At 46.6% G+C, this 1,153,433-nt stretch overlaps 3 protein-coding genes and 1 pseudogene across 11 annotated transcripts; 2 read left to right on the top strand and 2 right to left on the bottom strand.

Moving 5' to 3' along the window:
• Nucleotides 1–82,268: 82,268 nt before the first annotated feature.
• On the bottom strand, nt 82,269–219,086 carry LOC146859179 (gap junction gamma-1 protein-like). 4 transcript variants are annotated; one of them, XM_085649856.1, is made up of 6 exons: nt 218,946–219,050; nt 203,439–203,619; nt 173,653–173,715; nt 173,442–173,498; nt 91,184–91,257; nt 82,269–83,939 (listed from the first exon to the last, which is right to left on the bottom strand). In XM_085649856.1, the coding sequence occupies exon 6, from the start codon at nt 83,917–83,919 to the stop codon at nt 82,747–82,749; it is 1,173 nt and encodes a 390-aa protein (XP_085505982.1). In that variant the 5' UTR covers nt 83,920–83,939; nt 91,184–91,257; nt 173,442–173,498; nt 173,653–173,715; nt 203,439–203,619; nt 218,946–219,050; the 3' UTR covers nt 82,269–82,746. The 4 variants fall into 4 exon arrangements, with proteins under 4 accessions (XP_085505982.1, XP_085505981.1, XP_085505983.1 ...); XM_085649855.1 differs by lacking the exon at nt 203,439–203,619 and having other exon boundaries at nt 218,946–219,086; XM_085649857.1 differs by lacking the exons at nt 203,439–203,619; nt 218,946–219,050 and adding an exon at nt 203,331–203,349.
• On the bottom strand, nt 112,697–113,711 carry LOC146859180 (28S ribosomal RNA; annotated as a pseudogene).
• Nucleotides 218,387–592,315, top strand: LYRM9 (LYR motif containing 9). Of its 6 annotated transcripts, XM_085649865.1 has the most exons (5): nt 486,164–486,429; nt 510,675–510,765; nt 548,072–548,219; nt 573,194–573,286; nt 588,540–592,315. In XM_085649865.1, exons 3-5 carry the CDS (start codon nt 548,094–548,096, stop codon nt 588,555–588,557), a joined length of 237 nt encoding a protein of 78 aa, XP_085505991.1. In that variant the 5' UTR covers nt 486,164–486,429; nt 510,675–510,765; nt 548,072–548,093; the 3' UTR covers nt 588,558–592,315. The 6 variants fall into 6 exon arrangements, with proteins under 6 accessions (XP_085505989.1, XP_085505986.1, XP_085505988.1 ...); XM_085649863.1 differs by lacking the exons at nt 486,164–486,429; nt 510,675–510,765 and adding an exon at nt 218,387–219,127; XM_085649860.1 differs by lacking the exon at nt 510,675–510,765 and having other exon boundaries at nt 486,089–486,172.
• On the top strand, nt 218,990–323,816 carry LOC146859182 (GPI-N-acetylgalactosamine transferase PGAP4-like). Its single transcript, XM_085649859.1, has 2 exons — nt 218,990–219,127; nt 320,816–323,816. Exon 2 carries the CDS (start codon nt 320,918–320,920, stop codon nt 322,064–322,066), a length of 1,149 nt encoding a protein of 382 aa, XP_085505985.1. The 5' UTR covers nt 218,990–219,127; nt 320,816–320,917; the 3' UTR covers nt 322,067–323,816.
• Nucleotides 592,316–1,153,433: the final 561,118 nt, after the last annotated feature.

The following is a 1,153,433-nucleotide window of genomic DNA, read 5'->3' on the forward strand; positions in this document are numbered from 1 at the left end:
TGGAGGTGAGAGTCCAGCGCTACAGGAGGAGCTGGACGAGATGGAGGAAATGGTGTCCACAGTCATCAGTGGGGAGACGGTGGCAGGATTTGGGGGCCCGGCCACTGCTCAACATGACCGAACACACCAGCAACAGGGCGAGTAATGACCAGGGACTGGGGGGACGGGGGTAGATGGGCACAATGGCACACATGCACAAGTAAGCATAGCACAGCTGCGGACAAACCATGTCCCATACCCCAACTCCCACCTAGAGACCATTGCACCCAAGTATGCAACATCTCAGCGCTGTATAAACACAGAAGCCAGAGGCACACCGCATGTAAGGGATAAGGGGCAGCTAAATCAGAGCCGCAGGTGCAACTCCCCCAAAATGCGGCACACACACATTACATGCAGAGCACATCAACATTGACAACGATGTGGCACAATCCGCAACACGTCCACTACAGAACAGAGGACACAACTGTTGCCGCATGTGTGCAGAAACTGGCCAATCACATATGGCATCGCAGGGAAATGTGAGTTGGCAATGTACAAGTAGAAACACACATCCGTGATGTAGTCGAAATGTCCACTATCCCCCATCATATAGGCAGCTCCCCACAAACAGTCACAATGTACACTGTCATTCAGTCTGAATGTGAACATGGACAAGGCGTCAACACACGTCACCACAATGTTAAACTGCATCTCCCCTTCTCATTGCAGAGGGATATTCAACACCTCCTGCAGAGCAGTCCCAACCTCTCTTCTCTGATGACGAAAAGGACCAACACACCTTCGACTCCGATGCCCCCCAACAGCTCGTGGAGAGCCTCTGCAGCAAGAGCAGGGCAGCCCAGCTGCTATGAGGGACAACCCACCCCCTGCACAGAACACACAGCAGGCAGCACCCACCACCACGGCTGCCTCCCAGAACACCCACGATGAACACATGGCCTTCCAACGCCGTGTGTTGGGGTGCCAGGAGAAGCTGGCTGAACAGGTTCAGGTGGGGTTCGACAGTATGGCAGACAAACTAGATGCCATACGTGGGTGTCTAAGTCCCATCAGGGACCACTCACAGTCCCTAACGGATACCAACAGTCCACTCCACGCCCTCCAATGAACCATGGCTGAAATCGCCAGGTTCCTGACTCTGCGACAAGAATGACTGTCTAGTCAGAGTGGCTCCAGCGAGTTCACCCGAGAGTTGGGACTCATGCAGAGGCTCATGGAGAACATGGAGTGGACGCCTGTGGAAAGAGCGTCTGCCAAGGCTGCACACCAGCGAGAGGTATCTGGGTCCCTCAATGCCATAAAGACCCTCCTCAAGGCATTGCTGCTACAAGGCCTGGTGCTGATGCATGCTGCTGCTACCACTCCATCCACATCTCCGGCCCCTGAGGTGTCAGTGCCACACAGTGCGGCGGACATTCCACCTCCGGCCCCTGAGGTGTCACTGCCACATATTGCTGGAGACAGAGCACCACCACCCACATGTGAGGCACCTGAAACAGCAGAGGAGGAAGATGCGGATCAATCTGCCCTCGTGGTCAAAAGGAAGCGGTAGCATTCATGTCCACCATATGGCCTGTTTCTGCTTGGTTCTGCCCTCTGCATCATCCCCGTCCACTGTCCCCCGATGCACTCTGCGACACTCACCTTGGACCTCGACCTGGACTGCCATATTCTGTTTGGTCACCAATAACACAGACATCAGACTGCGGACTGAACTCCTCTTCTACTGATGTACTTGTCATTCCCTGAAGGACTCTGGCTGGCCCTCCACGGGCCAACGCTGCAAGGTGGGGTTGGCATGGCCCTGTACTGCTCCAGCTACAACACTCCATTGAATGTGCATTAAACATTCATTTTCACAACGATGTGTCAAGTCTATGATCTTGCAAGTATGGAGGTATGGATGCATGTAGGGTCAATGATTTCACCTTATGTCCATGTTGCTCATGTTGTGGGACTTGTGTCACAGGGTGACACATTGCTGATTGCGTGCCGGGTGGCGTCGACACTAGAACGGAGACACACGCACTAGTTACTTCCTTGTCCAGCCATGGACGGAAGCACGCCCAGAGCCCCGGGGTCATTGTTCACGCCCCTACGCTGGACTGGCATACGCCAGGCCAGCCCACTCCGCTTACACTCACAGGGGAGACGACAACGCTACATGTCCCAGGTCTTCCCTGTATGGATCTGCTGCTCACAGGTCTAGTTGTCAGCATGCCACAGCCACTCACTCATGGCTGGTTCACACCCACGTGCTGGATGCCATTTCCATGTAACTGTGTGTCTCCGTGTGGGTATCATTCATGCATGAGGGCCTAGGACCCTGCCACCTCACATTGCCCAGTGCCGGGGGTGACATGATGGCCCCGCACCACGGGACTCAATCATAAAAGGTCCATGGCTAGCGGTGCACATACTTGGAGGCACCGGATACACTGCGGCAGGCACAGGCACACAGCCACGGGACGGTGTCTTTAGGTGCACTGAGGTAGGGACACCTTAAGTGCTGAGCGGGTGTGCAGCCTGCGATAACGTGCCTTCCAGGCGGTCCGGAATGGTGAGATTAGTGTGAGCCCTGCTGGACCACAGAGTAGGCCTGAGCCAGAGGGCAGTGTGGGCCCACTGACACGTGGCATCGCCTCGTGGTTTACAGAGTTAGTGGCACTTCTAGGGCTGAGCGGGTGTGCAGCCTGCGATGAGGCCATGTGCACTAATATGTTCTCTGCCATAGTGAAATCAAGACCCAGAATCAAGTGTGTGACCTGGTGGCCCGCGGTGCGGGTCTGCATGATGTGGAGGGTGCCATGGTCGCGAGCCGCGGGCTTGGAGCTCCCACCGGCACGTGGTGGGCCCTCTTGGAGACACACCTGTGGCGGAAGGTGAGCAGTGAGGCCTGGTTGCGCAGGGGTGGGCAGCCTCCGCTGGGCGGCGGGAGGGGCTGGGGTGCAGCAGCCTGTGTGCGCAGGGGCGGGCAAGCGATGATGGCGTGTGCTACTGTATGGACTCTGCCATTCATGTCTCTGGCAACTCTTTCAGATGCGTGACCTGGGGACTGCAGTGTGTACCGGCACGTGGTTGGAGACACACCGGTGGCTGCAGGTGAGCAGTGGGGCCTGGGTCTGCAGTGTCTGCACTCTCTCTCCCTTTCTTTCTCTGTCCCTCTCTCTTTCTCTCGCTCTCTCTCCTCTAGCTCCCTCTCTTGCTCTCCCCCTCTCTTTCTCTCTCCCTCTCTTTCTCTCTCCGTCTCTCTTTCTCTCCCTCTCTCTTGCTCTCTCCCTCTATCTCCCTCTCTTTCTCTCTCCCCCTCCCTCTCGCTCTCTCTGTCACTCTCTCTCTCTGTCGCTCTCTCTCTGTCCTTAGATGGGCGCATGACACACCTTCTTATCTGTATTTTCTGTCTTGCAGGCTGTGACTTACGGAATGCCCAGAGAAGACCCGCCGTGCCTCTTCATGATTGTTGTTTTTCGTTTAATCTGTAATAAAGGTTTTATTTTGATTATATGATATGAATGTATGTTTCCATTTTTCTGGCCACACCTGTATGTTAGGTGTTGTGATTGTGCGACTTCAGGCGATTTGTTTGGTTCATGGTTTCGTGGAGTTGATGTGCATTCTCTTTGTATAATTGTCCATCACCCCTTCATAAGATCTAATGCCTTCTCCGATAACCCTCACACTTCCCAGACTCTCCTAAAATTCTCTATTGGACCAATTGGACCTCCATGCCCATGTTATACTCCCTTGAGGATTCACTAACAAGGCCAAAAACATTGGCAATAGAACTTGTTCCCCCGCTAATATCTCCATCATCAGATGGAAGCAAGCTTGTGAGCCCTAGGTCGGAGTTACCATCACCAAATGTAGTTTTTCTCTTCCTTTCAACAGAAGCTGTGGAATTATAGCAAAATGTGGAAACGCATACAGCATTTTCGTATCCATTCCCTTTTCCTCTGGCCTCCAACAGTAATAAACCAAAACCTGATCATTCAAACTGTTTGCAAATAAACCTGTTCCGAACCGTCCCCAAACCTTTTGCATTCCCTGAGCGACCTTCATGCTAAACACACAGTCACTGAATTCCACAAATTCTTTGAATTCCAACCCACTACAATATTCTTAAGACCAGTTATATATTACATCTACAACATGACACCACTGTGCAGACAGTAATTCCAAAACCTCTTAGATACTTCCGTCAGACCCTCAGAATGACCTCCCAATTTGTTCATATACTTTACCACTGATACATTGTCCATTCTTAACATGATGTAGCACTTTGCTAAACTCTACACCACAATTGAACTGGAAGAAGCGTCAGGAAATGTATGTGTAATTTCCTCTCATTTATGGACCATTTCTGCCTTTGTCCACCATCCGCGCTGGTATCTGGCTCTAAAATTATTTCTGGTTCCTTTCCAAAAATCGCACAACTGTACTTTGCTTCCACACTGTTCAGCCATCAACTCAACTCTTCTTGCAATTCCTTACTTAAAATAATTGCTTGGGAATACATAATCCTCTCTCGTAGATGGTGATTTTTCAATCTGTGTTGAGAATGAAAATGTAGGGGACCTGCAAAAATCACCTGTATTGAAGTTAATAAGTACCCTACAATTTTCGTTAGCTATTCAAAGAGATTATGTCCACATCCAGTGGATTCTTAAATATGCTTTTCAGAGGTTTAGGCATGCCAGCCAATCCCTTTTAGGGTATGTCTCCTATTAGATGCTTTCCCTCCATCTTGAAATGAGAGTAGACTACACAGTAATTCATACTTCTCAGACTGATTTCTGGTCCAGTTCCTCTGTGCTTCTTTTCTACTCAGGGCCGGACTGGCTGTAGTGGGCATCGGGTATTTCCCCGGTGGGCCGCTAGGGTGGGAGCCGATTTTGGGCCCCTAGGGGCCGTTTTTGTTACAGGGCCGTTTTTGCAGCATAGCTGCAAAATCGGCCCCTGTAACAAAATCGTCCGAAACCGGCCCTGGCAAACAGCTTGGCCGCTCCCAGGGGGGGGGCAGCCGAGCTCTTTGCCAGGGCCAGTTTTGGTTCCCAGTCCGGCCCTGTTTCTACTAGAAATATTCTACTTACAAACCATTTAAAAACATGTTAGCTCGTTCTCTCGCACATTTCTCTAACAGCACCTGAACATACTTAGCTATGATTCTGTTGCATTGAAATGTAAATCTTTTTTGCTTCTCAAGCTGCTCTGGATAATAGTTTTCGCCGAAACTTAAAAACTTGGCTGTTTAACCACTAGCTCTGGCTCTTTCCCGCCGACAATAGGGGAGTCGTCCGCCAGCGACATGAGACCTTCGGGTGATGTGTGCGCTAAATAAATGCTCCTTGATTTGATTTGATTTGGAGCTTGAAGGGACTCTCTATGACAAGGTTGAACACGCTAATAAAATCCATGGATCTCTCTACACAGTCTAGAAACTGGACAAGTCTGCCACTCAGTCTTGCAGGAACAGATATAGGGATGTTTTTCATACTCAGCTATTGTTGATCTTGCTTCTACGATCAGCTCTTGGAACTCAGGCATGACTCCTTTGTCTCTGAGAAGAGAAACCTGGAGTTCCTTGCTAAAATTCCAGGGGCCTGTATCCCCCTAAGAAAGAAGTACCGGTGATACGTTTGCCTCTATTTCCCTCTCGAGTCGGATGCAACTAGTTCAAAAGTCATTCACAAGATGGCAGCAGTTTAATAGTTACTCTGTAGCCCTCTTAAGTCAGACCGTCAACTTGAGGACTTCACAAAGCTGTAATATTTCACAAAGCTGCAGAACTCCAGGTGGCCACTAGATGTCCCTCTTGAGTCAGGTCCAACTGCTTGATGTCTTCCTGATCCCATCAAAAACCTTTTCACAAAATACCTTCCTGGTGTCTCTGCACTTTCTAGAGGATTACATATATCCTGTATGGGATATTTCTTTTATAAGTTATTTTTCACTGAGTAACATACCAACCAGTAGCACCAACCTTAGTGCTTGTCAGTTCAGCCAACTTTTCCGTCTATCTTCATCAAAAATGCTTTTCCTTCTTGTTATTGGAATCTCAGCATTTGGTTGCCTAGCAAACACACTGCTGTTTGCACCCACTGGTGTAATTACACCAAACCAACATGAGCCTTATTCAAAGATGAGTCAAAGGACTGCGCACATTCAATAATTTGTCCTGGCAAATCTATAAACCTTCATCTGTTTCCCTTCTTGGATCTTTAAAAAACTGATGGTGAAAAAGAAAAACAAAAAGCCAGCATTTTTGCATCCAAAGACACTTTAGACACTCAGATGTAAGCCTAGATCACACATCCTTTGGCATTGCATGTCTAATCCACTATTCCACATACTCTGCAACGTGGTTAGCAGGAGTCCACTGTGGTGATAATGGGTGCTACATTAAAATAAGGATCAAACATGTCCTTTCCAAATGAGCCTACCAAACCCTTTTTCTTTTCATCACTCTTTTTGCCTTGAACCTTTTCCTTCTTCATATAAATCTCTTCTACATACAGACATACTACTCCCACACTCAAAGGCAACGAGGCGGGTCGAGCTATGACACACTCCACATTTTACCAGGGAGAGACAGTAGGCCAACCACCAAAACTTAATGTGAAGGTAAAAAGGCCTCTACCCCATGGCAAGGTAGCCATCTGTTCCCCTTGTCATGGCCTCGATATGGAGAGTGTAGTCTTTCATGTTAAAAGTGGTTACATGTTGACTGGATTCGTATATTATATATATTAAAATCTAACGGCCTGATGTATGTAGGAACCACTTTGCGATTCCCTAATTACGAATCCTTGTGGTTGGCAATTAGGAAATTGCAAAAAGGCATGTATAAAAGTGTGTTGGACACTTTCTGGGATTTCTTGGGGGTCGCAAATGACCTACCTCATGAATATTAATGAAGTAGGTCACAATTTGCGACCCCCTAGGGATCGCTAAAATCACGAGGATGCTGGCCTACTGGGGTCAGCAGTCCACCATGTAGGTAGTAATTGCTTTTAAATAAAGCAAACATTTTTTTTAAATGCATTCCGATTTCCTTAAAAGAAAACGGATTGCATTTAAAAAAGAAAAATGAAAAGTGTTGAAGAGCAGGCAGTGGTCCGCAGAATCGGCCTGTTTGCGAATGCAAAAATACTTGATACATGTGGCCCTAGAACTCTACTACAGGGTAACACTCAAATCATGTGACGGGTATGCCAGGGAAATCCTGTTTGGTCCTCTGTGGAGAAAAACATACTGAACCTGTAAGAATGATGAAATGAGGAACAGGCTAGGGCATGGCTAATGCTCCAGGGAATTACTGCGCTATAATTGATAACAAGCACTGACAAAGATAATAGGGCTGGTGCTTTGCATAGCTGAAGAACCGCAAATCACTAGTAGATGACCCTCTCAAAGCAGAAGCGCCAGCTTGAAGGCTTTAAAAAGGCTGCAGTCTCTCCAGACGTACTTGATGTCCTTCTTGAGTCGGAAGCAACCACTTGAAATGTCTTTCCGAAAGTTGCAATACCTCCAGTCATTACTAGAGGTCCCTCTGAAGTCAGATGCAACTGAAAGTCTTTAAATAAAACTGCAGTACTTCAAGTCGCTATTAGTTATCCCTCTCAAGTCAAATCCAAAATCTTGAAGTCTTCAGAAAGGTGTAATAGCACTCTAAGTCAGAATCAGAAGGCTGGGAAGTCTTTCACAAAGCTGCAGTACTTCAAATGGTTACTAGATGTCCCTCTTGAGTCAGATTCAACTGCTTGAAATCTTCACAACGTTAAGGTGGGGCGGCATTATAAAAATGTATATATACACTTTTGGTATTCTAATGATTTGTACTTGTTTTCTATCAAATAAAGAAATATGCAACAGCTGCTTTATGAAAATAGATTATTATTGTATCTTTCAATAAACAGCTTGATTACTATGGAACACAGTGATGACACCCTAATATACACAGGTCTTATCAGTCTCTTGTCAATTAAAATGCCTTCAACATTTATTTTTTACTAGACTCATTTTTAGGTGGAGGTACAGTGTGCCAGTAAATTATAGTGTATACTGGCCGAACCTCTGCAGTAGGAGAAAGCAAAATGTCAGTGACAGTTGAAAAAAAACAATGGATAAAGACATTTGTTCAAACGTCATTACGTGTTTGTGTGTGAGAGAGAGAGATAATATATATCACCCAGTGGCAGTCTTAATCACTGGGTAGTAATAGGTAAGTCTGCGTTTCCATAGGAAATGCATTTGTCTGTCTTCTTATAACATTGGCACCTTTCGACGAAGCTCCACGAAACTTTCCAAAAAGTTCTCCTATTTTTGCTTACTTTATTCATGGAAAATTTTGGGGTAATCCGTAAAGCAGGGCCCAGGAAAAAAAGGGGGGGGGGGGGGGTCCTAAAACAAAAAATCTCCATGCATTTTCTATAGACTTTTTTGGAATGTGCTTCACTAAGAACTGCTGTACAGAATTACGCCAGATGAGGCAGGAATCTAGATCTAGGCCCAGAAAGTGTGCGTTTTGTGATTTGTTGTAAATCCAGTCAGTAATTTCTTTGAAATAAGGGCATATGTATTTGTATATGTGGAAGTTGAGTTTGACAGACTCCCCCGAGAGTACTGTGAGCACTATTTGCAATATTAGAGCGTTCCGAATGGCCTAGAGTTTTTTTTCTCCCTTGGGCCATCTCACATCTGCCAGAGTGAAAGTCTTGCAGGAGCAAAAGCTCTGATTGGCTTGCCGCAACATGAGCAAAGATGTTGCAGCGGCCATTAAAGGACCCTGGTTCCTTACCCTCCTGTGCAGAAAATAAGTTTTAAAAAAAGATATAAGGGGGCAGGGTAGGGATGCCCTGCCACACTAGCCCTTGTGGAGAGGTCCTAAAGGGACCGCCATGGGGCCAAAATGATTATTATTTTATTTTTTCTGGGGTCCCCCAGTACTCCAGCAAGATTGCGGCAACAACAACAAAACAAAACAAAACAAAATAGCGGCCACCATATTTAAAATAAATTAATATAACCACCAGGGTGAGACAAAGCCTTGGGATAAATACATCTAATTGTTCGGGAGAGGGCGTGAGTGGGGCCCCTGTATACCCAAGCCCCGGCATAAAATGCAAAGGGAATGGGGGGGGGGGCATGTCTCAGGGACCCCATCCAGGGTGAGATTTGTATCATAATTAAAAAAGTGACCCACATTCCCGGATCGTGATGTTTTTGTCACCCCGAGTTTCATGAAGCAGCATTTAGTTAGTCTCATTAAACTCATGTTTTTTAGAGACTGGTTTGGTAACTCAAGCATTTTAAGGTCTATACAACCAGTAATGTTGGTAAAAGCTAGAAGCGCTGTATTTAGGCAGGGCAGATACGGTGAAAAAAAAATGGCAAATAGCCACAACACTTCATCTGGCCAGGGTTGCACTTGCCACCTGGCTATTTTTTTTTTTACTACTATGACCTGTATTTTAATATACTGGTAGTTTCGAAAATGAAGATTATCACCAAAAGCTGGAATTTTTCCTCTGATCAGAATGTATTTTAAACAGTGAATGTAAGGTGAAAGTGTAAAGCTGCTATATTGATCCATGACTGATAGTTAAACTAAACAAAGGCAGAAAAGCCATGTTAAAACATAATATGGCCTGTTTTTCATAATAACGAATTGTCTTTAATTAGCATGCTCCAGCCTTAAAACATGATTAAACTGACTCTCTTTTAATTGTTTTTTTGAAGTTATATATAGGGTGAACTCGACTTGAGGGCATTGGAGGGATTTACATGGGCACCTGTTACACTACACAAGTTCAAATAGATGTTTACTTTAGGACTTGGGAGATTGTGATTTGCCTAAAATCACAGGATTGTGTAGTGAAAGCAAGGACTCGAACCCAGTTCTCCAGTTCCAAAGTCTGCGCTCTGGCCGTAACACGAGATCCTCTCTGGGATTTTTTCTTTTCTGGGCAAGCTGGCCTCAGATTAAGGCCTTAACAAACAAACACCTACCCCAGCAAGGCCAGAAAGCCACTAGAGCTGAGGGGACAACACCAGGCCCCCAGCGAGGCCCCTTCTCTTACTTACCTTCTCCCTCACCCACCATAACCTCAGGGTGATGGCCTAGTAGGGGAGGGGTCAAGAAAAGTATACAACTGTTACTGCCCCAGGGGTCTGAATTGTAGATTGAGAAATGGCCTCAAAAGCACCTGCCATCCTCAGCAAGGTCCGTGCAGACTCCAAACCCCACCCTTCCACCAAGGCCTGAATGTGATGGCCCGGCGGGGGAGGGGTCAGAGGAAAGGCACTGCTTCCGGGCCAGGCCAGGCTTGGCGGGAGACGAAAGTGAGATCAACCCAAGGCCAGAGCGACGCCTGGTCTCCAGCGAGGCCCATTCTCAGACGCTCCCTCCCGCCCCCCATAGCCTCAGTGCAATGGCCTGGCGGGAAGGAATGAAGCAGAGAAACACGAAAAAAATGGACCACAGGTCACCGGCCCATCATACAGAGCCATACTGCCTGCCTTCCCAATCCAATCCTGACTCCAACCCCGGGCCGCGGTTAAGTGAAAGGGGAGGGGCGCACAGCCCCCTCCACAAGCCTCATGACTCTGGGGCCCTCACTCAGGCAGAAACAGAACCTTTCCGGAGCAGAAGCAAAGGAAAGGGGCCGGCTCCTGCCAGTACCCAGTATGGTGCTTGCTGGGGAGCCGGCTGGGGTTGTGGGGGCCTTCGGTTTTTCCCTGCTGCTTCAACCCCGTGGACCCCTGCACTGTGAGTGCACAGGATGGGAACTTGGGCACCCACCTATAAGTAAAGTGGCCGACTCCCACAAGGGGAGCCAACTAGGTCCATGAGGGATCTGGGGCTCCTCCCGCATCCATAAGAGCAATGTAGCTGTGGGTGCCGTGGGTAGGCTCCGGAACACCCACTAAAGGAAAACCAATGCAGCATACATTGCACTCTCGCCATGGACTGCTTAGGACCTCACATATTACATCACTCATGGCTAGTACTATGACCCCATTGATAAAAGCACTCTAACATCTGAAATGACATCATTGATGGCAACACTGTGCACAGCAGGGGCACAAGTTTTAGTTACTTTATAGCATTAGTTATAGTTACTTGAGATAACTATAACTTGTGAATTTCATTTTTTTTTGTTTGTTTAAAACGTTACATTGTCACTGAAATGTTCAGCTAGCTATAATGTTTTACCTTTGTTTGTTTTCAGAGAAAAAATATATAAGTAAGGGAAAATAGAAGCACTACTCCTCAGGTCTCTGTTTCCATACAAAGAAATACGGTCAACTTTGGCTCATGTGCTGAGAAAGGCACGCAAGTCCAGGCGTGGATCCATATAAGTTCTTTATTTTCAAAGATGCTTCACATTTAATATTTTTCAACTTCTTCAAAACATACACCACAAAATCGACAGCAAAGCCAACACGTTTCACGAATTACTCGCTTCTTCAGGGCTTTGTCAATAGTCCTTGTAACATTCAGCAGTATGTCTTCAAACTATCTTGTTCTATCCTCCTGAGGTCCAACTCAATTTTAGGTTTCTTGTAATCCAATGTTCAGTTAATAGTTGCACTTTCTGGTCTATTTACATTAAAACTATAAATATATTATCCTTTCACATCTCCAAACGGCTATGACCCGCAACAATGTCTAGAGAAAATATTGTTGCGGGCTATACCCGTTTGGAGAGATTTTTATTTTAACATATGTTAAAATCTTAGTAACTTACCTACGTAAAACTTTACTTTTAAATTGTTTTTTGCAGTCAAAATAGCTACCTATCTATCTATCTATCTATCTATCTATCTATCTATCTATCTATCTATCTATCTATCTATCTGTACATATATATATATATCACCTTATGCAAAGCATTCATGTCCACAGTATGCTGCTTTCGCAACTGTACTAGCGTTGGATTGATGTTTTGGGACACGCTGTCCCACTGGGGAACGCCGTCACAAGTGGCAGGGAAAAGTCGAAGGCTTTGTTTGGCTGTGCGCTGTTTGCCTACCGGTGGGATATATATATATATATATATATATATATATATATATATATATATATATATATATATATATATATATATATATATATATATATATATATATATATAAATATATATCTTGTCGGAATGGCTGTTTTTCCTTCCCCGAGGACCATTGGGGTGCGAATGACTTTTCGCACAGATATGTATATATATATATATATATATATATTTTTCAAACACAAAATGCCCCAGCATTCCCGGAGGCACACACTGCTGTTGAAAACCAAAGGTTTTATTAAAGTTAGCAACCAGCAAAAGCAGTCCAGAATGACAGTTTCAGGCCGACGCGTTTCGAGGATTTATCCTCTTCTTCCTGGGCCACTACATTGATGAAGTCATTTGGAGAGGACCGGCATGCTTTATGGTCAAATTCCCGCCCTTAGTGGGCTTGCGTAGTGCTTTACAGGGGCATGCTGGACCATGTAGTTAAACCGCTGAGTGCGGCTCCGATGGCTTTTTTAAACAGAGATATTCTTACCCTGGATAGGGTTCTGGGTGGTTCGCTGGTCTTCTTCGCTGACAACAGTAGCGCCGAGCAGGTAAGGAAATAGTTTCCACCACGGCCTCTCCATGTGTGCGAGACGGTGCTCTCCAGCGCGGCAGGGCTGCCGCGATTTAATTTTCAAACACAAAATGCCCCAGCATTCCCGGAGGCACACACTGCTGTTGAAAACCAAAGGTTTTATTAAAGTTAGCAACCAGCAAAAGCAGTCCAGAATGACAGTTTCAGGCCGACGCGTTTCGAGGATTTATCCTCTTCTTCCTGGGCCACTGCATTGATGAAGTCATTTGGAGAGGACCGGCATGCTTTATGGTCAAATTCCCGCCCTTAGTGGGCTTGCGTAGTGCTTTACAGGGGCATGCTGGACCATGTAGTTAAACCGCTGAGTGCGGCTCCGATGGCTTTTTTAAACAGAGATATTCTTACCCTGGATAGGGTTCTGGGTGGTTCGCTGGTCTTCTTCGCTGACAACAGTAGCGCCGAGCAGGTAAGGAAATAGTTTCCACCACGGCCTCTCCATGTGTGCGAGACGGTGCTCTCCAGCGCGGCAGGGCTGCCGCGATTTAATTTTCAAACACAAAATGCCCCAGCATTCCCGGAGGCACACACTGCTGTTGAAAACCAAAGGTTTTATTAAAGTTAGCAACCAGCAAAAGCAGTCCAGAATGACAGTTTCAGGCCGACGCGTTTCGAGGATTTATCCTCTTCTTCCTGGGCCACTGCATTGATGAAGTCATTTGGAGAGGACCGGCATGCTTTATGGTCAAATTCCCGCCCTTAGTGGGCTTGCGTAGTGCTTTACAGGGGCATGCTGGACCATGTAGTTAAACCGCTGAGTGCGGCTCCGATGGCTTTTTTAAACAGAGATATTCTTACCCTGGATAGGGTTCTGGGTGGTTCGCTGGTCTTCTTCGCTGACAACAGTAGCGCCGAGCAGGTAAGGAAATAGTTTCCACCACGGCCTCTCCATGTGTGCGAGACGGTGCTCTCCAGCGCGGCAGGGCTGCCGCGATTTAATTTTCAAACACAAAATGCCCCAGCATTCCCGGAGGCACACACTGCTGTTGAAAACAAAAGGTTTTATTAAAGTTAGCAACCAGCAAATATATATATATATCCATCAAAAAGTTGCCCATTGCTTGAGGACGCAACTCGAAAACAAGACAGGACCCCATCATTTGCAACAGAGTCCTTTATCTGCGAAAACCGGCATTTTTCCTCAGCATACATTAAAAGCCCTACGCGTTTCGAAGACTCTCTCTCCTTGCTCACGGGCTGGCATAAGTGTTTGAGGCAGATATTCGGGGAAGCAAGTCCAGATTCTTAAATGTAGTTCACGCCCCCTGGTGGGCTTGCTCAGGTGCAGTTCGTTTGCAAGCATCATGGGACTTGTATTTCTCCCTCGTAACATTGTATCCTTCGGTGGATTCTGACAACAAAAACTACATAGCAAATAATTCTTACCCTCCAGTGGGTCACCAAGAAGAAGTCCGGTTTACAATACCGCTTTAAACTTGTTTTCCTGCGTTGAGCGCGATACCAATATCGCACTGCAGCCCAATATATTCCTATGGTGGTGCAGTCCTCACGGCCAGGACCGGCCGTTGGAGTTATCCATCAAAAAGTTGCCCATTGCTTGAGGACGCAACTCGAAAACAAGACAGGACCCCATCATTTGCAACAGAGTCCTTTATCTGCGAAAACCGGCATTTTTCCTCAGCATACATTAAAAGCCCTACGCGTTTCGAAGACTCTCTCTCCTTGCTCACGGGCTGGCATAAGTGTTTGAGGCAGATATTCGGGGAAGCAAGTCCCGATTCTTAAATGTAGTTCACGCCCCCCTGGTGGGCTTGCTCAGGTGCAGTTCGTTTGCAAGCATCATGGGACTTGTATTTCTCCCTCGTAACATTGTATCCTTCGGTGGATTCTGACAACAAAAACTACATAGCAAATAATTCTTACCCTCCAGTGGGACACCAAGAAGAAGTCCGGTTTACAATACCGCTTTAAATCTTGTTTTCCTGCGTTGAGCGCGATACCAATATCGCGCTGCAGCCCAATATATTCCTATGGCGGTGCAGTCCTCACGGCCAGGACCGGCCGTTGGAGTTATCCATCAAAAAGTTGCCCATTGCTTGAGGACGCAACTCGAAAACAAGACAGGACCCCATCATTTGCAACAGAGTCCTTTATCTGCGAAAACCGGCATTTTTCCTCAGCATACATTAAAAGCCCTACGCGTTTCGAAGACTCTCTCTCCTTGCTCACGGGCTGGCATAAGTGTTTGAGGCAGATATTCGGGGAATATACATATCTGTGCGAAATTCATTCACACCCGAGTATTCCTCGAGGAAGGAAAAACAGCCACTCCGACAAAGTAGATAATTTTGAGATATATTTATTATCAGCAGACACAAAGATACGTTTTGACTCCGCGGAGTCTTGATCACATGACCACATCAGTATATTTCAGGCATATAAATAATATGTCATGACAATGTACCCTTGTTCTATCGACATAGAAAAAAGATCCTTCTTTTCTGTGCAAGAGGTATACAGAACTAAAAAGATGTGCATGGAACAATAAGACATATTGCAGTGTGAGGAAAATAATATTGCATTGGAAAATCTCACAATCCTTTGGTGCGCAATCTGGCTTCAGCAAAAATAAAGAAGTTCAATTTAAACAATCCATATATCAGATACTGGCTGGACTACATTTCCCATGGAGCCTCACGTCCCCCGCTGGTTAGATTAGAGTCTACAGTAATGTGCCAATGTCCTGATCCTAACTTCCGGATATATGGAGGAATTTACAGAATGTACTGAGGTGAGTCTGCGTTAAAAGGTAATTCTGTGGTTACTGTCAATAGGTAATCTGGTGGGGAATGCAGAGTGGATTCTCACATTTAAACAACATGGGTTGGTACCTGAGGGAGTTTGTAACAAAAGGAGAGGTTGGAGTAACCTCTGACTATGAAAATAGACAAAAGGGGGGGAGGGAATGCACATTCTTTTTTACCCCATTAACTGCTGGGCCTTTCCCCCCCCCCAGTGCTGAGCCCTTTTTGGGCTATTTGGGGTAGGTTGTGCTTAGGGCTTCATAACTTTTTTTCCACATAAGCTACCAATGCTACATTTGCGTCCTTTTTTTCCAACATCCTGGTGATTCTAAAGGTACCCAGGGTTTGTGGATTGCCCTGGAGGGGACAGAGAAATTAGCCAAAATACAGCTACATTTTGGGGTTTTTGGGATAAAATTGGAAAAAAGTGTTGAAGAAGAAAGTGTCTGTTGTCTTCCCTGCTACTGGTATCAACAAAGCTTTTCAAGTGCTAAAAGTACCATCTTTCGAGCTTTCAGGTACAGGCAGACTTTTGTCATAAAACCAAAAATTTCTACACAGTTTTGGCACTTTAGTGGACCATATTTCCCTATTTTCTGTGCTTTCAATCTCCTTTCAGTTAGTGGTAGAAATTGATAAGAAACCAATAATGGATCCCGGAAAGCTATACATTTCTGAAAAGTAGATATAATTCTGAATTCATCAAAGGGTCATTTGTGTAGATCCCTCAAGGTTTTCCTGTTAAAAGTAACAGTTAAAATTAAAAACATATTGAAAACGAGTTGAAAACAACTGCCATTTGTGCCTGCATTTTCACCTATAACCAGGGCCGGACTGGCCTTAGCAGGCACCGGGCAATCCCCCAGTGGGCCGCACGGGTGGGGGCCGGTTTTGGGCCCCTCGGGGCCATTTTTGTTACATGGCCGTTTCGGCCCTTAACAAAATCGTCCGAAAACCAGCCCTGGCAAAGAGCTCGGGGGGACCCCCAAGGGGGCCAGCGGAGCACTTTGCCAGGGCCGGTTTTGGTTCCCAGTCCGGCCTTGCCTGTAACTTCTTCTAAGTAAGGCAGATTTTTAAAAGCAATATACTGTTATGTCCACTGGACCCTTATGGTCCTAGAGGTATATAATACTTGTAGGTTCACCAAGAACCCAAAGTGCCCTGAGCCAATAACTGAGCTGCGCCTTGCTATGGTTTTTGATGTGTACTGGGTATACAGAAATTCACTTGGCAAAATATTAAGAGTGAAAAATAGGTGTCAAGGAAAACAATGTATTTAAGAAATGGGAACGGCATATGGAGTTTAGAATCAGTGGTTATTTGCACAGCTCCGAATATGTGGGTACTGATACTAGCATGTGAATTAGAGGACATTTTTGAAAATGACTTCTTTTTTACACACTGTCTTACATTTGGAAGGCAGAAATGCATAGAAAGTCAATTGGCAATAACACTTGTTCTACTATTCTGTGTTCCCTCAAGTCCCCCGATACAAATGGTACCTCACTTGTGTGGGTTGGCCTAGTGCCCGTGCCAGGAAACGGCCCAAAACGCAATGTGGGCACATCACATTTGTCCAGTGAAAACTGACCCTTTTTTGCAATGTGCCTAGCTGTGGTTTTTGGACCCTAGCTCAGCTGGAGAATGGGGAAACATACCAAACCTGTACATTTTTTAAAACTAGACACCAATGGGACTCCAGGGTGAGGTGAGTTCTGTGACTCTCACCAGGTTCTGTTACCCAGAATCACTTGCATACATCAAACTTTGTCAAAAAAATGCATTTTCTTCACAGTTCTGTGATGGAAAGTTCTGGAAACTGTGGGAAGCCACAAACTTTTACCCACCCAACATTCCCCTACGTCTCTAAATAAAAATGGTTCCTCACTTGTGTGGGTCGGCTTAGTGCCATCAACAGGAAACGGTCCAAAATGCAACATGGGCACTTCACACTTTTCCTGTGAAAACGAACCCTTTTTTTGTAATATGCCTAGCTGTGGTGTTTGGACACTAGCTCAGCTGGCACCTTGTGAAACCTAGCAAACCTGTACATTTTTGCAAACTAGACACACAGGGAAATACAGGGTGGGTGACTTCTGTGGCTTTCATCAGGTTCTGTTACCCAGAATCCCTTGCAAACCTCAATCTTTGTCTAAAAAAGCACATTCTCCCCACATTTCTGTGATGGAAAGTTCTGAATCCATGGGAAGCCACACACTTTCTTCCACCCAGAATTCTACCAAGTATCAATAAAAATGGTACCTCACTTGTATGGGTGGGCGTAGTGCCCTTATCAGAAAATGGCCAAAACGCAACGTGGACACAACATTTTTCCAGTGAAACCTGACCCTTTTTTTGCAACATGCCTAGCTTTGTTTTTTGGACCCTAGCTTAGCTGGCACCTAGGGAAACCAAGTAAACCTGTACATATTTGAAACCTAGATACCCAGGGAAATCCAAGATGGGGTGACGTCTGTGGCGGTCACTAGGTTCTGTTACCCAGAATCCCTTGCAAACCTCAAACTTTGTATTTAAAAAAACACATTTTCCTCACGTTTCTGTGATGGAAGGTTCTGGAAACTGTGGGGAGCCACAAACATCCACCCACGCAGCATCCCCCCAAGTCTCCCGATAAAAATGGTTCCACACTTGTGTGGGTGACTCATGTGCATAGGACATTAAAGTGACCAAAACTTATTGTGGAGACATCAGAATGGTCTTTTGCAAAACGACCTGTTTTTACAAGGAGATTCCCTTCATTTTTTGTCCCGGGCTCCACAGCAATCTAGGGAAACATACCAAACCCAGACATTTCGGAAAACTGGACACCCGGAAATTCCAGGGAGGTGTGGCTTTTGTGGATCCCCCAATGTTGTCTTACCCAGGATCCCCTGCAAACGTCATATTTAGCTAACAAAACTAATGTTCTACATATTTAAGTGATAGAAAGTTCCGGAATCTGTGGGTAGCCTCAAACTTCCATCCACCCAGCGTTACCCGAAGTCTCCGGATAAAAATGATACCTCACTTATGTGGGTAGACCTAGTGCCTACGACAGGGAAGGGCCAACATCTTTTTAAAAAAAATATATGCCACCGGGGAAAGGAGGGGCATTACCACGAGGTCTGACCCGCCGATGACACCCCTGGTGTCTAGTGGGGTTTCCTGGCCGTGGATCGCAGCACTGCTGCGATCCACGGCCAGGAAACCCTTTCAGGGAGGCCCCGTTTGAAAAGGGAGACTCTGCCCTTTCAAACGAGGCCTCCCTGAAAGCTGGGGAGGCCTTTTATGGCCTATTTTCCCCATCGGAGTCGAGCGCTGCCTTACCTGTGGCTGTCCTCGGCTCAGGTGGGGAAAACTGATATCAGAGCGCCTCATGGTGTACTGACGTCACAAATGGGAGAGAGGAGGGATGGGTAGGGACGCAAAAAGACTTCGCTTCTACTCCGGGAAAAAAAAAGAAAGCTCCGGTGGAAGGGGGCCCTCCCTGGTGTCGGCCATTGGCTGATGCACGCACCAAAAAGGTTACTGCCCTTGGACACGAAACGATTTAACTTTAAACAGCTTGGGCCTTACCACCATCCCAAATGACTTATTGTAGTTTGCTGCTAGGTCTAAAGCACCCATAAACGCTCAAAAACCCACAGCTGTTCTGTCTAAAAGAACTGCATCATATGCATACAGTAATGTAGAAATAAGCTGTTTCTCCACCAAATCCTTGCCATTATCTATAAGGTGCCATTCCAAACCATTAATATATAGAGTGAAGACGACCGGTGCCATGATACACCCTTGACGCACCTCACTCTGGGCCCTAAGGAGCTCCAAACAAGAGGCGTCATTGTTATGATTTATGACCACTTACGTGTTCATGGGCAAATCCTGAAGAAAAACTACATCAGGGTCTCTTCCCATAGGCTAGAACAATTGCCATATTTATTCTTTTTAATGCTGTCAAATGCTTGGGCCAGGTCCATAAAGGTCATATACACAGGGCCAGTTTTAGCCACTGTACACTTATTGATAATAAGATGAAGGTTCAAACATTGATCAATGGGGCTCAAGCATGGCCTGAATCTATACTGTAGATCTGAAAGTATGTGGTTCTACTCTGCCCATGTTAATAACCTGTTGACCAACCTTCTCCCAATCACCTTAACTATAGAATAAATTAAGGAGATGGAACGATAATACTTTGGGTCATCCTTATTACCTTTTTTAAAGACTAACATATTAATATAGGTCGAACACGAGGAATGTAGACCTTCCTTGACCGCTGCTTTAAATGTTATAGTAAGTACAGGGGACCATATCTCTGGCTTACTTAAATACTCATTGGAAAGGAATCCCATCAGGGCACAGGGCTTTGTTTTAGACAGCCCTAAAATTCCAATCTTGACTTCCAATAGTTCATGCACTTTTTTTAAACTAAGTTGTCAAAGGATTTTAGAATATCAAAGCCTTCTGCTTCAACCTCCAAAGAGGTAGGGGTGGGCGAAGAATTCCACTCCGCCGGCAGAGTTCACAGAGTTTTGCCGACTCTGCGTGCCGTGCGGAGTTCCGAAAAACTCCGCCAAGTGAGGCAGAGCGGAGTTTTTTGTCTCGAGCGGCTCGCCAATGGTAAGTTGGCGAGTGGTTGCAAGAAAAAATAATGCACCAGACCTCCTCTTGGCAAGATTCGTCATCAAGGGCAGACGCAGCAGGCTGCGACCACACTTGTTGAGAAATTTGCCTTTCATGCTGAGGAAGCTGCTGCTCTAGTAGAATGTCTACTCGAGCAGCAGTAAACAGCAGCACCCTCTGGCGCGACACATAGTGCCGTTCGTGCTGATTTTACAGCGCGGGGCAAACTCCTGGTGCTAAAAATCAGTGCGAGCAGCACGACTTAACAGACTCCGCCTCTGGTGGAACTCTGCGGAGCACTGTGGAATTTTTCTGGCACTTAAAGAGTAAAACTCCGCAAACTTCGCCCAGGCTTAGTTATAAGATCCGAATCGAAACTGCTAACCAACATAGTCAAAAAGTCCTTAGGGGATATTTTTGCCCATTTCATTTTCCTCCCCTGTCTACAGAGACCACCTCACTACTTACTATACTTTGATTTTTCATCTTGGTCGATCCCAACCCAGCAATAAACAGATTGGCTTGTGATAAATGAATACAGTGTCTGGAACCCTTAGGTCGGAAACAAATCTGAACACTGAAGAGGAGACAAATATAAAATCAATTACTGTGGCACACCCATATCCTGTGAAGCTAGGAGGTATGGTGGTAGCCCCCTAATTAAGCAAAAACTCTAAGGAGAAAACCAAGTCAAACTGATGAATCATGAAATTTTAAATTTCTCCTTTACGTGAGTGTTTCATATGTAGACAACTGATATTCAATGGACAAGTTGCAGATTTGATAGTATTGGGTAGAACACCCTCTCATAAATGAATATTAAAATTAATCAGCAACAAAAAAGATGCCGGGCCCGAAGACCACTCTACAGAAAAATCCAGAAAGGCATTTAAAGCATTCAAGTTACCCATTAACGAATTACCATTATAAAGGTTAATCAATAACAGTTTGGCAATGTTAAGGAAATTAACTTGCACTGCCTATAAGTTAGTGTCAAGCTCCATAAAATGGACCTTGAGTGAAAGAGAGATCAGAGTAATTGGACCGCCTTTGAATTTCCCCCCTGCTGCAAACAAATTATGTGATGATCTTTAATAAGATCAAACTATATAGGACAAGAGTTCTTGTTAGGGAGTTCCGCTATATTCCAACTTAATATCTCAAAACAAGGGATACCAGTACCCCTCTCCGGAAATGTGCCTCAGGGGGAACTGTACAATCCTATTATCTATGTACTGTAAATCACAATTTGTCACGGAATTTAGAGGCTCAATCCTGTTACTCAAAGGGAATGTACCATCTGATCCACACCAATTAAAAGGATTATCATCTAGTGTCAAGCTGTCCATCCATGGGTTTACCCGGATCCCGTGATCTCGACAAGGCTGAGTAAGTAGTACCAACCCCCTTCCCTGCACCTTTACTAAGTGTACCCTGATCACCTGGTAATGAGAACAACCCGTTACCTCGGCTTGAGGTCACAGCCCTACAAGGCGTTTCAACTGATTGTACATACTCTTAGTATTATCCAAGGCAGCAGGATGTATCTCAAACTGGAACACAAAACCACACAGGGCCCTCTCAGCTGCTCCTATTCCTTTTTAACATTCAATAAATTACTTCTCAATCAGACACTCTACTCTAACGTATAAATAGGTTGATCTTTTATGTCTCCCCTTAAGAGTTTTAGAATAGGCAGGTTAGAGATTATCGCCCGATCCCAAGAAGAGTGCGTTTTCTTTCCTTGTACGCCGGAGACCAGAGTTCTAATGACTGCTCCAAAGTATCTGAATAAACAGCAGTGGCTGCGTTTTGAGCTTCCGTTAAAAGAGTAAATGAGTTGGCCTCAGTACATGCTCCACTAACACTAGATTTCAACCCAGACCAAGATATACAAAGAGGGCGATTGGAACCTCAGGCTTCCACGCGAACCACGCAACAGACCCAAGGGCATGTAACCCCAGTTCCTCTTCAACAGTGGTAATTGCCTCACTCAAAGCCCCCACTGCTGAGGTCAGAAAGGGCATTATTGTAGATTTAAGACTGGTGCTAGTTTTTAAAGAGTTCACATTCTGAACTGAGGAGGTTAACATAAGATTCCCCATCTCAACAGCAAGTCCTGGGGCAGATGAATGGGGAGTGGTCCGGTCTGTTCTCGTTCAATCGAGGATGTGTGCAGATGGACCCGTCTTGGCCCAGGCACATCCCACACTGCGGGACCAGGAAGCACTATTTAAGTGCTGCTGCCCCTCCTCCTCCACCGTAGTCATCTTACCAAATGTACTTCTGGGCTTTGGAGTCCAAAGGTAAGAGCAGTAAAAAGTGAGCAGTGCATCCCACGCTGAGGTACCAGGTAGCGCTATTTAAGTGTTGCATCCCTTTCTTCTCCTCACACAACTGTAGTCAGTTGGGCAAATGCCTTTAAATCCAAAGATAAGAGCAGCAACAAGCAAGCAGTGCATTCCGTGCATTCCGTCTGGCACCAGAAGGCCCTATTTAAGTGATGCCGACCCGCACCTTCCTCCTTCACTGCAGACTGCTTGACAAATGGACTTCCGGGCCTTTGAATCCAAAGATAAGAGCAGCAACCAGCAAGCATGTCTATCTAAGAAGGACAGTTTGTTAAGCGATACAGAATAACAGCTAAATGAAATGACACCAAACTTGGCAGAATGTTAGAACTTTACTCAAAAAGCAATCCGTTAAGCAATTTTCAAGAAATTTGTGTTTACAGATATCTCTGGGGGGTCATGAATAAGGTGGCAACTGAACTGTTGTCCGGATATGCTCTGATTGGCCACTTTGATGGGAGGTAGTTAATCCTGATTGGCTTGCTATAGCCTGAACAATATGTCATGGCAGCAATTATAGTATTCAGTGGCACGGTTCCTTTGTACTGAAAAGAAATAAAAAATTAAATTTAAGAGGAGCAGTAAACACACCGTGAGCTCCAATGACCCCTGACAATCACTCCTCTAGTAAATCAGGATCAGCCTAGAGGTCACCGTTGGTTGCTGTGCCATTTGTTGAGAGATGATCCATATCAAGCTTGAAACCCTCCATCAAGGCCCTGCAAGAGATCCCCTTTCTGGATTGACGGGACCACAGGCCCAAACCCAAGGTTGCCAAACTGGCAGACTCATCAGTGCTCATCCCATACCACCTGCCCTAGACACTGGCTACTACCAAGATCCAACCAAATGACTGAACATCCTATCTACAGGCACACACACACAAACCTAGGCATGTGCCCAGCCACTCAGATGCTCGAGTAACAATGCTTAAAAACAGCAAAGTGGAGGAAAATAATAGCTAAACAATGAATCTCATAGTCAGTGGGAGCATTTGGTGATAGATAATAAAATAATAATCCCAATATGGGAACTGATCAAGTTATCTGGATGGTTCAGAGTCCACATGTCACTAATGAACATTTATGGAGCCACCATCGCCCAAATGAGAGCAGGCTGCAGTTAATTGTTGATGTCGGCAGGAGCCCCAGATAGTAGCAGACGTCTTTGGCCACCAATGCAAGGTCACCAGATCCAAATAGCGCTTCTTCCTGGTCAGTACTTCAGTTCAAGGCTCTTCAGTAGCCTCAGGCTGTACCTGCTTTTAGGTCAATGATGTTAAATCAACTTAGCAGGTGTCCAGTCATAAGTCATTTTGGAGTCACAAAGTGGGCAGCGACTTTAAAGAAGGTAGGGGAGATTTTGCCTTTGGCAGATTGAAGTCAATATGTAGAAAAGTGTGGCATATTCTTTCTTTCTCTATTGTTCTGATGCCATGGTTACCTGGGATTCTATACTGGGTGTTGTTTTCCCTAGCATTGGAATGTGTAGATTCAAATATCTGGTGACTGTTATCTTTGACTGGCAGAGGACCTGGATGGGTTTCTTCTTGCTCAGGAAATAAACTTGGATTTCATCTTCACAACTTACCTGGCCTTGCGTGATCCTTTCGATTGTTTCAAGGATCTTATACTGGCGTAGTCGGCAGCTGGCAAGAGGAACGAAATCTTTAAACCTCCGTTTTTTTTTCAGGTAGTGAATGGATACTTCTACCTCAGGTACTTTATTCATTTATTTTCATTGGCTTGCTTCAACACTAATATTGGAGTAACCTCTTAAATTAGATGGACTATTTTCCAAATACATACTCCTCAATATAAAACCTCTGCCCTGACTTAAACTTGACCTGGGACTGGGAGTTATCGCGGCACATATCCCCTAACAGTAAGTGTGGGAAGGTTGACGCCGGCTCGTCCTTTGTGGGTCCGACGTGCGTCATCGAACTTGAGGCTTATGCAAAATTCGTGCTGCACCCTGCACTTTTAAATTACCTTCTGTTGAGTTACCTTTTTGACTGTGATATGCCGTGGGAGAGCTACCAGTTTGTGAATTAGTTGTGAGACTTTGTTTGCTTCATGATACCCAGTGCTCCCTGTTTTTAATGGGCTGCGCGTACAGTCTTACTTTAAAACTTATTTTACCGCACGTTCTCTATCGCGAGCTCTGGAAGCCCCTGGGTGTGCATGTGTCCATCGGGAGCTCAGGAAGCTCCTTGGAGTACTTTTTGAACGCAGCTTTCCTTTGTTTGAACCTTCGGTCAACTTCTCCGCAGCTCTTCTTTTGTGATTCGAACGTCTCCTTTGATTAGCCTCATTCTTGTACTGTGTAGGCACGTTCCTCACGTTGCTTGGCAGTACGTGGCAGCCATCTTGGTGGTACAAACTTTGCAGTTAAATTCTGCGTGCCACATCAGTGACACGCACACGTGCTTTTTTTCTGCATTAATCATCTTACGTGTTACTTCTGTGACACACACACACGCTTGCATTTGGAGGAGTTGCCATCACATTTACATTTTGAGGAGATATCAAGCAGCCAATACCTTTTTGTGCGACACTTCTGTGATATACACACACACGCATATATTTATACAGTTCTGTGTTTCAGTCGCACTTCTGTGACACGCAGACAATTACACTTGTCTGGTCAGCTTGTCACATTCTTGAGGATACTCTAGTTTAAATTCATGCGTAAGCATGCAGATTGTAACTGCTCCTTCCTTCCTCCTGATGTCTCCTGGGGAGCCACCCATTAAATGGCAGAAATGGAAAAAAGGTTTTGAGCTTTATGCAAAGGTGTGTGGTGTAAGTTTGAGTGCAGAGCGTAGATCTTCTCTCCTTCATTGCTTAGGCTCGGAAGGTCAAGATGTTTTTGATCACCTTCCTGAGCTCAGTAATGCAGAGGCAATGGACTTAAATGAGTTTGAAATTTGTATGAAGAAGCTCGACAAACGCTACTTACCCAAAGTTAGCACGATATTAGAAAGATATCAATTCGGCAGAAGGTGGCAAAATGAGGGAGAAACTATTGAAGGACAAATCACTCAACTTAGAAAGCTCGCATCAATCTGCAAGTTTGCGGAATTTTTGGAGGAAAGGATTCGAGACCAATTCATTTTGGGATGCACCATGGAAAAGATCCATAAAGAGCTTTGGTTGAGGGATGAACCCCCTTTAGATGAGGTCATCCAAGTAGCAAAAAGAGTTGAACACTTGTTAAAGTGTGTTGACATCATTAAAAGGGATAAGCAAGCAGCAGTTCAAGCTGTCAAGGAAGGAGAAAAATCCTTACTCAAACCTGAAAGTGTGAATAGAAATAAAAGTAAACCTTTTGTTTCAAAATGTTTTAGGTGTGACAAAGTTGGCCATTTAGCAAATGTCCAGCTTTGAATGTAATTTTTTCTAAATGCAAAAAGAAAGGGCATCTATCTGTAGTTTGCAAAACCAAAATGACCACATCTAAGGGCAAGTGAGTGGAGGCAGAGATTCCTGAGGAAGATTTTATCTGTGGACAGATTGTGGCCCATGTGGATTCGGGTGCACAACATAAATCTTGTCCAATTGATACAACTCAGGTGGAAGGCGAACCCACCGAAAGTACTTTTTGACTCGGGTGCTAAGATCACCATAATTTCAAATGTGTTTTACCAAAACAATCTGGCGCAAAGGACTTCTCTACTCAAACCTGATATACATCCCCTGCCAGGGGCGGCTGGTGGAATTTTAAACTAGTAGGGCATATGCAGAACGAATCAACGTACGCGAGTGAGCGCAGCGAGCGAGGCTGACGGCAATCAGGGCGGTGCGGGGGAGTTCTCTCCCCGCAAATGTCTTTTTTTTAAATTGGCATCTTTTTGGTGCGATTTTCAGCACTATTTCTGTGATAAATGGACTAAAACTTCAGTTCTTCTAGGCATTAATAAAAGAAAACTCATACATTATTTCAGAGAATTTCCGGGTTGCCAAGCAAGTCTGACTTCTGAAGAAGGCTAGGGTACTAAGCAAGACTGCTTTGGCTCTACCCTTTCCAATAGAAAACACTAGTTAGCGATGTGAACAAGTTCAATGGACAAATCTGGAGTCTACTCTAGGGAGAGTCCCTCTCCTGAGAAAGAAATGTAAAAAGATTGCAAATGGTGCATTTTAAATCAAATGAATGCAGCGATAAATCAAGGCTTATTAAGCAGTGGGAACGTATAGTCTAGAAATATTAAACACATTAAAAACTTCCCCAGACCACTAAAGTAGAGCAGCACGCACCATGATAACAAACACCCCCATCTCCCACAATCACCCACCCACAAGTTTATAATCTTGTACCTCCCCCACCCTTCTCTGACAATCAGACTTAACACCCCCAAAAACATTCACAACTGAACTTGTAATTTTTTTAAACACTGAAAATGTGCATTACTGACCTAAGCAGCGGATCATCAGACTGACCTTTTCCCTTGTGACCATAGTAACGGACTAAACCAAAAGCACCCAGGGTAGAGGGGTGGGAGGAGAGAAGATTTAAAGTTTGTGATTTCAGTATTTCATAGTGCTGCTAATTAGGGGCGTGTGTGGTGCATGTAGAGGGTAGCTTGTAGTATTTAATGTCAGACGTTTTCCGTTTTGTGGCTTTGTGGGAAAATAACAATAACTTTTTTGCAGCTTCCTACTTGAAAGCTAATGAGCTGTCCCATATAGAAGGTATGTCTGCACCTTTAAGACCACTGTGACGGGCCAAAAACAACACCCTCTGCCTCCTTCTAAAGAAGTGTATAAATCGCAGGAGTATGCCTTACGTCTGTCATTCGCTGCATTACAAAGATGTGCCTAAAGCAGAAGGCGCTACATAAAAACAATAGTTGGTTAACAGAGAGCCAAACAGGCAGGTCACACAAAGCTTCAATGAGAGGGGCTCTATCTTCACAACTTAACTGAGACTGCCTCTGCTTCACATCGAGCAAAAATATGACATGTGGCCTCTTCACATGCAAGAGCTACTAATTAATTTCAGCACCAGGTTACACATTTCTTTCATGATAGGTAAACAATGCCTCTGACAAGTGCTGCTCTCCGCCAGAAACAGCAATGAAATTACACCCAAATGCTGAAGAATGTTTTAAGCAAGATTCATGACCATAAGCACTGAGAATGAAGTACAACTGTCCAAATACAAGCACGAGGGGCGCATCTATCTGCAAGCCGCGCTTAAGCGTCTTTCCATCCGTCGGAAACCAGAGCGCAGTAACACAATATCTGCAGCTCCGAGTCCCTACTCCAACAGTCACAGCTCGCAATATACGTGGGGGGGGACAAACGGGGGGGTCAAGCGAGGGTGAGGGCCCGGGGGGTATACAAATAAAGTTTAATTAAACAAAAAAAGTGAAAACTTACCTGACGGCCGGGTACGCGCCGCCTCTGCTGTGTGTTCCTGTGCCGGGGTCCGCCGCTGCGTTGGCGCCTTCGTGAGTGGCTGGTGCACCATGGCAACCATCTCAGTCAATCCAGACGCCGCTCCAGCAGCACCAGGATTGGCTAGGACATGAACTGTCCCCGCCCATAGGAGAGCGGGGGCTGCGGCCACTGGCCAGTAGCAGCCCTCGCTCGCTCTCATAATGCAGGGCACTGCAGGCTAAACTAGTGCGCATGTTCGGGCTGGTCACAAAAATGGCCATCCCAAACCTGAACATGCGCACTGGGCCTGCCCTGCTGCTGCTGTCACTCAGTCTGTGTCTGTGAACAACAAACCCAACCCTCTAGTGCTGCCCCACCCCCTTCAGCAACACGTCCTCCTGACCGACTCCGGCCGGCCGGTGAAGACGTCAATCTTCCTCCGTGTCCATGTGGTTAGTGGGGCAACGCCCCAACGAACGCACCGCCCATGCCCCTAGCGTATGGTGGGGAGCCCATACCTTTACGTGGTTACTTTATTGGGCTCATTCAATACAAGCATCGCTATGCCTCTGGGAAGATTTATGTGTCACAAAAAGGTAACAGTATAATCAGGTTGTCATGCTGGATCCAAGCAGCGCATGCCCCATCAAGTTAAAGGAGGTTGTCAATACTATTCAAGAAATCTGTGATGGTAGTGTTGAAACTAGCATCAAACAGAGGTTTCCTAAGGTGTTTAGGGATGAACTTGGCTGTCTCAAAGGTGTAAAACTAGAAATACGCCTGCGTCCTGACATGCAACCCTCTAGCTGCAAGGTGAGAAGTGTACCCTTTGCTGTGAGGGAGGAAATAAAGAAAGAATTAGACAAACTCAAACAAGGTGGGATAATTGGGGAGGTAGAAGGGACTGATTGGTTGGCTCCAGTGGTCACAGCTCGCAAGGATAATGGTTCCCTCCACTTATGTGTGGACTTGAGACAGCTAAACAAATGTGTTATAACTAGGCTGTACGGAAATCGGTTAAAACCGACTGTGCGCGACAGTACCCTACTGGATGAAAATGAGCTGAACCGGTTTAAACCGAGTGTCACTGATTTTCATAGTTGTTGCGCCACTTGGCCACTTGATGGAGCCAAAGCATTGCAAACCATTGGCCTGCCGGTGGTGACATGGCGCGGAGGTGTCAGGGGAAAACACTGCTTCTGCATATGGGGAGCCGAGGTGTGAATGGTCTAAGGGCAGAGCAACACCAGGCCCCTGGCCTTGCTCACGTGGGGGGAGAGGAGTACAATTAACATAATACTACAAGGAGCTATTGTGGTCTGCTGTCTGTCTTACAGTGGCCGCACCCGAGTACTTCACAGGTCTTTCAAAAGACCATTTATTTAACAAGGCTTTGTTGTTAATAAAGGAGTGGGCGTTGGGGAAAGAGGCGGCACGCTCAAGTTTCTTGCTTGTTTTTTAAATGTGCGCAATTCCCCGTCTTCATTGAACTACCACTCAATCTATGCAGCTGATGTTTAGCAAGTCCTTAATCAGGGTTGCTAGGCTACCAGAAACGTGCGTAAGAAGCAGACACTGCACTAGTCAGATGACCATGTCCTTCGTGGTGTGCTAGCTTAATTAATTATTTACAAGGCTATTCAAGTGCTTTCTTAGTAGCAAAGTGCTTACCTTACATCGCGTCTGCCGATCATCCAAACTTTCATCCATGCCTCTTATTTTCATTACTTGTGTGCCCTGACCCTGATCACATGTAGATCATTGGTGTGTGTTTCTGTTGAAAAGATCACATTGTGGATGGAGGCAGGGGCGTAACACAGCACCCGTAGCCCCCGCGGTGCGGGGGGGCGTGCTGCAGGGGGCCCCCCAGCACAGTACTTTTGGCCAAAATTCCTTGATAAAATTCGGAGCGGGTGCGCCTCCATGCATCTTGGCCAATGCACCACCGTTTTGTATTTTCGCCGTTTGTAAATTAAACAGGAGCCCAGGAATCTCGTAGTTCTGTCAAAGTGGGGTAGCACAACAAATTGCAGTGAACCGCCACAAACTCATGTTCATAATACAATTGCAGGTAGTTTTACACCTTTGTAAAATACACAAAAATAAATCCTGCAGTTTTATCTGTCTATGATGGGAAAGCGGAAGGAAAACCCTATTTTTATTGTGGTAGCATCGAAAGGGAATTCCTTACAGAGTGTAAAAAAGAGTGCTGCAAGTAATGGAAATTCATCTTGAGGGAAATGTATGCATTGGGTACTTACTCAGGCTATGAGTGTTTCCAGAAGAACTACTGGGGTTCTTTTAGAATCTCCTACAAGTGGAATTCTAAGTCAAAGGTTGGAGTAATCCTAGGGGAGTAGATTTAGAGTTTTAAAAAAAAGACAATGAATGGGGACATTTTCATTTATAATAAGCAACTTCACTCTGTCGAAATTAATCATATTGAAAATAACTTGTATTGTGATGGAGGATTGGACTGCTTTGTCTCTGACTGCGGTCTGAGCATTTCACCTGAACTACTTTAAGGCACCTACTGATTTTTACAGTCGCTTCTGCCCCCTCCTTACTCGCCTGTAATGTTCAGCATTACTGAGATACATCGGTCTGGTTGAATAAATGTTGTCCCGCTGTCTCTGCGAGGAGGGTTATTACTGTTGCTGTTCTTTATGGCACAGAGGTGTAAACCAACTCACACCTTTTAAAAAAACACTTAATTCCTGCGAGATTAGTGAGAGTTCCTGACTCAGCCTTGCCCACAGTATAAAACTGTCTCTAGGCTCTGTTAGCTTGTTCAGAGATGTGATTTCATTACCGAAGGATCCTCTTAGCCATAAATGTCAGATATAATCATAAAATAGCAAAGATATTCATTCAAAAAATGTGCACTCTTTGCCCTGCTTGGTTTGGGCCTGCGTTTATCATTTGCACTATTCGTCCTTAATGGAGAATGGGGTAGTTATGTTGTGTTCTTTATACTGAGACTGCTACAGTTTTAATGACTACCATTAACAGTGTCCTGGTCATGTATAACTTTAGGAATCTGGAAAACGTTAGTTATGTCAATTGAACATATATTTAGCTCTAGAGGGAACATCTCTGCAAGATGGAAGAATGCAATATCCTCTTCTGATATATGGACATTGGCTAAAAATAATATTGTTATTTTATTTATAATCGTAATAAAGCTTTAAGAAGTAAGAAAATGGGTAGTTCAGATTATATACAATCTATGGCATTTAAATAGCTCCATATTAAAGGAACCAATTTGGTTTTGTAATATTTGGGCTTTAGACCTAAGGAGTAAAATGTACTAATATTTTAAAACCTGATTTTTAAGGTTCTGAATCTGGTGCATTTACTCATAGGTTTAGTGCTTTGTAAAGCGCTAGCATGTTGCCTCACATGCACTGTAAGGTTCCACCCTCTTAATTAACAATGCTCGATTACAGCACCATTTCAGTCAATTAAAACCTGTGCCAACTAGAGACTTTACATGATTGAACACACCGTTACGGCTAGGTGCTGTTCCTCAGAGCAATAGAGAGCCATGAAAGTTTCTAATATAGTTCTTATGCTCTAAAGGCGACCACACCAGCCTTCAATCACCAAGTCAATATGGGCAGAGGTAATATCTTGAAAGTGGATGGGAAAATGCAGGCTGTAGGAAATGGGAACGTAAGTGTCAGACCGAGAGGCAGAAGCAATATTAATGTGACCTAAGCCATAATAATAACTTATTGACATGTATACTGCATGACCACGTACGGATGGTAGATTTAGAAAAGCGAGGTTCAATAATAACACATCATCCGGTTTTATGCCAGGGGTCACACATGGCCTATATCTAGAAAATATCGAGGTTCACCCACATCACCCTCCTTTACCTGGGCAAAATACTACACACAACATAGAAGCTGGGCAAGGAGGAAAAATACGTATATCAATCTCTTAACCCCTAAGGAACTCTTTATTTCCTTACGAACAGTACACAGTCCTGTTGTCAATTCTTTTATCTTAATTCACCAGAATCACATACCACAAGCAAATTTTTTGTATACAAATATTTTAGTTATCTTGATTTATTTCTGTTATTTGTTATACTGATTCTTTGTCATCAAGATTTCAAAATTCTTTTTTCTGTTTTTCTTTTCAAACAAATAAACATAAATACAAATTACAATAGATACACATCACAAGTAACATTTTTCTTAGATTCCTACAACCCCTAAAGGTAGAAAACACAATGGACGCCTCTTGAATAAAGGAGATCCACTCATAAGGTAGTCAACTCAGCACACGAGGAAATAATCCCTCTACAAATCACAAATAATAAGTGTGCATTCACTAATAAGAAAGTAATATCAATTGTGTTCAGACTCCTCTTGTAAGAAGACTGTCGACGCGTGCGCGTTTCGGCCTTGTAATCCTTCTTGGCCTCCTCAGGACAAGGGTAAGAAAACTTCTTGCATCCAATCCAAGTGCCCTGCAAACAGGGCTCCGTCCACCGACCGTCTCAAACTCCCCGGGGCTCCCACATCGTTATTTCCATATCTCAACTATTAATGGGACGTCACTCGATTAACAGATGCTCTCACCGGGATAAATGCGGCTTAATCCGCTTTCTCGTTTTACTAGACGCGTAGGGCCATAATTCTCCATGAAGATCCACTTGCACACATGGCAGCGCCTGCTGAAAACATGTGCAAGAGGCGCTTCACTGGTGTTCAAGGAAGGTTCTACTTCCATGAAGGTCTGACTCTCATGTTTACTTTCTCTTTTTTCAAAGTATAGAGAGTCCGATCTTATATGCACAACACAGTCAAGTCTCATACAAACAGAACATCCATTTCCGGTGTGGGATCTCTCTGGGGCACTAGCACCTACGCACACTGAGCTCATGAGCAGAACTGTCTCTTCTTCAGAGGGTGCAAGTATCAATTCACTTTAATAACAATACAAATGGTAGCTTGTCTTATGTGGCACGTCATACCACACTTCGGCCGTTTCTAAGCGCTGTACAGCACAGGGCTTTAATTGAAGTACACTTGTATTTCAGACACCTCGCAGTCGCAATAGACCTCACATTCCATTCATTTCAGCAGCCACGGCAGTATTATATAGCGGGAACTCGGCCCGAAGGTATTGGAGCTATATGTGAGCTGGGGGGGCGGGCACCATATTTAGATATTGGCTCATACGGCACAGGCGGCCCACGTGCAAACAACGCAGAAAATGCAATATATGCGCAGTCAGCCATTCCTTTGAAAGACACCAAATGAAGTGCCAAACAGTGCTTTACGCATACAACACGTGTGAGGGCGCTATATCGATGATACAATGCAATGCAACACTCTCTGAGCAGGAGAGGGTTAGCGACTCTGGAACACAGACTGTAACTTCCAACTTGCTGAGTGACCAATTCACGCTTTCATTTAAAACAAGAATTTGCAATGCAATAGGTATCGCATTTGCGCGAGTTTGAGCTATTGACCTTGCAAATAACAATGCCTTTTATTTTTGTTTTTGGTTTTAAAACATAAATAGAAGGACAATGGAAAGTATTTCATGACTGTATTAAGCTTCTGAAATGTAGAGCAGTGTACAATTTCTGAAGAAAAAGTGGAGTTATTCCCTCGGCATGGAAGGAAGCATACGTTCGACCTATTCTGAAAAAAGCTACATCTGACAGTAACTACCGCCCAATATCTCTACTACCTCTGTTGGGCAAGCTTCTTGAAAATCTAATAAATAAGCAGTTGGGGGTCGTATCTTGAAACCAATATAATCTTAGATCCTTCACAATCAGGGTTCCGATCTGATTTTTAGCACAGAGACTGCACTCCTGGCAGTTACTAACTCGCTTAGACAAGTGATGGACGCAGGGGGTGCGATTGTTTTAATACTATTGGACCTGTCTACAGCCTTTGATACCATCTCACACACAAAGCTGCTGGAAAGATTGCAGACTTGTGGTATCCAGGACACTGCTTTAAAGTGGCTGCAACATTTTCTAACAGACAGGCAACAGCCAATTATACTGGGGCCTTACTGCTCAGACAAAATGCAGTTGGACAAGGGTGTACCCCAGAGGTCCTGTTTAAGTCTGACGCTCTTCAATATATATATGGCGCCCACAGAAAAGATCGCTGAGCGGTTTGGCTTCGAGATAATTTCATACGCTGATGACACTCAGCTTATGTTCACTGTTGGCCCCAACCTAGAACTAGAGAAAATGCGCTTAGCGGCTGGAAATATCAAATTGAATATCTGTGAATTACCTTCAGCTAAACCCGGGAAAGACGGCGATCATGCTAATGGGGAAAGCCCCTACCCTTTGGTCAGAGGAATGGTGGCCTCATCAACTTGATACAGCTCCCGTACCCAAACAAAGTGTCAAAAACTTGGGGATAAAACTTGAACAGACCCTAACCATGAAAGATCATATTGCCGCCACTACCAGTTCATGCTACTATACTCTTCACCTTCTACGCAGAATTTTTCCCTTTCTGCCCACGAATTCTCGCAAGACCCTTATGAAGGCCATGCTGATTAGTAGACTGGACTACGGGAATGCCCTGCTGGCTGAAGTGGGTGAGACATTGATCTCCAAGTTACAGGTGGTCCAGAACATTGCAGCCAGACTCACTCTGAACCGTCCCGCAGGTTCAGTGTCGCACTGCCCCATTGTTGAAGGAACTGCACTGGCTACCGGTGAAGAAACGGTCCTTTTTCAAAATCTGTTGCCTCTCATATAATGCCCTGAGAGGCAAAGGTCCACTCTACCTTAAAAAAAACCATACAGTTAACAGACCATCCCAAAATCTCAGATCCAGCTCGCAGGCTCTTCTGTGTTTGCCTTGCATACGTCAAACGCACACCGGGGGCAAGGCTTTCTCTTACCTGGCCCCAGGATATTGGAATAAAATACCCATCACTCTTCATGAGATTCCTAACTATATTATGTTTAGGAAACAACTGAAAGCTTATTTGTATTAATTACTTTGATGATCCCCCTGCTCAGATGCTCCTCTACAGCGCTGAGATGCCCCTGGGTGATTTGTGAAGGTGGTTTGAAAACTATCGTGTTTGTTTCTAGAAGGCTCAAGGATGCAGAGTCGTGTTATTCTGTCATAGAACGGGAAGCTTTGGCAGTGTTCTGGGCCATCAAGAAACTTAAAAAAAGTTTTTAGTCAACACTGATCATAAGCCACTTTGTGAAATCTTCACAAAAAAAGGGATAGACCAAGTCTCTCGCAGAATAACTAAGTGGGTAATAGCTCTACAGGAGTATGACTTTGGGATTAGGTACATTCCTGGAGTTGAAAATCACATAGCTGACACTCTTTCGAGGCTGGTGGGAAAGGTAGAAGATGATGTTTTAGATGAGGACTATGATGAGAGTGATGTTTATGTTTGTGTTGTTGGAGAGGAAATCACTGATGAACACCAATGGCGATGTGAGTTATCCTCCGATCCGGTGCCGGTGATTACTGAAGTTCTGTCTCTCATTCACAAAGTGTGGCACACAAAGAAACAGGCATCTGTTGAGGCCTCCAAGTTTTGGGGTTTAAAGGATGAGTTGGCAGTTTGTGATGGGTTGTTACTCGTGGAACAAGGCTAGTTGCTCCCCTGAAACTTCGCAAACTTTTAATTGAGTTGGCTCACAAGTCCCAGTCTGGTATGTCCAAGATCAAAGAGAAGCGTTACAACGCTGGCTGGCTGGGTTCAAACTGGAATGGCATGGTGAGCAAAAAAACGATGGATTTAGGCCCAGATCTCTGTACTGGGGTGAATGTATGACATTGTTCTGCATTCTGTCCATCAATTGTTATTTTTGCATTTGTCACCCCGAGTGGGAAGGGTATGCTCAGACGTGAGTCCCTTGCTCTCCATGCCACTGGAATCAAGCTATCCTGGCTGACGAGGGCTGAAAGCCCGAAACCGGTCCTAGGATGCTTGTTTCCAGTCCAGGGAGGACCTGGCTTGGCAGTTCGGGCTGGACTGTTCCCATGGGGCACAGGGTCAAGACTGATTTGCATATGGCTGGGTTCAAACTGGAATGGCATGGTGAGCAAAAAAACGATGGATTTAGGCCCAGATCTCTGTACTGGGGTGAATGTATGACATTGTTCTGCATTCTGTCCATCAATTGTTATTTTTGCATTTGTCACCCCGAGTGGGAAGGGTATGCTCAGACGTGAGTCCCTTGCTCTCCATGCCACTGGAATCAAGCTATCCTGGCTGACGAGGGCTGAAAGCCCGAAACCGGTCCTAGGATGCTTGTTTCCAGTCCAGGGAGGACCTGGCTTGGCAGTTCGGGCTGGACTGTTCCCATGGGGCACAGGGTCAAGACTGATTTGCATATGGCTGGGTTCAAACTGGAATGGCATGGTGAGCAAAAAAACGATGGATTTAGGCCCAGATCTCTGTACTGGGGTGAATGTATGACATTGTTCTGCATTCTGTCCATCAATAGTTATTTTTGCAAGATCAAAGAGAGGCGTCGTTCCTCTTAGTGGTGGCCGGGCATTGATCTACATGTTGAAAGAGTCATAAGGGATTGCATGGTTTGTGCGACTAGTGAAAAGTCAAAGTTGGAAAGGGTGCATCCTATGGTGAACAGGGAACTTCCCCGTGGGCCTTGGAAGGAAGTGGCTTTAGATATACTTGGGCCAATCCACTCGGCAGGTGTTTATGTTGGTGCTCATAGATTTATTTTCTAGGTGGCCAGAGATTCACTTCACTTCTAGCACAGAAACGGTGAATGTAATAAGGTTTCTGGAAACGCTCATAGCTACGGAAGGTTATCCCAAAACAATTCTTACTAACAATGGTGTGCAGTTGGTCCCACAAGAGATGGAAATTTTTTAAAAAGATCGTGGCATCAGGCACAAGAGATGCTCTCTTTACCACCCAGAAACCAATGAAATGGTAGAAAGGTTCAACAGGGTGTTGAAGGAGATCATCACTTGGGCTAAAAGCTCTGGTCTCAATTGAAAGGAAGAAGGGGCATATCTGCAAGGCCCACGATAAATATCGCTAATCGCGATTGAAGTTATCGCCGGCTATCACTGGATATTGTCGCTGAGATAGCGCGTTATCATCAACGGCTATCTCCAAAGCGGTAAAATATCCAGCGATAGCGCAGAAATGCTGCAACATCGCTGGTAATCCAGCGATAACATGTCAGTGATAGGGTAGTCCTTGTTGATAAGTCACGGGGGATTCAGCATGACAATCCACCCCCCATAGGGCAATATGGGTAAGTCAGAAATTAATCTGGCGTTAGAAACCAGCATTAATTGGGTCTATGCGCGACTTTCATAGTCGCAATGCGGGAATGGGGCATCCTTGTTGATAGCGCGAAACCGCGATATCGATGTTCTGACATGTAGTGAATGTCAGGAACGCCTACCTTGCATCTCATTAGCCATGAGATGCAAGGCGTTAGTGAAATGTGCGATGACACAAGGTAACACACGCTAAAGCCAGTTAGCGTGCCCTTGCTGACACCGCGTTAGGATTATCGCCGCTTTACGGCTGCTAAAGCGCCGATAATCGTCTTGATGATATGCCCGCAAGTTCTTAAAAAAATTGAAACCTATAGGATGACCCAACACAGTACGGCTGGTAAGTCACCTTTTATTGTTTTCAAAGGTAGATCTCCGTGTACCATTTTTGAACCCTGTTGGGTGAGGAATCTAGAGGAGTCCGTTTCTGTGTCTTCACCTAAGAAGGTTCCTCCTGACTGGCGTTTGAGAGAGAAAGCCAAAGGCTTGTGTAGGAAATTGTACTTTGACTCTAAAAAATCCACTACATGCACTATTGTGAATGTTCGGACTTGGTTGTCATTAAGCAACCTAGTACCAAGGTTAAGTTTTCTAAACCCATATCTGTCACCAAGGTTTTTAAAAACATTGTTAGGACCCAAGATCACAGAATTTGGAATTTGAATAAAGTTGCAGTATATAAAGGGCCTGTTACTACTGATGGTGCTCCTGTAAGTGGAAAATCAAGTTCTGCCTCTTTTGTTCCTTCACATTCATCCTCTAGGATTGTCAAGAGGCAGAGTTATTTAAAGGATTATGTATCGTAGTATATTTTCATTATTGTAGATGTTTAATATGTGTTTTTGCTGTTTCTCCTTTTTATTCGGGACTTCCTCTGGTTTCTCCTTTTCAGTCTTTTCTTTCTTTCTTCTTTGTTTTAACGGGGATAGGAGTGTGGCATCTTGCTTGCTTCTTTCGCTAATGTTCTGATGCCATGGTTACCTGGGATTCTATACTGGGTGTTGGTTTCCCTAGCATTGGAATGTGTAGATTCAAATATGTGGTGACTGTTATCTTTGACTGGCTGAGGACCTGAATGGGTTTCTTCTTGCTCAGGAAATAAACTTGGATTTCATCTTTACTACTTACCTGGCCTTGCGTGATCCTTTCGCCTGTTTCAAGGATCCTACAAAAAGGCTCAACCAGAATTATAAATAATATATCCTTCCCCACTAGAATTGTCTGTGTGTCTGTATAGTGACCTGAATACAAAGTGGTGTCAGTCAACGTTTCTTAGGCATATAAGCATCTTTCCTACAGGTTTCGTGTTATAACGTAATACGTGTTTTACAGAAACTATAAACTTGTAACATGCAACATTATCACCGGCCAAGACATCATGGGTCCCTTTAAAAATGATTCAAATATTGAAGCTATTTCTAAACAATTGTGCAAATGTACTCATGAAGACGGTTTCTTTTACACTGTCCCAGGGTCATAAAGTAATCATGACCAGAAAACTGGAAACAAAGACTTGGAAGGGAGACCGTACTAGCACTGGGCTCTAAGTTATGGAATAAGCTACCACTTCACATCAGATTTGCAGGTGAATCTCCACTGCTGAGACCCAATTTAGAGACACTTTATGAACCCTATTGATTAATCGTCAATGCACAAGCACTTGGATAGCTTGACTAAGCCTCTGGAACGCTTCTGTTGGTTCTTCCCATTTCACACTGAATGCCACAGACTCACTTGCTTGCTTACACTCCTATAGTAGATAAAAATAGGGAATATATATTGTAGACGTAGTTACCACACCCCTGCTGACGTTATCTAGATGCATAGGATGGTGCCTTGCGCCTCACGCTTCTCTGAATGGTCGAATGACATGATACATCACAGCGTCACAGAAGATGCTGTTCGACCTACTGCACAGACCAAATTATATACAGTCTGAGTTCCACTCATGCATTTTCAATCTACAGAGGTCCAACCACATAGACCTGGACACTGAATGTACCTTGGCCAGATATACTGTTGTATTGTCTTTGCTGTAAAGACCATTCAAAACCACTTATTCTGATACCCAAATAAGCATCAAGTTGTTGCATTAAAGAAAACCATAAAGTTTTTTATTTTTTTTAATGTCACTGGAATAGTCTGTGCTCTTCTCAAACAGTAGCCATATCACTGTGTACCAGTCTGTCCTCGGAGTGACACCTGAAATAGCAGCAGAGCTTGTCCTGTAGAAGAGCATGGGCAGCTTCAGACATGGCGGTACAAAAGGGGGTGGTGATGGACGGAGCTTCAGAACCGATCAAACACTCACACCCAGTCGACAGATCTGGGTTTGATCCATCACCGTTCTTTAGCCCACTCTGCCACCCCAGTTCAGACATGGCCATATGCAAATCAGTCTGACCCTGTGCCTCATGGGAACAGTCCAGCCCGAACTGCCAAGCCATGCCTTCCCTGGACCGGAAACAAGCTTCCTAGGACCGGTTTCTGGCATTTCAGCCGTCTTCAGCCAGGCTTGCTTGAATCCAGTGGCAAAATGAGCAAGGGACTCACGTCTGAGCATACCCTGCCAACTTATGGCGAACAAAGCGGTACAAAAGGGGGTGGTGATGGGCGGAGCATTAGAACCAATCAAACACTCACACCCAGTCAACAGATCTGGGTTTGATCCATCACCGTTCTTTAGCCCACTCTGCCACCCCAGTTCAGACATGGCCATATGCAAATCAGTCTGACCCTGTGCCTCATGGGAACAGTCCAGCCCGAACTGCCAAGCCATGCCTTCCCTGGACCGGAAACAAGCATCCTAGGACCGGTTTCTGGCATTTCAGCCGTCTTCATCTTCATCTGCTCTGCTTTGTCCTATCTGCAAAGAAGCAGCTAGAAAAATGAGAAAACACGAGGAAGAGAAAGATAGGAAAACAGTGACAAAGGCAGAAAGCAGGAATGATATAGAGCCTGCAACAGTGAGATACAGAGACAGGAAGAATAGGGGGGAGAAAGATGTAATCATGATGGGTAAGGCTTAGTTTTTGGAAACTCTTGCATTACATACGTAGCACCAGCAGAAGGCGCTGTGGGTCCTTTCACCTATTGTTTTTGCAAATTTAGGACTGACTTGGTGGAGCATTTTGACCTTTCTTAAAAATGGGGCAAAGTTGATTGCAGTGGGGATTATCAAATTCAAAAAATATAAACGAATCACAATATTCTGACTGCAATAATAATGGACAAAATATCGAACAGGTAAGTGCACAAAGGCAGGTAAGGATTGACCATTCTTAACTCCGTATAAGCCTACCTTGGAGATATCTATATCACCAAGATACGCATAAGTGGAGTTAGGTAGAGAAAATGCTGGCAAAGGTACCTACTGATAATTTGTCCCTCGATATTGTGACCACGATATTGTGACCCGTTGATGGTTCGAATTTGATATTTCAAGCCTACAGTGGTAAACTTGTGTATAATAAACACTGTTTTCTAAATGTATTGGCTAAGGATTGTCCTGCAGGCAGTTCTGAATGGGATCTGATGAAATATGTTTGACTCTGTTAATAATACCACTAAACTTATTTCTTCAGGGTAGCACATCATCTATATTCCCATTAGAAAATGGTGCACCTATAAGAAATACTAGGACACACACTGAGCCATGATTTTATATGCAAACATATAGAACAACAGCGAATAAATGGCTGTTTTTCACCAACGGGTCCTGATGGTTGCCAAATAGACAATAGCTATGTTATGATATGTGTTGTTATGTATGGCCGCCAAAATCATCTACCAGTGGCGGCTGGTGACATTTGAAAGTGGTGAAACTAATAAAGAGCAACAGGTCTTGCGGGTCACGGACGGCTTACAGGAATAACTTAATAATAGCCCTGTATCCCCGTCACATTAGTGTACCTAATAGTTGGAAAAATCATGTACTTGTTTAAATAAATAAAAACAAAAAGTACTTACCGCCGTCCGTTTTACATGTGCAGGGAAGAACCTGGAGACACAGGACCAGCATCCGTTGGTGTCCTCAGAGAAGGAAGGCACTCCACTGTTCTTAGAACACCATGGAGCCCGAAGTCAAAAAATCAATCAATTGAGATTTTTGAAAGTGCTAATCATCCGTGAGGGTATCCAGGCGCTGAGAGCGCTGCTATGGTACAGGATCTGCCAGCTTTTACCATAGATATCACCCCCTACGGTGCATGAACTGCCAGCTTTTACCATAGATGTCATCCCCTACGGTGCATGAACTGCCAGCTTCTACCATAGATATCATCCCCTACGGTGCATGAACTGCCAGCTTTTACCATAGATGTCATCCCCTATGGTGCAGAAACAGCCAGCTTTTACCATAGATATCTTACCCTACGGTGCAGGCACAGCCAGCTTCTTCCATAGATATCACCCCCTACGGTGCATTAACTGCCAGCGTTTACCATAGATATCTTACCCTACGGTGCAGGCACAGCCAGCTTCTTCCATAGATATCACCCCCTACGGTGCATTAACTGCCAGCGTTTACCATAGATATCTTACCCTACGGTGCAGGCACAGCCAGCTTTTACCATAGATGTCATCCACTACGGTGTCAGCTTTTACCACAGATGTCATCCCCTATGGTGCAGAAACTGCCTGATTTTACCATAGATAACATCCCCTACGGTGCAGGAACTGCCCCCTTTTACCATGCATGTCACCCATTATGGGTGCATGAACTGCTAGGTTTTACTATAGATGTCATCCCCTATGGTGCAGAAACTGCCAGCTTTTACCATAGATGTCATCCCCTATGGTGCAGGAAATGCCAACGTTTGTTACGCCGCGGGCCGACTCGCAACCCTCAGCGCTACCCATTTCCTCTTTGCCAGCCGTAGTGCAGCCTGCGGCGCCCCTCCATCCTCTTCGGGGGCGCCGTTTTAAATCATCGCGGCCCGCTGTGGCCATTTCAACGGCATCGCGGAAAGCACCCGCGGCGCCTTTTGGTTTTCGAGCATGCCGCATACTTGCACGGCGGCCCATCTGCTTCCCGAGGCACATTGGGACATTACACTCACCTGGTGTGTGTGGCTGGTGATCGCCCTTCCTTGGGGACCATTTGTTGCTCTCCTCTTCACCTTGCTCCCAGAAGGCAGTAGGGGAGGGTTCCTTACCTTCCTAACATGGCAATCTTTCTGTATTGCACTTCACTATTTTCCCTATCCAAGATGGCGACACCTCTCCTTCTTATTCCTGTATGTCACTTCCTGTTTTTTCTGTATTTAAGGGATCAGAACCTTTCCTTCTTGGCATTGCAACGCTCCTTGTTCCTGCTGGTGTGCACTCACTCCTGTTGGTTCCGTGGCTCCTCTCTTGGTGATTCCCTCCTTCCGCGGATGCTTATTTTTCCCCTTGCGCTTTCTGCTCCAGCTTCTCTTCCAGTCTTCTCCTAGTGCCTTTTTGGGCTCCTGGTCTTCCAGTGTTTTCTGACTCCTTGTCTTCTCCTTCATTCCTTGAGTCTTATCATCAACATCAAAGGTTTTTTCCCTCTGGAGTTTTCCTCTCGGACTCCTTCTCGGGGGCACTGGCTGCTTAGGCTTTAATTGTCTGCAGCACTCTGGCTGCCTGAAGGGGTCGCCCCTATCTTGGCCAAACCAGAACTTACAAGAACCGAAGCCGGGAACCGTCCAAACGCCTCGAGACTGGTAAGAAAGACCCTAAACCCGACAGTTTGCAACGCCCAAAAACCTGCATGGATACTTCACAGTCCTCTTCTACCGAAGGATCAGTAGAAACAGCACAGGCATTAGGGCAGATGGTTCAACAACATGTCCAAGAACTACAACAGCTACGAGAAGAAAACTTAGCCTTACGTCATGTACTGACAACCAAGACATCCGATGTACCCATGGTCTCTGCCTCTACTCCTTGTAACTCTGGAGATTCCAACAAGTTGAACAAATTCTTCTTGGATTCCTTGATTGTGTTTTTTGCATTTCGTCCAGCCCAACTTTCCTTGGATAGAACTAAAGTTGGGTACTGGATTAGTGCCTTGTCTGGCCCTGCCCTAGCATGGTTAATACCCTTGGTAGCCACAGAAGACCCACGACTTTCTAATTATGCGTCTTTTCTTGAGTCATTTAAACGGATGTTTGAAAGACCTGGGCTGGAGACATCAGCAGAAGAAGCCTTGTGTGACATCCAACAAGGAAGTCAGGACGTCTTGCAGTACTTCACACTTTCAGGCAATTGGCTGCAGAAACTACTTGGGTGGAACTGGTAACCCTTTTTCGCAGAGGGCTGCGAGAAAAAATGAAGGATGAGTTAGTACATTCTTCTCGTGCTGGGACTATGACTGAGTTAACGGAATTACCATTATCAGTTGAACATCGTTTCAATTATCGTCATTTGGAGAGACAAAAGTCACGACTCCAGCAGCATACCGGAGTAACTCAACCTAATATTCGTAAAACAAAAAACCCCGTGTTCGACATACAGCCTTCCACAGGAGAACCTATGCAGATAGGCTTAACTAGGGGACTCCTGTCTGAGGCCGAATGTGAACACAGAAGAAAACAAGGACTGTGTCTGCATTGTGACGCCTAAGGGCACATGATTCGCAATTGTCCCACTCGTCCAATAAGGCAGTCGGAAAACGCCAAATCCCATCCTCTGTGAGAAGGAAGAGGACGGGATGGTCTGGAATCCCTTTGATCTGTACCTCGAACTAAACTTCCACCTCCCTCTTTCTTCTGCCTCTGCTTGTAAGGCTGCCAGATGGGGCACAGGAGAAGATACTAGCATTGTTGGATAGTGGTGCCAGCGGGATGTACTTGGATGAATCATGGGCTAAGGAGAGGCGAATTAGTCGAGTCCCTAAAGAGAACTCGGAACAAGTCCATACTGTGGATGGAACTCCTCTCCTTTCCGTTCCAGTCAAAGACATGACTCCGTTATTAATACTTACATTTGGAAAAAGTATGGGTGTGATGTGGTCACTTCTTTTGGCCCCAATGACAAAATGAGCCGCTGAATGGAGTACGGATTTGACAGGGGGAAGGTGATGTTTGGGGAGGTCAGCAAGCAAAGAATTGCAATAGTCCAATCTATAGAGAACCAGAGATCGGACCAAGGTTTTTAGGTCTTGCTCCTGAAGGAAACGTCGAATTCCCCAGAGAAGGCGCAGTTGGTAACGTGCATTCTTTGCAATAGAATTGATGTGTGAGTGTAGATAGGGCTTTTTGTCAAGAATGACACCAAGGGATTTAGTGCTGTTGACAACGATAGGTTTGTTGTTCAGTAAGTTCAGGTTATTTATCCAAGATTGAACAGGAGGTGGAGAGAGTGAGGTAGAGAAGAGGAGGAATTCAGTTTTGGAACAATTCAGAATGAGTTGATGAGCTAACCTCCAGTTTTGAATAGAGTTGAGAGTAGAGTTGAGGATTGAGATGTCATGTGAGGAAGACACCTTAAGGTAGATTTGGGTGTCATCAGCATAGAGGTGATAAAGTATCCCAGATTTCCTTAGGAGATTACCCAATGGTTCCAAGTAAAGATTGAAGAGTGGCTGCGAGTAGAGATCCTTGAGGGACGCCTTGACCTACCGCTATTGAAGACGAAAGGCTGTTCGCTATTCTAATCACTTGAGATCTGTCCGAGAAGAATGAAGCAAACCATTTAAGCACTGTGCCTTCCAAGCCCATTCTCTGTTTTAAAGTGTTTAGGAGAGTTTAGTGATTAACAGTGTCAAAGGCTGCAGAAAGGTCAAGAAGAATCAGAAGACAAGACTCCCCCGAGTCCAGTACACGCAGGGCATTGTCGATAAATTGCAGCAGGGCTGTTTCAGTGCTGCAGTCTTGCACGAAACCAGATTGAAATTCGTCGAGAAGGTTGTTGTCCTTAATATGAAGGGGAAGTTGTTTCGCTACACATCTTTCTGTCATTTTCGCAAGATAAAGGAGGTTGGTGATGGGGCGGAAGTTGTTGAGGTCGTTCGCGTCAGCTGAGGGTTTTTTTTTAGAAGTGGGGTAACCTGTCCTGTTTTAATGGCAACAGGAAGGGAGCCTTGGCTGAGGAAGAGGTTAATCAGAATGGTCCAATAGGAAAGAGTATGGGTGTAGAAGTCAATGGCGATGTCACTTGGGATAGGGTCGGAAGAATGATTAGAGGGTTTCGTTTCAAGAATGCATTTGAGGAGGGCATCTTCAGAGATAATGTCAAAGTGCTGCCAAGTGACTAAGGATTTGCGCTCCTCTACGGGGATAGGTTGAATGGCCTGCTCCTCCAGTTTTACTTTTTCATCAAAGAATATAATGAATTTTGCTGCTTTCTTTGGAGGATCGTCAGGCTTGAAGGTTAGGGAGAGACATTTGAATTTTTGATGCGGTCAAATAGTTTTTTGGGTCTGTTTTTGGCTGAGTGGAGGAGGTTTCTGAAGTGTGACGCTTTATCCTGGAAGATGTGTTTGTGGTATTTTGATCATGCTGAGCACAAGATAGAGAGATTAGTGGTGGATGGTGATTGTCTCCATTATTTCTCCAACATGATTACTTTGGGAATCATTAGACTTTCATTCCACACTTTTCTGTTCAGTACATTAGTGTTTGTTGAATAACATTGTAAATCTCAAGGAACCTATAATGTTCTCCTTGTAATATCTTTTTGAAAATCTTCCACTGGAATCAAGTTTCTAACATTCCACCAACTCCCATCAGCAAGTTTTCCTGAACATATTTTTTACTTGAACAACTTTCTATGGTCCTCAAAAATAAAACTAAGGTTTTACTGCCTCTCCCCCCCATGTTCTTTGACCCACACACCAATTTTGAAACAGTGAACAGGCTTCTATTACCATCATGTTGAGATTTCATTTTCTGTTGAGACTTGTTCACTCCAGAATTCACTGGGGCATAATCCACACAATCCTCTGCCAACACACATTTCTTGTCTTCAAACCAACTCGGAATGAGATTTGACCTGCAGCAGCCAGCCTTAAGTTCTCTGGGGTAAATAAATTAAGACACCCGTGCCTGGCAATATTTCACGAAATGGGCTCCGCCTCGATAAGGTAACTTTATTAGTATAAGCAACTTCTGTTCCCTCTCGTCGCCATATGTTATAAGTACTTCGATCACAGTCTTCTAGTTTCAATTAATGTGTTTATTGTAGATATCCGGTACAGAAGTAGCACCGCCCATCTCGAGGCTTCCGACACCTTCTAATCCTCTGTACAGTTAATCAACCCTCGGGTTATCCAACTTGGACTAACATTCCATTATAGCAAACCTCACTCGCCCAGTTCGCGCCCCATACACAATAGAAAATTAGCATACAGTAATTATATACATTACAAATATAATTAATTAATAAACTATAACACTCTGCTTGCTATCAGAGCAGAAAGCCAGGGCTGCACTGACGGGCTTTCAGAGGAGTGTGTCCGAGCTGCCTAGAATTCCTGTATGACATAGCAACAATAGGAAATACCTTTTGTTCCCACGGCTATCACATCATTGCAGTGAATAATCAGATTTTTTTATCTGGTATTTCATACTAGAGGTGGCCTTTAGGAGCCACACATAATATATAGAACTACAGATGGATAACAGCGAATAACAGGGATGTTTTTCACCAAGGGGCTCTGAGTGATATCCAATATCTGTGTGTCTTCTTGCATTTCTGTCCCGCAGCTGCTCCAGCTCACCTTGTGCTCCTGAGTTCCCCTGGTGGGCTCGTGGTCCCTGGGATTGCTTCGCTTGTGCCCCTGCCAAAGGACTACAACACCCAGGGTACACAGTGCTCCATCCCGCTGCTGCTAACGAGGGGGAGGCGCTGAAGTCAACACGCGCATTTAGGTGCTGCCTCTAACCCGCGGCGCGGGACGCAGCCCGGACCAAGGGCGGGCCCATCTGAGCCCGTCCGAGACTGGAAGAGGCTGAGCTGGGCCATCCTATGTACATCTGACTTTTCAATTGCATGGTACTGTTTAGTCTCTTTGCTGCGCAGCTATGCCTCCTGTGGGGGCTGGACCATTGAGCAAACACAAGGCAGGAGTGGGAGGGGGGGTGGTGGGAACCCTTGATGCCTTTTTGACTAGGGCAGAATCCGCGCTGATTCATCAGATTTAACTAACTGAGCGCAGGTTATCTTTAGAACCCCAAATGCCCTTAACCAATGGTAGTTTGGCTCCCCCCACCATTCTAACACAAATAGATACACCCTCTGTCATACCTTCCTCGTCCCTAAGTCAGTATACTCCGGGTTCTATCGCCCGATCACCATCTATTTCATGTATTCCAGATTTCAATTCAGGCACAACAATGGTTATAACTAGGGGCAAGAAAGCAATTCAGGTTGAAAAAGGGGAACCACCCTTGAAGAAAAGGAAAGCCCGGGGTCCATCGAAGGCCATCCCCCAACCATCAGGGGGAGTCAAACAGAAGGTAGCCTCAAGGGGCTGTGGTGGGTGCTGCCAAACCACATCGGCTACCACTAGTGATAGCCTACCCGGCCATGCCATTGATAGTCCACCTATATTTAACGAGGAAATACTCTATACACGGATAGTGCAGGAAATTTCAAATTTAATTGACCCCTTGTTGCAAAAATTGTGTCTGATAGAAGATAGACTCAACAAAATAGAGCAGGGTGTATCCCATAGTACCTTGGGCAATTCCAGCGCACAGTTGGGCGGTGGGGCATTTCTTCCCAGGCGGGTGGGGTGGGTTTGCATGGCGGGGGCTCTGTAGTCGGCGAGCTAGCCCCTGTTGATAGTCATCATGTCTCCTTGCCACGGGGAGGTACTAGCTTACCAGGTTCGCAGCATGTCTCGAGAGAAACTCGCACACGCTTTTCTCAACAACTTCTTGCAGGGGCTCGGCATGCTTTTAATTTTTTACATCTACCCCCGGAAGCCACTCCCTATACTGCAGTCCTAGGTAATGTCCCTGGGTTAGCATCGCAGGCACAGGAGGATTGGTCAACCCTGAGAAACAAGGCATTACATCTGCTGAGCTCAAGGACAGGGATCCAAAACCAAGTGAATTTAAAATGGTCCGCAGAGTACCATGGGTAGGAAAGTCCCAAAAGTCCCTCAGGGGTGACTGTGTGGTCCTAAGTTTTAGGTCTCCTGGTTTGGCCCAGCATATTCTGGAGAGGGCAGGGGACCTTGTCGCCAGGGATGATATTTCTGTTCTCCCCTTGGGGTACTTCTATCGACCCACAGACATCACTAGATGTACCAAATTGAGAGGGACATCCCAATCGCTTGGCCAATATAACTATTCTGTCCCTCTTAATAATTGTTTCAATGCTTTTTCTTCATTAGAAGACATCGATTGACTTGAACCACTTGATTGTTTTGTTTATCCAGGGACAGACACATTTAGGGGTCACGCGGGCTATGGTAATGGTCCCCCAATTTGTGACCCACCTGATTCTTTTAAAACCCGGGATATCCAAATAAGAGCAGGATGCAATAGGTAATAACCCTGGCTATCTTGGGGGTGCTTATATAACTAAGGTGGAACTGAGCATGGTGGAGAGGCTGAAAGACATGGCTAACATTCTCCCAGTAGGATCCATTTCACTAGACTGCTCCTATGGTTTGGATGCGCAGGCGGCTGTGGACGTACCTCCTCCCTATCCATCCCCCGTAAGCCCATCTCAAGGGCACTTAAAGTCTGTCATGACAGTGGGCTCCTGGAATATTGCAGGGCTCCTGCCCAAAATCGCATCAAGCGATTGGGCAGTGTTTATTGAACAGCATGACCTCTGGGCATTCCAGGAGACTTGGTCTATTGATCAGGTACATTACCCCGGGTTTTTAAATTTCTCTAAACCTGCCCAAGGGGGACAGAAAGGTAGACCCATTGGTGGTCTCACTTACTGGGTGAGACAGCAAATGGGTTACAGGGTTGAGGTGGTTCCCACCGACAGTACGGATATTATGGCCCTACGGCTCCGGACGGCTCAAGCACGAGACACTTTGATAATTAATATTTATGCAAGAGGGCAGCCGGGTGGGAGGTGTTCCGAGACAGTTGCTTTCCTTTATAGTTTCCTGGACAACCAGAGGGGTGGGTGCAACTTGATAATTATGAGAGATTTCAACTGCACCTTTGAACCGCTCGATTTAGAAGATGGTAATCTAAGTATTGATGAGGATTCACAGTGGAACATCCCGTCCCTAGATCTGAGCCCAATTAAAAAATGGACAGAAGCTGCCTTGCAACTTAAGGGGCTCTGCCTGGAAAGGGGAGTGCGAGCGGTAAATGGGAGGTCTCAATCAGACCGGAAGGGCGCACACACCTTCAATAATGGTATACGGAGTAGTCGCATTGACTTTATTCTCCTCAATGTAGAATTTTGGTCTTCCCTCTACGACATGCTGGTACAGGAACGCACAGAAAGCGATCATGACCCGCTAATTTTGACAATTAAGTCCCCGGGTTTATTAAACATCTCCAAAAAGGACGCTGAGGATATATCACCAGAAGTGCTGCTCTCAAATGACACAAGGAGAGTAAGATGGTCCAGGCTTATTGGGAACAATGGGGACCTGGGTAAGATGAAGGCTATGGTTACCCACTCGATATCTTGTCTTCAAAGTTGCGACTCCCAGGAGTATATTAACCTCATTGCCCCCCAGGTTCATAGAGACTTGTTTTCAAACCTAAAAACATATTTTATCAAGACCAGCCAAAAGAAGGAAAAAGACAGGGACAACAACAGCTACCTGGTACAATAAAACCTGTAGAGAGGCATATCGATTATTGACAAGGGCTATTAGATCTAAAGATATGGGAGAGGTTAAACTCGCCAGGGTAAGGTATAAAGCAACCCAATTAAAAGCCAAAAAGGAATGGGATGATAACCGCTGGCTTGACTTGCTTACAGCCAGCCATGAGAAAGACATGGTAACATTCTGGCAGTTTGTCAAGTGGGGGAGTGGTGGAACACCCTATACACCTATTAATTCTGTTCCCCCCGACAGTGGGCCTCGTATTATAGGCCCACAGTTCTCTGCCTCCAATAACAACTTGGTAAATTTCCAAATTCCCTCCTCGATACCTACCCTATCATTCAACAACTCAGAGGTCGAGACAGACCTCTCCTTAATTCCGAGAGTAAGGGCCCAGGGCCTCGACTGTGTACCAACGGATCTGTTTGTTTATGATATGGACAACTGGGTTGTTTACATCACCTATCTTGCTAATGCCATCGCTAGTGGCGCGTGCATCCCTAACACCTGGTCTGGAGCAGTTATAATACCAGTATATAAAAAGGGGGACCGTGAATTACCCAGCAACTATAGGCCTATCAGCCTTATAGATTCTATCCAAAAATAGTTGCCAGGTTGGTACTGTGCCGAATCCAGCTGTGGATAGAGGAGTCTGAGATTTTATCACCACTGCAGGCAGGTTTTCACCCCCATAATAGCACCATAGATCAGGTGCTCAGGTTTGTGATGATCTACAGGCCGGTAGTTATCATAGGAGGCGGCACATTATATGCAGCTTTTATCGATCTTAAGTCTGCTTTTGACTTGGTTCCTCGTAATAAAATGTGGAGAGCCTTTATGGATGTGGGGATGCAATTGGAGTTATTAGCAATGTTAATCCAACTACATGACTCATACAGTGAAGTAACGGATAGATTTCCTGTTTTAAAGGGTGTGCGCCAAGGATGTGTCCTCGCTCCTACCCTGTATTCTTTGTTCATTGACAGGGTCGTTCAGTACTATTCCACATGCCCCACTGATGCTTCAACCTTGGCGGGTTTGAAGATCCCTACTCATGTTCGCGGATGACACCTTGATCCTATCTAAGACCCAAACAGGGCTTCAGGTTGCCCTGTCTCGGTTCGAGGAGTTTTGTCGCGACCATGAGTTGGTGATCAACGTGGATAAGACAAAGTTCATGGTTCTCCACAAGTGCAAAGCCATCAAGGGTAAAGTGTACATGAACAATGTTCTTTTAGAACAGACTGAAGTGTTCACCTACTTGGGGATAACCTTAAATAGGAAGCTAAACTGGAAGCCACAGATTGACATGCTCGTTTTAAAACATGCTCAGCTGGCTGGGGCTCTTATAAAAGAGCACAGGCTTTCATTCACCAAGCCAATAGCCCCCGCCCGCAAGATATATAACTCTAAAGTTGCTAGTGCAATCCTTTATGGCGCTGAACTCTGGGGCCATGAGGATATTACCCCCCTGGCTACTGCCCAAAACAAATTTATAAGGACACTAAAGGGTTTGCCACAATCCACTCCATTGCTTCCTTTATCATTGGACCTGGGTTGCTTTTGCATTGAGGATTTGGCTCTATTCAGGCCTATAGCTTTTTGGAGAAGGCTTTGGGTTACTCCTGAGCTCTCCCTGTATGCCAAAGCTCTCTTGGATTTCAGAGGGGTAGGGTGCCTGGGTAAGATCAAATGGCTTCAGTACATAAAAAACACCTTGACTGAAATGGGGATGAGTATTTGTGGGAGAATCCAGAAGTCAACCCATTTCCGTCAAAAAAGGAGTTCAAGGCAGTTTATTTGGACATGGTGAAGATGAAGCGTTTTTCCTCTATCACACGGCCCACTTTGTCCAGGAAATTTCTGATGATCAAACATGAGCTTGAGTTCGAACCATATTGGGATTTTATTCTAAAACCATTTGATAGAAAGCTATACCACCAGTTTAGGGTAGGTTCCCTTCCGATTAAAGCTTTTACTAGCAGATGGTATCCGCCTACAACAGAAATGTGCCCTTTGTGTTTAGCACAGATTGAATCAATCGCTCACATCTTATTTGTTTGCCCGGCCTACAGGTCACCCAGAATGAAATGGCTCAAGCCCACTTGTACCAGCCTGGGTACAAGATCTGCTATGGAGGCCCTAAGGATCCTGCAGACATGTACCCAGGAATCCATTGCTGTTGCTAAGGCAAAATGTTTGAGTTGGGCATGGGCCATTCGGGCTAACAAACTAAGGGAAACCTAACTTGTTTCAACCCTGTTTTTAACCAACTTTAAGGGATGTGTGGTAGGTTGATTCTGCCATCTTGCCGAGTCTTGTTGCAGGGTCTAGTGATTTCACTAAAGACCGGGGCAGCTGTATGTCTAAACCACTGCCATAGGCATTCTGGCATTACAACACCGTTCTGTCCACAAACTATTGCTGGGTTGAACTATCCTATATCACATCTTTTTAAACTTATGGACTTTAAAGTGTTTTAGAGGATGTTGATATGATGTATTAATATATAAATTCATGCACCTTTTATTGTGGTCCCCTTATATTAATGTCAGTTCTGTATTTGACTTGAGCTTCTTTTAATTTTGTATTTTTAATCTCTTTTATGATTTTTATAATCAAAATAAAGACTAATGAACTGAACTGATATTCAATAGATAGCAAGAACAAAATTTAAGTTGTATATGATGTCACTCAAACCCTGAGGTGAAAAAACCTCTGTTATTCACTTTTTACCCGTCTATAATTTTATGGTAGGTGTGGCCCCAAAACCATCTGCCTTTGCTTTCTACTGCTTTGTGGGGGCTGATGAGTAATGGAGGTTCCATATTTAACCTGGTCTTCCCTCCCTCACCCATATTTAAAAATAAACTACCTGGCAGCCTGCCAACAACTCCCATCACCCTTTGTGCCTCCCCTCCCCCTCCTGAAGTTGTGCTGTCTGTTCCCCATGAGAGAAGAGAGCCAACATGGAGCTGACAGGCTCTCAGATTTAGGATAACTGTTGTTATCCACCGTTGCTACGTCATAGCAGTGAATAGCCAGATCTAAAATCTAGTATTGACACCAGTGGCTCCTAATGAGAACCTGACAGAAAGTGTTATTGCCTTCTTCCGTTCCTATGCAAGAAAAAGATAAGCAATATGTGATATCATTAAGACTGGGGAAAGCAGGAGAAATGTGTGGAAAAAAACAGATTAGAAGTTGAAACGTTTAACAACGCTCTGTCACGTCTGTTCTCTGAGAAGGATCACAGACTTAAAACAGCTCCTACAGCTGCCTTTTGCTCCCAGCCCAGCATTTGACCATTTCACTGCAGCATACCGCAGATTCTGAGGGAGGGCGGGCCATTGTGTAAATGAAATACTGTTTATTGTTTATTTTATTTGAAATATGAAGAAATGATGACCAATTAGGGTGGTGAAATATAGAGGTTCTGGACGTACAGCACGCTGAATGTACAACACACATTACAGTACAACCATCCAGGATTCATATGTACACATTGTGGTTGCAGATTTGTTCTTAGAATAATTGGGTGTGTCTGAAGTTGAAAATCAAGATTCTTTCAAGATGAGGTGTTCTTCAGAGCTGTCTTGTAGGAGCTGAGCAGAGAGGTAGGCCACATTCCAGCAGGGAGGGAGGTCAAGTGCAGGAGTGGCAGTAAATCGAAGAAGACTGCACCACGGTGTGAAACTACTTTGTAATGGCACAGACCACACACACATTGGATGCTTTTATTGTGTCTAGTGAGACACAACTTGAAGAAAGGAGCCTGAGAGTGACTAGAAGTTTGCAACGAGCATTAGCTCATCTCCCACAGTGCCCCTACTCAGCAGTTTTCAGACAGAGACAGAAACATGTTTAAAGGACTTATAGAATTAAACTTTGGCTCAACCTATAGGTTGTTGAAGGCCAAGCTCAAAGCTTTATCTGGGTCCGAGGTGCTATGGGTGGTAGAAATCATACACATTTGTCACACTGTTAAATTAAAGAAAATAAGGTCTATAGAAGAGAATTTACAGAAAACAAGAAAAAAGCATTTCATTACACAAGTAAGAATCTGGAAAATAGAAAAAGAAATAAACATTGTCTAGACAATTATTATCAAAGTCAACAATAGCCTTATTAATAGACAGTGGAGGTCCACTAAAGTCTATAGGGAAATGCACTCACCTTTACGGATTAAAACTATTTTTCAAAATAATAAGGGACTATAATAGTATTCCAAATATTTGTAGATTATTGTGTATTGTAACATATGCCCAAACAAATGTTAAGAGACCCTGTGAGACATAGGGTTGTTAGCTGAGGGAGGTGAAACCCTACTCAAGCAATATCCACAATCCTTGTCAGGGTGAACCACAAAAAGTTACTAAATTAACCTGTGCTTAACCTTCTGTTAGCCTGGCATGATAGCAGTTAGGCTTAACTTAGACGAAATACGTAAAGTATTTATGCAGCGCACACACAAAAATAAAATGAAAACACTAAACTAGAAAAATCCAACAAAATAGAGGGAAATTTAATCAAGCAATTGACACATTTGACTCCAAAACGACAAAACTCAAATTAGTAGAAACAGTAATACGCAATGTTAAAGGGTTCAGGTACATTTTTGCAACTAAAAGGGCAAAGAGTCACTGGCGGCTATCTGGTAATATGAGACCAGGTGAAAGTTGCAAGTTCAGGCCGACCGCGATGGAGGGCGGGCTGGATACTGGAAACAGGTTAGTCTCACTAAAAAATGTGCCTGCTAGATTCCAGTGCAGAGTTCTTTTCAAGGTAGAGGAGGCCGCAAGAAACAGGGAAAGCATTGCAGATGGTCATCGCTGTAGAGGAAAGAGCAGGAGAGGCATTGTGAGGGTCATCATTGTACTGCAAAGATCCTGTAAGGCGTCACGGATGGTTGTTGCTGAAGGTTTGCGTTGGCAGTCAGTGTGGGCTGTCGATGCTATAGTGCAAAGTGCAGATCTCATATTGCCGGTTATCACTGGCGGTAACAATAGCGTTAAGAGTCGGGCTCACTAGAGCTTCGCATTGGCAGTCGGGAAGATCTTGGAGCAAATGGGTCCGTTCGTGGTTGCGAAGAGCCCAAAACCTCAGGATTTCTTCTTTCCTTCAAGGGGAAGTTCAGCCGATGCCACACCAAGGGTCCAGGACCGGGCACGCATCCCCTCTTGGGATCAGGAACTTGCTCCAGCAGAGGCCTGCAGGGCCTAGGCAGGTCCAGCTGCAGATCCAGTTGCAGCAGGTTAGCGGGGCAGTTGCAAAGGGGTCTCTGGAGCTTGTTATGTCCTGTAGCTCAGAACATGACAGTCAGCTAACCCTGGTGTTACTTCAGCCTGGGATGAAGGGTGCAGGCCATGTCTTCCTTTTCAGGCAGCAGGGCAGGCCTCAAGCAGCAAGACAGTCCTTCCTCTGTAGTATCCATAGGTACAAGAGTGTACTGAAGAGTGGGTTTGAGGGTCCTATTGTTATACTTTGTGCCCCCTTTGAAGTAGGAGAGCTTCTGCAGTTTTCTCACTACAGACGGTTTTAGAATATCCTGGTACCCTACCCTAGTCCCAGTCTGTCTGGAAGCACAATAATAGGCTAGTGTGAAGTCCATTGAATTTAAGCTGGGCCAGTGCCTTTGAAGTGCAAGTGTGACAGGTGACAGCTTCACCCCGTCATCGGTAAGGGTGGCCAATTCTGTCAACACCTACCAAATGGTTAGGACAAGAAAAGGCCTACTTCTGAAAGTGACATTTTCTGAACTGTGACTTAAAATCAACCTTTACCAAAAAAGGTGGTTTTAAATTATAATTCCACATACACCAAACATGCTCCTACTTGCTCCCAACCAAAAGTTGTCACTTATTAAATGTTATGATGTATTCCACTGTTATCCTCAGAGAGGTAGGCTTTGCAATAGCGAAAAACTAATTTGAAAGTGTTCACTACCAGGACATGTATGGGCTGTATAGGGCCAACCTGGGGGGACTTAAATGAACTAATAAAAAGGAAGGTTTACACCTGGCAAAAGTTCTATTTTGCCAGGTCAAAATGGCAGTTTAAAACTGCACAAGCGGGGGCGTGGTCAAGATGGCAGGCTGAACGGTCGCTTGCTGCGGAGGCTCCTTGCTTCTGGCCCACTGTTCCGGCTGACTCTCAGCACTGAGCTACAATCCGGACGGAAAACACTGCGCAGGGAGGACCTGGCTTGGCAGTTCGGGCTGGACTGTTCTCATGAGGCACAGTGTCAAGACTGATTTGCATATGGCCAGGTCTAAACTGGGGTGGCATGGTGAGCAAAAGAATGATGGATTTAACCCAGATCTCTTGACTGGGGGTGAATGTCTTGGTTTGTTCTGCCTTCCGTCCATCAATTGTGTGTCTTTTGCTTTCTTGCCCTAAGTGTACCAGGTATGCCCAGACATGGGTCCTGGGCTCACTTTGCCACTGGAATCAAGCTATCCTGGCTGAAGAGGGGTGAAACCCCCGAAACCGGTCCTAGGATGCTTGTTTCCGGTCCAGGGAGGACCTGGCCTGACAGTTCGGGCGGGACTGTTCCCATGAGGCACAGGGTCAAGACTGATTTGCATATGGCCAGGTCTAAACTGGGGTGGCATGGTGAGCAAAAGAATGAGGGATTTAATCCAGATCTCTAGACTGAGGGTGAATGTCTTGATTAGTTCTGCATTCCGTCCATCAACCGTGTGTCTTTTGCTTTCTCGCCCTAAGTGCGCCAGGTATGCCCAGATGTGGGTCCTGGGCTCACTGTGCCACTGGAATCAAGCTATCCTGGCTGAAGAGGGGTGGTGCATGGTGAGCAAAAAAACAATGGATTTAGGCCCAGATCTCTGTACTGGGGTGAATGTATGATTGTTCTGCATTCTGTCCATCAACTGTTGTTTTTGCATTTGTCAGCCAGAGTGGGAAGGGTATGCCCAGACGTGGGTCCCGTGCTCTGCATGCCACTGGAATCAAGCTATCCTGGCTGAAGAGGGGTGAAACCCCGAAACTGGTCCTAGGATGCTTGTTTCCAGTCCAGGGAGGACATGGCTTGGCAGTTCGGGCTGGACTGTTCCCATGAGGCACAGGGTCAAGACAGATTTGCATATGGCTAGGTTCAACCTGGAACGGCATGGTGAGCAAAAAAATGATGGATTTAGGCCCAGATCTCTGTACTGGGGTGAATGTATGACATTGTTCTACATTCTGCCCATCAACTGTTGTTTTTGCATCAAGTAAGATTGGAGGCACTTGAAACAGTCCAGAAGGAGACCACTGAGAAGACCCACCTGTGACTCTGCAAGAGGGATTTACTAGCATTATAATTGTAATGGCTGGGGGGGGGGGGGGCAGGGGCGGGGGGCCTGCGGCACTTGGTCCACACACTAACCCCGATTTTTTACCTACCACATGCCCACGTTCCTGCGGGATGGGCGTTGGACAATGAGGGGACTCTGGGTCCTTCTAGTTGGGGTTAGGGAGAGTAGGGGGGAGATCTGGGAGGGAGAGCAGGGGAGGGGTTAACTTGTTGAGTGGTTGGGGGGGTGTTGGGGTTAGGGAGGGGGAGGGAAGGAGGAACCAGTGTACTACACAAGGAGAGGGTCAACTTGGAGCCCGAGCTCAGAAGCGCTGGGGGTCGAGAAGCTATGAGGATGCTACGAGATGGGGGGGGTCCTCCCCATCACACTTTGCAGGTTGATCTCGTAATCACCTCATGTCATGGTCCACATTGCAGATTCTCACTCTTAACGTGAAGGGACTGAACAACCCCGTTAAGAGGAGAGCCATCTTATCCTACTTAGAGAACTCAGGGGCAGCAGTGTGCCTTCTGCAGGAAACACATCTCCTCCCCAAAGACTGGCATCGTATGAGATCCTGGGCTTTTCCCCAACAATTTTTCTCCTCTACGGCAGATAAAAAAGCAGGGGTGGCCATTCTGATAGCAAAATCATTCCAAGGTATGGTAGGGAGCAAGGTAGCGGAAATAAAGGACCGCCTCCTGGCCTATACCCTCCAGGTGGGGGGGTGCCCCCTTGATGGTGGGCTCCATCTATGCCCCAAACTCGTGACAGGAACAATTTTTAAAGGTGGTGTTGTCAGAGGTCTTGTGTTCCCAAGAACGATGGATGGTGATGGGGGAGACCTAAATTTGGTCATGGATGCAGAGATAGATCGGTCAGGGCAGAGGTATGGCCAAACTGGGGCATTATCCAAAACAGGGAGGGAATGGCTCAGGGACAGGGGTTTCCTGGATCTGTGGAGGGTGGCTCACCCCCAAATCGCGCAATTTTCCTTCTACTCTCATGCGCATCACACTGACGCCAGGCTGGATCATTTTATTGGGTCCACAGAAGTAAACACATTGGAAGACACAGTGAACATCATTGCAGCTGCAATTTCAGATCATGACGCAGTGACACTGACACTTTCTATACCGCCGTCCTGCAGACCTCTAGGGAGGTTGAGACTCAGAGAAAATGTGCTTACTAGGGCAGGGGTGCCTCAACAACTACACAAATGCATCACTGATTATCTGGCGACTAATGACTCTCCGGACACATCTCTCTCGGCGCATTGGGGGGGCTCTCAAGTCTGTGGTGAGAGGAGAATTAATCGCAATTTCAGCAGCCGATGCGAAAGAGCGGAAAGAAAAGAAGGAACTCCTTACAGCACAAGTGTCGGAGCTGGAGCGCATTCACCAACGCACTTGCGTGCCTAGAGTGTGGCGCCAACTGAAGGCGGCAAGGGCACAGCTGGCGTCCCTTGACTTAGATAGAGCTGAATACCCAGCCCTTCGGCTGAAGCACTCCTACTATGTGGGAGGGGATAAAACGGGACGCCTCCTTGCCAGCAAACTTAGGGCCCACGCCCAGCGTGCAAAAATGTAAGCGCTTCAAAAGGATACAGGGGAAACGGTTGAAGGGGACGAGGAGATTGCTGCGGTCCTGCGGGATTTTTACGTCACACTGTACGGTCAAACCGCGCAGATAGGGGATGGCGGGGAGACATATCTTCAGGGAGTCGCTACGCCGACGCTAAATGCCATGGGGGCCGAAGCACTGGACGCGCCCATTAAGATTGACGAGGTGATTGGAGCGATCTCCCGTCTTAAACCTCTGAAGGTTGCGAGCCCTGATGGCTTTTCGGTGGGTTTCTATAAGGCCCTCTGCCCACTACCCGCCCCGATTTTGACGCTGCTTTTCAATTCCTTCCAGGGACCGGGTACCATCCCTGCGGACATGTTGGCGGCCGACATGGTCGTCATTCCTAAGCAGGGGAAGGATGCGACTTAGTGCAGTTCCTATCGACCGATTTCCCTCCTCAACATTGATTTAAAGTTATTTACGGGGGTCCTTGCGGCTCGATTGGCCCAACGCCTACCTGGGATTATCGAGCCACACCAATCTGGCTTCATATCTAATCGTCAAAGCAGCGACAATACTAAACGCCTATTGCACCTGATAGATAAAGCCCATCGTACTAATAACACCATACTGCTGTCGGTCAACGACGAAAAGGCGTTCGACAGGGTTAACTGGGATTTATAGATAAGACCCTTGCTCACTTTGGCGTGGGAGATAGATTTAGGGCCTGGGTAGCGAACTGCTACGACAAGCACACAGCGGTGATTAGGGTAAATGGGGTGGCCTCCCGGCTCTTTGAGATAAGGAGGGGTACGAGACAGGGGTGCCCCTTGTCACCCCATCTCTTCGCGCTTTACGTGGAACCCCTAGCACAAAAAATTTGGGATAACCCCGATATCTTGGGTATCCCATTTGGAGGGGAACGCAATACTGTGAGCCTATATGCCGATGATATTTTGGCGACCCTGGAGTTTCCTGAGCACTCGGTACCAGCTTTTTTACGGGAGTTGACTGCCTTTGGTCGGGTCGCCGTGTTTAAGGTGAACCTCGAGAAATCCATGGTCTTACATTTGGGTAGTGGGGCAGCCAGATGCGAGGATGATCGGCCACGGTACGAAGAGCTACAGTCCCGGGAAAACCATCACTTATCTAGGGATAGACCTCGCCTCTTCTGTTCCACAAACATCATACAGAATTATGCCAAGCTCCTTTCTCAAAATCAAAAAAAGACAGTGGCAAAAGCATTTTTTATCTCTCCTAGGCCGCATTGCTGCCATTAAAATGAATATCCTACCCAAAGCTCTCTATATTTTTCAGACCATGCAGGCCTGGCCTGCACCTGGGACCCTACATAAAATACAAAGCGCAGTGCAACAATTGATCTGGGCAGGGGCACGTCCTCTTATGAGCAGAATTCTACACTGCAGACCGCCGGAAGAGGGGGGGGGGTTGGGTGTCCCGAACTTTCTAGAATATTTTAGAGCATCACAACTCTGACATCTGATGGAGTGGAGCAGACCCGAGTCCAAAAAACGGTGGCTGTTTCAGGACCGGGCGCTAGTGAAGCTCTCCCTGTGGAAGGTGCCTTTCTTAAGACGCCCAGATAGACCACCAAATCTTAAGGGCTCTCCAATCACAAGCACGTTGTCTGGGACTCAGTGGCAGTCAAGCACGGCCTCACATCCTTTCCCTCGCCCTTGACACCCATATTCGACAACCCGGAGTTTCCCCACGGACTCGATGCACGGGCTTTCCCGCAATGGCGGGCAACGGACTCCTCTTCGATTTAGATCGATTCCTTTCGTTTGCAGACGTGCAGTGATTTTACACGATCACTGCTCCGCAACGATATCAGTACTTCCAAATTCGCCACTGGCTCCTCCACCCTGAGGTGCGCCAGCTGGTTCATAGAAAGCTCACCACATATGAGAAATGGCTCCTATCCAAAGTCTCCGATAAAAAGATGATCACTGAATTATATAGCATGCTGCGTCCCCCGGCTCCCTCCTCGCCCTCGGCGGGTCAGTGGCGATGGGCGCGGGAAATCGGGAGAGACTTAACGGAGAAAGAATGGCGGGATGTATATTTTCGGGCTCACTGTACGGCTCGCAATACAGCTAGTAGGGAGGCGGCGGTCACTTACTGGTACCTCACACCGGCCAGGCTGCATAAAGGGAACACAGATTAAAGCCGACATGCTGGCGAGGCTGTAACACACTGACTCTCCTACTATGGGACTGTTAAGGAACTGACTGACTACTGGGGTACTGTACTAGATGACGTTGACAAGCACTTTGAGACTGGAATCCCTCGATTCCCGGCCTACACATTACTGGGGCTCCCCAATCCACTCACCTACCCACTGAAATCGATTAAGGGCAAACAGACGGGCCTAGCGATAGGAGCAGCGATTCAACATATTCTCTCCCTATGGGGCACGAAGATATGACCAACCCACACAGGCTGGCTACATAAAGTATGGTATATAGTTGGCATGGAACGCATTCAAGCCACTCTGACTAACACTACGGGCTCCTTCAAGACTATATGGCGCCCACTGCTGTCTCTGCTTGCACTTGAAATGAACGAAGTGGCATGCCCCAAGTACCTTCGACTCCTTCGGCTCACCGAAGCACCACCTACAAATCAAGGGGAATATCAACAAGGGCTTTATCTCTGCTTTTTTGGCTTTAAAAGCCAAAAAAGCAGAGATAAAACTAGCGCCCTATCAACAACAGGGTGCTAACACGCAAATTTGCATGTTAGCACCCTTTTACTCTACGCTTCCCCTTGCATCTCTAATGAGATGCAAAGGGGGCGTTCCAGAGTAAAATAATAGGAGAAATGTCGCTAAGCGACATTTCTCCTATTATCAAGAATGTCGCTAACCCTGTTAGAGACAAAAAAAGCAGCGCTAACCGCGGTTAACGCTGCTTTTTTACGTCTGCTAATTTTCAGACTTAGCCATGATATCCTATGGAAGGAGGATATCATGGCTAAGTTTGCCTGTCCCTCTCAACAAGGTAACGTGTGATTATCGCTGGGTTTCCAGCGATAATCTCACGTTAGCCTGTTAGCGTGTAGATTTTTATCGCTATTGAGATAAGCGTTGCTAATAGCACGCTATCTCAGCGATAAAAATTCACGCTAGCCGGCGATAATTATCCTCACGCTAAGAGCGCTGAGCGATAATTATCGCCGGTTGTTGTTGATATGCCCCCAAGTCCCTACATCTGCTCCTTAGTTGGCGACCTTTAACAAAAGGTTTTTGAGAGACTCTCGCCTTGCATACCGGTTCAGGGAGGGAGGGTTTGGGGGGGGGGGGAGGGGGGAGTAATGGGAGTTTTGTTTTTTATTCACTTTTCGTCATCATATACTGGGTACGTGGGTCGATCCCCTTCTGGACTTTTGTTGTATATACCTCCCCGCTCATCCACGAAGAATTACCGGGGCCCATATGTGGATGTATAGGTCAGGCCAGAAGGGTGGGGAGATGGTTCCTTCGAGTTTATAATATGGGATCGTCAGCGGTATTCAATGCTGTTTTTACAGGTTTGCGAATCAATAAACACAGAGTTAACCATAAAAATGTAAAATGCCCCACCGGCCTATGGATGTAGGTGGAAGATGTTGTTATAAGTCTTAAAAACCAATAAAAGATTTAAACCATAAAACTGCACATGCAATGGCAGACCTGAGACAGGATTAAAAAGGCTATTTGAGTGGGTGGTACAATAGTGCTGCAAGCTCACTAGCAGCATTTAATTTACAGACCCTGGGTACATATAGTAATAATAATAATAATAATAATAATAATAATAATAATAATAATAATACAGACACTTATAAGGCGCAAGAGCTACCTCAAGCAGAGGTGTCCCGGCACTAAGCAACCGACAGTATGCAGATAGTACCACTTTACTAGGGACTAACAAGTAAATTAAATGTTCCAATTTGATGTAAGCCAATTTTATCATGTTTAAAGGAGAGAGCAGAAGCACTTTGGCACTGGTTAGCAGTGGTAAAGTGTGCAGAGTCCTAAAATCCAACAAAAAACGGGTTCAGAAAACAGAAAGGTTGCTGGTAAAACGTTTGGGGGTTGCCCTGCAGATAGACCAACAGACTCAGACAGAAGGTATTTGGCCATATATGATGGGAGCATTTTATTCCTTAGAATATATGGCTTTCCTCTTAAAAAGAAGCATGTCTGGTTATAAAATTTCCATAATTGGGAAACTAACTTAGAAAAAGACAACCTTATGTGAAAGCTATCCTAGTGGTAGCTATGGAGAGCAGCCTTCAGGCTAAGTCTTGAAGGAATGCAAAGCAGCTTGTTTTACCAGTCTATAATCTCTCGAATGATCAAATGAAAAGACAACCACACCAGGTATATATTTCAAACATATGGATTTAGGTTAACACGCACCCCTCTAGTCTCTTTATGAGACTGGAGTTCGAAGTACTTAAGTTACAAGATAGCAATCATCAGTAATAGCACAAATACATGTTTGGGCCCTAGGGGTGTACCAAACCAGGGAAGCCGGGTGCATAGGTGTCTTTTGGTTTTGGGTTTGCGTCGTCGATTTCAATGGGAGCCTGCAAAGAACTGCTGCTGCCATGAAGAGGAGAAGTGTCCGGAGAGATCCAAGCCTGGATCTAGGATGGAAGGAACCTGAAAGCAGAGGGGACAGAGTCTGGGTCACTAGCCAGTGACCAAGGGCAGGATGGACCAATGCCCACAGATTTCGGGTGCTTCAGGTGAGTTGATGGGTGTCTTGACTCTTCAGCCACGAGGTCCAGGAGGTGTCGACGAAGTCCACGAGCCGGATTCGAGCTGTCCCCCGAAGTCTGTTGAGTGCTGCGGTGTCAGCGACCAGAAGGGACCCAACAAGCCTTGGCAACGGCAAATCACTGGAATTCAGAGAAAGGACTGCGGTGCAGACCAGCAAGGTCTGAGGGACTCACCCAGCGAGGGTAAGTCAGGGCACGTCTGGAGAAACCAGGAACGCCCAATCAGAAAAGGAGTTGCCTTCGTGGGGATCTGCTAGCCAACGGGTTGGTGATCGCGAAGGAGACTCGAGCGGTCGCACTTGAAGCTGGCCCACCGGTCACTCGTGGAGTGGAGGCCAACAATCTTCGGTGTAGGAGGTGCTCAAGGCTGGGGCTACTCGGAGCCCAAAGCACAACTTCGAGGCGGACCAGGAAGATAGTGTTGCTGCAAAAGTTCACGGTGTCCAGGGGTCACAGTTCCACTTCACCCACGATAGCCATGGGCCTCAGCTTTGCTGTGAACTCAGGGTAGCCTCGGGGAAGTCTGGAAATCCACCTCTGGGGATGCAGAGACTTCGGGGTCCGGCGGGAGCTTCAGAATTGCAGACCGGTCAGTTGCTTCTTTGGTGCCTGCCAAGCAGGGGAGTCACTCCTTGACCCCAAGGGAGATTTCTTCAGTCTTCTGGTCAGGATAGAACATCGAAGGTCCTGGATAAATGTTGCAGAGTTTCGTCCAGGGTAATCTAAAGTCCTAAGGACTGGATTCCTATACTTATAGTAAGTTTAGGGGATGGACTAACTCTAAGGCCCCACCTATGGGTGGGCCTGGAAAGAGGGGTGGTTACACCCATTTCCTTAGTCCAGTTTCGCACCAGAGCAGGAGCAGGTAGCCCCTGCAACCGGTTTGAACTGGGCAATGCACAGGGACAGCCAACGTGCCCCCAGTGCAGGACTTCAAAGCAACAGAGAGTGCCCCCATCCAGCCCCAATACACATCAGCCTGTCTGGGGAGGTGGTCACACCTCCCTTCGACAGAAAACCTATTGTCCAGGCCTCCCCTGCCAGAGTTTCGGTCAGCAGCAGGAGGCCAGACCCGTGTCTGTGGCAGAGGCATCCATTTTGTGATGCCAGGGCTCAGGAAAGTCCTACCGGCTTTAGCCAGTGTGAACATGTCTCACCCTCTAGAAGGGTGGAATGCTACCCCCACCGCCAGAATTGGCGGGGGTTAGTATTCCAAAGCGTTTGACACCAAACACAACATGTTTTGATGCAGCCATTCCAAAGTTAGCATTTACCGCGAGGTTATAATGCACTTAAGAGTATATGGTATAGCTGTATCACAGAACAGCCATAGGGAAGTATTTCCGAAAGCTGCAGAGGGGCTCAGCTCATGCTTGGGCACCCTCTCACACAAAACCAAGCACTCTGCCTTCAGGATTGTTAAGGCCTGCCATAGGAGTGGCTTATAGGTTTATATGTGTCTGTATAGGGTAGTGATATAGGTAGCCCCTTTACCCAGGCTGCAGTAGCAGACCTGTGGTGCCATTTTGGAGTGCTTCCCAGGGGTGGCATAATATATGCTGCAGCCCCTGGTAGGCCTCTGAGGTACCCATGCACAAGGTACATAGTATATCATAGACTAGGGGCTTTTAAGACACTCCAGAATCCAATTAGATATGTACCTAATATACATGCAAACCATTTTACAGAGAAAGCAGATAGACTGGGGCCCTGAATAGCAGGATCCCAGTCCAACTAAGTCATAAACCAGCAAAACACCAGGAAAAAAGTGGGGGCAACCATGAAGTCAGATTCCACCTTCCTACAGCTTCTGTTTTGGTCTGGATAGGACATGACCTAGCACTTCGAGACTGGCTGTTCAGCAAGACCAAACTAATTTGCAAATGGTTGGTCTCTGGTTAAAGGCACCGAAAAGGAACATCAATGGACTAGAATGAGGCCCAAACATTAGCCAGTGGCTAAAATGAATTAAAGCCTTCCTTCCATCACTTGGTAGTTTGTTGCCGTATGAGTATTTTAATTATGATGATAAACATGCCAAAGCACAAATAGACTAGCCCTCCTGATAGAGGATGTTGAACACAATGAAAAAAACTACTGTCAATCTTTCAAACAACTCCTGAACTCAATTCATCTAAGTGAGAGCTAGTCACGGAAGATAGCTGAAATAGATTGTATAGCCTCAGGTCAGCTCGACGGACTACATTAGCAGCTAGAAAGAAGTGCCAGGTGGGAGATATAGATTTTGGAGGCCTGTGCATGGAGAAAGGCCCAGGCGGTGATACTTCCCAGTGAGCTCCCAAGTTCCTGGAGTTCATGCTCTCCAGCAGAGGAGAATTCAAGCTATACCATAGTTGGCTCAATAGCATCAGCTGGGCTCAGTTCATAATCTTTTAGGATTCCCAAATGCTCAAAGTTGAATGTGTAAGGTTTTGTTGGTCATTTAAATACATTTCTGAAACTTTATATTAGCCTTTTGTGGCAATTCTTGGCCACAAGCCTGCCTTTTTAGACACTGGATCCAATAAATCTCAGTTCTACGAAGATTCCTGTTAACCAAAGTACACAGTTCCTGTGCACCACACTTGGACTCAATCAGTAATCAGTGCACAATGTTCAGTTACTTCTGCACAAAGAGGGCAGTGCCAGAGCTTTGGTCTCTTGGTGGCACTGATCTCTTTTACTGGCTTATCAGAATGTTTGCCTTATCCTCTTCTCCTTGGTCTCTTTCTGTCCCTTTTCACTGAGCCACTGGCACAGACAGTCCTAGGGGATACATTTAAGTGGGGAAATAGCAAATCAGTTAATCTCCTCATGTGTGAAAAAAGATGATGTATGTCAAATAATCCTACCATATAAGCAATTGCGCCCATTTCCATGTCTTAGTGAAAAGTGAAAATGCATTTGGGAAGCAGATGACCTCTGTTGTCCTAATAAACATCAATTTCAAAGGAGTAAATGGCTTCTTAGAAGTGTGTGAAGCGTAGTAAAACATAGTTGCACATGGCAAGCTGTTCCACAAGGATGACAGGGAAGAAAATAAAAGCAGTGCCTCATTCATAGCACGGTCAGCGGAAAGACAGCAATCAAGCCTAAGCAATCAGTACTTGGCCCATGCTCCAGCTGAAAGAAGAGTGAGTGAAACCAGTACACACTGGTCAATTAGAAGGGAGCAAATAGCAGTGACAATGAAGCTAACTAATGTTATGCAATGGGTGGGCAGCAAGCCCCTTGTTGAATACAATGTCTCGCGCAAGCAAGAGTGCGTGCAGGGCATGCGCTGCCTCAGGCAAGACTTCATAGTCGATGAGAGGAATGTTTGCAAATACTCTAAATCAGTGGCAATCACTCTGGGCGGCATTCCAGCATCTGTGAAGCAGGGTGGCTACTGAGGTACATTTATCGAGAGAGGTGCGGTGTTCAAACCACAATGGGTTGGAATTCTACTCAGAGCAATAGCCAATTATTTATACTATGCATTCCTCCCATTACCTTTTGCGTGTTTGGTGTAGCACCCAAGTAGTCAAGGGTTCTTCGCTCGCTGCATCCAGGATCCGCACTATACCTCACTTATGACGTTGAAAATCGGTCTTAGGTTGTTTGTGATCCCTGATAGACGGGGCCACACCTGACAGTTTGGGATGGACGGCTCCTTTGAGGATCGGGATTAGTACCAAGTTGCATAAGGTGGCCTCTGTCAATGAGCAAAAAGATGGGCAAGAAAGCTACCCGGAGCAATTACCAGTGGTTTGGATCATTTCTAAGCATTTCTCCCATCACTTGTGGGGCAAGCTTAAGACCTTAGGAATGCTGGTTAGCTTCTCAAACCTGTTACTCTTAGCAGGAAAGCTTGGGGGCAGGGACTGACAGATTGTGAAGTAGCAATAGGCGCTGTGGCCTTCGCAAATGTGCTGGCTTGCGGGGCTAAGGTATGCTGGTTGACCTTCGTCAAACCAGTTCTCCAAGCCTGCACAATTCATGGGCAGATTTGCAATCCATGTAATAAGCATTTCCACTATCTTTGAAAATGCAGAAACAGATACTACTGTGAGCTCACTGAAATGACAAGAGCCTCCTTTTAATGTTTGGCATATCTATTGTAATTAATACATAGTAATATGTAATATAATATATAGAGAGGGGCTTTGGGTTAGCACACTTCATCCATTCCTCAGTTTTGGCATCACTCATATGTTGGATCAGTCCACAAAATAGCATTCAGTGATGCGGCAGTGGGTAGGCCCCCTCGACCATTTACTTTTTTGATTGGGCCTGTCAATTACATGTTGGATTAGTCTTCAGAACAGCCTTTTAATGTTTGGAACGTCAGGCAGTATGAGTAATGGTATCGTAATTATGTAATGGTATTTTGCCAATGGCAGAATAGCTTTTGCTTGACATACAATTATGTAATTTCATTACCTCCTGCTGCCTATCAGTGCTTCTCGACCTAGAAATATTTTTACCCAAAGGCTTAAAAGGTCTCTTGGGTGGTTCCGCTCCCTCCCTTTTCTGCGCCTTCCTTCAGGGTTCCTCAAACAGTGCAGCTTTGAAGACTGAATGATTTAAATGAACTTGTGCAGAGTTCTGAATTGCATGAATGGTAGACTCACTCGGGCAAGCAGCATGTGTATTTTTTATCCACTATTCATATTGATAAGTTGGCATTTCCTGGTCACAAGCAGTAAACTAAAGGACGTTCAAAAGAAATTATGTTTTCTATCATATAAGTAATCGGTATAATCCTGCCTTTTTAAGTATATTTTCTGATGGATTTACATTATGTTACAGTTATATGTTTTAGGAATATGTCTGCCTTTTTAGGTCTCGCCTAAGACAGCACATGCACTGTCACTTAGCAAACATTTTGTTTAGATTAAACGGGGTTTACAGCTCGACAGTTGCTTACCATTGTTTGGCTTCATTGTCACTAATTTTCTTGCTTTCCATTGGTCAAACCATGCCAGTTTCACTTGATCTTTATGTATGTGTCCTTTGCCTGGAGCATGGACCAAGTACTGCTTCCTGTCAGAGCCCAGTGTCCTTCCCATCTTCACATGCTTTCAGAGGTATTTTTTTTATTTATTTTAATTGTAGCACTCCATAATAATTTTTCTGATGCTTTGTCTGTAACCAGGGGAAGTGGTAGCATCTGAGCAGCAGCACCACCATTAGGGTCCTGTTAAAAATGCTGTGAATTAAAACATTTCCTAGAATGGGCGGGTAGAACAATATGAGTCCGATGTGGAGAGGTGGGGACAGTGGTGTGAGGCTTGAACACAGAGGTAGTGGATAGGGCATGTGTAAGAATGAATTGAAGGGCCTGGGCCAGTGGTGTAAGTAATGAGTACAAGTCTGTTAAAGTTCATCTGTTTAAACAAGCAGTAGCAATGCCAATAGAACTTTCTTTTAGAAGGATTGCCAACCCCAACAGGTTACTATTAAGACTGCAAGTACCTGGATGCTTTCATCCATGCAGTCACTTATCGATCTGTCCTTGTACTGAGTTATCCTTACGCGCTGACATCCACACATTGACTCATTCTTGCATTCATTCACTCGCCTATTCACAATATTTGACACACAAAACTACCAGCCAGTCATAAACCAGTCTTATTGCCGTCGATGCTAGGTTGCTAGAGGTGTGAAAATGCTTCCGGTAGTGTGTGGCTGGTAGTCTAAGATAGGTACGAGTGTTTGTGCGACTGATTATTTGACCGGCGTGGTAGTGGTGTCAGTAGTGCAAGAGTGCTACTTAATGAGGGGTGTAAGAGTGCTACCAGTAATTTGTGACTGCTGTTCTGCACAGGTTTTGAGAGTGCAGTCGGTAGAGTGGGACTTCTACTCTCTGAAAGGTATCCCACTGTGGTTTTGGAGTGGATAGTGCCAGGGTCTTACTTGCATGGCATGCTGTCTAGCTGTAGTTTTGCAGTGCATAGAAGCGTTAGGAGCTATGTAACTGTAATTAGAGGATACAGAGAAGCAAGTCTGTCACTGTGGGACTCTACATAGCTGGTATGGACATGATCTAATTCCTGATTTCCCTGTATAAGACGCTGATTTGATATTACTTACAAATAAGGTTTGTGTATGAGAGATGAGCATGCAGCATACTAGGGGGGTAGTTTTAATGGTCAGGCTACACATTTTCAAGTCTGCCAAGTATCATAATAAAACCTCAGGCTCATCAGCCATAGGCAGTAACCAGACCTGAAAATGTAGCTGGGAAATTCTTGGGATGTATGAGGTTCTCTGGCATTCAACATTGTGAGCTTTAGGGCTCTGTGCTCGGCGTGTGAGGAAGAGCTGCAGGGCTATAAGCTAAGAGAGCCCGGCTGTGTAGATTGTGCAACTAGATACATTGGGCCTGGCTTCAGATTTCTTTGTGTTGCTTAGGTAAATGTGTGAGAATGGTGAGCAGGGCCGGACTGGGAACCCAAAGCAGCCCTGGTCATTTTGTCGGATGGGCCCCCACAGGGGAAGGGGGAGTAAGCAGGAAGTACTGCTGTTTAACAAAACTGGCCTCCAGCACTGCTGCCTTTGTTACTCGGGCTGATATTGCAGCATCGCTGCAAAACCGGCCCCCACTGCTGCAAAACCAGCCCCACCCTTCCAGACTCCCGGACAAATGACCAATGCCCTCTACAGCTAGTCCGGCCCTGTGTTATCTGAACAATGGGGTAACCCTGTGTCCCTCAGAACCTGGGCATACGCACTATAAGAAACAATGGTTCTGTCGGGCAAAGACCAACAATTACTTTGTTCTACGAATGGATCAAGACACAATTGAATACATCAATTATGGAAGAGAGTATTCTCTTTGTAACAGTGACCACAAAAAATATGAAGTACAAATCACATATACCATGTCAACATACAAATCACGATAAAGTCAAAGTCAAATTTAGTGGGTGAAATGCTGTTCTTTATATATAAATTGCATCATTCATATAGGCACCCACATCATTTATAACAAAGCACGGTTACCAAAGTAGTACACCATAGAACAAGTTTGTGAATCAGTGAAAAAGTGACATGAGTGACAAAATTGTGCATAGTATATACAAAAATGAATACAAATGATCTTTATGTACACGATAAAAAGAAGAGGGCCAGTTTCAAAGAAAGTTGCAATGACACAGTTTCATGAATCAATCAAAGTATGTATGGAAACAGGTCTTGAACTGGTCCTAGCTATTGCCATCGACGTTTCAACCCAGTATAAGCGACACTAAATCGTCAAGCGGGTCTTCATCAGGACTTAAAATAAACGATGGCAACCTGGCCGTGGGTCTAGGATGGCCTAACAGTCAAGTATTCAGGAGACAAATTAATCATCCAATGGGGATTCTCAAAAAGTGTTTCCTTATATGCAGAACCGTGTTAGTAGATTGTTATGCGTCAGATCTGATGTTAGAGTTACTATTTTGGTAAACTTCAAATGTATTTGATATTCAGCGTTAGCCACTCGCGCTGTCACACCACCTTTCGTTGTGGGGAGGCCCTGTGGTGAGACCAGTGGGACTGGTCTACATGACACTACGGTAGGTGCACCACCGAGGAGCGTGCAGTGGCGTATCCTAGGGGAGTGTGTGGGGTGGGACAGCCCGTAAATGATTACCGCCAGTCGGGTAACACGGACCAGCGTACTGACTGGTCGCGTCCATTCCTCAGTGGGCTGTTCGCCTGGCTGCACAGTACAAGGGCTCAGGACCAAGCGCGTGAACCATTGCCGTGCATTACAGACAGCAAAGGTCAGGCGGAACGCAAGATTGTGCGTGCGACTGGCGCAGCACGCTTCCTCCCCAACACCACAGTATCTTCCATCAGTGACTCGGTCAGCAAGGCCTGCACAGTGTAAGGGTCAGGAAGGCAGAATCCGGTCAAGATCCAAGGAGTCCTAAAGCCAGCTACTTTACTTTGAGACTGCTGCTGCCCATTGATCCAGTTTTCATTTGAGTCTCTGCAACCCAGAGTCCCCTTAGGCAACGTGGGTGTGGGCCTTCCCGGTGGTGCTTAGGAATAAGGAGGGGGGCCACTGCTCTGCTCTCATAAAGTGTAACCACTAAAGTAAGTAAAAACAAACGTTCTCAATGCGGATGATGTGTGTGCACATACATTTGTGTAGTCAGATCAGTATGTGTGTGCATGTGAACGTGAGCTCCATGAGTGTGTGCACACGCGGGCGTGGGTGTACATACTTGTGAGCATGTAAGTGTGTGTACATGTAAAGATGTGCATGCATGTCTGAGTGAATGATGTTCAGCGTCAAGATATCCCAAGTGGTGGACATGCACTTTCACAAAGACCCATTGTATGTTATGTGTGCGTGTGAGTCTGTAGGCATGTGTGAGTATCTGTGTGTCTGTTTGTGTCTGTGTGTGTGTGTCACAATGGCTGGAGTAGCACCTAGCAGTCCAGAAATTAGTGCAATGGCAAAACAATTCGTTTTGCAGTCGCAAATAGCTAAATAAATGTCTTCTCAGGGTAGGGTGCAAGGAGCATTAGAGCTCGTGTGTATGTCAATAAGGACTGAAACAATCGGGGTACTGTATGTTAGAAGACTATTGGAAAAGCTCCTTTTGAGTTGCTGAGGCATGGGTTGCAGAGGTAACAATCACATGTCGGGTGGCTTAGTGGACTAACATTCACAGTAGGGGCATCTGTTAAACCTCATGGTCACAGATTCAAATTATGGCGGGTCCACTCAGCCTTTCATCATTCTGAGGTCGATAAAATGAGCATCATTGAGTTTGGTAACAACAAACATCTGTTATTCAGGGCCAAGATACTCTTCTGGGCGAACATGCGCTTTACAAATACATATGTTAAATGGTATGTAAAATGTGTGGGTGTGTTTGGACTGACTGCATTAGAATCAAAACTGCAACACTCCAAGTTGCTTCTAACAGGTCATTAGTAAAGAGCTCGGGTGGAGCAGTCCATCCATCAGGTGCGGAATATCAGGGGCTGCTGGTGGTCAGGGATGAGTATATCAGCAGAGTTGTGTGTGTGCTTTGGGTGTGCAAGGAGAAAGCGAACCCTACTTGGGCCTGCTGCTGGGAAGGAGTGAATGTGAGCGTATCAGCATAGTAGTGTGTCTCGCATTCAAGACTGTAGCTAAATGGAGTGCTGCTGGTCAAAACTCAGTTGCACTAGTAACGAGCATTTGCAAAGCACTAGGTCTCGCATTTGCAAGAGTTAGAGCTATTGGCATTGTAAATGACAATGTCTTTAATCTATGTGTTTTTGTTTGGAGTGGAGTGGAAAAAAGTGAGGAGGAAATACAGAGGGTAATGTTGAGAGTGCATCGAGATGCAGTGGCAGAGGGCAGGGTTAGAGGGAAAAGAAGGGGTATGGGACAGCAAGGAAATAAATGTGAAGGAGGGGGAGAGTGATGGATGCAGATGGGGATTAATGAGGTAGCCTTTGAGGAGAGGAGAGACATGTTGCGTCTAAGGATCATTAACCGCCGAGTAGGTAATCACCAGCACACGGGAGATACTATGTTTCCATCCTGGATACACACCACTCATGTTTATTGTGCAAATAGTCCCACCCCCAATCGTCACAAGAGTGACCACCGGTGTATAACTCAAGGGGGAGGTCCACTAACACCCCTCCGGGCTACGGCCATAATGGTCCGCACCACCAATGACCACATCACACTTCTTCACAACCTGCAAATAAAACACAACACACAAGAAAAATAAAGAAGAAAAAACAAACCCCACCAATATGTGTAGAACACACACAAGTTGAATAGAACACAATGTCCCGGGCATAAAACCAAGTCAATATGTTACATAGTTCTTCAATCTCGACAACCTGGCGGGGCACGGCAAAAGCTGATACCTCTCGATACCCCCAAGCTGCAGACCAGACTCAGGCCCCTGGTGTTCAGGACGGGGCACCAAATCACACTCAGGTGCCACATGGGGCATCCTTGCAGAGGAAGAAACACCACACTGTTCCGACACCACCTGACCCCCACCAGGAAGTTCATCACGTTCCAGTGCCTGATCAGGAGAAGATCCACCACTACCCAAATCCGCACCATCCGTAGACTCCTCATCAGAAACCAGAAGTCCATTATCCGGACGTATACCGTTCTCCACTCGGTCATCACCAGGATTCCAGTAAGCTTTGAAGAAAAACATCTTTCTAGAGATGATCATTCCATTTGTCATCGCTGTGATCATAGCCCCACGGACAGACTGAATAATCCACGGTTGAGGCTCAATAGGCAAAATAAATTTCCCTTTCTGATGCCGATTCCGCACCATAACAGCATCCCCCACCTTATTGGAACTCGGTCTTACTCCACGCCGTGAAGAAACCTTGTCATTCTTCAACTTGCGTTTCCACAGTTCATCTGCCACCAATGCATGTTTGGCAGACACCGCCTCCAATTAAGGAACAAAGTCACCCATAGGTCGATTCATACACAAAGACATCGGACTGGCCTTCGTAGTGGAATGAGGGTTCATCCGATATTCCCTCAAGAAACCATACAAAGCACAATCCAAATCCTGCCAGTCAGCCACAGCAATCCTAATGGCCTTATTAAGGGTGCGCATAAAGCGCTCTGCCTCCCCATTGGCCTGAGGCCATAAAGGAGTAATCATTCGGTGACGAATCCCCCTAGACTGAAGGTAGGTAGCAAAGTCCTGACTTGAAAATGGAGGACCATTGTCAGTACGGAGCTCAGTCAACAAACCATGAGTAGCCATGATTTTCTCAAACCGAGGAATAGTCTCACAGGCCGTAGTAGTGTCCAGTAACTCAACCTCAGGATATTTGGAAAAATCATCGATAACCACCAACATATGCCGCCCATCCGGTAGACTCCCAAAGTCATCACTTGCCCGCTGCCAAGGAAATGAAGGAATGTCTTCGGTGAGGATGGAAGCCGGAGAGTCCGCAGTTCCAGCAGCCTGACAGAGCCCACATCTCATCACAGTGCTCTCCACTAAAGCATCGAGGCCAGGAAACTAAACTTTACATCTCAACCTGGATTTAGTCTTCACTACCCCTCGATGAGCCAAGTGAGCAAGATCCACCAACCTTTGTTGCAGTCAACCAGGAATCACCAGCCGTGGACCTCTCATCCAACAGCCTTCTGGGGATATGACCTACTCATCCCGCACATTGTGAAGGGACACCAAAGTAAACTTAGCATCCTCAGTACGATACTTGGCTTTATCCACTAGGACACTCCATTTCCCAGTCATCACTGCAGAAAGACAAATCTGGAAACACTCAGCCAGTTTTGTAGACTCCAGAATCTCCTCTAAAGAAATAGGAAGTGTCCGAGACCGCTCCACCACCAGACGCACATATTCCTCAGTATCCTCAGCATCAGACTCCTCACTAGGAGTAGCAGGACGAAAATGCCTTGAGAGATAGTCAAACGGATTTAGTGTCCCTGGACGAAACACCACTGTAAAACAATAATCCTGCAACTGCAGAATCCACTTCTCAATTCGGGGTGGAGGTTTGGAAGAGGACCCCATGAACAACGGAATGAGAGGTTTATGATCCGTTATGTACAACAAACGGCTGGCCATATAGATATAAATGAAAATGGCGACACCCCCAATGGATAGAGAGGGAGAGAGATATAGAGCGAAGTGGAAGAAAGGAGGCGCTGGCATAGTGGCGGTGACGACACAGAGAGCGAGAGAAGATGGAGAAAAGTGTGAGGAAAAAGAGAGAAGAAGGAGAGCTAGCTGGAGAATGGAGCAGGTAATAACGACAGACAGAGAATTAGAGCCGAAGAAATACAGATGCGCAGAACCTGCACCACTGCGTCTTCCAGAACTCGGTCATTCTCCTCTTCTGACTAATAGGTGGAGGTGGGCCAACCGCTGAAGGTTTGAGCCCCAGGTCTGACTTTGGCTTTGTTTGGCCCCATAAAGACAAGGGGGGATTGGGGAGCAGCCAAGCACCACGAGGTCTGCCCCCGGGCAGATTGGGAGGGGGAGGGGCTGGCCGAGTAGTGGCCATTTTGGGGTTTTGGGCTACATTGGGAGTAGCCCAATTTGTTTTGTAGCCCAAGGGGTTTAAGGGCTGTTTTGGCGCTTTCCCAGCCACCATTTTAGGTTTGGTGACCTGGAGTTTAGCTTTTTCTGTGTAGGTATTTAGTCAGGGAGTGGTAGTCTGCTTTTGATTATGGCTGCAGAGGATTCTTGTGTATTGGAGGCCGTGCGACTTTTGAGCAAGGCCGGCCGGCTCGATATGTTAATACCGGTGGTGCAGGAGAGCGCGCGCCCAGTGAGGCGTGCATCGGCGGTGATAGCGGCTGCCGTGGTTGCCTGCTCGCCCCCCCAGATGTCGAGAAAGGGTCAGGTGAGTGGGGAGGGCCACACGGGTTGGACGGGCGCGGCCCTGGAGAGTGGCATTTTGTGGTGGGGTAGCGGATAAGGGAAGACGGCCGATGCTCAGCTGGGGAGCATGTCCCGCATCTCCCCAGCGACATCTGGGGCAGTCCGGGGCCACTCGTATGACGGGGGCGGCCTCACGGTGCTCGGCTGTCCCCCAAACCCCCCTTCTCATTGTTAGCTTTTCGGTTGTGTAAACCCTACCGTTTGCCCGGTTCGCCCGTTTGCCCGGTTCGGCATATTCTCTCATTGGTGTTTTAGGACCCCCCCTAGGCACACCTCTGGCAACGAAGCCCCTAATCACAAGGCTGCCAGCTGCAGCTGACAGTTACTAACGACCCAGTTCTTCCCAGCATGTATTGGGTGTCTGACGTTTACGACATTTATGGACCGCTAGAACGCAGCTGACAAGAGTCATTAAGCTGAGAAAATGCATTCTGTAGAGGTGCTGGGTGCAAACAAACGGACTCACAGAAACAACCCCTTTGAAGGTAGGGGGCGGGGTGGGTGTATGGAGGGCACTGAGAGTCGCTCTGGAGCTGGGAAGGTGGGAGGGGTAGCGGGGTGGATTGGTTCCTGGGCGGTAGGGGAGAGTGGGGTGGAGGAGGGGGTTTCCCCCCCCCCTGGTTGAGCCGAGGGGAGTAGGAAGGATCGGGGTGGCCTGGACATTTTCTCCTCGTGGGATGAATAGGTTGGGGGGGCAGAAGGGGGGGCCAGTTAGAGGTATGTCACGGGCGGGTTGGGGTGGATGGTATAGGGGAGGAGGGGAGAGCCAGTGGGGGTTGTCGGGGGTGTCCAGGAAAGGGTTTATGGGTGTAGAGGCAGGGTCGAGTTGGGCAGGGGGGCAGGGCGCCGTGGGCCTGGAGTGGAGCGAGAGGGACGAAGCTCTGGGGGAGGGTGGGAAGGTTGTGGGCCTTAGCGCGGTGGGAGGGGCGTGGCGGCCAGCACTTTGGGGACGGGCAGGAAGAGGAGCTGGGATGGGAGAGAAGAGAGGTAGGCCCAGCACACCAGACCATTCCTTTCTTTTCTTTTGCAGGTGGTGGAGCAACACGGAGCACCAGACTTGGTACCAAGGAGAAAGGAGGCTAGAGCCTTGCGCGGCGTACCCAATACCGGCGGGGGATCCCGTCGTGGCTGGCATAAGTAGGCCCAAAGCAGGCTCGCCAGCCCCAACACCCACTGGGCCCCAACAGCCCGGGTGACACCAGGTAAATGGGATGGGGGATTGCGACCGCTAATGGTCTAGGGAGAGAAAAGGGGGTAAGAAAAGGGGGATAGGTTGCTGAGTTGAAAGTATGTGCGGGACGTGGGTGTGGGAACGGATGAGGCAGGTAAGGCGTCCGTGAGCATGGGAAATAGGGCTTCGATGGAGGACGCGAGTAAGGCATCAGGGGACACAGCGACAGGGTGACTGACAAAAAAGAGACGGTGACAATAGCGACAGGGGAGTCCGAGAATAAATTACAGAGTAAGGAGTTGAAAATAAAGTGCTTGCCTTATATGGGAGTGACTAAGCCTTTGGGCGCGCACTTAATGTTGGCAACAAAGGAGCGGATCTGCAAGGGTGAATATGTTGAGATGCTTAAGCTGCTGCACAGAGAAGTTAGGGCAAAAGAGGGATCAAAAGGGGAGGAATATGACTTGGCCAAGAGACCGAAAGTGCCGCTCACAAGCGAGAATTGGACAGCGGCATTTTTGATATATGCCAGTCTGTACTGCGAGAGGTACCCAGAGAGGTGCGGGGCCATGTTCAAGTACATGGATGTAATCAGGAATGCCCAGATTACAGGGTTGGATATGCATGGGCGCAATAAGATGAGGAATTTAGAGCACGCATGGCGTGGGACAGAGGCAAAATGGGGTGAATTGGATATGGACTCATGGCAACATACGATGGGGTTGACTGGAGCAGGGTTGACTGGAGCAGGGAAAACTATCTTCACGGCAAGTGGCCTACTGCTCGTTTATCGGCCCTTTCAGGAGCACCCCACCCGGGGAGGGGTGGGTGGAACGGGTAGAGGACAGATGGGAACGAAGGGAGCCTGCTGGGATTTTAACAAGGGGCTGTGCAAACGGGAGTACTGCAGATTTTGGCATGACTGTTCAATTTGCGGCGGCAGACACGCCTTGGTTACTTGCTTTGGGGGCAGTCAGGGGGTTTTAGGACGGGGGGACAGCAGCAGCAGCCCTTCACGGGCGGGCCTAGACCAAAGGGCTCGTACTCCGGTTGGAACAGATAAATTGATTGCAGCCCTACAGGAATATGGTAACCGGGAGGCTGCAAAACGCTTGCGGACTGGCTTTCAAAAGGGCTTTAGACTGGGGTGTGGGGGACCTAGGACAAGAAGGTAGGCAGACAATTTATACTCAGACAAAGCACATTCAGAAATAATACAAGAAAAATTGGATAAAGAGGTGTGCGAGGGCCGCATGGCGGGGCATCTTTGAGGATTGGCCACTGGGAGATTTGATTGTGTCACCCATAGGAGTGGTGCCGAGAAAGGAGCAAGGGCAGTTCAGTTTGATATGACATTTGTCGTGGCCAAAAGGTGGTTCGGTGAACGATTTCATCGACAAAAGTGAGGCTCCTGTGTCTTATTCATCAGTTGACGATGGCAAAGTGCGACATAAAGTCAGCTTTCCGGTTGTTTCCTGTCCACCCGGATGATTTGGATCTTATGGGCATCCATTTCAATGGTAAATGGTACGTGGACAAGGCATTGCCGATGGGTTGTTCTATGTCTTGCGCACTTTTTGAATGTGTCAGCACGTTCCTTCAATGGTTGTTCTCGGAACGGATGGGTCACCAAGGAGTAACACACTACCTGGATGACTTTTTCTTTGTGGGCACCTCAGACTCCACGGACTGCCAGAAGGCACGGGACAGTTTCAATGAGATCATGAGGGAACTTGGAGTGCCATGGGCACCATAAAAGAATATTGTTCTCGGAACGGACGGGTCACCAAGGAGTAACACACTGCCTGGATGACTTTTTCTTTGTGGGCACCTCAGACTCCACGGACTGCCAGAAGGCGCTGGACAGTTTCAATGAGATCATGAGGGAACTTGGGATGCCGTAAAAGACTATGCGGCCCTGCACAGCTCTGTCCTTTTTGGGCATTGAGTTGGACTCGCAATTGAAGGAGGCACGCCTCACGGAGGACGGAAAGCAGCAAATGTTGGGGTTGCTGGCGACAATGTTGTCAAAAATCAAGGTCACGGTGAAAGAGATTCAGTGCTGTTTGGGTCACCCCAACTTTGCTTGTAGAGTGGTGAGTGTAGGATGGACATTTGGCAGGCGACTGGTTAGGGCGCTAGCAGGACAAAGACCTCCACATCATCACTTGCGGCTGTCTGTGGGTGTGAGGGAAGACTTGCGAAGGTGGCAGGTTTTCTTGCAGAATTTCAAAAGAATTCCACTGATGCGGAAGGGTGACATGGTATGGGAGGTCCAGATCTTTTCTGAGGCCGCCGGTAGTAGGGGCTTTGGCCTTTACTTCAAGGGAAGGGTGTGCAGAGCAGTGGCCGACGGATTGGGCTGGGGGGGTGGGAGTATAGCATTTTTAGAATTTTTTCCACGGGTGGGGGCAGGCACACGATGGGGCGCACAGTTGGCACACAGGAAGGTGACTTTCGGAATTGACAACATGGCGGTGGTGGAAATTGTGAAGCGCCAGTCTGCCAGAGATGGACAAGTTTTGACGTTACTGAGGGGTTTGTTCTGGGTTGGTTACGTCATGATATTACCTTTCGAGCAGTGCATGTGCCAGGAGTGGACAATGACATAGCGGATGCTTTTTCTCGCTTCACAGTGGGGGAGATTCTGTGGGCTAGCCAAGGACGCAGACAGGACACCGACCCGCATGCCGCAGCATTTGGGGTACGTGGGCAACACTGGATGTTGCAGTGGGTTTTTAGGGCCCCTTGGCCAATCCACGACGACTGCGTACAGGACAGAAGGGGAGGAAGTTTTACTGTCTGGTGCTAGGCAGCAAGTCTCACTGGCGCTTCAAGGGGGGGAGGTGATTCAGTACAGTCTAGATTTGATTGATAAAGGACTTTATAGGGTCACAAATTGCTACTAGCGCTATGTGCGCAGCGCGTCAGGGGGGATGTAGCGCGGTCCTATGGTTTCTCCTGCTCATTTCATTTTCTTGTTTCAGGTTTGGTGATGGGCCCCTCGCCATGGAGATGACTATCTGGATTGTAGGACATTCCTTTGTAAAGTGGGCGCATGTCCAGGCCCGCGACAGTTATTTTGGGGAACATAGAGGCTTTAATACAGATTTGTTCAAAGTTATTGGAGGGGCAGAGGGGGCATGCGATGGAAGGAGTTGTGGCAGGTTATAATTGGCGTCTTGGTGGCTGGTAGGTGCCCCGACGTCTTGGTAATACATTTGGGGGGAAATGACATGGTCAAGGAAATGGGTTTGGCGTTAATGAGGAGCATGACGCGGGATTTGGCTGCGATAAAGCAGCAGTGGTCGGGTCGTGCGGTCATTTGGACAGAATTTGTTCCAAGTAGGGTATGGAGAGGAGCGTTTAATCCGGGGGCAGTAGGCAAGGTCTGGAGGAAACTCAACATTGGAAAGGTGTGTTTTTGCAGGCAGTCAGGGTTTTCGAAGATTGCCCGTGGAGACATTAAGTATAATACACTGGGTTTTTTCAGGGCGGTTGGAGTTCAGTTATCCAGGATGGGCATGGAGTTGTACCTACTGGAGATCAGGAAGGTCATGGCCAGGATGTTAAATGAGCAGCGACACTGCGAGGTCATACCTAGGAGGCAGGGGGGGCAGGAAAATGGGGAGGCGGCGTGTCCGCCTACTCTCCCGCCTTTTCCTGGGTGGCGGGGTTGTTAACAGTTTGCCAAGATTGGCTGAAGTTTTTAGTTAAGTGTTGGTAGTTTGTGAGCAGGGGCAGGGAAAGGGTAACCAGGTAGGCTAAGTTTAGACTAGATGTTTGTTAGCTACAGTTGCACAAAGCCAGGTAGGGGTTTAGGTCATTGGAGGACAGGATTTGGAAATGCAATATTGTGCAAGATTGTGTAATATGGTTGTTATGTAATGTTATTTTGTATTCGGCAGGGTGGGGGATTTCATGTGGGGATCATAGGGGTTGGGGGGAACAAGGGGTGAGGTAATCGATGTATAGTGAGGTTTTAGTTTTGTAAAGCAGTTGCCAGCGTTAATAAATTGTGATATGCACCTGTTTCAATAAAGCGGCCTTTTACACACACAAAAATTGGTCTCGGCTTGGCTTGCCCCCCTCCCTCCCAAGCTCCGGCGCGATCCTCTTTCGTTTTCGGGCCCACGCATTTTTGTCATTGTGAGTGCGGGCCGCCTGGGTAGAGCTTGTTTTATTTAGATGCGCTCGTCACGCGTTTTAAACGGAAGGCTTCTCCCCCTGCTACTAAACCACCCCTTATATGTTGGCGATTAGTGCTGATTCACATAGCAGCATTTATTTCCTTTTAGCGCGCTCGCAGGCACTCACACAACTCCCAGGCTTCTCCCTTCCACTTCATGTTGTGATCCCTCCCCCCACCATCCTAACGCAAGCGTTTTCCTTCATCAAACCTGCATCTTGACCAGTTAGGTTAGCTGAAAGACCTTGACTTGTGCATCTTATGGAACTGGAAATTCCAGTCTCATTCGTGTCAGTGTCGGAATCTGACCAGAGATGTGGACAATTTTGCCATCCTGGACCTGTGCTGAGACTTTGAAAGGCCCCTGGAGCTGGACCGTTGTCTGGAGGAAGAAGAGGATTTCTCCTTCGTATAGTGCGTCTTGTGCTTTTTGTAGAAAAATCTCTTGGAGAACTTCGCACCACAAAAAAAACTGCTGGAAACGATTGCTTAGTTGTCCTTCTCTGGTTCTTGGCTAGAAACAATTTGGCCTTCCTCTTCCTGGAGGAGTTCAGGTGCATGAAGGCAAAAGAATTGCAAGCCACAGCTCTGCGCTATGGTCTGAGACACCATATGCAATTGTCATGTGGATCAGAATGGGACATCTTCTTGCGGCACCTATGACAAGACGTGAAACCTGAACGTTTCATAAGAGACATCTGGCTTAGTCACTGTTGAATCGCACAAGGAATTCTATGGGTGAGACACAGAAAGAGAGATATTCTGCCCTGCATCAATAATGTGTGAAAGAACAGGAACTGACACAAGAATGCCTATAGGTGCCTAATATATGCTGGGTTATCATGCCTGGAGGAGGAGCTGCTGCTGCTGGGGCCCCATGGAAAGGTTTTCCAGAATAGTCTGAAGCCAAGAGAAATAATTCATAGGGTGAGGAATCTGTGGGAAAATGTATCCATCAGAACACTATTTTGAGTCAAACCTGTACTAACCATTTTCCCACCTAGTACATAAATACTCTTTCAGACATCCTGTCACTGTGAATTAATCTGCCAAAAATCATTCAACAAGTTTCAAAAGAACTTCAACATTTTGGTTTTAATCAATATGTCTCTGTAGGAACACTCATCATATCCCCCAACAACCTGAAATATCAGCAGCCAGCAGAGGAATGTGTAACAAAGGTACTTCAAATGGTGCGATGACAGTACTTACGAAATATAGGCTGTAACCAATAGTCTTACGTATAAAAAAAAGATTAACTGTAGTGACCCTATTTACAAATACAAAAACGAAATGTGCACAAGTACCATCATACTGTCTATATGCACAAACTATTCAACAAGAACCATTCACATGTAGGTGCTTCATTTTGGCAATTCTAGTAATCAAGTGCTGTAATTGTATTGCTGGAGAAGATTAAGTGCATATAAACTGATCTCATTTTTCCATCATTGTCTTTACTGCTCTCAGTAACGTAACAAACTGTGTCCCTCAACTAAACAGAACCAACGCTGGTATTCAGCAGAGGTTGAGAACACAAGACCTGGTTGCTTTTTAAAGCCACGATTTAGCCTTCCCCTCTCCTGCTTTGCTGCTGCTGCTGCTTTTGCTGGAGCATGGTTTAGCTTTCTTCTCTTTCAAGCTTCCTGGGTTGCTCTGAGTGTGGTATATCTGGATTGCTAGGTCAAGGCGCTCCTGAGCCATTCTAATCTCCCGCTGCAGGTTCTCCAGGTTTGGTGGAATGTTCTCGTCATGACTCCCATACTGCTGCTCCTGAGCTATGTTAGCTTTGTTCTGCTTGTGGGCCATCTTAGCATTGGAAAGTTCAGTGTACTGGATCTGATCTGGCTTAACTGCAATGTTGTACCCAGGGGGCGCAGAAGGTGTATTCCAAGTAAAAGGATATGCATAGGAAGTTGGGTCTTCCAGTACCTTCTTCTTGCTGCTCAGAATATCCCGAATGGTCCCAAATCCCAAATGAATCATCTCCAACACGTTCAGAAGCAAACACAGGCAACTTACCCCATACATTATTAGTAGAAAAATAGTTTTTTCTGTGGGCCTTGAAACAAAACAGTCCACTATGTGGTTGCAAGGATCTGTGCTGCAGGCAAACTTAGGGAGAACTTCAAATCCATACAAAAAGTATTGTCCAACAAGAAATGCAATCTCAAAAGCAGTCCTGATGATTAGCTGTAGTACATAGATTTTCATGAGGCCATCAGCCCGAATTCGTCGGCGGCCATCATGTTTAGTTTTGTCATTGTCTGGACTCTGAATCTCTTTTTCACTTTCCATCTCCATTTCTGGGTACATCATGGGATCCTCCTCATGGTCATCTTCGGTCTCCTCCAGGGCTCGGTTCCTCTTCCAACGAACAGCCATGTTTTTGCCTTTGGACCTTTTCTCGTTGTGCTCAGCCATTCTGGCGATTTTGTGAATGGCATAGCACAGGTAAAATAAGGATGGCGTAGTTATAAGTATGATCTGGAAAACCCAGAACCTTACATGAGATAAGGGTGCAAAGGCATCGTAGCAGACGTTCTCGCATCCCGGTGACTGTGTGTTGCATACAAACTTGCTCTGCTCGTCGTAATATATTGATTCGCCACCAACGACAGTCAGGACGATGCGAAACACAATCAAGATGGTCAGCCATATTTTGCCAACAAAGGTGGAGTGGTTGTGAATCTCCTCTAGCAGTCTAGTGAGGAAGCTCCAGCTCATGATCACAAAGTCTTATCACCCTAAAAACAAAACAGAAAGAAACACCAGTAAGAAAAAAATGGACCAGATTAGGATGTGATTTATAGCAAGTCTCTTCGCGATAGTGGGCTTTCAACAAACAGAAGCAGGAAATGTAGTCAGAAGACGGGTTTGATGCTGGCAACTACCATGCAAGGAATCAGTTTGAATAACCTTAGGCTGTAGCAGCACCAATGATTGATGCTGAGGGGTCATTCAGAGGTACAAATTAGACAAAGTGTGCTCGACCCACCAAGGATATGTTTATGGGATTGAATTAAACTGCCTCAATCCGGCAGGGTTACCTTTGTGTTTGTTTCTGCAAAAATAGAAGGAATGGTACTACTCAAGAACTAACCTCTAGTGAACAAGTTAAAAGGAAAGAGTAGTGGGATCAAACCAAACCTGTGGTAAAAAAGAACTTGTTAGAAAAGAAAGATTTAGCACTAATACACTTCCAATGAGATTGTTGAACTTAAATTCGCCAATAAACTTAGTTTAAGGTATGCAAATGGTGTATGCACTTGTTTTGCATACTTTATTATAGTTAGTGGACTCAACTGCACTGGCAAAAACAGTAAGGTAAAACCTGGTGATATTGATATTGGAGCCCAAGTAAGCACAAGAGAAAGAGCTATTTGTGCTAATCTCCTCATGAATACAAATGCAAAAACAGGCTCAAATATTGTCTGCCTCTATTTCTAGTCTTAAGGGACAAGTTGCTTACCTTCAGTAATGCCTTATCTGGTAGTGACATGATCTAGCCGCAGATTCCTTACCTTAGAACTTCCAGGTGTCAGGCTTGATTCTGAAGATTTTTGATAGCATTACCCCTGCGTGTCGATAGGTGGTGTCGGTCAACTCCCCGTGACGTCACAGGAGTCGAGTTCATTGAGACATCCGCATCGTCTATATAGGTATCACCTCGGCGCATGCGCTGAAGTCAGTACTTTTCACAACTTTCCTCGCCAGAAGCATGGAGCCATGAAGTGACTGACAATGATGTATTAAAAAACGGCTAGAGCCCTTAAGGGGAACAGCCCCGACACTAAAAACTGATCCGCAGTGCAAGGAGGATAGGTGGGCTGGTAAGGAATCTGAGCTAAATCAAGATAAGGTGTTACCAAAGGCAAGTAACTTGTTCATCTGATAAAGACATCTAGCCGCAGATTCCTTACTTTAGAACAGATACCCAAGCAATACCATCCCCGGAAGAGGGACTGCGGAAAGGTGTCAGACCAGAAAGGCCTTCCCTACGGACCTGGTTATCCAAGCAATGTTTGGCAAACGTGTGCACGAATGCCCACGTAGTCACTTTGCAGATGTCGAGGACCAGATCACCCCGTTGAAGAGCTGTGATGGCTGCCTTGGCCGTGGTTGAATGGGCTCTATGGCCTTCAGGAGTTTGTTTCTTTGCCAAGGTGTAGATATCATTATTCTCGTATGACATTAGCAGGTTGTATATTGGACTGTATTTAAAAAAAAAAAAAAAAAAAAGGACACTGTTCCAAAAGGCTGGCTACCGGCTACCGGGTATCAACCAATAGTCCTCGCCAAGAAAAAGCAAAAGTGAAGAGAAAGACCTAGGTATAGAGGGGACCCATCAGGAGGATAAGCAATTTACTGCCACCCTGTATGGGAAACAGGGCACTGGCTCACCCTGACTGATTATGAAGGTATATGCTTTTCATCACTCACTTCACGTGCACTTCACTGCTGATTGTTTTTGATCCTGAAGAAGCGCCTATGACCCTTGTGGCACCAGTGGCGCGAAACATGTCGATCCATTACATGCATATCTATGCCTGTAAGGGAAACTGTTTACCCATGGGGTTCTAATGTGCCTTTATGGGAACTATTCCCGTTGTCAATTTTTGGCCTTAGCAACCTTTTTAAATTTTATTGTAATCTGCACGCACCTTGTAGCCCTCTTCATTTGGACCCACACCCCACATACCCTCAGGCACCATCCGGCAGTGACTTTAAAAGAGCTCCGCCAAAGTGACCCATCGAGGGGACCCGTTGGGCATTGCACCGCCGGGCCCGACGAGGAGCCAATGCCCGATGATGAAGCATGACATCCTCCGGGGTGTGTGAGGGCAACAGGAGATAAGACCTCCTCTTTCTCCTTTTAAGGGGGTCCCCTCTATACCTAGGTCTTTCTCTTCACTTTTGCTTTTTCTTGGCGAGGACTATTGGTTGATACCCGGTATCCAGCCTTTTGGAACAGTGTCCTTTTTGTTTGTTTAAATACTATGAAAGAGGAGCATGGACACTGGACCATAACTCGCTCCTCGGTCCCCCCTCTCTTTTTTGATTTAGCAGTAACACGGCGGTTCAGCTGAGGGACCTATATCTTTTCTATCCCTTCTATTTTCTCTTTTCATTTCCTTTTCACACACAAGCCCGTACCACCCCAGTTTACCGGGTTAATTTCCTATGACCCTACTGTGATGCCTATGACAGGGATGGGACCCGATACCTCTAGTCTTTATTGTGGCATGTTGATGGGTTTGGGGTATGATTTCCCAGAACCCCCATAGGGCGTTTACCTGATGGGAGAGATGTCAGGATTGATTCATCAGGACTGTCTGGGCTGGCGTCACTTCATTATAAATTATCGGTTCTATTCGCGCATAGTTGTGATCTTAACATTATTCCCCATATGCAGTATGATGCGCACGCGCGGGTGAGTAGTTCTCCCCGGTGGCGCATGCGCGGCGGGACCTCGCACCTGCGCAAGTGCCCTGTCACGCCGAGGGATTCACGTCCCGGATGTAGGCGCCGCCCGGGCTTCTCTATTTGGACTATTTAGTCCGAGCATTGTCCCCTAGTAACTTGTGGGGGGAGACGTATGGACGGGGCAGGTACTCTGCAGCCCGCACCCGGACACCATTGTAAGTTAAGTAGGGGGCGTTTGAGGAAGGGGCATTCCGAGCGACTAGAGCACGGCTCGCGCACAGCCCTTGTAGTGTTTGGGCTTTGGTGTTTATGCTCCCTCTCATGATTGCTCTCTTTCAAATATCCCTCTTTATTACAGTCCGTTTGGGTGCGGGGATCCACCGTCTCTGGCCTCAGAAGCGACTCTCCTGATAATGCTGGGTAAGGAATTTTTATTGGAATTGCTTCCCTATTTGTAAGTCCTGTGACATAGCGCTTACCATACGGAAACAAGTAGCCATATATGACTGGTCCTATGCAGAATCACACTGTGGTCAAGGGTACTGTATATAATTTTGACACCCTGGTCCTCCATCTGACATTAAGGGTGTCTGTTAGATCGGCTACGTTGTAGGACGGAATATTTATGGGAACGCACATATTTGAGAGGTTCTCTTTCTTTAGAGTGGCAAAATCCCGGTAGGGGATAAATGGTACATGGGTAACTTTTGGGAAGTTCTGGCTTGTGTGTCTTTTATGGTGGCAGGTTGTGCACACGATTGTGGCACATTTTGTGGCATCAAGTTGTACTGATACACATACTGCTTATAATGTATTCTATGGGATGTATGACGTTACAACGCACACTTTTACAACGCATGCACTTACAACGCATTTTTTACAACGCATAATCCATTACAACGCATGACATTACAACGCATGACACTACAACGCATTTTTAAAAACTACCTTTACAACGCATTTCCATTACAACGCATAATACCTTTACAACGCATACCATTACAACGCATAATATTAAATTGCATTTAAGGTAAGTATTAGATAGTATAGGGGTAAAAGTTACTTTTCTAACTCCAGGGGGTTCAACAGTAGGGTAAGTGTTGGATAGTATAGGGGTAAAAATTACTATTCTAACTCCAGGGGGTGCAACAGTGGGGTAAGTGTTGGATAGTATAGGGGTAAAAATTACTATTCTAACTCCAGGGGGTGCATCAGTAGGGTAAGTGTTGGATAGCATAGGGGTAAAAATTACTATTCTAACTCCAGGGGGTGCAACAGTAGGGTAAGTGTTGGATAGTATAGGGGTAAAAATTACTATTCTAACTCCAGGGGGTGCAACAGTAGGGTAAGTGTTGGATAGTATAGGGGTAAAAATTACTATTCTAACTCCAGGGGGTGCAACAGTAGGGTAAGTGTTGGATAGTATAGGGGTAAAAGTTACTATTCTAACTCCAGGGGGGTGCAACAGTAGGGTAAGTGTTGGACAGTATAGGGGTAAAAATTACTATTCTAACTCCAGGGGGTGCAACAGTAGGGTAAGTGTTGGATAGTATAGGGGTAAAAATTACTATTCTAACTCCAGGGGGTGCAACAGTAGGGTAAGTGTTGGACAGTATAGGGGTAAAAATTACTATTCTAACTCAAGGGGGTGCAACAGTAGGGTAAGTGTTGGATAGTGTAGTGTAATATTATGCGTTGTAATGGTATGCGTTGTAATGGTAGTATGCGTTGTAATGGAATGCGTTGTAAAGGTAGTTTTTAAAAATGCGTTGTAGTGTCATGCGTTGTAATGTCATGCGTTGTAATGGATTATGCGTTGTAAAAAATGCGTTGTAAAGGTAGTGCGTTGTAAAAGTTGCGTTGTAAAGGTTGTTCCCCATTCTATGTTTCTACCCTAGGTATCCATCAGGAGGATAAGCAATTTACTGCCACCCTGTATGGGAAACAGGGCACTGGCTCACCCTGACTGATTATGAGGGTATATGCTTTTTATCACTCACTTCACGTGCACTTCACTGCTGATTGTTTTTGATCCTGAAGAAGCGCCTGTGACCCTTCTGTCACCAGTGGCGCGAAACATGTCGATCCATTACATGCATATCTATGCCTGTAAGGGTAACTGTTTACCCATGGGGTTCTAATGTGCCTTTATGGGAACTATTCCCGCTGTCAATTTTTGGCCTTAGCAACCTTTTTAAATGTTATTGTAATCTGCACGCACCTTGTAGCCCTCTTTATTTGGACCCACACCCCACATACCCTCAGGCACCATCCGGCATTAACTTTAAAAGAGCTCCGCCAAAGTGACCCTTCGGGGGGACCCGTTGGGCATTGCACCGCCGGGCCCGACGAGGAGCCAATGCCCGATGATGAAGCATGACAGGGGTGGTGGCATGGTTCAGCACCATCAGCATAGTGGACTGACTCCTTCCGCATTCTATTCTTTTTGCTGTAGGATCTACCCAGGTGTTTAGAAAAGGATACAGCCATGATGTAGACGTAAGAGCAAAGTTATCTTCATAGTGACTCTGTTACTCCTTGCTTGCAGGCTCTCTCCCATTTTCAACAACCTCTCACCAACCAATCATACACTTAATAAAAAATTCACACTGATAGGCTCATTTTTAATTACATGAACTACAGTAGGTGCGCATTCACAAGGAGAAGGTATGACATTGTATAATACATGCATATGCTTGAAATTAGATGTAGAAGAGAATACTTTGGTTTCGACATAACATGGCACAGTATGGTAGAAGGAATAACACACTTACCATAAAAATAGCCTTATCCTTTCATGTCCCTTTTTTGACATGCATCAAATTATGTAGTGCTTCCTATATGCAAGATTCTTCTGTCTCCCAACCACCTCCATAAGCACCGAGTATATCAAATAATGTATATCTAATAATGGTTATGCATTCTACTTGATTTTCTACCCACTTTAGAACACAGCTGGAAAACGGTGGGTAAGCACTAGGATGAGATAAGTATGTATATGAAAGAAGCAGAAGAAATTGTAGTGCAGGCTAGAATAATAATTACCTGCAGAAACAATCCAATAAATCATTGCAATACAGAAAATCAAAACATCTCTCATCCGATGGTATCAACTGAGGCTGTGACATAAAACATGCTCTGTGAGCTCTGAAAACTCCTAGAAATATCGAAGGGGATAGACAGGGCAGCAGGAAACCTGCCCATGCAAACTACTCCCAAGATGATTATCCCTTTCTTTCCTAGAAAGCATCTCAAATATTAACTCTTTCAGGCTGCGCCCAGGAAAGACTGTGAACTGGTGGTGTGCAGACAAAATATCGGAGAAAAGATATAATATGGACAAAATATCATGTCAAGAATATCGAGGACAAAAATATTGTGAAAGTAAGTTTCTACATTTAAGCAAAGTTTTACTACATACAAATCCAGATATATGTACTGTGACAATTTATATATCTTCAAGGTACGTAGATGTTGAATTAAAAACAGTAAATCTAAACTTGCCTATTTGGATTAACCTTCTTGATATTTTGGTCCTCGATATTTTTGACACAATATTTGTGTTTCCAATAATTCTGTCAGTGATCCGAACTGTTCTTTTCCGACTCAGAATTCCCTTTAAGCCTATTGAGCCTGTAATTTATACCACAGCACATTTTGTTTTTTAATCTGTGCAGCACATTGGCTCTAACAGCTGCACTACCTTTACAAAATTAAAGAATATGCCTTGGAAAGGTTAGTCATGCCTTAGATCATCTAGTGTCTCTGTTGCTCAATATGTTACAGTTTTGATGTCGGGAAGTTAGGAAGGAAAGACTGGCCTGAGACTGGCTAGGCAGCCGACATACATTTTTTCTCATTCCAATGTTTAAACCTAACATATTGACGTTTTTGTCAAACAGGCTAGAGATCTTTTATTGAAGGTACACATTAAACTTTGTGGCCCTTTAGCCTCGACTTGAGAATTTGTTCAAAACAATGGAACATTGCCGAAAAGAAAGACTAAATGAATACCAAAGGCCTAGTTTTTCACAAACGTATTTACAGTCAAGAAAATAAAGAGCCCGATTCACTAAAGTAATCTGAGACAAAATCCTAACTTTACGACTTTCTTTCGGTATTCACAAAGGGCATTTAGGAGTAGTAAAGTTAGGATTCACAAAGGGTATTTAGGAGTAGTAAAGTTAGGATTCCTAACTTTACTACTCTCAAATGCACTTTGTGAATACCGAAAGTCGTAAAGTTAGGATTTTGTCTCAGATGACTTTTGTGAATCGGGCCAAAAGTTCCTAATTGCACATAACTGAATTAGTTTACCAAATATAGATTGCTGAATACTGATTTTTGGCTAACAATATTTAATAATGGTTGACCAGGACACTTCAAAAGTAGATGTTTCCACTTGTTAGTTTCAACATTTTCAATGTAAAAGTGTGTTGTGAAAAACCAGACATCAAAACGCAAAAAATCAACAAGGAAAGAATCGTGCGAGTCAGTGTGATAGAGACAGAAAGATCAATGAAAATCAAGAAAACATGACAAAATATTTGTCGGATTCATTTACCTGATGTCTTGAGCTTCTGCCAACCAGAGCCGCATGCAAAATGTGGTTCCCTTGTAAATGTTCATGAAAACGTCCTGCAAAAGGGAAAAATGGTCTTCAGTCAATACTGGAAGGAGCAAATGATCTCACTCAGTAATGGAGTATGTGAATCATTTCAAAAGATAATATGCTTAAACTATATAGTGCTGAGATACTGAAATTAATGTTCATGCTTGTAATGTCGTATGTGCATCTGTCGCCTGTGCTCTCCGGGAGTTCTCACCTAAGCTGATACACAAGCACATGCACACAAACTAAGAATTAGATGGGAAACAGTCAAGCTTTCGGCTTCCAGTGGAGGTAAGCATATCAGTGGTAAATTTTCATAAAATAGGTAGTAAGTTCGAAAAGTTAACCGGAAAGAAAGGCACAACAAACCGTCAAATTGGAAGAAACCTGAAATTAACATGTTTTAGAAATCATTTAAGGAAGGTATTGGACTTGCCAATTAGATTTAGAAATGTATAAAGTTTGGCCAGTGGGTTTAAAAATACATATCGAGTAGCAGTTTGGAAGGAGAGTATTGAGGGCCTTTAACTACAGCAGCACCCTGACATTTCCAAGTGAATACAATTAGCCGTAGAATATGTTTTCTTTTGTGGGGTGGGGTGGGGTGGGTATGGCCAGGCAGGGGCGTAAACCATGAGAAACAGAATGATGCAACCAGCTGTAATGCATGCTTTGATGGAGTCTGCCCAGATGTGAAGAGGGGGGGGCTCAATCCTTTATGCCTATAACTGTATTGCTCCAAGGACCAAGTGACAATCAAAGTAACAATGACGGCCAGTTTACATCATGTCCAGTTGGTAAATTATGACCAGCAACAATGATATCCAATAGGCAAACAATGCCCAGTTTCAATGTTGGTCCTGTACAGTCAGCGTATGCAAGCTATTATGCCTAGCTAGCGTATTATGGCCAGTTTACAAAATGCAACGTCAGCATAATGGGCACCTTTTATTCTGCAATTACATTAATTAATGTGAATATTTATTATGAACGGTTTTCACATGAAAGCTGCTTCCTAATTCTCCCTGTTACCACATCATAGTCAATCTCCATTATCCATAGCTAACACATCATTGACAGATCCCATTAAGCCCAGTTAACACAACATGCTATTTCTATTATGGCAGTTAATACAAGGTCAATTACCATAAAGTTAACGTGGGCTCCTTTTTATTGTGGCCAGTTGGTAAGTCACAGCCAGTTTCTATAATAACCCTTACCAGTGGCCACTGCAACAATCACAACACCCACAGTTCCCACTACGCCACTCTTCCCATCCAGCCTCCTATCCTCTCCCTGTTTTGCACCCACCCGGGAACCCACTTGTTCCTTATTACTATAACGACTTACAAGCCTCTCTTGTTATTCAGTGCTCCTTTGCTTCGTAGCTAAAGTTGGTCTATATAAAGCCACATGCATTTATGCCCAGTTAGCACATCCTGTTTTTTTTTGCATCATGTGTATTTAGCATGTAACCAATAGATACCATTAAAGTCAATTAGTCTGTCAGTGGCAGTTTCAATAGGCTAGAACGCCAAGGTTCATTTCCTTGATATCTAGTTAACATCTTGGAGGTTTCCTATATGCCCAGTTATCCCATAATTATGAACACACAAAATCCTGACCGTTCTTTTTGTACCGCTGTTTAATGATTAACCAGACTGAGACCATTGTCTAATTCGATTGGTCTTTAGTAATATTAATTACTTTTTCTTTAAGCCATTTTTAGCTCATTCAGACATTATTGAACCGTCTTTCAAAAAATACACCACATAAAAAATAAACATATATACGTACTGTGTTCAACATATAATTAAACATACATTATGTGCAATATACGAACGAAATTAACTCAAAAACCAGGCAAATTTTTAAACTCAACAGCAAATTGAGTAACAATTTATAAACAATTAATCACAAAAACCACAGAGGCTATTGGCTACTGGGTACTCTTTTTAACATCTAACAGGCATGAATCATTTCAAACACAATTCTCAACGTAGACAGTTATTATTCATAAATTGTGTTATCCAAGTAGGAGTGGACGCCGACGCGTTTCGAGTCCCTACACAGTTTTCAGGGTTCTCTTCAGGGTTTGTGACTGGATAGAATCTGGAAATCAAAGAAATCCAGAAACATTTCGTTATAATTTTACAACTATCTCTCAGTTAATCCTAAATGCTGCGTTTTAATCTCAGTATTGTAAGGAATGGTACCTGTTTTGTAAATCTGCGAAATCGAGTCTTCTTTATGGGCTAAAGAGTAATAAACTCATTGGTAATTGTGCTGTTCTGTGTATGGACAGAAAAACCATATTTTAGATGTGTGGCTGTTTCCAATTTTAGAGACTTCTAATTATAACATAGAAAGTAATGTGTGCAAAGTAATGGTGCTCCAACTTACAATCAGGTTCTTTATATTCGAATGAGCTGAAGGCATCAGCGGGCCATGTCTCTTTCTTATTTTTCTTTTTTTTATTATCAACAAGCTTTATTTCGGCCAAAATTGACCTTAAAAAGCAAATGATGCAAGACATTCATAGCCAAAAGTTGAACAGTAATAAAGTTTCATCAAGAGCAAATTATCAAAAGATGGCCAAAGTACATTTTAAAATTGATCACATATCATTACAATAACATTTCACAATGTTAGAATAATTTAAAAAGAAATTGGAAAGATTAAAAGGTTTAAAATCAGTTTGAATTTTAAAAAAAATCCAATAGAAAATATTTTAAAATTGCTTTGGTGAGTCTAACAGCACCCTACGCCTGAGCCACATAGCGTTAAGAAAACGAGATACCGTAAGACTATAGGGGGTTGGGTGTCTGATCTCAATATTCTATATACCACTGCCCACACCCCAGATTACTACAAAGTGGTACGAGCCAACGCCGTCTGGCTAATTTATATCCAGGACAGAAAAAAAGAACATGCAAGTCAGACTCATCTTGACTGTTGCATGCAGGACAGCCACAAGAGCTATGTTTTGACCATTTGTTTGTAAAAAGCATGAACCGGCAAGGTCCCTAATCTAAACTGGATGTATAGCTTCCTTGCCATGGGTGGCTGAATTTTATCCAGAAAGTGCTCAAAAAGATACTGCGCTTTAATATTTAAAAAGTCAGCAGTTAAGGACCCAAGTTTGATGTTTCTCTGGTTATCAACTAATCTTAGCGATCTGTATGCTCTAACCAGTTCTAATCGAGGGATAGTTCGAAACACTTCTTCAGGATTGCTCCAGAGACTCGGAATACCTAATCTCAGACATAGGTCTTTTATATGTACAAACCACGGTAATTCTACCACCCCTGGGAGTCGCAAAACCCCCTTGAGCTCAGACTGATAAGCTACTAGTTCGGAGGTCGCCCACAGCCTATGCCAAAAGGTCAATGGTCTCAATCCAACCGCCTCAGTAATAGGTCTGATTCCCAAGTCCAGGATAGGGGGATAAGAGGGGTGCTTGGTGGTAGCCCAAGAAGCTGTCTCATAAAATTGTTCTCAATCTTAGCCAATCCACCAGATGGACAGTTGCCCCAAAGTTCTGCCCCATATATTACTGCACTCCTAACCTGTACTTTATAGATCTCAGCCACTAGGCCCGGCAGTTTGTATGACGAGTTCCTGAATGTTTTTACAATTCCCCCGACCATCTGTGCTAGCCTCAGACCTGCCTTGTCTAGTTGCGACCCCCATTCGAAAGTCTCAGACAATGTAACACCCAGATAATCAGAGACAGTCACTCTCTCCAGCAAAGTGCCATTAAAGGAGGGGTTTGGTCGAGATGTTTTAGCTGGATTGAAGACCAAAAATTTGGTCTTAGATGTATTAACCTCCATCCCCCTATTTATGCAATATAAAGAGAAACTGTCAAGAATCCTTTGGATGCCCATGGGGGACTTTGATAACAACAAGGTGTCGTCAGCAAACATCATTGCTGGCACCTTGCCATCCACCAATTTTGGAGCATCCTTATCCACAACCTCATTTAACTGGGCCACCAAAGCAATTAATGAAAAGGCAAAACAAGGTAGGGGCCAGCACACACCCCTGTCTTACACTTCTATTAACTGGGAACCAGGAAGTCAATTCCCTGAATCTCTCATACCTTACTTGAGCGAAGTTGCCTTCAAGCAGTCGTATGATCATTGACAACAAGTAGGACGGAATTCCCAGTTGCTCACATACCTCCCACAATTTAGCTTGAGGGACCAGATCAAAGGCCGATTTAAGGTCAATAAATATCATATAGAGGCTGCCACCCTCTATTGATACCGTCTTCCAATATAATAACTGGAGCCGAAAGATTTGGTCAATAGTTGAGAGAATTTTCCAAAAACCAGCTTGATACACACTCAGAATTTCATGCTCCTCCATCCAGGAGTGTAAACGCTCGAGGAGAATCCTAGCGAACAATTTCTGAGTGACGTCAATCAGGCTGATTGGTCTGTAGTTGGTAGGCAAAAGAGGAGAGCCCTTCTTAAAAACTGGGAAGATTTTGGCTCCTAACCAGGTGTCCTTCATGCCATTTAGGTCCCCATATATTTGGTTCCTCCCGAAATAGATCCCTGGGAATTTTATCTAGTCCGGACGCCTTCCCAAGAGGGAGCTTCCCAATAGCATCTAAGACTTCTATTAAGGTGAACCCTTGAGAGTCTTCAAGACACATCCCTGGAGTTGCCAAAGATAATTCGTACATTCTAAGTCTGCCTCAGTGGAATACAAGGCTTAAAAATGGGACTTCCATGCGGCTGCAGCAATTCCCAGTGCTATTGCCTGTGGTAACAAGCGACCAAAACTTCTTCATATCACTGTTGGTCAGAGCTGATTTAATAGAACTCCATCGTTCTAGCTCCCAATCCTTCTTAGCTAGGTTTATGATGTCCCGAAAGAGAGACCTTTTAAGTTATTGAACCAAGTTTGTTTAACACCCTTGCTTACCCTGGAATGCATCAGGGGATTACAAATATTAGTCAATCCAGTTGTCAGTTCCACATGCAACTCCTCCACTCTACTGATGGTTTGAGGAGAACCAGGTGACATGACAGCCTCTTCCGATTCCATTAAGGGCATGATGACTAAAGAATACAATGCGGCTGCCTTGTCGGGTGACTGCTTAAAAGTTACCCATTTGATTCTCCTTCTTGAATCGGCAAGTGTTAAGTTGCCGGGTACAGAAGTGCTAGTGGCCAAGGGATTAATAATGTCTCGAGGATCCAACTCCAATATCAGGGCGTTGTGATCACTGTCATGTCTCAGCATGACAGCAAAATAAACAACCCACTGCCATGATCTTGTTTCCACTAAGATATAATCCAACAGAAAGGATTGGCCTGATCTATTAAAGATTAACTTCCCTGGCTGATCTGATTTAAAACGGTCATTACACGCCCTCAAAGAATAGAATAAAGCTAGTGCATTGATCTGGAGAACCAGAGGGGTCCAGGCCATGATCGAAGACATTTGAGCGGCAGAAATTAGCCAGAGGCAATAATCATCGCTAGGGAAAACATCTGTGGGAGTGATAAGGGGCTCAAATTGGCAATTAAAAGCTTTCCCTATGATCAACCTTATCTTCGGAGATATTAGTTCAATGAACACGTTCAATAGATCTATGGTCGGGGATTCCTGTCCAAAGCTTACGGAACGAGAATAGATGTTGATAAAATCTATTTTGATCCTCGAGGGAAAGGTAAGTACAATACACTGCATATCATCCGATGAGGTGTTTAACTGTTCTACCGTGCAATCCAGGTGGTCAGCAACCCAAGGGCATAAACCCCCCGAAGGTCTGTCCCTTCCCCCCGTCGTAGCCCACACATTGAAGGTTATATAACCCCCCCACAAAATATCCTCCCTTGCCCAAATCTCCTGAAACATACACACATTATGGTCACCTACAAACTAACTTCAATCTGGAATTTCCAATTTACTTTTTATTCCGGCAATGTTCCAAGATAGAACCTTCAGTGTGTGGCCGGACTTGCAACTATCATCGTGTGCATGAAGACTAGTACTGATGGAACTTTGGGTGACCTCTGGCCAATAAGGGTGCCCTTCTAACTGAAGTAGAAGTTAAATGATCGGGAGACACGAGAGCAGGGATGTTGGGCAGATCCAGACCAGGCCCACCACGATCCGAAACTTTCTGAGGAGTTTCAGGTTGTTGATCTACTGATCCAATACTGATCCAATACTACCAAAGATATTCTGATTCTGTGACTCACTATCGCTCACCCCTGGTGCCCTACTGACCCGCCCAGCCCCTAGACTGAGAATAGAACCAGCCAGTCAGTCCACCTCCTCAAGAGCCCCATATCTATTTGCTACTGAGATGTTGAAGAATGTTCTAGGGGTTTGACAAAACAGATCATTTAAGCTAAAGAGAGGTGAACTAGACTGTTGACAATCATTAATAGTTTTAAGTTTCTGGTGTGGGGGCCAGAGGGTGTGAGACCTTGGGGGATAAAAGTATCCCAAGGGCAAGATATTTATTTTTCCACAGAGCACATGGGCGCTACCAAGTCTACATAAATTCTCACACACCAGTTTGGGTGATTTAAAGGAAAGAACAATACAGTCCCCGGGAAGTGTTTTCTCCCTTCTCCCGACCCAACCTACTCTTCTCACCATTTTAAATTCATTAAACAAGGCCTCTGATAGTCCGGTTCTGGTCCCGAGCCACCAAAGAGCCTTGTTTCTCAGTGCCTCCCAAGATTCAATTGACTTGAAAGTAGAGGCCGGAACATTTGCCAAAATTAGAGTTAATGGAGTAGCTTCAGGCGGCAAATCCAGCCTCGCCTCCTCTCCAACCCTGTGTACTAGTGGCGGAATAGATGTCAGAACAGTGGGACGGGGATTAGCGTGAGTGGGAGCAGGATTAAGTGTTAGGGTGGAAATACTCTTAGATCGCATAGGGGCTTTGGCTGGAGCACAGGGGGACTTCACCTGGCATGGTTTGTCTCTGGTAACACCCTCCACAACTAAGGGATTACAGATGGGGCTCTCAGCACAGGTTTCTTGGCCTTTACTTATAAAACCCTCAATGGCCGTTAGCCTGGCCAATACTTGTTCTATAGAAGTTATAGCTTGTGTTTGAGATATTTTGATACCCGCACTATCCCTTTCACACTGTAGGGTGCCAATAGGGCTGATCAATTTAGTCACAGTAGAGATGGACTAAACGCCCCCACCGGAAAAAAACTACTACCAATTAGCTCTTTCAAAGAAGTAAGAACAGTATCCAGATTAGCCCCCCCCCCCACAGAGTCCACCACTTTGTGTCCAGATACATTGCATGCAGAAGAAGCGGCATCAGTTTGTGTACTGACAGAGTGGGTTCTGGACACATCGGAATCATTTCGGCAAATACACTTCCGTTTGGATTTAACGGCACCCGCCCCTCTCCTTTGCTTCTGTACCATTTTTCTCGACTTAACCACTTTGTTATCGATGACCCTAGCAAAGGGAATTGGCGGTCCGTGACCTTGTTGCATTCGTTGACCCAAATGACAGGACCAAAGGAAGAGTACCACTTTCGCGTAATGGCTTCAGTTGATTTAAAACAACAGGGAGAAGATCAGATGGTGAAGCGTCACAAGGCATTAGGGAAACCAACGATAAACGCCTTTCCAGGGAGTCAGGCTCCAACGATAAACGCCTCTCGGTAAGTTCGATTTCATGTGAAACCATCGATTCTGCCCTAATGATAAAAGCATCCAGGGTACCCGCCACATCATTGTGCTTGCTCATTCTAACTAGCGCCACAAAGCGTGGCCCTTTAAACACAATTAAATGACTGGATAAAAACAACATCTGCACCGAGAAGGTCTCACAAACAAACCAAGAAAAAAAAAAAAAAGAAAGTTGGTGTGGGCAGCTGGATATAGCAGTATTAGCTGTATAAAACTGCATACATTTATACTAAGATTCGTAACAGTACCTTAAGACATATCGGAGTTCTGAGAGGTGGCCCAGCCCAGCCTCTTCCGGGCGTTGACGGGCCTGCCCTTCACCCGCACGTGTCCCGCGCTGCGTGAGCCCGCTGTTTCTTTTTATGGTTTAAATCTTTTATTGACATTTCAAAACACACAGAGAAACACCAACAAAGGAAATTATCAACACCTTGCGTGTCCAAAAAGAGTGGGCGGGCCCCTTACCCCTATGCTTAAAATCCAAGCCAGACTTTGCCCTCCCCGGAAATGCCATAAGGAGTTCCAGTAAGGTGCCGTTTAACAAAAAAGATCTAACCCCCCCCACTCCCTCCCCACTCCCTCCCCACATTCCACGTCCATCTGTCTCTTCCCCCCCCCCCGCTGCCTCTGCAAGTCTTGAGCCCTACTCTTCCTTCTGCTCTTTGGATAAACGCAGCAAGCGTAGATAGCGGGGACAAGTGACCTCCCGAAATTCGGAGGACAACAGCGCCAAAAAGGGTTTCCACAGCTCTCCATATTTGGAGCCCTCCCCCGCCAGCGTTAGCGTGAGCTTTTCCATGCCTAGGACATACCACAACCGATATAACCATCCCGTGAAAGTTGGAGTGTTGGGAGTGCGCCAATGAATAAGTATGTTTTGTGTCGCTGAGCCCAGCGCTATGGCTATCTGCTGCCCCCTACGCGATTTAAGTGGGTAGGTCAGAGGATTTGGGAGGCCCAACAGTGTGTACGCCGGGAAGCGCGGTATCACAGTATTAAAGTGCTTGTCCACCTCATCGAGCACCTGGGACCAGTATGGCTGGACATACTCACACTACCAGAGTCAATGGGTCAAGGTGCCTATCTGCCCACAGCCCCTCCAACAATTTGCGTCCCTCGTCCGGTCCATAGCGTTTAAGCGCTCTGGAGTGTAGTACCAATAGGTCGCAACCTCCGCTGTTTCTTTTTAAGCGCCTCCAGGCGCTTTGATTGGTTGGCGGCTCCGGGTGCGAGGCACCAGGCAAGGGAGCAAGGAGCAGCTGATAGCGGGACACCGCTGTTTCTTGTTAAGTGCCTCCAGGCGCTTTGATTGGTTGGCGGTGACGGTGTTGGTTGGTGGCTCCGGCCGCGAGACACCGGGCAAGGGAGCAAGGAGCAGCAAGGAGGTCTCAGCGATCACGTGTTCGAGGGCCCCGTAGTTGATGTGGTGGGTTGCCAGCAGCCTGCTGTTAACTTCTAAGGGAGCACGGCTGAGACATACGCAGGGGTCAGTCCTGACTTCGTCCGGCTCCGACGGGTCCTCTGAGTCTGCTGCTCTGGCTCTTCTAATGTGCCACTTAAATTGTTCCATATAGTCATTAAGATTTTTCCATCACTGGTTACTGTTTTGTGAGGACAGTTATCCCATCATGGCATTTTTTTATTGCACTCACTTAGCAAACATTGACATTTACTGGTATATCCAATCAGCACATGGTTCCCAGTATCCAACACACAACCAGTCAGCACAAATTCTTGAAGTACAATTAAATCTAATAACCACAAATTTTATGGCCAGTGATTGCATCATGAACAGCTTCCATCATGCCTTGTTAGCACGTCATGTTCCAGTTAGCACATGAAGTACAGCATAGCGAATTTCCAGTAAGCACATGAAGTACAGCATAGCAAATTTCCGTTATATCCTGGCCAGTTTCTGATACACACATTACATATAGCATGGTGTATTTCCATTTTGTCTACTTAGCACATCACTACATAGTATGAGTACGCAGATTCCTGTATGACCTGTTAGCACATTTTTTTTATTAAGTTCACTTACAACAGCCCAATCGTTTTCTATAGTGCTTAGTTCAAACATCATTGATACATTCTATTATGCCCAGTTAGGATATCCTTCACAGTGTAAAATGTCCTAGATTTAGTAGCGGAAACTTTTCAATTCTATTATGGACACAGAGGCGAGGATTATGCTATATCCTTTCTTCACTTTATTCACAGCAGCCTCAACAACAGAGAAAATAAAATTCCTTTCCCATAACCCCCAGGGGAAGAATAACATACGCCTTTTTTATTGCCCATCACCGGAGTAGTGTTAGGACCACCAAACACCCGTTGAGGACCCTGTTCTATAATTCTTTCTTGGTTGGGCTTCATTCCTTCTTCTGCTTTTTTGAAAGTCCATGTTGCCTTAATCTAGTAAAAGCAGCACTGGTTTTTACCTGAATCCCGGCAGATTTTGCACTTTTTATCAATCCTATTTATTTACTTGTGAAATCCTATACCTCTTCTTTGACCGCATGTCTTAAATCTAGAGACTGCTTAAATTCAGTAAGAACTAGGAACAACTGAACTCTTGTTTGTCTGGTTAATTGATTTTAATAACTGAATTCTTATTGTGAGTTTCAGCGGCAGCAATAAATCATGCAGTTCATTAGCAAAGTAAGTCTGTCAAGTAAAATAGCACTCAAATCACATAATATGAATTGGTGGTTATCCTTCATGTACCCTATTTTAACTGTAACATCTGCCATAACCTGATTAACAATCTACTGCTAATGCTTACAACTTGGGGGAAGGTGCAGATTTGGGATCTCCCCAGAACTAACTGCAAAGCGGTTAGCACCAGTATCAATTTCAAATAATACGGGGTAGCCATTCACAACTTTGGTCTACCTCTAGAAGTTTACCATGCATGCAATCCTCCTCCCCCCTCAGGCACCGTCATTGTGAATTAGTTTCTGGTGAAAACTGAGGACAATCATTATACAGAATAAATGGGTTCTGCCGGTACCCTGGATTAGATCGCCTTTTATATCTCATGTTTTTCTGTATCGCTGAAGCTATGGTCATATTCGTAGGGAACTATCCTTGACTTTGTATATTTTGCCCAGGATCTGGTTGGGCACGGATAACCAACTGTATCTGCATCTGATTTGTGTTTTGATGCAGCTGAAAAAGAAAATAATTTTGTAATCGTATGGATTTTGACCACTTTTGCATTTCCAGTGTCTAATTTTGCAATAGATATTACAAACAGTGCTTCTCCAACAAATTAATATTTGCATCCACTCATGAATTATTCACATATGCTATTTGCTCCACCACAACGCTGTATCTGCACCATCTCATTTCCCTTTCTGACATTTTGCATCCCATGCCCTCCACTCGTCAATACTCTTACTCTGCCAGCACATCACACTCTGCTAAATATGAGAACTAAGGGGTCTATTACGATTTGTCCGCCCGCCACTGTAACGGCAAATGGGACCGCCCGCTATATGTGCGGCGGTCCCGCGATTGGAATTAGGATGCGCCCACCACACTGGCGGGCGCATCCTGCATTTGTTACATTGCGGCGGTTGGTGCTGTCAGCAGCACCCACCGCAATGTAAAAAAGGCATGTTGTGCATTTGCATGCACAATGTGGCAGACACCGGGAGACATGGTTCCAAGCAGGTTTTGCTGACCTGAAACTAGTCAGCTTCACCCTCGAGCTGGCTGACACTGCAAAATTACTTGGATTCCCCCACTTCCTTAAAAAACATAACACCAGGTAAACAAAGGCATTACACAGACTGTGGCATATCTCATCAAGGGCCAAAAGAAATGTGGTCACATCTCGCCCATGCTAGAGGAACTGTGCTGACTCTCTTTCCAAGCCTGAATAATGTTCAAGAATGATTGTATCATCTACAAGGCCATCAGAAGCATCACCCGGGCCTACCTCCCTAGGCCAAAAGCAAAAACCAGAGACAAAACAATGCCAAACCGAGGAACCCAGAGACACTTATCCAATATGGTCAAGTTCTCCTGTGGGTTCCTTCCTGTTCACTGCGATCCAGGCATGGCCAGGCCTCATCCTGACTCCTCTTCTTCCACAGTGGTCTAGCACCATTCTACCATTGCAGCTCTGTACTGAGAAGATGATCACTGAGTCTGTGATTAAATGGCCAGACCACAAAAAGAAGTGGAAGAAGAGGAGTTCCTTGAAGTTCTGAGCTATGGTCAACAATTCATATGTGTATAATAGGCATAGAAAGAAGCAAAGTGCTGTGAAATAATTCTACCTATTGTCACCTATGTAGATAACCTCACTGATCGTCTAGTAAGTTTGGCTGGGCAGGTGCACCTGTTTCTACCGTACATGTACAGACTGAGGAGCATGTGGATTTATTATCCTACCTCTTGGTTGGCGGAAACATATCAATGGGTCTTCACAAAAACCTTGGGGCAGTAATTCTTTGATACACTCTGGATATCTGGTGAGGCTGTCCCTGCCTGACATGACTGTTTCGAAGGAGGAAATCATAGATTAGTCCGCCTACTATAACCATCCAGAGAAACAGGTTAACCCGGAAATTAAAGTTATGGCTGATCCAGGCAGAGGTTTTGTTTGTTATTGTTTTTTCCGGAATAGGTTTTTTTGAATGCCATGAGAACCTTTTATCAGGCTAGGTCCCCAAACATCTGGGTTCTGCCAGCATTAATACTGGTTGATGAAACACTGAGTCATGTTCTAGCAGTCTCCACAACAGAAATTGCAGTGCATACTCTAATGGCACTATATTTAATTTACAACAAGAGCACCCATATAAGGTCGGCCTGGGACCATGGGAATCATGTAATTATAGACAACAAAAGGTCCCTAGGGGCAAGTAAAAATAGAGAAGGGAATCAATAAGGACCCAATCAGTGCTTATTTTTAAAGACTTGTCCAGCCGGACAGTGGTCATAAATTTTACTGATATAGTAATTAAGCAGCAGTTACAAAGAGAATTCGCAAAGTTGGACACAAGCCTGTGTTCCGTACAATAAAATAGGGAGAAAACATAAACAACAAACAAGGTTCAGTGCAGGAGCAACCTTGCTCCCGCACTGCCGGATTCCTAAAATCACCCCGTATTCGCGCATTGCCGCGGATCGGGATAAGCCCCTTGAAGCTGCTTCCACCAGTCGCGGACCTTGCCGACTGCTGGTAATTGTATCCATTCATCGCGTACTAATTCTGGATTTCCTTAATTTTCCTGTCCACGTGTTTTGACGCGGCTTGCAGCGAGCCCCTTCCACACGGCCTCTCAAGTCTTGTGATTGCCGCACTCTCTCCATTGTACTTCTAATTCCATCCAGCCTCTATGACCCGGACCGCGGTCTACGCATTCTCCCTTTTGATCCCGGTTAAATTGTACAGGCCTTACTAATGTTGTCCTGATGATGATCCTAATATTGCGTGTGTAGGATCGAAACGCCGTCGACACTTGTACACACCCTATATGTTCCTAACTATACTATGCTTTATACATAAGGGTGTCCTATGTAATGTTTGTTAAGTTTACTTTCCATTCCCTGCCAATTGTAACAAACATTCTTTTGCCTGAACCTTGTTTGTTGTTTATGTTTTCTCCCTATTTTATTGTACGGAACACAGGCTTGTGTCCAACTTTGCGAATTCTCTTTGTAACTGCTGCTTAATTACTATATCAGTAAAATTTATGTCCACTGTCCGGCTGGACAAGTCTTTAAAAATAAGCACTGATTGGGTCCTTATTGATTCCCTTCTCTATTTTTACTTGCCCCTAAGGGACCTTTTGTTGTCTATAATTACTCTAATGGCACTGGCACTCTCAGGTCCCATAGTCCCATGGCTTTGTTTCCATGCGGGCCTTGCACCTGCTGTCCGTCGTGTCATCCCCCAGCGAATCCTCTGGAAGTGCTGCTTATTCAGACCTGGCACCTCTCCTGAAAATGAGGACATCTCAGCTGATGAGGCTGCCTCTTTTTCCCCTAAATCCTTAATTTTTATGAAGCTTCATGTAACAAAATAAACACAAAAGCTCTGCAAACAATCAATACCTCTTGATAACAAGTACATGTTCCAAGGATGAAAATATCTGTATCAGGAAAACCCCTATGTTCCAGCACAGTCTGTATTGCTAGTGCCAGTCTCTCTTGAAGGGAAAGCATTGACCTCCACCATGAACATAGGAAGAAGGACACACAAGTGCTAACCACTCCAATTGTTGTTAGCTTCAACAGGCTAACAGCAATGCAATGTTAGTGAGTTTCTGTTTTCACTTTCTCAAGAATTTGATTACTACTCCTCCATTGTTCCCTAAAATATGCAGAAGTGAAATAAATTATTGCTCAATCTTTGCAAAAAGCCAACTGTGGCAAAGCAACGGATGTCCAGGACCTCACAGACATTTCTGATAAGACTATTAAATATGTGCTCTATGTGCCCCAGAAGGCCTGGTTGAAGTTGCAATATTACAAATAGGATGCGCTAGGTAAGGTGGCTATGGTTTTAGTTAAATTGTGAGTTCCATTCAAGTGGTACCAATCAAACAAAGGTCCGCGTATTCAGACCTTTAAGTCCTTCAGGGTGAAAGTTACGCTATGCTCCAAGACTCCAGACCTTACATTTCATTATTCTTCCTTGACTTAACAGACCAAAGCAAAATACTTCAGGACAAGACCTAAGCTAGCCCAATTCGTTCAATAGAGGCTAAAACCTCAAAATGGCTACTCAGTTGCAGGAGATATTATACCCTCCCAGTGAGAGGCTCTCCATTCACTACCGTCACTGGATTCAGATAGATCACATCCGTCTCCTGGATGCTTGCTCCTGGACACTGCTGTTGGTGAGGAATGATTAATTACACTGTTCAACTCCCTTAGCAAACTGATTAAGGCAACCCCTGACTCTTTCAGAAAGAAGTGGAAAGGTCCCTATTTTTGGAGACAAAGGGTGCTTCCACCTTCAGGTAGACAGCAGAGCTACTACTCATATTACTAGTTAGCAAAAAAGCAAGGATGTGGACACTGCTCAATTCTTGATTTATATTGTCTGAACCTCTTTTGAAAGTTCAGGATATTAATTCAGGTCAAGCTCCGGTAGCACTTCAGAACCCATAACTGATTATCCAATATAGATCAGCATGGTGCATAATTCCATAGGTCTATTGGTCTGGATCAAAGTTCATGTGGCTCATCATGTAAGTATCAGTATTATCAGTAAAAGGGGCTACTTTTTGGTCAGTATAGGCTAGAATGTATTCACAGATATACTTGCCCTATTCGTGGCTGCAAAACCCCATCACTGCCCTTTCCCAAATTGCTCAGGGCTATGTCCTGGGAGGTGGATGCTTCCAATTTGGATCCGGACACAGGTAATTTCTCCTGCAGAAAGAGGTCTACTGCTCACCTCCATTATGGTCTGATTGGTCCAGGGACATAAGACTTCAATCCTCCTATAAAGAGATGGTTCTTTTTTTTTAGATTTATCGGACAGAATAATGGGATCAATTACTTGGACATCTAGCACAGACCTATTCCAAATAAATACATTTCTGCAGTCGTAGACCCGCAACCCAAAGTTGCTCGTAAGGTGCCCCATTAGCCTACCACCACCACAAATGTTAGTAACTGTGAACTCACTTCAGAATGAATAAAGAGCCCACTGAGGGCATCTGTTCATAAACCTTTAATGGGACATATTAGACACACCCCTTCCAATAAACCTGTTGAAATTCAAGCCATTCATCCTTTCAAAGGCTTTCCATGCAAAGGTTTGGTTCAGAATGGTTATAGTATATAATAATATCACCATGGCCCTCATTAAATAAGGTCAATGATTCATGACAACTCTGCCAACTGTCTATAGAAATGGGGCATCTCCCATAGAATAGTCATTCTTATGGTTCCAAAATCTAAAGGAACTTAAATAGAGAAGAGATTGCTTCAGTAGTCTTTCCCATTCACCCTACGAGTGGCAAATGATTTAGGTCAGTGGTTCTTAACCTATGGGCCAGGGACACATGGGGGTCCAAGAAAACTACTCAGGGGGTCTTTGACAGCTTAGAAAATTAAATAGTATTAACAAAGTGTATATAAAGAAAGAAGCGAAATGTAACATTTAAAACGTTCTGTAAATGTGAAGGAATTTGACATTCGAGGCTAAACATTAAGTTTTTATCCTCAGATTTATTCATGAGAGCAGCAAGTGCATCAAACAGAATATAGTATGGATGATGAATGACCTCAATTGAATTTGGAAAAGCTCCAACTTTCCAATAAAATTAAACATTATGATATTTCGGAAATTTCTCAAATTGACTGGCTTTATTGTTGCAATCAGATTACGCGCCTGTCCCCAAATTATCGTATGCGCCTTATTCATTTTAAATATTTACACAGGCTTTACCGGACTCCCATTCAACTGCACAAGATAGGACTTATTCCCAATGATAGATGCCTGCGCTGCTCTGCACCTGTGGCGGACTTCTTCCACCTTGCCTGGCTGTGCCCCCGGGTCTCCGCATACTGGCGTGAGGTCTGTGCCGCTATTTCTGAGATAACTTCGTCACTGGTCCAGCCCGATCCTCCGCTTTGCCTCTTAGACTTTGTTAAATTTTGCCCAGATGCCTCCCGCCGCTTGATCGTCATGCTTCTGGTCCTTCCGCGGCGTAGGGTCTCTATGTGCTGGGGCCGCAAACCCGCGCCCAAGTTCGCCCTTTGGCTTGAGGATGCATTGCGCTGCCAGACTCTCCTGTCCGAATTCTGGGACCTCATGCCTCCTAGATCCTGTCCACTCGACATATGGGGCCCCCTTGTGTCTTACCTTCTAAGCCGTAATTCCAAGAGTACAGTGACCTCTCCCGCGCTCCCTGCCGGCGCTCCGACTGCGGCGACCGCCGATGAAGGTCATTGAGTAGCTCGTCCCCTGCCCTTACTCTCTACAGCTGGTTCCATCTCTTCCCCTCGTACCCGTGCCTTTCACCGTCACTCGTCCCACTAGGTGCTCTTACACTACATCTGTTATGCTTTTCTTTTCAACGATATGTACTCTAGGTCAACCTCACTGAATACAATTGTATTCATGTACATGGTACTCTGATTTGGTGCAATTTTGTATCTTTCCTATGCAATTTTGTTCAATAAAGGTTTTTGAAAATAAAAAAAAAAGCCATTATGATATTTCTAATATTTGTTTTTTAAATAAAATAATTCATTATTTGTGTATGTCTTTGATGAATGCTTGTTTCTGTATTTATTGTGTATTATTTTGTGGCACAGATCATTGAAAATGCCTTGGCCGGGGTCCCCGGCTTCCAGTATTGACTCAGAGCGGGGGTCCCAGGTTTCAGTAATAAATAAGTCAATATGTTAAGAACCACTGATTTAGGAAGTCTGTTGAGATTTGTATATTTATTCTTCAAACTGCTATAGTTCAGAGAATCCTTCAAAAGATCAAACACAACCTAGAGTCATCACCGTGACCCTAACCAGACTTCCCCCAGTCTGCTATATGGACATCCTGCACCTCTCTGAAGGAGACCGCTCAGCTTTCTCAAAGGCTAGACCTAATAATTGACAACGGAAGGATCCTCCTTCTTGCTCTAATACTGCAAATCAGTGACTACGGGTTTGTGGGGAGCTAAGCTTTGCCAACTTGAACCTCTTTTCAGACTTCCTGGATGTTTGGATGGCTGATAAAAAAAAAACACATTTACAGTTCCCAATATAAGAGTGAGTGCATGTTATGTTACCGGACACAGTACACCCCCCATAACTGTTGTGTGTTAATGGCATGTTGTTTTATGATGTACCTGGTGGAATCAGGTGTACAGGTACACACCTCTAAAACCTAGCTGGTGACCATTGTGGCCTACAAAAAAGGCGTGGGGCTTTATTTGTCTACAAGGAGGTATTTAATGCTATATTACATGTTTGATGCATCTGTTCCCTCCTGTTCCAATTGCAAAAAGGATTACATCTGGTATTTCCACTCTTCCTGACTTACAGGACATCTCTTCCACTGAATGTTTATTATCTTTCCACTGGAGTCAAAATATGCTCCACTCATGGAGCTACTGAGATCAGCTTTGAAGGTCACTCAATGCAGATTGTACAAGCACTATGTGTATCTTGTATCACCACAAATGCAGATTGTACAAGCACTATGTGTATCTTGTATCACCACAACACAATATGCAATTTGGTCTGAAGTCACGCCCCACCAGCAGGCTACACCCCCAGCAACAAACGGGGCCGACCGAGCCCAAACAGCAGCTGCGAAGCACCAAGAAAAAAGAAGCAGCCGGCACTTGGATGCCACCGCAGGGACCGAAGACCCCCCGAAGCGTGCTCCACACTGTCCGTAGCCCAGACATGGACCACGGCAGGAAACCACCAGGAAGCACAGGAACACCCACTTCATCGCCAAAATGTTGAGTCCAAGGATCATCAACCGCCGAGTAAGCAATCACCAGTACGTGGGAAATACTCTGTTCCCATCCTGGTTACACACCAGGAGCCTTTATTGTGTAAATAGTCCCACCCCCAATCGTCACGAGAGTGACCACCTGTGTATAACTCAAGGGGGAGGTCCACTAACACCCCTCCGGGCTACGGCCATAATGGTCCGCACCACATCACAAGACAGAGATATAAGACAAGGATTGTGTTTGGTTGTGTGAGAGATAGAACAGGAAGAGGAGGGATCTGGAGAGAATCCTTTTAGCCTAGCTGAATTAGCAGCATTGAACAAATCCACCATTAGTGTCAATGGGCCAGATGTATCAAAGAATAGTTTTGCGATGTTTTAGAGAATCGCAAAACTATTCTCCGTGGGTGTGGGGGAAGCCTCCTCGGGCACAACGGATCCCCGTCCCGGGCCTTTGGCAGAGTGGCAGGCTGGGGGACATGGCCCAGGGCTGGAGCAACCGACCCAGGGCCCAGCGGGGCCCAAGGACCCAGCTGGGGCTCCCTGGCCTGGGTGCGCAGGGGAAGCCTCCACGGGCCTGCGGGACCCCGTCCTGGGCACCCTGCCACGCGGCAGGACCGAGGACAGAGCCTGGGGTGTGGATGCCGCCCTCCCTGGGGACCTCAGGAGATGGAGTGTCTCCGGGCCCGGCGGAACCCCATCTCATGCCCCCTGGTGGAGCGGCAGGCTGGGAGACTGAGCCCGGGGCCCCTGGACTTCGTCTGGGCTCCCGGGCACAGGAGATGCCTCCTCATGCCCCAGGCACCACACCACACGTTTGCCCAAGGGATGGCTCCCTGGCCTGGGTAACATCCTGGCCCATCCAGATGCCGGCTGAGGACTGCCTGGCCGAGAGGGGTTCCGGAGTACCCTGTCCCTAGCTATCCAGAGGAAGGGTACCCCCTCCCCCCCTTTCTGGTAAGCCGTGTGCACCGCGGGACTGAGGGGACCCAAGGCACGGACGTTGCTGACCTCCTGGAGCCCTGGATGGGATCGGGGAGGAAAATGAGCCCTCATAGGGACTTCCAGGGTAGCCCGGCCATCTGGTCACCCCATTGGAAAGCATTGCGTGCGACCAGATGGCCGAGGGGATAGGTGCGACCAGATGGCCGAGGGGATAGGTGCAAACAGATGGCCGGGTTTGAAAGTCGAGGCCATCTGGTCGCACTGTGCCCCAACGAAAGAATGAGTGGGCAACAGGGCATGGGGGTCCAGAGACCCGGGGCCTCAGCCATGGGGGCTCCAAGGAGGAGCCGATGGGCCCATCCGGCCCGCGGTCACCTTGACAAGCAGGAGAATCAGGGGAGGCCCGCAAGGGACCGACGGACCCCCGTTGGTGGAGCGGCAGGCCGGGGTACAGGGCCCAGGGCTGGAGCATCCGACCAGGGCCCGGCGGGGCCCCTGGACCCAGCCAAGGATCGCAGGGCCCAGAGGTGCAGGAAAAGCCTCCCCGGGCCTGCGGGACCCCGTCCCGGGCATCCTGCCACATGGCAGGACCGAGGACAGAGCCCGGGGTGGGAAGGTCGCCCTTCCCGGGGCCCCCTTGAACCCAGTCGAGCAGATAGAGGCTCCAGGCGGGGCCCCTGGACCCAGCCGGGGATCCCAGGTCCAGAGGCGCAGGGGGAGCCTCCCCTGGCCCGCCGGACCCCGTCCCGGGCACCCTGCCATACGGCTGGACCGAGCACGGAGCGAGGAGGCCGCCATCCCCGGGCCCCTGGAAGCCCCTGAACCCAGTCAAGCAGAGGGAGTATCCCGGGCATGACGGAACCCCATCCCGGGCCTTTGGCAGGGCGGCAGGCCGGGGGACGGGCACAGGACTGGAGCACCTGACCCGGGGCCCGGCAGGGCCCTTTGGACCCAGCCGGGGATCCCAGTCCCAGAGGCGTAGGGGGAGCCTCCCCGGCCACTCCAGACAGAGCCCGGGATGGGGAGGCCGCCCTCCCCTGGGCCCCTGAACCCAGCCGAGCAGATGGAAGCACCCCGAGCACAACGGAACCCCGTCCCAGACCTTTGGCAGGGCAGCAGGTTGGGGGACAGGGCCCTGGGCTGGAGCACCCAACCCTGGGGCCCGGCAGGGCCCTTTGGACCCAGCCGGGGATCCCGGGCCAGAGGTCGGACTCCAACGAACGCGTAGCAGGCATCGTACTCAGTCCAGTCGTTTGGAACTGTGTATCATTTGGTCGAAAACAAGGGCTGAAGACCCTCGGCTGGCTTGTAGGACGGGGGCTCCCGCACCCTGGGGCCCATCGGACAAAGCCCAAGCCCCGGGCCCAGTAGGTACCAGCTTCCAAACCCTAGCCAGGCCGGGGATAGCTTTCCCGGGCACCGGTGGAACCAGGTCCCCAGCACCCGGACCGTTGGCTGGCTAGCAGGACGGGGGTTCTCCAGCACCCCATGGCCTGCCGGGCGGAGATCACGCCCTAGGCCCGGTCCCTGCTCCCGAAACCAAGCCAGGCCGGGGAGAGCCTCCCTTGGTGCCGATGAACGGCCAGACCTTCGGCTGGCTTGCAGGATGGGGGCTCCCGCACACCGGAGCCCGCCGGATGGAGCTCGAGCCCCAGGCCCGGGCCCAGCTTCCAAACCCTAGCCAGGCCGGGGAGAGACTCCCCGGGCCCCCGGTGGACCCTCTGTCCCCAGCACCCAGACCCTCGGCTGGAACCAAGGAGGGTTAAGCCCAGGCCACGGCGTCTCCACGACGGTCTTCTCGGGGAGCCCATTTTTCTCGACCATTAAGCCTCCACTAAGGGCTTACAGAACTCTGAGGAAGGACAAAAGTTGGAGCTAGGCCGGGCATCTGTTCACCCAGCCCGCAGGGCCATCTGGTCACCTGACCCGCAGGGCCATCTGGTCGCGCAGCCATGCCACCAGATGGCCCGGGACTACCCAGCCCCCAGGTGGCCTGGGAGGATGCCGTGCCCAGTCGCCCTTGCAGTCCGGCGAGGGTGGCCAGGCGCTCCGAGGCAGCCGCTCAGGAGGCTCCTTCCCCGGGGCTGCTCCTCACCTCCCTGCCAGACTTGCGTGGGAGCAGCAGGAAGGGCAGGCCTGGCCGGCCCAGGCCACCTGGTCATCCTGGTGACCCGCGGGGGATGGTGGCCCCCGTCCCCGTCCCCGCACCCCGATTGGGCAGGGACGGGAGGGGGAGGCCCCCGTGCTGGAAGGCACGTGGTGGAGGCAGCCTCCCGCAGGCCTGCGTTAACCCCTCTGTGTCCCTCCGGCCGGCCCGGCGGCAGAGGGACCCACCCCTGGGTGTGGTGGAGGAGGGCGTACCCGGGCGCTCACGCACGGAGAGACAAAAGATTGGCTCAGAGGATGACTTTCAATAGATCGCAGCGAGGTAGCTGCTCTGCTACTTACGAAACCCTGACCCAGAATCAAGTAGTCTACGAATGATGTAGCACCGGGTGCCCCACGAACACGTGGTGCACTAAGGGCGATGAAGGCAGCCCCCTTCCGTCACACTCCGGTCCCCAAGCGATCGGCTCTACGTGCCGGACCCCGGAGAGAGGCAGACTATCCCAGGCCAACCAAAGCTCCACGGCACTGAGGTATCGTTACGGTTTAGGGGGGATTCTGACTTAGAGACGTTCAGTCCTAATCCCACAGATAGTAGTTTCGCCTCATTGGCTCCTCAGCCAAGCACATACACCAAATGTCTGAACCTGCGGTTCCACTAGTACTGAGCAGGATTACTTTTGCAATAACACATCATCAGTAGGGTAAAACTAACCTGTCTCACGACGGTCTAAATCCAGCTCACGTTCCCTATTAGTGGGTGAACAATCCAACGCTTGGTGAATTCTGCTTCACAATGATAGGAAGAGCCGACATCGAAGGATCAAAAAGCTACGTCGCTATGAATGCTTGGCCACCACAAGCCAGTTATACCTGTGGTAACTTTTCTGACACCTCCTGCTTGAAACCCAATAAGTCAGAAGGATCATGAGGCCCAGCTTCCACGGTCTGTATTCATACTGAAAATCGAGATCAAGTGAGCTTTTGCCCTTCTGCTCAGCGGGAGGTTTCTGTCCTCCCTGAGCTCGCCTTAGGACACCTGCGTTAACGTTTGACAGGTGTACCGCCCCGGTCAAACTCCCCACCTGCCACTGTTCCCGGAGCGGATCGCAGCCAGAAGCGAGAGCCCCACAGGGCTCGCCCTCCGCCTCACCGGGTAAGTGAAGAAATGATAAGAGTAGTGTTATTTCACCGGAGGCCCGAGGGCCTCCCAATTATCCTACACCGCTCATGTCTCTTCACAGTGCCAGACTAGAGTCAAGCTCCACAGGGACTTCTTTCCCCACTGATTCTGCCAAGCCCGTTCCCTTGGCTGTGGTTTTGCGAGATAGTAGGTAGGGACAGTGGGAATCTCGTATATCCATTTGTGCGCGTCACTAATTAGATGAGGCATTTGGCTATCTGTACCACCTCGCGGTGGTTCATTCTGGGTTATTATGCTGCCCAACAGCGTCAAATCGGTTTTGCTTCCAACAATACAACATTTGTTCGCTCCGGAGTACAGCCACACTTTAAGCTGTCCTCACTGGAACTGGGGTCACGTATAGGCCAGAGATAGTACACCCTGCAGTACTATTCCAACAATATAAAATGGTCTACAAACAGTCCTGTTTAGCAGGACATCAATAATCAATGCAATATGTAGTGACTATGTGTATGTAATTACTTGAGACCTATTTTTCATTCCAGACATTTCAATAATCATGATGTACACATTTGTATCTACATTATTATAATATAAGCACACATCTTAAAAAATACACATCTATAAATTGCACTTCTAGTTAGAAAATACACCTCTATAAAAATTCACATCTATAAAATCCACATCTATCCTAATTCTTGTGCCAACTATAAACGATTATGTAACTGTTGAAGCACATGTAAATATTAGTGATAATAAGTTTTTTATAAGAGTAACATGTGTGCTGTACGATAGTGTACATCTCAGTGTTTGGCTTGAAATGTAATTGTCCATGAATACTTGGCACATTTTTAGAGTGTCCCTTAAAGTAGTCAGGCAAACATTCTTCTTGAATGGGAACGACATTTGCAGACCAAGATCAGCCAGAGCAACATCATTACATTAAGGCCAAATAACCCAACATCCAACAATAAAGCCATTACATTTTACAGTTTTACATTTGGTAAGATCTTTGATTTGCTGTGATAGATCCTGATAGTATTTAACTTTACTCTCATACGCTAATTCAAGGGAATTCTGTGAGTTTTCATAACGAATTGAAACATCAACCACTACAGCAGTACCATTTTTGGTGAACACTACATCTGGTTCTCTTTGTTCGCCTTGACTATTTTTAACATGAGGTTCCCTGTATGTCATCCACCCACACCTTTTTGCTCTATCAATTAGCACTTCCAACACTTTGTTATGCCTTTTTATCATTATGTCCTTGGTTTTAGGACATGCACCTGAAATATGTGAAATTGTTTGCTCTACCCGGGCCCTCGCCCCGGGCTTCCGTGCACACCGCAGCGGCCCTCCTACTCGTCGTGGCTCCCCCCGACGCTCCGGCGTTTTTCTTCCGACCACGACCTCAGATCAGACATGGCGACACACTGAATTTATGCATATTACTAAGCAAAGGAAAAGAAACTAACCAGGATTCCCCCAGTAACGGCGAGTGAAGAGGGAACAGCCTCCTTCTGTCCCGCATTGGCGCCTCATTCGGAGCACAGCAGTAATTCCATGTGACTGCCTGGAAAGTTGAGACCTTGGTGTTCAATAAAGGGCTATGATGGGGCTGCACTGTGATTGCCCAGGAATTGAGGTTTTGGTGTTGAATGTAAGGGGGGCCGGTATCACTGTTCTCCCTGGGAAGGTGAAATGTTCCAACAGGAGTGCAGTTTAACAGAGGCCCCAGCTGGACGCAGCGTCTAAAGTAGGAGCGTGAGGGGGGCGCATGGCAGAGTAACCAGCATTGGAAATTCAGCTACAGAAATCGGCACCGCTAGGCACGTATCACATAGAGCACATTACTGACAGTAGCGAGGTCAGATTCAAAGCCCGGCTTCGCCGCGTCATAACATTGTGTGATCCTGGACAAACAGCTTAGCACGCTATGCTTGCATCTCTTTTAAGTGTTGCCCATGTGGAGCACTCAGAGAAGAAACACCAGTAATTACTTAGAATACAACAGGCTAAAGAACACTGCCCGTGAGGTGCGTGCAGGCACTATGAACAAAGCCTTGGGAGTCACAGATAGTAACAATTAAAAAGCAGACAGGGTGGTGGTGCCGATAGAAGTCCGCGAACGGCGGAAAGCAATAATTTTTTTTTAAAAAAGAGTTCGCCCAAAGGTCAGATAAGGAATGCAAGCATAAAGAACCTGTACTTGCTGGTGCTCCTCAGCCGTAAACGGAAGTGAAGTATCAGCTGAGCAAACAAGTTAGGAAGTGGCCAAGAAGAGCAACACTGGATTGCACCAATGGCAAGCAGGAGGCATGATAAACGTCATTTGTAATGAATACAGCTGGTCTTGCAGCAGCGCATGTGCACTGAAGCTCGACCTAAAAATATGTTTTACTTGATGGGAGTAATGGGAGATGCTGCAAGTCAGGGGTTTTGCAGAGCTGTGCGTGACGATCAGGCGAGTAATTGAGGGCGGGAGAGTGTGTGCATGTATGTGTGCAAGAGAATATGTATGTGTGTGTATTAGAGAGAATGAGTTGGAGCTGCCCCATGTGTCAGTAGTAGTGCTGAGGTGCACTGGCAGAGGTGTGTGTGATCTCACTAGAATGCAGTGGTTACCGCATAGTCAGATGTGAAGTCCATTGTGTGGGGGAAGGATCACAGCACTGGCATCTAGAGGGTTCTCAGTGCCATGAATGAGAGCACAAGCTGATTCATGCACCTAAACCTGAACCTTGGCAGTTGCACTGCACCTCGCTTCATGTATGTATGTATGTGGCATTTGTGTGGAGCGAACACTGCCAAAAGGCAGTAAAAGGTCAAAGAGGAAGATTACAGTTAGTCAGTTTTTGAATCAGTAGCTGGTTTTTAGAGCAATAGTGGACTTTTACTGCGTTCAGATGTGGTATTCTTATGGAAGTGTGTCTTCAGCTCTTTCCTAAATTGGATGGGCTGGTCCTGTTGAATATGGGGATGCTGTCTAAGAAGCTGGGTGCATAGATAGAGAAGGCCTATGTAAATGTAAATTAGTATTTGTAAAGTGCGAAATACTCACCCTTATGGGTCTCAAGGCGCTGGGGGCTGTTGTGGAAATTAAGTGAGCTATTGCCCAGAGTCACATGGTGCTGAGCTGCCACCAGAGCCGGGGATTGAACCGTGATCCCTGTGCTCCGCAGTAAGCTGCCCTGGCCACTGCACCACACCTCTCCATCGTCTAGTTCTTTTTCTTTTCTGCACTTCTTTGCCTTCAGTGCTGGCTGCATGGGTGCAGAGAGTCAACAGAGACAGTGAGCTTTCTGGGAGGAACTATTTGACTTAGGTAGAAAAGGCCAGGACCAAGCCAACTCAGTTTTCATGGTGTTGTGTTCCATGAGGTTGGGGTTGGTATCCAGAATGAATCTGAGTGACTTAGCCTTTAGTGAAACTGTGGTTCAAATTCATCCAGATTTATGTCATCTGTGTTTCATTTTATATATCTCTTGTTACCATGGTATCATATTGCAGATTGTGCCATGTGTCCAATATCTGAGTGGTGGAAGCTCTCCTATGATACTGTTTGTAGGGGCTTTTCATCCTAAAATGTGGACCCCCTTGTGGTACAGCTGATCTATCGATGGCAAGGTGTGAAGAGGTCATAAGCTGTTTGGAAAGAAACATATGATTGAAGATTTGCACACATTCACACCTTACTTTCACTTATTTATCTTCCCCGGGTTGATAAAACATTCTATTGGTCTTTTTGAGTTTGAATCAGTGACCTTTATGCTAGAGTCTTGCATTAACAAGCCACGTAACTTGGGCAAAGGACTTGTCATTGAAACTGTAGAGCGAATACAGTGGCAGAGGTCCAGGGTTCCCATGCTTGACCCCTAAGAAATTGACTGGATTTGGCTACAACTTTGAATGCATTGGCCAATCAGCGCTGAGACGTGTATAGGGGATGGCCTAGACAAAAAGGAAGAGGGATAGAATATTATGTGACTCTCCTTTGATCTCTATATAGGATTCTTTTGTTTGTCCATTTGCTGATATCAATAAACAAAACTAAATACAGAAAAAGGGCTGAAAGCTGGAGTTAACATCAAAATACAGCAAAGGTTGATTTTCAGTGTGGAAAAAATACAAAGATACAGTCTTGCTCTTGAATAATCTGGTTGCCAAGATACTCAATCAAGGTCAGAACTGGATTGAACCTGCCCTAGATCTCAAACATAACCTGCCTCCATCATGTCTAAGAGTCAAGAGCTTCCTCATGGTGAGATTTGAGGGTGTCCGAAGATACCTGGCATTTTGCAAAGACTTTTGAAGTGTAGAAAGTACAACACTAGTGCCCCCCCCCAACAATTCTCTCTTGGTGGATCAGGGTTCTCTTGCCTTGGAAGCTGCTGAACCTATCTGGAAGGGTACTCTGAATCTCTAAAGACCCACAGACAAAATAGTTGTTCAGCCATGACCGCTGGTTCCAGAATGTATTTTCCCAAGAAATGTAACTGCTACTGGCAATTGTGTAGATACTGGCCTTCAATTCCAAACAGTGTGATATCTGGGATGAAATTCCATGGTCTATGCACCACACACACTGCTTTCAAAAGCAAGGGGTCAGGCTACCTGCAGACGTTTCCCTCTTTTTAAGTATAAACCATCAACTTCAGCTGACATAACACCCAACAGTCAGGTGACCTACTTTCATGTCACAAAAATGTGATCACATGTCCGTCAACAGCAGAGGGCTGAAGTCTAAGTCTCGAGGATTTTCTTGGCCCACATCTGAGAGGACAGCCAGGGGATGTAGAAAACATTAGCATATCCCTCGGACTTTTAATTGTTTTCAAAATGCCGACTTTACTATAATCCTTTTCAAATTATCTTTAAATGGATGACTCAGGCAGTATGGAAATACATCTTCTGACCGGTATGACATGTTTCACTGTACACCTTACCTGTTCACACAAAGCCAAAAGATTTACTGAAAAGCACTCCCTAATCCAAGCCGCACTTGATGTACCGACACAGGGCACAGCCACAGACAGAAAAAACAATCCCAGACTCGTTTTCAAGCTCGCAGTCATAATGTCCCAGGAGTTTCGGGTAATTATAGTTGCCCAACTATTTTAAAGCCCAATGCTTGGTGTCTGGGTACACTGGATGAAATAATGAAAAGATTTAAAAGAATATTTATAAAGCGCATCAAACCCGAAGGTATCTAAGCGCTAAGCCAAGCAGTACTCGATAATACAACAGCACAATTTAGGATGAAAAAAGGCATGTTTTCAGAGATGTTTTTAAACACAGCAAAAGCATTAGGCTTAGCAATGTGGGCAGGTAAGGAGTTCCATATCTTTGCCACAGCCCTAGAAAGGGAACAGATGCCCTGTCTGACCTTGCAAAAACCCAAGAATGATGACTTGCTTGCAAAAAGAAGACCTGAGTGATCTGCAAGGAACATACCAATTAATAAGTGCAGAGAGATGTTTGGAACCATCTTAATGAACACAACCCTCTTTTTGACAGTGAACCAAAGAAACAAGCTAAAACCCTCTTTACAGAGGCATGTTTAGGTATTTAAAAAACATAAAGGCAGGCCGCCGTATTTTGCACCACTTGCAGTCTGTTCAGTAAGGAATAATTAATATTCAACTAGAGAGCATTACAATAATCCAACCTGTATAAAATTTACCCCTTCGGTGAGTCAGGCGGCCGGGGGCCGTCCGATGCGCCAGTGCTCATGTGCGTAGGAGGGGGAGGTCACATGAGTTTTTTGGTCTCGAACTTGGCGGCCATCTAGGGAACCCTACCAAACATATACATTTCTGAAAACTAGAGATCCGAGGGAGTCCAGGAAGGTAAGGCTTGCGTGGATCCCCCAACGTTTCTCTACTGAATACATCACTTTTCTTCTCAAATTTCTATGTGGGAAAGTTCTGGAATCTACGTGGATCCACAAATTTCCTACCACCCAGCGTTCCCCCAGGTCTCCCGATAAACATGGTACCTCACTCGCATGGGTAGGTCAAGTACCCGTGACAGGCAAGGGCCAAAAACGTATTGAGCATACATCAAAATTACCTATCACAAAACAACCTGGTTTTGCAAGGGGTCACATGGATTTTTGTCCCCAGGCTCGGAGGCCATCTTGGGAAATTACCAAACCCACATATTTCTGAAAACTAGATACCTGGAGGAGTCCAGGGGGGTATGGCTTGCGTGGATCCCCCAACATTTTCCTTCCCAGAATCCCCTGCAAACCTCAAATTAGGCTGAAAAAACACGTTTTCCTCATATTTTTGAGTGGAGTCACCGTGCGTGCAAAAATGTCCTACCCCACAGCCTTTCCCTCAGTTTCCGAAGTAAAATGATACCTCACTTGTGTGGGTGGGGAAAGGGCCTGTGACTAGGAAGAGCCCAAAAATTAGGGATCAAGGGGATAGCACTGAGAATTCTAAGTGCTACATTTAAAAAAAATTACGTTTTTAGCCAATTCTGCATTGGACACCCATACAAGTGTGGTAGGACATTTGTGCCGGCACGGTGATTACACACAAAAATATGTGGAAAATTTGTTTTTTTCAGCTAAATTTGAGGTGTGCAGGGGATTCTGGGTAGGAAAACGTTGGGGGATGCACACAAGCCATACCTCGCAGGACTCCCCTGGGTGTCTAATTTTTAGAAATGTGTGGGTTTGGTAGTTTCCCAAGGTGGCCGCTGAGCCAAAGGCCAAAAACCCAGGTGACCCCCTTGCAAAACCAGGTTGTTTTGTGATAGGTAATTTTGATGTCTTCTCAATACGTTTTGGGCCTTTTGCCTGTCACGGGTAATTGACCCACCCATGCAAGTGAGGTTCCATTTTTATCGGGAGACCTGGGGGAACGCTGGGTGGTAGGAAATTTGTGGATCCATGGAGATTCCTGAACTTTCCCACACAGAAATTTGAGTACAAGCATTTGCAATGCAGTAGGTCTCGCATTGACGCAAGTTTGAGCTATTGGCGTTGCAAATAACAATGCCTTTTATTTTTATTTTATTTTTAGAAACCTAAATAAAAGGCATTGTTATTTACAATGCCACTAGCTTAAACTCGCGTAACTGCCAGACCTATTGCATTACAAATGCTCGTTAAATCAAATATCACGGCTTTGTTTTTAATTCATTGTACATTTCATGAGGTAAGAGGGTGGCAGGCACAATCCACATGAAAGCTCAGCTCGTTTTGTGCTCGAAGGTTCCAGAGGACCTAGAGCTGAGCCAGAGCCGGACATCTGACTCGTCAATCGAACCTAGCTCAAACTTTTAGTGGCTCACCCATCTCTAGGTATGACGCACCATTTGTAGGACATCCCAAAACACACTGGAGGCAACACACAGAATCTGCAGTGTATTCCTTTGCAAACGATTACATGTTCGAGAGGATGTGAGGTGAATATGTTTTTTTTAACTCCGAGGGACTAATGTGATATGGATAAACCCTCCTGACCCCTTACCCCTCACCCCGACTAACCCAAAGTTTCCTGTGTGATACATATTTATGAAAGATAACCTTTATTCACAACATTGAACAAAATCAGCCGCTACCTGGGTCTAATTAAACTCTTACCCCCCTGTTTCCTGTTACCTACAGCCTCGTTGGACTTTCAGAAGACAGGAGCCGAAAAATGTAGTGTAATCCCGGTTGCTGGCCTTAAATAGTCTTACAGAACTTTTTACAGATCCGTCTCTAAAGGTCAGGTTGCATGATGTCACTCATGCTGGCCGGGTCCGATGTTTAAACTCATCAGTTTGCATTCGGGTACTTATAGTTTCTCCCTTCACATTACAAGTCTCCATGTACCGGAATACAAAAAAACATAAGCAGCCAACCCGACCATTTCATCTGGACATTACACCCTACACTCCTATCCTGACTGAAGGATTACAATAGGCGCCGTCACCCGGATCCGAAGGTAGAATGGACCAGAGGTGCACATGACCCATGCGGCGCAGGACAAAGGAGTCCAGAAAGGGGGCTCCGCTAACTGAATTCACAACCGGCTAATAGAGGACATGTTGCACTTAGAAAGCTCGAAGCTTTCTCGCAGTTGCGGGACGAATACCGCCGCAGTGAAATACAAGTGACGAACTCTACTGCTGCACTGAGGGCTCACGGCGACTCGGTCTGGACTTCTCTCATTGACACTGGAGTCCATGAACATGCCTCACAGAGCAGCGCATGTCTCAACCTAAAAAAACAATTTGGGCGACTCACGCACAAAAGACGCGTGACCGCCATGATTAAATGAAATAAAAAACAAGTTGGGTAGAGTTTGTTCCTTTTAACATGCCTCAATCAACTTGCTCTTCCCCCTTTAACTGTGTCTCAGCCTCTTCAGGGAGCTGCCGTGTAACTCAAGCCTGCCTGCCTCCCCGGCCCCTCCCCCTCCAGCAGTGCTGTGCTGTGCTGCGTGTTCACAAGTGCCTGTAAAGGCTGCCAGCAATTTTTTTTTTTTAGCACAATAACTGTCTTCTGCCTGCAGCGAGTGTAAATGCCAGCCGGAGCATGGGTGGATACTGGCCCCCTCACCCAAACCGAAGAGCAGGGAGAGCAAGCAGGCTGCATGCTACAGAAACGAGGGTTCACTCGACCCTTCCCTGCTGCTACCGCTGTTTGGGATACCAATGTCGAATGAAAAATAAACGAGGCAAAAATAAACAAGCGCCAGCGATTGCCAAAGCCGAGTGACAACGGCAGCCGCTTGTTTATATTTGCATCGCGCTTTCACTTTATGTGAAAGTGCGATGCAAAAATGAACACGCGGCTGTCATTGCCAAACACGAGTGAAAGAAAATAGTGCTGAGCCACAACATAAAGGCACCATGGAATTTCCACGAGTAAACGATCAAATCCGGATGGGCGGAGCTAAAAGGAGCTAGGGCAGTAACAAAAAAGCCTGAGTCTCAATTAGGAGCCAGCGTTTAACATAAATGATGACGCTACAGAATACGAAACATGGGCGGGGCTTCGAGTCCATTTCTAAAATCCACTCTACCACAATGTGTCTCGCAGAGCGAGGAGCGCATGCGTGCTCCAGCGCTAGGTCTGTGATTTTTTTCAGCTAAATTTGAGGTTTGCAGGGGATTCTGGGTAGGAAAATGTTGGGGGGTCCACGCAAGCCATACCTCGCTGGACTCCCCCGGGTGTCTAGTTTTCAGAAATTTGTTAGTATGGTAGGTTTCCCAAGATGGCAACTGAGCCCGGGGCCAAAAACCCAGGTGACCCCCCTTTGAAAACCAGGTTGTTTTGTGATAGGTCATTTTAAAGTCTCCTCAAAACATTTTGGTTCCCTTGCCTGTCGCGGGTACTTGACCTACCCACGCGAGTGAGGTACCATTTTTATTGCGAGACCTGGGGGAACGCTGGGTGGTAGGAAATGTGTGGATCCATGTCGATTCCAGAACTTTCCCACACAGAAATTTGAGAAGAAAAGTGATTTTTTCAGCTACATTTGAGGTTTACAGGGGATTCTGGGTAGAAAAAAGCTTGGGGACTCATGCAAGCCATACCTTGCTGAACTCCCCCAGGGTGTCTAGTTTTCAGAAATGTGTGGGTTTGGTAGGTTTCCCAAGATGGCCGCCGAGCCTGGGGCCAAAAACCCAGGTGACTCCCCTTGCAAAACCAGGTTGTTTTATGATAGGTAATATTGATGTCTCCTCAATACGTTTTGGGCCCTTGCCTATCCGGGGTTACTTGGGGCACCCACATGAGTGAGGCACAATTTTTATCGGGAGACCTGGGGGAACGCTGGGTGGTAGGAAATATGTGGATCTACGCAGATTCCAGAACTTTCCACCACAGAAATTTGAGGAATATTTGTTTTGTTTGGACAAAGTTTGAGGTTTGCAAGAGATTCTAGGTAACAGAACCTGGTGAGAGACAGACAAGTCACCCCATCCTGGATTCTCCTGGGTGTCTAGTTTTAAAAAATGTACAGGTTTGCTAGGTTTCTCTAGGTGCCGGCAGAGCTAGGGTTCAAAATCTACAACTAGGCACTTTGCAAAAAAAGTTTAATTTTCACTGTGAAAATGTGGTGTGTCGACGTTGCATTTTGGGCCATTTCCTGTCGCTGGCACTAGGCCTACCCACACAAGTGAGGTACCATTTTTCTCAGAAGACTTTGGGGAATGTGGGTGGGTGGGATTTTGTGGATCTACGCAGATTCCAGAACTTTCCACCACAGAAATGTGAGAAAAATGAGTTTTTTTGACACATTGAGGTTTGCAAGGAATTCCGGGTAACAGAACCTGGTGAGAGTCAGACAAGTCACCCCATCCTGGATTTCCCTGGGTGTCTAGATGTAAAAAAACATATAGGTTTGCTAGGTTTCCCTAGGTGCTGGCAGAGCTAGGGTTCAAAATCTACAGCTAGGCACTTTGCAAGAAAAGGGTCCGTTTCACTGTGAAAATGTGGTGTGTCCACATTGCGTTTTGGTCCGCTTTCTGTCGCAGCCACTACACCTACCCATACAAGTGAGGTATTATTTTTATCGGGAGACTTAGGGGAACACAAAATTGTGGAGCAACTGTTACTACCTATTGACTTTCAATGCATGTCTGCCTTCCAAATGTAAGACAATGTGTAAGAAAGAAGTCACTTTGAAAAATGACTTATAATTCACATGCTGGTATGGGTACCCACAATTTTGGAGATGTGCAAATAGCTACTGTTTCTAAACTCTATATTTTGTTCCCATTTCAGAAATACATAGGTGACTTTCATACCGATTTTTTCCTGTTTATATTTTTCCAAATGAGTTGCTATATCCCCGGTACACAAAAAAAACATTGCAAGACGCTGCACAGTTATTGGCTCTAGGTTCCTCGGGTTCTTGGTGAACCTACAATTCCTATATATCCCCACAACCAGAAGGGTCCAGCTGATGTAAAGGTATATTGCTTTCAAACATCTGTCATACTCAGTAGAAGTTACAGGTGAAAACAAAGCAAAAGGGTTAAAGCAATGGTCACCGAGTGACACATTTCAATTGGGGTAAAAGGAAAATATTTTCCCGATTACATGAAAGTAGGTACTAGCAGTATGATTAAGCTGTGCCTCAAAGGTAAATAAAAGTATCAAAGATTTCACCAAGGTTTTTAACCGCTTTCCACAGAATAGGCAAAGAGCAGCATTCTTTAGGCCGCCAACTGTTGGTCCAGATCGAGTCTTGAGTGCCAAATACCAGGACCTCCGTTATATCTTTGTTAAGCTTTAAAGAAATGTCTTTCATCAAGTGCTTATCCTGGTCATGTAGACATTGAACTTGTTAGCTAGAGAGGCAAGATTATCAGAGATAGAAACAATAATCATCACAGTATGAAAATGCTCGAAAACCCAAGGAGCATATTAGTTCTGCAAGGGGAGAAACATACAAATTAAACAGAGTGGGGATAAACGAGGAAACCCGAGGGGACCTTCAAGGGAGACTTAAAGCCTTAGCTCGGAACCCACCACAGCTCACAACTTGTACCCTATCGGTAAGGAAAGACTGGAGCAGGTTCAGAGCATTCCCACTGACACCCACCTGATGTAGACGCTACACCAGGCGCATGGGCGAGATAGTACCAAAGGCTGCTGATAAGACAAGCAGCACCAGAACGGCTGCCCCACCCTGATCCGCCTGGTGCCTGATGCTACTGGTGACAGTAATAAGAGTAGTCTCAGTGCTGTGACCACTTCTAAAGCCATTCTGTGATGGGTCAAGAATATCACCATTGTCAATGAACTTCACCAGTTCTTGATTAAGATATTTCTCCAATATCTTGGCGGGGTGGGCAGCAGAGAGATAGGGCAGAAGTACGTCTTAACACCACGTTTGGATTTTTGTTTGTTTTTGAGGCCGGATAACAGTAGCTTCCTTCCACAGCTGTGAGAAAATCAATGAATTGATACCATGATTCATTGCTCCCTGTAGAGTCCGCGAAATGCAGTCAGGGGCTAACTGTAATATTTTAGGAGGACAAAGGTCCGAAGGAGACCCTGACTTGAGGTTCATCAAGAGCTCTTTGGTGTTCTGTACAGAAATCAGATAGATAGAAAACTGTGTATTAGAGACAGCAACATAAACATACAACCTATGTGTGTTAGGGACAACAGCTAAATAATATATCCTTTCTGTCAGCACTACAGTGCCCAACAAAGCCATGTTTGATGGGTCAGCTTAGATTGGCTTCCCTTTTGAAATGCGCTCGCTTTTGACCTTAAGAAAAAAATAATTCTCTTTAGAACTCATACAGTATTTACACTTTCTCAAAGTAAACAGGTGACTCGCTCATGCTTTGTGCAATCCTTAAGCATGTGCTGCTCTTGTTGCTCCAGTCTGTACCCCTCTCTTGGCAGCAACAAAGGGAAAGACATTTCTACCTCCACTTTGAACAGAAGGATAAGTCAAGCAATATTCCAGGTATACAGAAAAGTTGGGGAAATATCTCCAGATAACATTAAGGTGGGTGGCAGGGGGTTCTACAAGAGCAGTCTCAGCATCCTAGGCGGAAGCCAGCAGGATATTCTTACAGATCTGTACAGCGGCCACACTGGTCTTCTCATCAAACCTTATAGGTTAGACCTTAGTGAATCCTTAACAGATCATTTTGGATTGGGATTTGTAAAATCAGCAATGAAGTAATTATTAATATAAATAAAATCAAGCAGCATCATAGATTGTTGGTGCAAGTGTGTTGAATTGTGAATCCTTCACAGGCTAAGGGCTGGGTGAGAATGACTGATGAGCTCTAATGAAACAATTAGTTTCCAGTAATCTTCATTACCCTGAACCATAGTTCTCCTCACCCCAGTCCACATCCCTCCCTCCCTTCCTTTACTGCACCTCCAAACTTTCTTTATCTTGTTGCAAACAGGAGGTAGGGATGAAGAAAGAACTTCTATACTGACGCCTAGGGGAAGACACTGAAGAAATGCATGCAATGTATTTTAAAAGTTTTATTGAGGGGTAAACTTCCTGTCTGGCAAGCGGGGACTCCTCAAAGGGTAAGCCCTGAGAACTGGGACGAGGAGGATTAGAATTCAGGTGAATGAAGTTTAGTAATGGTTTCATTTATTGCAATGTAGGTGCCCTTTACATATCTAGCCAAACTCATGTGCAGAGCTGACCTTTCTAGATTTTCACAGCCTGTACACTTTTTTAGAGAGGCCCATAGGAGCGTGGCTTCAAGTATGTTGATGACGTAAAAGATGCGTCTGTTTTTAATCACCAACCTACTGCAGTCCGGTGGCACCAGAGAGCTCTGCTGCAAGGTGGGCGCCTGCAGGTGAGGTTCTGCAGGCCATTTAAGCCATTCAACATTAATTCTGTCGATAAAGCACCCATTCCTGAACAGGCTTCTCTGCACAGCTTCCATGACTGATCGCACATGGACCCTGCTGGACACACTGGTGGCTGTGCAGATGGGCGCTGGAGTGTGCTGGGTCCTGTGGGCCAAATAGCAGAGAGTTGATGTAGTGAAGCAGTGGAGAATCAATTCCAGAGAACTCAGTGCTGTGTGGGGAAACAGGGACCAGGTTGCTGATATACACCTACAAGGCCCTCCACGACCAAGGACCAGCTTACATCAACAACCGTTCAAACTTCCACCAACCCTCCAGACACCTGCAGTCTGTCTCTAGCTTCCTCACACGCACTCCCTGAACCGCTGAAGCTAAAGTAAAGGACGCGCCTACTCCTACCTCACCGACAAGTCCTGGAACAACCTTCCCTTCCACCTTCGAACATCATCCACCGTTCCGGAATTCAGTAAGGGACTCAAGACCTGACTTTTTGACTGAGCCTAGCAAGAACACAGCACCTGGATACCCAGATGGGTGATTAGCCGTGCTTTACAAATCCTGACTGATTGACTGACCAGGCTGACATGGGGTGAGAGGAGAGGAGTGACTGTGTTGGTGTGCAGCCCATCGTGCCCTGCTCTGCAGCCAGAGGGATGTGGTGCACTGCTGCTGGGAGCTGCAGGCAGATATGGGGAAGCACACTGGAGCCAATCGTGTCTCCTGGCCTGACCATTGACTTCCTGGGCGGAGGTCCATTTAAGGTACCTCAACGGGCTGCCGCCTTGGGCTTCTCATCTGAGGTGAAGCCGGAGGCCTAGAGAGTGGTGCCTAGATCAGGACGGAGAAGCCTGTGGGCCAGAGGCAGATGAAGAGGTAGAACAAGTATACATGCCTCCTCGTTGATGAATAGCCTAGCATGCCTGGAGCTGACAAACTGTGAGCAACATTGAGTCAAATAGAGATGCCTCTACACACTTTGTGAAGGGGAGATAAGGCATGACTTTGCATTTAAGCCCACCACGGGGGAGGGGCAGTAAATGTGGTGCACAGGTAAACGACCATCACTCCCCTCACAATGGCCAACTGCTGGTAGGCAGGCAGACGTGGCTGCTACAACAATATGGGGAAAAAGAAAAAGTTATGGACAAACTTTGCATTCTCAAATAGAGTGCACTTGAAGACCACAGCTGTGTCAAAACACTGTAGCGGCCATGCCGAAAATTGAGAAACGCCACAGCTCCTGGCTTGATTCATCAATGAAGGACCACAAGAACAGTGATCCAGGACCCATGCCAATGTTGTCGACCTGATGCCCAGAGCCAAGATTGCTGGGTGAAGACACTTGGAGACCAACGGAGGTGCATCTGGGTCTGTTTGTGGCCCCGGTGATGATTGGGATAAGGCAGGACCTAGATGCTGGAGCTCCCTGAGGACCACACATCCTCAACTGGAACTAGTGGTTTAAGCACCTGTTGATGGACACTCAAAGCAACCTGTCTTAGGTGACCCATCAATGAACAAACAAGACCAGAAACAGATCAAATAGGTCTTCGATAACAAGCGCCCGACGAGTTGCTCAAATAAAGATGCATGCCATGAATTCTCTATGACACGACAACCAATGGAGCCAGTGCTGGACCAGCACATACATGGTAAGCGTATCTATCTTGAAATCCATGGTAGTAAGTATGTGCTTCATTTCACAAGCAGACCATGTATGCCCTGGTCCAACACTGGCTCCATTGGTTGTCGTGTCATAGAGGATTCATGGCAGGACTGACCATATGAAGAACACTTGGATAAGCATGATGATTGTATTGACCAGCTAGAGCACCAGGTATCCGAAGCAGAAGACAACACAACCAATAGAAATGAACAAATGCTAAGCATGGAGAAAGTTCCTGAGGTCACAGAGGCTAAAAACGAATAAGACGTGTGCTTTTCCAAAATAATACACGTATCTTCGACCTCCATGAATTCATGGCATTGGAGCAAATAGAAATGCACATAGAAAACATGCTGCATATCCTGTTTATCAGAGATTACGTCACACAAATGTTCTCGGTTGGGGAAGCTCACCTGCTCATTGAGGCCACCCTTCTGACTGCAGAGGAAGAACAGGGGTCTCCTCATCTCAGGGCAAATGCATATCCATGTACCCTAACTTCACCTTGGTAGTGAAGGATGTATTTAGGGAATATCTTACGGTCAGGCAAATTATGCTGAATACCAGGATAGCATACACACTTGTAAGGGCAAGAAAGCTCTATGTTACCATTGAAAGGAAGGCTCATTTCTTCACTGATGCAAAACTGGCCACCAAGATCTGCCTTCAAAATGTCCAGACTCCACAATGAGAGGGTGCTTAAGGGAGAAGAAGCAGCGTTACGGGCTGATGTAGAGGTAACGCAGTGGCCCACCCCTGCGAGTCAGCTGCACCGATTTAACGTTGGCGTATGACTAGCCCACAATGAATATACGCCACAACGTTGGCGTATGACTAGCCCACAATAAATGTGCAAACAGTGTGCTGATTCATTGGTTAATTTTCTTTTACCCTGCTGGACTTCTTAGTCTGGATGTCAGCATCCACCTTCAAGAGAAGTTGGATCGCGAGGCCCCATTTGCACACGCTCATCAAACTGCCCCGGATATGGCTACACCATTTCCATACTTATTTCATTAGTTCTCTGAAACTAGTTATGTAATGTAGCACCGGTAAAATATGATCACTTGAATGTTTTGGCATTATGGGTGCTTTATTTGTCTAATGTCTAGGTAACGAATGCCTGACTTCAAAATGCATACCTTTACAATGCAAGGTAAGTATATTTATGCTAAGTTAAACCCATATATACATACACACATATGTAATATTTAATTTGCCTTTTTTTGGGGCGGGGGTTGAATCCCAAGCCTCCCCACTTTTTTTAATTACATATATATTTATATAGATATTTGTTCTTTATAGGGAACCCCCTTAAGCCCCCCTTTTAAATGATCTATACCACCCTATGCCCCTACCCACCCATAAACCCTAAAAATACCCTTACCACCCTATGCCCCTGCCCACCCTAAACCCCAAAAATACCCTTAACACACCATACCCCTACCCACCCCTAAACCCCAAAAATAACCTTATCACATATATATATATATATATATAACCTACTGGCGGTCGCCAGTAGGTAGTTATAGTTAGGACCTATTTTCCGTAGGAAATCCGCAACATTCTATTCCCAATAAGTCTGGCGCTGGCTGACGAATCTTCGCGAAATTTTCCAAAGTTTTGGCCAGCTCTGGTCCGCTCCTATCCTGAAAGTTTCGGGGTGATTCGTCAAGCGGAGGCCGAGAAAAAAAGGGGGGTCCGAAAACACGTTTTCCCCATTCAATTTTTCCCATAGGACCTTTTGATGCAGCTACAGCCTGAACTGCTGAACGGAATTACACCAAATTTGGCAAAAAGGTAGTCCTCAGTTCAGACTCGTATCTTTTGCTTAAATGGTGTAAATCCGTTCAGTAGTTCCTGAGAAAATTAGAGTTGAAAGTACATATATATCTATGGCCTCGGAGGATCCGCGCACCCTATGCACACCCTGAGCGCACCCTCTGCGAACCGTGCGTGCACCCTCCAGATCACGCTCTGAATGCTAATTGGCTGTCAAGTGTCTGTCAACATTCGAAACCAGGAACTATTGGCAGCCCTTTTGTGCCTTGGTAGAAGGGAGCCTGAAGAAGTAAGGGAAATAAGTGTGTGAAAGATATAAAGGGGGCAGGGTAGAAATACGCTGACTCCCTAGAGCTGCTGAGGGGGTCCCAGAAGGACTCCCAGGGCCCCGTTTTTTTTTTCAAATGGCAAAATGCGCGCAGGGTGCGCGGATCCGGACGTAAAAAAAATAAACAGATGCAAGGGCTTTCGCGCTTCCTTAATGATTAGCCCCGGGGTTCCAAATCCCAGTGGCAAAATGCGTAAAAAATTATTGGCCCCCCAGCCCCGGGGACCGCTACCCCCCCCGGGGCTAGAAAATAAATAGGGTGGGGGGCTGAACGGCCCCCCAAGCCACAGGTACCACCACCCACCGGAGCTTAATTTATTGAGGGAGGGGGGCTGTGTGGCCCCCCTCCTGGAGCCCTCGAGGGCCCTGGGGACCGCCACCCCCCAGGGCCGGCTCCTACAGTGTCCTGGGGTGCCCACCCCCAGGACACTATTGTTTGCTATGAGAGGGCGGGAGTCTCCCGCCCTCCCATAGCAAACTTTGTTTGGATTTTGAAAGAGAGAGCAGGGAAACCTGCTCTCTCTTTCAAAATCCAAACCATATTGCTTTTCCACAGGGGAGCTGCATGTCAGCAGCTCCCCATGTGGTAAAGCAATGCTGGCTCCCGAAGGACGCAGGGAGCCGGCTGGGACCATGGGGGCGTTGGGGCTCCCCCCACGGTCCCCAACGTTTTTTTATAAGCCCCGGGGGATGGGGTCCCCTGGGATAATAAAAATTAGTGATAGGGGCTATTTTTTTTTTTTAACGGTAAAATTAGGAGTCGCGCATCCTAACGCGCTGGGTGCAGAATTTCTCCCGCATAGGGTGCGCGGTCCCTTCTCTCTCGTAGGGTGCGCGGTTCCTAGCGCGTTCGGTGAGCGACTCCAAGCAATAATTGAAAAAAAAATAATAACAAAGTATACAAAATATAGTTTAAAAAATATTTAAAAAATGAATAAAAAAATTACAAATATTTTTTTTTTAAATTCCATTAAAAACATGTAATATTTATAAAAAATTTAACAAATATGTTAAAAAAATAACTTACAAAAATGTTGAAAAACAGTATTTAAACATAAAGGAATTGATACACTGAAAAATAAAGATTTAGAAATCCTATGAAATTCATTAAAAATCATAGGTTTGAGAGAAGTTACAGATAAAAAACATAGGTTTCAGGCACGTTATAGTTAGGAATTAGCATTTGAAAAAACCTTAGAAATTCACTGATAAAACCATAGGTTTCAGGGGCATTGTAGTTAGCTGGACATTTCCCTCGTACAAAACCATTGAAATTCCCCCGTTATAGTTAGTTCAGCTAACTATAACTCACGCCCCCGCAATGCACTGCTGATGACGTCACATATTACATCACTCATGACATGGTCAGTGACATCACTGATGACATCATCCAGTGTCTGTGTGTTTCTATAAAGTTTAAATATGTTTATTATATATAGGGAAAGGCATATTGAAGAATGAGTGGGTCTATAAGTGTGTGAATGTATGATTTTGTAGGTGCGTGACTGACTGTATAAGTGAGTGATTAAACGTATCTTACTGAATGCATGGGTTAGTGACTAAACTGTGTGAATGTCTGTATCCGTCTGTCTGCTGGTGTGTAAGTCGCTGTATGGGTTTGCAAATTGCTTCATGATTGTCTATATGGGTTATAGATTGGTTGTCTGAGTATCTCTATGGGTGCCTGAGTGTTTGTGTGGGTGGGATGTGTGTGACTCTGTGCATAGATACAGTGGCGTAGCTAGAGCTTGTGGCGCCCGGGGCTATCCCTCAGATTGCCGCCCCGGTGCGGGGGGGGGGGGGGGGTTGGGGGGGGGGGAGAAAGGACAGCACGCACTTGAAAGAGGTCCGAGAGACACGTAGCATCGCCGCTAATAGTTACCTCGATCATGCAAGTTACATGCACATACATGACACGGTCCAGGGCTACACAGTTGAATACACCAGTGACCGGCAGTACAAAGGAGGACACACAGACTGCATGATCTATCTGGGGACTCAGAAAAACCACATGCGACATCTATCAGAAAGCTGCGTGAACGATTACCTGGTAATCACCTCAGCACAATGTAAACATGCACATACATGACACTGTTCGGGGATCCGTCATTTACAGCTGACAATAAATGACCAAACATCATGGTCCCCCCCATTAAAGCAGTGGGGACGTGCACAAACGTGATGTGCTCTGAGGACCCAGAGCCAACTTAACAGTGTCGAAGCCTGTAATTCTTTATCTTTCAAAAACAGCAAATTAATTATTCACAGGGAATGACTCACTGTGTGCCCTTAGAACTAAACTCAGCACAAAGGGGTCAGTCAGCTCCACAACCTTGCCAACACAGACCAGATACAAAGCCCGCTCTGGTGGCCCAATGGCAACAACCAGGGATCACGCCCTGTCATTACTTCTAAGCAGCAGCAACCAACTCCCTGGGACCCAAAGCCAGCTTGTAATAGTGCATCTCTCCTTAAGAGCAACCTCAGCACACACATGGTGCACAGCCTACTCAGGGGGCCCAAAGCTAAAATATAGGGAGTGGAGACACATTGTCATCACAATCCTTAAACACAGCTGTGGGGGCCATGGGAATATGTTCAACCCTATCCAGGGACTCCGTGAATAATCAGAAGAAACAAGAAACATTACATTTTTCTGCAATTTTGTTTTCACATTACTTTCATGGTAACCAACAGTGTTAAAAGTCTGCAAAAACAGTAAAATCATAATAACGTGTCTAGTATGGAACGCCAAGGCTGTGTAACACACGTCCCTGTAACACACGTCTTCAGCTGCCTCCCAGACCCGAATGTAGGCATGGCAGAACCAAGGTCTGGAGAAAAATAACCACTTAAAAGAAGTCCGAATATGAAGTAAGTTATGTGTGCTTTTACGCATGTGTGTTTCAAAATGTCCACGGCTCAATCATTGGACAGTGGTAGCTTGCTACTACTGGTATCGCTCTACTCACAGACATCCAGGAATAAAGCCCTTCATCAGATCCCTTACGCATTTCAAAAGGTTCATAACCTTAGTGGACACAGACCTGGATGCGCCTAGACAACTGCTGACTAACTGGAGCAATCACACTGGCAACCTGCGATCACAACTGGAGCTCTCGTAACCTAGGCCCTGGTGCCCTGGGATCAGAGAATACCAGGTTCTTCTCTTGTATCTTGTATCTCAATCTTTTGTGTTCCTTTCCTCTCACAAGCCAAAATGCTTAAGGTAAATAGCTCACACAACATTCAACTCTCTCTAGAACTCTAGGCTCTACAGATGAATGCATTATTTAGGAAGAGAGAGTAGAAAGGCTTGCCTGTGCTCGCAGGTAAATGTATCAATGAGAGAATGGAAGCAGAGAGGTCAGTTTATCCCTGCTGTTTCCTGAGGAGAATTACAAGAAGACATCAACATAAGGGCAGGGTACAGACTGACATTTACCCAGAGACAGGTGCAATAGCCCACATGTCTAACTGGCGCTAACAGCACAGCCACCACTAGCTCAGATGAAGACTTATTCCACACTCAGCGCTTATAGTACAAGTATCACTCATATGTCACAGATAGCAAAAGTACTACTTACGTGCCACAGTGACCACAGCTATCATCACATGTCAAAGGCAGCTGATTAGTACCATTCATCTGATCAATCCCTTGCTCTTCTGGTTAATTTCTTACTCAGTACAAACAGAAAATCTATCCTTTAAGTTTTATGTCAGCAGAGCTACTCTCACCAGACAACAAAGCATTCCCAAACAAGTTACAGGGAGCAAAGCTATGCCTTAATAGCAGCTGAGCTATCCCTGAATAGGCGATTGTCCTTCTGACAATCTGTCTGCACGGTGTCTAAGCAACTAGGGAACAGGGAACCAGTGAACAAGAGGGGTTCGGGAACTAATGCTTTCAGGATGGCGTTTGGAGAAAGAGAGCCTCTCATACTTTAGTGGGACAGGTAAAACAAAGGAACCGGGAGACGCAATAGATAGGCCTTGGAGACAGAGAGACCTTAATATTGAGCAGCTTTAGGCTGGGAAACATCAGGCAGAGTAGAAATGGAAGGCTAGAACAAGACAACAGAAACATTGAAAGCAAGAGACAGGCCAGTTCCAACTACAAGGATGCAGGCAAATAAGAACCTAGGGTGGAATGTTTGAATTTGAACCTAGATGAGGAACAATGCATACCAAAGGAGAAACATAAAATCCACAAATATTGCACTAGAATGACTCTTGCATCAACCACCTGTGTCATTTAAAAGGGCACATGGCATTACTTTCAAACAACACTACCATAGCTGACACTAATTAGGGGGAAGGATTCAAGGCCCTAACCTCCACTGTGAACCACCATGCAGAACCCCCAAACACACTCAACATTAACACAGGTTAGGCTGGAAAGTGTCAAGAGTCTCTCCTCCCCCCCCCACTCCCTTTATAGAACAGCTCTATGAGGATAACCAATGTCTTCCAAGCCAGCCACCCACATTAATGTGATTCAGTTCCTCTACTGGAAAACCTCTGATGGATGAATCACAATGTCTGCATAAAGTGCCGAGGCCAAGTAATTGGCTATCTCTGAACCATATCTGGCAGGTCAACATAACAGAACTGCTGCTACACATGCTAAACAATGCTCTGTGTGTTTGGAAACGTTGCATACCAGCTGTCCATACTGTCCCTATGCTGTGTGTGAATTAGCGAAGCTTTAAGAGACCGTTCCACTTAAAAAAAAAAAGAAATCAAAATGACTGTCCTTGTTAATTTTTTTTATATTTAGCTGCTTACAATTGTGTTTCCATTATTTTTTTTGAAAATTTCCCAAATTAAGCTTGAATATTGACGTTCAAACAGTTTGAATCAAACTTCTATGTAGGTACACCAGGAATACACTGTTGTATGTATCAAGTCTGCATCATCTAGGGCTGTAAGGGCACAACCTGTCACCATTTCACATAATTATATTAAAAAGTAACGAAGTGTGCAAGGATAAACGTTCCCTGTCTCTGTCCCCATTTCTCTCACAAGAGGAACCTAATAGACAAGAACTGCGCCGGGGCTTACCTGAATGAAGCTCCCCTCACGCTACATTCCACAAACAGTGCTCCAGGTTTAATTGTCTCGTCCTCGCAAGCACCAGGAGACCCCAAGCCTAGGCACCCCAAGCTCCTCTGCACAGTGCCGTCCACAGGAAGCGAAAGCACTATTTTGTGTCCCGACCCGGACCAGACCCCAGGCGGCGCGCACAATGAACTCGGACGCCTCCGCCCAGCGTGCAGTCAACCTTGCAGAAGCTCGTGCGACGTCACGGGCCTATGCTAGGTGGTGGTGGCGGCGTGCGTACGCTGCAGGCAGCAGTTGCAAGCAGCAGGTGGCAGTGCGCAAGCGCTCGTACTTCAAACAGGGCCGCGCGCGTGGCACTGGTGGCCCATTGCAGTGGCCTTTATAATTTATTTGGGGACACTGACACTACTGTAACAGTAGTGTCAGATTCCCCAAATAAATTATAAAGGCCGCCGCAACGGGCCACCAGTGCTGCGCGACCGCCACCCCAAACATAGTGCCGCCTGGGGCGGACCGCCCCCCTCTTAGCTACGCCCCTGGAATCAGGTGAGTGAGATGGGGCGTGAGAAGATGGGATGAAATGGGAAAAGGGAGGGTGGGGAAGGGAGATGCAATGGTGACTGAAGTGTAATGGATGGAATGTACGTGGATGGAAAGAGATGGGAGAGTGGTGGGATGGAATGCAATGGGATAGGGGATGGGAAAGTAAAAGGGATGGGGTGGTCTTTGGGATGGGCTATGATGCGAGGTGATGTGATGAGATGAGGAGAGGGTAGGTGGGGTTGGGGTTTGATCTTGTAGCGTTCAGATGGGATGGATTGAGAAGATGGTGAGGTAGGATTTGATGCAAATGGGATGGGGTGGGGTGAGATGTGAGGGAAGAAATGAGATGTGAGGGAAAGGGGTGAGATGGGCATGGTGGGGGTTTGGTTTGATGGGACAGGGTAGAGTTGTGGTATAGGGTGGGACAGGAAGGAGTGGGCCAGGGTGGAATGAGGTGTGATGAGAAGGCAGGGTACAGTGCTGCATGGTAATTGTTACTTCAATGCTGCACACTGGAGAACTGAATGTCAGCCTTGGATACATGGAGAATGTATGTGAGAAAGGACAATTGTAAGAGCACTTTTCAAAAACTTCAAATAAATAAGAGTTATTGGCACCTGAAGCATTACTACAATAAAAGTAAATTGGATTTTTTTCCAAATTAAATAACATATTCTATAATTACTCACAGAGTGCTCTGGTTATCAACCTTGAAAGGATGAAAGGCTAAGATCCACTTTACTGCGATTCAAACTTCTGACCTGCAGGTAAAACTAGAGGTCTTAACTTGCTGGGCCTTCTTGCTGGCTGCTGACGTATTACCACTCCTCCACCCACTCCTTCGGCATCGTAGTGCAGTGTGTGCACATTTTGAAACATAACTAATCAGTCCAGAAAGAAGTGCGGAGGAGCTATTCAGTTTCACAGTCCCGCAGGTTTTATATTACTAAAGAGAGAGAACGCACATATTAGCCCCACCTTCAGGGGCTGGAGCCTACTTCTGCTGCTAAATTAGCTGGGGTAAGGCTGATTTTGGATATTCGCGCTGAAGAGGAGAGAAAGAGTTGCTTTGCTGCAGAAGACGCAGGGCCTGCGCCACTAAAACATTTTAGAAATGCAGTGATCCAACCTCACGAGTGGGCAGTGGGAGGGCAAAAGTTTAAGCATTATCAAAATTTCACAGGCACTTTTGTAAAATGCGAGGCATTTTTACAAAAGTGTTGATATTGTGATTTTTTTTGCAATCATGACATCCTGAAGGGTTTGATTTACACCTTAAACAATAAGCATGCTAAATCTATTCATCGGTTTCTATGAAATGGTAAATGCAGTTCATCCCGAAAGTTTCCAACAGTCAGTTTATGTGGCATTTAACCGTTTTTCTATGAAATCACGTACAACCCTGTGGAGCAGGTAGGCACAGACTATGGCTGGTGCTTTGAAGAGACAGCCATTGTCACTTGGTGCTGTGTATCTGTGAAAGCATGCAGAACTTCCACAGATCAGACCCAGTGATGGCTCTCTGTGATCTCACTTCCAAGCAATCACCTGCTCGCACACTATCACCTGCTCACTCGCACGCAATCACCAGGCCTCGGGTCATCTACTGCATGCATTAGCTAGGCTGTGAAACAGTGGCGGTCTGTAGCCAATCAGTTCATGGACTGTCCAGTGCATCACACGTGAAAAACTATTTCAAGATGTTATGCACCTACCATATGTTTACTGCAGAATGTGTAACGTCATGCATATGGTTGCTAGATATCACAGCTGAACACTGACACACAGGCTCACCATAAACCCATGGCAAGTTTAATTCAAGAAACTAAAGAAGCTATAAACATATCACAAACACACCCTCCTTCACCCCCACTCAGTGGAGTGTGAACACGGAAGCACATTGGAGCAACTGTGCTTATAGCAGAACTCACAAAACTTGTGTACTTTGACATTTTTTTTTTTTTGCATATTTATATAGCGCAAACTCGACCCGAAGGTATTAGAGCCAGGGCCGGCTTAAGTACTGGTGGCGCCCTGTGCGACGTTTGTTGGCGCCCCCCCAATGACCACCTCCACCACCACAGGTATCTCTCGCTAGCACCCTTTAACAGTGACCAAGTCTCCATAACCACACTCTCTCAGATGCACTGAATTAGTTATAGCGCCACTCATACCAGTGTAGGGTGTCCGAGCACTTTGCATCACACACACATTACACAGAGACAATCAATCATACGCGTGTAAATCAGTGTATAGGAAATGTTACATAAGCCAAAGGACTAAAAGTGTAGGAGTCACATGTCATCCATACTGATAGGCAGTATAGTTTAAGAGTGCTTGGTGTGGAGAAGCACAAACTCCGAGGCGAAAATGAAACCGCGTAGTTGGGAGTTTTCTTTAATAATAAGAATCGATTTCAAGCCAAATTAACCCTTTTTGCAACATTAATTAATGTTATAATAATGTATACTCTGCAGTCTGTATGCAGTTCCAGGATGAAAGTTAATAGCTCACTATACTATATTAGGACTTTAAGTTATAAATTGCAAGTAACAAAAGGATGTCTCTTTTGATAGCAGTAACCTGCTGATCTGTTTGCATCATACGCACTCTGTAATCTACGTGGTACATGTTCTTTGCAGCAGGAATATTAACCCTCTGCACTAACTTCACCTAAATCAAAACCTCAACTATACAAAATGCTGATCTCTCGCCAGGAAGGTAATTAATCACACGGTGACATTTATGTAAGGCCTGGTAATTGGGGGGAATGGGGAGGGGGGGGGGGGAGAAACGCTGCAGCAGGTGCTTCAAAAGCATAATAAAACTTTCAAACACGGCGCCGCCAGGAAGCCAGCACCTGGTGTGGTGACCTCGAGGCTCGAACTCTCGTTTCCAGCACCAAAGGCGGCAGTTTAGGCCGGCCGAGGGACCACATCCTCTCCCCTTCATTTAAAATCACTTACTTGCGCCCGGCGTTCTCAAAAAGTGCCGTGGAGGGTCCTCTGGTCTCTGCCCTGCCTGGCTGTAGTCCACGTCCCCGAACAATTAACTGCTTCGAGCCTAGACTCGCAGATTTGTATTGTATCTATCCAGAGGCGCAACTAGAGCCAAATTTCGGGGGGGGGGGGGGGGCTGAGCAAAGATGTCGGGGGGCTGAGCAAAGATTTCGGGGGGGGGGGGCTGAACTTTAAGCAATAGGCAGAGTGGAGCTGCAGGGGCTCTTAGAAGGGGTGAAACAACAGCGAGGCCTCATTAATATGCAAATGGTCTTTAAAAGACCTGTGAAGTGCTCGGGCGCGGCTGTGTGTCTGCCCGGGAAGGTGTCTCATCCCGGGCTGCCACACACGACGGGGGGGGGCTGAAGCCCTGCGAGTCCAATGGGTGTTGCGCGCCTGTACCTATCTATCTTCTCTCTGCCTGCAGCTCCGTCGGCCTGCCACCACCTCCGCCCGGATTGCTGTCAACCTTGCAGAAGCTCGTGTCCTGCGACGTCACGGGCCTATGCTAGGTGGTGGCGGGCGGTGCGCATGCGCTTACATTTCAAACAGGGCCGCGCGCGCGGCACTTGTTGCCCGTTGCGGCGGCCTTTATAATTTATTTGGGGACACTGACTGACACTACTGTAACAGTAGTGTCAGTGTCCCCAAATAAATTATAAAGGCCGCCGTAAACGGGCAACAAGTGCCGCGCCCGCGCGGCTGCCGCCCTAAAAATAGTGCCGCCTGGGGCGGACCGCCCCCCCCTAGCTACGCGCCTGCATAGATATGTGAGTGGGTAATTCACTGGATGCATGGTTTCAAAACTAGATCTTTGATCGACTGTATAGGTGGGTGAGTGTGTCTGTGGTGTTAGTGAGTGAATCTATATTTCATTAGTACATGTGTGATTTAGTACATATGTGAACGGCAGTATATATGTGTGTTGGAGTACAGAAATGGCTATAAGTGAGAGTGTGTGATTGTGAGAGTGGCTGTATGGATGAGTGTGTGCTTGTATCATTGATTGTATAAGAGCGTAAGAATGTGCTAGTATTTGTGTGAGTAATTGAGCTAGTGTGTTTATAACTGTATAGGTGAGTAAATGGCAGTGTGATTAATTATTTGCATGACTGAGTAGGTGTGTGAGTACCTCTATGGATGGGTGGCAGTGTGTGTGTGTCTATATAGGAGTATGAGTGCATATGATAGTCCTGTACTGAGTGACCATAAGTATGAGTGACTGTACGGGTGAGTGAGTGGATGGGTGTGTAGACCTAAGAATCAGTGAGTGGGTATGTACTTATTGGTGTTGGAGTGTCTATGGTTTTGAGAATGGCAGTATGTAATTTAGAGTGGGTGTATCAAAGGTTATATTAGGTTGTGAGAAGATGCATCAAATTATCACACGGATGACGTCATCAGTGATGTCATCAGTGATGTCACTGACCAGGTCATGAGTGATGTTTTGAGACGAGCTTGTAGTATGCTCTTTTCACCTTCAGAGCATAGAACGAAATCACAGGAACAGAAGATTGAATAAAATGTAGTATTTATTTTCGGAGCAAAAGACCCACGACATATCCCATCAACATCTTGTCTTCATCTGACTTCTCCCAGAGATTCTAGATCCCCAGTAACATTCTACCTACTGCTCACCTAGTTACATTCCATAAAGTAACACTACACATTTACCATTACGATACAATCTACTTACTACACACCCTCCCCTTTCTACACAAACAGAAATTCAAATAATTCACAAAACATAACAGATGATACATGAAAGAAATAAAGCAAAATAAGATTACTCAAGTCATGACATAATCACGAAAGCGAATAGGTGCTGTACGTAATCTTGCACCGCCAAGATTTCTACCACTACCCTCACCTTCTCCCCTCTCAGATGTTACACAAGGAGAAACTGGATGTGGTAAAATCTCCCTAGAATCTCCCCTATCACCCAGACACAAATTAGTACGAGAATGATGAGAGAGTTCTGAATGTGTACCAATATTGTCACAAACACCAAACCAATTCTGATCTGAAATATCTGTAACAACAGAACTAGTCTTACTTTCCAAAATGATAGCTGCTTGTTTGTTGGTAATTTTTATAAGTGCATTTTTGTTCCACCAACCTCTATCTTGCAGCATAGCAGACCCCCGAGACACACACACAACTTGAACAGGAGATGAAAACTTTGAGTGACCTTTAGAAACCTTAATGGGTTTCCGAATCAAAACCCAATCACCTACCGACAAAGGTTTCTCAACAACATGAAATCTTTTGTCATAGTTTTGTTTGTAACTACTTTGTTTCTTCATAACACAATCTCGAATCTTATTCAAATCAAGAGGAACATGAGATTGTTTTTCAAGCAACCATGAAGGATTGAGTTTGGAAGTTGGTATGCGGCCCCTTAACAATGTGAAAGGTGAAACACCAGTAGTAGTGTGTGGTGTGGTATTGTAATTCCAAATCCTCTGAAATAAGAAAGAAGGAATATTTAACCCATTGCTGACTGCAGTTTGTACTGCATCTTTCAACAGTCTGTTGGCACGCTCAACCAACCCGTTTGTTGAAGGACTATATAAAGGAGCAAGAGTATGCTTGATATCTAACTTTTTTAGAAACAATTCAAAATCACGACTAATAAAATGAGATCCATTGTCAGTTACAATATCATTAGGTGTACCTTCCGTGTAAAACAAATGTTGCAAAAATAAAACAGCAGTATCAGAATCTGCATTTTTGACAATAGAAAAATAAATCCACCTTGAAAAATAATCAACAGCTACAATAAGGTATTTCTTTTCTGAATTGAAAACCGAAAATGGACCGGAATAATCTAAGCCAATTTTTCTCCATGCTCCAGAGGGCCATTCAACAGGGCATAACGGGGAATTAGATGACTTCCAATGTTTGTCAGAGCACAAGCACTGAGCACACTGGTTCACATGAGTTTTAACATGATTGTCAATGCGCGGCCACCAATATGAGAGTTTAATTTTGTTAACTGTAGCCGTAGTACCTGGATGTCCCTCATGAGCCAGCAAAATAATTTTATCCCGGATACCTCTTGGAGGAACAAATTTATCTTGCCGCATTAAGATTTCATTACAACAAGATAATTCTGAAGCAACCTGTGCAATTTTTTTTTCCTCTAATGATAAACTCCGATCCAGTGGCCAACCTTTAACAAGAAACTTTTTGACATTTTGCAAACAGTCATCTTGTTGAAAGCTTTGCACCCAATCATCTTGCGTGATCTTGTGAGTTTGTATGACATCCTCCACAGAGAACACACATTCAAACTCATCATCTGCATGAAACGTTTCTTGAGTATGAGGAAGCGGAATACGCGAAAGGCAATCCGCCCGAACATTTTTGCCACCAGGAAGATACTTAATATCAAAGTTGAACTCTTGGAGTCTAGCTAGCAACCTGACTAACCGAGAAGATGCTTTATTGGAAGAACTATCAGAAAGCATATACATCAATGGTTTATGATCTGTGTATAGCTGAAATCTAGTCCCCCAAATATATGTGCGAAATTTCTCTACAGACCAAGAACACGCTAAGGCTTCTCGCTCTATGGTGCTATAATTGATCTCAGCACTAGTTAGAGTACGAGAAGCAAAGGCTATTGTACACTCTTGTCCATTGATTATCTGACTCAAAGCAGCCCCTAAACCTTTAGCACTGGCATCAACCGTAATTATGCTTTGAACACCATAGGTAAATGGCTTTATTGCAGGAGCATTAACTATCAATTGCTTGACTGATTTGAATGCCTCATCCACGTCCACAGACCACTCAAACTTAGCATGTTTTTTTAACAAGTTGCGAAGAGGTTGTACCACCAGAGCATACCCTTGAACAAAGCGAGCATAGTACTCACTCAAACCAAGGAATGCTCTTAGTGAGTCCTTGTCTAATGGGGCTGGTGCATTTTTGATTGCATCCAACAACCAATTCTTTGGCTTGATACCTTCCATCGATAAATTGTGACCCAAATAGTCTACATCTTGTGTCAAGAATTTACATTTGTCGATATTTACAGTCATGCCATTTTTTTGTAATTTAAATAAAACTTCTTCAAGCCGAGTGTGATGCTGTTCCAACGTTTCTGAGTGTACCAAGATATCATCCTGAAAGGCCTGAATACCATCACAATTATCAAAAATGTTATCCATTAATCTTTGGAATATACTAGCTGCAGACGCTAATCCAAAAGGAAGTCTCTTGTACATAAAAACACCAAATGGTGTAACAAACGTAGTCAAAGGTTGAGACTTATCAGATAGCGGGATTTGATGATACGCAGAGCGTAAATCAATGGTGGAAAAAAATTTGCTGCAACCTAATTTGGCCAGCATATCATGAATTTTGGGTAACGGGTGGGCATCTACAACAATATTGCGATTAAGCATACGCAAATCCGCACATAGACGAATATCGCCAGAGTGTTTACGAGCTACCACAGCAGCAGAAACCCACTCTGATGATTTGACAGGGCAAATAATATTTTGCGCACACAATTGATCTAAGTGTTTTTTTAGATCATCCCTAACAGAAAGTGGAACAGGGCGAACCTTCTGAACAACTAGGCATACTTTCTCTTTAAGTTTGATGGTATGTTCAAAATCCTTAACCAACCCAATTTCATTGCTGAACACCAATTTATACTTGTTAAACAATTTGTCGAGAACAGGGTCATGTATTTTATTATCATTAACTAATAGTACCGGAAAGTCACCAAGAACTACAGGTTCCGGATGACCCGGTTTCAAGAAAATACCCAAACTGGCTTGATCGCGCCAACCCAAAATGTCTCTACCATCCAAGGCCACATACATTTTGGTATTGATGACTCTACCTTTAAAATTAATAGTGTCATTGAAATACCCTCTCATTATGATGTCGTACTCCCCGAAGGCTTTCGGATTGACATCAGTAGCTATCAGTTTTGTGTTTGTCCATAGCCTGTAGAATGTTTTTTCATCTAAAATCGTAATAGGAGAACCTGAATCAGCCATTACTTCCATTTCAACTTGACCTATTAATACTTTACAATTAGGCCCTTTAACCTTAATCCCTTCAAGAGAACTAATATGAATCGATAAAGAAGACACATTTAAGGCATCACATATGTCGTCATCATTGTAAATGTGGTTCACCTTACTTTTGTCTTTTGGTAACCGACACATAGTAAAGAAATGACCAACTTTTTTGCAATTATTGCACCTTTTGCCTTGAGCAGAACACTTTGGATTGTTACCAACATGAAACTTGGACCCACACCTGTAACAAAAAATGTTATTTTTACGTTCAACCACTTTTGTGTTCTTTAAACGATTTGCAACAGCATTGACTTCTATTTGATTACCCACATCCGTATCTATATTCATGACCTTGGTGTTACCAGATGCATTAGAATTCTCTGCTAAAATCTTGGATGATGTGACAGAACATTCAATGCTCTTAGCAATAATTACAACTTCAACTAAAGTAGGATTTTTACAAGTTAATATACGTTCCTGTATTTTTTTGTTGTAACAATTAAAAACAAGCTGGTCTCGAAGCGCTGTCTCTAAATAGGACCCAAATTCACACTTTGTAGCCAACACCCTCAATGTAGCTAAGTAATCTTCGATGGATTCTTCCGCAGACTGCTTTTGTTTGAAAAACACATATCTTTCAATCATTATTGAGGGTTCATCTTTATACTGTTTACCCAAACGAGCTAAAGATTCTGAATAAACATTCCAAGAATCATCAGCTGAAGGATTCGTGACTGTAGGAAGACTGTCAAAAACTTGTTGACCAGCATCTCCAAGATGATTAAATAAAATGGCTCTTTTCCTAGACGGAGAATATTCAAGTGCATCAATGGCTTCCAAATAGTTTGTGAAAACTCTTAACCATTTTGGCCAAGGAGTGGGTGGCTTACCCGCAATTTTTAAAAAACAAGGTAGAGCCACAATACTTTCATTAGATTTTGTCATATTACAACAGTTTTTTTAATAACTTGAAAGAAAAGAAAAAGAAAAAAAAAACTAAATCAATCTTGAAAATAGAAACACACCTGAGTGTTAATCTGTTTTGTACTCAATGCCGATGGTGATGACAAGTTAAAACAGATTATTTAAAAAAAAACGAGTGAAAAACGATGTTTTCTTGAAATCGGCGAACAAAACAACGTGGCTGTGATGCTTTGCAATGCAGGCGATCCCAACCTTACAAAATGGCCACCAAAACGTGATGATGCGATCGCGCATGGACGTCACTTCCTTGTTGCTACTTCCGATCAAGAAAGCTGTCGGCAGTTGAGACGCGAGCGCGGACCCCTCAGAGAATCAACGCGCAGTTTGAAAGATGCTGAGGCATAACGGGTAAGAAAGCCAACAAAAACAACTGAGCACTAATACTGTCGATGTACTCACAGCCTCGCAACTTGAACTTCACGCAGGATATCACCGTCGGTGGGTCTTTTTTTCCGAATTATGACAAAATGCCACTATTTCAAAGTTCAAAACGCTCGATTTACTACGGAGTTTCACCAATCCCATCCAGTGCGTCGCCAAAATATGTAGTATGCTCTTTTCACCTTCAGAGCATAGAACGAAATCACAGGAACAGAAGATTGAATAAAATGTAGTATTTATTTTCGGAGCAAAAGACCCACGACATATCCCATCAACATCTTGTCTTCATCTGACTTCTCCCAGAGATTCTAGATCCCCAGTAACATTCTACCTACTGCTCACCTAGTTACATTCCATAAAGTAACACTATACATTTACCATTACGATACAATCTACTTACTACAGGGCTACAGCCCGAACTGCTGAACGGAATTACCCCAAATTTGGCAAAAAGGTAGTGCTTGGTTCAGAAAGCGACCTTTTTTTTAAATGATGTAAATCCGTTCAGTAGTTGCTGAGAAATTCAAAAATAAAAGTTTTGATATCTATGGCCACGGTGGAGTTGTGACCCCTGACGGGCACAAGCTTTATTCTAATTGGCTGTCAACACTTCAAACCAGGAAGTGTTGGCAGCCAACTTGCGACTCTGTAGAACCGAATCTAAAAAAAACCCAGTAAAACAAAGGTGAAAAAAAAGAAAAGGGGGCAGGGTAGAAACACCCTGACCCCCTAGGCCTGCTCAGGGGGTGGACCCCCAGGCCCCAAAAAAAGCTTCTTCAAAAAAAAAAAAAACTTTTTTTAGAAAATGAAGCGCGGGCTTCCGCGCATCATTTAAATGAGGCCCCTGGGTGGGCCAGGTCCCGGGCGCATTGCTAAGAAATATATGCGGGGGCCGGCAGGGGCCCCCGCAGTCCTGGGGAAGACCACCCCCTGGGGCTTGCTTCAAATTATGTGCGGGAGGGCACTCTGCCTCTTTTAATGTGTGGGGGGCCTTCAAGGCCCCCTCAAATCCCGGGGACCGCCACCCCCGGAGCTTTTATTAATTATTCATGGGGGCACACGGCCCCCCCGCTGCCCCGGGGACCGCCACCCCCCGGGGCTTTTTAAAATAAAAAAATAAAAAACCTGTGTGGGGGGCTCAAGCCCCCCCCCCACACGCCCCGGGGACCGCCACCTCCCCCGGGGCACTTAATGTAGAGAAATGGGGGCCCGTAGCAGAACCCTGGCCCTGGAGACCACCACCTCCCCGGGGCTTTGAAATGAAGGGAGAAGGGCCGCGCGGCCCCCCTCCTGGAGCCCTTGATGGCCTTGGGGACCGCCACACCCCAGGGCCGGCTCCTGTTTGCAATGACAGGGAGGGTGCCCCGCGACTCCCGCCCTGTCATTGCAAACTCTACTTTGCTTCATTGAAGCGAGAGCAGGGAAACCTGCACTCGCTTCAACGAAGCAAAGCACAACTGCTTTTCCATAAGGGGAGCTGGAGCTGCATGTCAGCAGCTCCCCATGTGGAAAAGCAATGCCGGCTCCCGCAGGAGGCGTGGAGCCGCGGGACCGTGTGGGAAGTCCCAACAGATAGGGCCGGCCCCAGGGGATGGGGTCCCCGTGGCCAGAAGTGGCCCAGGAGGGGGGCCGCGCGGCCCCCCTCCCCTAAAAAATAAAATAAAAATGGAAAGGTCGGCCCCGGGGGGGATGGGGTCCCCGGGGCCATAAATTGCCTAATGAGGGGGGGATCGCGTGCCCCCAAGAGCCCCTTTTTGGGATGGGGGATGGGGTCCCCATGGCCACACAGCCCCCCTTGTAAAATATATATATTTTTTTAAAAAGCCGGCATCGCGATTAGGCCCTGGCCCCTCCCTACAGTACTCAGCAAACATGCCCTCTGGCGCGTTGTAAGTTGGGGAATTCATTCCCCTTGAATACCGAGGGTCCCTAGGGGCCAACTATCCCACCAAGTGCCTCCAGTATGCGCCAGGGAGCTACGCTGCAAAGAGGTGTTCAGAGGTCACGCCCCTTTTTACACCTCTCTGCAGCGCAGCTCTGTGGCGCTTACTGGAGGTAGCTGGTGGGCTAGTTGGCCCCAGGGACCCTCAGGAGTCAAGGGGACTTAATCCCCCAACATACAACGCACCAGGGGGTGCGTTTGCACAGTGGTGCAGGAAAGGGGCGTGGCCTGATGTGACAAGTGTGCAAACGCGCCCTGTGGCGCGTTTTAAGTTGGAGAATTAAATCCCCTTGAATCCTGAGGGTCCCTGGGGGCCAACAAGCCAACAAGCGCCACAGAGTTGCGTTGCAGAGAGGTGTAAAAAAGGGGCGTGGCCTTGGACCACCTCTCTGCAACGCAGCTCTGTGGAGCTTACTGGATGTACCTGGTGGGCTAGTTGGCCCCCAGGGACTCTCAGGATTCAAGGGGAATTAATCCCCCAACTTAAAACACGCCAGAGGGCGCGTTTGCACAGTGGTGAAGGGAGGGGGCGGGGCCTGAGGTGACAAGTGTGTACTTATGCAATCACTCCGCCAAAACCCAAGCACTTATAAATTCATCATGTACTCTCCTTGCAGGACTCTAATCATCCAGTCACTACCCATGCACTCATGCAATGACCCATGCACTAACTCATGCACTGCTACAATACCCTGAGCAGTACCCATGCAGTCCAGCCATCGCCCTGTCACTATCCATGCACTCCTCCAATCACCCAGCCAGCACCATGTACTTATCCAATCACTCCACCAAAACCCAAGCACTTATAAATTCACCATGCACTCTCCTTGCAGTACTCTAATCTTCCAGTCAGTACCCATGTACTCATGGAATGACCCAGGCACTAACGCATGCACTGCTACAATCCCCTGTGCACTACTCATGCAGATCTCTAACCACCTACACAGTACTGATTCACTCCTCCAATTACCCAAGTAATACCCATGCACTCCAGAAATCCCCATCACTACCCATGCACTCCTCAAATCACCCATCCAACATCATGTACTTATCTAATCACTCCGCCAAAACCCAAGCACTTATAAATTCACCATGCACTGTCCTTGCAGTACTCTAATCATCCACTCAGTACCCATGTACTCATGCAATGACACAGGCACTAACTCATGGCAAATACAGAGGACGTCCTGCTAATCACAGGGGTACCCCAACGCATAGTGTTCCCTAGTGTATGTAGGTGTTTTCACTGTATTCTAAGTGTCTTTAGCATAGCACTGGCTCCGGTCCTGGTTAGTCAGTCAGTTACCACCAGTACCCGTCAGTAAAAAGGGGGAACAGGAGGACTTTCTGCTCCTCTGTTGGTTCTTTCTGCACATCTCTTGCTTCTTCCTGCACTTTTCTTCGTCTTTATGGACTTCTGTTGCCTCTTTCTGTATTTGTCTTACTTCTTTCTGCACTTTTCTTCCTCTTTCTTCACATGTCCTACCTTTGTAGGCATAGTTAGAAATTAGCATTTAAAAAACCATTGAAATTCACTGAAAAAAACATAGGTTTCCGGGACGTTATAGTTAGTTGGACATTTCACTCGTACAAAACCATAGAAATTCCCCCGATATAGTTAGTTCAGCTAACTATAACTCGCGCCCCCGCAATGCACTGCTGATGACGTCACATATTACATCATTCAAGACATGGTCAGTGACATCACCGATAACATCACTGATGACATCTCAAATGATATCACTGATGACATCACTGATGACATCATCCACGTCAAAATCTGATGCACCTCCTCACACTCTAATATAACCTTTGATACACCCACTGTAAAATACAGACTACCATTTTCGAAACCATCGACACACCAATACCAGTTACTACATACGCACTCCCTGATTCCGAGGTCTACACACACATCCACTCATTCACCCAATCACTCATACATACAGTCACTCATCAATACAACACTATCATATGCACTCATACACCTATACAGACACTCACACACCGCCACTCATCCATGAAGTTACTCACACACCTAGTCAGTCATGCAAAGAATCAATCACACTCACTTACCTCACCTATACAGTTATACACACACACCACCTCACTTATTCAAACATATACTAACATACTTACTCTCTTAGGTGGAACACGAAGCCTTCCGTTTTGGGCAGCTGTCAGGGTATAAACTCAACAGCACTAAGACCCAGATTGTTAAAAATACGTTTACACACTGTAATGATAACCGGGTTGTTAAGTCGGCAGTATATCTTGGCGTTCAGCTTTCCGCGAAGGTGGAGAATGTGGTAGAGCAGAATATGACCCCTCTTATGGCGACGGTACGACTAGATCTGGAACGAATGAACTATCTTCACTTATCTTTGGTTGGGTGCACCAATATAATTAAAATGGTAATATTGCCGAAATTCCTTTATTTTTTAGATCTATTCCTCTGTACTTTGAGGCTAGGTGGTTCCATGCATTAGAGCTAACTTTGAATAGATTTATATGGGCTCAGGGGAAAACACGGAGGGCTTATAAATTTATCACTCTCTCTAGAGAAAGGGGGGGGGGCACCGGATTTTAGATTGTACTATTGGGCTGCAGCGCTACAATATATGCAGGGCTTAATTGGAGGGGGGGCACGACTGTTGGGACACTAATAGCTCCACGGATGTATATGCACTGGTCTTTGGTGATGAAGCTGAAAATGGACTTCTGAATTGTATTGACTTCTCATACTACAAGAGGACCAGATTTAAGACAGTTAGTGCAGTTATTGAGATCTGGACTGCATTTAGGAAAAAATTTGGAATGGGTAGACTCAATAGATATACTCGATTATATCGGAATAGGTCATTTCCGGAATTGATTTTTGCGGATAATGTTATGGCAGAATGGGCGAGCAAAGGGATAGGGCAGATAGGGGATCTGATGGATCCAGAGGGAGTAGTGCAGTTTGCGGATTTAATCACTAAGTACCAGCTGGATGTTAGAAGCTTTTTTAAATACCTTCAAATCAGGAGTTTTTTTTAATACTAAGAAAGGGGGGCCCGCTGGATTTGGGAATAATGCAATATTGGACAAAATAAGGGTGGGGGGACTGTACAATACGTAGTTTTTATGCATTATTAGCAGAAGCTAAAACGGACGATATCTCCAAGTATGACACTAAATGGATGGAGAAGCTATCCATTGAGTCGGGACTTTTCCAGGAATCATTGGCTCTCGGACATACCGTCCTTTGCTCAGCTCCACTTCAGGTCCAGCACTACAAAACAATATATGCTTTGTACTTTACTCCTGCTAGAATTGCACAATGGGGAGGCACCAAGGGGACGAGTTGCCCAAGATGCAATTCCGTAGGAGCAGATATCATTCATATATTTGCATCTTGCCCTCAGCTATATACATTAAGTCGGGATCTGGAAATGTTTTTAGCTACATATTTAGGTATCCAAGTTCTGCTCACACCGACATTGGTGTTACTAGGGGTTAGTACAGATCCATCGGCTCCACATCGTGAATTTCTGTTTATAGCAATGGCAGTGTATAGATTAATGATTGCCAGGGCTTGGCTGGATACAAGACCCCCGGACATGCATTAGTGGCTGGCAAGTTTATTGTCTGCCTATAACTTGGAAAAAGCAATTTATGCACGCAAAGGTAAAAAGAAGAGGCTACTTGGGTTGAAAATCTGGGAGCTTGTAAGGATATGGAAGGAGGGAATGGTGTCAGTTTAAGAATTTTTTTTTTTTTTTTATATTTTAACTCTCTCCTTGTTATACCTGTATATATACCCATTTCACTCTTTTGTTATGTTCCTTCTGGTTATGAAGTAATGACCAAAAAAATACCAATGTTGTATGATCAATGTGTTATAAAGTAATGTCAATATTAATTGAGCTAATATTGTATATAGGGTTATTTCAATGCAATATACTGGATAATGCTGTGATAATGATGCATTTATGTTGGAACATAAGTAAAATTTGAAAAATTAATAAAACAATTAAAAAAAAAAACATACTTACTCTCTTATACAATCACTGATACAAGTACTCACTCATTCATACAGCCACTCTCACAATCTCTGACTCTCACGTAGTCATTTATATACTCCAACTCTCACATACACTACCTTTTACATATGTAGTTAGTTGGGCATGTACCACTGAGACATCCAATCTCTCACCAACACACCCATACACACACTCACCCGCCCATACAGCTGTTTCCACATGCACTCTGGAACCCATACACTTAGTGAATCAACCACTCACACATCTATGCACAGAGTCACAAACTTCCCACCCACACACCCACTCAGTCTCCCAGGCAACCAATCAATAACCCATATAGACACTCATGTAGCTACTGACCAACACATGTAGCAGCTTACACAACAACAGACATAATGATACACATATTCAGACAGTTTAGTCACTAACCCATGCATTCAGTAAAACACATATCACTCACTTATACAGTCAGTCACACACCTACTAAATCCTTCATCCACACACTTATACACCCACTCATTCTTCAATACACCTTGGCATATATATAAAACATATTTAAACTTTACAGAAACACACAGTCACTGGATGATGTCATCAGTGATGTCATCAGTGATGTCACTGACCATGTCATGAATGATGTAATATGTGACATCATCAGCAGTGCATTGCGGGGGCGCGAGTTATAGTTAGCTGAACTAACTATAACGGGGGAATTTCTATGGTTTTGTACAAGTGAAATGTCCAACTATAACGTCCCTGAAACCGATGGTTTTTTCAGTGAATATAATATATTATATATATATGTACGGTTGCCAGTAGGTAGTTATAGTTAGGACCTAGTTTCTATAGGAAAAGCGTTTTTTGATTTGTCAATATCTTTGGCGCCGGTTGACGAATCTTTGCGAATTTTTCAAAGCTAATGGGGTGCTCCGGTCAGCTCCCGTCTTGAAAGTTGCAGGGTAATTCGTCTAGCGGGGCCGAGAAAAAAAGGAGGGTTCCAAAAAGCGTTTTCCCATAGGAACTTTGGACACGGCTACAGCCCGAACTGCTGAACGGAATTACACCAAATTTTGCAAACAGGTAGCTTTTGGTTTAGAAAGCGCCCTTTTTTAAATGGTGTAAATCCGTTCAGTAGTTCCTGAGAAGTCCAAAAAATAAAAATATTGATATCTGAGCATCGAGGAGGATTCGCGAACCCTCCCTGGCACGAGCTTCACTCTGATTGGCTGTCAACACTCCAAACCAGGAAGTGTTGGCAGCCACTTGTGCCCTGAGGACCTCAGGACACAAGTGGACTTCATCCCCCGAGCAGCAGTGCGCCAGGAGCCCCGTTTGCAGAGAGGTGTAAAAAGGGGGCATGGGCTCGGACCACTCTCAGCAATGCAGCTGTGTGGGGCTTACTGGAGGTAGCTGGTGAGCTAGTTGCCCCCCATTGACCCTCATGAGGAAAGGGGACTTCATCCCCGAACCAAGAGACGCACCAGGAGGCGCGTTTGCAGAATGGTGGACAAAGGGGGCATGGCCTCTGTCCAAAGCTCAGCAATCCCACTGTGTGGGGCTTACTGGAGGTAAGAGGTAGGCTAGTTGACCCCTAAGGACCTCCAGCAGTGAATGGGACTTCAATCCCCAACCAAGAGCACGCCAGGGAGCGCGTTTGTAGAGTGGTGGGCAAAGAGGGTGTGGTCTGTTATGAGAACTTAGCAATCCTGCTATGTGGTACTTACTGGAAGTAATACGATGTCCTTGGGGGCCAACGACCCCTCTTGTTACCTCCAGCAAGTCCCACACAGTAGGATTGCTAAGACGTCTTCAGAGGCCACGCTCCCTTTCTCCACCACTCTGCAAACGCGCCTCCTGACAGACTACGGTTGGGGGATGAAGTCCACTTTACACCTGAGGGACTTTGGGGGCCAAGAAGACCTCCTTGTACCTCCTATAAGTCCTACGCAGCGAAATTCCTTAGCGCTGGTTGGAGGCCCAGCACCCTTTCTCTACCACTCTGCAAACTCAACTACTAGTTAAAGAAGCATGTTTCTCCACCTCTGACTTCGAGGTAGTTTTAATCCCCCTGCCCTATTATGTACTAGGGCCTTACAGGGGAGGTCATCCCAATCACAGGGGTACACCAACCCATAGTGTACCCTAGTGTATGTAGGTGTTTTCACTGTATTCTAGGTGTCTTTTAGCATAGCACTGGCTCCGAGCCTGCTTAGGCAGAGCCCAGGGTCAGTTACCACCAGTACCAGTCAGAAAAAAGTTGGGGGGTGCCCATGGCACACGATGACTTTGCAACAAGGCCTCTTTCTGAACCTCTGTTCTTTCTGCATATCTCTTGCTTCTTTCTGCACCTTTCTTCCTCTTTCTGGACTTCCGTTGCCGCTTTCTGCATTTCTCTTGCTTCTTTATGCGCCTTTCTTCTTTCTGCACATGTCCTACCTCTGTAGGCATAGTTAGAAATAATTAGCATGTAAAAAACCTTTGAAATTCACTAAAAAACCATAGGTTTCAGAGACGTTATAGTTAGAAACTAGGCATTTAAAAAACCTTTGAAATTCACTGAAAAAAACACAGGTTTCAGGGAGGTTATAGTTATTTGGACATTTCACTCGTACAAAACCAAAGAAATTCGGCCATTATAGTTGGTTGAGCTAACTATAACTCGTGCCCCGCAATGCACTGCTGAAGACGTCACATATTACATCATTCATGACATGGTCAGTGACATCACTGATTACATCACTGTTGACAGCTCAAATGACATTACTGATGACCTCATCCAGTGACTGTGTGTTTCTGTAGAGTGTTAACCTAGATTATCAGTGGAATTAACAAACCATACAAAGTCAACGTGTTTGGAGACATAAATCAGACATTTTACTACTACATGAGCGTCATCTCACTGATTCCATTGTGTAGAGTGAGAGCAACTGGCTTGCAGAACCCCACGTGACCACATATTCTGCCTACATCCGAGCAGTCATACTTGTTATCAGAAGGGGCACTCCTGGCACACACTGAAAGCCATATGCAGTGGAGATGGTGGACACATTTTGCTGCATGGCATCCTATCAGACACTAAAACCATTTTTATTTGCATATATGGACCCAAAGTCGACTGTCCTTCTCATTGGGATATGTATAAAGGTGATCGCGCTTGGCCACAAGACAGTCATGAGTGGAGGAGATTTTAATGTAACTCTAGATCGATCCTTGGACAGGCCCAGTTCTATCAGCCGATCCGACCCAAGGGCAGCACCACAGTGGGCACCTGGGAGGGCACGAGCATTACGACCACACACAATACCAGGTCTAGATAGATTGCTGGCTGGTTACTGAGGATGTAAGAGGCTGGATGGCATGGATAGGCCATTTATCTAGAGCTCTCTCTGACCACGCCCAGTCCTTTTAAAAGGAGTTGACTTGGGACCCTAACCCGGCGATTCCCGCAAAACGCACTCCGGGATCCAGTATTTGAGGATGAAATTAAATCTGGAATTCTATAGCACTCGTTGTTCAAATCACAACCAGTGGTCACGGCCAGCTTTGGGAGATCTTTAAGGGTTGTTATAAGGGGATCCTGCATCACTAAGGAATCCGGAATACTTAAAACTCTACAGGGGCGACATGGCGACCTTTAGAGGGAATTGAATGCTTAAGATAGACTAAGCCTCTAGTAATACTCAATGATTGCCAACATCAGAAACAAGCTAGGAGAATACAGAGAGACCACCTATAGTGAAATCTATCATCTGGAGCAGGAGGCTTTCACTCTGCAATATGGTGACAGAACAGGTAGGATGCTAATGTACATGTTAAATAAACTCTGGTCCAGGACTTACTTTATGTAGCTCCTTCCCATGATACTGAAGACATTATAAAGATTATCACCACATATTACACAATCATCTCGGCATCAGGAATTCATTAACTTTCTCGACTAACACATTTGTATGGCTTGAGGAGGTTGTGAGAAGTTGGCCTGGTATATGCTGTCCACTAGTTATAGTGGGCACCTTGCATCAGTCCAAACAACCCTTATTGATGTTCAGGTTTAAGACAACCTTTACTGAACGCTATCCTAGTGGTAGCTATGGAGAGCAGCCTTCAGGCTAAGTCTTGAAGGAGTGTAAAGCAGCTTGGTTTACCAGATTATAACGTCTTGAATAACGAAATGAAAGGAGAACCACAAACGGTATATATATATATATATGTAATATATGTATTTATTTCTAAACACTCTCTACTAACCCCTTTATAAAGTTAGAGCGCAAGGCACACAATAATACAGTTATTAAACAACAGTAAATAGCACAATATACAATTGGCCCCAGGGGGAGACCAAACCATATATTAAGAAAGTGGTATAAGAACCACGACTTGGCTAGACACAGTGCCTAGAGCACATAGAATCGCTGGGACCCCAAGGAACCACCCAAGGTAGTGACACAGGGGACCCATGGGGGGACGTGTGCAGTGTGAGAACACAGCCAGGAGCCCCGTACAATTCAATGGGAAAGTCGCGGTTGGAATTTTAAAGAATAAGGACACTTAGGAGAGGACATTGAGCAAACCCTTTCAGACTTAGAGGGTTCTAGGGCCAGCACCTACGGAAGCACCGGAGTGCTCGTGTTACCTCACCCAGGGAAGCCGTGGGCATAGGTGTCAAATGGTGCCGAGAATCATCGTTGATTTCAATGGCGATGTGCTGCAAAGTGCTGCTGCCGTGGAAAGGAGTGTATGGTGTGATCCAAGCCTGGATCGAAGATGTGAAGAACCTGAAAGCAGAGGGGACAGAGTCTGGGTTACTTGTCAATGACTAGGGGCACGATAGACGAATGCCCACCGATGTCGGGTGTTTCAGGTATGAAGAGGTAAAGCTTGACTCCACTGCCACGGGGACCAGGAGGCATCGATGACTACCACAGTCCGCAGGCGTGCTGTCCCACGAAGGATATGGAGACCAACAAGCCTTTGTCAACGGCAACCCACGCGGTGAGAGAAAAATGGCTTTGGTGTGGACCAGCAAAGTCCTGTGGACCCCCCAAGCGATGGACCGTCAGGGCATGTCTGGAGCAACCAGGTAAGCCAGTTGAAACACAAAGTACCCTTCTCAGGGACCCACAGGTCGATGGACAAGGGATCGCGAACGGACCTTGAGAGGAATCACTAGATACCAGCCCACGGGTCACTCGAGGAGTGTAGGCCTGCAATCTTCGGTGGAATCACTGCTCAGGGTCTGGACTATGAGGAGCCTAAAACACAGCATCAGGGATCGCCAAGAAGCATATGCTGCTGCAAATGGCCGCGGTGTCCAGGGGTTCGGGTTGCACAATCCCCACGACGGCTTTGGATCTCAGGTTTGCTGTGAGCACGGATCGGCCTCGGGGAAGCTTGGAAACCCACCTCCTGTGTTGCAAAATCATTGGCGTCCCTCGGGAGCAGCGTTGATGCAAACCGGACAGATGCGTCTTTGGTGCCTGCCTTGCAGGGGAGTAACTCCTTTACTCCAAGGGAGATTTTTCAGTCACCCAACGTCGTGTAGATAGTAGAAATTCTGGGATTCTGTAGCAGAGTTTCGTCCAGGTAAATCTAAAGTCCTGTAGTCAGGGGTTCCTACTTTATACCCAAGGAAGGGGTGGGACAAACTCTGGGGACCCACCTATGGTAAGGTCAGGACAGAGGGGTGGCTACATCCATATCCTATGTCCAGTTTTGCACCAGAGCAGGAGCTGAGTGCCCTTGAAACCGGTTTGAGGTAGACTATGCACTGGGACACCAAATGTTCCCCCATTGCCGACATCAAAACCCATTGTCCAGGCCTCCCCTGCCGGAGCTTCGTACAGCAGCAGGAGGGCAGACTCGTGTCTGTGGCTGGCAGCATCCATTTTGTGATGCCAGGGTCTGTGAAGCTGGCCCCGGGTGTAGCGGTGCTGTCATGTTTCTCCCTCTAGTAGGGTGGAATCATACCTCCCACACCAGTTACTGGTGTGGCGGTATGATTCCAAGGTGTTTGACACCAAACACAAAATGTTTCCATGCATCCATTCAAAGGTTAGCGTTTACCGTGAGGCTATAATGCACTTAAGAGTATATGGTTTGGCTGCATCACAAACAACCCCGGAATAAAGGTTCCGAAGGCTGCAGAGGGGCTCTGCTCATGCATGGGCACCCTCTTACATAAAACCCAGCACCCTGCCATCAGGATTGATAAGGCCTGCCATAGGGGTGACTGATAGGTTTATATGTGCAGTGATATGGAAAGATATAGGGAACCTGTATCTCAGTAAGGGGTGCATATACCACCTTACACAGGCTGCAGTAGCAGACCTGGGGCGTCATTTTGGATGGCTTCCCAGGGGTGGCATAATACATGCTGCAGCCCCTGGTAGGCCTCTGGGGTACCTATTCCCTGGGTACACAGTATACCATATACTAGGGACTTATAAGGGTACCCCAGAATCCAATCTGGAGTGTACCTAAAATACATGGAGTCAATTTAAAGGGGAAAGCAGATAGGCTGGGGTCCTGAATAGCAGGATCCCAGCCAAACTAAGTAGAAAACCAGCAAAACACCAGGATAAAAGTGGGGGCAACCATGCAGTCAGATTCCACCTTCCTACATAACCCCCACCCCAAACGAAAGGAGATAAGTCTAACCTTGCCCAGTTGAGCCTTTATTGACTAAGTGGCCATATAAGGAAGAACCTGCACAAGCATGGTTACCCCTGTCTTATGGTTCACTAAGCAATCCCTAACCCCAAGGGTATGGGATGATCTCCACCATTTGGAGTTACTACCTGTAGGGTGTTTTGGCAAGGTAAAAGGCTGGTGGGGTGTCTGAGTAGCGAAGTGAGGCCCTAATAAAGTTGGTCTCCACTTCCTCAGATCACTGGTCACCATGGAGGACTTTCTTTCCATGACTGAGTTGTATCTGGCCCGAAGGGTCAACCTTTGGCTGTTTACAGCTGGGGGTTGGGTCCCTTTGGTTGAAACACTGGGGGGACATGGTAGGTTTGGAACCTTTTGGTCCCAGGTTTGCCTTTGCCCAACTGAGTCCATCTGGGGGTGGTCCCTACACAAGGGTAAGGGGGATCCCTTAGTGTGTTAAGGAATTTTCACCTGGCTAGGGCTACTACCCTGGGTGCCCCTAATTTGCTGATGCGGGTGTTCCTCTGGACAGGGGGCCCTGTGCGGTCCGCTGACCTCCCTGACCTTTGCAGCCCTGGGCTGACTGAGGTAGGGTAGAGAGGGACAGGTTACCTGCTCCAGACTGTTACCACTTTGGAAGGGTCCACTGCCATCAGGGGTGTTGCCAGGACAGGCCTGGCCACCTCTGGGGCAGTTCCTTCACTAGGGGTAGGATCAGTTCCCTGAGGAGGCTGACCCTTAAATATAGTCTGGGGGGAAGAAGACTTTTCTTCAACCCTTGTGCTCTCATGTGGATGAGAGTGGGCTATTTTTTCAGCCTCCATCACTCCAAAATATCACTGGGGTTGGGCTTTGGCCCTCACAGCCCCACTAACTCTCTCAGGGAGGCCTAACATTCTTAAATGGGCCTGGTATTCAACTTCAGGCCAGGCTGAAATTTCCAGGTCATTGTCCGACAGGCAATCTACAGGCAAGTTTGGGGACACTGCCACTCTCTTTGGGCCAGTGACCCCTCCCCAGCTGAGATTGACTATGGCCATGGGATGATCTGTCCTGATACCATCAATGTTGGTCACCTGGTACTAAAACTCAGGTAAAAGGTGTTGAGCGGGGACTAGTTTCCCTGTCACCATGGTGACACTAGCCCATGTGTCCCTGAATGCCAACGTCGTCTGACCATTAATTAGGGGCTCCTGTCTGTACTTGCACCAACGTATTGGGACTCATAGTAAAAGTGGCAAATCCCATGCCACCATCACAGACTGAGGAGGCCTGTGAGGGGGACCTTTCTAAACCATGGTCTACCCTCAGTTCCCCATGAGAATGCACCTAACTTATTGGGTGCACTACCATCAACTGGGGGATTACTACTGGTAGTACCGGGAAGAGTGGTAGTATTGCTAGGAGGAACATTTGCTTTATTGCCAACCCTAGGGCAACTGGGATCATTTTTTCAGTGGCCAGGCTTTTTGCACACATGGCAAAAGGGTTTCTTTTCAGGGGAGGAAGGAGTTTGGGGCCCACTCCCAGAAGAGGACTTTTGGCGGCGTGCAGTGTACTTATCTTTTGACTTATCCCCACCTTTCTCTTGGGTCTTGGAAGAATCTTTCTTCTGGTCACCACCCTGTGTCTTTGGCTTTACTCGGGTTCTGACGCATTTGTCTGCCTTCTTTCCCAATTCTTGGGGAGAAGTCAGACCAGAGTCCACCAAGTACTGGTGTAAATGCTGGTTTTGACAATTAAGAATCTGCTCCCTCATAATCAAATTGTACAATCCTAAAAAGTCATGCACCTTGCTGCCATGTATCCAACCTTCCAGAGCCTTAGTAGCACAATCTACAAAGTCAACTCAGTCTTGAGTCTGTGCATGTTGGGTGTCTCTGAACTTTAACCTGTATTGTTCTGTGGTTAGGCGAAACCCATCAATCAGTGCACTCTGTAAAACTTTGTAATTGTCAGCATCCTCTTCTCTAACAGTGAGGAGCTTATCTCTACCTTTGTCTGCAAAGGAGAGCCACATGATTACTGCCCACTGCTCCTGAGGGACCCTCTGTACTTTACAGGCCCTCTTAAGTGCAGTTATCCATTTGTGGATGTCATCCCCACTCTGGTAGGGAGGGACAATATTGTTCAGGTTCCTATGGTCATGAGTATGGTCTCTACCTCTAGGGACACTGTTGCTGCCACCATGGGGCTCTAGCCCCAACCTTTGTGAAGCTTTCTGAAGCTACAGGGATTCCTTATCTAAGGCCAATTGCTATCTCTTGATTCTAAGCTTAGCATTCTCAAACACAAGCAGTTGGCACTTCTTCTCATAAGAGGACTCCCTTTTATGAGAAGATGTCCTATGAGAAACAGAGCTCCCTACAAAGGTACCAGAATGATTAGAATCCTGAGAAGGAGATCTTGATCTTCTTGGTAATCAGTTAACCCTTCCAGGTGGGGTAAAGAGAGGGCCATTGAGGCCTTCTCCCATACCTTCAGGAAGAGTTGGATTGTCCAGGGTAGAATCATCTTGATCCTCCTGGTCAGCATCAGATTCTAGGTCCTGGATGTTTTCTCTTCCGGGCCGGTCCTCTTCTGCTGCCCCACCCATCTTGCCTGCCTCATCCGGGGTCTTTCTGAGGTCATCTATGAGCAAAGCCTCTATGAGGCGTTGAGTCTTAGGGTTCTTCCCTGTCTTCAATTTTCTAGATGCACACATATTTCTCAATTCCTGAAATGAGAGGTGGTTATACTTAGTCAGCAAGGAGCCACTGGCTTCTGCTCTTGAAGACATACTAGTGTAGTGAGGTGTTGCACCTACCTACCCTAGTGGGAACTACTAAACTCTTTAAAGTTGTAGAAAGGGTGTGCTAAGCCCTTGACACACAACTCTAAGTTCAGTAGAACTTATTCTAAACTTGATGTATATGTACCCATGTACCTATAGTGGTTTTCAGTTAGTCACTCAAAGAGATTATCTGGTAAAGCAATAGCAAGCCTGAATCCAACCGCTACACACCAATGTGAGAAATTGGCATATGCTGTCCACTAGTTATAGTGGGCACCTTGCACCAGTCCAAACAACCCTTATTGATGATTAGGTTTAAGACAACCTTTATTGAACGCTATTCTAGTGGTAGCTATGGAGAGCAGCCATCTAGATAGTAGAAGATCTGGTATTCTGAAGCAGAGTTTCATCCAGGTAAATCTAAAGACCTGTAGTCAGGGGTTCCTAATTTATACCCAAGGAAGGGGTGGGACAAACTCTGGGGACCCACCTATGGGAGGGTCAGGACAGAGGGGTGGCTACACCCATGTCCTTTGTTCAGTTTCACGCCAGAGCAGGGGCTGAGTGCCCTTGAAACCGGTTTGAGCTGGACTATGCACAGGGACACCAAATGTTCCCCCAGTGTAGACACCAAAGCACTCTTGGAGTGCACCCACCCAGCCCCAATACACTAAAGCCTGTCTGGGAGGTGGTTACACCTCCCTGTGACAGGAAACCTATTGTCCAGGCTTCCTCTGCCGGAGTTTCGTCCAGCAGCAGGAGGACAGACTTGTGTCTGTGGCTGGTAGCATTCATTTTGTGATGCCAGGGTCTGTGAAGCTGGTACCGGGTGTACCGGTGCTGTCATGTTTCTCCCTCTAGTAGGGTGGAATCATACCTCCCACACCAGTTACTGGTGTGGAGGTATGATTCCAAGGTGTTTGACACCTAACACAACATGTTTCCGTGCAGCCATTCCAAAGTTTGCATTTACCGCAAGGTTATAATGCACTTAAGAGTATATGGTTTGGCTGCATCACAAACAACCCTGGAATAAAGTTTCCGAAGGCTGCAGAGGGGCTCTGCTCATGCATGGGCACCCTCTCACATAAAACCCAGCACCCTGCCTTCAGGATTGATAAGGCCTGCCATAGGGGTGACTGATAGGTTTATATGTGCAGTGATTTGGAGAGATATAGGGAACCTATATCTTGAAGGAGTGTAAAGCAGCTTGGTTTATCAGATTATTACCTCTTGAATAACGAAATGAAAGGAGAACCACACAAGGTATATATATATATATAAAATATATGTATTTATTTCTAAACACTCTCTACTAACCCCTTTATGAAGTTAGAGAGCAAGGCACACAATAATACAGTTATTAAACGACAGTAAATAGCACAATATACAATAAGACCCAGGGTGAGACCAAACCATATATTAAGAAAGTGATATAAGAACCACGACTTCGGGTGTGACTGGGGTGACTGATAGGTTTATATGTGCAGTGATATGGAGAGATATTGGGAACCTATATATCAGTAAGGGGTGCATAGACCACCTTATACAGGCTGCAGTAGCAGACCTGTGGTGTCATTTTGGATGGCTTCCCAGGGGTGGCATAATACATGCTGCAGCCCCTGGTAGGCCCTGGGTACATAATATACCATATACTAGGGACACATAAGGGTACCCCAGAATCCAATCTGGAGTGTACCTAAAGTACATGGAGTCAATTTAAAGGGGAAAGCAGACAGGCTGGGGTCCTGAATAGCAGGATCCCAGCCAAACTAAGTCAAAAACCAGCAAAACACCAGGAAAAAATGGGGGCAACCATGCAGTCAGATTCCACTTTCCTACAGAGGTCCATAGGCTGCTCTCTAGAAGTTCCCTTCACTGTGAAGGATATGGAACAGGTGATACCAGGTATGCCTAGGATGTGACAGTCTGATAACCAAATTATACAAAGAATATGCACAAAGCATAGCCCCACACCCAGTAGGGGTTTATGAAGAGAAGTATTCGCCCGCTCTCACCCTCAGTGGCAATTGCAGTCACCTTTATAAAACCAGATAAACCCCCTGAATGCTCTGACTCCTACAGGCCGCTGTCAGTGATAAACATAGACAATAAAGTATTAGCTAAACTAATCGTCGATAGACTTGCGCCCCACAATGGTAAGGCTGACCAATTGGGTTTCATACCAGGATGACCAATCATCCATAATCTGCAAAAAATGTTTGCACTCCTGCATTCACTAGATCCCCACGTACAGGCTGTGGCAGTCCTGCTGGATTCCACAAAAGTGTCGGACCTGCAGGAGTGGTAATATGTTTATGATTCTGTAGCACATAGGCCTCAGCAAGCCATTCCTCCAGTGGATAAAATTATTATACCAGCAGCCTGTTGCACGGCTAGGAGTCATGGAGCAACCTCCCCTCTGTTCCTGATTTGGAGAGGCATGACACAATGATGCCTCCTGACGCCATTTTGTTTCCTAACACGATGAAAGCAATCGCGGCACAGCTCCACAAATATCATTCTGAGAGGCGCCTAAATTATAGGGCTAGGCACCTATGCAGACAACGTTACTTCATACATCATAACCCTTAGACGGATATACCTCCTGTGATCAGGGAGTACCTGATGGCCAGTTGGCTCACTGGAATAATGATTAACCATGCTAAGACAGTGATTTTCCCATTAACTGTCATTAGAGATGAATTTGCATGCGAATTCACTTTGAGATGGACCCCAGCAAAGATTAAATACTTGGGAATCAGCGGTGACCCTGACACTCTCTGTCAAGAAGACTACGGCAGGTTTTAATGCGGTTGGAGAAGAGTGTGATTACCTGTTTCCAGCTGCTTCTGTCCGTGGCAGGTGAGCATGTATGTTCTCCCCAAATTTTTATACTTGTTTGCCAATATTCCTGTTCCACTAACCAGACATTTCTTCACTAGATTAATTTCCATTCTGTGCAAATCGATGGCTAAGAGTGGCAAGGGGAGTACTTTATCCTTTGATCGGGAGGAGGGCAGATGTGCACCATTGCACTCAAGCACAATATGTGCACTTCTGGCACTCGCACCCCATTCCAACCAAACTTAGCAATTGAAGAAGATAATGCTACTCCCTGCCAGCTAAATGCTATGATATGCTTATATGTACTGCAGCCACACGCTGAAACTGACAAAGCAAAGAGCATGGCCTAGGCCTGGGACTGCCACTGCCGGATGTCCTGCCTGGCCTGCATGGATGATGGTATACAAACTGGTCGCAATCCGCATGTGCCCCCTATCTATGACAAAACAACCTGTTTTTCCAAGGGGAGCGCCTGCGTTTTTGGTCCTGGGCTCGGTGGTCATCTAGGGAAACCTACCAAACCCAGATGTTTCTGAAAAGTAGACATCCGAGGGAGTCCAGGGAGGTGCGGTTTGCATGGATCCCTTAACGTTTTACCCAGAATCCTTTGCAAATCTCAATTTTAGCTAAAAAACAAAAACATTTTCCCCACAGTTCTGTGTGGAAACGTTGTGGAATTATTGGGCCCGCACAAATTTCCTACCACCCAGGCGATTCAGCATTGAACACTCGAACAAGTGAGGCATCATTTTCATCAGGAGACCAAGGGGAATGCTAGGTGGTAGGAAATTTGTGATGGCCTGATGATACAAATATTTAGAGCAACAGTGGTCCCATACAAATAGGATAGGTACAGTATCAAAATTTCTACAATCAAAAATCGGAATTATTTGTGTACTCAAATCGAAAAAACGCTATTTATTATTATTGAATTAGAAGCACGAAATATGCAAGGGGATGAGTGAGCAAACCATGAGGAGGTAAAAGGGAAATCAGCCGATTTCCTTACCACAGGCAAGTGACTTTTCAGTGTGTGAAAATAAAAATACAGAAAGTCGCAATCAAATTAACATCTCATACTCAATAGTAAAATACATAATATAGTTTAGAGTTAGAGACGTGAGTCGACGACGTTTCGATCCCCATGAAATAGTGGGATCTTTTCAGGACTAAACGATGAAATGAGTGCCTGGGAAGTTTGCTGAAGCAAGTACGGGAGGAGATGACCAGCGGCCAGTCGTCGGCTTGGAAGTTGTGGATCCTGGAACCGGGATCGGTCAGGAACACATAATCCGGAGGAGACGGTGCAATTATTTTGCCCAGAATCACGGAGCGAGGAGACAGTAGGGCCGGGGGTTGCGCCTACATTGAGCGTCGATGGTGCCTCAAGAGGGGTAAAGGATAGGTCCCAGCCGGGACCGAGGTGGAGCAGCGTCCTCGTGGGTTGAGAACCGGCACCTATGGAAAGTCGAAGAGTGTGATTCGGTGAAGCGTTTTCCGCAATCTCAAGGCAACAGCAATGGTCGCGGGTCCTGTGGCGGAAACGTAATCAGATAGAACGAATTCCGATTTGTTCTATCTGATTACGTTTCCATAGGTGCCGGTTCTCAACCCACGAGGATGCTTTTGTATTTTACTGTTGAGTATGAGATGTTAATTTGATAGCAACTTTCTGTATTTTTATTTTCACACACTGAAAAGTCACTTTTTAAGTCACTTGCCTGCGGTAAGGAAATCGGCTGATTCCCCTTTTACCTCGTCACGGTTTGCTAACTCATCTCCTTGCATATTTCGTGCTTCTAATTCAATGATAATAAATTGCGTTTATCTTTTGATTTGAGTGCACGATTAATTCCAACTTTTGATTGGAGAAATTGCGATACTGTACCTATCCTATTTGTATGGGACCACTGTTGCTCTAAATATATGTCTACCCTTGGTCCCGTCTGACCTCTAGGGTCTCCTTATTTTTCTCTTGACGTGGTGATACAAGACAAAAATGTAGGGAAAATGATTTCTTTTAGCTCAATTTGAGGTTTGCCGAGGATTCTGGGTAGGAAAAGGTTGGGAGATACATACCAGTCACATCTCCCTGGACTCCCACGGGTGTCTAATTTTCAGAAATTTCTGGGTTTGGTAGGTTTCCCTAGATGGCCGTCTAGCCCAGGACCTAAAATGCAGGTGCCCCTGCCGGAGTGTCGTCCAGCAGCAATGAGTACAATTAATTGGTTACCAAGTCGTTTTGTGATGCATAATTTTGATGTCTCACAATACGCTATGAGCTCTACCCTGTCGTGGGTACTTGCCCCACAAACACAAGTGGGGTGCCATTTTTATGGGAAGACCCGGGAATGCTATGTGGTAGGAAATTTACTTCAGCCTGGTGCTCTCACAACTTTTCCACAGGAAAATGTGATTTTTTTAAAGCTAAATTTGAGGATTGCATGGGATTCTGGGTAAGAAAACATTGGGGGATTCACACAAACTAAACCTCCCTGGACTCGCCCGGGTGTCTAGTTTTCTTAAATGTCTGGGCTTGGTAGGTTTCCCTAGATGGCCGTCGAGTCCAGGACCAAAAACGCAGGTAACTCCTTTGCAAAACCAGGTTGTTTCGTTCTGAATAATTTTGATGTCTCCACTATTGGTTTTGGGCCCTTTCCTGTTGCAGGCACTAGACCTACCCACGCAAGTGAGGTACCATTTTTAACAGCAGACTTTGGGGAATGCTGTATGGGTGGAGGTTTGTGGCTCCCCTCATTTTCCAGGATTTTCCATCACAGAAATGTGAGAAAAATGAGGGTTTTTTTCTTTTTACAAGGTGTGAGGTTTGCAAGGAATTCTGAGTAACAGAACCTGATAAGAGCCGCACAAGTCACCCCATCCTGGATTCCCCTTGAAATCTACTTTTGAAAAATGTACAGGTTTGCTAGGTTTTCTTAGGTGCTAGCTGAGCTAGGGCCCATTAATCCACAGCCAGGCACACTGCACAAGAAAGGGTTAGTTTTCACTTGAAATATGTGATGTGTCCATGTTACGTTCTGGGCTGTTTCCTGTAGCGGGCACTAGGCCTACCCACACAAGTGGGGTAACATTTTTATCAGCAGACTTGTGGGATTGCTGAGTGACTGAAAGTTTGTGGCTCCCAACAGAGTTCAGAACTTTTCATCACAGACCGTTTCCTGTCACAGACACTAGGTCTACCCACACAACTGAGGTACCATTTTTAGCAGGAGAATTAAGGGAACATAGAATAGTAGACAAAGTGTTATTACCATTTGTCTTTCTATGCATTTCTGCCTTCCAAATGTAAGACACTGTTTAAAAAAGAAGTCCTTTTGAACAATACCCTCTAATTCACATGTTAATATGTGTACCCACAAATTCAGAGATGCACAAATACCCACAGCTTCTAAATTCCATATACTGTTACCATTTCAGAAATACATAGGTTTCCTGGATACCCATTTTTCACTCTTTATATATTATATAAATGAATTGCTGTATACCTGGCACACAATAAAAATCCATCTCAAGGTGCAGCTCAGTTATTGGCTCTGGGTACCTCAGGTTCTTTATGAACCTACAAGCCTAATATAGCCAGCAACCAGAAGGGTCCTGCGGACAGAACGGTATATTGATTTAAAAAATCTAGCATAGGTAGTTCAAGTTGCAGGTGCTAAGGTAAGCACAAATTGCTTTTATTTTTAATATTTTATTTCAACTGTTACTTTCTATAGGAAAACCCTGAAGGATCTCCACAAATGACCTATTGCTGAATTCAGAATTTAGTCTTTTCAGAAATGTATAGCTTCCCAGGATCCATTACTGATTTCACAACCATTTCTACCACTAACTGGAAGGAGGTTGAAAACACAAAAAATAGGAAAAATAGGCTATTTCCCAGTAATATGCCACAGCTGAGTGGAAAAGTTTGGTTTTCTGACAAAGGGCTGCCTGTCCCTGAAAGCTGGGAAGATGGTGATTTTAGCACCACAAATACTTTGATGATACCATTTGCAGGAACAAAACCAGACGCTGTCTCCTGTAGCACTTGTACCCATTATTCTCCCAAAAACACACGATTTAGCTAGATTTTGGCAAATTTCTCAGTCCCCTCAAGGGAAATCTACAAACCCTGGGTACCTTAGAGTCCTCTGGATGTTAGAAGAAAAGGACGCAAATTTGGCCTGGATACCTTATGTGGAGAAAAAGGTATGCAGGCCTAAGCACAAACTACCCAAAATAGTCAAAAAAGGGAGTGGCAAGGGGGATGGAAGAAGCCTGGCAGCGAAGTGACTTATTACTCAGTGGGGGGATGCTCCTCCACCTTAGAAGAGGAGCCGCCACTGGCCCTTTATCCTGACAGAAGGTTTCTCTCACTGGAGTCAGTTACAGCTCGCCCCAATTGTACATCCCTTGACGTATTCCTATTTTTACGGAATACGAGCTAACGGCAAACAAGCGCACCATTAATTTCCGGAACCCCCACCCCTACATACACCAAACACTATCCTGGACACCCGGTTCTCTAAAAAAAATAGGTACCTTACTGCGCAATACTATGCCTAACAAGGCCCTGGTATGCTACCCAAGACCTTACTCTCGATGGAAGGCAGCCCTGGTGAGTCTACCTGCAGATAAACAATGGCACATTTGTTGCACCTTAACCAGTATGTTATCCCACCAAGCAATAAATATTTTACTTATTCACTAACAATAACCCAAAAGCAAACAGAGCTGTTACCCTCAACTTCATAATTACTACACAAACAATACTTTTGTTAAGCTTAAAACCATTCTCTCCTAATAAAATCCTAAACACATCTACTAACCTCCCAATTAATCTAAATATAAGACCCGAGTTCCAGGCTCACCAACGTGCCAGGTTAGGCAGAAAAACGCGACATCCCATCCACAAAAAAATCTTCTCATACCACTATTGTTCATTAACTAAAGTATTCATAGAACAATGTAACCAATCACTCTATTCAAAATTTCAGATCAACTAATCTGTATCCTTGGCTTGTGTGGGCTTTTCATCATTAAACCTTAATGCTCAAGTGTAGGCTTACCTGTCACCTCTCTGGTCCGGACATAATATTTGTGATCCATACAACGGACGGCATAGACACTTGTGATTAGAGGTCATCCTTGTCCAATCATGCCCTCTTGAGCATGAAGGTTGATCCAGCATAAGAGTTTAATAATTTAATCTTTAGGACTTTTGCTACTTTCGCATGGAATCCATCTAAGCGTACTGGGTCCTTTACAGCTAGATGGATCACAGCATATAACCATACCACAGTGGCAAGTGATCCTCTGATGGATCTTGCTCTGCTGATAGGAGTGGTGGGGATTAGGGTATCCGAATCTACAAAGTTAGTCACCCAATGAGGACAATTAATTGGTGACCAACTCCCAAATTCATGATCAGGTTCATATACACCACTGTCAGAACCCTATTGTAGAAATAAAGGATTGCAATGGAAATACCCAACTTCCTAAAGTTTAGTCCAACCAGAATTAAACAAGTTGATTTAGATGAATAACCTCTTCAAAGCTTGTGAAGGATCCAAGATGAAGTTTATTGAAGACAGTAATCAAAAAGGTCCCATCCACCCAGGAGAGCAGCTTCACAATAACTGTCAGTAAGAGAATCACTTATGACATGCGTCACATTCTATCACCATGGCATTCCCTGGAATGCCTTGTGTATAAGGCAATCCTACAGAATACTACATACCTCCCCTCCATATAACAAAACAATAGTACCCAAAACAACGCTAAAATAAAAAAACAAAAGATAAAAGAATACAATCAGTGAACAGTTAACACAATAAATTAAAGATACAAAACAGTGATCTGTTTACATCATAACATAGTCTTTAAGATAACCAGGAACCTTCACCTCTCTGAAGGCCCTTCTAAGATGACTTTGAGAGCTTGGTTTCCCACCAGAACAGAGGTCTGAAATAGACAGGTGCTCTGCTGCTTTCTTTGCAACACTTTCCTTAAGAACGACCACCCTATTTAGGTTCCATATGCGAGAGTCTTCTGTGTTTACAGCATTCAACAAAACTCTCACCACCCTCATGGGCTAAAGAAAACAAGGTGAGCTACCTAAATTTAAAGTTCTTTTTATCAGGACAACATCACCTACTTTGACTTTGGTCACCTTCACACTTTTCCTTAAGTCAAAATTCTTCTTGCGAGCTTCTATCTTGTTTCTCTCTTTAAGTCTCCAATTAACCCCGTTACATGCCATTTCTGACTGTGGAAGCAAGTCATTGACCCAAGGTGGAGCTACCAAGGTACTGGGTTGTCACCCCCTAAATAACTCAAAAGGAGATTTTCCTGTGACCGCATGAGGAGAGACTTTATAGGCCTCAACCTTCTTATAAACCTCCTTTCTCCAATTCACACCTCCAGCTTTGGCGTTGTAATCTTCACCTCCGGCCATCTAGTAAACAAGTCAATGAGTACTATTACATAAGATTCTCCACCACCGCCATGTATGAGACCCAAAATATCTAACGCCACCTCATGCCAATGCTTGACAGGGTGTTCTCTAATTACCATGGGTTGCGTTTTGGACTGAGCAGCCTTTTCACTCAAAGCGCACTGAAAACACTCCCTAATTTCCCTTTCGACCTGTAGGTCCATGCCCGGCCACAAATAAGTTAGTCTGAGCCTTTCCTTAGTTTTGGACATCCCCTGATGACCTTAGTGTGCTAGACTGATAAGGCCTTCTCTCAAAAAAGTTAGAGGAATCAATCTTGTGCCCCTAAACAAAAAATCATTAATGAAAGACAATTTATTTGTTATGTGCCGCTTAGCTATGAAAAGACGATGGTACAGTTAGTGGGTGGTATGTTGCAGGCTGTTACAATGTGTTAGGACGACAATGGCTCCATTCCATAGACCACGAAAAGGCTTGAGTGTACAAGGAGTATTGTATCTTAGAGTACTGCTATGTATGCGGAAGGTCCTGATTGATGTATTCCGGAAGTATTGTACAAGGTTAATCAATAAATATATTTACAAAACAAAATGAAAGACAATTTATCCCTCACATGCCAATACTTCACAGTGACATCCTTCGCTCTTGATGGCCAACCGCCACTCAAATTCACAAGTACTTCTTGTATTTCTTTATCAAGCAACATAGCATCCTTCCATGCAGACTCAGTGAAGCCACTAGCTTCTATCTTGAACACCACTTCCTTTGTCCTCACAACAGAAACTCTTGTTCTCCTCAGACACCTCCACAAGTCTAGATAAAGCATCATCAATCGTATTCTTTACACCCGGTAAGTATTTGATGTCAAAATCATACTCCTGTAAAGACACTACCCACCTAGTGATCCTACTGGACACCGAGTCAATGCCTTTCTTTTTAAAGATTTCGCATAAAGGTTTGTGATCTGTTTGAATTTCACATTTATTGCCCCTCAACAAGTTCTTCAATTTTTTTGTAGCTCAATGAATGGCATGCGCCTCCCTGACGATGACAGAATAATGGAGTTCAGCACCTCGAAGACTGCGTGGAGAAATAAAATTACCCTCTCATGACCTTGAACCTCTTGTTGGAGAACGGCACCCAAACTCTTGAAACTGGCATCAGTAATTAAAACTGACCTTCCTTTGGGATCTGGAAAATCCCCAACTTGGGAGCTTTGCACAATTCATCTTTGACCTGTTTGAATTCTAATTCACAAGCTTCTGTCCAGATAAACTCCACGCCTTTCCCGAGTAGTTTTCTCATGTTCTCACATAAAATCATCAAAACCTTTCACAAATTTGTTGTAATATTCGTCCATGCCGAAAAATTTCATCAACTCATCCCTATTACACGGAGACTTCAAATTTTGTATGGTGTTCACCAGCTCCTTTTTAGGCATCACGCCTTCACCTCTCACAGTATGGCCTGGGTAGTCAATGGAATTTCTCCGAAATTTGCACTTATCCAGCCTGATGGTGAGATTTGAGCTATCCAACCTTTTCAAAACTTGATGCACTCTCACATCATGTTTGTCATCATTCTTGCCAAAAACCAAAACGTTGTCCTGTTATATCCTAACACCATCAAGTCCCTTTAGCACCTTTTCCAAAGCCTTCTGAACAACAGAGGCGGCTAAAACCAGCCCAAAAGGCAGCCTAACAAATCTGAAAACCCCAGAGGGAGTGTTGAAGGCAGTAAGATCTTTGGATGACTCATCTAGTCTTATCTGATGGTACGCAGACTTGAGATCTATGCTGGAGAAGACTTTGGCTTCCTGCAACGACATCAGCATGTCAGAGATCTTTGGCAACGGATACCTGTCCACAATTATACATTTGTTTAACTCCCTCAAATCTACACACAAGCGAAGACTACCATCCGCCTTGCGAGCAGCCACAACAAGAACCAACCACTGTGTCCCCTCTACCTCTTCAATGACCCCATTGCCTTGTAACGTATCCAACTCTGCCCTCATCTCATCTCTTACAGCCACAGAAACATTGCATACCTTCCCTGCAAATGGCTTAGCACCATCAACCAATTTTGTGTGATGTACATAGCCATGTAAACAGCCAAGTCCTTCTCTAAATACTTTGGGAAATTTGCGACTGAGACTCAACCTGAAAACTTCACCGGACTGTAAATCGATCTCTGTGACTGGAAACTCTTCCCTTAAAACTATAGGTGGAACCAGGGATGTGGAATTCCTATAGCCCAACACCAAGGACATATTATTCAGGTCAAGGGCAACAAGTTTTAATGTGCATTTTGTCCTTGGGACAAGTAGGCCCAACTCCATACAGCGCAAGCTCTTTGGCTGCCAGTTTACAGTGAGGATCGTGGAAGAGCATTGTCTGCAGTTAAGGTAATATTTGTAAACAACAACAAAAAATTAAGATTGGGGGTCCAAGGGAAACATATTTACAGACCCACAGGTTTTAATCCCTTAATATCCACTAGTAAGTAACAACACAAAAACCTAGGGTCTATGCGAAATGAGCACTATGAGGAACAACTCAGCAAGTTTAAATCACAAAAAAAAAAAAAAAACATTATATTAAAGATGAAACTCATCAACCACCAAAGTAGCATGTATCATCATTTGGGATTCATTAACAGTTGCAATGCCCTCCAACAAATCAGGGCTGCATACTTAGTAAGCAAAAACCTCACCAGTGTAACAGAAGATGAAGTCTATGCTAAAGTCCTTGTTTTATAACATGAATCATTGTGATATAACAATGCAAGTGTGATTGGTGGAGATGGATGCAGTGCAAGTGAAAAGGGTGCAATTATTAAAATTGTCTACTGGGACAGAAATAACATTTTAATAGATACTGTCCGGGTGACAAAATTAAAAACCAGTGCAAATGCAGTTTGAAAAAATAACTGCTCAAGTCCAAAAGAGAAGGTCTACATGTTTCAGCCTTTAGATCAATGTTGATCAGGCTTTCGTCAGGACCTAGAAAAACTTACGCTACTGCAATATGTGTTTCAGTGAAATTTCAAAAGTAAATAACATATAAGACCTACTTTACTTTGGGATTTTCAGAGACTCTCAGAAATTTTTCGGGAGTGTCGACCCAAGTCCTATAAACAAAAACATAATAGTTTCAATAAACCTGCTTAATTTGTTCAATCAAGTGCTCAATACATACTAAAACATCTGTTATTAGTATAAGATGCTCTTCCGTCATCTAATGTACTGCTAAACATGTACCAATAGAATTTAGTATACGCTTACCCGTCTGTGTACGGGAGCTCTCCTCACCTCACCTGGCATCCGCTCAGGAAAATGAGGCCCGCTCTGTGTAAAGACAAATGGGTATGACACAATTCTCAAATTAAAACCAAATGTCTTTATTTCTAATAATATCATACACTTCAACATCAACAAGCTGTAGTTTGATATGGCTGTCTCTGGATAAAATGTGAATCTGTACAGAATCATCATTTTAAAATAGATGGGCACTAAATCTTGCCGTGCCTGTTATAACACAGGTCTCTATTACATGCACAAATTAGCTGCATGCAATCAGACTATGTATCAGACTAGGCTGTCATTTTGTGTTTGGAAATAAAACAAACACTGCTTGTGGCAATGTGAGATTAGAAACTGCCACTGATCCTTAGTATATTCTCATATTACTTATATTGCGTGTGATCTAAAATGTATTTATTTTTGTTTTTGCCCTACACCAGCTAAGCAAGATCAATAATGTGACGAATCTTAAGTACACCTCATTAGAAATAGCCATGGTATCTCCAAATGTAGTCATATTTCTATAAAACGAATCCACAGTATTTTTATCAATGTATGCGTCTTTCACATACACTCGTTAAGTAGGCGACTCTATACATAGCAAATAGGTAAACATTCGAGCAACATGTCAGTTCTTATAACCCTTTATGATATATTATCATTAGAGTTTGTAGTGTGCTCAGAAGGTTATTGAGTTCAAATTCCCGTAGTGAGTTGGTGTTCCTGTATTGATCTTCACCAGCGCTAAGTACTTAGGCACTCTAAATCATGGTTGAAAATAAGAGTTCACAATAAAGCCCCAATTGGATACAAACCCATGAACGCGAAAAGACAATCATAGCCTAAGACGCGCTATTTTATACTAGATGGTTCAACTCTACAGCATCATATTGTTATGGGTCGCCTACATGTCCGTCGGTACCTCCGGCTATTCTGAGCTGGATGGGAAGGTGCCAGCGCGAATTCACTCGGTCTTTAAATACATAAAAACCAACGCGTGCCCTGATACACGCTAAGCCTTTGACGTCATAAAGGCGTGACCGGGCATCCTGGGATAAGTAGTTTGGTACTAGCTCGTTCCGATGAGGTGTATACCATTGTTAATAAACATAGAAAATAGAGATATCTTCGGGTAGAGAATAAATCTGTTCCCATTAGTAGAGCGCTTTCATATTAGGTAAGTTAACCGTCATCTGGCACGATTCGAATATATCACTAGTAGGATGGACGCTCATGAAATGGGGCTTCGTTTATAATAACTAGGAAGTTCCTTTTGGTGGCCATTGTCAAAGTATTAGTTTGCAAAATATCACATCTTATTAATCATGAGCATTTCTGAATAATGAGAAAAGTTTATACTCAGGATTGTGCAAAAAACATTGTACTAGAGTATTATCAAGAAAACCCAAAAGATTTTGTGTATATATTACACTAAGTTGGTTTTAGTACTGATTTATTCCAATCTGTTACTAGCTTGTATGCAACTTTAATCTAAAGTGCTGTCCAAGGAATATCATCGTTCAAGCCCTGTATGTCACTCTTGATTTTAAAAATCCATTTTTGTTCCCTCATAAACAGAAAGCGCGTGATATCACTTGTGTGTGGGAATAAATGGTTGTTCTAGTACCGTCCACCTTAGTTCTTCTGCCTTATGTTTGTGTGTGAGAAAGTGATTCGTAAGTCTTGTTGCCTGTTTTTTACACCGAATGGTGCTTTTATGTTCATTAATACGCAACTTAATTTTTCGTGTAGTCATGCCAACATATCTGAGTGAACATGGGCATGTGATGATATAAATCACTTTCTCAGAATTACAATTTGTGTGTTTCGCTAACACCCATCGTTTTCCTGCACCAATATCTACCGTTTTGGTTGGTTGAGTCTGTGGTCATGCTGTGCAAGAGCCACAAAGAAAGTGTCCCTGCACTGCTGGTAAATTCCACAACGTATCTGTTACATTTGCATTTCTATTCTCAATGATGTGTAGGTTTTTGGTCTAGTATGTACCAAACGCTCTCGTAAATTCGATCCTCTTTTATATGAAAAAAGAGGTGCTGGTATCATTGCAGAGCCTATATTCAAGATACGCCAATGTCTACGGATAATCTTTTGTACTTTATTGGTAAGGGTGCTGTAAGTATCTACAAAGGTTAATCTAGTCAAAGGTGGTTTTTGTACTGGAGGTTCTAAGAGGGCTTCTTGGTTGTTGTTAGAGGCTCTCTTCCATGCCCTCTTAACCAGATGTGATGGATAATGGCGATCATATAGTTGTTGAGATAAGTTCTTCAGCAAGTTTTTGAAAAGTGACTGTCTCCGAACAGTTTCGCCGGGCCCGAAGAAACTGGCCTACTGGCAGATTATCTCGAAGTGCCTTGGGATGATGACTTTCAAAAGTGAGTAGCGAATTCTCGGCCAAAGGCTCTTTATATAATTCGCTACCCAAATAACCTTCTAAAGGGTATATAAGAATATCTAGGATTGGCAAACTATGTTTGCTATATTCGACCGTGAATTTCAAAAAGTAATTCTGGTTATTAAGCCAAGCATGGAATTCTAAAACGTTTGGTACTGTACCTCTGAAGACGACAAATACGTCATCTATATATCTTCTCCACAGCAAAATCTGATCTCGAAATGGATTGCTGTGAATCAGAACGTGATTTTGTTCAAATAAATGGGCAAACAGATTTGCTAGAGACGGGGCAAAAATACTGCCCATAGAAGTACCGGAGATTTGAAGATAAATATTTTCTTCAAATCTAAAAAAACAATTCTGTCATAGCCAGTCTTGCACATTCTAAGATAAAAGATACAGGTGTTATCGTATCCAGATCTTCTGCTTTGCTAACTAGCAAATCACTGAGAGAATCCAAGGTTTCTTCTTGTGGAATAGAGGTGTACAGTGATTCAATGTCAAATGACACTAGGAGATCCAAATTAATGTCAAATGCTGTATCAGATAGTAATCTGAGGACGTCTTTGGTGTCCTGTAGGTAAGATGGCATTGCTTTAACCATAGGTTTCAAAAAATGATCCACAAACGTTGACAAAGGTTCTAGCAATGAACCAATACCTGATATAATAGGACGGCCTAGCGGTGGCCTCTGAGCCTTGTGAATTTTTGGTAGGGTGTAGAAATGAGGCATGACAGGATATTTTGTCATCAAAAAGTCAGCCTCATTAGGTGTGATCCACCCTTCTGTTTTTGCGTCTTCTACTAAATCGTTGATTTCTTTAGTCAATCTAGGAGTAGGATCAATTTGGAGAAGGCGGTAGGAGCGAGAGTCACCAAGTTGACGGAGGCATTCTACCCGGTAAAATTCTGTGTCTTGAATCACAATCGCTCCACCTTTATCCGCAGGTTATATTATAATATTTGCATCATTAGCCAAAGTTCTGAAAGCTCTTTTCTCAATAAAAGGCAGATTTTTATAAGGTTTCTGCTGTGTAGCACAGAGATTCACCATATCTTGTGTGACATCTTTCTCAAAAGTCAAAACTTTGTCAGGTATCAGATGGTGAGGTGGATTAAAATTCGAAGGTGGTTTAAGACCTGTATTGATGGATACTGATTCTGTTGATATTTCTGTGTTGACTTCCTTGTTTTAAAAAAAAGAAAAGAAATGTAAGCGGATTTTCCTAAAAAATCACGCTAATTCGCACCTGATTTGGAAAGGGTCTCCTATGTTTGTAGGGACAAAACCTAATCCTCTATTGAGGACCGATAATTAATCCGCAGTGAATAATCGTGAGCTTAGATTCACTACTAAATCATCATGTTCGTGCTGGTACTTGGTTGTTGCTGACCTTTCCTGCTCCGTGTGTTCGGAGGAGGTGGATCCTGCTCCCAATGTACCTGTGGTTGACCTCGTCTCCTGCCTGTGTCTTCCTCGGCCTTGTCCTAAAAAAGATTGATTGTCAAAGAATTGTGGTTGAGGTGGAAATTGTGGCATCGGGTGTTGATACTGGGGAAATGGGTAACTCCAGGGGGCCGGTGGCCACCATGGGCCTTGTTGTTGGTAGAGGCCTTGTCCTCCTCGTCTTCAATTATATCTGGAGTATGTTCCCTTTCCTCTATTGTACTGTGCATCAGGTAAAGAAGATTCTGAGTCACTGGAATATACTTCTGACTCGGAAGAATAATAATTAGAACCGGTTCGTGTACCCTTCCTGTTGAACTCGGGGGCTACATAGCCTTCACTAGTATAGGGATATACTTTCTCTAATGAGAACCGAGCCAAGTCCTTTTTAAATTTCTCTATTTTTGTTAGGAGAATCGAGTCTTTATATTCTTTATTAGATTTATTAGTTTAATCCATATGCTTTTTGTATATGGTATTGGTGATAGTAGTTTTTATCTGTCCCTCTAAAAACTGGATCTCTATTAGAATGTCATCAGCTATTCTTTTAGCTGTATTTATGATCAGTATCAACCAATTGCGTGTACATCGCCACGCGATTAGTGATCAGTCTTTCATAAAAGTTTTATCAGTGAGGAAAAGTCTAAGGGCATTAGTTACTATACCCAGTTGGGGCACAATTGCCTCGAAAATATTCCGTCATTATTGCACCGTGAATAAACGTCCTGGAATGTGATCTTTTCAAATTTAACAAAGTTTGCCAATCATCCTGTGTGCTAGGAGTCGTATCTTGTAGTGTGTCAAGAATACTCGGATTGTCAGCCAAAATAGATTGTAAGACGTTGGCATCAAAAGACAAAGCAACATACTCAGCCATGATCAAAAAAAGTGTATCATATTGTGAGCTACAATATATCCATCTCACATTGGAGAGGAAAATAGAAGAAAACTGGACCCGCAGCCGTAGCTGCTCTAAACAGTAAACAATAAAAAAAAATTAAGATTGGGGGTCCGAGGGAAACTTATTTACAGACCCACAGGTTTTAATCCCTTAATATCCACTAGTAAGTAACAACACAAAAACCTAGGGTCTAAGCGAAATGAGCACTATGAGGAACAACTCAGCAAGTTTAAATCACAAAAAAATATATATATATATAAAAGATGAAACCCATCAACCACCAAAGTATATTATCATTTGGGATTCATTAACAGTTGCAATGCCCTCCAACAAATCAGGGCTGCATACTCAGTAAGCAAAAACCTCACCAGTGTAACAGAAGATGAAGTCTGCTAAAGTCCTTGTTTTATAACATGAATCCTTGTGATATAACAATGCAAGTGTGATTGGTGGAGATGGATGCAGTGCAAGTGAAAAGGGTGCAATTATTAAAATTGTCTACCGGGACAGAAATAACATTTTAATAGATACTGTCCGGGTGGCAAAATTAAAAACCAGTGCAAATGCAGTTTGAAAAAATAACTGCTCAAGTCCAAAAGAGAAGGTCTACATGTTTCAGCCTTTAGATCAATGTTGATCAGGCTTTCGTCAGGACCTAGAAAAACTTACGCTACTGCAATATGTGCAATAAGTTTTTTTTAAATGTTTTTTCTTGTGATTTAAACTTGCTGAGTTGTTCCTCATAGTGCTCATTCGCATAGACCCTAGGTTTTTGTGGTGTTGCTTACTAAAGGTATTATTTGTGTCTGTGTTAATGCTGTTCAAACTTGAATTCATGGTTCATTAATGCAAAGCCTTTATTATAAGGGGGAGTGCTCTAAGTAAATGTTGTAAGCTCAGACTGCAGTATACCGTGCTGCTTCCCCACCTTATCTGGCGTTCATCTCCTCACCGCTGCTGGCAGATCTCCAGCCAATGCCACAGGCCAAACCAGTCCTTTCCTACACAGCTCCCATCCTGCTGGAGGGCTGGTGCGGCCGACAGTCTGTGGATATCAGGGTCCTTTCCACTGCCTTGCACCTGCCTAGCCCCCGCCTGCCCACTGCGGGAAGCACCTATTGTCACCACGCTGCTCCAAACTTCTGTGCACTTGTGAGCACGCGGATCACCGATGGGCCGGCCGGCATCTCCTGCTCGCATAGGACTGCGGGGGAGTCATCTTGTGCTGCGAAGGCTCCCTCATATCATGCTGGGCCCTAACATCCGGAACTCCATATTGGTCTGTCACCCCAGTCATACATCCCCTCCGTCCCTGGAGCCACCCGTAACCGGCAAGCCTTGCACACTGTGACTGCCTAACCCTCCTACATTGGTCATTTCTCTACCGGTCTCCTCCTGAGTTGCGAACACCGCCATGGGGAAACCTGACGGACCACAGCCAAGGCTCAACTTTGTGGCCCGCAAATCTGACAGAACGCAGGCCGACACAGAGGACGAGCAGACTGGGGCCCCTGCCTCTGGACCCCCCACATCAACAGAGGATTTGAAGTAACTTCTCCTAGTGATGCAATCCAGCTTGACCTCCATAGAGGCAAAAATGGAACGCACTTCTGGACAAACCTTTGCACAAAGTTGAGCGGCATGATGAACGCATCATAGAAACGGAGCACTGCATCTCCGATCTGGAAGACACCTCCACCACGACCACGGACAAAACGCTCAACATGGAGAAAATCTTAAAATAATAGCCGCAAAAAATGAAGACCTCGAATCTCGTTCAAGACGCAACTATCTGCGTATCCTTGGAGTGCCAGAGTGGACCGTCACAGTAACAATGGAGGACTACGTGGAGTGCATGTTAATTACATTCTTTTTCTTTTTTGTGAAAATTATTTTTCTTTATTAGCATTAACAAAGACAAACATAATTGAGCCATACATCATCATAAGTAATGCCGATATTGATTGATAGCATACACCACACGCTATCCAGTCACATTTAAAATTATACATAGAGATACATTTAAGTCAGATCTCCTACAGTTCCATCCGTATATCGCTACCCATTTTTTCCCCCTCACAAAGACTCCCCATGAGTAGCACCGCGTCAAACTTTAGTCACTCAGGTCTGACTCTGAGTCTTCAGGTGGTGGGGCACATATGTTTCCCCGAAAGGTATTCCAGTTACTCCACACACGTTTCCATTTGCGTGGGCATCCCCTATTGATAAAAACTGCCTTTTCCGCTACCATTGTACTATCAAGGTCCAGGCACCATTGCTGATGGGTGGGGGCCACCCGCGCCCCCCAGCGCTGTGCGATGTCTGCTTGGCTAACGCAAAGGTCAGTGTCACCCACTCTTGCACCGCACAACATAGATCTGTTGGCTCCCGCACATTAAGTATACATCTACGCGGCTCAGGGGGGACATCAACTCCGCAGAACTGAGTCACCTTGGCCGCCACTGCCCCCCAGTAGTGTTGAATGCTAGGACAGTCCCAGATGGTGTGATAGAATATGCCTATAGATCCACAGCCTCTAAGGCAGAGTGGCGTATCCGCCTTCCCTATTTTGTGAAGTGTCGATCTGGTAAAGTACATTCTGTGCAGTATTTTCAACTGTACAAGTTTCAGTCTGGAGGGGGTCGCAACCTCTCGCGGGGACGCAAGCGCCTCCTGCCAATCTTGCTCGTCCATCTCACCTATCTCCGCCTGCCATCTCTCCCTAAGGGTCTTTGTAGGGTCTTTCTGGTTATTAATCAGCTTGCGATATGTGCATGAGATCGCTTTTTTAGTTTGAGAGTCAGTGAGCAAACGGTCCTCCAGATGTGAGGACGCGGGCAAATCGCTTCCTTAAGGTATGACCTTTGTAAGGGCATGTTTTATTTGTAAGTACCTATATTGCTCTGTCTTTGCCATCTGGTATGTGGATTGGAGTTGCGCAAATGTGACCACCTCCCCCTTATTCCACAGATCGCCCACCCTGGAGATGCCTATCAGATACCACTGTTTAAAACCTTTGCTCTTTCGTAGCTTACCAAGCCGAGGGGAGTCCCACAGTGGTGTATGTTGGGTTATCACCCCTCCCACCCCAGCGCTCGCTGTGCTTTAAATCAAACCTGCACCGTATGGGCCGATCAGTTTGCTTATTTTTGATTTATCATATAGAGCGCCCATTATTCCGTCCGTGCCCATCATGTGTCGGTCCATACGCAGAGCCGGTTCGTCCTGGGGGCGTGCAGCCATTGGTTGACCACTATCAGTTGGGAGGCCCAGTAATAGAGATTGATGTTTGGCAGCGCAATGCCACCGTCATACCAGCTCCGCATTAACTTACATACAGCTATACAATGAGGTTTCCCTGCCCATATCAGGTGACCCACCTCCGCCGCAATGGCTTTGAAGTATGCGTCGGGTATTTGCATGGGTGTATTCTGTATTGCGTAAAGAAACCGGGGGAGGGCCATCATTTTAAACAACGCAGCCCGCCCCAACATTGTCAGCGGGAGGGAGTGCCAATTCCTCACATCACTCTTTAATCTCTGCAGCGGCGGAAGCAGGTTACGTTCTGTAAAGTGTGCATGGTTTGGTGTGATGTGAATGCCAAGATATTTAAAACCATTCAGCGCTATCTGTATTGCAGCTCCTCTGGGCAGGCACGGGGGAGGGCCGTTAAGTATGGTTAATTACACTCTTAGTGAAGGAGGCATTCTCGGCAGTCCTCATTGTTGACAGGGCACATCGTTCGCTGGCTTCCTGGTCCGTTCCTGGGGCCCCGCCTCGCTCCATCATAGCGAGACTACTTAATTATCGAGATCGTGATATTGCTCTTCGACTGTCCAGAGAACATTGGCAACTGCACTTTGAGGGTATAGAAATATTGCTTTATCCGGACTTCACCATGGCCGTTCAAGAGGCGTGCAGAAAGTTCCTCTCAGCCAAGAAAAAACTACAACAAATTAACATTGCCTACGCCATGCTCTTTCCCGCACGCCTCAAAGTCACACACCAGGGGAAGCAACACTTCATCACTAATCCCCAACATGTCCATGACTTCCTGAAGTCCCTACCCAGGCAACAAGGGGACCGCGACTCCCCCTCAAAACCTCATGCTGGTGCCGGAGACACTTCAGATGTAGAATGATGGCTGTACCACTCCTTGAGCTCTTTGGAGAGACCTCCACTTGATAACAGACTCCGCCATTGGTCTTCTCAGATAATCACTAGAAATACAAAGCCCTACATCAGGAACTACCACACTATTTGTATTGGGCCTTCCGAACTAACTTTACAAATGTTTTCACACTTTATACCACCATCAAAGACCTACAGACACAATGAGACTCTGCGCGACCTCTGCTTGGAGACTGAAACTGCCGCGGGCCCCATCAACCTACCGCTGGAAATGTAGCGCCGGGTACTACGAACTGCTTCATAAACTATGATGGACCTCCGGGGCTGATGCTACAGCGGCTCTCAAACTTTTCCCACCGCCACAGGCCAATTGGCATGATGAGACTCTCTCCTACTTCCCCGAGCACCCTCACTGTCGCAAGGTTTCCCTGGTTCGCCCTTTAGCCTCTACCCTTTAGGAAACCCCTACACTGTTTCGACTTAGTATTCTTACTGTCTATTGTTCACCCTCCTCTGTTCGGAGTTTGACACACAGGATTTTGGGGATGGGGGGGTGGGGGGGGAGACAGAAATACGCCACAACAGGTTTGGGCTGCTGATGTGGGTGGGGGGTATTTTGTTCACTGCCACTTAACGATGACTCGACAAACAACGACGTTGCACGCACAGTAGATCAACCTGACAAGACTGCAATACTCTCCATAATATTTCTGACATGCTTCAATGGAGAACCGTCCTGGCCCTCTTAGGTATTACCTCCTAACGTGGAACGCGAGAGGCCTGGGCAATCCACGCAAGCGCCGACACATCCTTGCTTACCTAGACCGACATAACATACACTGCGCTGCGCTCCAGGAGACACATCTCGGTCCTTCCGCACCTACCTCCTTTGCATCCCGATGGGCCACCTATCGTTGATTTTCCTCATACTTCACCTACGCCCACGGCACCGCCATCCTCATTAAACGCACGCTTCCCAAAACCCCCATGTGGTCTTACAATGACCCACAGGGCCATTACAGCATCTCATGGGGCAGACTGTCCGCTCAATCCATAACATTTGTCTCCTGCTATAGCCCGAACACTGACGACCCGGAGTTCTTCCGCGTCCTATGGGGCAAGATCCTTGACACTGGCTCGATGCACTTCGTGTGGGGCGGAGATTTTAATGTCACCCTGGACCCGCAAACTCATCACTATTCCAATGCACATCATGCCCTTACTCACCTCATCTCAGACAATGACCTCGACGACGCCTGGCGAAATCTTCACCCGCACGACAGGGAAGGCTCCTGCTATTCCTCCTCCCATTCCTTTTAGTCACGGTTTGATAGTTGGCTCATCTCTAAGGGGCTGTCCCAGGCCCTTCACCTGCCACGCACCTACTCTGACCACTCGCCGGTGCTCCTCACGCTTACTCCCCCCATGCAGACTCACCATACTTGTGCTGGCGATTCCCCAAGCATGCACTGTTGGACCCTGTGTTCAAGTCCAAACTTGAGCAAGAAATTGTCGATTTCTTCCCCCGCAATGAGCACTCAGTCACAATTTCCACTATATGGGAGGCTTTTAAAGTCACCCTGCGTGGAATTTGCATTGCCAAAAGTGGGGGCATCCTGAGGGACATTCGCACCACACTCCGCAAGCTGGAAACAGAACTTAAACATGTTGAAACACAAATGCAAACCTCTCGCACTCCAGAGTTGCAATCATGTCTGAGAGACTTACTCACGGAATATCAGGAGACAGCCGATAGAGAATGCAAGTTTAGAGGGAAATACCATGTAGCCCGCCATTATGGGGAGGGAGAGAGACCAGGCAAAGCACTCGCAGCCCTTGTTCGCCCACCCAGGCTCTCCAACACCATCCTCGAAATCACTGATGAAGACCGTCACTTGCACAGGAATACTTCCGACATAGCTACCACATTCAAACGCTTTCACAGCACCCTGTACATCTCGCACAGGACATAAACTGTTGACTTCACGTGCAAAAAAGCATTTACTCACACCGTGAGGGGAACGACTGTTCACACCGCCTACACCTCACCATACCTTGCTCTCTCCATCGCCGTGAGGGGAACGGCAGGCTGATCTTCACACACGCCGCTCTGCCACCAGCTCCAGCCGTGAGGGGAACGGTAGGCTGACAACTACATCCCCCAGCAGGCATTGTGTGGCGCAAGCGGAGGGCGTCATCAGAGGGCGCCAGAGGACTCCAAATACAGCGCGGCCCTCCCGCAGCGCGGTACGTGCCCGGGCACTGCCCGGGCCGAGGGCGGGCCCGTCCACGCCCGTCAGAGCCCGATAGAGGCTGGGCTGTGCCACCCCTCCAACATTCAGCTATGGGTAAGCGTAAATATATTGGCAGTCAAGACCAGGGTGGTATAAAAGCCAAAATGCCTAGAAAGACTCCATCCATTATCTCCTATTTGACTTCGGCTGTGGGAAAGTTGAATAGAAATGAGATAGCATAAGGCCAAACAAGTATTGGGACAGGTCACTAGCCAAAATTCAGGATAAGGGACTGTGACAATTGCTCAACCAGCACATATTCCTGTACCATTGGAAACGCTGGTCTTGATTAATGCCCCGAAAACACGAAGTGATGCCCAGAACCTTAACACTACAGCGATTAAGGGTGTCTTTCCTGAAATTCGTATTTTGGATGAGGAAAGACTCCCAAGGGCCGCTAAGGGGGGGGGGGGGGGGGGGGGGGGAGAATCTGTGGAGGGAAAAGGTGGCACTAGAAAAACCAGCAAACGGCAGAAAGGTCCAGAAAAAAAAATACCTCCATGGTGCCGTCTAAGGTGGATGAAAATACCCAATTGCTACTGCGGAACTTGATAGAGGACATTTTTAGTGCAAGGTTTGAATCCAATTTTAACTGGTATAGCTAAAGATATTATAGATACCTTGAATTTATGTGCTGCGGTCCTTAAGAAAAAATATGAGAAGTTGGACTCCTTTTTAAGTGATACAAAGTTTACGTGGCAAGTTATTTCAAACTTAGGCTCTTTATCTATTCCTTCTATAAAGAGCATGTCCAATCCCCAAGGAGTAGTTTTAGGTACTCGACCATCATATCTCCGGGGGGGGGGGGGGGGGGGGGGGGGCGGGTAAAACCTAACCCCGTTGGAAGTATGGGGATTAACACAGGTGGGGTCACAGTAGGGGGAATTCCATCCAAAGAGTTACAAGTATAGCTAATGTTCCATCTTCTGGCCCGTCTCCGACAAACACCAAGAATCGTGCCCCCCAAGAGAGAAATTTAAGTCATACTGGCTATAGAATCAATCTCCCACCAGAAGCCACCCCTTTGGTTGCGGTCCTTGTAGGCGGCCCTGCTACGCAAGACAAAACATTGGTGTGACAACTATTGTAGTGGCCAATCTGAGTTGTCCACCCATATTATAGTGGCTAGACGGGTGGCCTGGGTGGGTAATGGCCCCAAACATGTTCCAGGCGATTGCATTATAGTTAATTTTAATAAGCGGGAGATGGTCGATAGGTTGTTATGGGACGCTTCTGGGCTACAGGGGGGTGATATCAGAGCACTAGCTTTAGGTTTTTTTTTACCCCCCAACAAGTATATCGCAAGCTCATGAAGAAGAAAGGGCGGCTGAACCAATCAATTTTCGTATGCCCCCAAAGTCCCCTCCCTGCAGTAATTTTTCTGTAAGACGTTCTGACTCAAGTAGTGGAGGGGGGGGAAGGATCTCTAGATCAGGTCTCATACCTGCCCGGGACTGTTGTGGGAGTCTTACCCCTTTCAAATAGATTTTCGCCACTAACACAGTTGGAGGGTAATGATTGACTGGTGGTGAAGAATGAGTGTATGCCTGTACCGCCCCCTAATAGCCCTGGCATTGGTGATATAGGAGTAGAAACTCTCCTCAATTGTAGTATTATCAGCTGGAATATTGCGGGCCTTAGATCGAAAAGAGATGACCCGATTTGGCTAGATTTTTTGTTAGATCATATGATATAATAGCACTTCAGGAAACTTGGGATCTTGGGGACAACTTTTGGCTGGATGGATTTAGTTCTTATTTTCAAGCTCGTCCAGCCTCGGCAGGCAGAGCAATAGGTGGCCTAGTGCTTCTTCTTCTGTTAAACTAAAGGGTTCTCCAAAAAGGATAGAGGTAGACCATCCCAATTGCTTGGTAGCAGAAGTTAGTTCCCCCTATCATCCCAAGCTATTACTTATAAACTTTTACAATTCTGGGGAATACGATTTTAGAAACAAACATTTGTGTTTCCTGAACTCGCTCTTAGATGATTATAAGTCAAACCAATCTACTTCTTATTATATATTACTTACGGGTGATTTTAATATACATTTGTGTGGTTTGAATTGTTTTATTGATGATGATCTAGGGCACAATTATTCAGTGACTCCTCATTTTGAACATTCACCTCAGGGGGAGGCCTTAGAATCTCTTCTGGCTGAAGTCTATCTTTCTGAACCTGTTTTTTTTACTCAATCCGATCGGTGCCCCACGTTTAAATCGAAGAGTAGTGATACTATCATTGATTATATATTTTTGTCCCCCCTCTTGTTAGATAAAGTAGCATGTTATAATGCTAGGTTGTCTCCGTTCAGTGACCATAACCCTGTTATATTAGTATTGGATAATGGTTGTGGCATTATGGATACGGGAGGAAAAAGACAGGGAGGAAATTTGATGGTAACGTGCGACCAAGGGAGGAGGCTTAAATGGGCTTAAGTGACGCCCGATTCCTTTTTTAATGACTTGTGTTCGAATGCGAAAGGGGACCTTGCAATATGCGCAGACTCTTAAAATCCCAAAGATGTGGTTCTTACTGCCTTTGATGGTATATGTAGACAGATTGCAGCAGATCTGTCCGTTGCCAGCAGACCCAGAGGAACCTGTGGAAAAAGGTGGTTCGATGAAAAGTGCTCTCGTGCTTACCGTTCCCTTGTTTTAGCTTTGAAAAGCTCACTCCGCGATAGGGTACTGATAGCGAGCCTACAGAAGCAGTAGAAGATAGCTGTTCACACGCGGAAGTCAGAGATTAAGACAGAGGCATGGAATGCTCTTTTATCCGTTGAGGTTTTAAAGGATAGCTCCAGATTCTGGGCTATTGTTAATACCCCTTTTTTTCTGGACTGGAGAATGATATTCAGGATAGCAACATCACAAAAGCACAGTGGCTGGCCCATTTTGAAGCAATTTATGGCTCTAATGAGACATCGTACTCTTCCCCCAGGCCATTACCTTGGTTGGAAGCAGCGCCATTTGTCTTCAATGAGGCGGACATCGAGAGAGCTATGCAGGAGACTTCTAGTAACAAAGCCCCAGGTCCCGACGGTGTCCCAGCAGACCTACATAAATGTGACCCTAAATTTTGGGCGAAAATGCTGGCAAATGTTTTTAATGCCTCTGGGTCGCAAGGGTTTCCTATATCCTGGTGCTACTCAACTATCATTCCAGTTATAAAAAAAGGTCAGAGAGGGTACCTGCGGTGCATAGACCCATATCCCTGATTGATTTAGCTGTAAAGATATTAGGCAAGGTGGTCTTAGCTAAAGTTATCGATTGGGCTACTGACAACAAGGTTTTATCCAATTTACAGTATGGATTTAGGAAAGGTAGAAGCACCATGGACCAACGTCTTAATTTATTTCTATTAATTAATAAATATACTATAGCTAAAGAAGGTTCCCTACAGATGGCGTTTATGGATTTATCCTCAGCTTTCGACCTGGTTAACAGGTCGAAGCTGTGGAGTATCCTGCTTGAAATGGGGATTGAGCCGGGTTTAGTTTATTTTTGGGCGGACCTTCATCAGGACCTTTTATCATCAGTTAGAACTTCCCAGGATGGCAAACATACTAGGTCTTTTAAATCAGAGAGAGGCGTCCGTCAAGGGTGCATACTGGCGCCCTTGCTTTTCACACTCTACATCAACGCCCTGGAAAAATCTCTAGTAGAGGCGAGTCCGGATATGCCGCGTGTAGGAGAATGCCTAGTTACAGTTCTCCTATACGCGGATGATGCCGTACTTTTAGCACGGACTGCGGTAGGCCTTCAGAGACTATTGGATGCCTTCGGTGCCTACATGCAATCCTTGGACCTGATTGTGAACACTGGGAAGTCTCATATTATGACAACTAGCAACAGTTATAGAAAAACTAAATCCTTTTACTGTAATGGGGTGGAAGTGACCAGTGTGTCCTCTTTTACATACTTAGGGGTACTATTTGACGATAGAGGTTCATGGGGTCCCCCAAGATAAAACCCCCAAAAAATACAGTTACTAGATCCACTTCAGCTTTACTAGGGTTTGCCCAGCGTCTGGGGGCTAGGCCGGTAGAGGCCATTAAGATATATAGATCAAAATGCCTTGCTATTGCGGCATATGACTCATACATATGGGATTTAAACAGCAGGTGGGGTTGCAGACAGTAAAATAAATTCTTGCGTACCCTCCTGTCTGTACCCCAATCAACCCCAACCTTTGCCATACATCAGGAATTAGGGCAGGGCATTATGACGGACATCTTGAGCACCGCCCCATTATTGTGTTGACTTAAAACCTGGCTTAACCCGGAATTGACCTTGAATCATCAAATCCTGCGGGATTGTGTCAAACTGGACAAGGCTAGTAAAATTAAGTGGTTGTTTTATGTTAAGCATATGCTATTTAAAATGGGGTGGCTGGAACTGTTTGAATCCCCAGATAGGATCAGTAAGGAAGACGTGAAGTGGGTCAAAATGAATTTTATGAATATATTGATGTTGGAACGGGAAGAACAGGAGCTACAGAAACCCTTAGTTAGGGCTCATTTTTTGACTAAAACGACCTTGTTAATTGAACCCTACTTGAAAATGGTGACTAACAGCCTTTCCATCGCTGGCTCCTGACCAGGTTCCATTTTAATCTGATCCATTTCACACTGGGTGATCTTCCGGGGTGGTGCAAACCTGAGGACGCAGTCCCCTGCCAATGTGATAACTATTCTGCACAAGACATGCATTTTATGATGTTTTGCGATTTTTATAATGATATACGCAGGAAGTTTTAAATCCCTAGATTGTCTGGTAAGGGGTTTTTTCAAGTCAGACCTGCGTTACTCCATCTTCAAATGTTGAGTAACCCTGGGGATACTTTTAACATTTCTTGTTTTCTTGTTGTCGCTGTACGAATCAAGCAAAAATTATGCTCTAGATCAATTATTGTATACATTTCCTGTTTAATACTGTATGGATTTTTTTCTTAATTCTGAACTACCAGGTACCTTTGACATGAATATAGGATAACGTTTTTATGTAAATAGCGCAAATGTTTTAATTGGGATTTGTTCTCTGTATAAATGTATTTTGTACTTTTTTGATTCTAATTAATCGAATAAAGTGAATTTTGATTTGAGTTGACTTCACCCCATTCTTTCAAGACACCGCAGTTGACTGGCTTGGGTACACTCAATGGGAATTTCTTCTCGCATATCATGAAGAGATTATTGCTGCCATCATGCAGCTGCAGTCTGGGCGGGCCCTGGGCCCCGGCGGCTTCATGGCCGAATTTTATAAAACATTCTGCACCATACTCATCCCTGCTTTGTGACAGTTATATGAAGAAGCCCGCGAGTTGGGCATCCTCCCCCAGACCATGCGAGAGGCGCTTATAATATCCTTCCTGAAACCCGGGAAGCCGATGCAGCAATGCGAGTCATATAGGCCCCTTTCCCTCATTAATGTTGACACAAAAATGTTTGCAAAACCGATAGCAAACCGTATTAGTCCGCTCATGATGTGGAAATGAGCCTTTTTAGGGGCCCACCGGTGCAGGGGTTCACCCTTATCTGTCCACAGGTCCTTAAACCAACAAAGAAGAGATTGGCACTGAAGCTGGAATTCAAAGAACAAGTTTATTCACTCATGAGTGAGACCACGTCCATACAACACCCTCAAGTGTTCCAGGAGGTAGTGACTTGAATACACAGACCATGGGCTTTTTATACTGAGTTTTCTGCACTGGTAAGCATGTAGTTACAAATAGAAGGTACAGGCCTACACAAGAATAACTACCGACAAACATGGGCTAATGGGATATCACTTAGTCAGCAAAGTGGGAGGGGGAGAAGGAGTGCTTATGGCAGCACTAAGACATTGACAGTTCAGTCTGAGACCAGGTATTCTGGTAGCTACAAACTCTTTAGCATGCATATTGCTTTTAGCTGAGTCAGGAGTTTAAAATAGACAGCACAGGCAGGGAAAAAGATGAGCAGCAGAGGATAGAAGAATTATATAGCTGACAAAATGGATGCCACAAACAAGATGGTTTCAGCTTATGCTAACATAGATTATTTGCGATTTCCACAGACGGCCCTTTTAGCATATGCTGAAGACATCCTCCTATACTTTCGAGGGAGTACAGAAAACATTGTGCACATCTATCTGCGTTAATTCAGTAATTTCTTGGTCCATTGCCAAGCGAGCATTTACATTTGTGACATTTCGTTTAGCTGGTATACATGAGGTACAGGTGGGAGCACAAAGGGAACAGAGCATTGGGCCACATTGGATACATAAGCAGCAGGAAAAAAGGATCGCAACAAATATACATAGAGCTGACAATAACTTCTAGCCCCAAGCAGTAAACATAGTCCTTATCCATCCAGTCAAAGTCCATATTCCTGAATCCTAATGGATTTCAGTGACTATTTTGTGCAGCTTCAAAATTGCTTTAAAAAGGGGCGAGGTCAGGGATATAGACACAGCAACTACTTCCGAGGATGCGGTATGCTCCACCACGGTCCGCAAGGACAACGCCGAGGACCATCCGGTTTTGGAGCGCCACAATCCTCGCAATTTGCAGTTCTTCCGTGATATTCCCAAGGGCCATAGCTTTCTGATTGGTTACAGCCCCTACCACACGTGTCAAGCACATAATTTTCCTACTGTTTAAGGCTGCACCAACAAAGAACAGCTCCAAATTAAAGTTAACTTATTGCTGCAGTGCAGTATCAGTCTGATCCACCTCATCATGATCTATTGTCCTCTTAAATCGGCTCTTGGAAAAGTCATTGTACAGTTTATAGTCTTTGTGGTAGGAAACAGGAGCCAAAAACACAGGTGGTAGCAAAAAGGACACGTAACAGCTTCCGAACCACCCAATAGGTAGGTGGTAATACCCTTTACTTCCACAAATGCAATAGGTGTTATGTGATGACAAAAAACTTCTATTGTTTATTCCAGTAATGTTCAATGTTCTATAACAGTCACTTTTTCCCTCAGGGATGCTACCAATACTGCTTACACAAAGATCTGCTGGAGCTCTAGTAACAGCAATAACAGGAGGTCCATTACCCTTGACAGATGGAGTGTTTGGGAAAACATAGCACATGGAGGAATTTCCTCGGCGATACTCCTCCCTTTCCCATTTAGTTCCTGTAGCTTGTGGATCTCCTTCCTCATCAGGATAGCAGACTTTATTTAGCTGAGCATTGAGTCCTCCTACACCAGCATCAGTGATATTAGCAATTTGAGAAGCCCATAACAATGCGAAACAGGCACTGCAGGAGCCGTTATGTAAAAATGGCAAGGGAATGAAAGGGAAATGACTAGGTCATGCGGAACCTGCTGACAGTGGGTGGCATGGACCCATTTCTTTTGGTTGATTACTCGCACCACAGTCCTGGTAGCCAAGAGCACCTGCTCAGGGCCGCGCCACCTCGGGGCTAGGGAGCTGGCTCTCTGGAAGGACTTCATCACCACCTACTCTCCAGGCCGTCGATCATGGCCCTTACCCTGCGACCAGCCTGGAAGCGTTTCCCGAACCTGTTGATAAATAGAAGACAAACTGTCGGTCAACTCAGACAAATAGTTGTTCATCAATACATAAGGTACATCATGTATAAGGCGTGACTTAGGAATCCCCCAAATATTCATTGTTCTCCCGAAAACCACCTCATACGGTGTGAGGCCAGATCGCGAATGTGGTATCGATCTAATGGATAGCAATGCCAAAGGCAGTGCACAAGGTCAGAGATGTGGAAGCTTGTATTTTGGCCAACTTAAGTTTGAGGGTAGAGTTGTATCGTGTCACTAGCCCTGCTGATTGTGGGTGAAAAGCATCATGGAACTTCTGCTTAGTTCCCAATCCTTTCATGAGATAATCAACAACTTACCCAATGAAATGGGGTCTGTTGTCATTCCACAAAACTCGGCAAATGCCAAATTGAGGCGAAAAACTCCTTTAGTAGCACCTTTGCTGTAGTAAGAGCTGTATTATCTTTCGTAGCGTATGCCTCGATCCATTTACTGAAGGCACAAACCACCAGTAAGACATATTTTAGATTATTGCAGCGTTCAAGCTGGATATAATCAATTTGAAGAACCTCAAAAGGTGCAGTTGGTACTGCAAACCCTCCTGTTGGAGTTAGTGTTCCCTTTCTAGGATTATACAGGAGACAAATCAGACAAGACTGGACTATCTTTTTAGCTGTGCCGGCAATATCTGGATGATCCCAAACTTGCATAAGTAGTTTTGCTATTGAGGATGCTCCAACATGTGCCAGTCCATGTGCCATGTGAATCATAGGATATAAATAGGCTGTAGGCAATTTCCACTTGGTAATTTCTTTATTCCTCCAACAGCCCTCATCATCCAATGTTCCCTCCTTAGACCATCGGTCTAATTCATCAGCAGAGGCAGATTGTTGCATGTCCAGCACCTCTTGCCTGGCATCATCCCAACGTTCAGCCTGTGACTTGACTACATACTTGGATGTAATACTTCGCTGCATTGCAGTCTCACGGGCCTGTATGATCCGCAAAGGCATTGCCCTGTCCTATTTTATCAGTCACTTTCTTGTGTGCACTGCACTTAACAATCGCTACTTTCTTAGGAAATGTCAAGGCAGTAAGGAGATTATGTACTAATTACCCATGCACTATTTGTGTCCCGTGTGATGCAAGAAGCTTCTTTCCTTCCCGATTTGCCCAAAATCATGAGCCACTCCAAAAGCATATCGGCTGTCGGTGTAGATGTTTACAAACAGATCATTACTAAGCTCACATGCTCTTGTTAGCGCTATCAACTCAGCTGCCTGAGCTGACTTCTGTGGGATGCGAGCTGTCTCAACTACTGTCCGAAGTGTTGTAAGTGTGTAGGCAGCAGATGTCATGCCACAGGGCAATTTCAAGCAGAACCCGTCGACCCAAAATTCCCCATCAACACTAGAAAGGGGCGTATCCTGTAGGTCAACACGACCCTTTGTTCTTCAGTAAGGGATATACCATCATGTGACTCTTGTGACTGAGGCTGAGCAGTTGGAAATGGCAATAGTGTAGCAGGATTCAGAGTTGAACATCTTTTCATTGTGATATGAGAGGCCAAAAGTGTCAATTCGTAGCCTGTCAAGCGAGCACTAGTCAAATGCTGTGTTTTTGTTTGGTTTAACAGGGGGTCAACTGAATGGGGCCCTAAAACAAGCATTCTATGTGACAAGACTATTCCCTCACTTTGACGTATGGACACAACTGTCGCTGTCACCGCTCGAAAACACCCAGGCAAAGTACGAGAGACTGGTTCAAGGACAGCAGAAAAATAGGTACAAGGACGCTGCTTATGTTATGTTATGTTAAGAGAAACTTATAGAGCGCATGGTCACCAGAAGGTTTCATGGCGCTGATCTTTAATAGTGTCAGGGCGAGACGAGCTATGCGTAGGCTTGCTCAAACAGCCAAGTCTTGAGCACCTTTCTGAACCCAACAGGTTGTCGCGCATCCCGATTGCTAGTGGTAAAGAGTTCCAAAATTTTGGGGCAAGGTAGGAGAACCTACACCCTCCCTGACATATGAGTTTGATGACAGGGGTAGTCAGTAGTTTAAGATAGGCTGATCGTAGGTTGAGGAGTGGGGCATGCTTTACAATCATACGGCTGAAAAATTTGGGGCTCCTGCAGTGCAAGGCCTTGACGATTAGGCATCCTGTCTTAAAAGCTGCACGTTGTACAATAGGTAACCAGTGAAGTTTGGCAAACAGGGGTCTGGCAGATTGCCATTTGGGTTGATTATAGATTAATCTCGCCGCCTGGTTCTGTACTATTTGTAAGCGTTTGCCATTTGGGTTGATTATAGATTAATCTCGCCGCCTGGTTCTGTACTATTTGTAAGCGTTTAAGTAAGAACAGAGGCAGGCCGAGGTAGATAGAATTTGAAAAGTCGAGACGCGATAGTATGAGGACTGTCACAACCTGTATGAGGGCGGAATGGGTCAGCAGATGGGCGATCTTCCTGATTTTCCGCAATTGGAGAAAACAGGAGGAGACCACTGTCCCCACCTGTCCTCTAAGCGAAAGATTTGCATTTATGGTGACTCCCAAGCTTTTCATGGAAGAAGAGGTGGTGGGAGGCGGTCCTAGTTCTGTAGGCCAGTAGTGTGAGCCCCAGGCAATCTCACTCTTCCCTGGCAAGACTAATTCCTTCGGTTTATTATGGGCATTTAATATTCTGGCCGAAAAATAGGTCACTTTGGCTTCCAATATGGCTTTCTTATACTCTTTACGAGCTAGTGAAAACTGCAATTTGTCTTCAATGGAGTATCTTAGCCTCCATATTCTTTCTTTTTGACGGAGCTCAAGTTTTTGTTTTTTTAGCTCCGTGGTAAACCATTTATGGGCATCTATCTGGCGAGCGCGTGTGAATTTAATAAGTGGAGCATGTGCATTGCAGGCCCTTAGTAGACAATCCGAGATGTTCTCGTCCGTAGTATTAACATCAGGGTTAAAGACGGGTGCTGATCTGGCCAAGGTGTCGGCAAAATCCCAGTTTATCAAGAGTCCTCCACTTTCTAGTCATACCTCCCACAGCGGTGGGGGTCTTTATCTTAGAGTTGATAGTGGCTGTAAATTTTATTAAATGGTGCTCAGACCATATATATGGTGAAATAGTGGGCACCGTCAATATAAGGTTAGAGGACCAAATTTGGTCCAGAGTGTGCCCCTTTACATGGGTGGGGGAGGATAAGTGTTGGGCTAGGTTCAAGTTGGAAAGTAGTTCAGATAGTTCTACGGCATGTGGCCCACCGAGGGCATCGTTAAACCAATAATTCAAGTTGCCTATGAGCATGACATTAGCGTAGTTTGTGACAAGGTTGGCCATTTGTTCACTCAAGGAGAGAGGGAAGGTAGGCATAGCCTGAGGGGGGACGGTAGATAAGCACGAAGATGAGAGAACCGGCGCTGGCATCAAGTTTAATAACGATATTCTCTACCTCTGGAAGGTTAAGAGGTGTGATGGTGGTAAACTTGTAGTGTTTGTGTATGTTAGCAGCAACACCGCCACCAATCTTACCAGAGGGTCGATTAGCAGGCAAAATATAATAATCCAAGGGGAATGCCGCTAAAATGTCCGACGCAGAATCTTGGGTAAGCCAGGTTTCTGTGACCAGAAGGACATCTGGTTTTTCAGAGGTGAGCAGTAGAAAGATGCCTAACTGGTGTTTAACCAGAGAGCGACAGTTGAGATAAAGGATACGCAGAGCGGTCTGATTTGCTGTTATGGGGGTAGGGGGATAATGGGAAGTGGGGGGAAGGGGGGACTGCATGGTGGCACTGAGGATGATAAATGTTGCTATCCATGATGCGATTATAGGCAGCAGGGTCGAGAGGGGAACAGAGTTTGGCTAATGATCGAAGTGCCCTAGAGGAGTATTTGAATTTTTGACCAAAGTTTATGGCTCCTGGGCCCGGACGGGCGCAGACGGGCTTGTCTTGTTCCTGTGCCCCGCCTCTGGCTCCTCCTCCTTACGGCCAATTGGCTAAGGCCTAGGGGCGGAAAGTAGCAGAGCACGAGGGGATTACAGCCGGAGTCAGCGAGCACAATTTTAAGTAAGGTTTGTTTTTAAAAAGACAGATTCTAAAAATGGCAATACACAATTCTAAAACAAGGAGCTATCAGCAGCAGGTCCGCGTGGCAACATCTGGGTTAAAACCGAGAGCGTGCAACCGTCTCTCTCATGTACTTAGAGTGTGAAGGCCTTAGTGTAGTCTGGAGTTCCCAGTACTGGTGCAGAACAAAGAGCTTGACGTAACTCTTGAAAAGCATTCTGTAGTTCATGGGAGAGGCATCGGAGTGTTTTTAGTCAAAAGGGCAAACAAGGGTTTAACAATGTAAGAAAAGCTAGGGATCCACTACCTACAGAAAGAAGTAAGACTAATCAGTTCACAAACATCCTCTGAGTACAGGGCACAGGCATGTCTAAAATAGCTTGAATGCGGTCTGGTGTGAGTGCACGTCCCTCCTTAGACAGGAGGTGACCTAAGTATGTAACCTGTTGTCTACAATACTGCAATTTCTTCCGAAAGACCTTGTGATGATGAGATGCTAGAAAGGATAGCAATAAGTGTTCCTTTTTGTTGGAAAATGAGGCAGTATCTGTGAGGCCTGCACAAATAACATGACTACATTTGTCCTTCACTGGGAACCAAACATCCAATTGTAGCGTCTGACTCTGAGGGTAGCGTTGTAGAGCAGTCTGAGGCTTACTCAAGGGAGGTGGTGTGGGCTAGTAATCGCCATTTGCAGGTGTGCAGAAATAACACTCAATAATGGATTGTCCAGTCTGCACTTTGCTTTATAAAAGTAAGAGTACATTTAATAAACACACACACTACTCAATACTATGCACCAATTTACAAATATACATAAACTGTTGGAATTACTTTGTAACACTGCACAACATCTCCACCCCTCCCGCAGGGGGGGTGGGGTCTAGTACCACCACTCCCATGTATGCACATCATCTTGCCCCCAATGCAGGTAGCTGAACATAACCTGGAGCGAGGGCACTGCGCACTGGCACCATCCCAGTGGCGACCCACCCCATTATCTCAACAAGCATTGAAAACAGGTAACCCTCCCTTGGTGACACATAACCCTGACTGAGCATTTCCTACTGACCCTGAAGTATACACCTCTACATCTTAAGGGCTAGCAGTTTGGGTTCTTCACCTAAGCGCAGCAGAAAGAATACATGTTTAAACATCACTTTAGAATGATAGTACTCATCATATTTGTGGAGCATAAGAATGCATTGCAATTACAGCCCCTAAAGGCATCACACATGAAATCACAGGATTATGCATATACAGCCAGACACCCTAGCAGGAATGTCTGGCAACATAACTCCACTTTGCTTACAACACCACCTTCACAGGTACTTCACATTACACAGGACCTTCAGTCCCTCTAAAATAAATAACCTTAGTAAATGCAGTTCTGGTGCAGTTACACCTCTTCACCTCCAGGGGATGCCCTTCTGTAGACATCCCCACCTCAGCCCTTCACTCCTTGATGCACTTCTCCATACACCCCCAGCTGTAGAACAAAAGTTCCAGCCCAGAAGGTGTTAAGATGCTGGCTGAGCCCTTGAGAGGTTATCCTTTTCAAGTCCCCATGAGACTTAAGGAGGGACTTCCAGTTTTCGTGCTGGGGGAAGACTATGCTTCTCCTGCAGCTCCCCCTGCACCTTTGCACACATTTGCTTGTGACCCTGTCCTCCGGGGGCCACCACGAGCTAAGAAAATGCTGCTTTCCCTCGCAGGCAGGTCTGGGCCTGCAAGGCATTATGGGGAGATTCCTCTCCTTTCCTTGAATAGCATAGCAGCGGCTCTCCCGCTGCGTTGGAGAGAGCCGCGATGTGTGCCTCCGACAGCTTTTGACTACCTTTGGGGGTCCGGTCCATCCCAGACCCCCAGGTGAGTGAAACGGCTCTGGGAGCCCAGCCTCGGCCGCGAATGGCAATTTTCGGGGGCCTGGTCCAACCCAGGAGCCTCCTCTCGGGTACGGTGTCCCGGTCCCACTCGGGACCCCCGCAGGACCTCCACGTTGGAAGACAGTCTGGGAGCCCAACCCCGGCTGCCCCCGCCAGCTTCCCGCCTGGACAGCCCCATCGCGTGCTGCCGCGGGAGCCGGCTCTGCAGTTTTGGTCTGCCCGCTCCGGCGGACAGACGCGCAGACCTTCCTCCAGCTTTCAGGGGGGAGTGCACCCGCCTTCCAGCACTCTGGTCCCGGGGATGGGATCCCAGGCTCCAAAACATCTTTTGGGGGGGGGGCTTTTGGGAGGAGAGGGCGCGACGGGTTACTTCCCATCCAACGGGGGGCCAGGGTGGGCTCCTGACGCCCCGCTTGGGGGCATCTTCATGGGGAGCGCGATGGCGCTCCCTGACTTTGCATCAGGCCCAGGAATGGGGTCCCGGGCCCCTCGAGAACTCTCAGCGGGGGTGCGACGGCGCTCCCCGCCCCAGCTTGTCTTCGTCAGGGCACGGGGATGGGCCCCTTTCGCACATTTTCGCGGGGGGTGCGACGGCGCTTCCCCGCCTCCTCTTCACACACGGGGCCCCGGAGTTGGGATGCCAGGCCCCCCCAGCACCTTCTGCTTCAGCAGACCACACCCCAGAGAGAGCTCCTCTTCCTGTGCAAGTTCTTTTAAGAAATTGGGACGGGGGCTGGCAGGAAGTCTCTGGTTGCCCTAACACACAGCAACACATCACTTCTCTGGCCGTGCTCCCTCCTTCCTGCCCAGGTCTCTGGGTTTGTTCAAGATTGTGTCATCCAGAGTCTCGTGCCACATGGTCTCTGAGAGCCCCTTCCCCAAGGGCTTCGCCCTGGTGCAGCTTGGTGTCTGGCACCCAGTGACAGCTGCGGATGGATTAGCCAGGAGCTCCCCCCTCTTCTCTCCTTGGAGGGAAGGTCTTCGCTCTGGGAAGAAATGTCATTAATCCAGACGGCTGGGGTCAGACCCCAGCCAGGCCCTGGTTACGAGCTGACAGAGAAATATAACATTGGTGGATGACCCAAAAGCAGTACAGACATGACACTGGACTCTGCAGAATACTTCTTCTCACATATGTTACAGTGGTGCGTGTCTGGAATTTGTAGGCCCTAGGAAAGTGAAACTAGCCCATGTGCTCCCTATCCCCATAAGAGAATAATGGAATAAATACTGTAAGGCACACTGACTTTCCCTGGCATGTTTCTTCCCACTATATAGAGCCTATTCCATGTCACCACCCAATTCTGCATAGGTCCTGCCACACCATTCACTTTGTATATGCTCTGTGGCTGCGCACGCCAGGAATCTCCCCTGCGCAGCACAAAGACACGCATGTATACGTGTCTGCATGTAACTAGCCTGGTGCCCCTTCCTCCTGTGGCTGCGCAGCAGCCTGGTCAAGCCAGGGGGACATCAGTAAAATCCCCATGCAGTCTCTATCATTACGAGTTCACTGTGGGTGAGTCCCAACTTATGAGCCTACCCAACAGTAAAAGCTCAGCAATTAGGTGCTCAAAAAGCAAAAAAATCCAGGCAGCCCATAGTGACAGAACCACCTTCTAACACTTCTTCACACTGTTCATGGGTATCAGCAGCCAACAAGATGTCATCGACATATTGAATAAGAGCCACCCCTTTTGGTACGGGGAAAGAATCAAGCTGCCTTTTCAATACCTGGCTATAAATGCTAGGACTCTCTGTATACCCTTGTGGAGCTCCACAAAAATCTGAATGAGCGATTATTTAAAGTGAAGCCGAACAAATAACGGCTGTCAGGATGAATAGGTATTGAAAAAAATGCATTCTTTAAATCAATCACACTGAATGTAGTTGCAATAGGAGGAACTATAGTAAGAAGTGTCGTGATGTCAGAAACTACCGGATATTGGGGCACTACTATCTTGTTGACCTCTCTCAAGTCAATGATAAATCTATAAACTTTAGAATCGGGCTATTACAGGTATTGTAAGGAACTTCTTCCACAACCCCCACTCTGATCAGATCCTGAACAATATGTATCAATGCTTCTTCACCTTCTCGAGAGCTCCTTCCTTCACTTGAATATGTACTGGTGGGATAACCATTTGACCCACATCGGTATCTGATGTAGCCCACAAGGTACTAGGTAGCGATGCCAAAGCAATATCCTCTTTAATAAGGCAAGACCTCTCAACCATTGGATAGTTATCATTTAAAATGACACGCACACCATATGGGAAACAACGTATTGTAGCACGAAAATGTTTAAGCATATCGATACCCACAATGTAATCCGACGTGTTAGGGGAAATCAGAAATGGACATGTTGCAGTAAATGTATCAAGACTAAATGCAAGTGGTTGTGACAGTGGGCTAAGGGAAGCTGTCCCATCGAATCCTATCGATGTTATCGTTGTGCCAGACAGGGGAGCCCTAGGAACTAATTGTTTAGACAGAGCACTACAAGTAGCTCCTGTATCAACCAGAAAGTGATCAGCAGAACCCAAGACGTTTGCATCGACATAGGGACCCCTCTGATCTACTGGGACCTCAACCGGTTCCTTACCCCATCCTAGGGATTCCTATGCATAATCCGAATCCTTATGACCATCAGCTGAATAATCAGACATTTGGTATTCGTTTCGCCTATCAAAGGTATTAAAAGAATTAGGATTGTTTTCAACTGCCTCAATTCTGGTACGATTATCCATGCCTCCCCTATTTCCTATGTTCCCCGGACGGCCTCTCATACTTCCTCTACCCCGCTGATACTGCTGACCTCGCAAATGAGGGCACTCAGAACGCCAATGTCCAATCTCTTTACAATATGCACACTGATCAGAAGACAAAATTGCTCGGGGGAAAGGTGGTACACCAGGGCGACATCGCACATCCACCTCTGCCACCACCTCTAAATGAGGGACCAAAGACTTGAGCCAACATAACTTTCGTTTTTAAATCCTTGACCTTTGTATCCTCCTTGCCTTTTGCTTCCAATTCCAGTGGCTCATAATACTGGGCCACAGTCAAGAGAGAGACAGGGCTCTGATGTAGTCCATGAACTCTCGCTGGCCTTTAGGCAACTAGCTATTTCTGGCAACATGTTAGCGACAAATTTGTCGACGAACAGATGCTTACCCGTGTCATCTGTCAACGACTACCCACTAAAGTCATGGAATGTCTCTTCAAATCGTGTAAAGAAATCAGAAACTGACTCATCCGGTTTCTGCTTACAAGATGCTAATGTAGTCCAATCTATTTTCCACAAGTGTTTTCAACTTAGTTACAATGGCTTTGGGAAGATCTAATATCACCAGTTGTGGTTTCTGTGCAGGCTATCAGCATCTATTTCCTCTAAATGCACCCAAGTATCACCATAAGCTACATTATCATCTACCTTCCGAATTGATCTCCACATATCAGGAGGGTAAAATAAGGCCAAAAAAAATGCCAATATCAGGCAACGTCATAGTGCAGGAGCTAATAGCTCCTATTTCTTCATAAAAAGCGGCTGGATTTTTGCGCGGATCAGGCAAAGCAGCTTTAAGAGCCATAACGTCTGCTCTACTCCAAGGGGTATAGACCCAATTATAAATAAAATATCCCTACGCATTAGCTGAAGTTTTATCGTCACTTGTTCCCGCTCCCTTTGGAGGAACATACAAAGGCGCAGCTTCACGCATCGGCTTCACTGTAACTACAATATCACCAGTGACTTTTATCTGTCCCTGTAGCTCCTTGTCGCGCTGGGGTCTGAACTGCTTGTTCAGCTATAGCTTTACCAGCTGCCTTTTTCTCCTCTCGCAGACGGAATGCGTCAACGTACAATTTAACCACTCACCTAATTAGATCGGACACCTGTGAAAAAAGAAAGGTACCATCACTTAACTGTTTATAATCAGAATTTATATCAGAGGGCTCTAGAGCACCAGAATGTTTTCTAAAGCGGAGTATTACTTCCCAAGTAAACGTCTCTACAAAATATAACTGCTCTAAATCTGTCCATTGCTGAACCATTGCTAGAATTTCTGGAGCGGAGGCACTCCCGTGAGCTGCTTTACGGGCAGTGGATCTAAGAGTGACCTTGCGTTCAGTAGTTAAAGTAGAGCGAGTTGTCCGCCCGACTTCATTATCTTCATCTTTTTCTTCTGAAGAAAAATGCTCCTCATCAGAACCTTCATTCTCAGGGGCGCTAGGGAATTTATACGGGGCGGAGGTCTGTCTAACAAAATAGAATCATCTGGAGGTCTATAAAGTATGGGATAAATGGGGCGCCTAACAGGGTACTGGCCAGTTACCTCTAAATGACGCTCCCTATCTTCTCTTTTATTTCTTTAATTTCCTTATTTTTTAATTCCAATGCTTTTTCATAAATCGATTTGTGCTATTCTTTTTCTGCTATAACTTCTCCTCTCCTCACTCTCTCATTCACTTCTTTCTCCCACACTCGTACACAATCAAAAATATCTTGTCGACTCTTTTGTTTAAACAGACACTGCTCAACATACTGAATCTTTTTAAAATCAAATGACCCATTTACTGGCCATCGTAGATCAGGATCCTTTTTCGTATATTTGTTCCACAGTGTACTATACATTATGGAAGAAATACCATATTTAATATACATAAACCTATTAGGTGTCCCCTCTAGGGGAACCGGCTGACTACTTTCTAGATCCATACTGGTATCTCCAAGACAGCAACACATTCTACGAAGTGTGCTAGGAGCAGGCATGCCAAAAATATTATAATCAAATACAATATTATAGTCAAATAGTATTTATCCCAAATATATCAAAAGTAGAGAAAAATCTCCTCATGACCTGCCTTCGTTTATTGCAATAAACAAACGAACAAAACCAGAATCTTGGCCAAGCAAATCCAAAACAAGAGTGTCGCTTCAGCGACCTTACCAAACCAAAGTCTACAACCTCCACCTGCCAAGCTCTGGGTTGACCTAATGGTCACTGCAATACTTACACCAAAGGAGTTCTCAGTCAGGACCGGCCACCACCTGGAGGGTCAGATTAGGAAAACCCGAAAAGCACTTCGGTCTGCAAAGACAAAGGGTCTCCTCATGCAGGGTACCTCCTCAGTAAAGTTCCTGTCCTCCGTCAAGACCACTCCTTCGGACGGCCGCGTCTCCGATGAGCCCTACGTTGTGCGCCAAACTGTGGAAATTAGCCTTTTTAGTGGCCCACCGGTGCAAGGGTTCACCTTTATCTGCCCACGGGTCCATAAACCACCAAAGATGAGATTGGCACTGAAGCTGGAATTCAAAGAACAAGTTTATTCACTCATGAGTTTAACAGGTCTGTGGTATGTGTCATAGGTATACGGCGCTACAGAGAAAGTGCACAAGTATTCCCGGTTCTCTAATATGACGGTGCTGAAAGGCGTAGAGACACCACACACTCTACAGATGTAAGCCGGAGCTTAACGTTACTTCTTGCTGAAGCCTCAGCACACGTGATAAATACACGTGTTTTTGTTAAATTCACACATGAAATACGAGTACATAAACAAAAAAGTATTTCTTTCTTTTTTCAAAAAACACAGAGTACAATATTCTTCTTGTCTTCTTTATTAAGACGAGTCCAGGTGAAGTGTCGAGATTACAGGCTGTAATCTCGACACTTCACCTGGACTCGTCTTAATAAAGAAGACAAGAAGAATATTGTCTACAAAAGAAAGAAATACTTTTTTATTCACTCATGAGTGAGACCACGTCAATACAACACCCTCAAGTGTTCCAGGAGGTAGTGACTTGAATACACAGACCATGGGCCTTTTATACTGAGTTTTCTGCACTGGTAAGTATGTAGTTACAAATAGAAGGTACAGGCCTACACAAGAATAACTACCGACAAACATGGGCTAATGGGAAATCACTTAGTCAGCAAAGTGGGAGGGGGAGCAGGAGTGCTTATGGCAGCACTAAGAGATTGACAGTTGAGTTTGAGACCAGGTGTTCTGGTAGCTACAAACTCTTTAGCATGCATATTGCTTTTAGCTGAGTCAGGAAGTTAACTAAAATAGACAGCACAGGCAGGGAAAAAGACGAGCAGCAGAGGATGGAAGAATTACAAAGCTGACAAAATGGATGCCATAAACAAGATGGTTTCAGCTTATGTTAACAGAGATTTGTGATTTCCACAATGACTGCCCTTGTCCTCCCTGACCAGTCTGAGTTTGTTCCCAGTAGAGGAACTTCTCATAACATTCGCACCCTGTTTGCTGTCTTACACGACATTGAATCCCCGACACAAATGCGGTGGCTTTCTTACTTGACGCCACCAAGGCATTTGACTCCCTGGAATGGGACTATTTGGCCTTCGTGTTCAACCGCATGGGATTTCCCGCTCCGTTTCTGGCGTGGATCCTCATATACACAGACCTACGGGCCAGTGTGGAAGTTAACGGCACCAGATCCTCCTCCTGCTCGATAGCCAGAGGCACTAGGCAAGGGTGCCCCTTGTCCCCCCTCCTATTTGCCCTGGAGATTGAGCCCCTGGACGCCAAAATCCACCAACATTACCGCAACATGCCTTTATTTACCCGGAGAGGCAAATATTGATTTCTCTATACGCTGACGACATTTATTTATACCTCCGCAACCCGGAAGACAGCCTCAACCCCATTTTAAGGCTCCTTATCCTCTTATGACACCTCTATGGGGTCGACAAACTGGGGGAAATCCCAGATTTTTCCCCTCACAGAAGCCACCACACAATTCACGCCTGACTGCCCCCTTGCATGGTGCGACGACACAGTTACCTACCTAGGAATAGTAATAACCCACAACCATAACGATTTGATGGCAGCTAATTATGGGTAAAATCACCAGGTGGATCGCCATGCCGAGAACCTCGCTTATAAAGATGATAATTCTGCCTAAATTGCTTTATTTATTCACTAATATCCCATACGCCCCCAGTAGACATTTCTTCAAAGCCCTAAAAACTCAACTCATCCAGCTCACCTGGGGTGGGAAGTAACCTAGACTGCATTGGAATATCCTCACTCGACCCTTAAGGGCTGGAGGGTTTGAAATCCCAGAGTTAGAATTATACTTCAGCTGTGTGCAGGCTAACTACGCAGCATATTGGGTGAACCCCCCTCCTTACATGCCCCACCTTGCTGTTGAGGATGGATACATAACCCTATTTAAGCGCTCCTGCCATTCCGAGACACCTAGCCTTTACCACAATGGACTGCACCACTAGCGCATGGCGAGACCTAGCCCAACGCCTCCACATGCCTACATTATACTCCTCCCTGCTGCCCCTCCATGGCAGACACGACATCCCGATCACACAGGAGGGCGGCTGTCGCCAACTCCTCCGGAAACTTCCTATTCGAACTTGGGGTGAGCTATATGTCAACGGTAGATTTCGCACCAGCGAGGAGATCTTTGGCGACACCCCACCTACCCCCTTGGAACACTTTTTCTACGTCCGCCTGCGACAAGACATTAGGGCTTTAACCCCGTGTTTCCCGCAGGAGCCCCCCACCGTGACCCCTCTGCATGCTCTCCTTCAGCAAGCTACCCCCTCACATGTTGTATCAATGCTGTACCGCACCACCCAAACAGACTGCACACACATGACCCCCCCCCCTCGTCCAGGGTGCTCTGGGAGGAAGAACTTGGCTCCCCCCTCTCGCACGACCAGTGGTCCTTTTGCTGTCAACAGACTGGTAACATACCTGCTAGCATTAGGCTGCGCATCATTCACTATAAATACTTACATCGCCTCTATTATACACCTGCATGACTGATGTGCCTTCACCTGCGAGACACCGACTGCTGCGAATGCTGCGGGAGGGATGGGGCGGACATTTGGCTTGGGACTGCCCCCCCCCCCCCATCAGACGCTACTGGCTGGAGGTGCTTGCTACACTGGACCAGATGACCGTGCTGCATGTTCCTGATGATCCCCTAGTCGCACTCCTTGGATATACTGGGGCCCTGGCTGCACCAATGCGGAGATAGGTCTCCTTGGCACTCTTGCTAGTTAAAAAATGAGTCACCTGTAGATGGGCCGAGGAAGGGCCCCTACATTTAAAGACTGGCTGGATGACTTTATATTCTGTTAGGGTCAATTACACACCTATGCTGAGCTCCGCCGGCGCGACATATGGTTTCTACCCCCCCTTCAGACGTACCTTCTGGGGCAGGCTGACACTAACGAGACTGACGCGGGCGCAAGACCAGACGACTGATGGGTCTCGCGGGAGAGTTGCAGCTCAACTCCCATCATACCTCAGCATGTATGGACCGTAAATTTCACGCTGTATGTATAAATGAGAACAATGTCAGTCAATTTATAGTGGTAATCCATTTTTTTCTTTTTTATCGAATGTTTGGGTCACACGCCCTGTCGGGAAAATAGAGTGGCAATGCTTGTCTTCAAGTTCTGTACACGGTGTTCAAAACGTAATAAAGAAATAAAAAAAATAAAAAAAGGACGACGAACTAAGAGCCATCCGCTTCATATGTTTTGGACTTGATGACCGCGATGGAGGGTGAGGTGTGTGCCACAATCTGTGGATTCTGCTGTACTTTCATCCCCGAAAACGACCTAGAAAATAGGACACTGACTTGCCATCCAGCAACGTCATCGTCTACAAGCTGACATGAAGAAGGAGGGAGGTGCCCCTGAGCAGAACTGGTTTATAGACTTATTTTCCTGGATCTCCCAATGGGTGACCAAACTGTGCCTGTCATTGCTTCCCATTGTTCTTTTTGTGCTATTTTTGTGTGGTTTCCTACAAGTGGGGTTTCCTGCTGTAAAAACGCATTCCTCAAATTAGGTAGAATGCAAGTAACTAGGGAATTAGTAATAGACACAACAGAAACACAGCAAACCTTGAAATATGGGACTGACATGAAGTATGGGGTAAATGTAGTTGAAAATTTAACTGAGGGGACCTTAACATTGGAAAATACAATATCAATGCATGATATATGTATGTATAGTGATGAACTTGCATCACCGTTCTTGAAATCACCCGATGTGACCTCCCCCTCAACCGTGAGTCAGAAGTATGTGATAAGGCAGGCCCTCCGGCCTAGGCCCTAAGAAACTAATTGACAGATAACAGGTGGGGTGACATGTAACCCTTGGCCAAACGCCCGAACAGGAAAACCCAGAACAATCCCATAAATAGGCAACGACACCACAATGGTCTCAGGAGGTAGGCCTCTAATAAAACACATTTGGCAGAAGAGGCGCGCCTTCCCAATACACCATGAAGTCATATGCCACACTAAGTTAGGAACGCTCATCCAATCAGAACACTGCATGCACTGATCATGCACTCTCTATGTCGGACATCTGGACACGTACCCACTAGCTCTGGATTGTGCCAACACCCACCTGCGGTCTTAACAAGTGACCAGATTTATGGTTCCGTCACTATGCCCGGATCCCTGTTCTAAATAGAATGCAAAAATCACTTTATTACAACTTGTGAAAGGTATAAAATGACGGCCATAACCAATGTACTTTGAGATAGTCTTCAGACCCCGACTCTGTTGCCTGCTCCTTGGATGCTGCGTTTAATTAAACCAACTGTTTGTGTTTTGCTAAACATCTCTTGTCTTTAATTTTTTCAAGGTAAATTCATATTCGAGCAACACGGTCACATGCTTAGTTTACGCATGCCATTGCTAAATATATTTTGTTATTCCTGCATGCTTTCCCAAGCAAAATCATCAGAAAAAGTCGGCTTTCTGTGACCCATAGGTTTGCAAACTGTAAGAATTATACCTTGTTGCTGCCAATGTTATGTGGTAAGAGTTTGAGTATGCACCAGACTAATTCACAGTGAACTCTGATGGAATGTCCTTTAAACATGAGGAGATACTTGTACTGAACAAATAAAGCAACATTTGTAGAGATGCCAGAACCCTATTGTATTCAGCTTAAAGGAAAAGGGCATCTAAGGAAGAACACATTCAGAAGGCTTTACAATGCATATGGTAACTTTCAGTGAATTAAACTCAATTAGAATCAAATATGATGCATTAAGTCATATATTTATAATGAGAGAAAAATAATGCTTCACCAATGTGTTATTACACAAACCTGATTAACATTAGATATGGTCTACTGCCTCAATTTCTTCAACACCAATAGATGGAAATTATTCTTAAATATAATTTTACTAATATCATTTCTTAATTTCCATAATTGTTATAGTCTCTATCATATTTATAAGTTTCTGTTCCCTGATTTTATCGCATAATTGCACCATGTTCTAGCTTATTATACATTTCAATGAAAGGCAATAGGAAAACTAGGCCAGAACGTTAGAACCATTAGTCTCATCAGTTAATGAATATAAAAAACATCTTTTCATAAGAAATATTCTTACGAAAACCTATTAGTACACGTTATAACCATTTCAAAATGAATTTCTCACTTTCTAATACTCTTATAGCACGCTTTTACGATGCTGTTACTTCACTTGTCTCAAACTGCTGTGTGCCTTCATTTAACACATACCGTGTGCACGTTCAGTTTTTCGTGTCTAAAGATCGGTAAATGTCATGTAAGGTGTTTTGAAATATATAGCGCTGTCAAGGTTTAATGATGAAATTGCGAAAATAAGACAAGGACACTGATTTGAAACTTTGAATACAGTGACTGGTTACATTGCTCGATAAATACTTTAGTTAACAAACAATGGTGGATATGGAAAGGATTCACGTGAATGGGATATTGCTTGCTTCTGCTTAACCTGGAAGGCTGGCAGGCCTGGAACTAGGGGCTTACATTTAGATTAATAGGGAGGTTAGTAGTTGCATTAAGGATTTTATTATGAGATAATGGTTTTAACTTTAACAAAAGGATTATTTGTGTAGTAATTATGAAGTTGAGGGTAACACCTAGTTTGCTTTTGGATTATTGTTAGTGAAAGAGTAAAATATGTATTGATAATTGACTTATTTATTGTTACTATCGTTTCTTTGTCTAAAATTAACCACACTGGGTCTGATTGTGGCAGACTTTGTGTTGGTATGTGGTAGGGACTACAACTTATGTCTTCATACTACTTTATTCTTTTAGGTCCTACCGGGATACGGATATTCAGCCTTCTCCCTACTTTGGTTTACACTTATTCAAGAAGAACCAATAAGGATTTTTTAATGTAAGAAGTGAGAAATTTTTTGTGCTATTTAAATAAACTATACTTGTGGGTTTGCACTCTTCATCTCTCAAATGAGACTTTACCCCAGTTAGATGACAAAGTCACCAAAAACAGTGTTTTATAATTAGCTATAGGATCTTTTTATGTATATATTTTACTAACCTTGGGTTATACCACTATTCAGCCCCCTCTTCATCTGTGTGGCTTACACTTGCCCACAAAGAAACACAACTCTCTACAGCAAGTGTAACTTAATGCGAACAATTTTGAGGGTTTACAATCTAAGGGGGTCATTACGATGGAGGTCGGACAAGCGTTTGACCGCCATTGTTGCAGAATTGGGACTGGTCGACAAGTAGTCCCACCCGGCAGATTAAGATGCAACCGGAGTGTAGGCGGTCGGAAACATCCCTTTTTTCAATTATGGCTTGTGCTGCAACCCGGAAAAGGGCCGCAGCACATGCTGCAATTGAAAAAGGGATGTTTTTAAACATCCATGCACCGTGTGCCAGGCACCACATGGTCCCTGGCACACGGTGCGTGGATGTTTGGAGGGGCATTTAATGTGCTCCCTGGCCAAATAGCGGAGATCCATTGGGGTCCTGCTAGGTGCCCCCAAAGTCCCTTTCCAGCTGTCTGTTCATAGTGGTGGGTCAGCCATGAACAGGCAGTCGGAAAGGGATATCCTAATCCCTACAGCGGTGCTTGCGCAGGCACCACCATCATTGTAGGGATTAAGAATCCAACCGCTGTCCCGTCCGGATTTTTGATCCTGTCAGAGGAGCCCGTCCTACCCCCCACTTCTGCGGTCCCACCAGCAGCATTGTAATGCAGCGGTCGGACTGATGCCCTAGATGGCGGGCGTACCGCCGATGACGGTCTGTTGGTGGCGGTCCGCCTGCTATCGTAATAAGGGCCTATATTTGAAATTGTAAATGAAAGATCGTCTTTTCTTTATACCAGTCTTAGTAGACAATACACAATATTATATATTTTCTTTGGTGACGCTATAGATATAAATCTAAGAAAGGGAGATTATATTGTTATATTTTTGTGTGGTATGTGTTTGAATTTTTCTCTTGATGTAACAAGATCTACTTGTTTTTATGGAATTTTTGTTGTATTCATTGTGGGTGTAGGGAGCCATTGTATGTTTTAGAATGTAACATGAATATGCACATGCTGGTTTGGTTTATGAAAATGTATTTTTTATGTATGTACATAAATGTATGTATTGTTCCTTTACAGCCCTTATGAATTCCCTTGACTGGATGAAATGCATTGGCTAGACTGCAGGTTGATGTTAAGAATCCAGAAAATCTTTTGGGGAATTTGATGTCATGGCTCCTGTGTTATATTGGATCTATAAGAAGCATTCATATGTTTGAGTAATCTGGATTAATGTGATTTAGTGAACTTTCAGTAAAAACATTGGACTCCCGAAGCACTCCCTTTTATTTTGAGCCTAGGCAGCACGCATAGGCTGTCTGGAAGACCTGCTTTAATCACTGTAGGAGTTTAATCCTGCCTGATGCTTGCCATTGGCTCACTCCTGAGTTGCTATTTTTTCCTGGCTCATTATCGGTTGGTGCCGCTGATACATAATTTCTGTTTTATGCCGAGGAGCACCGGCCAACTAGTTTACTTACGCTGTAGATGGTTTTGTGTTCCATAAGGGACTGCTTGTTTTATTTCTTGCTAGTTTTCTGTTGCGAGTGCTGTGTGCCCTGCTCTTTCGTACTCTTGCTCCATGCTGCACTGCTCCTACTCTCCCTCCTCTTATTTTTTCGTGTAGCGGCACTCGGATTACCACGGCACGCTTCACAAGCCTTTCTTTTGTTTTATGCTTTTTTTGCTCAAATTCACGGCTTCCACGCTGTTCAGTGACATTTTGTTACATTCCGGCTGAGCATTTCTTTCTCAACGCAGCAAGACTCACGGCCACCAAGCTTAATTGCACTTCCCTCAAGTGTTTGCATATTTTCCCTTCGGTTAATTTACTTTGATCAAACCGACCTTTAACACTCTTCCTTTCCCGCATTAATTTCATCTCTGGATTGCTCTTTACAATGCTCCATCTTGGCACAGTAGCAGACATGCATTCCATATATGGGCATGCCCCCGAGTCAGTCCTGCTATTGGCGCACCCAGACCAGGTCCCAATTAACAAATGTTAGTCATTCTACTCCGAGGGCTGAGAGTGTACAGTAGAAGGGCTCCTGCATTGTTATACCAGCGTGGGTCCCACTGGATTACAGGCAACAGGATTCTGTGGCAGATTGTAACCACTCACACCAGCTGAAGATCAAACAAACTTAAGGGAATAAACTCTGTGTATACATTCCCTTCTGAGGTAATATGATGGGGGAGGGTCCTAATGGACAGAGCTGCTCACTTCGGAACTGGTGATCCGAGTTCAAGCCACAGTGTGATCTCAACATCTATTAAATTTACTCCTTGCTTCTGCTCATAGCATGAGTGCCTCCTTGAACCACTGATCTATACATTTCACTTCATTATTCGGTGTAAAATCGTACTTAGCTGATAGCAGCAGTCCCATGCTTCCCAAGCCTGTTTTTAATTGCTACCTCAGGTCATCAGATTTTCACTCCTCCAGCCTTCTACCACTAACAGGAGCCAGAAAGCCCTGATTTTAACAACTAACTGCAGCTAAGTATTCATATTTTATCATAACTGTAGATGGTTTTCACTGCTTTTATCACTAACCGCAAACGGGGTCTACATCAGATGCTCCACGCAGTGCACTGCGTGCATAACTTTTATATACATGGGCGTCGAGCTTGTTGTTGTACTTGCAAAGTTTCACTTCTAGAAGGAGAGGCGGGTCGCTCCAGGTCAATACCATGTTCACCTGCAGGAACAGCGAGCAAGGAGCGTTGGGTAGTCCGATTTCTTTGTCTAGCTACCAGTCCTCTCAGAGCAGTCGTGCTGGGAACAGTAACTAGAGATATGGCCTCGCAGCCCCCGCCTAAGACTTGGGAGACCCAGCGGGATCCGCCTGCCTCGATCGCCTTTCAGTGAGTACCAACACAACATCTCCTACAGCTTATCTTCCTATTTCCATCTAAACTCTAGCGCTTTTGGCCCCTGCCGAGGTGCTCTTCCAGAGGGCCTGCTTCTCAATCCGTTGTTCTGGTGCGTTTTATATGGAAACATGCTCCAATCATAATCCACAGGCTCCCAGCTAGCAGATGACCCCCTATGAGGTTCACATTTGTAACATGCACTTGCATTTCACACTCCTCATACGGGCGTTTTTCGCGTTGTCTGCCTCTACAAGAGGTTAGCGCGTTTTGTAATCTTCACTGTATCAATGTATTCTCCTCACTCCTACCACTAACTGATGCAGGGCCTCCCTCCTACCACTAACTGTAGCAAGATCTTCCGGCTTTCAACAATTTTCACTCCTCCAGCCTTCTACCACTAACAGGAGCCAGAAAGCTCTGATTTTAACAACTAACTGCAGCTAAGTATTCATATTTTATCATAACTGTAGATGGTTTTCATTGCTTTTATCACTAACCGCAAACGGGGTCTACATGCTTTTACCAATGTTCACTCATCCAACCTACTGCCACTAAATGCATCTGGGACTCCTTCATTTCACCACTAAACTGTTTCTAAGTATTTTAGCTTTTACCACTATCTACAGCCATGTCTCTGTCCTTTCACCCCCAAACCATAGCCAGGTCTACCTGCTTTCATCCCTACTTCCAGCGGGCAGCCTTGCTTTTTCTACTAACTGTAGCTGGGTCTCTCTGCTTTCACCTCTTACAGCCAAGACCTTAGAATTTCACCACTAGATTATAGCGGAGTATTTATGCTCTTACCAGTGACTGCAAACTCTTCCCTCATGTATCCCTCCTTACACTCATTCGAGACCTCATTTTACAACTATCATCTCCCTAATCAATTTCTAAAGACTATTCCCTCCTCCATCTCTACTTTACTCATTCCTAACATCTTCCTACTAGTATAATCTCCCAACAAATGTGTTATTCTAAAGGACTACAATAATTAATTGATATATTCAATTAAAATTGCGTTGCTCCTTCTCTGTATAATTTAATTTTCAGTCTGGGTGGTATTAGAGTGGTAGACCACGAGAAGTGAGCACCATTATATTACTACAAATTGTATTAATATAAGACTCGTCTAGTGCGCTAGTGTTCCAAGCCCTACCACTTGTATTCTATGATTGATTAGTTCTCCCAACAAACAATTCACCCCCGATGTAACCAACCACAAACTGATTTTTACCACATGGTATGGCTTTGCTCCGTGGTTACACGCTTTTGGGAATCAGTGGTGGGGGAACTCACTGAGGTCTTGGGCTGGGAGGTTCCTCTTAACCCACTGAATGTACTCCTGGGGGTCACCGAGGGGCGTGACGTCTCCAGGGCAGACAAACGCTTTCTGAACACAGCCATGATGGCTGCGAAGAGGGATATTGCGGCGAACTGGCTGAACCCGACTGCGCCCACCATGACACGATGGCGCAGGGGAGTGGATTGGTGTGCGGCGCAGGAAAAGCCCTTGTACGAAGTCAGGGGATGCCCAAAGTAATATCGCAAAATGTGGGGCAAATGGGTGGCGGTGATAGAGGACTGACACTCCCCTTAAGCGGCTGTGGGCCTGTGGTGGACGCTACTCTGTTCTCTTTCATGTTCTATGAATATCCAGGACGTATTTGATGCGATAATGACTCCATGTTTCTGCTGTGCATTGATGTTTTTACTTGCTGCTGGTCTTCGGTTTTCCTTTTGCTTGCTTTTTTCACAAAAATCAATAAAATTGGTTATAAAAAAAAAACACTTTCTACACTCTTCCCTCTTCTATTCCTCCATTCTCTTTTCAATCTACCTAACAGACTCACATGTCTACTGCTCAAACTAATTCCTATTTCCCTATACTAATTCACCAGTAATAAGTTTGGGTTCCCGAGTAGCGTACTACTCGCTGGAAAGCGCTTCAACGCCAAGTAAGCGCTATATAAATACAATTACATGTATATAAATAATTACATGCATGCGCGCACCCATGAGAGCTTTAAAAACATACAAAAAAAAAGGCTCTAGTCAATATGCCCCAAAACATGTCTATTCCCTCAGAGACTGATAAAAAAAACATTATTTAATATTGCAATCAATTGTTTGAAATGTAACCATCATTAAGACACTGCTGCTTTTTGATTACACTGGTGTGTGGTCTGTTCATCTTTGGTTGTTCACTGTGGTTTATTGGGCTTATACTGCCCTCTTCCTACTCTGCTTCTGGTATATAATGCCGCATTTCTCTCATCGCTTCTCCTTCCTTGTCCCTCCTCCTGCTCTTGTCCTTTCTTGTGCCCCCTACTGACCACCTCCTCACTCTCCTTCATTATGCAGCTCTTCTCCTCACTCACCGTCTTTGTTCCTCATACAGCTCTTCTCCTCACTCCCCTTCCTTGTGCCTCACTCGGCTCTTCTACTCACTCTCCTTCCTTGTGCCTCACGCTGCTCATCTCCTCAATCTCCTTCATTGTGTCTCATGCTGCTCTTCTCACTCTCCTTCCTTATGTTGCACCACAACTAACAATTCCAATCCAACCAACATAATTCCACTAAACACTACATACTAACACTCCATTACACATAGGTAAAAGACATTGCCATTTACAACACCAAAAGCTCTAACTCAAACAAATGTAAGAGCTATTGCATTTCCAATGCTTGTTCTATATTGTTTTTTACTTTGGTATGTGGTTTCGGAGCAGTAGGACCATTAGAAGGTTGGGTGCTATTAGATACATATTTACAATACAAATGACCAGTTAGAGCTAACACTGCTCTTTTGTGGAATTAAATAAAAGTTTTATGATAACTCGTGATTATTGTTCCTGCTAGAGAGATTAGAGATGTGTGTAGTGACACTTTTGTCTAGCCATAAAGTAGTGCAGAGGGCTAATATGCCTGCTACAAATAACAGATCTGAATTTTATGTTGATAGCGGAGTGGATTTGTAATGTCAGCCTTTTTCCAGCACTTTAAAACAATTAAATGTATTTGCTAGAGCTATGGAGAGAATGGGGCACTATTGCCGGGTGGTAGTGAGGGAATCCGACGAGGAGGTAATCTGTGGGGGCAAAAAACGCCAATCCACTCGCCCCAGATACCACCAGCGTAAAAGCCGGCCCTTGAACACACTACTGGCTACATACGACGCAATTAACACTTTCTTTCTGACTAAATTTGCTATACTTGTTCTTTCGTCTTGAATTTTACACAAACCCTATGACTTCAGTGCTGTAACACTGATTGCAGCACGTCTACTCTGAAAATCGCTCCAGCATCACTGCCAGTGGCTTGTAAACGTTGAACTGATTATTGTATGCGTGTAATACTTAAATTTAACTACAATTTTATCATTAAAAAGCGTGCAGATATCGAGCCTTTAAAGGGAAAAGGTTGACAGGGTGTGTAGCTGTAAAAACTTAAATACACGTGCAAATGTTTTCAATCCCCCGGCTACAGAGCTCCTGCCAGTGGTCGAAGTAGAGGAAAAAAAGTAGGGGAGCTGTGGGCAGAGAATCAGAGGGCGGGAATAACCTGAGGATTGGATCAGTGGGCAGAGTTAGAGGTGTGGCCAGGATTGGCAAAACATCCCAATTTTTAGTATTTGTTTGGCATTGCATTGACCAGTTACAGCTTATTATGTTATGTAATACTACCAATGGATACACATGATTATTTAACGATTAATATGAGTTATTGACAATAAAATAAATTCACAAAGTGGGATATGTTTCTAATCACAGAATGTCCCAAATATGCTTAAAAGTGGAAGCACAAGCCATTTGTTTCTGAGCCATGGAGTTTCTGTCAGCAATATACACAGAGACAATAAATTTTACGTGTGTAAATCACTGTATAGGAAATGTAACATAAGACAAAGGAATACAAGGTGTAGGAGTCACATGACAACCATATTAGTAGGCAGTATAGTTTAATAGTGATTGATCTGGAGAAACACAAACTCAGAATGTACAACTTAATACCATGATTGGGGGTTCTCTTTAATAATTATTATTGATTTCTATCCAAATGAACACTTTTTGCAACATTAGGATAATCAAAGGCTTAGGGAAAAAACCATAACGCTCTAATTTATACCTTGCGGTATGCAGTTCTTAGATGAAAGTTAATAGTTCACTGTTCTTTGTTAGGATTTTAACTTATAAACTGCAAGTAGCAAAAGGATCTTACTGACAAAAGCAGTAACCCACTGACCTATTTTAAATATGTGCACTTTGTGATGGACATGGTACATTTTCTCTGCAGCAGGCACATTAACCCTCTGCACTATCTTTCCATGAGTCAAAACTTCCACTAGACAAAACTCCGATCTCGCTCTAGGAAGAAGTTTATTCACCGGAGTTATCATGTCATTTTTATTATTGCCAAAAATTGCAGTAGGCCAGGAAGGAGGCAGCAAGTGCTTTTAAAACCATAATTTACAACGCCCCCCCCTCAAAGTCGGCACCCGCTGCAGTCACACCAGTCGCACCGCCCTAGAGCCGGCTCTTCTCAGGGGTCCTGTGACCTCACTGAACACTATACTGCCCCACTGAGAGAAATTCACACTGCCTTCAACTACAATCCAATTTGACCTGCTATAAACACCTAGATGCGACTCAATTCAAATTACGCACTAGGCAAGAGCAATATGCTACCTAAAGGAAAAAGTAACATCATCCTGGAAAAAGCAAACACTCATAGGGAATGAAAGATTAAATAAAGCATGTGAAATGTAAGCAGAAACAACATGGTGAACTTAACGCTTTTACATTTATGCAGAAATCAACGAGTATTTTTGCTTGAAAGCTACAGGGCCCAGAAAGGACCCATTTCAATGTCCACTGCTTATATGCTTACAAAACGTAAGCAGTATGGTTAAAAAGACCACAGGGCATATCATCAAGGACCTGCGATAATTATCGCTAAGTGCACTTAGCGCTAGGATAATTATCGCCGGGTAACGTGGAATTTTATCACTGAGATAGCGTGCTATTAGCCACGCTTATCTCAAAAGCGATAACATTTCAAGCGCTAACTGCCAAATGTCAGATTATCGCTGGAAATCCAGCGATAATCTAACAAAGTTTGGCGATAGCTTGATGATAGGGCAAGGGATACTTAGCCATGATATCCGGCTTACATAGGATATCATGGCTAAGTCAGTCTTGAAGCAGGCGTAAGGAAAGTAGCTTTAACGGAGGTTATCGCTACTTTGCTTGTCGCTCTGCAGGTTAGCGTGCCCATTGATGATTGGAGAAATGTCGTTTAGCGACATTTCTCCAGTTATGTCAGGGCAGGAACGCCCAAGCTGGGCGTTCAATTAACAGGCGCTAATGCAAGGATTCACGCGAGAATGGACGCAAAAGCGGCGATAATTTTATATCGCCTCCTTGATGATATGCCCCCTGATTCGTGAACACAAAGCCGCCGTACACATTTTGTTTTCCAATCCACCCATCAACCAGGTGTGGCAAACTCGGTAAAGTGACACTAATGTTTTTGGGGTTTGAATAAAACCAATCTGGCCACTTTAAGAACACTCCATCTTGCTTTATTTAGTTATTGATTTTTCATATTGTGAACCCTTTTATTTCCGAGGCTGCACTTTGAAATATAAAAATTTCAAAACGGCATTGCCAGCAAAAGTGGTTTTCTTTTTTGCATCCATTTCACAGGGGAACAAATGAACGGCAGGAAGAAAGAGAGGGTGAGAACGATTTCTTGAGTCACGGTTTTCGGTATGTGAGGAGGAGTTAGATAGACAGAGAGGGAATAAGAGTAAGAAAGAGGGGGGGGGGGGGCAGCTGTCAGCATCAGAGCAGAAGCAGACACTGTCCTTGTCTTGTCTGGGCAGGAAGAGACGGAGATCTTTTCCTTCCCTGCTCCCCGCCCGTCCCCGAACAGCCACTAATGCCGAGCCCTCTCCGCAGGCCTTGGATATTTCTGACGTCCCGGGACGCATGTGCAAAATAAAAAAGTAGAGGAATGGAATCTTTAGAATTAAAGAAGTAGGGGCACGCTGTGCCCTGCCGTCCCTGCCCACTTCGACCACTGGCTCCTGTCAGCTTTAGTGTTTGCTATTTGAGACAGAACTCCCGGGACCGGTCTATAGTCTCCTGCCTTCGCTAGCCTCTCCCGAGCGCCCCACCCACTGCTTGGCGAAGGCTCTCTCGCACACTCCGCGCCTTCCTCCTCCTCCAAGCACCGGGAGTTGCTCCTCGGTACCACGAGCACGTGCAAGCAGAAAAGAGGAAGGTAAACACATGCGTGTCCTGCTTGTGACGGGTGCCCTGGGACCCCTTTAAGAGCGGGGCCCTCAGCAAACAGACCGGGATCCGGTGGCCGCTCCCCTGTGACGTACCTGACGTGAAGGGATTCGAGAGCACTCCCGAAGTTTCCGCGTTCTCGCGGGGTGTACAGCCCCGAACCGAAGGGCCGTTAGCGGGAAACGGTGACAGGGGAAGGTTCAGGAAACTGACTGTGGAGGAGATACCGACCCCTCCCATCTGAAGACCCGTCCGCCCACCCTCCTGGAGACCACCGGTAGGTGTGGCGTCAGCGCAGCCATTCACGTTTTCCACTCATGTTATTTTTAAACTGTATACAGTTAAATAGTTTATCTTGAAATATAGTGTTCTACCCTTGTGTGAGGTGCTGAAGTGCGAATAATAATTATGCGATTGTTGTTTTAAACTTGTATTTCAGAAAGGGAAAAACACGCATTTTACTGCTTTTCCTAATATTTATACCAGCGGGAACTTAAACATACAGGCCAATAAAAAAATGGGGAGGTGCAACCCTCATACATGCAGATTCTGTTCAGGCGGGAAACTCCAGATTTTTTTTTAAACCAAAAATTACTTTGTTTTTTCAGCTGTCACCTGCCTTAAATTGCCTCTGCTTCAGTATTAAATGAATGGGAAAAATAAATTACCCCGATTTTATTTTTAAAAAATTCCACTTTCTTGCTCTAAAATGTTGGCGTGTCTACGTAGAACTTGGGAACCAGGTTTGCGTTCCAGCCTCCACTCAACATCCTGTAATTTTGGGAAATCACTTACAACCTGATTTAAGGTTTGGCAGGTGGTACTCCATTCATCAGGGTGGCAGAGGCCATTGCTCTGATGGACTACGATCTGTCAGATTTAGAGATTACTGCCAGGTTAATGGTCATCTCTGGACATTGAAAGTTACCACCGTCACAGTGCACCTGTAAATCACTCAAGTGCCCTTGGGTTATAGTTTGCACTCTGTAAATGTACAAAAAAAGAAATTGGCAAGTTATACCATGTAGGGTTGAAAGGCAGTTCTCTTTTCTTTGAACCTTTGTGAAAAGTGTTTTTTATGTTCACATAATGATGACCGCCACGGCCTTACAGCTGCGCTTGGCAGTGCGGTAAATGAGGGAAAGTTAGAGATCGATGTGCATTTTATAATTTTGTGGAATGCTTGTAGTTGAGGTTAGCTCTGCGGTTCCTGTTATTCTGTTTGTAGTGAATGTGTCGGTAATGTTCTCAATTGATGGTTATGGCAGAAGGTCGTCCACTCAGATCCTAGGGATCTGAATGAGTTAACAGGTGTAGAGAAGTATTGAACTGAGTTCATTATGGAAGAACGGTTCTAAACTTGCACAGTTGTCAGTTACTGCCACTCATTGTTGTGGACTGGGACTTATTTTTCATCATCCGACTTTGACCCAGAAAAAGAGAGCAGAAAGCAGACAAGCTTTGGCAAAGCCATTGGGTTTTGCCTATGCAAGATCTATTGACTTTGTTAATGGCAATGATCTGTAGACCTGTTGCACAGAAGCAAGGGCTGCTATGCAACATGACAAAGTAAAGAAAATAAAGAGCTGTGACAGAGCCAATGCTGCTGCATATCACACTTATTTTCTTTACTTACAGCCATGCTTGTGCTTTTTAGGTAGAGCCTAGGGCAGCACGCATGCGGTGCTCTATGGGGAGGCTTCTTGTGATCACTATAAACTTCTTCTTGTGGGTCTGACTCCTCCCACATATTGGATTGGCCTTTGCGTGTGGCTTTCAATAATGAAAGCACGCAAATGGCCAAAGTCGGGCGCATGTCCCACCTCTTTGTTTACTGATCACTCCCACAGCGTTTTGCTGTCGGGAGCCAGCAGGGGTGTGCAGGGTGTCAGCTGCATTCCTCACATCCCACGGCTTTTTGCCTGCGGGAGCAAGTAGTGCCTCCTTGTTTATCTTTCCATTCCTCACGCCTTCCTTATTACCTCCCCGCCTCCCTTCCCACCCTCTTTTTCGCTCCACGCACCTCCAGCAGCCCCTCGTGTTTTGCAGCGCCTGCTTGAGGTGCTCACCCCTCCTTGGGCACAACGTGGTTCTGTATTTCCAGTCTCAATGTTTACTTTGTTGAGTGATAAAACGCTCTCGAGTTTATAGAGTTACTTCGCAGCGGGCGGCGTACCAATGGGCTGTAATTCCTTCCGTAATCATGGTGTGTAAACTCTCCCTTGTCTATTCTGGCCGCCTAGCACTGCAGGTTGGGCTTGTTTGGGGCTTCTTTCGGCAGGAGATGGGTCTAGTTTCCCCGACAGACCTGGCTCCTGTGGGCATGCGCTGTACCTTCCATCACACCCCTTGCGCTGTGGCTGGCTGCAGTGATTCCTGCCGTTTGGAGCTTATCTGCGTTCCAAGAGGGAAAAACGCCAACAGAAGGATTTGGCGTTGGCCAAGCTTGTTTGGTGGGAAGTGTGTGGATTCAATCCTTTATTGGCTCAGAACCACGATAGCAGCCCCAACTAATATGAGTCCCTGACGCGTTTTGTTGCAACATGCAACTTAATCATAGGGAAAGGGGAACAAGCAAAACCCGGTATGTAATTCAAACTGCTTTTTAACTTGCGTTTTTTTCCATAATGCATTAGGTTTCCAGTAAACTGTATACTGGGTTTTGAAGTACCAATTTTTCCCTTTCAGTAGAGTTAGTTTGTTCTGCTACAATATTTTTTACCCCAATGTTTTTGTTTAAAAGTTCATAGCCCTGCAGTGGGCTTCAGGGCTGCTCACATGGTTACCTTCCGCAATCCATCTCGCTGTCAGGCTGCGACATTCACAGAATTCACGTTCACCGTGAGGGTACTCCCCTCCGCCCCCCCCCCCCCTCCCCGGTTACCCCCGTACACTCTGTATACTATCTCCATAAGGGGCCCTTGCAGTTCTGCGCCCTTTACTGGCGACCATTGTGCACGTGCAGGGTGACCAACCAGCCTAGGAAAAGCGTAACTCCCTCCTCCCCAGCACCTGTCCAGCCAAAAAGGCTGTAACTGCCCCTGGAGTTCTAGGAGGGACGATTGTCCCTCCCCCTTGGGCAACCCCATTCAAGAATGGCACCGCCCCCTAAGGACCTTAAATGTACTGCTCACCAATCATGACCTTACTGCCACAGGCCAGCATAGTTGCCTGACTATCTGGCACCCCCCACTATGCTAACTTGGAGGTCATGCCTTGCGACTCAAGCCCACTAACCATGCCAGCAAATTCTCTGAGAGGATGGCGTTACCTACTTTTGATAAGTGGACCCCGTCTTTTAAGAAGCACGGATCACCTCTGATGCACCCGTGGGTGATCGTCTGTAACTGAGGAGACCCAAACAACCTCTATCTTGTTATTAATCCTTCTTACAGAGTGGTTCAGTGCCCTCACAGATTACCCGCCCCTCCATTGACATTTAGGTACCATATGTGACCATGCATCCCTGGCATGTTTTTGCTAACCAACCCACCTCTGTTATTATGAATTCCACCAGCCCTCTTCTACCCAGATTCATCAGATCATTCCCTCCTAGGTGTAAGATAATGATATCCGGGCGGGGACCCCCCTTGCTCAATAAGTCCCTTACAAATCCCCTGAACTGACTCAAACAGAGACCCCCTCTCCCATGCAATGAGATCTGGAAACCAGCTTGTTTTGCTCTGTATTTGTAATTTCCTGAAAAGAAAAATGCCTTCAAACGTCTCACATATGAATGGCCTATAATCCATACCACCTGTGGTCCCGTTTCTGGAGGAGGTGCATGTCCTTACTTTGCTAGTTGTTGATGAGCCGACACCAGTTTCCCCCCTGCGTGACAGGTTCAAGGAACTGTAGAGATAAGCAGAAAAGACACGCATCAGTACAGTGTTAACGCCCCACTTACAACATGTGCAGCCGCACATAGCGTTTGTAACAATTGGAGGACCATCTCCCAATTCTTTTGACATTGCTGCTGTGCAAGCCCCTTGCTGTTGCCTCCATGGTAGCCCCTATTCTAAAAGAATGGGTTCCAAAGCAACTAGGATCTAAACCTGCCTGCTGTACTGCCATATCCATGACCCTTTTAAATTGAAACCGGGTAAGAGGTGTACCATCCGCATGGATTAATAGTGTCCCACCCCTTGTAGAAGGTCTATGCTGCAAAAATGCTTCAATTTGTGCTACGGGGCAGCACAGATTACCATGCGCCCGATGTAGAACAAGCCCCTCACCGCGGGCCTCTTGGTCAGTTTTGGACTTCTTAATGGATATCAATAAGGCGTCGCCATGTACCTTTTCATGATCTAACTGCAAACCCCCTAGTATAGCCTGTTTATTGTGGGCCACCAATTCCCCAATGCAAAAAGAGCCATAAAAGGCTAGTGAAAAAGTATGTTCTCTTTCATACACAACAGAACTATCTCTTTCAACAGGCGGAGGGTAATCTTACATCTTGCTGCTTGCTGAGTGATGCATTCAACCACAGTCACGTTGTCAGAGCAAAATACCACAAATTGGTTACGCAGTCTGTCGGGCCATACTGTTGCGCCACCCACTCATTACCAAGTATGGCGCCAAATCCCACACTACCCGCAGCGTCAGCCCATAAACCTAACTCTGCAGAGGTAGTGGGGTGGACCGGGCCAGACTACCCTGCCGTTGAAGTCCTGCAGGAATGCCATCCAAATCCGCATGTCCTGCCTAACTTATGCCGGCAGCCTGGTGTGGTGGTGCTTTTCTTTAAGCCCGGTCATGGCTTGGGCGATGGAGCGGTAGAATGGTCGTCCCATTGGGATCACTCTGAGGGCGAAGTTCAACTGTCCTACCGTTTGCTGTAAATGATGCAATGTAACCTTATCCTTGGCTAGGCATTGCTGCAAAGCTGTCCTGAATTTTTTTTATGTCTGCCGGCAAGCGGAAACACCCTTGGACTGAATCCAACTCAATACCTAGGAATTCTATAGTTGTTGTTGGTCCAACTGTCTTTCCCGGCGCCAGGGGAACCCCAAAAGCCCGCATGAGCGTGCAGAATTCCTGCAGTGCCCACGCACACTTCTGAGAGCGACCCTTGACCCTGTCACCAGGTAGGTCGCCCCCCCCAGCCGCCACACTGTCCTCCTGTGCCGCTGTCCCGCTGCCGCTACCTGCTTTGATCTGACCGCCTCTCCAGCTCCGAGGTCGGACTTGCATTGCCTGTGCTCTTTATTTTGTGTCTCCTAATTGTGATTCCTTCTCTTGTTGCCACTGATTGTTTTCCATTTACTGTCGCTTACTGGTGCCCTTTGTGCCCTCTCCCCCGCCCCCTTTTTTCTTCTGTATCACCCACCCGTTCCCCTCCCTCGCGCTTTCCCGCTGCTGCGTCCCTTGCGCCCTCGCCCCCTGGTGTCCCATTGGCCGCCCCACTCCCGCCTCCCTGGTGCTCCTCCCTCCCACAGCCCCTCATATGGAGGCCGCGCGGTGGTAAAGGGAGTGACCCTTGACCCTGTCACCAGGTAGGTCGCCCCCAGCCGCCACACGGTCCTCCTGTGCCACTGTCCTGCTGCCGCTACCCGCTTTGATCTGACCGCCTCTCCAGCTCCAAGGTCGAATTTGCATTGCCTGTGCTCTTTATTTTGTGTCTCCTAATTGTGATTCCTTCTCTTGTTGCCACTGATTGTTTTCCATTTACTGTAACTTACTGGTGCCCTTTGTGCCCTCTCCCCCTGCCCCCTTTTTTTTCGTCTGTATCACCCATCCGCTCCCCTCCCTCACGCTTTCCCGCCGCTGCGTCCCTTGAGGCCCCACCCCCTGGTGTCCCATTGGCCGCCCCACTCCCGCCTCCTAGCTGCTCCTCCCTCCCACAGCCCCTCATATGGAGGCAGCGCAGCGGGCGCGCCGCTGGCGTGCCAAAGGCAAGCCCGTCTGTGCCCGTCCGCGCCTGGACCGCGCCCAGTGCCAGAACCCCTGGCCCCCGCCAGGAAACCCGACTGAGATACAACACCGCCGCCCTCAAAGCACTCAACACCAGACGACCATCTGCCTGCTACTGAGCCACCCCGAAGAGAACCCACGGACCCTTCTCGTGCCTAGACTGCAAATTCACCTGCGTCCGAAACTGCACCCCACCATCCGGACCAGGCAACAACAACCACCTCAAGTGCATCCTGCTCAACACCCGCTCCGTCCACAAGCACGCGGTCGAACTCTGGGCCCCTCCTCGACACAACAGCGCCAGACGTTGCCTTCCTCAGGGAAACCTGGATGAACGCCTCCTCAGCCCCCGACATCGCCATAGCCATCCCGGACGGCTACAAGATAATTCGAAAGGACAGCGTAAACCAAACCGGAGGAGGAATCGCCATCATCCACAGGAGCACCATCAGCGTCTTGGCCAACTCCGAAGATACCCTCACCACCGCCGAACACCTACACTTCCAGATCAGCCCGCATGCCCTCGCCTCATCAGACTACATCCTCCTAGGGGACCTGAACTTCCACCTGGAGAACAACAACGAAAACACCACCACCCTGCTAGACAACCTCGGACTAAAGCAACTGGTGAACACCCCCACCCACTACGCCGGCCACACTCTCGACCCCCATCTTCCCTGCCAGCAGCCACGTTAGCTTCAGCCACACCACCGGACTTCACTGGATCGACCACAGCTGCGTCCATTTTACCTTCAAGACGACCACACCCCACCACCCCACGCAACAGATCCCCCGCAGATGCTGGAGCAAAGTCACCACTGACCAGCTAACCACATCACTGAGCCAGAACCCACCTATCAACACCAACGAGGCAGCCCACAACCTCACACATTGGATCATCAACTGCGCCGACACCCTTGCACCTCTGAAGAACCCTCCAGGCAAGCCCGGCAACAGGAAAGCCACATGGTTCACTGACTACCTCAAAGAATCGAAGAAATCATGCCGAACCCTCGAGAAAACCTGGCACCACGAACAGACGACAGAAAACCTGACAGCCCTCAAGAACGCCACTCGCAAACACCACCAGCTGATCCGCACCAATAAAAAGACAGCGTTCAAAGAGCGGCTGGACAACAACGTACACAACAGCAAGGAAATCTTCAGCATCATAAAAGAGCTCTCCAACCCCAGCGCCAACATCAACGACATCACACCGTCACAAGACCTTTGCAACTCCCTCGCCACGTTCTTTCACCGCAAGATCGCCAACATACACAACAGCTTAGGTGCTCAGACCCCGCCCCCAGCCACAGAACCAACGCCCCCTAAAACCACCCTAAGCGGCTGGACTCCCATCAGCACGGAAGACACCACCCGCGTTATGAACTCCATCCACTCAGGCTCTCCTTCCGACCCATGCCCTCACCACATCTTCAACAAAGCCGACACCATCATCGCACCCCACCTCCGGAACATCATAAACAACTCCCTCACGTCCGCCACCTTCCCAGAGAGCTGGAAGCACGCGGAGATCAACACCATACTGAAGAAACCCACTGCGTACCCCAAAGACCTCAAACTTCCGCCTCATCTCCCCTCTTCTCTTCCCCGCTAAAGTCATCGAGAAGACAGTCAATAAACAGCTGACCACATTCCTCGAGGCAAATGGCTCCCTCGACCCATCCCAGTCCGGATTTCGAGCCAACCACAGCACCGAGACCGCCCTCATCGCAGCCACAGACGACATCAGGACCCTGCTTGACAACGGAGAAACAACCGCTCTCCTCCTCCTAGACCTCTCAGCCGCCTTTGATACAGTCTGCCATCGCACCCTAACAACCCGCCTCCACAACGCGGGGATTCAAGGTAATGCCCTGGACTGGATCACCTTGTTCCTCTCCGACAGAACCCAGAGAGTCCACCTTCCGCTCAGCGGCCACCTAGATCATCTGCGGCGTACCCCAAGGCTCTTCGCTCAGCCCAACCCTCTTCAATATCTACATGAGCCCCCTCGCCGCCATCGCACGCAAACACAACCTCAACATCATTTCATACGCCGACGACACCCAGCTGATACTCTCCCTCACCAAAGACCCAGCCAACGCCAAAGCCAACCTCCAGGAAGGAATGAAAAACATCGCGGAATGGATGAAACTCAGCCGTCTCAAACTGAACTCAGACAAGACGGAGGTCTTCATCCTTGGACCATCCCCATCCGCCTGGGACGACTCCTGGTGGCCCACAGCGTTGGGCACCGCACCTACACCCATGGACCACGCACGCAACCTGGGATTCATCCTGGACTCCTCCCTCACGATGACCAAGCAAGTCAACGCCATCTCATCCTCATGTTTCAACACCCTGCGCATGCTCCGAAAGATCTTCCGGTGGATCCCTACCGAAACCAGAAAGACGGTCACCCAGGCCCTCGTTACCAGCCGACTTGACTACGGGAACGCCCTTTACGCAGGAACCACAGCCAAACTTCAGAAAAGGCTCCAGCGCATACAGAACGCATCCGCATGACTCATCCTCGACATCCCTCACCACAGCCACATATCTGCCCACCTGAGAGACCTGCACTGGCTTCCCGTCAGCAAAAGAATCACGTTCAGGCTCCTCACCCACGCACACAAAGCGCTCCACAAGACGGGTCCCGAATACCTCAACAGCCGCCTCACGTTCCACACTCCAACCCACCAGCTCCGCACCGCTAGCCTCGCCCTCGTACCACAGATCCGCAGAACCACCACCGGAGGAAGATCATTCTCTTACCTGGCTGCCAAGACGTGGAACTCCCTACCCACCCACCTACGAATGACCCAGGACCATCTCGCCTTCAGGAAACGACCCAGGACCATCGCACCTTCAGGAAACGCCTCAAGACCTGGCTTTTCGAGCAGTAGCACCATCCCCCCTCCCCCTCTCCCTCCCTTCAGCGCCATGAGACCCCCACGGGTGAGTAGCGCGCTTTACAAATTGATTGATTGATTGAGAGCCCGCCGACCCCAGGATAAGAAAGTCATCTAGATAGTGCATGACAAACTGATGCCCGGTCACACGTCTAAAAACCCATTCCAAAAATGAACAACATTTTTCAAAATAGGCGCAGGAGACCGAGCAACCCATAGGCATACACATATCCATGTAGAATTTTTCTTAACTTAAATCCCAGCAAGTGAAAGTCCTCTGGGTGAACCGGTAACAAACGAAAAGCTGACTCAATATTAGATTTCGCCAGCAAGGCACCAGGGCCCAGCCCCCTAAGCATTTCCACTGCCTGGTCAAATGACACGTATTTCACACTACAAATGTCTTCACTGATGGCGTCATTCCATGAGTTGCCCTTAGGTGCAGATAGATTATGAATCAACCTGAAATCACCCTCCTCTTTTTTTGGGGACCACCCCCAAAGGAGAACAGATAAAATTGTGAACCGGGATGTGATCAAACAGGCCCATTATTCTGCCCAGGCTGGTTCCAGGAGAGTGCAGGGTCAGATGATTTAGCCCTCCTGAAGTCTATGTCATACTGCTTCCAACCCCCTCCCCCATATTTGTCATGAGCCATAGTAATGCACTTCTGGTAACATGCCATCTCTGCCTGTATGTTAGGAAAACGTTCAGCCATTACTGCCATGAATACTGAGAAACCCCTGATCCAGTTATTCAAGTTCTCCTCCACCCTGAATCTTAACAACTCACTTGCCCATTCTCTCGGGAGCATCCAGTCCTTCTGTTTCTTAGCTTCCTCTCTTTCTCTTTCATCAACTAGCAAAGAAAACATAACATAGCTGCCTGACCATATGAGTTCTTTTAACTGATGCAACACGTGTCTAGTCAAGTTCTTTCTCCCGGTACGAGACTCTCCCACGCCCAGCATTGGCAGCGTCACCTGCTTACCTGCTGCGGTCACTCCAGCAGGTTCTGTCAGCTTCTCCTTCGCCTGGCTGACCACCGGTACTTCCTTGTTGACGCCCAGTGGTGTAACCCCAATGTTTGGGTTGGGAAGAAAAGGAGTACCCTGGCCTGTCCCTAGTGGCCCCCCAGGTGTTGCCACAAACTGGGCAATTAACTTCCTTGCTTCTGCCTCTGGGTCCCCCTGCATTTCTTGCGCCCCTACTGATGGAGACAAAATCCCTGCTCTCCCCAACCAAGGTAAAACTGCCGCTAAATGTGCCACTAAATCTGATGGGACCGGGTTAGCGCCTGCCGGGTTATCTTTTGGGAGCCCACCCTCTTGGACCCCTGCGACCTGTGGCTTGCTACCTACCGGAACCTCTCCCGCAGGGACGACCGTTATCGGGGCGCTCAATGGTTCCCCCAGAGGTACTGGAATTGCCGGGTCCGGGGCACTCAACGGGACCCCCTACCCCGCAGCCCCACTCCTGATGGGCCAGGCACCTCCCCATCCTTGGGCTGAGACACCGGAGCCGTGGCTTTCGTCTTAGTCACCCCTTTTTTGGGCCCAATCCGCTTAGGAAGGGGAGCTAATTCCCCTCTGGGCTTGGGGGGGGGGTACTATGGTGCACCTGGGCCTTTCCAACGTCCCCTCCTGACCCTCAACCCTCTTCCTGAGATCTGCCAGGTTTTGCCCCAATCTGTCAACTTTCTTCCATCTCCTGTCCATGGTAACCATTTTGCGCATCATTGTCTCCATCATGTACTTCATGCGAGAGCGCTTATCGCCCCGTTTCATTTTACTTGCCATTACTGCTTACGTTCCTGCCAAATGCTTTGACCACCACCGCGTATACAATGCTAGCCCCGCTTACCTACTTAACTTGGCAGTTGTACTCAATGTAACAAATCCCACCCCCCCCCCCCCCCCCCCCTTTACCAAAACCAAGCGACAAATACAAGGCTCATTGAGACTACCTATGAGTTGCTCACTGTCCCCATCCAATAGCCACGGCACTGCCACAGTGTGTTAGTTACTCTTCTTCAACCACTGTGTGTGCCTCCCAGAACAATTGAAACCCCAAGAATTGAACATTTAACCTAGAGAGGAGAGTCTACTTTGTGAAAAAAGATGCGAGCGCTTACAATACCCTTGTGCGCGCTGCACTCCTTGCACAACACGCTGAGTTGTTCAATGAATTTTTAACCTTATGCTTTTCTGTTTAACTTGAGATCTTACAGAACAGAAACATTGGGAACTGAACACTTAATCTTGAAAACAAGAGCTTCAGACCCTAGTTATTAGGCCACAGTGACTCTCGTTATACGCTAGACCAGTTACTCAAAGCCCTCAATCCCCGACTTGCTCTTAATGCCCACCGCGCGACTGAAAACGATCACGCGCTCTGTTTGCCCCCTACACTCTGCCCCCTGCTACACTGGGGAGTACGCGATGGAACCTGCGCTGGATTCAGCAATCGCCTCCGCTGATCAAGTTCAGCAAAACAGCCACAGCGCGCGTCTCCTCTCCGAAGCCACCAATTTAAGCATTGGAGCTGGAGAAGGAGAGGCTGGGAGGGCCGCACAGGGCAGGGCCGAGCGCTGCAGCATTCACTACTTCGTGGATATTTAGTTCTCGCTGTAGGAGTTCAGTCTGAGACACACGGGCAACTCTGGGATAACTGAGCACTGCAACAGCAGCTTGGAGAGCTGTGAGTGAGCGTCCTCGATACAAGGACATGTAAGGTCCAGGGCAGTGCTCACTACAGGAGGGCAGTTAAGTTCAGCAAAACAGCCACAGCGCACTATCGACTGTGCGGGTGAACGCTTTACGCCACCACACACAGGTACCTGGCCTGCGGCGCCGCCCACAACACTGCCGTCACGCTTCTGCTCCCGGGACCCTGCACCTTCAGCCACCCGTGCAGCACGAGATTCTCCAGGTACCACGAGATCCTCCGGTGTGTCTTGTCCGAAAACCGACGCCACCTCACAGAGCAGGACTGCTCAAATCTGGCGCTCGACTCCGGCGTCCTAGCCCCCTGCCGCAGAATTCCACAGAAAAAAGGACACCGCTCGGCAACACTGGAAACCTGAAAGAGAAACAAAAAATTAAATAGCAGCTTCCTAGCGAGGTTGCTCTACAGGCTGGGTGCGCAGAAGGCAAAGAGGAAGATTCCTCTGCTCCCCAGCCTTTTATGGCCATCCATAGCCCCAGACCGGTTCTAGCCGGCCTGGTGCTGGACACTAGCACGACAAGGAAGTGAATCGCTTCACTTCCGGGTCACGACCTATGGATGATGACAATCGTGTTGGAGGCGCGCCTGTCACGTCACTGCTGTGCATGACAGGACCGCCTCCCAGGTTATCGGGGGCCGGCAGGACTGCCATATCGGCGTGTCCGATGCCGGCCCCACCTTTTCTATAAGCGCACTACTGGATCTTGTCTGGTCCTGGCCCATTGTTCACTTCCTGGCTGTCCTTGTTCTTGACCGGACACCTCTCCTACAGACCACATTGTCTCTTAATCACTGCCCTGGTGCTGCCTGTCCTTTAGGCCTGTGGGAGGTGGGGGTTCTCCCACTTGCTCTGCGCAAGGGGTCGTCCCAGGGGTCGGATCGGACCTAGCTTGCTCCCCTCTTTCGCTAACTGGACACCACTTCATATCAAACAAATATGGGTATGAGATGCCGCTCCTTGCTCAAGAACTAGCTGCTATTGACTGTATTATTTGTCCCCTCTCTCACCTGGAATGCGGTCGCAAAACATTTCCATATTACCACCTACTTCAAGTAGGTGGTAACCCATTTGCAAATGGAAAGGGGTTGGACCCCCTTCTCCTTTTATGAATGGTTGTAAAAGCATTTTTAAGAGCAAGCAGTGGTCCCACGGACCACTGCCTGGTCTTACAAGATGAAAAGAAAAAATTTCATTTTACTGTTTGTAAAGCATCTCGTTTTCCTTTAAGGAAAACGTGCTGCTTTACAAAAAAGATTGCTTTATTTAAAAGCAATCATGGACATGGTTATCTGCTGACCTCAGCAGGCCACCATCCCAGTGATTTTTGCGATTCCTATCTATTGCGATCTACCTCATTAATATTAATGAGGTAGAGCGATTTGTGACCCACTTGGAATCGCAATCTGAAACTCTTTGAGTTTCATGCATTGTAAATTGCAACAGGAATTCGCAATAAGATATTTGCAATTTACATTTTTGATGCATGTGCCTCATAGTCTCTAATCTGAAGATATTTTAAAAAACTCTCTGTTAGTAAGGCCAAATTTCGCTCTCAGTTTATCATATGCTATTATGCCACAAGGAGTATAAAAACCGCCTAGGTGCATCATTCCAGACTTTATCCAATTACTAAAAAGAGGATCGTTAAAAAATATCAGGCAAGTTCTTATTTTGCCAAAGTGGGGTATAATAATTCAACCTCCCCCGCCCTAATAGGCGGCGTACAGAGGTCCATACCTTAAAGGCCGTGAGCATAGTCTTAAAGCGCACCCTTTTGTAATAGCCATAATCTAGCTGTCAATCAATCAGGGGAATTGTATGTGCGCTACTCACCCGTGAGGGTCTCAAGGCGCTGAGAGGAGGAGGGGGCGGGGGGTACGCAGGTCTGTTTAGTCGAAGAGCCAGGTCTTGAGAGTTTTCCTGAAGATGTTGGGGGAGGGGGCGCATCTGATCTCTGCCGGTAGCTCTCTCCAGGTCCTAGCAGCAATGTGAGAGCCTTCCGCCGGCCCTGGCTCTGTAGATGCTTGGGGTTGTGGCCAGTGCGAGGTTGGAAGATCGGAGGTTTCTTTTGGGTACGTGGAAGTTGATTCTGTCGTTGAAGTATTTGGGTCCGTTGTTGTGTAGGCGTCAGTGAGGATTTTGAAGGCGACTCTTTTCTCCACGGGGAGCCTGTGGAGTTTTCGTGGGTGTTGACTGATGTGTTTGTGACGGGGGATGCCGAGGACGAGTCTGGCGGCGGTGTTCTGTATAGTCTGGAGTTTGCGGAGTAGGGACTTGTTGATGCCGGCATATAGTGCGTTTCCATAGTCCAGTCCGCTGGTGATGAGCGCGTGAATGACTGTTTTCCATTTGAAGGTCTTGCGAACTATGCGGAGGGTGTTGAAGCAGCTGGATGTGATGGCGCTGACATGTTGGTTCACGGTGAGTGATGAGTCGTGTATGATGCCGAGGTTCTTGCCTTGGTCTGCAGAGGTAGGTGGGCATCGGAGGTCTGTCAGCCACCAAGTGTTGTCCCATGCTGAAGGGGTGGTTCCAAGGATGAGGACTTCTGTTTTTTCGGCGTTGAGTTTAAGGCAGCTGTTGGTCATCCAGGCTACGACTTCTTGCATTCCTTTCTGGAAGTTGAGTTTGGTGGTGGTGGGGTCTTGGGTGAGGGAGAGGATGAGCTGGGTGTCGTCGGCGTAGGATACGATGTTGAGGCCGTGTTCTCGTACGATGGCTCCGAGGGGGGGTAATGTAGATGTTGAAGAGGGTCGGGCTCAGTGATGACCCCTGTGGGACTCCGCAGGTGATTTCCGGGGGGGGCAGAGAGGAAGGCTGGTAGTCTGATTCTCTGGCTTCTTCTGGTGAGGAACAATAGGATCCAGTCCAGGGCTGTTCCTTGTATTCCGGTGTTGTGCAGTCTGGCCGCTAGTGTGCAGTGAGAGACGGTGTCGAAAGCCGCTGACCGGTCGAGAAGGATCAGGGCTGCAGAGTGTCCTTGGTCCAGGACGGTGCGGATGTCTTCTGTGGAGGCGAGTAGGGTGGTCTCAGTGCTGTGGTTGCTTCGGAATCCAGATTGGGACGGGTCGAGGATGCCGTTCTCTTCGATGAATCGTGTCAGTACCCTGTTGACCGTTTTCTCTGCCGCTGCGAAGGGGAGGAGCGAGATGGGCCGGTAGTTCTTGAGGTAGGTGGGGTCCGCTGTGGGCTTCTTGAGCAAGGGCCGGATTTCTGCGCGCTTCCAGTCGTCTGGGAAGGTGCCTGTTTCGAAGGTGGTATTGATGGTGCATTGCAGTTCGGGTGCGATGGTGGCTGCGGCTCTGTGGTAGATGTGAGGAGGGCAGAGGTCGGTGGGGGTCCCTGAGTGGATGCCTTTCATTGTTGAGGCGGTGTCTTTGGTCGTGATCGGTGTCCAGTTGGAGATGGTGGGTTGGCTGGTGCCCTTGGGGTGCGTGGCGTCAGGAGGATGGTTGATGAAGTTGTCGTAAAAGGTTTTGATCTTGAGGTGGAAGTAGGCTCCAAGAGGTCTTGGGACGGGGTGACGTCTGTGGTTTCACTGCGTGGGTTGGTGAATCCCTGAATGACACTGAAGAGTTCCCTGGAGTTGGCGAGGATTTTTTGTGGATGAAGTTCCTCTTGGCTGTTCTGATTTGATTGTGGTAGTCCGTCACAGCGTCTTTGTAGGTGGATTAGTTTTCGGCTGTCTTGGAGTTTCTCCAGTTCTTCGCCAGGTGTCTGCAAGTGCGCCTGGCCTCTTGGAGAGCGGTGGTGTACCAGGTGGCTTTCCTGGGGCGTTGTTGGTCGGGGTTACGTAGTGGGGTGAGCTCATCTGCGCAGTTGGCGATCCACGTGTGGAGTTCTCTGGCTGCGATGTTTGCATCGGATGTCCGGGTGTGGTCGTCTCGGGTACGGGTGGAGTTGAGTTGCTCGACGGTGATCTTGCTCCAGTGCCTCCATGGTGGGCGTGGGGCTGGTTTGGGTGCCTTGGGTTTGTCGACGGTGAAGTGTACACAGTGGTGGTCGGTCCTTGGTGGTTGCGTTGTGTGGCTGAAGTGGACGCTGTTTCCTTCTGTGAAGATGGGGTCGCGGGTGTGTCTAGCTCTGTGGGTCGGTGTGTTGACGATTTGTTTGATTCCGATGCTGGCTCAGTTATCTCGGAGGGTGGGGGAATTTGGGTCGCTGGGGTTGTCGAGGTGGAAGTTCAGGTCCCCAATGAGTATGTTGTTTGTTGATACGATGGCGTGGGGTGCGATGAAGTCGGTGGTGGTGAAGGGTGTCTGAGGGCTGAGGGGGGTCTGTAGATGAGGGTCCCTTGGAGTGTGGCGTTGGGGGTGGTCTGGATCTGGAAGTGCAGGTGTTCGGCGGAGGGGAAGGTTTCGCTGGAGGTGGTGAGGCGGAGGGTGCTTTTGTGGGCGATGGCGAGGCCCCATCCTGGGTGGTTGGGGAGGTCCTTCATCTGGATCTTGTATCCGTCCAGGATGGCGATGTTGATGTCGGGGGAGGAGGAGGCGTCTGTCCACGTCTCTGTGAGAAAGGTGATGTTGAGCGAGAGGGAGTGGAATAGGTTCCAGATTTCCATGGCGTGTTTGTGTACGGCGCGTACGTTGAGGAGGATGTATCCCCTGACGTTGGTGTTTGAAAGCCGGAGTTATGGTCAGGGTCTGGCGGCAGTGGAGGCAGGAGAACTGGCAGTGGGTTTTGTTCGGCGAGGCCTGTTGGCAGTCTCTGAGCCTTCCGGTGTTGAGAGCGAGGAGGGTGGTGGTGTCGTAGCAATGGAATGTTAGAGATCCAGGATTGGTGGTGCTGGCCGCGGACGGGCGCAGGCGGGCTTGCCTTAGAACAGAAGGCAAAATTGCAATAAAGACCAATTAGAACAATGGCACAAGCCGGAAACAACAAATAACAGTTAATGGCACAAGCACAATGTTACACACAAATGACAACGATGATGTGGGACACGAGATTTAGACAAGAGGCACAATAGTGAGTTTTAGTCACTGTGATGGGCCCGAGGCACAGGGGTCTCAAACCCTACCTGGAGGAGATCGGGGATCTTCACGGCAGAGCAGAGCACAGCAGAGCTATTGAGGAGAGAGCAGGCCTCAGGCCGAGGTCATAGGTCTTGCTCCTGTCATAGACACCCCCCTGGCTTCGGGGCCAATCAGCAATTCAAAGGGGGAGGGATATTTTGACTTCTCGCTATTACTGTCTACCTTCAGGAGTGTAGTATATTGCACCACCCACCAGTATAACTTAAGATTCAGAAGGGCCACTCCATTACGTTCCTTAGGTTATGTTAAGTATAAATTGTGCAAATATATACTTTCACATTTTTTTTTTAACCCAACATTCGAGAAAATAATGAGAATTGCTCTTAAAAAATATAGTATTCTAGGGAAAAATACCATTTTGATTGTTACTACTTCCAATCAATGTTAGATGTAAATTGTCCACCCTTTATAGCGCTTTTTTGGTCTCCTCCGTACATGGCCCTATATTTTCTTTTAGCACTTCATCCAAATCAGAAATTATTGTAACCCCTAAATATGTTGCTTTTTTTTACTACCCTATAATCAGTAAAAGATACAAATTCATTAATAATTATTTGTGTTTTATCCCTATTCAGGGCATATCCTGACAATGCACCAAATCTCTGAGCTTCCTCTTCAATCGCCTTGAGAGCCTGCTCAGGATGGGACGTAACTAGGGCTATATCTTTGGCATAAGCCAACACCTTACTTTCCTGTTAATACATAATCCGGAGGGGAATATCTGCCGCCAATTCCAACTGCTTCAGGAAAGGATCGATGTATAGAGCAAAAAGGAGTGGTGAGCTGGAGCACCTTTATCCCGTTTCTCTCATTATTTTAAAGGCCTCCGTCAATTCCCCATTTATATAGACTTTAGCCTCTGGATCTTTATACAAGACTTTAACCACACCAATAAAATTGTTTCCTGTCCCCTTTCTACACATTGAAGTCCAAAGAAACTGCCAGGAGGCCCTATCAAATGCTTTGTCAGCATCTAGCAGCCATAAGGTCTCCTGACACTTGTCTAGCATCAAACGGAATGATAATCCTTCTAATGGGTTCTATGGTGCCCTCCCAGGGATGAAACCATGCTGCCCCATGGATACAACCCTATGAATGACCTGTGAGAGACGAGTCTAAGACTTTTGAATATATTTTCACGTCCCCATTTGTTAGGGTTATTGGGCAATAGGACCCCAATTTTGTGTACATGTTTATTTTTCTTTGGGAAGACTATGATCTTCGCAGAGGCCCATGATATAGGAGGTGAATCCCTACTGAAATCTGTAAGAACATAGTTATCATAATTTCATTAAGCTGCTTTTGAAAAACCTTATACAAATTCTGTGGGAATTAAGTTGGGGCCAGCCGCTTTCCCTCTAGGTGAACTAGCCATTGCCACCAAAATCTCATCCCAGCTTAATGGAAGATCTAAGTGCTCTCTCTCTCTTCAGATGACAAGACCTCCCCCACTGTGGAATCCAGATATTTAAGTATTGCCTCTTCATGCTGGGCCTCTAGGTTTCCCCGATCTTCTGTGTATAAAGCTTGGTCAAATTTATAAAAAGGCTGCTTGGATTTCACTGATTTCAGATACCAGCCCTATTAGGGGATCCCTCACCATATTGATTACACTTCATGTAAGTTCATGCTTAGTCCTAACTGCAAGTAGCTGGCCCACCCTTTCGCTACATTTGTACATTTCTTCCTGACGAGCGGCTTCTTTATCTATTGTCTTTTTCAATAATGTTTCCCCTATTGCTGATTTATCAAGTGCTACTTCCATCTGGACTTCTCTACTCCCATTTTCTGTTGCAGAGCAGTAATTAGTTTTTCTTCTGCCTGGGCCAGTTTTTGTTGGAGAAGCCATAGGTATTCAGTTTCGTTTTTCCTCTTTCTAATCGAAAATTGGGTTGTTTCTCCGCTGATACCTGCTTTTAGAGTGCCCCAAACTATGCCCAATGAGGCTGTTCCCATATTCCTTTGTAAGAAATCTCCTCATATGTTCTACATAGGCTTCATCCAATGCGCTATCAAGAGTCCAAAATGGAAGTCTTTCTGGAAAGCCCCCTCGATCCACCTCTAATACTAATGGACTATGATCAAGAAGGAATCTTGGGAAACATTTGATTATGCTCTTCTGCCTAATTGAGGCTGATACAAAAATATTATCTAATCTTACATGTTTCTGGTGAGTGGCAGAGAAGTAAGTGAACCCATGTTCTAGAGGTCTCATTTTAGCCCATACGTCGCACAGTCCGTGCATCTTGCATAAATTGCATATCGCCTGAAATACTTTGGGCTTCCTGCCCATATATTTTTTGCCCAGGTCTCCAATCACGTACGGTTGATATTAAAATCTCCACATATAACAATAGAGAGCAACTGCTCATTAGATAACCACTCTAGTAGAGAGGGATCATCAATATTGCTGCCATACAGAGAACATAGGGTAAAGCTGGGATGCCCTGGGGCTCTAAATCTAGTTATAACCCAGCGCCCTTAATGCATCTACCCGAACTTGGGGGAAATGTATTACTTTGTTGCAGGTTAGAATTGCAAACCCCGTGTGCGGGTCCCTTGGATCGTAACTCCCACTACGCTATACCCCAAGGGCCAGATGTACGACCATCCAAAGTGTGAGTTGCAATTTGCGCTAAATTACGAGTCGCAATTTGGAATGTACAACAGTGTGTTTAACACTGTTTACGATTCCCAATGGGGTCGCAAATTGCGAGGCTCGCGAATATTAATGGGCCTCTCGCAATTTGCGAGCCCATTGGGAATGACAGGCCCTTCCAGGAATGGTGGCCAGCTTGGCTCAGCAGACCACCATGTCTGGGACTGCTTTTAAATAAAGCAGATTTTTTAAAAATTATAAATGTAGTCCTTAAAGGAAAACGGGATGCATTTTTTTTTTATTTATTTTTTATTTTTTTAAAAACACGTTTTCGTTTCATTTTTGAAGGGCAGGCAGTGGTCCTTGGGAGTTATTAAAAATAATATTCCATGCATTTGCAAATGCATTAACACCTACTTGAAGTAGGTGGTAATTTGCGAGTGTTTTGCCACCCCAATTACGGTTGCAAAACATTTGTACATAGCTTTGTGGTCGCTATTAGTAAGGGAACGCCCCTTCCTAATAGCGAGTCTCAAAACAGTACTTTGCGAGAGTCGCAATTTATTTATTTATTTTACAGTGAAATTAATGTAGGCTTCAGCCGTCTTGTATGGAGTGCCCTAACCTTGTATAGGCACTCTGGAAAAGTAGTCTCTTGAGTTTTGATCCTTCCCTGGACGATGCACAATGCTCATACTCTTGTAATCCTAGTCCCCACGGTTTCAATACGAGGAGGCATCTTGGCTCAAGGAAGCAAGTAAAGCTTGATAATCAGTTACCAGAATAAAAGGCTTTCTGTACAGGAATGCCTGCAATTGTTCACAAGCTCATACCACAGCTAAACTTTCTTTCTCAGGTTCTGGGTAAGCACGTTCTGTCTGGGACAAACTTCCTAATGGCATAGGCCACAGTATGCATTCAAGCATTTGGGTGTCCACTGTGCAGTGCAACGATAGCACCTGACCTGACTGGACTTGCGTCAACAACAACCTCTGTATGAAGTTTTGGTTTAAAGAGGGCCATTACAGTATCCGTTTTAATTTTTTGTTTGATTTTCTTGAAACTTCTTCACATTCTTGGGACCACTTAAATGAAACATTTTTCTTTGTTAACTCTCGTAATGGAACACTTGTGGTAGTAGAGTCCCGTATGTATCTTGAACAGTAAATGGGCATGCCAAGAAATGAACCTATCAAAGAAACATCTTGAGGGAGGTCAGCATTTGACAGTTCTTTTACTTTTGCAGGCTCAGTAGTCAGGCTCCCAATTGGGAAGAACTTTAGTTTTGTCTTGTGGTACTCACACGTGTCTGCATTCAAAGTCAAACCTGCATCAGTAAGTAAACAACATACTTGTGTGAGAGCTCCATCATGCTTCTTCTGTGTAGTTCAAAAAATCAATATATCATTGATATACGTGAATTAATTCACAACAGGCTTTATGACACGTCGAATGATGCATTGGAAAAGGTATTTTGTATGGAAACAGACCAAGATGTGTAGATAAGATTGTGCTGTACCTGCAGTCCTCTTCGAGTTTCAGCTGATGATAACCTTTGTTTAAATCCAGGCGAGAGAAGATCTTTGCACCATTTAATTGTGTTATCATGTCAACAATGTGTACGCCTGGATATCATTCTCGTTCAGTTGCTTTGTTTGCTTGATGCATGTCAACACTTATGCGTACAGCTCCTTCAATATCCTTTTGGACCCTACCACTATTGGAGAAACTTGTGGCGTCAGACTAGTTGAACGTTCAATAATTTCAAGCTTGGAGAGGCGTAGCCAGCAGCCCAACATGGCGTTTGCACCTTAGTGGAGCTCCCGGACCCGTACCGTTTTTCCTGTGAAAATCTGTCAACATCCGTTCAACGCCGGAGGGGGGTGCCTCTCTATGCCCTGTGGTGGCTAGACAGCCGTGGAGGGGGCTCCCCCTCCTTCCTGGAGCGCCGATCGCCAAGGCCGTCTTGGTGAGGTCGATGAGAGCCGGGACTGCACACGTTTGATGAGGCCTTTCCCTGAAGGGCAGTGGAATTGCGGTGGGAGCAGAGGACTGTGCTGCCTGCGGGAGAGAATGCACCGGGCGTGTAGAGCTGCGTAGTGTTGTGGGTGATGGCGATCGAGAAGCCCTACCTGCACAGGAGACCGAGCGCTGAGAGTGGGACAGCCTCGGATTACGTGCCACGGGCATGCTTCATTGCAAGGGCAGCTCGCCTTTCTTGCTGGCTGCTCAGGCCTGGCGGTTCCTGAAAAGGGGCTGGATGTGAAGGGCACATGTCGCCTGCTGTGTAGCGGAGTGCGAGAGCTGCGTCTGTGCCCCATGGGGCAAGACAGCGGATATTGGAGGTGAGGGGCAGAGACTTTCCGCGGTATAGCCGGACTGGGAGGCAAATTGACTTGCCTGATGTGGGAGCACTAACCAAGCAGGTGCAGCAGAGGGTGCCCGAGAAAAAAGGAGCGAAGCCTGGGGGCAAATCCAAGAGGCCTTTACAATGGTAGGCCGCAGGTGGCGACCCTGTTGGTAGGGGTGCGTAGCAGTGAGCCCTCTCTCCTCGTTCCCCACCTTGGCAGGTGGCAGTAAGTGGTGTTGCAGTGTGTAGATAGACCCTTCGGGTGGCGGAGCAGCGCTTGGGAAGTGCCCATCAAACATGGGGGGGGCAACGACATGAAAAAGATGCAGCAAAAAAAAATGGATTGCTATGCAGTCCCCACACATGCAAGAAAAGGACCATCTCCGCGACACTATGCAGACTGTTGTGGGCATTACTGAGGCTACAGTTAGGCTGCAGAAACAGGTCACACCCTTACAAAAGGACAAAGCAATTATGCAGGCGCGACTGGAAGACATGAAAGGTAGATCCGGACCCAATAACATCCGCCTAGTGGAGGTCGCAGAGCGGGTGGAAGAACCATGTACCGACCTCTTTGTGGCAAATTGTATAACCAATGTGCTACAGCCTAAAGGCCTCTCAAATGTTTTCTCTGTCTAGTGGGCCCACAGGGTCCAGATGACCGCTCCCAGACCGGGTGTGCCTCCTCACACAATCATTGCATGAATATTCAACCACAGAGACCCCACACTCCAGGCGGCAAGGTGTACTCTGGACTTTAAAATTGAAGGTGCAACGGTCAGCCTCTACCCAGATTTTACCCTCTGGGTTCAACAACTGCGCCGGGGTTTTATGGCAGTCCAAGAAGAGCTTTGAAATCGAGACATTAAATACATGATGCTCTTCCCAGCCAAACTTCGAGTAATTGCAGCAGGAAAAATGTGGTTTTTTTAATCTTCAAAGGCAGCCTGGGAGTGGCTGGAGGGCTGGCGCCCTGCGGTAGGCAGCAAGAGACAGATTGCCCCACAGTTACAATGCTGGGATAGAGAGATTGAGGAACAATCGGTGACCAGGCACCGAGGAGCGACAGAAAGCCAGCACAGGGCGATCATGCAGACAGATCTCACTGCATCCACAACGAGCCCTTTGAACTATGCTAGGCCTGACCAAGATCGTGTCCAAGCCCGTGAATAAGGCCCGTTGAGGTGCTTTTGGGGTGGGGAGGGATAGTCCACACAGGCATGTCCTTTGGGAATAGGTATGCGCTGGGTTGCAGTGGCTAGGTTTCACCCCCAGTTCAGGGTAACTATAATGTTTTCAGGGGCGACGGGTGCCTGGCTACTTGGGGATAGGTGGGCAGTTCGAAATCCGCCATGCAGGGTAGCAGGGAGGGGCAGTTACGTTTCACCAGAAGAAGCTACAGTTTAAGTTATTGAGCAGCAACTATCACACTATTGGTGCCATCATTTGGGGCCTGTTAGAACTGGGGGTCTCTAGTTGGCTGAGGCAGTTACCTTAGTCCAAATAGGGACCCTTGCTTCTAGTCAGGGAAAGGAGGGACACCCTCCTTGATACCGCCTGCGCACCCCCTGGTAGCTTGGCACGAGCAGCCAGGCTTATCTTCAAGGAAATGTATAAAGTATTTGCAACCACACTCCCAGTGACACAGTGATAACACCACAAATGGACACCACACTTATGTATGAAAATAGCCGTATTTTTATCAAGAGGAAAAATACGGTACGACCAAACGATATTCGTAATATTTTACTTTGCCGGTTATTAGGCCAACAAACACTTGTAGGTTCTTGGGGTATTAATGAGCAGTTCACTATGTTCAAATGCAGTCTTTATGCAATTCTATGCAGTTCGTATTGTCAGACTAAAGCAGTTCGTAATGCGAGAATAATGCAATCCTCAATGCACGTAATCCGGCAGTCCGTAATGCAAGAATAATGCAATCCTCAATGCAAGTAATCAGGCAGTTCGTAATGCAAGTATAACGCACTCCTTAAATGCAAGTAATAAGGCAGTTCGTGATGCGAGAATAATGCAATCCTCAATGCAAGTAATCAGGCAGTTCGTAATGCGAAAATAATGCAGTCCTCAATGCATGTAATACGGCAGTCCGTAAAGCAAGAATAATGCAATCCTCAATGCACGTAATCGGGCAGTTCGTAATGCAAGTATAACGCACTCCATAATGCAAGTAATAAGGCAGTTCGTAATGCAGGAATAATACAATCCCTAATGTAAGTAAATGTAAAATGTAAATGTACAGATATTTATATAGCGCAAATCACCAACCGGTCTCTAAGCGCTTGCTTAGGGAACCCGTCCTGGTATTCCCCAGTGAGATAACCCAGCAGGGCATCCACAAGGTGAAAGCCAGGCATCCCGCCGCGAGGGGCCATTGTGGAGATTAAGCAAGCTATTGCCCAGAGTCGCAGAGTGTGAACCCATGAATCGAGTATGCACTGGAGCGAGAATTATCGAGTCCATGGACAATTTATGGACTCAAGACCCAGCCGAGCCGGGAATTGAACCCTGGTCCCGGGCTGACCTCTGCTTCCAGGTCTGCCTACTCTAACCAGTGAGCCACACTTCTCCGCAAGTAATAAGGCAGTTCGTAATGCAAGAATAATACCAGGCCAATCGACTCGATTAGCGCGGGCACCCCTAGGCCCCAACCACAGACAACAGTCCTGAACTTCCGAGGGCGGCCCTGGTTCTGCCGGGGATGTCCGGGCCACTCGAGGACTCAGCGCATCTAACGCGATGCTGCGGGAGAGAGACGTGAGCACTCCTGTACTCCTCCGGCACGCCTCATCAGGCCACACACGCTTGCGGCTCCCGACCGGAGTCCAAGTCGTACCTGAGGGATGCGCTGCCTCGCCATCTCTCTCTTCCCGCTCGTCGGACGTCCTGCTGGGCGCTCCCGATGATGACGCAGCTCCGATGCAAGGCAACGCTGTAACCGGACAGGTTACGGCGCTGTCTTCTCCGTTGCTGACGATCGTGGGCAGATTCCGCTTACGAACATTGATCACGATTACCTCACGACTTCCTTAGCTTTATGAAATCCTTTAGCACGTTGCGGCTCGGGCCGGCGGATGCGCTCTTGATCCGCAGTCTCAGTTACGATGACGGCTCGGGCCACAAACAGCTACACAGCAGCACGGACGATGATTCACGCAGTGGGGGCACTGCAGTCATGGGGCATTTGCCAACCAGCACCACGGATCTCACTGCAGCCTCAGGCTGCACATGCACAAAGCGTCGCTGAGACTCGGTTGGGCTTTGGGCCACACAGTCCGGGGGCAATGCTTACGAAAGTCTCAGGCTGCAAAAAGCACACACACACAGCGGCCCTTTGACACACTTGGAAACTTTGTTGTTCCTGAGTTTCCACAACAGGGAGCCTGCTCTCCTCAGGTCTTGGAGACAAGTTACTTCGGGACACAGCACACAGGGTCACTCCTTCTCTTCAGTCTTTTTAGCTGTTTTTCCTTTGGCAGAGGTTCCTCTTGACCACAAAGTAGTTTCAATCCTTTTCAGTCTTGATCAGTCCAAAGCTCAGGGGTTTCAGCCCTCATAGTTATACCCCTAAATGTCTTTGAAGTCTTTGTGTTCAGGGGCACTGACCCCTGTCCAAACCAGTTCTGGGTATCTTCCTGCCATTGGCACCTTCTTCCTTTGATAGTGGGGATCTGATTCCTCAGACACTCAGCAGGAGGTGGAGCCATTCTTTTATGGCAGCAGCCCAGGCCTCTTCACATCCAGGGGGTAACTCCTCCCCCCCTACACTCCAGATGCTGGTCAGCCTGTTGCTGTCTCACCTGCTCCTCCCTTGGGTCAAGACATTTCCCAGATCATATCACATTCAAATCCAGACAGTCAATCCACAACCAGGCAGAGACACACAGAATTGTTAGAACAAAAAAAATCAGCCACTTCTAAAAGCGTGGTTTCTAAACACACAGTGCAAAAACCACCTTCACAAAAAGATGTGTTATTAAATAGTGAGTTCAGGCAACAGGTTGTCCCCATCTTAAGCCTATGGGAAGATAGGCTGAAAACATATTACACAGCCTTCCCCATTATGTCCTATGGGCAAGATAGCCTTGCAGCAGTGGAAAACAAAATGGAGAGTATTTCATTGTCAGGACATGGTACACACCTCCGTACATGTCCTACCTTTCACTGACACTGCACCCTGCCCAGGGGGGTACCTTGGGCCTACCATTGGGGTGTCTGATGTGCATGGAAAGGGAAGGGTAAGGCCTGGCAAGTGAGTGCACTTGTCAGGACAACATGGCAGTTACCAAACTGCGCGCAGGCACTGTAGTGGCAGGCCTGAGTTCTCTCTTTAGGGCTACTTGTGTGAGTGGCACAATTAGTGCTGCAGGCCCACGAGTAGCATTTGAATTACCGGTCCTGGCACACATAGTGCACTTTACTAGGGACTTTACTAGTCAGGCAAACATACCAGTTATGGACAACCAATTACCATAACGCTTTATACAGGGAGCACTTGCACTTTGATACTGATCAGCAGTGGCAAAGTGCCCAAAGCATCTAAGTTGGCAACACCATGTCAGAAAAAAGATCTAGGGGGAAGGCAAAAAGTTTAGGGAACTTAAGCCAAAAAGGGCCAAGTCCAACAGGAACCTTTTGGGTATGTACATTACGTTCCACGACATACAGTATAACCATGATCCGTCCTGCCTCGCCACCACTGTCTTACCCTACCGGGTTTGGGAAAGCTCCTACTTCAGATGCCAGTGGGGGGGTCTTGATCATAGAGGGGACTTTAATGCCACCTTATCGCCCAAGATGGATAGACATTCTCAGGCCCAATCTGTGCATAAGTACCCCATGCTGGCCAATTTCACCACTGCAATGACATTTGGCGTTTTTGCCATTCGTCAGAGTGTCCATATACTTTCCTGTATGGGGTGCACCATAGCCTCTCTACGCTGGATTACATCTTCACTCAATCCACCAGTATCGCTCGGATTTAGGATATTCGACACTTGACTGGAGGGATCTCGGACCACTCGCCAATGTGGTTGGAGGTGTGGGGACAATCCACTAAACCCCGGGGCCCCCGGCCTATCGGCGCCTGGCAGCTTATGGATAAAATATTTGTACGTAACCTAGACCAAGCTACTCTATCATACATTGAACTTAACGAAGGGTTGGCCCACTCACACCTGACTCTCTGGGAAGCATACAAGATGGTAATCAGGGGCAGGCATACTCCTTGATTGTGGGAGGAAAAGAAAAAGGGAAGCACAACTCTTAGCACTAGAATCGGAGAGACTGGCCCTGGAGTACTTGGAGCGACGGGATAGATGAAGGGGAACTACACACCCACCGCCTTAAGCAGAAGGAATACAGGGATTTAGTGGAAGAAAGGGCAAAGACGTCCTACATACTGTCCAAACGGCTCCTGTATGAAATTGGAAACAAAGCGGGGAATAATGCTGCCATGGTTAGAGAAACCGGGCCAAACGAGGGAATGGGTCTCTCAGAACACCAATGGTTCAGGAACACTGTTTCATACCTATAGGGTATAGCTAATGCATTTGCTGTTTATTATGAACACCTCTACTCCTCCAAAACGCACTGTACTCCCTCTGACATTGAAGACTTCTTGAAAAATCTAGCATTCCCCTAACTTACAGAGGAACATAAACAGTTTTTAAAAGCAGACATGTTTCTGCAAGAAATAGGCCAGGCGCTGAGTTCACCAAGTTCAGGCATGGTGATGAAGCCCAATGGCCTACCATTTAACTTTGCGAACGCTTGGCCTCCAAGTTGGAACCCCTGATTCTAAAAATGTGGAATGAGCCGCGAGGGGTCGGACAACTCCTGGAGGACCAATAACTAGCAACAGTAGTGGCACTACACAAGGCCGGGAAGCCCCCTCATCAATGTAGTTCCTACCGGCCTATCTCGCATCTCAATGTAGAGATAAAACTTCTTGCCAAACTGTTAGTGAACCAGCTCCGTCAAGTGATAACCACCCTGGTCCATTCATACCAATCCAGCTTTATGGCAAACAGAGGAACATGGCTGAATCTATGAAGACTCTTCAGGGTAATGGCGGGATCTAGGGATGAGACTGTGTCCACATTGGTATTATCAATGGACGCTTCTATGGCTTTCGACACTCTAGAATATGTTCGGGGTACTAGAGCAGATGGGTTTTGGCCCCTATTTCATAGGCTGGATGCACCTGCTTTATAAGGACCCCATGACTCATGTTAAGGTCAACGGTACAATATCCCGTAGTTTCACTCTTTACAGGGGAACAAGGCAAGGGTACCCACTTTCCCCACTGATCTTGGCCCTCGCTTTGGAGCACCTGGAGGCAGGGCTCTGATAGGACCCACTAATTCAGGACATACACTGGGGGGGGACCATGGGAAGAGCGTATCTCTTTATATGCTGATAATATCCTCTATAATGTTACAAACTCCCCTACCATGACAATCACTAGGCTAATCAAAAAATCAAAGGAGGGAGTGAAGAGGAAGAAGGTAGAATCGTCCTCCTCTTGATACTGTTATCCAACATAGGGATTCTACCATGTATTATGTGAATATATATGCACCCATGGGTGCTGCTATTTTTATTTGAAGTGTTTAGTCATACGTGAAAAATGGTGCAAAAGGATCAGAGCTCCTTCTCTCAATTTGTGGGAAGGGCAATGTTTCAAAAAATTGTAAAATACCCCTCACACCCTGAAACCTGATTGTGTCATGCTTCATCATTGGGGTCTTCCCGCCCCTCTACGGGACGGGACGTGCTACGACTTACGTAGACGCAGGAGCACTTCATTCAGTGATTGGTGAGTATGTGTAGTGCGTGGGATCGTGAAAGGAAAATGTGAGATGGTTAAAAATTCTCTGGCTAGTGGAACGAAAATACTTTATTGTCTTCCCTGGCTGAGAATAGTAAAAGTGGGGAGGTGTAGATGGTGTACTATAATGAGTCACCTCCTACAAGGTCGACATGTTTCAGAAGCCATCCCCTTGGCTTTCTTCCTCAGGACCAAAAAACCTATCCCTGTTACACCTCAATGGGTGATAGAATAAATGTACATATGCCTGATAGTCACAAACACTGTCCTTTGTTCCCTGTTATGGGAGTAGAAAAATATACCACTTGTATATCTTAAGAACTTTAGAATTTGGCTCGTCGGAACCTGAATCGATAACAATAAAATTCTAAAGTTCTTAAGATATACAAGTGGTATATTTTTCTACTCCCATAACCGGGAACAAAGGACAGTGTTTGTGACTATCCGGCATATATACATTTATTCTATCACCCATTGAGGTGTAACGGGGATCGGTTTCTTGGTCCTGAGGAAGAAAGCCAAGGGGATGGCTTCTGAAACATGTCGACCTTGTAGGAGGTGACTCATTATAGTACACCATCTACACCTCCCCACTTTTACTATTCTCAGCCAGGGAAGACAAAGTATTTTCGTTCCACTAGCCAGGGAATTTTTAACCATCTCACATTTTCTTTTCACGATCCCACGCACTACACATATTCACCAATCACTGAATAAAGTGCTCCTGCGTCTACGTAAGTCTTAGCACGCCCCGTCCCGTAGAGGGGCGGGAAGACCCCAATGATGAAGCATGACACTGAATCAGGTTTCAGTGTGTGAGGGGTATTTTACAATTTTTTGAAACCTTGCCCTTCCCCCAAATTGAGAGAAGGAGCTCTGATCCTTTTGCACCATTTTTCACGTATGACTAAACACTTCAAATAAAAATAGCAGCACACACATGGGTGCATATATATGCACATAATACATGGTAGAATCACTAGGCTAACCCAAGTATAACGAATCTTTGGCAGACATTCTGGGTATACCATTAATTGTGACAAGTCCCTCATGCACTTGATGCACTTGATTAAAGGCCCGGCGCCTGTTCTGCCCAGAGACGTCTACTTACCCATGTCCCCTGGATGTTTCAAATACCTAGGAATTCATTTCACTATGAACCCCCATCACTTTTACCGCTCTAACCTAGTCCCTATCCTGGAACGTTTTGCAGCAGATTTTCAAAACTGGAGGGCTTTGCCACTCTTCCTATTGGGTAGCGCAGCAATGTTTAAGATGATGACGCCACCACGGATGTTTTACGCGCTACAAAATGCCCCATAGAATTATTTCTTAGGGCGGAGTCCCTTCTCCATCTGTTTTTATGGAACACGAGCCCGCCACGCATAGCCTTCCTCAAACTGATGAGAAGGGTGTATGACGGATGGATCGTCCTCCCAGATATTAGAAAATACAAGCGGGCTACACAACTAATGGTGGCCAACAATTGGGTGCTAGCAGCCAGGAACGACCCCGCCTTCAGACTAGAGAGGTTCTCAATGGGAGACTCAGGCTACCCAGGGGTGCTCTATGGCTTGATCAACACGAAAAGACTTCTGCCCCAGACACTCACAGTGGCCCAAGTGTGATAGGCGGCGATGGCATTTCTGGGTTGGAGGGGAAGGCCCACTGAAATGACCTCACTGTGGTACAGCGATCTCCTTAGAGAGGTGGGAAGGCTACTGGGCTTCAAGAAGTGGAACCTCATAGCCATATCTACAGTGGGTGATGTGTGGATGGAGGACAATATGCTCACTTGGGCTGATATACAAGCCCAACATGATTTGGCACCCACTGAATCCTTTCGATATCTGCAACTTCAACAATCACCGACAACGCATATCCCAAGGCACACCCCGGTCCCAGAATCCAGACCTTTGGAGACCAGAGTCCTTTCTCAAGCACTCCCCAAAAACTATCTCACTTATCTATAAGAAACTAATCAACAATTCACCAGACATCCCTGCCACTTTTAGGGCTACGTGGGAGGGGGATGTCGGGGAGTTTGAGGATGGGTAGTGGGAAGAAAGTTTGGGGGCTTTACGAGAGGTGGCAGTTAATGTGGGATTCCGCTGGATGCAATTGTGCATCTTGAACAGTTCATACTACTGCCACCCGGGCCATGGGCCGAAGCCCTACATGCATCTGCCTCTGTGGTCCTGCCCTATCATACGGTCCTACTGGTTGGCATTACAGAAAGGTACTGGGGAGGTCATGGAAGCGACAATCATGGACGCAGTGAAAACGTGTATACTACACTTACAAGGGGAGAATCCACTGCCAAGATATGGAAAAATGTGGCTAACTTTGGGGCTTGCAGTGGCCAAACGCAATATAGCACGCTTCTGGGGCGCAAGATCCATCTGTGGTGGGATGGGAACAAGGCATGGACTGGTGTAAGCCAAATGAAAAAACAATCTATTCGGGATGGGGGTTGTCCACTCAAATGGGAAAAAATGGTTGGGTGACATTCAATGTTTATATGACTTTGGTGCTTTGGCATAACGCCTTTTCTTTGAATGACATTTTAACTTACATGCAGCCAGTCTGATATGCGCACGTTTCTCTGAGGTAAACATTGACATGGCACAACCATCTTCCTCACTTTAACTTGATATTGAGGCGGAAGAACTGTTCGACGATGATTTAGATGAAGATCAACTTAGTTCAGTGTCAGTCAGCCTTAATTGATATTGCCGCTAGGCCTTGTGAGTGTGTGGAACGTTGCCTCTGGAATTTTCTGGCAGCCATTTTGTCTTTGTACCGTCATGCACTTACTTTTTCCTTCACTTTATACACCATCACAAAATGGTTCTCTTTCCCACAGCCTTTACAGATCTGTCCAATGGCCTGTCATTTACCTTCATGTGGAAACAAAAATCCTCATCTAAAACATATCTTCTTTTTATGTGCAAACATCATCTTGTGTACTTCAGTCTTTTGCTTTGGCTTAATTTTTATACTTCTGGCTGATTCACGCACGGCACCTCTGCCCTCCAAGTCAAGGGCTTGTCTGTCAGCCCGCTCCTCAGTTCTGGCAGCCATCAACACTTACTCCAGACTAAAAAGTTCTCTCGCCATTCATCGTTTGAATGAATTGGACAAGCATCCATCCATCAATAACTCTAAGACATACAGCTTCTTCAACATTAAATTCATTGAACTTATAGTGTTTGAGTGTATCGAGTCTCGCCACAAATTCATCAATGGTTTTGCCAGCTTTTTGATGTTCTTGACTGAAAATCAATCTTTCGTAGTCAACGTTTGGTATTGGATTGAGTTTGAGATTCAGCGTTTCTTTAATCTGACAGTATGTGATTTTTTTTTGTTAGTTTGCTGAATTTTCTTTAGTTCTTCTTTCACATCATCACCTTGGAGCCCCTTCACTTGTTGGAGACCTCTGGAGTTGTTGTGAGTCGACATCTGGCACCTTTGTTGGTTAGCCACTTCAAGTATCGGACAGCTCAGTAAGCACAACCCTTGTGTTGCTTCTTGGGTCTCCACACCCAGTGCTGAGGTCAAAAAGATCTGCTTATTGAGGCTCTAGTAAGTGCAAGGTTACCATACTTCTTTCTTACTTATTCTGTCCGCCAGTGCTTCTGTTCGCAGCTTTATTTTGCTCGTTATGATTATCAGCAGCTGCTCCTCGTAAACCTTGTTGAATCCGTCTTCAGCGTTAACATTGTATAATATACAACTTTATTGTGCGTGGCTGTGCGGTACCTTTGTATGGCTTGACCAGCAGGTTCGCGGACATCTACGTGTAGATTTTTTCCAACGCTTTTGTTGTGTTCAACTGCTTTACAGCGGCAGGAGCTCTGCTTTTACTCCACACGCATGAAGCATCGATTCTGTACTTAGACAGCGACACACGTGGCACGCACAAACAATTTGCTTGGACCACGGCAAACTCTCTGGGAGAGCACGTTGTTCTTTGGGCTACTTACAACCTTTCTCGTCGCCAGTTGTACCGTCCTCTCGTCCTGGGTACCTGCCAATGACTATGCCACACACAGAGCATTATACACTTCTTTATTCGACTGTGTGTAACTTCGAACTCAACATTCTAAAACAAGTTTTTATTGCGTTCCGCTCTGACACCTAAATCGCAGCTCTACGGAGTCCATTCGGTGGCTGTCGGGTTCCGTCATAAAACTCGCACGTGACTATACATACCTGAATTATTGTAGCCCTGGAACATGTGTTTCTGCACTACTCTTAGGACAGACAATGAGGGTTTTGAGAGTATGGGCCTCTTGCTGCATTCATTATGTATTCCATTCCATTCCAAAACTTTATTTCGATCTCATGGACCATAAAAGTACATAATCATAAGAAATTCACCAGGGGAGTTAAACACAAATGGATCATACATAGTACATAACCAAACAGTTATTTCATTTATCAAAGAAAAAAGAAAACTGTACAATTGGAGACTTCTAGCCATGATAAAGTGCATATGAAATTCTTCCAGGGATTAACCTGATCGTAGGATAAAATGCAACAGAGTCGCATCTATAATAAAAACGTAATACATCAAGAGAATATAGGCCATAAAACAGTTAAAAATTAAGAGAATAGATGCACGAATAAAAATAATGGGTTCAATATGAACAGCTAAAACTAAAGTGACTAGTTTAAAAAGGTCCACCGTAAATACCACATTGAAGTTAAAAAGCGAGATACAGCGAAAACGCTGGGGGCATAGGTGTCATATCTTAGGATTCTGAGTGCCTCGGCACAATGTACAAAGCCTAGATTCCTGAAGAGTTGGATAAGCCAGGGCCGACGAGGTAATTAATAGCCGAGACAGAAAAAAAAGACGTGTAGCACTGTCTCTTCCTTGTGATTACAGGCAGGGCATCATCCAGATTGAGTTTTGGACCATTTGTTTGAGAAGGCATAGAGTGGTAGAGTCCCAAGTCTAAACTGTACATACAGATTTTGCCAGAATTGGCTGTATGTCATCCAGGAATGATTCCATACGATACTCTTCTCTGATTTGTAAAAATTTGGCTGTCAAGCGGCCGCAGGGCGAGCTTTCCAGAATGTCTGTGTGTTTGTACCTCCTGAAGGATTTTACAAATTCCAGCCACGAGATTAGAGGACATGATTCCTCGGAAGTTCTCCATAGGGCTACTTTGCCCAGTTTGCGACAGACATCCTTTATATATATATATATATATATATATATATATATAAACCAGGGTATCTTACTAATGCCCGGGAACCTTAACAGCTCTTTAAGCTAAGAACCATAGGTGGCCAATTAAGGGGTCACCCATAACCTCCGCCAGAAGGTTAGGGGGCTAATGGCGATCTCTTCACTAATAGACCTAATGCCCAGGTCCAGGCGTAATGGGATGAGGGGGTTACTGGGAGGGTAGACCAAAGATATGCCTCATAAAGTTATTCTTTACCTTATTCAGACTGGTAGTACAGCAATGCCCCCCCAAAGTTCTGCCCCGTATAATGTAGCACACCTGACTTGTGTGTTATAGATTTCAACTAATTGCCCAGCTGGTTTGAATGAAGATGTTCTATATAATTTCGCAAGTCCTCCCACTGTCAATTATGTATTCAAAGACGGACAAATATTTGACGCCATTAAGCAAAACCCAGTGAAAACACCTTCTTACAAACTGCTTCTTTGTCCTTTATAATTCAGACCCTCCTTCAAAGGTTCCTGAGCTCTGGTGTGCTACGAGTAACCTATGCTACGATCTGCACTTGTGCATCCAGTCTTCATCACGCCCCACTTTACCGATCTATCCTCCGGTGCAGGGAAAGCAGGGGGGATGGTTGTTAAGGAATCGCATGACTTTCTCGGGGGGGTGGGGGAGGGGGGGAGAGTAGCAAGCTGACTGGCTCCTAGGTCAAGGAAAGAGAAACATTCTGATTGAGTTCTGATTGAGTCAAAATAAGTGACATGAACTTCTACAATAGTTATATGCCAGCTGTGTCTGATCCGACATTGACTCATGATCAGCGGAGGAGTGAGGGGTTAGACAGGCATCAAACATTTCAGTGTAGCCCAAGATGCATCAAATGCACTTGTGATCATTTCACTGTACAGAGTCTTGACCACACTGTCGGTGCTCTCAATGACTGTGGTGATCAGGAGTGGCCCGTGCAGGTAAGAGTGGTAGGGTTGGGTGGAGGGGGGGGATTCGACAGATGACGAGGGAAATTAAATAAATGAAACATTTTCCATTTTGGTCGTCTGTTATGCTCCATCGCTCTTACCTGCACGGGCCGCTCCTGGTGGGGATTCAAAAAATCTAACTGACACATGAGCAGATTGAGCTCCCACAGGCAAAGAGGAAGTGGAAAGGCAAAAAATCGATCTCAGACCGCTGCCTGCAAACTGTTTTTTATCTTTGTTTCCCTGTATGTTCGGCAGGTGTTGATTATTATTGTGGTAATAGATTTGGCTCTACATATTGTCCACTTATTCGTTTATGCCAATGTGGGGCTTCGGCCCGATTCATTGAAAAAGACCAAATAAAATTTGTTGTTAAAAAAAAATAAAGAAAATCTATCTCAGGTTTGAGGCTATCATCTGCAGTCAGCAAGTACTTCCCAGTTTTCTTCGCTTCCAAATGCAGAATTTGAGCTCCACTGAAATATACGGGACACTTACAAGTACCAGGCATAGAGAAGATCACTAATGATTAATTGTAATTAATCATATGTAATTAACATAATGAACATTTACCTGACCATGATTACCCTTTTTCTTCAGCCACTATTTCACTTTTACTAAATGTTGTTTTAAAAAATATATATATTTTATTGAAATCCTTCATATGAAAAACAATGTAGCAATGGTGGTACCGTAGAAAGTATCGCCTAGAATCAATTACAAGTGACAGATTGTAACGGAGCTTGACACAATGCCATGTCAACACTAATGTTCCTCAGTGACACATCATTGTCCTACTAGAGCAGTGGTTCCCAAACTTTTTCGACCCACCGCTCCCTTGACCTATTGGCCATTGCCTGTGGCTCCCCACTTTTACTTTTTTGGGAGGGTGGGTGGGGATGTATGCCCAGCCTCAGGAGTACTTTCATCTTTCTCCCTGAAAATAATTGGGATGAAGATGATGAAGGCACTATAATCATATACACAGGGTGTTTCGTATTACTAAGGCGGTGCCTCTAATAAAATATTCCTAGTTACACTACTTTGCCCATGCCTTTTTTAGAGTACTCTCTCAAACTTTTGTATCCTACTTACAGTACTAGATAGCACCCTTATGCATGTAGGCCCCATTGCCAAAGTGTTTCTACGCATGAAGAATATTTGCATTGACTTCCATTTCTACCCATGTCATACGTGCCAACACCTGTCTCAGCAGTGTGACTCACGATTTTTTAAACCACATACAGCTTTATTTTGTGCTGACTCCTCCCAAAAATTGCCTCCAAATCAATGCATGCCAAATAAATTCCTCTGATTTTTTTTTTTTTTTTTTTTTTTTTTGATTTTTTTTTTTTCTAACGTCCCTCTTTCTTGCTTCCAAATGTTGGCATTATGCTGTATGTAGTGTTTTACTTCCCTGTGCTCAAGGAAAGAGCAGGCCTGTCTGGAAATGTGTGTGTACTGAAATAAATATGTACTGGAAGTACCTATGGTTCAAGTACAAGTGTTAATGCTTAATAATACTTAATGTAATGTATTTAATAGACAGGACAACTGTCCTTTCCTGATAACTTGCATTGGTGTAAAATGCATTTGGGTAAAAATGAAACTATTAACGAGTCTAACAAAATTAATTGGGCATCTTTCGCGTACTTTGGGAGTTTTGGAACGTGGAGATTCAGTGAAATATGGAGGTCATCTCCCTTGACATGCAACGTTTACAGCTTTAGGCATGTCACTTACAAAGCATCAACATCATGCGTTTAAGTATAATTAGTTTAACTGAAGCCAACAGACCCTTCAACATTAAATGCTTTAAAGTGCTTGGTGCGCGGCTCCCCTGGCAAGGTTTGATGGTTCCCCAGGGAACTTCAGCGCACAGTTGGGGAACCACTGCACTAGAGTGTTGGGTCTGGAGGCTGGTGGGAGGCTCATCGTCAAGACAAATGGCAAAACGTACAATGTCACATATGTCTTAACTGGGTAGAGGACCTCCGTACTCGATGAACCTGACTGACCACCCTCCAGATAAACCATCTCCCTAACTCTCGCCCACCAGACTTCTGTTCAGTGATTTCCTTAAGCCAGTGCCTACAAAGTCTCCCTAACCTTCCTCTCCTTTTCCTAGAGGACTGAAATACTGCAACGTATTTATTCTAGGGGGGATGATGATGTCCTTACTGGCTAGCCTAAGTAGCATTTCATCCCATTAAGTCCCTGTTGCTTTGCCCCTCTAGCTGTATGCTATTGGAGAATTATAAGACCCAAGCAAGGGCTGCAGCCCTCTATGGTGGGGAGTTGTGGGGGCATTTAAGTGGTTCAACCATTGCGAAAATAGAAACCAAATTTATTAGGCAGCTCCTGACACTCCCTCAGGGCACTCCGCTCCTCCCCCTCAGGTTAGATCTGGGACTAGGACCAATAGAAGACGAGCTAGCACTAAAGCCCTTAAGGTTTTGGTGCAGGCTATGGGCAACACCAGATTTGTTATATTACAGGCAAGCGCTCAAGCAGATATTAACTTATAGTAGCTCTAGGAAAATCCCCTGGTTGGCATTTATTAAACGTGAATTCTTAAGATTGGGATTATTGCCCCTATGGGATAGCCCGGAAAGTTCCTGTTGCCAAGTCTCGAGTAAGTTTCTTACTCGGATTTTCAAGGAAAAACAACTGAATTCGATTATATGTGCTTCTAAAATTGGTACCCTGACTAAATCATTTCTAACTGTTAAAAACGTCTATTTCTTTGAGAATTTTATGGATATTGTTTTTCCGCTCCAAGCAAGGAAACTCTTTTTACAATGGAGATATGGCACTTTAGCCTTAAAACCCTTTACTAGCAACTGGTCAGTTACAGCAAATAAGTCCTGCCCCAGGTGTAGTTGTGATGTAGAGGATGAACTTCATGTTCTCTTCTTCTGCCCTGCATACATCAAATCCAGGAGGCACTGGCTGGTTCCCCTTTGTAAAAACCTTGGTTTTAAAAACTGTTTACCTGCTTTTAGAATTCTGAAGTCTGACTCATCAAGTCCTATTGTTTTTGCACTTTCCAAGTTCTTGTTAGCTATGTGGTCGAAGCGGCGCCAATTAATTGACATTGAATGTTAATGATTAAATACACTTATTTCCATCGTTTTATAAAGACCTCCCATGTTCTATGAAATTTATCTTTTAAAATGTTAATGGTTTTTAACCATGTTTTTATTAAAGTGTTATCTTGTACTCTTTTATGGCTAACATGGCTGAAATAAAGAACTTTTGAATTGAATTGTATGCTATTTTCCACCCCATCTAATCGTCTAGCTCTACTTTTCATGACGAAATTTGTGGTGCATAGTTAGATTTCCACTGCATCGCTAATTTAATGACAAGGTCAACTAGTGGGCAAGTTAATTTAGTCTCTTTTGATCTCCTCATCGGATCTAAAGTACAGGTTTTGGGTTGTGATCAAGTCTAGGTTTGTATAGATAAGGATCTCCTTCTAAGGCTTAATAATAGTGCATGATCTCAAATAAGTGCACCAAGTCAGTCTCTTCATCATTGCATCCGGGTTTGAGGTAAGTGCGGTATAGTAGATCAGATGGAAAAAACATTCCTAGAAATCAGACAGGGTAATCCACCGCTTGAAATCAGGCGCCATACATCAGGTCTCTGCCCACATCCGTGAAACACTTTGCAAAAAAGGATAGTACCTAAATTTAAGCAATAGTCAGTAAGGCATTGTACGAATGTGTCACTGTTATCCTGCCGTTCCACAATGTCCATGTTGTGAAGACCACATGGGTTTTTGGTGTTGTCCTTTCCACACCCCTATACTTCTTTAAAAATTGCACCAAACCCCAGAAAGTGTCTGGTGTATCTCTTTCCAGCCTTCTGGTTGGGAGTGTATGAAGTTTATGTATTAGTTTCCCCCTAATGTAACAACACCTGCTCCCACCCACACAGTTGTATTCATCCATTCCTCCAGGCTACCAAACCCGGGAACTATCCATAGTGGCCGTTTAGGTGCATACGCTTTTTTTGATTTTAGCTCAAGACGGCACCCTGCACAAGCAATGTCCAGCAGTGTCAACTAACCTTGGGGTAATGTTGTACATATCATGTCTGGAAAGCAATTGCATCATTACTGACATTCCCCAGCCACTCTGGGCAGGTATTGCACTAGTCCTGTTAATCATCTAGCTATCCGTTTGTTTTAGGTGGAAAAGTAATGCACCTCAAAACGGGGCCATGTAAACCTCCTCCATCTTGAGCAGTTTATTCAGATAGGTTTTTTTATGACCTACCTAACCCCATATCAAATCAACAATCACTTTGATATTATCCTCAAATATACGTTGAGGCAGTCATATTGAAACTGTGGAGAAAAATTCAAGGAATTTTGATGGGAATATTATTTTTGTTATCACAAGCCTATCCATGGTTGAAAGGGGGGAATCGTCTGCAGAAGGTATAAGAGCCCTGGACCCCTACCAGTATAAGAACAGTATCAGTATTATGTTGCACTTGTATACCAAGATATCTAAATGTGTCCCTTTCCCAGTACAGGCAGGTCTGCAGGCCCAGTAATTCTCACAGGATGAAGTAAATCTAAACAAGATTTCTTAGAGTTCATCTTTAATCAGGACATATCAGCAAATGTCCATTGTACTAGGAGCTCCCCAGCTAGATCCCTGCCTGTGTCTCCTAGAAACATTAAAATATCATCAGCATAAAGGGATATTGAATGTACATAATCCTCCAACTTGATCCCGTACTTCACACCCTCCCTTTAAATCACCACTGCCAGTGGCTCTGAAGTAAGAGCAAATAGGAGCAGGGTGTCAAGAATTCCTGTCATGCGAGGGGAGGAAAACGGTAACCAGCGAAAACGGACTACATCTCCCAGGATGCTTAGCGGTTGAGAGGTTATGTAAACAGGAGAGCTGTTACATAACTCAAGGAAAACACGCCCTTATGTAAACAGGAGAGCTGTTACATAACTCAAGGAAAACACGCCCTTATGTAAACAGGAGAGCTGTTACATAACTCAAGGAAAACACGCCCTATAAAGGGAGGAACCGGGAGGTACAACGCTGTCGGATATTGTGTTTACACCGACGTACCTGCTTCGTGAAGAGCAGTGTTCCGGAGTGGTGCTCCAGTAAGGCAAGAACGGAGGTAGGTCGAGTCGTTACTCCCTGGGCCGTGTCTTGTCCCCTCGTCACCTGTGAAGGACCCGGAAGCTCTACCGAATAACCATTGAGCTTCGGGATCGGCGTATATGCAGAGGACGGTTAGGACCATCCGTGCTGTGGGCTGGTAACGTACTTAGCCTGGAGGATTCCAGTGACTATAACCTTTGTTTATTCCTTGTATTATTTTTTCCTTCATTAAAATAACTAAACCTTCACAAGTGGTTGCGCTCTCATTATCGTGTCTGTTAAACGATCCTGAGACGTTCAGGGCGTTACACAGGGCTAGTGGGCAGGCTTAATCCATGCTGCGATGTGTGGCCCATGAATGCAAAACAATCATTCCAGTAAAGCAAGCAGTTTTGTTTAAAGTCCTTCTGAAGGACATTAAACAAAACATCCCAGTGAAGAGCGTCAAACACTTTTCCATATCTAACATTGCAACTGCCAGGCTGAGCTCATCAGGCAAGCATCTACATATGACAAGTAAGAGTCATCTAATGCTGATTGCTGTGCATCACTTCTGATGGATACATCTGCCAGTGGATTCCTCACCTTGTGAATATCCCCTGCGCCAGCAACGTTCGGAATCTTTTGTAGCAGTCCACGCCGATGGGGTCGAAGACGACGGCAACGGATTTCGGGAATCGTTGCTAGTAGCTTTACTGATACTTTGTGTATTCTTCTGAGTTTCATCTGTTTCTCTTCGCGAAGATGCCGACAAAGAAGTCTGGTTTCAAGCCCTGTCGGGAATGTGGCAAACACATGTCGATTACAGATCCACATGAAGACTGTGTTTGGTGTCTCTCATCCGACCACGATGTGGATGGTTGCTCTTGCTGCTGCAAGATGAGCTCCAAAGCTCTAAAAGAAATGGAGGCAAAGCTTTTCATCGCTAGGATGAGAAAAGAGAGGAAGAAGAAGTCCAGATCGAGGTCGGCGTCCAAGTCGACTTCGGGGCATGCTTCGCGAAGCAAGAAGCATAAGAAGAAGAGGAGGCATTCTTCTCATCACTCCGATAAGAGTTCGGCTCCGAAGTCGAAGTCGCCGGCTCGACGCCGGAGGGAATCTATGTCTCCTTCTCCAGTCCCGACTTCACCCGCCAGTTCCTTCTTCTCCAGTGGCTTCGCTGGCTCCGGCTTCATCTCCGGTTCCGGTTCCATCCCCGACGCCGGTTCCATCTCCGGCTCCGGCTCCGTCTCCGGCCCCGGTTGAGGATCTTCAAGTCCCGGGTGAGCCTGCGACACCGTTTGTTCCACCGTCGGCGCCGGTTGGCCCGAGTCCGGTGATGCCTGACCAGTACCCTGCATTCCCTGGTCCAGGTCAGGACCCCTCGCATTACCTAAATGCCATGTACGGGGTGTTTTCGAGGGCCATGTATACCACTGGTGCACCTGCGAGTCCGATGGGTCCAATGGCTTTTAATTTGGGAGTGCCGCAGGTCTATCCTCAAGCTCCATTCATGCCGTTCTTTCCAGCGATGCCGTCTTGGCATCTACCGGCGCCGAGGACATCGACGCCGCTTCCCTCTTCACCGGCGCCGGCTCGACCTCGTTCGACGCCGGCTGCTCCTGCGGATCCACGTTCGGCGCCGTCTGATTCGATCACAGCGCCGCCGACGCCGCTGGTGCGGATTCGATCTAGAAGAGAAGCACAGAGAGTGGTGGATGAAAGGAGGTTCCTGTTGGAAGAAGCTGAAGAGGGAGAGCTGGTTGAGTCTGATGAGGTGTTTGAGGAGCTTAAGGAGGCTAGTGGACTGGATTTGTCTCCTGAGTGGGAAATCACTCCACCTTCAGATGAACCCTCAAAGGATGCAGCACCGTATCATGCGGTCATCAGGAAGGCTGAGGAGCTGCTAGACCTTCAGTTACCAACCACGGAATTCAGGTCTAATATTCTTACTGAAGTGCTGCATTCGCCTACTGCAGTCTCGGAGCCTTTGTTGCCCTTTAATGAGGCCATTGTTGACCCTATATTGGAGGTATGGCGTAAACCTTTTTCTGCTCCCGCAGTCTCTAAGACAGTTGCAAGGAGGTATTGGGCGGCTCCAGGGGATCCTGAGTTTTTAACGTCGCACCCATCACCTGAGAGCCTGGTGGTTCAGGCGGCTTGCTCGGGTAAATCCAAGGGTGCCTTCCCTCAGGTTCCAGGGGACAGAGAGGCTAAAAAGATAGACCAGTCGGCCAAAGAGGTCTTTTCATCGGCCAGCATGGCCTTAAAGTCGACAAATGCAACTTGTCTGTTGGGACGCTATATCCATGCGCTCATGGACTCGGCGAAAAAATTTGGCACCAAAGTTATCTGAGGAGGATAGGGTAGGCTTCAATGAAGTTTTGACTGATCCCCAGGCTGCAGCACGCCAAGTCATTCAAAGTGGACTGGACACGGCAGACTCAGTAGCCAGAGTCATGGGGTCTTCTGTTGCCACCAGGAGGGGTGCGTGGCTAAAGTCCTCTGAGTTCTCCTCGGATGTACAGTCAACTTTGTTGGACCTGCCGTTTGATGGGTCTGGTTTGTTCGGTAAGAAGGCGGATGCTGCTCTCGAACGCTTTAAGGAGAGCTAGGCTACGGCTAGGTCGTTGGGACTTCAATCCCAGCCAATGGGGTCTTTTAAGAGATATAGAGGCTTCGGAAGGGCGACTTTTCGCTCTTACAGACAGACCCAGCAACAACAGCAGCAACAACAGCAAAGCTCTTTGTCCAAAGGATACAGAGGTAGAATCAGGGGTCGCTCACGTGGCCGTCAACTCTCCTCCTCTTCTTCCTCCTCCTGTGCCCCTCCCACCACCGCAAAGCAGCCCTAGATCCGACATTCTGGATCATGCTGGTCCTGTGGGGGGCCGGATTACCCATTTTCTACAAGATTGGGAATCTGTAACTACAGATCTCTGGGTTCTGGATCTTGTAGAAAATGGGTACGCCCTTCCCTTTCGGGAATTCCCTCCGAATTACCCTCCTTTTCAAGGGGCTTGCTCGGAGGACCACCGTCTTCTCCTGAAGTTGTTTCAGAAAGATGCGATAGAGGTGGTTCCAGAGCGGGAGAGGGGTCAGGGATGCTACTCCCGGTATTTCCTGATTCCGAAAAAGGACGGCAGATTGCGTCCGATATTGGACCTCAGAATCTTGAATCTTTTTCTAAAGCAAGAGAAGTTCAAGATGCTCACCCTTGCTCAGGTTCTTCAAGCGCTGAATCAGGAGGACTGGATGGTGTCGATCGACTTGCAGGATGCGTACTTTCACATCCCCATCCTGAAGTCGCACAGGAAGTATCTCCGGTTTACTGTAGGGTCGCAACATTATCAGTTTGCGGTCCTTCCGTTTGGTTTTACTATTGCACCCCGAGTCTTCACAAAGGTGATGGCAGTGGTGGCAGCCCATCTCAGGAGGTCGGGGATCTCGGTTTTCCCCTATCTGGACGACTGGCTGATCAAAGCGGAGTCGCCAGAGAAGGTGCTGCATCATCTGCAGGATACAACTCAGCTGTTGTACAAATTGGGTTTCTCAATAAATGTGCCCAAATCTCACCTGGTGCCCTCTCAGCGCAACCTGTTCATAGGTGCGGTACTGGACACTACTGTGTGTCGAGCATTCCCTCCTCCTCAAAGGATTCTCGACATACAGGAAATGATTCCTTTGTTTTACAATGGAGCGGTCGTTCCAGTTCTGAAAGTCCTTCGCCTGCTCGGTCTGTTTGCTTCCTGCATTCTGTTGGTCAACCATGCACGCTGGCACATGAGGGCTCTCCAGTGGTGCCTCCGCAGGCAGTGGTATCAGCACAAAGGAGATCTCAGGGAGTCCGTGAGGATCTCCAGAGAAGCTGCAGCGGATCTGTCTTGGTGGAGCGTGGAGGGCAATCTGTCTCAAGGAAAGCCTTTTCATCTACCTCCATCGGTGGCCACAGTAATAACGGATGCATCCACTTTAGGGTGGGGTGCGCATCTGGGGGATCTGGAGATCAAAGGTCTTTGGTCTCCAGAGGAAAGGTTGCTTCACATCAACCTTCTGGAGTTACGGGCGATTCGTTTTGCACTCAAGGCCTTCCTCCCTTCCCTTCGCGGTCAGTCTGTTCAAGTCCTGACGGACAACACATCACCGCGATGTGGTATGTCAACAAAGAGGGAAGGGTGGGGTCTCTTTGTCTCTGCAGAGAGGCTCTGCGCCTATGGTCCTGGGCTCAGGACCATCGGATTTGTCTGATGGCAAATCATCTGGTCGGGGTTCTGAACGTACGTGCAGACAGTCTCAGTCGGCAGTTCTCCGCCGACCACGAGTGGAGGTTACATCCGGAGGTGGTTCGTCATGTCTTTCGGACGTGGGGAACTCCTCGGGTGGACCTGTTCGCCACTCGCGAGAATGCTCACTGCCCGTCATTCTGCAGTCTCCAGTATCCGATGCAGGGAACGTAGGGGGATGCGTTTCAGTTGAGTTGGAGCTCTCGACTCCTTTACGCGTTTCCTCCCATACCCTTGATTCCTCGGGTTCTGAGGAAAATTCGCCAAGACCGGGCCCAAGTCATATTGATCGCCCTGGACTGGCCAAGAAGGGTGTGGTACACAGATCTTCTCCACCTCTCCTCGTGCCCTCCGCTCCATCTCCCTCTCAGGGCAGACCTCCTCTCGCAATCGGAGGGGCAGGTTCTACACCTCCACCTCCAGAGCTTACACCTTCATGCCTGGAGATTGAATGGGGCAACCTGAATTCTTTTTCTCTCCCACCTGATGTGGTAGATGTAATTTTGTCTGCCAGACGTCATTCCACCAAATCTATATATTCCTATAGGTGGTCTAAATTTGTACTTTGGTGTGGAGAAAAGTCAATTGATCCTTTAAAGGCTCGTTTATCTGACATTCTACAGTTTGCCCTTTCGCTTGTCCAGCAAGGCTTTGCTGTGGCTACTGTAAAGGGATACTTATCGGCTTTGTCGGCTTTCCTTTGCTTGCCGGATCAGCCGTCATTGTTCAAATCACCTATTGTGCTTAGATTTCTCAAGGGCCTCACAAACAGGTTTCCTCCTACTCCCTTTATTGTGCCTCAATGGGACTTAAACCTTGTCTTGACTTATCTTATGGGTTCTCCCTTCGAACCCTTACACAAGTGTCCCTTGAGACTGCTGTCTTTTAAGACGGTTTTCCTCATTGCAATCACCTCGGCAAGGAGGGTAAGTGAGCTTCAAGCTCTAAGTTCAAAACCCCCGTTTTTGACCATTCATGCTGAAAGAATGGTACTCAGGACCAGGGCTGCATTTTTGCCTAAGGTGGTAACTCCCTTCCATCTGGGGCAATCCATTACCCTTCCTTCCTTTTATCCTCCCCCTCACCCTTCCAAGGAGGAGAGACTTCACTGTTTGGACCCTAGGAGGGCGGTGAGCTTCAACCTGGACAGAACAAAGGACTTCAGAGTTGATGACCAGCTCTTCGTGGGCTTTGTTGGCTGCAGGAAAGGTCGAGCGGTGCACAAGCGCACCCTTTCCAGGTGGATTGTCTTGTGCATCAAGATATGCTACTCTTTGGCTGGTAAGGAACCTCCAGAGGGTTTAAGAGCTCATTCCACTAGAGCAAAGTCTTCCACTTCTGCTTTGTCTAGGGGGGTTCCTGTAGAGGACATTTGTAGGGCGGCAACTTGGGCCTCCCTCCACACCTTCGCAAAACATTATTGCTTAGACACTGAGGTGAGGAGGCACGGACACTTTGCTCGTTCCGTCCTTCAGGACTTTTTGGTATAGAAGGGTGGACACCCTCCACCGGGAGTGGGGACTGCTGTGGAATCTATTCACAAGGTGAGGAATCCACTGGCAGATGTATCCATCAGAAGAACAAGTTACTTACCTTCGGTAAAACTTTTTCTGGTGGATACAGTATCTGCCTGTGGATTCCTCACTAACCCACCCGCCTCCCCGTTGTCCATCCTTCTATACCTATAATTCTATTGATGGTGTTTTAAAATGTATTTGTTTCTGTCGAAGGCATTGTGTTGTTTCTTTTGCCTTTCTACTTGTTCTCCACACTGTGTGTGTTGATTTGCATATTGTGTACTGTGTATGCTGTGCATATATTGCTGTCAGTCCGTCCGTGTGCCTCGAAGGCACGGAAAAAAGGGGCGGAACTGACGTCATCACGCCAACGAGGTCTTCTTATGGAGCCTGTGACGTTGTCTTCGACCCCCATCGGTGTGGACTGCTACAAAAGTTTCCGAACGTTGCTGGCGCAGGGGATATTCACAAGGTGAGGAATCCACAGGCAGATACTGTATCCACCAGAAAAAGTGTTACCGAAGGTAAGTAACTTGTTCGTCAGGATGGACCAAGGTGAGCAATAGAGGGGCTATCTTGTTCACCATCATTTTACCAAAGATCATAAATGTTATGTTATGTTAAAGTGTATGTAAAGCGCATGGCTGCCCCAGCAACGGGTGTTCAGCGCTAGAAGAGATCCGCGAAGGAACAGAAGGTTAGACGGAAAATAGCCAGGTCTTCATGGCTCTTCTGAAGCCATAGTGATTCTGGATGCTCCTAATGGACAAAGGCGGGTGTTTTCGCAGAGAAGGAATGCCCTCCTGCTCTCGCTCTTCTCACCCAAGGAACAGGCTAACTGAAGTTTAGCAGAGTGCAAGACTCGATAGACAACATGAAGATGGAGCAAATTGGATAGGATGGGAGGACCCTAAGAGGTGAGAATTTGAAACTAAATGTGTAAGACTCTTTAAAAATAGCTGTTATGCCCCCGCCTCTCCCTCCCACTCTATGTAAATAATAGAGCTGGTGGTAGGAGGAAATATACAGTGGCTATTGGTGTGACGTGGTGTACTATGACAGCCCCCCATATCCCTCAGTAAACATCAACTGCATTTTAGGAATTATTAGCACAATAAGAGTGCATTAATTTAAGTGAGATGTTTTTCCTGGGGGTCAGATCTTTTATTGCTTGATGGAATTCTGCAGGGGATGGGGGCATCCAGCTCCTGAGCCTGAAGGAAGGTAGCGTCATCAGTCTGACTTCTTGTACATACTCTTATAACACAACACTCAAAGCCCTATATGAATGCCTAAACAGAATTTCTTACAATACTCTGATATTGCGTCATTTTTTAATTTTGGGTGTTGACTGTGTGGGCCTCAGGTGTCCCCTTCGCTACCAGTTAACCACACCAGTAAACATCCAGACTTGGTGCCCTCATCATGCTGCCTAGCTATGTGTTCCTTGTAGTGAAACAGTCTCAAGCGCTCTACCCACTGTCTGTCCATTCTTCCGATTGTTTCTAGACAATATGGAGTTCGCCTTCGAGGCTGGCTATTTACCTACTGAAGGTTGACATATTTCCACCTGTCACATTGATTCCTATTCCCCTAATATAAACATTAGATGCCTCCCACTTTGTCAGCACATCTGTAACCAACCTTTTGTTTTTATTTAATGTCATCCCTGATAGTTCCATCAGAGAAAGACACTGTCAGCAGTCTTCACACTGGGATGTGGGTGGCCATTATTCCTCGTCATAAATGCATCCGAAATGGGCAGTGGTCATTCAAAGAATGCAAAGGCAGTGTGCGTGCTGTACCTTGCCCTGTAATTTAAAACTGTTCAGCCAACAGTGCAAATTGTGTGTATGGGAGTAAAAGGAATGCTCAACAGTAGAAGAGTGCACTGCACACCAATAAACTACCAAGTTTTAGTCAGACAACCACATGTTAAAGCTCTCAGCAGCCTTTCATGATGTAGTATTCAACAGAGAAGGCAGTATTCTATCCATCAGCATGTCCATTTAATATCACTTCTCCAACAGTTTGGAGTATGATGTTGGAAAGCTGTATTCCTGAAGAGAATGCCAAAACTCAGAATGTGAAGTGATGGGTAGTTGAACGCAAATAATGGCCAAATGTATCCAGTCTCACTTGCCTCTGTCAACTATTTATACCTCCCTTCTAGGGTCCATACTGGCGGAATCATTAATATCATTCGAGATCATTGGTGTGAATTCCAGATCAGAATGTGTAAGACTGTGTCACCAAACAGATAAGACAATCCTAGAGACAGAGGTCAGAGCGAGACTGAGGGAAGAATGCCACAGACCCTCATTGGAGGGCAAAGTGACAGCGGACCCTGACATCGACCACAAAATGTATACTTTCAGTATTAATCGTTCATGACTGACCACCAAGATAAGTTGCTGGGCATGGTGGGCCCTCTTACGAAGATCCTGGAACTAGTGGAGGAGGCCAAAGGTTCCAATACACACATGCCTACAGAGATAGTGTAAGGGTGGGCGGATAGGGTGCTGTGCATGCTTTGCAATGCCGAGTGCACCCTCTCAGCTGAGCACCACTGGTCGCTTATGATTAAGCGCAACCCCAAACTAGGAGATCCTGCTACATCAGAAGCAGGTGCCTTTGCTCAAATGCACTTATTTGGGGATCCATTTGTGAAAGAATTGGGGAAGTCTGTCAGCCTTTTCAGCCTCTATTAAAAAGATTCTTTCCTAGATAGTTTTCTTCAGAGGAGGAGGCAAAAGCTGCTCCTCTGACCATGCCTTTCAACAAAACCCATTTAAATGGCAGGGAAAGAGAAACAATGGCTTGCTTAATGGATGCCAGAAAGAAGTAGTCTTTCCCTCCAGACGATTTGGCAGAGGAAATGGCAGCAGAGGCATCGTCAGAGATGAGGTGAACACCCAAGGAGGATATTCTGGTAAGGATTAATTATTTTTCCGTTTTAGAATTTTGAGAGAGATTGAGATGGTTTGCAGACAAATAGATAGAGGTTACGTCTGACCCCTGGGTGGTGTAAACAATGCAGGTTTTCCACATAGTTTTATGCATACCCGGTACAGTCTCCTCAACCCTGGCCTCTGAGGTTTTCCAATCAGGAAATTACCCTTAAAGACAAGGAACTGGTGTACAAAGGAATGTTTTACAAGTCATTACTTCATCCAAGAGGGTTTCTACACAACGTTTTTTTAGTAGAGAAAAAAAGCCCATACATCAGGTCCGTGGTAACCCTGAAGAACTTAAATGATTGGTTGGTTTATTGCCACTTCAAAATGTAAGGGATCCGCCTTCTAAGAGGCATGCTCTTTACAAGAGATTGGATCGTAAGACCTAAAAGATACCTACGTAGCAGTTCTCATTTATGTCCCACACAGGAGATTCCTTCAGTTTCTCTGGAGAGATCAGATGTATGAATTTCTGGATCTGCCATTTGGTCTGTCAATGACTCTGTTGTGCTTTACAAAGCTACTACAATCAGTGGTGGAATATCTGTGAAGGATGAGCATCAGCCTCATCATTTATTTGGAACACATTCTTCTGAAGGATTAATGTTGGCAGCAAGTATGCTCCAACTTGATCATAATCATTTTGTTGCTACAGAGATTTAGGCTTCGTGATAAACCAAGCAATGTCAAATCTGATCCCAAAACAGCAAATGTATTTTCTGGGGTTTGCACTAGATTAGTTAAGAGCCACATTGAGTCTACCAGAGAAGATATCAAAGATCAAGAAATAACTAAGAATGGTCATTTGAGGAGATGTAGTATCTCGCCAACAATTAGCCAGTATAGTGAACTCACTATCCTCGTCAGTTCAGGCACTCTTTCTGGTGCTTCTTCACTACAGGGTCTTTCAGAAACTCAAGGCGTCTCACCTAAGAAGAGGAATGTCAGAGATAGTTTCATTGTCAGAAGAAGCCAGGACAAAGATTCAGTGGTGACTAGATCACATGGAGGCATGGAATGGGTGAGCAATTTTCAGATCCTCACCAGGTATGACCAAAGAATCAGATGCCAGCTGCTGCTGAGCCATATGTGGAGATATCTCAGTGGGATGAAATTGGTCAGAGGAGGAAATGAAACTCCAGCCTAAAAAAATCATAACATTTTTACCAGACCTGCAGGTCTAATGACTTGAATAATCTGCTTGACATTACTGTAATATTCTTTGCCCATTAACTGTTTTCAAATTCTATGATCCTAGGCAAATATTTTAGTTCACAGTCTCCTTTTTCTTCATCATCACTTATGATATCACCTTCAAATATGGCAGTCCAGCATGTCTGCTGTAACAAAAAAAAAAAAAGAAAGAAAAAACAATACTTGCTTAATAGACTAAACTTTTGCTCCATGTATGGTAAGAATTTAGCCCACATGTAGGGTACACATGACCACTGACTTAGCGTTCACTAGTAGCATTGTCATCAGGGCGGGCCAAGAATGTTTCTCAGTTCATGTTTCAAAACTCTCACTTTATATAAATGTATTACTAAAGCATGATGTGGCAGTGCACCATTAATTGAATTGGCCATAAACGTTCCCACTGGCCTGCAGTTTTACTAATAAAACTATATATTGTACATACTATAATATGTGAGAATCCGGTTTCGGCAAATATTTATCATTTGGACATCGCTAACAGATTTGTTTTGATCCTAATAAAATCTTTGTTTTCATCACACTTCAGAATCACCCAAAAAGTGCTTTGCTAACTGCTTTAAAAAAAATATCTTTACAGATTGTTTACAAGTTATTTAAATGTTGTGTGTTAGAAAAAAACCTGACATCCGATAACCTTTCATTTGATACTCCCTTGTCAAACAGTTCACATTACAAAATCCTCTAACTCCCCAGTCAGATATAGAAATGTGAACACACATCTCTAGGATATAATAAGCAGTAATTTATAAGAAGACATAAGCTTCTCTCTCTCTCTGTTTTTGAATGCACAGCAAATGGGACAAGATAAAGACCAGATTTAAATGTATCTTTAGTGCCATTCAATTTCTGAATGCACAGAACACCTGTTCTTTTCCATCATGAGCTCTCTCACCAGAAAGGAGTCCTAGCTCACCCTGACAAAAAATCCAGGCTGGTTTCTTAGATGACATTCCCTGACCATGCACAGGGTTTCTTGTGCCCTTTTGAAAATCGACTGTGTGTCGATAATAAGGTACATCCACCGACTGGGAGGCACAAGAACAAGAAAGATGACAGAACTGCTAAAGTACTTTGGGAATTTTTGCCTGAAGAAACAGATATTGGTGCTGTTAAAATACCTTCTGAGACTTCAGAACGAAGTAGAGAATTGGAATTCCATATACAGTTCAGACACCATCCTTGGAAATGTTTTACTTCTGCCCTCATCAGAAGTAAATTTCCAACCAAAAGACAAGTAGAATATTTTTTACAGGATAAGTAGATTAATGTAGAAGTCCCATGAACAAGTAGATATTTTATACATTTTCACGTGCCTGATGGACAAATGATGAACGTTCAGAGGTCTCTGCAGGTTACATTACCAGCATGAGCTAAAGGTATGGTCCAGGAAAAAAATGGATTTTGTTTTACATTTTGATGTATGAAACAGTATTTTGAGATTGGTGGGCTAGTGAGTTGTTTTGTTATTTCTTTTCTCCTCTGTTTATTGGGAAATGTAGTCTTTTGCACATTAAAGGAATGAACAAAGGAAATACTTTCTCAAGTAAAATTAAGAAAGACACATAATTGTCGCCTCCATGTCCTTAATAAACTTTAAACTTTCCTTCTTGACAATAAGGAAAATGTACATTTGATTCATTTCCTTAGAGGTAGAAGTGCTGGATCCACAATAGTAAGTGAGATGTTATCAGTTCACCCACTTCAAAAATAGCATTGATCCAAAAAACAGAAAGGAACATAAACTCCTACCAAGCTTATTATGCCAAAACTGCAGCACAAATGCACATGAATGCCAGAAAGACTCCGTTTTTCAAATCGGACGAATCAGTTTGGGAAGCACAGAACTCAAAGTCTTCCGTGTTTTTTTACCATACAATTTCCAAAATGGCGTTCACCTTCAAAACACCCAGAAATGTTCTAAACCTGTGTATCTCAAGAGTACAACATTTCCACTTCTAGGATGCTAGCTGGTGTATCCGGTCACATTTCAATTTGTAAACCTTAAATAATTTATTTTAAATAATAGTCCTAAATCATTTCAGTGGTCACTGACACAAGCCAAAAGGCTGTCTCGCTGCAAGTCGTTCAATTGCTTGAATCACAGATCTAGATTGATATGATGAAAAAACTCAAGCCTTTCTAAGAGTTGCATACGGATAACCTTAACTTGAGTGTAAAACAGAAGATTTAGCCTTTAAAAGGCGGGGTGTCGGCAAAACGTGTTGGCTGGCTTCTGAAGATGCTTAGATGGCAATTCGAGAAGAATAAATACCGTGAGAATTGCTGAGAACCGGAATAGTCTTCTGCCAGAATTAATTTCATGTCGTCTCTATTGGCATTTAGGAAATCCCTCAAAACCTGGCCACTAAGAAAATAGTGGTTACTTCCATTCCTTGTACTTTTAGCCCCAAGATGCCCTGGGGCATTTGTGCGCTCTACAAGTATTATCATCTCCATGAAGATACTTTGATCAAAAATGTTTTCCCTTTGTTCTATAAGAAATGGATGGACATTGATTGAAAATAAATTATTGGATGTTTATAAAAAAATATTGGTATCCCATAACCTCCGAATTAAATCTAACTTTATTGATCAATACTACAATCTCTGTAACAGGTATCTAGGGATCTGGGAGGTGACGTGTTGGTCCTTTTCTTGGTTACCCTATTATGTTTAGCAACATTTCAGTTTGTATCGATGGTACTTTGAGAATAGCAGCAGTTTTCTGGCTGTCATTACAATTAAAGCAAGTAGAAATGGAAGCATCAACTTTGTCATTAAAATGGGTACACTTCCTACTATTTGTCAAAGTTACGCATTAACTTTTAGTACACCTTGTTAAGTGTTGTGTGCTAGAGGGAGTGTCTGTCATGGCACACAACTCATATATGTTCTGCCCATAACTAGCTTTCTTCTGTCCATAATTAGGATCTCACAAGATTGCCAACAGCTCTCTGGAATCTACATTGCCATGCGCAATCCTTCCGAACACACCTTCAAAGGGTTATCCTCTGATATTACACTTTAGACAGAATTTTTATCATCATGCTCACAACAAGGCACCAACTTATATTGCTGGCAAAACCCCTTTGAATCAACAGCACGTTCACACATCAAAGTAACAGACACAATAGAAACTCTTTGATAAAATCAGCTTAAACACACCGCCCCTCGTGTGCAAAACACTGCATCATTATTACCTACTGGAATTGTGCATTGATAGAGGGCACCTTACTCTAGTCGATCTGTGGACATCCAGCTGACCAAATAAAGGTGAGAGTATTTTGGTGCACCCACCCCATACATATACAACCCTACAAAGGATGCACAGTTAAACAATGTGCTACAATGCCATGGAAATGGATGCTAGTGCATTACTAATGTAAACAATATAACATGGCACCTAGGTTTAGTTTTCACTGAAAAGAATGCAATTTATAACTCACTCTTAGTGGTTGCTGGTGTCAGGATAAGCTGGAAGGAGGATTTGTAAAATGTTTCATTAACGAGAACGTTTGCCATTATCTTTTTTAATGTCTACAGCTATTTCAAAATGTGTATCTAAAAGAGGAAGTACAAATAAGTCTGTGTGCCTCTTAATGCTAAGCTTTGATAGGACTAAAGATTTGAAGTAAGGTTAGCAAACCAAATCAGTAAGTATTAACTGCACCCAAGGCTAAACGCATTGTATTTTTATTGCTGTTCTTTAATGTTTCCTTTCCAGGTTCAATTTTGATCCAGGAAGCATTGTATTCTGGGACATCAGAGGCCGGTATTATCTATGTTTACCATACCGTATAAATTATCTTCACTATTAACATTCCTTAAAACTTGGGGAAGCCACATTCATTTCAGTGTATTTTAAGCTATGCTGTTCGAGCCCTTGGTTTCCCATATATACATTAATTACCTTGGCCTGTGGATCAGTTAGGCACTGTATAGGATCAGGCTCAAGGCCTGTGATCCGTACGTAATTGGAAATGTCTACCCCAAATGTAAGGATTAAACTTCCTGATAGCCCACCAGTATGCTAAAAGTTTCCTTTTGATGACAGAAAAGTTCATTTCAGGCCCACGCAACACCCTGGATGCATAACCCAATGTGTGTTCAGACCCATTGATGCATTGGGTAAGAATAGCACTTAAACCGATACCACAAGCATCTACGGTGATGATGCACATTGCATTGGGATCAAAAGGTTTAAGAACCTTGGGACTGACTAATTGGGCTTTGATCCATTCAAACACCTCTTGACAACGGTCACTCCACACAAAAGCAACACTCTTTTTAAGCATGTTCATTAAAGGTTGAACTTTCGCAGCATAATCGGGCACAAACCGTGAGTAAAATTCACAGAGCCCAATGAAAGATTTAAGACCAACCTTATCCTTTGTAGAAGGACTCTCAACAATAGCTTTGACAAGACCAGGCCTGGGTTCCACACCATGCTCTGAAAGGACATGCCCCAAGTATTCTACTTTCTGCACTTTAAATATACACTTTTCCTTTTTTAAGACAACACCATTATCTTACAATGCGTCCAGGACACGATACAGGGACTCGTCATGGGATTCACTTGAGTCACCATCGTCTTGGAAAACGGCAACACCTTTAATCCCCTTGAGCATGGATGACATAATTCGCTGAAATACTGCCGCCGCAGAGGCTAACCCAAAGGGCATTCGGCAGAACTGAAAAGAACCAATGGGCGATACAAATGCAGTTAGATGGCTAGAACCAGGATCCAAAACCACCTGGTGGTAAACTGATGCTAAATCCAGCCTGCTGAGCCACTTTGAACCACTGAAACATGTCAGAGATTTTTGGGAGACGATGTGAGTCTATCCAAATGTTGTTATTGAGGCTGCGCAAGTTGACACAAACGCAAAGTTCACAATTTTTCTTCTTGCGACGACTAAGGGAGAAAGCCAAAGAGAAGGAAGGAACATTCCCAAGCCTGTGCTTAATAGGAATAGCACCATCTTTAACTTTAATGACATGAGTGTAACCTTTTATCTGACCAAGGCCACCACCAAAGACAGAGGGATAGTGCTCTTAAAGATTGACATCAAAATCATCAGAACATACATGAGAAACCTGATCCTTTGTCCCAGGTCTAAGCAGCCCTGTCAGGAGGCTCTAAAGGACGAGAGCCCCAAACCTCACTAAACAATTCCTGGGTGATCATTGTTATCCTTGCACCCGAATGGACTAACAGACACACTATTGTTCCACCGATATCACCCTCGGTAACATTCTCCTCACCAACGACCACAACCATGTGTCTCAAGTCATCCTGAATGTTATTTAAGTTGTCACCAGCACACTCCACAATAGATACATTCCTAACAGAAGAAGATGAAACTTGTTTTCCATCTAGATTAGCAATATTCTCACGCTTTCCACTTTGGCAAACTTTCGCGAAATGCCCTAGCTTCCCACAAACTTTGCAAACTATATTTTTGGCTTGACACATTCTTCCCAATTTGAAATGAGAGATTCCCACAACGGTAAAAAACATTAGTTTGTTTGAAAATTGTGTTATCAAAACCAGGCACTGCAGTGTTTTTAACAACCCTTGATCTAACAAAAGACACTGTTTCATTCGTGGTGACTTTTTCATTTAACTCTTTAACAGAAACCTTAGACAGTTCAATACTTTTCGCAGTACGAATGGTTTTCTCAAGTGAAGGATTGCCCATGGACAGCAATTTTTGCTGAATGTTCTTATCCGAACATTTGCAAATGTACTGGTCACTAATTAATTGCGCCGTAAAGGCTTCAAATTGAGAGTCTGCACTCCGCTTCCGCAGAGCAGAAATAAAGGCATCAACTTCCTCTCCTTCTCTTTGTTATCGTTTGAAGAACTTGTGTCTGATGACGACTAAGCTAGGTTGAACATCAAAACGCAACTCCAACTTCTTGACAGCTTCTACATATTCGTCAATGTCCTCTTCATCTTGTGCACGCACTAACGCAGGCAAATGTTTCTACACAGACCTCCCTTCAAAACCCAACGAGTGAAGAATGAGATATTTCTTTCTCTCAGCCCTGTAACGTGCTGCACCTATGGCACCAAGATATGTGACAAAAGCGTCGTACCAATTTTTCCAAGAAATGGGAGGATTACCTGGAAGTTCCAGGAAAGGTGGGGGAGGAGATACAGATTGCATTGTTAAATTGTGAAAAAAAAAAAAATAATAATTTGTCAAGCTAAAGAGAAAAACATAATTAACATATAACTAAATGTGTTCTCCCTGCTTGTAACCCACACTATTCACCCTCCCATCACAGGCGTCACCTGTCAGGTGACCCTGTTAATGAAAGGGGCCGGGTGCACGTGCCCTGGGCAGTTACCAGTACCAAAGTCACTGTGTACGTGGGGTTATTTTTATTTATTTATTTTTATTTAATGCATTTTTATATAGCGCGGACTTTACCCGAAGGTGTCAGAGCGCTGTACAATAGAACCAGTTACGATACATGAGGGGAATGTTACAAAATAGAACGTTACTAAAATAAACAGGAGACTAGAAGAGGTAGGGTAAAACCATAGAAGGCAATAACACAATATCAAACACAGCAATCAAAGGTGGGGAATGTACAAAAAAAATTACAAATTTACAATGATGAACAAACTTCCTGGAGGGGCCTGAGATTGAGGGTATTAGTTCTGAAAGTGTCTTTGAAAGAGAAGAGATTTGAGGTCAGCTTTGAAGATCTGGATGGAGGTGGTGGTACGGAGCAATGGCGGAAGCGAGTTCCAGATTCTCACCGCATTTCCTGAGAACGATTGAGCCATCGATCTTTCCCTTCTGAAGGATGGAGGCTCAAGCAGACACTTTTCTCCATTCCGAGAAGGTCTCCAGATATTTTCAGTTTATTCGCCAGGTAACGAGGGGTGGAAGTGTGCATGGCTTTGTGGGTGATGCAGGCAGTTTTGTAACCAGATCTTGCCTCGATGGGAAGCCATCGAAGAGAAGACAGGATAGGAGTGATGTGGTCACTTTGTTTGGACCCTGAAATAAAGCGAGCTGCTGAATGGAGGACGTATTTGAGGGGGGGAAAGGTGAGAGTTGGGTAGGCCAGTCAGAAGAGAATTGCAATAATCCAGTCTAGAGAGAACTAGCGATTGGACCAATGATTTTAGGTCTTTCTCTGGGAAGAACTGACGAATCCCCCACAGAAGGCGCAGCTGGTAACGTGCGTTCTTAGCAATGGAGTTGATGTGGGAGATTAGGTTGAGTCTTTTGTCAAGTATGACACCCAGGGATTTAGCGCTGTCGACAATGATGGGTTTAATGTTGAGTAAATTTAGCTGATCCATCCAGGATTGAACAGGAGGAGGGCATAGAGAGGTACATAATAGGAGAAATTCAGTTTTGGAGGGATTGAGAATGAGTTGGTGAACTAACATCCAGTTGTGAATAGAGTTGAGAGTAGAGTTGAGTAGTGACAGATCGTGTGCGGAAGACACCTTGAGGTAGATTTGAGTGTCATCGGCATAGAGATGGTAGTGGATCCCAGATTTACTTAGGAGGTTCCCTAATGGTTCCAGATAGAGGTTAAACAAGGTGGGTGCAAGGATGGAACCTTGAGGGACGCCTTGGCCTACCGTGATGGAGACAAAAGACTGTTCGCTATCATGATCATTTGGGATCTGTCCGAGAGGAATGAAGCAAACCATTTAAGCACTGTGCCTTCCACGCCCATTTTCTGTTGAAGAGTGTTAAGGAGGGTGTTGTGATTAACAGTGTCAAAGGCTGCAGAGAGGTCAAGAAGAATTAGAAGGCACGATTCCCCAGAATCAAGAATATGCAGCGCATCATCAATCACTTGCAGAAGGGCTGTTTCAGTACTGCAATTTTGAATGAAGCCAAACTGGAACTCGTCAAGGAGATTATTTTCCATAATATGTAGGGGAAGTTGTTTTGCAACACATTTTTCTCTGATTTTCGAAAGAAAAGGGAGGTTGGTGATGGGGCGGAAGTTGTTGAGGTCGTTCGCATCTGCAGAGGTTTTTTTTTATAAGAGGGGTAACCTGTCCTGTTTTGAGAGCAGCAGGGAGGGAGCCTTGACTGAGGAAGAGATTAACTAGCCTGGTCCAGTAAGAGAGAGTATTGGTGTAGAAATCAATGGCGATGACACTAGGGATGGGTTCAGTGGAATGGTTAGAGGGTTTGGTTTCGAGGATGCATTTGAGGAGGTCGTCTTCCGAGATGGCGGCAAAGTTCTGCCAAGAGACTTAAGGATTTTCTCTTCTCAATGGGGGTCGCGTGGGTGACCTGATCCACTAGTGATTTGACCTTTTCATCAAAGAATATAGCAAATTCTGCTGCTTTCTTTGAAGAATCCTCAGGCTTGATGGTTTGGTGAGAGCAGATTGGGTTTTTGATGAGGTCAAAAAGTTTTTGGGGTTTGTTTTTGGCTGAGTCGAGGAGGGATCTGAAATGTGATGCTTTTTCATGGAAGATGTGCTTGTGGTATTTGGGTCTTGCCAAACGTAAATGAGAGAGATTGGTGGTGGATGGAGATTGTCTCCACTGTTTCTCCAAGATTCTAAGGTTTTTCCTTTCATCATAGAGAGCTTTATTGACCTAAGGTGCTGAGGGGGTGGGTCTTTTCCTTTTTGCTGTGGAGTGGAGCGATATTATCAATTTCGTCTGCTAGGACTGAGAGGCAGTCAGAGGTGAGATCATTGACATCCACGTTAGGGTCTAGTCAAAGTGAACGCAAAGCAGAGTCACACAGAGTGTCCAGATCCATGTTTTTAGTGTTGCGGAGCCAGGTAGATGCCCTTTTGGGTTGGCCGAAAGTTATACGTGTAATAGGTGAAAACTCAAAGGAATGAGTGGTCTGACCAGTCTACATGGACAGGGGGAGCAATAGTGAGCAGGTCTCTTTTAGATATAACAAGGTCCAGAATTGAGCCCTTAGAGTGTGTAATTTCCAAGCAGTGTTGGAAAAGATCATTGGCTGAGAGAAAGGTGGCAAGCTTGTTGGCAGCCGAGTCTTCCAAAGAGCCCCAGTGGAGATTGAAGTCACCCAGGAAGATCTGTCTGTCACATTGAGAAAATTGGTCACTGATGAAGTCGGCGAGTTCCTCCAAAAAGGGAGAGCAGTTACCGGGTGGATGGTAGATGGCATAGAACCTGAAAGGTGAGTCGTGATGTACTTGAAGTTCTAGGGATAGGCATTCGAATGTACGGAAGAGGATGGTAGGAAGGGCTCTAATTTGAATGGAGTTTCTGGAGACCATAGCGACACCGCCCCCAATTTTGTCAGTTCTGTTGTTTCTGAGGATAGAGTAGTCGGTAGGTATCAGAAGATCAAACAAATTATGAGAGGAGTCATTAAACCACGTCTCAGTGAGGAAGAGCATGTCAAGATTGTAGTGGATGATAGTGTCAGAAAGGCCAGGTCAAAGGAAGGCCAGAGGTATGGGGAGAAGAGAGGAGAAGGTGCTGGATAGGTATTTTATGCTGTGAAAGGTGTATGTAGTGGGACAGGCACCAGGCAGAGTGGGGGGGATTTTACAAGTATGTGGGCCTAGCGGCCACCAGGCGCACAACACCCACTGAGCTCAAAGGGCTTCAGCCTCCCCTGTTGTGTGTGTCAGCCCAGCTGAGACAGCATCCCTGGCACACACACAGCGCACCAGAGTACTTCACAGGTCTTCAAGAGACCATTTTCTTGCTAATGAGGCTTTGTTGTGTTCTCACCCTTTCTTAGAGCCCCTACATCTTCACTCTGCATATTGCTGGAAGAATCAGCCCCCCCCCCCCGAACGTTTTAGTAGTCCCTCCCCCCGCACCACCCCCAAAATTAGGCTCTAGTTGCACCTCTGGCACCCACCCCATTACATTGGCGACGAGGGGGTCGATCCCTGCGAGTGAGCTGTCACGGTTCTGTGTTTGGTTGTGAGGGAAATAGCCCACGTCTAAGGCACCCTCTTCACCTGCCGCCAGCGCAACAGCTACTGAGATCTGGTAATGGGGCAGGAGCGTTGCAGCAAACACCACAGCCGAGGCGCCTCCATGCTGCCAACCCTCTTTGAAAGAAATAAGGACATCACCCCCACCCCATTCTCCTGAAGTGACCACATGGGCGAAGAGCCTGCACCATGGATGAGGTGCCTGCATGCTTCTGACTGGCACAGCCAGAGAACGCCTAGTCGACGGGTGAGAGGGTAATGGACAGTCTCTGCTTCGTCCAGCATGAGAGGCACCTTCTGCGTCATGGCGAACGAGGCCAGCAAGTGAACGGCTCACAGCGCTAGGAAGGCCCCCATGTGATGCGGCAGCCCTCGCCAGGCGGACCTCTGTAGTGTTGCGGTATAGCCTCCAGGCGTTCACTTGACCCGCCGCAAGGCATGGTGGGAGTGACGTGAGCGCCGGGGGCCATTGGGACTACGAAGAAGTTACGAGCCGCCAGCTCTCCCCTGTAAAGTAGTAATAAAGAACCAGTTCTACTGTCCACGCTGTCGCAGACCATCTTTCCAAGGGAGGGTCTGCCCCCCTCACCACAGTGGCGACGAGGCGGAGTATCCCGCGCACCAGTACCACATCTGTCCAGGTAGGGGAGAGCCGGCGCAAGTTCTTCGGCGGGCACGCGCTATTCATCGCACTCCGCCAAGCCTGCTCGCGTGAGGCAGCAGCGTCTGCCTTGCACCATCGGCCTGCATTTCGGCACGGTGGGCGGTCCAGGCCCACTCTAGTTTCAGCGCGCACTTCGGCGAGCGGCCCACGCCCCATTCACCACTGCAAGGTCTGTGCAAAACAGGGGCTACATACAGGCCTATAACACGGGGAGCCACCCCACACCGTGACAAGCTCAGCGCGCAACTCACACGACCTCTGTGCTTCAGGAGAGCTGTGGGACCCACCTTCCACTCCCTCAGAGTGCCCAGAGCTGGTTATCGCCACCCAAGCCACCTGGCAGCCCACCTACCAGCGCAAAGAGTTGTCTTGTGGCAGCACCCTGCATTCCGCACCTCCGCACACGGCGTCCTGACAGCCTGCTGGAAACTACACTCTCCTCCAAGCCGGCGTTAGCCCATCCTGCCTTACGTGCACCTACAGGATCCTCTGCATTCCACACCGCACACACCATGTGCGCCAAAACCTTCTCCGGCAAACTGTGAAAGAAAATTCTATTCCATAACCTGGGGCCGTAGGGTCTACGCGTGTATGACCAAATGGTGAAAAAGCCAGGGGCGTCAGATGACAGTTACCAGCCGATGATATGCACCGCCATCAACCGCTACAACTTCTTCCAACGGAAATAAGCGGAATCTGAATTAGTAGAGGACTACGTGACAGCCCTCAAGAAACTGGCCATCAACTGCAAGTTTGGCACCCTGCACGACGACCTAATTCGGGACCAAATCATAATGCACTCTACCCATTCGAGCGTCCAGGAAAGCTCTGGGTAAGTGGCGAAGCGCCTCTTCCGATCATCGCGACTGTCAAACGTGGGGAACTCTCCAAACGATGCACCCTCGCGGCCAAGAAAGACCCGGCGCCACCAGCCACAGTGATCAAATCCCCGACCGGAAGGTTCCAACCTCGAAAGCCACGACGGACGCCACCTCCACCCGGCAACCTACGCCCAAAGGCAGAGGCCCTGGTCGCGCCCCTCAAGGCAAACAAGGCGCCTATTACCAATGCGGCAGCCACGCCCACATGGGAAACGACAGGAAATGCCCAGCGTTCCACGTCAAGTGCTCCTTCTGTGGCATCACGTGACACTTTGGCAAGGTCTGCCGATGGAGGCCCAGAAACGCTGCCGTCAAGTACGTCCAGGATACCGCCAACGATCAAGAGGGAGCAGATCTCTCCGATCAAAACAGCATTCTTTGCATCGAAGACCACATCCTGGGCATTGGGGGTGTCGCAACCAGAAAACAGTCCTGTGAGTTGCTAATCGGGGTTGTTCACGTCACCATGGTAGCTGACCCCGGTTCACCATACACCCTCATCCAGAAGCAGATTTGGTACCGGGACTTCGTCCACATGGTGGGGCCATCTCCACCCCACGGACGTCCATCCAGTCACATACACGGGGAAACGGATTCCCATGGTGGGATTCCGGCAGCTCCTGTTCGTGTTCAAGGGCAGGGACACTACAGCGAAGTTGTACATGGTGCAGATAGGCCCATCGGTCCTGGGTTGGGTGGACCAGGGAGAGCTCTGCATCGAGCTCAAACCGGGTGCCGACAGACAAGTGCTCCTGATGGAAGACACATACACGCCTGCCTCGCTCCAAGCAGAGTTCCCCACGGTTTTCAGCAACCGCATTGGTAAGATGTCCAAGTTCTCGCACAAGATTGTGCTCAAAGACGGAGTAGTACCAGTCTCTCACAAAGTCTGAAACATCCTGTTCAACTACCGAGAGGCAGTGCATCTGGAACTGAAACGATTAGAAGACAGCAACATCATCGAACCGATCGAATGCGCCGAGTGGCTTGCGCCTTTGGTGGTGGCACGCAAACCGAGCGGGAAGATACGCCTTTGCATTGATCTTCGCGAACTTAACAAAAACATCATCGTGGACAAGTTTCCATTGCCTAAAATAAACGAAATGCTAGCCCAGACCAAAGGTATCAACTGGTTATCTACGATCGACCTCAAAGCCGCCTACCACCAGGTATCACTCCACCCGTCATGCCGGAAACTTACATCCTTCATCACGCCCTTCAGATGCTACCGATTCAGACGCTTGCCATTTGGACTCTCATCTGCGGCCGCAGTCTTCCAAAAACTCATGCACAAATTGTTCCAAGGAGTCCTCTACTTTCAAGATGACATCCTCGTCATGGGGAAATCCAGGGCTGAACATGATCATTTTGCACACCGTTCTACACAAACTAGCAGCCAACCGCTTCACGCCGAAGTAAGAGAAATGCAAATTTGGTCTCCGAAAAGTCACCTATGTGGGGCATGAAATCAGCGACCCGGGAATCACCCCCAAATTCGCAAGCGTGGAGGCCATCATGTCCGCACCCTCCCCCAAAACCAAGGACGATGTTCACTCTTTCCTGGGGCTGGCGGAGTTCTACAGTAAATTAGTCAGGAACTTCGCGACAAAAACGCATAGCCTACGCCAACTGCTCAAGGAGAAGAACGCCTTCTCCTGGTCGGAGGAGACAGAAGCAGAATTCTCTGCCATCGAACAAGATATTTGTAAAGCGGTTCCCCTACAGGGATTCGACGGAGATGCGTCCAGTATCCTGCCTACGGACGCCAGCGACAAAGGACTGGGAGCAGTCCTTTCCCAGAGAGCTACGGATGGCACTGAGACGACAGTGGGGTTCGCCTCGTGATCCCTCACCCCCAGTGAAAAGAAGTACAGCGTAATTGAAAAAGAGATGCTAGCATCCATCTGGGCGATTGAGAAATTCCGACAATATTTGTGGGGGTCACGATTCACTCTCCGTACTGACCACAAGCCCCTGATCAAAGTTCTCACATCCAGCGGCAATGTGACAGCCACCCCGCGCATCGCCAAAATGACATTGCATCTCTTGGACTTCGTCTACGATGTGGAGTACATCTCTGGCCCGCGGAACAGAGAGGCGGACTTCCTCAGCAGGGCAGCAGCCATGGAAGAACCAGTCACTCCCATCGGATTGGGACGATTACAGCGTCGCCTTTATGACGGACCACGAACACCCGATCAGTGCCCAGGACTGCGCAGAAGCCTACACGCAGGACACGGTACCCTCCCAAGTCAAGTTGTATGTCACGCAGGGCTGGCCAGAGAAGAAGCACATCGGAAGCGACCTCAGAAAATACTGGGAGGTCCGCGATGGACTCTCCATCGGTGAGGACTCCATAATTCTGCTGCGGAGCGACAAAGTGGTGCCCCCGAAGGCCCTCCATGACCGCATTCTCCACATCGACCACGAAGGCCATCTGGGCATTGTCAAAGCCAAAAGACTAATAAAACTGCTGTACTGGTGGCCCGCCATGGACATCCAAGTGGAGAGGTTCGTGAGAACATGCGACCATTGCGTCTGGGCCGACAAAACCCTCATCACCATGAGACCCCCCATGGGTGAGTTCTCCACTCCCTGTCCTAGACACCTGGGGTACACCCAAACAACTCATCGTAGTCGTGGACCGCTACTCAAAGTGTCCGGAAGTCGAAATCAGCGAATCAGTTGATTCCGACGTCATCATCGCCTTCCTCACCAACATCTTTCTGAGGGAAGGCATCCCCAAGTCCATCACCAGTGACCACGGTCCCCAGTTCACGTCAGCCACGCGGATTGCCTTCATCAACCGCAACGGAATCCGGACAAAGCGCACTCTGGTCTACCACCCTGCGGGCAATGGGTTAGTGGAACGCTGTAACCGGGTGATCATGGGCTCGATCCAGGCAGCCATCAGCGCCGGTAAGAATTGGGAGGCCGAAGTCAGAAACACGGTATGGGCCTACCGCATCACACCCACCTTAACAGGCTACAGCCCGTTTAAGATCCTCAGAGACAGAACCCTTCACCAGAGACAACACAGCCTGGATGACCATGCGACTCCAAAGCAAATGGTCCCCGGCCATTGTCCGCGGCAACCTAGAGAAGGCACAAAGCATCTACAAGGCACATTACGACTAGCGGAATAACGTGCGTGAAGCCTCACTGGGTAGGGCGACTGGGTCCGAGTCAAGCAGGGCCAACTAGGACTAAAAGGAGACAGCAAGTTCAGTGAGCCCCTGCGAGTCGTGGACGTATGCACCCGCTCTGCTTTGTTGAGCGATGGCATGGTCTGGTCACAATCCAGGATGGCCAAGTGCAACAAGATCTTGCAGTGGGCACGAACAACAGCGATATAGAAGAGAGCCCCAGCAGCGCCAGCTACAGAACAAAGGAGCGAGGGAACGGAAGGGTGCAATAGGAGTGAGTCCACGCTGTCTCCGACCATCTCTTCAAGGGGGGGCTCTGTCCACCACACCACAACCTCAGGGCAGACACGCAGCAAAATTTCTGTGAGGAAAGAAGTGCCTCGCAATATGGCCTTATGGAGCGAGACAGCCCCTGGTCTAGAGCCTGCAGCCAGCACCGTGTTTGAGGCACCGTGAGAGAATGCCCGGCCAGCTGAGGTCTAGCATACCGGCAGTGCATGCCCCATCGCAACCGCATGAAAAGCGCCCGCAAGGGAAGAAACCGCCTGCAGCAAGAACAAGTTGCTGTGGCCCACTCTTGAAGTGGCATCGACTAAGATAACGGCAGATCAGACACAATTTGCCCTGCCGCACTGAAACTGAAGAAAGCCTACGCTCGAATAGAATACCCCTCTCCGCAACTTCAGCAGCTCTGCATTGCCTGAGGCTCTAAGGGGGACTGTCACGGCCTCATGCAGCAGCCCTATATACCTATGGCTCCTGACACCATAACTGGCCAAGTAAGTAATTCAGGGCTATTAGTTGTGCTAATGTAAACCCGCCTGTTGCCCAGCGTGATGCCTGCATGTGCTGGAAGTTCTGCGCAGTGAGGCTTGACTGAGCCCGCCCCAGCACTGTGAAAGGACCAAACTGGCATTCCCAGCAGCCCCGCAACCTGGTGTTACCCAGGGAAAGAAGAGTACCGGCTGCCCAACCAACTCTGAGAGAAACCAATCTGACCAACTCCCGCCTGCCAAGCAGAGTTAAATGATCACCTGAAAAGGCCAGAGGATCCTGCAAAGGTTGCACTGATCGACTCCTGCACCAGCACTGCACAGAAACCCAGAACCGGCATTTGCAGCAATGGTCGAGGCCTGCAGTTGGAGGAAAGACTGCTGTGGCTGGTAGAGAATAGTGACACAGCGGCATCTAGTGGTCGGTTCCCCAAATATGGCACTCATTCAAGGAAACACCAGCAAGTCAAAAGAAGATGACCCTGAACAGCAGCCACATGTAAGTGGCATGAACTGATCCCCCCACAAAGAGCATACAGGTGTGGAGCCTGCCCAGCTAAACAGCACTGTAAATGCTACATGCCCACTTACAGGAAGTGCAGACCCCTGTTGCCTCCAGAATCGATGGTCCCACAGTGACAATGCCCTGTCCCTCAATAAGGGCAAGACTGCACACCCCTCAACAGGGAGTGCACCAAGAAGTCTAAAGCAGCCTTGACCTGAGAGTAGAGGTTGTTGCAGTGCCACCTAGCGGGCAGGTGCTGCCAGTGCAACCACAGGACAGGAAACGTTAGTGGTGTTCCTGCAAGACACCGCAGCAGAAGGCTGTGAGGCGCAACAGCCAGAGACACTAAACCCCAGCAGAGAGCAATCTAATACCCAAAGTTGCCACTGCCCAGAGAACTGTCCAGAACCCAGTTGGAGCCAAGGACGTTAAAGCATCAAGCAGCAAAGCTCCAAGACAGCAAGCCCACAAAAGGTGCACACAGAACGCGAATGACCCCAGTGGCCGCCTGACACCACCACTAAAGAGGCAATTGCTACACACGCCCCAGTGGGGAACAGATGTCACCTCATGCCAGGAAAGTTGGCACGCCAAGCTCCGGGAGAGGGCGCCCCAAAGAAGGCAGAAGAGAGCAAAGTCCGAGGTGCGCGACGCATGCACCCAGAAGCTTGACTGCATGGGCAGGCGCCCAGGAGAGCAAGACCTCCCGAAGAGAAGGAGCTGTGCTGAAGGCATCAGATAAAATCTCCACCGCACCAGAGAGGCCCAGCCATGGGCCGAAGACCGCCGAGTGTCATCCCTCAAACTGCCTCAAGATGGAGTCGCCAGTGGCCCCAGACAGGCAAGAGGAGACTCGCACACTCCAAGTGGCAAGCAGGTTCCACAGCATTTGCACTGAAGACCCGCAACACGTGCCTGGACACCACATCGCTCCGCAAGCAAGAAGGAGCACGTCACTCGAAGTGACCAAACCCGCCAAGCATGCCTGACTGGAGGTAGGATCAAGTGCCACGAAGGCGCACCCTCGAGGCACAAACATGACGCCCTCGAATGAAGAGAAGAGGAGCACAGCGAAATCCCTGAGGAGGGGATAGTGCCCGTGAAAGGTCCTCAAGAGGAAGAAGCAAGTCTTACCGACAGGACAGTCCTGCGACAGGTCCACAGAAAAGTGAAGACCGTCCCAAGAACTGGACACGACCAGTGAGATGTCCATGTGGCGCAAACATGAGATCTGTGGTAGGACGTCGCATCCAAGTGAGGACCTGGTCGGAAGGAGGAAGAGCGAGTAGTAGGACACCACTCCTCAAAGGAAGAAAGAACAGTGGCACAACGCCATAGGGCAGGCAACCACCACAGGTGCGCAAGATGGAACAGAGAAGAGCGACAGGACAGGGGACTCATGCCAGCACTGGAGAAGGTGTTCATCAGCACAAGCCATCCACCGAGGTGCAGGGATGTCACTGGAAACAGCTTTGCGGGAGGACAGCCGTAAGCCGCTAGCAAGCACGATCTGCGTCCAGCCCCCACGCTTCGCAGTTCGACCGTCCTCTCGCCTGTCACCGACTGCTTGGTATCGATAGACCCTCACCTAGCAAGTGCACCTGCTGGAAGATAATGCAAGTGGCCACGAAGTCTCGCCAGTCCTCCTCACTCCACAAGGTCACCCAAGGCAATAGATCGCAGCCTGTTGCCCAACTGGAGGAATATGACTGTGTTCGTCATTGTCATCCAGGTGCATCATCACCAAGGACGTCAAAGGAGCATCGCACTACCAGAGTGGATCCCAACACTCCAGACAACCGGAGTTCAACAAGACTAGCCACCCAGGAACCTTCTGTGTGCCCACGTCAACCTGAAGCCTGCCGAAGGAGAGCATACCCGACCATTGGAATATCCACCCTTGGGATTACACGAGGCTTGGCCGTGGCCCTGTTGGGAGTTCTGCAGCGATCCCTCAGCACGGCCTCCAAAAGGCCCGCACAGCCCACGTGGTCACGTGGCAATCCAGGGGCAAGGGCCTCGATGGAGTTCCTGTGAAAGGGGAATCAAAATAGGAGAGATGCGTCGGCCGCAGCTCCACGACAGGCACGGAAAGCATGGAGGTCACAGTCGAAAAGTGGTCACCCAAAGACCATCAAAGGAAGGCACAGAACCTGAGTCCCTATAGCTAGAACATCTAGACCGTGACCCCACCCTCTGCGGCTACATGAGCGACTTGGCTGTGGTCTTGTTGGCAGTTCCTCAGCGATGCCTTCATGCGGCCTAAATGAAGCCCGCACAGTCCACACGGTCCCATGGCAGCCCGGCAGGAAGGCCCTCCAGGAGGCTCCAGTGAGAGAGGAGTCCAGCAAGAGAGGCAAGTCTGAAGTTGCTTGGCTGTCAGTAGCTAGAAAGGCCATCAAGCACGTCGCCTCCAAGGGAAGGCCTCCTACACCGAGATCATCCCTAGCAGCTGTAGGTTTGTCTTCCATTGGAACCTGAGCACCTGCGAGATCTCCAGAGTGGATTCCACCACTGCTCCAGATGCACCGATACTTGAACTTTGTAAATAGACTCCAACACCGCGAGACAAGGCCGGTCTAAAGTACATCGCCAAGGCAGACTAAAGCATCCTGACCATGCGGTCCAAAGCTCCATCACTGCCTGGCTGACGGCCTGAAGAGACTCATTTGGTGCTATGTATTGTTTGTCTGTTTTCTTACAGGTTGGACTTTTGTTTGTTTCTTTTCATTTAAGTTTGGGAGGGATGTAGTGTCCGGCTGGACACGTTCTAGTGTTTCGCCTGCTTGTAACCCACACTAATCACCCACCAATCACAGGCGTCACCGGTCAGGGGACGCTGTTCATAAAAGGGGCCGGGCAAACGTGCCCTGGGCAGTTACCAGTACCAAATTCACTGCGTACGTGGTGTTATTTTACAAGTATGTGGGCCTAGCGCCCACCACATTACAAGTGCCAAGTGAGGAGCAGTACACCCATTCATACCCAATTTTAGTAGATTTGTTTTTAATAAGGTCACATGCACTCTTGAAACAAGTGACGTTCAGACGTATCTGCATTCGATTGAGGCTTATGTAAACACAGCAATTTTCAAAATGTACACTTCAGCTGCCAAGTTACAAACCACGTCTGGGCGAGAAGTCTTAATAGTCTAACAAAGAATGTCGAAGCAGATTATACACTAAAACCTTTGCGTGTCGGTGCCAGGTCTGCCTTGCAATGTATGGCTGTGCACCTTTTAGCCGATATGAGTGCTGCATTTATGAGTTTATTGCTTGCTCTTTTCGCTTTAGGTCTGGGGTCATCCCCAGCAAGCGTACCTCAGGGGTGCAGTAGCTCTCTCTCCTAGGTGCCTCATTTAGAGCCTCCACAACTCCCCTTCAGAACTCAGTGGTCACCCCACAGACCCATACCATGTGTATAAAGTAGGCATAATTTAGGTTGCATTGTTGGCACTTTTGTGCGTCTACCCTTAACATAAACTTCAGACGCTTGGGTGTTAGATTCGTCACATGAAAATAGTAAAACTGTGTTTATTTAAGCCTGGCTTTGTGAGAAACTCATCAAATGTGTTCCTTGGCCCTCTCCCACTCGTTCTGGGTGAGGTCCCTACCCATTTATGCTTCCCATTTGACTGTGGTTGATTGCATGCCGTATTGTAGCATATGTCAAGGACTTTTTAAATCTAGGAGACTAGCTTACTGCCACCTATATAAGAAAATCGCTTACTGCCACTGCCACCCTGACCCCCCCCCCCCTCCCCCACCGATGCTTCCCCAGACCTCCTGCACTAATCCTTCAAGCTTACAGTGAATGAGAAACTGTGAGGAGAACAGCCCTTGCTCCACTATCATCTCCTCCATGGTGAGGAATATGCTTGTAGCAGTCTCCTATATTAAATGACTCATGCTCGGTCCTAATTATCTCTGCAGATGGCTCCACTGCCAATGCAAAAAGCATTGGGGATAGCGGACACCCCTGCCGTGTGCCACGATAGACTTCATAGGACTCTGATATCACTCTCCAGTTCTCACTTTGCCATTGGTTTTGCATACAGGAACCTAATCCATTGGCTCCAGCTCTTACACACATGTTCATGCCTTTAAGAAATCTCTGTGAGAACTGCCAAATTAGCGTGTTAAATGCCTTCCCCAATCGACTAAAGTAATGCTTTTTCCCTAACCTCATAAAGGGTTTCTTCAAGTATCTGGAATAGACGCACTTGCAGAGCTAACTCGTGCATGTGCACATATACCAGTGGCAAATGCCAGAGTGGGAATATTTGTGGAAGTCGAAATACTAAAAATATACTTGGAGATGAGCATGCATCACCGTTAAAAGGATGACTGACTCAGTAATATGTATTTATTGACTATATTCCTGTTCTCCAACTCTGTCTGTAGGAGATACTATGTAGAACTAATATGCAAGCAGTTATGTATATACTATCAGGTAGCCTCTATATTGCAACAGACATCAGATCAAAGCAATGTTCTGTCTAAATAACTTGCAATCAATTGTGCATTTTGGAAGTGTTAATTAACTGAGATGGCTTCTCTTGGCGTTTATACCTAAAACATGACTCTTCTGTCCAGTTTTCGGGATTGGGCACATTCACCTGCTAGAAAGTGGGGCATGCACAGGCGAGAGCTCCCTACTGCATAAAATTCAAGAATATATGCTCTGACTGAAAATGGAGATTCAAGTGCCTTTCCAGTGTCAGCACATTTAATGGGATCTTGGTAGCAGCAGGTACACATCCCAACCAAAGCAGTATGGCTGAAGTATGTTCTACATTGTATACTAATAAAATGCACTGATGGTGTAGTAGTGCTCACCAAGCTGACACCCTGCTACCTAAAGATGTTGAATGGTTGAACGGATGCAACTGTCAAACAAGACTATACAATAGACAGAAGGAAGCACAGTATATAATTAAATAGAACAATCCAGTCATCAAAAATCCATAATAAGCCAGAAGTGGCATGTCTTGTGTGTTTTTAATAATTCTCGATTGCCATAGGTCACTTGTCCATGTATTCAATAACAGTAACTTTGGAAACCGTCAACACGTGTGTCAGCCAAGATTATACGTTGAATTGAGACCTCAAGATTACGGGTAGTATTTGAGATCAAGATGCCCATCAGTACCGGGCATATAAAACGAGCATTTGCAATGCAATACGTCTTGCATTAGTGAAGGTCTGAGCTATTGGCGTTGCAAATTATAATGCTTTTTAGATATTTTGTAAAACAAATTCCACCAGTAGCATAAGTGTTAGAACTGGATTTTCCAGAGGATTTATACCCAGACGTATTGTTTTTTGGCCTCTTGTTTTTGACCCTGTTTGTGTTCGTTTTATGACTCTGAGCACTTTACCACTGTTGATCAGTGCTAATATGCGTATGCTCTCCCTGTAAATTGTGATCATGTATTGGAATTTCTACTAAGTCCATAGTCCAGTGTACTGTGTGCCCAGGTCCTGTAAGTCAAATGCTGCTAGTGGGCCTGCAGCACTGGTTGTGCCACCCACTGAAGCAGCCTTGCAAAAGGTTCTCAGACCTGCCACTGCAGTGTCTGTGCGTAGTCTGGTACTGCCATGTCGCCCTGGAAAGTGCACCCACTTGCCACACCTTAACCTTCCCTTTTCTTACTTGTGAGTCACCCCTAAGGTAGGCCCAAGGTACCCCTGTGGGCAGGGTGCAGTGTATGTGAAAGGTAGAACATGTACTGATGTGTGTGACATGTCCTGATAGTGAAATACAGTGTATTTCGTTTTTCGCTAATGAAAGGCTACCTGTCCCAAAGGATAGAATAGGAGTTTACTTATAGCATCTTATAAGTATAACTTTCCATTGGGACAAAATGGAATGATGGACTATAATATGCCTGAACTCAGAATATAAAAATGCATCCTTTAGTAAAGATGATTTTTATATTGTGTATTTGAAAATAACGCTTTTAGAAAATGGGTATTTTCTTGTTTAGCCATCCTGTGCGCCTCTGCTGGTTTGTGGATTGACTGACTGGCTTTGGAGTGACAGGCGTTGGCGATGTGCATTCACAGTAGACCGCCACGGGGGTTTGAGGTGTGTGCTGCCTTTCCTGGATGAGTCAGGGTTGGACTGAATAGACCTGGGCTACATTTAGAGTAGGGGGGAGGAGATTTCCTTGCACCTGAGTGGGCCTGGTCTGCCTTACACAATGCAGTCCAGATGCCGGGAATCTGGACCAGAGAGGACAAAATTGGTTTTGATTTAGCACAGAGCCTTTCTGCCACCAAAGAACAATGAGAAATGGGATATAAATATTGTGGCCCAGACCCCAGAACTTGAGATCACTTCGGGAATTCAAGAGATTCCTTTGCCACGGGTAAGAGCTGGAGAAACTGAAGGAAAACCCCATTGCTGTGTGCTGTCTGGGGTTGGCCTGAAGTGACTGCCAAGAAAAGGACAAGGACTTAGGTGTGTGCTGTGTCCCCTGCTTGAGGTAGAGCTCCAAGGGCTTGAAGTAGAGCTTGCCACTTGTTCAGAAATCTCAGAGACACAAATACTTCACAAATACGTCCCCCCTGAACTCCACTGCTGGGAGTTCTGACCTGCCTAGAGGTGCCTGCCAGTGTTATGGTCTCTGGAGGTTGTGCCTGGGGCTGGGAACTGCAAAAGACTAAAGAAATGTGAAAATCGATGCATTGCCTGGTTCCGACGCATCGCAGCAGTGCGAGCAGAATTTCCGATGCATCGCTGCAGCTGAAGAACTGATGCAGTGCCTGCCCACGGCTGAAGTGTCTGCCGTGTGTCGAGTCCGTGCACTGATCTCCAATGCCCGAGACCACCGCACTGACTCTGACGCAGGCCCTGCTGTGTAAGAACTGACGCATCGAGGAAACCCAGCTGAAATAGTTGCAGCACCTGTTTGCTGCCGCCCCGGCCATCAGCGCATCCCGGATCTTCACGCATCACATCGTCCCAGATCGTCACTCATCACATCGAGGCACCAGGTCTGTTGCATCGCTGGGGGGGGTTGCAGTAAGAAACAGAGGCATCACCTCCCCAATGCAGTAAGAAACTGATGCATCACCTCCCCTGCGCAGCAGTAAAGAGCCAACGCACCCCCTCCCCCGGAGCAAGGGACCGACGCATCACCTTCCCTGCAACCCTTTTTGCTTGTGGTTTTGACGCATCCAGGGTATTTTGTGTTGAAAGTGTTGCATCCATCATTTTCTATGGACAGAACTGTTTTTACCTTCTAAAATACATATTTTGATTACTGAATCGTGGATTTTTTTACGTTTTGGTCTTGTTTGGTTTAGATAAAGATTACTTATTTATCTAAACTGGTGTGGTGTCCATTTGTAGTGTTTTCACTGTATTACTGTATGTGTGCACAAATGCCTTACACACTGCCTCTGAGATAAGCTTGTCCGCTCGTGCCAAGCTACCAATAGTGTGAGCAGGGGTTATTTTAGAAGTGTATCCTCTTTACCTTGACTAGGAAGAAGGATCCTTACTTGGACAAAGGTACCTACCTCTGCCAACTAGAAACCACCATTTCTAACAATCCGCAATAAACGAAAATACACAAAGCAAGGAAAGGGTGCAGTACTGCAGGCTGTTACTATGTCTCCCTGTGGAGTTGTAAAAGGACCTCTATTAGCCTCATAAGGTACTGCACCCTTAATTCAATTATGAAGAGAAAGCTGGCAACTGAGCATACTTTTCCATTTGTTTTTATTGGAAGTGAGATTTTTGTTAGGTTACATTTTAAAAATGCACCATTGTGGTTTATTTAGCATCTCACTTCCAATAAATCAAATGTAAATGTAAGCTCAGCTGCAATCTTTTTTTATAATTTTATTAAAAGACAGAGAGGCAGAACTGCTGTTTGCATGCATTATCATATTGAATTAAAAGACACCATGTTATTATGACCCATGTTTTTTTAATCACTCTTAATTGTTACAAAGTGCTACACAAATGACAATGGGTGGACACTGGTACCCCCTGAAGCTCATATACAATAGCATGTTTCAGACAGTTCCACAAAACTTAATGCAATTAACCCCTTCTGTGCCACGCCCTTTCCCCCTCCTGTGCCGGGCGTTTCATTAGTGGGCGGGTTTCATGACGAGATAGTCTCGTCATGGGCACAGCGCGACCGTGCTCCATGATGAGACTATCTCGTCATGGGCACAGAAGAGGTTAAAAACAAACGTTAGAAAGAGAGTTTCGCTCCATTAGGATTTAGGTATTGAGAAAGTAGAACATCATATTTGGATCTGTTACCTTTCTCTATAAACCAGAGGAAAGTCTGCAAACATGAACACAGCTGTGTGCAATGACAAGGTGGCAGTAAGGCATAAACACTACAATATTTAGACACCCTTATTGCAACACAACCAGCAGCAGCTATGTGCAAGTTCAGAGATAGATTACAGCAATGCTCGTTGCTTCACACATTGGTAACGTAAATGCATTAATTTCAAGCAAAAGCACTGTTGTATTATGTTATACATGAGTAGAGCCTTACTTTTTATATGTGAGAACTTCCATCATGTGGACAACTCTTCACATACTGTACTTTCCCACACTCAATAGGTCACCAGAGTTAGCAGAACAACTAAGGGACAATTCGGGAAAACACATCTGCAAATGTGCGAATAATGCTTGGGTAATTTAATCCCGGCAAGCAGAAATGTGTAAACTAGTAGAATGAAATGCTAGCAAGTTTGCATGCAGAAAGACATCCTCTGAAGGCTTCTGGTTTGGTATTTTGTTTAAATAAGTTTTAAAAACCACAGAAAATACAATTTCTAAATAGTATCTACAATGTGTGTGCACATTGGAGGTTGCTCCTCGAGCTGGGACTGAGCAAAGACTATTGCATATTACGTGTGCAAAAAAATCTCACTTTTCCAGCTGAAACGCGGCATGCCAGTGTGTTTAAAATGTTTGGTGAGCGGTGCATAGAAAAACTAAAAAATAAGGTATGGCCCCTATTCTTTTTTTTTTTTTTTTTTTTTTTTTTTTTGAAAAAGTTTTTATTGAACAATAATTCGATTACAAGTATGGGCCTACAACCACCCGGGCCGGCCGCTAGGTACATAAGGAAATACACACATATCAAGGCTACAATCAGTTCCCAGGGCACTGCCCCGCAGTGGCTCAAGATAGTTCTCGAAGAACAGCAAGCGTCAGTCCAACAATAACAAAAACAAAGGGAAAGACAATAAAAACAAAAGGCGAGTTATGAGGGAAACCAGTGCGGGTCAGGCTCCCCCCGGGAGACTCCAGTCAGGACAATTGAGCAATCCGCTAAAGAGAGGAGTACCGGGAGGCCGGGGACGGAGGGGGGGGGGAAGGGGGTCAAGGGAGATGAACGTCCAAATGTAGTTGTTACAAAAAGCGCCAGGAGCCATCAAGGGTCAGGGGGACATGGCGATATCAGTGTCTACCAGGGGGGGCGTACAGATGCCTCCGCGATATGCGTTCCATTGCCCCCAAATTCTACCCCATGCCCCCGGCTTGCCACGGGCCACATACACTGTCTTCTCCCTAAACATACACCAGTCCATATTCTCCTTCCATACTGACACGGTGGGCGGCCGTTGAGCGCCCCAAAGTTGCGCTATATCCCTCTTGGCAATCATGTTCCCTAGGGCCGCCCACCGAGTCTGAGCCGCGCTGTAGTCATTGGGCTCCCACACATTCAGGACACAGCGACGCACCTCCGGCAGCAGCACAACCCCAGTGACCTGTCCCATAACCGTGTGGACCCGGCGCCAGTAGTCCGCCACCTCGCGGCACTCCCAAAGGATATGAAGAAAGGTGGCGCTGAGCCCACAGCCTCGCTTACAGAGCCCGTCGTCGGAAAATCCCATCGAGACCAAGCGCGGACCCGTCACATACACCCGGTGGAGAATCTTGAGCTGTACCAACCGGAGACGAGCCGGAATGGCAACCTCCTTGGGGGACGACAGTGCAGACTGCCAATCTTCGTCGTCCAATTCGACCCCATCCCCAGTCCAAGCCTCCCGAAGGCGCACCAGGAGGTCCGCCCGGTGATTAATCAATTTTTTATAAATTAAAGAAATAGTACTATCAGGGACATGTCCGTCAAGTATGCGGTCCTCGAGGGGCGAAGAAACAGGGATCTTGGTCCCCTCCCCGAAGACCGAGAACAGGGCGTGTCGAACCTGGGCGTAGCGGAAGAACTCCCTGTCGGTCAGCTCGTATTCGGCCCGGAGCACCGCGAAAGTCTTGACCGCGCCCTTGTGCCACAGGTCTCCCACTTTGCTGATACCAATCGTGTCCCACTGGTCAAACCCCTTGGTGGTCCACAAGCTGCCCAGGCGGTCGGAGGCAAACAAGGGAGTAGCACATGTTAATCGCTCACTCCAGCCCATGGCCGCAGTGGCAGCCCTCCAGGTCCGCACAGCAATCTTAGTAGGACCCGTAAGGGTCCGGCCAGCCAGGCGAGAATAAAGTGCCCTGTTGTAGTTCCCGCCGGGAAGCAGGAACTTGTCCATCTCATACGCCGGATTCAAGCCGGGCGCATAAGTGGCGTGGTTAATGGCAGATAGCTGCGAGGCCCAATAGTACCTGCGAATGTCAGGAAGCGCGATGCCCCCGTCATACCAGGGGAGAGTGAGCTTGGCAAGAGCAATACGCGCCCGCCCGTTCCACACCAGTCTCCTCTGCAGGCTCTCCACCTCTCGAAAGTAGGCCACTGGGATAACGTCGAAGGAGTTCTGGAGTGCATAGAGGAACCTGGGAAGGGACATCATTTTAAACAGCGCGGCCCGACCCAGCGGGGACAGGGGCAGCCTGCACCACCGGGCCGTGTCCTCCCGCAGTCGCCGAAGTGGACGCAGGAGATTCTGCTCATAGCGAGCCACCGGGTCCAGCGAAACGTATATCCCCAGGTACTTAAAGCCGCTCAGAGATATTTGAATCGGGAGCCGAGGCGGCAGGAGAGGAAGACCACCAGAGATGGGATAAACGCAGGATTTAGACCAATTGATCGTGAGACCCGAATTGTTCCCAAAGGAGGTCAGAACGTCAAAGAGGACGTTGAGTGACTGCCGCGGTGAGGTGAGATACAGGAGAATGTCGTCCGCATAAAGCGAGACCCGATCTTCGAAGCCCGGGCCCCACCGGATCCCTCTAAGCGAGGGCTCCCAACGGAGCCAGGCAGCGAGTGGCTCCAGGGCGAGAGCAAAAAGCAACGGGGACAACGGGCACCCCTGCCTCGTGCCCCTGCCAAGGGCAAAGGGCCGAGAGACCCGCCCATTCACCACCACTTGAGCCATGGGTCCCGTGTAAAGGAGCCTCACCCAGCCAATAAATCCCTCTCCAAAGCCGAATTTATCCAAGACGGCCCAGAGGAATGGCCACTCAATAGTGTCAAATGCCATCGTGGCATCCAAAGAAACCAGCACGGCCGGTTCGGAGAGGAACTCCGCCCTGGCAAGGGCACCGTGCAGACGCCGCAAGTTAAGAGCGGTGTTGCGGTGCGGGATAAAGCCGCATTGGTCCGGATGAATAAGGTCGCACACGACACTCAACAATCGATTGGCCAGGACTTTCGCCAGGATTTTGGGCTCCGCATTGAGCAGTGAAATAGGCCGGTAAGAAGTACAGCGGTCACGCGGCTTGCCCTCCTTGGGGATAACGACTATAGTGGCCAAGCGCTGGTCGGCCGGAAGGGAACCCGCCGCAAGAGAGTCGCGGAACATGCGGCTGAGGAAGGGCGCAAGCTTATCAGGACGCAATTTGTATAGCTCAATGGGCAGACCGTTAGGACCCATAGCCTTGCCCGAACGAAGGGAACGAATCGCGGTCGCTATTTCATCCGACGATAAGGGGGCGTCCAGCCGCTCCCGGTCCTCAACGGACAGGCCGGGCAGAGCAATATCTCTCAGTAGGAGGCGAGAGTCATCCTCATCCCTGTCGGTCACCGGGGAGTACACCGCCCGGAGGTGGTCAGCGAAGCATTCCACAATCTCATCCGGCTCAGTCACACACACACCATCCGCAGCACGCAACTCGGGGACCACACGATTCACTCTCTCCTTTTTGTCCAGCCACGCAATCAACTTTCCCGCCTTGTCCCCCGCGTCATACAATCGGCCCTGCTGCTCCCTATACATAGTTTTGGCCGCGTCAGTGACCAGGGACCTATATTCGAACTGTTTCAGGCTAAGGGCATGTAGCCCGTCCGGAGTAACATTCGCCTCCAAGGCCGACTCCAGCCCCGAGATGTCAGTCTCCAGCTTCACCACCGCCTCGCTCCTAACCTTCTTGGCCACCACTATCTGGGCGAGGGCGTGTCCGCGTATCACAGTTTTAAAGGCTTCCCAAAGGGACAACGCAGACGACACCGACCCCTCGTTTTCACTGAAGTATTGGTCCATGGCCTTAACCAGGCTGTCACGAGTCACAGGGTCCCGCAGGTACCAGGGGTTAATGGGAGCCATCCGCCCTGCGGACCGCGACCCGGTGTCAAAGAGAAGCCACAGCGGAGAATGGTCGGAGATACCACGCGCCAGGTGTCTGACCTCTCGAATCCGACCAGTCTGCGCCGCGGGCATAAGGAAGTAGTCTAACCTGGAGAGACTCCCATGCGCCCCCGAATGAAAGGTGAACTGACACTGGGTCGGATGCATTAGTCTCCAACTATCCACCAAGCCGAAGGTCTCCAACATCCCACCCAGCCATGACTGGGCAGCGGGGAGGGTCCTCGGTGGGTGACGATCCAGTTCACCCGAAACAACAGAATTAAAGTCCCCGCCCATGAGCAGGAGGCCGTCCGGAAGGTCAAGCAGCATTCGACCCAAGTCAGTAAAGGTGGAGTTCTGGAGGCCCGGGGGGACGTAGACCGAAACCAGGGTAAGGGGCTGCCCCTCCCACCTCTCAATCAAACACACATAGCGCCCTCTGTCATCCGAGACTATCCTCGTGATCTCCACCGGAAGGGAGGTTCGCAGGAGAATGCCCACCCCCCTGGAGCCAGTTGTGAAACCAGAATGGGCTACGAGGCGGTATCCCCCCCTGTTCATCGCATGGCAGACATTGCCGACCAAATGCGTCTCCTGGAGAAACACCACATCAGGAGTCAAACGACGCAAATATTGCAGTACAACACCCCGCTTAATACGGTCCCCCAACCCATTGACGTTCCACGACATAAGCCTCAACCCGTCTCCCCCCATCCCCTCCAATAGATCAAGAGGCCCCCAGCCCGCAGCACTGTTCCCAAATATGGATAAAAATCAATACCTCGCCCTGTAAACAAAAAACACACAACAAAACAACCCCTCTTCCCCCCCGACCCCCCCCCAAGTCCAACGCCCCCCACCCTGCACCCCTGCGGGCCAAAGACCCCCCCCAACTTGCAGTGTGCCTGTCGCCCCACTAACCCCATTCTACAAAAAGACCCCGGAGGAGGAAAGGGACCCGAACCCGCCCGCACCCCTCACGGGTCCTGGTAAGACACAGTATGCAAAAGAAGTAAGACCCAACTGTACAGTGCAAAACCGCAGAAGCAAGGACCAAAGGTCAGTCTAAGGGGACCCGTCACCTGCGGTGCCCCCAGAGGGCCCGGGCCGGCCGCCCCCGTCCGGCAGCGAGTCCAGCCAGTCACTTGCGGCCACAGGAGAGTCAAAAAAGGCTGTCCGCTCTCCATGCTCCACTCGAAGTTTCGCCGGGTAGATCATCGAATACTTCAGGCCGAGCTCGCGGAGACGGCGCTTCACCCCTTGGAATCCCATCCGCTGTTTCTGGACCAGTTGTGTGAAGTCCGGATAAAAGTTGATGGTCGAGTTCTCGTAGCGGACCGGGCCACGGGTCCGTGAAGCCTGCAGAATAGCATCGCGGTCCCTGTAGTGGAACAGTTTAGCCACGATAGGCCTCGGGGGGGCCCCCGGCCGCGGCCGGCCGCCCGGAACTCGATGGGCCCGCTCCACAGCGAAGAATTTGCTTAGGCCAACCGGGGACAGCTGTTGCAGGATAAGTTCCTCGACCACGAGGTCCACCGGGCGGCTGTCGGAGGACTCCGGTACCCCAATGATGCGGATATTGTTGCGTCGGGCCCGTCCCTCGAAGTCCTCAAGCCGCCGGGCCATATGGTCGTTGACCACTCTGATGTCCCCAAGCGCGGCCCTCAGATCCGACACCTCCGCACCCAGGGTGGAGGTCCGTGTATCAAGGGCCTGGACCCTCTCGTTGGTTTTAGAGAGGTCGGCCCGAATCAGGGTGACGTCGATCGCGACAGTGTCGATCTTACGGGCCAGGGCCTCATATTGCGTCGCGATGGTTTCCCTGATGCCCTCGATGGCGCCCATAATGTCCTGTAGGGAAGGTTCCGCAGAGACGGTCGTGCCTCCCCCTGCAGCATCCAGGGAGAGGCCAGCAGCGCCAGTGGACCCCCTGCCCTGGGTATAGCGGTCCATGTTGTTGCTCTGGACCGCTCCCCCGCGCAGTGAAGCCTTGGTCTTGCGCCCCTCCGGACCCCCTTTGCCCGCCATGTGAGCGCAGTCTCTCAATGGGACCACCGATCAAGAGGTGTGCCGGGCGCCAGCGAAAGGACCACAAACTGTCGGTGTAGGGGTCGGAGGCGTTAGGCCCACCAGTAGCAGATGGAAGCAAGCCTCGGGCAGAGGCCCAGGAGGCACCTCGCCACCCTGAGCACGCACGCCAGCTGATCTCCTGAAGGCCAAAACCGAAACCGAAAGTGCTGAATCGGCAACTGGCACCGCGCTGAGGCCGCTGTTGTTCAATTGCAGCCCGGCCCCACGGGTCACCTTCACCCCGGCCACCTCCGTCGGGTGGGTCCCAAAAGTTCCGACGACGACAACTCAGGATTCCCAGGTCCGATTAGAGTTTTGAAAAGAGATATATGATCAGCTGGTCTTCATCTCCCAGATTCCATAAACCAAATCAGGATAGTCTCAGGATATATTCCGAGGAGCAGAAAGGGTCCGGGGAGCCCTGTGCTCACGCGACCATCTTGGATGCGCGCTAGGCTCCTCCTCTCATGGCCCCTATTCTTAAAGGTGAAGTGAGCATGACACCCTGCTTTATTTGGAGGTATCACCTGTGCTGTTAATATGAAAGTGAAAAGCGGGCGCTGTGCTGCAATATAAAGCGCAGCACTCGTGTTGTTAATATAAACACGGGTGCCATGCTGAAACCTAAAGTGCGGCACCTGTAGGCGGGACGAGTATGTGGGGCTGCAAGCCGCAGGTGCCATTGTTGACTGTGTTGATTGATTTGGGTGAGCCGCGCTTAACCCCTTCGCTGCTGCGGACATTCCGCTGCAGCGCTGGGGGGGGCAGGGGGGCAGCGCGGCGGGCCTGTGCTCATGACGGAGCCGCTCCGTCATGAGCCACAGTTGAGCTGTGCTCATGACGGAACGGTTCCGTCATGACTCCGCCCATTTGCGTTGTCGCCCCGCACAGGCGGGGAAACAGCGCCGCGCAGGCAGTGCGGCCGCCGACAGGATTGTCATGACGGAACCGTTCCGTCATGAGCACACGGCAACCGTGGCTCATGACGGAACGGTTCCGTCATGAGCAGGGAAGGGGTTAACAAAAGAAATGCGTGGCTGCCATTCTGTGACCTGAAGCGTGCCTAGCGCTTGGGAAACAAACACAAGCACATCTTTAAACGACGGTGCTTTAATGACAATATATTATGGCATGAGCAGTGTTAACGCGGCCGCCGTTCTTGAATAAAAAAACCAATTAAAGCGCAGCTGCACATACAATACGAAAATATTAGGTAACGCATTGGTATTGGTACAACAGGAACCCTGGTGCAGAGCATCAGAACTGCTCATCCAGATTATCTTGGCACATGTGCCAGGAAGCTGGGGTCACATAGAGGCCTCTTGCTTTGTAAATTAAACGTAAGCTACTGCCAGAGGACCTGTGAGATTTGCCAGCTGTTGCATTTTCCACATAATTAATTATTTACTGTACTTGCCACATAATTCGCTATCTGCTGCATAATACACGGAGGCTAGCAAAAAACATTTTGTATCTCAAACGGAAGGAAAGTTATAAAAAAATAAGGCTGCCGCACATTCCCATGCAGTCGTCACCCTACCGCAATATGAGAGAGGGGAAGATAGCAGAGAGGGATGCAGTCTTACAATCGGAACAGGGTCCAGAGGAAAACCCCTTCCAGGGGCAAGTCCCCCTCCCCCTTCCTGCAAACTTAACTGCGTGCCTTGCCTTTCGAAAATTACACCATTGACGTGATTTGGTGCCTTAAATAGTTGCAGTTTATTCAAACATAACATGGTTGTACATTTAGCAATTTTATTGCTCATTCATAAACATCCATGTTATCGCATACTTTCATTGTCCTTGTAATTGTCTTTGTACATTCCTTGTCGTTATGTGCTCCCAGGCAGTCTATTTTGCGGTGTGCCCTTTTGTCCAGGCCTCTGTGTCTGCGGTTCCAGGCTTCAACTTGCTACCGAATGTGGTGGGTGTTCGTCAGGACCTGCCTGAGCTGCAAGGGCTGGTCCGCTTGCCCTGAACCCCTTGTTGTCTCCTTGCCAGCTCCTCATGGTCCCTGCCGTGTGGCATCACAAGGACCCTGTGTGAGCATTTCATCTATTCTGCCTGTGGCTGTGTCCTGACATTTCGCTCCCTCAGTAACCCTGCTGTGAGGCATCCCAAGGGCCCTGTGGGAGCATCGCATCTACTCTGTCTGTGGCTGTGTGCCGTCCTTTGCTCCCTCAGTGCCCCTGCCGTGAGGCACCCCAAGGACTCTTTTGTATATCTTTCCTGCGTTTCTACTGCCACGCTACCTACACTTTTACGATTGGAGGGAGCTCCCCCTGCACTCCCTTCTCTCCCTTCCTCAGGAGAAACCCATTTGCTCTAGTACCCCTACGATGTTTAGCAGAGACATATCCATCCCCACCCCTGTCAGGTGTACACCGTCCTCCAGATGATAGCCGGGGGATCTCAATTTGCTGAAACAGTGTCGCACGAACCCCCAGGTGTTGGCCCTACATATTTTTGCCATGGTGATATTCAATTTGCGTCTGGACTTCTCCACCGCCCCCAGATCCACGGCCCCTCTCCATGCTCTGCGCACTATTTCTGAAACAATCGGCTGGGCGCACAAATCTTGCCATAGCTGTGAGGCCTGCCTGCATTTTTTCCAGGTGGCCCCTCCTTCATATTGCTACCAGGTCATTCCCTCCTAGGTGGACCACCACCGTATCCGGTCTGCCTCCTTTCCCATAGCTTCCCGCACTGCGCGGAGCAGTTGGTCCCATTTCATCCCTGATTGCCCCAGCCAGATTACTTCCGTGTCCCGAACCAGATTCCGCCGAATTCGCATCAGGCCGCCACCCACCTTTGGGCTCGTGTTATGTATGAGTGACCCACGATACAGACCTTCTTGTGCCGCTCAGCTGGACCTAAACGGGGGGGGGGGGGGGTTGACTCAGCACATTGTGGGGCGTATGTAGGCTTTCCTGTTTTCAGTTTCTATTTTTGGTCAATTCTGGTGGGGTTTTTTCAATACCTTTAACAGTGGTTATCAGTAGTTACACATTTTCGAGCCATTGAAAACAACAGAAAGTGTTTTTCCGTGGTGTTTATGGAATTTTAATTTAATTTTATTTATTGCTTACTGTATGCACTAAAAGTGCATGTGTATAGATAGCGTGTGCATAGGATATATGAGGTCCAAATACATTTTTATTGCACCAGAATGAACTACTTAGTCAATAGCATTCTTCATTAACTCTGAAGATTGTAAAGATGCTTTCAGCATACCATCTAGCAAGTGACCAGGATCTCTTACCGGGAGGCACTGCAGCTCAGGTATTGATTTTGACAGACCATCATACAACTTTTTCACAAACATAGCTGAATTACTGCAAATACAAACAATATCACTCCAATCTTCATTGAACTTGGTAGGACCTTTTTTCAGCAGAGTTCTAAGTGACACTGCGTTCCATTTTTACCAAACGTCTGGTGGCATGTTTTCACCACTATCTAAGATGCTTGGTGACCCATAGTGAGTATCTGGCAAGGACACTCTCGGACCATAACCCCTGCTTGATAACGATATTCTGGTCGCAGCAACGGCAAGCGATCCCGACATGGCGTTTGAATCCGGTGACGCTGGAGGATCCCGTGTTTAATGCGGAGTTGGGGGAGGGCGTAGAGCGCTACTTCCTAGGCAACTCGGGGACGGTGACGAGTAGAGCTCAGGAGTGGGACGCGCTTAAAGCGGTGGTGAGAGGGATTTGCATCTCGTCCGTAGCTGGGACGCGCAAGGTGTTGATACGGAATATTGACCGGGCTGAGGCGCGGCTTCTCCAGGCAGAGTTAGACGACCACGCGGCTGGGGGCGCTCGGGGGAGAGTTGTTGGCGGCATGAGAGGAGGTGGCCTCTCAGGTTGAGCGGCTTCGCTGCTAAGACTATAAGGAATACATGGTGCGGGCGCATGCTGAACGGGACAAAGTGGGGTCGCTTTTGGCCTGGCTGGCTAATCCGGATGTTCGGGGATCCCCGGTGGTGTCGCTGGCCGCGCCAACAGGGAGCCTGGTTCATTCGCAAAAGGAGATTAATGACCAGTTCCTGGGTTATTGCTCGTTGCTATACCAGAGTAGGATGAGGGACCTGCCCGACGGTCTGGACGCTTATTTAGAGGCTGCGGGGTTACCCCGCTTGGATCCGGAGCAGGGCTCTGCGTTGGGGGCGGCTATCTCTCTGGGTGAAATCAGGGCAGCGGTTAAACATATGGCCCGAGGGAAGACTCCTGGGGCTGATGTCCTCCCGGTGGAGTTCTATGCAGCGTATTTGGATGTTCTGGCACCGCAGCTACAGTCGGTATATAGAGAGGCGTGGGATCTGGGCAGGCTGCCGGTTACTATGAGAGAGGCGATCATAGTGCCGTTGCTGAAGAAGGGCATACCGGCCGCTCTCCATGCTCTCGGTTGACTATAAGATCCTTAGCAAGATCTTGGCCACGCGACTTTTGGGTCACATGCGCTCCCTGGTACACCCGGATCAATCGGGGTTCATTCCCACTAGGAATACTGCGACGTGCATTCGGCGGTTGGTATGGATACTGGGGGAGGGAGGGGAAGGTACGTCGGAGGCCGTGGTGCTGTCGGTGGACATCGAAAAGGCATTCGACAGTGTGGAGTGGCCGTATATGTTCCGGGTGCTGAAGGAGTTTGGCCTGGGTGATAATTTTGTGCGCTGGACCAGTCTGTTATATAGATCCGGCACAGCTAGGGTTCGTATGGGACGTACCATATCAGCGGCATGCCAGGTGGAGAGGGGCACTCATCAGGGTTGTTCTCACTCCCCACTGTTGTTCGCGCTGGCAATTGAACCCCTTGCTGCTCATGCCCGGCAAGGGCGGTTTTACGAGGGCGTTCGGCTGCGAGGGGAGCTCCATCACATATCGCTGTATGCGGATGACCTCCTGTTGTATCTGGCTGATGCGGGGGGTTCCCTCCGGGGCGCCAGAGCCCTGCTCAGGGAGCTTGGTCGCTTGTCAGGGTTGCAGGCGAATTGGACTAAGACCTGCCTGTTTCCTTTGTCCCCTGGAGCTCAGCAGCCTTCGGAGTTTGCAGACCTGAGGTGGGAGCCTACCTGCTTGCCGTATCTGGGCGTTCGTATATTCCACACCCCCAGTGACCTTTTTGAGGGGAATGTGGGTGGCGCGCTGAGGGGGTAGTATGGCGTATGCCCCGGAGATTCCCTTGGTCATGTGCACGGCCCTCTCCCATGGAGGGGATTGGTCGGCTTTGGCTGGCTGGGAAGAGTGCGGGGTCCACATGATTGGGGACTTATACAGGGATGGCGTCTTGTTGTCATTCCAGGAATTGCAGGGGGCGTTTGACCTACCGAGGGGGGATTATCTTTTGCACGCCGCCTTGGTGTCAGGGATTCAGAAACCATGGAAGATGGGGCTGTCGGAACCCCCAACTTCTTTGGGGTGTCAATACGTCACTATGGCGGCGGGTACATTCAGGGCCATCACTTGTCTCTATAGGCGGCTGTCCACGGAGAGGTTATCACCTATGGATGCCTTGCGGGGTAAATGGGAGGGGGATCTTGGTAGGCCCATTCCTGAGACGACGGGGGCACAGCTGTTACGGCAGGCCTGGAAGGGCACGCGCAACGCTAGATTTCAATTGGTCCAATTTTATACTCTCCACAGGGCTTACTTAACTCCAGTCAAAATCTTGCGGTACTTCGGAGGCTCCCAATCGCCGTGCCCCCGGTGCAGATTGGAAGGTGCTGATTTTAGTCATATGTTTTTGTCCTGCCTGGGACTGGGCTGGATGTGGTGGTGTGTCTGAATCAAGTGACTGAGCGCGAGCTGGAAGTGGAGATGGGGGGGCTTGCCTTTTGTTAAGGTTTCCGCACACCCCAGTACTAAAATTACGAGCAAGTTTTACGATTTGGGCTTGATAATGGCGAAGAGAGAGCTCACCATGCATTGGAAGGCTAGGGCCGGTCCGAGCTTTCGGAGATGGAAGGCGAGTTTCTTGTCCTGGGCGGGGAGCGAAGGGACGCTTCGTCTACAGCTGGCCAGGCGAGCATCTAATGACAAGGCGCTGGATGCGGCGCGGGCGTGGGGGGCTCTGGTAGAAGGGCTTCGTTCTTTGGAGGAGTTGATTGAGGGGGATAGGGATCCTGTAGACATGGACCGGAGTGTGGAGCCTGGGGTTGGGCCCTCCGGGGCTACTGGAGAGACCGCGCAGGACGGGGCCACTTAGGTACACTCATGGAGGAGTCAGCCTCTGCCCTCTATATTGAGAACTGTTGAGTGGGCATGGTGGGAGCATGGGGCGTAGATGGGCATCAAGGCGGGGCCTCTTGTTTCCTGAGAACAATGAAAGTGCTCTTCTGCTTGTTTTGAGTTAGGATTTCTCGGACCGCGGGGCTCTACATGTAGAGGTTGAGGAGGGGTTGCCGCGGGCACACTGACGGGGGGGAGGTGGGGGACTAGAGAGGGTGGTGGGCAGGGGGAACTAGGGAGGAAGCATGGATGAACCGATTTCTCCTGACATGTACATCGATGGTTGGGTCTCCTATACAATGCTATTGTATGTAGTATTGGTGTTGTGGTGCACTGCTTTGAAAACTCAATAAAAATCTTTAAAAAAAAAAAAATAATCTAAGATGCTTGGTGACAACATTATTTTCACATACACCTGTCCACTACATATTGCATTGAATGTTTAAAGCCTGGGGTGTTTGGCAATTCACTTGCAATCAATACTGACTCACTAGAAAAGGGGGCTGATGTATCAAAGGATTCACCCATTCTCTGTCTGTGGGTGAATGTGATGGTACATATTAGGAAAGATTCTTATGAAACCAGCCAATTTGCCTATCGATGAAATTAAAAGTATACAAAATCTCAAATATGATTTTGATATTTCCCGATTCTCGACAGTTTATAAAATAACTAAATAAGACCTAAAACATGCTTCTAAACACTACATCTTTGGACCAAAGACCACAAAAACTGAAAAAGCATAAGGAAGAAGAGACCATGTTTTAGTGACCTCCCCAAACAACAAAACTCAAGCAGAATAATGTTAGCCAAGTGTTTCTTGATGCTACCTTGTATAACAAAAGTTACATTGTATTGGCCCCTTCAGGAAGAAATAAAAATATCTCTTTCACTCATCTTTTCCTTTTTTTTTAATGGCACTTAGTTTGTGGTTGCAAAGTTGTTTTTTCACTGTTTATATGTTTACACCGGTGATGGCTATTTTCCTTTTGGTGGGGTTTGATCAGTTATTATAGGTTTAAACCTAAAACCAGATAGCCTAGGCGTATGTATCGTTTAAACGCGCCGGATGCCCATCGCCCTATCACCTTGATTTGATCAGCTCCCAAACCTAGCTCTGCTGCAGTGGTGGCCACCTCAATTCGGAAGGAGTGGGACCCGAATGCCTTTGCCGGGAGCCCTACTTTATCTAGCGCCTTCCTCATCCCCACTATGAATTGGAACCGGCTCAAGTAAGACCCGTCCCAATGTGTTAGCAGCGGCTCCCGCTTGTGTTCCCCGTGTTGCATGTACCTCCGAACTAAGCACACTGGACAGCATGACTTTTCTCTGATGCTGTTGATCCTGGTTACACTTCCCTCTGCCTGTCTGGTCCATTTTCGACCGACATAGGAGTTTGTTCACGTGTCCTGCCCCAAGTTCTATGTCGGCCCGGCGTATACAGGCAGCTCCTGGGTTGTTTATTGCGGGGGCCGCTAACTCGCTGACTCGGTTTGCCCCAAAAAACACCAGTGCAAACGCTGCCCTAAAGAGTGTAGCCTCCAGCTCGGTGGTGCATATCTCACCCAGTGCCTTTATTATTTGCTGTAGTACTGCAAAGTTAATGGGCCGCCTACTATCCCTCTTTCTTTGTTGCAATCTACCTCATCCTTTCAATGCCATTCTACATTGAAAAGACCATGTCGGATCCTCCCCTGCTGCCATCTTTGTGTAGTATCCTGCGGCATTAAGGTGCGCCTTGGCCCAGGATTTCGTTTTCCCCGTCATGAATGCCCATTCAGTGAAGCCTAAGACCTCGTCTTGCCCTGCCAGCCGGCCCCCTGTGACCCCCCTTATATCAGCAAACGTCAGCTAGCACTTACGATATCGGTTCTCCGTTCTGGGGGCCAGCGCATTGTCCAGCATCATCTTTAACCCGGGACCACCCATGCCCATGCCTCTTTCGGCACCGGGGTCGTTCCTCGGTACACGTCTGGGGCAAGCTCTCGGAATCTGCCCCACTGAAAATGAGAAATGGCATCCGCAATTGAGTTTTCTACCCCCGGGATGTGCCGTGCCCTAAGAACGATATTTGCTTTTAACTGGCAGCCGACTAGTTTCCGAAGCAGATTGACCACCGCCGGACATTTAGCTGTTTCTGTGTTGATTGCCTGCACTACCGCATGGTGGTCAGACCATAGAATTATTTGTCTGTTGGCCAGACGTCGGGACCAAATGTGGAACGCCACCACAGTGGGGAATAACTCCAGAAGGGAGATGTTGGCCATGACCCCTGTCTTTTGCCAGCTTGTCGGCCACGCCTCTGCCGTCCATGCTCTACCTAGGATGGCCCTGAAGCCGTAGCCTCTGGCTGAGTCCGTGTAAAGCTCAAGTTGGTTACCCTGCACCCATGGCTCTCGCTAAAGTCCTCAAAGTGGAGCAACCCATTGGCAGGCATTTGTCATATATTAGTAATGGCTGTCTAGCTGAAAACCCAGCAAGTGGTAGCTATCTGCGTGCACTGGCAAAAGGCGGAAGGCCGATTCTATGTCTGTTTTTGCCAACAGGGCCCAATTCCCTGCTTGTCTTATTAGGTCTACTGCGTCATCCACTGATGCATACGCTACTGCCCAACTCCCTTGATCCAGCCAGTCATTGATGGAGTCCCAGTGGGGGTGCGACAGACTGTGTATTAACCTGTACTTGCCTGCCTCCTTCCTTCTTAGGCACCACGCCCAGAGGAGATACCACCAAATCTTTTAGCTGGGGGAAGCGAACAGGCCAGCTACCCTTCCCAGCTGAACTTCCTTTTCCACCTTCTGCCTTGCCACCCACGGGTTGTCATGTATTGATTTCAAGTTCTGGCTTTCCTGGGCCACAAGGGTCCTTTTTAAGAGATGGGGAAAATCCTCGTGAAACCTTCTGCTAACCTGTGTCTGTCTGATGTTTTGGGATAACGTCCTAATAAATATAACAGTCTGCTTATTTTTATGGGGGTGGGTAGGGGCTGCCCCCAGTCCGCACCCCCTTCGCCCCTTTCTGAAGCTCCCCGCTCCTTACTTTTTTGTGCATCTTTATTCTTTGTTGGCTCCTGCCCCCTGGGCCTGCTTGCAGCATGTGGCGGGATGGTACCCCACGCAGGACCCGCATGTACTCGCACTGAACCTGCAGGCCGTCCCCCACTCACACTGGTCCTTGTCATATTTCCAACAGGACTTACCTGATATGCTGCTGGTTTGGTTCTTACCTTTGAAAGACTGTCCCTGATCATCGTATTTTCCCTTGGCCCCTTGGGGACGAAAATGGGCTCCCTTGAGCTTACCCCTTTTCTGGCTGCTACCATGTGAGTTGTGAACCCCTCCATGTTTTGGCAATCCCTCTCAATCACTGGCCATGTCTGCATTTTTTCCCTTGAAGCCCTCATCATATTTTAACCATGCGTCACCCTGTTTTTTTTGTTGTGCATCGTGCACCTGCTGTTCATATAAAATAAGTACTGCCACACTCTGGGGGAACTTCTGGATGAATACACGCGCTATGGTCCTGAACGCCCTCAGCCAATTTTCAAATGACCTTTCCACTCTGGGCTTGCGTCTGTCCCTCCTGTCTTTTTCTTTTTCGTCTTGCATCGTCTGGTGTAAGCCTGCCTGGCGCACCTCTAGTAGTGTCTATAAATTCTTTCCTCCAGTTCCTCTCTTTTACTGTCAGTGGGATGAGATTGGCCAGCCCTAGAGGGTTTTGTGGTTGTGGGGGTCCCCCGCAGAGGGGCGGAGGTATTCACTGGCCGGTTTCCCCCGTGGGTCCGGGCCTTCCCCTGCTCTGCTCTTTCCCGCCGTGCTGCCCTCGGAAGCTGCCCCCTCCCCCCATCCTGACTCACCTGCTGGGGGTTCTCCTGTCCCCTGTCTGTTGCCCTCTTTGGGTCTTCTTTTTTCCTTGACCTCTGGTCTGGCCCCTTGCTCCCCCCCACTGCTTTCTGTGTTCCACAGGAGGGGCCCCACAAATGGGGATCCAGCCCCGGCCATTGCCACCAGGGCAGCCATGCTGCTGGGGGAGCCGGTCCCTGCCCCCGTGCCTTCCCCTGGAATCCTTGTTTGTCCCCTCCCAGGCCTGTTAACCAGGGGTGTTGGGGAGGCCAGGTCCCCCCCCCCGCATTGCTAGATTGCTAACGCCTAGCTCTGTACCTAGGTTTACAATTTGCCCTGGCCCGCCTCTGCTGGACCAGCGCGCTGATTACCCTTGCGCTTTCTGCATAGTGCTTACCATTTTCCGTGTCCGTCATGACGTGATTCTTGAGGGGCTGTCGTGCTGGGCTGCAGACTCCTCACCGCTGCTGCTTTCCTCTGTGTCCTCTGTGTCCGAGCTGGACAGCAACTCTGGGGATGATGCCGTTCTGCCTCTGCCCCGAGCTCCACTCTTGTCCCTGGTGCCCTTTATCCTTCCAGCAGCAGTATCCCCTCCTCCAGTTTTGCATGTCTTTCTGGGGGCCGCCATTTTGGCTGCATGTCCCCCGACGCCTGGTTGCTTATAGGGTGGTGTGGTAGGGTTAGCCCGTCTTGGCTTTTTCCCCTTCCCGTTGGGACCCTCCCTGATTTGCTGGTCCATCCAGGACTCCCCCTTCAGGGCTACCAACTCCCTGGCCTTCTCCAGCATGGCCTGCAAGTCTGCTTCTGCTCGTGGCCTCCTCTGTCCTTTCTGAGTGGCCTCCGGGCCCCCTTGCGCCTTCCTGAACCATGCCGGCAGCCGTGTCTCCCTGCCAGCTGCCCTCTGCCTTCCTGCCATGCTGTTGGCTTATTCCTGTATCTGCTATTCCCCCAGTAGAAACAAAAGGCTCTCAAAATCCTTCAGCCACCGCTGCTCGCTGTGTTCCCTGCAGGTATTCCCTACCCAGTAGTGTGCTTCTTCACTGCCACCACACTGAGCTCGATTCAGGAGAAAAGATTCCCAATCGGTAGAAAAAGGATTTCGCATTCAGCAGCCACCACCACTCGCTAGCCTTCCTGCCGGTATTAAAGCGTAATTGGCGGTGTCTGAAACACAATATAAAGCCCCCGCTCCCTCTGAGCTCCACACTTCTTGCCACCCGCTCGCAGCCCCTCCTGCTTGCTTTGCTGGCTCACTCACTGGTGCCGCTGGGCTGGAAGCACGGCTCGCGCCCCTTTAAGGCAGGCCGGATCTTGAGGCTCTGCCCAGCTGCTCTTTCCGGGTTACCGGCCTTGATGTTTGACCGCTCTCTTCGCTGCCCTCGGGGGACTCCACATGTCGCTCCCCAAGTAGAGCCTGTCTTTTGATGTTGCTCGAGCCGCTCCGGTGCCACCTTTGCTTCGATGGCCTGCTCGCCCCCGCAGCGTCGAATCGCTCAGCCCCGTCGCCTCCAATGGCCAGTACAGCTCGCTCCAGCCGACTCCTCTGGACGCCGCAATCTCCTCGCCGCAATAGGTCCTGGAATAGGTCCTGGAAATGGCCTCGGTTCCGCTGCTCCTCCGTTGCTGCAGAGCTCTGCCTAGCGTCTTCCTCACAGGCTTCCCATGCCGCGTCCACATGAACGATTCACTCCTCTCCTGGCAGAGGGTGGGTTATGTGTACGTTCAGGGCCCTGCGCCCTTATTTAACCCCGCCAGCCGGTCTCCAACTCGCCCCCAGATTGGGAGCGCTGTAGCCTACCCTCGGGTGTCCAATCCTGGTCGTCCCTATTTCGCAGACTTCCGCGACGGGTTTAGGGCTTCCCACCTCTGGGTGACATTTGTCCCGGGCCCCCATCGTGTCCGGCTACGCCTTCCCTGGCCCGGGCTTCGAGGGGCTGGAAGAGGGAAGACGGAGTTTGAACTGACAGAGGAGACTCATGTGCGGGCACAGGGGGGCACTGGACCCTGAGCAGAGAGATGGGTCACAGGAAAAAACAGTACTCGGTCAACAGCGATCACCCGCGGATCCTGCAGGTGAGGGGCGCAGCCCCACCGGCCCGTGGACTACTGTGACTCTGAGATCAACACAAAAGGAGGAACAGACAGGCAAAAGGATTAAAATAGGTGCAGTAACAGCTAGCCACAGCTTGAAGGGTAATTAATCCAGAGTGGACTGCCAATTGGAGCTTTCATACACGCCATGAGACTCCACTAAACAAGAGCTATCCCAAAACAGGCCAGATAGCCCGATGGTCCTCTAGCACTACACCCATGCCCTTGATCTGCTACAGGCCCTATAGACCAAGATTAAGGCATGGACACTCACAGAGAGCATCACCACTGGTGACCATTGGTGCTGTATGGTCTGCTTCCCACATCTCAATGCATGGGGCAATAGGGGGGACTACTGCAGGATCTTTTGATGTTAACAATATTCCCTGCTGTCCACAAGAATTAAAAACGGCGCTCCTTTTGCATAAGCGCGCCTTGTTAATTTGCCTACCAGGACTCGGACCTTCCTTAATTTGCAGGGTATGTGGTAATCAGACATGTGGCACACACCTATAATGTGCCTGCTTCAGCGCATGCATTAAGGCGGCTACTACTCCCTGGAGGCATACGTGGTGTACATTTAATACAGCAATGCTATTGCGCTACTATTTAAAGTTGATTCGCTCTGAAGCATGAAAAAAGTTAGAAATTATTTCTACAGCATCCGCTTGTAGGAATTGGCTCATTGCAGCAGAGGAATCCGACAGCCTCACACCGAAGCAAGATGACGGCTGGACATGGCGACGGCTGCACCGGAAGTCATGACACTGGAAACGGGAAAGAGATTTTTTCTACCAACATATCAACAATGTAAGTGGAAAGGGAACTGTAATTTACCGGTGCTCCTCAACCTTGAAGGGAAGTGAGGTATGGCAAAAGCGAACGACTAAGGAGGCAGCAAAGAAGAGCGATGCAGGAGTGCGCCAGTGGTAAACAGGAGTTGGGGAAAAAGCAGGGAAAAAGTTGTATTATTGATAGCAGGTTTTGTAGACAGCACATGTGTGCTGTTGCTAGACTTTAAAAAGATATCAATGACATCCGATTCCTGAACCTGGTTTGGGGTTGGTTATTTTGTTATCTGGAGTGGGCCTGACCCGAGAGTTCCGTCTGGACTATTTAGAGTAAGACCAAGAATTATTGAAATATGGCTGTCCTCTGTCTTAAGTGACAGAGTAGGTGAAAACCGATCGACTGGAATGCAGCTCGAACGAACACCACTGGCTGAGATTCATTGAAGCATTCCTTTCATCACTTTGCTGTGAGCGGCAAGATAAATATTTTGCATATTGTTTTTTATGGATTGCTTTCTCTAACTATAGATGCACATTAAATCTGAGATGTAAATTAAGCATTTCAGTTGACAACGGGACCCACATCTATGAATACCCATCACACGTAGACTGTCTATTACATCAAACCAGAGTAAGGAATGTTTGAAATAATCTCAGCCGCTTTTGATCACTTGGGCTGCATTCTAGTCCATCCAGTTTGCCCACTGAGCGACTCTAGACAGAGACCAGGCATGTACAATTCTTTCTGTTTGGTGCCTAAGAAGAAGCTACTGTAGTGACCTTTTCCTTCATTGGAGGCCAGCTGACAATTGTGTGTCTTGCTGTGTTATGGCAAGATATTTAGAGGGAGGGACAATTTTCAGGAAAGGGATATCAAGGCCTCTGTGAGTGACAAGAGGAATGTCTGAAATGTGCATGTCAGAGTGTGGTGTGACTGACCGTGCCTGCAAGTGAATGATGATTGCATGCCTGCAAGGAGTGGCTGCAGGTTTGAAGCAAAGATATTTGAGGAGCTAATTACTGGTTTATTTGAGAGGAGCCGCAGAATGAGATACACCTAAGATGGTGAGCTTCCTCCCTGCACCCCTGAGGGTAAAGGTGGGAGGAAAAGTCTGTTTTTTCTTCTGGAGATCCCTAGACGGATAGCGGCTCTCCATGAGACGAGGGGGTGCCCGAAGAACTGAATAGTACAAAGCCCAGATGGCTTGAACCCCTGGTGGGTAGATACCGCAGCGTCTCTTTGGACCTGTGCAGTCCCAGCGGCCAAATACATGGAGGAAGATGGAGAGAAGATATCAAAAACTGAAACTCCCAATCTCCGGGCTAGTAAGTAATTTGACGAGGTTTGGCAGATCACCATTTTAGGAGCAGCAGCCCAGGAGGATGGGTTATTTTATTTATTTATTTAGAGAGTTTTTTTTATAACTTGAACATGACCCTTGCAGATATCAGAGCGCTTTAAACCTTTACAGAGAACACAAAGCAATTATAACAATATCATATTCGAGAAAAATACAGGATATGGTGGAACCCAGAAAAGGGTGGGTACACTTTATTATTGTTCATAGAACAGAGGCAAACAACCAATAAGAACAATAATATCGTAGTCAAGACAACTATAGGATCAGGAAGTATCGAGGAAGGGGAGGATAATGTCAGGACCGATCAGTCGAAAACAGTCAAGTAGAAAGTGAGCAGTAGTCAAGAGTGTGCTTGAGGAATTGGAATGGGTACGAAGAGATGTGATCTTAGGATCTATGGCAAAAATGTGTTCATCAGGAGTACTTTGACTTCTTTCTTGAAGGATACAATTAAGGGATCTGTTCTGACTCCAGGGAGCAAGGTGTTCCAAATTATCTGGGCAATCCCAGAGAAAGATTGATTGTAAGTTTTCTTCTTTTGGAACCTCTGAGGTTTCAGAAGTAAGGTGTTGGAGCTTCTGGATGATCTGCAGCCACTAGAAAGTTTGAGCTTCTGAGCGAGATATCTAGGGGTTTTGAGGTGGAGGGTTTTATGTGACATGCAGGCAATTTTTAGCTGGATTCTTTCTTCGCAAGGGAGCCAGTTGAGAGATTTCAGATCGGGGGAGATGGGATCATTTGAGCCGGTGATGAACCTTGCAGCACAGCTGAACGAGGCTCTTAGAGGAGCCATTTTGGATCTGGGCTGGCCACAGAGGGTTGCACCTCCATAGTCCAACTCGGGAATCCCTAGGGCTTGCACTGCATACTTGAAGTCATTGAGAGGGAGGTTAGGGCAGGTGCCAACACCCTCCATTGCTTTAGCAGATGGAAATTGCTCCCCACTGCATCAGGCACTTTGTAATTAATAAAACTATACTATAGCACCTAGCCATACTGTGTCTGACTCATCTCAGTCATCTTATTAATAGCTCCTTACAGGTCCTGGAATTGAAGAGCCAAATGGATGCTCTGGCGTTCTAAATTATGTTGTTGGGATTTTGGTATGGTGCCCGTGTGCTCACACATGCGCTTACCCAAGATCCCTGCACTTATGATAGTGGTGTAACAAAACTTTAGAGGGCCTCCCTGCAAAGTATGTGGATGGCCATCTCCGGACTCAATCAGAAGCTCTCCATATACGGTACTGTGCTGAAGGGGCCCCCTCGGGTTTGAGGCCTCCCCGCACCTCGTGGGCTGCGGTGCCTGTGCTACACCCCTGACCTATAGATTGGCATGTGAACCCTCTCCTGTTGTGAAGTATACAGATTAGTACCAATTACATTCTATCATTCACGATAGTCAGTGGGGCGGATGCTAAGCTAGGGTTGCATGTCCATTGACTGCAAAAATATCAGCTCAAGTCCGTGCAGCAGTTCACTTCCTTTGTTTACTACAATCTTCTTGCTAGGTGCTTGAACAAGGTTTCATGTTTGCACAGTTGTAAGTGAAAATTAAGCGAACCACCTATTTAATTTTCTTTTAAAAATGCTCCTGAGGCTAATTCGACCTACACTCTATGGAAACTCCATACACTGACATATAGATGTTGCAAGAACGCTGCAGGAATATCTTTACATAGTGCCTCCACTTAGTCTCATTAGAAACCATTTCTTTGACATTCTTTGTGCTCTCTGAAATATAAGATGGGCAAAGACTCATTTGCGTATTATAGACTCATAAATCACCCTGGCAGTTCTTCATTCTGCTGTTTGGCAAGCGTATCTCCTTTCTTGCAAGTGTGTGGGTGGGGGGGGGGGTAGCCTCTTCCCGGAGCTAGGCCCCAACTCGCTAACTTGCTAGTCTCTTTTTGTGCCCTGCCATCTCGCGGGGTCTGGGGTGCGATCGCTGTCTCAGTTTGCTACCCCCTTTTGTCTGGCCTACTCTTCTTGCCGTAAGGCATCCCAAAGTGAGTGGCCCTCCTTCAACATTCAACACACCGCCCTGTCGGTGTGCCTCCATAACCATCAAATGTTCCCCTCTTATACGCCACGCCGCCAGGGAGGCTCACGTCTTCCTGCGACTCCCCCCATGCTCACTGTGTTATTTTTTTTATTTTAGGTGCATCCTGCTAGACGCATCGCACCCTACAGGTTGCTCCAGAATACACACAGCCCTTCTTCTGAGAGGTGCACCTCATCTGGCTTGTAGAGCTCCAGGTGGATCAGGCCATGCCTGATGCTCTCCAAGCCATTGGTCCTGCAAAATTTACTTAGCTCAGTGTTCATTTTTTTCTTCGAGTTCTCAACCGCCTTATGTGACTCAGCCCCACGCCACACCAGCCTGCTAATCAACTCGGACCAAACGATGATGGTGCTCTCGAAGCGCCGAGCCGTCTCTGCTACATCCGCCTGGATGGCGAGGAGTATCTCTTTTCTCCCCAGCCAGCTAAGTCGTTCCCACCCAGGTGGATAATTAGCACGTCTGAGTGCCATACTGCCTCTGCCTGTAGCTCTGCAAGTGCCGCTGGGAGTTGGTCCCTTCTCATACCCGGGCGACCCTACCAACGTACATCCCGTGCTGGGCGGCAGTGGTCGCCGACCCAATCCTAAATGAATGAGAACCAAAGGAGGCCGGTGGGAGGCCCGCTCTACTCAGCGCTTGGTGCATCACTGCAGTGAACTGGAATTTACTTAGGCGGGTCCTATCTCTATGTTGGAACAGGGGGCCCTCACCCGCTGGACGTGATGCCATGTAAGTCAGCAGGCAGCATACTGCGCAGTATTAAGGGTCTGTAATGCACTCCAGTCTTACTATTGTCCCATTGCCCGCCTGGTCGGTCTTAGACCTTCTCAGCCGCTGCTCTACCGCTGCCGCTCCAGAATTAACATCGGCCATCTGTAGACACCGCCCCGCGGGTCCTGTCCTAGTTTGCTAACCATAAATGCCCCAAAGAATGCGGTCGCGAAGGCTGCTTTGAACGGGTTAGTTCGTATGTGTCCTTTGCTCTTTCCCCCAGTGTGTCCAAGGGTAAGGTCAATTTATTGAAGTCTAAGGGTCTCCGATTAGCCTCTTTTACCCCTTCTGACCGCCTCCAACCCTTCATCGCTGCCTTGATGTAGTAGGAGGCCGTGGGGTCCTGGCCCGTGATTAAAATGCGATACTGCTGACAGGTGGGCCTGGGCCCAAGACTTTGACTTTCCGTTTGTAAATGCCCACTGAAAGAACTGTTCCACTGCCCTTTTGTCTCGCTTGCGTTGCCCAGTGTCTGGATGTTGCCTATTCGCATCACTGTCTCTGCATATTTTCTGTAGCGCCTGGCATAGTCTGGCGTCAGGTCCTGGCACACTTGGATCGACAAGTCTGACCCGCTATGGACCATAAGTCCTCTGGGAAGGGGGTCATGTCCCTCTCCGCCCTTTGAGAGAGTTCCTTGAATGTGTGCATCTGACCGCGGAAGAGGGCGTCCGCCACTGCTTTCTCCACCCCCGGTACATGCCGCGCTTTCAGTTCCAAGTTCCCTTCTAACTGTAAGTGAACCAAGTGACGCATTAGCCTCAATATATCTGAACTCCTGGCTGTGCCTCTGTTGATTGCCTGCACTACCCCTTTGTTTTCAGACCAGAGAGTCACTTTCATATCCCTCAAATCCCGCTTCCAGACCGCCATTGCCACAACAATAGGGAACAACTCCAAAAATGTAATATTGCAGGTGGCGCCCCATGTATGCCAGCTGTCTGGCCAGCGCCCGGCGCACCACTTGTCCCACATCATAAGGTCGTGTTTGACCCCTGCCCCCAACCTGACGTGGTGGTGTCTGTGCGTCAGCCCAGCTGTTAGCTGGGTTAGGCGTCTGGCAAAGAACCTGCCGGCAGGTTTGATCCTGGCCGCAAAGTTGAGTTTTCCAATTAGCTGTTGTAACTCGCGGAGGGTACCCTTTTCCCTACCACACAAATTACATATGTCGTCCCTGAATTCCCCTACTTTAGCATCTGGGAGCCTGGACGTTCCTGCAACTCGGTCGAGCTCAATCCCCAAAAAAGTGAGTTGTGTGGAGGGACCTACTGTTTTGTCTGCTGCCAGTGGCACCCCCAGTTCTCCATCTAGCTCCTTCAATGCTGACAGGGTCTCACAACACTCCTCTGACGGCGGGCCCCACAAACAAGAAATCGTTGAGGTAGAGCAGCTTGCCCCTGCGGGGTGAAGGTCATGCAGTGCCCATTCTAAAAAGGTGCTAAACTGCTCAAAATATGCACAGGACACTGAAGACCCCATTGGCATTGCTTTGTCAAAATAGGTTGGCCCTTCCCACTGGAAACCCAACAGGTGAAAACTAACTGGGTGGACCGGGAGGAGGCGGAATGCAGACTCAAGGTCCGCTTTCGCCAAGAGGGCCCCTTCACCTGCTGCCCTTACTAGGTCAATGGCAACTTCCTCTGTCGCGTAGCCCACTGAACATATCTCTGAGCTAATGCCATCGTTAACTGACTCCCACCTCAGGGAAGGAAAAGTGGTGAATGAGCCTGTATTACCCTACCTCCTTCTTGGGGCCCACTCCCAGTGGAGAGATCACCAACCCCTTTGGGACCGGGGAGGTGAGGGGGCCTTCGATCCTACCAGGGTTCTCTCTTCCTCTATCTTTTGGTGCACTATCTCTGGGTGTTGCAGCGCTGATTTTAGATTGCATGGGTTGTATGTGGGAAAGGGCCCCTCACATGGAATAACGAAACCTTCTTCAAAACCATTCACTAGCATACTCGTGCAGTCTTTGTTATGGTATTTGTTAGCTAGCTGCCTTAGCTGGGTCGTGTCAATGGGGGATGCAGCTAGCCAAAAACTGCTCAGTTGTGCTAGCCTAGCTGCTCCCCCTGCGTCACTGTTATTGCTTTTTCTTTTTACTGTCCCCTTGCTGGTCTTTCCTGCGTCTGCACCCTGCTGCCTGGTGTCTCTCCCCTCCCCCCCTCTTCCCCCCCTCCCCGGCAGGTGTAGCAAATGTTCTGAAACTTACAAGAGGCTCCCCATGTGCATTCATTGGCCTCGTACTTCCAGCAGATGGCGTCCTGCCCACCAGTAGCGGGGGGGGGTTTCCAGCTATTATACGTTTTTGGCCTGTGCAATGACCTGCCCTTGCCTTTGTGAAAGGAGGCACGAAAGGGCTGCTCGCTCTTACTCCTCCGGATCTTGACCTCCTTTGCCACCACCATTTTATGAATGAAACCAGAAATGTCCTCATTCTATTCCAACTTGTCTGCATTTTTATTCTGAAGCCTTTATCATACTCGAACCATGCGTCCCCTGGCAACTGCCTGTGCGCCCCGTGAATGTTGGCTTCATACAGCCACAGGTCTGCTGCCTTCTGAGGGAATGTCTACAATAATGCAAGCCATGATTCTGAAAGCATACAACCAGTTGTCAAAATTCCTTTCTTTCCTCTCCTTTCTCTCCTATCATCATCCTTCTTATCGCATACTGTTAGGTCCAGTCCCTCCAGTTGTATCTCTAACAGGGGAAAAATATCTATAAACTCTTTCCTCCATATTCTCTCCTTGACTGCTAGCGGGATGAGGCATACTAATCCTGTGGCCCTTGTGGCCTGTGTAGCAGGATCTGGGGATGGCCTGGTGTATGCATCAGGGGGTTGGCCCGCTCTGCCTTGGTCAGTCGGTCTGTTTGTGCTACCCCGTGCTTCTATGGGGGATGCGACTACCCCACCCTGCCTCACGCTCCTGGGAGCTGTTGTCGGTTGGCCCCACCGGCTGGCCCCGCATGCGCTCTTGCCGCGTGCTGCATGGGTCTATTCGGTGCCATGGTAATCCTGAAACTCCCACCTGCGGTGGTGTGTCCGTGCCCCCTGCCCCTGTGTCACAAGACCCTTAAAGAGCAAAGAGGCCAAAACTTTCAATCATTCTTACACTATTGCGCCAATATGCTCACCGTTCGTTGAGTTGGCCTCGCTGTTTGGCCCTGCCGCCGCCGGGATGGCCACAGACGGCAGGTCGTCCTTCTTGGACCCTCTCTTGGAAGGAGGCTTCCTTGGCGCCTTCGCTGGGGCCCTCTGCCTCTTCCTGGTTGCCGGGCAACCCCCAGCTCCAGATGGCTGCGTGCATCATCTCTCGGCTTCCTCCTCTCGGTGTTTGCAGCCAGCTGCTTCCGTGCGCCGCGCCTCCGATGGTGCCCTAATCTCCTGCAATAAATCCCCCAACACCGCTGGCTGATCTCTGCTCTCTCCCTTCTGGTTGCCATACTGTGATGGTCTCAGGTCGGGGTCAGGCAGGGTGCAGCCACAGCAACAATGCACCAAGGGGTATAAAGACTTTGCTGCAAACTAGTGGCTGTTATTTCTAAAGATTTTGCTGCAAACTAGTTGCTATTATACTATTTCACAGTCCAGTCCGATTTTTGAGAAGATAACAATCCAGGTAGAGGTGTGGCGCTGGGCCTCGAACCCGTTCCTTGTAGTTGAAAGACCAGCGTTCTTGCAGTTCAGCCAGTTAGCCTCCGTATATTAATTGAGCAGCTTTTAATTTCTCATTTCCGCTGCGGTGTGGGGGCAGCCTAGCAGCTTATACAAGGCTAAATTGCCCCCCACCACCTCTCGGGGAGTCGCGCGATCTTCAATCCGTGCATTTCCCTCGCGGGGTGTGCAGCGAGGCCGCGGCAGCCCCTACGCTGTCTTGGGGCAGGCGGGGCCACTGCTACAGAGTAGCGGGTGTTTGTGGTGGCTTCCCCGGGTCCTGCTTGACCCTACACCGGCTGTCTGCCCACTTCGCAAGTGTTACCTTGATGGCCGCAAGACGCTAGGTAGCCGGTACCAACTTGCAAAAAATTCAAAATAGCAATTAGCCGACATGGAGGAAGTTTTTTCTATTGCCCCTCCCAATTTAGAATTTGGCGCATGTCCCTGTGAACTAGCAGTTATGTCAGACAGGTGGTCAGGTTAGTGGTTTCCAACGAGAGAGCCATTTGAGGCAAAAAAACGTTTTTTTGGGGAGTTTTATATAGCGCAAACTCGACCCGAAGGTACCAGAGCGCTTTACATGAGCACCAGTTCCGTTACACAAGGATACATTTGTTTTGTGGGGCCCGGGAAGATTAAGTGGTTTGCTCAGAATCACAGGATGTTGAGTGTCTCTGTCAAGTCTCGAACCTGGTTTCCGAGCTTTGGGGTCGCCTGCTGTAGCTGTTAGGCCACATTAAACATGAGTTTGGAAGGGTGGGAGCGTTTTCCATTTATGTTGGTACTCTTGTTCCTCCAAGGTCTAAATGTGTCTATAACCTGCATAGTCTGTACCCCTGTTGAAAAAGGTACTCCTCCTCAAGCAATAGTATGGTCATCCTCCTAGACATAACATTCAGTATTCATGCAAGATGTAAGAGTTGGTGTTCTGTCTTATATTACTACAATGATTCATTGCTTAAAATATAAATCTTTCTCATTAACATGTCTGGAACATATTTGTTTGTTTCTCTAGGATGTCTAACTCAAATGAATGGTGAAGTTGAACCGCCTCAGTCTGACGAAATAACAGCTGAAGGAGCAGAATAAATGAACCAATTTTTTCCTAGATTACAAAATGGTCCAGCAAGTGAGAAGGTCCTGTTTGTCCAGTCCAAGACTACAGGGAACCCTGTTGTTGGTGGTGACCTTCTTTGTCATCACCCCCAATCAGATTAACCTCATGACTAGGGAGCATCTGTCACACAGCATGAAGGAAGGCCAAGCAGCTGTTGAGTATCTGACGCAACTGCTTCCACCCATGAATGTGACATTGTCACCTCGTCTCCCTGGGGAATCGGATGCCAAGACGCGGTTGGTAATCACAGTCATCACTGTCCGGAGGTCGCCCCAGTACCATTACTTAATGCAAGTGGTGTCACGCTTTCATCGCCTCCTGGTGGAATGTGGAAATGACTGTCCACGTACACACCTCTTTATCTGCAATGTTGATCGAAAGCCAAGTAGTCATGAGGATGCTATGATTTTGAACAGGATTTTCCATCACACTGAGCGGAACAACACTGACGCTCAATATATTACCACTGACCCTCAACACATTCACACCAATTCTTTTGAGAAGGAGAAACAAGATTACATCTACTGTCTAGAAGAGACACTATTGTCTTTCAGTCCTGAGTATGTGTTGCTGGTGGAGGATGATGCTGTACCCGAAGCAGACATCTTCAAAGTGCTGAACTATCTTCTGCTGTTCCGCTTTCCAATGACACCTCTTGGAGGTGCTCTGTATGTTAAACTCTATCACCCAGAACGTCTGCAGAACTATCTGAACCCAGAGCCCATGAGGATTTTGGAGTGGGTGGGTGTTGGAATGTTTGTGGGCACAATCTTCAGCTTGTTTTATGCCCAGGTCAGTAGACAGACACGCCCCACCTGGCGTACCGTCATCTTCTTTGCCCTTTACAGCATGGTATTGGTGGAAATGTTAGGCCGCCACTACCTCTTAGAATTGCGCCGTCTGTCTCCCTCACTCTACAATCTGGCGCCTGCCACGGAGTGCTGTACGCAAGCCATGCTTTACTCTACTTCATCAGCTCAGCGGGTGCTTGGCTACCTGTCAAAGGTCAAATGCAAGCCGGGCTTTGCAAAGGACATAGCCCTTTATTCTGTCCTGCAGCAGACCGAGGAATGGGCTGTAGTGGTGGAACCCAATCTGGTGCAGCACATAGGACTCTTCTCAAGCCTCCCAAGGGGGAGGATTACATGAAAGTGATTGTGAAAATGGTACTGTCCAACTTCACTCAGTCCCCCCCCCCCCCCCCCCCCCCCAAAGGCATTCTGGCAACTAAATAAACTGGTGGTGTTATACACGTTTCAGGACATACCTGCTCAAATCTACCCCACATTTCACGCTGGTTCTGGGATATCCCATGTCTGACAGGTTTCAGGATATATTTGCTCAAATCAAGTCCACTTCTCACGTAGGTTTTAGGATACACCTGCTCAAATCTAACCCACATCTCTCACAGGTTTCAGAGTGCTGCTCAAATCTACCCCGGTCTCATTCAGGTTTGAGGATAAACCTACTCAATTCTGGCCCACGTCCCACTAAGGTTTCAGAGTATATCTGCTCAACAATAGCCCACATCTTACACTTGTACATTGTAGATAACATGCAAAGTGGCACATGATAAAAACTGTGATGAAGGGGTAATATGTGGTATTTTGATGAACATTTAGTAAAGTTTTTTGATTAACTAAATTAAATTTTATGACTTATGGTGAAGGACATAAGTTTGTGGTTCTCGGGCACGAGCACGCTGAGATGTATACTTTTCATGGGCGAAGTGTTAGTGTTACTGTTAGTCTGTAAAACACATATCCTAAGAAATCACTCTGCTGAGTGGGATGGGAAATTAAGAATCTGTCTAACCTGATGGTTGTCCAGCCTGTTTGCAGCATTTTCCTGAACAGTGAACTTTTGACCCAGCTATTACCCATCCTGCACATTTCAAGACAGGCTACACCTCTAACATGCCTGACTGGTAACTGGCACTAATACAGTCCTACCAGCCTTTAAGAAGCACCAGTCCGTTGTTTAATCTACTGGACTGACAGTGGGTGTTTCCTTCACGTGGCTTCAAGGTGTAAGATACTCATAAGTTAGGTGAGTCTTACACATTACTGAGACTAACCCAGTGCAGCCAGCCTAGCAGGTGCCAAGGCCCAGCCCCCACTTACATGTGAATGGTTCTCCGACCAGTCGAGGCCTGTTTGGACCCAGCTTCCTTGCCTGAAGGCTCCCAGCTTGCTCTTTCTGCGCTCCCTTCTTCTGTCCACTTTTGACCCGCTCGTTTTCTCCTTTCTCTTTTAACCAATCCTTTTGCTCTTTCACTTCACGTTTTTGTCAATCTTTCATTCTTTTTTTCTGCTTGCTTTCTCTTTCATCTCTTGGCTCTTGTGCCTTTGTGCTCATTTTACTCGCTTTTGTCAATCTTTTCAACAGTTTTTCTGTTTGCTTTCTCTTTCACCCCTTGTGCCTTTTTCACTCGTTTTCTTGTGTCTTTTTCACCCATTCAGGCTTTCAGCCCTCTCTGCTGCTGTACCTGCAGCCCCTCACCCCCATCCAGTGCCTTTTCTCACCTCCCTCAGTCCTTACCTGCTCTTCCTGTCACATTTCCTTCCCGCCTTTTCTTCCCCCTCCGCTGCACAGCAGAAGCGCACAGTGTGCACGCTGCTGGCGGGCCATAGGCAGACTTGTCTGCACCCATCCACACCTGAACCGTGCCCAACACCACAAACCCTGGCTCGATCGCCTCCAAGCGATACCAAGCAGCCTTCCTTTGATCGCTCGACCTAGGATGTATCTTTTTTTTTTTCTTGTGCACGGTGCGCCACACACCACTCTACGAGCCTTCCCCTGCACCCTCTGCCGGTTCCCTTGCAGCAGCTTACCCACAAACCCCAAGCATGCACCAGCAACACCCCCACCTCTCACCACACGCTACATCAAACCCACACCCCAATACTCCCCCCCCCCCCCTGCATGTTTCTCAACACACGATCAATCAGCAAACATGCAACCAAAATCTGGGGCCTCTTGGGCAGCGACACACCGGACCTCCTATTCCTGATGAAAACCTGGCTCGACTCCACATCAGCAATCAAACATCGCCACAGCAATCCCAGTGGGCTACAAGATTGCACAACAGAACTGCCATCACAATCCAGGAGGAGGACTTGCAGTCATCTACAGACTCCATCAAGTGCTAAATGTCCACAGAAAGTGCCACCTCATTCATAGAAAAACTGTACTTCAAGCTGTAAATCTCTGAAAACTTCACCCTGAACGGAACCCTTGCCTGCCGACCACCCAGACCGCATGCCACCTACACCAGCCTCATCCCAGACTTTATTGCCTCTTTCAACATCTGCTCCAAAGCCTTCACTACAATATCCTCTGTGACATCTACTTCCACTTTAAAGACAGGACTGACCCCTGCTCCAAACCACTCCTCAAAAGCGTGAACAAAATTGGACTAACCAGGCTTGTCACAGAACCAACACACATTGCAGTACACACAGTAGACTCCATCTTCACCATTAGCGGCATCATCATGTATAATTCATCTCACCACTCACGTGGAGCGACTATTCCATCATTCACTTCCAAATCAATGCACTACGGGTCAAGAAAACCACCAGCGTCAGCCTACCCAGGCGCAGCTGGGGCAAAATCTCTGAAGCGGACTGGCTCAATGCCTTCAGTATGGATCAACCTAACCCTACAGATAAGCTCAGCGAGGACATCACAAACTTCAAGAACTGTGCAGATGCTCTTGCACCTATCAAAGCCAACAAGCAAAGAAGAACCAACAAGCAGGCCAGGTGGTACTCGGAGAACCTTCACGACTCTAAACAACACTGCAAACAGCTAGAAAGAAAATGGAGAGCCAGTCATGAGACCACCATCAGACCCACCTTCATGGCTGCACTCAGACACAACCACCAGAAATCGAAAAAACACCCAAGAAAAGAGTGCTAGCTGAACGCATCGAAGAGAGCTCCAGCCGCTTTAACGAAATCTTCTCGATCGTCAAGGAATTCACCACAGTCTTGACCTCTGTCAACAGCATCACCCTCTCCCAAGAACTCTGCAACAACCTATCAAACTTCTTCCACAGCAATATCTCAAACATCTACAGCAACTTCACACACAAACCAGACCCTATCCATCTCATCGCAAACCTGCCCATCACCAACCAAGACGGGTACTTGATCAAAAGGAAAACTCTCACTAGAGAAGATACAGCAAAGATCATATAGACCATCCACCCAGGATTCCTTACAAACTCATGGCCCCACCATGTCTACAACCTTGGAGCATCACCCATCAGCGCCGCCCTCAACCACATAATTAACACTTCCATCGTATCTGCCACATTCGCGGGAGACTGGAAGCATGCAGCGGTCAGCGCCCTTCTCAAGAAGCCGGTGGCCGTCCCAAGTCAACTGCGCAACTTTGGTCTTATCTCCCTGTCCCCCTACCCAGCCAAAGTGATAAAGACGTCCATCAAAAAGCAACTCACAGCCCACTTTGAACACGTCCACCTACTGGACAACACTCATTTAGGATTAAGAAAAAAGCACTCATCACAGCCACCGAAGACATGTGGACAGTCCTGGACCAAGAAGAAACAGCAGCCCTCATTCTCTGAGCAGCATTTGACACGGTCTCACACAACACATTCATCAGAAGACTCCACGAGCTCGGCACCCAAAGACCTGCACTTAACTGGATCTGCTCCTTCCTCATGGGAAGAACCCAAAAAGTCAGATAGCCACCCTCACGTCGGAGGGGGAAAGCAGACTCCCCCAGGGATTAACTCTCAGCCCTACCCTGTTCAACATATACATGACTCCGCTCGCCAAAATCATATGATCCCAAGGCATCACCCTCATCTCCTACGCTGATGAAACACAACTCATCCTCTCTGACAGACAAGAGAACCACCACCAGAGCCAATTATACCAATCGCATGTCCATGGTAGCAGAATGGATGAGACCTACTGCCTGAAGCTCATCCCTGACAAGGCGGAAGCACTGGTCTTTGGAAACAGGATCTCCTTGTGGAACAGAGCTAAGATAAACACTCACCGACCATGCCAGAAATCAAGGGTTTCATACTATCGACAAGCTCAACATAACAGCACAAGCCAACGCAATGAGCACTGCCTGCTTCCACAACCTACTTATGCTATGAAAGATCGTCAACTGGCTGCCACAGAACACCAGACGCGCCATCATGTAAGCACTCATCAGAAGCAGACTTGACTACAGCAACGCACTTGATACCAGAATCTCCAAGCAGCTCTTCAGACCATTCAAAATTTTCAGACCATCCAGAACGCCGCCACAAGACTCCTACTCAATCTCCCATGCCGCATCCACATCTCGCTGCACCTCCGAGAGCTCCAGTAACTTCCCATTCACAAACGCAGCCACTTCAAATACCTCAGGCACACTTACAAAGTCTTGCATAGCACTGGGCCAGGATACCTGATGAGCTGCATACACTTTTACCAGCCTGCAGGACTCCTAAACTTAGTCTCACTTCAGTCGCACACGCCACTTGCATTCACAATAGCAGAGCAGGACGCTCGTTCTCCTACTTCACACCCAAAACAGAAGATGGCCTCCCACAACAGAGCCTCCTCCTCATTTCTGGAGTTCTGCTAGCAGAATCCATGGCTCTTTGAATAACTCTATAGAGACCACACTACTACACACCTGCTCAGTCGTCTGGATACCCTCACGGGTGATTAGTGCACTATGCAAATCGACATAGCATAACGTAACTTACTGGCTTTTCATAGGCACAGACAAGTTGGCACACCTCTTGATTCCTCTATACGCTAATCCACACAGAAGAAGGCAAGGCTAGGAGATATGGAGAGAGAACATGTACCATGCCATGAACTGGTATATTGTGTTAGTTGTCCTTATGCTCACTTTAAAAATGTATTAATCTGTTGTGAAGTACTTTATCTGTTGTGAAGTACTTTACATGTGAAGTTATATTCTGAACCTCATTGTAAGGTAGCACAAGGAGAGACTTTCATAACAATAATGACGAGGAATATCACGTATGTCGTTTCTCCATATTTACATGACTAAAACATTATGAAACTCACTTTGATTTATGAGGTGTGCAAGTGGACAGAACTTAAAAAGATCCTGAGAGAACATGTAGCCCTGCTATTTAAATGAGCCATGCACAGAAATTCTAATAAAGATATTTAACTAGCAATAGGAAGTAACCCAAAGCCGTCACAACAAAGTAGATACAGAAGACCTATCCAAGCATCACTGTCATAACCCCCATGCCTTTCCAGGGAACTATAATTTAATATAAAATGTGCTGTGACCCGAGAATATTGATAACCAAGGAGAAGAGACCGGCAAAAAGTAGGAACAACGAAAATAAGAATGAGTGATCTCGTTTGTTTTCCTCATTCAAACAAAGAAAATGAAGGCAAAACAATAAAATGCATACAAATAGAAGGTCACTTGTTTAAATTACAATCCTCAAAATGACTAGGCTTGCGAATGAGCTGACCACAACATGCACACCACACCATAAGAATCATTGTGTCTTTCTGCCATACAAGAATCATCCACACTCATAGACTTAGCCGGTAATGGGCTGAGGAAGAAGCACACCATATTCACAACTATATTTAACACCAAAATATTGACATCCTCCCTCATGAAACCTACATGCAAAAATGTAACTCCTGTACCACCATACATCAAAATTATCTTGGCCAGCTTTACTTGAAACACCTACAACCTGCTGAGTGTCTGACAAATTAGAGATAGCCTTACAACTCAAGCTAGGCCTTAAAATGTTTAACCCAGTTTCCAGCTCCTTTCCTCACTATTATTGCTAGCCTTGCAACACTCATACCAGAATGTAATCTTCAGCTGTTTTTGGCACCCCTCATCTTAGCAATATAATGCGGGGCGCTTTAAACCTCCTTCAATGTTACTTTCCATAAGCATCCAGGACACAAATTGGTGACCAACACACAGGTTCATTGACATATCAGAAGGAGAACCTTCAATCAGCCAGCCAAATAGGCTGTACATCTGAGTATGCGAGCTTCGTTTTGACCACACAGATTAAGAAGTTGCTGCAGATAATGCATAATTCATTGTTTAAAGAATAAAGAATGGTTCAGTGTAATTAGATGTTTACGCACATAAGGATAAAAACACAGGGCAGCTCACCTTGGAGGTTTGAGACACACCAGAAAACTGCAGTAAGTGAAGAGAATGGCTGATTGGTCTTTTAGAGTGTTCAGAATTAATTCTTTTTGATCTTTGTTATGTGTTATGTTACAGATTCTTGCAGAGCGGGTTGATACCCAGACACGGGCTTCCCAGGCCTAGCAGGAGTCATGAGAGAGATAATACGCTGATTATGTGAACAAATAGGTCTTTAGTTGCTTCCTGAAACTGAGCAGATTGCCATTAGATCTTAGGTGAACAGGGAGGAAGTTCCAGGGCTTGGATGCCAGATAAGCAAAATAGCGCCCTACACTTCTAGCTCTTTTGATTCTGGGGGTGGCCAGAAGGAAGTGACTGTTCGACCTTATTGTAAATTGTTTTGTGGGACGATGAGATAACTAAGGATATGTGGGCCCTGAGCATGTTTTACTTTGTGTAAAATGAGAGTATTTTAAATTCTATTATTTTCCTTACTGGGAGCCAATGAGGGCTAACCAGGACCGGGCGTGTAGGCTGTGATTTTGGAAGACCCAACAGAACTCTAGCTGCCGCATTTTGAATAACCTACAGACTCCTGGTAACATAAGCAGGACTGATGAGGTTGAGCGAGTTGCCATAATGCAATCACGACAGTATAAGGCCTTGTATTACTATTCTCCGGGTTTCCGCGGGGAGCCATTTGATTGTCTTCCTAAGAGCTTTTAGAAGACCATAGCACGTCCCTACCAATTTCTTAGTCTGGGAGGCCATTGTGAGGTCTTTATCCAAGAACACTCCAAGACTCTTTATTTGCACTTTTGGGGAAGGATGGTCACCCAGGCATGGGGGCCAAATAAAGTGATCCCAAAGGGAAGGGTTGTTCCCTACCACCATTGCCTCCGTCTTGTTGCCATTTAGTTTAAGGCACCTGGTGGCCATCCAATTGTTCCAGACAGGTGAACAGATTTGCCGCTGTTAGGCTGATGTTTGGTGCCAAGGAGACAACAATCTGGGTGTCATCGGCATACGGCACCATTGTGAAACCAGATGAGCAAATAATATCTGCTAAGGGGCACACATACATATTGAAAAGAGTGGAGCTTTAAGCTGGTGGACCTCCGACTAGCAGAGTCCTTCTCTGACCTGAAAGCTTCTGTTGTCAAGAAAAGAGGTCAGCCATTTTAACGCCTTGCCTGTGATTCCTAGTGCCTCCAGCCTATGTGGAAGGATAGAGTGGGAAACAGTGTTGCAGTCTGCGCTCAAGTCAAGGAGGATGAGTGCATCCAAGCCACCTTAATCTGTGGTTTTCTTGAGGTCTTCTGTGGCCGGTAAAAGAGAAACCTCAGTACTATATCCGGGTCTGGAACCTGTTTGAGTCTGATTCAGAAGCTTATGGGTTTTCAAACAATTGGTCAGATAACAGTTGACCAGTTTCTCTAAAATCTTGCTGCTGACACCTGGGAACAGAGATATTGGTCTTTAGTTCTCTGCCTTGTCAGGGTGTAAGGAGGGCTTTTCTAGCAGTGGACTAATATTCTCATGCTTTCAGGGGTGAGGGACTTGCCCCTTTTCCAACAATAAGTTATACATGGTAGTCAGGATAGGTAGAATGATATCTCCTCCTTTCAGTATAATATTTATGGGAGCTAAGCCCAAGGGGGGATCCAGATTTAATTGTGTTTGCTGCTTCCCAAATGACATTGCTGCTTAGCTGGGGAAAAGTCAAGACAGCTGGAGTGGCTTTACTATCTAGTAGACACCCATTAGCTGTAAGATGCGGGTCTAGGTCCCCTACCAGGTACTCATAAATAAGGCTGACCTTGTGTAGGAAGGTAGGATCCTTCTGCATGGTTACCCCCACTTTTTGCCTGTTGCTAAGCTTATTTTGACTAGTCTGACTGGGATCCTGCTAATCAGGACCCCAGTCGCTCTGCTTTCTCCCTTAAATTGTTATGTTCAGTACTTGGGTACATCCCAGATTGGATAGGATATTAGTCCCTAGTATATGGTACTAAGGTACCCAGGGCATAGGTACCCCAGAAGTCCCCCACGCGCTGTAGAATGTATTATACCACCCATGGGAGACCATTCAAACTGTAACTACAGGACTGTCATTGCAGCCTGTGGAAGCTGGTGCTAGCACCACTTACGAAAGATATAGGTTTCCTAAATCTAGAGTAACTGCACTTAAAACCTATGTCAGCCCTATAGCAGGCCTTTACAATCTTGAAGGCAGGGTGCTTGGTTCTAAGTATGAGGGTAGCCCTGCATGGGCAGGACACCCCTACAGCCTACGGAGTCCATTCTCCCGGGTTGTAAGTGAAACAGCCATATATCATATAGAGGGGCACAGTGTTATTACACGATGACCATCTCAAAACTGGCTGCAACGAATCCTATCATGTTTGGTATCAAACATGTTGGAATCATACCTCCCACACTGTAAACGGTGTGGGAGGTATGATTCGAAGCACTGGAAGAGCCCTCCGTTAGGCTCTCCATGTTCCTGGTACCAGTCTTCTTGACCCGGAAAGACACGATTCTGCCCTTCTGCTGCTGAGCCAAGCTTGAGCAAGGGAACGCAGAACAATAGGTATCCTGTCACAGGGAGGTGTGACCACGCTTGCCAGCACCACTCAGTCTGCATGAAGGGCGCAACATTAGTGTCCCCATGCATAGTGTAGTTCATACCAGCTCTGGGAGCCAACGCTCCTGCTCTGGTGCAAATCTGGACAAAGGACATGTGAGTAACCTCCCCACTGTCCAGACCCTCCCCTGAGAGGGTCTCCTGAATCGTCCCAACCCTTTCCTTAAGGTACTTAAGAGCTTACCTGTTGGTGGGTTCCTGGATTCGTTGTGGGACACAATTCAATTCAGACCCCACTTCAACTTCTACCGCCTGGGCACTCTAGACTTTGTTTGGGCTCGACTGTGTCCCCCTTTCAGTCTACTGCATTGTCTGTGCCTGTGCACCATACAAGAACCTTCCAAGGCCTGTGGGTATCCAAGACACTTGAAGGAATCTCCCTTGAAGTGATGGAGTCACTTCCCAGTATTCGCAGGCACCACAACCGAGCTGACTGGTCCAGAGCTCCCACGGACTCCAAAAGGTTCAACTACACAGCTGGTGGGTCTCCACAGCTTTTGAGGCCTACCCTGCCCTCTCACCAAGTTTGAGGCCAGTATCCCTCATGGGAGCTGCAGGAACCGAACCCCTGTGCACCGTGTTGATTTGCCATTGCCAAGGCTTGTTGGCTTCCTTCCATCAAAATGTTCGGGCTCCAAGTTGCCCCAACCTCGAGCATCTCCAGTGACAAGAATCTTCGTCCACACCTCATCGATTGCATTGTGGCCTGCAAATTCTGGTGCGCTGCTCCAGCTCCTCTTTCGACTCCAGTCCCTCCGGCCTGTGGGTCTTGTTGAGGGTCATCTTTATTTCTGTTGGGCTCCCCTGATTGCTCGGGGCCTACCCTGACTCCACTGCTTGTGGTGAGTCCCCTGGACCTTGCTGGTCCCGACATTGCACCTTCTTTGACAACCACGTTGTTTACGTTTGCCAAGGCTTGTTGGTGCTTCTGACGGACACCAATCCCTCAGCTATTGACATCTGACATGGGACAGCTCGTGCCCGGCTCCTGGTCTTCCTCAGCATCGCCTGGTCCTCACAGCTGCAGAGTCAAGGTCACTGCCACCTCTCCCGCAACACACGACATTGGTGGGCATTCATCTTCCAGGTCTCCTGGTCACTCCTGAGTGACATAGACTCTGGCCCCCTGCTTGCAGGTTCCTCTCAATTAGAATCCACCTTCGGGTTCCACTTCCTCTTCCAGCAGCCGCACTTTCCTGAAGTCCTCCATTGGAAACGACGGCAGTTTCTGACACCACTTCGCCCCTTTGCATCCGGCTTCCCTGGTGCAGGTAACATGGATACGAGGGTATCCACAAGTGGAGTGGCTCTTCAACCTTCTGTCTTCCACAGGGTTTCTTCAGGGTCCACTGGGGAATCCTTTTTCTTTAAAAGTCCAACCACGACTTACACGTTGATTTGTACGAAGAACGTGGTCATGTTCCCACACTGCACACGATCTCCATGGGGTTCCTAGTCACTCACCTTGGGTGGTTCCTTGGGGGCCCAGCACATCTATGTCCTCTAGACATTGTCTTGACACGAGTCGTGGTTCTTCTACCACTTTCTTAATATATGGTGTGGTCCACCCCTGGGGTTCACTGTGTATTCTGTGCTATTTACATGATTTCTATGCAAAGTATTGTGTGCATTGTGCATATCTCCAGGTAGGAGATATCCAAACGTGTTAGAGAGTATTACGTAATAAATACATATTTTTATAAATAACTTGCATGGTTCTTTTTCAATTAATCTATACCTATAAGATTACATTCTGGTAAAACAAGCTGCTTTACACTGCTTCTGGAGTTAGCCTGAAGGCTGCTCTCCACAGATACCACTTAGAGAGCTTTCTATGGTTGTCTAAGACCTCCTAAATCACCATAAGCAGTCTGGACTGGTGCAGGGTGTCCACTTACATATGTGTACATCATATACCACGGCAGCCTCTTCACAGTGTTCGTTGAAGGGGAGAGGATCTGCTCATGCAACTTTTGGTTTCAGGAAGAAATTTACAATCACAGATTTCTTTGGAGGCTTGGGAGGACTGAGAAATACTGTTGACGAAGTCTGCTAGCCTAGCTTTCCTTCTTGCATGTTGATATTATTTCAATGTTTTTTATAGATAACTTTTCTCTCTTCATCGCAATGTGTCTCCATTTCCTTTCCTCCTCCCTCTTGTATTCCTTTTTTAGCTTCCTGATCTCATATGTGAACCATGTAACATCGGTACTGGTTCAAGGAGACTTCTGCAGTGTTCTTGGGATCAATGTCTCTAAAGATGACTCAATCGATTCCTCAAACGCCCGGTAGACAGTGTTAACATCACTGTCCTGGGTGCGTGCTGAGATTTGAAATGTCTCTATCCTTTGTGTAATGTCAAGGTTGGACCGCTGTTTGGTCAGTTTAGAACAGGGGGCTCTAAGGTTTAAATGTTCCTGTCCTTTGATGGGAAACTCAACCGGCCGATGATTTGACCAAGATAAGGTTTGGTGTTATTTACCATTAGACTGGTGAAGTTGGTAAATATAGGGTCTAATATATGTCCTTTATTGTGTGTGGGAAGCGCAACTAGTTGTGCAAGCTGAATTGCTGTTAAGTTGTGTGTCAGATATAATGCCTGTGTGCAGGTGTTGTCATCCAAATGAATATTCAGGTCCCCCAGCAGTGTGAAGTTCGCTGAGTTAAGTCTGTGACGTGCTATGATTTCCTGAATCGTCCATACAAATTCTATAGCAGGCCCCAAAGTCTATAGAGGAGGAGACCTGAAAATGTGAATGAGTGCGAGAGTTTGATAAAAAACATCACGTTTTCACAGCCTGCAATGTTCATTGGAAAGGATCTACATTCAAAATTATCTTTAAAAATAATGGCGACGCCTCCCCCTTTCTTACCAATTCGATCATTTCTTGCCATCGCATATCGCAGTGGGAGAGACATCACAAAGTATGGCCTGCTGTACTCATTCAGCCATATTTCTGTCAGGAATAATGCTGCGAGTGTTGATCTTCCATCAGGGTGAATATTTCTAAACTGCGTTTAGATAAAAACCTGTAATTTAGAAGGGACATCAACCAGGAGGTTTTGTGGCTGATACAAGGCACCCTTATTCCCAAATGGAGCTGTAGTTTGAGGACTCTCTGCAACATGGGGACCGTCTGTATGTTTAGGGGGATGCAGAGTTTATAGCGGCACAGTTAACTTTTACTAAGGCAAGCTAGCCGGCTCCATTGAGTGGTGGGACGCTTTTTAAGGTCGCTCCGGTGAAGAGAGTTCAGTCTGAGCTGAAAGGGGCAGAATTTTGACCTCGCAGACTGGCACAGATGGGCTTGCCTTCGGTGTGCCAGTGGCCTATCCGCTCACCAGCCCCATTAAATAGAGTAGCTGGTCGTGATGCATAAAGATGAAACACCAACTAAAATGGTGCCCGCTTTCATGCTATCGGCCTGGCTCTAAACATGGCCAATTAGGGGGGTGCGGCCAAGGTGGCAGCTGGATAGGACACATATTTGTGTCCCTCTGGCTCCGCCACACATAAGCATTGCATTTCTGCCTGTTCCTGGCACTAATCTGCTATAGGGAAGACGGGCTGGTGATTGGCACACCGGCGGTGCTGGAACGAACAGGAGCAGCAGCGGTTTGGCGTCTGAGACGGACACCGAGGTGTGACGAGGCTTACACCCCCCTACACCACCCCCCTACACCACGCACTTACGCCCCCTACACCACGCACCCGCCTCCCAGCAGCTCCTCCCTCCCACTCAGAGGCAAGGCTTCCCCGTGCACATCGCGACGCTGTGACCGTCCTGACTCTGTTGGACACGGTCGCTCCCTCCTGCCCTGCTCCTCCCTTAACGCTGGCTGGGTATCGTTAGCGCTGCTACTGTGCATACTTTGATTGAAGCATTATTCAACTGCGACTCTGCTTGCTTGAATTTACTGTATCTCGCTAGCGCTGTGAGAGTGCCTACATCGATTGAAACTCGTTATTTTTTCACAGTGCCTTGTTCATAGAGATAGCGCTTTGTCTGTCTGCTTGACTGTCTGCGCCCCGCTACTCACCACAGATTAATTATTTAACTATTCCTCCCCAACCCGGTCGGCTATTGCCTTTGAGCCGCCATTACCTGGGTTGTTGTTGTTGTGGCCGGAGCCCGCCCCCTACACCACGCACCCGCCTCCCAGCAGCTCCTCCCTCGCCCCTCCCCCTCCACTATCCTTATATGACAGATGCAATAGCGCGCAGCGTTCACGCGCAGCGATCGCGCCCCTGTCGCGCCGAAGGTGCGCCAAAGGTAAGCCCGTCTACGCCCGTCCGCGCCTGGACCGCGCCCAGCGCCATTCCCCCTGGTCCTCGTAATGCCCACCCCTCCCGCATTACTTACGATGCCACCACCCTCCTAGCCCTCAACCCCGGCCGTTCCCCCAACTGCGTCCAAGCCGCCCCTGGACACACCCATGGACCCTTCTCCTGCAACTCCTGCAAGTTCGACGGCACCAAGAACAACTCCTCATCCACAAACACAAAACATATAACCGACCCCCACCATCTAAAATGCATCCTACTCAACACCCGATCGATCCACAGGCACGCCATTGACCTCTGGAATCTACTAGACACCATCTCTCCGGACGTAGCCTTCCTAACAGAAACATGGATGAATGCCTCTTCAGCCCCAGACATCACCATTGCCATCCCGGAAGGCTATAAGATCATTCGCAAGGACCGTACCGGCCACATAGGAGGAGGCATCGCTATCGTCCATAAGAAATCCATCCGCATCTCAACCAGCTCAGACGTCAATCTCGCCAACTCTGAACACCTTCACTTCCAGATCCACACCGACCCCAAGACCACGCTCAGAGGCACCCTCCTTTACAGACCACCAGGACCCCGCGCACAATTTAGTGAAGACATCACGGACTTCATCACTCCACACGCGCTCCCCTCCGAGGAGTACATCCTTCTGGGAGACCTCAACTTTCATCTTGAAAAGAACAACGACCGCAACACCACCACCCTTTTGGACAACCTCGCCAACCTCGGACTTAAACAACTTGTCACTACCCCCACCCACATCGCAGGTCACACACTCGACCCTATCTTCACCTCCAGCAAACATATCTCCTTCAGCCACACCACAGCTCTCCTTTGGACTGACCACAGCTGCGTTCACTTTACCTACAACAAGCCCACATCCAACATCCACCACCAACCCACTCTGCTAAGAAACTGGAACAAAATCACCACCGACCAGATCTCCTCATCGCTTCTGCAAAACCCCCCAGCCCACTCCTCAAACCCAGACCAAGCAGCCACCAACCTCACCCAATGGTTATCCAACAGCGCCGACATCCTAGCACCACTGAAAAAACGACAAATCAAACTAGGCAGCAAGAAGGCCTCCTGGTTCAACGATGATCTTCAGAAATCCAAGAAACTCTGTCGCTCCCTTGAGAAGGCCTGGAAAAAAGACCCAACCACCAGCACCAAGGACGCCTTCAAAAACGCCACCTGCATACACCACCAACTGATCCGGAATGCCAAGAAAGCCGCTTTCAAGAACCGACTAGATAACAACGCCCACAACAGCAAGGAATTATTCAACATCGTCAAGGAATTTACCAACCCCTCGGCCAACTCCAACGACATCATCCCCTCTCAAGCCCTCTGCGACTCCCTAGCCTCATTCTTCCACAACAAAATTGCAGACATCCACAACAGCTTCGACAACCGACCCAGAAACCAACCCACCCAACCCCCTGCAGGACCCCCACCCCCCCCGAATTGCCTCAATGTCTGGAAGCCAATCTCCACTGAGGACACCATCCGTCTGATTAACTCTATCCACTCAGGATCCCCCACAGACCCATGCCCTCACCACATCTTCAACAAAGCAGACTCCGTCATAGCACCACACCTCCGAGACGTCATCAACTGCTCCCTCAAATCCGGCACCTTCCCGGAAAGCTGGAAACATGCCGAACTCAGCGCCCTTCTGAAGAAACCCACAGCTGACCCCACCGAACTCAAAAACTACCGCCCCATCTCGCTCCTCCCATTCCCGGCCAAAGTCATCGAGAAAGCGGTCAACAACCAGCTCGCCGCCTTCCTCGAAACCAACAAATCCCTCGACTCCTCACAATCCGGCTTCCGAACCAAGCACAGCACTGAAACCGCCCTCATCGCCGCAACAGACGACATTCGAACTCTACTGGACAATGGAGACACAGTTGCCCTCATCCTCCTCGACCTCTCCGCAGCCTTCGACACGGTCTGTCATAGCACCCTTTTACAACGTCTCAGAAACGTCGGAATCCAAGGAAAAGCACTGGAATGGATCACCTCGTTCCTCACCGGAAGAACCCAGAGAGTCAGCCTTCCACCATTCAAGTCAGAGGCCACTGAAGTCATCTGGGATCTTCACTCAGCCCCACCCTCTTCAACGTATACATGAGCCCCCTCGCGGTCATCGCACGCCAACATAACCTCAACATCATCTCCTACGCCGACGACACTCAACTGATCTTATCACTCACCAGAGACCCTAACACCGCCAAAACCAACCTGCATGAAGGAATGAAAGAAGTAGCCGAATGGATGAAACACAGCCGTCTGAAACTGAACTCAGACAAAACAGAAGTCCTCATCCTAGGCACCTCCCCCTCCGCCTGGGATGACTCTTGGTGGCCAGAGGCCCTTGGAAAAGCACCCATCCCGACAGACCACGCACGGAACCTGGGCGTCATCCTGGATTCCTCACTCTCGATGAACAGACAAGTCAACGCCGTTTCTTCATCTTGCTTCAACATTCTTCGCATGCTCAAAAAAACATTTCGCTGGATCCCCACCGAAACTAGAAAAACAGTCACCCATGCTCTGGTCACGAGCCGACTGGACTACGGAAACACCCTTTACGCCGGTACCACCGCAAAACTCCAGAAAAAACTCCAACGCATCCAGAACGCTTCAGCTAGGCTCATATTAGACATCCCGCGTAAAGAACACATCTCTGGTCACCTGAAAAGCCTCCACTGGCTCCCCGTCAATAAGAGGATTACTTTCCGCCTCCTAACCCACGCACACAAAGCACTCTACGAAATCGGACCCGAATGCCTCAACACACGACTGTCCTTCTACACCCCCCCCCCGCCAGCTACGATCCTCCAACCAGGCCCTTGCCACTGTACCTCGCATCAACAAAACCACCATGGGAGGTAGATCCTTCTCCTACCTGGCAGCTAAAACCTGGAACTCACTTCCCACTCACCTTCGCCTTACTCAGAACCACCTAGCATTCAGAAAGCAACTTAAAACGTGGATATTTGACAAGTAAGTCCCCACCCTTCCTCAAGCGCCTTGAGACCCTCTGGGTATGTAGCGCGCTATATAAATTTACTGACTTGACTTGACTTGACTTGACCATATAAGGGAGACGGAGGCCCAGAGTCCCTGGGGCTCGCTGAGCAGCAACTCAGCACACCGAAAGAGTGTCAGCGGCCTGAGATACTCACACCTACTCCCGGACATTGTAGGGCTCACCTGGCCTCAGAATGCTGAGTGAACGGCTGGAGGCCTGGACTGCTGGAGTTCATGGTGGCGGGCAGCAATCGGCGGCCGCCATCTTGGTGCTTGCATCAGTGGCACGCGACCGGTCTCCATGGGTCGCTGAGTCCCCTGCACTTTACAGCGGCCTGACCAGGGGGTACCCAAGTCCCCAGTGTTACTCTGAAGCGATGCCTGCCGCTCTGAGGCCGGTGGGGTGCGGCAACGAGGGATGGCGAACGACGGCCGCCATCTTGAGGCTTACCCCTTGGGGGTTTGAGGACTGCTCATCGCCTGCCGCGGCCCATCAGGTGAGTGACTGTGGCCCCGGCTGCCCTTTCGGACACGGACCAGCACCCCTAGGCAGGCACAGCCTGCGGGGTGGAGAGGTGCCAGCCATCTTTGGCGCATGCAGTGTGTCCGGTCTCCCCTGCAGCGGATTGTTACGTGCCCTTGAGCTCACTGGTCGGGCTGGTGGGTACTCAAGACCATCCAGGCAGGCAAAATCCGGCACTCCTGGGACACCAAAATTGCAGAAGGCAGTAGTGACCACCCCACCCTCACCCCCCCCAATAGACATGAGCACCTCAGCCCTCTCCTGTCCAGTCTACCGGGAGTGAATTAAGGCCCGTCCACCCGGAGGGGCCCCGCCGGCCTGAGAGACGGTAGGTGGGAGCACGTGGCACTGCAGAGCTTACCAGGGCGGAATAGAACAGCGGCCTAGTATAGAACTGGCCACCCTCACTGGCAGCGGGACGCGGTGTGGGATGATCGCAGCTACCGCACAATACTTAGAGGTCAGAGGAAGATATCAAATATTAAGGAACCGGCTGCCTATAGCTTCCCGCGGGGTAATAGATGCTCCCTGAGAAGAGGGGAAGCAGTGGATGAGAGCCCAGACTGGTGGGAAGACTGTCCAGCAACTGCCCTGGGGACTCACACAACACAAAGGGGCCGAAGTGACTTACACGCCGCTATTTTGAATAAGCCGCCCTGCGGCCTAGAAGCACCTGCGCATCACCAGATAGATCCCCAAGAGCGGGCAATCTTCACTGAGTAGGAATTGTGGACCCACGGAACCCTGTCCCCCTCCCATAGCAAAACTGCAGAGAAGTTCCTACTGTGCTGGTGGCAGGGGGAAGTGAGGCCTGCGAATCTGCACATTGAGAGAGCAGGGTGTGAAAGGGGCACAAGAGCATACAACTAAGGCACTCTCTTTTTGGGTCATGGACCGTGCACTAATCAATCCAGGGGCCAAGTCTGCAGAGTGCCTGAGCAGAGCAAGAAAGGGGACCAACCTTGGATGAAACACCCTCCCGCAGTGTAGGCCCAGGTGACCACAGGAATCTGAGCTGAGGGACCACCTCAAGGGTCTGGGGGGTGCTGGGGAGAGTGATAGGCGCATTAAGACCTAGCAATGGATCAAAACATCTGCGGGACCCCACAGGCGCTAAACCATGAGAAGGAGTACTACCGGATACCAGACATCGCCATGGCCACAGCACATGCATAGAAAGACAGATCAGAGAAAGATATGTTGCTGAAGAAATCTGGGGTGAGCGACCCAGCGGATGGGGGCTCACAGTGAAGAGGGTCAGCAAGAGGTGGCTGAAGGTGCTGATGGCCCGGCAGCCACAGATTTTATGACAACGCTGTTTATGTCCCTCTAGAAAGATCTCCAAGAAATTAAAGTTCAACTCTCCACCAATCTGAAGGAGCTCAGGCACGATCTAGAAGGGGTGGGGGAGCGAGTGGTAACCTTAGAGGAGCATGACATCAGCAGAGATGAGGAGATCACAGTGATGCAACAGGAGCTTATCCGTCTACAGGATCAGCACATACACTTGCTCGCTCATGCTGAGGACCTTGAGAATCGTTCTCGGCGAAATATTGTACATATTAGGGGCATGCCTTGGCAGGCCGAAGGAGACGATCTCAGGGCCTATGTCCTCGCTCTTGTTCACCACGTCCTGGGCAGCTATCATACCAAAGATATGCAGTTGGATCTAGTACATCGGGTGGGCCTTCCAAGAGGAAATAAGGCTCCACCACCAGACATACTTGTGTGTGTCCATGATTTCCAGCTGAAGGAGAAGATCATTCGTAGAGCACGAGAGACACAACCCATCCAATTTCAAGGACACGCTCCTACCTTTTTCCAGGACTTAGAGGCGTCAACCCTCGTCAAGAAACAAGGATTTCGTGCTATACCCACTCGCCTCTGAGAGCAGAGAATCTCATATTCTTGGAGGTACCCCTTCAGAATTATCTTCAAATACCAGGGACGACTGAGGCAACTTCGCTCCCAAAAGGAGGCACATGAGGTGCTGGGGTTAGCGGGCTCCTACGCAGCTGATCATGATGGCGGCCCTCGAGAGACCTCTTCACATAAGTTCTCGCGATGGCACCTGGTCGGCACGCCTACCTCTAAGCTTAAGCCAGATCCGGCAACAATTGCTAAAGAAAGGGAGGGGGTTATCACCTTGCTGTCCCGGTCGCCGGATCGACCGACTTTCCCCTGAAATAACTTTGCAGCATGCGCCAGGATGGTTTACACGAGGTGGAGCGGGGGGGACCTGCTGAATCGGCTTGATGCTCACTGATGGTAGATGCTACCTCGCCAAGCGTAGGAGGTTGGGTGCTGAGTTAGGAAGATATTCCGCTGTGCCATGACCCCTATGGGTTTCCCCACGTAGACTAACTTTTGTCGTTTTATGTTTAATATGTTTTAGGACATGAGGTGTTAATTTTGTTTTTGGGTGTTGTTATTCCTTTATTTTTACCTGCACCAGTCACTAAAGGTCTTCACACTCTCTCACTGAAGTTAAAGTAAGCCCAATACGGTCTGATGGGACCTTGGAGGAGAAATGCACGCCATATAGCTCACCAACCCTGATGTCACAGTATAGGTAGGGACTTAAAGGTTGTAAGCCTCAATGTTAGAGGCCTGAACAATCAGGTGAAACGGTCTGCGATCCTCTCCCTGTTAGAGAATTCGGGTAGAGATATCTGCTTGCAGGAGACACCTCTCAAAAAGATACAGTGTGCATGCGAACACGCCGCTTTCCACAGCAAGTTTGGTCCTCAGGCCCGGCTAAGATGAATGGGGTTGCAATTCTGATTAGAGCAAATTTCCCTGGGAAGGTGGTGGCCACACTAGCTGAAATTCATGGGCGCTTACTTGCAATTAGAATCTTATGGGAGAACACATACATCACGATAGCCTCTACATATACCCCCAACACACAGCAGGAGTTTTTTGTCCTTAAAGCCTTAACAGAGGTACTATCATCTCCAGACAAGGCTGTCCTGGTGGGAGGCAATCTTAATCTGGTTAAGGACACAGCGATGGACCGGTCAGGGCAGAGGTCGATCCAGGCGGGGGCCTTCTCACCTGAGGGACCGGGGTGGCTAGCAGAGAATGGCTTTCGAGATGTTAGGTATAATCCTTTACCCCCCGGTGGTGAATACGCCAATTATTCAGCGGCTCACAAGTCGTACGCGTGGCAGGATCATTTTCTTGCCTCCAAGTCACTTGTGCCCCATCTAGCAGACTCTTCTATAGAACCTAGATCTATTTCTGACCATGCATTAATTTTGGTTAACATCCACGCAAATCACGGCCAAACAAACCACCCAGATAGCGCTTGAGGGAGAGCCTTTTGCAGTCTCCCACAGACAGACAGAATATCTGCATATGAACAATGTGGGAACTGCCTCCATGGCGGCTGTTTGGGAGGCACTGAAACTGGTGATGAGAGGGGAATGTATCGCAATCTCTGCTGCAGAGAATAAGGTCCTTCGGGAAAAGCGTCATACCTTGGAACGCGAAGTATCTGAGATGGAATCCATACACAAAAGAACGGGGGCCCGAGAGTATGGAGACAGTTAGAAAAAAATAGGCTTTTATGGAAACGCTTAGATTTAGATAGGGCAGAGTATGCACTCCTTAGGCTACGGCATAAATTCTGTCTGAGCAGCAACAAACGTGGCAAGCTATTGGCGCAGAGGCTTAGGGCTAAAACGCTGGCTTCATCGATGACTGTGATCAAAAGTCCCACAGGAAAAGAGGTCTATACTGATCCACAAATAGTAGACACTTTTAGAACCTTCTATCAAATTCTTTATTCCGGGCAGGATCCCCCACTAGTAGAACCCAGCTCCTACTTGGAGAAATGTTCACTCTATAGTCTGCCGAAACCTACAGCAGACCAACTATATCCACCAATACGCATAGCGGAGGTAATCTCTACAATTGCCCACCTAAAAATTCAGAAGGCTCTGGGCCCAGACAGCTTTTGTGCCTTATTCTACAGGACTTTATGTCAGGAGCTGGCACCCTATTTGACCAGATTATTCATTTTATTCCTGGAGATCGGATCGGTAACAGACTCCATGCCGGAAGCGGCTATTTCGATAATCTTAAAACCATCCAAGGACCCCACTGAATGTGGGTCAGATAAACCCATCTCGCTATTAAATATCAATGCAAAAATATTCAGCAGTATCTTGGCAGCTTGTCTAAATCCACTGATGGCGGGGATAGTGGATCCTGATCAGGCCGGCTTAATTCCTACCAGACAAGGGGGTGATAATACTAAACGCCTTTTTCATCTTATGGACAGTATTCAGAGATCATGTAAACAAGCATTGTTTCTATCAATAGATTTTTCGATCGGGTAAGCTGGTCTTATCTGTTCAACACATTGCAGTACTTTGGGTTTGGCGAAAAGTACATAAAATGGACCAGCTGCATATACCATGCTCCTAGGGCCTTCATCCGGGTGAATGGGGGGACTTCCACCGCATTCCCGATCACACAGGGGACAAGACAGGGATGTCCTCTGTCCCCCCTCTTGTTCGCTCTATATATGGAGCGTTTTGCACAATGCTTACCAGAAGACCCACGTATAGAGGGAATAAGATTTGGGAAAGAAATACGTAAGGTCAGCCTATACGCAGATGAAGTGATACTTTTGCTTACTAACCCACAGTCCACCCTGCCGGCATTGATTACCGAACTAAATAGCATCGGAGAAATTGCGGGGTCAAAGTCAATCTAGGTAAGTCACAAATACTAAATCCCTCGATCCTGCAAACCCTTGTAGAGACTATTCAACATTAGTTCCCATTTCAGTGGACACAACAAGATATCTCATATCTAGTTATCCAGCTTGGCCCGACTATTCAAAAATTTGTGGCCCTAAATTATGCAACTCTGCTTTACCAAACGACAAAAGCAATAGACAGCTAGACACGACTCTGGCTGGCCTGGTTTGGGAGAATTGCAGCTGTAAAGATGATGATCCTACCTCGCATCATCTACATTTTACAAACGATCCGTATGGCACCGCCTCCGAAAGCGATTCGCCAACTGCAGACACTAATTAATAAATTTGTTTGGGGGTATATCGCTTGCTCAAATGTCGATCACCAGGAGGGAGGGGGGTATGGATCTCCCAATGATTAACCAATATTTTCAGGCATCAAACCTTCAGTACATAGTAGAGTGGAACCGCCCTCTCTCTGAAAAACACTGGAACTTTATGGACCAATCTGTGGCAGGGGCAAACATATGGCAAGAGATCGGGCTTCACCGTAAATACAGGGTATGGTGACTGTATTCCTCCCTGGTTACGTCTTCAACCATGAAGGTGTGGGATGCGGTGGCAGGCAAGAGAGGCTGGACCACTTTTCCATCTCCAATGTTCCCGATAGTGGACAATCCAGATTTTCCTCCGGGGCGTATTCAGAGGTGTTTCAAAGGTGGAGGGAGGGAGGCTGCAAGAGGATAGGATCCTTGTTTGATACAAAGGGACTGATTCCATTCGAACAGTTGTGATCTCTCTCAATCTGATGAGTTTCCCTATTGCCAATTAAGACACTGGGTTACATCACCTTCCTGCCAAAGGGGGGCATCGCGACCGCTCACGGCTTGTGAAAAATGGCTGAAAAGACAATAAGCGCCTCATTTCTGAGTTATACTCAATGCTTTCTGCAGGCAATATTGGGGGGGAAACTAAGGGGCAATTGCGATGGGAGGCAGAATTAGAAAGGACACTCTCCGACAAACAATGGGCAGACATACACTATCAGGCATACCATACAGCGCATAACACAGCGGGAACGGAATCGGCATATAAAGTGATATCATATTGTTACTTTACTCCTACACGCATACGGAGCAGGGATAAAGGCAGATCCGAGCAATGTTGGAGGGGGAGCGGGATGACCAGATCCTTAGTGCATTTATTATGGCATTGTCCTAAACTACAGTGCTATTGGGAGGAGGTTTTAGATAATGTAAATGAGGCAATCGATACTTCCCTTCCTAGATTTCCAGCATACACTATTCTGGGGCTGTCAAACCCTCTTACCTCTCCCCTTCGCTTTCTGAGGGGCAGACAGATTGCGCTGGCCTTACTTGCTGTGCGACAGGTGATTCTGGCCCACTGGGGGACACCGGCTGTTCCTGACTTTAGTGCTTGGCTTCAGAAGTTATGGCTAATGCTGGCTATGGAGCGTATGGTCCTTGGTGGCTGATCGCAAGGAGCTATGGGCCCCTTTTCTACAACTGCTCTCCAAAGAATTGTGGGAGATAACATGCCCCAAATATCAACATATACACGGTCGATGCTATGAGGATTCATCAAGACACACACTCTGCTATCTAGGTGAGGAGGGGGTGGGGGGAACGGGACGACTGGTGCGGGTCTTAGCGAGGGGGTGGGGGGAAGGGTTCTTTGTTTAGAGTTTTGTTCTTATTTTTGTTAAGGGAATACGTGTTTATAAAATCAAGCAACGATTCTATTGACGCTGCCAGCCTCAGGGTTGTAGGTACACAGCTGTGTAATCACATTTGATGCAAGTGCTGCTGGCCAGTGGTTGTAGGCATGAAGCTGTGTTCTTTTACTTTGAATCTCCTTAATAAAAAGATTGGTTCTGTAAACATGGCCAAGTAGAGCCTCCTGTAATGCCCAAAAGCACTGCCTGATAAAAGTGCTGGTAGTGCACCTAAGCAAAAAGTGTACATAAGGATAAAAAAGTTCCAGGCTTTTTGATTTGCCCGACCCTCCCGCTATTTCCCGCTATCTCAATAAATTCACCAGGGCAATATTAAAATACAGTTCGTTTCAATCAAACCGTAAAACATTTAAATCATGGAAGCTCAAATTATCAGGTATTAAAAGCTGCGCTCACATTCAAACTTTCATAATGTTAGCCTTTGTGCTAAGCAGACATTTTATATTCCCTCTATTCCAAAGAACCCAACTTTTTAATGTGGGGTGTATTTTTTTTTGTGGATATTTTCTTTTTATTTGATTTTTCTCTTACAAACAAAATGCAGCTTAAAAAAAAATGGATCAAACGTTGGGGAAAGAGCTGCTCTAGGGATCTTAAGAGCTTTCCTTTGAATGGTGTTTGGAGGTTTGGTATGTCATTTCGTAGCTCAGGCCATTGTGAGATTTCAAGTTGTCCCACATCGGACATGAAGCGGTCATCCACTTCTTTTTTTCTTTATTCTTTTTTTTACTTCTGGTCAAGAGACATCCTCAGTTGGTAAACCTGCTTCGTGCTATTATCATAAATAAAAAACATACATATATTGATAGGTGTCAGTGCACCCTGATTCATTCATAAGTCTGTTAAGCCATCATTTAAATTTTGCTTCTGCCCACCGTAGCCTAGAGCACAAGGAAGATGAATAGCCAACTTCAGCCACTGGCTGTCTTGCACTGTGAGTGACTGTATATTTTCCTGATCACGTGCACATCTGCCTGCAAAAACTTGCATGCCTGTAGTACCAGAGCAGGTGGGCTAATGCTCCACTTTTCAAGTGTTTTTTTTACTATCCTGTGAGCTTAATTTTTACATGCAATGATTGGTTTGTTTTTAAATTTCAAAAAATTGCAGTCATATGGCTGTGCCATTTAGGTGGCGGCATATTTTATTATTTTTTGTCTTTTTAAATTTTTTGGCATATGTTTACAATAGAACTTAAAAAAATAACCATTGCTCCTGCTTGTCCAATCCAAATCTATTAACTTTACCGCTGATTGTTTTATATGCATTCTGGGACATATAATCTGCACTTTTGATGGAGAAAGCAAACCTACCTGTATCAGATTGCAAAGTACAAAATCTGGACATGGAACAACTTATAAGCTCATTAAATGATTTATCAGGTGTTCGTCTCAAAGCAAGATGGAATAGTGTAGATTTTGTAGGACGTATTATGACTTTAAAGTTCATGGCAATGCCCTAGTAAATTATTGATAATCTTCATCACCTGTTTTGCATCTCCGTCTCATCCCATTGATTAGTGACGGAGGTTGGATCAAACTCCAGCTTGTTAAGAATATCTATTGTATCCTAAATTTCAATGAAAATCTATCCAAGATGTCTCTGTGGTAAAGCACTTCAATGCTAACATAAGGACCACCAGTGGATGCAGATAGATATGACCTAGGTAACAATAATACACAAAACACAATGTGCTCCTGTATCTGCAAGTGTTTCTTTGTTGACTACTCTCTGAAATGAAGGGGTCAGGCTGATGTTGCCTGTGTTATAAGGTCCCTGTTAACTGCAGATGATGCCACAGAGTCAAGTGATCTACTTCCCAAATGATCACAAAGTCATGTCCTTTCAGCGTGCTACAAATGATCTGTATCCCTCTGTCCACCATTTACGGTGATGTCGCTTGAAGAAGCATGTTGCTGTTTTATGGGAATATGGAAAATGAGCTGCTTGTGAAAGTGAGCCACCTACAGTACTGGCAGCTTTGTAAAGACTGTGGAAACTCCCTTTAATGCAAGTGGCTGGACTTTGAATTGAAAACATCCAAATGCAGACATTTCTGGTTGCCTGGATGGAGACACACATGGAAGTAAAAATCAAAAAGATCCAATGATTCCAGGACCTTTCTGAATGCAACAAAGGGAATGGCTGTCTGCAGTCTCTCCATCCATCCTGAACATTATCATCACCACATACTTGTTGAGATTTTTTTTTTTTTTTTTAAACCTTTATTCTTCAAAAACATGGACACAGCTATTCAGCCGACATCCCGGAGGTTCGGCAGCTTTGAGAAAGCAGAACAAAAAAACGTCCACAGTGCATAGAAGGAGAAGCAGAAAAGGTTCTGTTTTAAATAAACACAAACTCACACAAAACCCCAGCAAGGCGAAGGACACTGAATACCACTGGTGATTGCCCCTCAGGGGAGAGCAGACCCCCCTCGTCTAACAGTCACAGCGCTGTGATAAGAGGAAAAAGGGGGAAAAGCAGAGGCCCAAAAAGTCAACTAACAATCAGATACATATACAAAAGCTGGAAAGAATGTTAAGGAGAGAGCTGTTCATCGGGGGGATCCAAATCAGGGGCGAGACATATGCCCCCCTATACTGGTTCCACCGCCCCCAAATGGCGTGCCACTTCCGGGGGCGCCCTCTAGCACAATATACTGTCTTTTCCCTTAGCATACTCCAGTCCATGTTTTCTTTCCACGCAGTCAATGTGGGGGGACCCGCAGAGCCCCACAGGCGCGCGATGTCTCGCTTAGCCACCATATTACCCAGAGTCACCCACAGGGTCTGTGCCTCATCGTGATCGGTAGGCCCCCAAACATTCAGAAGACAGCACCGCGCCTCCGGCTGCATAACAATGCCCGTCACCTCCCCCATCACCGTATGGACTCTCCCCCAGAATTCCATGATAACGCCACATTCCCACTTGTTGAGATTTTTGAGATCCAGATCCACTGCATCCCAGAGATAATGTAATACATTCGATTCAACCTCCGCTGTTTTGGAGCCATTCTTATTAGCTGTTTCTTCTTCAGATTGGTGATGCAATCCAAATCTCCCACTATTTTCTGTGAAGCCTTAGGTCATAGTGTACAAATGATCTCTAAGGCTGGAGCAGGGTTCACAGACAGGGCTAGACTGGTATCGCAAACCAACCCTGGCAATTACGTCAGACTGGCCCCCTGGGGGTGGGGGGGTAGGAGAATCATTGGACGTAATTGCCAGCAGGGCTAGAAAACTGCTGCCGCGCTTTTGTCATAAGGGGCTTATTTTGCAGCACTGCTGCATAACCGTCCCCTAGCAACAAAAACAGCCCCCACCGGTTCAAAACAGGCCCCCACCGTTCCGGCCCACTGGGGAAACGCCCAATACCCACTACAGCCAGTCCAGCCCTGTTCACAGATGTGATTCTGTAACCTTGATGAACAAGTTACTTGCATTCAATAATGATCTTTTTTGTAAATGATCTCTCTAACTGGAGATTCCTCACCATGTGAGTGTTTCACAGGCATCACACTGGATCCGGAGAATTCACAGCAGTACTCCTGTGGGCCCATAGGTGGCGCAGTGCTTCTCCGTTCAGACGCCATCCTGCTCTTGAAGCGACTAGAAGAGCCACATATTAGCACCTCCATGCGCACTGAAGACAGGTTCTTTCTTATTCTGTCCACACCCTTAGACGCAGAGCCCATCAGCAGATTGGCAGGACTAGTGTGCAGATCTATCAATTTGGACTTTTTAAATGAAAAAGAGTCCAGTTCACAGAACAGGGAGATGGAGGGTCAGATACTTTCCTCCAGAAAGATTGTTACTGAAGGTAAGTAACTTGTTATTTTGATTAATACTTCTAACAGCAAATGTATCACTTTGTGAATAGATACTATAGCAGTTCCTTCCCAAGCGTTGGTTATCTGAACTGGTTTAGACTAAAAAGTCCTGCAGGACCGGACAGGCAAAATGCCCCTCTTGACAGACTGGATTGTTGAGGCAGTAGGGCTTTGTGAGCATTTGTACTGATGCCCACATAGCCATCTGAATAATAACTATGACGGGCAATCTAGCCAACAGCACAGAGGTAGCAGCTTTGGCTCTGGTGAAATGAGCCTGTGCGCCTTCTGGAGGCTGCTGCCTAGCCAGTATGTAGCAGAAATGTATGCAGAGAAGAATCCATCAATATTCTTTTGCACAGCCTTGCCCTTCTTTGCCTCAGAGAACCCTACAATGAGATGATCGTCCACTTGATGTTCTTTGGTGTGATCTATATAAAAGCTTAGTGTTCTCTTAGGGTTCAAACCGTGGAGTTTCTCTTCCTCCTTAGACGGGTTAGGTGGGGCAAAGAATCACGGAAGGGTGACAATCTGCCCGACATGATATGGAGTGGCTCCTGTCGGCGTAAAGGAAGCTCTGGTCATACACACCAACTTATTTGAGAAGAATGGTGTATTAGATAGGTTGAGAGAAAGAGCCTGCAGCTCACTCCTGCACCTTGCCAATTTTATGTCGATGAGAAAGGCCGTTTTGAATGTCAAGGGCCAACTGGCCAGTGGCTCCAAAGGGGTGACCATGAAAAAAATTAGCACAAAATGTAAGTCCCTCTGTGGTATCATAAAGGGTGTTGGTGGAAATAAATGATGCAAACTTTCCAAAAATCTCAACACAATAGGCGATTTAAATAAAGAAGGCTGAACTGGTAACCACAATAAAACTGACAAATAACCTTTAACAGTGCCCAAACCAAGTTTTTCTTGAACCAGGGAGAAAACAAACAGCAAAACCTCAGACAACTTGGCTAGCAGTGGGTCACTTTGGAGGGGTACTGCACAAATCCAATGACTGGAATTCCGTAGAGGGACGCCTCACCACCAAGATGATCTCAGGAGGAAGATCATAGGAGGTCAACTGTTGCCACTCAATCTCCAAGCATGAAGATGTAAATTGTGCAGGCCTGGATGCAAAATGCTGTAATGCTACAGAAGATCATCCCGAAGCGGCAGCTTGATGGGAAGGGCATATACTTATACCCAGGAGTTCATGGGCACCACACACTCCTGGCCTACTCCAGGGCCATTAGGGTGGCTTAGTCCTGGGCATTCCTGGTGTTTTTCCCAAATCTGGGCAGATGAGGCAGCGGCTGAAAGGCATATAGGAGCACCAAGCTCCACTCTAGGGGAAATGCGTCGCTGAGAGCCTGCTGGAAACTCCCAGTGCACAAATGTGCTGACATTGTGCATTCTGGGCATTGGCAAAAAGATCAAGGCAGGGTTCTCACACATTGATGGATGACACCCTGCACCACCTTCAGGTGTAGCTGCCATTGGTGATCCACTAAGCGTTGGCGACCGAGTGCATCCGCTCTGGCATTTACAGCTTCAGCCAGGTGGTTAACTGCCATAAAGGTCCCTGAGGTTCCAGCCACTACTAGAGGCTCAGAGCATCCTGGCATAAGACCCAAGACCACACCAAACTCTGCGTGTTGCATACCACAATGCAGTGGTGTTATCCATGAGCACCTACACCAGCCTCCCTCTGAAAAAATGCATTCAACACCGAGCAAATTTCCCTCAATTTCAACAAATTGATGTGGAGTCAAGCTTCTGTTAGAGACCAGAGACCTCTCATCTCCATCTCTTCCAGATTTTCTCCCCAACCTGCATTCGTCACTACTGTCAAATATGGAGGGGGATAAGGAGAGGGACCTGCCACTGACCCAGTCACAGTCCAGCAGCCACAAATGTAGGTCTTTTACAGACTCTTTCGAAATCTGGATACAATCAGACATTCCCCTGGTGCTGTGCCCATTGGGATTTCATGACCAATGCATAGCCTGCATATGCAATCCAAGCAGCCATGGAGTTATCTGCACTAAGATCTAGGATGGGTGGAAACATCTGTATCATAGTCCAAATGTATTAGACTCTCTGCTCCAGTGGAAAGACAAGAAACAATACCGTATCCAGAATAGCTCTGATAAAAAGTAACGTCTGTGAGGGAGTTAGGTGACTTCGGCACATTGATTGTGAACCCCAACAATTTGAGGAGGTTTGCCACCATCTGGAGGTGGTTGACGACTGCATGGTGTATGCCTACCTTCAACAGCCAGTTATCGAAGGAGGGGAAGACTGGCACCCCCAACCTCCAAAGGTGTGCTTTGACCACCGCCAACACCTGTTTGAACACCTGATGGGCACTTGTGAGACTTAAATGGGTCCTACAAACTGAAAATGCTCGTGGTCTTCTTTGAACCGCAGGTAGCGTCTGTGAGTTTGTAGGACAGGCATATGGAAATAAGAGTCTCCAGAAATCCAGTCTCCTGGGTCTACGGTAGCCAGGACCTGGGCTAGAGAAAGCATCTTTAAATTTTCCTGCCATAGGAAGCATAGAGGGGAGCATATCTAAAATAGGACAATGGCCTCAGTCCTTCTATGGCACCAGGAAGTAGCTGGAGTAAAACTGAACTTTTTCCTCCAATGTCAGAACCCTCTCTGAGTACAATTGTTTGAAATGATAGCTTACCACCCTTTGAGGAAATATCAGATCCTGCCTCAAACAGGGTGGCTGTGGGCAGACAGTGACACACTAAAGTGCTTTTATGGCTGTGGCATCTGAAGGGGAGGGGAGACTGAGCTACACATTGTCTCTGTTGTCCTGGACGTTGTTTTTGTGAGCCATTGTCTCAGCCACGAAAGGGGTTAAAAGCCTACTGGACCCCTGGAGGAGCCGAACTGTGCCGAAATTGAAACCCCCTGCCATATCCACCAAGGGGAGGAAATTGTTGGAATTATTTGGTGTGCGCAGAAAGACCAAAGAAACATGCTGTGGCTCTGCTTTCCTTTAAATCATTCCATCACTGAATCTGTCTTATGGCCAAAAAAGGTGTGAGCCATCAAACGGCATGTCTATCAAAGGTAGCTGGACATCTCCAGAGTAGCCCATAGACCTCATCTACACATGGCACTGAAGTGCCACACTCGTACCCAGCGACTGCCCTCATGCTGCACTCCAGTAGGAATGGGACACAGCCTCTGTTGAGGTGCTGGTGGATTTTGCTTTGAGTTGGAAAGTACAATGGGCTGTAAGTCTTTCTGCTGGTGGTGTCAGCACTGGTGTCAATGCAAAGGAGACCAGCGTAGCGGGTGACGTCTGATTAAAAGTCAGCACTGGAGTTGGTGCGGAACGCAATGCAGGTTTGAGGGGCACAGACCATGCCAGGGGCAGACCTGTTGACGGAAGCCTGATTAGAGGCCCCTGTAGAACCTTGGGGCCCAAATGCATGCCAAAGGGAACCAATAATGTGTTGAAAATGCACAGCATGGCCTCCCTAAAGGCCTCTACTTACTGTAACATCACAGACGGACCCAGAAATTCTAGCCTCAGAATCTGCTCTGATGGAGATTGCAAGTGAGACCAGAAGGTGCGCCTTCTCTTGAGTTTGAGAGCGGCAAGAGACGGCCGATTCTCACTTTGATGCCTTATGCTTTATTTTGGGCATAATCTGAACATTCAACCGCAATGATAATCTGCAGAAGGGATGATTTTAGGAGTGGGAACGGGCCCCTCCTTTCGACTGTGACCGGTCACAGTGTGGAGTGATCTGATGTGTGGCAATTTCACGGTCTTGTATGGCATCCGGGCGTAGTGCACTTGTCGTAGGCTCTGGAATCGTTCCTCGACCCAGGCACTATTAGCTTACTTCGTGAGAGTCTGTCAGAGACATCTGTTTGCAACAGTCCCCAGTGGCTTGAAACATGTTGTTTTAGGGCAGTGATACTCAAAGTATGGCTGGGCGGCCGTTTGCGGCTCTCTTGACCTTTACATGCAGCCCCCTGGTGACCAGGAGCACGAGCTGCTGTTTAGCTGCTGAGCACTAATATTAAGAAAAAATAATAAATAAATGAGCAAGCATTTATTAAACTGCAAATGAATGCTTGCCCATTTATTTAACATTTGTTTAGACCTCTTTATATTTTCCCTAACCCACCCAGACCCCCTACCACCACTATGCTGGCATCAGTGCAGCCCTCGGTCACATCACAGATCATACTTTGTCTCTCATTGGCAAATGTTTGCCAGTACCCCTGTTTTAGGGACTGGTATTTTCTCTTACACACTGTTAAAATAAATTAGTAAAAATGGTCAAAAAGAACAAGGATTTGCATATGAAGGTCTGGAAAAAAAGGAACTGACATGAGTTTGTATGGGTAGCACTTATATGTGGCTCCGCATGTCACTTCCGGACCAAAACCACATTGGTGCAGAGCCGCACAACTTCACTTACTGTCATGCAGGAGTACTGCTTTGAATTTTCCAGATCCAGTCTGATGATTGGGGAATATTTACAAGATGAGGAATCTTCAGGTAGGAGTATCCATCAGAAGGGTGAACTTAAAAGCCCATGAAACTGATAATGTTGCTTCTCAGATTTCTCCAAAGCAATTTAGGGCCCAAATTATCATTTGGCTGTTGTGGCGTCTTCCGCCAGGTCGACGGAGTGCATGACTCTGTCGCTCTGAGGTAGGTCCTGATAACCAAATTTGGAAATGTCAGTCAGACCAGTGTACATTTCAAAGTTCGACTAGAACCGCTGTCAAAACGGTTCCTGTCAATTTGTTGTAACTTTGCCAAACCGCTCCATCAAACACAAAAGAGCCCAAAAACTGATTTTCTTTTTGGAAAAAAATAAAAAAAACTATGCCTCCCTTGCCATGGGTGTTGAGTGCTTTTCTCTACATCTTACCACCAGGTTTTTCCTGGCGGTGACGGGCATTAAAAACCGGCTGTATGCCCACACATCTAAATTAGGTGGGCAGACATATAGCCAGTTCTCCAATGGCCCTTACTCCATCGGGTCATCGGAGAACTTTAACCACCGCAGAGACGGAGTAGTTTTTGTCGTCATCAAATTGTGGTCCACGTGGTTTTAAATTGGGTGGGTGGACTATAGTGTTGGTAGAGAGGTGGTTTACCTGTCAGCCTTAGGGTGGTCTTCCCTTAAACATTTTGCCTTACTCCTCCTGTTTTCACTGACTTTTTTTGTTAGCCATTGGTCTCTGCATCCTTTACCACTGTTAACCAGTGCTAAAGTGCTCCCTCCCTAAAACATGGTAACATTGGCTTACACTCAAGTGACACATTTAATTTACTTGCAAGTCCCTAGTAAAGTGGTACAACATATACCCATGGCCTGTAAATTAAATGCTGCTAGTGGACCTGTAGCACCTATTGTGCCACCAACATAAGTAGCCCTTTAAACATTTACCAGGCCTACCATTGCAGCCTGTGTGTGCAGTTTTAAAATGCCATTTCAATATGGCAAGATAAACCTCTTGGCAGGCCCACATCTTGTTTTTTAATACAGATAAGTCATCATTGGGTAGGCCGTACATATCTCAGAGGACAGGGTGTAGTATATTCAAAAGGTTGGACACACATATGTTTAAGTTTTCCTTATCCTGGTAGTGAAAAACTCCTATATTCGTTTTTCACTACTGTGCCGCCTGCCTCTCACATAAGCTAACATTGTGTTTGCTTATTACATTTGATAAGTGGTAACTTATTTGGTGTGCGCAGAAAGACCAAAGAAACATGCTGTGGCTCTGCTTTCCTTTAAATCATTCCATCACTGAATCTGTCTTATGGCCAAAAAAGGTGCGAGCCATCAAACGGCATGTCTATCAAAGGTAGCTGGACATCTCCAGAGCAGCCCATAGACCTCATCTACACATGGCACTGAAGTGCCACACTCGTACCTAGCGACTGCCCTCATGCTGCACTCCAGTAGGAATGGGACACAGCCTCTGTTGAGGTGCTGGTGGATTTTGCTTTGAGTTGGAAAGTACAATGGGCTGTAAGTCTTTCTGCTGGTGGTGTCAGCACTGGTGTCAATGCAAAGGAGACCAGCGTAGCGGGTGACGTCTGATTAAAAGTCAGCACTGGAGTTGGTGCCGAACACAATGCAGGTTTGAGGGGCACAGACCATGTCAGGGGCAGACCTGTTGACGGAAGCCTGATTAGAGGCCCCTGTAGAACCTTGGGGCCCAAATGCATGCCAAAGGGAACCAATAAAGTGTTGAAAATGCAAGCATGGCCTCCCTAAAGGCCTCTACTTACTGCAACATCACAGACGGACCCGGAAATTCTAGCCTCAGAATCTGCTCTGATGGAGATTGCAAGTGAGACCAGACGGTGCGCCTTCTCTTTAGTTTGAGAGCGGCAAGAGAGGGCCGATTCTCACTTTGATGCCTTATGCTTTATTTTGGGCATAATCTGAACATTCAACCGCAATGATAATCTGCAGAAGGGATGATTTTAGGAGTGGGAACGGGCCCCTCCTTTCGACTGTGACCGGTCACAGTGTGGAGTGATCTGATGTGTGGCAATTTCACGGTCTTGTATGGCATCCGGGCGTAGTGCACTTGTCGTAGGCTCTGGAATCGTTCCTCGACCCAGGCACTATTAGCTTACTTCGTGAGAGTCTGTCAGAGACATCTGTTTGCAACAGTCCCCAGTGGCTTGAAACATGTTGTTTTAGGGCAGTGATACTCAAAGTATGGCTGGGCGGCCGTTTGCGGCTCTCTTGACCTTTACATGCAGCCCCCTGGTGACCAGGAGCACGAGCTGCTGTTTAGCTGCTGAGCACTAATATTAAGAAAAAATAATAAATAAACGAGAAAGCATTTATTAAACTTGCCCATTTATTTAACATTTGTTTAGACCTCTTTATATTTTCCCTAACCCACCCAGACCCCCTACCACCACTATGCTGGCATCAGTGCAGCCCTCGGTCACATCACAGATCATACTTTGTCTCTCATTGGCAAATGTTTGCCAGTACCCCTGTTTTAGGGACTGGTATTTTCTCTTACACACTGTTAAAATAAATTAGTAAAAATGGTCAAAAAGAACAAGGATTTGCATATGAAGGTCTGGAAAAAAAGGAACTGACATGAGTTCGTATGGGTAGCACTTATATGTGGCTCCGCATGTCACTTCCGGACCAAAACCACATTGGTGCAGAGCCGCACAACTTCACTTACTGTCATGCAGGAGTACTGCTTTGAATTTTCCAGATCCAGTCTGATATTTGGGGAATATTTACAAGATGAGGAATCTTCAGGTAGGAGTATCCATCAGAAGGGTGAACTTAAAAACCCATTAAACTGATAATGATAAAAACCTGGTGGTAAGATGTAGAGAAAAGCACTCAACACCCATGGCAAGGGAGGCATAGTTTTTTTATTTTTTTCCAAAAAGAAAATCAGTTTTTGGGCTCTTTTGTGTTTGATGGAGCGGTTTGGCAAAGTTACAACAAATTGACAGGAACCGTTTTGACAGCGGTTCTAGTCGAACTTTGAAATGTACACTGGTCTGACTGACATTTCCAAATTTGGTTATCAGGACCTACCTCAGAGCGACAGAGTCATGCACTCCATCGACCTGGCGGAAGACGCCACAACAGCCAAATGATAATTTCAGAGCAGATAGGAATCTTGAGTTTGGTGTCTAAAGGATTGTAATTTAAAATATGGTAAAGTCATATTTTCAGTCACAATTCCGAAAATGCCACTTTTAGAAAGTTACCATTTTCCTGCTCTAACTATTTGTGCCTGTATCCGGGTCATATGACTAGGTCGAGCTAAGTATTGCTCCCAGGGGGAATAGGTGTTTGCAGGATGTACCATTCCTGCCTTGATGGAGGGTAAAGCTATCACCTACCACACTTGCACATCACAAAACCTTTGCCTCAGCATACTCGCAAAGGGTTTGACACAAGTTTTTTGTACACCAGACAAACTGGGGCTGGGGCAGGGAGGCAAGAAATTCCAAGTCCCTCTGTGAATGGAAACCTCTGGTAACATTTACTACTTCAAAGGGGTTATTAGGTTTAAATATTGGACCCTCAGTACCTCTTCAGTATGCTCCTGGACCTGCTGTGCTGCTCTGCTACCAGTAGTAGGGCTGCTACCCGCTACTCTGCTTCCCTGCTGTGTTGCTTGCTTAGATGGAAGACTGGACCTGCACCCTTCATCCCAGGCTGAAGTGACTCTGAGGGTCAACTGACTGACCTCCTGTTTTGAGCGACAGGGACATAACAAGCTCCAGTGGCCTCCCTGCATTGCCCAATTGACCTGCTGCCTGGAACTACCTGCTGGCCTCTGCTGGAGTGAGTTCCAGATTCCCAAGAGGTGCTCCTCAGGCCTCGGAACGCTGGTTGGGGCAAAGGCCAGGGCAGAACTCCACGGATTTACAAAAAACTCTATGAGATTCCAAGGAATTCTGCCAACGGATAGAAAAATGCTCTTCATGCCATTCGGTCAGTTTTTGCACATGGCAAAATCAGTGCAAACATCACCACGCAGTGCGCAAGGGCGCAGCCATTTTATTTAATCTGATTCTGCTTCTCCACCTGCCCTGTTTATACTTTATCTAATCCTCCACCATCTGATCATCCTAATCTCAATCCCACCTGTTATTTACTTATTTTTAGCACTGTCTGTTTTTTCCTGTGTGTATTTATGTTTCTGTCTGTGTTTTTCGTGACTTCTTATACTTTTTCTTTTTATTTCCTGACCTGTTCTGTCTTCCTCCTGTTCCTTTTAATTTTTTGCCATCCCACTGTGACTCCCTTCACTATGGAGGCAGCAATGATGCCTTGTGAGCGACGTAGGCCTGAAGGGGTGCAACCCTACCTAATTTTCATCAAGGCGGAGTTGGCTGCAGTAATCTTTCAGGTGCAGCGCCACTTCCCCCTGCATGATGGCAGCAGACCCAGCAAGAGTACGCCCTGCGGAAACGTCCATAGATCTGGGTGAGAATGCAGCATTTTTGTGCTGCAGCACAGGGGTGCAATACACAAAGCAGTAGCTGACACACCACTGGGCTGACATCCTGGACCGGGAGCATGGCCTACTCAAGTTGCTAGGTATCAAGGTTACGGGCCTTGGTGAGTAATATTTATTTTGGTTTTCTAAAAATGTTTAAAAAAATATCAAATAGCATGCTCACACTCTTGGGAAGTTTTGTTTACATGAGGATACACACATATACACAAAAGCAAGTACACTAGAAGCCTCCATTCAGCGGGGGTGTCTTGTGGTGTCCGGGGCAGATCCGACCAAACAAATTTGTTGTAAACGGTTAGACTACGTATGAAAACGCTCGCTCAGGACTGCATATAAACTTGTCATTTATTTAAGACAAAAGCAGCAGCACATGCAACACTTTTCGACCACATTGACTTACTCATGCATTTATGTTCATGTGAAACACTATTTTGAAACAGTGGATAAGTGGTCAAAGGAAGAATACTGCATAAAAGTACAATACAGTCATTGTAACAAAGTGGCCATCTTGTATGCCTCAAATCACAGTAGCTGGCATTGTCAAGCAGTTTGAAAACATGCATAAATAAACAAAACCAGCAAACTATGGTCACTGAAATGGAATTGCTCAAAGTGTCTTGCCACTGGGTAGTGTTTATCTTGATTGGAGATAGCTGGCATATGTTCTAACACTCTCTTGCATACATGGTGGATTGTGCTGCCAACATATCCAAGTCCGCACAGGAACTATAACACATAGATAGCATAATTAGTACCACATGTAATAAACTGTGAGATTTTTCTGCGTGTCTTAATGTGGGGCACCTCATAGTGCTACTGACTTACTGAGTTTGAGCAAGCCTTATAGTTGCCAAGAACATAGAACCCACACAAGTTCAAACTTTGTTGATCAATCTCAATAGTGGCAGTAGTTATATCACTCCGAAACAAGGTGCCCCTCAGTGATCTGCTACTCTGATGTGATGGCAGGTCTATTCCCCACTAGGTCACCTGTGATTGTGTTGCACTTGAATAGATTCCAATTATTAGACAAGATTTTATTCACAGTGGTGTATTCACTATTGAAGGTCGTAATTAATCCGTATAAGCCCTCTTCATCAGCAAGGGTCTTCTTATTGGGACCAAACAATATTTAATTTCTCATCTTAATTTGAACCCTTTGGACATCCCTATTTACTACCCACTGAGGAGGATATCCACGTTGCTTGAACCTCTCGATCATGGTGTTTTGTTCTGTTTGAAGTGTTCTTCACTGCTACAGTTATGTTTGGCTCTGATCAGCTCCCCATAAGGTAGACTCCACTTGAGCTGGTTGGGGTGATTACTCAGAGTGTGGAGTTGGCTGTTGCCAGCCCTGGGGTTTCTGTATAGTTTGGACATCAACTTTGACCCTGACACCTCAATCTCTACATCTAGAAAGATTGTTTGTTTTTGCTAATTTTACATGAGTTCCAGATTATACTCATTGACATTCAGACTGTCAACAAATTGTCCGGCCTGCTCTTAACTACCCTGCTAGAATATAAACAGGTCATTGATAAATCTGACCCACATAACTACCCTTTCCATGCCATCTTCAAATTTTGAAGCGGAGAACACCTGCCCCTTCCACCAGCTCATCAACAGTTTGGCGTAGCTGGGGCAAAGCAGGTGCCCTTCGCTGGCCCCTAAATCTGTTTGTACATGACCCCTTTTTTGTTGTTAGCCAGTTATTATTTGGATTTTCTTTTTTGGTAACTTGATACTAGTGTGCAGTGATCTAGATTTACAGCATGTGATCATAGGATATTGACTTAGGGCCCAATTACAAGTTTGACAGTGCGGCGGCGGGACCAACCAGCATGAGGACCGCCTGCCCTATAATGACTTTTTTTCTCATTGGTGGACTTTTCCTTTGCCGTTCCCATGGCCATTTCCGAAAGATACACCATCATGAGCAAGGACCACCCCACCCACCCAGGAGGAGGCATCGCCATCGTTCCCAAAAGCACCCGCTACAGCCCACCTGGCCCCCATTCTCCCTTCACCAATATGATCACCGACCTCATCGCACCCCATGTCCTCGCCTCCACGGACTCCTACTCGGAGACCTAAACTTCCACCTGGACCACCACTACCACTCAAACCCCGCCTCCCTCCTAGAGAACCTCGCCGACACAAGACTGAAGCAACTGGTCACTGCACCCATACACAGTTGGACACACACTCGACCCCGTCAAGGCAGAAGGAAACAGTGTCTCCTACAACCACACCACGGGCCTCCCCTGGACAGATCACCACTGCATCCACTTCTCCTTCAAAAATTCCACCGTACACAATCACTTCTCTGTCATCAAGGAATTTGCCAAACCCAGCAGTGAAACAACAGATGTCCCACCCTTCCAAGACCTCTGCAACACACTCAACACCTTCTTCCGCCTCCAGAATAAGATGATCTACGACAACTTCGAAATCCAAGACCTCCGCACAGCTCCTGCTCTCCCTCCAAGCAACGCCACCTGACAGGCCCTGCTCACCTGGACTCTCACAATAGAAGACACCTTGAAGACCAGGAAGAGCATCTACTCAGGAGCCCCCCCCCCGAGAATCCTGCTCACCCCACATCTTTCACAGAGCCACCTTGGCCATTGCACCCGAACTACGTCATATAATCAACTGCTCCTTCGAAACCCCCTCTTTCCCCGACAAATGGACACCTGCCAAAGTCACCCCCTCCTGAAGAAACCCACCGCAGACCAGGCAGACCTCAAAAACGTCAGGCCCATCTCCCTGCTTCCTTTCACAGCCAAAGTCATCGAAAAGGTCGTCCACACACAGCTAACAAACTTCATCGAAGCTAACAACGTCCTGGACATCTCCAAATCTGGATTTGGCAGCAACCACTGCACCAAGACCACCCTACTTGCCGTCACCGACGACATCTGCTCCCTCCTCGACCAAGGCGAAACGGCAGCCCTCATCCTCCTGGACCTCAAGGCTGCATTCAACACCGTCTCCCATCACCCCCTAGCCACCAGACTTCACGACGCCGGCATCTGCCGCAAGGCCCTTGACTGGGTATGCACATTTTTCACCGGCAGAACTCAGAGTCCCGCCCTACCTCTCAGAACAGACAGAGACAAACCAACTGTGGAATGCCCCAGGGCGCCTCCCTCAGCCCCACCCTCTTCAACATCTACATGCCCCCCCCTCGCAAGCATTGTCAGGAACCACGGGCTCCTTATGCTGACGACACCCAGCTTATCCTCTCCCTCACCAACAAACCTAAAATCACCAAACACAACTTTCAAGAACGGCTGAAAGCCGTCGCCACCTGGATGAAGAACAGCTGCCTGAAACTCAACTCTGAGAAAAAATAAGTCCTCATCCTTGGCTCCACCCCCTCCGCATGGTACGACTACAGGTGGCCCCTGCCGTCGGAATTCCCCCCACCCTGACGGACCATGCACGAAACCTCGGACATGTTGAGCACCTGCTATTGGATAACTTGATCTCCACTAATCAAGCTTAGAATTCTGTTAAGGCTACATTTGGTGAAATACGCTTCTTGTAACTGTGAATGGGCCTCACTTGCTGAATTTTACCAATACACTCTCAAATTATCCCATACGTGGTAAAAGTATTCAGTTCAGTCTTGCTTTATTCTGTGCAATCTGGTCCTACAGATGTCCTTAGTTGTCGCACACCCAAAGATCGAGGAATTAATCATACATTTTTTAAATGCGTTTAAGTATTTATTCCTGACCGGCCAGATATGAGCCTGGAACACGGCTGCAGTCTGAGCCTGGCACAGGCCTTTGGGCTAACTGGGTACAGGACTGCTGTGTGACCTGGGCATTGGGATGCAGACTCAGGTGGGTAGAGCCTACATTTGGAGTTGGGCACCTGTAGTCAGATCTCCACACAAGCTTGAAGTCTGAACTTGGTACAGGACTCTAGTCTCATCAGGGCACTATTGCAGTTTCAGCTGGGCACAACACTGCCACCAGGTGGGCACAGCTCTGCAATCTCAGTTGGGAACAGACCTGTAGTTGGAGCTGGACACAGGCATTAAACGTGAGCTCGATATAGGCATGAAGTCTGAGCTAGGTACTGGTACAGCCATGCAATCTTAATTAAGCAAACGTCTGCAGTCTCAGGTAGGCGTAGATCTCTGTCTCAGCTGGGCATATGGTTTAGGGCTGCGCAGGACACAGGCCTGAGTCTGGCCTGGGTACATACCTGCAACTCAACAGGACTCAGTGCTGCTACTGGAGCTGATTACTGGGCTGCAATCTTACCAGGATCCAGGGGCGTAGCATCAGGGAGGTGTATGGGGTATTACACCCCGCTAATAAATGTACGTTCAGGAAAATAGTCAGGTGCTTTCAGTTGGGTATGGTGAAATATCTTTCAGATTTCACATGGAATTGTTTATATAAACGCAGACAAAAAAAGTACACACACTCTCTCCCTCTTTGCTTTGAAAGTCTGCGTGTAATTATAATAATAATCAACTCCCCGCAGAGATAGTGTGTGATGATAGTTAGGTTGAAATCAAATGAGACAGTGTGTTGTTAGAATCATGCCAGGTTGCTGCACAGATAGTGTTTTTTTTTTGTCATATGCAAATCCCTCAAACTATAGTGTTTGATTGTAGCAGATGTAATCAGGCACTATCTCTTGAGGCATTAGAATGTGACTATAATGACACACTATCTTTGTTGAGACCTGGGCATCACTCCAACAACACGCTATCTCATTTGGCTTCACCATAACTTTCATCACAGACTATCTCTGTGGGGACTTGAGTATTACTATAATCACACTCTCTCTTTGCAGGGGCTTGAAAATGAATATGATCACACACTCTCTCTATGGGGACTTGTATGTAACAATAAAGTCAGAATATTGCTCTGGGGACTTGGGCATCCCTATAATCACACACTATTTCTGTAGGGGCCTAAGCATCATACACTATATTTCTGGGGACCTGAGTATGTCTTTAATCACACACTATTTCTCTGGGTATCTGGACATCAATGCAATCACAAATTATTTATATAGGAATGTGACCATGACTATCATTAAACACAGGTCTGTAATCACCATCTCTGTGGGATCTGGACACTCCTGCAATCACGCACTATCTATTTGTGGACCTGGACTTCACTATAATCACTCATTATCTTTGCAGGGACCTAAGTCTGACTATTATACTATACTATCCCTCCAGAAACTTGAACTTCACTGTCATACCACTCTCTATATGGGCACTGAATATCACTATATTCACACACTATATTTTCAGAAACCTGGACATCACTATAACCACACACCATCTGTGCTATGACTTGAGAGTGACCATTATTAAATACTATATCTGTGGGGACCTGGGAATAACTGTAATACAACATTATTTCTGCATGAGCTTCTGCATGACTACTGTTGTACACTATCTCTACGGGGACTTAAACATTACTATCATCACACACTATCTCTGCAGGGACTTGAACACGAGCATACTCACACACCGTCTCTGTGAGGACATGATTATAATCGCACACTATCTCTGTGTGGAACTGGGTGTTTAATGTAATAACACATTATTTCTGCATTAAATTCAATATGACTATAATCGTACACCATCTCTACTGGGTTTTGAACAGCACTGTAACCTAACATTATATCAGTGGGGACAGCTGGGTTACAGAGGTTTAAACTGTGCATGTCTGGCTGGCCGCCGCAAGACGGACGGCCAAATAAAATGCACATTTTAAACGTACAGTGCCCTGACTATCACAGCTTTCTACTGCTGCCTAAGAGGCAGCAGCAGAAAGGCATGCCCACTGCTCGGGATGGGGTTTTGTAAATGAACTTTATTACAATTTTATTTTTCCATATCTGGGGGCAATTTGGTTAATGGTGCGACCCTCCTCTGCCTTAACGGAGGAGCAGCCCCTGGTTTTCCCATTAAACGGCTGCTGCACCACAGCCAGTGTCTTTATGGAAAAGGGCACATTCCCAAAATGTGCCCATGTTAATCACAAGAGTCTTTGACAGTGTTAAAGATCCAGTTGGTTCAAGGCCAAATCCTAAACAAGAGTCTTACAAATTGAGTTCCTGAACTAAGCTGGTATGCATGTGTATATAAACAGAGCGCCACTTTGGCTGACATACAGCTGTGTTTTTCATGGAAATAAACACCTCAACATTTGCCTCACATTAAATGCTACAACTTAAAAAAAACATTTTCAGGAACTCAAATATTGCACGACAGTGCATTTGAGGTATACAATTGGGTTTCCTGACAGGGGCTGGTAAATCCTTTGTTCAGGAATAGATCAAAACAGATTGATAGCTTTTCTTGGGAAAATAAACCTTAAAATGTACCTATCTAAATACAAAAGTCCTTCACAAAGTTAAAAAACACTTTTTTGAGGTGTGGGCATTTTGTAAATAAAGCATTAAATATTATTTTCTGAATTGGGCTAGTGTCCCCTTCATGATGGAGTAGAGAAAATGACTACTAGATGTGCAAAAACATTGTTCATGAGAAAAGGGACATTTTCAAAATGGACTTTTGTTGAATATACACCTTTGGCAGTTTTGCAGCAAGGCCTTTCAGTCCGGCGCCTTGGCATGGGTGTGCACCAGGTGGATGGTAACTGCCTTTGCCCATATGCATCTGGGATCCCTCCAGTTCTAGAAGCTTGCCCTGTTACGAGTGCATTGGGCGGATTGTACCTGCCTTAGCCCAGGTAGGTGGTAGGTTGGCCAACTCTGGGGCCTGGCCCTGGTGGGGTGTTCGGAACAGACCCTTGCTCTTGCACCGATGGGCCTCTCAAGTACAGGAAGCTACCTTAGTTTGTGTATGCGGTGACCAGTAACTGCCTTTTGTAAGTGCACAACTGGGCTCCACCAGTATGGGAAGCTTGCCCTGGCGTGGGTGTACCAGGTGGGTGGTAGTTTGGAAGTAACTGTCTTTGCTATTGCATAGAGGGTCCTCTCACATATGTGAAGCTAACTCTGATGCTGATGTCCCAGGTGTGTAGTTAATTGGTTGCGACTGCCTTTGCAAGTGTGAAGTCGGGTTCTTTCCAGTCCAGGAAGCCTGTGCTGGTATGGGTCTACCAGATGGGTGGTAGCTGCCTGTTGTAGGTGTACTGAGTGAGAAGTAGTTGCCTTTGTCCAGGGGCTGCTTGACCCTTCATTCCATGAAGATTTTCTTGACAGCAGTGTACCGGGTGGGAGAACCTTGCAGGTACTAAGACATATCTTGTTCTGTTATCAGGGGTGCCTCGCTGGGAACATCCACGAATTTGGGAGTGCTGCGGTAAAATATGTATTTATGCCTGTTGGAAACCGGGCAACCGGGTTTGCAGTCACCAGGTTCCCAGCACAATGGTAGCTTGGCTCGAGCGGTTGGGGGTCAGGCACCGTGTTAAGCGTACGTCACACCCTCACAATAACCATGCGTTCATCCGTTCCAAAAACGACACTACACCGTAAAAATTATGAAAGAAAGTAGTTTGTCTTTATCTTATTTTCTCTTAGTTGCAGGGTTCATAAAATAAATACAGTACCATAAGATTCTCCTTTAAAAGGGCAGGTCAAATAAATAATACCACAGTGGGGTTTCAATAAATAGGATCAGGTCATAAATAAGCAAGGAATAAATAGGGGTGCAATAAATACAAATGGCTAATAAATACTGTCAGACAATAAATACAATGCAGGAATAAATATAGTCAGACAATAAATACAGTCAATAAATAAAGCACCTTCAAGAACTTAAATAACACAATTAATGACAATTACAGTTCACATCACTTTCCTGAGGTAGTTTGGTTTTACTATGCCCAAGTACAGCTTGTGGTCATTTGGATGACATGGGGGGTGTCCCACCTAGATTGGTCAAGGCTGGGCCTGAACTGAGGTAGAATAAGGGTAACCTAAGGATCTGGCTCTCCCAAAATACACAACCTCTCACAGAGGTCACTGCACCAGTCTCAGTTCACCCCTGGCACTCCCAGGCTGGTTCTAACACCCCTCTAGCCCCTAGAATGGTCTTTTAGGGCTCCACAGGGCCTCAGATGCCCTTTCTACCACTTACTGCCCTTTTCACGATGATCGGCTCCGCTCGGCGCCGTGTCGATGTCGTGAGGCGGCTCCGGCTCGATGTCGCTGGGCGGCTCCGGTTCGGTGTCGCTGGGCGGCTCCGGTTCGGTGTCGCTGGGCGGCTTCGGATCGATGTCGCTGGGCGGCCTCGGCTCGGTGTCGCTGGGCGCTTCGGCTCGATGCCGCTGGGCTGCTCCGGCTCGATGTCGCCGGGCGGCTTCGGATCGATGTCGCTGGGCGGCCTCGGCTCGGTGTCGCTGGGCGGCTTCGGCTCGATGTCGCTGGGCTGCTCCGGCTCGATGGCGCCTTCCGGCGTCGCAGGGTCACGGTCTCCCCGCTTCCGGGTGTCTCCGGAGTGCGACCTCCACTCCCGACCTCCGGCGCGCTTCACCTCAGATTCCGGCGTCTCCGGAGTGCGATCTCCACTCCCGACCTCCGGCGCGCTTCACCTCGATCTCCGGCGACTCCGGAGTGCGATCTCCACTCCCGACCTCCGGCGCGCTTCACCTCGACCTCAGGTGACTCCTTACTCGACCTCCGGTGCCTCTCCACGACCTCCGTCGGCGCCCTCTCTCGACCTCTGGCGGCTCCGGGTACGACGTCTGCTTTCTGTCAGCGCCGTTTCTCGACCTCAGGCCCCAGGTCTCTAGGCTTCTCAACGTCAGGACTCCAGGAGGACACTGCTAAACAGGTCAGGAGCTTGCAATATTTAGGTCCTTAAGATGGTTTTTCTGGTCTTGGTCCCACACAGGGCTCTAGGCTGGGCTTGGTCAGTAGGGACTAGCATCAAGGGTGGGTTTCTGGGCCCCACTCCAAGCACTGGTTTCCACCCCTGCTGCCTTACTCCGACCTCCTTCTGAACTGGTCCTCTCTCCTCTCTAGTCAGTTGCCAACTGCCACACTGAGATGGCCTCCCAACATTCTAAACTGCCTCCCTCTGTCACAGGGTTCTAGAATGTTACGGAAGGTTCTAGAAATCTCCAGTGGGTTCTGATGATGTCACAGGTGACAATGGGTGGCCACCATTTTGTGTCTCAGGCCCTCAGACAGAAGTTCCAGGGGTAGGGAAAATGGCTCCCTGACCCTGCATCAACACTAAAAAGTCTGGTGGTTCCCAAAAAGGAAAAATTATAACAGGGTTTGAGGCAAAAGTGGGACAAAATAAATAATGATGAGGAGGGACCACCCAAAGGGCTGACAGGTCTAACACGTGTCCCCCCCAGCTGAAAGTGGGGAGAGTTACCCAACCCCTTGGGAGTTCTCATCACTAAGGCGGAAATACCTTGAGAGACCGTCTGCATTGGCGTGGTCCACTCCAGGCCGATGTTCCACCTGAAAGTCCATTCCCTGTAGGGAGATAGACCACCTTAGCAACTTGGGATTCTCCCCCTTCATCTGCATCAGCCAACGAAGGGGCCTGTGGTCGGTCTGAACTAGGAAGTGCGAGCCAAACAGGTATGGCCGCAACTTCTTCAGAGCTCATACCACTGCAAAGGCTTCACCCTCTATTGCACTCCACTTCTGTTCCCTGGGAAGTAGTCTCCTGGATAGGAAGACCACGGGTTGATCCAGACCCTCTTCATTGAGTTGCGATAACACTGCCCCAATGCCATGTTCCGATGCATCCGTCTGGACAATGAACTCCTTGGAAAAATCTGGGGCCCTTAAGACCGGGGCCTCGCACATGGCTTGCTTCAGTTTCACAAAGGCCTGCTGGCAAGCCTCCGTCCAGACTACCCGTCGAGGTTGTTTCTTGGACGTAAGCTCCGTGAGGGGGGCCACAATGGTCCCATACCCCTTCACGAAGCGGCGGTAATATCCTGTGAGGCCCAGAAAAGCTCGGACCTCAGTCTGAGTCTTGGGGGGTTCCCAGGCCATGATTGCCTCGATTTTCGCCTGGAGGGGCTGCACCGCTCCCCTACCCACCAAGTGTCCAAGGTACACTACCGACCCCTGCCCGATCTGGCATTTACTGGCCTTGATCGTTAACCCAGCTTGTTTCAGGGCCTGGGGAACAGTTTGCAGGTGACGCAAGTGATCCTCCCAGCTGTTACTGAAGACGGCAATGTCATCCAGATAAGCAGCAGAGAAACTCTCCATTCCGGTGAGGATCTGGTTCACCAGACGCTGAAACGTGGCAGGTGCGTTCTTGAGCCCAAAGGGCATCACGCAGAACTGGTAGTGGCCCTTGGGCGTGGAGAAGGCTGACCTTTCTTTAGCTCCATCAGTCAGAGAGATCTGCCAGTACCCGGATGTAAGGTCAAAGGTACTCAAATATTGGGCAGCTCCCAGCCGGTCAATCAGTTCATCCGCCCTCGGGATCGGATGAGCATCAGTCTTGGTTACTGAGTTCAGTCCCCGGTAGTCCACACAGAACCTCAGTTCCGGTTGGGCACCCGGTGGTGCAGCTTTTGGTACTAATACCACCGGACTGGACCAGGGGCTGCTGGATGGTTCAATCACTCCTAGCTCCAGCATCTTAGTGACTTCACTGTGAATGCTGGCCTTCACCTTGTCTGTCATCCGGTAGATCTTTGACTTCACAGGTGGGCTGTCTCCTGTGTCCACGTCATGGACGCACAGGTGAGTCCTACCCGGAACAAGGGAGAACAACGAAGAGTACTGCCCCAGGACCTGGCGGCAGTCCTCCTGCTGTTCAGGAGTTAGGGACGGGGAGAGAATCACTCCCTCCACCAACCCATCCTTTTCTTGAGACGCAAATAAGTCGGGGAGAGGCTCGCTTTCCACGTCCTCTGCTCCGTCAGTCACCATCAGCAATATGACTTCGGGCCTCTCATGGTGGGGTTTGAGGCGGTTGGCATGCAGCACCCGTAGGGGCTGACGAGGGGTCTTCAGGTCCACCAAGTAGGTAGCCTTACCCTTCTTCTCCAACACCTCAAAGGGTCCTGACCAGCGATCCTGGAGGGCGCTAAGCTCTCCTGGTTCGATCACCCACACCTTCTGGCCAGGCTCCAACTCCACCGGGTGAGCATTGTGGTCATACCACGCCTTCATCACTGCTTGGCTGGCTTCCAAGTTGTCAGAAGCTTGCTTCCACAACTTAGCCATTTGGCTCCGGAAGGCCAGCATGTAGCTCACCACGTCCTGGGGAAGCTTTCTGGGAGTTCTTTCCCATCCGTCTCTCACCAGGCTGAGAGGTCCACGCACAGGGTGCCCATACAAAAGCTCGAAGGGGCTGAAGCCCACTCCCTTCTGTGGCACTTCCCTGTAAGAAAACAATAGACAGGGTAGGAGGACGTCCCATTTCCTCCGCAGGCTTTCAGGCAGACTTCTGATCATGCCTTTCAAGGCCTTATTGAACCTCTCCACCAGACCATTGGTCTGGGGGTGGTAAGGAGTGGTGAACCGGTAGGTCACTCCACACTCCTTCCACATCGCCCGCATGTATGCTGACATGAAGTTGGTCCCCCTGTCGGACACAACTTCCTTGGGAAAACCCACTCGGGTAAAGATTCCCATCAGGGCCCTAGCCACAACAGGTGCAGTAATGGTCCTCAGAGGTATAGCCTCTGGGTACCGTGTGGCATGATCCACCAGAACCAGGATAAACCTGTGACCAGCTGTAGTAGGCGGATCTAATGGACCCACAATGTCGATGCCCACCCTTTCAAAGGGGGTGCTAACGACAGGAAGTGGTTCCAGGGGAGCTTTCAGCTTCACCCCTGTTTTCCCACTGGCTTGACAAGACACACACGTCCGGCAGTAGGTGTCGGACGACACTTTCATTTGAGGCCAATAAAAGTGTGGGACAAGCCGGGCAAAGGTTTTGTCTTGCCCCAGGTGTCCTGCCAAGGGGATCTCATGAGCCAATTCCAGGAGGAAGGCTCGGTAACGTTGAGGGACAACCAAGGCCCGTGACGATCCGTGCATGGGTGCCTTGGGTTCACTGTAGAGGAGGCCATCCTCCCAGTAAATGTGGTAGTTCCCCTCAACGTTCCCTGCTGCCTGGGCTTCGGCCTGTCGCCTCAGTCCCTCAAGGGTAGGACACTCCTTCTGGCCCTTGCAGAATTCCTCCCTGGTCGGCCCTCCCTCCACGTGCCACTCGGCCGGGATGGGTAGGTTCTCCAGTTTGGTAACATGCCCCTCCGCGGACTCCTGGTCCACCACCTCCGGTGGCCTATCCGTCACACGGGGCGCAGATGCCGAGGCAGGCTCCTCCTGCCCTCGGTTCTTCCCTTGATTGGCAGCCGGCGGTGCCTTTATTCCAGGCTCCCGCCTAAACGAACTCCCCCTCCGGGTAGTCGCAGACCTGGTGCTGACACAGGCCCAGTCAGGTGTACCCAGCATCTCAGCATGAGTCCGGTATTCCACCTCCTTCCAAGCATTATGCTCCATGTCATTCCCCAGCAGACAATCGACTGGCACGGCAGGGCTTACGGCAACTCGAAGTGAACCTGCAACCCCTTCCCATTCAAATGGAACCTCGGCCACCGGATAGTGGCCCATTCGGCCATCGCGGCAGGGTGGAGCACATGGGGAATCACCTGCTCTGGAGACACCAGTTGGCTACGTACCATAGTCATACTGGCTCCTGTGTCTCTCAGAGCCTCCCCTCTTTGGCCATTGATGGTGACCCATTGCCCATACTTTGTGGTATTTGCGGGCACCTGGATCTTAGGAACCATCTCCCGTTCTCCCAGGGACACTAAAGTGACACCCGCCCAATCCCTTCCCTTACCTAAGGGCATCTCCTCCCCGAGCACTACACTAGCTACTCCGGGGGCCTTTCCTCCGATGGGAGGGGGTGGTCTTTTCGGGCACTTCACATCTCCCTTATAGTGTCCGACACCACCGCACTCGTAGCAATGGACAACCCTTGGCTGCTGACTCTGGCCAGGATTAGGGTTTCTGGGGGGGTTAGCCCTAGGGGTGAATCCCGTTCCCTTCCCTTGGGAACTATTTTGGGGGCCTTTAGAGAACTCCGTTTTCTTTTCCCCTCCCTCTTTCTTCTGGGGGGCGCCCTGTCCGGTCTTTTGAGAGTCCCCTCCAGTCCCCCTTGTGGACACCCGGGTACTAGCCCAAATGTCCGCCTCCTCAGCAAGCTTCCGGGGATTGGTCAGCTATCCACCAGGTGTTGACGCAGTTCAGGGAAACATTTTTCGAGCAGGTGTTCCTTCAACATCAAATCAAACAACCCCTCGTAGTCCCTCACCTCACTGCCTTGTATCCAACCCTCTAATGCCTTCTTTGCATAGTCCAGGAAATCCACCCAATTCTGTATGCCCAGTTTGTGGCTACCCCGGAACTTCTGTCTATACTTCTCGGGTGTTAGTCCAAACTTCCTCACGAGCGCCACTTTCATGGTGGGGTAGTGGGTCTGCTCATCCTGCTCCAGGGCCAATAATGTATCCCTACCAGCTGGAGGCATGTATTTATACAATCCCCCTCCCCAATACTTCTCTGGAACCCCATGGACTCTTAATGAGATCTCATAGGCCGCTAGCCACTTGGCGATATCATCACCCGCACTATAGCTAGCTACTATGTCTTTAGGCAAATAGTTTTTGGATTCCCTGGTGATTTCTCTTTCTTCGCTGCCACCACTAGGAACAGGGTGTGCCCCGACCCGTAGGATCTGGAGATCTATCTCCCTGAGCCTCAACTCATGAGCCATCCTCCGTTCCTCCTTTTCGTTCTCCAGCTTCGCCAAATCCCATGTGAGCTGTCTTTTCTCCCTCCGGTCAGTGAATTCTGCTTCTAATAAGCCGTTGCTAGAGACACTGCTGCCCTTCCTTGAAAGTGTTCTGGGCCCCGCTACTAGGTTCCCCACCTCAGGTTGGTACAAACCAGCCTCCTCGCTGTCAGGCTCTCCATCCCTGTCCTCCTTCTCAACCTTACTTTCACGTCGTGCCTCCCCCCAAGCCCTTAAGCTGGTCTGGAGTTCACCCTTCTTTGCACCTTGGGGACAAAACACCCCTTCTCGCTCACAAAACTCACTGAGTTGGGCCACAGTATAAGTTTCCACATCCTCCAATACAAACTCCATTTTGCCCACTCAGGATAGAAGACAGTTGCTTACAGAAGCTATGCAGGGGGTACCTTTTGTAATACCTCCTCCCACCACCAGAAGTAAATTTGAAAAAAACAAAACTCAAAATTAGGAAGTCCGCTTGGAGAAAACTCCCGGTGTAGGCCTATGGACTACCCACAGTTATTGTCAAGTGGACGCCAGCACAGCTCAATCCCACCGCTGAACAACAATTTTATGTTGGAAACCGGGCAACCGGGTTAGCAGTCACCAGGTTCCCAGCACAATGGTAGCTTGGCTCGAGCGGTTGGGGGTCAGGCACCGTGTTAAGCGTACGTCACACCCTCACAATAACCATGCGTTCATCCGTTCCAAAAACGACACTACACCGTAAAAATTATGAAAGAAAGTAGTTTGTCTTTATCTTATTTTCTCTTAGTTGCAGGGTTCATAAAATAAATACAGTACCATAAGATTCTCCTTTAAAAGGGCAGGTCAAATAAATAATACCACAGTGGGGTTTCAATAAATAGGATCAGGTCATAAATAAGCAAGGAATAAATAGGGGTGCAATAAATACAAATGGCTAATAAATACTGTCAGACAATAAATACAATGCAGGAATAAATATAGTCAGACAATAAATACAGTCAATAAATAAAGCACCTTCAAGAACTTAAATAACACAATTAATGACAATTACAGTTCACATCACTTTCCTGAGGTAGTTTGGTTTTACTATGCCCAAGTACAGCTTGTGGTCATTTGGATGACATGGGGGGTGTCCCACCTAGATTGGTCAAGGCTGGGCCTGAACTGAGGTAGAATAAGGGTAACCTAAGGATCTGGCTCTCCCAAAATACACAACCCCTCACAGAGGTCACTGCACCAGTCTCAGTTCACCCCTGGCACTCCCAGGCTGGTTCTAACACCCCTCTAGCCCCTAGAATGGTCTTTTAGGGCTCCACAGGGCCTCAGATGCCCTTTCTACCACTTACTGCCCTTTTCACGATGATCGGCTCCGCTCGGCGCCGTGTCGATGTCGTGAGGCGGCTCCGGCTCGATGTCGCTGGGCGGCTCCGGTTCGGTGTCGCTGGGCGGCTTCGGATCGATGTCGCTGGGCGGCCCCGGCTCGGTGTCGCTGGGCGGCTTCGGCTCGATGTCGCTGGGCTGCTCCGGCTCGATGTCGCCGGGCGGCTTCGGATCGATGTCGATGGGCGGCCTCGGCTCGGTGTCGCTGGGCGGCTTCGGCTCGATGTCGCTGGGCTGCTCCGGCTCGATGTCGCCTTCCGGCGTCGCAGGGTCACGGTCTCCCCGCTTCCGGGTGTCTCCGGAGTGCGACCTCCACTCCCGACCTCCGGCGCCCTTCACCTCAGATTCCGGCGTCTCCGGAGTGCGATCTCCACTCCCGACCTCCGGCGCGCTTCACCTCGATCTCCGGCGACTCCGGAGTGCGATCTCCACTCCGACCTCCGGCGCGCTTCACCTCGACCTCAGGTGACTCCTTACTCGACCTCCGGTGCCTCTCCACGACCTCCGTCGGCGCCCTCTCTCGACCTCTGGCGGCTCCGGGTACGACGTCTGCTTTCTGTCAGCGCCGCTTCTCGACCTCAGGCCCCAGGTCTCTAGGCTTCTCGACGTCAGGACTCCAGGAGGACACTGCTAAACAGGTCAGGAGCTTGCTGGTCTTCTTCTTTAAGGCCTCTTCACAATATTTAGGTCCTTAAGATGGTTTTTCTGGTCTTGGTCCCACACAGGGCTCTAGGCTGGGCTTGGTCAGTAGGGACTAGCATCAAGGGTGGGTTTCTGGACCCCACTCCAAGCACTGGTTTCCACCCCTGCTGCCTTACTCCGACCTCCTTCTGAACTGGTCCTCTCTCCTCTCTAGTCAGTTGCCAACTGCCACATTGAGATGGTCTCCCAACATTCTAAACTGCCTCCCTCTGTCACAGGGTTCTAGAATGTTACGGAAGGTTCTAGAAATCTCCAGTGCGTTCTGATGATGTCACAGGTGACAATGGGTGGCCACCATTTTGTGTCTCAGGCCCTCAGACAGAAGTTGGCTCCCTGACCCTGACCCTGCATCAACACTAAAAAGTCTGGTGGTTCCCAAAAAGGAAAAATTATAACAGGGTTTGAGGCAAAAGTGGGACAAAATAAATAATGATGAGGAGGGACCACCCAAAGGGCTGACAGGTCTAACAATGCCCATTTGTTCCTTTAGGCCCTCCATGTGGGCATGATGATGAAGGTGTGCTCATCCTGCCATCCTATTTGCCATTTGAAATTATTTTCCAGTACTCAGGGATGTGTCTCTGAGTGCTGTAATGCTGGCCACAATATTTTCTTCCATTATTACAGCAGTCAATCAGATCTTTTCAGATCCTCAAATTCTCTTTTTATTCATGGATCTGAAATGTACGAATGGAGACAAAGCTCCATTGGCCATAATTCTTTTTTTAATTGGGATTTCAGTATATACATAGATCTCAATGGTGCAGATATCAATATCTTTCCTTAAATTGTTCATACCTAACACATGGTTAATTTAAACGTTAATTTCTCTAAAACTAGTGAACAAATTTACACCAAATCAAGTAAAGAAACTTCACTGAGTAAAGTTCTAACTGCATTTCAAACTCGGTGTAATGCCATTCAGAGGCATTTATGGTATTGGAGAGCAAATCTTCCTTTGTAAATTGTACTTTTTTGACCTTCCTTTTTCTTTCTCTCTGCTTCGAGGTTTAAAACTGTCCATGAAGGAACTAAAGTGATTGAACTTTTTTAGAAAGGTTTGTGCAGATTTGTCAAACAGTGCCAAATGTATTACTATACAAAAAATGATGTAATTTAAGATGCCATCAGTGATGTCATTTAACATTTTATAAGTGAGCTAATATGTGAGTTCATAAGCAGTGCATGGCAGGGGCACAAGTTCTAGCTAGTTGACTGAATTATAACTGGAGAATTTCAGTGGTTTTTGGCTTTTTAACCGTTAGTTGTGGTCTCAGTCTGTCACCTAACTATAATATCACTTTAAACTTTGTTTTTTTACAGCAGATTTCTAGTTCATTTTTAATGTAAACTAAGATCTTGGGCCCTTGCCACAGGAAGAGTTGCATATTGAATTACCCTCCTTGACGGCTTTCTCTCCCATTGATCTTCCGGAGTCATTAAGAGTTCTTAAGGCCTTAAAATCAGGCTCTCCGACCGATCCCTGTGCTACAAGACTTTTGGCCTCTGGTGGTTGAGACTCTGAACCCTGAAGTTAACAGACTGATTAATCTGTCTCTTCAGGAGGCCTATGTGCCCACAGCTTGGAAACAGGCTAAAATGTTGCCACTTCTAAAAAAAACGTCGTTGGATCCACTGATTCCAGTCAATTATCGCCCTGTCTCCCTTCTACCTACTATGGCGAAAGGCTGTGAAAAGGTGGTTAATAAACAACTTACCAACTATGTCGAAGGTGCAAATCTTCTTCACCGAGCTCAATCCGGTTTCAGAGCCTCCTATAGCACTGAGTTGGCTTTGGTGGAAGTTTCGGAGGCTATTCAGGAGTGTCTGGATTTGGGGGGTAGGGCTGCTCTTATTATGCTGGACCTCTCGGCAGCATTTGATACTGTCCCCCACTTTTTGCCGCTTACCCGCCTGGTGGACATGGGGATTGCTGGTGCTGCCCTGAGCTGGTTGAAATTCTTTTTAGAAGGGCGTACTCAACTGGTGTGGCTCCCCCCATTTTCCTCGTCTTCTCAGGAGGCGTCTACAGGGGTGCCTCAGGGGTCTTCCCTGAGTCACCTTCTCTTTAATCTTTATGTCACCCCTCTGATTTATTTAGCTGAAAAATTAGGAGCCAAAATTATAGCACAGATGATACCCAGCTCTTGTTTACCTGGGGTAAATCAGAGTGCTCTCCGTCTCAAGCCAGAAAGTGTTTATCAGCTGTTTTTCAATGGCTGTCCTCAGCACAACTCAAATGTAATGGGGAAAGTCAGAAATCCTCCTCTATGGGACTTCCCCTCCCCCTCCCACCCCCTAGTTCAGAGAAACATTTTGGCCAGCAGACTCTCCCTTGCCAGCCTCGACGGGCTTCCTGCCAAAAAGTCTGGTTTGAGGAGAACCTTACCTTTTTTACCCAGATAAAGACGTTAGTGGGGAATTGCTTTGGAATACTAAAAATTCTGAGGAAATTCTTCCCACTTCTTCCCAGAGCTGCTAAAGAAACGTGAGCCGGGCCTTGATTCTTTCACGGATCGATTATGCGAACGCCTTGTATGTTGGCCTTCCGAATTACCTTCTTAACAAACTACTGGTTGTCCAGAATGCTGCCGCTCGACTTGTGTTTAATATTCCGATGAGAACTAGTGTTAGACAGCATTTGCGTTGACTCCACTGGCTGCCTGTGGCCCAGCTAGTTAAGTTTAAAGCCCTGACTCTGGCACATCGGGCTTTGCATGCCTGTGGTCTCCTTTATCTACAGAAGCGTTTCTTGTTTTACACCCCCGCCAGGCATCTCCGGACTTCCTCCCAGCTCTTGGCTCATATACCTCGTTTAGGCTTTCAAGAGTGGGGGGGTTGTTCCCTTACTGTTAGAGCTGCCACTGCCTGGAACTCACTTCCTTTCGCTCTTCGCAGTATTCAACACTTTTGCTTATTTAAGAAAAACCTGAAGACTCATGTTTGTGTAAACTCACCAAGCTTCTCCTCCTCTGGCTCGCGCCGGGACACTGTTCGGAGTTGCTGTGCACGCTATAAGTGTATATAACATAACATAACATCTTATTAGCATACCTAAATATAATGGATATATATATATATCTCACACCATCCATTCAGCGCTCTGCTGCCTTGAGGCTGAGAAAATGCCTCTGCACTTGGGTTTAGTGACTTTTAAAAATAAGGATGATATTGTTCAGGTTACAGATTATTTTTGCACTTTTATCTTGTATTTTATAGTTTGGTTTCTGTCTTGAAGTTGATAAAATGCCCCGGATTTACACTTTTGATCAGTGATTTTTTTAAGGTAAGGAGGTCTAGGAATGGGTTCATAGATATATAATAGGCAACAAAGAGGTAGTAGAGATATTAATGCATTAAAATTTGGCAACATTGTGTCATGAAGAGAGGTTATCTTTGCACATTATATTGTCCTATTTGCACTAGCAGCCAAAATGAATTAACATGTCAGGTGATTGCTTTTGTCTTTTATAAAATTTTTTAAATAGTTTTTTATATACCTATTTATGTATGGATGGAAAATGTTTTTAAAATTATGTGTGTTCTGTATAGAAGGTTTGTTTGCTAAATCTGCATAAATATCAAACCTAAAAATGTACTTACTTACATTTAGCATTTTGTTGCATGCCAGATCATTTAGGCTCTACATACCACATACACAACCACATTCTATTTCTGCCTTCCCTTTTTCAGTTTCATGGATCTCCTCATTTTAACCTCATCACCTCGGTCCATGGAGGCCCCACAATGCTCTGTCTTGGTCCTCTTTTTCATTCCCCTTATGCCATATCCATTTGTGATATCCTCTTCTCTGTTGGCTCAATCTTTCGAAAGGTGTTACCCAAATCTTATTCTCGTTCCTTAGCTGCATTCCTCACTTCAATCATTGATCAATGGAGGGCTCTCTCCTGAAGTGATCTTTAAGAGAAAGATTTTTCCTTCACCTTGACAACTGCTTGTGTTCCTAACACTGTTTTCCTCTGGTACTCTAACCCCTCGTCCATCAGCCTGAAGCTTTGGTGTATACCTCAACTCCACTGTGAGTTTGAAACTTTCATAGCTGCTACAGCCACAAGAATCAGGTACTAAATACTAAACATATGCAAATGTTTTCCAACCATCCTCTTCGAGAAAAGCAAGACATTAATTGTATGAATGTTAAGTGATATGACTGTTCTTTTAGGTCCCTTCCAATACTACTTCACCCTTTTGTAAAAGGAACTCAACTTCACCTAAGATCATGTTTACGAAGCTCACTATTACATTACTCTGTTGCCCTGCACTTGGCTGCTTATTGGCCAACTTGATGTTCTTTGGTGTGATCTATATAAAAGCTTAGTGTTCTCTTAGGGTTCAAACCGTGGAGTTTCTCTTCCTCCTTAGACGGGTTAGGTGGGGCTAAGAATCACGGAAGGGTGACAATCTGCCCGACATGATATGGAGTGGCTCCTGTCGGCGTAAAGGAAGCTCTGGTCATACACACCAACTTATTTGAGAAGAATGGTGTATTAGATAGGTTGAGAGAAAGAGCCTGCAGCTCACTCCTGCACCTTGCCAATTTTATGTCGATGGGAAAGGCCGTTTTGAATGTCAAGGGCCAACTGGCCAGTGGCTCCAAAGGGGTGCCCATGAAAAAAATTAGCACAAAATATAAGTCCCACTGTGGTATCATAAAGGGTGTTGGTGGAAATAAATGATGCAAACTTTACAAAAATCTCAACACAATAGGCGATTTAAATAAAGAAGGCTGAACTGGTAACCACAATAAAACTGACAAATAACCTTTAACAGTGCCCAAACCAAGTTTTTCTTGAACCAGGGACAAAACAAACAGCAAAACCTCAGACAACTTGGCTTGCAGTGGGTCACTTTGGAGGGGTACTGCACAAATCCAATGACTGGAATTCCGTAGAGGGACGCCTCACCACCAAGATGATCTCAGGAGGAAGATCATAGGAGGTCAACTGTTGCCACTCAATCTCCGAGCATGGAGATGTAAATTGTGCAGGCCTGGATGCAAAATGCTGTAATGCTACAGAAGATCATCCCGAAGCGGCAGCTTGATGGGAAGGACATATACTTATACCCAGGAGTTCATGGGTACCACACACTCCTGGCCTACTCCAGGGCCATTAGGTTGACTTAGTCCTGGGCATACCTGGTGTTTTTCTCAAATCTGGGCAGATGAGGCAGCGGCTGGAAGGCATATAGGAGCACCAAGCTCAACTCTAGGGGAAATGCGTCGCTGAGAGCCTGCTGGAAACTCCCAGTGCACAAATGTGCTGACATTGTGCATTCTGGGCATTGGCAAAAAGATCAAGGCAGGGTTCTCACACATTGATGGATGACACCCTGCACCACCTTCAGGTGTAGCTGCCATTGGTGATCCACTAAGCGTTGGCGACCAAGTGCATCCGCTCTGGCATTTACAGCTTCAGCCAGGTGGTTAACTGCCAAAAAGGTCCCTGAGGTTCCAGCCATTACTAGAGGCTCAGAGCCTCCTGGCATAAAACCCAAGACCACACCAAACTCTGCATGTTGCATACCACAATGCAGTGGTGTTATCCATGAGCACCTACACCAGCCTCCCTCTGAAAAAATGCATTCAACACCGAGCAAATTTCCCTCAATTTCAACAAATTGATGTGGAGTCAAGCTTCTGTTAGAGACCAGAGACCTCTCATCTCCATCTCTTCCAGATGATCTCCCCAATCTGCATTCGTCACTACTGTCAAATATGGAGGGGGATAAGGAGAGGGACCTGCCACTGACCCAGTCACAGTCCAGCAGCCACAAATGTAGTTCTTTTACAGGCTCTTTCGAAATCTGAGTACAATCAGACATTCCCCTGGTGCTGTGCCCATTGGGATTTCATGACCAATGCATAGCCTTCATATGCAATCCAAGCAGCCGTGGAGTTATCTGCACTAAGATCTAGGATGGGTGGAAACATCTGTATCATAGTCCAAATGTATTAGACTCTCTGCTCCAGTGGAAAGACAAGAAACAATACCGTATCCAGAATAGCTCTGATAAAAAGTAACGTCTGTGAGGGAGTTAGGTGACTTCCGCACATTGATTGTGAACCCCAACAATTTGAGGAGGTTTGCCACCATCTGGAGGTGGTTGACGACTGCATGGTGTATGCCTACCTTCAACAGCCAGTTATCGAAGGAGGGGAATACTGGCACCCCCAACCTCCAAAGGTGTGCTTTGACCACCGCCATCACCTGTTTGAACACCTGATGGGCACTTGTGAGACTTAAAGGGGTCCTACAAACTGAAAATGCTCGTGGTCTTCTTTGAACCGCAGGTAGCGTCTGTGAGTTTGTAGGACAGGCAAATGGAAATAAGAGTGTCCAGAAATCCAGTCTCCTGGGTCTACGGTAGCCAGGACCTGGGCTAGAGAAAGCATTTTTAAATTTTCCTGCCATAGGAATGCAGAGAGAGGGAGCATATCTAAAATAGGACAATGGCCTCAGTCCTTCTATGGCACCAGGAAGTAGCTGGAGTAAAACTGAACTTCTTCCTCCAATGTCAGAACCCTCTCTGAGTACAATTGTTTGAAATGATAGCTTACCACCCTTTGAGGAAATATCAGATCCTGCCTCAAACAGAGTGGCTGTGGGCAGACAGTGACACACTAAAGTGCTTTTATGGCTGTGGCATCTGAAGAGGAGGGGAGACTGAGCTACACATTGTCTCTGTTGTCCTGGACGTTGTTTTTGTGAGCCATTGCCTCAGCCACGAAAGGGGTGAAAAGCCTACTGGGCCCCTGGATGAGCCGAACTGTGCCGAAATTGAAACCCCCTGCCATATCCACCAAGGGAAGGAAATTGTTGGAATTATTTGGTGTGCGCAGAAAGACCAAAGAAACATGCTGTGGCTCTGCTTTCCTTTAAATCATTCCATCACTGAATCTGTCTTATGGCCAAAAAAGGTGAGAGCCATCAAACGGCATGTCTATCAAAGGTAGCTGGACATCTCCAGAGCAGCCCATAGAGCTCATCTACACATGGCACTGAAGTGCCACACTCGTACCCAGCGACTGCCCTCATGCTGCACTCCAGTAGGAATGGGACGCAGCCTCTGTCGAGGTGCTGGTGGATTTTGCTTTGAGTTGGAAAGTACAATGGGCTGTAAATCTTTCTGCTGGTGGTGTCAGCACTGGTGTCAATGCAAAGGAGACCAGCGTAGCGGGTGACGTCTGATTAAAAGTCAGCACTGGAGTTGGTGCGGAACACAATGCAGGTTTGAGGGGCACAGACCATGCCAGGGGCAGACCTGTTGAAGGAAGCATGATTAGAGGCCCCTGCAGAACCTTGGGGCCCAAATGCATGCCAGAGGGAACCAATAAAGTGTTGAAAATGCACAGCATGGCCTCCCTAAAGGCCTCTACTTACTGCAATATCACAGACGGACCCGGAAATTCTAGCCTCAGAAACCGCTCTGATGGAGATTGCAAGTGAGACCGGAAGGTGCGCCTTCTCTTGAGTTTGAGAGCGGCAAGAGAGGGCCGATTCTCACTTTGATGCCTTATGCTTTATTTTGGGCATAATCTGAACATTCAACCGCAATGATAATCTGCAGAAGGGATGACTTTAGGAGTGGGAACGGGCCCCTCCTTTCGACTGTGACCGGTCGCAGTGTGGAGTGATCTGATGTTTGGCAATTTCACGGTCTTGTATGGCATCCGGGCGTAGTGCACTTGTCGTAGGCTCTGGAATCGTTCCTCGACCCAGGCACTATTAGCTTTCTTCGTGAGAGTCTGTCACAGACATCTGTTTGCAACAGTCCCCAGTGGCTTGAAATAAGTTGTTTTAGGGCTGTGATACTCAAAGAATGGCTGGGGGGCCGTTTGCGGCTCTCTTGACCTTTGCATGCGGCCCCCTGGTGACCAGGAGCACGAGCTGCTGTTTAGCTGATGAGCACTAATATTAAGAAAAAATAATAAACGAGAAAGCATTTATTAAACTGCAAATGAATGCTTGCCCATTTATTTAACATTTCTTTAGACCTCTTTATATTTTCCCTAACCCACCCAGACCCCCTACCACCACTATGCTGGCATCAGTGCTGCCCTCGGTAACATCACAGATCATACTTTGTCTCTCATTGGCAAATGTTTGCCAGTACCCCTGTTTTAGGGACTGATATTTTCTCTTACACACTGTTAAAATAAATTAGTAAAAATGGTCAAAAAGAACAAGGATTTGCATATGAAGGTCTGAAAAAAAGGAACTGACATGAGTTCGTATGAGTAGCACTTATATGTGGCTACGCATGTCACTTCCGGACCAAAACCACATTGGTGCAGAGCCGCACAACTTCACTTACTGTCATGCAGGAGTACTGCTTTGAATTTTCCAGATCCAGTCTGATGATTGGGGAATATTTACAAGATGAGGAATCTTCAGGTAGGAGTATCCATCAGAAGGGTGAACTTAATAACCCATTAAACTGATAATGTTGCTTCTCAGATTTCTCCAAAGCAATTTAGGGCTCAAATTATCATTTGGCTGTTGTGGCGTCTTCCGCCAGGTCGACGGAGTGCATTATTCTGTCGCTCTGAGGTAGGTCCTGATAACCAAATTTGGCAATGGCAGTCAGACCAGTGTACATTTCTTTTTTTTAAATTTATTTATTTTATTTTTATTGAGGGTTTACTGGTGTCGTAAATAGGTTTATACACATACATGATCTTATCAGTCCTATAAAATCATGAGTAAAACACAAAATGAATTAAACCATAGTACAAGCAGATAATACAAAAAACCAATATTGATATAAACATAACAAAGAAATTTTCTAATACATAATCAGAAAAAAAAAAAAGAAGCTGCAGAGACTATGAATTTAAACTTCTCCAGCTTGCGAGTGGTGCCCATAAATTCCTACCCATTTCCCTTACTTTTTTGCTTTTTAGTTCATATGAGCAAGACTCAATGTTATGTATCCCGAGCAACCTTGCCATCCACAATTGGAAAGAGGGGGGGGAAGGATCCTTCCATCCTGCATAAATGAGGATACGCAGCACAGCGGCCGAAATAAAGACCAAGGCCTCCGCAGTACTGCAAAGATCAACTTTCCTGTCTACACCTACTAACACCTGAGTAGGGGATAGAACAATTCTACATTTTAACAGCCCCGCCAAAAAATTTGAGATTTCCCTAAGTATTGTGGATAACTTGTCGCAGTGATAAAACATATGTATTAAATCTGCAGGGCCGGTCTGGCACCTAGGGCATTTATCATTTTCCACCATTCCCTACACATACAGCTTCGCCGGAGTAAAATACAAATTAAACAATGTTTTATAATGCTGGGCCCGTAAGTTAGATGAACGTAATAATTTCTGATTTAATATTAGAGCTAGATCAAGATCCACATCCGGATCATCTAATTTAACTGTCAATGCTTGTTCTGTTTTCTCCAGATCATCCTGAATACCCGCCATAAGGTGATTATAGATGTACTTAATTTTATTTTCCCCATTCCCTAAGTAGTCCAACAGGGGGAAGCGAGTTGGTGCCGTAATTCTTGGTCTAATCGCCCTCAGTGATTGAGCTAGCTGACAATACAAGAGCCAGTGAGTAGGCGGGATCCCATATTTAAGCTGAATTGCTTCGAACCCAATAACCTCCTCTCCCTCCAGAACATCCCCTATAGTCCTGATTCCTTGTTCTTTCCAAAATAAGCAATTCATGTCCATGCCCAAAAATGGAAACAGATTAGAGTTCCATAAAAGCAGATACGCATTAAACTTGGGAATCTCCAACAACTTTTGAGTAGCTTTCTATAGCCCCCAAACCCCACCCATAATCTTAAACCTAGCCTTCTTATAATATCTGCGGTCCACCTCCCTCAAAAGTAGCCCTACGGCTTTTTTCCCCAATAAAAGCTCAAAAATAGTTGGGGGGTCCCGACTGTCTCCCTGGGCCACTGTTGATCTTGCATCTTGTTGCAACAATATTGACATTTGAGCCAAAAGGGACGAAAAATGGTATAATCGTAGGTTTGGAAGAGCCATACCCCCTCTATCATGCGGGAGTGACATAAGCATCATAGAGCGCCTAGTTTTCCCAAAATGCCAAATGAACCTATTAAAAATTACTTCCAGATTTTTTTAAAGTTTTTCCTCCAACAAGAGGGGGATGGCACGGAACAAATAAAGGACCCTTGGAAAGACTGACATTTTGAGGGCGTTTACCCTACCAACCAAAGAAAGATGTAGAACGTCGAGTCTTTTTAGCTCTGCTTCAATCGAGTCAATAAGGGGACAGTAATTTTCAGTATTGATCTTGTCCACTGCTGCATTAATCCTTACCCCTAGATAAACTGCTGAATCGACATATCTGTTGTCTGACTTGGTGATATTCTTGGTGCAGATGATCTGAGTCTTCCCCTCGTTTAACAGATACCCAGACCTACTGCCGAAATCATTTGCCAGCTCAACAAGTGCGGACATCGCCTGTTGTGGATGGGTCGTAAGAATCGCCAAGTCATCAGCATAAGCCAACAATTTATTACTATACCCGTTGACAATCACTGGGCTAATTCTTGGACAAACCATAATTCTGTGGATCAGGGGATCTATATAAAGCGAGAAGAGTATCGAGTAGCAAGGACAGCCCTGCCGCGTTCCTCTCTTAATCATAATCTTCTCAGAGCTCTCTCCCATTATCGACACCCTGGCAACCGGCTCTTTATACATGGCTCTAAGGGCTTTGATGACTTTTGGGCCGAATCCCCTTCCGGCAAGGATACCCCAGAGATAATCCCAGGCTACACGATCGAAAGGTTTTTCTGCGTCGAGGAGAATCATGGCCATCCCCCCCCCCCCTAGCAGCGTGGGCATCAAACAAAGCAATAGCTCGACGAGTGTGGTCCGTAGTGCCCCGCCCGGGCACAAACCAGTGCTGCCAAGGGGAGACGAGACCGCCAATGATCCTCCCCAACCTCTTAGCGCAGATTTTTGAGTAAAGCTTGGTGTCCGCATTAATGAGTGATATAGGCCTATAAGAGCCTGGGTTCTCCTTAGGTTTACCCTTCTTATGAAAAATGATTATATTTGTCTCTTTCCACGAGTCTGGGATATCACCTGTGCACAAAATACCATTAAAAAGATCCAGCATGATAGGGACAATCTCAGGTTCAATACTTTTATAAACTTCTAGGGGAATTCCGTCGGTACCCGCAGCCTTCCCGGCAGCAAGTTCATGCAAAGCATCCTTAATCTCGCTTTCAGTGAAATCTCTATCTAGCTCTTCTCTAGATTGCCCATCAAGAACTTGACCACCATTATCATACTCCCACGTTTGATGGTCTTGCTGATCAATATGATGATTCTCGTGATCATACAATTTTTGATAGAAATTTTTAAAAACTTTTAGGATATCTTTTAACTCTGAATAATTCTTACCATCATCATGTATACTTGTAATAATGTTCCTAGTTCGATCCTGTCTAATGCGTAAAGCGAGAACCCTACCTGCCTGCTCCCCAGTCTCATATCGCTTAGCCCTTGAGGCCTGATAATCACCTACCGCTTTCTGTGTAACTAATTTCAGTATATTAGCTTTAATAATCGCCAAACTTCTTAAACTCTCTGACCCATCCTTTCCACTGCCTATATCCCTAATATGGAGCTCCTCTGCATTCACCAAATCAACCATAAGGCAGTCGAACTCTAACTTATCAGTCTTCCTTAAATTCACTGAGCAACTAATAGATTCCCCCCTAAAAGCAGCCTTAAATGCTTCCCAGACACCATTCCTTGAAGCGCTGTAACGATTGGCATCAAAGAACTCCCCAGTCCATTTTTTTAAATGTTCTACGAATCTATGATCCGAGAGTAACCTTCTTTCGAATGTCCAATTAGTGCGGCTTCTCCCAACAGTGTCCAAACTACAAGATAGGATCAGAGGATTATGGTCGGATATTATTTTTGGGATCTTCTTAATACAGACCTTATTCAATTCAGACATTGATATAAAAAAGTAGTCTAACCTAGAATACTTTTGAAACGGGTTTGAAAAGTATGTATAACCCGGGTTCTGTGGTTCCTTATTACCCCATACATCCTCTAACCCATGGGACTTAATAAGAGAGGAAAAGGCCCGAAACACCTTTGGTTTCCGTCCGGAGTAATTCTGTGCACTATGCCAATCAGTGGAAATATTTAAATCGCCACATACTATCATTGGGGTTGGCCAATCCGCTAACTCTTCCTCAAGGAAGTCGAATATATCCGGATCGTCGCAGTTAGAGCCATATATCGAGCAAATTGTATAACCAAAATTCATTTCAACGATAGCCCACCTGCCCATTCTATCGCATTTAAACCTCTTCGCCCCCCCAAAGAAGTTCTGCCCAAGATTGCCACCCCCCTAATAGTGGAGGTCTGTGTTGTACAGGCTATCAGATCAAACCCTTTTATACAGAGTAAATTACGGCTAGCCCATGGCAGATGGGTCTCTTGTAGACAAATTATGTCTAATCTATTGTATGTAGCAAAATGAGACAACTTTTGGCGCTTTCTCCAATCGTTCAGCCCACAAACATTAACAGTGCAGATATTAATATTCAGCATTCTCTAAGATCCGACCCTACCAAATGAAGCCCAACTGAGATCATCATATTTTGTACCAGAAACCAGAACAAGAATCCCGCAGCTGAAAAGCCTTCACTATATTGACATCTTTCAAAACGGCCTATCTCCCTACAACACCAGATTGTCTCTTTTTTCAATTTTTCTCCCCACTCCCAAGGCTCCCACCCCACTCCCCCCACCCTCCCCCGACTCCCCAACCCCCCCCCCCTCACCCACCCCAGCAACCCCGAAATCGAGGCGCTCAGAACTAGTCTGAGCATGTGATGTAAGCTCGGTCGCAAGTGAGGAATAAATAAAACAAATAGAACAAAGCAGCCTGACAAAACAGCCTGAAGACCTATAAAGCCTATGAACCAGGAAGAAGAGACAGGGAAAAATAATAGAACATTTAAAGTAACACCAAGCGAACATGAGAGTCAGACTGTTTCTCTTTGTCTCAAACTATCAATTAAACCAAAGAGTCGAGAAACTCCTTTGCCTTTATCTTCGAGGAAAAATAATTGATCTTCCCATCGTGAATAACCTTTAACTGAGCTGGGTTTATCAAATAAGCTTGCAGTTTCTTTTCCTGGAAAGGTTTGATAAGCATGCGGAGTCTCCATCTCCTTTCTACCGTTGCATGGCAGAAATCTAGACGAACAAAGAAAGACAGCCCCTCCCAGGACCTCCTCGCGTCTGGCCTCACCTTCTCCGCAATTAACTGCCTTAGTACAAAGTTGCCAAAAAATATCAAGATAGCCCTAGGCTTGTCACCCTCTCTTGCATTTCTCCGCATTTTGAAAGGAGTACGGTGTACCCTCTGAATTTCGCATAGCCAATTCCAACTGGAGAGCTCGGGGAAAGCTTGACCGAACAGTTTGATAACAAATGCTCTAATATCTGACCCTTCGGCCCCCTCGGGAATCCCCAGGACCCTAAGATTGTTCCGCCTCAGTCTATTCTCCATGTCCTCGAGTTTCCATTGAATGTCTGACAGCTGCGAACTATGAGCGTCTACTTTGGTTACTGCTTCGGTAGCCTGGGCCTCTGTTGACACAACCCTCTCCTCCAGGTTCGAGACTCTGTCGCCTAATGTCGTACATGCCTTAGACAACTTCCTCACGGCCCCTTGCATTTTCCTTAGGGCAGCTTGTGACTTCCTGCTATCTTGGCGAGTCTCCTCCCGGTGGGCAATAATTTCTTGATGTATTGCTTCCAATAATGACGCTTGAGAAACCTCTAAGCTAGGGCCTCCCTGCAGCGGCATGGCCGAAGAGTGATCCCATCTGAGCTCCTGATTGACCTGGCTCTTAGAGTTCTTAGAGCCAGCGACGGGCCTTACCACTGTGATAGGGAGCTCCTGTTCCAGATCGCTTCCTGTGCCCTGCGTACTGCCCTCCGGTAGGGAACTATGCTCGTCCGCATCATCTGACCATTCCGCCTCCTCAGAGACCGAAAAGAAGCATTCGCTCGGGTCCTTTTCCACTGGCCCTCGCCACACATCTTCTGGGATGACCTTGCTAAAAGTTGACTCAAGGCTTTCACAATCCCCCTGATTGTCAGTGTCCTGAACCACCTCCTTTCCCAGTTGCTTATCACTGTGTCCGGGGGGGTACAGGCAGCTGTTGTGCTGACCTGCCTTATTATTATCAGCAACTACACCACTCTCCAGTGTTCTTCCTATAGCAGAGCCCACGACGAAACTAGTGAGAGAAATATCCCCTTGTGCAATCCCGCCTTCATCTTGGGGGGCAACCGAGGCTTGTTGCTCGCCTGCCGGTCCCTGAGCTCTCCCAGTGACCTCCAACAATGAGCTCCCCTTAGTCCCTTTCTCCTTGCCAGATTTAGCGAACATATCTGCGATTATAGCGGAGGCCTGGCGAGTCTTACCAGCCATCTGCTGTTTCCTGGCAGAGGGTGAATGGGTTCTTGCGGGGTGATCTGATTCATCCTGCGCCGCCATGCCTCCTTCCGCCCCTCCTTTCTTTTTGGATGCTGCCGGCTTCGAGTTGACCAGTTTTGGAGCCATAACAACCGGTCTCATCATACGATCTCTTCTTCTGGTCATAGGGGGGCGCTGGCACAGACACAGACAGCCCAAGTCCAAAGCCCGAATCCGGCTCCTCTCCCCATCTCTGTCCGCTGACCTCACACGGAGTTCCGCTCCACTTCGCAGCCTCCGCCCACAGATCGCAGCTGAACGCCAGCGGCGGGAAGCGCGAGCCGCTGCAGCAGCCAAAGCCCACAGGAAGGAGCCGCCAAAGCCGGTAAGCGAAAGGATCATATTTCCATTTTCGGAACTAACACAGATCAATGAGCCAGCGCGACCAGCCTTAATCCTTATGTTCAGTCAGTGGCAGCTACAACCGACATCCTCCTTGCGACCTGCTTCTACCGGCCGCTTCTACGCGACCGCCATCTTGCCTCGCACAACAAGCACTTCCAGTGCGCTCCTCTCGCTCCATCCAGACCAGTGTACATTTCAAAGTTCGACTAGAACCGCTGTCAAAACCGTTCCTGTCAATTTGTTGAAACTTTGCCAAACCGCTCCATCAAACACAACAGAGCCCAAAAACTGATTTTCTTTTTGGAAAAAAATCAAAAAACTATGCCTCCCTTTCCATGGGTGTTGAGTGCTTTTCTCTACATCTTACCACCAGGTTGCTCCTGGCGGTGACGGGCATTAAAAACCGGCTGTATGCCCACACATCTAAATTAGGTGGGCAAACATATAGCCAGTTCTCCAATGGCCCTTACTCCATAGGGTCATCGGAGAACTATAACCACCGCAGAGACGGAGTAGTCTTTGTCGTCATCAAATTGTGGTCCACGCGGTTTTAAATTGGGTGGGTGGACTATAGTGTTGGTAGAGAGGTGGTTTACCTGTCAGCCTTAGGGTGGTCTTCCCTTAAACATTTTGCCTTACTCCTCCTGTTTTCGCTGACTTTTTTTGTTAGCCATTGGTCTCTGCATCATTTACCACTGTTAACCAGTGCTAAAGTGCTCCCTCCCTAAAACATGGTAACATTGGCTTACACTCAAGTGACACATTTAATTTACTTGCAAGTCCCTAGTAAAGTGGTACAACATATACCCATTGCCTGTAAATTAAATGCTGCTAGTGGACCTGTAGCACCTATTGTGCCACCAACATAAGTCAGGGACATCTTAAGGATTTTGGGGGCCCTGGGCCAAACATATTTTGGGGGCCCCTGTTCAGAACAACTTTGAATTTATGTTCCAATTTGAGCCCCTGTTTCCCACACAGTTTCCGCTTCCTCCGCTGTGTTAGTGATCCAGTTTTCATCGTAGGCATTAGCCTATATATTCCCGATGCAAACAGACACGCGCAGCTGACAGTGGTAGGATTTAGTGTTTCCTGCCATGCTCCTATGTTTTTAATACTTTTTAAATTGTATATGTGTGGCTTAATTACTCTGTGCTTTTTAACAATTTCTTCTACCTACGCGCACTTGCACTTTACTTGATTCTGCTTGCCTACACCTCCTTAGCTGCTTCGATTCGCATCTCGCTTTTCCTCCAGTCCTGGTCGGCCGCGGCTGATACGCCGATTGTGTGGAGGGCTGGGGCTACTATCGGGCTCCACACTACTGCCCACTCAGTTTCCACTTCCTCAGCTGCGTTAGCGATCCAGTATGCATCATTGGTATTAGCCTATATATTCCCGATGCAAACGGACGCGCGCAGCGGGCGTGCCGAAGGCACACCAAAGGCAAGCCCGTCCGCGCCTGGAGGCGTTCCGGAGGCGTCCAGCGCCGGCCATGCTGCCCAGTTCCCCTCCGGTGAGTTTCTTCCACTATGTTACAATAGGGAAAAACTGCTTAGCCTTAGGTGGCTACCATTATGTCAGTGTACAGCGGCTGATCCGAGCTTGGAGGTAGACTTTTGATGCAATAAGTGCAACTTGTCTCTCCTCCAGCCCAGGAAACTCACACCCAAGACCCTCCCACGCAACAATAAGTGTAAAAACAATAAGAAAACAGAGGACTTAAAGGCCATCCTTTTAAATTGTCACTCTATGCAAAAACATGAACACACATTTATAGCCTACTTTTAGACGAACAGCCTGATCTTTTATTTCTCACTGAGACCTGGCTGTCTGAAGCCTCCAACCCTACTATCACCTCGGCAATCCCTACGGGTTATAAAATCCTTAGGAGGGTCCGGCCGAGTGGGAAGGGGGTGGTGTCACCAAAATTTACAATCAAAAACTAGACTGCTCTCCCTTCCTGATGGAAAACATCGAGGGTGCAGAGTCCTTAGGCTTCCGCTGTCCCTTATCCCCCCCATCACAGCTTAGCTGGTTTTCTGATTTACAGACCTCCCAGTGCCATTGGAAATTTTCTTAGTACGCTTAATACAGCCACCACCTCCCTGGCCTTAAAATACAACAACTGCCTTATTCTGGGAGATTTCAATATACATATGGACAATGGAAAAGACCCTCAAACAATTTCCTTGTTGGAGACTCTGCAGGCCTGCAACATGTTTCCATCTATTTCTTCGGCCACCCATGAGAAGGGTCATGCCCTAGATCAAATCTTTCACAACTTTGACATATCAGTAAGCCTACCTCTTCCCATTATCTGTTCTGACCACCTCCTATTAAAATTCGTCATTCCCAACTCTGCCACAGCCCCTCGGGCTAACGCAGGGCAGAGGGTCCCTAATTACAGGACGTTCCATAAAATATCCATCCCGATGTTCGCAGACGCCCTCGGTCATTCCTCACCAGTGCTGTCTGGCTGCCCCGACTCGGACGCCCTCTCAATAGATTCATGGCTCCGAACCAACATTGATGCAGCGGTACTGGTTGTTTCGCGCTCCTCAAAGAGTTTGGCCCCACCAGCTCCATGATTTAACGATTCCCTCAGATCTAGCTAAAGAAATTGTAGAAAAATGGAACGAAATTGCGTAAATCCTATCTACCTGAGGACAGGAAGGTGTATAAAGACAACTTAAAAGCTAATTACATTCTCGTGAAGGCAGACAAGAAAAACTTCTTTCAAACCAAGGTAAAAAATGCCCAAAATAAGAGTAAGGAAATCTTTAGCATAGTCAAATCCTTTACCTCCCCGAAAGTCGGCACAAAGGAAGGGCCATGCAAGGAAGGATGGTCTAAGCAAATAGCTCAAATCTTCCACCAAAGATGTCAGTGATCCAACAAGCCTTCACTAACATCTCAGAGGAAGAACTGACCGTCTACCTTACTTCTAATTCACCTCTTTGATCCTCCATCTTTACTAGCTTTCCCTGAGTTTCAGCTTGAAGAGTCACTGACCCTTCTCCAAAGCATTAAGTCTGGCTCGCCTACCGTCCCATGTCCAGCGAATATCCTGAACCTATTAGCTCCCACCATAAACCCCACGATAAAACAGCTCTTTAATGCTTCCTTCTCCTCAGACAACATGCTGAAATTATGGAAGAATGCTAAGATTCTTCCACTGATGAAAAAGGCTAACGCCAAACCGAAGGACCCTGCCAACTACAGGCCAATCAATCTCCCTTCTTCCGGCCCTCTCCAAAGTATTAGAGAAGCATATAAACAAGGCCCTCCAAAAACACATTGAAAATGGGAAGCTCCTTCATGAGTCCCAATCCGGTTTTAGGGCTAACTACAGTACGGAATCTTATCTGCTGGAAGTGAGTGAATTTCTCAAGGGTAAGCTGGACCAGGGAGGCAAGGACGTATTGATACTGCTCGATCTGTCGGCTGCCTTCGATACGGTCCCACATGAGAGGCTCCTGGAGAGACTTGCTAACATCAGCCTGGGGGGACTGCCTGAACATGGATGTCATACTTCTTGGCAAATAGATCTCAGGACATCTGGCTCCCCCCTTTCTCATCCCCAGTTCCGGCCATGAATGTAGGTGTCCCTCAGGGCTCCATTCTCAGTCTTACCCTTTTTATTATATATCTATCCCCATGCATTTCTGGTAGAGGAAGAGGGCGCCAAAATTGTTTCCTATGCTGATGGCACTCAGCTGATTTTTACGTGTGAAAAAGGAACCGACTTTGACGGGGCAATGATTTGGTCTTGCCTCACAAAGGTTTTTAACTGGCTTAAGATCTATCAGCTGAAGTGCAATCCGGACAAAACTGAAGTTGTTTTCTTTAGTAATCCAGAAACACCTGACAGGAGCACTTGGTGGCCAAAAGATCTGCCGCCCCCGCCCGCGGAAAAGGAGAAAGTCAAAAACTTAGGAATTGTCATAGACAAGACCCTCTCCATGCGCTTTCAAATCCAAAATCTAACTGGTGCTTGCTTTGGCATACTCTGGATGCTAAAAGAATTCCTGCCACTGTTACCGCTTGAGAGCAGAAAGATCGTGGTGCAGGCTCTGGTGACATAAAAGCTTGACTATGTCAACAGCTTGTACTTCGGTCTTCCCAAATCCCTTATCCAGCGCCTACAAGTAGTACAAAATGCGGAGGCCAGAGCCATCCTGAGACCTAAACCCAGATCTAGTATGACACCTATTCTTAAGTCTCTACACTGGCTCCGCATAAAAGAACGGATTGACTTCAAAGCGATGACCATCTTCTTTAAAGCTTTCCACGGCTTAGAAGCCGGCTACCTAAATAAGTGAGTTAATCGCTACACAACATCTAGTCCCCTAAGATCTTCCAATGCCAACCTGGCCAACGTGCCTAAAATATGCCCTGCCCACACTTGAGGCAGATCCCTCTGCTTTCAGGAAGGACCTTTATACACGCTTTCCTCCCGCTGTCACGTGCCAGGACACTCTAGTCTGAGTAGCTGCGCTCTTTGATAAATACACTATTTCATTTCATTAGGTCCCTGACAGTGCAAAGGAACACTCGTTCAAATTCTAAGGGCCTTTTATGCCGCCAGTGCGTCACGTTTTGTGACGCACCGGCAGCGTAAAAAAATGTGCCATGTTGCGCCCTATTTACAAAGTGACGCATCTAGGCAGATGCGTCACTTTGTAAACCCCTGCACCACATTATACCTGCGCCAGGTATAATGTATGCAGGGTGGGTGTTGCCCCGCAAAAAGCCTCATAGAAGTGGCGCATTGAAATCTATGAGAACTCAGTGCGCCACTTCTAGGACGCCATTGTGTCAATATCTTACACCTGCCTCACAGCAGGTGTAAGACTGATGCAGGGCCTTTCACATGGGGCTTGCCCCATGTGAAAGGACACATTACTGGAGCTGCGTCTATTTTCAGACACACCCCAGCAATGCATCACTTGTGCGCCTACAAATACGTCAGAAATACTGCTGTATCTGTAACTCCTTGCGACATGATGCGTCATACAGTAAATATGACGCATCCATCATGTTGCATGGAGGGCGCGCTAAGAAGTGGCGCATCCCTGTTTTCACACAGCGATGCGTCACTTCTCATAAATGAGGCCCTAAATGTGTTTACATCTAATACTCATGGATAGTTATGTGTGTTTTCAATATTGTAACACAGCAGCAGCTCACCAATATTACTGCAAATAATCTCTGTGACGCCCTCCCATTTCTTATATGTAAGGCCTTGTTTTGATCTTAAAGAAAATTCTTTTATGTGTATTGCATGAAACATAAACACAACATTTCTCTGGAAAATGGCTGTAATAGACTCTCACACATCAGGTACATAAAAATAAATTAAAGGAAAACAGTATTTAAAACAATCTGTTTGAGAAATATTCCAGGTCATTAGGGCAAAACTCTGGAGAATGGAGCTGACTCTGAGGGGGCCCCCTGAAAGGCTGGGGCCCTGGGCCAGAGCCCACTTTGCCCATGCATTAAAACGTCTCTGACATAAGTAGCCCTTTAAACATTTACCAGGCCTGCCATTGCAGCCTGTGTGTGCAGTTTTAAAATGCCATTTCAATCTGGCAAGATAAACCTCTTGGCAGGCCCACATCTTGTTTTTTAATACAGATCAGTCATCATTGGGTAGGCCGTACATATCTCAGAGGATAGGGTGTAGTATATTCAAAAGGTTGGACACACATATGTTTAAGTTTTTCTTATCCTGGTAGTGAAAAACTCCTATATTCGTTTTTCACTACTGTGCCGCCTGACTCTCACAAAAGCTAACATTGTGTTTGCTTATTACATTTGATAAGTGGTAACTTTCAATTGAGAGCAGATAGGAATCTTGAATTTGGTGTCTAAAGGATTGTAATTTAAAATATGGTAAAGTCATATTTTCAGTCCCAATTCCGAAAATGCCACTTTTAGAAAGTTACCATTTTCCTGCCCTAACTATTTGTGCCTGTATCCGGGTCATATGACTAGATCGAGCTAAGTATTGCTCCCAGGGGGAATAGGTGTTTGCAGGATGTACCATTCCTGCCTTGATGGAGGGCAAAGCTATCACCTACCACACTTGCACATCACAAAACCTTCGCATCCGCATACTTCGCAAAGGGTTTGACACAAGTTTTTTGTACCCCAGACAAGCTGGGGCTGGGGCAGGGACAGGGAGGCAAGAAATTCCAAGTCCCTCTGTGAATGGAAACCTCTGGTAACATTTACTACTTCAAAGGGGTTATTAGGTTTAAATATTGGACCCTCAGTACCTCTTCAGTACGCTCCTGGACCTGCTGTGCCGCTCTGCTACCAGTAGTAGGGCTGCAACCCGCTACTCTGCTTCCCTGCTGTGTTGCTTGCTGAGAAGGAAGACTGGACCTGCACCCTTCATCCCAGGCTGAAGTGACTCTGCGGGTCAACTGACTGACCTCCTGTTTTGAGCGACAGGGACATAACAAGCTCCAGTGGCCTCCCTGCATTGCCCAATTGACCTGCTGCCTGGAACTACCTGCTGGCCTCTGCTGGAGTGAGTTCCAGATTCCCAAGAGGTGCTCCTGAGGCCCTGAACCCTGGTTGGGGCAAAGGCCAGGGCAGAACTCCACGGATTTACAAAAAACTCTATGAGATTCCAAGGAATTCTGCCAACGGATAGAAAAATGCTCTTCATGCCATTCGGTCAGTTTTTTCACATGGCAAAGTCAGTGCAAACATCACCACGCAGTGCGCAAGGGCGCGGCCATTTTGTTTAATCTGATTCTGGTTCTCCACCTGCCCTGCTTATACTTTATCTAATCCTAACTAATCCTCCACCATCTGATCATCCTAATCTCAATCCCACCTGTTATTTACTTATTTTTAGCACTGTCTTTTTTTTCCTGTGTGTATTTATGTTTCTGTCTGTGTTTTTCGTGACTTCTTATACTTTTTCTTTTTATTTCCTGACCTGTTCTGTCTTCCTCCTGTTCCTTTTAATTTTTTGCCATCCCACTGTGACTCCCTTCACTATGGAGGCAGCAATGATGCCTTGTGAGCGACGTAGGCCTGAAGGGGTGCAACCCTACCTAATTTTCATCAAGGCGGAGTTGGCTGCAGTAATCTTTCAGGTGCAGCGCCACTTCCCCTGCATGATGGCAGCAGACCCAGCAAGAGTACGCCCTGCGGAAACGTCCATAGCTCTGGGTGAGAATGCAGCATTTTTGTGCTGCAGCACAGGGGTGCAATACACAAAGCAGTAGCTGACACACCACTGGGCTGACATCCTGGACCGGGAGCATGGCCTACTCAAGTTGCTAGGTATCAAGGTTACGGGCCTTGGTGAGTAATATTTATTTTGGTTTTCTAAAAATGTTAAAAAAAATATCAAATAGCATGCTCACACTCTTGGGAAGTTTTGTTTACATGAGGATACATACATATACACAAAAGCAAGTACACTAGAAGCCTCCATTCAGCGGTGGTGTCTTGTGGTGTCCGGGGCAGATCCGACCAAACAAATTTGTTGTAAACGGTCAGACTACGTATGAAGACGCTCACTCAGGACTGCATATAAACTTGTCATTTATTTAAGACAAAAGCAGCAGCACATGCAACACATTTCGACCACATTGACTTACTCATGCATTTATGTTCATGTGAAACACTATTTTGAAACAGTGGATAAGTGGTCAAAGGAAGAATACTGCATACAAGTACAATACAGTCATTGTAACAAAGTGGCCATCTTGTATGCCTCAAATCACAGTAGCTGGCATTGTCAAGCAGTTTGAAAACATGCATAAATAAACAAAACCAGCAAACTATGGTCACTGAAATGGAATTGCTCAAAGTGTCTTGCCACTGGGTAGTGTTTATCTTGATTGGAGAGAGCTGGCATATGTTCTAACACTCTCTTGCATACATAGTGGATTGTGCTGCCAACATATCCAAGTCCGCACAGGAACTATAGCACACAGATAGCATAATTAGTACCACATGTAATAAACTGTGAGATTTTTCTGCGTGTGTTAATGTGGGGCACCTCATAGTGCTACTGACTTAAGGGTTTGAGCAAGCCTTATAGTTGCCACGAACATAGAACCCACACAAGTTCAAACTTTGTTGGTCAATCTCAATAGTGGCAGTAGTAATATCACTCCGAAACAAGGTGCCCCTCAGTGATCTGCTACTCTGATGTGATGGCAGGTCTATTCCCCACTAGGTCACCTGTGATTGTGTTGCACTTGAACAGATTCCAATTATTAGACAAGATTTTATTCACAGTGGTGTATTCACTATTGAAGGTCGTAATCCGTATAAGCCCTCTTCATCAGCAAGGGTCTTCTTACTGGGACCAAACAATATTTCATTTCTCATCTTAATTTGAACCCTTTGGACATCCCTATTTACTACCCACTGAGGAGGATATCCACGTTGCTTGAACCTCTCGATCATGGTGTTTTGTTCTGTTTGAAGTGTTCTTCACTGCTACAGTTATGTTTGGCTCTGATCAGCTCCCCATAAGGTAGACTCCACTTGAGCTGGTTGGGGTGATTACTCAGAGTGTGGAGTTGGCTGTTGCCAGCCCTGGGGTTTCTGTATAGTTTGGACATCAACTTTGACCCTGACACCTCAATCTCTACATCTAGAAAGATTGTTTGTTTTTGCTAATTTTACATGAGTTCCAGATTATACTCATTGACATTCAGACTGTCAACAAATTGTCCGGCCTGCTCTTAACTACCCTGCTAGAATATAAACAGGTCGTTGATAAATCTGACCCACATATCTACCCTTTCCATGCCATTTTCAAATTTTGAAGCGGAGAACACCTGCCACTTCCACCAGCTCATCAACAGTTTGGCGTAGCTGGGGCAAAGCAGGTGCCCTTCGCTGGCCCCTAAATCTGTTTGTACATGACCCCTTTTTTGTTGTTAGCCAGTTATTATTTGGATTTTCTTTTTTGGTAACTTGATACAAGTGTGCAGTGATCTAGATTTACAGTATGTGATCATAGGATATTGACTTAGGGCCCAATTACAAGTTTGACAGTGCGGCGACGGGACCAACCGGCATGAGGATCGCCTGCCCTATAATGATTTTTTTTCTCATTGGTGGACTTTTCCTTTGCCGTTCCCATGGCTATTTCCGAAAGATACACCATCATGAGCAAGGACCACCCCACCCACCCAGGAGGAGGCATCGCCATCGTTCCCAAAAGCACCCGCTACAGCCCGCCCGGCCCCCATTCTCCCTTCACCAATATGATCACCGACCTCATCACACCCCATGTCCTCGCCTCCACGGTCTCCTACTCGGAGACCTAAACTTCCACCTGGACAACCACTACCACTCAAACCCCACCTCCCTCCTAGAGAACCTCGCCGACACAAGACTGAAGCAACTGGTCACTGCACCCATACACAGTGGGACACACACTCGACCCCGTCTATGCAGAAAGAAACAGTGTCTCCTACAACCACAACACGGAACTCCCCTGGACAGATCACCACTGCATCCACTTCTCCTTCAAAAATTCCACCGTACACAAGCACGCCCACCGCCTCCCCCGCAGAAGCTGGAACAAAGTGACCGAAGATCAGCTCACCTCTGCCCTCGGCAGCACCCCACCACCAACTACACCAGATACCAATACCACAGCACGCAACCTCCACCGCTGGATCACGAACAGCGCCGACACACTCGCCACCCTCAAGAAAGCTACAGGAAGACACATCTAGAAAGCAAGCTGGTTCAACCCCACACTCCAGAAATCCAAACACTCCTGCTGATGTCTCTAAAAAACATGGCGGAACAACAATACCCAGGATTTACACGCCGCCTACAGAACAGCCACCACCGCACACCGCCATCTCATCAAATCCACAAGGAAAAAATCCCTCCAAGGCAGAATCCTCACAAACGCTCACAATACCAAAGATCACTTCTCTGTCATCAAGGAATTTGCCAAACCCGGCAGTGAAACAACAGATGTCCCACCCTCCCAAGACCTCTGCAACACACTCAACACCTTCTTCCGCCTCCAGAATAAGATGATCTACGACAACTTCGAAATCCAAGACCTCCGCACAGCTCCTGCTCTCCCTCCAAGCAACGCCACCTGACAGGCCCTGCTCACCTGGACTCTCACAATAGAAGACACCTTGAAGACCAGGAAGAGCATCTACTCAGGAGCCCCCCCCCCGAGAATCCTGCTCACCCCACATCTTTCACAGAGCCACCTTGGCCATTGCACCCGAACTACGTCGTATAATCAACTGCTCCTTCGAAACCCCCTCTCTCCCCGACAAATGGACACCCGCCAAAGTCACCCCCTCCTGAAGAAACCCACCGCAGACCTCAAAAACGTCAGGCCCATCTCCCTGCTTCCTTTCACAGCCAAAGTCATCGAAAAGGTCGTCCACACACAGCTAACAAACTTCATCGAAGCTAACAACGTCCTGGACATCTCCAAATCTGGATTTGGCAGCAACCACTGCACCAAGACCACCCTACTTGCCGTCACCGACGACATCCGCTCCCTCCTCGACCAGGGCGAAACGGCAGCCCTCATCCTCCTGGACCTCAAGGCTGCATTCAACACCGTCTCCCATCACACCCTAGCCACCAGACTTCACAACGCCGGCATCCGCCGCAAGGCCCTTGACTGGGTATGCACATTTCTCACCGGCAGAACTCAGCGAGTCAGACTCCCGCCCTACCTCTCAGAACAGACAGAGACAAACCAACTGTGGAATGCCCCAGGGCGCCTCCCTCAGCCCCACCCTCTTCAACATCTACATGCCCCCCCTCGCAAGCATTGTCAGGAACCACGGGCTCCTTATGCTGACGACACCCAGCTTATCCTCTCCCTCACCAACGAACCTAAAATCACCAAACACAACATTCAAGAACGGCAGAAAGCCGTCGCCACCTGGATGAAGAACAGCTGCCTGAAACTCAACTCTGAGAAAAAAGAAGTCCTCATCCTCGGCTCCACCCCCTCCGCATGGTACGACTACTGGTGGCCCCTGCCGTCGGAATTCCCCCCACCCTGACGGGCTACGCACGAAACCTCGGACATGTTGAGCACCTGCTATTGGATAACTTGATATCCACTAATCAAGCTTTGAATTCCGTTAAGGCTACATTTGGTGAAATACGCTTCTTGTAACTGTGGATGAGCCTCACTTGCTGAATTTTACCAATACACTCTCGAATTATCCCAGACGTGGTAAAAGTATTCAGTTCAGTCTTGCTTTATTCTGTGCAATCTGGTCCTACAGATGTCCTTAGTTGTCGCACACCCAAAGATCGAGGAATTAATCATACATTTTTTAAATGCGTTTAAGTATTTATTCCTGACCGGCCAGATATGAGCCTGGAACAGGGCTGCAGTCTGAGCCTGGCACAGGCCTTTGGGCTAACTGGGTACAGGACTGCTGTGTGACCTGGGCATTGGGATGCAGACTCAGGTGGGTAGAGCCTACATTTGGAGCTGGGCACCTGTAGTCAGATCTCCACACAAGCTTGAAGTCTGAACTTGGTACAGGACTCTAGTCTCATCAGGGCACTATTGCAGTTTCAGCTGGGCACAACACTGCCACCAGGTGGGCACAGCTCTGCAATCTCAGTTGGGAACAGACCTGTAGTTGGAGCTGGACACAGGCATTAAACGTGAGCTCGATATAGGCATGAAGTCTGAGCTAGGCACAGCCATGCAATCTTAATTAAGCAAACGTCTGCAGTCTCAGGTAGGCATAGATCTCTGTCTCAGCTGGGCATATGTTTTAGGGCTGCGCAGGACACAGGCCTGAGTCTGGCCTGGGTACATACCTGCAACTCAACAGGACTCAGGGCTGCTACTGAAGCTGATTACTGGGCTGCAATCTTACCAGGATCCAGGGGCGTAGCATCAGGGAGGTGTATGGGGTATTACACCCCGCTAATAAATGTACGTTCAGGAAAATAGTCAGGTGCTTTCAGTTGGGTACGGTGAAATATCTTTCAGATTTCACATGGAATTGTTTATATAAACGCAGACAAAAAAAGTACACACACTCTCTCCCTCTTTGCTTTGAAAGTCTGCGTGTAATTATAATAATAATCAACTCCCCGCAGAGATAGTGTGTGATGATAGTTAGGTTAAAATCAAATGAGACAGTGTGTTGTTAGAATCATGCCAGGTTGCTGCACAGATAGTGTTTTTTTTAGTCATATGCAAATCCCTCAAACTATAGTGTTTGATTGTAGCAGATGTAACCAGGCACTATGTCTTGAGGCATTAGAATGTGACTATAATGACACACTATCTTTGTTGAGACCTGGGCATCACTCCAACAACACGCTATCTCATTTGGCTTCACCCTAACTTTCATCACAGACTATCTCTGTGGGGACTTGAGTATTACTATAATCACACTCTATCTTTGCAGGGGCTTGAAAATGAATATGATCACACACTCTCTCTATGGGGACTTTTATGTAACAATAAAGTCAGAATATTGCTCCGGGGACTTGGGCATCCCTATAATCACACACTATTTATGTAGGGACCTAAGCATCATACACTATATTTCTGGGGACCTGAGTATGTCTTTAATCACACACTATTTCTCTGGGTATCTGGACATCAATGCAATCACAAATTATTTATGTAGGAATGTGACCATGACTATCATTAAACACAGGTCTGTAATCACATCTCTGTGGGATCTGGACACCCCTGCAATCACGCACTATCTATTTGTGGACCTGGACTTCACTATAATCACTCATTATCTCTGCAGGGACCTAAATCTGACTATTATACTATACTATCCCTCCAGAAACTTGAACTTCACTGTCATACCACTCTCTATATGGGCACTGAATATCACTATATTCACACACTATATTTTCAGAATCCTGGACATCACTATAACCACACACCATCTGTGCTATGACTTGAGAGTGACCATTATTAAATACTATATCTGTGGGGACCTGGGAATAACTGTAATACAACATTATTTCTGCATGAGCTTCTGCATGACTACTGTTGTACACTATCTCTACGGGGACTTAAACATTACTATCATCACACACTATCTCTGCAGGGACTTGAACACGAGCATACTCACACACCGTCTCTGTGAGCACTTGAACATGATTATAATCGCACACTATCTCTGTGTGGAACTGGGTGTTTAATGTAATAACACATTATTTCTGCATTAAATTCAATATGACTATAATCGTACACCATCTATACTGGGTTTTGAACATCACTGTAACCTAACATTATATCAGTGGGGACAGCTGGGTTACAGAGGTTTAAACTGTGCATGTCTGGCTGGCCGCCGCAAGACGGACGGCCAAATAAAATGCACATTTTAAACGTACAGTGCCCTGACTATCACAGCTTTCTACTGCTGCCTAAGAGGCAGCAGCAGAAAGGCATGCCCACTGCTCGGGATGGGGTTTTGTAAATGAACTTTATTACAATTTTATTTTTCCATATCTGGGGGCAATTTGGTTAATGGTGCGACCCTCCTCTGCCTTAACGGAGGAGCTGCCCCTGGTTTTCCCATTAAACGGCTGCTGCACCACAGCCAGTGTCTTTATGGAAAAGGGCACATTCCCAAAATGTGCCCATGTTAATCACAAGAGTCTTTGACAGTGTTAAAGATCCAGTTGGTTCAAGGCCAAATCCTAAACAAGAGTCTTACAAATTGAGTTCCTGAACTAAGCTGGTATGCATGTGTATATAAACAGAGCGCCACTTTGGCTGACATACAGCTGTGTTTTTCATGGAAATAAACACCTCAACATTTGCCTCACATTAAATGCTACAACTTTAAAAAAACATTTTCAGGAACTCAAATATTGCACGACAATGCATTTGGGGTATACAATTGGGTTTCCTGACAGGGGCTGGTAAATCCTTTGTTCAGGAATAGATCAAAACAGATTGATAGCATTTCTTGGGAAAAGAAACCTTAAAATGTACCTATCTAAATACAAAAGTCCTTCACAAAGTTGAAAAACACTTTTTTGAGGTGTGGGCATTTTGTAAATAAAGCATTAAATATTATTTTCTGAATTGGGCTTGTGTCCCCTTCATGATGGAGTAGAGAAAATGACTACTAGGATGTGCAAAAACATTGTTCACGAGAAAAGGGACATTTTCAAAATGGACTTTTGTTGAATATACACCTTTGGCAGTTTTTCAGCGAGGCCTTTCAGTCCGACGCCTTGGCATGGGTGTGCGCCAGGTGGATGGTAACTGCCTTTGCCCATATGCAGCTGGGATCCCTCCAGTTCTAGAAGCTTGCCCTGTTACGAGTTCGTTGGGCGGATTGTAACTGCCTTCGCCCAGTTAGGTGGTAGGTTGGCCAACTCTGGGCCCTGGTGGGGTGTTCGGAACAGACCCTTGCTCTTGCACCGATGGGCCTCTCAAGTACAGGAAGCTACCTTAGTTTGTGTGTGCGGTGACCAGTAACTGCCATTTGTAAGTGCACAACGGGGCTACTCCAGTATGGGAAGCTTGCCCTGGCGTGGGTGTACCAGGTGGGTGGTAGTTTGGAAGTAACTGTCTTTGCTATTGCATAGAGGGTCCTCTCACATATGTGAAGCTAACTCTGATGACGATGTCCCGGGTGTGTAGTAAATTGGTTGCGACTGCCTTTGCAAGTGCGAAGTCGGGTTCTTTCCAGTCCAGGAAGCCTGTCCTGGTATGGATCTACCAGATGGGTGGTAGCTGCCTGTTGTAGGTGTACTGAGTGAGAAGTAGTTGCCTTTGTCCAGGGGCTGCTTGACCCTTCATTCCATGAAGATTTTCTTGACAGCAGTGTACCGGGTGGGAGAACCTTGCAGGTACTGAGACATATCTTGTTCTGTTATACCAGGGGTGCCTCGCTGGGAACATCCACGAATTTGGGAGTGCTGCGGTAAAATATGTATTTATGCTCATTTGTTCCTTTAGGCCCTCCATGTGGGCATGAGGATGAAGGTGTGCTCATCCTGCCCTCCTATTTGCCATTTGAAATTATTTTCCAGTACTCAGGGATGTGTCTCTGAGTGCTGTAATGCTGGCTACAATATTTTCTTCCATTATTGCAGCAGTCAATCAGATCTTTTCAGATCCTCAAATTCTCTTTTTATTCATGGATCTGAAATGTACGAATGGAGACAAAACTCCATTGGCCATAATTCTTTTTTTAATTGGGATTTCAGTATATACATAGATCTCAATGGCGCATATATCAATATCTTTCCTTAATTTTACCACGTTCATGCCTAACACATGGCTAATTTAAACGTTAATTTCTCTAAAACTAGTGAACAAATTTACACCAAATCAAGTAAACAAACTTCACTGAGTAAAGTTCTAACTGCATTTCAAACTCGGTGTAATGCCATTCAGAGTAATTTATGGTATTGGAGAGCAAATCTTCCTTTGTAAATTGTACTTTTTTTACCTTCCTTTTTCTTTCTCTCTGCTTCGAGGTTTAAAACTGTCCATGAAGGAACTAAAGTGATTGAACTTTTTTAGAAAGGTTTGTGCAGATTTGTCAAACAGTGCCAAATGTATTACTATACAAAAAATGATGTCATTTAAGATGTCATCAATGATGTCATTTAACATGTTATAAGTGAGCTAATATGTGAGTTCATAAGCAGTGCATGGCAGGAGCACAAGTTCTGGCTAGTTGACTGAATTATAACTGGAGAATTTCAGTGGTTTTTGGCTTTTTAAACGTTAGTTGTGGTCTCAGTCTGTCACCTAACTATAATATCACTTTAAACTTTGTTTTTTACAGCAGATTTCTAGTTCATTTTTAATGTAAACTAAGATCTTGGGCCCTTGCCACAGGAAGAGTTGCATATTGAATTACCCTCCTTGACGGCTTTCTCTCCCATTGATCTTCCGGAGTCATTGAGAGTTCTTAAGGCCTTAAAATCAGGCTCTCCGACCGATCCCTGTGCTACAAGACTTTTGGCCTCAGTGGTTGAGACTCTGAACCCTGAAGTTAACAGACTGATTAATCTGTCTCTTCAGGAGGCCTATGTGCCCACAGCTTGGAAACAAGCTAAAATGTTGCCACTTCTAAAAAAAAACGTTGTTGGATCCACTGATTCCAGTCAATTATCGCCCTATCTCCCTTCTACCTACTATGGCGAAAGGCTGTGAAAAGGTGGTTAATAAACAACTTACCAACTATGTTGAAGGTGCAAATCTTCTTCATCGAGCTCAATCCGGTTTCAGAGCCTCCTATAGCACTGAGTTGGCTTTGGTGGAAGTTTCGGAGGCTATTCGGGAGTGTCTGGATTTGGGGGGTAGGGCTGCTCTTATTATGCTGGACCTCTCGGCAGCATTTGATACTGTCCCCCACTTTTTGCTGCTTACCTTCCTGGCGGACATGGGGATTGCTGGTGCTGCCCTGAGCTGGTTGAAATTCTTTTTAGAAGGGCGTACTCAACTGGTGTGGCTCCCCCCATTTTCCTCGTCTTCTCAGGAGGCGTCTACAGGGGTGCCTCAGGGGTCTTCCCTAAGTCACCTTCTCTTTAATCTTTATGTCACCCCTCTGATTTATTTAGCAGAAAAATTAGGAGCCAAAATTATAGCACAGATGATACCCAGCTCTTGTTTACCTGGGGTAAATCAGAGTGCTCTCCGTCTCAAGCCAGAAAGTGTATATCAGCTGTTTTTCAATGGCTGTCCTCAGCACAACTCAAATGTAATGGGGACAAGTCAGAAATCCTCCTCTATGGGACTTCCCCTCCCCTTCCCACCCCCTAGTTCAGAGAAACCTTTTGGCCAGCAGACTCTCCCTTGCCAGCCTCGACGGGCTTCCTGCCAAAAATCTTGGAGTCTGGTGTGAGGAGAGACTTACCTTTTTCACCCAGATAAAGAAGTTAGTGGGGAATTGCTTTGGAATACCAAAAATTCTGAGGAAATTCTTCCCACTTCCTCCCAGAGCTGCTAAAGAAACGTGAGCCGGGCCTTGATTCTTTCACGGATCGATTATGCGAACGCCTTGTATGTTGGCCTTCCGAATTACCTTCTTAACAAACTACAGGTTGTCCACTGCCTGGAACTCACTTCCTTTCGCTCTTCGCAGTATTCAAGACTTTTGCTTATTTAAGAAAAACCTGAAGACTCATATGTTTGTGTGAACTCACCAAGCTTCTCCTCCTCTGGCTCGCGCCGGAATACTCTTCGGGGTTGCTGTGCGCGATATAAGAGTATATAACATAACATAACATCTTATTAGCATACCTAAATATAATGGATATATATATATATCTCACACCATCTATGCAGCGCTCTGCTGCCTTGAGGCTGAGAAAATGCCCCTGCACTTGGGATTAGTGACTTTTAAAAATAAGGATGATATTTTTCAGGTTACAGATTATTTTTGCACTTTTATCTTGTATTTTATAGTTTGTTTTTTGTTTTGAAGTTGATCAAATGCCCCGGATTTTACACTTTTGATCAGTGATTTTTTAAAAGTAAGGAGGTCTAGGAATGGGTACATGGATATATAATAGGCAACAAAGAGGTAGTAGAGATATTAATGCATTTAAATTTGGCAACATTGTGTCATGACGAGAGGTTATCTTTGCACGTTATATTGTCCTATTTGCACTAGCAGCCAAAGTGAATTAACATGTCAGGTGATTGCTTTTGTCTTTTATACCTGTTTTTTATATACGTTTTTATGTATGGATGGAAAATGTTTTTAAAATTGTGTGTGTACTGTATAGAAGGTTTGTTTTGCTAAATCTGCATAAATATCAAACCTAAAAATGTACTTACTTACATTTAGCACTTTGTTGCATGCCAGATCATTTACACCCTTATGCATCAAGCCAAAATCCAGTCGGTAAAATACCGATTCCTTATTAGCTCCCGGTATTAAGTAAAAAATACCCAATCCCAATGCATCAACCCAAAAGCAGAAATCGGTATTTAAGGAATCCTTAAATAGCGATTCTTTAAATAGGGATTCCTTAAATACCGATTCCTTAAATAGCTCTTGCATTTAAGGAATCCCAAAGTGAGATTCCTTAAATGCAATGCATCAAAGTTAAAAAATTAGCGATTTCGCTAATAAGGGGAGCAAATTACCATGAAGATGAACTGCATGGTAATTTGCAAAAACTTTGAAAAATGCACTTTTGTGCATTTTTCAAAGTGTCATGTTGCGCACACACATGCCCTTAGAGCATGTGTGTGTGCAACATATGTGCACATATCATTTTCAGGGGTGCAACAGGGTGTCCTTTTGACACCCTGGCACCCTTGAAAGTGCTCCAGCTATTAGCGATTCGGTAATACCGAATCGCTAATACAGAATGGCTTTACATTCATTCCTATGGGCCTCCAAGCCCATAGGAATGAATGGGTAGGTATTCCTTATTACCGATTCGGTATTACCGATTCGGTAATAAGGAATGTTAAGGAATCGCTATTTGAATAGCGATTCCTACATGCATAGCCTTTTGCTATTCCTTATTAGCGATTCCTTATTTTTCGCTAATAAGGAATCGCAAATGCTAATGTTGATGCATATGCCCCTTAGACTCTACATACCACATACACAAACACATTCTATTTCTGCCTTCCCTTTTTCAGTTTCATGGATCTCCTCAGTTTAACCTCATCACCTCGGTCCATGGGTGCCCCACAATACTCTGTCTTGGTCCTCTTTTTCATTCCCCTTATGCCATATCCATTTGTGATATCCTCTTCTCTGTTGGCTCCATCTTTCGAAAGGTGTTACCCAAATCTTCTTCTCGTTCCTTAGCTGCATTCCTCACTTCAATCATTGATCAATGGAGGGCTCTCTCCTCAAGTGATCTTTAAGAGAAAGATTTTTCCTTCACCTTGTCAAGTGCTTGTGTTCCTAACACTGTTTTCCTCTGGGACTCTAACCCCTCGTCCATCAGCCTGAAGCTTTGGTGTATACCTCAACTCCACTATGAGCTTGGAAACTGTCATAGCTGCTACAGCCACAATAATCAGGTTCTAAATACTAAACATATACAAATGTTTTCCAACCATCCTCTTCGAGAAAAGCTAGACATTCATTGTATGAATGTTAAGTGATATGACTGTTCTTGTAGGTCCCTTCCAATACTACTTCACCCTTTTGTAAAAGGAACTCAACTTCACCTAAGAGCATGTTTACGAAGCTCACTATTACATTACTCTGTTGCCCTCCACTTGGCTGCTTATTGGCCAAACACAGAGCCTTGCTAATATTCCTAGTCTTCAAAGTAATCAACAGGTGCTCCCCACACTGCCCTCTGAAATCCTACAGTCATTTTGTCCCTATTCGAATCTTATTTTCAACCACTCAGAGGTTTGTAGTTATACCGAATCTCCTTGTGCAGCACTAAGATGCTTGTGATTTATCCTACTGGGAAAACCGAATCTCCTCTAGAAATCTCTTCCATTGCCCTGCGTTCAGCCTTGCTGATTCCCACACACTTTTCTCCACCCTTCCCATTTCCTGATACCTTAGTGTTTGTCCCACATCTATTTATTTTTAGGTCTCGCCTTGCTATCGCGTAAGCGATCGCAAAGCGAGACTATAGAAAGCGGGTTTGAAAAGTGCTCCCAAAAAGCGGATTGCATGCTTAGCACGCGCACAATCACGTGCATCGTGCCGCCATGCAATCCACCTTTTGGGAGCACTTCAAAGGGTGCGCTCCCCCGCCCCCAAGCGCGCGCGCGCCACGCTCCGCCGGGCTTGTCTTGTTGTTTATTACGCCATTGGTAGATCCTTGTGCTGCACTGCATCTCAGAGAGCCACGTTTGCTGCCTTTCATTGCCACATAGTGGTTACTAGAGAAACTACAGCAGCAATGTGTAAATTATAATAGTGGCAGATTGGAGATTTGAGGAGCGTCTCCCACGTCACTCGGTCTCGCTTGGATGTTAAGGTTAAGCTATACCGATTAGTTTGCCGATACTTGTTTTTTTTGTGGGTGGGGCGGGTGTTGTTTTTAGTCTGAAATCACAGGACATAAAGTTTATTATTGGGCTGCCCAGAGAAATGTCTCCCTTCATTGTGGGTCTTTGTTTGATGGACATTTTAGGCGTGAGCTGCATGAATTTGCTCGAGTGAGGGGAAATGCGCGCATATTTGTAAGTTTTCTGAGGACTGATTCGTCAGAAATGTTTTTCTGCTTTGAGAGCCAAACTGCCGCCCGTCTTTACAAATTGGACCTTCATTATTTACCTTGGCGAGCGATCCTTGATTCGCTAATATGTTAACGCTGGTGGTAGATGATAGTAAATTGTTTGTATTTTAGTTTCTTTTTATGATGCGATTTTAAACGTTTTGCGCATGTTTGACCGTTTATATGGACTTCTCGGTCTTACTAGAGTTAAGTTTTGAAATTGGATTACCTGGAAATCTCACGAGCCTGGTATTAATAACGAATTCCAGGCTAATCCAGTGCTTGTCCTTGGCAGCTCGCTCTGGGTGGCATCTGTCTGCCACCCAGAGCGAGCTTCAAAGGGTCCGCTCCCCCGCCCCCAAGCGCGCGCGCGCGCGCCACGCTCCGCCGGGCTTCTCTTGTTTTTATTGGCAGACACTCAAGCCTTGCTTCCTGTGTTTAAATCACATCTCCCCTTCTCTATCTAAACCTATTGCCTCCAAGAGGCATCTGCCATTTTAGTCTATAAAGTAAGCCAGACCTCGACAAAGAGGCCTGTGCTCTTGCTATAATAATCTCCACAGAGGCCATTTATGCCAATATTAACGGGTCAATCCATTATCTGGAGGCACGAGATCGGCTAATCACCGAAATGGTGGCTGGCTCGGAGCGGATGCCTGCGATTTTTATGAGTTTTTAATAAAAGCGGCTTTATTAATTTTAGCTCCTGCAGCACGAACGCTGTTATTAAATAGAAAGACGTTACTTTTGCGTACTCTGACTGCGCAAATTGCTCCTTGATGGAGAGGATTACGAGTTCCTTGTGTATTTTTTTCCTGGGATGCTTTCCTCCCGTAAAGGGACTCTGTCTAAAATAAACCATTACTTTTGCTTCAACAGCTGCTCTTTCAATGTTTTTGAAAGCCACCCCCTCACACCCGTATTCTGTTGCGCGCCCTCCCATTTGAAATGAATGTGGTTTTATCCAGTTTTGCAGCCTGCACCATGAATCTAAACACTCAAGTTTCATGGTTGGCAAATTCTTAAACAAGGCCCCATCTCATCATTGTGTCAAATTCGAATGTTTCCTTTTTTTTTTTTACAGACATTGCCTGAACTTTCATTGCTTTATCTGTCTTTTCTCTTTGGAGTAGGTGTTAAAATTTCCAGACATAATATAAGAAGATGATTTTCCAGGCAAGAGTCAAATAATGATAATTTCAATGCAATGCTGATGTACGAGTCTACAACCACGAGCCACACACATCACCAACTGAACAGACACAGAATAAATTAAGAGATTTACCACACACCCCTGCCAATGGACTCCAATTTAGTCCAACACTGCAGATCCCGACTAGTAGATTACTTGGTATCTCACAATGACAATCAGATTTGGGATGATATTAACAAGGTCCTCCCAGCAAATCTCTCCATTACTTCTCCTTTTAACCTAAGTTTGGCCAGGACCATACAACTAAACAAATTATCACAGAATGGATAACCTAGTATAGTAACCAGCTAAGTGGACTGTGATCATAACAAATACCAACAAGCATTGGCATAGCCAATAGGTCTCGCCTTTGGGACCTTATAAGTATTTAGCCATGCAACAATTGATGTTGTTGCACCAAGGATATTGTGCTGGATAACTAAATACTTATAAGGTCCCAAAAGCGAGACCTATTGGCTATGCCAATGCTTTTTGTGCTAAGGCTCTTTGTTTGAGATAGTCCCATTATTGAGCCTATCCTATTCTACTTTTGGACAGATTAATTGTTTAATACCTCCAATATGTAAGGCATTTACTATAATATATTTATGTCACTCCTCATTGTGCCCAATAGAGATTTGAATGCTTCATTGACTCTCTCCTTGACTCAACTGTACAAATTTCAGACATGAGTCAGTTGGTTATACAGGAGACGAAAGCCTCGATATGAACCCTTCACACTGAAGATGCGCAGTTGTTTGCATTGGTATGCTCGGATTCCACATATTACGATATTTAAAATGCATTTTGCTATATGCTAAACCCATTTAAGAGTCGAAAATTGTTTCCACCTCCCCAAATGAGATTCTGAATGGCTACAGTATTGGCATGTGGAAGAAGTTGCACACTGTAGACGACCATATCTGAGGCAATGTTTTGTGACTGAAATCTCATTGCAAAACATTGAAATTTTTTGCAGCCCCAAGTTGGGATGGTAGAACCCTTTTCCCTTTAAGAAATAAAAAGTTTGTTTGAGAGCAAACATTGGTCCACAGAGCTACTGCCAACTCTCAAAACACAAAGGGGCAGATTTACAAGCCGCTTGCGCTGTCAGTATGTCACTTTTTGTGACGCACTGGCAGTGCAATACACTGCCCCATACTTACAAGGACAGGAAAACCCAACCTGCGTGGCTTTTCCTGTCCTTGTAAATATGGCCCCCTTAACACGCAGCACTATGCGTGAAAGGGGCGTTCCATGGGTGCTGCTGTGGGTGTTCCCACGCAACACCCATAGAACAAGACACAGTTCTAGATTTACGTGGAATCGTAAATCTGGAAATGCGTGTGAATGCTACGCCTCCCCAGGGGAGGCGTAGGGAGGCGCAACGAGGAGAAATGTATTCATTTCTCCTCATTTTCGCTTCCTGTTTCTATGCGTGCTGCATTCTGCAGCACACATTGAAAGAGGAAATCACCTCTAATGATTGTTTTTGTTCAGGAAAGGTTCCCTTCCTGAACAAAAACAGTCTCCCCATGACGCAAGCATCCTTGCACCATGGTGCAAGGGTGCCTGCGTCGGCGCATGGCAGCAGTTTGTGCGCCAGCGCAGGGGGGAGCACAGAGATGCAACATATTGTTGTAAATATGTTGCTTCGCTGTGCTATACAAACTAACGCAGCACGGCGCAGCAAAGTGACTTGCTGCACCGTGCTGCGTTAGTTTATTGTAAATCTGCCCCAAAGTTTTCTTTTTAAATGCATCCCAATCTCCTTATTGGAAAATGGACTGCATGTAAACTAAAAAATGAGTTTAATTTATTGAAAGGCAATCACAAGCATGGTGGTCTGTGGGACACCAACACTGTGATGGCCTGCATTCGGAGTGAGTCAAAATTTGCGACCTAGCTTGTTAATATTAATGAGTTAGGTCGCATTGGGATCTACTCCAGATACACTCCAAATCTGAATGATCAGGACTGAGCTATTTGTACATCGGTCTTTTGGAAAACTAGTTATTGGTCAAAAAGTAACTGGCCTGTTCCTCGTTTAATTTTTCCTAATCCTATGGAGAGCAGGTTTATGAAGATAATCTACCAATGATGTTTTTTATTAACATGCCACTCAATAAATAAGCTTCTTGGATATATAGGTTGTCATTTTCCTGCAAGAGCACAGTTGTGCCAAAGAGTGGGAGCCCCATAACGTTCTGTGGAAAGGTCTGGCTGATGCATGTTATTTGCATTGGTGAACTTCAGGAGAATGGAAGACAGTGAACCTGGAAAGTGATGCCCCTCCACCCTCACCTTGTGCTGCAATCTGAGCCGAGGTGCACAGGTGCCTGCACAGTGGGAGCAGCTCCAAAGGTACGCTGGCTCTAAAGGCCTCATGAGGTGAAGCAGTGCCAATCCCATGACACAGAAAACACCTGTACTGTCTTGGGGCTCCCTCCACCTCAAGAGAGAGGCTACGGAAGTCACTGTGCAGACAGCCTGGGTTGTGATGACATCAGTGAGAGTGGGAGAAGAAGATACAGTCTTTCATTATGGTCTTGAGACAGCACACAAGAAAGAAAGAAAGCAATTACCAGACAGCAAGCAAGTGACCGAGGACTCACTGAAATATGAAATGGTCCTCTGATAACGGCCTCAGTGTGTGCCTCCATGTGTGTTTATTTTCAAGCCCAATTGCAAGTCTGTGAACAAAAGCAAAATTGAAATTGAAAACAATCCTTAACCCCTTCAGTGCCCATGACGAGATAGTCTCGTAATGGAGCGCGGTTGCGCTGTGCCCATGACGAGACTATCTCGTCATGAACCCCGCCCGCTAATGAAACGCCCGGCACAGGGCGTGGAAAAGGCGGGGCACTGAAGAGGTTAATGGTGAACACTGAGGGGTCAATTGTGTGTCCTTGATTATTGGCAGCTTAAAGTCCTACTTCTATGTCTGAGGCCATCCCAGATTTTTGTTCTGAAGATCTGGTCATCATATCCGGTGGGGTGTCTGAGACACCTCTTTCTGTGGTAGTGTGGTACTACCTGAGGAGTTCGGAAACTTATCTTCCATCATGCCTGTTATTTCCCATTATTACATATTTTCTTTACGGTCAGCTCTTCTATTCTTGGTTAAAGTTGCATACTCCAGCAGCAGTTGTGAGGCCCCCTATCAGAACACACATCACCCTATTGTTTATAAAACTCCCACCAGTGTCCATAGGGCAACATGCCACCCAATCGGTGTTTCGAAAGCTCACCATCAGTACTGTAAGGGTTTACAGCTCATGCTGTCAGTATTTATAGATCTCTTCAACTAAGTGCCTAAGGTGAGCCTGTGACAATAGAGCTCCCTAACAATCCCCTCGGACACAGACCACTCACAGTATTTGTTTACAGAGTTCACCTGTTAGTGTATAAGGAGGACATAGACTATTCCTAGATAGGCATTTGTATGTGTCTGCCCAAATGTTTATAACAATGCAGCACAACCCATCAAAGTCTTCATGATGTCCTCTGAGCACACCTGGCATCCGTCTCTATTGACAGAATCCAGTTGCTGAAGTTTATTGCAAAGCCCGTCCCTCTCCCAATAGCTACACTGACACAGAATGCACCACGTGACTCTTATTAAATCCTCTCTGATTTACTCAGAACCACCTTATTCTGGAAACATGTCGCCCTCAGTGGATAGGCCGGGTCCCAATAGGCACTATCTTCCAAATTGATTGATTTCGTCCAGATGTGCACTGAAGGCAGTATAATACCCCAACCTGCAATCACCTCAACAGAACCTCAGGCCTCAGTGGTTCTCTCACCAGCTTCAAACTCACAGATCTTCCTAGAGGCACTAAGTTTGCAGTCTGTATTGTGTACAAACGTCCATAGGCATCTCTTGTATGTGTGTAGACAGAGGGCAGCAGATCCCTGTACATGATCAACTGCAAGAATGCAGTGAAAGAGTGATGGGAGATGCTCCTGGGTTCCAGCAGAATGGTTCTGTACAGCATGACAATCGGTGCATTGTCAAGTCTTTTCTAATCTGGAGCAACTTGGGGGTAGTCCTGAGTGAATACTGATATGTTGTTCTCAATCTTGGGAGCAATAAATTCCTGCTGCTTTAAAAAAAAAATGACACTCCTTAGATTGCAGTCTGATGGTGGGCCCGGCTGCGGGTGTGCCGAGAACAACAAGAGCTTATCTGCAAATTAAGCAGTCATGCTAGATGTGATGATTTTGTAAATCATGCCGCTGGTTTTGAAGCTGTGCAGGTCAGCAAGTGGAGTCAATAGAGTTCCAGCAGGATAGGGGTGTGATGTAATGATATTTCTTCAGGTCCTGGATGGAAAATGCTGGGCAAAAAGATCTTCTTAAGGTATGTGTAACGCCCTGAACGTCTCAGGATCGTTTAACAGACACGACAATGAGGACGCAACCACTTGTGAAGGGTTAGTTCTTTTAATGAAGGCAAATAAAATACAAAGACTAAACAAAAGTTATAGTCACTGGAATCCTCCAGGCTAAGTACGTTACCAGCCCACAGCACGGATGGTCCTAACCGTCCTCTGCATATACGCCGATCCCGGCGTATGCCAACAGAGGGCAGAAATGTAATGGCCGACAATGCCAATCGGTAGGCTGTGAGGGGCACGAAGAGTGTTGGGGAGAATCGAGGAGTCAGGGAAACACCCAGCCGGGGTCTCTACCTGAAGGGAGCAGCCGCTCAACCTCTTCCTCAGACTGCACCGGGACGCGGAGTCACCTCCTGGTGATGCGTCACCGATACCCCAATCACAAGCAAGAAGACTGAACCGAGAGCAGCCGCTCGATCGATCCTGTGGACTTCCGAGTCTGTAACGCGGCAAACACCTCCTGGTGTGCGTTACAGCTGGCAGTCCCTGTGTCTCTGGTCGGGCTGGGAGTTACGACTCCAACCAGCAAAAGCGCCACTGCGCTTGGACTCAGCCGAGTCAAAAAGCGAAGCTCAATGGTTGACCGGTAGAGCTTCCGGGTCCTTCACAGGTGACGATGGGGCAAGACACGGCCCAGGGAGTAACGACTCGACCTACCTCCGTTCTTGCCTTACTGGAGCACCACTCCTGAACACTGCTCTTCACGAAGCAGGTACGTCGGTGTAAACACAATATCCGACAGCCTTGTACCTCCCGGTTCCTCCCTTTATAGGGCGTGTTTTCCTTGAGTTATGTAACAGCTCTCCTGTTTACATAAGGCGTGTTTCCCTTGAGTTATGTAACAGCTCTCCTGTTTACATAAGGGCGTGTTTCCCTTGAGTTATGTAACAGCTCTCCTGTTTACATAAGGGCGTGTTTCCCTTGAGTTATGTAACAGCTCTCCTGTTTACATAAGGGCGTGTTTCCCTTGTATGACAGGAATTCTTGACAGTACATCCTCCCTCTCAGCGGCTCCCCACGGGTCCAGCGCTGGCAGGAAAACGCCGATGGAACAAGGAGACCAAGCGCGGAGCATGAACCCCTTCAGCCGGTTCCCATGAATGCTCCTCCGGGCCATAGCCTTTCCACGCAACCAGGTACCACAGCTTCCCCCTGCGCCATTTGGACGCCCGTATGCCCGACACTTCATACTCCACCTCCGACTCCACGCATACCGGCCTAGGTGTCCCAGACGGCTTGGAGGGTGCTGGTTTGAGCAATGATACATGAAAGACAGGGTGTATCCGCAATGACTGGGGCAAGCACACCTTCACGTTCACGGGACCCATACACTTGGTAATTCGATAGGGGCCCATGTACTTGGGATGGAACACACTGTTCTTTCGAAACCTCATGTTTCTTGTGGATATCCAGACGTAGTCTCCAGTGCGGTACAGTGGCCCGGGCCTTCTCTTCCTATCTGCCGCAGCCTTGTATCTTCTCTTGGCCTCTATTAGGACAGCCCTTGAGCGCATCAACGTGTCTTTTATGTGTGCCACCCTGTCCGCTGTGGCGGGAATCCTGTCCTCTCTGAACGGATGTAGAAATGGCAAGAACCTGGGATGTTGGCCATAGTTGCTATAGAACGGAGATGACTGTGTGGAGCTGTGAGTGGCGTTGTTATAGGCTATCTCTGCAACCCATAGCAAGTCGACCCATTCTTCCCTGCCCTGGTCCACAAAACATCGCAGATACTGTTTGAGCGTTTGGTTCAGGCGCTCGGTTTGGCCGTCCGTTTGAGGGTGGTAGCTGGTGGACAGGGCGGTCTTAACATGCAGCGCAGTGCACCAAGTCTTCCAGAATTGCGCAGTAAACTGCGACCCCCGGTCCGACACGATCACCCCAGGTAATCCATGCAGTCGTACCACATTCTTTAGGAGTAGTGACGCCAATTCCCCGGCCGTAGGGACTCTCTTGCAGGGGATGAAGTGCCCCATTTTCGTCAAGTAATCCACCACCACCAGTATTGCCGTCATCCCCTGGTCTACCGGTAGGCCCACCACGAAGTCCAGTGATATGCTATCCCATGGTCTATCCGGGGTCGGAAGTGGATGTAAGAGCCCTTGGGTTCGGCCATGGTCGGCCTTCATGGTAGCACACGTAGGACACTCCTGTCCCCACCTCCTGACATCCACTCTCATGGTTGGCCACCAGAAATGCCGTCCCATGCTAGCCACCGTTTTTTCAAAGCCCAAATGACCTGCGCATGGAGAGTCATGGCACCAGATGAATGCTTGTTTCCTTAGCCTAGGCGTGGGTATCAATAGGCACCTGCCCTTCAGGGGTATCCCGTCCTTCAGCTGCCATTCTCTGTGACTGAGGAGCCACCTCCGCCATGCGAATGACCTGATCCCTCTCTTTATTCCCCTCAGGAAAGTATCCGGTTGGATAACCCCCAATACCATCCTCGGGGAAATGATGGAACGCTCGGTTGCAGGCAATGGTTCCTTAACTGCAGATTGACGGGACAGGGCGTCCGCCTTCCGGTTTTCCGTCCCCGGCCGATATGTGATGCGGAAGTTGAACCCCGCAAAGAAGATCATCCACCGCAGCTGTCTGGGAGAAAGGTGTCTTGTGGCCGTCATGAACTGTAGGTTCCGATGGTCCGTGTACACCGATACCACATGTCTTGCCCCCATCAACCAATGCCTCCATTCGGTGAAGGCGTCCTTGATTGCGAGAAGCTCCTTCTCCGCAATATGGTAGTTGCGTTCGGCGTCGTTGAGTTTGCGGGACATGTACGCAACGGGATGAAGCACCCCTGTGTCGTGGTTGCGTTGGGACAAGATAGCCCCCAGCGCCACATCCGACGCGTCCGCTTCCACCACGTAGGGGAGATCCGGATCGGGGTGAGCCAACACCGGCGCCTTACCAAAGGCGCTTTTCAGGGCCTCAAAGGCTTTGTTCGCTTCAGGGGACCAGACAAACTCCTTGGACTTCCTCAGTAGCTGTGTGATTGGGGCCACCACTCCTGAAAATCCATCTATAAACCGCCTGTAAAAGTTGGCGAAGCCAATGAAACTTTGGACGTCCTTCACGCTTTGGGGCACCGGCCATTCTTTCACCGCCTTGATCTTTCGTTCTGCCATCTCCTGTCCCTCTGGACTCAGCATCACTCCGAGGAATTCCACGGATGTGACGTGGAAGTCACACTTGCTGAGTTTACAAAACAGCATGTTTTCCCTCAGCTTTTGGAGCACAGCTTTGACGTGGTGTACGTGCTCCTCCACACTGGACGAATAGATGAGGATGTCGTCGATATATACGACCACGTAGATATCCAACTCCTCTCTGAATACCTCATTCAAAAAGTACTGAAAGGCTGCCGGGGCGTTGCACAGACCGAACGGCATGACGAGGTACTCAAAAAGGCCGAACCTGGTCTTAAAGGCGGTCTTCCACTCGTCTCCGTCCCTCATGCGCACCAGATGGTATGCCCCTTTCAAATCCAACTTGGTGTAGATACGAGCTTTCTTGACCTGTTCCAGAAGTACACTAATGAGAGGCAAGGGGTACCGATTTTTTATGGTTATCGCATTCAATGCCCTAAAGTCCACACAGGCTCTCAGCTCCCCATTAGCCTTCGGGATGAAGAAGAGTGGCGAGGCGGCCGGAGACTTGGACGGGCGGATGAATCCTAGCCTGAGGAGTTTATCCAGGTACCCCCGGAGATGTACGTTTTCAGGCTCCGTCAGGGCATACAGCCTGCCGCTGGGAACGCTGGCCCCTGGCACCAGGTCGATCTGGCAGTCAAACTGTCTATGTGGTGGTAGCACTTCCGCCTTCACCTCATCAAATACATCCTCAAAACTGTGATAAGCCTGGGGGAGAGCCACATCTTTTTCTGCCGCTGTAGCCACCGTCTGACTCCCGCTCTCATCTGCGTCAAGGGATTCCGTTCTTATTCCACAATGCAGGATGCAATACGGTGACGTCATTTCGATGCGATGTGTTGGCCAATCCACAAAGGGGTTGTGTTTCTGTAGCCACGGCAATCCCAATATGACGCCATATTGGGGCGCTCGGATGATGTTAAAATCGATTTGTTCCAAATGGTTCCTCCCATATCTCATCGGAAGGACCCCCGTGTGCTGTCCGATGGGCCCCGTCACCAATCGCCTTCCGTCTACCGCATAGACGTCTTCGGGTACTGCTTTGGGAAGAAGCACTAGCCCTAGCCTGCATGCCTCGTTGTGGTCCATAAACATGCCAGTGGCCCCTGAATCCACCATGGCCACAACGGGTATCCACTGGTCATGCACTCCCACGTGCACCGTGATAAACAGGTGTCGTTGTCCCTTAGTGACCGAGTTGGAAAGTGAAGGGATGGATGAGTGACTCCGAGATGCCCCTTCTCTGGTCTTGGAGTCCTCTAGTTTTCCGCCGGTATGTCCACCACGGCTGTTACCGACCGGTTGGCCCGATAACGTGACGTCTTCGGTTTGGCAGGGCATTCACGTACGTAGTGGCCTTTTTTGCCACAATATAGGCACAATCCTTGTTTACGGCGTGACTCTTTCTCCGTGGCTGTGAGGCTCGCTCGTATTGCGCTGATGTCCATGGGTTCTCCCTTGGATGCGGTGGAAGTTTCAGGACTTCCCACCGTCACATAGGATGGAAGGGATTTTCCTTTTCTCCCATGATCCCCCTTTCTTTCACTTAGCCTATGTTCCAGCCGTAATACCAGGTTGATAAGGCCCTCACATGTCTTGGGTTGAGGGTCAATATGAGCCACGGCGTCCTTGAGCTCATCGCACAGCCCTTGATGGAAGAGCGCCGTCTGTTTAGCAACAGGCCACTTGGTTTCAGCAACCAGCCTTCGGAACGCGTTGAGATACTGCACCAGGTCGTTGGATCCCTGTCTCAACTCAAGCATTTCACGGTCCGCCGTGTACGAGTCAGCCCTTCTGTCGAATACCTTCAGGAATTCCTCGCGAAAAGCACCCCAATCACATAAGAGGGGGTCGTCCCTGCTCACCAGAGGTACGGCCCATTGTGCCGCGTTTCCAGCCAAATAGGATATAAGGAAAGCCACACGAGCCTGACTCGTGGGGAACGCCTTTGGTTTGCACGATAAATGTAGCGCCACTTGTGTGAGGAATACCTGCACTGTGTTAGGATCCCCACTGTACCTCTCTGGTGTTGCCAAGGGGATGGCTACCGGCATTTCCACTACTACCGCAGGGGTCTGGTTCGTGAGGGAGGTGCTGGGCGTGAGCGGGTCCAATTGGATAGCATCCAGTCTGGCTTTTACATCGGCTGTTTCTTGCCTAGAGGCAGCCACTTCAACTTGCATGGCCGCTAAAGCAGCCAGCACATCATCAAGTGTTGCCATGTCTGTTATCGACCGGGAGACAGTTAGTGTTATTAAGGTCGGATATTTTGTAACGCCCTGAACGTCTCAGGATCGTTTAACAGACACGACAATGAGGACGCAACCACTTGTGAAGGGTTAGTTCTTTTAATGAAGGCAAATAAAATACAAAGACTAAACAAAAGTTATAGTCACTGGAATCCTCCAGGCTAAGTACGTTACCAGCCCACAGCACGGATGGTCCTAACCGTCCTCTGCATATACGCCGATCCCGGCGTATGCCAACAGAGGGCAGAAATGTAATGGCCGACAATGCCAATCGGTAGGCTGTGAGGGGCACGAAGAGTGTTGGGGAGAATCGAGGAGTCAGGGAAACACCCAGCCGGGGTCTCTACCTGAAGGGAGCAGCCGCTCAACCTCTTCCTCAGACTGCACCGGGACGCGGAGTCACCTCCTGGTGATGCGTCACCGATACCCCAATCACAAGCAAGAAGACTGAACCGAGAGCAGCCGCTCGATCGATCCTGTGGACTTCCGAGTCTGTAACGCGGCAAACACCTCCTGGTGTGCGTTACAGCTGGCAGTCCCTGTGTCTCTGGTCGGGCTGGGAGTTACGACTCCAACCAGCAAAAGCGCCACTGCGCTTGGACTCAGCCGAGTCAAAAAGCGAAGCTCAATGGTTGACCGGTAGAGCTTCCGGGTCCTTCACAGGTGACGATGGGGCAAGACACGGCCCAGGGAGTAACGACTCGACCTACCTCCGTTCTTGCCTTACTGGAGCACCACTCCTGAACACTGCTCTTCACGAAGCAGGTACGTCGGTGTAAACACAATATCCGACAGCCTTGTACCTCCCGGTTCCTCCCTTTATAGGGCGTGTTTTCCTTGAGTTATGTAACAGCTCTCCTGTTTACATAAGGCGTGTTTCCCTTGAGTTATGTAACAGCTCTCCTGTTTACATAAGGGCGTGTTTCCCTTGAGTTATGTAACAGCTCTCCTGTTTACATAAGGGCGTGTTTCCCTTGAGTTATGTAACAGCTCTCCTGTTTACATAAGGGCGTGTTTCCCTTGTATGACAGGAATTCTTGACAGTATGCCACTGGAATCTGGGAGGCCGTGGATCAGTGCATTACCACCATCCAGATGCAACAGTACAAGGTTTTAAACAGCAGCTTTTGTCTCTGAGTAAGAACCATTTCTATGGAAGAGAGAGCTGCTACTAAGCTTTATCTTTTTTTTTGGTAGTGTGATTTGTGTCATTAAGCTGGTTTTTGCTATTTCTGGCTAGTTGTTCTTGGCAATCGGCTAAACAACGTCTCTACAGCTGGCTCGGCTTCGACAGACAGCGTAGCTAGACATTGACGCAGCGTCTGCATCGCAAAGGGATACGACACCGAAGCTTCCATTGATGATGCAGATCGGTGCCGGCGCTCGATTCCATCCACGGATCGACAACGACGTGGCGTCTCCTCGCCTCGAGTCTTCAACGTCAGCGCTTTGCCCCATCCAAGATACTTTTGCAGGACCTGTCTGGGTCCTGTAGCCGGCCTGCCCTCCAATCAGTCGGCCTGAACTTTGGATTTACCCTGTTACCTTGTGACCTCAAGTAATCTTTTAGTGGTATTGATTTCTAAGCACTGTTTTTGGCAGTTATTCTTTAAAAATTCATATCTGGACTTCTACTGATGGATTTTTGTTGTTTTGGTCTTCTTTTACGCAGATAAATATTCTCTATTCTAAACCTGTGTGAAGTCTTTTGTGGTGTTTTCATTGTGTTGCTGTGTGTGTGTGTTGCACAAATACTTTACACATTGTCTCTTAAGTTAAGCCTGCTTTCTCTGTGCCAAGCTACCAAAGGATGAGCACAGGTTAATTTAAAGTGTGTATCTAGCTTACCCTGACTAGAGTGGTGGTCCCTACTTGGACAGGGTGCGTACCTCTGCCAACTAGAGACCCTGGGCCTCATTTACTACAAAATGAAGCAGCGCTACAAATAATTTTATTGAGCTGAGCTGCGTCATTTTAAAAGTAGAGGGATGTGGTGGAGCAGGTAAAGCCAAATTTTGTATACCTTCTCTATTTGCATGACAAAATACTAATTACGTAACTATTCTAAATATTAACCTGTATTAACTGTTTGGAGTGGGTTTATTATTCAATATATGCACCTTAATAAACACAAATTACATGTGGGACTAAAATGCTAATTGCATGGCTAATAATTCTAATGATTAACTGTGGTACGCATATTAACTGTAGGATGTGTTGTAATAGAAATTGCATGATTTATGTTGCTTTTGTAATGGTTTGTGCTCCTGGTATTACGGCTTGGTGAGTATTATTGCTTTAAATGTTGCTATAAGCTAGGAAAATACTAATATATATTGGGATTAGTGTGGGTTTAAACATTAGAATCTTAATTTCCGTATATTAATTACTTTTTATGATTGTTTTGCTTAAATTGACATTCGGGCCTACTAGGCTGCGATATTCAAAATGGAGTTCGAAAGTGGCCACCTTCGTGTGAGCGCGATGTCTACTGCGCAGACTCGGATGGCTCTGAAGATCTCCAGGCGACCTCCAAATCAGGCTGCGTGTTCCTTGTCAAGGATAGGAACGTGGAGGATTGCCAGGACTCAGCTAGTGTGAATGACAGAAAAGACAATGGTGACCTGTATCCAGAGGTCTACATGTTGTTACTTCGGAACTTTTCGCATGAGAACTGTACAAACTAAAAGATGACATGTTCGATTCCCTGAGAACCAAGAAAACCTGGAAACAGAATTCAATATTTCACATTTTAGGGGCTTAGCCAATCAGGACCCTTCTAATCCTAGAAATATTGCACATTATCCTAGAATTTGTTATATAAGGAGAATTTTAGAAGAGGGTGTAAGCTAGTGCGTTCCAGAAGTGCGTTCCTAATTTCCGTTGGTGACTGCTGGTAAGGAGGGTTGATTTGCTAGCACGATTGCCTGGTCCTTTGGATACCTTTGGGACTGTGATGTGCCGAGCGAAAGAACTTTCCCGGACTTATTTGGGTCTTGGCCTGCATTTGATTGGACGATTTCACCAGAAGGGATTTGATTTATGCAGGGCTGACAGGTTTCGGGAAATGGTCACCGGTATCAAAATTTAGGTAAATATTCTTGTTAGGCGTCTCTCTTGGCTAGGAAGTAGGAGAAAAGATATCAAGGGTGACATCATAACAATTAATTTTAGAGACAAAAGAGCTGTAAAACATATCTTAACTTACTCCTCTTTCAATGATTACAATTTAATAAAGGTACACGACCTGACCTATTTCTATCCTAGAGCACATTTTCCGGTTAAAAACAACATAAGTCATCTAACCCAAAGCTTGGATAGGTGCACTAGCCCCTTGTTCCAGCGCCAGGATCCCTATTTCAGGCCCCCCTATAACCAACAAAGCAATCGAGATATGCATACCTTACAATATCCAGATTACTGCCCAAGGCCCTCCTTATTAGACCTAGGAGGTTATTCTAACTCTTATTACCAATATAGGACAAACTCAAATAAGCCCCTCATAGAGAACTATAATCAGCACATTCCATCATTTAATTTACAGAAAAATCCTTGTGTCACTTCATTTCATCAAACATTAGATCACTCAAGATTTCCTCACCAATCCCAGAACCATTGTTTTCACCCTCCTCGCCCAAATCAGGGCGACCACACTTTACCCTTCCACAATCGATATGCTGAATTCATAGACCTGGAAGGAGTGGACTGACTGAAGTCACATGGGGCAGAAATCACTAACACTAATAGATTACAAAAGGTTTCCCCCAGTATCGTGGAGGAAAATACAATCTTTAATCCTGATATATCTATGCCCCAGGATGCCATTTCAACTCACGTCCAGACTCCCTTAGTATCCACGGATTTTTCATTTAACCACGCATCCGTGGAAAAAAATTAATCCCACTCCAAATACAGAATACAATTCTAAAAACTCTCATACTTTTATTTCTAAAACAGGTCAAGGAGATGAGATAAGTCCCCATATAACGTTCCTGTATTGGAACGTAGCAGGTCAACGTTCTAAGGTTAATAACGATATATGGATTAATTTTGCCCCTACATTCGACATTCTGGCACTCCAGGAGACCTGGACTGTTGAACCAATACACATGGTAGGCTATAAAACCTTTTTCTCTTCAGCTCAACCCTCTGCCTCAGGTAGAGCGAAAGGAGGTTTATCAATTTACATCTCTAACCTCCTAAACATAAAGAAAATAGTCCCCATGAGTCTCGATTTACACGCCCAGATTCTTGAATTGACCTTATATGATGGGGACAGATTTATTATAGTGAATTTTTATAACAACCTCCCAGAGCCCGAAACAATCTCTGTGGTATCTCAGATACGGACTACTTTAAAAACTAGAATAACAAAAAAAACAAGTGACGCGGTGATTGTTTGGGGGGGGGATTTTAACTTAGGTCCATGCCATCATACCCCAAACGGGAACATATGCGGCATAGTGGACGAATTTGACAATTCCATTTCCCATTTTAGACACTCAACTCTGGGCAACTACTTAAACGAAATTTTATTCGATCTAGATTTGGTTCAGGCAAATTCTAGGACCAAAAAGAATCAAACCTTGGCTCCTACTTTTTTTGGGAGAGGTTGTTCAACAACCATAGATTACATCTTGGTTTCAAACGCGGAGAGGACTGAAGACGTTGCCTTTATTAGACACCTAGTCTTGCTAAGTGACCACTATCCCCTTAGCATTTCCCTCCCCCTGGCTCATAGGCCAAAGAGAGGTATGGGAACCATCCTTTCACAAAATAACCTAGCACTTTCTAGATTAAATGGTTATGCCCTCAAATGGGGAAATGTAGTGCCCATGGAGTTGACTAAACAAGTGATTACAAACGCTAACTCACCCATCATGACCTGTCTTAATCCACATTCTAGCAATTCGGAGGTAATTACAAGCTTCGAACTGATTGTTGTGGCAATCAATGAAGCATTGTGGGTAAAAAGAGCACACGCCTCAAATAAACAAAAAGGCTGGTTCAATCATGATTGCACATCCGCATATTCCAACTTAAAATCGGCACTGAGAAAAACAACAAGGTCCCCACAAGAGATAGTAATTCTCAGGAAAGTCTATAACCAAACCCTAAAAACCAGGAAAAAAGAACTAAAAACTCAGCTTTGGGAACAATTACACGAATCTTGCTCCCAAAAAAATATGACAGCTTTTTGGCAAATAGTAAAGTCTCCTTTTTTTGATAACACACATCATGCTAAACTAGATGTAGCCATTGAGGAAAAGGAATGGGTCCGGCACTTTTCTAATATTTTTTCGGTAGATAAAGAGTTACCTGAAGCGTTGCATTCACACAGCCTGAACTCTAAAACATTAGAAGAATCCTCTCTAATCTACCCTATTGACCTTCATTTCTCTCTGGAACAAATCACTTCGGCCCTGAACGCAAGCAAAAATGGGAAAGCACCTGGCCCAGACGGAGTCCCTATCGATCTATTTAAAGATCAAATGGCCTTGTGGACCCCTATTTTAACCAGAGTTCTGAACGCTACCTGTAAGATGGGTTTACTACCATCCTGGTCAAAATCTATACTAGTCCCAATCTTCAAAAAGGGTGATCGGGACTCTGTATCCTGCTATCGCCCAATATCCTTGTTAGACTCCTTGGGCAAGATGGCAGGGAGAGTCATTCTTGAACAACTACAAGATTGGGCTGTCGAAGGTAGGGTCATCTCTGATTTACAATATGGGTTTCGTCAGGGCATGGGCACAACCGAGCAGGCCCTTAATCTCTCTCTTTTGATCGACAAATATGTCCACATTAAAAAGGGTGACCTATATATGGTTTACGTGGACTTGACAGCCGCGTTTGACTGTGTCTCCCATTCCAAATTATGGGTAATATTGGCCGACATGGGGGTCCCCCTGAACTTACTCACATATGTTAGAGAACTTTATGCAAAGGCTTCTGCTCGTGTTCGTTATGGGGTGGGGGGGGAACTGACTGATCCTTTTCCAGTAGAAAAAGGAGTTAGACAAGGATGCGTCCTTGCCCCTCTTCTTTTCACATTATATACCAATGCACTGGAGAAGGAAATGCTGAAGGGTTCCCAGGACCTCCCAACGATATGTAAACGCCCAATACCTGCATTACTTTATGCAGATGACTCGGTTATATTGGCACGTACTCCCTGCGAACTACAAAAAAATCTGAGTAGATATTCCACGTTCATGGCAAGCCTTGACCTCAGGATAAACATAACTAAAACTTTTGTCATGAGGTCAAACTCTTCCCGTACAAATGCTAATAAAATGAGGGGTATTTATTTGAACGACCAAAAGATAGCTACTACCCACACTTATTCCTACCTGGGCATAATAATAGACAACAAATTATCATGGAAAGCAGCAGTGGAAACTCGAAGATTACTTTTTTTAAGAACAGTCACAGCCCTTTTTAACTTTATTAGGAAATTGGGCAATAGAGCCCCAAATGAAATCATCCAGATCTATAAAGCCAAATGCTTGTCAGTGGCCTTATACGGGGCTGGCCTATGGGGCTTTGTGAACTTAGATATCATCCAGAAAGTCGAAAACTGTTTTTTGAGGTCTCTTCTCTCAGTACCGAGAAGTACGAGCACTTTTGCTTGCCATCTAGAATTGGGACTTGTATATCTGGTGGACCTAGCAAAAGTGGAGCCTCTCTTGCTTTGGCGTAAAATATGGACTTCAGATAAAGCGACCCTCTCCCAATCACTTCTCTCGGACTGCTTAAACCTGGATAACGCTCATAGGTCTAAGTGGCTGAGGTACATTGCAACTTTCCTCCATGATTTGGGCTGGGACAAGTATTTCTATAATCCCTCGTCAATATGTGAGGTGTCAAGAAAAACTTTAAAAACCAAAGCACTCGCCCATCTGGAGGAGTTGAGGCTATTGAGTGAAGCTACTAAACCATCTGTCACCCATAGCCTAATGATCCAACTGGTCCCAACCCTGCAGCCATATCTGACCCTAAATATGACAAATCATGAACGCTATTTATTGGTAAGACTCAGGATGAATATTTTTCACCGAATAATAGCCTTCCCAGTTCAGAATAATTGGGTAAAAAATCTACCGGTTTGCCCCTGTGACCTTATATCTGCACAATCAACTATGCATACTATTCTTTTCTGTAAATTCTTTGCTGAAAGCAGGAAAAAATTACTTGTTCCTATTTTGAGGAGTCTAGGACTCAGGCAATGTCGCCCAGCATTTCTGTTCCTGCAGATGTTGGAAGGAGATTTACTGACATTTACAGTAGCCAGCTTCTTGAAGTCTATTGTTTACCATCGAAAGACTTTAGATTAAAGAATCATTGATTTTATCTAATGATATAATTGTGTAAATTTTAAACTTTTTTTAGCTATGTTCACTGAATGCTCGATTATTCTAAAGCACTCCTTTTTACTCTGGAAAGATTTTTTCTTTTTTACTTCTCCCGTTTTAATAACTTTTAAAGAATTGTATCTTATTGATTGTCTTTTATTGTATGCTTTTTATGATTTATAAATTTAAATCGAAATAAAGTAATATTGATTGATTGAGGTAAATATAATTGTTATGCAAATTTGTGCCAAAATATTCATTGAAAACTCTGATTGATTAGATGCTGACTATGCCAATGAAAGTAAATTAATTACATAAACTAAACATTGATTATCCGAAAATGAGTTTGTGATTCTTTTAATAAGGTATTGATTAAAGGTTCCGAAGCTTTAAATGTGTTTTAGCTGGTTCAAAATCACAATCAATCAGTCCAACTAATTGGTCCATTGACCAAGTGGTGGAGTGCCTTGATGTTAAAGTTAGGATTATATAGGTACTGATGTATATAATGTAAAGAATTTTCCTCCTATAGGTAATAAGGTACCCCTACATGTCCAGCGCTTCTTTCCTCCTGTGTGCAGATTCGGAGTGAGACGTATGAGTGTTGGTGTTATGGGCCCCACCAATGAATGAGTAAGCGTGATGACGGGTCTGTGACGCAGGAAGGATATGTAAATTTGCTCTTTTCCACTGGAGCAGTTGCATTGTATTAACAACAATACAACGCATCCATGTGCTTTCCCCTGCACTGGCGCGCAATAGGCTGCCATGGGCCAGTGCAGGCACCCCTTGTGTTATGTTGCAAGGGTGCCTGCGTTGCATGGATGATTAATTTTGTGCAGGAAGGGACACCTTCCTGCAAAAAAACAATCATTGATGGTATTTTCCTCTTTCTATGCGAGCTGTAGAATGCGGAATGCATTGAAAGAGGAAAAAACGAGGAGAAATAAAAGTATTTCTCCTCGTTGCGCTTCTCCTACGACTCCCCTGGGGAGGCATAGGATTCTGACACATTCCCAGTTTACGAGACTTTGTAAATCTGGGAATGTGTCAGGTTCCATAGATGTTGCTTGGGAACACTCGCAGCAACATCCAGGGAACGTCCCTTTCATGCAGAGTAATGTGTGAAAGAGGCCCATATTTTCAAGGCCATAAAAAGTCATGCGGGGTGACTTTACATGGCCTTGTAAATATAGACAGGTACACTGCGCTGTCGATGCATCAAAAAAAGTGATGCACCGGCAGTGTAATGGGCTTGTACATGAGGCCCCCATTTCAAACAGACAGTCTACCACAGCATGGCTGTCTGAAATTCCAATTGACCCACAACACAGCCCAAGTAAGTAATTCGGGATCAAACCTGGCTGCCAGCCTCCACTGAAATATGCCTCACAAAGTGGCATTTACCCAAGCCCTCTATTTTTCCCTGATGCGACTGTGCCAACCTGATCAGTCCCACCATCTTGCCTGTCAATGAGCTCAGGTCTTATTGACCAGTAAGACTTCCGGATTTAAAGAGACAAAAAACTGGCAAAGCCAGTTACATTTTTTAAAGATTTTATCAGGAAAACTCAGGAAGGCTAGTTCGAGGTCCATCTTGCACCTATTCAGCAGAATTCAGCTTATCATAGCAATTACCTGCATGGTTCACAACTGTACATCAATAAGCTGCATACACTGCTCTGGTCCCCTTCTTCCAGAATATGTGCTCCCAGCCCTCAGGAATGTTACCAATCCCCATCTCCTGTTTAGGGGTTGCGGTACTCCCTGCCAACTAGTCATTCCTGGCCCAGGGCTTCCGAATGTTATGTACATACATAGGCACACATACATCCCAGCACGCACATGCAAGTATCTCATGCTGCATGGAGCTACATACAGTCATGTAGGCCATGGGTGAGTTAAGTACATGGCTGTGGAGCTTTGCATGAGTGGGCCTGTTGGCACCACTCCAGAGACACAAGTAACCAGGCCTGTTCACACTACTGGTATTACTATCACAAACCGAGTATGATGGCATCACCATGCTCATGTCACTTTATTCCAGACCAGGGTTGTAGCCCTCTACCAGTGCGAGAGAAGCACTTTGTGCACCCCTCCCAGTCTAATAAGACAGCATTATCATGAGACAGGCCTAGGTGAAGGGGCACATGCATGTTCCATGTTCACGCATGACCAAAAGTCAGTACTAGGGGTCTAGATAGACATGCAGTTGTGGCCTCCAGAACAAGGTTGCATGTCAGTTACCATGGAGGGGACTTTTCTATCCCAATACAGTGCCAACATTTAGTGAATTTTACAAATCAAATCACTATCCAAACACACCCTTTTTCCTCCTTTGCGAAAATATGTTTGCTTTTTTTTATTTTTTTACTTTTTTATTTTTTATTAGCCAATAAAATAAACATACATTTGTATTATGATCATTTAAGCAGAAAAGAAACCAAGATAAACTGAGAGGGATCAGTGCATAATTTTCATCGCCCTATACTTTTGACAGCTTTCACAAAAATTGATTTCATGTCTGAGAGAAAAAAAAGAAGAAAAAAAAAAAAAGAAAAAACAGCAGAGGAAGAGATCAGATATGAATCAGGGCATGTTCACATATGGATTGAAAAAAAGATAAAACTTATTGCAAATACTCTACTAACTCCCCCAAATCTTAATGCCTAACCTACGTTTCTGCGATCCCTTGAGAGCGTAAAGACTATGTTCTAGATTACATATAGAATAAAGTCTGCCCCTCCACATTTCAAAGGATGGTGGCTCTTTCTCCCTCCATAGTGATGCTATACATAATCTAGCCACCGCCACGGCTAGGAATATAAAATACCTAAATTCATACATTTCCTGTGTGGCTAATGATTCTTCCCCCACTCCCCACATCATCCAAGTAGATGTAATCCCAATCCGCACCCCTGTCACCTCTGTCAAAACAATTCTCCATTTTATTTATAAATTGTCTCAAGTCTGGACATTCAAAAAACATATGAAGGCTATCGGCTTGGTCTGCCGCACAGCGCGTACCTTTACCTTCATTTTGCCCCCACCGTGCAATTTTGGCAGGAGTATAATACAGATCAAATATAGTTTTGTAATGTTGCGATTTAAGACTAGAGGACACCAGACGTTTCGCTGACGGTGCTATTGAGTGTTGTAGAATATTCCCTGGCTGATTTAACCTATTATTCCATTTGAGATTCTGCTTTTCAAGATCGTCCCCTTGCAATTCCATGAAGTTCTGGTATAAAATACCAATCCTCTCATGCTTCCTAATTTTTTCTAACAAATTAAGTTTTTTAGCCAAATTCAATACATCTACTCTCTTTTGTAGATAGTCACGAATTTGTAAATATTTAAAGAAATCAGTTTTGTGGAGATCATATTCAGATATTAACAAAGAGTAAGTCTTGATACCACTAGAGTCAATTAAATCTCCCAGAGTCATTAGTCCTTTTCGTCTCCATCTAGCCATGACATTATCGGAAAAACAAGGGGGGTAATGCTAAAGATGAGGTGGGTGTATAAAAATTGAATTTACCAAGCTTCAAATATTTTCGAACCTGAATACTTTGTAGACGGCTTGAAGCACCTTGTATCGAGTTTTCTTATAATAGCTAGGCTCCAAATGTAAAAAAAAAATCCTCTCAGTTCTTGTGCCCAGCAACATCTGAAAAAAATTCGGAAATTCTTCTGCCTTTCCCTCTCTTTCCCCAACCAACAGAATGTCCATTTGTTGCAGTACACATAACCAATAATAGAACATAAAATTCGGAACAGCCCACCCCCCTCGGGATCGAGGCAGGGTCATATACCTCATTGCTTGTCGGGGTTTACCTTGCGCCCACAAGAAACTACAGATAGATTGTAATTTTGAAAGTTGCTTCACCGTGAGTTCCAAGGGGACACACCTAAAATAATACATCACTTTGAGCAGGATATCCATTTTTAGGACATTGCATCTCCCAACTATTGATAAATGAGGGCTTTCCATTCTGCCAAGTCTTTTTTTATTTTCCGCACTAACGGTTCCCAATTAGATAATACAATTTTATCCAAACACGCATTAATGCGGATCCCCAAATATGTGGCCTCCTCTGTAACCCTTGGGTCATTACTACAAACCTGCTCAGTGCAGATTATTTGCGTTTTTGTTGTATTTAATTTAAATTCAGAACTTTCCCCATATTCCACCACTAGTTGTTCAATCTCTTTGACAGTTTTGACTGGATCCGGTGAGATAACCGCAATGTCGTCTGGATATGCTAATATAGTGACCTCCAGCCCGGGTCTGGCTATCAAATTGTTCAACCTATGTTCCAATAAATTAAAAAACGGATTGATATAAATGGCAAATAATAAAGGGGAGCAAACCGGACTGAGGCAAAATGGTGGCCGCTGCTGTGGCCGAGTGAACTTCTGTAACTGACCGTCTCCTACATCCCCTCCGAACCTCATTTGATTCAATGCGGACGGAAACGCAACAGAAGCGCTATGAATGCTGACTAGGGGAGAGTAATTTTATACGGTGAAACCTTGTGAAAGTCTCCGATGCTTTGGAGTATATTTGCTTACCGGTGATCGGCGTTGGTTGGACCCAGGATTCCTCTTGTGCACTTGTTGTGGTCCCTGTACCGAGGAGCTCAGTGCGCTGTTTCTGAGAGCTGGCATGGGGCTGCGGGAGCTGAGATGCCCCCTAAAGGTGCACGAGTCAAACAGCGCGGTGGGGATGCTGCTACAACATCATCAATGGAAAACGCCCAAGAGAAACAAAGACAAGGAGCGGCTACAGTAGACCCAGGAAGGGGAAACAACCATTTCAACGCAACTTTTACTACACGTTGCTATTACATCACATGTGTTACAATGCATGCGATGTAACAACGCGTAGCGTTTACTACGCATACCATTACATCACATGCGCTTTTTTAACGTATGCGATGTAATGGTTATCCAAGTCGTTGTGAGGAAACTGAGGACGTGCACCGCCCCTTGAAGCAGGAAGCAGGAACCGGGAGCAGAGACGGTGACGCTGGAGAGGAACGACGAGGAAAGAGAGGTAAGGGGGTTTGAGCTTGGGGTGGAGGTTACTTTTGTAGAGTTTAGGGTAGTGTCAAAGTAGTGTTGTAATGTTTGTGTTGTGTGGGTTTGTATTTTGCGTTTTAGGGTGTTTGTGTAGTGTAGTGTTTTAGGGTTGTGTCAGTGTTTTAGGGTTTAGTTTAGTGTTGTAGTCTATGTAGTGTAGTGTTTTAGTGTAGTGTCAGTGTTTTAAGGTTTAGGGTAGTGTTGTAGTGTTTGTGTAGTGTAGTGTTTTTGGGTAGTGTCAGTGTTTTAGGGTTTAGTGTAGTGTTGTAGTGTTTTTGTAGTGTAGTGTATTAGGGTAGTGTCAGTGTGTTAGGGTTTAGTTTAGTGTTGTAGTGTTTGTGTAGTGTAGTGCTTTAGGGTAGTGTCAGTGTTTTAGGGTTTAGTGTAGTGTTGTGTTTGTGTAGTGTAGTGTTGTAGGGTAGCGTCAGTGTGTTAGGGTTTAGTGTAGTGTTGTAGTGTTTGTGTAGTGTAGTGTTTTATGGTAGTGTCAGTGTTTTAGGGTTTAGTGTAGTGTTTGTGTAATACAGTGTTTTAGGGTAGTGTTGTAGTGTTTGTGTAGTGTTTTAGGGTTTAGGGCAGTGTTGTTGTGTTTGTGTAGTGTAGTGTTTTAGGGTAGTGTTGTAGTGTTTGAGTAGTGTAGTGCGTTAGGGTTTAGGGAAGTGTTGTAGTGTTTGTGTAGTGTTTTAGGGTTTAGGGTAGTGTTGTAGTGGTTGTGTAGTGTAGTGTATTAGGGTAGTGTCAGTGTGTTAGGGTTTAGTGTAGTGTTGTAGTGTTTGTGTAGTGTAGTGTCAGTGTTTTAGGGTTTAGTGTAGTTTTGTAGTGTTTGTGTAATGTAGTGTTTTAGGGTAGTGTTGTAGTGTTTGTGTAGTATTTTAGGATTTAGGGTAGTGTTGTAGTGTTTGTGTAGTGTAGTGTTTTAGGGTTTAGGGTAGTGTTGTAGTGTTTGTGTAGTGTTTTTGGGTTTAGGGTAGTGTTGTAGTGTTTGTGTAGTGTAGTGTTTTAGGGTTTAGGGTACTGTTGTAGTGTTTGTGTAGTGTAGTGCATTAGGGTTTAGGGTAGTGTTGTAGTGTATGTGTAGTGTAGTGTTTTAGGGTTATGTCGGGGGGGTCGTGCAGGGTAGTGTAGTTTTATTGTAGGGAGAGGACTGGGGGTCGGGGACGGTTGTGTAGGGGTAGGGTAGTCACTTACCTTGCAAACTTTAACAACGAGTATAGCTTTACCACGCATGCCTTTGCGTTGTAATGGCATGCGTGGTAAAGGCATAGTCGTGGTAATAGTTTGCAATATAATGGCATGTCGTTGTCATTGACATCGCATAGTAATACCCGCGTTATAATGGCATGCGTGGTATTAGTATGCGATGTAATGACATACATTCCCCAGGAAGTAACCTGCAACCCGGGAATAATCGGTCCACGAGGCCAGGAAAAAAAGTTACGCCTGCTATTTTCCTCACTGGCATGAAAGGCAAGAACTACAATTTAGAGGGGTCCGGGGCTATGACTGTGGTGAAGGAGCCAGTTGCAGATGTACACCAGGATGAGGTGAGCAAGGGTGGTACAGAGACCTGTGACTGTAATGGGCAGGCAGCAGCAAACAGACAGGCAAAGAGGGCAGGGGGATGTTGACCCCGATTCTGTTATTCATATCCATACCCCAACGGGTCATGATTGCCCAGGGGGGAGAGTACTGCTAATGCTATTTAAGAGGGGACAGAACATGGTGTAAATGTGGCAGGGATAGACGGGGGTAATTTAGAGACGGTTTTAAAAGCCTGTGATGTGCAACATGTGAGCAAACAGGCAAATTAGAGCAAACCCCATGACTTACCTGAAATGGACCTGGGTGAACCTTTTTTTTCACTTTCTGATCATTCTAATTCGTCGGGGGATGAATCTGCACAGCTCTCTGATGGCCCTTCTGGCTCCCCCGGTGGACAATGGAGTGAGACCAGCAGTATACACCCAGATGAGACCACGGGGAATTGGACTAGGACGCCTGGGTTAGACACGATACGGAAAAAAAAGTAACAACAGCAGTACCCAGAGAGGAGGACAGGGCTGCGTCTCTAACCAATGAGATCCAGCCCATGTCATCAGAGGGGTTGCGACGTAACTCATTGGGCCGCACAGAGGAAATCTCTTTGGCTGTCATCTATGATACAATAATGTCACATAGAGAGAAAACCCGGGGGGAGAGTCAGAAAACATAAGGGGCATGTCGGAAGTTGCAAAATTCATTATGACGGGTGGCCAAGGCTTGTTCTGAATTCGCGGAGCGGATAACAGAAGCTGAGAACCGGATTTCTACTTTCGAGGATCAAATGACTGTCCAGAAGGCAGTAACAGAGGGTTTATCAGCACAGCGCAGTGACATGGCCTGGAAACTCGAAGATATGGAAAATAGACTCCGGCGAAATAACTTAAGAATTCTAGGAATGAACTGAGGGGTCTGATCCATGGAAATTTGTGGTGGAGCTTCTTTCAGAAGCCTTTCCGGAGCTGATACAGTGGACATGGGTTAATGAGGTGCAACGCGCCCATCGGTTCCCTTTTCGGCAAAAGTCTAATCATGTGGCCAACAAACCTGCTCAACCTAGAGCAATTCTTATTGCTCTATCTAACTTTCTATCTAGACAAGCCTTGTATGATTTGGCCAGGCCAGATAGGAAGAGAAAGGGGAATGGGTTTGACTTTTTTGTGCGTCCTGATTATTGTCACCAAACAGTGGAAAAGAGGTGACAGCTCTGGCAGTTAATCTCCCCCTTTCAGGTCAAAGGTGCCCAAGTATTTCTATTGAACCCTGCCAAACTTAAGGTTATATACAAGGATAGCACCAAGTTTTTTTTACATCTGCAACGAAGGCTAAAGAGTATCTTCATAATATTGTACCCTAAGTTTAAAGTTTGAAGTTTGGATGTAAGGTTAAGATAAATGAGAAATGGGCAAAAAATAATGCCAGTAAATATCAAACATTTAGAAGGGAGTGCTAGGAGTATGGGGATATGACAGGCAAGTGCCTGGCTAAGAAAATCGGGAGTAGAGAGACAAAAGATATCATTACTGCTATTACAGACATTAATGGAAAGACGGTAGAAACATCGGCAGAGATATTAGAAGTTTTTTTAGCTTTTTATAAGGGATTATATACAGAAGAGCATACAAGTCAGGATATATTTACAGAATTTTATAAGGACTCTCATAGGAAGGTACTAAGTGTGGATGACAGTGTCCATTTAGAAAAACCTATAACCTCGGAAGAATTAGAAGAGGCGATCAGATCATTAGCAACAAGCAAAGCAGCCGGGCCTGATAAACTCCCGCTCGAATTCTACAAGAAATTATTAGTTGAGCTACAAATAGACATGCTTGCGGTTTTTCGAGAGGCTCAGAAAGGGCTTGCCCCAGAGTCATGGGATGAAGCAAGTATAGTTTTTTTTTTTTAAAAGACATGTCATCTTTGCTGCCGGGATCGTATCGATCCATCTCGCTCCTAAACTGCAATGGGAAGATATACGCTAAAATACTGGCAATGCGACTTTCCAGAGTATTAACTTCCATAGTCTCTGTGCGACAGCACAACTTTATTCCAGGAAGAGGCACGGTCAATCATATCAGTCGGGTAGTCACCACGCTGGATGTCGCCAATGTACAGAAAGCTCCATGCGGTGTAGTGCTACTCGATGCGGTGAAAGCGTTTGACCGTGTCTCCTGGGAGTTTTTATAGGCAACGATGCGATGGCAAGGTTTTAGATCTAGGTTTATGCAAGCTCTACAGACTATGTATCATTCACACAAGGCAAAAATATGTGCGCTGGAACTGGAGTCTAATCCTGTCACAATATCAAGAGGTACCCGACAAAGGTGTCCTTGCGAAAATATTTTTCCGATGGAGAAATCACTTGCTCTATATCCCTAACAAAACTGAGAATGATCACGTCTCCTTTACATCTTGGAAAGGGGGTTACTCCAGCCCTTCGCTGGAGTAAATGTAAGACCTCCATGGTAGAAAGAGGAGGGAATAGAGTTTGGAAATGCACGCATACATTCAAGTTTGTGAGCGTTACCAAACTTTCACGCCAAACCACACCTAGATTCTCACTTTTAACCGCTGAGTGTGATTGACAGATGCAGAGATCTCCACACTTGTGGTGAAGATCTCTTCCCTCGAAAATGGGTTTACAACAGTGAGGGATCTTACTGTGATTTCCTGGCAGGCATAAAAAGATACATTCAGCCATAAACTACTTACTTTTTCTAATATGCCCCTTTGTCCTCTCCAACAAGAGCCAAAGCAAAAAGTGCAATTTCAGTCAGACAAACATTTACCAAATGACCATAAACTCACACTGCTAACCTTTTACTAGGTTGTAGTATTGTAAACTATCTCTAATAATGCAGAACCACTTTGTATATATATAATTTAATTCAGTACAACACTGCTGTGTGTGAGAGTTGTTTGGTGGTAGTTTCTCTGGTGGTTTTACACTGAGAACTGTAAAACAGCAGTGACAGTAACTTTTGTATCTATAGTGGTACTTTGATCCGTATGTTGTGTACTGTGCAATCATTTCAAATCTCTTCCCATTTTAGAGAATCTAACTTGTTGGGCTATCTCCCACACAGAGCTAAATGAGTTTCCTATAGGAAGTTCCTAGGCTCACCTTTGACAGGTACTCCAATTTCAGTGAAAATCCATGAGGTGCACTTGTCAGCACTTATGAAAAAGCCAGACTTGTGTTCTTTTGTAGCGTTTCCTTTTCCTGATTATACTCCTGTCATCCATAAACTCTGCTCATAAACCAGGGTTCTCACTCATCTTTCAAGCTATTAGGTCAGTTTATCTGGAATAGCAATGGGTGTTTCAAGCAGCTGATTGACAATTCATTTTTTAAACATTTACATTGTTTTGTATAGTACAGACCAGGCGTCAAGGGCGCTGGAGCGCTGTACTAAAAAACATTTACACTAGCTATAAAGGAGATGCAATGCAAAAAACACATTACAGACAGCAAGACAGGCATCTATACAAGTTACATGTAGTAGCTGGGAACATGTTCTAAAAAATGAAATATTAATGACATTTCAAAAATAGAGAGGTCATTGGCAGATTGATAGTTTTGAGAAATAAAGCCCTCCTCACTTATATATCAAAAGAACCAAAGGCTGGGACAGCAATGATTTTGAAATGTTCATTAGTCAAGTCAAGTCAAATTAACTTTATTCGGTTCCAGAAACCATAAACGTTTGACAAACAGACATTACAATTTAAAATGTTGTAACATATTTCTTAAACAACATGGGTAAAACTATTAAGATGAGAAACCATGAGATTCAGACGGTTAAAAAAGGATGAGATCCATTTAAAAAAAAAAAATATCTATATTGTTTTTTTCTCAAATTTCTTTCTTTTGCCTCTGCTTACATTTTGCATGACAATACAGAATAATCAAAAGCAACACATAAACCTGTGTTATACAACCCCATTAGAGCACTATGCAGTTCAACACTGTACATTACAGGAGCATAATCTGGATATGTCATGGTGCTCACAAATAGCATCAACATGCAGTAAACCATGCCACGCTATGATTCCCTGCCCACATTTCCACACCATTGTTGCCAGCTCGCAAATGAAATCACTGGTCCTATACACTAGTATGAGGTCTCCTAAACAGTGCGAGGACATACAGTGTATATGTCGTCTGTAGACGTAATGGAGATCAATTTACAATTGCAGCAATACCCTAACAGAGGGGTTTCGCAAAAGAAACAGGAGAGAGGAAATGGAGACGTACCAATAAGACATATGCTAACTATTGAACGTCTACTAACAACCTACTAAAAACCAAAGAAAAAAGAGGAGGCTGCCATTTATAAATAAATGTGATAGCCTTTGCTGGACTGTGTGATGATCGGTATAGCTCTACCCTCACAGTGAAGGGGCTCCCCAGGGTGGAGCTTGGATTCGCAAGAATTCTGAGGGGCAGATGTGTGTCAGTGCATAATTAGTTAGGAAGGGGTGAGGAGCCCTCCATTTGGGTTACAACTATGTAGCGGCTTCTAACAGTTGGTGATTCCCATTCCCTGATACCGCGTCCCACGTGACCCAGGGCCACTATTATACATATTATGTGTCAAAGAAAGGATGAGATCCATGATGATCTATGATGCAAATTACATAGTGCCACAAGATAAATCACCAATCATAAAATTTCATAGGAATTAAAACTGTGCATTAAAAGATTACAACGTTCCTATTTATCTAACATAGCTCATATCGCTTTCTAATAGCCATTGCAACTTTGATATATTTAGAGAGCGTAATACAAACAGCAGAGGTAGCCAAAGAGTGCAAATAATTAAAACCTTCGATATAAGTACAGGGCCGAATTTCCCTTAGGAGTGGAGCTAAAGATTTCCCCCTTGGTTCTTTATAAAGGGGACAAAATAGCATAAAGTGCAAGGTGAGTCGCCAAGTTAGCACATGGGCAGGGTGTAAGTTTATCGACCCATCCAGATTGTCTTGCGAATGCAATTAAAAAGTACAGGGTACGTAAACGGAGTCTAGTTAAAAGAAATCGTATCTGTAAATTAGTGGTGAAGGTTAGATAAAATTGCTGTAGAGCAGGAAACACGCACGAGAGACCTGTCGCCTCAGGTTGTGTGTGACACGTGTCTGCCCAAGAATAATGCACCTATTTTATAATGGCTTTACCGTTTATGTTGATGCTAGCCGGATTATCATAGTACTGCTGCAGGCCGGTCTCAAGGAACTTATCTCTCACAAATCGTAGCCAAGGGATCGACAGTATGTTATCTAGATTAGTACAATCTTGAATCGCATCCCTTGAGAATATTAATTCCTCAGACAGACACATTTTTACCCATAGGAGCAGAGGGGCAATGACTATGCGATCCTCTAAATATTCCCGTCCCAACTCTCGATGACACAGGAGTGTGGGGTCGCTATTTGGGGTCATCAACAGCCTTTTTATGAACTTGTTTTCCAGGACTTGAAGGCGGCGACTTTTATGGTAGCCCCCAAAAACCCCAGCTCCATAGGATGCAACAGACAAGAATTTGGCTTTGTAGAGAGTAACTAGATCTGTCACCGGCTTGTGATCTAGCTTACAGGAGAAACAGAAAAGCCCCTTCACAACCCGGCTTGTCGGCTGAACCTTTGCAGTTGTGAGTGGTTCCCAATTCATCATATTATTAAATATGTTCCCCATGTAGGTAAAATTATTCAACTTCTCAATACTTTTGTCCCTTACAGCAACATTTCTAGTTTTAGTCAATTTCAGGCCACACACCATGATATATGATTTAGTAAAATTAACTTTTAAATTGAGCTCCGACATAAAATCTGTAAAAGCATTGAGTAATTTTGGAGGCTATTTGCTGTCAGAGCCATTAACACGGTGTCATCCGCATACAATAGTAGCGGAACAGGTTTTCTCCCAATTCGGGGGGGAGATCAAATTTCTTATCTAATAAAAATGTCTCTAGGCCATTGGAATAGATTAAAAAAAGAAAAGGAGCTAAAATGCACCCTTGCTGGACACCTTCTGTAGAGACAATGGGCTTTTTTTTTCACCTTGGGGGCCGTATCTTATGGCAACAGTGGTGTTAGCATGGAGCCTTCGCAAAAGGGAGATGCGTGCTTCCTCTAAACCCATTTTCCCCATTAGTACCCCCAATTTCTCCCTATTAACAGTATCGAAGGTGCTGGACAGGTCCATGAAGGCCAGGTGAATGGAACCCTTCCTGGCCTTCATGTACTTGCCCATAACCAAGGACAAATTGAGGCACTGCTCTGTGGTACCCATCCCCCTCCTGAAGCCATATTGGGTCTTAGAGAGGACCCCTGTGGTGGTCGCCCAAGCCTCTTATGGGTGAGTAGTCGCGCTGGACAAACGCCTGATTGGCAAGGACGATCCTCCCCAATACCTTTGCTGTACCATCAATGAGGGAAATTGGCCTGTAACAGGCAGGATCATAACTATTGCCCTTTTCAAATAAAAGAACCACAATGGCCTCCTTCCTGGTTGCTGGGATGGGACCAATCACCACTGCTTTGAAGACGTTAGTCAGTAGGGGTGCCCAGAGATTAGGATTCCTTTTGAATAAATCTAATGGGACCTAATCAGGACCTGGGGCTTTCATACAGATTCCCTTCGCTAAGGCCTCCTCAACTTCGGCTACTGAGAGGGATGCACTTAATTGGGAGGCCAAGGTTAAATCTAGAAGTGGATCCCGGCTTTTCTCCTCTAACTGCAAACAGTTAGGGTTAAATATAGCCGAAAAATGAGATTCCCAGGTGTTCTCCAGAATCAAAGAATCCGTCTGCCTCACCCCGTCCATAAATAGAGGGCGATTAATGATGGCCCAAAAGCTTTTGGTATCTTTGAGGGAGCTGGCTCTCTCCAGGTCTTGCAAAAAACAACAATTGATGGACAGAATGCAGAACAATGTCATACATTCACTCCAGTACAGAGATCTGGGCCTAAATCCATCGTTTTTTTGCTCACCATGCCATTCCAGTTTGAACCCAGCCATATGCAAATCAGTCTTGACCCTGTGCCTCATGGGAACAGTCCAGCCCGAACTGCCAAGCCAGGTCCTCCCTGGACTGGAAACAAGCATCCTAGGACCGATTTCGGGGTTTCACCCCTCTTCAGCCAGGATAGCTTGATTCCAGTGGCATGGAGAGCACGGGACTCACGTCTGAGTATACCCGTCCCACTCGGGGTGACAAATGCAAAAAACAACAATTGATGGACAGAATGCAGAACAATGTCATACATTCACCCCAGTACAGAGATCTGGGCCTAAATCCATCGTTTTTTTGCTCACCATGCCATTCCAGTTTAAACCCAGCCATATGCAAATCAGTCTTGACCCTGTGCCTCATGGGAACAGTCCAGCCCGAACTGCCAAGCCAGGTCCTCCCTGGACTGGAAACAAGCATCCTAGGACCGGTTTCGGGGTTTCACCCCTCTTCAGCCAGGATAGCTTGATTCCAGTGGCATGGAGAGCACGGGACTCACGTCTGAGCATACCCGTCCCACTCGGGGTGACAAATGCAAAAAACAACAATTGATGGACACAGGGTCAGACGGATTTGCATATGGCCATGTCTGAACTGGGGTGGCAGAGTGGGCTAAAGAACGGTGATGGATTAAACCCAGATCAGTTGACTGGGGGTGAGTGCTTGCAATGTTCAACACTCCGTCCATCATTTCCTTTGGTTTTTGCTTTGTTCGCCATAAGTTGGCAGGGTATGCTCAGATGTGAGTCCCTTGCTCACTTTGCCACTGGATTCAAGCAAGCCTGGCTGAAGACGGCTGAAATGCCAGAAACCGGTCCTTGGAAGCTTGTTTCCGGTCCAGGGAAGACATGGCTTGGCAGTTCGGGCTGGACTGTTCCCATGAGGCACAGGATCAGACTGATTTGCATATGGCCATGTCTGAACTGGGGTGGCAGAGTGGGCTAAAGAACGGTGATGGATTAAACCCAGATCAGTTGACTGGGGGTGAGTGCTTGCAATGTTCAACACTCCGTCCATCATTTCCTTTGGTTTTTGCTTTGTTCGCCATAAGTTGGCAGGGTATGCTCAGACGTGAGTCCCTTGCTCACTTTGCCACTGGATTCAAGCAAGCCTGGCTGAAGACGGCTGAAATGCCAGAAACCGGTCCTTGGAAGCATGTTTCCGGTCCAGGGAAGACATGGCTTGGCAGTTCGGGCTGGACTGTTCCCATGAGGCACAGGGTCAGACTGATTTGCATATGGCCATGTCTGAACTGGGGTGGCAGAGTGGGCTAAAGAACGGTGATGGATTAAACCCAGATCAGTTGACTGGGGGTGAGTGCTTGCAATGTTCAACACTCCGTCCATCATATCCTTTGGTTTTTGCTCTCTCCAGGTCTTCCCAGGCTAATCTCCTCAGAGCTTCTTTCCTTTGGCTAATGGTGCTATCATATGCTTGCCTAGCGCATTTAATTTGGGTTCTATCACGAGGGTTTGAATGCAAGGCCATTTTGAGGTTCTTTTGGGCTCTAGGGCATTCAGCGTTAAACCACCGTGCCTCCTGGGGTTCCTTTCTCTGGCCGGATCTTCATTAAGACATACAATATAGAAGCCAAACGCATGTATTAAATGGCCTTTCACTTTGTCAAATAAACCTGCTGGTATGATCGATAAATACAGTTTTACAGCACGCATATCTCCCATTAAATCACGAAGGCGCGCTGGAGATTGTCACCTTTTTCTTGATAACACGCAGGGCCCTTAGGAATGATGCTTCGTGGCGCTGCTGGAAATGTAACAATTTTACATGTTTCCTTCCCATTCTGGCTGCAATGGACGTTTCAGGCCGTCACATGTTTTGCACTTAGCTGGTGCTCGGTCTTAATGTGTGTATTCTGTTGGAGCACCGCTCATCCTTTGGTCTGGGACAGGCCAGGTTTAGAGATGTTTCAGCACGTCCACTTAACTAGCCCATTCTTATGCAGTCTGCGGACCAAGGGAATTCTCTGCACCCGCTCTTTCCTTCTCTTTCATTAAGAACGGTAGGCTGAGAAAAATAAATAAAACTGTGCATTCTAAACAAAGCTCTAGAACAGAAGTAGTATAAATTTAGAGGCACAATGTCAATTTCGTGCAGGTAAAATGTGCCAAGCAATAATCTTCATAAGAACGGTTTGACATTTTAAATCATGTTATATTATTGTTAAATATAATTCGAACACAGTTCGGTCATTGTCCGCGTGACTTTATTTACTTTACATACCATCTATGGCTTCATTGCCGCGCTCGAAAGTCAACAACATTCTGTTTAAAAGGTGCTTGGTGATTATTCCATAAAGCTTATTTGTTGTATTTCAGAGGATTACTTCCACCAAAGAATCACATCTTTTCTGGGGGAGTCGCGGCAATGGGGCGCTGCAATGAGTGCTCGACGGGCTGGTCTGACTGACAGAGCAGTGTGTGGCAGGTTTTTTGGCTGTTGTGCCACTTTTACTTTTTATTTGCCTGATAGTCAAACACACATTGCCTGCTGCAACCTCAAATCTTTGCCGTCTTCCATACCTTGCAAAACACTTATGAAGCATGTTTTTTCATATTCAAAACTATCTCAATTTGACAACATGGGCCACTTTTTTTGAGCTTTCTGATTCTCTGATGGGGACATTTTTATGTTGGTGCACAGGCCCATTTTCAGTCCCAGGACGACCCTGAAAAAGTATCATGTAAAAATATGGTAAAATATCTTTAAAATTAAAGAAATGTGTATTTTTTGTAACGTCTCCTTCAGTACGTCACATTATATCACTGCACTGAGAGCAGAGCACGATTTGGGGGCACACACGGGTGGACGCCGTCCCCCCACTAATTTTACAGGGTGGATGCCAATCAACCCTGCTCAAAAGCAGGACTTTCTTAACTGGCGTAACTTGCCCGCCCGGGCACCCGTAACTTTCTTAGATGGCACTACCTTGCCTGCCCACCTCCCAACTACAGGGCTGTCAGTCTTGTGTAGTGCGCGAATGCGCTACCTATCAAAGCTCTGCCTTGAACTTTGAACCTGCCCCATCGCCTCGTAACGTTGCCAGGCACCTACTAGTAGGCGCTGTGATCTACGACCAATCAGTGGTCATAGCAGACGTCACTGGATGGGCATGTGTACACCTTGGCACTACAGCCCCCATGCTACTTTGCCATTTATTTGTTGGGCTCTCTTCCTCTGCCTTCTTTCCTTTTATGGGAGTCACCGGATCCAGATATTGTCGTGTCTCGCCCTCCCACTCGACGAGACTCCACTTCCATTCCTCGCCTGCTGCCTGCTTCCTGTTGCCTAACCTGTCTTTGCCCGTGAGTGAACGAGGCTTGGCGACAGTTTTGTGAAGTCTCAAGGCAAGTTTTCAAAAATCCATTCTTAAATTTAGGAAGCAAAGACGACCTATATTCATCACGTCCTTGCATCTACTGGCAAATAACACTGATCGATTTCTGAACAATTTATGTAAAATAAATTAGGGTTATCCAAGTCAGACATTTAGTTTCTGTTTATATTTCACGTTTTACTTAATTTTATACCAAAATACCAGTTGGGTGGCCACACTATAGAGAGCACAGAAGTATCCTAAACCTTATTTTCATAGGCCTCGCCCTTTTTTAGAGCCTCCACTCATCCAATTTTTGCATCCCATATGAAGTTATATGAGAACTGCAGCGCCCATGCTTAGAAGTGCTGTAATTCCATCTAAAACGTACAGAGCTCCTGCAGGGAAGTGCCGGTGCTCATGTTAAAAATACAGAGCCTGATTAAAAGTGTCTGTACTCATGTTTAAAATGCAGATCCCCCGCTTAGAAGTGCCGGTACTCATGTTTAAAGTACAGAGCCCCTGAGGCTGCGGACAGGGTCGTGATGCCCTCAGAGGGCACTGCGCCAAAGACAGGGCCCGCAGCTTGCACTAATGTGGTAATTCATTAAAATGTGTTGGCTTAATACAAGGTGTGTGTGATACTCGGCACAGCTGACGCTGCTACTTATTTTATTTTTTGGCACAGCACGAGTGCTTGTGTTCAAAACTGATTGTAGATGAAGCTTGAAGAAAAAGTGCTCATTCCCAAGTCTAGTAATTTGAATAGGGCCTAAGATAAATACCTGCTTGCCACACAGATATTTTTTTAGATGCATTAAAATAAGACAGGGTTTTCAGTAATTACACCACATCAAGTGGTTCAGTGGATATTTTAAGTAATTATTGACATTTCATTGTCACATTAGTTTTTGTGGAGAAGTGTGGCTCACTGGTTAGAGTAGGCAGACCTGGAAGCAGAGGTCAGCCCGGGACCAGGGTTCAATTCCCGGCTCGGCTGGGTCTTGAGTCCATAAATTGTCCATGGACTCGATAATTCTCGCTCCAGTGCATACTCGATTCATGGGTTCACACTCTGCGACTCTGGGCAATAGCTTGCTTAATCTCCACAATGGCCCCTCGCGGCGGGATGCCTGGCTTTCACCTTGTGGATGCCCTGCTGGGTTATCTCACAGGGGAATACCAGGACGGGTTCCCTAAGCAAGCGCTTAGAGACCGGTTGGTGATTTGCGCTATATAAATATCTGCACATTTACATTTACATTTACATTTTGTGAATTGGTGGTCATTCCACATCAAATAATTCATCTTGCTACTCATGATTTCAAGTAATCATTTTGTTTTAATATACAAGGTTTCAAAGCAAAGATGAGTTCTAGATTGCAATAAAAAAGTACTGTGCAAACTTAGCATTAGCAAACAGTAGGTGTTGCCTGAAAGGCAGTTGGGTGCTGCAACCCAGTCTGCTACCCAAGGCAGGTGGGTGATTAAGATTGCTAGATTCAGAGTAAGACCTACATGTTTGATAGGAGAACTCATAAGGGGAGATTGGGGGAGAAAGGTCTGTCAATTTTGGGGAAGGCAGCCTCAAGGCAAAATGTTATGATTGGAGAATATTCGTTTTGAATTTAAAAGCTTTATTTGAATAATAACAAGATACAGAAGACCAGCAATACAATTAAGCATATATATCAAAACATACTGAAAGGAAAACAAAAAATGGCTGGCATAGAGATAAGTGAAAGCTGTTTAAGATTTTTTTAAGGAGTAAGGAGAATAAGGGGGGAAGGAAAGGGGAGGGTAGGGAAAGGTAAAGTCTTACACATTGATAGAATAAGAAATGCATATTTACCAAGGAATGTGATTAAACTCCTAATAAAATTAATAAGTATAAGAAGCCAAACATATGTATAAAGCGAAAAACAGAGAATATATACATTCAAGGAGGTTTAAAATTTTCAGAATTTATACGAGAATTATCTGCTAACACTAGTTTGTCTAAATAAGTAGTAAGAGGCAACCAAAAAAGATCTCTATTAACCCTTGGTTTACAGGAGGAGGCAAAAGCAATATTAAGTCGATGAAAATGGCATAGACTATACCACCAGTGTTGGACAGAGAGTTTTTTAAGGGTTTTCCAATTGAGAGAGATATGTTGGAAAGCTAGGGCAAGCATAAGGTCGAAAAGACCATGATTATGGGAAGAGAGATGTAAGGAATCGGATAGAATTCCAGAGAAAAGAAGAGGAATGGAATAAGAAATGGAAATATTAAACATGCTAGAGATATAGGCCCAGATTTTGTCCCAAAGATTAGAAACTGAAGGGCAAAAGAAAAGGAGATGTAGAAGATCAGCATTAGGAGAGTCACAGGTCCAACAGTTGGAATCAGTGGAGTGGGAGAAGCGAGCTATAGAGATAGGGGTAAGATAAAGTCTATGGTAAAGGAAAAACATAGGTTGGGTAAGAGAAGCAGATCGACAAATTCTGAGAGAATGGGACCAGAATTTGTCCCAGAAGATAATGGTCCATTCACACCCCAGGTCCGGTTCCCAAGAAAGTTCCAATTTGGATTTAGAGAGTTCTGGATTAGGAGCCGAGAAATATTTGTAGATGAGAGAAGCTTTGGGTAGAGAGAGAAGAATCTTCAGAAGAGAATTGTTAGCAACAGGGAGACGAGAGGAGGGAAGAGAATAATAAGTATCAAGAATGTTCGACATTAGAATAGTAAATTTCTGTAAAAAGGACAGGGGACAGTGGAATAAAGCTTGGAATTGGGGAAAGGAGCATGGAGATAAACCATCAAAAAGATTTTTAACCCAGATTATACCCTCTAATCTCCAAGCTTTCCAAAAAATGGTTCTGTTATTAATGAGAATAAGGGAATTATGCCATATTGGAGATTCTAAAAAGGATTCTCTGTAAATGGGATTGGGTTGCACCAAAGGTTTCAAAAGGGAACAAGTATGTTTAAACAAAAGAAGAGAGGTAAAAGTAGTTTTGGCAGAAAAAGCCATAACTTCCTTTAGAAAGAAGGGTAACAGTAAGGTTTGTTCAATAGAAAGCCAAAGAGGAATGAAGGGGGAAGATTCAGAAAGCAGCCATTTGGAGGCTTGACGAAGAGAAATTGACTCATGATATAGGCGGAAGTCAGGGAAATTCACACCCCCATTATGCTTTGATTTGCGAAGTAAAGATAGGGAGATTCTGGCTTTCTTGTTTTTCCAAAGAAATTTAGAAAGGCAAGAGTCTATACGCTTAAAATAATAGATAGGAATATGAACGGGGAGCATGGAGAGAGTATAGATCAGAATGGGGGTAATCATCATTTGGATTGAGTCTAACCGGCCCCGCCAAGAGAGAAAAAGGGGGTTCCAAGAAGAAAAAAGTTTGTCAATTCGAGATAGGATTGCAGACATATTTTGTTTAATAGTAGAGACAATGGAATTGGAGAACCACATACCTAGATATTTGATTTTTGAACTATTCCATGAAAAACCAGTAGAATAAAAAGAGTGAGGAAGACAAAATTTAGTAAGGGGAAGGATTTCAGTTTTATCAAAATTGATTTTATAGCCAGAAACAAGGGATAAAGAAGCACATTCTTGTAATAAAGGAGGAATAGAGGTTTTGGGAGCAGAAATGAAAAGAAGAATATCATCCGCATAGGCGGAAAGTTTTAAATGATGATCACCATATGAGAACCCAGAAATGTAGTCATTATTGCGAATTGATGAAAGGAAGGGTTCAAGAGCTAAAATAAAGAGTAGAGGGGAAAGGGGGCAGCCCTGGCGAACACTGCGTTGGAGAGGAAAGTAGGAGGAGACACAGCCATTAACTAATATCAATGCTCTGGGAGCAGAGTATAACAAAGAGATCAGTGAAATCAATTTGGGACCAAAACCATGCCATTTTAGAGAAGCAAATAAAAAAGACCAGTCAACTCTAGCAAACGCTTTTTCAGCATCAAAAGAAATGGCCGCCAAAGATGTAGAAAGGGAGGGGATTTTATTTAAAACGTTAAGAAAGAGACGAGAATTATCTGAAGTCAACCTGCCCTTGACAAAGCCACATTGCTCCTTACCAACTAAATGGGGCATAAGGGGATCCAAACGTAAAGCAAGTGATTTAGCAAATCGTTTATAATCAACATTGACTAGGGAGATTGGGCGGTAGTTTTTACAATACATGGGGTCTCTACCATCTTTATGTATAAGGCAAATTGTGGCTTCCTGAAAAGTGCCTTCTGTCTTACCGGCAAGAAAGAATGAATGAAAAAGATTTAAGAGTTTAGGGAGTAATAAATTAGAAACATGTAATTAAAATTCAACAGAAAAACAAACCGGGCCAGGAGTTTTCCCTTTTGTTAAGGTATTTAAGGCAGTGGATAACTCGTTAAGGGATATATCTGTTTCACGGTCAGAAAGATTAAGGTGAGAGTTCGACGGAGTAGGGAGTTTCTTAAGATAAGATTGGATAAGAGAACTGGAAGGAGGAGATTCTGGGGTGTAGAGGTTCTTGTAAAAAAGATTCAAGTCATTAAGAATGTCCTGATCTTTATGTAGGAAAGAGCGATCGGAAGAGTAGATAGAATCAATTAAAGGTCGATCCTTACGTGTTTTGAGGTAGTTCGCTAAACGTTTACCTACTTTATTACGACCACCATAGTATCGGGCACTACTGCGGAGAAGTATTGAGGATGCATTGTCGGTTGAGGATTTATTAAATGCTAATTAGCACGTATGAGGGCTGGTGGTATAGAGTCTACCGAGGAAGTATGTTCTAAAGCTTTAATATGCGCCAATGTGGCTTTTTGTTGTTGAAGGAAACGTTTCTTTTCTTTGAGACAAAGTCTATTATATAGCCTCTCTCGGTAGCTTTAAAGGAATCCCACAGCATATAAGGGGAGGGCGATGGGTCACTATTGAGGTCAAAAAATTCATTAGCGAAGGAATTGAAAGAGGAAAAAAAAAGAGGGTCAAGGAGAAGAGAATTATTAAAGCGCCAACGGGAGGACCTGGAATGTGGAGAGAGCAAATCAAGGTCAGTCACAATTGGGGCATGGTCAGAGATGACGATAGGTTCAATAGAGGAGGATAACAGATTTTGAGATAAAGATTGAGAAAGAAAAATATAGTCTAGAGGGGAAAGGGAATTAGGAGGAGGAGAGAAAAAAGAAAAGTCAAGAGTATCAGGGTGGGAAAGTCTCCAAGAGTCTAAAAGGTGTGTTTGAGAAATAGTATTGAGGAAATGTTTATGATTTTTCTGAGGAGTGAAGCGAACCTGAGATTGACGGTCAAGAAAGGGGTCAACAACTTGGTTGCAGTCGCCTCCTAATATAAAGAGATCATCCTTAAACTGAATACATTTCTGTGTACTCAGGGGCCAAAAGGAACAATCAGGAAGCGTAGGACCATAAATATTAAAAACAGTTAAAGAAATATTATTAATTAACAACTTAGCTAACAGCCATCTACCTTCTGTATCCGTTTCTTGCGAGATAACTTTACAATTCAATTTCTTGTGGCATAAAATTATAACACCGTTTTTCTTATTGGTAGTAGGTGAGAATAAAACTGAACCCACCCAGCCTCTTTTCAATTTTAACGCCTCAATTTCTGTAAGGTGGGTCTCTTGTAAAAGGACCAAATCTGGGTTATAGGAGGCAAGATGGGAAAGTATTCGCTGCCTTTTAATTGGGTTAATACATCCTTTCACATTCCAGGAGATAACTCTGAATTAAAAACCATTAAAAATACATAGAGAACAAAATATGCAATAGTAAAAAAGTGGAGTAAGAGAGAAATGGAAAACCAGCAAAAAGAAGGAAAATGCACGTCAAATAGGGAAAAGGAGGAAATAAAGACAACAAGGAAGGAAGAAAGGAAGGAAAGAAAGAGTAAGAGTAAAAGAAGACAGTAAATGTCAAAACGATGACTGTAATACGTACCTTACAGGGAACAAGGGAAAGGATGAGAGCCGGCAAGGTACAATAGAGACAGCACACCCTACAAGGGGCAACACACCACACCAGAACCTCAATAATATAAAGTAGATACGATCAGGAGCAGGGGAATGGAACATAGAGGGAGGCATAATGAAGTTCAAAAAACCTGTGAGGAAAAACAAAGAGTTATGTAGATAAAACTAAACATAACAACGGGGTCTAATAACATAAAGTGTACAACAAGTAAACATAATAATAAACAACAGAAACCTTACAATTAAGATCAAAAGAAGAAGGAGGAACAATTTCCTACAGAGTGGTGAAACAAAGAGAAGGATAAGAAGATATCAGACAAAGGGAACAGTCCAACTAACAGGGATTAATATATTGCAATAGAACGTCAATAAACAAGTAGAGGCGGGAGTATGAGAAGGAATAAGATAAACTATCAGTGAACCTGTAAAAAGAAACAATGAATTATTCAAAATAGAATTGGAAGATCAATGGAGAGCAAAAAATAGAAGCGACATCAGTAACTGCAATGTAATAGTGTAACAGAAGAAATACCACAGTCAAGATTTAGCAGTCGCTGAAGAAACATCCTGGGAAATAAATACTTTGGTGCCATGTCAGGAAAGATTCTTTTTGGATTTAGCGGCATTTAGTACTAACAAAAGATCAGTAAATTGTAGAAATAAAATAATTATTCCACGAGGATGAGAAGGAGCATACGAGGAAGAAAGACGAGGACCCAGTCTATGAGCTCGTTGAAGATTCAGTTTAGTTGTAGAAGGGAGACCCAGAAACTGTGGCAGAAAAGAGGTAAAGTACGTGACAGGATCATCACCTTCAAGACCTTCAGAAAGACCGTAAATACGTAAGTTATTACGACGGTTTCTGTTTTCTAAATCTTCAGTCGCCCTTTTTAGCTGTAAAATGTCCTTTTCCAACGATGAAATTTTAGCAGACGAATCCTGCACTTCATTAGGTTGATGTTCTACCACGGTGATACGGGACTCCATAGTAGACCATTTAGTGTCCAACGTTTGTAAACGACAGTTGGTTTCCTCAATAAAGGGTCGGAGAGCACGCAGTTCCTCCCAAACTATGTCCAAGGGAACTGGAGAAGATTTTGGGGGGGAATGAGGGTCCTGTTTAAGCCTCTTGCCAGTGGTCGAAGGCAGCGGTACTTTAGATGCCATGGTAGTATCACTCTCTACAAAAGTGGGACAGTCACTGTGTAACGATAATCCAGATAAACAGGAGAATTTGTTATATGTAGTGACGCTGGTCCCAGAAGAAGCAAGAGCATTCAAATCCAACTTTCTGGCGTGATGCAGTAGGCGTTTGCTCCTATCCATGAAGTGCGGTAGAGAGAGTGCATAAAAAGTAGAGACACCACACAGAATAAAGGGTAAAGTACCTCAGAAGAAGTGACAAAATTGACCCTCCACAGCAAAACATCAGTCATGAAGAAAAAATGCCCAAAATATGCAGCAAGCGTTGAAATAAAGTAGCCAGGAGCATCGTGTGAGGGAGTTTGAGGGAAAAAACGGTAGAGAAAAGCACAAAATGGAGGCCATCAGGCAGTGTAAAGAGGTCACCTGAAGAAAATCATCTTTTCCCACGAAGATGAGCGCCAGAAACGGTATCCACTGGAAGCGCTGACCTTCCGATTCACAAAGATAACATCATAGCTTGAAGAAAGGCAGAAGAACCGTTCTGGTACCGAAACGAAGTCCGGCGAGCTGCGGAGCTCCCACGCTAGGTGGCCATCTTAGGTCACGGTGCGCGCAACTCCTGGGATAACATTAGTTTTAGAGCAGCAGGCTAGAGTGATCAGAAATGGACAAAACCAGACAGTCATGAAACACACAATTCAAGTGTTGAGGCAATTAACAGTAAGAAGACATGAAACAGGAAAACGAATTGGAGTGAGGCCTTTTAGTACATCAGATATAGCACAAAAATTAATCAGGCTAGTAAGAATGTAATGCAATATAATATTAATTATCTCTTCCTAAGCGCTAGCAGTTGGGTCTTCCCTTGCAAAACATACTCCGATGTGATCAGAGTTGATCATTGGGTCTATTGGGTCTATAGATCACTCTCTAGTAGGAGGCCATTATCATCATTGACTTCAGCAATTCTTCATGTTTTTTTTAAATTTCAAATATTTGGCACAATAAGAAAACATGACATCTCAGTGTGACAGTGCCGTGAATACTTGATGTTTTGCTTTGTATTACACTGCTGTGTTAGTATACTTTGTAATACATTTTGTTGCTTTGTATTATTTGTTGAATATACTAAGTATGGAAAATATTACTTTATCTGTCTGTTGAACCTCTTAGGCAGCTTCTACACAAATACCAGGAATACAAATGGGGAGATGAACATTACCGGCTTGGGCATCAGTTCCTTCGCAGCCTCCCCCAGTGGCAGGTGCGCCCCCAACCCTTCTCCTCTTGTGCCTCTTGGACTTTGCCCGGCAGAATCGGTGATGGTACAGCCCGTTCTATCTATGTGTACTCACTCACTGGGAGTAGCGGTCAGTTAATGTGTAATGGGGCCCTTGCCTATAACAGGTGCTCAGACAGGCTGCTCTTTCATCCGCCTCAGGGTCTAACCCACCACTGGTTGGTCTGTGTCCTGGGGTGCATGCTGAGATACTAGAGGGCTCTGCCCGCTCCTGAGTGGGTGGGGGGACCCACAGGCCTCTGCCTGCTCCTGGGGGTGGGGATGTACCACAGGGCTCTGCCTGATCCTGAGGGGTGGGAGGTACCACAGGGCTCTGCCTTCTCCTTTTTAAGGAGTTGACTGTGTGGAACAGAGGGACGCTACCCATGGCTATTCCTCCCCCTGAGTGTGGGAGTTACCTGTTCTGTCGAGCCTGCCAGACAACGTATGCAATGTCTCTTGCAAGACATTGTGTGCTTACCAAGAACATACAGTGACTTCAAGCCCGCCGATTGCTTACCATTGGTTGGCCATACTGTCTCCCTTGTTTGCCTGCTTCTTACATATGTCTCGACTTGCCAATCTTGTTCGACCCTCCCATGGAGCATAGGCACTTTACCATCTCTTTTAATTGGCTGGCTTTTAGAAAGTTACATTAGTCCTTGCTTGAAGTGTGCGTAGGCTAATTTGTATTTGCTCTCCAATTTCTCCCAACTATAGATTGCATTTGAATGTGTGAACATGATAGTATGAAACGCAACTTTTTATTTCAGGTGTTTTGCAGCAGTTCTAAATATTTTGTATAGCTTCTCATGGCTCAAAAGGGTACAATGTGTGATATCTATTGCTTTGCACTTTGTAGCTTGGTTTATACTGACAGGAAAGTGTCACTCTAAGTGTCACGCATTTGGCTGTTGAATGTCACTCATAAGTAAACTGAAACCATGGAAATGTCACACATAAGCATCCTGAAAACTTGGGAGGTATTTGAATTAATTTGAATTATGCACTATCATCCCATCACTTTGCGACATCGAAGACCATCCTAACTGAAATACACAATACCTACCTTGTATGAGAATCATTTCAACCCATTTTGTGCAGCTGCACTGTACAAGCACGTAACATAGCTTGAGAACTGCATCTTTTGCTTCGCTGTTGACCAATTCTCCTCCACACTTTATGCATGACCTTTCCAACTGACTTTCCTCTTAGTTCCTTAGAGGCATTGTCATTAGGGCAAGGAAGCAGGGATGTTCTAAGTTTAGGGTTAAAAATATTTCTTTTGAAAGGACTCAATACAATCATCAAAGGCAACCTGCTGTTCCGTCAACATCCAAAAGCACTTTAACCTTTTCAAATATTAATATTTGGGTGCTCAAGATTGATGGAAATCTATGGAATGCCTCAGAATCGGCTCTAAGGAATGAGTGACCATGGAAGCAGGATGCCACCTTTCCTTCAACTACGTATATGCTTACAGTTGCCTAATGTGTAGTATTTTATTTATGCCACAGCTTACAGAGAGTATATTGGGAGCCATCCTATTCAACAAAGCTCCCTGCCTTGCATTTGTCCTGCTCACACCTACCATGGTCCATCCTGCAACATAGCAGGCCGCGTCGGGTCCCATGCACACTTAGGAGACAACCCAGATCACCAGGAAGTCGCACAGCCAGCTGCTGCCAGACAGTAAACTTTGCCTTCTCTCCCTAGCGTGGAGGCTGCAACAGTGGTATCTAAGACAGGTAAAAAGCACTGGTACTCCTTGCCAGAAAATGTTTGGTTCCATTATGACCACAAATCTTTGTAATTTAATGTTCATACATTACATGGGAAACAAAATGAGCACTATCACAACGGTAGATTTGAAGACAATTAATTGCTAATTGAGGGAATTTTTCTTTTTCAAGAGGGCATTTTGTGACTATCTCTTTTTTTATTGTAATACCACCACAGACCTGGATGGGTAGCTAATTGGGCAGATTAAACAATGTCTTTCTGAGCCACAAACATTTTTCTAAGTGCAAAGTAAGTCACCTAGGCCCAGTGATGCTGAAAATATTTGTGCAAAGCAACTTTGCAATTTTTTCTCCTCACCAACCATCAGTGAATATGAGAGTGACATATTGTAGGAAACTGGCTCTATACATACTACACCAAAATCAGGTATAGTGTGTATGGAGTCCAGGTGACCCCAGAGGTAGGCAGAGGTTAAAGATAGATAGAACCTTACTCTCTATTTGTGCTATAGTGGTCGAGCAGTAAGGCAGTATCAGAGGACAGTGTTAAGCATTTGATGTACACACTAAGTCAGTAAATGAATTCACACACTCAAGGACAGAACTCTAGACCCATTGTTTTTGTATAAAAAATATACTGTTGTTTTATTTTTAGAACCAAGCAAGCGTGGCACAGGTAAGCATTAAATACTTTACAGTAATAAGTTGCTGATTGTAGAACAGCTTGAAAATGCAATAGGGATTGTACTTTGTTTGATTTACAGGGGATGCAGTAGGTTGCAATACTTAGCAAATACAGTACATTGAAATGAATAGGCTTTTTCAGTAACTTACAGGTAACTTACTTTTTTATATTACTTTTCTAGTGCTGGATACCTAGATTCAGCACTGGGACATTTCCTGCAAACAGGTAAGTAAATACGTTTTGGTTGGGGGGGGGGGGCGCTAGGTGGCGTACAACCAAGATGGCCGCACGCCTGTGGGGCTCCGGCTGCTTGGCTCCTAATCCTCCAACTATCCTTCGCCTCTGCTACATTATCTGAAGGAGCCGGGATTTTGCAGCTCAACAAGTCGTCCGTCTCTGGTGCTGTTTTCGGCTGAAAGCGGCGCTCCGTGAGGAAATCCGAGCTGTGTGAAGTGAGTGGCGGGGTGCGCTGGAATTCCGCCTGGAGCTCCGTCCATCTGTAGTGGTCACCTGAGTGCCGCGGCTCCCACATGGTTGGTGGGCCTCATCGGGACCAGTGCAAATCAAAAAGTGGCACAGCCGCAATTGTCACCGAGCCCACTGCTGCAGGATTTCTACACCACCACCACGTTGGAAAGGCGGTGAGTGCACCAGGTTTGCGCCTTTGAACCTTGCCACGGCCTGCTTTGATGGATACACGCGGCATGATTGCTACGTCCTAGACTTCCCCGCCCGCCCGGCCTTGGGGACTCACTGCCACCGGTGGTCATTAGGCAGGGGGTCCCTGCGCATGGTGAGGCCCTAATCCCACGCGCACACTGCCAGCACATACCACTGTGGGATGAGAATCCTGTGCCTGCAACCACAGTACAACCACAGGCAGGACTGCTCAGGCCCCAAAATATAATGCCTGTACACATAATTCGGACAGCCTAGCACGACTTGCCGGGCCCCACATACCCACCCTGACTGAAGGCCTACGGTGAGAGATGGCGGCTCTGAAATGCACCAGTCTTCTGCTTATTTCCGCTGAGCTACACTCGAAGCGCGCATGCACATTGGGCCTTTTTGTTGTCGCTGGATGCGGCGCTGCAGCCTCTGCCTGACCATTGCATGGACATCATCTGCTACCTGGGCTGTGTCATTCTGGCCGTTTCGTGGCGGCACAGTACACGCTGTTCAAACTAGGCTTACGTCTGGTTCACTGGCTGTATACATTTCTCTCAGTACGTGACAACTTGGCGGACGCGCAAATGAATTGGCCCTTGACGGTACAGGGGGCCCTTCGCACGGGGATCACACGTCATTGGCACCACGTCCCTTGCTCATCAGCCACCCCATCTCACTTGGACTGTCTTGGAAGCTCGTGAAGGTGCGAGGGCCATTGAGGAACTAAAAGGTTTGGGGACACTATGCGCAGCGGCAGCGAACAATAGCGATCCTTGTGCCCCTCCTCTCGGAACTACAATGTGTAGAAATTCCAGACTACGCCTGAAAGATACGGGCCCTCACTACTGCCATGGTAAAACCGGATGGCCGACAGCCTAAACTGGTGTTTGAGGCCAAGAGGGGGGCTACGCGCTCAAATTTGGAGGACTCGAACCCGGCAACTGGAGAGATGTCGCACTCGCAGCCCTCAACCCAGGGAGATGAGGTAAAGGTTTTACTTCTTGCCCTGCAACATAGCCTGTCTGATTTGTCAGGAAAAATGGACACTATGAATACTCGCCTGGATTTTTTAGTCCAGAAGGTAGACAAACATGATGGGCAGCTAAAAGAGGCTGAGCGGCGCATATCGGACAACGAAGATTCTACCTCACAACTGCAGCAGCAGGTGTCGCACATGGATAAACTACTCAAGGTGATCGCTGCAAAAAATGAAGATGTGGAAGCCCGCAGCCGCCGGAACAACATCAGGATCATGGGTATATCAGAAAGCACCAACACGGGCCGCATGGAGGAGTACGTCGAGCGGCTGCTACGTGGTGCCTGTGATGAAGACCCCTTCTCTGCCCAGTTCATTGTGGAACAAGTGCACCGTTCGCTGGGGCCATGTCTCCCTCCTGGCGGGCCCCCCAGGCCAATTGTGGCTCGACTCCTCAATTATCGTGATCGAGATGCTGCCCTGAAGCTGGCAAGAAAGCATAAGAACTTGCGATACGACGGAGTGGAATTCACCATCTTCCCTGACTTTACCATTGCAGTGCAGGAGGCGTGCCGTAAATTCATGGGAGGCAAACAAAAGCTCTGTAAGGCCCAGATTGAGTACGCACTTCTGTATCCGGCACGTCTGAGAGTATCCTATCGGGGGAAAAGCACCATCTTCACGAATCCATACCAGGTGGAAGAATTCCTAAAATCGCTTCACCGTCGTTCTCTGACAGGCTTGTGCCGGATACCAGTGAAATACCATGGGAGGAAGATGAAGTTCCCCAAAACTTCCAGAAAACAACACCTGGAGTGCAACTGTGAACACACTCACATATAGCTGTTCTCTAAAAGTATGGGGCATAAACCATAGAGTGACCACCACTCTTCTCCAGAAGATGTTGACAGGAAACTCTGTAGTGAGATGACAGGAGAGGCAGGGCACTGCAAACAAAAATATCTCTTATAGACAAGGACTCATAATTATGGCGAAACTTCATAAACATTAATGCATATCAAGTTCAGTGCTCCACTTACCCAAGGTATGTCCCCGGATCTCCTTGAGATGCAGCAGAGGAAGCCTCCAGGAAGTAAGGGCTTTTGCTGAAGAGGAAATTTCCTCGTAGTAATCTTACTGGTTTCTGTTGCGGGGACTTGGTGGAACAGGGACACTCTCATTCAATCATTCACACAAAGTATAAAAACGGAAGAATAACAGGTGGTGGAAATAATAAATAATTGTGAGGAGAGCAGCTCAGTTATATCCCATAAGCAAACGTGGAATGATTGCCAGGTGTAGGAGTTGTCACTCCTAGAATGCGTGAGGTATTGCTCGAGCGAGAGACAGAGCATGACAATTAACCCTGGGCGTAGTGGAGCATCACGGAGTGGGGCCAAATCTTACGCACACCCGCACACTCCACGTAGCCCAACTACGCGCCACCCGCCTCCCTCCCGCCCTCTTTTAAAATTACTTACAACGTTAAAAGTAAAGAAAATTACTTACCTGAGCTGCGGAATCCTGGGGCTCCCTCTTCCTCGCTAACTTCTTCCTCACAAATGCGCATGCGCGAGCGCCCTCGCATTTCTTGGGAGAAATGCGCGGGCGCCCACACATGCGCATTTGTGAGGAAGAAGTCGGCGAGGAAGCAGGAAGAGGGAACCCCGGGACGCCGCAGCTCAGGTAAGTAATTTTCTTTACTTTTAACGTTGTAAGTAATTTTAAAATGAGGGCGGGTGGGAGGCGGGTGGCGAGCAACTCTTCTCCGCCGTGGCGTGCGCGTAGTCTGCCTGCTACGCCTACTTTGCGGACCGCGAAGTAGGCAGCACTATGCACACTCCGCGGGCAGTGCGGAGCACTACGCCCACGTTTAATGACAATCACGCAAGAGGACTCCGCTCCAATTTCCACATAGTTACGAGCTGCTAGTTCAAGGATCAAAAACGGGGAGGTCGTGAGATCAGGAAACAGGGGGAAAAATATCTTAGGGAGAGAGGTGCTGTCCGGCTCCGGGGAAAGTGGAAAGTGGAGCGAAACAGCCACGTACTCACAAGGAAGAGTAGAACGCGCCATCCGGCTCCGAGGAGAGAATAGAGTGGAACAGTCAGGTACTCACAAATGAGGAAGGGTGAGACCTACCGTCCGGCTCCAGGGGGAAACAGAGTGGAACGGACACGTACTCACAAATGAGGAAGGGTGAGACGTACCTTCCGGCTCCAGGGGGAAACAGAGCGGAACGGACACGTACTCACAAATGAGGAAGGGTGAGACGTACCGTCCGGCTCCAGGGGGAAACAGAGCAGAACGGACACGTGCTCACCACGGGAAGGATCACCAAAAGAGACGCTGGTGGATAATCTGGAACAAGGTGAGAATTAAAACCAAACAAGGCAAACAGGAAGGAAGGGGGCGTGGTCACGTCCAGTGAACAGTAAGACAAGCAACGGCTTACGTAGGAGACGGCCTTTTACGTGGCTTAGGGGCCATCTCCAAATTACCTGTGGGAAGGGACGCACATCCCTTGAACATGCATTAAGGTTAGTCTCACTTGCACCCTGATCCCTATACTACAGTCTATTCCTAACAGTTCTCCTGCACAAAGGCCTCCTCACAGGACAGGGCTTGGTGGGATGGAGAGCATGGAATCTACGAATCAGTATGGGGGCATGAATGTTTTCTGCTAGTTCCCAGGACCTATCCTCAGGGGCATAGCCCACCCAATCAATGAGATACTGTAGCTTACCCCTACGTCTGCGGGAATCGAGTATTTTGTTTACTTCATATTCTTCTTCTCCTTCTATGAATATTGGAGGGGGTGGTGTCTCAGGTACTTGAGGGGTAATGTATTTTTTTAGCAAGGAGCAGTGAAATACTGGATGAATATTCATGTCTGTGGGTAATTGCAATCTCAATGTAACTGGGGTAATTATCTTCTGTATGGCATAGGGACATATGAAACGAGGTTGTAGTTTTCTAGATCCATCTAACCTCAAATTTCTTGTCGATAACCATACTTTCTCTCCCACTTCATATGTGGGTTCTGACCTGCAATGTTTATCTGCTTGTTGTTTCATAGTTTCCTTAGCCTTGAATAATTCTGCTTTAGCGTTTTTCCAAATGGACTTAAGAGCCTCATGGAGATCCTTAAGAGCAGGAATACTGTCTAATTCATTGGGAAGAGAGATGGGTAAAAACTTTGGATGTTGTGCTAAGGTGAAGGAAAAAGGGGAGACTCCTGTGGAGGAACGTGTAGTGTTGTTGTACGCAAATTCTGCTAAGGAAAGTGCTTGAACCCAGGTACCTGTGATGGTGGTTAGTAAACAATGAAGATGCTGCTCTAAGGTCTGGTTAGTTCTTTCAGTTTGACCGTCTGTTTGTGGATGGTATGCAGAAGGCATTGGGAGGTTGCGCCACTTTACCCTCAGATCTTTCGTGGTTAAGCCCATCAGTCCTGGGTCAGGATTTTCAACAGGACCAACATTTACTCTTAGTAAAGTTTCTATTGGATTGTTGTCACTATAGTTAGTTTCAAGTATCACCCCAGGGCTGATTTAACGACCAAGAGACCTTGAACAATATAATCACAAAAGGGTTACCATCAATGGAATTTTGTCCTAAATTAGCATTACAATCCCTACCTATTATAATATTACAAAATTGGAACTAGACATATGATCTGGCCTCTAGGCGTGACACTACTCCAAAAAGTGCCTCACTCCGACACCGAGAGTCACTGGTCGAGTTGTAAAAATTCACAAAGAACATTTTTTAATATTTAGAGATGGGCTCCCAAAGAATCTGAACTCCTCTATTTTTAATGGGAATTAGAAATACCCTCTAATTGGCTGAAATTCAGACAAAGATAATTAGTCCCCCTCGTGGCCTATGTCCTGGGGAGGGAATTGCTGCTACACAAAACTTCCATAACCATCCAGGCCAACCGGATCAACAGCACAAGTCTCTTGTAGCAAAATGACATCAAAATCAGAAATAAAATTCTGCCATTCAGGATTCACCAACTAATCTCTGATCCCTGCTATATTCCAACTTTAAAATTTTTAAAAAGCGCCCAGGAGCACGTAGCATTGTAGAATCAGCAATAGGCTCAGCAGGAGGATTATGAGAATAAACAATATCTAGGCAAGCGGGGCTAACACTATACACACACAGAAGAAAAACCCTTTAGCCAATCATTTTGGCCCAGAGCACAAAGGGGATCAAATCTGTTACTCACAGAAATAGCTATTTGTTCATAGCGGGTTGCCCAGAACTGTGAAAATTCATACTGGCCTTTAAAGGGAGATAGGACTGTAAGCCACGGTAGAAAAAGCCAAGTGGATGAATTTTAATCAGTGTTTCCTTGATGGGCAAAAAGCCAGAGCTAAGTAGTAAACACTTCGCCAGCACAGGTGACCTACATTTAATCACAACACAGTCCCCTCTAGTGAGTTCTTATAGTCAAAATTTGTGTTATTAGTCAGCTAATTGCATACTTTATTTTTGAGTTGGCCGGTAGTTTCTATAGTGCTTGTGCCCTGATAAAATGGCTACATAAGGACAACAATCTGGAGGTAAATTTAGGCAAGGGAGCCGTATTTCCGGCCTGGTCTTTCTGCCCACCAGTTCCTCATGCGCTGGGTGGTCCAAAGAGGGCTGCGGGACCTGACCTCTTCTAAAGAGTTCCTAATTGCAGATGAAGCTGGGGGAGCCAAAGGCTGAGAAAGCAGCGGGAATGGCTGAGATGAAATAGAGACACAAGTACCCCCTCCGTGTGCAACTTGGCCTCTGGACGAAGTTACTTGCCCGTGGGTATTGAGCGAATCAGGCGTTATAGTCCTTCCTCCTAAAGAGGTGATTGAATTTAAGGCATCTTTAAGTAGATCAACCCCAAAAGTCAGTTTGATTATAGCTCTCTCCATATGTGACTAATAAAAAAGGTTGAGCAGCATAAATCTGACACAAAAATAATAATGTTCCTCTAGTTAATTTTTGTTTGTTGTTGTTTTGCAAAGAAGGAACTAAGCTAAACGAGAATTATTTTAAACCTCTATGGGGGCACTGGCATACTTAGTACGGGAATTAGAGTTAGTCCTTAAACTCAGGTGATTCACCCAGACATTGGTCAGCTAACACATTTGATTCAATTTCGGACCAATCCCCCTCCTCCTCCTCCTCCTGTACTGCTGTTTCAGGAACAGTGTAATTGTGTGATAAAAAATTTGGGTTTATTTTGATCATAGTCAATCTCTCCACATTTGAGGCTAGAGACTGCTCGTTTTCACTGTGACTACCGCACCAGCTGCACTGAACACAAGTTCAGCAGACACTTTGGCGACAGGACCGGGACAAGCCGGATACTTTATTGCCAGCTTGCTGAGCTCTGGCCATTATAATGTATAGGCAATGGGGTGACCCTGTGTCCCTCAGAACCTGGGTAAGATTATTACAAGAAAACAATGGTTCTGTCGGGTATGAGTAAAACAATTGCTTTGTTATGCAAGTGAATCAAGAAAAAGGTACGGAATCAATCCAGAGTTGACCACACAATCTAAAAGTACAAATCACTGTGACGCTAGATTTGGAGGGTGTGATGTCATTCTTTATATATAAATTTCATCATTTATATGAAAACACCCATATCACTTGTAACGCAAGGTTACCAACGTAATAAACTGTAAAGTGAGTCAGTGACAAGGTGACAAGGTGACAAAAGTGACAGAATTGTGCATAGTATATACAGTGATCAAATACAGGAAAAACTTTTTATGTACACAATATACATGAGGAGGGCCAGTATCAAGGAAAATCACAATGACACCGTTTCACGAATAAATCAAAACATATATGGAAAACAGGTCTTGAACTGGTCCTAGCAGTTATCGTCGACGTTTCAACCCAGTGTAAGCGACATTAAATCATCATGCAGGGTCTTCATCAGGACATTAAAATAAACGATGGCAACCTGCAAGAGCAAGTAAAGTACGTATCAATAATGTAATGTGCGATTATTTTAATGTGTGGTCCCAAATAAGATGGCCATAACTCACCTAGCCAGTGGTCTAGGATGGCCTGGCAATCAACTGTTCGCGTGTAGAAAGACAGAGCGCCTCATCAAATGTGGTCTCTGTAAGTCAAAGTGGAGCGTGTGATGCCGTCATTAATCAAAAATGAGAATGCGCCTCTACGATGTTAAAGTGAAGAGGAGTACGAAAGGGGGAGAGTGAGGGTTAGTAAATACACTAATTAACCCCCATTGTAACTGGTTTTAGGCACGGCAATCACGGGTTATGAAAAACCAACAACGGTGCTTAAAAGGGGCTCACCTCAACGGGCGTACCGAGTCCGGTGAGTGGAATACGTCAGAACCAATCCGAAATCAAATTCTGTAAGGATAAGCATTCGTTGAAGACACAATCGTGACCGGGTACATAATCCAAGAAAACCGAAACGGGGAATGAGTGCTTACTTGAATTAGAAGTCGAAGCTAAGCGATCATGACTCACGCTGCAGCACCTCCTCTCTTGGTAGGAGGAAGCCGCAACTGACAGACTGGCTGCTAAATGAAAGGAAGCCGGGGCAGTCCTGTCTGACGTAGACAGAGTGACGTGTCAGGCGAGTTGCCTAGCAACCACGTACGCTTCAGAGAACTGAAGCAGCTGAGACCAGCGCGAGAACGATCGCGCGCTTGGCTGACGTAGGTAGCTGGGACAGACACTGTGTCAAACTACGTGGTTAACTCAATAAATGAGCGGTTAAAAAGATAAGAAACCGGCGAGCAGTGCGGACTATTCTTGCACATAGGAGATAATTAAATATAAGTGTGCAGAAATGCCAGAACGTGTTGACTACTCTCGCGCGCACGAGATAAAGCTATGTGTCAATGGAGTTAACCGGCAACTGTAATCACTTTTAGGACCAGAAACAGTTGGTATTTGTACAAGATTGTACGCGTACTTGGCTCGAGAGTGCATGTAGTTAAAAATATCAGTACATTATGTATATGTTCACCAAGATAATTTGCAGACCCATACCTGCATGTGCAAATACATATAAGACTGGTTCATGTTGACAAAATTTTTAAGGAAAGATCATGATCGCTTAGCTTCGACTTCTAATTCAAGTAAGCACTCATTCCCCGTTTCGGTTTTCTTGGATTATGTACCCGGTCACGATTGTGTCTTCAACGAATGCTTATCCTTACAGAATTTGATTTCGGATTGGTTCTGACGTATTCCACTCACCGGACTCGGTACGCCCGTTGAGGTGAGCCCCTTTTAAGCACCGTTGTTGGTTTTTCATAACCCGTGATTGCCGTGCCTAAAACCAGTTACAATGGGGGTTAATTAGTGTATTTACTAACACTCACTCTCCCCTTTTCGTACTCCTCTTCACTCTAACATCGTAGAGGCACATTCTCATTTTTGATTAATGACGGCACCACACGCTCCACTTTGACTTACAGAGACCACATTTGATGAGGCGCTCTGTCTTTCTACACACGAACAGTTGATTGCCGTGCCTAATTTCCAAAACCATTTACAATGGGGGTTAATTAGTGTATTTACTAACCCTCACTCTCCCCCTTTCGTACTCCTCTTCACTTTAACATCGTAGAGGCGCATTCTCATTTTTGATTAATGACGGCATCACACGCTCCACTTTGACTTACAGAGACCACATTTGATGAGGCGCTCTGTCTTTCTACACGCGAACAGTTGATTGCCAGGCCATCCTAGACCACTGGCTAGGTGAGTTATGGCCATCTTATTTGGGACCACACATTAAAATAATCGCACATTACATTATTGATACGTACTTTACTTGCTCTTGCAGGTTGCCATCGTTTATTTTAATGTCCTGATGAAGACCCTGCATGACGATTTAATGTCGCTTACACTGGGTTGAAACGTCGACGATAACTGCTAGGACCAGTTCAAGACCTGTTTTCCATATATGTTTTGATTTATTCTTGAAACGGTGTCATTGTGATTTTCCTTGATACTGGCCCTCCTCATGTATATTGTGTACATAAAAAGTTTTTCCTGTATTTGATCACTGTATATACTATGCACAATTCTGTCACTTTTGTCACCTTGTCACTGACTCACTGACTCACTTTACAGTTTATTACGTTGGTAACCTTGCGTTACAAGTGATATGGGTGTTTTCATATAAATGATGAAATTTATATATTAAGAATGACATCACACCCTCCAAATCTAGCGTCACCGTGATTTGTACTTTTAGATTGTGTGGTCAACTCTGGATTGATTCCGTACCTTTTTCTTGATTCACTTGCATAACAAAGCAATTGTTTTACTCATACCCGACAGAACCATTGTTTTCTTGTAATGAGCTCTGGCCATTGGCGCATATTCCCATACCAATACATCAATGGATCCACATAGACCTCTTCTGGATACAGAAACTCCTGGAACAGCCTGTGGATGGTCATTGGTGCTGCCACTTGCTAAACCTGTGTTGCCATCGCCTCTGCGCTGGACTTGAGCCCTGTCAATTGAAACCAATACATTATAGGGGTTGGGTCCAGTCCTTCTGTTGCTGTTTTTGCCGGTGTTTCGGTTGATGGTGTTGTTGGCTGGTGTGAGACAAGGCTGCCGTCACTGGAAGCTGAAGTCAGCACCCCCAGAACTGCGGGTGGGATTTGAAGTTGCAACCGTTCTTTTTCCAAGACTACGGCTTGCTCTACAATCCACCTCTTGTATTTTACAACATCCCCTTCAGAAAAGGGAAAGAAAGTGGTCAGTTTTCTTTTGTACCATGGATCAAGTAGTGTGGAATATATGTACTGTTTGGACTCATCATGTTTCAGCCTTATATTAGAAGCCAAGTGAAGAACTATGGTCTCAACCAAGGCATTCGCTTCTGTGTTTTCATTCACACCTGCGGGGTCAAACCTTTCGGACGCCTTTTTTACATGGTCTTGTAGGAGATGCAACAAAAGAATAGCTTGGTCCATCATACTGTCCTCATTGCTAACTTCCCATGTGAAAATCTCAAAAGGGAGTAGCACCTGTGTCAGGCATTTGACTAAGCTCCATTTGTCTGCATAAATAGTCATATCTTTTCCAACTGGATTCCCTCCTCTTTGAATGACATAGTCATTGATCTGTTTATACTGCTCAAACAGACTGCGCAGCATGTAAAAGGTGGAGTTTCAACGTGTTGGCACCTTCTGTATCAGGGCTTAAACTTGGGCTCTATTAATACGCTGAATAATCCGCAGTGATTCCGGGCTTTACAAGAATAGCTGAAATGAGTGCAGATTCTTCTGCAGGTAGTCAATGTTGCTGACCATGTCTTCCTTTTTGAGAATGGCTTGCACCACCAGGTTGATGCAATGGGATAAACACAGGACCCTGAAATATCCGCGTCTGACATGGTTTGACTAGTTTACTACCATTGTCCGTGGCAACAAATCCAGTTCTAAGACCTCTTGGTCGCAGCCATTCATACACCTTGCTGTTAAATTCCTTCAAGATGTTTACAGCTGTATGTGATTTCTTCACCGCGAACATGGTCACAGTTGCATGCCGCTGAACACTCTTAAAACGTTCTTCAGGGCCAAGACCTGAAGATATATTTTGCTTTACCCCTGCAAAAGAGATCTAGTGTGCAGTGATGCACATGTAATCGCCTGACAACTGGTCCACATGTCTGTCGTGAGGTGGATGGTGTGTGCAACACTTTGCTGCAAAGCTTGTCCAACTAACTGCAGCACATCATGATGCAGTGCTGTAACAGCCACTCTGGCAAAATAGGTCCTACTTGGTACCTTCTATTATGGGCAGATGACTACCACAAACTCTAAGAATCCCAATCCTTCCACAAAAGAAAAAGAGAGGAGGTCCAGCGCTAACATTTTTGCCAGGTTCCCATTGTCCAACATGCGGTTGGGTGGTTTAGCTCGTAGGGCCGCTTCTGCCTAAACATGCCTGTAGTAGTGGCCTTGATTTTCTTCTTTTCTTGAGGCACTAACACAGGCATCTTTAGCGAAGTAAATGCTAGTGGTAGACTCAATGTGTGTGGTGGTGGTGGGGCTCTTACTGTATGCCGTGGTGTCTCAATCACACTATGAGTCTTCTTGTGCCATTGTGAAGTCACTGAGGTGGGTGAATCTGTTGGCACACTGCTGGGGAAAGGGATACTTTGCGTGAAGATGTCACCCTCTCCTCCTCATCATCACCTTCCACCATGATTGGACTTGTAGCTGATGTTCCCCGGTTCTCCCCACCACCACCACGTTCAGCAATTTTTTAAGGAGCTCCTCCCACTTGATTGTGTGGTGTTTTTTCAAATGGGTTGTCTGGCCTCCAGTACCATAAGGTGTACCAGGCTTACCTCGACAAACATTTGTGTGGCTAATGGTGCATACTGCAATGTTCTCCCTCTCCTTGCTAACTGTTAAAAAAAGTTCTAAATTGGTAAATGAGGACTTTTTAACTGGGCCACTGCCAATGCCTGAAGAAGAACTGGAGGTAGGTGGACATGTCATCGATTGCCTCTCTGCTTCTCCTGAGGCAGGGTTTGGTGCAGGTCTCAGCTCTTTGGAAATATGGGAGCTGGTGGTGGGGCTACTTGTGCCACTTTCCTTGGAGCTGTTTGAACAGCAATGTCAGATTCCTCTGTGCCACCTTCCACCAGGACATCATCGTCCTCCTCCTCTTCATCCCCTTCCATAAGTCTAAGTCTTCCGAGAACTTTTCTTTTCCCTTGCCTCTCCTGGTTTCAGTCGAGGTCCACTCCATGTCCCTATCATCATGGTCAGAAGTGGTGCTTGGAAAAGATGGTGCAGTAGTACCCTTGCTCTTCCTTGCTGCAGATCTGGGAGCCAATGATTCTATAAGAGGAGGTTTAACTTCTTGCTTGAAAGGAAGCTCAACCTCCTGTTTTGCACCAACATCAAACAAATGTACTATACTGGCTGTGGCTGCTGTCCACTTTGCTGTTTCCTGAAACGATTGTGTACTGCTTTGCAAAAGGAACAAATCCAATTCAACATCACTACTCGTCGGCATTGACATGATTGCACTGGCTGCCTCACTAATGGATGTGGTCCTGGGCTTAGGTTGGGGGGTGGTGCTGTTGATGCAGGAGTGCTGCTCTCAGCTTGCTTGCTGGAGGCCGGTGCAGCAGACACAACTTTCCAGAAAAAGGTTGCGGTTGGCATGCCAGTGGTGGAAATCTGCTTCTTCTGCTCCCCACTAGCCACTTTCTTGGCTGCACCTTTCTTTGGGGCCATCTTGAAGCTGTCAGTTGGCAGTGGCACTTAGCTTCACAACAAGCTGAAGAGATAACCGTGTTGCGCAGTCAGTCATGCATCACGTTGTGCACAGGCCCTCTGTCTGGCAGTACTGTGGGTGAAGTCTCTTCTCTTGTGCACCTAAAGTCAAACACGCAAGAAAAACATCAGTGAAACGTGGCATTGCTGCAGTTCAAGTCATGGTACAAACAAACAATATCATTTAGTGTGGTGACTAAGCAATAATACAGTCTATCTATTTATAAAACCACACCAACAAATTTGCATTGTGGGCAGTACACTCAGAAAGGATCTGAAAGCAACAACAACATACAGATGTAGCTTTTTTGCTTCATGTGCATCATGTAGGGATGTCGCACTCAGGGGGGTGAAGCTGACAAAGAAATAATCCTAAAACAATAAATGCTGCTGTGCAGTGCACCTATTTCGGTCATGGGGTTGATGTTAGGAAAATGGAAAACACATTTTATAGATCAAAATAAAAAAAGTTCAATTAAAAACATTAAAATAAAAAAATTACATTCTTTTTGAAGAAAAGAATTGTAAAAAGTTTGAAAAAACTAAAAAATTAAAAATTAAAATCAAATAAATATAAAAACTATATCTTTTTTTAATAATTTACAAAATTTAAATAAATAAAAAGATAATACAAATTTTTCTTAAAATAAAACAGCTAAAGTTAAAAAAAATCGAAATTAAAAAAATGAAAGATACATGTAAATATCCGCATGCATATTAATTTATTAAACTGCTATTATTGTCAACCATCCATGCAAGCCTATGGCAAAGGGCCACACTGGCTGGACGCACAAAATGGCTGCCAGCCACTGCAACAGGTCAATAACTAAAACTAAGCAAGGAGGCATGGTCACCATTTCAGAGAAGACATGCAGGCTAAGGGGAAAGCACTCTGGCTGGCTACACAAAATGGCTGCCAGCCACATGGTCACAACCATAACAAGCAGCAAGAGGGCATGGTCCAAAAAAACTAAAACATTCATGCAGGCCTCTAGGGAAAGCACACTGGCTAGCTACACAAAATGGCCGCCAGCAACATGGTCATAACAACAAAAACCAGCAAGAATGCACGGCAAAAAACAAAGAAGACATGCAGAGATTTGGGGAAAACACACTGTCTGGCTACACAAAATGACCACCAGCCACAGAGTCAGAGAACAGTAACAACAAGCAAAGAGGCATGACAACAAACCGAGAAGACATGCAGGCCTATGCCAAAAGCACATTGCCTGGCTACACAATGTGGCCGGCAGCCACTTGGTTAGAACAACAACAACTAGCAGGGGGAATGGCCACAAAGAAGACATGCAGGCCAATAGGTAAAGAACACTGGCTGGCTACACAAATTGGCCGCCAGCCACATGGTCAGAGAACAACAACCAGCAAAGAGACATGGTCACCAAAAGAGAAGACATGCAGGCCTATGGCAAAAGCACACTGGCTGGATACACAAAAGGGCCACCAGTCACATGGTCACAACAACAACCAGCAAGGAGGCATGGTCACAAACAGAGAAGACATGCAGGCCTATGGCAAAAGCACACTGGCTGGAATCACAAAATGGAAGCCAGCCACATGGTCACAACAACAACAACCAGCAATGAGGCATGGTTACAAACAGAGAAGACATGCAGGCCTATGAGGAAAGCACACCGGCTGGCTACACAAAATGGTTGCCAGCCACATGGTAAGAACAGCAAAAATCAGCAAGGAGGCATGTTCACAAACCGAGACAACATTTAGGCCTATGGCAAAAACACTCTGGCTGGCTACACAAAACCAGCCACATGGTCACAACAACAAGCAGGTGGCCTGGAAAACAAAGAACACACACAAGCCTACGGTGGACACTGACCATACAAAATGGCCCCTGGCCACATGGCATAATGAACAACAAAGGCAAATGGTTGCCTATGGCAAACACATATACACACTCACTGGTCAAACAAAAGAGGCATGGTAACATAGAAAACACAGCATTAATTCAAGGCTAAAAATGTTTGCAACAACACACATCCTCCAAAGCCATTACCCCACCTATACACTGTTTCCAGGGGAAAAAAGTGAAATACCACTAACAAAACACATTTTGTATTATAATCCAATATCATCCATGGCCTAAATGTTTCATTTCAATAGACACCACAGAAACATTTGTTTAATGCACCCATGAATAGTAAAGGGCCTACTGGCTGAAAGGCCCATTGGCAGACTGGGACGTAAAGTTAATTAAATCAATACTGCACATTTATTAAAAAACATGGAGAAAATGTAGTAAACTGTGTCACAAAAGAAGAAAAAATAAATTGAATACATTTTCAAAATCGAATAAAAATACAAATAAATCCAGGTACATGCCCCTAATCAAACAAAAAAAAACTTATATACCTTTTTTTAAACTAACTTGTGATATCTGAAAAACAAAGTCCTTAAATCCAATGGCTTTTATGCAGGGGACAAGGAGAGTGATCCTTTCAGCTCCGAATCCCAATGAAAAGTGACCAGGAGAGGGACAAAGCACTGGGAGGAGCCTGCTGGAGAGGAAAAGGAAGTTGGAGTCTCTGGGGAACTTCCTTCCATTTGAAAAAAAGGTTTTAAAAATGGCTTCTTGCACAGAAAAACAACTGCAGTTTGGGAAGCAAATCCACTCCAAATACCTCTCAGCTGCATCCTCAAGCAGAAAAGCAGCTCAACCTATCTGTTTGCTATTGCGATCAGCACTAAGGATGCTAGATTGGTGCCGCAACAGTCAGAAGCTGTGCAAGTCAGTGCAGGTGCTTGCTAGCGGTGTGAGAAGTCTTATGCTCGCTCGCAAGCAGCCAGAGAGTTTTGCCCCTCTCAGTTGAGAGAAAAAAGAAACTTGAGCATGTGAACAAAAAAAAACACTCCACTTCGCGCCTGAATGGCGGAATTCGAGAATTCCACGTTCCTCCACAGAGTGCAGATTGCCTGAATTCCATAAACTCCACGAGTGGAGCAGAGTTTACCATTCAGGCTTTATGGTTAGTAGTGACACTGTCAGCATTGGTAACTGGATAGGTTTTTCCAGTTAGGTAATGCTCAGGGAAACCCAGTGTATCTTTCACCATGGTGACACTGGCACCTATATCCCTCAGGGCTTCTATCTCAGTCCCGTTCACTAAGGGGTACTGCAGGTATGTCTTTAAATTAGGGGAACAGACTGTCAAACTGGCTAACCCTCCCTCTCCTTCAGAGACCAAAACAGCCTCAGTATGAGCCCTGATTTGCTCTGGGCACACTGTTGATTACATCTGGAGATTAGCCACACCAGTAGAAACTGAAGGGGGACTAGGAGCTGGTTTGTTGTGACAGGCAGAATCTTAAGTTCAGTGTCCCTTCTTGTTACAGTGGAAACACCAGGCCTTACTAGGATCAAAATGTGTCCCCTTATATCCACCAGTGGGCTGGGAAGAGTTATTGTGCCCACTCCCCATACCAGGTTTTTGGGGCCTTTAGAAGACTCTTGTAGTTTATCTTTGGGTTTCTCACCCTCTTTCCTCTGCAGAGGCTTTGTGACTCATTTCGTTTGGTCACCCCCAGTGGTTGTCTTGGTTACATTTGACTGCCTTCTTTCCCAATTCTTGGGAAGAAATTGGACCTAGGTCTACCATATACTGATGCAACTTTCCATTGATACAGTTACTTGAAATGTGTTCCTTCACAACCAAATTATAAAGTTCCTCATATATCTACACTTTACTTCCAGTCAACCAGCAACCTAGTGTCTTTACTGAGTAGTCTACAAATTCCACCCAGGATTGACTCTGGGATTTCTGCGCCCCTCTGAACTTAATTCTGTACTCTTCAGTAGTAAGTCCAAATCCATCAATCAGGATGCCCTTTATGAATTCATAGGACTCTGCTTCTGCACCAAAGTGGTTAACTTTGCACCTATATTAATTTTGCACTTGTATGTATTCAAATTCAGTGGTTTTCTTCGTTTTTCATTATAACCGTATTTAACTTATAGATCGTCCCCAGACGGAGGCCAATAGGCTGAAATGCATTGGGACTAATGATGGCAATACACCAGTAGTGATGTATTCTGGGAACTGCAGTCCAAACATGTGGAATATGAAAAATTTCGTGTTGTGACTAAACAATACAAACAACAATTGAAACCTACAATTGTAGCATTGCGTTTTATTGAATGACAGATACATTGTTGAAACCTCATTGAAGGACTATTTAACCAGTGCCCAGTGGACATACCCCATGTGATTGGGGATGTAATTAGGTTGAATTAGACACGCCCAAGGTTCATAGGGTGATACCCTGGAGCACGGTACAACACATCAGCCTCCCATCGATAACAGCTGTTTACACACTGTTAATCATAGCTGAGGAGCTCAACCTCACCCCTTACTCCAATCTAAGGGTTAGGGAGCTAATGCACCTTGGGCGTGTCTAATTCAACCTAATTACATCCCCAATCACATGGGGTTATAATGAAAAACGAAGAAAACCACTGAATTTGAATACATACAAGTGCAAAATTAATATAGGTGCAAAGTTAACCACTTTGGTGCGTAATCAAATTAAAATGACACATTTAGTGCATTATGTGTTCCACTCTCAATTGAGAACCGACTTAGTGGAACACATAATGGACTAAATGTGTTATTTTAATTTGATTACTCACCAAAGTGAATTTACAGACTTAAAAGTATCAAAAAACTTGGCAGCACTGCTAATTACAACACCTCACACAAAATTCATCTTGTCACCCACCTACCAAGGACCAGAAGAAATATCAGGCCTTTTGAGTTCCTCATCGTAGTGATGAGACTAATTTGAACTCTATATATTTGTTGTGGGGGGATGTGGGATAGTGAGCAATATAGCTGCTGCTGGGCGATCCTCCTCCAGCCAGCGATGCAATTCTGGGCACCGTGCTGGGAAGAGAGGAGATATGTGCACCTAAGGTTATTAACAACTTGGCTGTCAGTCATAGACAAAATCACCACACCTTCCAAAGAGGCCCATTTTGACAGAAAAGCCCACATGCTTAGAACACCTGTTAATTGTATATAAAAAAAACTAAGGTTATAGAAATGTTACAGTTAGGTTCGCGTTTTACCCACAGAAAACCATAAACAATTAAAAATTTGCGAACATACGTGACAAGAATTTTCAATTCTATTAAGGACTACGGAGGCGAGGATTATGCCTTCTCATTTCTTTGCTTTATTCAGCATCCAATCAGATTTCTTATATTCAAAAAACTACAAATCCTATGAGCACCCAGTGCCAACAACAACAACCATAGAGACCATCCTATAATATGTCCTGACGAGGTAAGCACTTCCTCTTTCTTTGCGTAAACAACATAACATAAAACCAATTCAGTCCGAACTCCCACTTGAACAGTAAAACTAGGAGGAAGAGTTCTTCACAACCAATCGACATTCCAATCTTCAAACGTGAAGACGAATCCTCGGTATCTGGCGAAACCGCGAACACCCGCAACGAACTCAGAAGAGGACACTCCATGTCGAAAACTCTGAAGAGGGTAGAACCATCACTTGCCATCCGAACCTGAAACAGAAATAAGAATCCGTAATACCGGAAACATACAGAGTGAAAATTGCATCAATAGCCACAAGGGAGGGAAAAAATAATCATACAATACAAATATTTCAAAATACCACATGTCAACATAATTAATTTTGGGTGGGATAATCCTCGCCTCCGTAGTCCTTAATAGAATTGAAAATTCTTGTCACCTATGTTCGCAAATTTTTAATTCTATGTCAGGACCGGAGGCTCCGATTATGCTTGTTCAAAGCCGTGCCACCACAACTGACGCAATATCCAGAATAGGTTTATAATAGAAAGTCTTAAACGTAGTTTCAGCTGACCAATCCGCAGCATTCATTATATCTGATAGAGTCACACCCATGGAAAAAGATTTGGAGGCCATTGCCCCACGTACAGAATGAGCAACAAAACTGGAAACATCAATGCCTGTTTCACTCATGAGCCAGCACACCCATCTAGACAAGGTGGCTGGAGTCACTGGTCTGAAAGGCTTTTTTAATGCAATCAACAGTTGACCATGTAAATCATATCTGAATTCAATTGTACTTACCTCATACGCCTTAACACAACAGACAACACACAATTTAGGATTGTCTTGAAAAGCTGGGTAGGACACTGAAGTGGAATTACTCTTAGTACGTCGGCATATAGTAAACGTCACGCCTTCAGGGGAAAATTGACGTCCTGCTAGATCTAGAGCGCAGATGTCCGAAACTCTTTTACACGAAACCAAACACAATAACATCGCCAGTTTTGCAGAGAGTTGTTTTCGTGACAGATATTTGTTATCTGGCCAGGATTCCAAAAACCGTAGGACCACTGAAACATCCCAAAGGGCCGTATATCTAGGTCTTGGTGGTTTCACCAAACGAATACCACAAATTAATTTACACACTAGAGGATGTTCCCCCACTGACTTACCATTTACCTGGGCATGTCCAGCCGAGATAGCAGACCGGAAATTATTTACCGTTCTATACGCTAATCTCGATGACGCTAAGGAGGTCAGGAAATTCACAACCATGGAGACAGTTGCTGTAGCGGGATTGGTGTTCCGTTGAGAACACCAGCTACACCATCTATTCAATGCTGATGAATATTGTTTATGTGTATTGGCAGGCCATGCCTCATTAATGAACTTGTGAGCGTCTCTCGAAAGACCTGGGATCGCCCATCTGTCCCTGAAACTCGCCAGGCCACCAGAGGAAGTTGTCCCGATTCTACCAAAGGATGGGGATTCTTCTGAGGGTCCAGCAATAGATTCCATCTCTGCGGAAGAAGGAGGGGCGTGGCACACGACATCTCCAGGACTGACGGGAACCACATTTGCGCCCCCCACAAAGGAGTTATTAGAATCAACTCCGCCTGTTGACGTCTGATCTGAGCCAACACCCTGGGTATCATCGCAAACGGTGGAAATGCATAACTCAGAGTCTGGGGCCACGATTGAAGGAAAGTGTCCGAGGCTATCGCCTCCGGATCCGGACGCCAACTGTAAAATGTTGGTAGTTGTCGATTGAGACGCGATGCAAACAAGTCCAGATGACATGGACCCCATAATATGTTCAGGGCTCGGAACACTCGCGGATGGAGCCTCCAATCGGCGAGGTCTCGTAGATAACGAGAGTGCCAGTCGGCTACCTCGTTGCTGCGTCCCGGGAGATATTCCGCTACCATAGAAATTCTGTGAAGAAGGCATTAATGACAAAAGTCTTTGGCTATTTCCGTCAGTATTTGGGACCGAGTGCCCCCTAGTTTGTTGACGTATCGGACTGCCGACACATTGTCCATTCGCAGAAGGATGCAACAATCCGTCTTGTGAGGGGAAAGACTGCGAATAGCGAACGAACCTGCTAGCAGCTCTGAGCAATTGATGTGAAGGGACAGCTCTTCCTGGGACCAACGACCTCCCGTGGATATCGAGCCGTAGCGGGCTCCCCAGCCCCACTGGCTGGCATCAGACTAGATTACATCTTCGGGACTGGACCCGAAAATGGCTCTGCCGTTCCACAACTCCATGTGTTCGAGCCACCACAGCATCTCCCACCTCGCTTCCTCTGAAAGAGGAATCTTCTCTGCATATCCGAGGCCTTTGCGGAGGTGCCGGATTTTTAGGCGTTGGAGAGCCCGATAATGAAGCGGGCCTGGGAAGATGGCTTGAATTGAGGAGGCAAGGAGCCGCAAAATCCGAGGTACGGAATGCAACGATACGACTTGTTTGCTCAACACCGAACGTAATTCTTTCTTGATGGTTCTGATCTTCTGAGAAGGAAGGAGAAGCTGGTAGCTCCGACAGTCTATTCGGAATCCTAGAAACTCTATAGACTGTGTGGGAGATAACACGGATTTCTGAGGATTCATTACAAACCCCAAGTCCTGCAGGAGAGAGATCGACCATTCCAAATGCTGGATCAGCAAGCGAGGGCAGCGCGGCATGAGAATGATGTCGTCCAAGTAGACAATTAACCGCACCCCGCGCGCTCTTAATGACTCCACCACAGGACGAAGCAATTTCGTGAAGCACCAAGGTGCTGACGAAAGGCCAAAGGGAAGAACCGCGTACTCGTAACAAACGCCTGCCCAGACGAATTGGAGAAACCGCCGGTGAGGGGCGAAAATGGGGACTGAAAGGTAAGCGTCTTTTAAGTCGAGACGCACCATCCAATCCCCTTCCTGTAAGAGGTCGCACAACAGATGGATACCTTCCATCTTGAAATGTCGATATATGATCCAGGCGTTGAAATCCCTTAGGTTCAAGACTAGCCTGGACCCGACCCCTTTTTTCTCTACGAGTAAGACATTGCTGACAAAGCCTCGGGAATGTATCTGGGACTTGACAATGGCCCCTTTCTGTAGAAGAGCGGCTATTTCTTCTGCGATAAAATTCCGCTTGAGTTGGGAAAAATATATTGGAGGGGGAATAGGGCCCTGAGAGGATGTGTCGTACATCTCCAGCTTGTAGCCTTGTACTGTCTCTAAGATCCAGGGATCTTGCGAGATTGCTTGCCAATTTTGAAGTAAAAACTGAATGCGACCCCCCCAAAGTGACCTCGGAAGCTGCCCCTGCGGAACCTGTTCCGTGCACTACGAGTGGGGTAGAAGGAAGAGCCGGAGTCCTGGAAGCCTCCGCGATGTTGCTGTTGGTGATATTGCTGATACTGGCCTCGTGGGGCTCCTGAATTACCCCGGCCGAACAATCGCCCTCTGTATCGTCCGGCTCTACCGAAAACCGGACGGAATGCTGTCTTCAGGGATTCCTGTGCTTTATCCAAGCCACTGAACGTGGCCACAAACTTGGTCAGCTCCTTGAGGAACGGTTGACCGAATAAAAGGCCCTGGGCCACGGGACCCGCTTCCGATGTAGAGAGTTCTGCCAGTTTGGGATCTAGTTTAAGGAGCGTGGAGCGCCGTCACTCTGAAGATATGGCACAATTCGCATTGCCGAGTTGACATATCGCGCGCTGAGCCCAGCCCAGCCTATGAGTTCATCCGGGTCAACGGAGGACCCGCTTTCCTTGGCCCTAAAGTTCCAAGATTTTTGTAAGGAGCCCAGAGAGATCCAACAACTTATCCTGGCATGACCGCCAGGCGCGGTCAATGCCTTTCTTTGGATCCTTTGAATATTTACGAAGATAAGTGAGCATTGAGGGATCCATTTCAGGGGTGTCCGCCACTTTCGCTGCTAGCTCTGGCCGAGGACATTCGTAACGCAGTCGCGCCCTGACCTCCTTATCATAGGGGCGGCGGAGATGCGATTGTACATAGTCTGCAACCTCCTGAGATGGAAACCACGCAGAGGAATTGGGATAGATGATGTCGCTGGACTCAAAGGTAAGGATCCTGGGTTGAGGAGACGATTCGACATGATGCTCTTTCCTCTTTTTCTTGGCAGGTTGAGCTGCCTCCTCCTTATCGGAATCACGGTCGGAATCCGTATCGCCCGTCTCTCCGTAGAGAGAATCTGCAGGATCTGCTTGCGGCGAGGGGGACTGGTCCCGTGCTAGAGAATCTGCAAGCCGCGCAAAATCCTCCTTGTGGGGGTTTTTCGCTTTGGAGGAAGCCGTTTTGGCGGGAGCAGTAGTGGACGGAATCCAGCCTTGCTGCATTGCATATTTATTAAGGTGGCGTTTTAATGGCGCAATCGCTTTAACCAGAGCCGTGTTTACGGACTCCTGGATTCCCTTGTCCAAAGCCTCCACAATGTCCTGCTCCAGAGAATCCGAAGGATCCTCCTCGTAATAGTCATCATCATAGATGTAATCAGCCATAGTATCCAACCAGGTCAGTAAAAGTACAGATATATATAGGCAAACGTGAAGTTTTGAATGTTTGCACACCAAGCTGAATCACCCAAGAGGAAATAACCTCAATCAAAGTCCACCGTGGGACACTCCAGGGGGAGAGGCGGACCCCAGGCAAGCCATGAGCTACACACTGCTCTGAATATATATATGTATATGGTGGAGGGAGGGCTTGCCAGTCACCCCTCTAGGCAAAGCCTATGCGTATTGTACAGCCCTCAGCTCATACACGCATCGGGCATAATTGGGGGCGAAAATCGGGCACAAAATAATTCACACGGAGCTTTTAGCGCGCAAAAACACTTATCTGTATGCCGGTAATCAAACAGGCACTCAAAATGGCCACCGCGCATGCGCGGTGCGGCCGCCCGAGAAACAATGAAAGAGGACTACGCGAGCGTGAGTCCTCGCCCCCGAGCTCCCGCTCCACCGAAGGCCTGCGGCGGGCGCGAGGCGTCCTGCAGAGGAGGCCGAAGCGCTCCCGAACAGTGAACAAACACCGCGCCGCTAACTGCGGGATACACAAGCCAAGTAATAAACAATACCACACGCAATGCGCAGAAAACCTAAAATAAGCAATGGCAATGTAGATAGAACCACAGTAAAGCGGTCGCATTGTAGCGCGCGTCAGATAACATACACTTGAAAAACCCCACAAGCAAACAAAACATGCAGAAGAGGATAAAGGCACTTAACTGGCTGCGGAGCAGCAAAGAAAGAGGAAGTGCTTACCTTGTCAGGACATATTATAGGATGGACTCTATGGTTGTTATTGTTGGCACTGGGTGCTCATGGGATTTGTAGTATTTTTAATATAAGAAATCTGATTGGCTGCTGAATAAAGCAAAGAAATGAGAAAGCATAATCGGAGCCTCCGGTCCTGACATAGAATTAAGCAGTTATAGCTATACTGATAGTTATACTTATGTTAAGAAACTATAACTCGTAGCCTAAAGTTACTTTACTGCATGCGTTATAGTTTCTTCTATAACTGCTGAATTTCTATGGCTTTGTGTGGGTAAAACGTGAACTTAACTATAATGTCCCTATAACCTTTGTTTTTTTCAGTGAATTTCTATGGTTTTTTAAACGTAAAATAATATATAATTACGGTATGTTAATATAACCACCACCGTGCGGCCAGGCCCTGCAACCAATCCCACACAGGGTACAGAAGAGGTTGGTGTATGAGTGGGCTTTCTTTTTCATTTGGTTTCAGATCCGTGGATCCACTGCAGACTTACATTGCGGGTCGCGCTGAGAACCACAATGGATCCGCGGATCAACCCAAAAAACAATTTGGGCATTTTTTTGCCCACAAGTAGTTCCTCACAGACCCCTCCATGTGTTGTGGCATACATGCCAACCCTCTCGATCAGGGCACAAGTCCTAAAAAAGAAGTCAGGGGGACGCGCGCCAAGTTAGGTGGTGTCACCGGAAGTGATGTCACGACAGGAAGTGACTTCACAAAATGTAGTCCCCTCTAATTAACAAAGGTTACAAGGCAATGGGGGCAGGTTCAAAGGGCAAAGCAGAATGTTTACGTTGGAATTCGTCACCGTATTGACACTCAAATGAGCGGGGAGATTAACGCTGCACGTGTTCGGTGCGTATGTATTGCTCACAGTAAATTTGCTGGTCTCCGTCTGACATGCATGAATACATACTGACCTTTTCTAATATACGGCCACGAGCGCCCGTCTGTCATACTGAACGGCTCCATCAACGTGAAACAACTTAAAGATCTCTGTTCGCCCTCTCTCGACAATAGGAGGTAAAGTTTGGTGAGTGCTGAGCGCGTGCGCAGGTGCAGACTCGGGTACCGGCTCCATTTTTTGGGCAGGGGGACGGCGTCAACCCGGTAAAAGCACAGTAAAATAAGTGGGGGGGGGACGCCGTAACCCGACTCGAGCCCTGCTCTTGATTAAGGCGAGAGACTATAGATTCAAGGCTAGTCTCCTACCACCCAATTCTGATTCTCCCGATTTTTAGGTCTCGCCTTGCTATCGCGTAAGCGATTGCAAAGCGAGACTATAGAATACGGGTTTCAAAAGTGCTCCCAAAAAGCGGATTGCATGGCTAGCACGCGCACAATCACGCGCATCGTGCCGCCATGCAATCCGCCTTTTGGGAGCACTTCAAAGGGTCCGCTCCCCCGCCCCCAAGCGCACGTGCGCGCCACGCTCCGCCGGGCTTTCTTTTAAACTTAAAGCGCGAGGCGCGCGTGCGGCCAATGCTTGTTATTGTTGCCTCGAAAACTGCAGGACGCATAAGGAACTCTGCAGCAGGTGCTTTTCAAAGGAGTTCTAAACACGGCGCCCGCTTTCCCCATCCCCCAAACTGAGCAGGACCGATGGTGCACACTGCGCGTGTGGGAGCAGTTTGGTCCAGGTGTAGGGAATTGGAAGCCTCAAGTGCCGTGGGCGCTGGGTCCGCAACGGACGCTGTGATATAAAACGCCGGGTTTGCTCAACATTCGTTCCTGCCTCCATCTGCGAGATCTCGGAAGCCTCCTGGAGCTCAGCAGAGAAAGGTACCGGCGGTTATAACCGCGTTTCTAGATTTACGTTGCAAGCACTTGCCAAGAGGCTCATTAGCTATAAGGATTGCCGGGGCTGTACAACCAGGGGCGTGCTCCGCTCGCATCGCGCGCTCCAAGGTTCGCTCCAAGACCACGCGCTGCCCACTTCTCGCACTTCACTTCCTTCGGCCCCTCGCGTGAAATGTCCAGGCACCCCAAGATATTCACAGCGTCTCCAAAGCTCTCGAGTTCACCCATGACACATTTGAGCAGCTTACCCAGTCCTTGTGCTTTTTATGTTTTTGATCTCTGGTTTGGTTAGTCGTGTTGGTTAATGGCAAAAAAATCACTACTTTCTGCATGCGCTGTTTATTTACAACACCAAGAGCAGCGGTCGAAGTGCACTGAAAAAAGTAGGGGAACCGTGGAGCTGCATGCACTAGGGACGGGATCAGCGAGGGGGGCATCACAGGTGTGGCAAACAATCTCAAAATAGTCTCTAAATGTTTTTGGTCTTTCACCGTCGGGTAGCAATTTATAAAATAAAAAACGTGCAGCTTAAATTAAAAATATGTTAACAAATGTTTCTCAGTGGGAAATGAACTATAATACTTTATGAAACCTCTATTAGTAACTCATGTATTTTTAGTGTTACGAGGTCCGAGCTTGTGACAGAAAGCACTGTGAATATGTCACTATTTTAAATTTGCACTACACACAGCACAAGCTAGACTGCTACAGAATGCGCAAAAAGGTTTAAAGATATAATGGTGCTTCCAAAATATAGATTTTAGTAATACCCAGCCTGACTCAGTGGCTTCCTCTAGGTGGAACACCATCTGGACTTTTTTGATGTGAGCATCACTTTATAAATAATAAGGAAAGAGGAGGAACTAAAGAATACAGAGTGTAAATGGTTACATGTGCAGGTGTTGGACATTTATGGATTGATTTTGTTTGAATTAAATTCTTGACCAAGTAGTAATAATTGACGGTTTCACTTCTGATTCCTTAAGTTGTATAATTATTTGTCCCTATGACCACCACTGTTTTGGGGGTTTTCTTGTTTTTCTCCAGGGCTTAACAGCCCCAGTCAGAGGAAACCCTCGAGCAAACATACCCGAGTTTTAACTACTTAAATGGCCACTTTTTTTCCGAACACTACATCGCCGTGCCTTGGTTCCCTCTGCAAATCTGAGCGTCTGCTTTTATTTCTAAGGCCTGTGTAGTACAGTTTTTTAAACACTGATAAACATGCCTGTTTTTCTTAGCAGAGCATGCGGCAGTGGGCTTGACATCTTTAAAACGTGTATGATTTACCAGGAAAACGCTAATTGCTTCAAGCCGTCCATCGTTGTCGCGTATGGTCAGTTTGTGCCTGTTTTCCCAATGACTGATTCTGTGATGATGGCAGAATGGCTGCAGCACTCGGAGCCATCGCTATAGCAGTGTTCGACTGTGCTGAGGAGAAAAGCGCGGCGCCGTCAGGATGGCGGCTAAAAATGGCAGCGCCCGCCGACCACACGCAGCCGGAACATCGGCAAATACTTCAGAAGCTGCAAGCAGGCTGTAGAGAGTCAGTGTTGTTAAATTTAGCAATAGAAGCGCTTCAGCCCACTGGCGACGGGCGTGCGATTATGCGCACAATGACGAGCAGAGGCGCCATATGGCTTTCCTCTCTCGTCATGGTGCGCGCACATCGCACACCACTCGCCAGCCAGCCTGCTTTTTTTGCGCCTCAATGCTCCTTCCCCTCCCCACCACAGAGCGCGTCTCGCGGCCCCTTCATGTTTGTGAGGCTCGCCCGGGCCGCGCTTGTTAACACATGCGATTGTCCTTGCTGCTTTGTTCAGAAGGAGAGGACGGAAACTTCTTGACAGGGTGAAGATTTTTTTGAATATATCCGCATTATGAGCACCTATCGGAACAAGGCAGGATATTTGAGACCATGTGTGCCAGCACTTGGTTCCTTTTTAACTTAGAGTACCCCCCATGACAAAGCGCCTTTATTTATTTAATATCACCGGTGCTTTCAGGCCCCTCCCACCTCCCAACACAGCCTGAGAAAGCGCCTTAATTTGTTTAGCATCACGGGCGCTTTCAGATCCCTCCCGCCTCCCAACACAGCATGGCTAAGCGCCTTTATTTAATGTCACCGTCGCTTTCACTTTGGGCTCGTCTGCTTTTTGGCTGGCTGATCGCACTCTTTCCGTGCACATATCCACCTTTCATAGCCGCTGAGTGCAACATACATCGGGTGTGCCGGAGCCCTTCTTAGCGGGTGTCGTGATGTCACCGGGTTTCCTAGTAATGTATCTTTCCCTGATACACAGCCGGTTGACGTGTTTGCAGCAGCCTGTTAAACGTGAGTGTCCAAAGCTTCAGTGCGACCAGGCACAGTCCCGCCACACCAGGGGTGCACGAAGTTGTGCTGTTGGAAACACCCATTGAACTCAAAGGGCTTCAGCCCCCCCCCCCACCCCCGCACCCCCCCCCCGTCGTGTGTGGCAGCCCGGGATGAGACCGCTTCCCGGGCTGACACAAAGCCGCGCCCGAGCACTTCACAGGTCTTTAAAAAGACCATTTGCATGTTAATGAGGCCTCGCTGTTGTTTCACCCCTTCTAAGAGCCCCTGCAGCTCCACTCTGCCTAGATTCAGCCCCCCCACCCCCGAAATCAGCGCCACTCTGCCTACTGTTTAAAGATTCAGCTCCCCCCGAAATTTTTGCTTAGCCCCCCCCCCCCCCCCCCCCCCCCGAAATTTGGCTCTAGTTGCGCCTCTGGTTGGAAGCGACCCACCGTACCCTTAGTTAATTCGGGGGCGCCCCGCGCAAGAATGTGAACTTCTCGGACATTTTGTTGAGCCTCCAACCTTACTGCAATTCAGCCTCCCTCACACCCTCAGCGGGGCTGCAGACAGTCCCCGGGGGCTAATCCAGCCGGGCGCATCCTTGGCACTGCAAAGCTGCGATTGACACAGAGCTAAAACTTTCCATTCATAACTTTGCATCAGAAAAAGGTTTTGTGATTGGTTATCTGGGTTAATTCCGTCACCTTTGAGGCGTGCTTAAGTCTATTGTTGGACCTAGCAGGGTATCTCTCTTGAATTGAATTCAATTCCATGGTTTGCATTTACCGCAGCCTCCCACCGAGTGGCTGCACATGGTCTTTTATCAGCGTTCACCCCACCAGTGGTCAGCAGTTCAGCGCTTTCTTTTATAAGGCTAGAGTAACTATTGTTTTCAGTGACAACAGTGTCCTAAATAGGCTGGCCTCTTTTCTCCAATTACAGTATTTAGCATTAAGAATATTTTTACTGCCTTAACACTGCCTTCTGACTGAGGCGCCAGAGACGATTGAGGAAGTATGTGCTGTCTGCTAAATAAAAATTGCTCTATTACACACAGTCCGATTAATCCATGCAAATTGCATTTGTGTATGTGCTGCCTTACGATGTACAGTGAGTGGTATTTGTTTAGTACACGCGTTTTGGTGTGCTTCTGAAAGATTGCTGTGTATTGTCACTGGATTTTTAAATTCTCCTCCCCTCCCCCCCCCCCCCAAAAAAAAATTCAGTCCGTGTGTCGGACCTTCAGCCCTCCTTCAGTTACGACAGTGTTGAATAATTTTGTTGCAACTCAGTTGAATGGTCTTTGGAAAGACATTGAGCACATAGTTTCAAACACTTAGTTTGAATTGCGTTCACTTTGGAGATTCATTTAAAAAGTGTTTAGTTAGGTGGGAAAGTCAAATGTGGGCTCTCGCCATTGCTACAAGGTACTGTTAGAACCACTTTGCCCTAGCTCCCGGATTGGTGTTAGAATAGGAAATCTGATCATTTAGAACAATGGCACGGAAAGGGCAGAGGCCAAAGTGGTGGCAAGGCCCTGGTTGGTTAAAATAGTTTCCTCTGTAATTTAAAACTAAATGTAAAATGTATAGTTAATAATTAAATACTAAATTCATCACTAAACGAGCAAGGAAACGAGAAACAACCCGGATACAGCTTCATATTCTGTACTGATTATGGGTTGATTTTGGAAGAATAGTGACAGTGTGGCATTGGCCCATTTTCTTGGCTTTATTTCTTTTATTTTTCTATCTACTCTTTATGAAGGGTCAGTGAGTGACTACTCGTAGGTAGTAGTCAGTAAGTGTCCTAGGCACATCTGCCCCCTACACTCATCGAGGGATGTTTGCTGCCCGCGAGGCATCTGCAGAGTGAGGGCTTGCGGGTAGCAGTCATTGAGGGCCCTAGGCACAGCCCGTGCTCCTATACACTCACTGAGGCACATTTGCTCCCTCAGAGTGACGGCTCACAGGGAGCAGTCAGTGAGGGCCCTAGGCACAGCCGCCCCCTGTACACTCACAAGGGATGTTTTTGCTACCGCGAGGTCTCTGTAGAGTGCGCGTGAGCTGCGGACAGTCTGTTTCTACACCCGGTGTGTGAGTGTCACCCTGTGCTCCTATACACTCAGTGGCGGGTGTCTGCTGCCCGCGAGGGCTCAGTGCTGTGAGTGAGGGCTGCGCGCAGTCCGTGTTCCTCCTAATGCCTCTACGTTCCTCCCTCAGCTTTCCCAGCTCTCGGCCCAGCCCACAGTTTCCACCCTCTGACTCCTGTCATTGGCAGCCCGAGGACCCAGCCTGTAAGAAACATTGCACTGGCGGCCTCTCCTGGCTCCTCGCCTCTCCCTTCTCCACTCCCCTCCATTCCTCAGTTTGGAAAAAGAAACATCTTTAAGTGGGCAGTTTCCACGCAGCAGTCCCAGCTCTGCTGCCTGGCTGCATGGGTGGATGTGAGCTGAGAAGAGAGCAAGGACTGAGCGCGCTCTGAGGACTGACCTTTGTTACTGTGTTTTGGCTTTTCATCGGGAGAGTCAGCAATAGCTCATCCCAGGTGCTCTAAATTATAAGGCAGCCTTAGTCACTTGACAGTCAGATAAAGGGATGTTCCAAGATTTCACAGATTGGGATAATAGTTTACAAAATGAGGGCCGGTAACAATCAAACTCAAAATAGATTACCACAGTACTCAGGTAAAATAAATTACACAAGTAGCACAATACCACTAATTCCAAATAGTCTGTTGTAGTGCATGATCCTGAAGCCAGCATATCAAATAGTACAGTATCTTACCGAGCACCATTGGGAGGCTGGTACAATGACATAAACCAGATACACTGATCCCATAAACTTGGAAATAAACGTGAAGCTTGTTTTATATGCACTGCTTAAAGCCCAAACAGGCAACTAAAGAAGCAGTTACAAGTAAAGTCACCTTGCACAACAAAACACATTATAAATAAATTGGTACAGCAAATGTAGTACCACCAACCTATATTTCTCATACGTTCATTCCTACGTAATATTACTATATTTTATCAAAATACAAGCACACACAATCCCACTCTATAAACTTTCTTCCACTTTACTCAACACCACTCCACGCTAAACTACTCAACTCCACTCCACTCTATAATAATTTCCTCTACTCTATACTACACCACTTCACTGTACCCCACTACACTCTATAGGTCTACAGTAACAAAATTAGAGCTAGTAATGTTGCATTAATATTTTCTACGCCAAAAACTCAAACTTTTACTAATGCGAGACCTATTGCATTGCAAATGCTTGTTTTTTTATCTACCACTTTTCTCTTTCAAAATGTTGGCATGTGTGTTGTGGCTGAGGTGTGATCAATAAACCTATCTTAAAACTGGTTTTTGGTGTACTTATCAGAAATTGTGGCAACCAATTAAAACTAAAGCCAAAGTGTTCATCCAGTCCCATAATAAAAGTAGCTGTCTCCGTTTGTGCCCGGAACCCTGCGAGTGGCGATGCTTTAGTCCTTTCTCTATGTCTATGGAGTACGTCTTCCTTGTTTACTGGGGAGGCTTGGGTGTGTCCGGCATGCGAGAAGTGAGTGCTTATCGCTCTTACTGCGTATCTTACGGTACTCTCCTTAGAGCTAATTGTCCTTAATGCGAGTAGTGGCTGGACGTGGGGAAAGAATCTTCCTCGTTACGGACACGAGGGTGCATGAGCTCGTAGGTAGGGGTGTGACACCCGCTGCCAATCTGCCGCTAGACTGACGACGCAAGGTTAACGTGACCGAGAAAGGGATGATACGCATGTTTCTTTTCTGATTCACTTTTTGCTCGCCATCTTTGAACGGGGTAACTCTTTGTGCGATTAACAGACGATATCTTGAACAGTTGCAATACTAGGTTTTTCACTTTTACAAGTACTGAATGTATGTTCCTCAGCATATTGTCGTCTTATACGTAGCAGTTGCCCAGTCTGTCGGGCAGGTTTTTTTTTTTTTAGACCATGTTCTGTCTGTTTTGTAGTCTGAGGCGGCTCCGTAAGTCCATGCGGGACTCGGACATCCAGCCCAGGTCTTAGGTTTGCATTCTGGGACTTGTAGTCTTATGTGTCCGATTTTAAAATTGGGACTACTAGTCCCAGAATGGTTGCGGTTTTAAAACTAGGGCTGTTGGTGTTAGAATGAGAACCAAAAACCTGGACCGTGTAAGTCACTGAAGTATGGACTTGAAATGCAAGAACCACAAAATGTATATTTCTTGTAAAAACGCATTCCAAATTGTTTGAAGGCAGGCAAAACACATCATTTGATTTGGTCATATTCTTTCAGGTCTGCAGAGTTTGCAATTTCATATCGTTCAACATGTAGTTTAGTGAGACGACTCAGGGATGGTTCTAAATGCAGGTCTAGAATCCTGGCAAAGCAAACAGGTTTTTCTTCTCACGAAGTAAATGCAATTGGGCAAATTTACAAGAAACTGAGGCATCTCTGCTTTATAGCAGAGATGCTTCAGTTTAATTGAGTTGCGCAAAAAAACCTTGCGCCACCATGAATGCGTCGCATTTACAATGTGGCGCACCATGGCGCAAGGATTGACAGATGCGTCACGCATCTGTTGGCGCAAAGGTCACGCATTGCTGGAGGCGTGTTGCAAGCACGACACAACACCAGAAATGCTCAGGAAGGCCTATACCTATTGTGTTGTTTCACTCCTTACGCCTGATTGAAGCAGGCGTAAGGTTTTGACGCAGTGGCGTTGTAGGAGTGGCGCAGTGAAATCTTATAAATTTCACTGCGTCACTTTTACGAGGCTTTCCTGCGTGGGAACGCCCACCCTGCATGCATTATACCTGGTGCAAGGCTTTACAACGTGACTCATCTCTGTGAGAAGTTGGCCTGGCATATGCTGTCCACTAGTTATAGGGGACACCTTGCACCAGTCCAATTCGACTCTTATGGTGATAGGTTAAAGACAACCTTTAAAGAAAGCTATCCTAGTGGTAGCTGTGGAGAGCAGCCTTCAGGCTAAGTCTTGAAGGAGTGTTAAGCTTATTGTTTTACCATAGATAACCTCTTGAATGACCAAATGAAAGAGTAGTCCACACAGGTATATATATAAAATATATGTATTTATTCTAAGAATAATCCCACTAGTCTCTTTATGAGGCTGAAGGTAAAGATACAATTCAAACAAGCATTGATAGTTACAATAAATAGCACTGGAATCATAGGGCCACAGGGGGTGACCAAACCATATATCAAAAAAGTGGTATAAGAACCACGACAATTCTACAGACAATGCCTAGGGCATTTAGGGTCGCTGGCCCCTTGTGAAACCACCCAACGTAGTGAGGAAGGGGACCCACGGGAGACGTGTGCAGTGGTGTAAGCTACTCTCGGGATCTCTATTAAAGCCTATGGAGAATGTCGCGGTTGAATTTTACAAGTTTAAAAACACTTCTAGCAGGAGTTCAAGTTCAATACTTTAGAGTTAAGCTTTTGAAGGGCCCACACCCACGAGAGTACCGAGGTACCACTGTTACCTGCCCCAGGGAAGCCGGGTGCATAGGTTGTTTTCGATTTCGGGTCGCGGGCTGATTTTCAATGGCAAAACGTGAAGAACTGCTGCTAGCAAGAAGCGTCGTCGATGTCGTGAAGATTGAAGATGTAGATCTTGAAGAGAAAGACCTGAAAGCAGAGGGGACAGAGTCTGGGTCATGGCACAGTGACCAGGGGGCTCAGGAGAAAGAGCCCTTCAATGTCGGGTGCTTCCAGGTGGAAGAGGTGTAGCTTGGATCATCAGCCACGGGGTCCAGGAGGCGTCAAGGAAGGCCAGCTTCTGGAGGGCGACTGTCCCACAAAGGATGAGGGTCGCTGCGGTGTTAGTGTCCGGATTGGATCCACTAAGCTTTGGCAACCGCAACCCACGCAAGAATCACAAAACAGCTACTGGTGCAGACCAACAAGGTCTGAGCAAGGTCTCCAGTGAGGAGACTGAAGAGCAGGCCTGGAGCAACCAGGAGAACTCTTGGAAGTGAAGCTTGACCTCTGCCAGGGCCCACCAGTCGAGAGACAAGGGACCGCGGGAGGCAGCAATTTGGCATGCGTAAAGATGCGCCCAAGGGTCGCCGGTGCGGGCTAGGGCATCGATCTTTGGCACAGATGATGCAGAGAGGTTGGCTCAGTAATGGGCCAAAGCACAACTTCCCCACTCGTCTGGGTCTGGTGTTGTGCAAGAGGTGGCCGGTGTCCTGGGGTATTGGGGATCTCGGCACCCACGGGGTCCACGGTGCTGAGCTTTGCTGTGCACACTCACTGGCCTCTGGGATGCTTGGAAACCCACCTCAAGGTAGGAAAGAGTCGTCGATGTCCGTAGGAGCAGCGAGGTTCCAACCGGGTCACTTGCAGTGTTTCAGGTGCCTGCCAAGCAGGGGGGGTAACTCCTTTACCCCAAGGGAGATTTCTTCCTTTAGCTGTGTGGCAGCAAGTCGAAGTTCAAGTCTGTAAAGTCCAAGAATAATCTGAGGCTCTGGAGACCCAGTATTCACCTTTATCCAAAGATTAGGGGAGTGTCCAGATCAGAGCCCACCAATGAGAGTTCAGGCGGGAAAGGGTGGCTACACCCTCTCACCTTTGTGTGGTTTCCCGCCTGGGTAGGGGACAGGATGCCCCTGAACCGGTTTGAGGCAGTGTATGCAGAAGTAGGCACTGGAGAAGCCTACGTGCAAGTCTGCAAGGCATCCTATGGTGCACCCACCCAGTTCCAATCCACATAGTCTGTCTGGGGAGGTGGGAGCACCTCCCTGCTACAGGATATCTATTGTCCAGCTGCCGTGCAACAGGCAGCCAGAGTCATGTGGGTGGCGGGTAGCATCCATTTTGTACTACGTGTGCACTTTTAAATTGGTGTCTAAAATCTGCCGCGTTTACTATATCACCCCTCTAGCAGGGGGGAATCATGCCCTCACTCCCATGGTTGGATTGGGGGTATGATTCCTACATGTTTGACACCAAACACGACATGGCACTTTCAAGTTATCACGCTAACGCGATTACTTATAATGCGGTTAAGAGTATATGGTATGGCTGCACTACAAACAACCCAGCAATAGTTTTACGAAGGCTGCAGAGGGGCCCTACTCAGGTAGGTGTTCCCCTTCACACATATAATCTCAGCACCCTACCTTGTAGGATTAGCAAGGCCTGCCTTAGGGGTGACCTATGAGGATATATGTGTTGTATTAAGTGGGATACAGGATACCTATATCCCTGTAAGGGGTGCAAGCACCACCTTACCCAGACAACAGTAGTGGTCTGGTGGTGTCAGTTTGTATGGCTGTCCCAGGGGTGGCACAATAAGTGCTGCAGCCCCTGGTAGGCCTCTGAGGAACCCATGCCCTGGGTACCTAGGGTACCATCTACAAGGGGCTGATAGGGTATCCTCAGTATCCAATTGGTATGTACCTAGGGTACTCACATCAGTTTTAGAGAGGAAGCAGATAGGCTGGGGTCCTGGATAGCAGGATCCCAGCCAGACTAGTCAAAAACCATTCAAATACCAGGTAAAAAGTTGGGGGCAACCATATAGTCAGATTCCACCTTCCTACAATCTCCCTAGATGATTCATGATATAAATGTGTCGCAACGTTGCACATTCTTTATGCCGCGTCACAAAAGTGATGTAACGGCGGAGCAAAATTTTCGCAAGGGGCTTGTAAATCTGCCCCAAAAGAGGCGTTGAAAGTAACACCTGCTATTTGCAACGCTTAGAAATGGCAAGTTTAATTGCTATATAAAAACATGTTGCTGCTATTACGTTATGCAATCAACTGTTCTGGAACCTGTATACATTGTTCCACATATCTTTAAGCGACATACATTAATGCTGATTCCGAAACGTGCACTTGCGTTGTACAAAGATGCCATACGACTCTTACTGACTCATAATGATTTCTAGCACTTCTGTAAAACTGTATACACATTTGTACGTGAAAATAGAATAAACAGCTCTCTTGATGTGGCTATGTACACATATATTTGTGAAAACAAGTTAAACATAACTTAATAAACGTTAATTTCATATGACACACAGGCTGCAAGAGTGGAGGAGCATTGCCCCGCCTGCTGCGAGCGCAACTGGCAAAAACAAAAACCAATAAAATGGCATGTTAAGGCCATTTTATTTATTTGCAACCGCACTGGCTTGCACTGTGTACAGTTCGTGAGTGGGGCTGAATCCTGCAAATGTAGGATGACAGCACTGGTCTAAAAGTGCGCATGTCGGATTGGCCAACTGCCTTGTGACGGCCAGCCCTACATGCTCACTGTGAAACAACCTGGAGATTGCTGGCATTGTCCCCTAGCTTCAAAATGAGCGCTGGGTGAGCCTGCTCCCAAAAACCCTGAAGCTGCTTTCACAACATGCAAGCAGCTCCAGGATTGGTTGGAGTTGCGATCCACGAGCAGGACTGAAGTACTTCCTTTTTCTGCCTGTTGACAGCAAACAGAAGCTCTGCACCAGTTGTGTTCCGTAATTTATGGTGATTCATGTGCCTTCATGCCCCACCATTTTTCATTTAAGCCAGCCTCAACTGATGACACACAATACATAACTCTTCTCTCAGTGAGCGATTTCTAGAATATGGTGGTACAAGTACTGACTCAAAACCTGATCTACCACGAGGTAGTTCATACGTGAAGAAGGGAATTTAATGAAGAATAGTCTCTCGAAAAACAAAATCCTTTAGATGCCCTGTTCATATTCTATTCACATATTATTTTCCATTCCACATAAAGGTTGACGTGATTCAGCTTTTATCATTGTTGGCCTCCTCAGGACCACAGAAAGACAAGAAAATAATCTGTATGAATGAAACAAAACCTCAAATCACAGGCTTTGTCAAGAGCCTCATAGTTTGCTTACACAAAGTACTTCTTGTACCTAGCCAATGTTAGAAACCTTCAACTTTATTAAATAGATTGGTTCCAACATACTTCAAAGCAATCTGGACTCACTGATGGTCGCGCCTCCACCAACTAGTGGGTTTAGCAGAGGACTGTAGTATCCATGGCTTCTTACACATGACTGCCACACATCTCCCGCCTGTGTTGCTATGCATCATTACAGGGGTATGTTCACAGGGAAAACACTTAATATGTGTGTTAGAACACAGTATACATATAGCATAAATCCCATAGTGCGTACCATGCAATACTCTGTACACACAGTGCGAGCCGCCATACGAGTTAGACAAATCTATACAGACGTACACACCTTCGGGGTCAACCCCCAAATCTTCCCGGTTACAAGCTAAGAGTATGCCAGGGATGCCACTCACCTCTTACCAATGGAGTAGCTTCGTCAGTAAGATTGGTGGAGGTGTGAGCTTCAGATTTCCTAATTAACATGCTGGCAGATCATTGTAAAATACATTCTATGAGCAGCAGGGCATGAGGGGGCAGTAGAAAGGGCGAGCAGTGCGGATTGTCTGGGTAACTTAAAAGACAATATGTTGTAAAATCGCCAGTAGTTTTAAAAACTTAAAAATAGAGAGATAGTGTGTGCATGCAAAAAACCTAGGTGACATCAGACTGCCACTTCACCATACCCGCTTAAAAACCCGTACCCAGCTATTGACTAGATAATCCATTTACTAGGGGGGTGTAACACCACTGCCTGTTACAGATGCAAAATATAGGAGATAATAAGTAGGGGTGGGCGGAGCTTCAAGAGTTGCACCATATGGAGTTGCATAAGAATTCCGCATAGTTCCACAAGCGTGCAGAGTTGCTGCTCCACTCGCCCACCCCTGCTCATGACACATATTTGTCTTTCAACCTGTATTCATATGAGCCAGTTAATGTCCCTGGTAACAGCTGTGCCTAGCCCCTGAAGACAAAAAACACTCTGCAGCCCCAGCCTTTGTAAGGCCTAGTTTGAAGCATGAGGCATGGCAAAGTGCTGGGAGCGCTGTCTTACACTGGCTTTGGCAGGTTCAGCAAGCTCTACATGCCCCCAAGCTCCAGATGCATCTTCTCAATAAGTAAACAAGAGTATGCCACAGCTTCCTCCCCAGTGCCCTAGGGCACCTCTTACCTGCAGCTGCCGTCGACCCTGTTGTGTCTGCGGAGATGATGTGTGAACAGCTGCTGCTCCCGGTTCTGCCATCTTTGATAAGCGCTCCCATCCCTCCCCCTCCCCCCTGCTGCCGCTGGCCTCCCGTGCACCCAGCGCTGTATGCTGCCTGTATGTAAGCGGGATGCTTGCCGCCCTCACTCTCCCTGGCCGAAGTTGCACAGGCGCACTTGCACCTGACAGCAGTGGGCAGCGGAGGGCAGGTGTGGAGGCGGTCAGGGCAGCATGTGGGAGGGGAGGGGCTACTGATGCGGCACGCAGGAACGCAACCCAATCCACTGAGCTGAAGACGTGGGGAAATAGACTGCATGACCCATAGTGTTATGCGGCAGCAACTACAGTTACGGGCCGAAAAGAGCACCTGTGCGTAAAGAGGCCCTGTCCTTCCTTCTCAATTACCTGAGGTTTTATGACTGCGCAGTTCCTCTGAATCTAGGAAGGTCAGATTGGACAGCGGCAGCCCCGGATCGTCCCCCACCAGGGACTCTGTTTTCTTGACTCGTGGTGGGTGCCAGTAAACTCCGCTAGATATAACAATAGGGCAACCCAATATTCCCCAAGGAATTGGGTAGATACAATCAAAAAACAAAAATAAACCTTGAGGATTTATTCACCTTAAATTGATTATTTCAACAGTTACAATCATGATCATGATTTCTAGGAACTCAAACAAGAAACTCAAAATGGAAGAAAACTTTCAAAATGACCCAAGTTCATTTTTTATATTATGTTATCAAAAATAATTTTGCATATTTCAATATTTTCATTTGATAAAGTTATGAAACAATCCACTTAACATTTCATGAATGGCAACACAACACTACTGTCTCATTTTGAATCACATAAGCAGTAGTCAATGACACTTTTTACAAACAGATACGAGCCATACACATTTGGCCCTATGTTGAAATCAATCAGTTCAAACAAATGTAATTTCTAACGGCATCAAATGCGCATTAGTTGTGTAAAAGAAGTGTCGTTGCGTCGACGTTTCGGTCTCACTATTCAGAGGTCAATCACCGAGACCATCCTCAAGACCAAAGTTGCACCATGAATCTATTAAAAAAACAGTATACATACATTTAATCATAAAACTAATACTACATGTAATCTTCTGAGTTCAAAAGTTTCTATTGACTATACACAAAAGGAAAAGAGGTGTAATCTATTTAAACCACCCGATATCACGTGCCAGTCCAATAACCCCAACACCTCAACACACACCAGAAGTGTTGGACACATAGAATCACCATCCTGTGAATAACGGACTTAACAAAGAATAAACCTAAAGAAAAAAAGACTCACTTCATTGTGAAGTCGAAACTTTCAGCCTGTTTTGTAAATTAACAGCGTTCTTCAATAAGGGGAGCACTAGATCCGAAATCCAAATAAAACCACAATCAATGAACAATGTAGCCGTATTAAATCCTACTACAACCTAAAGTTTGACAATCAATCGTGCTAAACACACCGGCTGCTACTTACAAATCAGGCGGCAAAACTCGTCTGTCCCTCTTTACTCTGTGAAAAAATCACAATACAAGTCATTAAGACTCGAGTTCTACTTAGACCTGGGAGTTAGACACCACCGTTTTGCAAATAACTTACTTAATTAGTTCTGATTCTGGCAGCTTGACTTTCCCGTGCCTCACTCGCCAAATAGATCGAGCAAGAAACACGCGCTGACTCCGAGATTATAATCGCCGCATCAAGCAAGTCACCCGGTAGAGGTGGGAAACGTGTCAGCCATCTTAACACTGTACGAACACTATGCCATTTATCATAGCTCACAAATATAGGGAGAAAGAAGCAACTATTGCAGTCTCTATTTGGTGCATATACTAAGCTGTTTCTTGCATAGTAAAGTCTCAGTCCTTAATGAAGCTTTCTGCGGAGAATAAGGAAACAAGGAAACATTTAACGGGAATGGGAAACGTGTCAGCCATCTTAACATTGTATCCACAATATCCCATGGTTCATAGTTCACTAGAGTAGGGGGGAAAAACATTTGCAGTCTCTATTTTGTGTAAACTAAGCTGTTTCATACACAGTGACGTCTCAATCGTATAAAAAGCACAATGTGAAAATTTCAGAAACGAGACGAGTTTTGCCGCCTGATTTGTAAGTAGCAGCCGGTGTGTTTAGCACGATTGATTGTCAAACTTTAGGTTGTAGTAGGATTTAATACGGCTACATTGTTCATTGATTGTGGTTTTATTTGGATTTCGGATCTAGTGCTCCCCTTATTGAAGAACGCTGTTAATTTACAAAACAGGCTGAAAGTTTCGACTTCACGATGAAGTGAGTCCTTTTTTCTTTAGGTTTATTCCTTGTTAAGTCCGTTATTCACAGGATGGTGATTCTATGTGTCCAACACGTCTGGTGTGTGTTGAGGTGTTGGGGTTATTGGACTGGCACGTGATATCGGGTGGTTTAAATAGATTACACCTGTTTTCCTTTTGTGTATAGTCAATAGAAACCTTTGAACTCAGAAGATTACATGTGGTATTAGTTTTATGATTAAATGTATGTATACTGTTTTTTTAATAGATTCATGGTGCAACTTTGGTCCTGAGGATGGTCTCGGTGATTGACCTCTCAATAGTGAGACCGAAACGTCGACGCAACAACACTTCTTTTACACAACTAATGCGCATTTGATGCCGTTAGAAATTACATTTTTTGAACTGATTGATTTCAACATAGGGCCAAATGTGTATGGCTCGTTTCTGTTTGTAAAAAGTGTCATTGACTACTGCTTATGTGATTCAAAATGAGACAGTAGTGTTATGTTGCCATTCATGAAATGTTAAGTGGATTGTTTCATTACTTTATCAAATGAAAATATTGAAATATGCAAAATAATTTTTGATAAAATAATATAAAAAATGAACTTGGGTCATTTTGAAAGTTTTCTTCCATTTTGAGTTTCTTGTTTGAGTTCTAAGAAATCATGATCACGATTGTGACTGTTGAAATAAGTAAACTCCGCTACACAGCTTAGGCAGAGTTTTTGCCAAACTCTGCAGACGGAGCAGAGTTTACCACCCACTCCTAATAATAAGCTCCTATCTGCACATAGACCGAGATTGACACAGCTAAAACCGAATGCCTAATGAATATCTACTCTCTCTAGATGTGGACGATCCTAATTCTCCTGTAAAATACCCAGCGGACGTGTAGACATTGACAACCAAAGTTTTCTGTGTGTATATATAGATATGCCTATATGTATGCACTTTTTTATGTAGACTTTAATAACATAAGTTATCTAAAAATGGCTATAACCAACATAGGTTCTGCCCATGAACCCAGCTTACAAAAAACGATCTTTACCTCAAAACTATGAAGGGAATGCCAGATTTAACAAATCGGAGACCACATTTGATCAGTATCGTCCAGTCCCAGGGTAGAAGTGCAATCTCTTTCAATCCTTCTCGCTTCTATTTTTTTAATATGGAGGATACCGATTTACCCCTCTTTTGCCCTGTTTTGCTACATATACATGCCAAACAATTATAACATCTAAAATGCCCTGCTAGTTTAGAAAGGCCCAACATTTTGGAGGCCCGTGGGTGATGTGGGCAAACTCTTATTTTCCACTATGGATCCTGAGCAACTGGGCCAAGCACACCTTCAGTACTTGACTCTTGTGGTAGTGTAGAAGTTTACAATTTTGGGTGACAAATTATTTGTGCAAATTAGTGATTTTATTGATTCATATGATCGTAATCGATAAACTAATGATGTTGTATCTTTCATGCAAGACACCATTTATTTAAAATTGATGCAGTTTCTGGTGTGCTGCTCAGCTTGCTCCTGCTCATCCCTCCCTCCCAATCAGTGTGAAACTTCTCTCCCCACAGTTTCCACGAAGGAACAGAGTGGTATGAGGCAAAAGGACAAATGTATTAGCATATATTGTGAATGAAACTTTCCATTGTGTACCTTGATCATTTTGAAGGATTTCTAATGGAAGTTTGGATGCAGGGTTGCAAATTCTATGAGCATTTGTTTGGGAAATGTTTCATATTATGTTCTACATCTCCGGAGTGTAGTTGCTAAGGAAGGAAGCAGGATGATTTCTCTTTCTTTAAGAAATGGGTTAGTGTTAAGATGATTTAATTAATGCAAAGTTGTTTGTAATTTACCAATGCTATCTAACCATGATAACACCATGCTGAATTAGCAGTTTTAATAATTGTAATGCATAGATTGAGTATAAAAAAAATCCCTAGTATTGGGGTTGACTTCTCTTTTCTTCCTGAAAGTCTGCCTGATTATTTTGTGACGTCCTTTTCCTCATTTAGGATGCTGTCAGTACTCTTTATGAGTTTAACACTTAAAATTGGGAGAGATTGTGATTGCCTAACTAGGGATTTTATTATGACTTCGTGATTCTGTATTCTTTACTTAAGTCTACATGGCAAGCAACGCATTTTTCTGTATCGTTTCCCAGTTTCTAATTTTGAATAAATTATTGATGGGAAGGGTAGGTAAGTCGCTTACCACTAGATCAACAAGAGTTTTCCGGAGCCAAACTGCCCAATGTAAAATCGGGGTGTGCAAGATATTGGGGTTCAGAAAATTATTAGGTGTTTGGGTCCCGCAGTTGCACGGGTCAAGCTGTTTAAGGCTTCTCGGAGGCAGGGGATGCCGTGCTTATCGTGGTTGAAAAACTGGTGGGGACATGGGTCCGTGGGGTCCCCGAGTGGATTGATGCCATTCACGTCACTGTGTCTTCGTTGCTTATCTAGGTCAACTCCGTGAGTGGGGTGACCTTAGTGGTGGAGGTCAGAGGAGACACAACACAGGCCTTAGGAGTGACTAGAGGTTCACACCTGAATATAATAAGTGTATCAAAAGGTTACCCAAGGACTCCAACCCTACTCTTTGTGATTCTCCTATTAGCTTCATCTACTTCCTTAGATTGGCATAGGCCCCTTTACAGTGACTTCTCTCAGAATCAAATAGCACCCTTTGTAGTGTACTGAAGAGTATGGCTCTTCTTACTTTAGGATATGCCCCAATCTATCTCACAGAAATGCAGCAATCCACAAATCTGTCTGGGGGATTTCTCTACCTCCACATGCTCCTCCAGGCCTGCCAGGGTTTCTCAAAATAGTACCCAGAATCTTCTATGTATTAAACTAATCACAGACATGCATACACTCAGCATGTGCATATAGCACACACACTGTACAGCACTACTTACTACCATGATGTAGGTCAAGGGTGAGTTAAACACACATTGATCGATCATTACATGAGTGAGTCTTTAAGCCTCTCCTCATTGACAGAGGCAACAAGCAACTGAAGGCAGAAACATGTTGACCATTTTTTCTTCTGTCTTTGCACCATGGATGTGTCTGGTCAATTTACCCAGTCTTTCTATCATCCAATAAACTGCTTTTATTAGTGCTCAGCTCCCCACTAATAAAGTTTGTTTATGGTTGAACTGGTCACTTTTTAAATCGCATTTCACCCAATCACACTTAGATTACACCAGAAAACCTGCTCCGCTGTAACCAGGCGCTCTAGCACACCAGGGAGGCATTCGGTCTCTCTGGTGGGAACCCAATGATGAAGCATGTCATGAACTAGGTTGGTGAGTGATGGTTCTTTTAAATCACAATAGTGATTCTTCTCTTTCTTTGTTTTCTTCCTTTTTCCATTGGCTTTGGCCACACTCTTTTGTTGTTTGATTAACATCAGCAAACGTAGCCACGGAAGTCTCCATATAGTGTACTAATTGAGTCTTGCACCCCTCCCAGGATCTTGGTATCGGCTATCTGGCCAAGATCCCTGGGGAAGAGCTTTTGGACGGGTGACACCCACACAAGGCAGCTTTGTGTAAATTTATGCTTCAATGTGGGTGTGAGAAGGATAGGCTTAGGCGGGGAGATGGTCAAGATGAAGTAAGACAAATAGAGTTGGAACACGGGCACTGCATGCACTCCTGCCTAGACACCGCTGCTTATTGAATGGCGTGCTATTTATTGATCGCTGACTCCTTTCGCAATGTAGAGCGTGGCTCTGTCCAGCACCCTCGGTGCATCCCGGGCTAAGCCCGGGGCTCGAGGCAGCAAACTTCTATCACCAGACAGAAGTGTATTTATGCAAAGCTCCAAGACACGGAACAGCATTGTACAGAATAAAAAAAAATATGGTCGGGGCTTCAACACCACTTCTAAAACATACCCTACTACAGCATGCCTCGCAGAGTGAGTAGCACATGCACTGCAACGCTAGGCTCGACCTAAAAAGGGCCTGTTCACTTTTACCGATTGCTACCCGGGATGCAGCCGCGACTGCACTCGTATTGCTTAACTCCTTGCAACAGCTGTAGTCTTTCACGACTATCAGGGAAGTGTTTTGGGCACCCTTCCCCGTCCAACAAGACCGCAATCCTTGAGAAAGGCTAGTGTTATGGAACACTCCTAATCTGTGTTAGCTCATGATAACATAATCAGCACCAGGGTTCCAGACATCATTGCAGCTGGGGCACTCAGGGAAGGGGTACATGTCCATCACCATGCAAAAGACTTTTCCGTCCTAACAGTTGCGTGCACCACAGACGTGCACCAAATCCATCCTTACTCCTCCCTAAGCTCCTTCCAAGTTATTAGTAAATATAACTGTTTTTCCAGTCACTGCCCGTATCCCTCCCACATGTACAACTAAGTATTAAACGTACATGTGTGCGGATCATCCCATAGAAAAGTTAGGAGGAGTGAAGCTTTACACTCATAGGTTTGTGCATGATTATACGGGAAAAAACTACGTTATCACAATAGTAAAGTAGCTTTTCAATCTAATCTCACTGCCGGAGGCTATGTTTCTCAAGGTTGTCTGTCTTTATTTAGGTTACATTCAATAGATGTTAGTTTGCAATGTTTAAAATAGGTAGTTTTGTGTTTTATAGGAATGCTATATTTGTTAACAAGGTTCTATCACAGTCTACGTTCTCCAGCCCCTGGGCTTGCATTGGATCCCCTGCCTTACAGTGTTACACAATCATAACACGCCATTTGTTATGTATAGCACTCCTTTGCTAGCCAGATATGATTGCACCACAAAAACATCAAATAAAAAATACTAAATTGAATACTGTGGTGTAGGTTATCATTTAGGGTTGGTTGTTACTTCCTCCCAATAGTCAGCCTAAGTTGCAGCTGCGCCTTACGTTTTTGACTGCACATCTTAACGACATACATTTGATAGTGCTAGACTTTGCATTAACAGTTCAGTGTTTTTATGTTTAATTATTCTATTATATTTACTGCGCTACATCGGGGCTACAATTCCCAGCATGCACTGATAATTATCCATGAATTACTGGGGGCAGATATAACACACTGTAAATACATAACTCTCACGCATAAACACACTGAAAACTTGGCAGCTTTAAAAAGAAGTTGTATGTTAACCCTTTCCGTGCTCATGACGGAACCACTCCGTCATGAGCCACGGGTGCGCTGTGCTCATGACGGAGTGGTTCCGTCATTCTGCGTCCGTTGGCGGCCGCTCCGCCCACGCGGCGCTAATTCCCCGCCTGTGCGGGCGATTAGCGCAGTGGGCGGAGACGTGACGGAACCACTCCGTCATGAGCAAAGCTCTCCCGTGACTCGTGACGGAGTGGTTCCGTCACGAGCACAGCGCCACCGCAACTGCCCCCAAACCCCCTCAGCGCCGCGGCGGAATTCCTGCCACGGCGAAGGGGTTAACCTCCGAATAATTAACCATACTATTGTGATTCAGACTGCATTGGCTTCTTTAATGCTCTAACCAAAAATGTGGACAAATCCATTAGGTAATAACACATTTTCTACTATTTGTTTGTTCTTCCATGTCTCTCAAAAAACGATACCCCACCTACTTGGACGAGTATAGCACCTTTAACACAAAATCCGACCTGGTAACATTTCACCGACTAAAATGAGCGTTATTTTTACAATGTATAACTGCGGAATTTGGGCTTTAGCTCTGCTCTCTAACCAGTAAAAGCTACTGAGCCCAGATATTTCTAAGAACCGGACACCAAGTCAGGCAAGGGTGATGTGTATTTTGTGAATCTGACAATATTTCTTACCCATAATGCCTTCCAAACCTAAAACTTTGACTAAAAGCTCACATATTTTTTTTTAAATTCCTGTAAGGAACGTTCTGGAATCTATGGAGATCCACACATTTCCAACTATCCAGAATTCTCACACTTGTCCTAATAAATGCGGTGCCTAACTTTTGTGGATGGGCCCAGCGCCCGCAACAGGAAAGGCCTCAAACTACAACATGAACAGATCAAAGCTTTCAACTTAAAATCGACCCTTTTTTTTGCAGTGTGGGTAGCTGTAGATTTTAAGCCTGGGCTCAGCTGCCACCCAGAAAAACCTACCAAATGCAGACATTTCTGAGTATCCAGGGTGGTCTGGCTTGAGTGGATTCCCCTACTTCTTTCTGACCCCCAATGCCCATCAAACCACAAACTTTAGCAAAAAAACAGCATTTCTCTCAATGTTCTGGAATCTAGTAGGATCCACAAATCCTACCACAAAACATTCCCACAGTTCTCCTGATAAAATCGCTACCCAATGTGTGCTACTCCGGCTAATGCCTGCGACTCAAGAGGCACCGAAACGCAATGTGGAGACATCTGCAATTGAGGTTGCTGCAGTACATGGGCCCGGGCTAAGCTGCCACCCGGAGAACTCTGCCAAACCCAGACTTTTTTTTAAACTAGACACCTGGGAGAGTATGGGTTGAGTGTGTTGCGTAGATTTCATGATGTTTTCCTACCTACAATGCTCTGCAAGTTCATAACTTTGCCTATAAGTACATATTTTCCTCACATTTCTGTGACTGAAACGTCTGGAATCTGCAGAGGTATGAACACTTGTATGGCTGGGGCTAGTGCCCACCACAGCAATAGATCAAACCAGGGTCAATCCGGGCAGAAGGGATTGGGAACAAGTTGTGTGCTTCTACGAAAAAAAAAGTGATTGCCATCCATGCAACTGGGAACTCTTTGTTTTAGGTCGAGTCCTACCAGACAATGCAGCGGTCGTGTTTGCTAACAGCATCTTTAGTACATTTGAAATGCTTCCATGGGAATGCCTTCCACCATCGCATACCATTTGCTTTGCAGTTTGTAACTCACATTTGCTTGCTTTCAGTTTGCTGGCTGTATTTGTTTTAGGCTTTCCAGCTTGAGTTCGTCCCTTCCATTGCCCAACCTATATTTACTTTATTCTTCCACCATTACTGTATTCCTGTAAACAGGCCTTTAAATCGTATTCTTCTCTTGTCACATTTGCTGTGCATTAAAAAACAGAGGTCAAATGTCAGTCTCGATCTTGCAGGGAGCTTGATGTTTACTTTTCTTTCTTAGACGTCTAAGTGAGAGGCTTTATATGACAATCATGCTGGCTACTGGGGGTGTGATTGAGGAAGGCAGTACGATGTTGTTTCTTTTTTCTACTAGCACTAAGAACATTTAAATGTCTGTAAGTTAACTGTGCAGATATTTCAGAAGTGTGGTGGAAACAAATAATGAGTTCAAAATAAATCAATACACTAGGTGATGACATTACCATGCATTGGCTATCATTTGTGCTCAGTAAAACTGTATGTCTGTGAAAATGTAATAGTCATTTTAATAAAAAATGTGTTGTCTGTAATGGCAGTGCATTACCACACCATGCATTCAGTACTTTACCCCACTCCACTCTTCACCACTCCACTTCAGTCTACTCTGTACCACTCCACATTTCGTGACTGCACTTTGCTATGCACCACTCCACTCTAGACCACTTCACTCTGCACCTCTAATCTACACCACTATAAACCGATGCACTCTTCCCCTCACTACTCTACTATGCACTACTGCACTCTTCACCGCTCCACTCTTCACCACTACACTCTGCGCCACTCTACTTGGCAACACTGCACTCTTTGGCAATGCACTCTACAGTACTCTAATCTACTCTGCACTCTACGCCATTCTTCCCTAAGCCACTGTACTCTACTGTGCACTGCACTCTACTCTGAAATAATCTACTCTATGCCACTCCACTCACTCAGAACCACTCCATTCAGCACCACTCCACTTGGTGCCACTCTACTCTGTGCCACTGCACTGCATTCTGCACCACACCACTCACTCTGTGCCACTGCAGTCTACGCCAGTGCACTCCACACCTCTTTACTCCAAACCAATGCACTCGATGCCACTGCACTCTAATCCATTCTACTCTAATCCACTCTACTCTGCACCACTGCTCTCTACACCACTATACTCTACGAAACACTTTAAGCAACTGCACTCTAGCCACTCTATTATACTCTGCGTGACTATTCTCTATGCCACTGCTGATATGCCACTCTACTCTGCACTACTCTACGCCACTCCACTCCACGTCAATGCACTCTACTATACACCACTGCCCTCCACAACAGTCTACTCTGCAACACGGAATTCTGTCACTGAACTCTATGGCATTCTACTCTGTCACTGCACTCTATGCCACTGAACTCTACTGTGTACCATTCCACTCCAGGCTAATGCACACTGTCACTACACTATATGCCACTACACTACTCTACATTACTTCACTCTGCTTCACAGCATGCTACTCCACTGCTCTCTATACCACTCTACTCCACTCTCTGGCGCTCAACTCTCTGCCACTGCAATCCACCTTGCACCACTCCACTCTGTTCTACACCACTGCATTCTGTGCCAGTGCGCTCAACGCCAAGGCACTCTACACCACTTTACTCAAAACCAATACACTCTTCTATGCTAATCTACTCTGCATCCCTGGAGTGTACGCAACTATACTTTGCAACACTCTACTCTATGCCACTGCATGCCACTCTACTCTACATCATTGCACTCTACGTAAATTTACTCTGCACAACTCTACGCCATTTCACTCTACACCAATGCACTCTACTCCACTTTACACCACTGCACTATACCACACCCTTCTCTGCAATAATGCACTCTCTGCCACTGAACTCTATGCTACTCTACTCTGCGCCACTGCAATATATGCCACTGCATTCTTCTTCGCACCACTCTACTCTATGCCACTTTATGCTAATGTACTCTACGCCACTACATTATACGCCTCTCTACTCTACTCAGCACGACTTTACTCCATGCCTGTCCACTGTACCCCACTCTGATATTCACCACTGCACTGTTTGCACTCTCCACCACTCCTCTCTATGCCACTTTACTCCATGCACTCTACACCAGTGCACTCTACGGCAATCCACTGTACCCTGGACCACTCCACGCCGCTTCACCCTACTCTGAAACAATCTACTCAAAGTGACCACACTGTATGCCACTCAACTCCCCTCTACTCTGCACCACTTTACTCTACAGTACTGTGCTCTGCACCACACTACTCTATGCCATTGCATTCTACCCTGCACCACTCCACTCCACTCGACTCTACTCTGAAACAATCTACTGTATGTCACTGCACTCAATGCTACTGAACTCAACACCAATCTACTCTGCGTCACTGTACGCTACTCTACACTGTTGCACACTACACCACTCTACACCATTGCACTCTGCACCACTGTACTCTGCACCACTCCATATCACTCTAATCTATTCTGCACCACTGCCACTCTACACCTCTGCACTGTACCCTGCACTACTCCACTCCTTTCCTGCAGCCCTCCACTCTGTGCCACTTCACTGTACTCTGAAACAATCTACTCAATGTCACTGCACTCTGCGCCACTGGAATCTACTCTGCATTACTGTACGCCACTTTACTGTACACCACTTTACTCAATGTTACGGCACTCTACACCAAAGCACTCTATACCTCTTTACTCAAAACAAATGCACTCATGCCTCTGGTGTAGAATGCAATCTGCTCTGCACCACTGTACTTTAAGCCGCTTCACCAGAGTCCATTCTGTTCCACTCTACTGTAATGACACTGTGCTCTACGATACGCCACTCTTTGCCGCTCTGCTCCATTAACCTGAAGCTCTACTCCACCCTATGCAACTCCCCTCTATTCCACTCCATGCCACTCTGCAAGACTACTTCACTCTACAACACTGCACACAACTCCCTCTTATGCCTCTCCATGCCACTACTCCACTGTATTTGACAACACTGTTGCAATCATGAAAACATCCTTTGTAGGCTGGTCACATAGGTTTTATTTCACAAGATTAGGCTTGGATGCTGGTTACAGATGTAATGTCAATGTAATATGAATGCCTCACCAGGAGAAGCCTCCTGCTGCTCCAACTGATCACTCAGGCATTCATAAACATTTTCTGAACATGAATAAAAAATCTCTCTTTCTCTTTCTCTCTCTTTCTCTCTCCCCCCCCCCTTTTTTTACAGGATCTAAAACACACACTGCTCCACTCTATGCCATTACACTACTCTATGGCACTCTACTCTGCTCTACAACATTCCACCCTGACACTCCACTCTACATCTTTCCACTCTTCGACACCCCACTCCCTCTATGACACTCTGCACCACTGCACACCACTCTGTGACACTCAATTTCACTCCACGCCACTCAACTCTGCATCACTCTGTTAAAATGTAAAATCTGATTCTCTCGTTTTTAGGTCTCGCCTGGCGTAGGCTGCGCACATGCGCAGTCTCGCTTGCGAGATTTAATGATTTTAGGGTATTAACCCCCACCCCTCTTTTCCATTGGCTGACGTCACCGTTTATGCTAAATGGTGGCCAGCCATTGGAAAAGAGCTCTTGGTGATGTTTTTGCCCGGCTTTTTGAGCCGTCCCATTTGGATGGGCTCGTCTGCCTTCCGTGCGCCGTGAAAGCTTTCTTATCTTTATGGGGCCATGTGTTTCAAAAACATGGCCCCATAAAGACAAGAAAGCTTTCACTACGGACGAAAGTGAAAGCGGACCGTGCTTGTTTTGCTACCCCTGACGTTTATGTAGGAGGAAAGGATTATAAATACAAAAAGGTTACAGTAACCTAACTGTTTAACCTTCCTATTGTTAGTTAAATATAGTGGGGACTTGTTCCCTGACCCTGTGCCTCTGTGGCTGTCTAAAAAGAGATGTCAAGCACCGCTTTGACCGGCCTGAATTTTCAGGCAGCTTGTACTGCGTAACTTGAAACATACATTTCAAGACGAGTCACCATAATAGACATGTCAACGGAACGTTAATCGCCCAGAAATAATGCAAAAAGAGCCTGCAATCGGAACGGCGATGTGACCTTGACACGATGAATTTGCCTCAGACTTCGGATGTCGGTCAGGGAGGCGTTTGTCATTCCCTCCGCGTCTAGTCCGGGTGCACTACGGTTAGTCTTTCTTCTATGCTTATCACAGGATCCCACGACGGATTAAACTGCCACCTTTCAATTCAAAGCCCCGCCTCTAACCTGATCGGCTCCAGAAACATCCTGATCATTTTGTTGATAATATTGACAGCAGTTTTTTGGACAATGGAGAAAGTGATTCCGGCTCAAACCCTATTGCCCGCTACAACTCCTGTCCCCACGTAACATTATTGCTTCACTCTTCCCTACCATGAACAGAAACATCGGCTGTCCTACCTCAATAACACTTTCATCCAAATGTTACATCATACTCATAATGCTACGAACACTAACAACTGCGGGGTATGTGAAATGATGCCAGCTCATCAGAAGAAGGGAGGAACACCTTTCATTCCCATGCCATTTTCACATAATGGCTCCTGTAGAGCCCGGTTCGCAATTTTGTGGGACTCTGCAATTAGTAATATCACTCAAGCTGATGTAGGAAGACTCAATTCCCAGCTAAACAGGGTTTGTTACCCCGAAGAGGAAGGGGATCCACAAGCCAGAGGAACTGTATGGGAAATGGAGGAGTATCGCAGAGGATTTCCTCCACAAGATATGTTTTTCCGAACACTCGAACAGCCAAAGGTAATGGGCCTCCTGTTATTGCTGTAACCAGAGCCCAAGCAGAACTTTGTGTGAGCAGTATTGGCAGTATTTTCGTGGGAAAAAGTGACTGTACTACAGTGTTGAATATCACTGGAACGAACAATAACAGTTTTTTATCTTCCCGTAACACTTACTTCATTTGTGGAATTCTAATTTAATTTAATTTAATTTCTAATTTCTAATTTAAAACACTTGTAGAGCGCAGCATACACCTAGCGGTTTCTTGGCGCTGAGGGTTCATTGGCTGAGGGAAAGGAAGACCGGGGCGATAGTTTTTAAGCGGGGAAAGCCTGGCTGAATAGGAAGGTTTTTAAGTCTCTGCGGAAAGGAAGGTATTGGGTTGCGGAGCGGAGATTGTCAGGGAGGGAGTTCCAGAAGGAAGGGGCCAGAGTGGAAAAGTTGGACCCGCCCCACTTTTTGCGCGAAAAGCGGGGGATCTGGAGAAGGGACTTGGAGGAGGACCGGAGATTTCTAGCGGGGACGTAGGGTTTGATGAGTGAGGTGATGAAAGCAGGGGCAGTGCCCTGACGGGCCTGAAAGACCATGCACCCGATTTTGAAAAGGGAACGTTGTTTCACAGGGAGCCAATGGAGTTTTTTCAGGAGGGGAGTGGTGTGGTGATAACGTGGAAGGCCAAATATCAGTCTGGCCGCCTGGTTCTGAATGACTTGGAGTCTACGCAGGCTGTAGGCTGGGATTCCATGGAAAAGGGCGTTGGCGTAGTCCAGACGCGAAATCACCAGGGCGGCCATAATGGTCTTCAGAGCCTGGGGGGAGAAAAAACGGGATACAGAGCGAATGGTTCGAAGAGTGAGGGAACAGGAAGAAACCACGGAGCTGATGTGTGAGTGAAGGGTGAGCTGATTGTTCATTTTGACACCCAGTGTTTTGACAGTGGGGGAGGGGGATGGTGCGGGACCAAGGGAAGAGGGCCAGAAGGAAGAGTTCCAGGGGCTGGATGAACCACCAGTAAGAACCAACTCGGTTTTGTCAGGGTTCAGTTTAAGATGGTTGTGGTTCATCCAGTCCCTGATGAATGTCATAGTAGACTGGAAGTTAGTGACCGAGAGAGAAGAGGAGGACAGATCAAAGATGAGCTGGAGGTCATCCGCATAGTTGAAAACGGTGACCTCCAGCTGCTGAAGAGCAAAGATAAGAGGAAAGATGTAGAGGTTAAAGAGAAGAGGGGAGAGAGAGGAACCCTGGGGAACCCCGCAGGTGACAGGAAGGGGAGTGGAGGTGAAGTTGCCTAGACGGACCGCCTGGGTGCGGTCCCTCAGAAAGGAGGAGAGCCAGACCAGGGCTGATCCTCCGATACCAGCCGCCCTGGCACGGTTAAGTAGGATGGTGTGGTCCACCGTGTCAAAGGCGGCGGAGAGATCGAGGAGGACCAGTGCCTGGTAGTTGTTATCGTCCATGCCCTTTCTGAGGTTGTCTAGGACAGAGACTACAACCGATTCTGTTGAGTGCCTGGGGCGGAATCCTGCCTGACGAGAGGCCAGCCCCCCATTGGCCTCGATGTGAGCGCTCAGAGCTGCGGTGACATGACGTTCCATCACTTTGCCCAGAAAGGGCAACAGGGAGATGGGCCGGAAATTGGACGAGATCGAAGTGTCCGAGCCGGGTTTCTTCAGCAGGGGTACTATTGTGGCCGCTTTTAGTACTGGAGTCACCATACCCTGAGCCAAGGCACTATTAAGAAAGGCAATCGGGGGATCCGGGCAGCTAGAATAAATTTGCTGTAGGATGCGTGCAGGGCAGACATCCGCCGGGGACCCCGATTTAACTTTGGGGAGTATCGCCAGAAAGGATTCCTGAGTGAGGGGAGGGATGACGGTGAGATGATTTTGTACAGGGGGGGGGGAAGGATCGACGAAGGCCGACGAGGGTAAAGGGATATTTGCCTTGATATTGGTGATCTTGTCCACGAAGTAGTTGTTTAATTGGTCGCAGAGGGACTGGGAGGGAGGGATTTGGGGTGAGGCTCGATCTGAAAACGCCAGGTCGTTCACGATGTCGAAGATAGCCCTGGGTTTATTGGCGGCCGACGTTATTTTCGTGGAGAAATAGTCGGTCTTTGCAGATAAGATTGCTGATTTGTATTCGGCCAACAGTGTCAAAAAATGGGTTTTTAGTGAGGGGCTATACTCCTTCCTCCACTGCCTCTCCGCCCTCCGGACACTCAGTTTGAGTTCTTTTAGGTGGTCGTTGAACCATCTGTTAGAGTCTTTAAGCCGGCGAATGGAGATGCGTCGCAGGGGGGCCTCTGAGTCGCAGGCTCCGGCCAGCCAGGAAACAAAGGTTATTATCATCTACCAGTCAGTTGGTCCAGCATCTTTATGTGTCCTGTTTGCTTCCTCCTGTGTCCTTAGCACCTGCCTCTGATCACAAAGACCAGAAAGTGTTCAATGACATTTCTTTGAATAGATTTAAAAGAACTATAAATAATGATGTAGATGAGGCTGATACAGCATTACAGCAATATGTTGATTTTTAATTTGGGACTCTCTTTCTTTGTTGGTGTGGCCCTAAATATTAGAAAGATTAGACGCCTGATCCGAGTGGTAGAAGCAGTGACTAATGAGACAGCAATGGCTCTAGGAAATATTACGGAAGAGCTCCAAATTACAAGGATTGTAACTCTTCAAAACAGAATGGTGCTTGATGTAGTACTCGCCGATCGAGGTGGAGCATGTCGCATCATCGGTAGTAGCTGGTGTGTGTTCATACCTGACCATGCCCCTTCTGTCTATGACTCCATTTCCACATTACATAAAAAAGCTACAGAAATACATCAAGAACAAGGAACATGGTCCTGGTCTGAATGGCTACAGGGACTTATTTCCACTTGGGGTTGGAAATTATTAATGGGAATCGTAATTATAGGAGCCATCTTTCTCACTTGCTGATGCTGCATTCAATGTGCTCCTACGATATGTACAGCTTGTATAACCACTTGTAATCATATTAAACCTCCCCCGATTAATGTTCAAGAATTGAATCGAGAAATATTGATGTACACTGAAATTTACGAACTTATGAATATCAACATTCAAGATTGATATATATATGTACTGTTTTAGAATGGATTCAGCATAGCTGAAAAGGAAGGACTGTTAACATGTAAAATCTGATTCTCTCGTTTTTTGATTAAGCTATGCCTCATCCATTTCTCACCCCTGCTCTGCTTTCAGCCTAGCTCTATCCTTGACACCGCATCTGTATAAACATGAGTAAAGAATCTATATTGGGGCATTGTAGGCTGTGTATACATGCAGAGTCAGCCCAAAAGAACAGCTGGAGTCTGCACAGGGTTTTTCAGACAGTGGTAAAGCCTCAAGTAAAGTTTGCTCAGATAGCATATCTTGTTGTTCAACTTCAGGACGTGAGTTACACAAGGCACCAAGGCTGTTGATTCTTACCGATTGTTTCATTTGTGTGTTCTTCCCAAAGCTCTATTTACCTCTGGGCGTCCCTTGTTTGTGATCCTTGCTATAAAAACCCTTGTAACCATCGTTCTGTGTGTTCTCTCCTTGAGTATCTCTATGGTGCTTGTCGGACGGAGCCCCATTCATGAATGCTAATTAAATGACCTATGGTTTGTACTTCGCTCCAGTGTCGATTCCTCTTTATTTGTTAGGAACCCGTGGACTAATGGGTGAGCCTGCACCAGTGGGTTATTAATAAGCCACTTGCACAACTCTATGCCACTCTAACACTCCACTCTACTCCACTTTACGGCACTCCACGCCACGCCACTCTCTTTTACCCACTAAATGTTAGCCATGCTGAACAACAGCCATGCTGGAATACAACACAGCTAAAACATATTGGCCAAGCCAAAAGCTCTTGCATAAGCAAGACCTATTGACTTTGCCAATGCTTGTTTACCCAGCTGCCTGAGCTTGCACATTTAGGGGCACACACATGACAGTGTAATGCTGTAAAATGCCTTAAATAACTAGGTAATTTATGGTTTTTGTCTTCCTCTGTCAGCAGCACAGCTGAGAGGAGTGCAGCCAAGAGGAATAGATTGCAGTCCTAACACCCTCCTCTTCCATCATTAACGTGCGATTTCAGACTGCAGGTTTGTGTGTGAGATCAGTAGGGAATGCCCAGGGCTACACTTGTCGATGTGGATCTTTAGGCCTGGATTGGCAGTGCATCTGTTGCCTGAACTTATGTGATTAACAAAAAAGAACTTTCAGAGTACAACTGAGAGAGGGGCTTAGGCTCAATGGACATGTTGTTTCCCTTAAGTACAGGGTTTGATTAGACCAAATTTGTATGGTTCACTAAAAAGACTGTTTGTTATGGACTTTTTGGTCTTGTGGTAAAGTTTATACTCGATACAGCAGATCCGAGTTGGTTATGGTGGCAAGTGAAATATCATGACTGTAGGTCTGATCTGTTTATTATAAAGTGTTATGATCACTGGGCCTGACATTTTTACTGTGAAACGCTTATGTTAAAGTAAACACGCATTTATCTGTGGATTGTTGTTACTCTAAATTAAAGCCTATCAATAGGTATTGTGTTACTTGCAGTCTCACAGATTACCATAATAGGCAAGTTTGCCATTGGCCACCCACTCGCCCAAACCCTTATGGGTTTCACTGTGATGATTCTTGTTAGGCCCTGTGGAGTTAGGTTGTATGTTGGTTTGCAAACTGTATTTTTATATATACATTTTTGTAATTTTATAACTGTATGCATAGTGGTTGCCAGTATATGTGCACTTCAATAAGCCACTGTTGGGTAAAGTGTAAAGTCAATGGTAAAGGGTAAATGTTTATTGTAAAAAGTCATGCCACATTTCAGAGGTGTGTTCAGTTTATTATGAAATGCTATAACAAAACCAGGCCTGGCCTACTTATTGTGAAAGGAATGTGCTAAAGACAACAGGCTTGTAAGGATGTATTGTTATTACACTATGCTAAAGCCCGTTGACAGGTATTTTGTTACATGGAAGTTCATAGTAGGTGGGGGGTTTTGTGCTAGTTATTCACCCGCACAAATCGAGGCGAAAAAAGATATGCACTACAATAATCTTTGTTAGGCTCTCCTTGGAGAAATAATATTTTGTATACATTTGTACTTTTATGACTTTATGCTGGATGGTTTCCTTATATAAAAGTTTACGCTTAATACAATAGGCTTCAGTTGTTTTTGGTGACATGCCAATTATATAGGCCAGTGGTTCCTAAACTTTGTTTAGGATCACAACCAAATGTTGAGAATGACAAGCATTCGCAACCCACATAGCTTAGACAGACTTGAGGCAGGTGGATTCTTTTAATGTAACTAAAGCATTGTGTGCTAATGCACTGTCATTTACTGACAGCACATTTTCCAATGAAATGCCCACTAAATGTGCAAGATGTACAGTTTTACTGATAATACCAATTGCACATAAATAATAAGGTATCGAAATCGGTTTTCACTGAATATGTTATCATTTGTGCACCACCAAGTAAAGTGTCTTGATTTGTTTTGAGCCTTTTAAAATCTTCTTTTCCATCACACTTCAAAATCTCAACAAAATGTGCATCATTTTTGCTGCCCTAACTGCTGAATGCATACAGTTAATTTATAGGTATTTATATTTTGTTCTGTGTTACAAAAAATGACATCCTACTACCTCTTATTTACAGCAAGGTTGTCATATAAATCATTTTACATTGCTTACTCTGATTGCAAAGTGAGAGGAGTTTGTAAACACATATCCATTGGCTTAAAAAAACAGCAGTTTGTCTGAAGACATAGCCACATATTTGACCACTGTCAGAATTTAAAGGCATCTTTATATACTACGTGGACTTTCAAGACCCACAAAAAATCAACTCGCAAACCAGCAGCGGGTCGCAAAACACTGTGTGGGGAAACATTGATATAGGCTGCGGGCCTGCTTGTTTATAATGAAAAGTTAAATTAAAGACAGTAGGCCTGATAAATTAATTGTAAAAAGCATATGTTAAAGCCAATAGGCATTTAAGGATGGATTGTTATTTCTCTGTATTAAAGTCTACTGATAGGTAGTTTGTGAAATGAAATGTCACTGATTACCTTGTACGGTAAGATTTTGGTGTTTTTCTTTGTGATGCCTCTGCCAAACCTTAGGGGGAAAAGATTTTCACTGTAATAATTCTTGCTGGAATCTCTGTCTACCAAGACAGTGTGCCAAAAATCACTAAAGAATAAATATATAGAAAAAAACAAAGGTTACTGGGACGTTATAGCTAGGTTCAGATTTCACTTGTACAAAACCAGTGAAATTTCATCAGTAATAGTTACCTGAGCTAACTATAAGTTATGCCCCCACAATGCACTGCTTATGACCTCACATATTACATAGAGTCCTATGCGGGGGGCCCCGTAAGCCCCTTTGTTATTTTAATATACAAATCTACCCCCTTGACCTGGCCCACCGGAGGCTAAACTGAAAACCAGCACGGGAGACACCCTCCCCATGTTAAAAAAAAAAAAAAAGATTGTTTGCTATGAATTTGAGAATCTGCTGCCATATTTTGGCATATTTAAAACAAATATATATATTTTTTTTGCCCTGGCTGGGCCCCATGTGGGCCCCAGCACCAAGGCTTGGGAGTCAGGATATTCCTAACCTGCCCCCTTTTTCATTTAAAAAAAATCTTTTTGGGGGGGGGGGGGGACTCGGCTGAGTCACAAAATGGCTGCCCAAACTTCCTGGTTGAAGTGTTGGCTGCCAATCAGATCTCTGCATGAGATCAGGAGAATTCACGGAGGGATGCGCCTCTAGATTTGGATTTTCTTTGATATCTCAGTCTACTGAATGGATTTACACCAAATCACAAAAAGGTCACTTTCTGAACCAAAACCTACCTTTCTGCCACATTTGGTGTAATTCTGTCCAATGGTGCAGGCTGTAGTTGTATTTCAAATGTCTATGGAAATTAACATGGGAAGCACACTTTTATTGACCCCCCTTTTTCTGGGCCCCCTCTTGATGGCTCACCTGAAACTTTCCACGAACAACTAGAATCAACAGCACACTTTTTGGGGGAAACGTTTGTGAAGATTTGTCAAACTGCACCAAAGATATAGGCAAGTTAAAAATACTTTTCCTATGGAAACTAGGTCCTAACTATAAAAAACTACTTGTGACCGCCAGTAGGTTAAAAAAAAAAAAAAAGATTTATAGTATATTGCAACCCTGTGTGGCCGTTGTTCTGCCACTGTCCTTCCCACGTTCCCTGCACAGTTCGCTTGCTGCCCCATCCACCTCCTCCCTACCCTCTGTTGTCAGAGTCCATTCACCAGCCCCTTCCCTCATGCCCTGCATGGTCCAATGTGCTGACACTGACCTCCATTTAGCTTGATGTCCCTATCCACTCCTTCTGCTCTCCGTTGCCCAATTCTTTGCCCCATCATTACTTAGCTCCTGTGCTTAGCTAGCTAACTCTACCCTCCTTTCCCCGCCCCCCGATTTCTGTGTGCATGCCCATACTCTCCCCTCTTTGCCCACCATGTTTCATGGACCTGACACTGCCCCTTCTATCTACTCTGTGTGTTCTGTTGAGCTGCTACTGCTCATCCCAACTGCATAACATGGTTATATGCCTGCCACCTGTACCTGCCACCTCCATCCTGCCTGTCAGAGTTCCCTATCCTCTTCCTCTTGTCCTCCATGGTCCATTTTGCTGCCACTCTCTTCTGCCCTCCATGCTCTTTTTTTGTGCTTAAACTGTTCCTCCTGCCTGCCCTGTGTGGTCTGTTGTGATGCCCCTTACCCTTCACTCTCCAGCCTGTGTGCAGCTCCCCCCTTCCTCTGCCCTCCATGGTCTTTTGTGCATTCCCTGCCCCCTACCTCTTGCCCACAATGCCCGTTGTGCTGCCACACACCCCCCCCCTGCCTGCCATGCATGCTTTTCTGTGCTGCCACAGCTTTTCCTACCTGCCCGATGTGGTCAGCTTGCTGCCTCTGAACCCTTCCCACCTTCGTCTGTGTGTGTATGCCATTATAGCCTCGCTGTTGCCCTCCATGGTGATGTGCTTCCAGTGCCCATCCCGCCCGCCCTCCATGGTCAGCTTGCTGCTCCTGCCCTGCCCTCCAGCCCTCCGTTTTCCATGTGTTCAGGCCCCTATCCACTCCCTTCTGTCTTGTTGGTCCATTGTCCTGCCCCTGCTCCCTCCCTCCTGCCCTTCATGGTCCGTTATGCTGCAACTGTCCCTCCAGTCTGTCCAGTATGGTCAGCATACTGCCCTTGCCTCTTCCCCCTCTGCTCTCTGTTGTCCTTGTGCATAGACCTGTCCTCTGCCTATTGCTTTCGATGGTCCATTGTGCTGCACTGCTATCCCTCTTGCCTTGTGTGGTGTATTTTGCTGCTACAGCCCCTGACGCCTGCCCTGTAAGGCCAGTTTGGTGCCCCAGCCCATCTCCCTCTTGCCCTCTGTTACCATGAGACAATGTCTCTACTCAATTCCTCCTGCCCTCCGTCATCCAATGTACCATACTTGCCAACATTTTGAACTTGGTAAGAGGTAGCGTTTGAGAAAAACAAAAACCTGGGGAATTGATTTTCCCCATTGACTTGCATTGACAAAGAGGACATTTCAGGCTGGAGACAGATAAAATAAAGCCCTTTTGTGTTTAAAAACATCAGGAGTGTGGCCTGAATCTGGTCTATTGGGATGTATGGTTGTACTACCGCTGTCTCTTCATTCTGCCCTTAATGGTCTGTTATATAGCCAAAGCCTTTCTTACCTGTCCTGCATGGTTAGTTTGTTGCCCCTGCCCCACTTTCCTTTGCCTTCTATCTTCATTTGTGCTGCTATTGCCCCTTCTGCCTGCCCAGCATGGTCAACTTGTTGCCTTTGCACCCTACTTGCTGCCCTCAATCATCCGAGTCCATGCCTCTGACCTCTGCCTCCCCACATTATTCTAAATAACAACTAGATTGTTAACATTTTATATTCATTACAAAAGTGTTGCACACCTGACGTCATCTTAATGTAATCGAAACGGTAATATCTAAAGCATTTTTCTTTAGAAAAAAATGAGAGGGTCTTATTCCCATAGATATTATGGTTAGTGCTGTAAAAAAACAGAAGAGCTATTTTCCAAGTTCTCAAATAGCGACAAAACACTTTTAAATTATTTGCTCTCTTTTATGTTTTTTTTTTATTCAGTTGATCACTTGATTATATGTTGCACTTAGGGGAGAGGATGAGGCGTTACAGCCAGAGCTGCAGAGTTTACAACAGGGGAACCACGTTTGACTTTGGTATCCGCTCAACATCCTGAGATTCTGGGCAAATCACTTATTCTACCCATGCCTAAAACCAAAATGAATGTGTCCTTCTGTAATGTAACTGATGCTCATGTAAAGCACTGCAATTCCTTCGAGTCAAGTCTGCACTATATAAAACTGTTAAAAACAAAAAAAAAGTGTTTTGCACACTTTTGTCAGTGGGCTATACTTGGGATGCTTTTGGGTGATATTTGTACTACAGTTGTGCTCTTTTCTTTCCTCTGATGGCCATCTTGGGAGACTTCTTTGTAATGAAGCTCCCTAATTTCCTCATTTACTGCAGTATCCTCATTAGAAAATGTTTTCACTTTTCCACTTCGACTCCATCAAGATGGCTTTCAGACGTGCTACACTTTTGGCATAACTTTAGAATGTTAGCACTCTAGTTGCGCATTAGAACACCATAGTAAAGCTGCTGATCACCAGGGAGTTAACTGGCAGTCTTCTGCTGGTGTTGAAAGCACACATTTCAGTCTGCATGTCAGAATGTTTTAATGACATAGAAGAGGAAGATATTTGAGAACTCACTTGAAATGTGTCCTAATTTTTCTTTCTACAGCACTAACCATAATTTCTATGCTAAAATAACCACCCTCATTTTGTTCCTTTCTAAAGTAAATGTTTCAAGTTTTACCAGTTTGAATCAATCAAGATGGCTTCCGGTGTGCTATACTTTTGTCATAAGTAAGACTGTTAGAGCGTAGTTCTTTAGAAAACTGTGGGACGCGGCAGTAGAACACAAGGGAATAAACTGAGATGCTACTCCTGTTAGAAGTACATGATTTACTGAGAATGTCAGATTTAATTCTCATATGGCTGAGAAAGATAGTGTGAATTTACAGAAAAAAAATGCTCTCATTTTAGCTCCTGGAGCACCTTCCATAATCTCTATGGGAAAATCATGAGGAAACAGTTTTCTCTCAAATATGATTCATGAAATCCCAGCACAAGGCTTTTTCACAGGGTAAGATCACCTTAGAACACACCACAATTCCTGAAATTCGTATGGTTCCATCAACAAATGATTTATGTTGTAAGTAAAATCTGTTATCACCCTTTATATGTTCTCCTTTTTGTGACCCTCAAAACTGCCATTCACTACAATGAATTTCAATGGGGTGCTTTCATGTTTATTGGTCCCAAGATGGCTGACAGCACTTCTGGTTGAAATGCTGACAGACCATCTATCTGATCTCACCATGAAAACGTTTTTGGATTTCCCTCTTTTTCTCAGACCCGCTTGATGAATTAGCCCGAAACTCACAAGACAGTCGCTGAAGTGTTGGCAAACGAATTCAGAACATTTCGTAAAGATTTGTCAAACGGCTCCAAAGTTATAGGCAAAACAAAAAACACTATTCCAATGGAAACTAGGCCCAAACTATTATTGTGTGTGTGTGTGTGTGTGTGTGTGTGTGTGTGTGTGTGTGTGTGTGTGTGTGTGTGTGTGTGTGTGTATATATATATATAATCTACTGGCGGTCGCCAGTAGATAGTTATAGTTAGGACCGTGTTTCCATAGGAAATAGGCAACATTCTATTTGGAATAACTTTGGCGCCGGTTGACGAATACTCGCGAATTTTTCAAAACTAATGGGGCGCTACGCTCCGCTCCTACCCTGAAAGTCTCGGGGGGATTCGTCAAGCGGGGGCTGAGAAAAAAAGGGGGGTCCCAAAACGCGTTTTCCCCATGCATTTTCCCATAGGACCTTTAGTCCGAGCTACAGCCCGAACGGCTGAACAGAATTACTTGAAATTGGGCAGAGAGGTAGTCCTCAGGTCAGGGAAGTGCCTTTTGCAGGTCTGGTGGCAATCTGTTCAGTAGTTCCTGAGAAAATGAAAAGTAAAATCATATATATATGTGGGCGGAACCTAACCACACATCTCATCCTGAGATCTGATTGGCTGTCAGCACTTCATCCAAGAAGTGTTGGCAGCCATCTTGGGACCAATATACATGATAGCACCTCATTAAAAAGCATTGCAGTTAATAAAGGTCCCTATGGAAAATTGCATGGGAAAAACGTGTTTTGGGACCCCCCTTTTTTCTCGGCCCCCGCTTGACGAATCACCCCGAGACTTTCAGGGTAGAAGCGGAGCGGAGCGCCCCACCTATTTTGAAAATTTTGCGAGGATTCGTCAACCGGCGCCAAAGTTATTCCAAATAGAATGTTGCGGATTTCCTAACTATAACTATCTACTGGCGACTGCCAGTAGATAATATATATATATATATATATATATATATATATATATATATATATATATATATATATATATATATATATTAAACAACAGTGCTCCTCACGAAGCTTTGAACACTCCGGGGCCTCTAAAACATCTCTGATAACCACGGACGCATTTGGCGTCATCCCCTTTTTCAATGTGGATTTGTACAAAGTGATGCCTTATTTCAGATTTTAAAGACAACCTGCATTTGTCTCATTGGATGACAGGTTAGTAGTAACCAAAAACGGACCAACTGTTGTTTCGAAGTCTTTTAATGCCAGCATGTCGCCATTGTTACATGAAAAAAAGTTACGATCTCCATATGTGTGGGCTCATCCTCTCTTTGGTAGTTGTTATTCCTTTACTGCCAGGCCCAGATTTTCATGTTACACAACGGAAAACGTATTGGCTGGTGAGAAATGATTTTCAACATCCTTTTAAACAACACAGATATCTGCTCATGTGCATCTCCGTTTGCACCCTCGTTCAGCCGCTTTATTGCCAATTTTGCTTATGCCACATACCTTCAAGCACATTGCATAGTGACTTGTGCCTGGTCATTTTGTAATGTCCTGATTAGTATCAGCAGGCATGACATATTGCTCCAGACTTAGCGACGGTTCTGGCAACTTTAAATTAAGGTTCCATCAATTGCCATATAAGGTATGCCGAACTCCATCTTAAACAAGCATTTGCAATGCAGTAGGTTTCGCATTATTAAAGGTTGAACTATTGGCATTGCTAAATAATGCAACACCAATAGCTCAAAATGCGAGACCTATTGCATTGCAAATATCTGGATAATCATTGTTGTCGCTTTGATTATCACATGGGACCAGATACAGCTCTGTTTTCTTACACATTATTTGCACTGTGCTACTGTTTTCTTAAACATTATTTGTACAGTGCTATTGTGCCTCAAATTTGTGCAAATCACAATAAAAACGTTTCTTAAAAATAAACAATCAAGGGCCTCCACTGTCCACGTTCTCTGGGGATTCGATCCGTTGAGGCAGTCCCAGTTTGAGTTTCCAAACAAATACGCTTTTCATTCATTCATGGACACTACTGGTCGGGTCCAACGCCAGCAGGCAATCTGCATCTCCACACTGTAGTGGGAGGTCTGACCAACACCCTCAGGGATACTTAAACAATCAATATGCAAACTTAAAGCGTGAGTTGTACTCCTGTGAGCACCAAACATGATAAAACGAGTTCATTTTAATAGGGGGTAATTGATTGGAGAGATTGTGAAAGAGTTCCTAGGAGTCTGGCTTTTGGGTGGGGTGTGTAAAGTGAGTTTTTATTAGGTGTTCATGGAGCGGATGGTCTGCTTGGCCAGATGTGTCTCAAGATTTTAATGAATTCCAGAGCAGCTGGTTTGACCTTAAATTTCAGAACGAGTGTTTTCAAATTTCTATTTAGATTGCCGCGAGCTTGTAATCAATGAATGATCATCTGAGTACTCCATACAGTCAAGAAGCGCAGGAGTATGAGGTGATGAGACGTGCAGATAAATCGGGGCAGGGGGGGTCAGTATATCGCAGCGATGGTATCAATGGGGAGGTCCTAACAGCTTCTACCTATAGCTGGGATAATTATGTGCGAAAGATTTACACGTCTAATTTGAGTCCTTACCAATGCACTGTGACGCAGTTTAGAAAGTCAGATCATAAATACGAGTTCATTTCAGGGCTATATACTGGATTAACTGAATCACTTCAAGGGATATTCGAGGCATTTTTAGTATCATGGAAACTAATGTTAGACTATTGAGGCTTTACGAGTCCAAGGAGACTTGGGCTGACAGACTGGAAAGCATATGAAATAGTCACACGTTACTTTTGTGACTTCCAGGCGCCTAGTGACCTGTCATTTTACGAGCCCGTCCGCCCCCCATCTCACCTGGAGTCAAAGTTGCTGCCATCCGGGAAGGTGCCGTGGTAGTGACAGCGCATGAAGTCGCCGACTGCGACCTCGCAGGGGAAGACGTCTGGCACGGAGCGGCGCTCCACATGCACGTCGTCCAGCAGCACCGGCAGCGCGTCATTGCAGGTCACCAAACTCATCAACAGGCAGGCGGTCTGCAACCAGGCTAGGGCATACCACCAGCGCCGGCTGCTGCAGGACATGGCCTGGCGCAGAGTGACGGGGACTAGGGGCTGAGAAGAAAGCAAGCCGGTTGGGGGAGGGCGGTGCTGGGGGAGAAGCTACTAAGGTGAGTCAGAAGGGAAGCAGCCCCGGAGCTGAGAAAAGGATCAGTGGAGCAGTGGTGGGAAAGAAGGGCTCAGAGAAGCGTGGGAAAATTAAGTACCCGAGAGGTAGGACACAGAAGAGAAATGAGGCCCGGGAGGTACAGCTAGGAAGGGAAGAGAAATTGAATATAAGACAAGCACAGCCGTCAAAGCAGGATGCTGCAAGCGGTAAAGCGGCTGCTATTTCAACATGCAGAAAGAGGTGACTGGAAAGCAGAGCAGAATGCCTGTACAAGAGGGCTTCTTTCCCTCGTGGCAAGGAAGAGCTGCGTCGGTGAGCTCTTGCTCAAGCAGTTTTGCAAACGTGGAAAACGAAAACAAGCGGCAGTGTTTCGCGATCGCTATTGTAAAAAAAAAAACCACGCCCTCGAGTGGTGCGTGCCATATGTTTTCAATTATCGTGCCCGTCTCTGGGCACGATAATGGAAACCACATGGCCTTTGGTGCGCGTAATAGACACCAATAGGCATGGGGCGGAGCAATGCGCCTGCCTTTGGCCTATTGTGTGCTCTTTGGAAAAAACACGCATGCAAAGGCCAATAGCGGGGCACAAAAGGAAAAGCACGAGCGTGTGCGATTCCTGGCTCCGTTTTGGAACCCCGGACAAAAGGACTCTCGCTGCGCGAGCAGTGATGCGCACTGCATCGCTAGGTGCGAGACCTAAAAACGGGTGCTTCTTTCGCCCCCACATATTCAATTAACCAACAATGTACAACAACGTACAACCGAGTGTGATTTCTTCGTAGAATAAGAATGGGATGTCAGCGTCCCTGTGTCACCAACTCCTGAGTGTCACTTCATGAACAAAGAGATCGTCGCTGCGGTCAGTGACCGGCAGAGAGAAAGGAAGACTTTGGGCTTAACCCGAAGTTGGGAGCCTATGGAGATGAGCGAGTGGTGGTGGCCGACCTTCGTTGCTGTTTTGGGCAAGTGCCTCTTGTGTTTTATATATATATATATTTTTTTTTAAAACTATCGTGGCATACATAATTGTGTGCTGCACTGGAGAGTTTTGCACAAGCATTCTCTGGAGTCATGGGAGTGCCTTGCTCAAGCGTTTCCTTGAGGCGGGCACTGTTGTGTTGCACTGCTCGTGAGGCGAAAGGGTGTCAGGCAGCGGGCTTGAAAACCGCTTGCGACGCTGTATTGGCATCAGCTGGGCAGCACATTGGGTGAGCGAGGCAGCGTAGATTACCGGAGTCTGATGCCCAATGCCGGGGCCGTCTTAAGAGCCCCTTTCCAGCAGTTTCCCCCTGCAGCGTCTGGGTGTGTCCAATTACTCCCAAAAGAGAAAGGACAGGGGAACCCTACTCACTAACGGAACTAGGGTAATGGTTATATAAGGGGAAACAACGGTTCATGTGGACTCATAAAAAATTATTCGAGCAATATAATTTGCACAATCACAATAAAAAGAGGGTAGAATAATGTCAGAGGGCAAGGAACCACCAACACATTTGTACAATTATGATTTGTTTTATAAACACAACAGACTTATTATATACATTGTTTAAATTTACAATACAACAGATATTTGTGCACTGTTTCCCAAAGCGAAAATTGTCGTAAGTGACAGGGTGTATATTTATATACAAGGTTTCCATAAATCTTAAAAGGCGACCACTCTTGTATAATTTCTTTGTAAACAGCAACTGTATATAATAATACGCGCTTGGCAATGGTTCGCTCTTTCAGCTTGTCGGCGTTTCAACCCTCTTATCAGTACGGGGTTTCCTCAGGACTAGTGATGCAGGGACATCTATAATGAAATAATAAGAGCATAAGGCCCATGTACCGGCACAAATGCGAGAAATAAAAAAGGGGGGACATGGAGTGTGAATTACCTGGATTGCTTAATGCGCAGCCTTGTGAACTAGTGATGTGCCACAAGTGAGAAGTGAAAGTGTATTACTCACAAGAGGACCCGTCCGGGTACTGCCGGGGGGAAATGGGAGAGAAGGAGAGTTAAGGGAAAGCGGTGAGACAGGGCAGGATATGTGATGCACTTTAATTCAAAAGGTGCTCTTACCTCAGTGTGAGGAAAGGCTGGCAGTCAGGGGTACGGTTTGGCCAACCGGCTCTTTACATCAACTCGCTATAGCCATAGCGGTATGATTAATCCCTGGTAAGTTCTGGAAACAGTGAAAATGCACTGTGTAGGTCTATGGATTTAATAAAAGGGGAGGTTGGTTTCTAGAGAAGGCGGTGAGCGTAAGGTATTGCGCTCTTCAGTTATAGTTATTCTTACCTGGATGCGCAAAGAATCACAGCATCTGTATTCCCAAGCTGCGTGAGTCAGCTTCAAGGACGGTACAATGACAGTGATCGCTTTGGAAGACTGCTCCTTTATGCAGTGTTTCCCACCTTTTTGCATTGAGAACCGGCAGGCCTTGCTAGGGATAGTGGAAAACACCGTTCAATCCGGTGCTCGGTCTCAGTGAAGGATAGAAAGTAAAGAAAGACCTCTGTGTTCTTGTAGAACAAGTGTAAATGCTGCGCTGCTGTTAAATGCAAGTGATATTGTGAGGCTTGTAATATTGTGAGGCATTAACTAAATTCTTATGCAAAGGGAACAGATACAGGAATTTTGATCATGATCAAGGACAGTATCATAATTATTAGTCCTCATTTACAAAAATCATATTTTTTGTGAGAACTTCATATTACATTACATATGATTTGGTATAAGTAAAACCATTTGTTAGGAATATTGTGAGAGATAAAATTAAACAGTGAACATTAAAATACTTCATATTTCATACCAAAATGGCATTAGTACACGAATAATCAATATTAAGTTCTTATTGGAGGGTGGTGACATACCCCTCCATTCCTCAGCAGAGTTAATACCATCATCTATTGAGTTGACCCTGTCAATCCAACGACACTCCTTGCGTTGTAGTATGTGTGTAATGTCACCTCCCCTCAATTACTCCCAGGCGCCTCATTGTTCCATTAGTCGACACTGAAGAAGGGCTCTAAATAATAAAAACAATAACAGTCAATACTGAAAAGGGACTCTCCAACACTAACACTAAAGACAATAGCTGGACTGAGTCCCTCATTAATTTCTTTTTGGTGCGATGTGTAGAAAACAACCGAATGGACTGGAGTGACAGCGGTAACCACTTCTGTTACTTTAGTTTTTTTTGTGGTTGTTTCCTATTTTTCCTCTGACGGCGAAAACTTTCTTTGTTTTTTAATTTGTTGATTTATTAGTTGAGAAGTTGCTGTTAATTTACATAGCTGGTGTGATAGTGGAAATTCACTATGGAGACGCAGTTAATACTTCCTCCTCCTAAACTTTTTGCAAAGTCCAGGCTGTGCCACAATGCCGGTGGAGGATTGGAGGGAATCATTCGAGACTTACTTGGAGGCGGTGGGTGGCAACGTATTTGTTTAAAAAAAGAAGTTGCTAATTTTAAAACGGAGTCTTGGAGTGAAGGGTCAAACATTTAATCAATCAGGGGGTTTTAAGCGCTCTACTCACTAGGCCTGGGCGTAGTTTGCAGAGTTTTGCCATGCGGAACTCTGCGAAGTTGCAAAAAAACTCAGCGAAGTTCTGTGAGAGGCGGAGTGGAATGCGAACTGCAGTTTGTGCTGGTATTCCTGCCACTCGGCAGCTCACGCTCGCGAACTTACCGTTCGCGAACTTACAGTTCGCAATCGCGAGGGGAGATAAAACTCTGCTGCACTTCGCAAACGGAGCAAAGTTCACTGACCAGGCCTACTACTCACACGTGAGGGTCTTAAGGCGCTGGGGGAAGCAAGAGAAGAGCTCTGTTCGGTCGAAGAGCCCGGTCTTGAGGATCTTCCTGAAGATGTGTAGGATGGGGGGCGCATCTGAAGTTGATCGGGAGCTCGTTCCAGGTCTTGGCCGCAATGTAGGAGAAGGTTCTTCATTCAGTTCTTGCCCTGCGGATGCACGGGGATTGGCGTGGGCGAGGTTGGCGGATCGGAGGTTCCTCTTGAGTACGTAGAAGGAGATTCTATCGTTGAGATATTGGGGTCCAGTGTTGTGGAGGCATTTGTAGGCATTGGTGAGTATCTTGAAAGTTACTCTCTTCTTGACAAGGAGCCAGTGGAGGTTATGCTGGGATTGGGAGATGTGTTCATGTTGAGGCATACCAAGGACGAGTATGGCTGCGGTGTTCTGTATGGTCTGGAGTTTGCGTAGCAGAGACTTGTTGATCCCGGCGTAGAGGGCGTTTCTGTAGTCGAGTCTGCTGGTTATGAGTGCATAGGTGACGGTCAGGGGGGATCTATTTGAAGGTGTTTCGGAGGATGCGGAGAGTGTTGAAGCAGGTGGAGGCGACGGCGTTGACCTGGGTCATGGAGAGGGAGGAGTAGAGTACAATGCTGAGGTTTCAAGCGTGGTCCGTGGGGACGAGGAGGGCTGCAGAGGGCAGTGAACCAACAGGTGTTGTCCCATGCAGAGGGGGACGGTCCGAGGGGAAGGACCTCTGCCTTCTCTGAGTTGAACTTCAGGCAGTTGCTGCTCATCCAGGATGCAACGTCCCTCATTCCTTTCTGGAAGTTGAGTCTGGTGGTGAGGGGGTCCTTGGTGAAGGATGGGATGAGCTGGGTGTCGTCAGCGTGCTGTCTGACGATGGTAGCCAGGGGGGCCATGTAGATGTTAAAGAGCATGCGGCTGAGCGATTATCCTTGGGGTACTCCGCAGTTGATCTCTTTGGGTTCGGAGAGGAAGGGTGAAAGTCTGATTCTTTGGGCTCTGCCCCTGAGGAAGTAGCGGAGCTAGTTGAGGGTGGTTCCGTGTATGCTGGCATCGTGGAGTCTGGAGGTGAGTGTGCGGTAGGAGACTGTGTCGAAGGCATCGGAGAGGTCGAGAAGGATCACGGCTGTGGTGTGTCCTTGGTCGAGGAGGGTGTAGATGTCGTCTGTGGAGGCGAGTAGAGCAGTCTCAGTGCTTTGGTTGCTGCGGAATCTGGATTGGGAGGGGTCGAGGATGGAGTTTCTTTCGATGAATTTCGTTAGTTGGACATTGATGATCTTCTCTGACTTTGGCTGTGAAGGGGAGGAGGGAGATGGGCCGATAGTTCTAGGGGTCCGCGGGATGTGCTGAGGGCTTCTTAAGTATGGGTCTGACTTCTGCACGTTTCCAGTCATTGGGAAAGATGCCGGTTTTGAAGGTGGCGTTGATGGTGTGTCATAATTCCGGTGCGATGGTGGCTGCTCTGTGGTAGATGTGTGTGGGGCAGAGGTCCATGAGGGCTCCTGAGTGGATGCCTTTCATGGTCAATGTGGTGTCTTCGGTCGTGACTGGTGTCCAGAAGGAGATGGAGGGCTGGCTGGCGTTGCTAAAGGAGGGAGTGGTTTCGGAGTCAGGTGTCTGGTCGTTGAAGTTGTTGTAGAGGCCTTTGATTTTTCAGATGGAAGTAGGAGCCAAGCTTGTTGCAGAGGTCTTGGGAAGGGGTGATGTCTTTTGTTTCGCTGGGGTGTTTGGTGAATTCCTGGATGATGCTGAAGAGTTCCTTAGAGTTGCAGGAGTTGGCGAGGATCTTGTTCTGGATGAATGTCCTTTTGGTGGATCTGATGCATTGGTAGGAAGGTATTGAAGACCTTACCAGTACCTATTGACAAAGAGGGTAATGATGATGAGGCTTCTGAATCTGATGAGGCGCATGATGACTAATATGGTGATGCCATGAGAGCGTTAGAAGAAAATCATGGCAGGAAGGTGAGCATTGTTGTAGAGAGACATACATTTTTCTCCTCGCAACAGTATGTTTCCGTATTGAGAACCTTAGCTGTGACATGTAAATTCAAGGATTTGCATGAAGAAATTATAAGAGATCAGTTTATTAACAGGACAACTTGTACCAAAATACAAGAGAAGTTGTTAGAATTAAAAGACCCATCACTAGACAAAACTATTGCAATTGCACGCAGAATGGAGAACACATCTAAAGACATGAAGGTGTTAAGTGTGGGTCAGGTGAAGGAGCTAAATGGTGGACTACCAATTCAGAAGGCATTCATGTAGTACGCAAACCTTTGGATGCGACTAGTTCGCGCAGAGATCATGCAGCCTAAGCTACTAATGTACCAGGGGATAGCACAAGCGTTTTGGGATCATCCTTTGGTCATGTTGGCAAGCGTGTGTCTTATTGTTGTAGAAGTACGAGGCATTCGGGTGAGTCTGATTTTAGTCTGCCCACGAAAGGCAGGTGTTTTAAATGCAAGAGATTAGGACATTGTTCTAGAATGTGTAAGTGGTAGGTACAGGGTCCTAGTAAGTATGTCAATGTGTTACAAGATGGGACCGGTAGGTCGTCTGTGATGAGGAATCTTTCGGATGTAGGGGAGGTAGAAAGTCTAGTGGTTAGTGATGTCAATGGAGAGAATATATGCATGTGGGCTGATTCATGTTCTCCTTACATCCTCATTGATCAATTGGTTTGGAAAAAATTGGAGGGCTCCCAATTGTACCCGGCAGACCTCAAATCTGAGGGTTATTGTGGGGGCCATCGACCACTTTTGGGGTATTTCATGGATGTTCTACAATGTAAGGGACATTCGATGGTGGCAAAGGTGTATGTAGTTGAGACTTGAAAGACCCTTTTAGGGGTGAGAGTGCAGAGAGCTGTGGGCATAATTCCCAATCACCCTGATCAAGTGCTTCTCACTGATGCCGATGGCAAGTGTAGTAGTGATAGGTGGTGTGATAAGTTTCCAAATTTGTTTGCTGAATGATTGGGATGTTTGAAGAAGTTTGAGCATCGCACTGTTTTGAAGTAGGGATGCGTTCCCAGATAACAGTGTGGCATGTGCCTTTTTTGCCATGAGGAGTCAGTTGAAGGATGAATTAGACAGATTGTGTTCTGCAGGTGTGAATGAGCCAATTGAGTCATCAGAGTTGCTCAGTCCTGTGGTTTTGGTGACCAAATCCAATGAAAAATTGAGAATGTGTGTGGATCTTAGGGACCTTAATGAGTGCATCTGGGTTGATCGCCATCCTCTGCCTTGCATTAACGAGATGCTTATGAGCATTGGCAAAGCCAAGTATTTTTCATTGTTGGATTTATCCAGCGCTCATCATCAGGTGCATCTCCATTCTGAGTCAAAACATCTCATATCTTTTTTATAACACCGGTGGATGCACTTCAGTTTGTGCGCATGCCTTTTGGTCTGGTGTCTGCATTACACGTTGAAATACTGCTGATGCAAAGTGTTTTGAAAGGTGTGCCCAATGTGATGTACTTTGAAGACGATATCTTTGTGTGGGGCACAGATAAAGAAGGTAATGACAGAGTTTTGGAAAGGGTTCTGGTTAAGTTGGAGGATGCTGGTTTGACAGCAAGCAAGAAAAAATGCAAATTTGTTTGTGCAAGAAGTAGAGTATTTGGGACACACGTTATCATTCCATGGTATTCTTCTTAAGTTCAAATTAGTTGAGGCCATTGAGAAGGCACCTTCGCCAACTGACAAGAAACAGCTTTGCTCCTTTTTGGGCTTGGCCGAATATTCCAAGTTTGTGGAGCATTTTTCGGATAAAGTACATGTGTTGCATCTTTTAATGAGAAAGAGAACTAAATTGGAATGGACCCCTGGGTGTCAGTCTGCATTTGAGGATGTCAAGGAAACCATTGTTAAGGCAGTGACTTTGAAACCGTTTAACCCACACGATAAGACTATGGTGGTAACTGATGCCAGCGTATATGGGTTAGGTGCTGTCTTGATTCAGCAAAGGGGTGGTCAGGAAAGAGTGGTTGCTTTTGCATCCTGGACCTTAAAGGGTGCTGAAGGAACGTCTTCCACCATAGAAAAGAAAGCTTTAGCTTGTTGGTGGGGTGTGCAGCGTTTTAAAACCTATGTATGGGGTAATGTATTCAAGTTGTGCACCGATCATAAGCCTTGGGTAGATTTGTTTTCTACCAGCGGTGCTGCAAAGGCAACTCCTAGGATTGCCAAATGGCTTAATCGTTTGCAAGAATACAATTTTACTGTTCGTTATGGTCCAGGAACAAAAAATCTAAATGCGGATTGTCTGTCACGATTGCCTATGCAAGTCTACCATGCACCGGAGGATGAAGATTGGGCTGCAGCTAGTGTGGAAGATTCCTGTAAGGGGGCTTTTTCCGAACAGTAATGGAAGCAAGCAGTGGGTTCTGACAAAATACTTCAACAAGTGGTGCTAAATGTATCGCAAATCAAGGGTGAAGGTGGCACATATTGGCCAGAGTTGTGTGACTACAAAAAAATGTGGGCTGAACGGTCAGTGGTGGACAATTTTATTAGACAGTGTGGCAGGTTGGTGGTCCCATCAACTTTGCGTTCTAGACTTTTGGTGTTGTTGCTTGAAGGCATGGTGGGATGTCGGCCATGAAAAGAAGGGCACAGGTGTATTTTTGGTGGGCAGGGATGGACAGTAACGTCGAGAGATATGTGCAGAACTGTTTTGTGTGCACCTACAGTGATAAGTCCCATATTACGGTCAAATCTCCCATCAAGGCCACTGAGTATGCGTCCGTGCTATGGCAAAGAGTAGGTCTGGACATTTGCATTCCTTTTTCATTACAAGGATTTGGAGGGCAAATATGCATAAGTAATGGTAGATTACTATTATAGTGGCCAGAGGTGGCGTTTACCAGAGATATTAGGGCATCTGATATCATTCTGTTTTGTGATGAGATTTTTAAGAGGGAAGGATGCCCAGAGTGGGTTGTGTCAGGCAATGGTCCATAGTTTGTAGTGATTTTCAAGCATATCTGCATGAGCATGGTGTTAATCATGGTAGAACGGCTGTATATCAAAATCGTGAAAATGGTTTCGTGGAACGCCTCACCATGTGTAGAAGGAGTGCGTGCAGTTGGCTGTGGAGTCTGGTCTTGATTGTAGGAGTGAAGTTAAGGAAATGTTATGGAATTATCAGAATACTCCTCATTCAGCTATGGGAGAAACGTCATTCCGATTGCTAAGAGGTAGGAGTGTTTGCACCAAAGTGACACCTGCTTGGATGGAAAGAGTGATTCTTGCACCGGTAGATAAAGATGAGCTCAAGGAAAAGGTGGGATTGCACCAAGACAGACTTGTAATAAGACGATACAATGACAAGTTGGCAAGAGGTGCACAACAACATGAGGTTGTTGATTTGGTGAGGACCAGTGCTGGAAGACAGTTTTCAAAGTGGTCACATCTGCTAAAAATTGTCAGTTATAGGAGGTACTGTAAAGTTAGAGGACAGGAAAAATGGAATGTTCGGAGTATCACCAAGTGCAGTGACGTTGAGTGTGGTCATCGTGATCGTACATCCGAGGATGTAGCGTCCACTAGCAGTGATATCTGTTTTAATAGTGACTGTGTGGGTAGATGTGAAACCCACCAAACTGGCCGATTATGTGTGTTGGGGCGTGCCTGTCACATGTTTAGTCTTCTGTTGTGCATCCCTCTTTCCAACCGCTCTAATGTATGAAATTGTAATTCAGATTTTTTTTTTAATGTAAGAAGGGGGGGATGTGTTGTATCCATGCTTATTGATGTGTTCTGTATTTACTGTATATATATGTATATACAATGCTGCATTCATTGCCTATGTTCTGAATAGCTGTATTGTCTGTCTCGTGGGTACTGGAACTGTAATGATTCCAGGAACTCCGGTGAGACAGATGCCAGCTCTCTTGCCAGGGGTTGGTTGCTTCATACTTCTTCTGAGATTAAAGCTTATTTTAAATCACAACCAAGTGTGATTTCCTCGTAAAACCACCCACCACACAGTAGCAAAAATTAACTCCCAAACATGTATATTAAGTAATCAAGTGACTGCGTACGGTATGCTTTGGTTTCCCACCAGAGAACGTTTATCCGGACCTCAGATGCAGTGGATATGTAGGGCAGGAAACCGCTTTTCCACAACTTCCCAGCATAATTAAAACTAACCTGTGATACCAGCCTTATCCATTTCCTTAATTTATTGTTCTAATCTATATATACAAACTAAACCTAATCCTAATACCAACCATAATATTTAAGTAATGTAAATTGAATTTATTGACCCTAATTTATTCTATTTGCTAATTCTAATTATAAAAAAAATCAATTAATGCTAACCTCTAATTACACTGAATACCTTTATTAATGGATGTTCTGCCAAGTTACAGTGACAACATTAAAAAGCAGCACTCTGAATACACTATATTCATCCAAGCATCATGATGTACCACATAATTATAGTGGATTATTGAATCCCAATTAGTTCTTCATGTCACGACTAGTGTGTGGTAACTCAAGCATTTAAATGGAAAGTTCATATTGGATACAAACTTCCATGTTCAAGTTACGCAATACAAATTTGATTGGGAGAGTGTGTTTTGATGGTTTAATCTAGACCGTAGACCAACAATTCTTTAAGATCACCTAGCCTCTTCATTTCTTTAAAATGTCCTATACACCTGGAATTTATATTTTTTAGTTTTGTTTGGAACTCAAACAATACAGGATTTATTTATTTAACCTAGAGTGTATATAACACCACTTGTTGCTTTTACAATGCACAAAACAGTACAGTCACAATAAACATATCACTTTAGCTATTCGGGGAGATAGGCTTCTAGGCCAATGGAAGGAAGATCCCCACCCCATTGATCATTATTCAAACGGTGTAGCTGCTTGGGTTTTTATTATGTGCTTACATATTTCTCTTTTAGTAAGGTTTTTGAAGCATTGGTAGCATTAGTTATTATTTGTGCGTGGGAAGGGGTACATGGAGGATAAGCTTTCTTTCTTTATTTCGACCGTTTTACATCATAAAAGAAACACAACCGGGGGCGAAAGATCTGTTTTTAACACTCTGTATGCATGTAGATAATGCCTAAGACCCAGGTTCTTAAGAAGGGGAACAAGCCAATAATTTCTGGGTCTACGGTATGCTTTACAGAAAAAGATCATATGTAGGTCATCCTCCCGGGTTTGGGTGCATAGTGAGCATTGTTCTGATGAGGGGGGATTGGACCACTGCTTCGTAAATGACCCAAGTGGGAGTGAGCTATGTCTCCACTGAAGAAACAATTTTCTGGTGAAGACCGGGCTGATATTGTCAAGAACACTCTCTTGGTGGTACACATCTTTCATTTTAACAAATAAGTTAGTAAGAGACCCCTCCTTTGTAGCCCCTATAAGTTTTGATAATTTAAATTCATAAAATTCCTTTGCCAGGAGTTTCCTAGGGATCCTACAGCACGCACTCCCTGGGTTTAGCCAAAGATCCGGCCGTCCCAGATTCTCACATGTCTTTTTCACATAGGATAACCATGGGATAAGAGCGGCTTTTGGCAGAGTTAAAATCTCTTGTAGTTCAGACCTATATGTTGCAAGTTCTGGCCTAGCCCACAATCGACGCCAGAAAGTCAGCGGTTTGAGTGCCAGCTCTTCACTAATTGGTCTCAATCCCAGGTCCAGCCTCAACGGCAAAAGAGGTGTACTTGTTGGAAGGGCTGCCAGCTGCCTAATAAAATTGTTTTCAGTGACTAGTAAGTTCTGTGTAGAGGTGTGGCCCCACAGTTCCCCGCCGTATACTACTGCCCCACGCGCTTGCATTTTATAAATTTGTAGGGCTGGGATCAAAGGTTTAAAGGACGAAGTATTCCTCAACCTACAGATACCTCCAGTTAATTGAACAAGTCTCAAATTGGCCTTGTTACGATGGGTGTCCCAGGACATTGTTTGATTAATGGTGACCCCCAAATACTCAAATGTACATACTCTCTCCAACTTCTGAGTGCCTATGATGGGATTAGGCCGGGTGGAATTTGGGGGATTGAGAATCATGTATTTCGTCTTCATTGCGTTGATCTCTAGACCCCGCTCAGTACAAAAGGTCGAGAATCCATCTAAAATTTGTTGAATTCCCATGGGGGACTTAGACAGCAGCAGGGTGTCATCCGCAAACATAATAGCGGGCACCCTGGTGCCATTGAGTTTTGGTGCATCGGAGTCGGCCACCCTCAGCAGGTGGTCGATAACCCCGTTGACAAAGAGGCAAAACAGGGTCGGAGCGAGGACACAGCCCTGTCTTACCCCCCTGTCAACCGGAAATCTATCCGTAAGTACCCCATTCCTACCGCACCTCACACGTGCAAAATTTCCCATGTGCAGTCTTATCAAAATGGAAAGGATATCATGCGGTATGGCCAGGTCCGCCAAGACGGACCAGAGTCTTGCTCTTGGGACTAAGTCGAAGGCAGCACGCAGGTCCACGAAAACTGTTTACAAGCTGCCACCCTCGATTATTGCGGTCTTCCAGTAAATAAGGTTCAAGCGGAACACCTGGTCCGTATTCGAAACCCCCTTCTAAAAACCTGCCTGATAGGGGCTAAGGATGGAAAAGTCATCAATCCAAGTTTGGAGGCGATCAAGAATCAGCCTACCAAACAACTTCTGGGAGACATCTATAAGGCTAATGGGCCTGTAGTTGGCTGGGAGCAGAGGTGACCCCTTTTTAAAGACCGGCACAATCTCTGCGCCCAGCCAAGTACTAGGCACCTCCATGCCACCCAGAATAGCATTAAACATAGACAATAGATATGGTGCCCAAACATCTGGTTCCTGTTTAAAAAGATCCCTGGGGAGGCCATCCAAACCCGGAGCCTTGCCAAGGGGTAAGGCAGAAATTGCTGCTCTAATTTCAGTCACCGTAAAATGGTCTTCAGAATGACATGGTGTTACATGGTGTTACAGTGGGTGGTAATTCACCGGGGACCCCAGCCTCCACCCTATAAAGGGACCAGAAATGCTCCTTCCAAGCTTCAGCTGAGATGTTAGGTTCTATAGCCGATGGAAGATCTTCTGAGCCAGTATTTACAATTCTCCAGAATTTGCGGGAGTCCCTATTGGCTAACGATTTAGTAAGGTCCTCCCACTTCTCCCGATCCCACTCAATCTTAGCGTTAGAGATCAATCGCTTATACTCCCTCCTCCTAGCCTTGATCTCAACTCGGCTATTGCCTTCCTTAATGGCGATTAAAAGGTCTGATTTCGCCTTACGGCATGCAACATTATACCAGGTCTGGCGATTAGTGGGCCCCACCCCCTTCTTAAGTGGACAAAAGAGGACTTCAGCCAGAGACTTTATCAAGTCATCGTGCGCCAAACGCAATAACTCATAATTGTCTTTGGCGATAGAATTTCCCATTAAAGTACTCACTACCTCCAAAGTGGGGATTACCCTGGAGTATAATTCTGCGACTTTCCCTTGATTAGTGGAAAGCTTTTCCCATCTAATTCTCCTTCTATTAGACGTAAGGACCAGCCCCGTGGACGCAAAACCTACCATGACCCTTCTTCCCACTAGACCCGGAATCTTATATTGTAACTGGAGCGCATTGTGGTCGCTGTCCTCCCTTGTAATTACCCTAAAGTCAATGATTAGCGACCACTGGGAGAGTTGGACCAAGATATAATCTATTCTTGATTCCCTACCCTGTTTATTATACGTCCACTTTGGAGGGATATCAGAGTTTACACGGCCATTACAGGCCCGCAAACCGTGCTTAAGTGTTAGTGCAGTGACCTGGACCGCAAGGGGTGTCCAAGCTCTAGGTGGGATAGCATATGTGGGAGGAACCAACCAAACGGCGTCCTCGTCTCGAGAGGGTTCATCCACTAAGCCCAGTAGAGGCTCGAATTGTGAATTCAGATCTCCCCCCACCACGAAGGGTATGTCCGGGGAAATGCTATCGAGAAAGGCTGAGAGTTCATCCATCGTCCTCGATTCTTGGGTGATATTAACCGGCCTTGAATAGACATTAACCAGGGCGAGCCTGGAAGAATTTGACCATTCCAGTATCACGACGAGGATGTCCTCTGAATGGGTGAGGATTCGTGTAGCAGAGCACCCCAGATCAGTTGCCACCCAGATGATAAGGCCTCCCGATGGCCGCCCACGACCCCCCCACCTAGCTGCCACTGAGAATGCTGCGAAACCTGGGCGAGAGTACTCCTCTTTCGCCCAGGTTTCTTGGAACATACAGATATCATTACCTTCCACAAAGGAGGCCCATTCTGGGGAATCCAGCTTGTTCCCCAGACCGGCCACGTTCCAAGACAGTATCTTTAGGTGTGGAGGGCTGCTTATTTCATAGGGAACTGTGGGGGTATTTTCACCCAGTGTGGCCATAGATCTGATGTTTTGTCGGTGTTCCTCCCTATCAGCTATAGGAACGTTAATACTAGGTGGGGGGACTATTGCCCATGTCTCGGGGTCCTTAACAACAGTGAGCGCCTCAGACTGAGCTACCTTGGGGGAGTTTGACGTTAGACCAACTGGGGTATCATTTCTCCTCTTGGGACCCTTAGATGAACTGGTGGCCACCCCTCCACTCTCCTTGTGTTGTCAATCCACCATGTCCAGCGAACTAAACCTGTTAAATGTCGGAAAATAAGCAGGCTGCTGGACACCATGAGAGTGAGGATCCCCACACTCTCTAGCACCCCATCCCCTACCCCTCCTAGGAACAGTTTGCCATCCATCCCCCTCACCCCCGAAAGTCTGCGGTGGATAAAAGAAAGACAATGGTAGCGGCTGGATAGATGTGCCTTGGTCATAATGCGGCCAGGAGCATATGTGAGAAACTGACCTAGGTTCCCTAAAGTTAATCAGCACACAATCACTATTAATGTTTTTTCTTGAGTTGCCCAACCATGGAACCCTTCTAACCATGAGTACCTCAGCAGATACTCCTCGCGGGAGAGGTCTATTAGTGGTAAGCCAATTAACAACCTTGTTTCTTAGTGCAGCAACAGGTTCTTTAGAATCCTGCTTAAGCTCTGGCACCCCTGCTAAGATGACTGTGTAAGGGGCCGCCTCTGGGGGTAGATGCACCGGCCTAGGCCTTTTGGTTTTCGGGGGGAGAAGTTGTGTGGGTGTACTTTTGGTCTCTACCAGAGTAATGGAAGGTATCCCCACGGTGGACAGTGAGGCTACCGGAGGTGTGACCACCGGCTGCGATTGTGGGGATTTCACTTGTGGATTTGCTCCCTCTAAGGGGGGTACAAGTGTGGCCTCCTTAGTCATGGTTCCCCCTCTACCCATATCTGCCCTATTACCGGACTTGAGTGTGTCAGCTAGTTGAACAGTAGCTTTTTCTATAGTCACTAACCTTGCCTCAATCTTTATCAGACGAGCCTCAAAGGGGCTTAATAAAGCCCTCATAAGAGCGCCAATATTATGTAAGGTTAAGTCCTCCTCTGTATTTGTGCTAGGGCAGGGGTTCTCTAGATATGTTAGATGCAGATCTGGATTTGTAGCAGATGCCTCATGGGGTTTGTCTTGCACGGAACAATTTATTGTGGGTACATCTCTCGTATTATTCCCAGCTCCCTGGTTATGCTTCGCAAGTTTAGCCTTGCGTCCCCCTGGATTATGAGCCCCTCTTTTCCTCTTTGAAATAGCTCCCTCCCGTTGTCCCTGTGCTGCACGGCTTTCTTTATCAGTGACAGGGGTATTATCTTCCTCAGTGGCCTAAATAGGGGGTAGGGTGAATTCCCCAGTTTCTCCAGTGACTGAAAGTATACATTCAAGTCTATTCTCTGGGGTCCGTACCTGTGCTATCGTTCCCATGGATGATCTCCTAACCCACTCTATTTCTTGTGAGATACGTCTTTCTAGGACAGTGATTTCATCAATTAACAGGGAGCCAGCTTTGGCGAAATATGTGTCCAAAGTACCTTTGGCCGGTCCAGGAGCCAGCGTGGTTTTGCTACGAGTCTCACTGGCGATCATTATCCCCCGTATCACGGTGCGGATCGATCGAGCGCTCAAACACCAAGGGGGGTGGCCTGGTCCCGGTCTCTTCCGTTCTCTAACGGCCTCAAACGGCCCGCCCTTTGCCCGGGCTTAGCCCCGGGTGCTCCCGCGCGCTCCCGCGCAGCGGAGAGCTAGATCGATTTATATAGGGCGGGGTTAGGGGCCGTGGGCGGAGCAACAGGGAGAGCGGACCAGGTGTTAGGTGTCGGTCGGGCAGGGACTCCTGGGAGATGCAGTCCCTGCTAAAACGCTCGCAGCCCTGATGCAAGCTGAGGCCACAGACCACCACTCCTTCAGGCGGATTCAGCTGACTCTGTCCCCACACAGCGAAGCGGCACCCGCGGAGCGGGTGCGGCGAGGAATGGAGGTGAGTTTTGATTCAGCAGCAGACCTCCTGGTGAACTAGGCTCCTCACAACGAAGGTTTTGGCAAGTGATCAGCAACATCTTATTATGGCTAATGAGGAGAGGCTGAAGGATATTTATTGGCTGAGTCGCATCGCATTGCTGATTGTGTTTCTGACAATGTGATTTGAGCAGGTCTGCATGTCTGACTGATATATGTGCAGAGTGCATATTCATAACTTGAATGATCAACCTTATTCTTTAGCAATTGCTAGATCAGGTGTCCAGTGGATGAGCATATAGGTCTTGAAAGATGGAGCACAGGATGGATGCTGGCACCCAAGAACCTTGTGCTGATTCCTGGTTCAAGCGAGAAGACTGTGTTGAAGTTGACCCCCAGATTTCTGATTGTAGTTGCAAGACCCACTGTATCCGAACCCCAGAATTAACACCTTAAGATGCTTTCAGGTATTGGGGAGAACAGAACTGAGGAACCGGAGCTTGTTATTTGACCATGATTCCAGGATATTGTAAAGTGGGTAGTGGGGGATTAACCACAATTCAAGCAAAAGATCATGTTTTAATCCTCATTTCAGCGCCCTTGTAAACAATGTTGGTATAGGTTGAGCAGGGCTTCAATGGTAATGAATAAGGCTATATCCAGATTTAAAATGGAAGCCTAGACTTTTTCCTCTGCTATGGACTCTCCGTGCACCACCCACCACTCACCTACTACTGGGCCATCATACTGCAGACATTTTTGTAAGGATACCTGGTCAGATGATACTAAGATAGATGCTCACCTTTTGACTATTGAGCACTCCTCAGATCTGTATTTGGAGGGTCTAGGCATCGCTTTACCAAAACAACTGTGATTCGCACAATGACACAGTGAAAATTATGTTACTAGAGATGTGCAAAGGATGTGCCTCTAAATTTGTTTCCCCAATTAAAAGAAAATGAAATTGATGCAGGGAGATGCATTAACTATCACACCTGGCATCCAGAATATTGATGGTAATACAGAATTTAACATAGTAAGGCGCCTGTACCATTTGCTTCTCTTCCAGTCACATAGCTGACACAGTTCTGTATTGCTTCAAGTGTGGAGTACTTAAGTGTTTGCTTCCATCAGAACTCTGTTTATCCTGTTTGATATCATTGCTTGGGCCGGTTTTCTTTCTGTCGTTTTTAATTTTTGTGGGTTTTCACCGTTATTTTTTTATTTATTTTTCGAGTGTGTGAACTTGACCTGAGGGTATCAGAGCGCTTTACAAAGTTTGAACCAACATAATTTTACAATGAATGCACAAGAAAAAATGGTAGGCATATAGGGTAGTAAAATACAATAGAAGTTGGAATAGATGATCAATAATTTCCAGAGGTAAAGATGCTCGTATTTTCAGTAGTTGTACAAATTAAATTGCAGTTATATACAATGGTAATGGTGCTTGGCCTTTTTGGTTGTTGGAGGGAAAGTGCACAAAAGCAATTCAGTTATTTTAGGAGGGTGGATTCGGGTATTTGTTAAGAAGAAAAACTATATATATTTTTTCCTGAAGCATAAGGATGATTGTTGGAATTGGGGGTCTCTAGTTGGCAGAGGTAGTTACCTTTCTCCAAATAGGGACCCTTGCTTACAGTCAGGGTAAGGGGGATACACACATTGGATAATCCCTGCTCACCCCCTAGGTAGCTTGACACAAGCAGACAGGCTTATCCCAAAAGGCAATGTGTGAAGTATTTGTACTCAAAACACACAGTAACACAGTGAACGCACCACAAGTGGACACCACACCAGTTTAGAAAAATAAAGTATCTTTATCTAAACTCAACAAGACCAAAATGACAAAAATCCAACATGCAGGTAATAAGATATGACTTCAGAATGACTTTAGAACAGTTATTGCAAAAATAAAGCTTGTAGAAAACAAATAGCTCCGCCTTGGACTATGGCAACGTCGTGACAGCAATAAATCCAAAGTACGGCACCGACCGTGAGAAGTGCATCATCTGGCATGGATTCACACGGACCCCCAAAAAACAGTACCTTAGGAACAAAGTCTATGACATTGCACGGCATTGTGGAGGTGGGGCGTCGGTGGCGAGGTCGAGGATGGCTTCCTGGCTACCATGGGGGATGCAATCTGTCATGTTCAGGACAGGGGCAGACAGTTGCGGCGGCAGTGAGGCGTCGTTTCGATAACGTTGCCAAGTCGGCACCCTCTGCAGTTATCGGTGCCGCAATAACCGGATGCAGATGCTAGCGATGACTGAGTCGGTGCGAGTGCTTGCTCTGGGAAATGCTGATAACTGCAGGCGTCAAAGGGCATTGGAGCTGCGGTGCAGGCTGGGCAGTGCATCGTGCACTTCACGAGCGGTGCCCCTGGTCTTGGTGCAGCTCAAGGCATCATAGCAGGGTCGGAGACAGGTTTTCTTACTTTTCTCAAGTTGCTTCCAGCTCTCAACAGCAGGAACAACCTCCAGAGGCCCAGAACTGGAATAGGCACATCCTGGCAGGTCAGAACTCTCAGCAATAGAGTGCAGGAGCCTTGGGATGAAGTCTTTGTGTCCCTGAGACTTCAAAACAGGAGGCCAGCACACTCGGGCCCTTGGATATTCTTCCTCAAGCAGCTTCACAGCAACGTTCCAGTCTATGTCTGTTCCTTGGCAGAAACAGCAACCGCTGGCCAACCCCAAACAGCACACAGCAAAAGGAGTAGTACTCCTCACAGCTCTTCTCTTTGGCAAAGGTTCCTCTTGAGTCCAGAAGCAATCTAAAGTCCTGTGGTTTAAAGTCTACTTACTTATACCCCATTTTGTCTTTGTTCTCTTAGTGCCAGGGTCTCTGAGCCTAGGCCAAACCAGTTCTGTCCTCACTAGTGCAGTATGACCACAGGGGGTGAAGACCACATTGCGCAAGGGAGACAGGTCCTATTCAGGTGCAAGGAACACACCTCCCACTATTCTAAATGCAGCCAAGGTATATTCATCTCACCTCGGAGTAATCTAGAAGGAGCCTGGCACACCTCAATCCCCTCCAGTGGCTGTCTACAGTGAATGCACATCCCCAGCCCCTGTTACTCCAAAACCATACAGTCAGTCCACAAACGGAAAGAGGCATACTGATTCGTTAAACAAGAAAATGCCTACTTAACAAAAGACAAGGCGGAATGGTGTAACTGTAGATAGATTGATTTAACAAGAGTCTTTTGGTCCATTAAAATTCCATGTTTTATTCCAATCCTATATCCAAAGGGTTTAAAAGCATCTAGCCAACGCGTTTTGTTCAAGTTTCCTTGAACATCATCAGGGCTTGTTTATGTATGGTGTTGAATATTAATATAGGATTACATTTGATCCATAGTTATGTTCATGTATTTCTTCATTTTATGTAGTCATTATCCATCATGTAGATCATTAATTCCATATGGGGATAACTGTTCCCCTAGTCCAATACCTGTATCAGTATGAGTGTGTGAGTATTTGCTGTCTGCTGACTGTGACTGCTGCCGCCTGTTATCACGCGAAATCTGCTGCCATCTCCCTTGCATTTTTGCACATTATTGCTGTTTGGTTTTTAAACTCTGTTATTTTAAATCAATTTGCTCACATATTGTTTTTATCCCTTACCTGGCTACTCCCACTCATTAGCACTTCGCACTCGGCCCTGGCGGAACCCGGATGTTAGCGGGTCCGCATCGCACAGGGGTTGACGCGCTAGTTCCTTCCAACACCGGAAACTATATAAAACGCGCTGAGGCGGCCGCGCAGCGGGTGTGAGTATTTGCTGTCTGCTGACTGACTGCTGCCGCCTGTTATCACGCGAAATCTGCTGCCATCTCCCTTGCATTTTTGCACATTATTGCTGTTTGGTTTTTAAATCAATTTGATCATATATTGTTTTTATACCTTACCTGGCCACTCCCACTCATTAGCTCTTCACTTCGCGCTCGGCCCTGGCGGAACCTGGATGTTAGCGGGTCCGCATCGCACAGGGGTTGACGCGCTAGTTCTTTCCAACACCGGAAACTATATAAAACGCGCTGGGGCAAAGGCACGCCCATCTGCGCCCGGAGCGTGATCAGCGCCAGAACCCCTGGACGTGCGACCCCCGGGACATATAGTAGACAACAGTTGTTGGTCCTAGATTCAGAGCCATGCAAACTACATGACATGGCCCTGTACGATAATAATTCAGTGAGCTTGTCTGCCCTAACTGCTCCTTCCGATTGGAATGTTCAATTGCTGAGAGGTTGGAGTCCTTGAAGGACAGAGACACGGGAAATCAACCCGGTAATCCGTCCAGGCAAGATGAGGATATAAATCCCAAATTAATTCAAGAACAGTATTTGCAATGTGTCTTGGTAAACGTACGATCTTTGGGAAAACATAAATATCAGATAGAAGACTTGATTCAAAGTACGAATACGGATTTCATTTTTCTTACCGAGACATGGACAGACAACGCCTCGAGCCCAGACTGGAACATAGTCCTGCCAAAGGGCTATGCAGTTACTTCTCAGGATGGGGAGGAGGGGAGAGGTGGGGGCATAGCGATTATTCATAGGGAGCACTTAAAACTGCGGGTAGACACCATTAGGGATCTGCCGGCAGAAGCCTTACATTTCACCATTAATATCAATAATAGTTTGAGTCTCCAGGGACTTTTAATTTATCGTCCTCCTGGACCTAAGGCCTTATTTTCACAGACTTTAATGACCCATTTAGAATCCTATATAGATTCCCATCCTTTTATCATTCTCGGTGACTTTAACTATCACCTGGAACTCACTGATAATTTAGACACCGGCAGACTCTTAGATAACCTGGCAACTTTTGGTTTTACCCAGTTAGTTTTAGAACCCACCCATCAGGCTGGCCATACTTTAGATGGCGTCTTTTCTAATAATACTGAGACGCTCATGTCGAGTCGTACCCCTTCCATGGACGGACCACCATGCGATCTGCTTCAATATTAGGGTTTTTCTGTTAATTCAGCAAACACAAGCAAAACCAACTAAGGTAAAGACCAGACGCTGGAACTAAGTCCAAGCTAAAGATCTGATAGCAGCCCTTGGCAAAATCCCCCGGTCGCTGGCTAAAAATAATAATGAGGCAGCCTCTGAGTTCAATAAATGGCTCCGGACAGCGGCTGACCATGTGGCCCCAGAAAAATGGTCAACAGTTAGGAGACTTAAGCCCTCGTCTCCTTGGTATAACCCACAATTGAAGGGTTTAAAAGTAAAGTGTCGATCTGCTGAGCATCAGTGGAGGCAAGATTATGGTAATGACAAGAAAATAAATTATAATCTTGCTCTCCAACAGTATAAAGAGGCAATTATTGCCGCGAAAAAGTCATTTTATACCACTAAAATTGAGGAAGCTGGTAATTCTTCAAGGGAGCTTTTTAGAACGGTAAATCTGCTTTCTAAATCACAGCAGGCAAGCATCTTCCATCCGAATCAAACTATGTGTAATAAATTAGCTATATTTTTCCAGAATAAAGTCCAAATTATTTATGATAACCTTTTGAAAGTTCGAATGGATCCAGACAAGTTAGATTTACCACAAATGGAGGCAGAACTATTAGATGTGGAGTTAACTAGTTTTCCAGAAATCACCAAAGATGAGGTTTGTAAACTCCTCCTCTCTATAAAATCTGGATCACCTAAAGACACTTGCCATGCCATGGTGATGCATTTGGCCGCTAGCAGAATTGGCGACAAACTGACTCCGCTAATAAATCAAGTCTTGGAGTCAGGTAGCTATTCAGTTTGCTGGAAAAATGCTATGATTAGACCTATTCTTAAAAAGCCTACGTTAGATTCCATGGAGCCTAAGAACTATCGACCGATTGCCGGTCTGCCTATAGCGCCAAAATCATAGAGAAATCAATTAATAAGATACTGACAGCATACCTGGACACTAATGATCTACTGGACCCGACTCAGCACGGTTTTCGATCCAATCTCATTCGACCGAATTGGCCTTAATTGTAGCAACTGAGAAGATTCGGAGAACAGTTGATAGCTGGGGTAAAGCAGTTCTTGTATTACTTGATTTGTCGGCAGCCTTCGACACCGTGAATCACACAGTGTTAGTGTAGTGGCTGTGGGAGGTAGGGATTGGGGGTCTTGCTTTGTCCCTCCTATCCTCATTTTCGGAGGGGAGAGAGCAGAGTCTGTACTGGGAGGGTATGCAGTCAGACCGCTTCTATCTGCCCTGTGGGGTTCCCCAGGGATCAGCATTGTCACCAACGATGTTCAATATCTATGTGCTGCCCCTGGCCAGACTCCTCAGGAAGCATGGTTTTGCTTTAATGTCATATGCAGATGACTCCCAGCTCATAATCTCGATAGCCAAACAGCCTGATGACACAGCTTTCAGGTTTTATACCTGTCTTGAAGAGATTATGACCTGGATGAACCGTTGCTTCCTAAAAATCAATACGGATAAGACTGAGGTCATTGAGTTTGGCCAGGGGCAACCTCAGTGGAATGTTTCTTGGTGGCCAATGAGAGCAGGAGAAGGCCCCAGTCCGGCCTCTAAGGTTAGAAACCTGGGAGTTATTTTTGATTGTCAATATTTCTCCGCTCAGGTAAATAATCTTACTTCTTCCTGTTTCTTTTTAATCAAAACTCTGAAAAAGATAATTCCCTTCATCGGGAAGGAATTACAAAAGACAGTGGTAGTGGCTCTTCTGCTATCTAAGTTAGATTATTGCAATGGCCTGCTACTGGGGATCAATAAACTCCAGATGAGTAGGTTACAGTCACTGCAGAATGCCGCCGTAAGATTAATCCTAAATATTCCAAGAGGCCAATCAACTTCCACCGGAATCAGAGCCCTTCACTGGCTTCCCATTCAGCAGCGGGTGGACTTTAAGGCTTTGTGCCTGGTCCACAAAGCATTCTATGGTAGGGGAGCCAAGGCTATTCAAAAAATGTTTAGACCCTACACTCCGGTTCGTTCATTAAGATCCAGCATGTTGGGTCTTCTCCATATTGATAGGATTAGGAGAGTGAGATGGGGTGGAAAAGCTTTCTCTTAGTGCGCAGCGAAGCTGTGGAATAAACTGCCAACAGCCATGCGATTTCAATCAAATAGACAAGTATTTAGGAAAGAATTAAAGACCTGGCTGTTTGCCGTAACATAGGCCTGCGATACAGGCTGTAACACTTCTTCTCACACCAGCGCCAAGACGCCACGGCATTCGAGCGCTTTAAAAACATATATCCTATCCTATCCTATCCTAGTATTGCCAAGCAGATAACACCGCGTCCAATTCTTCGAACCGCCAATCAATGTACGGTGGCACCATTCCGCCCTGTCTTTTGTCAAGATTTCTTCTGCTCTGCAGTAATACCACACAACGGCTGGTAATGGAAGAGGAGTGCAACGTGCTGTACTATTTGAACTATATGTGAGGTGCAGTTGAGAGGTCCGCCGTTGACTCTTTTTATTTTTATTTTTCCTCTCAAGAAAATGCCTACTATCTAAAAGTGGTATTTTCAAACATACAATTTTAAATCCATTTTTACTAAAAGATGTGTTATTAAATTCTGAATTCAGAAAACCTAAACTTTATTTCTCTATCTTGTCCCAATGGGAAGTTATACTTGTAAGATGTTATATAGTATTTCCCATTCCATCCAATGGGACAGAGCCTTTCAATAGTGAAAAACTAAATTGGCTGTGTTTCACTATCAGGACATGTCACACACACCAGTACATGTCCTGCCTTTAACATACACTGCACCCTGCCCATGGGGATATATTGGGCCTACCATAGGGGTGTCTTACATGAGAAGGTTAAGGCCAGGCAAGTGGGTGCACTTGCCAGGGCAACATGGCAGGTTCAAAACTGCACACATACACTGCAGTGGCAGGTCTGAGGTACCTTTCCATGGCTAGTTATATGGGTGGTGTAATGAATGCTACAGGCCTACTAGTGGCATTTGATTTACAGGCCCTGGCACAGTCAGTGCACTTACCAGTAAATCAAATATGCCAATCGTGGATAACCAATCCGGTTAACAATTTACACAGAGAGCATATGCACTTTAGCACTGATTAGCAGTGGTAAAGTGCCCAGAGTCCTAAAACCAACGGAGACAGGTCAGGAGCGAATAGGAGGAAAAAGCAAAAGGTGTGGGGATGACCCTGCAAAAATGGCCAAGTGCAACAATGATTGATTGTCATGTAGATACTGGGGTAGGGCACGTTCCCAGAGAAGAACGGGCAAGTAATATTTATTTCTTAAATTTGGAAGGAATCAGGAGTAGAGTGTTTGAGCTTTGCAGAGGCCTCTTTGGGCTAGCTTTTGATAGTTTGTTTGCAAGGTAGTTTGGTTTCTCAGTGTAAAGACCTTTGTGGGTTATGCAGACTGTCTTGCTTCAATTGGTAGCGAGTTGAGTTTCTTCAGTGTGGGGGTAATGTGATCATAACATCTTTTCCAGAGAGAAGTCTAGCTGCTGCATTGAGCATAGGTCTCATTTGCATAAGATGCTTCTTTGGAGCAGCAGCGATAGTTGTGTTGCTGTATTACAGTTTAGAGAGGACTAAGGATTGCACTACAGTCTTTAAGTCTTCATGGGGGATAAAGGTTTTGAGTTTTCTTTTTTAGGTGTTTCAGAGTGTAAAAGGCACTTTTTTTCCGAATCATTGATATGGTCTTTCATGCTTGTGGTTTTTGTCAAGTGTACTCCCTGGCGACTTAGAGCTGGAGATCAAGAGTTTGCAGTTTGATGCATCTACGTTGTCCAGCCACTTGTGGATAGGATGAGACCCACCTTTTGGTGGGATGAGGAGAACTTCGGTTTTGCTGGGGTTGAGCTTTGAGTAGGTATTGATTAGCCAGGATTGTACCATACTGAGAGAGTTGTTCAGATATGGATATTGTGACACAGAGTTGGGCGTCGTCTGCATAGAGAGAGCACACAGTTCTGTCCTGTTTCAAGAGGACTGTGAGGGTATCCAGGTAGAGGTTGAACTAGGCAGGGGACAAGACTGAACCTTGGGGAGCTCTTGTGGGACTGAAACTGCTTGTCAGATGGCAGTGTTTAATTTAATTAGGTGAGATTGTTGGTGAAGGTATGAGGCAAACCACTGATGGACTGTGTCAGGCCTCCCCATCATCCAGAGTTCTGTGTATGTCATCAATAATGCTCAGGAGTGCAGTCTCCGTACTGCAGCCTTTCCTGAACCCAAATTGGAAGTTTTATTTTTCAATGTGGTAAACTTGTGATGGCACATATTTTTCAATAGTTTTGGCAATGTGAGGGAGGTTAGTTATTGGTCAGTAGTTATTTAGGTCGTGTCTGTCTTTTTGATGAGCGGGGTTACTTGGCCAAGTTTAAGGAAGGCCAGCATAGAGCTGCTGGAGTTAATGTTTTTAGTCCATGTTGGGGAGATGATGTGTCCTAGTTTTTTGACAAGAGAGGAGGGAAGAGGATCAGAGAGTTGCAATGTCAGCTTCATACATGAAAGTATTTTGATGACCTCTTCTGAGATATTTACAACCTTGGTCCAGGTTGCATTGTTTTTCAGTTGTACATGATTGTTGTTGGTGTTCAGGCTCGCTGAGGGGGTGGGTTTGGGGAGACCATCGTTGGTCAGAGGCGTGGCAGTGGGGTACCATCTTTGATAGAAGGGCTTTCTTTGGTAGGGAGTGAGTAAGTGAAGGGGTCAAGAGAGAGCTCAATATATATATTTTTTCTTAGAAGAATTTGGCAAACTGGTTGAATGTTGTGGGATCATGGAGGTTTGCTGTTTGATAATGTTTTAAAGGTCGCTGGGTCTATTTCTATAGCGATCAAGTTGTGCTCGAAAGAATGAGGACGTATTTTAGGCATTCAGCTCGGAGATGAGGAGATGGGACAGTGTGGTTTGTTGTCTCAGGGTTCTTTCAGTCAACCTAAGTTGTTGTCTCTCCATGTTAAGGATCTGGAGGGGATGCTTTTCGATCTCTTGAGTTTTAGTGGGATGACAGTGTTGATCATTTCTGCCATTTTTGTGTTGTAGTAGGAGGTAAGGTCCTCAGCAGAAATAAAGTCAGGCGGAGATCGAATTTGGGAACTGAATAGGGATTCTATATCCGATTGGGGGACTTGCTGCATATTTCTTGGCCAGTGTTTGCGACGAGTAGTTTGGGTAGGGTGTTTCAGTTGGTTATCATTAAGTTTGAATCGAATCAGGTAGTGATCTGTCCAATCAGTGGGTAGGATTGAATGGAGGGATGTGGTATTAGGGTAGATGACGATTGCGTTGGGGGTAGAGCCTTTATTATGTGTTTGCTCTCTGCAGTGTTGTATGAGGCCGTTAGTTTCAAGGAGGGTGGATACAGCTTGTATTGTTGTATCTTTGACATCTTTCAAGTGCAGGCTTAGGTTTAGTAGACCAATTTCTGTGGTGTCATTCATGGAGTTTTGCATTATTGGGTCTACTGGAGGGTGATAAATGGCATGGAAGTTGATAGGACTGGAGCCTTGGGAGAAGAGATCAACGCCTAGATATTCAAAGGTAGCTTATTCAGTGGTGCAGAAGGGTTTTAGGAACAGGTCGTTTTTGTGTATTGGAGCTATTTCACCGCCAATACAGCCTTTATTGTTGCAAGCCTAGTGGAGGGAGGAGATCAATAATGGGGGAGGAGTGGTTGTGTAGCCATGTTCCAGTTAGAAACCAGATGTCCGTTTCATGTAGTAGGATCCTTTCCGCTATTTCAGTGCCATGCTTGACTGCTGAGTCATCAGAAAAAAGTCTCCCATTCAGGAAGCTGAGTGCCTCCTGGGTGGGAACCTGATGATAAAGCATGCCACCAACTAGGTTGGTGGGTGAGGGTACTTCTACAAACCAAATGGGTTCCCGCAAGAGAGACTTTTTTTCTGATGATCCTGATGACTAGGTTAATTAAAGCTTAGCTTTGAGCTTGTTCTCTTTGTTTGTTGAATCCAAGATTAGGGGAGACGAACCAGCGCCTATGTTCTCTTCTCTCTCTCCTTCTTTTGTTAATTGATGCTTTACTGCTGACCTACAGTTTAAGAGCATTCAGTTTATCGTGGGTGATGTTCTCAGATGGGATTGACCTGGTTAGATGGCAGTGAGCTGGGCGGGCGGCCTGGGTGGGCAATTAGTTGGAGGAAACCTGCTTTTGCCAAGAATAGCAGGGATCTTAGAATAGTAGGATTGAGTGGGAGCATGTTGTATGTGTAATTAGAAAGTGATTTGGAGCAAATCGTGGTGTCCTTTCGTATTGAGATATTTTCCTTCAGTATTGTATTGTATTGTATTGTATTGTATTGTATTGTATTGATTTGAAAGTTAAGACCAGTGAGTATGGGCATCAGCTGAGAGGCAGTTGGATCTGCAGCAGAGAGATGGGTTGGCTGGTGGTCATCATGAACTACTGTGGTTGGATCTAGCCTGATGAGGTTGGAGATCTATGAGGATTGAAGTGTGCTAGTTTAGTCTGGTCAACTATTTCATTGATATTTCTTTGTGTGTGTCTTTTTAGGATTCGCAAACACCTCAATCAGATGATGCCTCTGCCAGGTGCTGAGTTGGTGCACAGGCCCTTGCAGCTCTATCGCTATCTGCTCCGTTGTTGCAGACAACTGCCCTCCGAACCCATACAGCACCATTATAAACATGCAATACGACAGGTATGTCTGTACCTCTAGAGGGCTATTGCCATACAGAACCGACAGACACCCCATAACTGCTTGCATGTTTTAATTGCTAATTACCTGCAAAATGTAAATTTATCTATTTAGCTTTCAAGCTGCCTCCTCTGTTTAAGCTGAATTAAGGGTGCGCTTTTCAGATTGATGCTGATTTCCTGGCAAATTTGAGAACTTACAGGATTAATGTGGATCATTTTTGGCAAGTGGGCAAGTTGTTCTTGGGGACTATTTTTGCCCTTCACCTGCCACTATCTACCTTCAAAGACATGCACCACCACTATGCTTGGTTTGAGGAACATATTTATGGGCCTTCTCATTCAGAGCAAGCAGACCGTGTCCAGACTAAGGAATACAGTTAATTCTGTTCAAGTGAATGCCAGAAACCTAGCAAACAACCTTTGAGAAGTTAGTTATGAGCAGCATAAGTTAATAGTGTATGTTTTCTTGACTTACTTCAGTAGATCACCAAAGAAAACGAATTCCTGACAACTCTGTCTGTGTGGGAGCTTTGCTTACCATGCAGTGTCTAAAGGCATTCTTCCCCCTTCCAGTCGCAGCTGTCTGTCCCAGTAATCATCATGAGGACAGTTCCTGGCTCTTCAGCTTGTGGCGCTCTCTGGCATAAGTGCTTCCTCATGATACGTAGCCAGATGGTCATTCTGCTAGAGCTGCGTAGGAAAAAGATGGTTGGTGAAGAGGAAGATATGATGTAGGTATTTAGAGAAATTGGAAAAAGATATGTTACCATAAAATGGACAGGGAGATGTGGACGAGAGGGGAATGTGTGAAGGAATTTGAGAGTATGAAGCACATCTAGGACAAGAGAATGAAGGAGATCTGACGTAAGAAGGTAAAAGATTATGATGCTTGGACAATCGAAAACTGGTGATTGCACATCCGAGAAGCGAGTTCACAAACTTGTGCGTATGGGAAGGGGGACATGGAGAATGAGCAACATTTTATTATGGACAATGAGGTTTAAGGATATTTGTTGGCTGAGTGGCATCGCATTGCTGATTGTGTAACAACCTGACTTGAGTAGGCCTGCATGTCTGATATATCTGCGTCATTATCAGAGTGAAGGCGGGTCAATGATTACACCACAGGAAAGTAAACGGGGTGCGTAAAATAGAAATGCAGTGTGCAGAATAAAGCTGAATACCACAGTATGTTTGTACTTTGCTCTCAAATGGATTTTCCTTGGGATCTGTTCCTGGGAACCTTAGGTATGACACATTGTCATAATGTCACATAAGGTATATGGGATATAGAAGAAGGATATGTGGACACTGTGGGGAAACCTAGTATGCTGGTTTTAGAAGCCTAGGTATCAGACTCCTGGAAACACAGATGGCTGGGCCATAAATCCCACAGCTTCTCTAAAACTTAGAAACATTATGCCTGCTGGAATTATGCACAGGTTCTACTGGCTTCTGTTTTTCTAATTTTATTTTGTCAGTTGTTAGTAAATCTTGAATATAAGTAGGGAGTTGACTTTTTGAGCAGATTGTTGTGGCTAGGTAGTGCTTTGGCTTTTGGGGATATTTTTAATGGACAACATTGATGTGAACTGTGGAACTTGGTGGTGTTTTCCTGGAACATGTTTCCTTGCAAACCAGTGTGGAGGTTGACTGTCACTCTAAATGGGACATTGTATGTATTTTATAATTGAGCGATTCAAATAGAGTTAATTTTCTGATGTTACTTTGACACTTGTTCTGATTGATAACTTGTTTGTAATGTTTTCATCACAGATAATTAATCAGCATTGTAGTTAGAGGTATCCATCATCTGTTAATATATTTTAAACAACATGGTACATCATATTCTTAAAATGTTTATTTCCCATCAACCCCTTCGCTGCTCGGCCTTTCCGCCCCCTGTGCTACGCCTTTTTTGGGCTATTTGGGGTAGTTCGTGCTTAGGCCCCTGTAACCTTTTGACCACATAAGGTATCCACGCCAAATTTGCGTCCTTTTCTTCCAACATCATGGGGATTCTAAAGGGACCCAGGGTTTGTGAATTCCCCCGGAGGAGACCCAGAAATTAGCCAAAATACAGCTAAAGTTTAGATTTTTGGGAAAAATGGGAAAAAAGTGCTGCAAATGAAAGTGTATTGGTTTTTCCTTGCAAATGGTATCTGTTAGAACCGGCGGTCTCTAGTTGGCAGAGGTATACACTTCTGACAAATAGGGACCTACCAACTCCAGTCAGGGCAAGGGGATTACACCCTCAGATAACCCCTGCTACCCCCTTGGTAGCTTGGCAGAGCAGACAGGCTTATCCCAGAGGCAGTGTGTTAAGCATTTTTGACCACATACAGTAATAAAGTGAATACACTACAGATGGACACGACACAGAAGTTATTATAAAAATAGGATTTTTATATAAGGCTTAGCACAAGACCAAATAACGACAAAAATATACCACAGTCTTAATAAATACTCTTTGGAAGGAAAAATAATAGTTCAAGTAAGGTTTCTTCTTGGCAAATAGTTCTTTAGCAACAAAATTAAGTATTCTTCTGAAACACAGTTCTTTGGCAACAATGTAACCCCCACAGGACACACACGACGTCGAGTCTACTATATTCCCAAGGTTCGGCGTCGACCGCGAGGAGCACTACGTTTGAGCCTGGAGTTGCAACAGACCCCACAAACACAGTACCTTTGGGAATGAAGAAAACGATGATCCACGGCGTCGAGATGTCGGCGTTGAGGTCGGCGTCGATCGTGCCTCGGATTCGGGTCGATCCCCAGCGGCGTCGAGGGCCGGAGCAGCGCTCACAGCGTCGAGATCGGTGTCGATCGTGCCTCGGGGTCGGGTCAATCCGCAGCGACGTCGAGGGATGTCGGGCTGGAGCAGCGCTCACGGCGTCGAGAAGGGCTTCGAGTCGATGCGATCAGCAGCGGCGTCGGGACGGGGTCGCTTGGAGGTGGAGCCGATACTCACTCCTCACTGGCGTCGATACCGGCGTCGAGACGGGGTCACTTGGAGCCGGGGCCGATACCCACTGCTCACTGGCGTTGCTGCTGGCGTCGATCGGGCCCGGCGGCCGGCGTCGAAGGCTCGGGACACTGGAGCTGTTACTCACGATGTCGAACTGGATTCGGCGGCGTCGGCGGCGTCGGCGGCGTCGAGACTGCAGATTTTCCCTTGTGTACTGGAAACAACACTTTCCAGCAATTCAGCAATTCAGTAGATGGTGAAGTCCTTTGGCCCTGTGACTTCAACAGGAGACTGGCACTCTTCCAGCCCTTGGAGATTTTCTAGCAAGCTTTTAGAGAGTACACACCAAGTTCCTCTCTCCTTGTTCCTTGGCAAAAATAAAGAAGCAGCTTTCAGGTTCCTCCACAGCAAAACAGCACTCTGGCAGAAAGGGGAGGCAAGTCCTTAGATCAGCAGGCTTCTTGTCCTTGGTACAGGTTTCCTTGTCAGAAGTGATCTGAGTTCTTGGTTCAGGGGTCCTTTTCTTATACCCCATTTCTCCTTTGTTCCCTTTGTCCAAGCAGGGAAATTCCCACCATCTCAGGTTTGTTGTGGGTGTTGCCAGGCAGAGGCACCTGGCCTATTCACTGAGCAGGGCAGGGTCCTCAGCCGCCCAGCAGGAGGCAGAGCCAGTATTGTCACTGGCAGGAGCAGGGCTATCAGTCGCCCAGCAGGAGGTGGAGCCGGCATTGTGTCAGGCAGGGCAGGCTACTCTTCCCTCACTCTATGTGTAAATGCCTCATTCACCCCACACTGACTCATTCAGACCTCTGGAGCCACCCAGCCCCTGACACACACACCAAACCAGCAGAGACCGGTGGATAGTTGGACAAGAAAATAGCCACTTTCTAAAAGGGCTATTTTCAAACATAGAATTTAGAAACCATCCATCCTAAAGGGTGTGTTATTAAACTCTGAGTTCAGGGATACTAAACTCGACCTGCTACCATGCTCCCTGAGTCAGATAGATTATAATGGAGTTAATAATCCGTCTGCCCATTCTGGCCTATGGGAGGCAGGTAGCCCTTCAATAGTGAAAAACGAAAATGGCTGTAATTCACTATTAGGTCATGCCACACACATCGGGGCATGACCTACCTTTTACCAACAATGCACCCTGCCCTAGGGCCTACCATAGAGGTGTCTGAAATGTGGCAAAGTGAAGGTTTAGAGACTGGCAAGTAGGTTTCCTTGCCAAGTTGACATGGCAGTCAGGGACTGCACGCAGGCGCTGCGGTGGCAGGCCTGAGACACATTTTACACGCGGCTTCTGTGGGTGGCACAACCAGTGCTGCAAGCCCACCAGCAGCAGTTAACTTACACGCCCTTGGCACACGCAGTGCACTAGACTAGGGTCTGAACAGTAAGTCAACCAAGCCAATCATGGTAACACCAATCAATGTAACAATTTAACATAGGGAGCCCTTGCACTGTGGCACTGATCAGCAGTGGCACAGTGCCCAAAGCATTAATCCAGCAAAAACATCGTAAATAGAGGAGGCAAACAGAAAAAAATGGAGGAGAAACTCATGCCAATGATGCCAGGTCTAACAGTATCAAAAAAGGGTTTGTGGGGCTTAAATCAGCATTTTCCCAGCTTTTAGGGAATGACAGACTTTTGTCAGAAAACCAACATTTTTTACACAGTTTTGGCATTTTTATGGGACATAGCCTATTTTTGCTATTTTTTGTGCTTTCGACCTCCTTCCAGTTAATGGTAGAGATGGGTATGAAAGCAATAATGGATCCTGGAAAGATATACATTTTTGAAAAGTAGACAAAAGTCTGAATTCAGCAAGGGGTCATTTGTGTAGATCCTTCAAGGTTTCTTTATAGAAATTAACAGTTAAATAATGGAAAAATTGAAAATTAGTTGAAAAAAACAGCCTTTTGTGTCAACGTTTTCACCTGTAACTTCTAATTATGACAGCTCTTTGAAAGCAATATACCGTTACATCCGCGGGACCTTACTGGTTGTGGAGATATATAGGACTTGTAGGTTCACCCAGAACCCGACGAACCCAGAGCCAAAAACTGAGCAGCGACTTGCAATGGTTTTTTATTATGTAGCGGGTATATAGCAATTAATCTGGGAAAATGTATACATGGAAAAAGTGGTATGAAAGAAACCTATGTATTTCTGAAACGGGATCAAAATATAGAGTTTAGAAACAGTAGATATTTGCACATTTCCGAAATTGGGAACACTAATACTAGCCTAAGAATCATCGTCATTTTTCAAAATGACTTCTTTTTTACACATTGTCTTTCATTTGGAAGGCAGAGATGAATTGAAAGTCAATAGGTAATAACAGTTGCTTTACAAATCTGACCTACCCTAAGTCTCCCGGTAAAAATGGTACCTCACTTGTGTGGGTAGGCATAGTGCCCACGACAGGAAATGGCTCAAAACGCAACGTGAACACACCACATTTTTACAATGAAAAATTACCCTTTTTTTTAAAAGTGCCTAGCTGTAGTTTTTGAATCCTAGCTCAGCCGGCACCTAGGGAAACCTAGCAAACCTATACATTTTTGAAAAGTAGACATCCATGGGAACACAGGATGGTGTGACTTGACTGGCTCTCACCAGGTTCTGTTACCCAGAATCCCTTGCAAACCTAAAAACAAAGTCCAAAAAAACATATTTTCCTCACATTTCTGTGGTGGAAAGTTCTGGAATCTGCGTGGATCTACACATTTCCACCCACCCCGTATTCCCCAAAGTCTTCTGAAAACAAGCATTTACAATGCAATGGTCTCGGCATTGGTAAAGTTAGAGCTATTGGCATTGCTCATTACATTATTTTTGTTTATGTTTTTGTTTTTAAAACATTTAGAGAAACTGCATTGTTATTTACAATGTCAATAGCTTAATCTCTCTCATACAAAACATTTGCAATGTAGGATATTTTGCCATTCATGTTTGAACTGCTGTTGTGGAAAAAGGGAGAAGGGCTGATGACAGAAACTCCATGACTCAGAGACAATTGGCTTGTGCTTCCACATTGTATCGTATTTTGAACATTCTGTGATTAGAAACATATCCCACTTTGTGAGTATATTTTAATGTCAATAACTCATTATAACCTTAAATAATCATGTGTATCCATTGGTTGATTAAACTGGGCAGTGAAATGTCAAACAAATACAAACAATTGGGATGTTTGCGCATTCCGGCCACACCTCTTGCTCCGCCCACTGATCCGATCCTTGGGTTATTCCCGCCCTCTGATTCTCCGCCTACAGTTCCCCTACTTTTTTCCCTCCACTTCGACCATTGGGTTAAGTTAACACCTTGACATCTAAGCCACGTCCTATAAGCACAAGTAAAGAAGGCTGCCTGAGATACCAAAAATGGAGTGTAGTTGCTGCCACTAAAGATGCACCCTATTTTGCGGATTTCTGTTTCACTGGCTGCCTGAGTTGTGAAGGAAGCCACACAAAATGTTTTGCCTGGTCGGTGTGCACATGTGGCTGTGGTGTGAGAGACAAACCTGTTTTCTGCACTCGTCTAGACAAAGTCTGCATGAAACACGAAGCATGACCAAAGGAGTCTGTCCCAGGTTTGAAATCACCCCACCACCACCCCCTCCTAGAAGCGCATCTGGCCCTTTTCCCATTTACAATGCAATGGTCTCGGCAATATTATAGGTAGAGCTATTGGTATTGCTCATTATTTTTTTATCATTTTTGTATCCCTAAATAAATGGCATTGTCATTTCTATTGGCATTAGCTTTTTTGTTGCATATGTGATACCTATTGCATTAGCAGAGAGAGAGTGAGGTAGTGAGATAGAGAGAGTGAGGTATTGAAATAGAGAGTGAGGTAGTGAGAGAGAGTGAGGCAGATAGAGAGTGAGGTAGTGAGATAGAGAGTGAGGTAGATAGAGAGTGAGGTAGTGAGATAGAGAGAGTGAGGTAGTGAAAGAGTGAGGTAGTGAGGGAGAGGGATGTTGTGAGGTAGTGATATATAAGCATAGAGTGATGTTGTGATGTAGTGAAATAGAGAGAGAGGTGGTGAAAGAGAGAGTGAAAGTGAGTTGGTGAGATAGAAAGTGTGAGGTAGTGAGATAGAGAGTGTGTGGCTCATCGATTACAATATAATATACTTTAATGAACTCGAGTGCAACTCGCCCCACCCCCGACGCCATAACCACACTCTTAAACCATCTACCTTACCGAAGCACATATATCACATTGAAATGCCTTTTACAAATGCCTCAGCCTTTCTGCTCCAAGCTCGACAGACGATCCCCTGCCCCCGCGTTTGCAACAATCACTCATTTAGCCCCCAACTAGCCTGCAGCTTCCATCCAACGGAAGGGGGGGTGGGAGCTTTGTGAACACAGACAGTGGGTGGGGGTGGGAGCAAAGCAACAGAAATGTAAACAAGCACAGCACGCGAAAGTGAAAGCGACCGCATTTGGACCAAAAATACACACACTTCAATAAAATATGTATTGCTATCCATAAAAGGCTGGTAGGTCTGGGTACACTCAATTACGGAAGGAAGGGAGGGCGGTCAAGGGATAAACGGTAAGAAAGGGACGGCAGCCAGGGGATAAAATGCAAGAAAGGGAGGGCGGGAGATAGTTAAAAGGGAAGGAAGGCGAGTTGGAAAAAACTCATTATGGAGCGACATCACACTAGCACCCTATGCTCCCCCGTTACCTTCTGCGCATGACCCAGGCCAATGCTCACCTCAACCTCGCCTTTGTCGCCGCCCGCCTTTTCATGGTGGTGTCCGTAGGCAGCTGGGCACTGCCTCCTTTCCGGATCGCGGGAGTTCTCTCAGCACTACACCCCCTGAATCGAGGTTGCCGAGTCGATAACATGCCCAGGCATGTCCTGCAGACGTTCATTTAAGGGCCGTATGGGCGCTTTTCGTGGCAGCCACAGACTGGCCTGCTGATGGGTTTGCGAGTCACTCGGCCTCCCCTTGCGGATGCCGTGGCTACATACTGCAGGCCGCCGGGTAAAGTGATTTAGGAAGCATGCCTTATGGTAATAATACCCACGTTGTTCAAGTCTGTGCAAACTGGAGCAGGAAACAATAGTTTTTGTTGTTAGCGTTGTGAAAGTGAAAGAAACTAAGTATTAAATGTAATGCATCTCTCTTCCAAATATATTACTGCCATTGACTTTAAGGAAATACATCTCAATTGGATACATATATTTTTTCAGGCGGTTTGATCTGATGTGAGGCAATTGTTTTTTTAAGGCTTCTTTCAAGCGGCAGGACTTTCAAGTCCTCTTTCTGGGCCCCGCAGTTATACATTGTAAACTAACCTGACAAAGCAGGGGAGCGAGTCCGAGGCAGTCTGGGAGCTACGGGTCGCTCGCGATCGACCTTTTGGAGGTTCCTGTTTTAAAGTGACATCACGGACATGGCTCAGTGAGTTAAAGGCTTGCTGTTGGTAAATGGCAGTTCAAACTAAGCCTTTTAACACGTGTTTTAGTTGCGGCGTACAAATACAGTATGAAGCGCTAGATTATTTTCTTTCTTACTTTTCTCCGAGCATTAACAAGGGATTTTAGCATAGCCAGGCGCACATGGAAATGGTTCCCACACCAGTCTTGGGGCTAATGTTCCCACACTGCTGGGGCTGCAGCAGCAACTGTGTTGCACTGATTTACAATGCTATCAGCTTGCAGTAGCAAGTATTTGCTGAATGTGTCAGCCTACACCGGCGGGAAGCGAGTGTCCCGGGGCACCGCATGGGTGGGAACAGCAAGGAGATAAAAACGTGCCTCTTTTTTAATGTACAGGTAATGAGTTTCTTCCCTCCAGAAATTAATGCCAGCATATTTTATAGCGTATGTATGTGCATTAAGTTACGGTGTGCAGTTCGCGGTGTACCTTCAGTTTTGATAGAAACTCTTCACACAACAAAAGTGGGAGCGAGACGGGGCACACACACACCCTTCCCCCCCCCTCCCCCCCCCCACACACACACGCACGCGCCCCCACACTCGGCGCTTTATCCTTGCTGCTTCTTGTCACAGTGCCTTATGCAGCCCCTCCGGGACAATAGGCGGTGACCAGACATTTCGCCTTTGAGACAATGGTGCCCTTTGCTGGCTGACAGGCCTCTCAAGACGGCCTTTCTGTTCGACAGATAAACCGTTGCGTTATCTGCGCGGGACAATGCTGCATGAAGTGGTAGCGTCCCTAGCGCCGATATCAAGCAGTCCAGTGTGGTCAGCGCAGAGTCAATGTTGTTCTTTGTAATTTCATGGCACACTCGAGAGCATTCCTGTTGTGTTGAACGGGTCATTCGTATTGTCCCCCCTCCCGCCCCACCTTGGTTTCACCCTGGCTGTAAAGCAGGGGATGGCCTCGAGGGTCCGCGGGGTGGGAGCTGCAGACCCCACCAGAGGGGCGGCAGCTGGATAAAGAGTTGCTGGAGCCCTTCATGGGAGGTCCGGCAGGGCAGGGACGCTGCTGTCGGTGGCAGATGTTAGCCTGGCAGATGTTGCTTGGACCCGAGATTTATCTCTGGGGCGCTCCTCGGGCAGAAGAAGGGCCCACAGGTCAACAGGACGGGTTCGACTTAAAGTGGCAATGTCCCGGGGTAAGGCGAGGTCACCGCGTGCGTCGTGGGCAACCAGTGAAAGCTCTGGGTGTCCCAAGCATCTGGTTTTAACCATGGACCAGCGGACCCCAGTTTACACAATGACAATATTATCTGTCACTGTACTGTGCCCCGAGGCTCCGCTCTGCCCATACCACTGTTTAATTGGTAGATGCGTCCTTTGTGTCACGTGCTGGCGCAGCATTTACAGCCACATGTACTGACAGTACACAACTCTAGATCATTTTGGTAAATAAATTGGAGCGCAGCCTAATATCAGAACATGCTTAACTGCACGAGAGAGGGCTTCCTTGGCCTTACAGGAGCAACAAGGCAGAGCAAAAGGCACACCACCGCCTTTCTCCGAGGCAGCAGAAATGCCTCGGAGAAAGGGAGCGTCGTTTTCGGATTCGGGGGCGTGTTTTGCTGTTGTCTCCTCCCTGAGACTTTTCGCAAAAAACACGCCCCCCGATCCGAAAAGGACGGGGCATGATTGGAGTGACGGGACCTCTTCTCCAATAGCTGGCCAGCATTTACGAGGCCAGCCAATGGAGAACAGGGTAGAAGAGGGGCGGGTTCAAGCCCCTCTTCTCCCAAGTCATTAGGTCTCTCGAGCGAGACTGCGCAAGCGCAGCCTTCGCTAGCCGAGACCTAAAAATGGTACCTCACTTGTGTGTGTAGGCCTAGTGCCCGCGACAGGAAACCGCGCAAAACGCAACGTGGACACACCACAATTTCACTCTGAAAAATTACCCTTTTTTGGCAAAGTGCCTAGCTGTAGTTTTTGAACCCTAGCTCTGCCGGCACCTAGGAAAACCTAGAAAACCTATACATTTCTGAAAACTAGATACCCGGGGGATTCCAGGGAGGTATGGCTTGCGTGGATCCCCCAGTGCTTCCTTACCCAGAATCCCCTGCAAACCTCAAATTTAGCTGAAAAAATCACTTTTTTCACACATTTTTGTGTGGGAAGGTTATGGCATCACCGGGCTGACACAAATTTCCTACCACTCAGCGTTCCCCAGGGTCTCCCGATTAAAAATGGTGCCTCACTCGTGTGGGAGGCCCAAGTACCCGCGACAGGCAAGGGCCCAAAACATTTTTTGATAAGCAATTTTGATGTTGCCTCACTACGTTTTGGGCCCTTGCCTGTTGCGGGTACTTGGGCCTCCCACACGAGTGAGGAACCAGTCCATGCACACCGCCAGCCAAGCGCCAGTCCATGCACACCGCCAGCCAAGCGCCAGTCCATGCACACCGCCAGCCAAACGCCAGTCTACGCACACCGCCAGCCAAGCGCCAGTCCACACACACCGCCAGCCAAGCGCCAGTCCACGCACACCAACAGCCAAGCGCCAGTCCACGCACACCGCCAGCCAAGCGCCGGTCCACGCACACCGCCAGCCAAGCGCCGGTCCACGCACACCGCCAGCCAAGCGCCAGTCCACGCACACCGCCAGCCAAGCGCCAGTCACGCACACCACCAGCCAAGCGCCAGCCTACACACACCGCCATCACATTTAGGATTTTTTTATACAAAAAAGAAAACACAAACAAATTGCAAATAGATACAAATCTACTAACACAAAATCTGAAACTAAATACATTGCACTAATGCCAACCTTGAAACGGAACACATTTTTTTTTAAACACTACAGACCAGGCAGTTTAGTTTACCACTCATGGATGCTCCCAATAATTTTTTGGCGTGTGTTATGTTCTGAAACAAGCAGGCACACACAGGCCAGGGTTAGAAGGACACTCGGGGCAGTACATATGAGTCTCCTTCCGCGTACCTCTTCGCCAACAGACTCTACATCTCCTAGTGGGAAAGTCTTTTGAGGGTGTGGGAGGAATGTGATCAGGAAAGTGGCGATCTTTCAATCGAGCCACCACTCCAACTCTAGGAACACTTTCCTGTTCCACAACAACAAGGCTGCCTATCACAGACTGCTGAAACTGAACAAAAGTCAACTTTGACGCAGGAGAACACTCCTTGAACACAACAAAAGCATTGAAAGTTGCTAAATTGAAATGATGGCTGGCCAACTTCTTATACCAAACGTAAGCCTTACGAATTGCAGTGTAAGGTTCCAACCTCTGATCTGCTCTAGCAACACCACCCATGTGCTTATTGTAATCTAAAATGCACACAGGTTTGCGCACTTCAGCAATCTGACCCCAAAGCGGCACAGGTGAAGTACTCACATCATGGATGGTAGTCAGCATGTACACATCCCTCCTGTCCACAAATTTCACAGCTAGTAGTTCATCACTACGCAAGGAACTGCACCGTCCCCTCTGAAGTTTTTTGCAAACAAGCTCTTTCGGATAACCTTTACGGTTAGAGCGGATTGTGCCACATGCAAAAGTGTCCACTTTATACAATTCCTTAAACAATTGCACAGCAGTGTAGAAGTTATCAAGGTACAAATGGTAGCCTCTGTTAAACAGTCCTCTAGCAAGATCACACACAATTTTCTCTCAAACTCCAAAAGTGGACGGACAACCAGGGGGGTCAATAGTGGAATCCCTACCAGTGTACTCACGGAAATTAAAAACATATGCAGTTCTACTCTTAGACTACATATACAGCTTAATTCCATAGCATGCCCTCTTGCTAGGAATGTACTGCCTAAAAACCAAACGTTCCTTGAACAGGGCCAAAGACTCATCAATAGATATTTCTTTCCCTGGAGTATAGATCTCTGAAAATCGATCTACAAAGTGACACAGTCAGGGTGATCTTGTGGCAATGCCAAAGCATTATCAACAAAATGCAGCATCCGAGGCTAAAGTAAATACCGATCACGAGTCATAATTGCAGGAAATATGGCCGCTGCCATCAAAGGACTGGTAGACCAATATGAAGCCATGGACGGCTTCCTTATCAAACCCATCAATAAACTCAAACCCAAAAACTTCATCTCTTCCAGATTTGCGGGAGTCCACCGGGTAGCTCTAGAGTGGGGCCTAAGTTTGTCACTGTTGTCCCTCAAAAACTGTTCAGCATACAAATTAGTCTGCTCAACAATCTCACCCAAAAATACATCATCCATAAACAACTGAAAAAACTGTATAGGCAAAATAAATTCACAATCCGCTCTACACCCTGCTTCACCACTAAAGGCAGGCAACACTGGCTGCACCATGTTTGGCTCAACCCAGAGTCCAGCACTTCCAGTAAGAAGCCTAGCAGCCTAAGGCTGCAATCCAGATGCCCCTTGCACCATCGGCATAGCAGTATCCTCCTCTAAAACAGTGATAGGTATAGTGGACAACCCAATCTACCATTGAGGGCTCGGGCAAAATCAATGAACAGGTAAGTGTGCCTTCAGGGGATTTATTGAGGTACTTAGTTATGTTATTCTCAGTCACAGTTAGGTGCAAGGTTTGTTATTTACTTGCTAATTAATTGTAAGTTGATAAGACCATCTGCAGGACTAAAAATGTTTAAAGTGGTTGACCCCTTGAGTACTGTTGTTAGGGAAATTCGACAGATTCATAGAAAACGGCCGTATTCACTTTGGCGGTTATATCGGACCCTGAATGGGTCAATCTTATTCTTTAGAGAGCGCAATCATACGAAAACCAGCGTAATTCGCTCTGATCGTGTTTAAAAATTCAGTTTGGTAAGGCGTCTTGATTTGTTGCCAGGAAAACATGCAGACGTAACAGTTTTTCAGTGTGAGGTCTCCTTTGTAAGTAGATTCTCGGGGACACTCGTGGGCGCATCAGCTTACGTGTGCGACAAACGCAACTCGGCGCACACGAAAGCTGATCTCACTATGCCATTCGGACACCAGAGGTGGTGCTCAAGCTTTCCAACGTTTGGTTATCGTGCGTTTTGATAATATCAGTGTCAGATTGATGAACCAGCCTGTGGGGTTTCCGCTTTTACTTTTAATACCTAGACCCAGTATGGAGTATGCCACTGATATGTCTCTGCGCCCTGGTGCTACCTCATTTAGGACCTTGTGCACCGTGGCCCAGTAGTGTCACAATCGCATGCATGTCCCCAACATGTGTAGTAGATCAGAGTTATGTTCCTGGCATCTGGGGCAGATATCTGACACGTTCGGAAACATACTATGCAACCTGCGAGGAGTCAAGTAAGCTCTGTGTACAATCATGAGTTGGATGAACTTGAATTTCGCATTGCGCGATACCTTCCTTGGATATTCTAATATAGTGCCCCATTCTTTGTCCGTGACTTCCCTAGTTAAATCAGTGTTCCATTTACTACGAAGTGCCTGAAGTGGTATCGCTGCTTGCGTTCTAAGTCCATGATATAACCATCTAGTCAGATGGCTACTGTTACCCATTAGATATTGCAGGTGCACTAATGCATGCGTCGGAGGTTCATCTCCGTTAGGCGTCCATGTGGTCCTGATATAACGTGCTATGTTTGTGTGTAGTAAAAACTGCGTATTCGGTACGCCTCGTTCATGTACAAAGGTATCATGATTCATCAGGGTGTTGTCTACAAAGAGCATTCCTACAGTGTCAAGTCCCTCTTCTGCCAATATGGAAATTCGTCTAGTCGATACCTGTCCCAGAGGTCTTTTAATGCCACTTAACAGGATGTTAGGAGCATATGGAAGCGTATTCTTCGTGTAGGACATTGCCTTTTTCCAGTATAGCAAAGGTACCTTCAGCAATGGAGGTGTGTTATGTGGAATCTTACTATTGGGCAACAATAGTGTGTGTAGCTCTCCCTCTCCCAAGTACCTCGAGACATCTCGATTTCCTTTAACCCCTTCAGCGCGGCGCGGATTTCCGCGCCGCGCTGAAGATTCCGTGCGCGGGCGGGGCCATGACGGAGCAGTTCCGTCATGCGCACAGCGCAACCGACGCACGTGACGGAACCGCTCCGTCACAAGCGTCGAACGGGTTAAATTGCGCCCTGTAAGCCAGTATGCCAGCCACTGTAGTTGACCTGCATAGCAATATGCTCTGAAGTCCGGAGCTCCCAGTCCCCCATGTCTAGTGGCTAGTTGTAGTTTGGGCAATCCTATTCTACGTCGGCCCACACCCCAAATCAGTTCTATCAACTATGTGTCTAATGTCTTAAACACTTGCAGTGGGATCATGAGCTGTAAGTTTGTAAAAAGATAGCGCAACCGCTGGAGCATCACCATTTTGGCAATTGCTATCCTGCCAGTCACCAACAATGGAAGAGATGTCCAGAATTTTATTTGAGACCTAAGTGAGTTTATCATACGAGTAATGTTACCTTCTAATACGTCCTCTGATTCCCTATAGACTTTAATACCTAAGTATTTAAAGGTAGCTGTCGCTATTTGGAATGACCACTGTCCAAATTGTAGTAAGCCTCTTGCATCATGTTCTTCAGTTTTTCTTTCTTTGTTGCTTTCTTTCTTTCCTAAAATCTTTGATTAGATGTTTTGTAAAATTCTGATTATATCCTGTGATAACTTATAAACCATTCAATGTTTTTCTGTGTTTTAGAAAAAAAAGAGAATACATTTCGACCTGATAAAATTTTCAGCATTTAACATTAACGACCTTTGCTTTTTATATAATTGATTATTTATTTGCTAACTATCATAAAAAGCAGTGTAAAAATCATACTTCCCTCTGAGCCTCTGGTTATCAAGACATTCCTGTAGTTCTTTGGGTAGTTTGATTCAATAACACTCCTCTTTGTACATTTCTCAAAATGTAGAAACCCACCAATTTGAACATGTTTTAGACAATTGTTTATTTCATGTACATCCTGTGGATCGCAATATTTATTCTAGCGTTCCTATTCTACTATTCTATGGTATTTTCCGTTTTTAAAATGACATTTTTATACTGATTACATTATTGTGATTTCTAATGCATTGAAATCAAATTTTTAGTAATTCTAATCCATTAACATCTTAAACTTTGAAATGTTAATCCATCAAAATCTGTTTTCCAATTCTATGTGCCACAGCTGTGGTGACTTCATTTTTGTTGAGTGTTGATTCCAATCTTCAGTGAAGAAATCTATCACCTCAGCCTTTTTCCACAAAATGAACAGCTCTTTAACTCTTACAGTGACTTTTAAAAAAAAAAATTCTTTTTATTAACAAAAGTGGAACAAAACGGTCACTTTCACATTTCAGAGCAGTAGAAATACAATGGTACAGCCATCAATCGATTGGCGGATATGCAACGCAATATATATAAGAGAGTAAAAGAGAGCAGGTTCTCATTCATAATTTCATTGGGACAACAGTGCTTCAAGGGGCGGGGAGATTGGGGGCTCACAGATATGGCCTCGGTAAGCGTTCCAGGGAGACCATATCGACACCCAACTCTTGGGGCAACCTCTTGAGACATAGACTGTCTTTTCCTGCAACATGCACCAGTCCATGTCTTTTTTCCATGCTCCAAGCCATGGTGGTGCCTCCGCCCCCCACAAGCGGGCAATGTTACGTTTCGCCACTGTAAGCCCCAGCGTTGCCCACTTTTTGCCCCTCACTGGCAGGTCCGTGGGCTCCCAGATGTTTAAGAGGCATAGCTTCGCTTCGGGCCGTAAACGAATTCCCCACACCTCACTTATACAGTCATGTATCTTTGCCCAGTATGCTTGGACCTGTGGGCATTCCCATAACACATGAAGAAATGTCCCCCTGTCCCCACACCGCCTCCGTCAGAGCCCATCCACGCTCCGCCCCATCAATTCCACCCTAGTGACGGAGACATATGCCCGATGTAGTATTTTAAGTTGGATCAGGCGCAGTTTGGCCGAGATCGCCACCTCCTTAGGGGAGGAGAGCGCTTCCCTCCACTCCTCCTCATCAATTTCCAGGCCATCCGCCTCCCACCTCCCCCTGAGGGGCCCCATTGGATCCGGGGAGAGGTGCACGAGTTTTTTTGTAGGTGAGGGATATCGCCCTTTCCGGCAAGTGACCGTCTAGCAGTCTGTCCTCTAGAGGGGAGGATTCCGGGAGAGGCGTCCCCGATGGGATGTTGGTTGTGAGTGAGTGGCGGACCTGCAAATACCGGAAATATTCTTTCTGTGCTAATTCGTGTGACTGTTGTAGGGCGGTGAAGGACAGCACACCCTCAGCCCCCCAAAGGTCCCCAACACGGGAGATACCGATTAGATCCCAACTGCGGAATCCCTTGGTGCGCCCCAGTGACCCGAGCTTCTCCGACACCCAGAGTGGGGTAGCCTTCGTCAATTTATCAGTTCAGCCCAGCTTTCGGTTCACAATATGCCACAGTTGGACCGAGTGTTGTGTAGGTCCCGTTAGGGGAAATTTCCCGGGGCGCGAATAGAGTGCCGCCTCGAAGTTCCCTCCGGGGAGAAGCCATCTATCCATCCCGTACCCCGGGTCGTCCCCACTACTGTACGTGCCCTGGTTGATGGCTGAGCGATGTGCCACCCAGTAATATTTGCGGATGTCTGGCAGGGCTATGCCCCCGTCGTACCACCCCAAGGTAAGCTTTTGGAGAGCTATACGTGGCGCCCCATTCCAGAGCAAGTCCTGCTGGGCGGCTTCAATATCGGCAAAGTATCTGTGTGGCACCAAATCCGGGTAATTTTGAAGCGCATAAAGAAACCGCGGTAGGGCCATCATTTTGAAAAGGGCCGCTCGCCCAAGCAAGGTCAACGGGAGCTTCCTCCATACAGCCACGTCCCTCGGAACCTCTGCAGCGGCGGCCTGAGATTCACATCAAAGCGTTTTTTTGCATCCCCGGAAATGTACATTCCTAAATATCGGAATCCCTCCATGGCTACCTGAATCGGGCACCCACGAGGGAGAGTAGGGGGGGCCCCGCGCAACACATAAAGCAGCGATTGCCCCAGTTGATACTGTAGCCGGAGTTTTTCCCAAAGCTGGTAAGGATATCTAATGCAACCCGGAGCGATTTTGCCGGGGAGGCCAAGTAGAGCAGGACGTCATCTGCATATAGCGAGATTCTGTCCTCCCATCCCTCCGCCTAGCGCAGCCCTCGTATCGATGGATCCTGTCTTATCCAGGCCGCCAGTGGCTCGAGGCAGAGCGCAAACAGTAAGGGCGAGAGGGGGCAGCCCTGTCTCGTCCCCCTCTCGAGTGTGAAGACCTTGGAGCCCCTTACAGTGACTTTTAAGCAGCTGGGTGGAACATCTAAGTTAATTTATATAGAATGTTTTTCAGTATGCAATTTGCTACAGAAAGAAAGGCCAATGTCCGTCTCTGTGCTGTCAAAATTGTTCCTTCGAATGACAGATAACAACAACAGCATTGGTGCATGATCTTCGACAAAGTGCCTTCAGCCTCAAAGCTCTCTTGGAAATCTGAAGATTCTCTCTCCCCTAAAATGCCAGTGCATCAGTCTTCTATATCGTTCTCATAATAACATTGAGAACACTAGGCCTCATGATTTGTGATGTAAGGTGTAAAAAAGAGGTGTGTGAATTTCTACTGCATATTTCCTCACTGTGCTTTATAAATTATCTACTGGCGATCGCCAGTAGATAGTTATAGTTAGAACCTAATTTCCATAGGAAAATAATTTTTTGATGTGCTTATAACTTTGGCGTCGTTTGACGAATCTTTATGAAATTTTCCAAAAAGTTCCTCTTTTCAGATCAGGTCCTATCTTGAAAGTTTGGGGGTGATTTTTCAAGGGTGGGGCTGAGAAAAAAGGGGTGGTCCCAAAACATGTTTTCTCCATATAATGCCCATAGTAAACTTTAGACAAGGCTACAGGTCAAACTGCTGAACGGAATTACGCCAAATTTGGCAGGGAGAAAGGTCTTAGTCCAGACACCACGCTTTTGTTGAAATGGTGTGAATCCATTCAGTAGTTTTTGAGATATTGAAGGAAAAAAATATACATATATATATCTGGGCGGAGCCTAACTCACAAGCACAAGCTTGCCTCTGATTGGCTGCTAACACTTCAAACCAGGAAGTGTTAGCAGCCATCTTGTGCCTCGTTTCGAGTGAAAATAAAACAAAGGTCTATGTGGGAGGGCACTTGGCCCTCCCATAGCCCCGAGGAACAACCCCCTGGGGCTTCTTTTTTAATGTGTGGGGGTTTGATTAATTGTTCGCGGGAGGCACACGCCCCACCCCGCTGCCCCGGGGACCGCCACCCTCCAGGCTTTAGAAAAAAATATATCGGTGTGGGGGGCTCTAGCCCCCCACACGTCTCGGGGACCGCCACCTCCCCGGGGCACTTAATGTTGAGATATTGGGGTCCGTAGCAGACCCCCGTCCCCAGGGACCTCCACCTCCCCGGGGCTTTGAAACAATGGGACGAGGGGCCGTGCGGTCCCCCTCCTGGAGCCCTTGATGGCCTTGGGTACCGCCACCCCCCAGGGCCGGCTCCTGCTGTGTCCCGGGGTGCACACCCCCGGGACGCTGTTGTTTGCAATGACAGGGCTGCCATTGCAAACTCTGCTTTACTTCATTGAAGCGAGAGCAGGAAACCCAGCTCTCGCTTCAATGAAGCAAAGCGCAATTGCTTTTCCATAAGGGGAGCTGCATGTCAGCAGCTCCCCATGTGGAAAAGCCATGCCCGCTCGACCGCGGGGTAATTGGGGTCCCCCCACGGTCCCCAACGGATAGGGCCGGCTCCGGTGGATGGGGTCCCCGGGGCCAGAAGTGGCCTAAGGAGGGGAGCCACAAGGCACCCCTTCAAATATATTAAAAAAAGAAAAAAATACTGGCCATGCCCCGGGGATGGGGTTCCCGGGGCACAAATTGGCCTCGGGAGGCGAGGGCACGTGGCCCCCTTCCTGTTTTTTTTTTTTTTTATAATGAAAAAAAAAGAGCAGGTTCTGGGGGATGGGGTTCACAGGGCCACAATTAATGTAAAAAAAAAATTAAAAATATATATATTTTTTAAAAGCTGGTATCGCAGTTAGGCCCCGCCCCCTCCATGCAGCACTCAGCAAACGCACCCCTGGCGCATTGTAAGTTGGGGAATTAATTCCCCTTGAATACTGAGGATCCCTGGGGGCCAACTAGCGCACCAGGTACCTCCAGAATGCGCCAGGGAGCTGCATTGCAGAGAGGTGTTCAGAGACCACGCCCCTTTTTACACCTCTCTGCAACGCAGCTCTGTGGCGCTTACTGGAGGTACCAGGTGGGCTAGTTGGCCCTCAGGGACCCTCAGGACTCAAGGGGAATTAATCCCTCAATTTACAACGCGCCAGGGGCGTGTTTGCACAGTGGTGCAGGGAAGGAGCGGGGCCTGGCATACCAAGTGTGCAAACGCACCCCCTGGCACATTGTAAATTGGGGGATTATGTCCCCTTCAATCCTGAGGGTCCCTGGGGGGAACTAGCCCACCAGGTACCTCCAGTATGCGCCAGGGAGCTACGTTGCTGTCAGGATCCCTAACGTGAGTTCCAAGACGAAGCGCAAGGGATGAAGTTCAAGAGGCGCTTCGGTGTGGAATAAGCTTCAATGGTCGAGTTGGTGGCATGCCCGCAATTCCAAGATGGCCGCTAAGGCGCTGGGGTCTGCGGTCTAGTTGTTAGGAAATTCAGAGAGACTGTGTGACGCGCACACGCCTGAAGTATTTCGCACTTCACTAAGACATTCCCTCAGAGAAGTCAGGTTCCGCGAGTGTTCCCAGTTTGAAGTGAATTCTTTTAGAGTAGAAGTTTTTCTTGAGAGCAACCCTTGGTGAACCACTCTTAGACAAGAATCCGTTACTTACCGAAGAAGAAAGGAAGACGCTTGGAATCCGAGAAGGACAACTTACGGGAGTCGAGTACGGAGTCACCTCGTCTCTTCAGAAAACGAGTGAAGACTTCAGCCGCGCCCTGAAAAAGAACAAGTAGAAAGCTAAGTGAATTATAGGAAGAATTTACAGGCACATTAATGTCAAATAATGTTTAGTGATGAAGAACCGCTAATAATAATTAAAGACTTACTGTCGTGAGCAGCGATAAGCGTTCAGAGTCCTGTAAGAGAAAAAGAGAACATTTATGAATATTGTGAAAAGGCCTAGATAGATGAAAAGACAACAAACAGACTAAGAAAAGTAAACTAGAGAAGAAACGAGATAGACTCACCTGAGTTAACCCAACACAGTGATAACCTGAGGAGAGAAAACACAGGAAGAGATTATCAAAAAGACGACAGCTTAGAATATAAAAGAAAAAGCAGAACAAAGAAAAAACTACGAGAGGAAAGAGAAAGCTACCACTAAATTAAAACTACTGGTAGGTTTTAAAAAGAGAGTAGAAGCATAACACATAAAAGATTGAAAAGCTTGACTAATAGATACATGTTTTACAGATAAGTAGCAACAGCAATAACAAGAAAGGAAGAAGTCAGAGTCTGACAGGAAGAGCAGCACAGAGTTCAGGATTCTGGGTAGGTAGCGAACACAAGAGAAAAGAAAGGAAAAAGATACGATAGAGTAGAGAGGGAGAAATAATAAATTGTTGTGTGTTTAGTTACTTTTAGGAGTCTTCAGTAGCAGACCGAAAGCAGAAGAAGAATTCCAGATAGGAAACCAGAAGGTCCAGAACCAGTCTCTTCTTATTGTTTATTATTTTATCCACTTTCCCCCTTCCCCCTCACTAATCAGTTGGCGCCAAAGCATACCTTGGGGCCGAGTGGTTGGTAGGGGGAGTTGGGAAGCTAGCGACTTCTGTTCCTGTGCAAGACAACAGTAATCAGCGAGAAGCTGAAGGGGAGCTCTGACAGTTGCAGAGCGGTGTTCAGAGGTCACGCCCCTTATTACACCTCTCCGTAACGCAGCTCTGTGGCGCTTACTGGAGGTAGCTGGTGAGCTAGTTGGCCCCTAGGGACCCTTAGGGCTCAAGGGGATTTAATCCCCCAATTTACAACGTTCCAGGGGGCGTGTCTGTACAGTAGTGCAGGGAGGGGGCGTGGCCTGATGTGACAAGTGTGCAAACGCGCCCTCTTTCACGTTTTAATTTGGGGAATTAAGTCCCCTTGAATCCTAAGGGTCCCTGGGGACAACTAGCCCACAAAGTACCTCCAGTAAAGTGACACAAAGATGCGTTGCAGAGAGGTGTAAAAAGGGGCATGGCCTCGGACCACTACGCAGCTCTGTGGCGCTTACTGGAGGTACCTGGTGGGCTAGTTGGCCCCAAGGGACCGTCGGGATTCAAGGGGAATTAATCTCCCAACTTAAAACCCGCCAGGGGGTGCGTTTGCACAGTGGTGAAGGGAGGGGGCATGGCCTGAGGTGACGTGTGTACTTATGCAATCACTCAGCCAAAACCCAAGCACTTATACATTCAACATGCACTCTCCTTGCAGCACTCTAATCATCCAGTCACTACCCATGCACTCATGCAATGACCCCTGCACTAACTCATGCTCTGCTACAATATCCTGAGCAGTACCCATGCAGTCCAGCCATCGCACTCTCACTACCCATGCACTCCTCCAATCACCCAACCAGCACCATGTACTTATGCAATCACTCCACCAAAACCCAAGCACTTATAAATTCACCATGCACTCTCCTTGCAGAACTCTAATCTTCCAGTCAGTACCCATGTACTCATGGAATGACCCAGGCACTAACACATGCACTGCTACAATCCCCTGTGCACTACCCATGCAGATCTCTAACCACCTACACAGTACTGATTCACTCATCCAGTTACCCAGGTTGTACCCATGCACTCCAGAAATCCTCTGTCACTACCCATGCACTCCTCAAATCACCCATCCAGCATCATGTACTTATCCAATCACTCCGCCAAAACTCAAGCACTTATAAATTCACCATGCACTGTCCTTACAGCAATCTAATCATCCACTCAGTACCCATGTACTCATGCAATGACCCAGGCACTAACTCATGGCAAATACAGAGGAGATCATGCTAATCACAGGGATACTCCGACGCACAGTGTTCCCTAGTGTATGTAGGTGTTTTCACTGTATTCTAAGTGTCTTTTAGCAAAGCACTGGCTCCGGTCCTGGTTAGTCAGTCAGTTACCACCAGTACCCGTCAGTAAAAAGTTGGGGGCACAGGAGGACTTTCTGCCCCTCTGTTGATTCCTTCTGCACATCTCTTGCTTCTTCATGCACTTTTCTTCGTCTTTCTGGACTTCTGTTACCTCTTTATGTATTTGTCTTACTTCTTTCTGTGCTTTTCTTCCTCTTTCTTCACATGTCCTACCTTTTTAGGCATAGTAAGAAATTAGCATTCAAAAAACCATTGAAATTCAATGAAAAAACCATAGGTTTCATGCACGTTATAGTTAGTTGGACATTTCACTCCCACAAAACCATAGAAATTCCCCTGTTATAGTTAGTTCAGCTAACTATAACTCGCGTCCCCGCAATGCACTGCTGATGATGTCACATATTACATCATTCATGACATGGTCAGTGACATCACTGATGACATCACTGATGACATCTCAAATGACATCACTGATGACATCATCCACGTCAAACTCTGATGCACCTCCTCACACTCTAATATAACCTTTGATACACCCACTGTAAAATACAGACTACCATTTTTGAAACCATCGACACACCAATACCAGTTACTACATACGCACTCACTGATTCCTAGGTCTACACACACTTCTACTCATTCACCCATACAATCACTCCTACATACAGTCACTCATCAGTACAACATTATCATATGCACTCAAACACCTATACAGACACTCACACACCACCACTCTCCCATGGAGTTATTCATACACCTAGTCAGTCATGCAAAGAACCAATCACACTCCCATTTCCTCACCTATGCAGTTATACACACACCACCTCACTTATTCAAACATATACTAACACATACTTCCTCTCTTATACAATCAGTGATACAAGTACTCACGCATCCATACAGGCACTCTCACAATCACTGACTCTCACATATAGTCATTTATATACTCCAACTCTCACACACACTGCCTTTTACATATGTAGTTACTTGGACATGTACCACTGAGACATCCAGTCTCTCACCAACACACCCATACACACACTCACCCGCCCATGCAGCTGTTTCCACATGCACTCTTGGACCCATACATCCAGTGAATCAACCACTCACCCATCTATGCATAGAGTCACACACCTCCCAGCCACACACACACTCAGTCTCCCATACAAATACTCAGGCAACCAATCAATAACACATATAGACAATTGTGTAGATACTGACCAACACATGTAGCGGCTTACACAACAACAGACATACTGATACACTTGTTCAGACAGTTTAGTCAATAACCCATGCATTCAGTAAGACACATTTAATCACTCACTTATAGACTCAGTCACGCACCTAATAAATCCTTCATCCACACACTTATACACCCACTCATTCTTCAATACACCTTGGCATATATATAAAACATATTTAAACTTTACAGAAACACACAGTCACTGGCTGATGTCTTCAGTGATGCCATCAGTGATGTCATTTGAGATGTCATCAGTGATGTCACTGACCATGTCATGAGTGATGTAATATGTGACGTCATCCGCAGTGCATTGCGGGGGCGCGAGTTATAGTTAGCTGAACTAACTAGAACGGGGGAATTTCTATTGTTTTGTGCGAGTGAAATGTCCAACTAACTAAAACGTCCCTGAAACCTATAGTGTTTTCAGTGAATATTATATGAATACATAACATAAGAGAAATTGATGCATTATGAACCTTTGTCAAAGCATTGCATTATATAATGAACATTCATTTTGAAATAATCAACAAAACATGCATTTGTAAATGATAATATCCATACAAGTACATTAATTAGTGAGCTGTATGAGGAGCTGCAAAGATGGGAAAAAGCACACCTATCCTCAGATATCTATTTTAAACATTACATGATGCTTGCCTATTGGTCACCACATTTACCTTAAAGATATTGAGCTGTTTACAACACTGTCCAAATCATAATGCGGCTCATTGTGTCTTTTGGTCAGGTTTGCATTATATAGATGCACATGGATACATGCAAAATAGAAGGATGGGCATTAATTCAGCCAGAACCTATGCCGAGTGGTTTACTGGTATCACATTGTACATTGATGTGGCTGACTCAAAATGTAGTGTTGAGACTACAACAACCAAGATAGAATGGGAACATGCACACAGAATAGTTGATTTTCATATCAAAATTAAAAATATATAAATCAGATTATCCATATTTACAATTTTATGCACAGGGAACTGAGGTGGTTTGGCCACAATGACTAGAGTTTTTCTTCAAATTGAGAAACTGGGATTTTAATCTTGTAGCTTCCCTCAAGATGGGCACATGGTTTGCATCCAAGCATCCGTAGCCATGCACCTCCCATTTATTTTAAGTGCTACAAGCATACAACTCTTATTGAAGTATTTGACCAGTGACTGTTCCCCTCATAATGCTTCTCTTCTATTTGTCATTTAAACTTGTGTATCACTGTACTCTTTGTTCAACAGAGTTTTCGAGCTCATGCAGATGAAGACGATCCTGAGCGGATCCAGCAGATCATTAAAAGGGCCATCGAGGACGCTGACTGGGTCATGAACAAAGTAGGTCTGCGGAAACGATTGCCTTGACTTTCTTAGCTCGCTACCGAGGAATAGGTGACTTCTGTATCTTTTTTTAGTTTCCTTTTTAGAGTTTAACCCATCATCCTTACTAGATAAGTGCCTTGGCAAATGTACATGTTCTCGAAGGCTTGACCTTAGTAAATAGCTCAGTTTATTTGAACTGGTCTCAAAAAAGTGTTTATTGGAATACAACTATATATCTTCATACCTTTGGACTTTTCCTCTATAACAAGACTCTTTGAAAGTGGCATGTTTGCATTCAAACTAAAGAAGCAAACACCTGAAAGTATAATCACTTCACAAAATGTATGTGGAACTGGGTCAACCAGTAGGAGTCAGGGTTGATGGACTCTGCAGAGGTTTAGGGAGAGAGAGGTGGTTGGAGGCAGAAATTACTATCCGGCATCTAATTAATATTACTTTGCAGACATCTGCCAGATCTCTGCTAATCTAGTTCTATGTTTGTACCTTAAATCCTGTATTGAAAAGGTTTGTGACCTGCAATCTAGGAGAGGTACTGCTTGTTGTTTCGTGTCCTTTACCCTAGGCTTGAGTATCCTAATGCTTGACAAATTTCAGGAGCATGTTAAAAACTCTGAGCATATAACAGAATGCATACCGAGAGGTAGAGTCATTTTAGTGATTTCATTTATGTAGCAGGGCAGGCTTATCTACACCTGCTGTGTTACATGTACAGCAAGAGCTCTGTGCCAGCTAATAGTTTATTTTTTAAAGCATGTCTTGAACAATGTGAATGAGGTTGCCATTTAGGTGAGAGTGAGTTCTAAATTTTTAGGGCTTTGCCCAAAGAGGAACACACCTTTGTGGAGTTTTTCTTATACTTTGGAATGATATTTTCTTAGGGCCTGACTTAGATCTTGGTGGACGGGTTACTCCGTCACAACGGTGACAGATATCTGGTCCGCCGAAATATAATTCCCATTATATCCTATGGGATTTATATTTCGATGGATGAGATATCCCTCACTGTTGTGACGGAGTAACCCGTCCGCCAAGATCTAAATTGGGTACTTAGTCTTTACTTTTTTCATCTAAAGTCTGTTTTCATCCAGGTATTTTGGGGTGGCCTTGAGTAATGGCACAGACATCCAGTTCAAAGATGTCAAAACTTAAGTAATGTAATCAAATTTTCTTGCAACAGATAGACAACAGAGCAGTGGACTGTTTTTAATGGTGCAAGTTAGGTCTTAGTGATGACTGTTTAAATCACAGGCATATTCCATTCTGTATATGACCATTGCTTGAATTGGGTTCTTCAAATCAGATCTGTGGAGGAAATATCTAATTTTCCATATGGTTCTGAAATGGCAGTTTCCACCTTTTTTGCGATCGACTGTATGTGGCTGCCTAGGTTGAGTTTTGAGTCTAGGATGAAACTCCGTAATTTTGCTTAAGAGATGTATTTAGATTCAGTCCCCGTTTTAGTTAAGATGTTAAGTCCACTTTGTCGGTAATTCACATTTTTATTTTGTTGAAAGAACAAGGAACTCTCTTTTTGGGGAGATAACCTGTAGTGTCCTAATTCCCATTCAGGTTGCATTTCGAATGTGCTTGTGATTACGGGTAGGAGGCTATTTGGATAGTACATTCTTAGGTTTACCTGGGAATTACCATCTTATTTGTGAAAGGCAAATATGTTTTTGCAGCAGTTCACCTAAAGATTCCATAAAGATTGAACAGGTTGAAGATAAGTTGGCAATTTTGGCCTGTCCAAATAAGTTAGGTAGGACCAGGACTAGTTCAGAAAGTGTCTTTGAAAAGTGAGAAGGATATCTTGGCCGATTAATATCAAGAGATGAGAATAAGTCAAGTCACACTAGGTGACATGCATTTCCTTTGTCAAATGTTGGATGGAGCTGTCTCGGATTACAAGGAAGCTTGTTTTGGTACATTGCCCTGATATGATTGCAGACTGAATACTCCCTAGGAACATGTTGTTGATGTGCTTGTTAAGATGGATGGCCACACACCTTTTGAGTATTTGTGCCAGGTTTAGGAGGCCAGTGATAGACCTGAAAATGTAAATTTGGGGAAGGTCGGCATCAGTCTTCGTTACTTAAGGTGGACATTGTTGATTTGAGGGAGTCTGATACAATACCATCTAGAGTGAGGTGTTAATGTAGAATAACCCGAGGGGTATACTTATAGCCTTGTGTTAATTGGCCTTTGATGGAGGGATGGCATAGTCAGATTATTGTAATGGCTTTTTTCAATGCTTTGTAGAATGACAAGAGTTAAAACACGCCCTTCAGTTCAGAGGCCCCTACGGGTGACAATCAGCCAAATTTGTTATTTAATGTTATCAGTGCCAGTCCCTTTCCTGGGTAGTGTTTTCATTTGCAGCGTAGCTGGTAAATTTGTTTCAACTGGATTCTTTGAGCTGGTAGACGGGAGTTGAAGAGTGTTGTTTCAGGAGACTGAATAACTCTTTATGGAGGTTTCTAGATATATTTATTCTGTTTTAAGCAATGCTTAAATAGAAACGTTGTGTACATGTTCTTTGAGATATTCAGTTCTTTGAGGGTGGGTTCAGATGGGTGCGTCCTCCCTTTTGTTCCCAGCGTTGTCAATTTTTACCTTGGTGTGTTCCTGTTAGAACTACCACTGGTAGGTTTTTCTTGCTCTTTGTAATGTCATAACATAAGGGGTAAAGATGTCAAGTATGCGAGTAAAGTTGTGGTTGTGTTTTCTGTCAAATAATTTATGCCCAGCAAGAGGAGTTTGAGCAGTATTTAAGGAGGTAACCGTATCCCTGAACACTTTAAGATCCATATTTTTGAGGTTTATAGTAGTTTTGAGTTTTTCTGTTTACAGTGTCCTGCTTAGGGGATTTAGTAATAAATAAAAGGAAGGTATAAATAGTATTAGGGAGTATATATATATATATATTATCAGACTGTTCTAATGAGTCTAGAGTGTGCACAATATCTTGCCGGGCCTTTATGAGGTAATCCTGGGCCGTTCTGTGTGTGGCACTCCGAGTACTTGATGAGCCACTTTTCATCCAGAGAGGCTTTCAGTTTGCCACTTCTCTTGTTGTCTTTGTGACAGCATATGTTATAATCGCCAATTAATACGTTGTCACAATGGGAGAGGAGTTTGTTTACAATACATTGGATAAGATCATTATTAAAATCATTATTCTTGCACTGAATGACAGATAACCTTTATTCTTATATGTGTATTGCAATGTGGAGGAAGACTGTGGTTTGATACAGCAGCTATTTGGGGTGTTCTCCCTAGATGAGTGGCTCCTCTTCCTGCCTTTGCAGATCTGTCTTTAGGCAGAATGCTGCAGCCATTCAGTAGAAGTGTGCTGATTACAGGTTGGGACTCTGGGATCTTGGTGAATGCTATAAAATCCACATCTCCGGTGTGTACTAAATCTGAGAGAGCTGGAGAGTTTGCCATTTCAGAGCTGCAGTATATTAAGGCACATTTTAAATATGTAATTATGTATTGTGGTTGGATTTGGCAGATCCTTGGTTAAGTGAATGTGAGGTTGTTTTCACAGACTGGTCTTATGTTGACCTTGTAATGTCTAGCCCTTTGTGTTGGCTAGAAGGGAGGTTCTTCAGGAAGAATTGGAGCGTTACAGAATTCATTTAAGATGAATTGAGATATTGTGTTGATCGGAAAGGTGGTAGTCAGGGTGGCTGAATTTGAAGGTGGAGATTCCAGGCAAATAAGTATGTCTACGACAAGAATGTAGAGGGCTGATCTGAAGGATTGATTCTGAGTGCAAGACATTTTTCCTGGGGACACAATTTGTAATATTGTCGAAGTGCATATTTTTTGTGTGAGGGCAGGTGGGATGAGTTTAAGGCATTGGTGATACTGCAAGCCGCAGGTGGGAGACTACTAGAGAAGGTAGCAATATCGGATTTAGAGCTTTGCACATTAGTAAGATCATGTCATCAGCAGCAGATAGGTATCCTATTTGGGTACAGAATCACCTTTGATGCAAAATCAATAGAAATGTGGTTAAAAAAATTAGGACTATGATCACATTTGGGTGCAGTCTCATTTTGTTACAAAAGTATATTTAGGTGTACAAATTATCATTCATGTGTAAAATTAATACCAGTTTGATATCGTAATTATGGTGCAACACATTTGGGAAGAGAAATGCATTTATATGTAAAAACTGCCTTGGTTCACAGCCCCCTGCAATATGGGTTCACAAAATTAAGAGTAAATAAATATGCACATAGAAAATCAATTATTCGGTAATTATAGCACAGCTCACTTTGCATTAGTTTGTTTTCCAATGGGATACTGACCTTGTATTGAGGGCTAATATTTATACTGTTTTGATTCATAATAATTTGATTTTTGTCGAATACACTATATACTTTTTAGTTTTTCTGATGATATAATTTCCATTTCTGACTGACGTGCCTTAATGAGGAGAATTATTACCCACCTTTATTTAGATACAAATAAGTGACCAATAATGTTCAACTGGTAGCTATAAGTAGCACCCATCAGGCTTACAACAAGGTGCCCACTATAGACATTTATGGCTACAATATACTTGTCCCAAATTCAGGTTGTATCTTTAGCTTTAAGTAAAAGTTACATTGTACTTGACAACTGTGCTGTGGTATAAATATGGCAGTAGACAAATGCACATATATTCCAGTGAGTTAAGCACTCTCTGCTGAAATGTGTATATAACATACATGCCAGAGACTCGAACCCCATCACAACATAGTCTTTATTGATTAACAGATTTTATTAGATTTCAAATAAGAATTTACTGTAGCAATAGGAACAGAAAACAAAACCCACAACAAAAGTGCTCAAAGTCATCTGTATCCATCTACCTTGCCCCTGTCTGCCCCACTCTGAAAATTACATTATATGATCTGCCAAAGAGTCCTATGTTGAAGATAATCCATTACATTCCCACCATTTCCCCCAAATTTCGTAGAACAGTGCAGGGCAGCACCTGGGCGTATAGGTTGGTTCCTCCAGTTTGGCACACCAGTCCTTACCCTCACCCCATAGTTTCACCTTCGGTGGGAGGGTTGCCTACTAGCACGCGCAATGTCTCTTTTGGCTACCAGAGTAGCCAGTTCGTTTAAAGATCTGTATACGCCAGGCCCTCCCAACCCATTAAGCACCCCCAGTATTGCTACTTAAGGTGTCAATTTTATGGGAGGTCCCAGGCCCGCTGTTAAGGTAGTGCCAATCCGGGGCCAGTAATGGACAATTTTGGGGCATAAGCACACCATATGAAAAAAGTCAGCCTCCAAGGATTGGCTTCACGTACAACTGGGATCAGTGAGGATGTGCGCATGTGCCAGTCTCTGGAGAGTAATGTAGGTACAGTGGAGGTAGTGCAATTGGATTAATCATAGTTGGGAGGAAATCGCTAGTTCTCTGGGAGCCATACAGGCCTCCTGCCAATCAACCTCCTCTAATTCCCCAATCTGACCCTCCCACTTCTGACATAGTGAGTCCAATGATCCAGGTGCATTACCATTCAGAGCCCGGTATAACTGGGAGATCCCTCCCTTACCCAACTTTCCAAACATCAATTGGGCTTTGAGAGGATTAAAGTCTGGGATATTATGCAGATCCCCACTGTAAAATTCAAGGGCATTGCACACTTGCAAGTACTGATGGAATTGGGCATTGGAAAGGGAAAACTATGACTGAAGTTCAGCGAAAGAGTACATGGTGGACTCTCTCCAAACGTAAGCCAATGTGGAAATACTAATCTGATCCCAGCAATGAAACCCTTTGAGCTGTGCCAATTGCGCCATCCAGTGACCTCTCCACAAGAGGGTCTTCCCCGTCAGCCTACTATTCCAGCCTCTACATCAAAAGGCTCCTCTCCATACTAAGAAGACTGCCCTAGTGATCTCCGGAAGTAAGAGTGGAAGCAGGCAACTGTACATGGAGTTCAGTACACCATTCAGTCCCAAACCACTAAGCTCCAACTGATTAGCTGGGTCACCCCAGCCACCTGTCAACCAGCCATTTATAACTAGAAGACGAGAGGACCAATAATATAGGCAAATATCTACTGCCGCAATCCCTCCCTTTATATATCGAGCGATGATGGATGCCCTGAGCTAGAAGGAGTGAAGCCACGATGCTACCTCCGTGAACCAAGTGTTTGGAATATAGAGCGGAAAATTCTGTAGAATGTAAAGAAAACTAGGTAATACCAACATTTTTATCAGTGCAACTTTACCAAGAAGATTTATAGGGAGGTCTCGCCACGCATTTAAACTAGTCCTAGTGCTATTCAAGAGAGGCATCAAGTTAAGGGCCCGGGTGAGGTCCAGCACTGTCGCCACGTAGTTCATCAGGTATTTAAAACTAAGCCGGTGAAGGGGAACATTTCCCCTCCAACTGGTTGATGCACTGTTCCCCCTTAGAGGGACAGGAGGGATTTTGCCGTGTTAAGGGGCAGGACGGAGGCCCCTTCAAAGAAACAGAGGAGCTCGAGGGCCGGAAACTGCCGGGTTTGCAAGATAAAGGAGAACATCGGCATATAAAGCACTTTCGTACTGGAAGGCAATGCCAGCCCTCGAGTCGCGCTTCGGGTCAAAAGCGCGAAGGGGTCAATTGCCAAGGAGAAGAGCAAGGGGAAAGGGAACAGCCGTGCCAAGTACTGGAAGGCAAGTATGCAAGTCTCCAAGTCTATGAGGTCTTGTTGCGTATGCCGCTCTTTATGCTTGAGCTAGTTCCTCGCCTGGCCTCAGATCTTTGGCTTACTGGTCACCCGGAGGGTGTTAGTGTCAAAGTATAAGGCAAGCTCACTGACAGGTTTTCCATGAGGCACCTCGTCCACCAGGATCTACACATTGAGTTGCCACATGGGGTGAATAGGAAAGGTTTGTTGCCCAGTCGAAGGAATTGTGGAGAATGATCAGAGATGTCCCAGGGAAGGATCGACCCTCTCACCATGACGGAAATGTCAGTTGCCAATAAAACAACGTAGTTGACCCGAGGCTGACAAGTGGGAATAGGCCCTCCCACATGGATTCCAGGCCCTCCAACTGTCACAGAGGCCCAATGAGGTCATCCAGTAATTTAAGGAACATGATCCAACCTGTCAATCTCGAGATACAGGGCCAGACACGTCGAGGAGCAGATCAACCATTGCATTAAAGTCTCACCAAGGATCATTGCGTTGCAAGGCAAATCAGACACGAGCTGGGTCAGGTGATGGAGAGTCTGTGTTTCTAAGTGTGAAGGAACATAAACACTACAAATGTTATATTGCTTTCCCTTCAGCCCACCAGTCGCCCCTGCATACCTACCCAGGGAGTCATGCAGTACTTGGGTGATCACAAATCGAAAATTCTTATGGAGGACGATTGCGGTACCTCTGGATCCTTTCGTAAAACAAGCATGTAAGATACGAGTGTAACAAGATCTACCCAGGAAGGGGTACTTGGTGCTCAGCAGACAATAATACTATTCCTGGTTTATGTCTATATAAATGTGAGGACCATTGTCCGGTTGATACGTTCCTTGAGACCATTGACATTTCAGGAGAGGAGACTATGGGTCATCATGTAACTGGTTGAGGTGTAAAGTATGCATGTATCGGAAGAGGAACAGAAACACAAACACTGAACAACTGCAGTACAATCAATCAAAACCCACAACAGGACCCCCCCAAATCCCCCACCCCATACCTCAGCACGGAAGCATATGTCACCCAATAACAGTCCTCAACATTCATAAAACACATAATGGGGCCTTCGAAGAAGACTTCCTTTGTATGGAAGGATGGACATGAAGGATACAAACATTACTAGGCGCCTAGGGTCAAGGCTGAGTTATGTTCAGTTTAAAAAAAAAAAAAAGAAACAGAAAAGTCATGGAGGAATTATCGAGGCTGACAGGCCGTTGGAGGCATCTATGTCCTCCATTGTTGAGGACTCACAGGGTTGCTGAGGAGCCGCATCATCCCCAGGAAGAGGCTGTGAGCTGGGATATTCAGAGTCAGAAGATGGAGGGGATCAACCACAGCCACTTCTAGCGTTCCTAGATTTACAACCCTGATGAGGTCGAGAGGGAGCAGCAGAGGAGAGTGAAGCTTTCAAGGCATCCTGTCCAGCGCCTCCTGAGGGATCACATCTCAGTCGCCCATTCCAACGCTGCCTCCAGGGTGTCAAAAAAGTAAGTGCGGGTGCCATGTACTACTCGCAGTTTGGCGCTGAAGATTAGAACATAGGTGACAGACGTGGCCCTAAGCTTCTGCTTCACCGCATCAAAGGATCTGCGCTGCAGCTGCGTCTCCCTCGTATAGTCCTGGAATATCATTCTTTTCAATTATTGGTATAGAAGAGTTTCTCGGGTGCATACCTCGCTCTAAATTGCATAGCAGTCCCGGAAGTTGAGGATTCGTATCATCAACAGGCAGGTTGGGGCCCGATTGGGGAGGGGGGCTTCTGTTTCAGTGATCAGTGGGCCTGCTCCACCATGAATCACGGTGATCGGGAAACTTCGGGCATCCAGGATTGAAGCCGAGTCTCTATAAACACCATCAAGGATGGGGTCTCAACCACATCAGGGAACCCCACCAAGCGAACGTTGTTCCGGGGGGATCAATTTTTGGCATCCTCCGCTGAGTCTTCAAAGGTCGGAACCATGGCTTGCAGGGTGGATACTTTAGCTTTAATATCTGAGGAATCCTCTTGGAGATTGGATAGGCAGATCTCAGCCTCAGTCACCTGGGTAACCACATTGCGGAGATCTTGTCATAATAGGGCCAGGTCAATTCTTACCTCACCCATTTTGGATTCCAGGGTGTCCTTGGAGGCCTGGATGGCCTGCAACATCTGGTGCACATCCGTGGAGACCTTGCCGGTCAGTGAGGGATCCTTTCTTTGGGTTTCCTGTGGAAGTCGGGCGCCGGGGCAGTAAATCTGTCGATCTTCGATTGGGAACACAAAAAGCTGGTGGTTTGTCTTTCCCCATTTTCACTGTCCCAATGAAGAATGGGGGACAATCCCGCAATCGATCATAGACGGCTCAAGGTTCAATAATCTGCACGACCTTCGGGGAAAGGGTCACTTGGTCCCCTCACCTCCGTTCTGAATATATATTGTAGAAGGGAATTGAGTAGGTAGTAAGCTTACCCCACTCCCAGGGTAGCACAAGCCAATGGGCAAGATTCAGGAACCTTGAGGGACAACCGGTGGAAGTTCCCAGTTCGTCCACCTCCAAGGAATGGAGAGGGGCGCAGCACTTTGCGCCCAAAGGACATTAGCAGTGCTTCCGACTGTAGTCGTTTGGCAAGTATGGTAGGGCAACTGTGCAACAAGGCAGTTCCACAAGCCAAGGAATGGCGGTACAGGGCCCCACTTACCGGCACTACATGATTGTGGGCAGGCAATTAAGGATCGTGTTGCCACTTGGACTGCCCTCCCTCCCGGTCCCGGGCTCCCCTGCTCGTTGAGAATGCTTCAGGATGCGCTGCCTGCCCCGTGGGCAGTCCAGTTCAGGCCCCCAGGGAAGAACACCAAAGTGGGGAGGAGCAGGACCCACAATCCAGCCGGGCCACCTCACAGCTCCTCGGTGCCACCCCGCCTCAGTCGGGAGTGTCAGCCAGGTCAGGCCTTATACGCCAAAACCCGGCCACAGACCCTGCCATTGTGTGCCTTGCGGCCTCCACAATCCTGCTCCAATCTGCCCTGGAGGCCAAGGCAAATTAGGGGTTGCAGTCTCCACCGTGCGGCCCAAGCCAGCACCGCTGCTCGGCCCAGCAGTAGTCTGATAAGCAAGTTCTGGCCTGGGCTTCAGTTATCTGCTGCAGAGTGTGCTCCAGAAATCGTGACGGCAGAGATAAGGCTCCAAATCAGGTCAGCAGCAGCAAGGCTCTCTTTCCCAGGGACACCCCTATGAGGAGGAGGGCTGATCTCTGCTATGACTCATGGGTCATCGCCATCTTGCAGAACACAGGCGTGTCCTGACCAAGACAGTTTTCACAGCTGTCCGCCGACTGAGGGGCAGAATAAAGCGTACCCCTGCACCCAGGGAGATCAGAGAGGCTGGTTCAGGCTGTTAAGAGACCCAGGGTGCTGGGATGAAGGAGGATTTAGGAGGCGGTCTCAGGAGTGCCTCTATGACGCACCCTCCATCTTGGCTGCTTCAGCCACACCCCCCATCATAACATATTTAGCTATTGATCTTAGTGAGGTTGATAACATGAGCAGCATTGATATCAGTACCAATCACAGCTGACATATACACCGCTTAGGGAACAGCTAGACTGTGGTAACCATTGAATATTTCTTTTCCATATTTATGTATCCAAATGACTACTATTCTACTGCAACTATGCTCCACACATGACAACTGCCACACATTGTTTCCTGCCCTGCCATGGTTCTACTACAGTATCAAAGTTTAAGTATTGATATGCACTTATATGACTCCTCAATATCAATTACCAGTAAATCTTCAAAATAAGTAGATGGGGAGTTAAAAATAGTAAGTGTATGCTTTCCTGTGTAGGCTTATCTTGATAATATGTTGGAAGTCAGTATTGTTGGTTTGATCTATGTTCTTCTTGTTATTCTTCACCTCGATATTATGACATGCAACTGGTAGTTTTACTCTGTTGTACTTATATTTTCATATTTTTTCGCTCTTGTTACTTGTGGAAAACAAGCCTGAAGACACCATTGTACAGGCCTGTTCGAATACCGTGTTGGCAAAATACCAGTCATTACTGTAGGGGAAAAACCTGCTGCTAGCTTTCTACTGTTCTTAAAGTTACCGCAGGCAGTTAATACATTACCACTGATGGTAATTGCATATGCACTAGTAATCTCCATCATCTAAATAAATACTGCTGGAAAATGGTGGCAATTTCCCAGTGGAAAAAAACAACTACGGACTGGTCTTCAGCCAGGCAAAATAAAAATAAAATGCTACTACTTGAACCATGGTTTGATGTGGTCACCAAACACTCAAATACTGATAGCGGAGTGGTTCGTGCTATAGCAGCTGTATTAGAGCATTGTGGGTGGGTTATTTGATTATCTCCAGAAAATGACAAAGGTAACAATAAATGATATTTTCTGTCTCCTGTATTTTGTCCTACATTTAGTATGTACCACTAGTTGATTTTTGAGCTATGAAATTTACTACCTACTGTTTGCAGTTATGTCACTAAACCATTGATATGTGTCATTGAAGTACCACCAAAATCACCACTGGGCAGGCAGGTCCTACATAACTTTTGTGGTCAATACAAACTTACATTGGGCGTACCCATTGCTTACTACCACCTATTACTTCCCGATTGGTTGGCTTTATTGTCACTTTCATTCGCTTACTTCTAATTTGATAGTTTGCCTTTCTCTTCTTGTGTTTGTCTTTTGCCTGGTGAAAATATACTTTACTTTTGATTGGCTGACTTGTATCTTTCCACTGCTCACTTTCAGGAGACTATTTTTTTGTTTTTTACTAAGCACTCCTAGCTAGTGCAACTGCTTTCCATTTGTCCCCCTTGTGTGCTTCTCCCCCTACTAAATACCCACACTTTGCATTGCTCTCTCCTTCGTGTGCTTCTCACTCTTCCACTTGTGATTCTCCCCTGCCAAACTTCCCAACCCCTTGCTGTGTGTTCTTTTCTTTTCTTAGTCTACATAGTACCCAAAATATACACTGGTCAGTGTATTCGGTGGGACAAGCCATCTCCAAACATGCATAGTACCCAGTAACTCCAAATCTTGTTCCATATATCCAATATGAAGACTCCCGTCTACCTACTGTATATGCACAAAAAAAGGTGCAGTCGTTGGATCATTACATGGGGTCCAGTCATATCCTACCATCTCTCAAATGGTAACCAGAATTTTCATTTCTGTAGACTGAGGTTTGCATTATCTCGAGTATTTACATCTCTAACAAACACTAACAAATCCACTATTGTTGGAGGTTCAACTTGAATCCATCTTTTACAGATTTCTTTTCTTGCCAATAGTATTAACAATTGTTTTCCTGTAATCATGGTTGACTCTGATCTGCTCCTCTAGACCATATTCATTATGTCCTAGTCCAGAAAATGCCCTAATGAGGCTTATCTTAATCTCATGGTCTAATACATATGTTAATATCTGACTCTCATCTTGCCAGAAAAGGTTTAAAGAGGGACATTCAAAAAATATATTAAGATTATTAGTTTCAGGCAAGCTGCATCTTTTGAATTTACTCTCCCCCATTAAGTTGAATTTTTTCTGACCTTGATGGGGTCTAATAGCAACAGTAAATAGTGAAAAGGTGGTTTATTCTTAGTACTGTCGGCTTAACACTAGCACATAGTAGTTTCAAAGATACTTGCCACTGGGTCTCTAATCCTTACTGAGGCAAGTCATTTTCCAGATTTCCTGAGGAGGTTTCAGAATTCTCTGTTAATCAGCTTCAACTAGATGCCAGTACCAGGTACTATTTCCTTCTTTTTAGTATTGGTGTTTTGCCAATCTTGTTCCATCTAATATGCTTATTGCTCATTCCAATCTCGTTTTTTAGCCACAGGGTTATTTGTACATACTTAAACATAGAGACTCTCATCTGCTCTTTCTCCCCATGGCTTCCTGGTAAGACGTTTGCCCTCAAACAGTCTCTCCCATTTCGATATCCTGTCTTTGTTAATTGGCTTGCAGACCTTATGTATTAAGAGCTCTATGGTCCCTGGCAAGTTCCAAATAGGAGCAAACATGCTGCTATAATATTGACTTCCCAGAAATTATCTAACTTCGTACCACAGTCTAGCTGTGGCCTGCAACATCTTCAGTCTGACTTCTGAAAAACAAATCTTGGTGAGCCAAACTTATAAAGAAAGCCATTATTAATTAAAGGGCATAATATCACAATTTTGTCTAAGGCTTTGTGTAAAGGGTTCTATGTAGAGATCAAATATGAGATGTGAAAGAGGGCAGCCTTGTCTTATACCCCTCATTATTTTCATACATCTGTGAGATTATCATTGACAAGTATCCTTGCTTTAGGGTGGCTATCATTTAGATAACTTTGCAAAAGGTGTTTCCCAAATCAAAACTCGTAATTATTCCTCTGAGATAAACTCAATTGTTGTGGTCAAAGGCCTTGGCTGCATCTAGCGTTACAGCCGCTAAGGGTGAAGAGTAGGTAATAACCAGGTCAATACAATCAATCAGTGTGTAACAACTCATGCATATACCTCTCTAGCATAAAGCCCTTTTGATCTTCTTGCAGTAGACATTTTGTTACGCCAGCAAATCTTTTTGCAATAATAGTGGTGCAGACTTAAGAGTCACAATTTAGAACAGAGATTGGTCAATACGATTCATTTTTATTGAGGCGTTTGTTCAGTTTCAGAATTAAGCTAATAGTCGCTAAATACCAGGATGGCGGGAATTGAGGTTCTCCTTTGATGAATTTATTAAATAGTATCTTCCATGTTGGATTATCATATCCCTTTTTCTTGCAGATGTCTAGGCTGGGATTCTAGGAGCTTTCCTTTTTAGGTCGAGCCTAGCGTTACAGCGCATGCAGTGCTCGCATTGCGAGGCATGCGGTATTCAGTATAGAGTGGAAGCTTCGTGGAAGCTCCGCCCACTCCCCACCCATCTTTTTCATTGGCTTAGGTCCTAAATGCTGCCTTCCGATTGGTTTTAGGCTTGTTAGTCCCTCCTCATGACGGCCATGTCATCATTTGTATCCTTCCATGGTTACTGGCCCCTTTACTCCAAACACTATTTTCTTCCCTGTCCTCCCCACCCCCTCCCATAGTCTGTGACTTCTGTCCCCCCTTTCACCCTCCCACTCCCGTCCATGCTTTCTCCTCGGCCCGCACTCCTGTTTCCAATGCGATAGCTCTCGTGTAAATGCAAGTCGTATTGCATTGCAAATGCTTGTTTTACTAGATTTGAACACCACGCACATTTCCTACTCACTAATTTGTTGATACAGTAATACCTGCTATTGTGGATATAACCTATTTAGCTATTTCTCTTCTAACCATCTTCTAAGTCTTGCAGTGTCTGGTATGGAGTCCTCAAAAATATTAAAAAAATTCAAGAAATTGATAAACGCTTTTCAACTGTCCCATGGTGTGCTTAATATGAATTTTGAAATATTGTCTATGATTTCCTTGTTGTTATTTTTTTTTCTCCACTCTACTAGACTTTCCAGTCTAACATCTCACTACTTTTCTCTCCATGTTCAAAATGTCTTACCCTATCTCCATATTTTGCTTTTCAGTATAGGCTATAAATTCTTCTTGCTCCCTATGCAATTTGCATGGTATTTCCTGTCTTTCTGTTTTTTAGTATTGACGTATTGTGTTAAGCTGCCTATTTGAGCCCTTAGAAATGCCACCCCACGCAAATACTTGTTGAACCTAAATTCAGATTGAAGAATTTTTCTGAACATTCTTTTAAATTTTGTATTATATTCTCCACCATGCAAATCGTCTTATCCAACGTCCACCTTCAGTACCTATTATTGCAGATCAGGCTCAAACATTTTGCAGCGTGGTCAGAGATATAAATGGGCCTGTATTCAATACCCCCCACATTGTCTGCTTCGTTCTTGTGAATTAAGAAGTGGTCTAATCAAGAGTAATGCCCATATTTCTTACAGTTGTAGGTGTATTCTCTCATCTCTCAGTCTTCTAATCGCCATTTATCGCGTTAATCTTGGTCTGCATTTTGTGTTACGTTTTCTATGAAGTGCTTGCTTTTTTCCTAATCTACACCTTCTCCTTGTTGCTTCCCCCCAACTGGATCCCCCAACCTTCTCATTTGCTACACTGCCACCCCTCATGGCCCTTCAAATGATTTCCTTATATTTTTTTAACTTTCTCCATCTATTTGCTGCTGACGCAGTCTGCTTTAAGGAATGTGCTTCATCACAACAACTGATTTATTTATTTAACTCACTGAGCGTAGGGCGCCCATCTTCTTGGGCCGGTAAGTTAGAAAGAGAAAAAAGAAATGGACACCACATCATTGAGAAGGCATTCACATGCGTGATCCTAAGAAATGACGCAGCCGCATGCTTTTTAGCCGATGTTACACAGCAGCTGCAAAAAACATTGGCGAAGCCAATTGGTTAATAAGGCAAACCCTATTGGCATTGCCAATGCTAGTTAAGGAAAATAAGTAATTGACTATTTTCTATGACGTTATGTGACCGCTATAAACACTTACATTTGTTAACAACTGTCTGTTTTTTTTTTTTACAGTATAAAAAGGATAGGTAGATATTGGACACATCAGACAATGACGGAGCGATGGTGCGCCATGCATGAAGTAACCAGAAGAAAATAATCACAAATGTAAATATTTAAGAACACCTGATTAATCTCCTACAAGCATCAACGCTTATATTCTTTCCTGGTCAGAAAACCTACAAGAAGATGTGTCTAGAGATGTCCTCCTACTTTATATTTCAAGCTGTTAATTTACGGCGGCAAAGACATTTGATTTATATGGGGATGGACTGTTGGCCTCTAGTCAAGGGGTAGCACTGCCAGACGAGGCCACATTACCACTGTTGTCTTCCTAAGTTTGTGATTCATGCAACTAAATTTAGAGTATTGTTCAAGTGTTGGTATTAAGAACATCAATCCTTTCCCTACAACAATTTAGGAATATGATTTTGGGAGATCTTCATGGAAAAAGGGCATGTCCCACTGCTTTATGTTCGCTTGCACCCAGACCTGCTGTAACATAAACCACAACTGTAGACTGTTGTAGGTTTTCTGAAAGTATAAATTGTTTCAAACCATTTCCTCGGACATCTAATTGGAAAGTCAGCATGATGTGCAAGTAAAACGGTGTTTGAGTATGTTAATAAATTGTGATTTATGGCTATGATAAAACCATGATGACTTTTCCGAAATGTAATTGAGTTCTGAAGTTCATGAAACACTATAAAGTTCCGGAATTAGTAAAGTGGCGTAAGTGTTAGTTTCGAAACTCGGTAGAATCATAATTGGAAACAATATGTATCTAAGATAGCCATGCTCTAATTTATTTCGTTTGTGACCGATTTTACTTATCACATGATTGTTTTTCAGTCATAATCAAATGCACAGTGATCACTCCAAACATTATGAACACATTTCGTTGAGACATCAGTCATTAAAATGCTCACTCTTGAATAAATGGCACCTTTTATAGAGAAGCAAAGGACATGAATTTGCATTATGCAAATGTACAAACGTGTTTACAAATTAAAAATATCAAAGTAACTTTTTATCGTAGCATATAGTTATTAAACGATCAGAAAATTGCTTCCATGCCCACTATTTTGCATATAACATATCCAGTCACTTGAATATGGCATTTGTACAATCTAGCTTAAACGCAAAGTACAAGAAGCTGATGGATGGATGGATGCTTGAAATATTCACAGCCACATGTAATCGATCTGGGCTGCTTTTCTGTCCTTCATCTTTCACCCACCAACCACTCTAGACAAAGGCCTGCCTACCTTATGCAAATAAGTACGGCCGGCTCCTCGTGGAAACTGTCCATTTAGAATTGCCAGGCGAGGCCCCCTGCAGTAGAGGACACAAGCAGCCCCAGACAGTTTTTGCTCTGCATGTGGCTTGTCAGTAGGGTGTAGCTTAAGTCTTATGGCACAGTGAGCACAGGACCTACACTTGGGCATACCTGTCACACTTGGGGCATCAAAAGTAGCAAGAACTAGTTAAAAGGATGGAATGCTTTAATTAATCTTATCCACTGGCAATTACTCCATGCTAAACTCAAGTACAAAAACTCTTAAGTAGACAGTTGTAAGTCTCCTAATTGGCGAAATTTGCAAGAAACAACACATTTATCATGTTTGACAACAGGTAATCATTAGCTCTGAACTTTACTACCCAAGTTTCCTGTGGTAAGCCGAATATATAGAATATCGCTTAATGAACAAATCTACTGTAAACTCAGCAATGTTCTATTGTTGAGACACATTAATGGAAACACTCTATCCTCCATGAATCCTTATCTTGTTTGAAAAGACAATGGAAACAATCGTCCCTTTTCCCATGTGTCCACACTATTACTCTTGTGATAATGGCAACCTATATACGTGTAAAACGACCCTCGCTTTTAACATCACATAACATACCATGTTCTTTGGTCAACTTTACATATTTATTTAATCAGCAAAGTACAGCCAGAAAATCTGAGTGATCCTGTTGTGGTCTTGGTCACGTAGCAGCTGGTGGCATGCAACACTCCTGTTATCCTACAACTCGCTACACAAGCCATGCGATGTAATCCAAACAAACCTTTCCTGTAAGAATTTGTGAGCGCAAGGACCCCGCAATTTTGACACCCAAAAACGTTCCTCTATAGAACTACAACAATTCAACCATTCTGAGACGGTATTTTTTTATAAATAATTTTTTATTGCTTTTCAACAATTCGTACAAATATGTTATAACAAGACAAATATGCATATTGTTGGACTTGGCCCTTTTTGGAGGGTCATCCCTAAACTTTTTGCCTTCCTCCTGCATTTTTTCTGACCTGTTGTTGGCTGTTTTATGACTCTGGGCACTTTACCACTGCTGATCAGTGCTAAAGTGCATATGCTCTCCCTACTATAAAATGTATATGTTGGTTGGATTCCATGATTGGCTTGTTTGATTTACTGTCAGACCCCAGTAAAGTGCACTAGGAGTGCCCAGGGATCGTAAATACAAATGCTGCTGGTGGGCTTGCAGCACGGATTGTGCCACCCACAGAAGCGGCCTAGTAAAATGTGTCTAAGGTCTGCTATTGCAGAACCTGCGTGCAGTCTGGTACTGTCATGCTGACTGGGCAAGTGCACACACTTGCCAGTCCCTAAACCTTCCCTTAACTTCATATCAGTCACCCCTATGGTAGGCCCAAGGGCAGGGTGCATTGTAAGCATAAGGTAGGACAAGCCCTGATGTGTGTGGCATGTCCTAATAGTGAATTACAGCCATTTTCGTTTTTAGGTCTCACCTGACCCAGCGCATGCGCTGGTCTGGCGAGACTTATTAAGAGGGCTCAAAAAAGTGCTACCAGGCCAGCCTAGAGCTACAGTGCATGTGCGCGGGCGCGCGCGCCGCTTTTACCGCTATTACTTTCCCTTTCGCGGCCGCACGGCTGCTTTGATGTTTGATCGCGATCACTTTCGCGGCTGCATGGCCAATAGGTCTCGCTTTTTCCAGTCGTCTTTATGAAAAAGAAGCTTTTTTTAAGTGGAAGCATTGAAAATCACTGTTTCCATACTTGCATTGTGTAAAGGAGGGACTGTCCTTTGTGGTAGGGTGTGATTTAAGGTTAAAAGTACCCTGGGCAAACGAGTTTGAGAGTAAGTGTGACTTGACCTCCTCATTCCTCCTTGACTCCCATGGATATCCCTCACCCTCCCAAAAATTGAGGTCATGGTTTCGATTGTAATCGTGAAATGAATCTGTATCGTTAGTAAACAGTTTTTCTAGTGTGCCTTTGCTCTACTGCTGGTGGCATTGTGCCACTGTACATGCAGGTACGTAAGAAAAACAAATAATGCTAACTCTTAGCTGCCCCTTACCCCATTGCACTCAACAGCATTATCTACATTTCTATAAGTATGATTGGCTGCTTCAAGCAAAGCATTCAGTTTCTAATACCCCGATAAAAACTCCCGAATTGCTTAAGTTGCAGGCCCACAACATTGTTTGTGAAAAACATATTAAATATAGGCGTCTGCAAATATAAATATGTAGAAAGAAATATATTTTTTAATGCTTGCTTTTTCCCAATTTCGTTCTGCCAGTATATCCCTTTTGCAGGTTTTTCTACTCACAATAGTGTTATGAAGAACACGAGTTTACTGTGATGTGTATCTTACACAGAACCTTTTTTCAAACTATGTTCCTGCACTTATGTAGCTTTTTCATTGCTTGACAGAATGTTATTGTCAACAAAACACTTTGAAGTGTGCGCAAGTTATGTTCCTCATGAATGCATAAAATCGAACCCACAAACCTTGTAAGTTCTCGCTTTTCATGCAGTCTTTGGGGTCATGTGTTTCGTTGTATTTAAGTTGCTTCCATGCAGTAGCTTGGCTGATTTCATAATCATCTATGGCGCCTCGGTCACCATGGGCAGAAAGCAATGTGCTGTGCCAAGTTCAGCGTGCCAGCCAGACCGAAGGCCGAAGAAAAGAGACGAGCCGGCTGAGCCCGCCCAGGTCTGTCCTCCAGTCCTTCTTCCCCCTTCTCATTAGCAAGTAGCAGTCTCTACCTTCTTGTTGCTGCTTACAACCATTCGATTAAATCAGTATTTTAATGTTTAGAGTAAGTTTTTCTTTAGCTTTTGTTAATGAAATCTTTTTTCTATTTCTTTTATTATAATACGATTACAAACAGCTTCAGGTCTTGTAATGCAGCATTAACATTAAGGATGAATGAATATGTTCAATTAAAATTACTGTTCCATCTTCAATTTTCAAAAGGGGATTAGTTGCTTGTTTGAATATCTTGCAACCTCAATTTAAAAAAAAAAAAAAATGAAAAAAACGTATAATGGCTGGTCATCATGGTCTTAGTTTCTGATGTCTCTTCCCTTAATAACCTTGCGGGACAGTTTGTGTGATGTCACTTCCTCTCACACCTGTGATTTTTGGAGTAACAGTGCTACTGTGCTTGGAGGGCCGAGAAGAAGTGGAGAGCTCCTGCGAAGAAGCAATGACTAAACGTAGTGGATGATTTTCACCTCTTTACATTTCGAACATTTTAATGAATGCATTCTGCATCTTGACTTTATCATATATTTGCTGTGACTTATATCGGCGTGTCTTCAGCAATTCTGAATTAACCGCAAAATAACCTGCTGTGACCCGCCTAAATGCAACGATCTCGCAAATTAACGAGGCGATTGATTTCAAAAGAGAAGGTGTAAAATCACGTTCTCCTTAAATAAATTACTAAAAAAGTATTTTAAAATCATTTGTGCAAATGGCCTTGCAGCAGTAAAGTTCTGCACAGGGCAGTGGTTGCGGGGAGACTGGGTAGCAGACAGCAGCTGCAGTGCATGCTTGGCACTCTGCATGTTGAATAAGTGACATGTTGAACATCAGAGAAGCAGATGGGCACTCTGAATAGATAGAGAGGCCTGTAAAGAATGAAGCTTGCCCTGGTGCGAGCCATAACCTGAGCATCTCAGCGGAAACTGCTAGGGATGCTGGGGGCTCTGCATGTTAAATGAGCTGCAGAGAGGCCGGAGCACCTTCTGAATGGAGGGGGAGTAACCTCTCTCTGGTGGCATATGGGGTGGTTTATGTATCTGTGTAACTCAATAACCTCGCAATATAGATGCTGAAATCACACTCTGCACCTCCACAGGTAATGAATCCCATGCCACTGAATGGCACAATTGTTGTTTCCTGCTGCACGTGTGTGGTATGCACAAGTGGTGTAGATTCCTCGCCATCCTTCCCTGAATTGACAAGGCATCAATGTGGGCATCAGAGCGCATTATACAGAGGAACAATTTTTACAGGGCAAAGAAAATCATTTATTGTAAAAAAATAAATGCATTCTTGTACCGCACTTGTTTCTACAGAGTTGCAGCTTCGCAACGCTGTACATGCCAAGTGTTGGGATTCTCCCCACCAAACTAAGCATGCTTTAGTTTAGACAGTGGAAAGAGCGAAAGATATAAATGTGCGGGCACGCACAGATCTCTGCAGCAGCCCACCTACTGAGCAAATAGGCTGTGATCCATCTACAAATTAACTCTCTGTAGTCTGAAATGGCAGCAGACTGTCCTCGGTGCCACACAGCTTGTCACCGTGAAGCACAACAGTTTGGGGGGCTTATTGGAGGACTTATGTTTCACCATCAGACTTTGACCTACCTAGAGAGATGGGAATGAAAGAGGATGGAGAGGAAACAAGTGCATCATACCACAAAAATCTAGGTACAATTACAACAGGCCCTCCTTGTTTACCAGTGCATCCCTGTTACTAGCCAGACACAGATGGAACAAGTATTGGCATAGCCAATAGGTCTCGCCTTTGGGTCCTTATAAGTGTTTAGCCATGCAACAGTTGATGCTGTTGTACCAATGATATTGTGCTGCATAACTAAATACTTATAAGGTCCCAAAGGCGAGACCTATTGGCTATGCCAATGCTTGTTCACTATTGTAAGGCTACCTGTTCTCCGTAGGCCAGAATGGGCTGCTAGAATTGTTACATTCTATGACCCTAACAGACCAAGGGAACATGGTAGAAATTCGAGTTTAGTATGCCTGAACTCAGAATAATAACATACATCTTTTAGTAAAGTTTATTTTAATATTCTGTGTTTGCAAATACCACTTTCAGAAAGTTGGTATTTGCTTGCCTGACTGTTAGAATCCGGGGTCTCTGGTTGGCGCAGGTATGCACTTGCGACAAGCAGGGACCCTTTCATCTAAGTCAGGGCGTAGGATTACCTCTTTAAAAATAACCCCTGCTCACCCTCTAGGTAACGTGGCACGAGCAGTCAGGCTAGATTTCCAGAGGGCATCAGGTTAAGCATTCAAGGTATCCCACACAATAATAACCACCCCACCACACCAAGACACAAGGCTGTATTTATATGAAAATAAAGTTCTTTATATGAAAGATTTCTTTAGGCAGGTTGTCAAAATACAGTTCTCTTGTCTTAAATAATGTTCCAGTTACTTGTAATTGCTTTCAGGCAGTCCACAGTTCTTAAAATGGCAAAATTGTACTTAAAATAGGCTTCTTAGGGGTTCTGTGCGCTTCATAGCGCCTTGCGTACGCTTCGTACGAGGTTTTGGACGTCACTTGCCAAAACTCACGCTTCTCGCGTGAGCACGCGTACTCGGGACGTGAACTGTATGGACCGTACCTTCGTTGGTACGCGTCGTACACGTCCGGTACGCCTCTCGCCAAAGATCACGCTTCTCGGGTGAGCACCGGCACTGTATTTAGAGCGGGACGGGCCGTACCTTCATTGGGACGATGCGAACCATTGATTTTGAGACGTACACAAGTTCACAACATACGCGTTCGTAGCGTATCAGGTCTACAGTGCTAGCACGGCCCGAACAAGGCAGCGGACTGGTTGTACTTCAGCGCGTTCACACACAGTACCTCCGTTCTTGGGTCAAGATGATCGCAGCAGCTTCAGGGGTCCTTGCAGGAGCGTCCCACGTCGCGGTGTCGTCCCTCTTCTCCAGTGGGCGGCGGTGCTTCGTGGGGGGGGCTCAGGATGGTCTCTGCCACACAATCACGGGCAGAAGCAGGAGGGGCAGCTCGGGGGGCAATCTCTTCAGCGCGTCGCGCTGTCAGCTTCTCAGTAGATCACCAGTATGTCGCAGGTCCTTGCGGTGATCTCGGCGGCGCGGGGTCGCCAAGGCTCGGTGCGCAGACGCACGGGTTCCTTTCCTTACGGTGCGAGCAACGGCTCGGAGGGGCAGGTACTTGCGGTGCTGGGACCAGGTAGACAGGTCCTCGCGGTGCTCGTGGTAGCCCCAGGTGGCAGATGTTGCGGTGCTGGGGGAGAGGCACACAGGTTCTCTGGGAGTCAGCGTCACGGTATCGCTTCCAGCCACTTCTCCTATTCTGGGGGAAAGGTAGCGCCCACTGTTCCTGGGGCGCAGATCAGGGGGCAAGTTCACTAGCAAGCCCTTGGAGATTGTTTAAAAGCACAAGTTGAATCAAAGTTTTTTTCTGTAGTCTTTTCCTCTCCTTCCAGCAGACAGGCACCCACTGCAGGCCAGTCTCTCCGGCAGAGAGACAGTATTCCTCCTTCAGCTTCTCCAGGTCCTTCTCCTTCAGGCAGAGGTTCGTCTTGGCGGAAACAGGATCTGATTTCTTAGGAGCAGGGCTCCTTCTTTTAAAGCACAATTCTTTTGTTCTTTGTCGCCAGGGGGCCTGGGCCTGGCTCAGTCTAGTTTTAGAGCACTTTGTTGTGGTGACTCGTCTCTGCCCTGCTGCTGAAAGGAAAGAGCAATCAGCTGCTCCACAGGGGGCGGAGCCGGCTTTGTGCTGGCAGAGCACAGGTCTATTCAGTCAAATGTGTACTCCTCCCACCCATCCTGGTGTAATCTCTCTACCCACCACCTGGCAGCCAGCCTGTCTCCTGGAATTCCCCAGCCCTGCTCCTTCCCTGTTACTAGGCAGAACACACACACACACAGTGCAGAGGCGGACTGAAATGGCCAGGTCAGTAAATGCTAACTTTCTAAAAGTAGTATTTACAAACGCAGGATATTAAAATAAACTTTACTAAAAGAAGTATTTTATTATTCTGAGTTCAGGCATACTAAATATGACTTTCTACCATGCTCTATGAGTCCACTGGGATTACAGTGTGTAGTAATTCCAGTAGCCCATTCTGGCCCGTGGAGAGCAGGTAGCCTTCAACAGTGAAAAACGAAAATGGCTGTAATTCACTATTAAGACATGCCACACACATCAGGGCATGTCCAACCTTATGCCTACAATGCACCCTGCCCTTGGGACTACCAGAGGGGTGGCTAATATGTAGTTAAGGGAAGGTTTAGGGACTGGCAAGTGGGTGCACTTGCGCAGTCAGCGCGACAGTACCAGACTGCACACAGGCTCTGCAGTGGCAGACCTTAGACACATTTTACTAGGCCGCTTCTGTGGGTGGCACAACCAGTGCTGCAAGCCCACCAGCAGCATTTGTATTTACAAGCCCTGGCACTCCTGGTGCACTTTACTAGGGGCTGACAGTAAACCAAATAAGCCAAACATGGACACCAATCAATGTATACACTTTTCAAAGGGAGCACTTGCACTGTGGCACTGATTAGGAGTGGCACAGTGCCCAAAGCAGCTAACACCAACAAAACACAATGAGGCATATCTGCAAAAAGTGGAAGGGAAACTCACGCCAAGGTGCCAGGTCTAACACGTGTCCCCTCCAGCTGAAATGTGGGGGGAACTACCCTAACCAAGGGAGTTCCTCTTCACTAAGGCGGAAAAACCTGGACAGACCCTCAGCATTGGCGTGATCTGCGCCAGGGCGATGCTCCACCGTAAAGTCCATACCCTGTAGGGAGATGGACCACCTCAACAGTTTTGGGTTCTCACCCCTCATTTGCATCAACCATCTGAGGGGCCTGTGGTCGGTCTGAACCCGGAAGTGAGTCCCAAACAAGTAGGACCTCCGCTTCTTCAGCGCCCAGACCACAGCAAATGCTTCTCGCTCTATCGCACTCCACCTTTGTTCCCGTGGAAGTAACCTCCTACTTATGAAGGCTACAGATTGGTCCCAGCCCTCCTCAGTCATCTGTGAGAGAACAGCCCCTACACCATGCTCTGATGCGTCTGTCTGCACTAGGAATTCTTTGGAGAAGTCAGGAGCCAAGAGCACGGGCGCCGTGCACATGGCAGTTTTCAGGGTGTCAAAGGCCTTCTGACAGGTGTCAGTCCATATCACTTTTCTGGGCTGCTTCTTCGAAGTCAGCTCTGTCAAGGGGGCAACGATGCTGCCATACCCCTTGACAAATCTGTAGTACCCTGTAAGTCCTAGGAAGGCCCTCACCTCCGTCTGGGTCTTTGGGGGCTCCCAAGCCAGGATGGTTTCGATCTTGGGTTGCAGGGGCGCCACCTGGCCGCTCCCTACTTGGTGTCCCAAGTACACCACGGAACCCTGCCCGATCTGACACTTGCTTGCCTTGATCGTGAGGCCTGCCTTGCGCAGTGCCATCAACACTTCCCAGAGATGTTGCAGGTGTTCTTTCCATGTGCCACTGAACACTGCAATGTCATCCAGGTATGCGGCGCTGAACTCGGTCAGCCCAGCCAACACCTGGTTGACCAACCTCTGGAAGGTGGCAGGGGCATTCTTCATCCCAAATGGCATAACCCGGAACTGGTAGTGCCCATCTGGTGTGGAGAATGCAGACCTCTCTTTGGCCCCATCAGTCAAGGCGATCTGCCAGTACCCAGACGTTATATCAAACGTGCTGAGGTACAGTGCAGCCCCTAACCGATCGATGAGCTCATCAGCTCTGGGGATGGGGTGCGCGTCAGTCTTCGTGACTGAATTGAGTCCTCTGTAGTCCACACAGAACCAGAGTTCAGGTGTGGCACCCGGCGCTGCAGCCTTTGGCACCAAGACCACTGGGCTGGTCCAAGGACTGCTGGAGGACTCAACCACCCCAAGAGCAAGCATCTTTGAGACCTCCTCTTTGATGCAGGCTCTGACCCCGTCAGTTACCCTGTAAGCCTTGTGCTTCACAGGGAAGCTGTTTCCTGTATCCACATCATGGACGCACCAATCTGTGATACCAGGAACCAGGGAGAACAGGTCAGGAAATTGCCCCAGCAGCTGGCGGCAGTTATCCTGTTGCTCAGGGGTCAGGGTGGGTGAGAGGTTAACTCCATCCACTGACCCGTCTTGCTCTGAGACTACCAAGAGGTCAGGAAGAGGCTCAGACTCCTCCTTCGTCCCTTCATCGGTGGCCAAGAGCATGCCCACTTCGGACCTCTCCAAGTGGGGCTTAAGGCGATTGACATGTAGGACCCTTAAGGGGTTCCTAGGAGACTGCAAGTTCACCAAGTAGGTGACAGAACTCTTGCGCTCCACAATCTCAAAGGGTCCTGTCCACTGGTCCTGGAGTGCACAAGGCTCTACAGGGGCCAGGACCCATACCTTTTGACCAGGTTGAAGCTCAACCAGAGTGGCATTCTGGTCGTACCACCGCTTCATTTCCTCCTGGCTGGCTTCCAGATTTGCCTCAGCAAGTTGCCTGAAACGGCTAGTCTGGTTCCTGAAGGCCAGCATGTAACTAAATACATTCTGGGGAGGTTTCCTGGGAGATTGCTCCCAGCCTTCCTTGACCAGACTAAGAGGTCCTCGTACTGGGTGGCCATACAAACGCACAAAGGGACTGAACCCCAGAGACTTTTGTGGCACCTCACGGTATGCAAAGAGAAGGCATGGTAAGAGGACGTCCCACTTACGCCTCATGGGTTCCTCAAGACCCATAATCATGCCCTTTAGGGTTCGGTTGAATCTCTCAACCAACCCGTTTCCTTGGGGATGGTAAGGGGTGGTGAACTTGTATGTCACACCACACTCTTGCCAAAGGGATTTCATATATTTCGATATGAAATTGGTCCCACTGTCAGACACCACCTCTAGAGGGAATCCTACTCGTGAGAAAATTCCCATCAGTGCCCGTCCCACCACGGGGGCCGTCACTGTCCTCAGAGGGATGGCGTCAGGGTACCGGGTGGCATGGTCCACCAAGACCAGGATAAACCTGTTGCCCATGGCTGTCTTGGGGTCCAGTGGCGCCACAATGTCAATCCCCACTTGCTGGAATGGGGTACTGACCACAGGGAAAGGTTGGAGTGGAGCCTTCAGCTTCCTTCCACTCTTGCCACTTGCCTGGCAAGTCTGGCATGTCCTGCAGTGAGTGTCAGAACTCCTGCGCATTTGGGGCCAATAAAAGTGGGTGACAAGCCTTTCAAAGGTCTTGTCCTGCCCCAAATGCCCTGCTAACGGAACGTCGTGAGCCAGCCCCAGTAGGAAGGCTCTGAACTTCTGGGGTACCACCAGCGCACGGGCTGACCCAGGTTCAGCAACCTTAGGCTCTGAGTACAGGAGGTCGTTCTCCCAGTAGATTAAGTGAGTTCCGGACTGATCACCATTGGCCTGGGCTGCAGCCTGCTGCCGCATACACTCCAGAGAGGGGCACTCTTTCTGCTCCCTGCAGAATTCCTCCCTGGAGGGGCCTCCTTCTTGCTGCCAATGGGTCAGCTCAGGCAGGTTCCCCAGTTCGGCTATCTGTTCCCCGGTAGGCTCCAGGGCATCCCCCTCAAGGTCTGCTTCCTCCTGGGCCGTGGGAACTTCAGGAGCCGGTTTTCCGTGCCTCCCTTGCCCTCTCTCTAAGGCCGGTTCCTGGGCCTCTCCCTCAGGCTCCAGGGTCCCTTCAACATCCCTACTGGCTGCCATTGACCGGGTGGTCACGCACGCCCAATCAGGTAAACCCACCATTCGCAGATGGGCTGTCTTCTCCACCTTTTCCCAAGGGGAGCTCTCCAAGTCATTCCCTAGGAGACAGTCTACAGGCATGGCAGTTCTCACAGCGACTTGCAGAGTACCAGAGACCCCCCCCCCCCACACTGAAAGGGAACTTGAGCCATTGGACAATGACTCTCTGTGTTGTCAGCATTGACAACCCGACAATAGGCATGGGGTACAACCTGCTCTTGAGATACCAGGTGCTGCCGCACTGCAGTCACGCTGGCTCCTGTGTCTCTAAGAGCCTCTACCTTCTTCACATTGACGGTCACCACTTGCCCATATTTCTTAGTGTTAGAGGGCAAGTTGGCTTGGGGGACCATCTCACTGTCTCCTAGTGAGACTAAGGTCATCTGGACGGGGTCCCACCCACCTGGGACTTCTACCTCCTCCCCAAAGGCTACTGTAGCCACTTGCTTCGGTAGAGCACCAGTGGGTGTGGGTTTCACATACTGGCGACACTTGGGATCACTGGCAAAGTGACCTAGCTCACCACATTTATAACATTGAGGGGGCCCCTTGGGAACAGGTTTACCTGTCGGGGCCCCTGTCGGCTTCGGGGGTGGGGGAGGCTGAGAACCTTTCTGCTGGTTCCCTTGGGGATTACTTTGGGGGCCTTTTTGGATCCCTTTCTATTTCCCCTGTCCCCCCCACTCTTCTACTGGGGACCCTGCCGGAGTCTCCCACTTGACCCTTGTGGACCCTGGTGCTGACCCAGCGGTCCGCCTCCTCAGCAAGCTTCCTAGGGTTAGTCACCTTGCTATCTATCAGGTGTTGGCGTAGCTCAGGAAAACAATTAAGCGACAAGTGCTCCCATGCAATTAAATCAAAGAGACCTTGGTAATCATCAACTTTGCTACCCTTCACCCAGCCATCCAGTGCTCTGCAGAAAAAGGTCACATACTCCACATACGTACTCCCCGCAATCTTGGTGCACCCCCTGAACCTCTGTCTATACAATTCAGGAGTTAGCCCATATCTGGTCATTAAAGCTTCTTTCATGTGGGGGTAAGAATTCTGCATGTCAAAGGGCAAGTCTAAAAGTGTGTCCCGCCCCTCACTGAGGAACCGTCCCCACAACCCCGCTCCCCAATCTCTCTCAGGGACCCGGTGGGCGGACATGGCTATCTCATAGGCCCGGAACCATTGCCCTATGTCATCATTCTTGAAGAACTCTTTAACTACATCTTTTGGTATGTACACCCTTGACTCTACCTGAACCGGCGTTGCGCTGCCACCAGAGGGAGTGTTGTCCAAACTTTTCTCTTTTATCGCCAGTTCCCTCATTCTGGCGTCGTGCTCCATCAGAATCTTTTTTTCTTCAAGAGCCATTTTCTTTTCCTCTAGAGCCGTTTTTTTGCTTTTCTAGCTCCAATTGACCACTTAATTTCAGTTTTGCCAAAGTGACCTCTTGTTCTCTTGCGGCCTGTCTGTCTGCCAGCTCCTCTGGTGACAGACCTCTGCCAGCACTGTGGATGCTCTCCGCTGGCTCCACTAGGTCAACTTCCTCAGGTACAATATCCTCAGCTGCACCCCTTGATTCCATCCAGGCTCTCAGTGCCATTTTGAAATCTGCTTTGTTCGCGCATCCTCTGCGTGGAACCTTGAACTTCTTGCAAAAGTGCTGGAGTTGGGATTTTGTGTAGTTTTCCAGCTTTGATTCATCCCATTCCAATTCCATTCCAGAGGCTTCAGATGTTGTGCTGTTTGAGCCCGGCATGGCTTCAAATGCAAGGGATCTTCTTTAATTGGCAAGCAAAATTAATAATAAAAAGTTCTGTGGTTCAAGCTACTGGACTGTCTACTGTGCAATGGTTAGTAATCACTGCGCAGACACCAAGAACGCAAATCCTCACCACTGCCACCAATGTTAGAATCCGGGGTCTCTGGTTGGCGCAGGTATGCACTTTCATCTAAGTCAGGGCGTAAGATTACCTCTTTAAAAATAACCCCTGCTCACCCTCTAGGTAACGTGGCGCGAGCAGTCAGGCTAGATTTCCAGAGGGCATTAGGTTAAACATTCAAGGTATCCCACACAATAATCACCACCCCACCACACCAAGACACAAGGCTGTATTTATATGAAAATAAAGTTCTTTATATGAAAGATTTCTTTAGGCAGGTTGTCAAAATACAGTTCTCTTGTCTTAAATAATGTTCCAGTTACTTGTAATTGCTTTCAGGCAGTCCACAGTTCTTAAAGTGGCAAAATTGTACTTAAAATAGGCTTCTTAGGGGTTCTGTGCGCTTCGTAGCGCCTTGCGTACGCTTCGTACGAGGTTTTGGACGTCACTTGCCAAAACTCACGCTTCTCGTGTGAGCACGCGTACTCGGGACGTGAACCGTACGGACCGTACCTTCGTTGGTACGCGTCGTACACGTCCGGTACGCCTCTCGTCAAAGATCACGCTTCTCGGGTGAGCACCGGCACTGTATTTAGAGCGGGACGGGCCGTACCTTCGTTGGGACGATGCGAACCATTGATTTTGAGACGTACACAAGTTCACAACATACGCGTTCGTAGCGTATCAGGTCTACAGCGCTAGCACGGCCCGAACAAGGCAGTGGACGGGTCGTACTTCAGCACGTTCACACACAGTACCTCAGTTCTTGGGTCAAGATGATCGCAGCAGCTTCAGGGGTCCTTGCAGGAGCGTCCCACGTCGCGGTGTCGTCCCTCTTCTCCAGTGGGCGGCGGTGATTCGTGGGGGGGGTTCAGAACAGTCTCGGCCACACAATCACGGGCAGAGGCAGGAGGGGCAGCTCGGGGGGCAATCTCTTCAGCGCGTCGCGCTGTCAGCTTCTCAGTAGATCACCAGTATGTCGCAGGTCCTTGCGGTGATCTCGGCGGCGCGGGGTCGCCAAGGCTCGGTGCGCAGACGCTCAGGTTCCTTTCCTTACGGTGCGAGCAACGGCTCGGAGGGGCAGGTACTTGCGGTGCTGGGACCAGGTAGACAGGTCCTCGCGGTGCTCGTGGTAGCCCCAGGTGGCAGATGTCGCGGTGCTGGGAAAGGGGGAGAGGCACACAGGTTCTCTGGGAGTCAGCGTCACGGTATCGCTTCCAGCCACTTCTCCTCTTCTGGGGGAAAGGTAGCGCCAACTGTTCCTGGGGCACAGATCAGGGGGCAAGTTCACTAGCAAGCCCTTGGAGATTGTTTAAAAGCACAAGTTGAATCAAAGTCTTTTTCTGTAGTCTTTTCCTCTCCTTCCAGCAGACAGGCACCCACTGCAGGCCAGTCTCTCAGGCAGAGAGACAGTATTCCTCCTTCAGCTTCTCCAGGTCCTTCTCCTTCAGGCAGAGGTTCGTCTTGGCGCAAACAGGATCTGATTTCTTAGGAGCAGGGCTCTTTCTTTTAAAGCACAATTCTTTTGTTCTTTGTCGCCAGGGGGCCTGGGCCTGGCTCAGCCCAGTTTTGGAGCACTTTGTTGTGGGGACTCGTCTCTGCCCTGCTACTGAAAGGAAAGAGCAATCAGCCGCTCCACAGGGGGCGGAGCCGGCTTTGTGCTGGCAGAGCACAGGTCTATTCAGAGTCCAAGGTGTACTCCTCCCACCCATCCTGGTGTAATCTCTCTACCCACCACCTGGCAGCCAGCCTGTCTCCTGGAATTCCCCAGCCCTGCTCCTTCCCTGTTACTAGACAGAACACACACACACAGTGCAGAGGCGGACTGAAATGGCCAGGTCAGTAAATGCTAACTTTCTAAAAGTAGTATTTACAAACGCAGGATATTAAAATAAACTTTACTAAAAGAAGTATTTTATTATTCTGAGTTCAGGCATACTAAATATGACTTTCTACCATGCTCTATGAGTCCACTGGGATTACAGCGTGTAGTAATTCCAGTAGCCCATTCTGGCCTATGGAGAGCAGGTAGCCTTCAACAGTGAAAAACGAAAATGGCTGTAATTCACTATTAAGACATGCCACACACATCAGGGCATGTCCAACCTTATGCCTACAATGCACCCTGCCCTTGGGCCTACCAGAGGGGTGGCTAATATGTAGTTAAGGGAAGGTTTAGGGACTGGCAAGTGGGTGCACTTGCACAGTCAGCGCGACAGTACCAGACTGCACGCAGGCTCTGCAGTGGCAGACCTTAGACACATTTTACTAGGCCTCTTCTGTGGGTGGCACTACCAGTGCTGCAAGCCCACCAGCAGCATTTGTATTTACAAGCCCTGGCACTCCTGGTGCACTTTACTAGGGGCTGACAGTAAACCAAATAAGCCAAACATGGACACCAATCAATGTATACACTTTTCAAAGAGAGCACTTGCACTGTGGCACTGATTAGCAGTGGCACAGTGCCCTGAGCAGCTAACACCAACAAAACATAATGAGGCACATCAGCAAAAAGTGGAAGGGAAACTCACGCCAAGGTGCCAGGTCTAACACTGACCATTTCAGCCCGCCTCTGCTATGATGTGTATCTGCCTGTCTGGTTGTGTGAGTGACAGGGCTGGGGAAACCCAGAGGGGCAGGGCTAGGTAGCCTGGTGGTGAATAGGAAGATTGGCAGTCAGATTGGTGGGAGGAGTACACCTGGGCTCTGAATAGGGTTGTGCTCTGCTACCACAATGCTGGCTCCACCTCCTGCGGAGCAGCTGATGTCTCTGACCTGCATCCTGAATAGAAAGGCAGAGTCATGTCAACAGAGTGCTCAAGAACTGGTTTGGACTGGGCAAAGGCCCCTCAACCCCAGAGGAACAAAGGAATTAGGGGTATAAGTATTGGGACCCTGCTCCCAAGAAATTAGATCCTGCTGAAACAAGAAGAACCTCTGCCAGAGGAGAAGGAACTGGGAAAGCTGTAGGAGGAGTACTGTCCCTGACCTGGGGGATTGGCCTGCAGTGGTTGCCTTGCTGCTGAAGGAGAGGAGAAAGACTACTAAAGACTTTGCTTCAACTTGTGCTTTAAAAAGATCTCCAAGGGCTTGAACTGAGCTTGCCCCCTGAACGAAGTCCCAGGACCAGTGGACTTCACCCCCAGCTCCCCAGAGTCTTTTGGAAGTGCCTGCTGCTGTTGTTGGGCCTTCTAAGGGACTGCGTGTCGCAAGGAGCTGGGTGCGCGACGCAAGGAAGAGAAGCGTGCCGCCGTCGGAGCCGCTGTTGTCGCATCTTGCAAAGGGTGTCGCTGCTGCAGCATCGCATCGAGCGGAAGCGTCTCGCATCATTCCGGAAGTGTCTCGCAACGCCGAAGAAGCGTGTCGCCATCGTAGCTGTCCCATTGCACCGCATCGAGAGAAGAGTCTCGCATCGAGGAGGAAGCGTGTCGCCATCGCAGCCATCGCAGTTGTCACATTGCACCGCAACCAGAAAAGCGCCTCGCATCCACGGAGAAGCGTGCCGCCGTCAGAGCTGCTGTCGTCGCATCTCGCAGAAGGGGTGTCACCGCCGCAGCATCGCATCGAGCGGAAGCGTCTCGCAACGTCGGAGAAGAGTGCCGCTGCCAAGGCCGCTGTCGTCGCATCTCACCAAAGGTGACGCCGCTGTAGCTGACGCATCGAGTCGAGCCTTCTCGCAACATCGGAGAAGCATAAACGCATCTGGAAGATCCCGTCTTTATTTCTTTTGCACCAAGAACTTCAACGCATCTGCATCGCTGCAACACTTTCGTTGCCCTGCGTGTCGCATCTAAGGTACATTGACTTAAAGTGTCGCATTTAAGAACTTAAGAGAAACTAAGGAATCTTCTACCAACTAAGCAACCGTATTGTGTATTTTTTAATCGTTTAATGGTCTTGTGATAATCCTATATAAAGAATCCTTATTTTTAATATAAATACCTGTGTGGTGTCCATTTGTAGTGTTGTCACTTGGTTACTGTATGTGTTCACAAATGCTTAACCTATAACGCTCTGAGATAAGCCTTGTCTGCTCGCGCCAAGCTACCTAGAGGGTGAGCAGGGGTTGTTTTAGTAGTGTAACCCCTTACCCTGACTAGAGGAAAGGTTCCCTGCTTGTCACAAGTACCTACCTGTGCCAACCAGAGAACCCGGATTCTAACACATATTGTTACACATGTGATTATAGAAGCAGTTTTGGTGAGGCTTCGGGTCTCAGTAATGACATTGATTATAAACCAGTATTAACTAACATACATACTGCAATATTATAATGATCAAACATCTTTAATGTTAACATTTGTATCTTCTGAAGTTGTCCGTTCTTGTCTGCCGTGAGTCCAAATGACATATCGGATGATGTACAATCCGGTGTGTGTATTCGAATAGCTGTCTGGTGATGCTGGGGGGGAGGGGGGGGTTATTATATACATATATACACCCAGAGGCTGAAAAAGCACTCAGCAGCCAGCAATACGATGAAATCATTTAATGGTATAAGCAGGTTTCAGCACGTCCATGGACATTACAGCTCACACGTGTTTCGGTACTCCTTCATCAGAGGCGTTCGGCGGTGAAATAAGTTCACACAATGACCACACCCTTTTATAATCCATAACATGCCCACGGAAGGGCTGCCTTGTAGGTGCTGTGCATGATGGGACTTGTGGTCCAGTGCGCAAATATTACTGTTCAAAAATCGATATAAGCCCTTCAATGGGCCTCGACATGCCGTCGCTGCTCTAAATCCAATCCAGGTACTCCGCACAAAGCAGGCAATCCCAAACACTATGGCACACTTCTTGCGTGGTGGTGCTTTTTCGGCGACGAGGCAGCCACCTAAATGTGCCCAGAGGTTGAAAAAGCACTCCGTAGCCAGCAATACAATAAAAGCATTTAATGGTATAAGCATTGAAGTGGGAAAGTACCCAGCGATAGTCACCCACCAAACTCTTAAAGTTGCATAGGTTTGAGTCTACCAAAAGGTCTCCCTGTGGATCCAGCCCTCCAGTTCCAGACACTTATGACAGGTGTAAGGGTCCGGGAGAACTTCGTGGGGGAGATCTGGAGCATATGGTGAGGGTTGATAGCTAGATGGCACATATTTCATCCAGGCGTGCCTGGCCACTGACATCAGGAGGTTGCGCTGTGTTTTTTGCAATGGTGTTTTGGAGCCTTATAGCCATTCTACCATGTCTAGTTGTCGTAATGCCATCACCCATGGGTCTAATTCAGCGAAGTTACTTCTTGCGAGCCATCTCATAGGCCACTGGAGCTGCGCAGCTGCGTAGTAATGTTCATAGTTAGGTGCCCCCAGACCCCCTCTGATAAAGGGAGGTATAGGTTCTGAATTGCCACTATGGGCCTAAAACCCCCGGCCCCCCAAATCAGAGACACAAGAAGCGACTCATGTCCTTAACAATTTTTCGTGGTAGTCTGTATGGGAGGGTCCAGAAAAAGTATAGAAGTCGAGGGAGAAGAAGCATCTTGGAGATGGCGACTTGATCAATAAAGGATAATGGTAAGCTTGTCCAGAATGGGAGGGCAGCTCTTGCTCTAGCTATAGCTTTTCTCAGATTTCCTTATGCCAGGTCTGCCTGACCGTGGTAAATATGGGCTCCCAAGTATTTGAAAGTATAAAAGGACCAGGTAAGTGGAGTGCGGGGGAGAGTACACCTTTGATCTGCAGGCAGAGGTTTCATTGGAAATATTACAGATTTGGCCCAGCTGACCCGTAAACCAGATATTTGAGCATATTCATCTAATAACTCTATTAATTCCTGTAGAACTGTGTTCTGTCCAGATAAATTAGTGCATCATCCACGTAAAGTGAGATAATGTGCCATTGCGTATGCGCTTGTATTCCCCAGTCTAGGACCCGGTGGCGGAACCTGCATGCCAGGGTTTCCACGGCCAGTGCAAAAATAATGGGCGCTAGAGGGCAACCCTGTCTTGTTCCACGCTCTAATTCAAAAGGGGTTGAGATGGTGCGACCTGTCTTGACTCCGGCCTGTGGCTTTGTGTATAAGATCGTAACCCATAGTAGAAGGTTAGGGCACATGCCATATCTTGCCAGCACAGCCAGTAGATATTGCCATCCTAAGGTGTCGAATCCCTTTTCGATGTTTAAGGCAGCAATCTATGGCAGATCTGCTTCTGTTCAAGCCCATTCCAGCAATTTCAAAAGTCAGCATAGATTTAAACCGGTATTTCTCCCTGGGATAACCCCATTCTGTTTGTCATGGACCAGTATCTGCACCACTTCCATTAATCTATTGCCTAATATTTTTACTAAGATTTTGTAATCGGTGTTCAGTAGGGACAGTGGGCGATAAGAGCCCTTTTGGAGTGGGGCTCTGCCTGGCTACGGTAATACTACCAGTATCGCCTCCTGAAGGGATGGTGTTAGTTCCCCCCTGTTCGAATACCTCCCTGTTAGAAGGCGACCCCAGGGGAGACAGGGAGGTTACCTGAACAACCTGAGACCTACCCTCGGGGTAACGTAGCCGGGTACTGGCTGGAGACTCCTCAGGGGAAGAGTCTCGTATCTAGGATCGCACACACGGCACCACACGACAGAGACACCACACGGTAGGTTCTTGGGAACAGATCTTTTATCTACTCAGCTTCGTCGGATCTTTATGATCACCAAGGTGGATATGTACAAATAGAGCACGGGCTCAGAGAGTCTCGGTAGGGAAAGGGGGTAGCGGGACAGTCTTTGGGGATCCGGATCAATGCAGGGACGTACCCAACGCACAGCTCACAATCCTCGAGCTGGGGGATACGCTGCGGTCCAGCCGGACCGAGGGAGTCGTTAGGAGCCGCAAGTCACTCAGCAGGGCTCAAGCACAAGGTCGGAGGTCTTACGATCTTCAGGGGAGCCGCGAGTCACTCAGCAGGGCTCAAGCACAAGTTCGGAGGTCTTACGATCTTCAGGGGAGCCGCGAGTCACTCAGCAGGGCTCAAGCACAAGTTCGGAGGTCTTACGATCTTCAGGGGAGCCGCGAGTCACTCAGCAGGGCTCAGAGGTTCCAAGGTTTCAAGGGGAGCAGCGACCACGTCAGCAGGGCTCTCGTCATTCCAGAGTCGAATCTGCCAGATAGTCCCAGAGCACCCCTTGTTATAGCTCAACTCCTCTTTGATGTCCGGTTTCCGTGTAGGCAGGGGTCTTAGCGCCTGGGGGCCGCTCGTTGTAGTTTCCTGCCATGTTGTCCTTTGATCCTTTCAGGGCCGGGTCGGGAGGAGTCCCAGACACCCAGCAGGCGTGGAGCCAGCCCTCAGGGAGGCCGGAGGGCCGATCGAAACCCATCTCCCGAGGGGAGGCCAGAGGTGCGATGGAAACTGCTCCTCCCTCTCTCACTCCATGGGAGCGCGATGTTCCCCAGCCGGGGCGGCGCCTCTAGGCCTGAGTTGTGCTGGGGCCGGGCGGCCATCGTAGGTGCATGAAGTGTGCACACGGGCCCTATGGTGCTGGGAAGATGGAGAGCACGGACAGGGAAGTCCGGGTCGGGTGTGTGTGGGTCCTGGCGGGCAGGACCGGCTAGGCCCTGTACTGAGGGACTGAATGAGGTGTACAGGTCGGGGGGGTGTGGCTAGGGGTCAGGGATGGCCATGCCACAAGGCCGGGTCTAACACTTCCCATATATGGCTTTCAAGCGAGTGGTGAGTTGTTGAGAGTATGTTGTGTAAAATTCAGACGGCCATCCGTCCGCTCTCAGGGTTTTGCCACTAGCCATCTGTTTGATGGACTCCGAGATCTCTGCTTCAGTTATAGGAGCCTCCAATGAGTCGAATTGGGCTTGTGTTATTTGTGGGAGGATTACCTGTGATGAAAATTGTTGAATGACCAGAGGGTCACCGGGATCAGAAGCTTTGTGGATGGCAGCATAGCATTTGTGAAAGGAGTCATTAATCGTTTCTTGCGTGTTTGCCAATTGGCCATCTGACGCACATATTGCCATGATGGGGGGTTAGGAGGTGTTTGTTTTTATAAGCTATGCCAATGTCTTGCCCGCCTTATCTCCTTCGATGTGTTGTCAGGCCAAATATTGTTTATGGATTAAGGCGCAAAGTCTGTCCAATGTATCTTTATGGACTAAGCGGGCCTTGGCTAGTATGGGCACCATGTGTGGGTCTGTGGGGGATAGGCGTTCGCATCTTCTCACCTCAGTCTCCTGATCTTGGAGTTCTCTCATAAGTATCATCCTGATCCATATACAGCTTTTATTATCTGCCCACGAAAGACTGCCTTGAATGCGTCCCATACTTTGCCTTCATATGTATTGGACTCTTCTTTCGCCTGAAAGTACAGAGGTGATGGACTGCGATATTGATGTGGGTAGTGCTGCATCCTTAAGTGCCTCCAAGGGAAGGTGCCAGGTCGGGATACTGGCTCTATTTATACCCCATGCTAGTCCTGCTGTAATGGACTATGGTCCGATATTGTGCAAGCTAGGTATTCTGCGTGTGACTTCCTAGCCATGGCAGTCGCAGAACAGTATATTACATCATTTCTTGTATATGGATTGTTGATTAATGTGAATATACTCTTAACTGTGGGATTTTTACTACGCCAGGCTTCTCTTAATTGCATGTTAGTGACCCAGTCCTTCATGTGTTGCGGTAGGGTAATTGACTGCGACCCCCGCAAGCGGTGGGCGTGAGCGGTCCAATTCTAGATTGTGGACGCAGTGATATAACCCCTCCCAATACATTGGTGTGTAGCGTTGCTAAGTAGTGACGGTGTTATTGTTTGCAGAAATAAGGATAGTCTGGAGTTTGGTGCATATATTGAGACAAGTGCCAATGGGGAGCATTCCAGAAGTCCCTCCAGGATCGCATAACAAACTTGTGGGTCCCTACGAGTATGTAATGTCTGTAGGGGAACCCCTAGTGCCACCCATATCAAAGCACCCTTGGCATATCCTGTGTATATAGTCCCCACCACTGTACCTCTCCAAAGCTTGCACAATGATGTGAGAGTTTGTGCGGTAAGGTGTCTCCTTTATCAGTGCCACTGAGATCTTATGTCTATGTAGATATTGGTAGACCTTATGTCACTTAATGCACCTGACCTATCCCCTTACGTTCCAAGACAGTAGACGGTAGTTATTACTACTCCTCTTTTGTGTTAGGGGGTAGGAGTGAAAGAATAGTATGTCCACACCCGAACTGCCTCCCGTGTCGACCTAGTGTCCAGACCCTGATTCTAGTTGCAGTAATGGTGCTTTTTTTTTCAAAACTTTTTAAAAAAATGTTTTTATTTAGTCATCAAATAAGATAATCACATTCGTTACAGAGGAACAAGAGTATAGATTGATCAATATACTAGTTTTCGAGCAGGTGACTTCTATATGACATTTATGATACAAAAAGATAAGCAATTCGGGTCTATAAACGTCAGCCCCTAACTTTACAAACAACTGTCTCATACTTTATAGTAGACCATAGATCATACACATCAAGCCATTCCACGTATATCCTAACCCCTTGTAGCAACCTTTTTGTCCTGTGATGTGTTCTCAGATGGTTTCCACTTCTGCAGGTCGTAGTGAGGGAGACTCTAGTATGAGACCCCTGAAATCTGCCCAACGTTTCCATATTTTAAGGGGCCTCTGCTGGCATCCCCTTTCTTTAAAGATAGGTTGCTCCTGACCCATAAACCAATCAAGGCCTGCCTTCCAAGCTCCCAATTTAAGCGGAGCCGGATTTTTACATGCCCTAGCTACATCTCTTTGGTGTCTTTTATAAATGTTTTCCCCTATTTCTTCCGTGATATGTAAGGGAACAAGCTTAGGAGGTAACAGTATTTCTGATAAGCAATGTGTAACCCCCCTCCAAAACCTGCCAAGCGCAGCACATTCCTAAATAGTATGTATAAGCGTGCCTTCCTCACTGCCACATCGTAGACACGTAGGGAAATCTATCAGCCCCGTCCTCCAAAGCTGGTATCTGGTAAAATAAGCACCATGTAAATATTTAAACGGAATAAGCCTGAGGCGAGAAGCTACTGCAGCGTTCCTCACGGATTCCAAGGCCTCAGTCCAATCGTCACTGTTTAGGGGACCGTCTTCCATTTTTCCTGGATCGAATCTAAAGTTGTGGAGAGGTTTGTCACTATAATTTGATATATCTTTGCAGCCTTATGATCCCCTAAATCCCCCATAAAAACATTTGCATCTATCGGGTTAAACTCTGGGAGAGATTCCAAATGTGCAATATATGGGAATAAGGCATGTCGCAGTTGCAAGTATTTATAAAATATGGTGCGTGGCATGGCATACACATTTCTGAGCTCCTGAAAGGACCTAATGGTGGTTCCTCGCATTACATCCCCAAACGTGGAAATGCATATGGCGTCCCATTGTTTAAACCTCGCTAAGGTTGCTACTTGCGGCATAAGGCCACTTTGCCAGAGGCATCTCGAATCAATCGTCTCGACCACCCCATCCTGCGCATTGATTCTTTCCACACTCCAAAACCACTTGTGTGGCGGGTGGCAATTTCCATAGCTCTTTTGGTGTGTAGAGAAGTTTATGGGGTACACATCTCCCATAAGCCATTTCTCCACTTGGTACGCCGGGTCGCTGCTATTCCCATACCACCAGTCGTTCATAACCAGGAATGAGGTGCTGCGTGGTATGATTGGATATCAGGGTTCGCTATACCACCACAGTATGTTGACTGAAAGCACGTTTTAAGTGCTACCCTAGCAGCTTGAGCATTCCACAGGAAGCGGCTTAATCTGGAGTTGAGCTGCCGGAACCATGAGACATATCTGAAAAGGGTGGTTCTGCAGCTGGAAGAGAAGGCGAGGGACGGATACCATCTTAAATATCGCTGACCTTCCCTGTATGGAGAGGGGCATACGCGCCCAGGACTCCATCTCAGCCTGTGTTCGCGTCCAGATGGGGGCAATGTTTCTATTCCACGACACCGATTGAGAGGCCGAGATGTAGACCCCGAGGTATTTAAGCCCAGGTGTGGCTAGTGTTACTTCTCCCATCTATGTGCCCATACTGAGCCTCCATGAATAGGCAACAGTATCGACATCCTAGTGTTCATGTACACGACCGAATGTTGACCAAATATCGGCTTAATGCGTAGTATTTGGGGTCCCGTCTGATGCGCTTCCATTAAGAAGAAAAGAACATCGTACGCATAGAGGGCAATCCGATTCGAATTTTCCCCCGGCCATTCAAAGCCCTTCACCTGAGCATCGATTCGAACCCATGAGGCTGGAGGTTACATTGCTAACGCAAATAAATAAGGGGAATGGGGGCATCCCTGTTAGGTGCCGCGTCCTCTAGGGAAGGGATCTGAGATCGGTATATAGTAGTCTAATATAGGACATGAGTCGCAGTCCTATATTTAGGTGCTATTGGAGGGCAAACAAGTATGTCCACCCCAGTGAATCGAATGCTGTATCTGTGTTGCAGTGCCGCCGGGCCTTCCAACTGATCAATCGCCGCTATTGCATTATGAGCCTGTCGAATATTGTGACGGGTCGCTCGACGAGACATAAAGCCTGCCTGATCAGGGTGAACCAAGTCTGACATATAGGGGAGGATGCGATTAGCCAAGGCTTTGGCCAATAATTTGGCTTCCACATTCAGCAACGATATAGGACGGTACTATAAGTGTTGATCCGGAGGTCGGCTGGGCTTAGGGAACACTGCAATTTCAGCATGCCGCCGATCCGGCGGCATGCTGAGGGCTACGTGTACCGCCTCTAGATAATAAGGAACTGGTATTGGATCAGCTTATAGAACTCACACGGGAAACCGTTTGGGCCTGGGGCTTTGCCTGAGCGTAAGTCGGCAAGAGCAGCGCTCAGTTCTTCGACCTTCAGCAGGGCATCTAGATCTGCTTGTGCATCATCTGAAACGGCCTTAGGGGGCAGATCGTCAAGGTATTGGTGGATCAAGTTTTCTGTCAAAGCGTCATTGGGAGTATATAGCTCTGTATAATCAGTAGCGAAACTTGAAGCAATTTGGGCAGGGTCAGTGAGTGTTTGGCCATCATCGCAGAGAATACCAGGTATAGTTAATGGGTGCTTGTTGACACAAACGGTGCAGGAGAGACCACAATTTATTACCCCACTGATAAATTCTGCTAGACGAGGCCAACCAAGCCTGCCTGGCCTCATCACGCAGTTTCAGTATGTGTTTGTTGCAGGTGTAGAAGTTGGCGGCGGATCTGCCCGCCGTCTATTCCTCTACACCTCTGTTCCAGCTCCAACAACTGGGCCTCAGTCTGGAGTAATATATCCCAGTGTTTTTACCGCTGGGCGACACAATACACAATATCCGCGCCCCTAATGGTTGGCTTCACAGCCTCCCAGATAATCTCTGCGGAGTGTACCATGCCTAGGTTGTCAGCTAAATAGTCCGTAATTGCCTGACATATGTGCGTTTTAGATTTCGGGTCTTGGAGGTGCCAAGTCGATAGGCGCCACCGGAAGGGAGGACGCGTCACCATCACTCACAAAGTCAGCACTACTGGGAGAGTTATCCGATAAACCCCTGGGTAGTATATCCATCGCTGCAATAGATAATAATAAGTGGTTGGTGTAGGAAAGTAGGATCTGTTTCTTATGGTTACCCCCACTTTTTGCTTGATGTCTCACTGTTTTTGACTAGTCTGACTGGGATCCTGCTAATCAGGACCCCAGTCTCTCTGCTTTCTCCCTTAAATTGACATACATGTACATTGGTACACTCCAGATTGGATACTGGGGTACCCTTATCAGTCCCTAGTATATGGTACACATGTACCCAGGGCGTAGGTACCCCAGAGGCCTCCCATGGGCTGTAGCATGTATTATGCCACTAATGAGAGGCCATGCAAAATGGAACTCGAGGTCTGCTACTGCAGCCTGTGTAAGATGGTGCTTGCACCACTTACATTAGATATAGGTTCAGTATATCTAATTGTTACTACACTTAAAACTTATAAGTCACCCCTATAGCAGGCCTTAACAATCCTGAAGGGAGGGTGCTGGGTTTTTTGTGAGCGGGTGCCCCTGCAGGAGCAGAGCCTCTCTGCAGCCTTCGGAGACCATTCTCCCGGGTTGTCTGTGACTCAGCCGGACATAAAGGTAGAGGTGCATTATAACCTCGCAGTAAATGCTATCTCGAAAACGGCTGCATAGAAACATATCGTGCTTGGTATCAAACACCTTGGAATCATAACTCCACACCAGTAATCCTGTGGAAGGTATGATTCCACTCTTTTGAAGCTAGCTTCGTGGGGTCACTGGTCTAACCGGTGCCAGCTTTCTCGACCCTGACAGCACAAAATGGATGCTGCCCACCAGAGATACATTTCTGCCCTCCTGCTGCAGAGCCAAGCTCGAGCAGAGAAAGGCAGCACAATAGGCATCCTGTCACAAGGAGGTGTGACCAGCTCCCAGACAGGATTTAGTGTATTGGGGCTGGGTGGATGCACTCTGAGAGTGCCTGAAAGTCTGCATAGTCCAGCTCAAACCAGTTCTGGGAGCCATAGGCTCCTGCTCTGGCGCGAAACTGGACAAAGGCCATGGGTGTAGCCACCCCTCTGTCCTGCCCCTCCCCTAGGAGAATCCCCTGAATCTGTCCAACCCTCTCCCGTGGGTACAAAAGTGCTTACCTGTCTGTAAGACTTTAGATTTTACGTGAACAAGATTCTACAAGAAGAAACCACTGACCTTCAACCGTCTAGACACCTTGTACTTCGCTGGACCTCAACTGGGCTCGACTTCGTCCCCCTTTCCGTCCAAAGCTTAGTTTGTGCCTTTGTGCCATACAGGCTCCGTGCAGGACCTGTGGTGCACTTAAGACAACTGAAGAATCTCCCTTGGAGTGAAGGAGTTACTCCCCTGCATTCACAGGCACCGAACAACAACTGACCAGTCTGCTGCTCCTGAGCTCCTGTGGACTCTGAAGATTTCAGCAACATAGGAGATGAGTTTCCGAAGGTCCCTGAGGTCGATCTGCCCTCTCACCAAGTTTGAGGCCACTTTGTGGGGACTGCATAACCCGAACCCCTGTGTCCATTTGCAGTTGCATATGCTTGTTGGCGATTCCCGAACTTGTGCATTGGACTCCGTGTAGTCCTCACCCTGAGTAGTATTTGCACCAAAGAACTCCGGTGCTCCGTCGGCTGGTACTTTGCAATCTTGCTCGAGGTCCCCTCGCAACTCCTGGTCATTCAGCCTGAGGGTCCTCTTGATTTCTCGTGGACTTTCCTGGTTGCTCCAAACGTGCCCTGACTCTCCATTGCTTGGTGAGTCGCCTTGACTTTGCTGCTCTACACTATAACCTGCTTGACCTTTCTGTGTGGGTTACTTTTACCAAGTCTTGTTGGTGCTCCCGCCGGACACCGACCTCTCAGCACTCGACATCCTTTGTGGGACAGCTCACCTCCGGCTCCTGGTCATCCTTGACGTCTCCAGGTCCTCGTGGCTGCAGAGTCAAGCATCCCTTCTTCGCACCTAAAGCACCCGACATCGGTGGGCATTCGTCTCCCAAGCCCCTGGTCACTCTGAAGTGACCCAGACTCTGTCCCCTCTGCTTTCATGTTCCTTCCTTCCAGAATCCAGGCTTGGATTCCACCTGACCCTTTTTACCTTCATGGCAGCAATACTTCTTCACAGCCTTCCATTGAGAAGGAGGAGAGTTTCCGATGCCACTTCAGACCTATGCACCCCACTCCCCTGGGATAGGTAACTCGGATACTACAGTATCCACGGGTGGGGTAGCTTTTCAAACTCTTAAGTTCCACAGAGTTCACTCGAAGTCCTCCTAGAAGGGTCCTTCAACTTTAACATTCCAAAAGCAACTTTCCCATGGAGTTGTATGGAGCACGCGGTCATGTTTCCTCCCTGCACCCGTCCTCCGTGTGCTCCCTGTGTCATCACCTTGGGTGGTTCCTTGGGGACCCAGCAATTCTACGTGCACTAGGCAATATGTCTAGTCAAGTTGTGATTGTTATACCACTATTTTAGTATATGGTTTGGTCTCCCCCTGTAGCCCACTGTGTATTGTGCTACTTACAACTGTTCTATTGATCTCGTATTGTGTGCTTTGTGTTCTATCCTCGTGTAGAGAATAGTTGAGTCTGTAATATTGATAGTCCAGGGAGGACCTGGCTTGGCAGTTTGGGCTGGACTGTTCCCATGAGGCACAGGGTCAAGACTGATGTGCATATGGCTGGGTTCAAACTGGAATGGCATGGTGAGCAAAAAAATGATGGATTTAGGCCCAGATCTCTGTACTGGGTTGAATGTATGACATTGTTCTGCATTCTGTCCATCAACTGTTGTTTTTGCATTTGTCACCCCGAGTGGGATGGGTATGCTCAGACGTGAGTCCCGTGCTCTCCGTGCCACTGGAATCAAGCTATCCTGGCTGAAGAGGGGTGAAACCCCGAAACCGGTCCTAGGATGCTTGGTTTCCAGTCCAGGGAGGACCTGGCTTGGCAGTTTGGGCTGGACTGTTCCCATGAGGCACAGGGTCAAGACTGATTTGCATATGGCTGGGTTCAAACTGGAATGGCATGGTGAGCAAACAAATGATGGATTTAGGCCCAGATCTCTGTACTGGGGTGAATGTATGACATTGTTCTGCATTCTGTCCATCAACTGTTGTTTTTGCATCCCTTTAATTAGTGGACAGCATATACCAGGCCAACTTCTCACATTGGTGTGCAGCGGTTGGGATTCAAGCTTGCTATTGTTTTACCAGATAAATCTCAATGAGCACATTAAAATACTTCAAGATCAGAATAAATAAGTTCTACTGAACTTGGGGTTGGGCAAGTTAAGGGTCTAGCACACCCTTTCTCCAACCTAAGAGAGTTTAGTTCCCACTAGGTTAGGTAGGTGCATACACTACACAACACTTGTATGTCTTCTAAAGGAGAAGCCAGTGGCTCTCTGCCCTCTAGATATAATGGCCTCTCATTTCAGGATTTGAAAGTCATGTGTGCTTTTAGGAAGCTGAAGACAGGGAGAAATGCAATCACCCAATGCCTCATTGAGGTGTTTGTTACTCTTAGATGACCTTAGGAAGACCCCAGGGCCTGATGAGGTAGATAGAGTGGGTGGAACAGTGAATGAAGACCGGCCAGAAAGTGAAACCTTCTTTGACCTAGAATCAAACCCTGACCAGGATGATCAAAATGAATCCCCCCCGGACCACCTATATATTCCAGGAGGTGGGGGGAGAAGGCCCCAGTGGCCCTCTCTTCACTCCTTCAGGAAGAGTACAGAGATCTAGATCTCCCTCTGTAGTATCTCACCATCCAGGAACGTCTAGGGGACCTCCATATCTCAAAAGAGAGATAGCTCTTCTGACCGAGAGTGGCAATTTGTAGAGCTTGAGAAAGTTAAGCTTAGGCTCAGGCAAGAGCAATTTGCTCTTGAAAAGGAATCCTAAGAACTCCAGAAGGCTAGAAGGAGATTGGGACAAGAGTCCCACGGTGGCAGCAACAGTGTCCCTAGGGTTAAGGAGTATACTTATGACAATAGGAACCTGAGCAAGATAGTCCCTCCCTACCATGGTGGGGATGACATCCACAAATGAAATAACTGCTTTATTGAGGGCCTGTGAGGTACAGATGGTCCCTCAAGAGCAGTGGGCAGCTATCTTGTGGCTCTCCTTTGCTGACAAAGGTAGAGATAGGCTCCTCACTGTTAGAGAAGAGGATGCTGACAGTTATTCAGTTTTGAAGCGTGCTCTTATTTATGGGTTTGGCTTAACCACTGAACAATAGAGGATTAAGTTCTGAGACACACAGAAGGCACAGACTCAGGACGGGGTAGACTTTGTAGATTGTGCTACTAAGGCTCTGGAAGCCTGGTTACTTGGCAGCAAAGTGAATGATTTTAAGGGATTGTACAATTTGATTATGAGGGAGCAGATCCTTAACAATTGCCAAAACCAGTTGTTGCATCAGTACCTGGTTGACTCTGATCTGACTTCTCCCCAAGAATCGGGAAAGAAGGCAGATAGATGGGTCAGAACCAGGGTGAAGCAGAAAAATCAGAACCAAGGTGGTGACCAAAAGAAGCCTGATGCCAAACCTGCATCTGAGGGTGGGTCAAAATCTAACAAGGGAAAAGGCAGAAAGAAGCCTTGGTGTTTCCTGCGTAAGTAAAAGACACATTGGCCTAGGGATGCCAATTGTGCCAAAGCCGAGGATCCTCCTACCAACACCACTGCCCCTAAGGCAACTGTTCCCCCTAGTTCAGCTCCAAGTGGTGGTACTGGAAACAAGGGTATAGTAGGGTTAACCCTGGGATCTGAGATGGGTTCTGGCCTAGTCAGAACTCCAGCTCAGGCTGTTCTAGTCTGTGATGGAGGCATGGATATTGCCTCCCTATTTGTCAGTTTCAGTAATCTGGCCAAATACAGACAACAGCCTTTAATAAATGGTAAGGAGGCCATGGCATATAGGGACACAGGAGCCAGTGTGACAATGGTGACTAAGGACCTTATGAGCCCTGACCAGATCATACTTGGTGAGATGTACCAAGTGACCAATGCTAGCAATGTCAGGACAGACCATTCCTTTGCAGTTGTTAATTTCAGCTGGGGAGGGGTAACTGGCGCTAAAAAGGTCGTAGTTAGCTCAGACCTCCCTGTGGAATGCTTGTTGGGTAATGATTTGGAAACTTCAGCCTGTGCTGAAGTGGAAGTCAGGACACATGGAGCAATGTTGGGCATATCTACAGATGTGTTTGCTGTGACCAGGTCACAGGCAAACATGTCTTCCACTGAACAGGCCCTGGATCCTGGAAAATGGACCGGGGGCCTTCCAGGAGAAGGAGCAGTAGGGGTAAGGCAGTTCTCCCCCCCCAACTCAGAGTGAGGAGCAATCTCCTAAGGAAGATGATTCCAGTCCCTGTGAAGGAACTGTCTTAGAGGAACTTGAGTCTGATCAGGTTGAGTTCTTGGGGACAGGGGGCCCTTCCAGGACAGATGTGAGTCAGGAGCAGCACAGCTGCCCCTCTCTTGAACCCCTCAGACCACAAGCTGCTGCTGAGACTGCTGGGAGTGTCAGTGGGTCCCTCAGGATGTACTGGGATGAAGGACTCCTTTATCTGGAGGGTAGAGACCCCAAGCCTGTTGCCACTAGGAGGTAGGTCATACTTCTGAAGTTTAGGGGTTTCCTACTAACACTGGCACATGATATCCCTTTAGCAGGACACATGCCAAAGTAAGACTTGGGACAGGCTTGTCCTTCACTTTCACTGGTGGTACCACAAAGGCCCCCCTGATATCACTACCTGTGGTGGGGGTTCCCTTTGAGAGGGTTGGGATTGACATAATTGGTCCCATGGATCCTCCAACTGCATCTGGGCACAGAGATATTCTAGTGGTGATGGACCATGCCACTAGGTACCCAGAGGCAATACCCCTTAGAACCACCACAGCTCCTGTGGTGGCCAGGGCCCTCCTGTGAAATTTTTTCAGAGTGGGTTTCCCTAAGGTGGTCTTAACTGACAGAGGTGCAAACTTCATGTCAAGTTACATAACTGCTATGTGGAAGGAGTGCGGAGTGAATTACAAATTCACCACACCCTATCACCCACAATTCAATGGGTTGTTTGGAAGGTTCAACAAAACCCTGAAGGGCATGATCATGGGCCTCCCAGAAAAGCTTAGGCGATAATGGGATGTCCTGTTGCCCTGCCTTCTCTTTGCCTACAGAGAGGTTCCTCAGAAGGGGGTTGGTTACAGCCCTTTTGAACTTCTGTTTGGACATCCAGTCAGGGGACCCTTGTATCTAGTGAAGTAATTATCGGAGTTACCGCTCAAACCACCTAAACAAGACATAGTGGACTATGTACTTGGTCTCCGCTTGGATGGCTGAATACATGAAGAAGGAATCCAAAAACCTTTAGGCTAGCCAAGAATTACAGAAGGCTTGGCATGACCAAATGGCTGTTCTGGCTGTGTACCAGCCAGGACAGAAGGTATGGGTGTTGGAGCCTGTGGCCCCAGCAGCTCTCCAGGACACATGGGCAGAAGGGAGAGGTTACCTACCTGGTGGACTTTGGAACTCCCAGGAGCCCCCACAGGGTGATCCATGTGAACAGGCTCAAGCCATATGTTGACTGGGCAGGCATGGGCTTGCTCATGGCTACTGAGGAGGGACAGGAGGAAGAGAGTGACCCGCTCCCTGACCTCTTCTCACAGAACCCTGATGATGGTTCAATTGGTGTAGCCTTGGCAGGCAGCCTCACTGAACAGCAACAGACTGATTGCAGGAAGGTCCTCAATCAGTACAGACATAGGTTTTCCCTGACTCCTAGTCAGACCACTTGGTAGACCCATTAAGTGGACACAGGTGAAAGTCTGCCTGTTAAAAATAAGATTTACAAGCAACCTTACCATGTCAGGGACTGCATCAGGACTGAGGTCCAAAAGATGCTGTAATTGGGAGTCATTGAACCCTCAGATAGCCCTTGGGCTACTCCAGTAGTCCTGATACCCAAACCTCACATCCAGGGTGGTAAAAAGAGATGAGGTTTTGTGTAGACTACAGGGGGCTCAATGCAGTCACTAGGACTGATACTCATCCTATTCCCAGGGCAGATGAACTCATTGATACTTTGGCCTCAGCCAAGTTTTTGAGTACATTGACCTCACTGCTTGCTACTGGCAAATCAGAATAGCTGAGGATGCCAAGCTCATAACCGCATTCTCAACCCCTAGTGGGCATTAGCAATTTGTGTTGATGCCTTTTGGCTTGAAGAATGCACCTGTCACATTTCAAAGGTTGGTGAATAAAGTTATCACCGGCCTGGAAGACTATAGTGCAGCTTATCTTGATGATATTGCTGTCTTTAGTGCCACTTGGGAGGCTTACCCGGTCCACCTGAGAAATGCTCTAGAGGCCCTGCTAAAGTCAGGCCTCACTATGAAGACCACTAAGTGCCAGATTGGGCAGAGTCAGGTTGTGTACCTGGGCCACCTTGTGGGGGGAGGCCAGGTTCAACCATTGCAGAGCAAAATCCAGACTTATCATGGATTGGGGTGCTACAACTACCCAGACTCAGGTCAGAGCTTTCTTGGGCCTGACTGGGTACTACAGGAGGTTTGTCAAGGGATATGGATCCATAGTGACCCCCTTGAATGATCTGACCTCTAAAAGAATGCCTAAGAAAGTTTAGTGGACAGTTAGATGTCAGAAGGCATTTGATGACCTGAAGCAGGCCATGTGTACTGTTCCCATTCTGCAAAGTCCTGACTATTCCAAACAATTCATTGTTCAAACTGATGCATCTGAGTTGGGCGTAGGGGCTGCGTTGTCACAACTGAATGTAGAGGGTCAGGATCAGCCAGTAGCTTTTATAAGCAGGAGGCTGACCTCCAGAGAAAAATGTTGGTCAGCTATTGAGACGGAAGTCTTTGCTGTGGTTTGGGCTCTGAAGAAGTTGAGGCCATACTTGTTTGGCACTCACTTCATTGTTCAGACAGACCATAAGCCCCTCTTATGGCTTAAACAAATGACGGGTGAAAACCCCAAACTTTTGAGGTGGTCCATTTCCCTACAGGGGATGGACTATACAGTGGAACATAGACCTGGGAGTAACCATGCCAATGCAGATGGACTCTCCAGATATTTCTACTTAGAATATGAAAGTTAGTCTCATGTCCTTTCGTTTGGGGGGTGGGGGGGCTGTGTAGAAAATTAGGATCTGCTTGTTATGGTCACCCCCACTTTTTGGTTGATGTCTCACTGTTTTTGACTAGTCTGACTAGGATCCTGCTAATCAGGACCCCAGTCTACCTGCTTTCTCCCTTAAATTGACATACATGTACTTTGGTACACTCGAGATTGGTTACTGGGGTACCCTTATCAGTCCCTAGTATATGGTGCACATGTACCCAGGGCATAGGTACCCCAGAGGCCTCCCATGGGCTGAAGCATGTAATATGCCACCCATGAGAGGCCATGCAAAATGGAACTCGAGGTCTGCTGCTGCAGCCTGTGTAAGATGGTGCTGCGGCGTCTTCGATCAGGCCCCCACCGTAGGCTCCGTAGGCCACAATCATTGACCAAATGCCGTTGCTGGCATCACCAGTACGTAGTGAGATCCTCCCAGGGCACCGCGCATTAACTGCAAATCTGCCTGGGGTCGACGTCGTCTAATGCGATGGGGCCTAGCATCGGCTTTCTCAGGATCCTGTGAGCGCGGTGCTACGAAGGCAGGCTCCGGTCCGCCACTTGTCTCCAACCGCAGTCCTCCCCGGAGCCACCAGGAACTCCCGTAAGCGTCCGCCAGTCAGGTTGGGGCCGAATGCTTCATAATAGCCTGTACCCAGTTTCTGGCCCCCGAGACCCTATATAATGGCGCATGGTTGTCCACAGTACCAAGGCTTACTCGCAGGGTCTGAGGCTGCCATCCGGTCTAGCAATCTTCGCAGCACTCGCCGCAGACTCCCCAACGGCCAACACACCGAGCCCGGGGGCAGCCCCGTACGCGATCACTGGACACATTGCGAGGGTCTGCAGCACAGGCGTGGACCCAGTCGCTGCTCTGCCGGTCTTCACAAGGCCCCGACTCAGCAATTCCGCTGCTCCTTATCAACATAGGATACAGGTGGGGGCCGGGGGTAGAATATACGGGCTGATGGGCCGGATGACAGAAGGATTATGGACGGCCCACAGAGCTCATCTAAAGCACGTCCGCCATGTCGGACCGCTTGGCCACGCCCCCCGAAGTAATGGTGCTTTTAAAGAGCGTCGTGTTTGATGGACTAGAATGGACTGATTGCAATAAACATTTACAATACCCAGCTCCCCAAACCAGGCCTACTTACCAATGGACAATAGGCCATCTGCACTGAAATGCAAACAGATTAAACTGTAGATAATAGAGAACGAGAAATATGCATTACAAAGTATTTGATAAAAAGAAATATCAAAGGAACAGAGAAATGAGAAAGATATAGTAGTGCTGTATAAGCCACTTCTCGTTTGTAGGGGCGTAGCAAGTTGTGACATTCAACTGTATAGTGGCTGCCGTAACAGTTTGTGCGTGCCATAGCCATGGATCATTCTTGAAGCTGCTGCCCCCAGTTTAATCCACAAGTTTCTTTGATGATAATGTGACTTTTTTGCGTCCTGCGGGCAAGGGTTTACCCAAGTTCCTCAGCAATTTGTGAGGTTACAATTGGTCCTCCTCCTATCCGTGCCACATGCTCTTCCTCCTATCCGTGCCACATGCTCTGAGTTTGTTAGTTGGAGCACTTGTTCTGGGATCACATCTGAGTCAGACTCCGATCTGGGGGGGTGGATGGGAGAAGAGATTCAGGCTTCCCATGTTGCTCCGCTTGCTTGACGGCTAGCTCCCTTTCTCTTGCTGCCTGAGCTTTGGTTTGGCGTTGCGCTCGTCCCCTGCCACGGGTCCTTCGTGTTTGCAGTTTTCCATGGGTGACGGGGATCCGCCGATGGTATTGTCATGTCGTGTGCCAGGCCATTCTTTTCTAGCCATGCCCAGGCTTCCTCAGGAGTGTAGCGAAGGATGTTGCTATCTTTGTGTCGAATGTGTAGCGTGGCAGGGTATTGCAGTGAGTATTGTATGTCATGATTCCGAAGTAACTTTTTGACTTCCAAGTAGGAAGATCTGCTGCGTCGTAATGGGAGCATGAAGTCCGGGTAAATATGCACCGTGGCATTTTCAATTTGCCATGGGCCACGTGCCCTTGTCACTTGAAGGATGTGATCCTTGTCACGATAATTAAACATCTGTTCAACTACAAGCCTACGGGGTTACCTGGGTGAGGGGGGCCACCCGGAACCCTATGTGCCCGCTTGACTGAAATCTTTTGGGAGTATTTGCCATTGAGAATGTCTGTAGATAACCAGTTTTCAAGAAACAGTTCAAAATTTTGGCCCTCAACTCACTCCGGCAGCCCATTATGCGTTCATTGTTCCTGCGGGATCTGCCCTCCTGGTCTTCTGCCTGGCTCTTCAGGTATTGTACCTCCTTTTGGAGTGCTTTGATCTGGTCTGCTGCCATAGACACTGTGGGGGTCTCAAGGATGCCAGTGCCGACTCCGACTCTTCAAATCTATCTTTTAGTTTCCTGTGATCTTCACGGATGAGTCCCATTTTGGTACAGAGTGAGTCTATTTTAGGGCCTAGTGAGGACTTGAGATCCAGAATCGCTGCCATTAACTTGTCAAATCTGTGCGAGTGATCTGTGTGATCTGTTGAGTTTAGGGCCGTCGCCTGAGTGGTGTCCGCTGTGCTATTTACCTGGGTTGTTGTATCTCCCAATGGAGGCAGCGTCTTGTCCACTGTGGTCTTTCCTATTTTGAGACTGAGGGGTTAGGTGGCTGTGTGGACAAGCACTGACAGCGTTGGAGATCGGAGGCGGACGCTCACTTGTTGTATTTGCGGACAGAATCGTTGTGGGCACCCCTCGCCGTGATATGTGGGCGTTCCTCAGGCGTCACTATGGAATTGAGTGGTCAAAAGCAGCCGAGGGTGCCCCGTCTATGGGATCACCACCACTGGATTATTTGTATGGCACCCTACGAGGGCAAAAGCTTGGGTGGGGCCCCTTGATCCTGTATGCGGGGTGGGGCTCAATCCATATGGGACTCGGGAGGAGGGGCGCTTAAGAGCTGCTGGTTATAAAGTTCGCTGTGGGCGATGGCATGTATTGACCCACGTTACTGCGTAAGCATATGGGCTCCCAATGCTCCCGAATTATTATGAGACTGCTATTTCAGTTGTGTGGCCCCCCGTACTGCGTAAGCATATGGGCCCTCAATGCTCCCGAATTATTAAGAGACTGCTATTTCAGTTGTGTGGCCCCCGTATTCAGTCAGCCCATGGGATCAGGGCTGACCACAGTTACTTCCAGGACGCAGTCACCGGTCCCGTCTCATACAGGCCGCTCTGAAGTTTGAGTCACCAGCCCCGCCGGGCCCGCACCAAAGTCATTAGGTGTCGGTCGGGTGCTCTGGTCACATGCGTTGTAGACGTTGTGCAAAACGGGCTGCCCATGCTATTCAGTTGAGGAGGGGGGCATGACCTATGATTGTTGCGCCAGTAGGCGTGGCGGTAAACCAGTCTGGTTTGGGCCCTCCGAGAAGGCCGTCCTCAACCCCCAAGTCCAGCAGATGTATTATTTTTGGCTTCCCTATTTTTTTTCCTATTTTTATTGATTATTAGGGTCCATAATTGGATCTCACCAGTAGCGGAGCATTGCCGGGGTGGGCAGCGGGCGTCCAGCAAGTTGTTGCAGTCATGGGCGCTCACTGTTGGGGGTGAGCGCCATCTTGCATGCCGTCTGTCAGGTCTGAGAGCCGACTAGATGTCGTGGCTCAAGGCCTCGGTTTCACCGGTCTCGTCCCTTGGGCTTGAAGATCACATAATCGTGGCACACCGGAGATCGCCACAGTATAATGGAGGTACCACGCTTCTTTAGCCGCTGTGCATGGTAGGTGAATGCAGGTATATTTCAGGATTTTTGGCAGGCCTGGTGTGGAGCTGCTTACAAAGCGACCGCTCTTGCCGCCATCTTAGCCAGACACCGTGTTAAGCATTAATTTTATTAGGCAATATGTTCCCATGGTAAGACACCTTCTAACTCATCACAAATATTGGAGGTACAGCTGATATATAAATGCATAAAAATCTTCCACAACTTGCCCCCTCTGATAATTCTATACTCACTAAAACAGGTAATTAGGCAATATGTCCCCATGGTAAGACTCCTTCTAACTCATCACAAATATTGGAAATACAGCTGATATATAAATGCATAAAAGTCTTCCACAACTTGCCCCTTCTGATAATTCTATACTCACTAAAATACGTATTTAATCTAATTAGTCAGTAATTCTAAAAGGGTCTGCATCACTTTCTGTTTCTTTCGAGTTGATTCTTCTATCATTTTAAGCTAATCTCTAGCATCCTCCAGCTCAAATTCTTCCCTTTTCACAAACCTTTTTTCTCCTTACACCCACAATTTAAAAACACATATTCAGAAAAGTTGAACAAGAGAAACAGGACAATTGCACTGATCAATACAAGAATTACAAGTCTTAGTATTAGCCGTATCATACTCCCTTCCGGACTATCGAACTATTCACCATCCCTGGTGAACCCTTTTTCTATTTCACTACCCTAGGAACCTGCTGTTTCCCACAAGTCATGCTCTCCTAGAGCTTGAACCTCTAGAGAAATATTTTTTATGCTTTGACCATCTGCATTATTAATCCTAATGTTATCTGGTATGAAGGTGCAGCACTCCTTAACCTTGCAGACCCTGCAAACACCTCCTTACTTCACGAGAAGGACGTCTAGCACCAAGTGGTTTTGAATAATCACTGTGTGCATTACAGTTAGTTCATAATTATTCTGCGTTATAGTACTAGCAGTGTTAAAAACAAGCCGGTTCACAAGTGTAGACAACCGTCTAATCTTTACATCATTCATAGCCCCACCTATGAATGGAATCATAGCATCTAAAACTATCTGCCCAAAACCACGTTTCACTCTCTTCATGCTAACAGCACGATTCATTCCACTCACATGATAAACTCTAGGAAACACTAAAGCAAGATAGCTCAAACCCACCCAATTATGAGACAGTTAGAGATAAGCAGTTGTACCACACACATAATGAATCCCTCTCAGAATTGGCCCTTAATCAACCGGGAAATCACCACTTACAACATAACTTCTCGCACACTCACTGTTACCCACATATTTAACTGACATAACTCCTCTAAATTCACGACACACTTTACACAGTTAACCTACCCTCTCATGCTCCATTCTCAATCTTCTTTGCATATTTGACAATCTAAATTCTTCCTCTTCCTTAATCTCTTTACCTTCTCATCTTTCAAATCTCACAAATTTTCACTCTTCTTGCATTGTACTCCCTAACAAGCTCAAGTTCTTGTTTACTTAAACAGCACACATACTCCTGTTTAGTTTTGTCAGTTTTATAGTTAGTTTGTGCAACGATATGAAAAGTTTCACTATATTGTAACCCATATTTAGTATCTACGGAGACAGAAAGACCTTCCATCAACACAATAAAATCCGACAGATAAGATGATAAAAACTCATGCTTATTGAAAATACTTACAAATATGTTTTAATCTAGACTGTAGGGCAATGGAAGTCGTAAGAAAGTCACTCCTTCTCTTGCAGAACAAGGGGAAAAAAGTCCACACCCCCCACCTCCCTTAACATCCGCACATTCTCCCAACATTTTAGTATAGATATTCTCATGAAATCCACTAACTGCACTTTCCCTATGTGTCAATGAGTTAGAATAAATATCATAATATCTGTAGTTGAATTCAACTTCTGTGGAGACATATCCCACTGGAGAGAGGAAGCACAACAATAAACCAACTAAGACTAGGAGTGACAGTAATACTTAGATTAAGACAATAACTGTACAAGATTTCTTATATGCCATTTTCTATCAAGATCAAAATCAAAAAGGAATATGGAGCTCCAAAAATGATACAGAAATTCTTTAAAACTATAACATAACCTTTCTTCTTTTTTTCTAGGTAAAAAAAAGGTAATCGCAAATTATAGTCCAAAATGAATTCCAATGTTTTTTTTCCTTCACCTCTTATAGTTCAAATCATACAGTACATATTCTCAAACTCTTTTCTTTATCTGGATTCTTTTCACAATTCAACTAATTCTAACCACTGTTAGTCTCTATCTGTAAGTACAAGGTGGCTCTTCTGGTTCATTAAAAAAATTATTGCCTACAGTTTAGTGGACTGCAGATGTCTGTGACTCAATCTTCTGCAGACACTGATGCTAGATACGCCTATTTAGGGTAAGCATGCTTTCTATTTGGAATTCTTTCTTGCTTTTTTTTTAACAACTTGTGACTCACTTTCACTGTCTTCTGAGTCGATTTCAGTTACTTCTTTGATTGACGTTAGTCTGTCATTCTGCCAATGCTTTTTTTTTTTTGCAGATTCTCTTTATTGCCTTTGGTGCATCAATTCCTGCATCTTCTCTTGTGACTACTGCTGAATTGTTACCACTCACTGATGGACTTTAACTTTGATCAGCATCATCAACTTGACTCCGTGTGAACTACTTTCTATGGGGGTACTTGAGACTCATACTTTCAACTGAGCCTTTTACTGGTTGGATGAGAGAATACTTCTTGGAGTCTTTCGTGACTTTGCAACAGTTCTTCCTTCTGACCCTTAATTTGATGCTGGACACTTCTACTAGTGCCTTCACCAGCATTGTCACTCTAATCATCAGCACCTTCTCAGAATTCACCAGTCTCAACATGTTCTTTAACCTCTTCCCCCCCCCCCCCATCTCTGGATCCACACTGCGAACTTCAACTTGACTCTGAATTAGTGGTTGTTGTCACCACTTCTTCACCTACTGTCTTCAGTCTTCTTGCATGAGTGGCATGGATCCAATGCGGGAATCCGGCACGCTTCACAGCAGCGTTAGCCTCAAGTATAACTTGAAATGGGCCTCTCCATCATTCTTCTAAACAGTTTTTCATGAAATGCTTTTACATAGAAACTCAATCTCCTGGGCTCAAGGGGTTACATTGAATTTATTTTGTCAATGCTGTTGCCAAATTCACCTGGTGAGAAACATATCAACCAGACCTTTGCAGTAATCTAGTACGATGTTTTCAGTCATTAAAACACACGTAGTTGAAGGAATGTTGGCCAATCTCATTGCTCTGCCCATTAGCACTTCATGGGTTGAAAGACCTGTCTTTTCATCAGGGGTACTTCTAATGCTCTTTAGGACAAGTGGAAGAGTGTCAATCCATATCAGACTAGTGGATGCATATACTTAACCCAGCTTATTTTTGATGATCCCATTCATCCTCCTGACTATGCCAGATAATGGAGGATGGTAACAATAGTACCTTTGATCAATTTGGAGAGCTGTACCAATCGATTTCAAAATTTCATCTTTAAAATGAGAGCCATGATCCTTCCCACTAGAGCGTGGCAGGCCAAAACGGGGTATTGAGTCCCTCGATCAACAAAAGTTTGGCAGCTCTCATACTGTCTGATCTCCAGGTGGGGCAGGCCTTAACCCATTTAGATTATAAGCAGACAAATACAATAGTATACTTAAGGCCATTGTAAACTGGCCATTTAATGAAACCTGCTTAAAGTCTCATGCATAGGTCCTCTGATTTGCCAATATAATTCTTAAGGACTACAATCCTTTTTCCCTGATTATTTCACTGACAAATTAATCATCCCTAACCCTAGTCCTCTGCAACATTTATGCATTTGGAATTTGGCCAATAATGTTTGTGTCATGGAGTTATATAATCCAACATTACGTTTGGTAATATATACATATTCTCAGGTGTGATCCAAATGTCTTGATAATTATTTTCGTAACCCAGCATTTCCCATCTTGGTTACTCATCCTCTAGGTCTGCCTCCTGGTGGACCCTCAATTCACTCAAGGAAGTCTGAATTAGATTTAGTAAGAAACAATTTACTTTTTCTGCATTTTCAACAGAATTCTCACTTGTTTCATTTTGTTCTCTCTCTTGAATAGTAACTTGTTCATTTGATCACACCATGTCATTCTCATGGGCACAATATCTGGCCATCTGTGCGTATTTATTTCCAAGCATGACCATATTGCTTCCAATCTTATGAGCAGCACACTTGACCTTTGCAAGTTCATTTGGCTGCTGTACAGAAAATCAAGCTTGAGGAACTGTTCCTGATGGGAGTTCCAGAGGATACCATATAAAACCCCTTTGTGACCACAACTGTCTAAAGTCATGGACCCTCCAAAACCATAATGGCTTTCTGAATGCATCATCACATTCACATCTTCTGCAAAAGATCTTATTGGTCAAATCTACTCTGCCACTTGTGCTGAAGTTACACTTGGCAGTTATGTTGCTTCTAAATTTCAGAAATGGAACATACTGCATAGGCAGCCTTCAGTGGTCCATCATGGTCACTCAAACAAAAAACATCCCATAATAACATCAGATCAGCCATTTCAAGTGGAGTTTCTTTAATTTCTGGTCTTGGCTTCGTACATACCTCTGTCACTTGCAGCCGTACTCTGGTTCATCATTTCTCTTCCTCTGACTTCAGTATTGGCTGGAGCAGGCAGCAGCGTTGCGGGATTAAAAAAACTAAATTTTTTGACAGATATTTTCAGCTGCCAGTATGACTTGTTCATATCTAGCTAGATGACTCTGTCAAGTGGTGAGTCCTTGTGCGGGTCAGCAAATCACAACCGAATGTGGAACAAAAACAATGAATGTATGCCCCATCACAGTTGCAGTGCAAACAGCTGCTGCTTTCAGACAACCTAGAAGACTTATAGCTACTAGATCTAACACAGATGACAGGCCACTGGCCTCATGACTCAACCATGTTTCTGTTGAGGACTGAAAGATCACACCCATCTCTCTCATGGACATTAAATTGAAAAAAACCCTCCATATTGTAACCAAGCATTCCAAGGACAGGTGCATTAATCAATTTTTCCATCAGTACCCAGAAAGTCTTTAAACAATAGTCATCAAATGGTACAGGATTTCTGATATCACTTATACCTATGGATTTGCAATCAAGGAAACGTTTGGACTCTACTGGCAATAGTAGCCAACAATTCCCAGAAATATCCTCACCTCCATCTGGGTGGTAGGAAGATTCATCTTTAGAATTGCAGAAACACATTCTTTTGAAACTTTCCTTGCATCTTTTTCAATGTGATGACCAAGATAAATTAGTTCTCCTTTAGAATACTGCATCTATCTTTGTAGGGGAAACCTTATTACTGTTGTCAGCTAAATTATTCAATAGTGCAATTGTTTTAAGTTTATGGTCTTCTGTTTTAGATCCACCAATATAATGGATCCTCTATATACTGAACCAGGGCCAATTTAAAAGGCATTTGCAAACTTTCCAAGTCTTTCTGTTGGATCTGACTAATAATTCAAGGACTTTCAGTATACACCAGTGGAATTCAACACCAAACAAGAACTTTATTTAGGAACTGGAGCACAAAAGATTAGTGACTATTTTTATGCAGAGGAATGGATAAGAATGCTGGGCATTCCTTGATGACTGTATACCATTCTGCATTTGTTGGATTCCGGAAATAAATGACTGCAGGATTCGGTACTATCAGACAACATGGAATCACTATTGTACTTATCTTTCTAAGACCCTGTACGAATCTCCATTTACCACTCAGTTTTTTAATGCCCATCACAGGAGAATTGCAAGGACTACCAAGCACTTTCTGCAGAATTCTTTGTTCAGTTATTTTCTCGATGACTGTCTTTATTCCTTCTTCTGTCTCTTTTGAAAGTCTATACTGTTTAATTCTAAGACACTCTGTTTTACATTTATCTTGACAGTCTTTGCACTTTTTTAATAAATCATTTTCTTTTTTTCTGTGAAATCCCTGACCTACAGATTGAATGTATTAAATCCAGAGGCAAATAATCCTTAGATAAAACTAGGAACAACTGAACTCTTGAATCTTGTGATTTAATTTTAAGCAATGAATCTTCATCTTGAGTCTCAATTGTGTCACCGTGCTGTGAACAATAAATTATGCTTTTCATCTTGCTAAGCAAGTCTCTGACCAACAAATTGACAGGACTCAAATCTCTTAATATGAAATTATGATTATTCTCCATTGCTCCTATTTTAAAAGAGACACTTTCTGCAACCTGGTTAGCAATCTGTTTATTGCTATATTTCTAATGCCTACAACTTGGACTTGGTAAGTTTGGAACCTCCACAGACCAGACTGTAAAGCGGTTAACTCCCTTATCTATCAAGAAAGACACCAGGGCCAAACTGGGAGCGCAAACTGGCCCTTGCAATTGAGTCTGACCGGTGGTGGTGAGGTTTGGTTTGGTGGTTCGGCAGGATGCGCGTGGAATCCCTGCAGCTGCTTTGGGTACAGGGGGCCGATATTGCTCACTGCAGCAAAATCTCCCTGTACCAGAAACGGCCCCCCTAGTCCCAAACCGGCCTCCTCCCTTCCGGCCCACCGGGAAAATTCCCAGTGCCCCCTACGGACAGTCCATCCCTGAAAGACACTTGGTGGCTATTGGCTTCACCATTAATGCATGGGCCACTTTAGTCTTCCTCCAGGACTGTTCCAAGTAAGCAATCACCCTTCCCCCTCAGGCACCATCATTAGGAATTTGTTTCTGGGGAAAACTGATGGAAACCATTATTCTAAATCAATGGAAATTGCTGGTACCCTGGATTGAAAGTCATTTTGTTTCTCATATTTTACTGGAGCTGTGAGCAAATACATACAAAACCTTGACGGAGGTGCACCACAATTTGGGAGCATCGGTCCCTTGGAGTAGGAAGTGGCAATCATCCAGGCTGTTCGCTGTTTGGAATCACGAATTGCAGTGAATGAGCATTTTTGTAATGTTTCTAGAGGCATTAGGCCAGATTTGATGGCTCCCCTTATGCCCTTCAGGAAAGTAGTTAGTGAGAATTACCATGAATACAACTGTTTAGGGGGAACAGGCAATAGGAGCAAGACCACTGACTCATTGTCAGTGAAATTGCTCTCACTTCCAGCTCCACCATTAAGGGCCATATGTAGGAAGCCAAATACCGGTCGGTAACGGCCGATTTTCGGTAAATATCCCGTTACCGACCGGTATTTAGGCATTTGCTATGTAGGGGGCATATTTCAGGATTCGGTAATTTACCGAATCGGTAAAATTACCGATTCGGTAAATACAGAATCCTGAAATGAGATGTAGGAAACACTCTAATGGGTGTTGTGTAGGAATTAGAATTCGGTATTTACCACCAAATATAGGTTGGTGATAAATACCGAATACATAGCAAAAAGCAATATTTTGTTGAAATAAGAGAGCCATGTGGCAGACATACATGCCCTTAGGGCATGTATGTCCGCCACATGTGCACACATGCAGGAATCAGGGGTGCAACAGGGTGTCAATGTGACACCCTGCCACCCTTGAATGTGCTCTCCCCATTACCGAATCGGTATTTACCGATTCGGTAATGAGGCATACCTTCCCATTGATTCCTATGGGCCTCCAGGCCCATAGGAATCAATGGGAAGGTATGCCTCATTACCGAAACGGTAAATACCGATTCGGTAATTACCGAATTTCTCCGATTCGGTAACATTTACCGAATTATTTCCAACATACAATTTACCGATTCTTAAATACCGAATCGGTAAAATTCGGTATTTAAGAATCGGTAAATTGTATGCCACCTACATATGGCCCTAAGTGAGGCCTTCCCCCGAGCCCCTGCACTCTCGAATGTTGGTGTTCGAGGCCCTCCTCCACCCACAGGTTTCACCTGCGCCTCATCCCTGGTAGTCCAGTGGACCTCTGTCTCCATTCTCTTGCTCCCCTTTTTCTCTCCTTTTTCACTCGTTTGTTTCCCTCACTTCTACCTCCCCCCTTCACTCTCCTTCTGGGTCTTTCCTCCAATTTCTGTCGTTTTCCCCTCATTTCAAGCTCCCCCCTTCACTCTCCTTCTGTGTCTTTTCTCCGTTTTTCACTCGTTTTTTACCCTCATCTCAACCTCCCCCTTTCACTCTCCTTCTGTGTCCTGTGTGTCTTTCCTCCACTCTTTCTTGCACTTTTGCTGCCATATTTGCACTTTTCTCTCTCTTTTTGCCTTTTTCCTTTTGCCTTTTTCAGCCCGTTTTTCCCTGCCGCTGCTGCCCCCGCGGCCATTCCCCCCCCCCCCAGCATGACCAGTGCGACCGGCCCAATACAGCTCCCCTCCCCACTCCCGCCTCCCAGCTGTCCAGCCCTCCCCGACCCCTACTTATAGGCGACCACCGCGTGGCCGCACAGTGGCCACGCCCCCGGCGCGCCAAAGGCAAGCCCGTCTGCGCCGGTCTGCGACCTGACTGCGACCAACGCCAGGAACCCTGGATCTCTGCACTGCCAACACTACGACCCAGCGGCACTCCACGCTCTCAACCCAGGCCGCAACAACAACTGCAAGCTAGCATCACCAGCCGACACCCATGGACCCTTCAATGTCACCGCTGCTGGCACACCTGCAGCACCGCCAAGACCACGGACTCAGTGCAATCTACATGCAAGAACAGAAGACCCTGCAATGCATCCTCCTCAACTTCTGATCCCTCCACAAACACGCTACCGAAATCTGGGACCTCCTCGACCGCACCACCCCGGATGTATCCTTTACCGAAACCTGGACCAACACCACCTCGGGACCGGACATCGCCATCGCCATTCCCCCAGGATACAAGATCTCCAGGAAGGACCACCCCACCCGCACGGGAGGAGGAATCACCATCGTCCACAAATCCACCCTCCGCCTGAGCACACTTCCCGACGAGCCCACAGATGTGATGGAACACCTTCACTTCAAGATACTGGCCAGCCCTACCTCCACCCTCCAAGGAACCCTCATCTACCGACCCCCTGGACCCCACTGACTTTTCGTCAACTCCATCACGGACATCATCTCCTCGCATGCCATCGCGTCCACCAACTACACCCTACTGGGAGACCTCAAAAACCAACTGGACCCTAGCACCACATCCCTCCTGGACAACCTCCACAACATTGGACTCTGCCAGATCGTGACCGAACCCACGCACTCAGCAGGACACACCCTTGACCCCCTCTTCACAACAGGAAACTCCATCACCTTCAGCCAAACCACCAAACTCCCTAAACTGACCATCGATGCGTCCACTTCACCTTCAGAACACCCACCATCCACAGACACCAGCACCTGCTCCCACGAAGAAACTGGACCAGAATCACCAACGACCTGCTAACCTCATCACTCAGCAACTCCACCCCAACCATTGCAGAAAACGATGACCCCAACACCGCAGCCCGAAACCCTGCACAGATGGATTTCCAACAGCGACAATATCCAAACTAACAAAAGGTGACGGACTCAAATGGTAGCACCTCACTTCCAATAAGCTGCTGCCTTATCTGGCTGTTAGTGCACAGACTCTCCAGCACCATTCACCTAGTGATGCCTCAGTGGGAAATTCTGACCAATAATTTACATTAAATGGAGGTGCACTGAACATAGAAACGAAGTCCAAAATTGTTTTCTGCTTTTCTTTGTTTAATTTTTATTTCAAGTAGATAGATACAAAACCACAGCCAACGCGTTTCGTTCCTTTAAAGATATAATTTCTTAACGCAACTTCTTCAGGGCTGTAATAAGGAATAGAAAAAATATATATATAATACAATCATTAAAACTGACGGACATACACATATATTTACAAACATTAAAAACAAGTTTAGTGTCATTTCGATCATTCCGGTTGTACCGAAATGGGATTTATATTTACAAAATTTATACACATTTTTCTTTTTCTTTCTTATACACGTCCACTTGTAATATATAGACACGGAATTTCCAAAAATTCATGGTTGAATATTGAAAGAGGAAGGAACTCTAATACACCAACAAAGTATTCAAAGACTCCGTATTACATGATTTATATAAAATCTAGACAATCTTTCATTTTCCGTCTATTTAACCAAAGATAAAACTCATAATGCTCTGGCCATCATCTTACCTCAAAGTGACAGCAAATTAAATGCAGGCTTTAGAGTTCAAAAATTGACGAATAAGTAGTTTGTTCAACTTTATAATGGAACTTATCCAGAGATCAGAAGAAATTCTAAAAGAGAAAGTGTGACACGGAGACCAAATTAGAACAATCTAAATTAATTATTATGATGTTTGAGAATTGAGCGGAAAAAAGGGGGTGGGTGAAGTCAAGTATCTCACCAGATAGGTCGTGGAGGGTCTGATTAAAGCTAAATGCCATTGGTTGAAGTGTAAAATATTTAGATCCATTTGAATGGTGATTTACCGAGATTCATAATGAGAATCTGAAACAAGATGCAAAGTAAAAACTTACTATATAGAAAAGAAAACAAATGTTTATTATCTCATTTTTAATTACTTTTGATTTGAGGTGATGGGGGTACATTGCTTCAAGTGCATAACAGGCTCAACGATTTTTGCCAATACTTTTAGTACAAGAGTTTTTTTATTATAAGAGTTTTTTTGCGGGGGTTTCTACTTTGAGAAGACCTCATGGATAGACGAACTGCTTATTATGAAATAGATTTCAAGAGAAGATACTTTTGGATAATAATCACAAAGAACATAATAGACGCCAAAGTGTTGTTATATGTCCCTCGAAATGGTAATTCCAAGTTCAAATGACCCCAAACACAAAGCCAATCTACAACTCTTAGAAGATAAAATAATCCAGAAATAGTGCTTGGATCTATATTTTTAAGATGTGTTGTGATCTCACCTGTACTGTTCCTTTAATTCTGTTCATATAGCAGATTTTCAAACGTCATCTAAAGTAGATGCTCAGTTTAATGTCAGTATATTTATTAAATAAACACCTAGTGGGGAATATACAAAACACATTAATGGCTTAACACCAACCAATTGATATTCTATAATTTGATTGAAATTATCTATAACATCATTCTAAATACGAATACTCCAAATTAAAAATATCAAATCATTTAATAAATGGTAAAATAACCTTTATGTTTTTTTAAAAGGATAAAAGGGAAGTAGAAAAGAAGATAATAAACCCAAAATTGGATATTATTGAGGTTAAATGGAATAACCTTCAGAAGTCTTAAGTAATCAGTTTCCATTAGAATTTGTATGTTAACAGAGTATACACTCAACTTAATGTATCTCCAAGGTCACAGTCTCTCAAGACTAGAAAAAATCGCAGAAAACCCCCTAATTCTACACAGTTATTTAATCCAGACCATTTTCTTCACCTAGAATTGCATGTTGTTTTATTATAAACTTTAAATTTTTAAGTAGGATTATTCATTATCTCACATACAAAAATCACAAGGAGGATGTTAAAATAATCCAGGTACCTTATTAAGCGTTCTCCAGTCACATCCAGATTCTCCGACCGTTTTACCCAGCTTTTCTCGTGTTTAAATAGTTTGTTTGATTGCTCTTAATTAGAAACACCTGGTCCGGCCCATGTTTGATGATGTCATGAATATGCGTCGTCAACACGAACGCCTACCCGAGTCTGATAGCCTATCGCGAATCGTTGCGCCATTTTGAAATGGCCGATTTCGTATATTATATGCGGAACATGGAAATTATTCCATGTATTAGTTGTGCACAAATGGATCTGAATTAGTTATTTTTAAGAAGAAAGAAAGAAGAGTGGAGATCGACTCTTTAATATTTGACGCGGGGACCACGTTAGTTGTTTTCAAAACAATTCCTCTGATAAAAGGCAGAATGGAGAGAAAATCTTTCTCTTACTCCAATTTCCGCAAATTACTTTCTAATCAGACTATATCTTATTGACTTTGTTTGGATGTCTAGATTAGTTTATCCAGATCGTGAACACCTAGTTTAGCGCTTATTCCAGGTCACAGTAATTACGCGACGTCGGCTAAGTTAATAAGAATCGTTCCGCCATCTTTGAATGTTCAAAGTTATAACGGGTGGCAAGGAGTATGAGAATTAATCTGTGTAGGGTTATACATTGATGGTCCTAATATTGTCAAATTATTCTTTGATCAGACTGTGTCCTGTTGGACACATTTAGATACCTAATAAGATTGATTCAGAACCAGAACACCTAGTCTGACGTTTATTGATGACATCGTCGTGACGCGACGTCCGCATATGTGCCGGCCCAAATATGATAAGATGATACAAATCGTTCGGCCATCTTTAAATGGTCAAATTATTCCGGGGATTATGATCAGACTGTTTCCTACTGGATATATTTAGATACTTGATTAGATAAATTCAGATCTAGAACACCTAGTCTTACGCTTTTTAGAGGAAATCCTCATCATAAGTCGTCCATATGCGTGCCAACTCGAGTGTGATGGAGAACATTTTTTGTTCAGCCATCATTGAAGGTCGAATTTTTACCGATTGCTGGGAGTATAGGGATTCAATAACGATTCACAAAGAATTATTTTGAAAAGAAGGGGGGAAGGGAAAGGGGCAGAATGGAGAAATACTCCCTTATGATTAACACGGCGGACATATTTTTGCAGTATATTTAATTCTAGATGCATCAAGAGTGGGTAGATGCTCGTCCTAAATAACAGTTTTAATGCAAATTGTTATAACCTCTTACTGATTCCCATTGACTGTTAGGGGCGGAATTAGAGGACAACTATTTATGAATATTAGTAGACAAGAAAAGACAACAGAGAGGTAATATTAAATTGAGGCTTTAAAAAGCTCCGACGGAATTTGATTGGCTATCTTTAAATATCAGATGATTAAGGAAGTGTAAATAGATGAATTGACCAGTGCGTGTATAGCTGTTGAGATAATTGATTCTAAACATAATAATATGAATTTACTGATAAGGCAAATACCTTACAGATGAAAATGTACGGCGAGTAGCGTCTTAGGAGAGTCCAGCCCTCCCCGACCCCTACTTATAGGCGACCACCGCGTGGCCGCACAGTGGCCACGCCCCCGGCGCGCCAAAGGCAAGCCCGTCTGCGCCGGTCTGCGACCTGACTGCGACCAACGCCAGGAACCCTGGATCTCTGCACTGCCAACACTACGACCCAGCGGCACTCCACGCTCTCAACCCAGGCCGCAACAACAACTGCAAGCTAGCATCACCAGCCGACACCCATGGACCCTTCAATGTCACCGCTGCTGGCACACCTGCAGCACCGCCAAGACCACGGACTCAGTGCAATCTACATGCAAGAACAGAAGACCCTGCAATGCATCCTCCTCAACTTCTGATCCCTCCACAAACACGCTACCGAAATCTGGGACCTCCTCGACCGCACCACCCCGGATGTATCCTTTACCGAAACCTGGACCAACACCACCTCGGGACCGGACATCGCCATTGCCATTCCCCCAGGATACAAGATCTCCAGGAAGGACCACCCCACCCGCACGGGAGGAGGAATCACCATCGTCCACAAATCCACCCTCCGCCTGAGCACACTTCCCGACGAGCCCACAGATGTGATGGAACACCTTCACTTCAAGATACTGGCCAGCCCTACCTCCACCCTCCAAGGAACCCTCATCTACCGACCCCCTGGACCCCACTGACTTTTCGTCAACTCCATCACGGACATCATCTCCTCGCATGCCATCGCGTCCACCAACTACACCCTACTGGGAGACCTCAAAAACCAACTGGACCCTAGCACCACATCCCTCCTGGACAACCTCCACAACATTGGACTCTGCCAGATCGTGACCGAACCCACGCACTCAGCAGGACACACCCTTGACCCCCTCTTCACAACAGGAAACTCCATCACCTTCAGCCAAACCACCAAACTCCCTAAACTGACCATCGATGCGTCCACTTCACCTTCAGAACACCCACCATCCACAGACACCAGCACCTGCTCCCACGAAGAAACTGGACCAGAATCACCAACGACCTGCTAACCTCATCACTCAGCAACTCCACCCCAACCATTGCAGAAAACGATGACCCCAACACCGCAGCCCGAAACCCTGCACAGATGGATTTCCAACAGCGCCAACAACATAGCCCCCCTTAAGAAAAACTACAACACCCACACCAAGAAAGCTAGATGGTTCACCACCAAACTTCGAGAGTCCAAACGCACTTGCCGCTGCCTCGAAAAGGCCTGGAGGAACACCAAACCCACAGAAGCCCACAACAACTTCAGAGGTGCCACCAACGCCCATTACCAACTCATCGGAAAAACGAGGAAAAAAGCGATTGAAGAATGAATCTCCACTCATGCACACAACAGCAAAGAACTCTTCAACATCATCAAGGAGTTCGCCCAACCCACCAGCGAGTCCACCGACATCCCTCCCTCACAAGACCTCTGCGACAAACTCAGTACCTTTTCCCACCACAAAATCAAGAGCATCAACGACAACTTCAACGAAGACAACCAACACACTGAACCCTCACCAACCACCCCCGACACCCTGAAGCCAGCGATCGACAACTGGACAGCCCTCACCACCGAAGACACACTGAAGACGATGAAGTCAATCCACTCCGGGCCCCCACCACATTTTAAAAAGAGCCGCCGACATCATCGCACCCATGCTGTGCCACAACATTAACCACTCCCTGACAGCCGCATCATTCCCTAACGACTGGAAACACGCTGAGATCAATCCCCTCTTGAAGAAACCCTCGGTAGACCCCACCGCCCTAAAAAAATACAGACCCGTCACTCTGCTCCTGTTCCCAGCTAAAGTCAACAACAACCAACTCTCCACATTCATCGAAGAGCACAACATCCTCGACTTCTCCCTATCCAGCTTCAGAAAAAACCACAGTATGGAAATCGCCCTCCTCGCCGCAACAGATTACATCCGCACCTTACTGGACAAAGGAGAAACAGCAGCCCTCGTCCTCCTCGACCTCTCAGCGGCGTTCGACACAGTCTCACCGCACCCTAATACGCAGACTCCATGACGCAGGGATCCAAGACAAGGCCCTCGACTGGATCCGCTCCTTCCTCCCCGGCAGAATGCAGCGGGTCAGACTCCCCCTTTTCTCTCGGACCCTACACTTACCACCTGCGGAGTCCCCCAGGGGTCCTCCCTCAGCCCTACACTCTTCAACATCTACGTGGCTCCGCTCGCCCCCCATTGTCAGAACCTACGGACTCAACATTTTGTCATATGCGGACGACACCCAACTCATCCTCTCCCTATCCATCGAACCCAACGACGCCAGACACAACTTTTGAGAAGGCATGGAAGCTGTCGCCAAATAGATGAAAAACAGCTGCCTACAACTAAACACCAACAAAACGGAAGTACTCATCATGGGCCCAAACCCCGACACCTGGAACGACACCTGGTGGCCCCCCGCCCTCGGAAGCCCGTCCACCCCCACGGACCATGCACGCAACCTGGGAATCATCCTGGACTCGGAGCTCCAAATGGACCGCAGATCAACTCCGTCTCGTCCTCCTGCTTCCACATCCTCCGCCTCCTACGTAAGCCCTTCAAATGGATCTCCCTCAAACACAGAAAGACCGTCACTCACGCCCTGGTCACCAGCAGGCTCGACTACGGCAACGCACTCTATGCCCCAATAAAAAAAAACCTCACCCGCAAGCTACAGAACATCCAAAACGCCGCCGCAAGACTGGTCCTCAACCTGCCAAGACACTGCCACATCTCCCAGCACCTGCTCACACTCCACTGGTTCCCCATCGAAGCTAGAGTCACCTTCAAGATGCTAACCCTCGCTCACAAGGCCCTCCACGACACTGGACCAGCATACCTGAACACACCCTAAAGGACACTACGATCAGCCCAGCTCTCCTGCGCCGTGGTCCCCCGCACCAGAAAGACCAGATCAGGAGGTCGCTCCTTCTCCTTCTGCGCAGCCAGAGCCTGGAACAACCTTCCGCTCCACCTCAGACAGACAACATCATTCCCCATCTTCGCAAGAAACCTCAAAACCAGGCTCTTCGACAGACCCCCTCCTTGATGGACTGGAACCTGCGACCCCTACACCCCAGCGCCTTGAGACCCTTATGGGTGAGTAGTCGCGCTTAACAAACACCTGATTGATTGATTGAGGATTACACCTCACAGTTTCCAACAGAACTGCTTGTACTAAGCATTCTCTATCAGACAACACTAGATGAGTTTACATGGTGAAACTGACAATGACATGTGATGCAGACTATGAGCTCCCAAGTTGGAAAACAATTTTAAACTGAACTGACCTATAAAATATACAATATGGCATTGGGAGTAATGATTTTCTTTTCATTATTTCCCCCAGTGTGTGACTATAGGGTGACGCCCCCATGGGTTCCCCAGGTTAGAAAAGGCACCAACTAATTCTAGGTAAATGACATTTGAATAGAGCAGAGGTCATGGGAGGCGTGGATGGCTTCTCAGGGGGGCGCAAATGCCTCTGCAAGTACATGTAAATGAAGATGGCCCGGAAGTGCGGCGATGTTTATTGGCTGCATTTCCAGGCTGTCTTCATTTTCTCCGAAGCCCTTCAAGTGAGAGCAGAGTGCCGTGGGGCCAGAGGTCAGTAAGTGTGCTGCTGTGGGCTTGGCTGGGCAGTGTCTGGAGTCTTATCTCCCCTGAGTTCTTCACAGGTCTTTAAAGACCATTTGCATATTTACATACCTTTGTAAACTGGCTACTGAGGCTTAGTTTTTTTTTCTGGTTCCGGTACCCCCTGGGCTCCCACTCTGCCTATTCCTTACATTTGTATTTTACATCTACTAGTGTGAGAATGTATTTCATGAAAAGGAATCTGAAGTAGGGTTGGCAAAAGAAAAATGCAAGCCATGTGTTGTTAAAAAGAGCCTGCAAAGGTCTTGTGACATTAAATAGGGTTATATATTAAAAAAAATTGCATTGTCTTGTAATTTGACATTTCTTTTTTTGTTTCCTTTAATTATCAGTCATGAATCATTCAGGCAGCCCTAGAAAACAATTAAAAGTACTTACTATTTATACTTGCTGTTCGAACTACGCACAGATAAGTGCTGAAAATACAGCTTTAGGCGACTGTTTATTTTTGTACCGTTTGCGAAATCAAAGCAATAAGCTGGCAACCTTAATCGTAAGACTAGAAGTTTGTTACAGGATCAGCACATTATTTATTTCCTCTACCCTCGATCCCTGATTAATGCCATAATAGCATTAGTTTAACTTGTATCTGAAACCCTACGCCGTCGTCAATAACATGCTGATTTACTTGAAGTGTCTGGTAATGCACCATGCATTCAGACAACTCACTCCTCATTCTCACCCTTTACTTTCACGTTCACCCTACCCTCACAGCGCATAGTTATGGATTTGCCACATAATCCATCATCTGCTGCATAATTTGAAGATTGTTTTATAAAAAAAAAGTTGTTTCTAGCTCAAACGGTTCAAAAGTTACTAATAATGCAGCAACACAGGTTACCTCGCAGTGGAAGGCCTTTTCTAAAGATTGACTGGTCACCTTTCTGTTGCCTATTGCTATATGCGGGTATTAATGTGGTACTTATGGGGGGCAAAAAAAGCCAGGACCAATTTAACAAGTGTCCAAATTGCAAAATATTGCAGTAATGCTATCACAAAATATGCAGCATTATGCAGCATAATTCGCATTTGCTTGCTGCAGAATTTAGTCAACCCTGCTGCTTAATTTGGCCTTCTCCTGCCGAATAATTTTAGTGGACCTGTTTATAGTGCTATGAGTTCCCAGCCTGTGGCAAAAAGCACTGTGACTATGCTAGTCATTATTTTAAAACTTTATTAACAAACTCTAAGCTAGGCTGCTGCAAAATCATGCAGTGATTTGAGATAAACAAGTTCTTACATAATCTACTTTTTAGTAATAAGTACTGTATCTAATCTGCAGACATTTTTGTGTCTCCACTATTCCAGATTTCAGCTGATAACACCCTTCCATTACATCTCAAAAACAATAAATATTTGTCACCATATAGCTTTATGCAGAGCTACTGAAATTATTCAGCAGAAGAGGACCTCATTATGTGACAGGTTTGACTAAATTATGCAGCAAATTACGCTTTCGGGGGAATTTATTTCACCTCATTAGAACCAGTTTAACACCCAAATACAGCGGTAAGCAACTATAAGATTACCAGTCAATGTTTGCAAAGGGCCTCCCACTTCTCCGTAACACTTTGTCACGCTTTAATTAACTTTAGTTCGTTTGAGCTAGAATCAAGTTATTTTTTGTTGAAATCTGCAGAATATGTTGCAAATGCAGTAAACTGATAATTATGTGGAAAACGCTGCTGCTGCAGAAACTCATAATTCCAGTGGCCCTGGCTTTAAGTGACTCAATCAATTAATGGCTGGTAAGAAGGCTGTTTTTTTAAGTTTCTGCCCTACTTCCATACCCTTCGCTTTCAGGCAGAGGAACCTCAAAGTCAGTATTAACCACTCGGGGGCAGTTTTTTGTGTGAAAGCGGAGTCCATGGGCCAGCAGGGTTGCATTCAGATGCTGAGCCCTAATCCACTTTATCCCTGGGGCTTCACAGTAATGGTCTAGGAGACAGAGGAAAGGAGCGAGATTCATAGATATTGTCAAAGAGAAGGCCCAGAATAGGGAGCACTGTATGCAGACTCATTTTTATGATTACAAATGGCCAGAGACAGCTTCTTCAGAGATAGCCCCAAAGAAGGGGACCATATAAGTGTTTTTTTACAATGTAACATTCATTAGTGAAGTGAGTGTGTAAGTGGCCACTGCTGGTTATCGTTAAGGAAGCAGATGCAGCAGGACTGGGGCTCAGGGATTTGAGGGGCCCACTGAATCACAGTTATGACTGTCTACCTTTAAAAAAGGGGCATCGGAGATTATTTTCGTTCCAAGCATTAGGACCGAGGTGATGATCCGTTATGGTGGGGAAGAGGTAAAAGATGCAGAGGAGTTAGCCTGCTACTCAGGACTGCAGGTATTATTAGTGCAGCAGGTGTAGTGGCATTGGAGTCAAAGAGTGTGAGGGGCACACAACACCCCTGGTCCGGTCCCTACACTGAAACACTACCCTGCATGACCCCCCGACTCTACCCTACACTACACAAAAACCACAACACTACTAATCCCTAAAACACTAACCCCTGCACGACCCTCCCCCAACCCCCACTCCTGTCCCTACACACAAACACTACCCTGCATGACCCACAACACTACCCTAAACCCAAAAACACTACTCCTCAAACACAAACCCTTTAAAAATACACGGCCCCTCTTGCCTCTCTCTCCTCAGTGCACGTCCCTTGTCCTCGGCTGCAAGCGTTGTCAATCAGAAATGCCCCCATCATTCGCACAGGAGCCTGCAGATCTGCCCCGGGCACCAGCGCCTCTCCCTTACTTCCCTCATCGCTGCCTTCTCTCTGCCATCTTGGCGCCGGGTCCTCGGTCACAGAATTGCACGCATGTGGGCACCAGCGCCTCTCCCCTACTTACGTCATCGCTGCCTCCTCTCTGCCATCTTTGAACCAGGTCCTCAGTCACAGCCATACACGCAATACAACGCATGTGTTGTAACAGTGCATGCGAAGTAATAACATGCGTAGTAAAGGCTACGTATTGTTACAGAACATGCGTTGTTACGCTTGCGTTGTAATAGTATGCGAACAAAAAGTCACGTACTAATGGCTGTTTACCTTTTAATATTGGCAGTCCATGAAGGAGAGCCTGTCTGGAAGGAAACCATCTGATTGAAGTTATCATCCCATCAGAGCAAGAGGTCGCACAGCTGCTGATCTAGGTTCAACGAACATCTCTACTGACTTGGACCCAGGAGAAGGATTAGCTGCTGCTAGGTCTTGTGTTGAGCTCCTGTTGTCCATGACACATGAGACTTTAGGAATAATCTCAGTCTCATCTCCTAGCATGGAGATTGTTTTAGAGGTAACCAGGTGAGGCCCCACACAATTCAAATAAATGGACTCACAACTACACAAATGTAGGAAGGTGGAATCTGACTATATGGTTGCCCCCAACTTTTTGCCTGGTATTTGAATGGTTCTGACTAGTCTGGCTGGGATCCTGCTATCCAGGACCCCAGCCTATCTGCTTCTTCTCTAAACTGATGTGAGTACCCTAGGTACCTACCAATTGGATACTGAGGACACCCTATCAGCCCCTTTTAGATGGTACCCTAGGTACCCAGGGCATGGGTCCCTCAGAGGCCTGCCAGGGGCTGCAGCACTTATTGTGCCACGCCTGGGACAGCCATACAAACTGACACCACCAGACCACTACTGTAGTCTGGGTAAGGTGGTGCTTACACCCCTTACAGGGATATAGGTATCCTGTATCCCACTTAATACAACACATATATCCTCATAGGTCACCCCTAAGGCAGGCCTTGCTAATCCTACAAGGCAGGGTGCTGAGATATGTGTGAGGGGGAACCCCTACCTGAGTAGGGCCCCTCTGCAACCTTCGTAAAACTATTGCTGGGTTGTTTGTAGTGCAGCCATACCATATACTCTTAACCGCATTATAAGTAATCGCGATAGCGTGATAACTTGAGAGTGGCTGCACAGAACCATGTTGTGTTTGGTGTCAAACATGTAGGAATCATACCCCCAATCCAACCATGGGAGTGAGGGCATGATTCCCCCCTGCTAGAGGGGCAATATGGTAAAAGCGGCAGATTTTAGACACCAATTTAAAAGTGCACACGTAGTACAAAATGGATGCTACCCGCCACCCACACGACTCTGGCTGCCTGTTGCTGGGCAGAACTCCAGCCACGGCAGCTGGACAATAGGGATCTTGTTGCAGGGAGGTGCTCCCACCTCCCCAGACAGACTAAGTGGATTGGAACTGGGTGGGTGCACCATAGGATGTCTTTCAGACTTGCACGTAGGCTTCTCCAGTGCCTACTTCTGCATACACTGCCTCAAACCGGTTCAGGGGCATCCTGTCCCCTGCCCAGGCGGGAAAACACACAAAGGGGAGAGGGTGTAGCCACCCTTTCCCGCCTGAACTCTCATTGGTGGGCTCTGATCTAGACACTCCCCTAATCCTTGGATAAAGGTGAATACAGGGTCCACAGAGCCTCAAATCAATCTTGGACTTCACAGACTTGAACCTTTGACTTGCTGCCGCACAGCTGAATGAAGAAATCTCCCTTGGGGTAAAGGAGTTACCCCCCCTGCTTGGCAGGCACCTGAAACACTGCAAGTGACCCGGTTGGAACTCCACTACTCCTACGGACATCGAAGACTTCTGCCTACATTGAGGTAGATTTCCAAACATCCCAGAGGCCAGTGAGTGTGCACAGCAAAGCTCAGCACCCTGGACCCCGTGGGTGCCGAGATCCCCAATACCCCAGGACACCGGCCACCTCTTGCATAGCACACGACCCCGACCAGTGGGGAAGTTGTGCTTTGGGCCATCATTGAGCCAACCTCTCAGCATCATCTGTGCTAAAGATTGACACCCTAGCCAGCTCCGGTGACCCATGGGCCCATCTTTACGCATGCCAAATTGCTGCCTCCTGCGGTCCCTTGTCTCTCAACTGGTGGGCCCTAGCAGAGGTCAATCTTCACTTTCAAGGGCTCCCCTGGTTGCTCCAGGCCTGCTCTTCAGTCTCCTTGCTGGAGACCTCGCTCAGACCTCGTGGGTCTGCACCAGTAGCTGTTTCTTGATTCTTGTGTGGGTTGCGGTTGCCAAGGCTTAGTGGATCCAATCCGGACACTAACACTGCAGCGACCCTCATCCTACATGGGACAGTCTCCTTCCAGAAGCTGGCCTCCCTTGAAGCCTCCTGGACCCGTCGCTGACGATCCAAGCTACCCATCTTCCACCTGGAAGCACCCGACATTGAAGGGCTCTTTCTCCTGAGCCCCCTGGTCACTGTGCCGAGACCCAGACTCTGTCTCCTCTGCTTTAAGGTCCTTACCTTCAAGATCTACATCTTCAATCTGCACGACATCGACGACGCTTCACGCCAACAGCAGTTCTTCACCTTTTTCCATTGAAAACGAGATCGCGACCCGACATCGAAAACGATCCATGCACCCGGCTTCCCTGGGGCAGGTAACAGTGGTACCTTGGTACTGTCGTGGGTGTGGGCCCTCCAAGAGCTTAACTCTAAGCTGCTGAACTTGAACTCCTGCTAGAAGTGTTTTAATTCTTGCAATTTCCAACCGCAACATTATCCGTAGGGTTTAATAGAGATCCCAACAGTTGTTTATTCCACTGCACGCGTTTCCCATGGGCCCCCTTCCTCACTACCTTGGGTAGTTTCTTAAGGGGCCAGCGACCCTTAGTGCCCTAGGCACTGTCTGTAGAATTGTCGGGGTTCTTATACCACTTTTTTAATATATGGTTTGGTCCCCCCCCGGGGCCCTATGATTATAGTGCTATTTATTGTACCTATCAATGCTTGTTTGAATTGTATCTTTACCTCCAGTTTCATAAAGAGACTAGTGGGATTCTTCTTAGAATAAATACATATATTTTATATATATACCTGCGTGGACTACTCTTTCATTTGGTTATTCAAGAGGTTATCTATGGTAAAACAATAAGCTTAACACTCCTTCAAGACTTAGCCTGAAGGCTGCTCTCCACAGCTACCACTAGGATAGCTTTCTTTAAAGGTTGTCTTTTAACCTATCATCTTAAGAGTCGAATTGGACTGGTGCAAGGTGTCCCCTATAACTAGTGGACAGCATCTGCCAGGCCAACTTCTCACATTGGTGTGCAGCGGTTGGATTCAAGTTTGCCATTGTTTTACCAGATAACAAATTGAATTTCTAAAGTGAAAGCCACTTTGGTACTAAAGGTACATATAAATTTAGCTTAGAATACAGTAAGTTCTACTGAACTTAGGAGTTGTGTGTAGAGGGCTTAGCACACCTTGACTACAACTCAAGAAAGGGTTCAGTAGGCCACACCTAGTGTATGTAGATGCAACAATCCACTACACTAGAAATGTCTTAAGGATCAGGAGCCCATAAGGCCCTGGAAGGACCTTCAAAGGTCCCAGACGACAGGTATGACCATCTCACTTTTGCTGAGCTTAGGGAGATGTGCACTGCTAGACATTTGAAGACAACCAACGGTGCCAACACTCAACATCTCAGAGAAATTCTGCTCATTGCAGACTTCAAGCAGACTTTAGTGTCTGATGGGGTAGACAGGTTGGGTGGGCATCCCACAGAAGAGGACACCCAGGTGGTGGACTCTGATGAGGACCAGGAAGAGGATAATGAACTTGACCTGGATGAACCAGACCACTCACAACATGGAGGTGATGGCCCAAGAGGCACTCCCTCCATCCCTAATGGGAGTGTGGTGGATCCAAACAGAAGGGACAGATCCCCCTCAGAGGAATCTAACCATTCTAAGAGATGCACAAGGACCTCTGCCTCTTCTCAGAGAAGAGAGTCCTCCCAAGAGAGGAAAAGCAGACTGATTCAGTTTGAGCAAGCTAAGCTTCAGCGCAGGAGAGAACAGTTAGCATTAGACAGGGAGTCCCTGGAGCTTCAGAAAGCTTCAAGAAAATGGGGTCTAGAGACCCCTGGTGGCAGTAATAATACCCCTAGAGTTAGAGAGAAAGCTCCTGACCATAGGAACCTGCATAAGATTGTGCCCCCCTATCAGTCAGGGGGATGATATCCATAAATGGATCACTGCACTTGAAAGGGCCTGTAAAGTTCAAAGGGTCCCAGTAGATCAGTGGGCAGCAATCTTATGGCTCTCCTCTGCTGACAAAGGAAGAGACAAGCTCCTCTCTGTTAGGGAAGAGGAAGCAGATGATTATTATATCTTGAGAAGTGCTTTGATAGATGGGTTTGGTCTAACCACTGATCAATACAGGTTAAAGTTCAGAGATACCCAGAAAGCACAAAATCAAGATTGGGTGGACTTTGTGGATTGTGCTACCAAGGCTCTGGAAGGTTGGTTAAATGGCAGTAAAGTAAATGATTATCAAGGATTGTAGAATCTCATCATGAGGGAGCAGATTCTTAATAACTGTCAGAACCAACTCTTACACCAGTACCTGGTGGACTCTGATCTGACCTCTCCCCAAGAATTGGGTAAGAAGGCAGATAAACGGGTCAGAACCAGGGTTAGGCCCAAGAACCAAGGTGGTGACCAGAAGAAAGATTCCATAAAGCCCAAAGAGAAAGGTGGTGATAATAAAACAGAAAAGTCCTCTGAAGGGCCCCAAAATCCAGTTCTGGGGGTGGGTCCCAAAATCCTTCCTCTTCCAATATGAAACCATATTGCCATGTGTGCAAGCAACCTGGCCACTGGAAAACTGACTCCAGTTGTCCAAAGAATGACAATAAAGAAAATGTTCCTCCCATTGCAGCTCAAACACCTCCTGTTACTACTAGTAGTAATCTCCCAGGTGGTGGGAGTGTACCCAAAAAGTTAGTTGGGCTTTCTTGGGGAACTCAGGTGGACTCTGGCCTAACCAGGTCCCCTACACAAGCAACTCTAGTCTGTGATGGTGGCATGGGGTTTGCCAACTTTACCATGAGTCCCTATATCCTGGGCAGGTACAGACAGGAGCCCATGATCAATGGTCAGAAGGCTGTGGCCTACAGGGACACAGGGGCTAGTGTCACCATGGTGACAAGGAGACTAGTGCCCCTAGAACAGCTTTTACCTGAGTTTAGATACCAGGTGACCAATATTGATGGAGTTAGGACAGACCATCCCATGGCAGTGGTAAATCTCAGCTGGGGAGGGGTAACTGGCCCAAAGAAAGTGGCAGTGTCCCCAACCTTACCTGTAGATTGTCTACTGGGGAATACCTGGAAATCTCAGCCTGGGCTGAGGTAGACCGCAATGCCCATTTAAGAATGTTAGGCATCCCTGAGAGAGTGGATGGGACCCTGAGGGCCTCACCTCCACCCCAGGAGGAATTAAACGGAGTGAAGCCTGAAACAATGGATCACTCCGCCCAAACAGAGAACATAGGGGGTGAGGAACAGTCCTCCGCCCCCCCCACTCCCAGACTAAAGGTAAGGGTCAGCTTTCTAAGGGAACTGTTCCTGCCCCTTGTGAAGTAACTGCCCCAGAAGTAGTAAGGCCTGTCCTGGCCACAGCTCTGATGGCAGGGGATCCTTCCAATGTGGTACCCAGTCTGGAGCAGGTATCCTGCCCCTCTCTACCCTGCCTCAGTCAGCCCAGGGCTGCAGAGTTCAGGGAGGTCAGTGGACCCTTAGTGGGCCCCTGTCCAGAGGAACCCCCTCATCAGCAGATTGGGGACACCCAGCAGAGTAGTTCTAGCCAGGTGAATATTCCTCTACAATCTAAGGGATCCCCCTTACCCCTAGGTACAGGTACCCCCCAGATGGACTTTGTTGGGCACAGGGAAACCTGGGCCATAGGTGCCCCAAACCTTCCAGTGCCCTCCACTATTCCAACCAAAGGGACCCAACCCCCAGCTGTAGGCAGCCAGAGGTTGACCCTTAGGGCCAGATATGACACAGTCATGGACAGAAAGGCTTCCATGGTGACCAGTGGCCTGAGGAGGTTGAGACCTCCCCAAATAGGGCCTCACTTCCAGACTCAGACACCCCACCAGCCTGCTTCTGTACCAAAACCCAATGCAGGTAATTCCCCTAGACTTTGGAGAAACTCTAAAACCCCTTTGGTAGGATTTCCCAAGTGGACCATGAGACAGGGAGCAACCATGCTAGTGCAGGTTCTTTCTTATATGGCCACTCAGGAAATAAAGGCTTATCTGGACAAGGTTAGCCTTATCTCCTTTCATTTGGGGGGGTGGGGGGGGGTTATGTAGGAAGGTGGAATCTGACTATATGGTTGCCCCCAACTTTTTGCCTGGTATTTTAATGGTTTCTGACTAGTCTGGCTGGGATCCTGCTATCCAGGACCCCAGCCTATCTGCTTCCTCTCTAAACTGATGTGAGTACCCTAGGTACCTACCAATTGGATACTGAGGACACCGTATTAGCCCCTTGTAGATGGTACCCTAGGTACCCAGGGCATGGGTCCCTCAGAGGCCTACCAGGGGCTGCAGCACGTATTGTGCCACCACTGGGACAGCCATACAAACTGACACCACCAGACCACTACTGTAGTCTGGGTAAGGTGGTGCTTGCACCCCTTACAGGGATATAGGTATCCTGTATCCCACTTAATACAACACATATATCCTCATAGGTCACCCCTAAGGCAGGCCTTGCTAATCCTACAAGGCAGGGTGCTGAGATATGTGTGAGGGGGAACCCCTACCTGAGTAGGGCCCCTCTGCAACCTTCATAAAACTATTGCTGGGTTGTTTGTAGTGCAGCCATACCATATACTCTTAACCGCATTAAAAGTAATCGCGATAGCGTGATAACTTGAGAGTGGCTGCACAGAACCATGTTGTGTTTGGTGTCAAACATGTAGGAATCTTACCCCCAATCCAACCATGGGAGTGAGGGCATGATTCTCCCCTGCTAGAGTGGCGATATGGTAAAAGCGGCAGATTTTAGCCACCAATTTAAAAGTGCACACGTAGTACAAAATGGATGCTACCCGCCACCCACATGACTCTGGCTGCCTGTTGCTGGGCAGAACTCCAGCCACGGCAGCTGGACAATAGGGATCTTGTTGCAGGGAGGTGCTCCCACCTCCCCAGACAGACTATGTGGATTGGAACTGGGTGGGTGCACCATAGGATGTCTTTCAGACTTGCACGTAGGCTTCTCCAGTGCCTTCTTCTGCATACACCGCCTCAAACCGGTTCAGGGGCATCCTGTCCCCTGCTCAGGCAGGAAAACACACAAAGGGGAGAGGGTGTAGCCACCCTTTCCCGCCTGAACTCTCATTGGTGGGCTCTGATCTAGACACTCCCCTAATCCTTGGATAAAGGTGAATACAGGGTCCACAGAGCCTCAGATTAATCTTGGACTTCACAGACTTGAACCTTCGACTTGCTGCCGCACAGCTGAATGAAGAAATCTCACTTGGGGTAAAGGAGTTACCCCCCTGCTTGGCAGGCACCTGAAACACTGCAAGTGACCCAGTTGGAACTCCGTTGCTCCTACGGACATCGAAGACTTCTGCCTACTTTGAGGTGGGTTTCCAAGCATCCCAGAGGCCAGTGAGTGTGCACAGCAAAGCTCAGCACCGTGGACCCCGTGGGTGCCGAGATCCCCAATACCCCAGGACACCGGCCACCTCTTGCATAGCACACGACCCCGACTAGTGGGGAAGTTGTGCTTTGGGCCATCATTGAGCCAACCTCTCAGCATCATCTGTGCCAAAGATCGACGCCCTAGCCCGCTCCGGTGACCCAAATTGCTGCCTCCGGCGGTCCCTTGTCTCTCGACTGGTGGGCCCTAGCGGAGGTCAATCTTCACTTTCAAGGGCTCCCCTGGTTGCTCCAGGCCTGCTCTTCAGTCTCCTCGCTGGAGACCTTGCTCAGACCTCGTGGGTCTGCACCAGTAGCTGTTTCTTGATTTTTGCGTGGGTTGCGGTTGCCAAGGCTTAGTGGATCCAATCCGGACTCTAACACCTCAGCGACCCTCATCCTACTTGGGACAGTCGCCCTCCAGAAGCTGGCCTTCCTTGAAGCCTCCTGGAACCCGTGGCTGATGATCCAAGCTACCCATCTTCCACCTGGAAGCACCCGACATTGAAGGGCTCTTTCTCCTGAGCCCCCTGGTCACTGTGCCGTGACCCAGACTCTGTCCCCTCTGCTTTCAGGTCCTTACCTTCAAGATCTACATCTTCAATCTGCACGACATCGACGACGCTTCACGCCAGCAGCAGTTCTTCACCTGTTTCCATTGAAAACGAGATCGTGACCCGACATCGAAAACGACCTATGCACCCGGCTTCCCTGGGGCAGGTAATAGTGGTACCTCGGTACTGTCGTGGGTATGGGCCCTCCAAGAGCTTAACTCTAAGCTGCTGAACTTGAACTCCTGCTAGAAGTGTTTTAATTCTTGCAATTTCCAACCGCGACATTCTCCATAGGGTTTAATAGAGATCCCGACAGTAGTTTATACCACTGCACGCGTCTCCCGTGGGCCCCCTTCCTCACTACCTTGGGTGGTTTCTTAAGGGGCCAGCGACCCTAAGTGCCCTAGGCACTGTCTGTAGAATTGTTGTGGTTCTTATACCACTTTTTTAATATATGGTTTGGTCCCCCCCTGGGGCCCTATGATTCCAGTGCTATTTGTATCTTTACCTCCAGTTTCATAAAGAGACTAGTGGGATTATTCTTAGAATAAAAACATATATTTTATATATATACCTGTGTGGACTACTCTTTCATTTGGTTATTCAAGAGGTTATCTATGGTAAAACAATAAGCTCAACACTCCTTCAAGACTTAGCCTGAAGGCTGTTCTCCACAGCTACCACTAGGATCGCTTTCTTTAAAGGTTGTCTTTCAACCTATCACCTTAAAAGTTGAATTGGACTGGTGCAAGGTGTCCCCTATAACTAGTGGACAGCATATGCCAGGCCAACTTCTCACAACAAAAGAATATTTTTTAAATGACATAGATACTATTGATGAATCCCATTCTTTTACACCGGAAAGGAACACGAATATTTGTATCCAGTTCTTAGGGCCTGGACGTCTGGGAATATTTAGACAGATACCTAGAGCAGGAATGACAGGGGTTAGTCGTGTTTTTAATGATGCATTGTCTGACCTCGATACATATTATACTTCTAAAGTGTGTATTATGAGTCCATAGATTAGTATGTGATGATGCAAAAGAAATTGGTAATGGATTGTAAATTTGCCAACCTTCATGATAATTTAATTTTGGAGCAGATTTTTATGCACACCTTTAGTCCTGCAATCCAAGAAAGGTTGTAGATTAAATTAAATGAGGTTATGACCATTGTTTGAAAGGCAGAAATATCAGGAAGGTGTGGCAGCGCTTTACAGAAAGTGGGTCCTTTTCTGAGGGTTTGTAAGTGAGGACAGGTGGATCTAAGATGAGATGCGCAAGAGAACAAGATGACAAACTCTATTGAAGATGGTTCAATAGATAATGGAGAAGCCCTCAACGTGAAGGAAAATGTTGAACTGAACATTATAGATTCCATCAGATTAAAGAATAGGCCAGCATGCGTTTTTTGGCAGTAGGTGGGATTAGAACTCGTATGGTGGAAGACTTGGGTTCTCCTCTCACTTATTGATGAGCGCATATGGAGGGATAAATTATTGGTGAAATCAGGACCCAAATTGTTTGAATCGGACGACTGTTATAGTGGCGTATCAATTGAAATGCTGGGTTCATTTATATAAAAGTGTCACCTGAAAACACTATTTATTAACATTCGGATGGTAAAATAATATTTGTGTGATTTTTTTTATCCTCACATATGTGAAAAAGGAAGTAGGGATATGAAGTTCCCTATGCTAGAAGGGTCCATATGTTTCACTGTTTTAATGTGTTTTAACAGATTCATAAGGATTTTAAGTCAGCACTGTCTCTAAATTCACAAAGCTACAACTATATAGTTTTACGAGGTATCTGAAAAGGGGTAATTAAATAGGTCACTCCCAAAATGAGTTGCTTTCGAACTCACCATGCCAAATAGTTTGGGTGCATTTAGCAGGTCGCGCCTGACAAATGCTCACATTATAAATGCCACGAATATTTCCGAACATTCAACTGAACCTTCTACTATATTGAGCTCTCCGTGCAATTTTTCAAGTAAGCACTAGATGGGGCTATTGTACCACATAGAGTTGGCGCGGTCTTTTTGTTTTGTTGCTTGATATTTGACAGAGTATATGGAGTAGTGGGAGTTACAGCTGGTGAGGGTTGTGGATTGGATTAAGGCTGTACTTTAACTTGTTAATTCCATTCATGTTTTGTTGCAAGCAACATTTTTCACTGACTTTTAAAATTGTATGTCTATTTTAATTTCTTATTTTCGTCCATCTTTGCACAAGGGCGAGGGGTATTTAGTAGTCTCACTCCCTTATTAGGGGGTCCTCCTCAAGGTGAGGGGGTCTTTCTTTGCCTATCATACCTTACCCTTGGGTTGTGGGGGTAGTAAGGCCTCTTGCTCCCGCCTTGCCCAAGGCCACAAGTGTTAATTACATTTCTTCAGCTCTGCCTGGGCCTAGGGATTGCGTGTTTGGAGTGGGAGTGGGAGAGGGGGGCTTTGTTGGCCTCTGCCCAACCTAGAGGCGGAATGTATTGGGTAACTGTAGAACTTGACTTCTATGCTTACCAAAGGGTGATTTTGTAACACCCTTGCAAAATAGCGTTTGGTGGTGTGCAGACCCCTCTCCAATTTGACTAAGGTGTTGAGTGCGGGCCCAGGTATGGTTTGCGTCCCAACGTAGAGCGCTTTATAGAGACTCACGCATACACTAGAGCTCTTTCCGGCCGAAGGTCACGTGTGACCTGGGCACATTTATTTAAACCCTCGGACCGAGCCCGGTCACGAGCGGGGCATGCACATGAAGTCTCTCAGTCTTTGGCTGGGTACTGGGTTTGGTCATTGCAGATACCGTTGACTCCGGTAATTTTCCTCTCCGGAGTCCCCTCTTGTATCCTCGGGACACCCTCGGATGCCTCTCGTGATACTTGTTCACCTTGGTTGCTTCTGGGGCTACTAGACTTTGATCGCGGCTCTGCGAACGTTGGACTTTGGCCCCCCTCGGGAGTGGGCGTCACCTGAGCGTCCTTGGGCTCATCTTCTTCCTCTCGAGATGCGCCATCGAGGGTTGGATTACCGGTCAGTTGTTTAAACCAGGACATATGCCTCACCAGTGTGTCTGCCTCGTTGTGCCGTGATCATGGTGCCATCCACTCGAGTCACAATCCACACCTCAGGCTCATACGGCGTGCGAAATTCCCAGCCTAGGTGACTGTCTTTGAGGACTACCTTGGACCCTACCCGCAGTGTTAGTACTCATGCTTGGCGGCTTTCTCTCGCTTTCTCGTTGGTCACTCGCCGTTTCAGCTGGGACCTCTCGACATTTAGGCAGGGCGGTGTCCATCCTGAGTCTTCAGGGATTAAGTCCCTCAGAGATCGCTTGAGCGGGAGCGAAACTGGGGCACACCTGGTCGTCGAGTGGGGCATTTGCCGGTGTTCGAGTAGGGACTGGTGCAGGCATACTTCCGGGTCTTGGCGCTTGTCCACTCCGATCCTGAGGGCCCTATTGAGCTTCCTCATGAAGCTCTTCACTTCACCTTCAGCTTGTGGCCATTGAGGGGTGATTCGCGATGTCTGACAGCTCTTCTCGCCAAGAAGTCATGGAAGTCCTGCCCCAAGAAAGGTTTGACTTCATCTGGAAACCCAAACATGGCAAACATCTTCTTCAAGGCTGGTTGGACATGGCTGAAACCGTGAACGGTACCAGCTGGACAAAGGGGAACTTTGAAAATGAATCCAGGATTACCATGGTATGTCGCCCGCCTGGGAAGCTCCCTAAGTCGATGCTACTCTTCGTCCAGGGTGTGAGGCAGTGTTCTTCCATCAGTACAGGTGCTGGAGAGGGGTCGACCCAGGTGATGCTGCACGGGTGGCAGTGCTTGACCTCTTCGTCCACCCTTTCGTCCATGTTGGGGAACCACACCTTTGTACGCAACCTTGCCTTCGTTTTGGCAGACCCTTGATTGCCTTGATGGGCGAGCATGACCATTCAATGGCACAGCCATTGCCCCCGTAGCACCAGTCCCGATCCACTGACAGTTTGTGCTGTACTCTCCAGAGTTGGCGTCTGGAATTCTGTTCTTCTGCTGTGAACAGGGTGGCTCCCTCGAGGAACCAATGCCACTGCCCCTTCCCCAGGGCCTCCTTCACTCTTCCCAGGGTGTCGTCCGCGACGGTGGTGTCCTGAAGGTCTTTCCTTGTCACAGCCACGGGACAGACGGTGGCCTCAACCATGCTCACGAACGCCTCCGTGTTCGCGGCATCGTCCAGCGTTGCTTTGCTGTCTCTTAGGGTGGGGTGTCTGGACAGAAAGTCAGCTGGGTTGTCCGCTCCTCGTCTGTAGAGCAGCTGGAGCATAGCGCGCTTTAGAGAGACTCACGCATACACTAAACATTGTCTCGGCTGAAGGTCATGTGTGACCTGGGCCCATTTATTAATACCCTTGGACCGAGCCAGGTCACGAGGGGTGCATGCAGGTTTACAATATTGTGGAGCAGCCGGGTGGCTCTCCACATAAGGGTACAGGTTAGTGGGGATTTGAAACATGTCATCTCCCACTATGCACAAGGGTGGCTGGGTAATTTATTACACACACTCGCCTTGCTCCAAGGCAGGGGAGTGTGTTGGAAGTTTTTTTTTTAACACAATCAGAATTTTGTTGCAAATGTACCACCTGATAGCCTCCACCATTCTAAATGGTGAGGATGGGTGTAAATTCAATCCTGAACCACCTTGTGTCTTGCCTGGCAAAGGATGTTTTTGGCTTTTTTCCTTTCCTCCAAATGACAAAACAAAAAAGGAGTGAATCACACCCTCTTCCTAGCTACGTACAGAGTAGAGGATACTATGGACCACTCACTTTTGCCAAAGCATAGCTGTGGACATTAATCCCTCATGCCTTGTCAAAGGGAGGGGGTTACACATGTAATAAATCTTCCCCACTTTGCTTAACCCATTTGCTGCTAGGTCTCCCCTCCCCCCCTCCCCCCCCCCCATGCTAAGCCTTTTTTTTGGCTATTTGGGGTAGTTTGCGCTTAGGCCCCTGTACATTTTTGACCACATAAGGTATCCACGCCAAATTTGCATCCTTTCCTTCCAACATCATGGGGATTCTAAAGGTACCCAGGAGGGGACTCAGATAGCCAAAATACAGCTAAATCTTGTCTTTTTTTGTGGAAAAATTGAAAAAAAGTGCTGCAAATGAAAGTGACTTTTTTTCCCCTGCAAATGGTATCAACAAAGGGTTTGTGGGGCTGAAATCACCAGTTTCCCAGCTTTCAGGGACTGACAGACTTTTGTCACAAAACCAACATTTATTACACAGTTTTGACATTTTACTGGGACACAGCCTGTTTTTGCTAATTTTTGTGCTTTCAACCTTCTTCCAGTTAATGGTAGAAATGGGTATGAAAGCAATAGTTGATCCTGGAAAGCTATACATTTTGGAAAAGTAGACACAATTCTGAATTCAGCAATGTGGCATTTGTGTAGATCCTTTAAGGTTTCTTTATAGCAACTAACAGTTAACAATAGGAAAAATTGAAAATTAATTGAAAAAAAAAACAGCCATTTGTGCCAACGTTTTCACCTGTAAATTCTTCTAATTATGATGTTTGAAAGCACTATACCATTACATCCGTGGATCCTTCTGGTTGTGGGGATATATAGGACTTGTAGGTTCACCAAGAAACCGACGAACCCAGAACCAATAACTGAGCAGCGTGTTGCAATGGTTTTTTATTATGTACCGGGTATATAGCAATTAATTTAAGAAAATATATACAGAGAAACATCGGAATGAAAGACAATTATGTATTTCTGAAATTGGAACAAAATATAGAGTTTAGAAAAAGTAGCTATTTGCACATTTTCAAAATTGTGAGTACCCATACTAGCATGAAAATTATAGGACATTTTTCAAAGTGACTTCTTAGGTAATAACAGGTGCTCTACAATTCTGTGTTACCCTCAGTCTCCCAATAAAAATGGTACCTCACTTGTGCGGGCAGGCCTAGTGCCCATGACAGGAAACGTCTCAAAACGCAACGTGGACACACTTCCTTTTTACAGTGTTTACAGACCCTTTTTTTGCAAAGTGCCTAGCTGTAGATTTTGAACCCTAGCTCTGCCGGTACCTAGAGAAACCTAGCAAACCTATACATTTTTGAAAACTAGACACCCTGGGAAACTCAGGATGGGGTGACTGGTAAACCTCAAACACTGTCAAAAAAACACATTTTCCTCACATTTCTGTGGTGGAAAGTTCTGGAATCTCCGTGAATCCACCAAATTCCACCCACTCCGCATTCCTCAAAGTCTTCCGAGAAAAATGGTACCTCACTTGTATGGGTAGGCCTAGTACCCGCAACAGGAAGCGGCGCAAAACGCAATGTGGACACACCACATTTTGACAGTGAAAACTGACCCTTTTTTTGCAAAGTTCCTAGCTGTAGGTTTTGAACCCTAGCTCTGCCAGCACCTAGGGAAACCTAGCACACCTATATATTTCTGAAAACTAGACACCCAGGGGAATCCTGGAAACTGACCCTTGTTTTTCAAAGTACCTAGCTGTAAATTTTGAACACTAGCTCTGCTGGCACCTAGAAAAAACCTAGCAAACCTATAAATTTTTTAAAACTAGACACCCAGAGAAATCCAGGATGGGGTGACTTGTCTGGCTTTCACCAGGTTCTGTTACCAAGAATTCCTTGCAAACCTCAAACATTGTCAAAAAACACATTTTCCTCACATTTCTATGGTGGAAAGTTCTGGAATCAGCGTAGATCCACAAAATTCCACCCACCCCGCATTCCCCTTAGTCTTCCGAGAAAAAAGGTACCTCACTTGTGTGGGTAGGCCTAGTGCCCGCGACAGGAAACAGCCCAAAACGCAATGTGGACACACCACATTTTCACAGTGAAAACTGACCCTTTTCTTGCAAAGTGCCTATCTGTAGATTTTGAACCCTAGCTCTGCCGGCACCTAAGGAAACCTAGTAAACCTATACATTTGTGAAAACTAAACACCCAGGGGTATTCAGTATGAGGTGACTTGTTTGGCTCTCATCAGGTTTTGTTACTCAGAAATCCTTGCAAACCTCAAACTTTGTAAAAAAAAAAAAAGTCTTCACATTTCTGTGATGGAAAGTTCTGGAATCTACGTGGATCCACTAAATTCCACCCACCCCGCATTCCCTAAAGTCTTCCGAGAAAAATAGTACCTCGCTTGTGTGGGTAGGCCTAGTGCCCGCGACAGGAAACGGCCCAAAATGCAACGTGGACACACCACATTTTCCCAAGGAAAATTGACCCTTTCGTTGCAAAGTTTCTAGCTGTAGATTTTGAACCCTAGCTCTGCTGGCACCTAGAGGCACCTAGCCATCCCATCCATGTTTGAAAACTAGACACCCAGAGGAATCCAGGATGGGGTGACTTGTCTGGCTTTCACCAGGTTCTGTTACCCAGAACTCCTTGCAAACCTCAAACATTGTCAAAAAAACACATTTTCCTCACATTTCTGTGGTGGAAAGTTCTAGAATCTCCATGAATCTACCAAATTCCACCCACTCCGCATTCCCCATAGTCTTCCAGGAAAAATGGTACCTCACTTGTGCGGGTAGGCTTAGTGCCTGCGGCAGGAAATGGCCCAAAACGCAATGTGGACACCACATTTTTAGGGTGAAAACTGAGCCTTTTTTTGCAAAGTGCCTAGCTGTAGATTTTGAACCCTAGCTCTGCTGGCACCTAAGGAAACCTAGCAAACCTATATTTTTTTAAAAACAAGACACCCAGGGAAATACAGGATGGGGTGACTTGTTTGGCTCTCACCAGGCTTTGTTACCCAGAATTCCTTGCAAACCTCAAACTTTGTCAAAAAAAAAATAAAAAAAACAATTCCTCACATTTCTGTGGTGGAAAGTTCTGGAATCTACGTGGATCCACGGAATTCCACCCACCCCCCATTCCCCAAAGTTTTTCGAGAATAAAGATACCTCACTTGTGTGGGTAGGTCTAGTGCCCGCTGCAGGAAATGGCCCAAAACGCAACGTGGACACACCACATTTTCACAGTGAAAACTGACCCTTTTTTGCAAAGTTCCTAGCTGTAGGTTTTGAACCCTAGCTCTGCCAGCACCGGCACAAATGCCCTATTTCACAGCGTTCCTCCCAGTCTCCCGAGTAAAATGATACCTCACTTGTGTGGGTGGGGCAAGGGCCTGTGACTGGGAAGAGCCAAAAACATAGGGATTAAGGGTATAGCACCAAGAATTATAAGCTCTAAATTGTTTAAAAAATATGTTTTTAGCCAATTCTGCATTGGAAATCCACACCAGTGAGGTATCATTGTATACGGGAGACTGAGGGGAATGCTATGGGGTAGGACATTTGTGCCAGCACGGTGATTCCACTCAACAATATGTGGAAAAAGTGGGGTTTTTCAGCTAAATTTGAGGTTTTGCAGGGGATTCTGGGTAGGCAAACCTTGGGGGAACCATGCAAGCCATAGCTCGTTGAACTCCCCTGGGTGTCTAGTTTTCAGAAATGTGTGGGTTTGGTAGTTTTTCCAAGAGATGGTCGCCGAGCCCGGGGCCAAAACCCAGGGGACCCCCTTGCAAAACCAGGTTGTTTTGTGATGTCTCTTCAATATGTTTTGGGCCCTTGTTATGTTATGTTATGTTAAATTATTTTTATAAGGTGCACAGCTACCCAAAAAGGGTTTCAAAGCGCCAGCCTGAAGAGTGGAAAAGAAAGTGATGGTATTATTGGTTGAACAGCCATGACTTTAAACCTTTGCGAAAGTTTGCAAAGCCTGTTTCGTGACGAAGGGGTGCGGGAAGAGTGTTCCACAAGGTAGGGCCAAGAAAGGCAAAGGATCGGCCGTCCATCCTTGAAAGTCTGACCCTGGGAACCAGAAATTATTCTTGGGTTGCGGAACGCAACAGGCGTGAAGGTTGGTAAGGCTGTGCTAAGGCCTGCAGATAATGGGGAGCAGTGCCGAACTTGGTCTCAAATAGAAAGCTCAAGGCTTTAAACTTGACATGGCTTTCCACTTTCAACCAGTGAAGATTGCGTAGGTAGCTAGAGATGGAAGTAGCTTTGGGAATTCAACATAGAAGTCTGGCCGCAGCATTCTGTGCCATCTGTAGCCTCTGTAATACATCCTTGTTGGCCCCTAAATAGAGGATGTTACCGTAGTCTATTCTTGAGGTCACAAGCGCCTGGACCACGGTTCTTTGGGTGGAGCAAGGAAGCATCCAGACAATTTTTTTCAGCCATATTAATATAGTGAAGCAGGTGGCCGCAACCTTTACTGCTTGCTGTCTCATAGACAGCTGATCATCAATAATAAAGCCCAAATTACGGACTTGTTGGGTGGGCAGGGTTGGGGCTCCCATTTCGGTAGGCCAATGCTGGGGACCCCATAGCTCTTTATTTTTCCCCAAAATGAGGACCTCAGTCTTATCGCCATTAAGTTTGAGCATGTTAAGTTGCATCCATGCTGCAATTTTTCTTGGGCCGTCCTGAAGAACTGATGGACCAGACACCTTCTCAGTAGAAAGCGAGAAGATAATCTGGGTGTCATCCGCGTATGAGCAAAGGAACAAACCGGCCTCCTCTGCAATGGTCACCAGTGGTTTGACATAGATATTGAAAAGCAGCGGGCTGAGAATAGAACCCTGAGGCACCCCGTAGGGGGAAAAGTGAGGTTTGGATTTGGCTGCAGAAGAATTTTTTTTACATGTGCGATTGGTAAGAAAAGATGTCAACCAGTGCAGTGCTGAGCCCGAAATACCGAGGGATTGGAGAGATTTTATTAAACGGTGTGTGACATCGTGTCAAAAACGGCGCTTAAGTCGAGTAATATGAGGGCTGCTGTGTCCCCCCTATCCAATTGATGTCTCAGCATTTCCATAACACACAGTAGGATTGTCTTTGTTGAGAAACCAGTTCTAAATCCAGACTGTGAGCTATGTAGGAAATTGGAGGATTCAACAAACTGTGTGAGTTGGGAATTAATATGCTTTTCCAAAATTTTGGAATATATCGGAAGTAGGAAGATAGGCCTAAAGTTGGACTGTTGGGCAGGGTCAGCGTTGGCTTTCTTCAAAAGCAGAAGGATCATGGCATGCTTCCATTCAGGTCGAACAATTGCTTCCTGCATGGAGGCATTAACAGGATCCATGAATAATTTAAGAGAAGATGTATGAAGTTGTTGCATCACCATAGAAGGTAGAAGTTCCCGAGGGGAACCTGATTTAATGCTACCAAGGATTTTCTGGAATAGATTAATATCTAATAGTGACCAGTATTGCAGTTTGTTGGTGGGTTCTGTCATATCAATGACCATAGGACTGGATTTTTGCAGCATAGGCATGACTGTCTGAGAGCTACTAAGCATAGAATGAATATGCTTTACTTTGTTCACTAAGAAATTAGCAAGGTCATCACACTGTGATCTATATAGGGCTGGAGGCATGGGTTGAGTGACGGAGCCTGATAGTTTTTTAACCATTGTGAACAGGGTTCGCTAGCAGTTCTGTACATTGGAAATGGTGGATAACATAACTTGCGCGAGCAGATTTGCAAAGGGCTTGGTATTCTTTTAAGGCCTTTATATATTTTAGTTTGAAGTCAATTGCGTAATTTCTCCTCCAATGTCTTTCTAGAGTTTTGCATTTAGTTTTTTCTTTTTTTAGTTGTTCCGTAAACCAAGGGGCAGGGGCGCGATGATTATATTTCTTTTTTGTTGAAATGGGAAGACAATTGTCAATTGCTTTAAAGATCCAATTATGGATTGTGTCTGAGGAGGAGGTTGAAACTTGAGGAATAGAGGGGGCACTATCGGAAAGGAGCTTATTGAAAGATTTCATATCCAATTTGCTCGAATTCCTAGATTGCTGCTGTGCACCAGGAGTCAGATAAGCTGGAACAGTGTATTAGTATTAGAATTTGACTGCATAGTGATCTGACCAGCATAAAGGGAGAGATGGTAGACATTGAATGTCAGACAGGTTAGAAAATATAGGATCCAGTAGATGGCCTGCCATATGTGTATGACCCGTATTACAAAGCAGCAGATTCATTACTGCAATCAGTGTGCTACTGATGGAGCATGTAGGGTTGTCCAAGTGAATGTTAAGGTCACCCAGGATAGTAAAGTTTGCTGCCTTAAGAAGATGAGGGGAGATTAACTATGGAAGTGAGGCAGCCCAGAGGGCCGACGGGCCAGGGGGGAGGTAGACAAGAATGCCAGATAAGGTAAAGTGAGGGGTCAACACAAGTTTAAAAAGGCCTGCCTCACATCCCTTAAGAGGGAGTACCTCTAGTTTACATGAATAAGATTTTTTTAAAATAATGGCAATACCACCCCCAATCTTGAGCTCTCTATCTAACCTAACTATAGCGTAGTTAGAGGGTAATGTGGAGGCCCTTTCCTGTCATGGGTACTTGACCCACCCACGCGAGTGAGGTACAATTTTTATCGGGAGACCTGGGGGAACGCTGGGTGGTAGGAAATCAGTGGATCCATGCATACCAGAACTGATTTTGTTCATTAAAATTTGAGGTTTGCAAGGGATTCTGGGTAGGAAAACGTTGGAGAGTCCACGTAAGCCATACATCGCTAGATTCCCCCAGGTGTCTAGTTTTCAGAAATGTGTGGGTTTGGTAGTTTCCAAAGATGGCCGCTGAACCCGGGGCCAAAAACCCAGGTGACCCCCTTGCAAAACCAGGTTGTTTTGTGATAGGTCATTTTGATGTTTCCTCAATACGTTTTGGGCCCTTGCCTGTCGCGGGTACTTGACCCACCCACCCACGCGAGTGAGGTATCGTTTTTATCGGGAGACCTGGGGTAACGCTGGGGGGTAGGAAATTAGTGGATCCATGTAGATTTTAGAACTTTCCCAGACAGAAATTTGAGAAAAAAGTGCTTTTTGTCAGCCAAATTTGAGGTTTGCAGGGGATTCTGAGTAGGAAAATGCTGGGGGACCCACGCAAGCCATACCTCCCTGGACTCCCCCGGGTGTCTAGTTTTCAGAAATGTGTGGGTTTGGTAGTTTCCCAAGATGACCGCCGAGCCCGGGGCCAAAAACCCAGGTGACCCCCCCTTGCAAAACCAGGTTGTTTTATAATAGGTAATTTTGATGACTCCTTAACACGTTTTGGGCCTTTGCCTGTCGCGGGTACTTGACCCGCCCACACGAGTGAGGTATCATTTTTATCGGCAGACCTGGGAAAACACTGGGTGGTAGGAAATTTGTGGAACCATGCAGATTCTAGAACCTTCCCACACAGAAAGTTGAGAAAAGTGTGATTTTCACAGCTAAATTTGATGTTTGCAGGGGATTGTGGGTAGGAAACCTTTGGGGGGTCACGCAAGCCATACCTCACTGGACTCCCCCGGGTGTCTAGTTTTCAGAAATGTGTGGGTTTGGTAGGTTTACCAAGATGGCCGCTGAGCCCAGGGGAAAAAACCCAGGTGACCCCCCCCCCCTTGCAAAACCAGGTTGTTTTGTGATAGGTAATTTTGATGTCTCCTCAATATGTTTTAGGACTTTGCCTGTCGCGGGTACTTGACCCACCCAAGCGAGTTAGATACCATTTTTATCGGGAGACCTGGGGGAACACTATGTGGTAGGAATTTTGTGGATCCACGCAGATTCCAGAACTGTCCACCACAGAAATTGTTTTTTGTTTTACAAAGTGTGAGGTTTACAAGGGATTCTGGGAATGAGACAAGTCACCCCATCCTGGATTCCCCTGGGTGTCTCGTTTTCAAAAATGTATAGGTTTGCTAGGTTTTACTAGGTGCCTGCAGAGCTAGGGTTCAAAATCTACAGCTAGGCACTTTGCAAAACCAGGGTCAGTTTTCACTGTGAAAATGTGTTGTGTCCACATAGCGGTTTTGGCCGTTTCTTGTCCCGGGCACTTTGCCTACTCACACAAGTGAGGTACCATTGTTCTCAGAAGACTTTGGGAATGTGCGGTGGGTGGAATTTTGGGGATCAACACAGATTCCAGAACGTTCCAGCACAGAAATGTGAGCAAAAAGTGTTTTTTTTAACTAAGTTTGCAAGGGATCCTGGGTAACAGGACCTGGTGAGAGGCACACAAGTCACCCCACCCTGGATTCCCCTTGGTGTCTGGTTCTAAAAAATTTACAGGTGTGCTAGGTTTCCCTAGGTGCCGGCTGCGCTAGGGCCCAAAATCCACAGGTAGGCACATTGCTAAAAAGAAGTCCATGCCCAGTGGGCTTTCTGCCGCCCGGGGGGGGGGGGGGGAACTCAGTGGGGTGGTGGGGGTTTGCACCGAATAGTTCTTGCAATTATGCCCCCAAGGGGGGCAGAAAGACTGTGGCTATTTTTTGGGGGGTGGGAGCATTGGTATCCCCGTTCTGGCCCCACACATAAAAAAGCTAGTGTACAGGGGCCACTGCCCCCATCTGCTCCCCGGGGGGGGGGGGGGGGTGAGAAAGACTGTGGCATTTTTCTGGGGAGATGTGGGCATTGGCATGCCCATTCTGGGCTGACCTCACCCCTGAATTAACAAAAATATTATTTTCTGATGCCTAGTGGGCTAGTGCCCCCATATGCCCCCGGGGGCAGAGAGACTGTGGTAATTGTTTATAGGCTGGGGCATTGGCATACTCATTCTGGGCAACCCCCACCCCTACATCATGAAAATAAAATCCCTGGTGCCTAGTAGGCTTTCTGCCCCCCCAGGAGGAGAACAGGGGCTACTGCCCCATCTGCCCCGGGGAGGTGCAGAGAAACTGTTGCATTTTTGGGGGGGGCAAAGGCATTGGCCTGCCCATCTTGGGCAGCCCTCGCCCCTATATTAAATGTTTAAAAAATCCCTGGCTTCTAGTGGGCTTTCTGCCACCCCGTTGTCAGATTGTGGGCTACTGCCTACATCTGCCCCCCCGGGGGCATAAAGACTGGTATTTCTCTGGGGGGTGGGGGGAGGGGTGGGGGTGGGGGCATTGTCATGCTCATTTTGGGCAGCTCCCAACCCAACATTACAAAAAACAAATCCCTGGTTTCTAGTGGGTTTTCTGCCCCCCCCCCGGGTCAGATTGGGAGCTACTGCCCCATCCGCCCCCCAGCGGGTAGAAAGACTGGAATTTCTCGGGGGGGGGGGCATTTTCATGCCAATTTTGGGCAGCCCGCACCCCAACATGAATACAAAAAAAATCTCTGGCTTCTAGTGGGCTTTCTGCCATCCTGGGGCGAAGACTGGGGGCTGTAGTGCCCAAAACAAATTGGGGGGAGCAAAGGCCCTTGCCCAAGGGGCCTCTCCCCCCTCCCTGGGATCCACTACAGAGGGGTACCATTGGAACCCTCTGGTGCCTGCACCAGAGGGATTTCTGGTGCCATGTGCGAGGACTGCCGGGAGCCGTGCTGGGCACACGAGCACTGATGCGCAACACGGCTCCCGGCCGTCATGCGCATGGAAGGGGATAAGGGCTTGGGCTACCTATTTCTTACCAACCCATTTCTCATTGCCCAAGGGCAGAGGTACCTGGGGACAATACCTGTCTTTACCCCTGCCTTGCCCAATGGCAGGGACCATATTATTTTACTTACCCACTGCATTTCTCAAGGGATGGCATATTGTGTGAATTTGCCAGGAAGATGCCTGGGAGGTGTTGGGTTGCTGCCAGATGACCATGCACCCTGTTTGTATTTATGAATAGGGTAGCTTCTGTGAACTGTCCTGCTTCTCTGTGGGCCATAGCATTGTGCATCCGGGCTGCACATGATACTGGCAGCTACTCTGGTGCCTTTGTGTCAAATGCAAAGACAGCACTGTAGTTTGTGGCAGCAGTCCCTTTTTTAAAACCCATCCACCACCCAACTTTTTGGTTAGACGTGGTATTCCGACAACATATTCTGTAAAGAATATTGTGAGGCGAAAATAGTGTGTAAAAAATATTGTGATGTTAAGAATATCGTAGAAGGTATCATGTTTTTAGGTGTTTAATATTGTTTTTAGATTAAGTTGTTTATAAGATTGTTTTTTGAAAATATAGTTGTATATATCGTTTTTTTCGTTTAGTTTGCAATACATTAGTTATTTTAGTATTATAAGTTATTGGCATTATAATAGTATTCGTATTTATTTGTTTTAGTATATTTACATATATTTTTACATGGAATGTAATTTTTGAAAATTTTATTTGAAATTGTTAATTTAGCAGCAGGGCCTTGGATTTGTAAGAGATTAGGATGTGAGTTTTTTTCATATTTAAATTATTTACAATTTATAATTCAGTTGTATTTAATTTATTTAATTTATAATAAAGTAAATTGATGTATTTTAATTTATTTGTAGATTTGTTTATTAATTGTTAATGAGTTTATCAATGTTTTTTTATTTTGGCAATTATATATTTATTATTTGTAAAAATTTCAGTTGATATAATTAATTTTTATTGTACTATTGTATCATTTCTATATTATTTTATTTGTATTCATTTTAATTTTCAGTTTTTGTTATTGAGAGTAACAGGTGGGAAGTGCTTTTAACTGAAAATATGTTTTTTTTTTAAAGAATTTGTATTTATATTTGTAGCATAAAACTTGTATTCATCAAATTTAATTTTGTTTTATATTTGATGAATAATTATTTCAAGATGTATATAAAAAATCTTTCAATATTTAAATATTTAATTAAAAATAATTTGCAAGTGGTGATAGTAAATCAGCCCTCCTCCTAAGTCCAATACTTTCCTTACTTTTTCTCATTAGTGGAATGTGAATAGTAGATCTGATCCCTCCAAAGTCCAAATGTTTCCTAGTTTTGCTTACTTTTTTATATTATTTTTTTTAAAATATTATTTATAAATATGTAATTATTTTTAATTGTATTATTTTAAACTTGAAATAGAATGCAACATGTAGCAAAACCTGATACTTACCTGCTTTTTGACAATATTATGACCCACAATATTTTTGTTACTCCCTGCATCATGTATGGTCTTTTTGTTGCCGCGTGCCACCTTATCCTAGCCTACTCAGAAGCCTGCTGGTGAGTCTGAAGGTGGCCTATGTGGCTGACCCAGGAGAGATCTGCATAATTGTGAGTACAAAGGCCTACTCACTTATGTATCATGGAGCACATACATAAATAAATCTAGATATATAGATATATATATATATATATATATATATATATATATATATATATATATATATATATATATATATATATATATATATATATATATACCGCCACTGGGTAGTTACAGTTAGCTCAGCATCTCACTCTCTCACTCTCTCCATATATATATATATATATATATATATATATATATATATATTCACTGAAAAAACCATAGGTTTCAGCGACGTTATAGTTAGTTGGACATTTCACTCGTACAAAACCATAGAAATTCCCATGTTATAGTTAGTTCAGCTAACTATACCTCACGCCCCCGCAATGCACTGCTGATGACGCCACATATTACATCACTCATGACATGGTCAGTGACATCACTGATGACATCATCCAGTGGTTGTGTGTTTCTGTAAAGTTTAAATATGTTTAATATATATAGGGAAAGGTGCATTGAAGAATGAGTGGGTGTATAAGTGTCTGAATGGATGATTTAGTAGGTGCGTGACTGACTCTATAAGTGAGTGATTAATCATATCTTACTGAATGCATGGGTTAGTGACTAAACTGTGTGAATGTCTGTATCTGTCTGTTGGAGCCGCCCTCGTGGCGTGGTCCTGTTCCCCCTCGCTCAGCCGCACGAGGTCCCATGCACCTCGGGGCTCCTCCATTTTGGATTACACGTCACTCCACGTGACCACCTACGTGACCCTGCTCTACCCGGCCTCAGTCCCAGCGAGGCCCGACATCGAGGCGCCAACCCCTGGCACGGGGGATACCACGTGAGCCCTTCCCACTCCCGGCGGAGGGCAGTATCGATGGGACCCCAACCGTCCTTCCACACCTAGGTGCGATCGCCCCACAGCTCTTTGGGGCCTGGCGCCTCTCCTGCTGGGCGTCTGGCCGCGCCCTACCCGGCCTCTCCGCCCTCCTGGGCGCAAGGGTCCGGACATCAAAGGGCTCAAGACCTATATCTGGGGCGACCCGACAACAAGATGACAGTTGTATCCCGGAGTCAAGAGCCCTGCTGATCGGATCGCGGCTGACCCTACGGAGAAAGACTCTTCCTGAACCTACCTACTGAGCCCTGCTGACGACGTCGGGGCTCCATCGTGCTTACAAGACCTTCACGAACCTTTGGGGCCCTGCTGACGCCGTCGCGGCCCTACCTTGTTGCAACAGACCATCAGAGCCCAGCTGACCTCGTCGCGGCTCGACCGAAGCGGACCTACCACCGGAGCCCTGCTGACTGTGTCGCGGCCCGACCCAAGCGGAACTACCACCCGAGCCCTGCAGACGCCGTCGCGGCTCTCCCGCTCCGAGACCAGCATCCAAGGTCGGGCGCAGAGCCCTGCCGTACCTGGCTGGTACTAAGACTGTCCCGCTACCCTATTCCCTCAAAGACATTGAGACTCTTACTGGATCCCTCGATCCCACTGGACATATTGAACGTGCTCCTTTTTTTATATAAAGAACCAAGATAAGCAACTGATACGGAGTCCTGTGTGGTGGTGTTACTGGGCCTAGTACGATTATAGGAGAAGGACCTCTCCTAGGAGGCTTCTCAGCGGCGCTCGTCTATAACTTAGCGGTGGGAAGGTGCCCGGAGTAGTCCCTCCGACTCTCCGGTGGTCCTCCCTCCAACATTTGGTGGCCAGCGACGGGATCCGAGCCAGACGCAATCGTACAAGCAAGTAACGCACCCACCACCTAACCAGACGGAAAAAGAAAAGGGAACCATGGACGGCCAAGAAGCAACCGTGGCCGCAACCTTCCAGCTGGAAAAACTGGAAGAATACACCCACAAAGAACTAAAACAATTCTGCAAGGACAAAGGGATCACAACCACAGGATTGGGCACCAAGGAAGAAATGCAGCAAGCCCTGAAAGCCTGGGCCGAAGCCGAGGCCACTCCACCCCGCACCGAAGGGACCTCGGCCCGGAACGAAAACCTGCCGACCACAACCCCGACAGATGGGGGGCGAGGCATTCCCGAAGCCAGCCTATCCCACGAAGAAATACGAGAACGAGAGAGGGTCCGGGCACACGAAATGGACCTCGCACGGCTCCGGCTGGACGGCGAGCTCCAGCTGGCGGAGAAGAAAATAGCCCTGGAGCAACTACGGCTCCAAGAGGAAATCGAGGAAAAGAAACGGCATCGAGAACTCGAAGAGAGACGGCTAACCCTCGAGCACGAGAGGAGCCTCAAACAACTCGAACTAAAATCCAAAACGGGAGAGACCAGCACCCCCGGGGCCCGGGACGCTCTGCCACTGACCGAGCCAAAGGTTCATATCCCCAAGGATGTCGTCAAAGAGTACTACAAGAACGACGACATCCAGCAGTGGTTCCGAGCCTACGAGGTAGCCATGACCTCTCATCGGGTACCCCGGAAGGATTGGGGTGCCGGCCTATGGGGGAGGTTCCTCAGCGAGGGCCGTGATACCCTGCTGCAACTCCCCGACGCAGTGATGACCTCCTACGATCACATGAAGGAAGCCCTACTCACCCGCTACGGACTATCAGCCGAGATGTACCGACAGCGCTTCCGGGACTGCAAGAAGCTCCCCGGTACCACCTGGGTCGAGTACGTGGACTTCTTCAGCTGGGCCTTTGAAGGATGGATAAAAGGGAGCAATGAACTGTTCGACCTCATTGTCTGGGAGCACCTCGCCAACAACTGCTTTGTGGAACTAAGGCAACACCTCCTGGACAGTAAGTTGACCGAGCCCCGGAAGCTCGCCGCCGAAGCAGACCGATGGGTCAACACAAAGGTCCCCCGGAACCCCGTGGGGGACTACCAACGGAGTACCACGGGACCTCCTCGCCAGCGGGGCGGAGGAGGAGGGTCCCACCGCAGCCGAGAATTCCCGTCCGGACCGCCCAGAAGCCCGCCACGAGGCCAAGCCGCCAACCACACGTCCCCGAACCTGGGCCGAAGGGGGACCCCCATCGCCCGACCGGGACCCCGACCACCAGTGACCTGCTTCGGCTGCCAGCAGACCGGCCACTATGCGAGCGACCCGGCCTGCCCCGTGAACCGACGAAACGGGACCGCTGGGCCCCCTCCCCGACAAATAGCCGCCGCTGCCCTGGGGGAAGGAGAAGAAGAGGAAGAAAGCCGCGAGGACGGGTCCCCCGAGTGGGAACCCGCTGCCATGTCGCTCGTCTGCCTGGGCTCCCGGGAAATGGTGCCCCGAGCGGCCATCCCAAGCAACACCCAGAAGTACCAGCAGTGGGTCACCATCAACGGACGACGGGCCGAAGCCCTCTGGGACACTGGGGCTAGCGTGACCGCTGTCCGCTGCCACCTAGTGACCCCCGAACAAATCCTGCCACATGTCCTATGCCCTGTCCGGACCGCGGACAACACTGAAAGCATGTGCCGGATGGCCAAGCTCCACTTCGAGTGGGGAGGAGTGTCCGGCACCCTAAAAGTGACTGTCCGCGACGACGCCCCCGTGGACTGCCTCCTGGGGAATGACCTAGAGTGCTCCCCCTGGGCCCAGGTGGAGCGCCGAGAGCATCTGGGGATGCTAGGGCTGCCTGAGTGGGCCTGCGCCACCACCCGGTCCATGACCGCCCAACCCGCCGCTACCGCGGCCACCGACCAGCCTACGGGCCCAGAACTATCACCCTCCTCCGGCACGGAGGAACCCGACGATGAGGCTGGGCCATCCGAACTGTCTCCCGACGAGGCCGCCTCCCTCAGCGAGATCCCCGAGCTGGCTCAGTGGCGCCACGATGGGGGCCCCACCCGCGAACAATTCCAACAAGAACAGAAGGCCTGCCCGTCCCTCGAGGGGGCCCGACAGCAAGCGGCCGCCCAGGCCTCGGGGGACCCCACGGGAACCCACTGGGTCTATTGGGACAATGACTTACTATACAGTGAGCAGAAAGTCGCCGAGCTGGGAGCCGGCCGGGTGTTGGTGGTTCCCCTCCGGTTCCGGGGGTTCCTCCTGAACCTGGCGCATGACGTGCCCCTCGCCGGACACCTCGGGCGGGACAAGACTTACAGCCGCCTAGTGATCCATTTCTATTGGCCCCGAATGCGGAGAGACGTGGACCACCACTGCCGGTCCTGCCAGACCTGCCAAGCTAGCGGAAAAACTGGGGGTCGAGTTAAAGCCCCCCAACAACCCTTTCCAGCCGTCCACACCCCGTTCGAACGAGTAGGGATCGACATCGTGGGGCCCCTCGACCCCCGAACCGCCCTAGGACACCGCTTCATCCTGGTACTGGTTGACCACGCCACCCGATACCCTGAGGCCATCCCACTCCGCACTGTGACAGCTCCCGTGGTGGGCCGAGCCCTGATGGGCATCTTCTCCAGGGTGGGGTTCCCCCGAGAAGTGGTGAGCGACAGGGGTACGAACTTTATTTCAAAGTACATGAAATCCCTATGGCAACAATGTGGGGTCACCTACAGATTCACTACCCCTTACCACCCCCAGGGGAACGGACTGGTCGAGCGGTTCAACAGGACCCTAAAAGGGATGATCAAAGGTCTGGAAGAGCCCCTGCGGAGGAGGTGGGATGTCCTGCTGCCCTGCCTCCTGTTCGCCTATCGAGAGGTGCCACAGAAATCCCTGGGCTTCAGCCCCTTCGAACTATTGTATGGACACCCCGTCCGAGGGCCCCTCAGCCTGGTCAAGGAGGGCTGGGAGGTGAACGTCCCAGGTGCCCCCCCCGACGTCTACCGGTACCTCCTGACCCTGCGGAACCAGACTCGGAAGTTCTGGGCCCTGGCAGAAGCCAACCTCGAAGCCAGCCAGGAAGACATGAAGCGCTGGTATGACGCAAATGCCTCGACCATCGAGTTCGAGCCAGGCCAGCAAGTCTGGGTCATGTCACCCGTGGACCCCTGCGCCCTGCAGGACAAGTGGACCGGGCCCTTCAAGGTGGTTGAGAGGAAGAGCCCCGTCACCTACCTAGTCGACATGGAGTCCCCGAGGAACCCCCTCCGGGTCCTGCACGCCAACCGGCTCAAGCCCCACTTTGCCCGAACTGAACTAAGCCTGCTGCTGGCTACTGATGATGGGGGCGAAAGCGACTCCGAGCCCCTGCCAGACCTCCTGGGGTCCTCGGGCCAAGACGGTTCCTTGGAGGGAGTCCACCTCTCTGACACGCTAACCCCAGAATAGCGCCATGACTGCCGGAGGCTGCTGCAACCCTTCGCTGCCCTCTTCTCTCTCACGCCCGGGGTGACCCCCTGGTGCGTACACGACGTGGATACCGGGGACAGCCCCCCTGTGCGACATCGCGCCTACCGAGTACCTGACCGAGTCCGGGCCTGCATACAGACTGAGATTGCCAAGATGCTCGCCCTCGGAGTCATTGAGCCCTCAGACAGCCCGTGGGCCAGCCCGGTGGTCTTGGTGCCGAAGGCCGCCGCCCCCGGTACTTCTCCGGAACTCCGATTTTGTGTAGACTACCGGGGCCTGAACGCAGTCACCAAGACCGATGCCCACCCCCTGCCCCGGGCAGACGAGCTGATCGATCGCTTAGGGGCCGCCCGCTACCTAAGTACCTTTGATCTCACCGCTGGGTACTGGCAGATCAAGCTCACTCCCGGCGCCCAGGAACGATCCGCCTTTTCCACCCCCGATGGGTACTACCACTTTCGGGTGATGCCCTTCGGTATGAAGAACGCCCCAGCGACCTTTCAGAGGCTGGTAAACAAGGTCCTGGCCGGGCTAGAAGCCTTCAGCGCGGCCTACCTCGACGGCATTGCAGTCTTCAGCGACCATTGGGCCGCGCACCTGGGACACCTCGGCGAAGTCCTGGCCGCTCTCCAAAGGGCCGGGCTCACAATAAAGGCCAGCAAGTGCCAGATCGGTCAAGGATCTGTGACCTATCTGGGCCACCAGGTGGGGAGTGGCCAGGTGGCGCCCCTCCAGTTGAAGGTCGATGCCATCCAGGCGTGGGAGCCCCCCGCCACCCAGACCGCTGTCCGGGCCTTCTTAGGTCTCACAGGCTACTACCGGTGATTTATTAAAGATTATGGCAGCATCGTGGGCCCCCTTACGGAGCTCACTTCCAAGAAACAGCCCAAGGTGGTGCACTGGACGCCCCGCTGTCAGACCGCTTTTGAAGCCCTCAAGGCGGCCATGTGTGCTGCCCCGGTGCTCCAGGCCCCTGACTACAGCAAGGAATTTGTGGTGCAGACCGACGCATCAGAGTACGGGATCGGGGCGGTCCTCTCCCAGATGGACGCCGAGGGCCTCGACCGACCTGTGGCCTTTATCAGCCGCCGACTGCTACAAGAACAGAGGTGGAGCACCATCGAGCGAGAAGCCTTCGCTGTGGTATGGGCTCTCAAGAAGCTCCGGCCCTACCTTTTCGGCACCCACTTCAGGGTCCAGACTGACCACCGACCCTTGCGGTGGCTCATGCAAATGCGGGGCGAGAACCCCAAGCTGTTGCGATGGTCCATCTCGCTGCAAGGGATGGACTTCACCGTGGAACACCGGCCCGGCAACGACCACGCCAATGCTGACAGCCTGTCCCGATTCTTCCGCCTCGTCGAGGAGAACCCCCAAGGAGATGGGTGACTCTCCCTGCCTTCAGCTGGGGGGGACGCATGTTGGAGCCGGCCTCGTGGCGTGGTCCTGTTCCCCCTCGCTCAGCCGCACGAGGTCCCATGCACCTCGGGGCTCCTCCATTTTGGATTACACGTCACTCCACGTGACCACCTACGTGACCCTGCTCTACCCGGCCTCGATCCCAGCGAGGCCCGACATCGAGGCGCCAACCCCTGGCACGGGGGATACCACGTGAGCCCTTCCCACTCCCGGCGGAGGGCAGTATCGATGGGACCCCCAACCGTCCTTCCACACCTAGGTGCGATCGCCCCACAGCTCTCTGGGGCCTGGCGCCTCTCCTGCTGGGCGTCTGGCCACGCCCTACCCGGCCTCTCCGCCCTCCTGGGCGCAAGGGTCCGGACATCAAAGGGCTCAAGACCTATATCTGGGGCGACCCGACAACAAGATGACAGTTGTATCCCGGAGTCAAGAGCCCTGCTGATCGGATCGCGGCTGACCCTACGGAGAAAGACTCTTCCTGAACCTACCTACTGAGCCCTGCTGACGACGTCGCGGCTCCATCGTGCTTACAAGACCTTCACGAACTTTTGGGGCCCTGCTGACGCCGTCGCGGCCCGACCTTGTTGCAACAGACCATCAGAGCCCAGCTGACCTCGTCGCGGCTCGACCGAAGCGGACCTACCACCGGAGCCCTGCTGACTGTGTCGCGGCCCGACCCAAGCGGAACTACCACCCGAGCCCTGCAGACGCCGTCGCGGCTCTCCCGCTCCGAGACCAGCATCCAAGGTCTGGCGCAGAGCCCTGCCGTACCTGGCTGGTACTAAGACTGTCCCGCTACCCTATTCCCTCAAAGACATTGAGACTCTTACTGGATCCCTCGATCCCACTGTACATATTGAACGTGCTCCTTTTTTTATATAAAGAACCAAGATAAGCAACTGATACGGAGTCCTGTGTGGTGGTGTTACTGGGCCTAGTACGATTATAGGAGAAGGACCTCTCCTAGGAGGCTTCTCAGCGGCGCTCGGCTATAACTTAGCGGTGGGAAGGTGCCCGGAGTAGTCCCTCCGACTCTCCGGTGGTCCTCCCTCCAACACTGTCTGTCTGTTGGTGTGTAAGCGGCTGCATGGGTTTGCGAATAGCTACATGAGTGTCTATATGGGATATTGATTGGTTGTCTGAGTATCTGTATGGGTGCCTGAGTGTTTGTGTGGGTGGGGTGTGTGTGACTGTGCATAGATGTGTGAGTGGGTGATTTACTGGGTGCATGGTTTCAAGAGTGCATCTGTGATGGACTGTATGGGTGGGTGAATGTGTGTATGGGTGTGTTAGTGAGTGAATGTATATCTCAGTGGTACATGTGTGAGTAACTACATATGTGAAAGGCAGTATATATGTGTGTTGGAGTTTATAAATGGCTATAAGTGAGAGTGTGTGATTGTGAGAGTAGCTGTATGGATGAGTGTGTGCTTGTATCCGTGATTGTACAAGAGAATAAGAATGTGCTAGTATTTGTATGAGTAAGTAAGCTGGTGTGTGTATAACTATATAGGTGAGTAAATGGGAGTGTGATTAATTATTTGCATGACTGACTAGGTGTGTGAGTACCTCTATGGATGAGTGGCGGTGTGTGAGTGTCTATATAGGTGTATGAGTGCATATGATAGTCCTGTACTGAGTGACCATAGGTATGAGTGACTGTTCGGGTGAGTGAGTGGATGTGTGTGTGTAAACCTAATAATCAGTGAGTGGGTATGTAGTTATTGGTGTTGGAGTGTCTATGGTTTTGAGAATGGCAGTCTGTAATTTAGAGTGGGTGTATCAAAGGTTATATTAGGGTGTAAGAAGATGCATCAAATTATCACATGGATGATGTCATGAGCGATGTCATTTGAGATGTCATCAGTGATGTCACTGACCATGTAATGAGTGATGTAATATGTGATGTCATCAGCAGTGCATTGCGGGGGCGCGAGTTCTAGTACTAACTATAACGGGGGAATTTCTATGGTTTTGTACGAGTGAAATGTCCAACTAACTATAACGTCCCTCAAACCTATGGTTTTTTTTCAGTGAATTTCTAAGGTTTTTTTAAATGCTAATTTCTAACTATAACGTGCCTGAAACTTATGGTTTTTTTAAGTGAATTTCAAAGGTATTTTAAATGCTAGTTTGTAATTATGCCTACAGAGGTAGGACATGTGAAGAAGGAAGAAAAAACACAGAAAGAAGTAAAAGAAATGCAGAAAGAAGTAACAGAAGTCCACAAAGATGAAGAAAAGTGCAGGAAGAAGCAAGACATGTGCAGAAAGAACCAACAGAGGAGCAGAAAGAGGCTTCAAACTACATCTAGGTCAGAGGTGCAGAAATATGCTACTTTAACTAATAGTCGTGTTTGCAGAGTGGTGGAGAAAGGGTGCTGGGCATCCAACCAACGCTCAGGAATTCCGCTACGTAGGACTTACAGGAGGTACCAGGAGGGATTCTTGGCCTCCAAACCCTCTCTGGACTATATTGGACTTCTTACTCCATCCTGTAGTCTGCCACGAGGCACGTTTGCAGAGTGGTAGAGAAAGGGGCCATGGCCTCCGAAGACGTCTAGCAATCCCACAAGAGAGGTAGTTGGCCCCCAAGGACATCCTTGGGTGCCAGCTTCCCAAACTATTACCTTCAGTCAGTCCCACACAGCAGCACTGGCAATTACTCGTACCAGGCCACGCCCACTTTGCCCACCACTCTACAAAAACACTCCTTGGCATGATCTTGGATGGGGATTGAAGTCCCCTTCACTGCTGGGGGTGCTTTAGGGGCCAACTAGCCTACCTTTTACCTCCAGTAAGCCCCATGCAGTGGGATGGTGAGATGTACACAAAGGCCATGCCCCCTTTCTCCACCACTCTACAAATGCACCCCCTGGGGGATTAAGTTCCCTTCAATCCTAAGGGTCCCTGGGGTCCAACTAGTCCACCATGTACCTCCAGTAAGCGCCACAGAGCTGCGTTGCAGAGAGGTGTAAAAAGGGGCATGGCCTGGCCCACCTCTGTGTAACGTAGGCCTGTGGTGCTTACTGGCAGTACCTGGTGGCCTAGTTGGCCCCCAGGGGCCCACAGGATTGAAGGGGAATTAATTCCCCAACTTAAAACGCACCACAGGGCGTATTTCCACACATGTCGCCTCAGGCCCCGCCCCCTCCCTTCACCACTGTGCAAACATGCCCCGTGGCACGTTTTAAGTTGGGGGATAAAGTCCCCTTGAATCCTGAGGGTCCCTGGGGTCCAACTAGCCCACCATGTACCTCCAGTAAGCGCCACAGAACTGCGTTGCAGAGAGGTGTAAAAAGGGGCATGGCCTGGCCCACCTCTGTGTAACGTAGGCCTGTGGTGCTTACTGGCAGTACCTGGTGGCCTAGTTGGCCCCCAGGGGCCCACAGGATTGAAGGGGAATTTATTCCCCAACTTAAAACGCACCACAGGGCGTGTTTCCACACATGTCGCCTCAGGCCCCGCCCCCTCCCTTCACCACTGTGCAAACATGCCCCGTGGCACGTTTTAAGTTGGGGATAAAGTCCCCTTGAATCCTGAGGGTCCCTGGGGTCCAACTAGCCCACGAGGTACCTCCAGTAAGCGCCACAGAGCTGTGTTGCAGATAGGTGTAAAAATGGGCATGGCATGGACCACCTCTTTGCAACGCAGGCCTGTGGCACTTACTGGAGATACCTGGTGGACTAGTTGGCCCCCAGGGGCCCTCAGGATTGAAGGGGAATTAATTCCTCAACATAAAACACGCCACTGGGCGTGTTTGCACACGTGTCACCTTAGGCCTTGCCCCCTCCCTTCACCACTGGGCAAACAACACCCCGTGGTGCGTTTTAAATTGGGGGGATAAAGTCCCCTTGAATTCTGAGTGTCCCTGGGGTCCAACTAGCCCACCAGATACCTCCAGTAAGCGCCACTGAGGTGTTTTGCAGAGAGGTGTAAAAAGGGCGTGGCCTGGACCACCTCTCTGCAACGCCGCCCTGTGGTGCTTACTGGAGGTACCTGGTGGGCTAGTTGGCCCCCAGGGACCCCAGTATTGAAGGGGAATTAATTCCCCAAGTTAAAATGCGCCATGGGGCGCTTTTGCAGAGTGTTGCTGGGAGGGGGCGGGGCCACCTGTACCATCATGTCTTTTTTTATATTTTATTTTTAAGAAGGGGGGCTGTGTGGCCCCCCTTCCTTTCCTATTTTATGGACCCTGGGGACCCCATCCCCCAGGGCCTGAACCCCCCCAGGGCCATATTCAGCCCCGGGGCCTGTCTACTTCATTGGGGATCGTGGGGGGAGCTCCAATGCCCCCATCCAGCTCCCCACCTCCTGCGGGAGCCGGCATTGCTTTTCCACACCGGGAGCTGCTGACATGCAGTTCCCTGTGTGGAAAAGCAATCTGGTTTGGATTTTGGAAGAGAGAGCAGGTTTCCTGCTCTCCCTTCCTTAATCCAAACCAGTGTTTGCTATGGCAGGGCGGGAGCCGTGACACTGCAGGAGCCGGCCCAGGGAGGTGGTGGTCCCCGGGGCTCAGGGGTCCGTTACGGACCCCCAAATTTAAAATATTACTGCACCGGGGATGTGGCGGTCCCTGGGGCATGTGGGTGGGCTCAAGCCCCCTCCACACAGGTGTTTTTTTTTTTTTTAAAGGCCCAGGGGGTGGCAGTCCCCGGGGCAGCAGGGGGGCCATGTGCCCTCCGCTAATTAATAAAAGCCCCGGGGGTGGTGGTCCCCAGGGCTTGGGGGGCCTCCAAGGTCCCCCCACAGATTAAAAAAGCAGGGGGGCTGCGTGCCGAGGCACAAGATGGCTGCCAACACTTCCTGGTTTGGAGTGTTGACAGCCAATTAGAATAAAGCTCATGATTGGGAGGGTGCGCGGATCCTCGGTGCCTCTAAATATCGAAACTTATATTTTTTTATTCTCTCAGCAACTACTGAATGGATTTACACCATTTAAACAAAAAGGGGCGCTTTCTGAACCAAACACTACCTTTTTGCCAAATTTGTTGTAATTCCGTTCAGCAGTTCAAGCTGTAGCCGTGTCTAAAGTTTCCTATGGGAAATTCATTTTTTGAGCTCTTTTTTTTTTGTTTATTTCTCAGGAACTACTGAATGGATTTACACCACTTAAAAAAAAGGTCTCTTTCTGAAACAAGGGCTAAATTTTTGCCAAATTTGGTGTAATTCCGTTCAGCAGTTCGGGCTGTAGCTGTGTCTAAAGTTTCCTATGGAAAATAACATGGAGAAAACACGTTTTGGGTCCCCACTTTTATCTCGGCCCCCACTTGGCAAATCACCCCGAAACTTTCAGGATAGGAGCTGACCGGAGCGGGCCACAAGTTTTGAAAATTTCGAGAAGATTCGTCAACCCGCGCCAAAGTTATTGGGAAGAGAAAAAATGCTTTTCCTATAGAAACTAGGTCCTAACTATAACTATCACTTATCACGTGACACAGGAGCACCACTAAGAAAAATACACAAGATATAAAAACAGTAAGCAGACTCCGTTTCCGCAAGTGATCAAGGATACTGTGTTATCCGAAACGCGTCTGACAAGCTGAACTTAAATAAAGACCTGCTTTTGCCACGAGAATTTGGTGTCCGTATCCCTCACTTCGTATATTTGCTGGCTGGGAAGTGTGGAGAGTCAGGAACAAGTTATATATATATATATATATATATATATATATATATATATATAATCTACTGGCGGTCGCCAGTAGATAGTTATAGTTAGGACCGAGTTTCCATAGGAAATCTGAAAATTCTATTTTGAATAACTTTGGCGCCGGTTGACGAATCCTCGCGAAATTTTCAAAACTAATGGGGCGCTCTGTTCAGCTCCTACCCTGAAAGTCTCGGGGTGATTCGTCAAGCGGGGGCCGAGAAAAAAGGGGGGTCCCAAAACGCGTTTTCCCCATGCATTTTTCCATAGGACCTTTAGTCGAAGGCAGAGAGGTAGTCCTCAGGTCAGGGAAGTGCCTTTTGTAGGTCTGGTGTCAATCTGTTCAGTAGTTCCTGAGAAAATAGCATTTAAAAGCATATAAATATCTATAAGCGCGCACCGTGCGAGCACCCTAACGTGCGCGAGCGTAATTCTGATTGGTGGTTACATGTTAGTCAACGTTCGAATCGGTCGAAATCAGGAAGTGTCGGCCGCCATTTTGTTTGTTTTCAGTGCAAGAGTGAAAAAGGAAGGTGGCGAATGTGAAAAGGGGGCAGGGTAGAGAGTTCCTGACCCCCTAGCCTTTGTCAGGGGGTCCCTGAAGGACCCCGAAGGCAGAACATTTTCTGTAAAAAAAAATTTTTTTCAATCACGGTTGTGCGTGCACCGTGCGCGCACGGTGAAAACCCCCCCCAAAAAAAAACATTTTTAATACGTAGTTTATTGTAAAATAAATATATAAAAAAAATAATAATACATAAATAAATTAGCATTTAAAAAACCGTACAAATTCACTGAAAAAACCATAGGTTTCACACACGTTATAGTTAGGAATTAGCATTTAAAATACCTTGCAAATTCACTTAAAAAACCATAGGTTTCACACATGTTATAGTTGGGTGGATATTTCACTCATAAAAAGCCAATGAAATTCCCCCGTTATAGTTAGTTCAGATAATTATAACTCGCGCGACCGCCACTCTATCACAAGGATGATGTCATCAGTGATGTCATGAGTGATGCCACTGACCATGTCATGAGTGATGTAATATGTGACGTCATGAGCAGTGGATTGCGGGCGCGCGAGTTAAAGTTATCTGAACTAACTATAACGGGGGAATTTCATTGGCTTTTTACGAGTGAAATATCCACCTAACTATAACATGTGTGAAACCTATGTTTTTTTAAGTGAATATATATATATATATATATATATATATATATATTCATTCAATTGCATTCACGCTTCTTCTGGACTTCTGCGGACCCATGGGGGGTGGCGTGTGCTCCGGCGAGGCAAACCGGCTGCAGCAATCCTACTCGTATTTCACAATAAACACTCTCTCAGGAAACGGAGGACACTGTGCAAAAATCGATGTAGTCTCTGTTTATTCACAACGCGTTTCACTTCCGAGAAAGCTTGATTACGTGAATAATACAACCAATGTGCAAACCATAAAAAGGCAAAACGTCATGACCATAGAAATAGGACTGGCGTATCCACTGTGGTCGGACATGTTCAAATGGTCACGAATTCAAAATAATGACTTGACTGTCACAAATAAACAACATCACGCATGAAGATGTGATCTCCACAATTTTTGAAAGTGCCAATTGGCTTCACTGTAGTTGCAATTGCAGACCTGATATGACCTCATAGGAACCAACAATGTCGAGCTGAAATGTGTTATGTACATACAGCAAGCTTCTGATGCAGTCTATCCAATCTTGAACAAATATACTGTTCTGACAAAGAAATATGTCATATGGAAGAGGGACATTGCGAGAAAATGTTCCGACATGGCGGACCAAGTGGCATGCACAGTAGAGCTGCACCTGTGCGTGGGTTGCTCGTGTCAGAAGCTGTAGTTGCAATAAAGTTACAAACGTCAATGGTTGTAAAGGTGACGAGTCATGCTGCTGCAACCATGGTTGGTGTGGGGAATGTCAAAAGGGGTAAGTCTGTGTAACAGATAGCAATATTACTGGTGCGATCTAAATGTGTCCGCTCCGTGTGGGTGCTGCAGTCTGTCTGTATTGTTGTGATGATGTCGCTCTGCTGCTGTATCCGTACTAGCGCAATTGCGGAAGCCTGGGACACTCAAGTGGTGCACTGTCACAAGTGCGGTCAAATGCATAATGTAGCTATCAGCAAAACAATTTTTTAAATATTAAATGAATGGATGTTCTGTGCTTGATGTAATGTGCCCTGGTGGCATGTCGCTGTGATCCTACTGGTGCCCTGCTAAACAGTCTGTTGTACGTGTGGCAGCAGCACTCAAACTGGTAACAATGTCAGTAAAAAGCAACACATGGGCCAGTGCCCAAAAAGCGATGCAGAATGCATGAACAACAAAATACTCAAGTCATGACAGGGATGCCCACAAATATGTTGCCACCATAGAAACAAAGTGTCAAAGTGCTCTTGTGTCCATGAAGGAAAGAAGAAAAGGGGGGGGGGAAGGGGTGAATTCGTGACCATTTGAACATGTCCGACCACAGTGGATACGCCAGTCCTATTTCTATGGTCATGACGTTTTGCCTTTTTATGGTTTGCACATTGGTTGTATTATTCACATGATCAAGCCTCCTCGGAAGTGAAACGCGTTGTGAATAAACAGAGACTACATCGATTTTTGCACAGTGTCCTCCGTTTCCCGAGAGCGTGTTTATTGTGAAATACGAGTAGGATATATATATATATATATATATATATATATAATACAATCCAATTCAAGCGGTACTGAAGAGGCGCTGACACCGTGGGAAATCCATCAAGAAAATATTTTATTCACACCAAAGCCAAACGCGTTTCGACGGACTTGCCGCCTTGGTCACTGAACACAGGTAAGACATAATTGCTGCGTTTAAATACACCTTTGGCTTGTTAACCTATGGCGGTTATTCATAAACATAGAAAGAGTCACTATTATGTAACGAGTATTTTTAAAAAAAACAAGTGTATATACAAAGTAATAATGATTGCATTAACGTTTAACCTTCCATCGTCAAACATAAAACATGAACATTGTAAACATGTGCTTAAATGTCGTTAAATTAACTCGCTAACCAAGCAATTAAACCCAAGTGGGTAGTGGCTACATGTGACTCAAAAATGAGGCTTCAGAGCGCCTAAAGGAAAAACAAGCTAGTATTCATCTTGGCTAAACCAAAAGTTTAAACCTGTGCTTTAGAAGAGTGAGCAAAAAACGCAAAAAGAAGTCTTTCGAAATAAATGAATAAACACACAGTGCAGTGTTGCTTCAATGCTATATGTACTGTGTTGCATTTGTTTAGCTATATTATTGCAGATGCACACTGAGGGCTTCATCCGCGTTAAGTCCATTCGGAATCTTGCTATTGAGTAGCAGGATGTATCTAGATTCGAGTTTGCGCAGAGATAATAATCTGTTCCCTCCTCGTCGTATTCCGCTACTGTCAATAGCTGCCGCCCCGCCTGTGTCCGCATCACTGAAAATATTCAGGGCTTCCTCTTCGCGCTTCTTTACCCACTCTTCTGCCATGGTCGTGAAAATAATGTGTTCTTCTTGATGCCCACTGCTCGCAAAACACTTGCGAACTACCTTTCCCACAAGCCACTAGTACTGGGATCGCGTCACGGAAACACCAAACACTCAGACAGGCTCACCTGAGATCCTGGATTGCCCTCCGGCGACCCCCGAGCTCGGCTTGCCTGAAGTCGTGAATGAAATCCGATTCCGATTCCGCTGGGTTCCCGTATCGTAGGCTCGTCGGGGGCTCTTCGACTTCCTTGACTACAAAGATACTCCAATTCGATCGCCGGTGACGAAGGGCTCCTGAACAAGGAGGGTCAGCGTAGGAGATTCCGGCCAGCCTCTATAAACTATACAATCCAATTCAAGCGGTACTGAAGAGGCGCTGACACCGTGGGAAATCCATCAAGAAAATATTTTATTCACACCAAAGCCAAACGCGTTTCGACGGACTTGCCGCCTTGGTCACTGAACACAGGTAAGACATAATTGCTGCGTTTAAATACACCTTTGGCTTGTTAACCTATGGCGGTTATTCATAAACATAGAAAGAGTCACTATTATGTAACGAGTATTTTTTAAAAAAACAAGTGTATATACAAAGTAATAATGATTGCATTAACGTTTAACATTCCATCGACAAACATAAAACATGAACATTGTAAACATGTGCTTAAATGTCGTTAAATTAACTCGCTAACCAATCAATTAAACCCAAGTGGGTAGTGGCTACATGTGACTCAAAAATGAGGCTTCAGAGCGCCTAAAGGAAAAACAAGCTAGTATTCATCTTGGCTAAACCAAAAGTTTAAACCTCTGCTTTAGAAGAGTGAGCAAAAAACGCAAAAAGAAGTCTTTCGAAATAAATGAATAAACACACAGTGCAGTGTTGCTTCAATGCTATATGTACTATGTTGCATTTGTTTAGCTATATTATTGCAGATGCACACTGAGGGCTTCATCCGCGTTAAGTCCATTCGGAATCTTGCTATTGAGTAGCAGGATGTATCTAGATTCGAGTTTGCGCAGAGATAATAATCTGTTCCCTCCTCGTTATATATATATATATAGGGAGAGAGAAATATATAGCTATTACGTAGTTATAGGGCTAGGTACATTTTTGATTTTTATAGGATGGGAAGTGTTGATTCTATTAATACCTTTGATGTCATTCAATGATTCCGCACAAAACTTTCCAAAAAGAGTATGTACATACAGCTTGGGTTCTTTACTGTTGAGGTGCCATCTGTGACACTCACTAGATTGGAACCTATTTCCAACGATACTTTTAAAACTCTGTATAGTGCTATTAAATCGGGATCCTCGCTGGACCCTATGCCCCTAAAGCAGTGGCTACTATGGGAATAGGAGTTGGCCGCGCCCCTCCGACAACTCTGCAATCATTCTCTTGAAACCCAGAAGGTACCTGATTGCTGGAAGAAAACAGTAGTCAAACCCCTGTTAAAAAAAGCTCTCTCAGATCCCGCAGATTTGCCTAATTTTAGACCTATTTCCCTTCTACTGTTCCCTATAAAAATCCTGAAAAGCTACATAAGTTCACTAGTGTCAAAACACCTAGAAGAGACTGTATGGCTTGAGGAAGAGCAGTTTGGATTCAGTCCTGGCCATGGAACTGAGACTGCTCTTGTCTGAGCTGCCGATGAACTATGGATGACTATCGACAACGGACAGTCGTCTGTCCTTGTCCACCTGGATTTATCGTCCGTGTTTGACACGGTGAATCATCACATCCTCATGTCCAGGCTTTCAGCAGCGGGTGTAGGGGGACTTATGTTAAATTGGCTAAAATCATACCTGTCCAACCACTGTCAAGCCATATCTCTGCCCCGTTTCTCTCTAAATTCAGAAAGATGACACATGGTGTCCCCCAGGTCTCTTCCCTTAGCCCTATACTGTTTAACGTTTACATTAAGTCTCTGATTTCACTTATAAAAACCCATAATATCAAACTAATAAACTATGCAGATGATACTCAACTGATTTTACCACTAAATAACAATCAGGAGAACACCATTGGAAACTTCCAAGCATGCATTCTCGATATCCATGACTGGATGAATTCTAAGTCGCTAAAAATGAATGGAAACAAAATGGAACTCCTCTGTTGTTCCTCTAACAAAATCCCGGTATCCCCACCATCGAACCTCTGGCCGCTACCCATGGAAAAGCTGTTGGGCAATCCAGTGGCAGTGCGAAATCTGGGTGTGATTATCGATCAAGGACTATACCTGGCAAATCACATGAATAAAATTACCGGAACCTGTTTTGGGCTCTCAGGAAGCTATACCCTCTACTCGATCTACCAGCCAGATCATTGATTTCCAGAGGGGTAATACTAAGTAGGCTGGACTACTGCAACACTCTGTTTCAAGGAGACCCTACTTATCTTTTAAACAAATTGGAACGTATCCAGACCATTACTGCTAAATTGACACTAAACAAACCCCGATACTCATCAGCCACAGACGCCCTAAGGGAGCTTAATTGGCTACCTATTAAGCAGAGAATAGCCTTTAAATCTCTATGTATTGTTAATAAGGCACTACAAAACAAAGGGCCAATACCCCTTCAAACCAAACTAAAAAAGTACACCCCTGGCAGAAATCTCTGTTCTACTACGGGTAATTATGTCCAGGAGGTTAGGTACAATATAGTCAGACAAGGAGGACGCACCTTCACGGTTAACCGGGTCGGTCTTGGAAATAGACTCCCACCCTCCCTACGATCGCAATCTGATCTGCAAATATTCAGGAAAGCATTGAAGACCTGGTTATTTCCTCACTAGTGGTCACTGCTTAGTATTTTCATCTGCTGCATTTTACACAATGGTTTAGCGCCAGGATTCCATTTTGGTTACAGTGCGCTCTATAAAGAACCCCTTACATTAAATTACATTCATAAGTTTCACAAAGGTCTGTCAAGTGGGTGTAACAAAAAAAAAGGGGGGGATCCCAAAAGTGCCATATCTCGTTTTAGATCCCATAGGATTTATTGCTTTTCAATATAGAAAAAATGGCTGAACAGAATTGCACCAAATTTGGAAAGAAGATAGAAGTATACTCATGGATTGCGCTTTTGATGGTTTGGTGTAAGTCCATTCCACAATTTTCAAAAATTAGCATTTTAATAGATGCTTGATTTGGGCATGAAGAGGTTACATTTTGGTGATAACTAGACCGGTAATTCATGAATCTGGATCAAGTTTGCAAACAAACAGAGGATTTGCAAACTCATTTCAACTAGGGAGCTTTTTCACTCTTTGTGCATTGCAGGTTTACAAATCCGGTTACAGAATTGTTAATCTGTCATGTCCTGGTTGACTGGCCTTAAAGAAAGATTTATGTTGCGACCGCCATTAACCAGCACCGAGCACTAAGTTGGGAAAGCTAAAGAAGGGCGTAGAAGGGCAGTGTGAACCTACGCTGACCCCAAGGCTCATGTGAGATGAGGGTCAAAAGGGAACCGCAAGTATTAAAATAAAAATCCCCAAATAACTGCACCTGATTCTCAAATTCTATGCTGGATTCTCGGATCCTGGTGCAAACTCCTAGGTGTCAGTATTTGCAAATCCAGCATAGGATCTGCAAATCCTACAAATACATTTTCAAATATTAAGTATTTAGAGTACTAAGGCGGTGCTTGGACAACAGAAACAGGTGGAGGTTAGCCACACAGGGGATGAGAGCAGGGCCTGGTCATAGTTCAGGTTCTGTGGCCAAAGGGTGTGCGCAGTGGAGGTTAGGCATCCATGGAGAGTGGGGAGCAGACCATGGACAAAGGCCAACCCCCACTGCACACGGCCAGCGCCCTTGCACAGCAGGTTTTGATTGTCTGTGGAGGGTTGGGTGCAGGGGCTAGCCTGTGGTAAGGCCCTGGGGTAAACACCACTGCAGACAACTGAAGGCTATGAGATGCACATGTGGTTGGGAACAGAAGGGGTTGGCAGCATTCGGTGGCTTGGATGCAAGGGTTGCCTGAAGGTCAGGACCTGCGGCATACCTCCTCTATGCATGCCATGTGCTGCAGGGGTTGACTGCCCATGGAGGATTGGACACCGGGCATGGTTGGTGGCAGGCCCTGTGGACAATCTCCTCTTTGCATGGCCATAAGGCAGTGGGTGTTAGCTGACAGAGTTGGGTGCATAGGGTTCCCAGAGGCCAGGATCTAAGGTCCAAGCCCAGCAGCTCATGCCAAAGGACATGTCCATTGGAGATAAAACGGTTACTCACCAGCGGAGTCTTGGTTGCAGAGCCTGGCAAGAGGCCGGGCCCTGTAGCCAACCCCTGTTGCACATGGCCAAAGGCTGTGCTGTTTTGGTGTTGGCCACCTTCAGACAGTTGGGCGCAGGGGCTAACCAAAAGATCTTTTGCAAATGCCACAGCACACAGCCGGAGGCCCGGAGGTAAGGCCCAGCCGGCAACTATACTGCACGCAGTTATGCACAGCGGGGTTCTTCACCCACTGAGTGTTGGGCGCAGGGTCTAGACAAAGGCCAGGATCAGCAGCCAGTCCCTTCTGGGTTCAGCTGAAAGCCATGCACTGCAGGCGGTGGATGCTCACAGAGACTTGCGCACAGGGATAGCTGGAGGCACAGCAAAGGTTGGCTTCCCCTAAAGGTTGTGCACAGGCGACCAACCTTGTGTTGCGCTGCAGAAAGCTGTGTGTTGTTAGTGTTGGCTGCCCACGATGATTTTCATACAGGGGCTGACCGAAGGCTGTACACGGTAGGGATTTGGCTGCTTGCAGGGTTGGCTGCAGGCCAGGCCCTGTTGCCAAACCCTCACAGTGCCCACATGGTTGGGTACCAGAGCTGGAAATAGGCCAGGCCCTTCGGCAACCCCATGCGCAGAATGTGGTCATGTGCAGCTGGAGGTTGGCCGCTCATGAGGAGTTGGGTGCAGGGCCTGGCAAAGGGCCAGGTCCTGTGGCCTTACCAACCTCACGTACCACCTTCGGGTTGTCATCAGTGATGTCATCAATGATGTTATTTAACATGTCGTTGGTGATGTAATATTTGAGGTCATAAGCAGGGCATGGCAGGGCCCATGTTATAGTTAGCTCACTAAACTATCACTGGTGAATTTCAGCGTTGTTTTGGTTTTGAAACATTAGTTTTTGTATTATTTTTTTAACTAACTATAACATCACTTTAACCTTTGTGTATTTTCAGTACATGTCTAGGGTTTTTGTTTAATGTAAGTGAAAATCTTATTACCTTATCTAATTCTAACATAATTTTAACCATTTTTTGTGCTAACATTATATATATATATATATATATATATATATATATATATATATATATATATATATATATATATATATATATATATATATATATATAAAACTTTATATATATATATATTTTTTTTTTTTCACTGAAAAAACCATAGGTTTCAGAGATGTTATAGTTAGAAGTTAGCATTTAAAAAATCTTTGAAATTAACTGAAAAAACCATAGGTTTCAGAGATGTTATAGTTAGAATTTAGCATTTAAAAAACCTTAGAAATTCACTGAAAAACCCATAGGTTTCAAGGACGTTATAGTTAGTTGGACATTTCACTCCTACAAAACCAGCCGTTTTAGTTAGTAGAGCTAACTATAACTCGCGCCCTCGTAATGCACTGCTGATGACGTCGCATATTACATCTCTCATGATATGGTCAGTGACATCACTGATGACATCTCAAATGACATCACTGATGACATCATCCACGTGATAATCTGATGCACCTCCTCACACCCTAATATAACCTTTGATACACCCACTCTAAAATATAGACTACCATTTTTGAAACCATAGACACATCAATACCAATTACATACACTGATTCCTAGGTCTACACACACATCCACTCATTCACCCAGTAACTCATACATGCAGTCACTCATCAATACAGCACTATCATATGCAATTGACCTCGGTTGTACCGAGTCACAAGATGGCTGCCAACACTTCCTGGTTTGGCGTGTTGGCAGCAAATCAGAATTGAGCTTGTGCCCGGGAGGGTTTGCGAACCCTCCTCGGTGCTCAGATATATAGATTTTTTTTTCTTTCTTTAATTTCTCAGCAACTACTGAACGGATTTATACCATTTAACAAAAAGGACTCTTTCTGAACCAAGGGCTACCTTTTTGCCAGATTTTGTGTAATTCCGTTCAACAGTTAGAGCTGTAGCTTTGTCTAAAGTTTCCAATGGAAATTAACATCGGGAAAATGCGTTTTGTGACCCCCCTTTTTTCTCAGCCCCGCTTGACGAATCATCCGGAAACTTTCAAGACAAGAGCTGACCGGAGCGCCCCACTAGTTTTGAAAATTTCGCGAAGATTCTTCAAACGACGCCAAAGTTATTGGGAAAACAAAAAACGCTTTTTGAATAGAAACGAGGTCCTAACTATAACTACCTACTGGCGACCGCCTGTAGGTAATATATATATCTAAAGAAATTCGAAAGATCTTTAACAAACATTGGCATGTGTTAGCTACAGATGCACATCTTAAACCGTACATCTCCAGTAACCCACAAATCACTTTTAGGAAAAGTAGATCATTGAAGGATGACTTAAGCCATAACCATGTGACTAAGCTAGACCTTAACCAAGATCGTACGCAATCTGGGTTTAGATGCTGCAGGAATTGTAAAGCATGTCGTAAAAGCCAAGACTGTCGTAAGCTAACCATCCCTAATACGGACAGGGAGTTTACATTAAGAAAATCTTTGACATGCAATTCCATGTACTGTGTATATGTATTAATATGCCCTTGTAACAAGTGGTATGTGGGCAGTACAATACATCGTGCCAAAAAGAGGGTACTGGAGCATGTACGTGCTATCGAGAATAACAATAGACAATATCCTGTAGCACGCCATTTTCATGATTACCATTTCCAAGATGAAAAACATTTGACAATGGCGGTGATAGATGCGGTCACCATGGGTGTCAGGGGTGGCAATCGTGAATTGTCTCTGCGAAAATTGCAGTCTAAGTAAATAATTGATTTTGAAAGTATGGCTCCCAATGGGTTGAATTCAAGTGAGAAGCTGGTGGTTCATTTGATTGAATGAAATGTAAAATTGTTAATAATGTGGTGCGGCTTCTGACCTTATGGTCATTTTAAATGTTTTTACATTTTCTTACTTTTTAGGTGTTGGTACTACACCTCTCTTCTTTGGCACAACAAAAGGTTGGACAATTTAATCATGCTTTCCTGTGGTCTAGATTAGTTGAAGTGGGGAATGAAATTGTATTGTAACAATTATACTGGATAATTGCCCACTGGGGCAGGATGAAGAACTTTGTACAGAAATGAAATGTACATCCTTAATAGGAGGTCAGCCCATTGTGGCATAAATATTAAGACTAAATTCGGTTTCGTAATGCAATATGGGACTGAAATGATTGAAAAGCCCACAACATGAATCTAGACATGCTAAACCATGAAATAGCGATTATCAAATTTAATAATATTGGCTTGGGAGTTATATACAAGAATTCTCCTTTGACTGGAAGCAGATGGAATAACAATTTGATTTGGTGTTCATATCCTTGTTTATTATAATAAGACAGCAAATGTATTTTACATGTATATAGGTACAGCGTAATAAGTACCTTTAAAATGGCTGCCAAAGTTTGGGTGGTTGTAACACATAGGAGGTGGTTAGTCCTCTGTTTGTTTAGCATTGGATAAATTCAAGTCACTGTTTCATTTTGAAACGTGATCAAGGCGCAAGCCAAAACGTGTTGTTTTCTGCAATTAAATATTTCACGAGCATACATGGGTGTCTGTTGGAGGAGCAGATAATCGTAAAATAAAAAAATAAAAAATATATATATATATCTATATATATATATATCTATATATTAATTACCTACTGGTGGTCGCCAGTAGGTAGTTATAGTTAGGACCTGGTTTCCATAGGAAACTCATTTTTTGTTTTCCCAATAACTTTGGCGCCGGTTGACGAATCTTTGCGAAACTTTCAGGAACTTATGGCCCGCTCCGGTCAGCTCATATGCTGAAAGTTTTGGGGTGATTCGCCAAGCAGGGGCTGAGAAAAAAGGGAGGTCCCAAAATGTGTTTTCTCCATGTTATTTCCCATAGGAAACTTTAGACACGACTACAGCTGGAACTGCTGAACGGAATTACACCAAATTTGGCAAAAAGGTAGTGCTTGCTTCAGAAAGCCTCCTTTTTTTAAATGGTGTAAATCCGCTCAGTAGTTGCTGAGAAAAGCAAAAACTAAATGTTTCGATATTTAGAGGCACGGAGGATCCGCGCACCCTCCAGACCACGAGCTGTATTCTAATTGGCTGTCAGCACTCCAAACCAGGAAGTGTTGGCAGCCATCTTGTGCCTTGGTAGAACTGAGGCACAAGAAACCAGGGAAAAAAAGGTGACAAAGAAGAAAAAGGGGCATGGTAGAAATACCCTGACCCCCTAGGCCTGCTCAGGGGTTCCCACAAGGACCCCCAGTGCCAAAAACACAGCGGAAGTGGCTCTGGGTGCGCGGATCCAGATGAAAAAAAAAGAAAAAGCGAGGGTTTCCTCGCTTCGTTACTTTTAACCCCCCGGGTCGGCCAGGTCCCGGGGGGATTTGTAGAATGTAAGGCAGGGGCCCATGGAGGCCCCCACAGCCCCGGGGACCGCCACCTCCCTGGGGCTCTATTTTTTAAATAAAAAAATAAAAAAATATGTGAGGGCGCTGCAGCCCCCCCACATGCCCAGGGGACCACCACCTCCCCGGGCACTAACTGTTAAAATACGGGGGTCCTTTTTGGACCTCCGTGCCCTGGGGATCACCACCTCCCCGGGGCTTTGGAATTGTTGGGAGAGGGCGGCGTGGCACCCCTCCTGGAGCCTGTGATGGACCTGGGGACCGCCACCCCCCAGGGCCAGCTCTTACAGTGTCCCGGGGTGCCCACCCCGGGACACTGTTGTTTGCTACGGTATGGTGGGAGCATGGTCTCCCGCGCTTATCGTAGCAAACGCTGGTTTGGATTTTGGAAGAGAGAGTAGGGAATTGCTTCTCCGCACGGGGAGCTGCATGTCAGTAGCTCCCCTTGTGGAAAAGCAATGCCGGCTCCCGCAGTACGCGGGGAGCCGGCGGGACCATGGGGGCATTGGGGCTCCCCCCAAGGTCTCCAACGAAGTGCATAGGCCCCGGGGGATGGGGTCCCCGTGGCGAATATAAAGTACCGGTAGGAGCCGTTTTTTTCCCCGAAAGATTTGGAGTTGCGACCCTAGCGCGGCGCTTAGCGCGGCCCCCTGGTGTGAACGCGAGGGGTGCGTGACTCCTAGCGCGGCCCCCTGGTGTGAACACGAGGGGTGCGTGACTCCCAGCATGGCCCCCTGGTGTGAACACGAGGGGTGCGCGACTCCTGGCCGAGCTGGGTGCGTGACTCCCAGGAAAAAAAATGTAGGATGTTTTTATGATACATCTAGGTTGTATGCTTGGATCTTGGGTGGCTCTAAAAAGAGCACTTGTGTTTATTGTGAGACAATGGTAGCTACATGTAAGTGCCGATGCAGAGTCTGAAGTTGTTGAGAAAGACTCTGTTTCCCTCATCTGTGAAATGTACACCATCGTTCCTGTATATGCCATCCATATTAAAACGCAGATTGTTGTTGTATATGGACCCCATTCTATGGTCTCTGAGATAAGCAGAAACAGCTTTATTGATATTTTTTCTAGCTTTCTCAATCTGTGGACAAAATTGATTGGACCACTTCCATTTCTGTCTTTGGCATATGTTAGAGTAGACAAAGGCAGTTTGGGGGAAAAGCAACATCAGTTCTGCAAAGGTGTCCTTCGTTAGCATTTCCAGACCTACCCCAGTCAATGTGCCTAGGTCATTGCCACCACAGTGCACAATCATGAGGTCAGGAGGTTGGAGGTGCTTTAAGGTTTTAACCAATGGCATCAATTGGTGCCACTTCAATCCTCTCTGTCCAATACATTTAATATCTACATTTTGCGAAGCTAGGTCTTTGTCAATACCTCTGCTTTCAGCATACCCTTTGCACCAGAAAACATAGCTGTGCCCAACAATCCACACTGAAAGCATCTTGAAGGGATCTCTGTAGGTAATCAGAAGATGTCTGTAGCTGAGATAGGCAGGTGGTAGAATGAAATGTATTTAAAATGGTGGACAACATGCTGTTTTTAAGAAAGTAGAGATTTGATTGGCTGTTTAAGAACACTCTACTTTCAAATATAGGGTGCATTTTACTTTGTTTAGAAAGCATGTTTCTTATTGGTTATTAAAAAAAGAAAAGTTTGAAAGGTACAGCAGAAAGGATAAGGGCATGCTTTGCAAAGCCAACCACACCTGCTGTTGTCATTTGCAACATTGTGTGGTGAACTTGTGACCTGGCAGCTAAATTGAACGTTGCATGACCCGTTGCTATGGAAACTGATATTAAGGACAAGGGGTGAAGATGTCAGTTGAAAAGTATTATTCTCTATGACCAATGGAAATTCGTTTTTCAATTTCAAAAGCACTGGGAAGCAATGTCATTTGTGGGTTATGTGTATATGTATGGAAAATTAGAGGGAACGTTTGCCATTACTGGTTTTACATTGGAGAATGTGCTCATCTACATTCTCTGTGTGAAAAAGAAAATCCTGACTGAGTGTGTGAGATTTTTCATCCAACAGATTTATTTAAAAGGTGAGTTATATTTTTAAGATATTTATGTAATATAGCTTTGACATTTTTATGAAACTCTGCTGGTTAAATTAATTTATTAAATGTACAGATATATATTGGTATAATTTCTATTGTATTTGAACTTTGTTTAAAAAATCGTATGTGCACTAATATATATATTATTAAGTGACTTGAAAGGTATAGTTGAATGATGTTTCTTATTTATTATTAATTGGTTAAATATGCATGAAGAATGTGTATTTTCAGAAATGTTTATTTAAGGTGCAGTTTATTAGGCATGCATATTTCTTCTCAGTAAAAAGCTATAGTTTAATAAAATGGCATTATTATAGATAGTTAGGTAAAATTAGGTAAAACTGTGCTGTTTGAAAGATGATCATATAAGGTGTTAATGATTACAATTCTGTTATTAGTTTGTTCAGTTTGTGTGGTTTTAAAAATCCTCATAAAGGTGTTATTGATTACTCTTCTTAATTAAGTCTGTTGAGAGGTACGGTTTGATGAGGTTACATATTTCTAGATTTAATTGGCATATGTAGTTCCAAAGAAAAACACTAAATTTTACACTTTCTGGTATGTAGTAGTTGTCTCCTTAAGTAGATAGTATGTCATGAGTCATGTATTTGTTTAGATTGTATTTATATAGTTGTACCTATATTTACTGAATTAATGAGAGGTACCTGATAGGTTACAGGAGTGCAAAGGTAGTGAATATGTGATTTTATAAGTGCATGAGAAGTGTTTTTGTGGTTCTATAATGTCTAATTTCGTAGTTGGTATGTAGGTAAATGTGCACAATCTATACGGTCCCATAACCCCCTGCAGTCTACTGATTCACTCCTGTAAAAATCCAAGTAGTAGCAATGCACTTCAGTAATCACAGTGTCAGTCTCTACCCACTCCTGCTATCATCCTGACAGAAACATATCCTTATGTAATCTCTGTGCCAAAACAGAAGCACTTAGAAACTCACCCTGCTGTCAACTACCAGCACTCTATCTACCCAGTCACTGTCGATGCACTTGTAAAATGACTCAGGCATGAAGAGACACCATGCTACAGTCCAATGTGCACAATCTATGCAGGTCCCTAACCCCCTGTAGACTACTGATTCACTACTGTAATAATCTAGGTAGTACTCATGCAGTGCCCCAATCACACTTTCAGTCTCTGTCCACTCTTGCAAACATTCTGACAGAACCATGTCCTTATCTAATCTGTGTGCTGAAACACAAGCACTTATAAACTCACCCTGCTGTCAACTACCAGCACTCTACTTACCCAGTCACTATCCATGCACTTGTACAATGACTCTGGCATTAAGACACACAGTGCTACAGTCAAATGTGCACAATCTATGCAGGCCCCTAACCCCCTGCAGACTACTGACTCACTCCTGCAATAATCCAGATATTACTCATGCAGTGCCCCAACCACACTGTCACTCTCTGTTCACTCTTGCAATCATTCTGACAGAACCATGTCCATATCTATCTCTGTGCTGAAACACAAGCACTTATAAACTCACCCTGCTGTTAACTGCCAGCACTCTACCTACCCAGTCACTGTCCATGCACTTGTACAATGAGTCGGGCATTAACACACGCAGTGCTACAGCCAAATGTGCACAATCTATGCAGGCCTCTAACCCTCTGCAGACTACTGATTCACTCCCGCAATAATCCAGATAGTACTCATGCAGTGCCCCAATCACACTGTCACTCTCTGTTCACTCTTGCAATCATTCGGACAGAACCATGTCCTTATCTAATCTCTGTCCTGAAACACAAGCACTTATAAACTCACCCTGCCGTCATCTACCAGCACTCTACCTACCCAGTCACTGTCCATGCACTTGTACAATGACTCAGGCATTAACACATGCAGTGCTACAGTCACATGTGCACAATCTATGCGGTCCCCTAACCCCCTGCAGACTACTGATTCACTCCTGCAAAAATCCAGATAGTACTCATGCAGTGCCCCAATCACACTGTCACTCTCTGTCCACTCTTGCAATCATCCTCACAGAACCATGTCCTTATCTAATCTCTGTGCCGAAACACTAGCACTTATAAACTCACCCTGCTGTGAACTACCAGCACTCTATCTACCCAGTCACTGTCTATGCACTTGTAGAATGGCTCCGGCATGAAGAGACACTGTGCTACAGTCAAATGTGCACAATCTATGCAGGCCCCTAACCCTCGGTAGACTACTGATTCACTCCTGTAATAATCTAGGTAGTACTCATGCAGTGCCCCAATCACACTATCAGTCTCTGTCCACTCTTGCAATCATGCTGACAGAAGCATGTCCTTATATAATCTCTGTGCTGAAACACAAGCACTTATAAACTCACCCTGTCACTGTCCATGCACTTGTACAATGACTCAGGCATTAACACAAGCAGTGCTACAGTCAAATGTGCACAATCTATCCAGTCCCCTAACCCCCTACAGAGTACTGATTCACTTTTGCAATTACCCAAGTAGTAGCCATGTACAACGTTATACACAACGTGTTTCTTAAGTAATACAATAGTATATTTTATAAATTTATTTTAATAATGTCATATATACATTTTTAATTTTACAGGTATTGTTCATCATCATTAAAAAAACTTACCATGACTAGAATAACACAAAACAGGAAACAACAAAAAAAGGAGTATTATTTGAAGGAAACAGAACAGCAAAAATTAGATGAACTACAACATGTGGGAAAAAAGAAAGTCTTCTGGTAAGAGAACCAAAGAATTTATTTAAAAACTTTCAAAGGCTAAAATCAGTGTGCACAATGTGGAACGTACAAAAAATGCCCCAACAACAAAGAAGAATAAAAAGAAAAAATGAGAAGTTAATGGAAAAATGCATTCTGAAGAATCAATTTATGGTAAAAGGAGATATAATCAGTTTGAAGAATTTAGAAAGAGAATGTTTTACAACAGAGTTGTTTTTAATTTGTTGAAAGGTGTGAAGAAATATTTAAAAAATCAGCATTTTATAAAAAGAAGAAACAGATTGAAACTATTGTTGAGAAGGCTTTTGAATTAAAAAGGAAATTATGCATTTTAGTTTTAAACAGAATTCGATCACTTGATAAGCCAATACATTTTATGAAGGCCAAAAGTAAGAAGAGACTAATTAACAGAAGTAACTTTTGTGATATTATTTTGGGTGAATGGAAACACAATTCAAGTTTAGAGACTTTTTTTAATGAAGATTGTTATTTTCAAACCAATACATTATTGCTTGCAGTTGATACCAGTGTTCGAGCTTATGAGGTTAGAAATGGTTGTCCAATTGAGAAAGAGAAGATGGTTCCCAGAAATGTAGAAGAAGTAATAGCTGATGAAGTTCTAGGAAGACGTTCTAAAGCTCGAGTGTATACTTGGGATTGTAGCAGTATATGTAGTATACGACAATTATCTATTGATATTTTACGGAATTTCCTACGAGTCTATAGTAACAAAAAGTCTTAAACAAAAGATTAAGATGTTGCAAGGACTAGATCCTTGCAGAGTGAGAAAAAATACTGGTTTGCAAGGTCATTCTCTTGCTTGTCTTTCTAGAAAAGTATGTCAAAGTATTTTTCATAATTTTAGAATGTTAGCAGTACATCATTCTCAAATGCGGAAGTTAGTCAGAAGATTGTATTACGCAAAAAGTCCAGCTATAATTTTAAATGAGTTAAACAGGGCTCTTTTGCATGGGTCAGTATCAGATGTAAAAAAAAGTTTGTGATGAAATAGAGGTTCACTACTTTGGTCCTGAAGAAGAGAGTGGACAAAGTGAGACATTGATAGAAGTAGGTGTTGAAGAAAATGTGGAAAATAGTAGTACAGAGAAGTTTGAAGAACAAATTACAAAGTTTAAGGTAATTTCGTGTGAGAGGCCAAATTATACTTGTATTTGTTGTTGACGAACTCACTATAAAAATCAGACTAGGACTGTTGATCTGTATTTAAAAAGTGAAAGAGAAAATAATGATAAGTGGAAGGAATTTGCAACTTATTTGTTGGTAGAGGATTGCTTTGATTTGGGTACTGATCAGCGTATTTGTAAATATTGTTATAACAAATTAGACGATAATAAAATGCCTGCCAGAGCTGTCCATAATAATCTAGAGTTGGTAACTATTCCTCCAGAACTGATGAATTTAAACACATTTGAGTCTATTCTGATTCAATAAGTGCACCTATTTCAGGCTATTGTTCGTATGGAGCCTAAAACAGGTACATTGCCTCCTACAGATTTACAGAGAGGATTAAAAGGTAGAGTTGTATATTTACCTCTAGATTTAAAGAAAAATATTGACACTATTGGTGTAGAGAATGTAGAAAGTGAACCACTAGTTATTCTAGTTAATGGTGTTCCTACTAAGAGTAAGAAAATCTGGCAGGTATTAGTGGATGTCAGGAAAGTGCAAAAGGCAACATTATATCTGATAAAAAAAACAATGATTACTACAAAAATATGTATGTGGAAGAAGAAGAAATACTTTTAGGAGATGATAGTGAAACATCAAGTGGTCAAATTGAGAAAGTGGACATGTCCAAAAGTGAAGAAATTTATGAACATTATAGTGTACATCCACTTCATTCAAAAGAAGTGATGGGGAATACTATTGAATTATTCCAAATGAAGAAAGCAAAGGGGACTCCCATGAGTGTATGGGGAAAAAAGTTTGGAAGCTCGTTGTTTTCTGCAGCTATTCCCAACTGGAAAAGGTGGTCGATATGACGAACGATCAGTGCAGATTCCTGCATCAGCATATCGGACAACAAGATTGTATGCAGAAGATCCAAGATTTCGACAATGTATCCCATATATATTTCATCTTTTGTTTGAGAGTGACTTGTCTGGACTTTCATATGCAGTCAACCACATATTAAAAACAGGAGTACATCTTCAAAATGTTTCTGCAAAGGAATTTATGGATAAAGTACATCAGAGAGACGATCATTTAGAATCTCAACTGATTAATTTGATGGCATGTCCGCGCGGTACTAATGAGTATTGGTATCGTCATCATGGAGAACTTAAATGTATGCTAAGGAACTTAGGAACTCCTATGTGGTTTGTTACCCTTAGCTGTGCTGAATACGCTTGGGATGATGCACTTGAATTTCTTCGGGAAGCAAATTCAAATATTAAAAATATTGAATACAAGACACCTGGAGAATTGTGTTCTTGGGATCCTGTAAATGTATGCAGATATTTCAACCATAGGTTTCAAGCTATGATGTCTTTTATCTGCAATAAAAAGAATCCTCCACTTGGAGAAGTTATTGATTTCTTTTGGAGAAAGGAGTATCAAGCCGGAGGTGCTCCTCATATACATATGCTGTTATGGATCACAGATGCACCCAAATTTGGAACTGATTCGGATGACACTGTTTTATCTTTTATACAAGATTATGTTACATGTGTTATACCAAAAAGAACAGAAGAAAACACTTTAAGGCAACAAGTGTTACGATTCCAAAGTCATCGATGTGGCAAATATTGTCTACGGAAATAAAAGTCGAAGGAAAAGTTTTATACCAAATGTCGTTTTGGATTTCCACGTCTAGTAATATCCAAAGGAAGAGTAAACAGTTTTATGTCAGCAGTGAGACATACCATCACTAGAAAATCTCTCAAAAATACGTACAATTTGAGAAGAAGTGAAGAATCAAAGTATATCAATGATTATAATCCAGTTATTCTCTCAATGTGGAATGCTAATATGGATATCCAGTATGTTGCGGACAATTCCATTGCTGTTGCTCAGTATGTAACATCATACATAACAAAATAAGAAAAGACAGAGTTGAAAGAAATGTGGGAAGAAATTTCCCACGAGAAGAGTCTTAGTAAGAAATTGTACAGTTTTAGTTTGAAGATGTTATCCCATCAAGAGATTGGAGCATACGAATGCTCGGATCGGTTGTCATCTGCAAGTTTATATTCAAAGTCAAGAGGGACCATTTGGGTGAGTCTAGGTCTTGCTGCAATGCGAAATCGAGTACTTAAACCTATACAAGAAATCGATTATTTAGCAGTAAATGAACCAGGAAGTACAGATATTGTCAAAACAAACATGTTGGATACATACTATCAAAATAGAAGTCGTCATCTTGAGAACATATGTCTCTATGAAGTGCTGCAATTTTACAGTTTTAAGAAAAATACTACAGAAAACATAAATGAAGGAAAATAAGCAGTGATTGGTTCAGAAGGATGTTTGGTGAAACAAAATAAAGGAAATCTGATTAATCATAGGAAACTGAGTTGTGATACTCCTGATAGAAGAGAATGTTACTATTTAGCACTTTTGCAACTGTTCAAGCCTTGGCGTACGGAATTGGAATTACTTGGAGATTTTCAGTGCAATGAAGATTCTTTCAATGCATGTAAAGATAGCATTGAATGCCCAGTTTTTGCTAACTATCTCAAAATGTTGAATGAAGAAATTGATAAAGAAGCTACTATTGCAGCTGAGATTGCTAGAGACAGTTCTAAAGATAGTCAAAGTTCTGCTCCCCTGAGTCAAGATCCACTAGGACAACCAATTCTTGAAAATGAAGCAGCAATGGAAACAGCAATGCATCAAGCTCAAGAAGATATTATGGACTTAGAAAACTTGGAAGAACAACTAAATATTTAACAGAAAGAAATATATCAGCAAGTTAGACAACAGATTGACCATGGTTTTATTCATGAAAACAAAGAATGCACATGCCCATCATTTCAACCTATCCAAATGTATATCAGTGGTCAAGCTGGTACAGGAAAAAGTTTCTTGATTAAAGTTTTGACCAGTTATCTACGGAAAATAACTGACTCACATTTGTCTTGTGTTGTAACTGCTCCAACTGGATTGGCAACACACAACATTAAAGGACTTACATTACATCGTTTACTAATGCTACCTGTGGAACATGAACATAAATTGGAATAACACAAGCTATCTGGAGAAGCTTGTTATGAAGTTTCAAGAGTGCTAGAGAAAATGAAACTTCTGAATATTGATGAGGTGAGCATGGTCTCAAACTTAATGCTTGCCTTTGTGTATTTAAGAATGCAGCAAATTTTAAAAACCGATACGATGTCTTATTTGGAGAAAAACATGTGATAGTTTTTGGTGATCTACTGCAACTTACTCCTGTAAAAGGGCAAACAGTATTTAAAACGCTTGTGCACGAAGACACCAGAAAGTCTTTGGGAAGTGTTGGAAACGTTAACATTTGGTCATATTTTGAGTATAAAGAACTCATTAAAAATATGCGACAAGCAAGTGATGAAGATTATGGAACCATTCTTCAAGATATAATAATTGGAGTATTGACAGAACATGGCAAACAAGCTTTGCAAAGTCGGCTACTTACCAACTTGTTTCCAAATGAAAATATAGTTCCTGCAAAAATATACAAAAAAGATTGCAGAAAATAAATCTATAATCTGCCTCATGCCAACACTGCGAGAGTGTTCTACATTTAATGAAGAACTTTTAAAGCTGGAAAATGAACAAATAATAAAAATGGAAGCCATTGATAAAATAGAGCATGAAGGAATTACTATTATTTTGACAGTAAAATTGAAAACAAAATTGCTGGTTTAGAAAAGCATTTATATGTATGTGTAAACTGTCGGGTTATTTTACGGCGTAATTTGGACGTGGAAAAAGGTTTAGTAAATGGAGCAATGGGAAAAGTTGTTGATTTTGTTAATTATAAAAAAAAGATGGCATTGAATGTTTGAAAATCAAATTTGATCAGATTGAAGAAGTAAAACAAATTGCTTGTTGTTCTGTTCGTTTTTTGCTTGTTAATGATTTGTATGTTCGTAGAAAACAGTTTCCTCTTTCTTTGGCATATGCAGTAACTATTCATAAATCTCAAGGTTTAAGTGTAGACCGTGCTTTGGTAAACATTGGAAGTACCATATTTAAAGAGGGTATGGCATGTGTTGCTTTGTCATGAGTCAGAACTTTATCTGGATTGCATTTGATTGATTTTGATGAGAGAAAGATTAGTGCAGTTGTAAATTGTGTAAGAGAGTATAATCGGTAAAGGAGACTGTATGCTCTCAATTTAGGTGAATATCCTGTATATGAAAAGTGTGTAGTAGGTCGAAAAAGAAGTTTAAGAATATCTGTAGTGAAGTTAAAGAGAAGAAAAAAAATCAAGATAATGTTGAAATTCCAAGCAGAAAGAAAAAGGACACTGTTGAATAGATTGTCGGATATCAGTTAGAAATTCGTTCAGGTATCAACTGCTATGCTAATGTAGTGGTAAATGTATTTTCTTCTAGAAAATCTGCAACAGCAAATTATGGAGAATCGAGAAAAAAGGTTTTGTTCCTTGTTGCATTCTATTTTTGAAAAATTGAGAATTGATAAAAGTAAAATACAAAGTGTTTCTGATATTCGGAATCTTTTGGATATATGTTCTGGTTCTACGCAATTTACACAGAATGTGCAACAAGATGCTCAGGAATTTGTAATGTATATGCTTTTAGTATTAGAAAAGGAAGGAAAACAAATTGAAAATCTATTTGGACTTCGTTATAAATGGGAACATGAATGAGAAAATTGTAGGTTTATTTCTACCACTAACATAAACACTGAAAGATTTATATATTTAACAATACCAGACTGTGAAACAGTGTCTCTCAACAAATTAGTTAAATCAGCAAATCAAAACATGGAGTGTAGCCAATGCAAATCAGAAATGTTATCAAAATTGGAAACTTTAATTAAAATTTTTGTAGCAAGTCAACTATCAGTATCAGGAAGAACTTTTGTAGCAGTAGCAATTATTTTCCACGATGGTCCTTCTACAACATCTGGACATTACACTGTCTACTTAAAATGCAATAAAGGATGGATATATTGTAATGATGCTCATTTGGTTTTTAGATATCGTTTGCCGAACGAATTACCAAATTCATACCTAATATTTTTACAGCCAAAGTTCTAAGAACATAATTCGGCCTATTGGGAATATGTTAATGTGTATTAATATGATTACTTAGGACAATCTCAGTAGAAAGGATTTCAGGAATATCATTTGGCTTAGAGGAAAGATATTAATATGAATTAAGCACTTTTTCTGGGATAATCTGACAGCATATATTTTAAAGAACATCATTTAGAGTATATGGAAATTATAAAGAATTGTTGATTGAATTATTGTTTCAGTTCTTTCTTATTGTAGTAACAAAATTCTCTTGCAAAGAATCATTTTATATATGTGTGATTTGTATTATATGCTATGTTATTGAGGATGTTGCAGAGATAATTCACTATGTTGAAAATATTTTTGACACAGATTTGTTTTTTATTAAACAATCTTCTTGATTGTTTTTTTTTTTGCCCGCTGTTATGTGATGAGTAACATTGAAATCACTATTTGTAGTGAAATTCAATATAATCTGAGAACAGCAAAAAAGGCAAACAAAATAATTTATATTATACTTGAATTATGTTGTTTATTAAATTATAATATTATATATTACAACTGTATTTTTTCTTCTCTTTTACAGATCCTAATTCTAAAGTTCAAAACTTTTTAAACTTTAAAATATAACAAACAACTGCAAAAATGTTTTACAATATTTTGATATCTACTACTGTAAAGGTAAGGTTAAGTCATCCAAACACTATCCATCCACTACTACATTCATCCAGGCACTATTCATACACACCTTTAAACACCTATGCACTGCTTATTAATTTCTAAAATACCTCAGGTACTAACCATACAGTCCACCAATCACTATGTTACTGGTAATGCAGTTGTTCAGTCATTAACTACTAGCATGTACTAATTCAATACCTCTGTCAATACCCAAGCAGTTATGCATTTCCTCAGATGATCTCCTTGCAATACTCTAATCATTCAGTAGACCTATGTCCTTATCTAATCACTGTACCAAAACACAAGCACTTATAAACCCACCCTGCTGTGAACTACTAGCACTTTATCTACCCAGTCACTGTCTATGCACTTGTAGAATGACTCCGGCATGAAGAGACACAGCGCTACAGTCAAATGTGCACAATCTGTGCAGGCCCCTAACCCCCTGTAGACTACTGATTCACTCCTGTAATAATCTAGGTAGTACTCATGCAGTGCCCCAATCACACTGTCACTCTCTGTCCACTCTTGCAATCATCTGTGCTGAAACACAAGCACTTATAAACTCACCCTACTGTCAACTACCAGCACTCTACCTACCCAGTCACTGTCCATGAACTTGTACAATGACTCCGGCATTAACACACGCAGTGCTACAGCCAAATGTGCACAATCGATGCAGGCCCCTAACCCCCTACAGACTACTGATTCACTCCTGCAAAAATCCAGGTAGTAGCCATGCAGATCAGCAATCACAGTGTCACTCTCTGTCCACTCCTCCTATCATCCTGACAGAACCATGACTTTATCTAATCACTATGCAGAAACACAAGCAGTTATAAACTCACCCTGCTGTCAACTACCAGCACTCTAACTATCCAGCCACTGTCCATGCACTTGTCGAATGCCTCAGGCATTAAGACATTCAGTGCTATAGTCAAATGTGCACAATCTATGCAGGCCCCTAACTCCATGTAGACTACTGATTCACTCCTGTAATAATCTAGTTAGTACTCATACAGTGCCCCAATCACACTGTCCCTCTCTGTTCACTTTTGCAATCATTCTGACAGAACCATGTCCATATCTAATCTCTGTGCTGAAACACAAGCACTCATCAACTCACCCTGCTGTGAACTACCAGCACTCTTATCTACCCAGTCACTGTCTATGCACTTTTAGAATGACTCAGGCATGAAGAGACACCATGCTACAGTGAAATGTGCACAATCTATGCAGGCCTCTAACCCCCTGTAGACTACTGATTCAGTCCTGTAATAATCTAGGTAGTACTCATGCACTGCCCCAATCACACTGTCACTCTCTGTCCACTTTTGCAATCATCCTGACAGAACCATTTCCTTATCTAATCTATGTGCTGAAACACAAACACTTATAAACTCATCCTACTGTCAACTACCAGCACTCTAAATATGCAGTCTAGGTATCCTCCTGTCAATCCCATGCACTTCTCCAATCACTTCTCCACCACTATCTACTTATCCTATTACTCTGCCAATACCAGCACTGTCTTCTTATCCTATCACTCCGCCAATACCTAAGCACTCATAAATTGACCATATACTCTATTTGCAGCACTGTAATTACTAGTAATTTACTTATGGAGTGGCCTAGCCACTAACACAAGTACACATGCAATATTCTGTACAGTGTGCATGCAGACCTCCAACCAGGTATATACTATTCATACACTCATGCAAATTCCCACTTACCACCCATGCAGCCTAGCAATCCTCCTGTTACTCCCATGCACTTCCTCAATCACGCATCCAGCACTATCTTCTTATCCTATCAATCCGCCAATAGCTAAGCACTTATAAATTGATCAGGTGATCATTCCAATTACTAGTCAAGTACTTATGGAGTGGCCTAGTCACTAACACAAGTACACCTACAATATTCTCTGCATAATGCATGCAGACCTCTAACCAGATGCATACTATTGGTACACTCTTCTAAATACTAAGGTACTACCCATGCACTCTAGGATTCCTCCTGTCACTCCCATGCACTTCCTCAATCACCCATCCAGCACTATCTTCTTATCCTATCATTCCACAAATACCTAAGCACTCATAAATCCTCCTGTCAGTCCTATGCACTTCTCCAATCACCCATCCGTTATTATCTACTTATACTATCAGTCTGCCAATACCTAGCCTATTATAAATTCACCAGGCACTCTGTTTACAGCTCTGTCATCATAGTAGTTACTAGTCCTGTATTTATAGAATGGCCTAGCCACTAACACAAGTACACCTACAATATTCTGTGCACTATGTATGCAGGCCTCCAACCACATACATACTATTGGAACACTCTTGAAAATACTAAGGTACTATCCATGCAGCCTAGGATTCCTCCTGTCACTCCCATGCACTTCCTCAACCACCCATCCAGCAATATCTACTTATCCTATCACTCTGCCAATACCTAAGCACTTATAAATTGACCATGCACTCTATTTGCAGCACTGTGATAATTCCAATTACTAGTGATGTTCTTATGGAATGGCCTAGGCACTAACACAACTACACCTACAATATTCTGTGCACAATGCCTACAAACTTCTAAGTACATACATACTATTGGTACACTCCACTAAATACTAAAGTAGTACTCATACAGCCTAGGATTCCTCCTGTCAGTCTCATGCACTTCCTCAATCACCCATCCAGCACTATGTTCTTATCGTGTCACTCCGTCAATACCTAAGCACTTATGGGGCAGATTTACAAGCTCCCTGCGCCACCAGTACATCACTTTTTGTGATGTAGTGGTGGCACTGGGGGCACCTCCATATTTACAAGGAGAGGAAAAGCCACCGTGCATGGCTTTTCCTCTCCTTGTAAATACGACCCCCTTCACAAGCAGCACTTTGTGTTGAAGGTGCGTTCCATGGGTGTTGCTGTGTATGTTCCCACACAACACCCATGGAACAAGACACATCTCAAGATTTACGAGAAATCGTAAATATGGAGATGCGTGTGAATGCTGCATCACCGTAGAGGTGGCGTAGCAAGGCGCAACGAGGAGAAATGTTTTAATTTCTCCTCATTTTTTCCTCTTTCAATGCATGCTGATTTCCACAGCACGCATTGAAGGAGGAAAATGCCTTTAGTGATTGTTTTTGTACAGGAAGGTGTCCCTTCCTGCACAAAAACAATCTCCCCACGACGCAGGCATCCTTGCACTATGGTGCAAGGGTGCTTGCGCCGGCGCATGGATACAGTTTGTGCGCCACTGCAGAGGGAAGCACAGAGATGCGACATATTCATGTAAATATGTTGCATCCCTCTGCTTCGGAAGTGTTGCAGCGCTGTACAGCCAAAGGGCTTGCAGTGCCACGCTGCAGCACTTCCTCATAGATCTGCCCCTATAAATTCACCATACACTACTAATGCATTCTTTCAGTCAATCATGCTCTACACATATATTCAACCAAAATTTCAGACATTACCCTGCAATTATAGTTCTTTTTTTAACCAGATAAGATAGTTTTGACAAGAACTTTTTTTTTCTTCTTTTTTGTTTTGTATTTTTTTTGTTTTTAATTTTTTTTTGTTTTTTTGGTGTTTTCTAAAAACTGAACAAAAAAAGGAACAAAGTTAACAGGTAGCTTTTGGTATTAAACATCATTCCAAAAACAAAAAGAAGAAAAAGAAAATTTGCATTTATGGTTGCGCTGTGCTGCGCAAACAGCATCCACTGATTGTTCACCGTAGCAGATGATGGCTTTGCACTTAGTGCAGTGCTGCTGGAGAAATGCAAATTCTGGACGAATGTCTATCGGTGCTGTTGATGTGGACGCTCTGGAGGTGCTAGCAATGCCTGGTGGTGGATTTTTTGCTGCACGTCTCATCTCTTCTCGTGCCAGATTCCGGGGGTGAATAGTACGTAAATGTTTGCACATACTCGCAGTTCCACAGGAGTATTTTTTTTCACTGCCTCGCGACAGGACCCTGTCACACAGCGAGCATGTGACTTTTATTGCATTTACCTCTTTTTGTCCGGCAGGAAAGGTAAAAAAATTCCAGACCACTGACTCAGGCCTCTGCTTGGGTGGATCTTCTTCCAAGATATCTTCATCTGAAGAATGATGAGGAGCTTGTGAACCAGATGCCATTGTTCCAATGCAATATTTGAAAAACACCCAAAATAATTGCAAAACCAGCACTTGAAGGAGAGGAGATGTCTCTAATCAATTGCTCCAAACAGAGTGACTAAAATGGATGGGGTCCTTCAACTGTTGCAATGGGAAATGTTATAAACCAATCAAATCTCTTCTTTTAAGGTCACATGGGATTCGCGCACCCTGCGCTCACAATGACCGCACACGACGCGACTTTGCGAAAATATATTCAACAATAATATAAGTTTATTACAAGTACAAATATATTATTTTTATGAATACCTTGGATAATATCTTGCCCTAATACGTACATTAAAGACACATACATATTATTTTAGAATATAAAAACTTTTACGGGAGTCGCACACCCAGCGTGCCCCAACACGTATATGACATCACGCTGGGCCCGCCACTGCGCAAACATCGTGTACCTTAATGCGCATGTTTTGCAAATAACACGGGAGAAGGAGTCGCTCTTTAGTCGCACTCCTATCTCGCATACCACGTGATATTATACATATATGGCATAACCGGAAGCCACGCACCTGTCGCAAACAGTACGCAGATCCTTCACGGCTTTTCTAAAATGGCAGCTACAACACGCGCACCCGCATTGTTAGGTGAGCTTTGGGTGCGCGACTCCCAAAAACCTTTGGGAAAAAAATATATATAATTTAAAAAAAAAAAAGGACATTACATAATTATATTAAAATAACAAAATTAAAAAAATTCTACATTATAACACTTTTATAATTTTTTTAAAAAAGAATTGCAATTTTTAGAAAAGTATATAATATTGTTTAATAAATATTAATATAAATATTCGAGGTAGTTTTAAGTTCTTCCTCTTTCAGCACATGTCCTACCTCTGTAGCCATAGTTAGAAATTAGCATTTAAAAAACCTTAGAAATTCACTGAAAAAACCATAGGTTCTGGTGCTGGGCGCGGTCGAGGCGCGGACGGGCGCAGTCGGGCTTGCCTTCGGTGCGTGAGCGGCGCGGCTGCGCAGCGGCCGCCATATAAGGGGGAGGTAGCAGGGAGGAACAGCTGGGAGTGGGATGACGAATGGGCAAGCAGGGGGGCGGGGCCGCAGGTGACGCAGCAGCGGGAAACTGACAAAGGCAAGGGCACAGAAGGCAAACAAGGGGGGCACAGAGACAAAGGAGGAACATCTAGGGAGGCAAAATACAAGGCAGCAATACAAAATAGACAAAGGCAGAAATACAGAAAACGGCAGTACCGGCCTACTGAGGCAGAGGGGCCTCGAACCTGCGGCAGCGGCGGTGACAAGCAACAGAGGCACACAGGCACACAGGTGGAGCTGTGCGGCGAGGGGGGAGTGTCCTGCCTGAAGACCGGGTCAAGGGTCGCTCTCCTCACCGTGCAGCAGGCGCCATATTAGGGGGAGGTGGGAGGGAGGAGCAGCTGGGAGTGGGGCGACGAATGGGCGAGCGGGGTGGGCGGGGCTGCAGGGGACGCAGCGGCGGGAAACTGACAAAGGCAAGGGCACAGAGGACAAACAAGGGGGCACAGAGACAAAGGAGGAAAACTAAGGGGACAAAATACAAGGCAGCAGTACAAAATAGACTAAGGAGACAAAGTACAAGGCAGCAATACAAAATAGACAAAGGCAGAAATACAGAAAACGGCAGTACCGGCCTACCGAGGCAGAGGGGCATCGAACCTGCGGCAGCGGCGGTGACAAGCAGCAGAGGCACACAGGCAGACAGGTGGAGCTGTGCGGGGAGGGGGGAGCGACCTGCCTGAAGACAGGGTCAGGGGTCCCAACAGTGTTAGGTTGGCTGAATGGAAGGAGGGGGTTGGCTGCAGGGCCTAGTGTGGGTCCCCTTCCCAAGCCTATTATGACCCTGGGGCCCTAATCGCCCAGTGCTGTACATATTAATTAAAAGGTGAGTGTGACACCCCACCTCACCAAGCCATATTAGACCTGTGGGATTCGATCCTACAGTGACTTTTTTTTGTTTATTAAAGAAGGGGGCCACATGGTACCCCTCTAGAGTTGTTTTCAGCCCCAGGGCTCGCATTACTTAATGGTGGGTGCCCATGGGCACCCAACATGCACCCCAACTGGCCCCCTGCATGCTGTGGGTGCCAGCACTGCTCCTGTCTGCAGGTAGCAGTTACTTCTACTGCTTGCTTCAGTCGTGAGCAATCTCTTGATCTGTTTCCCTGGCCGCATCAGTGGATCATCTGAAATTTTGCAGTAACATTTTTTGAGCCCTTGGCGGAAATCCTCTGGGTCCCCACCACCAGGCTGAGGAGGTCAGGATATCCCTCAATGCCCTTTGTCTTTTAGGATTCCAGACTGAGTCCTGAGTCCTAAGATGGCTGCAACCGCTTCCTTGTTGTTGTGGTGGCAGGCAATAAGATCTCAGTAGAAGATCTGTTGGATCCGCAGAGGCTTTGAGGCTCTCCCATAGCCCTGGGGACCACCACCTCTCCTGGGATAATTCCAATTATGTGGGGGCCTCGCAGACCCCTCATGCCCCGGAGACCGCCACCTCCCCGGGGTACATTCCTTTTTTTTCTCTTTCTTTTGAGTAATGCGGTGGAGGCCGTAGAACCTACTCCGCTGCCCCGGGGTACGCCATCTCCCCAGAGCACACACTTTATTTTTTTTAAAAAGCACCTCTTTGGGGCACAAATACAATAATCAAGGGGGTCCAATGCATGACCTGGGGCCGACCACCTCCCTGGGCCAAATTTGAACAAAGGAGGGGGGGGGGGCACACAAAATGCTCTTGCTTGCTTAAAACGGAGCAAGTGTCAGTTTCCCTGCCTGTTGTTTAGCGAGCAGGAAAACAGACACATTGCTTTGGGATCCAGGGAGCTGCATATTTAGCAGCTCCCTGGGTCTCAAAGCAATGCAGGCTCCTGCAGGTGGCAAGGAGCCAGCAGGGACTGCGAGGGCCTTCAGGCTTCCCCGCAGTCCCCAACGCAGTGGCCAGGCCCCCGGGAAAGAAATCCTGAGAAGTGGGGCCGCACGGGCCCTCCTTCCCATTTAAAAATAATTGATTAAGCCCTGGCCCCAGGGGATGGGGTCCCTGGGGCCTAAATCAGCCTGGGGAGGGGGTCCATGTAGCCCACCCCCCCCCTTTTAAAAAAACAACAAAAAAAAAAAATTAAGGCCTGACCCCTAGGGATGAGATCCCTGGGGCCAAGATCAGCCTCAGGAGGGGGACATGCGACCCCGCCTCCCTTTTTAAAAGAAAAAAAGGCACAGGCACCTGGGAATGGGGTTCCCGGTCCGAAAATGGACCTGGAGGGGAGCCACTAGGCCCCCTCCCTTTGAATTATATTTTTTTTAAAAGGCTGGAGAAGGGGTCCCCTAAGGCTGAAATTGGGCCGGGAGGGGGACGTGCAGCCCCCCTCCTGTTTATTTTTATGAAAAGAATTAAAAAGGGGCAAGCCCCTGGGTATGAAGTCTCTGGGTAAGATAGTCTGGGAAGTGGGGCAGCAGGGGCCCTCCTTCCCATTTAAGAAAAAATAGATTACGGCATGGTGGGATGGGGTCCCCGTGGCCTAAATCGGCCCAGGGACCAGGACCGCGCACCCACCCTCCCCCTTTAAAATAAGAAAAATGTGGGGGTGCAGTCCCCGGGGCCAGGATCAACCTCGGGAGGGGGCCGCTCTCCCTTTTAAAAAAAAATAAAATAAAAGGAAAAAGGGACAGGCACCAGGGAATGGGGTCCCTAGGCCAAAATTGCCCCCCAGGGGCTCTTTTACTTGTAAAAAAAAAAAAAGGCCTGGGGATGGGGTCCCCGAACCTAAAATTGGCCCGGGATGTGGACGCATGGCCCCCCTCCCAATTTATTTTTTAGATAAAAAATTAGAAAGGGTCAGACCCCTGGGTATGGGGTCTTGGGGCCCAAAATGGTCCAGGAAGGGGGGCAAAGCAGCCCCATTCCTGAAAACAAAAAGAAAAAAAAGCTGGCAACTCGCTAGAGGCCACGTCCCCTTTCTCCACTAATCTATAAAGTTACTCTCCACAAGATCTAATACTCCCGCATTCTGGCAACTATCCTCTCAATCCCCTTACTAATATTAGACTAATTAAACAAGGAATTATGGAAGCAAGGACCTCCTTTCCTGAAATTAACCTTCTCCCCCATGCCACAATCATAACTCAAAGACAGACCAAACATCTTGACCCCAAATTAACCATCTTTTACCTTAACACTCGTTCCTTGGTGAAACATCAGCTTGATATCTTCAATCTATTAGATTCAAGCCACCCTGACATCCTATTCCTAACGGAAACTTGCCTATCATAGCACTCAGCCCCAGACATTCTAGCAGCCCTCCCTAACAATTATTATATTCTACAGGCAGATCGCACACTAGGGAGTATAGGTGTGGGAGTAGCGGCAATTGTTCACCAAGATTTAAAATTCACAAACCTAACCCCATGACCTACCTTTGGTAGACAATTTAGTTCTTAAATTGGAGTCGGCCTCGACCCCTTTAATCTGTATGCTATTATATAGACCACCCAAGAATATGTCCTCGCTTCCCCACTCTCTGGCTGAACAGTTGGCTCAGCTAATTACCAACAATGCAAAAATTATGCTGATTGGTGATTTTAACTATTGGGCCAACAACACACAAGGTAGACCCCATGCCAAAGAACTGAATGATCTTCTCAGGGGGCTAAACCTTACTCAGCATATACCATGGCTACACACAATAAGGGACACACCTTGGATCAGGTGTGGACAGCCAACATCACAGTGTCCGCACTGACTGTATTTCCCTGCATTTGGTCTGATCATTCCTTAATACAGTGTACCAATAAGGATATTGCTATAGTAAAACCTCTAAGTATAAAAAGATTAGTAACTAGGAATTGGAACAATATTAACAGAACCCATCTCTATGCCACCTTAGCAAATACACTTCCAACTCATCAGACGTCAATTAATTCAAGTGAGGAAAACCTCACAGCATGGCTAACTGCAGCCAGCAGTGAACATGCTCCACTAAGAACAATTTGATCAGCAAGACGCAATGAGGCACAAAGATGGTTCTGTCCTGACTTACAAAGCCAAAAACTAGCACTTCGCCAATCCGAAAGGAAATGGAGAACTAGCTATTCTATAGATAAAAAAGAGAGCTATCTGATCCAACTGAAAGAGTATAAAAAGTCAATGTCTTCAGCTAAGTCTGCTTAGTTCTCCTGAATCCTGAGTCCTACCAACAGGTCTAAAGAAACATTTGCCATTGTGAACGAATTATCCAACCCTGACAGAGTTACGTTAAAATCTACACCCAGCTAAGCTTTTTGCAACTCCCTAATTCGTTTTTTATTGACAAAATTGTTACAATAAAAGCCAGTATTCCCTTATGTCCTGCTCTTGAGGGCTCACCCTCAACGCCAGAAAACCCATGCTCTCTTGAACAATTCTCAGCAATAGATAATCAGACTTTTTTGGTTCTTCTGTCCAAAGTAAAATCGGGATCACCTACTGACAGTTGCCTGCCCCATATCCTAAAAGAAGTTTTCACCACCTTCCCCAGACCAGCCTTGGCTCTTCTTAATGACTCCCTAGCACAGGGCTGTGTTCCGAGAGCTTTCAAAAAAGCAACAGTCGTTCCCCTGCTAAAAACACAAGGCGCAGAACCTGGAGTTTTGACTGACTATCGGCCCATCTCCCTGCTTCCCTATCTGGCCAAAATATTGGAATCTCATGTGGCCAAATGTCTCTGTGCTTTCATTGAGCAGTCTGACTACCTTGATCCTAACCAAGCGGGGTTTCACCCAGCCCATTCGACCGAAGCAATAATACTTACTGTCCTGGATATGCTTCGAAAGGAAGCCAATAAGTGCTCCCCCCAGACCTTGGTGCTGCTGGACTTGTCAGTGGCATTTGACATGGTCGATCATGGCATTCTGATCGACCGTGTCAAGGCGGCTGGTCTTAAGGGGGTGGCGTCCAGCTGGATTGAGTCATTTCTTAAGGAGCATACTCAGTCAGTGCGTCTCTCCCAGTTTTCTGCACCTAAAATGGCAACGACATGTGGAGTACCACAGGGCTCCTCGTTGTCCCCTCACTTATTTAATCTTTACCTTCTCCCTTCACTTAACTCTCTGAAAAATAGTAAGGTGTGCACGTACAATTATGCAGATGATCTGCAACTGGTGTTCTCCATCGATAATTCACCTGACTCGATAATTGAATTCCAGTCAATGATGCTACACATCCATGACTGGATAAATAACAACCAGTTAAAATTAAACCCAGATAAAACAGGTGATTCTGATAGGAGGTCCACTGAACCCTTGGAACGCACAGTTTGGCCAAGTGAACGAGGCTCCCCCCCTAATCCTTCTTCCTCAGCCAAAAGTCTAGGAGTGATCATCAATAGTGATCTCACTATGTAACTTCTACCTGTTTCTTTCAGCTGAGGAAGATAAGTAAGATTAGGAGATTACTGACCCGGGAAGCCTTAACCCAGGTGGTCCTAGCCATGGTGATATCACACCTGGATTATGCCAATTCTCTATACTTTGGCATCCCGCTCTCTCTCACTAAAAGACTGTAGATGGTTCAGGACCAGGCAGCCAAGTTGATATCCCAGCAACCCAGACGGGAACACATTTCTCCCACTATGAAAGAGCTACACTGGCTTCCTATCCCACAAAGATGTGCATTTAAAGTTGGTTGCCTTATCTTCAAGGCCTTGCATGGTGCTAGCCCAAAATTCATATCCAGACTTGTTCAGAAATATTTACCTGCACGGAGCTTACGCTCTGCCCACAAGAACCTCCTAACCATTCCTTCCCATAAACGGAAACAAATAGGTGGCTGCAGGTTTGCAGTACTGGCAGCCAGCTTCTGGAACACTCTTCCTATGGACATCAGAACTTGCCCTGAATTCCCTAGATTCCGAAGGCTTCTTAAGACTTGGTTATTCACCCAAGCTTATAGCAAGATTTTGCAGACAACTAAATCCATGGAGCTCCAGCAATACCTTAAGTCAGCGCCAAGAAACTAATCGGTGTATGTGCGCTTTATAAGAAATTTTAACATATCATAACAATTAAAAACCCACCTCCTGGCACTCTCCTGGTTGAGGAATGAAGTCCTCTTGGCTGCTGAGGCTCGTTAGGGGCCAACAAGATCTCCTGTTACCTCCAGTAAGCCCCACACAGTAGGATTGCTGAGAGGTGGTCGGAGGCCATGCCTCCTTTCTCTGCCGGTCTGCAAACACACTTCTCAGCGTACTGCTGGTAGGGGGAGGAAGTTCCCTTGCCTCCTGAGGTTCTCAGGACTAAAGTGGACTTCTTCCCCAACGCGTAGTTCACCAGGAGGTGCCTTTGCAGATTGGTGGACTCATTCCAACTTCCACACTACCATGCTCAAAACCATTGACACACCCATACCAGTACTTACACACCCACTCACTGATTCATGGGTCTACACACATATCCACTCAGTCACCCATACAGCCACTCATACACCAACTCACTCACTAATACAACCACTGATATATACACTCATACACCCACTTACATACTGTCAGTCATCCATAGAGCTACTCACACACCTATTCACTCACCCATAGTCAATCAGCCACTAACTCACCAATACATTTATACACACACCCACTCACTTATTCATACAGATACTAACACCACTCACCTATACATTCACTGACAAAAGCACAAATTCATCCATACAGCCACTCTCAAAATCTATCACTCCCACATACAGTCAAACATATACTGCCTTTCACATATGCAGTTACTCACACATATACCACTGACACATCCATTCACTCATCGACACAGACATACACTCAGTCACCCAAACAACCCCTCACAGACTCACTCTCTAACCCATACAGCCACTGACTCACCCACTCAATCATCATGCAAGCAGTCACCCACCCACCCACCCACACAGACACTCATACACCCATACAGGTACTCAGAAAATCAATCAGTCACCCATACAGCCACTCATGTACCCATTCACCAACCCATACAGCCACTTAGACACCAACTGACAGACTGATACAGACATTCACACAAACTAGTCACTCACCCATACATTCACTGAGATACCTAATGACTAAGGGTGGGCGACAAATTCCGTTTTGCTTGCGGAACTTGCCAAATTTCGGCATTTTCGCGTTCTGCGCGGAACTCGAAAATGTCGAAACTTCCGCAATCCGTGGCGGAACGGAAATATGCAGGGTAGGATTCATTCTGGCATGATGCTCTTGTCACTAAACCTCAACAGGAAGCACTTACAGATATAAATAAAGCAGGTTCCCGAGTTGAAGCTCAAATTCTGGAACGCATTAATCTGCCAAACATTTGTGAGCGTGGTGGTGGCTAAGCCGATGTCAGTTCTCCCCATTTCCACTCTGAAATGTTAGCTGTAATCCTTGTCGGTGGTGTTTGCATCCTTCATTTTCTCGAGCGCAATCCTCGTGTAGAATTCGTGAGCGTGGTTAAGCAGATGTCAGTTCTCCCCATTTCCACTCTGAAATCTTCGCTGTAATCCTTGACGGTGGTGTTTGCATCCTTCATTTTCTCGAGCGCAATCCTCGTGTAGAATTCGTGAGCGTGGTTAAGCAGATGTCAGTTCTCCCCATTTCCACCCTGAAATGTTAGCTGTAATCCTTGCCGGTGGTCTTTGCATCCTTGATTTACTTGAGCGCAATCCTCGTGTACTTCCTGTGACAAGGCGGTTCCTTCTCCTTGTCTGCCTCAGAGACCCTGCTCTGATCCTTTATAAACAAGAGGCATGTGAACTGGCCTAGAAGCCCTGGCCGTTTGGCCCCACACACACTAGCAGTGTGCAACATCTTCCCGCTCTTTCCCCACTACGATGTACAGCTCACTCAAGGGACCCCGGCGCCCATTGGCGCGGTGGCAAAGTTACATGCACACATGGTCACTGGAGACAACTCTTCTGGCCCTTTACGCAGCTGTAGTGTAGGAAACGGACTATGCATTTACCCAACGAGGTAGCACTTACTGATTAGCCAGTAGAAAGTACTCTAGTTGAGTAGAGGTAGTGCACAAAACGGTGGCATCTTCTTGGATAAACATGCAGGGAAGGATTCATTCTGGCGCGATGCTACTGTCACAAAAATTAAACCTCAACAGGAAGCACTTACAGATATAAATAGAGCAGGTGCCCGAGTTGAAGCTCAAATTCAGTAACGCATTAATCAGCCCAAAATCTCTGCGAGCACGCGAAATTTCATGTGTACGCGGAGATTTTTTGCTGTTTCGCAAAATTTTGCGAAAGGCAATTTTGCAAATTCCACCCACCCTAACTAATCACTCACTTATACAGTTAGTGACACATTCACTGAATCCGGCATTCATACCCCCACTGATTCATCAGTTCACCTTGGAATATATATTAAACACTCACAGTCACTAGATGATGCCATTAATTATGTCATCATTGATGTCATTTGAGATGTCATCAGTGATGTCACTGACCATGTCATGATTGACGTAATATGTGAGGTCATAAATAGTGCATTGCGGGGGCATGAGTTATAGTTAGCTCAGCTAACTATAACTGCTGAATTTCTCTGGTTTTGTACAAGTGAAACCTGATCCTAACTATAACATTTTTGCAACTTTTGTTTTTTTCAGTGAAAAAAATAAATAATTATATATATATATATATTCATTCCACACTCCCTTGGGATACAAGAAAGTAGAGCACACACGGGTCTCCCAAAGGCTGCTTTTTATTGTGACCTTTGCATGACGCGTTTCGTCTTCAGTGACTTTATCAAATGCGGTCAGCTCACAATTAATTCACCAGTCCACACTTTAAAAACACCATGCCCCTCTACGATTGGCTGGAGCACAGCTGCCTGTTGCTTGGGAAGACCCGGACTCGGAAATCCAAGTTCGAGTGGGAGCGGACAACTCACGTAAGGACTGCCCCCAGTGGGCCGTGTCCGCTCCTTTCACCATGCCGGTCGAGGTATCAATGTGGCGGCAAGCAGCTCTCTCTCTCTCTCTCTCTCCCTCTCTCTCTCTCTCTCTCTCTATATATATATATATATATATATATATATATATATATATATATATATATAGATATATATATCTTCCAGATACCTTGTCACTGGACCCTGGCCGCCTTATTGCTGCGAGCACACAGTGGAGTAGCGAACCCCTTAAATCCAAACACACTGTGGTTCAACTTCCTGTGATTCGAAACGCATTGGGATTGTTGCTGCACTTATTTAATTAAACACTCGTTTTTTGCAAATCGCGTGTTTTGTCATTTTAGTGGTCAGATGTGACCTAAAAAAAGGTGAACCACAGTGTGTTTGGATATGTATATTACCTACGCATATTTAGTTTTGCCAATAACTTTTGCACCACTTGACGAATCTGCCCTTTTTGGTTCAGCGAAAGTTTCAGGGTGATCAGTCAAGCGGGGTTGAGACAAAATGGGGGGTCCCAAAATGCATTTTCCCCATGTTATGTCTATAAATTATTCTAATTTGAACATGACTACAGCCCGAACTACTTAACGGAATTACATAAAATTTACAGAAAGCTAGATGTTGGTCCAGAAAGCTTGCTTTTTGTGATTTGATGTAAATCCATTCAGTAGTTTCAGAGAAATTTAAAGTTTAAAAAATATAGATATGTGGGAATACGAGTCCTTGCAGTGGACTTGCAGATCCTACTAAAATTTGATTGGCTGGCAACAATTTAACCAGGAAGTTTTGGCAGCCATCTTGTGACTTGGCTTCAAGCCGAGTCAAAGAGGGCAGGATAGGAATACCCTGACCCCCCTCCCAGAAATGGTGGGGGAGTCCCACAGGAACCCCATTAGGGTTTAAAACCTTTTTTTGTTTTTATTTTGCTGTGGATTCAGAAGTGGATCTGCGAATCCGCAACAAAACAAAAATAATTCTATAGCCCCGAGTGGGCCAAATCCTGGGGGCATGGTAAAACTAAAGGAGGGGGGCACACGGGCCCACCTTCTAGGTCTATTTAAAGTTCCAGGGACCACCACCTCCCAGGGGCAGTCATCTAATTATATGCAGGGGGACCGCCCCCTCCCTGGTGCACGTATGTAATATTAATATAATGCGGGGGAGGCCCTATGGCCTCCCCGCAGCCTCGGGAGACGCCACCTCCCCGGGGCAGTAACTTAATTTTATGCAAGGAAGCCTTGCAGCTCTCCCACAGCCCTAGGGACTGCCACCTCCACAAGGGTAAAATAATGCGTGAGGGGGCTCTGACTCCCCATGCAGCCCCAGGGACACTACCTCCCCTGGGGCATAATTTACAAATAAGGAGGGCCACACAACCCTGCTTGTGGAGCCCTGCATGGCCCTGGGGACCACCACCCCCAGGGCCGGCTTCAGCAATGTCCCGGGGTGCCCACTCCAGGGACATTGTAGTATGCTATGGCTTGCTCCCGCCAAGCCATAGCAAACTCAGCTCAGTTTTCAACAAGCAAGAGCAAAAATGGTCTCGCTTGTTGAAAGCAGAGCAATGTCTGTTTCCCTACCCAGTGTAAGTTGAGCAAGGACACAGACATTACTTTGGGATCCGGAGAGCTGCATGCTAGCAGCTCCCTGGATCAAATAGACGAGCAAATAGACTGGGAAAGTTATAAACGAACTATAAAGGATTATCATGATCATCTGGAAAACTGGCATCAGATTATTGGATATTGACGAATACAGATTTCTGAGAATCCACGAATACCTTGTTTATACTTTCTTCCAAAGATTCACAAAGACGCCACTAATCCACCAGGGCGTCCAATAGTCTCCTCCAATGGTGGCTACTGGAGAATACTTCAATTTTTCTTGATGTTTTTGTTTCTAAATATGTTGTCAATCTAAGATCATATTGCAAAGACAGTACAGACTTTTTACGTAGGATACATGGGAAGACAGTTACTTAATGATAGCCTTAGACGTATGCTACCTCTATATGTGTATTAAGCAAAGAATGGGGGTAGCAGCATGCATGCATTTTCTTAAGAGCAGACATATTAGCCTATGGGAACACAATAAAATGTAGGAGAAGATGATGCTTTACTGCCTGAAAGAAAACAACTTCCTATTTCAGAAATCTATCTACCGACAACGGTCTGGTACCGCAATGGGTACATGTTTTGCCCCCAGACTAGCGTACTTATTCCTAGGATGGTGGGAGGAACAGATTGTCTGGACTGACAACTATGAATGATATACGGACCATGTACCCATCTGGATCAGGTATATCGACGACTTGTTCCTAATTTGGGACAGGCTGGAATCTCTGGCTCTGGAATTCATTCAAGAATTGGGGGTTGACGACCTAAATCTTAAGTTCACCCACAAAATCAGTCCAAATTGTTGTGAGTTTTTGGACATATGTGTAAAAATTGTAGAAAACAATATCACGACCCCCCTGTTTTGTAAAAAGACAGCCCAGAATACTGTTTTACATGCGGCCAGTCACCATCCTATTCCCTTAGTGCAGAGCATCCCTTATGGGGAAATGCTACGTGCTCGCCGTAATTGCAGCACGAATGAAGGATTTCTCACTGAACAACGTACCATGATAACAAGTTTCAAAAGCAGAGGCTACAATGAGAAAGTCTTGGAAAAAGCTAAGGACTAGGTTAAGAGCAAAACACAGAGGGACCTACTTTTCAGTTTGCCAGCCGGGAAAGACCCCCAACTACACTCAGGAAGCAAATGAAGTTCCTACTATGATAACTACCTTCAGTAGAGGAGCGAGGGCATTGAGATTAGCCATGTAATCCCATTGGAATCTCCTAGAGGCCTATCGGGTAATAGGCAAACATGTAGGCAGGACACCTCAAATCATGTATAAACGACCGAAATCTTTGAGCGACCGCCTCGTACATAGTTACTCCCAAAATACCACATCTACCCAGTGGTTGAGAGCAACTAAGGGTTTCACCATATGCGGTGCATGTAAAGCCTGCAGGAATGGAAAGACCTGTAAAACATACTTAACTAGAGCGGGCATCACGAAAAATATCTCTGTATCAATTGTAACAGTGAATTTGCGGTCTACGTGCTGGAGTGCCCTTGTGGCCTCCAGTACGTAGGCAGTACCAACTCCCACTAAAAGTAAGAATCTTACAACATCTCGGCACGATAACCAATCGTGATTTCAACTATCCGGTTGCCCGGCATTTTGCAGATAAAAAAAAGAGCAACAACTCTTCTCTCCAATTTTTGGGAATCAATAGAAATCCATTACATATCCGAGCAGGTGATAGGGAGAAGAATCTTCCGATCCATGAGTCAAGACACATAATTGACTTAAACTCCAAAACTGCCAATGGATTGAATAGTGGTGAAGAGCTTGCACTGCACATTGACTGCTAATCCTCTACTTTGAATTACTCGGTTTTAATTTTTAATTATCTCAATTTATTATAATATTTTTGTTACTCTATCACACTTTTAATGCACATAGGTTAAGCCCACTCTCTGCCATATCCATGATCCAGATATTTGTATCAGGATGTAGTACATTGGCACACATTTGTGACTTACTACAGGGGTACAAGGTCTATACTGGCACCCGCAAGACAGATCCGGCGTTCTTCTCAGATTCCAGCTATTTTCACTAGTGTTAGGGGACACTCACTCACTTTTGTCCCATTCACCATATGCACCATAAATAGGCTTATTCCTGATCCTAGAGCCAGAGGTTTAGGGGCATTATTGAAAGTATAACATACAGGGTCAATGTTGAGATACTGTAATGATGATTTGTAGATTGTAAAATAGAAAGGGGTACATTACCACCTATCAAGATTTGTGTTATTTATTGCTCTCCATATTTGCCCCCTGTAGACTGGCAGGCTTGTATATTTTGTGTTCTAATGAGGCTACACCATGGGAATTCAGTGCTATTTGATGTGATCAGGTAGCCATTTGGCTGTTTGAAATGAAGAAACTTTATTCATTACGCGGTTTTCATTTACTATTATGCTTTCATTGGTTGGGATATCATAAAACATGATCAATATTGTGCAATGACAACACATGACTAAAATTATGTTCAATATGAAGCCAATTTGCATTGTATCGGACTTTCTATTTTCATGGCATGTTGTCATTACAACCAAAACTTTATTTTATTTTGCATTTCATGATAACACGATGAATTTCAATTATGATCTATTTTAAATTCAAAACTAATTCTCAGGCATTGATCAGCAAACCAAAAATGAATTTACATGCTGTAATTGATGAATTTTCAGAGATTTTATATATAAGAACTACCATGGTAAACGCAAAGTATGTTTTCTATGTCTCTGATCCTTGAATCCTATTTCTAAAAGAATTTGCTGTTCAGGAAGTTACTTGACAAAGGCAACACGCCGAAACTCGTCGTCCTTGATTTTGGTGCAGAATAAAATAATTGTGCTGTCTCCTGGAGTGCCACTTCCTGCTTTCTACAAATGTGGTGTGCGTAGGACTCCATACCTATTTCTAACATGGCTGCTGTCGCCGTCAAGCTGTCACGGAGGCCGCAGGCTGGGAATCACTAAGCGCAGCGACCTTTCGGATATATATAATATATATATATAACCACGCCCCCCGTTTTCACAAATAGTGCAATTCTCGTTGGAACGCTCCGAAGCCACAAAGAAAGCTGTGAACGGCACTGGAGGATTCCAGGAGCCAACACCATTTCAGGGTAAGGAGACCCACGATTGCAATTGACATAGACGGGTTGGGAGATTATTCTGCTTACTTACGCTTTTCAAACGAACCACTGTGATATTCAGTTCGGGGAAATAACACGTACATCTATTGCCTAAAATGTCAGCCCGAGACACGCTGCGTGACCGGGAGGCTGCAGCTGAGGAACTGTTTGTGAATTTGCCTATTACTAATCGGGCAACAGATAAAACATCAGACAACAGCAATATCAATGATGTTAAAGGATTGCTCAAGAAACTGGAAAAGTTACAACGCAATGAGATTACTAAATGGTGGGAGAAGAAATCCCTTGAGAAATATCGGGATGTTGATAGAGTGCCACGGGGGTTGCGAGTAATGATTACTCCTACTTTTGAAAATCCGCACCCCGAAATGTTAGCAGAGTGGGCCACCAACAACCTCCAAGCATCGATGAATATGGTAAATCTCCTCATCAAATATGCAGAAATTGATAGAGAGGCCATTATCAAAGAAATTGATGAACTAAATACTATTTTGGAGAGGAGTGAACAGAAAGAGTTAATTGCTAAAAGCAGATCGGACATTGAGTCAAGATTGAAAAACCATGAATCTGTAATTAAGACTCGGAAAGCCTTTAAATTCGCCCGTGATAGGGATGATTACTTGTTTGGCAGAGTTTTTACTTTTTCACGTAAATTTGACAATGTCAAAAAACTGGCTCAAACGGAACAGACAAAAATAACAACAAGTATAATTGGTGACAACTCTGCCCTGGGTGACACAGATTCGCTAACTAGTAATGATTCAGAGGAAGGCACCAGTGGGGCATCCATACAGAGTAACACAGAGGAGGCTGCCAAACACACACTGGGGGAAGAATTGAATTTTTTAACTATGGACAGGCGAGCCACGTTGCGCCCCAGGAACAAACAGAGCACCACGCCATCAGTGCCAGCAAATCCCGCCGGGAGAGGCGGAAGCGGGGCGTAACAAGAGGCAACAGGGGCAGAGGTTGGTGGAAACGGAACCGCTAACACAACAGGACAATACCATTATAAATCTGACCAATCTGACTTTAACAACAGCGGAACAACAGCTATTGACACTGGGGTTGTCTTACTGCCCAGAGTCAAACTTCTCATACAAACACTCGCGTGTGGATGTTTACAAATTCATTCGTAAGATTAAACTCCGCAAGCATTTCCAACTTAGTAAACCACCCGCAACTAAGAGTGATGATAGTTCTGGTTCTTCGAATTTAACAGTAGCTGACATTTCGATACTGGGGGTTGTACAATCTCTTGCCGGGAATACAAATACAGGACAAGATGATAACTCGGATGAATCCTTTGAATTGGGAATTAATACGGACATGGCGGCTGCTAGTCCTTTTGGTCCCCAATCTACTTTCTATCCATTGATGCCCAAAGACAGTGTGGACATTTTCAGTGATATGGTCATCAACGACTTAAAAAAGCTACAAACATCAGTCCTCCATGGACACACCAAATGTACTTATCAGGCAAAAAAGTATTGGGCCTTAATCAATAAATTGAAAAGCAAACATGATGTTGTTGTGATGAATGCCGATAAGGGAGGCAATATTGTTTTATGGCCAAGGGTGGATTATTTGAGGGAAGCTGATAGACAACTATCAGATACCAATTGTTATGCGAAAGCTAGTAAGTTGGATCTGAATCGGGTTAAGGAAACTGTTAAAAAAAATCTACTAACTTGGAAACGACAGGGATTGATCACTAAAAAGGAATTTCTTTTTTTTAAAAATGATTTCCCCACAACCCCGGTAATGTACTTTATTCCTAAAGTGCACAAGGGAGCATCTCCTGTTGTAGCCAGACCAATAATATCTGCAAGGAACAACATATTAGAGGCTACTTCCAGATATGTAGATTATTTCCTCCAACCGCACATGATGAATTTATCCTCCTTCATAAGAGATACTGGTGATTTTCTGATGAAAATCAACCAAATTGAATGGCATAGTGACTGGTGTTTGATGACTTTAGACATCACATCGCTATACACGTGTATTCACCACTCACAAGGACTAATAGCAGTAGAACACTTCCTTAATAGTCGCAATATAGGCTTCAAAGAACACAATAACATGTTACTCCAGATGATTGAGTTATGTTTGAATAACAACTTCTTTCTTTTTAACAAAGTTCCCCACAAACAATTGAGGGGCGTTGCGATGGGGGCGTGTTTCTCACCCACCTATGCCTGTTTGCTGGTAGGGTGGTGGGAGGAGCACGTCCTCAAGGTGCAACATAAACAGGCCTGGGAGGACCATGTGAGATACTATGGCAGATACATTGATGACATATTTGTCATTTGGGAGGGTACAGAAGATGAAGCAAAGGAGTTTGTTTCATTTATTAATACCAATTCTATGAATCTTCAGTTTACAGCTTCTATCAATAAAAATAAGGTAGAATTTTTGGATGTTGAGGTATACATACATGAGAACCATCTTCAAACTCGACTGCATAGGAAGGGCACTGCTGCCAATTCCATCTTACATGCCAGCAGTGCCCATCCACGTCACTTAATACAAAGTATCACATATGGGGAATTTTTACGTATAAGACGTATTTGCAGCCTAGAATCAGATCTAGCTAAGTGTCAGAAAGAGGCTTTTTCATGGTTCTTGATGAGAGGCTATGTACATTCAGACCTAACCAAGGCTCTGGATAAAGCCAACTCGCAATCACAAGAATTATGCTTAATTCCCAAAAAAAGCCTCAATGAACCAACACAAGCTGAACCCACTCCAGAAACTAATCAAACTATTCGCCTTATTACTACATTTAGCAGATAAGAAAAAAATATAAGACACATTATTTACAAACATTGCCCCATAGTCTTAACAGACTTAACTCTGAGATTCCTGTTGCCAAAACTTCCCGCAATAACCTTCAGGAGGGCACCCTCTATGAGGGATGCACTAGTGAAGACATGTCCTGAGATTATGCCAAAAACCAATTGGTTGGTCAGACCAGGTTTTTTTAAGTGCTCGTCATGTCGAGCTTGTAAATTTGGTCTGAATCTATCGGAATATTGTACAGCCTTTAGTGATTCTCCAATTCGCATAAAGGAACACTATACGTGTAGAACTGATTACGCCGTATACCAATTGCAGTGTACATGCCATTTAAAATATATTGGCAGCACCAAGCTTCCGGTGTTTAATCGAATTCTCCAACATCTGCCTGCTATTGTTAACTCGGATGAAAATTATCCTGTAGCACGGCACTTTAAAGCAGTTCACAATAATAGGTTACAAGATCTGACATATTCCGTGATTGGGGCAGTCCCTCCCTATTTTCGGGGTGGAAACAGGGAAAAAAGATTGAGGCAGTTAGAGTCCTCGTTCATTCTCATGTTGGATACGCGCATTCCACATGGACTAAACACCAGTGAAGATTTACATCACTTTCTATAAACAATGTGCAAGGTCTAAAGTTTAAAAACTCAATGACACAAACATGAGGTATAAAAACTATACGTGTTTTTGGAGATCCATTCAAACATAGATATTGTATGCTTATGGAAATCTGTCAAGTTCTAGGCAATGTCATATGGGGACTTATTCCCCCTTTTTTTCTTGTCTGATGATGTTAAACTTGATAAGTGGAATTGGTGCCATTTTGGCTAGTAGTGAAACTGCCCAATGTCGCCACAGCTCATACGATCAAATTTGTATGTTTGATGCCCGTATCCGAATGTCAACTGTCACACATTCAAATATATGCAATTTACAAACATTGTTGTCAGCAGCAACACCCAAAGCAAATTTTTAATGAAAATAACCAAATAACCAACCTAGAAGTATGCTCTCAAAAATGGGTCCCACATTATGAAATTTGACACAAACTGGCATATTAATATGCTTATGGAAACACATACCGAATAATAGTGGGTGTTATTCTATAGTCCTACATGAAAAACGGGCAAATTAGTTCATTGATGCATTGGTTTTAATTATCTTAAAAAGTAAACATTGGGCATATACCCTGTACAACAGCAATGCCAACTCAGTCATGTTATTTTAGCAGTAAAGACTCATTAGGCACTCGTCTAAAGTACAACATTTGCTACATTTTAGGGTCCATTGTTGGGCGATACATATATTTAAACCCTTTGATACTTGAAGTCAGTTGGGGGACAGTGTTCACATGTTCGCTGTTCCCAATTAGTAGTCACTGCTTACATTGAGATTGGGTCGTGAGTTTTGAGTTAATAAGTATTTGCTTATACAATGCATCTTTGTTGAAGGACACTGACTTTCACATGCTTGGTATTGGACTTTGTTACAACTTGCAAGATACCTTGTAACTATCTCAGATTTAAAGTGATCTGTTAAAATCTTTGTGTCATTGGGAATGATGTTATCTCTTTAAATCTCTATGGGGGTTCAATTGCTGAGAGGCTGTCATTGGTTGGAAGTAATTTAAGTAAGGCAATTCGTCACAGGCGCGTCAGGTGATCAAGATCGCTTTGTCGATCGAAACGCGTCCAGGGCGGACACTTGTTTTTTTTTTACTATGGCTGAATAAATACATCAAGAAGCTATCCCTGTTGTTTGAAGCGGCGTTATTTCAACGTTTTTGCAGAACTTAAGAGGTCCGTACCTGTGTGTTGAAACAGAACAGCAACTCAGGAATCAAAATTATATATATATATATATATATATATATATATATATATATATATATATATATATATATATATATATATATATATATATTCACCAAGGTGCCCCGGATCATGAGAACGCCACTCCACGAAGATGGATTAAATCCTTTATTGGCCAAATCACGGTAACAGCCCCAACTGATATGAGTCCCTGACGTGTTTTGTTGCAACATGCAACTTCTTCATAGAGAAAGGGGAACATGCAAAACCCGGTCTGTACTTCAAACTGCTTTTAACTTTGCGCTTTTTCCCATGATGCAATAGTTTTCCAGTAAACTGTATGCTGGGACTTGATGTACCAAATTTTTCCCTTCCAGTAGGGTCCGTTTATGCTGCCTCAATATTTTTAACCCCAATGTTTCATTTGAAAAGTTCATAACCCTTCAGTGGGCTTCAGGGCTGCTCTCGTGATTATATTACGGCAATCCATCGCGCTGGCAGGCTGCTGCATTAACAGCCTCACAGACCTGAGTTGGCGTTCTCATGATCCGGGGCACCTTGGTGAATATATATATCTCTATCAGAAAACAGGTTGCTTAGCAACTCGAGAGCGCACTCGAAAGCAGAAGAACATCTTTATTATCCACCAGTCAAAAGAGTACACTTGCAAATTAGATGAGTCCGCCTAACGCGTTTCGGAGTGTTCCTTTGTTAGAGGCGTGGCTCAATTAAATCGCTCCACTGCGTGGCATGTATATTTAAATACTGGCCCTCCAATGGGCTCTCAGATGAGACCCCAGTTTTTCCCGCGATATGTAGTATGTCACGCAGTCTGCATTCCGAACCAAAATTGGAATGAGCCATCGACTCACAAATGGTCCCGAATGGGCCGCCAAATGCCCCAAATGTCCGTAATCTACAAGGACTGCTTCCCAAAGCGAGCATCAGGAGATTCTGTGCCCCAGGGCCACTGTCACATCCTTAGGGTGGTGCACTCTCCACGGCCTGAAGCCGTCATGAAAACATCAGAAAACAGGTCCCTCAGCAACTCGAGAGCTCACTCGAAAGCAGAAGAACATCTTTATTATCCACCAGGCAAAAGAGTCCACTTGCAAATTAGGTGAGTCCGCCTAACGCGTTTCGGAGTGTTCCCTCATCAGAGGTGTGGCTCAATTAAATCGCTCTACTGCGTGGCATGTATATTTAAATACTGGCCCTCCAATGGGCTCTCAGATGAGACCCCAGTGTTTCCTGGGAAATGTAGTATGTTACGCAGTCTGCATTCCGAACCCAAAATTGGAGTGAGCCATCGACTCACAAACGGTCCCGAATGGGCCGCCAAATGCCCCAAATGTCCGTAATCCACAAGGACTGCTTCCCAAAGCGAGCATCAGCAGATTCTGTGCCCCATGGCCCCTGTCACATCCTTAGGGTGGTGTGCTCTCCATGGCCTGAATCCGCCATGAAAACATCAGAAAACAGGTCGCTCAGCAACTCGAGAGCGCATTTGAAAGCAGAAGAACATCTTTATTATCCACCAGGCAAAAGAGAACACTTGCAAACTAGGTGAGTCCGCCTAACGCGTTTCGGAGTGTTCCTTCGTCAGAGGCCTGGCTCAATTAAATCACTCCATTGCGTTGGATGTATATTTAAATACTGGCCCTCCAATGGGCTCAGATGAGACCCCAGTTTGTCCTGGGAAATGTAGTTTGTCACGCAGTCTGCATTCCGAACCAAAATTTGAATGAGCCATCGACTCACAAACGGTCCCGAATGGGCCGCCAAATGCCCCAAATGTCTGTAAACCACAAGGACTGCTTCCCAAAGCAAGCATCAGCAGATTCTGTGCCCCAAGGCCCCTTGGGTGGTGTGCTCTCCACATCCTGAAGCCGCTGTAAAAACTATATATATTATAAAAAATATATTGTAATTGTACTGTGATCTCTGTGGGACTAACTGTAGGCAAAAATTAATGAAAGCCAGATATGTTGCTACAACTATGTCTGGCTAAGAAAGTGTCCAATCTCAAATCGTAATTAATCAACATTGTGAATGTGCCCTGGGCCAATTGAAAGTCCTCTTTAAAAGGCTTGGCCTACTGCTAATGGGTGTAGATTGCAGAACAAACTTAGTGGGCCAGGGAACCAACTGTATGCAGGTATCGGAGCATGGGAATTTTAAAATAGATCAGGATGATGAACTATGTATGGACAAAAGGTAGTTGCTGCATATGCATATCTTAAGCAGAGCCCGGTTTATGTTTTGGAGATTGTGGCATTTCATAGTGACTGCAAGAGCATGCACTGCTTTAGGGTTCGAAGGGCTGCCATGTCTCAGTTAACCCCGGGTGGAGTTCGCGTAGCCGTGCTACACGAAGCGGCAATAAAACTCTGCAACACTACGCGGAGTTATGCGACCATGCGGAGTTGCTTGTTCCGCATGTTCATGTATGCTTGCAAGATGTTTTTGATGTTCGGCAAGGCGGATCGTATGTTCGGGGGGAAATATAGCACAAAAGTTTACCACGTGGTCGTCAATGGGCGCGGCCATCTTGTTTTCCTAGTCTTTGCATGGTCCTGGGGCCTGTTTTTCATCCCTGTCTAATCTTTTCAACCTTTTTTTTTTTTTACACTGTTTTTCTGATCTTTTTTATTTATTATCTATCCCTCTTTCGAAGTGTATATTTTGCGTTTTATTTCTACTTTTGCCGCGTTTTTGAACTTTTTTTATATTACTTTCTTTTTTACTTTCCTACTTCTTCTCCTGACTTTTTTACTCCTACATTTTCTTTTCCGCCCCCGCCCACCCAGAACCATGGCTAGGGTACCTCTAGTAGTAAGGGGAAGGCGTCTGCACCGAAGAGCGACTTTCCTCGTGGCAGACGGCGCTCAGAAGGGGTGCAGCCCGGGCCCTTTTCACCGAGGTGGAGGTGGCTGCCCTTGTTTTTTTTATACGCAAAAACAACAATTGATGGACAAAATGCAGAACAATGTCATACATTCACCCCAGTACAGAGATCTGGGCCTAAATCCATCATTTTGTTGCTCACCATGCCATTCCAGTTTGGACCCAGCCATATGCAAATCAGTCTTGACCCTGCACCCAATGGGAAAAGTCCAGCCCGAACTGCCAGGCCAGGTCCTCCCTGGGCTGGAAACAAGCATCCTAGGAGCGGTTTCGGACTTTCAGCCCTCATCAGCCACGATCACCTGTCAAGACTAATTTGCATATAGCTATATCTGAACTGGGTTGGAGAAGTGAGCTAAAGAATGATGAGGGATTCAACCCAGATCTGTCGCTGGGGGTGATTGTCTGAAAAGTTTCAGCACTCCGTCCATCATCTCCTTGTGTTTGCTTTGTTTTTTTATACAGCGCCACCTCCCCTTAACCTTGGCAGCAGGCCCAGCTCCGGCTACGCGATCCAGAAGCGTCACCGCTGGTGGGCGAGGGTGCACCAAGGAGTATTTTGCTGCTCTGGGGTCCGACACACCCATAACTAGCTGACTTACCGGTGGTCAGACATCTTGGACCAGGAGCAGGACCTGCTAGGTGTTGAGTTTGTGGGACTTGGCGAGTAGGTAATTAAAGTAGAATTGTGAGTTCTGTTCTGTGTTATTGTGAATATATATTTTTTCTCAAATAGCAAGAATGCTGCTGCTTACATGCAGGTAAGTTACATTTAAAAATCTTATGTGATTGTTATTCTTCTGGACACTAGATAGGTGCTAGGCGCTACTAATCTTACTTGTTTGCAACTTTGCGCTCGCTTGGGCTGATTATGTAAGAGAGTTTAGAGAACTTAAGTTAGGTAATGCTAGAGGGACTCCAGTCCTTTCCTTTGGCCTCCTGTCACTAAGATAGTGGTGGATTGATAGGTAGTTTAGTTACTTAGTATTAGTTGGTCATTTTTTTGCGGTCCGCGTGGAACGTCCTCCGTCACGTGCTGCTGAGTGCTGACTCCAGTCCTTAGTAGAACCTTTCGTAGTGTGTTACTGAGTGAGTAATATATCAATTAAGTCGTCAGCACATCAGCAGCAACCAACCAACAATTTGGTGTATGCAAATTTATGCATGAGTCCATCTATGCATTTTTGAGGACTAAAATAAATGGAAATGCAAACTTAGTGAACAATTGGCCCGTCAAAGGGGTTTGATTAATTGATGATTTCTAATAAGATTGAAACTTAGAAGAAGCAAATTTATTTTTGGGCAATTCATTTCCAATGTCTTTGGAATAGGTGGGCTAGGTCAGGTGGCACTTAGGTTTAGGATTCTGGAATCAGAATGGAACACTGGATTAATAAATAATAACTAGACGGTCCGCGATACTACTAGTCGATCAGATTAGATAGGTCAGTTGTATTGCAATTCTTGTTTCCAAAAATGTTTTTAGAGATTTAAAAAAAATATTTTATTTGTTTCACACAATCATCAATGTTTGCCTCTTTCTTAATTATATCTTACATGATCAGCACCCAGGGGAAAGAAGACGACGGGGTCTGAGGCGAGAGCTGGAGATGCCTCCCAGGGCCAGGACCGCTACTCTACCGAGGGCTCTGCTGCTGGCCCCAGTAAGTCCTCCTTTTGTTAATATTAATAATTATATTTCCCTAACTTTTACTGCACCTTATTCTTTCCAAACTATTATTTCTGTTTCCTAATTCTATTTTTACCAAATCTTCTTTGGTCTATCTGTTTCTAAATTCTTGTTATCCCTTCCTCTAACTGCCTCTGACTCTGTTCTACTACTATTAGTCTGTCTGTACCTCTCCCAGTTGGCCACTGTTTATTTTTAAAACGCTTTAAATCTCATATTCACCAATAGCTCTAGCCACTGAGGCCAGTCCTTTGGGTTGTCCTCTTCTTAAGCTTGAGAGGCTTTTCGACAATTGCCACCAACAAGATGCCCATCCAGATCTTTTACTATTTTTGATAGGATATTTCCTACTACTACAGTGTACTCTGCTCTAGTACCCAATTTGTACTAATGATGTATGTGGTGAATGTATGTATTGTATTGACTATTTTCCATCTTGCTAGGGAAAAAGAATAAGTGGTGGAGGAGTATATAGCATCTAGAAAATGTGTAATGTTTTTTCTAGGCGTATCGACCACCAGGTGAGAGCAGCGGGTGAGACAACTGCCGCAGGGGTGGGTGAGTCCGCAGCAGTGGAGGGCCGTGGTAAGGTATACTTATATTCCTTACTTATTGACAATAGTTACACACTTGCTGCAAGGGTGTACACTGTACTGTTGAGATACTAAGTTGTTGTGAACAACTGTTGAAGAAGACGACAAGCGTGAGTTGAGTAACCAATGGCCTCTTCTATCTGACTTTAACTCAGCTGGGAATGTTTTATGGAGAAGACTAAGAGTCAGACGGCCTTGATGGATAGGTTGAATGAAAAGGGAAAGAAGGATTGAAGGACGGGTGAGATGTAATATATGACTGGGAGAGAAGGATGCGTGGGATGCATAGATGGCTGATAGGAATCGGATACATGGGTGGTTGAAGGATGGGTAGAAGGTGAAAGAAAAGATGCCTGCCTGGGTGGCTGAAACTGTATGGTTGATGGGAGGAATCCTTTGGGGGGTTTCATGGGTAACACTCAAAGGCAAGCAAGGAAGGACGAATGTGTGGTGGTTTAAAAAACAAACAAATATATGTTGTTGGTGAAACTAAGGTTTGTTGAGAGATTAAGAAGAATGATAGACATGTTTACTTTGGATGGATGCCTGGATGGTATTCAATCATAATAGCATAGGTGGAGACTGTCACTGGATGAAGAGTCTTTGAAGATAATGTAAAAGAAAGCCAAGGAGAATAGAAGATTAGAATAAAAAAATATAATGCTAGAAGAGCAATGCAATGATTGATAAATGGAAAGATCGCTGGGAAGAGAAACAACAGGACTGTTTTTTTGCAAGGTTTTTGATTCAAGTTTGTATTTTCAGAATACTCCCTTGACTCACAGTAGTTTGCAAGCACACCATATTTATTGTGTATGTATGTTATGAAGCGCCTCCCTTCGACTCTGAGGCCCACTCCCTACCTATGCCATTTCTTTTCGACTGTGTCAGCCTGCCATGGGTGGCCTATCGGCTGTATGGTTACATAGTCAATCAAAAGTACCTCATGTCCTCCCATGTATAATCAATGATCATGTGGATCAGATATCATCTGTCTTGCTGTAGTAGTCAGGACGAAAGTGAAATTGAGCAGTTGCTATTGATGTAACAGAGTATGACCAAAATAGAAAAATAAGATAATTGTGTAGTTGTAGACTACCGCTTCCCCACCTGCAGACAGTAGTAAATAAAAATAATGTGAGTCTGCGACACTAGAATGTTTGTCTAGGGCGCAAGCTGACTGAGCTGGCATGCCTACAACAAGGCCAATTTAGCTAAACAAGAGATAAAAGAAGAAGACTTGTCTACTCTCTAGTGCCCAGTAGTAGTAATGCCTGAAACTCCCACAAATGTTAGAGGCCGAGGAAGTGGGAGGATACCACAAATGCTATGTACTGTGCTTGCTAGTGCTACTGTGCCACTATGTGTAGAATTAATTTTGTGTTACTGTTTTGCTAAGAGTATTGGTGGTGGTGGTAGAAGTATTAGACACTGGCAGGAGCATTTGCAAAAAAAGAAAATGAGGCAGTCCCCTGAGGGAGACTTGGGAAGGAGTAGTAGAAGTACAGTACACAAGAAGACTGCCAAACAAGAAACCATGATGATGATAAGCAATGCTAAAGTAAAATAAAACATAATGGTGGCGGGGATAGCCTAGTACAAGAAAAAAACTGTAGTTGACTCGACCTATGAAGTGGACAAGCGTAACCTTTAGTGCTGTAAGGATGATAAATCAATGCCAGCAATTAAATATGATGGATTATGTTCCTCAGGAAAAAAATGACTTGCAAATACTGAGCATAGGTGGGACAGCAGAAGAAGATCCTCGCGCTGCCTTGAGTTAGTGTTGCTTTCACCATATCCGAACCAGCAAGTGTGTGATCAATTATTGGTTTAAATTCATTTAATTTAGCCATACTTCAATATAAATCACACAGCCCAGGGGAAGAAGGGGAGAGTTTTATGAATGGTTGGGAAGGGGTATTTGAGGGAAAGGTTTGACAAAGACAAACACCCAATCTTGTCAGACTACCATCATAAATCTGTTAAGGGAGAAAAAGGAAATGCATGCATGATGATGACTTGATGGTTAATGATGGTTAATGATGAGTAGTACTAGACTAGTAGTACAGGGCAGCAGTATATTATTAATTATTATTATGCAATTGCCCCACCTGTCTGCCCTCAGAGAGACCCACATTACATACATTTGATGTTCTGTTGTACGGGGCTTCCTTTGAAAGCTAGCAAAGAAAGTTAAAAAATAGGTGTAGGGGTCAAATATATAAGCAAACATAGTAAACAACAACATGCACTGTCGTAAAATGATTGAAGAGAAAAAATGAATCAAATGAAATAAAAGAAGACAATATTATAAATAACTATGTTATGGTCAGATTGGGAGTTGTATTTTGGCATTCCTCTTGGTCCTTTCTTCCAAGGACGTTCTGTCCATCAATCTTGGGTGCCACTGCCTGCCTGGCGGATGTGGATTGCTAAAGTGAGTGTGAGTTGTTTTTCCCAGTATAGCACAGAGTAAAGGCTGGCCTGTAAGTGTAGATGGCAAAACAAAAGGGATATTGAAAAATCAAGGAGAAAAGGAAAGTTAAAATGTATAAATTAAGGAAGAGTGCAACAGAAACTCTTTCAGAGGCGGCATGGCTAAATTATGGATAATCTGTTTCCAGCATTAGCCTAAAACAACAACAGGACAGAGGCAGGCCCGCGTTGCCCATCCAACCTCCACTTAGCTTAGATTTTGAACCAGACAGCACTGAGCAGTGCACACATATACAGCAACATATAATTTTCCACATTAAGTAACTAAATCAATGCACCGCTGTCAGGCATACCACTACACTCGCCTCCACCACTACACAGACATGTAGGTCTGGTGTGGTTGTTGTTGACTTGTTTACCTTTTAGGCCACTTCATGAAACACCCAAGTTATTCCATCAATCATCTCCGATCCTACTGACTGACTGCGAGTATAGTATGGTCATCATGGTGTCCAACTCTGTAGTGTACTGAGTGAGTCCAGAAACTAAAATGCAGTGGATCGGCCTGCAGTAGTACAATTTTGTTATTAAACAACAAGAAGGGAAACATTGACTTGAGTCACTTTTAGTGTGTAGATTATACTAGTACACTTCATGCACAACAACAACGCAAACACCAATCACTTAGAGTCAGCGTCCAATGCATGCCATCATTTACCTGTTAAGGGGCAGTCCCTCTCAGCTCGGAAAGGAGATTAGCTATAATTACTAGTCAGGTTTTTTGGAGGGACTCGAGTCTTGACGAGGCAGGCACTCATTTCTTGTACTATTCTCCATCCAATGTCTGGCTTGAGGGAAATGGATTTAGGGTGAGTCAGGAGTGGCCTGGAGCAGGACTCGGAGGAGTGTACTTACTCTTTCACTGACTGCACACAGTTGCAACTCCAATCCAGCCATAAAAGAGTAAGACAGTGGTAATGGATTTGTTGAGATTTGAACCAGAAAGAAAGAGATACACACAAATAGAAAAAGTAAATAAGCAAGAAAGAAAGTAACAAGTCAAAAGCTTTGATGTCGGGGAACTAGAGCTCATCCTCAAACTCTGGTGGTTCCCCCAGAAGTAGGTCATCTAACATACTTCCATGACTTAAGTCACTGTCATCTTCCTGCTTTGCTACTTCAGGTATGGTTTAATCCAGTGGTATAAAGTGCTGATTCATTTTGATCATGGTTAACCTCTCCACGTTTTAGGGCGAGAGACTGGTCCTTCTCACTGTCAGAACAGCACCAGCAGCACTGAAAACACATTCAGAAGAGACACTTGCGACAGGGCAAGCCAGATAATTTATCGCCAGCCTTCTGAGTACCGGCCAATGGGGCCTTTTCCCATACCAATACACCAATGGGTTTTGATCAATGTAGACCTCTGTTGGGTCATCCAGATAGGCCTGGAATATCCGCTCAATGCTCAGGGGTGCTCCACATTGCTCGGCCTCTTTTGCCTTTGCCTCAGCACTGGACCTAACAAGCCCTTGCTGTAGAAACCATTCCTGTGCCGATTTTGGTGGGGCTGATGCTCCTGTTCTTGTTGTTGTTGATGTTGTTCTTGGTGGTGTTGGTGGTTTTGACTGCTGTGAGCCAACCACACTGCCCTCCGGCTCTGAAGTTGAACTTGACGCCGGCTGCCCTGCAGTACTTGTGTGTGGGCTCGAGTAGAGGGTCTCTAATTCCCATCCATTCTTTTTCTAAGCAACTGGCTTCTGCAGCTATCCAAGTTTTGTACTTGGCAACATCTACTTCTGAAAAAGGAATCAATGTGTTAGTGTTCAGTACTTCTTTGTGCCGTGGATCCAGAATTGTGGCATTTCTGCCACAATGCCTCTTTATATCCTTGTATTGTCACATAAGTGAAGGGTTAAGCTCTCCACCAACTCATATGCTTCTTTTTTCCCACACCTGTGTACATTGCAGACGCTCCCTTCACCTCTTCCTGTAGCATGTGCAACAATGGGATAGCTTGGCGGATAGTACAGTCCTCCTTGCTGACTTCATGTGTAAAGAGCTTGAAAGGGAGTAGCATCTCTGTCAGGCATTTAACTAGGCCCCATTGGTGCATCTTAATGGTCATGCCTTTCACAGTAGCATCCGCTCTTTGCATGACATTTTTATTGATTGTTTTGTATGACTTAGACGTTCCAGCATGTAATACGTTGAGTTCCAACTTGATGGCACCTCTTGGATGCGTGCTCTAACTGGCACTCTTTGCACACGTTGAATGATCCTCAGTTGCTACCGGACTTTAAAAGAATGGCTGAAATGTGTGAAGATTCTTCTGCAGGTGGTCAGTAAATTGCTGACTCAGTCTTCTTTTTTCAGAAAGTCTTGTACAATGATGTTAATGCAGTACGTCAAACACAGGACCCTGAAATAGCCACCATCATAAATAGCTGTAACTATATTAATGCCATTGTCCATGGCAATAAAAAACAATTTTAAACCCTCATTCAAAGACCTTGCTGTCAAAGTCTTTAAAAATGTTTGCAGCAGTACAAGATTTCTCCATGGCGAACATGGCTACAGTTGCATGTTTCCGAGTGGCATTAAAAATCTCAGCAGTGTCTACGACAACTGCTGCAGATATTTTTTCTCTAACCCCCACAAAAGAGATCCAGTGTGCAATGATGCACATGTAATCAGTGGCTTGGCAACTGGTCCACATGTCTGTTGTCAAGTGGATAATATGAACAGCACTTTGCTGCAAAGCGTATTCAAGCAATCCCAGCATGTCGTGATGTAGTGCTGGACCAGCAACTCTGGCTAAATAGGACCAGCTGGGAACCTTCCATTTTGGGCAGATGGCTGTCACAAATTCAAGAAAACCCACCCCTTCCACAAAAGAAAATAGGAGTAGGTCCAGCGCTAACATTTTAGCCAGCTACACAATGTACAAACGTACCGTTGGATGGTTGCGTTCATACTGCCCCTCCCACCTAAACATGCTGAGAATGGTAGCCTGGATTATTTTCTTTTCTGGTGCCACTGATGCAGGTGACTTATTGACGCCAGATGTTGTTAGGCTCAATGCACATTTTTTCGTTGTGGTACTCTCTTGCCTGGGACCCCTTGGTTTCTCAGCCTGACTCTTACTCTTGTGCTACTGAGATGTTGCTGATGAGGATGTGGACGGTACCACTGCACTGCTTGGGACAGTGCTACTTTGTGTACCAGAAAAAATGGTTCCTTCTTGTTCACCTTCCACCGCAATCGTATCTTCTTCTACTTCTTCTTCATCCCCACTAACAGCAATGGGTGCAGTTTTTTGGCTGCTAAGGTGCGCCTTCCACTGGATTGAGTGGTGTACCATAGTTTGTACCAAGCTTAATCCGACTAACACCTTGCCCACAAATGGAGCATATAGCAATGTTCATCTTCTTCGGGCTAACCGAAAAGAAGTCCCAAACTGGGGGGTCAACTTTCTGGCACTGCTGCTGGTGCCACTTGCACTGCCAGATGAAATGGTAGGTAGGCATGAAGTTTGACTCTCTGCAGTATCTAATACTGAGGTGGTACTTGTGGTGGATGTACTTGGCTGCTGGCGAAATATGGAAGTTGGAGGTGGTTTTGGTGGTATGATCTGTGTTTGGGGTATCTGTGCCACATCCCTCACACCAATTTGGGATGGATGTCAGTCTCCACTGGGGCTGGAGTAATGTCCATGATGACTGCCTCGTCATCATCATCGTCCTCTTCTACATCTACATCTACCTCCATAACTCTTAGGCTTTCTGGAACCTTCCTTTTCCCTAGCCTTGTCTTGTGGCGTGTCCCACTCTCAGACTGAGGTGGTGGGATCCAAGTGGTGTCTAGATCATCAGAAGGGGGCTATCAGAAGAAGTTTATGGACTGCCCCTCCTTTTCCTTGCAGCGGATTAGGAAGACAATGGATATTCTGAAAGAGTGGCTTGCTCAGATTCTTCCTCTGCAGGAAGCTCGATCTCCTGAACTGCACCTACTTCGGGAGGAACAACTACTATTGGGGGTGGTTGCAACTGTTGTTGCCCACTTATCTCAGTTCCCTGCATTGATTGGGTACTACTTTGTGATAATGATAAGTCAATTTCAACAACACTGCTCGTCGGCGATGTCTCGATTAGACTTGCTGCCTCTATGACAGACATGGGCTTGGGCCTAGGTTGGTGGGTTGGGTTCACTGATGCAGGGGTGCTGCTACCAGCTTGCTCCCCAGACACCGCTGCTGCAGGGGCAATATTTGGTTTCCTAAAAAAGGTCATGGGTGACATACTGTTCTTGGTAAGTGGCAGTTTTTTCTTCTCACTAACAACGTTCTTGGTACTGGACCTGGTACCTTTCTGTGGGGCCTCCTTGAAGATATCAGCAGTGCGCAGTGGCACAAGTTGAAGAGATGTCTTTGGTTACACATCATGTGACGTCGTGCGCAACAGGAATTCTGTCTGGCAGTACAATTGTTGTGGTTCAGGTACTACTAGTAGAAACAAACAAATCTAATATATTTACCTTAGTATATGGTTGGTTACACTTGTTAGTGGTATTAATATTATTAAATGTATTACCTCAGTTATTAAAAAAATTAACAATAGAGTGTAGCCATTTGTGAGACTTTGACAACAACAAGGGCTTTCGTGGTTGGTGTGCTGTAATGTACAGTACACTCAGGAAGGATAGGAAAGGAGAAGAACAAAAATACAAATGTAACGGACCCGGTTTGGCATTGTGCATCACGTGGGATGCAGCATTAAGGGAGCTGCAGCTGACAATGGATGGAAGCAATAAGCCAAGAGGAACAAAGAAAAGACATGCAGGCCTATGGCAAAAGCACACTGACTACCACCAAAAATGGCCACCATCCACATAGTCACTCCCAACAACTACAAGCAGGAGGCCTGGAAAACAACCAACTCAAGCAGTCCTATATGGACACAGACTTTACAAAATGGCCCATGGCCACATAGGGAGGCTCAGCCAAGGCAAATGCTGGCCCATACACTATTACAAGAACACTCACACACTGGCCATACAAAGGAGGCATGCTAAACAACACAGCTTTAATGCAACAATGCCAAAAACGAAAATCCAAAAGGCAAAAAATGGTTTGCAAGTAAAACACCACACATCCAAAAAAGGCTTTTATTTAACACACATGAAAAAAGTGAAAACCCCCCAAAAACACGTTTTGCATTTCAACCAAATGCCATCCATGCCCTTAATGATGTTTAAATTCAACAGACACCACAGAACCAGTTGTTTCATGCACCCATGAGTCGGTCTGGGCCTATTGGTTGGAAAACCCATTGGCAGAATAGCCCACATAGTGAATCAATCAATTCAAATCAATAATATTGCAAATCTATTAGAAAATGTAGTGAACTTTGCTACATTTTTTTCTGGATAAAAGGAGAAAAAATTGCATGCAAAACAAAAACCAGCAAGAAGGCATGGCAACCATAAAGAATGCTTGCAGGCCTAATGCAGAAGCACACTGGCTGCCCCTTCACAAAATGGCCACCAGCCACATGGCAAGGCCACAACAACAAGAAAGTGAAGACAGACAATGCAGGCCTATGGCAAAAGCACACTGGTTGCCTTCACAAAATGTCCACCAGCCACATTGCCAGGTAGGCCACAACAACCAAAAAGGGAAGACAGACAATGCAGACCTCTTGCAAAAGCAGACTGGATACCTTCACAAAATGGCTGCCAGCCACATGGCCAGGCAGGCCACAACAAGAAGCAATAAGCCAAGAGGAACAAAGGAAAGAATATATGCAGGTCTATGGCAAAAGCACTACAATCGCCACAAAATGGCCACCAGTCACATGGTCACTCACAACAACAACAAGCAGGAGGCCTGGAAAACAATGAACTCAAGCAGACCTATATGGACACAGCAAAGGCAAATGCTGGCCCACTATTACAAACGCACTCACACACTGGCCAGGCAAAAGAGGCATGCTAAACAACACAGCTTTAATGCAACAATGCCAAACACGAAAATCCAATGGGCTAAAAAAGGTTTGCAAGTTGCAACCACACGCATCCAACAAAGGCATTTATTTAACACACAAAAAAGTGAAATACCAAAAAAAAAACATTTTGCATTTCAATCCAATGCCATTCATTCCCTAAATGATGTTTAAATTCAACAGACATCACGGAAACAGTTGTTTCATGCACCCATGAGTAGCTCTGGGCCTACTGGATGAATGGCTTATTGGCAGACTACTGGGCTAGTGAATTAAAATAAATATTGCAAATTCATTTCAAATGTTGGAGAAAATGTAGTGAACTTTGCAACATGTTTCCTTTATAAAAGAAAACTAGAGGAAAATTACATACAATGAAACAACTAGGCCCGACTGAAACTATAGGCCACCCACCACAATACATTTAAAAAAAGCGTGGAAAAGTACAAAAAAATATAGGTGCAATGCCCCAATCAAACGAACACCAATTTTCCATCTTACTTGTGAACTCTCAAATCGGAAAGTCCTCAAATCCAATGGTATATGATGCAGCAGACACAAAAAGTGATCCTTCCAGCTCCAAATCCAAATGAAAAGTAAACTGGAGATGGACAAAGTACTGGGTCTCCTTGTACAAAAAAGTATAGCCAAATGTCAATTTGAGGAGTTTTTTTTTTTAACCAAATTATCATTTTGAGAAAGTTTTGATGCTGCTCAAGAGAGATTCTTCTCCAGATTGCAAATTCTGCGTGTTCAGGATCGCAATCTTCACAAAAGTTCCGCCTGAAGTCCGATGGAGCGCCCCAATGACGTGTTCGCGATCACACACTCTCGCGGGACCGCGTAGCCGGTTACCAAATCACGTGGTGCTCGCGAACGGATGGGAAATCTCGTCAACGAACGCAGGCATCCGGGTAAGTTGCTCCCGCGCATGTGAAAACACATTTCACGTGCACAAACACAAAAAAAACTCTGCTGTGTTGCGGAGCGCAGAGTTTTTGGTAACTCCGCATTTTACGCAGAATGCGGAGTTGCCAAAAATCTGCAAACGCCGCGAGCGGAGCGGATTTTACACCCAGGGTTAGTCGCAGTGTCAAAACATATTTAAAAAAATTAGCTTTCATGGTCGTTGTTTAGACATATTTTTTTTAATAAATACCTTTGGGGGAAGCATGCCACATGCTGCCAGAGACGATTGGGCTAGCTTTGTATACTCCCTCGCACGGTACAACGTGGGGCTGATGTTTGCTGGGGATTCTTTCTAATACCAGTCAGGTCCTGATCCTAAGCCATGTGTTCCCTTCCATACAAGGAGAAGTCAAGGAATTGATATCACACATGATAATCTGGTTTTTGTGTCTCTCTCCAGCTTCAACAGATTGTTCCTCACTCACCGCTCCTCGAATCCTAGCTCCTTCAACAAATATCCCCCTTAATAATGTACAGTCCCACGGAACTGTAATAAATACAGTCACTTGTGTGTTTGTTCAGATCCTTCATTTCTGGAAAGCAACTGCTGTACCCACAAGGTAACCTGGGTCCCAAGAGCATCACTCAAAAAACAGGAGCTCAGAATACCTTTACAAGTGGAACACAACTTGTCTTAGATGATAGAAAAACCAGGCTAAGGGGTGCTAGATTAAAAGCAAGGGTTAAGATGAATGAGTCCAAGATGCAGAGAGTAAGATCATAGTTGGCCAACTGTTTGAATCCCAAAATAAAGACCAATTTCCCATACATACACAGAACTAATAAAACTCCGAGACTTGTTGTAACAAGGATCGCAAACATGGACCAAAAAAGAGGAAAACCTTCTACCGGACTCATTAGACAAAGCAAATAAATTCAAAATGCTGAGTTCTGCAGGAGGAAACACAAAAAGCCAAAGACCAATATAAAGAACTAGTGTAACCTAAAAAGAAATGTTCCTGAGATACACAAAGAAAGGATTCATCATTCCACCGCAACCAAAAGATATGTACATTATACTTTTATACAGGTATAAAGGAGGTCCTGTGCCGCTGGGGAAGCTTGGTGCAGAAAAAAGACAGCAGTTGGACCTTAGTTCTTCATACTGCATGCATTGTCCAGATTTGTCTATGCTAATTTGCACATCTTCCATGTATTAGAGTCCTGTTTTCCGCCTGGGAGATTATCTATGATGTGGCACAAACTGACACATCTCAAACTGACTCCTGTGCTGAAAAAAACATCATGAATTTATATAGCATTGAAATTGAGAAGGTGGGAGCTCAGCTGTAATGGACAAATTGCTAATAGATGTAGACTGAGGGTCAAACCATGCCCCAACCGTATCAGCCTGTGTTCAAACAGCATTTACTGGGACACCATTATTTTCAGTTCCTTCTTGCATCTAGTTCTGCCGCTGAAGCTATAGTTTAAATATTTTTCCATGATTGACAACTTTGTATTGATGTTATCTTTGATAAGGGCTTTGAAAAAAGTGCTCAATAAATCCAATAAAATTGGATGAAATTAAATATATCAGTTGGATATATAATCTGGGAGCTAACATAGATACAAGTCATAGTAAATTGAACTCCACTTGACTTCACTGGTATGACAGAGAGGATGGTTTCCAAACTATGAAGGTTCATTAAAAATGTAGTAAAAGATACAGGTTTTATGCACTCAGTTAGTTTGTCAGTTTATGCATTTAATACTGTAAAGTTAATCAATCCAATAGAATAAGATTAAGAAAGTGGTAAAATAAATAGTTAAACAGCACAACATGCAAAGTAGAGAAAATATCAGATACATAAAGAAACAACCCTAAACTAAATAAAGCATCTAAGGAAGACAAGGGGAATTCTGAGCAGAAGGTGTCAGTCTGAAGTGAAAACAATAAAATTTCAGGATAAGTAAGAGGCATAAGGGTTCAAGAGTCTAATTTAAAAACTGGGAATATGAAATCTCAGCAGAGTTTGGGAAAGGTCTTCTCTCTGCAGAGTCCGGGCTGGATCTCCTAAACAATATTCTAAGACACATTCTTCCAGAACTTCTTCTTCCCAACTCTCCAGAGAGGCTCCAATCAGGTCACGCCTTCTTCTTAGAGCAGGTAAACTCCCCTCGTTCTCATCATCGAACAAAGTGCACACACCGCTCAACCTTGGATGTATCATCGGTCCGCACTGCAAGGTATATGAGGATCTTACTCATCCCCAAATGTGGTGTAAAATACAACAACTTTCAATTAAGTCTATCTGCTCTAACATTTCTGAAAGCTAAATAATGAGCTACTCTTATAACTAGAGTAGGTTATCTTGCACCTGCAGCAAGAAAGAAAACATGAAAGCACATTTCAAAGTCAACATTATGTTGACAGTAAAAGATTTGTAGCAACTGAGGCCTACTCGAAACTAATTTAAAGAATGCACATTTGGTTAACATGAATATACTGTAGGTCAACTGATTATACTTTATACATATTTATCCACACAGTAACACACCGATTAACATATGATTAGTGAAGATTCTGAAGCATAACATATTTGCTACTCCAGTCCCCCCTCTAATGGCTAGAATAGATGTTACATAATACATGATAGTACACGCTCCAAATATGGCTGAAAAGGTGTACTCCTTAGTAATAACATTGCAATTCATTGATTGCGCCACACAAAGAATCATACCCTCGCAAGAGTTGTGTAATGGGATCAGTTCATTTTTCGAGAACAAAATAATAAACATTGTAGATAATTTAAAAAAGAATGACACAGTAAGCCCTCTATCAGCTGATCACACCCAGAATCTAGAATCCACAACAAAGAAGGGGAATAACAGGATTTAAAGGGTTGAGATCTTACAATTATGGAGGAAGACTTCCTGGCGTTGGCAGGAGCCATTACTTCAGGCTCTCTGCTCTGCTCCCCTCACTCCAAAATACTGGAGTGTACTTGCACCACAGCTGGCTGAGCCTTTAAGCCACTGCTAAGTTTCCCAAGGCCTGGAAGCAGACGTAGCAATTAAAGAAACCATCTGCAATGTGGCTAATTTTACGCCCATTTCTCTGCTGCCTTTTCCAATAAATGTATTGGGAGGTCAGGTCAATAAAATGGTATCAACTCATATAGAGGACAGTAATTGGCTTGACATGGCCCAATGTGGGTTTAAGCCTTGTCAAGAGACAGAGGCGGTTCTGGTGGTGATCCCTGACGATATCCAAATGGCTGTGGACAGGGGTAGGCAAGTGGTTCTGGTACTTCTGGACCTGTCTGCAGCATTCAATACTGTGGATCACTCCATCCTGCTCAAGAGATTGGAGGAAGATGGTATAGCCGAAAAGGCCTTGAACTGGTGCAGGGAGTGCAGGGAGAAGTGATCTGTGTTAGTGGAAAGGATCGTCTCTGTGAAATGATTCTCATGACGCATGTTCATTGGACATGTGTCTGCAGTAGAAGTGCAAGTTCATCAGACATCTTTTAAGAGAGCACAGAGCAGGATGTTGTATCTGCAAGCAGGTGTCTATCCATTTAGATGGAGTGTCTATCCACTGATGTGCCTAGGTAGCCACTGGTCTTGTGTCTGCATAGATGTTTCTTTTCATTACAATAGTTGGAAAGTGTCAAAAGGAAATCTATTGACTACAAAGGGATATCAATCCACTGATATACAATACTGCTTTTTTGCAATCATTAAACAATGATCTTCCTGGAAGTAAGGGTTGATAATGTGTGGCAGAGGAAAGGGGGTCTAGTCACGAGGGGCAGAGCTTGAAAAGCAGTCTGACAGTCAACAGCTCCATTTATTTGTAAACAAATCAGCTGCAAAGAAATTAGCAACAAGGACATATGTAACATTAAATCTGTTCTAGATTACATAATTGATCAGAAAGAGGTTGCATTTTGAAAATATCTTACAGGGATAAGATACCTGATGCAGAGATCACTGTGTACCCAGCAATTTTGAGGGGATTGTAGTAGTGATAAAATAACTCTAGTAGTTATCACAGTTCTGTGACAGTGCTTTGCTTTGTTCTGTCACAGTTTTGACTCATAAAGTAGTATAGAGGGTTAATGTACCATCTGCAAAGTGAGAAAGTGGATTATTTGTTGGGATGGTTGTGAGACCTTACCAAGTAATAAAGTAGCTTTTCTGTATCAGGTCCATTTAGGTTACTTTAATTTAAAGCTAAGCACAGTCCTAGGTAGTTATAGCACTGAACAGTCAGGCTTAACTCAAAGGAAAACAAGTGTAAAGGATTTATCAGTACCCAAACAGTTAATGAGTCAAACACACAACAAGTAAAAATCCCACTACAATTTATAAAATTGTTATTAATTTTTACTGAGTAAATAGACATCAAAACATAAAAAAAACAGATCAGGGGGAACCAGGGGATATGTTTTTTTAGACGTTTTAGAGTCCTATAGTGCCAAAAAGTGCATAGTGGCTACCATGGGTATTAGGTCACGGTTGATCGGGTTAACGTCAAAGGTTAAGCCCAACTGTGATAAAGCTCAGGTCGGATATAGGGAGCAGGTTTATCCTGGTGAAAAGTTGACCTTCAGACTTAGGGGCCATTACATTTTGGTGGGCGGAGGTATAGCAGTCAGGGTGACAAAGTAATTTACCTCGTTGCCTTGACTGCAGCTCCGCCCACCAAATCATGAAATGAATGCCAAGCTAGTGGTCATTTCTTAAAGCAGGTATGTCATGGAAGTTTTTATCGATGCTTTTTGCAGTTTGGTGCACCAAAGAAAAGGCCGCCTTCGCTATTGGAGTCTTCTCTCAATACAATGTGGGCATTCTCTTATTTTTACTGCCGCTTGCTGTCAGGGTTTGTCTGGTGGTGACGTGCAGTAAAAAACGTCTTTAAGTCCAATCATCTTAATTGGATGGGTGGAGATATAGTTAAGTCTCCAACAGCCTTAAATCCATCAAGCCTACGGACCGATTTGGCCAAGGAGGAGTAAGAGTGATCTCTTCCGTCATCAAACTATTGTCTGCTCGCTTTAAAATATGGTGGTTGGACCATAATGTTGGCGGTAAGCACACTGCTTCGTTGTTACGACAGGCTGTGCTTACCACCAACATTTAAATTGGACCTTAAGTCTTTTTTCTTAAAGTTTTTTGAACGTCAAGGTGGGCAGCTGACTGAATCCAACGGAAGGCTTGATGACAGTGAAGTGCTGCTCAGCATTGGTGTAAGTGAAAATCTTCACGTTCTCCATGCTGGGACTTAGAAACTTTTATGGAAGTAGAGCTGCTTTTTGCAGGGCAAATCAGCAAGTTAAATCTGACTGGCAAAGCAACAGTGGCATTTGCGTTTCAGCGGCGGTCCCATGGTAGCCTTTGGTTCTTTTTGTGAAAAAGTTTTTAAGTGTTCACTTTTGAAATCTTGAGGGGTAGAGAGTACACTCTAACACCAGCCAAGGGTCCAGGACCTTTTGGGCAGCACTTGGTGAGTTAAGACTCCCAGAAGACATCAGCTGGGCTCAGGGCAAATCCAATTGGAACTGGTCAGCTAGGGCTCGTCTCTATTGCAAGCTTCTTGCATCTTCTGTCTTTGTGGAGCTTAACAGGAGGGTAGCCAAGCCCACTCTTCTATCCTGGGTTCAAGTGGCAGTGTTTCTCTTCTAAAAAGGCATTTTCAATCTTTCCTCTGAGTTCCAGTCCTTCTTCTGTTTTCCACAGGCCCAGTGTTGTTTTGAAGAAGGTAGCCAGGGGTGCCACTTTTATGCCTCTGGTTAAGATTGCAAAGAAGGGTTCCCTTGGGAGCAAGTCTTGTTAGTACAGACAACCACAATCACTGCATTATGTTTTGTATCCTGACTTTGTGTTTCTCCTGACCATTCATTCCTAACATATAGAAGTATGGATGATATGTGATTTCTTCACCTTATAACTCTCAATTTCATATGTAACATTTCCTGTAAGTGAGTTACACACATGTATGATTTATTGTGCCAATGTGTGTGATGTAAAGCAATCAGACACGCTGCATTGTGATCAGCAGTGCTATAAAAGAATTAAATAAAAAATAGTGCCGTTTAAATCAGTATTTGTGTAATTACTCAAGCAGACAGATAAATCTTGTATTCTTACAGTTAGCAGAACAAAGTTAAAACCTGCCTCCAAATCATAGTTTTTCCTAATTACTTGTTAAGGGATATCATGCTGAGTGCATTTGTTTCCTTCCATTGCATTGAATTGGCATCTAGGTATTAGGTTCCATATTTCTCCCAGCCAGGATGATGCTTGAACAAAAGAAAGGCTGATGCCCTTTAAATTAGGCCTTTGTTTTCAGTCCAGCTGGATGTTCTAATAAAAGCCCCCCCCTCGCTGGCTGCTGGTTGCTGCTCTCAACAGAATGCAGACATTGTGCGTGCACTGCTGAGTTATGTACTGGTGTCGGAAAATTACACAAGGACAAATTCAGCATGTTTCCCTTGGTCGGCCAATGCCAGATCTGGCCCAGAAAATGGCTGACGGAATCGTGTGAGATCCCCCTAATTGACAGCACTGGATGCACATCTATTGAAATGCTTTACAAGATGCTGGAGAAAGGTTATGTTCATTGCACCCCCTACAGAGTGTTCTTATCAGATGTGGTGCTTTATTACAATGCTTATCGAAGTGCTGGAACCATGGCTTAGTTTTGAAGAGGCATGTCTGAAAAGTGGAGCTCTGTGTTTCTATAGTGGTTCCTGTTCATTAAAATGCACAGAGTAGCATCTGTGGCTGGAGAGGTCTGGCCTGTTTGTGCATTGAAATTCTGGGATAAGACTTCGGTGTCCTCAGAGGAGTGTCCGTTGATTGCAATTCTGACAGAAGTGTTCTTGGTCTGTAGAGAGGCGTCTGCACATTGAGTTTATGGGAGGTGGGATCTCTGTCTGCAGAAGGATGGTTCCTTGTAATGCTCTACAGGGTATTTTGATGTTTAATAAGCTCTGTTAATAATACATGTCACAAAAAACACCAATAAACATAATATGTATAATCTAATAGAACATGGGAAAGCAATCAATAAAAACAAAGGAGAAAGCTATTTTCATTTTTAAATAGCATAAAAAGGGGGAGAGGAAATGGGGGGGAAGGAAAAAACTCTTACAGCTAAAGATCGAGTATTATTGCAAAATAGTAAAATGCAGTGAGAAAAATTGCAGTACTTTTTGAAAAATAAATGGAATGAGAAAAATGGAATGAGAAAAGAACAGAGAACGAAGCAATTCATGAAGCTTTAAAATTCTCAGAACATGTAGGAGAAAATTGTGTTTTTGCAATCTTATTTAGATAAATTGTTAATGGTAAACAGTAAAAGTCTCTATTAACAAACGGTGTACAAAAGGAGGCAAATGCAAAATCCAATCAATGATAGTGACATACATTATTCCACCAAGCCTGAACCAAAAGATTAGCTGAGTTATTCCAATTAAGTGCAACTTGTTGGAAGGATAAAGCCAGCATAAGGTCAAATAAACCATGTTCATGTTTAGTCAAACCCAAATTATCTGATGAGCCCCCTGTGAAGCATATAATATTACAGAGAGGGGTATGTAAATTAAATATAGGGGAGATTTAGAGCCAACCCTTTTCCAAAAGGAGGCAACGGCTGGGAAAAGAAAGAGGAGATGCATTAAATCAGCTGATGGAAAGCCACATGACCAACAACTCTTGTCATTTGAATGAGAAAAATTATCTATAGATATAGGTGTGAAATATAATCTGTGGTACAGAAGGAACATAGATTGAGTAGTAGATGCAGACCTAAAAAGCTTAATTGATCGAGTTCAAAACTTATCCCAAAAATTGATGCTCCAAACACAGCCCACTGTTAAGATGCATCTATAAATCAGAAAAGCTTTAGGAAGAACAGTAAGTAGGGACATTTTCTGCCAAAAGGGTTTCATTCAAAGGAAGGGAATAAAAAAAACTCTAAAATTGCTGCCATTAAAATGAAAAATGTGTACTAAAATGAGTGAGGAAATTTAAAAGTAGCTTGAAATTGAGGGAACGAACAAGGAGTTACACTGTCAAATAGATCATGAACCCACATTATCCTCCACAAACACCAGGATTTCCAATACAGAGTTCTATTCATAATAGTAATAAGGTGATTATACCAAAGTGGGGACTGAAAAAAAGAATCTCTAGATACAATCTTCCGTTGACAAAGCGGTCTCAATAATGAGCAAGTATGTTGAAATAGGGGGAGAGAGGTATTGGTATTCTTGGAGAACCTCTTTTGTAAAGAAAGGAGCAAGTGAAGAGTGTTCAATAGTGAGCCATAAAGGCATAAAGCGGCGGTGGGGGGATTCCGAGAGAAGTCATTTACAGGCTATCCTGAGACGGAAAGCTTTATGATGAACTCGAAAATCAGGAAAATTACCACCCCCACAAGAGTACAATTTCCGAAGATGCACCAAAGAGATTCTAGATTTTTTATTTTTCCACAGAAACTTGTAAAAGATAGTCTATTTTATGAAAATAAATAGAAGGAATATAAATGCGAAGCAGAGAGAAAATGTACAATAAAATAGTCATAAACATCATTTGAATGGAGTCCAGATGCCCCCATTAGGAAAGAAAAAGGAGGGTTCCAAGAAGAGAGGAGTTTATCAATATGAGAAAGAGCCTCTATCATATTAATTATGACCGTATCTGAAATGGAATTGTTAAACCAGCTGCCTAAAAAATAAATTTTCTAGCTATTGGGAGAATTTCTCTTCTATCTGAATTAATCTTATAGCCAGAAACAAGAGAAAAATCTGACATTTCTTGTAATAAGGGGGAATAGCAACCTCAGGAGTGGAGATAAAAAGCAGAATATCATCCACATAGACAGATAGTTTTAGATGATGATCACCATAAGGAAATCCAGAAATAGAATCATTATTGCAAATAGAAGATAAAAAAGGTTCAAGAGCTAAGATAAAGAGAAGAGGGGACAGCCCTGACGAACACCACGTTTTAGAGGAGAATATTGAGATGTTCGGCCGTTAACTAATACAGAAGCCATAGGAGCAGTAAAGAGATAAGGGAGATTATATTGGGACCAAAACCATGCCAGATAAGGTCCTTAAATAAAAAAGACCATCAACCCTATCAAATGCCTTTTCCACATCTATGAAATCTGCACCTAAAGAATAAGAAAGAGAGGACGCATCGTTTAAAACATTAGAGAACAACCAAGAGTTATCAGTAGTCAATCTACCCTTAACAAAGCCACATTATTCTTTATCAGTCAAATGTGGCATAAGCAGTTCCAACCATAGAGCCAATAATTTAGCAAACACTTTATAGTCCACATTGTCCTAAGAAATAGAACAATAGTTCTGACAGTGCTGAGGATCACCAGCCTCCTTATGAATCAAACAGATCGTAGCTTCTTGAAAAGTACCTTCTGTTTTACTAGAGATAAAAAAAGATTGAAAAAGCTGTAGAGGTTTAGGAAGTAATAAATCAGAAAAATGTCAATAAAATTCCACAGTATAGCCATGGACCCGGAGTATTAACTTTTTTAGCAGATTTAAGGCTTTAGATAGCTCCACGAGCGATAGATCAGATTCAAGCGGAGGAAAACTAGGATGTCCAGAGGAGGAGAGGGAATGCTATAGAGGTAAGATTGAATACTGGAAACAGAGAAGGAGATTCTGGGGTATATAAATCTTTATAAAATTTCATAAATTTATCTAAAATATCTTGATCCTTAAACAAAAGCTGCCCTTCTGAAGAGCGAATCAATTAATACTCAATCTTTCCAGGATTTAAGATAGTTAGCCAGAAACTTGACCACTTTATTATGGCCACCATAGTAGCGAGCACTACTACAAAGTAATATAGATGCAGCATTATCCATAGTAACCTTATTAAAGTCCAACTTCGCATGTACATGTTCTTGTAGAATAGAATCAGAGGGGGAGGAGTAACATTTGTGTTCCAAACATTTAATATTACCAAATATAGATTTATGCTGTTGAAGAGACTGCTTCTTCTTTTTGGAGACATAATCTATAATAAAGCCGCAAGCTGTGGCTTTAAAAGTGTCCCACAATAAAAAGAAGAAAAATTCGGGTCACTATGTAACTGAAAAAATTAATCAGCAAAAGAGACAAATGAGGCACAGAGAAGTGGATCCTGTAAAAGAGTTATTAAAACGCCATTGAGAGGATCTGGGCCGCAGAGGGGCAAATTAAAATCAGCAACAACCAGGGCGTGATCAGAAATAACCGGTTCAATAGAGGAAGCGATGAGGTTTTGAGTTAAAGATTTAGAAAGAAAGATGTAGTCTAATCGAGTGAGGCAGCCATGAGATGGGGGAAAAAAAGGAAAAGTCAATTGCATCAGGATGAAATAACCTCCATGCATACACAAGGTGTGTCTGAGATATGATATTGAGAAATTGTTTATGAGATTTATGGGGAATAAAGCAAATTTGGGGTTGACGATCATTTAAGGGATCAATAATCTAATTAGAATCACCCCCAAAATAAAAAAATCATCTCTAAATTGGGTACATTTTTTGCAACGGTGGGCCAAAATGAGTAGTTCGGTAGGGTAAAACCATATGCATTAAATACCGTCACAGATATATTATTAATGAACGATTCAACTAACAACCACCTACCCTCAGAATCAGTTTCCTGAGATACAACTGTACATTTCAGTTTTTTATGACATACAATAATTACTCAGTTTTTCTTGGTGGAGTTAGGGGAGACTAAAACCGAGATTACCGAGCCTAGCGCGCAACCAAGATGGCCGCGTAGGTGCGAGGCTCCCGAGGACCTCCGCGACCTCCTGCATAAATCCTGACAGAATCCTGTCCCAGATGAGGGGACTGTATTTGTGAGCCCGAGCAGAGGTGACGCCCGTTTTCCTTTTTTTAAATCGGACCTCGGACACCGGCAGGAGCATCGATTGAGGTTTGCGGCCTTCTCCACGCCGGCCCCCCGTATTGGAGTTGTGGGGCGATCCGGACACAAAGTGAACAACAGCGGCGGGCGAGGCTGGGTGGCTCGCGTGCCCCGCACTTTCACTTTCGCTTTTGCGCCCTCCTCGCTGCCAGGCGAGGTTGGGTTGCGGGGCGGTGTGCGGTGCTGTGGCCTCGTTGGGCTGCCCTGCCGGCCCGCCGGCTGCGAACCGTCCTGAGGAGCGGTGGTCGCCCCCCCCCGGCGCCCTTGAACGGGATTGTCTGCCCCCTTTCTGAGGAGATTGGCTCGATTTGGGGATTGCGACCATGGCCACAAAACAAGATGGCGACCGGGCCAAGGTGAAGTCGACCCGTCGTGGCACGGCCCAACAATCCAATAACATGGACCGCTACACCCTCCAGAAGGGATCTCCAGAGGTGCTGCGTAGGTCCCCCACGGGCCCGACTGATGCTCCTGTTCCGCCCATGGACCTGACCCTCCGGGACGTCATGGGCGCCATCGCCGAGATGAAGGCCTCGGTGGACCAGCGCTTTGACACTCTGGCGCAGAAGATCGACTCGGTCCTCGTGGACGTGGGCCTCGTGAGAGCCGATCTGTCTAAAACGAATGACCGGGTCGATTCTTTGGCCCACTCTACCTCGGGCCTCACAACTGACGTGGCGGCCCTCCAACAGGAGGTGCGCAGGCTTGGCCAGGCGAGCGCCCTGATGAATCGTCGACTGGAGGATTCCGAGGGTCGGGCCCGGAGAAACAACGTCCGCATTATCGGGGTGCCAGAGGGACGAGAGGCGGAGGCAGCGGATCTGTTCGTGGAGGACCTGGTCCTCACCCACCTACAGCCTCGGGGGCTGAGCAAATTCTTTGCAGTGGAGCGGGCCCATAGGGTCCCCGGGGGTAGGCCTAAGATCGGCGCCCCTCCGAGGCCTCTCATCGCCCGGATCTTCAATTTTAGGGACAGAGACGCTATCCTGCAGACTTCTAGGCTCCAAGGGCCAGTCAGACTTGACAACATGGATATTAATTTCTATCCTGACTTTACCCCGGCGGTCCAAAAGCAGAGACTAAGCTTTCTGGGTGTCAAACGTCGCCTACGAGACCTGAATCTCAAATATTCGATGCTTTTTCCAGCTAAGCTGAGGGTGGAGGTAGATGGCCGCACGCACTTTTTTGATCGTCCCGAGGCGGCCGGGGACTGGCTGGACACTTTGCCCGGGGATCGGGGCCGGGGGGGCGGGGGGGGTGCGGTTGGTGGGGAGGGCCCGCCGGGTCAGGCCTAAGGGACTAATGGTAGGCCTTGCTCCGGGCTGTGTTATTGTCACCATTGTCACCATTGACTGTTAGGGTAAGTTCCCCTCCTGTGGAGGTCGTGCGGGGTCTGTTGGGGGATCTCCCTCCTCCTCTGGGGGACTAGTCAGTTTTCTTTCTATGGGGCGACAGGCACACTGCACTTTGGGGGGGGCTGTTTGGGCTCATGCAGGGGTGCAGGGTGGGGGGAGTTCTGTTGGGATGGGTGGGTTGGGGTGGGGTGTGGTTCGTTTCTACCGCAAGGCAAGCCCTTTATTGTACTGGTGTTTTTGAGTTGCTCTCGGGGGGACAAATGATGGCTTCTGTATGTGATGGGGGGTAGGGACCTGACTTTGTTGTCCTGGAACGTTAACGGGCTGGGGGATAGGATTAAGCGGGGTGTGGTCCTGCAATATCTGAAACGGATTTCGCCTGATGTGGTCTTTCTGCAGGAGACACACCTCATTGGTAACTCCTTTTGTGCCATGAATCGACGTGGTTATCGTTTGGTGGCCCACTCGGGCTTTACGTCAGGCTCACGAGGGGTGGGCATTATGGTCAAGACCTCGCTCCCGCTAGAAATAGACGAGGTGCGCCATGATGAGAGGGGACGCTACACTGTTTTGGTGGGGAGAATGGAGGGCAAAGTAGTCGTCTTTGTCTCAGTGTACGTCCCACCGGGGTTACAGTCCACCACCTTTGCGGACCTGGGACGCCTCCTTCTTGACCTTCCGGGGGGGCTTCTGGTGGTTGGGGGGGACTTCAACGCGGTGGTTTCTGGGACTATGGATCGTTATCCCCCTAGGGACCTCCCCCGGGCACAGGCGTGGCTGTCGGGCCTTTTGGACACATTGGGATTGGTGGACTGCTGGCGTTTAAAGCATCCCACTCAGCTGCAGTACACCTTCCATTCGGGTGCCCATGGTAGCCTTTCGCGGCTTGATCATATCCTTGTCCCTGCGGCCTATGCCGGGAGGGTGGGGGAGGTGCGCCATTTGGCGAGGGGCATTTCAGATCACTCCCCGCTCCTGTTGCACTTTGATGTCTTCCCGAGGGGGGAGGGCAGGGTAGCTCCAATCAACGCTTGGTACCTGCGCGACCCCACTATTCGCGCTGACTTGATTAAATCCTTGCAACGGTATTTCGAGGAGAATGTGGGGTCAGTCCTATCGGCTATCTCCCTGTGGGAGGCTTTCAAGACAGTGCTGAGAGGGGAGGCCCTCTCCTTCATTTCCCATGCCCGGAGGCGCGCACAGGAGGAGGTGACCCGGATGGAGGCCGAAATTACTGAATTGGAGGGTGATTTGGGGAGTGGGGTGACTGACGCTGCGCTCCACGTTCTGCACCTTAAGCAGGCGGCCTATAGGGCCCTCGTCACGGAGGCGGCCAGGGGCCTCAGCAGAGAGCAACAGGGGCGATTGTATGATGTGGGTGATAAGGCGGGCAAGTTGATTGCGTGGCTGGATAAGAAGGAGAGAGCGAGTCGTGTGGTCCCGCTGATTGAGAGGACGGATGGTGTGCGTGTCATTGAGCCGGAAGGCATTGTTTCTTGCTTCGCGGATTATTTCCGCGAGGTATATTCCCCGGTTTCTCCCTGCTCGGAGGAGGATTCCCATGCCCTGCTGCGTGACATCGCGCTCCCCTCCCTTTCTGTGGAGGACAGGGAGTTGCTGGATGCCGCCCCCACCTCGGACGAAATCGCCCTCGCCATCCGCTCGGTCGCTTCTGGCAAGGCCATGGGCCCGAACGGCATTCCCATCGAGTTATACAAGCTGCGACCGGATGTACTGGCACCCCACCTCCGCGCTATGTTCCTTGCGGCCCACTCGCGGGGCTCCCTCCCGCCGGACCAGCGTCTGGCTACCATCGTGGTCATCCACAAGGAGGGGAGACCTCGAGATCGGGTCACATCCTATCGGCCTATCTCGCTCTTGAATGCGGAACCTAAAATCCTCGCCAAGGTGCTCGCCAACCGGCTGGTCGGCGTGGTGGGCGACCTGGTCCACCAAGACCAGTCCGGCTTTATCCCCCACCGCAATACGGCTCTTAATATGCGACGCCTGCACGGCGTGCTAGCGCGTGTTCCGTTCGTGCGGGAGCCGGCCATCTTGGCGTCTTTGGACGCCACTCTGGCGTTCGACACACTCGAGTGGCCGTACATCTGGGCGATGCTGGCGAAATTTGGCTTTGGGCCGGGTTTCATCAGCTGGGTCAAATTGTTGTACTCGGACCCACTTGCACAGGTGGTGGTGAATGGTCGAGTCTCGGCCCCATTCGGGCTGGGACGGGGCACGCGACAGGGTTGCCCCCTGTCGCCGCTCCTGTTCGCACTGGCCTTGGAGCCCCTGGCGGAGTGGCTGCGGTGGCACCCTTCTATCCGAGGTCTCCGTTGGACCCCTGAGTATGAGGACCGAGTGTCTCTCTATGCAGACGACATCCTTTTGTACTTAGCCTCCCCGCGCAAATCACTGATTGTCCTGGTTGATGTTCTGCACTCTTTTGGCCGCAATTCAGGCCTTGTCATCAACTGGGCCAAATCCTGTGTCTATGTGCTTTCCGGGGAGGCTCCTGTCCTCCCGCGGGGCTGTCCGATCCAGATTGCCTCGGAGGGATTTCGATACTTGGGTGTCTACATTACGCTGGACCCGGTGGCCCGCTACGAGCGAAATTTGCTTCCCCCCCTCCAGCGCTTGAAGGAGGATGTCGCGCGCTGGAGGCGCTTGCCACTCTCGCCGCTCGGCCGGGCGGCGTTGTTGTTCAAGATGATGTCACTGCCGCGCTTCCTGTACGCTCTCCAGAACACTATGGACTTGGTCCCAGCGCGCTACTTCCGTGAAGTGGAAGGTTTACAGCGCCGCCTGTTCTGGGATGGGAGGCCGCGTATAGCCTTGGCAAAGTTGACGCTCCCGTGGTACGACGGAGGGATTGCCCTCCCGGATATTAAACGGTATTACTGGGCCTCCCAGTTAGCTGCAATTAATCAGGGCCTCTATGGGCCCGCCCTAAACCCGGCATTTGAAATGGACAAGATGCTCCTACCCGGTGGCGACTACAATCGAGCGCTCTACGCTAGTGTGCCCGATTCCCGCTTGACGGGACCCACGCGTGTCATGGTGCGAGTATGGCACGCGGCTAATGCAGCTATGGGTTGGAAGGACCGTTTGACCCGGGCGTCACCGCTGTATGCGTCTGAGAGGTTGGGCTCTCTGTGGACCTCGAAGGGCTTTGAGCAGTGGGACACTATAGGCATCAGTACAGTGGGGGATCTCTAGACGAGGGGAGGATTTAAAACATTCGAGACGTTGCAGGCGGAGTTTCAGCTGCGGGGCAGTGAATACTTTCGGTACCTGCAGGTCCGTCACGCGCTGGGCTCCGTCTTCCCAGACGTGGCCTCCATCCCGGAGTCCTCCCCCCTGGAGGATCGAGTGCTAGATGGCCATGTTCCGGACAGCACGATCTCCCTCATTTACAAGAAATTGATAAATGATCGTTTGGGCTTACTGACTGGCCTCCGCGAGGCCTGGGTTGCCGATGGGCTGGAGTTGGACGACGAGGACTGGATTTCCGCGGTGGCCTCTCCGAAGGAGGTGGCCATCCCGGCTCGCCTTCGTTTCGTCCAGCTTAAGATACTCCACCGGATGTACATGACGGGGCCAAGGCTTCTGCGTATGGGCTATGCCGAGGACGGATTGTGTAAGCGTGGGTGTGGTGCTTCAGCGACCTTTTTGCACATTTTGTGGGAATGCCCGAGGGTGGAGCGATTCTGGCGTGGTGTGCATGAGGTCCTGCGAGCGGTTACGCATGTCGCGCTGTTGCCTGAAGCGAGGAGATGTTTGCTGAATGTGTGGGAACCGACCGATTACTCGGTTCCGCAGACGCGATGGGTGACTCTGGGCTATATGGTGGCTAAACGGGACGTTGCACAGCTGTGGGGATCCCAGAGGTCCCCGGCGGTGTCGGCCTGGAAAGAACACATGGATTGGTGCATGTTCCGAGAAAAGGTGGTGTATGTGGCGCGGGGTAAGCCTGGGGCATGGGTGAAGATATGGGGCCCCTGGAACGCCTACCGCGGGGATATTTGCGAGCCGCCGTTGTTGCCTCCCGCTTCACCAGCTCCATCCCCCTAGTTTGCTCCCTCCCTCAGTTCCGAGCACAGTATTCTCCCGGTCCCAGACCTGTTTCCCTTCCCCTCTCGGGGGTTTTCAGTGGATGGTTTGGGGTCCCCCATTTGAGGAGCACGTGCTGCCACTTTCGATCGTGGGTTGCCTTGCGGGTGTGTGTTTATTTATGTTGTTGTGTTGTATAAAATGAAACCGTATTGTGGGCTCAGAGCCATATGGCCCGCGTTGTGGATACCTCCTGCCTTAGTGTCTATGTAAAGCTAAGTGCCTCATTGTATGTATGTCATTTGTTATCGTCACTTTAGCGGCCGGCCAGAAGGTTGTAGGCCCCTACCTGTATATATTTGAGATTGCAATAAACGGTTTCAAAAAAAAAAAAAAAACCGAGATTACCCAAATCTGTTTCAAATTTAGAGCCTCAGATTTCTTGAGATGTGTTTCTTGCAAAAGAACCAAATCTGGGTGATAAGAGGCTAAATGGAATAAGATTCTCTGTCTCTTAACAGGATTAACAAACCTTTCACATTCCAAGAAATATCTCTAAATGTAAAATAACAGAGATACATATAAAACTACACAATCAACATCAATCAGCAGAAGAGAATAGACTAAAGAAAAAGGAGAAGGGAAGACATTCAACGAAATCACCAAATGGAGTATGATCAAAAGATTAGAATAGGAAAGAAAGGGAAGGAAGAAAAAGGACAACAAGAATAGACAGTACATATCAGAACCTGATGACTGTATTACGTACCTTCATGGGAAAAACAGAAAGAATAAGGAGGGGCAACTGATATGATAAGATGACAGCGCAGCTAACACGGAACAACGCACCGCATCAGGATGCCATATAACACAAACAGAAAATGGGTACGCATGAGATCTGTGATACCTGCAATAGAATTAGAAAATTAGAAGAAAAAAGTCAACATGACATAGAAAGCAGATATCAAGAGAGAGCATATAAAATAAACAAAAAGTATAAATCACTGCAAATGATAACATTTAAAGTCAAGTTATGGAGGAAGGACCAGCAATCTCCACCGAGGATGTCGAATGAGAATGGATATATTTCCTGAGATGCGCCGGGTCCTCAAATGAAGACATTTTGTTCTGAAAGGTAACCTTAAACAAACATGGGTGGAATAAACCATAGCGTGCACTGAGAGTGCGAAGAGCAGGCCGAAGATCCAGGAACTCCTGCCGTCGTTTAGCAGTTATCGTATAGATGTCTTGAAATAGGAACAGTCTTGCGCCAGAACAAAGTAGTTGTTCCTTGAGCTTGGCTACCTTTAAAACTGGTAATGGATTGGTAAATTTCAAAAATGAAAGAATTACTCCACGGGACCTTGAAGGAGCAAATGAAGACGATAGGCGCAGACCTAATCTGTGTGCACGCTGAATATTTAATTTGGTCGATGCAGAAAGGTCCAGAAGCTGTGGAAGAAAAGTGGTAAAATAAGCAACTGGGTCATCTCCCTCAATGCCCTCCGGAAGACCATATAAGCGAAGGTTATTGCGCCGATTTCTGTTTTCAAGATCCTCAGCAGATTTTTTAAGCAACAAAACCTCCCTCTTCAAAGAAACAATTCCGGCAGACAAATCCTATATGTTGCCAACCTGTTGCTCCACCAAGGATAAACAAGAGTCTATGGACAACCATTTATTATCTAGAGCCTGCAAACAAGTATTTGTTTCCTCAACAAAAGGTCTCAAAGCGCATATGTCTTCCAAAACAGTGTCTAAAGATATAGGAGACATAGATTTGAGCAGAGAAGAAGGACTCTGCTAAAGCCTTTTATTGGCAGAGGATGGTAATTGCACTTTTGGCGCAGGGATAGGCGAAGCTGTACGTCAAGATGAGACAGATTGAGCCATTCTCTCAGGGTTATGCAAATCGTCAGTGGAAGGAGCAATATGAGAAGAACTGGTAAGGGACTCGCTTGTAGAATCTTTTTTATTGGCGTGCAATAACTTCTTACTTCTGCCCAAGAAGCAAATTGATAAGCCCAAGAAGAAATTCAGAAGTAAAAACAGTATTGGGCAAAGAGCACTCAACAAACAGCGTAATCCCTCTGAAAAAATTGCTCCACCCAAGGAAATACAGTCACAAAATGAGAGAAGAACTTAGCTAAACTGCGAAAAATAGTCACTAACCTAAGCCAGCTAAGTTCTATGGAGAAATCCTCAAAATACAAAAATATAAAATGGCGGCAGCAAGGCAGTCTCCAGAGTCACCTGATATATGCAGGGTCCAGTGGGTACACTCTGGAGAAAGGACAGAAGCGTCACATGGAGAAAGTAATTCACTTCAAATAAATACCCAGTTCAGGGACTAAGCAGCATGGGAACTGCCGTAATTACAGCGGCAGTACCCGAGGCAGCGCAGAGCCCGGGCATCAGGCGACCATTTTAGGTTGTGCTGTGCGCGCTCCCCTCTATAGGGTGCTCTAATCAATTGGCATGCCTGCAAAAAGATACCTGTTCATTTCAATGCTGTTCAAAGTGTAAGAATTGTTCCATGAATGCAGAGAGATTCCTGTATGCATCCTATTGGAAAACAAGCATTGGCAAAGCCAATAGCTCAGGGTTTGAGAGCAGCCATGGCCAAGAGCAGAGGGCTCACAGTTGTATCATAGACAGATGATACACAGCTGGTTGTCGCACTCTCTGACTATACCGTGTGGGAGGCCACCAAGTTTTGGGGCGATCTTGCAGCTATCGCTGAGTGGATGACTGCCAACTGTCTCCAACTTAACTCCAGCAAGTCTGAGGTTCTGCTGGTAGGGAGAGACTCGGAGAGGTGGAGCGAACGCTGGTGGCTTGCCACATTGGGTTGTGCACCCACCCCCAAGCAGGTGGTAAAAAATCTAGCTGTTTGGGTTGACTCAGCCCTCAGCTTTAAGTCTCAAACTAAGAAAGTAGCAGGGACCTGTTTTGGCATACTGCGGGGGATCAAACCGCTGCTGGGGTTTTTTGATCCATCCGTCAGGCAGATGACTGTTCAGACCTCCATCTTATTGAGACTAGAATATGCTAATGTACTCTATCTGGGGGAGAACAAGACTGAAATCCTGAGACTGCAGAGTGACAAAACGCTGCTGCCAGAACTCTTCTTGGCCTCCCTAGAACCTGCTCCACCACCTGTGCTATGCGTCGGCTACACTGGCTGCCTGTGGCCAGTCGTGTAGAGTTTAAGTCCCTCTGCATTGCTTTTAGAATTCTGAATTTCTCCTCTCCTGGCATTCTGGCCGACTTGCTCTCACCCTATTCACCCTATCGTCAACTCCATTCGATGGGACAACATCTGGCGGTTGTTACCCTGGTGAGGAGGGTACGGGCAGGTGGGCGCTCCTTCCGTACATTGGCGGCCAAAGTTTGGAACACTCTGCCAATATTCATCCGCAGCATGAATAATTACCTGGCATTTCGCAAGGCAATCAAAACGCACCTCTTCCCTCAGCTATAGAATTTGTCTCCTGTCAGCAGCCCTCCATTTTTCTGCTATCGCTGGGACGCCCCTTTGCCTGGGTAGCTGTGCGCTTTATAAAATAGTATAACATAACATAACATAACATTACACACACCTAGTGATGTTAAACCTGTAATGAGGCACATTGTAAGGCAACTAACGATACCAGGATGACTTGGCAGAGCATTCCCCATTCCCGCACAGGGCCTCTAGTAAGATGAAAATACATCTGTTGTCAGAACATAGAGGGGGCAAAAAAGCCTAAAAAAAGGAGGGGGGTCAAAGAAACCAGAGAGGCAAGCCAAAAAGTAGAGAAAGCAAAGTAGTAGAGGGAAGGATAAGCAAGGACACATGGAGGACAAATTTACAAAAATCCATGGATGGGAGAAAGATCAAGGATAAAGTGGAGATGGGGAGCAAAGGGAGAGGATGCAGGTCAAATACAGAGTGGAGAGTCATAAAAAACAGGGCCAGTTAGGCCTTCTATTCCTTAGGGCTTTTCCCTAGTGGGCTGAAGTCCTTGAAGGCCGGTTTAAAAAACCCAGAGCTGCTCCTGGTGCCTCTGTCACCGTTAATTGCAGCAAGCACTGGGAGGCTTCAAGGGTGAGAGAAAGAGAGGGAGGGACAGGGAAGGTAGGCCAGCAAGCTTTTTCAGGTTCCCCAGTTGGGCCCTGGTTAAAAAGAAAGAGGCGAACAAATTAAAAGACAGACGTGGAACTCATTATCAAAAGCAAAAGAGGACAAGGAAATCAAATGCATACATGTCATAAATACCGGGGTGTGAGAACGGGAAACAAAACTGAAAGATAAAGGGGATCAAATGCATACTATGGGTTTGAGAAGTCAGTAAAAAGCCCACTGATGAGCAAGGTAGTGTTTGATAACATATATGAAGCAAATTATTCTGGGGCAATCCTGAAAACATGCGAAGACGCACAACATAAAAAGCACACAAAAAAATATAAAACCCATACAAGCAAACTTGATAAAAAAAACATCTACATTGATATACAAATGTATGTCTGTGTGTGTGTGTCTTTATGAGCAGTAGATTTTTATGGTTGTCATCTGGTCGTAAATGTAGATGTACCCATCCCTGACATACACTTTCTCTCTCTCTGAAGAGCATTCACTAGACCAGGTAGAATGCTTCCTTTGTTCACAATACTAAGAAATAAAATGTTGGTGCTCACGTAGTATACATACTAAGAGACCTGATTTATTTTTTGTAAGATAAGGTAAAATCCTATATATATATATATATATATATATATATATATATATATATAGAGAGAGCGAGAGAGAGGGATATATATCTTCCCTAAGTGGGTGCACAGTTCATTTTGAATATTAAAACCTATTAATTCCTTATAGTAAGGTCAAGAACCTCGGGGTGAGTATACTTATCAACTGGCTTGCTGCGCTGCAATCAGTTCGGAGCCAGTTCCAATTCGCAGCCTCCCATTTAACTCTCTGAAGGGATGGTTCTCATCCCATACCGCTAGGCAGCCGAGATAAAATGTTCCAACAATTTGCCCGCAAGCTTGGGAGGGAACACAGCAGTTCGCTCACCATCCAATACCACACTTCACCACTCACATCGATTCTCAGGAAAGTTAGATTAGCCGACACGTTTCAAGGCAGAACGTCCCTTCTTCTAAGCTAGTTTAGCAAAATGAAATGCTACTCGCTTTGGCCTTTGAATTCAGGCATATTTATTTACTCCACGGCCCTCTAGTGGGCCTTGTTCCATGCATATTATATCATCGTGCATTCTGGGGCTTCTAGTCTCCAAAGCGAGTTTTCAATCTTCCCTAAGTGGGTGCATAGTTCATTTTGCATATTAAAACATATGAATTCCTTATAGTAAGGTCGGGAGCCTATAGGTGAGTATAATTATCAACTGGCTTGCTGCGCTGCATTCGGTTCGGAGTCAGTTCCAATCCGCAGTCTCCCATTTAACTCTCTGAAGGGATGGTTCTCCTCCCCTACGGCTAGGCAGCTGCGATAAAATGTTCCAACAATTTGCCCGCAAGCTTGGGAGGGAAGACAGCAGTTCGCCCACCATCCAGTACCACACTACACCGCTCACATCGATTCTCAGGAAAGTTATATTAGCTGACACGTTTCAAGGCAGAACGCCTCTTCTTCAAGGCGGGTTTAGCAAAATGAAATGCGACTCGCTTTCGCCTTTGATTTCCGGCATATTTATTTACTCCTCGGCCCACTAGTGGGCCTTGCTCGATGCATATAATATCATGGTGCATTCTGGGACTTCTAGTCCCCAAAGCGAGTTTTTAATCTTCCCTAAGTGGGTGCATAGTTCATTTTGCATAATAAAACTTATTAATTCCTTATAGTAAGGTCTGGAGCCTCAAGGTGAGTATAATTATCAACTGGCTTGCTGCGCTGCATTTGGTTCGGAGCCAGTTTCTATCTGCAGCCTAACATTTAACTCTCTGAAGGGACGGTTCTCCTCCCCTACGGCTAGGTAGCCACGATAAAATGTTCCAACAATTTGCCCGCAAGATTGGGAGGGAACACAGCACTTCGACCACCATCCAGTACCACACTTCACCGCTCACATTGATTCACAGAAAAGTTAGATTTGCCGACGCGATACAAGCCAGTACGCGTCTTCTTCTTGACTGGTTTAGTAAAACGAGATGCGACTCGCTTTGGCTTTTGATTTCTGGAATATTTAATTACTCCACAGCCCCCTAGTAGGCCTTGCTCGATGCATATTATATCATGGTACATTCTGGGACTTCTAGTCCCCAAAGCGAGTTTTCAATCGTCCCTAAGTGGGTGCATAGTTCATTTTGCATATTAAAACATATTAATTCCTTATAGTAAGGTCCGGAGCCTCGGAGTGAATATAATTATCAACTGGCTTGCTGCGCTGCATTCAGTTCGGAGCCAGGTCCAATCCGCAGCCTCCCATTAAACTCTCTGAAGGGATGGTTCTCCTCCCCTATGGCTAAACAGCCGCGATAAAATGTTCCAACAATTTGCCCGCAAGCTTGGGAGGGAACACAGAAGTTCGCCCACCATCCAGTACCACACATCACCACTCACATCAATTCTCAGTAAAGTTAGATTAGCCGACAAGTTTCAGGCAGACCGCCTCTTCTTCTGCGCTGGTTTTGCAAAATGAAATGTGACTCGCTTTGACCTTTGATTTCCTGCATATGTTTTTTACTCCACGGCCCCCTAGTGGGCCTTGTTCGATGCATATTATACCATGGTGCATTCTGGGACTTCTAGTCACCAAAGCGAGTTTTCAATCATCCCTAAGTGGGTGCATAATTCATTTTGCATATTAAAACATATTAATTCCTTATAGTAAGGTCTGGAGCCTCAAGGTGAGTATAATTATCAACTGACTTGCTGCATTGCATTTGGTTCGGAGCCAGTTTCAATCCACAGCCTAACATTTAACTCTCTGAAGGGATGGTTCTCCTCCCCTACGGCTAGGCAGCCGCGATAAAATGTTCCAACAATTTGCCCGCAAGCTTGGGAGGGAACACAGCAGTTCGCCGACCATCCAGTACCAAACTTCACCGCTCACATCGATTTTCAGGAAAGTTAGATTAGCCGACGCGTTTCAAGGCAGAACGCCTCTTCTTCTGGGTTGGTTTAGCAAAATGAAATGCGACTCGCTTTGGCCTTTGATTTCCGGCTATATATTTACTCCACAGCACCCTAGTGGGCCTTGCTTGATGCATATTATATCATGGTGCATTCTGGGACTTCTAGTCCCCAAAGCGAGTTTTCAATCTTCCCTAAGTGGGTGCATAGTTCATTTTCCATATTAAAACATATTAATTCTTTATAGTAAGGTCCGGAGCCTCGGGTGAGTATAATTATCAACTGGCTTGCTGCGCTGCATTCGGTTTGGAGCCAGTTCCAACCCGCAGCCTCCCATTTAACTCTCTGAAGGGATGGTTCTCCTCCCCTACGGCTAGGCTGCCGCGATAAAATGCTCCAACAATTTGCCAGCAAGTTTGGGAGGGAACACAGCAGTTTGCCCACCATCCAGTACCACACTTCACCACTCACATCGATTCTCAGGAAGGTTAGATTAGCCGGCGCGTTTCACTGCAGAATGCCTCTTCTTCTGGGCTGGTTTAGCAAAATGAAATGCGACTCGTTTTGGACTTTGATTTCTGGCTTATTTATTTACTCCTCGGCCCACTAGTGGGCCTTGCTCGATGCATATAATATCATGGTGCATTCTGGGACTTCTAGTCCCCAAAGCGAGTTTTCAATCTTCCCTAAGTGGGTGCATCATTCATTTTTCATATTAAACCGTATTAATTCCTTATAGTGAGGTCCGGAGCCTCGGGGTGAGCATAATTATCAACTGGCTTGCTGCGCTGCATTTGGTTCGGAGCCAGTTCCAATCCGCAGCCTAATATTTAACTCTCTGAAGGGATGGTTCTCCTCCCCTATGGCTAGGCAGCCGCTATAAAATCTTCCACCAATTTGCCCACAAGCTTGGGAGGGAACACAGCAGTTCGCCCACCAGCCAGTACCACACTTCACCACCCACATCGATTCTCAAGAAAGTTAGATTAGCCGACGCGTTTCAAGGCAGAACGCCTCGTCTTCTCGGCTGGTTTAGCAAAATGAAATGCGACTCGCTGTGGCCTTTGATTTCCGGCTTATTTATTTAGTCCACAGCCCCCTAGTGGGCCTTGCTCGATGCATAATATTTCATGGTGCATTCTGGGACTTCTAGTCCCCAAAGCGAATTTTCATTCTTCCCTAACTGGGTGCATAGTTCATTTTGCATATATAAACATATTTATTCCTTATAGTAAGGTGCGGAGCCTTGGGGTGATTGTAATTATCAAGTGGCTTGCTGCGCTGCATTCGGTTCGGAGCCAGCTCCAATCCGCATACTCCCATTTAACTCTCTGAAGGGATGGTTCTCCTCCCCTACGGCTAGGCTGCCGCGATAAAATGATCCCACAATTTGCCAGCAAGCTTGGGAGGTAACACAGCAGTTCGCTCACCATCCAGTACCACACTTTAGCACTCAGATCGATTCTCACGAAGGTTAGATTAGCCGACACGTTTCAAGGCAGAATGCCTCTTCTTCTGGGCTGGTTTAGCAATATGAAATGCGACTCGCTTTGGCATTTGATTTCCGGCATATTTATTTACTCTATGGCCCCCTAGTGGGCCTTCCTCGATGCATATTATATCATGGTGCATTCTGGGACTGCTAATCCCCAAAGCGAGTTTTCAGTCTTCCCTAAGAGGGTGCATAGTTCATATTGCATATTAAAACATATTAATTCCTTAGAGTAAGGTCTGGAGCCTCAAATGAGTATAATTATCAACTGGCTTGCTGCGCTACATTCGGTTCGGAGCCAGTTCCAATTCGCAGACTCCCATTTAACACTCTGAAGGGATGGTTCTCCTCCCCTAGGGCTAGGCAGCTGTGATGAAATGTTCCAACAATTTGCCCACAAGCTTGGGAGGGAACACAGCAGTTCGCCAACCATCCAGTACCACACTTCACCACTCACATCGATTCTCAGGAAAGTTAGATTAGCCGACGTGTTTCAAGGCAGAACGCCTCTTCTTCTAGGCCGATTTAGCAAAAAGAATGCGACTCGCTTTGGCCTTTGATTTCCGGCTTTTTTATTTACTCCAAAGCCCCCTAGTGGGCCATGTTCGATGCATATTATATCCTGGTGCATTCTGGGACTTCTAGTCCCCAAAGCGAGATTTCATTCTTCCCTAAGTGGGTGCATAGTTAATTTTCCATATTAATACATATTAATTCCTTATAGTAAGGTCCAAAGCCTCTGGGTGAGTATAATTATCAACTGGCTTGCTGCGCTGCATTCGGTTAGGGTGTAGTGTAGTGCAGTGATGTTTTGGTGGTGTAGGGGTTGTGCTGGGGGTAGTGATTTAGGGTTTAGGGTAGTGCAGTGGTGCTTGTGTAGTGTAGGGGGTCTTGCTGGGGTAGTGTTTTAGGGTTTAGGGTAGTGCAGTGGTGTTTGTGTAGTGTAGGGGGTAACGCTGGGGGTAGTGTCTTAGGGTTTAGGGTAGTGCAGTGGTGTTTGTGTAGTGTAGGGGGTCATGCTGGGGGTAGATTTAGGGTAATACAGTGGTGTTTGGTTAGTGTAGGGGGCCGTGCTGCAGGTAGTGTTTTAGGGTTTAGGACAGTGCAGTGGTGTTTGTGTATTGTAGGGGTGTAGGATCTGCTTCACATGTTTACCCCCACTTTTTGCTGGTGTTTCACTGTTGTTCGACTTTAGTCTGGCTGGGACCCTCCTAATAAGGACCCAAGCCTAGCTGCTTCCTCTCTAAAATGATTCCATGTACTTTAGGTACAGTTCAGATGGTCTCTGATGTGCCCTTATAAGTCCCTAGTATATGGTATACTATGTACCCAGGGCATAGGTTCCCCAGAGGCCTATCAGGGGCTGAAGCATGTATTATGCCACCTCTGGAAAGCCACCCAAAATGACAGCCCACGGGTCACTCGGAATGACCAGGCTGACAATCTTCGGTGGATTCAGTGCTCAAGGTGGGGGCTACAAGTCAGCCCAACCACGACTTCAAGAGACGTCAGGAAGACAATGCACTTGCAGAAATGCACGGTGACCAGGAGTTCCGGTTCCACGCTACTCACAAGGGCTGCGGGTCTCAGTTTTGCTGGGGACTCGGGTCGGCCTCTGGAAATCCTCTTCCTGGGCTGCAAATACTCTGGAGTCCGGCGGGAGCTTCGATGATGCAGACCGGCAAATTACTTTGTTGGTGCCTGCCAAGCAGGGGAGTTACTCCTTGACCCCTAGGGAGATTTCTTCAGTCCTCTGGTCTTGAGCAGAGCGTCGAAGGTCCAGGATTCAGCGTCAGAGTTTTGTCCAGGGTAATCTAAAGTCCTAAGGACAGGGGTCCCATACTTATACTAAGGTAGGTAGTTGAACATACTCTCAGGACCCACCTATGGGAGGGTTTGGAAAGAGGGGTGGCTACACCCATTTCCTTTGTCCAGTTTCACGCCAGAGCAGGTGCTGGAAGCCCCTGAACTGGTTTGAGCTGCACTATGCACAGGGACACCAAATGTGCCCCCAGTGCAGGACGTCAAAGCACTCAGAGAGTGCTCCCACCCAGTCCCAATGCACATAAGCCTGTCTGGGAGGTGGTTGCACCTCCCTGTGACAGGAAACCTATTGTCCAGGCCTCCCCTGCTGGAGTTTTAGTTAGTAGCAGGAGGCCTGACACGTGTCTGTGGCTGCAGCATCCATTTTGTGATGCCAGGGCTCTTTTAAGTTTCTACCGGGTATACCAGTGCTGTCATGTCTCTCCCTCTAGAAGGGTGGGATCATATTCCCACACCAGTTACTGGTGTGGGGGTAGGACTCCAAGGTGTTTGACACCAAACACAACATGTTTCCGTGCAGCCAGTCCAAAGTTAGCATTTACTGTTTGGTTATAATGCACTTAAGAGTATAGGCTGCTCTACAAACAGCATCAGAGAAGGGTTTCCGAATGCTGCAGAGGGGCTCTGCTCATGCAGGGGCACCCTCTCACATAAGAACCAAGCAGTCTGCCTTCAGGATTGATAAGGCCTGCCATAGGAGTGACTTATAGGTTTATATGTGTGTGTATATATATATATATATATATATATTCACTGAAAAAACCATAGGTTTCAGGGGTGTTATAGTTAGCTGGACTTTTCACTTGTACAAAACCATTGAAATTCCCCCGTTATAGTTAGTTCAGCTAACTATAACTCGCGCGCCCGCAATGCACTGCTGATGACGTCACATATTACATCACTCATGACATGGTCAGTGACATCACTCATGACATCACTGATGACATCTCAAATGACATCACTGATGACATCACTGATGACATCATCCAGTGAATGTCTTTTTTTCTGAAAATTAAATATGTTTTATATATGTATATCTCAAGGTCGATGGAAGAATAAATGGTTATATAAGTGTCTAAATGGATGATTTGTTTTTGAAAAATTGATTGTGTAACTGACTGATTAAGTGTATCATAGTGAATACATGGCTTAGTGAGTAATGTTTAAATATGTAAATATCTGTATCAGTCTCTCACTTTGTGTATAAGTGGCTGCATGGGTTGGTGAGTAGCTACATGGGTGTCTATATAGGTTATTAGTTGGTTTTTTGAATATCAGTCTGAGTGTCTGCATGGTTCGGTGGGGGGTATTACGTAGTGCATAGGTGCATGAATGAGTGACTCACTGTTTGTATGTGTTGAAGACAGCATGTGTGCAGGACTGTATGGGGTGGATGAGTGTGTGTATGGGTGTGTTAGTGAGTGAATGACTGTCTCAATAGTGTCTTTATGAGTAACTACATATGTTTTAAACTAGTATATGTGACTATTGGTGTATATAAGTGAGTATATGTGAGAGTGAGAGATTGAAAGAGTTCCTGTATGAATAAGTATGTGTTTCTATAAGTGATTGTTTAAAAGACTAAGTATGTGTAAGTTTCTGTAGACGTAAGTGTGGTGGTGTGTGTATAACTGTATATGCAAGTAAATGTATATTTGATTCTTTATTAGCATGAGTGACTATGTGTGTGAGTAACTCTATGGATGAGTGGCATTGTGTAACAGGATGTATAGGTGTATGAGTACATATGATGAGTGAGTACATGTATGAGTGACTGTATAGGACTGTTGGTGAATGAGTGGATGTGTATGTGGATCTTAGAATTACTGAAGAGGTTGTTGTAACTGGTATTGGTATGTCCATTGTTTTGAAAATTTTAGTCTCTATTTTTGAATGTGTGTATCAAAGGTTATATTAGGGTGAGAGGAGGTCTGCCACTCTATCACAAGGATGATGTCATCAGTGATGTCATCAGTGATGTCATTTGAGATGTCATCAGTGATGTCATGAGTGATGTCACTGACCATGTCATGAGTGATGTAATATGTGACGTCATCAGCAGTGCATTGCGGGCGCGCGAGTTATAGTTAGCTGAACTAACTATAACGGGGGAATTTCAATGGTTTTGTACAAGTGAAAAGTCCAGCTAACTATAACACCCCTCAAACCTATGGTTTTTTCAGTGAATTTCTGATGTTTTTTAAGTGCTAATTCCTAACTATAACGTGCCTGAAACCTATGGTTTTTTCTGTGAATTTCAAAGGTTTTTTAAATGCTAATTTCTAACTATGCCTACAGAGATAGGACATGTGAAGAAAGAAGAAAAAATGCACAGAAAGAAAAAAAAGAAGTGCAGAAAGAAGCAACAGAAGTCCTCAAAGACGAAGAAAAGTGCAAGAAGAAGGATAACGTGCAGAAAGAACAAAAAGAAGAGCAGAAAGAATCCTTGTTGCAAAATCATCCTGTACCCTCAACTTTTTCAGACGGACACTGGTGGTAACTGAGTCTGACTAACCAGTCCTAGAGCCAGTGCTATGTTAAAAGACACTTAGAATACAGTGAAAACACCTACATACACTAGGGAACATTATGCGTTGGGGTCCCCCTGTGATTAGCATGACCTCCTCTGTAAGCCCCTAGTATATAATAGGGCAGGGGGATTAAAACTACCTCTTAAAACAGACCACAGGGCGTTTTTGCACACGTTAACTCAGGCCCCGTCCCCTCCCTTCACCACTGTGTAAACACGCCCTGTGTCCGTTTTTAGTTGGGAGATTAAGTTCATTTGAATCCTGAGGGTCCCTAGGGTCCAACTAGCCCACTAGGTACCTCCTGTAAGTGCCACAGAGCTGCGTTGCAGAGAGGTGTAAAAAGTGGCACAGCCTGGACCACCTCTCTGCAATGCAGCTCAGTGGCGCTTACTGGAAGCACTTGGTGGGCTAGTTAGCCCCCAGGGGCCCTCAGTATTGAAGGGAAATTATATCCCCAATTTAAAACGTGCCATAGTGCGTGTTTGCACACGTCACCTCAGGCCCCGTCCCCTCCCTTCACCACTGTGTAAACGCGCCCTGTGGCTGTTCTAAGTTGAGAGATTAAGTCCCCTTGAATCCTAAGGGTCCCTAGGGTCAAACTAGACCACTAGGTACCTCCAGTAAGCGCCACAGAGCTGCGTTGCAGAGAGGTGTAAAAAGGGGCTTGGCCTCAGAACACCTGTCTGCAGCGCAGCTCCCTGGCGCATACTGGAGATGCCTGTTGGGCTAGTTGGCCCTCAGGGACCCTCAGTATTGAAGAGGAATTAATTCCCCAACTTACAACTCGCCAGGGGGCACGTTTGCAGACTGCTGCAAGGAGGGGGCGTGGCCTCCGGCACGATGCCAGTCTTTTATTTATTTTAATTTTTTAAGAAGGGGGGCTGTGTGGTTCCCCTTCTTATTCTAATTTATTGGCCCTGATGACCCCATCCCCCAGGGCCTGTCTCCTAATTATATTTTTTTGACCCCAATCCCCAGGGCCGGCTACTGTTTTTTATTATTTTAAAAAAATATATATTTATAGACACACCTAGGACATGCTGGACAAACCGTACGTACCTATCATCATGACGATTTGTGTGATATTCATTAAAAGGCAACTATGCATACAATGAATCCACGTGGAATGTATTTACACCACTAGTGAAGCTCTGACATGTCTGATGCCCTACCGTGCCTAATCCCGGTAGACACCCTTGTCGTTTATTTATTCAAACATGGGTAGCCATTGACGGGCACATTTAATACACATGCACACCAAGCCATTCAAAGGGGATTCGACAAAAATTCGACAAACTATGTAAGAAACCCCCCTCACGGTTAATAAAACACACATCCACTGCCGGATGTGTAATACTTTTTATTTTACTCTCTGGAAAGGGGACGAACATCACTTGAGAGTCACAGCGCGCTCCTGGCAGAGCCCAATGCTGTGTTACACCCACCATTGCCTGCCGAGTGCCACACACCTCTGTGTTGTATTCCACCAGCTAGTGCATATGCTATGACACTCTCTAGCCCATGTGCACTGTAACACCACCCCGTGAATATGTCATGCCACACTTGTCTTCGCACGGGTTATATTGCCCCATCTAACGGGCCTTCCTCGATGCCTATGTTATAACGCACAGTGCTGTGCCATACATATTACAATCTGGGATCCATATCTTTGTCACAATGCATATGCAACGTTACACTCCCCAGCACATATTTTATATTACAACTTTAGAGACTAGTTAGGTTACACAACACTGCCCTGTGCATATTACACTCCAAGGCGCACATCGCATAGCACGCGCTAGTGCCTGTGCTATCTCGCGCTCTCCAATGAATCTGTCATTGCGCACAATGTATTGCATATTATATTTCACGCCCGGTTCATCTTATATCACACTTTTTGGTGCATAGTTTATACCATACACTATATCTAGTTTTCATTTTCAATCGTGCTCTCAGGACTATGTTCTATATAACACTGTGTTCACCTACCATTTTCACGGGCATTACATTTTGCGATAGGGGGTGGAGGGTCAGGGGGTGTTTCTGCCAAGTGAGCCCGGAGTCACAGTCACAAACGTCCTCTTCTTCCCGAATAAAAGTGAGATTCTGCTGCATTCTTGTTCATATTTTAAGTAGTTCGCACAGACACACGTTTTAAAAACAATAAAGTTCCTAATACCCGCCTTCTCTGAACAGTTAGCTTGCTGCCCCATCCCCCTCCTCCCTATCCTCTGTTGTGTGAATCCATGGACTAGCCTCCTCCCTCCTGCCATGCATGGTCTGATGTGCTGCCACTGCCCTCAATTTAGTATGATGTACCAGTCCCCTCCTCCTGCCCTCCATTGCCCAATTCTATGCCCCATCATTGACCTCCTGCTTAAACTTTGTGCTTAGTTTGCTGCCCCTATTCTCCTTCCCCCTGCCCTCCGATGTCTTTGTGCATGCCCCTGCTCCATCCTTTTTGCCCACCATGTTCCATGGACCTGCCACTCCTATCTACTCTGAGTGTTCTGTTGAGATGCCACTTCCCTCCCACCTGCCTAGCATTGTCAGATGACTGTAACCTGTCCCTGCCACCTCCACCCTGCCTGTCCACATGCCATGCCCCTATCCTCTTCCTCCTGTCCTACATGGTCCATTGTACTGCCACACCCTTCTGCCCTCCCTGGTCTGTGGTGCTGCAACTGCTCCTCCTGCCTTCCCCGTGCGGTCTGTTGTGAGGCCCCTTCCCGTGAACTTTCTTGTCTGTGCACAGGTCCTGAACCTCCCTTCTATCCTCCATCGTCCTTTGTGCATGCCCCTGCACCCTCCTTCTTGCCCATCATAGCCATTGTGCTGCCACTAACCCTCCCACTTGCCATGCATGGTCTTCTGTGCTGCCATGGCCCCTCCCACCTTCCCTGTGTGGTCAGTTAGCTGCCCCTGACCCCCTCCCACCTTCCCTCCATGGTCTGTGTGTATGTTATCACAGTCTCACTGTTGCTCTTCATGGTGTGTCTTGCTTCTAGTGCCCATCCTGCCTGACCTCCATGGCTATCTTGCTGCTCCTGCCCTGCCCCCTTGGCCCTAGCCCTCTGTTTACATGTGCAGACCCCTACTCCCTCCCTCCTGGCTTGTCTGTTCCACTGTAATGCCCCTGATCCGTCCCTCCTGCCCTTTATGGTCTGTTATGCTGCAGCTTTCTCTCCTGTCTGTCCATTATGGTCAGCTAGCTACCATTGCCTCTTGCCCCTCTGTTCTCTGTTGTCCATGTGCATGGTCCTGTCCCCTCCCTCTTGCTTTCTATGGATTGTTGTGCTGCACTCCCGTCCCGCATGCCCTGTGTGGTGTATTGTGCTGCTGCAAACCCTGATGCCTGCCCTGCAGGGTCAGTTTGGTGCACCTCTCCATGTCCCTCCTGTCCTCTGTTATCCAAGTCCATGTCCCTACCCCATTTCCTTCCATGATCCAATGTACCATACTTGCGAACATTTTGAACTTGGTAAGAGGGAGATTTTGAAAAAAAACTGGGGTATTGATTTTCCCCTTTGAGTTACATTGAAAAAGAGGAGATTGTAGACAGGAGACAGATCAAATAAAGCCCATTTGAGCTTAAAAAAATTGGACGTTTCCTGGCTGAATCGGGTCTGTTGGCTTGTATGGTTGTACTACCATTGCCTCTTCCTTCTGCCCACAATGGTCTATTACATTGCCACAGCCTCTCTTGCAAGTCCTGTATTGTTGGTTTGTTGCCCCTGCCCCCCTTTCCACTGCCCTCCATAGTCTGTTGTGCTGCCACGGCCCTTCCTGCCTGCTCAGTGTGGTTAAATTGTTGCCTTTGCACCCTCCTACCTGCGTTCAATTTTCAGAGTCCGTGCCCCTGGCCTCTGCCTCTCAACAGTATCCTAATGAACAACTAGATTGCTAACATTCTATATTTATTACAAAAGTGTGGAACGCCTGACGTCATCTTGATGTAATCAAAACTGTAATACCTAGAGCATTTCCTTTAGAAATTACATATATGAGAGGGTCTTATTGGCATCAAAATTATGGTTAGTGCTCTAAAAGACTAAAATATGGACATATTTTCTGAGTTTTCAAATAGCGACAAAGCACTTTTAAATTATTTGTTATCTTTGTTTTTTTTATCCAGTTGACCACTTGATTAAATGTTGCACTTAGGGGAGAGGATGTGGTGTTACTTCCAGAACTGCAGACTTTGCAACTGGGGAACCAGGTTGGAGTTTCTGCTTCAGCTCGACATTCTGTGATTCTGGTCAAATCACTTAGTCTCCCCATGTCTACAACCAAAATGAATTTGTTCTTGTGTGATGTAACCAATGCTCATGTAAAGCACTCCAATACCTGACAAGTCTGCACTATATAACACTGCAAAAACACAAAATAATAAGTGTTTTGCACACTTCTGTCATTGGGCTATATTTGGGCTACATCTGGGTGATTTTGGGCTACATTTGGGCTCTTTTGTCTCCGGTGGCCATCTTGGGAGATTTATTTGTTATGAAGTTTCCTAATTTCCTCATGTACTGCAGTCTCCTCAGTAGGAAATGCTTTCAGTTTTTTACTTTGATTCCACCATGAAGGTATTCAGATATGTCACACATTTGCCATAAATTCTGAAAGTTAGCACTCTAGTTGCTCATTAGATCACTGTAGTAAAACTACTGTTCACCATGGAAGTCTGCTCCTGGTATTAAAAGTGCATGTTTCAGTCTGCATGTCAGAATTTTTTAATGAAATAGAAGAGGATTTGAGAAGTCACTCAAAATGTGCCCTCATTTTCTTTCTTCAGCATTAATCATAATTTCTATGGCAAAATGAACCCCCTCATTGAGTTCCTTTTTAAATTAAATGTTTTAAGTGTTACCAGTTTATTCCAATCAAGATGGCTTCAGGTGTGCCATACTTTTGTCATAATGAAGACAGTAAGCGCTCTAGTTGTTTTTAAGAACACTCTGGGACATTCTGCCATTGGGCTATACTTGGGCTACATCTGGGTGATATTTGGGCTACATTTGGGCTCTTTTGTCTCTGGTGGCCATCTTGGGAGACTTATTTGTTATGAAGTTTCCTAATTTCCTCATTTACTGCAGTCTCCTCAGTAGGAAATACTTTCAGTATTTTACTTTGATTCCATCAAGAAGGCATTCAGATGTGTCACACATTTGCCATAAATTCAGAATGTTAGCACTCTTTTTGCTCATTAGATCACTGTAGTAAAGCTACTGCTCACCAGGGAAAACTGCTGCTGGTATTGAAAGTGCATGTTTCAGTCTGCATGTCAGAATTTTTTAATGAAATAAAAGAGGATTTCAGAAGTCAAAATGTGCCCTAGTTTTTCTTTCTGCAGCACTAATCATACTTGTTATGGAAAAATGAACCCCCTCATTTTGTTCCTTTTTAAATCAAATGTTTTAAGAGTTACCACTTTAATCCAAGCAAGATGGCTTCAGATGTGCCATACGTTTATCATAAGTAGGACTGTTAGCGCTCTAGTTGTTCTTTGGAACACTCTGGGAAGCTGCAGTAGAACACAAAGGAATCAACTGACAGTCTCTGCCCTTGTTGGATGTACATGTTTTACTGAGAATGTCAGACTTCATTCTCACATGACTGAGAAAGATAATGTGAATTTATAGAAAATAAGCTCTCAGTTTAGCATATAGATCACCTTCCATACCTCTGTGGGAAAAGCATGAGAAAATATTTTTCTCTCAATCATGATATCCCTGCAGAAGGCTTTTTCACATGGTGAAATCACCTTAGAACATACCACAATTCCTAAAATGAGTATGGTACCATCAACAAATGATTATAATGTAACTAAAGTCTTAAAACCTTCTATTAACTGCAATGCTTTTTAATGAGGTGCTATCATGTATATTGGTCCCAAGATGGCTGCCAACACTTCTTGGATGAAGTGCTGACAGCCAATCAGATCTCAGGATGAGATGTGTGGTTAGGCTCCGCCCACATATATATATGATTTTACTTTTGATTTTCTCAGGAACTACTGAACAGATTGACACCAGACCTGCAAAAGGCACTTCCCTGAGCTGAGGACTACCTCTCTGCCAAATTTCAAGTAATTCTGTTCAGCCGTTCGGGCTGTACCTTGGACTAAAGGTCCCTCTGGAAAATTCCATGGGGAAAACACGTTTTGGGACCCCCCTTTTTTCTCAGCCCCCGCTTGACGAATCCCCCCGAGACTTTCAGGGTCGGAGCGGAGCGGAGCGCCCCACCTATTTTGAAAACTTCGCGAGGATTCGTCAACCGGCGCCAAAGTTATTCCAAATAGAATGTTGCGGATTTCCTATGGAAACACGGTCCTAACTATAACTATCTACTGGCGACCGCCAGTAGATAATATATATATATATATATATATATATATATATATATATATATATAGTGGTATAGGTAACCTATTTCACAGTAAGGGGTGTATGCACCACCTTACCCAGGCTGCAGTAGCAGACCTGTGGTGTCATTTTGGGTGGCTTTCCAGGGGTGTCATAATACATGCTTCAGCCCCTGGTAGGCCTCTAGGGAACCTATGCCCTGGGTACATAGTATACCATATACTAGGGTCTTATAAGGTCACCTCAGATCCAAACTGAACTGTACCTAAAGTACATGGAATCATTTTAGAGAGGAAGCAGCTAGGCTGGGGCACACCAGTAAAAAGTGGGGGTAAACGTTAGGCCTGGGCAAAAATTTTGTTCCGTTCGCGGAAATTGTGATAATTTGACATTTTCGCGTTCCGCGGAGAGCGCGAAAATGTCAAAATTTCCGCTTTCCGCAGCTTGGCGATAATTTGTTTCCTGCTCGCGCTGTAAAATAATACATTCTCGCGCGCGCGCGATCGCCTTACCTGAATCCCTGCGTTCGCCGACAAGTTTTTCGCGTTCTCCATGAGATGTTGTATTGTTTTTAGCCATTTGCGCTGTCTCGCGACAGTTCGCGCCCGCAGTGACGTCATGCGTCGCGCGATCACGTCTTTCTTCTCGCGATCATGCACCGCGAGACAACTCAAAACAAGATGGCCGCGCCCGCGAGCAACCACATGGGTTAGTTGGCGACCCGCAACCATGCAGAAAATCTCACGAACATGCGGGGAAAAAACTTCTGCATCTTCGCGATATTTCCGCTTGTTTGCGATAATTTTAAACATTTTCGCAATAATTTGCGGAAGTGGATTTCGCAAATTCCGCCCACCCCTAGTAAACGTGTGAAGCAGATCCTACTCTCCTAGTCCCCACCCCCCCAATGCAGGGACATTAAACTAACCTTGACCAGTTGAGTCTTAATGTTCTAAGTGGAAATATCTGGAGAGTCCATCTGCATTGGCATGGTTACTCCCATGTCTGTTCCACTGTATAGTCCATCCCCTGTAGGGAAATGGACCACCTGAACAATTTGGGATTTTCACCCTTCATCTGTTTTAGCTATAAGAGGGGCTTATGGTCTGTCTGAACAATGTAGTGAGTACCAAATAAGTATGGCCTCAACGTCTTCAGAGCCCAAACCACAGCAAAGGCCTCCCTCTCAATGGCTGACCAACGTTTCTCCCTGGGGGTCAACATTCTGCTTATGAAAGCTACTGGTTGATCCTGACCTTCATCATTCAAGTGTGACAGTACAGCCCCTACTCCCAACTCAGATGCATCTGTTTGGACAATGAACTTTTTGGAGTAGTCCGGACTTTGCAGAATGGGAGCAGTGCACATGGCCTGCTTCAGGTCATCAAATGCCTTTTGACAGCTAGCTGTCCACTGAACCCTTTTGGGTATTTTCTTAGAGGTTAAGTCATTCAGGGGTATCACTATTGATCCATACCCCTTGACAAATCTTCTATAGTACCCAGTCAGGCCTAAGAAGGCTCTTACCTGAGTCTGGGTAGTTGGAGCAATCCAGTCCATTATGGTCTGGATTTTGCTCTGCAATGGTTGAACCTGGCCTCCACCTACAAGGTGGCCCAGGTACACAACCTGACTCTGCCCTATCTGGCACTTAGTAGCCTTGATATTTAGGCCTGCTTTTTGCAGGGCCTCCAAAACATTCCTCAGGTGGACCAGATGATCCTCCCAGGTGGGGCTAAAGATAGCAATATCATCTAGGTATGCTGTACTATAGTCTTCCAGGCCTGTAAGGACCTTGATTCACCAACCTTTGGAAAGTGGCAGGTGCATTGTTCAAACCAAAGGGCATTACCACAAATTGATAAAGTCTACCAAGTAGGTAACCTCCCCTTTCTGTTCAACAATTGTATGGGGTCCACTCTATTTGTCCTGGAGGGCTGCTGGGGCCACAGGCTTCAACACCCACATGTTCTGTCCTGGCTGGTAGACAGTCAGTACAGCCTTTTGGTCATGCCAGGCTTTCTGTAATTCCTGGCTAGCCTCAAGGTTTTTGGTTGCCTTTTTCATATACTCAGCCATCCTGGAGCGGAGAATAAGTACATAGTCCACTATGTCCTGTTTGGGGGGCTTGAGAGGTAACTCCCATCCTTCTTTAACCAGACACAATGGACCCCTGACAGGGTGAGTAAACAAAAGTTCATAAGGGCTGTAACCATTCCCCTTTTGAGGCACCTCCCTGTATGGAAATTAAAGGCAGGGCAAGAGTATGTCCCATCTTTGCCTAAGCTTTTCTGGGTGTCCTTTAATCATGCCCTTTAAGGTTTGGTTGAACCTTTCAACCAAACCATTGCATTGTGGGTGATAGGGTGTGGTGAACTTGTAGTTCACTCCACACTCCTTCAACGTAGCAGTCAAGTAACTAGACATGAAGTTTGCATCCCTGTCAGATACTACCTCCTTAGGAAAGTTATTGGTGCCACTAGCATTCCCAACAGCATCATCAGCAGCTTGCTTTCTGAGGGGTTCAAGAGGGGGGCAGGTTTTCTGCTCCTGGCTCAGATCAGACGAGGAAAGGCCCCCTGACCCCAAAAAGTCAACCTGATCAGGTTCAAGCTCCTATGGGACAGTTCCTTCTTCAGGCTTAAGATCATCTCCCTGAGGAGACTGATCAGCATTCTGAGTCAGGTGGGAAGGCACTGCCTTAACCCTACTGCTCCTCCTCTTGGGAGGCACCTGGTCCATTATTCCAAAATCCAGGGCCTGTCCAGCTTTAGACATTTTGGCCTGTGACCTAGTCACAGCAAAGACATGAGCAGGGATCCCTAACATTTCTGCATGTGTCCTGAGCTCCACTTCAGCCCAAGCTGAAGTCTCTAGATCATTGCCAAGCACACACTGTACTGGTAGGTCTGCACTTACCATCACCTTCTTAAGGCCAGTTACCCCTCCCCAGGAGAAGTTAACAACTGCCAGATAATGGTCTGTTCTGACATTGCTAGCATTGGTCACTTGGTACATTTCACCAAGTATAATCTGCCCAGGATCCACAAGATCTTTTGTCACCATTGTGACACGTGCTCCTGTGTCCCTGAATGCCCAAGCCTCTGCTCCATTTATTAAAGGCTGTTGTCTGTATTTGCCCAGATTACTGGGACTCACAAAGGGGGACATATCCATGCCCTCATCACAGACTAACACAGCCTGAGTTGGAACTCTGACTAGGCCAGAGTCCATCTCAGAACCCAGGGTCAACCCTACTACACCCTTATTCTGGACATTGCCACCACCTATTGTAGCTGTACTAGGGGGAACAGTTGCCTTAGGGGCAATGGTGGCTGGAGTAGATTCTTTGGACTTGGTGCAATCACTGGTCCAGTGAGTTTTCTGTTTACAGATGTTGCACCAAGGTTTCTTTTTTCCTTTTTCCCTTGTTAGACTGTGAATCCCCACCTGAAGAAGATTTTTGGGGGCCTTGTGAAGACTTCTGGTCTTTACCTTTCTCCCCACCCTTATCAGAGTTTTTAGGATCTTGCTTCTTGGGTTCACCACTTTGGTTCTGTACCTTCTGCCTCACCCTGGTCCTGACCCATTTGTCTGCCTTCTTTCCCAATTCTTGGGGAAAGGTCAGATCTGAGTCTACCAGGTACTGGTGCAACAGCTGATTCTAACAATTACTAAGGATCTGCTCCCTCATAATCAAATTGTACAATCCTTGATAATCATACACTTTACTGCCAAGTAACAGACCTTCCAGAGCCTTAGTAGCACAATCTACAAAGTCTAACCAGTCCTGAGTCTGTGCCTTTTGGGTATCCCTGAACTTTAACCTGCATTGCTCAGTGGTTAGGCCAAGCCCATCAATTAAGGCACTCTTCAGACTGTTGTAATCATCTGACACCTCTCTAACAGTGAGGAGTTTATCTCTACCTTTGTCTGCAAAGCAGAGTCATAAGAGTGCTGTCCACTGCTCCTGGGGGACCCTTTGTACTTTACAGGCCCTTTCCAGTGCAGTTATCCATTTGTGGATGTTATCCCCACTCTGGTAGGAAGGAGAATCGTATTCAGGTTTTTATGGTCATGAGACCTCTCCCTATCTCTAGGGATGTTGCCGCCACCATGGGACTCTAGTTCCAGCTTTTTTCTAGCTTTGTAGAGCTCTAGGGCCTCCTTATCTAGGGCTACCTGCTTTCTTCAAGCTGAGCTTCCTCATACTTAAGCAGTCTCTCCCGTCTCTCCTGAGAGGTTTCCCTCCTATGAGAGGAGATTGAGGTCCCTATAGATGAGTTAGAATGGTTAGACTCCACTGAGGGAGATCTTGACCTTCTTGGTCCACCACCAACTCTCCCAGGAGGGACAAAGAGGGGTCCATTTTGGTCCTCTCCATCACTGTCTAGGGTAGTTGGATTTTCCAGGTCCAGATCATTGTCATCTGCCTGGCCAGCCTCAGAGGTCAGGTCATGGGGAATTTCACCCCTAGGCCTTTCCTCCGGTGCTGTCCCACCCACTCTGTCTACCCCACCAGAATCTAAAGATCTGCTAAGGTCATCCAGCCTGAGTACCTCTATGAGATGCTGGGTGGTTGGACTTTTGCCTGTCTTCAGTTTCCTAATGGTACATAATGCTCTCAGTTCCATGAATGGGAGTCTATCATACTGGGAATCTTGAAGCCCATTGGCTTCTGGTAAGGTCCTACTGGTTCCTGGCCTTGAAGACATTGCTAGTGTGGTGTGGTGTATTGCACTACCTACTCTAGTGTGGCCTACTAAACTCTCTTGAGCTGTAGAAAGGGTGTGCTATTCCTTAACACACAACTCTAAGTTCAGTAGAACTTACTGTATTCTAAAGCTTGTATTATATGTACCTAGGGTACCTTTAGTGGTTTTCAGTTAGTTACTCAATTGAGATTATCTGGTAAAACAATAGCAAGCTGGAATCCCACACACTGCACACCAATGTGAGACGTGCGTGATATATGATGTCCACTAGTTATAGTGGGCACCTTGTATCCGTCCAAACAACCCCTTATTGGTTATAGGTGAAAGACAACCTTTATTGAAAGCTATCCTAGTGGTGGCTATGGAGAGCAGCCTTCAGGCTAACTCTTTAAGAATTGTAAAGCAGCTTGTTTTACCAGTCTATAATCTCTTGAGCCAGTAAATGAAAGATATCCACACCAGGTATATGTATAAAATATATGTATTTATTACTAAACACACCCTCCCAGTCTCTTGGTGAAACTAGAGGTCAAAACTAGGCCTGGGCTAAAAATCCGTTCCGCTCGCGGAAATTGCGATAATTTGATATTTTTGCATTCCGCGGAGAGCGCGAAAATGTCAAAATTTCCGCAATCCGCATTTTACCGGAAATTTTTTGCTTCCTCGCGCTGTAAAATAATACATTCTTGCGTGCGCGCGATCGCCTTACCTGAATCCCCGCGTTCGCCGACAAGTTTTCCCGATACGGTCGCGTTCTCCACGAGATGTTGGATTGTTGGTAGCCATTTGCGCTGTCTCGCGACAGTTCGCGCCCGCAGTAACATCATTCGTCGCGCGATGACGTCTTTCTTCTCGCGATCATGCACCGCGAGACAAGTGAAAACAAGATGGCCGTGCCCGCGAGCAACCGCATGGGTAAGTTGGCGAGCCGCGACCACGCAGAACATACCGCGAACGGGCGGGAAAAAAACTTCCGTATCTTCGCGATATTTCCACATGTTTGCGGAGATTTTTAACATTTTCGCGATAATTTGCGAAAGTGAATTTCGCAAATTCCGCCCACCCCTAGTCAAAACACATAAGTTACACTTCAATAATCACAGCAAAATAGCACAAATACACGTCAGGCCCTAGGGTGAGCCAAACCATATACTAAAATAGTGGTATAAGAACCACGACTTAACTAGACACAAGGTCTAGAGCCTGTAGAATCGCTGGGACCCCAAGAAAATCACCCAAGTAGGGTTTAGGGCAGTACAGTGGTGTTTGGGTGGTGTAGGCGGTCGTACTGGTGGTAGTGTTTTAGCGTTTAGGGCAGAGCAGTGGTGTTTGGGTAGTGTAGGGTGACGCACTGGGGGTAGTGTTTTAGGGTTTAGGGTAGTGCAGTGGTGTTTGTGTAGTGTAGGGGGACATGCTGGGCTAGTGTTTTAGGGTTTGGGGTAATGCAGTGGTGTTTGTGTAGTGTAGGGGGTCGTACTGGGGGTAGATTTAGGGTTTAGGATAGAGCAGTGGTGTTTGGGTAGTGTAGGGGGTCATGCTGGTGGTAGGTTTTAGGGTTTAGGGCAGTGGTGTTTGGGTAGTGTAGGGGGATCGTGCTGGTGGAAGTGTTTTAGGGTTTAGGGCAGTGCAGTGGTGTTTGGGTAGTGTAGGGGTCATGCTGGGGATAGTGTTTTACGGTTTAGGGTAGTGCAGTGGTATTTGTGTGGTATAGGGGGTTGTGCTGGGCGTAGTGTTTTAGTGTTTAGGGTAGTGCAGTAGTGTTTGTGTAGTGTAGGGGGTCATGCTGGGGGTAGTGTTTTAGGGTTTAAGGTAGTGCAGTGGTGTTTGTGTAGTGTAGGGGGTTGTGCTGGGCGTAGTGTTTTAGTGTTTAGGATAGTGCAGTGTTTGTGTAGTGTAGGGGGTCATGTTTTAGGGTTTAGGGTAGTGCAGTGGTGTTTGGGTAGTGTAGGGGGTCGTGTTTTAGAGTTTAGGGTAGTGCAGTGGTGTTTGGTTAGTGTAGGGGATTATGCTGGGGGTAGTGTTTTAGTGTTTAGGGTAGTGCAATGTTGTTTGTGTAGTGTAGGGGGTCATGTTTTAGGGTTTACGGTAGTGCAGTGGTGTTTGGGTAGTGAAGGGGTCGTGCGGGGGGTAGTGGTTTAGGGTTTAGGGTAGTGAGGTGGTGTTTGTGTAGTGTAGGGGGTCGTGATGGGGGTAGATTTAGGGTTTAGGGTAGTGCAGCGGTGTTTGGAAAGTATAGGAGGTCATGCTGGGGGTAGTGTTTTTGGGTTTAGGGCAGTGTAGTGCAGTGATGTTTGTGTAGTGTAGGGGGTCATGCTGGGGGTAGTGTTTTAGGGTTTAGGGTAGTGCAGTGGTGTTTGTGTAGTGTAGGGGGTCATGCTGGGGGTAGTGTTTTAGGGTTTAGGGTAGTGCAGTGGTGTTTGTTAAGTGTAGCTTGTCATGCTGGGGGGAGTGTTTTAGGGTTTAGGATAGTGCAGTGGTGTTTGTGTAGTTTAGGGGGGTCCTGTTTTAGGGTAGTGCAGTGGTATTTGGATAGTGTAGGGTTTCATGCTGGGGGTAGTGATTTACGGTTTAGGGTAGTGCAGCGGTGTTTGTGTAGTGTAGGGGTCGTGCTGTGGGTAGTGTTTTAGTGTGTAGGGTAGTGCAGTGGTGTTTGGGTAGTGTAGGGGGTCGTGCTGGGGGTAGTGTTTTAGGGTTTAGGTTAGTGCAGTGGTGTTTTAGTAGATCGACAACAATAGATCTCACCACGCGGCAGCGCATGCACTGCATCGCTAGGCGAGACCTAAAAGCATTGCTCCAAGATGGCTGCCAACACTTCCTGGATTGAAATGTTGTCAGCTAATTAGAGCCAAGCTCGTGCTTGTGTAGTAAGGTCCCACCCAGATATATAAACATATTTTTCCTTTAATATCTCAAAAGCTACTTAACGGATTTACACCATTTAAAAAAAGCTCGCTTTCTGAACCAAGGGCTACCTTTTTGCCAAATTTGAGTAATTCTGTTCATCAGTTTCAGCTGTAACCGTGTCCATATAATATATATATATATATATATATATATATATATATATATATATATATATATATATATATATATATATATATTACCTACTGCCGGTCGCCAGTAGGTAGTTATAGTTAGGACCCCTTTTCCATAGGAAATCCGCAACATTCTATTTTGAATAACTTTGGCGCCGGTCGACGAATCCTCGCGAATTTATCAAAATAGGTGGGGCGCTCCGCTCCGCTCCTACCCTGAAAGTCTCGGGGGGATTCGTCAAGCGGGGGCTGAGATAAAAGGGGGGTCCCAAAACGCGTTTTTCCCATGCATTTTTCCATAGGACCTTTAGACAGGGCTACAGCCCGAACGGCTGAACAGAATTACTAGAAATTTGGCAGAGAGGTAGTCCTCAGGTCAAGGAAGTGCCTTTTGTAGGTTTGGTGTAAATCTGTTCAGTAGATTCTGAGAAAATAGCCTTTAAATCAATATATATATCTGAGCCAGCTTACGGTACGCTTACCGTAAGCTTACCGTACGCGTACGGTGGCGTGCGCGAGCGCGATTCTGATTGGCTCTTAGATCTTAGTAAACATTCGAAACAGCCGAAACCAGGAAGCGGCGGCCGCCATTTTCTCTCTCGCACTGAGAGCTAGGTTGTTAAATAAAACCAATAAACATGTAAAGGGGCTGTTTAGACATCTCCCACACACATAGCCATGTTGAGGGAGTCCCCAAAGACCCCCCAAGGCCAAAAATGCAATTTTTATTTTTTCGCTAATTTCGCCGATTACGCTTACCGTACGCGTACGGTAAAAAATGTAAAAAAAAAAAACACTATCCACACTCTCCCCACCCCCTGTGCTTTTGGTGGCCGCAGACTACCAAATGTGCAGGGCTTATTAGAAGTGTGAAAAACCACAATATTTTAAACAAAAATAATAAAAGAAAAAATTAACAACACTCTCTCCACCCCGTGTGCAAATGGTGCCCGAAGGGCACCATTTGTGCATGGCTTATAAAAATTACGAAAAATTAAAATATTACCTTTCAAAACGAAGTGCATCATATGTCCTCCATGTGCGCACGGTGCGCGAAGCGCATCGTGCGTACATGGCCCATCTAGCGTAACGTGGGCACGCGGTGCGCGTAGCGCACCTCGTGCCCACCGTGTGTGCACGGCACTAACTGCGTAAAGTGGGCGCGCACCGCGTGCTTACTGTGCGCGTAGCGCACCTCGTGCCCACCGTGTGTGGGCGGCACTAACTGCGTAAAGTGGGCGCGCACCGCGTGCTTACTGTGCGCGCACGGAACGAACTGCGTTAAGTGGGCGCGCACGCCACAAATGGCGTAAAGTAACTTAGCATTTAAAAAACCGTACAAATTCACTGAACATATAAACCAGTGAAATTCCCCCGTTATAGTTAGTGTAGGCAACTATAACTCACGCGACCGCAATCTTCTGCTGATGACATATGTGTCTTTATGAAAAAAAAATATTTGAAATATATGTATAGCTAAAAATGTATGGAAGAAGACATGGGCAAATAAGTGTCTAAATACAGTTTTAGCATCAGCAGAGGATTGCGGTCGCGTGAGTTATAGTTGCCTACACTAACTATAACGGGGGAATTTCACTGGTTTTTTATCAGTAAAATTTCCGCTAACTATAACATGTGTGAAACCTATGGTTTTTTCAGTGAATTTGCAAGGTTTTTTAAATGCTAATTCCTAACTATAACGTGTGTGAAACCTATGGTTTTTTCAGTGAATATATATATATGTATATATGTATATATGTATATATATATATATATATATATATATATATATATATATATATATATATATATATATATATATATATGCACGAACAATTTTCCACAAGTTGGGTAGAAAAACAAGCCACTCCAGTCCAAAGGTTTTGCTCAATGCTGCGGGTTTATTCGACAGACAACAAGACGCGTTTCGATCTCAGCCGAGATCTTGGTCACATGACCTTAGGTGAGTTTCACTTACAATTTAAAGGTACAGTGTACACGACGCAGCGTGTATAGTAAACATAAAAGAAATATTCATCAATACAGAGGCTTGTGCGTGTTCGTTCGATCATACAATAAAGTTTGGTTTTTGTACATACAAATATATAGTTATTTCATTTGTAAATAAACATAATCCAGAATATAAGCTGAGGAAATAAATTCATGTTTATTTACCCTCTTCAAGGTGGCATAGATTGAAATGGAGAGATTGAGTAAAGTATTTCAATCAGGCAATACAGGTAGGGGTGAAGGTCTAGTACCTCAGTTGAGCATTGGCCAAAGTGGAGAATATCGGTAAAGTACCTGGATAATCAATGAGGAAGGCGTGAAGGTGTAGTACCTTAAAATGCTGACAAACAGTGAGGCAGGTGATAGTTCTATTTGTTTAATAATCATGATATTGTCGAAATGAAAAATTCAACAAGATTGTCGAATCTTGTGTGCTCTTAACCAGTTATCAGTGACTATGTTCCTCGTATTCCAATCTGTCAAGATAAAAATAATAAATCATTAATATTGAAATATAAATCCTCTGGTATATCAAAGCAGCATTTTGTTGTGTACATTGTCTCAACATAATAACATATTTCCACATTCTACACATATAAAGGTATATGTACCACCAGCTATACAATTCTGGAAAAGAAGGTAGAGTTACAAAACAGCACATAAAGTAAGCCATAAAAATGAAGTTAAAATTTGTATCACCCCGTTAGGGTGATATCATAAAGAAACTCATGGTTAGGTTGCAGGAAGCGTATATCAATTTTCACAAATGTACATAAAGTTCTTCGTCATTATTCATACCGAGTGGGAACATGCTGCCAGCTAGTAGAATCAGTCGTGATTCTAGACGGCGCAGGGCTCGAATTCTATTACCTCCTCTTGGGTGTTTTGGGATGGTTGCTAAGCCAATGTATCTAGCTTTGGTCCAGTCACCCCCATGCATCTCATCAAAGTGTCTCGCTGTACTGTAGCTATGGTCGTGATTGGTGATGGCCCGCCAGTGTTCTAAAATTCTTTTCTTAACTGGAAATGTGGTTGATCCTACATACCATTTATCACACGGGCAGACAATAGCATAGACTACAAATTCAGTGCTGCACGAAATGGACTTATTGATTTTCCATTTGTTTTTGAGTCTAGGTAGTGTGATTTCCTTGGTGTTAACACTGTGGCTACAGGCTTTGCATTTGCTGCATTTGTGAAAGCCTATTCTCTGATCTAGCCAAGTTTTTTTCTTTTGAGGCTGTAGATGACTGTCTACTAGTTTATCTTTTAAGGATGTAGTCTTTCTGTAGGTAATAGCTGGTGTCTGTCCTAACTTAGTTTGGAGGAGAGGATCCTGTGTGAGGATATGCCACCTTTTCTTTAAGATTTTGCTCAACTCGTCTGCCTGTGTACTGAACGTTGTAATAAAACGGACAGGTGTGTCAGTATTGTCTGGTTTATTCAGTTTTTTAGGGGGCGAGAATAGGGCATCATTATGGCTTAAAAGATCTGCCTTTTTGGCGCCTCTTTGCAGCATCTTGCTGGGATATCCCCTGTTTTTGAATCTAGTTATCATTTTAAGTTTATTTTTTTCATACAGTGTATTGGTGCTACAGTTCCGTTTAACTCTTAGAAATTCGCTGTAAGGTATACTCCACCTAAAATTAGGTGGGTGACAACTAGCTGCATGGAGGATAGAATTCCCTGCCGTTTTTTTCCTGAACAAGTCAGTGGTTAACATGCCATCTTCTATTGTTAATTTGATGTCAAGGAAATCTATACTGTGTTGGCTGTGTTGCATGGTAAACCTAAGGTTCAGGTTATTAGAATTCAAATGATTTACAAATTCAAGCAGATCCAATTCGTTGCCTTCCCATACAAAGAAAATATCATCAATGAATCTGAGCCATAGTCCGATATTGTTTGACCATGGCTCAGTATCTTCACTCCAGAGTACCTGCTTCTCCCACCAGCCAACCATGAGATTGGCATAGCTGGGGGCGAAGCAGGTACCCATCGAGGTGCCCTGTAGCTGTTTGTACCATTTATCATTAAACATAAATACATTTTCAGTGAGACAAATTTCGATCATTTGTAGGAGCATCCGTGTGTGTTCCAAAAATTCAATGTTTCTAGCTTTTAAGAAATATTGGCAAGCCATCAGGCCATCTGTATGTTTTATGCTCGTATATAAGCTCTCTACATCTAGACAGACCATCCAATATTCTTTTTCCCAGTGCAGGTTCTGAATTTTCTGAAGGAAATCTGTGGTGTCTCTGAGATATGAATTGAGGTCTTTGACATATGGAAACAAAAAATGGTCAATGTATACTGATGTTTTCTCAAGAAGGCTATTTTTGGAAGAAACTATAGGGCGACCAGGTGGGTTGATTGGATCCTTGTGTACTTTGGGTAGTAAATAGAAGGTGGGTGTGGTGGGTGTTTCATTCATTAAATATTTCTTTTCATCCCAACTCAAAAGTTTTCGGTCAGACCATTCATTCAGGTACCCATGGTATCTAGTGAGTAGTATGTCAAGATATGACTTATCTACCCTCTCATAGCATGTGGGGTTGTTTAATTGTCTCATGGCCTCTTGGATATATTTGTCCCTATCCATGACGACAATGTTCCCCCCTTTGTCAGATGATTTGATCACTATTGTATTGTCTTGCTGTAAGCTGGATACAGCCTCCCAATGTGTTTTACTCATATTCCTGATTTGTGGGTGTTTGTCAATAATTTTGAGTAGATCTTGACTGACCGTCTCATGGAATAGGTCGATGTTGTCTTTGGGTGTCTGTGGTACAAATTTGGAGGGGGCTCTGAAGTTAGTCAGACTAGGGACATTGGTTTCAATTCCTAGTGTATGTTCATTGATGTCATTACTGTTGGGATCAAATGGGTTTTGTGTGTTCATGATATTATCATTGGGATTTTGTAAGTGCTGCATGTTTAAAAGAAATGGAATATCAGCTATGGCTAATCGCTGGTTACCACTAGAGCTAGCTTCTTGCGACAAAGTGCCGGCATTAGTATGAATGACTTTGCCACGTGATGCATGTAGTTTGTAAAGTTTAACTTTACGTACGAATTGATAGAGATCAATTCGAGTTTGGGCATAGTTTAGGTGATTATCAGGACAAAACGATAAGCCTAATTTTAAAACTTGTTCTTCAGAAACTGTAATAGGTCTAACTGACAGATTCATTACCGTTAATTGTTGGGTTGAGTCCTCCATTATTGTTTCTTGTTGTCCTGGCTTCTCGTTCCCATACCAGTATTGTTTTTCCTTTGCCCTCCTGCACCGTCTTTTCTTGCTCTCATATTGGCGCCTCTTCCTCTTCCCCCCGGTTTTCCTCTGTAGGACTGTTCGTGATTCCTCTGAATGAGGCGCATCTCCTCGGAAAAAGACGACGATTCACCTTGATTTGATGCACCACTGTCTACTGAATCTTGATCTGAGCTCAAATCTGTGATTGAGCCATCCGTGCCTCTGTCAATTACTCCAAGTGTTTTATCTTTCGCCATGTCTGCTCTGATTTTATCAAATTTTCTTGCGAATGTCAATATACGTCCCAATCTGTAATCTTTCTCATCGCGTTGGAACTTTCTTTCCTTTCTCTCAATTACTCCTTTTTCAAAAGCTTTAATTCTCTCATCTACAAGTTTCAGGATGCTTTTAACTTCATTCTGGTCTGTGTTGCTAGCTAATTCATCCATTAGTGCTTGAATTTGCTGCGTTAATTCCTTGTGTTCTTCCCATGCATTTTTGATTAGCATGTGAATCATATTCTTAGAACAGGTATTAGTGTTATCAGTCCAGTCTTTAAGTAACTGTGGCTTGGGATTATTGAGTGTAGGAATGATGAAAATTCTTAAGCCTCGTGGGATTCTATCAACCTCAAGATAATTTTGCAGCGAAGTCGCCTCCCACCATCTACTTGTTTCTTTTTTCCGGAGCCTCTCGAGTTGGTTCCCCAGCTGCTTCGCTGTTGACCCCTCGGGCACTGTTGGTACGCCGGCATTGTCTCCCACTCCCGTATTTTTCTTTTTGAAGATTAGATTAGCGGACGCTTCCCGCCCTTTTAACCATTCGTCTGTCATTTCGGAAAACTCCGCTGTGGTCACATATATTTGCATCCACCTTGGACCGCGCTACAGTGATACGTTCACTCACGAACTCTGGCGCAACCGTTTAAACAACAATAAAGCAATCGGGGCACTTGCGTACTCACGAGTCAGTGCTGGGCGGTTCAGGGTAGATAATCAGTCTGCTCTTCTCTCGCCCATTGGTTCACTCGTTTTCCGTTGGCTCTCCGTGTTGTAGTTTTCGTGATGTCGAGCCGTGGCTCTTTGGATGTTGAATAAAGATGAAAATTATCCCGTTGCACGCCATTTTGCCACTCACCACAACAGCAATAGGACTCTTCTGAAATTCTTCAGTTTAGATTGCATCCCGAAGGATATTCGGGGTGGAGATAGAGAAAAAGCCTTACGGCGTCTGGAATCTAGATACATCATTGAACTCCAGACGAAATCACCTGAGGGATTAAATTCTGGAGAAGAGTTGATAACCCATTTGTGAGAAGTAAATTTTAATTATCACTGCATTCTGTAAGTGGAGTTGTAAAGGAGAGGATAAAAATGATTACTGCCCATCCAGGGCATAATAACACTGAAATTAATTTCAAAATGTATTTTGACAAGTACCCTCACCTATGTTGATTTAATTATGGTTCTATAATTATCATGGAGAATAAGATTTACCCAGAATAATTGTATCGTTACAGCAGCATATGAATCAATATGTATAAGATATGAATTAATGAGTATTAATTTATAATTGAATTTGGGTATTAACACGATTCATAATAATGTTCAAGGATGAAATGAATGAGAAATGCCATGTAAATAGAATATAATTTGCACATTCAAAGATGGCGACCGAAATCATGTAACTGGGTCCTTCTTCTATGTTTATATAACAGAGTACAAATGAGTTGCCGTCTCCTAACGCGAGCCTACACTGACGAAAGCTACGGCTGAAACGCGTCTGTTTTTGCACCAATAAATCCAATTGGGATTTGAATCTAACCCGGGTGCTGGTCCTTTTGCTCTTTGGAACCTTGGAGCGTCACATATATATATATATATATATATATATATATATATATATATATATATATATATATATATATTCACTGACAAAACCATAGGTTTCAGGGGCGTTATAATTAGCTGGACATTTCCCTCGTACAAAACCCTAGAAATTCCCCTGTTATAGTTAGTTCAGCTAACTATAACTCGCGCGCCCGCAATGCACTGCTGATGACGTCACATATTACATCACTCATGACATGGTCAGTGACATCACTCATGACATCACTGATGACATCTCAAATGACATCACTGATGACATCATCCAGTGAATGTGTGTTTTTCTGAAAATTAAATATGTTTTATATATGTATATCTCAAGGTCGATGGAAGAATAAATGAGTATATAAGTGTCTAAATTGATGATTTGTTTCTGAAAAATTGATTGTATAACTGACTGATTAAGTGTATCTTTTTGAATACATGGCTTAGTGAGTAATGTTTAAATGTGTAAATACCTGTATCAGTCTCTCACTTTGTATATAAGTGGCTGCATGGGTTGGTGAGTAGCTACATGAGTGTCTATATAGGTTAATAGTTGGTTTTTTGAGTATCAGTATGAGTGTCTGAGTGTCTTCATGGTGCGGTGGGGGGTATTACGTAGTGCATAGATGCATGATTGAGTGACTCACTGTTTGTATGTGTTGAAGACAGCATGTGTGCAGGACTGTATGGGTGGATGAGTGTGTGCATGGGTGTGTTAGTGAGTGAATGACTGTCTCAATAGTGTCTTCTTAAGTAACTACATATGTTTTAAACTAGTATATGTGACTATTGTTGTTTATAAGTGAGTATATGTGAGAGTGAGAGATAGGAAGAGTTCCTGTATGAATAAGTATGTGTTTCTATAAGTGATTGTTAAAAAGACTAAGTATGTGTAAGTTTCTGTAAAAGTAAATGTGCTGGTGTGTGTATAACTGTATATGCAAGTAAATGGATGTTTGATTCTTTATTAGCATGAGTGACTATGTGTGTGAGTAACTCTATGGATGAGTGGGATTGTGTTACAGGATGTTTAGGTGTATGAGTACATATGATGTGTGAGTACATGTATGAGTGACTGTATAGGATTGTTGGTGGATGAGTGGATGTGTATGTGGATCTTAGAATTACTGAATAGGTTGTTGTAACTGTTATTGGTATGTCCATTGTTTTGAAAATTTTTGTGTCTATTTTTGAATGTTTGTATCAAAGGTTATATTAGGGTGAGAGGAGGTCTACCACTCTGTCACAAGGATAATGTCATCAGTGATGTCGTTTGAGATGTCATCAGTGATGTCATGAGTGATGTCACTGACCATGTCATGAGTGATGTAATATGTGACGTCATCAGTAGTGCATTGCGGGCGCGCGAGTTATAGTTAGCTGAACTAACTATAACGGGGGAATTTCATTGGTTTTTTACGAGTGAAATGTCCAGCTAACTATAACATGTGTGAAACCTTTGGTTTTTTCATTGAATATATATATATATGCACACACACATCAAGGTGTATTAAAGAATGAGTGTGTGTATGAGTGTCTGAATGGATGATTTAATAGGTGCATGACTGACTGTATAAGTGAGTGAGTAAATGTGTCTTACTAATACATGGGGTACTGACTAATCTATATGAATGTCTGTATCAGTCTATGAGTTGGTGTGTAAGTGGCTGCTTGGGTTGGTGAGCAGCTACATGAGTGTCTATATGGGTTTTTGATTGGTTGTCTGAGTACCTGAATGGGTGCCTGAGTGTCTGTGTGGGTGTGTGGGTGTGTGGGTGTGTGGGGTGTGCGTGACTCCCTGCATGGATGTGTGAGTTGATAGTGCCTGGGTGATTGAAAAAGTACATAAGTAGTACCAGGGTGATTTATTTTTTTAGGTGCATGGGTACTGGCTGGATGATTGGAGGAGTGTATGGATAGTGTCTGGATGATTGCAGAAGTGCAAGAGTAGAGCCTGAGTTAGTCTATGACTGCATAGCTAGAGCCTGGGTGATTGCATGAGTGCAGGAGTAATGTCTTGGTTATTGCATGAGTGTAGTGGTAGTTCCTGGGTGATTGCAGGAGTGCATAAGTAGTGCCTGGATGATTGGAGCAGTGCATAGCTAATGCATTGGTGATTCCATGAGTGCAGGGGTAATGTCTAGCTGATTGCATGAGTGTAGACGTAGTGCCTGGGTGATTTTATAAGTGCATGGGTATTGCCTGGGTAATTTCATGAGTACAGGGGTAGTGCCTGGGTTTACTGGAGAAGTGCAAGGGAAGTGCCTAAGTGATTGAAGGAGTACATGGATAGTGCATGGCTGATTGGAGTAGTGCATGGGTAATGCCTATGTGCATCGAGGAGTGCATCAATAGTGCGTGTGCGATTGCATGAGTGCATAGGTAGTGCCAGGATGATTTTATAAATGCATGGGTACTGCCTTTAGTGATTAAAGGACTGTATGGAAAATACCTGAGTGATTGCATGAGTTTAGAGGTAATGTGTAGGTAATTGGAGGAGTGCACAAGTAACGTCTGGCTGATTGCATAACTGTAGTGTTAGTGCCTGGGTGATTGAAAAAGTGCACCCAGAGCAAATTCTGGCAATTTTTGTTTAAAAAAAACACTCTTTTGGGCCCAGTTTTTTTTTTATATCTACACTTACATTTATATTTTCTTGAAATAATGCTTTTAATACTGTGAAAGTTGTTTTATTGTATTGTTATACTTTTTTTTCTTCAATTTTTACAAAGGAGTTGCGAACACTACGTGAACCTACTCGATGGGTGAGCGGATTCAGGGTGCGTGAACCCTGCTGGTGCACATTTGCGGAGTCACGCTGGAGTCGCGCCTCTGGCGTAATTTCAAAAGTATAAAATATTGTAGAAGTTATAAATTTAAGTTTTGGCTAAAGACTTTCATTAATATAATTGAGAAAACAATTTATAAACAGTATTTTTTAGTTTACTATTAACTGTATGAAATTTCACGAGTGCGCGACATATGCGTGTAGGGTTTGCGACCCCGCCTTGCATGTATTTCCGGGGTTGCGCTGGGGTCACGACTCCGGCGTATTTTCAAAGTGTGAAATATCACTATACAAAGTTAAAATATCAGATTTGTATAAACACTTTCACTAATATACTTTTAAAATATTTTATAAACACCTATTTATACTTTATAATTATGAATAGGAAATGTTACGGGTGCCCAACTTGTGTGGGTCTGAATGATTGCATGAATTCATGGGTAATGCCTGGATGATTTTGTGAGTGCATGGGTACTGCTTGAGTGATAGATGGAGTGCATGGATAGTGCCTGGATAATTTGAAGAGTGCAAGGGTAGTACCTGGGTTATTGCATGAGTGCACGGGTTGGGTGATTGCATGAGTGCATGAGTACTGCCTGGTTGATTGGAGGACTACAAGGGTAGTGCCTGGGTTATTCAATGAGTGCATAGGTAGTGCCTGGGTGAGTGGAAGCATGCATAAGCACTACCTGGGTGATTGCATGAGTGGTGGGGTAATGTCTGGGTGATTGGAGGAGTGCAAGGGTACTGCCTGAAAGATTTGAGGAGTGCATGAGTAATGTTTGAGTGATTGCATGTGTGTAGGAGTAATGTCTGGGTGATTAGAGGAATGCATAGGTAATGCCTGGGTGATTGCATGAGTGTAGGGGTAATGTCTAGATGGTTGTAATGGGTCAAGGGTAATGTCTGAGTGATTGGAGTAGTGCATTGATAGTGCTTAGGTGATTGGAGGAGTGCAAGAGTACTGCCTGGGTTATTGTATGACTGCATAGGTAGTGCCTGAGTGATTGCATGAGTACAAGAGTAGGTCCTTGGTTGATTGGAGGACTGGGAAGATACTGCCTGATTGATTATATAAGTGCAGGTATAGTGCCTGGGTGATTGAAGGAGTGCATGGGTAATGCCTAGGTGATTGCATGAGTTGAAAGATAATGTCTGGGTGATTGGAGGAGTGCTTGAGTAATGTTTGAGTGATTGCATGAGTGCAGGGGTAATGTTTGGGTGGTTGCATGAGCATAGTGGTGGTGCCTAGGTGATTGGAGGAGTGCATAAGTAATGTCTAGGTCATTTTATAAATGCATGAGTACTGGCTGGGTGATTGGAAGAGTACAGTAGTAGTGCCTGGGTGATTGGAGGAGTGCAAAGATAGTGCCTGTGTGATTTTATAAGTGCATGGGTAGTGGCTGAGTGATTGGAGGAGTACAGGGTTAGTACCTGTGTGACTGGAGGAGTGCAAGGGTAGTGCATGGGTGATTATATACGTGTATGGGTAGTGGTTTGGTGATTCAGGGAGTGCATGGATAATGCCTGGGTGATTGCATGAGTGCAGAGATGATGAGTGGGTGATTACTCAAATGTATAGGTACTGCCTGAGTGTTTGAAGGAGTGCATGAGTAATCCTTGGGGATTGTATCTGTGGAGGGGTAATGTCTGTTTGATTGGAGGAGTGCATGAATACTGCCTGTATGATTGAAGGAGTGCAAGGGTAGTGCCTTGGTGATTGGAAGAGTACATAGTTATTGCATCAGTGATTGTATTAGTGCAGGGCTAATGTCTGGGTGACGTTATAAGTGTATAGGTACTGGGTAGGTGATTGGAAAAATGCAAGGATATTGCCTGGGTGATTGGAGGAGTGTGGGAATAGTGCCTCACTGTAAACATGAGTGCACGGCTAGTGTTTAGAGGATTGGATGAGTGCAGTAAAAGCAGATGTAAACATTAGTTCACATTATCATGATTATTACATTATTTCATCTTACCTTTTTTTACTAATGTAGATACAAAACTCAGTGGAACTATTTTACAAGCGTTTTGTTGTAATCTGAATTTAAAATATTTTCAAACTTCACCATTACCTTCTGTAAAAAAGAAAAAAAACTGTTATTGAATATAATATTAAAGTTTTAAGATCATAACATAATTTTAGAATTACATAACATTTTCAGTTTTCCTTTTTTGGTGCTCTCTGATTCCCCTGAATTTCACCATACACAGTGATTTCAATGTAGATCATCATACAACAGCGGGGGGGAAAAACAAATCAATGAGATTGAAAAAAAAGAAATCGGCGTTGAGCATTATTTAGAACAAGTATAACTATCTGTTTACCTATCTATAGTTTCTAAATTACATTCTTCAACCACATTAAGTCTTTTATTTCTGTCAACTACATTTTGTAAAATATACACTCATTTACATTGCGAATAATATAAAGATCAGATATATAAACAACTTCTTTCAAACACAATTTTCCAAATGCATTATCAATTAGCACAAACAATAATCCAAACACTAATTGTTCACATCTTCCCAATAGGCCGAATAATGTTTCCAAATCCATTTGCATTGAAAATATCCAAAATAAAGTCGTTAATTCGTGTTCACATCTTCCCAATAGGCCGAATTATGTTTTCAAAACTTTGGCATCAAAAATATAAGATATGAATTTGGTATTTCATAAGGCAGTCTACATTTGATTTTAAAGAATTTTATTCATTTTCTTTCAAACACAAAATAAATAAAAGATAGGACAAAGTAGTGCATGTACCTCAAGTCATCCATGTCACCATAACTAGAGGACAGTGAAAGGTGTTTCAAGAGGTACATTGTAGTCGACCAAATGCAATGGGAACCAAATTAGTAAGGGTACAGAATTGGATTGTAATCAAGCCTTGTTGTTCAAGTCATTAAAGGATCAGCATATAGTATGGGTGTTATGCAGGGTTAACAGTGGCTGATCAATATACTTGAATTATGCATTTCTCTGTAATGATCCATGGGAAGCAGCCTATTTGAATCCGGTCGTCATTATTATCATAGTTATTGATAATCCTTTTTCTAGCATGGATAGAGTCAAGAGAGATAGAAAGACAAAAGTAAATGGATAGAGATGAATATAGATAGGTAGAAAAAAGTAGAGGTATGAAAGGAGTGAGAGTAAGAAGAGAGAAGCTAGAGCTCAGAGTCAAAAGGGGTAAGATTAAAAGCGGTGCATGCTAATTTCAAAAGGTAACCATAATTTAATCCCAGTGGATATGATTCATAAGCAGTAGGACCCGTGACGTGGCATGATATAGGCGCTTCTGGGCCTTGTAACTCAGGGGGGTTTAAAAACTTTAGGCGAGGAGTCAAGCGCTTTCCATAACTTCCTATGTCTGGGTTTCCGGGGGGAGATGTTTAAGGCGGTATTGTCCGCTCCTCTTAAAAAAGTCATCCATTCTTGCATTTTTTGAAGGTGATTTTCCAATTACACAGTACTATTTTACACGCTAATGTTAGCATTAAGTCAAGCAGAAAGCGGTCATCCTCTCCCGTCAGGTCTGGATCCAAAAAGCTTGCTAATATATATGATAGCTCTTTAACCGGTGATATGTTGAATGTCTGGGAGATGTATTTGAAAATCTGATTCCAAACGTTTTGTAGCATAGGGCATAAGAGGAGCATGTGAGATAGGTCACCTGTATAGGAATTGCAATTCCAGCATAATGGAGACTGGGTTAGATTTAGTTTTGATAGTCTTGCAGGGGTCCAATATGTCTTGTTTATGATCATGAATTTTGTTTGTGAGAGAGTATGGGAAATTTTGTGCTTGAAAGGCATTGTATGTATTCGCTGCCAGTCTAATGGAATTTTTTTTTGCTGTTTGGTTCTGCCTCCCATTTAAATACATTACTCTAATGAGTAAGAGTTAAGTTTAGAGATCGGGACTTTCAGTTTCAGAAAGTCATAGCAATCTAACTCAGTTAAACCTTTATCATTTTTTAAGTGTGGAGAAAGGCATAGAAGTCTTATTGTATAGGTCCTTGACGAAGTTAATACCCGTGTGTGACCACTCTTTCCAAAATATGGTTTCATTATTTATTTTTACCGCGGGATTCTTCCAGATTGCCTGTGAGTTTGAGGCACCCATTTTTGTTGTAGAAAGAGTATCCAGCCGTGTTGCTTTTTTAGTGTTTATTATGATATGTTTAGAGTGCTCCATTTATTGGTTTGCATTGTCATAATTACTTGGGGGGGAATTCCTTTAGTGAGGTGTAATTCTACATCCACCCATTGTGGTTTGTAATTAGGATTATCTATAAACCATGCAGCTCCTTGTTTGCAAAGATATGCTACTTGATAATTTCTGAAATTAGGTAGGCCTACTCCTCCATTGTTTTTTCTGAGCCTCAATTTACTTGTGGAGATCCTTCATTTTGTCCCTTGCCATAGGAAGTTGCTAAAAGCCTTACCTACCTTTTTTTAAAAGTTGTCCGAGAGCATCATGGGCAGCATACTAACGAGGTAGTTAATAAGAGGCAAGATCATCATTTTAACCGTTTCGACTCTCCCCCACCACGATAAGAATTTAGGTGACCATTCTTCTAAGAGGTCTGCTATTTTTTTTATAAGTATTGGTTTCATTTTCTTTTAGAGCAGAGATGAGATCATTTGTGAATTCTAGGCCCAGATATTTTATTGAACCAGGCTGCCATGACAGTCCTGACTCGCCTAAGCACTCCTTGGAGCCACATAAGTTGAGTAATTTTACCTCGGTCTTGTCCCAATTTAGTGTATAGCCTGAGACTTCTGCATATTCATGAATAGACTTCATAAGGGCCGGAATAGCTATGGTTGCGTCTTTGGACACCACAAGTATGTCGTCAGCATATGCTGCCACTTTTAATGTATTCTTCCCAAATTCTATGCCTTAAATGTCCTTGTTGGCCCGTAAATGTTGGAGGAGAGGTTCAATGGCCAGAAGGAATAGAGAAGGGGATAATGGGCATCCTTGCCTAGTGCCCTGATTTAACTGAAAAAACTCCAAAAGTGCTCCACCGGCTCTCACCCTAGCCCTTGGCTCATGGAATAGTGCCATGATCATCTTGATCAAATTCTCTCCTTGGTTATATTTCCTAAGTGACGCCCCTGAGAAAGACCAGTCAACTTTATCAAACCCTTTTTCTGCGTCGAGCGTTATTGCGACTGTCGGGGAGATTATTCGTTTTGCTTTCTCGGTTGCGTGACAAAAGATTCTGGTATTGTCACTGGACAACCTATGTTTTAGGAATCCTATTTGTGATGTATGGATGAGTTTAGCAATATATTTTTGTATTCTGGAGGATAAAATTATCGCATATAGTTTGCATCTAGGTTTATTAATGAGATTGGCCTGTAGTTTTTTGTCAGCGTATCATCTTTGCCCTCCTTTGGGATAACGGTGATTATAGGTTCCGAGGGTGTGCCAGTTATTTGTAGTAGAGGGTCACATAGGTGTTCCTCAAAGGACTTATAAACGGATGCCTTATACCCGTCAGGGCCCGAGGCCTTACCAGTTTTAAGCTTTTTAATGGCCATTTTAAGTTCATCCATCGTGGTTAGTTCATTAATGGAGTCCCTTTCTTGCTCGCTTAGTGAGTTCAATGTTGCTTTTTCTAGATATTCTTGTATTTTATGGGTTTTCACTTCGGTGTTTGGACTATATACATTTTTGTAAAATTCTTTAAATTTTTCGGCAATTTTGTTAGGGTTTGTGTGGACAGTTCCTTTTTCATCTTTGATCACATTGATCGCGTATCTCTGGGCTTTAAATTTTAAATAAGATGCCAGTCATTTCCCGGCTTTGTTTGCTTTGCATCGGCAAAGGCTTTTTTGTTTGTTTACCCAGATACCCGCTCTCATGCTAATAATTGTGTTGTATTCGTATTTTTTATTTAGGATTTCTGTCAGAATCCCAGGGTCATTATTGACAATATGTGTTTTTTCCAGTTTTGAGATATCATCTTCTAATTTCTGTAGTTCAGAGTTTGCCTCTTTATTCATTTTGGATTTAATTTTTATAATGATTCCTCTCATTGTTGATTTTAAGGCTTCTCATCTAATAAGCTGAGAGGTGTCGTTCACTTTGTTGTCAGAAAGAAAGTTTTTGATAGCATCTTCAATTGTTTTTTTGTGTTCAGGGGAGGCTAAGACCTCATCATTGAATCTCCAGAGAGATTCCTTTTTTTGTGAGGATGTGTCTGGAAGGGTTAACGTTATGCATGAGTGGTCAGAGACTACTCTTGGTTCAATGGTTGATTGATCGACCCTGATTATGTCGTTCCCTGAAACCAAAAAATAATCTATATATGAGTATGAATTATGGGGAAACGAGTCAAATGTGTAGTCCCTCTCAGTGGGGTTCTGCAACCTCCATGCATCTAGCATGTTGAATCTTTTACATAGGTGAATAAGTGCCTTGTGTGACTTGTTTACTTTGAATTTACAGGAGGAGTTCCTGTCTAGGCAAGGATCCATGGGTAGGTTGAAATCTCCTGCGACTATAGAGGGGGCATAGTCCGGAATCGTGCTAATATTATTTTCTAGATCCTCCCAGAACAGGCTGTCATCATTGGTTGGTGCGTAAATATTAGTTACATAAAGGACCGAGTTTTTCTCTGGAGTTTGGCGGTAATCCACCTCTCTTGATTATCAGTTATGTGTGAAATTAATTCATGTCTAGATCTCTTTGAGATCATAGTTATTACCCCATTCTTTTTCCCTACCGTGCTAGAACAAAGAACCTCCGTGTATTGATTGCTCTCAGCGAATCTGCTAATTTATTGTCCAATTTTGTCTCCTGTAGGAGAATGATGTCTGCTCTCTGCCTGTCAATGTAGTCCGAAACTTTCCTCCTTTTTACGGGATGGTTCAAGCACTTAACATTTAGAGAGACAATTTTAATCTGTTTGAGTAGTGAGTTCATTGTTTGTCTATAGGGCTTTGTAGTGAAACTCGTGGGAGTCTATCACAGGGTACAGTGTAACCTTGCTCATTCTTGATTCTTTATTTACGCCACGGGATATTCTAACATTACATGCAAGTTTAAACTTTCTCCTTGAATGATACAGGAGTATGAAGATAGAATCCTGTATGAGTTGCCTTTTGAATTGGTGGATCCTTGTAGTCCTTTGACCGCGAGCGGAGAAAGAAAAGAAGGGAAAGAGAAAGAGAAAAAAGGAGGATAAAGGAGAGAAACAACGGAAAATAAGTACAGGAGGGGGATGTCCTACAGAAGCACATAAGTCAGTTGAAACAAATATGAACATCATCATCAATCCCATCAAGACTCCCATCAACAGGGTCCCCCCTCCCCATCCCCCTCTCTCCCCCTCATCCTCCCCCCACCCTCCCACCCCTCCCCCCAAAAGGACTGAAAAAGACGTGACGATTGCAGGAAAATGTCAACTCCATCACAGAATATATGAAAACTTTGATTATCAAAACTCTTTTACATCGTGTGCGACATGCTCTGTATAATCCTTTAAAATGCAGTCCTAAACATGGATGCACAACAGTAGCATAAATGAAAGTATGTCTACGTAAGTAACTATATGTAGTCTATATGTAGTCTATAAGTAGTTTATAAGTAGTTTGAACTATGTAAAATAAGTGATTATAAGTGATAATGAGTGATCATAAGTGGTATGACTATGTGGTATGACTGTAAGTATTGTAAGTTTTGAAGTATTGTAAGTACTGTGAGGTGAGGTGATTGTATAATGTAGTACGCAATGTAGATAATGTAGAGGATAATGCAGTAATTAATACAGTAGTGCTGTATGATAGTACGGTAGTGCGGTAGACCGTTAGTAAGGTAATGTAAGGTAATGTAGATAGGTAATGCAGTAGGTAATGTAATGTAATGTAGGTAGGTAATGCAGTAGGTAATGACAGTAGTGCAGGTAATGTAAGGTAATGTAGATAGGTAATGCAGTAAGTAATGTAGGGTAATGTAGGTAGGTATTGCAGTAAGCCATGTCGGATTTAGCATTTTGTGGTAATTGTATAAGCTGTTTGATAGGCAGAAGATAGCTGTTAGAAAGGCAAAAGGTAATGGTAGAAGGTAATGCAGCAGGTAATGCAGAAGGTAATGAAGTAATTAATATCGTAGTGTGGTGCGGTAGTACGGTAGTGCAGTAGTGCTTTGATGCTTTAATGTTGTAATGTTGATCATGTAGTAGGAAAACCTTGGCGAGGTATAGTAGGTATTATATGTATAATAGTATTAGAACAGCAACGTAACAATAATCATAATAGCAACGTCATATTACAACCTGTACTATGTAATACTATGAATACCATGTAATGCCATGTAACTCATGCACCATGAATATTATAACAATCCTGTAAATTGCTAAGTAGTATTATTTTACAATGAAACTTCAGAAATATATAGAACATTGGAGTATACGACCGTGGTTTAAGCTTCGTGTCTCAATTGTTATTCTTTGAACCAGGTTCCTGGGACTTAGATGTGTCCATAGAGAGATCATCGAAACTGTCTAAAACTTTTTAAGAGATGCGCCATCGCTGAAAAGGTGGGCAGTTCTGTGAGCTACAACACGGTATCTCGCAGGGCCAGTGAAGGAGTATTGGATGCCCAAAACTTTAATTCCTGGGCAGAGCGCTAGGAAGCTTTTCCTTGTTTCAACAGTTGCTCTCGAGTAGTCTTGGGAGATGACGATTTTGCTCGAGTTCCAAAGGAAATGATTTTGCTTCCTCATGAATGCTAATATTAGCTTTACGTGCTGGAACCGTAATGGTTTGCAGACAATGGGTCTAGGTTGAGACTGGGTAAGGTTTCTCCTCGCTGGGACTCTGTGGGCTCTGTCAAACTCCAGCGGTTTGTCGAATTTTGTTTTCGTCATTAGTGGCAGACATTTTTCCAGAAACACAATGCATGAACCTGCCTCATCTTCACTTCCTTCAGGGATTCCAAAAATGCAGAGATTCCCTCTTCTGTTTCTGTCCTCCAACTCTGTAATCTGTTTGTTAAAAGATTGAGATTTTAGATCTAGGTTTGTGACTGCTTTTTTCTTTGTGATTATTTCGTCTTCCAGTTGACTGATTCTATTTTCCACTTCAGCAATTTTACTGTTTTCATCCCTCATGTCTTTGCGAATAGCGAAAATCTCGACTTGCATGGAGTCCATGTTTTCCTTAGTGGACTTTGCTATTTCGTGCAAGTTTCGCCAAGATAGTCTCCATGGTCGCGTTTATATCTTGTTTGGCTTTGATTGGCGAGTCCGGTGATGGTGGGTCTGCTTTCAATCTCTTTAGATTCACATTAGAACGCAGCATCAGCTGTTGTTAGATGTAGTTGTTAGCTGTTAGAAGCGCATGCTAAACATCGTAAAATCATGCACTCTGCGCTTATCTCATTACAAAATGCTCGCTTCTGAGTTGCCTTGCATTTCAGCTAGCATACCAATGCCTCCACCTTAGGGTCAGGCAAATGAGGATGATTGTTAAGTTAGAAACTGTTCTTGCCATGCAGCAAGAAAAACAAGGCCTGATTAGCTTTTTTAGATATGAGAAACTCAAACAGTCATTCCCTCCGGGGTTGCCCACCTGAATTCGCTGAACTCATTCCAAGCTCATTACAAGCTGCTTGCCTGCTATTCATGAAATGGCCGCTGTTCATTTCATTCGTCTCATTCGTTTCACAGGAGATTTGCTTCTGATTGCTTCTGCCTGCTATTCATACTGTTCATACTATTCATGCCTGCTATTCATCAAGTGGCCACCGCTTGCTTTACTTGTAGAGCCCGGAGTAGGTCTGCTATAGCCCTTCCTGCATTTCACCCGCTCAGACTTGCTCAGACTGGGCCGCCAGGCCGCTGCAGTTCCCCACACACCTGGAACTCAGTCCGCTCAGCCCGCTCAAACACCTTGGCCCGCTTTCCTGGTTGCATCCAATATTCACTGGCTCAAACGTTCAAACGGAGGTCGCCCCACCAAGCTCAAGCTGCGTTCAAACCTGCTCCGAACCACATTCACTTGTCTGGAGGTATGCACTGCACGGACCTTTCTCCACGTGTCCGTAGCAACATAATCGCCGATCGCCGAACATACAGAGCTAACTGGGTCAAAACCTGGGAATCCTCAGTGTCCGCCAGCACATGCTGCTCATTTTTCTGTCTTCTCCGGCTGCTCACAGAGAATGTGTACAACACGCCACCTACGCTCAGCTTAGTTGCACGAATAGCTCTTCACACCTGTAGGACGGTAGGACAGTCACCAGGATCAAAGCACCATGTGCTCAGAGAACGCTCCGTTTATTACACCGGAGGGACATAAATAGGAGCAGCGCTGACTCCATCGAGGACTGTCTGAGTGTTTCCGATCGCAGTCCTAACAATTTGGATGTTGAGTGTTTTCTTAGAAGTGGGTTTTTGTTCAATTTCTCATGCCGCCATCTTCTCTGGTCTCCAAGCCACGCCCCCATTTATATTCCAAATGAGCATCATTGCAGTGTGTCCTTCCTTTATTGCACTTTAAATACACAGTATAGTGTCCAGATGTTGTAGTAGTTCCATTGTGGAAAATAATAGCCACTGCCCTAAAAGTTCTTCCTGAAATTAATACATGACTTGCCACAACATTTTTAATTTTGGTTTCCAATTTTGTTCCATTTGCTCAACAATGTTGTAGCATTAAAATGACATATTTTCCATATCTTTCTATATATAATGTTGACAACATTTCTGATTTACAACGGGAGCATTTCATATCTTGATTAGCTGTTTTTACTAATTTGTTAAAAAACACTGATTTGCAATCTAATATCCTCAAGTATATGAATCATTCAGTGCCTATTTCAGTAGTGGAAGAAAATGAACACTCTTCACATTTATGATCCCATCTGTAACTTAGTCCAAATAAATGTTCAGTTTCTATTCCTTCATCTTTCAATACTCCAGGCATAAACATAAGAAATTCTTGTCCATCTTGTTTTATATTCAATGTAAATTTCAATGAAGCAGTACATATATCCAAAAGATGCCGAATGCCAGAAGCAGTATGGATTTTAGTTCTATCAGTTACCAACTTTTGAAAAATATAATGCAATAAGGAAAATAATCTTTTTTCTCGATTTTCCATAATTTCATGATGAAGTTTGTTAGCGGGTCTGTAAGAACGGGCACGACTCCTTGTGGTTTTAGAGAGCATTTTATTTTATGCAGTTTCCTTCTTGAAGCCAAGATACAGGCAAAACAATGCAAAGAAAATCAGGCTGGTCTTTGGTTCCCGGTACCCTGTCCCCTTCTATCGGTGTCTTCAAGGCGTCTCTCAGGGGTCTTCTCAGACTCCGGCCTTGGTCCACGGCGTGTGGTTGCTTGAGGTGAAAAGGAAAATGAGGAAAGTGGGTGAGTGTCCAGTTATATCAAGTGCTATGGGGTGGGGTGGTGAAGGAGCACCTCCAAACAAGTGACAATGGTATAAACTGGGGGAGTGGTAGTGCTGGTGTAGGGTAGTAAACCACACAGGACTAGGCAAGGGGCTGATTCCCTTAAGCGTCCTGTTTCTCCTGCCGCCCTACCCAGCCCATGTACCGCTTGCGTTCCTGGGTTAGCCACGCCCCTACGGGAGCGTGGCTGGGTGAAACGTGGTCCTCGTAGCCCCTCGGCTCAACCGACGTCTTCGGATTCCCGACGTCCTCTCCTCCGCCAGATGGTATTCGCATCCCTCTTCGTTCTCCTTCTCCTCTCTCTTCGACTTGAACTCCAACCTCCTCACTCCTTCGCTCTCCTCGCTCCTCTTGACCTCCGGTGGGGAAACACACCCTCTTCCGGGATCCATCGTCTCTTGTTGGAGCATTGTCTGCCACGTCACAACAGGAGGCGGAGTCGTAGTCCATGTCGTTCCACTTAAAGGTATAGTAACCCGTTCCTGCGGTAGTCTCGCACACTTCTTGTGATGTCAGCATCCAGTCTTGTTGCTATGTCCGTGTTAACGCCTCCCCAGGAACACCGGCCCTGCGACACACCTCCTCCCCTGGTTTCTCCCAATTGGGGGAGAGGAAAGACTCTGGACAAAAAGTCAGCGCTGCTGTTCTTCACTCCTTTGCGGTGTTTCACATTGAATTTAAATGGTTGGAGAGACAGAAACCATCAGAGTATTCAGGGGTTGTGAGCGTAATTGCGGATCATCCACTGGAGAGGCGCATGGTCGGTGCCCAGGGTGAATGGATGACCATCTAGGCAGTAGCACAGTTTATCTATGGCCCACTTAACTGCCAAAGATAACCTCTCAATGGTGGAATACTTCTTCTCCCTGGGGTATAGCTTCCGACTGATGTATACAATAGGGTGGTCTGTCCTGTCTACAGAGAGTTGTGATAGAACCGCCCCTATCCCGTGATTGGAGGCGTCCATGTGTAGGACAAAAGGTTTTGTAAAATCAGGGGAGGACAACACAGGGGAGGTGGTTATAGCCCTTTTTAAGGTGTGAAAGGCCTCCAGCATTGGCGCTGTGGGGTGTAATAAGATTTGGGTTTTTACATCCCTACGAAGGGTATCGGTCAGAGGGGCTATTGTTTCAGAGAACTGAGGTATAAAACATCTGTAGTATCCTATCAATCCAAGGAAGGCTCTCATTTCTTGTTTTGTGGTGGTGAACGGTGTCTCAGAGATGGCCCTGACCTTTTCTATTTGGGATGCAATTACTCTGTGTCCTAGGACATACCCCAGGTACTTCACTTTTCGTTACCCGGCTCGGGATTTCTTGGCGTTTACATGTAGCCCTGCCTCTTGTAATGCCTGGAGAATCGTTTGTAGGTGTTGTAGGTGGGTGTTCCAGTCAGGGCTGTACACCACTATGTCTTCAAGGTAAGCCGATGAAAACCTGTTGAAATCATGTAAAACCATATTCATTAGTTTTTGGAACATTGACGGTGCTCCGTGTAATCCAAATGGGAACACCGTGAACTCATAGAGCCCATCCGGGGTTGAGAAGGCAGTTTTCTTTTGGTCTTCTTTACGTAATGGCACCTGCCAGTATCCCTTGGTTAGGTCCAGGGTGGTGATATAACTGGCGTCTCCCAACTTCTCGATCAGTTTGTTGATGCGCGGGATGGGGTAGGCTTCAAAAGATGAAATTTCGTTGAGGCTCCTGAAATCCATGCAAAAACGTGTGCTGCCATCTGGTTTGGGCATCATCACAATTGGTGAGGACCATTCGCTTCTCGAGGGTTGGATGACTCCTAGCTTTAGCATGTCTTGCACCTCTTTCTGTATGGCAATCCTTCTGGTGGCAGGGATCCGATAGGGCTGTTGCTTGATTATCCGTCCAGATGGGGTGTCGATCCGGTATTCAGCCAGGTGGGTCTTTCCCGGTTTGGCAGAAAAAATAGCTGCGAACGGGGCAAGAGCCGATCTGAGGGAGGTTTTCTCTTCGGGCTAAGTTCCTCATTTATGACCAGGTGCTTTCCGGACCTTGTGCCACATCATTGCCCTTCGTGTTTGCCGTGAGGGAAACGGACATCGTTGGGGGTCCTGATTTTATTCCTGAACAGCGCTAATAATATTGTTGTTGCCGTGAGGGGAACGGCCACCGCAAAACTACATTACCCAGCATCCTTAGACCCGTGCGCTTGCCGCCGATGTCACCAGGTAGCGCCTGGGTTATACTTAAGGCCTGCAGTTGCCCCGCGGCGAGGGACGCGCTTTCCGGATCTTGTGCCACATCATTGCCCTTCGTGTCTGCCTGTCCCTCTTGACCCTATTGTCATTGTTTGCAACAACCGCTATGCGGCATTGACTGATAACTCTGATATGTTTGTATCAACTAATTTACCCACAGGTGTAGATAAACAAAAGAGGGCCTCGAAGGACGTAGAAAGGGAAAATCGAGAGAAACTTGAAGGGGGGGCAATTGGTGTGGGGCAAATTGTTGATAACATCGATTTATTAAAGCAAGAAATCATTGAGTTGAGGAAAGTGGTTCAGGAGCTGATGTCTATTGTCAAACAAAAACATTTCCTTTCTCCGAATACTCATATTGATAATTCCTCTTCCCATCCAATATCTAATCCGATTCAAATAACTGACCCATCCCTAGAAAGCAATGCGACCTCTTCTGCTGTTTTACTTTCCCACTACAAGAATGATCCAAAACCATTGCTTAGAGCTGGGGCTACCCCTGGCAACCTTCCACAGAAGCCTCGAGTGGCTCCCAGCTCTTACAACAACTACAGACCGACTAACTCATTCCATAGAGCCTCTGTTCTCCCCTCAACCCAATTGCAATATAAAACTCAAACCCCCCAAGTTAATGACAATCCTATGGTTTTTATGGTTTGCGTCCCTAAGGCAAATGGGCGTGAGGATGAGGAATCATTAAAAAACAAGGTTACTCACTGGATCCGCCATACCAGGGGTTGCCGCTCAATGATAAGAGATGACATAATCAGGGCTTATAGACGACGATCAGTTGACAATAACACAGATACCATTGAGCTCACTCTGGCTAGTCACTTAGTGGCAGAGGGACTTTTAGCACTTGAATTTAGATCCTCTTCCCCAGATTCGTCCCCCATACAATTTAGGCGCTTCCCTCGTGCCTCTCCAGAATTAACCAGGATTAGGGGTGGAACGTTAGATCCAACGAAAGTTGACAAATCCACTCTTGACAACATTGACTGACTAACATCTGCCACTAGCCCTCTCAAAAAGCCGTTTACACTGACCAGTGGCTCTTCCAGTGCTGTTGCAGAACTGACATATCGCCCAGCAACCAATGCTACCCTCCTCAACCATGGTGATACAGAGATCGAATCACTACCACTTGACTTGCCAACTTTATTGTCCCAACCACCAAACAATAAACTCAAAATAATTTCATGGAATATTGCTGGTTTGAGAGATAAACTCTCATATCCATATTGGAACCGATATATTGATCTTCACGACATATGTATTTTTCAAGAGACCTGGAGTCTGGTTCCACTGCACAAATCTGGTTATACTTGCTTCTGTGCTCCAGCTATATCCACTGGGCGAGGGCACCCCTCAGGTGGACTTATAATATAGGTGAACATTGCACTCACTTGTAGGGTTTCCCAGTTTTCCATCATATCACCAGATGTGATTCATCTATCTCTGAGAGGGACAAAAGGTGGGCATGTAATTGAGCTTTTCAATGTTTACATTCGAGGCACCTACGGCGGCTCTAAGTCACCGACCGTCACAATCTCTTTTCTTGTCCACCCGATTCCTTCCTTTTGGTAGCAGGCGATATGAATTGCACCTATGAACCCTTGGCCTCTGAAGATTTATTGGAGATAGAGGCTGAGGATGCACAGTGGGGTATACCACCTTTATTAATACCCCCAATCAAGAAGTGGACCCAAGTGGCAATTCAATTGAATGCATTAACACTGGAACACGGCCTGAGAGCTGCTAATGGCCGATTGCCATCTGACATCCAAGGTGCTATTACTTTTAATAGAGTGTCTAGCCCTTCTCGAATCGATTACATCTTGATTGATCGCAGATTATGGCAAAATGTAGTGGATCTGGTCATAACCCCCACCGTCGATAGTGACCATAATCCCCTGTGCCTGACTATGAAGAGCCCATGGTGTCTTGACCCCTCAAGCTCTGGTACCAGCCCCATCATGTCTACCAAGGAAGTTATTCCATCAAACTCCAAGAGACATCTTAAATGGTCTAAAATCTCCTCTGATGACCAGAAACTCTTGATCATCAAGGAGATCTTATTAAATAAAACCACGGAACTTCATGAAACAAGTAACGATATAGATGGGTACCTTAGGGCTGGGAATATCTATATAGATACAGTCAAGACGATTGGGTCACTTTTTTGGGTACCCACTTCCTCCAGAAGTTCCATTAAGCATAAAGCCCCAGGTTCTTGGTATAATACTGAGTGTAGGGAAAAAAAAGAACAATTTAATATTTGCCGTTAAAAATTGTAACTGTCACCAGGTACAAACTGCCAGGAAAGAATATAGAAAGGCAGTGTTGGGAGCCAAGCAAGCCTGGGAGGAATCGCGTTGGTTGGCTCTCAAAGCCGCAAGCCTGGCCAAAGACGGAAATGCTTCCTGGAACCTCTTTAGATATTCAAGAGGTTGTGACCTTGATGTAATTCCAAATCATATTACGAACCAGGAATGGTTTGATCACTTCGCGAAACTCTATTCTGGAGAGGACGCCCTAAGCCCTCGGTTTGTTGCATATACTGCAACGATAACCTCCATCCCCGAGGGATATGATCTTTTTACAGAGATGGAAGTTGAGACCGCTATTAACAAAATAGTCCCAGCAAAAGCCCCTGGACCCGACGGTCTCCCCGGTGACCTGTATAGATCAGATCCTAAACATTGGGCAAAGTACTTTGCTATTTTTCTTAATGCTCTTCTTAAGGGGTCATCTATTCCTGAATCTTGGAAAGGAGCCGAGGTGATTCCAATATTTAAAAAGGGTTCCAGGGAGGACCCTACCAACTACCGACCCATCAGCCTCATTGACGCTGGTCAGAAGGTTGTTGGCAGGGTCCTGTTGGAAAGAATCCTGCTGTGGGTTAATGAGAACAACATTCTCTACCACTATCAAGCGGGTTTCAGGCCAAATATAAGCACAGTCGATCAGGTTTTCAGACTCCTCCTTCTATATTGGAAGGTGGTTCTGATTGGCAAAGGCAGCCTCCACTTGGCGTTTATAGATTTGAAGACCGCCTTCGATCTGGTTCCCCGAGATCGCTTATGGCAGGTCTTGAGCGATATGGGCCTACCCTCCCCTGTTCTTGACCTTTTGGTCCGATTACATGAAGGCAACTATGCCCAGGTGAGGTGGGGTACCCAGGCCCAGAAGACTGCAAAGATTTCCGTAAATAGGGGAGTTCGACAGGGCTGTGTATTGGCCCCCACCCTCTTTTCTTTGTTTGTAAATGGGGTGGTGAAGTTTTTACAAGACATGCCTGCCGATGCTCCGGCACTGGCTGGCGACCGAGTCCCCACATTAATATTTGCTGACAACACCTTGCTAATTTCCAAAACCCCGGCAGGGTTGCAAAAGCTCCTGGATAGATTTCACCTGTTCTGTAACCAGAGAGGCCTGAGCATTAATACCCTAAAAACCAAGCTTCTCTCATTTAATTCACGAAAACCATCTAAAGCTACTCTTAAGCTTGATGGTGTACCCCTGGAGTTTGTCAAAACATTCGACTATCTCGGTATAAGAATCTCAGATAGATTGAGCTGGAGACCCCACATTGACAAGATGCTCCTAAATCACAAACGGGCAGCGGGAACAATTAGCAAAGAACATCGTATCTCGCATAGCAGACCAATCGCTCCCGCGCTGGTGATTTATCAGGCTAAAGCTGTTAGTTCGGCACTGTATGGTGCCGAACTTTGGGGTTTCGACAATCTCGAGGATATCTCCAGGTCTGAAAATAAATTTATGAGAGAACTGGTCTCCCTTCCAAGGGGAACCCCATTTAAGCCTCTTTTTAGAGATCTGGGTAGACGTATGATAAAAGACATGGCAAAACTATGTCCCCTACTGTTTTGGGCTCGATTATGGCGTACCCCAGAACTAGCGAAATACACTGAGGGCCTAAGAGAAATAATGAACTCGCCGGGGTCCCATAAAATCACTTGGCTATGCTGTATTAAGAAGTCTCTTCTGTCGTTAGGCCTTAGAGAAGTTTGGGAGCAAGGTGCACCCTTGAGCAAGGCAGTCCTGAAGAAAGCCTACTGGTCATGGATAGACACTCAGGAATCCAGTAGTCCAAATCTAGGTAGTTTGACTGAAGCTTTCTGTATTCATAAACAGGCTGTCAGCTTTGAGCCGTATCTGGATTTTGTACAGAACTCCAGAGATAGATCGCTGTACATTCAATTCAGACATGATATATTGCCAACCCGCGAGCGCACTAGCAAATGGAAGCCACCCCATCAAACCCCGTCTACTTGCCTGAGTTGCAGTGGGTTGGTGGAAAATACGGCGCACATCATGTTTGAATGCCCAGCCTACAAAAAACCAAGAAGTCGATGGCTGGGACCCGTATGTCGACTGCTGGGCACGCCGAATTTTCGGGTTGCACTAAGAATATTACGCTCTGATTCCAGCCCAGTGTTAGTTTGTGGTGTGGCAAAAATTTTTGGGTGGTCTTGGAAAATTAGGGCTAAATTTTTACACCTATCATAATGAATTCTTTTTTAATATGTTTTTATTGTACAAACGTTACATTTTTCATTCTTTAAAAAGAATATATTTTAAAATGATTTTTACTATATATTCCTCAAATTGTTATGTTTTGTACGTGGGCGTCAAGAGGCTTTGCTCTTCTCTTTTGATATATTGCACCTTATATGTTTGTATATCAATGCTTTTATGATATACATTTTATCGAAATAAAGCTTTTTGACTGACTGACCAGGTGTTCCAAGGTGCTGTGGTCATCTGCCCTGGTCGGTAAGGTGAGGTGGGCATTGGTGGGCAGAGATCCTATCCATTTCTTCAGCATGTTTATATGGAATGTCTGGCTACGGCTGGGGGATAGTTGTAGCCTGTATGTGGTGTTTCAGATCACCTTGATAATTTTATATGGCCTCTTCCACTTTGCTTGGAACTTCTTTGTAGACGAAGGTAGCAGCACCAAAGCCCAATCATCAAGACACAGTTTCCTCCACTTCTTCCCCTTGTCGTATGTGGCTTTCTGTCATTTTTGTTTCTCATCCAAGTGGGAGTACGCCAGGTCCCGGAATTTCCCTATCTTGGCTTTGAGTCATTTGGTATATTCCAGCATGTCTCTGGTTTCCACCACCTCTTCCTTCTCCCAGGCCTCCTTCATCATATCAAATAGGCTCCTGGGCTGCCGTCCATAAAGCATTTCGAAGGATGAGCAGCCAAGAGTGCTTTGCACCTACCCTCTGATGACGTATAAGGCCTGCGGTAGCAGCTGGTCCCATTCCTTCCCGTTCACACTTAACATCTTCTTCAATGTCAAGTCAAAGTCCACTTTATTCGATTAATTAAAATCATAAAAGTATTCTACAACAAATATCTTACAATTCATATAAAACAGTATTAAACAATTGGTAAATTTAAAAAGCAGGTTAAAAAGGCATTATTTACACAAAATTCATTACAAGTTGCACTCAGCTTTGCAATAAACGTGGATTCAAATATCTATCCTCAACTGTTCTTCCAATCTTAGCCTTGATCTCTTACATCTGACGGATGCGGCCAAAAAACTAGCAGTGCAGTACATGATTATAGGAGAAAGCGACATCTGTAAATATAACAACGCAGGCTTATACTGGATAAAACCCAACTCCTTCAGAATAGATTTTAAATATCTGGTACGAGGTTCATGATAAAAGGAACAAAAGAACAGAAAATGGGCATTATCCTGAATAGAGAAACCATCGCATTTGCATGGAGACGATTCCTCGAGCTTGCACCAGTCTTTCTCGTCCCACAGTACCATATAGATTTGATTAAACCGAAATTTGGATAAAAGCCATCTATGAAAAGAATTGGTTACCACTGTTAAATAAGGAGCCAGCTCACAAGATGGGGTTATCAATACATGAGCCCTCACAGAGGGTTTACATAAATCATAAGCTTCACGCTCGGCCATACGTATTCTAAAGAAATTGGACTTCACCCACGGCAAATCAGCTTTACACAGGGCTTCTGGGCTACAAAAAATTTCAGGGCGTCCCAGAAGTGCTGCCGTAGATTCAATATAAGACAGCCACTGAATATCCCTCCTGTGATCTAGTGCAAGACAATCTTTGATGATCCGATGATTAAGGCTAAGGTTCGGGTTAAGCCAGAGCTTAATCCACATCAAGAGTGGGGCTAGATTGATTGTGTCTAGAATGTAGCCCATCCCCAACTCAAGATGTACTGAGTGGGTGGCAGTTGACTGGGGTAAACCCAACAATGAACGAAGAAATTTATTTTCCTCTATCTGGATGCTTTTTGAATTAACATAACCCCAGACAGCTGCACCATATCTAGCGATTGCGACTGTCTTGGCTTTGTAGACAGCCAGAATAGCCTCCATAGGTTTCCCCCCCAATCTCTTAGAAAACCCCAGGATTGCAGCATATGAACTTCTTACCGCATTCATTTTAGATGTTAACTGCGGTGTCCAAGTTCCCCTTTGGTCAAAAATCACACCCAAATATGTAAAGACTTTGACACTTGTGATCACCTCTCCATCGCAAAAGAAGGTTTTTTCTTTACGCTTACCACATCCTACTGACATGGTATGCAATTTATTTTTGTTGATCACCAGGTCGAGACTAGACATAAAATTACCAAAGGCATCGAGTAACTTTTGTAGGGCAACTGGGGTCCTGGCTATTAACACTGCATCATCGGCATAGAGGAGCACCGGAATTGGTGCGCCCCCCATGCTCGGGATATCCTTTGTGGCAGACGTTAGGTAGCCCTCCAAAGAGTTCACGTAAAGCGTGAACAACATTGGCGCCAGGATGCATCCCTGGCGGACCCCTCTAGTTGATCTAAAACTCTCGGTACACTTTCCGTCGGTGGTCATTCTAATGCGGGCCCTCAGATCTTTGTGGAGCTCCGCCAGAAAGTGTACCAAGGAACTATCGAGGCCCATCTTCAGGAGCATTGCCCACAGCTTAGATCTATTGACAAGATCAAAGGCTGTGGACAAGTCCATGAAGCCAAGGAATAAACTACCCCCTTTGGCTCTGGTGTATTTAGAGAGTATGAGGTGGAGGTTGAGGCATTGGTCCTCAGTACTCCTCCCTGACCTAAAGCCAAATTGTGCCTCGGACAGGATGTTGTTCCCCTTTGCCCACGCAGAAATCCTCGCCAGGACCGCCTTTCCTAGGATTTTTACCGAGGAGTCCAACAGCGATATTGGTCTATAGCATTTTGGATCTCCTCTCTGCCCTTTTTTGAATATTGGGACAATTGTAGCTAAAGACCAGGTTTGGGGGAATCCCACTACAGCAGCAGCGTTAAAAACTCTTGTTAAAATATTAGTCCAAAACAGCGGATGTGCCCTGAACATATCCGCTGGCACTCCATCGGGGCCCGGGGCCTTGCGTCCTGCTGTCTCCTCTATGGCTCTAAGTACCTCACTGGTATCAAATCTCACGGGCTCCAGGGGGATCTCATTAGTAGGGATTATGAAAGGTTCCGGCTCCCTGTTGCTGTCATAAATTTTTTCGAAATGTCGAAGCCAGTCCTCCTCTGAAATGTTTAATTCCAGCACTGAGTTTTGGACACATGTAAGTAATGGGGAATTGATTATTGTCCAAAACTCAGCACTGTTTTTTAGAGTGGCTTTATCCCTTAAATCCTCCTAGGACTTGCTTTTTAATTCATTTTTACGCAAAGTAGTGGCCGTGTTAAAATCCTTTCTTAATCGCGCCACTAACGCCTTGTCCCTTGGGCGAGTATTGAGGTCTTTTTTAAGGCGGTTATGGGCTTTACTACAATTTTTGTCAAACCAGCCTTTAGCCGGATTATGTTTGCCCCCCTGCCCTTTGGCTGTGAGACTGCTAGACACAAACCGGCAAATATCTTCGAAGGAAGATATAATCTCCTTGCTCCCAGCTGACGGATTGGCACACACATTTAGCTCTTCCGAGACTGAGGAGGATAGAGTTAGGAAAAAGTTGTCCGGTACGACCATCTCCCATTTAATTCTTCTCCCCTGATCCTTTTCCTTTACAGGCAATATAGTCCGATGGAAGGCAACTGATTTTGACAAGAAGGAGCTATTCGCTAGCTCCAACCCCACAGGGTTATGGTCACTCATAGGCATAGCAATTGCATTATATGAAATCACATAATTAAGAAAACATCTTGAGACAAAAATAAAATCAATTATCGAATCGCTAGCCCTTCCCGTATAAGTGGCAACCCGTGTACTTTTATCATAAAATTCTGGTTCAAATAGCTCATTTTCCCGCAATACATTTTCAAGCACCCGACCCTTCTGTGTATGTTCTAGGTGAGGGGGGGACACGCTATCTGGCCCGTCTTCTTCCACTAGGACACAATGTGAGCACAAATGAATATTAAAATCACCCATTAGAATGAATCGACACAAAGTGGATTGCTTGTCTCTGTAGAGATTTAAAAAGTCTGATAGCCATGTAAAATGCATAGATTCTGGATGGCTGTTTGGAGCATTATAACAGTTAACCAAAAGCAATTTGCAACCATCCTCTAAAGTTAGCTCCAGAATGATGAAACTATGGGAGGCACAGTCTATCGGGATAATTTTACCTTTTATGTTCACCGAAACCAACGTCATAAGATCTCCTTTGTTCCGGCCTGCGGGGGAAGGCAAAGCAGGTACAAAATAAGATGTGAAACCATCTAACCAGTAATCACACTCCAAATCCCAAGTTTCTTGCATAGCGATGATGTCGTGGCGCTTTACAAAATTTTCCCAGTCAGGGTCTCCCTTCTTAGACCGCAAACCAGCAATGTTCCAAGATAACAGTCTAACCGTGTCCCCTTTATCAGTAATGATCTCTGATGAACTGTTGTTGACCGCCTCAGAAGAAGGTACAAGGACCGTTGGTGTTGGGACCACTACGGCGTCGTCCACTGTACCCTCTCCCTCACCCCGTCAATCACAGAGGTCGAGGCCTGAGAGCGCATTGAATCTGTTATAAGTTGTAATGGGGGGACCAAATGTAAAGAGGTTATCTCGGCCCTGCAACGAACTTTGATGAGCCAAACTGGGCCCCACCGGGGTAAATGGATTTAGTCTTTGTCTGGACAAAGAGGGTAAATTGACATGGTTGTAGAAATACCCAAGCGGGCGCACTCGAATACCATTACTGTCCTCCAACAGGGATGCTGCCCGTAGGAGGACTGTGGCCACATGCTGTGGGTATTTAAAGTTCACGACCACACAATCCCCTCTACATGTTTTCCTCGAGGGGCCAATCCAGTTCACTCTCCTCGTCGTGATGATGTCTCCAGCACGTTTAGTAGGAAAACCACATTTAGCACCTAGCCAAGCCACCACTTTGTTTTTAAGGGAATCATGCACTTCCTCTTGTGGCTCGGAAGTGCCTGAACTATACGTCGGAACATTGGCTAGTACGACGACATAGGGGGCGCAATCCGGGGGCAGATTAATAGAATTATTGCGCCTACCTTGTACAGCATTTGTGTTATATAAGGGACCAGATCTCTGATGGCACCCAGCCTGATCAACATCCAGGTCTACTGAAGGGGGATGGATGGCTGGGGGAACAGTAAGGTTGTTTACCGTACAGTTGACCTGAGGAATCAAAGGAGGCGGGTTGGGGGCTATTGTGGCACTTTTTCCTATGACTTCGGGACTCACTGAACTAGTTGGAGGGAGTGAGGGGTTCGCCTTAGATAGTTTAGCCAACTGTTGATCCAGTAGACCTCCTAGTCTTTTAAGCTCCGCATTCGCGGTGTCCAATTTGACTGCAAGGCAGTCAATGGAAGCCTTAAGTTTTAGGTCAAAAGCGGCCTCTATGTGTTTAATTAGCAAACCAAACTGCTCAGGGCTCAGTGTGATACTGGGTTCCTTTGTAATCTCTACGTTTGCTTTGGTTTTAGGGGAGGTGTGACTATCAGGCAAGTGGTTTTCCCCTCTTCTCCTGTGGATGATCTTACCCCCCCTCTTGCTTTGCTGCTTTCTGCATGTTCTGACAGGTCTCTTTCCCTTAATTTCTTCCATTACTTCCACCTCTTCCTCAGAGTCAGAGCATACCTTGTCAAGCATTGTAGGATCAATCGTTATGGTATCAGGGTCCCGGTGGATCGAAGCTACTATTATGCTGGTTGGATTGCTTGCGTTTTGGTCTCCTAACATACAGTCCGCGCTATTTTCGCCCTCTTGAGAATCCTCCGGTGTAGCTGCTCTTGCTGGAGGGGGGTCGTAGTCTAGAGAAGCTACTTTGCCCAAAGAAGCCCTTCTATCATCATTAATTTTGTTCACCATTTTGACAAGGAAATTATTCATGGAGCCTGCCCCCGTGACCACCTTGTCTTTCTTAGAGCCTGACATAGTAGAGAATGGAACGTGGTTGATTATCAGCTTTGACTACTGTCTAACTGCCAACAGACTCAAAAGGCCAAGTTACCCGGGTATGAGCCTGCAAAGTCTCGGAGCCTTTAACCCAGACTACTCCGGGTAATAAGGCGCGGTTTATCTCTCCCAGAATCTTAGTGCAGTTGGTGTCACTACTCTTGTATAGAAATTATCAAATATCAAAAAGGGATCCCAGTCGCAAGCAGACGAAAGGGTGTATTGCGGCAACCGCAAACAGTAACAAGATTGCTGCCAATGTACGCAAACACAGACCAAATCCACAGCAATACGCGTGGAGCAATATAGATGTAACAACAACAGTACCTGATATGGGGCGGATGCCCTGATGTCAAATTTCAGAGGGAGGGCCCAGCCCTGCCTCCTCCTGCCCCGGACGGCCACAGACGGCCCGCCCTTTGCCCGGGCTTAGCCCGGCGCCCGCCCGCGCGCGTCCCGCGTGGCGGGAGACGCGAGTTGTTTAAATTCAGTCCCCGGTCACAGGGGGCGGGACCTCTGCTGCTGGTGCTGGCCCTCGGCAGTCTGGGGCATGTAGTGTGCTCGCTTTTGCCTCCGCTGTGTCCCCCGGTGCTTGCGCTGCATCTCCCGCGAAGCGGGAGGCGCGAGTTGTTTAAATTCAGTCCCCGGTCACAGGGGGCGGGACCTCTGCTGCTGGTGCTGGCCCTCGGCAGTCTGGGGCATGTAGTGTGCTCGCTTTTGCCTCCGCTGTGTCCCCCGGTGCTTGCGCTGCATCTCCCGCGAAGCGGGAGGCGCGAGTTGTTTAAATTCAGTCCCCGGTCACAGGGGGCGGGACCTCTGCTGCTGGTGCTGGCCCTCGGCAGTCTGGGGCATGTAGTGTGCTCGCTTTTGCCTCCGCTGTGTCCCCCGGTGCTTGCGCTGCGTCTCCCGCGAAGCGGGAGGCGCGAGTTGTTTAAATTCAGTCCCCGGTCACAGGGGGCGGGACCTCTGCTGCTGGTGCTGGCCCTCAGCAGTCTGGGGCATGTAGTGTGCTCGCTTTTGCCTCCGCTGTGTCCCCCGGTGCTTGCGCTGCGTCTCCTTCAATGTGTTTTTCAGGGTTCCATTGCCTGCACCCTGAATCCAAGAGGGCCTTACATGAAAGGCGCTCCCCAGTTCTGCAGTGTACAGGACGGATTTGGGAATATGCCCCACTTCTATCGGCTCCTCCGTTGGTTTCTTCCTGGGTCAGAGGCAGGCAATGTGGCCCCAGTCTCCGCAATCATAACACTGTGGACCTTTAAAGCTTGGTTGTTCTAGTTTCGGTGTTCTGGGCCTCACAGCGTCAGGAGTGGTTTTAAGCCTTCTGTCGTACTGTGCAACAGGTTGATGGTTTGATTTATTTGTTTCCCAAATGAGCGGCTTAGGCTGGGCGCGAGAATAGGTGGTGGCCATATCTATTGCCTGTTCTACGGTCAGGTGTGTATGTTGCCGCAACCACTTCTGGGTGCCAAAGGGGAGGGCTTCTAGGTATTGCTCCAAGTAGTTCTTTTCCATGATCTCCTCTTTGGTGCTGATGGCAGGAGTTAGCCACTTATCGGCTGCCATCTTCAACTGAAAAAACAATGTCTTAGGGTTTTCTTCCGGGGCTCCCTTCTCCTTCCTAAAGTGCACCCTATAAGCCTCGGCATCAAGTCCCAAGTGGTCTAGGATTATATTCTTAATGTCCTCATATGGCGTATCCCCTCTGGCATTTGCGACTTGATATGTGGCCTGCGCTTCGCCCATCAACAGTGGTGTCAGGAAGAATGGCCACCTGTCAACAGGCCAGCCACACACCCTTGCCGCCCTCTCGAAATTTAAGAGGAAGGCATCCGGATCCTCACCGGACACATACTTCTGTAGGGAGATGCCCGATGGGGTATGGGTGGTGCTTCGTGGTGGGCCTGCCGGGGATTGCTCTGTTATCATTTTTGGTAGCCGTTCCATCTGGACCGAGATGGTATCTTTAAAGATGTCCCGGTCAGCCTGCGCTGACGTCATCTGGCGTTCCACGGCCCATTTGAGTTTTTCCTGCCCCTGCACCAGGTGCTGTATCAGGGCATCCATCTTCGGTATACAGATGGGTTGACTTATGTTGCCCGCATTCTCCACCGGTGTTAGCGGGTCTATAAGAACAGGCACAACTCCTTGTGGGTTTAGAGAGGGTTTTTTTTTATGCAGTACTCATTTCCCTTCTTGAAGCCAAGATACAGACAAAACAAAGCAAAGAAAATGAGGCTGGTCTTTGGTTCCCGGTACCCTTCTATCGGCGTTTTCAAGGCGTCTCTCAGGGGTCTTCTCGGACTCCGGCTTATGTCCACGGCGTGGGGTTGCGCGAGGTAAAAAGGAAAACGAGGAAAGTGGGTGAGTGTCAAGTTCTATCAAGTGCTATGGGGTGGGGTAGTGAAGGAGCACCTCCAAACGAGTGACGATGGTATAAACTGGGGGAGTGATAGTGAGGGGGTAGGGTAGTAAACCACACAGGACTAGGCAAGGGGTTGTTTCCCTTAAGCGTCCGGTTTCTCCCGCCGCCCTACCCAGCCTGTGAACTGCTTGCGTACCTGGGTTAGCCATGCTCCTCTGGGAGCGTGGCTGGGCGAAGCGTGGTCCTCGTAGTCAACATCTGCCTCTTCATATGGTCCTCCCTGGTCTACCTCTAAGACTGCTCCAAGGGTACAGTCTTCCTCCCCCCTCAGGCACCGTCATTGTAACGGGCCTGGATCAAACTCACTGTGAGTCTCAATGAAGGGCATCTGCTGGTACACTCAATTCCCTTGTGGAACTCTCGGCAGTTGAGGAACTTGCACTTGTGATTTAAACCCCCCCTCCCCATGTACTGATCTGGGTCTTGCTACTGTATTTGCAACCTTGGGTACCTGTACTACCTCCTCCTCTTGAATCTGATTAGCTGGATTCAATCTACACTTGCGCTTCCAATGCCCAATCTTATGATAATAATGGCATGCAGTCATTTTCTTTAAGGTACCCACGTCAATACCTGTCTTAGGATCTATGGGCTTCCCTCTCCCTTGACCCGCATTCTGAGCCCCCCCCATTATTGTTCTCCTGTCCCCGTCGAATGTTCCTCTCGGCAGTTGGGGAACCTGCACTTGTGTATTCAAACTCACCCTTGGTACTGATATGGGTCTTGCAACCTCAGGTACCTGTACTATCTCCTCCTCTTGAACCTGATTAGCTAGATTCGATGTACACTCGCACTTTCAATGCCTGATCTTATGACAATAATGACATGCAGTTGTTTTCTTTAAGGTACCCATGTCAAATCCTGTCTTAGGATAATTTGGGCTTACTTCTCCCTTGACCTACATTCTAAGCCCCCCATTATTGTTTCCATGTCCCCGTCCCAACATTCCTCCACTAGGTTGTAGTTGATCTGCGTTCTTCATCTGGACTAGCATGAGCTTGTCCTTAAGTTTCCTGTGTTTCGAGTCCACTTCATCACTACAGTATCTGGCATAGCTCCAAATCTCGTCCACGTACTTGTTCTGCCATAAGATCAGGTGCTGCTGAATCATTAAGCTAATTTCTGGTCTCATTCCTAACACAAATTGGAAACAAACTGTCCCATGTCCTTGGTCTCCAGAGTGTCCAACCCACTATATTGCTTAAGGGTTTGCAAGAACCTTTCGTAATACTCATGTGTTGATTCTTTGGGCTCTTGGGTCGTCCGAAAATCTTGACCCAATCAATATCTTGTGATGAAATTTTGGACTGCAACCATGTGATTACCTGATCATACTTTTTCATCACTGTTAGACCTGGCACCATTGGCGTGGGTCACCCTTCCATTTTTGTCTGTGCCTCAATATGTTTTTGTGTTGGTGTTAGCTGCTCAGGGCACTGTGCCACTGCCATCCAGTGCCACAGTGCAAGTGCTCCCTATGGTAAAATGTATTATGTGAATTGACTTCCACGTTTGGCATATTTGGTTTACTGTCAGTCCCTTGTAGAGTGCACCAGGGGTGCCAAGGGCTTGTATATCCAAATGCTGCTAGTGGGCTTGCAGCACTGATTGTGCCACCCACCGAAGCAGCGGGGTAAAATGTGTCTAGGATCTGCCACTGCAGAACCTGCGCGCGGTCTGGTACCGTCGCGCTGACTGAGCAAGTGTCCCCACTTGCCAGTCCCTAAAGCTTCCCTTAACTACATGTTAGTCACCCCTCTGGTAGGCCCAAGCGCAGGGTGCATTGTAGGCATAAGGTAGGACATGCCCTGATGTGTGTGGCATGTCTTAATAGTGAATTACAGCCATTTTCGTTTTTCACTATTGAAGGCTACCTGCTCTCCATAGGCCAGAATGGGCTGCTGGGATCGCTACACGCTGTGACCCCAGTGGACTCAGATAGCATGGTAGAAGGTCATGTTTAGTATGCCTGAACTCGGGATAATAAAATACATCTTTTAGTAAAGGTTATTTTAATATCCTGGGTTTGCAAATGCTACTTTTAGAAAGTTAGCCTTTGCGTGCCTGACCATCTCAGTCCGCCTCTGCGGTGGGTGTGTGTTCTGCCTAGCAACAGTACAGGAGCAGGGCTGGGGGATTCCAGGAGACAGGTTGGCTGCCAGGTGGTGGGTAGAGAGATCGCACCAGGATGGGTGGGAGGAGTACACCCTGACTCTTGAATAGACCTGTGCTCTGCCACCACAAAGCCGGCTCCGCCCCCTGTGGAGCGGCTGATGTCTCTGCCCTGCTGCTGAAAGGAAAGAGCAGAGTCACCAAAACAAAGTACACCAGAACTGGACTGAGCCAGGCCCAGGCCCCCTGGCGCTAAAGAACAAAAGAATCACTGTATAAAAGTAGGAGCCTGGCTCCTAAGAAATCAGATCCAGATTGAACCACGAAGGAACTCTGCCCGACTAGAAGGACCTGGAAGAAGCTGAAGGAGGAGTAACTTTCCCTGACCTGAGGGATTGGCCTGCAGTAGGTGCCTTGCTGAGGAAGGAGAGGAAAAAGACTGAAAGAGACTTTTGCACTTTGTTCTTCAACGATCTCCAAGGGCTTGGAAGAAGAGCTTGCCCCCTGAACTGAACCCCAGGACCAGTGGGTTCACCGTGTCTCCGCTCGTCTGAGAACTCGAGCCGTGTGCTTTCTCCCGCTGGAGTGCTCTGCGCACCTTGCCACCCCTCCTAGGGCCGTGACACCCAGAAGCCTGGCCGCCTCCCCTCGCCGAGAGCCCCGCTCTACCTGAGTTGCTCTGGACCCATCGAGGCTGGCCGCCCCGCTTCCCTGTCACCTGTCTGCCACTGGAGCGTGCCTGGTGCCCTCTCGCCCTCCCGCCGGATTTCTACTTGGGAAGTGAAATCAAGCCTCGGACGGCCGCCCGTACGTCGTAATGTATCCGGCCGCCCCGCTTCACCTCCCAGCCTGAGTCTGACCGTGCCGCCCCCCGCAGTGACCTCCCACACAGTCCGTGTCGGAGGCCCTGGGCCGCACCTGTCTACCGAGAGCCGCCCGCTGAATTCTTGATCCTGAGACCCGCGAGGTGCAGAACCTGCATCTCCCCTGAAGACTCGTCCAAGCACATCGCACGTTCTCAGGTACAGTGAACTCTCTATCGGACTCGGGGTCTGCAACGTTCTGATTTCCCCGTATCACTGTACCCCGGGTGCACTGCGCATCATCGTGACTGGACCGACTCAACCGAGCCCTGTGAAGCACTCGTGATCGAATAAGTTACCAAAGAAAAGAACAGTGCCTAATTATCATCTCGTGGCTTCCATTTCGCAACCGTTATTGATGGTCTTGTACATGCCTGCGTAACAAAGAATCTTTTATATAAAGCATCCGTATTGTTGATACAACTTACGCCTGGTGTCCGTTTGTGGGGGATCGTTGTGATTTACTGTGTGTTATTATAAATGCTTAACCGACAGCGCCCTGAAGTTTAGCCCGGACTGCTCGCGCCACACTACCTATAGGGTGAGCAGGGGTTGTTCTGAAGGGGTAATTCTCTCGCCCTGAATAGAAGAAGGGACCGCTGCTTGTCACAAGTACCTACCTGTGCCAACCAGAGGTTCCCCATTCTAACATTGGTGGCAGCGGTGGGATTTCGAATTTGCATTTATGATTTACATACAGTGAATTATTGATCACCACGTAGAGCAGACCTATAACGCAGCCACAGATTGATTGACAGTTGTTGCTAAAGAAGAATCTCAACCTTAAGAAACCATGCCTAGCTCAGTCAGTGGAGGCGGAGCGTTCTCTATATTCTCTGGAGTTGATGACATCGATTGGGAGCCAGAGGCACTGAGGAAGTGCACAAATGATATCCTGAAAGGATATCTCTCCAAGTACAGAATTAAGCAAAGTGGAGTAAGCACCAAGGATCAGTACGTAAAAGCGCTGAGAGCCTGGCACGAGTCAAAGTTCCCAGAGAATGCACGGGAGGTGATACCCCCAGAAGGTGTTTTTGAGCCTAGCAGAGGCCTGTCGCCAGAGGAGATGGCCGACAGGAGTGCTGCCCGAGCACATGAGGTGGAGATGGCAAAACTGCAAATGGAGATGGAAAGGCAAAAACTGGCCCTGGAGCATGAGGTAAAAATGAGGGAGTTGGATCTCAAGGCCAGGAGTTTAGACAACTCACCCTCTGGTGGCAGCAATTCAACAGAGTCAAGGGTGCACACTCCTAAAGATGTAGTCAAAGAATATTATAAGCAGGATGATATTGGGCAGTGGTTCAGGGCCTATGAAGTAGCCATGTCCTCCCACCGGGTCCCTGAGAAAGATTGGGGAGCGGGGTTGTGGGGAAGGTTCCTGAGTGAAGGGCGGGACACACTGCTGGATCTCCCCTCGGAGGTCAAGACATCCTATCCACACATGAAGGAGGCTCTCATGACAAGGTATGGGTTAACTCCTGAATTGTACAGACAGAGATTTAGGGATTGCACCAAGAAACCTGGTACCACTTATGTAGAATATGTGACCTTTTTTTGCAGAGCGCTGGATGGTTGGGTGAAGGGTAGCAAAGTGAATGATTACCAAGGGCTGTTTGATTTAATTGCATGGGAGCACTTGTCGGATAACTGTTTTCCTGAGCTACGCCAGCACCTGATCGATAGCAAGCTGACTAACCCTAGGAAGCTTGCTGAGGAGGCGGACCGCTGGATCAGCACCAGGGTCCACAAGGGTCCCGTGGGGGGCCCCGCCAAAGGTGTTCAGGGTCCCCAGCAGAAGAGTGGGGGGGACAAGGGTAAACAGAGGGAGTTCTACAGAGGGCCCCAAAGTAATCCCCAAGGGAACCAAGGGAAAGGTTCTCAGCCACCCCCACCCCCGAAGCAGACCGGGGCCCTGACAGGTAACCCTGTTCAGAGAGGGCCCCTCAGATGTTACAAGTGTAACAACCTGGGGCACATTTCCGTGGATCCCAAGTGCCCCCTGTATGGTAAACCAGCACCCTCTGGTGCTCCCCCCCCCAAGCAAGTGAATAGTGTAGCCTTGGGGAGGGAGATAGATGTCCAAGGGGCGGGGGATCCCGTACAGATGACCCTAGTCTCATTAGGAGACAGTGAGATGGTCGCGGAGGCCCAACTGCCCCCCAATACTCAAAAGTATGGGCAGTGGGTGACCATAAATGGCCGAAGGGTGGGGGCTCTTAGAGATACAGGAGCCAGTGTGACTGCTGTCAAGCAACACCTGGTGTCTCAAGAGCAGGTTGTCCCACACGGATTCTACCGTGTTGTCAACGCCGACAACACAGAGAGTCAGTGTCCAATGGCTCAGGTTCCCTTTGAGTGGGGGGGGGTCTCTGGTACTCTGCAAGTGGCTGTGAGAGAGGCCATGCCTGTTGATTGTCTCCTAGGTAACGATTTGGAGAGCTCCCCTTGGGAAAAGGTGGAGAAGACAACTCACCTACGGATGGTGGGCTTGCCTGATTGGGCGTGCGTGACCACCCGGTCAATGGCAGCCGGTAGGGGTGTTGAAGGAACCCTGGAGCCTGAGGGAGAGGCCCAGGAACCGGCCTTAGAGAGAGGGCACAGGAGGCACGGGAATCCGGCTCCTGAAGTTCCCACGGCCCAGGAGGAAGCAGACCTTGAGGGGGATGCCCTGGAGCCTACCGGGGAACAGATAGCCGACTGGGGGACCTGCCTGAGCTGACCCATTGGCAGCAAGAAGGAGGCCCCACCAGGGAGGAATTCTGCAGGGAGCAGAAAGAGTGCCCCTCTCTAGAGGGTATGCGGCAGCAGGCTGCAGCCCAGGCCAATGGTGATCAGTCCGGAACTCACTTGATCTACTGGGAGAACGACCTCCTATACTCAGAGCCTAAGGTTGCTGAACCTGGGTCAGCCCGTGCGCTGGTGGTACCCCAGAAGTTCAGAGCCTTCCTACTGGGGCTGGCTCACGACGTACCGTTAGCAGGATATTTGGGGCAGGACAAGACCTTTGAAAGGCTTGTCACCCACTTTTATTGGCCCCAAATGAGCAGGAGTTCTGACACTCATTGCAGGACATGCCAGACTTGCCAGGCAAGTGGCAAGAGTGGAAGGAAGCTGAGAGCTCCACTCCAACCTTTCCCTGTGGTCAGTACCCCATTCCAGCAGGTGGGGATTGACATTGTGGGGCCACTGGACCCCAAGACAGCCATGGGCAACAGGTTTATCCTGGTCTTGGTGGACCATGCCACCCGGTACCCTGAAGCCATCCCTCTGAGGACAGTGACGGCCCCCGTGGTGGGACGGGCACTGATGGGAATTTTCTCACGAGTGGGATTCCCTCTAGAGGTGGTGTCTGACAGGGGGACCAACTTCATATCGAAATATATGAAGTCCCTTTGGCAAGAGTGTGGTGTGACCTACAAGTTCACCACCCCTTACCATCCCCAAGGAAACGGGTTGGTTGAGCGCTTCAACCGAACCCTGAAGGGCATGATTATGGGTCTCGAGGAACCCATGAGGTGTAAGTGGGACGTCCTCTTACCATGCCTTCTCTTTGCGTACCGCAAGGTGCCACAAAAGTCTCTAGGGTTCAGTCCCTTTGAGCTTTTGTATGGCCACCCAGTACGAGGACCTCTTAGTCTGGTCAAGGAAGGCTGGGAGCAATCTCCCAGGAAACCTCCCCAGAATGTATACAGTTACATGCTGGCTTTTCGGAACCATACTAGTCGTTTCAGGCAACTTGCTGAGGCAAACCTGGAAGCCAGCCAGGAGGAAATGAAGCGGTGGTACGACCAGAATGCCACTCTGGTTGAGCTTCAACCTGGTCAAAAAGTGTGGGTCCTGGCCCCTGTGGAGCCTTGTGCACTCCAGGACAAGTGGACAGGACCCTTTGAGATTGTGGAGCGCAAGAGTTCTGTCACCTACTTGGTGAACTTGCGGTCTCCTAGGAACCCCTTAAGGGTCCTACATGTCAATCGACTGAAGCCCCACTTGGAGAGGTCCGAAGTGGGCATGCTCTTGGCCACCGATGATGGGACGGAAGAGGAGTCCGAGCCTCTTCCTGACCTCTTGGTAGCCTCAGAGCGAGACGGGTCAGTGGATGGAGTTAACCTCTCACTCACCCTGACCCCTGAGCAACAGGGTGACTGCCGCCAGCTGCTGGGGCAGTTTCCTGACCTGTTCTCCCTGGTTCCTGGTATCACAAATTGGTGCGTCCATGATGTGGATACAGGAGACAGCTTACCTGTGAAGCACAAAGCCTACCGGGTAACTGACAGGGTCCGAGCCTGCATCAAAGAGGAGGTCTCGAAGATGCTTGCTCTAGGGGTGGTTGAGTCCTCCAGCAGTCCTTGGGCCAGCCCAGTGGTCTTCGTCCCAAAGGCTGCAGCGCCGGGTGCCACGCCCGAACTCCGGTTCTGTGTGGACTACCGAGGACTCAACTCAGTCACGAAGACTGACACGCACCCCATCCCCAGAGCTGATGAGCTCATCGATCGGTTAGGGGCTGCACGGTACCTCAGCACGTTTGATTTAACGTCTGGGTACTGGCAGATCGCCTTAACTGATGGGGCCAAAGAGAGGTCCGCATTCTCTACACCAGATGGGCATTACCAGTTCCGGGTGATGCCCTTTGGGATGAAGAATGCCCCTGCCACCTTCCAGAGGTTGGTCAACCAGGTGTTGGCTGGGCTGACCGAGTTCAGCGCCGCCGACCTGGATGACATCGCAGTGTTCAGCGGCACATGGGAAGAACACCTGCAACATCTCTGGGAAGTGTTGATGGCGCTGCGCAAGGCAGGCCTCACGATCAAGGCAAGCAAGTGTCAGATCGGGCAGGGTTCAGTGGTGTACTTGGGACACCAAGTGGGGAGCGGCCAGGTGGCGCCCCTCCAACCCAAAGTTGAAACCATCCTGGCTTGGGAGCCCCCAAAGACCCAGACGGAGGTGAGGGCCTTTTTAGGACTCACCGGGTACTACAGGAGGTTTGTCAAGGGGTATGGCAGCATCGTTGCCCCCTTGACAGAGCTGACTTCGAAGAAGCAGCCCAGAAAAGTGATATGGACTGACACCTGTCAGAAAGCCTTCGACACCCTGAAAACTGCCATGTGCACGGCGCCCGTGCTCTTGGCTCCTGACTTCTCCAAAGAGTTCCTGGTGCAGACGGATGCATCAGAGCATGGTGTAGGGGCTGTTCTCTCACAGATCACTGAGGAGGGCTTTGACCAACCAGTAGCCTTTATTAGCAGGAGGCTACTTCCCCGGGAACAAAGGTGGAGTGCGATAGAACGAGAAGCATTTGCTGTGGTCTGGGCGCTGAAGAAGCTAAGACCCTACTTGTTTGGGTCTCACTTCCGGGTTCAGACCGACCACAGGCCCCTCAGATGGTTGATGCAAATGAGGGGTGAGAACCCAAAACTGTTGAGGTGGTCCATCTCCCTACAGGGTATGGACTTTACGGTGGAGCATCGCCCTGGCACAGATCACGCCAATGCTGACGGTCTGTCCAGGTTTTTCCGCCTTAGTGATGAAGAACTCCCTGGGTAGGGTAGTTCTCCCCACTTTTCAGCTGGAGGGGACACGTGTTAGACCTGGCACCATTGGCGTGGGTCACCCTTCCATTTTTGTCTGTGTCTCAATATGTTTTTGTGTTGGTGTTAGCTGCTCAGGGCACTGTGCCACTGCCATCCAGTGCCACAGTGCAAGTGCTCCCTATGGTAAAATGTATTATGTGAATTGACTTCCACGTTTGGCATATTTGGTTTACTGTCAGTCCCTTGTAGAGTGCACCAGGGGTGCCAAGGGCTTGTATATCCAAATGCTGCTAGTGGGCTTGCAGCACTGATTGTGCCACCCACCGAAGCAGCGGGGTAAAATGTGTCTAGGATCTGCCACTGCAGAACCTGCGCGCGGTCTGGTACCGTCGCGCTGACTGAGCTAGTGTCCCCACTTGCCAGTCCCTAAAGCTTCCCTTAACTACATGTTAGTCACCCCTCTGGTAGGCCCAAGCGCAGGGTGCATTGTAGGCATAAGGTAGGACATGCCCTGATGTGTGTGGCATGTCTTAATAGTGAATTACAGCCATTTTCGTTTTTCACTATTGAAGGCTACCTGCTCTCCATAGGCCAGAATGGGCTGCTGGGATCGCTACACGCTGTGACCCCAGTGGACTCAGAGAGCATGGTAGAAGGTCATGTTTAGTATGCCTGAACTCGGGATAATAAAATACATCTTTTAGTAAAGGTTATTTTAATATCCTGGGTTTGCAAATGCTACTTTTAGAAAGTTAGCCTTTGCGTGCCTGACCATCTCAGTCCGCCTCTGCTGTGGGTGTGTGTTCTGCCTAGCAACAGTACAGGAGCAGGGCTGGGGGATTCCAGGAGACAGGTTGGCTGCCAGGTGGTGGGTAGAGAGATCGCACCAGGATGGGTGGGAGGAGTACACCCTGACTCTTGAATAGACCTGTGCTCTGCCACCACAAAGCCGGCTGCGCCCCCTGTGGAGCGGCTGATGTCTCTGCCCTGCTGCTGAAAGGAAAGAGCAGAGTCACCAAAACAAAGTACTCCATAACTGGACTGAGCCAGGCCCAGGCCCCCTGGCGCTAAAGAACAAAAGAATCACTGTATAAAAGTAGGAGCCTGGCTCCTAAGAAATCAGATCCAGATTGAACCACGAAGGAACTCTGCCCGACTAGAAGGACCTGGAAGAAGCTGAATGAGGAGTAACTTTCCCTGACCTGAGGGATTGGCCTGCAGTAGGTGCCTTGCTGAGGAAGGAGAGGAAAAAGACTGAAAGAGACTTTTGCACTTTGTTCTTCAACGATCTCCAAGGGCTTGGAAGAAGAGCTTGCCCCCTGAACTGAACCCCAGGACCAGTGGGTTCACCGTGTCTCCGCTCGTCTGAGAACTCGAGCCGTGTGCTTTCTCCCGCCGGAGTGCTCTGCGCACCTTGACACCCCTCCTAGGGCCGTGACACCCACAAGCCTGGCCGCCTCCCCTCGCCGAGAGCCCCGCTCTACCTGAGTCGCTCTGGACCCATCGAGGCTGGCCGCCCCGCTTCCCTGTCACCTGTCTGCCACTGGAGCGTGCCTGGTGCCCTCTCGCACCAGGGGATTGCTCTGTTATCATTTTTGGTAGCCGTTCCATCTGGACCGAGATGGTATCTTTAAAGATGTCCCGGTCAGCCTGCGCTGACGTCATCTGGCGTTCCACGGCCCATTTGAGTTTTTCCTGCCCCTGCACCAGGTGCTGTATCAGGGCATCCATCTTCGGTATACAGATGGGTTGACTTATGTTGCCCGCATTCTCCACCGGTGTTAGCGGGTCTATAAGAACAGGCACAACTCCTTGTGGGTTTAGAGAGGGTTTTTTTTTATGCAGTACTCATTTCCCTTCTTGAAGCCAAGATACAGACAAAACAAAGCAAAGAAAATGAGGCTGGTCTTTGGTTCCCGGTACCCTTCTATCGGCGTTTTCAAGGCGTCTCTCAGGGGTCTTCTCGGACTCCGGCTTATGTCCACGGCGTGGGGTTGCGCGAGGTAAAAAGGAAAACGAGGAAAGTGGGTGAGTGTCAAGTTCTATCAAGTGCTATGGGGTGGGGTAGTGAAGGAGCACCTCCAAACGAGTGATGATGGTATAAACTGGGGGAGTGATAGTGAGGGGGTAGGGTAGTAAACCACACAGGACTAGGCAAGGGGTTGTTTCCCTTAAGCGTCCGGTTTCTCCCGCCGCCCTACCCAGCCCGTGAACTGCTTGCGTACCTGGGTTAGCCACGCTCCTCTGGGAGCATGGCTGGGCGAAGCGTGGTCCTCGTAGTCAACATCTGCCTCTTCATATGGTCCTCCCTGGTCTACCTCTAAGACTGCTCCAAGGGTACAGTCTTCCTCCCCCCTCAGGCACCGTCATTGTAACGGGTCTGGATCAAACTCACTGTGAGTCTCAATGAAGGGCATCTGCTGGTACACTCAATTCCCTTGTGGAACTTTCGGCAGTTGAGGAGCTTGCACTTGTGATTTAAACCCCCCCTCCCCATGTACTGATCTGGGTCTTGCTACTGTATTTGCAACCTCGGGTACCTGTACTACCTCCTCCTCTTGAATCTGATTAGCTGGATTCAATCTACACTTGCGCTTCCAATGCCCAATCTTATGATAATAATGGCATGCAGTCATTTTCTTTAAGGTACCCACGTCAATACCTGTCTTAGGATCTATGGGCTTCCCTCTCCCTTGACCCGCATTCTGAGCCCCCCCATTATTGTTCTCCTGTCCCCGTCGAATGTTCCTCTCTGCAGTTGGGGAACCTGCACTTGTGTATTCAAACTCACCCTTGGTACTGATATGGGTCTTGCAACCTCAGGTACCTGTACTACCTCCTCCTCTTGAACCTGATTAGCTAGATTCAATGTACACTCGCACTTTCAATGCCTGATCTTATGACAATAATGGCATGCAGTTGTTTTCTTTAAGGTACCCATGTCAAATCCTGTCTTAGGATAATTTGGGCTTACTTCTCCCTTGACCTACATTCTAAGCCCCCCATTATTGTTTCCATGTCCCCGTCCCAACATTCCTCCACTAGGTTGTAGTTGATCTGCGTTCTTCATCTGGACTAGCATGAGCTTGTCCTTAAGTTTCCTGTGTTTCGAGTCCACTTCATCACTACAGTATCTGGCATAGCTCCAAATCTCGTCCACGTACTTGTTCTGCCATAAGATCAGGTGCTGCTGAATCATGAAGCTAATTTCTGGTCTCATTCCTAACACAAATTGGAAACAAACTGTCCCATGTCCTTGGTCTCCAGAGTGTCCAACCCACTATATTGCTTAAGGGTTTGCAAGAACCTTTCGTAATACTCATGTGTTGATTCTTTGGGCTCTTGGGTCGTCCGAAAATCTTGACCCAATCAATATCTTGTGATGAAATTTTGGACTGCAACCATGTGATTACCTGATCATACTTTTTCATCACTGTTAGACCTGGCACCATTGGCGTGGGTCACCCTTCCATTTTTGTCTGTGCCTCAATATGTTTTTGTGTTGGTGTTAGCTGCTCAGGGCACTGTGCCACTGCCATCCAGTGCCACAGTGCAAGTGCTCCCTATGGTAAAATGTATTATGTGAATTGACTTCCACGTTTGGCATATTTGGTTAACTGTCAGTCCCTTGTAGAGTGCACCAGGGGTGCCAAGGGCTTGTATATCCAAATCCTGCTAGTGGGCTTGCAGCACTGATTGTGCCATCCACCGAAGCAGCGGGGTAAAATGTGTCTAGGATCTGCCACTGCAGAATCTGCGCGCGGTCTGGTACCGTCGCGCTGACTGAGCAAGTGTCCCCACTTGCCAGTCCCTAAACCTTCCCTTAACTACATGTTAGTCACCCCTCTGGTAGGCCCAAGCGCAGGGTGCATTGTAGGCATAAGGTAGGACATGCCCTGATGTGTGTGGCATGTCTTAATAGTGAATTACAGCCATTTTCGTTTTTCACTATTGAAGGCTACCTGCTCTCCATAGGCCAGAATGGGCTGCTGGGATCGCTACACGCTGTGACCCCAGTGGACTCAGAGAGCATGGTAGAAGGTCATGTTTAGTATGCCTGAACTCGGGATAATAAAATACATCTTTTAGTAAAGGTTATTTTAATATCCTGGGTTTGCAAATGCTACTTTTAGAAAGTTAGCCTTTGCGTGCCTGACCATCTCAGTCCGCCTCTGCTGTGGGTGTGTGTTCTGCCTAGCAACAGTACAGGAGCAGGGCTGGGGGATTCCAGGAGACAGGTTGGCTGCCAGGTGGTGGGTAGAGAGATCGCACCAGGATGGGTGGGAGGAGTACACCCTGACTCTTGAATAGACCTGTGCTCTGCCACCACAAAGCCGGCTCCGCCCCCTGTGGAGCGGCTGATGTCTCTGCCCTGCTGCTGAAAGGAAAGAGCAGAGTCACCAAAACAAAGTACTCCAGAACTGGACTGAGCCAGGCCCAGGCCCCCTGGCGCTAAAGAACAAAAGAATCACTGTATAAAAGTAGGAGCCTGGCTCCTAAGAAATCAGATCCAGATTGAACCACGAAGGAACTCTGCCCGACTAGAAGGACCTGGAAGAAGCTGAAGGAGGAGTAACTTTCCCTGACCTGAGGGATTGGCCTGCAGTAGGTGCCTTGCTGAGGAAGGAGAGGAAAAAGACTGAAAGAGACTTTTGCACTTTGTTCTTCAACGATCTCCAAGGGCTTGGAAGAAGAGCTTGCCCCCTGAACTGAACCCCAGGACCAGTGGGTTTACCGTGTCTCCGCTCGTCTGAGAACTCGAGCCGTGTGCTTTCTCCCGCCGGAGTGCTCTGCGCACCTTGCCACCCCTCCTAGGGCCGTGACACCCAGAAGCCTGGCCGCCTCCCCTCGCCGAGAGCCCCGCTCTACCTGAGTCGCTTTGGACCCATCGAGGCTGGCCGCCCCGCTTCCCTGTCACCTGCCTGCCACTGGAGCGTGCCTGGTGCCCTCTCGCCCTCCCGCCGGATTTCTACTTGGGAAGTGAAATCAAGCCTCGGATGGCCGCCCGTACGTCGTAACGTATCCGGCCGCCCCGCTTCACCTCCCAGCCTGAGTCTGACCGTGCCGCCCCCCGCAGTGACCTCCCGCACAGTCCGTGTCGGAGGCCCTGGGCCACACCTGTCTACCGAGAGCCGCCCGCTGAATTCTTGATCCGGAGACCCGCGAGGTGCAGAACCTGCATCTCCCCTGAAGACTCGTCCAAGCACATCGCACATTCCCAGGTACAGTGAACTCTCTTTCGGACTCGGGGTCCGCAACGTTCTGATTTCCCCGTATCACTGTACCCCGGGTGCACTGCGCATCATCGTGACTGGACCGACTCAACCGAGCCCTGTGAAGCGCTCGTGATCGAATAAGTTACCAAAGAAAAGAACAGTGCCTAATTATCATCTCGTGGCTTCCATTTCGCAACCGTTATTGATGGTGTTGTACATGCCTGCGTAACAAAGAATCTTTTATATAAAGCATCCGTATTTTTGATACAACTTACGCCTGGTGTCCGTTTGTGGGGGATCGTTGTGATTTACTGTGTGTTATTATAAATGCTTAACCGACAGCGCCCTGAAGTTTAGCCCGGACTGCTCGCGCCACACTACCTATAGGGTGAGCAGGGGTTGTTCTGAAGGGGTAATTCTCTCGCCCTGAATAGAAGAAGGGACCGCTGCTTGTCACAAGTACCTACCTGTGCCAACCAGAGGTTCCCCATTCTAACAATCACCATAGGTGAAGGACCATGAGTTACAGGGTCTTGGTCTGGTTCTGAAGATGGCCATTCAACTGCTATTTTACATGCCGACCACAAATCACCAGGCACGACGATATCAAACAATGTATTTAAATCAACCTATAACACCTTAGAAATCTTTACAAACAGTCAACCTGTTTATATCATTCAACCGGATTTTCCCTCAGTCGAGGTAAATTATTGGTAAATGTCGCCAAAGCACCCCTACTCCAAGGCACATGTACATATCCTCCACTTGGTACATCTCGCAGTGGGAAAGCCTCTACTGTCGCTGTTCACCCTCCTGGAGGTGGTGTATCTCCTATCCCTTTCTTAACACTCTTTTTCTTGGACCACCTCTCTTCCCACTTGTCCAGCATGCTCCATGCACGAGTTCCTACAATCAGTTCTCAAATGTGGGTCTTCAGTCCTATAAGTAGCTTCTCCTACAATTCCTGGTCACTGTTCTGCAACCTGTGGCTTCCCTGAAACATCTTGCTTTTGGACAGATCTACTTCATACCTTTGTGCTAACTCTGTCAACTTCTCATGTGCTTTCCTTGCTTTCCGAGTGACATCCTTCGCCACAAACAACAGTTCATCTTGCTCATAAAGTTCCATCCTCTCTAAGGGTAGATTTCCACTTATTATTTCATCCATTTCAACCTTTAGTCGCACTACATCCAGCACCTTAGCTCTTACCGCAGCCTTGATGTTTACCTGACTTGACGTACCACTCGACTCCTCACCTTCACTGTTCTGATCCCTATGAGTGTTTCCTTCGGCTTTGCCCTTATTCCCGGACATTCCCTGATCAGCTCCTCCTCCTGTCACACTTCCGTTAGGCCCCCTAACCGGAGGTTCCCACATCCTTAAATCGGAACGTGAGTCCACCAGTGACGCTGGCATTGCTACACTTGGCCCACTCCGACCCCTAGAAGAATCTGCAGTAGCTGGCAACGGAGTACTGGCCTCGACTGGCATCAAGAATGGACCGTGTCTGCTCACAGTACCAGTCCCGCCAGAGCTAACCCCTTCTCCTACTCCGGACTGTGACTGGTTACTGTTTTCCCTCTGGTTTGGGTCATACACTGACACATTAGGTCCAATGGTGAGCGCCACCGTAAGGGCATCCGGCAACCGTGAAGCAGCATTCGCTCCATTCACCTCTGACTCCCTATATGCGGGTGTTCCACTCCCTGCTGTTCCTGGTGAAATCGTTCACACTAACTCCGCACTAGGGTTCATCTGTGGTTTCCCCCACCTCCTGCAATTGCTCACTTTCCCTCCTCTGAGTCTGGATGATATGGTGGAGGACGCTCGGCCAACAATCTTTCTAACAGGCTGTCATCGGTGTCACTGTCATTCTCCTCCCTCTTCTTCCGAGCGTCTCCTGCTTTCACTAACAGCGGAAATAACCTTTCTCCTTCAATAGCATTTATCCTCCATCTTTTTGTCTGCGCATCCCATCACGCATCCTGAAGTGCTCTCATCAATTTTTTTAAACTCCTGACTTTGATCCCTGTTCCTTGCATGTGCTGCTCTTATCCATGCATCTAATGCCTCAAACTGTGTTGATCTAGGTGGAAGCCGTAATGAAGCCATCACTACCCTCAATTGGTACAGGATACATAATCTAAAAGAACCATACCACGGAAAAGCCAATTCTCCCTCGTTCTCTGAAATCTTATGTCAATTTTCGAGCCACATTATAGTGTGGAGTCCTACATTTGTAGCTATATAATGTGCTGGGGTGTCCTCGGGTGGTGCTTCCTCTCCCACTCGAGTCACTACTCCTCTGTCTCCTCTGCAAAGATCACGTAACACTCTAAAGCATCGCATTGTTGTTAAAGATTGCAGGAATCTGTTAGCATGAGCTGAAAGCCATTTTGTACTTGGCAGCCATTTTAGTTGGCTATGTGCTAGCCATTTGCTTTCTCCCTCTCCCAGAACCTGGCACATGCTCAGAAAGGCCTAGCTAGTAGAATGCACCTGCTCCTAGTATAGAACTGTCAGGCTGTTCTAACCGATGTCGGCAACTCATTACTCCTCCTACTTGTTGACTGTGCATTTTCCGTATGACCATCTATGTGTGTAACTATTCTCATGTGTACTTCTTTTGAGCCCCTGTGTGGGTATATAAGGTCCCTGTTCTCCGTACTCCTTAGAATGCTTCCTACAGTGATTTGAGGGTACTGTGTGACACAATCTCCCTCATGTGAGGTTTAATAAATGCATTGTTTTTATATTACAGGTTTTGTGCCAATCTCTTCTTTGTTGGTTTAAAAGGACCAGGTGTATCAGTGAAACCCCTTCATTGTGAAATCAATTTGTTTTCCCCACAAATATTTTTGTTTCAACCTCCTGTTGACAATCCACCAATCCCAGCGCACCTTTACACCAACTGACCTATCGCAGCGCGGCACACTTCGACGTCACTCTTCCTCCTCAAAGCTGATCACCCTCCTTCACGATCGTTCTTTGCACATTCACACACTTCACTCAAAGAATCAAGTAACTGTCTGTTCACGAAACGACCGGACAGTCACATAACCGACTGTCTGTCTACGAAACGACTGGACAGTCTCACAAGTAATTTGTCTGCCTCACCTCTGGCAACTGCCTGTCCACCAAACGATCGGGCAGTTACACTTTGACCGTCTGTACCCCAAAGACCGGACAGTCTTATAACGAATCAATAGGTTCTACTCTTTCAATTCCTTTCACACACTGTGACCCACAACCTGCGTCGGTCACTTGAATTGCTGTTGTCCGTCTCTGTGCACTAGCTTTCCATGCAATTTTATCAAGTTCTCTCACATACGTTTCCCTTTTACTGGTGGGTTTGTCGATAGCGCCTCACGACTCCCACAATCACTGGTCAGACAATTGCAACACTGGGTGTCTTCCACACCTCAAATCTCTATCCCGGGATCTTAGGCTAGTCATCGAGCCTGACATCAAATCATATCAAATGGACTGTGTACGCACAGCCCGAATCCACATTCACTCGACTTTCAATCGAACTCCACAAAACAAGATATCACACAATCAATTAATTACCGCAATCTAACATAAAACAACCCTATTCATACTCACAACAGCGTGAACCGTTGTTCCCACCGCACCATTATTCTCCGTCAGTTTCTAGCCTGCTCCGCTTTTCTCCGTTCTTGACTTTTTGGGCTGTCATTCTCTGGGACCTTTGGGGCTCTACAACTAGTTTCTCTTTATCTTCTAGATTATTCTCTCCTTCACTCCAAAAGGAAACCATCCGATATTACTACCCACTGATTGGGCTTAGGTTTCACCTACAATTTACTTTGGAACGCTCTGGTGGATGGACCGTTGGTTTCTGCTTGGCAGTGTAGAGGGAAGAGATATACAGTACCACTACTTACAATACAATTTGCAGGCCCAATAATTCATGACTTCTAAAGATCACAGACTGCAGTTTCCAAGTTAGTTGATTTATTACAAAGCCAATAATAGTTGAACATACAGACACCTCAAGACGAGGTTGTAGAAGTACATCAGAACTAATACAAAGCCAAACATATGGGCAAAGTTGACACGATGATGCATGAATAGAATGACAACTTCCAGAAACAGAACGCAGGCAATAAGTGTCCCCACGTCTATGTCAGACTTCATCACAGGTTCATAAGTGAAAATCATTATTCTATCCCTACCCTATCACTAAGGTGACTTCCCTACTTATCATTTCCTCCCTGGCAAGTAAGGAAAAGGTAAAGGTGTCAGCGCGTGAAGTCTTCCTAAGAAGTACACTCGCATTGTATGGGTCAAGTAGCATAACGTTCTAAGAGCTCCTCTTCTCCTAGTGTGTCCTGATCTTCTCCTGGTCCCGGGATTTCATCAGGGTGGGATGCGAAGAGGTCACTTACCCCAGAGACGTGAGTGCAGAGTTGTCATGCAATTATCATGTAACATACTAGTACATATTTTGTTATTATTTAAGGGACAAGTCTAATATCTGCCACTGTTTTCTTCGAGGTATTTCCCCGGTATGAGCTCCCAATAGGGGGCTTTGAGGGGAGGCTGATGGAGCGGGTAGTACAAAATTTTGTATACCCCCCCCCATTTCTGCATGTTCATACTAATTGGAATAATCTATTAATTGTAATAATATTATTGTGTTTGAGTGATACTTAATCAACCTTACTAATGTATGAGTTACACGTGGGATTTGCATTTTGCATGGCTAAAATAATTTGTAAACTAATATACGTACGCATACTAATACTAGAAAAAAAGAATATTGCATGATATATGCTGCTTTTGTGACGTTATTGTATGTTGCACCAGATGACATCTAGCATAATAGCGACATTTAAAGCATTCAGATTCACCCACTGATAATTACATACACATAGGGGAGTTAGTGAGGGTTTAACATTTTATTAGTTATTTCTATGTTTTAATTACTTTTTGTGTTTGTTTCGCTTAAGTTGACCAATTGGGCCTAAGACAATATGGCCGACCGACACACACGACTAACCCTGGGCGTAGTTCGCGAAGTAGCACTTCGCGAAGCTACGCAAAGTGCAGTTCGCACTACGCGAGCTACGCGTAGCACTTCGCGAACCGCGTAGTACCTTGTTCGCACTGTGCCAGATGTCGTTTTCAATGATTGCACAGTGTGGACAAGCAACCGGCACTGTGCAATCATTGAAAATGGCATCTTGCACAGTGCGAGCTGTAGTTTTCTGCTGCTCGAGTAGATTTTTACTCGAGCGGCAGCTTTCTCAACGCAAACTTGTAGTTTCTCATCGCGACTGCTCGCAATGAGAAACCTGACCTCCTCGCTTTGGGAATCTCGCCGGGAGGTTTATTTTCCATGCTCGCGATCGCCAATTTGATGTTGCTGATCGCGAACAAGGAAAAAGTCTCGCCGGGATGTCATTTTGCTTGCTCGCGGTCACCTACTTGACGTTGAGGACCGCGAGCAAGCAAAAAATGACCGCAGCACTACGCAACACTATGCTACGCGTGTTCGCACTGTGCTACGTGCAGTTCGCGTAGTGCGATGTAGCGCGAACTTCCCAAACTACGCGAGTGTAGCGTAGTGCTTTGCCCAGGCTTACACACGACGCGACAGCTACCATTCCACGAGGTTTCAGACCAAGTGCGCATGTCCCAGGCTCTTGTACAAGTGGCCTCAAGATGACCTACACTCTCTGTACCCATACAAGGTCGCAATGGATGACTGCCAGAACTTTAAACAAAGGACAGTTATGAAATCCGGAACTAGCAAGTGCGATGAGCTAACCTTACGGACTCTGAGAAACTTCACCGGACAACCCCAATCGACCAATCAGAAGTGCCCAAAACTGACTTTTGTTACATTTTGACATTAATTTCATTATAAAATGATGATAGAATAGTGAGTTGTGCGAACCCTTTTTTTTTCCTGACGTTATGCTGACGGAGAGGACGGTGACTTTCCAGGACAGCTGTTGTCCCTGAATCTTTGACAGACTGAATTGCTGCCCAATTTCCTGATGAACTGAAGACTCTTTGAATTGATGGGCATTGATTGATGCGTACACGCTTATGGTCTCGACCAAATCTTTGGGACTGTAGCGTGCTGCATGACGACTTGATTGACTTGGAGGACGAATAATTGCCAGATTAGGTAAATATGAGGCTCTGTGGTTTGAATAACGATTCATTTAAATTTTGCATTATTTAGATAAACGAAAATATAGATTAACAAGAAAACGTGTTTGGTCATTTATTGAAAGGAAACAGATTATGAATTTTGGAATGTTTAGCTGGATTAAATCACTTAATACCAAAAACAACTATTTTGATCTGTCGACTACGTGGAAGGAGTATCTTGATGTTTAAGATTAAGATGTGTATTAATAAGGGTATTAGTGAAATTAAGTTTTCTTACTATAGGTTATAAGGTATTCCTTCCATGTCAGCGCTTGGAAACAGTTATTCCTCCTGTAAGTACAGGCCAGTGAGAAGTGGAGTGTGAATGTTGGTGTTATGGGCCTCACCAAACGACTGTACTAGTGAATGTGTTAATGTGATATTTGGTCTGTGACGAAGGGAGGATAATTATTAGGTACGGGGGTTTCGTCTTGATTCCCGTTACCCAGGTTTTCCGCGCTACAACAAGGCCTTGAGTCACACTTTTGTCAAAGGTCTATCTCTGTGGGAGACGTACTGTGCTTCGCTCCCCTGCTTGTCTCTATAGTCATTTGTAACCTTCCCTCCCATTCCACCAATAAAGGATACTTTAGGAGTGGGAGAGGAATGTTATTGTAACGTTACGCCCCCATACCAAACTATCTTCATAATTGCTCCCTGAAATACAGTCGAGCCCACCCTGACCTCTAGGAGCCAGGGTGAGCCTGATGATGAAGCATGTCACTATTAGAGTGAGTGAGGGCTATAATAACAAAAGGGTCTCCCTCCCTTCTCATCTCTCGGCCAAGGGACATCACTAAATCAGCCAGGTGCAGACTCTTTCAGGTGTTTTGTTCCTCTTAAGAGCCCCCCCTCCATAATCATTGGTTGTTTTTTTCCCCTTCCTTCCCCACTCCCTTTCACAACGTAGAGAACTTGCCATGTTCCAGGAGGGATATCTTTTGCATCAAATAAGTGATTCATAGGGAGGATATATCCCTTCCCACCTCCCTAGGGAGGCCCTCTCTACCCCTATCGAGGTGCCACTGAGGCCCCGATCTTTGTGAAACGGACGATTGGCTTACACCCAAAAGGCACATTTAATTTACTTGTAAGCCCCTAGTAACGTGGTACAATATGTACCCAGGGCCTGTAAATTAAATGCTACTAGTGGGTCTGCAGCATTGACTGTGCCAACTACTTAAGTAGCCCTTCAAACATGTCTCAGGCTTCCTATTGCAGCCTGTGTGTGCAGTTTCAAGCTGCCATTTCGACCTTACAAAGTAAACCTCTTGCCAAGCCAAAACCTTCATTTTTTTAAAATTATTTTTATTGAACATTGCTTCTTACCTCATTTCATAAACAAAACCTTCATTTTTAATACATATAAGTCACCCCTATGGTGGGCCCTGGACAGTCCAGAGGCTGCAATGTCTTAAATAGTAGGATACATACTTTTAAGTTTCACATGTCCTAGTAGTGAAAAATGTTTAATTTCGATTTTCACATTGGCGTTTTCTTGTTACATTTAATACGCTGTAACTTCCAAATGTAACTTCCAAATGAAAACAGGTAACCAGTTCATGTTTGGTCTCTTTGGGTGTGAAATAAAAAAAATCCTCTTGTATAGTAATGTCAGCTTTTAAATTACAATTCTGTAATGCCACTTTTAAAAAGTTGGCATTTTCCTGCCTTAGCCATTTAGTGCCAGTAGCCTGTCTCTGGGTCACATGACTGGGGGTAGTGGACAATAGGGCTTTGTATTTTCCTCCTAGACAGCCACACACAATAGAGAGCTTAGGTGTGCCTGGATTGGTTACCACTGGCAGGATGGGTGGACGGAGCTGGGCACAACCCTACTTACACTTGAATAAGCTGTGTCCTGCCTCCACACAAAGGGCTGCATACCCCCTGTAGTTAGTCAGAAGCCATAGCAGGGGAGGCAAGAAACCCCTGCATGTCAAAGGGAAACCTCTAGAAGATTCTTCTGCTTCAAAGGAGGCACCAGGTATAAATATTGGACCTCCGACACGAACTCTTCAGTACACTTCTGGACCTGTGGAGATTCTGCCAGGAAGAAGGACTGCTGAAAGGACTGCCACTCTGCTGGACTACTGCCTTGCTGGGCTGCTGCCTTGCTGGATATGCTGATAACATACAGATTGCATTGAAGAGGAAAGGCGAGGAGCTAATGTATGGATCATTTGCCGGTAATCTTCATTTCTCCGAACCTTAGTCTTGCTTGTCTAATTCTACTTAGTGCCCCCCACCTATCCTTCACAATCCAGGCCTTTAGTCTTGACACAGGAATATGGATATTTATTGATTCAGCTTGGTATGTTCAAGAAGTGCATTAGGAAAATAATGGTATTATAGGAAAGGATTGCTTACAACAAGGTAAAGTGTAGTAGGACTATTGTTCAGAGGAGTATTAGTATTTTATCATTTCCATAAGTGGGTATGAAAGCTGTTGTGGGGTGCAGCTCCCCTCATGTAAAGTACAGATTGAGGCAAGGAAGCCTAAAGCTCAGAGTGATGAAGATCTCCACAAGTAATCCAGATGTTGTTCCCTTTAAACTGTAATTGCTGTGAGGTAAATTGGTTTAGCTGAGGCAAATCAACACAATAGAATACATTGCTTTGTAAGTCAAAGCACAGAACTGGAAAAGGAACATTCCTGTGACCAAATCATCTGACAACCTCAGCTTTGTTCCTCCTGAAGTAGTAAACATGGAACATATTCTGTGGTATTAAACGTTTTGGATCTAAGTGTTGCCGCCCAAGGAGTTCAAGTGAATGGATGCTCAAGTCTGCATACAAATGGCTGCCAATGATAACAGTGGGTTGCGTAATCATCAGAACTGTAAGAGGATCATCCTAAACTGTATAAAGGAGAGATCTTTTAGTGGAGCAATTCATATGTTTTGAGCTATTTCTTCTTCAAAATATGTGAAGGAAAAAGATGAACTAAAATATAGGAAAAAGAGGTGCATGGTGAACAGAGGACCCCGTAAGGCCTTCATATGGCTCAGGCATTAATGAGGCATTGCAGTCAAGTGGCCCATCTTATGAGGCTGCCATTCAGCAGTTCTTTTTTTACCCAACAGCAGAGAGCATATAGTGACCTGTTGGACCACATTTATAACAGGAACATTGACACTACTGTTTCCAGCATGACTAAAATACACAGAGCAAAGCAAACTCTCAGTTCCATACATGAGCAGCTCACCCAGTCCAGATTTAGGCTTCCTTCTCTAGGCAATAAAGCTAGAACTAGAGGTGGTTTATTTTGAAGTACTTGTTGATTGGTCAAATACAGAGGGTCTGGTGTCAGACAACTTCACACGATAAACTGCTGTTACTTTTTTCCCACAAGAAAATCTTTGCTTACCTGAAATGAGAAGGAGTGAAAACGTTTATCCACATTAATGTAAATAAAAAATTATCTTATTTTTGTACTACTTCAAAATATACCCACAACAGGGGAGGTACAAATGTAGCACAACGTCTCTTAATCCTGTATGGAAACATGTCACAGTTATTTTTCTCTATGGACATTTTATTTCTGAGTTTTAAATATGTCATATTTATTTTAATTTAAAATCCACAAAAGCGCACCAAAAACACGCTCCATAAGGTACTAGGGGTGTATATATATTTTATAGTACATACTGGAACTTATTTAAAACAGCACAAACTTAAATGTGTGCAAAAAACAATTTTCATCGAGTATTAGTGTTTGCATGCTCTATAAATTTATCACATAACATGATTTTGTGATACAGCTTTACTTTACCTGGTAAGCTCTAATTGGTAAAACTGTATCACTGCATGCAGAAAACAATGTCACATTCCGAGAAGTAAAATGCTGGGACTAAATGTTTAGATATAAATCTGCACACACATTTGCTGCAATCTGACAACACTGGAGGCCATGACATTGGTATGTCAGAGGTGACAATGCCCCCTATTTGACTTTCGCGTAAGAAACTAGAGCGGGATGCACTAGACAGGGACTGCACTACTATTGAAACTCAAAACTGAGTAAGGAACAAGTTAAACATCATTTATCTATTTAGCGAAACAGGAAAATTGTGTACATCATCAAACCATCAATAATTATTTATAGATGAAAGTAACAAGTTATCATTTCTTCTTGTCAAAGTGTTAATTTATTCACACTTATACCAAGATCAAAACAAGACCATAAATTCATGTGTACAACATCCTAAAGTACATATAATATAGCTTGATCTTCCCAATGCATTTCGGGCGCGGTGTTCGCCCTTCTTCAGGGGATATCTAAAAATGAAACATCAATCAGTCATATACACAATGAAAAGAAATATGCGGGAGGCGATTCTGGCGTCACACGAGTGTTCAGACAAGATGGAAGGTGGGAAATTGAAATCGCTAGGTTGTTTCACCAACGAATTGGTGAAAATTTGACTTTGCCATCTGGCACATTGTTTTGTACACTTGGGGGCTTATTTAATAGCCCCTTGCGGCGGTGAAGCATCACTTTTAATATGGTAAAAAGTAGCAGGGCCCGGCACAGGTAAACACGGTAGGATGGGGCGCAGTGCGGCGGGGTGCGGAGGGCCAGGAAGTCGACAGACGGCAGAAAAGGTATTATTTATTTATTTAATTATATCTATTTCGGGGTCCGTCGACTAAGCCGCTGCCCTACCATCCCACTGCACTCAATTGTGCCGTCTGCCACTGGGAAAAAGTGACATACCGGCTCGCAAGGGACTTGCACACATGCCCTTTTGTCTTTTCCCACCTTTTCAAAAGGGCAATTTTGTGGTAAAATATTGAGGATATTCTTTCTATTTTGGAGAAGTATTATGGAACATTGATTCTATTGGACACACTGTAATTCTGGTGAAAGTATTTTCATGGTTCAATATAGACCTTCTTCTGGTTTATTATTTTACAAAACAACTGTATTTGTGATGGCTTTGCCTCTCCTGGCACAGTACTTGGGATATTATTTATGTTGGAGGTGGCTCAATATTTCAGAATTGACTTACACCAGATCCAAAAATGTTCCTGCAGCAATAACACATAGAGAATGGGCAAGAGAGAAATTCTCGTTTAAGATACAATCAATTTTCTGTTAGTTCCTGCGGAGGCAGAGAACAGCAACCAGAAATCAGGAAGAAACATTTTCTCATTTAACATATTTACCTGGGGGGGTGTCTCTTGGTGGCCAAAGGTAACGCATGCATGAACCTGTTGCTCCGTGCCGGCCGGTTAGCCATCCTGTTCTGCACTCCCAGTTGGAAAGAGTGGTTGTCCGGTGAGGTGGGTGCTGTGGCACGGGAGGGCGAGCATCAGACCCACTGCTGGACCTGGATATCTGGATTGCCAGTATTACATCACGAGCCAGCACTAGCCAAGATGGCGGATTAAGCCAACTGACCTGTCGACCCGTGGGCTGGAGACTGAGCGGTATGGCTGGCTTGTGGCTGAGGTGGTCCTGCAGCAGCAGATGGAGTGACCAGTCTGGTCGTGGAACTGCGCTGCATTGCAGAATGCAGACTGCACGGGCCGGGCCGATCGAGATTGCAGCGGCCTGTGAGCAGAAGAGCAGACCTGCTCGGGCCCAGGCAGTGGCCTGTGAGCAGAAGAGCGGACCTGCTCGGGCCCATGGCATGGAGGTGATAGAGGCTCAGCCAGTCCATGAAATGAATGCGAACTGAAGACCTGTCACGTGGGTGGAGGCAGGCCTCCGCCTTTGCTGCTGACCGGGGCACCCGCAAGGGGCCAATAGAGCGGTCGGCGCTCTAGTGTCAAACATCCGATTGGCTGCACTCTGCTAGTCCTATCAGCGTGTTGCCCCAAAGAATTGTGGTCCATGAAGTAGCGTCGGCGGGTACGCCTATGCCAAAAGTTTAAAATGAAAGTGAGTGTCGCGTTAGCCATCCCTGGACACGTGTTTCGAGGTAGTTGCCTCTTGTCAGCAGGGAGTAGGTATGTGTGTGGAGTTGCTGCGTAGGCTGCCAAAAAATATTCTCAGGTAAAGTACCACTCAAGGCGCGCAGGTGCGTAGCCATGGGCTCGTCAGCCCCACCGGCTCAAGGGAGCCTGAATATAAACAAAAATCCGATTGGCCGCACTCTGCTAGTCCTATCAGCGTGTTGCCCCAAAGAATTGTGGTCCATGAAGTAGCGTCGGCGGGTACGCCTATGCCAAAAGTTTAAAATGAAAGTGAGTGTCGCGTTAGCCATCCCTGGACACGTGTTTCGAGGTAGTTGCCTCTTGTCAGCAGGGAGTAGGTATGTGTGTGCGGTTGCTGCGTAGGCTGCCAAAAAATATTCTCAGGTAAAGTACCACTCAAGGCGCGGAGGTGCGTAGCCATGGGCTCGTCAGCCCCACCGGCTCAAGGGAGCCTGAATATAAACACAAATCCGATTGGCCGCAATCTGCTAGTCCTATCAGCGTGTTGCCCCAAAGAATTGTGGTCCATGAAGTAGCGTCGGCGGGTACGCCTATGCCAAAAGTTTAAAATGAAAGTGAGTGTCGCGTTAGCCATCCCTGGACACGTGTTTTGAGGTAGTTGCCTCTCGTCAGCAGGGAGTAGGTATGTGTGTGGGGTTGCTGCGTAGGCTGCCAAAAAATATTCTCAGGTAAAGTACCACTCAAGGCGCGCAGGTGCGTAGCCATGGGCTCGTCAGCCCCACCGGCTCAAGGGAGCCTGAATATAAACAAAAATCCGATTGGCCGCACTCTGCTAGTCCAATCAGCATGTTGCCCCAAAGAATTGTGGTCCATGAAGTAGCGTCGGCGGGTATGGCGCCTATGCCAAAAGTTTAAAATGAAAGTGATAGGGCTAGCAGAGTGCGGCCAATTGGATTTTTGGCGTCCTAGTGTCAGCTGGGTACCAGAGTCACCTCCCTGCCCCCCCCTTTGGGGGCAGGGACTCTGGTGAGTCCCCCCTCTTCCTCCCTGGGTGTGACGCAATGGGCGTCACTTCCGGGGGGCATCGTGGCCCGGGGGAGGCTATATAGCCCTCCCCCACCATGAGGTCGCCCTCTTTACCACGCTCACCGCATGCTCGCCGCATCGCTCGCTGCATCCGTAGGGTCGCTCGTCATCTCGTATTATTTCCAAACGGTGAGTGCCGCTCGCTACCTCCCCCGCCCCGGCCCTGTCCCTTGGCACTACCAGGTCATACGGGCCTGTTGGCATCGATTGCCATGGGTGGGGGGGGTGCGAGCTTCGTGGCATTCCTGCCTGACTTTGCACATCGTTCTAGGTGAGGGGAGCGGGCGTTCCGTGCCGCGGGCTTGGGGGGTGCGGTTGTTGACCTTTTCGTGGTCAGGGGTCGCCGTGTTTGAGTATGGCTCCATTCCAAAGCGCTCACTTTTAACCTGGGAGACCCGGTTTCGAGCGCCCACATAGGCGGGAAAATTAAAGATTTAAATAGGGTGGTCTGTCGTTCGCTGCCCTGGTGCCCGGCCGCACGGGAGAGATAGGCCGTTAGCCATGGATAACACGGGGTAGAGGCGCGCTCGGGTGGAAGGCTGGGGGTGTTGCGGGCATTGGGCCGGCAGCGCGAGATTGCCCGGGAAAGGATGTGGTTCGTAGACTAGACTTCCGGCTCGGTTGCGGTAAACTAGGTTTCGAGCCCTGGGCTGGGCCTGCATCAGGGGAGTCCGGTCAAAGTGCCCATATATAATAGGAAATCACAGCATGCCAGATAGTGCGCTCTGACTCATGCGGGTCGTTTCTCGCCAGGCGGAATGTTGAAACTCCACAATCACGGAGGAGGCATAAATGCGGTAGTGGCACCAATTTAGGTTAAGGGGGCGGGTATATCTGGGCGCGTCATACCCCCCCCCCGTGAGTTAGATTCAGCCTTTTGCGGTCACTGTTGGGAGCTCCCTTGAGGAGCCTCAATCAGGAAACCGTTAGGCCTGCGCACGCTCCCTGTGATTACGGGCAAATCACCTAAGCCCATCCAAGCTCCCTGTGCCTAACGTTTTAATGACCGCTGTTCACGGAATGCGCTACGATACCTTCGGGTCGTGTTCGCGCCAACAAATCTCTGATTATCGCGGCACCAGGCAAGGCTAGGGGGCGTGCTTAAAAGGCGCGTCCACTGTTCTGCATTTTAACATGCGCTTGTCCCAACAGTTTTCTTCCCACATTGAGGATGGAATTGTTAATGGCAGGACACAGTTATGTTTGACTTGGATGATTTGAAGTAAGGCGCCCTGACGCCTGAGGGCATAGCGCACTTCAGCAATATGTATGTTAGGTTATGTAAATGTGAATGCCATGCGTCCCAGCTTCACGCTGACATTCTGTGTGATCGCGGGTCAGTTGTACTCGTTTTCAGAATCCAGAAGCAGTGGGCTGAGACATAGTGCGTCTGTGTGACCTGCCTGTTGCACACGGGCGATGAAGTGAGACGCTTTGTAGGAGCTCTCAGTGCATGGGCCCCTCTCTGATGCTGAGCAGGAACATGGGCCCGTTAAGGAGGTTACACATCTATTTGGGGGAATAAAATCTGTGGTACAGTGTGTGTTTGCATGTAGGAGGTCACGGGCCCATCCCCAGCAGCGGCAGCTCGCTCAATCACGCCAGCTTATTGGTAGGCAGGCAGAGGCGAAGTTTTGTTTTAAGGGGCTACGCAGGTGCCCCACATTGCCCCAGGCACAACCCAGCAGGGCCTGTGCTGCCTAGTAGGGGAAGGTCGTGTGGTGACCCTGCAGCTAATATGTGTCTCCCGCCATCTTGTTTTTCAGCGGCGGCGGGATGCCGGGTCTAGAGGAGCAGCACCGGGGTGTAAGTTAGTGCGGCCAAAACCAGTCGGCCACCAGGGTATCAAGGTGTGCCACGTAGGGAGTGGCAGGCCCGTCACGCCCATGGTCCAAGGGAGTGGACACTGGTTCACGTTAGTAGGTTAGGTGCTTGAATGCCCTCCCTCGCCTCACATTTGGTTTGTCTTTCAGCAGGTCGGTGTGAGAAGAGCAGCCCGGTTGATGCTGGATTTCAAGGTGACACACGCACGCTGCAGGTATGGGGCTGAGGAGGGTCATCACGCACACCAGAGTAATGGCGCCACTAGTTGGGGAACAGTGAGATCCCTCGCACGGCCCCACCCAAGGGAGTCCCAAGCTGGTTCTCCGCTGCGCCGGGGGCAGGGTGGGGGATCGGAGGTGGGGGCAGGGAGGTTTGGGGGTACCAGCTAAACCTCTCTTTCATCTCCACTCACAGTGCCGCTGAAACACCTGTCCGACCAGCCCGACGTTCTGCCCGTGTTCTTCGGTTGTAAGTAAGTACATAGTCACGGGGGCCAGAGTTGGTCCCCCGGACAAAGACCTGGACTAGTGGTGCTCCGCGGTGTGAGGCTTCGGGCTAAACTCTTTTCCGTACCCTTCCAGATTGGGAAGCACACGCACGAAATTCGATGGATAGTCAGGGATCCCCTCTGCTTTTTTCGATGAGGTCCCAAGTCGAGGAGACCCAGACTAGCATCTCGGAAGATGCACGTATTGCAGTTTTCTCGAACTAGCCAAGACCAAGGGATTGTCTTGGGCCAAACTTTTGAAAGCCAATAACCACGAGGACTCCGGAATCGCCAGCGAGGTCCCACCCGCAGAACAGGAGCACAATGATGAGGCAGGCCCCTCTAGGTCCAAGAGGATACGCCGACCCACGGTCAAAGACTTTCCGGCGGAGCAGCTGCCAGCGAGGGGCAGGGCCGTGACCCGCCCCCTCGAGCCACCACCCCCCTACTGGTGTCCCTGGCCCTGGGATATGGACCATCGCCCATACCGGCCAGCTGCCCGCCCCCGGCGGCCTATGCTACATCGGAAGATCTTGGTAAGCTCTCAGACACTTTGCGGAGCTTCATGTCTGAGGTCAGAGCGGGCTTAGCACTGGCTAGACCGCCCAGTAGGGCTGGGACCGCCGTTCCTCCCCTCCCTGTGGGGGCTCCTGCGCTACCGGCTTTCACGCAAGTTTAGGGGAGGTCGGGCAGCCCGTCTAGCGCACCCCTTGCTCAGGTTGGGGGACTGGCGTTGGCAATCCCCTTGCCTACAGGAGGACAGCCTCCAGTTGGGGGTGTCCCTCCGCTGACGACCAACCCCGCAGCAAACTCGGCCCTACCTCCGGCGGTGAACGCACCCACCACACCCATTGTGGTCTCACCGGCTGCACCACCAACAGTGTCGGCCCTCGCTGTAGTGCCAAAGCCCTTGGTTACTATGGCGCCGCTACTATCCGTCCGCTGCTCTTTGGGGTGGGAAGTGCCCTTGGCAGCCAAAGAAGGTATCTGGAGGTGAGAGTTTATTGACATTTTCACCCTACTAATGCACAGGGCCGAGGGGGTCGACACTAGGAAGATGGGTGCCAAGGATGATGATAAGAAAGTGCGCTTTCAAACCTGGCCGGAAAAGAACATTGGCACGTGGGGACAAGCCTTCGCCATTTTGGCGGCGGTAATAATGGAAAGGTTCCCGGACCAAGGGCCAGGGCTATTCCAATATGCAGCATTATCACTGAAGAGGCCGCGAATAGTGGGGGAATGGGCTGGTACCGCTATGACTGTGACTTTAGGAAAAAGAGGGCCATCTGCCCGGAATCAGAGTGGGACCAACTAGAGGTGAGGCTTTGGGTCATGCACATGTGTCAGCGCGCAGTGGAAGGGACAGCTAAGCCCAGCACCTCCAACAGTGACAAGAGCAAAGACACAAAGCAGGAAGCGAAGGGACAGACTAGGAAACCCTTTTGGGGGGGTCAGGGAGGGGGCCGGAAGCCGGGCAACAGATCACTGTTCAATGGGACCTGCAGGCTATTCAACGCCGGCTCCTGTTCGTGGGGCAAAGCATGCAGGTTCGCACACAACTGCAGTAAGTGTGGGGCCTCCCACCCTGCCTCCTCCTGTTCCAAGCGAGGCAGCTCGGTTCAGCCACCGGCACGACAGGACAAGTTATCATGCCCTGCCCAAGTCCCCACCACACCACCCAGCACCATTTCTCCTCCCAACTGCAATACAGGCTGCCCCGCGCCCCACGGGGTGAAACTGACCCCTCCCACTCTGGGTAATGGTCCCTCCCCCTTCAGCATTGCCAACCTCCTTCCCCTGATCCATGGGTACCCCAACAACAAAGAGGGCATGCTTCTCGCGGAGGGCTTTGTGGAAGGTTTTCGGATTCCGTACCTAGGCCCCCTAGTGAGCAGGGATGCGGAGAACCTCAAATCAGCGAGGGACCACCCAGAGATAGTGATGGCCAAAATAAAGAAGGAAGTGGCCCTGGGGAGGGTGGCGGGCCCTTTCAGCATACCACCCCTTCCGCACTTTGTAATCTCCCCTCTAGGATGTAGTGCCCAAGAAAGAGCCCGGGTCCTTTAGGCTGATCCAACACCTGTTGTACCCGGAAGGGGACTCAGTTAATTTTTGGTTGGAGGAGGGGAGGTATTCGGTGTCCTACTGCTCCCTAGACCTGGCGGTGGACATGATCAGGAGGGCAGGGAAGGGAGTGTGGTTGGCAAAATCGGACATAGTCGGTGTTCCGACTACTGCCGGTCCACCCCGACAGCCAACACCTCCTGGGCTTCAAGTGGCAGGGCAAATCTTTCTATGACAGGTGTATGCCCATGGGCTGCTCAGTGTCTTGCGCGTACTTCGAGGCGTTCAGCTCTTTCCTTCACTGGGTCCTAATGAGTAAGGTCGGGTTGAGGGAGTGACCCACTACCGTGACGACTTCTTGTTTATTGGGGGTGCTGACACGCAGGAGTGCGCTAGATCACTGCAGTGCTTTCAAGTATTGGGAAAACACCTGGGTGTGCCATTAGCACCTGGCAAGACTGAGGGTCCGGCGCAAGTACTGATATTTTTAGGCATCGAGTTGGACACGGTCAAGGGCGAGTCCAGACTCCCTACGGACAAGATACAGGTGTTGCGTCAGGATATTCAGGCATTGCTAAAGGGGAACTCGTTCAATCTCGGTGTTGGTGGGGTATAGACACGAACGGGCGCCATCTTTAAGGTCAGCGCTCTAGTGGTCTACCACCGAAACACGTAAAAACGCACCAATAGCGAGCGCGCAGCAGACGCGCGCAGCGGGCGCGCCAAAGGCGCGCACAAGGCAAGCCCGTCTGCGCCCGTCCGCGCCAGGAAGCTCTAGGACGCTGCTGGCAGCGAGGTAAGCGAGGTGAACTCTGATACAGGACCGTAGTGTAGCTATGCCTCTTCTAAAATATTCCAGAGAACGACTGCTGGAACTTTGGACACCTAGGTGTAGTAAGAAATGCGACAGTAGGGCGTGTCGGGACTCTAGAATCTGTAAGCAATGCCACCCTTATCGTCAATGTCCATCCAGTCAGTCCCAGAGAATGGGGGTTCCTGGAAAAAGGATAATACCAGCACGGCGGCAAGGGATTAGGAATAGTAACCTGGGGGAGGGTGTGAAGCACAGCTGACAGACAGAAAACATATGTAGAGGATTTTACATCAATGCCAGATCTGTCTCCAAACATGCCCCGGAAATTTGGGATTTGCTGGATGATAGTAAACCAGACCTCTGTTTCTTTACAGAGACATGGTTCCATACACACTCGGCCCCTGACCTAGCGATCGCCTTTCCCCCAGACTATAAAGTATTAAGGCTGGATAGAATAGGCAAACGAGGGGGGGGGCTTAGCCATTGCATTTAGACCAGGGGTTATGGTAAGGTCGCTAGATTCCATCTCATCCCCCATATTGGAGCTGATGATTGTATCGATCGAACTGGCATACGATCACAAATTATTAGGAGCAGTTGTGTATCGCCCGCCGGGGGAGAATAAGAAGGATTTCTGCACGGCACTAATAGAAATGTTGGCTCCATATGCCCTGCAGGGGAAGGATTTCTTCCTTTTGGGTGACTTCAATTTTCATATGGACCTGGACTCTAACCCAGATACCACTGATCTCTTAACTGCCTTGGAATCTTTGGAGCTACAGCCGAGGGTGGTTGGCCCTACGCACGTGGCAGGGTGTACTCTAGATAATCTCTTTACCAACATATCTGGTTTGGTGACAGAGTCTCCCGTAGTGATGGGTTGGTCGGACCATAGGGCTGTTAACTTTTCCTTCAGGGTACCGAAAGGCCAGCAAATAGTGCAAGGTCGTAGATTGGTACGCAGACATTGGAGGAAGGTTTCCCCTAAGGGCTTTAAAACAATTTTCTCTCCCCCCCAGCCTAGTGAAGGCCAGGACATAAACTCTGTACTAGATAAACTAGAGACTGAGGTCAGTAGAACCTTTGACATGATGGCCCCAAGGAAAGCTGTCATAATCTATGACAAAAAGTGTCCAGCCCCATGGTACTCAGATACGTTAAAGATCGAAAAGGCGAACTGTAGGAAAAAAGAAAGAAGGTGGAGGAAATCCAAATCCGATTTAGATAGAATGGCCTATAATATCGCTCACAGGAGATACCTTAATAACTGCAATGCGGCAAGAAGAGCTTTCCTGGCCACTCGTATAGAGGGGGCAAAGGGCTCCTCTAAAGAATTGTTTAGGATAGTAAAAGAATTTACTGCACCCAGTGTAATCAATTCATCGTGCCCTTCCACCCAGGAGTTCTGCGATAAGCTAGCAAGCCATTTCAAGAACAAAATAGACACCATTTATGATTCCTTTGTGCTGCTGCCAGAGAACTGGGAGGAACTGCAGAACATTGTGAGTCCCCCGTCGGTGAGTCTGGCAGCATTTTCAGTGATCACGAGGGAACAGGTGCTACCACTTTTAAAAGGCCTAAAGTCAGGATCGCCGCTAGATATAGCTCCCCCTTATGTGCTGTCAGATCTAGCCTTAGAGCTTGTTGACCCTATGACAGACATCTGTAATGTCTCACTGACGACTGCCTCCGTCCCGATCAGCTGGAAGAAAGCTTTCATCAATCCTCTGCCAAAAAAACCATCATTGGACACTGCAGACCTGCAGAATTATAGACCCATCTCGCTCCTCCCAGGATGCTCCAAGATCATGGAGTCGCTGATAAATCGCCAATTGGCGGATCATCTGGCCCAGCATGGCCTGCTAGATCCCTCGCAGTCGGGCTTCCGTGCTGGTTATAGCACGGAGGCAGCGCTGGTGGAGGTAACAGATACCATCAGGCTTCTTCTGGACGAGGGGACCCCGGCTGTGCTGGTCCTACTTGATTTGTCAGCGGCCTTTGACACCATCTCCCACAGAATTCTCCTGCACAGGCTGCGGGAGATAGGTGTCAATGGAAGGGCCTGGGAGTGGATGCGAAGTTTCCTATCAGACAGGTGGCAGTGTGTGCAGGTAGACTCTTTTGTCTGTCAGTCTACAGTAGTGGAGAAGGGGGTACCGCAGGGTTCTATTTTGAGCCCCACTTTGTTAAACATCTACGTGGCCCCACTAGCCGCCATCATAGAATCCTGCGGCTTCCAAACCTTCTCCTATGCGGACGACACTCAGGTGCTTATCCCCATAAAAAAGGATCACCTACTGACGAGAGAAAGATTTAAGAGCTGCATGATGAAAATCTCCAATTGGATGAAAAACAACTATCTCCAACTTAATCCCACCAAGACGGAGATTTTATTGTTCGGGAAGGCAGAGGAAGTATGGACGGATGAGTGGTGGCCAGAGGCACTGGGTCCTTCACCCAGTCCAAAAAAATGGGTTAGAAATTTGGGTGTGATTATGGATCAGAATCTATCCATGGAACAGCATGTTAAAACCGTAACAGGTAACTGCTTTGGCATGATGCGCACTCTAAGGAAGATCTTTCCTTGGTTGCCCCTCTCTGCAAGAAGGGTCCTGATCCAGTCACTATTAGTAAGCAGACTCGATTATGGGAATGCTCTTCTGGTAGAAGTCAGGGAAGATCTATTGTCAAGGCTACAGGTCGTACAAAATAAGGCAGCGCGTCTGGCTTTAAATAAATCCCCACGTATGCCTTCTGCCCCTTTATTGAGAGAACTCCATTGGTTACCAATTAGAAAGAGGGCTCTCTTTAAACTCCTTTGTCTGGCTTTTAAAGCACGGGTCGGTCATGGTCCGGCTTATCTCACTAAGAAACTAGTTTGGCACTCTCCGGCACGGTGCCTAAGATCGAGTGGCCAAAAATTCTTTTAAACGCCGAGAATCAGGACAAAAAAAATGGGGGGTTGTGCTTTCTCCTATCTCGCACCCAAGTATTGGAACCAGATGCCCTGGGATCTGCGCTCTTGTACAGATTTAAACATCTTCAGAAAACATCTAAAGACTTGGCTGTTTAGTTGATCTGCTGTGGTCATTCGGAGCCTGCCTCATTTGCGCCGAGAGATCCCCCTGGGGATGATTCGTGCGCAATATAAATGTAATAATAATAATAATAATTGCTGGGGAAAGACAAGGCTACCCTGGGCGACATCCAATGTCTTTTAGGAAAACTTAACTTTGCAGCCAGGGTCATCCCCGTTGGGAGGGTTTTTGCTCAGAGACTAGCGAGGGCCACAGCAAAAGTTAAAAAGAAGCACCACTGGGTCAGACTAGGGACAGGTTTGAAGCAGGACCTCGCCATGTGGGTTGACTTCCTCTTCCAGTTCAACGGGACGGTGATATGGCGGAAACCCTGGATGGACAGTCTGGAGCTATGCCTATTCACGAACGCCTCGGGTAGGGAGGGCTTTGGGACAATCCTGGGCGAGAACTGGTGTGCCCAGGAGTGGCCCAATGCCTGGTGCAGGCACAAAATCAGCAAGAACATCACTGTACTTGAGCTGTTCCCCATCGTGATTGCTTTAAACCTTTGGCCAGAGAACCTGTCGGATAGAAAGGTCCTATTCTGGTCTGACAACTTGGCGGTAGTCCAGGCCATCAATGGGCAGACAGCTAAGTGCCATCTTGTCCTATGCCTGCTGAGGGAACTTGTTAGGATGTGCCTGCGCGCCAATGTGGAATTCAGGGCAAGACACATTGAAGGTGTGAAAAATGTGGCAGCTGATGCTCTTTCTCGTTTTCAGTGGCTCCGCTTCAGGGAGGCCTGGCCACAGGCGAGAGCACAGATGACCCCATTCCCGGCGCACCTTTGGAGGATCCTGCAGTGGGCCAACGACTGAGAACCATGGGGGAGAGATCATTGGCCCCAGGTAAGGAAGCGGTATGGCGCACACAGGGCCACCTTCAGGACTGTGTCTCATTCATCGGGTATTTCTGCTGCACCAATTGAGGGTAGAGTGAGGGCATGTGTGGGCCAGGGAGTATTGGAAGAGCTACTCCTGGGTGGGTAGTCACCTGGCGGCGGTAAGCCATGACGCCAAGCTGTCAGGGGAGATAGACCCAACAAAATCTTTTGCCATAAGGACTGCTCTCAAGGGGTGGGCTAGGGATGAGCCCAGGGTTCCGGACAATAGGGTCCCGATTGATTTCAACATCCTCATGGGCATGCTGGGCACGCTGGAGGGGGTCACCTATTCCAAGTATGAGGCTACCCTCTTCGCAGCTGCTTTCTGTTTGCTTTCTTCGGCGCCTTCCGGATTAGTGAGCTGGTGGCCAGGTCCAAGACCGACAGTTCAGGGGATGCCTTAGGCATTTTGGATGTGTCCCTCACGGACTCCCTGTCGATCCGACTCCGGAGATCAAAGACTGACCAGGCGGGGCAAGGGATTGACATGGTCCTCAGGCCCCTCGGGGACCCTAGGTTTTGCCCCGTCCACTGGGTCAGGGAATATCTGGTGTGCCGTCCCCCTGCCCCGGGTTATCTACTGATGCATATGGACCAGGCCCCCCTGACCAGATATCAAATGGAAAGAATCATCAGGGCCAGTTTGTCCAGGGCAGGTTTGGCTCAGCCCGAGAAGAGATATTCCAGCCATTCATTCAGGATCGGGGCTGCCACGGCTGATTTCATAGCAGGCTTGGAGCCCGGGAGTGTGAAGAAGGTGGGGCGGTGGTAGTCAGACTGCTATAAACGATACGTTCGCCTGTGATGTATCTTGCCAATTCTTGTGTGCAGTGGATTGTAGTGGTTATTGTTTTATTGTGCATGTATTGACAGAGTTATTAAATGAGTAGGAGTGTAAACCGTGTCTCTTGTTTTACTAGGGCTACCGGTTTGGGTGATCGGGCATTCATTTATCTCCAGGGTGGCTCAATGGGCGTCGCACCGGAACTGGATGAGGCGCTTTCCACAGACACAGTTTGAGTGGATGGGTTTCCCTGGCATGAGATGGAGCTGGCTCCGGAACAGACTGGAGCAGAGACTGGTTGCGCAGAGGGCTCCTCCCAAAATCTTAGTAATTCACCTGGGTGGGAATTACCTCATTGCTCTGGGTAGAAGGCTTCTTCTGCAGGCCATAAAAAGGGACCTAGGCGAGATCTGCAAGAGCGTAGGGCAGTGCGATGTCCTCTGGTCGGAGATGATTCCACGCAGAACGTGGCGAGGGGCCAAATCAGTTGAGGCAGTGGAGCATTCCCGGAAGCGTCTCAATGGGGCGATGCGCAAGTTTGCTGACCAAAGGGGCCTAGGTTTCATAAGACATGAAATGATCAAAGAGAATGTGAAAGGTTACTTTGACAAAGATGGGATTCACTTATCGCCAGTAGGCATGGACCTTTTCCTTTTAGACCTGAGTGAGGTCCTAGAGATGAGAGGTTGCAGGTAGGCTACAGCTGTGGTGGGGGGCCCTGGCGGTGACGGAGGCCACCTCCAGAGCTGTGGCGGAGTTGCAGGACGATCTGGAAGCAGGCCGATACAAAGGGTACCTCTGCGCGGCATCATAGGGGGTGCCAGAGCCAAATCCGCGGAGCCTCATGGGAGGGTCCTGGAGGCCGTGTCGGCGCCACGCTAGTCCTTCGGGTGGTTGTGGGCCTGAACAACCGGGGGGTTGCTATGCGACGCTCCGCCCTGAAAGGGGCATGAGTATGAAGTTACCAACGGTCACGTGATCCTGTAAGAGAATCACGGGTAGGGCAGCAGAGGCGGGGTTCGCTTCAGTGCTGCCCGGCTCATCAGGTGGGCAGGCGGCCCAGTTGGTTGCCTGCCCTTGGATCGCCCGTAAGATAACCTACCATTACATAACGGTGAATGTAATAAACCTGCGGCATTTGTACCCAATCTAACAAATTGTGTTGTGTGCTTATTATTGGGAAATGTATATATAATTTGGGAGGGGCGTACAGTGGATGCCAATGACGACACTATGCCGCTGATTCGTGGCACCCGTAGGGAGCCAATAGAGCGGTCGGCGTTCTATTGTCAGCTGGGCACCAGATTCCCCTCCCCGCCCCCCCCCTTTGGGGACAGGGACTCCGGTGAGTCCCCCTCTTCCTCCCTGGGCGTGACGCGATGGGCGTCACTTCCGGGGGGCATCGTGGCCCGGGGGAGGCTATATAGCCCTCCCCCACCATGAGGTCGCCCTCTTTGCCACGCTCGCCGCATCCCTCCCTTCCGCTTACCAGCGTGGTGGTGGCAGGTGGGGGTGGTAGAGAATATTGTAATGTTTTCCTTTTTCGTTGCAGGCGGAGTTACAGGGCGATCTGGAAGCAGACCGGTACAAAGGGTACCTCTGCGTGGCACCATAGGGGGTGCCAGAGCCAAATCCGTGGAGCCTCATGGGAGGGTCCTGGATGTCGTGTCGACGCCCCGCTAGTCCTTCGGGCGGTTATGGGCCTGAACGACCGGGGGGTTGCTATGCGATACTCCGCCCTGTAAGGGGCGTGAGTAAGAAGTTACCAACGGTCAGGTGATCCTGTAAGAGAATCACGGGTAGGGCAGCAGAGGCGGGGTTCTCTCCAGTGCTGCCCGGCTCATCAGGCGGGCAGGTGGCCCAGTTTGTTGCCTGCCCTTGGGTCACCCGTTAGATAACCCACCATTACATAACTGTGTATGTAATAAAACTGCGGCATTTGTACCCAATCTAACAAATTGTGTTGTGTGCTTATTATCGGGAAATGTATATATAATTTGGGAGGGGTGTACAGTTGATGCCAATGACGACACTATACTCGGGATAGAGAGCCATCTTCCTTAAACATTGCTCCGAGGCTGTAGCATGGGAGAGGAGACCCAGCCTGCAGTAGCAGAGAGCTGTCTGCATAGTGGCGGATGGGTGCAGCACACTAAATCTCTGGTGAGCCGGCCATTGGAATTTGGGGGAGGTGGGAGGAGGGACCCCCCGGCTGGGAGGAGGGACCCTCCCGGTGAAGGCAGAGACTCAGCACCCGGTGCTGGAATTGGTGAGCATAGCTGCTGGGGAAGGGGACCAAAGTAGTCCTGTTTTCCCACTTCTCCTTCACGAACTGAGTCTCTGCCCCAGTTGGAGGCCACCTGGCCCCTGAACTGTGCAGAGAATGGGTGACCAAGCAGCGCCTGCCATTGATGGAGGGAGCTGCTCACTGACACTGCTTAAACCCTGCATGAGCTTTCTATAGCCCACACAGTAGGTGACAGGGCACATTAGATACATTAAAGTAGGCAGAGAAATGGAGAAGACTGCCTGACCCTATGATGAACAGCTCTGGGATTCTTTGGACAGTGGTGGTGCCCCTACACATGGTGTAACACTCTGCTGAATGTTGCTGGCCTTTTCTTTATTGGTACACTCAGTTGGGGCTGCCTCACATTATGTCCTCAATATCTGCTGACACCCTACTGTTTTTTTTATTTACGATAATTTTTGGCAATCTTCCCTGTGGAGATGGGCAAGACTAGGGTGCGACTAGCGGGGGCACATCCTCAGCATTAGGAGGCACCCAATGTACATAGGCAAGAGCAGGGGTCCTTGGATGATCCAGTGCAGCTACAACTAACTAAAATACTTGAAGCCATTGCTGACTCTGAAGCCACCTTGCATCAGGACATTAGCACAGTATTGGTGAGGCTGCTTCAGAAAGAACGCAAAAACAACAGTTGATGGACAGAATGTAGAACAATGTCACACATTCACCCCAGTACAGAGATCTGGGCCTAAATCCAAAGAACACCATAAACCTGCGGAGAGGGTCAAGGTGGCAGAGTCCTCTCTTGCTGACCTCCGCCCTGCGCAACGGACAGCGTCCCTTCAGGTCACGGAGCTCACGGATAGGGTCCGTGCACTTAAATGCAGAGCGGAGGATGCCGAAGGGCGCAACAGGTGGAATAATATTAGGGTAGTTGGGCTGTCTGAGGTAGTGGAGACCACAGATATGATCGCCTACTTGGAACACTGGCTTAAAACGGTGGTGGCTCATGGGGCCTCTCAGCCTTTTATAACCTTGAACGAGCGCATAGACTACTGGCCCACCTGCCGGGGGGCCCTCTGCATCTGGTGGTGGTGCAGTTCCCCCACTACAAGGACAGGGATACACTGCTGCACAAGGCCAGAAATGCAGGTTCATTTGTAGTCACCAACACCAAGGTCTCCATATTTCCTCGTTACAAGGTGGAGGTGCAAAGGAGAAGTGCCTCATTCTTTGAGGTCAAGGTGGCTTTAAGGGAGGAGGGCCTGCAGAACTCCCTAATGTTCTCTGCCAGGCTCAGAATATTGTTGGAGGGGACGGCTCACTTTTGTGATGACCCAGCGGTGGCGTAGTGGCTTGGGAATGGATCATGGCTTATAGGTCTGGCTAGTGACCCCCCGGAGACTCTGCTGCTCCCCCACAGGAAGGAACATTAATAAAGAGGTTCCGGAGATGTCCCCAAAGGTGTCCAGCAAAGAAAACCAATCTCTCACAAACTGAGAGGTAAAGGGCCACTGCCCTCCAGGCAGTGGCGACGATAATGAAGGGGTCTCAGAGTGCCTCAGAGATTGGCTCCTCATCTGTGAAAGGGATTGGCGAATCGGAATCTGAGTTCTCGCAGGCAGATAGTTACCAGATGTTACCTTGGGGATGTCGGATTATATAATTTGACGGGACAGCAGTGGAGAGAGGCAGCACCCACCTGGTCTCCCATCATTCTGACTTTGAATTGGGCAGATTTCTTGAAAAACCTTTGAGGGTCTGGACTGGCACGGCTGACTTGGGAAATGCCGCCGTTAGACTACAGACTACCCCCTTTTAGAAAGCTGCATCTACACTAAGTCTGGGCCTTCTAATCATAACCAACAGTTTACTCATGGTTTGGGCGGCTGGCTGTTGCCAAGCTGCTGCTTCGGCAAGGGGAATTAATGTTTGACGATGTTTTTCAGTTTTCTCTGCTTCAGTTTGTTTTCTATGTATGGGTGGCTTTGCATTTTCCTATTGTAGAGAGCTGGGAGGGGACAGGTTAACAGTGAATGTTCTACTATGGCCGCAAAGCATTACACACTAAAGTTTATGCGTGGAACATTAGGGAGATGGGGTCCACGACTAAACAGCAGAATGTGCATAGATACGGAGGAGGGGAGTGCAGATAGCTATGCTGCAGGAGACACATCTTATCCAGAGCGAGGTGGAGAAACTGTGCCGGAGATGGCAAGGACAGATATTTGCTACCTCTTTCTTGGCCCAGGCACACCGTATCGCAGCTGGGTTGCGGGATCAGATGGAACATTGGGGACTGGAGAATATTTAGAGGACACAACGGAAAAGCTCAAGACTGCTTTTAACTAAACTTGTGTCGCACTGTGTCATTGATTGTTTGGGTGACACGCGAGCGCTCTTTGTGATTTCTGTTTGCCTGTGAGGTATTTTCACGGGGTTGGGGAGAATTGAAGGAGGGAGTCTCAGGGAACTGTATTAGACATTTGCAATTTGCACTTACCCGCACTTTAAAATTTCAAATCACTCTTGCATTTTGCGAGGGATACAGCATCGGTATCTTTTCATCGAGAAGTCTATCTCCCCACTTCCGGTTGCCACCGTAGCGCCGCCATTTTGGTTGACGCTCTAGTGGTTGAACCGCCACGGTTGGTCCTCTATTTAGGAGGGGCCATGCAAGCGTGCAGCCTCAAGACTGCTTTTAACTAAACTTGTGTCGCGCTGTGTCATTGATTGTTTGGGTGACACGTGAGCGCTCTTTGTTATTTCTGTTTACCTGTGAGGTATTTTAACGGGGTTGGAGAGAATTGAAGGAGGGAGTCTCAGGGAACTGTATTAGACATTTGCAATTTGCACTTACCCGCACTTTAAAATTTCAAATCACTCTTGCATTTTGAGAGGGATACAGCATCGGTATCTTTTCATCGAGAAGTCTATCTCCCCACTTCCGGTTGCCACCTTAGCGCCGCCATTTTGGTTGACGCTCTAGTGGTTGAACCGCCACGGTTGGTCCTCTATTTAGGAGGGGCCATGCAAGCGTGCAGCCTCAAGACTGCTTTTAACTAAACTTGTGTCGCACTGTGTCATTGATTGTTTGGGTGACACGCTAGTGCTCTTTGTGATTTCTGTTTGCCTGTGAGGTATTTTAACGGGGTTGGGGAGAATTGAAGGAGGGTGTCTCAGGGAACTGTATTAGACATTTGCAATTTGCACTTACCCGCACTTTAAAATTTCAAATCACTCTTGCATTTTGCGAGGGATACAGCATTGGTATCTTTTCATCGAGAAGTCTATCTCCCCACTTCCGGTTGCCACCTTAGCGCCGCCATTTTGGTTGACGCGCTAGTGGTTGAACCGCCACGGTTGGTCCTCTATTTAGGAGGGGACATGCAAGCGTGCAGCGCGCGCGCATTGGGCGCGCCGTTGGCGCGCCGGAGGCGCGCCAGAGGCAAGCCCGTCTGCGCCCGTCCGCGCCTCGACCGCACCTAGCGCCAGCCATGCTGCTCGAGCCGATATAAGTCCACTTAAATATACTAAGGAACAACTACTAGATATTAGGAACAAGGCTAGCGGGGGGAAGAAGATTATTGAGGCGCCGCAGTCCAGCCCGGTCCTTGAGTGTGGCTTGCACAACTGCCGCTCCCTGGCAAAACACCATCAGGAAGTCTCTAATCTGGTGGAAGATCTGCAATTGGATGTGCTATTTCTCACGGAGACATGGTGTAGTAATGACTCCCTGGTGGAACTGGGGCTCGCCTGTCCGGAGGGCTATAAGATTTTCCACAAGCCCAGAATAACCGGGAGAGGTGGAGGGGTCGGGGTGATGTTTAAGGACACTTGGGACTTTGCCCCGCTAAAGGTTGACGAGGTGGCGGGTATTGAGCTATTAGGATTCTCCCTACAAGAACAGAGAGGGAGGCTCCTCACAGGGATGGTCGGTTACAGACCCCCAAGCTCTAATACTCAGTACCAGGTGCTCCTGGATGTCATTGCGGCCCAGTCACTGACCCATTCCAGATTGTTGCTTCTGGGTGATTTCAATCTATGGGAGAATGGTATTTTAGATGTCCACTTAAGAGATCTCAGGGAAACCTGTGAGAGCTGTAACCTGCATCAGCTGGTCCTCCAACCTACCCATCAAGGAGGGCACATTTTGGATCTTCTGTTTGCTGACTGTAACGAAACGGAGGTGGTCAACATTCTACCTCAGACCTGGACCGACCATTCGTTGATCCAGTTTCGGATTCGATTGCCTGGCGGAAAAACAACTAGACTGCCTCCTGTCACATATCGCATGGGGAGAGACTGGGCAAAACTTTTGAAAAGTAGGGCGGAGCCACTCTTTCGAAACTTGCCTCCTTTTGATCCTCATGAGTCAGTGGGCGTGAACTACCATCTGTACCAGAACTACATTCATGAAGTATTAGATCAGCTTGCGCCTCTGAAGCGCCTGAAGGCCAGAATAAAACATTCCGCACCGTGGTATACTGAAGAGCTGAGTATCACGCGTAGCTCCTGTCGGCAGGCAGAGAGGAAATGGCGCAGGCATTATGCTGAGCATGATAAAGCGGCCTTCAAAAAGGTGCAGGCTCAGTACAAGGAGCTGATGGCTAAGGCTAAGGCGGATTTCTTCACCAACACCATCTTGTCAGAACCAAATAGCGCCAGTTCTCTTTTTAAGATCGTTAGAGACCTCTCCAATCCCACTAGTTTGGGAAACAAAGTGGTTGCGTCACAGGCACTATGCGATAAAATCGCCTCCCATTTCGAGGAGAAAATCAAAAAAATTGTAGGGGGGCTAACTATGTGTGACCCCCCCCTCCAAAACATTCTTGGACACATGTCTTCGGAAGAACCAGGGGTGGTAACCTCATTGGAGCATTTTATACCACTCACAAATGAGTTGTTTAACAGCTGTGCACAGAATGTGAGGTCAGGGTCTCCGCTAGACCCCCTACCTAACAAGATCTGGAAAGAGCATGCACAGGCGCTGCTTCCTCGGATGTGGCAGATATGCTGCCAGTCCTTGGAGGAAGGGGTGGTGCCCGAAGCATGGAAATTGGCAGTGGTCACTCCTCTACTAAAGAAGCCATCTCTGGACCCAGGAGATCCTACTAGTTTTAGACCTATCTCTCTGCTGCCGTTTCCTATAAAAATTCTTGAAAAGGTAGTAAGTAGGTCCATTTCTGGGTACCTGGAGGAGTCTCATCTCCTGGACAGAAGCCAGTTTGGCTTTAGGCCAGGCCATGGAACTGAGACAGCTCTGGTCACTGTGCTGGACAACCTGCGGATGCGTGCTGACAGGGGCCTTTCGTCGGTACTGGTCTTGTTTGATATGTCAGCCGCATTCGACACGGTAAACCACCGAATTTTGTTGAACAGATTGGAGCTTCTGGGAGTTAAGGGGCGTGCTTTGAGTTGGATGCAATATTATCTCGCAGGGAGACAACAGTTAGTTTCCCTGCCCCCTTTCACCTCTAGCAGGACCATGGTGGAGCATGGGGTCCCTCAGGGATCGGCCATTAGCCCCATCCTTTTCAACATTTATCTGCAGCCTCTAATCCCTATTATCAAGGCGCATGGGATTGAACTGGTCAACTATGCAGACGACACCCAACTGGTGTTCTCATTGGAGGGGAAGGGTGCACTGACTATGGACAACTTCCAGAAGTGTATGAGTCAGACTTCAGACTGGCTCAGGGCCAACTCCTTGCAATTTAATGGAGGCAAGACAGAGGTGATCTACTGTCCTTCGGCAGGAGTAAGAGACATGCCTTTTGACCTCAGACTGGCCCCAGAAGCGGAACCCATTGTCCCTGTGACTACAGTGCGGAATCTGGGGGTTATGTTTGACAATGATCTTCAAATGGCTTCCCACGCTAAAAAAACAGTGGGGGTGTGCTTTGCTCTCCTGAAAGCCCTACGACAGATTCTACCTCTTCTGCCTGTGGAGAAAAGACCTTTGGTGGTACGCAGTATCATCCTGAGTAGGCTGGACTACTGCAACTCTCTGTATCTAGGAGCTCCTCTTTACATCTATCAGAGTTTGCAGAGGGTCCAGTCTATGGCAGCCAAACTGCCGCTGAATAGGAAACGTGGATCTTCAACCACGTTAGCACAACAAGAGCTCCATTGGCTTCCTATAAGGGAAAGGGTTAGGTTCAAATCCCTGTGCATTGTCTATAGAGCGGCACATGGCCGTGGCCCAACCTCCTTGCAGGAGAAACTGTCCTGGTACAAGCCTCAAAGGACTCTACATTCATTGAGTGCCTCTCTGTTAAATACTGGCAGGGTCAAGAAGGCCAGGATGGGAGGTAGGGCCTTTAGTACAGTGGCCTCGCGCTGCTGGAATGACCTCCCTCTGAATATCAGACAGGCGAACCCTCTGATGGACTTCAGGCGGAGTCTGAAAACTTGGCTTTTTCCTAAGGAGGGGCACATGATCTCTTAATCCTGCATTCCTGGGTCGGCCTTTGCTTTTCTATCTCTTCTCTTTCTCTTGTTTCTGCTGGTGGACACTCTGTTGGGTCAAAAGTTTTTTCCCATCTCAGTCTTAGCGCCAAGATACCCGTAGGGTGATAGTTGCGCTCTATAAAAAAATTAAATACAATACAATTAAATACAATACAATACAACATATAGACATGAGGGACTACTCCTTTTACTTGCTCATATACCAGTTACACACACGTCTAGATGCTTTTTTGTGCTCTAATGCCCTTGGCTATGCCATTCCCCTCACTGAATATTAAGGGTGTACAATTTCATATCATAGCCCTCTGTTTCTCGAGTTCAAGCCTCTGGAGACCCATCACCTGATCTCCTCATGGGGCCTCGATCCATGAGCTCTGGAAGATGTCTGCTTTAGGGAAATCCTAAGGACCGCCATTGACAATTACTTAACTGACAATGCGCAGTCAGCATTCACGGGACTACTTGAGTGGGAGAAATTTAAGACTGTGGCGCGCAGATATTGCCTAGGACAATCAATAGGTGTACAACAGGAACTACATATAGAATTTAGGGCCTTGGAGGATAGGTTGCATCAATTGGGCAACAGAGAGGGAACAGAGGCTGATGACCCAGGGGGTCTGTGGGGTGCGCGTGTGCTATCCAACGATGATCTTGAATGGTTACAGTGCCACAACTATAGAGGGTACCTCACAAAAGTGCAGGACGAAGAGGGGAGCTCTGGCCAACTGTTGGCATGGCTAGTTCAGCCGGAATCCTGTTGATCCCTGTAGTGCTAGAGGCACTCTTGTAATCTTGCAGTCTTACAGTGGGAGCTGGCACAGTAGAAGAGCTTGCCAAGAACAGAACGCGTGGGATGTGCATTTGAGAGCATGATAGGTGTGGAATGTACTTTTGGTTTCGAAGTGCAGTGTTATGAGCAGTGGTGAACACATGTGCACTGTGTTGTACATTGAGATGAAGTATGTGATGCTATTTGCAGTAGCGCACAAATGTGCATTATGTTGTTCATTGAGAAGAATTATGCAGTTCTTACTATTGGCTTTGACATGGCCTCATGTCAACCTGAATTCTGACTCTGCTTTGCTTCAGCTTCTCTGCGCACACAGACACGCTTGAAAGTTGTTTGGGTTAATCACGTTCAAGGATTGTTTTGTGGGAGATTGTTTAAGGTACCCTGGAAGGCTTTCGTGAGCTTTGTCAAGATAAAGGCTGGAACATGCGAGAATGTAGAGGGAATGTGGGGACTCCTTCCTGCTGTGGAATGCTTGCCTGGAAGCTGGCCAGTTCCTGTAAGTTTCCTTGGCACAGAGGGGAAGACTCTCAAACCTTTTGGTGTGTGTTTTAAGACTATCAAGCGGAGGGTTGTTGACAGCCAAGTTTGGGAGCTCACTTACAGAGTAGACATACTGCTGTAAGACAAACGGAACCTGAGTCCCGGTTGAGAGTCCAAACCCAGCTGTGAACGGTCCCCCATCTTGAGTTGACAAGGATGTTGAGTGAACGATTGAGTGAGGTGATTTGTTTCTGACTAGTGCCATTGTGATGTGTGGTTCCAGTGGGTGTGGTCATTTGAGGTGTTTAATTTTGATTATTGCCATTGTGATGTGTGTCCAGTGGCTTTGATTATTTGAGGTGTTTTCTTTGTGATGTGTAAATGAGTCGAAGTGCACATCCAAAGTAATCATTTGAAATACTCAGTGTGAGTGTATATATATATATATATATATATATATGTATATATATATATATACATATATATATCTTTCTTATCTCTTGCAGGACGTCCAGTATATTTTCTTCAGTTGTATCTCATATTATTTGCTACGTGTATTTCATATCAATGCATTTAAATATTGCATTTTCCAAGTGTGTTATTATTGCTTGTATACAAATATATATCTCTATATACATTAGCATTTGGCATCTGGGAAAGCCTTTCTGTTAGAGAGCATTGCATAAATAAAACCCCAAGCCTTATTCTAAAAAGAGAGTCTTTGCATTTTGTAAAATAAAACCCTTTTCTAGGTGTTGTTTTGCTCTGCCTTGCTTGAGCCTCCGTGTGGTAGATTCTGTATTATCTGAAAGGCGGAGCAAGACATTTGGCGTCATTTGAGGATTAGAAAAAATTCCATTTTAAAAGGGGAAGATGCTCTCTAAAATGCCCATGTTCTCCGTTGCAGAGCTCTAGATGCCAACTGAGGTATTTGAGTGGGAGATTGCCTCTGATGCATGTTTACCAGATGAGAGGCAAACACAGATATTTAAATGTGTACAAGATTTTTCTCTTAAAGAAGGAAAACAACTTGGGATTTTAGACAGAAATAGTGGTGACATTTTGAATTCATTCCTTAGCATGTATCAAAAATGTGAAAAGTTGGAAAAAGAACAAAATGAGCTGCAAAGAGAGTTAGCTGATGCTCAGTTTGAAAATAAATCTTTGAAAAGAAAGTTGAAAATGTACCAAGCTCCGAAGCCGTTTATTTTGCCAGGCTGTTTAGATAGCCAGCGTGATTCATTCATGAAAAATGTGGATGTAGAGAAGCTGCAGGTTTCACAGGAGGTTTTTATTTATTCTTTTGAGGACGTTCTTCAGCCAGAAATGAATGTTATCCTGGTTGAATTTGAAGCTTCCAAAGTAACATTGAACCGAGTAAATGTAAACATGCAGGAAGATAAACAAACCAGCCTATTAGAATTAGTGATTGTTGGTTGCAGTTATAAATCAGACATGTCAGTGAATGACAAACCTTGCTTTACATGGAGAGACGCTATTTTGAAAACAGAAATACAGCAATTTGCTTATGAATCTGCAAAATAGATTGTGCAATTTGTGTTAAACGTGTGGCCAAAAGAGAAAGTAGACATTGAATTACATGTGACAATTCAGGGGCATTTTGCCACTTTGAGTATATGAGAAAAAAAAGGAAAGAAGAGTGTGCTTTTAGACTGAAACATTTTCAAATGCTGGAGAATGTTTTGCTTGCACTGTGACAGATACAGGGGAAACACAACTTTAATTTGACTTGTGCTCTGATAGATACAGGACAGACACTGTTGATTTTGAGTTGTGTTCTGTCAGACACTATGCAGACACACATGTCTGTGTGTTTTTGTGTTGTGACAAATACAGGACAGATACAGATGCTTTTGTGCTTTTGCACGCTGACAGACACTGGGCAGATGACAATAAGAAATAATGTGATTTTGACTTTTGGATTTTCTCAAATGCAGTGGCAAGAAGCAAATGTGATCAAGTGGTACATATAGACAGAAATTGCAGTTTTGCATGAACAGTTGGTGCAGGTTCCAATAGAAAGTCCAGGGGTGGTGTTTGAAGTGCCTGGGGCACAGGATTCCCTAGTGAAGTGGCAGATTTTACTGCAAATCGCAGCAATTGTGTATCCTCATGGTCCTATACATGCACTAGACAGAATCTTTAATTCCCTTACAGATGAAAAGGCTAAAATCTTGGAGACCGAGGTGGTGACACACAATTCTAATTTGGTGTGCATGACTAAGTGCAAGCACCTAGGAGAGAAAGACCATACTAACAGGTGGGCAGAGAATGAAGGGATGCATATACCCCTAGACCTACTTAGAACTGTGATTCAGTATGTACAGCGCATACCAGTGCCACAGAAAGTGGAGGGCCAGTTGAAGAAAGGAAAACTACCAGAGCAGATGGATTGCCTTGGGCTCATGCCAAATGATAAAGGAAGCATGTATTCAGCAGTGTGTGGAGAAATAGTCAGGAAGGAGACTGCCACAGCCCTTCTTACTGTGCAGGGAGAATGAGAGTTTCACTCCAATACCAAGGATTCAGAGGCCATATTGTGGGTAGAATTCTCAGATAATTGCCCAGAGCCAGCAGAGAACCGTGCAGACAAAATTATAATATTTAACCATCAGACCCGAACAGAAAAAGGAAAATGTGCGCTTTTTGAAAAATATTTGTTGCAAGAAGAGTGATGCTTGTATTTTTTCCAGATCATGCTGCGACCTGTTATTGTACCTGTCCTGCGACTGGGTGCCTTTGTCTGAGTGGGCCCGTGAGGGTGTGGGACCCTTCCCACCCACCCTGAAGTGATCACCAGACGATGAAAACCGACACTGTTGCTGACATCTTTTAGCTGAACAAACCAAACGAACTTACCAACCCAGTGATAATAGACTGATTGCATGAACATGAAGTAAAATCTTTTTAAAAAATTGCAAACAAAGAGAGTGTTGACTTTTCACACAGGAGGATATTTTCACTCAATCTCCGGAAATGCTGTTCAGTTTGAAAAAACAAAAGTTCAGTTTGAAGATATTGATGTTGCCTTTATTTTTAAGCACGAAATATGTTTGGCTTCTTCAATAGTAGAAGTTCCAGAATTATCCATTTGTGACATTAGGAGCATGAATGAGCTCAAATGCTCAATTCTATTTGTGCATTTATTTTGTGTATCCATCATACATTTATTCTTGCTGAGTATTCAGATATCCATGAGCTATTTTGACATGCTTTGAAATGATTGTTACATGCTTTTATGATGTCACTGTTCTGATGTGTGCTTCAATTATATTTGTGCTTGCAGTTAAGAAGTTCAGTTTTTTGTTGTCGATATATGTATGTCATGATAGTCAAGGGCCATGGGGTGGAATGTAGTGCTAGAGGCACTCTTGTGGTCTGACACCCTGTGATGACCTTTGACTACCATTATTTTAATTGACTTTAGTGTGTTATTTTATCCTAGCCTGAATGTACGACGTCCTGCATATGCCTTCTTTCTCTTAATGGTTTCTTTCTTGTAATCTTGCAGTCCAACAGTGAAAGCTGGCACAGTAGAACAGCTTGCCAGGAACAGAATGTGTGGGATGTGCATTTGAGAGCATGAGAGAGAGAGGTGTGAATGTACTTTTTGGTTTCGAAGTGCAGTGTTATGAGCAGTGGGGCACAAATGTGCACTGTGTTGTACATTGAGAGATGAAGTATGCGATGCCATAGGCAGTGGTGCACAAATGTGCATTATGTTGTACATTGGGAAGAATAATGAAGTTCTTACTATTGGCTTTGACATGAACTCATGTCATCCTGAGTTCTGACTTTGCCTTGCTTCAGCTTCTCTGTGCGCAGACACGCTTGCAAGTTGTTTGGGTTAATCACATTCAAGGATTGTTTTGTGAGAGATTGTTTAATGTATCCTGAAAGGCTTTCGTGAGCTTCGTCAAGATAAAGGCTGGAATTGCGAGAATGTAGAAGGAACGTGGGAACTCCTTCCAGCTGTGGAATGCTTGCCTGGAAGCTGGCCAGTTCCAGTAAGTTTCCTTGGTGCAGAGGGGAAGACTCTCAAACCTTCTTGTGTGTGTTTTGAGACTAAAAGTGGAGGGTTGTTGACAGCCAAGGTTGGGAGCTCACTTACAGAGTAGACGTACTGCTGTAAGACAAACCGTCCATCATTTCCTCTGGTTTTTGCTTTGTTCGCCATAAGTTGGCAGGGTATGCTCAGACGTGAGTCCCTTGCTCACTTTGCCACTGGATTCAAGCAAGCCTGGCTGAAGACGGCTGAAATGCCAGAAACCGGTCCTAGGAAGCTTGTTTCCGGTCCAGGGAAGACATGGCTTGGCAGTTCGGGCTGGACTGTTCCCATGAGGCACAGGGTCAGATTGAATTGCATATGGCCATGTCTGAACTGGGGTGGCAGAGTGGGCTAAAGAACGGTGATGGATTAAACCCAGATCAGTTGACTGGGGGTGAGTGCTTGCAATGTTCAACACTCCGTCCATCATTTCCTTTGGTTTTTGCTTTGTTCGCCATAAGTTGGCAGGGTATGCTCAGACGTGAGTCCCTTGCTCACTTTGCCACTGGATTCAAGCAAGCCTGGCTGAAGACGGCTGAAATGCCAGAAACCGGTCCTAGGAAGCTTGTTTCCGGTCCAGGGAAGACATGGCTTGGCAGTTCGGGCTGGACTGTTCCCATGAGGCACAGGGTCAGACTGATTTGCATATGGCCATGTCTGAACTGGGGTGGCAGAGTGGGCTAAAGAACGGTGATGGATTAAACCCAGATCAGTTGACTGGGGGTGAGTGCTTGCAATGTTCAACACTCCGTCCATCATTTCCTTTGATTTTTGTAAGACAAACTGAACCTGAGTCCCGGTCAAGAGTTTAAGCCCAGCAGTGAACAGGCCCCCCAGCTTGAGTTGGCAAGGATGTTGAGTGAACGATCGGGTGAGGTGATTTTTTCTGACTAGTGCCATTGTGTGTGGTCATTTCAGGTGTTGAATTTTGATTATTGCCATTGTGATGTGTGGCCAGTGGCTTTGATCATTTGAAGTGTTTTCTTTGTGATGTGTAAATGAGTCAGAGTGCACATCCAAAGTAATCATTTGAAGTATTTAGTTTATATATATCTTTCTTATCTTTTGCAGGACGTCCAGTATATTTGCTTGAGCTTTATCTCATATTGTTTGCTGCTTGTATTTCATATAACGCATTTAAATCTTGCATTTACCAAGTGTGTTAATATTGCTTGCATATAAATATAAATCTCTATATACATTTGCATGTGGGATCTGGGAAAGCCTTTCTGTTAGAGAGCATTGCATAAATAAAACCCCAAGCCTTATTCTAAAAAGAGAGTCTTTGCATTTTGTAAAATAAAACCCTTTTTGTAGGTGTTGTTGTGTTTTACATTTTGCTCCGCCTTGTTTGAGCCACCGTGTGGAATTGGAATTTGTAGAATTCTGCATTAACTGAAAGGCGGAGCAAGACAGTCCCCGATCACGCAGGTGATGAATGGGTTCGGTGAAACTGTCTATGACCCAGAAGCAATTAATGCCCTGTTCTGTGACCAATACAGGGGCTTATACAGCACACCACCCCGTCTCATTGAGGGATTAGTGGGATTTCCTGAACCCGTTGCAGTTTCGGGAGCTTGACCCCCAGGCGCAGGATGTGCTGGGAGGACCGGTGACAAAGCAGGAAGTCTGTGCTGCTGTTAAAAGCATGCAAAAACAACAGTTGATGGACAGAATGCAGAACAATGTCATACATTCACCCCAGTACAGAGATCTGGGCCTAAATCCATGTCTTTCCAGTTTGAAGCCAGCCATATGCAAATCAGTCTTGACCCTGTGCCTCATGGGAACAGTCCAGTCCGAACTGACAAACTAGGTCCTCACTGGACTGGAAACAAGCATCCTAGGGCCGGTTTCGGGGTTTCACCCCTCTTCAGCCAGGATAGCTTGATTCCAGTGGCATGGAGAGCACGGGACCCACATGTGGGCATACCCTTCCCACTCGGGGTGACAAATGCAAAAACAACAGTTGATGGGCAGAATGCAGAACAATGTCATACATTCACCCCAGTACAGAGATCTGGGCCTAAATCCATCGTTTTTTTGCTCACCATGCCTTTCCAGTTTGAACCCAGCCATATGCAAATCAGTCTTGACCCTGTGCCTCATGGGAACAGTCCAGTCCAAACTGCCACCTAGGTCCTCACTGGACTGGAAACAAGCATCCTAGGACCGGTTTCGGGGTTTCACCCCTCTTCAGCCAGGATAGCTTGATTCCAGTGGCATCGATAGCACGGGACCCACGTCTTGGCATACCTTTCCAACTCGGGGTGACAAATGCAAAAACAACAGTTGATGGACAGAATGCAGAACAATGTCATACATTCACCCCAGTACAGAGATCTGGGCCTAAATCCATCTTTTTTTGCTCACCATGCCTTTCGAGTTTGAACCCAGCCATATGAAAATCAGTCTTGACCCTGTGCCTCATGGGAACAGTCCAGTCCGAACTGCCAAGCTAGGTCCTCCCTGGACTGGAAACAAGCATCCTAGGACCGATTTCGGGGTTTCACCCCTCTTCAGCCAGGATAGCTTGATTCCAGTGGCATGGAGAGCACGGGACCCACGTCTGGGCATACCCTTCCCACTCGGGGTGACAAATGCAAAAACAACAGTTGATGGACAGAATGCAGAACAATGTCATACATTCACCCCAGTACAGAAATCTGGGTCCAAATCCATCGTTTTTTTGCTCACCATGCCTTTCAAGTTTGAACCCAGCCATATGCAAATCAGTCTTGACCCTGTGCCTCATGGTAACAGTCCAGTCCGAACTGCCAAGCTAGGTCCTCCCTGGACTGGAAACAAGCATCCTAGGACCATTTTCGGGGTTTCACCCCTCTTCAGCCAGGAAAGTTTGATTCCAGTGGCATGGAGAGCACGGGACCCACGTCTGGGCATACCCTTCCCACTCGGGGTGACAAATGCAAAAACAACAGTTGATGGACAGAACAATGTCATACATTCACCCCAGTACAGGGATTAGGGCCTAAATCCATCATTTTTTTGTGCTCACTATGCCTTTCCAGTTTGAACCCAGCCATATGCAAATCAGTCTTGACCCTGTGCCTCATGGGAACATTCAAGTCCGAACTGCCAAGCTAGGTCCTCCCTGGACTGGAAACAAGCATTCTAGGACCGGTTGTGGGGTTTCACCCCTCTTCAGCCAGGATAGCTTGACTCCAGTGGCATGGAGAGCACGGGACCCACGTCTGGGCATACCCTTCCCACTCGGGGTGACAAATGCAAAAACAACAGTTGATGGACAGAATGCAGAACAATGTCATACATTCACCCCAGTACAGAGATCTGGGCCTAAATCCATTGTTTGTTTGCTCACCATGCCTTTCCAGTTTGAACCCAGCCATATGCAAATCAATCTTGACCCTGTGCCTCATGGGAACAGTCCAGTCCAAACTGCCAAGCTTGCATATGGCCATGTCTGAACTGGGGTGGTGGAGTGAGCTAAAGAATGATGATGGATAAACCCAGATCAGTTGACTGGGGGTGAGTGTTTGATTTGCTCAAATGCTCTGTCCATCATCCCCTTTGGTATCGCTTTGTTCGCCCTAAATTGGCAGGGTATGCCCACACGTGGGTCCCTTGCTCACTTTGCCACTGGATTCAATATAGCCTGGCTGATGAGGGTTACGAACCCGAAACCGGTCCCAGGATGCTTGTCTCCGGTCCAGGGAAGACATGGCTTGGCAGTTCAGGCTGGACTGTTCCCATGAGGCACAGGGTCAGGCTGATTTGCATATGGCCATGTCTGAACTGGGGTGGCAGAGTGGGCTAAAGAACGGTGATGGATTAAACCCAGATCAGTTGACTGGGGGTGAGTTCTTGCAATGTTCAACACTCCGTCCATCATTTCCTTTGGTTTTTGCTTTGTTCGCCATAAGTTGGCAGGGTATGCTCAGACGTGAGTCCCTTGCTCACTTTGCCACTGGATTCAAGCAAGCCTGGCTGAAGACGGCTGAAATGCCAGAAACCGGTCCTAGGAAGCTTGTTTCCGGTCCAGGGAAGACATGGCTTGGCAGTTCGGGCTGGACTGTTCCCATGAGGCACAGGGTCAGGCTGATTTGCATATGGCCATGTCTGAACTGGGGTGGCAGAGTGGGCTAAAGAACGGTGATGGATTAAACCCAGATCAGTTGACTGGGGGTGAGTTCTTGCAATGTTTAACACTCCGTCCATCATTTCCTTTGGTTTTTGCTTTGTTCGCCATAAGTTGGCAGGGTATGCTCAGAAGTGAGTCCCTTGCTCACTTTGCCACTGGATTCAAGCAAGCCTGGCTGAAGACGGCTGAAATGCCAGAAACCGGTCCTAGGAAGCTTGTTTCCGGTCCAGGGAAGACATGGCTTGGCAGTTCGGGCTGGACTGTTCCCATGAGGCACAGGGTCAGGCTGATTTGCATATGGCCATGTCTGAACTGGGGTGGCAGAGTGGGCTAAAGAACGGTGATGGATTAAACCCAGATCAGTTGACTGGGGGTGAGTTCTTGCAATGTTCAACACTCCGTCCATCATTTCCTTTGGTTTTTGCTTTGTTCGCCATAAGTTGTCAGGGTATGCTCAGACGTGAGTCCCTTGCTCACTTTGCCACTGGATTCAAGCAAGCCTGGCTGAAGACGGCTGAAATGCCAGAAACCGGTCCTAGGAAGCTTGTTTCCGGTCCAGGGAAGACATGGCTTGGCAGTTCGGGCTGGACTGTTCCCATGAGGCACAGGGTCAGGCTGATTTGCATATGGCCATGTCTGAACTGGGGTGGCAGAGTGGGCTAAAGAACGGTGATGGATTAAACCCAGATCAGTTGACTGGGGGTGAGTTCTTGCAATGTTCAGCACTCCGTCCATCATTTCCTTTGGTTTTTGCTTTGTTCGCCATAAGTTGGCAGGGTATGCTCAGACGTGAGTCCCTTGCTCACTTTGCCACTGGATTCAAGCAAGCCTGGCTGAAGACGGCTGAAATGCCAGAAACCGGTCCTAGGAAGCTTGTTTCCGGTCCAGGGAAGACATGGCTTGGCAGTTCGGGCTGGACTGTTCCCATGAGGCACAGGGTCAGGCTGATTTGCATATGGCCATGTCTGAACTGGGGTGGCAGAGTGGGCTAAAGAACGGTGATGGATTAAACCCAGATCAGTTGACTGGGGGTGAGTTCTTGCAATGTTCAACACTCCGTCCATCATTTCCTTTGGTTTTTGCTTTGTTCGCCATAAGTTGGCAGGGTATGCTCAGACGTGAGTCCCTTGCTCACTTTGCCACTGGATTCAAGCAAGCCTGGCTGAAGACGGCTGAAATGCCAGAAACCGGTCCTAGGAAGCTTGTTTCCGGTCCAGGGAAGACATGGCTTGGCAGTTCGGGCTGGACTGTTCCCATGAGGCACAGGGTCAGGCTGATTTGCATATGGCCATGTCTGAACTGGGGTGGCAGAGTGGGCTAAAGAACGGTGATGGATTAAACCCAGATCAGTTGACTGGGGGTGAGTTCTTGCAATGTTCAACACTCCGTCCATCATTTCCTTTGGTTTTTGCTTTGTTCACCATAAGTTGGCAGGGTATGCTCAGACGTGAGTCCCTTGCTCACTTTGCCACTGATTCAAGCAAGCCTGGCTGAAGACGGCTGAAATGCCAGAAACCGGTCCTAGGAAGCTTGTTTCCGGTCCAGGGAAGACATGGCTTGGCAGTTCGGGCTGGACTGTTCCCATGAGGCACAGGGTCAGGCTGATTTGCATATGGCCATGTCTGAACTGGGGTGGCAGAGTGGGCTAAAGAACGGTGATGGATTAAACCCAGATCAGTTGACTGGGGGTGAGTTCTTGCAATGTTCAACACTCCGTCCATCATTTCCTTTGGTTTTTGCTTTGTTCGCCATAAGTTGGCAGGGTATGCTCAGACGTGAGTCCCTTGCTCACTTTGCCACTGGATTCAAGCAAGCCTGGCTGAAGACGGCTGAAATGCCAGAAACCGGTCCTAGGAAGCTTGTTTCCGGTCCAGGGAAGACATGGCTTGGCAGTTCGGGCTGGACTGTTCCCATGAGGCACAGGGTCAGGCTGATTTGCATATGGCCATGTCTGAACCGGGGTGGCAGAGTGGGCTAAAGAACGGTGATGGATTAAACCCAGATCAGTTGACTGGGGGTGAGTTCTTGCAATGTTCAACACTCCGTCCATCATTTCCTTTGGTTTTTGCTTTGTTCGCCATAAGTTGGCAGGGTATGCTCAGACGTGAGTCCCTTGCTCACTTTGCCACTGGATTCAAGCAAGCCTGGCTGAAGACGGCTGAAATGCCAGAAACCGGTCCTAGGAAGCTTGTTTCCGGTCCAGGGAAGACATGGCTTGGCAGTTCGGGCTGGACTGTTCCCATGAGGCACAGGGTCAGGCTGATTTGCATATGGCCATGTCTGAACTGCGGTGGCAGAGTGGGCTAAAGAACGGTGATGGATTAAACCCAGATCAGTTGACTGGGGGTGAGTTCTTGCAATGTTCAACACTCCGTCCATCATTTCCTTTGGTTTTTGCTTTGTTCGCCATAAGTTGGCAGGGTATGCTCAGACGTGAGTCCCTTGCTCACTTTGCCACTGGATTCAAGCAAGCCTGGCTGAAGACGGCTGAAATGCCAGAAACCGGTCCTAGGAAGCTTGTTTCCGGTCCAGGGAAGACATGGCTTGGCAGTTCGGGCTGGACTGTTCCCATGAGGCACAGGGTCAGGCTGATTTGCAAATGGCCATGTCTGAACTGGGGTGGCGGAGTGGGCTAAAGAACGGTGATGGATTAAACCCAGATCAGTTGACTGGGGGTGAGTTCTTGCAATGTTCAGCACTCCGTCCATCATTTCCTTTGGTTTTTGCTTTGTTCGCCATAAGTTGGCAGGGTATGCTCAGACGTGAGTCCCTTGCTCACTTTGCCACTGGATTCAAGCAAGCCTGGCTGAAGACGGCTGAAATGCCAGAAACCGGTCCTAGGAAGCTTGTTTCCGGTCCAGGGAAGACATGGCTTGGCAGTTCGGGCTGGACTGTTCCCATGAGGCACAGGGTCAGGCTGATTTGCATATGGCCATGTCTGAACTGGGGTGGCAGAGTGGGCTAAAGAACGGTGATGGATTAAACCCAGATCAGTTGACTGGGGGTGAGTTCTTGCAATGTTCAGCACTCCGTCCATCATTTCCTTTGGTTTTTGCTTTGTTCGCCATAAGTTGGCAGGGTATGCTCAGACGTGAGTCCCTTGCTCACTTTGCCACTGGATTCAAGCAAGCCTGGCTGAAGACGGCTGAAATGCCAGAAACCGGTCCTAGGAAGCTTGTTTCCGGTCCAGGGAAGACATGGCTTGGCAGTTCGGGCTGGACTGTTCCCATGAGGCACAGGGTCAGGCTGATTTGCATATGGCCATGTCTGAACTGGGGTGGCAGAGTGGGCTAAAGAACGGTGATGGATTAAACCCAGATCAGTTGACTGGGGGTGAGTTCTTGCAATGTTCAACACTCCGTCCATCATTTCCTTTGGTTTTTGCTTTGTTCGCCATAAGTTGGCAGGGTATGCTCAGACGTGAGTCCCTTGCTCACTTTGCCACTGGATTCAAGCAAGCCTGGCTGAAGACGGCTGAAATGCCAGAAACCGGTCCTAGGAAGCTTGTTTCCGGTCCAGGGAAGACATGGCTTGGCAGTTCGGGCTGGACTGTTCCCATGAGGCACAGGGTCAGGCTGATTTGCATATGGCCATGTCTGAACTGGGGTGGCAGAGTGGGCTAAAGAACGGTGATGGATTAAACCCAGATCAGTTGACTGGGGGTGAGTTCTTGCAATGTTCAACACTCCGTCCATCATTTCCTTTGGTTTTTGCTTTGTTCGCCATAAGTTGGGAGGGTATGCTCAGACGTGAGTCCCTTGCTCACTTTGCCACTGATTCAAGCAAGCCTGGCTGAAGACGGTTGAAATGCCAGAAACCGGTCCTAGGAAGCTTGTTTCCGGTCCAGGGAAGACATGGCTTGGCAATTCGGGCTGGACTGTTCCCATGAGGCACAGGGTCAGGCTGATTTGCATATGGCCATGTCTGAACTGGGGTGGCAGAGTGGGCTAAAGAACGGTGATGGATTAAACCCAGATCAGTTGACTGGGGGTGAGTTCTTGCAATGTTCAACACTCCGTCCATCATTTCCTTTGGTTTTTGCTTTGTTCGCCATAAGTTGGCAGGGTATGCTCAGACGTGAGTCCCTTGCTCACTTTGCCACTGGATTCAAGCAAGCCTGGCTGAAGACGGCTGAAATGCCAGAAACCGGTCCTAGGAAGCTTGTTTCCGGTCCAGGGAAGACATGGCTTGGCAGTTCGGGCTGGACTGTTCCCATGAGGCACAGGGTCAGGCTGATTTGCATATGGCCATGTCTGAACCGGGGTGGCAGAGTGGGCTAAAGAACGGTGATGGATTAAACCCAGATCAGTTGACTGGGGGTGAGTTCTTGCAATGTTCAACACTCCGTCCATCATTTCCTTTGGTTTTTGCTTTGTTCGCCATAAGTTGGCAGGGTATGCTCAGACGTGAGTCCCTTGCTCACTTTGCCACTGGATTCAAGCAAGCCTGGCTGAAGACGGCTGAAATGCCAGAAACCGGTCCTAGGAAGCTTGTTTCCCTTCCAGGGAAGACATGGCTTGGCAGTTCGGGCTGGACTGTTCCCATGAGGCACAGGGTCAGGCTGATTTGCATATGGCCATGTCTGAACTGGGGTGGCAGAGTGGGCTAAAGAACGGTGATGGATTAAACCCAGATCAGTTGACTGGGGGTGAGTTCTTGCAATGTTCAACACTCCGTCCATCATTTCCTTTGGTTTTTGCTTTGTTCGCCATAAGTTGGCAGGGTATGCTCAGACGTGAGTCCCTTGCTCACTTTGCCACTGGATTCAAGCAAGCCTGGCTGAAGATGGCTGAAATGCCAGAAACCGGTCCTAGGAAGCTTGTTTCCGGTCCAGGGAAGACATGGCTTGGCAGTTCGGGCTGGACTGTTCCCATGAGGCACAGGGTCAGGCTGATTTGCATATGGCCATGTCTGAACTGGGGTGGCAGAGTGGGCTAAAGAACGGTGATGGATTAAACCCAGATCAGTTGACTGGGGGTGAGTTCTTGCAATGTTCAACACTCCGTCCATCATTTCCTTTGGTTTTTGCTCTATTTGTTTCAGACCATGGGGCGAATGGGACTTGGGGATGTTTGGCTGCGGTGGATGAAACTAATTTATGGGGACCCCACAGCATGGGTTTGGACAGGTAGGACTGTATTCCATCAATATGGAATCTTCCGAGGTACCAGACAGGTCGGATAGAACCACTGGCTGTGATGTTTAGGATAGGTTGGGAGGAAATGGTGGTGTCTATACGAGGTCAAGAAACATATTATCTCCTTGTACATGGGTGATCTCTTGATCTAGCTAGCGGACACTGTGGTGGGCTCTGCTACAGCCCTTAAACTAGTGGAGAGATTTGAACATGTGTCGGGGTCAAAGGTCATTAGCAGCAAGAACTATTTGTTTCTGTAACCTCGTCGCTCTCTTGCCCCCCGGGAACTCTCTGTATGGCTTAACTGGGCACAATCCACCTTTAGATACTTAGGGATCCATATTTACCACTCCCTTGAAAATCTCCAGGAAGGTAAGCTTGGGAGGTAACTCCGATCTCTTAGATCTTGTGTCCCCTTCTGGTTCTCATTGCGCTTACCTATCATGGCTCAGATTTCCCTATCCAAGATGGTTAAGCTCCCACGTTTATTATATTATTTTATTAATCTCCCAATTACAGTTCCTACTTGCTGGTTTTGCCAACTGGATTCACTATTAAGGGGACTTATCTGGGTTACATAAAGATGAAGGGTGTCCTTAGCAACTTTACAACTCCCCATGACGGAGGGTGGCCTGGGAGTGTCAAACTTTGAATTATATTTCCTAGCTTCCCAGCTACAGTGGGTTGCACAATGGTTGGAGGGGTTGAGGTTGGAAGACATAAACTGGACAAAGAGGGGAACGGGATCCTCATTCTTATTGGCTAAATTACTTAACCCGGTGGCGTCACTCGCCGCTGCTGGCTACGTCTCTGCGGTGCTGTAAAGAAAGGGTGGCTAAGACTGTGGACATACCCCTGTATTCCCCGGTTCTGCCCTTGGTTGGATTGCCTTGTGGGGACCCACTTACTATATTTGCAGCTGACAGCCTGGACTGGGGCGGGACTGAACAAAGTAGGGGACTTCTAACAACAGAGTAGTCTTACCCCTTTCGAGGATTTGGTGGAGGATGCTGGCCTCCCACCAAGCCAATATCTCCAATATGAGGTTCTGACCAGCGTCGGATTGGGAAGGCAGGCACTCGGGCATTGGCCGATGGGCCGGTGCTTCAGGGGTACTTGTGGGCCGTTTTTTTGGGGCCTCTGCAAACTGGCCCAAGAGACTTACAGTCTTCCCTAATCCCCGCCAGGCCACTCTAATGCGGCGCCAGCATCACGGTTCTCTGCTGACCTGCTGTAATTTGAGACTGGGGGCCTGGTGTTGCTCTGTCCTTTGGGGAATTCTTGCCTTGGCCCCCTGCCTCGTGGGGCCTGCCTGGCAAGAAGCAGTGTCATCCCCTGCTGGGCCATGCTCTTCAGGTTATGGGGGCAATGGGGAGGGTGTGAATATGCGGGGGGAAGGTGATTTGTGGTCTTCGTGCCAATCTCACCTCAGGCTGGGTAAGAGAAGCGGCCTTCCTAGCAGCCAGGTGTTGTCACCTCCGCCCAAGTGTCTTTTAGGCCTTGTTGGGGGGTGAGGGGGGAAGTGCGTGGCTTAAAGACTGGCTATGGCATTACAGTCAGTCCTGAAGCACTGCCCACAATATGTGTCTATAAAAGTACAGAATGCACTGAGTGGAACAGTGTCAGTGCTGTAAACAAACATTTACAAGAGTTAAATGAACAATGCAGTACAGGAAGATGTCAGCGAAACATAAAGCAAGTGCACACATGTGGCAAAGCAAGATGGGCCCCTGATTATAGGTAAGTGAGTAAAGCTGAATAGAGTATTATCTCATAAACTGAGCGTCACCTGTGAACCAGGAGCTCCTGTAAGACAAGCTTCCTAAATTTAATTATCAGAGACTTCTCTGCTGTCAGACAGAAAGCGTGTTATGCAGCCACAGAAAGGCCTTCCTGAACCAGTGTGTTTTTAGAAGATATTTGATGCAAACAAAGGAGGGGTATTCATAACTTTGTGAGAGTTGCTTGCGAAAGGTCTGTGCAATTCGCACTTCTTGAAAAGTGGGGTACATGGTTTTTTCAAAATGTATTATTTTTTTCCTGATTGCGGGTTTCAAGAACGTTCAGGCATTTGATAACATCAGAGAATGGTAACTGGGAGTGTTGAAGTGTATCCAGATTTCTCATTGTTTAGTCTCACATTTGTGGCTACATAGAGGCACTGAGAAGGTCAAGGGGTGGCGCTGTATAAAATAAATATATAACACATCAGCCCTTTGCATTTATAAAGAAGACATTGGGGCACAGAGGGAGGCTTCCCCCAGCACATTTTCAGATTCTGTTCTCTGCAGCCTTGAGCAGTCCAGGGATATTGCTACACCAGAAATATGAGGGCCCCAGCAAAACTCACTCATAGCGCTTATACAGCTGGGAAAACATGAGAGAAGGTTGTCAGTGGACATCTTTCCACTGTTTGAGAATAACACTATTACCGAGTTCTCGTATATTTTCAAGCCCAGAGCCGCAAATGAAACTTAAAAATAACCTCTCTCCACCTTGGACCATGTTAAAAATTTGAAAAGCAAGAAAAAAAGTGCAAAAGATATTAAGGGAGCAGCAGGCAGGGGAAGTTAGAGGGGGAGAGGAATAGTATCGCAATCAGTTGTGAGCAGCATATGGGCATAGATTAACTTGAATCAATCTGTACCTCTGTCCCTACTCCACAGAAATGACCAGAAATTATGTTTGGCCTGGTCTGGCCAATTAGGGAGCCTGTAAAGAAGAGTGACATCAAATGCACAAATAGTAAGCAATGCTCAGGCTCCAAGCCCTGAGGCGGAAGCCGGGGGCGTTCTTTCTCTTCATACACGTTTCAGAGTGTCTGCATGACTGGTAATTTGTTTTTAGAATCCTGCTTTTAAGATTTGTATATATTTAAATCAGTGCGGTTTTAATTTACCTTGATCCCTGTGTGTGGGTCCCAGGGGGTCCCCGCTCTCTGTTTGCCTCTGGTGCGGCCGATCTCGGGTGCTGTCGCCGGCACGCAGAGGATAGCCGCCGCCATCTTAGGGGAAGGCAGGGTAGCGGTCCAGATCTTGGACGCCTCCCACCCTCCTCTCTATGAATAAAAGTAGATGGCCTTCCCGTCCGCGCAGCGGGCTGGCGCAGCGGGCGCGCCGTTGGCGCGCCGAAGGCGCGTTTAAGGCAAGCCCGTCTGCGCCCGTCCGCGCCTGGCCCGTGCCTAGGGCCGGTTCCCCTGCATGTCGCTCTGTTGTCAGCCCTCTCTGTTGGTCCAGAGAGCAGCTTCTTCAAATGAGAGTGGGTTCGTGTAGGCCGACCCGCCGTTGTGCTCCATGCAAGCTGGAGGGGTGTCCTTTCATATGCCTTCACTGTGATCTGATACTCTCCCCCATGCGTAAACGTGCTCTTCCTCTTTCCTGCTCGACCAAGCGTATCACTCACTCCCTGGCATTGAGGGCTGGATTGGTCAACTGCCGCTCTCTTCCTCGCCATGCTAGTGAGATTTGGACTTCGCTTGACACACACGCTTGGGATATTCTGTTTCTCACTGAGTCCTTGCTCAAAGACTCCTCCAAACCTGATATTCATCTAGCTATTCCCCCTGGCTATCTTTTAATGGGCATAAATCGCGAGGGTGGGAAAAATGGAGGAGGTCTTGCTATTATACTGAAATCGCACCTCTGGCTGACTGTCAGTAAACTCACGAATACGGGTCTGATTGAAGCTATGTACTTTACTATTTCAGACTCGGCGGCTGTCATCTTGGCTGGTATTTTAGTATATAACCCCCCCAATGCTTCAGCCCCCTCCCTTAAGCCTCTGACACATCAGATAGCGGATCTCTCCCTTAAGCACCCGCATTTTTTAGTACTTGGTGACTTCAACCTCCATGTTGATAATTCTACGTGTTCCAAGGCTACTCAACTGTTAGACACTATGCAGGGCCTAAACCTGACTCAACTAGTACAGGGCCCGACTCATGTAGCGGGCCATACTCTCGATCTTATTTTTTCTAACCATCCTGGTATCACAGTTCTTCCTTCGCTCCCTCTCACCTGGTCAGACCACTATTTTCTCCCTTTTGATCTTACTCTCCCGTCAACACCAGGATCTGTGGCGCCTGGTAGGGAGTATGGGAGAAAATGGCACAAAGTCACCTGTACTGCCTTAGATCCTTTCTTCTCATGTCAACCCGACCCTCTGTCTAAAGGTGTTGACGCTAGCGTTGCTCAGCTTAATTCTGCTCTTTTGCTTGCCATCGATAACATTGCACCTATTCAACACATTACCTCGGCCAGATCGCGACACTCTGCCCCGTGGTTTTCTCCGGCCCTACGTGAGGAAAAGAGTCGTTGTAAAAAATTTGAACGTTTATGGCGACAAACTTACGATCCAGAGGCTAAAATTATTTACAAGTCGGCTCTAAAAGACTTTTCAAAACTAAAAAAATCTACGATGAGAGAGTTTTTTGCTCTACAAATTAAGAATGCAGACAACCTTTCCAAAACTCTCTTTAAGATTGTAAAGGACTTTGTTAAACCCCCGCTTTGGTGCCTCAGAATTCCGCCAACCAGGCTTTATGCAATGGCTTGTCGGTGTATTTTCAAGATAAAATTGACAACATTACGTCCTCCTTCCCCACGGTGTTGCCCGCCCGTATCTCCTGCGCCAGTGACTCTGCCAGATCATCATTGATGGCTTTTAATAAGCTTACTACTGAGTCTGCGCTTAAACTGCTCACCCAGTGCAAGTCTGGCTCCCCCCTAGACCCGGTCCCTGCTAGAGTCATGGGTAATCTGGCTCCCCTGTTGGTCAGTCCACTTCTTTCCATTTGGAATTCTTCATTGTGCACGGGCCAGTTTCCTACTGTTTGGAAGGAGGCCATGTTAGTCCCCATTTTGAAGAAAGTGGATGCGGACCCGGCGCAATTTTGCAACTATCGCCCCATTTCTCTCCTCCCCAAACCGGCGAAAGTCCTGGAAAAGGCTGTGCAGTTACAGTTGGCAGATTACTTAGAAGCCAATTCACTGCTGCATGACTCACAGTCAGGATTTAGAACTGGCTTCAGCACGGAGACTGCTTTATTAGAGGTCTCCGAGACGATTCGGGAGTGTGTGGATAGGGGCGAGGAGGCCATGCTGGTTCTCCTCGACCTATCCGCCGCTTTTGATACGGTGTCCCACGAAATTTTATTGGATCGGCTGAGGCAGATTGGATTGGGTGGTTCCGCTCTATCTTGGATTGCCTTCTTCCTCACTGGACGTACTCAGAAGGTTTTTCTCAAACCTTTTGAATCAGAGAGTAAACCCCTCCTATGTGGTGTGCCTCAGGGCTCAGCACTTAGCCCTCTATTTCTTAATGTGTATCTTGCCCCTCTGGACGAGGTGGTGGAATCCTGGGGGATCAGAGTGATCTCCTACGCTGATGATACTCAGCTTATGTTTTCCTTTAGAGATCACTCTGATTCCAGTTTTGCCAGCTTTCGCCATTGTCTTGGCAACATATGCTCCTGGATGACTTCTAATCATCTCAGACTCAACACTGACAAGACGGAGGTTTTATTTTTTAATCAGAAAACCTCTCCCTCGGCCTCTTTGTTGTGGCCGAGCGTGCTTAATCCTCCTCCCTCCCCTGTCCAAACAGTACGTAATCTGGGTTTTCAATTCGACAACGCTCTTTCCTGTAAAGCTCAAATTAATAAGGTCTCTGCAGCTTCTTTCGGGAAACTGCGTATGATTAGAAAGATTCTTCCTTACCTCCCTTTGGATGCCCGTAGAACGGTCATCCATGCCCTGATTACGACACACTTGGATTATGCCAACAGTCTCTATGCTGGTGCCCCGCTGTACCTAATCGAACATCTTCAAATCGTTCAGAATGCGGCGGCGAGACTGATAGGTAATATCCCTTACCGTCATTCGGTTGCGTCTTATCGCAGGAAGTTACATTGGCTTCCTATTTCACGTCGCATTCAGTTCAAGATGCTGACTCTTGCGTTTCGGGCCCTCAACGGATCAGGCCCGGGCTATTTGATAAAGAGACTGGTGCTTTCCCAATCGGCCAGATCCTTGCGGTCTAACAACTTACGTCTTCTTACTGTTCCTCGCTTCCGCCGCTCCAGAATGGGCGGCAGAGCATATTCCGTGATGACGGCTAAACTATGGAACAGCCTACCACTTGATCTTAGGTTTCTTTCCTCAGAATCTCTTTTTCGTAAAAATTTGAAAACCTGGCTGTTCACCACCCCTTAATATTGCCTCCCTTTCATAGTATGTAGTCTACAGCGCCGGGACACTCCCTTTGGGGGTAGCCGTGCGCTCTACAAGCTTCTTAAATAAATAATAAATAATAAACAATATCTAGGGCATGCTCTCACAGGCTCGACCCTAAAAATGAATGTAATCTTGTTTAATGTATTAGCATAATCTTGTATAATGTAACTGGTGGTCATGTAAATTGCTTTAATGACTTCAAGCCGAGTTCACACTATATAAAACTACAAAAAAATAATAAGAAATAAACAGACAGATTCTGCAAAGGACAATGATAATTAAAGAGAACTCTTTATATTAAAAAAGTCCCTATTCCATTGTAATATATTTTTCTGCTTCTCTTTTTTAGTTTAACTATCAGTCACAGAGCATTAAGCCAGCTTTAGAACACATTTTAAAGTGCATTCGCCTTACATTTACTATTTAAAGTACATACCTGTCAGATGAAGAAATACTGGCTTTGGGTGATTTTCTTCCATTTGGTACCGTCCAGGGGGCAACCCTAGCCAGATCAAGTGTTGTGGCCCTAGGCTATTTTATTTCCCCTTGCAAGCATGCAGAGCTTCTAATTATGCCACTCTCAATGGTTCTAGAAGCATTAAAATATTTAATTTACCAAACAATTCTGAAAACAATTAGTCCACGGAGACTAATCAGGTGGTGAGGTGATCCATGAAAGGGACTATCCGGGAAAGTGGGCCACTTTTTTGGGGAGTGCCCGGGCCGAATTGTGATCCCCATCCGACCCTGGGCCCTGACAGGCATGTTTAAGGAACTGTGGGGTAGGGGTAGAGAGGTGTCCAAACGCGGCCGGTCTTACATACTTTATTGACCCTGGGAATGGCTAATCACCTGGTAAAATGGCAATACTGCTCACTGTCAGAGGCGACTCGTAACCCTCGGGCAAGATTGCGCGAGCGATGGAAGACGATGCTGGAGAGGGAGTTCTCAGAATGGAATAGGGTTCTAGCGCCCCCCAGAATGGTCTCACATAATACGAGATTAAAATACATGCAGTTTAATTACTTACGCATGACCTACATGACACCCAATAGGCTCCGAGTTGCTTATGGTGGTGAGGCCCGTGGTTGCCTGAGGTGTGATTGTGAATACGCAGATTTTGTACACATGACATGGGCATGCCCTGGCCTGCGGCTGTAATGGGATGAGGTAGGGGCGGTAGTAGGCACAACGCTGGGGCGAATGCTACACCCTACTGTTGGGGTCTGCCTGTTGGGGCTCTTCTCTCGTCTGCTGAAACAGAAGGTCGGCCAGGAAGAGGATAACCATGGCTTGGAAGTCCGCTACCGGTCCAGTTTTGGGGGTTTGGAAGCATAATGTGGCAAATTAGGCGGGGCAGCAGGGAGGACCTTGGTGAGGGAGGAGGCGAGGGGCCTGCTGAGGGTCCCATTGCAGAGCAATGGTTGGAGATCCATAATACCTGGGAACACCCGGAGCGGGAGCACGATGCTGAACAAGAAAGCCGAGATGGTTCTAAGACAGCTGAAGGATGCGTGCCTGTAGCTGGAAAGCCAGATCAGAGGGACGACCATCAAAAAGGGATAATAACGGACAGCAACAGAGATGGAGATTAGGGGGCGGGCCTGGTGAATTAGTGCAGAGGTGTGGGTAGCGACGGTGGATGCTCTATGGGGCCTCTCAACATTCTGCTGTGCTCAGGATGAGCAGGATTGATTTTTGATGACTGGACTGACCCCCCGAACCTCTCCCAACAAGCGTTACGCTCACCCCGATTGGTTTTCTCGGATCCTGGAAGATCTTAAGCCATGATGCATTTGTTCGTTGATAGTTGAGTTTAATAGGTATTATAAGGGAGATCTCCTAATTGGAGCTCCTATTCAAGATAGGTTGGACCATCAGATACTTATAGATACCTGAAGCTTGGATAATACGCTGCAGCAGGTAGAATTGTATCAGTACAGCAGTAACCAGCAAGGTTAGTATTCCTGTACACGATGTGTGTGTTGTAAACCCTAACCGAGAATGGTGGATGCCGGGATCGAATACTGTGCAATGGACCAGGTCCAGTGCTGGTGTGATATATTGTAGTAATATGGAAGCGCTGAAAGTTGTAATGACTGTATCTGCTTATCAGTGAATATGTTGAAGGCCAATTAAAATATTTTTAATTAAAAAAAACTATTTACCTTCTGGATGGCTCACAGCAACTTATAAATTCATGTTCAGCCACCGGAGTTTTCCAGGTCAGTCATTATTATATACCATCATAGGTGTGAAAAGTGATTAGGATCTTGCTCTGCCTCCAATCAAATCTAAGTTTGCCATCAGTAGTTATTTCAATAAAGTGTTGCAAATCATGTTCCATAAAGTATCACATAAATGTAGCTGGTGTATGTTGTTTATTCATCACATGGTTCCAACTGAGCACTGGAGTAGTTATCGAATCCTGAAATACAAACAAGATAGTAACCAACTGAGCTCTTTATAAATCATAATACCCTACTGTAGGTTCCGGCTGGATACGTTCTAGTGTTTTCCCTACTGTACCACACACTAAACACCCACCCACCACAGGCAGGTTAGGGCGAACAGGCATGAGAGAAGACCAGACCGCGTCACGAAGGAAGGAAAGAGAAGACAGATCTTGAGTGGCAAGACGCCATGATGAAGGAACAAAGCAGAGGAGAAGAGCAAAGAGGTATGAGGGACAAGTCCACTCACACACCAGAAAGGAAAACACCTGAAGAGGAAAGTGCGAAGGTGCAAGAACATCGGAATACGGTGCCTGGAAAACATCAGCACCACTGGGAGTACACATCTACGTGCGAATCCGAAGGTCACCCGGGGACGACAGAGGCGAGTAGGCCGGTCCATTGGTAACAACCACCTCTGGGATGGAACGGACATGGGACCGTGGATATCCAAGGGGCAGAGGCCTCAGGGACACCGATGGCAGCGGGTCCCGACACGAGAGATGGACTGTTGAAGCTCGCTCTGGAAATCCTGGGAGAACAAGGTAGCATGCGAAGGAGCAAGTGCCAACAACACCCTTTTCAGGTGGAGCTTGGGACATGGAGAAAGAACCCGTAGCTATTCCTCCAACGTGGTTGGAGCGACAAGGCGGAAGTCCACCGGTCCAGTGGAAGTCTGGCAGCAAAAGGCCTCCGGGTCGTCCGGTGAGAGGGGACACCCACGAGAGAGGGGCATCCATGAGAGGGATGTCCTGCAACTGCACATCCTGTTTGGAGATAGTGAATCACCAGATGGAGAAAATATGCCAACCAGGACTGCGTGGTGGAAAATAACATGGACACGATCCACCAGCACTACACCAGCACCTTCACTGTATGTGGAACAGGAAGAGAGAGACTGTAGAGCACACTTCCGCACTGTGAGTCCAAGAAAAGACTACATCCACAGGGCACCCGGACATCGTGGCAAGGAGAACTAGTGGTCCCGGCTGCAAGGATAACCGCATCGACGGTTGATCAGCAGCCAAATAGACTACGAGGAAGTCGTTATTATTTGTGTTATGGTTTTGTTTGCAAATTGTATTCTCTCCCACAGGTTCGGACTTCATTGTTTTGACCTTCATTAAAGTGTGGGAGGGATGTAGTATCTGGCTGGATACGTTCTAGTGTTTTCCCTGCTGTACCAAACACTAAACACCCACCCACCACAGGCATCACCAGTCAGGTGACCCTGACAATAAAAGGGGCCGAGCACACATGCTCTGGGCCAGTTATCTACTCCAACTATATGTGTCTGTGTAATCCTTTACACTAGCATGTGGGCCTAGCGCGCGCCACCACTTACACCTACCACGCAACCTTTTAACAAAATGTTGTGGGAATGTGCTCCAAAGTGCACTGCTCGGCGCCACTACTCTCCCAAAGTAGGTAGCTTCTACACTGCGCCTTGTTTGCTAAACTCGCGCTTTGAGTCATAAATGGATTATGAAAATTATTTCAGCACCACGGATCCTGGGACTTGTAGTCCTGATTCTATGATGGAATCAATAGGAATACAAATCACAGAATGCTAAGACAAAAACCTGTACTGGAGAAGACACTCCTGCACGAATTTGTGAAACTTGAAAGCTCTACTAAAGCTGGCTGGTAATCAAAGGGTTAAATGACAGCTATTAAAAGCACATTTGCAACCTGAAAAAGCACATTTTGCAAGAGTTAGCGGTGTACTCATAGCGCACTGAAGTCCGTCAGCATCCTGCACAGGCTGCTCGTTTTTGGAGCCATTGGGCCCACAGGGCCGGTCACGTAACCCCGGGTTGTCCCGGTGTGTTTGATTCCATCTCTCTCGCGCTTTCATCGAGACAGCTTTATGAAACGGTGCGAAGTGAAACGCACGCTTATCATCGAGTAATCCTTTCAAAGGGAATCTAGGCAGCACCGACTCTCACCTGCACGACCGCGCGCCCCCACGTGCACACGAGCTACGTGCCCTCCGCCACGTACCTGCAGACCTCCCGGCCAGTACGCAGAAGAGAAGGAGGGGTCTGCCGTTTCCCGTCAATAGTCCTTTCAAGTCTAAGACAGGCTCACTTTAGGGATAGACAAAAATATGCTGAAATAGACGAATCGTGCACGTTTGCATATTTTTTAGACTTTCAAATATTCGAAATATGCGTGGAGATAGCATACATGCCAACGTTTTAGGGTAGGCAAGTGGAAGAGTGGAAATAGTCGGGAGAAAATATTCCCCCCCATTGACTTAAATTGAAGCAGAGGCAATCTGCCTGATTCAGGCCTCTTGGTATGTGTGGTATGTAGGGTGACAGGCAATCACCATTTCGTTTTAGGCACTTCAATTTCAATTTTGGCAATTTAATAACAGCGAAAACAAAAACAGAGTTCTAAACTCTGTTTGTGTCTGCGCTATGCAAAACTGCCAAATGTCGAGGCCTGTTACATGCTCTTATTTCCCCCTCCAAGAATTAAGACAAAGTATCAGTGACCTTTAATATCAGAGGTAATTCTTGGAGGAGAAGTTTGGAGCTTGTGTGACAGGCATTTCATTTTTGGCAGTTTTACAGAACTTTGAATGAGTTTCCTGCATTCAGGAGGCGGGAGACATTGAAATCGGTAGTCTCCCGCCTGAATGGGCGGGATTAGCATGTATGAGATAGATGTACTCGAATCAAAGATTTCCTTCTGCTGTGTGGTGTCCAGTAGGGCAGTAGTAAGAATTCTGATGCAAGCCGGTGTAGTCCAGAAAAAAAAAGTAAATAACTCCAACGCTTATATTTTTTTTCTTCCACAGATATGTTTGGAGGGGCATAGCTTGGTCATTACGATTAGGAGGGTGTGAGCTTGAGATTTTCTGACAATCACTCTGGCATATAATGTTAAAAAGCATTATACGACAAGCGGGGTGCATGAGAGGGGATTAAGAGGCAGTGGTAAGGGAGAGAATGTGGATTGGTAGGAGTACTAAGTGAGAAAAACACAATATACTGTAAGGTAATGAACACTTTTTAGGACTTTCAAAACAGATAAGAGAGAGTGTGTGCATTTTCATCAGTATGTGCATGAACAAATCTGAGGTGAAATATGACAGACACCTCACCAAACCCCACTGAAAGCACTTCTACCCAACTATTCATCAGAAAATACATTTATTCGGGGAGTGTAACACCCCAAACAGCCCCTCCCCTGAAGGTAGCCCCCTGTATATTTGTTTAGATATGAAACATTACCTTCCTCTAAGCCCCAGGTAAAATAAGGGTATTGGTTTGACAGCCTTATTTGCACACTTAGGTGCATAACTTGATCAGTAAGATTGTGGGTAAGTGAGTTTCAGATTTCCTAACAATCATCCTAGCATATAATGTAAAAATACATAATAAATATATTATAAGACTAGCTAGACACAATGGGGGCTTAAGAGGCAGTGAAAAGAGGGAGAAGTATGGATTGTTTGGGGTGCTTTAAACAATTGTTTTCAAACTAACCAAGCTTTAAGAGAAAGACAAAAGAGAGGTTGTGCGTATGCATGTGTTTTTGTCTGTGTGTGCCAGTAAAAATACAGAGTGAAATCCAGCAGGCACCTCACTGTACCCAACTGAAAGCACTACTACCCAACTGTTTACCAGAGAAAAGATTTCTTAGGGAGTGTAAAACCCCAAATACCCACTATGAAGCTAAGCCCCTGTGGACACTTAGTCAAACCTTTTATTGTAATTAGTGTGGGTGTACAACCTGTGTTTTGTCAGGTTTTTCTTCTCAGACGCATGACATTGTGGGGTCGCCTCGCACTGTCATCCTCCACTGTTTCGCGATCGACTGTAATTCTCACCTGTCCCCCACCTCTGCTTATGTCATCCTGTCCATAACCTACCCCCTTTGCGTCCTCAGTGGTGTAATACAAAATTATAGCCCTCCCCCTCCTCTTTAGAATGCAGTGCGGATCCACTGCCATGCCCCACAGATATTCATAAGCCTTTGGCTGAATAGGAGCATCTGCGAAGAGTAGTGGTTGGGTGTGGGGGTGGCCGTATGCCACAGGGAGGACCTGAGTTGTGGCCTGGTTTCTTCTTGGCCTTCTCAGCCCGCCTGTCAGCCTTTGATATGACTTCTTTACAGTTCCCTCACACTCCTGCCTACTTCCTATTTTCAACCTGGCTTTCCGTGGCTTCTCACTTACATAGACACCCGTTCATTGTTCAGCTGTTACGTCTTAGATACAGCCCTACCAAGCGTCACTCATCAGGGGTTAGAGTAACGCAAATTGGGAGACTGCACTGCATCACCGCACGTAAATCAATTATTGCACAAATTAACCTGTTGTTTTGGAGCTCAAAATGGGTCTGCTAGTGTTTACCTGCTGTCTGCCGAATCATGAAAAGGTAGTTGTCCTGGTGACGAGCAGCGTCCCAATCTTTGGTTTAAGGAGTTTGAGTTTAATGGAGGTTGGGTACTGCAGCTCAGCTCTGTAGAGCCAGCGCGGACAGCTATATGTGCAAATTAACAACAGTACTAAGCTCATTATAGTTTATTTAGGAACTTAAACCACGCCTTTAAGCACTCTTCAATGTTTAATGGCACCATAGGCACTTAGGTGCTATGATGCTGTTGAAAGACTCCTCTTCTTTGCAGTTGCTGGGGGAACAGATCTGGACTCTGTCCCACTGGCATGAGCCTTCCCCACCCAGCCAAGGCGGCTGGCAGCATCATCATAACATTTAAAGGAGCAGCACATCAGAGCTGAGCTGGCACTAAGTCAGCAGCATCTGTGACTAGGATCAGCTGCAGAGTAGGGTTAGGCACTCTGCTCAGCTGACCTCTCCTCCAATGCAGCTGGGGAAGTTTACTAGCGCATATGCCACGTTTGACACCTTCAGTTATTCCGGGGTGCAGCTTTTTAGCCTGCATTATCTTACATATTGGGACAATTACACTAATACATCTAACTAAATAGTGAAACCACAAGTCCCCAAATGCAATGCGTTGTTGGCTAAAGCCCCAGAGGCAGATGATGCCATACACACTAAGACGCCACCTTGCAGCTAAGCGTTCTTCAACATGTTTATTCAATAGAAATTGTGTATCATGGGGGCGGGGCTGTGGGGACAATAAAATAGAGCAACTACAAATCGATTGACTGCTGCTGAGTGTCTACTTTAGAAAATCATTTTGGAAAACAGCAGTCATGCAGATGGCTTTTATTTCCCACTGGCATACTGTTTATAGATTAATATTTGTCAGCAGGAAATGAAAATATTTTGGAGAGACTGCTGGAGTAAAATTGTACACAATAGAGTGTCCCTGTGAGCAGCTCCACTACATTATTTGGAGCCATTTCCATTTTTCCTAAACACAAAGCTAAACGAGCAAACCAAATTATTTTGCTTCACATAAATAGCTTCAATTAATTGAATTATGACCTTCCTAATTTAAACCTGTTGTAGCGCCAAGTTTGCTCTTCCATTTGTAGGGGTACATTATAATCATGGGTAGTCCGCACCCACATATAGTCTTTTGTTGTATTAACTTAGGACATTAGAATGTGAACTATAATAACATGAGAGGTGACGTGTTAGGGATATATTTAATGTAAACGTGAAGAGATTAATATTGCAATTAGATGTGTTAAGTTGAAAGCATTAGTGTGTAGAATACTTGCATACTGTTGACATATTTGATGTACTTAAGTAGCCTGTTAATTTAGATGTGCTCACTAAAAGATGTTCATTTTATATCTGTAATTTCATGAGGCCTTGTGCCGTTTATTATGTTGACCACCTTCTGTAGGCTTGAATTGTATTTTTCCCCTGAAGCTGTCGCATGAGATTGAATAGTTAATTTCATGTGTATGTTGGATTTGTTCCTTCTCACATTTCTGCTGCAGGTGGAGAATTTATCTGTGCTAGCTAGACTACTGTCTTTGTTTTAGGAGTTAGACTTTGGGAGGAGAGGTTATATTGAATGCTCTTACTGATCATGAAGAACGGTTGTACTTTCTCATCGGAGCAAGCCTGGGAATTAGGGTCATCTCACCAAAACCTGGGAGCATCGCTGCCTAATGGAAAATCACCTATGAGGAGGTGGCTTGACTGAATGGTGTGATGCTGCAATGCATCTTGGTATATTACCTGTGAGATTAATGTATTGAAGTTAGGGACAGTGTCCAGGGACTTCCACCTTGCCTTGAGAGGGTGCATTTTTGAACGTGGTCTGTAGCTTTATGCTACTTGACTCAGCTACATGTGAAGAGACTTCTTAGGAAGGCTTCAAACACTGACACCTTTATGGATCTTGCTTTGGGAAATGCTAGATAGGGATGTCATGCTAGTTGTAGTGTAGGGACAGATTAACCCCTTCGCCGCGGGGGTAATTCCCCCGCGGCACAGGGGGGGGCGGCGGCAGCGGCGCTGTGCTCGTGACGAGCCCAGCTTATCATGAGGCACAGTGGAGCTGTGCTCATAACGAGCTGGGCTCGTCACAACTCCGCCCACTAATTGATTCTCCCGCACAGGCGGGGAATCAATTACGCGTGGGAGTGGCGCGACCGTTATGACGAGCCCAGCTCATCATGAGCACAGCTCCACTGTGCCTCATGACGAGCTGGGCTCGTCATGAGCACACAAGGGGTTAATGTTTTATACCCTCGAACTACCAGTGAAGGGGAATCTCGACGTCTGTGCTGTCATCTTCTGTATTCTGTTACTCAAACTGATTATCCTGTGCAAGTTGCACCGCCTTAACTTCACCCGTAGGTTTGGCTTTGTATTATTTGTATGAATTTCGACACCCTCCTCTTGAGGTTTCTGTACGCCCAACTGTTCTTGGCTTTGTAATAAACAAACTAAACTTAATTGGGATTCTGTGATTCTTTGGAGTCATAGTTAATTGGAACTGCAATTATTGTTTGGCTCAACATTTCTCTCCCCTCCAAGCTTGAATGCTGATAAAAAGAGCCGTTGAACTGGGGTTCCAGGGTAGATCTAGAACGTGGAACCCGGCTTCTTCAAAGTCTTTGTTTTGTAAATCCCCATCTCATGTTGTCTCTTGGCAGGTGTGAGTTTTGTGTTTAGGTCAAGCCTAGACAGCGCCCGAGCTGTTGGGCAAACTGTTGTCTGTACTTTGTGTGGTCTGATTCCTCCAACACTTTGGATTGCGTGTTTCATTTAAAAATCGTAGCCTACAAAGGTGGGTGCATGTCCCACCTTTTTAAAGTTGACCTCCATGGAGTATTGCCACAGGTACCAGCAGGGATGCGCCCGCAGTCCCTACGTGCAGCTTGGTGCATTATTACTGCGGCTGATCAGATCGTGCTTATACATCTTTTGTATTTTTTGGAAGGGCTGCACACTTTAACATTAGTTGCCGCGCGCATTCCTTTCTTTTTTTTTTGGGCCAGTACTAGGATAGAATAGCAACCCGACACCAGCACGGGGTTAAAAGGTGATTGTGAGGTCTTTTCATCATGCGGTTAAGAGGGTGTAGTTCGGTGCTAAGATTTTTCCGATAAGCCTCGTGGGAGGAGGGTCCGGGTGGGATCATATCATTCCAGGCATTGTGCAGCATCGCTATGTCCTGCTCAGGTAATGCATTTTTGCAGACGTCTTCCCAGACAGTTGCTTGAATCTGATGATCTTGTAGATGTTTATCAATAGGAGTTTGTCATCATTCTTAGTGATGACTTTTTTCAAATAAAGTTAGGGCCCTACAAGCATGGTGATTGGGTTATCCAATGTCTGATATGCAAAAAAGCTCCTTCTTTCTTCTTCCTGGACCCCTCAGGTAGTCTAAATCTGTTTGAATGACTGCATCCCTCGGTGTTGTAAACGTCCCCTACCCTTTTACAATTTGCTTTTTAACAATCAGAGAGGCATCTCCCCACACCATCTAGATCTTAGGTGACCCAAGTTGCATGTGCAAAGGTGGGTCTCCTGTATGAGTCAGATGTTGCATTTTAAATTTTATGTAGTAAAGGAACAGGGGGACCCCAATATGTGAACCTGGGGTGGGTAGATATTTTAGAAAACAGTGGTTTGGAAATGGCCAAAGAAGGTCCAGAGTACGTAGTCTCCGTAAAGGGGACAAGGTACCAAAGTCGTAATAGACAATTAATATCCTAGGGAGCGATAAGTAATATGCACAGGGACATGTAAGTCAAAATAACATATGTTATTTATTTTTAAAGGAATTTTTCAAATTTCAGGTGCTCACATAAGTAAGTGACCTAAAAGCTTGACATGAAAAAGTGAGGGTGACTTTAAAACATAAACATCGCATTGACAACAAATATGGGAACTACTCAAGAATTTTATACAGAGTGTAAGAAGTTCTTGTTGTCGGGTGTCGACCGCGTTTCGATCTCACTTAGTCGAGATCATCTTCAGGACATAGCAATAGTGAGCAATCTGAATTTATAGCCGGATAGAGTTGGGTAAAGTTGCAAGAATTAGGTAAATCCGCATTGCCATTTATGTTTAAACCTAGCCATTACTGGTCCAAGGATGCTTGTTTCCGGTCCTGGGAGACCCGACCTGGCACTTAGGGCTGGACCGTTCCCATAAGGAACAGGGTCAATACCTGATTTGCATATGGCTGGGTCCACACTTTAGTGGCATTGTGAGTAAAAGAACGATGGATTAAACACAGATGTTTGACTGGGGTGATTGGCTTATAAGTTTCAGCACTTCGTCCATCATTTTGTTGTGTTTGCAGTATATTTTGTTATCAGGGCTTAAGACAGATCTCGCCTATGCTGATTGCGGGGTCTACTCAAAATCCGCCAGTTCATCTTCTTGCAGTATGTTGATTACTGTTTATAGATTGTGGAGCATTTCTTTTGCCAAAGGTCTGTGAGTATTCCTTTTCAAAGTTTTCTTGACTCCTTACCGCTGCTTTCAAGTTGTAGGCTCTTATGCAGCATGCATGGCTGTAGGCAAATTGGTGCCGTCTGGGACTTCCGTGATGCCAAGAATCTGGTGAGCCTCAGAGAGAGTACACATCTGGTGTGTTTCATTATTCCAGAATACAAGGCTAAACAAATCTCACCTACATTTTATTCATCAATCTCTCAGGAAGTTGTTTTCTTCTTTCGAGATGGTCTTGTGATAAAGTCTAAAATGTCATCCTTCTCTGCAATTCATACGGTGCCCCTGAGTCTAATGTTTGCGCTCCTTAATTTGATTTGGAAGTCCTCAAGGTGACATTGTAGGTCGATTATTTGATCTTTCAATTCTAAAACCTCTTGTCTAATGACCTCCAATTCCTCCTCCCTGGCATCCCATGACTCCACCAGGGTGGGCCCCTGCTGGACAAAATCTATTACCTCATGTCTCAACTCCTTTAGTTATTTCAAAACATCCTTACAAAAGGCAGTAAAGTCATCCCTAGATGTGTTGGTCTGTTGTTTGCATAAGGAGTAAGTAAGACCAGCCTTGGACGAACCATGAGGGGCCTTCTGTGGGTCTGTGTCAAGGTTTTTATCTTTTTCCGGATCTAGCTTTTTGGGGGAATCCTGTTTCTTTGTTGTAGATTTGGAGAGGATGTCTTTTAGGATGGTATCCCTTTTGTTCTTCTGTTTGGTCATGTTTGTTTCACATTTGGACCCCCTGCAATTCTTGCACCCCAAACATTTCCCTCCACAGAAATGCCCATAGTTCGATGAACCAGAGATGATGTTAAACCTCAATTTCATGAGGCAATGTGTCACCTAAGTAAGGCACCTCCCAAAACATCAAAATGTCAGGAAAAAAACGTAATAAAGTAAAGTGCCTGCTCAATAACTGAGTTCTAGATCAGCTGAATAAATTTAAGTTTTTATTACTAAATTCAAAAGATGAATTGCAGTATAATTGTCAGAAATGCAAAAGCTAAAATATTCTAAGTACCAAATGAACAGCAAAACCAATAGAGAAGTGGACAGCATTCCTAGGAGAATTGGAAAGTCTCATGACTGACCCTAAAATGAGGGGTAGCCATAGGAAATTCTCTTGTCGAGCAGAATAGAAAGTGCTAATTCATCATGGTGTGAACAAACATATCAAAACTTCAGATAACCAGAGCATAATTTTAAAATATGTCAAATGCCTTAGCACCTAAGCACTATCCTATTACATGAATATTGATTCTGTCCACGCTATGTTAATTTGGGGCGGGCATACTGTTCTGTTCCACCCGCTGATTTGGCAGAATTTTGGCCATTTAACGTAGAGTTCTGGCCAAATTCCATCAACCACAGCGTGGCAGAATTTTTCTCCCATAAGGCTCCAGAATCTGCGAGCAAGATTTGGCATCCCCTAGCTAAATTTGCTAACATGGGCAGTCGCTGCATGCGTGAACGGTCAGTGGGCTGTCGATTGAGTAGATTTGCTGCCGCTTAAGTAGCTCTTCCACTCAATCGTGGCAGCAAAATGATCTCAATTGACCACATGCTCTTGTGCAATGCCTGGTGCTGTTCACACTGAGTTTCAAACCTGTTTGCATTACTGCTGCTAAATTGCTGTGCGAGCTGCATCTTTCCCATCTGTTGGTGGATTCCACAGACTTTTGAAGAGTTTTTCAGTAACTCCGCGGAATTTAGCGGAGTGAGACTCTACAAGTTGGTGAACAGACAGAAGGCAATGGACTTGAGGGTACAGCTACACATCATGCTGTTATGTTTATAGTTGAAAATTGTTTTGAAGGCTAAACATGTGCCCGCTGATTCATTTTCTCACTCACAGTGGCACCACTTTCACAGTCTGGCACCAAGAACAGAAGAAATCAAGATGCCAGTACCTTAAGGGATTTGGGCATGTGAGGCTTGAGACTCATTAGGCCGGTGGAGATATTGTTAGCGGAGCCTACCAGGAGGAGTTATTGGCTGGGTTGGAGTGAATTTGAAAACTCTGAAGGGCAACCAGGAAGGCCATTGGGTCAGGATCCCAGTGACAGGGAAGGACCAGTGATAAGTTTTGGTATGTGCTTAATTGATTAAGGTTTGTTGCCTGAGACAATAGTGAGCAAATTGGCAGGTTTTTTCTTGTATGGCAAGATGTATTAGGGGTTTGACCATGCAAGGGGTGACATTCTGGGGAGAATTTTAAAAGGGTGGGGTAGGGAGAGGTGTGGGGGGAAGATTTGCGTGAAGCTATCACGTTTGAGTTACTGTTGCGAATCCTTACTGATTAGCCAGTGCTGTTATGACAGGTTAGAGGTGGCATTGTTTAGGTAGTGCATTACTTGGATGTTTTTTGTAGCGTGCGGAGTGTCTGAATTGTTGGGGTCGGTGCTTGAGCCAGGGGTGTTGCATGGGGAAAAACAATTGGAGCAGGAGCAATTGGAGATTTGGATGAGGAAATCCAAGGCAGATCATGCAGGCAGGGGCAAGCGGATATGGTTGCAGGAAGGGGGACGAGAAGATGTTTGCCTGGTGAGCAAATGGCGCAGGTTCCAGTGTAGGCCAGGGTGCAGACAGGCGGCAATTTTCGGTCATGAAGGAGTGGTGAGGGTCACAGCTTTTCAATTGCTGGTAGTACTGCATATGGGGTTGAAGAAATTAGGTTGGGACTCTTCCAATTTCAGGAATCACTTCTTTAGGATCAAGGCAGCAATTGCGGCTGCATGATTGGGATGGAATTGGATGCAGGTTTGCAGGATAGGTCAGTGGAGGTTGAGGTGTTGCAAGAGATATGTGAGGAAGTTAGGGGTCAAAAATACGTGGGGAAAAGGGGGTTCATAGCTAACGCTAAATCTTTCCTTTCTCCCTAGGTCGTCAGAGCCATAAGATGGTGACTTGTGTGGTGGGACATCAGTTCATTCACTGGGCTGGTAAGTATGTGAGCAGCATACATATGGAGTGAGCCTGGGGTTGCCAACCAGCAGACATTAAGTGCTCTGGTGAGGGAAGAGTGGGATGAGATGGGGCAATCTTTTGCCATTTTTGATGACCATGGTGCCTAAAAGGGGATGTCCGTACATGCTTGTCATACATCTGGGGGAGAATGATTTAATCCAGCTCTCCGGCCTAACTCTACTGCAACACATGCAACAGACAGTGCTGTTACTGAAACAGAAGTTGGCGGGGACTTGCTTGATATGGACTGAAATTGTGCCTTGGCGGAGATGGGGTGGGGGGGGGGGGGGGCGATAAAACATGAGCCCATCGACAAGGCCAGGAGGAAGCTCAGTCGAGCAATGAGGGTATCCCATTTGGGCACCAAGGAGGAGAACATGGGATTGTTTCTTTCAGGTGGGGTACACCTCTCTAACCTGGGCAATGCTTATAAATATGTTGGAAATAAGGGACCTACTGGGAGAGCTATGAATGATAGGATTAAGTGTGGTTGTAAGTGTGTGCAAATTTGCTGTGTTGCAGTGTGTGAGGCAGTAAAATGCCCTCTGGGGTTTTCCTGGGTGGCAGTAGCTACGCGTGCTGGGGAGTCAGATGCCGGCGTATCCACTTTTTGGGGTAGGGGGAGGAAAGGAGCACAAGTGAGGGAGGTAAGTGTGTGGGATGCCGTGGACAAAATGAGGCTTCATTGAAGGGGGCTTGGGTTAAAGAAGTGAGAAAGAGATTGGGAATAGAAGGAGGTTATGGAGTGAAAGGACAAGTGAAGCAAGCTCGCGTGCTGCAGTGCAAGCTGCGGGTGAAGGTAGGTAGGATGGTGAGGTGTAAAAGGGGGGTTAGGTTCAAAGTGTTTTGATGGTATGATAACACTGTTGCTGTGTAATTATGCGCAATTCTGTCCTAATTAATTGGCCTTTTACACTTCATGGAGTTTGGTGTACGATTATTTCACGATCAACAGACATGACGCTGCCTGACTGTGTGCTGTGGAAATAATAAACAATGAAATGTGCAGGCGGAAGACTAAAAACATCCTTCAAGCTGCTGATTATGATACAACTGCTCATTCTGACCTTTGTGCAAACACGTGTTTGCAAAGGGATCGGAATTTAAACTTGTAACAATTGCCTTAGAGGGAAAGTCATCACAAAAAATGGTTTTGTGAGAATACTTCCGCCACTCACACTCTGCAAACTTTTGTACATTCCAAAATTTGTAGGAAAACTTTGCAGTTCACATTTTAGCGATCCCTAAAGCAAAAGTAAACCGGGTGCAGAGTAAGGGTTCAAGAAAACTGGGAGAGTCAAAGGTTTGTGGAATGAAAATTATGCTGAGCTAGGCAGCGAATGAAATCATACAGCTGACAGAAAATAAAAGCTGGAGGACAGTTTCCTCCACTGGACAGAGCTGACAGAAAATAATTGCCTAATCTTTAAAGCAGCGCCCGGCGCTTCAATCACTAGCTGCTTGCACTGGTTAGATCTCACTTATTCTGTGGGCGCTTCCGGGCAGCTTAATGAAACAGAAAACAAGAACATCGAGCCCCCTCCACGCCCCTCCGTACTCAGGGTGGGGTCGAAATACAGCTGACTCATCACAGGAGCTGGAACAAAAACTCCGGAACTTGTCGTGAATTTGTAAGGAAGACACAGGACCAATTTCAGGACTGGCGTAATATCGCTTTTTAAATCTGGCCTTTGCAGATGCTTGTACAGGGGTTCAGGGTGGGTAGGATAACATAAGCAGACAATAGGTCTGGCCCTTCTACCCCTGCCAAAATGGTAGGATAACTATTTCTTTATTTTTGTTTTTATGACAGCCAATGCAACGGAATGAAGAAGACAAAAGAAGAAAAAATACCGCCATAAATGCGGTGTTTATAGGATTCTAGTAAAAATGTAAAATATAAAAAAATGAACCATAATCAGTGGTGGCTCCTCTGCTAAGGAGGAAATAAAGAGAAAATAATATGATAATAACTCGCGTTATTATCATTTTATTTTCTCCTACTTCCGCAGGTTTGCGTGAGGGGTGGGTGCAGGAGAGGAGCCGCGTAAAACAGTCTTGCGCACCTCGCATGTTCACCAGGCAGGCTGCATTACAGCCTGCACGGAGAACATGCCCAGGCTTCCAGTCAGCGCCTGAGAAACCGAAACATGGCGCTCAAACCACTCACAAGGCAGCATTGCGATTGGCTGACTGGGAGCCTGGGTGTGCTTCCTGTTTTTCAGGACAGCCAGTGAGGTCTACGGAGGAGAGACGCGGTAAGGAAGCGGCGAGAAGGTAAGTTTCCCCCGCATCCTCCCGCCTCCTGCCCCTTGTGTATAATTTTAACAGATGTGGTTCTTTCTAACAGGTAGGAGTATTTAGAACAGGTACTGAAATCCTTTGTTTTACTTTTAAAGCACATCACAGAAAAAATATGATTCTCATTGGTACAAAATAGGGACATTGGTTGGAGGCCCAACCATAAAAAGACCAACCATAAAGGGCTCACTAAGACATTGGAAAAAAGAAAGAAAGAAAAATGTTTTTCCAGAAAAAAAGTGTCGGCTCACCAGCCCATACATCTCACCCAGAGGCGGCCGTCACTGGGTAGTTATACATAGGGCTATGTCTCCATAAGAAATTGATTTTTTGGTTTGCTAATAACTTTGGTGCCATCTTTGCTAAACTTTCCAATAAAAAGTCTCCTCCATCTTAGCTCGTTCCTGGAAAGTTTTGGGCTGATCTGTCAAGAAGAGGCCAAGAAAAACAGGAGTCCCAAAACATGTTTTCCACATGCAATTTTTCATAGGAAAAGTGAACAGTGTTTTAGAAAAATAGGTGAGATTTGGCAGCACACTAGATCTTTACCAAGTAAGTGTGCTTTATGTGATTTTGTGTTTATCTGTTCAAAAGTTTTTTAAGAAAATAATGTAAATATTTTATGCATTTTTCATGTGCCGCACCACTGCGGATTCACCTGGAGAGCTGTGGCGCCGCAAGCTCAAACCACACAATCTGGTTAGCTGGAAGAAACCTGAAGAAAAAGTTGCAGCTACAATGTTAGCACTCAGGGATTTGGTCTCTGTGTCCCCAAATTCTTTTTTGAAACAAGCATAAGGGGGTAGGCCAGGATTTGGGCACAAATCACAAGACTCCCATCACCTTTGTGCGTGTCCCTGAACAAGGTTGTCTACTAATCCCTGCACCGTGCATGAGTTTTGGCCACGCGCAGCAAGACATTGGTATATTCAGGTATGGTAAAACAATTACTTTATCAGTGATGTCATTAGAGATGTCATCAGTGATGTCACTGACCATGTCATCAGTGATGTAATGTGTGAGGTCATAAGGAGTGCATTGTGGGGGCATAAGTTATAGTTAGCTCAGATAACTATAACTGCTAAATTTCTATGGTGTTGTACATGTACAATCTGAATTTAACTATAACTTCCCTGTAACCTTTGGTTTTATCAGTGAATATATATGTATTTTTTAGTGAATTTCTAATATTTTTTATTTTAATTTCATACTAGCAGCCTTGAACCTTTAAGAGTGGCAGTATGGGCCTGTGAGTGGTTGTGAAAGTGCCGCTATGGGTCGTGAGTTGGTGCATGAGTGATTTTGTGGGACTGTGAGTTGGTGTGTGTGAGTACTGTTGTGGGTGTGTGCGTGGGCTTGTGAGTGGCTGTATGGGTTGAGAACGGATGTGTGAGTGACTATATGGGTCTGTGAATGTGTGTGTGAGTGGCTGTATGGGCCTGTAAGTGGGTGTGTGTTAGTGATTTTGTGGGTGTGTGAGCGGGTGTGTGAGTGGTTTTATAAGTGTGTAAATTGGTGTGTGAGAGGTTTGTTGGTCTCTGACTGGGTGTGTGGGTATCTGTATTGGTATGTGAGTGGTTCTCTTGGTCTCTTGGTCATCCCAATGAACACACTTCTCAATCGAAGTAAGCACAAACTCCTACAAGGTGCGTTAAGAATATTTTTTGCCTCAATCCATTATATTGTAACGTGCAAAATGCATTGCCCATGACACTTTTCGACCACAATCACACGGCCTTGATCAAATAATGACCTGCTTTTAACCCCTTACACCACACTTATTCATAGGCAACAGACTATTCATTGTTTTTATTGTGTACCATTACGTACCATTCCCTCAATTTTTTGTTTCTTGTGTGTAGTTGATATTTCCACCAATCTCCTACCACAAATTCTTTAAAATAATTAAGACATTCATCACCAACGGAAGTATACATAAGATTGAAATCAATCACTTGATAGTGATACATTCAAATATACCGAACTCATGATCAAAAAGTTCATTAAATGCCAAATGCTTATATGTTTATGTTCAATTGCTTTTTCAAAAACACTCACCATCAATCCACACAAATATTTTACTGTAAAAAAAAATCTTTTTTGTTGCAATTGTCTTCTACTATAATCATAATAAAGTGATATGTGCTAATAAAGCACCAAATTATTAAAAAGTGCTCTCCTCAGTAAGTCTAGCAGCTACAAAATCCTGCATCACTACATGCTAATATAAGAATACTCAACGTATCGTAACCATAGCTAACTGAAGTACTAATGCTGTTATGTGTTGACCACTTTCCAAATAATAATATGAGTATCTCTATACTCCAAACATTTCAATTGTATGGATTTATGCCTTCACCATTTAAGTTACTACGTAACCACCATCCCAGGCCTGGTTCCTCCACATTATTGCACTAAAGCATATTTATGGTCGTGGAACCTCTCATTAGATTTGCATTGGTTAACCAAAATGCTAATGCTATTTGTAAAGTGGCACGTGCAAGGTTCATAACAGGCAGCATATTGAACTCAGTATCGTAAGTTTGTACTTCAATTATAGTAATTGCCTCAATGCTTTTGAACTGGGCTTGGCATCATTATCAGAATTCTGATTATTTTTTACTTATTCTATGGATACTGCTGTAATTTTTAGAGTGACTTGTGCAATAAAGGAATTTACAAAGAAATACATATTCAAAATTCATCATCATTATTGCAGACTCATTGAACCCCAATTACTTCCTACCTGATGTATCAAGTTGTCCATTGATATAACCAATCTCACAATCAAATATATTGTTAAAACTAGTTATGTAAGTCCTCACTCATATTGAGCCCATTTGGTATCTTGGAGTCCAACTCTAAAATGAATCTAGATTCTACCTGCGTTAACTGTTTTCCCTGTTGCCTCCTTCTTTTTAAAACTGGAAGAAACACTCCTTTGGAATTGGGCATTAATAAGGGATAGGTGCACAGTGTGGGCTGGTGACCTCACGTGTACCTGCTGTTATTTCACACGTGTGGTGCTGAAATTGCCAGCCAAGGGGAAACATCCTGTGGAAACTACAATCACCCACTTTCTCTGGGGTAGAAACTGAGGGGGAGTCTAAAGAGAGTATTTCCCTGTTAGAGCCCTTGCATCTAAACATTTCATTTTTGATGTATAAGTGACATGCTTGAAATATCTAAAGCTTATCATGCATTTATCATTCACCCTAATCATAGAACCCGCTCAAGTGGCTTGTGTTGATAAGTGGAAATATGAGATTGCTGAACTGCAGTATAGTTCATATCCAGGCGAGGACTTGGAGTGTTAATTTACTCAAAAAGGTATGTGTTTGAGGCACGAAATCCTCAGCCTAATAGATAAAACCTGCCTGGAGAATGTTTTGTTCAGTGTCCTTGATTGCCATGCCACTCATCACTTACTTCTACCTGAACTAAGATGTCATAAGTACGTCTTAAAGAGGTTTGTGGTAGATTTCTGAATTAATAGCTGTATCTGTGCGGATAAATTGAATAGCAACCAAAGCAAAACATGTGTTCCCATGCCAAAGGGCAGATTGTGTGCTGAATGATACTATATCCCACAGGACAACACGCGGTAAAGCAAAATAGAACAAGCATTGGCTGCGCGGACATGAAAGCAAAAGTCATTGCGATCGCGGTGAAAGGGATCGCGATCGTGACGACGTGCTCTGTGCAAAGCACGCGAGGATGCGCGCGCAGCAGTTATTGCAGAGGCGGAGCGTGGCGTGCGCGCTTGTGCGTGGACCGCAAGCTGGTGGCCGCTTTGGTAGCACTTCGAGAAGCCGCCTACTAAATGTCTCGCCAGAGTAGCACATGCGCTGGCACAGGCGAGACCTAAATAATTATTCGTGAGACATAATTTGATCATTTTAAGCAGCATTTGATTGTGATTATATAGATAAATTGGCCTCTTGTTTAAAAAAATATTCAACCACTCTGAGACCATCCTCAGGTGCTGTACTCGTATACAATGATGTAATAGCCATTGTTATCAAGATACAGTCCTCTTGGCAGCTCATTTCATGTATTTTCTCTGAGGAACTTTCCAGTATCCTTTATGTAAGACGGAAGCCTAATGACAAATTCCTGCAGACAAAAATCTACATATTAGGAGATTTTCTCAAAAAGACCTTTCCTTGCCGAGATGATAAGCCGTCCCGGTATCGGTGTGATCCCTTTGTGTATCTTTGGGATGAAGTATATGACTGGCAAAATCAAAAATTCATTATATACAAAAGTAAATTCCCTTTGTGATTAATCCCTCATGTTTCCACTGAGCCAAATCCTCTTTAACTGTAATTTTGACAGCCTTGTTGCATTGTTGATCTCTTGTAACATCTAATGTCATCTAGGTGCCTATAAGCCTCTTTGAGATATTCTGCCTTAGACCAAAGCACCACATTGCCACCTTTGTCCGCTTTATTTATAATGACATAATTGTTGTTTCTCAGTTTCTTTCATTAGGCTGTAATCTTGCCTTCCGCAATGTTTGAACTGCCTTTCTCAATGGTTGAATTTTCTATTTTCTATTGCCTGTTTTGATTTTAAAGTTGAGCTCTTTTAGTTAATCAATCACACGATCATTGAAGATATCAACTGCATCCCCACATCACTGGCGTAAATGTCGAGACAGGTGTAAACAGACTTCTGATTGTACCTGAAATGTCAATGCCTGCTTTGCTCATTGCTTGTTGTGTAGATATAATTGCATTATGGGATTCTTCCTAATCACCAAGCACTTGCAATACCTTCAGTGCTTCAACATCAGAGGCCTGTAACACATCTTGTTGTAAATCTAACTTAGGACTTTCTTTGAGTGGCTGATTCGTCACATTTTGGAGTTTGAAGAATTTTAAGAGTTTCCTTATAAATTTAAAAATGTCAATTCTGGTTTCGTTGTAATTGAAATTACTTTCAGGACAGAAAGTAAGGCCCAATGACAACAGATGTCTGCTTTAGTTAGTTCTCTTCAGTTAAATGAATGAATGTGTTGTCTATGGCTTTTACTTTTTCATCCACTTTTTGCCTCTTGTATTCTTGTTTGCGTAGGTTCTTGAGTTTTCTCCTCGCCTGACTTCTTTGATTTCTCCCCCTGTTTGTCTGTGATCGTGCCTTAAAAAATCGACCTCCTCCTCCAGCGTAAAATTCACTGCTTCTGTTCCCCTATTACCACTTGCCAGCTCCCTTTCATCCTCCGAATCGGTTTCACTTTGAACCGACTTCGTTCCTTCCATTATGTTGACTTTACTGACAGCATTGTGACTCACTATGTTGGTGCTGGTTCAATGTTGCCTTTTAGCAGTGTCAAATTTTCTGGAAAAAATAAAGATTTGTCCAGTTTCGAAATCCCTTTTATCCCTTGCAAATTTAAACACCTTCCCAAGTTTGATATCATCTTCATGTTTCCTCAAACGTTTTGCTAGTTCTTTGCGGCTTTTTGCAATAAAATCTTTTTGATCCAATCCATCCAATAAAACATTTATGTGTCCAATTTCCTTTAGTAATGTAACACAGTCAATTTCAGCATATTTTTTTTTTAAACATATTTTATTAATCGATTGCACAGGTGTTACAGGACCCTGAATATCAGGGTCGACGACAGATTCACATTGTAGCATATCTCTATAGCAATCTATTTGTACATGTGTCATGCAAATATCTTGTATAAGAACAACCCCCCCTTAACTCCCCCCACCCCATCCCCAGCGTCGCACCACATCCTTGGATTCCCCACCACAGCCCCAGAATCCCACAGCTGCATCCCATTGTGGTAAGCTAAGTCCCCCGGGCATTCCGTCTTGCCCAGCGCCCCTCCTTCTCGACCAGGCTTCCCACACATCTCCACAATTAATCCTCTTCTTCCACCGGCGGCTCCAACCACAGCCCCCGATAGTCCGCCCACCGTTTCCATATTTTATAGTGTTTGGGTGGACATCCTCGGGCTACATATATGGGTTGTTCCAGCCCCATACAAAAATCTAGGCCGTTTTTCCATACTGTGATCGATGGAGCCCTAGGGGCCTTCCATGCCCTGGCGATATCCCTCTTTGCCAACGTAAGGCCCAGCCGTAGCATGTGCCGCTTATAGATGTTGCCCCCAATGCCCTCCATAACATGTAGCAATGCAAATCGTGGCGTACGCGGGATCTCCCACCCCAGCACCTCGGCCAGACAGGCAAGTACCCCCCTCCAGAATCGATCCAGCACTGGGCAGTTCCACGTAGTGTGTATAAATGTCCCCTCCTCCTGACCACACCGAAGACAGTCCGGAGCAGAAATCAAGCCCGCTCGGTACAGTCTGACCCGGGTAAAGTACACCCTGTGTAGGTACTTAAATTGTATGAGGCGCAGTCTCATCGCTATAGCTGCCTCCCTTGGGGCTACCAGGGCCTCCCTCCAGTCATCCTCATCTAGGGCACCCACGTCTATTTCCCAATCTCCCCGCAACTTCTGAAGCTTCGTGGAGCAGTGAATCACCAGGGCCTGATAGATCCTTTAGATTTTTTTGGTCTCCAGATCTCCCATAAAAAGCCGCGCGTCCAACGGGCTAAACTCTGGGAGCGACGTCAGACCCTCTAGGCTGGGGGACAATGCATGCCGCAGTTGCAAATATCTATAGAACTGTGATTGGGGCATAGAAAATTCCGTCTGCAAATCTTGAAATGATTTAAGTGTCGTACCACTCATGACATTTCCCAGTGTCGAAATGCCTATATCGTCCCATCCACGGAAGCCTCTCAGCGCCATCAATTCTGGGAAGCGCCCATTGCTCCAGAGGGGGTTCTCTTCAGTTAAGACATTCCACCAGCCCATCCGACGCAACGCCTGCCGCCAAATCAGGAAAACCACACGTGTGGCCGATGGTAGGCTATTGCGTACTGATGCCGAGTACAGGATAGCGTGTATTGTATTGGTTCCCATAAGCATCCTCTCTAGCACATACGCCGGGTCTCCTCTATATCCATACCACCACTCATTAAGTACAAGGAGGTGCGAGGCCTGGTAGTAGGATAAGACATCAGAAGACGCAAGTCCTCCGCAATACGAGGATAGAAAACACGTTCTGAGAGCCACTCGCACTTTGCCTCCCTCCCACAGAAACTGCCCCAACACTGAGTTCCCCTGTCGGAACCATCGAGGCGGGATCGGGTATGGATAGTTTTGCAGTTGATACAGCAACTTGGGTAGTGCCACCATCTTAAAGATTGCCGACCTGCCATACAACGTCAAAGGCATCCGAGACCAGGTCTTAAGATCCGTGCGAATCCGTTCCCATACTGGCGCTACATTGCGGGCCAAAGAGAGCTCCAGGGTCTCTGAAAGGAACACCTCCAAGTATTTCAGTCCTCCCACCGCCAGCGGAATATCTCGTGCCCACGCACCGGGCCCCGGGCAGTCCCCCAGCATCCACAGCATGGATTTGGAGGGATTCATATATAATCCCGATGTTTCTCCAAAGATCTGCATGATTCGTAAGAGTCGCGGCCCGATGTGTCTAACTCGGTGAGGAAGAACAGGACGTCGTCAGCATATAATGCGATTCTGTCCGACACCTCCGAGGACCACTCAAAACCCCGGATCTGAGCATCGATACGCACCCACGCCGCCAATGGCTCCATGGCCAACGCAAACAGGTACGGGGACAGTGGGCATCCCTGTCGCGTGCCCCGTTGTATGGGAAAGACAGGAGATGTTGCCCCCGCCACCCGCACCGCCGCCGTCAAGTCAGTATAGAGGAGCTGGAGATAAGACAGAAATCTCGGACCCAGATTGAGTCGGTGCAATAAGGCAAACAGATATACCCAGCTTATGGAATCAAAGGCCCTATCCATGTCCGCCAGCAGTAATGCCGCCCCCTCCCCAGTCTGTCGAACCGCCGCCACCGGCACATGTGCCCGCATTATATTGTGTCTAGTGGCCCTCCCAGGCATGAATCTCGCCTGATCTAGATGTATAAGAGCCGATATATGGGGCAAAAGACGATTAGCTAGTGCTTTGGCCAGGATCTTCGCCTCTACGTTGAGGAGGGAGATAGGCCGATACGAGGCCCGTTGATATGGGGGCCGCAATTTCAGCATATTTGATCAAAATTATTATGAGTCTCATGGAAGCTTCCATGTTATATTCTGCCCCCTCATTGAACATTAGCGGATTTGGGGTCTCAAAACTGGGCACCAGCATAATGTGCAAACCATGTGGAACTCTTCCTACATCACAATACTTTTCTAGTGATGTTTTCTCCCACCATTTAGCTAACTTCATTTTCATATTCTTTTCTAGTGCCTTTAATAATGATTTGGCATCAATTGTTCCTGTGCTATTAGCTAAGCTAACTATAACTCGTGTCCCCACAAAGCACTGATGTGGATGTCCCATAATACATCACTCATGACATGGTCAGTGACATCACTGATGACATCTCGAATGACATCCTCTGGGACCCAACGCGAATCCCGCCGAAAGGTTTTAAAAAATGCTTTTTTGGCCATAGGGGTCTGAGCCCCCTTTTGTTAATATTTAAAGTTTTTGGACCTTTTTTCTTGTGACTCGTTTCAACCGAGTCACAAGATGGCTTCCAGCACTTCCTGGTTTGAAGTGTTGGCAGCCAACTAGATCTCATTCTCGAGATCGGTAGGGTTGGCGTATCCTCTGTGGCCAAATTTGTATATCTGAGAAATGTTTACATTTCTCAGGAACTACTGAACGGATTTACAACATTTAACAAGAAGAGTGCACTCTGGACCAAGAGCTACCGTTCTGCCAAATTTGGTGTCATTCCGCTCAACAGTTCGGGCTGTAGCTGCGTCAACAGTTTCCTATGGAAATTAACATGTAGAAAAAATGTTTTGGGACCCGCCTTTTTCTCAGCCCCACTTCATGAATCACCCGAAACCTTCAACAAAGCACCAGACCTGACCGCCCCATTCGTTATGAAATTTCGCAAAGGTTCGTCAAACGACGGCAAAGATATTGGCAAAAGAAGAAACGCTTTTTGAATAGAAACAAGGTCCTAACTGTAGGTACCTCCTGGCAACCACAAGTAATATATTACTTATTATATATATAGCATGATAAAGATGAACGTGGTAAATTTGTCCAATTGAATTTTGAGTGATGTAGAAACTAGAGTTTTAAAATTTGGTTTATCTTTTTATCTTACTACCCTGTTTAATTATAACGGAGTAGAATTGATTTGTACCACTTTATTAGAAAATTGAAACTGTGTAAGTGGCACAAGTTAACTGTGAAAGCAGGAATACCATCTAAAAATTTGAATAAATCAACACCACAACCTTTAACTATTGAGGATATGGACACTAATTCTGACAGATTTAAATTTGGATGATCCTGACCTTGTCTCAGGATATGTCAGCAGCTCAAGAATGAAAATGCCACTAACCTCAGATATCAGCCAGCGGGTACGACGTCTGGTTGAGGAGCCTCCCTATTTCACTGAGCGCAAACTCCCACACAGTGAAATAACACCGCAATATAAGGGAGTGCCTGGGAAAAAGGGAAGTGTATAAAATAATAAACACTGCTGCAGGCAAGGCTCTTTGTCTCCCTAAGTCTGGTCTAGGGTTCTGGATGTCTTCAACAAAACACACTTGTGAAGATAACTGCATATAAATGAAAGAGAAAAAGGTGTGAGAGGCAGTACGTAAAGAACCACACGTACACACGTATTGGGTATATAACTATTCATACACTCACTCAAGGCCCTGAGGCTATGTACTAAATTCATGAAGAGACACCAATCCTGAAGAGATTAACAACATCTGTCCACTTTAGAATAACGTTAGGAACACGAGAGCTCCAAATTGCAGGAAACAGAACTAAAAGGAAGTAATGTCACAAGCTCTCGCTAAAATGAGTAGATGCCCTTTGGAGTACAATATCACAATAGTGGGGCACCCACCACTGAATCACAGCGAGAGTGCAATAAAGCTGACACACCCAGCCGCTGTTAGTTTCCACAGCGTGAGTTCAGTAAGGCTAACACACCTAGCCGCTGTTAGTTTCACAGCGGGAGTAAAGCAGAAACACCCGGCTGCTGTTAGCCTTCACAGCGGGGGTGCAATGCACCAGAAGACACACCCGGCCGCTGTTCAAATACACAGCGGAGTGCTTCTTGGTGCAAGCGCCATGAAATCCGGCACTGAAACAATGTATGTAGGCACAAAGGAGGAAGCAAAGTCGCGGTGCAAGGGAGAAGCACTCCAGCGCTTTTCCCCTCAACATACCTGGTGTTCCCCGATCCAGGAAAGCAGAAGGAAAGCATCAGGAACCCCTGGCAAACAGGGTAGCAACGCCGTGCTCGCGTCGGGGGTCACTGGCAAAATGGTGAGCAGCGCCGTGCTCACGTTGGGAATCACTGGTGGAAGGGTGAGCGGTGCCATGCTCACGGGTCTCTGAAAACAAACGGAAAGCAACCACAGGGATTACTGGAACTCCAGCGGAGAGTACCATCTGCATACTTCGTGGACACAAGAAACAGGCAAAATTGTCAAGCACCTCCTTCATGAGGAGGAGGTGCTTTATAGGGGGAATCCTTTTGAGAAGCCGGCTGTTTCTTCCCTTGATGCGTCCCAAAGGCTTCTGGGACATGTAGTATGCTGGGCGTCTGATCCCTGCAAACCGGGTTACAGAAACACAGGGGGGTGAAACAGTGTGTAGAGAGACTTTACCTGCCTTTCCTCCCTGTTTCTGTAGGGTGATTGCGACGCCTTGTACCTGATAGTGTCTCCACACTAGGGTTTTTTCACTTATTGTCAGTGGTTGTGTTTGCAGAGTGGTGGAGAAACGGGGTGGGGCCTCAGACCAGCTCACAGGAATCCCTCTGTGTATGGCTTACTGGAGGCAACAGGAGGGCTTCTTGGCCCGCAAGGTTCCTCAGCATCCAAGAAAACATCCAACCAATAGTGTGCCATGAGGCATGTTTGCAGAGTGGTGGAGAAAGAGGGCGTGGCCTCCGAAGACCTCTTAGCAATCCCGCTGTGTTTGACTTACTGGAGGCAACAGGAGGAGTTGATCGCCACCAAGGATCCTCAGCAGCCAAGGGGAATTCATCCCCCAACTAGTAGTGCATTTACAGAGTGGTGGAGAAGGAGGCATGGCCGCCAACAACCTCTGAGCAATCTTACTGTGTGAGATTTACTGGATGTAACAGGAGGGGTAGATGGCCCCCAAGGACCCTCAGGAGTAAAGTGGACTTTATTCCCCAACCAGTAGTGCAACAGGAGGCCCGTTTGCAGAGTGGTGGAGAAAGGGGGAGTGGCCTCCAAACACCTCTCAGCAATCCTGCTGTCTGGAACTTAATGGAGGTAACAGAATAGGTACTTGGACCCCAAGAACCCTCAGATTCTATGGGGACTTCATCCCCCAACCAGTATTGCGCCAGGAGGTGTTTTTCAGAGTGGTGCAGAAAGGGGGTGGAGCCTTTGGCAACTTGCCGGTCTCATTTTTTAAATATTCATTAAGTGAGGGGGGCTCCGTGGTCCCCCTTCATCGGGCCTAAATTGGCCCTAGAGATCCCATCCCCCCTGCACCAGACCTTTTTTACATGGAGGTGGGGGTCCGCATTGTCCCCCTCCCCGGGCCAAATTTGGACCCAGGGACCCTATCTCTCAGGCCCGGCCTGTTTTATTTAATTTTTTTATTAAAGAGAGGGGGGCTGAGTGTCCCCCTACAGGGCCGCTTTTGGCCCTGGGGACCTTATCCCCCAGCCTTTATATTTAATGGTTTTAAATAAAAAAGTATAAGGGAGGCAGCACAGCCTTCATCAAAGGCCGAGTTTGACCCCTGGGACCCCATCCCCGGGGCCTAGCCTCTATTCTGGTTGCCCTAGTCCCACCCAGGGCACCCAGTAACTTTTGTTGTGGACCGCAGGAGGAGCCTGAAGGTCCCCGCGGTCCCTGATGGCACCCCGCATCCTACAGGAGCTAGCATTGTTTTCACACACATGGAGCAGCTGAAAAGTAAGCCTGGGGGGTGAACTCTGCTCCGTTCGCAAAGTTTGAGGAGTTTTCTGAACTCTGCACTCCGCCGAGTTTGCAGAGTGCAGAAAACTCCGCTTCTCGTAGTGCAGTGGAGTTTTTACCATGCTCGTGCTCCCGAACGGTAAGTTCGCGAACGGGAGCTGCTGCTCGGGTAGCATTTCTACCTGAGCGGCAGGGAGACGAGCGCGAACAGCAGTTTACACTGCACTCCGCACCTTGCGGAACTTTGCTGAGTTTTTTTGTCATTTCACGGAGTTCTGCATAGCAAAACTCTGCGAACTATTCCCAGGCCTAAGGAAAGGCAGTTCCCTGTGTATGAAAACCAAATTTCCTCTGCGTCGAGCAAGCAAAATAATTTTTCATGCTCTCGCTTGCTCAAAGCGCAGCATTTGCTATGGCTTGGTGGGAGCAGTAAAGCTTCTGCCAAGCCATAGCAAACAGCTATGTCCCGGTGGAGGCCACCATGGGACATTGAAGGAGCCAGCCCTGGGAGATGGTGATCCCCAGGGCCATGTATGGCTCCGGGAGAGTAGCCGTACCACCTCCTCCAATCTTTATTTTAGCCACAGGGAGGTGGCTTTTTCCAGGGACTGGGGTCCACCACAGACGCCCTCCATTATATTATTTAAGACCTGGAGATGTGGTGATCCCCAGGGCTGCGACAGGGCCCCCCGCATACTCTTACATATGTCTCCTGGACTTGGCCCCCCCAGGATCTTTCAAAACACAAGCACGAAAGATTGCTTTTTTTGCTAGACTATGGCTTGGCGGTCAGAGTATTCCTACCCTGCCTCCTTTTCTTTCTTTTCACTTTTTGGGGGGGACTCTTTCAAGCTGAGTCCCAAGATGGCTGCCACACTTCCTGGTTAAATTGTTAGCAGCCAATCAGAACTGTGCAGTTCCCTGCACGGGCTCGTCTTTTTTGTGAAGGCTTTACAACCACAGATATATCTGTTTTTTTCTTTAATTTCTCCCAAACTGCAAAACAGATTTACTCCAAATAAAAAAAAGCACAATCTGCATACCAAATCCTAGCTTTCTGGCAAATTTGGTGTAATTCCGTCCAGTGGTTCGGGCTGCAGGTTCGACTAAAGGTTCCTGTGGGAATTAACATGGGAAACTTTTTGATCCCCTTTTTCTCAACACCTGCTTGACGGATCGCCCCTAAACTTTCCATGCACAACAGGACTCAGTGGAACACTTTTTTGTGAACATTTTTAAAGATTTGTTAAACAACCCCCACGTATTGGTAAGTAAAAAAAACGCTTTTCCAATGGAAACATGCTCCTAACTATTACTACCTACTGTTGACTACGAGTATGTGATATATATTACCTACTGGCGGTCGCCAGTAGGTAGTTATAGTTAGGACCTATTATCCAAAGGAAATCTGCAACATTCTATTTGGAATAATTTTGGCGCCGGTTGACGAATCTTCGCGAAATTTCCAAAACTGGTGAGGCGCTCCGGTCCGCTCCTATCCTGAAAGTCTCGGGGTGATTTGTCAAGCAGGGGCTGACAAAAAAGGGGGTCCCAAAACATGTTTTCCCCATGCAGTTTTCCATAGGAACCTTTAATTCGCAGCTAAAGCCCGAACTGCTGAACGGAATTACACCAAATTTGGCAAAAAGGTAGCCCTTGGGTCAGAGTCATGCCTTTTGGTTAAATGGTGTAAATCCGTTTAGTAGTTCCTGAAACAATCAAAAGTAAAATCAAATATATATCTGGGCGGAGCCTAACCACACATCTCATCGTGAGATCTGATTGGCTTTCAGCACTTCATCCAAGAAGTTTTGGCAGCCATCTTGGGACCAATATACATGATAGCACCTCATTAAAAAGCATTGCAGTTAATAGAAGGTTTTAAGACTTTAGTTACATTATAAATCCTTTGTTGATGGTACCATACTCATTTTAGGAATTGTGGTGTGTTCTAAGGTGATTTTACCTTGTGAAAAAGCCTTCTGCTGGGATATCATGAATCATGTTTGAGAGAAAACTATTTTCTTATGCTTTTCCCACAGAGGTTTGGAAGGTGATCTATAAGCTAAACTGAGAGCATATTTTCTGTAAATTTGCATTATCTTTCTCAGTCATGTGAGAATGGAGTCTGACATTTTCAGTAAAACATGTACATCAAACAAGGGCAGAGACTGTCAGTCGATTCCTTTGTGTTCTACTGCAGCTTCCCAGAGTGTTCTAAAGAACAACTAGAGCGCTAACAGTCCTACTTATGACAAACGTATTGCACACCTGAAGCCATCTTGATTGGAATAAAGTGGTAACTCTTAAAACATTTGATTTAAAAAGGAACAAAATGAGGGGGTTCATTTTGCCATAGAAAGTATGATTAGTGCTGCAGAAAGAAAAATTAGGGCACATTTTGAGTGACTTCTCAAATCCTCTTCTATTTCATTAAAACACTTCTGACTTGCAGAATGAAACATGCCGTTTCAATACCAGTAGCAGACTTCCCTGGTAAGCAGTAGCTTTACTACAGTGATCTAATGAGCAACTAGAGTGCTAACATTCTGAATTTATGGCTTATGTGTGACACATCTGAATGCCTTCTTGATGGAATCAAAGTAAAAAACTGAAAGTATTTCATACTGAGGAGACTGTAGTAAATGAGGAAATTAGGAAACTTCATAACAAATAGGTCTCCCAAGATGGCCACCAAATACAAAAGAGCCCAAATATAGCACAAATATCACCCAGATGTAGCCCAAGTATAGCCCAATGACAGAATGTCCCAGAGTGTCCTAAAGAACAACTAGAGCGCTAACAGTCTTACTTATGACAAAAGTATGGCACACATGAAGCCATCTTGATTGGAATAAAGTGGTAACACTTAAAACATTTAATTTGCAAAGGAAAAAATGAGGGGGTTCATTTTGCCAAAGAAATTATGATTAGTGCTGCAGAAAGAAAAATTAGGGCACATTTTGACTTCTCAAATCCTCTTCTATTTCATTAAAAAATTCTGACATGCAGACTGAAACATGCACTTTGAATACCAGCAGCAGACTTCCCTGGTGAGCAGTAGCTTTACTACAGTGATCTAATGAGCAACTAGAGTGCTAACATTCAGAATGTATGGCAAATGTGTGACACATCTGAATGCTTTCTTGAGGGAACCAAAGTAAAAAACTGAAAGTATTTCCTGCTGAGGAGACTGCAGTAAATGAGGAAATTACGAAACTTCATAACAAATAAGTCTCCCAAGATGGCCACCAGAGACAAAAGAGCCCAAATGTAGCACAAATATCATTCAGATGTAGCCCAAGTATAGCCCAATGACAGAATGTTCCAGATGGTTCTTAAGAACAACTAGAGTGCATACTGTCTTACTTATGACAAAAGTATGGCACACCTGAAGCCACCTTGATTGGAATAAACTGGTAACACTTAAAGCATTTAATTTAAAAAGGAACACAATGAGGGGGTTCATTTTGCCATAGAAATTATGATTAGTGCTGAAGAAAGAAAAATTAGAGCACATTTTGAGTGACTTCTCAAATCCTCTTCTATTTCATTAAAAAATTCTGACATGCAGACTGAAACATGCACTTTTAAGACCAGCAGCAGACTTCAGTGGTGAGCAGTAGATTTACTACAGTGATCTAATGAGCAACTAGAGTGCTAACATTTAGAATTTATGGCAAATTTGTGACATATCTGAATACCTTCTTGATGGAATCAAAGTAAAAAACTGAAAGCATTTCCTACTGAGGAGACTGCAGTAAATGAGGAAATTAGGAAACTTCATAACAAATAAATCTCCCAAGATGGCCACCAGAGACAAAAGAGCCCAAATGCAGCACAAATATCACCCATATGTAGCCCACATGTAGCCCAATGACAGAAGTGTGCAAAACACTTTTTATTTTTTGTGTTTTTGCAGTTTTATATAGTGCAGACTTGTCAGGTATTAGAGTGCTTTACATGAGCATTGGTTACATCACACAAGAACAAATTCATTTTGGTTGTAGACATGGGGAGATTAAGTGATTTGACCAGAATCACAGAATGTCGAGCTGAAGCAGAAACTCCAACCTGGTTCCCCAGTTGCAAAGTCTGCAGCTCTGGAAGTAACACCACATCCTCTCCCCTAAGTGCAACATTTAATCAAGTGATCAACTGGATAAAAAAACATAAAGATAACAAATCATTTAAAAGTGGTTTGTCACTATTTGAAAACTCTGAAAATATGTCCTCATTTTACTTTTTTAGAGCACTAACCATAATTTTGATGCAAATAAGACCCTCTCATATATGTAATTTCTAAAGGAAATGCTCTAGGTATTACAGTTTTGATTACATCAAGATGACGTCAGGCGTTCCACACTTTTGTAATAGATATAGAATGTTAGCAATCTAGTTGTTCATTAGGATACAGTTCAGAGGCAGAGGCCAGGGGCACGGACTCTGAAAATTGAAGGCAGGTAGGAGGGTGCAGAGGCAACAATTTGACCACACTGGGCAGGCAGGAAGGGTAGTGGCAGCACAACAGACTATGGAGGGCAGTGGAAAGGGGGGCAGGGGCAACAAACCAACAATACAGGACTGGCAAGAGAGGCTGTGGCAATATAATAGACCATTGTGGGTAGAAGGAAGTGGCAGTGGTAGTACAACCATACATGCCAACAAACCGGATTCAGCCAGGAAACGTGCAATGTTTTTAAGCTCAAATGGGCTTTATTTGATCTGTCTCCTGTCTACAATCTCCTCTTTTTCAATGTAACTCAAAGGGGAAAATCAATACCCCAGTTTTTTTCAAAATCTCCCTCTTACCAAGTTCAAAATGTTCGCAAGTATGGTACATTGGATCATGGAAGGCAGGAGGAATTGGGGTAGGGACATGGACTTGGATAACAGAGGACAGGAGGGACATGGAGAGGTGCACACAACTGACCCTACAGGGCAGGCATCAGGGTTTGCAGCAGGACAATACACCACACAGTGCATGCGGGACGGGAGTGCAGCACAACAATCCATAGAAAGCAATAGGGAGGGGACAGGACCATGCACATGGACAACAGGGAACAGAGGGGAAAGAGGCAATGGTAGCTAGCTGACCATAATGGACAGACAGGAGAGAAAGCTGCAGCATAACAGACCATAAAGGGCAGGAGGGATGGATCAGGGGTATTACAATGGAACAGACAAGCCAGGAGGGAGGTAATAAGGGTCTGCACATGGAAACAGAGGGCTGGGGGCAAGGGGACAGGGCAGGAGCAGCAAGATGACCATGGGGGTCAGGCAGGATGGGCACTAGAAGCAAGACACACCATGGAGAGCAACAGTGAGACTATGATGGCATACACACAGACCATGGAGGGAAGGTGGGAGGGGGTCAGGGACAGCTAGCTGACCACACAGGGAAGGTGGGAGGGGCTGTGGCAGCACAGAAGACCATGCATGGCAAGTGGGAGGGTTAGTGGCAGCACAATGAGCAAGAAGGAGGGTGCAGGGGCATGCACAAAGGACCATGGAGTATAGAAGGGAGGTTCAGGAGCTGGGCACAGACAAGAGAGTTCAGGGGAAGGGGCCTCACAACAGACCACACGGGGCAGGCAGGAGGAGCAGTTGCAGCACAATAGACCAGGGAGGGCAGAAGGGTGTGTCAGTAAAATGGACTATGGAGGACAGGAGGAAGGGGATATGGGCATGGAATGTGGACAGGCAGGGTGGAGGTGGCAGGGACAGGTTACAGTCATCTGCCAATGCTAGGCAGGTGGGAGGGGAGTGGCAGCTCAACAGAACACTCAGAGTAGATAGGAGTGGCAGGTCCATGGAACATGGTGGGCAAAAGGGATGGAGAAGGGGCATGCACAAAGATATCGGAGGGCAGGGGGAAGGAGAATAGGGGCAGCAAGCTAAGCACAGAGGCTAAGCAGGAGGTCAATGATGGGGCATAGAATTGGGCAATGGAGGGCAGGAGGAGTGGACTGGTACATCATGCTAAATGGAGGGCAGTGGCAGCACATCAGACCCTGCATGGCAGGAGGGAGGAGGCTAGTCCATGGATTCAGACAACAGAGGATAGGGAGGAGGTGGATGGGGCAGCAAGCTAACTGTTCAGAGAAGGTGGGTATTAGGAACTTTATTGTTTTTAAAATGTGTGTCTGTGCGAACTACTTAAAATATGAACTAGTATGCAGCATAATCTCACTTTTATTCAGGAAGAAGAGGACGTTTGTGACTGTGACTCCGGGCTCACTTGGCAGAAAAAAACCCTGACCCTCCACCCCCATCGCAAAATGTAATGCCCGTGAAAAGGGTAGGTGAACGCACTGTTATATAGAATTTAGTCCTGATAGCACGATTGAAAATTAAAACTAGATATAGTGTATGGTATAAACTATGCACCAAAAAGTGTGATATAAGATGATGAACTGAGCGTGAAATATAATATGCAATTCATTGTGCTCAATGACAGATTCATTGGAGAACGCGAGATAGCACAGGCACTAGCGCGTGCTATGCGATATGCACCTTGGAGTGTAATATGCACAGGGCAGTGTTGTGTAAACTAACTAGTCTCTAAAGTTGTAATATAAAATATGTGCTGGCGAGTGTAACATTGCATATGCACTGTGACAAAGATATGGATCCCAGATTGTAATATGTATGGCATAGCACTGTGCGTTATAACATAGGCATCGAGGAAGGCACGTTAGATGGGGCAATATAACCCGTGCGAAGGCAAGTGTGGCATGACATATTCACGGGGTGGTGTTACAGTGCACATGGGCTAGAGAGTGTCATAGCATACGCACTAGCTGGTGGAATACAACACAGAGATGTGTGGCACTCGGCGTGTACTGGTGGGTGTAACACAGCATTGGGCTCAGCCAGGAGCGCGCTGTGACTCTCAAGTGAGGTTCGTCTCCTTTCCAGACAGTAAAATTAAAAGTATTACACATCTGGCGGTGGATGTGTGTTTTATTAACCGTGAGGGGGGTTTCTTGCACAGTTTAGTTGAATTTTTGTCGAATCCCCTTTGAATGGCTTGGTGTGCGTGTGTATTAAATGTGCCCGTCAATAGCTACCCATGTTTGTATAAATAAACGACAAGGGTGTCTACTTGCAGAGTACCCACCGGCGGGGGTGCCGGGATTAGGCACGGTAGGGCGTCAGACACGTCAGAGCTTCACTAGCGATAGAAATACATTCCACATGGATTCATTGTATGCATAGATGCCTTTTAATGAATATTACGCAAACCGTCATGGCGATAGGTAGGTACGGTTTGTCCAGCATGTCCTAGGTGTTTCTATAAATATATAAAAAAAATAATAATAAAAAACAATGTCCGGCCGTGGGGGATGGGGTCCCCGGGGCCATAAGTGGCCTGAGGAGGGGGGCAACGCAGCCCCCCTCCGAAAGAATAACATTTTTAAAAAGGCCATGCCCCGGGGGTTGGGGTCCCCGGGGCCGATTAAGGCCTCAGGAGGGGGGCCACGCGGACCCCTTCCAAATCTTTTTTTCCAAAAATTTAGGAGGCAGGCCCTGGGGGATGGGGTCCCCAAGGCCAATAAATTAGAAAAAGAAAGGGGGCCACACAGCCCCCCTTCTTGTAAGTTGGGGAAGTAATTTCCCTTCAATACTGAGGGTCCCTGAGGGACAACTAGCCCAACAGGTATCTCCATTATGCGCCAGGGAGCTGTGTTGCAGACAGGTGTTCTGGGCCCATGCCCCTTTTTACACCTCTCTGCAACGGGATTCCGGCCGATTTAGCTATGACCGAAATCTCCACCTCCGGGCCGGAAGCTCCGCCTCCTGGCCGGAAGCTCCGCCTCCGGGCCGGAAGCCCCGCCTCTGGGCCGGAAGCTCCGCCTCCGGGCCGGAATTTCCGGCCCGAGTGCGGACGTAAGTTTAGTAGTCGTAAATCCATTCTGTGAATAGCAAAAGTACTAAGTTCATTCTGTGAATAGCAAAAGTAGTAAGTTCATTCTGTGAATACCAGAAGTACTAGGTGCATTCTGTGAATACCAAAATGGTAGTAAGTTTAGGATTTAGTCTTAATTTTGTTCTGTGAATCGGGCCCTTAGTCTTTTAAACAATCACTTATAGAAACACATACTTATTCATACGGGAACTCTTCCAATCTCTCACTCTCACATATACTCACTTATATACACCAATAGTCACATATACTAGTTTAAAACATATGTAGTTACTCATAAAGATACTATTGAGACAGTCATTCACTCATTAACACACCCATACACACACTCATCCACCCATACAGTCCTGTACACATGCTGTCTTCAACACATACAAACAGTGAGTCACTCATTCATGCATCTATGCACTACGTAATAACCCCCACCGAACCATACAGACACTCAGACACTCATACTGATACTCAAAAAACCAACTAATAACCTATATAGACACTCATGTAGCTACTCACTAACCCATGCAGCCACTTATACACAAAGTGAGAGACTGATACAGATATTTACATATTTAAACATTACTCACTAAGCCATGTATTCGCTCAGATACACTTAATCAGTCAGCTATACAATCAATTTAAAAAAAAATCATCCATTTAGACACTTATATACCCATTTATTCCTCCATCGACCTTGAGATATACATATATAAAACATATTTAATTTTCAGAAAAACACACATTCACTGGACGATGTCATCAGTGATGTCATCAGTGATGTCATTTGAGATGTTATCAGTGATGTCATGAGTGATGTCACTGACCATGTCATGAGTGATGTAATAGGGGACGTCATCAGCAGTGCATTGCAGGCGCGCGAGTTATAGTTAGCTGAACTAACTATAACGGGGGAATTGGTTCAAAGTCCAGATAATAAACTATAACGCCCCTGAAACCTATGGTTTTTTCAGGGAACATATATATACATACATACATAAATATACATATATCTGTATCTATATTTATCTATCTATCTGTTTCTATCTAGATATCTAGATAGATAGATGGATAGATGGGTAGATAGATAGATAGATAGATAGATAGATAGATAGATAGATAGATAGATAGATAGATAGCTAGATAGATAGATAGCTAGATAGATAGATAGATAGATGGATAGATAGATAGATAGATAGATAGATAGATAGATAGATGAATAGATGGATAGATAGATAGATAGATAGATAGATAGATAGATAGATAGATAGATAGATAGATAGATAGATAGATAGATAGATAGATAGATAGATAGATAGATAGATAGATAGATAGATAGATAGATAGATAGATAGATAGATAGATAGATAGATATGCATTCCTCACTAAGCCTAGTTTCCAAGAAACCATGGAGAGGGGGTGTATAGTACATATTGCTGTATACTGTTCAGCCAGCCTTGGACTAACTCTTCCTGCCGATTGTATGACATTGCAATGAATGTCATTACCATGCATACCTTTACCACGCACCCATTACAATGCAGTGTTTTTACCATGCATTGCCTTTACCACACATGTTTTTACAGTGCACATGCCTGCACCAAGAATGCCTTATTAATGAAATAGTAAGTATATATCAGGTAAGTGAAACCCGTATATAATAGGGATTTCACTTACTGGTAAATACTTACTATTTCGTTGAAAAGGCATGCCTGGTAAAGGCATATGCTTGGTATACACTTTTGTGGTAAAGGCAAAACGTAATAAAAGCATTGTGTTGTGATGGATGTGTGGTAAAGGCATGTATGGTAATGACATTTGTTGTGATATCATGCAGTTGGCAGGAAGAGTTAGTCCAAGGCTGGTTGAACAATATACAACAATGTGCTGTTATGCCCTTCTCTCCATGGTTTCTTGAAAACTTTATTTCGTGATAAATTTTCAAATGGCTTCCGTGTATGCAAAAGAGCTGGTTGAGGTCTTGTGTTACACAGTATCTTAAAATAAATGTGCATTTACTATTCAGTCACAACAGGTTTACAAGAAAAGGTGTGCCACAATCTAGTTTCCTACTTCCCTGTCTCACACTCCTTGCTACATTTTATGAAGTTCATGGTTTTATTGTTGCTTGATCTGGAACATGACACATAACAGGGTGTCCCATCGAGTCAGCGGTGCCATGGTTCTGCATCAGGTGGCAGTAGCAAGGATACATCTGATGATTCTAGATGTAGCTGCATTCCCTACCTGTCTCTGTTTTAGTGGATCACCAGCTGGGCTAGTTTTGCGCTGAAAAGTAAATCCCTGTTCAACATTTTGCACCAGTCTGTGTCACTTTTGTGACGCAAACCAAGGAAAAGGTGTTAGCAAACCTGGGCCTATCATTTCATGCTCTTGCTATGAGTCAAAACACTCCATGGGGACTTGCACATCTCAGCAGAGAAGAAAATCTTGCTGTTGAGTCTAAATGCAGGTGAACAATTGGACCTTACTCCCATCATGAAACACCTTGGGACTCGGCAATAGCTCAGCTTCGACCAGACATAGACAGCTGTTGTGGCTCACATGAAATGGTATGCTTTTGCAGGTAGTAGACCCTATTATGCTGTGCATTGACAGATGAAACAGAATGCTATACTTTGAGTGCGCCTTGAACTTAATACGCTGGCTTGCAGATGGATAACTTTCAAATGTGAATTGCGTCTCCGATGCATCTACGAAATGAGCCTCTGGTATCGTATTATTTTTAAGATAGAATCTTTGCCTTTGCTGACATGGCAAGACATGGCCCGGAGGTGGGGATTCTGGCCAGTGGCGGAAATTTAGCCATGGCCAAAATCTCCATCTCCGGCCCGGAAGCCCCGCCTCCGGCCCGGAAGCTCCGCCTCCGGGCCGGAAGCTCCGCCTCTGGGCCGGAATTTCCGGCCGGAGTGCGGACGTAAAGTTAGTAGTCGTAAATCATTCTGTGAATACCAAAAGTAGTAAGTGCATTCTGTGAATACCAAAAGTAGTAAGTGCATTCTGTGAATACCAAAAGTAGTAAGTTTAGGATTTTGTCTTAAGTTAATTCTGTGAATCGGGCCCAGACTCTTTGCCTTTGCTGACACGGCAAGAAGTATTTCAGTACCAATGTGTTTTTTTGTCATGCAGATTGTGAGTACTGAATCTGATTACATTTTTGAGGTGATATCTCTACAGACATTCCTGTTTCGCAAATTGATGGAATAGTCTGCTGTGTTGGAATTTCCTAATTGATCCGGGTTTCTTATATGACTACTTTTAAATGAGATGTGTAGTACCAAAAATGCCGCATTTTGATTTGCTCTGAGCAGGCCAATATCTACCCAGGAGATTCATTTTTTAAATAATTTTTATTGAATAATTAAAACAATACAAACTGACAAGGTAGCTGCGTGAGCGCTCTGCGCGCATTTGCTCTCACCTTCGTGATTTTTAACAACTTTTGTGTTTAATTTGTTTGTATACCTGCTTTTAGACAGCGCCCTTCACTTGCACCATAATTGGCCCCGCACTGCCGTTTTGGCGGATTTGGCTCTGGGGTGGGTGACCTGTCCGTTTTGGCCGCCATTTTGGAGTGGGGTGTGTGGATAGAGGTGTCTCTATCCTCCAGCGCTTCAGTGCGCAGGAGCAGCCTGGGAACACCTACTTAAGGCGAGTCCCTCCTGAAACCGCCCCTGACAAGGTAGCTGCGTGAGCGCTCTGCGCGCATTTGCTCTCACCTTCGTGATTTTTAACAACTTTTGTGTTTAATTTGTTTGTATACCTGCTTTTAGACAGCGCCCTTCACTTGCACCATAATTGGCCCCGCACTGCCGTTTTGGCGGATTTGGCTCTGGGGTGGGTGACCTGTCCGTTTTGGCCGCCATTTTGGAGTGGGGTGTGTGGATAGAGGTGTCTCTATCCTCCAGCGCTTCAGTGCGCAGGAGCAGCCTGGGAACACCTACTTAAAGCTCCTCCCCTAGCGCAGCGGGATCGCGCAGCGGGCGTGTCCTCGCGTGGCCGGAGTCGTGCCAGAGTCCTGCCCGTCTGCGCCCGTCCGCGCTAAGGACGCGCTGGACGTCGCGGTACTCTGTGTAAGGACTATCATACCATCCTGGGTCCACCATGCTGACGTACTCGCGGGATTGCCTGTTTGCCATCGGTCAGGTAAGCCGCTGTTGCACCCTTCCACCGGTACACCCATTGCGTGGCCCATATCATTGCCCTTGTAATGGGTGGGCTCTCGACTCTCCGCATCCTCTCCCAAGGTTTATTTCCTCGGAGACCCGCCGTACTACAGACACTCCTACTACTCTGAAGATCCTGAATATAAACGTCAGGTCTGCGCTGAAACACTATCAGCATATCTATGACCTCATTGAGGAGGAAGCTCCAGACGTATTTGCCATGACGGAAACATGGCTACAGGACGCTGATACCGCTATTACCAATCTAGCCTGCCCACCCGGCTATTCTATGTACACCCTGAATAGGCTGTCCAGGGGTGGAGGTATCGCGTTAGTGGTAAAATCTATCTACCCTTGCGTCTGGGGTGCCCTAAACATCTCCGGGTGTGAAAGTGCCATGTTCAAGGTCTCTGTCAGCCCTGAGTTTACCCTGTCCGGGATGGTCGTTTATCGCCCACCCGGCAGTGATGTGGCGTTTAGAAATGCTTTCCCTGACACTGTTGGCCCTTTGGTCGCCGAATGTGCCAACTTTTCTATCATGGGTGACCTAAACCTACATTTCGACACCCTCTCTGGCCTGACAGTGCGTTCCATCTCTTCTGACCTGGAGGCCTTTCAACTTCCCCAGATGGTTTCCCAGCCTACCCATCTGGGGGGGCATATCTTGGATCCCCTGTTTACCAATCTGTTGGGGATTCAAATTACCTCTGTCTCTCCGGTGGAATGGACAGACCACTTCTTGGTGTCCATCCTCTGCCCGGTCTCGGCCACTCCTTCCATCTCTACGGCTAGACGGGTTCAGAAGAGGGCTTGGAAAAAGCTTCGGCTAGAGGACTTTCATCGTCTTCTATTAGAGGAGCCGCTGGGCCCTTTGACGGATGTGGAAAGGGGGTATGACCTCTTCTGTTCATGGATAACTAGGGCCTTGGACTCTCTGATACCCATCGTTTCAACTAAAATCAATCCCAGAGAGTCGAGTCCCTGGTACGATGGCACTCTCCGGGCCCTAAAGGGTGCCTGTAGACGAGCAGAGAGGGCTTGGAGGAAAACCTATGGGGCTGATTTAAAAGCTGCATACGCCAAGTCCGTTAAGCTCTTCCATCGAGCTATCTGCCGAGCCCGTGCGGCTTTTTATGCCACCGAATTCCGGAACAGTCCGAATCCGTCAAAAGCTATCTTTAAGGCCGTAAAAGATCTCACAGCGAAGCGAACTACCTCTATGACCGTGAGCTCCCTTTCCCATTGTGAATCCCTTGCATCTTACTTCTTGGGGAAGGTCCAAGCTATATATAGGACATTCCCTAGCATAGGGTTCACTGAGGAAAGTATAAATGGGGTCCACCATTAGACTACACTGCTTGTTTCCCCCCCCCTCACCTTGGATGGTTTTGACAAACTTGCGCTGCAAGTCAAATCTGGGTCCCCATCCGATCCAGTAAGGCCTGCTCTCTTCCGAGACCAAGCTTTTATGGGGCGTACAGCCGTATGCTCCCTTGTCAACCTCTCCTTGGAAACGGGAACTGTTCCATCTAAGTGGAAACAAGCTGTGGTGTCCCCGATCATTAAAAAGCCCACCCTGGACCCTTCCAAGCCTGAAAGCTATCGCCCCATCTCGTTGTTACCCTGGCCAGCCAAGATCACGGAGGCCCACGTCAACCTGGCCCTGTCTGAACATCTGACTCGGACCAATGCCCTCGACCCCACACAAAACGGTTTCCGTGCTGGGCACAGTACGGAAACTGCGCTACTTGTGATGGTGGAACATCTCCGGGCAAGGTTGGATGCTGGTCAAACGGCGGCGCTTATTTTGTTAGATCTTAGCGCCGCCTTTGATACGGTAGACCACAGCATCCTCCTGCGTCGGCTCGAGGAGACTGGCATTGGCGGTCAGGTGTTGCAATGGTTCCGCTCCTTTTTAGATGACCGCTCCTTCTGTGTTGCCATCCCTCCCTTCAAGTCCAACTACCTACCACTGGCCATGGGGGTTCCGCAAGGGTCCTCGCTGAGTCCCACGTTGTTCAATCTTTACGTGAGACCGCTGGCTGATGTCGCTAGGCAGTGGGGCCTTACTTTGGTCTCATATGCTGACGACACTCAGCTGGCGGTTACTCTCAGTGGGGATGCGGAGATTGAGGCCCCCAGGTTTCAGTCCGGACTGAAGGCGGTGGCTAGTTGGCTGACAGGCAATTGCCTCCAGCTAAACGCCACTAAAACAGAGGTGATGGTCGTCGGGAAGGGAGTGGAGCTGTGGGGTGACCACTGGTGGCCCTCAGAGTTGGGACCTACTCCGATCCCGGTATCGGAAGTGAAAAATCTGGGGGTATGGCTGGATGCGGGCCTCTCCTTTGTAGGCCATACTAAAAGAACCGCGGCCTGTTGTTTCGGTCTCCTGAGGGGCTTGAGACCTGTTCTCAAGTTCTTTGACGCCCCGACCAGGCAGCTGGTGATCCAGGCTACTATCATCTCCCGCCTGGATTACGCCAGCTCTCTCCTGGCTGGGGCTAACCAGGCTGAACTAACCCGCTTACAACGGGTTCAGAATGATGCGGCGAGGGCGATTGTTGGCTTGCCCAGATTCTGCTCAGTGACAGGTGTCCTTCGCTCCCTACACTGGCTTCCGGTCAGGAAGCGCATCCTCTTCAAGGTTTTGTGCCTTGCTTTTAAAATCTTGAGAGGTACAGGCCCGGAAATCCTGTCGAGTTGTCTGTCTTTGTATGTCCCTGCCCGTAGCCTTCGCTCTCAGGGTCTGGCCCTTGCGGTGGTTCCCAGATTCAGGCTTAGCCGCATGGGAGGCCGCTCGTTTAGGGTAATGGCTGCGTCAGCATGGAACTCCTTGCCTGTTGAAATCCGCTTGCTGGAGGACCTTCTGACCTTTCGGAGGGCTATAAAAACCTTCTTGTTTTAGCTGTTTCTAGTTTCTGTTTTTAGCCTGTGGTTGTGTTACGTGCTACCTTGTCTCTGCGCCAGGACGCTCCTTGGCTGGAGTATCTGTGCGCACAATAAATAGTCGTAACATAACATAACATAACATACCTTACTTTCAAATAACATAAGGCGGAGAATTAATATGGTAATAAAAGTGATATAACAGAAGGAGATACAACCTTATGCATAGGAATGAAAAGAACAATTAGGTACCTATGAATTAATAATTAGAAGTATATGTTTGGATTATTTAAAAAGGAGGGGAACAGAAAGAATAAAGGGAAGGGAAAGGAGGAAGAAAGGAGGGAGGGAAAAAGGAGAGGGAATAAAGAAACAGAACTAATATTGATAATTAGTGTAAGGATGGGTGTGTAGAGAGAAAAGAAATAAAGGGTAACCAAAGTAAGTCGGATTTAATTTTTTGAGGTATTGAAAAAGATGAAACAGGAGAAATTCTATGTTCATCACATATAATGCTCCACCAGGTTATTATACAAAGTTTTGAGTTGTCTTTCCAACAAGTAAGGATAACTTTAAATGCCATAGCAAGAAAAAGATGGTTCACTGATTAAATATCGATGTAAAAAATGTAGTTTACAAAAATATTGTGATAGAAAATATCGAATACAAAAATATCAACTCCCTATACTTAAATAGGTAAGTACAATAATATCGATACAAAAATATCGAAGTAAAAATATAGATGTCAAAAATATCAATTTAAAAAAGATATATAAATTAAATAAAATCTATTAAACAATATTAATATTTTTATCAAAATAAATTACATTTAATATATATTTTAACTTAATATAACAAATAAACTTAATTAAATAAAATCTAAACACACAAAAATGTGTACAAATACATATATTTACATAAAACATTTTATTAACTATTATCTTTACTTAATTTATAATTTTTTTACATTATATAAAAATAAAATATATACATATATGAATAATTTAAAATTAAATAAAACATTCTATCATTAATTAACACCTTAAAATATTAAAAGAAATATTAAAAATAAATTTCACAACACAATAAATACAACAGTAGTGAAAATGTTGGATAGTGGAGGGGTAAAAATGACTATTCCTACTCCAGTGAGTGCAGCAGTAGGGAAAGTGCTGGATAGCGGAGGGGTAAAAATCACTATTCCCACTCCAGTGAGTGCAACAGCAGGGAAAGTGTTGGACAGCGGAGGGGTAAAAATTACTATTTACACTGCAGTGAGTGCAGCAGCAGGGAAAATGTTGGATAGCGGAGGGGTAAAAATTACTATTCCCACTTCAGTGAGTGCAACAGTAGGGAAAGTGTTGGATAGCGAAGGGGTAAAAATTACTATTCCCACTTCAGTGAGTACAACAGTAGGGAAAGTGCTGGATACCACACCAATACAAAAATAGACATCAACATTTTTATTCAATTTTATTTCCATTATTAACATAATTTATATTGAAATTGAAATATATTATTATTAAAAAAATAAACATCAATTACACATTGTTTAACACTATAATATCCACAACACACATCTAAAATGAAATACACAATAACAATTAATAATTTATAATTAATTAATTCAAATTAGTTAATACAAATGAATTAACAAATTAATTAATGCAAATGAATTAACAAATACTTAATAAATCATCAATACAAAATAAATTACTTCCCACCATTTACACCTATAAAAACAACAACACACCTAAAATGAATTAAACAATTAACATAATTAATTATTACCTAATTAATTTAAAATAATTAACAACTACTTATTAAACAATTATTAATACATTAATTTACACATTTATAACTCTATAACATCACAAGTATACAATTATGAATAAATATAAATTATTACCATGGGTACCCCCCCAGTGTACCCACCCCCCCAACACATTGGGGGCCCGCAATGGTCCCTGGAGACATTCTCCGAATGCCTTTCCATGGCAGTTCCACCGCCACAGAAAGGCTGGCTACCGCCGGCATCATAATCATGCCGGCTGTCATGATCGCACCTGATACCGGCGCTGTGTGTCGAGTCCTTCGAAAACCGGGATGACAATCGGATCCCGGAACAGAACTACAAGACCCAGACACCCCGGCAGTCCACGAGTCACGTAATTGGGCAAGCCGCGGAAGGCATAAAAACCTGACACACCCTCACGAGAAAGCCGATTATTCTCGGACGTATCCTGAGCGCTACATGTTGACGTAGCATCCCGCAAAACCTTCTTCGTGCCTGAGAACCGCGATCCGCAGCATCGGCTTCCAGAAGCCTCCCGCATCCCGACTTCCGTGACGACCCGCAGAGCAGCCTGCGGGGCGGTTTCGCTCCTCCGCACCCGCCTTCTCCGAGAGTACGGAGAGAAGGCGCCTACCTTTTCTTCTGTGTCCATCCTCGGAATTCCGGAGCGACTTCTTCCGTCTTGGCGCTCCTCCACTCCCGGCTCCTCCGCGAGAAGTGAGTCGCAGCGCCAAGAGACCATCACCGCCCAAGGATTTCCGGGCTAACCCCAAAGGGGTTTATCTTCTCTGTTCCTGGCTGCACCAAGGAGCATAGTTCAACCTCGCTGCCCCAAGATTTCTGGGCCTCCTCAGTCCCGTGGTATAGCGCTCCTCGGCTCAAGGATTTCGGAGCCTGGCAGTAGTAGCGCCATCGTATAACTATCGGGACCACCGAGTCTTCGAAACACAATTCCCGAGAGGAAGAACCCCTGCTCTTGGGGACTACCGTTCCTATAGACCTCCTCTGCCCTTCTCGTCTACCCAGAGGATACTCACAGACCCGTTGGGGTTGCTCACGCTAGGCGGAACTTACCGGACTCCCGTTTGGAGATACCTAGCCCTGGGCAGCGCCCTTCATTCACCTCCCCCCTCAGCTAGGTGGGAGGAGACGTTAGGTAAGCGAATCACCCTCATAGGGGAACCAGGGGGAGGACAGGTTGAGCCGGCTATCGCTCATAGTGTGTTTGTTTCCTTTCAGATCTCCATCCCAGCCGTTCCTGTTCTCCTTCCCTCGCTCACCTGCCCCTTCCGTCCGAGTGTGTAACACATCCTCTGGACTAGGGGCAGATGGGAGGTGGACCCTAATTAGCATCAGCGTCATTCTGAGGAGAGGAAACCAGCGGGTACGCGACACCGGCGGAGCCTGGCCCTGCACCGGCATCATTGTAGCAGTCCAGTTCCGCCCGCTAGGCAATGCAGCCCCCCTTCTAAAGACTTTTGTTTTAAAAAACATGCCCCGGGGTTGGGGTCCCCGGTGTCGATTAAGGCCTCGGGAGGGGGGCCACGTGGCCCCCTTCCAATTTGTTTTTTTTTAAACAAAGATTAGGGGGCAGGCCCCATCCCCCAGGGCCAATAAATTAGAAAAAGAAGGGGGGCCACACAGCCCCCCTTCTTAAAAAAATACATAAATAAAAAAACGGCATCGTGCCGGAGGCTACGCCCCCTCCTTGCAGCACTCTGCAAACGCGCCCCCTGGCGAGTTGTAAATTAGGGAATTTATTCCCCTTCAATACTGAGGGTCCCTGAGTGGTGAAGGGAGCGGACGGGGCCTGAGGTGACGTGTGCCAACCCGCCCTCTGGTGCGTTTTAAGTTGGGGAAATAATTCCCTTTAAATCCTGAGGGACCCTGGGGGCCAACTAGCCCACCAGGTGCTTCCAGTAGCGCCACTGCGCTGCGTTGCAGAGAGGTGGTCTAGGCCGTGCCACTTTTTACACCTCTCTGCAACGCAGCTCTGTGGCGCTTACTGAAGATACCTAGTGGGCTAGTTAGACCCTAGGGACCCTCAGGATTCAAACGAACTTAATCTCCCAACTAAAAACGGCCACAGGGCGTGTTTACACAGTGGTGAAAGGAGGGGACGGGCCTAAGGTGAATTGTGCAAACACGCCCTGTGGCGCGTTTTAAGAGGTAGTTTTAATCCCCCTGCCCTATTATATACTAGGGGCTTACAGAGGAGGTCATGCTAATCACAGGGGGACCCCAATGCATAGTGTTCCCTAGTGTATGCTGGTGTTTTCATTGTATTCTAAGTGTATTTTAACATAGCACTGGCTCTAGGACTGGTTAGTCAGACTCAGTTCCCACCAGTATCCGTCTGAAAAAGTTGAGGATACAGGATGATTTTGCAACAAGGCTTCTTTCTGCTCTTCTGTTTGTTCTTTCTGCACGTTATCCTTCTTCCTGCACTTTTCTTCGTCTTTGGGAACTTCTGTTGCTTCTTTCTGCATTTCTTTTTTTTCTTTCTGTGCGTTTTTTCTTCTTTCTTCACATGTCCTATCTCTGTAGGCATAGTCAGAAATTAGCATTTAAAAAACCTTTGAAATTCACTGAAAAAAACATAGGTTTCAGGCACGTTATAGTTAGGAATTAGCATTTAAAAAACCTTAGAAATTCACTGAAAAAACCATAGGTTTCAGGGGCGTTATAGTTAGCTGGACTTTTCACTTGTACAAAACCATTGAAATTCCCCTGTTATAGTTAGTTCAGCTAACTATAAGTCGCGCGCCCGCAAGGCACTGCTGATGACGTCACTTATTACATCACTCATGACATGGTCAGTGACATCACTGATGGCATCTCAAATGACATCACTGATGCCATCATCCTTGTGATAGAGTGGCAGACCTCCTCTCACCCTAATATACCCTTTGATACACACATTCAAAAATTGAAACTAAACTTTTCAAAACAATGGACATACCAATACCAGTTACAACAACCTATTCAGTAATTCTAAGATCCACATATACATCCACTCATTCACCAACAGTCCTATGAAGTCACTCATACATATACTCACTCATCATATGTACTCATACACCTATACATCCTGTTACACAATGCCACTCATCTATAGAGTTACTCACACACATAGTCACTCATGCTAATAAAGAATCAAACATCCATTTACTTGCATATACAGTTATACACACACCACCACACTTGCTTCTACAGAAACTTACACATACTTAGTCTTTTAAACAATCACTTATAGAAACACATACTTATTCATACAGGAACTCTTCCAATCTCTCACTCTCACATATACTCACTTATATACACCAATTGTCACATATACTAGTTTAAAACATATGTAGTTACTCATAAAGACACTATTGAGACAGTCATTCACTCACTAATACCCCCACCGAACCATACAGACACTCAGACACTCATACTGATACTCAAAAAAACAACTAATAACCTATATAGACACTCATGTAGCTACTCACCAACCCATGTAGCCACGTATACACAAAGTGAGAGACTGATACAGATATTTACATATTTAAACATTACTCACTAAGCCATGTATTCACTAAGATACACTTAATCAGTCAGTTATAGAATCAATTTAAAAAAAAAAATCATCCATTTATACACTTATATACCCATTTATTCTTCCATCGACCTTGAGATATACATATATAAAACATATTTAATTTTCAGAAAAACACACATTCACTGGATAATGTCATCAGTGATGTCATCAGTGATGTCATTTGAGATGTCATCAGTGATGTCATGAGTGATGTCACTGACCATGTCATGAGTGATGTAATATGTGACGTCATCAGCAGTGCATTGCAGGCGCACGAGTTATAGTTAGCTGAAGTAACTATAACGGGGGAATTTCAATGGTTTTGTACGAGTGAAAAGTCCAGCTAGCTATAATGCCCCTGAAACCTATGGTTCTTTCAGTGAATATATATATACATATATACTTACATACATATATATACATATATATCTGTATCTATATTTATCTATCTATCTATTTCTATCTATCCATCTAGATATCTAGATAGATAGATGATAGATAGATAGATAGATAGATAGATAGATAGATAGATAGATAGATAGATAGATAGATAGATAGATAGATAGATAGATAGATAGATAGATATAGATATATGCATTCCTCACCAAGCCTAGTTTCCAAGAAACCATGGAGAGGGGGTGTATAGTACATATTGCTGTATACTGTTTAACCAGCCTTGGACTAACTCTTCCTGCTGATTGTATGAAATTGCAATGAATGTCATTACCATGCATGCCTTTACCACGCACCCATTACAATGCAGTGTTTTTACCATGCATTGTCTTTACCACACATGTTTTTACAGTGCACATGCCTTTACCAAGAATGCCTTATTAAACCCTTCGCCGCGGCAGGAATTCCGCCGCGGCGCTGGGGGGGGGGGTTTGGGGGCAGCGCGGTGGCGCTGTGCTCGTGACGGAACCGCTCCGTCACGAGCCACGGTTGAGCTGTGCTCATGACGGAGTGGTTCCGTCACGTCTCCGCCCACTGCGCTAATCGCCCGCACAGGCGAGGAATTAGCGCCGCGTGGGCGGAGCGGCGGCCAACGGCCGCAGCATGACGGAACCACTCCGTCATGAGCACAGCGCAACCGTGGCTCATGACGGAGTGGTTCCGTCATGAGCAGGGAAGGGGTTAATGAAATAGTAAGTATATATCAGGTAAGTGAAACCCGTATATAATAGGGGTTTCACTTACTGGTAAATACTTACTATTTCGTTGAAAAGGCATGCCTGGTAAAGGCATATGCTTGGTATACACTTTTGTGGTAAAGGCAAAACGTGATAAAAGCATTGTATTGTGATGGATGCGTGATAAAGGCATGCATGGTAATGACATTTGTTGTGATATCATGCAATTGGCAGGAAGAGTTAGTCCAAGGCTGGTTGAACAATATACAACAATGTGCTGTTATGCCCTTCTCTCCATGGTTTCTTGAAAACGTGACTTTGTGATAAATTTTCAAATGGCTTCCTTGTATGCAAAAGAGCTGGTTGAGGTCTTGTGTAACACAGCATCTTAAAATTAATGTGCATTTACTCTTCAGTCACAACAGGTTTACAAGAAAAGGTGTGCCACAATCTAGTTTCCTCCTTCCCTGTCTCACACTCCTTGCTGCATATTATAAAGTTCATGGTTTTATTGTTGCTTGATCTGGAACATGACACATAACAGGGTGTCACAGCGAGTCAGCGGTGCCATGGTTCTGCATCAGGTGGCAGTAGCAAGGATACATCTGATGATTCTAGATGTAGCTGCATTCCCTACCTGTCTCTGTTTTAGTGGATCACCAGTTGGGCTAGTTTTGCGCTGAAAAGTAAATCCCTGTTCAACATTTTGTACCAGTCTGTGTCACTTTTGTGACGCAAACCAAGGAAACGGTGTTAGCAAACCTGGGCCTATCATTTCATGCTCTTGCTATGAGTCACACCACTCCATGGGGACTTGCACAGATAGAATCTTTGCCTTTGCTGACACGGCAAGAAGTATTTCAGTACCAATGTGTTGTTTTGTCATGCACATTGTGAGTACTGAATCTGATGACGTCTTTGAGGTGATATCTCTACAGACATTCCTGTTTCGCAAATTGATGGAATAGTCCCCTGTGTTGGAATTTCCTAATTGATCCGGATTTCTTATATGACTACTTTTAAATGAGATGTGTAGTACCAAAAATGCCATATGGGCTGAGGGCAATGGTGTCTGTTTCTGAGTTGTACAATATGTTTAGTGATCCCCACCCTCCCAGCATCCCGGACATCCTGTCTTGGGTTTGATTTGCTCTGAGCAGGTCAATATCTACCCAGGAGATTCATTTTTTAAATAATTTTTATTGAATAATTAAAACAATACCTTACTTTCAAATAACATAAGGCGGAGAGTTAATATGGTAAAAAAAGTGATATAACAGGAATAGATACAACCTTATGCATAGGAATGAAAAGAACAATTAGGTACCTATGAATTAATAATTATAAGTATATGTATGGATTATTTAAAAAGGAGGGCAACAGAAAGAATAAAGGGAAGGGAAAGGAGGAAGAAAGGAGGGAGGGAAAAAGGAGAGGGAATAAAGAAACAGAACTAATATTAATAATTAGTGCAAGGATGAGTGTGTAGAGAGAAAAGAAGTAAAGGGTTAACCAAAGTAAGTCGGATTTAATTTTTTGAGGTATTGAAAAAGATGAAACAGAAGAAATTCTATGTTCATCACATATAGGTGCCGATTCCGATCTGGTAAAAAAAATTACCGTACAACTCGTGTCCGTATTCTTTTACGTACGAGTCGTACAAGTCCCGTACAAATGGCAAAGTACGATTCGTACAGTAAAAATACATACGAATTGCATCGGGAAAAGTCTACGAGACGTCCCCGGACAGTTTTACGAATGAGTCGTAAAACTGAACTCCGAGCGCACAAGTCCGATCCGTACCGTCGTCCCGAATACACAAGCGTATGGAAAACGTCCTGTACGGAGCGAAGTTTGTACGACCCCTACCCCGGGTACACTTGGGCCCGGGGTACGAGTCGTACAGCCCACCCACCCCACCCGCGCATGTCCGCGCCGTACCCACCACCCCAGCACCAGCGTATGTACGCGCCGTACCCCAGCACACGCATATGTAAGTGCCGTACCCCCCACCCCAGCACCCACGCATGTACGCACCGTACCCCAGCACACGCGTATGTAAGCGCCGTACCCCCCACCCCAGCACCCGCGTATGTATACCCCGTACCCCACACCCCAGCACCCACGTATGTACGTGCCGTACCCCTGCACCCGCATATGTACGCACCGTACCCCCCACCCCAGCACCCGTGCATGTACGCGCCATACCCCCACCCCAGCACCCGCGTATGTACGCGCTGTACCCCAGCACCCGCGTATGTACACGCCGTAACCCCCACCCCAGCACCCGCGCATGTACGCACAGTACCCCAGCACACGCGTATGTAAGCGCCACACCCCCCACCCCAGCACCCGCGTATGTACGCCCCGTACCCACCACCCCAGCCCCGTACTTGGACGCACCGTACCCCAACACCGTACCCCAGCATCGCGTATGTACGAATCGTACAACACCATTGCATATGTGATCACTGTACAACAACATAGCTATGGACGCACCTTACATACGCGAAAACGACTCGTACTGAACCAGGACACTGTAAAATAGCCCAAGGAGGGTCAATTCGACTCGCACAACACCACAAAACAGGTCTACAGGACCAAAAACATCTAAAAGACTGACCTGGCACATCCAAACAGGCAAACAGAGGCCCAAACTCACAACCACCTCTTATAACACACCCACCAAAAGTTCAAACTCAGCCACACCCACAAATGGACCAATTAAAAGGGCCCACAATCACAAACCATGAGCCTTTGCAACAGACCCACTGCTGACAGACATCACACACAAACAACTGCACCCATACACCTTAACTTACACACCCTCACACAACCTCCTTCACACAGCCCCCTCTACACATACACACACACCTACACATTCACACCCACACACCCACAACGATCCACACCCACACCCCACACCATGCCCACAGACAAGAATTCAAAGTTCACAAGGGAGGAGCTGGACATCCTTGTCAACGAAGTCATCAGAGTCGAGCCACAGCTCTTTGGAACATTGGTCAGACAGACCAGCATATCCCAAAAAACTAGCCTGTGGCAGAGGATCGTCGATCGGGTGAATGCTGTTGCACCCATCAGAAGGACCAGGAATGAATGCCAAGCCAGGTGGTACGATCTGCGGAGGGCAGTCAAGCGCAAAATGAACGAGGACTACGCCCAGAGTAACATCACAGGAGGTGGGCTGCCCCGCAGACCGGTACATTACCATCCCTGGGAGGAGAAGGTGATGGCCCTGCTTCCGCCGGTGGGAGTACATGGAGTCGAAGGAGTTCGAGAGCCTGGTGAGTACACAAACAACTTATGTAACATGGGGGAATAGCATCCACACCCCAACTACAACAAATGCACTCACCTACCCCAAGCCCTCACCTGACACAACCACACTCTAAACAACGCTCATGCCACTTAACATGAGTATGCGCCATTCACAAAGCAAGGCCATGCCATGTCCCAGCCTACACAAACCACAAACCCAAGACAGGATGTCCGGGATGCTGGGAGGGTGGGGATCACTAAACATATTGTACAACTCAGAAACAGACACCATTGCCCTCAGCCCATATGGCCCAGGTACATACCCGTGCACCATGCGCAATGCACAGGGACTGGCAAAGTACTGACAAGGTAGCTGACACTTGGCCCTGCTGTAGGCAGCACAAGGCCCTCCTGTGACAACTGCAAACTCTAACACAAACACAACAAGCTCAGATATCTAGGACAGGAACTCACACTCACTGACATGGCAGCATGCTCCATGGGGGGACAGATACATCACCTGGGAGACCCACTGCAAAATCCCACTACACCCACCAGCAGGCACAGTCAATCAATCTACAATCGATCAGGGTACTTGTAAGGCACGCTACTTACCTGTGAGGGTCTCAAGGCGCTGAGGGGGGGTTTCCACCAATGCTCGAAGAGCCAGGTCTTGAGGAGTCTCCTGAAGGCAAGTAGGTCTTGGGTCAGTCGTAGGTGGGTTGGGAGGGTCTTCCAGGTCGTGGCGGCGAGGTAGGAGAAGGATCTGCCGCAGGCGGGCGTATGTTGGATGCGGGGGACAGCTGCGAGGGCGAGGGCGAGGCTGCCAGAGCGGAGCTGGCGGGTGGGGGTGTAGAAGCTGAGTCTGATGTGCAGGTAGGCTTGTCCGGCGGTGTGGAGTGCCTTGTGTGCGTGGGTGAGGAGCTTATAGGTGATCCTCTTGTCGATGTGGAGCCAGTGCAGGTCTCTCAGGAGGGGGGTGATGTGGCTGTGGCGGGGGGCGTTGATGATCAGTTGTGCCGAGGCATTTCCGAAGCGTTGTAGCCGCCGTTGGTGTGTGGATGGAAGTCCTGCGTAGAGTGCAGTGGCGTAGTCAAGTCAGCTGCTGACGAGGGCCTGTGTCACTGTTCTACTTATTTAGGTCGGATCCACCAGTAGATCCGGCGGAGCCTGCATAGGGTGTCGTAGCAGGAGGAGGAGACGCCGTTGACCTACTTGGACATGGAGAGGGAGGATGCGAGGATCACTCCTAGGTTGCGTGCGTGTTTGGTGGGTGTCGGTTATGTCCCCAGAACGATCGGCCACCAGGAGTCGTCCCAGGCTGAGGGTGTGGGTCCGAGGATGAGGAACTCCGTCTTGTCCGAGTTCTGTTTCAGATGGCCGCTCCGCATCCAGTCGGCGATGGCCCTCAGACCTTCGTGGATGTTTGTCTTGGCAGTGTGAGGGTCCTTGGTGAGGGAGAGGATGAGCTGGGTGTCGTCGGCGTAGGAGATGTTTTTGAGGTTGTGGTGGCGGGCCACTTGTGTGAGGGGGCCATGTGGATGTTGAACAGCGTCAGGCTGAGGGATGATCACTCACCCCTTACACAAGCACACACCACCGGGGCAGCCAATGGAGTCACACACTCTCACAATGGACATGTGACACAACAAGATCAAGCCACAGCCAAAAAAGCATCCAAGGCAAATGCGACATGTCAAAGACCCTGGATAACATTTCAATCAGTCCCCTGCAACATACCCATCCACAAGTGAACATTGATGTGAATGCTAGGCACATACAACTACCTGGAGGAACTGTGGCAACTAGAACATGTATGAAACATGGATGTCGCATGAAACAGCATTAACATTGTCTCTCTCTCACACACAGGGCAACATCATGGATCTCCCCCCAACACTGGGGGGGAACAATCACAGGCCCAGGCTCGGTAGGAAGATGATCCCACTGGCAGCGACGACTCTCAGCACTCTGTGGATGACCCCAACCAACCTGGACCCTCTGGTGCCCAAGCCCCTGCAGCACCTGCATCAGGTACATCTGTGCCAACCACCACCCCCATTCTTGCCACATCCCAGGAGACACCCAGGAGCCCTGCCCGCACAGAACAACTGAGCCAGTCTGACCTGGAGGGACAAGGTTCTCCAGCCACCCAGGAGGAGGCAGACAACCCTGCAAATGCCATCCCTCAGGGGTCCCATAGACCCGATGTGTCCACAACGGCAGGCCAGGCTCGTGTGGGCAGGGGTGGTGGGAGTGGAGGCAGGCGGAGGCGCGAACCTGACCAGCCATCTGAGGGAGCGGTATGTCACACATACGCCACATCTTGGACACATACCGGCGTGACACCAGGGGCATCAGCCAGGTAGTGGCGACCCTCAACGAGATTAAGAACCAGCAGGCCGAGCAACACGCCAGTCAACAACAACACCAAGGACGGATGGAGGCAAGACTGGCTGAGCTCCTGGCGGTGCAAACGGACATAAGCCGTTCACTCTGTCGGTTCGCCGACAACATGGCCAACCCTCCCTGTGCCCCCAGGCGAAGACCACCACCAGCCACAGGGAGGGAGGAGGAGGAGGAATCGTCCGACGGAGCGTCACAAACATCATCAAGGCCTGCATCTGAGGGTCCCCCGAGGAAGGTGGGTCGTCCACGGAAAAGACTGTGAGAGGCAGCGGACCATCCACATCTCCCAGGTCACCTGGCCTGGCACCTGGCCCTCATGCGCAACAGCAGCACCTCATCCAATGACATTCTCTGCCACATGGACTTGCTGGTCACAGTCTGACCAATGATGACCAACACTGTGGTCTGGACTCTGATGACTCCAAATGACAAGGATCCCATCTCCCCCTGTGAACTTTGGATTCCATGCACACTGTATAGCACCTATTTGTCCACACTAAACAGGCCCCCCACCGAGAATAAATCTTAATTTCTTCAATTAGATGTTGCATTCATTTTGCATGAGTACACAACCTACGTGTGGGGAAATGTCAAACTATGCCTGAGTGTTGAACTAACTCCAGCCATCCATACCCTGGAATCTGAGTCTGGTACAGGACACACATGGGTCACAATGTATCATACAATACAGACATGGAGCACAATACTCACCCGTGATGGCCTGAAGCTGCTGAGGGGGGGCATGCAAAACTGTGCAGACAGACCAATTGGGAAGAGTATCATGAAGGCGTAGAGGTCATGGCTCATGTGGATGTTGCCGGGGAGGGAGTGGCAGGTATGTCTTGCCAGGTGGGAGAACTATGTCCTGCATGCTGGAGTACGGTGGATGTGAAGAATGGTGGTCAGGGCAAGGTTGGATGCACGGAGTTGGCACAACGGGGTCTCGGATGACAGACGGGCAAGGTTGGTTTGGGGTATGGGGTTGTGGCCTGCCTCCTGAGTGTGGGTGAGGAGTCTGAGGTTATCCTGCAGCAGACAGTGATCCATTGCAGCTATCTCTGGTGGACGGTGATGTGGCTGGGGCGCGGGATGTTGAAGCTGAGGTGTGCACATGCAGCCTGGATGTGGACAAGTTTCCCGGGAGTTTTGATGTACTTGCTCCATAGAGGGCGGGGCACTAGTTGACACGGCTGGTGTCATGGGCCTGGGGGATGGTCTGTCTTTCCTTGGAGTGGATCTATCTGTGGATCATGTGCATCTTGCAGAGGGTGTTGCACCCTGAGGTACAGATGCTGGTGATTAGCATGGCAAATGTGAGTGACGAATCCATGATGCACACCATCTTGTGTGCGTGGCCACTGGGTGCATGTGCAGGGCTCTTGCGGGTGGGACATAAGCAGTTGACCTAGCTGTAAGGGGGCAATCCTCAGATGATTACCTCAGTCCTGTACAAGTCCAGCCTCAGGTGGCTGATGTTCAGCCCTTCATCAATGGATCTCATGCCTTCTTGTATGTTGGAACTGGCAATGGCTGTGTCTTTGGTGAGGGTGAGGAGCACCTGGCTGTCAATGGCATACGAGCTGATGATGAGGTGCTGTGCGCATGTGATGCCGGAGAGGGGGACCTGGACACATTGAAGATTGACACGCTGAGAGATGATACCTGGGCCATGTGCCAGATGATGCCACTATACTACATGCTGAAGGCTTGATTCCCATGCCCATGGCCTTGCTGGTGTATGGAGCCAGTGTAGAGTAGGAGGGACATGACCTGGTTGGTGTGACAGGGCCTGGAAGGCGGGGCAGCGCTTTGTAGGCAGTTGGAGTTGCACACTCATCATGCAAAGATGTTGTGTGTGTGCCTAGGGTATGCCTGAGAGCCGGCGGTAGATTTTCGGATGGACAATGCTTGGAGGGTGTCTGCAACATCAGACTGTAGTGTGATGTGGGTCATGCAAGGACATGAGGGTCGTGCAATGTGCACGTTGCATGCGCTGATGGTCCAGCCTTTGGCACCGCGTGGCCGCAACAGTGGCACAGACAAGCTGATGACAGCCAAATGAATGGGTCGAGGGAGGAAGGGAGGAGCATCTTTGAGGTGTGTGTGTTGCCGAATCCGGAAACTTTGTGGGCCCTTGCTGCAGGGGACGCAGCAGCAGGCGGCATGTCCTGGAAACTATGCCACAAGTTGCACACAAAACAAGGATGTCAGAAAGGACAACTGCAACAGGCGTATGTAAAGGAAGGAGTGTCCGGTTTCCCATGGCACACCCAGAGACAATGGATGCACAATCACCAAAGATGACTGACACAGGATCAGGAAACTGAAGGCCGAGCTGCGCACAGGATACACACCCTCAGCAGGTGTTGACGGCCCGTTGTGGTGACCAACATGCCCAAATACATACACAACCATGGACATCATGCACAATAGAGATCCTAATCCCTGAAGAACTGCATGCATGTTGCTAAACTACACATAGACTCATATGCACAATCTTTGACAACTATGCCAGAGATGCCGCATGCAAAGTGGCAAGAGACCTGCATTGACAGAGATGAGGCACCTTGGAGGGTGAGGAACACCTTTATTACTCAGGTTCGCACCTAGGGAAATGCATCAATATGAACAGACTCATAGGTCATTAGGCTGAACATGTGGGACCTACACTGGACACCCCCTTCACAACACAGATGCTGTAAATCCATTGAACTGGCACACAATTGAAGGGGGTGAGCCAAACACCCCCTGCTGCACACGGAGGGGCTGCAATTCCCCATTGATCCTCTCACAGGGATGTCCCACACTATGTCCACCCGTAGCATCCCGTATGTTTCAGAGGGAAGTTGTACACACATTGATGCCTTCTTCAGAATCCACAGTCCCATTACAGATGACTGTTACGAAGGGTGACTATCAATTCATGGGAGTCATGCAACATGTCATGTGCCCCATGGTGAGTCGACATGTATGTATAGTAACACAACATGCACAGGAGCAGTGCCCACACATTCCAAACACCTACCAACACCAAAATGCCTTGCAGCAATCCTTAACCCAAAATACTTTTCACCATGTCCGTGCATGGGACGCTGATTCAGCACACGTTGCAATACTCATGAGGAATAGCGGGAGGCCAAGGATGACACGAGTAGACAGCATGTGCAACTACCTGGGGATGACAGACACACAAGAAGTCAGGGAAAAGATTGTCATCCGCATGCATGGTCATTTACGCTACAGGAATAAGTGTGTCACCATGCTATTTTTAAATTGAGTGTCTAAGCTAAAATGTGTGGAAGGACATCATCACTCGAGTGACACATTTGAACACACCTCTAAGTCACTTAGCATACAGTCAGCTGGACACACACATTGCAACACATGCCACACAAGGCTCCAAGCGTGCACACTCAGACCCATGGACTCACCATTATGAGAAGAAGTTGCGTATGAGCTGACTCCGGATGTCGTCGTCCTCCTCCTCCTCATCCTCACTTGCCTTGTGACCAAGCCCTTCATCCTCCACGGGTGGATGTTCCTGCTCATCCGGATCCAGGATGAGTGGCACAGCCTTCTCCACTGCCATGTTGTGCAGCATGCAGCACACGAGGAAGATTTTGCAGACCTTCACCGGTGCATATGGGAGGGACCCGCCTGTCTTGTGAAGGCACTGGAATCGGCTCTTCAGGAGGCCAAACGTCCTCTCGATCACTCGCCTGGTCTGCCCATGTGTGTTGTTGTAACGGTGATCTGCAGCTGTTCTGGGGTTGCGGAGAGGCGTCATCAGCCATGGAATGTTGGGATAGCCAGAGTCCCCTACATGGAAACATCATGTAAAGAAGTGGGTCAGGAGATGCCGTAAGATACAAAGATAGCGCTAAACAAAGGACAAACAGAGTATACCCACCAACAAGACATGCTCGTTCGTTGTGCAGCCGCAGCATCATTTCTGGCACCCTGCTACGCCTCATGATGTAGGCATCGTGTGCTGACACTGGAAAACATGCACAGACATGGGAAATCAGCATGTTAGCAAGACACACCACTAGGGCATTTATAGAGTGGTAATGTTTACGGTTGCGATAGGCGACCTCCTGTGCCTGTGGTGGTACAAAAGCCACATGTGTCCCATCAATGGACCCAATGACATGGGGCATCCCTCCCAGGGCATAGAAATCACCCTTGACACCTGTCAACTCCTCAGGAGTCGGAAAATTGATGAATTCACCCAGGTGCTCCAACATGGCTTATAAAACATCATGCAGGACACGGCTGAACATGGTCTGTGACATGCCACCCACATCAGCTATGGTGAATTGAAACGTACCGGTGGCAAAAAAATGTAGGGCTGCCATCACCTTCATCTTGGGGGTCAGTGCAGTAGGATACCTTTGTCGCGGTTGGAGGTGTGGCTCCAGCTTTGCTGTCAAGTTCTCAATCAACTGTTGCAAGAAGCGGTAACGTCTTATGCAGTCACGTTCCCTCATGGCACCCAAGTCTGGCATTGGTCGGGGGAGAGGCGGTACCCTGCACAAAATTGAAAGGAATAACGAAGAGTGAGTTCATAACAACATCAATGTCAATGAACTGAGCACATGCTCAACTGCTGCTACACATCTGCTAAATACAGAGTCTGGTCTGTGCAATACATCCAGGACACGTATGCCAGCCAGGTGATGCTCCTACGAAAAGCCAGCTACACCCGTTGATTATCAAGTTCTACATGACATGCCCCGAAACTAGCTGTGGGCCAGTGTAAGTGAATAGCCAGAGACATCACAGGAGTGACATACATCCACATATCTGCATTTGAAGGATGTCATCTCATACAGACAGCTGGCGGCAAGCTAGACGCACAGGTCACATGTCATTGAAAATGTACAGATCACACACATTGCAATGAAGGAGTACACGTGAAAAACGAAAACACAGACATGGATATGGCGCAGATATGTCCTCATGTCAAAAAATCATCTTCGAAGCATCCAGACACACGGAACGTGTGAATCCACATGTGGCATGGTGTGCGTATATGTGTGCCATGCCCATCTACACACAGACACATGTTGGATGCAGCAACAGCAGATGCAGTTGACGGAACACCAACAGCAAGCTCATGGGAACACATGACACACACAGGACATAGTCACATCGGGGCACGCTGGTACTTAGATGTCAGGTGTTAGTGTCCCTGGCATCAGGGGACAGTTGTGGGTGTTGGTGACTGTGCCATACCAGTGATGCAGTGCTTGACACGTTTGTACTACATGCACACATGTGCAAAGTGGGAAGGGGAAGCGTGCCACATACTGCCCCATCACACATGACATGTGTACACAGGTCATCACACATCTATTGTGCTAAAACATGAGGAGACATGTGCCATATCACTGCCTGACACACCTAGGCCCTGCACATGAAGGACTGCAATGACAATGACTTGATGTACAGCCGTGCACGAGTCTGACACCTCCAATCCTTTCGTGTGCGCCTCCTATCACCAGTGTAAACTGTGAAACGCCCCGTACACATGCTCTGAGGGCGTGTGAACGGTCCGTATCATTATATTGGTGTTGCCGCTGGAGTTTGGGTGTGTGTACGGACCGTACACACGTACGTCTACTACCAGTGTGTACACATACGTATACTACGGTCGTACCCTACGTGTACACATTGGTCGTACACATACGGGTACGGTCGTACACGTACATGTACACACTGGTAGTACACGTACGTGTACACACTGGTCGTACATGTACGTGTACGACCATAGTACACGTACGTGTACACACTGGTCGTACACGTACGTGTACACACTGGTCGTACACGTACGTGTCAAACGCACTGTGCAACTGATGCCGTAGGGGTACGTGTGAAACGCACCGTACCTGTGTGTGGATTTCTTAATTCCATAGGGACACATGAGGGACAAGTATTAGGGCCTAAATGCATGCTGGTTGTCATGGATACCGAGATTCCAGTTCAAATTTTTCCATCAGGTGGCCTTTAAAAGTCAGTTGGCAACTAAATACAATGTTGCAAAGTGGTTGTTGACTTCACATGATGCTCAAATTTTGAACCATGTAAAGGCACTCACTGGTGTATGTTTAAAGGGATTGGAGGAAACGTAGGATGCAAATGAGTCTGACCAATCACTCTGTACTCCTGTAAATGAAACAGCCCAGCAAGGCAGATACACGTCAGCCAGAACCCATGAGAGGGCACTTGCCTGCACAACCTTTCAGTCGACACCACTGCTGCTGCCTGTGCTTCCTCTGGCACCATGTCAAGGTCTGTGGAGAGGGCCCAGCCTTTCACACAAGAGGAGAATGAGGCATTGCTAGATGTCATCCTCCCACAGTACCCCAGCCTGTATGGGAGACCAGGGGAGCAGGTTAGTGCTGAGTCCACTACCTTTGACTGTGCACCTTTTTTGTGACTGTCACTTCTGGCATTTTGTCCAGGTGTGACAGACATGCAATGTTGTTTAGAGTGGGTCCCAGGGGTGGGAATGGCTTATGGCTGTCATGCAGAGCATGATGTAGTTCATGTGTGCACTCCTCACTTGCATTGTGCTTACTGTGACATTCACTGCATAGTGCATGGCACATTCAGCCTGCCCAATCCTTTGGGCCATTTTTGTGAGGTGATTCAGTGCCCCCCCCGGTGTGACAGGTGACTGTACCCACAGATGTGTGTGAGTTGAGTGGAGCTGTGGTGAGAGTGGTGAGAGTGTCCAAATGATGTTTACGCCCCCTGGACATTGATGTGTGTGAATGTTCCTTGTCATGTGGGTGAGTGTCTATGTGGAGTGTAGCACCACAGCTGCATGGAGGAGGCAACAGCTCCACCCATCTGATGTGAGAAGTAAGCCGTGCGGAGTGTCTGACTTGCTGAGCTAGCACCACACCTGTGACACCCCACAGTCAAGTGGCACATGTGCAGAGTGAGGTTTGTATCCGCTGTTGCCAATGGCAGGTGATTGATCTGTGCCTGTGTGTGTCTGTGTACTCTGCTGAGGTTGCGTCAGTAGCCTGGGGCATGTGACTGCTTGGAGGTGCAGTCCATCAGCCTGGTGTTGCATGTGATGCACAGTGTGTGCCATGATCAGGGAGTGTGTTGCACCCCTCATGCCAGCTGTGTACTTTCAAGGCCATGTAGTGCATTGGGGCTTCCACAGAGGCTAATGTCCCTATGACAAAGGTGCTATTTGTTGCCAGCATACTATGCCCTGTTCAACATATCAAAGATGTTCAAATGTGTGTCTCTGTGACATGGAGCAGGTGTAGTGATGTTGTCTCACTTTGTCATCCTCACAGGTAACTGCCTACGAGAAGAGGAAGATCTGGAAGCGGGCCGTCAGGGCCGTGAGATCGGTGGAGGGTCGGCACCTAACCCAAGTGAGGAAACACTGGCAGGACATCCGGTGCTGGACCCGGAGGATCGCCCGGGTCCAGCTGAAGGACTCACCTCCACGCAAGCACGGCGGGCGCCGACGCTTGACCCACCAGATGAAGCGTGTCCTGGCGGTGGTCTTCCCTGACTTGGATAGGCGATTACAGGAGTTGCAGCAGCAGGAAGGGGGTAGGTACAGGTGTGTTTGTTGTGTGTCACCAGCTTTTGGAAGTGCTCAGTCGCCTGGATACACTGCAAGGGTTAACATATGCAGTGCATATCCTGTTCCCCAAAGTCAACCGGTGCTGTTCTTCCGCCCTTCCCCTCCTTGACATGTGTTCCCTGGTCTGTGTGTAATCACTATTGCACATGGTCATCTAGGCTGCCAGTTAATCCAAGTGCACATTGCTTTCTGCATCATGTGGGGGGGGGGGTCTGAGACATGTGTTGTTACCTTGCCTATGCCCTGTCCTGTTCAGTCATTTGGGGGTCCATATTAGTTGGCACTGATGCTGGGTCTCAACATAGGAGTGTGAGTTTTCAAATGAACAGACTTGCATCATGCATGACCGATGTTGTGGCCTCAGACATGATGTGCATGAGTGGGAGATATGCATAGTGCCGGGACGGTTGCTCATGTTACAGTCAGATCATTCCAGGACCATGGAGCAGTGTGCCTACTACAGTCCCCTAAGACACCCTTGCCTCGGAATCATGTGTGTCATCCAACACTGTGCCCATTCTCTGTGTGTTCAGCATAGGTTGGCCTCTGTGGCATTGTTCCCTGGCCTCATTTGTATTTATCTAAAGTGTGCTACATGTGCCCATTGTACAGGCTGACCCCATTTGGCTTGTGCATGCTCACACTGGACAGTGCCTGTGTGTCTATGTACAACTATCTGTTGATGGTTGTTTGTCACAAATATATGTTGGCAGCCTCACGAGGTTATGTGGAGTACATTTAGGAATTCTTGATGCACATTTTAGTAAACCCAGATTAAGAGGTGTAACTTCTTGATCTGTCTCAATCACATTGTCTCAGGTATGGGGGGTTTGTGCGGGCAAGGCCTACATGTCCAAACCTTATGTCTCCTTGCCAGGTCTGACCTGTGTGTGATAATTGTCTGGACAGACACTCAACATGCAGTGACCCAGTCATGTTGTGCAGGGTTTAATGTTTGTGCTTTGCAGCATGTGTCAAAATTTAAAATACATAGTTCATGCTCATCCATTTTTGCCACCAGTGTGTGGTCGAGATGCTACGTAGTTTGGTCTGTGTGTGCTGACATCTGTGGACATTCTTGGTTCCCATGAGGGTGTCTCCTCAGTGCAGGTGCTCCTTATCCCGACACAATTGCAGGCCCATTAGCTAATGCATTGTCCTGTGTTTGGACATGTGTGCCACTCCACATGACAGGCAGTGGGTCAGATGTGTTGCCAACTGTGTCATCATGGTACGGATGGCCATGTGACAGGTGGCATGATTCAAGTTGTTAGTCAAGAAGTATTGTACCTTGGCACTCACTACACTTGTCTCAATTTTTCATATGCTTGACTTTGATGTTTTGTTGTGAAGGACAATAATGTGCCTGCATGACAGATGTCTCCCAAGGAAGTGCAAAAGAAAGTACCTTTACACTTTGGCACATTTTAAAGAAAGGCACATTTCGATTACCACTTGTTTTCTGATTATACATATCCATGTTCCCACAGTGTGTTTGCATTTGGGTAAGTCCTTGGTTGTTGCTGATACCAACTTACGAATGTCAAGTCATCCAGACCACCGTGGTGCCATGTATATGTACTTACTGATACCCCATTTCTTCTTTACAGTGGCTTATTTGAATTCGGCTGGCAGCTCATACAATGACTGTGTAAATGTAGTTTTGTGTGCACCTCCTTGTGTAACTTCTGTTATACAGGCACATGTGTGTTCTGTTCACAAAGTGGCACATTCACACATTCTAAACATGTACATTGTGTAAAGTGTTGTGAGTCCCAAGGGATCACAATGTTTTTCGTTTGGGTTTCCAAAGTACTCACAGGTCTCTGAGTGTGGGGACACCTTCAACATTGAGGTCTGCTATTTGGCCTTGGGTGCACCAATACTGTTTCGTTCACAGTGAACAAGAGGTGGCATGCCTTCATAGTCTTGCTGTGCTCAACTGTTTCCAGACACTAGCTTCTCAGTATAATTCGATATCAAGTTATTTGCTGTTGTGTCATAATCTCCATTGTTTCCAAGTGGCATGGTGGGTCAACCAACTGGGGAGTGCAGGGTTGCATATTCTAGATGTTACTCATGATGCATTTCCTGATATGTACTGTGACATATTTTGTTTGGACTCATGTGTCAGATGTACACAGGTGACTGATTATTTTCTGTATCTTCACCTTGCCCACAGCATCATCGGAGGACACCGAGGGAGACACCTGCACGGACCTGGAGGAGAGATCCAGCACCGCTGCCACCACTGCTGGCGAGTCTGCGGGAGCAAGTGGCACGGAGGGCGAGGGGAGTCAGGCGGAGGACCTGTCTAGTGGCAACACTGACTACGACGCTGACGGGTCCGAGGCTGAACTCCTCGAGGGGGCGGAGGCTGCTACAACACCTGGCAGCAGCACTACATCTGTCACCGCCCCCTCCATTCCCATCACCGCCCTCCCAGTTGCTCCGGTCCCTTCTGTCCGTGCAAGGCACCACCGTGTCTCCTTCGTGCCAGGCACTGCACCCCCTGCCCCTGTCCCCCCTGCTGCCCTCACTGCAGAGTCTGTGGACATTCTGCGGCAGTTGCAGGTTCGCCAGACATCGATAATGAATGTACTCCATGGCCACACCAGACTGATGACACAGATGGTGTCGTACATGGAGGGCATGTCATCAGCGATGTCTGACCAACGGATGTTGCTGAGGTCCATGGACTCTTCACTGACGGCAGCAGTAAGTCTCCTGCAGCGCTTCGCCCCCCTACCCCTGCACCATCCACACTTCCCACTCCCATTCCTGTCCCAAGCACACCCAGACATTCCCAAGCACGCACCCCACCAGACACAGGCAGCACACCAACACGTAAGGGCAAGCGCACACCTCCTCGCACGCACACTCAGGGGGATGAAGGCACACCCACTGGGTCTGGGGCACACAGGCATACAAGCAGCAACAGTCCGAGTCCGCATGCCGCACTACCCAGTCCTCCAATGGCACTCCCCTCGGTTCCCCTACCACACAATCTGACAAGGAGGCCTACTTGGCTGTGCTGGGCCTCAGCCCCTCTGGCTCACCAGCCCGCAAACGGGAACGGCACTCCACGGGTAGGGGAGAAGAGTCCCCCCCTGTCTACCCCCTCCCCCAGTAGCTCTGCACCCCATCCCTACGACCCCCCCCTCCTTTGAGCCTGTGGTTTCTTCGGGTGCAGGGGATACGCTGGACCACCTGGCAGCAGTGTGCAGCGCCGAGCTCACCTCCACCTTTGGCGCTGCCCCACCCCCTGTGGTGGAGGCGTCCGTCCCTGCACCCACCACACCTACCCTTACACCTCCTGTCCCTGCGGTGCCTGGTACTTCTCCACATGATGCCCCCCCATTCGACGAACCTGAGGGTTCTAATGTGCAGGCAAGCTAGGGGAGACGCGTGGCCATGTGTCCCCCCCAAGTACTTCTGATCTGGACTGGCCATGTGCCTTTGTAAATAGTGTCCTTTTATAATTTTGCTTTTAATGCTGAATAAAGCATTTTCTTTTCACTTTGAACACTATTGCATTTCAGGTATTGATGTGGGTGCTGATGCTCCAGGAGTTGGGGTTGTGGTAATGTGTTATGTTTCAGGGAAATGTTGTAGTCTGATGCTCATGGGGTGGACCATGGTATCTGCGTGCAATCACAAGGTCTCTGCAAAGAATGGTTGTGTGTGCTATTTGTGTTTGGAGACATTGTCCCAAGGAGTGTTCCTTCCTCTGTGGCACCTGACATCTTCCCTGCAGGGAGTTGCACAATTATTGTGCTGACCTCTGTCTACATTTCCTTTGTTGGTGACGGATCCCTTCAACTATGGCCATGCCTGCTCAGCAATGTCTCCGGCTGCATAGTCTGTGCCATCCTTGCTAGTCACTGTACTTGTGTATTGAGTATGTTGTAATGCCTTAATGGCGAAATTCTCAATTTTCCGCACTATGCATGTGTGTTATCCCAGCCTAGCACACAGTTGGTACTTGTTCTGCAGGGTATTTGGGCACCTGACTGACAATTGTGGGCATTGTAACTGTGGGAACTCCACCCTATTCCTTCCATGAGAGGCAACGTCTTGGTGGCTGTCCCAGCACCTGTACATTCCTATCAGTCCTGGGATGTGTGTGACTGTGTGTTCCCTTTGGTTCTCTTAGTTTAGTAGGCATTGACATGACTATACAGTCTTGTGGCATGCTCTCTATGTGTGTATTGTGCTGCATCCGCCAGGGGTGGGTATGCATGTGTCATTTGTCCTCACACCCACATGTGGTGTGTCATGCAGTGGGGGAAAGACATCCATCCTCATGGGAGTGGGACACTGCTGTCAGTGATGTGTTGTTATGGCACTATCAACATAGTCGAAAATTGGGGATGCGTACATACACCCATGGAGTTGTGGTCATCTGATAATGATGTACACACCCCCATGTCTCTGTCCACTTCTGGGAGTGATAAGCACCCACCCCCATGTCTCTGTCCACTGCTGGGAGTGATAGGTACCCACCCCTTACATGTCTCTGTCCACTGCTGGTATTCCTCTGCACCCACCCCTCACATGTCTCTGTCCACTGCTGGGAGTGATAGGCACCCACCCCCATGTCTCTGTCCACTGCTTGGAGTGATAGGCACCCACCCCTCACATGTCTCTGTCCACTGCTGGTATTCCTCTGCACCCACCCCTCACATGCCTTTGTCCACTGCTGGGAGTGATAGGCACCCACCCCTCACATGTCTCTGTCCACTGCTGGTATTCCTCTGCACCCACCCCTCACATGTCTCTGTCCACTGCTGGTATTCCTCTGCACCCACCCCTCACATGTCTCTGTCCACTGCTGGGAGTGATAGGCACCCACCCCCATGTCTCTGTCCACTGCTGGGAGTGATAAGCTCCCACTCCTCACATGTCACTGTCCACTGCTGGTATTCCTCTGCACCCACCCCTCACATGTCTCTGTCCACTGCTGGTATTCCTCTGCACCCACCCCTCACATGTCTCTGTCCACTGCTGGGAGTGATAGGCACCCACCCCCATGTCTCTGTCCACTGCTGGGAGTGATAGGCACCCACCCCTCACATGTCTCTGTCCACTGCTGGTATTCCTCTGCACCCACCCCTCACATGTCTCTGTCCACTGCTGGGAGTGATAGGCACCCACCACTCACATGTCTCTGTCCACTGCTGGTATTCCTCTGCACCCACCCCTTACATGTCTCTGTCCACTGCTGGTATTCCTCTGCACCCACCCCTCACATATCTCTGTCCACTGCTGGTGTTCCTCTGCACCCACCCCTCACATGTCTCTGCCCACTGCTGGGAGTGATAGGCACCCACCCCCATGTCTCTGTCCACTGCTGTGAGTGATAGGCACCCACCCCTCACATGTCTCTGTCCACTGCTGGTATTCCTCTGCACCCACCCCTCACATGTCTCTGTCCACTGCTGGTATTCCTCTGCACCCACCCCTCACATGTCTCTGTCCACTGCTGGTATTCCTCTGCACCCACCCCTCACATGTCTCTGTCCACTGCTGGGAGTGATAGGCACCCACACCTCACATGTCTTTGTCCACTGCTGGGACTCCTAGGCAGACACCCACCCAACCACCCACACCCTTGGTGCAGTACACTGCTGTCCTGGCCATGAACACACCCCAAAATACTGGTTATATGCTGCACCAGGCCCTAAGCCAACATTCGCGGCGTGTGTACGCCTTGTATCACAAATGTACTGGTGCCCTAGGGGTACGAGTGATGCGGTCCGTACCCCCGCATTCATAGGTTGGGTACGGTCCGTACCACGCGTACCCCTACATCACCACTACAATGGTAGTACGGGCCGTACCCACGCCCTCAGAGCGTGGGTACGGCCCATACCAGCATTGTAGTTGTGATGTAGGTGTACGCGCCGTACCCACGCCCTCAGAGCGTGTGTACGGCCCGCACCACCATTGTAGTGGTGATGTAGGGGTACGCGTGGTACGGGTTGTACCCACGCCCTCAGAGCGTGGGTATGGCCCGTACCACCATTGTAGTGGTGATGAAGGTGTACGCGCCGTACCCACGCTTTGAGGGTGTGGGTACGGCCCGTACCACCATTGTAGTGGTGATGTAGGGGTACGCGTGCTACGGGCCGTACACACACTCTGAGGGCGTGGGTACGGCGCGTACACCTACATCACCACTACAATGGTGGTACAGGCCGTACCCACGCTTTGAGGGCGTGGGTACGGCCCGTACCACCATTGTAGTGGTGATGTAGGGTGTTAGAGTCGGGGATCTCTGGTTGGCGCAAGGTCGCCCTTGTGTCAAGCAGGAACCCTCTCCTCCACGTCAGGGCGCAGGATAACCCCTCGCGAATGACCCTTGCTCACCCTCTAGGTGCGTGGCGTGAGCAGCCAAGGCGATTCCTCAGGCGTTGTTGGTTAAGCACTTACAATCATACACACAGTAAATACATCAATCCCCCCAGAAACGGACACCAGACTTGGATATATATAAAAATACGCTTCTTTATGTAAAAATAGGTATATATATCTCAGCAGACTTATCGCAAGACCAATAACGTTTTCGCTATGCCACCAGGTTATACAGCAGGCAAATGTTCTTGGTTCGTAGTTTCAAATGGATAGTTCGTAGTCTCTTTACTTGTAGTTCCAGTACTCACAGAGATCGACTCCTGCGAACGGGGAAATAAGGCGGTGCGGGCCCCGAGCCCGATACTGGAACTTCTTTCGTGATGTGGAGAGTCGGCACAGGTCGGTGCGACTCTCAGCTTGGGAAGTGTTCTTGGGTCCTCAATCAGCAGGTGTGGGCAAGTAGGCAGGCGCGGCCCGCGACCCTTTGGCACGGCGGCGCAGGAGGGTCTCCACAGCGGGGGCGGCACGGCCTGAGATGTCCGGGGATAGCGAAGCGGGGTCACAGGGCACAGTCAGTGCAGCTGGATGACCCGGCGTAGATCACAGTCGTCGGACGGCTTCCGGCAGGAGGGGTGATAGCGCGGTCAGCGCGCTCCAGTAGCAGGCGGTGACAGGGATGCAGGCGGCCTGGCCCGGGAACAGAGAGCGGCTCGGGACGGAGCGGGGCTCTCACGGGTTGGAGGCAGGCGAGCTTCTGAGTGTCACGGCCCTAGGAGGGGCGACGAGGGGCGCAGTCTCTTTTCCAGCGGGATGCACACACGGCTCGAATTGGAGGACGAGCAAGAAGCACAGAGAACCCACTGTTCCTGGGGTTCAGTTCAGGGGGCAAGCTCAGATCAAGCCCTTGGAGAATGTTCAAGCACAAAGTAGCAAAGTCTTTTCAGTAAGTCTCTTCCTCTCCTTTCTCAGCAAGGCAAGCAGCAGGCCAGCTCCTCCGGCGTCTTCTTCTCCTTCTAGTCGGGCAGAGGTTCTTTGTGGTAAAACAGGATTCTGATTTCTTAGGAGCCAGGCTCCTACTTTTATACCATGATTCTTTTGTTCTTTAGCGCCAGGGGGCCTAGGCCTGGCTCAGTCCAGTTCTGGAGCACTTTGTTATGGTGACTCTGCTCTTTCCTTTCAGCAGCAGGGCAGAGACATCAGCCGCTCCACAGGGGGCGGCGCCGGCTTTGTGGTGGCAGAGCACAGGTCTATTCAAGAGTCAAGGTGTACTCCTCCCACCCATCCAGGTGTAATCTCTCTACCCACCACCTGGCAGCCAACCTGTCTCTGGGGATTCCCCAACCCTGCTCCTTACTGTTGCCAGGCAGAACACATACACACAGCAGAGGCGGACTGAGATGGTCAGGTCAGTAAATACTAACTTTCTAAAAGTAGTATTTACAAACCCAGGATATTAAAATAAACTTGACTACAAGAAGTATTTTATTATTCTGCGTTCAGGCATACTAAACTTGACACTTCTACCATGCTCTCTGAGTCCACTGGGGTCACAGCGTTGGCGTGATCCCGGCAGCCCATTCTGGCCTAAGGAGAGCAGGTAGCCTTCAATAGTGAAGAACGAAAATGGCTGTAATTCACTACTAAGACATGCCACACACATCAGGGCATGTCCTACCTTATGCCTACAATGCACCCTGCCCTTGGGCCTACCAGAGGGGTGGCTAATATGTAGGTAAGGGAAGGTTTAGGGACTGGCAAGTGGGGGCACTTGCGCAGTCAGCGCGACGGTCCGGGACCGCGCACAGGGTCTGCGGTGGCAGACCCTAGACACACTTTACAAGGCCGCTTCCGTGGGTGGCGCAACCAGCGCTGCAAGCCCACCAGCAGCATTGGCATTCACAAGCCCTGGCACCCCTGGTGCACTTTACTGGGGACTGACAGTGAATCCAATAAACCAATCATGAACATCAATTACAGGTACACTTTACTTAGGGAGCACTTGCACTGCGGCACGGATTAGCCGTGGCGCAGTGCCCTGAGCGGACAACACCAGCAAAACAGTCGAGGCACACCATCAAAAAGTGGAAGGGAAACTCACGCCAAGGTGCCAGGTCTAACATAGGGGTACACGTGGTACGGGCCGTACACACGCTCTGAGGGCGTGGGTACGGCGTGTACACCTACATCACCACTACAATGGTGGTACGGGCCATACCCACGCTTTCAGGGCGTGGGTACGGCCCGTACCACCATTGTAGTGGTGATGTAGGGGTACGCGTGGTACGGGCCGTACACACGCTCTGAGGGCGTGGGTACGGCGTGTACACCTACATCACCACTACAATGGTGGTACGGGCCATACCCACGCTTTCAGGGCGTGGGTACGGCCCGTACCACCATTGTAGTGGTGATGTAGGGGTACGCGTGGTACGGCCTGTACACACGCTCTGAGGGCGTGGGTATGGCCCGTACCACCATTGTATTGGTGACAGGTACGTGTATGCGGGGATTGGTGGACACGCCCCCCGAAGTGACCAGACCCTGGAGGTAATGTATGGACAGTATATGGTATTCTTAAAAATAGGTAGAGGTTATGTTTCCTGCCCCTCGCCCCCCCTTTGCCCCTGGGTGTTGTGCTGACCTTCTGCGGCGTGCGTGGCAGTTTCGGTGCACCAGGTCGTAGGCTAGGAGGGCCGGGATGACACGTAGGATGGGGTCCATGGCATACCGCTGCTCCTTCTTCGCGTCGTCCTCAATTTCCCAAGAGTTTTTGGCTGCCGTAAAAAATGAGCCGTGCGGAGTGACGTAGGCACGAATCGTACTTGCTGGTCTGTAGAACGCTGCCTGACTGCGTCTGGACGTCACGTACGCGATGTCCCGGATCGGAATTGTGGGTATTTTTTAGCCGCACGTAGTTTTTTACGATTCGTACGGAAATGGTATTTCTGTACGAATCGTACTTGCTGGTTTGTAAGGAGGATATCCTGGGTACGAGTCGTATGGAGAATACGCTCCGTACGACCATTCGTACCCGGGTTTTACCCGATCGGAATCGGCACCATAATGTTCCACCAGGTTATTATACAAAGTTTTGAGTTGTCTTTCCAACAAGTAAGGATAACTTTAAATGCCATAGCAAGAAAAAGATGGTTCACTGATTAAATATCGATGTAAAAAATATAGTTTACAAAAATATTGTAATAGGAAATATCTAATGCAAAAATATCGACTCCCTATACTTAAATAGGTAAGTACAATAATATCGATACAAAAATATCGAATTAAAAATATAGATGTAAAAAATATCGACTTAAAAAAGATATATAAATTAAATAAAATCTATTAAACAATATTAATATTTTTATCGAAATAAATTACATATAGGTGCCGATCACGATCCGGTAAAAAATTACCCCGTGCGACTCGTATCCGGTCTTTTTACCGTACGAATCGTACAAGTGCCGTACGAACTGGCAATCACGATTCGCATGGTAAAAAGTCCATACGAACCGCATTGGAAATCATTCCCCACACGTCCCCGGGTCGGAAAATGTGTCCGACACGTCCTCGGACGATTTACCTTACAAACGTGAAAAGTCAAGTCCGACCGAGGAATCACGATCCATCCCGTGCGTCCGAGGTTACAACCGTATGGAAAAAACACCGTCCGCACCGAACTCCTATAGCAACCATGGAGACATGTGCCCGCATACGCGCCCAACACTCCCCCCAGCCCCCGTACGTCCGACACGTACCCCCCGTGTATGTACACCCCCACCCGTCTAGGTACACCCCAGTACGTTCGAGTCCTACCCCCACCCCTGTACGTGTCGCACCATCGTGTACCCACACCCCAGAACGTTCCAGTCGTACCCCCACCCCTGTACGTGTCATACCCCCGTGTACCTACACCCCAGTACGTTCGAGTCGTACCCCCACCCCTGTACGTTCGAGTCCTACCCCCACCCCTGTACGTGTCGTACCACCGTGTACCCACACCCCAGTACGTTCGAGTCCTACCCCCACCCCTGTACGTGTCGTACCACCGTGTACCCACACCCCAGTACGTTCGAGTCCTACCCCCACCCCTGTACGTGTCATACCCCCGTTTAAGTACACCCCAGTACGTTCGAGTCCTACCCCCACCCCTGTACGTGTCGTACCACCGTGTACCCACACCCCAGTACGTTCGAGTCCTACCCCCACCCCTGTACGTGTCGTACCACCGTGTACCCACACCCCAGTACGTTCGAGTCCTACCCCCACCCCTGTACGTGTCGTACCACCGTGTACCCAGTACGTTCGAGTCGTACCCCCACCCCAGTACGTTCCAGTCGTACCCCCACCCCTGTACGTGTCCTACCCCCGTGTACCCACACCCCAGTACGTTCCAGTCGTACCCCCACCCCTGTACATGTCGTACCACCGTGTACCCACACCCCAGTACGTTCGAGTCCTACCCCCACCCCTGTACGTGTCGTACCACCGTGTACCCAGTACGTTCGAGTCGTACCCCCACCCCTGTACGTGTCGTACCACCGTTTATGTACACCCCAGTACGTTCGAGGCCTACCCCCACCCCTGTACGTGTCGTACCACCGTATATGTACACCCCAGTACGTTCGAGGCCTACCCCCACCCCTGTACGTGTCGTACCACCGTGTACCTACACCCCAGTACGTTCGAGTCCTACCCCCACCCCTGTACGTTCGAGTCGTACCCCCACCCCTGTACGTTCGAGTCCTACCCCCACCCCTGTACGTGTCGTACCCCCGTTTAAGTACACCCCAGTACGTTCGAGTCCTACCCCCACCCCTGTACATGTCGTTCCACTGTGTACCTACACCCCAGTACGTTCGAGTCCTACCCCCACCCCTGTACGTTCGAGTCGTACCCCCACCCCTGTACGTTCGAGTCCTACCCCCACCCCTGTACGTGTCGTACCACCGTGTACCCACACCCCAGTACGTTCGAGTCCTACCCCCACCCCTGTACGTGTCGTACCACCGTGTACCCAGTACGTTCGAGTCGTACCCCCACCCCAGTACGTTCCAGTCGTACCCCCACCCCAGTACGTTCCAGTCGTACCCCCACCCCTGTACGTGTCGTACCACCGTGTACCCACACCCCAGTACGTTCGAGTCCTACCCCCACCCCTGTACGTGTCATACCCCCGTTTAAGTACACCCCAGTACGTTCGAGTCCTACCCCCACCCCTGTACGTGTCGTACCACCGTGTACCCACACCCCAGTACGTTCGAGTCCTACCCCCACCCCTGTACGTGTCGTACCACCGTGTACCCAGTACGTTCGAGTCGTACCCCCACCCCAGTACGTTCCAGTCGTACCCCCACCCCTGTACGTGTCCTACCCCCGTGTACCCACACCCCAGTACGTTCCAGTCGTACCCCCACCCCTGTACATGTCGTACCACCGTGTACCCACACCCCAGTACGTTCGAGTCCTACCCCCACCCCTGTACGTGTCGTACCACCGTGTACCCAGTACGTTCGAGTCGTACCCCCACCCCTGTACGTGTCGTACCACCGTTTATGTACACCCCAGTACGTTCGAGGCCTACCCCCACCCCTGTACGTGTCGTACCACCGTATATGTACACCCCAGTACGTTCGAGGCCTACCCCCACCCCTGTACGTGTCGTACCACCGTGTACCTACACCCCAGTACGTTCGAGTCCTACCCCCACCCCTGTACGTTCGAGTCGTACCCCCACCCCTGTACGTTCGAGTCCTACCCCCACCCCTGTACGTGTCGTACCACCGTGTACCCACACCCCAGTACGTTCGAGTCCTACCCCCACACCTGTACGTGTCATACCCCCGTTTAAGTACACCCCAGTACGTTAGAGTCGTACCCACACCCCAGTACATTCGAGTCCTACCCCCACACCTGTACGTGTCATACCCCCGTTTAAGTACACCCCAGTACGTTCGAGTCGTACCCCCACCCCTGTACGTTCGAGGCCTACCCCCACCCCTGTACGTGTCGTACCACCGTCTATGTACACCCCAGTACGTTCGAGGCCTACCCCCACCCCTGTACGTGTCGTACCACCGTATATGTACACCCCAGTACGTTCGAGGCCTACCCCCACCCCTGTACGTGTCGTACCACCGTCTATGTACACCCCAGTACGTTCGAGGCCTACCCCCACCCCTGTACGTGTCGTACCACCGTATATGTACACCCCAGTACGTTCGAGGCCTACCCCCACCCCTGTACGTGTCGTACCACCGTCTATGTACACCCCAGTACGTTCGAGGCCTACCCCCACCCCTGTACGTGTCGTACCACCGTATATGTACACCCCAGTACGTTCCGGTCCTACCCCCAACACAACCTCCTAAGTACGGAGCGCACCCCAGGCCCCAACATCACAACCGCATGTACGAGTCGTACCAACCCACACACAAGGACAGCACCGTACAACCAAATGGCCCATGTACACACCGTACACACGCTCAAAACGCACGTACACAACCAGGACAAAACAAAACAACAGAAGAATACACTATTCGAATGGCACAAAGCCACTAAACATGGCCAACAAACACTACAAATACACCTTCACTGACCTGCAACTGCCAAAGACAAACAGAGGCCCAAAACACCACCACTACTTATAACACACCCACCCAAACTTCAAACACTGCCACACCCACCCATGGACCAATAAAAAGGGCCCACACACACAAACCATGAGCCTTTGCAACAGACTCACTGCTGCCAGACACCACAGAACCATACTACAAGCTACACCACACCTTACACTTGCACACCTTCACACAACCACCTTCACAAACACCCCCTCATCACATTCACACACACACACCCACAACCATCCACACCCCCCCCCCAACATCCACATCCCCCCCCACCATCCCCACCCACACCCCTCACCATGCCCACTACCAAGAATCCAAAGTTCAGTAACCGAGAGTTGGAGGTCCTTGTTGATCAAATCCTCAGAGTCGAGCCACAGATCTTTGGAACATTGGTCAGAAACACCAGCCTGGCAGCAAAAACAGCCATGTGGCAGACCATCGTCGATGCTGTGAATGCTGTTGCGGACACCAGAAGGACCAGGCAGGAATGCCAGAACAGGTGGTACGATCTGCGGAGGAGGGTCCGAGCCAAGAGGCAGGAGGAACACGACCAGGCCAACGCCACCGGAGGAGGGCCCTCCCGCAGACCTGTACACTACCATCCCTGGGAGGAGAGGGTGATGGCCATACTGCCGGTGGAGGCAGTCGAAGGATTAGAAGGACTCCGAGACCCGGGTGAGTACACAAACAACGCACCTCACATGGGGGGAACGGCATCCACAACCAAAATCACTAACAGGCACGCAACCACCACAAGCCATCGCATGACTCAACCACACTCCATGAGCACGCACATGCCACTGCTGCCACCATGCCCCATGCACCCAGCTGGACAATGTCAAGTCACAGGCCACAGAAGACAACAACACATGACACGGTAACCCGGATGGCGGGAGGCTGGGCCCCAAAAATCACATAGTGCGACTCCGAAGCAGACAACAATGCACTCTGCCCATATGGCCTAGGTCACAGCCAGACAAACAGTGTGTCCCAACACAGGAACGCCTTGCATCAACACATGGGGGTGAAGGCACTGTTTTGCACATGACAGCAGCTAATGAACAGCCAACATTGTGAAAGAGTGGCAGCACACACCACCACAGCAGCAGCGCACAGACACACATCACACCCAATGGGTGCCTGGAGATCAGAAACAAACTCACATCAACAAGCCAAGGGCCACTCAAAGATCTGCTAACAGTGTGTGCCCAGGAAGCTGGGCTGAGGTGACAGAGGGTGACACACAGAGGGAGGGAGAGGGGGACAGAGAGGGAGGGAGAGGGGGACAGAGAGGGAGGGAGAGGGGGACAGAGGGAGGAGGCTGACACACAGAGGGAGGGAGACACAGGGAGACGGACAGAGGGAGGAGGCTGACACACAGAGGGAGGGCGAGGGGGACAGAGAGGGAGGGAGAGGGGGACAGAGAGGGAGGGAGACACAGGGAGACGGACAGAGGGAGGAGGCTGACACACAGAGGGAGGGAGACACAGGGAGACGGACAGAGGGAGGAGGCTGACACACAGAGGGAGGGCGAGGGGGACAGAGAGGGAGGGAGAGGGGGACAGAGAGGGAGGGAGACACAGGGAGAGCAAATCAGCCGTGTGGTGTTTGGGAATGTCTGCTCGTCAGCAGGTAGACTGCGTGCATGTAGCCAAGGGTGGCCCGTGCCAGAACCCCCCCTCTTCTCCATGGCAAAACACAAGACCATGTCACAACCTGTGCACGAGCACAATGACAGCTACCTGCATCATATAAGTGTGTGGAACAACTCCATGTGCACATGTACAGTGCTACACGGAAGGCGCCAATGCATGGCTCGCAACACCTGCCCACTCCACTGCTGACTGCAGTCACACTTGACGCAGCAAGTAAGACTGTGCCACAGATAGTTAAAGGGGCCAAAGTGGTGCCCAAGGGACACACCCATGCACAAGTGCACTGTGAGTGGAATGCAAGACAGATCCTAATTCCAAGAGGAAATGTGCCAACTTTGAAAATGATGAAACATGGATGTTGCATGGACCAAAATTAACATTGTCTCTCTCACACACAGGTCAACGTCGTGGTGCACCCCCCAACACTGGGGGGGAAGACTCACAGGACCCGGATCTGCAGGAGCCCGATCCCACCGGCAGCGACCACTCTCACCACTCTGTGGACGACCCCGACCGACCTGGCCCCTCTGGTGTCCAACCACCTGCAGCACCTGCGTCAGGTACAACTGTGCCAACCACCACCCCCACTCCTGCCACATCCCAGGAGACACCCAGGATCCCTGCCCCAACACCACAATGCAGCCAGGCTGGCCAGGAGGGACACGGTGTCCCGGGCACCCAGGAGGAGGCAGGCGACAACGCCAATGCCACCCCTCAGGGGTCCCGGAGACCCGATGTGCCCACAAGGGCAGGCCAGGCGCAAGTGGGCAGGGGTGGTGGGAGTGGAGGACGGCGGAGGCGCGAGCCTGACCAGTTGGCTGGGGATCCGGTATTTTCCCATGTCCGTAACATCCTGGACTCATACCGGCAGGACACCACGGGCATGGCCCAGGTTGTGTCCACCCTCAATGAGATCAAGGGGAGCCTCGATGAGATAAAGACCCAGCAGGCCCAGCAACATGCGGAGCTACATGCCTGTCTACTGGTACACCAACGGAGGATGGAGGACAGACAGGCTGAGCAAGTGACGGCATTCCAGGGGATTCACGCTACACTCCGTCGGATGGCCGACAACATGGCCGACCCTCCCTGTGCCAGAAGGCGGAGAACATCACCACCCACAGGGAGGGATCAGGAGGAGGAGGAGGAAACATCCGACGGAGCATCCCAGATGTCGTCACGGCCTGCTGCTGAGGTTCCCCGCAGGAGGGCGGGTCGTCCACGGAAAGGACCGTGAGGGTCGGCGCTACATCACCATCTCCCAGGACACGTGGCCTGGCACCTGGCCCACTGGAGCAACAGCATCACAGCATCAAGAGACATTCTCTGCTACATGGCCCTGCTGGTCACTGGCTGACCAATGTTGACAAAGACTGTGGCATGGACTCTGAGGATTTCCAATGGCAAGGACACCAACTCCCCTACTGAACTTTGGATTCCAAATTCCCGGAAAGACACTCACTTTGTTGTCCCCCCCCCCCCCAATAATAAATCACACTATGAAGAGTAGATGCCTGCTGGTAGCATTATTACCTAACATGTGTCTTGTAAAGTCAAAACATGCCTGAGTCATCTTTTGTCTTCAACCACCCACACCCTGGGGCCTGAGTCTGGCACAGGCTACATGGGTCACAGTGTATTAGGCAAGACAGACATGGAGCACCATACACACCCGTGATGGACCCAACCAGCTGAGGGGGTTACCGAACAACCATGCTGACACACACATTGAGTACAGCAACAGTCATGCGCAGAGGTCAGGGATCCAGTCCAGTGTCCTGGGGGGCACCCAGGTATGTGTAGACAGGTGGCAGAAACATGTCCTGCAAGCTTGAGTCCGGTGGATGCAGAGAATGGGGGCCTGGCCAACGTTGGATGCATGGGGATGGCACATGTCACAATACCCACACAGTCATGGACATCATGCCCAATACACAGTCTCAGCCCACACACACAGCTTGCATCTTGCCACTCGACACATTGACACATAGCCACAATCAGGGAATACCATGCCAGACAAGCAGGATGCACCGTGGCAACACACCAGCATTGACTGAGAAGAGGCACCTTGGAGGCATAGGGACACCTTTATTAGTCATGTATTCGGGATTGCAGAAGCAACTCGAAGTACACATGAACACATCATGTGGAGTAACATGGGTCCAACACTGGCACCCCCCTTCAGCAGCACACATGCGTGTTCGCCATGGAACTGGCACACAAGCGTCGGCTAACAGCTAAATACCCACAGCTGCACACGGAGAGCCTGCCATACACCATAGATCCGCGGATGTCGAAGTCCCACACCATGTCAAGCCAATGCTAACCGAATGTGTCCGAGGGCAGTGTCACACACATTGATGCCATCATCACAATCCCCTATCCCATCACTGATGACTGTCAACCAGGCAGACCATCTATTCAGGTGTACACAGCTGCATGTCGTGTCCCATGGGGATGCGACATGGCTGCAGAGGAACCAAACATCGACAGGGGCAGTGTGCATACATCGTGAACAACTGCCACACCCAATACACCCCAGATGCATCCCTTACCCCATGGAGTCTTCCAAACGTGTCCGTGCCTGTAACGCTGAGTCAGCCCACGATGTCATGTCCATGAGGAATAGCAGTGCCACAACAATGCAACCAGCAGACGGCATGCGCAGGTACCTGGGGATGAGAGACACACAAGAAGTCAGCCACAAAAAGCACAGCCACTTGCATGTGCATTTACTCGACACATGTATGGATGACAACATGCTAGGTCACAATTATGACTGGGGAAGTACAACCATCACTGGCACCATCACTCCAGTGACACACCCACACACACCTCTGACTCACGTGCCATACATGCAGGTGGAGACACACATCACAACGCATGCCACACGGGGACCAATGCGTGCACACTCAGACACTGGTACTCACCACTATGCAAAGAAGTCGCGTATGAGCCGAGTCCGGATGTCCTCTTGCGGCTCCACATCCTCCACATCACTAGCCCCATTGCCAAGCCCTTCGTCCTCCACGGGTGGATGGTCCTCGTCATGTTGATCCAGGATGAGTGGCACAGCTCTTTCAACTGCCATGTTGTGCAGCATGCAGCAGACCATGAAGATCTTGCAGACCTTTGCCGGGGCATATGGGAGTGCGCCGCCGGTCTTGTGGAGGCACCTGAATCGGCTCTTCAGCATGCCAAACGTCCTCTCTATCACTCGCCTTGTCCGGCCATGGGCGGTGTTGTAGCGGAGCTGGGCCGGCGTGATGGGGTTGCGGAGAGGTGTGAGCAGCCAAGGCATGTTGGGATAGCCAGCGTCCCCTACATGGAAAGCACATGGTCATCGTTAGAAGTGGTGAAGCGGTCGTGCTGGTAGGCTATACTGAATACAGGACAGACAGACTGTACCCACCAACAACACATGCCCGTTCGTTGCGCAGCTGCATCATCATATCAGGCATCCCGCTACGCCTCATGATGTAGGCATCGTGTGCTGATCCTGGAAAACGAGCACAGACATGTGAAATCACCATGTTGGACTGACACACCACAAGGGCATTGATGGAGTGGTAGTGCTTCCGATTGCGGTACGCCACCTCCCGTGCGTGTGGTGGTACCAAAGCTACATGTGTCCCATCTATGGACCCAATGACATGGGGCATCCCTCCCAGGGCATAGAATCCACGCTTGACCTCAGTCATCTGTTCAGGGGTTGGGAACTTGATGAAGTCATCCAGGTGAATCAACATGGCCTCTAAGAAATCATGCAGCACACCGCTGAACGTGCTCTGGGACATGCCACCAACATGAGCTATGGTATTTTGAAAGGTACCCGTGGCAAGAAAATGTAGGGCAGCCATTACCTTCAGCTGGGGTGTCAGTGCCGTGGGATACCTGTGCTGCGGTTGCAGGTGTGGTGCCAGTCTCGCCGTCAACTCCAGAATCAACGGTTGGGTGAAGCGGTAGAGCCGGATGCTGTCATTCTCCTGCATGGCAGCCAAGTCTGGAATTCTTCGGGCAAGAGGCGGCGCTCTGCAGTAATTTGGAAGTGACAAGGAAGAGTGAGTGCACTACGACAACAACTCATGTGTACTGAGCACATGTTAATCTGTCAATACACACATGCTACATAGGGAGTCAGGTATGTGCTACATGGCCAGGACACGTATGGATGCAAGGTGACACTCCTTCCAAGACCCAGCTACACACGGAGATTGAGAACCTCCCCATGCCACGCCATGGGAATAGCTGTGTCCCAGTGCAAGTGAACAGCCAGACGCAACACAGGAGTGACATACGCCCACACATCAGCAGCAGTAGGATGCCGATTGCAGAGATTGGTAGCGGAACACTGGAGCCACAGGTCACATGACATTACACTAGGCCAGCCCACACACCTTGCCATGAAGGTGCACATGTCCTGACTCACCACACATACCTTGTGAGGATGCTGACATGTCCTTGTCACGCTACTCCGTGTCCCATGCATACATGTGCACCTCACATCCGATACCACATGTGGCATGGTGTGCGGAACAGTGTGCAATGACAATCTACACACAGACACATGTTGGTTGCTGCAACGGCTGCAGCTTTTGAGGGTGCTCCAACATCAACCTGATGGGAAGCCCCCACACATACATGACATAGTCACATTGTGCACCGTGGGTAGTGACAAGTCAGGTGTCATAACCCCTGTACCGGGCATCAGGGGACACTTCCGTGTGTTGGTGTCCGTGCCATGCCAGTGACGCTCACCCCAAGTGCGCAGTACGACATGCACACATGTCAAAGGAGTCAAGGGCATGCCTGGCACACATCGCACCATCACACAGTACATCTGTAGACATCTCATCATACATCTGGTGCCTTCTCGACTCAGGAGTAATGTTCCACATCACAGGCCGTCACACCTGTGCCCCACACATGTAGTGATGCACAGACGATGCCTCGATGTCAATTAATGGACAAGTATGTCCATCCATGGACAAGTATGTCCGCCCTATCCCTACCTGTGTGCCGCCTGTCACCACTGTGATGTGTGAAAACCGCTGTACTGCTGCCAAGAGGGCCTGTGTACGTTCCCATATCACTATGGGAGTGCTGCCGTATGTGTACCCATCGTGATGGCGAGCGTACAGGCATGTGTACGGCCTGTACCACTACGAGTACGCATACGCGAGGCCACCCATACTGATAGGGAGCGTACAGGCGTGTGTACGGCCCGTACCACTATGGGTGGCCTCGCGTATGCGTACTCGTAGTGGTACGGGCCGTACACATGCCTGTACGCTCCCTATCAGTATGGGTGGCCTCGCGTATGCGTACTCGTAGTGATAGGGAGCGTACAGGCGTGTGTACGGCCCGTACCACTCCGAGTACGCATACGCGAGGCCACCCATACTGATAGGGAGTGTACAGGCGTGTGTACGGCCCGTACCACTACGAGTACGCATACGCGAGGCCACCCATACTGATAGGGAGCGTACAGGCGTGTGTACGGCCCGTACCACTATGGGTGGCCTCGCGTATGCGTACTCGTAGTGGTACGGGCCGTACACACGCCTGTACGCTCCCTATCAGTATGGGTGGCCTCGCGTATGCGTACTCGTAGTGATAGGGAGCGTACAGGCGTGTGTACGGCCCGTACCACTACGAGTACGCATACGCGAGGCCACCCATACTGATAGGGAGCGTACAGGCGTGTGTACGGCCCGTACCACTATGGGTGGCCTCGCGTATGCGTACTCGTAGTGGTACAGGCCGTACACACGCCTGTACGCTCCCTATCACTACGAGTCCGCATACGCGAAGCCACCCATACTGATAGGGAGCGTACAGGCGTGTGTACGGCCCGTACCACTATGGGTGGCCTCGCGTATGCATACTCGTAGTGGTACGGGCCGTACACACGCCTGTACGCTCCCTATCACTACGAGTACGCATACGCAAAGCCACCCATACTGATAGGGAGCGTACAGGCGTGTGTACGGCCCGTACCACTATGGGTGGCCTCGCGTATGCGTACTCGTAGTGGTACGGGCCGTACACACGCCTGTACGCTCCCTATCAGTATGGGTGGCCTCGCGTATGCGTACTCGTAGTGATAGGGAGCGTACAGGCGTGTGTACGGCCCGTACCACTACCAGTACGCATACGCGAGGCCACCCATACTGATAGTGAACGTAGTCACGCGTGTACGGGCCGTTGCAATGCATTTGGGGTGCCCTAGGGCCCCGGAACGCACCGTACCTGTGTGTGAAGCCCCAAATTACATAGGGGACACATGAGGGACAAGTATTAAGGCCTACATGCATGCTGGTTGTCATGGAGACCAAGTTCAAAATTCGAATTTCTTCTGGAAGGTGAACAGCAGAAGTCAGTTGGAATTAAAATACTTTGTTGCAATGTGTTTGTGGAGCTGACATCATGCAGGAGAATGAAACCGATAGAGTACACACAGACTGCTAGGTTTGAAGGGATTGGTGGAAACATAGGATGAAAATGTGAGTGACCAATCACTCTGTACTCCTGTGCATGAGACAGGGCAGAAAGGCACATATAAGGCAGCCAGGTCCCATGAGGGAGTACTTGCCTGCACATCTTTGAATTCGTCGACCCAGCTGCTGCTACTGATTCCCTGGAACCATGTCAAGGGCTGTGGAGAGGTCACAGCCATTCACCCTGGAGGAGAACATGGCATTGCTGGATGTGATCCTCCCACAGTACCCCATGCTGTATGGGCGACCAGGGTATCAGGTGAGTGCATAGGCCACTGGCACAGACTGTCCCTATGTTGTGACTGTGACTTCTGGCATTGTGTCCTGGTGTGACACACATGCCATGTACTGTTGGGGGGGTCCCAGGGGGGGGATGCCTGATGTCTCCCAGCAGTGCCCTGAGACAGGAGGGGTGGGTGTGGAGTCCTCACAGCAGTGCCCTGAGACAGGAGGGGTGGGTACAGAGTGCTCCCAGCAGTGCCGTGAGACAGGAGGGGTGTGTGCCTATCACTAACAGCAGTGCCCTGAGACAGGAGGGGTGGGTACAGAGTGCTCACAGCAGTGCCCTGAGACAGGAGGGGTGTGTGCCTATCACTAACAGCAGTGCCCTGAGACAGGAGGGGTGGGTGCCTATCACTAACAGCAGTGCCCTGAGACAGGAGGGGTGGGTACAGAGTGCTCACAGCAGTGCCCTGAGACAGGAGGGGTGTGTGCCTATCACTAACAGCAGTGCCCTGAGACAGGAGGGGTGTGTGTGGAGTCCTCACAGCAGTGCCCTGAGACAGGAGGGGTGGGTACAGAGTGCTCCCAGCAGTGCCCTGAGACAGGAGGGGTGGGTACAGAGTGCTCCCAGCAGTGCCCTGAGACAGGAGGGGTGTGTGCCTATCACTAACAGCAGTGCCCTGAGACAGGAGGGGTGGGTACAGAGTGCTCACAGCAGTGCCCTGAGACAGGAGGGGTGTGTGCCTATCACTAACAGCAGTGCCCTGAGACAGGAGGGGTGTGTGTGGAGTCCTCACAGCAGTGCTGTTAGAAAAGGTAGACGGACCGGGAGGGCCGGCCGGGGTCAGGGGGAGAGGTCTCCGGGGAGAGCCGTCTCCAGCGATCGTACAGACAAGTAACTTCCCCCCCACAGACAGATACCACACACGGATAAGGTTCAGTGTTCTTTATAGGTACTTAGTTATGATACGGTAGAATGGTACAAGGAGGTCTGGACGCCGGGGTCCCCTCGATTAGAGTCTCGTAAGGTAGGGAAGGGGGTAGCGGGTCAGTCTATTCACCAATCAGGTAGTTCGGATGAAATGATGATGAGCTCACAATCCTCGAGCTTGATGGTTAGGTGGTACGGTCCGCGGCAGCGCCAGCAGGTCCCGGTAAGGATGGTTGATACAACGGGCCGCGGCAGCGCCGGCAGGTCCCTGGAAGATGTACGGTCCGCGGCAGCGCCAGCAGGTCCCGGTGAGGATGGTCGTTACAACGGGCCGCGGCAGCGCCAGCAGGTCCCCGGAAGATGACGGTCCGCGGCAGCGCCAGCAGGTCCCGGTGAGGATGGTCGTTACAACGGGCCGCGGCAGCGCCAGCAGGTCCCCGGAGGATGAAGGTAGCAGAAGGCCGCGGCAGCGCCAGCAGGCAGGACGATGGTTCACAAGAGCGGGCTACGGCAGCGCCAGTAGACCGTCAGGGTTGAGTTCACTCGGTGTCTCTCGACTCCAGGATACAACTGCCTTCCTGCTCCGGAGCTGTCTTAGTTATAGGGCTGGTGCCCTTTGATGTCCGGACCCTCGCACTTGGAGGTCGGAGGGTCCGGGATGAAGGTGTCCAGACACCCAGCAGGGGGTGGAGCCAGCGCCTGGGGGCTGCTGGAAGCGATCGGCACCTGGCGGGGGAAGAGCTCTTGACGCTTCGTTCTCCCATTGACCTGCCAAGTGGTCCGCTCACCTCCTGGGTGGATGGTGGTGCCGGGATGTCGGGGCCGGCCAGGCCCGGGGTTAGGGTCGAGGTGAGGCCACGCGGCCGCGTGGTGCAGGGCCCAAGATGGCGGCTTGACCTGGCCGGGGAAGCTGGTGGGGCTGGACCCCGTGATGAGTAGGGGTCCGAGGGCAGGGGGTCCGTCGGGAGACGGAGTACAGGGGCTTGTCACAGGGGTATGCCGGGTGGGCCGGAGCTCGGGCCCTGTCGTGCGGGGGGGGGAGCCAGCCCTCTGTGTGGCCTGTCCAACATGCGTCCCCCCCAGCTGAAGGCGGGGAGAGTCACCCATCTCCTTGGGGACTCTCTTCGTCGAGGCGGAAAAAGCGGGACAGGCCATCCGCGTTGGCGTGGTCTTGGCCTGGCCGGTGCTCCACAGTGAAGTCCATTCCCTGCAGGGAAATGGACCAGCGCAAGAGTTTTGGGTTCTCCCCCCGCATCTGCATCAGCCATTGCAGGGGTCGATGGTCGGTTTGTACCCGGAAGTGGGTACCGAAGAGATAGGGTCGGAGCTTTTTGAGGGCCCACACTACTGCAAATGCCTCCCTCTCGATTGTGCTCCAACGCTGTTCTCGGGCCAGGAGATGTCGACTGATGAAGGCCACCGGCTGGTCATGACCTTCGGGGTTCAGCTGAGAGAGGACGGCCCCGATGCCGTGGTCGGAGGCGTCGGTCTGCACTACAAATTCCCGACTGTAATCGGGGGCCTGGAGCACCGGGGCGGTGCACAGGGCGGCCTTCAGCTCCTCGAAGGCCGCTTGACAATCAGGAGTCCAGTGGACCCGCTTTGGTTGATTCTTGGATGTGAGTCCCGTGAGGGGCCCCACGATGCTGCCGTAGTCCTTCACGAACCGTCGGTAGTAGCCGGTGAGCCCCAAGAAGGCTCGGACCTCGGTCTGGGTGACAGGGGGCTGCCAGGACTGGATGGCAGCAATCTTAAGTTGTAGTGGGGCCACCAGCCCGCTTCCCACTTGGTGCCCAAGGTAGGTCACAGACCCTTGGCCAATTTGGCACTTGCCGGCTTTAATGGTGAGGCCGGCCCGCTGGAGGGCTTGGAGGACCTCTTGGAGGTGACGGAGGTGGTCGGACCAGTGGCGGCTGTATACAGCGATATCGTCCAGGTAGGCAGCGCTGAATTCTTCGAGCCCTGCCAAGACCTGGTTCACAAGACGTTGGAATGTGGCGGGGGCATTCTTCATGCCAAAGGGCATGACCTTAAATTGATAGTGGCCATCGGGGGTGGAGAAGGCTGACCGTTCCTGAGCCCTGGGTGTGAGGCCGATCTGCCAGTAGCCCGCCGTGAGGTCGAAGATACTAAGGTAGCGGGCGGCCCCCAGCCGGTCGATCAGCTCGTCTGCTCGGGGGATGGGATGAGCGTCGGTCCGGGTGACAGCGTTCAAGCCCCGGTAGTCGACGCAGAATCTCAGTTCAGGGGCGGTGCCGGGGGCAGCGGCCTTGGGAACTAATACAACCGGACTGGCCCAGGGACTGTCCGAGGGCTCGATGACCCCGATCGTGAGCATCTTGGCCACTTCCTCCTGTATGCAGGCCCGTACCCGATCTGGTACGCGGTAGGCCCGGTGCCGGACAGGGGGACTGTCCCCGGTGTCTACGTCGTGCAAACACCAAGGGGTGACCCCGGGGGTGAGGGAGAACAGGGCAGCGAACTGCAGCAGGAGGTCCCGGCAGTCCTGGCGTTGCTCCGAAGTGAGGGCGTCGGAGAGCCGGACCCCATCCACGGAGCCGTCCTTCTCCTGAGTCTTTAAGAGGTCCGGGAGGGGCTCGGAGTCTTCTTCTGTACCACTGTCGGTCGCCATCAGGAGGCTTAGTTCGGAGCGCACAAAGTGTGGTTTGAGCCGGTTGGTGTGGAGGACCCGCAGGGGGTTCCGGGTGGACCCCATGTCGATGAGGTAAGTGACGGGGCTTTTACGCTCGACCACTTTGAAGGGCCCCGTCCACTTGTCTTGCAGGGCACATGGTTCGGTGGGGGACATCACCCATACTTGCTGCCCAGGCTCGAACTCAACGGAGGAGGCATTGTGATCATACCACCTTTTCATGTCCTCCTGACTGGCCTCGAGGTTCGCCTTGGCCATCTCCCTGAAGCGCCGGGTCTGGTTTCGTAGGGCCAGGATGTATTTGAAGACGTCAGGAGGGGTCGTTAAGGGGGCCATCTCCCAACCTTCCTTGACTAGGCTGAGGGGCCCTCGCACAGGGTGCCCGTACAAGAGTTCGAAAGGGCTAAAGCCGAGGGACTTCTGGGGGACTTCTCGGTAGGCGAAGAGGAGGCACGGGAGCAGCACATCCCACTGGCGACGGAGAGGCTCTTCCAATCCCCCAATCATCCCCTTGAGAGTGCGGTTAAAACGCTCCACTAGTCCGTTCCCTTGGGGGTGATAGGGGGTCGTGAATCTGTAGGTGACCCCGCATTGTTGCCAGAGGGACTTCATGTATTTAGATATGAAATTCGTACCTCGGTCGCTGACGACTTCTCGGGGGAAGCCTACCCGGGAGAAGATCCCCATCAGGGCCCGGCCAACCACCGGAGCTGTCACTGTCCGTAGGGGCACCGCCTCGGGGTAGCGGGTGGCATGGTCCACTAGGACCAAGATGAACCTGTGTCCTTGTGCCGTGCGGGGGTCCAGAGGCCCCACAATGTCTATCCCCACCCTCTCGAACGGGGTGGTGACCACCGGGAAGGGTTGCAGAGGGGCCTTCAGCTTCCGACCACTCTTCCCGCTGGCTTGGCACGTGGGGCAAGATCGGCAGTGGTTCAGGACGTCATTCCTCATTTTTGGCCAGAAAAAGTGGGTCACCAGGCGACTGTATGTTTTGTCCTGGCCCAGGTGTCCAGCCAGGGGGACATCGTGGGCCAGGTTGAGCAGAAAGTCTCGGAAGCGGAGCGGTACCACCAGAACTCGACCGGCCCCCAGCTCGGCGATTCTTTGCTCGCTGTAGAGCAGGTCGTTGTCCCAGTAGACCCAGTGGGTTCCGGTGGTGTCCCCTGCGTTTTGGGTATCGGCTTGTTGGCGGAGTCCCTCGAGGGAGGGACAGGTCTTTTGTTCCTGGCGGAACTGTTCTTGGGTGGGCCCCCCCTCTTGACGCCACTGAGCCAGATCCGGAAGGTCCTGGTGTTGTGCGTCTGCTTCGATAGTCGGGTCCGGGAGGTCGGCCTCGCTGTTGTCCTCGACGGGGGCAAGCGGGGGCGGAGGTGCCGGCCATTCGGTTTCTTCTGATCGGGGGGTGGCCCGGGCGGTCATGGATCGGGTGGTTATGCAGGCCCAGTCCGGGAGGCCCAGCATCCCCAGGTGCTCTCTTTTCTCGACGGCGGCCCACGGGGAACTCTCGAGGTCATTCCCCAGGAGGCAGTCCACGGGGGCATCGTCCCGGACCGTCACCTTCAGTAGGCCGGAGACCCCTCCCCATTCAAACGGGACGCAGGCCATCTTACACATACTCTCCGAGTTATCTGCCGAGCGGACGGGGCAGAGAATGTTCGGCAGGATCTGCTCGGGCTTCACCAGATGACAGCGGACGGCCGTCACGCTGGCGCCGGTGTCACGCAAGGCCTCGGCTCTCTGTCCATTAATGGTCACCCACTGACCGTATTTTCTGGTGTTGGCGGGTAGGGGAGCCCGCGGGACCATGTCTCTTCCCCCTAGGCATGCCAGGACCATGGCGGCCGGTTCCCACCCTTGCTGGGCCGGCTCGTACTCTTCGGGTCCCTCCGAGGATTGCTCTTCCCCTAGGGCAGCGGCCGCTACCTGGCGGGGCTTGGGTGTTTGATTTAGCGGGCAGTTCGGGTCATTGGCGTAGTGGCCTAGTCGCTGGCACCGGTGGCACGTGACGTTGGCTCGGTATCCAGGCCGCAACGGGGGGTTGCCCCGGCCGGCCGGAGGCGGGGTGCTGGCCACGGGTGTTGTTGGTAAGGCGTCTCTCCCTCGCCCCTGGCCCCCTCCTCCTCCCCGAGGACGGTGCTGGCCTTGGTTGCCTCTGTTCTGGTCGTGGGGCCCTCTCCGGCTCACTCGGGTGCTTTCCCACCGGTCAGCTTCGGCGGCGAGCTGCCGGGGGTCGGTCAGCTTACTGTCGAGTAGGTGCTGCCGGAGCTCGACGAAACAGTTGTTTGACAGGTGCTCCCATACCATAAGGTTGAAGAGTTGTTCGTAAGTGGTGACCTGACTTCCCTTGATCCACCCTTCGAATGCCCGGCTGAAATAGTTCACGTATTCCACCCACGTTGTACCTGGGATCCTGGTGCAATCTCTGAACCTCTGGCGGTACATCTCGGGCGTGAGGCCGTAGCGGGTGAGGAGGGCAGCCTTCATGTGGTCGTAGGACGACATTTGGTGATCGGGGAGCTGCAGCAGGGCATCGCGACCCTCGTTGATAAATCTCCCCCAAAGTCCGGCTCCCCAATCACTCCGGTCGATTCGGTGGGAGGTCATTGCGATCTCATAGGCTTTAAACCACTGTTGTATGTCGTCTTCTCGGACATATTCGCGGACAACATCCTTGGGGATGTGAACTTTTTTCTCACTTGGCCCCGGGGTGTGTGGTCGCTCAGGCACCCCCAGTTCATTATTCTGTTTGCGCAGTTCTATTTCCGCTAGTCGGCGCTCGTGCTCGAGCGTTATTCTTTTCTCTTCCAGCTCTCTCTGTCTCTGCTTTTCTTCTCGTTCCTCTCGAAGCCGCATATGCTCGAGGTTAAGTTTCTGTTCAGCTAACTTGAGTTCCCCATCCATCTTGAGTCGTGCCATCTCCAACTCGTGTAATCTGACTCTGTCTCTTTCTCGGATCTCCTCTTGCGGAAGGCCCGTTCCCCGCTCCTCGGGAGCCGTGGCGTTCCCCTCTGGTGTGATGCTGGTTTGGTCGGAGGGTCCTGTGACCCCCGTTTCTGTCCATGACTCCAGAGCGCGCTTTAGATCATCCTTGGTACTCAGGCCGGTGGTAGCAATGCCAAGTTCTATGCAAAATTGTCTCAGTTCGCGGTGGTTGTATTCTTCTAATTTCTCCATTTGGAATTTCTCGGTGGAGCTGCTATCTTTGGTCGACATCGTGTTTTTGTCGTGGGGTGAGCTACTCTCTGTACGCTTACGCGTTGATTCGGATCGCGCCGCTGGCCACCAATGTTAGAAAAGGTAGACGGACCGGGAGGGCCGGCCGGGGTCAGGGGGAGAGGTCTCCGGGGAGAGCCGTCTCCAGCGATCGTACAGACAAGTAACTTCCCCCCCACAGACAGATACCACACACGGATAAGGTTCAGTGTTCTTTATAGGTACTTAGTTATGATACGGTAGAATGGTACAAGGAGGTCTGGACGCCGGGGTCCCCTCGATTAGAGTCTCGTAAGGTAGGGAAGGGGGTAGCGGGTCAGTCTATTCACCAATCAGGTAGTTCGGATGAAATGATGATGAGCTCACAATCCTCGAGCTTGATGGTTAGGTGGTACGGTCCGCGGCAGCGCCAGCAGGTCCCGGTAAGGATGGTTGATACAACGGGCCGCGGCAGCGCCGGCAGGTCCCTGGAAGATGTACGGTCCGCGGCAGCGCCAGCAGGTCCCGGTGAGGATGGTCGTTACAACGGGCCGCGGCAGCGCCAGCAGGTCCCCGGAAGATGACGGTCCGCGGCAGCGCCAGCAGGTCCCGGTGAGGATGGTCGTTACAACGGGCCGCGGCAGCGCCAGCAGGTCCCCGGAGGATGAAGGTAGCAGAAGGCCGCGGCAGCGCCAGCAGGCAGGACGATGGTTCACAAGAGCGGGCTACGGCAGCGCCAGTAGACCGTCAGGGTTGAGTTCACTCGGTGTCTCTCGACTCCAGGATACAACTGCCTTCCTGCTCCGGAGCTGTCTTAGTTATAGGGCTGGTGCCCTTTGATGTCCGGACCCTCGCACTTGGAGGTCGGAGGGTCCGGGATGAAGGTGTCCAGACACCCAGCAGGGGGTGGAGCCAGCGCCTGGGGGCTGCTGGAAGCGATCGGCACCTGGCGGGGGAAGAGCTCTTGACGCTTCGTTCTCCCATTGACCTGCCAAGTGGTCCGCTCACCTCCTGGGTGGATGGTGGTGCCGGGATGTCGGGGCCGGCCAGGCCCGGGGTTAGGGTCGAGGTGAGGCCACGCGGCCGCGTGGTGCAGGGCCCAAGATGGCGGCTTGACCTGGCCGGGGAAGCTGGTGGGGCTGGACCCCGTGATGAGTAGGGGTCCGAGGGCAGGGGGTCCGTCGGGAGACGGAGTACAGGGGCTTGTCACGGGGGTATGCCGGGTGGGCCGGAGCTCGGGCCCTGTCGTGCGGGGGGGGAGCCAGCCCTCTGTGTGGCCTGTCCAACAAGTGCCCTGAGACAGGAGGGGTGGGTACAGAGTGCTCCCAGCAGTGCCCTGAGACAGGAGGGGTGGGTACAGAGTGCTCACAGCAGTGCCCTGAGACAGGAGGGGTGTGTGCCTATCACTAACAGCAGTGCCCTGAGACAGGAGGGGTGTGTGTGGAGTCCTCACAGCAGTGCCCTGAGACAGGAGGGGTGGGTACAGAGTGCTCCCAGCAGTGCCCTGAGACAGGAGGGGTGTGTGCCTATCACTAACAGCAGTGCCATGAGACAGGAGGGGTGGGTGTGATGCACAGTGTGAGCCTTGATCATTGATTGTGACATTGCCATCATTCCACCTGTGTACCCACTATGGCACGTACTGCTTTTTCCCTCACCAGAGGATCATGTCCCTATGACAAAGGTGCAATGCGTTGGCTGCATGACATGCCTTGTTGTTACCAGCTAATTTGTTATCAAATGTCTCTCTGTGACATGTGGCTGGTGTATTGATGTGGTGTCACTTGTTCTTCCTCACAGGTAGGCGCCACTGCCAAGGAGCAGATCTGGCTGACCGCCGTCAGTGCCGTGAGGGGTGTGGATGGTCGGAGGCGGAGCCTGTCCCAGGTGAGGAAACGCTGGCAGGATATCCGGTGCTGGACGCGGAGGATTGCACGGGTCCTGCTGGGGGACTCACCTGATGGCCACAAGAACCGCGGCCGCCGCCGTCTGAGCCACCTCCACAGGCGTGTGCAGCCGGTGGTCTTTCCAGACTTGGATAGGCGCTTACAGGCGAAGCAGCAGCCGGAAGGGGGTAGGTACATGTGTGTTTGTTGTGTGTCAACGGCATTTGTAAGGGCACAGAAGCATGAATTCACTGCCAGGGTTTAAAGGTGCTGTGCAGATCCAGTTTGCCCCAGTATAGCGCTGCGCCCCTGCCACCCTTCCCCTCCTTGCAATGTGTTCCCTGGTCTGTGTGTAGTCACTCTTTCACAAGGTAATGTAGGCTGGCGCTTTGTCCACGAGAACTATGCCTGTAGCATCATGTGTGGGGGTGGTGTGTAACAGGTTTTGGGACCTTGGCTGTGCCCTGTCAAGTTCACTGCATGTGGGTTCCATGTCAGTTGGCACTGATGCTGACTCCAGACATGGGAGTTGGTCTCTCATGTGTCATGCCTTACAGCGCGCATGTCCTATGTAGTGGCCTGTGACATGATGTGCATGAGTTGCGTGGCCACTACTGTCCCCTGGGGCACCTTTTCATCGGTGTTGTATGTGTCATCATAAACGTGGACACTCTCAGTGTCTACAGCGTAGGTTGTGCTCTGTGCCATTGTCCCCTGGCACCATGTATATAGACGTGCTATTTTGTACAGGTGTCCACTGTGCAGCCTGACCTGAATGTCCTTCTTCATACTCACAGTTGCTAGTGCCTGTGTGTCTTGTTATACTCATCTGAGGATGGGCACTGGTACCTCATTATTTGTACAGGCGCACCTTGGCTGTTTGGCGTCCAATCTTGCATTTTGCCTGCCCCTGTGTTTACCAGACTATGAGATGTTGGTGCCACCTGTGTCTCAACTATTTGCCTCGTGTAGGGGTGGCTGGGGCGGGCAAAGCCTATATGTCAAATCCAGATTTCTACTTGCTGGGTCTGGCCAGTGTGTGATGTTTGTCTGGACACACACGCAAGGTGCAGTGACCGAGTCATGTTGGGCATGTTTTCAGCATTACCTATGCAGCATGTGTCTCAAGTTCATGGATATGGTCCCTGGTCATCGGTATTTTCGCCAACGCTGTGTGGTGCAGATGCAGTGCTGGATTGTCCCCAGGGCCTGGGTGCTATGTCAGACTCCGTTTCCTGTCTTTAGCTATTGTCTCATGCTCTCCATGGTATTTCAGTGGCATGGTGGCTCAACCAACTGTGTGTTTCATGCCCTACATCGGTACCTTGTTTAGTAGATGTTAGTGATCTTCCTTTTCAGGCTATGCAATGTTACCTATGTAGATTGGACTCATGTGACAGATGTGTACAGGTGTCTGATTAATTTCTGTCTCTCCACCCTGCCCACAGCATCGTCGGGGGACACAGAGGGAGACATGGACACAGACAAGGCGGAGGGACCGAGCACCAGTGCCAGCCGTGACATCGGGGCTGGCACATCGAGTGGGACAGAGGTGGAGGATAGTGCGGCCGAGGACCTGTCGACTGGCACGTCAGAATACGAAGCTGACAGGTCCGAGGAGGATGTCTCCGAGTGGGCGGTGGCTGCACCAGCAGCTGACAGCGGAACAACACCTCGCACCGCCCCCTCAGTTCCCATCAGCCGCCTCCCACTTGCTCGTGTCCCTTCCCAGCGTGCCCGGTCACCGCATGTCTCCTTCATGCCAGGCACCGCACCCCCTGCCCCTGTCTCCACTGCTGCCGCCAATGCTGAGTCTGTGGACATCCAGCGGCAACTGCAGGTTGGTCAGGCTGCGATCCTTAACCCCTTCGGTGCTCATGACGGAATGGTTCCGTCATGACCCACGGTTGAGCTGTGCTCATGACGGAACCATTCCGTCATGACCACACCCGCGCAAGATTCCGCCAGCACAGCGGCGGAATCTGCGCAGCATCGAAGGGGTTAATGTCCTCCATGCCCACAGCCAAACCCTCACCAACATCGAGGCATACTTGGAGGGCATTCATTCATCGCAGGCTGACCAACGCAACTTGCTGAGGTCCATAGACTCCACACTGACTGCAGCAGTGGGTCTCCTGCAGCGCGACCTCCCCCCACCTACCCCTGCCCCATCCACACTTCCCACTCCCATGCCTGTCCCACGTACACCCAGACGTCGGCATGCACCCACATCAACAGACACAGGCACCACACCAGCAGGGAAGGTCCACCGCACTCCTCCTGACACGCACACACAGGGTGAGGTAGGCACACCCACTGGGTCGGGGGGCAAACGTGTGACACGCAGCCATAGTGGGAGTCCGCATTCCACCCAGTCCACTCCCTCCAAATCCCCTCCCCTCAGCTCTCCTGGCCACATCTCCCCCAAGGACTCCTTCATGGCCGCTCTGTCCCTGAGCCCCACAGTGACACCACCACGCAAGCGGTCAAGGAAGTCCTCGGTCAGGGTGGTTGATTCTCCCCCCCTGTCTACACCCTCCCCCGGTGGCGCTGTGACCCATCCCTCTGACCCCCCCCCCTCTTTAGGGCCTGTGGATCCTTCGGGTGCAGGGGAATCCCTGGAGGACCTTGCAAAGGTGTGTAGTGCCATCCTGGCCTCCGCCTTTGGCCCTGCCCCACCCCCTGTGGTGGAGTCCTCCATCCCTGCACCCACAACGCCTCCCCTTTGCCCTGATGTCCCTGCGGTGCCTGTTGCTTCCCCCCCCCCCATGATGCCCTCACCCCTGTGGAAGACGATGGCATGTAACTGTGCAGGCAAGGTAGGGGACACGCATCCCACTGTGTCCCCCATCCAGCTGAGACTCATTGACTGCCCTATGGGCTTTGTGAATATTGAACTGCCTGCGATCCACGGACATTGTGCTCATGCTGAATAAAGCTTAATTATTTTTTCACTATAACACTACTGCTATGCTGGTATTGGTGTTGGTGGGGCTGCTACATGGTTTTGGGTGGTGTTTATGTGTTGGGTGTGTGGGATATGTAGTAGTGTGCTGCTCATTGGGGGGACCCTGGGATCTGTGTGCCATCACAAGGTGTTAGCTAACTTTCTTTGTTCATGTAAGCAGTTACTGCATGGTGCAATTGTCCCAGGGTGTATTCCTTCCTCTGTGTACCCTGATATCTTCCCTGCAGGGTGTTCCCAATGTTTAGCGCAGAGCTGTGTCTACATGAGCTGTGTGTGTGACGGAGCCCTTCTACTTTGGCCATGCATGCAGGGCCATGTCTCCACCTGCAACATTCGTGGCATCCTTGGTGATCACTGTACTTGTGTGTGGAGTCTGTTGACATGAGTTCATGGGGACATGTTCCCTTGTAGGCAGTATGCATGTGGGTACTTCCAGCCTCACACACATGTGTTGCACCCCTCCTGTCTCAGGGCACTGCTGGGAGCACTCTGTACCCACCCCTCCTGTCTCAGGGCACTGCTGTGAGGACTCCACACCCACCCCTCCTGTCTCAGGGCACTGCTGGGAGTGATAGGCACACACCCCTTCTGTCTCAGGGCACTGCTGGGAGGACTCCACACCCACCCCTCCTGTCTCAGGGCACTGCTGGGAGGACTCTGCACACACACCTCCTATTTCTGGATATGTACGCTTGGAACATACACGGTGGGGGTACGCTCCATGCATTCGAGGTGAGGGTACGAGTCTACTTACACTGGTGTGGTGGGGGTACGCTCCATGCATACGCGGGTGAGGGTACGAGTCGTACTTACACTGTTGGGGTGGGGGTAGGCTCCATGCATACGCGGGTGAGGGTACGAGTCGTACTTACACTGTTGGGGTGGGGGTACGCTCCATGCATACGCGGGTGAGGGTACGAGTCGTACTTACACTGTTGGGGTGGGGGTAGGCTCCATGCATACGCGGGTGAGGGTACGAGTCGTACTTACACTGGTGTGGTGGGGGTACGGTCCGTACGTCCGCGGGTGAGGGTACGAGTCTACTTACAATGTTGGGGTGGGGGTACGCTCCATGCATACGCGGGTGAGGGTACGAGTCGTACTTACACTGTTGGGGTGGGGGTAGGCTCCATGCATACGCGGGTGAGGGTACGAGTCGTACTTACACTGTTGGGGTGGGGGTAGGCTCCATGCATACGCGGGTGAGGGTACGAGTCGTACTTACACTGTTGGGGTGGGGGTACGCTCCATGCATACGCGGGTGAGGGTACGAGTCGTACTTACACTGTTGGGGTGGGGGTAGGCTCCATGCATACGCGGGTGAGGGTACGAGTCGTACTTACACTGGTGTGGTGGGGGTACGGTCCGTACGTCCGCGGGTGAGGGTACGAGTCTACTTACAATGTTGGGGTGGGGGTACGCTCCATGCATACGCGGGTGAGGGTACGAGTCGTACTTACACTGTTGGGGTGGGGGTAGGCTCCATGCATACGCGGATGAGGGTACGAGTCGTACTTACACTGTTGGGGTGGGGGTAGGCTCCATGCATGTGAGGGTACGAGTCGTACTTACACTGTTGGGGTGGGGGTAGGCTTCATGCATACGCGGGTGAGGGTACGAGTCGTACTTACACTGGTGTGGTGGGGGTACGGTCCGTACGTCCGCGGGTGAGGGTACGAGTCTACTTACAATGTTGGGGTGGGTGTACGGTCCGTACGTCCGCGGGTGAGGGTATGAGTCGTACTTACAATGTTGGGGTGGGGGTACGCTCCATGCATACGCGGGTGAGGGTACGAGTCGTACTTACACTGTTGGGGTGGGGGTAGGCTCCATGCATACGCGGGTGAGGGTACGAGTCGTACTTACACTGTTGGGGTGGGGGTAGGCTCCATGCATACGCGGGTGAGGGTACGAGTCGTACTTACACTGGTGTGGTGGGGGTACGGTCCGTACGTCCGCGGGTGAGGGTACGAGTCGTACTTACAATGTTGGGGTGGGGGTACGCTCCATGCATACGCGGGTGAGGGTACGAGTCGTACTTACACTGTTGGGGTGGGGGTAGGCTCCATGCATACGCGGGTGAGGGTACGAGTCGTACTTACACTGGTGTGGTGGGGGTACGGTCCGTACGTCTGCGGGTGAGGGTACGAGTCGTACTTACAATGTTGGGGTGGGGGTAGGCTCCATGCATACGCGGGTGAGGGTACGAGTCGTACTTACACTGTTGGGGTGGGGGTAGGCTCCATGCATACGCGGGTGAGGGTCGAGTCGTACTTACACTGGTGTGGTGGGGGTGCGGTCCGTACGTCCGCGGGTGAGGGTACGAGTCGTACTTACACTGGTGGGGTGGGTGTACGCTCCATACGTACGCGGGTGGGGGTAGGGTCCGTACATCTCCGTCCCCACGCTATGTGATGCTTGTGCGGGCCGTACCCAGGCCTTTGCCACGTGGGTACGATCCGTCCCGCCATTGTTGGGGTGACGTGGGTGTGGGCGTGGTACGTCTCGTACCCACGCTCTTGAGGCGTGGGTACGGGACGTACCGGTCTGGTTGTGTTGCCGGTTCGCGTGGTGACGGACTTCCGTTGTGGCGGTCGCTGGCTTAGCTGGACACGCCCCCACCCCCTCGTAGTGACCAGGGCATGGGTGTCAGGTATGTCCTGGGCATGTGTGGTGTGTGACTTTGGTGGGGGTTTTGTGGCTTGCCCTGGTCCTGCCACCCCCACCCCCCCACTTTCCCCCCTCCCTTAGTTGTTCTGACCTTCTGCGGCGTCTGCGTCGGAACCTGTAGAGGAGGTGGACTGCTATGAGGGCCGGGATGACACGTAGGTTCAGGTCCATGTCTGTCCGTCGCGTACGGGTCCTCCTTGTTTGCGTCGTCCTGTGTGTCCGTCGCGTACTGGTCCTCCTTGATCGCGTCGTCCTGTGTGTCCGTCGCGTACTGGTACTCCTTGATCGCGTCGTCCTGTCGCGTACTGGTCCTCCTTGTTCGCGCCGTCCTGTCTGTCCATCGCGTACTGGTGGTCCTTGTTCGCGTCGTCCTGATTTCCCGGCAGTTTTTGGCAGCCGGAAAATATTCACCGTGCGGGATGACGTCGGTGCGAATCGTGATTCCTGGTTCGTGAATGGCAGGCTGCGAGCGTCCCGACGTCAGGTCGGCCCTTTCCCGGATCGCATTAGTAGGTTTATTTTGTTCGGTCGGGCTTTTTTACGAATCGTACGGAAATGGTGTTCCGTGCAAATCGTAATTCCTTGTTTGTAAATTTTGACGACCGGGTACGCGTCGGACGGAGAATATGCTCCGTCCGACGGTTCGTACCCGGTTTTTACAGGATCGTGATCGGCACCATAGGTGCCGATCACGATCCGGTAAAAAATTACCCCGTGCTACTCGTATCCGGTCTTTTTACCGTACGAATCGTACAAGTGCCGTATGAACTGGCAATCACGATTCGCATGGTAAAAAGTCCATACGAACCACATTGGGAATCATTCCCCACACGTCCTCGGGTCGGAAAATGTGTCCGACTCGTCCTCGGACGATTTACCTTACAAACGTGAAAAGTCAAGTCCGACCGAGGAATCACGATCCATCCCGTGCGTCCGAGGTTACAACCGTATGGAAAAAACACCGTCCGCACCGAACTCCTATAGCAACCATGGAGACATGTGCCCGCATACGCGCCCAACACTCCCCCCAGCCCCCGTACGTCCGACACGTACCCCCCGTGTATGTACACCCCCACCCGTCTAGGTACACCCCAGTACGTTCGAGTCCTACCCCCACCCCTGTACGTGTCGCACCATCGTGTACCCACACCCCAGTACGTTCCAGTCGTACCCCCACCCCTGTACGTGTCATACCCCCGTGTACCTACACCCCAGTACGTTCGAGTCGTACCCCCACCCCTGTACGTTCGAGTCCTACCCCCACCCCTGTACGTGTCGTACCACCGTGTACCCACACCCCAGTACGTTCGAGTCCTACCCCCACCCCTGTACGTGTCGTACCACCGTGTACCCACACCCCAGTACGTTCGAGTCCTACCCCCACCCCTGTACGTGTCATACCCCGTTTAAGTACACCCCAGTACGTTCGAGTCCTACCCCCACCCCTGTACGTGTCGTACCACCGTGTACCCACACCCCAGTACGTTCGAGTCCTACCCCCACCCCTGTACGTGTCGTACCACCGTGTACCCACACCCCAGTACGTTCGAGTCCTACCCCCACCCCTGTACGTGTCGTACCACCGTGTACCCAGTACGTTCGAGTCGTACCCCCACCCCAGTACGTTCCAGTCGTACCCCCACCCCTGTACGTGTCCTACCCCCATGTACCCACACCCCAGTACGTTCCAGTCGTACCCCCACCCCTGTACGTGTCGTACCACCGTGTACCCACACCCCAGTACGTTCGAGTCCTACCCCCACCCCTGTACGTGTCATACCCCCGTTTAAGTACACCCCAGTACGTTCGAGTCCTACCCCCACCCCTGTACGTGTCATACCCCCGTTTAAGTACACCCCAGTACGTTCGAGTCCTACCCCCACCCCTGTACGTGTCGTACCACCGTGTACCCAGTACGTTCGAGTCGTACCCCCACCCCAGTACGTTCCAGTCGTACCCCCACTCCAGTACGTTCCAGTCGTACCCCCACCCCTGTACGTGTCCTACCCCCGTGTACCCACACCCCAGTACGTTCCAGTCATACCCCCACCCCTGTACGTGTCGTACCACCATGTACCTACACCCCAGTACGTTCGAGTCCTACCCCCACCCCTGTACGTGTCATACCCCCGTTTAAGTACACCCCAGTACGTTCGAGTCCTACCCCCACCCCTGTACGTGTCGTACCACTGTGTACCCACACCCCAGTACGTTCGAGTCCTACCCCCACCCCTGTACGTGTCGTACCACCGTGTACCCAGTACGTTCGAGTCGTACCCCCACCCCAGTACGTTCCAGTCGTACCCCCACCCCTGTACGTGTCCTACCCCCGTGTACCCACACCCCAGTACGTTCCAGTCGTACCCCCACCCCTGTACGTGTCGTACCACCGTGTACCCACACCCCAGTACGTTCGAGTCCTACCCCCACCCCTGTACGTGTCGTACCACCGTGTACCCAGTACATTCGAGTCGTACCCCCACCCCTGTACGTGTCGTACCACCGTCTATGTACACCCCAGTACGTTCGAGGCCTACCCCCACCCCTGTACGTGTCGTACCACCGTATATGTACACCCCAGTACGTTCGAGGCCTACCCCCACCCCTGTACGTGTCGTACCACCGTGTACCTACACCCCAGTACGTTCGAGTCCTACCCCCACCCCTGTACGTTCGAGTCGTACCCCCACCCCTGTACGTTCGAGTCCTACCCCCACCCCTGTACGTGTCGTACCACCGTGTACCCACACCCCAGTACGTTCGAGTCCTACCCCCACACCTGTACGTGTCATACCCCCGTTTAAGTACACCCCAGTACATTCGAGTCGTACCCACACCCCAGTACGTTCGAGTCCTACCCCCACACCTGTACGTGTCATACCCCCGTTTAAGTACACCCCAGTACGTTCGAGTCATACCCCCACCCCTGTACGTTCGAGGCCTACCCCCACCCCTGTACGTGTCGTACCACCGTCTATGTACACCCCAGTACGTTCGAGGCCTACCCCCACCCCTGTACGTGTCGTACCACCGTAAATGTACACCCCAGTACGTTCGAGGCCTACCCCCACCCCTGTACGTGTCGTACCACCGTCTATGTACACCCCAGTACGTTCGAGGCCTACCCCCACCCCTGTACGTGTCGTACCACCGTATATGTACACCCCAGTACGTTCGAGGCCTACCCCCACCCCTGTACGTGTCGTACCACCGTTTATGTACACCCCAGTACGTTCGAGGCCTACCCCCACCCCTGTACGTGTCGTACCACCGTATATGTACACCCCAGTACGTTCCGGTCCTACCCCCAACACAACCTCCTAAGTACGGAGCGCACCCCAGGCCCCAACATCACAACCGCATGTACGAGTCGTACCAACCCACACACAAGGACAGCACCGTACAACCAAATGGCCCATGTACACACCGTACACACGCTCAAAACGCACGTACACAACCAGGACAAAACAAAACAACACAAGAATACACTATTCGAATGGCACAAAGCCACTAAACATGGCCAACAAACACTACAAATACACCTTCACTGACCTGCAACTGCCAAAGACAAACAGAGGCCCAAAACACCACCACTACTTATAACACACCCACCCAAACTTCAAACACTGCCACACCCACCCATGGACCAATAAAAAGGGCCCACACACACAAACCATGAGCCTTTGCAACAGACTCACTGCTGCCAGACACCACAGAACCATACTACAAGCTACACCACACCTTACACTTTCACACCTTCACACAACCACCTTCACAAACACCCCCTCATCACATTCACACACACACCCACAACCATCCACACCCCCCCAACATCCACACACCCCCCCCCCCACCATCCCCACCCACACCCCTCACCATGCCCACTACCAAGAATCCAAAGTTCAGTAACCGAGAGTCGGAGGTCCTTGTTGATCAAATCCTCAGAGTCGAGCCACAGATCTTTGGAACATTGGTCAGAAACACCAGCCTGGCAGCAAAAACAGCCATGTGGCAGACCATCGTCGATGCTGTGAATGCTGTTGCGGACACCAGAAGGACCAGGCAGGAATGCCAGAACAGGTGGTACGATCTGCGGAGGAGGGTCCGAGCCAAGAGGCAGGAGGAACACGACCAGGCCAACGCCACCGGAGGAGGGCCCTTCCGCAGACCCGTACACTACCATCCCTGGGAGGAGAGGGTGATGGCCATACTGCCGGTGGAGGCAGTCGAAGGATTAGAAGGACTCCGAGACCCGGGTGAGTACACAAACAACGCACCTCACATGGGGGGAACGGCATCCACAACCAAAATCACTAACAGGCACGCAACCACCACAAGCCATCGCATGACTCAACCACACTCCATGAGCACGCACATGCCACTGCTGCCACCATGCCCCATGCACCCAGCTGGACAATGTCAAGCCACAGGCCACAGAAGACAACAACACATGACACGGTAACCCGGATGGCGGGAGGCTGGGCCCCAAAAATCACATAGTGCGACTCCGAAGCAGACAACAATGCACTCTGCCCATATGGCCTAGGTCACAGCCAGACAAACAGTGTGTCCCAACACAGGAATGACTTGCCAGCAAATGGCGGACGCCTTGCATCAACACATGGGGGTGAAGGCACTGTTTTGCACATGACAGCAGCTAATGAACAGCCAACATTGTGAAAGAGTGGCAGCACACACCACCACAGCAGCAGCGCACAGACACACATCACACCCAATGGGTGCCTGGAGATCAGAAACAAACTCACATCAACAAGCCAAGGGCCACTCAAAGATCTGCTAACAGTGTGTGCCCAGGAAGCTGGGCTGAGGTGACAGAGGGTGACACACAGAGGGAGGGAGAGGGGGACAGAGAGGGAGGGAGAGGGGGACAGAGAGGGAGGGAGAGGGGGACAGAGGGAGGAGGCTGACACACAGAGGGAGGGAGACACAGGGAGACGGACAGAGGGAGGAGGCTGACACACAGAGGGAGGGCGAGGGGGACAGAGAGGGAGGGAGAGGGGGACAGAGAGGGAGGGAGACACAGGGAGACGGACAGAGGGAGGAGGCTGACACACAGAGGGAGGGAGACACAGGGAGACGGACAGAGGGAGGAGGCTGACACACAAAGGGAGGGCGAGGGGGACAGAGAGGGAGGGAGAGGGGGACAGAGAGGGAGGGAGACACAGGGAGAGCAAATCAGCCGTGTGGTGTGTGGGAATGTCTGCTCGTCAGCAGGTAGACTGCGTGCATGTAGCCAAGGGTGGCCCATGCCAGAACCCCCCCTCTTCTCCATGGCAAAACACAAGGCCATGTCACAACCTGTGCACGAGCACAATGACAGCTACCTGCATCATATAAGTGTGTGGAACAACTCCATGTGCACATGTACAGTGCTACACGGAAGGCGCCAATGCATGGCTCGCAACACCTGCCCACTCCACTGCTGACTGCAGTCACACTTGACGCAGCAAGTAAGACTGTGCCACACATAGTTAAAGGGGCCAAAGTGGTGCCCAAGGGACACACCCATGCACAAGTGCACTGTGAGTGGAATGCAAGACAGATCCTAATTCCAAGAGGAAATGTGCCAACTTTGAAAATGATGAAACATGGATGTTGCATGGACCAAAATTAACATTGTCTCTCTCACACACAGGTCAACGTCGTGGTGCACCCCCCAACACTGGGGGGGAAGACTCACAGGACCCGGATCTGCAGGAGCCCGATCCCACCGGCAGCGACCACTCTCACCACTCTGTGGACGACCCCGACCGACCTGGCCCCTCTGGTGTCCAACCACCTGCAGCACCTGCGTCAGGTACAACTGTGCCAACCACCACCCCCACTCCTGCCACATCCCAGGAGACACCCAGGATCCCTGCCCCAACACCACAATGCAGCCAGGCTGGCCAGGAGGGACACGGTGTCCCGGGCACCCAGGAGGAGGCAGGCGACAACGCCAATGCCCCCCCTCAGGGGTCCCGGAGACCCGATGTGCCCACAAGGGCAGGCCAGGCGCAAGTGGGCAGGGGTGGTGGGAGTGGAGGACGGCGGAGGCACGAGCCTGACCAGTTGGCTGGGGATCCGGTATTTTCCCATGTCCGTAACATCCTGGACTCATACCGGCAGGACACCACGGGCATGGCCCAGGTTGTGTCCACCCTCAATGAGATCAAGGGGAGCCTCGATGAGATAAAGACCCAGCAGGCCCAGCAACATGCGGAGCTACATGCCTGTCTACTGGTACACCAACGGAGGATGGAGGACAGACAGGCTGAGCAAGTGACGGCATTCCAGGGGATTCACGCTACACTCCGTCGGATGGCCGACAACATGGCCGACCCTCCCTGTGCCAGAAGGCGGAGAACATCACCACCCACAGGGAGGGATCAGGAGGAGGAGGAGGAAACATCCGACGGAGCATCCCAGATGTCGTCACGGCCTGCTGCTGAGGTTCCCCGCAGGAGGGCGGGTCGTCCACGGAAAGGACCGTGAGGATCGGCGCTACATCACCATCTCCCAGGACACGTGGCCTGGCACCTGGCCGACTGGAGCAACAGCATCACAGCATCAAGAGACATTCTCTGCCACATGGCCCTGCTGGTCACTGGCTGACCAATGTTGACAAAGACTGTGGCATGGACTCTGAGGATTTCCAATGGCAAGGACACCAACTCCCCTACTGAACTTTGGATTCCAAATTCCCAGAATGACACTCACTTTGTTGTCCCCCCCCCCCCCCCCCCCAATAATAAATCACACTATGAAGAGTAGATGCCTGCTGGTAGCATTATTACCTAACATGTGTCTTGTAAAGGCAAAACATGCCTGAGTCATCTTTTGTCTTCAACCACCCACACCCTGGGGCCTGAGTCTGGCACAGGACACATAGGTCACAATGTATTAGGCAAGACAGACATGGAGCACCATACACACCCGTGATGGGCCCAACCAGCTGAGGGGGTTACCGAACAACCGTGCTGACACACACATTGAGTACAGCAACAGTCATGCGCAGAGGTCAGGGATCCAGTCCAGTGTCCTGGGGGGCACCCAGGTATGTGTAGACAGGTGGCAGAAACATGTCCTGCAAGCTTGAGTCCGGTGGATGCAGAGAATGGGGGCCTGGCCAACGTTGGATGCATGGGGATGGCACATGTCACAATACCCACACAGTCATGGACATCATGCCCAATACACAGTCTCAGCCCACACACACAGCTTGCATCTTGCCACTCGACACATTGACACATAGCCACAATCAGGGAATACCATGCCAGACAAGCAGGATGCACCGTGGCAACACACCAGCATTGACTGAGAAGAGGCACCTTGGAGGCATAGGGACACCTTTATTAGTCATGTATTCGGGATTGCAGAGGCAACTCGAAGTACACATGAACACATCATGTGGAGTAACATGTGGGTCCAACACTGGCACCCCCCTTCAGCAGCACACATGCGTGTTCCCCATGGAACTGGCACACAAGCGTCGGCTAACAGCTAAATACCCACAGCTGCACACGGAGAGCCTGCCATACACCATAGATCCGCGGATGTCGAAGTCCCACACCATGTCAAGCCAATGCTAACCGAATGTGTCCGAGGGCAGTGTCACACACATTGATGCCATCATCACAATCCCCTATCCCATCACTGATGACTGTCAACCAGGCAGACCATCTATTCAGGTGTACACAGCTGCATGTCGTGTCCCATGGGGATGCGACATGGCTGCAGAGGAACCAAACATCGACAGGGGCAGTGTGCATACATCGTGAACAACTGCCACACCCAATACACCCCAGATGCATCCCTTACCCCATGGAGACTTCCAAACGTGTCCGTGCCTGTAACGCTGAGTCAGCCCACGATGTCATGTCCATGAGGAATAGCAGTGCCACAACAATGCAACCAGCAGACGGCATGCGCAGGTACCTGGGGATGAGAGACACACAAGAAGTCAGCCACAAAAAGCACAGCCACTTGCATGTGCATTTACTCGACACATGTATGGATGACAACATGCTAGGTCACAATTATGACTGGGGAAGTACAACCATCACTGGCACCATCACTCCAGTGACACACCCACACACACCTCTGACTCACGTGCCATACATGCAGGTGGAGACACACATCACAACGCATGCCACACGGGGACCAATGCGTGCACACTCAGACACTGGTACTCACCACTATACAAAGAAGTCGCGTATGAGCCGAGTCCGGATGTCCTCTTGCGGCTCCACATCCTCCACATCACTAGCCCCATTGCCAAGCCCTTCGTCCTCCACGGGTGGATGGTCCTCGTCATGTTGATCCAGGATGAGTGGCACAGCTCTTTCAACTGCCATGTTGTGCAGCATGCAGCAGACCATGAAGATCTTGCAGACCTTCGCCGGGGCATATGGGAGTGCGCCGCCGGTCTTGTGGAGGCACCTGAATCGGCTCTTCAGCATGCCAAACGTCCTCTCTATCACTCGCCTTGTCCGGCCATGGGCGGTGTTGTAGCGGAGCTGGGCCGGCGTGATGGGGTTGCGGAGAGGTGTGAGCAGCCAAGGCATGTTGGGATAGCCAGCGTCCCCTACATGGAAAGCACATGGTCATCGTTAGAAGTGGTGAAGCGGTCGTGCTGGTAGGCTATACTGAATACAGGACAGACAGACTGTACCCACCAACAACACATGCCCGTTCGTTGCGCAGCTGCATCATCATATCAGGCATCCCGCTACGCCTCATGATGTAGGCATCGTGTGCTGATCCTGGAAAACGAGCACAGACATGTGAAATCACCATGTTGGACTGACACACCACAAGGGCATTGATGGAGTGGTAGTGCTTCCGATTGCGGTACGCCACCTCCCGTGCGTGTGGTGGTACCAAAGCTACATGTGTCCCATCTATGGACCCAATGACATGGGGCATCCCTCCCAGGGCATAGAATCCACGCTTGACCTCAGTCATCTGTTCAGGGGTTGGGAACTTGATGAAGTCATCCAGGTGAATCAACATGGCCTCTAAGAAATCATGCAGCACACCGCTGAACGTGCTCTGGGACATGCCACCAACATGAGCTATGGTATTTTGAAAGGTACCCGTGGCAAGAAAATGTAGGGCAGCCATTACCTTCAGCTGGGGTGTCAGTGCCGTGGGATACCTGTGCTGCGGTTGCAGGTGTGGTGCCAGTCTCGCCGTCAACTCCAGAATCAACGGTTGGGTGAAGCGGTAGAGCCGGATGCTGTCATTCTCCTGCATGGCAGCCAAGTCTGGAATTCTTCGGGCAAGAGGCGGCGCTCTGCAGTAATTTGGAAGTGACAAGGAAGAGTGAGTGCACTACGACAACAACTCATGTGTACTGAGCACATGTTAATCTGTCAATACACACATGCTACATAGGGAGTCAGGTATGTGCTACATGGCCAGGACACGTATGGATGCAAGGTGACACTCCTTCCAAGACCCAGCTACACACGGAGATTGAGAACCTCCCCATGCCACGCCATGGGAATAGCTGTGTCCCAGTGCAAGTGAACAGCCAGACGCAACACAGGAGTGACATACGCCCACACATCAGCAGCAGTAGGATGCCGATTGCAGAGATTGGTAGCGGAACACTGGAGCCACAGGTCACATGACATTACACTCGGCCAGCCCACACACCTTGCCATGAAGGTGCACATGTCATGACTCACCACACATACCTTGTGAGGATGCTGACATGTCCTTGTCACGCTACTCCGTGTCCCATGCATACATGTGCACCTCACATCCGATACCACATGTGGCATGGTGTGCGGAACAGTGTGCAATGACAATCTACACACAGACACATGTTGGTTGCTGCAACGGCTGCAGCTTTTGAGGGTGCTCCAACATCAACCTGATGGGAAGCCCCCACACATACATGACATAGTCACATTGTGCACCGTGGGTAGTGACAAGTCAGGTGTCATAACCCCTGTACCGGGCATCAGGGGACACTTCCATGTGTTGGTGTCCGTGCCATGCCAGTGACGCTCACCCCAAGTGCGCAGTACGACATGCACACATGTCAAAGGAGTCAAGGGCATGCCTGGCACACATCGCACCATCACACAGTACATCTGTAGACATCTCATCATACATCTGGTGCCTTCTCGACTCAGGAGTAATGTTCCACATCACAGGCCGTCACACCTGTGCCCCACACATGTAGTGATGCACAGACGATGCCTCGATGTCAATTAATGGACAAGTATGTCCATCCATGGACAAGTATGTCCGCCCTATCCCTACCTGTGTGCCGCCTGTCACCACTGTGATGTGTGAAAACCGCTGTACTGCTGCCAAGAGGGCCTGTGTACGTTCCCATATCACTATGGGAGTGCTGCCGTATGTGTACCCATCGTGATGGCGAGCGTACAGGCATGTGTACGGCCCGTACCACTACGAGTACGCATACGCGAGGCCACCCATACTGATAGGGAGCGTACAGGCGTGTGTACGGCCCGTACCACTACGAGTACGCATACGCGAGGCCACCCATACTGATAGGGAGCGTACAGGCGTGTGTACGGCCCGTACCACTATGGGTGGCCTCGCGCATGCGTACTCGTAGTGGTATGGGCCGTACACACGCCTGTACGCTCCCTATCAGTATGGGTGGCCTCGCGTATGCGTACTTGTAGTGATAGGGAGCGTACAGGCGTGTGTACGGCCCGTACCACTACGAGTACGCATACACGAGGCCACCCATACTGATAGGGAGCGTACAGGCGTGTGTACGGCCCGTACCACTACGAGTACGCATACACGAGGCCACCCATACTGATAGGGAGCGTACAGGCGTGTGTACGGCGTGTGTACGGCCCGTACCACTATGGGTGGCCTCGCGTATGCATACTCGTAGTGGTACGGGCCGTACACACGCCTGTACCCTCCCTATCAGTATGGGTGGCCTCGCGTATGCATACTCGTAGTGATAGGGAGCGTACAGGCGTGTGTACGGCCCGTACCACTACGAGTACGCATACGCGAGGCCACCCATACTGATAGGGAGCGTACAGGCATGTGTACGCCCCGTACCACTATGGGTGGCCTCGCGTATGCGTACTCGTAGTGGTACGGGCCGTACACACGCCTGTACGCTCCCTATCACTACGAGTACGCATACGCGAAGCCACCCATACTGATAGGGAGCGTACAGGCGTGTGTACGGCCCGTACCACTATGGGTGGCCTCGCGTATGCGTACTCGTAGTGGTACGGGCCGTACACACGCCTGTACGCTCCCTATCACTACGAGTACGCATACGCGAAGTCACCCATACTGATAGGGAGCGTACAGGCGTGTGTACGGCCCGTACCACTATGGGTGGCCTCGCGTATGCGTACTCGTAGTGGTACGGACCGTACACACGCCTGTACGCTCCCTATCAGTATGGGTGGCCTCGCGTATGCGTACTCGTAGTGATAGGGAGCGTACAGGCGTGTGTACGGCACGTACCACTACGAGTACGCATACGCGAGGCCACCCATACTGATAGTGAACGTAGTCACGCGTGTACGGGCCGTTGCAATGCATTTGGGGTGCCCTAGGGCCCCGGAACGCACCGTACCTGTGTGTGAAGCCCCAAATTACATAGGGGACACATGAGGGACAAGTATTAAGGCCTACATGCATGCTGGTTGTCATGGAGACCAAGTTCAAAATTCGAATTTCTTCTGGAAGGTGAACAGCAGAAGTCAGTTGGAATTAAAATACTTTGTTGCAATGTGTTTGTGGAGCTGACATCATGCAGGAGAATGAAACCGATAGAGTACACACAGACTGCTAGGTTTGAAGGGATTGGTGGAAACATAGGATGCAAATGTGAGTGACCAATCACTCTGTACTCCTGTGCATGAGACAGGGCAGAAAGGCACATATAAGGCAGCCAGGTCCCATGAGGGAGTACTTGCCTGCACATCTTTGAATTCGTCGACCCAGCTGCTGCTACTGATTCCCTGGAACCATGTCAAGGGCTGTGGAGAGGTCACAGCCATTCACCCTGGAGGAGAACATGGCATTGCTGGATGTGATCCTCCCACAGTACCCCATGCTGTATGGGCGACCAGGGTATCAGGTGAGTGCATAGGCCACTGGCACAGACTGTCCCTATGTTGTGACTGTGACTTCTGGCATTGTGTCCTGGTGTGACACACATGCCATGTACTGTTGGGGGGGTCCCAGGGGGGGGATGCCTGATGTCTCCCAGCAGTGCCCTGAGACAGGAGGGGTGGGTGTGGAGTCCTCACAGCAGTGCCCTGAGACAGGAGGGGTGGGTACAGAGTGCTCCCAGCAGTGCCGTGAGACAGGAGGGGTGTGTGCCTATCACTAACAGCAGTGCCCTGAGACAGGAGGGGTGGGTACAGAGTGCTCACAGCAGTGCCCTGAGACAGGAGGGGTGTGTGCCTATCACTAACAGCAGTGCCCTGAGACAGGAGGGGTGTGTGCCTATCACTAACAGCAGTGCCCTGAGACAGGAGGGGTGGGTACAGAGTGCTCACAGCAGTGCCCTGAGACAGGAGGGGTGTGTGCCTATCACTAACAGCAGTGCCCTGAGACAGGAGGGGTGTGTGTGGAGTCCTCACAGCAGTGCCCTGAGACAGGAGGGGTGGGTACAGAGTGCTCCCAGCAGTGCCCTGAGACAGGAGGGGTGGGTACAGAGTGCTCCCAGCAGTGCCCTGAGACAGGAGGGGTGTGTGCCTATCACTAACAGCAGTGCCCTGAGACAGGAGGGGTGGGTACAGAGTGCTCACAGCAGTGCCCTGAGACAGGAGGGGTGTGTGCCTATCACTAACAGCAGTGCCCTGAGACAGGAGGGGTGTGTGTGGAGTCCTCACAGCAGTGCCCTGAGACAGGAGGGGTGGGTACAGAGTGCTCCCAGCAGTGCCCTGAGACAGGAGGGGTGGGTACAGAGTGCTCACAGCAGTGCCCTGAGACAGGAGGGGTGTGTGCCTATCACTAACAGCAGTGCCCTGAGACAGGAGGGGTGTGTGCCTATCACTAACAGCAGTGCCCTGAGACAGGAGGGGTGGGTACAGAGTGCTCACAGCAGTGCCCTGAGACAGGAGGGGTGTGTGCCTATCACTAACAGCAGTGCCCTGAGACAGGAGGGGTGTGTGTGGAGTCCTCACAGCAGTGCCCTGAGACAGGAGGGGTGGGTACAGAGTGCTCCCAGCAGTGCCCTGAGACAGGAGGGGTGGGTACAGAGTGCTCCCAGCAGTGCCCTGAGACAGGAGGGGTGTGTGCCTATCACTAACAGCAGTGCCCTGAGACAGGAGGGGTGGGTACAGAGTGCTCACAGCAGTGCCCTGAGACAGGAGGGGTGTGTGCCTATCACTAACAGCAGTGCCCTGAGACAGGAGGGGTGGGTACAGAGTGCTCACAGCAGTGCCCTGAGACAGGAGGGGTGTGTGCCTATCACTAACAGCAGTGCCCTGAGACAGGAGGGGTGTGTGTGGAGTCCTCACAGCAGTGCCCTGAGACAGGAGGGGTGGGTACAGAGTGCTCCCAGCAGTGCCCTGAGACAGGAGGGGTGGGTACAGAGTGCTCACAGCAGTGCCCTGAGACAGGAGGGGTGTGTGCCTATCACTAACAGCAGTGCCCTGAGACAGGAGGGGGGTGTGTGGAGTCCTCACAGCAGTGCCCTGAGACAGGAGGGGTGGGTACAGAGTGCTCCCAGCAGTGCCCTGAGACAGGAGGGGTGGGTACAGAGTGCTCCCAGCAGTGCCCTGAGACAGGAGGGGTGTGGGCCTATCACTAACAGCAGTGCCCTGAGACAGGAGGGGTGTGTGTGGAGTCCTCACAGCAGTGCCCTGAGACAGGAGGGGTGGGTACAGAGTGCTCCCAGCAGTGCCCTGAGACAGGAGGGGTGTGTGCCTATCACTAACAGCAGTGCCATGAGACAGGAGGGGTGGGTGTGATGCACAGTGTGAGCCTTGATCATTGATTGTGACATTGCCATCATTCCACCTGTGTACCCACTATGGCACGTACTGCTTTTTCCCTCACCAGAGGATCATGTCCCTATGACAAAGGTGCAATGCGTTGGCTGCATGACATGTTACCAGCTAATTTGTTATCAAATGTCTCTCTGTGACATGTGGCTGGTGTATTGATGTGGTGTCACTTGTTCTTCCTCACAGGTAGGCGCCACTGCCAAGGAGCAGATCTGGCTGACCGCCGTGAGGGGTGTGGATGGTCGGAGGCGGAGCCTGTCCCAGGTGAGGAAACGCTGGCAGGATATCCGGTGCTGGACGCGGAGGATTGCACGGGTCCTGCTGGGGGACTCACCTGATGGCCACAAGAACCGCGGCCACCGCCGTCTGAGCCACCTCCACAGGCGTGTGCTGCCGGTGGTCTTTCCAGACTTGGATAGGCACTTACAGGCGAAGCAGCAGCCGGAAGGGGGTAGGTACATGTGTGTTTGTTGTGTGTCACCGGCATTTGTAAGGGCACAGTAGCATGAATTCACTGCCAGGGTTTAAAGGTGCTGTGCAGATCCAGTTTGCCCCAGTATAGCGCTGCGCCCCTGCCACCCTTCCCCTCCTTGCAATGTGTTCCCTGGTCTGTGTGTAGTCACTCCTTCACAAGGTAATGTAGGCTGGCGCTTTGTCCACGAGAACTATGCCTGTAGCATCATGTGTGGGGGTGGTGTGTAACAGGTTTTGGGACCTTGGCTGTGCCCTGTCAAGTTCACTGCATGTGGGTTCCATGTCAGTTGGCACTGATGCTGACTCCAGACATGGGAGTTGGTCTCTCATGTGTCATGCCTTACAGCGCGCATGTCCTATGTTGTGGCCTGTGACATGATGTGCATGAGTGTGCGATACGCATAGTGCAGGGATGGTGGCGTGTGTTGCAGTCATTACCATTCAGGAGCATGGAGTTGCGTGGCCACTACTGTCCCATGGGGCACCTTTTCATCGGTGTTGTATGTGTCATCATAAACGTGGACACTCTCAGTGTCTACAGCGTAGGTTGTGCTCTGTGCCATTGTCCCCTGGCACCATGTATATAGACGTGCTATTTTGTACAGGTGTCCACTGTGCAGCCTGACCTGAATGTCCTTCTTCATACTCACAGTTGCTAGTGCCTGTGTTTCTTGTTATACTCATCTGAGGATGGGCACTGGTACCTCATTATTTGTACAGGCGCACCTTGGCTGTTTGGCGTCCAATCTTGCATTTTGCCTGCCCCTGTGTTTATCACCCAGACTATGAGATGTTGGTGCCACCTGTGTCTCAACTATTTGCCTCGTGTAGGGGGTGGCTGGGGCGGGCAAAGCCTATATGTCAAATCCAGATTTCTACTTGCTGGGTCTGGCCAGTGTGTGATGTTTGTCTGGACACACACGCAAGGTGCAGTGACCGAGTCATGTTGGGCATGTTTTCAGCATTACCTATGCAGCATGTGTCTCAAGTTCATGGATATGGTCCCTGGTCATCGGTATTTTCGCCAACGCTGTGTGGTGCAGATGCAGTGCTGGATTGTCCCCAGGGCCTGGGTGCTATGTCAGACTCCGTTTCCTGTCTTTAGCTATTGTCTCATGCTCTCCATGGTATTTCAGTGGCATGGTGGCTCAACCAACTGTGTGTTTCATGCCCTACATCGGTACCTTGTTTAGTAGATGTTAGTGATCTTCCTTTTCAGGCTATGCAATGTTACCTATGTAGATTGGACTCATGTGACAGATGTGTACAGGTGTCTGATTAATTTCTGTCTCTCCACCCTGCCCACAGCATCGTCGGGGGACACAGAGGGAGACATGGACACAGACAAGGCGGAGGGACCGAGCACCAGTGCCAGCCGTGACATTGGGGCTGGCACATCGAGTGGGACAGAGGTGGAGGATAGTGCGGCCGAGGACCTGTCGACTGGCACGTCAGAATACGAAGCTGACAGGTCCGAGGAGGATGTCTCCGAGTGGGCGGTGGCTGCACCAGCAGCTGACAGCGGAACAACACCTCGCACCGCCCCCTCAGTTCCCATCAGCCGCCTCCCACTTGCTCGTGTCCCTTCCCAGTGTGCCCGGTCACCGCATGTCTCCTTCATGCCAGGCACCGCACCCCCTGCCCCTGTCTCCACTGCTGCCGCCAATGCTGAGTCTGTGGACATCCAGCGGCAACTGCAGGTTGGTCAGGCTGCGATCCTTAATGTCCTCCATACCCACGGCCAAACCCTCACCAACATCGAGGCATACTTGGAGGGCATTCATTCATCGCAGGCTGACCAACGCAACTTGCTGAGGCCCATAGACTCCACACTGACTGCAGCAGTGGGTCTCCTGCAGCGCGACCTCCCCCACCTACCCCTGCCCCATCCACACTTCCCACTCCCATGCCTGTCCCACGTACACCCAGACGTCGGCATGCACCCACATCAACAGACACAGGCACCACACCAGCAGGGAAGGTCCACCGCACTCCTCCTGACACGCACACACAGGGTGAGGTAGGCACACCCACTGGGTCGGGGGGCAAACGTGTGACACGCAGCCATAGTGGGAGTCCGCATTCCACCCAGTCCACTCCCTCCAAATCCCCTCCCCTCAGCTCTCCTGGCCACATCTCCCCCAAGGACTCCTTCATGGCCGCTCTGTCCCTGAGCCCCACAGTGACACCACCACGCAAGCGGTCAAGGAAGTCCTCGGTCAGGGTGGTTGATTCTCCCCCCTGTCTACACACTCCCCCGGTGGCGCTGCGACCCATCCCTCTGACCCCCCCCCTCCTTGGGGCCTGTGGATCCTTCGGGTGCAGGGGAATCCCTGGAGGACCTTGCAAAGGTGTGTAGTGCCATCCTGGCCTCCGCCTTTGGCCCTGCCCCACCCCCTGTGGTGGAGTCCTCCATCCCTGCACCCACAACGCCTCCCCTTTGCCCTGATGTCCCTGCGGTGCCTGTTGCTTCCCCCCCCCCCATGATGCCCTCACCCCTGTGGAAGACGATGGCATGTAACTGTGCAGGCAAGGTAGGGGACACGCATCCCACTGTGTCCCCCATCCAGCTGAGACTCATTGACTGCCCTATGGGCTTTGTGAATATTGAACTGCCTGCGATCCACGGACATTGTGCTCATGCTGAATAAAGCTTAATTTTGTTTTCATTATAACACTACTGCTATGCTGGTATTGGTGTTGGTGGGGCTGCTACATGGTTTTGGGTGGTGTTTATGTGTTGGGTGTGTGGGATGTGTAGTAGTGTGCTGCTCATTGGGGGGACCCTGGGATCTGTGTGCCATCACAAGGTGTTAGCTAATTTTCTTTGTTCATGTAAGCAGTTACTGCATGGTGCAATTGTCCCAGGGTGTATTCCTTCCTCTGTGTACCCTGATATCTTCCCTGCAGGGTGTTCCCAATGTTTAGCGCAGAGCTGTGTCTACATGAGCTGTGTGTGTGACGGAGCCCTTCTACTTTGGCCATGCATGCAGGGCCATGTCTCCACCTGCAACATTCGTGGCATCCTTGGTGATCACTGTACTTGTGTGTGGAGTCTGTTGACATGAGTTCATGGGGACATGTTCCCTTGTAGGCAGTATGCATGTGGGTACTTCCAGCCTCACACACATGTGTTGCACCCCTCCTGTCTCAGGGCACTGCTGGGAGCACTCTGTACCCACCCCTCCTGTCTCAGGGCACTGCTGTGAGGACTCCACACCCACCCCTCCTGTCTCAGGGCACTGCTGGGAGTGATAGGCACACACCCCTTCTGTCTCAGGGCACTGCTGGGAGGACTCCACACCCACCCCTCCTGTCTCAGGGCACTGCTGGGAGGACTCTGCACACACACCTCCTATTTCTGGATATGTACGCTTGGAACATACACGGTGGGGGTACGCTCCATGCATTCGAGGTGAGGGTATGAGTCTACTTACACTGGTGTGGTGGGGGTACGCTCCATGCATACGCGGGTGAGGGTACGAGTCGTACTTACACTGTTGGGGTGGGGGTAGGCTCCATGCATACGCGGGTGAGGGTACGAGTCGTACTTACACTGTTGGGGTGGGGGTACGCTCCATGCATATGCGGGTGAGGGTACGAGTCGTACTTACACTGTTGGGGTGGGGGTAGGCTCCATGCATACGCGGGTGAGGGTACGAGTCGCACTTACACTGGTGTGGTGGGGGTACGGTCCGTACGTCCGCGGGTGAGGGTACGAGTCTACTTACAATGTTGGGGTGGGGGTACGCTCCATGCATACGCGGGTGAGGGTACGAGTCGTACTTACACTGTTGGGGTGGGGGTAGGCTCCATGCATACGCGGGTGAGGGTACGAGTCGTACTTACACTGTTGGGGTGGGGGTAGGCTCCATGCATACGCGGGTGAGGGTACGAGTCGTACTTACACTGTTGGGGTGGGGGTAGGCTCCATGCATACGCGGGTGAGGGTACGAGTCGTACTTACACTGTTGGGGTGGGGGTAGGCTCCATGCATACGCGGGTGAGGGTACGAGTCGTACTTACACTGGTGTGGTGGGGGTACGGTCCGTACGTCCGCGGGTGAGGGTACGAGTCTACTTACAATGTTGGGGTGGGGGTACGCTCCATGCATACGCGGGTGAGGGTACGAGTCGTACTTACACTGTTGGGGTGGGGGTAGGCTCCATGCATACGCGGGTGAGGGTACGAGTCGTACTTACACTGTTGGGGTGGGGGTAGGCTCCATGCATACGCGGGTGAGGGTACGAGTCGTACTTACACTGTTGGGGTGGGGGTAGGCTCCATGCATACGCGGGTGAGGGTACGAGTCGTACTTACACTGGTGTGGTGGGTGTACGGTCCGTACGTCCGCGGGTGAGGGTACGAGTCGTACTTACAATGTTGGGGTGGGGGTACGCTCCATGCATACGCGGGTGAGGGTACGAGTCGTACTTACACTGTTGGGGTGGGGGTAGGCTCCATGCATACGTGGGTGAGGGTACGAGTCGTACTTACACTGTTGGGGTGGGGGTAGGCTCCATGCATACGCGGGTGAGGGTACGAGTCGTACTTACACTGTTGGGGTGGGGGTAGGCTCCATGCATACGCGGGTGAGGGTACGAGTCGTACTTACACTGGTGTGGTGGGGGTACGGTCCATACGTCCGCGGGTGAGGGTACGAGTCGTACTTACAATGTTGGGGTGGGGGTACGCTCCATGCATACGCGGGTGAGGGTACGAGTCGTACTTACACTGTTGGGGTGGGGGTAGGCTCCATGCATACGCGGGTGAGGGTACGAGTCGTACTTACACTGGTGTGGTGGGGGTACGGTCCGTACGTCCGCGGGTGAGGGTACGAGTCGTACTTACAATGTTGGGGTGGGGGTAGGCTCCATGCATACACGGGTTAGGGTACGAGTCGTACTTACACTGTTGGGGTGGGGGTAGGCTCCATGCATACGCGGGTGAGGGTACGAGTCGTACTTACACTGGTGTGGTGGGGGTGCGGTCCGTATGTCCGCGGGTGAGGGTACGAGTCGTACTTACACTGGTGGGGTGGGTGTACGCTCCATACGTACGCGGGTGGGGGTAGGGTCCGTACATCTCCGTCCCCACGCTACGTGATGCTTGTGCGGGCTGTACCCAGGCCTTTGCCACGTGGGTACGATCCGTCCCGCCATTGTTGGGGTGACGTGGGTGTGGGCGTGGTACGTCTCGTACCCACGCTCTTGAGGCGTGGGTACGGGACATACCGGTCTGGTTGTGTTGCCGGTTCGCGTGGTGACGGACTTCCGTTGTGGTGGTCGCTGGCTTAGCTGGACACACCCCCACCCCCTCGTAGTGACCAGGGCATGGGTGTCAGGTATGTCCTGGGCATGTGTGGTGTGTGACTTTGGTGGGGGTTTTGTGGCCTGCCCTGGTCCTGCCACCCCCACCCCCCCCCACTTTCCCCCCCCCTTAGTTGTTCTGACCTTCTGCGGCATCTGCGTCGGAACCTGTAGAGGAGGTGGACTGCTATGAGGGCCGGGATGACACGTAGGTTCGGGGCCATGTCTGTCCGTCGCGTACGGGTCCTCCTTGTTTGCGTCGTCCTGTGTGTCCGTCGCGTACTGGTCCTCCTTGATCGCGTCGTCCTGTGTGTCCGTCGCATACTGGTACTCCTTGATCGCGTCATCCTGTCGCGTACTGGTCCTCCTTGTTCGCGTCGTCCTGTCTGTCCGTCGCTTACTGGTGGTCCTTGTTCGTGTCGTCCTGATTTCCCGGCAGTTTTTGGCAGCCGGAAAATATTCACTGTGCGTGATGACGTCGGTGCGAATCGTGATTCCTGGTTCGTGAATGGCAGGCTGCGAGCGTCCCGACGTCAGGTCGGCCCTTTCCCGGATCGCATTGGTAGGTTTATTTTGTTCGGTCGGGCTTTTTTACGAATCGTACGGAAATGGTGTTCCGTGCGAATCGTAATTCCTTGTTTGTAAATTTTGACGACCGGGTACGCGTCGGACGGAGAATATGCTCCGTCCGACAGTTCGTACCCGGTTTTTACAGGATCGTGATCAGCACCTTAATATATATTTTAACTTAATATAACAAATAAACTTAATTAAATAAAATATAAACACACACAATGTGTAAAAAATACATATATTTACATAAAACATTTTATTAACTATTATCTTTACTTAATTTATAAACTTTTTAAATTATATAAAAATAAAATATATACATATATGAATAATTTACAATAAAATAAAACATTCTACTATTAATTAACACATTAAAATATTAAAAGAAATATTAAAAATAAATTTCACAACACAATAAATACAACAGTAGTGAAAATGTCGGATAGTGGAGGGGTAAAAATTACTATTCCCACTCCAGTGAGTGCAGCAGTAGGCAAAGTGCTGGATAGCGGAGGGGTAAAAATTACTATTCCCATTCCAGTAAGTGCAACAGCAGGGTAAGTATTGAATAGCGGAGGGGTAAAAATTACTATTCCCATTCCAGTGAGTGCAGCAGCAGGGAAAGTGTTGGATAGCGGAGGGGTAAAAATTACTATTCCCACTTCAGTGAGTGCAGCAGCAGGGAAAGTGTTGTATAGCGGAGGCGTAAAAATTACTATTCCCACTTCAGTGAGTACAACAGTAGGGAAAGTGTTGGAAAGCGGAGGGGTAAAAATTACTATTCCCACTTCAGTGAGTGCAACAGTTAGGAAAGTGCTGGATACCACACCAATAAAAAAATAAACATCAACATTTTTATTCAATTTTATTTCCATTATTAACATAATTAATATTGAATTTTAAATATATTATTATTAAAAAAATAAACATCAATTACACATTGTTTAACACTATAATATCCACAACACACATCTAAAATGAAATACACAATAACAATTAATAATTTCTAATTAATTAATTCAAATTAGTTAATACAAATTAATTAACAAATTAATTAATGCAAATTAAATAACAAATACTCAATAAATCTTCAATAAAAAATAAATTACTTCCCACCATTTACACCTATAAAAACAACAACACACCTAAAATTAATTAAACAATTAACATCATTAATTATTACTTAATTAATTTAAAATAATTAACAACTACTTATTAAACAATTATTAATACATTAATTTACACATTTATAACTCTATAACATCACAATTAAACAATTACGAATAAATATAAATTATTACCATGGGTACCACCCAGTGTACCCACCCCCCCAACACATTGGGGGCACGCAATGGTCCCTGGAGACATTCTCCGAATGCCTTTCCATGGCAGTTCCACCGCCAGAGAAAGGCTGGCTACCGCCGGCATCCTAATCATGCCGGCGGAGCCTGGCACTGCACCGGCATCATTGTAGCGGTCCAGTTCCGCCCGCTAGGCAACGCAGCCCCCCTTCTAAAGAATTTTGTGTTAAAAAACATGCCCCGGGGGTTGGGGTCCCCGGGGCCGATTAAGGCCTCGGAAGGGGAGCCATGCGGCCCCCTTCCTATTTGTTTTTTTCCCCCAAAAAAAATTAGGGGGTAGGCCCTGGGGGATGGGGTCCACAGGGCCAATAAATTAGAAAAAGAAAGGGGGCCACATAGCCCCCCTTCTTAAAAAAATAAATAAATAAAAGACCGGCATCGTGCCGGAGGCCACGCCCCCTCCTTGCAGCACTCTGCAAACGCGCCCCCTGGCGAGTTGTAAGTTGGGGAATTAATTCCCCTTCAATACTGAGGGTCCCTGAGGGCCAACTAGCCCAACAGGTATCTCCAGTATGCGCCAGGGAGACAGGTGTTCTGAAGCCACGCCCCTTTTTACACCTCTCTGCAACGCAGCTTTGTGGCGCTTACTGGAGGTACCTAGTGGGCTAGTTTGACCCTAGGGACCCATAGGATTCAACATGACTTAATCTCTCAACTTAGAACGGACACAGGGCGTGTTTACACAGTGGTGAAGGGAGGGGACGGGGCCTGAGGTGACGTGTGCAAACACGTCCTGTGGCACGTTTTAAGTTGGGGAAATAATTCCCTTTCAATCCTGAGGGACCCTGGGGGCCAACTAGCCCACCAGGTGCTTCCAGTAAGCACCACTGCGCTGCGTTGCAGAGAGGTGGTCCAGGCCGTGCCACTTTTTACACCTCTCTGCAACGCAGCTCTGTGGCGCTTACTGGAGGTACCTAGTGGGCTAGTTGGACCCTAGGGACCCTCAGGATTCAAATGAACTTAATCTCCCAACTAAAAACGGCCACAGGGTGTGTTTACACAGTGGTGAAAGGAGGGGACGGGGCCTAAGGTGAATTGTGCAAACACGCCCTGTGGCGCGTTTTAAGAGGTAGTTTTAATCTCCCTGCCCTATTATATACTAGGGGCTTACAGAGGAGGTCATGCTAATCACAGGGGGACCCCAACGCATAGTGTTCCCTAGTGTATGTAGGTGTTTTCACTGTATTCTAAGTGTCTTTTAACATAGCACTGGCTCTAGGACTGGTTAGTCAGACTCAGTTACCACCAGTATCCGTCTGAAAAAGTTGAGGGTACAGGATGATTTTGCAACAAGGCTTCTTTCTGCTCTTCTGTTCGTTCTTTCTGCACGTTATCCTTCTTCCTGCACTTTTCTTCGTCTTTGAGGACTTCTGTTGCTTCTTTCTGCATTTCTTTTTTTTCTTTCTGTGCATTTTTTCTTCTTTCTTCACATGTCCTATCTCTGTAGGCATAGTTAGAAATTAGCATTTAAAAAACCTTTGAAATTCACTGAAAAAAACATAGGTTTCAGGCACGTTATAGTTAGGAATTAGCATTTAAAAAACCTTAGAAATTCACTGAAAAAAACATAGGTTTCAGGGGCGTTATAGTTAGCTGGACTTTTCACTCGAACAAAACCATTGAAATTTCCCCGTTATAGTTAGTTCAGCTAACTATAAGTCGCGCGCCCGCAATGCACTGCTGATGATGTCACATATTACATCACTCATGACATGGTCAGTGACATCACTGATGGCATTTCAAATGACATCACTGATGACATCATCCTTGTGATAGAGTGGCAGACCTCCTCTCACCCTAATATAACCTTTGATACACACATTCAAAAATTGAAACTAAACTTTTCAAAACAATGGACATACCAATACCAGTTACAACAACCTATTCAGTAATTCTAAGATCCACATACACATCCACTCATTCACCAACAGTCCTATACAGTCACTCATACATATACTCACTCATCATATGTACTCATACACCTATACATCCTGTTACACAATGCCACTCATCCATAGAGTTACTCACACACATTGGGCCCGATTCACAGAACTAACTTAAGACAAAATCCTAAACTTACTACCATTTTGGTATTCACAGAAGGCACTTACTCATTTTGGTATTCACAGAAGACACTTACTCATTTCGGTATTCACAGAGGTTAGGAGTCCTAACTTTAGGACTCCTAAATGCCTTCTGTGAATACCGAAAGCCTTAAAATTAGGATTTTTCTCAGTTTAGGAGTCCTAAAGTTAAGACTCCTAACTTTACTACTACTAAACTGAGAAAAATCCTAATTTTAAGGCTTTCGGTATTCACAGAAGGCATTTAGGAGTCCTAAAGTTAGGAGTCCTAACTTTACTACTACTAAATTGAGAAAAATTGTAATTTTAAGACTTTCGGTATTCACAGAAAGCATTTAGGAGTCCTAAAGTTAGGAGTCCTAACTTTACTACTACTAAACTGAGAAAAATCCTAATTTTAAGACTTTCGGTATTCACAGAAGGCATTTAGGAGTCCTAAAGTTAGGACTCCTAACTTCTGTGAATACCGAAATGAGTAAGTGCCTTCTGTGAATACCAAAATGAGTAAGTGCCTTCTGTGAATACCAAAATGGTAGTAAGTTTAGGATTTTGTCTTAAGTTAGTTCTGTGAATCTGGCCCATAGTCACTCATGCTAATAAAGAATCAAACATCCATTTACTTGCATATACAGTTATACACACACCACCACACTTGCTTCTACAGAAACTTACACATATGTTGTCTTTTAAACAATCACTTATAGAAACACATACTTATTCATACAGGAACTCTTCCAATCTCTCACTCTCACATATACTCACTTATATACACCAATTGTCACATATACTAGTTTAAAACATATGTAGTTACTCATAAAGACACTATTGAGACAGGCATTCACTCACTAATACCCCCACCGAACCATACAGACACTCAGACACTCATACTGATACTCAAAAAACCAACTAATAACCTATATAGACACTCATGTAGCTGCTTGTTAGAAAGGATAGACGGACCGGGAGGGTCGGCCGGGGTCAGGAGGAGAGGTCTCCGGGGAGAGCCATCTCCAGCGATCGTACAGACAAGTAACTTCCCCCCCACAGACAGATACCACACACGGATAAGGTTCAGTGTTCTTTATAAGCACTTCTTAAGGTACGGTTGAATGGTACAAGGAGGTCTGGACTCAGGGGTCCCCTCGATTCAAGTCTCTCAAAGCAGGGTAAGGGGTAGCGGGACAGTCTGTCTACCAGTCAGGTAGTTTGGATGAGATGATGATTAGCTCACATCCCTCGAGCTTAGTTGGTACGGGCCGCGGCAGCGCCAGCAGGTCCCGGAAAGATGGTCGCTGTACGGTCCGCGGCAGCGCCAGCAGGTCCCGGTGAGGATGGTCGTTACAACGGGCCGCGGCAGCGCCAGCAGGTCCCGGAAAGATGGTCGATGTACGGTCCGCGGCAGCGCCAGCAGGTCCCGGTGAGGATGGTCGTTACAACGGGCCGCGGCAGCGCCAGCAGGTCCCGACGAGGATGGATGTTGTAGAAGGCCGCGGCAGCGCCAGCAGGCAGGACGATGGTTCACAAGAGCGGGCTACGGCAGCGCCAGTAGTCCGTCAAGGCTGAGTTCTCTCGGTGTCTCTCGACTCCAGGATACAACTGCCTTCCTGCTCCGGAGTTGCCCCAGTTATAGGGCAGGCGCCCTTTGATGTCCGGACCCTCGCACTTGGAGGTCGGAGGGCCCGGGATGAAGGTGTCCAGACACCCAGCAGGGGGTGGAGCCAGCGCCTGGGGGAGCTGGAGGCGATCGGCACCTGGCGGGGGAAGAGCTCTTGACACTTCGTCCTCCCATTGACCTGCCAAGTGGTCCGCTCACCTCCCGGGTGGATGGTGGTGCCGGGATGTCGGGGCCGGCCAGGCCCGGGGTTAGGGTCGGGGCGAGGCCACGCGGCCTCGTGGTGCAGGGCCCAAGATGGCGGCTTGAACCGGCCGGGGGAGCCGGTGGGGCTGGGCCCCGTGATGAGTAGAGGTCCGAGGGCAGAAGATCCGTCGGGAGACGGGGTACAGGTGCTTTTCGTGGATTATGCCTGGTGGGCCGGAGCTCGGGCCCTGTCGTGCGGGGAGGGAGCAAGCCCTTCGTGTGGCCTGGCCAACATGCGTCCCCCCCAGCTGAAGGCGGGGAGAGTCACCCATCTCCTTGGGGACTCTCTTCGTCGAGGTGGAAAAAGCGGGACAGGCCATCCGCGTTGGCGTGGTCTTGGCCTGGTCGGTGCTCCACAGTGAAGTCCATTCCCTGCAGGGAGATGGACCAGCGCAAGAGTTTTGGGTTCTCCCCCCGCAGCTGCATCAGCCACTGCAGGGGTCGATGGTCGGTTTGTACCCGGAAGTGGGTACCGAAGAGATAGGGCCGGAGCTTTTTGAGGGCCCACACCACTGCGAAGGCCTCCCTCTCGATGGTGCTCCAGCGCTGTTCTCGGGCCAGGAGACGTCGACTGATGAAGGCCACCGGCTGGTCATGACCTTCGGGGTTTAACTGAGAAAGGACGGCTCCGATGCCGTGGTCGGAGGCGTCGGTCTGTACCACGAATTCCCGACCGTAATCGGGGGCCTGGAGCACAGGGGCGGTGCACAGGGCGGCCTTCAGCTTCTCGAAGGCCGCTTGACAATCGGGGGTCCAGTTAATCCGCTTCGGTTGGTTCTTGGACGTGAGACCCGTGAGGGGCCCCACGATGCTGCCGTAGTCCTTCACGAACCGCCGGTAGTAGCCGGTGAGCCCCAAGAAGGCTCGGACCTCGGTCTGGGTGACGGGGGGCTGCCAGGACTGGATGGCAGCAATCTTAAGTTGTAGCGGGGCCACCAGCCCGCTTCCCACTTGGTGCCCAAGGTAGGTCACAGACCCTAGGCCAATTTGGCACTTGCCGGCCTTAATTGTGAGGCCGGCCCGCTGGAGGGCCTGTAGGACCTCTTGGAGGTGACGGAGGTGGTCGGGCCAGTGGCGGCTGTATACAGCGATATCGTCCAGGTAGGCAGCGCTGAACTCTTCGAGCCCCGCCAAGACCTGGTTCACGAGGCGTTGAAACGTGGCGGGGGCATTCTTCATGCCGAAGGGCATGACCTTGAATTGGTAGTGGCCATCGGGGGTAGAGAAGGCTGACCGTTCCTGAGCCCTGGGTGTGAGGCCGATCTGCCAGTAGCCCGCTGTTAGGTCGAAGATACTGAGGTAGCGGGCGGCCCCCAGCCGGTCGATCAGCTCGTCTGCTCGGGGGATCGGATGAGCGTCGGTCCGGGTGACAGCGTTCAAGCCCCAGTAGTCGACGCAGAATCTCAGTTCAGGTGCGGTGCCGGGGGCAGCGGCTTTGGGGACCAATACAACCGGACTGGCCCAGGGACTGTCCGAGGGCTCGATGACCCCGATTGTGAGCATCTTGGCCACCTCCTCCTGTATGCAGGCCCGTACCCGATCTGGTACGCGGTAGGCCCGGTGTCGGACAGGGGGACTGTCCCCGGTGTCCACGTCGTGCAAACACCAAGGGGTGACCCCGGGGGTGAGGGAGAACAGGGTAGCGAACTGCAGCAGGAGGTTCCGGCAGCCCTGGCGTTGCTCCGAAGGGAGGGCGTCAGAGAGCCGGACCCCGTCCACGGAGCCGTCATTCTCCTGAGTCTTCAGAAGATCCGGGAGGGGTTCGGAGTCTTCCTCTGCCCCACTGTCCGTAGCCATCAGGAGGCTGAGTTCTGAGCGCACAAAGTGTGGTTTGAGTCGGTTGGTGTGGAGGACCCGAAGGGGGTTCCGGGAGGTCCCCAGGTCGATGAGGTAAGTGACGGGGCTTTTGCGCTCGACCACTTTGAAGGGCCCCGTCCACTTATCTTGCAAGGCACATGGTTCGGTGGGGGACATCACCCATACTTGTTGTCCAGGCTCGAACTCAACGGAGGAGGCATTGTGATCATACCACTTCTTCATGTCCTCCTGGCTGGCCTCGAGGTTCGCCTTGGCCATCTCTCTGAAGCGCCGGGTCTGATTGCGTAGGGCCAGGAGGTATTTGAAGACGTCTGGAGGGGTCTTTAGGGGGGCCATCTCCCAACCTTCTTTTACTAGGCTGAGGGGCCCTCGCACAGGGTGCCCGTACAGGAGTTCGAAAGGGCTAAAACCGAGGGACTTCTGGGGAACTTCGCGGTAGGCGAAGAGGAGGCACGGGAGTAGTACATCCCACTGGCGACGGAGGGGCTCTTCCAATCCCCCAATCATCCCCTTGAGGGTGCGGTTAAAACGCTCCACTAGTCCGTTCCCTTGGGGTAATAGGGGGTCGTGAATCTGTAGGTGACCCCGCATTGTTGCCAGAGGGACTTCATGTATTTGGATATAAAGTTCGTGCCTCGGTCGCTGACGACTTCTCGGGGGAAGCCTACCCGGGAGAAGATCCCCATTAGGGCCCGGCCAACCACCGGAGCTGTCACGGTCCGTAGGGGCACCGCCTCGGGGTAGCGGGTGGCATGGTCCACCAGTACTAAGATGAACCTGTGTCCTTGTGCCGTGCGGGGGTCCAGAGGCCCCACGATGTCTATCCCCACCCTCTCGAACGGGGTGGTGACCACAGGGAAGGGTTGCAGAGGGGCTTTCAGCTTCCGACCACTCTTCCCGCTGGCTTGGCATGTGGGGCAAGATCGGCAGTGGTTCAGGACGTCGTTCCTCATCTTCGGCCAGAAAAAGTGGGTCACTAGGCGGCTGTACGTTTTATCTTGGCCCAGGTGTCCAGCCAGGGGGACATCGTGGGCCAGGTTGAGCAGAAAGTCTCTGAAGCGGAGAGGTACCACCAGTACTCGACCGGCCCCCAGCTCGGCGATTCTTTGCTCGCTGTATAGCAGGTCGTTATCCCAGTAGACCCAGTGAGTTCCGGTGGAGTCCCCTGCGTTCTGGGCGCTGGCTTGTTGGCGGAGTCCCTCGAGGGAGGGACAGGTCTTTTGTTCCTGGCGGAACTGTGCTTGGGTGGGCCCCCCCTCTTGACGCCACTGAGCCAGGTCAGGAAGGTCCTGGGGTTGCGCGTCCCCTTCGGCCGTCGGGTCTGGGAGGCTGGCCTCGTCGTTGTCTTCTACTGGGGCGACTGGGGGCGGAGGTGCTGGCCATTCTGGTTCTTCTGATCGAGGGACGGCACGGGCGGCCATGGACCGGGTGGTTATGCAGGCCCAGTCCGGGAGGCCCAGCATCCCCAGGTGCTCTCTTCTCTCAACGGTGGCCCACGGGGAACTCTCGAGGTCATTCCCCAGGAGGCAGTCCACGGGGGCATCGTCCCGGACCGTCACCTTCAACAGGCCGGAGACCCCTCCCCATTCGAATGGAACGCAGGCCATTTGACACATACTTTCAGAGTTGTCTGCCGAGCGGACGGGGCAGAGAATGTTCGGCAGGATCTGCTCGGGCTTCACCAGGTGACAGCGGACGGCCGTCACACTGGCGCCTGTGTCACGCAAGGCCTCGGCTCGCTGTCCATTAATGGTCACCCACTGACCGTATTTCCTGGTGTTAGCGGGTAGGGGAGCCCGCGGGACCATGTCTCTTCCCCCTAAGCACGCCAGGACCATGGCGGCCGGTTCCCACTCTTGCTGGGCCGGCTCATACTCCTCTGGTTCCTCCAATGATCGCTCTTCCCCCAGGGCGGCGGCAGCTACCTGGCGGGGCTTGGGTGTTTGGTTCTGCGGGCAGCTCGGGTCATTGGCGTAGTGGCCGACTCGCTGGCATCGGTGGCACGTGACGTTGGCTCGGACCCCAGGACGCCACGGGGGGTTGCCCCGACCGGCCGGAGCCGGGGTGCTGGCCACGGGTGTTGCGGGCAAGGCGTCTCTCCCTCGCCCCTGGCCCCCTCCTCCTCCCCGAGGACGGTGCTGGCCTTGGTTGTTTCTGTTCTGTTCGTGTGGCCCCCTCCGGCCCACTCGGGTGCTTTCCCATCGGTCAGCTTCGGCGGCGAGCTGCCGGGGGTCAGTCAGCTTACTGTCGAGGAGGTGCTGCCTGAGCTCGACGAAGCAGTTGTTCGACAGGTGCTCCCATACCATCAGGTTAAAGAGTTGTTCGTAGGTGGTGACCTGGCTCCCCTTTATCCAACCCTCGAAGGCACGGCTGAAATAGTTCACGTATTCTACCCAAGTTGTACCTGGGATCCGGGTGCAATCTCTGAACCTCTGGCGGTACATCTCGGGTGTGAGGCCGTAGCGGGTGAGGAGGGCAGCCTTCATGTGGTCGTAGGATGACATTTGGTGATCTGGGAGCTGCAGTAGGGCATCGCGACCCTCGTTGATAAACCTCCCCCAGAGTCCGGCTCCCCAATCACTCCGGTCGATCCGGTGGGAGGTCATGGCGATCTCGTAGGCTTTAAACCACTGTTGTATGTCGTCTTCTCGGACATACTCGCGGACAACATCCTTGGGGATGTGGACTTTTTTCTCGATTGGCCCCGGGGTGTGTGGTCGCTCAGGCACCCCCAGTTCTTTATTCTGTTTCCGAAGTTCTATTTCCGCCAGTTTGCGCTCGTGCTCGAGCGTTATTTTTTTCTCCTCCAGCTCTCTCTGTCTCTGCTTCTCTTCTCGTTCATCTCGGAGCCGCATGTGCTCGAGGTTGAGTTTCTGTTCAGCTAACTTGAGTTCCCCATCCATCTTGAGTCGTGCCATTTCCAACTCGTGCAATCTGGTTCTTTCTCTTTCTCGGATCTCCTCCTGCGAGAGGCCCGTTCCCCGCTCCTCGGGAGCCGTGGCGTTCCCCTCTGGTGTGATGCTGCTTTGGTCGGAGGGTCCGGCGACCCCAGTTTCTGTCCACGACTCTAGGGCGTGCTTTAGATCATCTTTGGTACTCAGGCCGGTGGTAGCAATGCCAAGTTCTATGCAGAATTGTCTCAGTTCGCGGTGGTTGTATTCTTCTAATTTATCCATTTGGAATTTCTCGGTGGAGTTGCTATCTTTGGCTGACATCGTGTTGTTGTCGTGGGGTGAGCTACTCTCTGTACGATTACGCGTTGATTCGGATCGCGCCGCTGGCCACCAATGTTAGAAAGGATAGACGGACCGGGAGGGTCGGCCGGGGTCAGGAGGAGAGGTCTCCGGGGAGAGCCGTCTCCAGCGATCGTACAGACAAGTAACTTCCCCCCCACAGACAGATACCACACACGGATAAGGTTCAGTGTTCTTTATAAGCACTTCTTAAGGTACGGTTGAATGGTACAAGGAGGTCTGGACTCAGGGGTCCCCTCGATTCAAGTCTCTCAAAGCAGGGTACGGGGTAGCGGGACAGTCTGTCTACCAGTCAGGTAGTTTGGATGAGATGATGATTAGCTCACATCCCTCGAGCTTAGTTGGTACGGGCCGCGGCAGCGCCAGCAGGTCCCGGAAAGATGGTCGCTGTACGGTCCGTGGCAGCGCCAGCAGGTCCCGGTGAGGATGGTCGTTACAACGGGCCGCGGCAGCGCCAGCAGGTCCCGGAAAGATGGTCGATGTACGGTCCGCGGCAGCGCCAGCAGGTCCCGGTGAGGATGGTCGTTACAACGGGCCGCGGCAGCGCCAGCAGGTCCCGACGAGGATGGATGTTGTAGAAGGCCGCGGCAGCGCCAGCAGGCAGGACGATGGTTCACAAGAGCGGGCTACGGCAGCGCCAGTAGTCCGTCAAGGCTGAGTTCTCTCGGTGTCTCTCGACTCCAGGATACAACTGCCTTCCTGCTCCGGAGTTGCCCCAGTTATAGGGCAGGCGCCCTTTGATGTCCGGACCCTCGCACTTGGAGGTCGGAGGGCCCGGGATGAAGGTGTCCAGACACCCAGCAGGGGGTGGAGCCAGCGCCTGGGGGAGCTGGAGGCGATCGGCACCTGGCGGGGGAAGAGCTCTTGACACTTCGTCCTCCCATTGACCTGCCAAGTGGTCCGCTCACCTCCCGGGTGGATGGTGGTGCCGGGATGTCGGGGCCGGCCAGGCCCGGGGTTAGGGTCGGGGCGAGGCCACGCGGCCTCGTGGTGCAGGGCCCAAGATGGCGGCTTGAACCGGCCGGGGGAGCCGGTGGGGCTGGGCCCCGTGATGAGTAGAGGTCCGAGGGCAGAAGATCCGTCGGGAGACGGGGTACAGGTGCTTTTCGTGGATTATGCCTGGTGGGCCGGAGCTCGGGCCCTGTCGTGCGGGGAGGGAGCAAGCCCTTCGTGTGGCCTGGCCAACACTGCTCACCAACCCATGCAGCCACGTATACACAAAGTGAGAGACTGATACAGATATTTACATATTTAAACATTACTCACTAAGCCATGTATTCACTAAGATACACTTAATCAGTCAGTTATAGAATCAATTTTCCAAAAATATCATCCATTTAGACACTTACATACCCATTTATTCTTCCATCGACCTTGAGATATACATATACAAAACATATTTAATTTTCAGAAAAACACACATTCACTGGATAATGTCATCAGTGATGTCATCAGTGATGTCATTTGAGATGTTATCAGTGATGTCATGAGTGATGTCACTGACCATGTCATGAGTGTTGTAATATGTGACGCCATCAGCAGTGCATTGCAGGCGCGAGTTATAGTTAGCTGAACTAACTATAACGGGGGAATTTCAATGGTTTTGTACGAGTGAAAAGTCCAGCTAGCTATAACGCCCCTGAAACCTATGGTTTTTTCAGTGAATATATGTATACATATATACATACATGCATATATACATATATATCTGTATCTATATTTATATTCACTTAAAAAACATAGGTTTCACACATGTTATAGTTAGCTGGACATTTCACTCGTGAAAAACCATTGAAATTCCCCCGTTATAGTTAGTGCAGGCAACTATAACTCACTCGACCGCAATCCTCTGCTGATGACGTCAGATATTACATCACTGTATTTAGACACTTATTTACCCATGTCTTTTTCCATTAATTTTTAGCTATACATATATTACAAATATTTTTTATTCAGAAAGACACATATGTCATCAGTGATGTAATATCTGACGTCATCAGCAGAGGATTGCGGTCGCGTGAGTTATAGTTGCCTGCACTAACTATAACGGGGGAATTTCAATGGTTTTTCACGAGTGAAATGTCCAGCTAACTATAACATGTGTGAAACCTGTGGTTTTTTAAGTGAATTTGCAAGGTTTTTTAAATGCTAATTCCTAACTATAACGTGTGTGAAACCTATGGTTTTTTCAGTGAATTTGTACGGTTTTTTAAATGCTAAGTTATGTATTTTTTATTTTTTTTCCTAAGGCTTTTCACCGTGCGCGTACCGTACGCGCACGGTGCGCTTCGCGCACCCTGCGCCCACGTTACGCAGTTCGCAGAATTTTTACGTTTCTACCGCACGCGCACGCTACGCGTACCCTGCGATTTTTCGCAAAAAAATTAAAGGAAATTTTGGCCCTTGGGGGTCCTTCTGGGACCCCCTGAAAAAGGCTAGGGGGTCAGGAACTGTCCACCCTGCCCCCTTTTCACGTTCTCCACCTTTGTTTTTAACCCCCTCAGACTGCGAGAGACAAAATGGCGGCCGACACTTCCTGGTTTCGACCGATTTGAATGTTTACTAAGATCTAACATCCAATCAGAATCGCCCTCGCACACGGCAGCGTGCGCGTACGGTAAGTTTTACCGTACGCACACGGTGCGCGCTTATAGATATATATATGCTTTTAAATGCTATTTTCTCAGGAAATACTGAACAGATTTACACCAGAAAGGCACATCCCTGACCTGAGGACTACCTCTCTGCCAAATTTCAAGTAATTCTGTTCAGCCGTTCGGGCTGTAGCTTGGACTAAAGGTCCTATGGAAAAATGCATGGGGAAAACGCGTTTTGGGACCCCCCCTTTTTCTCAGCCCCCGCTTGACGAATCCCCCCAAGGCTTTCAGGGAAGGAGCGGAGCGGAGCGCCCCACCTATTTTGAAAATTTCGCGAGGATTCGTCAATCGGCGCCAAAGTTATTCCAAATAGAATGTTGCGGATTTCCTATGGAAACACGATCCTAACTATAACTATCTACTGGCGACCGCCAGTAGATAATATCTATCTATTTCTATCTATCTATCTATCTATCTAGATAGATAGATGATAGATAGATAGATAGATAGATAGATAGATAGATAGATAGATAGATAGATAGATAGATAGATAGATAGATAGATAGATAGATAGATAGATAGATAGATAGATAGATAGATAGATAGATAGATAGATAGATAGATAGATAGATAGATAGATACATAGAAAGATAGATAGATACATAGATAGATAGATAGATAGACAGATAGATAGATAGATAGATATGCATTCCTCACTAAGCCTAGTTTCCAAGAAACCATGGAGAGGGGGTGTATAGTACATATTGCTGTATACTATTTAACCAGCCTTGGACTAACTCTTCCTGCCGATTGTATGACATTGCAATGAATGTCATTACCATGCATACCTTTACCACGCACCCATTACAATGCAGTGTTTTTACCACGCATTGTCTTTACCACACATGTTTTTACAGTGCACATGCCTTTACCAAGCATGCCTTATTTATGAAATAGTATATATCAGGTAAGTGAAACCCGTATATAATAGGGGTTTCACTTACTGGTACATACTTACTATTTCGTTGAAAAGGCATGCCTGGTAAAGGCCTATGCTTGGTATACACTTTTGTGGTAAAGGCAAACCGTGATAAAAGCATTGTATTGTGATGGATGCGTGATAAAGCATGCATGGTAATGACATTTGTTGTGATATCATGCAATTGGCAGGAAGAGTTAGTCCAAGGCTGGTTGAACAATATACAACAATGTGCTGTTATGCCCTTCTCTCCATGGTTTCTTGAAAACGTGACTTTGTGATAAATTTTCAAATGGCTTCCTTGTATGCAAAAGAGCTGTTTGAGGTCTTGTCTAACACAGCATCTTAAAATAAATGTGCATTTACTCTTCAGTCACAACAGGTTTACAAGAAAAGGTGTGCCAGAATCTAGTTTCCTCCTTCCCTGTCTCACACTCCTTGCTGCATATTATGAAGTTCATGGTTTTATTGTTGCTTGATCTGGAACATGACACATAACAGGGTGTCCCAGCGAGTCAGCAGTGCCATGGTTCTGCATCAGGTGGCAGTAGCAAGGATACATCTGATGATTCTAGATGTAGCTGCATTCCCTACCTGTCTCTGTTTTAGTGGATCACCAGCTGGGCTAGTTTTGCGCTGAAAAGTAAATCCCTGTTCAACATTTTGCACCAGTCTGTGTCACTTTTGTGACGCAAACCAAGGAAAAGGTGTTAGCAAACCTTGGCCTATCATTTCATGCTCTTGCTATGAGTCACAACACTCCATGGGGACTTGCACATCTCAGCAGAGAAGTTGAGTCTAAGTGCAGGTGAACAATTGGACCTTACTCCCCTCGTAAAACACCTTGGCACTTGGAAACAGCTCAGCTTCGACCAGACATAGACAGCTGTTGTGGCTCACATGAAATGGTATGCTTTTGCAGGTAGTAGACCCTATTATGCTGTGCAGAGACAGATGAAACAGAATGCTATACTTTGAGTGCGCCTTGAACTTAATATGCTGGCTTGCAGAAGGATAACTTTCAAATGTAAATTGCGTCTCCGATGCATCTACGAAATGAGCCTCTGGCATCGTAATATTTTAAACATAGAGGGCCCGATTCACAGAATTAACTTAAGACAAAATCCTAAACTTACTACTTTTGGTATTCACAGAATGCACTTACTACTTTTGGTATTCACAGAATGGATTTACGACTACTAACTTTACGTCCGCACTCGGGCCGGAAATTCCGGCCCGGAGGCGGAGCTTGTAGCCCGGAGGCGGAGAAAAAGATGGTTCACTGATTAAATATCGATGTAAAAAATATAGTTTGCAAAAATATTGTGATAAAAATATTGAATACAAAAATATCGACTCTCTATACTTAAACAGGTAAGTACAATAATATCGATGCAAAAATACCGAAGTAAAAAATGTAGATGTAAAAAATATCGACTTAAAAAAGATATATAAATTAGATCAAATCTATTAAACAATATTAATATTTTTAACAAAATAAATTACATTTAGGTGCCGATTCCGGGTAAAATTATTTCCCGTACGACTCGTATCCGTATATTTTTACGTACGAATCGTACAAGTCCCGTCCCACCGGTGAAGTACGATTCGTACGTGAAAAATACATACGAATCGCTTCGGGGAGAGGTCTACGAGACGTACCCGGACAGTTTTACATACAAATCGTAAAACTGAAGTCCGAGCGCACAAGTACGATCCGTAACGCCCTTCTGATTATACAAGCGCATGTAAAGCGTCCCGTACGGACCGAACTCTGTACCACTCGTATCCCGGGTAAACTTGTGCCCGGGATATGAGTCGTACAGCCCTCCCCCTCCCCCCGCGTATGTCCGCACGTTCCCCCCGTATATCAGCACAGTACCCCCGTATGTTGGCACCGTACCCCCCCAATCCCCCATGTCTGCACCATACCCCAGCCCTGTACTTGTACGCACCGTACCCCAGCCCCGTACTTGTACGCACCGTACCCCAGCACTGTACCCCAGCCCCGTATTTGGACGCACCGTACCCCAGCACCGTACCCAAGCCCCATACTTGGACGCACCGTACCCAAACCCGTACTTGTACGCACCGTACCCCAGCACCGTACCCCAGCCCCGTACTTGGATGCACCGTACCCCAGCACCGTACCCCAGCCCCGTACTTGGACGCACCGTACCCCAGCACCGTACCCCAGCCCTGTACTTGGACGCACCGTACCCCAGCACCGTACTTGGACGCACCGTACCCCAGCACCGTACTTGGATGCACCGTACCCCAGCACCGTACCCCAGCCCCGTACCTGGACGCACCGTACCCCAGCACCGTACCCCAGCCCCGTACTTGGACGCACCGTACCCCAGCACCGTACTTGTACGCACCGTCCCCCAGCATCGCGTATGTACGGACCTTACAACAACATTGCGTATGCGAGCACGGTACAACAACATCGCGTATGGACGCACCTTACATACGCGAAAACGACTCGTACTGAACCAGGACACTGTAAAACAGCACAAGGAGGGTCAATTCGACTCGCACAACACCACAAAACACGTCTACAGTACAAAAAACATCAAAATGACTGATCTGGCACATCCAAACAGGTAAACAGAGGCCCAAACTCACAACCACCTCTTATAACACACCCACCAAAAATTCAAACTCAGGCCCACCCACAAATGGACCAATAAAAAGGGCCCACACACACAAACCATGAGCCTTTGCAACAGACACACAGCAGCTACAGAGCACACCCCAACAACTGCACCCATACACCTTAACATATACACCTTCACACACACTCCTTCACACATACCCCCTCTTCACATTCTCACACACACCTTCACATTCACACCCACACACCCACAACCATCCACACTCTCACCCCACACCATGGCCACAGACAAGAATCCAAAGTTCACAAGGGAGAAGCTGGACATCCTTGTCAACGAAGTCATCAGAGTCGAGCCACAGCTCTTTGGAACATTGGTCAGACAGACCAGCATAGCTGAAAAATCACGCCTGTGGCAGAGGATCGTCGATAGGGTGAATGCTGTTGCGCCCATCAGAAGGACCAGGAATGAATGCCAAGCCAGGAGGTATGATCTGCGGAGGGCAGTCAGGCGGAAAATTAACGAGGACTACGCGCAGAGCAACATCACTGGAGGTGGGCTGCCCCGCAGACCGGTACATTACCATCCCTGGGAGGAGAAGGTGATGGCCCTGCTTCCGCCGGTGGGAGTACACGGAGTCGAAGGAGTTGCAGAGCCTGGTGAGTACACAAACAACTTACGTAACATGGGGGTAATGGCATCCACACCCCAACTACACCAAATGCACGCAACTACCCCTGAGCCCTCACCGGACACCACCACACTCAAAAACAACGCTCATATCACTAACATGTGTATGCCCCATCCACAAAGCAAGGCCATGCCATGTCCCAGGCTACACGAAGCACAAACCCAAGACTGGATGTCCGGGATGCTGGGAGGGTGGGGCTCACAAAACACATTGTTCAACTCGGAATCAGGCACCATTGCCCTCAGCCCATATGGCCCAGGTACATACCGATGCACCATGCTCAATGCACAGGGACTGGCAAAGTACTGACAAGGTAGCTGACACTTGGCCCTGCTGTAGGCAGCACAAGGTCCTCCTGTGACCACTGTAAATTCAAACACCAACACCACAAGCTCAGATATCTAGGACAGGAACTCACACTCACTGTCATGGCAGCATGCACCATGAGGGGACAGATACATCACCTGGGAGACCCACAGCCAAATCACACTACACCCAGCAGCAGGCGCTGTCACACACACTCCTTACACAAGCACACACCCCCGGGGCAGGCAATGGACTTACCCACTCTCACAATGGACATGTGACACAACAAGATCAATCCATAGCCAAAGAAGCATCCAAGCCAAAAATCCACATGTCAAACACTCATGAGAACATATCAATCTATCCCCCGCAACATACCCATCCACAAGTGAACAGTGAGGGGAATGCTAGGCACATACAACTACCTGGAGGAACTGTGCCAACTTGAATATGTATGAAACATGGATGTCGCATGAAACAGCATTAACATTGTCTCTCTCTCACACACAGGGTAACGTCATGGATCTCCCCCCAACAATGTTCCACAGTCCCAGGCTTGGGAGGAACCTGATCCCACCGGCAGCGATGCCTCGCAACACTCCGCAGATGACCCCAACTCACCTGGACCCTCTGGTGTCCAAGCCCTTGCAGCACCTGCCTCAGGTACATCTGTGCCAACCTCCACCCCCATTCCTGCCACATCCCAGGAGACACCCAGGAGCCCTGCCCGCACTGATCAACTGAGCCAGTCTGACCTGGAGGGACAAGGTTCGCCGGGCACCCAGGAGGAGGCATACAACCCCGCAACTGCCATCCCTCAGGGGTCCCGTAGACCCGATGTGCCCACAACGGCAGGCCAGGCTCGTGTGGGCAGGGGTGGTGGGAGTGGAGGCAGGCGGAGGCGAGAGCCTGACCAGCCAGCTGAAGGGACCGGTATATCACACATACGCAACATCATGGACGCATACCGGCATGACACCAGGGCCATTAGCCAGGTAGTGGAGACCCTCACAGAGATTCAGAACCAGCAGGCCGAGCAACACGCCAGTCAACAACAACACCAAGGACGGATGGAGGCAAGACTGGCTGAGCTCCTGGCAGTACAAACGGACATAAGCCATTCACTCCGTCGGATCGCCGACAACATGGGCAACCCTCCCTGTGCCACCAGGCGAAGACCAACACCAGCCACAGGGAGGGAGGAGGAGGAGGATTCGTCCGACGGAACGTCCCAAGCATCGTCAAGGCCTGCATCTGAGGGTCCCATGAGGAAGGTGGGTCGTCCACGGAAAAGACCGTGAGAGGCAGCGGACCATCCACATCTCCCAGGTCTCCTGACCTGGCACCTGGCCGTCATGCGCAACAGCAGCACCTCATTCACTGACATTCTCTGCCAGATGGACTTGCTGGTCACAGTCTGACCAATGATGACAAACACTGTGTTCTGGACTCTGATTACTTCAAATGCAAAGGATCCCATCTCCCCCTGCGAACTTTGGATTCTAGGCACACTGTATAGCACCTATTTTTACCCACAATAGACGCCCCCCACCGATAATAAAACACATTTTCTTTAATTAGATGTTGCAGTCATTTTGCATGAGTCCACAACATATGTGGGGGAAATGTCAAACTATGCCTGAGTGTTGAACTAACTCCAGCCATACATACCCTGGGATCTGAGTCCGGTACAGGATACACATGGGTCACAATGTATCATCCAATACAGACATGGAGCACAATACTCACCCGTGATGGCCTCAAACTGCTGAGGGGGGCTTGCAATACTGTGCGGACAGACCAATTTGGAAGAGCATCATTAAGGTGTAGAGGTCATCGCTCATGTGGAGGTGCCCGGGGAGGGAGTCCCAGGTATGTTTAGCCAGGTGGGAGAACTATGTCCTACATGCTGGACTTCGGTGGATGTGAAGAATGTTGGCCAGGGCAAGGTTGGATGCACGGAGTTGGCCCAACGGGGTCTTGGATGACAGACGTCCAAGGTTGGTTTGGGGTCTGGGGTTGTGGACTGCCTCCTGAGTGTGGGTGAGGAGTCTGAAGGTCATCCTGCAGCAGACAGTGATCCATTGCAGCTATCTCAGGTGGACGGTGATGTGGCTGGGGCGCGGGATGTTGAAGCTGAGGTGTGCAGATGCACCCTGGATGTGGACAAGTTTTCTGGGAGTTTGGCTGTACTTGCTCCGTAGAGGGCGGGGCTGTAGTTGACACGGCTGGTGTCGTGACCCTGGGGGACGGTCTGTCTTGCCTTGGAGTGGATCTATCTGTGGGTCATGTTCATCATGCGGAGGATGTTGCAGCATGAGGTACAGATGCTGGTGAGTTGCATGGCAATTGTGAGCGACGAGTCCATGATGCACACCATCTTGTGTGCGTGGCCACTGGGTGCTGGTGCAGTGCCCTGGCGGGTGGGACACAAGGAGTTGACCCAGCTGTAAGGGGACAATCCCCAGATGATTACCTCAGTCCTGTACAAGTCCAGCCTCAGGTGGCTGATGTTCAGCCATTAATCAACGGACCTCATGCCTTCTTGAAGGTTGGAACTGGCAATGGGTGTGTCTTTGGTGAGGGTGAGGAGCAGCTGGCTGTCAATGGCATCCGAGATGATGATGAGGTTGTGTGCGCATGTGATGGTGGAGAGGGGGGTCATGGACACATTGAAGATTGACACGCTGAGAGATGAGCCCTGGGCCATGTGCCAGATGACACCACTGTACTACATGCTGAAGGCTTGAGTCCCACTCCCATGGCCTTGCTTGTGAGCCACTTGGTGATTTCATCCTGGTCCATCCCCTGGATACCAGTGTTGGAGATGTGTGAGCTGACAGTGTGTGAGCACATCGTGCATAATGCTGTGGAGAGGTCAAGGGGGGTGGGCTCACCATTGTTGAGCAGGGCAAAGTTGTCGGTGTTGGTGGCAATGATGACGGTTGCAGTGGGGTGATTACTGTGGAAGACTGTCTTGTGAAGGTTGCCTGGAGCTCTTAGTGTGGAGGAAGTTTGCCTATTGCTCGTTGACTGTCTTCCTGATGACATTTGCTGGCTAGGGAAGCACGTTGAGGTTCCTTGAGAGCTAGCGTTCCTGCCGTCCATTGTCTAAGAAGGGACTGGGTCACTGCATGGCTCTATCTACCATGGAATGTGGCTAACTCCAAAGATACATACATGACGTGCTGGACGGGGGCTACAAGGATGGGGAATGATGTGGTTGAGATGTTGTGTGGGAAGGGTCCTGATGAAGATCCCCAGGGGATGTTGCACATGAGCCGGGTGTTGTATCTGCTGATGATGGAAGTCCTAAACCTGAGGGTGGTTGGTCAGGCGTATAATAGTGCGTTCTGCCTCTGTGTGCCAAGGCTTCTGTGTATGTCCATGAGCTTGCAGTGGTAGAAAGTTGCAAGGGATTGGCTCAGCCTTGCAAGGGTGGGGTGTCTTTTGGATGGAGAGCTGATGTCAGTGCACTTACGATGCTGATGAGCTCCTTGATGTCGTGCTGTTTTTTGGCCTCGTCCCCATCTGAAGGATCTCCAATTGTCCTTGTTGCTGATATGGTGATGGCTGTGTGTGCCGTTTTCCAGGGTTGTAAGGCCACTGATGGTTATTTGTGTTGCAAGCTGTGCACAAGAGTCCTGCTAGACGTGTATGAGTCCAGTAGGTCTGCCTTGTCCCAGGTGGCTTAATTGTTGATTTGCATCACAGGAAAGTCCGTCAACGTGGCTAGATTGTTGGATCAGTTACTGATCCAGTGTGTGAGGTTGCAGGGTGTGGCGGTGGTGTTGGTTCCAGTGTCCCACACAGCATGTCTGTGTTGACTTACATCAAGCATCTTTGGGGGATTGGTAGCGGGGTGTGTGGCAGTGTGTTGCCCGTCGGAGACGTGGATGCTAATGTGGATGGACCAATGATGGATGCTGGTGTGGTTCTCATCGAGCCACATGTATCCTGTGGATGTGAGGGTGTGCGTGACAATGGACGTGTTGATGGCTTTGCGGAATTGTGGATGTAGGCCTGGAGATCTGTAGATGAGTGTTACTCTGAGGGTTTGCAGGGGGTTTGTGCCAAACCGGATTTGTGACCCTGAGTGCGTACTTGGGAAAGATATCAATTCATCCTCTGGGATTGTTAGTGCCGTCCCTGCGGGTGCTCTTGTATCCGCCTGAGATGGCAATGAAGAAGTTGTGTGCTGAGGATGCTTTCATCCAGGTCACTGTCATGATGGTGATGTGTGGGCCTGTTGTGTTGAGGAGGTAACAGAGTCCAATGGCGTGCTGTTGGACGTAGCCGGTGTGGAGTAGGTGGGACATGACCTGGTTGGTGTGACAGGGCCTGGGAGGCGGGGCAGCGCTGAGTAGGCAGTTGGAGTTGCACACTCAGCATGCAAAGGTGTCGTGTGTGCGCTTAGTGTATGCCTGAGAGCAGGCGGTTGATTTTCGCTTGGACATTGCTTGGAGGGTGGCTGCAACATGAGACTGTTGTGTGATGTGGGTCATGCAAGGACATGAGGATCGTGCAATGTGCACGTTACATGTGCTGACGGTCCTGCCTTTGGCACCGCCTAGCCGCAACAGTGGCACAGACAAGCTGATGACAGCCTAATGAATGGGTGGAGGGAGGAAGGGAGGAGCATCTTGGAGGCGTGTGGGTTGCAGAATCCGGGAACTTGGTGGGCCCTTGCCGCAGGGCCCACAGCAGCAGGCGGCATGTACTGGAAACTAGGCCAAAAGTAGCACACAAAGACAAGGATGTCAGAAAGGACAACTGCAACAGGTGCATGTAAAGGAAGGAGTGTCAGGTTACTCATGGCTCACCCAGAGAAAATGGATGAACAATCACCAAAGATGACAGACACAGGATCAGGAAACAGAAGGCCGAGCTGCGCACAGGAGACACACCCTCAGCAGGCGTTGATGGCCCGTTGGTGGGAGCAATCTGCCCAAATACATACAAAAGCATGGACTTCATGCACAATAGAGATTATTATCCATGAAGAACTGCATGCATGTTGCCGAACTACACATACACTCATATGCACAATCGTTGACAACTATGCCAGAGATGACGCATGCAAAGTGGCAAGAGTCCTGCATTGACAGATATGAGGCACTTCGGAGGGTGAGGAACACCTTTATTACTCAAGCTCACACTGAGGGAAATGCATCAATATGAACAGACTCACAGGTCATTTGACTGAACATGTGGGACCTACGCTGGACACCCCCTTCACAACACGGATGTTGTAAATCCAAATGAACTGGCACACAAGTTAACGGGATGAGCCAAACACCTCCTGCTGCACACGGAGAGGCTGCAATTCCCCATTGAGCCCGTCATGGGGATGTCCCACACTATGTCCACCCGTAGCATCCCGTATGTTTCAGAGGGAAGTTTTACACACATTGATGCCTTCATCAGAATCCAAAAACCATTACAGATGACTGTCACGAAGGGTGACTGTCAATTCATGGGAGTCATGCTACATGTTATGTGCCCCATGGTAAGTCAACATGTATGCATGGTAACACAGCATGCACAGAAGCAGTCCCCACACATTCCAAACACGTACCACCCCCAAAATGCCTTGCTGCAATCCTTACCCAAAATGAAATTTCCCCATGTCCGTGCATGGAACGCTAATTCAGCACACGTTGCAATACTCATGAGGAATAGCAGGAGGACAACGATGACACGAGCAGACAACATGCGCAAGAACCTGGGAATGACAGACACACAAGAAGTCAGCTAGAAGATTTTTCTCCACATACATGGTCATTTACTAAACAGGAACAATGTTGTCCCCATGCAAATTTAAAAGAAAGTGTCCCTGCTAAAATGTGTGGAATGACAACATCACTCAAGTGACACATCAGAACACACATCTAATTCACTTAGCATACAGTCAGCTGGACACACACATTGCAACACATGCCACCCAAGGCTACAAGCGTGCACACTCAGACCCAGTGACTCACCATTATGAGAAAAAGTTGCATATGAGCTGACTCCGGATATCCTCCTCCTCCTCACTTGCCTCGTGACCAAGCCCTTCATCCTCCATGGGTGGATGTTCCTGCTCATCCTGCTCCAGGATGAGTGGCACTGCCTTCTCCACTGCCATGTTGTGCAGCATGCAGCACACGAGGAAGATTTTGCAGACCTTCGCCGGTGCATATGGGAGGGACCCGCCTGTCTTGTCGAGGCACCAAAATTAGCTCTTCAGGAGGCCAAACGTCCGCTCAATCACTCGCCTGGTCTGCCCGTGTGCATTGTTGTACCGGTGATCTGCAGCTGATCTTGGGTTGCGGAGAGGTGTCATCAGCCATGGCATGTTGGGATAGCCAGAGTCCCCTACATGGAAACATCATGTAAATAAGTGGGTCAGGAGATGCCGTAAGAGCCAGAGATACCGCAACACACAGGACAAACAGAGTATACCCACCAACAAGACATGCTCGTTCGCTGTGCAGCCGCAGCATCATTTGTGGCACCCTGCTATGCCTCATGATGTAGGCATCGTGTGCTGACCCTGGAAAACGTGCACAGACATGGGAAATCAGCATGTTAGCAAGACACACCACAAGGGCATTTATAGAGTGGTAATGTTTACGGTTGCGATAGGCTACCTCCTGTGCCTGTGGTGGTACCAAAGCCACATGTGTCCCATCAATGGACCCAATGACATGGGGCATCCCTCCCAGGGCATAGAAATCACCCTTGACACCTGTCAACTCCTCAGGAGTCGGAAAATGGATGAATTCATCAAGGTGCTCCAACATGGCTGCCAAAACATCACGCAGGACACGGCTGAACATTGTCTGTGACATGCCACCATCAGCTATGGTGAATTGAAACGCACCTGTTGCAAAAAAATGTAGGGCTGCCATCACCTCCATCTTGGGGGTCAGCGCAGTGGGATACCTGTGTCGCGGTTGGAGGTGTGGTGCCACCTTGGCGGTCAAGTCCTCAATCAACTGTTGAGTGAATCTGTAACGTCAGATGCAGGCACGTTCCCTCATGGCACCCAAGTCTGGCATTGGTCGGGGGACAGGCAGTGCCCTGCAGAAAATTGTGATGAATGACGAAGATTGAGAGCATAACAACATCAATGTCAATGAACAGAGCACATGCTCAACTGCTACTACACATCTGCTAAATACAGAGTCTGGTGTGTGCAATACATCCAGGACACGTATGCTAGCTTGGTGATACTCCTACGAAAAGCCAGATACACCCGTTGATTGGCAAGTCTACACGACATGCCCTGAAACGAGCTTGGGGCCAGTCTGAGTGAACAGCCAGAGACATCACAGGAGTGACATACATCCACATAGCTGCATTTAAAGGATGTCATCTCATACAGACATCTGATGGCAAGCTAGACGCACAGGTCACATGGAATGTCAAATTTACAGATCACACACATTGCGATGAAGGGGTACATGTGAAAACAGAAAACACAGACATTGAGACGACGCAGATATGTCCTCATGTGAAAATATCATGTCCGATGCATACAGACCCTGCTTACATGGGGATCCACATGTGGCATGGTGTGCGTAGATGTGTGCCATGCCCATCTCCACACAGACACATGTTGGATGCAGCAACAGCAGATGTAGTTGACGGAACAGTAACAGCAAGCTCATGGGAACACATGACAGACACATGACATAGTCACATCGGGGCACGCTGATTGTGAAATGTCAGTTATTAGTGTCCCTGTCCCTGGCATCAGGGGACAGTTGCGGGTGGTAGTGACTGTGCCAAAGCAGTGATGCTGTGCTTGACACGTTTGTACTACAGACACACATGTGCAAAGTGTGAAGGGGAAGTGTGCCACATAGTGCCCCATCACACATGACATGTGAACACAGGTCATCACACATCACTTGTGCAACTACATGAGGAGACATGTGCAATATCACTGCCTGACACACCTAGGCCCTGCACATGAAAGTCTGCAATGACAATGACTTGATGTGCAGCCTTGTGCGAGTCGGAGACCTCCATTCCTTTCGTGTGCGCCTCCTATCACCAGTGTAAGCGTGTGAAATGGACCATACACACGCTCTGAGAGCGTGTGTACGGTCCGTATCACTATAGTAGTGGTGCCGTAGGAGTGCGCATGGTACGGACCGTACACACGCTCTCAGAGCGTATGTACGGTCCATATCACTATAGTAGTGGTGCCGTAGGAGTACGCGTGTTACGGACCGTACACACGCCCACAGAGCGTGTGTACGGTCCGTAACACCATTGTAGTGGTGCCATAGGGGTATGCGTGGTACGGACCGTACACACGTCGTGTGTACGGTCCGTATCACTATAATAGTGGTGCTGTAGGAGTATGCGTGTTACGGACTGTACACACACGCATACTCCTACGGCACCACTACTATAGTGATACGGACCGTACACACTCTCTGAGAGCCTGTGTACGGTCCGTATCACTATAGTAGTGGTGCAGTAGGAGTACGCGTGGTACGGACTGTACACACACGCGTACTCCTACGGCACCACTACTATAGTGATACGGACCGTACACAGGCTCTCAGAGAGTGTGTACGGTCCGTATCACTATAGTAGTGGTGTCGTAGGAGTAGGCGTGGTACGGACCGTACACACGTCGTGTGTACGGTCCGTATAACTATAATAGTGGTGCCGTAGGAGTACGCGTGTTACAGACCGTACACACATCGTATGTACAGTCCGTACCACTATAATAGTGGTGCCGTATCACTATAATAGTGGTGCCGTAGGAGTACGTGTGGAACGGACCGTACACACACGCGTACTCCTACGGCACCACTACTATAGTGATATGGACTGTACACAGGCTCTCAGAGCGTGTGTACGGTCCGTATCACTATAGTAGTGGTGCCGTAGGAGTACGCATGGTACGGCCCGTACGCACGTCATGTGTACGGTCCGTATCACTATTGTAGTGGTGCCGTACGTGTACGGGTACGTGTGAAACGCACCATACATGTTTTTTTTAATCAAAAATTACATAGGGGACAAGTATTAGGCCCAAAATGCATGCTGGTTGTCATGGATACAGATATTTCAGTTGCAATGTGGCCATCATGTGGGCTTGAAAAGTCAGTTGGCCCAAAAATTACAATGTTGCAAAGTGGTGTTTGCTTTGCTATGATGCTCAAAATTTGAACAATGCAAATGTGTGTAATTGGTGTAAGTTTAAAGGGATTGGAGGAAACGTAGGATGCAAAATGAGTCTGACCAATCACTCTGTACTCCTGTAAATGAAAGCCCCCAGCAAGACAGATATAAGTCAGCCAGAACCCATGAGAGGGCACTTGTCTGCACAACTTTCCTGTCGACCACACTGCTGCTGTCTGTGCTTCCTCTGGCACCATGTTGCGGACTGTGGAGAGGGCCCAGGCATTCACACTTGAGGAGAATGAGGCCTTGCTGAATGTCCTCCTCCCACAGTACCCCAGCCTGTATGGGAGACCAGGGGAGCAGGTGAGTGCTGACCCCACTACCTTTGACTGTTCACCTTTTTCGTGGCTGTTACTTCTGGCATTGTGTCCAGGTGTGACAGACATGCAATGAGGTTTAGGGGGATCCCAGGGGGGGGAAAGGCGTATGTCTGTCATGCAGAGCATGAAGTAATTCCTGTGTGCACTCCTCACTTGCATTGTGCTTACTGTGACATTCACTGCATAGTGCATGACACATTCAGCCTGGCAAATCCTTGGTGGCATTTTTGGGCTATTGTCCTGAGGTGATTCAGTGGTCCCCCCGGTGTGACAGGTGACTGTACCCACGGATGTGTATGAGTTGAGGGGAGCTGTGGTGAGAGTGTCCAAGTGATGTGTATGCACTCCTGGACATTGATGTGTGTGAAGGTTCCTTGTCATGTGGGTGAGTGTCTATGTGAAGTGTTGCACCACAGCTGCATGGAGGAGGCAACAGCTCTACCCATCTGATGTGAGAAGTAAGCCGTGCTGTGTGTCTGACTTGCTGAGCTAGCCCGACACCTGTGACACCCCACAGGCAAGTGGCACATGTGCAGAGTGAGGTATGTAGCCGCTGCTGCCAATGGCAGGTGATTGATCTGTGCTTGTGTGTGTCTGTGTACTCTGCTGAGGTTGTGTCAGTGGGCTGGGGCATGTAATTGCTTTGAGGTGCTGTCCATCAGCCTGGTGTTGCATGTGATGCACAGTGTGCGCCATGATCAGGGAGTGTGTTGCACCACTCCTGCCATCTGTGTAGTTTCAATGCCATGTAGTGCATTGGGGCTTCCACAGAGGCCAATGTCGATATGAGTAAGATGGGATTCCTTGGCAGCATCCTATGCCTTGTTCAACATATCATCGATGTTCAAATGTGTGTCTCTGTGACATGGAGCAGGTGTAGTGATGTTGGCTCACTTTGTCATCCTCACAGGTAACTGCCTACTGCCTGGAAGCGGATCGTCAGGGCTGTGAGAGTGGCGGGGGGTCGCAGTCGATGCCTAGCCCAAGTCAGAAAACAGTGGCAGGACATCCGGTGCTGGACCCGGCGGTTCGCCCGGGTTCAGCTGGGGCTCTCACCTCCAAGCCCCCACGGCGGGTGCCGACGCCTGACCACCCACATGATGCGTGTCCTGGTGGTGGTGTTACCTGACCTGGATAGGCAGTTACAGGAGGGACAGCAGCAAGGAGGGGGTAGGTACCAGTCTGTTTGTTGTGTTGTATGTCCCCAGCTTTTGGAAGTGCTCTGTAGCCTGGATACACTGTCAGGGTTTATATGTGCAGTGCATATTCTGTTCCCCAAAGTCAACCGGTGCTCTTATTTGTCCCTTCCCCTGCTTAACATGTGTCCCCTGGTCTGTGTGTAATCACAATTGCACATGGTCCTCTAGCCTACCAGTTGATCCAAGTGCACATTGCTTTCTGCATCATGTGGGAGGGTGGTCTGTGACATGTGTTGTTACCTTGCCTGTGCCCTGTCCTGTTCACTCTGTTGGGGGTCCATATTTGTTGACACTGATGATGAGTCTCAACATGGGAGTGTGAGGTCTCAAATGAACACCCTTGCAGCATGCATGACCAATGTTGTGGCCTCAGACATGATTTGCATGACTGGGAGATATGCATAGTGCCAGGACGGTTGCTCATGTGACAGTCAGATCATTCCAGGAACAAGGAGCAGTGTGCCCACTACAGTCCCCTTAGGCACCCTTGCCTCGTAATCATGTGTGTCATCCAACACTGTGTCCATTCTCAGTGTGTTCAGCATATGTTTGCCTCTGTGGCATTGTTCCCTGGCCTCATTTGTATTTATCCAAAGTGTGCTACATGTGTCCACTGGACAGGGAGACCCCATTTGGCTTGTGCATACTCACACTGGGCAGTGCCTGTGTGTCTATTCACAACTATCTGTCGATGGTTGTTAGTCACAAATATGTGTTGGCAGCCTCACGAGGTGATGTGGAGTACATTTGGGAAGTTTTGCTGGACATTTTAGTAAAGCCTGATTAAGAGGTGTCACTTCTTGATCTGTCTCAATCACATTGTCTCAGGTATGGGGGATTTGAGCGGGCGATGCCTACATGGCCAGACCTTATGTCTCCTTGCCAGGTCTGACCTGTGTGTGATAATTGGCTGGACAGAGACTCAACGTGCTGTGTCCCAGTGATGTTGTGCAGGGTTTAATGTTTGTGCTTTGCAGCATGTGTCAATTGTTTAAATACATGATTCCTGCTCATTCATTGTTTGCACCAGTGTGTGGTCAAGATGCTACGTAGTTTGGGCTTTGTGTGCTGACATCTGTGTGGACATTCTGGCTTGCCATGGGGGTGTCTCCTCAGTGCAGGTATGCCTTTTTACAACACAATAGCAGGCCCATTAGCTCATGCATTGTCCTGGGTTTGGACATGTGTGCCACTCTGCATGACAGGCAGTGGGTCAGATGTGTTGACAACTGTGTCATCAGGTAACGGATGGCCATGTGACAACTGACATAATTCAAGTTGTTAGTCACAAGGTATTGTACCTTGGCACTCACAACACTTGTTAACAGGTCTTCATGTTTTCTATGCTTTAGTTTGATGTTTTGTTGTTAAGAACAATCATGTGCCTGCATGACAGATGTCTCCCAAGGAAGTGCACACCAAACCACCTTTCCACTTTCAGGGATCACGCCTGGCACAATTTTAAACAAGGCACTGTTCTAATGAGACTGTTTTTCAGATTATACATATACATGTTCCCCCAGTGTTGTGGAAATTGGGTAAGTCCTTGGTTGTTGGTGATACCAACTTACGAGTGTCAAGTCATCAAGCCCTCCGTGGGCCCATGTATATGTACTTTCTGCAACAACATTTCTTTCTAACAGTGGCTTCTTTAAAGCAGGCTGCCAACTTCTTCAATGACTGGGTAAATGTAGTTTTGTGTGCACCTCCTTGGGAGCCATCTGTTATGAAGGCACATGTGTGTTCTGTTCACAAAATGGCACATTCCCACATTCTGACCATGTCGATTGTGTCAAGTATTGTGATTCCCAAGGGACTAACTTTTTTTCGTTTTGTGTTCCAAAGTACTTACAGGTCTCTGAGTGTGGGGACACCTTTGGTATTGAGGTGTGTTACTTTGCCTTGGGTGCACCACTACTGTTTCTTTCAGGGTAAACAAGAGGTGGCATGACTTCATTGTATTGCTGTGCTCACCTGTTCCCAGACGCTAGCTCCTCAGTGTTTTCTCATTCAAGTTTTGGGCTGGTGTGTCCTATTGTTCCTTGTGTCCAAGTGCCATGGTGGGTCTACCAACTGGGGAGTACAGGGCTTAAATATGTGCAGAGTAATCAAGCTGTTACTCATGATGCATTGCCTGATATGCACTGTGACCTATTGTTTTTGTACTCATGTGTCAGATGTATACAGGTGACTGATGTTTTTCTGTATCTTCACCTTGCCCACAGCATCATCATTGGAAACCGAGGGAGACACCTGCACAGACCTGGATGAGGGACCCAGCACCAGTGCCACCAGTGCTGGCGAGTCTGCGGGAGCCAGTGGCACGGAGGGCGAGGGGAGTCAGTCAGAGGACCTGTCTGGTGGCGATTCCAACTACGACGCAGACGGGTCCGAGGCTGACCTCATCGAGGGGGCGGAGGCTGCTACAACACCTGGCAGCAGCCCAACATCTGTCCCGCCTCCTCCATTCCCAGCACCGCCCTCCCAGTTGCTCCGGTCCCTTCTGTCCGTGCAGGGCACCACCAGGTCTCCTTCGGGACAGGCACCGCACCTCCTGCCCCTGTCACCCCAGCTGCCCTCAGTGCAGAGTCTGTGGACATACTGCGGCAGTTGCAGGTTGGGCAGGCATTGGTGCTGACTGTCCTCCATGGCCACACCACACTGCTAACACAGATGGTGTCGTTCATGGAGGGCATGTCAGCATCGATGTCTGAACAACGCAGGTTTCTGCGGTCCATCGACTCTTCACTGATGGCAGCAGTGAGTCTCCTGCAGCGCTTCGTCCCCGCCCCTACCCCAGCCCCATCCACACTTGCCTCTCCCATACCTGTCCCATGCACACCCACACATTCCCAAGCACGCACCCCATCAGACACAGGCAGCACACCACCAAGTAAGGGCAAGCGCACACCTCCTGTCACACACACTCAGGGGGATGTAGGCACACCCACTGGGTCTGGGGCAAAAAGACATACACGCAGCCACAGTCTGAGACCGCAGGCCTCATAACCCAGTCCCTCCAAAAACACTCCCCTTGGCTCCCCTGGCCATCACCCACACTGTGACACCACCCCGCAAGCGGGCGAGGAAGTCCACGGGCAGGGTAGTCAAGTCCCCCCCCCCTGTCCACCCCCTCCCCCACGAGTGCTGCACCCCATCCCTCGACCACCGCCCCCTCCGTTGGCTCTGGGGTTTCTTCCAGTGAAGAGCTTACCCAGGGCGCCCTGGCAGCAGTGTGCAGCGACATGCTCACATCCACCTTTGGCACTGCCCCACCGCCTGCGTTGGAGACGTCCACCCCTGCGCCCACCACACCTGCCCTTCCCCCTCCTGTCCCTGCGGTGCCTGGTCCTTCCCCGCATGATGCCCCCCTCCCCCAGTCGACAAACCTGAGGGTTCCAATGTGCAGGCAAGCTAGGGGAGACGCATGCCCATGTGTCCCCCCAAGGACTTCTATTGTGGACTGGCCATTGGCCTTTGTATATAGTGTCATTTCCAGTTTTTTTAATGCTGAATAAAGCATTTTATTTTTACTTTGCACACTATTGCATTTGAGGTAGTGATGTTGGTGCTGAGGCTCCTGGAGTTGGTGTTGTGGTAATGTGTTATGGTTCTGAGAAATGTTCTACTCTGATGGTCATGAGGTGGACCATGGTTTCTGCGTGCCATCACAAGGTCTCTGCAAAGAATCATTGGTAGTGTGTGTTATTTTGGTTTAGAGACATTGTCCCAAGGAGTGTTCCTTCCTCTGTGGCACCTGATATCTTCCCTGCAAAGAGTTGCACAATTGTTGTGCTGACCTGTGCCTTTGTTGGTGAAGGATCCCTTCAACTATGGCCATGCCTGATCAGCAATGTCTCCGGCTGCATCGTCTGTGCCATCCTTGCTAGTCACTGTACTTGTGTGTTGAGTATGTCGAAATGCCTTCATGGAGAAATTCTTCCTTTTCAGCACTATGCATGTGTGTACTCCCGGCCTAGCACACATATGGTACTTTCTCTGCAGGGTATTTGGGCACCTGACTCACAATTGTGGGCATTGTATCTGTGGGAAATCCACCCTAGTCCTTCCATGAGAGACAACATCTTGGTGGCTGGCCCAGCACCTAAACATTCCTATCAGTCCTGGGATGTGCGTGACAGTGTGTGTTCCCTTTGGGTCTCTTAGTTTAGTAGGCAGTGACATGACTATACAGTCTTGTGGCATGATCTAAGTGTGTGTATTGTGCTGCATCCGCCAGGGGTGGGTATGCATGTGTTGTTTGTCCTCACACCCACATATGGTGTGTCATGCAGTGGGGGAGTGACATCCATCCTCCTGGGAGTGGGACACTGCTGTCAGTGATGCGTTGTTATGGCACTATCATCATTGTCCACAGTTAGGGATGCGTACATACACCCATGGAGTTGTGGTCATGTGATAATGATGTACACACCCCCATGTCTCTGTCCACTGCTCGGAGTCCTCTGCACCCACCCCTGACATGTCTGTTCACTGCTGGGAGTGATATGCACCCACCCCCATGTCTCTGTCCACTGCTGGGAGTCCTCTGCACCCACCCCTCACATGTCTGTCCACTGCTGGGAGTGATATGCACCCACCCCTCATACTGCAGGCCACTGCTAGGAGTCCTCTACACCCACCCCTCACATGTCTGTCCACTGCTGGGAGTGATATGCACCCACCCCTCATATTACGGGCCACTGCTGGGAGTCCTCTGCACCCACCCCTCACATGTCTGTCCACTGCTGGGAGTGATATGCACCCACCCCTCATATTGCAGGCCACTGCTGGGAGTCCTGTGCACCCACCCCTCACATGTCTGTTCACTGGTGGGAGTGATATGCACCCACCCCATATATTGCAGGCCACTGCTCGTAGTCCTCTGCACCCACCCCTCACATTTCTGTCCACTGCTGGGAGTCCTCTGCACCCACCCCTCACATGTCTGTCCACTGCTGGGAGTGATATGCACCCACCCCTCATATTGCAGGCCACTGCTGGGAGTCCTCTGCACCCACCCCTCACATGTCTGTCCTCTGCTGGGAGTGATATGCACCCACCCCTCATATTGCAGCCCACTGCGGGGAGTCCTATGCACCCACCCCTCACATGTCTGTCCACTGCTGGGAGTGATATGCACCCACCCCTCATATTGTAGGCCACTGCTGGGAGTCCTCTGCACCCACCCCTCACATGTCTGTCCACTGCTGGGAATCCTATGCAGCCACCCACCCCCTTGGTGCAGTACACTGCTGTCCTGGGCCTACACACACCAATATAGAGGTAATATGCTGCACCAGGCCGTAGGGCAACATTCGTGGCGTGTGTACGCCTTGTATCCCAAATGTACTGGTGCCGTAGGAGTACGCGTGATACGGCCCGTGCACACGCCCTGTAAGCGTGTGTACGGTCCGTTCTACGTGAACCCCTACGGCACCACTACAATGGTTTTATGGACCGTACACATGCTTTGAGGGCGTGTGTACGGTCCGTACCACGCGTACCCCTACTGCACCACTACAATGGTGATACGGACCATACACACGCTCTGAGGGCGTGTGTACGGTCCGTACCACGCTTACCCCTACAGCACCACTACAATGGTGATACGGACCGTACACACGCTCTGAGGGCGTGCGTACGGTCTGTACCACGCCTACCCCTACGGCACCACTGATATAGTGCTACGGACCGTACCCACGCTATGTATGTGTGAGTACGGTGCGTATCACTATTGTAGTGTTGCCGTAGGGGTACGCGTACACGTCCACTTCTGTTGTTGCGTGATGCAGGGATTGGTGGACACGCCCCCCGGAGTGACCAGACCCTTGAGGTAATCTATGTCCTCAATATTGTAGGTTTTTATTTGGGTAGGGGGTATGTTTCCTGCCCCTCACCCCCCCTTGGCCCCTGGGTGTTGTTCTCACCTTCTGCGGTGTGTGCGTCGGGTTCGGTGCACCAGGTCGTAGGCTAAGAGGGCCGGGATGACACGTAGGATGGGGTCCATGGCTGTCCGTCGCGTACCGGGGCTCCGTTTTCACGTCGGACTCAGTTTTACGGCTTTTTTTGGCTGCCGTAAAAAAATTGCTGTGCGGAGTGACGTAGGGACGAATCGTACTTGCTGGTCCGTAAAACGCTGCCTGACTCCGTACGGACGTCGCGTACGCGCTGTCCAGGATCAGACTCGTAGGTATTTTTTAGCCGTACAGTGTTTTGTACGATTCGTACGGAAATGGTATTTCTGTACGAATCGTACTTGCTGGATTGTACGGTGGATTTCCCGGGTACGAATCGTATGGAGAATACGCTCCGTACGACGAATCGTACCCGGGTTTTACAGGATCGGAATCGGCACCTTAATATATATTTTTACTTAATATAACAAATAAACTTAATTAAATAAAATATAAACATAACAATGTGTACAAATACATATATTTACCTAAAAACATTTTATTAACTATTATCTTTACTTAATTTATAAACTTTTTAAATGATATAAAAATAAAATATATACATATCTGAATAATTTAAAATAAAATAAAACATTCTATAATTAATTAACACATTAAACTATTAAAAGAAATATTAAAAATACATTTCACAACACAATAAATACACCAGTAGTGAAAATGTTGGATAGTGGAGGGGTAAAAATCACTATTCCCACTCCAGTGAGTACAAAAGCAGGGAAAGTGCTGGATAGCGGAGGGGTAAATATTACTATTTCCACTCCAGTGAGTGCAACAGTAGGGAAAGTGTTGGACAGCAGAAGGGTAAAAATTACTATTCCCACTACAGTGAGTGCAGCAGTAGGGAAAGTGCTGGACAGCGGAGGGTAACAATTACTATTCCCACTCCAGTGAGTGCAACAGCAGGGAACGTGTTGGACAGCGGAGGGGTAACAATTACTATTCCCACTCCAGTGAGTGCAGAAGCAGGGAAAGTGTTGGATAGCGGAGGGGTAAAAATGACTATTCCCACTCCAGTGAGTGCAGCAGCAGGGAAAGTGTTGGATAGCGGAGGGGTAAAAAATACTATTCCCACTCCAGTGAGTGCAACAGTAGGGAAAGTGTTGGATAGCGGAGGGGTAAAAATTACTCTTCCCACTCCAGTGAGTGCAACTGTAGGAAAAGTGCTGGATACCACACAAATAAAAAACATAAACATCAACATTTGTATTCAATTTTATTTCCATTATTAACATAATTAATATTGAAATTTAAATATATTATCATTCAAAAATAAAATAAACATTAATTACACATTGTTTAACACTATAATATCCACAACACACATCTAAAATTATTTACACAATTACAATTAATAATTTCTAATTAATTCAAATTAATTAATACAAGTTAATTAACAAATTAATTATTGCAAATTAATTAACAAATAATTAATAAATCATCAATAAAAAATAAATTACTTCCCACCATTTACACCTATAATAACAACACACACCTAAAATTAATTAAACAATTAACATCATTAATTATTATTTAAATAATTTTAAATAATTAACAACTAATTATCAAACAATTATTAATAAATTAATTTACACATTTATAACTCAATTACATCACAATTATACAATTATGAATAAATATAAATTATTACCATGGGTCCCCGCCCAGTGTACCCACACCCCCTCAAACACATAATGGTCCCCGGAGACAGTCTCCGCATGCCTTTCCATGGCGGTTCCACTGCCACAGAAAGGCTGGCTACTTCCGGCATCATAATCATGCCTGCGGAGCCTGGCCCTGCACCGGCATCATTGTAGCGGTCCAGTTCCGCCCGCTAGGCATGCGTGCAGACTGGTACTGGCGGAAAAGTGGCGGGCGGAGATTCTCACCGCCGCAGGCGTCACCGCCATGCTAAGGGGACCGGCGGTTTTCAGGGTTGCAATCGCGGACGGATGTCCACCGCCGGACTGGCGGCGGCCATCCGCCCGCCATCCTAATAGACCCCTAAGTGTAACAGGTTTTGAAAATATTTTAAAATAGGGTGCTTAGCTATAAATGTACAATTGGTCATAAAACAGATGTTTTAAAAAGAGAATTCATGTAGAAGAGAGAGTTCAAGAGTGATCCAGGAGGGTATTGGTTCATCGTGATATTGTTTGTTTAATGCAAAAGCTTATCTAAGTAAAAAAGCGGTGTGGTGAAATTTACAATTAGGAAACTGTACACAACTCCTCATTTTTTGGTTTGATCAAGTTGGATAATGCAATACGAGCAGGTTTGTTATTCCAAAGGAATTTAGAACAAAGGGAATTGAGTTGAGCAACGTAATAATTCGGACTCTTAAAAGGCAACATAAAGAGTAAAAATAAGATGAGTGGTACAATCATCATTTTGATTGTATCTAATATACCCCACCAAGATAAATAAAGAGGAGACCAGGTGGTAAAAGAGTTTTGAATTGTAGTTTTTAATGTGCTGAAATTGTGGGATAAAGTTTGAGGAATGGTAGGAGAAAACCAAATGCCTAGGTGTTTAATTTTAGAAGGACACCATTTGAAATTAGTATTAGAAAACATAAATTGATAACACAAGGAATTTAAAGGTAAAATCTCAGTTTTTGAAAAATTTAGTTTATAACCAGGTATCTTTGAGGATAAATCAATTTCTTGTAAGAAGGGAGGTAAAGAAGTTATAGGTTTCGATAGATAAATTAAAATGTCATCCGCAAATGCAGATAATTTAATTTCATGGGATTTTTGCTTGAAACCAGATATCAAGGGGTTATAATGAATGTGTTCAAGGAAGGGTTCAAGACACAAAAGAAATAAAAGAGGGGACGGGGACAACCTTTCTTGGGGCCCCTGTTTAAGTCAAAGTATGGTGAAAGTAGCCCGTTAACCGAAACACACGCTCGAGGAGCTGAATATAATAATTTATTAAGGGAAATAACTTTGGGACCAAAACCAAACCAATGTGAAGTTTTGAACATAAATTGCCAATTTATACGATCGAATGTGATAAAGCAGCTAGGGGATCAGGGTAAGAATATTCGAGAACATCCTAGCGTTATCAGAGGTGAGTCTTCCCTTGATGAAGCCAGATTGGTCAGAATTTATAAGGGATGGTATTACAATTTCTAATCTAGAAGCAAGTAATTTTGCAAAGATTTTGCAGTCATAATTAATTAATGATATTGGACAATAATTTCGACAAAGGTAATGGTCTTTATCAGGTTTATGATGATAACAATGAGGGCACCAAGAAAGGTCTGGAATGTGATAGAAAGGATGAGAATAGTTCATGTAAATGTGGAACAAAAATATGTGAAAAAGAGGAGATAAGTTCAATGTAGACGCCATCAGGGCCAGGGGCTTTAGCTCTTTTCAGGGATTTTATTGCATCTAAAAATGTCCTGGTGTGAGATATCCTTTCCAAGAGGACCATAGTGTACTGTGTGGAAGAGGGGGAAGGGAGACCATCATAAAATGACTGGATATTATTAATAGAAGGATTAGTATCACCCACATATAGAGAATGGTGGTAAAATTGAAATGCGTTGACAATATCTAAATGAGAATGTTGTAAAGTGTTGTTAGTGGTATTGCCAATTGGACCAACAGTTTTCCTTTCAGATTTAAATTTTAAGTAATTAGCCAACATCTTGCCTGCTTTATTCTAGCCTCCATGGTTTTTGGATTTTATTTTAAGTAGGGTATTACAGGCATTGATTGTGGCAAGTTTATTTAAGTCAGATTTTGCTTTGATGAGATCTCGCAAGTTAACAGGATTATTATTATTATTATTATAGATGTATAATTGGGGGCCGATTCCGATCCTGTACAAAGGCCCTACGAATCGTCGTATGGAGTGTTTTCTCCATACGACTCGCACCCGGTAAACTGTCCCTACAACCTAGGAAGTACGATTCGTACAGAAAGCCTATTTCCGTACGAATCGTACAAAAGACCGTACGTGGAAAAATACCTACGATTCTGATCCGGAACAGCTTGTTCGCGATGTCCGGACGTATTCAGGCAGCGGTTTCTGGCCCAGCAAGTACGATTCATCCCTACATCACTCCGTACGGCTCTTTTTCTACGGGAGTCAAACACAGCCAGAAAAGCAGAGTTCGACGCGAACCGCTACGCAACGGAGCCCTGCTACGCGACGTACACGCCATGAACCCCATCGTACGTGTCATCCCGTTCCTCTTGGCCTACGACCTGGTGCACTGCACCCGACGCACATGCCGCAGAAGGTGAGAACAACACCCAGGGGCCAGGGTGGGGGTGAGGGGCACGAAACATACACCATAACCAAACCCAAACCTATAATATGGAGGCCATACATTACCACCAGGGTCTGGTCACTTTGGGGGGCGTGTCCAGCAACCCCTGCGTACTGCAACAACGAAAGTGGACGTGTACGGTGCGTACCACACGTACCCCTATGGCACCATTACATCAGTGGCACGGACCGTACCCACGCATGAATGCGTGGGTACAGTGCGTACCACATGTACCCCTACGGCACCATGACAACTCAGGTACGGACCGTACCCAACCATGAATGCGTGGGTATGTTGCATACCACACATACACCAACGGCACCATGCCAACTCACGCGGACCGTACCCACGCATGAATGCGTGGGTACGGTGCGAACCACACGTCCCCCTACGGCACTATGACAACTCAGGTACGGACCGTACCCACGCATGAATGTGTGGGTACAGTGCATACCACACGTACCCCTATGGCACCATGACAACTCAGGTATGGACCGTACCCTGGGTACGGTACGTACCGCACGTACCCCTACGGCACCATTACAACTCAGGTATGGACCGTACCCACGCATGAATGCGTGGGTACGGTGCGTAGCACACGTACCCCAACAGCACCATGACAACTCAGGTACGGACCGTACCCACGCATGAATGCATGGGTATGGTGCGTACCACACGTACCCCTACGGCACCATGACAACTCAGGTACGGACCATACCCACGCATGAATGCGTGGGTACAGTGCGTACCACACGTACCACGTTACGGCAGCAGTAAATTTGGGATAGGATGCGTACACACGCCAGGAATGTGGGCCTAGAGGACTGGCCCAGCATGTTACCTTCATATTGGTGTGTGTGTAGGTCCAGGCCAGCAGTGTACAGCCCCAAGGGGGTGCGTGGGTGGGTGCATATGACTCCCAGCTGCGTCCAGACATATGAGGGGTGGGTGCATATCACTACCAGCAGTGTCCAGACATATGAGGGGTGGGTGCAGAGGACTCCCAGCAGTGGACAGACATATGAGGGGTGGGTGCATATCACTACCAGCAGTGTCCAGACATATGAGGGGTGGGTGCAGAGGACTCCCAGCAGTGGACAGACATATGCGGGGTGGGTGCATATCACTACCAGCAGCGTCCAGACATATGAGGGGTGGGTGCAGAGGACTCCCAGGAGTGTCCAGACCTATGAGGGGTGGGTGCATATCACTACCAGCAGTGGACAGATATATGAGGGGTGGGTGCATATCACTACCAGCAGTGGACAGGCATATGTGGGGTGGGTGCAGAGGACTCCCAGCAGTGGACAGACATATGAGGGGTGGGTGCATATCACTACCAGCATTGTCCAGACATATGAGGGGTGGGTGCAGAGGACTCCCAGCAGTGGACAGACATGAGGGGTGGGTGCATATCACTACCAGCAGTGTCCAGACATATGAGGGGTGGGTGCAGAGGACTCCCAGCAGTGGACAGACATATGCGGGGTGGGTGCATATCACTACCAGCAGCTTCCAGACATATGAGGGATGGGTGCATATAACTACCAGCAGTGGACAGACATATGCGGGGTGGGTGCATATCACTACCAGCAGCGTCCAGGCATATGAGGGGTGGGTGCAGAGGACTTCCAGCAGCGTCCAGACCTATGAGGGGTGGGTGCATATCACTACCAGCAGCGTCCAGACATATGAGGGGTGGGTGCACAGGACTCCCAGCAGTGGATAGACATATGAGGGGTGGGTGCATATCACTACCAGCAGTGGACAGACATATGCGGGGTGGGTGCATATGACTACCAGCAGCGTCCAGACATTTGAGGGGTGGCGGCAGAGGACTCCCAGCAGTGGACAGACATATGCGGGGTGGGTGCATATCACTACCAGCAGCGTCCAGACATATGAGGGGTGGGTGCAGAGGACTCCCAGCAGTGTCCAGACCTATGAGGGGTGGGTGCATATCACTACCAGCAGCGTCTAGACATATGAGGGGTGGGTGCATATCACTACCAGCAGTGGACAGACATATTAGGGGTGGGTGCATATCACTACCAGCAGTGTCCAGACATATGAGGGGTGGGTGCAGAGGACTCCCAGCAGTGGACAGACATATAAGGGGTGGGTGCATATCACTACCAGCAGTGTCCAGACATATGAGGGGTGGGTGCAGAGGACTCCCAGCAGTGGACAGATATATGAGGGGTGGGTGCATATCACTACCAGCAGTGTCCAGACATATGAGGGGTGGGTGCAGAGGACTCCCAGCAGTGGACAGACATATGAGGGGTGGGTGCATATCACTACCAGCAGTGTCCAGACATATGAGGGGTGGGTGCAGGGGACTCCCAGCAGTGGACAGACATATGCAGGGTGGGTGCATATCACTACCAGCAGTGCCCAGACATATGAGGGGTGGGTGCAGAGGACTCCCAGCAGTGGACAGAGACATGGGGGTGGGTGCATATCACTCCCTGCAGTGGACAGACATGTGAGGGGTGGGTGCAGAGGACTCCCAGCTGTGGCCTGCAATATGAGGAATAGGGTTCAATTCCACCAGATACAATGCCCACAATTGTGAGTCAGGTGCCCAAATACCCTGCATAACAAGTACGATTTGAGTGGTAGGCCGTGATTACAAACGTGCATAGTGCTGAAAAGGGCCAATTCGTCCCTGAAGGCATTCCTAAATACCCAAAACACAAGTACAGTGACTAGCAAGGATGGCACAGACGATTCAGCAGGAGACATCGGTGAGCAGGCATGGCCATTGTTGAAGGGATCCGTCACCAACAAAGGAAATGTTGACACAGGTCAGCACAACAATTGTGCAATTGTTTGCAGGGAAGATGTCAGGTGCCACAGTGGAAGGAACACTCCTTGGGACAATGTATCCAAAGAAAAGGAGCACACACTACCAATGATTCTTTGCAGAGACATTGTGATGGCACACAGATACCATGGTCCACCTCATGACCATCAGACTAGAACATTTCTCAGAACCCTAACACATTACCAGAACAAATTTTAACAACAAAGAACCAAGCAGAAGCTTGCCAGAACATTTAAATGCACATCCATTTAAAGAAAGAGTGTAGAAAAACAGTTATATTTCATAAGATTAGTCTTCACGGTGCTCTCAAGCAAAACATCCGCCTCTGCTTTTAGGAGGATAAAACGGAAATCCAAGATGAGACAAAGAAGGCTCTCAGGACTCCACAAACTTTTTGCCACAATTGCTATAGCACACGACAATTATAATAAACCAGGGAAGCTGGTATCCACAATATGTTTGAGCATGTCAGAAAATTAGAGTCCATCAATAGCTTTGGATTTGCACTTGCACGTTTCTTTAATATATCTTCTTGAACAATTCAGAAATGTGTACACAACAGCCGACACGTGTTTCGTCCTAAAAGGACTTTTTCAAGGCTAGAAGCAGTTCGACCGATCCATTAAAGAAATCCATGAATCGTCAAAATATCAATCCAAGGCAAATGTAGGCCAACCGGGTGTTGTAAATCCCTTAAGGTATAAAGGTGATCCTTCTCCCCGGCAACAAATGGCAGGCATAAGAAATGCACGCCAAAATCAGGTCCTGATAAGCCCGAAACGAAGTCTTCATGGAAGTGAACTCCAGGCGTGAACAAGAACTCCAGGAGCCTCATCACCACCTTCAAGTATCTGAAATGCAATAGTGTTGAAAGTAAAAGAAAAGGCTTTATTCAGCACACAAAAATAATAAATTAAGAAGACACTATCTACAAAGGCCAATGGCCAGTCCTTTGTTATAGTCCAAGGGTGGACGTTGGGTACTGTGTCCACCCCTACCTTGCCTGCACAAAGTAACCTTAAGGTTTGTCGACTGGGGGGGCATCATCTGTGGCAGGACCAGGCACCGCAGGGACAGGAGGGGGTTGGGTAGGCGTGGTGGGTGCAGGGCTGGACGTCTCCACCACAGGGGGTGGGGCAGCGCCAAAGGTGGAGGTGAGCTCAGCGCTGCACACTGCTGCCAGGGCGTCCAGAGTAACCCCTGCACCTGAAGAGACCCCAGGGCCAACAGAGGGGGGGTGGCCGAGGGATGGGGTGCAGCGCTCTTGGGGGAGGGGGTGAACATGGGGGTGGAATCAACTCTTTCCTCGCCCGCTTGCGGGGTGGTGTCACAGTGGGGGTGAGGGTCAGCCCACCAATGTAGAGCTCTTTGGGTGACAGTTTGGCACGGGAGCTAAGGGGAGTGGTTTTGGAGGGACTGGGTTGTGAGGACTGCGGACTCTGACTGTGGCTGCGTGTCTGTCGTTTGCCCCCAGATCCTGTGGGTGTGCCTACATCCCCATGAGTGTGCGTGCCAGGAGGTGTGCGCTGTGCCTTACTTGGGGGTGTGCTGGATGTGTCTTTTGGGGTGCATGCCCGTGACTGTCTGTGTGTGCGTTGGGCAGGCATGGGAGAGGGCAGTGTGGATGGGTCTGGGGTAGGGGGGGACGCAGGAGAGAACTGCTTCCGTCAGTGAAGAGTCCATGGACCGCAGAATCCTGCGTTGCTCAGACATCATTGATGACATGCCCTCCACGAACGACACCAACTGTGTGAGCAGTTTAGTGTGTCCATGGAGGACATGCAGCACTGATGCCTGACCAACCTGCAACTGGCGCAGTGTGTCCACAGACTCTTCACTGAGGGCAGCAGGGGTGACAGGGGCAGGGGGTGCGGTGCCTGGTCCAAAGGAGACACAGTGGGACCCTGCACGGACAGAAGGGATGGGAGCAACTGGGAGGGCGGAGATGCATAGGTGACAAGTAAAAAAGAGCATACCGAATTTACAGCGTAACATTATGAGTGTATGAAATTCTGTGCGGTTAAATCCACCTGTGGTGAGAAGTACCAAAGATAAGGGGTACCTGTGGACAGAGCTGGCAATGCAGCGGGTAAACAGCTCGTAACAAGGTAGCAGTTTGAACTATCGCACCTCATTCGCCAATTTTATACACACCTTACTATTCCTTGATGTATTTCTTTTCTATCACTAAACCGTAGTTGCATGCACAAATGACTTTTCGGTTCCTCTCGTTTATAACTCTAGTTCTTTTAATTTATTTTAGGTGGTGATACTCTCTTTTAGTCATGTTACTAATAATCTAGTGGCTATCCAGTAACAGTCCTATCTCTATGAACCGCTCGTTCTCAGAACTAGTCCTATTTCTACCATCATGTTTAAAACGTAATGCACGCGTTCTACTGGCTATCTCTGATCTCGGCATATCGAGACCACGTTTAGGTCTGTTTCTTCAGACTACGAGTCACTTTAACTGGTAAGCCTTTTCCCATTGTTTTTCACTTGTAATTCCCTTTTATTCCGCTAAACCTTTCTAGAATCTTCATTTCCATTTTTTCATCCTTCACAGAACCGCTACTCCTCGCGATTTTGTTTTTCATTGTCCTGAAGGTAATCATCTCGCGTTTTTTTCGTCCTTGCGACATTTTCACTACCCTCTTTGCAATCTTACCATAGTTCCTTTCTATTTTATCCAGTTCATACTGCTATCTTGTTACGAGCTGTATACCCGCTGCATTGCCAGCTCTGTCCACAGGTACCCCTTATCGTCTATACTTCTCACCACAGGTGGATTTAACCACACAGAATTTCATACACTCATAATGTTACGCTGTAAATTCGGCACGCTATTTTTCACTTGTCACCTATGCATGACACTGCGGGTGCCTTTTATAAATCTTTGGTTTATCAAGCTTTCTTTGTTTTTACGCTTGCACCATTTTCAGTTAAGCGCTCTTTTAAGCAAATTATATACTCTCAATGTTCATTCACCCCTCACATTTTACACTTAGAGCCCTGCTACTCGTCCGCTCTTTTTTCTTTATTAATGCCATTTTATGTAAATAATTATTTTTGTGGACAGCTTGTTACCCTTGTGATACTTACAGTAATAATTGATGTTATAGAGACCCCTGAAGAAGGGCAAAAGACTGCCCGAAATGCATTGGGAAAGGACACAATCATATGAAATACTGCTATTCGACTAACCACGATGAGAAAATCATGATTGTTTGTAGATGAAATGATTCTGCTACGGACTGAATAAAAGCAGATCTTTGGATTTTTCTGTTGGTTATGTTATGAATTGTATCGTGAAGAAGAGATAAAGATCTTGATTCATTGATCATTTGTTTAAATACTGTACATACTTGAAAACGTTTTCGTTAAACATTTTGGTCCACTTTGGATGAAGTGACATTGCTAGTAGTGCACTTTGAGTCCCTGGACACTTATCCAGGCCTTTGTGTTTCCTTTTGTATTTAGGAGGCCGTCAGAACCTCCTACAAGGTGCACACTTTCATACTAGAAGTTCTGATTACTAGATTACCTCATTTGAACTAGATTACTTTCGAGTGCACGTGTGCTTTATCTTTTAGAAAGTTGCCATTTTCCTTCCCTAACTATTTGGTGCCTGCAGCCTGTTCCTATGTCACAAGACAGTGTGTAACTGACAGTTGGATTTTGTTTATTCCTCCTGGATAACAACACAATAGAGTGATTAGGTGTGCCTGGACAGGCCATCAACTGGCATGATAAAGGGGTGCAGCTGGGCACAGCCCCACTTGCAATTGAAGAGGCCCTGCTCTGCCTTCACACAAAAGAAGCGGGAAACTTCAAGCACATCAAAGGGAATTCTCTAGAAACTTCTACTTTAAAGGAGGTACCAAGTATGAAAAGGGGACCTTCAAACCTACTCTTCACTTCACTTTCTGAACCTGCGGAAGGACTCCAAGAGGACTGCCTGCTGCTGTGGTCTGCTATGTACTTCAGAAGACTTCTTTGCTGCACCTGGATGGACTGCTCCGCTGACTGAAGCCTGCCTTGAACCCTCAGAGGCATGCTCTACTGTTTGAGTCCTGTTCTACTGCTGAACCCAGGGCTACCAGAGTGACTCCAAGGGCTAGTTAGCTGGCCTCCAGGACAGAAAAGGCTTCAGCCATCTGGAACCTGCACCAAGTCCCAGGCTGAGTGAGTCCTAAGTTGTGCCCCCTCCAGTCATGGGCCCTTGGCAGTGGTGCTACAGTTGCCAAGTTAGGAAAAATCCAAAACTTGAGACTTTGAAAGGTTTTGGCTAAAAACTGCTCTAAGATTTGAGAGGAGACTGGGACCAACCTGCTCATCCATCTGCCCAGGGAGCATCGCCGGTCGGGCTGACTTTGCAGCAGCTCCCGCTATCTTCTTTTTCTTCGCAGCAAATCCTGTTCAGCGGTCCTTCCCCATAGCGGTATCCGGCCTCATGTAACTCCAAACAAATAAATTGTCACTGTGGCTTCATCCAGCAGCTCCCCGATGACAACACTTCTTCTTCGGACACCGCCTGCAGCCTTGCCCCACTGAATTTTACCTTCTCAGAAACATTTCTTCAAAATTTCTTCTTTGTCCGAAGGTAAGTGTCAACTGAGCCCAATCCATTCTTGTATCTGACCCGCCCTCTCTCGCAGTCGGCCATATTTTTCGATTTTGACCTCGTCTTGCGTGACTAGATGTCCGCAGTTGGCGCTTTGATCTTTTAGACGCTAATTTTCACCTTGCACTTTAAAAATGATAACTCTAGTTCTACTAATCTGATTTTTGTCATTTGGTGTCAAATAGTTTCTAAAAATGTACTCTACATTTCTAAATTGCCTCCAAACAATCCAGCAGTTTTTTGTGATTAACGGTGTCGAACGCAGCAGAGAGGTCTAGCAGCATCAATGCACCATTGCCCCCAGCATCGACTGTCTACCTAACCTGTTCTGATGCGGTGATCAGAGCCAGTTCTGTGCTGTGGTGTTTCCTGAAGCCGTACTGAGTGGCATCTAGGTGTCCATGCTTTTCAATATAATCTGAGATTGCTGTGTTCATGGCCTTCTCCACCATTTTGCTGGCGGTGGGAGCCTAGAAATAGGATGGTAGTTGTTCATGTCGGTAAAGTCTACATTAGGTTTCTTTAAGAGTGGAAGAATTGATGCTAACTTCCACTTGATAGGGAAGACGCCCAAGATAAACTTTTTATTAAAGATTGGCAGAAGGTGTAAGGCTTAAATTTCCAGCAAGAGATGGAAGAAGGAGCCTGATTTTGTGGAAAGAAGTAATTTTATGACGATCAAGAGTCAACAGCGAGAGAGAAGATAGCAGAGGGGAATTGGCGGTTTCTGTAATAGAATCTTGAGCCTCCTTTGACATATCGATGTTGGTCAGTGGGCACTGAGAGAGAGCTAGGCCCAGTGACGGGGCTGCAGCGAAATTGCTGTAGACTGCCTTGACCTTGTCCTGAAAGAAGGTGGCTAAAGAAAGAGTTACAGAAACCTTGCCTTACAATGGTATTAATAACCTCTGGGGGTTTGGCTAATGTTTTTACTGTGACAAACAGTTAATTAGAGGAGTTTTTGGATGCCACAATGGCCACGTGTGGTAGCACGTTTTTTCACTACAGATTAGCCCTTTATAAGATAACAAGGACTGTTTGTAGGCATCTCTGTCGCTAGTGTTGTAGTGAAGTCTCCACCTTCTTTCTAGATGGCGGCACTCTTGTTTTTGTAACTTGAGTTGTTCTGAAAACCAAGGTTCCAAGGGTTTAGATCTACAATTTAAGTGTTTTTTCTGGTGCTAAAAGATCTATTGAGCCGTGGACCCATTGCTTAAAAGCGGCTGCCACAACGTTGGGGTTGTTGCTGATCACCGGGAATTTCTGGGTCAGGGATCTTTCCAGGCCTTCTGCAGAGATTAGGTTCCAAGAACAAAACCATTTAAGGTTTGTTTTTGGTCCACTCTCTGAATGGGGCTACTGAAGGTTAAAGGCAATCATGACTGCTTTATGGTCAGACCAGGTCAGCAGGAGAGAGGGTAGACACTGGAGGAGGTAATTATTGGAGAATACCCCATCCAGCAGATGACCTGCTGAGTGGGTATCACCAGTGACACATTGGAAGAGACCTATGCTTTCCATAACATCTGTAAGATGGACAGCATCTCAAGGGTCCTCTAAATGAAAATTGTAGTCGCTTAAAAAAGTAAAATCAGGCGACTGCGGGGTGACATCCAGTGACTGGCTCAGGGTGAATAAAAATTCTGCCCTGGGACCAGGAGCCCGGTAGATGAGTGAACCATTAAATGAGTATTTATTATTGAGTAGAATCTTAAAGGACAGGGCTTCTAGGACTGCGGTGTTATTTTGATTTAGGAACACACCTTTCAAACTACTCTGATATATCACTGCTATGTCACTGCCTTTTTTACCTACTCGATCTTGCCTAAAGATGGCATATCCTATTGGAACGGCTATAGCTAGAACTGGGCTTGTTGAGTCGTCTTCCCAGGTCTCCGTTACAAATGCGATGTCAATGGCTTGTGCGTCCATGAATTCGGCGAATTCAAGAGCATGCTTGCTTAAGGAGCGTGCATTAATTAACGTGCAATGAACTAACTCTGTTAGGGATCACACCATCGATTCTGGAGCTGAGTTAGCTGACAGCGTTTTCGGCTTTATGTTCCAGAGGCTGGGTCTGCAGTCGGGCCAATGGGTCTAATGTGGGGAGAGGTCTAGACAGAACAGGGGGCCTGAACAATGCTGACCTGCAGTGTTCCATTTGTGCAACTGGTTCCTGGAGTATGTCCTCTGACTACTGGGCTAGGGCTGGGAACCGGTAGCGTGGCTCACTCTGAGCGCGGTCCGATCGCGGACTAGCACAGACAGGCTTGCCTTTGGCGCTGTTGTGTGAATTAAATAGCCCTCCATAAAGGGGGCGTGTTTAGCACAGCAATGCAAAGCGCGAGTGAAGCTAAAAACGAGTGGTTAAAATAAGAGGGGACAAACCTGGGGTCCAGACACCCAGCACAGGCTCCCCTGTTGAGGAATGTCCTGGAAACAATGACAAAGAAAATTAAGAGATGGGAAACTAACCAAATGAAATTAACAAAAGCTAAAATCGGGCCTTCAAGATGGCGCCTGCAGTTGAAAGGGAGCCAGGCACCTTCGAACTGGGGTTGGGTGCCAGGTGCGTCCGGCTCCTACAAGGAAATAAAGTCCAGTGCTAGGTTGACATGCAGCACTAGTGCTCAGTTGAGCTGTGCAGACGCACTGCTGTGTGAATTAAATAGCCCTCCATAATGGGGGCGTGTCTAGAACAGCAGTGCAAACACGAGTGAAGCTAAAACCGATGGTCAAAGAAAGAGCGGACAAACCTAGGGTCCAGACACCGCGCAAACCCTGCACAGGCTCCCCTATGGAGGAATGTCCTGGAAACAAAGACAAACAAAATTAAAAGGTGAGAAACTAATCAGAAAAAATGAACAAAAGCTAAAATCGGGCCCCTCAAGATGGCACCCACAGTTAAAAGGGTAGGTGTGCACAGCAGCGCATAGAGCGAGTGAAGCTAAAAATGAGTGGTCAAAGTAAGAGGCGACAAACCTGGGGTCAAGACACCCCACAAACCAGTGCTAGGTTGTCATGCAGAGTTAGTGCTCGGTTGAGCCTTAAACACTCAACAATGTACGAAACCCTTATAATCACAGAGCACATGTTTACACAACAATCACAAAATGCTTTGGGCCTTGCAAAGTGTATGCAATGACAATATAAATATCCATGCAATATAATACAGTACAGCGCTTAACCCTCAACTTGAAATCCTTAAACCTATCCCATCAGCCCTGTACACTTACGCTTAACCAATACCATCAACCCCTACACCCTTAACCCTATAACTGTAACCCCTAAAGTATAACACATAACAACCAATGCCTCGCCTATATACCTAAATCCCTTCATAGGATCTCCCTGTACCCTCTATCACTTCATCATGTTCACACTGTCCTTACTTTAATATATTTTTAAACAAATACTTTGGTAGTGTTCAGTTTTTTGTGAGGCAATACCCTTTCCAGGAAATTGAAATATGTAATAGAAAACGTAAAAACTGCATCCATTTGAGAGGTGAGTTAACAAGTGCTCCTTTTAGAATCAGAGGGTGTGCACACTAATATTTGCTCTGAGAAGTTTAAATATAGCTCTGTTAGCCCGTCTGTGGAATTTCCCAAAAACATGACAGAGTAAAGTTGAATGAGCCCCTAGGTGACTTCACGGCTGTACAAACTGTAATAAAAATCAACTTGTACATTCTCTTCCTGTCTGAGACAACCAGTGCCTCCGGGAAAGAACCAGGGCTTCGACAATACACGCACATCACAGCAGCTATACATGTGAACACTAAACGTCTGCAATCGAACCATGCAATCTCCATTCATCTCCTTTCATGAGAGGGGTTTCGATCTACTCACCCTTCATGGCCCCAGCCTCACTGGGGCAGAACTTTGGAGGATAATATGCTGCATCACTAGGGTCTAAAATAAATATATATATATATATAGTTCATAAGTAAAGTAATTTCTTAAAACGTGTCTCTTGGCTCTTTGCTGGCTCAGTATAAGTACTAACAAATTAAGCATCTGAGAGTTTGGGAAACATTTCCCATGAAATCCCGCAGTGAACAGTGCCTTTTTCAGCTGTACATATTCAGATGGGTGCACTGTGCTAGCATACATAGATATAAATGGACTCATTGGCTATCTCAAGCTCCTCTCTGTCTTGCACGGGTAACCAGTGGACAGCTTAAGTGCTTTTTCATGTGTAAGGTGCACCATGATACGTGATTTGCATGGTTTGAAGGCTCAAACGTGAACTACAGGCTAAATCCACGCAAGGGGAGTTGACTAAGGCCTCTCTGGAGTTGAAAAGCTCTTTAGCTGCCAACGAGGCATAAATGAGTGTTGGCATTCCTTGGCAAACTTAAGCTTCAAGTTCATGAATTGACAATTCTTCTAATTCTTTGCATGATCCTGAGCTCAAAGTGGAATATTGAAAGATGATCCCAAGACTTTTTAAGGAGTAAGCAAAGGAAAGAACAATTGTTTATGTCAGGCAACGAGAGTTAGCATTGCCTGAGCAAATAAGGTGATCTTGTGAAAAGAAGCTTTATTTTATTTATTTTTGCTGCAGTTGGCTATTGACTATCGGTGGCTCACTTTCTATGCAGAACTTTATCAATGGTTCGTATTAATCTAGTGGGCTACCGAATCTGATGCAACTATGGGGCATATTTACAAGCCCCTATCGCCACCACAACGTTGCTTCACCTTATTTACAAGGCAGCGTTAAGCCACTTAAGGCTACCTTGTAAATAAGGCACCTTTTCACGCTGTACTTAGCAAGAAAGGAGAGGGCAAGGGGTGTTGTGATGGGCATTACACTGATTATGATGCACCCCCCTATTTACAAGGGTGGCAAAATAGGAGGTAGTGCCAAAATGAAGACCAGGGAAAACCTGGTCTTAAAATGGCGAAACGAGGAGAAATACTTTCTCTCTCCTCATTTTTACTGTTTCCATGAGTGCTGCGTAGTGCAGTACACATTGAAACAGCAAGTTGCCATTGATTGTGTATGTTCAGGAAAATTACTCTTCCTGCACATAAACAATCACAAAAATTAGGATTTGAAACTTCTATGTGAGCTGAATCAAGCAGCACACATAAAAGTTACAAAACGTCATTTAAAGATTGTTTATGTGCAGGAAGGAAGACCTTCCTACATATAAACAATCTTCTCCTCAACGCATAGTGACGGGTGCCTGAGTTGGTGCAAGGGTGCTAAGTTTAGTGACAAAAGACACACAATTTATTGATGGAATACAGAACAAATCAAAACATTCACCCTCAGTCACGTTAAATCCATCGTTCTTTTGCTTACCATGCCACCCCAGTTTAGACCTGGCCATATGCAAATCAGTCTTGACCTTGTGCCTCATGGGAACAGTCCAGCCCGAACTGCTGGACCGGAAACAAGCATCCCAAGACCGGTTTCGGGGTTTCACCCCTCTTCAGCCAGGATAGCTTGATTCCAGTGGCACAGTGAGCCCAGGACCCACGTCTGGGCATACCTGGCGCACTTAGGGCGAGAAAGCAAAAGACACACAATTGATGGACGGAATGCAGAACAAATCAAAACATTCACCCTAAGTTTAGTGACAGCGCAGAGGGGAACGAAGGGCTGCACCATATTGTTGTAAATATGGTGCAGCCCTATGTTTTTAAAGTGGCCGAGCGTGGCGTTAATCCAAGGAGGTTAACATCGCGCTCCACCACTTTGTTGTAAATATGCCCCTATGTGCCATCAATGTGGATTGGCAGATGACTCACTGGGTTGATCAGTGCCATCAGCTGATCCATATATAAAGATTGAAAGGAGGTATTTACACTCTTATGCCCCTTGAAAGAAAAGCTGCCTGGTCCCCAAGATGAAGGTATATGGTTCCTGATGCAAGAAATAACATGAGCATCTATTGATGAGTTTGGGAACAGGATCCTTCCATTGTTTCCAGTCGAGCACAACAAGATGCTACCCCTCCAATCAAATTATACTGGTTCATCACAGGTCCCTGATTGTTCCTAAAGTCAGAACACAGACTGGAATCTAACCAGATGTAAAGGTGTGTCCACGTAAGATTGTAATTATTGCACCACCTCCAGTGCTTAGGAGGCTAAGGGCTGTAGTAATAGATGTATTTTCAGCCATTAACGTACCTCTTTTTATGCCTGCAAGGAATTCAGAAAAGTATTCCTCCGGAGATATAAATGGATTTCCAGCCGCAAATTGTTTCTGACATCAGTTCGAGGAAATCCTTGTTATGGTTTGCCTTAAAAGTTTGTGAACACCCGCATATATGTACGTTTATGGGATTTGTCAAACTCCTATCTAACAGTTTCCGATCTGGGTAATGGTCATCAAGTTACATCAGCAAAAGGCTAGAGTAGCTCTGCTTCCAGGATGGAATGAGAAAAGGATCACTCCCATATTTGGTGGGGAGCAGGGGGCAGAGTTTTGTTCACTGGAAAAAAAAAATTCCCGAAGAGAACAAAAGAGGCTCCATTGTGTGAAAATAACTGGAGTTTTCTTTATCGCAACTTTTTCGATTCTGCTTGGTATCCCTCATGGGAATGATGTATAGGTGAAAACCCAAAGATGAAGAAGATTTAAACTTATGATCTGTGAAGTTAGTAGCAGATGCTTTCCTAGATTCCTTTAGAGTTGATGTCCTTTCCTCCCACCCAAGAGAATTAGACTTGCTGCAAATCCCTTTTTCGTCTGCTTAACTGAATTCTTTATTTGATTCAACTGATTCTGTCTTTAGAGGCTTTGCATGCTAACACCTTCTGTCTGACCTTTCCCTAACTCTTCCAGCTTCTCTAGTTTAGCTAAATAAGGACCTTCTCTTCATGAGGAGAGCTGCTGTGTTATATTTTATGAGAGGTTTAAAAAAGAATTGCCCCTGTATCTCCGATTTTGAATTGATTTGAATCACATTGACTAAAGTACTGATTACTGATACTGATTACTGATTTATGACTAATTTCAATGATTTGAGTTTGTAATTTGCTAAACAGCTAATTAAACTTAATGGTTTGTAAATCTAACACTCTCCGTCATTTTTGTGGCCCCAAATATGCTTCATGTTGCTTAAATGTATTGACTTCTTATGTCACTCTGTTATATCCTGACTTTAGTAAACGCAATGCTATTTACCACCAATGGATAGTTACTTTGATGATGCTGTTTAGAATGTTATGATTCAGTCTGAGAAGACACAGTTGAGTGGGCTGAGCAGCTTGATGGCTGCTCCTGGTGGGGTCTCTTTATCATCTTGTATCTATCCTGAATAAAACTTCTCTGAACTACAACTACCTGCATGACTTGATCACTACAATTTTTGGCGACGATCTTCATAAGAACCTGCGTATGTCACCCTTTAAAACTTCAAGCTACTTCATGTACAGACTCTTCTATTCCTCAAACTAAGCTTCAACCTTCAACTGGCATCCTTGACCCCACCAGTGACCTCCCATCGGTCGCCCACAGCTGTCTATCAGTTGTTTGTGTTCCTGGGAAATTCCTACTTAAAGAGCTGTTCATCTACTTAAGGCTGTCTACTCTCCTGAGTCCATCTCTAAGTTTCAGAGAAAGCCTACTTCTACTTGTGCTGTGCCTTCAGTGAGGGTAAGCCTACTGACGTCTGGGGAAGTGCTGTGCCTTCAGTGAGGGTAAGCCTGACGATTTTCAAGCCTCCCAACGTCTGTGTCCTGTGCTGTTCCACTCTTTAAGCCTGCTTACTAACGTCTACGCTTTGTACTGTAAGCCTGGCATTCACCAACGTCTGCACTCTTCTTGTCCTGTCTTGTGACTTCAGCTTCTGTTTACCTGCCACATATCTACGTATGCACATTGTCTGGGGAAGAGGTGCGCTACTATATGTGCTTCAGACAAGACAGTTTCTACTATCTGGATGTCTGTTCTCTTAAGGAGCCTTGTCTACTGCCTGCCTCAGTTGTTTTGAGAGCGTCTACCTGGGGAGTGCCTGGGTAGTCTCCAAGAAAGATTTCTGCTAATTGAACTGGTCTGCTGTCCCTACAGCGTCTCTATTATTTCTACTAGAGCCCAAAGCACTGATTGCTGTGACTGCAGCTCCACCAAGAAAAACCTCTGCTGTTTATCTGTTTTCCCGCATCTAGTTTTTCACAACTAATTGTGCATTTTCTGCAGCGTGAACAGCACCACCGTTCTTGTTGTGCCAATGTATACTCTTGGTGCTGCCTCGACTAGACTCGTGGACTGACATCTGGGGTCATCTCACAACTTTCCGTGAGACCGTCACCCTGCTGCTGCTGTGAAAAGGCATCATTGTTTTTCTATTGACAGCTGTCAACCTGCTGCTGTGAGGACAGTGCCTGTTCATACGTCAGGTATTTTTCTGTGCACATTTCAGAAAGTCAAGGTGAGACACATTTTTATTTTGTTGAGCTACGCTGAGATCTCCTATCTGCAGCGTTTTCCAACCGACACTTCTCTGTTCAAATTTAAACACAACTCGTGCCAATGTGTTCACGCGCTTACCTCTGTGCAGATTCCTGATCGCGTGCGGTTTCTCCAGTTCTGCCTCCCATCATGTCCTTCACAGAGTTATCAGTGTGACGCACAAGTTCCCTCATTCACGCTGATTCTCGCACTTTGTGCATTCTTCCAGTCAGTGTTCCTACAAGCACGGACGTGCTGTGAGCGATCCGGGGCGACGCGGGATACGTCCCGCCATCTTGCGGATGGTAGCATGCTTTTCCGGCTTCTCTCTGTACGCCCGCTTTGTTGACCAACAAAGTCAGGAACCAAGTCAGGAACCAAGTCGCACTATCTTGAGGTACTCGTGATGCATGCTGTGAGTAAACTGTTACTGGGAATGAGAGTGCACCTCAGGTATTGTCATCGTCGAGGGATTCCCTGGTTCGTGGATCTAAGGTATTTTATCTGGCACTCTTGCTGCGTTACACGCTGTACTTGGAGTCAACTGTATGCCAGCACAGAAGACAATCGTGGTGTGTTGTTTTCTTCGGGTTTTATTTTCCAGACTTCCGATACTCGGGTGACATATCGGTCACTACATGTCTCTTAGAAAAGTGTTTTTTCTGTAACATGTTTGAGATTTTTGCACGTATATCGGACTCCTGTGTGCCTTTTCTTAGGTCTCTTTGAAAAGTGTTTTTGCTGTAACATATTTGAGAGTTTTGCACGTATATCAGACTCTTTTATGCCTTTGATTCTGCCAATTTCACAGTCTCCCGTGAGTGTTTCTGCATTTCTGAGGGTGGGGAATCTTAACATGCTATTTATTTTACCTACCTGTATTAATGGCATTAGCGAATCCAAGCTCCGTTTACAATGTTCTATGTTTGGAGTTTCCCTTCACATTGCAGTGGAAAGTTTGCAATGGATTTGTAGTCCCATCTGCCAGCAGTGGGTTTTAGTTGTAGTCCCTTTTGCCAGCAGTGGGTTTTAGTCCCATCTGCTCGTTTTACAGCTACTGTTCTTTGTTTTACGTTGTGTTGCTACGCTCAGAGCAATCATGCATTAGGTTTTAGTACTTTTGCATCTCTTTACACTCAGGGCAACTATGCAACGGTTTTAGTCCGTTTAGCATTTTTTTTTTAGCTTCTCTATCCATAGAGATTTGTCACGGGTTCCTACCCACATTATGTCACGGGTTCCTACCCGTGTATTCAGGTTCCTACCCGAAAAATTTAACATTTATGTTGTTTTAGTGCACAGTGTGGAAGCTCCACACTAGTTGTCCATACACAGACACCTCTCATCTTATTTGTTTACCCTACATAGGGTGTGTTTGACCCTTTGGTGCACAACTTTGTTCTACCTCCCTCCAGGGAGCTATGCATGGGTGTAAGTCCCTTTGCATTAAATATAAGGGTTCTCACCCATATTTCTTTGCTCACATTATTCAACTCCTTTTCGTTTTCCCTGTGTCATCACCACTAGGGGTATTAACGCTATGTTTGTTCTAATTTTATTTCCCATCTTTTTACACTCAGGGTGACTATGCATAGGTTATTGTCCCTTTGCATCTTATGTATTTTTCTGTCACTAGAGATATGTTTTCGGGTATACAGGATACAGTCCAGTTTACTCCACACAGGGTGTACGTTATGAGCGTTAGTACCATCTGCTTATTTATGCATGAATCAATCAATCTGACACATTGTCTGGTGAAGAAGTATGTTTGCTCATGTGTGTACCAGTCAACTAGATTTCATTTTATGCAGAGGTTATTTCCTCATATCAGGCATTCTTGGCATTGTTTGTTTTTTATTGCCTGCTTAATTTTGTGTTCCTTGTTGAGTGAAGTGCCCGTCTACACTTGGAAGCCTGCTGGGTACTGTGTATTCAACCGAGTGTTGTGTGTTCAATTGTTACAAGGGAAATACATTTTTCAATAACGTTTTAAGTAATTGATTTTCAGCGAGGCTATATGGCAGTTCAACCGCTGCTTTTTTAAAACTCCTCGTGCCTCTCTACCACGCACACTATCTCGCACTCAGCCATACCGAGCTTCTCTTGCCTCCGTGGTGTCTCCTATGACGTGAACACACTCAAGTTCTCTACTGCGAGATGTTTTAGCCCACGTTCCTGCCGCAAGGCAGTTCAGCTTCCACAATTCATTGTTTAAGTTTTCCTTATGTTGGGGATGTTTAGTTTCCTTTACAGTGGTTAGCTGAACTTCACATGGCTCCTACACACGAGTGGATCCCGGTCATGGAGTATCGTTTCCCTTGCATGAGGGTTGGCCCTACGTGGGGTTAGTTTTTGGGTTTTCTCTCTTACATACATTTTATGCCTCTACCTGAGGTTTTACTCTAATTACACAGTTTAGTGACACAGTGCACATTGTGTTTACCTCTTGGGGTGTTGTCCCTTTTTCTGGTGCACAATATTTTTTTTTGTGTTGTACGATGGACAATATTTTACTTTCACACAGTGCACAATGTCTAGCTTTCAGTCCTGGGTGTTTCGCCATCGCTACATGTGCAGCTGAACAGACCTTCACACAAGGTCCCTTGTTTCTCGTTTGGTTAATGATTTGTCTCATAGTACACTAGGTGTACATCCAATATGCACAATCTCTTGACCTTTCCGGAGGTGTGTTTGTTGGGTTTTTCCCTATCAGCCTGTATATAACATATGACCTCCAGTCGAGGTGCGTCCTTGACGGATATTACATTACATGACTTATACCTTCACTACAGTGCACGTTATTACTTAACTTAAGGTGGTGCTTCTTTAAAGTTGATTGACAGTTTATATTTTGTATCTATTAATAAGCTAGAAAAAGTCACATGTACATGTCTTATTTAGTAAAACACACCAACCAGCTGATGACTAGGTGATTGAAAGACAGTACCCGAGTATTCCCTCTACTCGGTATTGTCTAAATATCAATATTAAGAAGGGCATTGTGTGGGCTGGTATAGCGATTGTATCATGTTCGCAAAGTCCTCATGCATATTTGTAATATTTTTGTACCGAACTATGTTCTCTACTGTTTCTGTACAAATGCTTATATGCGCCATATAGATACAGTGGCACGTTAGGCATGTTTACGTCTTGTCCCTTATGCTAGGGTGTCTTATGGTTTCTAAAGCTCGGGTGAGTAGTCGCTCACCGGCGTGGATCACCGGTCTGCCTTCATCACTTTTGTCCATGGACCCTAGGTATACGCCAAGTTGGTAAACGCCGTCAAGAGTCCATTTCATTATTCTGTTTTCCCTCTCACAGAGGATCTATGCAAAGGTTCACCGTCAAGAGTCCCTTTTTGCATGCTTTTTGCATCCCTACTCTGGGTCTGCAATGGGTTTCAGTTGTACAATGATTTTCTTTGATTTACATTGTGCGTTCAAGGACCTGAAGTTCTCACTTTTGGAGTCCATTGTTTCATTTGTTATATTCACATTACAGTCTGTTTTCTCCATTTTTTTCCTGCAGAGGATTGTACGATTAGTTCAGTTGTTCTACATTGTACTTTTGCTATGGGTTTTAGTCCCTTTAGCACATTTATGCATAAATTAGAATATTTTTGCATTTGTTAACCATTTCTTTCCTAGGGTTTAGTCATGGGTTCACACCCATATTATCCGGTTAACGTTCTATAGTCTCCACATGCTGTTCGAAGATTCTATGGGTCCTGACCCATATACTGTCTTGACATTGACTAACTTGCTCTTTGTTATAGTCACTTGTTCCCTTGTCCTTCCTTTTTCTTTGTAGAAGGGAGGATGGGTTGTGCCTATCAGTTGTTTTTCCAGTTGTTTTTCCATCTTTCTTGTCCTCCTGAACTTCTATCAGTTTTCTTTTCTTATCTTCTTGTTGTTGCTTCTCTTCATTCTTTTCTTTACTTTGGTATATTCAATCCTCTCTCGATCTCCACTTCTCCTCTTTCGTTTTCTTTTCATTTTGCTTTTCCGTATGAGAAAGGGGGATATGTTATATCCTGACTTTAGTAAATGCAATACTATTTACCACCAATGGAATGTTACTTTGTTGATGCTGTTTAGAATGTTATGATTCAGTCTGAGAAGACACAGTTGAGTGGGCTGAGCAGCTTGATGGCTGCTTCTGGTGGGGTCTCTTTATCATCTTGTAACTATCCTGAATAAAACTTCTCTGAACAACAACTACCTGCGTGACTTGATCACTACACAATCCTCAGTCCGGGATGGCCTACATGCTATTCTCCGATTAGCCGAGCACTAGAAATCATCCAAGTGCCAGTCCTTCGTTTGTTTCTATACTCTCACTACTTAAGGAGAGTTTACCAGCGGTAAAGTGATGCCGTCCCATTCACACACGGGAGACATCACGAAGCAGGTTACCGTACCAGTAAGCGTATTTCCAGGGGGCCGTTTTACTCATGGCCCCGTTTCTAGATGCACGCACGGAGTGTACTAGCCCCTACCGGCGCGCCACTCCACGTGCTCTTAAGATACTGAAAACTTCTAAAATATTTATTTCCTTTACCTCTCCTTTGACCCTGTCGACTTTTAGGATCGGGTGAACCGGCAGCTGGAGTATTGTTGTTGGCCTACTGCCACAGCACTTAAGAAGGGGAACAGTTGTTATTGAAGAAACATACACACTCACTTGAGATGACAATTGCAATGGATAGAGGTACGTGGGGCTACGAATACCTCATCAGATTTGAGGTTAGGACTAGTCTTCCTAACAAGGGGCGACTAATAGATCACAAGCTAATTTTAGTCCTCTGTCTTTACCTTTAGAGCCCTTACATGGCAGCGACTGGCAATGAGCTCTATACTTGGACAGAGATTGTTACCAACCAGACTTTAGGAATATAAGATTGGCCCCTACACATGGAGACAGCAGCACTTGGATACCCCATGGGACGGAATTGCAACCGAGACCAAGGTTGGTTTTATCCAATACCCATTCTCACAAGTAGTGTTTACCCCACTGGGTAACAGTTTGGAGTAGTAATATCTCCGTTTCATTTATCCTTTTTTTCCTAGGTCCAGAATCACAGGAGTTTAGGTACCCTTATTTTTATTATTTTGTAATTCTTTAAATAACTGGCAACATTAAGGGGGGGGGCCCGTTGCCTGTATTAGTCTTTTGAACAGTCACTACCTCAAACCCATGAAAGTCACCTCATTTGATTACAGCACAGATGTTTCTTTTGAAGAAAGTCACACAATAGACATACCGCATGATCACCAATGCACTTTATTTAAAATGTGACCCTTTATTGTTAGTTCTCTATGTGGGCATATAATTATGGACCGTACGATGTTCTGTATGTAATAACATGGGTTTCCACAGGTTCAAGTGGGTTACTTGAACCTTGTTCCTTTTAAAAACATGTCACAGTGGGTGTCTGCCAAGGACTTTAATTGTCTAATACCCACTATGTTCCAAATATGTATCCTATATGTTTCTTAGCCCTGAGGAAGTCGCTTTTTACTTTTTTGTACTCGACAAAACTAGGGTTGGCTAGGCTGAGGCTTTTAATGAAAGTGCTCACGAGAGGAACAATAAACCCTGGATACAAATCGAGCAGTGGATGAAGAGTGTTTTTACATTGTCATTATTTGTTTGTAAACTACAGGCCACTGTTTCTTGCGTTTTATTAAAGCATTTTTTTTTCTTAAATGCAGCCAGTTTTTATTAAAGGAAAATGGGATGCTTTTGAAAAGAAAAAAAGGAAACTTTTAAGGTTCATTTTTTAAGAGCAGGCAGTGGTCCATTTGCAAATGGACCACTACTATTCGCGAATGGTTACCACCTGCTCTGAGGTGTCAGTAAAAAATTGATGTCTCGCGACCATAATTTGGTTGCAAAACATACATACATAGCATTACGAACCAATATTAGGAAGTGACGCCCTAGATGCCTTCTAAACACTGATTTGCAAACCCAAATTGTGTTACCCAATTGTAATTTGGCTTTTGTACATTTGAAAAATACTTTTGATGTCAAAAACAGCCCGCTTTTGCAAAGTGGACAATTTGCAGCCTCAAACAAGGTTTTGTACATAAGCCCAAGGTTTTGATTAGTTAAGCTGTATACTTTCAGTTCTGATGTTTGGGAACTTTTCTTCTTTTTTCACATAACTGGTGCCATTTAGTTTTCTTGACTTGTTGTAGTGTGTGAATGAATCAACAGATTTAATGGAAAGCATGCCTTTTTGGTGCAATTGGTGTTTATTTTGGGTGCTGCTATTTTTAACCTGTGCCTTATTATTGCATTTGTTGTTTCATTAGGATTTTACAACAGTGTATGTTTTTACTAAAGACGTGTCTATTTACCCAGCTACCAGCCAAATAGTATGAAATCTCCGCTATTTACCCAGCAGCTGGTAAAATAGTACATAATTTCTGCCGTTTAGCTGCCCATAGACTAAATACTAGAGCTGATGTACAATTTGACCAGCAGACAGATTAATATTGAGAACGAGGTCTTTGGGGAAAACCTTGAGGGATCTACACATATGACCCCCTGCTGAATTCAGAATTGTATCTACATTTCATAAATATCTAGCTTTCCTGGATCACCCATGTGTTTCACACTGATTTGCACCACAAACTGGAAGTAGGATGAAAGCACAACAATAGGAAAAATGGACTACATCTTTAATAAAATGCAAAAATTATGGTAAAAAGTTATGTTTTTTGATTCAGCTCTGCATGTTCCTGAAAGCTGGAAAGAAGGTGACTATAACATAGCAAACCGTTTGTTGATTCCATGTTAATGAACAAATACAGACATTTTTATTCAGAACACTTTTTTCCTACTTTACTCAGAAAATGTTAAATGTAGCTGTATTTTGGCTATTTTCTCGGTGCCCTCCAGGGAAATCCCAAAACCCTGGGTCCCTTCAGAATCACTTGGATGTTGAAAAAATGAAGGCAAATTTGGCATGGATAGCTTATGTGGACAAAATGTTATGGACGACTAAGCGCAAACTACCCCAATAAGCCCAAAAAAGGCTGAGCACTGGGGGCAGAGGGAAGGCCTAGCAGCGAAAGGGTTAAGCAGTTTTAATTGGGCATGGTCCTGTCTCTAATGGGCCCTCATTTCTATACTTTGCAGTGCTATCTCAGATAAAGAAACCTGGAAATCCCCCCCCCAAAAAATTAAATACAAATCGGTGTGACAGACTGTAACAGACTAAAGTTTGGAGGGGGTGCTGGGAAAATGAAATGTAGGAGAAAAAGGGCCAAGAGGTGGACCACTATGAGGGCTAGGATGACCAGAGCCATAAGGACCAGGACAAGAATAACCAGGCCCAGGGAGACATAATCCATGAGGACCAGGGCTACCAATGTCAGGGGGACCAGGAACAAATAGACGCTGAGGAACAGCCCAAGGTAAGGATGACAATTTTACAACTGCATAAAGCGTAAGGTGGGCAGGCACTACCCCATTTTTCAAAATATTACCAGGCCTCTCTTTTGGACAATTTGATTCAGCTCTCGCTAATTTCTTTTTTAAACCTCATAACTAAAGAAAGTGAGGCAAAATTACTAGTGTTCTTGAAGATGGCAAAACGCCCTAAAAGGTTGAGATATAAGATAAAGGCATTTTTTTAACTCTGGGACGTTCCAGAATGCCATGTGTTTGCCCAATTGCAAGATAGTGAAAATTGGGGACTGAATATTGTAAAACCAATACTATAATATTGGGAGCCAAGGGGTTTAGTAAATTGCGTGATTTTTATGCTGGCTCCAATTTAATTTCATGGGACAAAATAATGGAACTATTTGGCAGTGATAATTTGAGTCTGCAGCTTAGTTTTAGGCAAATAGCGAGTATTTTTTTATAAGCAAATTACCAAGCAATGAAGGAAGAAACCCATTTGTTAATTCACCTTTTTATTGGGAACAAACTCTCGGAAGTAGGGAACTGGTTTTGTTTTCTTCAATAATATTCCAATCATGCAGTAATAGCAGAATTTTCAGAGAGACTCTATCAAGAAACAGAATGTAGGCCAACTACTGGTGAGTGGCAGTATCTTTGTGAGGTAGGGCACAGATCACTCAGGGTAGCTAATTTAAAAAATAATGACAATTTTATCAAGGCGGTTAAGCATATTATGCACCTCACAGGCTCCATTAGAAGTTTCCCCTCACAGGCTCCATAAGAAGTTTCTATCTCAACCTAATTAATGCTTCCGATGTAATGCAATAGGTGATTGGTTTCATATTCTTTTTTACATGCCCTATGCTGCAGCAGTTTTGGAATGAGTTTTTTTCAGAAAAAAAAACATTTTTGAAGATGCTTATGCTTGACAAGTAGGGACTCTCCCGAGGTTTCTAACAATTTGGAGAGCGTGGAAGGTTTCTGAATTTTCCTCTTGAGGATATACTTTTAATTGGATTTTAGTATTGAGGTACCATAGCTATGCGACCATTAGCAAAGATAGGCAGTTTCCAAATAATAAATGTATCGCTGATTAAGAAAGGAATTCACAAGCTAGGGATGTTACTTTTATTATTACTGTTCAGAGGTAATGAGAAATATGGAATCAGTTCGATGCTAGTTTGCGCAAATGCTGAGTTTATAGAATCATTGAATAGATTCAACAAATGTATTTACTGATTGTGGAACCATTTAAGACTTTGCACTAATAGCACTGATGCATTTTTGGGGTTTTAGGTGCATTTTTTAACAGAAACCTAGATGAGCTGAATTGAAAAAGTTTGTTACTGCTCCAGTGTGCAATGTCAAATTCCCCCTTCGTCACAGACCAAATATCGCAATAACACATTCATTCAAATGCATTCATTGGTGGGGCCCATAACACCAACACTCATACTTCATTGATCTGTTTCCCTAAAGGGATACGTTTACAAACGCTGACATGAAAGGAATATCTTTTCACCTAAACTCTAATATGCATTGAATACTTTTATTAACTTCAAACCTCGTGATATTACCCTCATTTGGCGATGAATCCGTTAGTTGGTTTTGTAGTTTGGTCATTAAATTCATTTATTTATGCTCTTCTCTTAATTTAATTTCTTCAAATAATCGACACAACACATTTGTCTATTAATCAAAACATCGTTTATCTAATTAAATTGCAAATTTTAGAAAATCATCGTCCAAACCACAGAACATCATATTTACCTAATCTGGCTATTAGTCGTCCTCAAAGTCAGTCAAGTCGTGGAAAAATCTTTAAATTCATCAAAGTCAGGCCGCAATTCAGTCTCTCAAAGATTCAGGATAACAGCTGTCCAGCAGTGTCACCATCCTCTCCGTCAGCATAACGTCAGGAAATTTGCAGGAAGACAAATCGAACAACAAGACTTTTTAACTCACTATTCTACCGTCTTTTATAATGATTTTAATCTCAAAATGTATCAAGAATGAGTTTTAGACAGTCTTGATTGGTGGATTTGGGGTCACTCGGTAAAGTTCTCACATAGTCCGTTAGATTAAGTCATCGCACTTGCTGGTTCCGGTTTTAAAGACAGTTCATTGTTTTATAGTCCTGGCAACTCTCCCAGTATGATCTTGGTGGGTACATCTTTCCTGGGGTCAGGACGAGGCCATTGTTGGTGGCGGTGGCGCAGGCGCACTTCACCCAAAACCTCGTGGGAAAGTAGCAGTCACGTCGTGCGTCTCAGTCGGCCATCTTTACGAAGGCCCAAATGGTCAACTTAAGCAAAACTATCACAAAAACATAATTAAACATTGGTATGGCTAATAAAATGTTAAACCCTCACTAATTCCCCTATGTGTAAGTAATTATCTAGCATAATATCAACATTCAAAGCGTTTATAGTCACCCAGTGATGTCATCTGGTGCAACTTACAATTATATCACAAAAGCAACATATTTCATGCAATATTCTAATCTTCTACCATTAGTATACGTACATATATTAGTATACAATTAATTTAGCCATGCAAAATGGAAATGCAAATCCCACGTGTAATTCTTTTGTTAATATAATTGGTGAGTTATCACTTCAAACGGATTAATAATATTACCATTACTTGATTATTCGGATTAATATAAACATGCAGAATGGGGGGTTATACAACATTTTGTAACCCGCTCTAGCAATCCCCCCTTTGGTGATTATATCACCACACCAACAACATTTTGTATCCCTTTTACGGAATATCATATTGATTTCTTGTTTTTATTGAAATTTTAGTTTCCCTTGTTTCTTCTCTTTTTGCTGATTTATACATACTCTCCTTGATTTCATCCAATTCTATTTCTTCAAATTCTCTTTCTTGTTTCTTATCTCTTCTCCTTAAATTTTCTCTTCTTAACTTTTTCTGATTTTTATCCTTTTTATGACAAATACACCCTAATCTAATTATTATTACTATGAAAATCACACATGTTAATGGAAATAATATCTTACCTAAAAATGTACTACCTAGTTTTACTACAAAATCTTTAATAGCTGATAATTTCTTTCCAATCTTTTCCCAAACACCTTCAACCTCCAGTGGTGCAATTTCGTCATGCAATTCTGTAATATTTTTAATATAAATTTTCAAATCTTTCCTTTCGTCAGGAATGTAAGTACAACAGTGTTGAACTTTCAGCATTCCACAGACTCCATCCTCTTTTGCCAATAATATATCAAGGGCAAGTCGATTTTGCATTACCATAGCGCGCATGGCAACCATTTCAGTATTTACCAATAAAAATCCTCCAGCGGTGATTGTTGACAAGCGATCCACTACTGTTGAAAGTCTTCTTATTTTGTTTGCATTCAGAGATATTCCCACTGCTGGTATCAATGCTCCAAAAATGTCACCCACAATTTCTGTCCAAGGTTCTCTCTTGCTACGTGCTAAATAACTACCTAAGCAATGTACACCATCTTCTCCTCTATCCATATGAAAAATCTTTGGGAAAACCAGGCCTACATAACATGTGCCATACCAATGGTCTGGCAAACGATAATATGCCCTGTTCCCACAAATGAAATACAGTCCAGGAAAAACTGGATCTTTTCCACCTTTAAATCCCCATCCACCCATAATTCGGTATGTATCATGGCACTCACTATTTCCTACAAAATAATTATCATATGCAGTTTGATTCCTCCTAATACATAATTTCCCTTTCTGAGGCCAATCTAAAGCCATAGTTGGACTCGTTTCCCCTTTCAAGTGTTTTTCGATCTCTACGTCCCATACTGTTTTCTCCACCTTTCCTTCTGAAGCCTTTCTTTGCATTTTCAGTCTCCTTTCTTCAACCATATCTAAAAATGTCTTTTCCTCTTTCTTTAAACTGCAAGTCAAATTATTTCTAAATATGTATTCTAAGGTTAGTTCTTTAAACTCTAAGAAAAATTCACCTAATACCTTTGCAGGTTTTACCTTGTTTAGTTTGTTAATTGACGGTACTTGTGAAAATATAGTATCTACATCTGACAAATAATACTCTAATTTACCTGTTTGATAAAATAAACTAGCTATTACACTACATGTTATTCCATAAGTTACTGGAAGGTGGTGATAAGTCACTCCCTTCGTACAGAGGCAGGTAACTGCATACACACGTAACAGTCCCTTACGTCCATTGTCTTTACATATTCATACAACAATTTTGAGAACACATTGTTAGAAAAATCAGTTATAGACCTGTCTTTATGTAAATAATTTTTATCTACTCTAGTCGGAACTACCTTTTGAATCTTCCCTATATTAGTCATATTTTCACTATATCCTTCTAATGTATCTATAGTAACTTTAAATGAGATCAATAGAGCAAGTATACTCCATAGAAGCATTAATAATCCTGTACAACAGCAACACATTTTACACCATCTCCTCAAAAATGTACATCTACCTTTGCTACTATCTATGTTTGCCATCTTTGCTAAAATGGACCGTGTCTTTTGACTTAGCCTCTTCTACTTCACAACTAGTTTTTCTAACCCAAGGCTCTAAGCACCTACTTGGTTCTACCAGTTTTTGTCTTTTTCAATATTTTAATTGTCTTTCTCTCAGTTGGGTTCTTGTCTCATTTCAGTTTGGCATTTCATCATTTTTCACTTTTCCTTCATTTTCGGTATATAGAATGTCCTGAACATCCGCTTCTTCTCCAATATCAGACAAGATAACTCTCAGGATTTCCGATTCTTCGTCTTCTTCAACCACTTTCGGTAAAACCACCTCTGGATTTCCTTGGCTATCCGCCTCTTCTTTTACTTCAGGCAGGGCCACATACGTCCATTCTGGTGATTTATACTTCTGATTAGGTTTCCTTGTTCTTTTGCTTTCTTTAACTACAATTGTTTCTTCTTCTTTTGATTTCTCCTGGTTCGTCACTTCACTCACCTGTTCAGCCCTTGGTGAATTTACTCGTGTCAGTCGATATCTCAATCTTTTTATTTTATTTGGCCAAATGTCGTCTTTTGAAGTTCTTTTCAATTTACACCCTTTATCGTTCTTTTCAGTTCTCCAAGCTCTCTTTCTTATAACTCGACCTTCAGGTATTTCATCTTCGCTTTCCTCTGACTGTGCTTCAACTTGCTTTTTACTCTCAACAGTTTCTTTTTCCACCACTTCTTTTGTTTTCCGTACTCCTGTCCCTCCTCGAATCTCTGACACGCAATCTTCCTGCTGACTACTTGTCCCTGCTTCTAACTGAATGTTGGAGTTCCCTACACCTCCTCGGGGGTCTTACGCAATAATCTTTCCCTCTCTCTCTGTATCTGGCACCTGTCCATCTAAATGTGTTGTTTCAGGTGGAACTTCTCTTAATCTTTCATCTGGCACTTCCTTCTCATGAATCTCTTTTATCGTCTCTTCACTGTCCTTTTCTTTGTTCTTTCCTTGTTCTTTCCTGGAAGATTGTGCTCTTTTTTCTGTCTCTGAGTCTGAACTGGTATCATAAATCTGTAACCTTCTCCTCAGGGAACTGCTTCTGGGGACAAAAGTTAAACTCGGCTCTGTTTCCCCCCTTTCAGGGTTTTCTTTGTCTTTTGGCTCTCCGTCATCTGACTCGGTACTGGATTCTGATTCATTAAAATACTCCTTCTCTGTGCTGTCTACTGGATTTGGAATTCTCAAAGTATGGCTTGCATGGATCCAGTTCTTCAATCCAGCACACTTCACAGCTGTTGTTGTGGTCAAGATGACTTGTCTTGGTTTTCCCCACCTGGGAACCAAACAGTCCCCTAGGCTTAGATCATGGGCTGGCTTCTTTTCAAGGGTGGTGGCATCCGCTCCAACCTGATGAAACACAGAATGAACTGCGTCAGCCAGGCTTTTACAGTATTCCAACACCATGTCATCAGTTATAGTCATCAGCTTGTTGACTGGTATAAAAACGTGGCGCATGGCTCGTCCCATGATGATTTCATGGGGGCTTAACCCTGTAGTTCTGTCTGGAATTGATCTAATAGTCTTGAGTACTAGAGGCAAGACATCAGGCCATTTTATACCTGTGGCTAAACACATTTTCCCTATCCTGTTTTTGATAATACCATTCATCTGTTCCACCACACCAGAAGCCTCTGGTCGGTAGGCACAATGTAGTTTTTGTCGTACATTCAATGCTTCACAAATCAGTTTTATGATCTCATTATTAAATGTCTCCCTCGGTCTGATTCAATTGTCACTGGGAACCCAAATTTAGGGATAAACTCCCTCAAAAGTAATTTTGCCACTGTCATCCCATCATTTCTTCTTGTTGGAAATGCCTCTACCCATCTGGAAAATAGACAGACCATAACCAAGACATACCTCAACCTGCTACAGGGAGGCATTTCAATGAAATCCACTTGCATTCTGGTAAAAGGCCCTCCTTCTAGACCTATTGTTCCTAGACTCACTACTGTCTTTCTTCCTGGATTGTATTGCTGACATATTAGGCATCTCTGATAAAGACTTTCTGCTACAAGTCTGAACTTTGCATTATACCAGGTTTGTTTAAAGGACCTGATCATAGCGTCTCTCCCTATGTGTCCCTGTCCATGATACATCTGTGCCATGGCAGACATCATGCTATCAGGCATGACTGGTCTTCAATCTCGATAGACCCACACATGATCTTTCTCTCTTGGTGCACATCCTGCTTTTACCCACTGCTTCATTTCCTCCTCTCCTGCTTCTTCCTGCAATTGTCTTACTTCTTCCCATGTTCCCACAGTGTTAGTAAACATCAAAGAGCAAGAAATCACCTCTTTTTCCTTAGCCCGATTAATTGAATTCTGATTTCGTGCACAATATTGCGCCATGTCATTCGCAAATTTATTTCCAGTATCGATATAATCACCACTGCGACTATGGGCAGCACACTTTACAACAGCCAATGCCTAGGCAGCTGTATCGCCTCAAGCAACTTTCCAACCACTTCAGCATTCTTAATGGGAGTTCCACTTGAGGTTAAGAATCCTCTCTGCAGCCATATCTGGCCGAAGTCGTGGACAACTCCATAGCCATACTGGCTATCAGTTATCACAGTCACTCTCACACTTTTCCCAATCTTGCATGCTCTCGTCAAAGCAACAAGTTCAGCTACGTGGGCCGATTTTACTCCTTTCAAATAGAATGCTTCCATTACTGCTGCAACTGTGCATACTGCATATGCTGCACGTAACACTCCATCATCTGTCCTCAATCAAGACCCATCAAAAAACATAACAAATCACTTTCTGGTAAGGGTTCATCTTTTATGTCAGGTCGTGGTTTTGTACAGAAATCAAGTACATCCAGACAGTCATGATCTGCTTCATCTCTTACTTCCACATTCTCTGCATCAGGCAACAATGTTGAAGGATTCACATTCAAGCATCTCACAAGACTTACATTTGTTGCACCTAATATGACCTTTTCATACTTAGTCAGCTGACTATGTGTCATATACTGAGTACGACTCCTTGTTAAAAGGATCGCCACATCATGAGGTACAAACACTTTCACAGGATATCCCATCACAATTCCCTCACTCTGTTCCAAACTCCGACATGTAGCAGCTACTGCTTTCAAACACCCAGGTAGGGCTACAGCTACAGGGTCCAACATAGATGAAAAATATGCTATTGGTCTCCTCAGTTTTCCATGCTTCTGTACTAGAACAGAGAGTGCACATCCATTTCTCTCACTGCAATACAACTCAAATTCTTTTTCATAGTCAGGCATACCTAATGCAGGTGCTTCACACAACCCATCTCTCAGTCTTTTGAATGCTGCCAATTCCTCTTTGTTCAAATCAATGGGATCTTTTACATCACTTCTCGTCAGTTGTACCAAAGGTTTCGCGATCAACGAAAAATTGCTGATCCATTGACGACAATATCCAACCATTCCCAGAAACATTCTCACTTCTCTTTGGGTCATAGGTGGACTCATTCTCTTTATGATCCTGATTCTGTCTATTGTTATTCTTCTCAGTCCTTTTTCAATGTTATGTCCTAAACATTGTACTTCCTTTTTACAAAATTGCAATTTCGATGGTGACACTTTTAGTCCTCCATCTGCCAAATGATTCAGCAAGGCTATCGTGTCTACCTCACAAGCTTCACGGGGTTTCGATGCCACAAGTAGGTAATCGATATATTGAACTAACACTGAATTTTCTGGCATTTCTAGATTTTCCAAGGACTTCTTCAATAGCTGATTAAATATTGAGGGACTTTCTGTATACCCCTGTGGAATTTGGCACCAAGCCAAAATACGATCACCGAAACGAAATGCAAACATTTGCTGACTGTCATGGTGAAATGGAATGGAAAAGAAAGCATTGCATAGATCAATCACTGTATACCATTCTGCGTCATGGAGAATCTGATATAAAATCACAGATGGATTTGGTACAATGGGACAGCATGACACAACAATTTTGTTTATCTTTCTCAGATCTTGTACTATCCTGAACTTCACACTAGGCTTTTCAGTCCCATTATTGGTGAATTACATGGACTACTCATTATTTCTCTCAAAATATCATTTTTTCAATCACAGGAGTAACTCTTTCGATTATTTCAGGTGTCAATTTATATTGAGGGACATTTGGATAACTTACTCCTTCTTTTACTGTTATTTTTACTGGATCTACATTTCTCATTAATCCTACGTCTTCTCCGGTGAAATCCCAAACTTCTGCCTTAACAGATTGTTTTAATTCTTTAGGTAATTCGTCAGGGTTAAATACAGCATAGGTTTCAGTAACCTCCTTCTCCCTGTTTGCCATTGTCATTTTATACAGCACATCATCATCTGGTGTTTCAAATGCTATTCCATCTGGGGTACAAAATATAGTGCAGTTCATCTTGCACAACAAATCTCTACCTAACAAATTCACAGGACTGGTGTCGCACACGACAAAGCGGTGCATTTAAAAAAAAATTCTCTATGCTAACTTTCACTGGATCTGTAAAGTAAGTTTTAATATGCCTGTTGGATACACTAACTACTTGGATCGTTTCTTTCGAGAGAGGAAGATTCTTGACATCAGCTGATCTAACAGTTGATCGAGTAGCACCAGTATCAACTAGGAAAGTAATATTTTCATTATTAACTTTTCCATCTACAAATGGGCCTGTCTGGTCTACTTCTAGAGTTGCGCCAAGTATGCACTCTTCTTCCTCCCTTCGGCACCGTCAATAACCCTCTTCTGAATCACTTTCATCGCGTTGCAGCCAATACTGCGAAGCAGCGCTAGCGCGCGGCGGTTTATTTACCTGTTCTCCGTTGTAGAATCCCATTTCATTACTATAATTGTGGGAATTTTTGCTCTGTGGAAAAGGTTGTTTTGGCACCTGATTCTGTTGTGTTATAACCTGCTGCTGTCGCTGCGGTTGACCACTCACCTCATTCTGCACCTGTGGATTCAATGATGCATTTCCATTGTTAGTACTCGGGGGACATTTACACTCGGATTTCCAATACCCTATCCTACCGCAATTATGACAAGGAAATTTCTTCTTAGCTTCCTCTATATTTCCTTTACCTTTCCCAGGATAACATTTTTGTCTTGATCCTGTATTATTCGCTTGTTCTGCTAACTGAGCTTCCTGTCTCTCCACTACCTTTACTCGTGCCCACATAGCCTTTTCTTTCAATTTTCGCTGTTTTGCTTCGATCTCATCACTGAAATATTTAGCATGTCTCAGTACTTCGTCTATTTTCTTATTTTGCCAGTCTATGGTATGCTGTTTTATCATCTCACTAATTTCTGGACGAAGACCATATACAAACCTGTATACAAAATGACTTAGATCCTTTTCACTCAGATTTTCGTCCCCACTAAATTGTTTAAAGGCCAAAATTAACCTCTCATAATATGCATGTACTGACTCTTTGCTTTCCTGATGTGTTCTGTCAATTTTTACCCAATCTGTCTATTTAGGAGGTACTTTGTTCTTCAGAAACGCAATAACCTGTTCGTATTTCTTCATTACCTCGGGGTCTGGAGCCCCTGTTTTTGGATCCCTTGGGTATTCTTGTGTTGGCCAATCTATCATGATTTTGCACTCTGTCCATAGATCTGCTGGTACTATTATGTCAAACAAGCTGTTTAGATCAATCCACAATACTTTGGAAAATTTTACAAATCTGTCCACCTGTCTATACCACTCGACGGGTTTTTCACGTAGTCGAGGGAAGTCATTTGTGAATGACAAAATATCTTGCCTAGTCCATGGGACATGTACATATCCTCCTCCTGGAATTTCTCTTATAGGGCATTCTGTTACCACCTTCTCTTTTTCTCTAACAGGGAAAGCTGAAAAGGTTTTATCTGAAACATCATCTCGTTTTCGATACCATCTACTTTTCCATTTGTCCACATCTCCCCATTTTCTCAACAAAATAATTATTTCCTTAATCTGACTCTTTCGTCCTGTGCTATTCATATTTTCAATGTCCTTTTCAGTGAAATCTACCCGATATGGTTTCTGTAGGGCTTTTACCTTTTCAATATCTATACCCATTTCATTTGCCACTTCTTCTAATCTTTCATGGAGACTTTTTGCTCTCCACGTTATGCTTTTACACAGAAATAACAACTCCTCATCTTGGTAGGTTTTTAACTTCTCCGTAGGGATAGTTCCTACTATTAACTCTTCCAGTACCATTCGTAGTTTAGCCACATCAATTGACTGAGATTCTTTGTCTTTCTTCTGCAAGCTTCTCAACCATTCACTTAATTCCTCTGTAGATGGCCCTACTGACTTCTCTACATTTCCTTGTCCAAAATCCTTTTGTGTTTCTAATATTGACTCCACTGTTGTTATACGCCTTTCTGCACAATTCTGGCCTACAAACGGATTATTTGAAACATTTGGTTCAATCATCCTTATTGTCTGTCTCCATGGATTATCATTTTGACTCATTTTTGGTTGTTCAACCTGTTTATTACTTTTATAAGGGACCGTCAAACAATGTTCGCTATCTTTCTGTTTATCAAAAATAGGCATTACTGGACCTATCACTACTGGAACCGATACAGCTTCCAGATTTTTGGTCAATTCTCTTATTTTCTCTGTTAATTCTAGGGTTGTCTTTGCTAGTTCTGCTGAATTTTCATAGTTTATTTTACCTCCGGACTTCTTTTTTACCTCTGTAATGGACTTGTTTTTTCCCAAATCTTGGAATTCTGGTTCAGATTTTATGATTCGTACTGTTTCTTTCATTGGGGCACTTTGGGTTAATATCTCTGATTCTGGCTGATATGGGGGTGGTTTTTTATAGAACATGTCATCAAGAACATCATCCTCTGATTCATTCACTCCATACCCTCTCGATTCCACATTATGTCTCTTTTCTACGCATTTTCTTCCTTCATTCTCTCCTGCAGCTCTTACGGGAAACAAACCCTCAGTCATACTCGCATTCCGCCACCTTCTCATTCGATCATCATGATTCTCATGTCCGTATGACCTACCAAACATGTACCTATACCTTCCGCCACTTCTCTGTCTTTCTCGGTCATGCATCTCATCTTCCCATTCTGTCAATGCTTCAAATTGTGTCGGTCTAGGTCTTGGTTCTAAATTCATCATTTTCTCTCTTAAATTTCTCAAAACTGCCACATTAAATGAACTATGTTCTGGAAAAGCCAACACTCCGTCCTTTTCAGTATACTTGACGCAATTGTCTAACCAAATACAGGTGGGCTATCCATATTTCGCAACCATAAAGGATGCAGGGGTTTTCGGTGGAGGAAGTAACTGTCCTTCCCTAGTTACAATCTGTTTGTCTTTTTTAAACCACTTTTTAATTCTACCAAACCAGGACTTTTTCTCCTTTTCTGTCGGATCGTAATACATGTACCTGTCTTCCGTGTATCGCTAGTCTCTCCTTACAACTGTACCGCTATTCTGTCCAATCGTAGCGCGACTCAAACTAACGCACCAATCCGGAGCGTTTATGTCACTTCTGCAATTCTCCAATCCCAGCGCGACTTACACTAACGCACCAATACGGAGCGTCTACGTCACCCTGTGCTTCTCCACTCCTAGCGCGGCGTACACTAACGCACCAATCCAGAGCGTTCTATGTTTCCGACTGACTGGCCAATCCCAGCGCGGTCGTTCTGACGTCAGCAGCCGCAGCCGCAGCTCCGGCTCCTGTCTACCTCTCCTTTACAAATTCCACTCGGTAAGTTTTGTTTCAGATTTACAATTCTGTTAGTAACAAAACAAAAACACCACCATTGTCCGCTTTGCTAATCAAGGAATAGCAATAGACCTTTCTCACAAGAATTTCGTCTTTCCCGAGAGCAGCGCTTACCTCTGCCCTACTACGGAATCGTTACTTCCGTTGATAAAGTAGCACATCCCTCTACCTTACCCTTCTAACAAGCATTAGCTAACCGTTTCTCCAGATTTAAGACACTTGGTTGGAGACCCAATGCTCCTGAGAAATAAAACTAGAGTTTCACAATTAACCCGAATGCCTTCACATTCATGCACTTTCACACAAGAAAATGTAGTACATTCACACAGAATCCTGTCTTTCCCGAGAACAGCGAACAGTCTGTCCTACTGCAGTATTATGACATACGTTGATAAAGTAGCACTTCCCTCTACTTTACCCTTCTAACAAGCTTAGGGAGCACCTATTACCTTTCTAGTGATAAGCGTTATCGGAATGCCATTTGGACTCCTGGTACCTAAAACTTCACAGGTGACCTTCGCTACCATACACTTCTTTCATACAGAAGATATTTCTAATGGTAACACGCGACGATGTCACCGGATCGAACCCAGACAATGCGTCGTGCAACTTCAATCGTTACATGTTTTTCCCTGTGTACCTACAGGGCAACAACAATTCCGTCTTGCCCGAGAGCAGAGCTTACCTCTGCTCTATTTATTTATTTGAGCTTATAACGCGCAACAGCTACCCACAGTGGGTTTCCCGGCGCGAAGGGATAGACTCAAGAAGAAAAATTGGACCACTAAAAAGGCAACATCAGAAGACAACTAGGACAGCTGGTAGATCATTTAAAAAGCAAAGTTTTCAACCTTTTCCTAAAAATGGAAAAGTTATTTTCTGATTTCAAGGAAACGGGTAAGGCATTCCAATATTTGGGGCGAGATGGGAAAAGGCTCGTCCTCCCATTTTTACAAACTTGAAACGGGGAATGACGAAATCGCAGTTAGCAGAAGATCTAAGAGTGCGATTCGGCTTATACAATTGAACCAGATTTTGCAAATATTTAGGGGCCGAACCCTGTTTAATTTTGAAAAGATAGCAAATAGCCTTAAAATTAATGCGGCTAGGAATCCGGAGCCAGTGGAGGTCACGCAAAGCTTGAGTGGCTGAAAGTCTCCTAGGAATGTTACAGAGAAGACGAGCAGCTGAATTTTGAACCACTTGAAGTTTATTTATAGTGGCCACATCGGCACCAAGATAAAGGACGTTTCCGTAGTCCAGGCGAGAGGTTACTAACGCCTGGACAACGGTTCTCCTGGTGGCTAGAGGCAGCATCCATAAAATTTTCTGGAGCCACCGCAGAGTTTTAAAGCAGATGGCGGCCACCTGAGTGGCCTGCTGCCTCATGGAGAGTTTATCATCGATGAGGAAGCCGAGATTACGGGCCACTGAGGATGGCTGAGGGAGCGTACCCATCTCGCTAGGCCAATGTTGTGGGCCCCATAAGTCTGTCTGCTTCCCAAAAATAAGAATTTCAGTTTTGTCACCGTTTAACTTGAGGAGATGCCTCTGCATCCACTCCGCTATACGTGACAACCCAATTTTCAGAACCAAAACATCATTTCTTTTTACTGCTGGAGAGGGAAAAAACAATTTGAGTATCGTCGGCATATGAAAAAATAGTCAGCCCAGCATCTTCTGCAATAGAGGCCAAAGGTCTCATGTAGATGTTGAATAATAAGGGGCTGAGTATGGACCCCTGAGGGACACCATATGCCGATAAATAAGTGGAGGAAGTGGCTTTCGTGGAAAAGACTTGGAAAGTGCGTTCACTTAAAAAGGAAGCAATCCAAGTCAAAGCCGGACCGTCCAATCCCAGGGATCGAAGAGAGTTCAAAAGAATGGAATGGGACACGGTGTCAAACGCCGCGCTTAAATCCAAAAGGATAAGTGCAGATGTTCCCCCGTGATCGACACCGTGTCTTAGACTCTCCGTTACCCCGAGAAGGGCGGTCTCAGTAGAATGATACGCACGAAAACCAGACTGGGAAGGGTGCAAAAATCCCAAAGATTCCACTAAATTGTATAGTTGGGTGTTAACGTGCCTCTCCAGCACTTTAGAGAGTACAGGTAGCAAGGATATCGGTCTGAAATTGGCAAGATTGGACACATCCGCTCCAGCTTTTTTTAGGAGGGGGACAACCATTGCGTGCTTCCAATCCTGTAACACCTGGGATTCGAGAAATGAAGCGTTCAAAAGTCTCATAAGGACTCTCCGTGGTTCAAGATCCAGTAATTTAAGAATTTTAACCGGTACAGGGTCACGTGGTGAACCGGATTTGATACTGTTTAGGCAGATAGAAAACGAAGTATCATCAAATAATTGCCACTGTGTCATCTTCACAGGAAAAAGCGATTCGATCCCTACAGCCTGTGTGGAACCAGGTTCCTCAGTATTTGAAGAAGGGCTCATAGAATCATATATGCGTTTGACCTTCGTGATAAAAAATTCCGCAATGGAATTACACTGGGCCTCCTCTAGGGGTCGAGGTGTTGGAATGGTATCCACTCCTGTAAATTTTTTGACTACAGAGAAAAGAGTACGAGGGCAATTCTGAGCTTGTGTTACAGTGTTTGAAATGTAAATAGCTCTAGCGGTTTTACATTTTAGATGGTATTCTTTTAAAGCCTCTTTATATAGTCTTCTGTAAAACAGAATAAGAGTGCCTCCATTTACGTTCCAAAGCCTTGCATTTAGTACGTAGGGACTTCAGTTCAGTGGAAAACCAAGGCGCAGGGGGGCGATGTGACCTGGGATATTTAGACGTAAGCGGGAGAAGAGTGTTAACAGCATTTGTGAGCCAGTCGGAGACAGCAATGTTCATCTCCACAACCGAACTCTCACATTCCTCAGGACAAGTTTTTAAAAGATATTGATTCAACTTGTTAATGTCAAGTTTATCCCAACGATGGAAAGATGCACCCTTATCCAAGGATCTGTGTACAAAATTCTTCGTGTGTATTAAGGAGAAATGAACAGCAAAGTGATCAGACCATTCCAAAGGTCGAGCACTCAGAGAGCAGTCAAAACAAGATTGGATAGAATGGGATCCAATTGATGACCAGCAGAGTGGGTAGGGCCAGTATTAAGCAAAGAGAGATTAAACGCCTCCAAATCAGACAAAAAACGTTTGCTATTTACACACTGAGGATCTTCAAGATGTAAATTAATGTCGCCAATGATGGTAAAATTGGCAGCCCTAAGAAGTAATGGGGCTATAATGTCAGCTAATGATGATGTCCAGGAAGAAGCGTTCCCAGGAGGGCGGTATATCAAAAGACCAGATAGGGTAAATTGAGGATTAATAGTTAATTTAAAATGTGCACTCTCACTTCCGGACATGGGAAAAGCTACAAATTTGCATGTATATATAGCCTTGAAAATAATAGCAATCCCTCCCCCCTTACCGGTATTTCTATCTAATCTTACTATTACGTAATTATTAGGCACAGCAACAGCAATGTCAGGACCAGAACAATCCTGAAGCCATGTTTCGGTAAGAAACAAAGCATCAGGCTGCTCATCTACGATAAAATCATGAATATGATGCTTATGTTTCAGGAGGGATCGACAATTAATACTCCAGAACTGGAGTGAAGGGCAAGTAGAATAAGTGTGCCGTCTCCGATGTTTACTCCGAGAGCGGCCACAATGTGTAGCTTTACACTTGGGCATTTTACTAGGAACGAAGCCACAACCAGCGCATTCAAACCCAAACCTCGGGAAAGAACATATAGTGCAATTTATATGCTGGATAGGACGTAAAGATTCCAAGGCCTCACCTGAGTATAGAACTCTATCCACAGAACAACTTGAAGGAGTCATCATGGCCCCTGGCCTGATCTGGCACGGACGGGCACAGACGGGCTGAACTCTGGCGTAACTCCGGCGTAAAGCCGGCGACCCGCTGCGCGTATCCGCTGCGCGAAAGCGTGGCCTCCTCAAATATATGTCTGGCGTCCTTGTGACGTCAGACCATCGAGCAAAAGCGGCGCCGTCGGGCGTCAGACTCACCCAAGATGGCCGCCGAAAATTCCACTGCCAGGACAAGGTCCCGCAAGTGCGGTGAGTATACAATTTATAGTGCAAGTGAGGGCGAATTCTAAAAACAAGGGAAAACAACTAAAACCAAAATAAAATGTCACAAACGGGTAAGTTTAAAACGCAATTAGCGCAGAACGCGATCATCGCGAAAATGACAGCGTTAGGGTATCAGCAAAGCGCGGTACGCGTAGAACTAAAGTCGTCAGATGCAACTAGATAGAGTGGTCCTTAAGTGACTGGGCAACAAGTTTGACCCCCTTAAATATATATATATGTCTGGCGTCCTTGTGACGTCAGACCATCGAGCAAAAGTGGCGCCGTCGGGCGTCAGACTCACCCAAGATGGCCGCCGAAAATTCCACTGCCAGGACAAGGGCCCGCAAGTGCGGTGAGTATACAATTTATAGTGCAAGTGAGGGCGAATTCTAAAAACAAGGGAAAACAACTAAAACCAAAATAAAATGTCACAAACGGGTAAGTTTAAAACGCAATTAGCGCAGAACGCGATCAGCGAGAAAATGACAGCGTTAGGGTATCAGCAAAGCGCGGCACGCTTAGAACTAAAGTCGTCAGATGCAACTAGATAGAGTGGTCCTTAAGTGACTGGGCACCAAGTTTGACCCCCTTAAATATATGTCTGGCGTCCTTGTGACGTCAGACCATCGAGCAAAAGCGGCACCGTCTGGCGTCAGACTCACCCAAGATGGCCGCCGAAAATTCCACTGCCAGGACAAGGGCCCGCAAGTGCGGTGAGTATACAATTTATAGTGCAAGTGAGGGCGAATTCTAAAAACAAGGGAAAACAACTAAATCTAAAATAAAATGTCACAAACGGGTAAGTTTAAAACGCAATTAGCGCAGAACGCGATCAGCGCGAAAATGTATCAGCAAAGCGCGGCACGCTTAGAACTAAAGTCGTCAGATGCAACTAGATAGAGTGGTCCTCTACTATGGAACCGTTACAAACTTCCGACTTCCTACATCCCAGAAGCCGTGCAAATAACATAAAACTCGACGCGACTCAACATAGAGTGTTAATACATAAATCAATATCAATCACTCACCAATAATCAATAAGCAATTTACAAGCTATATTCACCAAACCAAAACAATAACAACCATCATCCTGCTACCAGAAAAACTGCTCCAGCGTGGAATGTCAAATTCCCCCTTCGTCACAGACCAAATATCGCAATAACACATTCATTCAAATGCATTCATTGGTGGGGCCCATAGCACCAACACTCATACTTCATTGATCTGTTTCCCTAGAGGGATAAGTTTCCAAACGCCGACATGAAAGGAATATCTTTTCACCTAAACTCTAATATGCATTGAATACTTTTATTAACTTCAAACCTTGTGATATTGCCCTCATTTGGCGATGAATCAGTTAGTTGGTTTTGTAGTTTGGTCATTCAATTCATTTATTTATGCTCTTCTCTTAATCTAATTTCTTCAAATAATCGACACAACACATTTGTCTATTAATCAAAACATCGTTTATCGAATTAAATTGCAAATTTTAGAAAATCATCCTCCAAACCACAGAACATCATATTTACCTAATCTGGCTATTAGTCGTCCTCTAAGTCAGTCAAGTCGTGGAAAAATGTTTAAATTCATCAAAGTCAGGCCGCAATTCAGTCTCTCAAAGATTCAGGATAACAGCTGTCCAGCAGTGACACCGTCCTCTCCATCAGCATAACGTCAGGAAATTCGCAGCAAGACAAATCGAACGACAGGACTTTTTAACTCACTATTCTACCGTCTTTTATAATGATTTTAATGTCAAAATGTATCAAGAATGAGTTTTAGACAGTCCTGATTAGTGGATTTGGGGTCACTCGATAAAGTTCTCACATAGTCCGTTAGATTAAGTCATCGCACTTGCTGGTTCTGGTTTTAAAGGCAGTTCATTGTTTTATAGTCCTGGCAACTCTCCCAGTATGACCTTGGTGGGTACATCTTTCCTGGGGTCAGGACGAGGCCATTGTTGCTGGCGGTGGCGCAGGCGCACTTCACCCAAAACCTCCTGGGACAGCAGTCACGTCGTGCGTCTCAGTCGGTCATCTTTACGAAGGCCCAAATGGTCAACTTAAGCAAAACAAACACAAAAACGTAATTAAACATTGAAATGGCTAATAAAATGTTAAACCCTCACTAATTCCCCTATGTGTAAGTAATTATCTAGCATAATAGCAACATTCAAAGCGTTTATATTCACCCAGTGATGTCATTTGGTGCAACTTACAATTATATCACAAAAGCAACATATTTCATGCAATATTCTAATCTTCTACCATTAGTATGCGTGCATATATTAGTATACAATTAATTTAGCCATGCAAAATGCAAATCCCACGTGTAATTCTTTTGTTAATATAATTGGTGAGTTATCACTTCAAACGGATTAATAATATTACCATTAATTGATTATTCAGATTGATATAAACATGCAGAATGGGGGGGTATACAAAATGTTGTACTACCCGCTCCAGCATTACCCTTGTCTACTGAATGTTTTTTTATTTTCAGTAGGAGTGGGCTAATTGCACTTTTAGCACTGATGCACTTTATTTGCCAGATGTGTGATGTGAATTCTGCTTGAGTGATGCTGCTAATGGAAGCGGTGGTGGTATATTTAATGCACTACTACAAGTTATTTCCTATCAACATCCATCATTACTAAACATGTATTTTTATCCTGTGATATAATAACTGATAATAATTGATATTTGTATTTGAAAAATGTTTTTATCTTGCTCAATAAAAAATATTCAATAAAGAAAAAGAGGAACAGGAAAATGAAAATGAAAAACATCAATAGGGCTACAGGGACCAGGGTGAAAAGGATCAGAAGGACCTGGACGATGTGAAACTGGGGGTTGTGGACCCAGTGTACAATAGTCTGAAGGAACAGAAGGACCAAAGGTGGAAGGAACAGAGGGCCCTGGACCATAATGACAAGGAGGGCTATGAGAACCTGTGCAACCGACCAGGACCAGATCGACGAGGACAACCAGGGCCTGGAGGACAACCAGGTCCAGAAGTAGCAGACACAGGTAAACACACCAATGAGGCCAGTTGCAGGAGTCCAATGGAGAGAAGGACAGGAGGGCTAAAACCACAGACATCACATCAAGGAGGGCCAAGGGCCCAGAAGCAAAAGGACCAGGACCAGCAAGAATATAACCAGAAAGCACCAGGGCTAGAAGGATCTGGAGTCCCTAGATTGAAACGAACAGGGAGTTATAAAGGATAAGAAATCTAAGTCCAGTGGGACCAGGATCAGAAGGTGTAGGAGTGTCTGACTCCAGGGGATCCTAAACCAGGTTGACAAGAACTACACAAACCAGGGTGACCTACAACATAGGAACTAGGAGGACCAGTGCCATAAGGGTTTGGAAGACAAGACCCAATAGGACCATTACTAGAAGGACCATGATAGAGGGGCCCATGATTAGATGGAGAAGAACAGGTAGGATGGGCAAACCAGGGGGACTTTTAGATGTAGGATGGGGCAGGAGAACCAGGGACTAAGAGGGCTAGGGAAATCAAAGTAAGTGGAGCTAGCATCAGATGACCTGTTACATGAGAGCCATGCAAAGGAGTACCCAAACTAAGACCAGAACTACATGAACTAAGGTGACCAGGATCAGAAGGATTAGGAACAGGCAAACGAGGGGGCTATATAAACCAGGGGAGCCAGACCAAGATGACTGATGGACAAGAATTAGGGTAAGGAAGAGGAAAGGTCCAGGACTGGGAGCCTGTGAAACAGGAGACCATGGATCCAAATGTCTAGAGGATAACCAATCAAACCAGGAAGTACAGGCCCAGGAAGTTATTAGTCTAACAGGAACAGGCGGACAAGGAACATAAGAACTGAGAAAGGCTGATATAATCTGTGAGAGGAAAAGTAATTGCTGAGCCATGCCGGCAAGGAGCAGGATGAGGAGGGCCAGAAGGATCAAGACCAGATTGAAGAGGACGAAGATCAGGAGCTGAAGGGCAAAGGTCAGTATGCCCAGGATACTAGGATAAGCAGGACAGGGTTTAGAAAGACCGATAGGGGCAGTAACAAGGGCACCAGAAGACCAGAGCAAGAGAACTAGGTAAACTAAAAGGATCATGACTATGAAGACCAGAAAGAGGGATAAGAGCGTCATGAAGATCAGGACCTAGGGGACCATGACTCAGATTACCAAGTTGGGCAGCGCAACTATTCAAACTAGCAGAACCCTGGTGAGGAGGATCTGAAGTAAGGAGGTTAACCAGCATCTGAAAGAACAAGTGGAATGGACAATGGTGAACCAGGACCAAAATGGCCAGGATCAGGATGACCCGAACAAGGAGAACCCGGATGAAGATCACCCGGATCAATGGCTGCAGTACCAATAGAACTAAATGGACATGGAACAGATCTAGGAGAACAAGGGCAACCCAAACCAGGAGGGTAAAGACTTAGAGGGCCAGGATAAGACAAGCAAGATGGACCAGGAACTGCTGTACCTGGGCTGGGAGGTTGATGGTGGAGAAAACCAGTACAATGTGACTAGGACCAAGAGGACCAAATAGTCCAGGACTGGGGGAACCAGGAAGGGCCATGATGGCCAAAAGGCAAGGTTTACGATAAAAAGCCCAATAGGACAAATAGGGCCATAAAAACCATGGCCAAGTAGATCAAGACTAAGAGAGCAGGTGGGTCAGGCCAAGGAGTACTAGGTCTAGGAGAACCCAAATTATAAAGAACAGGACCGAGAAGGATCAGGGACAATGAGCACAGAATCTCAAGAAGGACAAGGACTCTAAAAAACAAGAGTAGCATTACCTGAGCCAGAAGTGCCAGCTAGCTGAGACCAAGGTCACAGACAGCCAGAGTCAGAAGGAAAAGCTTTAAGAGGACCAAGGAACAAAGGAGTAAGGGGACATGGCAAAGAGGATCAGGATCTTGAGTACCAGGACCAGGAAGGCTAGGGGGAATAGGAAAAGGAAGATAAGGACCAGGGACGACAGAACCAAATGGTTACAGCCTGGAAATCTAGGCCACAGGCCCAGATACTGGATGGCCTGGAAGATGAGTAAGAGGATGGTCAAGCCCGGGATTACTAGATGAAGGAGGACCATGATGAGTTAGTGTAGCAGCATGAGGACAATCAGCAGGAAGACCAGGGTCAGAAGGATCAGGACCAGATCCAGTAAGACAAGATCCAGGCCAATATGACTGAGGGCCAGAATAAGCAAAGAAGACAATGGGGTCTGTACCAAGCATATCAAGAGGTCTAGAGCCAGTGGGCCAGAACAAGGAGGATTAAAAGGATCAGCACTAATAGTACCAGGCCTAGGACTGCCAGGGAACCATGATTATAGGACCAGGGCCCAGAATACCAAGTAGAGGAAAAAGGCCAGGATGTGGTGGTAGCAGGACCTGCGCAAGAACAATCAGGAGGACCAGAACTGTCAGACAGTAAGACAAAGGGGGATGGACCAGGATCTCTTGGGGGGTCAGGACCAAAATGACAAGGATCCGAAGGACCCAAACAAAGAGAACCAGGACCAAGAGGGCTCAGACCATTGGATGAAGTCCCAGAAGGACCATGAGGACAAGGCATAAGGCCAGGAGGACCTGGATGATCCAAAGCAGATACAAGAGTTAAAAGAGAAAGGCCTAAGAGGGCTGGGCTACAAGAGGCCAGTGGAGGGGGGGAGGGAAGAGACTAACAGGATCAGGAACTGATGTACTGGGAATCGGATGAGCAGGTGGAGAAAGATTAGAAGAACCAGGTTAAACGGACGAGGATCAGGAAAGAAAAGAAAGAGCTAGGAGAAGGGGGCCTAAAGGATCAGAAGGACCAGAACCAAGAGCATTAGGCATACAAAGACCCCAAAAAGGAGTACCAGAAACAAAAGGATCAAGTGAGAAAAGTAAGGGATAGGTTATTTATTTATTTATTTTATTTATGACATTTATAAAGCGCTCTATCACCTAGCAGGCAGCCTGGCGCTGATATATCGGTGTACAATCAGACTAGTGTTCCGGGAAACGTATGAGTAACCAGGTTGCGCATTCGGAGAGAGCCAAGTTTTTAGTCTCTTCCTAAATGGGAGGAGGTCCTCCATTTGTTACAGCTCCAGTGGAAGCCTGTTCCATAATCGAGAAGCCGATTTGCTAAAAGCCCTACCTCCTGATTTTATTTTTTTTAAACTTGGCACCTTCACCAGTCTCGCTGACGAGGAGCTAAGGCTTCTCTCCGCAACATACCAAGCAAATTTCCTCCTCAACAGCTTCGGTCCAAGCCCATGCAGGGCCTTAAAAACTAGACAGAGGGATTTAAACTGGACTCTCTGAAGTATCGGGAGCCAGTGCAGCTCTGACAGAGCCAAAGAAGTAGAGAAACGTCTGGCTTTTCCCAAGGCTAGTTTAGCTGCAATAGCTTGGATCCTCTGGAGCCTTTCCATTAGATATCTAGGGGATTCCAGCAGTAAGGCATTACAGTAATCCAATCTACTTACGATGGTACATTGTACTATCAATGCTCGAGCATGTACTGGCAGAAGCGGGAGAATTTTGTGAAGGACTCTAATAATAGCAAAACAGCTCCCCGCGGTTTTATTAACCTGTGATTCAAGCGTCAGCTTATTATTAAACATGACACCCAAGTTTCAAACCTTCTCAGCAGGCAACAGAGAGCTGGTTGTCGCTAATGGCCAGAAATTCGGGGGAAGCACAGAAGGGTCCTTCCCCACTGGGCAGTAGAGAATCTTGTTTTTTTCTGAATTAAATTGTAGCGAATTCTCCCTCAGACACTGAGCAATATCTCGAAGACAGTCCTGAGACACATCAAGAGATGTAGACTGTTTTCCCTCTAAGGAGAGAATAAGTTGAGTGCCGTCCGCATAATTTACAATATTAATATTATATGACCTTATGACAGCAATTAAAGGTTTCATATAAATATTGAATAGGATTAGACTAAGAGCAGAGCCTGGAGGAACCCCATGCAAGATATCAATAAAATCCGACTGATAGGGGGGAAGAGCAACTGCCTGTCTCCTATTTGAAAGAAAAGATTGAAACCCGTTCAAGGCCATACCTGCTATTCCTACCTCTTTAAGTCTCTCCAGAAGAGTGGCGTGATTGACCGTATCGAATGCGGCAGACAGGGCAAGCAAGATTAGTACCACCGCTTGACCTCTGTCTGCACGCATACGAAGCTCGTCCATCACCGTCACTAGAGTCTCTGTACCATGAGCTGGACGGAACCCAAATTGCACATCCTCTAGGATTTCATTGGTTTCCAAGTATTTAGAGAGAGCTCTACCGACCAAGCATTCTTCAATTTTTGCAGGATACGGTAGCAGGGAGATCGGCCTATAATTTTTAAGACAATCTGGATCCAATGTTGCCTTTTTTAAAAGGGGGGTCACCAAAGCCAGTTTCCACCCCGTCGGTCCTACTCCACTAAGAAGAGATTGATTACAGATCTGGCGGAGAGTAGGGAACAATTCTGCTCCCAGCTCCTTCCACACTTTATGTGGCAAGGGGTCCAAAGGTGATCCCGAAGAGATACCCAAGGCCACTTTACCAAATACCTCCACCGATGGTATCTCAAAATCAGTTACGGTACACAAAATCTCTATCTCTTCATCTCCTGTCTTATTTATATCATTTGGATTTCCGTCAACATGACCATTACACTCTGTGTCCTCCTGTATAATAACCCTTCCGAGGCCATCAATGATGGTTTTAATTTTGTCATTAAAAAACCTTGCCAGAATGTCACAAAGATCCTGAGTAGGGGGCATCTGATTCTTAGCACAATCAGGGTTAGTCGGGATTTTGAAAATGCTTCTGGTGCCATTCGGAGCATTCAGAATAGTATTGGAAAAATACTCTGACTTTGCAATGATTATTTCTTTCTTATATCTGGTAATAGCAATTTTCCAAGCAGATTTATCTTTTTCTTCATACATCCTTCTCCATCTCCTCTCTGTCTGCTTACACTCTAGTTTAAGATTTTTCAAATTGTCATTAAACTAGGGTGCCAAAGGTCTACCCACTCTCTTATGGTTCTTTAGCGGGCGGTCTGGTCCAAAGTAGAGGTGATCTGTGTACAAAAGGTCGCATAGTTCTCCTCCACATGTCTATCTGACTTAAAACACTCATCAAGAACAAACACCGGAGAGGTACTTCCCTTTTTTAAAAGGGACTTCCAATCTCTGCTAACATAATTTCTCGATTCTCTAGCAGCCAAGCTATGTGATTTTAGGTTGTATACCTGAAATGTAATCAAATAATGATCGGACCATTCCAAAGGCAAAATATCCAGTACTCCCAATACATTTTTATCTGCATAAACCAAATCAAGCATATGACCTCCTTCATGTGTTGGTTCATCAACCCACTGATGCAAGTTAAAACCTTCACATAATTGGAGGAAGTTGCTAAAACCAGTATCTAAGGTTATAGGTTTCTCTTGTTAAAGGTGTCAAAGCTTCTCAGCAGGGATTACATTTTTTCAGGCCTTGACGACTACTCAGAAAGGCTGGTGACAGCCAGATGCTGAGATCTCAGCCTTCAGTATGCCCTTGTCTTGGAGACAGTCAGGTGCTGAGAACCCATGATTCATTTTGTCCTTATTTGGAAACTTCTGCTTGAAGCTAGCACTATTGCTGTGAGAGCCATTTATTTACCAGATGTATTATGTGAAACTTAAGTGAGTAATGCTGCTAAAGGAGGCAATAGTTGTATATTTAATGCACTACAGCACGTTATTTCCTGTCAACGTCCCTCATTACTCAAAATCTATTTTTCTCCTGGGATATAATAATTGATAATAATTAAAATTTATATTTGAACAATGTTTTTATCTTGCTCAATAAAAAATATTTAATGTAAAAAAAAGAGGAACAGGAAAATGAAAAACAGCAATAGGGCTACAGGGAGCATGGTGAGAAGGATCAGGAATGCCTGGAGGATGTGAAACGGGAGATGCTGACCCAGCGTACAAGGGTCTGAAGGAACCAAAAGATCAGAAATGTAGGTTAGAAGAATGAAGGTAACAAAATATCTCTGTGTATTCAGTATCTTATTTCTTGTAATAAAGTAAATGAATAAAAATCCCTGTCAGTTTCTTTCCTGTGTCTTCTTGATGCCTATATGTCTTTCTCTGATTTAATGGGAAAATTCATTCATATTCCAAAGATATTCAGTGAAATTACTTATAGTCCCATTCCTTTGCTTGTGGCCTCCTGACCTGATACTTCCTCTGATCGCCCGACAAAGTACGGGCCGTCGAACAAAGGAATTTATAGGAATTCAGAGTAAAAACTGGCTGGGAGAGATAGGAAAAGAATATTAGCCCCATCACCATGGGAGCAAACTCCTAGCAAAAGACCATTCGTATTTTTGTTTTTCAAAAACAAATGCCTGCTTTGGGAGTTTGTTTTTGAAAAATAAACATTTATTTAGGGTCTAGCCTGCAAGCATATGTGCTAGCGCATGCGTCTCGCTTGCAAGAAGAGCTTGTATCCCGCCTGTTGCTTACCATTTGTTGGCTTGCATGGCACTCTTCTTTCCAGCCTGTAAGTTGTAATGGAAGTCCTAACATAATTTGCGTTCCTCTCTGTGGAACGGGGGCCAATCTCTGATTGATTTAACTTAATCAGTGCCCGTCCACTGCTCCTGACGTGATTGAGGTGCTATTTTGTTCTGTTTAAGCTTTAGTTCCCTGCAAACAAAAGCTATGTGACTGGCAAAATGTGCTTGGCAGGTCAAACAAAATTGCCATGTCTTCTTTTCTCTCTTTGTGCTCATGTTTCCTTTTGCTTTTTGCTTGTGGGTGCTGTTCTCAAAAGATGAGGATTTTCCAATTGCAAAGCAACAATGTGTGTTTCCTATGTGTAATTTCTAAAATGATGCTTTAATGCATAATTGTGTAGTAGAACCGAATCTACCCCACTCCAATATGCCCACACTGCTCCACCCCGCCTTACACCAATCCGACCCACTCAATCCAATCCACCCCAGACCACTCCAATCTACCCCACTACAATTCAAAACAGTCTACCCCACTACAATCTTCTGAACTCCAATCACCCAACTCACTCCCATTCAAAACATCCTGCCTTACTCTAATCATCCTCCCTAGAATCTGTCCCACTCTAATCCAAAACAGTCTGCCCCATTCTAATCTGTCCCACTCCGATCCAAAACAATCTGCCCCACTCAATCCAAAGCAATCTGCTCCACTCAATCCAAACGAATCTGCCCCACTCCAATCCAAAACAATCTGCCCTACTCCAATCTACCCAACTCTAAACAGACCCTCTCAAATCTGCCCCATTCCAATCAAAAACAATCTGCCCCACGCCAATCCATTCCACTCCAATTCAAACCAATCTGCCCACTCCATTCCGCCACACTCCAATCCAAAACAATCTTCCCCACGCCAATACATCCCACTCCAATCTTACCCACTTCAATCGAAAACAATCAGCCCCATTCTAATCTGCCCAACTCCAATCTGCCCCACTCCTAACTGTTCCACCCTAAACTGCCCCACTCCAGTCCATAACATTCTGGCCCAGCCCAATCCACCCGATTCTTATCCACCCTACTCCAATCCGCCGCACTCCAATCCACCCCACTTCAATCTGCTCCATTTCAGTCTGCTGACTCCAATTAGCCTCACTCCAATCAGCCCCACTTCAATCTGCCCCACTCCAATCTCCCCCACTCCATTTCATCCCACTTTAATTTGCTCCACTCCACTCAAATCCATTCCACCTCACCCCAATCCACCCACTCCATCCCAATTCACCCCACTCCAATCCACCACAATCCATCCGACTCTAATCCAATCCACCCCACATCAATCCAAACCAACCCAAAGCAGCCCAATCCAATCCACCCCACTCACTCCCCATTCCATCCTACTCCAATTCATTCAACCTCAATCCAATCCAAAATATTCTCTCACTCCAATCAGCCCCACTTCAATCTGCCCCACTCCAATCTTCCCCACTCCAATTCATCCCACTTCAATTCACTCCACTCCACTCCACTCAAATCAATTCCACCTCACCCCAATCCACCCACTCCATCCCAATTCACCCCACTCCAATCCACCATAATCCATCCTTCTCCAATCCAATCCACTCCACATCAATCCAAACCACCCCAAAGCAGGCCAATCCAATCTACCCCACTCACTCCCCATTCCATACCACTCCAATTCATTCAACCTCACTCCAATTCAAAATAATCTCTCTCACTCCAATCTGTCCCACACCAATCTGCCCCACTCAAACCAAAACATTCTGCAATATTCCAATGTAAAAGAATGTGCCCCACACCAGTCCAAACAATATGCCCCACTCCAATCGGCCACACTCCAATCTCCCCTACTCCAATCCAAAACAATCTGTCTCATGCCATTCCAAAGCTATCCGTCAGCCACAAATCCCCCACACTGCCATCCACCATACCCCACTCCAGTCCAATCCAACTCACCCAATACAGTCCACCTCACCCCAATAAAATCCACCCCATTCCAATCTAATGCACCCACCACAATCCAATCCACCCCAATCCAGCCCAATCCAATCTACCACATTTCAATCCACCCCACTCCAAACCACATCACCCCAATCCAATCAACCTCAGTCCAATCCACCTCAGTCCCATCAACCCCACTAAATCCAATCCATCTCAATCTAATCCACCCCACTGCAATTCAATGTACCCTACTCCAATCCACCCCACCCCACTCCATTCCTCTCCACTCCATTCCACCTCACTCCATTCCACCTCACTCCATCCCACCCCATTCTAGTTCGTCCCACTCCAGTCCAATCCACCCGACTCCAGTCCAATCCAATCCATCCCATTTCAGTCCACCCAACCCAATCCCAATCCACCCGCCTCATTTCAATCTACCTCACTCCAATCTAATCCACCCCACTCCCGTCCAATCCAACTCACCAAAATCCAATCCACCTCACCTCAATACAATCTTCCCCACTCCAATTCAATCCTACCCACCATAATCCAATCCACCCCAAACCAGCCAAATCTAATCTATCCCATATCAATCCACTCCACCCCACCCTGACCCATTTCACCCCACCGAATCCAATCCACCTCAATCCAATCCACCCCACTCAATCCAATCCACCTACTCCACCCTATTCCACCCCACTCCACTCTACAATACTCTACTCCAACACATCCAGTCTATGAAACTCTACTGCCCCAACTCCGCACCGGACGCTCCACACCAATAACATTTAGCCATGATGAACATCAGCTACACTGGTGTGCAACATGGCAAAGCCACATTGCCAAAGGCATTTGCTCTTGTATAGGCAAGACCAATTGGTTTTGCCAGTGCTTGTTTACTTTTTTATAGGGGTCATCATGTCTGACTGTGCTGTCCTTCAAATCTTTCGTGCACAGACAGGAACTGCCTTGACAGCTGTTCCTGTTAATGTAAATTGCTGTTCACAGGACCAGTGGACAACTCTAAATTTGGCGGGTGACGATCCCTCAGGATGTCGGGGGTATTGTCCATCACCATCCTGATGAAGTTCAATCATCCCTATAGTTTTTCTTATTTCTGTCATGAGATTGAAATGAAGGCTCTCAATAATATTATGTTGGTCACTTAATAAGGGGCCTAGGCAATTGTTTCTATTTTGATAATTAACCCTAAATATTCGATGTGTCTTTGTTACTGGGACACATTTCTAATCTGGTTTTTGATTTTACACATCATTGTTTTGAGGTGTTAGAGTCTGATTTGATTAATGAAACTGAACCGAAATTAATAATTCTAGAAAGCCCTGATTTGTTGTAGAAAAGAGGTGCACTCATAGACATGGAGCCTTTTTGTATTTTTTTATTTGGCCCATTCCCATGGCTTTTTCAGTAATAGAAAGTATATAGCTTTAGCAGAGTAAATGGATTTAACTGCCTTGCATGGGCTCTAATCACATTTATCATTTGTCAAATATGCAGGCAAATTAAAAAGAGTAGGAGCATTTGTGGAGGGTGAGACAGCTTCATAAAGTGTCTTCAAAGCCACTATGTCTAGACCCACGGTGTAATGGAGAGGCATTTTGTGCCATGTCTGTCAAAATAACTTGGAAACATTTGGGGCCTTTAGATCTATGAGTTAGTGCCTGTATCCTACCCAGTTTAGCACTAACGACCTCATGTCGCAAAATCAGGTTTGTGACCACAAAAGTGCTTATCATTATGTACAAAACCCTTTTTTAATGACTAGGGAATTTCTTCAAACTAGTAAAAGAACTTTAGTCATCATTTCTGAATTGTAAATAGGAGGGTTCATGAAAGGGGGTTACCTCCGTCCCCTTTCCATTTCGAAAAGAAATTTATTGAAAATGTGTGACTGCAATTGCTGTTGCAAACCATTGATGAGCTAATGCCCCCCGAGTTTGGGTGGTAACTAATTTGCAAAAGGGAAAGAGTCCCCTTAGGACCCAATGTCGGCAGGCTCGGGGGAGAAAAAGCTTTACAAAAATTGCAGGCCAAACAGTGTAGAATCTCTACTATTTAGCCAGTGGGAGGGTAATTAGGGATTTTTTCTGCTATTTGTACAGCTGCCAGACTAACAGTGCAGAATCTCAACTATTTAACAAGCGCCTGGATAAATAGTGAAGTTTTTCTTCTATTTGCATGGATGTCAGCTGCACAGTGCTGATTCTCTACTGTGAAGTTGTGAAGTTTTTCTGGCATTTAAATGTCCTCCAGCCAAACAGTAGAATCCCTACTGTCTAGCCAGTGGCTGGGAAAATAGTGACGCTTTTCTGCTAGTTGTACAGCTGAAAGTCGGACAGTGCAAAATCTCTACTATTTAATCAGCAGGCCAGTAAATATTTAGGTTTTTCTGCTACTTGTACGGCTGCAGGTCAGACAGAATCTCTACTGTTTCATCAGTCGCCGGGTAAATAGTAACGTTTTTCTGCTATGTGCATGGCTGCCAGCCAAACAGTTAGAGAATTGCTACTGTTTTGCCAGCGGCTAGGTAAATAGTGAAGGTTTTCTGCTATTTGAACAGCCGTCGGCCAAACCGTGTAGAATCTCTACTATTTAGCCGGCCGGACTCAGATAAATAATGTAGGTTTTCTGCTATTTGCACGGCTGATGGTCAAACAATGAACAACTTCTACTATTTAGGCAGTGGCTGGGCAAATAGTAAAATGTTCCGCTACTATTTTCAAGGCCGCTGACCAGATAGTTAATAATTTCATCTATTTAGCTAGATGCTGGACAAGTAGCCGAAATACATCACTTACTTAGCCAGTGGCTAGGTAAATAGCTGCTACCTTTTATTTAATGTCTTCAGATCTCTGGAGCAAGTAAGGCCCCAGCCCTTGGAAGTCACAGACAGAGCAAGTGGCCTGCACTGCCTCTCTCGGGTGCCATCGTGCAACATCTTATGTTCAGCTCTTGGTGGATAGAAAAAATAAAGAACGCAGAGAACCATGACACTCTCCCATGTCAAGCACTCCTCGCAAGGGCTCTCTAACCCTGGGTGTGGTTCGCGTATTAGCGCTACGCATAGCTACGCGAAGTGCACTTCGCACCACGCAAGATACGCGTAGCACTACGCGAACTGTATAGTGCACTGTTCGCAATGACTGCACAGTGCCAGATGCTTGTCCGCACTGTGCAATCATTGCAAACGGCATCTCGCACAGTGCAAGCGGTCGTTTTCTGCCGCACGAGTAGATTTTTACTTGAGCGGCAGCTTTCTCAACGCGGACTGGTAGTTTCTCATCATGAGCGGTCGCGAGCATACGCGACCACTCGCAATCAGAAACCTGACCCCGTTGAGAATCTCACCGGGAGGTTTATTTTCCACGCTCGAGATCGGCAAATTGATGTTGCTGATAGCAAACGAGGAAAAAGTCTCGCCGGGATATCATTTTGCTCGCTCGTGGTCGTCAGCTTGACGTTGAGGACCGCGAGCGAGCAAAAAAGACCAACTACGCTATGCTTCGCGCTTTTGCACTGTGCTACGTGCAATTCGCGTAGCGCAAAGTATCGCAAACTACGCGAGCTTAGTTGTCCGCCCAGGCCTAGTGCTCTCCCAGTCTGTGCTCACATACTTTCACATTAGTGCTTTTTCTGTTTGTACACTTTGCACCACAATTCTATTTGCTCTCAACATGCTGTGCCCCGACTAGTGGTCTTTCACCCAACTCTTGCTTGACAATACTCCACTGCCAGTCCACCATTTCCCATTATGTGCTCTTTTCCATTCCTAGCTCTTTCATCGTGGCTTGCCCCGCACTCGTCTCATTCTGTGCTCTCACCCATGCTGGTCTTCTTTCATACTGCATTCAAGCCCACCCTTTGCTAAGCCATCACACGTGCTGCTACCCTGTACATCTCACCCTGGATTCTCAGTAGAGTTCACTTCCAGCAGGTGATTTGCAATCATGTAAGCTTTATCCTCTGTTTTCTTATCCTCTTCACTTCTCATCCCATGTTTTTCTTAATCTTACTACCTTATATCTTTTCTACTCTTTATTTTGTCATCATGTGCTATATGCCCATGTGGTTGCAACTATCCCTTGCTCTCAACCACACCGTGCTCTCAGTTCTCTCCCTTTCCTGTGTCTGTCCCTAATGCAACCCTCTATCCTGTGCACATCATGGTACACTCATTATCTTTGAATTCCAATTTCTACAGCGCCTATTGGCCACTTGCATCCCTCTCTTCTACTCTATTCTATCCTTAACACTGTCATTGTCCTTTCTCCCACATCCTGTGTAATTTCATACCCACTGTGCTCTCCTGTCTGTTCTCTTCCTCCATTACCCTGCTATCCTGTGCTCCCTCACGCCCTCAGTTGTTCCGTCCATTGTACTTTCCTGTACTTTGTGTTCCCCTCATGCTCTCTACTGTCTGCTCTGTCGCTTGAAGTGCTCTTCCAACCTGTGCTCTCTGCAGCCAATATGATGTTTTCTTTATTTCATTGCTCTTCTGTCATGTGTTCTCAATCTTATGCCCGTCTCACATGCTTTCAGTTTGTGCTCTTAGCGTTCTCTCATTTCCAGTCTGTGCCATCTCCCATCCCAATACCATCACATCCAATAATTTCTCATATTCAGAGCTCTCTATCCTGCGGGCCCATTTCCTATCACAAACAAGTGCTCTCCAGTTTGTGATTGTGAACTATCTAGTTTTCTTTCCCTTCCCTTCCTCTGGGCTTTTGTTCGAGTCTTTCCAACTTTGTGGGTTTGCCATGAATAGGACCATTCAGAGTAATGCCCCTTTTCAGACCCAAAGATAGATTCTAATGTTACCTCTCCTACTTAAGCAAAAATAAGCGACCTTGATAGTGCTTGTTTAGTTGTGTTTTAATTAAATAGGCTTGGTAACAATTCATTAATGCTAAACCCTTATGTAGTTATGCCTTAAAATCACCCATGACGATTTGCGAAGCTCAATTGCTTAAAAGCTTGAACGAGGTATGGAAGAGTCATGCTTCAGGGCTTCTGCACAATGATAATGTTACATCTTATGTTGCCATGGGCAACACTGTTTTAGGTAGTTGGAACAACCTTTCCAACGCAACTTTTACAACGCACTACCATTACAACGAAACTGTTACAACGCGAGTGCATTGACAACGCAGGACATTACAACGCAAGTCTTTACATCGACTTGCACTAGATGGCGTGCTAACATTAAAAATAGTGTAGTTTACTATCCCAACACCTTCCCTACTGTTACGTGGACTGGAGTTGGAATAGTAAATTACACTTTTTTAATGTTAGCACGCCATCTAGTGCAAGTCGATGTAAAAACTTGCGTTGTAATGTCCTGCGTTGTCAATGCACTCGCGTTGTAAAACTTTAGTTGTAACAGCATACGTTGTAACAGCATTCTTTGTAACGTCATACATCCTTTAGGTAGCTTTCAGCTATTTCCAACCCTATTTTGAATACATATAGTTGCTTTGGGAGTTTGCTGGATGCATATCAATGAAGATGCTTGTCATTGACTTATTAAATGCTTCTCCTACAACTCCCTCGCATTAGAAATATACATTGGGCCCAATTAGAAAGGAAAAAACTTCACCAGGGTGGTATTCGCCAGCTCCAACTGGAAATCTCTGCTCAGTTGTAGTATCTAGGGGCCGGATGTACAAAGAATAGGCATAGCAATTTCCAAATCGGCGATTATATCCAAATTCACATTCACACTTTGCCACCAACTCAAAGTTGGTGGTATTGATTTCGCATGTTGGAGGGGGTCCCTCTGGGACCCCTTCCCCTTTGTGAATGTTGGGAAAATATTTTTTAATGGCAGGCAGTGGTACCACAGACCACTGCCTGCTCTAAAATGAAAAAAAACATTTGCTTTTTTATTGTTGAAAGTATCCGTTCTCCTTTAAGGAAAGCAGGCTGCATTTGAAGAAGAAAAAACCTTCATTAAAATGCAATCACAGACATGTTGGTCTGCTGACCTCAGCAGGTCACAATCCCTCTGACAGCTGCGATTCCTGATGGGCCACAAACTGTGACCTTCATCTTTAATATTCATTAGGTAGGTCGATTTGCGACCCACTAAGAATCGCAAGTATGAAAAAAGTTTCATACATAGGGAAAGCAATTTCTAAACAGTGATTTGGATGGAATCACAGTTTGGAAATTGCTATTCCTAGTCAATGTACATCCGTCCCTTAGTCCCCTATTAAGAGTGCTGATGAAACATAAGGGCAACGGAAAGTGATAATTCAGACCATAAGGGACAAAGGGCTGGATTTAGAGTTTGGCAGACATGATATAATTATGTAGTATTACGGATGGGATATCAATCACGTTTGTGACAAAGAACCTGTTTGCTTAACTCCAACCCATGCCTCAGGTCTGAAAAAAATATCCAAGAATGAGGCATCACCGATTTCTGCAGTAATTCACATTTCCTAAAGATCTATCACTCAGGGAAGGCTTTCAAATCAGTGAAAAAAGGAAAAATACAATTATAATTCTTCATTATTATTATTTTATTGTTGGTAACTGTGGGGCTGGGTTAGGACAAGCGAGTCTGGGGTCACAGGGGTAGTAGTGGTGGGTACATTCTAAGTGCACATGACTGTTTGACTGGCCGTCTTGGGACGGCCAAACAGTCATGTACACTTTGCATTTTCTGCACCAGGCTGTACTGCACAGCCTGGTGAGGAACATGCACAAGCTACCTGTCCCCGTATGAGCGCCAAACTACAGCGCTCAGACCAATCACAACACTGTATTACAGGGTTGTGATTGGCTTAGGGGAGCCTGTGTGTGCTTCCTGCTTCCATACTGGATGTCGGCAGGGAAGCGCAGGAGAGGCGCGCCCGGCCGAAGAGGTAAATGGTTTTTAGGTCTCGTGAGCCAAAGGCTCGAAGAGACATTTTATATGTGGGTTTTTCAAAGTGCTACCCAGTCTTTTGGCTGGCCTAAACCTTGAGTGCACGAGATCACATGCACGTGCACAGCTGCTCCTCTGCTCATTCCATTCCCCCCTCCCTTCTCACCCAGCCCTTTGATGCTCTGCTCGATTACTTTCACTTTCGCAGCTTGGACCCTTGCATTCCCCCCTCCCTTCTCACCCAGCCCTTTGATGCTTTGCTTGCATCTCCCTCCTCCCTGGGCGTGAAGGGAGACAGAGCCATCCTGCTTGATTAATGGCTTTGCATTCCCATGTGTTCCCGTAGTAAACAAGCCCGAGGCGCCAGCCGAGCACAAGGCTCACGGAGACATTCTCTTTACCCTCATTAGTCCCTGTATCTCTATTTCCTTCAGAAGCTCCTGCTTTTCCTACCTTTCTGCCCAGCGATTTGCTTGTTCTACAATGTACTTGCTACATGTCTTCCTCCCCATTATATATTTGTTAATTCGTTTATTGGATTTTAAAACAAAACAGTGTGCATTCTTTCATTACAGGCTATAATGAATAATGTCCTGTTTCGCCAAGCACCCCTTCTCTGTATTTACCAGTAATTTTCCAAAAGCCCGCCTTTCTTCATCTCAATTCTTTCGTCTCTGTGCACTTTCCTTTCTTCCTTCAATCCCTCTCCAATAGTCTTTAGCACTTTCACACTCCCTTCTCCTCTTCTACTCGTCCTTCATCCCTGTTTTTCTTTCTCACTCTCCCTTCCTCGCTCTTTCCGCCTCCCCCTAGGCGCTCTCCATCCTTTGGTACTTTGATGACCCAGCTTCCAGTGCCATTAATGCCCAGTAATTGCTTAATCCCAGGGCAGAGTCTGGGCTCGCGGCTCTCGGATGTCATCCCAGCGTGCACGTGCTAAACTCCTTTAGAAATGGCATCTCTGCGCAAGGCCTGCCGTTGCCGTCGCCCTCGGCAGGGGGGCATTATTCAAGGCCTGACACACATTCAGAGGATTTCCTACTGTACTCCTTTCACGGGCGCATGTGCATGTGTGCCAACATGGGCGTAATACACATAGTAAGCCCTACTGCGCAAAAAAGTACCGACGGAGAAAGAAAGTGGAGCAAAACGTCTTTGCCATTTGCACCGAAATATGCACCGGTTGTCAAGTTACAATGAACATTTGCATATACCTAAATATTGCAGCACCTGCACGTGTACAAATTAAGCAATCCAAGAATGTTCGGGCGACGTTATGCATTGTTATCCAGCCTTTACTAATGTTACCTCGTGCGTTCTTTTTATATAGCACACCTGTGTAATATGGCGCCTATGTAAAATAGCGCCTCATTAAAAAAATACCACCCAGGCAGCGCATGCAATTCGTGCCCAGAAACGCAAAGAAAACGTGTATGTATTGAGACAAGTCTACGTGTGTGTTCTGTTTGTTTCAGAAGGTATGCGAAAATGGGAAAGCGCTTTAAATATAGAACAAAAAGTGCACATGTGCGCTAGAGCGCCACAATAGAAATTGAATCAAACAGTAGTACAGGATTGTTTTTGCGATAGGACTTTACTTTCACAGAACATAAACATTCCTGTCCATCAGAGGTGTCTCGTATTGGAAGATAACTTGTTAATTCTACGCAGTCACCGGATCGCCCGAGGTTTGTTAAATGTATGAGTTGCTTTAAATGGGAGATGCGGACTAGTATCTTGAGCCAGAGTTTGCAACCTGGATATCTGCAGTTCAGTCGTGGCTTTGCCGCTTCGCGTGGTACATCATGTGATTCTGGACAGATCACTTCATCTCGATGTGCTTGAAACAGTAAAAATTGTGTGAACCAGCTGTGCAATTTGGTGTATTGCAAAGAGCCCAGGTAACGCCCCCCTCTCCCCCTCCCAACACATCATAGTTTTAGTAATCCGGTTTAACCTAGTCCTGCATATCATTTCTCTTCTACATACTGCACGCCCTTATCTTTAAGACGCCGCTGCTATGAAACTATACATTAAAAAAACCTCTCCCTCTCTCATTTAAAATGAATAAAAAGGGCACATGCCATTTCTCAGGATAGTGTTTCAACTCGATGTTTACGTTTATTGCTTCCAGAGTGAACATTTAAAAGACCTCCCCTGCCCTTCTCTCCTGAACTCCTCTTCAATAAGTAATCCGAGGTTTAAATAAATCCACCATTTATCAAAAGATGGGCAATAAAGAAGCTGCGCATTTCGCATTCAGTGTTGGCTTCTGGGAATTGGTTCTGTGTAAATCACTGCTTTGACTGTAGGGCCCTGCTATAGAAAACACCCCCACCCCCTGGAAGGCATTGAAGTGAAGTCTAGTGAACCCCTCAGTCTGACAGAGGATGTGGCCTAACGGCCAGAGCTGCCAACCTTGGAACTTGGGATGTCGGCTGAACATCCTGCGATTCGGGGCAAATCACTTAATCTCCCCGTGCCTACCAAAAAATGAATGTGTCCTTGTGTAACGTAACTGATTCTCATGTAAAACGCTTCGATACCTTCTAGTCGAGTTTGCGCTATATAAAACCGCTATAGAAACCTCTCTTCATTCGTATACAGATGCCACCATTTGCATAATTGTGCACGTTATAGTTGGACGAGACAGTGAATTAACAGGCAGAGCCGAGGCATGGATCTAGCTTGCGTCCACCAACCATGAGCCGAGCCCTCAGCATATGAGGCAGATACATCGAGCAAAAATGTCATGTTAAACATATGATAAATGGGCTTCAAAATAAAACAAGCATTGGCATAGCCAATAGGTCTCACCTTTGGGACATTAGAAGTGTTTAGCCATGCAACAGTTCATGTTGCACCAAGGATATTGTGCTGCATAATTAAATACTTATAATGTCCCAAAGGCGAGACCTATTGGCTATGCCAATGCTTGTTCCTATTGCTTGTTGTTTTTTTCACCCCACCTCTGTTGCCACACCACCCACGTTCCCTGCCAGCCGCCACTGCTATCACAGTATCAGGGTTTCCAAGGTTTGAATTACTGCATTGTGAGCTCTGTAACTCGTGTAATAAGGGCATTAGTTTAATGTGCAAAATGAGGCCCCTTGAGTGGTTAGTTGTGTATCAAACCAGCCCCTGCCAAAGATTAGATCACCACATACTGGAAGGAAGATTTTGGTTAATTTATTTTGTTCAGTATTGGACTTTTATGGGTAAAATCACTACTTGAAGTATGGCATAATTACCATTCTGAAAATAAAATTACCAGCTGCGAGATGAAGGAGTAGTGAGATCTATGTAAGCAGGGCATCCTAAAGTTAAATAGAGGGCAACATCCTGCAAAATGACTGCATATTCGAGCTGTTCCCACAAGCAGTGTTTGCCAGGAAGAAGCTGGTGAAATTGGCACTGGGAAGGCACCATAAAAACAGAAAATCTGTGCTCTGTTGCATGTGCAGATTGTGGTACCGCAAGTTACACCTCCTTCTGAGCAGGATAATTCGGAACGGAAAGGTAAACCTGCACTGTCGGAAATCAGCACCGTGTTGTATCAAAGTTTATGAGGGCTTGAGATCATTGTTTATCTTATCACCTTTAATGTCAAGTCTTATAAGTTATATTTATAGCATTGATAGTTTGTGATATGTCACAGGGAAAATTTAGCGCGGTGGAGAAAATAGCACTTGTACAGTTGCACTGTATGGTAATTATTGTTCATTGTGGACCAGTACTTACGGGAAAAGACGAAAGCGATTGTGGCTCAGTTATTGTAAATTTCAGTTGACAATAGCCTCATAATAAGTGTAAAATTAACTTCGTTCTTACTGGAAATCTTCACTTTCAGACATACACTTCCTGGATATCTGTTTACTTTCTTCTCATTAAGAAGAAATCATTTATATGAAGTTATCCTGAAATGTGATATTTGTGGTACAGCTTCCTGAAAGGTGATATTTAGAGAATATAAGAAGAAACATAGATTGAATAGGTGAGGACAAAGCTATTAAGTTAGCATCCATGTGCTACAAATCACTTAGCAACGAGGCATGACATCAAACTGACTTCATACCACTCCTCCAACGCCACCTTCTGATGAACAATAGGGCACAATCAACCAATTCATTTTCACAAAATCAACGCTGGCAGAGATAGCATTAGACCCATCAGTAATCCTGAAAGTACACCCAACCCCAACCACAGTGTTACTGTCAGGACTTTTTTTTCAATCCCCCACCATAGACAACATGTACAATTCATCCAATCCCATAGAGCCACCACTGAGAACATCATCCTCTCCAGCCTCTTCAAATCCCTTTCCTCAAAGGACCTTCTCCTATCCTTAATGGAGTAAACTTCTCTCTTGCCAGAGGCAAATCCCCTTCCTCTCTTACAATTTGCCATATGCTTCCTATGCTAAAAGGATACTAAATGCAGATGAGCTTCCCAATTATCATCCAAGCAGTCACTTCGCAATGCCGGGTGAAGTTCTTGAAAGGATTGTATCTCTCCAGTCTCAAACCCATATCCAATGGTATCAAGGAGGTCAACCGTGGCAGCGATACTGAAAGAGCCACTACTGGGAGGGAAACTAAACATATCTTCTCTGGTATCCTAGAACTCCTTGACAAAGCAGTGGTGTGGACCTCACAGCCACAGGGATTTGCTTCATTCTTATTAGGAAATGATATATTAACATGGAATTCTCAAGTTTGATACTCTTAACAGTGTTCTGAGGTGCCTCAAAGTTTACTAGTAACCCTAAGAATGTTGCATGTTTACACAATACCACTGAGGATCATTTTTGAGAATGTAGGCATAACCATCCACCCCTATGCTGATGGCCATACCTGAAGTTGTAGGCAGCGGAACGCATCCTGTGTCTGTGATCCTGGTCAATTGAGAAACAGCTATCCGTGGTATGCCTCAGGCTCATTATGATGAGTCATGAAAACTCTGGTCCTCAAGTGCAATCTTGACCCACTACCTTAAAATTAGAAGGCTTCTTCTCATCTCAATGCTCTATATCAACACAACAAAAATATCCAAACAACGCAATCCTCTGATCAATCTCCTCAGTACAATCAAGTCCTTACGCTTTCCAACTTCCCCACAACTTTTCAAGCCCTGGTTCTTCATAACCGTGAGAATATAATGTCTCCTCGTCATCGCTCAAATTGTACTCCAGACACCATAATTGGTGTCTTCCAAGCCACAGGCCAATTTATAAGAGGGACCCAGAATGTGATTATCACTTACTTACAGAAGGACCTGTACTGGAACCCTAGCTGAAACTAGAAATCACAACATGCCTAACAGAGAAAAGATCTGCAGGCAGGCATTCATCCATATATGCACTCCAACTATGGAATGCATCCAGATCTTCTTCAATTCAGAAAGGGAGTGAAAATCACCATATTCTGGCACTATCTGCCTCCTAGCATACAAGAACCCTGAACTCTTTCTTATACCACATCAACTCTACAATCTGGTGCAAATTACTACTGCGTTTCACCAACTGTCCGTGCTGTTCCTATGGCCATGTGTCTTACTTCTTAGACTCTAGTCCTATGGAAGAAATTATTTCTTGAAGCAAGGTCTACACGTAGAAAATCCTTTAATCACAAATTAAGAAACCATGTAGGGTTAAGTGAGGTTTAATCTCTTATGCTCCGGTTGCCATGCTGCTAACTGTGATTGGTGACCTAACATAAAAAGTACCATAGCTAGTATATATGATCTGACAACTGAGAGGCCAATTTAAGTTTACTTTTATGAGCAGACACACAGTGATTAGCTGTGATTAGTAACTTATTCAGCTCAAGTCTTGTTTTACCAACCCATACACATTCTTCTCCTCTGTTTTTGAAATTTTGGTAACATTCCTTGAATATAAGTTGTTCCTATTTGCTCTTGATGAGTTTCAACAACATCTGCAACACTAGCATGATGGGCAAATATATTCTTCAATCGATCAAGGAAATCAGCGTGATACTCACACTTATTTTCTTTATGGTTGTTAATGTTTGTCCAATGTCAAGAAAACTGTCCTGGACCATTATCTCGAGGACATTCTCTTAAGCCTGGATTACTTCAGATTCATAATTTATTGTTTTTTGTGCTCTTTAATGCCCAGAGATAAACAGAAACCTGATAAGTCAGCTGTCTGTAACACTCAAGTCTCAGTAAAGTCATCTGTGACATCATCTCTGATGCCATTAATAAGGATTGGATGGTGTGATACCAGAGTAAGGTTGTCAGAATATTGTCTGGTATAAAGGTTGCGTCTAAAATATAGTTTACAAAAATATTACCCAATTGAAATGAAGCATTGAGAATCTACACCAAATTGGACAATATCTTGAAGTTTAGCCAATGAGAGAAGGCAGCAGTACCATCCCTCCTGTAACCTCCAAGACTTCCCTCCCAGAGAACTGCAGTGAAGGTAAGCTTTGTTTTTTGATGTCAGGTGGGTGCCTGCATGTATGTTTGATGTATGTATGTATGCGTATTTGAGTGTGTACGTTTTTTGAATGGTGTGTGTGCGCATGTGTTAATGCATGGGTGTAAGTGTACATGTGTGCCCCTCCCTGATAAAATAACCATCCTCCACTGACATTCATACAATTTCCATTTCAATGATTCCCAATGGATTTCGGACTGACTGTTCTCCATCAGGGGAAATTGTTAACTGATGCTGGAAAATGAAAGAGAACTTGCCTTTCATGGAGAAGGTCAGAACATTTTATAAAAACTAAATGATCATTGTTAGACCTGGAAGTCTCTAGTTGACTGAGGTAGCAAGCTTAGGCCAAATATGGACCCTTGCTTCTAAGTCAGGGAAAGGAAGGACACCTTCTCAGATAGCCCCTGCTCACCCCCTCAGTAACTTGGCACGAGCAGCCAGGCTTATCTCCAAGGCAAATGTGTAGAGTATTTACAATCACCTCTCAGTAACCCAATGGTAACATCACAAATGGACTCCACAGGAGTTTCATAAAACAATTATATGTTTATATAAAAAGATATACGATGAGACCACACAATAAAAATCCAACATGTGCGTATTTGTAATATTTCACCCTGCTGGTTATTAGGCCAACAAGCCCTAGTAAGTTCTTGCAGTATAAATGAGCAATTCTCAATGATCAAATGCAGTCCTAATGCAAGGCTATGCAGTTCGGAATGCAAGAATCAGGCACTTCGTCATGTAAAAATAATGCAGTTCGTTATGCAACAATCAGGCAGTTCGAAATGCCAAAATAATGCAATTCGTAATGCAACAATGAGGCAGTTCGTTGTGCAAAAATAATGCAATGTGTAGAGCAACAATCATGCAGTTTGTAATGCAAAAATAATGCAATGCGTAATGCAACAATCAAGCAGTTCGTAATGCAAAAATAATGCAATGCGTAATGCAACAATCAGGTAGTTCGTAACGCAAAAATAATGCAATGCATAATGCAAAAATCAGGCAGTTGGTAATGCAGAACTAATGCAATGCGTAATGCAACAATCAGGCAGTTCGTAATGCCAACAATAATGTACTCCGGCACTGGTCACGGTGCTCTGGATGGACTCTATGCTACTCGTTCTGACTCGCAGTCAGCCACAGCCAAACTATGCCCCCCACACGGGTCTGGTGTAAAACAAAGTGCAGCTCCGGCCTCAGTACTGCCACTCTTCGGCAAGTACGGGCTGCGATTCTAACTTGAGCGGAGGCTTGCGCTGCAAAGATGGGAAAGGCTGAGAGCGTTTCTCTCCGAGACCGCACCCCGCCACCGGCAGCGACACACGCACGCTCTCGGAGTATTACCTGGGGGTGCGATCTCACTCTCCTTTCCTTTCCTCGCGGCTTGGACCTCCGTTGCGACTTCGTTGATCTCCGGCAGTGGAACACGGACTCCTGACGTGATGGTTCGAGGTCTCTCCTTGGCAATGGCAGGCTCGGGCCGGCGGCGGTGAACTCCCACAGCTCCTCTGGGGCTGCCGGTCTGGGCCGCTGGCAATGACGATCGCAGCACTTCTGGTCATGCTGTAGATCAACTCAGAGAACATAACTGCTCCGGGACATACAGTTACGGGGCAAGTTTCTCACAAAGGTCTCAGGCTGCAAGATGGCACACACACACACAGCGCCACTGAAACTCACTTGGAATCCGGGTGCACACGATCACAGGACAATCCTCACGAAGGTCTCAGGCTGCACGAAGCAAATGCACACAGCGTCGCTGAGACTCACTTGGACTCCGGGTGCACACAATCACAGGACAATCCTCACGAAGGTCTCAGGCAGCATAAAGCACACGCACACAGCATCGCTGAGACACTTTTGGAAACTTTTATGTTCCTGAGTTTCCACAACAGGGAGCCAGCTCTCCTTGGACCCTTGGGGAGAAGTTACTATAGGACACAGCACACAATCAATCAATCAAAGCATTTATATCGCGCACTACTCACCCAGAGGGTCTCAAGGCGCTTTGTGTGCGTGGGTGAGGAAACGGAAGGTGATTCTCTTGGTGACCGGGAGCCAGTGCAGGTCTCTCAGGTGTCCGGAGATGTGGTTGCGACGGGGGATGTCCAGGATGAGTCGTGCTGAGGCGTTCTGGTTCCGCTGAAGTCTTTTCTGGAGTTTGGCGGTGGCTCCGGCGTAGAGGGAGTTGCCGTAGTGCAGACGGCTGGTGACGAGGGCCTGGGTGACCGTCTTCCTGGTCTCGGTGGGGATCCACCGGAAGATCTTTCGTAGCATGCGCAGCACAGCACAGCACAGCACAGCAAAGTCCATTCAAGCAGGGGGTCACAGCACACATCAATGTCCCTTAGCCTCTCCTTGGTTAAATCCGCAAACTGCAGGCCAGCCCCAGAACACACAGTAAGGGTCAATCCTTTCCTTCAGTCTCTTCAGCTGTTTCTTCCTTGGCAGAGGTTCCTCTTGACTATGAAGTAGTTTCAATCCTTTTCAGTCTTGATCAGTTCCAACGTTCAGGGGCTTCAGCTCTCGGTTATACCCCTAAATGTCTTTGAAGTCTTTGTGCTCAGGGCACACTGATCCCTTTCAAAACCAGTTCTGGGTGTCTCCCTGCCAATGGCACCTTCTTTATTTGATAGTGGGGGTCTGGATCCTTAATCACTCATCAGGAGATGGAGCAATTGTTTATGGCAGCAGCCCAGGTCTCTTCACCAGTAGGAGCTACTCCTCCCCCCTACACTCCAGATGCAGGTCAGCCCGTTGCTGTCTCACCTCCTCTCCTGGGTCAAGACATTCCCCAGATCCTTTCGCTTTTCAATCCAGACAGTCAATCCACAACCAGGTAGAGACACACAGAATTTTTAGAACACAAAAAAAACAGCCACTTCTAAAAGTGTGGTTTCTAAACACACAATTCAAAAACCACCTTTACAAAAAGATGTGTTTTTAAATTGTGAGTTCAGGCACACTAAACTTCACCTCTCCATCTTAAGCCTATGAGAAGATAGGCTGGAAACATATTACACAGCCTCCCCATTCTGTACTACGGGCAAGATGGCCTTGCAACAGTTAAAAACGAAATGGAGAGTATTTCACTGTCAGGACATGGCACACACCTCAGTACATGTCCTACCTTTCACATACACTGCACCCTGCCCAGGGGCACATTGGGCCTACCATAGGGGTGGCTGATGTGCATAAAAAGGTAAGGGTAAGGCCTGGCAAGTGGGTGCACTTGTCAGGACAACAAGGCAGTTTAACATACACCGCGCAGGCACTGCAGTGGCAGGCCTGAATTCCCTCTTTAGGGCTACTTGTGTGGGTGGCACAATTAGTGCTGCAGGCCCACTAGTAGCATTTGCATTACCAGCCCTGGCACACATAGTGCACTATACTAGGGACTTTACTAGTAAGGCAAACATACCAATCATGGACAACCAATTACCATTACACTTTACACAGGGAGCACTTGCACTTTGACACTGATCAGCAGTAGCAAAGTGCCCAAAGCATCTAAATTGGCAACACCATGTCAGAAAAAAGGTCTAGGGGGAAGGCAAAAAGTTTAGGGAACTTTAGCTAAAAAGGGCCAAGTCCAAAAATAGTGAAAAGTCTAGAAGAAGGGGGGAAGGGTGATTCCTGTTAGGTGACGGATTGATGCTCTGATTGTTAGTCAAAATATATTTAGATGAGTCCCTTATTATAATGAAACTGTCCCAATATAGTATGTGAGTATAGTTTTTATAGTAGTGCTTATATGCAATATTTGTGCCGCCCATTACTGAAGACCACCAGTGAAAAAGCAAACTAGTACTAGAATGACCCTTGGACAAGAGTGTTGTGTAGTTCCTAGGAATCTCCAGGACCGGTGCATTTTGAATGGCCTAAACTGACGTCTGGGTGTCCTAAGTGCTACCGGACAACCCCACAGGTTTCAAGTTTCAAATGTATTTTATTTTGTTTGATTAAGTAAAATCTTACAAAAATGACTAAAAACATCATCAAATATAAAAGTTTTAAATGAAATAAATATACAAGATTGTTATCATAACTTATACTTAATAAGTTAAAAAACATACGCAGTATATTTTAAAATACAATCGATTAGCAATTCAAATTATATTCCTCCAATTTCTTTCAAATGGTAACCAAAAACTTTACAAGTGCAGAATTCATAAATATATCTTCAGGGTTTAGACATGCTATCAGAGCTTGCCTACATGTCCTTACTCCATGATCATTAAATAGTCTCTTAAGAGTAATTTTCCTTTCATTTTCTATTTCAGGACAAAGACACAATAAATGTATAATGTTCTCTTGTCCGGATTTGCATAACCTACGTTGGGTATTCTCTTCTGATTTTTTCTAGGGAGGTAAGTAACATAATCCCGGCAGTAGGCCAAAACGTGCTTTGATAAAGATACGTTTTTTTTTCTGTGACCATGGTGTTTCAATGTATTTTTGAACCTTTTTTTCATGAATCCATTTATAATTGGCCTAGCATGTTTTCTTTTTACAAATATATCTTTATCTTTTATCAGGGAAAGATGATTAATAATTTTATTGATTTTATTTTTTTTAAGCTTTCCTGGGAAATTGTATTCACCCAAATTGGTATTGCGCCAAATTCTTCTACAGCTGTATTTAAATAAGACCATACTTGCAGTTTCCTATTATCTATTACTTCTTGCCATTACAGCTGAGACATTTGGTTTCCTTGATCGTTTTTTATTCAGTTCCACACTTTAAGCACTTGCCCTTTCCTTGCATATAGTTGGTTATTTAACCTGAATTCCAGCCTCACTTGTGCCTGCGAGGCATTGTTCGGCAGGCAAAATAGAATTTTATAAGTTTTGGCAACCGTGTTATTAATGATCTCCGCGTCTTTTCCATTTAGTACCTCACTTCCGTATGTCGAAGTAGCTAATAATTTTGCCAAAATAACCTTTAAGAGAGGATGATAAGACAAGTCACTTATAGTTTTCTGTAGAATCCTAAATGCTGCAATCAGAGTATTTGCTTTTCTGGTGATATCCTTTTTTTGCGGAAGAAAATTTCCACTATCATTAAATACAACACCAAGATATTTGTAGGATACAACATGTTCTAATTGAGTTTCTTCCAACAACCATTTGAATTTATATTTAAGTTGTGTGTTTTTTGTAACAACCATTACTTTGGTCTTTGCTTCATTTATTACCATATCATTTTCTTTTGCATACGTTGATATGCGATTCATCAACCATTGCAAACCCACTTTAGTTTGACTTAAAAGTATAACATCATCTGCATACAACAAATTGGATATTTGCTTGTCTGCTAGCCTAGGCGGGTGAGCATTCACTTCATTCAGTACGGTAGAGAGATCTGCTAAGAATAAATTAAATAGCAGAGGGGCCAGGACGCACCCTTGTTTTAATCCTCCAGTTGTAGGTATTTATTTTGTTAGGGCCCGATTCACAGAACTAACTTAAGACAAAATCCTAAACTTACTACCACTTTGGTATTCACAGAAGGCACTTACTCATTTCGGTATTCACAGAAGTTAGGAGTCCTAGGACTCCTAAATGCCTTCTGTGAATACCGAAAGCCTTAAAATTAGGATTTTTCTCAGTTTAGTAGTAGTGAAGTTAGGAGTCCTAACTTTAGGACTCCTAAACTGAGAAAAATCCTAATTTTAAGACTTTCGGTATTCACAGAAGGCATTTAGGAGTCCTAAAGTTAGGACTACTAACTTCTGTGAATACCGAAGTGAGTAAGTCCCTTCTGTGAATACGAAAATGGTAGTAAGTTTAGGATTTTGTCTTAAGTTAGTTCTGTGAATCAGTCCCTTAGAGTCCGACCATCACTAATCCTCACCTTGATCCAGGTATCAGTATACAAAAATTGGATCAGTTTCAATAATGAGCCTGGAATTTCGCGGTCCTTTCATTTTTTACACCACAGTCTATTCACACAATCAAAGGCCGATTTAAAATCAACAAAACAAAAATACAGTGGCTGCTTTGCTAAAATTGCCTTATCCATTAATACTGATAGTATTAGGATGTTTGTAGAAGTTCCTAGACCTTTGATGAATCCTGTTTGATTTGGGGGCAGTATCTGCTTTTCATTTACCCAATCTGTTAAACTTGATAATAAAATCCCCGCAAACCGTTTTGCATCAGTATCTTGAAGGGTAATCAAACTATAATTCTCAGGTAATTGCCAATTTCCTTTCTTAAAAACAGGAGATATCAATGACCCTCTCCAAGATTCCGGAATCATCCCGGTCTGTATAACTTCATTAAAAACCTCTGTTAGATAAACAGACCAAAAATCTGGTTCTTCTTTATAGAGAGCAAACGGGATACCAGTGGGGCCAGGTGCTCCGTCTTTTTGTTTCTTTATTAGTATTGCAACTTGCGATTTTGTAATATCAATTTCGATATCCCGTTCTAGGTCTGTTTTAGCCATCTTTATCTGCTTGCCACCCTGAATATTAGCCTTAGTAATTGGGTTTAGAAGTTTTATAAGAAAATAGACCCATTCATTTTCGGTTAAGGCGGATGCTACAACAGATTTGTTAGGTCTGACTAGACCATTAATCAACTTCCAGAACTCCCTTGAGTTTGCTTGATTACTGGCGTGAAAGATTTTTGTCCACAAGTCCTGCCTAGCTTTGTTTTTTTCATTCCAAATTAATTTCCTCAGCTTATGATTGCTATTTTTTAATTCTCTCCGTATATTTTCATTATTTGGATACTTAATTAGTTGTTTCCTGAGTCTGTTGTGGGTCTGTCTGTTTGTAACCGTATATGGGAGGTTGATGTTTGTTTCCCTTTTTTCCGTTTGAGTCACTTGTTTTTTTCTGTACGCAAGAAGTGTAATCATTAGAATTTACTATTTTCTGTGTGAAATTTTCCCATTGCTCAATTGCAGACCTCCTGGTTTCATCTTTAAAACATTCTCTAACTAGCTCTTGTGCCTTTTTCTTAACGTCATCCGTATTATTTATTTTCCAAACAAGTTTTCTATAATTGATGGTGCATGTCTGACCTTGCATTGTCAGATACTTTTGATGTTTCGAACATGACAATTTTATATTAATTATTTGTTGGCTGTGATCGCTATCAGGCACCTTTCTTAGATGGTAGGAAATGACTTTGTCAAAGATATTTAGCGAAACTATTCTATAATCAATTCGTGAATTAAAATTATGTGACTGAAATGTCCAAGCTGGTGGTATACCCATTGCAAATCTACCGTTTAATATTCTTAGTCCCAGTGCTTCCACATCCATCAAAAAAAAAAATCCCATTAAATTCTGGTTGGTGTTTATTATGGGATCCAATATTTGCTCTGGGATTGCCCATTGTTGATTTTGGGACTGTATAAAATCATCCCGTAGAAAGTGCGTTAGTAGGTTTATGTTAAAATCACCTGTTACAATATAGTCTGCAAAAGGTTCTCCAATTATTTGCGCAAGTAAGAAATGAGTAAGAGCAGCACACATATCTTTCCTTGAACTCTGATTTGGTGGAATATATATATTGATTAAAATTAGAGTTTTTGGTTTCTTACCCTCAGTTGTTGTATATTGCAATTTTACTGCTTGAAAGTTAGAATTATTTGTGGTTAGCTGCTCGTGCTCAACTTTCAGGTCAATCAATAAGAATATTGCTAGCCCCCCACAGGGACGGCCAAATGTATGGTTTTTAATTGCAGTCTTAAAGTATCCTTTGTATCCTTGTAGCATAAAAGGGTCCCTTGCCCACGTTTCCTGAAATAATATAATTTGAAAGGAATTTGACAGTGCATCTATATGAGCATTTTTTATCTTTTTGCATAACCCATTTATGTTCCATGAGCACATCCCTATTGTTATATTATCCATATTATGTTCTTCAATATTATTTTTTAATGTTTTCTGTCATTGTTCTTCGTTACCATGTAATGCTGTCAGAATCCATTTTTAGTTTATTCCATTAATTTTGTCAACCTTTATTTCATTAGCAGACTTTTCATTATCGTTACCTATTTTTCCAAGGGGATTTCTTAATATGGAAAAGACTAAATCGTCTTTTTTTTCCTTAAACCTTTTTATTGGACTTTCTTCTTGTATAAACGGAGCTGGATAAACCTTTGCGGCAGCTTGACTTATTAAAATTGCCTAACTATGAAAGATTTCTTGTTCCTGCACAATTTGATCCTCTGAAGAAGCAGTGGCTACAGTTAACAGAGTTATTGGAAATCTACCTTCAGGATTTGGTAAAAAACCTACACATTCAATATCTTCAGTTGTCACTTTTTCTAATGACGGTACTGATTTCAATAACCGAAGAATGTTCCCTCTATTCAAAATATCATGGTTGCCACGTGAGTCGTATAATGGTGTGAACCATTGGGCAGTCTTTCTAGGCATCCATGTTTCTCTTTTTTTATCCTCACAATTTTGGTGATCCTTATATATAATTGTTTTATTTTTACCACTTCTTACAATCACTAGGTTATCCCATGTTGATTTATGCCTCGTATCCTCTACCAGTTCTTTTGATATTTTTTAGTTATTCTTATTTTCCTCAATCCATTGATCTTTGCAGCTATATGATCTTCTTGTTGCGCCGAGTTCCAACCGAGTCTTGGTGTAGTAATTTGTCTTGTTTAATTGTCCTCTGGACCACTGGGCCAGGATACCTTTGTTCCTCGTTTTGATTACATAATGGAGTTTTAGTTTCAAGGATGTTTAAGGGCCTCGTGTCAAGGTTCGTGTTTTTAATCGTATCACTTTGGATATCACAAGTAGATTCCTTCATTATTACACAACCGTTTCCATTGAGTCTATATATTCTTTTTCTTGTGCTTTCTGTCCCTCCAATTTCGATGAGCAAGATAATCGATCGATATTATCCGTTAATATTTTTGTATTTGTCACAAGAGGTTTTTGGTTGGCAAGATGTTTCCTAGGCTTTATAAATATATCATAATAATTTTCGTTTTCATACAATATTGTTTTATTTTAATCCTGTATTTTTGCAGATTGGTTCCCGTATAAATTGCTATCTTGTTTTTCCATTGATATTGTCCTTTTTTTTCCTTTCTTCTTTTATCACATCAATAGGTGTTTCTGAATTTGAGTGACTTTTTACTGCTTTTTCCTTCTTTGCCTTATTTCTTGCCTTACGTAGTTTTTTTCGCTGTCTTTTTGTAATTTCAAAGGCTATAGAATCTTCATTATCCTCGCTTACTTTATTCAGCTGGACTGGGAAGTCAATAAGTATTTCTTTTCCTTTTAACTTATTTATCTCTTGCCTTGTGCCTTGCGTTGTTACCATATTTAGTTTAATCATGTCATCAGAATCTATTATTTCACCCAATTTCTCCACTTTTCCTTCTTTTGCAAATGTAGATAGCTTTTTATCTAAATGGTACCTCTCTCCATTTTGTTCATCGTTTTTTTTCCACACGATATGTTTAACATCATCTAATATAGTGTTCACGACATCCGGGATAGTTACCAGTTTATCAATTATGGGCGCACATGTACAGTCAAAGTAGTTTGAGGCTGCTTCCTTTTGTGCTTTAATTATTAAATTGTTCAACTCAGCTAATTTATGATCAATCTCGGAGACAGCATTTGCCATAACTCCAAGTATTTCAATTTGGGTATCCATTTTGTTCGACTGGAATGCCAGTGCTTCATGAGTTAATGCTGAAGTTTGATAGAATACATCCCATATAGAACCCAGATCTTGATTATCTATATTTTTGGTTTTTTGATCAATGTGTATTTCCCTGTTGGAAATGGGAATTTTGCTTTCAGGCTGACAGCTTTCTATGTTTCCTGCAGAATTGTTTGGTTCAGCCATGTTATTGTTTTTTCTGCTGTATTCAATTTTAAATTCAGATCCATTATTTTTTTTATTTTTTCCTTGTTGACCGATGTTTTTAAGTGATTTTGAGTATTGCGTTCTTGCTTTTCAAAGCACAATTCCATATTTTTTTCCATACTCGTTTTTATTGACATCATTGTATCCAGCAGGGAGTTAGTTGTATCAGAAATTTGATATTGGCTTCCTTATACGAGTTTGACTGTGTTATTTACACTGTCTTCTTGATCAAGTGACTTACTATGTGATGTATGGTCATTGTTCAATTCGTTTTTTTTCTCCTTATTTCAACCTTAACTTCGAGTGGTAACGGAACCCCTGCAGTGATTGAACTCATAGTCATATCAACAACATATGATAATTCTTTTGTTGGTATTACCATCACTTTCTTATCCATATCTCCTTTTCCCATTTGTGGGGATGATGCTAGGTTTGATACTTGTTCGTTTATTTGTCCTTCTAGATCCTTACTTTGCGAGTTGTTAACGTGGTCCCACTCCCACTCAAAACCAACTGTATGTATATTTACTTCCAAGTGGCTAGTGGGCTTAATCAGAGTCTGTAACTGTTTTGTTTCTACTTCTGACTGCATTGACATGAGTGCTCCTGCTGGGTCTCTCATAAAATCAAATTTTTGTGGTATTTTTGTTGATTTCTCAAACATCCGAGCTATTGGAAAAATTAGAGTCTGGTTTGCTCCTTTTATCTGTGAATTGGCTTTTTTTATTATTTTTGGTGCTTGAGTTTTCCGTGCTCGTCTTGCGGGGGGCCCATTGTTCTTTCTTTTCTTCAGCGCATTCCCAATATCTGCCTCCATTGTTTATATTAAAAAATAGTTATTTCTCAGTAGATTGCAAATGTATCCGTATACACGTATGCGTCACAGTATAAGTGATAGATATAGCCCAGCGGGAATGATGCTGGAATGGCACCGGATTAATCTTAACTAAACGCATTCAATAAACCCTTATTTGCACTTCTTTACCATCATTATGTCGTCATTGTGCCTCTCAATTTACAACTCTACTTGCCCCTCAACCCTGAGCCACACCACAAGCCACACCGCAAGCTGTGCTCCGTCTTGTGTTCAGTCTTGTAATCCCCTTTCAGATTTAAACCCAAGGATATAGAACCATCGAGTCGCTTCCGCGTACAAATGATAATTATGACTTTTGGCTCTTGCTCCACTTGCTGCTCACCGCCTGCTCCTGCTCCTCGGGAACCTCCCCAGGTTCAGCGCCGCATGCTGCCTACCACAGTAGCGAAGGCCACCGATACCTCAGGATCCTCCACTTCAGGATCAGCTCAGAATCAGCTCCGCCGCTTGCTTTCTACCGCCACAAAAAAGGAGATAGCCGGTACCAGCCAGTATCAGCGGTTCAGTTGGTTGGGTGGTTGGCGGTTCGATCCTGATTCCTCTTCCTCTTCCTCTTCCTCTACTAGGTGGTATTCTCTCAGCTCTCAGCCTGCTACCAAATAATGGGAAGGCAGCAGTGTCAGCTGCGATGTCAGCAGCGGTATCGGCAGTATCGGCGGTATCTGCGGTATCGGCGGTATCGGCGGTGGGGTCGGGAGCTGGTTCAGCGCTGATGCTGGCGGGTTTGGCTGGTTTGGCGGAGGCGCCGTGACTCGAAGCAGTCCAGCATCTTCCCCGCTTCCCGCTCGCTCGCTCTGCTGCTCGCTCGCTCTGCAATCGGCAATCCGCTCACTCGCTCTGCAATTGGCCAGACCCACAGGATATGTCACCGGTTAGACCAGCGAGCTCTACAGTACAGCTACCACTCCCCTGTATTCTACAGTAGTGTAGGTAGTTTCTGGCAACCACTGAACATGACAACCCTGATTCCTCAGGGATCTTGGAAAACAATACAGTACTTTTCGCTTGTACACTTGTGCTCTCTTGCTCTCAGAATATACACAGGATGGCGATTAGGAAGTTTCCATAAGAATTTATTGGCCTAGCGTCAGTGTTGCTAAAAACATTTTCTGCGACAATCAGGAGACAGAAGCATATGAAAGAGATTACTAGTACCAATATAGTAAATTTTAGATGCATTTCTACCATAGTGCTAATAAGATGAAAATAAACAATTCGGATAAAAATAGTAGCACTTACATATTCCTAAAATGCGCACCCTAAGTAATTTGCCTAAATGTACCTAGCCTAGATCTGTATGTGTAGCATGTATATGCGTGTAGCCATAAGGAAACTTTATGGAGAGCAATTGTTGACAAAATGAATGCAGTAGCACCAACCCACAGAACTGTAGACAAAAGTAAGAAAAGGTGTCATGATAACAAGGAGAAACTGGCAAGAAATCTGAAGGCTGCAATGAGGAAGACCAGACATACATGCAGACTTGACCTCAATGTATAAAAAGGTGGCAGCAGTCATTGGATATGGATATAATATAGCTCTGTTAGCACTTTTTGTCTGTGATGCTCATATAATATAAGGCCAATGTTTTACAATGTGCTTATTTTGACTAGCAAAATATGTTTGCTTACTGTCAAAGTAAATCGGAAATATCTAAATAGTAATCCAGCTCCAATATTTCTTTTCGTACATTTCCAAGTTCATGTACCATTTGCAACAGTGTTCTTTAAATAACTTTTTACAATGTCTTCATCATGAGGACTGTTTCTTGATGGTCAATAAACCCATCTGAAAAACCATGTTCTAAAATGTGTTGCTTTTGTTGTATATGTGTTGTCCTGCTACTACGTTTATATATTAAGGGCCTGATTCTGATGAGGTTAGGAAGGCCTCCTAACGGCATTTGCTCCGTCCAAATTGGATCAAAAATGTGTCTTCCCAACCGACTCGGATAGGTTTCCAACTGATCGAGTACGATGTGAGTTAGGCATTAGGAATATCCCAATCCAAATTCGACGGCATTTGGAATGATCGAGCCGTACGGAGCAGAATTGTACGTCTCTACGGGCCGCGTTTCTGAACGACCAAGTACGATGCTGGATTTGGACAGCTTTTCCACATTGTGCCGTCCTACTCAAATCGGCAGTCCGAATCAGACTTTGGGGGCCTGTAGTGGGCTCCTCTGCACCTGGAGCCTACCCAATTGGGCCTATGGGGGTACCCATGGGTCTTCCCTTACTAGCTATGCACAGTGTAGTAGGCACCAGGGGGTGCCTGATTGTCCCCTGACACCCCTTTCTTCAGTGGGGGCCTATGCCTTCGGTTGGACAAAGGCTCCCATTGAAGACAATGGGAGTCTAATCAAATCATATCTGGAAGCATCCAGATGCATCATACTTGGTCGGTTAGACTCTCCCGATTCGGTTAGTTTGGAAACCATTCCCAAATCCATTTGGTCGGGAAGCTTTCCTAACCGCATCAGAATCGGGCCCTTACAGACATGATGCAAATATATTGCTGCTCTTTCAGGTATTCAAAATAATAAATGGCCTGCTACATGTGTTTACTAATACTGATATGTGCAGACAGGTCAATGGAACCAGTACATGTTGTAATATTCTTATCAGCTCAGTCAAGCTATCCAGAACCTTGTGTATACCAGATGAGTACAACCATGACAGTCCATTTTAATGAAAGCTCTTTTATTCAAATCATTTTTGGCAACATCATGTCACTTAGGAATGAATCTGTTTTTCCACTGATGCACTTAGAACAAATATTAGTAGTTAAGGTAATACACTGTGTTCGATCTATCGTCCTTTTTAATACTGAGAAGTGGTTTTGCAATTAAATGTTTTTCTTTGTATTGCACTTCATTTACTATGTGCCTGACCTATGTGTAATAATAAAGCTCTGGTAGCACTTTTTCTCCATTGCGCATGTAATGTAACATTTGTATAGATTTCCACGTGCAAGCTTGTCTTTTACCTATTGGATTTTGATATATGTTACCATTAATGTATATTTATTTCCTAAACTTCATTAGTGATTAATAATTGTATGCTTTAGTCACTTTCCCCATGAGGAATGTTCTGAGAATGGTGTGTTTGATGCCTTTGACCTCACCTTGCTCTCCATGGTTGTATGGAGTGATATAATTTTCTCGAGTTATTTTTCAAGTGGCCCTTACAAGCAAGATTACAACTGAAGTAGCTATCTTTTCATTTCACCCATGAGAGGTGTATATGGTTTTGTGTCGAACCTAGCATGGAGGTTTGTTAAAAACCTAGCATGGAGTCACTAATGGGACTACTAGTTCCCCCAAACTATGGGCTTATACTCATTGATTTTCAAAGAATTAGTGTGGCACTGCTTGGTTACCTTTTCTTACACGTTCTTCCCTACCTAAGATGGCCGAACCTATTTTAGTTACGAGATTTGACACCCTAAGGCTCTTTAGCCTTCTCCGTTTTTTATGCACTGAACGGAGTAGATGAATTTAACACTTATGACATTGCCTATTATTAATTTCTCTTGATTTTGTACGTCTTAGTAACTTTGACAACTGGTACCTGCTCTAAGATGGCGGCGATCGAGGGGAACCACAACCAGCGAATTTTTCCTCTCCGTTTTCTTAGATACACACAGCGGATGGCTAATCCCTTGCGTTCCTGTTAACTACTAACTTCTTTTTCAATTACTCTTATCCCTCTATTTACGATATATGCCAGTACTAAGATGGCGGCTATGGAACACGACCGCAACCGGCGAGTCCCTTCTTCCTTTTCACACCCCCACCAGGTAGATATCTAGGCACCCGGCTCGCATCCAGTCAGTATGCGGTCGGCGAGGCAGTGTACCAGTAGGTGTTTTCCGGCGGGTGGCCTGACAAGTACAAGTGAGTAACCACGCAGCAGGGGGTTGCCTTTGCCCCTCGTAATCTTAATGGTTCTCCACTCTTACTCTCTTCATTCTGCGCTGGAATTCCTACCAGGACAGCGCTTGAAGTACTTTGTTACTTTATGGCTTGTACCTTTATCCTAGGTGTACGAGTGTCCAACCCCCCCTCAGTCGACCATGAGGCACAGTTTTGCCTTTTAAAATGTATGTATTTTCGTTATTTTGTTTGTCTTGTGTGTAATTTATGTTGTCAGACGCATATTTTTTGACTTTGTGTGTGCTATTAAATGTGCACTTCGTGCATTCACGATCACCTTTATTCACTATATAGCTAGACGCCAGCATTAATGATGTACTGTCGGGAGAACTATACAGTGGCACAATTATATTTTGTGAATAATGAGCATTGCGACACTGGTGCATAGTGTTTTCACCTTTTTTTATCCTAAGACAATAATGCATAATCTGCCTTTTCTCCCCTAATGTCTGTTTTCCATCCTACAGAATTCCATGAGACGTACATTACGTATGTATTTTGAATAACGCATGCTTAATTTGCACAGCGTTTTTCGTTTTTTTCACTTATTTTATGCACCAATTTAGGTCTTCTAGGAGTGGTATTCACACTGGGCTGGTCCCAGTGTAGTCCTGATGAAGAGCTTGGGAAGCTTGAAACTAGTCGACAACATATGCTAGGTACACTTACCCATTATAGTAGTTATCTCTAGCATATTACCCACTTTTTTAATTAATTAGCTAGGAGCAAAAATAAATTTAGATTGGCCCACTAGTTAATTATTTTAACTCACTTTAAACCACTCCACACCACAACACTTGCACAACACATAGTCTTGTTCAGTGCTCCTACGTAAATCCGCAAGTCGCAGCACGCCTCAGTCCGTAGAGGACTGAGAGGACCCCAATGATGAAGCATGTCACCGTGGGGAAACCCTGGTGAGTGAGGGGACTAAAGAAAGGAATTGCCCTTTCTTTCTTTTTCTTGGGTTTCTCGGGAAACAAGTGCTTTCCCTATACCCTTTTGGTTAGGTTCTCATAATCTGACGACTCAGATTATTTATTTAATTCTCCATGGTTGAGGACAGATTTGTGGACCTCATGCATGTCTTGGTCAAACCTCCCTTCATCTTGGCAAGGGACAGTAACGTTGCAGTGCCTCTAGCTGAACTTCAACAGACTTCTCAAGCAACATCTGCTCTGTGTGCTCTTGTGGATGCTCATGATTGATGACCTTCAAATCAGCTTAGAGAGAAATGTGTGCAGGATACAGCTACGCCTGGTGGAAGAGGTCAAGTCGGGGATAGAGACACTGTTGGACACGCTTGTTGAAGGAGTTCGAAGGTGCCTGAGCCCAAACACGACCTTGGCACAGGCTGTCAAAGGAGCTTATTCTTGGCTCCAGTGAATTGATGTTTCCCTGACTTACTTTGCTGAAGTCATCAAGGAGAAGAGATTACACTACCAGTCTTCTGATTCTTAGTAGTGACGCAGCAAAGCATCTAAAGATCATCAATTTCTCCATTCAATTATTTCACCATGGACTTGAGGACAAGATAGACACCTTCATCTCTGTTATGAGGGTCCTCAACAGTAATGTTTTTGCTGTTTTATAACAACATCAGACCCTTGCAATGGTTTTCAGTGCAGCCTTCACTGCACTCACTGATGTTTTAGCTACCACTCAATCTACATCTTCTTCCTCTGGTGCGTCATAAGAATCAATATTGTGGCTACGTAAACATAAGTGAGGTGTTCTTGACCAGTTGTTACCATAGTCCTGCTCTTTTCATCATGCAATCTTTTCACTTTACATCTGTAGTCCTGTTTTTGTGTTAATATGTAAATGTTGTCAGGAGCTTAGTTTCTTCTGAGGCGGAAGCCGGGAGAAGTGTTTCTGAATGTGTTGCACTACTGCTCTCTTGCATATGCCATACTTCCGTCCGGAACTTACAGGGTTTTTAAACTAGCGTGGCTTTTTAATTTACTTACTGTGCCTCTTAGTTAGCGTGTCATATCAGATAGGCTGTCTGTTCTTTCACCGCGCACACCGTATCCAGCCAAATCAGGTGAGGGGACGGTGAAGGTGCCGGTTTTAACATCGGAGGCAGCAGGGGGAAGGCGCGGCCATCTTGCTGGGAAAGAAGTGTGGCGGGCTAGTTGAGGGGAATTACTCCGGTATAAAGGGGCGTGGCCAGGGCGCACGCGTCAGCTTAGTTTCTCCTGAGACGGAAGCCGGGAGAAGTGTTTCTGAATGTGTTGCACTACTGCTCTCTTGCGTATGCCAAACTTCCGTCCGGAACTTACAGGGTTTTTAAACTAGCGTGGCTTTTTAATTTACTTACTGTGCCTCTTAGTTAGCGTGTCATTTCAGATAGGCTGTCTGTTCTTTCACCGCGCACACCGTATCCAGCCAAGTCAGGTGAGGGGGCGATGAAGGTGCCGGTTTTAACATCGGAGGCAGCAGGGGGAAGGCGCGGCCATCTTGCTGGGACAGAAGGGTGGCGGGCTAGTTGAGGGGAATTACTCCGGTATAAATGAGCACGTCAGGGCGTGCGCGCAGCGGACGCGCGCAGCGTGTGTGCCGCGGGCGCGCCTAAGGCAAGCCCGTCTGCGTCCGGACGAGTCCAGAGACCACCCACCCTGCCCAAATCGAGGTAAACTGTCCCCCTCTATCCCGCATCTCTTACTCGGGTGGGGACTTACGGAAACTCAGGGGATGGGAGTTAGCCAATTACCAGAACCATCTCTGCTGCCAACAGAAATTCCCGGGCTGCTTAGAAGGCCCTGTGGCCTGTAGGCACTGCCAATTTCAAGGAACCCAGTCAATAGGGGACCCTGGGATTAGAAACAACTTAACGGAGAAAAGAATTAGTAGGCTAAAGTGTATATTATGCAACGTAAGATCTCTCGCGAAGCATCCCTTCGAAATCTGGGAGATGATTGCATCGCATTCCCCAGATATATGTTTTCTCACGGAAACATGGCTAAATTCTACTAACTATCCATTGATAGTAATGGCCATTCCAGAGAAATATTCTCTCTTGCATCTGGACAGAGAAGGCAAGATGGGCGGGAGGATTGCTATAGCTCATAAAAAGCACCTCAAAATGAATTGGATATCCACATTTAGAAATGACAACATGGAAATAGGTATTTTTAAAATTGTTACTTCCCCCACTGATAGTTGGAATGGAGCCCTACTATATCGTCCACCGGGCTCGAAGTCTGGATTTACAGACAAACTGATTGAATTAATTGCCATGCATGTGCTCGCCGCAAATAAGTTCCTCCTATTGGGAGATTTTAACTTCTATGGGGAAGACCTTACGAGTCCGGAGGTGAACCATCTCATGTCTGCCCTGGAGTTGCTTGGCCTGACCCAAAGAGTGATTGGGCCGACTCATTATGCTGGTCACACATTAGATCTTATTTTCGCCAACATAAACAACTTAGTCTGTAGCCCTGCAGAGCCGCTTATATGGTCAGACCACGCGATGGTTAACTTTGCGGTCGAGTGGGGCTGCCCTAAGTCTACCGCCTTTAGTCTGGCTAAGAAACAGTTAAAGCTCAGATCTTGGCGTAATCTCACAGTTGAAGGCTTTAAGGCGGCCTTTCACCTAGAGAAAGGAAAAATGGAGATGGGTAATGGGGTAATGTTAGAGGACTTCAATAGGGCATTCTCTACTGCCTTGGATGCAGTCATTCCTAAAAAGAATATGACTCTGCGGTCAAACCGCCCGTCTGCCCCCTGGTACACCACTGACCTTAGGTCCGAAAAATCTAAATGTAAAAGGTTAGAAAGAGTCTGGCGTGTCAGCAAAGAAATACAAGATAGAAGGCTATATAAACTTTCTTTGACCTCCTATCATCTTAACCTAAAACGGACAAGACGCCAATTTATTCTCAATCAAATTGAAGGGGCGGCAAATACTCCTAAGGCGCTCTTTGGTATAGTTAAAGATTTTCTATCTCCTCGAGCCAGCAGCCAATCCCCTCTGGAAACACAGGACTTCTGTAACCATTTAGCCAGTCACTTTCAAGACAAGACTGCCAGAATCTATGCAAACTTTCCATCTCAAAATACGCCATCTTCTGGTGCTTCTGGTTGTAGGGAGTTGGAAAGAAGGACAGGCTGCACTTTGGAGTGTTTTGCCCCAATTACTCTTGAGGAAGTCTCCAATGGACTCGCTTCAGCCAAATCTGGCTCACCAACTGATCTTTGCCCTCCCAAAACGATGGCTATGTTAGCAGCCAGTTGTGCACCTGTTATTCTCCAACTATACAACCTATCCATCCAATCTGGAAATATCCCTAAAAAATGGAAGGAGGCTTTTGTGCATCCCATCTTGAAGAAACCTACGGCTGATCCGCAGGAACTTAGCAATTACCGTCCGATCTCTCTCCTGCCCCTATTGGGAAAAATACTGGAAGGCATGATAAATAAACAACTAAGCCAATATCTCGAATCAAATTAAATATTGGACCCTTCACAATCGGGTTTTCGACAGGGCTACAGCACCGAGACTGCAATTGTGGCAGTTACGGATTCGCTTAGGTTACAAATGGATGTAGGGGGCTCGGCTATACTGATTCTGCTGGATCTCTCTGCAGCCTTCGATACCATCTCCCACGAAGTGCTAGCGAAGAGACTGGAATCCTGTGGCCTTAAACTGGCAGATCTCAGACCATCATGCTCGAGCCCCACTTGTCAGATTCAATCTCCTTAGACAAAGGCGTACCCCAGGGATCGTGCCTAAGTCCGACCCTATTTAATATCTATATGTCTCCGTTAGCTGGGATAGTGGAAAAACTGGGCTTTGAAATCATCTCTTATGCTGATGATACTCAGCTCATCTTCCCGGTTGGATTGGACTTAGTTTCAGAGAAAGCTCGATTTGCCAGAGGAATGCTCGAAATTTCGAACTGGATGTCTCGGAACTGTCTCCAGCTGAACCCTGGCAAGACCGAGCTAATGCTGTTAGGTAAAGCAACTGTCAGCTGGTCAGATGACTGGTGGCCGGCCGAATTGGGAACTGTCCCTATTCTAACTCTATGTGTAAAAAATCAGGGTCTAAAATTAGATCAGGTTCTATCTATGAGGGATCACATAGCCGCGACTACAAGCTCTTGCTATTATAGCCTGCGTTTGTTGCGCAAAATTCTTCCTTTTCTGCCCACTATCCATCGTAAAAACTTGGTCCAGGCGATGGTTATCAGTCGCCTGGACTATGGCAATGCCCTACTGGCAGGGGTTGGTAAGACCTTGTTGAGTAAACTCCAGGTCATTCAAAATACGGCAGCTAGGAGGGTTATGAACCGCCCAGCAGGCTCCGCATCGGGCCCTTTGCTTGGAGAGCTCCACTGGCTATCAGTGAGGAAAAGATTGTTTTTTAAGATCTGCTGCCTTACGTATTCGGCACTTAATGGTAGAGGCCCTAGTTATCTTCAAAAGAGACTTGTTAAGCATGCCCCTATTAGAAATCTGCGGTCTGGTACGCGGGCTCTTTTACAAGTGCCACGCATCAGGCTATGCCGCTCTGGAGGAAAGGCCTTTTCATACTTGGCACCTAGATACTGGAATGAGCTTCCAGATTTTCTTTGTAGAATTACAGTGTATTCCACCTTTAGGAAACAATTGAAAGCCTTTCTTTTAAAAAAAATCATCACCTATTCCCTACCAGTCTTTTGTGAGATAACTTTAGCAAGCGCTGAGATGCCCCCGGGTGAGTCGTGCGCTATAGAAGTTCCTCTAACATAACATAACATAACATGACATAACAATGTACTGCTTACATGAAGCTTTCTTCATTTTGAATATGTCATTTGAAAACGTTCGTTAAAAAAGCACTGATTATTTTGCACAGCATTCATTTATCATAATTAAGATTTCTCTTCTGAAAATATTATTTAAATTTATGGTTTAAAGTGAAACATGTTAAAATGTAATACATATATAATAATTTCACACATTTGAACCTTGTGACTTTACTTTGTACGTATGCGAAATTGTGTTGTTGGTGGACTGGATTGTGAGCCCTGGTTAAGCTATATCCACAATCCCTGGTAGGGCGAACCGCAAAAGATTACTGTTGGAATTGACAATTTCTGTTGGCTGAGACAGTGCGCTAGCCTGGAAGAACTTATCTCTCCCGTCAGTGGAAGGTGATTGCAATCACTGTATAAACTGTGATCACCCTTGGGTTGCTTGGCACTGAGCAGTTAGGCTTACCACAGAGGCAATTATCATATGGCTGATGGGAACATCATCGACATCACTAAGTTAGCATGAGTTCTGCTGCTGTGATGTTGTTTTTGCGCACATTACTACATGACTTTATTTTTCAGGACTCTGTTTATGCCTTTCACATGAGAACCGCCTGCTTCGCGCATTCTGTCTGTTCCTGGAGTTTAGTCTGAACACTGTAAGCAAGGTCAATAAACACTGCCCTTTGGTATTCTGTTCTGGTCAGTCCCTAACACCTAGACAAAACATGCTAAAACAGTTGCGGCTGCTGGAAGCTTGTGCTTTGATATCACAGGGATGCATGTTTGGTTAAAACACACTTGGAGGGGGACCTTTACAGGGAGAACAGTCATACAGTTCCTATGATGTAGATATACCATCTAAGCACTAAAGTGTGGGGTCTGCTGACAAAGCCCAGAGATCTTCTATTATATAATAATACTGCTTCTGGCCAAGGGGAGGGTGGTTAGGCATTATAGTTCTTTATCCACTGTCGATATAAGATGACATCTCCCTTTGTAATATATGGACTTGCGACAATGCTAACTGTTTTAGGTTTATGTGTTTTGCTACTGGTAATGGCTTGTATACCGCATTATAGAGCACTATAATTAAAATAAACATTTTAAACTATATCAGTGTATCCGTCAATACTTATTGTGGACAAGTACGAGTGAGTGAGCGAAAGGCTACCGCTTGTCACTGCGATTCCTGAGAGAGTCTGGAATGTTGCGTTCTGGGGTGTCTAATCATTTGCATCTTCGTGATTGTGTAGGAGAGCGAGTGAGACTCTAAAGCTAGTCGATCCTGGGATTGTGGGTACTGAGGCTGTAGGAAGGCTTAGGCCCTATACACCGAGCTCCCGTATTCCTGCTCATAGTTCTGTGTATGTGCAGAATCCCTGCAACATGGCGCAACCATGTTTTGGTCTGGTACTTACCAGCGAGACACCTGAGTAGTGCTTGTGCTTCTCAACAATCTCCTCACTTCTGTTTCCGGAGACAGTGAGGAAGGTGTAGCCTCATATATTTGATTTTTTTATAGGTTTTTTAAGCTTGAATTTTAAAAGATCTTTTTCTTTCTTTTACCCAATATTACTCTGCCGCAACTAAGGTTGTTTTAATATTCTTTTCATTATGGTGGTCCCCATAACGGCTCCTAACTGAGCTCCAGTCATGGCTTATTTGACTCAACATGGAGTCCCTAATGTAGATGCTGCTCTCAGTTTTGTAGTTGAGGTGGATACAGCTCACCGCTTTGAGGTATTTTATTCTTGGTTCACCTTTACGGCGGTAGTTGGACATGACAATTTCTTTCACGAATATACTGCCACTGCGCTTCCGCAGAATTATCGACCTTATAGATCTCAATTGACGACTTCACAACATACCATATGCTTTAATGGCGCCCTTCCATACCCTTTGACAGCAGTCCATTTAGGCCCCTTATCGAATGAGGGGGCCACATGGCCCATTTTGGTTGGGTATACCCCACATCCAAATTACCTTAATGTTACTGTTGCAGAGCTACGCGTATTACATACCTCATTAATACGTGTATATAGGGGTGTTATACAGTTCATGTTGCGCAACCTACAGATGGCACTACTGGAGTTGCTGCACAACCGCCTGGACATGGTGGTTTGGTTATAAGTCTCCTTATGATTAATTCAGTGATGGCCAAATGTCCGCAAAATAAGGATGAACTTCCTTATTGGCTTGCTGAAAAATTTGAGCAACTCGAAGCTTCCAAATACCACACCTATTGAGAAACACAGGATTTTTACTATGAGCTTACCAAAAGGCCTTGTTCCAGAGTTAGCTGATTGTAGCACTTGGGGTAGAATGTTTGCAGGGGTATATTCAATGTGTTTTGGCACTCCCTCAATGACCGTTCTCACTTCTGTGATAAAACTTGTTCAGAATGAACACCGGGCCAAAGCGGCCCCGGAGTTGGGGATGAGACTGGTGGGTGTGTTCGACATTGTTTGCGATATGATCCTTGCTAATGTGAAAGGTGAGGCTGTGAGCTTATAAGTGGCTCAGCACTTGGAGGCTGTTGCTGATGCAGACAAACAATGCAAATTGCCAAAGTTGATTGCTAAAGCTTAAAAAACCATAGGGCACTATAGTCTGGAAATTACGTCTTTTACTCAAACTCAAATGCAACAAAAAGCCCAGAGTGTGAAGGATGGGCCCCATTCTTTCCTGAATAAAAAACAGAGGCAACAACAACAGAAGCAGGGTTCGTGTGCTGGATCACCGACACTTTAAACTTTTGCGCATACTTATGATTTGTGCAACCGCGCAAAAATTAAGACTCTGGATAGGTTTCAAGTCCCTGATGAGCGATCTCCTCGTTCTTTACAGGAACCATCGGATTCGCAAGTCGGTGGTGGAGAGCACCAGGATCAGGGCAAAGGGGCAACCGCTCAGCAGGGACCAGATCTTCCGCAACAGTTTGACTTAAAAGCCAAACAAGAGGGACCGCCTTGTTATAGACACCCGATTCAAAAGAAGAAGGTTGCCGCTCTGACAGCAAAGTATGCCTCAGACAGTGAGAACGCTACTCCTGGTTTATACATAGGCAGTCACACTCCTAGACAGCTCAGCCCAAGTTACCATAGTGCGGGAAGCACTGCGTCCCTGTCTGGAGGCAAGAGCAACTAATATGTCATTACAGTAGAAACAGCTGACACACTAGTTGCACCCCAGGATAGACTCCAAATTGAAGGTGATATACAGTGTACAATTACTGCATTTTTTTGGGAAAATCTCACGTCCTCGTATGAAATTTTGTTGGCGGAGGCATCTTGGCCTCTACCACTCTTTGTTCTGGCTTCTTTTCGAGGGGAGGATGTGATACTTCCGAGTTTTTCACGTTACATCCCTGAGGAAGCTAAGCAGGCTTACACATCAGAGTGGGCATTAGCTCTGGCTCCGGCGGTGTATTGTATTCAAGTGGGCTGGGATAGGGATTCGCCGGCACATGTCATACCTTTACGATCTACGCCGCAGCCACAACCACACTATCCAATCAGACGGGAGGCTAAAGATTCTGTCTGTGACATTTTGTCCCAATTGGAATATCAGGGTGTAATTGAACCCTGCGTATCACCCATGAATAATCCTCTTTTTTCGATTTCGAAGCCAGATGGTTCATATCCCATTGTATTGGATTTTTTTTCTTTTTTATGTTCGATAACTTTATTTCGGCCACCAAGGACCATAAAAGTTCATAAAAAACATATAATACAAAATTTAAATTCATGAATAAAAATAGCATTTAAAATACATTACATATACAACTTTACATATACATACAATACTATACATCGATTAAAACAAGGATTAAACTTGAAATTCATTATCGAGCGTTATATTAATTTAGAGCAAGAAACTCGTGCACAGCACTAGGTTCAGTAATCAATTTCGTCCGTATGTGCCATATTGCATTCAAAAAACGGGGGACAGCAAAAATTATGGGGGAGTGGGTATTCTTTTTTAACACCCTAAGTGCATGTGCACACTGGCGAAACCCTAAGTTTCTACAGATTGGAATTAGCCAGTGCTTGCGTGGACCCTGATATGCTGGGCAAAAAAAGAAAACATGAATTTCGTTTCCAGATGAGAACCACAGGCAGGGCACTCCTTACTCGTAGCTTTATCCCACTTACTAGAAAACACTCTAAGCGGGAGAGTACCTAGCCTAAGTTGCATATACAATTTTCGTGCTAGTGCAGGGAATATTAGGTCTAGGAATTCCTCTCTTTTATACTCTACTTTAATCTGGAGGAACTCTGTAGTCAATCTGCCCCCATCAGAACTCGCATGCAGGGATGCTAAATTATAATTCTTATAACAGCGACTCAGGTCAGCTTTCGATATCTCCGGACAGGCAACTTCCGGAGATACCCAAAGCTCAGATAGGCCTAGCCTGCAGCTAATTAACTTAAAATGGGCCAGCCACCTGATATTCTTATTTCTCAGTGCATCCCAAATTTCCCTAAATTCGTTTCTATAGCAAGCGAGCTCAGGTACGGACCACAATCTTTTCCAAAATAATAGCGGGCGTAAAGGCATAACCTCCTCAATAGGTAATAACCCTAGGTCCATCCGCAATGGTACCAATGGGGTACTTATAGGAAGACCCAATATATTCCTCACAAATGCATGTTCCACCTTGGCTAGGTTTTGCGATTTTTGGTGATCCCAAAGTTCGGCCCCATATAGAGCTGCCGATCTGGCCTGGATATTATAAATTTCAATTACTGGAGCCGCAGGCTTAAATTCGGACTCTCTATGTAGCTTCTGGATCCCCCCCACCACCTTTGTTAGCTTGAGTGCAGCCTTAGCCAACTGCGAATCCCATTCCAAGTGTTCTCCCAGGGTGATACCCAGATATTCAATGGTCTTCACTCTCTCCAGCGGGGTTCCACCTAGGACGGGATTCGGGCGTGTCTGCGTCGGCAGGTTGAAGATCATGAACTTGGTTTTATCTAGATTTATCTCTAATCCCCTAGAAACACAAAAATCGGCAAAACCATCAAGAATACGTTGGATGCCCGTTGATGTCTTGGACAACAACAAAGTGTCGTCCGCGAACATCAGAGCGGGCACCCGACCAGTAGCTAGCCTCGGGGCATCTATAGTCATTGCTCCCAGAAGGTGATCAACCAGTCCATTTATATAAAGGCTAAAAAGGGTGGGAGCCAGGACACGGCCCTGGTGCACCCCTTGGTTGACCGGGAAGCGGCATGATAATTCCCCATTCTTCCCACACCATACCTGGGCGTAAGTGCCACTATGGAGTCTCATTAAAACATTAAGAAGATAGCATGGTAAGCCCAATTCTTGTAGTACCCTCCACAGTTTGTTTCTAGGCACCAAGTCAAATGCTGACCGCAGGTCAACAAAGATCATGTAGAGGCTGCCACCCTCTACCTTTTTACAGTTTTCCAATATAGGACCTGCAGTCTAAATAACTGATCCACCGTGGATATGCCCTGTCTAAAACCGGCCTGGAACGGAGATAAAATATCGCCATCCTCCATCCAACTCTGTATTCTACTTAGAATGATTCTGCCGATCAATTTCTCGTTACGTCTATGAGGCTAATTGGCCTATAATTAGATGGTTTAAGGGGGCAACCTTTTTTAAAGATAGGAACTATTTCAGCTCCCCGCCATGTTTCCGGGGGATCCATACCATTCAGTATGGCATTAAAAAGAACACGCAAATAAGGAGCCCATATTTTCGGTTCAGAACGGTATAGATCTCCCGGTATTTTATCTAATCCAGGGGCCTTTTTTGGAGCTAATTTCAAAATGGCATCCTCTACCTCCACCAATGTAATCTCCCAGGCCCCCTCCAGTCGATACTCATGGTGGAGGCATGGGAGAGTGGTTTCAAATTCATCATTTCTCAGGGGGGAATACAGGGCCTTAAAATGCATTTCCCAGACCGATGCAGCTATATTTGGTTCATTGGCCAATCTACCTTCCCTGCTCCCACAACTATCAATTGTCCAAAAAGATTTAAAACCTTTGGACTTTAGTGCAACTCTAAGGTCTTCCCAGTTATCCGCCTCCCACTCTTTCTTTCCCTTCTGAATAGCCTACTTGCACCGACAGTACTTAATCTTAGTTTTATCCTTTGACTTGACCGCAAGGACCAAGTCCTTTTTGGCTTCCCTGCAATGGGCATTGAACCAGCGGTGGGCTACAACTGGGTTTGTCTTTGGCCTTGGATTATTGAAATTTGAATAGTCATGTTCGTACATTTGCGGTACAAAACACAGCTCTGCGTTAGTAAATAACACTGTTCGTAAAAAATACAAGACGACACTAGATATATCCAATGATTTTTACAATCACAATTTGTCTCTAGATAGCTGTGACTTGACCGCATTTGGTGCAGTCGGCAGCCAGAAATGATTCACGTTTTACCTCTGGGCTATAAGAACAGCCCTGGGGCTTTTGCAGCACGTGCTGTGTCTTTGTTACACAGCATTGACCCAGATGCGTTGTTGTACGTCAATGATATTTATCTGACGGATGACAACCTGATTCCGCATCTAGTCCCCATGGATCGGAATATTCTGTCATTGGCCGACGTTGGGTATAAATTCAATTTTGCTAAATCACACATAGTTTGTTTAGCGGTGCTCTTTTTGGGCTACAAACTCAACAAAGGTAGGGGGTTGTCCCCCCACTTTCTGGAGAAATGTGCACAATTACACGCTCCATCTGCTCTGAAAAACTCCAATCTTTGCTGGGATGCTTGAGTTTTGGGAGGACATATATCCCTGAATATGCCCAGCGTATCAAACTGCTTTATACATTGATACAACCCTCATATTCTTCTGCCAGCTGGCTTCCGGAACATACCTTTATCCTTCACTCTTTGCAGTCTGATCAGCTAGCTTCCAATTTCATATTGATACATGATAATTCTACAAACCTGCTCATACGAATTGTACTGGGAACGGTAGGTACCACATACTTAACATTCAACAAAGGTGACATAGTACCAATTGCATACAAATCACATTTGTACACATCGGCAGAAATGCGATTCTCCAATACTGAGAATATTTTGACTGCAGTCCAAATGGTGATTCTGAAAGAACGATCGCTGGCCCAAGGGAAAACGCATTCTTTTGGTTTCGCCTATACCTGCTTTAGAGGTGGTGACGAAGGCGAGTGCACTGAATTTTAAAGCTTTACATCCGCGTTGGATACAATTGGCTACTTCTTTGACATGGGCTGATGTCACGTTTATCTTTGATCCCGCCCTGCAGACACAGGAGTTTTTACAGTATGAACATGTTCATCCTCCACCTTTGTCGTTACTTCCTTAGGATCAGTACAAATGTGTCATTTGTACCGATGGCTTGGCTCAACCGGCCATTGGGTCCAAGCATTCTTATTCCGTGGCTTGTGCTATTGTGGCTGGTTCAATAGTAAATGGTGAATTTAGGTCTTCCATTGTACACACACAGGCGCTTGGGGATTGTACGGCCCAATTGGCGAAGCTGGGTGCTCTTGTTTTAGCTCTAGAGTTTGCTGATCCTAATGTGAATACTCTTCTTGTGTGCGATTCTTACTACTGCGTCCAGTTGTTTAGTGACCACTTATTCTTTTGGTCTCAAAATGATTATCGAGACTCAAAGGGCAGAGCAATAAAGCATAAAACGCTTTGGATTCGAGTGGCGGAACTTAAGGAACGTCTGCCACTCACACAGGTTATTCCTACTGTTGGCCATCAGCGTGTGGGAGCACATGCTGTTAGAAATTCTTTGGCTGACGAGGCAACCAAATCTGCAGTAGCCACTTGTTCAGTAGCAGCGGTTACACGGTCCAAGACTAAAATAGATAAAAATTCTGGCGGCTCTAGCTGCGAAGAAGGATGGAACAGATTACCCGCCGGTCTTTCCTTCTAAGTATTCTTATCATTTTTTTTTTTTTTTGCAGAGTTTTATATAGCGCGAACTTGACCCAAATCCGAATCGGGTATCAGAGCGCTTTACATAGCACCAGTTACGTTACATGAGAGCACACATTCATTTTTTGTTAGGCACGGGGAGATTAAGTGATTTGCCCAGAATCACAGGATGTTCAGCGTCATTACCGAGACTCAAACCCAGTTCCCCAGATTCGAGGTCGAGCGCCCTAGCCGTTAGGCCAACTCCTCTCCCCAAATTTGTCATTTGTCACCCGAACAAGTTCTTTATGCCACAATACCGCCAGTTGGGAATCGCCTGATTCCCAACATGATAAGCAAGCTTCCTTTGATGCTAGCCGCTCACTAGGGCATGGCTTCGGCACATGCCGTTGTGTCTGCAACTGTTTCTATATTACAGCAACGTTATTGTTGGCGTGGTGTATATAGACAAACCTGTAATTATGTCCTTGCTTGTGAAATTTGTCAGCAAATTAAGCCATCTACGGTTTCACGTCCATCACAAACACAGCTTTATATTTCAAATCAGTCATTTGGCTGTGTATACCTAGATCACTGCGATCAATTGACTTCAGGAACTGCATATAAATACATTTTTGTTGCAGTTGATTCGTGCACTAGATTCCTAAGGGTTTGACCATAACACAGTGCTGACGCTCGAAATGTTATTAGATATTTGCGTGTCTTTGTCGGGACGTTTGCCTGTGGCACCTTCCATTCAGACCAAGGACCAGCGTTCGCCTCTAAGGCGTACAAGGATGCGATGAAGTCTTTGGGGGTACTGGTGCAGTTTTCGTCTCCAAACAGGTCTTGGGGCAATTCTATAGTAGAGCGAATGAACCGTGACTTAAAGCAATCTTTGACAGCTAGAGACTTAGGCACTGGCAGGTACTGGCCAGTCCATTTGTATGGAGTTCAAAGTGCACTTAATAATCTCCTGAGAAGATCTATGGGTGGGCGGACCCCATACAAAATGATCTTTGGCATTAAAATGTTTGTGCCACACCTTGATGGTCTAGACTTTGTGGCGGCAGCTGCAACGTTTGACATAGATAACCATTCTACTGTGTTACAGGACCTACAGAAGACAGGTGACAGCTTTGTAACAGAACATTTGCCCTCTTCCAATAACACAGCAATGCTGATTCCGGTCGCCGGATGGCTTCCTAAAATCAGAGATTTGGTACGAGAAAAGCTGGAGAACAAAAAAGAATTTGGTCCCTCTAATTGTGCCCTGGTCCCAGTTCTTGGATTGAAGGGTACTGCTACGGTGATACAATACTACCTCCTTTACCTGGGTGCAAGGAAAACAGATATATTTCAATTGACAATGTCAAATCTGGCTGATTCTGAATAGTGTGACTCCCAGTGTTTCAAGTAACGCTATTTCCCTGAATCCGATGGGTTCAGCCTCTTCGACTAATGCCAGTGTCCTGGATGGTGAGATGGAGACTTCTATTGACTTCCTGCCTGTTGTGCCATGATCTGCCTCTAACGCAGACGTCAAGTACACGTATCATGCGGATGACTGCCATATTGAAGTATCGGACAGTCCTTTACATCATCAAGCTGCGGATGTACTGCCTCCGTTAATGGAAGTGGGAGCAACCGGCTATTTTGGGGACCATAAGAGCTTCTCTTATGACTCTTCCTCTTCGTCATTCACTGTGACAACTCCACCAACGCAAGCCAGTATTTTCACTCCTGGTTCAAGAAGACTTACCCGGTCCCACCCTGGAACTACATCTGGCTGGTGCTTATACTAATTTCCCTCTTCATGTTGATTGGGTTTGTGTTCTTTTTGCTAATCAATGGTCATTATTTACCAGAATGCTCTGCTGTAATGTTGGTTGATGGAATTCTGGCTCCCCATATCATGAAAAGTGATCAAGCCCTCGTGAACAATTTTGGCATTCCCTGTTGCTGATGGAAACGTTTGGGAAAAAGTGGCATTGGAAATTCATGGCCTGACGGAGGTCCTCAAGATTCCGTATGTGTTTTGCTTCTCCCTAGGAGATGTGGTAACGCAGGACATACTTTCTGATGATTGGGATGTACAAGCGGTGCATTCAATGTTTTCTGATTTAAAGTATTATGCTGCTTTTGATGCTGAAGATTTATATTTAAAGTCTTCTAAATATGCTGATTTGTTCTGTTATCAACATTATAGCCATCATTTCTTGCACAAAACAAACACGTTAAGACCTGTTTTTAATTTTACACAGTGGGAACAATGCCCAACTCCCTCATGGGAAAGTTCGTAGACACACCGGAAGAAGTTCACCTAGTTTTCAAATTACAATACGTCCAATCCAGAGTCCTTTTTCTATAAGTTAAAAATTGCCCTCTCAATCTAAATTTATGTTGACTCACACAAAGTTGATTTATTAAAATTTATTTGGGTCCTTACATGGTTACGAGCACTGGAGTAATACAATTGATTTGAAATCAATTTGGGGCTCCAAAGCATGGCAGGTACAGGGACCCGAAGCGTTGCATCATGCATGTCTCATTCCGACTCAAATGTTGTTTTTAAATGACACCAAACTACTTATTTTGGCAAGCCTACAGCCAAAAATGTAAATATTCCGTCCATCCCTTCATTGGCTGAATATGATAATTTGTGCGAACACACCAATCATACGATCGATGTCCTGCAGGCTCAGTTTCGAAATGGCACTTTAAATATTTATGACATTGACCCCTCAGGATGGCTCTAATGCTTGTCAACTGCGTTTTCACAATGCAACTAAAGATTTCACTCAAACTAGACCTAATCCACGTTTCCCACATTCACATTCAGTCACCACATATTCATTGGGGAAATTGTGTCAGCAATGGTTGGGACACTCCACACTGTCGTCAGTGAAACAACACCTGTCTCTCTTATCGAGTGATATCAATCTGGCTGATTTTGACTTAGGTCCTAAATCCCCACGATCAAAAAGGTTTATATATGGGGTGTATAATGAATTATGGAAACTTTCTCAGATGGAGTCAGCGTCTGCGCCAAATTGACAAAGCAAATTTGCAGTTGTAGACAATAGCATAAATATGTTGTCTTCCCGCATTTACACCTTAGATAACATTGTTTCATCTGATATTGATAGTATTAAAAGTGATGTATCTGTGTTATACCATGGTCAGAATCATTTGCGATCTCTGATGCAATTTGCGTGGACGTTACAAACTCTCATACTGGGAAAAGTACCATGGGATTATTTGAACGCTTCGGCACTATTCATGCCATTTAACTTAAATGACAAGCAAAAGTTCACGTCAATGTAAACGCTACTTACACCCTAGTTCAATCTGAACAAGTTGAACAATTACCATTTTCGGTGGCAAATACTTATTCGGCTGTATAGTAAATTGGCGTTATTTATTTGCCTTTCTCGCTATTTCAGTGTAAATCGTGCATGAGACATTTCCCATTAGGCCACTTTGAACTCATTGGGAGTGCGTTTATTCATGAATTGTGGTCCTTGCCTTTTGCCTACAGATGGAGGATAAGGAAGTTTTCCTTACGGGGGAGGACATTCCTTAGTTTGCAAACAAGTTAAAGCTACACAGCGCTTGTAACTTGTCCTCCCCTAATCTGGCTTGTTTTTTGAAAGGTACTCCTGTCCCGGCAATAATTCCCACACTCACATTGCTTTCAAATGGCAGTTATCTTATTTTGAATAACCACAACTGCTGTGACTTACGGGCAGGGATCCCGGATTTATTAACAGTTTCACAGCGTATTACTTGTTGCAGCAATGTGCTTTTCCCACGCCCACATGGGATTGTAGATAGTTCCCTTTGGCCTTCCATTCGAACTTTGAAAACAGATTTCAATAAACTAAGGGGACTAAAAGCGCTACTGTTTCAACAAGAAGTGGCTCTCACTTCAGCTCGAGAGACCTTCAAATTGCAGGTGGCTAGAACATCTAGTTACATTCAGTCGCTGTTGAATACAAATCTCCCTCTTCATTTTGGAGAACTGAAACATCAAATATTTAATGCATCTGACACAATCCTGGTGTGGCATTAAATTATCCACGTGACTTTGGTGCCTCGGATTAATTATTGAAGACACTCCGATTACTCATAGGTTGGATTGAATCGTTCTGCTTAACTTGTAAAGGTGGCTGTCTCCTTTGTTACCTTATCCTGAAGAAGACCGGGTTGAAACGTCGAAGTCCTTTATCGGTCCATCAGGTATGCTGGTATTAAATTTACCAAGAAGTTGTGCTTTTTACCAGAGACACTTGATCCAGATCAGTATTGGCCAGACCTCAAATGTACCCCCTGTGTATATTGTGTATATAACTGTCTGTTTTCGTTTCACCATTGTATAAATGACACTTATTCACCCATGTCACATGGTCACTTTTATTCATTCTATTTTATGTCACCCTTTTCTATTGAAATGTTGATGGCTGCATAAAAATGACTGACAGAGAAAAATAATTAGCGCTGTGAAAAGATTGTTTGTATTATGTGTTCCAGTATAATTTGTAAAGTAATTGATGTAACCAGTGTAATTTGTGCCACATAATTTTCTCTTGACCTAATAAGCAATTTCTCTTACCCGGCAGAAACACTTCTAGCCTTTTATTTATTAATACATATTGCAACAGACAGTTCTGGTCACACACAATGAAGAGTTGCAAATTTCGTACCTCCCTAGAAGTGAGGCACAACATCTGGTACGCGTTGATATGGGTCGCACCAGACAATACCAGTCACACACAATGAAGAGTTGCAAATTCTGTAAATCCCTGGAAATGAGGCATCACATCAATCAATCAACCATCTGTTAGAATCCGGATACTTATGACAAGTAGGGCACCTTTCCTCTAGTCAGGGTTAGGGGTTATACTCCTAAAATAACCCCTGCTCTCCCTCTAGGTAGCTTGGCGCGAGCAGACAAGGCTTATCTCAGAGCGTTATAGGTTAGGCATTTGTGAACACATACAGTAACCAAGTGACAACACTACAAATGGACACCACACAGGTTTTATATTAAAAATAAGGATTCTTTATATAGAGTTACCACAAGACCATTAAACGACAAAAATACACAATACTGTTACTTTAGATGGTAGAAGTTTGCTTAGTTCTCTTAAGTTCTTAAATGCGACACTTTAAGTCAATGTACCTTAGATGCGACACGCAGGGCAACGAAAGTGTTGCAACGATGCTGATGCGATGAAGTTCTTGGTGCAAAAGAAATAAAGACGGGCTCTTCCAGATGCGTTACGCTTCTCCGATGTTGCGAGAAGACTGGACTCGATGCGTCAGCTACAGCGGCGACACCCCTTTGCGTGATGCGACGACAGCAGCTTCGACGGCGGCACGCTTCTCCGTGGATTCGAGGCGCTTTTCTTGATGCGGTGCAATGCGACAACTACGATGGCTGTGATGGCGACACGCTTCTTCCTCGATGCGAGACTCTTCTCTTGATGCGGTGCCATGCGTCAGCTACAATGGCTGCGATGGCGACACGCTTCTTCGGCGTTGCGGGACACTTCCGGATTGATGCGAGACGCTTCCGCTCGATGCGACTCTGCAGCGGCGACACTCTCTGCGAGATGCGACAGCAACAGCTCCGACGGCGGCACGCTTCTCCTCCTTGCGTCGCGCTCCGAGCTCCTTGCGACACGCAGTCCCTCAGAAGGCCCAACAACAGCAGCAGGCACTTCCAAAAGACTCTGGGGAGCTGGGGGTGAAGTCCACTGGTCCTGGGACTTCGTTCAGGGGGCAAGCTCAGCACAAGCCCTTGGAGATCTTTTAAGCACAAGTTGAAATAAAGTCTTTGCAGTCTTTCTCCTCTCCTTCAGCAGCAAGGCAACCACAGCAGGCCAACCCCCCAGGTCAGGGACAGTACTCCTCCTTACAGCTTTTCCAGTTCCTTCTCCTCTGGCAGAGGTTCTTCTTGTCAAGCAGGATCTAATTTCTTGGGAGCAGGGTCCCAATACTTATACCCCTAATTCCTTTGTTCCTCTGGGGTAGAGGAGCCTTTGCCCAGTCCAAACCAGTTCTTGAGCACTCTGTTGAAATGACTCTGCCTTTCTATTCAGGGTGCAGGGCAGAGACATCAGCCGCTCCACAGGAGGTGGAGCCAGCATTGTGGTGGCAGAGCACAGCCCTATTCAGAGTCCAGGTGTACTCCTCCCACCCATCTGGCTGTCAATCTCCCTATTCACCACCAGGCTACCTAGCCCTGCCCCTCTGGGTTTCCCCAGCCCTGTCACTCACACAAACCAGACAGGCAGATACACATCATAGCAGAGGCAGGCTTAAATGGTGAGGCAAGCAAATACCAACTTTCTAAAAGTGGTATTTGCAAACACAGAATATTAAAATAAATTTACTAAAAGATGTATTTTATTATTCTGAGTTCAGGCATACTAAACTCGAATTTCTACCATGTTCCCTGGGTCTGTTAGGATCATAGGATGTAACAATTCTAACAGCCCATTCTGGCCTATGGGAGCACAGGTAGCCTTACAATAGTGAAAAACGAAAATGGCTGTAATTCACTACTAGGACATGCCACACACATCAGGGCTTGTCCTACCTTATGCTTACAATGCACCCTGCCCTTAGGCCTACCATAGGGGTGACTAATATGAAGTTAAGGGAAGGTTTAGGGACTGGGAAGTGGGTGCACTTGCCCAGTCAGCATGACAGTACCAGACTACACGCAGGTTCTGCAATGCTAGACCGTGGACACATTTTACTAGGCCGCTTCTGTGGGTGGCACAACCAGTGCTGCAAGCCCACCAGCAGCATTTGTATTTACAAGCCCTGGGCACTCCTGGTGCACTTTACTGGGGTCTGACAGTAAACCAAATAAGCCAATCATGGGATCCAACCAACATATTCATTTTAAATAGGGAGCACTTGCACTGTGGGACTGGTTGGCAGTGGCACAGTGCTCTGAGCAGCTAACACCAGCAAAACACATGAGGCACAGTGACAAAAAGTGGAAGGGAGACTCACGCCAAGGTGCCAGGTCTAACACAATCAATCAAGTTTTTGTGAAGCGCACAACTCAACTGTGAGGGTCTCAAGGCGCTGGGTGAGGTGTGAGCAGCTCTGTTGGGGTCATTCAAAGAGCCAGATCTTGAGGTCCTTTCTGAATTGGTACAGTGTTGGGCTCCATCAAGGGTGAAGGGGGAGTTCTTTCCAGGACTTGGCTACAAGGTAGGAGAAGGATCTTCCACCAGCACTGGTCCCGTAAAAACCTGGGACTGTAGCTAGGGTGAGGTCGGCTGAGCGGAGGTTTCTCTTGGGGGTGTGGAAGGAGATTTTTCTCATTGATGTAGTGGGGTCCAGTGTTGTGGAGGCCTTTGTAGGCATGTGTGAGCAGCTTGAAGGTTATTCTTCATTCAGTGGTGAGCCAGTGGAGGTCGCGGAGGTGTTGGGTGATGTGGTTGAGTTGTGGGATGTTGTCTGGCTGCGGCATTCTGGTCGGTCTGGAGTTTTCGGAGGAGGTTTTTATTGATTCCGGCAAAGAGGGCGTTGCCGTAGTACAGTCTGCTGGTGATGAGTGCATGGGTGACGGTTTATTGGAGTCGGGGGATCCACTTGAACATCTTGCGAAGTATGCGGAGGGTGTTGAAGCATGCGGAGGCTACTGCGTTGATCTGACGATTCATGGTGAGTACAGACTCGAGTATGATGCGAGGTTGCGTGCATGGTGTGGGTGGGTTTCCGAGGGCAGGAGGCCACCAGGTGTCATCCCATGCCAAGGGAGTGGAGCCGAGGATGAGGACTTCTGTGTTCTCCGAGTTGAGCATCGGACAGCTGTTGCTCATTCTTGTTGCGGCGGCTTTCATCCTTTCTTGGAAGTTGTGCCTGGTGATGTCGGGTTCCTTGGTGAGGAAGAGGATGAGCTGGGTGTTGTCAACGTAGGAGACAATGGTTTCTGACTATGGTTGCAAGGGGGGCCATGTAGACATTGAAGAGTGTGGGGCTGAGGGAGGATCCTTGGAGTACTCCGCAGCTGATCTTTGTTGGTTCTGAGAGGAAGGGTGAGAGTCTTATTTTCTGTGCTCTGCCTGAGAGGAAAGATCGTATCCAGGCTAAGGCATTTCCTTGGATGCCAGCGTCGTGGAGTCTGGTGGCTTGTGTGCAGTGGGAGACGGTGTTGAAGGCTGTTGATAGGTCCAGGAGGATGAGGGGTGCCATGTGGCCTTGGTCAGGGAGGGCGAGGATGCCGTTGGTGGCCGCCAGGAGGGCGGTCTGGGTGCCTTGGTTGCGGCAGAATCCAGATTGATAGGTGTTTAGGATGCTGTTGGTTTCTATAAAGTGTGCTTACTGGGTATTGACAGCCTTTGGCAGCAGAAGAAAGCAGTGAGAAGGCCCTGAAATTCTTGAGGTCTGTTTGGTCTGCGGAGGTCTTCTTTAGGAGGGGGTTGACTTCGGCGTGCTTCCAGTTGTCTGGGAATGTGGCTGTGTCGAGGGAGCAGTTGATAGTTCGGCGTAGCTTGTGTGCTCTGGCAATGGCGGCCTTGTGAAAAATGTGCGGCGGGCAATGGTCAGAGGTGCTCTCGAGTGGATGCTCTTCATTGTCTTTAAGGTGTCTTCTGTGGTGAGAGGGGTCGAGGTGAGGAGGGTATGTTGGTTGATGTCAATTGGGGTGGAAGTTGAAGCGGTGCCGTGGTCTTGGCCGTTGAAGTTGTTATAAAGCGTCTTGATATTGAGGTGAAAGAAAGAGCTGAGTTTGTTGCAGAGGTCTTGGAAGGAAGGGACGTCGGTCGTTTCGCTGTTGGGTTTGGCAAATTCCTGTATGATGACAAAGAGTTCCTTGGAATTGTGGATGTTGGAGAGGATTCTGTCTTGGATTAAGTTTTCTTTGTTGATTTGATGAGTTGGTGGTGTGCTGTGATGGCTGTTTTGTAGGTGGAGCTTGCTTCTGGGGTTTTGCTGTTTCTCCACGTCTTCTCCAGTCATCGGCAGGAGCACTTGGATTCTCTGAGCTCCGTGGTGAACCAGTTGGCTTTCTTGTTGTGTCGTCTCAAGGTGTTCTGGAGGGGGCAAGAGTGTTGGCACAGTTGGCGATCCATTGGTGGAGGTCGCTTTTCTGCAGTGTTGGCATCTGGCGTAGTTGGGGGTGGAGTGCAGGTAAGGACGGAGGTTAGGTGTTCTTCTGAGACTTTGTTCCAGTTTCTGCATGGGATGTGTGTGGTGGGTATCATAAAGGAAAAATGGATGCAGTGGTGGTCGGTCCAGAGCAGTTCTGTTGTGTAGCTGAAATGAATGTTGTTTCCTCCGGCGAAGATGGGGTCGAGTGTGTGTCCTAGTGTTTGAGTGGGGGTGGAGACAAGTTGCTTTAGTCTTATGTTGGTGAGGTTCTCCAAGAGGGCGGTGGTGTTTAAAATGCTGTGGTTCTGTGGGTGAAAGTTCAGGTTTCCGAGTAGTATGTAGTCCATAGAGGTGAGGGGTGTGATGTGGTCAGCGATTACATAGGTGAAGGGGGTGCGGGATCCAGGAGGTCTGTAGGCGAGTGTTCCATGGAATGTCATTCCGGGGTTGGGCTGGATCTGAAAGTGGATGTGTTCCATGGGGGGGCGAGGCATAGTCTGGGTTGGTGGTTGTCAATCGAATGGAACTTTTGTGGACAATGGCAAAGCCTCCTCCTTGGCGGTTGGGACGGTCTTTTCCCAGGATCTTGTACCCGTCAGTGATGGCGGTTGCGATGTCAAGTGCAGAGCTTGCCTTGGTCCAGGTCTCTGTGAGGAAGGCAACATCGGGGATGTGAGTGTTGAGGAGGTCCTAGATTTCTACGGAGTGTCTATGCAGGGAGCCTACATTGAGGAGGATGCAGCTCAGAGGATTGTGTGCGGTGGTGGATTGGGGGTAGCTGCCATAGGTCTGGGAGCAGCAGGGAGCACTGGAAGCAAGAGAAATGAGCAAAAACAGAAAAGGCAAAGAGAAAGGCTAAGAGAAAGCGGCAAGGAAAAAAGCAAACAAGAGAGAAAGGCAAAAAAAAGGAACAAGGGCACAGAACAGAGCGAAAAGGAAAACAAGAGAAAAAGGAAAAGGACACAGAACACAGTGAAATAGCAGAAGAGCAGGGTGATCTTCCACTAGACCACCAGGGATGAGTTGCAGGTAGGAGCATGCGGGTGGAGGAGGGCCTTGAACACCTACCTGGGAAGGAGCTCAAGCGACACTAAGGGCAGTGCCTTAATGGTGGAGCTGCGCGGGGGTGACCAATGACTTTCACCAGGAGGTCAGAGGTCTTGCTGTTCTTGCCGCGCAGCGGCTGCCATTAAGCAGGGTTCAGGGAGAGGGCAATCATCTGGGAGGTGGGAGGGAGAGGGACACGCTAGCAGCAGGGAGCCCGGGAAGCAAGGGCAAGGGGGCAAAAAGAGAAAAGGAAAAAAGAAAGAGTCAAGGAAAAAAGGCAAACAAGAGAGAAAGGCAAAAAAGTCAAAAAGGACACAGAACCGAGCAGATAGGCAAACAGGCGCAAGTTTAGCAGTGCCGAACGAGGTAGAATGAGGCACTACTCTGGGTACGCAGTCTCTCTGAGTGTCGGAGACCGCACACAATGAGCATACAGTCAGCATGTCGCCAGAGAGCAATGTGACCCGATCGATGAAGCAGGCCACGCTAGATCCCACAACTGGTGAATACGGTCACCACCATCAAACAGTAAATGCGATGAGGCCCCATAATGCAGGGCCACACTCCTTGGATGCGGGCACTACTTTTGGGGCTACTCACAATGAAATCTGGTCTATAGGCACAATACTTCCACACGCACACCTTGCTACCAGCTGGGATCCAGCAGACAATGTGGGCACTTAAGAAAGCACTGCTCTCCAGGTGTCACACATAGACGGTGCAGAAGGTCTTTAATGTTCCTGAGACCTCCACAAAAGTACAGAGAGCAAGACAATAACCCATTGGAGAGCACACTTCAGGGTGCCACACAGCACCATGTAGCCAGCCCAGGCCAACTACTATTCAGGAAGGGTGCACCATCCTTGCCAATGGCAATAATTCTCCTTGTGTACAACAGGTTCCTCTGACAGTGTGCACCACGCAGTTCCAGGATGTTGGGTCCCACGTTTCCACAAGTGTATCTCTACCCTGCTGAAGTATAGCACCAGTAGTTATACTGTAGTGTGCCTTTGAAGTTGGGGGTGGTTCAGAGAGATTCCCTTTGAAGCACAAATTTATCCCCTAAATTTCGGACCTGTCTGCCATGGGGCCGTGGAATGCAGATCTTAATCTTTAGTGGGGCCTGGATCTTAAAAAAAAAATACATTTTCATTTTATCATTGGTATGTCACATACACAGCTGGGTATTACCATTACAGAGCCAATTTGCAAACAGATTTATGTTAGCAAGCTTTATTTAAGGATGCTTTGATAATCTCACTTTAGTCAATTTTTATGTATGTGTTTAACACAAATATATGACAGTACAAAATATTACATTTGATGATTAGATTTGAAGAAATAGTTTAAAGTTTCTGTCTTCAGTGACACATTGCTCTCTACACTACAGGACAATTGTTCAATTTTACAATTATTAAAAAAATATCTGGTGAATAAACAATAATTGTTGTTGCTATATGGGAATATATTATGTCCTAAAGCATAACCACAATGCAATGTAATTCTTTAATACACACATTGGGGCAGATTTATGTTGCCTGGCGCATCCCTGCAAATCAGCAAGGATGCGCCAGGAATGATGCGTCACGCAAGTTTACCCTTGCGCCACACATGATGCGCCGCATTAATAATGCGGCGCATCATGGCGCAGGAATAAACAGATGCGTGACGCATCCAATGGCGTAAGG

Source organism: Triturus cristatus, chromosome 3_2 (assembly GCF_964204655.1).
Source record: "Triturus cristatus chromosome 3_2, aTriCri1.1, whole genome shotgun sequence".
NCBI classification, from domain to species: Eukaryota; Metazoa; Chordata; class Amphibia; order Caudata; family Salamandridae; genus Triturus; species Triturus cristatus.

Bases quoted from the DNA above. Each gene is read 5' to 3' on its own strand.
- LOC146859179 (XM_085649855.1), bottom strand. From the start codon at position 83,919: ATGAGCTGGAGCTTCCTCACTAGACTGCTAGAGGAGATTCACAACCAC.
- LOC146859182 (XM_085649859.1), top strand. From the start codon at position 320,918: ATGGTCCAGCAAGTGAGAAGGTCCTGTTTGTCCAGTCCAAGACTACAG.
- LYRM9 (XM_085649863.1), top strand. From the start codon at position 548,094: ATGATGCCTCTGCCAGGTGCTGAGTTGGTGCACAGGCCCTTGCAGCTC. The intron at 548,220-573,193 runs GTATGTCTGTAC...TTTGTTCAACAG, and splicing joins ATAAACATGCAATACGACAG to AGTTTTCGAGCTCATGCAGA.